At 40.6% G+C, this 834,460-nt stretch overlaps 1 protein-coding gene across 1 annotated transcript; it reads right to left on the reverse strand.

The window, feature by feature from the left end:
- Positions 1–21,411: 21,411 nt before the first annotated feature.
- PLXNA4 (plexin A4) lies at positions 21,412–777,867 on the reverse strand. The gene is made up of 32 exons (XM_044279996.1): positions 777,439–777,867; positions 671,663–672,870; positions 618,445–618,627; positions 397,666–397,797; positions 347,146–347,246; positions 267,930–268,053; positions 251,976–252,129; positions 237,660–237,759; positions 230,818–230,932; positions 179,902–180,102; positions 169,366–169,462; positions 163,174–163,364; positions 157,941–158,092; positions 155,815–155,932; positions 147,086–147,222; positions 140,647–140,814; positions 137,823–137,916; positions 133,729–133,968; positions 132,004–132,150; positions 127,270–127,504; positions 123,669–123,811; positions 112,128–112,396; positions 107,359–107,425; positions 104,218–104,364; positions 91,038–91,197; positions 87,347–87,450; positions 80,353–80,452; positions 47,271–47,461; positions 43,538–43,707; positions 36,127–36,339; positions 30,509–30,659; positions 21,412–24,299 (listed from the first exon to the last, which is right to left on the reverse strand). Exons 2-32 carry the CDS (start codon positions 672,812–672,814, stop codon positions 24,204–24,206), a joined length of 5,652 nt encoding a protein of 1,883 aa, XP_044135931.1. The 5' UTR covers positions 672,815–672,870; positions 777,439–777,867; the 3' UTR covers positions 21,412–24,203.
- Between the last annotated feature and the right edge of the window lie 56,593 nt (positions 777,868–834,460).

Consider the following 834,460-nt stretch of genomic DNA (forward strand, 5'->3'; position numbering starts at 1 on the left):
CACTCCTCCACTTTGTCATGGGGCCACTATTGTACGTGTTACTGCCACTGCTGTTGGACTGCATCCTCACTCTGTTATGGGCCCGCTATTTTCCCTGTTTGTCCGTTCTTCTTATCCGTCAGAAGAACAGAAGAAACAAAAGGATCCTGTATTTTGAGGCCATTTTCTTGCTGTCAGTATTTGGTCAGTATTTGTAAGCCAACAGCAGGAGTGGGTTCAAAACACAGTCTCAAATACTGATGAAAAATACTGACCAAATACTGACTGTGTGAAAAAAAGTTCTTTCAGACGTAAATGGTCAAAATGGATAAATTAAGCATAAGGTCTCTTTTACATGGTCAGTATTTTGCATTAGTAATTGATCAGTATTTGTAAGCCAAAAGCAGGAGTAGGTCAAAAACACAGAAGAGATTCAAATATTTCTATTATATTTTATCAATGTTTTGCACACAATCCTGTTTTTGGCTTACAATCACTGATCAAATACTGAGCATCTGAAAGAGGATGCTCAAAATACAGTATTCGTTTTTTGTTTTCAGTTTTCTTACAGATCAGAAAAACTGAAATATAAGTACAAGTGTGAACACAGCCTTGCTACCACTGCTGCTGCCCTCTCTCCACTCTGTTATGGGGCCACTATTGTCTGTTTTCACTGCCACAGCTGTTGGCCCCATCCTTACTCTGTTATGGGGCCACTATTGTCTGTGTCACTGCCACGGCTGTTGGCCCCATCCTTACTCTGTTATGGGGCCACTATTGTCACTTTTACTGCTGCTGCTGCCACCATCCCCACTATGTCATGGGATCCCTATCATCACTGTCAATGCTGCTGCCACCCTCCCCACTAATGGGGCCACAATTGTCACTGTTAATGCCACTGCTGCTGCTACCCTGCTGCCACATTTGTCATGGGGCCATGCACATTAAATCTACAACATGTATTAACCCCTTAAGGACTCAGCCCTATTTCACCTTAATAACTTGGCCATTTTTTGCAAATCTGACCAGTGTCACTTTAAGTGCTGATAACTTTAAAACGCTTTTACTTACCCAGGCCATTCTGAGATTGTTTTTTTTCGTCACTTATTTAACTTCATGACACTGCTAAAATTGGGTCCAAAAAGTTAATTTATTTGCATAAAAAAATACAAAATTTAACCAAAATTTTGAAAAATTTGCAAATTTCCAAGTTTCCATTTCTCTACTTATATAATACATAGTAATACCTCCAAGATAGTTATTACTTTACATTCCCCATATGTCTACTTCATATTTGGATCATTTTGGGAATGATATTTTTTTTGGGGGGATGTTACAAGGCTTAGAATTTTAGAAGCAAATCTTGAAATTTTTCAGAAATTTTCAAAAACCCAATTTTTAGGGACCAGTTCAGGTCTGAAGTCACTTTGCGAGGCTTACATAATAGAAACCACCCAAAAATGACCCCATTCTATAAACTACACCCCTCAAAGTATTCAAAACTGATTTTATAAACGTTGTTAACCCTTTAGGTGTTCCACAAGAATTAATGGAAAATAGAGATACAATTTCCAAATTTCACTTTTTTGGCGGATTTTCTATTTTAATAATTTTTTTCCAGTCACAAAGTAACGGTTAACAGCCAAACCAAACTCAATATTTATGGCCCTGATTCTGTAGTTTACAGAAACACCCAATATGCAGGCCGGTGCTACCATAAGGCAGACCAAGCAGCTGGCTTAGGGCGCACCCTGGGGGAGGGCAGAAAAATGTGACATGGAGGGGGAGAAATGTGACATGGAGGGCTGATGTGACATAGGGGGTGATTTGACATGGAGGGGGAGAAATGTGACATGGGGGTCTGATGGCTGACATGGGGGTCTGATGGATGACATGGGAGTCTGATGGGTGACATGGGGGGCTTATGGCTGACATGGGGGGCATGATGGCTTACATGGGGGCATGATTGCTTACATGGGGGGCATGATGTCTGACATGGGGGGCTGATGGATGGGGGCTGATGTCTGACATGTGGGTCTGATCTGAGGTCTGATTAACATTTGGGTCTGATTGCTGGTCTGACCTGAGGTGTAATGGAAAATATTTTTTTCTTATTATCCTCCTCTAAAACCTAGGTGTGTCTTAGAGGGCGAAAAATACGGTCCTCAAAGCAGTGATTTTCTGAAGCAGAGAGAAGATACCAGGACCACCCAGAGGAGAAGCCAGCTGCTGCAGACAGGACCAGGACCAGGGGAGATGCGAGGTCGGGGCCGCCAAAATGTAGCTTTGCTTGTGTTGGCAAAAATCCTTGCACCGGCCCTGCCCATATGTGGTAGTAAACCGCTGTACGGGCACACGGCAGGGTTCAGAAGGAAAGGGATGCCATATGGTTTTTGGAAGGCAGGTTTTGCTGGACTGTTTTTTTTTTTACACCATGTCCCATTTGAAGCCCCCGGATGCACCCCTAGAGTAGAAACTCCATAAAAGTGACCCCATCTAAGAAACTACACCCCTCAAGGTATTCAAAATAGATTTTACAAACTTTGTTAACCCTTTAGGTGTTTCACAAGAACTATTTGCAAATGGAGATGAAATTTCAGAATTTAAATTTTTTGACAAATTTTCCATTTTATTCCACTTTTACCAGTAACAAAGCAAGGGTTAACAGCCAAACAAAACTCAATATTTATGTTTCTGATTCTGTAGTTTACAGAACCACCCCATAAGTGGTTGCAAACCGCTGTACGGGCACACGGCAGGGTGCAGAAGGAAAGCAATGCCATACAGTTTTTTTTTACACCATGTCCCATTTGAAGCCCCCCTGATGCACCCCTCCAAAAAACTCCAAAAAAGTGACCCCATTCTAGAAACTACGGGATAGGGTGGCAGTTTTGTTGGTACTAGTTTAGGGTACATATGATTTTTGGTTGCTCTATATTACACTTTTTGTAAGGCAAGGTAACAAGAAATTGTTGTTTTGACACCATTTTTATTTTTTGTTGTTTACAACAATTATCTGACAGGTTAGATCATGTGATATTTTTATAGACCAGGTTGTCACGGATGCGGCGATACCTAATATGTATACTTTTTTTATGTACATTTTACACAATAATATCATTTTTGAAACAAAAAAAATGATGTTTTAGTTTCTCCATATTCTGAGCCATAGTTTTTTTTATTTTTTAGGCGATTGTCTCAGGTAGGGGCTCATTTTTTTGCAGGATGAGGTGACGGTTAGATTGGTACTAATTTGGTGGGCAAATGTCTTTTTGATCGCTTGCTGTTGTACTTTTTGTGATGTAAGGTGACAAAATAATGGTTTATTTAGCACAGTTTTTATTTTAAATTTTTTATGATTTTCATCTGCGGGATTAGGTCATGTGATATGTTTATAGAGCCGGTTGATATGGACGCGGCGATACCTAATATGTATACTTTTTCTTTTTCCCTATTTTTTACCAATTTTTTTAACTTTATTTTGGGACAATAACGTTTTTGTTTATTTTTACTTGAAACTTTTAATTTTTGGGGGGGAAAACTTTCTTTTTTCACGTTATTTTTTTTTACCACTTTGGGACTTGAACTTTTGGGGGTATATTCCTTTACAATGCATTCCAATACTTCTGTATTGGAATGCATTGGCTGTATGAGTAATACTGTGTGTGTATTACTCATACAGCTTCCGGGGCCTGTGAGATCCAGGGGGCTGGATCTCACAGGCTCTTTACTGGAGGGCAGCGCAGATGCCTCAGGAAGGCATCACGCTGCCTTCCGTGCCATCGGGTCCCCACCACAGCCCCATGGGGACCCGATGGCACCGCCGCCGCACAATAAAAAGCCGCAAACCGCAGGTCTGAATTGACCTGCGATTTGCGGCAATCACCGACACGGGGGGGGGGTCCGAGCATTTAGCCGAGGTGCCTGCTCAATGATTTGAGCAGGCACCTTGTTCCGATCACCGCCCGCCGGGCAGCTGTGATCGGAACAACCCCATCACGTACCAGTTTTTTTCTCCACTACTTTATTGGCTCTGCCTTCATTTCTTTATTTTGTTCAACTAAGTATCCATAACATTGCTTCACTAAAGGGTGCTGTATGCTTTTTTTTGTTTTGTTTAGCAGAAGAGATTAGCTAAGAATCTTGGTGCACTGCACAGTGATGCAGACAGCGATAAATTACACCTGTAATACTGAGAGCACAGTACCTACAGAACAGATTAACTATGAATGTGTGTGCACTAGAATGCAACACACACATTGATTACCTCTTCCTGCAATCTCCCTACAGTTTAAATTCCAAGCCTTGGCACTGATATTGGGCCACCAAGTGGGATGAATATGATTAGGCAGAGTGGCCTTGATATACCAGATTTAAAGTGATTTGTGACAAATTATTTTGGAACAAATCAAATTTCTTGTCAAATTCTGCAAATCGGCCAAATCAAGTTTTTCAAAACTTCGCTCATCTCTAATTGTCTCAAGGGAGTAAATACTTTTACAAGGGACTGTAATAAAAGCGCTATAATTGTTTGGTGGAAATTCTGAGGCAGATATGATTAGTTCTTATGGGTGTATTTACATGTTGCATTATCTGCTACACATTGTGGATCAGATTCAAGTATTGATTTCAAGTATGATTTACATTTGAATGTGTCATCAAAAGGCTCCATGGTTCCAAGCAGTAAGACTCTGGGAAATGGATAACTTTGCTGAAGAACACTGTTTTTTTTTTTTTCTGTGGTTGTAATATTTTTTTAAATTAATACAAATGTGTAAACTCTAATTCACATCAAATGAAAAGCCAACATTGACGCTTTGGATAAAGTAATTAACGAATTCTATGAAAATGTGAAAAGCATTAGTGAGTATAATGATGCATGTAATAAAAAGTCTGTTGTGTGTATCCAAATCTTAATAAAATGTGTGATTCAATAAAAAAGCTGTATAAAATAATCAAAGATTCTTGATAGCTTAGATATGTGCTGGCTAACCAAATATATGCAGTGTCAGTGCATATATTTGTGCAATGTTAAAATGCAATATGGAATGAAAAGAAGTGTTCCATAACCACTGTATTTTACAAAATCAAATGTAAATGTAAAAAATTGTGTTTTAACAAATGTTTGTGCTAAAGGTCAAATTTTTCTGATAAGTCAACCATTTGATTTATATGTGTTTAATGTCCTTTACATTATCTGGAAGAAACCGAGCGTTCCTGATAACTACATGTAGCAATCATCTCTTGTGCATGGGGAGGTTAGATTGCTACTGTGATCTTACTCATGCAGATTCTTTTTTTGCTGGCAGCAGATCCTTTTTACATAGGACAATATGCCACCCAACAATGATGATGTGCCATATAAAATATGTGATCACCAAATGAATAAGCATTTGCTCAGGTGATTGGTGACAGGCGGCCTTTGGCATATGTCGTAATGTGCTATGTGGGAAACCACTTTAAATACAAGGAATCTTGCTGCAGTGGGGGGGAGCTTACTGTAAGTGAGTTTACACAGACTTTATTGTGGAAGTAGACAGACAATGTGGCTGTATGAAGGGAAGCAGAGGACTGTAAAGACATACAGTCCTGATCAAAAGTTTAAGACCACTTGAAAAATGGCAAAAAATCATATTTTACATTGTTGGATCTAAACAAGGTTCCGAGTAGAGCTTCAACATGCAACAAGAAGAAATGAGAGTGAGACAAAACATTTTTTGAGCATTCAATTAATTGAAAATAACTATTAAACTGAAACAGGCTGTTTTTCAGCTGATCCAAATTTTAGGACGACGTGCCTTTAAAAGGCCAAATCTGTGCAAAGATGTGGATTCATTGTCATTTTCTGTCAGATTGTCACACGTTGTGATGGCAAAGAAAAACTCTCCCTTTTTGAAGACGGGAGAGCAGGGTCTCTCACAGCGCGCCATCGCTGCTGAGGTGGGACTTAGTAAGACAGTCATTTGGAATTTCTTATATGATCCTGAGGATTATGGAACAAAAAAGTCAAGTGGAAGACCCAAAATAATTTCAACAGCACTGAGCCGGAGGATCCAATTGGCTGTCCGTCAAGACACTGGACGATCCTCGACCCAAATTAGGCCCTTACTGGTGCTGACTGCAGCCCCATAAGCATCAGAAGGCATTTGAGACTGAAGGGCTTCGAAAACAAAAAATGTCTTCAAAGACCTCGTCTCCTTGAATGCCACAGAACTGCTTGTTTGGACTTTGCAAGAGAGCACCAAACATGGGACATTCAAAGGTGGAAGAAAGTTTTATTCTCTGATGAGAAAATGTTTAACCTTGATGGTCCTCATGGTATCCAATGTTACTGGCATGACAAGCAGTTCCCACCTGAGATGTTTTCTACGCACAACAGTGGAGGGGGCGCCATAATGGTCTGGGGTGCTTTTTCCTTCAGTGGAACAATGGAGCTTCAGGAAGGGCATTGGCGTCAAACGGCCGCTGGCTATGTCCAGATGTTGCAGAGAGCATTCCTCATGACTGAGGGCCCTCGTCGGTGTGGTAACGACTGGGTTTTTCAACAGGACAACGCTGCAGTACACAATGCCCGCAGGACAAGGGACTTCTTCCAGGTGAATAACATCACTCCTTTGTCCCATCCTGCGTGTTCCCCTGATCTAAATCCAATTGAGAACCTTTTGGGATGGTTGGCAAGGGAAGTTTACAAAAATGGACAACAGTTCCAGACAGTAGATGGCCTTCGTGCAGCCGTCTTCACCACTTGGAGAAATGTGACGTGATCAACAATAACGGTGAAGCTACTCATTACTGAGTTCATATTTGGAAGTTGGATTTCTGTTTTGGGGGGTTTAGCTTTTTTTTGGGAGGTGTGGTCCTAACCTCTTGATCAGCTGAAAAACTGTCTGTTTCAGTTTATTCATTGTTTTCATTAAATTGAATGCTCAAAAAATGTTTTCTCGCACTCCCATTTCTTCTTGTTGCATGTTGAAGCTCTACTTGGAACCTTGTTAACCGCCTAACGCAGGATCGCGTTCCAGAGGCGGTCGATTCATTCCTCCTTGACGCGCCGGCGCATCATCTCGCGAGACGCGAGATTTCCTGTGAATGCACGCACACAGGCGCGCGAGTTCACAGGAACTGCAGGTAAGCGAGTGGACCTACAGCCTGCCAGCGGCGATCGTTTGCTGGCAGGCTGTAGATGCAATTTTTTTAAACCCCTAACAGGTATATTAGACGCTGATTTGATAACAGTGTCTAATATACCTGCTACCTGGTCCTCTGGTAGTCCCTTTTGCTTGGATCGACCACCAGAGGACACAGGCAGCTCTGTAATAAGTAGCACCACACTACACTACACCCCCGTCACTTATTAACCCCTTATTAACCCTTGATCACCACATATAGACTCCATGATCACCCCCCTGGTTTGGCGAGATAAACGGGAAACAAGGCGCTCATAGTGTAGTAGTTTCTGGTGGATAGTGTTAGATAGAGTATTGTGTCAGTAGTTCCACTCACCTTCTGGTGTTTGTGCTTGTGTCTGCACAACACTTACAAAGGCGGGGGGTGGTTCAAAAACCACCAAGAAATATAAAACCTCCTTCACCACCACATTTAACACCAACCATAATGTCTTGCGCAATATTTTTTCAAAACACTGGCCCATCCTACAAGCAGATCCGTTCCTAAAAAAACATATCCAATCAAAACCCCAAATAACTTTCAGAAGAGCACAAACCCTCAAGAATCTGATCGCCCCCAGTCGCTTACGGTCCCAAAAGACACACAAACCATCTACGGCAACCATGTTCCCCCAAGTCCTTGGAAGCTTTAAGTGCGGACACCGCCGATGCAAATGCTGCGATAACATCTCCTCCCGGGTCACCAATTTCACTAGCAATGTCACCGGAGAACAATTCAAAATCGAAAATTTCCTAAACTGCTCGTCCTCCTATGTCATCTATTTGCTTGAATGCACCTGCGGATTACAATATATAGGCCGCACTACCATGACTCTCAGAGAGAGAACAAACAAACACCGGTGGAATATCACTAACGGCTTCATAAAACACGGAGTCTCGCGACATTTTCTCAATTGCCATAACAAAAATCCTGTGGATCTCTCAATAACACCAATAGAGCAAATCCCGACCACCTGTACCAACCGGTACCAAAAATTACGAAGAAAAGAAATGTTTTGGATATTCAAACTACAGACAATAGAGCCGTATGGTCTTAACGAATCCCTCGAAAGCAACTGCTTCTAATAGCCGAAAACCCCCCCTCCATCAAAAAACACACATTCCAAAAACAATACCAATCACACTCACATTAACATTAGCGTGCAGTTGCTTGTGTATATGTATGTATTAACATGCGCGTATATAGGTATTAATATTATAACTTTCCAATTTTACAATTTCATCTAGTTACCCAATCCATTCACACCATAGTCCACTTGCACGCACACACACACATATACACATACACAGGTGAGTACGCAAATCGGTCCATCACCCTCAACATCACCATACACCATCACCTACACCATCACACATTGATTATCAACCATCCAGTCGCATCAACCAATCCCCCAGACCACCACTACAACAATCATCATTAACATCAGAGGTGCCATTATCATCATCACCATCGTCACCCACCATTGACCACCACACCTCATTAACCTCTTGTTGCCCCCATAATCAACCTCATCTCACCCTTATTTTTGCCCACCCAGGTTTTCACCCACCACCCACACTACTAATCCCATGCATACAGCCTACAGCCACACACCCTATTCCCCGACATCAGCACCTAACCGCCGACATCAGCGCAACAACACCAGCGCACTGACATCAACACATTCATCACAGCAGCCCGAGAACAGCTCCGCCCCCAGGTAACTGCCCCCACCAATCATCCGTCAGCAAGCTGCCACACCTCTCCCAGAGCGCACAGACACTAAGGAACTCCGCCGCAGCAGTCCGCGATCAGCCCCGCCCCCCGCCTCCTCGCATCCTCCAATCACATGCCGGCACACTGCCACACCTCCTCCCCCCCGTTCGGCTCTTAAAGCGCGCGCCTGCACGCACATGGCAAGCCGCGCTACACAAGGACAGGACCAGGCACCAGGTAACAAGCGGACCAATATCCCACTGAATCTGATCCCACTGAATCTGGTCATTTGAACCAATATTAATTGTCTGGATATTAATGTCTTTCCCCTTATTTCAACTTTAGCAATTGGACCAGCCCTGCCCATCGTGTCTGCCCGGCCCACAAGGTAATTGCCTCCATCTTCTTTCCCCCCATCCCCTTCCCCCACCACCCACATACACCATCACATTCAGTACTGTACATGTGCATTTAAGTATCTAGATGGTTTAGTTTGCTTCTCATTTTCACATGCAGGTGTGTGTGTTTATGTGTGTATATGCGTGTATATATACGTATCATCGCTCAAACAAAAGTACATTTGTAGGTGTTGCACCCACAGTCACATCCAATATTACAGCTTTATTTCAGTTTATTCTCAATATATTCTCTACCCTTAATTTATTATGCATTACATTGTATTAGTCCATCCGTCCTCTCTGTACCTAGGCCACCGCTTCAACCACAGCTGCCCTTCGCGTTTTTAAAAAAATTTGTTTTACCGTATTTTATACCGCAAATTTTACCTCTATCTGATGCATCATTGTTATGATCCACTTTTATTGTCATTCACACACCCTCGTGTGTGTGTGTATGTATATATATATGTATATATATGTATATATATATATATATATATATATATATGTATATATTTTGTTCTTTCGATATGTTTTATTCTTATGTATTATCCCCTGATACCATCACTTCACACACTACTGTTTCTTTTAGACTTGATAAAGGAGTGTTTTTACTCCGAAACGCGTTGTCATCTGAACAAATAATTTTTTTTTAAAAAAGACGACATGTGCTATCGTGGTTTTGCGCCAAAAGGTATCACAGTGTGTACTAGCCAGTACACAGCCCTCTTCTAGCATGATCACCCCCCTGTCATTGATCACCCCCCTGTAAGGCTCCATTCAGACTTCCGTATGTGTTTTACGGATCCACGGATCCATGGATCGGATCCGCAAAACACAAACGGACGTCTGAATGGAGCCTTACAAGGGGGTGATCAATGACAGGGGGATGATCACCCCATATAGACTGCCTGATCACCACCCTGTCATTGATCACCCCCCTGTAAGGCTCCATTCAGACGTCTGTATGTGTTTTACTGATCCACGGATCCATGGATCGGATCCGCAAAACACATACGGACGTCTGAATGGAGCCTTACAGGGGGGTGATCAATGACAGGGGGGTGATCACCCCATATAGACTCCCTGATCACCCCCCTGTCATTGATCACCCCCTGTAAGGCTCCATTCAGACGTCCGTATGTGTTTTACGGATCCACGGATCCATGGATTGGATCCGCAAACACATACGGACATCTGAATGGAGCCTTACAGGGGGGTGATCAATGACAGGGGGGTGATCACCCCATATAGACTTCCTGATCACCCCCCTGTCATTGATCACCCCCCTGTTAGGCTCCATTCAGACGTCCATATGGGTTTTGCGGATCTGATCAAAGGATCCGTAGATCCGCAAAACACATACGGACGTCTGAATGGAGCCTTACAGGGGGGTGATCAATGACAGGGTGGTGATCACCCCATATAGACTCCCTGATCACCCCCCTGTCACTGACCACCCCCCCGTAAGGATCCATTCAGACATTTTTTTGGCACAAGTTAGCGGAAATTGATTTTTTTTGTTTGTTTGTTTTTTTCTTACAAAGTCTCATATTCCACTAACTTGTGCCAAAAAATAAAATCTCACATGAACTCACCAGTACCCCTCACGGAATCCAAATGCATAACATTTTTTAGACTTTTATTTTCCAGACTTCTTCTCACGCTTTAGGGCCCCTAAAATGCCAGGGCAATATAAATACCCCACATGTGACCTCATTTTGGAAAGAAGACACCCCAACGTATTCGCTGAGGGGCATATTGAGTCCATGAAAGATTGACATTTTTGTCCCAAGTTAGCGGAAAGGGAGACTTTGTGAGAAAAAACTAAAAAATATCAATTTCCGCTAACTTGTGCCCAAAAAAAAATCTTCAATGAACTCGCCATGCCCCTCATTGAATACCTTGGGGTGTCTTCTTTCCAAAATGGGGTAACTTGTGTGGTATTTATACTGCCATGGCATTTTAGGGGCCCTAAAGCGTGAGAAGAAGTCTGGGATCCAAATGTCTAAAAATGCCCTCCTAAAAGGAATTTGGGCCCCTTTGCGCATCTAGGCTGCAAAAAAGTGTCACACATGTAGTATCGCCGTACTCAGGAGAAGTAGGGCAATGTGTTTTGGGATGTCTTTTTACATATACCCATGCTGGGTGAGAGAAATATCTCTCTATAATGACAACTTTGTATAAAAAGTGTGAAAAGTTTACTTTTAGAGAGATATTTCTCTCACCCAGCATGGATATATGTAAAGAAAAACACCCCAAAACACATTGCCCTACTTCTCCTGAGTACGGCGATACCACATGTGTGACACTTTTTTGCAGCCTAGGTGGGCAAAGGGGCCCACATTCTAAAGAGCACCTTTAGGATTTCACAGGGCATTTTTAACACATTTGGATTTCAAACTACTTCTCACGCATTAGGGCCCCTAAAATGCCAGGGCAGTATAACTACCTCACAAGTGACCCCATTTTGGGAAGAAGACACCCCAAGGTATTCCATGAGGGGCATGGCGAGTTCCTAGAATTCTTTATTTTTTGTCACAAGTTAGCAGAAAATGATGGGTTTTTTTTCTTACAAAGTCTCATATTCCACTAACTTGTGACAAAAAATAAAAACTTCCATGAACTCACTATGCCCATCATGAAATACCTTGGGGTGTCTTCTTTCCAAAATGAGGTCACTTGTGGGGTAGTTATACTGCCCTGGCATTTTAGGGGCCCTAATGCCCTGTGAAATCCTAAAGGTGGTCTTTGGAATGTGGGCCCCTTTGCCCACCTAGGCTGCAAAAAAGTGTCACACATGTGGTATTGCCGTACTCAGGAGAAGTTGGGCAATGTGTTTGGGGGTGTCTTTTTACATATACCCATGCTGGGTGACAACTTTTCCCATTTTTTTTATACAAAGTTGTCATTTGACAGAGATATTTATCTCACCCAGCATGGGCATGTTTAAAAAGACACCCCAAAACACATTGCCCAACTTCTCCTGAGTACGGCGATACCACATGTGTGACAATTTTTTGCAGCCTAGGTGGGCAAAGGGGCCCACATTCCAAAGAGCACCTTTAGGATTTCACGGGGCATTTTTTTTACACATTTTGATTTAAAGGGACACTGACAGGCCCAAAAAGCATATTTAGGGGTATATATGACAGTATAGGTCTTATAAAGGGTATTAGAATCATCTAAGTATCCCCCTGTCCACCTTATAAATACCGAAATATAAAGTTTTTTAACCTGCTTTCCTGGTGTTCAATCTGCCCAAGGGGCGGTGCTTCATATCAACTTGCGCCCAGCCAGCCTCGCCACAACTGCCGTTTGAAGCGCCGCCTAGCTCATCAATATTCACTGAGCTGGGCGGCTACTCTGAAGCGCTGTACTAGTGTCCCCTACTAGTTGCTGGGCGCAAGTTGATATGAAGCACCGCCCCTTGGGCAGGTTGAACACCAGGATAGCAGGTTATAAAACTTTATATTTCGGTATTTATAAGGTGGACAGGGGGGATACTTAGATGATTCTAATACCCTTTATAAGACCTATACTGTCATATATACCCCAAAATATGCTTTTTGGGCCTGTCAGTGTCCCTTTAAAACTACTTCTCACGCATTAGGGCCCCTAAAAATCCCAGGGCAGTATAACTACACCACAAGTGACCCCATTTTGGAAAGAAGACACCCCAAGGTATTTCGTGATGGGCATAGTGAGTTCATGGAAGTTTTTATTTTTTGTCACAAGTTAGTGGAATATGAGTCTTTGTAAGAAAAAAAAACATCATTTTCCGCTAACTTGTGACAAAAAATAAAAAAGTTCTATGAACTCATTATGCCGATCAGCGAATACCTTAGGGTGTCTACTTTCCAAAATGGGGTCATTTGTGGGGGTTTTCTACTGTCTGGGCATTGTAGAACCTCAGGAACCATGACAGGTGCTCAGAAAGTCAGAGCTGCTTCAAAAAGAGGAAATTCACATTTTTGTACCATAGTTTGTAAACGCTATAACTTTTACCCAAACTATTTTTTTTTACCCAAATTTTTTTTTTATCAAAGACATGTAGAACAATAAATTTCGAATAAAATATATATAAAAATTTAGTTTTTTTTTTACATTTTACAACTGAAAGTGAAAAATTTTGTTTTTTTGCAAACATTTAGGTAAATTTTGATTAATAACAAAAAATGTAAAAATGTCAGCAGCAATGAAATACCACCAAATGAAAGCTCTATTAGTGAGAAGAAAAGGAGGTAAAATTAATTTGGGTGGTAAGTTGCATGACCAAGCAATAAACCGTGAAAGTAGTGTAGTGCAGAATTGTAAAAAGTGGTCTGGTCATTAAGGGTGTTTCAGCTAGGGGAGCTGAGGTGGTTAAGATCCAGCCATGCTAAGGCTACTTTCACACTTGCGTTCAGAGCGGATCAGTCTAAGACGGATCCGCTCATATAATGCAGACGGTGGCTCCGTTCAGAACGGATCCGTCTGCATTATATTGTTAAAAAAAAATTCTAAGTGAGAAAGTAGCCTGAACGAATCCGTCCAGACTTTACACTGAAAGTCAATGGGGGACGGATCCGTTTGAAGATTGAGCCATATTGTATCATCTTCAAACGGATCCGTCCCCATTGACTTACATTGTAAGTCTGGACGGATCCGCACGCCTCCGCACGGCCAGGCGGACACCCGAACGCTGCAAGCAGCGTTCAGGTGTCCGCCTGCTGAGCGGAGCGGAGGCTGAATGCTGCCAGACTGATGCATTCTGAGCGGATCCGCGTCCACTCAGAATGCATTAGTGCTGGACGGATGCGTTCAGGGCCGCTTGTGAGCCCCTTCAAACGGAGCTCACAAGCGGACACCCGAACGCTAGTGTGAAAGTAGCCTAAATATGATTATTTTGCCAATTTTTAAGTGATCTTAAACTTTCTATCAGGACTGTAATATGGAAGTATAGAATTTTTGACTAATTTGATTAAATAAAAATGTTAAAATAATAAAACTTAATGTTGATGGAGGGGGGAAGGGGGTTCTTCAGGGCCCCCGGACATCTGCAGGGACTTCCTTTTTTTTGTTGCAATTTCAGTGATTTTTGTAGCAAATTATTTCATATTCAATTACTTCAATGCTTTGAAAGACTGTTCTATATCACTGTTACTCCACCAGTAGTACACATAACCCAGAAATATGTGCTGCAGGTTTAGAGGTATGCAAGACTGCCCTAGTATCCAGCAATGTTTCATTGCTTGTTGCTACGGTCGCTCCATCTTCAACTATATAGCCTTCCTATCCAGCCATTCACTCTCAAAAGCCACAAGCCACGAGACCTGATGATGTGATGATGGCTGAAAGGAGCTCTGGACACAGGCCGGAAGAGACAAGTGTCCTGCACGGTATCACAGACAGTTGCTTGGAAAGGGAAGGAGGTATTTCATTTTCTTATTTTCCTTTGCCACCTTGGGGCAGGATACTATTGGGCATCATGGTGTCTCTATTGCTTCCGGAAACATTATGGTGGGCTTTATTATTTCAGGAGAGGGAATTATAGTGGTCTTAATTACCTCTGGGGGTACTATAGGGGACATTTTTACTACTGGGCTACACTATAAGTAATTTTAGGGTCATCAAACTAGTGTAACATGGAACTGACTTAGTTGTGCATAGCAACCAATCCGATTCCTCCTTTCAATTTCCAAAGAAGCTGTAAAAAATGAAAGGTGGAATCTGATTGGTTGTTATGGGTGACTAAGCCAGTTCTACTTTACACCAGTTTGATAAATAACTGCAATTTTTAATTCTGGTGGCACTATGGTGGGCTATTATTCATTGGGGGCACTATAGGTGGCATTATTATTACTGCAGAAGTAAAAGGGGTGTTATTACTTCTGGAAGCACTATGGGGACATTATTATTATCACTGGGGCACTATGGGCTTATTACTACGGAGATCATTATAGTGGGCTTTGCTACTGCTGGGTGCACAATATGGGGGAATTATTACTATATGCACTGTGGGGTTATAATTACTACTGCAGTTGCTATGGGGGCTTTATTATTACACTAGAGGGGATACAAATACTAGTGAGGGCACTTTGAGAATTATTACTAGATGTGGGGCTTCGGGAAACATTATTACTGTGGGGGGCACCTTGGTACAGTGTCAGCTTAGCACAATTATTTGGGGGGCACTATGCTTGTGGCACTATTGCTGTCAGGAGCACTATTTTCTGGGCACAATTATTTTTTAAGGCTACTTTGTGATAATTATTGAATGAGGAACGATTTGTGTGACACTAGTATTTTCAAGGGACTGTTTTTGCAGTATATTATTTGGTAGTATTTGGGGGCACAGTGGGCACAGTATTTGGGGTTGCAGCAGGATGAAACTGTTAGAACAGCAAGATGGGGATTTTGTCTTGAGAAGGTGGGGAGGATGATGGAATTGTGAGGAACCTAAGTAGTCTGTTTAAGTAGTCTGTTTAGCAAACACTTCAAAGACAAGACATGGTGGGATAAAAAGGTAAATGGTGGTCTGGACCGAATAGAGAATATGTAAAAGCTAGAACACTAAAAAGCAGCCCTGAGTCATGCACTGCAGGTGAGGCCCTGCAACATTGGCAACACAATGCATTAGTCTTGATCTTGATGTTTTATACTAGCTAGTTTATCACAATCACATATAATAAGACAAAAAATAACATTTTTTTAAATAAACTTTATTCTATATTACAAATAGTTTGTTTTTTTCATTTGATTTGGACTGCAAAATAGGAATGCATCATATTTACATACACAGGTATACAATTAATTATAACAAAGTTACAGAAGCTTGCCTTTACCAAGTTACAACTCTTTTTTTCCAATTTAAATAGTATATCTAGGATAATAAAAACCTCCATTCTAATATGCATTTTTTTTTATCTCTTTGAGGCTCTCGGTAACACTGGACTCTAATGATTATATAGGTGGAAACTTTATCAAAAACTATTGTAGCCAAACTCATTTGTGCAGAGTTTTTGCCTTGAAGAGTATTCCATAGCATTTCTGGTCAGAAGAGATTTAGTCTTGCATAGATATATTGCAAGTTCCAGAGTGTGCACAGTTTCTATATAATACAATACTTTGTAGTGAGTATGGGAATAAAGGCGTCTTATAATTCACATTTGATGATCATTAGATTCAATACAATATGACCGGAAGACAACAGAAGAACTTTAATAGAAGAAGCATTTGACATATACGTATTACTTGTCTTTACTACTTGGGATTGTTTTTTGTTTTTTTTAGACATCTATGAACCTGGAAGACACTTGTTTATTAATTGAACACAAAAATAATCAGAACAATGGTTAGGAAATAACAGTTCATTCCCGATCATTGTCAACTCATTTAGCCGTATTCACATACAGCAATCATTCCCTCTGTATGGGGATTAATGATTGTTACTGTGATCCTTCATCCTTGATACATTTTTGTTGTTTGTCAGGAGGACATCGCTGTTTACATAGCGCAATGTGCAGTTCAGAATTATTAGATTTTTTCCATAGGGCAATCAATAGTACCTGTAAATGGGGCAACTATTGGGAAAAAGTGTTCATACAAAAGCTCTTTTCCAAAATGTATCCTGATCCTCAGCCTGTGAAAAAGAGCCCTATGTCAATGAGATGAATTTGTAAAGAAGAACATTATATCAGAGCAGAGTACCTGTTACTGCAATAGAGGAATATGAGTTACATTCAAGGAAGTACATCTGGTGGGAATAGAGGCAGAGCTTGTTAAGAGCTCATTTGCATCCATTTCTTCCCAGAATTCCAGAGGAGCAAGAATGGCGTATAAGTCTCCTCGCGCCGATTAAGGCGCTCTCTCCCCAAGGAGAGATAGTACCCCCCAAATTCAAGGAAGTAGAAAGTAACTGTACTAGCAATATAAAAATAAGATTTGTAGGGTTTTATGAGAAATATATCTTATGAGGTTAATGGCTCTTATTGAAGAGACCCAGTGGGTATACAGAGATTTATTTTCAAGCAATGCTTCATGGAAAAATATGTAACTTAGTTCAAGTAAGTATGGAATATATATCTGAAGTAACACTAGTATATAGAGAGATTTTTTTTACACTTACAAGGATGCGACTTTCAGTACAATTCACCTAAAATTACACATACTGGCAGATTTTGTACAAGAGAGTCGCTGCTTACGGATACAAAAAGCTGATTTTTTTTTTTAAATGCTGGAAATCCTTTTAATATGAAGTTTTGATTCAACAAAGTTAGCATCAAACTGTAACACTTCATAGTTAATAATATAAAATGACCATATTATACATTTGATTGTACAATTTAATTGAATGATCACGCTAAAGGAAATAGTCTGTTCTAAGTGAAGTTCAATGCCCTGCATTAAACATTTGGGAATTACTCCTCATTATACATCTTAATTAAATGACTTTTTATATTTTATATGAATACATATGTACAGTTTATTTTCAGTGAAAAACATTATACCTTTCTAAATCTGTTTTAAATGGTAAATTATAACTAAAATAAGATGTGAGCCTACACATACATACATAAGGTGTTACAGTCAGTATAAGATACTCATCTGCTTAGCTAATTTAAAGAGAATTTTGAACCAAAATTGCTATATATTATTAAAGGGAACCTATCACCTGGTCATGGGCCACTAAACAGCCTGCATGCTGCTGGGATTAGGTTCCCAAACCTGCTCAAAGTAAACTTATGTGTCTCTGTAAAGAATAGCAAATGAAAAACCAGATGCATGCGCACTGTGGAAATAAAGCAGAGGATGGTACACCGACTTCTCCTGATCTGCAGTGCATATGCAGTGAAGAGAGGTGTGCTATCCTCTGTTTCATCAGTGTAGTGCATATGTGGTCAATGGTGCTGGAGAATAATACCAGACTCTTCTCCCAGTAAATTCAATTTTCATTTAATATTATTTGTAGGGACAAATGGGCAGATTTGGGACCCTAAACTGCAGCTGCATATGAGTATGAAGGTGTTTTAGTGACCCCAAACCAGTAAACAGGTTCCCTTTAAATAGAGGTTTGATGGTCATACATGTTAGACGAATATTGACTGAATTTGACGTTTTGGGCTGGACTAGTCATCCATCTAATGCGTAAGATGAGTGTCCTGCTTTTCTTGATAGACTATGTCAGGGGAAAGAAGGGTTGGGAGTGTTAGTTTTTAAGATGCATGATCCATTGTTCTCAATGGAGTAACTCTAAGCCACCACTAGAAGTGTTTGGCAGAGGCTTATTCCCTTCCTCCTGTTGAGAAGATATATGATTGCTGAACTAAGCAAGCATGTGTATGGGGGAAGAGGACAGAGGGTTGCTGACAGCTATCTGAAGATGTATGGCTAACTTTAGAGCAATAGTCAAAGTTTGGCAATTCTGTTTGTTTTACTTACATTAATGGGATTCTCTAGGCTGGCTGTAAAAACTATTTTTTCTTATAACATGTGGAAGAGAGATCATTAGGTTAATACCACCTCTCGCTCTGCTTATTTTGGCATTCCTGTTACATTTGCACAGGATGCGGGCTCTTCCGCCAGGGTCCTGACCGGATGTGTGGACTTCTTTTTCTATTTAGCTGCTTAATAGTAAGTGCAGCTGAACAAGTTAAGAGATGCACACATACTGTTGGGACCTGGGCACAAGAGTCTGCAGCCTATATGAGTGTAATGGAGATGGTGGAATCAGTGTAGCAAGAGATGGTTGTTAAACTAAAATTCTTTCTTTCACAGTTTAGAAGAGAGACCAGTTTTTATAAAGAGTCCAGAGAACCTCTTTAATATTGTCTTTGGTTTTTCTGTTGTAGCAGAATTTTTTTTTTTCAAAAGTCACAACAGAAAGTACAATAATATTGTGTGTAACTTTTGAAATAGCCTCTCAAACTGATAACCAACTGAGATTTTACTCAGCATGTTGAAGAAGTGATAATTTATCAAGAAATTAAAGCAAAATTGAAAAGTTATAACCTATTTTGCATTTCAAAACATAAAGATAAAAATGTCTCTAAAACAAACATAATGGCCAAACTTTGGTTAATCTGTAACATACTACTTTATGAGCATTTTTAAGTTTTTTTTCTCAAACATTGACTATATACTATAGTCTTCAGGAGTAAAATCTAGCATCTTAATTTCCTATATTTATTTGTTTTTACAACTTACAAGGTATAAATACAAACCATGTTCTAGAGCAGCCCAGATACGTCTTTATATATCTTATTGTGCTTTATGTACATTAAAGGGACATATCCTTTACATTTTTATCACATATTAGCAACTTATCTGTAAATATTCTATTTATTAATTTTTTATTTAAAAATATGAGAAAATGGGTCTCTGGATATAATTTTTTGAAGTCGCCCCATGTATTCTACTTCTTGTCTATGCTCTTTTCAAACTTTTAGCACAGCAGAGAGTCTCACTTAACACTCTCAGTCAGGTCATCATCCTGGCAAGAGTGAGCCTTCTGTAAAGACTCAATTAGACCATCACACACTACACTAATCAATGCAATGCTCTCCTGTGGATCTCTTTATCTATGCCAATCCCCCCCCCCAAAAAAAAATTGAGCTATAATACTGTTATCCCAAGTTTACACCTACTATTACAATGAGGATTACTCTTTAAATAGCATCTTATTCTCTTAGCTGCAGTAAACTGACAATTGATAAAGTTTTATTTTTTTCTACTATAGAAGAACAATATTTTGTATTTAATTTTCAATGGTACAGTACTGACAAAAGAAAAAGGAGGAAAAAAGAAAATGTTTTCTATTACTATTGAGTTTAAAAATAAAATTTTCTAATGAAAGAGTCCTTTTAATATAGATATAGTAAAGAGGAAATAATAGGGCAGGCTTTATACTGTAATCCATGTTTTAACACATAGCAGCTCAGTACCTCTACAACTCAGTTCATTGACAAAAACAATCCAAGCAATCATTATAATATGAATATCTAATACTTCCATGGACTAGTAATCTGTTAATGATCAAGAATGCAATTGGTATTAAAGAATTAATTTAAATAATTCAATATCTTATTTTTGGGATTGGCAATGAATGTGAAACTGTATTCAGTACTGCAGCCCATTCAAATAAATGGAACTGAGCTTCAGTAAAAGACACAACAGCAAGGATGTGTTTGGCACTATGTCAACATGGCAGTGAGAGGGCTGTGGCGCTCTGTCGCCCCTTTATTTTATTTTTTTCTTTATTTATAGAAGATTTATATATATATATATAGGATCTCACTTTGCACGCATTGATTACTTATCCTTAGAATACACTATAGTGGAAAAAGTAAAAAAAACAAAACTTTAATGTTTTAATGATCCAATCAGAATCATATCCCGTTCACTGCTGATAGCATTATACACTTTAATGATTGCTTTGTTATGTTTATTATGATCACAAATACAACAACAGCAGCTTGTACTCAGTTTCTAGATAGATTTTTTTTGTTTTACAGAGCAAAAATTAACTAATATGACAAAGATGCTAGATTTCACATTCTCTGAAGCTAAACCCAATGTTAATCAAAAGGAGGCATTTTATATAAATTAAAGTTATTAGCTACATTTTTAAAAAGTATTAATGTCTTCGTTTAAATCCTTACTGCAAGCCACCTTTTGCTTTTTAAATGAAAAATGATTTGAATAATTACAATATTTTAAGACCAGGAAATGTAATACAGAATACTTTTTCCTTTCCCCTGCGTTGAAGTACACTTTGTCTCTATTTTTGTACAATAGGCTTCAATGGTCCCCCATGAGGAAATACTCTTGGTTTTTAACAATTCTAGAGCAACTAGTTATCCTGGATTAGGACCTCAACCTTTGTATATATTCTGGAGCCTTATAGGTATAATTATTTAAAAGCCAAATTTGAAGCTATAAGTGTATGGATTAAGTTAAAGCATTAAACAGGTTTCCAAGGGAACTGTGTATTCGTTTCATGAACCCAAATAATTTTGAAGACTTTGATAAAGTTTCCACCTTAAGGGTGGGTTCACACTAGCGTTAGGGATTCCGTTATGGCTTTCCGTTATAACATGGTTATAATGGAAAATAACGGAATCCAGAAGACGGAAGGATGGATCTGTTCTTCTGCCCATAGACTTATATTATGACGGAATGCAAAACGCAAGCCTTTAAAAGGCATTCCGTTTGCTTTCCATCCTAATAGAAGTCTATGGAAATCAAAACGGATCCGTCTGGGTCCAGTTATTCAAGACAGAAAACAATGTCCTGTCGACAGGACTTTGTTTTTCCGTCTTGCATAACGGGACCCAAAGGCTTCCGTTTTGCATTTTGTCTGAGCATTCCGTTATTTTCCGTTATAACCATGTTATAACGGAAAGCCATAACATAATCCCTAATGCTAGCATGAACCCACCCTAATATTGAATATAGTCACATGACAAATCACTCAGATCAATGCTCTCAGGCAGACAAAAAATAAAATAATTAAAATGGAAGGAAAAAAATGGAAACCACATCCACATCATCAGCAAGGCTTTTCTCTCAGCATTAACTGTATTAACATGCACTATTTTAAGTATAACAAAAAAAAAGAAATGAAAGAAAAAAAAGAAGAAAAACCCTGAAAACTAAGGTTTGTACCCCTGGAACTCCAGGGCCAAGACCCTACACATTCACAGCACAAATCTGGCAGATCTCAAGGCAAGAAGAAGTTCAGAATTAAAAAAAAGGAACAGGAATAAAGACAGCTTTGAAGCTCACAATGGTCAACACGAAAAGTTACATTTTTCTATATGTACTTTTTTTTATATATATTTTAATTGTCTGAGGTTGCCATTTTTCTTTGAAAAAAATTGGAAAAAGTATGTACCATACAAATAAACATAAGATTGTTTGAATTACATAGCATAGTGGTCTACATGTATTCTTTCTGTACAGCTGTGCAAATCCAATTGTTTACTTATCATCTTCTTACATTTCATGCTAGATATCGGGACTGGAGCAGATACAGATGCATACCAATTTGTCCTTTTCATCATTATCATTAGAAGGATGAGAAGAAAGCCTTTGAGATATGACAATGTTGTGTCACCATAACCTTTGGTTTTGTCTACAATTCTTTGAGTGTAATGCTTCTTCTTTCCCTTGGTAAATGAAGTAGCCGGCCAAAGCTTCAGACTCCAGTTATAGTTCAGTAACCATCAGCTAATTCAACTCAAATTCTAGGAAAAGTTCAAATAAAGTGCATAAAGGATTAAGTGCTCTCAAAATGAATAGACATGGACCAATTGTTTTATATCAGATTCCAAGTTGTTCCAAACTTGACTTAATCCTAGTGTATTCCTTTAATTGAGCTATATGTAATTATTAGTCTAAAAAATAAGTCTTACAGAATAGAAAGATTTGTATTACTGTCCCAAAACGAAAAAAAAAAGTACAATCTCACCTTCTAAAATACTGAACTGTAAATTTTGCAAAATTACAAAACAAGTTAGAGTAACCTTGGAAAGAAGTTGGAATAACCTGGAATTTCAGCCTTAAAATAAGTAGCTACTTGTCACTCATGCTGGTTGCATTCTCAGGCAATGCTAACCTTTTCAATTGGTGACATTCTCTTCTGTCATTCCAAATAAAACTTGTGCTGATATTGTTTTTTTTTTTTTTTTTTGCATGACTATTGTAATTTTGTGCTCCTTTTTTCCAAATGGCAGTTTCAAAACAAGTGATGCACTTTTATATTTCAAGAACATGTCTAATGCTCCCAAGACTGGATGAAGAAAAATGGTTCAGCCATATCAAAGTAGATGATAGTTTTCCAGTTGTCCTTTCTCCTATCTTGCATTACATGTTAGGTCTAAAGTGAATTGTGCTAAGGTTTATTCAATTACCTTGATCCACGAAAAGCCTTAAACAGTAATTGTCTGTATGTAAATCAATAAATCCATATGCTCAAATATACATTATATATCTGATATTTTCACAGGGTCTAAGCAAATAATACTTCATTATTTTAGACTACAGATAATTACCTTAAAGCTTTCATTGTACCATTTGGAATGTGAGGACTTCACTTAAACCAACCAATTTCAAAACCTGAAACTTAAGATGATGCACATTTACCTATAGGAAAACTATCTGTGTTTGTGTCATATGATGAAAATTGTAGATAAAGAAAATTAAGGGTCAATGAATTGTAAGATAAAACTGGGATCTGTAGTACAATGTGTTTTTATACCTATCTTATAAAGTCATTAGTATGCATATTGAACCATCACCATGGTCTTTTTTTGTTGCCTCATATTGTGATTTTGTAAAAAAAAAAAAAAAAGTTTCTTGGGAACATTGAAGTGAAGCAGATGTATAGAATAGCTTGCAGGACAATAACCTATTTGGGTTTTTTGAACAGGGAGAATGATAAGAAAAGTAGAATAACCTCTTTCTTCTAATGGCCTCTGATAGATTAAAGGAATTTTACATGTTCTTGCTTTCTTCTCCATGCTGAAGATTTACATGAAGAAACAATTTGAGTCATGTAGCTGGGATATCAATAATGCCTTTTTCTGCTGAAGAAGGATTCCATCTTTTATGGTTTGAATTCATTAATACTAGGTTCATATTCCATCCGTACCAAATCATGGCAGGGAAAGAACCCACAAGCAGCACAGACCTTATAGCTTTCCGTATTGTATAGTGTATTAGTTTATCTGTAAGCAGAGGTCTTAACTAGACTGTTTTTGTATCCCAATGTTTTCCACATGTTATGTCTTCCCTTAATCCACTGGACATTTTGTATTATCCATGAGGTTCATTGAAGGAAGAAGATGAAGCAGAAGACCCTGCATCCAGCCAATCCGAACTTGCACTTGGTAAAGATGACAATCTTGACTGAGGCACGGCTTGGTTTATCCCTTCCAGGGTAACCTGGAAGAACAGTTTTCAGCTGTCTATACTCATCAGGGCAATAACTTGTTCTAATTTGTAGGCAAGTTTTTGCTTTCCAGCTTGGTCATCTTGATCTAAAGCTGTTAAAATCTGTGAAAAGAAGAAACATATAAGTTTTAACATACATATAGAGTTATAGAAAGTTTGAAATTTATTTTCACCTTAGTCTGACATGACTTCAATAGGTAAATATATGCAAAATATATTACATAGGGCCAGTTCCTGTACACCATATATAATGACAAAAAAAAACACAATCGCTATGACATCGCTCGTCCCCATGCTGTGTAGTGGTTATTAGACATCATGATCTGCAAGCTCCAAATGATAGTGTTTTAACACGTCAAAAGATTTGGCTTGCCCAATGATCAAGTGTTTGCTCGTTCCTTGGGCAATCAGCAGCAGTATTATACTGCCAGATAATCACAAATGAGTGTTCATACAAATGCTCATTAGTGATTATCTACAGAAAAATTGGGCAGTATAATATAGGATTAACTGATTTATGTAAATAAAGGTTAATTTCTTGACTACTGAAATGTACTGCTCTTTTCTAATTTATTGAGTGTTTAATGTTTTCTATGTTTTCAACACCTGTGCTATTTCTCAGGGAATTACAAAATAATTACACATTTTTTGCCTGTCCCCATTTGTAAATATGGTGGCATACACAATCATTTGTTTAACAAATTTGCATATGGACATATTGATATATTTTCAGCCTCTATTATTCCACATTCACACAGTGATTTCCATCAGTGTTTGCGATCCAAAACCACAGAAAAAAGATATAGTGGAAAGATTTTTACTTGTTCCTTGGTTTAGACCCACACCTAGTTTTGGCTCATAATCACAGATGGAAATTGCTGACCAAAACACTGATGTGTGAATAAGGCCTTACTTTTGGCAGTTAGATCATGTGACCCCGGATCCCGCGATGCAGAAATACAGGAAAAAAAGCGGCACTCCAACTTCTCAAAGAATTTCGGTGTTTATTGTTCACCCAGCATGCACCGTTTCGACTCAACTGCTCAGTGGAGTCGAAACGTTGCATGCTGGGTGAACAATAAACACCAAAATTCTTTGAGAAGTTGGAGTGCCGCAGTTTTTTCCTGTATTTCTTCAATGAGCCTCACATTATTGTCAGTTAATCAATGAGAGTACAATAAATAATTTTGGATTACCCTGAATCTGTGTTATTTTATGAAATGATCTGTTTAGTTTGAAGAAACATAGGATATTGACAGAAAAAGATGACTTGAACTTTATCATCTTGTCTTACATTACTTCCTTTTTCTAGGTGGTTTCTAAGGGATAACATTCTTTAAGTGCATAAACTTTCAAAAAATGTAAAATGCCATGGATCCTATTGACATTGCCAAACTAAAGGACCAGACTTTTAAGAAAATGTTTGTCTAAGATATATGAATCCTCTGTCATTGGTTAAAAAATAATTCACAAGTTTGCGAGCACTATCACTAACTTAAGCAAGTTTTTATTTTGTTCTCCAAAATTAATTAGTATTTGGTGGCGACATCAACCAGTGAAAATTGCAGTATGTAATGACTAATTACTTTGTGGCAAATGCCTGGCAGGAGCTGACAGCTTTCAAAAGGAGCACACGTGGCTCAAAAAGAGATAGAGAAGAAAAGAAGCAACCTAGTTGTAATGAGATGAATTCATCAACAGCCAGATAGAAGCTTTCAAACAAGTCCTGCAGTTCTACGTGCAATGGGCAAAAATATATATAAGCACCAAACATAAACACAGAAAATGTATAAACTTAGTGAAAAAAAACAAAAAACACATACAAAGATATAATTATGTATTTGGAGGTCTGCAATGTTCTTTAATTACGGTGGTTTAAATGCACAAAATATTAATTATAACCTTGCTCTAGTTGCCTAGCATGTGCAGCATTTATTGTTTTTTATTTATTTTGCAAAGCTTTTCAAATTACTTGGCCTCTGTTATTAAGATTGTCACTCTGATTGTGTGGTCATGACAATGGTTACGGTCTATGAATTGAAACGTACAAAAACAAGCTTTTTATAGTGCCATTTCTAATTAGATTTTTACAAGATATGATAGCATAGCAATTATTGCTTTATAATTAAGATGGTAACAATGGTATAGACCTAGATCTTTTAATATTAATTTATGAAGTTGAATTACAGGTTATAGCAAGTGTCAACATGATACACCATATGAGTGTAGCTGCAGCAAGCCTTGGCTTAAAATAACATAAAGTGCGAGGATCATTGATGCTGATCACAGTCATCTGCAGTCCTGAGGAGGCCCTCTGGACTCTCAACACTACCAATTCTCAATTTTTCAACCAATTAACAAGTGGTATGGCTCAATACTGCGCCACAACTTCTGTGGTGAACTTACATGTAAATTTAAAAAGGCTGTTGTGCTGTTGCAGTTTTAATTAAATATATAGTTCTAGTAAATGATCAAGTAAAGACTAATGCTATGTTCTCCCTCCAAATAAGTTAAAGGGAATCTGACAAATTAACCCTTTCAGGCCGTGGTAATCTTCCATTTTTGTTTTTCCCTTCCCGAAGCCACAACTTTTTATTGTTCCATTCACATAGTCATATGAGGGCATAGTAAATGGGACAATTTACTATTGCATATAATGTAGTGGTAAGCTTGAAAAAAATTCCAAATTGTGTGGAATCGCAAAAAAATAAAAATAATTAGGCCAACAGTTTATGGGTTTTGTTTTTATGGCAAGTTGACAGGCAGAAGGCTATAAAAATCTAAAGACTTCTGCCTGTGCCCCTGTACACTTGCAGTCAATGCTGATCAACTGCAGCCCCGCTGCCCTTTATCTATATTATTAACCTCTCTAAACAGGGACATACCAGGCAGCAGTTATGAGGAAGTAAGTTTAATAGGTCAATACTTTTAGTAAATGTACTGTAAGTATATACAGAATAACTCTCAAATGAAGGCAAAAGATGCCACTAAAGACAGCCATCACATGACTTGCCTGGAATAAATCAGTCCATTACACCATCCATGTTAAAACCAACTCTTTAGTACATTATATATATATTGTAAGCTCTTGAGAGCAATGCCCTCACTCTTCTTGTTTTAATTGTTGTTGCTATGTTTGTTGCTATGTATTAATTGTTTGTTGCTATTTTAATTGTTGTTGCTTTGTTTGTTGCTATGTAATTTATAATTTTTGTTTGTACATGAACCCCCTGATTATAAAGCAAGGCAGAATATGTTGGTGCTCTATATATAAAGATTATTATTATTATTATTATTATTATTATTATTACATCGTGGAAAATCGTTATCATTAATCCAATATAGAATTTTCTAAGCATCTAAATATGATATTCAAATTCCAGTTAGGTTGATAGTCTACAGATTTCATTTTCAAAATAATTAATAACCAACAATTAATTACAATGATCAAAATAAGTGTTAATCTTTCCCGTTTCTTTTGAACCCCAGAAATAGAAAACTTACTGTGAAATCAACATTTTCACTCATTATTCTTATATGTATGTCATATTCTGCAATCCTAATGTACTTAATATGCATTGATTTAGAGATACAACATGAATTGATAACTTATTCTTAAATTACCAGCACAATCCAAATAAAATGTCATAAAAATGAACTTTATGCGCAAAATAAAAAAAACTAAACAAACAAACTGCAGTATAACCATACTTACCAAACATAATTTCTATATTCAGGAACTGCGCATATGTGCAAAGTGAGACTATGCATTTTGCTCAACTATTCTCAGCTGCTTAGCTGGCAAGCTAATATCAGCAGCCAATTAATTTCCCTCAGCCAATAATTAAGTAAGTTTTTAATTAGAATGAAGAATTTCCTGCTAGATTTGTGATGGGCTGAGCAATGAGATGTGTTGTGCAATGAGATGTATCCTGCCATAAAGCAGGGAAAGCCATTAACGCTCAGGGATTAAAACTCGCAAGTTATATTTGACTTTGCTGGCTGCATAGGAAATCATCGCACCATATGAATTACTTACTATCCAGGGATTCATTATCATAAAGCATACAATATGTACTATTTCGGCATGTGTCTCTTTATCAGTATGTATCCAAGTTTATTTCTGAACAGGGTCCATATGTTTTCTTAATTTCTTTGTTGATATGTCGATGGCTCCCCAGATGTTCTATGTCAGTCTCAGATGCTATACTCATCACAGAGCTGGCATCGCTTCAGAAGCGTTTCTCACTTTCTAAATTCGAAATATCAAGTTAACCAATAACAGACGCACTATACATTGATCGTCTATGCTAATGGTGCCATATCAGTGAATGAGTTGGATAAGGATGTTTTTTTAAGTCATGTTATGATTTCTGTATACTTATTAGCCACGTGCACAAAACAGTTACAGGCCTTAAACAAAAAACAGAACCCTTAAAACTTTAAAGTGCGCATGTACTTTGTAAAAACTTTTGATATGCCATAGCGGCTTATCAAAACTTTTTATTAGTGGGGGGGCTAAGTGTTAAGACCCCTACCGATCACTAGAACAATGAGACAGAAGTACTTGCATAAAGAGGAGTCTCTGCTCCCTGCAGGAGACAGAATCAAGAGAAGCTGAAAGATTTTCTACTGAACGCATCTCCTGCTGTGAAGAGATAGAGCTTGCTATGTGAGCGCTTCTCTCTCCCTGTTCTAGCAAGTGTTGGGGTTCTCAGCAGTCGGACCCCTACCGACATATCAAACGTTTTTCCAAAGTATAGTGACACTTTAAGTGGACACATTTTCAATTCTCAAAGGTGTTTTATAGATAAATAAACACATCATACTAACATTAATTAAATGTAAGCTTGTCCATTGGCCAGTTAGCCAGAAGAGACCATCCACATGGGGCAGCATTGACATAAGCAATATGGCTATTGGCTATCTCCTGAAGTCCCATAGAGTTTTAAAAGATTGTCACAAAGTCAAACACTTGTCCCCCATTCTCATGATCATTGGTTGCCACAGCAGTTGGCTCCTCACTGATCAGATATCATGTGGATATATGATAATTTGTGATTCCTGGTTGTTTAAGGCCTATCTATGGTTGTTTAACTATATTTCCCTGAACTCTCCTTTCCATGAACACAGAATGCAGAAAATGTTTATAGGGGTTGCATAGTTACATAGTTACATAATTAATACGGTTGAAAAAATACATAACTCTATCAAGTTCAACCAAGGAATAGGTGGGTACGTGAATCCCAGAAGGAAGTGAGACTCAGATTTCTACACATTTTCATAAGCATTAATGTAAATTACTTTTAAGAATTCATCTAAACCCTTTTTAACACTATCTATTGTCCCTGTTATGACCACGTCCGGAAGTCTATTCCACAGATTGATAGTTCTTATAGTAAAGCTTTGACGCTTCTGGAGACTGAACTTTTTCTTCTCCAGTCAGAGGCAGTGCCCACCATATTCACCATATTTTTTGTATGGTCCATTTATATATTTGTATAGGTTAATCATTTACCCCCTTAGACGTCTCTTCTGAAGATGAAATAAATTCAATTATTTTAGTCTTTCTTCATAACTAAGACCTTCCATGCCTCTTATCAGTTTAGTAGCTCTCCTCTGTAATTTGTCCAGTTCCAAAGCATCCTTTCTATGGACTGGTGCCCAAAACTGAACTGCATATTCCAGATGAGGCCGCACCAATGCTTTGTAAAGTGGTAGTATTAAACTCCTGCCCCACGAGTAAATGTCTCGATTAATGCATGACAATATCCTGGTTGTCTCATGACATATTGCCTTTTTTGCTGGCTTGACTAATTTTTTTCATCACATTATATACTGCTCATTTCCAGGTGCTATGGTCAATGCTGCAGCACAGATACAAGGTGGCCAGGACAGGAGCTGGACCTTTTTTTCCTATAGTGTACAAGCATGCCCACCACTGTTGGATTACAGGATGGTTGTAACCATGGTAACGAGCAGTGCATAATGTGATGGAAAAATGAATCCAGCCAACAATACATTAGTCGGTGCCTTGTATTAACTTTCTCCACAGGATAAATGCAATTTGCCAAAGTGAGACAACATCTTTAATCTTTCTTGATCCTATACACTGCCTCATGATATGGTGTTTTACTACATAATGTAAAAATCCTCTCAAGTATGGTTTTGCCATAGTGGAATAGAGCATCAAAATATAAAAATAACAATATATGAAGATACATCATACTCTGTTACTGAAAATAACACTAAGAGAAACGAATAGCCTACATGTGGTCCAGTAACTACTGTATGTGTATGTATGTACTTACCTCTTCGCTATATTTTCCAACATATGAGTAGATCTCTGAGAGTGCACTCATGGTATTGAACTCATTCATGTGCATACGCGATTGCTCTGCCAAGTAAGCATTCATATCTTGGTCACTTATAGCTGGCATTTTGGCAATGTCAGAATAGTACCTGGAAACAGAATATCATGCAAATTAATTGTAAAAAAAATCCACCTAAATCCACAAAACGTAATTTAGCTTAGAGAGCAATGATGTTAACTCGTAAAAATACAGCATTTGAACTATTACACTTTTTTTTAATGTTAGAGATGATTTGTAACCTCTCTTGACACATCTGTTTTAGCAAATACTACTAACTCTTTATGCAATAACTCTGGAGCATCAATTCTTATGATCCTTATTCTTATGTCATGCCATTCATTTTTTATTCCTACTAGAAGCTTATGAATGAATTACCAGCAGTTTACCATGAAGATCCAGATGGGTGTTACATGTTACAGGGGGTGGGCACCTCGACAGTATGCCACTGGGAGCACTGATTGGACAGTATCAGACTGTGCAGGTACACATCTTTAACTGATAATACCCAGACTGAACTTCATTACAAACTGCTGGCAATTCCATCATAACTTCTAGAAGCAATAATAAAGGAATAGCACATCATAAAGTCATAAGAATAGATGCTCCAGAACGGGAAATGCAAGTAGTTACTAAAGCAGACATGTAAATGAAGGGGGGCGGTGGGTGTTACGGGTCCTTTTTAAAGTGGTTTTCATTTGGTTCACTGGTAACTGCAGGGGCTTCCTATATTATGCAACTTTTAACGGGGTTCTCAGGAATACAGATTTTTCATCAAGTGCCTGCAGCCTGCCTCCATAAACAGAAGACTAATATTTACCTGCTCCACACTGCTCCAGTCCTCCTTGATGACTCCACTGTGTCGATGTCCCAGTACCCAGCTTGTTTTCTTCCATTGTTGCATGGACATGGTCAGAAACAGCACGTCCCCACTGAAGCCAGTCACTGGCTTCAGTGGAGCATGGGGTCATGTCCATGCAGTGCCAGGAGAAAACAAGCTGGGGACCAGAAGATGGACACAGCATGAGGTTTCACAGAGGACTGGAATGGCAGGCAGCAGGTAACTATGAAACTACTGTTCACAGAGACAGACGGCATGTTAAAATATCAGTATTCCTGGAGAACCCCTTTAAAGCACATAGAGCATCACTGTATAGGAAATATCACAAGATCCTCCTATATTAGGTGTCATGGTACAATAATGCTTTGTGCAATTACCTAAAGGATGGAAGATTTCTATACATCTTCTTAGGATCAGCAGATACATATATAAGATCGAAGATGTAGATGTGCTTGGTTTTCCTCCGTTTGACAAATTTACATTAATCCCAATAGATTGTCTCTGTTCACATCAAGTTTTTGTTCCGCATTTATGTTATACACATGACGTATATATTAAACGCATGCCTCAGCTGGATGTCATGGTCAATAGTATCCATCACCAGTATCCATTCTTTGCTGGGTTTTGCAGGATGGAGATACGTAGTGTACTATGATTTTTCATTATTTTTTTTCCCCCAACGTAAATGTTAAACATGGGACGAAAATGTGAATTGTATCCTTCGATATTTGGGCTTCATTGTATTTAATTCCCTAAAGATTTTAATATCGTTTGACTCATTAAGGAACATGGTATTCTCTATGTCCTTCATCCCTCATGTAATTCCAGGATAAGCGGACGTAGCATGAGGAAAGCAATCAGTCATTGCCATTCACATCTGTGCTTTGCTGTCAACTAGTTAATTAGACTCAATCATTTACATATTTAATTTCTTCGTTCTGACATTCTGTGCACCAAATAAGTCAGCAACATGATACATGATTTTATAATTAGGAGCAGAAGTCTGTTACTAGAATAGCTGACAGGTGTCCTGTAGACATCGCAGTGATACCTGCTGATACTGTATAAAAACTTAAGTCGTACTGGACACGGGCACGTCTGATAATAATTAGTGCAGATATACACTGCATTACTGAACATTAAGATCATAATTCACCTTTCAACCAAATAAAGTCTACGGTATACTATATAGTGATGAGTGGCAGGGGTCATATTCGAATTCATGATATTTCACTAATATTTGGTAGAATATTCATCGAATATTCGCAAATTAGAATATTCGTTATATTCTACATTCTTTTTTTTGTACACGAAAATCGGTAAGGTAATGATCGCGTAATATGCAAATATTACGCAATCAATACAGGCGTGGGTCAAAAAGGAATATATAGCACTAAAGAATATAGTGCTATATATTCGTTTTTTTAGAATATTCGTTATTTTTTCCATCTGAACACGATTCCTCTCTGCTTCTTGCTTGTGGGCCAACATTAGGTCTTCATTGGTCTAAACAAGCAAAAAGCAGGGAGAAATCATGTGTTCAGATGGAAAAAATGACGAATATTCTATATAACGAATATATAGCACTATATTCAAAATATTCACAAATTCTCAAAGTGGCGATATTCGAGATAAAAATTAGATTTCTGAATATTCGTGCTCAACACTAATACTATACATATTCGTTTATATATGACTCCTGTGTGAACTAGTACATGGGAGAAGTGTTTGGTATTAGGAAATACTCTAAATCACTTAAAATTGTGACGTATCGCAAACAAAATGTAACCACCAGTATACAGTACAATAAAGAGCAAACATGTCATATTTTGCAACATTTGTCGACTAATATCTATACAGATTCAGCAAAGTTATATTTAAAGTTATGGCCACACATAGCGGGTCTGCTGTATATCTGGTCAATAGCAGCAGCACCAAATTGTGTGGATTTTGCTGTGGAAGTCAGTGCAGATATGATGTGGATTTGCCATAGATTTGATCCTCTGCTTTGCATTGCGACATAAGCTGATATACTGTACCGTGAAAAGAAAATCCGCACCACATGTCACGTTATGTGCAATTCCCGATGCAGACTTTTTGTGCTACTATAAATGCTATGTGATGCGATATCACAATCAGCATTATCAGTGGTCTTTCATAGGTCAGTAGATAAAACTATAAGGGTCCTATTATGCAAGCCAATATGGACCCTACTGTAAACCCAATGATTCTCGATAATCGGCCTGTAAAAATGTTGCATGCAGCAGATGATGCCTTCTAAACAGCACTCTGCTGCCCAGAAGCAATGATTTTGCATGGGTCAAGCGATAGCACAAATTTTGGCATGTCCTCTGTGGAGATGATTTCTGCATGAAAAAAAAGCACTTCACCTCCACTTAATGAGCAGCTGATTCTCGGGAAGGAACAATTTTTCCTGAAAATCTGTGCCTTAAAGGGGTTATCCCATGATCCCAGAGATCATGTAGTATATCACAATTTTCTTCTAACATAGCTAGAACCAGCCCTGTACCTCACATGGATCCAGAGATCTCCACATACATTGCTCTGCTAGATTTATATCAAGCTGACAGCTCAAGGGGAGTGTCTTTTCTGCTACAGCTAAGGGGGCGTGTCTCAGCTCTCCCTATCACAGCTCAGGAGGCAGTTGAAGGATGAAACTGAGCATGTGCGGCCTTCTCAGTGAGCCGGACAAAGAAATAAGAAAAAGAACAAACAGCAGGTGGCGCTATACAGATACATTTTATTGAATAATGCCTCATTCACACACTGTGTCAGTGTTTGGTCAGTGATTTCCATCAGTGATTTTGAGCCAAAACCAGGTGCTGCTCTAAACACAGAACAGGAACAGATCTTTCCCTTATACCTTATGTCTGTGGAGGCTCCAATCCTGGTTTTTGGCCCCCAATCACTGATGGAAATCACTGACCAAAACACTGGCATATGAATGAGGCTTAACTCAGTGGCTATGCTAAATTTCTAATTACATGCAATTACAAAAGTATTCAGATGGAGATGCTGGTTTTAAAACTGTAGAATATTTTTCATGGGACAACCCCTTTAAGTAAATGTATGACCCCCCCAGGACTACAAATAGTTGTAGCACAAAGCTCTAAAGCCCATCCTATGCAAGGAGTAAAATACTGAGCTGTGACCTGGTCTCATGAATGCTCGTTTGGCAATCGCAAGTCTGCAAGTTCATTTGTATTCAAGAAAACCCAACAGTGAATACGTCCAAGCTGGAATTAGCAGTCTGTACTTTGATTCTGTGGTACAGGTGGGAGCGCAGCAGCTAGAAAAATCACTATCTTCTATTTCAATGTAAAACATAATTACCACCAACTGCAAATTCTTCATTTAATAAAATGTCAGATCAAATGCAGCCATGCTAATTTTTTCTTTCCTTTTTGAAGACTAAGAACCTTTTATTCATAATATAAAAAATGAACCTCAGCATGTATGTTGTAGATGTACTATACAGAAATGGCACTGCACACACTAGCAATGGTATGTGCCAGCACAATATGTCTGATACGAAACCAAATGTTCTTTCAATTCACAATGTATTAAGCATCCAAGAAAAGGAAGGCAGATGGGTTTTCAGCACGTTATCACCATTTTATCAGGCCAGAAGTTTACAACATATGTGCAAGAGGAACATCTTTTCAATATGTCTCTAGGTATGGTTGTGCAAATCAGGAATAGATGTGACTCCAACATGCTGTGCACTTCATCACAATACATTACTAACTCCATTTGGGTAATTTTTCAAAACTGGTGTAAAGTAGAACTGATCTTGTTGTCCATAGCAACCAATCAGATTCCACCTTTCGCTTTCCAAAAGAAGTCTAAAAAATGAAAGTTGGTATGGGCAACTAAGTTTTCCTGTATACTAGTTTCGATAAATCTTCCCTTAAGTTCTGATGATTAGGGAGAAACAGACTTAAGACATCATCATTTCCTACACAGCAATAAACCTTCCTTATATTATTTTCTGTTAAGCCGTCTATCCCCATTTATTAGACTTTATAAGAGCATAGTAGCAATACATGAGATCTGTTGATCTATTAGACATGGTTTATAGCATTTATGCGTATAAATATTTTAATGAATGTAAAGTTTAGAACTGTATTTGTGGAATACAAATTAAAGGGAATGTGTCATCGCAACATGACCTATTGTTGAAATCATTTTTTTTCCCCACGTACCCCTCTATTTTTAAAAATAAAAACATAAAAAACTAGATCTTGCAGTTTTCACACTGGCCACTAGGTTTAAAATATGCTAAGTCTTCTTGTTCTTTGACAACAGCCGTATAAACACAATAGACAGGAGCTGACTTAATTGACTTCTATGTGAAATCTTTCTAGGAATGCTCTGTGTACAGAGATTAGGAGGGAGTAAATAAACTTAGATATCACCTATTGTGAATAATCAATCCAGTGCACGGTAGATCCTGTGTTCTATGTATTTATCTATCTATAGATTTATAGATTATATATGTCATTGTATTTTTGCCTGTAATGATAATGTTATGGCTACTGAAAAGTTACACATACAGAACAGAAATTCTCAACATATTATTAGTCCTAATGGTCAGTGCAAAAATTGCACAATTTAGATATAGAAATCATCAAAACTTCTCCAAAAACAATAAGTCATTTTCTGATTACATGCAACATCAATATCTACAACTCACCTTTCTACCCAGTTTTTATAACTTGGGATATCCTTGGCATAAAGGAGCTTGTTCGAAGGTGAGTCCTTCCCTAAGCGGTGCTCTGAAGTAGAACAGGAGTCCATAAATGTCTGTGCCACCACAGAAAGACAAGCATCTGTAATGCTGTTCTTGTGGATATCAAAGACAAATTGAGGGTTTTTTATGACATTCACCCAGAACCTCAATGGTAAGCTGAGAAAAGAAAGAAAACCTATTTAGCACCAAACATATATTTTACAATGTTCAGTTGAATAGCTTATGTAATGCTTACAGATAACTCCCATCATAATTGCATAAGCAGAGGTATAGCATAAAAGAAGGACCAAGGAATAAGGTCTGTCCCAGGTCTAAAAGCAGGGGTTCAGGGTAATTAGATAGGTGATTGAATTAAAGTTTAGGAAAGTTTACTATAGAATGTCATATACCCAATGTTAACTATTATCAAGGTACAGATTACCTCTACAGATTACATCTATCAAGCAGTGGATGTAACAACTAACAGGTTTGACTAGGCTAATCCTAAAGGCGTTATTCTGGTGATGCCCTAGTTTTCACCGTTTAAACCATATAAAGAGATCTGTCTTTTGCTGCAGGGAACCAGCCAGGTTGCTACCTTTTGGAATAGCCTCGGTGTAGTTGGCAGCTGACCCAGTGAAATGCACAAAGGGGTCAGGCAATACTCATAGTCAGTAAATAGGTAGAGGTCTGGGCAGGTAGAATACATGGATTCCATGAAACTGTCTGAAACTAGTCAGGGCAGGCAGCAAAGGATCACTACAGTAGACAGGATAGGTAGGTAGGCTAGGCAGGTAGTCAGAGCTGGCAGTGGAGTATCAGAGTTGGTTAACAGGCAGAAGTTTGGTACACAGCAGCTGTACAACTTTACACAGAGCATAGAGATGAGGGGAGTGATTGTGAAGATAAAAATGGGGGTAGCAGTAGTTCAATTAATAAAGTTCCTAAGTAGAAGGACAGCGATGGACAGAGGACGCCAATGTAACCATTAAAGTGAATTTCCACCCTTTAGCACTATATTGTTCATCTGCTAAATAAATTCAATCGCCTGTGCTGATAAATTATTCAATATATATCAATTCTATTTTTCTGATATAGACCTCCAAAAGCCCAACATAGATATAGAATTACATTGTACATAATACATTTCTTGCTGCCTGCAGCCACCAGTAGAGGGAGCTTGGTGCATACTGGGTTATTATGTAGTTCAGTATAACAATAATATTATGAAGTAAGCATCTAAGCTCTCAGAATAGTAGTATTAACCTGAAAGCCCATGGTCCTATGATTGGTCATGCGCTGCATTTGTGATGAGGCAGTGTAATGAATATCATATGATTTTAGTCCGGACTCACTATTGATATGGCTTCCTGTTTTAAGTGATGACTTTTCCCTATTCAACCACTCATCCTGAGGAAGCCATAATACGCGAAACGCGCGTCGAGGAGAGCCACCACCTCTATACCCTCTGTTTATAATTAGGTATGTTTACCAGATGTCAGTATTTAGGTTACATGCACATGTAGTTAGGCATGTTTTTTGTCACCCATAGGAATGATCCTAGGTGATCCCTTAGCATATAAAGGATTGCAGTATGCATCAAACATTTTAGCTGCGGGCCAGCTCTATTTACGGTCATTATCAATGTTATGAACCGCCTTTCTTCTTCCTTTTTATTGATGCTCTATGGGAGTATTAGGTTTGTGTGCGTTTGTTTTTCCCTACTAATATATGATGCTATGATTATCATTTTTTTTTATATTGTATTCAATAAAAGTTGATTTTTATTAGTTAAAGTGTTTTTGCACTCCATTTTTGTGGTGTTTATTAGTGTACTGAGGAGTGTACCTATATACCTAATTTGTTGAAGTGTTTTGGACCATTGAGAGATTAATAAATATTGATATAGTGTAGCTGATAGGTTCCAGTGCAGGGTGTTAGGTAGTGTGATAGGAATTACTGTTTCTCTGCTGTCCATACATACATGCTGCAGACATAACGCTGTGATGTCACAACAATACTTAGTGCACCAATCAGTAATATCTACTCAGACCTGATAAAATGTGAAGTTGCATGTATTGCGCAAAAAATATGCACATTATTAGTGCCGATTTGCACAATCGCGAAAATAATGACTGGAGATCACGAATTCTAGAATTTGCGAATTTATTGCAAAAATATAGCGAAAACGAATATTGCCTATGCTACTCATCTCTACTCAAGAGTTCCTTAAAACACAACAACACTTGTACATTTTTACACAGATTGGAGTTGCTATGCACACCTGCACTAAATTTATAAAAAAAAATGGTGCTCAGTAATAACTTGGTGCAAGTGCAATGTGGTTGTGCCTATTTCAGTAAAAGTACATCTGGGGGATGCCTTCTTATGGAATTTAAGCTTTTTTCAACTTCTTATAAAGTTGCACTTGATAAATATGAAACAAAAGTGATCTACTCTGAAACTCTGAACAAATGTTTCACTCCAAAACTTCAAGTGGTGCTGACATACACAGTACTCAAAAATGTGCAAAATGCTTGAGTAAGTGATCCCAAAAAGTCACAAAGCCCCTTTTTTCAGGCCAGAATTCCGGCATGCAGGGATTGATCAATTCCCCCCTTTAAGCTCCCAGAAAAATGAAGTTCTGACTGCTACGAAGAAATTGATTTACACAGAGGTGGAGATTTATCAAGACTGGCGTTCCCATATAGTATCCCCCTTTCATAAAGTGAGATGCGCCTAAGAAGCTCAAAAAGATGCAAATTATGGCAGAAATATGGCATGTGCCATAATTTGCGACTTTTTCACACCATAATGGTGGTGTAATAACTTTTAAATGCTCCTTAGAATGTTGGATCTAAAACTATATAGTGTTTTAAGGTGGACATTCACTTTAGACATAAAGTGATATGCAAGAATAATATTTTCCCACTTTACTCATGTGCCATTCCATAACAGCTTCATTATACCAATTGTGCTGGGAACTAATGCACATGGCAATCATTGGAAATTAACTGTTTGGGCCCAATTATTTGCCCATCAATCAAGTGCACTAGAGCCACATTTACATTACTCAATCATTCTATATGAAGATGATTAATCACCACTAGTGCTGAGCAAAGTGAAACATTCGAAGCAGAATTTGGTCCGAAGTTTAGGAAAACCTTGATTTGAAATAAATTCAAATTTTCTCAAGCTACGTGGTAACAAAACAGGTTTTCCTACAATGGCAGCTGCATGTGTTACAAAATGAAACTAAGTGTAGAGGAGACAAGCCCGGGAACACATCATTACTAGTAATGCCATGCAGCCAGCCAATCCACATGAAAGATCACCCAACAAATGAACATTTGCGAACTGGCTCTAACATACAATTGATAGGACATTTGATATATCGTATAAAAATAAGAAATTGGAGATGGCATTGTATTACTATTTCTCATTTTTGTTTCATTTTCTTTTTATCAGTAATAAAGAGCCCAACTGACTGTTTAATTAGCCAAAGCAGTCTATACTATGCATTATGTATTGTTGTTCTGACCTACATAAAGTATATAATCCATAACCTTATAGCTACATCTTACTGTCCAGCCTGTTGCTATCAACTTACTATCAGGGACCTTTCAAGTAGGTACTATAGAGATAATAAGCACAAGCAGAAGACTAGGCAAGTGGGATTCTTCCTGTCCCCAGTGACACTGAGCTAGTTCTGTACACAGCGGTGACATGTACACACAGCCTGGGCACCACTAAGTGTCTGACTAATGAAGCATTAGCATATTATTAACATTATCTGCGCTTTTAATCTCAAACTGATTGCAGCCACTCAGGCTAAATGAACAGGAGGTTTATTTAAAGGGGTGGAGGGAGGAAAGAGAGAAAATGAAGAAATGATCTCCTTGCAATAAGATTAAATTAACTTTGAGTCACTTCTTACAGACCTCCTCGTCAATAAGGCATCACTGAGCCCTTGATCTTGAGAGAAAATACACTGCCATCCTCAATCACCAAGTGGATGGTGCTGGGTTTCAGCGATATGTATATTTTGCCAAAGCCAAATATAATCTAAGAAATCACACACTCCACTTCGACATTTATATAATATGCTTGCAGATAAATGCATTTCAGAACAATTGGAAGTGAATCAATATAATTACAAAGTATACAAAGTAACTGACACTGTATAAATGTGCGAAACAAACCATAAACGCGACCGCCACATAGGTACAGCAGTCTTCCACTAGTAAACTATATGAGACCCCTATCCTACTTGTATTAATTATCATATGTATTGATTGTATACTGTGTACACGGATGAATATTCGCACTATAGGCGGTGGGAAAAACACCGGGGTATTATTCTCATATGAAACAGAACTCCAATTAGCTTGTGCAGGAGAAATCAAACCCAATCTATTTTTATCCTCCACCATATTTAATGCATGATCTATCATCCATCTAGGGTAACCCCGATGCTACAAATGTTTGCATATGTTAACATTTTATATTTATCCATAGTAGGAGAATTTCGTTTAGCGCGAGTTAATTCTTCCATGGGCATACTTTTAATCATGTGCAGCACGACATATGACACAATTGCGTTCTTTTGTTGCGTGCAAAATGCAGCACAATTGCATTGTGTGGCAGTACCCATAACTTGAAATAAAGCTTGTCATTTGAGTAATACGTCAGAGATTTTCTCTCATATACATGAAAAATTGAGGATTTGCATGTAGATTTACATGTAGAGTTTAATATCCAGTCTCTGATCATTTTCCACTACTCCTGATATCTGTAAAGTCTTGTTTAGAAGTTCAATGATCTACCTCCCTTACTGGAAACAATTATATACTATTTATTCTAGTAGTTTGAAGAAGTACTAGTCTAGTAGTAGTAATATTAATAGTATTCTATAAAGTAATAGTATTCTAGTAGGAAAAGGAATATTTACAATATTTAACTTATTAGCATAAAGAATTGTACAGTCTAAAAACCTTTGAATCCAGCCAAACATGTATTATTATTTATTGGATATTGAATTGTATATGGTTCTAAATTATATAGATGTAGGCTCTCTGAAACCAAGAAGCCATAATTTGGCATCCAATGGAACATGCTACACTGTTTTTTGTTGGATTTAAATACACAGGGGGTAATTTACTCATCAAGAAGCACTAGAATTCTGGTGCCATTTGTGTCCAAAAATAGTGTATATTGATAACTTTTTTTTATCAATGTTATCACTTGTCCAATAAGGGGCATGGCTTAGATAAATTGGCAAAAAGGTGTCACCGCCAGTTCTGTAAGAAGGTCTGACAGACTTCCTTCTCTACCTCTTGCATGATGTTCTTTGTTTTGGTTTCAGTTTCTCATCTCATTTCCTTCTCCCAGGTGTCACCTATTTAGACTAATCCTCTTTCCTTTATATTTCCTCCCGTTACCCATTCCTTCCCGTTCTTGGACGCATCTGTCAATGGACTTCATTACAGACCTGCCTCGTTCCTCGGGGAAGACTGTGTTTCTGGTGGTAGTGGACCGTTTTAGCAAAATCGCGCATTTCATTCCCTTTCCTGGGGTATCCAATGCTAAGACGTTGGCACAAGCGTTTGTTGATCACATTGTTAAATTGCACGGTATTCCTTCAGACATTGTTTCTGATAGGGGCACGCAATTTGTTTGCAGATTCTGGAAGGCGTTCTGTTCTCACTTGGGGATTCAGTTGTCATTTTCTTCTGCTTTTCATCCGCAGTCGAATGGTCAGACCGAACGTGTCAATCAGAATCTGGAGACATATCTGCGCTGTTTTGTGGTGGAGAATCAGGAGGATTGGTGTTCTTTTTTGTCCCTTGCTGAGTTTGCTTTAAATAACCGTCGCCAGGAGTCCTCTGATAAGTCACCATTGCACATTCTCTGGAGAGGGGTCTTCTGGTTTACCTGATGAGGTGAGATTTTCCTCATCTTTGTCATTTATTTGGCAAAAGATTCAGGGTAATCTGAAGAGGATGAGTGAGAGATATAAGCGTGTGGCGGATAAGAGACGTGTGCCTGGTCCGAACCTGAATGTGGGTGATCTGGTGTGGTTGTCTATAAAGAATATCAAACTAAAGGTTCCCTCCTGGAAGTTGGGTCCTAAGTTTATTGGGCCTTACAAGATCTTGGAAGATCCATAATGTTTTTCACAGGTCCCTATTAAAACCTTATGTCAAACCCACTGTACCCTCCTCTTTGCCTCCTCCTCCGATTTTTGTTGATGGTAATTTTGAATTCCAGGTCTCTAGGATTGTGGATTCTTGCATTGTCCACGGTTCTCTCCAGTACCTTGTTCATTGGGAGGGTTATGGTCCTGAGGAGAGGATGTGGGTCCCAGTGGTGGACATTAAGGCCACTCGTCTCATCAAGGCTTTCCATAGGTCTCATCCTGAGAAGGTGGGTTCTGAGTGTCCAGAGTCCACACGTAGAGGGAGGGGTACTGTCACCGCCAGTTCTGTGAGAAGGTCTGACAGACGTCCTTCTCTACCTCTTGCATGATGTTCTTTGTTTTGTTTTCACTTTCTCATCTCATTTCCTTCTCCCATGTGTCACCTATTTAGACTAATCCTCTTTCCTATATATTTCCTCCCATACTGTCTGACTTTGCGGTTTATACTACTTCCTGGATTGAAGTGTTCACTGCTGGAGTCTTCTGCTGCTGCTTGTACAGATAAGTCCTTTCATGTATTGTGTTTCCTTGCTGGCTTGATTCTAGGTGACCCTGACTCCCTCCGTATGAAGTGCAGGGAGCCGGTGGTCGTGTCCCCTCACTATTATAGGGTTTTCAGGTGTCACACAGTCTTAGGTACATGGGCATACAATTGTCTACCTTTGAGACCCTTGTATGTGCTTAGCAGTCAGGGTGAGCTCTTAGGGTTTTATAGGGGTCACCTATATGCTCCTTAGTTTGGGATCAAGCCAGTCGGAGGTTTATTCATAACTTCCAGCTATCTGCAACATCATCCGTGAAAAAAGGAAGCATGAATGTAATTTGGTGCTGTGTGCCAAAAAATTTCACTGCCTATATTTTGGAGTAAACTATGCCATCATATAAGGTGGTGTAAAGTCAGACCAGCCAATATAAGTGTACCAGATTTATCAATCAGCTATTGTAATAAATCTGGTAGAGTTTATAACCGTATGTCTAACTTTATATACGTCTTACTATTAGACAGCATTATGTTGGCCAATCTGTCAGGAAAACCTCTTTTTGCCTTCATATTAAATTTGAGACATACAGAAGAATCTATCATCTATCATCTACAGTATATATCTATATATACAGTATATATCTATATATATACAATATATATCTATATAAATATTTTTGCAATTTCTTACTTACCAGTTGCTCTTCCAGGTGTGTCTTACATGAGGATCATGAATGTTATGTTTGTCTGCTTGCTCATCCAGAAAATCAAACATATATTTGATGGCAAGAGGAAGAGCGCTGCCTCTGTGTGCTGTGCTAAATATTGTTTCAAACAAGTCATCCACAAACTTCTGTAATGTGCCCTGTTAACAAAATACAATTGAAGAATAAAGTGAGATGTTTTATAAATTATAATTAGTTCCAGCTTTTTGTTACATTTATATTTAATTTAGCAATTATAATACCAAGGTAACCAAACAACATAGAGAATACAGTTCACATATGGACAAAATAAGTAGTGTTATTGTAGAAATAACTGAATGTAACAACCATATCCAACCATATCCAGTAAGGGTAATATATACATCCATTATGAAACAGTTCTGTATGGGTGCCAGGAAGATGGTGTTAAAAAGTTGTGTAAAAAAATAAGGGATATGGACATGAACACTGTATGTTCTACTGTGAACTTAATATATTGTGTAGAGTCAGTTTCATGTTAGCTTTATTCTAAAGAAAACAATATAGATAAATAGGACAAAGTGTAAATGCTGAGTGATATTAGTGTGTCTAATATGATACCAGAAAAACTAAAATAAAATTATGTACTTTTTGAAAATGGTAATCCAACTATATTATGAAGATGAAAACTAATTATTGGGACCAGCAAAGGAATAAATTTAATCAAAGTAGATTCTGACAACACCTGCTTGCGTTATGCAAGTTTTAAAGATATGAATATTCTAGTTCGGAAGACACCTGCGCTCAGTGAATCCTTTTTGCATACTATTCAACACAGCTAATATTTCAATACATGGATTCTGGCCGATGCATGTAAATAAGATTCTGTCTATATACACTCATTGACCAAAAAAAAACCCCACCGAGAACGAGTTGTTGGAATCAAATGATACATTGTATGTGTGAAATAATATTAATATATGTAAGTGATTACAATATTAAAGTGAAAGGAGGTTCTAGTATACTGTTGGGCCGCCTCTCGTATGGAGACATTTGCACACAGATGTTGCAGCTGGGTCTGTAGATCCTGCACACTCATCCCATAAATGCTCAACTGGCGATAAATCTGGCAACTAGGCAGACCAAGGAAATGTGGCAATTTGGTGAATTTATTCCTGGGAAACTCTTGCTGTGCATGTGCGGGCATTATCCTGGTAAAAAAATGCCAGTTGGAAACCCTACTATGAGAGCAATCCATGCTAGGGGTGACTAACTGTCATATCCGTTGGCTCCCCAGATCATAACACCAGCAGTTGGGGAAGTGGGACACTCCACAGCAAAGGTAGGATCAAAGCACTAACCAAGAGGCCTCCATACTCAAACCCGATCGTTATGGGATGCCAAAAAGAACCTTGGATTTGTTGCTAAAGATAATATGGTTTACAGTCTGTGGCAGTCCAGGTTTCTCATTCACAAAACCACTGTAAATGAAGGCAACGGTGGCTAGACACCAAATTTCCTTTTGCTAAGTGCATGGAAATAGTCCAGTCATGATGATGATCCACTGTACTTTTTAGTGGTTCATAAAATCCTTTCTTGCCGTGTTTGTTCCCTCACGTAATGACTGTTCTCAACATTTATTAACTGTTACATCAGTACAACCATCCTGCTTCTCTCTGATCCTGTCATCTGGGCAAAATTTATTCAAATATAAGTATGCCTATTAGTCAATTATCTCTTATATAGGGCAGGGGAAAGCCGTTTTATGCCCTTTTCCGGCAAGACCCAGTGTCTAATCAGATCACACCGGTAATCATTTATATTGCTGCCCAAGATATGCTGTAACTGCATATGTCAATGAGAGTATCTCACAGTTCCAAGTAGTTAGGGAACAGTACATTTTATAGTTAGGGAAAAATGTAAGAGACATATGCTGTAAACATAAGCTATGTACTTTTAAGTTTAATTACAGCTTCTTGGAGTAAAAGCCACTGAGCATGAAGAGAATGGTTTAACGTGTATAGGTAGCTCTCAACTCTCCACTGACCTACAATGGTAGGGGATAGAAGAATCAGGTGAAGTTAATATTTTTGCCCAATCTTTTTGTTTACCCAGGAGATAAACTGCCGCCATAAGTGTCTGGCAATGTCTTCTTTCCCTCTCTCCATTAAATATACACATACATGTATAGCCGAACTGTGATCCCAGATTGCTGGATCATAAGAGAGAAAATCTATATGTTCATCAGAAATAAGATATGTCCTAGATTTTGTATACACAGGCAGAAAGGCACACATAGCTATTCCAATACCTATTCCAAATCAAATGTAATAAAAGTAAAATTATCTGATAAAAAAAGTCACACAGAAAAAATACATAAAAAGATACATATTATACATAAAAAGAACCAAGCCTTGCTGAGACAAAAATAATATGCAAAATATACCTTGCAAAATATACTGTCACAATATGCAGTGGTCAACTTGGCATGTTGGTTATTGTTTCTAAGCCCCACTAGACCTTTTGCATTATGATTTTATATAGCACAAATGGTGTATGTATATCAGAAAAGATGGGTTGAAAGTTTACTTTAGGCCACATCGTATTTTTTCTCTGTGTCCGATCTGTGTTTTTTGTGAATTGCTCATGGACTCATTTATTTCTATGGGACTGCATTTATTCGGCCAGGTTGCAAATTATAGAACTTGCCCTATTCTTGTCCATTTTACAGACAAGAATAGGCTTTTTTACAGTGGATCCCGCAAAAATTGTGGGATACACATCCATATTTAGCGGATCCACAATTTGTGGACTGCAAAACGGATACAGTTGTTTGCAGGATGCCTTAGCGACTGTTGCTGTTCCACCTATAAATTGGTCTGTTGTACAAACTTGGCTTAATGCAGTTAAAGTTCGACCAAGTTTTATAGTTTCAAAAAGAGTTTTCCTGACTGTGTTGCACATTGCAACTTTCAATGAGCTTGTATCTGCAGTATAGATGACCCTGTTGAGGTAAGAGTCCTGTTGTTCAGTACTGCATTGAGCAGATTCCCTTGAATAAGCCTTATTCTCAGCATCATAATGGTACTTCTAATAAAGTCTTTATTATAATGAAATGTTACAAAGGAGGCTTCCTCCTATGCAGTATCTACTGTACTCAGTTCTATGCTTGAAGAATAATGTGAGGGGGTGTGGCGGCTCGGAAATACAAGTTGCTGGCATTTAAGAAATGAGATGTCAACAGCGTAAAGTTATAGAGCTGTCATGCAATAATTTTCTAAGAAGAAATTCTTGCAGGGATAGACAAAGCTTTTTCCAAAAGATGCCGTTTATTTGTCTGACAGCTTTGAGTACTTTATAAAAGGTCTGCCCCCGTCAGTCGTTATTTTGTGTTATTACTTTGCAATGGTTTAAAAAAAAAAAATTGGTACGCTAAGGTATAACAAAAGATAAAGTATACAGGAAAAAAAAATAGCATCTAAGACTGCCATTGTTAATGTAAGATAACAGGATGTTCACAAATCAACATATAGGTACAGTAAGTCTAGTAGGTGATGAAAAGAGGGCTCTCTTATACCCACCATAAAACCTTTGATCTATTAATATTTTAGATCAAACTTCACCATGATGACTTTCAGATTCACTAAACATTTTAAATGCATATAAAAATCTGCAACATTCATTGTAGAACAATACAATATATTATGATATTATAGTATGGTATATCGGGACATTTTTTGCATACCTTAGTAGCCAACAATCTTGTTAGGTATATTTCTGATACCATTTTACTTCCTCTGTCCCCTTCTTTTTGGTCTCCATGCTCATGGTTCTTGACCAAATGCCAAACTTTAACTCCACTTTCCAAATCTGGTGTTATCATGGGTGTGCGAGACCGCAAGCTGTCAGGACTTCCAGTGTATTTAATCATATTTTCTGCAATAACAACAAAGTTCAGAACTTCAGATATGATTGTTTTTAACCAAGTGGCCTACATTTTGCTAATGAATTATCTATACAATTGATAGCAATGAAGATAGGAGCAAACAACAAAATAGGATTATTATTATTATTTTTTACTATAACCCATGACTGTCAATATGGCTGTTTATGGTGGTCACTAAGGAACCTTAGGATAGGCCACTGCATGCCTCCCATGCACTGGAGAATAGGAGCCTGGCAATAACATGCTAGCTACCCTAATAGCACAGGGGGGACAGTCTGGTAGTTCATGTCAGTATCTGACTGACAGTATACAGGACACTGTACTACATAAGGCTACATTCACACGACGAAACTTCAGTTAAAAATTGATAAACTGTCAGTTTTTAGCAAATGTTTTTTTCACTAATGCCTTTCTGAGAAACTTACATTAAAAGCGGTCCCCTTCAATTATATGGGGCTGTTGGTCGGTGAAATTAGATATGATAGAGCATGTTCTATTTTTGATGTCCATTGTTCACTGGTCATCAAAATAAAAAAAACTGTCTTTGAATGACCTCATAGACTGCCGCTGTTCTTAAAATGGATGTGTAACGCTGTTAAAAAAACATCTGTCACATGTCCATTTTTCACTTTCATATGAATGTTACCTTAGTAGTACAGTTTACTATGTGAGCGATCAAAAGATTGCTTGTCAAAATCCCCCTGTGGGACTAGTCAATGGTAATGTTGAACAAATTTTTATGAAATAAAAAAATATCCAATTTAAAAAATAGACCATTTTCATTTTGAAAAAAGCTTTTTCAAGAAAAAAAAAGAAAAAAATAATAAACTCTCCACATATTTGGTATCACAGCAATCTTAATGACCACACAGTGAATGGCATAAAAAAAATGATAAAATTGCATTTTTTTTTTTTGCTTATTCAGCACCCAAAAAAGAAATAAAAAGCAATAAAAAAAGAATTAGGTACCACAAAATGATAAAAATTAAAAATATAAATCATCCAGCAGAAATCAATCCCTTACACAGCTCAGTAGAAAGAATACAAAAAAAGTTATGGGTTTATGGATGTGAAGATGCAAAAACATTTAGGTTTTTTATTGTGCAAAATTAGAAAAACCTTAAAAAAAACCTTTGGTATTGCTGTAATCATAATCACCAAGATAGTAAAGTTATCATGTTTATGCCAAAAATGAGCACTGCAAAATGTATAACAAAAAAAACTCAAAATGGTTCCATTAAAACTACAGCTATAATTATGACGGAAAAATAAAATTTATAGCTCTTGGAATGTGACAATGAAAAAAATTGCTTGGTCACTAAGTCCCAAAACATGCTGGTCACTAAGGGCATAATGTATTTTAGAAGGCTGACTCCCTTGTCAGTTTTAAAGAAAGTTAGACCAGCACCACCAAACTATATATAAAGAGAGTACAGGTGCATGGTACCATGGCTGCAATGCAAAATACTGTACTAGTAGCCTTTGTTTCCCTTGTCAGTGTTGTTTGCTGTTGCATTGGTTAAGAGACAACAGAGTACAAGATAAGCAATAGTGTTGATAACGAATATTCGAATTTCGAATTTTTATCGCAAATATGGGTACTTCGTAAATTTGCGAATATTTTGAATATAGTTATATATTTGTAATTTCGAATATTCGATTTTTTATTTTTTTTTTTAAATCAGTACACATGATCCCTTCCTGCTTCTAGCTTGTGGGCCAATAAAAAGGCTGCAATATACTTGACTTTAGGAGTAGTAGTGTTTGCGAATTTTGCTCTATATTAGTTTTTTCGAATATTCGCTATATTGCTATATATTCTTGTTTTAGAATATTACGAATATTCGAAAAAACGAAGTTATAGCAATATAGCGAATATTCGAAAAAAAGGATACAGAGCAATTTAGCTAATATAGTGTTATAATCTTTTCTTTTTATAGTTGTCATTTTTTTCCAATCTGAACTTCAGATGAAAAAAAAATTACAACTATTAGAGAAAGAAGATTATAGCACTATATTAGCTAAATTGCTCTATATTCGTTTTTTCGAATATTCGCTATATTGCTATATATTCTTGTTTTAGAATATTACGAATATTCTAAAAAACTAAGTTATAGCAATATAGTGAGTATTCGAAAAAAATCGAATATAGAGCAATTTAGCTAATATAGTGCTATAATCTTTGTCTAATAGTTGTAAGTTGAAAAATTCGCAATAAAAATTCGAATCCGAAAATTCGAATTATGAAAATTCGCATATTACACAATCATTACTTTGCTGATTTTTCAGGGGGAAAAAAATCGCGAATTTTCGAATATTCAACGAATATTCTAAAAAATATTTGCGAAATATCGCAAATTCGAATATGACCCCTGCCGCTCATCAATAATAAGCAAATGCCTTTTAACAGTGTATTATCGATTTTCAGAATTGATTGAAAGGAGATCTTGTAACTAATCTGTAAATTAACTAATAAATCTATAAATGCATTCGTAGAAGTGATCCATCTTCTTCTGTTTGCATAATTTTGCATGGTGTTTTCAGTCTTATCATAAAGGTACCACGTGCAGCAAAAGGAGCAGCACAGAGGTATTCCTGTAGCCAATAAAGCCTATTATAACAGCATCAAGAATATAAAATAAGTGGGCACTTTTAAGATATATCAAAGGTAGAAATGAGTCAAATAAACTGTAAAATTTATACAGAGTTCAAATGTATGATGATTCAATTTGGGAGAATCAAGAAGAGGAGAGCGAGACACTTTTTTCAGGCAATCAGGGCACTTTCGATTCAGGTAGAATTTATTTATTTCTCACACTGCACAGGATTTCAGCTAAAATCTTTAAGAAAGATGGTGGCGGCCGGCCCGTCGCGAGCAATTGGAGGCGGTAAGTTTCTTGAATTTTTTATTTATTGTTAATTTTACACTCAGATGCTGCGATCATGTATAAATGCGGCACCTGAGGGGTACAATGATGGGAACGGTGCTATCGCAGCTCGCATCATTGCACCCGCTACTTACAAAAAAATGCGCTTCTTGACTAAGTAATTCGTCAAGAAGCGAATTTTTTTGTGAAATTCAGCAAATCAGCTGAATCTAACTTTTAAGAAATTCGCTAATCTCTAGTCACTATCTTACGAGCGATCTTAAAAGGAATGGCAGCCAAATTGGCTAATCAATGTGGAATCTGAAGTTAAGCAATCAATCCATATTTTACTGTATGAACACAAGACACGATCTTTATTTACACATTTGTTTATGAAAGATAAAGGATAATTGACTTCAAGCCATCTATTCTGGTGACTGGGAATAAAGCATGACAGAGTGAATTGATTAACTGAAATCCAGAGTGTATCTAAGGAAATTCATAGTTCACTTTGGGTATTTTGTCTACTCTTAATCCTTGGGATAAGCAAAAAAATCTGAGACAAAATTGTCAAGCTCTGTGTATATACAGCTTTGTAATTAAAAGCAGATGCTTAATGCTTGGAAGTATGGTACGTGGGGATGAAAGCCACAGCTTTAAGATGTGGCCCTGAAGAAACCATTTCTTACAAAAAGGCATACAAAACGATAGAACAGATGAGACAACTAATTCATCAAAGACAAAAAGAACAACAAAAATGGTAATTGCAAAGGGACATTGATTAGTTTAAAACTGATTTACAATCGTGCTTTCCAATATTACCAGCCTGTTAATTATTTGGAGTCATCAATGTGTCTACTGAGTTTGACATTGATACAGCTATTTATGCTCCTGCGGTATTGCTGCCCATAGAGATCTTTTGCAAAAGTTCTGCTTTCTGCTTTCCACTACATACACATCCAAAGCTCCATTATCTGCCCACTCCTAAGTGGAAACTATCTGTACTTTAATTTAAAGTGTAACTGTCATTCTTATTTTATTTTTGTAAATATGTGTAAGGGCAGTGATACTGACTATTTTTGTAATTACTGAAGTCATACATTTCTATTATAAAAATAGCTGTAAAGTGGCCCATTTTGAGCCTTAGCAACGATCCTCTGTTTTCTGTTTACATAACACAGTCAGTATTGAGCAAATCTCCAAAGTTAGGCCTCATGCACAGGCAACGTCTGTGCGGCGGCCGGGATGGATCGAGACCCATTCAACTTGAATGGGTCCGTGATCCATCCGCTCCGCAAAAAAATCAAACATATTCTATTTTTTGGCGGTGCAGAGGCACGGACAGAAACACCACGGAAGCACTCCTTAGTGCTTCTGTAGGGTTCCGTACCTCCACTCCGTTCCGCAGCTCTGGATTGCGGACCCATTGATGATGATCTCAATTCTGTTTTGGAAACAATTAGGTTTCAACATTGCATTTTCAATTTATTTAATTTTTTTAAAAAATATTTCACAACTTAAATATGTACATATATGTACATTTCCAATAAAAAAAATCTTCTAAATGTTCAAAACTGAATGAAATGCTACAAAAGCCATTAAAGGGGTTGACCCATGAAAAGTTTTCTATATTTTTTAAACCAAAACCTGCATCTGAATACTTCTGTAGCATAATGCGCTTAAAAATATAGTAAATCCACCAAGTTATTCAATAAAATATATCTGTATAGTGTCACCTGCTGCTTGTACTTTTCATTATTTCTCTGTTCTCTCGTCCAGCTCCCACCACTGTATCTACTGTTAAAAGAATACACCCTGCGAGCTGTCAGCTTCAAATAAATCTAGCAGAATAATCAAATCAATGAATTACAGGTACAGGGCTGGTTTTAGCTTTGTTAGAGACTGCCATGTCCTATATGATGTCTTATTTTCATTATTTACATTAATCATGGGATAAACCCTGTAAATAAAGATTTTAATTATAATGATAATATATAAAACTCCACACATTGAGCAAATTGTTACTATAACTTCTTCATTACAGTTAAAACAATAGTGTCATAAAGCACTAGAAGAACACATGACAAATCATTCTAGTAGAGACAGAGGCAACGATTAACTGTATAGATAACAGATACCATGCTCTGAAATGATACAGTATCATTATTATTCCAAATTGAACAAGCCTTGAGTGGTTTCATTTAACAGCTCTCTGTCTCCTCCCTGACAAAGTGAATGAATCTGTGACAGCTTGTCAAACCTATTATAACTTTACTTAGTATTGTAGAGTTCAGCTTCGACTGACCCTGATTATAAGCACTTAGTATTATTTCAACCTGCACCACATAAAGATTATACCATAAATATCAGCATGAGGAACGGCCCTTATGAGATATACTGTACCACATGAAAATCCTTTCTTTTAGCAAGCTGCACTCAGTCTGAAAACTAAATAATAGGCAAGAATGATGAAAAGAAAGGTGGCTTTAATGTCAAAAACAAATATAAAATAATTCCCATATAATTATAGTCTAACATATAAAGTAGTAATCATTTTCAAAGTGGCTTTCTATGGTATAATACTGTACATTATGATTGGGTTCGCTATTAAATGAAAGGACATCAATGTCAAACCACTCAGTGGAAATAAATGAGAATAAATCTAGCGATATACTGTATAGAGTGTTTTAATGGTGAATGGAATGTTGAAAAGAACAATATATAAAAAAAAACTCAGAACTTAAGGTGCAACTAGGGGGCACTATAGATAAATAAGATGAGTGTTGGGAATCTATTAATTGAATTGATATGAATCTTGCATTATTCTCTGGTCCTAATCAATCAACAGTTTATTGTTGAGATGCACTGACATGCTATTAAGCTTAAAGAGGACCTTTCATGGGTTTGTAGTAAGTGAGATAAATATCTGTACCTGCGGGTTACCCCCAGCTGTGCTGCCACCCTGCCTGTTTTTTTTTTTTAATATCGCTACTGCGCCCCGTTAGGGCCCTCTACAAATTCTGCGCTCATTATGCTAATACTGAGCATCAAATCAATGAGGAGGAGATGCAGTCTTTCTCTGTGGTCGTCTCCTTCACCCCTGGATGTAGCACTGTCCAATTGCAGGGCAGTTCGTCACAGCCAGGGAGGTTTTTTTTCCCTGGCTGTGACGCTATGCTCTGAGATTGGACAGCGCTACAGCCAGGGGAGAAGTAGATGCCCACAGAGAAAGACTGCATCTCCCCCCCCCCCATTGCTCCGATGCTCAGTATTAGCATACTAAGCGCAAAATTTGCGAGGGGCCATAACGGAGCGCAGGAGCGATATTTTAAAAATCCCTCAAAGAATCTTCTACTCCTTAGGATGTCCATCTCCAATTCCTACCTCCAAAGCATTTCATTAATCTACAGAACTTCCATCAGAAAACTGTATTTTTTAAACTCAATATTTATAGAAAATATTTTCTAACATTTTAATTTTCGTTTCAGCAGTACTATTCCATTGAAAATAAAATGTAAAATATTCAATGGAAAGTAAAGATTGAGTTTAACCTGACCAGAAACTTTTTTATATTCAATGGCCACTATTACCACCAACTCAGGGGCACCGCGTTTGGCAGTCCCTGTATTCCATCTTACGCTAATTTGCTCTTGGGTAGGGATGAGCGGACCCGTGGATGTTTGGGTTCGGCTGAACTTTCAGTCAAAGTTTGGGTTCGGGACCCAAACTTGACCAAAACTCGAACCCAAACCCCATTGAAGTCAATGGGGACCCGAACTTTGGTGCACTAAAATGGCTGTAATATACTCATAGTAAGGGCTAGAAGGCTGCAAAAGAAAGCAAACTGGGGGTAAGAGCAAGACAATTGCCCTGCAAACAAATGTGGATAGGGAAATGACTTGAAATAACATAGAATATAAAAAATATATATATATATTTTTGAACTAGGAGGCGGATGTCAAAGTGGAGTAGGAGGTTAAGGAGGCATTAGACATGGTGGTGTAGGTAGAAGCGGCGGTGAAGGAGGAGATAGCCAAGACTGTTTTTGTTTTTTTCCTTTATTTATTTTTTAAAAAATTTGGGAAGGCCCCAAAATATTGGGAAACATAAAATCGAATGCAAAGAGAAAGTGCACTTGAGTATAAAAATGGCTGGGTGCAGCTGGTATACTTCAGCCTACCTGTGGGATCCATGCCTGGTTCTTTTAATGAACGTGAGCTTGTCCACGTTGGCTGTGGATAGGTGGCTGTTCTTATCTGTGATCACCCCCCCTGCCATGCTAAACAAACGTTAAGATAATACACTGGCCGCAGGGCAGGCCAGCACCTCCAAGGCGTAAAAGGCAAGCCCAGGCCATGTGCCCAATTTGGAGACCCAGAAGTTGAATGGGGCAGACCCATCAGTCAGTACTTGTAGGTGTGTGAGTAGTGTTCCACCATGTTGCTAAAATGATGCCTCCTGTTAAGACTTTCCGTATCAGCTAGTGGTGCTGATTGTTGTGGCGTGCTGACAAAGCTTTTCCATATTTCTGCCATGCTAACCAGCTGCGTTGGCGACTTCTTCCTCCTCCTCCTCTGCCTTCGCCTTGTGCTTCCACTGAGCCCCTCCTATCAAGTGGGAATGCCATTAGTAGCGCGCCTACCAGCGTGAGCTTGTACTCGCGCATCTTCCGATCAAGCTCCAGTGATGTAATTAAGGACGGCACATTGTCCTTGTAGCGGGGATCCTGCAGAGTGGCCAGCCAGTAATCAGCACTGGTTAGAATGTGGGCAACTCGGCGGTCATTGCGCAGGCACTGCCCAGTGGCAATAACAAGCTGTCCTCTGTATCCCCCCAGCCACGCTCTAGTGATGCCCATGAGCTGCTTTGGGTTCCACCCTGCTGTGAACACAGTTCCTCCTCCTCCAGAACTGTGTCCTGGCTGGGCAGTTGTGTACGTGGAAATGATCCCTCTGGCATGAAAACATCTGCCTATCGATAAAATTCATAGATTACATTTTTGTTCACTGGAAAGGCACCAAGGAGTCCTTCTCTAATTTTATAGGGGTCATCAACAAGAACGACCTTGGACTTCATTTTACCTCAACATGTGAGGTACACCGATTGTCATTTCTTGATTTAATAATTCTAAGAGGACCGAATAATATGATCATTACTGAAGTATTTAGAAAAACTACAGCCTCAAAGAGTCTACCCAGGTGGGAAAGTGCCCACCCATACCCCCTGAGGTGAGGAATCCCGAAGGACCAATATCTTAGACTTAGGAGGAATTGCTCTAATATGCAAATATTGAAGGAGCAGGCCAGTGGTTTGTATCAGAGATTTTTAGAGAGGGGCTATCCAGATAATATCTTAAGGATGGCATTTGAATTCGCCTGTAATTCTAAAAGGGAGGAATTACTAATCCAGAAAAAAACAGCCCCTCAGAACGTACTATTAGAATCATTGGTCTATATGACAATGCACACGTTGAGGTAAGACGGATCATCAGCAAATATTGGAATATCCTTTGCGATGATCCAGATTTGAAAGCAGTCATTGGCCCGTACCCTAAAATCACCTATTACCCAATTATTTATCCCTTTTTCTAAGCTATGCCTCTCCCAAGTTGTAGTGTGGATGAACCTGCAGGGGAAGCGTATTCTTATCCCCAAGGTTACCTCCCCGCCCCCCGTGATAACTTGGCCACATCAGAGTGGGCGGAGAGAGAGGCTGACTGAGCTAACCTGGCTGGTCTCCTCCCTCCGCTTGCCATTGGTTGATTGTGTCGACGAGACCCTTTTGTGGGTGGAGTTAGGTGTGCAAAAGGAAGTGGCGGGCAGTGTTCGCTTGCCACTCAGTAATGCACTGACCAACAACGCTGCTCTCTGATGACCCGGGGGTTAGTCTATGTTAGGATGAATTACAAAGGTCAGAGGTTTCAGAGGCTGAGGGTCACTTTTTTCAGGGCGAGTGCTTCGATTGCACCCATTTAGGTATTACCCATCAACAGACTAGCGTCTATGAGGGATAGTGTACCTAGACACTTTGCTATATTGCTGCATTGTGGAGTTCACACCACCACTGAGACTTGTGAGCTTTATTTGACCCATTTAGCCTCACCAAGCAGTACCTGATCTGACCCTCCATTATATATTATACTTCTTTGAGCATCTTTTTCATTTTATTTTATCTGTATAACGAAGTAAAAGCTAAGTTTTACATTTTCTAAAAGAGTTCCCAGCTCACCATTATTAGTTTGAATCTTACTCTCTGGTTAGACCTGACACAGAGACTGGGTGTCAGAATACATATAGATATGAAAGTAAAGATTGCCCTGCAAAAACTGAGCCCTAACACAGCTCCATATACATAAAAATAAAAAAGCTATGGGGGTCAGAATATGGCAATTCAAGTTTAATTTTTTTTCTCAGTAATAAAGCGCAAGACAAACTATACATATGTGGTATTGTTGTAATTGTACAGACCCTGAGAATTAAAGTAACAGGTCAGTTTTACCGCACATGAAATGGTGTAAAAACAAAACCCATAAAACTGTAGTAGAATTGTGTTTTTTTTTTATTTTTATAATTCCCCCTATTTGGAATATTTCCCATGTGAATGGTAAAATAAAAACGTTATGGCTTTGGGAAGGCTGGAAGTAAAGAAAAACAACAACACACAAAATCACCCAGTCTTGAAGGACTTAAAGCCTTGTTGATCTTACATGAACGTATGCTCACATTTTGTCATATTAGTAGTACAGGAGGTTCAGTAGTACAAATATTTTTAAATAGTTGCACATGTATTGAAAGACCCAGCATATGATGTTTTCCATTGTAATACAGTTTTTGTTTCATCAATGTTTTTACGTATTGAATGAGCGAATAACGAATATTATATGAATATCACATTGAATAATATGAATATGTTACGTATATGCATTTGTACTGTGTTACTATGTGTTTTTGCACTGAGAACCATCTACTTTACAGAATATAATATATTTCACTGAGTTGGGTGAGATTAATGAGAATATTAACATTACTAAATGTAGCATTTGGGATATTATTTTAACACCACTGAATCTTATAACCTCTACATTTCTTCACACCTGTTAAACTACAGTGGTTTATCATTTCAGATCACACATATTCCTCAGACCTTTAAAAGGGTAATAAAACAATGAGACATTCTTAGTCTAAATGAAGTATTCACATGCTGTACGAAGAATCCCAATGCAGCGAGGTCAGATCATTATGCAAAGTAAAAAAAATGGGGCAGTAGCAGTGCTGTTTTTATGGCAATGCTCCACTGAATGAAATTAATATTGCTAATTACATCCCTGCAATGTTTAACCATGTTTAATGGTGTATTTTAGATGGTTATTAACACACAGCAACATTACAGATGATTCTCACATTCTCTTAAAGAGCACTGTTAATGCTTCCTGAGTTCCATTATAATTACTGGGTAAGTGTCATGATCATTTACACACGGACTGCTGTATACGGAAATTGATGATTTTTCATCCTCTAACTTTTTTCCCCAACTTGACAATTACAAGGAAGGGGAAATATCTTTGAAAAGGTCACAATGTCTTTCATTAATTGCAGCAACACTTCAGAAATGAATATTAATGAGTTTTCTTGGCTCATTCACATCAGTGGATGGCGCTCCCTAGGAGATTAAGTGACTGCAGTATTTCTGTTAACTGCATTGGGGGGTGGGTGTGGGGGGATTTTCGCAGTTCTGTGTCTACTACAGAGATTGTAACATGGGCATTGTATGGGAATAACCCTGATTAACTACTGAGCAACAGTTCATTTTAAGACAAAACAGGACTACGTAGTAAGAAATATAAAATATTTGTTAAATATCCAAAATGGAAAATGCACAATTACAAATTGTCATACTGCATTCTCCCAGCAAACTCCTTACACAACTGCATACAAAAAAATAATAATAAAAAATGGCCCCTTGTACATTATATATAATATTTGGCGTCACAGGTACCCAATTGTGAAGTGGGTAGATATTCACATACAGTCTAGTTGCGTTTTTGGTTTGACCGCGCTGCCTCTAAAAGTCCCAGAAGAAATTCATCAAGTCAGAGCCATTCGAACTAATAGACAAGGGTAAAAACTGAAAGCCACCTGAAGCCTCCTTCACTCCTATAGGGGCTTCTGTGAAAAACCAAAGGTTGCAGCAATAGTAAAGCCCACTGCTTTTATCTCATTGAAATATTGTGAGTATAATAATAAACCCCTTTTGCATTTGACCCTGGGTGACTGTGCTTCACTATTGCTGCGACCTTTGGTTTTTCACAGAAACACGTATAGGAGTGAAGGAGGCTTCAGGTGGCTTTCGGCATTTACACAACTGCATAGTTGCAGTTCACTTAATTGAAACATTGTTTTTCTTTTGCTTATGCAAGACTCTGTTCCCGAGTTATACTATACGAATTAGGCATTTGGTGTAATGAGGGTGCCACTATTGCTTTTGATGCACCCATGCTCCACTCATTTCTGTGGCCAGCCCCTCCCTGGCTATTTGATTGACAGAACCAGGCAGTCGCACTACAGCCAGGGTGGTTCTGGCCACAGAAAGGAGTGGATCTTGAGTGTGGGGAGCTACAGACTTTCCTGCGACAAATGATGAAAGCGATCAGGCGATGTGAATACTTTCAACCAATCATTTTGTTATCCCAGAAGATGAGCTGCTACCAAAAGTGTCTGGCAGCAGCTTTCTTCCCCCGTCATTGTGCCCGCTACTTACAGAGAAATGCGCTTCATGGCCAAGTAATTAATCACAAAGCAAATTTCTTTGTGAAATTCGGCGAAGCAGACGAATCAAAGTTTTCATAAGTTCGCTCATCTCTAGTCACTACATCACTGCACAAGTTTTCTTATGGTTCCTTCAATCAAGATGGCCGAAATGGCCTCTCTGCGAGCAAATGGATAAGGTGAGTGTGTATTTTTTGTTTAAGCCTGATTAACCCCTGAAAGGCCTTAATTTTAATGTCAGATGCATCGATCAGCAATGAACGCAGCATCTGACGGGTTAAATGAAGGGCACGGCGTGATCGCCATTCCCTGTCATTGCACTGTTACATACAATGGAATGCAATTTGTGAAAAAGTAATTAGTAACAAATCAAATTTCTTTGAGAAGTTCGGTAAAGCAGCCAAATGGAATTTTTGATAACGTCGCTCATGACTTGTAACAGTCCATACTGTTTTTTCATGAAAACATTCTCTGGATCTCTGAGAACTTAGTGTCTATAAGAATAAGTGTGCAGCGATAAATCATGTTTTCACCACATCCTGCTTTCCAGATCTCTATACACACAATGATCACTGAACATAAATTACAGACTATGTAGCACCCTTGGTGATCATGTGACTCTTGTCCATTCATTGTGTTAGGAAAGCTGCTGAACATAACAAAACCAAACATAAGCTTAACTAATAAACTTTGGACTGTACATTATCTGGTATATTGGACAAGGGCCAATCAATGTTAAGACTAGAGAAGAGTAAACCTATTAAGATTTGGTTTGTTTCAGGATCGCCAAAGTTTAAAAAAAAATTGTTTCGAACTCAAATCGATTCAGACAGAGCCTAGTATTCTAGTGTGTTTTTTTTTTTGTAAAATGTATGTGTTGTTTGGGGGTTACGCTTTAACATTATGGAGAACGCCTAGTATGCATAGTACATGTGCTCTCTCTTTCTATGCAAGTTACCCAAAACAAAATGCAATTTTGTAAAAATTCTAAACCAGTAGAATCAATTCTCTAATCTCTAGTTAAGACCTTCTTTAAGGGGCATTAAAAGGGATTTCAATTAAAAAAATTAGAATATGTCAAATTTTCTAACTGCTTTTTACTTCTAAAGATGAAAACACTGGTTGATAAGGCCTTCAATCCTCCTTATGTGAAGTGGTTTAGAAACCTTTGCAACAGGAAAACTAAAAGAACTCCCTTTTGGAAGGATTTAATTGACAATTTTTTTTCTACAAATAAGCTTCATAACATGCAGTGATGCGACCATAAATGAATGGTGCACTGGTAATTATACAGTTTATTACCTTTGAATTAGGAAATTTCAATTATTGTTGGGAGAATAAGCTGGCTTTTTGATAATACAGATTTAACTTCTAAGTTCACTTATGAATGGGTAAAGTCTTCTGTACACTGGCCGATTAACAGGCAATTAATGTGAACAAACTGTTAATGAATCACTAAGGAGAGGGGAGAGCTGCATTTAAATGCTGTTATCACCCTTATGTATTGGAATGAGTGATCGCTACTGTGATGGCTCATCTTCAAACAGATTCACTGTTGGCCGGCAGCTCATTCATATTTCTGCTAGCTAGAAACAAGGATTTTATATGCCGCATAAAAGATGTGATCACCTGCTGCTCATTCATTGGGTGATAGGTGGTACATTTCCATGGGAAAATTATCAGGGACAAGCAGTCATAGGAATACTCATCCCCAATAATTCCCCAATCCTCAGCACATGAACATTATTAGCAAATGCTAATGATCAAATTAGATTATGAAACCCAATAGTATATATGTTATTTTAATATTTTTCTAACCATTTTAGGTTCTCAGTATTACTGGGGACGGGGAAGGGGGGAGCACATGTATTTAAGGGATACTTGCACTGTTCTCATGCTGTGCCATTAATATGTACAGTATGATCATAGCCTTGGAGGGACATTAATTTGGTTTAATTTCATTGAGTAGGGTCCGGAGAGCTTTAATGTAAATGTAGGAAGACTCTAAGGCTGGGTTCACACGGGCATCATGTTTTGGCTCCCGATGCTTCCCGGGTGCATTGCGGCAAACCCGCGCGAGTAGGTACCCAATTGCAGTCAGTCTTGACTGCGATTGCGTTCCGCTGTTCAGTTTTTATGATGCGGTCTAATACCCAGACCCAAACTTCTTCACTGAAGTTCAGGTTTGGGTTCAAGTTGTGTAGATGTAATTATTTTCCCTTATAACATGGCTATAAGGGAAAATAATAGCATTCTTTAATACAGAATGCTTAGTACAAGGTCAATTGAGAGTTAATTTTCTCCTCCAATTGATTGTGTAGCTGCCGGTCTCCTGTTCCTTCTTCAGGACCTGTCAAAGGACCTGTGGTGATGTCACTGAGCTCATCACATGGTCCAATCACATGGTTTATCACCATGGTGATGGACCATGTGATGTGACGTTACCACAGGTTCTTTAGCCGGCAGCTCATGATTAAAGAAGTATGAAGAAATCAGCAACTACGCGATCAAGAGGAGGAGGTGAGTTATTTTATTTATTTTTTTAACCCTCAATTGACCTTCTACTAAGCATTATATATTAAAGAATGCTATTATTTTCCCGTATAACCATGTTATAAGGAAAAATAATACAGTGAATAGACATAGTCATCTTAGCAACCATGCGTGAAAATCGCACCGCATCCGCACTTGCTTGCAGATGCTTGCGATTTTCACACAGCCCCATTCACTTATATGGGGCCTGCGTTGCGGGATAAACGCACAATATAGAGCATGCTGCGATTTTCACGCAACGCACAAGTGATGTGTGAAAATCACCGCTCATGTGCACAGCCCCATAGAAGTGAATGGGTCCGGATTCAGTGCAGGTGCAATGCGTTAACCTCACGCATTGCACCCGCGTGGAAATCTCGCCCGTGTGAACACAGCCTAAAAAAAAAGATCCATCACCAATTGACTTATATTATTTTTAGTGATGGAACCGGTTTGTTCAGTTTCAATTTAATACAACTGCATCCAAAAGGAACGGATGCATCCTGATGTATTAAATTGAACAGGTTTTGAGATTCTATGCTTGATCTCAAAACCGGAATACAAAGCGCAGATGTGAAAGGAGTCTAAGAAGGTGATACTATTTTTAATAAGAGCACAGATAGCAATGCAAGTTTATCACGTCAAATACAATTTATTTTTAGAAATTAAGAGAAATGTATTTCAGAAGCTGAAGTAATCAATATTTTGTACAGTCGCAATCTTAGCAGACAGTGAAGAAAGTTGGTTTGGTTTCAGGCCATAGGTTAATGTACCAAGGGAGATTAATTGAAAAGATCAGTGAGGCTCTCTGCTCTGCTATGTTGACATCACAAATGCCTGATTACATTTGGTTTTGTAAGTTGCAATCCTAGGAAAAAAGATGGGGGTTCAAAAGAAGAAACTAATGATCCTTGGGCTGTTTACAGACATAGCATGTCAGTCTGTACGTGTCTCAGGATCATTATCACAAACAACTTAATGACAGTTTTTAGCAGCAGATTTCTCACTTTTTCAACCCAAGATGTAGATACAAAACATTGCACGGGACTTCGGAAACAAATGATCAGAATAATCATATACATATTTCTTTACAAAGAAATGCTACACTTTTTTAAATCAATGAGTAAGAACATTTTTAATAAAAATTGTATATTGAAAAATATATATACTGCTGACTGCAAAATAATATATTTCTTAATTATTTCTTCCTTTATATAGTCAAGTGGACCATGGTCGAAGCCATCCTGCTGGCTGCACTATCTTCTAGGCTCCCATGGTCAATATGGTACTACATCATGCAACAGGGATCAGCAACTATCAGCACTCCATCTGCTCTGAAACTACAACTCTCAGAATCATCCTTTCACTTCGGTGGGAGTTATAGGAACAACCAAGTAAGTGTGCATGCGATGACATCACCGTGCTCACCGCGTGGTGACCGCGGTGTTGTCATCGCAGGTCCTTTTGCAGGTCCCGCAGAAAGAAGAGGATAACGGCTGTGCGATTAAGTGGATGAGGGGAGTTTTTTTTAAATTATTTTTAACCCCTAAATGGCCATTTTATTTAGCATTCTGTCTTACCAATGCTATTATTTTCCATTATAACGATGTTATAATGGAAAATAATAAAATCACCCGAACACCGAACCCGAACTTCAGTGAAAAAGTCCGGGTTAAGGTCCAGGTACCCAAACTCTTTGCAGTTTGGGTTCGTTCAACCCTATTAGGGAGCTTTTCAGTTAGTCTTAGGGGATTTAAAAAAAAATCATACAGGAAGTTAACATGATTAACTGAAAGGGGTTGTCCAATCCTTAAGAAGTGATGGCCTATATTTAGGATAAACCATCATTATCTGATCGGCAGAGGTACAATCAGCTTTTTAGCAGTAGATGTTGCCCTGAACTATACAGATCTGTCCTTGTGTAGTGAATGGAGCTGGTTACTGCTGCACTGTTCCCACTTAATTCAGTGGAAGCTACAGTACTGCAGAATGCCTCATATATAGGGGTGAGTGGTGTCTATTATGATGGCCCAAAAGGGATAAGCAACACCTTTAATCTTTGTTCTTTCAAAACTTATAAATAATCTCTATAAACACAGGAGAGCTTTAAGGAGTTTTCTACAACTACTGTACTGTAATAGAGGTGCTATATATGCAATTATATTTATGGGACTAAGATAATATGAATTGTATAGTTCTTTGCTGGGTAAACAATGAAGGGAAGTCAGTACTCGCTAGTGCTCTGTGTACACATACAAAACACTAGAAGGTCCCCTTGGTCGTGCTAACATACTGTATATTGTAAATAATAGATGTAGTTGAGGAGAGATAGATGGCAATACAGTATGTCTGCAGGTTCAGACAACTGAGCAGTCTGTTTATAGTATGTAACATTCAATGGTATACTCAGAACAGTAGGATATTTGTAAGTCAAGCCATTCACAAAGTTGTTTAATTTTCTTATGTTCAACTCACTGAAACAATAAAAATATATAGCTGTAATGACAGACAACCTTACTTTTATTTTACTAAAAGAGTTAGGTCTGCTACCAAGTTAAATGACACTAGCTTAAAATTATTAAAATAAATAATAAAATATGTATTGTACCTGATTTTCCCACTTGTTCCCAATTGCAATAATTTGTCTTATCATAAATATACTGCTAAAATAAAAATGAAAGATATAATGACAAATGATAACACAATTTTGAGTACATGATAGTTCAATAAAGATGGTGCAAGAGTAAAGGCCTATTATTAAAGTAAACAAATTCTGCTCTTGAAAAATGAATGCTGTGCTTTGATTGTTTGCTATAGGTAACAAGGTCACTTTTCATTTAGCTATTTTTATGAATCTGCCCCGTTAGTTAGTTAGTTTAAACCTGCAAACAAAGGGGTAGGTTTAAGTCGGAGACATTGCAGTAAGAAAAAAAGTCTGAATAAATTTGGTAAATGTGCTTCAGAAATAAACTGCATTTCACATTGACTGAAGCAACTTGATGGAAAAATTTGGGCCTACCAAAGACTTTGGAAGAGACAGTGAACAGACTTCAAGTCATGTACGAGCACAGTCCTAGAAAGTCAACCATGATGACCATTATGGAGCTAAAAGTGCCACAAACCATGATATGGTGAATCTTACAAAAATGTTTATGTTGAAAGTCATATAGATTACAAATTCTGCAGAAGCTTAACCCCTTCCTGACACATGATGTGATAGTACGTCATGGCGGCAAGTGACTTCCCGCATTTGGATACACTATTACGTCATGGTGATCGGGCGGATACCTGAGCTATGCATGCCCGATCACTGCAGAGGCCCAGTATTCACTGATAGCTGGGTCCCTGCTGTATCTGCCTGCATAGCTGTAAAAGCCGATGCCAGCATATTAACCCTTTCTATGCCGCGGTCAGTGCTGACCACAGCATATAAGGGGTTTGCGGCAGGTGAGGGAGCCCAACCAGTCACCATTCTGCCGTGGCACGGATCCGATGGGTGACAAGGCAGCCGATGCCATGCAGAGGCTGCCCAATGCCTTGAACAGCCTGGGGACCTGCCTTCTACGGAGAACGAGGAGATCCAGCCCTAGGCTGGATTTTCTAGGAAACCTGTTAGTGTATTACTCTGTTTAATACACTAACAGGCAATGCATTGCAATACAGATGTATTGTAATGCATTGCAGAGGGCATCAGACCCCCAAAAGTTGAATTCCCAGAGTGGGACAGAAATAAAGTTTAAAAAAAGTTTTAAAAAAAGTGTTTTTAATAAAAGAAATATAAAGTTTCAAGCAAAAAAATAAAAAAGCCCCATTCCCCAGATTTTATAATCAAAAATAGAAACAAAAGAAAAAAACACACATATTAGGTATTGCCGCCTCCGTAACGACCGGCTCTATAAACATATTACATGATCTACCCCTTCTGATAAACACCGTAAAAAATTAAAATTAAAACTGTGTCAAAAAAAGCAATTTTTGTCCTCTTACATCAGAAAAAGTGCAACACCAAGCGATCAAAAAGGCGTACGTCCCCCAAAATGTTACCAATAAAATCATCACCATATCCCACAAAAAATTAGCCCCTATATAAGACAAATGCCCAAAAAATAACAAAACTATAGCTCTCAGAATATGTAGACACTAAAACATCATTTTTTTGTTTCAAAAATGCTATTATTTTATTAAAATGAAATAAAAATAGTACATGATCTAACCTGTCAAATGAACGTTGTAAAAAAAAAAATACCTGCCATTTTATGGTTAATTTTCCTCCCAAAAAACTTAATATAGAGCGACTAAAAATCATATGTTAAATAGAAGTGTAATAAGGAGGCTTTCCTATTGATCATAAGGGATGAGGTGCACTGTTCAATTTGACTCGCCTAAAATAAATGATGTAATAATGGACATGCACTCTCTCACTCAGATATATGTGGATGTATTTATTAGACTAAAATATAGTGCACATAGATAAAAATAAAATATGTAAAATAAAATATATACATTAAAAACAATATATCCCAATGGTTGTAAAATAGAGCAGGTGAAAATAACCCACCAGTATTAGATTAAAAAAAATTAAACATATAAGTAAATATTCACATTCAGGTTAGAAAAACCCATGGTGACTCGTCATTTCATATGCGCAATTGGATCAACTCTGTCTCAATATATGTAGGATAAAGCAGGTATAATCCACTTAACTATATAAATTAATATTCCAATCACAGTTAAAGAATCAATGGTTGTAAAATAGAGCAAGTAAAACAGTCATCCAGTTTTAGATTCAGATGAGTATTCACATTGAGGTTGGAAAAACCACATGGTAATTCATAATTTCATATGTGCATAGGATCAATTAGGTCTCATTATATGCAGGAAAATACAAATGTACCGTATTTTCCGGCGTATAAGACGAAACTGCTTTATATTGTATACAAGCTGACACTTTCCGAGGTGTCTTTTAAATATACCACAGGGGCAATTTCGGAGAATAAAGAGAAACTGTACACGCAAACATCAATTTGAAGGAAAAAAATTAGACAACAATTTTTAATGAAGAAATTTCCATCCTTATTGATAAACGCATTGTTAGATAAGGTACGTAATATGGACAGACAGTCATTTTTCAGTAATGATCAGATAAAACAAAGTAAACTTAATGATGATACAGTAAGAATCAGCTTACCATATAATATACAGTATAGAGAAGTCCAAAATATCATCAAAAAACACTGGCACTACGTGCTAAAGGATAAAATTATAGGTCCTTATGTCTTAGCCACTCCTCAAATAACATTTACAAAGGCCCCAAATTTAGGCCCTAAGAGTAGCCCCATCTATAAAAGCCAATCATAAGAGTTTGCAATCTGTTCATAAATGGGCAGACATAACAGGTTTTTTATAGATGTGGGAAATGCACAAACTGTAAAGTTACTACATTCCCGAGAAAGACTAATCAAATTACATCCACTACAAATTCACATACACAAATAATCTAAGAATTCCTGACTTGTGATTCCACTGATGTGATTTATATTCTTCAGTGCCCCTGCAATAAACAGTACATTGGGAGGACCAAGAGGACACTTAAAAAGCGCATTTCTGAACATATCACGAACATCAAAAATGGATATGGTAAGCATCAACTATCAAACAATTTTAAACAAGTTCATAATCAAAATACAACGGGGATAAGATATGCAGCATTAGAAAAAGTAGAGAAATATTGGAGGGGTTGTGATCACATCAGTAGGATGTCAAGATTAGAATCGAGAAGAATTTTCAAATTGTATTCATTTTTACCCGGTGGATTAAATGCTGAATTGGAGATTTTTGGCTTCTTGTAGATAATGGGTGGGTGCCCCCCACCGACGAGGGACCGAGTGATTACTAATTATAGGCACTCAGGTCCCCCTTGGTGGTAGGCCCCCATCCATATACACGCATTCTCAAGAAAATACTGAAATATAAATAGTGATAATATATTAAGATATGTATTTTAGTGTTGAGCGAGCATGCTCGGCCGAACACCAGTTTGGCTCGAGCATCGCTATTTTCTGCCGAACACCACGTGTGCTCGAGCGGGATGCTCTAGTCAGTGTGTTTAAATCTTATTACCCTCTATTTCTATGCAGAAGATCGCTGTACAGTGAGGGAATCTGTCAGTGTGAGTCCGCGTCTTACGAGTCCCTGCTCTGACTCCATATATAGCTATGTCCATATATGGAGTCAGTGCTTGGGGACACCCTATTGTATTTAAATCAAATGTATCCTGTATTTCAGAAATGTTTCTAATGGGATTCAAACTCACAACCTTTTGTATTAGAGGCAAAGCACTTAACCACTCAGCTATAATAGCTACATAGCCAGTTACTAAAAAAATAAATAAATAAATTTGACTTCTACTGTACTGTACTTCTACTAAGACCTATACAGTAGAAGTCTCATATTGTTTTATTTTATTTTTTTGTTAGTGGCTGGCTATGTAGCTATATAGTGTAGTGGTTAAAGTTCTGGGGTATAATGCAGAATCTGTGAGTTCAAATCCCGTTACAAACTTTTTTAGAAATAGTGGTCAAATGTATGGCACAAAATAAATGTGTAATTACTATAAAAAATAAATATATATATATATATATATATATATATACACAGTTGCAAGAAAAAGTATGTGAACCCTTTGGAATTATATGGATTTATGCACAAATTGGTTATAAAATGTGATCTGATCTTCATCTAAGTCACAACAATAGACAATCATAGTCTGCTTAAACTAATAACACACAAAGAATTAAATGTTACCATGTATTTATTGAACACACCATGTAAACACTCACAGTGCAGGTGGAAAAAGTATGTGAACTTGGATTTAATAACTAGTTGAACCTCCTTTGGCAGCAATAACTTCAACCAAACGTTTCCTGTAGTTGCAGATCAGATGTGCACAACGGTCAATAGTAATTCTTGACCATTCCTCTTTACAGAACTGTTTCAGTTCAGCAATATTCTTGGGATGTCTGGTGTGAATCGCTTTCTTGAAGGTCATGCCACAGCATCTCAATCGGGTTGAGGTCATGACTCTGACTGTGCCACTCCAGAAGGCGTATTTTCTTCTGTTTAAGCCATTCTGTTGTTGATTTACTTCTATGCTTTGGGTTGTTGTCCTGTTGCAACACCCATCTTCTGTTGAGCTTCAGCTGGTGGACAGATGGCCTTAAGTTCTCCTGCAAAATGTCTTGATAAACTTGGGAATTTATTTTTCCTTCGATGATAGCAATCCGTCCAGGCCCTGACGCAGCAAAGCAGCCCCAAACCATGATGCCCCCACCACCACCATACTTCACAGTTGGGATGAGGTTTTGATGTTGGTGTGCTGTGCCTCTTTTTCTCCACACATAGTGTTGTGTGTTTCTTCCAAACAACTCAACTTTGGTTTCATCTGTCCACAGAATATTTTGCCAGTACTGCTGTGGAACAGCCAGGTGCTCTTGTGCAAACTGTAAACGTGCAGCAATGTTTTTTTGGACAGCAGTGGCTTCCTCTGTGGTATCCTCTCATGAAATCCATTCTTGTTTAGTGTTCTACGTATCGTATATTCGCTAATAGGGATGTTAGCATATGCCAGAGACTTTTGTAAGTATTTAGCTGACACTCTAGGATTCTTCTTCACCTCATTGAGCAGTCTGCGCTGTGCTCTTGCAGTCATCTTTACAGGACGGCCACTCCTAGGGAGAGTAGCAGCAGTGCTGAACTTTCTCCATTTATAGACAATTTGTCTTACCGTTGACTGATGAACAGCAAGGCTTTTGGAGATACTTTTATAATCCTTTCCAGCTTTATGCAAGTCAACAATTCTTAATCGTAGGTCTGAGAGCTCTTTTGTGTGAGGCATCATTCACATCAGGCAATGCTTCTTGTGAAAAGCAAACCCAGAACTGGTGTGTTTTTTATAGGGCAGGGAAGCTGTAACCAACACCTCCAATCTCAACTCATTGATTGGACTCCAGTTGGCTGACACCTCACTCCAATAAGCAGTTCACATACTTTTTCCACCTGGACTGTGAATGTTTATATGGTGTGTTCAATAAAAACATGGTAACACTTAATTCTTTGTAAGTTATTAGGTTAAGCAGACTGTTATTGTCTATTGTTGTGACTTAGATGAAGATCAGATCACATTTTATGACCAATTTGTGCAGAAATCCATATAATTCCAAAGGGTTCACATACTTTTTCTTGCAACTGTATATATATAGATAAAATTATACTTCTAATATATATGAATGCATATTATGTGGGAAACTACTACTGATGTTTTAGCCAATATATATTTACATCTATTATAAAATATTATATATTCTAAATAAAAGGCTAAAAACATATATATATATATATATATATATATATATATATATATATATATATATATATTTATCTATTTAAATTAAGTTTAGCCTCTATTTCTGAAAAAGTTTGTGATAGGATTTGAACTCATCTGCATCACAGCCTAAAACTTTAACCACTACACTATATAGCTGCATAGCCAGTCCCTAATAAAAATAAAAATATGTGCCTTCTACTGTATAGGTCTTAATAGAAGTATAGTAGAAGTCTCATATTTTTTTTTTTTTTTTTTTTAAAGTTACTGGCTTTGCAGCTATTATAGTTGAGTGGTTAAGTGCCTTGTCTCTAATACAGCAGATTGTGAGTTTGAATTATGATTTTTTTTTTCTGAAATACAGGCTAAATTAGATTTAAATACACTGGGGTGTCCCCAAGCACTGACTCCATATATGGACATAGCTATATATGGAGTCAGAGCAGGGACTCCTAATCCGAACTAGAGTACCAATACCCTCCCCTCTTCAGAGCAGGGCGTGCCTGGGGTTCTCCCATTGACTTCCATTGTGCTTGGTAGAGCACCCGAGCATCACAAAGTGTTCTACTCGAGCACACAGGCACTTTGGTGCTCGCTCAGCACTCATGTATTTTTAACCCAAAAAATTATAAAACACAATTAAGACGCATGGGAACTGCATGTGCAATTCTGAAAGATGATGGATATTTTATATGTATTAATATTCCAGAAAACAAATGGTAAACTGCAGGGGATATGATTTGCAATTATAATCCACATGGTGATTATGTATGACTCTATTTCCCAACTGAGATCTAGTTCGGAGATAAGATGGAGGTCCTTACCACTGAAGAAGGAACAAGTTATGGTTCCGAAACGTGTTTGGTAGAGCTGGGGACCCCTTTATGAGGAGATATGTGCTGACCGCATTGAAAGAATTAAATATAGTGGAGCGCTATATGAGTATTTACATCATGATTTGAAAGGCATCTGGGACTGATTTTGGATGTTGCTTGAGTCATAAAGCCCAACACTACCTGCGTTGACCTCAGACCACGTGGGACGCCGTACTCCCGAGCCACAACATAGAAGCAGAGGGCTGAACACTGCAACTGCGGCGCTCACAACAAAAAGAAAAGAAGCGGAGGTAAGAGACATCTGTGCCGGTGACCACGTGGGACACCATGCCGAGGCACAGTAACCCACTCCTTGCATGTAAACTACAGAACTGTGAGTAACAGCCTGCAAATGCAGAAGTAGTTGAAGTAGACTACATAACGGCTATGGGATTATGGCACTAATTTAAAAGAGGGCACATTTACTTTCCTAATCCACCTCAGTTTTCAGTTGAATATAAAATTCCCTTACTGTGACTTGAATTAGTCGACTACATTTGTTTTATCCTGCATATAATGAGACCTAAATGATCCTGAGTTGATCTGATTGTGCATATGAAATGAGGAGTCACCATGCGCTTTTCTAACCCGAATGTAAATATTTACTTATATGTTGAGAAAAATGTAATCTAATACTGGTGGGTTATTTTCAACTGCTCTATTTTACAACCATTGGGATATATTGTTTTTAATATTATATATTATTTTACATATTTTATTTTTATCTATGTGCACTATATTTTAGTCTAATAAATACTTTTGCATCCACATATATCCGAGTGAGAGAGTGCCTGTCCACTATTACATAAAAATCATATGTACACCAAAATAGTATTCATAAAACTGTCACCTTATCCCATAGTTTCCAAAATGGGGTTTATTTTGGGAGTTTCTACTTTAAGAGTGCATCAGGGGGGCTTCAAATGGGACATGGTGTCTAAAAACTAGTCCAGTATAAATCTGCCTTCCAAAAACCATATGGTGCTCCTTTTCTTTTGCGCCCTGCCTTGTGCCCTGACATCAGTTTACAACCACATATGGGGTGTTTCTGTAAAATGCTGAATCAGGGTAATAAATATTGAGTTTTGTTTGGCTGTTAACCCTCGATGTGTTAAAGAAAAATGGATTAAAATGGAAAATTTGCCCAAAAAGTGAAATTTAGAAATGTATTCTCCATTTTCCTTTAATTCTTGTGGAACACCTAGATGGTTAACAACGTTTGTAAAATCAGTTTGGAGTAACTTGGGGGGTGTATTTAATGGTGTTATTTATGAGGGGTTTCTACTATGTAAGCCCCACAAACTGACTTCAGAACTGAATTGGTCTTTAAAAAGTGGGTTTTTGAGGTTTGTTTTTTTTTAAATGTTAAAATCTGCTTCTAAAATTCTTCTAAAAAAATAAAAATACATTTACAAAATGATGCCAAAATAAAGTCGACGTATGGGGAATGTTAAGTAATAAATATGTTATGAGGTATCACTTTCTGTTTTAGAAGCAGAGAAATTGAAAATGTGAAAATTGCTAATTTTTACATTTTTTTGTAAATTTGGGATTTTTTTCATAAATAAAGGAGAAATATATTGACTCAAATTTATGACTGTCATGAAGTACAATGTGTCACGAGAAAACAATCTCTGAATGGTTTGTATAAATAAAAGTGTTCCAAAGTTATTACCACATACAAGTGACATGTCAGATTTGCAAAAATTGGCCTGGGCAGGAGGGTGAAAACTAGCCCGGGATAGAAGGGGTTAAACCGTACAACAAACCAAAACAACTTTTGCATTGATTTGCAGGGCCAATTGGAAGAGGACAAATTCACTAACAGGCTGGTGTACAGTCATAAGGCTACCTTTCACCTCAGTGGGAAGGTCAATCTAAACAACATTAGAATCTTGGGCTCAGAAAACATTTCTGCCCTTATTGAGCACTTGAGGGACTCATCAAAGTAAACATGTTCTGTGATATGAACAGCCCCAAAAAGTGAAATCCTTTATTTTTCTTACCAAGGACATTGTACCTGGAAATGGTAAGGGATTAGCTTATACCACAGATAGAGGAAGAGCTGCCAAACATAGTCTATCCATAGGATGGTGTTCCTCCTTATTTCCAATTGGATGTTTGCCAATACCTTAATGAAACTGTACCTGAACTTTGGATCAGCCGCACCAGAATAAATGATTCACCAATGTTGCATTGGTCTCCACAATCACCAGATGATCACTGGGGTACTCTAAGCTGTAGACTACACCAAGAGTTTAGAGTATCAGCGACAGGATAAACGTGGAGTTCACAGAACTGGACTACCGCCTAGACATCTGCCTTATGACCAATGGCACTCACTTAGAACATTTGTACTGTATAGATGAAACTTGGACGGATACTGTGTCTTTTCATATAAAAAAAATTGCGCTATATGCTCTGATTTATGAATACTAAGCCTATAATTTTGCACCATTTTTTCTGAATCATTTTAGTCATGAGTTGAGAGAAGATGTAAAACTTGTGTTAGACATCAAACTCGGAATCTACATCAAAATTGACATTAACTGTCCTCAGTCTAAGCATTATACTGATATGAGGAATCAGAAATGGATAATAGCTACTGTCACAGCCAATTAATATTCCAACACACTGAGCTTGGCTTGGACACTTGGTTATTCTCCTGGTAATAGCAGAGTGCATCTTCCTGACAATTTAATGCTGCACAGCCATTAAAACATAAGTATGCTGAATGAATGTTAGAGCTCTAACATGAACTGGGCTTGTATAAGGGCACACTTACAACAAGAAAAAGTGGCCCTTTGCTTTGATTAGTAGAGAAGAAGCAAACAGGGAAACTGCTTAGCATAATCTTATGTGGCAATTACATCCTATGCTGACAGTGGGTAGAATGTTACATGTTCCTCTCAATTGTATTATTAACTTTATCCATATAGTTGAATGTATATGAGTTAGAGCCTAAACTAGGTCCTTGCAAGAAGTTCTAGAAGTAAAAACACCAGTCACAATTTTGCAAAGCAACAAACAATTTTTTTAAATCCACAAATTATGCAGGTGTATTATTTAAAATGAGGACATAAAGTATTTCCCATGCTATGGATAAAGGAAAAGGTGATTTCGATGCTTTAAAATGAGGAAGTGAGCTGCTCATCCATGAGGATTAGCACTGCTTCAAAATGGATGAATGCCTACCCTAAGACAACCTCTTTTCTAGCGATTGTCACGACCGCTATCCCAGCAGCAGTCGTGTCGCACCAGACGGAGGGGAAGGGGGACCCTTATCTACGGATGGGAAATAGAATGGTCACCCCTGACTAACCCTAAGCTGGCACCTGTCTGCCCTGATACCCTAGACGGGGTGTGAACCCGTGCGGCGAGCAGGATGCCTAAACCCTCAGTCACCCTAACAAGACTAGACTGGGGAAAGGCAGATGGGAGCACTAGTCACCATCACTCATGTCTAGGAGAACAACAGGGGAAGACAGCAACAAACAAACAAACAATCTATAACATAGACTTATCCAGTCACGAGCAGAGAAGGTGATCCCAACGACAGTCCACGCCAGACCAGAGCTCCACAGCAATACCGTCAAACGATCTCCTCCAAAGGTCAGAATAGCACTGGAAGTAAGGACTATATCTGGCAATGACTGCAAGTGAAACTGAAACTAATATAGTAGCTGGGAGTGGCAGACAGGACTCACCTGAGAAGGATGCCTACAAACTCCCAGTCAGGACAAAAAGGTTCACAAGGCAAAACCCGGATGACATACCCTGAACCACGGAGCAAACTCACAAGCTATCGCGAGTAGCAAGTCGCTGCGACCTTCTCCTCCCAGACCTGTCTGGATCAGTCACAGTCGTGACAGTACCCCCCTTTCTACGAGGGGCCACCGGACCCTCAAGACCCGGCCTCTCCGGATGGGACCTATGAAAAGCCCGAATAAGTCTGTCCGCCTTTATGTCTGATGCTGGCACCCACATTCTCTCTTCGGGACCATAACCTCTCCAGTGCACCAGGTACTGAAGAGAGCGGCGAACATATCGTGAATCAACAATCTTTTCTACCTGAAACTCAAGACTGCCATCAACAACCACCGGTGGAGGCGGTAGTGGCAATGGTTCAGGAGGTTCTACATATCTCTTAAGCAGAGATCTGTGGAAGACATTATGGATCCTTAGAGTCTGAGGTAGCTCCAGGCGAAAAGCCACCGGGTTAATGACCTTAATTACCCTATAAGGACCAATAAATCTCGGACCTAATTTCCACGAGGGAACCTTCAACTTGATATTTCTGGTAGCAACCACACCAAGTCATTCACCCCAAGGTCCGGACCTTCAGAGCGCTTCTTATCAGCCGCACGTTTGTATCTACCACCAATTCTCTTCAAACTTTCTTGCACACTCTGCCACGCTGATGAAAGTGAAGACGCAAATCGTTCCTCCTCGGGAATCCCAGACGGCCCCCCCTCACTAAACGTACAAAACTGAGGATGGAAACCATACGCACCAAAAAATGGTGACTTATATGTGGATTCTTGACGACGATTATTAATGGCAAACTCGGCTAACGGTAAATAAGATGACCATTCCTCCTGATTTTCGGAAACAAAGCATCTCAAATATGTCTCTAGGTTTTGATTGGTACGTTCAGTCTGACCGTTGGACTGTGGATGGAAAGATGAAGAAAACGACAGATGAACCCCTAAACGAGAACAAAAAGCTTTCCAAAATTTAGAAACAAATTGGGTACCACGATCCGAAACAATATCGGAAGGGACCCCGTGAAGCTTCACGATGTGGTCAATAAAAACCTGAGCCAGTGTATTAGCATTAGGCAATGCGGTAAGAGCAATAAAGTGCACCATTTTACTGAATCTGTCAACAACTACAAGAATAACAGTCTTCCCAGCTGATACTGGTAGATCCGTAATGAAATCCATTGATAGGGGCGTCCAAGGCCTGTTGGGGATGGCCAGAGGTAAAAGACGCCCTGCTGGACGAGTATGATCTACCTTAGAACGAGCACAGGTAGCACATGCAGACACAAAATTAAACACCTCCTGGCGCCACTTAGGCCACCAGAACCGACGAGACACTAATTCAGAGGTTGCCTTACTACCTGGGTGTCCTGCCAGTGTGGAGTTATGGTGTTCTTTTAGTATCTCCAGGCGTAAATTTTCTGGCACAAACTGTTTACTCGAGGGGCAGGAGGCCGGGGCGTCCCCCTGAGCTTTCAACACCCTCCCCTCTAAACCTGAGTGTAATGCAGAGACCACCACCCCCTTTTGCAAAATAGGCTCTGGTACCTCAACATCACCCCCTCCAGGAAAACTTCGAGACAATGCATCCGTCTTAGTATTTTTTGCCCCCGGGCGATAGGTTATTACAAAATTAAACCTAGTAAAAAATAACGACCACCGAGCCTGTCTAGGGTTGAGACGTTTAGCAGACTCCAGATATAATAAGTTTTTGTGATCAGTAATCACTGTGACGGGATGAACCGCCCCCTCCAAAAAATGACGCCACTCCTCAAAGGCCAACTTAATAGCCAAAAGTTCCCTGTTGCCAATATCATAGTTCCTTTCTGCAGTAGACAATTTCTTCGAAAAGAAAGCACACGGACGCCATTCACCAGGGGACGGGCCCTGAGAAAGTACCGCTCCCACCCCCACCTCTGATGCATCAACCTCTACAATAAAAGGAAGCGAGACATCTGGCTGTACGAGAATAGGGGCCGAGGTGAATCTCTCCTTCAGAGATGTAAAGGCAGTTTTGGCTGCATGTGACCATTTGGAAAAATCGGATCCCTTTCGGGTCATGTCAGTCAGTGGTTTGACCACCAAGGAATAGTTCTTTATAAACTTTCTATAAAAATTGGCAAACCCCAGGAAACGTTGCAATGCCTTCAGGTTCTCAGGCAGATCCCAGTCCATAATCGCCCGGACTTTCTCTGGATCCATGCGGAAACCTGAATCTGACAACACATACCCCAGAAATTGCAGTTCTTTTACGGCGAACACACATTTCTCTAATTTAGCAAACAATTTGTTGGCCCTTAATATCTGCAGCACTTGTCTCACATGGATCTTATGTGTCTCCAAATCCGGAGAATAGACCAGGATGTCATCAAGATATATCACAACAAATCTCCCGATAAGGTGACTAAAAATATCGTTGACAAAATGTTGGAACACCGCAGGCGCATTAGTAAGACCAAATGGCATGACCAGATTTTCATAATGCCCTTCTGGAGTATTAAAAGCCGTCTTCCACTCATCCCCCTCTTTGATGCGAACCAGGTTATAGGCTCCTCTGAGATCCATTTTAGAGAACCATTTAGCACCAGCAACCAGATTAAAGAGGTCGGGAATGAGAGGAAGAGGATAGGGATCTCGGATAGTTATCCGGTTTAATTCCCGGAAATCCAGGCAAGGACGCAGGCCCCCATCTTTCTTTTTAACAAAAAAGAAACCTGCAGCCACAGGTGAAGAAGAGGGTCTGATGTGTCCCTTAGCCAAACTCTCCGAAATATAATCTTTCATAGCCTTCCTCTCCGGGCCGGAAAGATTGTATAACCGGGTTTTAGGTAGTTTTGCCCCAGGTACAAGATTAATCAGGCAATCATATGGACGATGAGGTGGTAACCCCTGACAACCCTTCTCAGAAAACACATCCATAAAATCTGACAGAAAGGCAGGTAGAGATGTTACAGAGAGTGTGGAGAACCTACTACTCAAGCAGTTGTCCTTACAATGTTCACTCCACTCCACAATCTCCCCGGCCTGCCAATCCACCACTGGATTGTGGGTCACCAGCCAGGGAAGCCCCAATACCATAGGAGCCGGGAGACCGTCCAGGACATAACAAGAGATAATTTCTTTATGGAGGTCCCCTACCTGCAGATGGATATTATGGATGATCTGAGTTAACTCTCTCTGAGTAAGAGGGGAGGAGTCGATGGCAAAAACAGGAATAGTTCTGCGTACCGGTTCCGGAGTAAAACCCAGAGCCTGAGCAAACCGTGAATCCACCAAGTTGACCCCTGCCCCACTGTCCAAAAAGACGGAACAGATCTCAGTCTTATTGCCTGCCTCAACGGTAGCGGACAACAAAAACTGAGACATGCGTATGGAGGAAACAAATACGCCCAGACTGTTATCCTCCGCACAATCTGGGGACTCTAGTTTTTCCGGCGGCTCCTTTGTTTGTGGTCTCTTGGGTTCTGAGGGACATACCTTTACAAAATGACCCCTCCCCCCACAACAAAAACAAACCTCTGACCTACGGCGGACCTTAGGAGGATTCACCCGTCTAGTGGCGCCCCTTATTTGCATTGGTTTGACTGGATCATAACAAACTGATCCCTGCCCTATAGAGGCCTCTGTAGAATTTAATAGTCTCTCCCTGAGTCGTCTGTCGATTCTTATGGACAGAGACATAGCAGCCTCAAGAGACCCAGGGACCTCGTATACCGCCAGCGCGTCTTTTAATTTTTCAGACAACCCCTGGCAGAACTGACTCCTAAGGGCCGAGTCGTTCCATAATGTATCAGTAGCCCACCTACGGAATTCGGAACAATATAGTTCAGCAGACCGGTTCTCTTGTCGAAGTCTACGTAGCTTAGACTCAGCCAGTGAGACCCTGTCCGGGTCATCATACACGAGACCCAGGGCTTCAAAAAACTCCTCCACTGATCGTAAGGCTGGAGAGTCTGATGGTAGGGAGAAAGCCCAAGCCTGCGGATCTCCTTGCAAGAGCGAAATTACAATGCCCACCCGTTGTTCCTCACCGCCGGAGGACCTAGGGCGTAACCTGAAGAACAATTTACAAGCTTCTCTGAAGGTTACAAATTGGTCTCTTCCTCCTGAGAACCTATCAGGTAAAGCCACTTTTGGCTCAGGAGTACCCTGGTTTCCCGTAGCAACGGTGGAACCCAAGGATTGCTGCTGCTGCTGCTGCAGCACAGTTGCTTTTAATCCTGCCACTTCAAGGGATAACCCCATCCATAGTGGAACAGAAAAATACAAAGCAAAACAGTAAGCAAAAAAAAAAAAGAAATGTCACTTTTTTTTTTTTTTTTTTTTTAAATGGCCAGATATACTGTCACGACCGCTATCCCAGCAGCAGTCGTGTCGCACCAGACGGAGGGGAAGGGGGACCCTTATCTACGGATGGGAAATAGAATGGTCACCCCTGACTAACCCTAAGCTGGCACCTGTCTGCCCTGATACCCTAAACGGGGTGTGAACCCGTGCGGCGAGCAGGATGCCTAAACCCTCAGTCACCCTAACAAGACTAGACTGGGGAAAGGCAGATGGGAGCACTAGTCACCATCACTCACGTCTAGGAGAACAACAGGGGAAGACAGCAACAAACAAACAAACAATCTATAACATAGACTTATCCAGTCACGAGCAGAGAAGGTGATCCCAACGACAGTCCACGCCAGACCAGAGCTCCACAGCAATACCGTCAAACGATCTCCTCCAAAGGTCAGAATAGCACTGGAAGTAAGGACTATATCTGGCAATGACTGCAAGTGAAACTGAAACTAATATAGTAGCTGGGAGTGGCAGACAGGACTCACCTGAGAAGGATGCCTACAAACTCCCAGTCAGGACAAAAAGGTTCACAAGGCAAAACCCGGATGACATACCCTGAACCACGGAGCAAACTCACAAGCTATCGCGAGTAGCAAGTCGCTGCGACCTTCTCCTCCCAGACCTGTCTGGATCAGTCACAGTCGTGACAGCGATATAGTTAAGTGTCATACAAAGGTGATCGCAGTAGATGTCACCTACATCTACTACTGCTATCACCTATAGAAGCGATGGCTAACCTCCAGCAATCCAGCTGTGGTGAAACTATCACTCCCAGCATGCTCCATTCATTTCTATCAAGTGTACATCTTGGGAGTGCTGGAGGTTAGCCATCACAGACCCACAGGATAGTTGAAAAATGTATGATTGGTGAGGGTTTGACTGCCAGCATCCCCAATAAGTCCCCACTGTGAATGGAGAGGATTTATGCATGTGTGACCACTGAGTACAGGGCCCAGCTATCTTCAGCAGTAACATAAAAGTGAACTGAGCGGTGGTCACCCATGTACATAACTGCTTCATTCACTAGAGTGACTTCCTATTCTTAAAATTGGTGGGGGTCCCAGTGGTCAGAACCCCAGTAATCATACACCTATCTTGTGAATAGGTGATAAATGTTGCATTCCTATTCTTCTTCACAAACAAGAATCATTGAATATCATATTCTGTGATAGTAAGCAAAACAATTTCTAGGACCTATTGCCAGAAAGGGATATTTCCACTATTAAGGCAAATATCACCATATTTTTCCAAGAAAACTATTTTTCTTATTAACAGCTTGGGCTGTAATAATACAATAGTTTGAACTCACTGGACTTTTTCAAACTAGCGACCACATCTCAATATAATTTCTTACCATATCTACTGGCAGACGTTCTTGACACAGTAGAATTATTTACAGCATTGTATGCCGTGACTTGTTTCGATACTAGTGCAACCACTGCGCCATCAGGAACCTGGTGAGGAAATAAAATGCAATCATAAGTCAATTGCTTCTTTACAGGTGAACACAAACGTTGTACAGTACTGTATAGCACACACCATTATTACAAATGATATGCAATGAACTATTATCAAAAATTTTTAATGAAGTAATCTAAAACTCGCCACACAAGTTTGACAAATGTTTGCTGAACCCATTGATTTGTGTAAGACTGGCCTTCCATCTGCTGTGTATAGTGGTGTCCCAGATCTCCCTTCACGGTGAGGTGTCTGGCAGTGGCTTACTACCACTACCAACACAACCACCATTCAGAACACCTACAGACTTAGTCAACCTGACCTTGAATGTGTATGTAGAATGAGGGGTTTGAATGTGCCTGCCAAATGAAAGTCTATAGCCAGCTTAAAGGGGCTTTATGGGATTACTATGTTTTTTAACATATATGTTTACGTAGTTGCTTACCTCATGTACATTTCTTTTTTTTTATTTTTATTTAGGTTCTCCTGACTCATTTTTACAATATAAACAAATCACTGTGGTACATTTCCATCCAGTACATAGAACTTCCTGCTGCTGTATACAATCAAACCCATAATACAGTTCTCCTTTTTCTGCCACACCTAACACCCATCTGGTTTATAGCTTCTGCTACCCAGCTACTTATATAGGCACTCTCCTATCACTGACCCCATTGCTGCTTTGACACAGCCATGGATATAAAATCACAGGAAATAGGAGCTGCATGGACATGGCCATGTGACTACAGTCCAAAAATCAAGATAGGAGCAATAAAGGTAAAATAAATACATAAAAAATTATAGCTAGCTTCTTAAATGAGAATTTTAAAGGATGATGATGAAGACCGGATAATCCCTTTAAGTTTGATATGTATCATTTACAAACACAGATGCAGCACAACTTATCTAGGTAAGACTGTGTTATCTGTAGGTTCACACATAACCTATTATAATGTCATTATATACGTTATTATCACAATGCAAAAAAACATGCAGTCATGAGAAGCACACCGGAAACCCAGATCTACTGTATGCTAGGGTCTTCCCCTAGATGAAATACACTATTTACCTGACACAATTTATTGGCGTTTCTACAGTCATTTTGGAATGGCCATCATCTAAATTTTACATACAGATGCTTGGCAACTTCTCTATATAACGCATACTCTCTGTATTAATTCTGTCTATATTCTAAAAAAAATATTGTACTTTTATGACTGTTATTTTTATAAAGAGAATTAAATTAGCACCAAGCTACAGCATTTTACAGCTCCCTCTGCAACAGAATGTGGAAAATATGAATAATAAAACAGAACCGGCCATAATGCAGAGCTATATAGGAAAATGTGAAAATAATAGGCTGCTTAAGCATGTAATTTTGATATTATTACTGCTTAAGTAATAATCCCATCGACTGAAAGCAGTAATACATGTAATCTTGCTGAAATACACTGTAGCATTAGGTCTGGCACCAGAGGTTGGCACACAGCAGGGGCTAGCTTCCAAGTTTCAACCAAGGAGTCCACAAAATACTTTAAATTTATATGTGATATACAAGATGCTAGCAGAGGGCAATGGGTACAGCCGAAGAGAAGGTTAAAGTTGTGCCACAGGAAATACAGCACATAAAATGTGCAGCAAACATTAACCAATACAGAAAAAAAAACTAAAATATATATAGTTTTTATTTTTCCTAATAATCCATGCGAATTAGCTTGCTATTCTATTTCTTTGAAATATATCTTTCTATATACTTGGACAAACTTTTATTACAACATATACAACAATAAAAGCCAAAGCTTGTCACATAAACGTATAATAAAAATATTTCCAAGTATAGGTCTTCTTATGTATTCTCCCACTGTGGTTTTTATCTTGGCCGTAAAGGTGATAAAAGATTAGTCAAGATACACTTCTCCAGAAGATGCCTCATGACTGTCAGATGATCATGGACCCAAGAGTATACATGGCTGAAAATTTGGGGCTGTACTCCAGCTCAGATGAACATCTTAACTAAGGATACATATCCAAAGTGGTTTAACATCTGATTGGTGGCGATTTGCCTCTCGACATTCCCACCTCTTCCTATGCCTGTGAAGTCACATCCATCGGTTACATTTACTTTGTGCAGTTCAGTCCTGTTTAAGATAATGGGATTGAGCTGCAATATCAAGCACAGCCACTATATGATGTATGGCTCAGCTGATCAGTGAGGGTGTTGTGAGTGAGAACACAATCAATAAGATATTGATTACCTATTTTAGGATCAATAATTAAATTGTGGAACACCCCTTTAAAAAAAACAATTATTTTTACACCCAATTTCCAGATCCCTATATGTTCCATAAAGTACTACAGGGCTTATACAATGAGGACTACACTGCACTACAATGAATTGTATTCATTATCCTTCATATTGATACAATGTGTGCTTTTTATATATATATATATATATATATATATATATGACAGATGCTTATTATTTTCTAATCTGCTCTTTCATTTCAAGTTTGTACCCCATGCCATAAGACAACACCCTGACATTTAATTGCATGATGGTGCCAAAACAGCACCCAGGGCTCTTGTTCTAGAGGCCAGTCGGCTTATCTCCAAAATTATTTGCACATTAATGAACAAAGTGAGATTTTATCAGGCTCTAGGCTGGCAAAAGCAGGAGACAAACTATGCCAGCAGCATTAGGTAGAGAGGCCATTCTAGACGATTGACAGCTGAACTGAGAAAGAAAGGTTTATCTTTATTATTTAGCAAGGACTTTGTATGTTGAATTTTCACATTGCCAATATTCTGTACTGTAGGTATAGGGAGAAAGAGTCAATGTAAGAATACAGAATAAGTACTCCATGTTCAATGAATTGCTTATACTTTTCTTGTAAAATTATTATGTTTTATACTTTTCTGTTCGATATTAACACCTTTCCTAACAACCAGATTACTTCTGTAGTAGTAATGGATGCTTTTATGAGCCACTGCTTTCAGATTACCTACAGCAAACTGATTGTTTGAGATAGGTCTTGATATTGGACTAAAATGTAAAAAAATATAATCGAGCTCTTTAGTGCTTTTAGCACTCATATACAATTGAGAAGTGGCTTCCTTCACAAGCATCTCTTCTCAGGAGTAGACTACTTCTTGCATAGTTGCGTAGTATGGTTGAAAGAAGACAATATGTCCATCAAGTCTAACCATGGAATAGGAGAGGATGTGGATGAAAGTAAAAGTTTGGGAAACCAGGCACATGACATAAGCATTAATGTTATTCTTCTCTAAGAAAGAGTGTGAGTCTTTATGAAGTCACTTGTTCTTTCTATGACCAGATCCTGTGGTAGACTATTCTACAGATTCATAACTTGCATGTTAAAGAAGTCTTGTTACCTCTGGAGTCTGAACTTTTCTTCTTCAGACGGAGGCAGTGCCCCCTTCTATTTTGAGCGGATTTTATATATAGTGGCTTTTCACTAAGGCTAAGCGAACTGGTTCTATGCCCAAACTCTCAAAAAGTACTGATTCAGTCAAACCCAAACTTTTTGGAGAGGGAGCATTCTTTTCTGTTTTTAAAGAAAAGCTAATTTGAATATCTTTCCAAAGAAAACCAAAGATATGCAAATTAGCTTGTCTGTCAAAAAAATAGAAAAGAGGGGATATCCTATCTAATGCCAGAAGAATTAAGATATGCAATTTGTGATATACTCTTCCTAGAAGCCAAAAGTAGTTTTGCAAGCCATTCAATACACATGCTTATTTATTGGTCTCCCTAATGATAAAGAGAACCCCACAAGGCAAGTCCAACCAAGTAAGATAAGTTTCTTGTTCTTCTAGAAAGAGAACTAGCTTAAATGTTTCATTGAGAGATGAATAAGTTTTGTGGGATGTTATAATTCCCTTGTCTCACTTTCAGTTGAACATTACTTAGAAGATCTATCTGGTGAAAAGGTAGCCAAAAGGTTAATCAGAAAAAAAGCAGATGAGGACCATATTTATCAATGCAAGGCATTTGGGGGAACTTCTGTGTGGGTATTATTTATATTATGAAGACCAGTTGATACACATAACAACCTTTGAAGGCTAGACAATGCTTCTCTGGATTTATGCATAAAATATATGCAAATTATCATGGCTAACATTTTACAGCATCAGATAGATTTAGGAAAGCTAATTTGAATATCTTTCCCAGCAACCCAGAGTAGAATCGCCTGGCCTACAATACTGCACACTCATACTAGCTGTACCAGGCACTTCACCTAAACTAATGCTGAGCACTACTATCTCTCTCTTTGAGATTAATTGATTGTTTGAAAAAAAATAATTGTGAACTTCAAAGGAAAATAATTTTGTCTGGTTCGCTCAGCTCTACTTTTCACCATATTTTTTGTATGCACAATTTATATAATTGTATAGGTTAATCATGTCCCTCCTTAGACATCTCTTCTCAAGACTAAATACATTGAATTATTTTTAATCTAATAACTAAGACTAATCAGTTTAGTTGCTCTTCTTTGTACCTTTTCCAGCTTCAGGACATACTGTACTTTCTGTGAACTGGGTACAGATACTGAACGTCACATTTCCAATGAGGCCGCACCAAAACTTTATAAAATGGTCATATTAAATCTATGTCCTGTGAGTCCATACGTTAATTAATACATGACATTATCCTGCTAGCTTTAGAAGCTGCTGATTGATATTGCATGCTGTTTTTTAACATGATTCAAATAAACAGATTTCCAGCATGAAGGAGATAAAATCTTGCATGTTCTTTATTAAATATTCCAAACGTACACACGGTGCTGTGAAATTGGTCCCTCCATGTCCCTGGTCCGACCGACATGTTTTGAGCCAGGCGGCTCGAGATCATGACTAAGAGCCGGCTGGCTCAAAACATGTCGGTCTGACCAGGGACATAGAGGGATCCTGTCTCACTGCACCATGTGTACGTTTGGAATATTTAATAAAGAACATGCAAGATTTTATCTTCTTCGTGCTGGAGATCTGTTTATTTGAATGAAGTTTACGCTGAGCTGAGTTGGCTTTTCCGTCGCGCGACTGAACTGGTGAGCTGGATTTTTATTCATTTATACAAGTTATTCAATATGGGCTAGAAGTACACCCACATCCTTCTCTACAAGGGACTATCCCAGCGTTACTCCCCATAGGACATATGATGCATCTATATTATTAGTACCCAGATGCATAACTTTATATTTATTCACATTGAATCTATTTTGCTAAGTGGATGCCCAAACAATGAGGCATTCAATACAAACTCATTGAATTACATACAAACTTTGTGAAATACAAAAAGTTTATAGACGCTAAATCTAAAAATAAATGAATACAAATTCCTACTTTTCAGATTATTACTCTTCACTATGGAAGCAAATATGCATGCTTGGAACACTGTGTTCCCTAGAAAAGTATAAATCACAGTGAGACTCATTTATTTGAGCTGTCTAACAGACAAACTAGCATCTGCAACTAAATCTTGTAAAAAGCTAAAACCATAGAAAATCAACGCTGGGGCGTTCAGGCCAGTTAAACATATGTTCCATACCTCCATATGAAGTTTTAATATTATTTTTATAATTCTGATGTAATTTTTTTTATTAATTCAATATTTTAAAAGCCTATAGACTGATCTTAATAGCTAATTTGTTATCACTTTAGTTGCTTTAAGTAAAATTAGCAAAAATGTGCTTTCATGTACACCTACATTGAAGGATCTAATGACATTAAATATTCAGTGCGAGTACAAGTTAATTGCACATAATTATGACAACTTCAAACCAGGTAAATATATGATGACAGAGAGAATAAGACATTCACGCTTTCAATGTTCATTTTATCGGATAATAAAAGTACTTCTTTTAACAATCTTCACAAATGGAAGCAGGAACTTTAGTTAACCATTTCAACCTGCCATGTTGGATAGGCTATAGCAGTGATAGTGAACCTGAGACCGAGTGCCCGAACTGCCATCAAATACCCACTTATTTATCGCAAAGTGCCAAAACGGCAATTTAATCTGAATACCAATATAATATATCTATCATGTACTTTATCATTTAGCTATAATAGCCTGCCTACATTCAATATGCTGCCTGTGCCGTTCATAGTGTGCCATGCGCTGATGAATGGCAGGAAAACTCTAAGGCATATCGGTACACCATAGACTTTTTCCAGGCCGTGGGTGCCCACAGAGAGGGCTCACAGAGAGTTCCGCCTCTGGCACCCGTGACATAGGTTCGCCATCACTGGGCTATATGTATGTATTATTGCTGGAGATTCTGCGGTCCCCTACGTAGGTCCCCTTTTATAGCCATAATTATAGCAGATTCAAATAGGCCACAGTCCATAAATGATTATGAATCATTATGGATATTATCATAAATGATAATAATATGTAAAAAACATTAAATATGTATTACAAAGGTCAAGCCTAAAGGTGAATGAATATATTCTTTACAGTAATTTTCTGGGCAACTCAGTTCAAATTGATTTGAGCCTGAATCGAATTTCTTGGTCGATTAGAATAAAACGGACCCAAAAAACGTTTTAGGAAATTTTCTCATCTCTAATCAGGCCCCAAAATTGTTCATTTCCCATGCAGAAATACACAATAATCCACATGGTAGAAGAAAGCGTAGTTCTATAATAGATATCAGATTTTTTATATTAACGTGGAGAGCAATATTTTACATAATTTATCAAAATGTAGAAAAATTGTACTGCAATTGCTGTAGCATTTAACAAACAGTCCTGCGTTATAATATTCAAAATAGACATGGCCGTATGAATACATACTGCATTTTATAGACACCATGATATCTTTCATCAAAAAAGTGTTTTTCATAAATTGAAAATGAATCACCAACCTGATAGTGTGCAATAACATTCAGTCTCTTCCAGTCATTCTCTATTTTCGTTGTAATGTCTTCATCTTGCAAGATCATTCGAGCTCCACTTGCTTGCCTCCATTCTGAAAAATATAAATGATATCAGAAAACTGTGTCTATGACCTTTACAAAAGTTGCAGAAAAATGGAATGTTACACTGAATGCAGGATTTTATTATATATAAAAAAAGTTTTCTTGTTTTCCCCAGGAACAGCAGCATTCGTTTATAACATTGTAGCAAAACTGCCTTCAATTCACGAGAGTGGAGCTGCTGTAGAAAACATCAGACCCCCTACCCCAAGTATATGTTATGGTAATTAGAGATGAGCAAAGTGGAATTTGATCGGAATTTCAGGATAATTTCAATTCTCCTAGAAGCTGAATTGCTTCGTGTTAGCGAATCGATTTAACCTGAAATAGTGTAAAAAACTTAAATATTCATCTTTATTGAAGATCTCGGCCGAAAAATCCTGTGCGCAGTGACATATGACATCACCATGCCGGCCGGGCTGATGATGTAATCTCTCCCCGTGCGAGATTTCGCACCAGATCCTCAAGCAAGATGGTGGTGGCCAGCCCGTTACAAGCAAATGGAGGCAGTACGCTTGATGTAATTTTTTAAATGTTAAACTTACATTGTTTTCACACTCAGATGTCGTGATCATGTATAAACACGGCATCTGAGGGGTACAATGACGGGGGGTGGTGCTATCACAGCTCCCTGTCATTGTACGCGCTACTTACAAAAATATTTGCTTCGTGATGAAGTAATTTGTCACTAAGCAAATTTTTCTGTAAAATTTGGCAAATTAGCCGAATCAACCTTTTCAAAAATTCCCTCATCTCTAATGGTGATGGATGTAATTATGCAGCCAGTGATTGGCAGTAGTAGTCACAAGCAATTAAAACCATCAACCACGCTGCAATGAAAACAAGGATGGTGAGGGTCCACTGATGCCCACTGCACTGGAATGGTGGAGGATGTAACACGTAGTTATAGCCCACATACATGACAGACCACACAGTGGAGAGGTTAGTATTGCCACTGTGTTATTAGCAGTTACTTCTAGAGTTTTGACATTCTAAAGTATAGAGCAGGAAGACTGGAAGTCCCAGGAGTTAGTGGACCTTGCAGTACTGTACCAGTAGAGCAGGGGAAGCAGAGCAGTTCATAGTCTCAGGGGGAATTTACTAAGACCAACATTTCATACTCTTGTCTTAGGCTAGTTTGACACTAGTGCTTAATATCCAGCTATTCCCTTCCGGATCTCTCTGCATTCTGGCATTGCTGGACGCTAAAGTGTCGCCGTCCGGCCCCATTAACAAAAAAGTGGAGCGACCTGGCGGATATTAAGGTCTACTTTAAAGCTAGCCTTAGTCCAAACTACACTAAATTAAGATATGACAGGGCTAAGCACAGTGGATTACACTACAACCAGTCACACCACCCAGTACTACATTGCTGGACCTCTTTATGCGACCCAGCAAAATACAGTAGCTAAGTCAAATAGAAATAATAACACTTCCATGTTCAGGTTTATATTATGGGTCTAATACTACTAACATTTGCATTGTCCAGTTTATATTATGTTTACACTATTACTACAATTACTATATTATTATCCTTAGCATTACAAACGGAAAGAATAGTATATGGGCAAATGATTGTGTAGTTACTGCCACATTTTAAAATATTATAGAAAAAGTGAAATGGTATGCTGCAGCAAATCTATTAGAAATGGTAAAAGATTCTCTAAATTCAACTTTCAAGGTTACATGGTATTTCAGACTTGATTAAAAATATATTATTGCAGCAGAACACTTAAGACACCTATTTTTCGATAATGTCTTTCTTCCTAATGAATGATCCAATAAACTACTTAGAAAACTTAGCTAAAGGTGACCTCCACAAGATATTCATATTCACCAACTCGAAGAAAAGGAAAGTATGTCCTATACATTGTCATCAGATCACCGAGCTCCTTTAAGCAGGGACACTAAATACAGACACCCTCCAGTCCAATCTGTTTTAGCTCTACCTTGTAGAGAGAGAGGTAAGTAAAAATCCCATTATTTTTATCTCTCCTTCCAATCAGAAGTGCCAGTGAAGGCAAACTCAGAAGACAGCAGCTATGAACTCTTTATATTTCATTCAGAAGATAGTGTATCTTTCACTGCATACATGAATTGCTGAATTTCTTTACCTCAAGTATTGCAGGAAGCTCCAATTCAGAGAATATTCTTAATAAAAGCCAAGGGCACTGCCAATAACAAGCTTTTACATTGCTCCTCACATTGAGAAATATAATGGGCTCCAGACATGTATTGTCAGCCATACACAGACATTCAAATTCTGAATTATACATGGAATAAGAGATGCAGGTGTATGTCACGACAGCACAGGGCACTTGCCTTTTAAAATTTCTCCAAACTACTGTACATCATCCTTGTTGATGAGTACTCAAATACATTTTGGTTCTACAATAGTGCTGCTGAACATACCTACATGGCAGGAAAAGCAGTCATTGTACCATACTACAATGCTCATGGTGACTGCAAGGACGATGCACAAGACTGTATTTCTAGGCAATATGTAGTGGACGCTGGTGATAACTCAAGAAACCAATGCTGTGATTGGCAATTACATGCTAAAAGAGAGAACATATCCTTTGTCCACTCTACAAAGGGGTTTTCAGCAAAATAACTTGCCTATTGTATTGGAGTACTGGTTTTCTCGTCTTTATTTTTCATATAAATGTTCACATTTGAATGAAGTGAACATAGTGAACTTGGAGGCAAAGGGATAAGTTAGGGTGCTTTCACATCACTGTTTTGTTTACTGTTCTTCTGAACAGTCAGAAGAACAGAAATGTATTTTTTTTAAGAAAGGATCCGTTATTTTGAGCATCTGTTTTGATCAGTTTGCATCCGTTTTTGTCAGTTCAGTTAGAGATCCATTATTTCAGATGGAAGAAAAAGTCTTCCTTGCAGACTTTTTCTCCCATATAAAATAACAAATCTCCGACGGAACTACCACAAATGGATGCAAACTGATCATAATTGATGCTGAAAAAAAGATGGATCATTTATTTTCAGTGAAAATTGATGCTAGCACGACTGATGTTCAAATAAAGTATCCATTTTTTCTTTTCTTCTGTTTTAGTTTTTTTTTTACTGTAATTTCAGGAAAAATAGATTTGTGACCACAAAGTGTGAGGAAATTCGGCTTTGCAGTGAATCAAATTTTTCCTGAAATTCGTACTGAAGTCAATTCACTCAACACTAATGATCACCACAAGTTGCTTCTGAAGGGAGGAGTGTGGTGTATAATGAAGACAAATGCCTTGTCTACACTAGGCCTTTTAATGATCATAATGATCTCATCATGTTCTAATGTTTTGCTACTGTGCTTTTAAATATTGGAAAATGTATCTATTGTTTCCATAGTGGTAGGATGCTGATGCTATGATTTTAAAGAGGCCAGAGGAAACAGACGGGCATATGAACTGGCCATTTCCTTTTGCTTACTGTCCATACCCACAGTCTATCTATTCCCCAGGGATCACCACCTATTTTATAAAGGGTCTCTAAATCGGCCATGTGGTAGTTGTAGAGCAGTGGCAATGTGTTTTCTTTCTTTGTAAGTAAAATGTGATACATATCTATTTACCTAAATCCATATCGGCAGCCTTAGGTCGATGTGAGCACGGAAGGTTCTTAAAAATGGTGTCCAGTATCTTCTCCTTTACTTGAGTAATTGTGTCACAGTTGAGGATTTTCACTGGAATCATGGGACTGTTCACATTATCAGGATTAACACAATTAAGGACCTAAATATAAAATAAAATTAAGTTAATGAAGATTTATGCAAGTTTAACTATATGGGATCTAAAAGGAATTGTTCTAACTCCCTTCTCTAAATCAAACTGCCTATTGAATAGCTGATCACCGCAGTCTCGCGGTAGAAGCTGCAGATGCAAATCCTGGAGAAGCTTTGCACCATATGATGGTGTCATAAATAATCAGACCAAGTCCACAAAAGATATGACTACTAAAAATGTTCTAATACTGGAATCACACATGTAGCTTTGGTGCCAGTTTTTTTTTGGGTGAAACACAAGAGATACATAAGGGAGGAGACTAGAGAAACAAATTGATTCTAAAGGTGGATCAGAATTTTTTATCTAAATTTTTGGTGATTCGATTCTGGAAAATTTTGGAGAGACAAAGAGGGTGCAAAAAAAAGTTTTTTTTGTAAAAGTGAGTCCTCGGGATGTCATACACAAATTTCCAGGCCAATTGCAGCACCTTTAATTCAAGTCGAATCAATTCTAACCTGAATGGTGTTGGTTGACCAATTCAGCCAAATTGAACATGAATAGAATTTTGAGCAATTCACTCATCTCTAGCAGTCTTTCCGTTATGCTTTTATTTCTCTATGGATCCACTCCTGTCATGTTTTATTAAAGCTTAATGAATTACTCCTTCTATGCCCTATATATCATGGCTGTTAACTAATGTACATGTATTGTGATAATACAGCAATTTTATGCGTAGTCATACATCCAGTGAACCAAGATAACCTCAGTAGAGTTGAGCGAACACCTGGATGTTCGGGTTCGAGAAGTTCGGCCGAACATCCCGGAAATGTTCGGGTTCGGGATCCGAACCCGATCCGAACTTCGTCCCGAACCCGAACCCCATTGAAGTCAATGGGGACCCGAACTTTTCGGCACTAAAACGGCTGTAAAACAGCCCAGGAAAGGGCTAGAGGGCTGCAAAAGGCAGCAACATGTAGGTAAATCCCCTGCAAACAAATGTGGATAGGGAAATTAATTAAAATAAAAATTAAATAAATAAAAATTAACCAAAATCAATTGGAGAGAGGTTCCATAGCAGAGAATCTGGCTTCCCGTCACCCACCACTGGAACAGTCCATTCTCAGATATTTAGGCCCCGGCACCCAGGCAGAGGAGAGAGGTCCCGTAACAGAGAATCTGTCTTCATGTCAGCAGAGAATTAGTCTGCATGTCATAGCAGAGAATGAGGCTTCACGTCAGCCACCACTGCAACAGTCCATTGGCATATATTTAGGCCTAGCACACAGGCAGAGGAGAGAGGTCCCGTAACAGAGAATCTGGCTTCATGTCAGCAGAGAATCAGTCTGCATGTCATAGCAGAGAATGAGGCTTCACGTCAGCCACCACTGCAACAGTCCATTGGCATATATTTAGGCCCAGCACACACACAGGCAGAGGAGAGAGGTCCCGTAACAGAGAATCTGTCTTCATGTCAGCAGAGAATTAGTCTGCATGTCATAGCAGAGAATGAGGCTTCACGTCACCCACCACTGCAACAGTCCATTGGCATATATTTAGGCCTAGCACACAGGCAGAGCAGAGAGGTCCCGTAACAGACAATCTGGCTTCATGACAGCAGAGAATCAGTCTGCATGTCATAGCAGAGAATGAGGCTTCACGTCACCCACCACTGCAACAGTCCATTGGCATATATTTAGGCCTAGCACACAGGCAGAGCAGAGAGGTCCCGTAACAGACAATCTGGCTTCATGTCAGCAGAGAATCAGTCTGCATGTCATAGCAGAGAATGAGGCTTCACGTCACCCACCACTGCAACAGTCCATTGGCATATATTTAGGCCTAGCACACAGGCAGAGCAGAGAGGTCCCGTAACAGACAATCTGGCTTCATGACAGCAGAGAATCAGTCTGCATGTCATAGCAGAGAATGAGGCTTCACGTCACCCACCACTGCAACAGTCCATTGGCATATATTTAGGCCTAGCACACAGGCAGAGCAGAGAGGTCCCGTAACAGACAATCTGGCTTCATGTCAGCAGAGAATCAGTCTGCATGTCATAGCAGAGAATGAGGCTTCACGTCACCCACCACTGCAACAGTCCATTGGCATATATTTAGGCCTAGCACACAGGCAGAGCAGAGAGGTCCCGTAACAGACGATCTGGCTTCATGTCAGCAGAGAATCAGTCTGCATGTCATAGCAGAGAATCAGGCTTCACGTCAGCCACCACTGCAACAGTCCATTGTCATAAATTTAGGCCCAGCACCCAGGCAGAGGAGAGAGGTCCCGTAACAGACAATCTGGCTTCATGTCAGCAGAGAATTAGTCTGCATGTCATAGCAGAGAATCAGGCTTCATGTCAGCCACCACTGCAACAGTCCATTGGCATATATTTAGGCCTAGCACACAGGCAGAGGAGAGGTTCATTCAACTTTGGGTAGCATCGCAATATAATGGTAAAATGAAAATAAAAATAGGATTGAATGAGGAAGTGCCCTGGAGTCCAATAATATATGGTTATGGGGAGGTAGTTAATGTCTAATCTGGACAAGGGACGGACAGGTCCTGTGGGATCCATGCCTGGTTCATTTTTATGAACGTCAGCTTGTCCACATTGGCTGTAGACAGGCGGCTGCGTTTGTCTGTAATGACGCCCCCTGCCGTGCTGAATACACGTTCAGACAAAACGCTGGCTGCCGGGCAGGCCAGCACCTCCAAGGCATAAAAGGCTAGCTCTGGCCACGTGGACAATTTAGAGACCCAGAAGTTGAATGGGGCCGAACCATCAGTCAGTACGTGGAGGGGTGTGCACACGTACTGTTCCACCATGTTAGTGAAATGTTGCCTCCTGCTAACACGTTGCGTATCAGGTGGTGGTGCAGTTAGCTGTGGCGTGTTGACAAAAGTTTTCCACATCTCTGCCATGCTAACCCTGCCCTCAGAGGAGCTGGCCGTGACACAGCTGCCTTGGCGACCTCTTGCTCCTCCTCTGCCTTGGCCTTGGGCTTCCACTTGTTCCCCTGTGACATTTGGGAATGCTCTCAGTAGCGCGTCTACCAACGTGCGCTTGTACTCGCGCATCTTCCTATCACGCTCCAGTGCAGGAAGTAAGGTGGGCACATTGTCTTTGTAGCGTGGATCCAGCAGGGTGGCAACCCAGTAGTCCGCACAGGTTAAAATGTGGGCAACTCTGCTGTCGTTGCGCAGGCACTGCAGCATGTAGTCGCTCATGTGTGCCAGGCTGCCCAGAGGTAAGGACAAGCTGTCCTCTGTGGGAGGCGTATCGTCATCGTCCTGCCTTTCCCCCCAGCCACGCACCAGTGATGGACCCGAGCTGCGTTGGGTGCCACCCCGCTGTGACCATGCTTCATCCTCATCCTCCTCCACCTCCTCCTCATCCTCGTCCTCCTCGTCCTCCAGTAGTGGGCCCTGGCTGGCCACATTTGTACCTGGCCTCTGCTGTTGCAAAAAACCTCCCTCTGAGTCACTTCGAAGAGACTGGCCTGAAAGTGCTAAAAATGACCCCTCTTCCTCATCCTCCTCCTCCTCCTCCTGGGCCACCTCCTGTTCCATCATCGCCCTAAGTGTTTTCTCAAGGAGACATAGAAGTGGTATTGTAACGCTGATAACGGTGTCATCGCCACTGGCCATGTTGGTGGAGTACTCGAAACAGCGCAACAGGGCACACAGGTCTCGCATGGAGGCCCAGTCATTGGTGGTGAAGTGGTGCTGTTCTGTAGTGCGACTGACCCGTGCGTGCTGCAGCTGAAACTCCACTATGGCCTGCTGCTGCTCGCACAGTCTGTCCAGCATGTGCAAGGTGGAGTTCCACCTGGTGGGCACGTCGCATATGAGGCGGTGAGCGGGAAGGCCGAAGTTACGCTGTAGCGCAGACAGGCGAGCAGCGGCAGGATGTGAACGCCGGAAGCGCGAACAGACGGCCCGCACTTTATGCAGCAGCTCTGACATGTCGGGGTAGTTGTGAATGAACTTCTGCACCACCAAATTCAGCACATGCGCCAAGCAAGGGATGTGCGTCAAATTGGCTAGTCCCAGAGCTGCAACGAGATTTCGCCCATTATCACACACCACCAGGCCGGGCTTGAGGCTCACCGGCAGCAACCACTCGTCGGTCTGTTGTTCAATACCCCGCCACAACTCCTGTGCGGTGTGGGGCCTGTCCCCCAAACATATGAGTTTCAGAATGGCCTGCTGACGTTTACCCCGGGCTGTGCTGAAGTTGGTGGTGAAGGTGTGTGGCTGACTGGATGAGCAGGTGGAAGAAGAGGAGGAGGAAGCCGAGAAGGAGGAGGTGGCAACAGGAGGCAAAGAATGTTGCCCTGCGATCCTTGGCGGCGGCAGGACGTGCGCCAAACAGCTCTCCGCCTGGGGCCCAGCTGCCACTACATTTACCCAGTGTGCAGTTAGGGAGATATAGCGTCCCTGGCCGTGCTTACTGGTCCACGTATCTGTGGTTAGGTGGACCTTGCTACAGATGGCGTTGCGCAGTGCACACTTGATTTTATCGGATACTTGGTTGTGCAGGGAAGGCACGGCTCTCTTGGAGAAGTAGTGCCGGCTGGGAACAACATACTGTGGGACAGCAAGCGACATGAGCTGTTTGAAGCTGTCTGTGTCCACCAGCCTAAATGACAGCATTTCATAGGCCAGTAGTTTATAAATGCTGGCATTCAGGGCCAGGGATCGAGGGTGGCTAGGTGGGAATTTACGCTTTCTATCAAATGTTTGTGAGATGGAGAGCTGAACGCTGGCGTGTGACATGGTTGAGACGCTTGGTGACGGAGGTGGTGGTGGTGGTGTTGGTGGTACATCCCCTGTTTGCTGGGCGGCAGGTGCCAACGTTCCTCCAGAGGCGGAGGAAGAGGCCGAGGCGGCAGCAGCAGAATAGGCCGAGGCGGCAGCAGCAGAAGAGGTAGCAGGGGGAGCCTGAGTGACTTCCTTGGTTTTAAGGTGTTTACTCCACTGCAGTTCATGCTTTGCATGCAGGTGCCTGGTCATGCAGGTTGTGCTCAGGTTCAGAACGTTAATGCCTCGCTTCAGGCTCTGATGGCACAGCGTGCAAACCACTCGGGTCTTGTCGTCAGCACATTGTTTGAAGAAGTGCCATGCCAGGGAACTCCTTGAAGCTGCCTTTGGGGTGCTCGGTCCCAGATGGCGGCGGTCAGTAGCAGGCGGAGTCTCTTGGCGGCGGGTGTTCTGCTTTTGCCCACTGCTCCCTCTTTTGCTACGCTGTTGGCTCGGTCTCACCACTGCCTCTTCCTCCGAACTGTGAAAGTCAGTGGCACGACCTTCATTCCATGTGGGGTCTAGGACCTCATCGTCCCCTGCATCGTCTTCCACCCAGTCTTGATCCCTGACCTCCTGTTCAGTCTGCACACTGCAGAAAGACGCAGCAGTTGGCACCTGTGTTTCGTCATCATCAGAGACATGCTGAGGTGGTATTCCCATGTCCTCATCATCAGGAAACATAAGTGGTTGTGCGTCAGTGCATTCTATGTCTTTCACCGCTGGGGAAGGGCTAGGTGGATGCCCTTGGGAAACCCTGCCAGCGGAGTCTTCAAACAGCATAAGAGACTGCTGCATAACTTGAGGCTGAGACAGTTTCCCTGGTATGCATGGGGGTGATGTGACAGACTGATGGGGTTGGTTTTCAGGCGCCATCTGTGCGCTTTCTGCAGAAGACTGGGTGGGAGATAATGTGAACGTGCTGGATCCACTGTCGGCCACCCAATTGACTAATGCCTGTACCTGCTCAGGCCTTACCATCCTTAGAACGGCATTGGGCCCCACCATATATCGCTGTAAATTCTGGCGGCTACTGGGACCTGAGGTAGTTGGTACACTAGGACGTGTGGATGTGGCAGAACGGCCACGTCCTCTCCCAGCACCAGAGGGTCCACTAACACCACCACGACCATGTCCACGTCCGCGTCCCTTACTAGATGTTTTTCTCATTGTTATGGTTCACCACAACAACAAATATATTATTTGGCCCAATGTATTGTATTCAAATTCAGCGGGATATAAATTTGAGGCCTAGTATTTAGGCGCTGGGTGACCGGTATGGATTTAGTGACAGAATTAGACTTGGAAATGCACAGAAGCGTGTGTGTGAAGTTATTCTGAATGACCCAATGTGCACCTTGAATATTATATACCCTTTTTGGGATAGATTTCAAATAGCTCTGATATAGCAGGAACCACTAAATTATGAAATTGCTAAATTGGGAATTGTACTTCAACCCAGAACAAAAAATGTGCTTTGACGGGCACTAAATAACTTTCCCAGCTACAACAGTACAGCGGTAACGAGAGATTTAGAGGGATTTAAATTTGAGGCCTAGTATTTAGGCGCTGGGTGACAGGTATGGGTTTAGTGACAGAATTAGACTTGGAAATACACAGTAGCGGGTGTGTGTGAAGTTATTCTGAATGACCCAATGTGCACCTTCAATATTATATACCCTTTTTGGGATAGATTTCAAATAGCTCTGATATAGCAGGAACCACTAAATTATGAAATTGCTAAATTGGGAATTGTACTTCAACCCAGAACAAAAAATGTGCTTTGACGGACACTAAATATCTTGCCCAGCAACAACAGTACAGCGGTGGGTAACGAGAGATTTAGAGGGATTTAAATTTGAGGCCTAGTATTTAGGCGCTGGGTGACAGGTATGGGTTTAGTGACAGAATTAGACTTGGAAATACACAGTAGCGGGTGTGTGTGAAGTTATTCTGAATGACCCAATGTGCACCTTCAATATTATATACCCTTTTTGGGATAGATTTCAAATAGCTCTGATATAGCAGGAACCACTAAATTATGAAATTGCTAAATTGGGAATTGTACTTCAACCCAGAACAAAAAATGTGCTTTGACGGACACTAAATATCTTGCCCAGCAACAACAGTACAGTGGTGGGTAACGAGAGATTTAGAGGGATTTAAATTTGAGGCCTAGTATTTAGGCGCTGGGTCACCGGTATGGATTTAGTGACAGAATTAGACTTGGAAATGCACAGAAGCGTGTGTGTGAAGTTATTCTGAATGACCCTATGTGCACCTTCAATATTATATACCCTTTTAGGGATAGATTTCAAATAGCTCTGATATAGCAGAAACCACTAAATTATGAAATTGCTAAATTGGGAATTGTACTTCAACCCAGAACAAAAAATGTGCTTTGACGGACACTAAATATCTTGCCCAGCAACAACAGTACAGCGGTGGGTAACGAGAGATTTAGAGGGATTTAAATTTGAGGCCTAGTATTTAGGCGCTGGGTCACCGGTATGGATTTAGTGACAGAATTAGACTTGGAAATGCACAGAAGCGTGTGTGTGAAGTTATTCTGAATGACCCTATGTGCACCTTCAATATTATATACCCTTTTAGGGATAGATTTCAAATAGCTCTGATATAGCAGAAACCACTAAATTATGAAATTGCTAAATTGGGAATTGTACTTCAACCCAGAACAAAAAATGTGCTTTGACGGACACTAAATATCTTGCCCAGCAACAACAGTACAGCGGTGGGTAACGAGAGATTTAGAGGGATTTAAATTTGAGGCCTAGTATTTAGGCGCTGGGTGACAGGTATGGGTTTAGTGACAGAATTAGACTTGGAAATACACAGTAGCGGGTGTGTGTGAAGTTATTCTGAATGACCCAATGTGCACCTTCAATATTATATACCCTTTTTGGGATAGATTTCAAATAGCTCTGATATAGCAGGAACCACTAAATTATGAAATTGCTAAATTGGGAATTGTACTTCAACCCAGAACAAAAAATGTGCTTTGACGGACACTAAATATCTTGCCCAGCAACAACAGTACAGCGGTGGGTAACGAGAGATTTAGAGGGATTTAAATTTGAGGCCTAGTATTTAGGCGCTGGGTCACCGGTATGGATTTAGTGACAGAATTAGACTTGGAAATGCACAGAAGCGTGTGTGTGAAGTTATTCTGAATGACCCTATGTGCACCTTCAATATTATATACCCTTTTAGGGATAGATTTCAAATAGCTCTGATATAGCAGAAACCACTAAATTATGAAATTGCTAAATTGGGAATTGTACTTCAACCCAGAACAAAAAATGTGCTTTGACGGACACTAAATATCTTGCCCAGCAACAACAGTACAGCGGTGGGTAACGAGAGATTTAGAGGGATTTAAATTTGAGGCCTAGTATTTAGGCGCTGGGTCACCGGTATGGATTTAGTGACAGAATTAGACTTGGAAATGCACAGAAGCGTGTGTGTGAAGTTATTCTGAATGACCCTATGTGCACCTTCAATATTATATACCCTTTTAGGGATAGATTTCAAATAGCTCTGATATAGCAGAAACCACTAAATTATGAAATTGCTAAATTGGGAATTGTACTTCAACCCAGAACAAAAAATGTGCTTTGACGGACACTAAATATCTTGCCCAGCAACAACAGTACAGTGGTGGGTAACGAGAGATTTAGAGGGATTTAAATTTGAGGCCTAGTATTTAGGCGCTGGGTCACCGGTATGGATTTAGTGACAGAATTAGACTTGGAAATGCACAGAAGCGTGTGTGTGAAGTTATTCTGAATGACCCTATGTGCACCTTCAATATTATATACCCTTTTAGGGATAGATTTCAAATAGCTCTGATATAGCAGAAACCACTAAATTATGAAATTGCTAAATTGGGAATTGTACTTCAACCCAGAACAAAAAATGTGCTTTGACGGACACTAAATATCTTGCCCAGCAACAACAGTACAGCGGTGGGTAACGAGAGATTTAGAGGGATTTAAATTTGAGGCCTAGTATTTAGGCGCTGGGTGACAGGTATGGGTTTAGTGACAGAATTAGACTTGGAAATACACAGTAGCGGGTGTGTGTGAAGTTATTCTGAATGACCCAATGTGCACCTTCAATATTATATACCCTTTTTGGGATAGATTTCAAATAGCTCTGATATAGCAGGAACCACTAAATTATGAAATTGCTAAATTGGGAATTGTATTTCAACCCAGAACAAGAAATGTGCTTGAACGGACACTAAATAACTCGCCCAGCTACAGCACTAGGGACAGATTTAGCTGGATATAAATTTGAGGCCTAGTATTTAGGCGCTGGGTGACCGGTATGGATTTAGTGACAGAATTAGACTGGGATATGGCCAAAAAATGAACAGACTATTGCTGGTTAAATGCACTTGGTGTGACAGCTTCACCCTGATGTAGGCTTTAGCCAAAAAACAACCACACCATTGAGGGTTAAATGCACTTGGTGACAGGCGCAGCTTGCCCCTGATTTTGTATATGGCCAAAAAATGAACAGACTATTGCTGGTTAAATGCACTTGGTGTGACAGCTTCACCCTGATGTAGGCTTTAGCCAAAAAACAACCACACCATTGAGGGTTAAATGCACTTGGTGACAGGCGCAGCTTGCCCCTGATTTTGTATATGGCCAAAAAATGAACAGACTATTGCTGGTTAAATGCACTTGGTGTGACAGCTTCACCCTGATGTAGGCTTTAGCCAAAAAACAACCACACCATTGAGGGTTAAATGCACTTGGTGACAGGCGCAGCTTGCCCCTGATTTTGTATATGGCCAAAAAATGAACAGACTATTGCTGGTTAAATGCACTTGGTGTGACAGCTTCACCCTGATGTAGGCTTTAGCCAAAAAACAACCACACCATTGAGGGTTAAATGCACTTGGTCGCAGCTTGTGCTGGCGCACCACAAGACACAAAATGGCCGCCGATCACCCCAGAAAAATGAGACTGACAAACGGTCTGTGCAGCCTAAAAACAGTGAGCAATTGAGGATCAGCAGCTCAATGATCCACAGCTGCAGATCGATCAGTTAATCAAGTCCTTTGGAGGAGTTAATCTGCCTAATCTCGCCCTACTGTCGCAGCCGCAACCTCTCCCTACGCTAATCAGAGCAGAGTGACGGGCGGCGCTATGTGACTCCAGCTTAAATAGAGGCTGGGTCACATGGTGCTCTGGCCAATCACAGCCATGCCAATAGTAGGCATGGCTGTGATGGCCTCTTGGGGCAAGTAGTATGACGCTTGTTGATTGGCTGCTTTGCAGCCTTTCAAAAAGCGCCAAGAAAGCGTCACAAAAGCGCGAAGAAAGCGACGAACACCGAACCCGAACCCGGACTTTTACGAAAATGTCCGGGTTCGGGTCCGTGTCACGGACACCCCAAAATTCGGTACGAACCCGAACTATACAGTTCGAGTTCGCTCATCCCTAAACCTCAGCTCTGCTACCCCTCAATCTAAGGTACATTGTGCATCAATTCATTATCACATACTTGCAGTATTCACGCAAAATATATAGTAGACCACACTATTGCCTTGCACAGGAGTCAGCGTACGGAATGAAGCTTGATATTTGAATGCATCTTCTTAATGGTATACTGCTACTGAGAATGATATTAGTGAAGAAACCTCGCTTCAAGGAACTTAGACATTCCAACTACTTTCTGATTTATTTAAATAACAGTTGCAAATGGCATGTTAATATTTAAAAGATAGTCTGTTTTCTGGACTGATAGCTCCAGTATTTCTTCCCTCAGGCTTCATGTGTTTTCTCATTCAGTCATTTCCATCGTAGGTGGGTATCTCTCATCTGCAGCAGAACATCCTATTCATCAATTCAGACATAGCCAGCTCTCTGTAATTTGACCTATTCATTTAAAGAGCCTGGTGGGATTTCAATTAGTTACTGAGACCTGTAATGTACTCTCTGCAGCACACGGTATTAAAAAAAAAACCTTCGGAATATGACTAAAATAGTTGAAATGTTTGCTGTACTTGAGATCCATGGCAGACGATAGATGGGTGAGTAATCACTTAAATTCACCTCAACAAACTTTTGCACACAATCCATTTGACAAAAGTTTGCCGGAGAAATTATGAAGAAACTTAGGCAACTGCTGGCAACATTCCAGGATTCATATATATTTATCAAAGGTATTATTTATTCAAGTGGCACCGTACTAATTTCTAAATCCTACAAGTTTCTTAAAAATTATAAACCTACTCAAGTATAAAAAGATTTGGTGGCACAATTAAAAGTCAACACAAGACTTATTTCAAAGGTGCTTTTTAATTTTGGCTCACAGTATGTTCAGATTATTAACATAATCTGAGTATTACCTTCTCGTTGGGGTACATACTTTTCTCTACATTTACAGAACATTGTGGAATCATGAACTTTGTCTGAAGTTAGAAGTGGTTGTGGCAAGAATTGAAAAAAATTTTTTTCTTCTTCAACTATTTGACTATGCCTGCAGACATAGGTTTAGTGCATCCACATAGGATTAAAATACCAGTATATGTAACATTACCTACTGTATACAAGGCATATGTGTGTAAAAGGGTGCTACTGAATGTGGACGGAACATGGCAAAGATGGCTCGACTACAGGTCATCGAAATAGAATGTAACAACTTCAACTTAGTATAAGACATAATGACTAATATATTCTAATTTTCAGTTAAATTATTTTCCAGTTCTCTTTGAAGCGGTTGTACTAAATGATGACTAGCTTCAGGACAGGCCATCAATAGCTTTTTGGTGGACTCCGACATGCTCGGCAATCAGCTGTCCAGGTGGTGATAAGTGAAAAGTCAGAGCTAAAGCTGCACAGCTCCATCAACCTTGTAGTGGAGGGAGCTTATTACTATAGTACTACTCCCATTGAAGTCAATGGGAGCAGTGCCACAGTGACAAGCTCTGTTCACTACACAGCTGATGAGCAGTGTAGTTCCAGTGCTGACATCCAGTGACAGAGCTACATCTATACAGCTAATTTGCGGAGGTGAGGGTGTCAGACCTCCCCTGAGCATCTAGTGATGGCTTATCCTGAGGATAGGCCATCATTTAAGAAAGTCTGGACAACTCCTTTTAGTCTCTGTAGAGTCTGGTCAGCATGTAATTTGCATTGTAAACTTATATTTAGAGGCATTTTATGGTGAATTGCTGTGAATGGGGGGTAGGTAAATACTGGCTGGCAATACTGCTGTATAGTGTAAGTGATGCTTAATCCTACTATATAACTTTTATCTTCCTACTCACTTCCTACTCACTTGTGCTCCCACTAACCAGGAGTAAACTGCATTGACAGGACTCCTGAGCTCACGCACATAATGTAGAGGACTCAAGGAAGAGTCCGCTCAATGCATTTTACTGAGTTGGAATGCAAGAGAGTATGAAGGAAAAAAAGTGCGTCGGGGTGCGCTCCCAGCTCACTAGAGGTCCAATCTCTTCACTGGCTGATTACCAAGGTATTCTAACATTTCTTTTCTTCTTAGCCGACAGTAGGTCACCTTGATTGGGCCCCATGGTGGATGATTATATATATGGCAGTTTATATGTCTGTTGGAGTAACCTTGGGGGCTACTTTTATCATTGCTCTTTTATTTATTTATGTATAGAGCATTGTTATTTGGGGGATCGGGTACCTTGTGGTTCAGCAGGTGAGCTGCTTGTCGCAGCGCCGGCCTGCACTGCTGCTATATTTTAACAATTTATTTTGTATTAATGATTTGTTTGTAATGATTTATTACTTATCAAATTAACAGATTTGATATTTCATGTGTGTCCCTTATGGTTTTTTCAGTGCTTTATTTGTTGTCATACATTTTTCCATGTAATAGATAGTAAAGTTGGTTGTGTAATACATATGACAAACATTGAACAATATTTTTGCAGGCTTTAGTTAAAAATATTAGGGTATATGGACATCATGGGAAAAGTCTGCCCTCACGACCCCCTTATATAAGCCAGAATAGAGGACTACTGTGTACGAGCATCCCACGGTACTATAGACTACAGTCTGCCATTTATTATATCTAAATGACCGCCATGTATTACAACATCTCTTTTTAGTTTCCCTGTTTAAGGCTCCCTTCTGAAAAAGGATGCCTATCATGAGACAACCTCTGGAGCTAACGTCTATAAGTGAACATATGGTAGAGTAAAAGTTGTGTTACCAGTGTCTTGTAGTCAATCTGCTGCCTGATAAGCTTGTCTTCGCTCAGTGAATAGCGTGCTTCTCCTGTGATGGAATCAATGGGACCTTTCTCCATTTGTTGCTTGATGGCACAGAAGAGAGAAAACAGAGGCTCCCCGGCACATTCCTAAAAGACATTGGATTATATTTATGTAGATATAGCTACTGCATGTTGTCAGAAAATGCTGAGAGTTGTACAGCAGTTTAGCAATCGCTGAAGAGACACAGATCGTAAGGCTTGACTCTAACATCCATTAAAATTCATTATGAAAAGCATTGATCAAAGAACACTGAAGATAGACAATAACATCCAATACACCTTTACATATCACCCTATAATGATTGCTCTGTCTAGTTCTGCATCTGCACAAGTCTACATTTACTGACAGGTGTCTTCAAATCTATTCAAAATTGTCTGCTATTGAAAGGGTTGGTTTTTAGATGGATAATCTGCCCAGATCTGTATGGAAATGTGGCCTGGTTATCACTTGGTAATTAAAGGGCACTGACACAAATTACATGATGATTATAGGTTGCACTCTGTTTACATAGGCATGAAAGCTGTAGAAATGCCCGGGCACAGTGGGACTCAGAAAACTCATTTAAGATACATATTCCAGCTTGTGTGAGATCCTGAGTTGTTTGCTGATATCCTGTTTGCAGCTAACGGCATAGAGAGCCGGTCTGACAAATAAGATACGCTGCCATTGCAGGTGCTGAGGACAATACCAGGCTGCTCATGGTTTTAAGCACAGCAGTGTGGATTGGGCTGCATGAAATTACGCCATGATCCGTGCTGGTAGCGTGATGTAAATAAAGCGATGTTAGCATGATTCAGTGTAAAGTTAATTTACTAAAACATCAACAACTCAGCAAGAAAAGAAGGATAGAAAAGTGACATTTTCTTATGCACACCGAGTCTAAACTGTATGAGATCATCCTCCAGCTGAATTGGAAAATTGCCTCAGCAAGGGTAGTGATGAGAGTATTTTTTCTCTGACTCACGTCTGTCAATGATTAACTCTCAATATCGTCTTCTGTAATATATATGAATGAAAATCAATGGCCCAGATTTACAAATCCTATAGATGGCATAAACTTATCCCGGTTGTCTTAGACTGGAGGAAAAATCTGGTGAAGGGATAGACACTTTTCTCTACTTCTCCTTCTACATATATCAACTACTGGTTGGCTTACTTTGAAACAGATTTTTCCGCAGAATTGTGGCACAATTTTGGCGCACAATAGTTCATCTTAGGCCTGCCCTTTTCCTGTGAGACGCCACTCCTTTCTGCTAAGACCCACACCCATGATGAGCATTTTGGAAAAAAAGTGTAAGAGCTCTGGATGCCCCAAACTGCACCAATTTTTTAGACAGACTTGTGGCGCAGACACATTAATACATCTAAGCCAATGTTTCAAATGTCTAAAATGTTTGTCTTTAAATATTTAACCTGAATTACTACTGTTTCTTTATATTCCATCTATGTCATAAAATGTATATTATTTGTGTAACGTGTTGGGTAAAAACATATGACACAGTCTTGAAAAAAACACCCAGGTCATCACTTTATCATTATATCGTCACTATGAGTGGCGTTCATGGAGAAGTCTATGGGAACTGGAATTGGGATGAAGACATTTGTGTTATTTCCATAAGTATATTCAATTATGGCTGATGGACACAGACACTAATGTTACAGACATCAATGCAATGCAATATCATTTGGAGCACTATAAATTCAGATTTGTTAGGTACAGTAGTTCAGAACCAAGGACAGCTCAGCACTTGGGAGAGACAAGTCAGTTACATTGCTTGTATGTATACGTATAAGTCCTTTATACTTTTCCTTCTTTCTGTATCTACGTTTGTGTCCCGCTCAAAAGATTGCATGAAAAATTGCATATGGGACTCTAGCCTAATACTAATTGGTATTACACTACCATAGGTAAAAAAGTACTTAGTTACTGATAGCTAACTGTGAGGGTTCACTTTCTATTTTTCAAAATTGGAAGGCAGGACTAGATAGGTTTTTATGGGCATCAAGATCACTTTTCTGAAATAGGTTTGTTGCACACAGCTTTTGGGGAGAGTTAAAAAACAGAATATGAGAGAATTATGCCATAATGTTCACCTAAAAACTGGCATGGCACCACATTTACCACATTTATTATGTGTTTTAGGCACCTTATGTACTTCGCTTGAAGGTGTGTGGCTTCATTGGAAAGGGATGTGGCTTAAAGAAGTTGTGCAGGATTCTCCTTTATTTTAACACCCCCACTGCCCCCATGAAGGGAAGCAGATTTACTTGCTCCTTGCGTCTCTGTACTGGCTTCTTGGGTCCACAGCTATCTTTGGTCTCTGCATGTAAACTTACAGAATAGATGGGGTTACATGCGCTGCTACAGCCAATTAATGGAAGCAGTGGTAATGTGTCTCCAAGTCACATGTCACTTGGAGGAAAGGTCACCACTGCAGGCCATCACTACCTGCAGTGGTACACATAAGCATGTCCATCCCAGAAGTTTATAAGCAGGAACCAAAGTGCAATGAAGACAGCGGTGGAGCCAGGGAGCCATAACCGGCCATAGGGGAGCAGTTAAGACCCTTCACAGAACATGAAATAGAAAGGAAACCTGCACAACCGCTTTAACAAATGTGCCAAAATTACAATTGTTTTGGAACAAAATTGTGGTACCATCTTTGTCAGTAATTAGGTGGTGTAGACCTAGAGAAAGATGTCTAAAGATGCCCCAACATCTTTAGGTTCTATAGTCTATATTTACACTGTCTATTAGACAGGATTAGTAAGTCTGTTTCAATGGGCAAAATGTATGAAGTGTTTTAGGCACTTTTTTATTGCTACAACTATGTCTAGTAAAAAGGAGAGAAGCATTGTAAAAGATGAATTTCTTAAAGATACATTTTTTTTCATGCCACATTTGTGATTATAATAAATTTGGCACCATTTGTGCCATTTTCTCTGACTTCTAAATTCATCCATCCATCCCATTATTTTCAATTTTTCCTCAGTGTCCCCTGATGTTCCTAACTGTAAAATGGTCATATATCAAGTTTATTACATTCATGTTTAAGTACTATCTGCGTGAAAATTCTTACCTTGAGGAACTTGTACAATAGGAAAGTGAACCAATTGGTCAACATCTTCTCTGCAACTGACTCTGTTCTAAAATAAATGAAAGCAATATATGCAGGTTATCATAAGAGCAGAATGTACAGTGATGGTGTTATAGCTGAATCAGCACTGTGTAAAAAACATCCAGCGCAGTAAAAGCCCTTAGAGGACTCATTCCATCTTAGGTCTGGAAACCACTATATAGATACTAAAACAAATGATAAGGGGTTCTCACATGTAATAGTACTACACTGATGTAGTATACAATACATACATTGTGATACTGTGCCAGTCTTTACTGAATGAAAAGCTCTGCTAGTCTAAGACAGGCAACAAACTGCTATATAAAGTGTAGATGGATATGTCCTTGTACTTTTCCCTGTACGGTAAGCAGAGTATCGTTCTTAGCATCAAAGCGGCTAACATGCTGATTCCTAGTTCAAGGCTTTAAGACACCTAAAGTGTTTCTTTAAAGGCCACTCTAAGTTAATAGCAGGAGAAATTGGAAAATGACCAAGCCAAGGTTTAGATTTACTTGTGTGCCATAAGTATAGTATAGTTTATATAGTATAGTACAGTTTATTGCTTTTTCACTTTGAAAATGTTTTCATTCTTTCGAGACAGACCAGCTCTGCTGAAGCATTATACTTCACATGTCAATACAAGTCTATGCAGAGGAGAAGGGGGAGAAGTGAGCAGCAGCTGGAGTCAGACAGGACACTAAAGAGAGACACTAAAGACATTTTGCTGCTACATAGGAGCTTTCAATCTCAGCAGAAGTGCTAAATTCACAAACATGCAGGTCTTCTTTGTAATGTCCTCCATGATCCTGCAGGTGCTTCTGGGGAGGTTAGGAAGCAGATACGTATCTACTATTTGTGTGCAATGGATGGCAGCTATTCTCTTCCAGATACAACTGATACAATGACCAGACATAGTGTTATTCTTCATGTACACACACTTTACTATTGATTAATGCAAAGTTTCTTGAAATGTAGTGACATTTTAAGTATTATCACCAATTGCTTTGTATATACTATCTTTTACATCTGTTGCCTTTGGCAAGGGCTGGAACTTTCAGATAACCATCAAGAGCTAATTCAGCACCCAAGACAGTTTATTCTTACGAAGAGTGATAGGTTCATTAAATGCATGGATTGAGAAACATTATGCTTGGTGCTTTATATATCAAATAAAGGTAAAACACTTGGTAAATATTTAAAGGGGTTTTCCAAGAATTTTTTTACCGGTGACCTATTCTCTGGATGGATCATGGGTCTAACATCCAGGACCCCCCTTCGATCAGCTGTTTGAGAAGGCACCGGCGCTCCTGTGAGCACTGTGGCCTTCTCTTTGATTTTCCTAGGCTGATGACACGTTCATCGATCACATGGCCTAGGAGCCACGTGGATCACTTGAATGGGGCTGAGCTGCAATACCGATACCACAATGTGCTTGGTAAGCTGTGAGAAGCTGTTCACAGAAGCAATGCTGCCTTCTCAAAACAGCTAATTGTTGGGGGTCCCGAGTGGCAGACCCTAATAGATCACATACTCATGACTTATCCAGAGGATAACATCTGAAAACCTTTTTTCACTAGGTGCTTGCCTCTATTCTTTGCTTCGTTTTTTTAAAATAATTTTAGTTTAGCAAAATAAAAAAAATCACCATTTATACTCAATTATTAGGCCAATGATTTGAATTATTATTATATTTCACACTGATAAATGTGAATCCGGAGACATACAGATGTGCCCTTCTTTCCCTTTCTTTTTAGCTTGAAATATCCTGAGATGTAACATAAATGTTTTTGGTTGTTATTTTTTTTTTAAGCAGCTCATCTCGTGCTAATCATCTCAGGACACCTTGAGCAAGCCAAACATTACCACTGCAGTCAATCACTGTCCGCTGACTTGGTGCAGTGGTCACATCTGGGTGGTCACAAAGTCAGCGCGGCAGGATAGCAACAGAACATCTGAGCTACTGTGCTGAAGCAGTGGTGGATATTCCTGGTGAGGAATACCCCATTACCATTTCAGCCTTCTGCTTCACAGCTGTAAATAGAATCATTTTGTATGAACAGCCTTTAGTGCTATAAACTATAGAAAAATGAAATACTGTAGGTAGCTGATGGATTAGAGCAGGGATCAGCAACCTCCGGCACTCCAGCTACTCCCAGAGTGCTCCATTCACTTATATCGGAATTAGAAGAACAGCAGACCATGTTTGCATGCTGGAAGTTGTAGTTTCACAGCAGCTGGAGTGCCAAAGGTTGCTGACCCCTGGATTAGATGATATCTCACAAATGGAATATAAATTAATAATAGGGTGAACAACAAAGTGTACTATCATTTTTATCATTTTATTTTGATCATTTATATGTTTCTTATAATTAACTGCAGGACGTTATAATTAAACGTAAAGATAGCACTGTATGAAATTTATCTCTTAATTAGGTCTCATGCACATGACTGTATTTCAGATCCAATCTACATTTTTGAAAATCGAAAACTGACTCATTCATTTCTATGAGTCCCCCCAAAAAAACTGAACACGGATGTCATCCGTGTCTTGTCCGCATCTGTATTTCCACCCTGCAAATTATAGAACATGTTCTATTACTTTCCAGTTTGCGGACAAGAAAAGCCATTTCTAGTAATGGGACTGAGAAAAATGTGGATTGCACATGGAAGGTATCTGGAGTTTGAGGATTTTTTTATATACAGTAACTATTCACTCTCTTAAGGCTTTTTTATTTCAATTATTATTTTGAAACTTTTATTATTATTATTTTTTAAATACTGCTGTACCTCCTTGTAACACTAGATGTCACTGTCTCTCTTGCAGTCTATGGAAGGCATTGATCCTAAAATGCAACCACTCCAATGTTTAGGTGAGGTTATAGATGACTAGAATCCCAACTCCATAAACCTGCAGTTTGTTAACATAGTATCCAAATGTAGAAATGAAGAAAGCTGTAATACCATTTATTATCACCATGCATAATATTATTATAACATGTAAGACTTGGTCGAGCATTAAACTGGATGAGAATTTCAGTTTGTATAGATGGAACATATCTATGTATTATATAAAAGATGCATGTATAAATCTCATTTCTGGAATTTAGAAGACTAGAAATCTGCTGGCTGCCTTCCTTTCCTCTATGTGAAAATATGTTTTAAATTGTTTTTACACTGTCAAATATTCATACACGCATAACAATATCCAGAAAGTATTCGCAGCATTGCGCACTATTCTTTTCCTTAAACTAAATCATAAAAACTTTTGTTTCAGCAAAGTTAAAAATGAGCATCTGTCAGCAACTGCTTCAGCTTATTGTTTGTAGCAAAATGTTCTTCAAATGTGATATGTTTATTGGGGTATTTTGACAAGCTTAGGAGCAAATACTCCCAATCTTATACTATGCAATAATGCATAATAGGCACATTCTAGCCATGCATTATCATGAATTGGATCATTTTATATTGTTTGTATTAGTCTTGTTTGAGACTTCTAGTCTAGATAATTCAAGTTTAAGACCTCATGCACCATATCCATTTTGCAGTCCGCAAATCGCAGATCCGCAAAATATGGATACTGTCCATGTTGCATCCACATTTTTTGAGCATGTCTGTATTTTGCGGCCAAGAAATGTCCTATCTTTTGTGGAATAGACATACAGATGTGGAAATCATGCAGAAGATCTCTGTGTGCTTAGCACACCAGTATGTCTGTTCTAAAAAAGCTTTATTTTGCAGATCTGTGATTTGTGGACCACAGAACGGATACAGTAGTGTGAATCAGACCTAAAGCTTGTTAAGTTCTTCTTATTGAACCTTTACAAGCTCATTAAGGGTGCTGTCTGGGATCTAAAGAAACTGGCTTAGGAGGGGTAAATCCTGTAAAAAATAAATAAATAAAAAACAGTACATTTCTGTCCCTGTCTCACAGCAATTAAATCAATCCCACAGTAGTGACATTATGCATATCATTCACAAAACCACTGCAGTCAATCACAGGCCTCAGCAGTCATGTCCTGTCCCTGCTATATGTGAATAATGTACATAACATAATTGCTAAGGTAATGGATGGGACCACCGAAGTGCCATTTTGAAAATCCCAGATCGACCCTTTAATGAAACCCTCCAGGAAAGGACTGATACAAAGTGTAAGGCCTGAGAGGACAATGCATTATTTGTATGAACAATCCCCTTAGTTAAAGGGGTTGTCCAGGTTCAGAACTGAACCCAGACATTTCCCCTTCTTCACACATGAAGCCCATCTGAGATCACGCAGGGAAAGGGCTTTTTCAGCAGATCTGGTGATGTACCAGGTCTCTGCTGGGCAGAGGCTTCCACCTAGCAGTGTTCTTGGTGATGTCTACAGCACTAATGGGTGGGTTTTAGTGCTGCCTTAGCCTGTTTTACAGGCTAGGGCAGCACTAAAGACCGCTCATTAGTGCCGGTGACATCACCAGGAACACTGCTGGGTGGAAGCCTCCACCTAGCAGTGTAATTTTGTAAACAAAAAAGCCTTTGTTCTGTGTGATACAGTGGAGGGAAGAGGGAGAGCATCGGAGCATGAAATGTCCTGATTATTATCTCTCAGGGTTGAAGAAGGGGATCTGTCCGAGTTCAGTTCTGAACCTGGACAATCTCTTTAAGAATGGCACAGATAGTAAATGTAGTGCTTTACAACGGGTATGTACAGTTTATATTTGAAATAACAATATCCATTTGCACAGACTCACCTTCTCAGCAAAAGTTTAGGATGATTCTTGCTTTCCAGGTTTTTATCTATAAGATCTGAGAGCAATTGTTTCAGTACATCCGTGGCATATTCTAATTTGCTTTGTAAAACTGTCATAATGAGGGAAGCCACATTGCCACGATCGCGCATGGAAAAGCTGCGCTGAGACTCAAGGGTCCGAATAAATGAGAGTAAGAAAACTTTGTTGTTAATCATCTGGGCAAATAGCTTCAAGCCTTTCTCTACACGCTCCTGCCTGTAGCCAGGGACCTGGGGGAAACAAACAAAATAAATTGTGAGCACACAGAATATATGATGGAATTTGTGATTTTTATTGACTGTGGACAGCAACATGTATGGAGTGAGCTAAAAGATAAGATGAGCTGGTCTAACTTGACCTATTGGTCTTAAAAAATATTTGAAACCAGCATGTCATAACAATTCAGGAGCATCTTTTCTTGTAATGCTGCATGGTGCCCATTACTCGGTTATTCCTCCTAAAAAATATATTAATACATTGATAACTTGTGAACAAGGTTTGAGAAGTCAGGAGAGTGAACAGATTCAAATCTGTTCAAAAAAATCTCTTTAAGATCTGCCAATAGTTCTGCTTATTGTAAAAATCCATTCAGTGATCATACATAGTAAATATTGTGAGGCAGTAACATGCCTCATGGTTGTTAAGGGAGATATATGGCAGGATTTGCTGTGTCTTCCCCCAGAATCACCAGGTCTGAAGAAAGACCAGGTGCAGTAATCACCTGGGGATGAAGGAATCCTCAGAGTGAGAGGGGGTGGGGACTTGCACACAGAAGGCTGGAGTGGCTCTGTGTGGCCTGAGCCAGGAGGGCTGAGAGACCCCTATCCCACAAGAGACACTGGTGTGGGAGCAGCCTGGAGGCTGCTGGAGGTTGGGCTGGGAAAGCCACATCTCATCACGGGTGTGAACTGTGTTACGCTTTAGGTGAGTCAGGGAAACCTAGGTGTTTAGATAGGGCCCTGACGGGCAAGGTATTTTATTTTGGCTTTGTGTGTTTTTCTTTATGCCGTGTGCCACAATAAAGCACAGTTTGGCCCCTAAATCCTGGTGTCTGTGAAGAAATGTGTGTGTGCAACCCCTGGAAAAGAGCTAATCACCTAGAATTGGTGTCGGATGCGGGCACATGTCTGTGCTGAAAAGTAAAAAGCCAACGTGGTTGCTAAGGGCAACGACCTGACGGAAAAGAGCAGGTGCTGCTGAATGTTGCCAAGGAATTGCTGTGTTTCTGTGCAGTGATTTAAAACCCAGTACAAGAGTCTGATCAGTGGAAATGGCTACAAAATGGTTTAGCCCGTGGGAGAAATCCTGCGATTTAGTGATCGGGGGAATCCTGCTGGGGGTCATTCTAGACTCCCGCCAGCAAGTGTCTCGGGTCCTGCCTGTAATTCTGGACTTTGTAACAAGGGGGCCAGAGACAAAAACTACGGTGTCACCGACCTTTGTGACTGACTATGGCTCTGTGCAATGGGAGCTGTTAAAATGTGAGACACTGGAAGTGGAGTTTGTACTGGGCAAGGATTTTCCATTGTTTGGGCAGTTGTGGAGCGGAGTTCCTGATAAAAAGCAAAGATATGCCGTTGCCAAGGGCAACCGTCGGGAAAACAAAGAGGTGGAGAGCGGTGCGGTTCTCAGGAGTGCATATCTTCCCTGCGACTGTGCCCGGAGTCCTAGAGAGGAAGTGCGGAGGTGCAGTAAAGCTGTTGCTAGGAGCAACCACAACCTTGATGAGTCCGCGGGAGAGAATGTCACTGCTTTACTAGAATGGTTGATTACAAAGGGTAAGACTGTTCCTGTTATTAACCATGTGGCAGACCCAGTGACAGTGAGCCGGCGGCAGGGGATATCTGCTGGGCCGGTAGGTGATAAGTCACACAGAGAAAAAACTGTGTCTGGACAGGCGGATAAATCTGCTGTGATTGCTCCCTTGCATAAACCTGCAGGGGAGAAGGTTTCTGTGTTGCCTCAGTTGCCCATGATCAAAGCTAGTTTTGGGATGACAAGGATCCGGGATCCCATGCTAGCCCGGGTAAGAGGCAGCACAATATTGAAACCTGAGACTGGTAAAATAATAAAGGTGCTGGACAGTCGTGCGGATAAGGACTATCCATTGATTTTCACTGAGCGTGAGACTCCAATGAGAACAGAGACTGATGAACTTGATGTTACAGATAAGCTTATGCATGAGGGAGTGTTGGTGTGTACTTTTCCCTTATGCTGGGAGTTGTGGAGCAATTGTGGAGACACTTCTGCAGAGAGTGCAAAAACTCCTGCAGAACCTGTACCTGTCCCTTTAAGTGAGGATCTAAGGGAGCTGCACTTTGACTTGCATGGGGAAAGAATATTGACCATTGGAAACAATGGTGCTGGTCAAATGCAAAGTGATGATGACAAAAGTGCGGAAATGCATAAGGAAAATGTGATGTCATATGAAATATGTGATAATAATGACATGCCTTTTCCTTTGCAGGCTGTGATTGGGGAAAAGGCTCCCCCTGTTGGTAAACATGTGTCTGATATAAAAGTGTTGATAAATATTGAAGAAACACCTCTAGGAGACCCCATTGTAGACAATGTGGCGGGGCTAGAGGGTGTACCACACGGACCAGAGGTGGATGTGCAGTCTCCACAGGTTTCTATGATTAATAAAATGTCCCAGGTGGGGATTGACTCAGGGGTGCCCCTAGAGGCCAGGGTTAATAATGACACGAGCAGTATAAGTGGCCTATGTGCCGTGACAGTTAGCAATTCCGAGAGTGAGGCTACCATGTCAAGACCCAGCAAAACTAAAGTGGTTACTAGTAGCGAGTCTAGCGACCAGATGACAGTTATATCTGACGAGACGAGAGTTCAGTCGGGTGACAGCCTAGTGTCTGAAGCTCATATCCTGACAGTTGTAGATGACCTGACAGGACAGTACAGCTACAAACTTGAAGATGTTTTCGCTCGCTCTGCAGAGTCCCTAGATACACTAGAGATGGGGCTAGCGGTTCTCGCAGAGCAACTGCAGGAATCTCCAGAGGAGTCACAGAAAGAGATGAATGAACTGAAGGAACTGGAGTCACTAATAGAAGCAGAAATTCTCCAACTTCAAGAGGAACTTGCAGCTTCTGAGCGATCCAGACTTCATGCAGAGCAGGAAAGAGATGAGCTGGCTGATGAAGTTCTAAACAGCGCCTCAGAAAAATCTGCTCTCTTGGAGGAGAAAAGACATTTGGAAGCCAGGATGGCTCAACTTGATCAAGAGTTATGTGATCGCATGGTGGACCTGGACCACCAGAGACAAACTGTATCTAGATTGGAGAAGAAACAAAAAAAGTTTGACCAGCTCTTGGTTGAAGAGAAATACATATTGGCTCGATATGCCGAAGAACGTGACCAAGCGGAGGCTGATGCTTGGGAGAAAGAGTCCAAGACCCTCTCCTTGGCAAGAGCCCTTGAAGAAGTGCTTGAGGAGCGAAATGAATTAGAGAGGCTGAACAAGCAACTCAGAGCAGAGATGGAAGCTCTCATGAGCTCAAAAGATGCCATCTATGAGGTGGAGAAGCCTAAGCGTGCTCCTGCACAGCAGGTGGAAGAAAGTGAGAAACCGGAAGAGGAAGATCCTCTGGAAGGTGCCAAGAAGTCAGAGCCTGGTAAGAGTGGGTCTGGAGATGGTGGTGCCAGGGTACTGGCCAAGGTAGAGAAGGTGAAAAAGATATCGGCTGAACCAGTTGATGGGGCTGATGTCGATGCAGAGGCCAAGAGTCTCATGACAGTGTGTAAAAGACGTCCCCTCCGCCTACAAGGCCTTCCAAGTAGCCAGCTGCCTGCTGGGGAAGAAATATGAGGAGATGGACGACCAGTATGCAGATCCGGGCTATTACGATGGGTTGTCTCTCCTGACTCCTCCCCAAAAGGAGACCAGTGTCCTGGGTGAGCCTCTGGAGAAAACGCCAGAAGACAAGAAGTATGCTGAAGACCCCAGTGCCTCCAACCTTGATGCGAAAGGGAAGGAGGAATAAAGAAAACAAGGACATGATGCCATGTCCCTGAATGGTGAGAAGGCTAATAAAGTAAAGGCCAAAGAGACAAAGGCCAAGGAAGCTAAGGCCGAGCTCTTGAAATGGGAGAAAACCTTGGATGTCCCAGAGACCAAGGTTAGGGCGGGAAGAGCGACTGCTGAAGTGGGAAAAGCCACTGAAGACGGAGAAGACTCTGAAGCTGGCTCCAAACCCGAAGAAACACCTGCTGAGAATAATGGTAAAAGGGTCCAGATGCGTGGAAAAGGAGCGAGACATAAGAAACCTGCTCTGCTGAAGGAGCCCCGCAAGGCAAAAGAGAAAGGGTTGGGACATGACCATGACTGGGACCAGTTCAGTCAAGAGTTGCCGCAGTCCAAGAAAGGACGTGAGGGGCCTGTGCAGAAGCCAAAAAGACAGTACCTGCTCATGAGATGGACAAGAAATACCCAGAGGCCTTGTCAGCTCTGTAATAAACTCATGAGGGTGACAAACCAAGCGCTGTTGTCCTGGGTCTGGCAGAATAAGGGGAAGACTGCAGGCCAGGTTAATGCCCGTTCACGAGCATCTGGATTTGATGCTAGTGTTCACCCCTACGGGCTTGAACAAAGGGGGGAGGTATGTGAGGCAGTGACATGCCTCATTGTTGTTAGGGGAGATATATGGCAGGATTTGCTGTGTCTTCCCCCAGAATCACCAGGTCTGAAGAAAGACCAGGTGCAGTAATCACCTGGGGATAAAGGAATCCTCAGAGTGAGAGGGGGTGGGGACTTGCACACAGAAGGCTGGAGTGGCTCTGTGTGGTTTGAGCCAGGAGGGCTCAGAGACCCCTATCCCCAAGGAGACATTGTTGTGGGAGCAGCCTGGAGGCTGCTGGAGGTTGGGCTGGGAAAGCCGCATCTCATCACGCGTGTGAACTGTGTTACGCTTTAGGTGAGTCAGGGAAACCTATGTGTTTAGATAGGGCCCTGACGGGCAAAGTATTTTATTTTGGCTTTGTGTGTTTTTCTTTATGCCGTGTGCCACAATAAAGCACAGTTTGGCCCCTAAATCCTGGTGTCTGTGAAGAAGCGTGTGTTTGCAACCCCTGGAAAAGAGCTAATCCCCTACAATATGTATCAATGATACGGCTCATAACAATTGTGAAAAGCCAACAGTTAAATCATATTGGTTTTAACTTTTACAATATTTTTGGATAGATTAGGCAAACGTTTGTCATGCTTGCATTATGCTTTTATCTATGTGTTCTCAGTGATTCCTCCATTGATGTCATCAGACACTGCATGACTGTTTTTTAATTAACTGTAGAGAACAAATATAATACAATAGTCTACTAATATGTACAGAAGTGCAATGTGCTATGTCCATTTCTATCATGAGCAGAAATAAAGTTACTTTAACACACTTGTAAAAACCAACCTGTATGTCTCCAGCTGTAAATTACTTAAATCCCTTCCCAAAACATGACGTACTATTATGTCACGTACGTCATGGTTAACTCGGGTCACTGTGCTGCATCGTGCGGTGACCAGAATAAGATGGCTGCGCTAGTCGGCAGGCAGCAATCTTAGCTGAGGACCAGCAGGAGTTTTTCCTCCCCCCTGCAGCCCCGATCGCTGCGATTGGCCGGTTAGTGAAGACCGGCCCATTACAGTAATGATATGGTGCTGCAGGGAGGCTTGGCTAGAGGTGGCAGGGGCTGATTTCATCAGCCCATGTCACCTCCTAGGTCAGGAAGGGAACACCAGACACAGGTGTCCCCTCCCAGCGCTGTGATTGGCACAGTGCGCAAAATTAAGAAAGGCCTCCCTAGATCCCTGGTAGGGCAACTACTCCACAAAGGCGACAGTAAGGCTCTCCGCCATGAGAACATCCTGGCGGTTAAGTACAAGGACAAGAGGGATTTCCTTGTAGTGACCATCATTCACACTAACATCAGTTCTCCTGCCCAAGTTTGAGGTACCACTACCACTGTCAACAAGGCTTACAGTGCCATGCGTAAAACTAAGGTGTGGTACAGTCCTGATCAAAAGTTTAAGACCACTTGAAAAATGGCAAAATCATATTTTACATTGTTGGATTTTAACAAGGTTCCAAGTAGAGCTTCAACATGCAACAAGAAGAAATAAGAGTGAGACAAAACATTTTTTGAGCATTCAATTAATTGAAAATAACAATTAAACTGAAACAGGCTGTTTTTCAGCTGATCTAAATTTTAGGACCACATGCCTTTAAAAGGCCAAATCTGTGCAAAGATGTGGATTCATTGTCATTTTCTGTCAGGTAGTCACACGTTGTGATGGCAAAGGCAAAAAAACTCTCCCTTTTTGAACGTGGTCGGGTTGTTGAACTGCATAAGCAGGGTCTCTCACAGCGCGCCATCGCTGCTGAGGTGGGACGCAGTAAGACAGTCATTTGGAATTTCTTAAATGATCCTGAGGAAGTGGAAGACCCAAAAATATTTCATCACACTGAGACGGAGGATCCAATTGGCTGTCCGCTAAGACACTGGACGATCCTCGACCCAAATTAGGGCCCTTACTGGTGCTGACTGCAGCCCCATAACCATCAGACAGCATCTGAGACTGAAGGGCTTCAAAAACAAAAAACGTCTTCAAAGACTTCGTCTCCTTAAAAGCCACAGAACTGCTTGTTTGGACTTTGCAAGAGAGCACCAAACATGGGACATTCAAAGGTGGAAGAAAGTTTTATTCTCTGATGTGAAAAAATTTAACTTTGATGGTCCTGATTCATTTCCAACGTTAGTGGCATGACAAGCAGATGCCACCTGAGATGTTTTCTACGCGCCACAGTGGAGGGGGCACCATAATGGTCTGGGGTTCTTTTTCCTTCACTGGAACAATGGAGCTTCAGGAAGTGCAGGGGCGTCAAACGTCCGCTGGCTATGTCCAGATGTTGCAGAGAGCATTCCTCATGACTGAGGGCCCTCGTCTGTGTGGTAACGACTGGGTTTTTCAACAGGACAACGCTACAGTACACAATGCCCGCAGGATAAGGGACTTCTTCCAGGAGAATAACATCACTCTTTTGGCCCATCCTGCGTGTTCCCCTGATCTAAATCCAATTAAGAACCTTCAGGGATGGATGGCAAGGGAAGTCTACAAAAATGGACAACAGTTTCAGACAGTAGATGGCCTTCGTGTGGCCGTCTTCACCACTTGGAGAAATGTTCCCACTCACCTCATGGAAACGCTTGCATTAAGCATGCCGAAACAAATTTTGGAAGTGATAAACATTAATGGCGGAGCTACTCATTACTGAGTTCATGTTTGGAAGTTGGATTTCTGTTTTGGGGGGGTTTAGTTTTTTTGGGGAGGTGTGGTCCTAAACTTTTGATCAGCTGAAAAACAGCCTGTTTCAGTTTATTCGTTGTTTTCATTAAATTGAATGCTCAAAAAATGTTCTGTCTCACTCCCATTTCTTCTTGTTGCATGTTGAAACTCTACTTGGAACCTTGTTAAGATCCAACCATGCTAAATATGATTTTTTGCCATTTTTCAAGTGGTCTTAAACTTTTGATCAGGACTGTATGTACAAAAAGCTGGCTGTATACATTGTACAGATGGCACTGCACAATGCTTACATTTTACATCAAGCTACAGGCCACACAGGAAATTTCCTTCAGTTCCAAGAGGTGGTAATCAAGGCCCTAATTTTCTAAAGTCAGGAATGGGAGGGCCTGATTACTTCAGGAGGTCATGGTGCCTGTGTTGTACCAGGACAACATTTTTTCTGGTGAAGTCCCACAAACAGTGAAGAGGAGAAAGACCCCAAAAAGATGTCGGGTTTGTTACAAAAGGGGAATACGAAAGGACACCATTTATCAGTGCGACACCTGCCCTGATAAACCTGGCCATTACATAAAGGATTGTTTCCGAACCAACCACTCATCCATGGGTTATGCTCCCTGTAATATTTCTCCCTGTATGCTTTATGCTCCCTGCAATATTTCTATATGTCTGATTTAGTCCATACCTTTCATACCCACTTTCCAACAACCACTACATATTCTTTTCTGTGAGACAACTGTTAAAATGGGTTACAAAATGTTGGGTGCATTTTGTCCTGTTACCCCTTGTGAAAGTGAAAAATGTGGATGTAAAGCAACTTTTTCTGGATTTTTATTTTTTCATTTTCATAGCCAAGTGCTTCCTAATTCTGTGAAATGCCTGATGGGTCAAAGTGCTCACTACACACCTTGAAAGATTCCTTGAGAGGTGTAGTTTCCAGAATGGGGTAACTTTTTGGGGTTTTCCACTCTAGGGGTACATCAAGGTGTGTTCAATTACGAGATGGTGCCTGTCAATTATTCAGGAGAAATCTGCCTTCCAGAAGCCATTTTGTGCTCCTTTCCTTCTGACCCCGTAGTACGCCCATAAAGCTGTATACAAGCACGTGGGATATTGCCTTAATCAGGAGAAAATGGCCAACAATTTATGGGGTAAATTTTTGCCAGTTCCCCCTTGTGAAAGTGAAAAATTGGACCTAAAATCACTATAATTTTCCATTTTCACAGTCAAGTGTTTCCTAATTCTATGAAACACCTTTGGGGTCTAAGTGCTCACTACATGCCTTGAACGATTCCTTGAGGGGTGTAGTTTCTAAAATGGGGTCACTTTTGAGGATTTTTTTTACTGTAGGGGTGCATCAGAGTGTCTTCAATAGTGACATGGAGCCGGAAAACTATTAGAGTGAAATCTGCGCTCCAAAATCCATATGTTGCTACTTGCACCCTGCGCCCTGCTGTGTGCCCATACAGCAGTTCATGGCCACAAATGAGTTGTTTCTATAAACTGCGGAGTCAGGGTAATAGATATTCACTTTTGTTTGGCTGTCAACCCTTGTTGTGTTACAGGAAAATATATATGAAAATGGAAAATCTGCCTAAAAAAGCTAAATTTTGATTTTTGATCTCCTTTTTATTTTATTCTTGTGAAACACCCAAAGGGTTAACAAAGTTTGATAAATTAGTTTTGAATAACTTGAGTAGTGTAGTTTCTAAAATGGTCACTTATTGTCAATTTATATCATGTAAACACCTAAAAGTGGCCTAATAACTGAATTAGTTCTTTAACAAAATTGGTTTTGGAAAATTTCTGGAAAATCTAAAATTTGCATCTGACAAAGCCACCTGACATCCTAAAAAAATAAAATGACATTTACAAAATCATGCCAACATAAAGTAGATATATGGGAAATGATGATTGATAACTATTTTATTAGGTTTTACTATCTGTCTTAAATGTACACAATTTCACATTTCAAAAATAGCGAATTTTTCACTTACATAAAGTCACAAGAAAACAATCTAAGAATTGGTAAGATAAGTAAAAGCATTCTAAAGTTATTACCACATAAAGTGATACAAGTCAGAGTTGCAAAAAATAGGCCTGGGCAGGAAGGTGAAAACAGGCCTAGGGTAGAAGGGGTTAAATGGGTTATCCCATGATTAATGTTAAAATGAAACACTCTCTTTCTAACAAAGCTAGAACCAGCCCTGTTCCTCACATGGATCCAGAGATTTGCCCATTCATTGCTACAATTGATCTGCTAGATTATCTTCAGCCTGTCAGCTTGGGGTCGTGTCCTTTCTACTGCAGCTTCTCCCTGTATTTGCCACAGCTTCTAACAGAACAGATGGCTGGTGGCAGTTGAGGATTTAAACTGAGAACGTCCGACCAGCTCAGTGAGACGGACAAAAAATAAGGAAAATAACAAACAGCAGGTGGCGCTATACAGATACATTTTATTGAAACTTGCTGTCTAAACAAAATTTTTCATTACATGCAATTACAAAAGTATTCAGATGTGCTGGTTTGAAAAATGTAAAATGTACAATATGTTTCATAACACAAACCCTTTAAGAAGCAGAGAGATCAGTTTACTTCACACTTGGAGAAGCTAAGTATACAAATATCTGTTTGGTATATTATAATTAGAATTTGTTATAATTGTATTGTATTGTATTATATTTTGCAGTATGTTTCGTTTTTTTCTCTGCTATATTTTTTAGATAACTGAACTAATTACAGAAAGGCTGATGAGACGTAAGTTGGATAGAATAAAAATAGGGGCATTTGTTTACCAGAAAAAAAAAGTTTTCTTTTTTTCTGTGCGGTACAAATCTGCCATAAGCTATTGTAATTAGAACATATGCAAAAATTGAGTGGGCCGCATAACCTGTCTACATTGTAAGTTGCAGAGGAGCCTTTTTCCAACAATTAACTTCAAAAGACATTCCTTCCAGGGAAGTGTTCTTGTTTGTACTAATTACTGTGAGGCAATTAGCAGGAGACTGTAACAAAATAATTTCCATTAGAATTGCTCTGTTGTCTTTATAAATATTTTCCAGTGTACGCTCTTTTATACAAGCACATGGTAGAACTATTGACTATCATGATAGAACCGTTCAAAATCAGTTTTTGTGGCCGGACAAATCACCTACTCTGACTGAGGAATAGGGAATTAAAGATATTACTGTTGACAGTCACAGTGGAGAGTATTGACTTGGTAATATCTGCAGGGATCCTCCTCAATCAGCTATTTCCCCAGCAGTGTCACTTTACATGGTGCTTGTGGAAATCCATGGACTGCGGTGTGGTGCATGAATAAACCAGGTCCTCCGGAGTGAGAACTGCTAACTGTAACAGCTTTGGTTGTGGCTAACAGAGTTAGCAAAGTTATGTGTATGTAGGAACTATGAGATACTACTTTTGTAACATTGTGGAATAATTATGGGAAATGTATACAAAATTACAGGCCAATGCGTATTGTAGGATTACATATAATTTTTCATATTTGTATTATTTCAGATCTGATTGTATTCTTTAGGGTACTATTGCGCCCTCTGGCGGCATGGTGAGTTCTGAGAAGTAAATTCCTTTGGAGGACTAGGAAGGAAGGGAGAGTGTGACAGAGGCTGTTTTTCAAATATAGGTGAAACTCGAAAAATTTTAATATTGTGCAAAGTTCATTTATTTCAGAAATGCAACTTAAAAGGTGAAACTAATATATGAGATAGACTCATTACATGCAAAGCGAGATATTTCAAGCCTTTATTTGTTATAACTTGGATGATTATGGCTTACAGCTTATGAAACCCAAAAGTCACAATTTTGAGGTCCCTTCTGCTCAGGGGGTATGGATTAATTAGCTGACTAGAGTGCGACACTTTGAGCCTAGAATATTGAACCTTTTCACAAAATTCTAATTTTAAGCTGCATTAATGCAATTCCTTTTAATTTGCATTACTGAAATAAATGGACTTTTGCACAATATTCTAATTTTTCGAGTTTCACCTGTATATAGGTAGTGGTGTAGAGGTGTTTCAAGTATCCCCTGCCATTCACAGCATTTTATGTTAGCATTTTATCTGTAACATTCATTCTAATTGAAGTAAAAAAAATTATCAAAGAAACTATCATGAATTAATATAAAATATACAGTTTTAGAATATTCCTTAATATAGCATTTATGTAAGTACCTCTAGGTCCCTTAACACAGGGTGATCTTCAATTCCAGGGAACAATACTCTCATAGTATAGGTACGATAATCTAAGAAAGGAATGCCAGCTCCATCCAGGTCACTTGTCAGCTCATGGATATCTGTTTGTAGCTCGGCAAAAGCTAAAAGACAAGGTATAATTGTTCAAAGAAAGCCTCATCGTTAAAGATGGGAAGAAAATTACAAGTGCTCTTTCTCAAGTGCAATATTTATACTATTTGGTGGCTACTTTTAGAATCTGACATTTCAAGTATTTCAGATGTGTTTTTATGAATGCCAGTGTTTGCCTCCAGATGGTATAATATTATAATTTCCATCACCATACTTGTAAGAATCAAAGCTCAAGCCACATATTTAAAAGATGTTTGACTTGGCCCATTGTGGTGAGATGCTGTATACTGTTTGTGTTTTTCCCACAAGATTACGGATGAACTCACAGGTCACAAAATAGCAAAATGACAAATTCTCTCTGCTACATTTGCATATCAACAGGATCTCACAATTAGAAATGCTATAATGTAACAAATAGGGAAAAAAAATCAATATGAAAGCATATTTTCCAGAAAATGAGTTGATAGCACTACATTACTGGATTATAATGATGGTAAGTGAAGAAATTAATCAAGTCCCAATATAACACACAATAAAATGAAGAGCATGTGGGTTCTATAGTTCATTACAGATTCAATTTAATTATGAAATGATTATGTCACAGAAATGCCATCTGGCTAAACACTTCAAATATAAAAAAAATAATTAAAATGCTATTTAGTATTAAATAAAAGAAAATATAAAGAGTGAGTGAAAACATGAGAAGTTGGAGTGAGGTGAAATGGAGAGTTAGAAAGATATGGTGTGTGTGTGTGTGTGTGTGTGTGTGTGTGTGTGTGTGTGTGTGTGTGTGTAGGGGGGGGGGGAGGGGGGATTTATCAAGCCTTGGATTTCCAAATTCTGTCTTCAGAATTTTTTTTTACTTTTTGGACTTGCACTTACTTGAACTAAACATTTAGCTACTTTTTTTGCTTACTTGAGAAAAAAAAATTGCTACTTTTATTTTTACACCACTTAGTGCTTGGCTATGTTAATTACCATATTTTTTACTTTATAAGACAAACTTTTGTTTCCCCTAAAAGTGGAGGGGACATGGCAGTGTGTCTTATAAAGTGAAAAATATAATAATTAACATAGCTTTCATAATGGAAGTACTCACTAATATGCAGGAGATGTGGGGAGCGGTGAGAGTAGCAGCGCCTGTACTTACCGCTCCATGGTCTTCCTCTGAGTGCAGTGCTTCATATGTCCTGATTGCATACAGCATCAGGACATAGTGCACTTACTATGACATGTCTCTGTACACAGTCAATCACAGTGGAGCACAGGCCCAGAGAAGACCAGGGAGTGGTGAGTGCAGGAGAGATTTATTTTATCTCTGATGGGGGTCTGATCTAATCTCTGATGGGGGTCTGACATTGGGGTCTGATGTAAACTGTGATGGGGGTCTGATATGGGGTTACGATCTGAGTTCTGATGGGGGTCTGATCTGAGATCTGATGAGGGTCTGATATGGGGTCTGACAAGTGGGGGACTTATCTGAGCTGTGATGGGGGTCCAATCTGAGGTCTGGTATGGGGATCTGGTCAGAGGTCTGATATGGAAATCATATCTGAGGTCTGATATCGTGGTCCATTTTGACGTTTGATGAAGATTAGGGGTCTAATGAAGATTTGGGGTCTGTTCCGAGGTCTGATAAAAAATATTGTTTTCTTATTTTCCTCCTCTAAAGCTTAGGTGCATCTTATGATCAGGTCCATCTTATAAAGTGGAAAATACTGTAATTTTATTCCAGGTTTATCACCGCAATATAAAAGAAAAAAAAATGCCATGTCACTCCAGTGATAGGTGGCATAAAATACTGGAGCAGCCCTTCTAGACAACATTTGTGTTCAAAGATGCTCCAAATTTAAAAAGATGTGATATTTGATAAATTTGGAGTAAAGTACTCCAACACAGACTCAAGAAAAACTGACTTCAAATATTCCCCTCGTGATAAATTCCCCCAGAGTGTGGTTTAAATGGGTAAAGATACAAAAGAGAGAGCAAGAGAAATGGGATAAAGAGAAATTAAGTAACCAGTAAAGATGGACAGAAAAAAGAGACATAACATTAGCCAGATATGTGAAAAAATACACAGAAATCCTAGGTTAACGCTATAACCTTCACAGTGTCCATAAAGCCATGGAAAGCCTGCCCTGCCTCTCCGACACCAGGTTGTCATGACAACACATTATTGCCAGCTTTACTCTCACTAATAACATTGAAAATAAAATTGAAAGCAGGTTGAGGAATAATAATAAAATACTTTTATGTGGAAACACTTAAAGGTTGTCACATTGAACCCATTTTGAAAATATGTATTTGTTAAGCATTTTAGTTACATGTTTTAGAGAAACTAAGTCAACATGTGCTTTGACTTCAATGATGTACAATACCCAATCAGTCCTAGTGTTTAGAAATAATAAAGTATGGTGGAATTAAAGAATGGTATGGAAGTGTAGACTTTATTTTATGAAGGCGATTAAATTCTTGAAGGGCTTTTAAAATGCTTACAGCTGGGCACCGAGCCTTCTATAAATCTGGCATTCTGGAGGGAGTTACTAAGTTCAATATTCAATATACAGTATAACATTCAAAATAACAATATGTTTCAAAGAATGTTGATTTTTCTTTTATCCAATGCAGTGTCCACCTGTACAATGAACATTTTAACCCAAAAATAAAAACAACAAAATAAAATTGAAAATGATTGCATATCACCAAATAGCATGGGAAATTGCTATGGCAGAAAAGAAATCATATTAGTGATCTTTCTTCAGTGTTGAATAACAATACATTTCCTTTGACTTTTGTGTCTTCCAATTTGATATTGGCTAGCTTGCATCTCTTCTACTAAAGGTGGATTTGATTGTTTTTGAGACTCTTAAATTTCTGAAATATTGGTGAAGCCAAAAACTTGAACGTGCATGTTTTATGGATCTTTACTTCCCCTCATAAAAATCATATAATGGCTCATACTACTGTATTGCAGTTTTTACCAGCTCCACATTGTCACAATTCAGCAACCATAGAAGTTTATGGTACCGTGTATATGAAACTGTGGCAGGCTCCAGTTGCAGCCATGTTACAATTTTTCTCTCCTAGATGCTTCTAGGGCAGAATATCTCCAAAATAGAGAGTTGTATTAGGTGCCATACAGAGTGCATATAGACCTGTAGGGACTTTGTGTGCCTCTGTAAGGATCCATGTCCATAGCTCTTCCACATGCATGAGGTCTAAAAGAACAGATTCGTTTTTGTAGACTAGCTAGACTTCAATTGGAAGAATAGGAATTCTTGTATCTTCAGAATAACTCAATTTTGTTAAATTGAGATTGCAATAAAGTCAACAAGACAACCCACCCTAGTATGTATCTGTCTGGATAATCTATATGGTATACATTGAATCACTTTCAATAGAAACTATTTGCTATGGGAATTCAAAAGAAGGCAGTTTAGAAAGTAATATAATGTGGTCAATGTCATACCTTCTTTGCACTCCAGTGCCACTCTTGATTCCAAATTATCCATCTGCATTTGCAATCTTTTGAGAGTCAAATCACTTTCTCTAGATTTGCGTTTGTAGGCTATGAGCACTGCCACAATGAAGATTATTAGTAGTCCACCAGCTGCTGCAATACTGACAATTGCTGGTACACTAAGAGGACTATCCGGAGTTATGTAAACCATGCCAGGAGAAAATTCCATCCCACCAACTCGAGCCTACAAGAAAATTTTAGATGAAGAAAAAAAAAAACTTTTTTAAAACATAAACAATGTAAAACATGAACAAAATATTATGCCAATTACCATTTCATTGTCCCATGGCACAGATCGTATCACCTGTTACAGCTTTAGCTTTTCAGTTGTGCTTTATGATAGTAATAACATTGGAACACTATCATTAATTACATTTTAAGTGATATATGTATGCCAATAAGATACTGAAATATGAATGTTGAACATTTTATGTTATATGTATACCTAAGGATAAAATATAATAGTGATGCCCCTTTCAGGTAAAACACATTGCAGCAGCTTTAGGGTAAGACCCCACAGTGTGGGTGGCCACATGCAATCAAGTCAAGCTCACCCAAGGCAGCCAATGGCCATACAATATTTCATTTAAAAATATGTGTGCCCATTTGCTGTCATGGGTGGTCCCGGCTTGGCCGCATGCAGCCAGTCACATTGTTGGGTTATACCCTTGATATCATTGATTAGTTGGATTGTTGTAGCCTGTGACAAGCCACATCTTGCATCTAAGATCTACAACTACCTTAAAAACAGAAAAGATCTTTTGTAAAAACTTTTCACTGCAGCAAGTAATAGATGTTATTAATAGGGACTGTCTGACTAAGCCCCCTGCCATCCACCAGGCGGCTAAAACCACAGGAATATAGTTATGACAAAACTATCTGCTACTTCACTAGTCGAGGCAAAATCCTTAGAGCTTAGTGAGACATGCCACAGATCTCCTTCATTGTTCTTAGTGATAAATATACAGTGACATTTTCTGTGAGATTAAGAAATTGGTCCAGGACTTAGGGTTACCACACATGCAGAATGTTTTTACTGTTTCAACAAGCTGCTGACATTTCATAGTTTTCTTTTCTATTAAATTTACATGCACGCATAGGTTTTTCCTACTGATTTTGCCAAAGATTTGTAATTGCAAGAAAAATAATTCACATTAACTGTGAAATGAATAGAACACTGACATGGTGCAATCATTTTCATATTTTATCTGCAGATCCGATAATTCCCAGGCTTCTACAGTGCCATCTAAGATGGATGCACACTGTATATTTCGTGATCCAAAACACTTCCTACTGGCCATCACTACTCTGGATTTGCCAGCACTACTCATGTGAACAGTGCTGGCCAATCCAAGTCCAATGCTGGACAAGTAGGAAGTGTGTTTGGTTACCAAATCTACAGTGTGCATCAGGAAGTCTGAGAAGCGGTGCAGCTATCTTGAATGGTAGTGAGGAGCACAGGAATTAGTGGATCTGCAACTAAAATGGTGAAAAGGAGAGCACCAGGTAAGTATTCTTTATGTTTCCCAGTTAATGGGAACTTTTTTCTTGAACCAGAGGGTTGCTTCAAATTACTTTCTGGTTAACTTATGTAATCTACATGTGACAGTCCAACATGCATCACTATCTACAATAAAATTTTGCAACACAATACATTTTACAGCAAATGCTCATTACGATTCATAGACAACATTTTGTTAAAATTTGTTAAAGGGAAAGATCATCTTGTCCAAGTCATTTATGTGCTGAGTGAGTTCTACTCACACTCAAACCAAGTGCACATACCATAAAATCTACCAACATGCACATTTTAGGGGGCATTTATTAAGGCCAGCATTTTACACTCTCACTAGCGTTAGACGTTCTACAAAAGAGGTGTGTTTATAATTTTTGCATGAATGTGCAGGTCCGTGAACCAGAACTGAAATCTATGCCAGGCGCAGATTATAGTAGATGTGCCTGGTCCCACACTGCCCATTCCCCTTCCTATTCCACCCAGTAACAACCCTCCATACTCTGTGCCAAACTCTACAATGTTTTGATGCCAGTTTTCTGGTGTACCAGAGTTGACAAATATTCTCCTAAATGTCTAGCCTTAATATATGTAACTGGCTTCTTGATTCCCATTGTAATATAAAAGTATACCTCAGTCAGCTATGCCTTTAAGTACAGTGAAATAAAAATATGTCCATCTATCTACAAAAGCAGAAAAACTGCAGCACCAGAATCGAACATCAAAAAGAGACAATGGAGGTGCAAGCCCAAAGGGACTAGACTATTTCCCAAAAGGTAAAAATGCAAACAGGCAGCACTCTCGAAGCACTCTATCCACACTAAATGATTTTTACCAAAGAACACAAATAACATATGAAGTACTTGTATATAATGCTACACATTTCAACAATCATTTAAACCTAAAGAAGAGCATTTTAAATGGTGCAGATACCATATCATTTTAGGATTTTTTCTTTTACACCTAGCTTTTTTGATGATCCTTCTGTAGAATCAAATGCATATGGACAACGGATGAAAATCATGGACACTGAACTGTAGTAAAAAGATTATTTTTCAGGTGTTATACTTTAAATGATCTGCAGATGTCCTATATAATTTACCAAGATAAAAAAAACTGTTTTATAGCTGACCAGAAAAGTTCAGCTGTCCTCCAGCACTTCTGGGATTAAATCAGCTTTGGCCTTTGGACAATAGCAGAAAGTCATTGGGACGGATATGACAGTGCGGCTGTATATCAGAGACAAGATACAATAAGTAAGCTGAAATCTGTCCAGACTTATCTGTCTTCCCTTTACCAGCATTTTTAACTGATAACCTTGTCTCCTTTGATTTGAAGCTAACACTTTGGTACAGCAATGGTTTTATATCTACTTTTATGGCAGACCTTTAACTCAGATTGAGTGCTCTGTGTCATATTAATGACAGTCGATAACATGTTTTAATGTTATTATTTTCATACTTTGCATAATTTTTTCTCTATGGGCTTTTAAATAACTTTTATTAACCTAGGGTAGCTATGGTCTTCCCTCTTAACTGATAAGGATACCCTTTGAAATTGGGTAATAGTAATAAAAATAATAATAGTAGTTCTAAAAAAATATAAAAAATAAAAACATCCGGGGGAATGCAAGACCAATAAACTATTTACAAGCCCTGTATTAAAGAATTCTGGATTTAAAAAGGTGTCTCATAGGGCTTTTGTGACTTTTTGGACTTGCATAAAAATGTGTGAAATTTAGCATTTTTACACCACTCGCTCCAGTTTTGAAAAATAAATGAGGAAGTGGGTGTGGTCAGCTATGTTAATGAGTTCTAATTTATTTATTTTTCTATTTTGATTCTCTTGCATTTTTGCATAATTTGTATGCATTTTTAATAGTATGTATTTCTAGTATGTATAGTGAGGCGAGTAGTTTTTTTTATCTTCATCTAAAAAAAAATCCTTCAAGTTTTATCTTATTAGTTATATCGCTAGCTGATGAAGAAAAAACATCAATAATGGTACGTTGGAAAATAAACAAAAAGCAAAGCATAATTAGAAAGTCTGAGATTTAGATAAGCTAACAAAACAGTACCTTGAGGTGCAATAACATGGAGAAGAATAATGCATACCCACTGGTTTTCATTCTCTTTCAATAAGGAGTCACACACACATCATGTCGTGGATAGCTGCAGTAATTCTAGGTTCACATCAAGTCAGTTTAACAAATTGATGAATAAATGAACAAATTCTAAACCATATCATAAGTCCGTGGCCAAGATTTACTAATGTGTCTGCACCTAGAATCTGTCTAAAAAGTGTCACGAATTGTGCAATTTGTCACATCTAGGATTTCTAGAGTTTTTCCAACTTGTGGGGCGGGATTTATTAGGAAATGGGAAGTGGCCCTAAAGGTCCCACAATTCTGGCATAAAATTTTCAACGTCAACATAGTTTCCTCTCAAGAATCAATACATGTAGTATGTTGAAGTGTAAGTGACTTAAAGTAGCACTCCCAAAAATAATTTTATTCTCTGATCTGATAGAACGGTACATGATGTAGACTATAGTGAAGGTAATTTTCTTACCAGTTACTATATTTGTGAGTTATAACCTTCCTTTTGATCCTCAGCTGTGTCATGTGACTAGCACTCTGATTTCCAACTGACACAGGACAGGAAGTCAGTCACTTATTCATTCCTATGAGACTAACATTGAGGCTCCCATAGGAATACATATAGAGGCTTCCTGTTCACACATAAGATGCTGAGTTATTTGGAAAGTCTGAGTGCTGGTCACATGACACAGATGAGAAACAGAAGCGAGGTTATAATTCAAATAATAAAGTCACTGGTAAGAACATTACCTTCACTACAGTTTACATCATATATCTTTCTAACAGGCCAGGATGCTTCTTTAAAGCTAATCCTTATTACATGGAAGTCCCTTTAACAACCTCAACTAAAGCCCTTTTTTTGGTTAATTTGTTGGTAATTTGAGTAGCTATTGCTATGATGGCTGTGATGAATAATAATCAGACATTGTCGTTATTAAAATTTAGATTTTGAATATCAATAATAAAACTAATAATCATCACTAAAAATATTCACTGATATCTATTCAATATACAATATAGGGAATTTGAATATTAGTATTATTTTCCCATTAAGGATCATTGAAGTGCTTACCATTACTTTGTGACGACCAGTGAGATTTGGGGACTCACAAAGAAGTTGGACATCAGACACTGTTACTGTGCATGGTTTCTCCCCAATGAACATGAAGTACTTCAGTTTCATGTTGCCTCCAGCAACTGGTGGAATTAAGTTCTTTCCCTGCAATGGTTTATGCACAGATATGAAATGTTACCACAAATGCTAATAAGGGGTTGACTAAAGAGTTCACCTTTAGGAGGGAGAGGTTCATTTGCAATAGGCAAGAATAATGATTACTTACTACAGACTTCTCTGTTCATGAATATTCACCACTTCAGTGAACTTAAAGTGTCACTGTACTTTCAAAAAACATTTGATATATCAAAGTGACCTATGAAAGGTTTTGAGTGATTGGGGGCCGAATGCTGAGATCCTTTCTCTCAAACAAAGAGAAGAAAGCGCTCACACAGAGTGCTGCTGAAGACATATCAAAGGTTTTTTGAAAGTACATTGGCACTTTGGGGGAGATACTTTGGAAAATGAAAGGTGGAATCTGATAGGTTGCGATGAGTAACTAAGCCATTTTTCTTTACATCCGTTTTGATAAATCTCCCCCTTTAATTCCGATTATTGCAAGAACAATACTTTCAAGAAAAATTATTACAAATTGCTTTGTATAAGGAATTGCCCTGTTTGTAACTTCTTTTTATATATGGCTGTTCATGACTAGATGCTGTATACTTAAAGGATTAATTACAATATCCAACAACAAGTGATTCAAACTCTAATCCTTAAGTAACCCAATAGATCATCATTTGAAGATTTACCAAAAGTAATAGTATATTCTGTTCAATACTATGGAAATCCTAAAAACGTACATTGTGGGGGTGGCATAGTTACAAAATACTGACTTAAAGAGGATTTGTCAAGTTTTAAAGTTATTCTCTATCCACAGGATAGAGAAAAACTAGCTAATTGTAGGGGCCAACCACTGGAACCCCCCCCCCAATCCCAACAACACTGGTCCCATACCCCCATCCTGAGCAGGTTGAACATTCTCTATGGGACTGCCTGTGATAGCTTAGCACAAAACTAAAACTTGGTAAGTTAATTTGTGAGAAGCTCTAAAACTAGAACACCTAATCCTAAAGAAATATTCCCCATGTGTACTAAAGATACAAAGAGATTGATTGCACAAAGACATTGGACTAGTAAAAAATATATTGAACTCAGATGTCTAATAGAGATAATAGAAGCACAATGTCTAAGAATTGCATATTATTAATGGCTATGCTTTTGTATAAATTGAACTTCTGGAAACAATAAGGGTGGATTTAGCACATTCCCATAAACTATTTGATAAAATGTAATTTGGGAAAATAACGTGAGACTTATTTATAGCCAATTAAGAGAAAGCAAGTAAATAATCTAACAGTATTAAATGAACTGTACAATAGCTTATAAGAATCTCTAGTAGAATGTATTGATCAATCAGCTCGGTGAAATATGGAAATCGTGAGAACTTTACAGTATAAACATGTATTCTCATTGTATCTTTATATAGATGTAGCAGAACTAGGTTTCCCCTTGGCATAACATGTCATCTATGATTTTCTAACTAAAACTATGTGAGTTACCACCACTGCACAAAATAAGCAGTTCAAAGACAAATCTGTCTTTGCATTATCTCTCTTCAGTTTTCATGCGACCTACACATATAACAAGATTGAAAGATTGGGACTTCGCCAATTCAGATACCTTTAATATTATGGGACTTCCTGGCTTTAGTTCCAAAATCCCAGAAGGGTTGAAGGACTCAAACACTGGATCTGGATAATATGTGAAATTGGTTTTGTTGAGGACCAGTAATGCTTGCACATTGTCCATGATGAAGCCAAACTCTTCTGGCCGCTCGGTGACGTCAAGCTGGTTGTTAGAATTTACAGCTACGGCTGGAGCTTGACAGGTCATCTCTGTAGAGTTCAGCACTGTACAGTTCTGTGCAATGATAAATACATGTCAATTTACTAGTCAACACAATAATACAGTTCTGATGCATTTTCTTTATTAAGTAAACTGAATGTGATCATATTGGTATAGTTTTCTTGATATTCGATACCTCAGTATAATATATCTTTCTTTATAGAGGTACTACAATACATTTCATTCTGCAAACAAAATGATTGAATATTAACAAGGTACTTTTTACATCAGAGCCATTGCAAGCCCTGATGAAATCACTCAGCCACAGAACTTCTTAAAAAGATGGGCATGGCTACTTTAATAAAACATCTACAGTGTGTCACCGGGCAAGATCCACTATTATAGTATATATTTTCTCAGATAAATAAGCATATTAAATATCCTTTATTACAGAAAGAGCCATGATGAAGTTTGTCTAATGTCTAAGTGACAGAGTGATTTGAAATCCAGGATTTTGTCTTTGTTTGGCCATGTCTAGCCAACCATTGCTGATCAGTCATTGGGTTATTAATTATGATCTTTCTAGAATAATACTTGAAACACAGCAGCTGGGCCAGAATTCAGGTGTGCCCCCTTGTTGCCTGAGGCCTGCTGCCTGAGGCTTGTAACCACCTTGCTTCTTAATATCAAATGTGTAACAGCCTTAATTGGACATTGTTTAACTGTTATTAGATGACTTAAGCTGCCCATGCATGATACACATTCGGCTCGGCCGAACCCATATACGTATGTATTCTATGGGGAGAGCAGAGAAAGCCACTGCCAGACAATTCTGGTATTAGCTTATCTCCCAGGAGACCAAAAGGATGAGGTGAAAGTATTTATTTTGTCCGATCCTTGCTTCCCCCAACACCATCTGTTGGGTTAAAGTTGGTTGCTCTTCACACATAAAAGACTAATGTGTATGGCCAGTTTTAGTGTAAAAAATTGTAATTTAGTCACTTTGGTATAACGTGAACACAATTTAAAATAATTTTTTCTTAATTTTATCAAAGTGCTGGGCACCTAGTAAAATAATTAATTTATTTGTTTTTAACTTCCTGTGTTCCCTCAGATCCAATGTCATTGCTGGAAGGTAAGTTTCACAATATTTTTTTTTACATCAGGATCCTGGCACTTAAAATAACAAAATAAAATAAAAACTCAGACAACACCTTTTATAGTTAGAGATTGTATGGTATGACCATTTTTACTCTACATGGCCAATGTATATGACTAAGCCAGATGTAACTCTATACTGTACCTTCTGAACAGATTGATGGGCAAATAAACTTGGGCAGTGAAGTTGGACATAATTGGCCTAAGAGAAGTTAGATTATAATATATTGTAGTTGGCCATACATCCTACCATTACAATATATATTTGTGTTGCTATGGTGCCAAGTGCCATTCTGTTAAGAAAAAATATGCCATAGGGTGAATGTTATTTTGTTACTTAATGAAAGAATTTCAGGGGCAACCTTAATTATTATTATTTTTTCACTTCTAAACTACACATAGCTACTGGGACAGCTAAATTAAACATTAAAGAAGCTATGTTGGGATAGATATTGGTGGCATATCCCTAGGAAACACACACTAGAAGACAAAATAATACCAGTGATTGCAATATACATTCAATAATAATATTGTTCCTTTTTTACGTTCATTACATCTTCTTCTTTGGTATCTTACTGTGACCAACATTCTGTCCCACCTTCTCCTGCCTTTACAGGAAGAATAACATGCTCAGTAGCTTCCCTGCTCTCTTCCTCTCTCTGTGTCCTTGTAGTGAGTCGATAGTAAAGCAAGTAAAGCAGCAAAGACACTTTTCACGTATTCATCCTCCATAACTTCTAAATTCATAGAAATATACTGTATAGCTATATTTCTCTAGACAGTGGATAGGGAAATTGCTCTGCATACCTGTTCTATTTATTACTAGAATCTCTGTGCAGGGGAATAAGGATTTAAGGGCTGATTGCAATGCACTCCTGGGGTTTGAGCTGATGCCACCCCCAAAAAGAGAAGAAACAAGTCTTCCAGATAATTTGAGTAATAAAAGAGAAAAAAAAAAAAGACAAGCATTCTTGCACTAATATTTAAAAATCTGTATACTACTTCAGTATATAGAGCACATAGAGAGAAATTGCCCTTGTTAGGTGAGTGGCATTTGGGGTACTCTTGGGTGGGCTCTTTCTAATCAGGGAGGAATACTGTGGTCCAGTCTTTCTGGGAAAAATATGTGCACATCAGCCTTCTGTTCAAAAAGAAAGAACACTAAGCCTTTCTGATGAAAGTAGATATAAGATACTAAAACTTGCATATATGTTTGAGACAGGCTGGACTACAATACTCCTCATCCATTCTTCTTGGTCTTTCTAATGAGAAATAGCACCTTCAAGAGTACCCCCAAGGCCACTCAGCTAACCAGAGACATTTTCTCTTGAGGCACTAAGTATTCTTGTCCTTTTAGAAGGAGCAGTGGCTTGCATGTCTCATTTCGAGTGCAGTATTACATGTGGGTCACTTTCATTCACCTGAAATGAACCACATGAAATATGGGTTCATTAGAATCCAATTTATTTATTTGTTATTCTTTAAAATGCTGACACAGTAGAACTTACTTGCTCATATTATATTTGCAAAAATATTCATGGTATACCCCCTTAACTACCAAGAAAATGTTGCCTTGTACACAGTATAAGTATTCATAGGAATTTTTTCTGAAATCCTCACCTTAAGCCTTTAATCACTTGTATATATATATTCATACAACACTTGAGAGAGAAGATGATGCCTTACTATAAAGCTGGAATCACTCCAAAACAAATCACCATGGCCATAAAGTCATTTGGCTCACATGTCAGGAGAGTGACAAGCCAGATGTGACATACAAAGCATCTTAATGGCCTTCATTACTGTGACAATAATTCTATGTGAGGGACTGAGAATGAGCAATGTCACATCTGTATATAGTTTCAGGCTATGAGGAAAGCTTATGCAGCTACTCTGCTATGGCTAATGTGTATGTGTCATTGCTGGTTTTATTATTCAGCTTTGTACTATTCTTGTGCATATTTTGTTGCCATACCGTAAAGTATTGGGCGTACGCTATAGCACTATAGATGCTCACATTATCTTATATATTTTCTATAGTAATTCAGTCCTGGTGAGTAGATACATTAAAAAGACTGTCTGGAATTAGTAAAAATAAACTCCTATATCTTGTTCAAGTTAGATAGCTGAGCCAATGGACACAACTTATTTAGCATAACTCCTTTTCTTTTCTTTCTGTTTTTTGTTTTTTTTTAAATCCTACCTAAGGGGAAAAGATGCAATAGATATCAATGTATTCATAGACTGAATATGTTTATGGTCCTGCAATTTAGGACTATGCTGCCTTCAAGCAGTGTTGCATTGGAAATAACATGATAGTCTCTAGTCTTGCCAATTCTGTGATTATATGGCTATGTATCGGCATCACTGTGTCAGTTTATCTGCAAAGGACAGATCTTTTCATGATATCACAGGATTTTAGGGATTCTGTATGTGGGGAATTTACTATAAATATGATATTTTGGCGATTCAGAATGGTCATATATATGGATATTTGGATCCTCTTTGAAGACTGTGACATTACATCTGAGGACCTACTGCTTAGCATTAAACACTATGAAAACCATGATTCCTAGATACATAAAAGTTAAATTCTCCTTTTAGGGTGGTATAATCCATGGAACTATTTCTCTATACTATAGCTGCACTCGGTAGATAACATTTGAACATAGTCCATTGTATAGTACACAGTGTCACTCCCGAGTGACATCAAGAAAAGTCTATAAAACACATAAATACATAGCAAACTAGATATATTGTGAACCACTTACATTGATGTGCTCTTTTCCATTAAACTTGGCTCGTATTTGGGGATTTCTTATAATGTCCAGATTAGTGCCCCACACTGATATAGGGGTGTTCCCACTAGAAAATACATTGTAATAAGAGATTTATATTTTTAAGGAGGAAATACTTTATTGGAAAGAAAACCAGCATGCTACATAACATATAGTGATCTAAATGTATGACTGGTACCCTAATCTTCCCCTTTCTTAAAATGTGATACATGATGGTTAATTAGAATACAGTATAGAGGATCAGTGGACGAGATATTTCATATATTCATGGAGCGCTACAGATGCCCAATCAGTTCAGCCTGGCAGTTTATTCACGTACCAGCTTTAGTCCTGGCTAATAATACAAGGGCAGCAGTAGGATCATATATTATACTATGTGACTTTCTCAGCGGGAAACAGCAATATAAAAAATTGTGAAAGCATTCATTCTAATATTTTAAGTAAGGCAATAAGAGATGTATAAATGGGCATTTTGACTTTCGGTATGTTGTACTGTAAAATATTGCAGTGATTTACAATAAATAGAAAATGTGAGCACAATGGAAGATCTAAAACATGATGAAGCAAAACAGCAAAATCAAGTTTCAGCACATAGCCTTAGCCATAACCTTGATGTCATGTATCTGGCAATGCAGCTTAGCCTCATCCACTTGAATGGTGATGCCATGCCAAACAGAGCCCATAGATAACCACTTCTAAAGCCAATTAATAACTCTATAAAACTCTAGCCACTAATCAACCAGTTTTGGCTGTACAATCACATAAAATATCTGTAAAGAATAAATCAAGGCAACTGGACGTACTGTAGATTTCTTGAAAACGTTTCACTCGTTCTTCCAACGAGCTTTCTCAATTCTGAGTGATTGTACAAAAATTCTGGGAAATATTTATTCCCAGAATTTTTGTACAATCACTCAGAATTGAGAAAGCTCGTTGGAAGAACGAGTGAAACGTTTTCAAGAAATCTACAGTACGTCCAGTTGCCTTGAATTATTTACAGATATATACCATGACCTGGATAAATGAGAACCTTCACAGACAATCACATAAAATCGTCCAGATGGGGAAGCTGGTCTATGCACAGAGGCCAATATTAGAGATAACCACAGTGATCAGTGCTGAATGAGTTCTATGAGTAGGTCATCAATATCTGATCAGCAGAGACAACTGCTGCCACCCCCACCGATCAGCTCTATGAAGAGGAAAAAGCGCTTGTACAAGCACTGTGTTCTCTTTCCTGTTTGCATTGTCACTGCATCAGCGAGCAGTGTAATTCTCCTCCATCCCATTCCCTTCTATGGGGCGGCTCCAATTAATTCACTTGAATCGTACAAGCACTGTTTTCTCTCTGCTTTCTCTGATACAGCTGAACAACAGGGATGTCGGCAGTTGGGCCCCTGCCAATTTGATATTGATGACCTATCCTGAGAATATAGGTCATCAAGATAGAAAAAATGGAGTACCCCTTTAACTCAGGAAATTCTTTCCCATATTATCTGTTGTTTGAAGGCCGGTGTTGAAGTCTGTGATATCCTCCCGGTTGGATATATTGTACAGAGGCATGAAGCATCTCCAGCTTGTAAATGGCTCTAATGCCTTTAAATGAAATGATGTAAACACATTTCTGGCTTTTCTTTGTGCATGATGTACTAATTGGAAGGATTTGTAGAGATGTCAGCTGCTTTACCCAAGTCACATATTGCTCTGCTCAGATCTTTGGTTTGGCACGCAATGCTAAATACTTATTTTAGTTTTGTTTTCCTTGCAAAGGAAAGAAGTGACAGGTACAAAGCAAAGAGCTGTTTGAAACATCATAGCGTTTCAATAATAAGGTCTGTTCCCTTTCTTACCTCTTCAAAGGCTTCTATATTTAGATCTTACCTTTTAGCAGCAATCAATGAGGTGACAAAAGCCAATAAGTGCTACACTATACAACAATGCAGTGTTCTTAATGTTTTCACATGACAATACATCTTTTCAAGGGAGACAGATTATATTCTGTACTATATATATATATATATATATATACACACAAGGGAGGCCGCTCTCCAATGGCTGACACTGGGTGAATGAAAGTTTTGACCCCCATTGGAGTGCCTCCCTTGTGCTTATTGTGGATTGGTGAGGATTTGGAGGCTTGCACCAGCCTTTTTTGTAATTTTTGGATTTTCTTTTACTTTTTCATATCCCTGCGCTGCTTCAATTGCTGTTTTATATGTGATGTAGCAGACCAGACTTGATGTAGATATAATGCTGCTGTTTGTCATACTTCATCATTACATCATCTTTTATCAGTTTGGTTTATGCACATATGTCTTTCAGGGTTTACTATCGAACCATAAATGGCAAAAATGAAAGGGAACCTGTCATTATGACAATGCAATGTAAGCTACAGGCACACAAATGTAGAGCAAAAGGAGCTGAGCAAATTGATACTGTATATAGTTTTATGGAAAAAGATTCAGTAAAACTTGTATTTCATTCACTTATATTCCTGCACATTCTGGACTTTGAAGGCAGGGAGACGGTTCTATTGATTTACAGCTAGCTCTGTATACACAGTCATAGAGGGAAGGATGTCAGTCACTGATAGGACCTTGTCTTTAAAGTCCAGAATGAGCAGGAATCTAAATGTATAAAACACAAGTTTTACTGAACCTTTTTACATAAAACTATATATCAGTCTGCTTAGCTCCTCCTGCTCTATAACATGCCGCCTGCTGATCAGACACCATGTTCAATGTGACAGATTCTCTTTAAAACTAGAACCTGTGTATCGTTTATTAAATTGCAGTACCTGAAAATACTCCACTCAGGTTCAATTTTCACAATTCTAGGATCTTCCACATACTCAAATTGTAATTCTTGATGGATCTTGGCTCTGTCTATTTGCACAGTGACTTCTACCTTCTGCAAACCTTTAAGAGAAGCTGTGGTGTTACAGAAGATCTCAGTTTGTGTTCTCCTGAAAGGACAATAAATGAGAAAAAAAAATCAAGCAGTCAAAAAATATAATTAATACTAAAATGCAGCAAAAAATGTGAGTTACATTTCTGTCACTAACACTATTAGTACTTTCTCATTTTAATTCTGAAAGAAGATAATTTGTCACTTGAACATATATGTGTTTTTACACCCTCAGGGTACTTAACTTTAAAAAAAAATAATAATAATAATAATGAAAATATAAAATTGTCTTAACAAATTTCATGTACTGTAATGTATTGTACATACATTACAGGCATATTGTGGCTTAAAACCTTTGTGTTGTATGGCACCCATAGCGTTCGATGGGGATATACTCTACCACCATATGCCTCCACATAGTGCTAGACTGTTCACCATATTATGGAAGTATTCTGCATCTAGCAGGGAATACCTTAGTAATATGGTACCATCCAGAGACAAGACACTGGCAAGTGAGATGTTAAAGCTCTATTGTGTGCTTTAAGGCTAATAATGAGAATATGATGCCGGTAACACAGTTCACTATTAGTGTTGAGCGACCATGCTCGGCCAAACAGCAGTTCGGCTCGAGCATTGCTATACTCAGCACATTGCGGTGTTCAGCCGAATACTGTGTATGCTCAAGAACAATTGAACACAATGAAAATCAATGGCACCCCCTGGTGTCTGGTTCACAGAAAAAGGTTAAAAATTGATGGAAACACCACCAAAATGGTTTACAAACAGCATGGGAAGGATGTCTGGATGCATCTTGGACTCCCATTACCTATGACATACAATAGACAACCACACAAAGGCTATATGCCAAAAGCCAGGTATGTGCAAGCCAACAATCTATCCATGAGACAGATACAGTCAGCAAACATTACAATGGCAGCCTTGTGCACTATGAGACATTAAAAAACAGATCTCATCTGACTGAAATCCAGTAAGTCTCAAAGTTGCTTTATAACTGTTGGATAGCTTGGGTGGACCTGTGCACCTAGATCATTATTATTAGAGTGACAAAAAGTTTTCTGATTGTCCTAACATAATATTCAATAACCTTTCTAAATTCGCTATTAGAATATTCGTGATCAACACTACACATGAACAGCGCCATTTATTGGACTCATAGTCTTTTCATAAGACTATGAATCCAATAGATGGCGCTGTTCATGACTCATGAACAGCGCCATCTATTGGTTTCATTGTCTATTTTTTTTTATACATTTTATTAGGTTGTGATATAATTTGCACATTTACATTCAAAGATACATATTGGATCAAATTACAGGTCATATTCCTTTTTTACAGATATGTGCAGTGAAAACAAAGATAAAACACAAATAAACAGTGCAATAATCCTTTCCCTAAACATTTCCCTTCCCCCCTAACCCTCCCCCCTTCTATACAGGTGATGTGGTTTAAAGTTTTCTTTTTATTATAGGTATTCCTGGAGGTGTACAGTGTCTCATTTCGGCGTTCATGTGGATTTATTGTCATGTAGACTCATAGTAGTGCATCTTTATGTAAAGATTGATGCTTTATATGTTATTGGTTTTTATAGTCTTATGACAAGACTATGAATCCAATAGATGGCGCTGTTGATGAGTAGTGTAGATCACAAATATTGTAATCGCAAATTTTCCAATTCAAATGGTTTTTCAGCTGAAAAACAAGGCAGATTCTGCTCACTTGCATGTCTTTCCCATATGCCTATGATTATGCAAATTAGTTTACATGACAAATCCATATAGAAAGGTTATTGATAATTATGTTAGGACAATCAGAAAACTTTTTGTCACCCTAATGATAATGATCTAGGTGCGCATGTCCACCCAAGCCATCCAACAGATATGAAGCAACTTTAAGGCTTATTGGCTCTCAGTCAGATCAAAGCTGATTTTGAATGTCTTATAGTGCACAAGGCTGTCGTTGTAAGGTGTGCTGACTGTATCTGTTTCATGGATAGATTGTTGGCTTGCACATACCTGGCTTTTGACATATAGCTTTTGTGTGGTTGTCTGGGGCAGGGGCAGCTGTGTTGGGGAAGAAGATGGCTAGAAGGTTGGAGGAGTGTTTAAACTAGGGACTGGGGGGGAGGGTAATTATGTTATAGAATGGGAAGATAGTGCAGATAGAGACCGGGGGCAAGGTAGTGAGACTGGGGGAGGAACGGAAGGAGGGACTAGAACAGTTCAGAAGGAAAGGTGTAGAGTAATAAATATACATAAACCTCTCAAATGTATGTATACTAATGCCAGAAGCCTGACTAATAAAACTGGTGAACTGGAATTAGTGATGTGTGAGGAGGACTATGACATAGTGGGAATAACTGAGACATGGCTGGATGATAGCTATGACTGGGCAGTTAATGTACAGGGTTACAGCCTGTTTAGAAAGGATCGCCAAAACCGGAGAGGGGGAGGGGTCTGCCTTTATGTAAAGTCCTGTCTAAAGCCCACACTCCGGGAAGATATAAGTGAGGGACATGAACATGTGGAGTCACTGTGGGTAGAGATACATGGCGCTAAAAACAATAATAAATTACTAATAGGAGTTTACTATAAACCACCTAATATACCAGAGTCCACAGAAAATCTACTACTAAACGAGATAGACGAGGCGGCAAATCATAATGAGGTGGTTATTATGGGGGACTTCAACTACCCAGATATAGACTGGGAAACTGAAACTTGTATATCTCATAAAGGAAACAGGTTCTTGGCAATAACCAAAGACAATTACCTCTCCCAACTGGTTCAGGACCCGACTAGAGGGACGGCCATTCTGGACTTAGTATTAACCAATAGGCCTGACAGAACAACAGACGTGCAGGTTGGGGGACACCTGGGAAATAGTGACCACAAAGTAATAACCTTCCAATTATCATTCAAAAGAGCGTTTCTACAGGGAGGAACAAAAATACCAAACTTCAAAAAAGCTAAATTTAGCCAACTAAGAGAGGCCATAGGCCTAACTAAATGGGATAAAGTCCTCACAAATAAAAATACAGCCACAAAATGGGATATCTTTAAAAGCATCCTAAAATCTCATTGTGAGAGGTACATACCGTATGGGAATAAAAGGTTAAGGAACAAAAAGAAACCAATGTGGATAAATAGAACTGTAAAGAAAGCAATAAATGACAAAAAGAAAGCATATAAAACACTAAAACAGGAAGGTAGCACGGAAGCACTGAAAAACTATAAGGATAAAAATAGAACATGTAAAAAACAAATAAAAGCGGCCAAACTAGAGACCGAGAGATTAATTGCCAAAGAGAGTAAAACTAATCCTAAAATGTTCTTCAATTATATAAATGTTAAAAAGTATAAATCTGAAGGTGTCGGCCCGTTAAAGAGTAATGAGGGGCGAGTCGCAGAGAGCGACGAGGAGAAAGCAAAGCTGTTAAATATTTTTTTCTCCAATGTATTCACTGAGGAAAATAAATTGTCATGTCAGATGACATGCCGAATGTTGAAATAAATTCCCCATTAAAAGTGTCCTGCCTGACCCAGGAAGAAGTGCAACAGCGACTTAAAAAGATTAAAATAGACAAATCGCCAGGACCGGATGGCATACACCCCCGTATCCTAAGGGAATTAAGTAATGTCATAGCCAGACCCTTATTTCTAATATTTGCAGATTCTATATTGACAGGGAATGTCCCACAGGATTGGCGCATGGCAAATGTGGTGCCAATATTCAAAAAGGGTCCAAAAACAGAGCCTGGAAACTATAGGCCGGTAAGTTTAACATCTGTTGTGGGTAAACTGTTTGAAGGTTTTCTGAGAGATGCTATGTTAGAGCATCTTAACGGAAATAAGCAAATAACGCCATATCAGCATGGTTTCGTGAGGGATCGCTCATGTCAAACAAATTTAATCAGTTTCTATGAGGAGGTAAGTTCTAGACTTGACAGCGGCGAATCAATGGATGTCGTGTATCTGGACTTCTCCAAAGCATTTGACACAGTACCACATAAAAGGTTAGTATATAAAATGAGAATGCTCGGACTGGGAGAAAACGTCTGTAAGTGGGTAAGTAACTGGCTCAATGATAGAAAACAGAGGGTGGTTATTAATGGTACATACTCAGATTGGGTCACTGTCACTAGTGGGGTACCTCAGGGGTCAGTATTGGGCCCTATTCCCTTCAATATATTTATTAATGATCTTGTAGAAGGCTTGCATAGCAAAATATCAATTTTCGCAGATGACACTAAACTGTGTAAAGTAATTAACACTGATGAGGACAGTATACTACTACAGAGCGATCTGGATAGATTGGAGGCTTGGGCAGATAAGTGGCAGATGAGGTTTAACACTGACAAATGTAAAGTTATGCACATGGGAAGGAATAATGCAAGTCACCCGTACTTATTAAATGGTAAAACACTCGGTAACACTGACATGGAAAAAGATCTAGGAATTTTAATAAACAGCAAACTAAGCTGCAAAAAACAGTGTCAGGCAGCTGCTGCCAAGGCCAATAAGATAATGGGCTGCATCAAAAGGGGCATAGATGCCCGTGATGAGAACATAGTCCTACCACTTTACAAATCATTAGTCAGACCACACATGGAGTACTGTGTACAGTTCTGGGCTCCAGTGAACAAAGCAGACATAGCAGAGCTGGAGAGGGTCCAGAGGAGGGCAACTAAAGTAATAACTGGAATGGGGCAACTACAGTACCCTGAAAGATTATCAAAATTAGGGTTATTCACTTTAGAAAAAAGACGACTGAGAGGAGATCTAATTAATATGTATAAATATATCAGGGGTCAGTACAGAGATCTATCCCATCATCTATTCATTCCCAGGACGGTGACTGTGACGAGGGGACATCCTCTGCGTCTGGAGGAAAGAAGGTTTGTACACAAACATAGAAGAGGATTCTTTACGGTAAGAGCAGTGAGACTATGGAACTCTCTGCCTGAGGAGGTGGTGATGGTGAGTACAATAAAGGAATTCAAGAGGGGCCTGGATGTATTTCTGGAGCGTAATAATATTACAGGCTATAGCTACTAGAGAGAGATCGTTGATCCAGGGATTTATTCTGATTGCCTGATTGGAGTCGGGAAGGAATTTTTATTCCCCTAAAGTGAGGAAAATTGGCTTCTACCTCACAGGGTTTTTTTGCCTTCCTCTGGATCAACTTGCAGGATGACAGGCCGAACTGGATGGACAAATGTCTTTTTTCGGCCTTATGTACTATGTTACTATGTCTATTGTATGTCATAGGTAATAGGAGTCCAAGATGCATCCAGATATCCTCCCCATGCTGTTTTCAAACCATTTTAGTGGTGTTTCCATCAATTTCTAACCTTTTTCTGTAAACCAGACGCCCTCTCCTCTTCAGAGCAGGGGGTGCCTGGTTTAATGCTTGGGTTCTCCCATTGACTATCATTGTGCTCCGTAGAGCACCCGAGAATTCCTGATGTGTTCGGTCTGAGCACTTTGGTGCTCAATCAACACTATTCACCATGTAGAATATTTCTTAATAACAATACATTATTCCAGTTTCATGAATTTGATAACCTATATGAAGGATAGGTGATCATTATCAGATCTGTAGTGTTCTCACCGCCCGCACCCCTGCTGATCAGCTATTTGAAAGGCCTGTGATGCTCATGTGAGGGCTATGTTCTCCTCTTTGTTTACTTGGACACTGTCTACAAAGTTGAAGAGGTACAGGGTAATTATAGCTTCCTCTTCCATTCAAGTGAATCAAATATAAAGCTGTAATACTCTGTACCGCCGTTACAATGTAGACGGCAAACATTGAAAACGACTTGTCGCTCGGATTAGCATAACAACCCCTTTAAGCAGTTTATCTGTGGGGTGCTGGGAGCTGGACGTCCACCGATCTGATCCTGACAATAGGTCTTCAATATCATGAAACAGGAATACCCCTTTAAGGAGAAAATTGTTTGCGCATTTTCAAAGTTGCAGAAGTGAAGACACTGATTTTTTCTGTAATTCTGTATAGTGAGGATTTGGAACTATCATGATATACTGTACATCTACCACAATAATTGTATTCATTTTCCACAGTTTAGGAATTTATGGTTATTAGTCTCTATTTCTCCTAAGATGAAGCTGAAACACTATTACTAAATAGCAGAAAAAGTACTAATATTCTTAAAGGCCACTTTTATCATACAAATAAGAAGATTTTTCATGAAACATTGAGAAATAACCAGCATCCTCAATCTGTAATTTGTATGTCAAATAATACATTCTCTACACTACATGAGTAGTATATTCAGAAAGTCAACATACCTATCAAAAATACAAGGTTGTTCCCCAAACATGACCTTGACACTGCTTCCTGCATTCAAGTTGGTTCCAGTGATTGTCACTTGTGTCCCTCCCGAGACTGGTCCTTGCAGGGGCTCTAATTTAGACAGAGCCAAATTCTAGAAACAAAAAGGCATTATATATGAGTAAAATGTCTTTTTTTGCATCTGCATAGTTTACACTAGTATTCGTTGTGAGGCAATTGAACAGATCACTTTCTAAGTTAATAGCTATATCAAGTTTTATGCTATATAATGGTAAACTGTAGTCCTATTGTGTATCCTAGTTATAGTAATCCAAACATATATCTGCTAAAACGCAAATCCGCTTGCAGCTTTGTGTATCCTGTTGTGGATTTAACCTTGCCACCACCAGCAAAACTATAAGCCCCAAGGGATTCATTTTTGTATTTGTAATGTCTTAACATATGATTACAATCTAACACTGAAGATCACAATGATACAAAAATAAACCATTAAAATGACTATTTCAGAAATGAGAATGTAGAGTGTACACTTAGATTAGCATTTTAATAGAAAAACTCCTAAGGACTGCTGGAGAACATCTGCATTCAAGTGATGAGTTAGGCAGGAGTGACAGGATATTCAAAAACAATAGAGTCAGTTACTATATGAAAGCTAAACTCCATATTCGTGACTGTTTGTGAGTTGCTTCGTTCTGATCTGGGAAATATCAACTCAACTTAAAGTATAAGTGGCAGTTTTAGTGCCATATGTGCAATATTAATGGAAAACCGAGACATATTTATAAAAAGATCAGACTACATAACATAACACATAATTATATTGTTCTGAGTAAAGGACCATTGTTTTATCTGAATTATATTATTGACCATGTTCTTAACTTTGTGTTTCAATTTATTTCTAACATTAAATGCATGACAATATTTAGGCATCTAACAAAAAAATGACCATAAATTCTAGACAAGAATATAAAATGATAGTCATTAGATATAAGGTAATCCGAGCACAGGAAACACAAGACACTGTAGGGAATGTATAATTGAGTTAGCATCTGTTTTCAGAATTTTTGAGCAACAAGTTGTAATGTTACCCTATTCTTACTACTTTTAAGAACTGGGTAGAAAAGGGTTGTGGTTAGCTATGTTAATTAGGTGCCTACCAGATTTAGGCAGTGTAAAAAAAGAGGAACACACTTACTCTAGGAGGTTGGTGGCATAAAAGTAATATCTCTAGACAAAAGTATTCTATGTGAAGATGTGTCAAATTTGATAAACGCTGGGATCAAATTACATCAATACAGACTCAATCAAGACTGGCCTCAAAAATTCCTCTCACGATAAATGCCCTTCAATGAGCTTCCAGACAAGCCAGATATGCACAGCATCTCTATGAAATCAATGGTCACTTGCCTGGGCCTGTGTCTTGAACATATAGAATCTGCAGCATATTCTATATTTCATAAGATATGCCCTTTTCTTTACAATGTCTTCTGTGCCATCCACACAGAGGTCCTGTCCATAAACTGGCTGCTAATGGAGGATCATATGACCAGACAAATCAGCTTCATGCAATGCCTCCTCCATTCAAACACACTGCACCTGCACTAAACTCCCAATGGAACAAGTGCAGATGGCAGGAGCAGTGTGTTTGAATGGAGGAGACATCAAATGGTGGTGATTTTCCTGGTCACATGATCCTCCATCAGTAGCCATTTTATGGACAGGACCTCTGTGTGGACAGCAGAAAAGACTTTGTAAACAAGGGGGCATACCTTATGAAATACAGAAAATGGTGCCATATAATTATTTTACAAACACACTGGTCAACAATAACTAAAAAGCGGGCACTTTACTGGGTCAAACACTGACTCACTAGGTAGCTACCTCCAATAGGTGGCACTAGAGATACAGTTGTCTTCCTTCTGGAGAAGAGTTAATTTACATACTTTTTCCAAGAAAGCACTGTGCATGTATACCAGATGAGGAGAAACATCACCTTGGCATAGTAATACTTTTCATACAGCCAAATTTTCCACCCTCAAAAAATTTCCATCCAACTGGATCATTAGATCTACAAACCTGCTATATTATCCAAACAGATCGATGGTTACAGGTGATGCTGATGCAAACTGACATGCATATGGAACCTTGGTATGTAGAGAGTTTACTTTATAGAGTATCACTCAGATCATGAAGTTGCATTGCTAGTATTAGAATCTGAAAGTGGCTGGTTTATAGAAGCTACTGTACTTCTTGATGAACAGGGTCTTTAATACAGACATTACCCATACAGCTCAACAATACAAGCATTTACTCAACAATTTATAAATACCATGTACGCAAGATTATAAATGCTTGTGATTGGCTGAATATTGAGCTGTTAGGTGGAAAACTCAGACATAAAGAAATATCAATTATTCAAGTTTATGAATATTTAAATGACTATTTGCAATAGGATCAGAGAGGGAGCTATCTTGTTTAATTGTTAAATTCAGACAAGAAAATACCTCTGGGAGAGATCAAATGGAATAACAGGGAAGACTTTTGTTTAAGTTGAAACTTTAAAAGTTTAAGTGTTGCCATTCACACTGACCCAGATCAGACCACACAGCCATTGCATAGGAGACAAACTCAGCTGTGCAAAAAAAAAGGAAGCACTACTACAACAACTCAGAGGCAGGAGGCCAGGAAAGGCTCACAGAAATCCATCAAGAGCTGAAGTATGCATCACACAGAAGTAATATATCAATTAAATAAGGCTACTTTCACATCTGTGCTTTCCCTTTCCGCTATTGAGATCCGTCATGGGATCTTAATACCAGGGAAAAACGCTTCAGTTTTGTCCCCATTTATTGTCAATGAGGACAAAACTAAACTGAACAATACAGAATGCATTGTTACCGATCCATTTGGTTGCGTCCCCATTGAGGACAGAAAAACGTTGCAAGCAGTGTTTTTCTGTCCACAATGTGGTGCAGAGCAAGGTGAATTCATCATGACTCACAATGTAGATCAATGAGGACAGATCTGTTTTCTCGGACACAATAGAAAACAGATCTGTCCCCAATTGACATTATGGGTAAGGGTCTACTGCTGAGTTGACCCTCTAAACCATTATAGGTGAAGGCCTGCTGCTGACCTGACCATCTAAAACATTAGGGGCAAGGGCCAGCTGCTGATCTGACCATCTAAAACACTAGGGGTGAGGCTTTGCTGCTGAGTTGACTATCTAAACATTAGGGGCGAGGGCCTGAAGCTGACCTGACCATCTAAAACATTAGAGGCGAGTGCCAGCTGCTGATCTGACCATCTAAAACATTTGGGGTGAGGGTCTGCTACTGAGCTGAACCTTTAAAACATTAGGGGGCAAGTGCCTGCTGCTGATCTGACCCTCTTAAAAAATAGGGTTAAGGGTCTGCTGCTCAGCTTACCATCTAAAACATTTGGGGTGAGGGTCTGCTACTGAGCTAAACCTTTAAAACATTAGGGGGCAAGTGCCTGCTGCTGATCTGACCCTCTTAAACAATAGGGGTGAAGGCCTGCTGCTGACCTGACCATCTAAAACATTAGGGGCAAGGGCCAGCTGCTGATCTGACCATCTAAAACACTAGGGCCGAGGCTTTGCTGCTGAGTTGACTATCTAAACATTAGGGGCGAGGGCCTGAAGCTGACCTGACCATCTAAAACATTAGAGGCGAGTGCCAACTGCTGATCTGACCCTCTTAAACAATAGGGGTGAGGGTCTGCTGCTCAGCTGACCCTCTAAAACATTAAGGGTGAGGGTCTGCTGCTGAGCTGACCCTCTAAAACATTAGGGGTGAGGGCCTGCTGCTAATCTTACCATCAAAAACATTAGGGGTGAGGGCCTGCTGCTGATCTGACCATCTAAAACATTATGAGCAAGGGCCTGCTGGAGACCATATAAAACAATAGGGGTGAGGGTCTGCTGCTCAGCTGACCCTCTAAAACATTTGGGGTGAGGGTCTGCTGCTGAGTTGACCCTTTAAAATATTAGGGGCAATGGCGTGCTGCTAATCTACCTTCTAAAACATTAGGGGTGAGGGTCTGCTACTGAACTAACCCTCTAAAACATTAGGGGTGAGGGCCTACTGCTGATCTGACCATCTAAAACATTATGGGTGACGGCCTGCTGGTGACCCTCTGAAACATTAGGGGTGAGGGTCTGCTGCTGAGCTGACCCTCAAAAACATTAGTGGTGAGGATTTGCTGCTGAGCTGACCCTCTAAAACATTACGGGTGAGGGCCTGCTGTTGATCTGACCATCTAAAACATTAGGGGTGAGGGTCTGCTGGTGACCCTCTGAAACATTAGGGGTGAGGGTCTGCTGCTGAGCTGACCCTCTAAAACATTAGGGGTGAGGGCCTGCAGCTGATATTAACATCAAAAACATTAGGGGTGAGGGCTTGCTGCTGAACTGACCATCTAAAACATTACGGGTGAGGGCCTGCTTTTGATCTGACCATCTAAAACGTTAGGGGCGAGGGTCTGCTGGTGACCCTCTAAAACATTAGGGGTGAGGGCCTGCTGCTGAGCTGACCCTCTAAAACATTAGGGGTGAGGGTCTGCTGCTGAGCTGATCCTCTAAAACATTACGGGTGAGGGCCTGCTGTTGATCTGACCATCTTAAACATTAGGGGAGAGGGCCTGTTGTTAATCTGACCATCTAAAACATTAGGGGTGAGGGTCTGCTGGTGACCCTCTAAAACATTAGGGGCGAGGGCTTGCTGGTGAGCCTCTAAAACATTAGAGGTGAGGGTCTGCTGTTGAGATGATCCTCTAAAAAATTATTGGCGAGGGCCTGCTGCTGATCTGACCATTTAAAACATTATGAGCGAATGCCTGCTGGAGACCATATAAAACAATAGGGGTGAGGGTCTGCTGCTCAGCTGACCCTCTAAAACATTCGGGGCGAGGGTCTGCTGCTGAGCTGACCCTTTAAAACATTAGGGACAATGGCCTGCTGCTGATCTGACCATCTAAAACATTATGGGTGAGAGCCTGCTGGTGACCCTCTAAAACATTAGGGATAAGGGTCTGCTGCTGAGCTCAGCCTCTAAAACATTTGGGGTGAGGGTGTGCTGCTGAGCTGACCCTCTAAAACATTACGGGTGAGGGCCTGCTTTTGATCTGACCATCTAAAACGTTAGGGGCGAGGGTCTGCTGGTGACCCTCTAAAACATTAGGGGTGAGGGCCTGCTGCTGAGCTGACCCTCTAAAACATTAGGGGCGAGGGTCTGCTGGTGACCCTCTAAACATTAGGTGTGAGGGTCTGCTGCACGCCCTATTCCCTGTCCCTTACTGCTGGCCTTGAGCATATTAAATGATATATATGCTTGCAAGTATGTCACACGTACAGTAGCACAAGTTTTGTAAGTGAATGTGCAAATAAATTAAACTGAATGCCACTGACATTTAGGACGGGCAAACGTTATACAGGAGATGTAGAGCAGGTAATGTCGCTGTCACCAGGGTGACAAAATTAAACTAGATGTCACTGATATTTAGAATGTGCAAACGTTATACAGGAGATGTAGCGCAGATAATGTAGCTGTCACCAACGGCGACAAAATTAAACTGAATGTCACTGATATTTACTGTAGGATGCGCAAACGTTATACAGGAGATGTAGTGCAGGTACCGTAATGTCGCTGTCATCAGCGGCAAAAAAATTAAACTGAGTGTCACTGATATTTACTGTAGGATGCGCAAACGTTATACAGGAGATGTAGTGCAGGTACCGTAATGTCACTGTCACCAGCGGCAAAAAAATTAAACTGAGTGTCACTCATATTTAGGTTGTGCAAACGTTATACAGGAGATGTAGCGCAGGTAATGCCGCTGTCACTGCGATGCTCGAGTGAAAATGGTGTTCAGCCGAGCATGCTCGCCCAACACTAGTGCCAATATATTGCACAACATTGCAACACTAGTTAAAAAAATGTCCTTTCTTATTGCTGTGTATACTGGGATAAACATAATAAACAATCACAAAGGAAAAGTTTAGATATGGAGGAATAAAAATGCTCGGTGGTCAGCAGCATATTTCCCGTGTAAAGAGGGGACATGCTGAGAAACATAATGTAATGTAAGCTAAATGAAGAACTAAGTATTGTAGCACTAGGAATTTGTCCTCCATGAAGTTTCCATTGCCTAGTGTGAAGGCCCTTTAAACGAGCTTCAATTGACTTGTTTTATTATATATTGTACCCACATTGGACTATGTAAAACCACATTTTTTGCATGGTTAGGGTGATTGCACACATAGAATATTTTTTTCAAATGCCACTGTTTTTGATGCAGTGTTTTGAGCCCCAGCCAAAAGTAGATCTATTAGGAAGGAGAAGTATAACCCTGTCTTTATATTTCCCCTTCCTTTTGAATCCACTTCTTGCTTTGGCTTATAAACCTGCCCCTAAAAGTGTACTGTTTAAAAAAAATTGCTGTGTGAAACCACCCTTTTATTGTAACAAAAAAGCCGTAGCTCTGCTTCCCTGGTATCCGTTACTCGCCTCATGCTCTGGATACTCTGCACCACATGCTGGGAGGTTGATGCTCTGGTACTGCTATAGTTAACACAAGCAATGAATTTAAAAGAAACATTGCTGAGCTCAGCGGGCTCATTGGGTGCCAATCCTACTCCTGCTTAGTGCTATTCATGAGGAAACGAATTACTCAAATCAAGTTGCATTACCCATCACCATGAAGAGGCAATGCAAATTCTCCAAGAGATAAACTCTCTTTCCTAATGTGCCCTTTTCAGATGAAATAATTAAGGAAAGTGTGCAATGCAGTCAATTTTCAGTAACACTTCACTTCAAATGTTCCATCATTACAAACTCATTAGATGCTTGTGCAGATCTCGCATGCTTTTCCCACAGGCATTCCAATGCAATTTAGTGTTAATGAACACTTAAAAACACTTCCGGATTAAGTTGTTGCAACAATAGATGTGATGAACTATGAAGTTGCATTAAAAAAATCAGTCTTCCATTCAGCATTTTTATCATATGCCCCAAATATACCGAAGATTAGAAGAGCTAAGCTTGCAATTCTAACCTCCCAATATGTTTAACACTTTTAAGACTGCAGAGACCTGTGTGGTTGTAAGGTAATGGTCCTCAGCTTTGGTTGAGATGTTTCCCGTCTTTCATTCCATCTGCAGTTCAACCACTGTTGAATTATTGATCTATCTACAGTACACGAGTCAAGAGATTTACTACTGGCTTTAGCTGACCTAAAATTTAGTATGAACTAATATCTGAATACAGACAGCACAAGGTAGCAGACTGTATAAACCTTTTAATGTGTTGGCTTGCTTCCACTGCTATGCATGACCATCCACGGCAAAGGTTACTAAGAAACACCACTTAAAACTGAGTCAGAAGACTTATAGCAATCAGAACCTGCACAATTATTTCAGGAAAATAAATTTACCAATTACTACTTTAGGCCATTTGTTCTGACTGCATTGGGACAGCTTAAATGGTTCTACACGGTGAGGATCCAGGCTAAAGCTACACCAAATCTCAGCTTCCTACGTCCTTAAGACTCAATTGCATATTAGTTTCCCATTTAGATCATTGTGGTTTATGGATCTAAAGTATTGAGTACTGAGACCTCGATAGACTGATATTGATAGACTGTGCCTGTATGACTATTGACTGTAATACCTCAAGATTAAAGGTGTATTCTCATCTTGAACTTTTATGACATATCCACAGGCTACACTGCAGCTGGAAAATGGAGCCCTGTTTTTGAGATAGATGCCGGTCTTAAAAGTGAGTCAGACTTTTATGGCATACCTTGTGCATAACCCATAAAAGTCTGGGATGGGAACACTCCTTTAACCCTTTCCCGTCAACCGCGAACATGTACAGAAGATGCTAGGTCTTTAAGGATGGTAGCTGCTCAGGAGCTGAGAGGGTGCCATAGCCTTCAAGTGCTTGCTGTTTTAAACTGTGGCAGAGCCTTTGGTCAACTAAATAAAAATGTGGAATTGCTGTAATCATACTGTAATCACAGAATTAAGTTAACATATTTTCACTGCTCAGGGAACACTAAAAAAACAAAACCCATAAAACTATGGTGAAATTGAGTTTTTTGTTTTTTTTTTTCAAATTCCACCCAACGTAGATTTTTTCCAGCTTCCCACTACATCATATGCAATATCAAATGGTGCCATTAGACAGTCCAACTTGGCCTGCACATATAAAATAAATAAATAAATAAAAACAAGCCGTCATTCAGCTAGGTATCTGGAAAAATAAAAAAGTTATGGCTCCTGGAAGGCAGGGAGTAAAAAACAGAAAATCACTGCATTGATTTCACAGATTGATTTCTTTATGGCAAAATGACTAATACATTCAAATAAGAGATTAATTGAAATATTCAATTTTTTGCACATCATGGCAGCATTGTCTGTAATATATTGTCTATGCATTTAATATCTTTGTAATTATGGCCTTGGGGACTTCATCATAACATTCAATACTTGCGCAGTGCAATTTTAAAATGATTTTTTTAGTGAGTCATTTACTTGTGGGCACATTTGCAACCCATAGTCTGATGGTTATTATACCATTTCTACCTTGGAGAAAGCTTGCGTTCACCACTTAATGGTAGCTAATATATAAAATCAGCAGCATAAGAAGTTAATGCTATAACAAGCAGCAGTTATATACTGTACAGTGTACGCATTTTAACTTACCACAAAGTAGTACAGCAATGAGGATTTCACCATAAAGCCGTCTCTGCATTCTCCCACACAGACATCTACAAATCCAGCATGCTGGCTTTGCTGGGCACTTCCCATTTCACACACAATTCTGTAAGTAGTGAAAAGAAAATACATAAGGATGTGCAATAATATGTACAGTATTAAAAGAGGCTATGGGAGAATAAGTAAGTGACATTTGTTTCTTTCCAGTAGTTCAGTAAGACGGGTGATGTACATGCAAACAGAGATTATTAAAATGGACTATGAAATAAAGAGCATATCCATGATTTTTTATATATATTCTGAATTTCTTTAGCACGGAGCACTGATTCTCTGGAACCCTAACACAAATGCTTGAAAAACTTTGGGCCACATCCTGATGTGTAAAAACCTATACTGTATATACCCTTTATTGACCTGAATACAGCTATATAGGGATCAATATCCAAGCACTATTAGGGGACTGGAGATTCAGCACTCAATACTAAAGAGACTTGATGAAATGTAATAAATATGAATATTTTTTTAAATATAAATAAGAATTAAGCTTGGTCATTGGACGCAGAACCCTAATGCAACTAAGTAGAGATCAAATAAATTCTAACATTTTGGAATTCAAATAGAATTTTCAAAAAGTTCTAAATTTGGGGATTCATCTCAGGAGAACTGTGTGTGGAGGGAGAGAGACAGAGAGGCAGAGAGAGAGAGAGAGAGAGAGAGAGAGAGAGAGAGGAAAGACACACAGAGAGAGAGGGACAGAGAGAGGGACAGAGAGAGGGACAGAGAGAGGGACAGAGAGAGAGAGAGAGAGAGAAGAGACAGAGAGAGAGGGGAGAGAGATAGCAAGTCAAGGGATGGAAGGAATGTGAGAGGGAGAGATTTTCCAGGCAATTTGGGCATTTGCAACTGGATCAAATTTATTCTGACCTGAATCTAATCCGACAACCGATTCGGTTAATTAATACCCAAATAAAATTTTATGAAATTCACTCATCTCTACAAGTAAGATAAATTACAATCCCTCCTTATGTACATTAATTCTTACTCTAAGTGAATGGGAACATTTCTCCATTTCAATTTCAGGCTGAAAACCTAATCTAATCATGTCCCACGACTTGTCTACCGAATCCAAGATCTATGTCAACAAACTGGATCCATGGGTCATAGTAAGCAACAGGTTTTTAATCTCTGCATGTGAAACTAAACGTTTCAATTTATTGACACCAAAATGAAGAATTATTTTAAACAAAGTATATTAAAGGGGTTGTTCTACCATAACAAGTTATCGCCCATCTGGTTTGCTGATAAGTGATTACCGGGGTCCCACCGATCATGAGAAGAGAGTTCCAAGTGCCCGATTTGAATAGATGACTCAGAATTGTCATGTTGGGATAACTCTCTTAGGCACTATGGGGCACATTTATTAAGACCGGCGTTTTAGGCGCCAATCTTATTAAGGCCCTGCAGTGGCAATGGATCGCCAAAGTTATGTAGAGGCACTGGCCTCTACATAACTTCGAGTATGCACCGCCGATTCTAAATCTAAGACAGCCACCTACCTTCCTGTACCCTTCTTCGTCAATGCCACGCCCCCTTTTTAGACCTGGCATGAGTGGGGAAGAAGTCGCAGATTCTACCGCAATGTGGCGTGTGATATAATCTGCGCCAGATATACACCACAAAAGTGCCGTATATCTGAATGTCAATGATCCCCTATATCTCATGCCATATAATTCTATGTGGGATATGGTATCTTGGGCCATGTTTTAGACTAGATAAACTGAAAAGAAAGCTTCTAGTGTCTGAAAAAGAATGCACCAGCATCGACATGATGATATATGTAAGTTTACATGGACCCATTGAAATCATCACATGCAGGATCTGTGTGATACTACAGTATATGTAACATACATACCACATCGGCAAAAACAGGATAGTAGATAATCATTTTTGAGACACCCAAACAGACATTTAAAAATGTTATAAAATATATACTTTTAGTTGGAAATATTTATGGTCAGTAAATAGATATTTTCAGTTAAATAGTTTCATATTTTTCTAGAAGAAATTTCCTCTTTCAAAAGCATAGCCACATATAATTATCAAGCGCAACTCACTGCTCTGCAGGGATATATTCTTCAATCAAAGGAGTGCACTTCACTTCTGCAACTTTCACATTATGCTGAATTTCCCAAAACTCCAGGCCCAGGTTTTCTCCCCTAATTGTTACTTTGGTGCCTCCATCACGGGGACCGGTTACAGGAATAATCTACACGAAATGAAAGAGAGATACTTTATCTTTTTAAATATATTACATGGTTGAAGAAGCTGTCAGTGAGTCAATTCAATGTTCCAGCCTGACCTAGACATGTCTGAGCTAATCATTCTATTACCTGTGTCGCCTTACTATACAGTGAATGCACAGTTTACTAGACAATGAATATCATTCGTCACAAACAAAATAAGTTAGAAATGTAACATAGAAAATTAAAATTCCTATCTCATGATGAGAAAACATACTGGTGCAAGTAGAGGTTATGGAAAAGATGTAGATTTTGTAACATCATCTTTCTCTGTAGCCTTAAGCCAAACACAAACCCTTGTAGGTTTAAGCGCTGCATGCATAATTAGCTCTCTGGTGGAAGTCTGCGGCCCCTGAGACTTGTGATAAGCTTTTATTGAGCTCCATAGCCTCCAACTCCTCTACAAGCAATGCTAACCTTTATAGGATGTTATTGAATACACTACACTTTGATGGATTGCTTCCCTACTTATGTTTTAATTAGTAAAAGAGTGAAATGCTTTAAAGGAATATACCATAACTTAAATGGGTTTTCCCTATACGAACATCCACAAGACAAGTTTAAATGCATGATTACTGGGGTCCGTCCAACAGGACTCTCAAAAATCCCAAGAACAGACATCTCAAAATCCCTTGTGTGAATGAAGCAGTAGTAGACATGTGAGATCAATGCTCCACTCATGTCTATGGGACTGGTGGAGTACAGAAGGCCACTGTATCTGCAGTCCCAAAGGAGTGAATGGACCAGTGGTCATGCATGTATACTACCATTTTATTCACTCAGAAAACTTGGGGAACCCATTCTCAGAACTAATGGGGATCCCTGAGGTTATTCCACCAGTAAGCACACATTTATAACCTATTCTTTGGATAGGTCCTGAGTTAAAACCTCTTTAACACACAACATAGACAAAAGTCTATGGTTTTCATCAAGATGTGCTTGAACCTCTTTAGCATTTAGGACCTTTCATTTGTAATGGGTAATGAAGGAGTCAGAGACAATAGAATAGCAGTGTTTATATGGGAAGTCATTTAGTTGTAACTGGGTCTATAGGCATTGGCTATGACAATTATTTCATCCTAATGTCCATGATATCCCCACCATACTGGCTTCCATAGACTCTACAGTGAAATTTCCGGGTGTGCCGAAGCCCATTAGTCCACCTAAGCCCTCCTCATGGCCATCAGCTGGGTACATAACAATCTGATGTTCTCAGCATTAGTTAATGCTAGGTGCACAAGGTACTTATGCATGTGGCCGGTGGCCATAGGTGCCCCTTGAATTTAACTGTATCATTGTCCTCAGGAAGGTGATATAGATGAATACTGTGGCAGGGTTTGGATTCACCTACAACATTGAGCCACTTTAACATTTTTTTTTTCCAGGTCCACTTTAAGTTCCCAATCCGCCTCTGCTGACTATAGTTGAACTTAAGAGTGACAAGAGGGTCAAATCAGTCAAAGTCTAATGATGCGTACATAGTCTAAATGCCTTGTTAATAATACCATTTTTATTTAATGCATTGTAAATTAATATGAAATAGCAACAGAATATGGATTTATTTTTCATTCAAATCAGCTCTACAATAGGACTTTTTCCCATTTGCAAAAAGGTGGTGAAGCCAGTTCGCTCATCTGAGATCTACTACCTTAATGTGTGCTTAGGTTTGAAGAGGGAAAACTGCGCCTATGGCTGTCCCATGATTGTTCCCCCCCAATTATTTTCAATAATTCAGACAAAAAGGTGACAAGTGTGATATACCTGATTTAATATAACTATTGCGCTATCATCATTTGAGAAGTCTGCTCAGAAAGTGCAGTTTAATTAAGAGACATTTCCATGCTAATGCCTTGCTAGCAAACTGATAATGTGGCATGTACGTTACAGTTCAATAATTAATGGGCCATGAGGAGGCTTATCCAATATCATATATTATTCAATAAACTAATTTGATTTATTCCTAATCTCTCTGAATAGGACTTTAGTTACATTAAACATTTCACAAAGGTACCATATTCCCCTTTTTCATCCTACTCTAGACCACTTTTCATGCATTTGCTGGATATTAAGCAAAGTATAATTAATGGAGGTCTATCATATCAAATAAATGCTAATAGAGAAATTAATTGCCATTAATTTTCTAATTATGAGTAAAATTTGAGCAGCGACATCTTAACAGGATCTTCTACATGGAGAATTTAGCTGTGCACTAATCTATTGAGCCAATATTGGAAGTGGTTGCACTCCAGGATACTCAGACTGTTCTTGAGGCCGCTGACAATCCACAATGATCCATGCTAGTTCTCAAAGGTTTTTAAAGTATCATTAAAGATGTGCATTTTTACTGTATGTATACAAAAGATGCAGGTAAGAGAACAGTTAGGATGAACTATCCCTGTGTCATTGTAATAAGATGAATGATGTACCCTAAGGTCTCTTTCACACGAGCGTGACGGATTGGCTCTGGATGCGTTCAATGAAACTCGCACCATTTTGCAAGCAAGTTCAGTCAGTTTTGTCTGCGATTGCGTTCAGTTGTTCAGCTTTTTCAGCGCAAGTGCAATGCGTTTTGATGCGTTTTTCACACGCGTGATAAAAAACTGAAGGTTTACAGACAACATCTGGTAGCAACCATCAGTGAAAAACGCATTGTATCCCCACTTGCTTCCGGATGCAATGCGTTTTCCACTGAAGCCCCATTTACTTCCATGGGGCCAGGGCTGCGTGAATATAGAACATGATGCGTTTTTCAAGCAACGCAGAACTGATGCGTGAAAAAAAAAAAGAACAAAGTTAATGAACAAATAAATCAGTCTCTTATCATACATATATTGTATAGCACCAAAGGTTAAGGCTTGAGAAAAAGAATTAACCTTAGCATAATTACCATGATGAGGGGTCTCAATGCCCAATATGGAGTGGACATAGCTAAACCTACTAGCATTACACTTTATAATGCATTAGTTTACTACTAGTTTACTGGTTACTTGATAACTAAATATATTACGAATCCATCAATATCAGTACAGCATATTTAGGATAGCATGTAGGGGCTACATTTCCAGGCAATTCATTGTTCTGAGCCTGACTACATGGCTAGGGGTGCAAATGATGTCTTGATAATGTTCCAAAGAGTAGCTCCCACAGCTTAAGGGTATGCAGTACCTACATTAGTTTGCAACTTATCCAAAGTGTTTTCAACTAAGTCTACATTCACACAAACGTATTTTGTTTCCTTGTTCCTTTTTTTGCGGATATTATGCAGACCCATTCATTTCAATTGGCCCGCAAAAAATGCAAAGAGCACAACGTGTGCTATCTGCATCTGTATGTCCATTCCACAGCCCCGCAAAAAAAAAATAGATCATGTCCTATTCTTGTCCGTTTTGGGGACAAGGATAGGCATTGTTACAATGTATTCGCAAAAAAAACGGATGCCATACGGACGTCATCCTTTTTTTCGTGGATCCACAAATTGCGGACTGCAAAACACATACGATCGTGTGAATGTAGCCTAAGAAGTATCTTTCTCACCGTTTTTATTATCTTCTTAATTATGGTCACAGTGGAGCTCTAACGTGTCTTTAGGTTCCTACTTGCCTATGTGAAGATATGTGCGCCACTTTTTCCATCAGCATAGCTGCCAAAAGTCAGACATACAGTCTTGATATGTGATCTTTCTTTGTTTGATCCACTGCATTCTAGTCCAAAAGTAGTGGACATGTCTCAGACTACCAAAGGACAGTGTGCATACTGTCTTCTGAGAACAGAACTGAACAGACGGCTAGGGATTGGAAGAACCATGGTTAAATAGAAGCACATGGGATATTATTGCTATGTATTATGAAATTATTATTGTCAACCTATGGGTCACCTTAATAATCATTGTCATCTTTAGGGTAAAACTGATAAAGTTTCAGCCATTCAATTTATACTGCCATATAGGTGTGAGTCCTACCTATGGGACCCACTCCTATCCCCCAATGAGGCCCCTGAAGTGAACAGGGAGCAAGCATTTGTAGCCACCTTCTGTTCACCGGTATAGGCATTTTGAAAATAGCTACTCAGCAGCTCGGCTATTTCCAGCAGTCCCATGGTACATGGAGCCCTGGCCCCTCTTGTGCGCTCTCCACTCACTGCTATGGGAGTTGCCCAAAAAGCTGAGCTGGCTCATTTTGCTATTTTTGGAACTCTCAAAGCAAAGAATGGAGATAGGAACAGGTCCCAGAGGGACGGCACCGATCTGACATCAATGGAATATCCTAGCGATCTGCCATCGATGTCTGAGATGAGTCAACCCCTTTTAAGAAGTCTTTAGATTAATTAATGTAAAGAAGTCTGCAGTGGCTGCTGTAAACAAAGTCCAATTATACCATGGATATAATGCTAATAAATGGTATTTTCTATTGTTACTGATGTAAACATTTCTTATCCAAGAGGGAAGTGACTTCCTGGATATGGACAAATTGAAATAGCCTAGTGTCAATGTGATATAGAAATAAATTACAATTATTATAAAAAATGGGAAAAAAAATGAGGCTTAAATGTTGAAGCCTTTACTTCAATTGAAAAGTGAATTACATTTTTAAACACAGGGTTTAAGAAAGAGTAGGCGTCTACCAGCATCAAAGTCTGCTGAGGTGCTGTAGCGTTGAAATAAATGCACCGGATCATAACAAGCTGTCAGACTTTACACCCGCTGCTAACAGCAGCATAATGTTACAGCTTTGCTTGTCATCTTCGGGAAGTAGTTTGCATCTAGGCAATTTTATAGTGCTCTAATTTCAAGGAGTGTCAATATAAATGTAGTCATCAGTAAATAACCTGGGCTGATAATATTTTTCTCTCCTCCCATTTCATTGCCCTGCATAGAGTATTTCTTCTGCAAGCAACCCAATAAAAAACATTAATGTATCCAGACTTGTTAGCTGCTGTGTATACAGTATATCAATTTGATAACCTCCACTCTAACGACACCTCAAAAAGCCACTCTAAATATGTACTCTACACTTGAAAGCGTGATAAAAAAAAGATTACATGTACATACCTGTGTTATCCTGGGATTTTCACATTTTGCATGGGTCCCCGATAGCTCAAGCCAGGGTTTTTCTAAGGTTGAGCAGTGTTGCTTGAGCGTACATTTGGATTCTCCTGCACACCAACCACATTCAAAGTCGGGATCTGCCTTTAAGCACAAGCCGCAGCTGGGTCTGGTAGCATCACACTTGTACAGATGCACTAAGTTCAATAGAAGACAAAATAAATGAAGCATACCCACTGATTAGGAGTTAGAACATATGGTATGATTGATTAAAACAATCATAAAGGGGGAATCTAGTAAAAAAAATGTATCTGATTTCATCATCAGATGTTACAGGATCACTTTGGTAAAGTCAGTAATCACCCACCTCCATTCCCAGAATGAATGCTCCCTTTAGAGTTTATAACCTGGAGATTGGATGTTGATCCTATCCATAGATGGAGACAGGAAGGAATGTTTCTCCCTTAATATGGAGCAATGCCTAATAGGGATTTTTTGCCTTCCTTAGAAATAAATGTTGGACTTGATAGAACTGTGTTTTTCCAACCTTACCCAAATATGTAACCACTTTACTACACAGAAAGTTCTGATACTGAAATTTTGACATGATCTTCTAAGCCAATGAAATCAATGGCAATTTGCTAAGTACTTAGAAAATTTGACACGATCTTCTAAGCCATCAATGTCAGTTTGCTTAATAGTCTGCATCAACCGTTCAGTATGAGAAATTTCTAAGTAAGGCCAAAAGAGGTAAAAGTTTATATAGCCCTTCATTCAAAAAACTAACCATTGGGTGGTCGGCAGTTACGAATTTCATCTTTTCACCTATATCTACAACATACTGTATAAGATTAGCATTTTTACTAGATTTCCAATTATACTAGAACAACAATTGCACATAAACAGCAGGGTGTAAATGCAGATTATAATTCTCCACTGCAGTTTACATATCTTCATATAAAAAGCAAACAGCCTCTTTAACTACTGTATAATGAAGACTGCCAGAGATCCGTCCACAACCCGGCAAGTATGTCAAGAATTGGCCGGATGAAAGCCGATGCGTGCATCGGTTTTCATCTGGCCGATTCACTGTGAATTTGCCGGGTTGCAGCCAGATCTCTGCCGGTCCACATAATGGGGCAAAACGGCAATGCGGTAGCATCTGGAATACTGGCTAGTGTGAAACTAGCCTTACCCTTAAATATATAAATCATGGTGGTACAACATATAAATGTGGATGCAAAGATGGACATAAAATTTTAAAGGGTCTGTCCAGGATTTGACATTTCTTTATCAAATCTAAGCTGTTTCCACAAGCTCTGGTGCTAGAACCAGGCACTGGAACTTCACAGCTCTCTTCACTGTGTAGTGGCTGTGTCCAGCTGCTGCTCTGAAGTGAAAACAGCTGATCGGTGAGGGTGCTTAGAGATGGACTCTGCCTTATATTGATGACCTATCATAAGGATAAGTCAATGGTAAAATCCCCAATATGGAAACTCATGCCTAATATACCACATAACATGTTTCCTTTAAAACAGTTCTACAAAACGCGCCTAAAGGGACGTGCTTCAAGTTGTTAATAATGCTGAATGGGTATTGGAGAAAGTAGTTCACACATTCCCATATTTGCTTTGATAATGTAAGCATACCTGAGAAAATGCTGTTTTATTCACTGTAGACACTGTATGATAATACATCATAAATAATCAGATTGGCGTCCAGTCTTCATTGAAGTGCCCTGACATGATGAAAACAATCCATCCTAAACCCCCCACTGCTCCGCTCTTAATATTTCTTAGAAATAATGTTGGATGATGCAGTTGGGGAAGGGCACTGCATTGAAGAGTGATTTTTTTTCTCCCCTGATGCTTGGCATTGGGTAAGGGATGGGAGGTCTCAGTACGTAATTTTTCTTACGCATCACACACTTCAGTGTGCCAGGTATAGGACATTTCACTGAAAAAAGATACTTGGGTATTAAGTTTCAATATCAATTGTGCTAATGGTACTAAGAAACGTTGAATAGGAAGTAAAACTCAAACATTTTATTAGATATGCGTTAAAAAAGAGGAAGGACCACTATATCACCAAATAAAGCTCAAAAAGCGTGATTAAGTACTGTATATGTATATGGGCCTTTTATGAATAAATAAATGGTGCCTGAAGCATTGGTCCTCTCCGCACTATCTAGCTTAGATGCACCGTGAGAATCCAGCAGTCACCGTTCTGTAGCGGCGTGCAGATTAATGGCGCCGCAACCAGAGGTCCATTCATTTACATGGACCCCCACTTATACAGCGTATGTAATTCAGAGCACTGTGTCATGAGGTCCCATTACAGTTCGCTGCTTTCTCTGTATTGCAGCATAGATAGATCAGAGAATAGCAACGGCTGATAAATTGCATAAAAGTTAATAATTGTCAGGCTTATCTACAGTAAAGAAGCATAATCACAACACCAGAGCCCTAGGGCTGCCACAGACGGTGTGATTATCTCTACTCCCTACTTTTTTCCTGGTTACAGTTCAGACCAGTGAGTAGTGCCTGGCATTAGATTGGCTATCTGCCCTAGTATATACTATCATATTGTCTGTGCTAACATCCCTGCACTTCTGCTCGTTGTGTTTCACCTAAAGCTCATCAGGAGCACTGGGTACAAGCAGGACAGACAAACAGACAAAACGCAGCCGTCATATGAAGCATACACATGAAATGTATTTATTAAGGCCCTCCGGCCTTACAGTTTCTATCCTAAATGTCTATTCTGCTTTTTTTTTTTAAGCAGTCTTTTATCATAGTCCCCACCTCTCTGCATTCTTCTAATCGCTTCAATGCCTTGAAATTTGATGGCGTCAACTTTGCCCTCATGCGTGGCGCAAACATGGCGTGCAATGGGAGTGTTGGCTCCTTTACGGATATCGTTAAGATGTTCCGCTATCCATCACCAGAACTCCCGTATTGTCTTGCCCACATATTGCAGGCTGCATATGCATGTTGCCAAGTAGATGACATCGCTCGTTCTGCAGTTAATGAATGAACGAATTGCAAACTTTTTCCATGTAACCGTTCTCCTGAAGCTGTTACCCCGTTCAATTGCTGCACATGCCACACAGCCCTCACGACAAAAAGTACCACAGAGTTCATGACTAAGCCATGTAGTTGGCTGTGGACTTTGGTGGAGGCTGTAAACTAGTCTATCTCTTAAATAGCGGCCTCGGCGGTACGTGATAGTCGGGGTAGCGTCTACAAGATGTTCTATATCTGGGTCGGACTGTAGGATACTCCAGTAGCAAGTAAGGACATCCCATATTTTTGTATGTGCTTCATCAAATGTAGGGAGGGAACGGATAAAAAAAGAGCTCTTAACAAGCTCTGCCTCTAATGCCACCAGATGTAAGGCAGCTATCCTATAAGTCAATATTCAGCTCTTAAAATAATCCTTGAGACAAGACTTGGATATTAGATAAGCTAGCACCTCATCTGCAGACAGCTGTTTCAGGTGTTATTGCCCCTCATCAGTGCAGAGCAGAGAGTACTTGCTTAACTGGGTGAGAGGACTGTGTCCGAGTCAGGAAGGAACTAACTCTCCTTAAGGAGAGAGCACCTTAATCAGTGTGAGGAGACTTATAGGCCATACATGCTCCTCTGGAATACCGGATAGCAACTCTCCCATTGTAGGAGACTGTTTGTAGCAGTCTCTTTCTGAAACAATCTTGTACTCAGGCTCCCCTCCAGGTCCCTAAAGATCATCAGGTCCAGGAATGTGATTTTATTTTTGTGGATTTCTGATGTGAAGTATAGACCTAGCTCGTTGTTGCTTAGATCCTCCACAAAGTTCTCAAATTCCACCGTACTTCCTGATTATATGATAAACACATCATCTATAAAGAGTAGCCATAGACTGATGTGTTCTGCCCATCTACTGGCATTGTCTGCAAAAACCACCTCATGTTCCCACCAGCCCAGGTAGAGGTTGGCAAAAGTTGGTGCACATGGACTTCCGATGGCCACCCCTGTGAGCTGCTGGTAAATCCTGCGGTCAAATAGGAATATGTTGTGTTCCAAAGTGAATTGCAGCAGTTCCAGCACAAATTCATTATGTCGCCACATATGTGTGCCTCGTTGCTGTAAAAAGGCCACCGATGCCCCACACCCTTTTTCTTGGGGTATGGAGCTGTAGCACCTCCACATCCAGACTGGCTAGCATGGTGTGATCATCAATTTGAATCCCTTCAAGCTTCTTAATCACATCTATGGTGTCTCTGATATAGGATGGGAGCGCCCATGTGTGAGGTTCCCTACCCCAGAGACAATCAGTCTTCTCTTAAGTGGGGTTAGCCCTTTATGTATTTTGGGAAGACTGTAGAAGCAAGGGACCACTGGATTACTAAGACAGGCACATATATGGATATATTTGTGCATTAACATATGCACTGATTGTTACATATGTATATATTATATCCAGCAGGATATATGGGGTTGTCTTTCCCTTAATTCTGGTCCCCTCATCCCTATATGTGCTAATGCTGCCTCCGTACTTGTACTTTACCGCTGATTGGTGCCTGCTTATTGAATGTGTGCAGTCATATCGGGACAACGCTGCAGAGGGCGTAACTGGAGGGCGAGACACTCCTTGTCTTTCGGACATGACCACCACCCTCCCGTTCGCTGACAGTGGCTGGTCGCACCCCTGGATGGGGAGGGACACCCCCATGTAAACAGCTGTTTGCGGCGGCCATATCTATGGCCACCCTAGCGCCGATGCTGCCGCTTTGAGACACGAGGTGGACAGAATTTTGTCTGTCCTGCTTGTACCCAGTGTTCCTGATGAGCTTTAGGCGAAACGCGTTGAGCAGAAGATAGTGCAGGGATGTTAGCACAGACAATATGATAGTATATACTAGGGCAGATAGCCAATCTAATGCCAGGCACTACTCACTGGTCTGAACTGTAACCAGGAAAAAAAGTAGGGAGTAGAGATAATCACACCCTCTGTGGCAGCCCTAGGGCTGTTGTGTTGTGATTATGCCTGACAATTATTAACTTTTACGCAATTTATCAGCTGTTACTGCTAAAAAACTGAGAAAGCAGTGGACTGCGAAGAGGACCAGCGCTTCAGGCACCATTCATTTATTCATGAAGGCCCATATACATATACTTAATCAGGCTTTTTGAGTTTTTTTTCTTTTGAGGTCCTTCCTCTTTTTTAATGCATATCTAATAAAATTCTGGAGTTTTATTTCCTATTCAACGTTTCTTAGTACCGTTAGCACAAATGCCAGGTATAGGACACCTAAACCAATAATACATCATTTTCTCAGGAATTTTCTCAGGGATGCTTACAGTCTATTAACATTTCCTTTAAAGGACATCTGTCAGCAGATTTGTAGCTATGAAACTGCCTGACCTGTTAAATGTGCGCTTTACTATATGCAAATGACTCTAGGAGCAATGGGGGCGTTGCCATTACACCTAGAGATTCTCCTCTCTGTACAACTGCCACGCCCTCTCCACTTTGATTGACAGCACATATGAACATGGGACCAACACAGATGCCTTCAGCTGCCAAGTGCACATGTAACAGGTCAGCCAGTTTTATATGTACCAATCTGCTGACAGATGCCCTTTAATTTCCACAAGTACAATGGAGACAGCATATACCATTTTAAATGTTAGGATAGTCAATGCCCACAAGGGAATTTATTCTAATGTAGTATGACACACGAAAGCAGCAACCAAACTGGATTATAGAATTACAATAGAAGACCTAGTGCTTTGTCCTCTCGAAAGGAAGTCAATTTTCAAATTATTAAAAAATTCCTTCAATGGCTATCAAGATTTAGGTAAGTCTTATGGTCCGTACTTTCTTGGTACATGAAAACACCACTAGCTTATAAAATATTACCACAGTGTTTTCTGTAGACATAAGATTTTACAGAATGACATACTTTTTTTAAAAAAAAGCTTGAATATATTTTAGCTGAAATTTGTTTTGATGGTGAGTGACTTTACTAGCAGTAGGCACAGAAAATGAATGATATGGAAATGTGTGACTATAGAGTGATTCAATTTCAATGAGAGTTATAAAAAGAATGAGTCCTGAAAAGGTTAGGCACATGATACTTAACAGGAGATAAGTGATGTTGCTATGGAAACTATTTTCACAGCTATATTCGCCCAAACGGAAGTTCCACTTTACCTTTGTTCAGAGCTGGATTGTCAATGCTGAAATCCCCATTCCATACCACGGTCAGGTCCACTGGGAGACTGTCAATCTCCATGCCTTCGTAGTCATACTTAAAGGAAAATAAAAAGGAAATTTAGAGATGAAAGGTCCTTGAAATGTATTTCTTTTTTCATTAAGGGTTACATGTCTCTGAAGAATTCTACAGAGCTCTGCATATCTATCATTTTGGGCACAGAGGTGAACAAAGTTTTGAAAAATTTGATTTGGCTACTTCACCGAACTTCAACAAGAAATTTGATTTGTAATTACTTCATCACAAATCACTTTCTATTGTATGGAGCGGGTGCAATGATGGGGAACAGCAATTGCGCTGCCTCCCATCATTTAAACCCTTAGATGCCGCGTTCAACACTGATCACTGTAGTAATTATACTGTAGTAACAAATCTATTTTTCCTAAAATGGTGGCTGAAAATAAAAACTGAATAACAAATTATACTCACCTCATCCACTTGCTCCTGGAGAGGCCGTCCGCTCCCATCTTGATTGGAGAAAACCTGCCAAAGGACCTACAGCACGCGTGATGACGTCGCTGCGGTCGACCAGCGTAATCACGTGGTGAGGTCATTATGCTCGCTGCAGGTCTTTGGCGGGTTTTCTTCATTCAAGATGGGAACAGGCGGCCTCTCCGCAATCAAGGTGATGAGGTTAGTATAATTTTTTTTACTTTTAGCCATAATTTTAGGAAAAATGAATGAATTACCACGAAGTGCAAGGAAATTCAGCTTTGTGGCAAATCAAATTTTTCCTGAAATGCGGATCAAAGTCCACTTCAGATACTTTGATTCGCTCAACACTATTCAGGAGCATAGACCTGACATATCTAGCAAGGACACCAGGGCTAACAAATTAAGGTTCAATATGAAGGATAACAACTTGGAAAACTCATCTTTTACTAAACTCAATGTTACTAATAACTGATTTTTGGTGAGTTTCAGTTTTCAAGCCTTGCTTTCTGATGAGTATCATGTGTAAAGAAAATAATATCACTTTTCTATATATGTTAATAATTCAAGGCACTACAACAAACCACTTTCTGGAAAGGAACTTTTATTCCTGAGCTCCAAGATAAATGGCTAAAATGCATTAAAATGTAACTTCCAGAACTTCGGTGATAATTACACAGTCAGAGAAGTACCAGAAAGAGACAGGGAATGATAATGTACGTGTACTGTATATGTCATCCATGGTCTGCATTATGCCCTGACAACCCCTATGATTACTTCCATTTGTGGTTGTCAGCTTTGGAAATGGCTGAATTGGATACATTTAGGCTGTTTTCACACGATCAGTGTTTGGTCAGTGATTTCCATCAGCCAAAACCAGGTGTGGTTCCAAAAACACAGAACAGGTGCAAATCTTTCTATTATAGCTTATCTCTGTATAGCCTCTTAGGAGAAAATGTTCTTTCAAACATGAACCTTTTAAATATTTGCAATATTTTACAGTATCGTAAAATAATTCATCAAATATATCAGCTGACATAGGCTTGTTTGCTGCTTGTGATAAATACTGACCATAAGACATTTCTATGGAAAATGATAACATAGCACAATATTGCGACACATTGTGCCAAATGATAACCTCAGCTCTTCTGCACTGACAAACACAGCACAGCTAATAAATGAGCGCCTGGCACATACTTTTGCAGAGGAAAAACTACGGGACAGATTTACTAATGGAAATGCACCATATGAGGGCATGACCTAAGATGTCACACTATGCACAGAAAACTGAGAGAGAATTTTGGAGCATAATTCTGTAAACCATAAAGTAAGCCCCCTAATAGTTTAAAGGTGCCCCAGATTTTATAATCTGGCATCATCCGCTACGATCGATCTGGTGGAGTTTTAGACTGTCCAGCATAAATTTACAATTACAATGTTAGTATCTCTGCCCCTATACTGTATGTACACCAAAAACCTCTAAGTGTATTTTCAACTCAAATCCAAGGAAACTTTTGGTGTATATTTTTCCGGCCGATGCACTGTAGAAGAAAAGCACAATGAACACAAAGCAAAAAAGATAAGACTGATCTCTAAAGATTTTTTTACAATATATATACGTATTTTTATACTTTCCTGTGAGCTTTTGCAAGGGCAAAATAGTTGTCAAGTAAATAAATCTGGGAAATATTGGGTTTGCAGTGAAAGCCTTTAAAAATAAATGACATCTAATACAATTACAGAGCTACGTAGGAACAAGAGCAACACATGTACGCCTAATGACAAGGAGTGTGCACACTAGGTTTTGCCGGAGGGCTGCCATTATCTGCTCTTCTGTTGTTTCATTCAGTCATTGTAAAGCCATGAAGCCAAATCAGCCCGGGAGAAAGTGAACATTTCAACCCATAGGACACATAAGCTATCTAAAGCTTATTTTTTATATGTCAAAGGGCTGCTCAAAAACTGCATGGAGGGGAACAGATGTAATTTTCTTTCATATAATTTTTAATCTAGCCCTCGTCACACTAATAGGGTATCGGATGTCACCTAAGCGAAACATATACACAGACATCACAAACTGGGGGAGGGGGGAGTGTACTCCGATAGTATGAATACATTGTCCTTTTGTAATGTAATGGTTTTGAAAGGCCATTTAAGGTTTTTCCCACATATGGTCAACTTTAATATACCGTCTTGCCTATAAATCTTCTGAAACACCTCCAGACTTTCTTGTGACAGATCTTTAGTTCCACTTTATATGATGCCTATGTGCCATCTTCTTGAAAAAGACCACAGCCTAGAATACCCACTAACACTGAAATGTTAGATGATGGTCATCTCAAAGGAATTTCACTTTTATGTAGATTGTATATAGCATAGTACATAGTACAGTATATATATATATATATATATATATATATATATTTTTATTTTTTATTTTTATTTTTACAATGTTTTAACATTTATCTTTGTGTCAACAGAAATAATAATGGTTGCAGGTATCCTATAAAGCCATATTGACTTCAGCTGAACGTGGACACCCCCTTTAAATGTATAATCTGTAAAAACATGGAAGTGATATGGATGATTTATAAGTGGATTGAATGCACAAGTTAACTAAAAAATTTAGGCCAGACTACATAAAACAATTTTGAAAGAATCTATTTTCCTAGCCCATTCCAGCATGATCATTATATGAAGGCTAGGAGATGAAAGAATGTGTGCATTAACTGTGTAGCTTTGCCGGTTCGAAGGGAGCCATACGTAACCTGCTCACAGTCTGATTTCTTGTCTTTAATGCTCATTGAGGCTTACACAGGGAATCTGCCGCCAGCTGCCTCTTTATATTAGCAAATTATTCATGTAACAAAAGGCACTTTTCAGGAGGTACAGCTGTTCAAGATGTTCCGGCAGAACCTCCAGGAGGGAACGCAGTACAGAGAGAATAACACACAGGTCTGACTTGGGTGCCATCCAAACTCTGAATCTACCTAAGGAACTATATATGTACTAGCAGAAGATTAAGGATGATATTATTATTCCTGAGGGTAGTTTCTTCTCACTAACGTACAAGTGTAACAAACTGTGCTATACGCTGAGTGGAAAGGATTATGTTTTATTAACTCATAACCCTTTTGGTTTATATCATAGTGAAATATAACAGGACATCTCTATTGCTTCTGCAGTTATTTTACATTTACTATGATACTAGAGTGCATACTTGACTGTCCCAATGTTGAGAGGTAGGGTTTTGGACTATGAAGACACCAGTGGTCACACAAAAAGTAAGTGCAATATTATACATTGCTGGTCATCTGCTAATAACAGAGCATGTTTTTACAATTTGAATATAAAAACTATTGCATGCATACATTTTTGCTGTAAGTGAGTTTGTTTCCCCCATTAAGTTAGGATCCAGCAAAACAAAGGGGGGAATTTATCACGAGGGGAATATTTGATGTCAGTTTTGCTTGAGTCTGTGTTGGAGCACTTTATTCCACATTTATCAAATGTCTCATGTTGTTTGATAATTTTGGCTTGTCCTTAAACCTAACACTTCTGTCTAGAGAAGCTACTCCAGTGTTCCTACTCCAGCCTCCTCCTGGACTGAGATTGCGACTTTAACATACGCATTAACATAGCTAACCACACCCATTTTTCCATCCATATTACAAAACTGGAATGAGTGGTGTACAAATGCAAAAAGTCGCAAAATTTTGCACAAGTGAGTGTAAAAAGTCACAAATATTTGCGCAAGTGCTTAAAGTTTGCGCAAGCTAGTGCAAAAAAGTAGCAAAAGCCATATTTTGTGACTTTTTGATACCATAATTCTGGAGTGAAGGAATGACAGATAAATCAGGGCCAATGTATATACATCAAAAACAGTGTAGTTAGCAATGTTTCAGCTTTTAGATTCAGAATGCTTTATTTCTAATTATCAGCTTTTCCAAAGCTATTTGTGGGATACTAGCTGTTATAATGTCTCCCATACACAGCACACACACCCCTATCTCCAAACTCAAGCAAACCTGCAGAAGCAGCATGGATGGCATTATATGGCAGTAATGAACAGTTTGGATGTGAATCAAGCACCAAAGTTAGATATAAAACTTACACTATTAGTGCCATCAGCAGCATCTCTGTATGTGTCTTTGTGTATCTTTCACTCTGCAGATGCTTCTCCCACCTCCCTAACCTCTGCAGAAATCTTTGAACAAGTATAATTTGAAGTATAACTTCTCATTGAGCTGATAATCTATCTCTTATTGGATATTGGCACAGAAGTTAGGGGGATAAGAAGTGTCTGATAAGTGAACAAAGGGCAGTTTCTTTAATACGATATACCGTATTCGCTGTTTTATTTTACTATTGATTTATACAAAGATTGTTTTAAAGACAGTGACAGTCTTTTAGTGTTGTATTCTGCCAATTGTGTTGGAACATAATATTGGGAGGATCCTTGACTTAAAAACTCACTGATGCCTGGACAACAGGGGCCATGACCTTTGTAAATGACTGCATCTCTCAACAGAGATTGCCATAAGCCATAACATGATAACTCAGACAGAGAGCCTGACTAATAAACAAACAAAAAACATTTCAATAAATGGCACTTAGGTTTGAGCTTACAGAAATCATACACAAGGTTCCAAAGGTTCTGACCTCATTTATGAGTACAGTTCAGGGTTTCTGATTCAGCTTAAATGCCCAGACAAATGTTATGAAATGAAGCTAAAATATTTGAGTAGTTCTGTTTGTAAGCATTTTTTTCTAGTTGTTATCTAGGTCACATACATACAGTAATATAGGTGTGAACTCTCTTACCTCTTCTTGAATTTAGGCTCAAATTTCTCACAAAACAAATTCAATAGCTCTGCAACCCCCATCACAACCACTGGGTCACCATACAAAGGTACATACAGCACAGACATCTCATGACACAGTATCACAGTGTCTTTAAAAAAGAATAAAAGCTGTTCATCTGGTGCCACACATCTTAAGATATGGTGAGTAAGAAACAAATGAAGGAACGACATCTGCATCTAGTAGATATAATAAATGATATATGTTAAGGGTATTTTCACACTAGCGTTAAAAGAATCCAGCAGGCTGTTCTGTTACCGGAACAGCCTGCCGGATACGGAAATCCATATGCAAACGGGTGTCATTTGTGTCTGGATCAGGTTACGGATCCGTCTGACAAATGCATTGCAATACCGGATCAGTCTCTTCAGTGTCATCCGGAAAAACGGATCCAGTATTTTTTTCGTTCACAATTTGGAAGTTCTGCGCATGCGCAGACCGGGAAACAGGATCAGTTTTTCCAGAATACTTGGCATTAATACAAATCAATTGAAATGAATTCCGTATCCGGCATTCCGCCAAGTGTTCCGGAATTGTGGCCTGCGGTATTTTCTCCAGCCAAATACAGTAAAAGGGACTGAACGGATTGCTTTCCATTCAGAATGCATGACGGAACTCAATACCGGAAAACTTTAACGCTAGTGTGAAAGTACCCTATGCCCTGCCTATATTTCATGTTTGAAGACTACTGGAACAAGTCAACTCCTACAGGAATGATTCAGGTATGGTTCTGTGATCTATCTACAATTCATTTGTCATGTCTAATTATATATTTAGGGGGTCATTTATTAAGCCCGGCATTTTAGACGCTAGTTTTAATAACCTGTCTTTCTGGCGGTGAATCCGTGAAGTTATAAAAGAGACGCCACCCTCTACATAACTTCGGCACATCCAGCACCAGTCTAAATGTAAGCCAGATTCCTAGCTGTCTTATATTTAGACCATTTTCTATGCCTAAAACAGGTTTAGAAAATCATGAATGAGACGGCCTGCCAGCCCATCCCCTTCCCTGCCCACAACACACTCACTTTTTTAGATCTGGTGTGAGCAGGGAAAAGTCGCAGATTGCGCCAGACAAACACCTAATATAGGCGTATTTCTGGATGATAAATGACCCCCGTAGTTCTTATTTAATTGTGCTGCATTCACTATTATCACAAAGACGTGATTACATTCTGCTGACATTTGAGATCAGAACAGAAAATGAAATAAAGGTCACCAAGAGATCTGATGATTGGTAGTTTAGAAATTTTTGGGGAAATATAGCAAAATGATGATCTTATAATGAAAAATGTTTTTCATGTTAACATAGTAATACATCTCATAAGTCCTGATCTTTACATGTTGCACCTCATTTTGCCAAGCGTGGATCTTTATATGCTTTATCAGATAGCTAGTGAAACCTCTATTACTACTATTCCAAAGGAAAGGATTTAAGTATCTTCCTTTGTTGGATTGTTTATAATTGAGTGTTTATCCTGATCCGATACTATACTTGTATATTACATACACTTACTTCTACCAATTCATATTATATTACATTATGCGTGTGTCATAAAGTGTGTGTGTGTGTGTATATACTTTGATATTGATGACCTATCATCAGGATAGGTCATCAATATCAGATCGGTGAGGGTAGGCATCACAACAACCCCATTGATCAGACATTTCAGGCACCTATTAGCAGCAAAGTCTGCACAGAGGGCCAATCAGTATTTGTCATGCCTGGTCACTGCAGCTCAACTCCCATTCAAGTTAAAGGGAGCTAAGTCACAGTATGCTGGCTCTAGAAAATATACAGTGGATGGAGCCCTCAGTATCCTTTTGGTGATGACGAATGTCTAAAACAACGGCTGGAGGATGCTGGGTGTCGGAACTCCACTGATATGATATTTAAGAACTATGCTGAGGATAAGACACCAATATCTAAGTACATTCCATTCACTTCATTGGAGTATAATGCTACACAGCTGCTACATATTATCAAAGAACGTACTGATAAAACTGTGTCCCCAAAGTAAGAATTTAAAAAAATGCCTAGAAAGTCAAATCTTTTATTAAGTGTGAAGCAATTCTGATGTTCAAAGAGATCACTCATAATAAAGCATCTACCTGGTAATTAAGTCTCCAATAAACTTTACAATTTACTAATTATGTAGTCTATAAAGCATCAGAAAGCTGTTCTCTTCAGTATCTCCAGAATAGGATGATCATCTGCCTTGTCTCACAATTCTATTCTGCCCAGAGGCTGCACTATGAAAACTGTAATTTGTACTTAATCTTTCAAACCATAAACCCCTATGAATTTCCACAAGATGTTCACATCCCAATAACCTGTAAAGCGACAGTATATATTTTTATTTTTTTCTAATTTCTCATTTGTATCAGCTTATAAAATGCTATACTTGGTTTTTCAAGCAGATAATAACAACAATACGGCAAATACTGTTGAATAATTGTTCAAATAATTGATGTCAATTTTATATTTTTGACACTGTAAAGGGAACAGAAACAAAAGAAAAAAAAACAATGATGATGATGGAAGTAAAAAACTAAACAATATGAACATGTGAAGAACCTAGACTCTTATTGATATTTCCGAGCTCTGCTAGGAGTCATTACTAAAAGAAATCTGTAAGGAGCCATAATAAGTCTAAACTACCTGGAACAATTGAGTCATCCAGTGCTATGAGGCATTAACCCCTTCCCCCTTATGCATTTTGCGCCTTAGTGACAAAGCTAATTTTTTCAGGGGAAGAATGGAAAAAACAGTAATACCATCATTGTTTTTTTACATTGGAAATTTTGAGCCATAAATCACATGATAACATTACTTTCTGGGTAAGTATGATTATATATATATATATATATATATATATATATAAAGTGGTCCCTCAACCTACAATATTAAATTATTCCAGGATGACGATTGTATGTTGAAACCATTGTAATTTGAGTAATTGGTTCCAAAGCCCCAAAAATGTCATCCAAGATAAGAGAAAATGAAGATTTAGGAAAAATAAGCAGATAACTAAGACAGATAAAACAAGTCCTTACATATAAGAGTCAGAAATAGCTGCTAACTTACAACTAATACAGTTATTTTACCAGAGAAGTGGCCTTGATTGGTTGGATCTGAGTCTGAGACTTTGTATGTTGAGTCTAGTTTCAACTTACGATGGGTCAGAAAAGACCACTGTATGTTGAAAATATTGTATCTTGAGGCCATTGTATCTTGAGAGATCACTATATATATAAGAAATGAAGGTCAGTCAGTCCGAAAAATTTGGAAAACTTTGAAAGTGTCCCCAAGTGCAGTCACAAAAACCATCAAGCACTACAAAGAAACTGTCTCACATGCGGACCGCCCCAGGAAAGGAAGACCAAGAGTCACCTCTGCTGCGGAGGATAAGTTCATCCGAGTCACCAGCCTCAGAAATCGCAGGTTAACAGCAGCTCAGATTAGAGACCAGGTCAATGCCACCATCTCTAGAACAACTGTTAAGAGGAGACTGTGTGAATCAGGCCTTCATGGAAGAATATCTGCTAGGAAACCACTGCTAAGGACAGACAACAAGCAGAAGATACTTGTTTGGGCTAAAGAACACAAGGAATGGACATTAGACCAGTGGAAATCTGTGCTTTGGTCTGATGAGTCCAAATTTGAAATCTTTGGTTCTAACCACCGTGTCTTTGTGCGACACAGAAAAGGTGAACGGATGGACTCTACATGCCTGGTTCCCACCGTGAAGCATGGAGGAGGAGGTGTGATGGTGTGGGGGTGCTTTGCTGGTGACACTGTTGGGGATTTATTCAAAATTGAAGGCATACTGAACCAGCATGGCTACCACAGCATCTTGCAGCGGCATGCTACTCCATCCGGTTTGCGTTTAGCTGAACCATCATTTATTTTTCAACAGGACAATGACCTCAAACACACCTCCAGGCTGTGTAAGGGTTATTTGACCATGAAGGAGAGTGATGGGGTGCTGCGCCAGATGACCTGGCCTTCACAGTCACCGGACCTGAACCCAATCAAGATGGTTTGGGGTGAGCTGGACCGCAGAGTGAAGGCAAAAGGGCCAACAAGTGCTAAGCATCTCTGGGAACTCCTTCAAGACTGTTGGAAGACCATTTCAGGTGACTACCTCTTGAAGCTCATCAAGAGAATGCCAAGAGCAGTAATCAAAGCAAAAGGTGGCTACTTTGAAGAACCTAGAATATGACATATTTTCAGTTGTTTCACACTTTTTTATGTATATAATTCCACATGTGTTCATTCATAGTTTTGATGCCTTCATAGTCATGAAAATAAAGAAAACTCTTTGAATGAGAAGGTGTGTCCAAACTTTTGGTCTGTACTGTATATATATATATATATATATATGTTACTACTTTTGAACAATAAAACTCTTTAAAACAATTTGCGCATCACCACATTCCATGACCAATAATTCTTATATATATTTTTTTTTATATGGAGCTGTATAAGGGCGTGTTTTTAGTGGTGTGCCTTGTAGTTTTCATTGGTATCATTTTGGACTATATAAGCCTTTTTTTATTGTTTTGGCAAAGGCAATTTTGTCATTTTGTATTTTGTAATGGCATTCACCATGGAGGATAAAGTACATGATAATTGTATAGTTCAGGTCGTTATTGATGTGGCAAAAGTCAATTATGCTTAGAGGATTTTAATTTTAAAAATGTTTCCATGGAAAAGGTGTGTGTGTGTGCATTTTAACGTAGATTTTTTTTTTTATAGAACTTTATTCAATTATTTATGTTTACGACTTAGTAGTCCCACAAGGGGATTTTGACATGTGTTCCTTGGATTGATCACATATTACTCTGTAGCACAGTGTACTATGCTGTCAGTAGAAACTTGCCTTTGGCACAGCCTAATAGGCATTCACAAAAAGCAAACCTGAAGGCCTATATTGGTTTTTGGAATCTCAATATTATCACAAAGACATTTAGACCCTCATAGCAACCACTATAATATTCATTTTTTACATAGGTACACAGTTAAAATAGACATAAAAAAAACAAACAAAAAAACTATAGATCTTCTGTACCAGTTTAACATCGATTTCCTGCAATACTAGAATAAAATTGTTATCATACAAAGAAAAAAACAGTCAACCCCCTCTACCAGATACTGTAGAGAATGAAAGACTTACTGAGGTATTTTGGCACTGAACACTTGAACTGTTGAACCTCAGTGCAGGGACCCTCTGTTCATTCCCCTGGATGTTCAGGATGCACTCATAGCCTTTCTGCCCCGATTGAGGCTGTGGCAAATTCTTTGCTTTTAAAGTGATGGGTTTAACAATATCAACTGGAATCAGAATTCTTTCAGTATGAAGAAGCTGAGGGCATTCCTGAAAGAGAAGAAGAGCATAGAATAGTAGATTAACTAAACTGGCCTAATTAATACCACATCATAACACATACTGATACAATTAACTCTTTGCTGATTGCAAATGCCTGCATATCTAAAAAAAACTGAAAAGCTCAGTTTCAGCATCATAATAAACCATTCATTCAGGTCAGGTATAGTTTTTGTTCTTTCTTGAAGACATTTTGCTGGCTTGTACAAGAAATCTCTGGGATTGAATGATGGTGTCTCATGCTTTAGTCATGGAGATATGATGAATATCCTCTGTGTCTAATTCATGGATTACTGGTTCAAAAGAGGTGTAAAAGAAGCTTTCTATGTTAAATTGGAGAAAGCGTGCTTTAATATGGGTGGAAGAGTGTGACAGCTTTTGTCTGCCACTTACAATGCTGTTCTAACACCTCTCCTGAGGCAGCTTAATCACATCTAATAGCTTCATGCAAACATCATCAAAATCTTACCTCCATGTCTGAAACACAAGTCACCAGTATTAATGCTCGAGATTTTATTCAAGTCAGTCTAAATGAGAAAGCCAGTTGGATGACTTGTCTCGTCTTGAAGAAAAAAAAAATCCAGTTGCTCTGACTTATTACTAATGATATACCTTCATACATATATATTCATGATTTAGAAGAATGTAATAAAGGAAATTAGCCAGGGCATTTGATTACTAATGGAAAGATATGAAAAATCCCTATACTTGGATGATATCCATTGCTCTTCAGAAGTGGACATTTTTACCAAATAGTACCATTGTCCACAACATCTTGTTTTCGTGTAATTTAAATTTTTATTCTGACGTTCTTCATAGTGAGTAAGTCTCACATCGCATCTCAAATCATAATAGCTATGCTTCTATATTCAATAGAGGTGTTTGCAACACTATGATTAGAAGTTCATCCCTCATGGAAAACAATTATAACCGGCAAATCGACAAGATAATTGGATCTCTCAGTGCGGCAATTATAACATTTTCACACATGTAGCTGGACCATTCACTCCTCTTTTACCTATGAAAGTTGTAATTACACATTTGAGAAAAAACATTATTCTGGAGGAAAATGTATTTAACATAAGCTACCATTACAACCCAGTAATAGCAAAGCATGTGATAATAACATGAACTTATTACAGGCTAAATTAAATTTTGTAAAAGAGGAATGTTCATAGGTAGTAAAAATGAAAAAAGGCTTACTTTTACCGTACACTACATTTCCATTGACAATAGGAGCAATGGCATAGGAATAATGTTAACAGTATGATCAGGAAGCCAAAAGAGTAAACATATAATATACTGCAGGATGTTGTCCTGTCAGGTTTTTTCAAACTTTTGAAGCCAAAATCAGGTGTGGATCATAAAAAGTGAATGGAGATGTGACAGCACCTATGCGGTCAAGTAGAAACCTGAGTGCCTGTTCTCAAAGCGAGCAAGGGCATGTGTTGCATACTGTATGTTCTTCTTGTGAGTTTTCTCTGGGTACTCAGATCTGTTTCTACACTGATACTGATACCTTAACAGTATGTTTACATGGTTATTTTCACTGAATGAAAAATATAAGGCTAATTTCATGAGAAATAAGTCTCTGAAATCCAGGTATTACCAGCTTTTTTAGAGTACTTTCACACTAGCGTTATTCTTTTCCGGCATTGAGTTCCGTCCTAGGGGCTCAATACCGGAAAATAACTGATCAGTTTTATCCTAATTCATTCTGAATGGAGAGCAATCCATTCTGGATGCATCAGGATGTCTTCAGTTTAGTCTTTTTGCCTTTTCAGGACGGAGATAATACCGCAGCATACTGCGGTTTTATCTCCATCCAAAGTTCCGGAACACTTGTCGGCATTTTTTCCCATTGAAATGCATTAATGCTGGATCCGGCCCCAAGTGTTCTGGCAAAACGGATCCGTTTTTGTGGTCTGCGCATGCTCAGACCGCACAAAATGTGAAAAAAATAAAAATGACGGATTGATTTTTCCAGATGACACCTGAAAGACGGATCCGGTATTTCAATGCATTTGTCAGACGGATCAGGATCCTGATCCGTCGGACAAAATCCATCCGTTTGCATCCGTTTTGACGGATCCGGCAGGCAGTTACGGCGACGAACTGCTTGCTGGAATCCTCTGCCGCAAGTGTGAAAGTACCCTTACTAACAAATTTTTCAATTTTGCATGTGTACAGTATTTTTTTGCATAAATAAAAAAAAAATGCTACAATAGCACACCAGCATATGTGTACAGGACTTTATGCCCTTCTTTTGACTTATGAGAAAAAGTGCTGTGTATAATGCTTTAATATGGGAAATACCGCTTCTTGAAGTGTTTTTTTAATACCTTTTTTAAAAAAAGGGTTGCCCAAAATTTTTATATTGATGGTGTTTCCTCAGGATATGTCATCATTATCAGATTGGCAGGCCTCTTCCAAGGCCAGTGACATCACTTTGATCAATCACATGAGCTAGGCATTGCTCATTCCTATTCAAGTGAATGGGACTAAGCTGCATTACAAGACACATCTGCTATCCAAAGGATGGTGTTGTGCTTAGTAAGCTGCAAGGAGGTTGTGGCCCGGCCTCCTCAAACAGTGGATCGGCAGGGCTCCCAGGTATTGAACCACCACCAATCTGACACTGATGACCTATCCTGAGATCATCAATATTAAACACCTGTAAAACATAGTTCAAATTTGCTTCCTAAGATGTGTGTCTGATAATGGGGTATTAGTTTATGACCCCCAAGGACTGATGTGAGCATTTTTAAATAGTAATGTGAAATATTTTACTGCAGTTTAGAGTCCAGCCTTTGTGACTCTTTTTTTTTGGCCAATTTGTAGACATTAGGGCTCACTATGACCAGAAATTGCTTTGCACTAATAAAAATGTGCTTAACATCTGCAAGTGAACTGCAGAAAACAACAATTTCTTTGGTTTCATTGACTTGCTGGTTTAAAAAACACCTAATAAGGAACTCAGGATAAACATTAGTATTCATGTCACAAAAGAAACCAGAAACCAACTGGTGGACCAAGTTTATCTGAATGCCAGGGGACCTTATATTGGAAAGCTGTGCAGCCTAATGAATCTGCACATTAGCTGTACATTCTTACCATGTACCCATATAACTTTTCAATTTAAATGTAATTCTCAGCCTCACAGCTTGTGAGTGCACATTCTGATCTGGCTCCTTCTAAACATTATTTAATTTGCTTGAAATGTAGCTCTTTGTTGATATGTTCTAACAGAAGTCTGTGATATTGAACCAACCTGGTCTTGTATCCTCAGAGAGCAATTTAAGGGAAAGAAATAGAAAGCTGGCAGGAAGTCAGGTGATGGCCAAGCTCTCAGTCATGATTAGAGCTCAATATTCTGCGAGTAAAAGCTTTTTTTTTTTCCTACAAGGCTCTGCTCTCCTTTATTGATGGATCCTTAGAGCCAATTCTTTAAACTTAAGCAAAAAAGGTTACTTCATTCTCAACCTTCAAGTGAAAAAAAAATCATAAATGGCAAAGAAATCCATTTTCTGAGAGGCAATTTTATGAACTAAGCAGGCAACAATTTTAGTAGTCATTTTGCAAAATATAAAAAAAAAAAACATTCTCCAGTAGGTAATATTTAATGCTACAGATTAGAGATGAGCGAATTGAATCCCATGAAGTGGAATTCGATCCAAATTTCAGGATAAATTTGATTCCCCTAGAAGCCGAATTTCCTCATGCTTTGTGTCAGCGAATCGATTTAACCTGAAATAGTATAAAAAACTAAATTCAAACTTACCTCCTCCATTTGCTCGCAACGGGCCACCAGCCTCCATCTTGCTTGAAGATCTCGGAGCAAGATTACATCATCACGCCGGCCGGCATGATGACGTGATCTCGCGCGCACAGGATTTCGCTGAGATCTTCAAGCAAGATGGCGGCGGCTGGACCGTCACAAGCAAATGGCGGCAGTAAGTTTGATAAAAAAAATTGTTATTGTTAATCTTACACTCAGATGCCGCGATCATGTATGAACGCGGCATCTGAGGGGTACAATGAAGGGGGTGGCGCTTTCGCAGCTCCCTGTCATTACACCCGCTGCTCACAAACATATGTGCTTTGTGACGAAGTAATTTGTCACAAAGTGAATTTTTTTGTGAAATTAGGCAAATCAGCCGAATCAAACCTTTAAGAAATTTGTTCATCTCTACTACCGATCTACTACCGGCTTTGCACCCTGTTTCCAGTCAGTTGGTGCTGTAGGTTTCCCTACTTGATTTTACAGCACTCATGCAAATGCTGTCACTCCTTCTACCAGTACTGTAGGTATAGGGATTGATCTTTTGTGTTAGGTCACTTATCATGGAATATGCAGAGCTATCCAAATACTGCATTAACTCAAAAGATGACTACAATAATTAGGAAGATGTACATCTATCCTGACCCTTTAATACAACTGGCAGGAATAGGTAGAGTGGAACCTGACAGTAATCAGTGACTTTATTCTCTTTTAGGGTACGACCACACAATAAGGTTTCTGGATTCAGTTTTGGAAGCCAAATATATATACCATATTTTTCTGACTTATGGAGGTACCTAGGTTTTAGAGGGGGAAAATCAGAAAAATAAGTTTTATTAAAAGAGGTGTGCTAAAGCTGTGCAGTTTGGGGCCATCTATGCAGCAGGACAACATCACCATGTAATGGGTTTCCTTGTGTCATGAAGTTTTCACCGTTATGGTTTTTGCACTTCTTGTGCGATGGAACATCAAAGGTTAACGGTACTTCATCCATGTTCCCAATCTTAACTATTTCATAGCCATTTTTCTTCCGTGTATCAAGTCCAAATTTAAAGGGATTCTGTCATGAGATTTTAGCCCTATAAGCTAAACATATGCCCATGTCCGTACTAATAACATGAATCCTAAACTGCCCCTATTAAACCTGCTTGTGGCTCTATTAGCCCAAAAAACAGGTTTTCATAACCTGTCAATCGCCTACCTAAGGTGCCCAAGGCGATGTCCGTTAATACAGGGTGCCCGGCCGTCTGGTGTCCAGCACCTCCTTCCCAGTCTTAATCGCTGCCCTCCCTGTCTACAGTGTCGCCTTCCTCACCTCAGCGCCGCAGAGACAATAAAAGTCGCAAATTTTTACACAGTTTTAGCAATTGCGCAAAAATTTGCAACTTTTTCACTCCATTATTTTGACTTGAGCTAATGGTAATTCTTCTAGTTTTAGTGCGTATAGCAAGACCAGATCTCTTCATGAATCTGTAGCACCATGATAGTGATCCAGTCAAGTTCTCAATGCCTTTCTCTGTAGCAAGATGCTTGGCTTCACATACAGATGCAGCTGAGCTAATCTTGATGGGTAATGTGTTAAGTAAATAATGGCAAGAAAAAGTGAACTGACTTTTCAATGGATGCCATTGGCTTTTGTCACGAGATAACTGACAAAACACTGTGTCGTGAGTCAATTTTAGCTCGGCTACATCTGTATGAACATTTTTGTAGAGACTGAAAAGCCACTGTTCCTGTGATGTGTGATCAACACTTTGATGTCCACTTCTAACTGTGGCCATTTTGCAGCATTCCCATGAAAAAACTGTCTAGTTTTTGCAGCTGATCCTCCTGTTTCCTCCATTTCTGAATCATTTTTCTCAATGTCTCTCAGCTTTCCTATTTCCATGCTCTTTGGTGTATTTTACTACCTTAAAATAAATTTTATATGAAAGCCTTTTCTGCTTTGACATAATTGACATCTTTCCAGAAGACTGCACTATTTTTCTGCTACAAAATACAGTAATGAATGAACTATCAGCACTGTGTCCTTCCCAATTATGGGGGCACTGTAGCTTAGAACATCAGTGGATGACGCACTGTTATGAGGGAGATCTGCCCGCCATCTCCCTCCAGCGCACAGGGAACCTTCTTCCTTCAGCAGCAGGTCAGGAAGCATTGCAGTGTACATGTCTGAATGTAGCCCGCAGCACAGCCTGCAATCTACACTTGCCGGCATGTAAATCGCAGTGCAGTGTTGGTCTACATTAGGACTATAAGATGCACTGCCATTCCCCCCCACTTTTCCTGGAAAAAAGTGCATCTTATAGTTTGAAAAATACGGTGTGTGTGTATATATATATATATATATATATACACATGTAGGTTGGCCAGATATGAATTAGTTATCAATTAGCCTGGTAAGGAAAGGGGGTAAACATTCCAGTAATGAAGCAGTTAATAATTGGTTGCTGTATTGCTATCGACATTAAAATCTGTCCTGATAAAACTGCACTTGTATCAAACTCATTAGCATGCTTTGATTGCAAACAAACCACATTGCCATGAATAGGAAAATGTCTGAAACTCTTAAGAAGTTTGCGGTAGATAATTGAAAAGGCAAGATTCATTAAAAATTTACGTTTTCATTATGTTTCTATCTGATTAACCTAATGTTCTTCTAATTAAATGTTATGGGTAACTGTTTTAGATGATTTACCGCATGACAAATTCATGGTCCTGCCCCATTTACCCTTAGAGAGCTAAGGATACGTCTTCAGCTCTCACTTCAAAGCTTATGATAATTACAATATGGTGTAATACCCACAGATCAACTTTTTATACTCTTTGGAAATTGTTTTATGTTTGTCGGATCTCCAGGAAAAATAAGACAACAATTAGTGGTTTTGCTCTAATTTACAAATTGCCTTCTAGGGAGTATAACGGCTGTCTGTTTCACATATCACTCTACCTTGCTGTTTATCTGCTGACACACCTTCAAGCTATTAAAATCACATAGCTTCCAGGAAGTAATCAAACCTTCTTATATTTTAATAGCAATTACACAGACATCGATCACAATCCCTTGTTTGCTTTGTGTCAGCATCTGCTGTAATATCTTCATCAGCTTCAGATCACAAACCATAAATTGGACAATTTCTGAGGCTGTAACATGACAGTGAGATGTAGACTTATGGCCAATATACCCTGGGCCATATATATATATATATATATATATATATATATAATATAAGCAGAAAAAAGGGGGCTGGAACCAGCGAGTAAAAAATTACAAATCTTCTTTATTCTGCATCAAATGTTAAAAAACGTGCATAGTCAGTGACCATCAGTCTGATATGTTTCGGTCAATAGACCTTGGTAGAGACCTGGTCAATCTATGAGTCTTTTGACCGAAACATGTCAAGTCCCCTTTTTTTCTGCTTAAATTATCCTGGGTGTGAACTCACTGTGGATCCATGCTGCAGTGTGCTGAATTGCTCTGCTATCTGTGAGCTGGATTTTATTTTATCATATATATATATATATATATATATATATATATATATACTGATACAACAAGGAATATATTTTTTTATTTATCCTATGTCTATTATTTGAGGCTACATGTTTTATAATTCTATAAATTTCTAATAAAAAAATCAATTTCATATTTCTTATTAGACAGAGCCACCAGTAAAATATGAATTGGTAGGATGAAAGAAACCAAAGTCAACCTATTGAACACAGGCCTTCTAATAACAGAACGTACAGGTCCTTCTCAAAAAATTAGCATATTGTGATAAAGTTCATTATTTTCTGTAATGTACTGATAAACATTAGACTTTCATATATTTTAGATTCATTACACACCAACTGAAGTAGTTCAAGCCTTTTATTGTTTTAATATTGATGATTTTGGCATACAGCTCATGAAAACCCAAATTTCCTATCTCAAAAAATTAGCATATTTCATCCGACCAATAAAAGAAAAGTGTTTTTAATACAAAAAAAGTCAACCTTCAAATGATTATGTTCAGTTATGCACTCAATACTTGCAGAAATGAGTGCTTCAATGCGGCGTGGCATGGAGGCAATCAGCCTGTGGCACTGCTGAGGTGTTATGGAGGCCCAGGATGCTTCGATAGCGGCCTTAAGCTCATCCAGAGTGTTGGGTCTTGTGTCTCTCAACTTTCTCTTCCCAATATCCCACAGATTCTCTATGGGGTTCAGGTCAGCAGAATTGGCAGGCCAATTGAGCACAGTAATACCATGGTCAGTAAACCATTTACCAGTGGTTTTGGCACTGTGAGCAGGTGCCAGGTCGTGCTGAAAAATGAAATCTTCATCTCCATAAAGCTTTTCAGCAGATGGAAGCATGAAGTGCTCCAAAATCTCCTGATAGCTAGCTGCATTGACCCTGCCCTTGATAAAACACAGTGGACCAACACCAGCAGCTGACATGGCACCCCAGACCATCACTGACTGTGGGTACTTGACACTGGACTTCAGGCATTTTGGCATTTCCCTTTCCCCAGTCTTCCTCCAGACTCTGGCACCTTGATTTCCGAATGACTTGCAAAATTTGCTTTCATTCGAAAAAAGTACTTTGGACCACTGAGCAACAGTCCAGTGCTGCTTCTCTGTAGCCCAGGTCAGGCGCTTCTGCCGCTGTTTCTGGTTCAAAAGTGGCTTGACCTGGGGAATGCGGCACCTGTAGCCCATTTCCTGCACACGCCTGTACACGGTGGCTCTGGATGTTTCTACTCCAGACTCAGTCCACTGCTTCCGCAGGTCCCCCAAGGTCTGGAATCGGTCCTTCTCCACAATCTTCCTCAGGGTCCGGTCACCTCTTCTCGTTGTGCAGCGTTTTCTGCCACACTTTTTCCTTCCCACAGACTTCCCACTGAGGTGCCTTGATACAGCACTCTGGGAACAGCCTATTCGTTCAGAAATTTCTTTCTGTGTCTTACCCTCTTGCCTGAGTGTGACAATGATGGCCTTCTGGACAGCAGTCAGGTCGGCAGTCTTACCCATGATTGCGGTTTTGAGTAATGAACCAGGCTGGGAGTTTTTAAAAGCCTCAGGAATCTTTTGCAGGTGTTTAGAGTTAATTAGTTGATTCAGATGATTAGGTTAATAGCTCGTTTAGAGAACCTTTTCATGATATGCTAATTTTTTTAGATAGGAAATTTGGGTTTTCATGAGCTGTATGCCAAAATCATCAATATTAAAACAATAAAAGGCTTGAACTACTTCAGTTGGTGTGTAATGAATCTAAAATATATGAAAGTCTAATGTTTATCAGTACATTACAGAAAATAATGAACTTTATCACAATATGCTAATTTTTTTAGAAGGACCTGTATATCAACCCAAAGCTCAATGCAACAGTTTAACTCCTAATTTAAGGACTATGAACACCTTTAGGGGCAATATATTTTATAATTGCATTTTTATAATTTTGGGCTAAAATTTTTTTTTTCAAATTATTTTTTTTTTCCATCAGTTTTTGTACTATTGGGCTAATTACTCTAGATGCAGAGTATCTTAGTTTCAGTTTCACACTGAGCCGTCATGTTTCTGTTCTAACAGCTGGATCTATAGCCTTCATCAATGAATTTTTGACAGGTCATAAACATTGGTTATAGCTAAATTCGTATCAAACTGATAACAATATGGTTTAAACGAGTATTTATCAGCTGTCTGGAGTTCAGAGATAACGGCTATGAACAGCCGTCAAAACAGAAAAATGACGGCTCAGTGTTAAAAGAAAACTAAGATACTCTGCAGCTAGGCTGACATTTAAGGCTGAGTTCATATCACCGTTTAGCTTTCCGTTCTTCTGATCTTTCAGAAGAAGAGAGAGGAAAAAAACATCAGAATCCTGTAAAAAAAAGTATCCTGTTGCATCAGTTGTCATCCATTTGAGGGATTTCCATCTGAAATCCATTTTTTTAGATGTGAAAAAAAGTCCTGCTAAAAAAAATGGATCTCAGATGGAAATGGCTCAAACGGATGACAACTGATACAACAGGATCAGTTTTATTCTAAACGGTGACATGAACTTAGCTTAACCCTGTAGCACAAAAACTGCTGAAAAATGTTCAGCAAAAACTGGTTATTCCGTGAACAGGTGCATGAACAGATATGAGAGGGCATCATAGAAAAATGTTATTGTAAATAGAGGACTTTAAAATCTTAAAAAATTGTGTCCCCCTCACCTACTTTACTTAATTTGTATGTTAGAAAAAGTGGAACAGGTGCTTTAAAAATATGGCGCTCATTCAGAACACCACTTGCCTCAATATACTTACACCAGACAAGTGGCGTAAATGCATTGCCTAGTCTCCCCCATGCAGCTCCAACCCTTTTTTCCTTTTATATAGTGTATAATAAAACTTGTTGCCTGTAGCCACCACAAAGGTGAGCTCAGCACAATCAAATGTATACAGTTGGCATTAAACACAATTTCTGAATGCTAAATAGAAATTTTTTACTTGAATGATGCTTATCAGTGCTGATCCTGGTACTGATTCTTAGTCGTAGCTAATTATTGTCTAGGACGCAAGAGCAATGTAGAGCAAAGGGAGAAAAAAATTCCATACATGTCATAAAAGGTTTGCATATGATGAACCCCAATACTGCAATAACACAGGAGAAACCCCCAGGTCAGGTCAGTTCTCAAATTCATAATGTATGGTAACCTAGTATCTATTATCTCAATGGCTGTAGTTTCACAATGACTGGAGTGCCAGAGGTTGCCTACTCCTGATCTAGAGTAAGATTCTAGAAGGCTTCAAAAGTAAGTAAGGCACTCAGAGCACAATGGAAGTCAAGAGGAGAGCCCAAGCATTAAACCAGGCACCCCATGCTCTGAAGAGGGGAGGGTGTCTGGGTCATAGGAAAAGGTCAGAAATTGATGGAAATACCACTGAAATGGTTAAGGAACAGCATGGGGAGGATGTCTGGATGCATCTTGGACATCTTGGTCGCTGCTGGGAACTATGTTGTCCGAGTAGTATGCCACTTTTACAGACTAACAATAATATGCACAAAACCAAAGATAAAATTGATTTTAGAGGAAATATTGTTAGGAAACATTCGTTTCTGTATATTTACATGTATATAAAGTGCAAGTGCTTCCAAAAATTACAAGGAAGAGGCACTCCGATACATACTGTATATCACATAAAGGAGGGCCTCATTCACATTGTGGTACCATTGTCCAGGTAATGGGACTCCTACACTCATAAATCCTATGCAAGAGAAAGGGATGCCAAAAATTACAAGGAAACGGGACTCCAATACATCCTTTCATTCACATAAAGGAGGGCATCATACACACCCTTGAAAATTTTTGATTTATGTCCTGCTGGTGACCCTCAAAAACTATTGGAGCAAGGGCCTGCTGATCTGACCATCTAAAACATTAGGGGCGAGGGCCTGCTGCTGATCTGACCATCTAAAACATTAGGGGCAAGTGCCTGCTGCTGATCTGACCTTCTAAAACATTAGGGGCGAGGGCCTGCTGTTGAGCTGACCCTCTAAAACATTAGGGGCGAGTGCCTGCTACTGATCTGACCATCTAAAACATTAGGGGCAAGGGCCAGCTGCTAATCTGACCATCTAAAACATTAGGGGCGAGGGCCTGCTGCTGAGCTGAACATCTAAAACATTAGGGGCAAGGGCTTGATGCTGATGTGACCATGTAAAACATTAGGGGCGAGGGTCTGCTGCTGAGCTGACCCTCTAAAACATTAGGTGCGAGTGCCTGCTGCTAATCCGACCATCTAAAACATTAGGGGCAAGGGCTTGCTGGTGACCCTCAAAAACATTATGGGCGAGGGCCTGCTGGTGACCCTCAAAAACATTATGGGCGAGGGCCTGCTGGTGACCAGTGTTCAATACACCATTAAAGCCACATTTAGAGTGCCTTTATGTTCAGCCACTTTCCTCTGGTGGAGTAGAGAAGTCATGGGCAAATTAGGCCTTGTTCATTGTTATAAGTGTCAACTGGTCAGCATTTTCAGTTGACAGGCGGATACGCTTATCAGTTATTATGCCCCCAGCAGCACTAAATACACGCTTTGACAAAACGCTGGCAGAGGAGCAGGCAAGTACCTCCAAAACATAGAGTGTCAGTTCATGCCACGTGTCCAGCTTAGACACCCCGGTCTGCTACGTAGTTCTTCACCATCTTCCCAAAAATGTTCCTCCTTGTGACACTAGGCCACTCATTAGGGTGAGGGTGCTGGCAGGGTGTCATAAAACTAACCCAGGCCTTGGAGAGTGTTACCCTGCCTCTGTTGGAACTGGTTGGCCAAGGAAGTACTCTGCAGCCAGCGTTGTCAGCTGGTATTGCACCATTTTGCTCATCCTCTCCACAACAGGAATAAGAGATGAGAAGTTATCTTTGTAACTTGGGTCGAAAAGGGTGAAAGACCAGTAATCGGTTTTGGCCAAAATGCGTACAACGCTGAGGGTCACGGGAAAGGCAGCCTAACATAAAGTCAGCCATGTGTGCCAGAGTCCCAACAGACAAGACTTTTCTGTCCTCATCAGGAGGATGACTCTCAATCTCCTCATCCTCTTGCTCCTCTTCTACTCATCCATGCTGAACAGATGGAATAAAACTTCCATGGGTTCTACCCTCTGTAGTGGAGGCAACCGTCTCCTGCTCCTCCTCCTCCTCATCATCATCATCCAATTTGCGCTGAGAAGACAAACTGAGGGTGGTCTGGCTATCACCCTGTGTACCCATTTCCACCTCTTCCACATGCAAAGCGTCAGCCTTAATTGTGAGCAGCGAGCGTTTGAGTAGACACAGAAGTGGGATGGTTACGCTTATAATAGCGCTATTACCGCTCACCATCTGTGTTGATTCTTCAAAGTTGCGTAAAACCTCACAGAGGTCAGACATCAATGCCCACTCGTCTCTCATGAAGAGCAGAAGCTGACTAAAAAGGAGACGACCATGTTGAAGCTGGCATTCCACTACTGCCCTCTGCTGCTCACAAAGCTTGGCCAACATGTGGAACGTTGAGTTCCAGCGAGTGCTTAAGTCGCACAAAAGTCAGTGAGCTGGCAATTGAAGCACTGCTGCAGCATTGCCAGACTAGCGGAAGCTATTGATGACTTGTGGATATGGGCACACACGCGGTGCACCTTCACCAGTAGCTCAGGGAAATTGGGGTAGGATTTGAGAAACCGCTGAACCACTAGGTTGAACACATTGGCTAGGCATGGTATGTGTGTGAGCTTGCCAAGCTCCAAAGCCGCCACCAAGTTACGGCCATTATCAGACACAACCATGCCTGGTTGTAGGTTGAGTGGCGAGAGACACAGCTCAGTCTAGTCCCTACCACGGCTCTGTGGCGGAGTGCTGTTTGTCACCTAAGCAGATCAGTTTAGGCACGTCCTGTTGCCACTTCCCCACTGCAGTGCTACACTGCTTCCAGCTACTGACCAGGGGCGTATCTATCACGAGGCAAACAAGGCATTTGCCTAGGGCGGCACTTGCCAATGGGGCGGCAAAATGCCTTGTTTGCCCCTTGTCCCATCAGTCTCATCTGCCTCCGGTATATTCAGAAGATCCGATGGTATATTCTAACCCCATGGTGACGGGGACGCTTGCCTGGGGGTTAGAATATACCATCTGATCTGAGTTTTCACGCTCTCAGTGAGAGCGTGAAAACACAAATCCGATGGTATATTCTAACCCCCAGGCGTTCCCATGGTGACAGGGACGCTTGCCTGGGGGTTAGAATATACAGGGCCCCGCCGCTCACAGGAAAACATTTAAAAACGAATCAGTAACCTAAACTTTATTCATTAGTGATGTCTTACTGTATACCTTACTCTGTCTTTCAGCTCCGGTAACATTAGGCAGTGCGGGCGGGCGGCGCTCACTCACTGACGTCACGCGCCTGCGCCGCCTAGTGGGAGGAGCAGGCGCGTGACGTCAGTGAGTGAGCGCCGCCCGCCTGCACTGCCTGCTGTTACCGTAGCTGAAAGACAGAGTAAGGTATACAGTAAGACATCACTAATGAATAAAGTTTAGGTTACTGATTTGTTTTTAAATGTTTTCCTGTGAGCATCAGGGGGAGGAGGAATCTGTGGATGGCACCGTTTAGGGGAGGGGGGGAATCTGTGGATGGCACTGTTTAGGGGAGGGGGGGGAATCTGTGAATGGCACCGTTTAGGGGAGGGGAGGAGGAATCTGTGGATGGCACCGTTTAGGGGAGGGGGGGAATCTGTGGATAGCACCGTTTAGGGGAGGGGGGGAATCTGTGGATGGCACTGTTTAGGGGAGGGGGGGGAATCTGTGGATGGAACTGTTTAGGGGAGGGGGGGGAATCTGTGGATGGCACTGTTTAGGGGAGGGGGGGGAATCTGTGGATGGCACCGTTTAGGGGGGGGGGGAATCTGTGGATGGCACTGTTTAGGGGAGGGTCTGTGGATGGCACCGTTTAGGGGAGGGGGGGAATCTGTGGATGGCACCGTTTAGGGGAGGGGGGAATCTGTGGATGGCACCGTTTAGGGGAGGGGGGGAATCTGTGGATGGCACCGTTTAGGGGAGGGGGGGAATCTGTGGATGGCACCGTTTAGGGGAGAGGGGGGGAATCTGTGGATGGCACCGTTTAGGGGAGAGGGGGGGAATCTGTGGATGGCACCGTTTAGGGGAGGGGGGGGGAATCTGTGGATGGCACCGTTTAGGGGAGGGGGGGGAATCTGTGGATGGCACCGTTTAGGGGAGGGGGGGAATCTGTGGATGGCACCGTTTAGGGGAGGGGGGGAGTCTGTGGATGGCACAGTTTAGGGGAGGGGGGGAGTCTGTGGATGGAACAGTTTAGGGGAGGGGGGGAGTCTGTGGATGGCACCGTTTAGGGGAGGGGGGGGAATCTGTGGATGGCACAGTTTAGGGGAGGAGGGGGGGATCTGTGGATGGCACCGTTTAGGGGAGGGGGATCCGTGGATGGCACCGTTTAGGGGAGGGGGATCCGTGGATGGCACTTTTTGGGGGGATCTGTGGATGGCACATAGGAAGGGGTGGGGTTTAGAGAGAAAGGGGTTTGGCCTTGACAGGAAGGGGCGGGTCAAATTTATATTAGGGGGGTGCCCGAGTTTAGTCTCGCCTAGGGCAGCACAAAACCAAGATACACCACTGCTACTGACTGATGTCTGACTGGTGCTGCAAGATGATAATTCAGAGGTGGAAGTGGAGGAGGTGGTGGAGGAGGAGAAGGGGGGGGGTTGCAGCCACTAACGTAGGTGGTGGAGAAAACCCTGATGGAAGTAGGGCTCGCAATCCTTGGCGTCGGTAGAACCAGTGCCATCCCAGCGTACCACTCGCTCCCGGCCTCCACAACGTTCAACCAGTGTGCCGTCAATGAAATGTAGCATCCCTGGCCCAAAGCGCTTGTCCATGTGTCAGTTGTTAAGTGGACCCCTTCCCAAAAACTGCATTGGTCAGGGCACGGGGGATGTTATGGGACATATGTTGGTGTAAGGCTAGGACTGCACACCGTTAATAAAATTGACGGCTGAGGACAGAGTAATGCAGGATGGCTACCGCCATCAGGCTGCGTAGAAGCCTCAGTGTCCACAAGCCAATTTGGAAAGATGAGCATTTAGTGCTATGGTCTGTGGGTGGGTGGCTGGTAATTTGCACTTTTGTTCAATGGCCTGGGGTATATACATCTGTATGCTGCACTGGGACACAGATGTGGATGTGCTAGCTAATGGTGCTTGCGAAGGTCCAGGTGCATGACAGGAAGCATCCGACCCTGCGTCTTGGACAGGGGATTGGCCAGCACGTCCCTGCTAATTTTGGTACGGCACAGGTTGCAAATCACTATTTTTTTATAAGCCGCACTTTCCTCAAAAAAGCGGAACACCTACCCCTTGGCAAGGGAGATTGCAGCAAGGGGTGCTCTGTGGAACAGTTGCGGGCATGTTTGGTGCTGCCCACCTTCTCCCTTTTGCCACCCCACTGTGTTGCAGTGCTTGGGATCCCTCCTCCTCTGTACTGCTGTCCTCGTTCGGCTCACCACCTTCCCAGGTTGGGCCAGTGACTTCATCACCACCTTCTCTTCCAATTCCTCACTCTGCTCATCCTCCTGACTTAACAACAACCTCAGTTATTGACAACTGTGTCTCATCCTCATCATCAACCTCTTGAAACAGTAATTGCCGTTCCCCACCGTCATCTTCTTGTGACTGTGGATGCTCAAGAGTTTGGGAATCAGGGCACAAGATCTTCTCATGTCCCTCTTCAAGCGGCCTTGGTGAGAGGGCCAAATCAAGGAATGGCACTGAAAAGCGCTCCCCGGAATATATGAGTGTGGGATCACTTGTTTGCTAAGACTCTCCATGGTGGTAGGAAGAAAGATCAGGGTCAGGATTTTGTTGACCAGACTCTTGGTTACTGGCCTGCAGTAAAATTTATATCCATTGACCGTCTAATATACCTCCAGCCACATAATCACTTGATCTTTTCTGTATAGTGAATACATAATTTTTGGGGCCTGTCTTGTAACTGGCCTGCAGTAAAATTGATATCCATTGACCGTCTAATAAACCTACAGCCACATAATCACTTGTTCTTTTCTGTACGGTGAATGAATAATTTTTGGGGCCTGTAGTCCACTGGCCTGCAGTAAAATTGATATCCAATGACCGTCTAATATACTTCCAGCCACTTAATCACTTAATGTTTTCTGTCCGGTGAATGCCTAATGTTTGGGCCCTGTACAACCGTGGTCTAAAATAAAATTTCAAGATTCCAGCAGGGCACATTTTTGTCAATTTCCCTTTAAGATGCATAAAAATGGCCCCGGATTAAAATACATATTTTTTGTGGGAATTTTTGCCAATGATCCCTCTCTAGTATTTCACTGTCCATGTTGTGGGATGATTTGTGCACTTCTAATAAGTATTTGGTTGCTGCAAATATGACCTGAAGGTTTTTAGGTTTGCCTGCCATTAATTTGAATGGGGCCTTGCGGTTCGCAAACATTTGATCACGTTCGCGAATCGTCCCAGCTCGATGTTCGTCTATCACTATTGAGTAGAGTTGAGCGAACACCTGGATGTTCGGGTTCGAGAAGTTCGGCCGAACATCCCGGAAATGTTCGGGTTCGGGATCCGAACCCGATCCGAACTTCGTCCCGAACCCGAACCCCATTGAAGTCAATGGGGACCCGAACTTTTCGGCACTAAAACGGCTGTAAAACAGCCCAGGAAAGGGCTAGAGGGCTGCAAAAGGCAGCAACATGTAGGTAAATCCCCTGCAAACAAATGTGGATAGGGAAATTAATTAAAATAAAAATTAAATAAATAAAAATTAACCAAAATCAATTGGAGAGAGGTTCCATAGCAGAGAATCTGGCTTCCCGTCACCCACCACTGGAACAGTCCATTCTCAGATATTTAGGCCCCGGCACCCAGGCAGAGGAGAGAGGTCCCGTAACAGACAATCTGGCTTCATGTCAGCAGAGAATCAGTCTTCATGTCATAGCAGAGAATCAGGCTTCACGTCACCCACCACTGTAATAGTCCATTGGCATATATTTAGGCCTAGCACACAGGCAGAGGAGAGGTTCATTCAACTTTGGGTAGCCTTGCAATATAATGGTAAAATGAAAATAAAAATAGGATTGAATGAGGAAGTGCCCTGGAGTCCAATAATATATGGTTATGGGGAGGTAGTTAATGTCTAATCTGGACAAGGGACGGACAGGTCCTGTGGGATCCATGCCTGGTTCATTTTTATGAACGTCAGCTTGTCCACATTGGCTGTAGACAGGCGGCTGCGTTTGTCTGTAATGACGCCCCCTGCCGTGCTGAATACACGTTCAGACAAAACGCTGGCTGCCGGGCAGGCCAGCACCTCCAAGGCATAAAAGGCTAGCTCTGGCCACGTGGACAATTTAGAGACCCAGAAGTTGAATGGGGCCGAACCATCAGTCAGTACGTGGAGGGGTGTGCACACGTACTGTTCCACCATGTTAGTGAAATGTTGCCTCCTGCTAACACGTTGCGTATCAGGTGGTGGTGCAGTTAGCTGTGGCGTGTTGACAAAAGTTTTCCACATCTCTGCCATGCTAACCCTGCCCTCAGAGGAGCTGGCCGTGACACAGCTGCCTTGGCGACCTCTTGCTCCTCCTCTGCCTTGGCCTTGGGCTTCCACTTGTTCCCCTGTGACATTTGGGAATGCTCTCAGTAGCGCGTCTACCAACGTGCGCTTGTACTCGCGCATCTTCCTATCACGCTCCAGTGCAGGAAGTAAGGTGGGCACATTGTCTTTGTAGCGTGGATCCAGCAGGGTGGCAACCCAGTAGTCCGCACAGGTTAAAATGTGGGCAACTCTGCTGTCGTTGCGCAGGCACTGCAGCATGTAGTCGCTCATGTGTGCCAGGCTGCCCAGGGGTAAGGACAAGCTGTCCTCTGTGGGAGGCGTATCGTCATCGTCCTGCCTTTCCCCCCAGCCACGCACCAGTGATGGACCCGAGCTGCGTTGGGTGCCACCCCGCTGTGACCATGCTTCATCCTCATCCTCCTCCACCTCCTCCTCATCCTCGTCCTCCTCGTCCTCCAGTAGTGGGCCCTGGCTGGCCACATTTGTACCTGGCCTCTGCTGTTGCCAAAAACCTCCCTCTGAGTCACTTCGAAGAGACTGGCCTGAAAGTGCTAAAAATGACCCCTCTTCCTCCTCCTCCTCCTCCTCCTCCTGGGCCACCTCCTCTTCCATCATCGCCCTAAGTGTTTTCTCAAGGAGACATAGAAGTGGTATTGTAACGCTGATAACGGTGTCATCGCCACTGGCCATGTTGGTGGAGTACTCGAAACAGCGCAACAGGGCACACAGGTCTCGCATGGAGGCCCAGTCATTGGTGGTGAAGTGGTGCTGTTCTGTAGTGCGACTGACCCGTGCGTGCTGCAGCTGAAACTCCACTATGGCCTGCTGCTGCTCGCACAGTCTGTCCAGCATGTGCAAGGTGGAGTTCCACCTGGTGGGCACGTCGCATATGAGGCGGTGAGCGGGAAGGCCGAAGTTACGCTGTAGCGCAGACAGGCGAGCAGCGGCAGGATGTGAACGCCGGAAGCGCGAACAGACGGCCCGCACTTTATGCAGCAGCTCTGACATGTCGGGGTAGTTGTGAATGAACTTCTGCACCACCAAATTCAGCACATGCGCCAAGCAAGGGATGTGCGTCAAATTGGCTAGTCCCAGAGCTGCAACGAGATTTCGCCCATTATCACACACCACCAGGCCGGGCTTGAGGCTCACCGGCAGCAACCACTCGTCGGTCTGTTGTTCAATACCCCGCCACAACTCCTGTGCGGTGTGGGGCCTGTCCCCCAAACATATGAGTTTCAGAATGGCCTGCTGACGTTTACCCCGGGCTGTGCTGAAGTTGGTGGTGAAGGTGTGTGGCTGACTGGATGAGCAGGTGGAAGAAGAGGAGGAGGAAGCCGAGAAGGAGGAGGTGGCAACAGGAGGCAAAGAATGTTGCCCTGCGATCCTTGGCGGCGGAAGGACGTGCGCCAAACAGCTCTCCGCCTGGGGCCCAGCTGCCACTACATTTACCCAGTGTGCAGTTAGGGAGATATAGCGTCCCTGGCCGTGCTTACTGGTCCACGTATCTGTGGTTAGGTGGACCTTGCTACAGATGGCGTTGCGCAGTGCACACTTGATTTTATCGGATACTTGGTTGTGCAGGGAAGGCACGGCTCTCTTGGAGAAGTAGTGCCGGCTGGGAACAACATACTGTGGGACAGCAAGCGACATGAGCTGTTTGAAGCTGTCTGTGTCCACCAGCCTAAATGACAGCATTTCATAGGCCAGTAGTTTAGAAATGCTGGCATTCAGGGCCAGGGATCGAGGGTGGCTAGGTGGGAATTTACGCTTTCTATCAAATGTTTGTGAGATGGAGAGCTGAACGCTGGCGTGTGACATGGTTGAGACGCTTGGTGACGGAGGTGGTGGTGGTGGTGTTGGTGGTACATCCCCTGTTTGCTGGGCGGCAGGTGCCAACGTTCCTCCAGAGGCGGAGGAAGAGGCCGAGGCGGCAGCAGCAGAATAGGCCGAGGCGGCAGCAGCAGAAGAGGTAGCAGGGGGAGCCTGAGTGACTTCCTTGGTTTTAAGGTGTTTACTCCACTGCAGTTCATGCTTTGCATGCAGGTGCCTGGTCATGCAGGTTGTGCTCAGGTTCAGAACGTTAATGCCTCGCTTCAGGCTCTGATGGCACAGCGTGCAAACCACTCGGGTCTTGTCGTCAGCACATTGTTTGAAGAAGTGCCATGCCAGGGAACTCCTTGAAGCTGCCTTTGGGGTGCTCGGTCCCAGATGGCGGCGGTCAGTAGCAGGCGGAGTCTCTTGGCGGCGGGTGTTCTGCTTTTGCCCACTGCTCCCTCTTTTGCTACGCTGTTGGCTCGGTCTCACCACTGCCTCTTCCTCCGAACTGTGAAAGTCAGTGGCACGACCTTCATTCCATGTGGGGTCTAGGACCTCATCGTCCCCTGCATCGTCTTCCACCCAGTCTTGATCCCTGACCTCCTGTTCAGTCTGCACACTGCAGAAAGACGCAGCAGTTGGCACCTGTGTTTCGTCATCATCAGAGACATGCTGAGGTGGTATTCCCATGTCCTCATCATCAGGAAACATAAGTGGTTGTGCGTCAGTGCATTCTATGTCTTTCACCGCTGGGGAAGGGCTAGGTGGATGCCCTTGGGAAACCCTGCCAGCGGAGTCTTCAAACAGCATAAGAGACTGCTGCATAACTTGAGGCTGAGACAGTTTCCCTGGTATGCATGGGGGTGATGTGACAGACTGATGGGGTTGGTTTTCAGGCGCCATCTGTGCGCTTTCTGCAGAAGACTGGGTGGGAGATAATGTGAACGTGCTGGATCCACTGTCGGCCACCCAATTGACTAATGCCTGTACCTGCTCAGGCCTTACCATCCTTAGAACGGCATTGGGCCCCACCATATATCGCTGTAAATTCTGGCGGCTACTGGGACCTGAGGTAGTTGGTACACTAGGACGTGTGGATGTGGCAGAACGGCCACGTCCTCTCCCAGCACCAGAGGGTCCACTAACACCACCACGACCATGTCCACGTCCGCGTCCCTTACTAGATGTTTTTCTCATTGTTATGGTTCACCACAACAACAAATATATTATTTGGCCCAATGTATTGTATTCAAATTCAGCGGGATATAAATTTGAGGCCTAGTATTTAGGCGCTGGGTGACCGGTATGGATTTAGTGACAGAATTAGACTTGGAAATGCACAGAAGCGTGTGTGTGAAGTTATTCTGAATGACCCTATGTGCACCTTGAATATTATATACCCTTTTTGGGATAGATTTCAAATAGCTCTGATATAGCAGGAACCACTAAATTATGAAATTGCTAAATTGGGAATTGTATTTCAACCCAGAACAAAAAATGTGCTTTGACGGACACTAAATATCTTGCCCAGCAACAACAGTACAGCGGTAACGAGAGATTTAGCAGGATATAAATTTGAGGCCTAGTATTTAGGCGCTGGGTGACAGGTATGGGTTTAGTGACAGAATTAGACTTGGAAATACACAGTAGCGGGTGTGTGTGAAGTTATTCTGAATGACCCAATGTGCACCTTGAATATTATATACCCTTTTAGGGATAGATTTCAAATAGCTCTGATATAGCAGAAACCACTAAATTATGAAATTGCTAAATTGGGAATTGTATTTCAACCCAGAACAAAAAATGTGCTTTGACGGACACTAAATATCTTGCCCAGCAACAACAGTACAGCGGTAACGAGAGATTTAGCAGGATATAAATTTGAGGCCTAGTATTTAGGCGCTGGGTGACAGGTATGGGTTTAGTGACAGAATTAGACTTGGAAATACACAGTAGCGGGTGTGTGTGAAGTTATTCTGAATGACCCAATGTGCACCTTGAATATTATATACCCTTTTAGGGATAGATTTCAAATAGCTCTGATATAGCAGAAACCACTAAATTATGAAATTGCTAAATTGGGAATTGTATTTCAACCCAGAACAAAAAATGTGCTTTGACGGACACTAAATATCTTGCCCAGCAACAACAGTACAGCGGTAACGAGAGATTTAGCAGGATATAAATTTGAGGCCTAGTATTTAGGCGCTGGGTGACAGGTATGGGTTTAGTGACAGAATTAGACTTGGAAATACACAGTAGCGGGTGTGTGTGAAGTTATTCTGAATGACCCAATGTGCACCTTGAATATTATATACCCTTTTAGGGATAGATTTCAAATAGCTCTGATATAGCAGAAACCACTAAATTATGAAATTGCTAAATTGGGAATTGTATTTCAACCCAGAACAAAAAATGTGCTTTGACGGACACTAAATAACTTTCCCAGCTACAACAGGACAGCGGTAACGAGAGATTTAGCGGGATATAAATTTGAGGCCTAGTATTTAGGCGCTGGGTGACAGGTATGGGTTTAGTGACAGAATTAGACTTGGAAATACACAGTAGCGGGTGTGTGTGAAGTTATTCTGAATGACCCAATGTGCACCTTGAATATTATATACCCTTTTAGGGATAGATTTCAAATAGCTCTGATATAGCAGAAACCACTAAATTATGAAATTGCTAAATTGGGAATTGTACTTCAACCCAGAACAAAAAATGTGCTTTGACGGACACTAAATAACTTTCCCAGCTACAACAGGACAGCGGTAACGAGAGATTTAGCAGGATATAAATTTGAGGCCTAGTATTTAGGCGCTGGGTGACAGGTATGGGTTTAGTGACAGAATTAGACTTGAAAATACACAGTAGCGGGTGTGTGTGAAGTTATTCTGAATGACCCAATGTGCACCTTGAATATTATATACCCTTTTAGGGATAGATTTCAAATAGCTCTGATATAGCAGAAACCACTAAATTATGAAATTGCTAAATTGGGAATTGTACTTCAACCCAGAACAAAAAATGTGCTTTGACGGACACTAAATAACTTTCCCAGCTACAACAGGACAGCGGTAACGAGAGATTTAGCGGGATATAAATTTGAGGCCTAGTATTTAGGCGCTGGGTGACCGGTATGGATTTAGTGACAGAATTAGACTGGGATATGGCCAAAAAATAACCACACTATTGCTGGTTAAATGCACTTGGTGACGGGCGCAGCTTGCCCCTGATGTAGTATATGGCCAAAAAATGAACAGACTATTGCTGGTTAAATGCACTTGGTGTCACAGCTTGACCAACCACACTACTGAGGGTTAAATGCACTTGGTGACGGGCGCAGCTTGCCCCTGATGTAGTATATGGCCAAAAAATAAACAGACTATTGCTGGTTAAATGCACTTGGTGTGACAGCTTCACCCTGATGTAGGCTTTAGCCAGAAAACAACCACACCATTGAGGGTTAAATGCACTTGGTGACAGGCGCAGCTTGCCCCTGATTTTGTATATGGCCAAAAAATGAACAGACTATTGCTGGTTAAATGCACTTGGTGTGACAGCTTCACCCTGATGTAGGCTTTAGCCAAAAAACAACCACACCATTGAGGGTTAAATGCACTTGGTGACAGGCGCAGCTTGCCCCTGATTTTGTATATGGCCAAAAAATGAACAGACTATTGCTGGTTAAATGCACTTGGTGTGACAGCTTCACCCTGATGTAGGCTTTAGCCAAAAAACAACCACACCATTGAGGGTTAAATGCACTTGGTGACAGGCGCAGCTTGCCCCTGATTTTGTATATGGCCAAAAAATGAACAGACTATTGCTGGTTAAATGCACTTGGTGTGACAGCTTCACCCTGATGTAGGCTTTAGCCAAAAAACAACCACACCATTGAGGGTTAAATGCACTTGGTGACAGGCGCAGCTTGCCCCTGATTTTGTATATGGCCAAAAAATGAACAGACTATTGCTGGTTAAATGCACTTGGTGTGACAGCTTCACCCTGATGTAGGCTTTAGCCAAAAAACAACCACACCATTGAGGGTTAAATGCACTTGGTCGCAGCTTGTGCTGGCGCACCACAAGACACAAAATGGCCGCCGATCACCCCAGAAAAATGTGACTGACAAACGGTCTGGGCAGCCTAAAAACAGTGAGCAATTGAGGATCAGCAGCTCAATGATCCACAGCTGCAGATCGATCAGTTAATCAAGTCCTTTGGAGGAGTTAATCTGCCTAATCTCGCCCTACTGTCGCAGCCGCAACCTCTCCCTACGCTAATCAGAGCAGAGTGACGGGCGGCGCTATGTGACTCCAGCTTAAATAGAGGCTGGGTCACATGGTGCTCTGGCCAATCACAGCCATGCCAATAGTAGGCATGGCTGTGATGGCCTCTTGGGGCAAGTAGTATGACGCTTGTTGATTGGCTGCTTTGCAGCCTTTCAAAAAGCGCCAAGAAAGCGTCACAAAAGCGCCAAGAAAGCGACGAACACCGAACCCGAACCCGGACTTTTACGAAAATGTCCGGGTTCGGGTCCGTGTCACGGACACCCCAAAATTCGGTACGAACCCGAACTATACAGTTCGAGTTCGCTCATCCCTACTATTGAGTAGTACTGTACATAAGGAGCACAGATTGCTACTTTTTATTTTCCTACCACCCTCTGCTTCGCCACTGTCAGCGTTTAAAACTGTGCTGAAATACATTATCAGAACTACTGTGCATTCACACAGGAGTCCTCTCCATTCTATTAGCACCTCACAGCAGTCCAGAATGTGTATTTTAGCGCAGCTTTGAGTGCTAACAGCGGGTGCATGGGGGGGCTGTAGGAAAATACATAATAGCAATCTGGACTCTTTATTTACAGTGCTACTCATGTATTTCTACTGATAATAGTCCAGAATTGTGGTGACAGATTCACTTTAAGCCAAGTAGGTTACTACAATATGTATGGTACTAGGGTACAATACATTCCCAAAGAAGTTAGCTACAAAGTTACAATCTATTTGCATGATATATTTTTTCATGGAATAACCTTGCTTATTGTTCAGCAACGTCTCTCCACCCAATATCACATGGACTGCTCAGAGGGTGTAACAGTTCTTGTGTTCTTATGTTTCTTATAGGGACTTTTTAGTGATGTAATGAAAGTGAGTATTTATATAGAGTATTTTATTATGAACGACTACATGCATAAGGCTACAAACAAATTGCCCTATCCTAATCCTAACTTAATCTTAGTCACTTACAAATATTATATCTGCCGTCAGGAAATTCACTGTTAAACCAGGCACAATGGGGGAGATTTATCAAGTGTCTTGATTTCCTCTGCGCTGCCCGAGGATGCGCCTAATTTATGATGAGACGCGCACCTTATCATAAATTAGGTGCATCCTCCTATAGTTTGTGCACTTAACATGAAATCTGCAACAGCTCAGGGCTGCCATAGATTTCTGGGTTCCTTTAGGCCAGAAAACTGGCTTAAATGAAGATAACTGTGTCGTTGTTGATGGCCACGCCCCCCTCCCCGATTTTGCCCCACCCACTTTTAGAAAGGTGATGAGAACAGCAAAAAAGGGGAGATGCGACCTATTAATGCCACTTTTCAGGCATAAATGGAATGATAACTCTCCCCCAATGTCTTGTAGGGCTAGTTCAGCCGAATGTACCGTTCACAAAAATTACTTCCAATTGATATGCAAATGAGAATCTAAGTGCACCAAGGGCAGGTCCAAGCCACTCTGTGCACACTTACACCCCCTTCTAGTCCCTCCCTTTACTTCTAGATTGACAGGACCTGGCAAGTTGATTATGCAGTAACCTGGCCCTGTCAATCAAGAAAGAGAGGAGGGGCAAGTAGAGGAACAAGGGTGCACAGAGCAGCTTGGGCCTGCCCTCTGTGCATTCAACTCCCATTTTCATATGGATTAAAAGTACTTTTTCCCCAGAATGAAGGAACGGATCACTATGTCAAAGATCTCATTACATTCCGCTAAGCTTCCTGGTGACAGACTCCCTTTAATTCTGCTAGGCACAAAAAATCTATTATATCATGTCAAACTCAACTACATTCACTATACATATATTTTTTTTTTCTGGATGTACACATTATGGCACTATTAATTCTCATGGCCATAAAGCCACACACAAGAGTACAAGCATGGTATCAGAGATGTTATTAAGTTGTAAAGCATAACAGGTCAATGTAATCCAGGCAGAATTCCAAGCTCCATAAATTTCAGAACATATTTGTCTCACTCCTTGATGAAATTTACATAACCGTTGCAAGCAATCAAACCGCTAGGACATGGAAGTGGCCAGCGAATGCACAATGCACCATATATTTTATCTCTGCTCCTGAACTTTGCAATATCATTACATTGATAGACTGCACACAAATCTCCTGGTTTAGCTATGGGTGGTTATGACTAGAAAGTCTTGTGAGGGGACATCTCAGGGATTTATGGGAAGTGTGAGCTTCAGGTGAGATGAAAGCTAGTAATTAAATGGAAGCATATCCAGCATGTGATATATACAGTACCTCATTCATTGATATAGGCTATGCTTCATGTCGGCAGGTAAATCGCCCCCTATAGTGCATCAGAAAATAATAGTTCCTGCAGAGCAAATTCAAATTCATATGGAACTATATGATTTATATTTGAAATATTTTATTTCATGCTGTGCCTGGTCCTGTCGAGCTTACAAACAGCCATGTCACAAGGTTTTTACATGTTTTCAAGGAAAATAAAGAAATTATGCATAGATATACGCCTACAGAACAACTTTTCCATGTTAAATTGTCTGCTTAACTGGGTATGTTAATGAAAAGATCATATATAGGACTAAGCCACCACAAAATCATCTACTGTATATCAGTGCTAATGACTTCTGCAGTTCCATCGGTCTCCAAGTCCATCAGTCCACGCACAGTCCTATCTATCAACGTACAGAGAATCTCATCTGTGATATGCAGAAACTTTACTTTATAGTCAAGTAGGTACAATAGGCTACATACAGTGGATATAAAAAGTCTACACACCCCTGTTAAAATGTCAGGTTTCTGTGCTGTAAAAAAATGAGACAAAGATAAATCATTTCAGAACTTTTTCCACCTTTAATGTAACCTATAAACTGTACAACTCAATTGAAAAACACACTGAAATCTGAAAACTAAAAAAACTAAAATAATGCGGTTGCATAAGGAGTCAGCATACACCTGCCATCATTTAAAGTGCCTCTGATTAACCCCAAATAAAGTTCAGCTGCTCTAGTTGGTCTTTCCTGAAATTTTCTTAGTCACATTCCACAGCAAAAGCCATGGTCCACAGAGAGCTTCCGAAGCATCAGAGGGATCTCATTGTTTAAAGGTATCAGTCAGGAGAAGGGTATGAAAGAATTTCCAAGGCATTAGATATACCATGGAACACAGTGAAGACAGTCATCATCAAGTGGAGAAAATATGGCACAACAGTTACATTACCAAGAACTAGACGTCCCTCTAAAATTTATGAAAAGACGAGAAGAAAACTGGTCTGGGAGGCTACCAAGACGACTACAACAACATTAAAGGAGCTGCATGAATATCTGGCAAGTACTGGCTGTGTGGTACATGTGACAACAATTTCCCATATTCTTTATATGTCTGGGCTATGGGGTAGAGTGACAAGACGAAAGCATTTTCTTAAGAAGAAAAATATCCAAGCCAGGCTACATTTTGCAAAAACTCATCTGAAGTCCCCAAAAGCATGTGGGAAAAGGTGTTATGGTCTGATGAAACGAAGGTTGACATTTTTTGGCCATAATTCAAAAATATATGTTTAGCGCAAAAACAACACTGCACATCACCAAAAGAACACCGTACCCACAGTGAAGCATGGTGGTGGCACTATCATGCTTTGGGGCTTTTTTCTTCAGCTGTAACTGGGGCCTTAGTTAAGCTAGAGGGAATTATGAACAGTTCCAAATACCAGTCAATATTGGGCCAAACCTTCAGGCTTCTGCTAGAAAGCTGAACATGAAGAGGAACTTCATCTTTAAGCATGAAAACGACTAAAAGCATACATCCAAATAAACAAATGAATGGCTTCACCAGAAGAAGATTAAAGTTTTGGAATGGCCCAGACAGAGCCCAGACCTGAATCCGATAAAAATCTGTGGGGTGATCTGAAGAGGGCTGTGCACTGAAGATGCCCTTGCAATCTGACAGAGTGTTTTTGCAAAGAAAAGTGGGCAAATCTTGCCAAGTCAAAATGTGCCATGCTGATAGACTCATACCCAAAAAGACTGAGTGTTGTAATCAAATAAAAAAGTTTAAGGGTGTGCACACTTATGCAACCATATTATTTTAGTTTTATTTTTTTTCTTCCCTCTACCTAACAGATTTCAGTTTGTTTTTCAATTGAGTTGTACAGTTTATAGGTCATATTAAAGGTGTTCTAAAATGTTAATCTTTGTCTAATTTTTTTACATCACAGAAACCAGACATTTTAACAGGGGTGTGTAGACGTGTGTATGTTTTATATCCACTGTATGTGACCTAAGGTTGGTTGGAAATTAATCACATATTCATTTAACTCAAATCCAGAAAAAGATGTGCACAGAGTTTTGACATATTATAGGTAAATGCTTTGCAAATCCCACCCGTCAGTAATGCAGCAACTACTGTATGCTCATGTACCCCATCCCTATCTTAAAAATGTTTAGTGGAAGAAGATAACATATAACATATATAGGAGTCGATGATGTGTAGTTATAGGCCGATTTAAGAACATGCCTGAAGAATCAATGCATATTTCATCATCTATACTTTATTACATGAGATATACAGTGCTGCCCATAATTACTGTATATTCCTGCGTATAAGACTACGAAAATCTTCTCAAAAGTCGGGGGTCGTCTTATACGCCGGGTATGGCGGGACGCCAGAATTATCAACAGACAGAGCCCGGGCTATTGCCTTGTATCCCCAGCAGCTGAGAGCTGCGATGTAACCCACGGCATATGCCCCCCCTGCGCTGTACCTTGTATACCGCCCCCTGCTCTGTACCTTGTATGCCTCCCCCCTGCTCTGTACCTTGTATGCTCCTTGTACCGCCATCCTCCCGGCCGCTCGCATCTCGCTCCTACGCATGTGTGAGATTTCATGCGGTGAGCCTGGATACACGGGGTCCTCACGGCCGCTCGCATCTCGCTCCTGCGCATGTGCGAGATCTCCGTGCGGCGTATCTAAGTGCGGCGCAGATGTGCATATGTGAATGTGAATATGAAGAATAACATAACAAAAACATGTTCAGGGTATAGGTGGCACATGTTTAGGGTCTGGGAGGCAGGGAGGGAGGACAAGGAAGGTGGTGGGATGCAGGGATGGTGGTGATACCATGGGATGGCGGTGGCATGCAGGGATGGCAGTGGTACCCAGGGATGGTGGTGGGATTCAGGGATGGCAGAGGTACCCAGGGATGGTGGTGGGATGCAGTAATGTACTGCTGTGTGTTGAAAAAGGGGTAGTCTTATACGGCGAGTATATCCCAAACTCTATATTTTCAGTGTAAAAGTTGGGGGTCGTCTTATACGCCCAGTCGTCTTATACGCCGGCATATACGGTATTCATATCCCTGGAAAATTTTGACTTAAAGTTACTTTTATTCAACCAGCGAATAATTTTTTGACGATAAATTACATAGGTGTCTCTCAAAAGATAATAAGACGATGTACAAGAGGCATTATTTCTCAACTTTTATTTGCATTTGAGCAAAAAATACAAGATGTTCCACACTGTGGAAAATCTCAGAGGACGTGGTTGGAAGCCAAAAGTGACACCTGTGCTGGCCAGAAGGAAAGTTAGAGAGGTGAAAAAGAATCCAAGGATCACCACCAAGGCCATCCTGGTGAATCTGGGATCTGCTTGTGGCAATGTCTCAAGGCAGACAATCCAATGGACACTGCACAATGCAGACCAAGAAGGATGCCACTTCTCCAGATAAGGCACACAAAAGCTTGCTTGGCCTTTGCAAAAGCTCATCTGGACAAAGAAGAAGACTTCTGGTCTTCTGTGTTATGGTCAGATGAAACAAAAATGTAATTGTTTGGTCACAATGATGTTTCCTTCATTTGGCGTAAAAAAGGAGAAGCCTTCAACCCAAAGAACACCATCCCCACTGTCAAACATGGTGGTGTTTTTCAGCCAATGGACCAGGGAACCTAATCACAGTAAACAGCACCATGAAAAAAGAGCAATACATGAGGATTCTCAACGACAACATCAGGCAGTCTGCAGAGAAACTTGGCCTTGGGTACCAGTGGACATTTCAGCATGACAATGACCCAAAACACACAGCAAAAGTGGTGAAGAAATGGTTAGCAGACAACAACATTAACGTTTTGGAGTGGCCCAGCCAGAGTCCAGACTTGAATCCAATTGAGAATCTGTGGAGGGAGCTTAAAGATCAGGGTGATGGCAAGAAGACCCTCCAACCTGAAAGATTTGGAGCTCATTGCTAAAGATGAATGGGCGAAAATACCTGTGGAGACATGCAAAAAGCTGGTCTACAATTATAGGAAGCGTTTGATTGCTGTAATAGCCAATAAAGGCTTTTCTATTGATTATTGAGAAGGGTATGACTAATGACTGGACAAAATGTAAATAAAAGCTGAGAAATGTTCTTTTTTTCACAATAATGCCTCTTGTACATCGTCTTATTATCTTTTGGGAGACACCTATGTCATTTCCCATCAAAAAATTACTTGCTGGTTGATTAAAAGTAACTTGTAAAGTAAGTCAAAATTTGCCTGGGGTATGAATAATTATGGGCAGCACTGTAAATCTAGCAGAGCAATAGGGCAATACAGAAAAGTATGGATTCATGTTAGGTACAGGGATGGTTCTAGCATTGTTAAAAAGAGATTATCATATGCTGTTTTATGTCTGATTTTCATTTTTTCATATTAGGCTACTTTCACATTTGCGTTTTCAATTCCGCTACTGAGATCTGTCATAGGATCTCAAAAGCGGGGAAAAAAGCTTCAGTTTTGTTCCCATTCATTGTCAATGGGGACAAAACTGAACTGAACGAAACAGAGTGCACCAAAATGCATTCCGTTCCATTTGCTTTCATCCCCATCACAGACAGAATAACGCTGCAATCAGTGTTTTTCTGTCTGTGATGTGGTGCAGAGCAAGACAGATCTGTCATGACTCACAATGAAAGTCAACGGGGACAGATCCGTTTTCTCTGACACAATAGAAAACGGATCCATCCCCCACTGACTTTCAATAGTGTTCATGGCAGATCCGTCTTGGCTATAGAAAACATAATACAACCGAATCCATTCATGGTGGATGCATGCGGTTGTATTAATGTAAAGAAAGCGCTTTTGCAGATCCATGACGGATCCGCATAAAATGCTAGTGTGACTGTGGCCTTAATTGTGGGAGAACCCTTTTATGATTGCAAAGTTTTATGACTCCTGGAGATTTTTTTTTTATCACCCAGTGCATAATCTGATTGCAAAGTTTTATGACTTCTGGAGATTTTTTTTTTATCACCCTAGTGCATAATCTGTTTAAGGGACCTCCAGCTTCTATGGACCTGAAAGGTTTACTTGTTAATAACCAAATCATAAATGGTAGCAGTTCCTATTCTTTGCACAAAGTAAGTTATTTTATCACCCAGAATAGAAGAGACATTCCTAGACATAAGGGACCTTTGGAGAAATCCTTTCCCCATTCTAGCCTTTGCTTGTAATCTTTCTACAGATAATGTTCAATGCTAAGAAAGCGACAATCATTTTCTTAAATGTGCTTTTCCATTCAAGCAAATAGTATTTATCCAACATACAGTATAAAAGCTGAGGATAAGAGGTTGACTTCACAAGTCTTCGTCTTCAGCTTTCATGTTCACAGCTCTGTTTTCTTTAATGCTGCTTCGTATTATTTTAAGCGGTTCAATATAGCCGATTCCACTTTTATACATTTAGCATATAAGGACATCTTCACTAAAGCCTTTTGACGTGCGCATCCTTTTACCAGCTTTAATGCCCTCCATTATACTTTATGACTGGCTTATTCCATCCACAGGTTTGTGTCTTTGTTCTACAACTTCCTTTGATTCTTTATCCTTTCAACATGGATTAGCCAGTTAATGGCTCATAATGCACCGTGTGTTAGCATCGTCAGTTGAAAGATGCTGTGTCCAAGAGGCACAAAAAGTTCCTTTTTTTGATTTATATCAATAAAGCCCTTGAGACCCCTTTACATGTTCAATGAGAGCACAAGCCCCTTCTATAGGCCCATGGACAAAGCAGCAGGAGTGTTGTCTGTCTCTGCGGGCTGCACAGAAATTAATTGTGGCTGCTTGTCTGCAGTCATACCTTACATGAGGAGTCGTGTTTAATCAGCCTCTTACTATTCTCAATGAGACTCAACAGGGTTCTGTAATAGAGGGGTTTCTGCTGGCAGCCCTTCATTCTCACTATTATTTAAGAGGCTCAAAGTAGCGAAATGGACAAAGAGAGCAGTGAGCCAAGAGTTTTTGTGTCTGAATACGGAAGATGATTTTTACCTGGACTAGAGTAGATAATAGCCATTGACCTCTGTCATCTGCTCGAGCATCGATGTACAACCTGTGGCCCTCCAGCAGTTGCAAAACTACAGCTCCCAGCCAGGGGTTCATCTAGCCTTCTTGCTGCCTGAGGCGAAAACAGAAACAGTGCCCTCCCCAATGCCAATTTCTTAACCTAACCCCTTCCCTTCAGCTCATGGCCCTTCAGATGGCCCCCCTCTTGCCTGGTGCTGCCTCATGATTGCCTCACCTTGCCTCATTGGTGGTGCACCTCTGCTCCCAGCATGCTGATAGCTGAAGGCAATCCAGGCACGATGAACGTTGTAGCAGTGCAACCGCTGGAGAGTTATATGTTGAATATCCCTGTGCTACAGCTTCAATTGTATTCTTAAACTTCATCTGTAGTTTTCAGAATAGGTGTAGTGCTATATCTTAGTTTAATCATGTCTAGCACCATGTTGAGCAGGGAAGCAGCGTCTTTTTAATGATATATGTCATCCACATGAATACTAAAAAAGATCGTAAAATAGTGCTCCTCCAGCTAGTAAAATGCCCACGATCAGGGTTTGGAAGACAAATTACATCAGAGTAAATTAGAGAATAACACTTAAAAGGATGTTTGATGGGGTGTTAAAAGTTTGCATAACAGTAGAAAATAATAAAGTGACCTGTCAAACCCTCCTGTCAGGATATGAAACCAGAAATGCCTGAGTCCAAGGCAATAGCTCTTCTCACAGAGCTACTGGCAAGTCTAGGCAACCTGTTTCTGTCACGACCCTTGGTCATGGTCGTGACTCCTGTAAACGCATACAGTTGCCTGCGGTCTTGGTGTTGTTGTCAATCACAGGTGAGGGCTATAGTATGTTGCCTCACCTGTGGTTGCCGTTGGCAACATTGTGTATGTGGCAGCAGAGCAGCCTGAGCGGTGTGCCTTTTATCGGTGTGCACAGGGTGTTATATGTGTTGTGTGCACTTCCCCTTTAAGTTGATGTCTTCCCTTCTCTGGTGTTGGAAGGGTTAACTTCCTTCCTAGTGTGTGTGTGCACTGGGTGTGTCTGACTGTGGGTGTGGCTACTTGGCCCTATAAAGCCTCAGTGAATAGCAGTAGTCAGTGGGGGTTCTTCAGCCATGCTTGCTGGAGACATCCTCCTGGTTATTTTCCATCTGCCAGTGAGGGCCACCCTGGTGGTAATAAACGTTATGTCTGGTGTTAGTTTATGGTTTATCTGTTATTGCAGCATATGGTTTACTGGGTTCCCGTGTGATGTCTGTTGTGTGCTGTGTCCTTTGTGTTGGTTGTGGATAGCAGCACTTGCACGTGTTGTGTGTCTGTGGCAGGTAAGTGTGGTACTAGTCTCACTTACCTGTCATTGCCATATGTCTGTTTATGTTCCCCTTTCTATGTAGCTTGGCCAGTGAGACTCCTGTTCCTCCGTGTCTAGGAGGAACGGGTCGCCTTACCCTGCTCCTAGTCCAGGGCCACCCTGAGGGCGAGCAGGAATATCAGGTTCCGGAGTATGAGCCCTCCTACCTTCATGGCTGGCTCATACGGATAGGAGACAGGGTCAGAATTAGGGATGTGTAGGAGGTGACCTTCTCCCTTATTCCTGTCCTGGCCATGCTCTGACCACCCATCTGCTGATACCGCACGGCTGAGGGTTTTCCCCCTCCTCAGCTGTGACAGCTGTGTCCTGATGGACAGATTTTTGCTCCTTGATAGTCTTGCCTTGATTGCCAAAATAGCTCCACCCTTGGACTTCCTATTTTAGCCAGGTCATTTTTTAATCTGGCAGGAAAATTCACTGAACTTGAAAAGTAGGGATCAGGTTTAAAGCAGAAGGGGCACATTTATTCTGGTTAAAATAGTTTACAGTGCATCGTCTCATCCTACAGACACACAATGTATCTTATTTCTAAAGTTGATCACTATTTCCTCATTTCATGTCAAACAGTCGAAGAAACCTTAACTGGGGCGTATCAGACTTGGTAGAATATTCCCTAGGAGGTGGCATAAGTTAGCTGACTATTTAAAAGGGAGAATGTAAATGTACATAGGATACCAGCTAGTAAGACCAGAGATTTACTTTCCATATGAGATGTGAAACTATTTAATGCTGGTTCGTCAAGCAGATGGCATATTTAATAAATTGCTGAAATAATCATTGTAATTATTTGCATCTATTTAGTGAACCTTAAGTAACCTGTGTTACATAAGAGGGGTGGGTAATTATAAGGGGTGCTAGCAGGGCATGTGCCTCAGGTGTTGGGTGCTAGGGGCCACACTAGCAATTCACAGTAAAGGAAAGCCGAACTTCAGTTTTGATCGACAACATCCCAATAAGTGGCAGTTTATTTTTCTTGACAAATTATGAAAAGCAATGAAAAAATACGGAAAAGTTAGAAGCTGTCATGTATATAATATACTCATGCAGTACAGTGCATAATATTTAGGTGTATGGAAAAGTGCTACAAAGTAAGAATAGTTTCCAAAATAGTAGTGTTAATAGTATAAATTTAAAAGTATTCTGCAGAAGGACAATGAACCCAAACATAAAGCAAATGTCATTAAGAACTATTTTCAGGTTAAAGAAGTGAAGTGATGATATAGCCCTTACAAAGTCCTCAAGGATCTGAGTTTGTCTGCGATTGTCTGGGAATACATGAAGAGACAAAAGGATTTGAACAAGCCTCCATCCACAGAACATATGTAGGTAATTTTCCAAGATGTTTGGAACAATCTCCCTGCCGAGTTTCTTCAAAATCTGTGTGTACCTAGAAATACCGATACTGTTTTGAAAGCAAAGGGTGGTCACGCCAAATATTGTTTTGATTTACATTTCCTTTTTGGTCATTCACTTTGCATTTTGTTAATTAATGAAATATGTAATGAGCATCTCTATTTTTGAAAACATTCTCACTTTGCAGCATTTTCCTGCCGAAAACTTTTACACAGTACTGTATGTTACAGTACCATAAAATCAGAGAAAATAAAGAAACGATTCCTAAAATGACAATGTGCATCCACATAAATATGCCCAAAACCCGTAAGATGGCTCATCTTTACAATATATACATGACAAAAGAGGTTGGTTCTTCGAGTCACTATTTTACTTTTTCTGAATCCATTTGAAGGGATCACTTTCAATTTTCCACAATTTGTGCCTCTAAATATCACCTAAGTTCTAACCCCAGGATGATAACGATCCAATTTCACCAGTGTATGTTTAAGACACTTCTATTTCTCCAATATAAGTTTTCTTGCGTTCGTTCAAACAGGCCTCTGACAAACATTATTACCCATCCATTTTATCGTCCCTAAACACAGTGGGAAGTCTGCAGGTTTCCATAACAACAGCACTTAGCTCTCATCGCCCCTTTTAATGATAGACAGGTGCCAACATCAGTGGATAAGAAAGAGGGAAAAATGAGATCTTAAGCCTCTAATATTGGCAGCACATTCATTGCAATAATGAACAACAGTTATATTTTACAGCGTGGTAGTTTGGCATAACACTGGGAGAATCTAACAGGCTCAGCAGGGCTGTTTTATCACCTAAATCATCTGTTATGGGAGATGTTTTACAAGCACATCTCTATGTTTAACCCCATGTGAAGGATAGGTGTTGCTATCAATTGACATAACCTATTACTAACCGATGTCTGAACATATTGGGGGGAGAATATATTAAGACTGGTGCTTTATACACCAGTCTTAATAAAAAGTGCACTAGAGGAAGAAGCAACAAATCTACTAAGAGGCACAAACCTCTTAATAAATCTGTCACAGCTAGCTGTCCATATATCAGGAAATTTATGTCAGGAAATCAAATCTACACTACTGGTGGCGGTGGTGGAAAATGGCTAAAAGTCGCAAATTATTGCACCAATGAGGCTTGCGATAGCATCTGCTGCTTCTCTAGGCCACTTTTCTGCAGTAACCCCAGTCATAAATTCCCCTACTCCCATTCTGTTCTTATGTTCATTCTGTGCACCTTTTTGGATAATGCTACAAGATGATCATGCTTTACGTAATTCTTTTTTCTTTACAGGATATTACAGGCTTCATATATTTTCTCTGTAATATTTAATCCACTCATAAATACATCATTTCAGTCAACCACTCATCAGCAGTGGTGGAAAAAGACAACCATCAATATCATAGCATGTGCCCAAATCGGATCAGTCAAGGACTGATTCAACAGGTTGCTGTTTTAAACCAAGGCTTGGTCTCTGATTTTTAGGGTCTACATCAGGCATGCTCAACCTGCAGCCCTCCAGCTGTTGCAAAACTACAACTCCCAGCATGCCCAAACAGCCTACAGCTATCAGCCTACAGCAGGGCCGCAGGTTGAGCATGCCTGGTCTACATGTTGAGGTCTGTTATTGATTCTACACACAGCCTTAGAGAGGTCAATGACATTTAGCCAAAAAGGTTGTAATAATAAGACAAATGGCTGCTTTTGAATTAAAAAGAACACATTTCAAAATACTATTCCAGGGATGTTTTTGACTACCAAAGTACCAAAGGATCCACTGGTGACCTCTTTCAACAATGGGACCATTACACAATATGGCCTGAAAGATCGAGCAGAAGACAACTCCAGCTGACTCTGAAGCCACTTACTTAACCCTATTTTGTATGAGTTTATTCTGAAATAACCTATTATTGATGCCATGTGTAAGCAATTGTAAGGATGCAGTTACACATTGTACATGTGGTTCCACGGCTAGTACATGTGAAGAACATAAACACCATGTACTTCACCTGTCCTCTAAATTAGTGGTAAACAGTATCCGGTTGTTATGGGTCACACTTAGAGTTGAGCGAACACCTGGATGTTCGGGTTCGAGAAGTTCGGCCGAACATCCCGGAAATGTTCGGGTTCGGGATCCGAACCCGATCCGAACTTCGTCCCGAACCCGAACCCCATTGAAGTCAATGGGGACCCGAACTTTTCGGCACTAAAAAGGCTGTAAAACAGCCCAGGAAAGAGCTAGAGGGCTGCAAAAGGCAGCAACATGTAGGTAAATCCCCTGCAAACAAATGTGGATAGGGAAATGAATTAAAATAAAAATTAAATAAATAAAAATTAACCAAAATCAATTGGAGAGAGGTTCCATAGCAGAGAATCTGGCTTCCCGTCACCCACCACTGGAACAGTCCATTCTCAGATAATTAGGCCCCGGCACCCAGGCAGAGGAGAGAGGTCCCGTAACAGAGAATCTGTCTTCATGTCAGCAGAGAATTAGTCTGCATGTCATAGCAGAGAATGAGGCTTCACGTCAGCCACCACTGCAACAGTCCATTGGCATATATTTAGGCCTAGCACACAGGCAGAGCAGAGAGGTCCCGTAACAGACAATCTGGCTTCATGTCAGCAGAGAATCAGTCTGCATGTCATAGCAGAGAATGAGGCTTCACGTCAGCCACCACTGCAACAGTCCATTGGCATATATTTAGGCCCAGCACCCAGGCAGAGGAGGGAGGTCCCGTAACAGAGAATCTGTCTTCATGTCAGCAGAGAATCAGTCTGCATGTCATAGCAGAGAATGAGGCTTCACGTCACCCACCACTGCAACAGTCCATTGGCATATATTTAGGCCTAGCACACAGGCAGAGCAGAGAGGTCCCGTAACAGACAATCTGGCTTCATGTCAGCAGAGAATCAGTCTGCATGTCATAGCAGAGAATCAGGCTTCACGTCAGCCACCACTGCAACAGTCCATTGTCATAAATTTAGGCCCAGCACCCAGGCAGAGGAGAGAGGTCCCGTAACAGACAATCTGGCTTCATGTCAGCAGAGAATTAGTCTGCATGTCATAGCAGAGAATCAGGCTTCATGTCAGCCACCACTGCAACAGTCCATTGGCATATATTTAGGCCCAGCACCCAGGCAGAGGAGGGAGGTCCCGTAACAGAGAATCTGTCTTCATGTCAGCAGAGAATCAGTCTGCATGTCATAGCAGAGAATGAGGCTTCACGTCAGCCACCACTGCAACAGTCCATTGGCATATATTTAGGCCTAGCACACAGGCAGAGGAGAGGTTCATTCAACTTTGGGTAGCCTCGCAATATAATGGTAAAATGAAAATAAAAATAGGATTGAATGAGGAAGTGCCCTGGAGTCCAATAATATATGGTTATGGGGAGGTAGTTAATGTCTAATCTGGACAAGGGACGGACAGGTCCTGTGGGATCCATGCCTGGTTCATTTTTATGAACGTCAGCTTGTCCACATTGGCTGTAGACAGGCGGCTGCGTTTGTCTGTAATGACGCCCCCTGCCGTGCTGAATACACGTTCAGACAAAACGCTGGCTGCCGGGCAGGCCAGCACCTCCAAGGCATAAAAGGCTAGCTCTGGCCACGTGGACAATTTAGAGACCCAGAAGTTGAATGGGGCCGAACCATCAGTCAGTACGTGGAGGGGTGTGCACACGTACTGTTCCACCATGTTAGTGAAATGTTGCCTCCTGCTAACACGTTGCGTATCAGGTGGTGGTGCAGTTAGCTGTGGCGTGTTGACAAAAGTTTTCCACATCTCTGCCATGCTAACCCTGCCCTCAGAGGAGCTGGCCGTGACACAGCTGCCTTGGCGACCTCTTGCTCCTCCTCTGCCTTGGCCTTGGGCTTCCACTTGTTCCCCTGTGACATTTGGGAATGCTCTCAGTAGCGCGTCTACCAACGTGCGCTTGTACTCGCGCATCTTCCTATCACGCTCCAGTGCAGGAAGTAAGGTGGGCACATTGTCTTTGTAGCGTGGATCCAGCAGGGTGGCAACCCAGTAGTCCGCACAGGTTAAAATGTGGGCAACTCTGCTGTCGTTGCGCAGGCACTGCAGCATGTAGTCGCTCATGTGTGCCAGGCTGCCCAGGGGTAAGGACAAGCTGTCCTCTGTGGGAGGCGTATCGTCATCGTCCTGCCTTTCCCCCCAGCCACGCACCAGTGATGGACCCGAGCTGCGTTGGGTGCCACCCCGCTGTGACCATGCTTCATCCTCATCCTCCTCCACCTCCTCCTCATCCTCGTCCTCCTCGTCCTCCAGTAGTGGGCCCTGGCTGGCCACATTTGTACCTGGCCTCTGCTGTTGCCAAAAACCTCCCTCTGAGTCACTTCGAAGAGACTGGCCTGAAAGTGCTAAAAATGACCCCTCTTCCTCCTCCTCCTCCTCCTCCTCCTGGGCCACCTCCTCTTCCATCATCGCCCTAAGTGTTTTCTCAAGGAGACATAGAAGTGGTATTGTAACGCTGATAACGGTGTCATCGCCACTGGCCATGTTGGTGGAGTACTCGAAACAGCGCAACAGGGCACACAGGTCTCGCATGGAGGCCCAGTCATTGGTGGTGAAGTGGTGCTGTTCTGTAGTGCGACTGACCCGTGCGTGCTGCAGCTGAAACTCCACTATGGCCTGCTGCTGCTCGCACAGTCTGTCCAGCATGTGCAAGGTGGAGTTCCACCTGGTGGGCACGTCGCATATGAGGCGGTGAGCGGGAAGGCCGAAGTTACGCTGTAGCGCAGACAGGCGAGCAGCAGCAGGATGTGAACGCCGGAAGCGCGAACAGACGGCCCGCACTTTATGCAGCAGCTCTGACATGTCGGGGTAGTTGTGAATGAACTTCTGCACCACCAAATTCAGCACATGCGCCAAGCAAGGGATGTGCGTCAAATTGGCTAGTCCCAGAGCTGCAACGAGATTTCGCCCATTATCACACACCACCAGGCCGGGCTTGAGGCTCACCGGCAGCAACCACTCGTCGGTCTGTTGTTCTATACCCCGCCACAACTCCTGTGCGGTGTGGGGCCTGTCCCCCAAACATATGAGTTTCAGAATGGCCTGCTGACGTTTACCCCGGGCTGTGCTGAAGTTGGTGGTGAAGGTGTGTGGCTGACTGGATGAGCAGGTGGAAGAAGAGGAGGAGGAAGCCGAGAAGGAGGAGGTGGCAACAGGAGGCAAAGAATGTTGCCCTGCGATCCTTGGCGGCGGAAGGACGTGCGCCAAACAGCTCTCCGCCTGGGGCCCAGCTGCCACTACATTTACCCAGTGTGCAGTTAGGGAGATATAGCGTCCCTGGCCGTGCTTACTGGTCCACGTATCTGTGGTTAGGTGGACCTTGCCACAGATGGCGTTGCGCAGTGCACACTTGATTTTATCGGATACTTGGTTGTGCAGGGAAGGCACGGCTCTCTTGGAGAAGTAGTGCCGGCTGGGAACAACATACTGTGGGACAGCAAGCGACATGAGCTGTTTGAAGCTGTCTGTGTCCACCAGCCTAAATGACAGCATTTCATAGGCCAGTAGTTTAGAAATGCTGGCATTCAGGGCCAGGGATCGAGGGTGGCTAGGTGGGAATTTACGCTTTCTATCAAATGTTTGTGAGATGGAGAGCTGAACGCTGGCGTGTGACATGGTTGAGACGCTTGGTGACGGAGGTGGTGGTGGTGGTGTTGGTGGTACATCCCCTGTTTGCTGGGCGGCAGGTGCCAACGTTCCTCCAGAGGCGGAGGAAGAGGCCGAGGCGGCAGCAGCAGAATAGGCCGAGGCGGCAGCAGCAGAAGAGGTAGCAGGGGGAGCCTGAGTGACTTCCTTGGTTTTAAGGTGTTTACTCCACTGCAGTTCATGCTTTGCATGCAGGTGCCTGGTCATGCAGGTTGTGCTCAGGTTCAGAACGTTAATGCCTCGCTTCAGGCTCTGATGGCACAGCGTGCAAACCACTCGGGTCTTGTCGTCAGCACATTGTTTGAAGAAGTGCCATGCCAGGGAACTCCTTGAAGCTGCCTTTGGGGTGCTCGGTCCCAGATGGCGGCGGTCAGTAGCAGGCGGAGTCTCTTGGCGGCGGGTGTTCTGCTTTTGCCCACTGCTCCCTCTTTTGCTACGCTGTTGGCTCGGTCTCACCACTGCCTCTTCCTCCGAACTGTGAAAGTCAGTGGCACGACCTTCATTCCATGTGGGGTCTAGGACCTCATCGTCCCCTGCATCGTCTTCCACCCAGTCTTGATCCCTGACCTCCTGTTCAGTCTGCACACTGCAGAAAGACGCAGCAGTTGGCACCTGTGTTTCGTCATCATCAGAGACATGCTGAGGTGGTATTCCCATGTCCTCATCATCAGGAAACATAAGTGGTTGTGCGTCAGTGCATTCTATGTCTTTCACCGCTGGGGAAGGGCTAGGTGGATGCCCTTGGGAAACCCTGCCAGCGGAGTCTTCAAACAGCATAAGAGACTGCTGCATAACTTGAGGCTGAGACAGTTTCCCTGGTATGCATGGGGGTGATGTGACAGACTGATGGGGTTGGTTTTCAGGCGCCATCTGTGCGCTTTCTGCAGAAGACTGGGTGGGAGATAATGTGAACGTGCTGGATCCACTGTCGGCCACCCAATTGACTAATGCCTGTACCTGCTCAGGCCTTACCATCCTTAGAACGGCATTGGGCCCCACCATATATCGCTGTAAATTCTGGCGGCTACTGGGACCTGAGGTAGTTGGTACACTAGGACGTGTGGATGTGGCAGAACGGCCACGTCCTCTCCCAGCACCAGAGGGTCCACTAACACCACCACGACCATGTCCACGTCCGCGTCCCTTACTAGATGTTTTTCTCATTGTTATGGTTCACCACAACAACAAATATATTATTTGGCCCAATGTATTGTATTCAAATTCAGCGGGATATAAATTTGAGGCCTAGTATTTAGGCGCTGGGTGACCGGTATGGATTTAGTGACAGAATTAGACTTGGAAATGCACAGAAGCGTGTGTGTGAAGTTATTCTGAATGACCCTATGTGCACCTTCAATATGATCTACCCTTTTAGGGATAGATTTCAAATAGCTCTGATATAGCAGAAACGACTAAATTATGAAATTGCTAAATTGGGAATTGTATTTCAACCCAGAACAAAAAATGTGCTTTGACGGACACTAAATAACTTTCCCAGCCACAACAGGACAGCGGTAACGAGAGATTTAGCGGGATATAAATTTGAGGCCTAGTATTTAGGCGCTGGGTGACAGGTATGGGTTTAGTGACAGAATTAGATTTGGAAATGCACAGTAGCGGGTGTGTGAAGTTATTCTGAATGACCCTATGTGCACCTTGAATATTATATACCCTTTTAGGGATAGATTTCAAATAGCTCTGATATAGCAGAAACCACTAAATTATGAAATTGCTAAATTGGGAATTGTATTTCAACCCAGAACAAGAAATGTGCTTGAACGGACACTAAATAACTCGCCCAGCTACAGCACTAGGGACAGATTTAGCGGGATATAAATTTGAGGCCTAGTATTTAGGCGCTGGGTGACAGGTATGGGTTTAGTGCCAGAATTAGACTTGGAAATACACAGTAGCGGGTGTGTGTGAAGTTATTCTGAATGACCCAATGTGCACCTTGAATATTATATACCCTTTTAGGGATAGATTTCAAATAGCTCTGATATAGCAGAAACCACTAAATTATGAAATTGCTAAATTGGGAATTGTATTTCAACCCAGAACAAGAAATGTGCTTGAACGGACACTAAATAACTCGCCCAGCTACAGCACTAAGGACAGATTTAGCGGGATATAAATTTGAGGCCTAGTATTTAGGCGCTGGGTGACAGGTATGGGTTTAGTGACAGAATTAGATTTGGAAATGCACAGTAGCGGGTGTGTGAAGTTATTCTGAATGACCCTATGTGCACCTTGAATATTATATACCCTTTTAGGGATAGATTTCAAATAGCTCTGATATAGCAGAAACCACTTAATTATGAAATTGCTAAATTGGGAATTGTATTTCAACCCAGAACAAGAAATGTGCTTTAACGGACACTAAATAACTCGCCCAGCTACAGCACTAGGGACAGATTTAGCGGGATATAAATTTGAGGCCTAGTATTTAGGCGCTGGGTGACAGGTATGGGTTTAGTGCCAGAATTAGACTTGGAAATACACAGTAGCGGGTGTGTGTGAAGTTATTCTGAATGACCCAATGTGCACCTTGAATATTATATACCCTTTTAGGGATAGATTTCAAATAGCTCTGATATAGCAGAAACCACTAAATTATGAAATTGCTAAATTGGGAATTGTATTTCAACCCAGAACAAGAAATGTGCTTGAACGGACACTAAATAACTCGCCCAGCTACAGCACTAAGGACAGATTTAGCGGGATATAAATTTGAGGCCTAGTATTTAGGCGCTGGGTGACAGGTATGGGTTTAGTGCCAGAATTAGACTTGGAAATACACAGTAGCGGGTGTGTGTGAAGTTATTCTGAATGACCCAATGTGCACCTTGAATATTATATACCCTTTTAGGGATAGATTTCAAATAGCTCTGATATAGCAGAAACCACTAAATTATGAAATTGCTAAATTGGGAATTGTATTTCAACCCAGAACAAGAAATGTGCTTGAACGGACACTAAATAACTCGCCCAGCTACAGCACTAGGGACAGATTTAGCTGGATATAAATTTGAGGCCTAGTATTTAGGCGCTGGGTGACAGGTATGGGTTTAGTGCCAGAATTAGACTTGGAAATACACAGTAGCGGGTGTGTGTGAAGTTATTCTGAATGACCCAATGTGCACCTTGAATATTATATACCCTTTTAGGGATAGATTTCAAATAGCTCTGATATAGCAGAAACCACTAAATTATGAAATTGCTAAATTGGGAATTGTATTTCAACCCAGAACAAGAAATGTGCTTGAACGGACACTAAATAACTCGCCCAGCTACAGCACTAGGGACAGATTTAGCGGGATATAAATTTGAGGCCTAGTATTTAGGCGCTGGGTGACAGGTATGGGTTTAGTGCCAGAATTAGACTTGGAAATACACAGTAGCGGGTGTGTGTGAAGTTATTCTGAATGACCCAATGTGCACCTTGAATATTATATACCCTTTTAGGGATAGATTTCAAATAGCTCTGATATAGCAGAAACCACTAAATTATGAAATTGCTAAATTGGGAATTGTATTTCAACCCAGAACAAGAAATGTGCTTGAACGGACACTAAATAACTCGCCCAGCTACAGCACTAAGGACAGATTTAGCGGGATATAAATTTGAGGCCTAGTATTTAGGCGCTGGGTGACAGGTATGGGTTTAGTGCCAGAATTAGACTTGGAAATACACAGTAGCGGGTGTGTGTGAAGTTATTCTGAATGACCCAATGTGCACCTTGAATATTATATACCCTTTTAGGGATAGATTTCAAATAGCTCTGATATAGCAGAAACCACTAAATTATGAAATTGCTAAATTGGGAATTGTATTTCAACCCAGAACAAGAAATGTGCTTGAACGGACACTAAATAACTCGCCCAGCTACAGCACTAGGGACAGATTTAGCGGGATATAAATTTGAGGCCTAGTATTTAGGCGCTGGGTGACAGGTATGGGTTTAGTGCCAGAATTAGACTTGGAAATACACAGTAGCGGGTGTGTGTGAAGTTATTCTGAATGACCCAATGTGCACCTTGAATATTATATACCCTTTTAGGGATAGATTTCAAATAGCTCTGATATAGCAGAAACCACTAAATTATGAAATTGCTAAATTGGGAATTGTATTTCAACCCAGAACAAGAAATGTGCTTGAACGGACACTAAATAACTCGCCCAGCTACAGCACTAAGGACAGATTTAGCGGGATATAAATTTGAGGCCTAGTATTTAGGCGCTGGGTGACAGGTATGGGTTTAGTGCCAGAATTAGACTTGGAAATACACAGTAGCGGGTGTGTGTGAAGTTATTCTGAATGACCCAATGTGCACCTTGAATATTATATACCCTTTTAGGGATAGATTTCAAATAGCTCTGATATAGCAGAAACCACTAAATTATGAAATTGCTAAATTGGGAATTGTATTTCAACCCAGAACAAGAAATGTGCTTGAACGGACACTAAATAACTCGCCCAGCTACAGCACTAGGGACAGATTTAGCTGGATATAAATTTGAGGCCTAGTATTTAGGCGCTGGGTGACAGGTATGGGTTTAGTGCCAGAATTAGACTTGGAAATACACAGTAGCGGGTGTGTGTGAAGTTATTCTGAATGACCCAATGTGCACCTTGAATATTATATACCCTTTTAGGGATAGATTTCAAATAGCTCTGATATAGCAGAAACCACTAAATTATGAAATTGCTAAATTGGGAATTGTATTTCAACCCAGAACAAGAAATGTGCTTGAACGGACACTAAATATCTCGCCCAGCTACAGCACTAGGGACAGATTTAGCTGGATATAAATTTGAGGCCTAGTATTTAGGCGCTGGGTGACAGGTATGGGTTTAGTGCCAGAATTAGACTTGGAAATACACAGTAGCGGGTGTGTGTGAAGTTATTCTGAATGACCCAATGTGCACCTTGAATATTATATACCCTTTTAGGGATAGATTTCAAATAGCTCTGATATAGCAGAAACCACTAAATTATGAAATTGCTAAATTGGGAATTGTATTTCAACCCAGAACAAGAAATGTGCTTGAACGGACACTAAATAACTCGCCCAGCTACAGCACTAAGGACAGATTTAGCGGGATATAAATTTGAGGCCTAGTATTTAGGCGCTGGGTGACCGGTATGGATTTAGTGACAGAATTAGACTGGGATATGGCCAAAAAATAAACAGACTATTGCTGGTTAAATGCACTTGGTGTGACAGCTTCACCCTGATGTAGGCTTTAGCCAAAAAACAACCACACCATTGAGGGTTAAATGCACTTGGTGACAGGCGCAGCTTGCCCCTGATTTAGTATATGGCCAAAAAATGAACAGACTATTGCTGGTTAAATGCACTTGGTGTGACAGCTTCACCCTGATGTAGGCTTTAGCCAAAAAACAACCACACCATTGAGGGTTAAATGCACTTGGTGACAGGCGCAGCTTGCCCCTGATTTTGTATATGGCCAAAAAATGAACAGACTATTGCTGGTTAAATGCACTTGGTGTGACAGCTTCACCCTGATGTAGGCTTTAGCCAAAAAACAACCACACCATTGAGGGTTAAATGCACTTGGTCGCAGCTTGTGCTGGCGCACCACAAGACACAAAATGTCCGCCGATCACCCCAGAAAAATGTGACTGACAAACGGTCTGGGCAGCCTAAAAACAGTGAGCAATTGAGGATCAGCAGCTCAATGATCCACAGCTGCAGATCGATCAGTTAATCAAGTCCTTTGGAGGAGTTAATCTGCCTAATCTCGCCCTACTGTCGCAGCCGCAACCTCTCCCTACGCTAATCAGAGCAGAGTGACGGGCGGCGCTATGTGACTCCAGCTTAAATAGAGGCTGGGTCACATGGTGCTCTGGCCAATCACAGCCATGCCAATAGTAGGCATGGCTGTGATGGCCTCTTGGGGCAAGTAGTATGACGCTTGTTGATTGGCTGCTTTGCAGCCTTTCAAAAAGCGCCAAGAAAGCGTCACAAAAGCGCGAAGAAAGCGACGAACACCGAACCCGAACCCGGACTTTTACGAAAATGTCCGGGTTCGGGTCCGTGTCACGGACACCCCAAAATTCGGTACGAACCCGAACTATACAGTTCGAGTTCGCTCATCCCTAGTCACACTCTCTGTGTAATAGCAACCTAGCAGAAATTACTATAATGCAATTAAAATAGATTTTCAAAAGTCCAGTAGGCCCAAGGGACTCCATTTCAACACCACAGTGCATATTCAAGTTCTCTTTGCACATCTGATCTGTACTGGATCAGATTTTCCCTAAAGTTCCAGACCTTACATCTGTCTATTGTTTTTAAGTTGTAAAGGGAAAAACCTGCAATAGTTCCTTTATCCTGGTATTTCTACAAGGTCATTTTATTGATTACAAAGCAATATTTCCTTGAAAGTTGGAAATTTGGTTATGAGTGCTGCTAATATGCAGAGAGCAATTATCTATATATATATATATATATATATATATATATATACTGTGTCCACAAAAGAAAGTTCATTTAAGACTTGTCTGCTAAAGACCACCTGTGATTAAATGTCCTATGAGGGCATTTCAAGCTAGTAACTATAGGGATTTTCTTGTACTTAGATATTAATAGCTATAGATAAGTGAATTGGTTCTAGGTGATTCCAGGCCCCAAAGGTCCCAAAAGAATCTAATTTCAGTTAATCCGAAACATTACTCAAAACATTTTACAGATCAGAAGACACAAAAGAAGGCACCTTTTGGATAATTTTTGGGCCAAAAATAAATAAATAATCCAACAGTACAGTATGCTAATAAACAGGCATTTTGTTACCATTGGGTATTATCCAATTACCAATAGTCAAGTATGTCACTGTCACCTTAACATTACTAATGATGTCTTGATGTTAAAGACCTTGAAAGAGGTTGGATAAAGTCCTAGGAGACCTCAGAATGTCATACACGACTTTTCAGGGCAATTGGGGCACTTTTCATACCAATTCTATTCCGACTGAACTGAATCACCGAATCACCGAATCTGACAGCTGATTCTACTGAATTGGCTCCTAAATGAATTTGGGGAAATTCGCTCATCTATACCTATAGTCATGAATATTAGACTGTGGGTTCCACCAACTGGCAACCCCACTGATTAGCTGTTTCGGGGAGACGCCAGCATCTACTGGGTAGTTTCCGTCAACGACATACTGTAGATCAGCTCCCAATCACTTGAGTTGCTCATGATATGGTCACTATACAGTGGGAGGAACCTTGTTCTTCTGGTTCCATTCACTGCATAGTTTCCAGCACTGGCGGCTGCCTGAAACAGGTGATCGGTAGTGGTGCTGGTTGTCGGACTCCCACAGATCTGATATTGTTGACCTATCCTGAGGATAAGCCATAAATAATTACCAGAATACCTACCTCTTTTTGGGATTCCGAGGTTTGAACCTGAAAATCAGCTTTCTCTATTAAAAAATGGCCGTGCGGAGGATCCCCTGACTTCACTAGAGAGGGGTCATTGATCTAGGGCAGTGGTGGCGAACCTATGGCACGGGTGCCAGAGGCGGCACTCAGAGCCCTTTCTGTGGGCACCCGCACCCTGAAAAAAGTCTAAGGCATACCAATATGCCTTAGATGTTTCCTGCCATTCATCAGCGCAGGGCGCACTATGAACGGCACAGACGGCGCATTGAATGTAGGCAGGTTATTATAGCTAAAGGATAAAGTACATGGAAGATATACTGTATCGGATTGTAGTATTTAGGTTAAATTGCTGTGTTAGCACTTTGCGATAAATAAGTGGGTTTTCGGTTGCAGTTTGGGCACTCAGTCTGTAAAAGGTTCTCCATCACTGATCTAGGGAGTTATTCTGATTGCCTGATTGGAGTCGGGAAGGCATTTTTTATTCCCCTAAAGTGGGGAAAATTGGCTTCTACCTCACAGGGTTTTTGTTTGTGTTTTGCCTTCCTCTGGATCAACTTGCAGGATGACAGGCCGAACTGAATGGACAAATGTCTTTTTTCGGCCTTATGTACTATGTTTCTAGGTTTTAAAAAAAAAAAATGGGTTAGACACCCCCTTCTAATCAGAATAGCCCAGGTAAACCCAAAACATAAACTAACATATAAAGTTTAACACATAAAGCAACTTTATATGTTAGTAAATTACTTACGGTTTTCCTAAACAGTGGTGATAATAGTACATATACAAAGTAATACCTGTATGTATGGATGCTATTCACTAAGAAAATCCCGATGAGATATTATTTAGCTAATAGCTGCACTTTGTAACTAAAGAAAGCTATTCATCCTGAGGGACAAATCACACAAACATTACTGCTTATGACATTCACAGCATTCAGTCTTTGTAAATATGTCAGTGATTGTATACTAGAAACCAAACGCAGTGAGTTGGCACCAATTGCTTGCATTGTTTTCTTATCCATCTGATCCATTTACAGTGGATAATAATAATGAAACCGCGAGTGTGACCCTACTGCCGGAACCTATGCTGAGGACCAAGGAAAGCAACAAAAACTGTTACCATGACAACGCCTTCAGGTGACAATACTAAAAGCTACAAAGAAAGAATTAAAAGAAAAAAAAGAAACTGTGCAGAAAGATGTTTTTATTTCTGCTTATCTTTTCTTGTGCTGCAGTTTATGACAGCAATAATAGCTTCCTCGGAGAATCATTTTAGGCAGCCGTAGAGCACAACCGTGCTGTTATCACATAGATTATAGACATTTGGAACTTGGCAATATTGTGTCGCCATTATTGCACAACACACATCTGGAGCTGCGATCCTCCAGAATTTTTACATTTCTTGTCCAAAAGAAGAAAAATAACATTGTACCAAAAGGGAAGGGAATGGAGGCACATCTAAAACGGATGAGTCTCAGTTGACATTTTCTTGTGGTGACAAGCTGCATGTTCCTTATATAACCTGTCTTTTAAATGATACACCATTGGCTTCCCACCACGTTTTTAGTAAATTCAAATCAGTCACAAAGGCAATTTATTGCTCCAAGACATTTTCAATGTCCAATTTATTGTGTGGAGGACTGACACATGTGCCAATAAGAAGTATTAACAGAAATATGTCACTTTAGCCGAGGCTATGCTGACATTATCATTGTGACATATTTATTCTTGGCTGCAATGGGTAGACCGCAATAGGAAAATGTCAAGATAAACTAGCAGGAAATATAAAGAGTGATATATAGCTCCTATCATAGGGACCCCCATCGATCAGGAGAACAGGGGCTTTGTACCCATTGCAGTCCTTTGAAATAAACAGAGTGACGGGTCCTCACAAAATTTGCAGAAAGGTAAGGGTGGACACATCAATAAGCCATTAGACAGTACCTTCTTCAGTACTGAAGTTTAAAGGGCACCTGTCAGCAGATTTGTACCGATGACACTGTCTGATCTGTTCCATGTGCACTGGGCAGCCGAAGACATCTGTGTTGGTCCCATGTTCATATGTGTCCTCATTACTGTGAAAAATGATGTTTTATTATATGCAGATGAGCCTTTATGAGCAATGGGGGCGTTGTCATTACACCTAGAGGCTCTGCTCTCTCTGCGACTGCCGGCCCTCTGCACTCTGATTGACAGGGCTGGCAGACATTATGTCAATTAAAGGCAATTGCAGAGAGAGCAGAGCCTCTAGGTGTAATGACAACGCCCCCATTGCTCCTAGAGGCTCATTTGCATATTTTAAAACATCATTTTTCTCAGCAATGTGGGCACATATGAACATGGGACCAACACAGATGTCTTCATCTGTCAAGGGCACATGTAACAGGTCAGCCAGTGTCATAGGTACAAATCTGCTGACAGATGCCCTTTAAATCAAATCAAATGTATGTTGTAGTTCACAAAAGCTACTGTGTTTCCAGTCTACCTACTGACATTGATTTTACAGCCTACAGTACTGTATATTAGTTATTTACAAGCAAACTGCAATAGAATTGGACATAGAATCTTTACCTCTGGCATCTTGACTTTTCCTTCCTGAAAGGAGCAGGTCTGAGGGTCATGGGTGCACACATGTCGATATTTGCACCAATGGCACTGATATGGGCTTTGCACACAAGATAGGCACCTGAGAATATAAAGAGAATATATGAAATTCAAAGTACAAATGATATGAGCTTCAAGAAATTCAATGTAATCTATAAAAACTATTGCTAGGAAAATGTCATTGTAGTTAGCAATCAATAAGATTTACAGATTGCCGAAAAGCATTGCATGCTTGTTTTAGAAGGTTTAGAGATGGGACACTTATAGTCATTTCTAGAGACGAGCAAATGGATTCTAAAATTTGGAAATTTGAAGAGAGAAAAAGGGAGAGAGAGACTGACTCACCAGGCAACGTCAGCACTTTCAATTTGGGTTGAATTGATTTGACCTGAATTAAATTGCCTGTGTGATTTGATTGAATCAAACCAGAATCTCTAGTCATTTCCTCTTCAGTATTTAATATATGCAATGGGATAACCTGTCCGTTGCTCATTATATTACTATATTACTGTTAATGTCTATTTTAGTAAATATGTGCATTCTTAATGAAATATTCTAAAGCATCTTTTCCTATAACCCTATGTTGTGCCTTTAACTCTGTTATTCTTCTTAGAAATGTATGAAAAAAATTGACAATTGGGTGTTACCATTCCCCTTGTCAAAGAGGTATGTTAATGCACAATCTGATAGGAAACAAAGAAGAAGAGGCTGCAGGAGGTAGCAGCGGCACAACCAAGTGAAGTTTGTTTTGCAGATGACACATTTTGAGTCCGGACCAGCCCTTTCGACCAACCATTGTTTGTCTTTTGGTCTGATGAAGGGGCCATTCTGGCCCCAAAACAGGTCACCTGCAAAACATACTTGAAAAAAGAAATATATATCTAAAGATATAAACTATGAAGTGTTGCTCTCTTTTTCTTTTCTAGAACTAATTGGAAAGTAGTGTGTGGAGACTGTCAAGTTATTCATACATTTATTCATACATACATTTCTCAGAGGCACCTCACCACATTCTAAGACGGGGTAGGCAACCTCCGGCACTCCAGCTGTTGTAAAACTACAACTCCCAGCATGCATACTTGCTCTGCTCTTCTAAGAAATATCATAGGAATGAATGGAGCATGCTGGGAATTGTAGTTTCACAACAGCTGGAGTGCCGAAGGTTGCTGACTTCTGTTCTAAGATGTTACAGAACAAATATTGACTAAACCAATAGTCACTGCCTATGCCACTTGATTGATATTACTCAAGCCCAATTGTCCACTAATGGCCTCTAAACCAATGCAAACAGTTCTTATGTATTACAATCCACGTGGCTGCACTGATTGTAGCAATTTAATATAAAATACATGAATACATAGCAGCCACCCTCAGTCAGTAGGAGGGAGTGGAGGATGGCTCCTCAGTAAAAGTCTAGGCTAAATAGAATGTAAATATTTGTTATTCAAATTGATAACAAGTATTCACTATGATAAATTTAAAATGCATACTGTATCTGTCAACTCACAACATAGTCTGTCAACTCATAGCATAGTTTGTTATGAATATTTAATTTTTCTGTCTTAAATCTTTATTTCTGCATGTAATGAAATTATCACTGATAATGTACCTGTATGGGAAGTAATGTACCTGTATGGGCAGTAATGTACCTGTATGAGAATGCTAGACAGTGCATACTATGATTTAGAGCCTACCACATGGGTACGGCCACACTTACACGGTCTCTGTTGTAGATTTTCCACAGCGGTGGATACTTTCCAGGTTTTAACATTGATGGTCTATTCTAAGAATGATCAATGTGTGATTGTTTTGGGTCTGACCACTGTTCTAACTCGGCACACAGATGGGAAAATGGGACTGGGGCCCTTCTACCACTAACACAGTAGTAATCTCATCCATGCAGCAGTATCTGATATTATGCAGCAGCTACAGCTCACTGGTATATGGCTAAGGTGCAGTACCTGCACATACATATACCGCACTGTCTTACATGCTGCGGTGAAGGGTCCACAACTTCCTTCATCCTACTGAATGTGGGAGTCGGACACTCACTGCTCACATATTGATGTCCTGCCCGAAGGATTATTGGGCGAACATAGTTCAAAAGTGCATACTTTTGTCACTGTTTACGTTTAAATAGGTTGTTTTTTTTTTGCCTGACAGCATACCACACTTCTGTCCTGCCCCAAAAAATATAGAAACGTATACTTTTTTTACATTGCAGTGAATGGAAGACAGATGGAATCGTAAAACAATAATTTTCCATTGTTAAACGTATCCTTTTTTTCAGATAATGCCTTTAAATCTTCACATCTTTATTTAAAACAACAGGCTTCACAAAACATATACATTTTTTGTTAAAAAAACAGATACAAACGTTTGCAAAAAAGTATAGATGACCACAAAATTGTATACGTTTGTGTTTGTTTATTTTTTACTGTATGTATAAACATATCTGCCTGACGTACAGCAAAAACAAGATGTGAACAATCCCTAAGTAGCTATTTGCTTTAACATATCAGTCCGATTTGGCACGCTTAAGGAAATGCATCTTACTTAAATCCTCATAGGATGCACTGCATTGTTGATTTATTCCTTTCAAAAAAAGAAATACTGTGACACAGTAGTCAAAGCTGTTAATGCTAGTTGCAGGTAAATATAAAGGGGTTTCCTGGGATTTTAATATTAATTAGTGATGAGCGGCAGGGGTCATACTCGAATTCGCAATATTTCACGAATATTTTGTAGAATTTGCAAATTCGAATACTTGTTATATTCAACGATTTTTTTTTACTCGAAAAATCTATAAGTTAATGATTGCGTAACATGCGATTTTTTGTAATGCAAATTTTTTTCGTAACACAAATTTTTATTGCTTGTGGGCCAATGAGTCATAGCACTATATCGAACATATTTGTTTTTTCGAATATTCGTAATATTCTAAATCAAGAATATATAGCAATATATATACATTTCCAATCTGAACTTCAAATGAGCAATTTAGCTAATATAGTGCTATAATATATTTTTTTTTTCCAATCTGAACTTCAAATGAGAAAAAAAATTACTATTAGACAAAGAAGATTATAGCACAATATTAGCTAAATTGCTCTATATTCATTTTTTTTGACTTTTCACTATATAGCTATATATTCTTGTTTTAGAATATTACGAATATCCGAAAAAACGTATATATTCGATATAGTGCTATATATTTGTTTTTTAGAATATTCATCATTTTTCCCATTTAAAGTCATGATTCCTCCCTGATTCTTGCTTGTGGGCCAATGAGTAATTGGTCCACAAGCAGGATGCTGGGAGGAATCATGTTTTTACTTGGCAATTGAAAAATTTGCGATAAAAATTTGCATTACAAAAATTTGCAATAAAAAAAATCACGAATATTCGAAATTACGAATATATATCACTAAATTCAAAATATTTGCAAATTTCAAAGTACCTCTATTCGCGATAAAAATTAGCAATTCGAATATTCGTAATCAACACTAATATTAATTACTGTACATCCTCAGATCGGTGGGGTCTGTTCAGTGGGGGTCTGAATTCTATGGGACAAGATTTCAATACCCAACATGGCAAATATATGTACAGTGTGAGTACATATAAGTGTGAGGAGCATTCACCAGAGCATCGTGGCCCCTTCAATCGGCTAATTGGTGGTGTAGTCGGACACGCATTGATCTAATATTAATGGCCGATCCTAAGGATAGGTCCTCAATAATAAAATCCAAAGAAAATTGCTTCCTTTTTCATAAACATTTTTAGGAAAGGAAAGATTATTACTACAGCTCCTACAAAGCCATATTTGGACACATGGATCTAGTACAAATGTATTAAGGCTTTAGTGTAATCATTAGTAGATAAGGGATTCTAAAAGGTCTCAATGTAGAAAACTGAAAATACCAGTGGGAAATCAAGTTTTCTGGAGTTCAGTAGTTTTCATGTATGCCCAACATTTTCGTTCTGAAATATGCTTTTCATAAAGCGTATGGAAGACTGTTTTGGCATTATCAATTTTCCCCATCATGAAACTACAAAAGCAAATCTTGTTTAAGATAAACTAGTACTTGGGTGTTTTCTCTTTCTTCGTTGCAAATGCTGCTAAGATGAAAGAGGAAATTTCCCACAAATGAGAAAAAGAGCACAGATGAAAACAATAAATAAGGTATAGAACAGTAAGTGATGCTGGAGAAATGGCTGGAAAATAATAGGCTTTATAAGCCAGCATATAAAGGGGTATTCAAATCTTAAGCATTTATGGTATATTTACTGTATTTGCTAGGTGTGGGGTCATGAGGTGGCCAGTGACCCCCATTTGCAGACTTCCAGATGCCACACAGTACAATGAAGAGGTGTCTGCACACAAATAAAAAGACAATATATGGGAATCACCAAACAGGGGTCAATGTACCCCATTCTACTGATAATTGAGGGTCCTGGGTCAGGAAATTCTGGCATATCCAGTAGATACGCTAGGAATAAATAAAACAGTTCTTTAAAGTGATCTACATTAATTATACCTATGATACACAAAATAATGCAATGCATAAATATCAACCCCTTTCCACTCAATATGTGGTAGCGGTATATTTTGCAGCCCATAATATAGAGTTTAAATGTTTCTACTAGATTTGCAAATGTAGACACTGAAAAGTTCCCCAAACTGTATAAATACTGTATAAATTCCTAGGGATCATACATGAAAAACTATTGACAAGTCTATGCATATATGTTTAGTTTATATTATGGATGCTTGTTGTACAAATCCATAACGTAGCATCCGAGGCCAGCTGTGTGTACACAAGGGAGGGACACTATTGTGGTGTAAAAAATCTAACATTATGGCACACGCCATATGTGAGCCATAATTTGTCACTTTTTAGACTTTTTAGGAGGCCGGACTTCACATAGCCCACCGCATTTACTATAAGTTTTGCCAGAAAGTAGCAGAAGTTATAGCTGAAGTCTACACTAGCCAACAGCTGGCATAGACTTCAGGTGCACAGCAGGGCAGAGAGCACCTGATTTCTTAAGAGGCTTTCTTTTATACTGTATTTCTGATTTCTTTTGAGTCCATCCTAGCTTTGGTGCCAAAACTACAGTGGCATGTTGTGTGTAAAGCCTCCCTAAAATCTTTGGGCATCTTAGTTTTTATTTCTTTTTCACTTAAATTCATGTATGTTTGGCTGGAAAGCCTTTTTGCTATAGCATTTTATTAAAAATGTTGCAGTCGCTTCTGCTGCTTTTATGTATCACAATACATAGCAAGTTGCATAATGTCATTCACAGAAACAGAGCTTGTCTGACAGCTTAGTCTCCAGACCCCCCATCTCATCTCCTGAACGATATTCTATGTGAATTTATGCCAAATAACCATTACAATGAAGACTGATGTGTTAGTATTTCACTGTAAATGAGATTCTGCAGCCAGCTCTGTACTGTGAAACATAAAATCTGCAGAACCCAAACAGTGCAGACATTTTTAAAGGGACTGTACAGTGCTACTGTATGATGACCTAGCCTCACAATAAGTCATTAATATCATGTAGATGGGGATCTGACATCCAGTACTCCAATGCTCAGTTGTTTGAAGAGGCCTTGGCGCTATTGCCAGCACTGCTTTCTCTTCGATGTTTACCTGCATGCCATCTAGACTGTAGCAGTGGTGAATTGCAATTGCAACTTCTTCTCTTTAAATGAAGAGGAAGGTGTAATTACATGGTACCACTGCTACAAGTTGGACAGTATGCCGATACACATTGAAGAGGACACAGTGTTCGCATAAGCTTCAATTGCTCCTCCCCATACTGTGAAGGAGATCACTGCATGTAAATGCAGTTTTCTCCTCCACTGACGAGCAAGCAATTGTCAGGAAAGAATGCTTCCTTCCCGACAATTGTCTGCTCTATAGGGCCATTTAAAAGGGGCCTTTACACTTATCAATGCAGTACTCTTCTATGGGCATCTTTACCTAGGCCTATCAAAGGAACAATATGGCTGTCATACTGTTATCCCAATGTTACACCTACTATTATCACGAGAATTAAACTTTGAGTAACATCTTCCACTCACAGCAGTAGTAAACTGAAAATTGATTCTCTATATCAAAGTTCTTATTGTTTATGTTGACCTGCTACAGAAAGACAACATGTTTTATCTCATTAAAATAAATGGCATAGTGTTGTCAAAATGAAAATGGCCAATAATAATAAAAAAAAAACTTTCAATAAATATTTAGTTTAAAAAATATTCTTTTCTGGTGGATGTGTCCCTTTAATAGGGTTACAGGATACTTACACTACATATAACTATTCAAGTGAGATAACAATGTCAGCATTAAATATATGTGTTTTAAATTCATTGGTAATAATTCATGGTTAAGGATCCATGTATAACCTATACCTGTCAATATCACATAAGATCACACATATCACACATGAAAACTGCAGGAAACAACCAATATGGCACACAATGCTTTGGCTCATGATAGAAAAAAAACTGCTGAGAACATGAATGGAGCAGTAGGGAGTAGAACATTGCTAATGGCATATGACTAGGCAGTCAGACACAACAATTCAATGTTTCTGATCGTCATGGAAACCAAACAGTACACTAAAAAGGCACGAAAAATGTAAAAAAAAAAAAGCAGATTAAATTATTCTTTGTCTCTCTGGCCTATGACTACATATAGAATTAAATGTGTTTTCAATGTCATAATGAAAAGACTAAAACTTAAACTGTAAACATGTAATTTGCACATTTACATATTTATTAAACATGCTACTTACGAGTTATGAACACTGCAGTTATAGAAGACAAAATTTGTACTGGCAAATGTCATCCCAGTTTCTTTGGATTTAAGTTGGAGCTGGACAATGTGATGATCACCTAGGAAGGAAACCGATGAATTAGCAGTTAGTATACCCTAGTGGAAAAACTGTGTACTGCAATATTTAATAGTCAGGGAAGACAGCATGCAGTTGAAAACATTTCATCCAACATTACATTGTTTAAAAACAAAGTAACTAAAAATGACAAAAGGAACATTCACTACAAAAAAAGGTAGCTACTGAAATCTTGCTTTGGCACCAGATTCCATCAACCTCCTCTGGTTCATGCCGTCCTAGTGTTTACTTTACGGAGACATGATATATAGTCTATAATTGAGTCGCATCACATGACACATTGCTAACTACTGTTGGTGGCCACAATAACAAAAATTACCACAACACAGGATATAAAGTTATAATGTTGCCATGGCATGTAAACATTAGGGAAGCAGAAAAAAAAATAAGCCGATGGGGACCCCTTGAGAAGTAAGTATATAAAGTGAATAATATATCTATTTGTGGGAATTTCAAGAAATTTCCTGATTTATAGAAAACCACCTTTATTTATGTGCCTGTACTAGAAAAGTGATTCAATTAGACTTTTTCAATTGGTCAACAGTTTCTGTGCTACAGGGTTAAGTTTCAATCTTTAGGTTGCTGCTCTGATGGCTGGATGTAACCCTTATCTCTGAACTCCTGACAGATCATAAATACTCATATAAACCATAGTTCTATCTGTTTGATAAGAATTTAGAGTGTTTAGAAACTGTCAGGAGTTCAGAGATAAGAGCTATACATGGAGCCATTAGAGTAGCAACCTGATGATTTAGTGGGAAACTGAAAGCAAGATACTCTGCAGAGAGGCTGAAACTTAACCCTGTATGAAAAAAAACTGTGAAAAAAGGCCAACTGAAAAAAATATTTTTTTAGCCCAAAATCAGTAAAAATTGCATTCACATAGTGCACTGAAACGTCTTTGAATCGACCATCACAAATGTAATTAAAACGTGGTCTTCTTAAAGGAGATGGCTAGTGTTCATAATATATGTTGGAACCGCAATTCTATGACAGCAAATCTGGTCTGGATAATGGGGTTGGTCTTCTCAAACAGGGTCTCTTTTTTGGAGCAGTTTCACTTTATACTGTACTTTTTATCCAAAATATGAACATTGACCAATACAGCATACAGACCATTCCTATATCACATAATGTTATAAATATAGCCTTGTGACCCCTATTTTGAAACCCAACCTTTTACATGACAATTATTGCCAGCTCTAGTGTCTCCTAGAAAAAATAAGCAACCTTCAAATTATTTTTGCTAATAAAATTCAGCTTCTATAATAGAATCCTTCACTGCAGTTTTCTACATGCAAATATATTCTCTGCATTGTTATTTCAAACCCCCCTTTCAGTGGGGTACTGTATCCATGCACCTCTAGCCCCCTGCTATGAATGAGGAGATTCAATATTTTACACATTCAGCAGAATCATTAAATCCAATGCAAATTCACTTCAGCTGAATCCTTCATATTTTTAGAATAATTATTGCTTTGGGGAAGAGTCTCAAACTATTTATACACGCAGCAGCTCTTTGCTAGATTTTACTAGAAAGCACATCACATGCTGCCAAACTCCATCCGAATTTTAAAATGGAAAATATTTTTTTTAACTGTACTCTATGTCTTAGGAGGCTTTAAATTAACAGTGACCTAGTAATTCAATGTTTCATCTAATTTATTTCCAACTTTCTAGCTGTTATCATAACTGGACAACCACATTTCCTTAGCTGATTACCAAGACAAGCTTCAGTTGGCTGTGTAAAACATATTCTTGCAAAGTCCTTTAGAACGGAGCCCTGTCTTTAATGGTGGCACTCTGTTCTGGCTATTCATCTAATATATAAAGTGTAAGTGCGTGTGTATGCCCGCTAAAGAAATCCGCACCGTTGCATTTACAATCACGAAATTTGGCACACAGGTACATCAGGTGTCCGGGAAGTTTTTAGACCAGGTCTCAGCTCTCTAGCATAAACCGTTTCTGAAATATTCCCAAAATATGCATTAGGCAATAGAAGCCTGCTCACATGACCCTTATCAGCTAATAGAAGTTCACCGGCCCTTAGTCTCCACATACACACAGTTTTAAACCAGGTTTCCATAACAACCCAGCTGCTGTAGGTTAGCTTTAAAGCGGCAGGGCGCTGTGGATGACACTGTTAAGGGAGCGGAGTGCTGTGCAGATCACAGTTAAGGGGGGAAGGTAGGGTGGCCATTCAGGCCACCCTCAAAAGAAGGACTTAAAATCCCCGCCCCCATGTCCCAATAAGCCACATCTCCGCCCTCCTCCACAACCGACGGGGATTGAAAAAATGAAGGTAAAAAACAACTTCTGTCAGCTGCAGGGGTGGGAGGGAGGGTGACTTTCTCCCTGCAGCTCACGCTCAGACAGCACCGTGCTGCTGTCTGGGAGTGAGCTTTTCAAAAGGACATCCCTATGTCCGTCCAGGCCCTGCCCGGACTGTCCGACCTAAAACAGGACCTCTGGCCATCCTAGGGGCAGGCTGCTGTGGAGATCACAGTTAAGGGGACGGTCCTCTATGGAGGTCAGTGTTAAGGGGATGGGGTGTTGTGGAAATCACTTAAGGAGATGGGGTACTGTGAAGGTCCTAATAAAGGGGCGAGCTGCTGTATTGGTCACTGTTAAGGGGGTGTGATGCTGTGGAGATCACTGTTAAAGGGGTAGGCTACTGTGGAGGTTACTGTTAAGGAGGTGCGCTGCTGTGTAGGTCACTGTTAAAGGGGTGAGCTGCTGTGGAGGTCACTGTTAAGGGGGTGGGATGTTGTAGAGGTCACTGTTAAAGGGGCAGGCTCTGTAGAGGTTAGTTTTAAAGGGGCTAGGGTGCTGTAGAGGTCACTGTTAAGGGGTGGGGTGTTGTAGAGGTAACATTTTAAGGACACGGGGCTCTGTGGAGGTCATTGTTAAGCGGGTGGGTTATTGCGAAATCACTGTTAAGGAGACATGGTACTGTGGTGGTCACTAATAAAGGGGAGGCCGCTGTGGAGGTCACCGTGGATGTGGATGTAACTGATAAGGGGGCAGGCTTCTGTGGAGGTCACTGTTAAAGGGGCGTGGTACTGTAGAATTCAATGTTATAGTGTTATAGTGGATACTGCTGACACCTTTTAATGACACACACAAACATTTAATAAAACAGATGAAATATACCCATGCGAAGCCAGGTTCTTCTGCTAGTATGTCATAAAAATGTATTTTTCAGAACAGAAGTTGTCCAGTTTGAACAACTTCCTTGAATTAGAAAGTGCTGTTTGTGTTAATCTATCACTCAAATGCTTGTTCAGTCAACAGCCAATTGACACCCCTTCCCCCCCATAATCAGGCAGCTTGACTTGGCCAAGGATTGGGCATATTGAGAACCAATAGTCTAATCCTTCCTTCCTAATAGTGTACATCTGTCATAGGGGGAAAGAAGGGACACCCCTATACACATTAGATGGTTGGTCAGTCGCACCAAGCAAGTATGTGCCATGCACTCTGTTTTAATCTGTAGCTAATTAGTAGCTAAGCGAGACTATACACTATGAGGGGGAAGAGAGTCTCCACATAACGTTTACCACCATCTAAAACCAAATGCTTACCATGATGTTAACATTTAGTTTTGCATATATTTGGTGTATACAGTACATCAGGAAATGCTCATGACTTATGGCTTACACCAAAATAATGTATTGTTGGCATACAGACTGAATGGTATAGGTTAGCATAATTATTAGCTATAGTGAAAAGCATGGTCAACTATGTAATTACATAATACAAGGGAGTCCCTCAAAATTAGTAAACCAAGTGAGTTTCCTTTTTTCATTGTGACATAATGTACAGTACAGACCAAACGTTTGGACACACCTTCTCATTCAAAGAGTTTTCTTTATTTTCATGACTATGAAAATTGTAGATTCACACTGAAGGCATCAAAACTATTAATTAACACATGTGGAATTGTATACATAACAAAAAAGTGTGAAACAACTGAAAATATGTCATATTCTAGGTTCTTCAAAGTAGCCACCTTTTGCTTTGATTACTGCTTTGCACACTCTTTGCATCCTCTTGATGAGCTTCAAGAGGCAGTCACCTGAAATGGTTTTCACTTCACAGGTGTGCCCTGTCAGGTTTAATAAGTGGGATTTCTTACCTTATAAATGGGGTTAGGACCATCAGTTGTGTTGCTGAGAAGTCAGGTGGATACACAGCTGATAGTCCTACTGAATAGACTGTTAAAATTTGGCAAGAAAAAAGCAGCTAAGTAAAGAAAAACAAGTGGCCATCATTACTTTAAGAAATTAAGGTCAGTCAGTCCGAAAAATTGAGAAAACTTTGAAAGTGTCCCCAAGTGCAGTCACAAAAACCATCAAGTGCTACAAAGAAACTGGCTCACATGCGGACCGCCCCAGCATAGGAATACCAAGAGTTACCTCTGCTGCGGAGGATAAGTTCATCCGAGTCACCAGCCTCAGAAATCGCAGGTTAACAGCAGCTCAGATTAGAGACCAGGTCAATGCCACACATAGTTCTAGCAGCAGACACATCTCTAGAACAACTGTTAAGAGGAGACTGTGTGAATCAGGCCTTCATGGAAGAATATCTGCTAGGAAACCACTGCTAAGGACAGGCAACAAGCAGAAGAGACTTGTTTGGGCTAAAGAACACAAGGAATGGACATTAGACCTGTGCTTTGGTCTAATGAGTCCAAATTTGAGATCTTTGGTTCCAACCACTGTGTCTTTGTGCGACGCAGAAAAGGTGAACGGATGGACTCTACGTGCCTGGTTCACACCGTGAAGCATGGAGGAGGAGGTGTGATGGTGTGGGGGTGCTTTTCTGGTGACACTGTTGGGGATTTATTCAAAATTGAAGGCATACTGAACCAGCATGGCTACCACAGTATCTTGCAGCGGCATGCTATTCCATCCGGTTTGCGTTTAGTTGGACCATCATTTATTTTTCAACAGGACAATGACCCCAAACACACCTCCGGGCTGTGTAAGGGCTATTTGACCATGAAGGAGAGTGATGGGGTGCTGCGCCAGATGACCTGGCCTCCAGTCACCGGACCTGAACCCAATCGAGATGGTTTGGGGTGAGCTGGACCGCAGAGTGAAGGCAAAAGGCCCAACAAGTGCTAAGCATCTCTGGGAACTCCTTCAAGACTGTTAGAAGACTATTTCAGGTGACTATCTCTTGAAGCTCATCAAGAGAATGCCAAGAGTGTGCAAAGAAGTAATCAAGGCAAAAGGTGGCTACTTTGAAGAACCTAGAATATGACATATTTTCAGTTGTTTCACACTTTTTTGCTATGTATATAATTCCACATGTGTTAATTCATAGTTTTGATGCCTTCTGTGTGAATCTACAATTTTCATAGTCATGAAAATAAAGAAAACTCTTTGAATGAGGAGGTGTGTCCAAACTTTTGGTCTGTACTGTATACAATTCAATGTCACGTGTTTAGGGTAAAAATGCCAAGAGTATGCTCTTTTTGATAGGCTGTGCAATAAGAAAAAAATAAATGGGATAAACTATAACTAAAGATGGGATATTGGGAAATGGAAATCCGTGGCAGCCTTAATGTTCCACACAACATATGCAATAGTTTTCAAACTAGCACCTGAATCTGAATGCTTTTGTAATTGCATGCATTTAAAAATTTTGTATAGCCAATGAATTAATCAATTAAATCTATCTGTTCGTTCATTATTTTTTTAATTTCTCTGTCCACCTCTATGAGGTGGTGCCACATGCTCAGTTCCATCCTTCAACTGCCACCAGCTGCAGCAGACAGGATATACCCCCTGGGATGCCTACTTTAAATACATCTAGCAAAGCATGAATGAGGATATCCATGTGAGGTACAAATGATTCTAGCTTTGTTACAGAGATCACCATGTACTATATAATGTCGGATAACGCCTTTAAGGAACATACAGTACTTGGATGTTCATGCAAAGTTCTAGTTCATTCAGCGTTCAATTTATTTGCGTGTTGATCAAGATGATGAAAACTTCGAACAGACTCGCATATGGGATGCAGATGGGCAAATAAAATTTTTACTGTCATTATTTGCGGAAATAAACTTACAAAGTAGAATTGGGATAAACACTGCATCACATTCTTTCATATGGAACTGTTTAACTTTCTTTTTATAAAAAAAAATAACACAAATTAAATTTTGAAGCTGTATAGATTGTTCTGAAAGATTGAAATTACTTAGTAAAGCAAAGAGAGATGATGTTCCTTTTAGGTATTTTCTCTTTTTTATACTTTGTATTATCTACTGATTGTAAAGGGAACCATAAATGCAAATATATGATTCAAAGGGGGCCATTTATCAAACAGAAATACACCTAAATTTGGTGTATTTCTAGCACAGATTGTGGCGCACAGGTCCTTTGCCTTGCAAACTGAGACTTCTCCCACTCGCGCCAGGTCTAAGAAAGGGGTATGGTGTGGATGGGAAAGGGGATGGGCTGGCAGGCCTGTCTCATTTACAATTTCCTATGCCCACTGGAGGCGTAGAAAATGGTCTAAATGTAAGACGTGGAAGTAGCAGAGGATCCACCGAAGTTGTGTAGAAACCAGCGCCTCTTCATAACTCTGGCGGATCCACCGCCAGGTATAGGGGTTATTATGACTGATGTCTAAAACACCATTCTTAATAAATGTGTCCCATCAGGAAAATTAACCACCTAACAGTTTTGCCTGAGCTGTGCCCGGGCTTTGAGAAAAGCACTTAACAATTCAGCAGAGTAGCAGGGTAAGGGGGAGTTGTTTAGCTGTTCATATCTCAGGGTTGGTAGCAGCTTGAGATATATGGGCCTTGTTCAAAAGATGACATTCCACTACAATGGGAGATACAGCTGGGTCAGAAATGAAAGCAATGACAACTCCTTTTAATTTCTGCCGCATTCACTGCCATCCCGATTTCTAACAGCTATATATTGTAATGTAGTGAAGAAGCTGCAATTCTGGTTGAATGCTTGGAGTGCTAGCTTTTAAACAAGACCAGGCCTATATCTCTAGCTGCTACCAATCCCAATATATGAGCATCTTAAGCAGCCCTCTCCCTTCACTTTGGAGGAGCACAGGGCACAGGTGGGGAGCTGACAGCCTGTGGAAGAAAATATATAAATATTATACAGTATATAAATCATTAATAAACTTGACATTATCATCATTGTACTGACCCACAGAATAAAGCTTTCATTTGACTTATACTACACAGTGAACACCATAAATAAATTCCACAAAATAATATTAAAATTGCGTTTTTTTTTATTTTCCCCCTAAAAATAAAATAATAAAAGTTATTTAATACACTATATCTACCTGAAATGGTTCCTAAAAAAAACTATAATTCATCCAGCAAAATTTAAAAGAAGAAAAAATTAAAAAGTTATGACTTCTGGAACACAGTTAGAAAATGTTTCTGGTCTTAAAGGCAAAATGTGTTATGTCCCTAAGGGGTTAAAAATGCAAGTGTGTCCCCAGAGTTGTGCGGCAACAATATTTACTTCAGACACATATTAAAAATCTACAATAAAAAAGTGCCACTTTTGGGAGGGTTTTTCTAACTTTAACGTGGCTGTTAGAAGGTTAACCTTCCATGTGGACACCTCAATCATTGTTTGTAGGAACAATTAATTATTTGAAGATGAGCTATAGCAGTAGCCATCACTCGTCCTCATACGCTGGAGGTGATTGCTGCACCTAAATGCAGCTCTTCACCTCCACTGACAAGCAGACAGTTATCAGTCAGGAATAGTCCCTTCCCGATAATTGTCTGCTCCATCGAGCCGTCTAGGTCCACCTTAAATATCTACAGACACATCACTCTGAGACTGTGCATGTCACGAAGATAATGGTAATGGATGTACTGTTCACGACTAGGGACCTGCACAGTGATACTAGAGTTATAGATAGACACTAGAGTTATATGCATTTTTTAAATGGTGTTGCCAAGTCTGCTCTCATACTCCGGGACAAAAATAATGGCACTTTAGAGTTAAGTTAGCAAGTTTAATGACTATAAAGAATACATCTATTATAGATATGGTACGCGCCTCAGCTTTGTCTTCAATTTATTCAGCACACATATTATTCCGTATCCTTTGCTTTGCGAGCAACAGCAACTCTTACCACAGGGAACTGAAAATCTGTACTTGCCAACTTTCTGTCATTATCAGACACTGACCCTGCACTTGGTATCTCTTCCCGGGAGGCTTTGCAGGATTCTTTAGAAAGACATCTTAACAAAACACTAAGGGCAGCCAAGTGTGAGACCTCCATATGATGAATAGTTATTCAGACCAGGCACACAGTATGACTTGAAATGAAATAGCTACTGTGCCTAAAATGCATTTCCTGTTTCAGCGAAAGCAATTAAAAGGAAACCCTACAAAAAAAAAAAGGTGATTTCCACAAAACCCCTCAACATTTACCTATCATTTTAACACCAAAAAGCCAAAAAGTTGACAAGTCAGCAGACCGGATGACAACCATGCTCTCATGCTGTAAGGAACTTACAAAACATGGGCATTCAAAAGCATGGACCATAGTAGAGTCTAACTATTCTTAAGGATAAATCATCAGAGTTCCTGGAAAAAAAAACTTACGGCAAAAAACGTACCAAGCTAAATTTTTATTTGACAGCCCCTACTATAGTCTGGTCTAATGTCTGCATTGTCCTTCTGGTCATAATTGTTTATTCATTGCATTTTAGCAGATTTGTCTCAAACCTTTTCTATATTCTGCAGGTGGACATTAGAAATGTTAGCTATTGTGTTTGATACCTTTTGAAATGGATCTCTTTGGTATAAGTTTTTCTAAATCCCTATAAATATTGCCTGCCACATCTCAATGCTACAGCAGAAAATACTATTAGTCTACAGTATTGCTTCATATGAGACACAGAACATTATAGAGCATCATTTATACTACTACCTTATGAAAAAAGTTCTGAAGTGTGAATGTTTCTATATGCAGATTTCACATATATTGTTGTTCAAGCATTAATTGGAATCTTTAAGAATTCCATGAACATAGCCTTGGCTTTAGAGAACCTTTACAATTAATTAATGACAATAATTCCATAAAGCGGCACATGATTAAATGCAAGCTTTTGACCCATCTGACCCCCTACCTCAATTATTTTCTTTCTCTTCCAAATGATTCATTAATCAATCATTTCAAATTGACCTTGACAACTAATCTATCTAGAAGAAGTTTACTGTGTAAATTTACCTGTCAAAGTATTATTCTGCTGCCCATCTGCCACTTGTTATTTTGACAACCCGGCTAAGAGGTTCTCATTTAATGGCTTAGATGATTGACTACAAATATTATGTGATACAAATGTGCAGGTGGAGATTGAAGACAAACTTACAAACTGGAGGTTGAGCAGAAAAGTCTAAAACAAGAGGGGAAACCATATCTCCCATGTGTCAATGGTTTAAGTAGTTATGTAGTATTAAGATGCCCTATACATTTTTTTGTACTATGTTTTGGGTGCTGCTCTGGACTGGGTTCCAGTGTTCAATGATGATGCAAACAGTGCTTTTGACATCCACTCTACATATCTTTTGGATGCAAAGATTCATTCAGGGACATCTGCACCAGATAGTAAGTAGCCCCCCTTTCATTATCAGTCAAGTACGTGCATATTCAGATGTCCAGTGAAACTGAATCTTCCGTTTTGGTATTTTAATTATACCAGCTACTATTGAATTATCTATCCCTATAGTAATTTTTTATTGTTTGCATTTGTCTCTCTGCCTTGTCGATACAATATATAAGGCCAGCCTGTATGTCAACACCTCCCTATGCCTGGAAGAAGCTGAACGTGAAACGTGCGTTGGTGTGATGAGGGTCCAGTGCAGAAGCTCAGTATATTTTTAAAGGGTTGGTATCTGTGATACTACATATTCCACATGGATATTTTTGTATATAATTCATATCATGTGTATATTTTTTACTTTGCTTGAAATTAGGATTGCCTCCTTTTTTTATCCTTTATTTCATTATATGGGTCTGTGCATCATGCTGTTCAATGTTCTCCTGCCCTAAGACCACCACTTCTCATGAGATATTCTTTTTAATTGTTTTTTTTTATTATTTAACTGTGACGGTATCTTTGATAATACTGTTATGAACTAATAAAGTTATTTATTTATTTACACTAATTATTTTAATGTTGTTACTTATTTGGCCCAAAGATCTTGAATTTGGATTCTGTGTGTATGTTGGTATATGGTCTAGTATTTTAGTAGATGTAGTCACAGATCACTGCTGTTCCTAAAAGAAGGCAAACAGCAATACCAGGTGTGGTATTCTTCAGAAAGGAATGAAGAAACAGATTAAAAATGAATTCCAACATGCAGCTCAAGTATTAGTTTAGCCCCAGCCTTACTCCACTTGTCAGAATACATATACAGAGTACTGTAGATAGATAGTTGGAGAAAGGCCCAAAATAACATTCCATTCTTTAGTCAAGATTTCAAAGGATGAACACCCTATATTAGGTCTATAGCACTAAGTACAAATTCTTAACAGATGTCAAAATGAATAAAGCACAAAAAGAAAAGTTTAATCCTATAGGAAAAACTTCAGATTATAATGCTGAAATATATGGCAGTAATATAATCTACAGTATGAACCAATAGGAATCAATGCAACATTTGAGAGGAGTTTATCAGCTGCAGGATGACATGTTTATGGTATGATATCTGCAGCAGTATAATACTGTACATTCCCTGCATATTACACAGAGAACATTACTAAAACACTGTGAGCCTACCAATCAGTGATGAATGTCTAATGAGGTTCTCACATGCACAATAGTACTGGCCACTCATCACAAATAGCTCCTAATATTTTGCAAACATAAAATATTGAGACAGTAAATTTAACCTAAATGCTGAAGTTTTTGAAATAATGATCTTGAAGTACCACTTCATGAGTGATACTGGTAGATCGTGCTGTATTGTACTGTTACTAAACAACTGGTTTAAAGTCCTGATTGTGGCTATTGTAATAACATGCTTCCTTAATACTAAGTTCATTCATACAATGAAAATAATCAGGGAATGTTACGTTTAGCATTAGGGGATATATGTTTCATACGCTTGGCTTGCTTTTGTCCACATGGTGTCGGTTGAATATCCACAAGTTTTGTTCTATATACTTTCCTAGATGTTTTGTGTGGCACTGACTAACATACCATAATAGGAAATCTTCCTCTTCTGCCACTTTACAAAAACAGATTAACCAGGATGACCATTTGAACATGGTTTATTGTATTACTGTAATGTGTTTTTGTTGTGTTAACACATTGACAGTCAAAATAATGGTGGTACTGCAGCCTAGTTAGTACTCAATGATTCTACAAGCCTTCTAGCTCACTTTTTACTTCTCTGCCATTCTGTCCCCCCATTTATTCACACCTTAACACTGTTGTAGTTAGTGCAGAGGCTGCTGTAATCATAGACAAGCAAACATAGATTATGATTATGTTACTCAACTTAGATCTATCTATCTATCTACCCTGCAGTTGATATCAGCAGGGAAGAAGTAAAGGGCTTCAGTAACAGAAATGTCCTCCTACTCTACCTATATTAAAATTCCTAGAGCAGAAAGTTGAATATACACAATGTGTCCTAAGTGTTTTTTTTTTAAAGTGGGATACTGCTTTAAGGAATTTTCATGTTATTTAAAAGTGTTAATGAATTTGCCATCAATGCATATAATCTGACAAGTCTGAAAAAACAAATGGCAATTCTGATCACAAGTAATAATTAATTTGAGACCCGCAGGGTGTGAGCCAAACAAGGATTCATGTGTGATCCATGCATGATATATGGGCAGGTGACACATACAGTATCATAAAACAACAAATGTAGTAGAAGTAGAAGAAGTGCTATCAATCCACATGTGCATTACGTCAAATTAATACCTTTTCTAACATGAAAAATGCTATGGAGGACATTTATCAAATATGGTGTGCCAGTTTTGTGGTGTAAAAATATTGTAAGCGATGTTGCACCAACATTTTGTGCAATTTTTCTTGCGACTTTTGGTGAAATTTTGCTACTTTTGATGAGCTTCACTTTCAAATGTGGAATGAAAAGTTGGCTTGGATTACAGATTAGAATACTTTTATGTCTCACTTATGGTGCAACCCCCAGGTGTTCTTTCACTGACAGTGGTGAAACCACATCACACTTATACCAAGTTTAATAAAACCAAGTCCCATCTTTATAAATTTGGTGCAGGTGTGCAAAGCAACTCCAGTCTAAAAAAAACTGCCTCAAACACACCTACAATGATAAATTCCCCCTATATCTTTATGTAGTGCAAACCTATTGAGGGTTTAATTGTATGTCCACTGAGTGCATTTAATGTGTATACATCCAGGCTCGTCTTTACCAAGGGGCAAAAGGGGCAGCTGCCCCAGGCCCAGTTGCTCCTGGGGGGCCCAAGGCAGCTGTCTCTTGAGCCCTGCTAGCTACTGCCCCGGGTGTCAAGCTGTCTGTGTACTTTAACGTTGTGATCTAGGACCTTAATGACATCATCAGCATGTGACCAGTAACCTAGCAATTACTGGTCACATGGCTATGAGGTCATCACAGGTCCTGTGGAGTGTTGCAGAAGTTAACTGTGGAGCTTTTTTGTGTGAAGATTACATCAGAAAAAGGTGACAGGAGCTGTTATGTTAATATACTGTAAACTACTGTATAGTGTGGTGAACTGTATACTGTGTGGTGGACTGTATACTGTGTGGGGGCCTGTATACTGTGGGGGGCTGTATATTGTGTGGGACTGTATACTGTGTGGTGGGCTGTATACTGTGTGGGGCTGTATATTGTGGGGGACTGTATACTGTGGGGGGCTGTATATTGTGTGGGACTGTATACTGTGTGGTGGGCTGTATACTGTGGGGGGCTGTATATTATGGAGGGCTGTATACTGTGTGGTGGCCTGTATACTGTGGGGGCCTGTATAGTGGGAGGGCCTGTATAGTGTGGGGGGGCCTGTATAGTGTGTGTGGGGGGGCTGTATACAGTGAGGTGTTGTATACTGTGGGCTGCTATACTGCTCTACTATATACTGTGGGGTACTGTATAGTGTGGGGTGCTATGCTGCATACTGTGTGGTGCTGTTTACTATAGGGTGCTATACTGCATACTGTGGGGTGCTGGGGTGCACTGTAACACTAAGGTGAGCCGAGCCCCGGTCTCCTTCCTGCAGAGCGGTGCCCACTTCCAGCCTGAGCCCAGCTGCCCAGAGCACTGATCCTGAGCCGCTGGAGTCTTCAGAACTGGAAGTATTTACAGTCATTCACTGTACTCTACCAGGTGTGTGGATTTTTTGTGTGTGTGTTGTGGTGGAGGGCGTGATTGCCTGCTAAGGTGTGGGAAGGCGGGATCCAGGGGGCCCAAGTACATTTTTGCCCAGGGTCCAATCAATATTAAAGACGGCCCTGTATACATCCTACTAAAAATTCACAGTAATCTATATCATTTTTATTTCCGCCAAGTGTTATTCAAAGATGGAGCGCAGGGAGAGGATTTTAAAGGATTTACTTTGTAAACTTGGATTCTAACCTCGATTTAGCGTGAATGCACCTTCAAGGCCTAAGAACCTTTCAAGCCATTTTCTGTTCTCTGTTTTCTCTCACAGCGTGAAACCAACATATTTGCTTCTTTTACTGTTATTGACTGAAACTGACCTTTTCCTTGTTCTTAATATTTTATATCATCTTTGCTGTTCTACTTTTGTTATAAGTCCTATTGCATAGGAAGCCTTCTAGGTACTAGCTACAAAGGAAAACCATTTAAAATCAATATCAAAGGGAAATAAATAAAGAAATGCAATAGTAATGCCAAATGGACACATTCATAAATCAGGGATCATCACTGGCACATCAATATAAAACATTTCATATTATACAGAGGTCAATCGAGTTAATATAAACACACTATAAAGATCATCTTTAAAAAAAAATCATATATTCAGAAACAATACATTTGACTTGGCTAAAACTTCCTCCATTTGGAAAAATGTTAAGTCTGTGGCTCAATCAGACTCATTTGTGCCAACAGTTATGCAAACACTACTCCAGACTTCAATAGATTAAAGGAATTTTAGGAAATTGAACAATGTTCATAAAATAAAATTTTCTGTAAGAAAGGAAAATCTTACCATTTTCTGTGATGATGCGTGGAACTTCCTTTTCAGCTGGGGAAATGCATCGGATTTGGTTTCCAACTACAATTCCATCCATCTCTGAAAGATCCTCAAATGTGCAGTTGACTCCAGCAGATAGTTCTGGTACATTATAAGCTTCTAACACCAGCTATAGATATAAAATAAGCATAAGATATAAAAATATCAACACAATACAAATAACACATAATAAAATAAAAGAGTGGAAAGAAGAAAGAAAAAATGATCACAATTTTATAAGGTCATGGAGCATATAGGAATTTAAAGACTGAGGTACTTCTCTCAATTTGTATATGTATTGGTTGTACATTCATTTCTTCCTTCTGTTTGGACTATTAAGGTGACTTTGTTTTTGTTTATTTACTTTTTGGAAACAGATTTCTGTATGCTTTTTTTTTTAGCAATATAAATGTATATCTTATATTTTTTTGCTTTCACTGTTATTGACTGAAACTGATCTTTTCCTTGTTCTTAATATTTTATATCATCTTTGCTGTTCTACTTTTGTTATAAGTCCTATTGCATAGGAAGCCTTCTAGGTACTAGCTACAAAGGAAAACCATTTAAAATCAATATCAAAGGGAAATAAAAAAAAAGAAACGCAATAGTAATGCTAAATGGACAATTTTATAAGGTCATGGAGCATATAGGAATTTTAAGACTGAGGTACTTCTCTCAATTTGTATCTGTATTGGTTTTACATCCATTTCTTTCTTCTGTTTTAGACTACTAAGGTGACTTTGCTTTTTTCTTTTTACTTTTTGGAGACAGATTTCTGTATGCTTTTTATTTGAGCAATATAAATGTATAGCCTATAAATTTTTGCTTTAGGGAAAAATGTAAAAAAAGAAATAAAAAAAGAAACAATCTTTTTAACATTGTATTCACTTTTTTTTTTTATGTACATTATGCTTTTTAGGACATTACATTCATTTTGATACTTGTAAAGTAGTGTAGTGTTTAGAAAATTTAGGACAGGCCTATGTATGTCGGAATATTTGTATGTCCATATATTGTATCACCCAAAATTCAAAAGCATCTTAAGGGACATTTTACATTTTTTATTATGATTTTATGTAATGTATGTACTATTTCCCATTCTAATGAAGCAGTAAGTTAAAAGTAAAACAGATATAATATGAAATAACCTATTACAGAGGTCTATGGAACCAATTACTTGTCATAAAAAGGTACCAAAAGTGCTTCCTTATACAGCTTGAGAAGTGTACACAGCACGAGAAAAGACTGCATGCTAAAATATTGCTGCTTGGTTATATTGCTGTTTGCTTAATAAGATACACTGGGTTATAAGACACACCTTGGTTTTAGAGGAGGTAAATCAGGAAAAAAATATTTTTTAGCAGACCTCACATCAGACCCCGATCTTCATCATACTCCTAAATTAGACCACCAATATTTATCATACCTTGATCAGGTCCACATATCAGACTACTATATCAGAACCCCATATCTGACCCCAATATCAGACTCCCATATTAGACCTCAGATCAGACTCCAGATAAAATCCTTATATCAGACACCAATATCAGAACCCCATATCAGACCTCAAATCAGACCAAAAATAACAACATTAACTTATCTCTTCAGATGGTGCTGCCTCTCTGCGCTTTCAGCTGCTCTCCCTGCACTCACTGCTCTCTGTTCTTCTCCGGGCTAGTGCTGCACTGTGACCTGATATTGCACTGCGTCAAGTCATGGTGTGTGCACTACATACTGATGTTGTACACTGTCAGGACCTTGCAGTGCAGTGCCCAGAGAAGACCAGGAAGTGGTGAGTACATCCAGCCCTAGAAGTGCTACATGCACCTCTTGCCGTGCCTACTGCATACTGATGAGCACTTTTATAATAGAAGCGCTTATTCACTTTATACATTGCCATTTTCCCCCACTTGTGAGGGGGGCATGTGGCTACTGTATCAGGCTGCAGCAGTGACCTGCTCCCCTTTGCATCAAGTGACCATTTATTGTGACGCAAGGGGAGCAGGTCCCTTCCCCAACCCTAACTCCCCCCCCCTCCCGTGATGGATGTTGATCACAGCGTGCCAGGATGAGGAAAAGCCAGCTTGGGAGCAATAGACACTGAATCTAGGGGCAGTGACCAGATAACTATGATCTCCACTGCAGGTTGGCAACTCTGAGAGGTCTGTTTGACTCTAATGGCAGTTATCTGACTTTTATGCTCCAATATGCTGTATTTAATTTAGTGATAAACTGAAACATTGTTGTTGTTTTGTACATAAAGTTCACCTAAGTAATATGTTAACTTTTTAAACGTTTCTTTAGTAAAAAAAAAAATTCCAATACAATACAATAAAGGCTCCAGCGTGTACTTGTTGCATTGGAAGAGATTTGAAAGACGCACAATCCAAAATTGGACATTTAAAAGAAGCACAATTAAAATGTCTTGACAGTGTTTCTGTTTAACTACAGCTCAAACAGAACTGCTCAATATCGAATATGATTTTTTTTTTGTGCTAAAGAACAGAAGCACAATATTATTTGCAAAAATCCGATGCTTCATGCAATATAGATACAATTGGTCTGCTCAGACCAAGAAATGATGAGACGCTCAAAGAAATTGACGATTTCAAGGATGAGCACATTATGCTGAAATAGTATTGTTATTCCTCGCTGCTCAGAGCAGAAGATCCATTCAAAATAGATCTTGTAAATCTTTAAAATAATTCTGCTGCAAATAATTACCCCAGAACACTGCAATCAAGTGCATTTTGAAAAAGAAAATCAATTACTCTTTTTAACGCGGTAGAGTCTTGAAAAATGCAATTGCTACAGACCAAGAGACCGGTTATTACAGAGTCACTCTATTATCTTTAGTTAAATGGACTTTTCATGGAGTCTTCTGTCATTAGAAGATATTCAGCATAAGAGCAAAAAAGTACAAAGATACTGGCATCATTCAGTGGTAAATTGTGGTAAGGCCTAACTTACCATTAACAGTTTTCACCATAGTTTACATCAGCAGAATTATAGAGTTATACTTTCCCTTATACTTTACTGCTTATCATTAGAAATCAGTTAATCTTTCAAAATTCAAAACCCTTTAGATTTGGCAAAATTTGTCAACCGATTCGATTCAGGTCTGAATATACTCTACCCAAATTTAAAGTGCTCCAACTGGCCTCAAAATATGTGGATTTTACTCTGAGGACTCCTAGGATTCGTATTTTTACTCTTATGTCTCCTTTTCTTTCTATTATATTATTATATCTATACCTCCATCTCCCTTAATCCTTCCCCCAAATTGTCCCTAATCGAATCACCAAAAATTTAATCCATCTTTTTTTCCAAAATTTGGGTGGTTATTCGATTAGTATAAAATCAATTTGCTGATCTCTACTTATTATATGTAGTACTATTCAACAAGCAGATCGTCATGAATTTACTGGAGACTATCAGCCAGTTATAAAGTATTGACAGGGGTGTCATTTAAATTTGAATATGTTTACAGTTTATAGAAATTACTCTATAGTACTCAAATTTCCAATAATATGCTTGGATACAGCACTCTGTGAACACCCAACTTCTTAAACAATGACTTTTGGAAGGTGTATATGACCCGTCTTCTGGACAACTATCAAGCCAGAAGTCTTTCTGATGATTGCGTAGCCTACTGAACCAGACTGGGGATCATTTAAAGGCTTAGGAAACCTTTGCAGGTGTTTTATGTTGATTAGCTGATTAGATTGTGACACTGAAAGTCTACAATATTGAACATTTTCACAATATACTAATATACTGACTTTTGGGTTTTCATTAGCTATAAGCCATAATCATCAACATTAAAATAAACACTTGAAATAGATCACTCTGTGTGTAATAAATACATACATAAGTTTCACTTTTTGAATTGAACTACTGAAATCAATTAACTTTTTGATGATATTCTAATTTATTGAGATGCACCTGTAGCCTCGAATACCAAATGATGGATCAGAAAGTTAAAGAGGACCTTTCATCAGTTTAGCAAAAGTCTAACTAGGGTGTTACCTTATTGGGAGGCCCCCACTGAGACCATGGCAGTTTTTTGTTTTTTTCAAAAGACTCCCCCATTCATCCGCTGTGGCCCCCCGTTGATTTTGGCGCCTTGTATTATAATGAGGAGTATCGGAACAATGAGAAGGAGACTGAGTCTTTCTCAGTGGGCGTCTCCTTCTCCCTGGCTGTGACGCTCTGTGCTGTGTTTGGACAGCGCTAAAGCCAGGGAGTTTTTTCCTCCCTGGCTGTGACGCTCTGCGCTGCAAATGGACATCACCACAGCCAGGGAGAAGGAGACGACCATTGAGAAACCCTGGCGTATCCTCCTCCCTGTTCCAATGCTAGTAATTAGCATACTGAGCAGGGAAAATACCGGAGGGCACAGCGGACGAACGGAGCGGTGCCCAGGAATAATAAATAGTAAGCACTATAGGATCCTTGCTTTATGCCCTACCTAACGTTCTACTTATCTTTATAAAGTCTGGACCCATGAAAGGTCCTCTTTAAGTCATTATTTTACCAGTGTACTTACAGAGATAACAGAATGGAGAGCCTGTAGGGAAGTCAGTTGCAAGTTTTCTTTAACAAAAACACATTTGAAGGACATTTGAGCACAGGGTCTTTACAAAATAATCAAAAGAATGTAGCAAATAATAGAGCAATCAACATTATGAGCAATTTAAAAGTAAGAATTGGACTTTTCATAGACAAAACATGAAGGCTAATTTAGTAATCAGAAACAAGTGGAGGTGAATGCTAAATTTAGATTTTTAAAGTTTAACTTGAATTCTGCAGTACTGTGCAAGTTGTTATGGTCGAGGATGAACATCCTACCATATATATGATATATACCAGTTCCCTTTTTCTGTATGGTACAAAGGGGTAGTGACTACATATGTACCAACACTGTAACACTTCTCTTTCATATTATCCATTACTAGGTCACAGTTAGGAAGGAAGCAAATTGTACCTTATTTTAACTGACAATCATCCAGTGAATTGAGCATTAGTGATGAACAAACATCGGCCGGGGCGTTTCGCGAACGCAAACGAGCATTTGCAATCAGATGTTCGCAAACCGCACATTCGCGGCGGGCCTCATTCACTTTAATGGCAGGCAAACCTGAAAAACCTTTAGATCATATTTGCAGCCACCAAATACTTACTAGAAGTACACAAATAGTCCCACAACATGGACAGTGACATACCAGAGGGGGATCAATGGCAAAAATTCCCACAAAAAATATGTATTTTTATGCATCTTAAAGGGAAACTCTCAAAAATCTGCCCTACTGGAGCCTAGAAAAATGTTATTTTAGGCCACGGGAGTATGGACCCCAAAAATTAGGCATTCACCTAACAGAAAAGAACAAGTAATTATGCGGCTGGAGGTATATTAGATGGTCAGTGAATAACAATTTAACTGCAGGCCAGTGGAGTACAGGCCCCAAACATTAGGCATTCACCTGACAGAAAAGAACAAGTGATTATGTGGTTGGAGGTATAGTAGGTGGTCAGTGGATAACAATTTGACAGTAGGTCAGTGGAATATAGGCCCCAAAAATTATGCATTCACCTGACAAAAAAGAACAAGTGATTATGTGGCTGAAGGTATATTAGGTGGTCAGTGGATAACAATTTTACTGTAGGCCAGTGGTGTACAGGCCCCAAAAATTATGCATTCACCTGACGGAAAAGAACAAGTGACTATGGGGCTGGAGGTATATTAGGTGGTCAATGGTAATAATTTTACTGTAGGCCAGTGGAGTACAGGCCCCAAAAGTTATGCATTCAACAGACAGAAAATAACAAGTGATTATGTGGCTGGAGGTATATTAGATGGTCAGTGGATAACAATTTAACTGCAGGCCAGTGGAGTACAGGCCCCAAACATTAGGCATTTACCTGACAGAAAAGAACAAGTGATTATGTGGCAGGAGGTACAATAGGAGGTCACAGGCTAAATATTTCCCTGTAGGCCAGTACAGGCCCAAAAATTATGCATTCACCTGACATAAAATAACAAGTGATTATGTGGCTGGATGCATATTAGGCAGTCAGTGGATAGCAATTTTAATGCAGGCCAGTGGAGTACAGGCCCCAAACATTAGGCATGGATCGGACAGAAAAGAACAAGTGATTATGTGGTTAAAGGTATATTAGGCAGTCAGTGGATAACAATTTTACGGTAGGCCAGTGGAGTATAGGCCACAAAAATTATGCATTCACTGGACAGAAAAGAACAAGTGATTATGTGGCTGGAGGTATATTAGACGGTCAGTGGATAACAATTTTACTGTAGGCCAGTGGAGTATAGGCCCCAAAAATTATGCATTCGTCTGACAAAAAAGAACAAATAATTTTGTGGCTGGAGGTACATTAGGTGGTCAGTGGATAACAATTTTAAAGTAGGTCAGTGGAGTACAGGCCCCAAACATTAAGCATTAACCGGACATAAAAGAACAAGTGATTATGTGTCTGGAGGTAGATTATGCGGTCACTGGATAAAAATTTTACTGTAGGCGACTGGAGTAGAGGCCCCAAAAATTAGGCATTCACCTGACAGAAAAGGCCTTTTATGCCGCTGTATATACAGTACATAAGACAAGGACCATTCTTTGTTCTGGGTGGTGGCAGATATGTGTAGGCTGAACATGAGGAAATTCAATTACACAAGGTCATCACAGGAGTTTAATTCCTCCGAGATCCATGCCTCATTCAATTTTAGAAATGTGAGGTAGTCCACACTGTCGAGTGCGCTTATCGGTCATAATCCCCAGTGCTGCGCTGAACATCCGTTCAGACAGGACACTCGACAAGGGGCAAGCCAAGAATTTTATGGCAAATTGTGGCAGCTCAGGCCACAGGTCAAGCCTGCACACCCAGTAGTCCAGGGGTTCCTCGCTTCTCAGAGCATCCAGATAGGCCGTTAATCTGATGTAGTCAGACACCTGTGGGTCTAGGCATTCCCTGAGGCTAAATATAGAGGGCAGCTGTTGATGGGTTGGCTGCAAGAATGATCTCATATCCGAAGTGACCAACACATCTTCAAACCGCCCTTTTCTTGCAGGCGCGGTTGAATTGGTACCCGCACATGTTTCGCTGTGGCTGAAAATTCCTCAGCCAGAGCCTACAACAGCAGAATTCAGCATCTCTTGCAGCAAGGCCTGGAAATGCTACATTCTGACAGCCCTCTGTGATGCTGGTAACATGTCTGCCATTTTTGCCACCTAGTATTGGTCCTTGCCTTTATACTTTTTATACGGGGGTCCCTCTTCAAACACTGAAGCATGAAGGCCCCCATTTGCACTAAATTGGAAGTGGTGGAGTGCCCTGGCTAATGCTCATCTACCAGGAGAATGTCATCCTCGGTCTCCTCTCTCCAGCCACGGACAACACCAAGTCCCCCTCAAAGCCTGCTCTTCTTGCTCCTCCTCCCCAGGCCACCACACTCCTATGATTCCTCTTCAGACTCATGCTGAGTGCTGACTAGCACGGCACATGTGTAATATTGCCCTGTTTCAGTGCGCTCCCAGATTCGTCCTGGAGCACAAGATGTGACCGTGCATGGTGGATGGCTCGCTCCAGATACATTTGCAGTCTGCTTTTTGCCTCCTGTGCACTGCGAGTTCTGCCTACTTCTCCTTTTTCTCCTTCCTATCTGCTTCTCCGTCTCTCCCTCTGAACTCCCCTCCTCTTCCTCTTTTGTGGGCACCCACATGACGTCCATCGACACGTCATCATCATCATCTTCACCACCACTGATATTAACGGTCTCAGAGTAGGCAGCAACAGCGGGGACCTCCCTCTAGGTACTGGGTACTGTTGTCAGACCGCTGGGTGGTGACCGTTGCTACCTACTCTTCCTCATCTGATGCCAAGAGTTGCTGCACATCAGTAAGGTCTGGGAATGGATGGGAAAATAATTCCTCTGACTTGAGTGGAGGGGCTATGGTGGTGGTGGTGGTGGGGGTGTATTTGGGGGTGCATACAGCAGAAAGTGAGGAGGGTGCAGATAAAGAGGATGAGGAGGGTGCAGAAGCGGAAGGCTGAGTGAGACACTCAACCAACTCTGGTGCGTCCTTTGACGTAATCGCACGCACCTTTTCCAACTTCCCACTTAGGCTCCAGTCTGGTGCACCTGCCCGACCCCTACCACCCCTGCGGAATGGTCTGCCTCTTCCTCTGCCTGTCATTTTCAAAATGACCCTGTGCCAAAGTCCCTAGAGAAGAGCAGTATTTGTGGAAGCCAGTATATCGCACGCCTCAATCTGTATTTTGTGGAAGCAGATATATAGAACCCCTTAATCAGTATTTTGCAGAACCAGGTATATCGCACCCCTCAATCAGTATTTTGTAGAAACAGGTATATAGAACATCTGAATCAATATTTGGTGGAAGCAGGTATATCGCACCATTCAATCAGTATTTTGTGGAAGCAGGTATATCGAACCCTATAATCTGTATTTTGTGGAAGCACGTATATAGAACCCCATAATCAGTATTTTGTAGAAGCAGGTATATAGAACCCCTTAATGAGTATTTTGTAGAAGCAGGTATATCACACCCCTCAAACAATATTATGTGGAAACAGGTATATAGAACACCTGAATCAATATTTGGTGCACGCAGGTATATCGCACCTCTCAATCTTTATTTTGTGGAAGCAGGTATATCAAACCCTTTAATCAATATTTTTTGGAAGCAGGTATATAGAACTCCTGAATCAATATTTGGTGGAAGCAGATATATTGCACCCTTAATCAGTATTTTGTGGAAGCCGGTGTATTGCAGGCCTCAATCAATATTTTGTGGAAGCAGGTATATCACACCCCTTAATCAATATTTTGTGGAATCAGGTATATAGAACCCCTGAGTCAATATTTGGTGGAAGCAAGTATATCACACTCCTCAATCAGCTTTTTGGGGGGCAACAGGTATATCACACCCGTTGCAAATAGTTGTTCCAATAACGCTTGTCCCTCCATATACATGCGGCATCACAGCAGAACCGCACACAACTGCTGCACAATACAAATGCATTATAATATACTTTCTTTGTTAGAAAGTATATCATAGGAATATCACACCCCTCAATAATTTTTTTAAGGGGGCAAGAGGTATATCACACCAGTTGCAGTTAGTTTTTCCAATAACGTTTGTCCCTCTATTTAGCTGCAATATCGCAGCAGAACCGCACACAACTGCTGCACAATACAAATGCATTATAATATACTTTCTATGTTAGACAGTATATTATAAGTATATCACACCCCTCAGTATATCACACCTATCGATAGCACACTTATACTAGTTATTAAAAGGACTTTTGTGGCCCTATTAGCCAGTGTTTGGTGTCCCTAACAGTCTGTCCCTGCACCACAAAGCAACCTCTCCCTACACCGGCAAAACACAGAATTTAAAATGGCTGCCAGATAGGGTTCTGTTATAGAGTGAGGGTGTGTCCATGTGCTGAAACGTCTCAACTGGCTGTCCTGTCCCACCTAATGGATGTGTCATGGGTCAAAGTTCAGTGCAATGCAAAAGAATATGGCGCATGCGATCATCTCCATATGTTCGCATGTTCAGCGAATCGCGAATGAGCAAAGTTCGCCACAAAACGACTGCCGGGTGAACCGCAAGGCCATCTTTATTGAGCATACCATAAATTGAGGAGGCATGGTGTGGTCAACTCATAGTCTCACTATAGTATGTATGCTCAAATATTTTTCCAGTATTTGCACATATTCCTGTAAACCCCATTGCTGCATGTGAGGTCTAGCTCAATGTTAGAATAAGGGTGATAATAATGTACAGACTTTAGAAGAGCAAAGTGGCTTAAGCTGAGTTCACTACAATTCTATCAAAAACATACAGCAAATATATCCTCCAAAGATTCCAACATATATGCCAATATGTTCATAGACATTAACAGCCAAATCTATGTCAAATGGGTACATTGTATCTCCTTAAGTCATAAAGGATGTATGTAGTAGTCAAATATGCCATTACATCTTGATATAGCATCGTACTGTATACAGTGCAGTGAATGTGTGGTATGATTATCCTCATTCTGGACATGGATGGTGGCATGCAATATTCTGAACACTGTAATATATATGCCATAAATAAGTGTTCTTAACCACCTCCGGACCGCCTAACGCAGATGTGCGGTCCGGAGGCGGCAGCCCTGCGCACAACGACGCATATACGCGTCATCTCGCGAGGGCCCGGATTTCCTGTGAACGCGCGCACGCTCACAGGAACGGAAGGTAAGCGAGTGGATCTCCAGCATGCCAGCGGCGATCGCTCGCTGGCAGGCTGGAGATCCGAATTTTTTAACCCCTAACAGGTATATTAGACGCTGTTTTGATAACAGCGTCTAATATACCTCCTACCTGGTCCTCTGGTGGTCCCTGTTGTTAGGATCGACCACCAGAGGACACAGGTAGGTCAGTAAAGTCGCACCAAACACTGCACTACACTACACCCCCCCCGTCACTTATTAACCCTTTATGAACCCCTGATCACCCATGATCACCCCATATAAACTCCCTGACATTGATCACCCCCCTGTCATTGATCAACCCCCTGTAAGGCTCCATTCAGACGTCCGTATGATTTTTACGAATCCATGGATACATGGATCGGATCCGCAAAACACATGCGGACGTCTGAATGGAGCCTTACAGGGGGGTGATCAATGACAGGCGGGTGATCACCCATATACACTCCCTGATCACCCCCTGTCATTGATCACCCCCCTGTAAGGCTCCATTCAGACGTCCGCATGATTTTTACGGATCCATGGATACATGGATCGGATCCGCAAAACACATGCGGACGTCTGAATGGAGCCTTACAGGGGGTGATCAATGACAGGCGGGTGATCACCCATATACACTCCCTGATCACCCCCCTGTCATTGATCACCCCCCTGTAAGGCTCCATTCAGACGTCCGCATGTGTTTTGTGGATCCGATCCATGTATCCATGGATCCGTAAAAATCATGCGGACGTCTGAATGGAGCCTTACAGGGGGGGTGATCAGTGACAGGGGGGTGATCACCCTGATCACCCCCTGTCATTGATCACCCCCCTGTAAGGCTCCATTCAGACGTCCGCATGTGTTTTGTGGATCCGATCCATGGATCCGTAAAAATCATGCGGACGTCTGAATGGAGCCTTACAGGGGGGGTGATCAGTGACAGGGGGGTGATCACCCTGATCACCCCCTGTCATTGATCACCCCCCTGTAAGGCTCCATTCAGACGTCCGCATGTGTTTTGTGGATCCGATCCATGTATCCATGGATCCGTAAAAATCATGCGGACGTCTGAATGGAGCCTTACAGGGGGGGTGATCAGTGACAGGGGGGTGATCACCCATATACACTCCCTGATCACCCCCTGTCATTGATCACCCCCCTGTAAGGCTCCATTCAGACGTCCGCATGATTTTTACGGATCCATGGATACATGGATCGGATCCGCAAAACACATGCGGACGTCTGAATGGAGCCTTACAGGGGGTGATCAATGACAGGAGGGTGATCACCCATATACACTCCCTGATCACCCCCCTGTCATTGATCACCCCCCTGTAAGGCTCCATTCAGACTTCCGCATGTGTTTTGTGGATCCGATCCATGTATCCATGGATCCGTAAAAATCATGCGGACGTCTGAATGGAGCCTTACTGGGGGGGTGATCAGTGACAGGGGGGTGATCACCCTGATCACCCCCTGTCATTGATAACCCCCCTGTAAGGCTCCATTCAGACGTCCGCATGTGTTTTGCGGATCCGATCCATGTATCCATGGATCCGTAAAAATCATGCGGACGTCTGAATGGAGCCTTACAGGGGGGTGATCAGTGACAGGGGGGTGATCACCCTGATCACCCCCTGTCATTGATCACCCCCCTGTAAGGCTCCATTCAGACGTACGCATGTGTTTTGTGGATCCGATCCATGTATCCATGTATCCGTAAAAATCATGCGGACGTCTGAATGGAGCCTTACAGGGGGTGTGATCAGTGACAGGGGGGTGATCACCCTGATCACCCCCTGTCATTGATAACCCCCCTGTAAGGCTCCATTCAGACGTCCGCATGTGTTTTGCGGATCCGATCCATGTATCCGTAAAAATTATACGGACGTCTGAATGGAGCCTTACCAGGGGGGTGATCAATGACAGGGGGGTGATCAGGGAGTCTATATGGGTGATCACCCCCCTGTCATTGATCACCCCCCTGTCATTGATCACCCCCCTGTAAGGCTCCATTCAGACGTCCGCATGTGTTTTGCGGATCCGATCCATGGATCCGTAAAAATTATACGGACGTCTGAATGGAGCCTTACCAGGGGGGTGATCAATGACAGGGGGGTGATCAGGGAGTCTATATGGGTGATCACCCCCCTGTCATTGATCACCCCCCTGTCATTGATCACCCCCCTGTCATTGATCACCCCCCTGTAAGGCTCCATTCAGACATTTTTTTTGGGCACAAGTTAGCGGAAATTTTTTGTTTGTTTTTGTTTTTTCTTACTAAGTCTCATATTCCACTAACTTGTGTCAAAAAATAAAATCTCCCATGAACTCACCATACCCCTCACGGAATCCAAATGCGTAAACATTTTTAGACATTTATATTCCAGACTTCTTCTCACGCTTTAGGGCCCCTAAAAAGCCAGGGCAGTATAAATACCCCACATGTGACCCCATTTCGGAAAGAAGACACCCCAAGGTATTCCGTGAGGGGCATATTGAGTCCATGAAAGATTGAAATTTTTGTCCTAAGTTAGCGGAAAGTGAGACTTTGTGATAAAAAAACAAAAAAAATCAATATCCGCTAACTTATGCAAAAAAAAAATTATTTCTAGGAACTCGCCAGGCCCCTCATTGAATACCTTGGGGTGTCTTCTTTCCAAAGTGGGGTCACATGTGGGGTATTTATACTGCCCTGGCTTTTTAGGGGCCCAAAAGTGTGAGAAGAAGTCTGGGATCCAAATGTCTAAAAATGCCCTCCTAAAAGGAATTTGGGCCCCTTTGCGCATCTAGGCTGCAAAAAAGTGTCACACATGTGGTATCGCCGTACTCAGGAGAAGTTGGGCAATTTGTTTTGGGGTGTCATTTTACATATACCCATGCTGGGTGAGAAAAATATCTTGGTCAAATGCCAACTTTGTATAAAAAAATTGGAAAAGTTATCTTTTGCCAAGATATTTCTCTCACCCAGCATGATTATATGTAAAATGACACCCCAAAACACATTCCCCAACTTCTTCTGAGTACGGCGATACCAGATGTGTGACATTTTTTTGCAGCCAAGGTGGGCAAAGGGGCACATATTCCAAAGTGCACCTTTCGGATTTCACCGGTCATTTTTTACACATTTTGATTGCAAAGTTCTTCTCACACATTTGGGCCACTAAATTGCCAGGGCAGTATAACTACCCCACAAGTGACCCCATTTTGGAAAGAAGACACCCCAAGGTATTCCGTAAGGGGCACGGCGAGTTCCTAGAATTTTTTATTTTTTGTCACAAGTTAGCGGAAAATTATGATTTTTCTTTTTTTTTCTTTTTTCCTTACAAAGTCTCATATTCCACTAACTTGCGACAAAAAATAAAAAATTCTAGGAACTCGCCGTGCCCCTCACGGAATACCTTGGGGTGTCTTCTTTCCAAAATGGGGTCACTTGTGGCGTAGTTATACTGCCCTGGCAATTTAGGGGACCATATTTGTGAGAAGTACCTTGCAATCAAAATGTGTAAAAAATGGCCTGCGAAATCCGAAAGGTGCACTTTGGAATATGTGCCCCTTTGCCCACCTTGGCTGCAAAAAAGTGTCACACATGTGGTATCGCCGTACTCAGGAGAAGTTGGGGAATGTGTTTTGGGGTGTCATTTTACATATACCCATGCTGGGTGAGAAAAATATCTTGGTCAAATGCCAACTTTGTATAAAAAAATTGGAAAAGTTGTCTTTTGCCAAGATATTTCTCTCACCCAGCATGGGTATATGTAAAATGACACCCCAAAACACATTCCCCAACTTCTTCTGAGTACGGCGATACCAGATGTGTGACACTTTTTTGCAGCCAAGGTGGGCAAAGGGGCACATATTCCAAAGTGCACCTTTCGGATTTCACCGGTCATTTTTTACACATTTTGATTGCAAAGTTCTTCTCACACATTTGGGCCACTAAATTGCCAGGGCAGTATAACTACCCCACAAGTGACCCCATTTTGGAAAGAAGACACCCCAAGGTATTCCGTGAGGGGCATGGCGAGTTCCTAGAATTTTTTATTTTTTGTCGCAAGTTAGTGGAATATGAGACTTTGTAAGAAAAAAATAAAAATAAAAAATCATCATCATTTTCCGCTAACTTGTGACAAAAAATAAAAAGTTCTATGAACTCACTATGCCCATCAGCGAATACCTTAGGGTGTCTACTTTCCGAAATGGGGTCATTTGTGGGGGGTTTCTACTGTTTGGGCATTGTAGAACCTCAGGAATCATGACAGGTGCTCAGAAAGTCAGAGCTGCTTCAAAAAGCGGAAATTCACATTTTTGTACCATAGTTTGTAAACGCTATAACTTTTACCCAAACCATTTTTTTTTTTTTGCCCAAACATTTTTTTTTATCAAAGACATGTAGAACCATAAATTTAGCGAAAAATTTATATATGGATGTCGTTTTTTTTGCAAAATTTTACAGCTGAAAGTGAAAAATGTCATTTTTTTGTAAAAAAATCGTTACATTTCGATTAATAACAAAAAAAGTAAAAATGTCAGCAGCAATAAAATACCACCAAATGAAAGCTCCATTAGTGAGAAGAAAAGGAGGTAAAATTCATTTGGGTGGTAAGTTGCATGACCGAGCGATAAACGGTGAAAGGAGTGTAGTGCCGAAGTGTAAAAAGTGCTCTGGTCATGAAGGGGGTTTCAGCTAGCGGGGCTGAGGTGGTTAATATGTTGTTATTAAGAACACTTATTTATGGCATATATATTATGTGATGTGTTACCATTATGTAAAGTTTGGTGTTCTCCAATATACCACACTACCACGTTTTTAATTTATTTTCAACATTTCCTAAAATCATCCAATAAGAGATTAGATATAGCTGCAAGCAAAACAAGTCTGTTTTAAAATTCTGCAAAGGACCCACGTTTCTAATGCCAGTGTAGTTCAGCTTGTCCGATGGTAATGAATTGATGTGGTGTACAGGCTATATGAGATGTGAACCTTTCTCTGCTTCCAATCGCAAGTGAATGGCTTAAACCCCACGAGACCTGTCTCAATTTCCAATACGGACTGTTGTCTTAACACACAGAATGACAGGACTGTCTTCCTATAGATTCAATTCCGAAGCAATTGTTTGACTATTAGGCAAATCTTTCTGCAAATTGTACTTATTATACCTGAAACCCCAATAGGATATCTACTGTTCAGCAGACAGTTCTCATTTGGAGTAAAAAGGACTGAGTTATTGAATTATTGCCATTGAAAAATGGCATATATACTAACTTATGGAAATTGTAATAACAGAAATAAAATCAATTACAGTTCTATAGGACTGCATTATTTGTACGATTTCATTATTATTCATTGTGCCTACACATGAATTTGATGGGACGACCACCCAACATATAGTAGTGCATATGGATGACTTGAGAATAGTCACATTTAGTCTAGTTTCAGACTGTAAATAAAACATGAGGCAATCAGCTCAAACATATTTTCCTGTGTCTTGAGGTTCCTAGTCTGCTTGAGTGCTCGTGCGCCTGGCTAACTCAGCAGGTGTCTTGAATGTTAGATCAAATATTACACCTCAGGTTGTAAAATGTTGACTGATGTATGACCATTGCAAACAAATGCAATTTTCATTATGAAAGCAGATACTTACCCAGACATTGTACTGGGAGACAGATATATTGTTTGGATGGACAGTGAGTCTGACGCATTGCTTCATCTCCGATGCAAATCTTCTGGCCTCATGAGATCGCTCACATCTCTCTTTTCTTGTACAGCTATAAACAGGAAAGAAAGAAAAAAAAAAAACATTTTATCAAGTATTTATTGATAAAATCAACTCTTCTAAAATTCTCCAAGCAGAGGAAACTTCACTGTGAACCAGTCTACAGAAGGTTTAGAAATTAGAAGCTAACTACAGCTGAATGAGGCCCTTTGCAGTTCTTCAGTTAGATAAAATGGACAGTTAAGACCCCAAAAATTTGCAGCAAATAATGTGTCACTATAACAAGGTAATATGGAATTCCCTTACAACATGCTGTAAGTAAAACATTTTGACAGTTTGGTAGCTGTGGACCTCATGTCCATGGTGGAGATTTGTGGAGATAGAGTGGCACATAGAGTTCCACTGGGACCATTTGGTGTTCCACCAGGTGTATTCAGATGACCTTCACAAGTCTGTTGGGTTATTTCATTTCATATATATATATATATATATATATATATGTAGCCAATGTTGTCACTAGTACGCGTCAGAATTGTCACTTTAATACGAATGGTTGCATTAATGTAATGTGATTTTTTTCACCAGGTAATTCACTGTTAATCCAGGAATAATGCCTTGTAGGGCCATCTCAGCTGAATGTAATGATACCTGTCACTTAGCAATCCATTGCTTTATTTTGGAGAAAAAGTACTTATAATCAATAGTCAAATGAACAGTTAAGTGCACTGAGGGTGGGACCAAGCCATTCTGTGCACCCCTGCACTTCCTGCTTCCTCTGCTGGCCCCCCCCCCCTTCTTGACAGGCCAGGCATGATGACTATAGGGGAACCTGGTCCTGACCATTAAGTAGAGTGAGTGAAGAAGTAGTTTGAGTCCGCCCTCAGTGAACTTAATTCCTCATCTGCACATAGATTAAAAGTAAATTTTCTCCAGAATGAAGCAACAGATCGCTAATTGAAAGCTATCATTACATTCAGCTGATCTAGCCCTAAAAGGCATTGTGCCTAGCTTAAAAGTGGACTTCCTGGTCACTGGCTGCCTTTAAGACAGTCAAAATAACATTGCCTATATCCATACCTATGCCTAAAAAATACACGATTTGTCCTAATCAGTAGTCACATATGTTATTCAATATTGGTTACACAAGGATGCACCATGGGCAATGAGAGCTGCTCAACAGCAATGAATATGTTGCATAATTTTCTCTTTATTATAGCAACCAAGCTGAAATCACATTTTACATCTAATGTGAATTCAATTATTACATTCGTAAAAAGCTTGAGTCATTTTTTATATATAGATTTAATGCTGGTAATTATTTGTAGACTGCTAATTTTTTAACATTTCATTTCATCCTCATCATTACACCAGTCTAGTATAGATAATCACTACATATCTGGATGTTAATGCCACCACATTTTAGAGTCCCTATTACCATATGTAAGTGATTCCCACATTTTTCCACAGAGCAACCCTTGGCAAATGTTTCACTCTTGGGGAACCAATGCTATTCCTGCCTCAAGAAAGTTTGGTTTACGGTCGGGTGCTATAATTTGGTTCAGATATATTTACTGGATCTTTGAGCAGGTTAAAGTCAGTTTTCTGCTATAAAGGTGACTGGACTTGTTGCTGTGTTCTAGAAAACCCCTGATTAGGGCTTAAGAATCCCCAAGACTCCTGGGAACCCTGTTGGAGAAATTGCCCATGGCTATCTGAGGCTACTTTCCCACTTGCATTGTTTTCCAGTATTGAGATCCAGCACAGGATCTCAATACCAGAAAAAATGGATGTGTTTTGTCTCCATGCATTATGTATGGAAAGAGATCCATTCAGGATGCATCAGGATGTCTTCTGTTCCGGCAGCATTGCGTTTTGTAACCGGTCAAAAAAAATCTGCCAGCTGCGGTTTTGTGTCCAGAAAAAAAACAAATGCGACACTGAAACCAATGTAAGTCAATGGTGACGGATCAGGTTTTTTAGGAGCCTAAAAAAAAATGATCTGTCACCCACTGACTTTCAATGTATGTAGTGACGGATCCGCTTTTCTATTTTGATTTCACATAACCGTATCGTGACGGAATGGATGCATCCTGATGTGCAAAATGAAAACGGATCCGTTTAATTGCAATATTGAGATTCTCCGCCGGATCTCAATACGGGAATTAACCATGTTATAAGGGAAAATAATACAATCTACAGAACACCGATCCCAAGCCCGAACTTCTGTGAAGAAGTTCAGGTTTGGGTACAAAACATGCCGATTTTTCTCACGCGCGTGCAAAATGCATTACAATGTTTTGCACTCAAGCTGAAAAATCGTGCATGTTCCCACAACGCACCCGCACCTTTTCCCGCTACGCCCGTGTGAAAAAGGCCTAAGTTCAGTGCAGAGAGAACATTGGGAAGTCTGGTAATTGCAGCCATAATATGGATGCTAAAATGTGGCCATGATATAGGCAGCTTTGCATGGCAATTTGAAGACATGAGAAAAAATCCAAGGACTTTATTTGGTATAGCTACTGCAAGCTTTAAGACACTGGAGCAACAGAAAGCTGCACACAAGTGACTTTTTCCACCAGCATCTAGATGTAGAAAAAAACATCTTTTGCTGTATTTTATAAATATGCAAGAGTTCTTAATGGTAATTCTCAGAGGCAATGCATCCACTGTACTGGGTTAAGTGTATAAAACTCTTGCAAACCGAGACAGATGCCGATAGTGCAGCAGGGGAGCTATTAGCCGTGAAAACAAAACCGCTCTCATCAGATCTTTCAAAGAGAAGAGGGAGCTTGGCACAGCAGAGACACCCACTGAAATTCTACCAATCAGATATGATTTAATTAGTAGAAAGTCAGAGGAATGCATTATTGGTATATGCCTCCTCAAATGCAGAACTCATTAGAAATCCCTGGTCAATTAATCTATGCTAATGGCAATGTTTATTTTATTTATTTAAAAAAATTGCTTCAAGAAATAGAGACGAATGTTTCATCCTGGAACTCTTCTTTACAAGAAATAAACCAAAAATAAAAAAAGAAGTGAGAAATCCATAATAAAGACTATCTAGTGCATTAAATGATAAATACCCACACACGATATTGATAATGTATGTTTAGATATGTTTAATAAAAATGTAAAGTTAGAATTTTTACGCCAGCTTTTCATAACATATCTTTTATGGGACACTTTAATAACATATTATCAATAGTGATCGACGAACGTCGACCAGGATGGTCGCGGCAGGCTCCATTCACTTTAATGGCATGCGAAACTGAAAAAACCTTCATGTCATATTTGCAGCCACCAAATACTGACTAGAAGTGCACAAATAGTCCCACAACATGGACAGTGATATACCAGAGGGGGATCATTGGCAAAAATTCCCACAAAAAATATGTATTTAAATCAGGGGCCATTTGTATGCGTCTTAAAGGGAAACTCAAAAATCTGCCCTGCTGGAGCCTTGAAAATTTTTATATTAGGCCACGGGAGTACAGGACCCAAAAATTCACCTGACAGAAAAGAACTTGTGATTATGCGGCTGTAGGTACATTAGGCGGTCACTGGATACAAATTTTACTGTAGGCCAGTATAGGCCCCAAAAATTAGGCATTCACCTGACAGAAAAGAACAAGTGATGATGTGGGTGCAGGTATATTAGGCGGTCACTGGACACAAATTTAACCGTCGGCCAGAACAGGCCACAAAAATTAGGCATTCACCTGACAGAAAAGAACTTGTGATGATGTGGCTGGAGGTACATTAGGCAGTCACTGGATAAAAATTTTGCTGTAGGCCAGTGGAGTACAGGCCCCAACAATTAGGCATTCAACTGACAAAAAAAACCTTGTGATTATGTGGCTGGAGGTACATTAGGCGATCACTGGCTAAAAATGTTACTGGAGGCCAGTACAGGCCCCAAAAATTAGGCATTTACCTGACAGAAAAGAACTTGTGATTATGCGGCTGTAGGTACATTAGGCGGTCACTGGATACAAATTTTACTGTAGGCCAGTACAGGCCCCAAAAATTAGGCACTCACCTGACAGAAAAGAACTTGATTGACACTGTCATGGGGTGGATCTGTCAGAGCTGCTTCAAAATGCGGAAATTCACATTTTTGTACCATAGTTGTAAACGCTATAACTTTTGCGCAAACCAATAAATATACACCTATTGGATTTATTTTTTGTCAAAGACAAGTAGCACTGACACAATTCTGACACAAACTTGTATAGAAATGTAATTACAGTACAGACCAAAAGTTTGGACACGCCTTCTCATTCAAAGAGTTTTCTTTATTTTCATGACAATGAAGGCATCAAAACTATGAATTAACACATGTGGAATTATATACATAACAAACAAGTGTGAAACAACTGAAAATATGTCATATTCTAGGTTCTTCAAAGTAGCCACCTTTTGCTTTGATTACTGCTTTGCACACTCTTGGCATTCTCTTGATGAGCTTCAAGAGGTAGTCCTCTAAAATGGTCTCCTAACAGTCTTGAAGGAGTTCCCAGAGATGCTTAGCACTTGTTGGCTTTTTTGCCTTCACTCTGAGGTCCAGCTCACCCCAAACCATCTCGATTGGGTTCAGGTCCGGTGACTGTGGAGGCCAGGTCATCTGGTGCAGCACCCCATCACTCTCCTTCATGGTCAAATAGCCCTTACTTTCAAAGTTTTCCCAATTTTTCGGCTGACTGACTGACCTTCATTTCTTAAAGTAATGATGGCCACTCGTTTTTCTTTACTTAGCTGCTTTTTTCTTGTCATAATACAAATTCTAACAGTCTATTCAGTAGGACTATCAGCTGTGTATCCACCTGACTTCTCCTCAACACAACTGATGGTCCCAACCCCATTTATAAGGCATGAAATCCCACTTATTAAACCTGACAGGGCACACCTGTGAAGTGAAAACCATTTCAGGGGACTACCTCTTAAAGCCCATCAAGAGAATGCCAAGAGTGTGCAAAGCAGTAATCAAAGCAAAAGATGGCTACTTTGAAGAACCTAGAATATGACATATTTTCAGTTGTTTCACACTTGTTTGTTATGAATATAATTCCACATGTGTTAATTCATAGTTTTGATGCCTTCAGTGTGAATCTACAATTTTCATAGTCATGAAAATAAAGAAAACTCTTTGAATGAGAAGGTGTGTCCAAACTTTTGGGCTGTACTGTATATTTGAACAATTTTACCTGAAAAAGTTAAAAATACACTTTTTTGAGAAAATTGCGGTCTATTTTGATTAATATCAGAAAAATGAAAAATGTCGGCAGCAGTCATCTACCACCAAAATAAAGCTGTATTTGTGAGAAGAAAAGGAGGTAAAATTCATTTGGGTGCCAAGTTGCATGACCGAGCAATAAACCGTTAAAGTTGTGAAGTGCCGATTTGTAAAAAAAGGGCCTGGTCACTAGGGGGGTATAAACCTGTGGTCCTTAAGTGGTTAAACTAATAGCACACAAATAATTAAATGTAACCATGTTTGTATTGAACACACCATGTAAACATTCACAGTGCAGGTGCAAAAAGTTTGTGAACCCCTAGACTAATGACATCTCCAAGAGCTAATTATTGTGAGGTGTCAGCCAACTGGAGTCCAATCAGCAAGAAGCATTGCCTGATGTGAATGATGCCTCGCACAAAAGAGCTCTCAGAAGACCTGCGATTAAGAAATGTTGACTTGCATAAATCTGGAAAGGGTTATAAAAGTATCTCCAAAAGCCTTGCTGTTCATCCATCCACGGTAAGACTAATGGTCTATAAATGGAGAAAGTTCAGCACTGCTGCTACTCTCCCTAGGAGTGGCCGTCCTGTAAAGATGACTGCAAGAGCACAGCACAGACTGCTCAATGAGGTGAAGAAGAATCCTGAGGTGTCAGCTAAAGACTTACAAAAGTCTCTGGCATATGCTAACATCCCTGTTAGCAAATCTACGATACGTAAAACACTAAACAAGAATGGATTTCATGGGAGGATACCACAGAGGAAGCCACTGCTGTCCAAAACAAACATTGCTGCACATTTACAGTTTGCACAAGAGCACCTGGATGTTCCACAGCAGTACTTTCAAAATATTCTGTGGACAGATGAAACCAAAGTTGAGTTGTTTGGAAGAAACACACAACACTATGTGTGGAGAAAAAGAGGCACAGCACACCAACATCAAAACCTCATCCCAACTGTGAAGTATGGTGGTGGGGGCATCATGGTTTGGGGCTGCTTTGCTGCTTTCAGATAACATATTTCCTTAACAGCAGCAGTAAATTACCTATCTATATTGAAGTTTACTATCTATCTATCTTTCTATCTAGTGAAAAAGTCATCAGTGACTACAATTACAATTAATAGAATTTATTTTTCCCATATACCACACTTTCCGCTATACTTTTATTCAAAGTGGTCTTTTAATTTCCACAATCCTACCTATTATAGGTTTTCCATGTGGTCCCTATCTGGTTAAAAAACTCTTGAAATTATCTCTTTCTCACATACTAATATGACTAAGGTGAATGGTTACACATGGTTTTGCTGGGGGAAGCCCCTGTAGCAAAACATAGCATTACATGGCAGTGATTCATCTGATTGTAATACAAGTGGCTCTCCATTCTGACACATAGAAAGTCTCAAGAGGGAGATCCCTCTCTATGATAGTCATATGCCCTATTAGGGAATATAGATTAAGGCTACTTTCACACTTGCGTTCGGAGGGAACATTCCTATAATGCCGACGATGGGATCTGTTCAGAACGGATCCGTCTGCATTATATTTAAGAAAAAATTCTAAGTGTGAAAGTTAGTCAGACGGATCCATCCAGACTTTACATTGAAAGTCAATGGGGGACGGATCCGTTTGAAATTGAGCCATATTGTGTCAACTTGAAAAGGATCCATCCCCATTGACTTACATTGTATCCGTTTGGCTCCGCACGGCCAGGCTAGGCTAGTAGTCAAAGCTTGGTACTAGTGAAGCACCAACAAGCCATTATATTCTTGGCTAGGGAATTTAGATAAAGGGCCAAGGCAGAAAACCTAATATTTGCCATCAGTGAAGAGATTGCTCTGGACCTACAACAACGAGGCGTTTATAGAAAAGTAACATGAAAAGTGTAATAATGTAACCCTAGGATTGCTAATAAGTTGCACATAATATGCTCATATTAGCATATAAGCACAGGGGCAGTTTGGTGTGTATTTTGTAGAAAATGTTTTACATTCTTTTTATTTTTAGAAGGCACATTTTAATAAGCTTGATGTATACCACACAGGAATGTCAACAGGCAGCACTTTTCAATCTTGTTTTTCGGGCAACTGCATAGCTATTATACAGCTCCTACTTATCTCTCATTAATGCAGATAGCTGTGTTTCCTGTTGTACCATTAAGCATTGGACAATAAAGAGTTGGCCTGCGTCGAGCGATTATGCTATTATCTCAAAATTATTTGTAACAATTTAAGGTTTGCAATAATTTTCCAAAGAACACGTTATACAGCCAAATACTTGGCTCCTGATTTCAGGCAGCCCCTTACTGTGCACAAATGTTACAAATAATGAGGGCGCCTGCAGACCATCTCCAGAAATGTGAGAATTCTGGCTCTGCATGAATGTCTTGTGTGCTGACCGGAGGGGGCACTGACACATCATTTGTAACACTCCTCCGTATAATGTCTTTCCAGATCAGCCCTCAAATCATACAGAAGAGGAAAGTGTAGATCTTCACAAAGCTCTTTAAATAGGTACAGTGTAGTGTTGCAGCTTGCAAATATAGCTATCTTATGGATCTCTGCGTCTGGATTTCTTTAATATTCTGTCCCACAAAAGTATTGCTTGGACCAACGTGTATGAGAATGTTAACAGGAGACTCCCACCAAGCCACCTATTCATCGTATTTACTTAAAGGCTATACGTAAACTATAAGCTATCTGTACTTGCTCTGCAGTTTTACCTGTAACTGAGATGCTCATAGAAGAGGATAACTGGCCATTTTAGACTGTTGTTGCCTAGAATAGATTTCTGCAAAAGCTTAGATTTTAGGGTACGTCCATGCCGTCAGGTTTACTGATGCAGTTTTGGAAGCCAAAACCAGGAGTGGATCATAAAAGGAGAAAATATATAAAGAACAGATAAGACTTCTCCTTTTTTTTAAAGGAGAAGTCTTCTCTGTTCTTTATATATTTTCTCCTTTTATGATCCACTCCTGATTTTGGCTTCCAAAACTGCATGGAAACCTGACCGTGTGGCAGTGACCCTATACAGAAAAGTTTTGTGTAAATGGCGTTATGATCCACAATTACGTACACAAATCGCGGCATGGTTTACACTGGCATGAATAATGAAAATGAATAAATGATCCTTTCTCCTACTGATCACTGGAGAGTGAAAACAGGACCAGGGTAATTTAAACATTCAGATTTCTATGTAGTCAGGCCAGTATCGGTATGTTGACCACTAACCCTTTTATTTCAGTCCAAATTGCAGCATGTTCTATGTCAGCAATTTGTCATAGATTTTAAAAGACAAAATTGAGGCATTAAAATTGCTACGCAGTTTCACATAGTAAGAAAAAGCAGATTATTACCATGCAAGGTATATGAAGCCTTACAGGGATCATATAAAATCAGTGAGTGTGATGATGAAAAACTGCTGTAACATTTAACCCAGCTTTTCAAAAGATTCTTCAAAAGTACAGATAGGGGCATTTTATGGAATGTGAAGTTTCGACTATTGCTATAACCCAGCACGTTTTTTTTAATGTTTAATGCTATGAATTATATAAGTTATGTGCTGTGTCTCATACTGTAGAATAAAAAATAAATATCGCCTAAACAACTTTATATTCCGCCCCCTTCAAATACAAATAAAAAAGATACTATGTGACTATAAAATGTTATTACTCACGAGTTTAATGACCAGATTTAGGGGAGTAAAAGTTGTAAAATTCAGAGCTGAAATGTCAGCATTTCACACTCTTGACTTTATGGTGACTGAAGTTAATAAGTTTAGCAAAATTAATGATTACTGTGCAGTGTAATGAGGGTGAATGTGCACCTGCAAATGTTACATTGTAGCACTAATCCCACCTCGCCAAATGTTTGAGAATGAACAATCTTCCAGGGTTGTAAAAGTATAACTCAAAATTTATAGATATAAATGTAGAGGCAATGTTTTGAAGCAGGGAATGGAACATGTGTGTGTTTTATACTGTTATATATATATATATATATATATATATATATATATATAGCAAATAACATAACCAACACCTCTGCATATGGGCTTTCACTAAACATAAGAAATCATTTCCCCTCACCTACACATAAGTGTCATGCTGGGGCTACACTGCGACGTGTGACGAAATGCATTGTAGTCTTTGGTAGAAAACCTATGTGTGACTTACGTGCAGAAGTTCTACAGTGTTTTTTTCAATTATCGCATCAAAGTCACAGTCATGCGACTCCATTGACAATCATTACGCTCCATTCGGATGTCCATAGAATGGGTCCGCATCCGTTCAGGAATTATCCGGAACGGGTGCGGACCCATTCATTCTCTATGGGGCCGGAAGAGATGTGGAGAGCACACTACGCATCCGCATTTCCGGAGTGCGGCCCTGATCTTCCGGTTCCTAGCTCCGCAAGAAAATAGAGGATGTCCTATTCTTGCAGACAAGAATAGGCATGTCTATGGGGGTGCAGGCTAGGTGTATTGCGGATCCGCAATGCACTATGGACATCTGAATGGAGCCTTAGATGTGATTCACGTTGTGTGTAGCCCTAGCCTAATGGTGCAGTCTTCGATTGATCAGGCTTCCCATACCAGCTCTGTTTGGCATTTCTGACTCTGCACCAGTCTCTAACTTACTACAGATTCTATATACCAAAGTTGAAGAAATGTATCCAGCACTCTTATCCTCTTCATAATACCATACGCATCATTGAGTAATCTTTACTATCCATCAGTACGGGTACATGGTTCAGGATACTTATACATTTCACACCACGCTCGTGGTCCTTAATCATAGCCAAGATGAAGAAGGACCATGTGATTGGTTTGAAACACATAAAAATTCTGAATTCACAATGTTCCTGTGTTAATAGATATATTGGTTTTAAAGTTCATACAGTAGAGCTTATGGTTTTAGGCAGAGAATACAATTGATGGATACAATTCTTCACTTCTGATGTTGCCAATTTGGCTAATTTGGCCTGGGAAGAGGTGACGTGGTAAAAAACTATTCCCTTCTAGTTTAGACTCTGGAAAGCCCAGGAGTTAGTCTAGTAGTTTCACCTAAGCTTTAAAAAAAACTGCTTACACGAACCCTTACTGGAAGGAATGGAAATACCAGGCCCTCTCTACCCTTCCCACTATTTCTTTAAAGATTCAAGCCCAGAAATAAACACACCAAAAGCACCAGCAAACTAACTTTACTGAGGAAACCTGGCACTCCTAGATATCTTCGGGGGCAATTGCTTATTATTATTATTATTATTGCATTTTAATTATCTTAGGCAAAAAGCATTAGTAAAATTGGTCTTCATTAAAACTTTACAAAGATTGACTTCTATAGCCTTCACTTTCAATGAATTTGAAGACTATTCCCTTCATTGAATTCCATCAGAGAGCTGCTCTGATGACTGGAAATGTAGGTCTTATCTCTTCACTCATGACTTCATAGCTCCTTAAAACCGAATTAAGCTAAAATCAGTATGAGAAGAATTCAGGTTAAATGAGTGTTTATGAGCTGTTAGGGAATTAGGGTGCAGATCAAGGCATCAGAGTAGCTCTCTGATGGAATTTAGTGAGAGGGAAAAGCAACAGGCTGAAGATGCAGTGAAAAAAAATTCCCCCAAAAGGTGTCCATAGTCTTCAAAATAATAATAATTAAAAAAAAACATGCCGAAGGTCCTTTTCTGCTAGATTCCATATTAAATCAATAGAAGAAAATAATGGCATTCTATCTTAGAAGCAATGCTACAAGGATAGGCGAAAAGAGCATGTAAAACAGCACATGGGAGGTGTCCAGGCTACCTGCACTGCACTACGGGTTCCGTACACCGGATTCAGTTATGGGAAGGAGGTAGCTACTTTTTTAATCTATGATTTGTGGTCAACTTTTTACAAGATAGCTGAGGTCACATCTTACAATAGATAACATATTTCTGTTGTTTCCTTTGCTAGTGAGACAAATCCCTAACACCAACATATCAGAAATGTAATGTGTCGATTACATGGTTAACAATCCTACAATTTTCAGACTCAAAAGGAGTCCATGGGTATTTACAAAAATGACTGCTTCTCTTTCTCAGTTGACTATTAGCTCAAGAGGAAAACCATTTTATCTCAACTCACACCATATTGCTTCCTTAATCTTATGTCTAGGCTGTGACAGGTTTGTGATTTCAGTGCCTGTATAAGGGATCAGATATTTCTTTATTACTAAGGTGTTTGAACACTAAAGTGTGGAGGGGAGAATAATATTGTTGGCAAACAATATAGTAAGAAGACACAAGGGTACTTCCTGCAGAATCAGAAGAATGAGGCCCGCTCAGGCCATTAATATCAATGCACACACAGTCCTTTTGTTACTGCCATAAACCTTTAGGATACAGTGACCTCTCGCTGGTTTCAAAATGACAATCGACAATAAGAAGTGACAAAGAAGTAATATAGACCCTGCCAGCTTAAACACAAGGGCATATTTTAAACATGGAATATTACTGGAAGATTCAAAAAGCTGCAGACCAGATTTCCTGACCAGTTTCAGTGTTTATACAAAAATCACCCCTAAATACCTTTTTAATGCAATTGTGGTGGTCATTTCAAATATTACTGGTATATATAAATGTACTATACATATATATATATATATATATACATATAAAAAGGAAACTATATGGCAGCACCAATTCACAATGGGTGCTATGTTCTAGGTTGTAACTGCTTACCCAAAAATGTAGACGGAAACGGACAGCACTTTCAAAAAGAAAATCATGATTTATTCAGCCACAGTGGCACAGGCAACGTTTCGGCTCGAACACAGAGCCTTTCTCAAATTTATATATATATATATATATATATATATATATATACTTAATATATGCAATTACTTTGAGGAGGAAGCCAGAGAAACCTCAAGAACAGCCTGCAATAAAGATTCAACAAAAACTTACCTGTCAGATCCCAGTCCGAAGCTCTGTTTACCAGGCTGCAGTGGTGACATTACATCAAAAATACGTCAACGCTGTAGCCAATTATTGGCCTCAGCAGTGCACCCAAAGAAGCCAGTGATTGGCTGCAGCTGTCACATGTTGTTGATGCAATATCACCGTTGCAGCAAGGTAAACAGAGTCTGGCAAGAAGAACGAGAGCGGGGGCATGGGATCTGTCAGGTAAGTAATTACCAGTTCGTTATTGAAAAAAAAGAAAGTTGGCATACTAGGTTCTCGGATAAACCTGTTAGTGTCCTACTTTCTTACATTGTGAGCTGTTCTCATAATATCCATGGAATTATTCTTCAGAAATATTATTCCTGTTTATACAGTAATTCAAGCCTTGGGTGTAAAGGGGTTTGGTTCTAGTACATAATGTTGTTAAGTGCTGTATAATATGTCCCATTTTTCATGTTTTTGAAATATAATAAGCTTTACATTCTCCACTAATTTAGGATTGCTCAGCTAAAGTCAAACATTAGCCACGGGAGCGTGAATAACCAGATATTGTACTGTTCATACAGAATTATGCAAATCCCAGACTTCATCCACAACACATACACATACACCGAAAAGCATGGAGTACTTCTATTAAATAGGGAGTTACATTTTCTTTACCCAAAGCGCTACTGCCCAAGGGGCTCTGCTCATGATGGCTCTGAATGCAATCTGATAGGCTTCTGTGTTTCAAGAAATTGTCATTTCCATTAAAGAAATACAACCATGGCAAGTAGCGCTTCACTGAGCATTAGAAATATGTCTGACAATAGTTCACCTGGGGCTAAACTGGGAATTTCACATCAGACAGGGTAATTCTTAATTATTTTATATATTTGCATCTTATTTCAGAGATGACAAAACCTATCCATATTTTCTTTTAGCTCTTGTTGTTTTTGCACATTTGAATCACACACAACTGTTTTTGCATATTTCCAAATAATTCTAAGGGAGATTTATCAACTAGTTAAAGGGCAAAGTGGAGCAGTTGTTTTTATGTTTCCAAAGGCATATGAAAAAACAAAAGCTACCATCTAAATAAATGCTATCGGCCATTGCTTTACTCTTCCTTTTCTCTAGTTTTAATAGATCTCATTTATTGTATCTAAATTTGAAGGATTTATACATATACTCTGAAGTATTCCCAATTACAGCAGTCTGTACTCAGTACAATCTGCATTTTCACACTGTTCCATTATATGAATGAAAAAGGAAACAGTAAGCAAAAAGTTGACATAATGTGTAAAATAGAAAAAGTGATTATACTGGAAATTTTTACTCACCAATCCTATTTTCAAACATGCATTGAACAATGTGCATCTCAGACATGACTTTGATGGATTTCCCTCTAGCTATCTTCCTCTGACTACAATACACATGGCATGGCTTCTTTGTGCTACTGCACAGGCTCTGTATGTGCTGCTCTATAAACAGAGCTATGTTCTCCTACAAGCAAGGCTTCTAGGGGTTATTACCTCCATACATACTGTATGAATGCACATTGTCTAAAAAAAAGAAACAACACAGCGCTTGATAGGGTGACCGGAATATATATGGTATATAAGAGATCTAAGGAACCAGTAGTCACCCCATGTGGCTGGTTGCTCACTTTGTGGTGTTTTGCTGAGAGCATAACATCTTTGAGAGCATCAGATTGGATGATCTATCATTGCTGCTATTGGTCCTTATGGGCTGACCAGGCTCTATTCAGTCAGCACTGGGGTTCCAAATGACCACCAGATGGCTTCAAGTACTTGTAGTGTATATTCAAAGATTATTGAATACAACAGTAGATCTGCACACTTCAGGAAAAATACACTAACTTGGTGTACAGTATTTGGCTTGACAAATGTGTAGCTATATAACAGTGATGCTTCAATAAAAAAAACTATATGGTGCCCTCTTTTACTGACTCTGTAACCATACATATAGAAACCAATAGATTACGCCGCAATTCTTTTTCTGTCTGATTCCTATATAATTTTAATGGGAGCCCTATGCATGATGCCTTATTGTTATGATTAGAGATGAGCGAATCAAGGTCAAATTAATTAACTTTGATCCGAATTTCAAGAAATATTTGATTTTCCACAAAGCTGAATTTATTCGCACTTTGTGGTAATGAATCGATTTTTCCTGAAACGGCGGAAAAAAGGATACATACTCACCCTATCTATTTGCTCGTGGAGAGGCCATTGCGCCCATTTTGACTGAAGAAACCGTGCAAAATCTCTCAAGTGGTAATGTGTGATGACGTCATCAGTGAAGGAAGGAGGAAGTCCTTATCCTCCAAAACAGGAGCCATAGATATATTTATTTTTTAATAATATTTGATTTTGAGAATACAGTATGTGTCATTTAAAGGAGACCATGGAAAAGGAGCCTGAAACTGAAATCCAGAAGCTGCGCACTCCCTCACGGTGATGTCCATAAAGGTGGTAAGCTATAGACTGTGGGACAGATTTATCATGACTCTGACAGCTCACTCCACTTTAACATATGGCTAAAGTCAGTTTTTGGCAAGTCAGATTTATGATCGGCCCTTTAAGACTGTAATAAATGTGGTTTGACAGTAGCAGTTTATCCGTCAGTAAGCAGCTTTACAAAAGTCGCACATTTTTACGAAAAAGTCGCACGTTTTTATGAAAAAGTTGCATGTTCTATTAAAAAGTTTCATAAGATAAGCATGGTCCTCACTGGAGTGAAATTGCGCCTTTTTTGCGACTTTTTAAATAGTCCCAATGGCAAATCTGTCTAGAGATTCATTTACATAAGAAAACACGGCCACTTTCAGAAGACTGGCGAGCATAGTGCAGAGCAGAAAAAAATCGCAAATTTGTGCGCAGTTTTAGCGTTTGGGACTTTTTTGGGGACTTTTTCACTCCATTATTCTGACCTGAGCTAATGATAAATCTGGCCCTATATCTTTTACCCCCTCACATTTAAGTTGCTATGTCTATTGGCTTCTAAGATACTACTGACTAGATTTTGGTTCTGAATATAGTTTTTTACATGTTCAAGTCATACCTTATTATTTAATATTCTTTGTTATATTGTAAGTAAATACATTTGCATTTCGGTATCACTCCTTCCCCGTTTTACATTTTTATTCCCCTACATTTAAAGTGTTATACAGGGTTAGGCCTCATGGACAATTCCGGAGATCCAGAACAGAGTCACGGAACATCGGAAGCACTACGGAGTGCTTCCGTGGTGTTTCTTTCCGTTGTTCCGCACCGCAAATAAATATGAGATGTCCTATTTTTTTGCGGTGCGGACAGACTACGGACCAATTCAAGTTGAATGGGGCCGGCCCGCTGCATAGATGTTGCCCATGCATTGGGGACCACAATTGCGGTCCCCAATGCACAAAATGGCCGCACAACGGCCGTGTGCATGAGCCCTTAGAAAAACATGGCTGTATTCTTCTAGAAACAACCCCATACCTGACCATGGGTTGTGTCTGGTACTGCAGCTCTGCTTTATTGAAATTAATGGGTCTGAGTTGCAAGACCGCTCACAACCTCTAGGCAGGTGTGGCACTGATTTTGGAAAAAAAAAAGTACTAATGTTTTTGTAATCTTAGATAACATTTAATATAGCATTCAAAAAGGAATATACATTGCAATAAAAACGATTGATAAATAGCTATATTATGTTTCCTGCCACTGGCACACAGCTGACTATATCTGAAAAGCACTAGCTTTACTCCTGTTGCTTTTATATCACAAATGACAAACCAAGTGAATTCAAATGTATTGCCGTATTCATTACCAGAGAAATTGAGCACAGAGTCTTATGTGCATTGCAGTATTATTGACATTTAAAGTCAGCTACAACAACACTTTGACATTTACTGTCTTCTTGGGAAAGGAGAATGGTGCCATAAATGTTGAGATACAGATATCATTAACCTTCAGCTTTATGGGATAATGTGTTGTGCCCGACACATGTACTGAATGCTGTAGAACCTCAGACGCCACCTTTGTGTAGTGAACCAGATTAGAAAAAAACAATGCAACCTTGTTGCAGGTATACAAATGAAGCCAATGGATTCTAGCGCAAATATCTCTAGTTATCAAATACGATAATCTGCAATTGTCCTAATATTGTCTTGCAACAGTGAACAACAGTTGGCACTGCCACTGTAATCTCACAGTTCAGCAGTAGCACTCAGCGCTTTATTTCCTTGAAATGATGCTTCACTAAAAATTCTTATATGCAACTGATGAGCTGTGATGATTCTTATCCCAGAAGATGATTGTGTCAGACAACTAGATACTACTAAGAACTTCAAATGAGCAAACACCATAGATTTGCCATGTTTAAGATTTTATTTGCCACTTTCAAGATTTGCCATTTGTGCCTATCTTCGTATGACTGGAGATTGACTAACCAATTTTTAAAATTTGTGTGTCGCAGTTGGCAAATCAGTACGCGGTTTGTGATTTAGTTCACCCATTTTTAGCTTAATTGCAAAAAGGTCTCAATTTTCAGAACTGCAAATTGTGATTTTATCATCTGGGTTGTAATGGACAAGAGATTTAGTAGGCAATGGGGCAATGGTTGTTTAATTCCCAGCAGAGAAATGACTAGTGCTGATCACGGAAATTCAAATTGTGAATTTTTATCGCGAATATAGGTACTTCGAAAATTCGTGAATATTTTGAATATAGTGATATATATTCGGAATTTGAAATATTCAAGATTTTTTTATTGCAAATTTTCCATGACTTTAATTGGAAAAAATGATGAATATTCTATAAAACGAATATATAGCACTATATCGAATATATTAGTTTTTTTCGAATATTCATAATATTCTAAAACAAGAATATATAGCAATATAGCGAATAGTCGAAAAAAAACGAATATAGAGAAATTTAGCTAAGATAGTGCTATAATCTTCTTTGTCTAATAGTTGTAATTTTTTTCTCATCTGAAGTCTAGATTAGAAAAAAATTTCAACTATTGAAAAAAAAGATTATAGCACTATATTAGCTAAATTGCTCTATATTAGTTTATTTTTTTTTCGAATATTCGCTATATTGCTATATATTCTTGTTTTAGAATATTACGAATATTCGAAAAAACAAATATATTTGATATAGTGCTATGACTCATTAGCCCACAAGCAAGAAGCAGGGAGGAATCATGTTTTTGCTCGGCATCTGAAAAATTTGCAATAAAAATTTGCATTCCAAAAATTCACATTATGAAAATTCGCATATTACGCGATCATTACCTTGTCGATTTTTCGAGTTAAAAAAATCGTAAAATATAACGAATATTCAAATTTGTTAATATTCTCTGAATATTCTATAAAATATTCACAAAATATCGCAAATTCGAATATGACCCCTGCCTCTCATCACTAGAAATGACACACAAACTGGGGAAGATATGAGCTTTACTCAAACAATGAGGCACTAGGGACTTAAACCGAAACACAGCTTGGTATTTATAGCGAATGGTAATTGTCGACACAATAGTGGCCTCTAACCAATGGGACCATTGATTGAGTACATGAAGAGCTTCTTTCCATACCTTATATACACTACAAAAAACCTACTACCTCATCTGGTAATAGCCATTATAAGCAAAATGCCTGGCATTTCTCCTCTGAACACCTAAAAGCCCTGAGTGAAAGGTAATCCCTGAGACATTATTTTTGACTCCACGTGGTTGCGTAGCATCCACCTGAATGTTTCAATAGAAGCACTGCGTTCTTAGGTTGTAGGGACAGGAAACTGATTATTTAAGTTCTCTCATAGCACAGCACTGAGCTGTCAGGGTGACAGCCTGATCCTACAAATGACATATGCAGTGTCATCAATAACAAAAAATAAATTGATCATTAGCCCATTAATTGACATGGATTGAACAATAAGTGGGTAACGTCATATATACTCAACAGTGAACTAATGGTAAAGAGATTATCCACCTTTTATTAAGTGACAGCCTATCTTCAAGATTGGCCAGAAAAAGCTGTTCAGTGGAGGTCTGAGGCCCCACACTCAGCTTTTTTACTTTATGGTAGACTGAGTTCATCACTGGAGTACTGATCACATTGAAGTCGCTGATTGCAGCTGGTCAGCAGGAGTGCAAGGCATCAGAGGCCCACCGATCAGCTAGTAATGGCTTATCCTGATAGGCTATCACTTAATAACGCAACCCATTTAAAAATCATGAGTCTATAACAGGGATACCCAACTTGTGGCCCTCCAGCTGTTGTAAAACTACAACTCCCACCATGACCTGCTGTAGGCTGATAGCTGTAGGCTATTTACGCATGCTGGGAATGGTAGTTTTGCAACAGCTGGAGGGCCACAGGTTGGGCATCCCTGGTCTATAACCTGGCACTCTATGTGTCTCAGACACTTGAACTTCTAACACACGTCAACTGTTTGCAAGATGCTAAAAAGTACAATACATGTGATGTGTAAAATAATGTGAAAAGTAAAAGGAATGCAGATATAGAAAACATATGCATTTAAACGATTAGTGTTTCTCTCCATATAAGTAATATTAGATTTGATATAACAAGTTAAAATACATGACTATTACATTTCTGCATTACACTTAGTGTGAGGCATGGTGTATACTTGTCTCTTGGTTACTATTTTGGCTTCTATCATGCAAGGAATGCTTGATGGAACTGACATGGCATGTTCAGAAGTTCTAAACTTATTAAGACGCCAGTGTTTCAGGATTTCACTCGCTTGCTCTGCATCTGTTTTGCTTTTGCACAACATTAAGGAAATGAGAAACAGCTGTTCCACCATCTTCTTTCCTAGCGGGGACATTCCACTTTGCTCAAAGGCCACCAAAGAAAAATCAGTTTACCTCAAATGTAAACTAACAAATGCACACACACTGACACACATTGCCTGCACATTGTCTAAAAAATGACATTAAAAAAAGTTAAAAACTCTGCGATATTTCAAGTTTTCATTATTTTATTTGGTATACGTACTAATTCTTTCATTTTACAATGTCAGCATGTATGCATTAATATTTATACATATGTGTGTCAGTATAAATGTTTTGCATGTGCCTATATGCATGTCTTTATAAATTGGCATACTGTACATATGTATGTGTGTATACATTTGTGTATGTATGTATGTGTGTGTATACGCAGCATGCATATTTTTGTAGGTTTGTGGGTATGTTTGTGTGTGCATTAGGGTGGCCAGAGGCAGGGCCGGACTGGCCTACCGGGATACCGGGAAATTTCCCGGTAGGCCGCCGCCCCCTGGGGCCGCTTTAATATGTGCCTGCGCTTTCAGCCGCATAATATTATTTCTAGCCTCATTCTATGGCTGTGCAGTCTCTAACGTAGGACAGCGTTATCGTTCAGCTGGGTGGATTGTGAGGCGGAACCGAAAGTGGTGAGGATCGTTTCCGCCGGAAGACATCACCAGTGCACCTTACCAATGTGAAGCCGCCCGTTTTGGTTTTTACTTACTGGATCGGTCGTGTCATCAAGCCGGCGAGAGGTGAATGTGCATGCTGTGTGACGGGTGACGGGGCAGTGGTGTGTGAGTAGTTAATAGCCGCTCTATTATGGGGGATGGGAGGTGTTGTGTGCTGAGAGCCGGGCACCTCCTGGCAGAGAGGGCAGTGTGCAGGAGGAAGGTCACAGGAGGCAGCCTCACACGCTGGGCACATTGTCAAATAATAGTAATACTGCTGCCCTTCTATGTAACAGACCTCCCAAGTGGCCCTCTTTTGGACAGACAGTCCCTATTTTTGACCCGTCCCTCTTTTCTCCTGAAATGTCCCTCTGAGGGATAGATTTGTATTATTACATTTACAATACTGATGCAGAAAGTTTGTCTGGTTCTTTCTCTTACGCCTTGTATATTTCATTTCGCTTTCCACCTCATAATCGGCATCAAAAGATGACTTCAAGCAGCCTCTCATTCGCTTCAATAGGAAGCAGCCCTTTTTTTTTTCCGGGGTGGTTGGTACCACACTGGAAAAAAGAGACAACGTCCCCTATATTGGTGCAGAATGTGCACTGAATCTCCTATCCGCTCATTTTTCATTGCAAAACCACAATTTAGAAAAAGCGTCTCCAAAAAGTGTAATAAAAACACCCCTTAAAAAGCCCACTTTTAAAATGGGCATGGATTCCGCAATTTTTGGAGGCAGATTTTGAAAATCCCTTGTGTGAACGTACCCATAGAGGTCAGACCTCCACCAGTGATAAAGCCATGGCATATCCTAGCAATATGCCATCACTTTTAAGGGACTAGTTATTTAATTTATTTTTTTATTTTTATTTTTTATCAAGGGCTCCTCATGGTATGAAATAAGTCAATACTCACTGTGGGGAGGGAGATGCCCAGGCACCCCAAACTCTCCTTATGGCCTCTGTCTAGGTACATAATGATCTGATGCTCTCAGCATTACTTAATGCTAGGAGCTTCAGGTACTTATGCACTTGTCCAGCAGCTGCAGGCGCTTTCATGAATTCAGCCGGATCACTGCCCTCAGTATGTGGAAAGGGCAGTATTTTGTGCTGAACTGTAATATTTGGTTTTGCTAGGGAGGTATTTTGTGCTGCACCATGCTATTGCTGGCCCCACCTACTTCTGTTGGCCCCGCCTCCTGTCTCTGGACCCTCCTACAACTTGGGGCCACTTTTAGTTTTTTTTTCCAGGGCCACTTAAAGTTCCCAGTCCGCCCCTGGCCAGAGGTCCAGTTTTAGGCCAGACAGTCCAGCTTATAGACTCCCTATTCTTTTTTCGGCGCAGGGCCTGAACAGACACAGATATGTCCTTTTGAACAGATCACTCTCAGACAGCAGCACTGTGCTGTCTGAGCGTGAGCTTCAGGGAGAAAGTCACCCTCCCACCCCTGCAGGTGACAGAAGTAGATTTTTACCTTAATTTTTTTAATCCCCGTCAGCTGCGGAGTGGGAGCGGGTGTGGTATAACTGGGTCATGGGCATGGCTTAGTGGGACTGGGGGGTAGGGTTTTAAGTCCGTCTTTTGAGGGTGACCTGAATGGCCACCCTAGTGTGCATAGGTGTGCATATGAGCTTATGTTTGTAAGGTATTGTTTGTGTGTATGTACAGTTAGGTCCAAACTATTTTGGACAGAGACAACATTTTTCTAATTGCCTCTAATTGTAGGATATGTTTCTAATGGATTTTGAACAAAACAATTCAGATGCAGTTGAAGTTCTGACTTTCAGCTTTAATTCAGTGAGTTGAACAAAATGATTGCATAAAAATAAGAGGAACTAAAGCATTTTTTAAACTCAATCCCTTCAGTTCAGGGGCTCAAAAGTAATTGGACAAATTAAATAATTGTAATAGAATAAATGTAATAAAATAAAATGTATATTTCTAATACTTGGTTGAAAAACATGTGTTGGCTATGACTGCCTGAAGTCTTGAACTCATGGACATCACCAGATGCTGTGTTTCCTCCTTTTTAATGCTCTGCCAGGCCTTTACTGCAGCGGTTTTTAGTTGCTGTTTGTTTGTGGCCCTTTTTCTGACTGAAGTTTAGTCTTTAACAAGTGAAATGCATGCTCTATTAGGTTCAGATAGGGTGACTGACTTGGCCATTCAAGAATAGTCCACTTCTTTGCTTTAATAAACTCCTGGGTTGCTTTGGCTTTATGTTTTGGGTCACTGGCCGGCGTTTTATAGAGATGGACAATATGTTTGGCTGTATTTGAGCACATAATGTCACTGAAAACCCCAGAATTCATCCGGCATGCCCAAGACATCACACTGCCTCCGCCGTGTTTTACAGATTATGTGGTATGCTTTGGATCATGAGCTGTACCATGCCTTTACTATACTTTTTTCTTTACATCATTCTGGTAGAGGTTGATCTTGGTTTCATCTGTCCAAAGAATGTTCTTTCAGAAGTGTACTGTTTTTTTAAGATTTTTTTTAGCAAAGTCCAATCTAGCCTTCTTATTCTTGAGGTTTATGAGTGGCTTGCACCGGGCATTGAACCCTCTGTATTTTCTTTCATGCAGTCTTCTCTTTATTGTAAATTTGGATATTGATATGCCTATATCCTGGAGAGTGTTGTTCACTTGGTTGGCTGTTGTGAAGGGGTTTCTCTTCACCATGGTGATTATTCTCCGATCATCCACCACTGTTGTCTTCCGTGGGCGTCCAGGTCTTTTTGCATTGTTGAGGTCACCAGTGCTTCTTCTTTCTCAGGATGTACTGTACCAAACTGTAGATCTTGCCACTCCAAATAGATGTTTTTTTCCTGTTTTCGCAGATGAAGGATGGCATGTTTCACCTGCATGGAGAGCTCCTTTGATAGCATGTTTACTTCTGAGAAAATCTTCAAAATGCAAGCACCACACGTCAAATCAAATCCAGGCATTTTATGTGCTTAATTGAGAATGAAATAATGAAGGAATTGCCCACACCTGCCCAACTACTTCTGGTCCCTTTAAAAACAGGGTGCCACATGTAAAGGAGCTCCTAAACCATTCATCCAATGTTAATATGGATACCCTCAAATGAAAGCTAAAAGTCTGAACTTTATGTCCATGTCCAGTATATAAATATAACTTGAATATGTTTTAGTAAACAGGCAATAAAACCAAAATCTATATTAGTGTCCAAATATATATGGACCTAACTGTATGTATATGTATAAGTGTGTATGTGAGTTTGTGCTAATAAAATATTTGCATGTATGTTTGTGGATGTGTGCAGATAACAGTGTTTGTTTCTATATAAGTTTATGTTTGTAGTTTTCTAGGTATGTTTCTGTGGGTTTAAGTGTGTATGCATGTGTATATATGAGTTTATGTATTTAAGGTATGTTTCTGTGTGGATGTATGTATGAGCTTATGCTGTATGTATGTGTATAAGTGTGTATGTATAGAAAGTATGTTTGTGTGTGAATGTGTGTATAAGTGTGTATATCAGCTTATGTTTGTAATGAATATTTGTGTGTATGTATATGTACTGTATAACGGTGTATATGGTATTATGTTTTTATGAGTTTGTGTATGTATGAAGTGTGTATGTGTGCATATAAGGTTATGCTAGTATGTTTGTTTATATGTGTCTAAGTACCTAAGCAATTTGTACTTACATGAACTGTAATGCTCTGCTCTTAGACTGTCCCTTATCCTACATGATTTATTCAGCTAGATCTATCTTATACCCAACAATTCCCCGTTTCAGCAAGGGATATCTCGGCACTTACAGAATATAAGCTTCTGGTCAGAATATTTCTATCAAGCAGTAATGGCTTAAGGCAAATAAAAGGAAAGTGCCAGAGGCCACCAGTGATAAAGACCCTGGCATGCATGTGTGTATAAAACTGTATAATATTTAGGTTGTTGACTAGTATTAAAGTTATCTAAGGTGACAGGTATGCGGTTATACAGTGCAGCTTACACATACTGAAATATGTCATCAGAAATAGTGATGGATTAATACACTGATCAGTTCATGGCCCTTCCAGTAAGTACAGAGTATGTTACGCTGTCTGATGGTCCTGCAATGCCAGCACTTTCATTTATATAGATCCAAGTAATTTTATGAAGAGAATCACATATATTTTTCAATAGCGTTTCCCGGGTTGAAAATAAAAGTCTTTCAATAAAGTGTGCAGAATATACATATCAAGATTGGTGAGGCCTTGAAGAGCCTGGAATGACTAAAATCGATCTCACTGCCAGATGAGAAGAAATAGTCAACTAATGTATAAAGCCACACATACAATAGAACAACTTTACCGACATGAGATATTCTACAAAACGGTCCTAGAAATGTATTAAACAGTTAAAGGGGTTATGCCATGATTGATTTATTAGTATTCAGATCCAGGTGCTGGTTTGAAAAATGTAGAATATGTTTTGTGATGCAACCCCTTCTAAGTATACATTTCTATCATGAAGAATATATTCATAGATGAATAACACATGGCAGATAGATAAGGGTTTAGAGATGCTACTAGCATTAGACCACTGATTCACATTCTACCTTACACAGATTTGGGATGTTAAGAAATGAAAATAAGTATGCAATGCATATTTCTATATTCTGTAATCACAAATGCTTTAGTCATTTTTGAATACCAGATCATAAGCTATAAATGCCTATGGATGTGTCTTCAAGCCTACATGCGCTCTTTCCATTCATCCATCTTGCTTTCTACTGACAGCAATGACAGAGTAACAACAAGGGAAAGATCAGACTGGGACCAATTTGCTTTCAACACTTGATGTATGAACCCTTTACTTTGAGAGGCTTGAATATAGGGCACCTATAGCATGGAATCCCAGGCAGAGCTGTCAGAAGTGAGATGAATGGCATTTATATATACATACACACATACATTATTCATCTCTGCATGCATGTAACTGATGACTTTCAAGTTGGAGAGATCACGACTATGTTAGAAAACTGTTCTCCAACAAGTCTTTACATCTCTACTGGAAATACACAGCAGCAGTCCTTAAACGTCAGTTCTAGTATGTTCACCTATTCTTTGTAGTCATGTTAGGAGCTTCCACATCAGTGTTGGAGAAGATTAAACTAATCTCAAAATGCCTATAATCTGGCATCTATTGACTTAATAGGTGCTGCTGAACATCAAATATTACGGATTATTGGACACACATAAAAAAACATATAATACTTATTGTAATGGTGCAAAACCTTCAGGAAGAAAGCCAAAAATAAAAAGAAGGGTGGCCTGGTTTAGAAAATCTCCTTCTAAATTATCTAATAGTACATTGTGATAGATAGGGGTTCCTTGCTTGGGAGAATCAACGGACAGGACTCCATGTGACCTGCTTGTTTTTTTTTTTCTTGAGACCTACGTATTTTCTATATGCCATAGACCTAGACCTATGTGTTGTCTTCTCTGGGCCACAGCTCATTTAAAATAGACTGAGGTAAAATGGAAAACTATTCAGGGTCAGAAGAAACTTAATCTGAAATTCTTTTTGGAAACAACAGATGCTGAGACCTTTGGACTCCAGAGAAGATGGACAATGCAGTTCAAAAAACTGCATCTCCGATTGAATGAAGTTGCATTGGTGCCTATGGCATGGATAGCTTACACATATGGAAAGGCACTATTAATGCTGAACAGTATATAGAGATTTTAGAAAACATTTTAAACATCATGAAATGAAAAATCTGACAAAATAGACCCAGGACTGCTCAGCAGCTAAGAGCCTTAAACAGACAACAATGGGACAACATTCCTCTTCCAAAACTCCAGCAATTGGTCTCCTCATTCCTCAGACATTTACATACTGTTGTTAAAAGAAAAGGGGATGCTACACAATGGTAGACATGACCATGTCCCTTTGTGTTACTGCCATCAAATTCAAAATGAGTAATTTTCATTCATGAAATGGTAAAATGTCTCACTTTCAATGTTATATGATCTATTGAGAATAACATATTGGTCTTTTAGATTTACAAATCATTGCATTGTTTTCAATTACATTTATTAGCATTTTACAAACTTTCCCAACTTTTGGAATTGGGATTGTAAATAAAAGTATACTTTCCATTCTGTAGAAGGCACCATTAATAGTAGGGCTCCTCTCTTCATTTGTAGAAGCCTTTTTTTTAAAAATTTGGTGGCAGTGAAAATGATGCTTGGTGCTGCTTTTCTAATTGGTCATAGAAACCTTTTAGGTTTCAATGATAGTTGCACTTTAAGATAAGTTTCCCAGCAGGTTTCCCAAAGGCACCTTAATTACACAGAAAACACCTGTAGAAGAATATTTGTTATATATTTATGGTTCCAAAGTTGTGTGGATCAGCACCCTGGGAGCCAAGGAAAGGAATAGTTCTTGCCCTGTCCACAAAAGAGGTGACTTGAAATCCATAGCCCAAGCTGGAAACCTGATAACAGACGTGAAATTGGTGGAAGCAGGATTTTTAGGAAAGGAATTTCAAATGACTGGGTTCCAGGGAGGCTGATCCGTGCAACTTTAGAACGGTAAGCATATTACAAACTTTCTCTGACAGGTGTGGTATGTGTAATGAAGGTGGGTTTGTGGGGTTGCTGAGTCCTGTAAAAACCCTTTACGCAATGAGCACTTCAGTGCATTTGGGATTGCAGAGTTCTTGATGCAGTAGATGCTGAAGACAAATTGACCGTTACCAAATATTAAAGGGGTTTTGCCATCTCAGACAATGGGGGCATATTGCTAGGTTCGGGTCCCAACTCTGGGACCCGCACCTACAATGAGACTGGAGCAGGGAAATGAACGGAGGGCGCACTGCGCATACGCAGCCGCCCTCGTTTCATTTCTATGGGGGCATTGAAAATAGCCAAGCGCTGGCTCCGCTATTTCTGTCTGCCCCATAGAAATGAATGGGAGCAGGGGCCGCGCGTGACTGAAATGTAGACTCCTTCTACCACTTTCCCCCTGGTCCTGTCACAATACATACATTTTTTTTAATTCATTTTGTAAAATACATTCATTCATAAAATACTGCCCCACCAGAACCAAATAACACAATGTCATCAGTCAGGTGCATAGGTACCTGATACTCCTAAATTAATTAATACTGAAAGCATTAGATAATTATATGCACGGCTGATAACAATGAGGAGTTCTCAGGCTGCCAAAGGGAAAGTCTATAGTCAGTTTGTCCCTGTATGTGCATTAGGCCTCATGCACACAGTCATTGTTTGGGTCCACATCCAAACCGACGTTTTTGCGGCTCGGATGCGGACCCATTCACTTCAATGGGGCCGCAAAAGATGCTGACAGCACTCTGTGTGCTGTCCGCATCCGTTGCTCCGTTCCGTGGCCCCGCAAAAAATAGAACATGTCCTATTCTTGTCCGTTTTGCAGACAAAAATATGCATTTCTACAATGGGCCGCATGTTCCGTTCTGCAAATCACGGAAGGCACACTGGTGGCTTCCGTTTTTTATTTTTATTTTCAGATCCACGGTTTGCGTACCGCAAAAAAAGAAACGGTCGTGTGCATGAGGCCTTAGTCACATTACAGAGATTTCCTGTGATCAAAAGGGTCTTCTTCCCTACTCTTGCCACTGAACATGGCTGTGGCTCTACATCCAATAGCCCTCACTTGTTTGCATAGCACACCTGCACTGCCTGTATAATCAGCAGGATGGGTATGCTTGCCTGATGCAACTGTCTGCTACTCAGGATGAACATTCTTGTCCTGCTTTGTTAATTAGTTAAAGGTAATTTGTCACCAAGACGTTCACTGACCTCCAGGACTAGCTCAGCTAAATGCAAAAGGAATAAAACAGCAGTTACTCTTTATAGAGGTCTCCTGATTTGCATCAACATCCTTTAAAGGGAATCTGTCACCGGTGACCTCTCTATCCAACTGTTTGTGCAAACACATAACTGTAATTCACCTGATTAAAATGATATTTTTCTTTAGTTGATCCAAGGTGCCGTTCACAAGTTATGATACTTTTTCTTAATATGTAAATTAGGTAAAAGAGGGTGCGGTGTCACCATTGCTCTTGTTGCACCCAAGCTTCACTCATTTATGTGTCCAGACACTTCTATTTTATCCTGGGAGTAGCATTCCTGTACACTTTTGCCCTTCCTATCAAACAGATAGCCTGGATTCGATGGTACATATAGCTGTACTTGCTCCTCCTCTCATTGGTTGCTGGATGCACATAGAGGTGACGAGGAGCAGCACCCTATATGTGCAGGGTCTCCTGAGCATAGATGCCCAACGGCATAGATAGGTTTAGAGTAGTGTTGAGTGTGAATATTCGAATCACAAATTTTTATCGTAGATATCGCCACATCGAGAATTCACGAATATTTGGAATATAGTGCCATATATTCATATTCGCGAATAGTGTTAAATATTCTAATCGTGAATTTATTGCAAATTTATTGCAAATATATTACATTGCTGATTTTTGCAATCAAGTAAACAATGACTGGAGATCATGAATTCTTGAATTTGTGAATTTATGGTGAATATTCGGCAAAAAATTCATTAAATATCACATATTTGAATATTACCTATGCCGCTTACAACTAGTTTAGAGTAGGACCTGCCTGACTGAGATCACCTTGGCAGGGGTAGGTGGGCACAGATGTGTTTTGATCAAAATATATTGTCTGAGAGTCTCAGATTTTATCATATCAGAATAATGGCTTAGTCCATATATGATGCTTGCATCTATTGCATTAGTGCATTATTATATGTTTTCTGTGCTTTTTTTCATAAATGTAGCCATGGACATCTGCATATTTAGTTATCATATGTGCAGGATGTTTTATATCATTTTTTTTCTGTGATTTTGTGTCCAGTCCCTCCATCACTGCTTTGATTAAAAGGACCAGGCAGTGGCAGTGGCAAAACAGCCAGGGGGAGGGTAACATGGACTTCTGTCCACTTCTGTGTTCTGTGGTCTATTTCTCCACCCATTCTAAGCTTTCCTAGTTGGCTTGAAAACCTGCTAACTAATGTCTGTTATCGCCCCAAATTAATCAAATTTCTCTACAAAAAACTTAATCTCACTCCCAAAAAGGTTAAACCAGCCTTTGTTGGTCTATGGGAAAGAGATTTAGGTAGACAATTCTCTGATAAAGAGACCAGTATTCTCCTTAACATTCCACATAAACTCTCAAGGTGCGTCCGGGTACAGGAGAACGGATATAAAGTATTGTCTAGGTGGTACAAAACTCCTGATAAAATAGCTTTCCTGTACCCCAAAGTCCCCGATAGATGTTGGAGATGCTGCTCTGAAAGAGGCACCTTCATGCTTATTTGGTGGAATTGCCCTCCAATATCTACATGGTGGAAACAAATCTTCCAGATAAGCAATACCATATGTAACTCTAAGTCCCCCTGTACCCCTGAAATTGCCCTTTTATCCTTTGGCATAGTAAATGCTGGTAAACAAAAAATCTCTCTGATATCCTACTTGCTCTCAGCAGCCTACCTCCTAATCCCTACGATGTGGCGCTCTGCTGAAATCCCCTCCATTGAACAATGGAAAAACAGAGTAGACCAACTTCATCGCTTAGAAGAACTCTCCAACTGGGAATTAGGGACAAGAAATAAGTTCATCTTGGAGGAATTACAGAAATTTCTCATAACTTGTCTGGTCTTCCAAGTCTCTTACCCATGTACCTATTTTATCCTTATGTGAATTTCTTTCCTTTTGACTTCTGCATAAACAACTTCCAATGTACCCTCTCACTACTTTCTGTATAACCATATTTAGAAACTCAATTGGTGTCATTGTTAACCTGATTGCTTACAAAATATTTTTTACTCAAATTGCTGTAACCTCATGCTCTTAAAAAAGTTATAAAAATTGTCTATACAAAAAAAAACTGCAACTAATGGTACAAAATTCAAGGTCTAAATTCAAAGGACATCTGTCAGCAGATTTGTACATATGACACTGGCTGACCTGTTACATGTGCACTTGGCAGCTGAAGGAATCTGTGTTGGTCCCATGTTCATATGTGCTCGCATTGCTGAGAAAAATTATGTTTCAATATATGCAAATGAGCGTCTAGGAGCAACGGGGGCGTTGCCATTACACCTAGAGGCTCTGCTCTCTCTGCAACTGCTCCGCCCTTTGTACTTTGACAGGGCCAGGCAGTGAAAACATTATCACACCTGACCCTGTCAAATTGCAGAGGGCGGAGCAGTAGCTGAGAAAGCAAAGCCTCCAAGAGATAAATGCTGTGCACAGGATTTTCCCTCCCTTCCCACCCTGCAAACACAGAGCTGACAAAGACCAGAGGAGTTCTCCCCTCTGTACTCTTATGCTGCTGGCTGTGAGGAAGTGTCTGCAGAGCATTATACAAGAACAGGTAGGGGGAAGATCCTGTGTGTATCAGCAATGTTCTTGTACTGTACAGCTTAAAACATTAGTATCCCTGCAGGCAGACTGCGGGCAGAGCAGCAATTTTAATCACTCCTTTTGCAGAGCAGGGGAAGGAAGTCTTTGTCAACATCCACAAATATTAATGAGGAAATACACTATATATTTTTTAATTTTTATTTTGTTGTTGCCTAAAACTTGCTTAGCAAAGGTATATATTGCAGACCAGATTTATAGTATTTTATTATTAAAATTCATAAGGTTAAAATGCACTTCAGCTACTATAGATGTGCGCCAGCTATTATTTGTTATATAGATAAAACAAGAGAGAAAAAAATAGTAACCGCCCACAAACACTGGAACACGAGGACCATCGCACCGCCCACAGAATACGTCATTCAAGCCCGCCCAGGAGACGCAAGCAAAGCCGGCCCACACACCAATAAGCTAGTCAGGAGCGCTACAGCGCTACCGCCCACTGAAGACGTCAGCAAAACCAAGCCGGCCCAGACACCAACAAGACAACCAGGAGCGTGACGTCACCACCCCGCCCACACAGCACGCAAGCTAGGTCCTACAACGACACGCCGGCAGAACAGACACAGCCAATAACATGCCAACAAGCGCCATAGCAACGATAACAACAAAACACGTGCGGACACGCCCCCCGCCGGCGCCCCCACGCCCACAGAATCCCATACTATTGCGCCAAAAAACTCCATAAAAAGCACAGTAACCAAAACCCCTAATGAACAGACCCATTGTCCTGATGAAGGGGGCAGTCCGCCCCAGAAACGCGTAGACTTATATTAATAAAGAACCTACTTTATTTTACCCATCTGAGTCCTGTCTTCTGCAGCAGCGCCGCTATAAATAAGGTTCAATTTTTTATCACTATCCACCACTAGCTATTATTTGTTGAGACATATCTACAATAAAAAAGTGAATTTTTTTTTATAGGGTTTTACCAAATTTTATGTGACTGGTGGTTAAGGAAACAACATATTAATAGAATATTGAGGAAAAATATTTTTTCTATAGAAAGGGATGTTCAGTACAACAATCTATATATTAATAGCAGCACAGTAATTTTAGTCCTGAGACCTGTAATGGAATACATTATACAGTATTGGGCCTCATGCACACAATCGTATCCGTTTTGGGGTCTGTAAACTGCAGATATACCGAATAAAACAGAGATACCGACCATGTGCATTCCGCAATATCCTGTTCCGCAGGCCCTGACCAATGTTAAAAATGCCTATTTTGTCTGCAAAATGGACAAGAATACGACATGTTCTATTTATTTTCTGCTGAACGGCAGAATGGAAATATGGATGTGGAGAGCACATGTTGCACTGTCAGCATTGTTCACGTACCCATTGAAATGAATGGGTCTGCATCCGATTCTACAAAAATGCTAATCGGTTGCAGACCGAAAACAGAGTCGAAGCCTAACAAGTAGGGCAATGTTTTTGCTTTTAATATCTCACTATAGTTAACTTTAGGATGTGATTTTTCATCTTCCATCATGAGATGTTATATCACTCTCCATGTTACCTGTATCACCATACTTATAAATGAAAGGATCCTATGAAGATTATCCCGTACGTTTTCTGATATTTACTTTGAGAATCATGTGAAGTTGTCTTTGATTTCTTTTGACCACGTTTGTCTAGATATCCTTGCATTGTTATTCCTGTGGATCTATTTACTGGGCTATCAACATCTGTACGTTTTCTGATATTTGCTTTGAGAATCATGTGAAGTTGTCTATGATTTCTTTTGACCACATTTGTCCAGATATCCTTGCATTGTTATTCCTGTGGATCTATTTACTGGGCTATCAACATCAGGCTGCAAATAGAGCAAATCAATCAGCATGCTTTTGATATGCTGCACTTGGACTGAGAAAACCAATTAGCCTTCAACGATATCATTCTCTTTTCTGTCTAAATGGCAGGAAACTCCAGGTACAAAAGACGACCTCTGGAGGGTTAGCTATTACAGCACTTTAGTTGAACTACATGGTCATTTATATGATATGAAACCACGTAGTGTTTTAATCATTTATTGGTCAAAAGTAACATTATAAAATATTAAATATACTAGCTGAAGGACCCGGCTTCGCTCGGGTATATTTAATCTATTTAATTTAATGTTTGTGTGTTTTGTTAAAAGATATCAACACTTTCCACTACAACTGTAAAATCTACAGCACCTTGCCCCCAAAACAGTGACCTCCACAACCTCCACCCCTTAACACTGACCCCCCACAGCGCCCCATCCCTTAAAATTGGACCTCCACAGCAGCCCCCCTGTAACTTTGACCTTTACAGCAGCCTTCTCCTTTAACAGTGACTTTCACAGCATACCACCCCCTTGACAGTGACCTCCACAGGGGCCCCCCGCCTTAACAGTGGCCTTTACTTGATAGGGGACCTGTACTTTTGAACAGCTCAATCTAAGACAGCAGTACTGTACTGTCTGAGTGTGAGCTGCAGGGAGAAAGTCACCCTCCCTCCCACGCCTGCAGCTGACAGAAGTTGATTCTTACCTTCATTTTTCCAATCCCCGTCGGCTTAGCAGTATGAGGGGGCGTGGCCTAACCGGATCAGGGCGTGGGCTAACCGGATCGGGGGCATGTCCTTTTGTACAGCTCACTCTAAGACAGCAGCAATGTTCTGTTTGAGTGTGAACTGCAGGGAGAAACTCACCCCTGCCCCTGCCCCTGCCCCTGCCCCTGCAGCTGACAGAAGTTGATTTTTACTTTCATTTTTTTCCATCCCCGTCGGCTCAGGAGTGGGAGGTGGCATGGCCTAACCAGAAAAGGGGAATGGCTTAGTGAGACCTGGGGCTGGGTTTTAAGTCTTTTGAGGGTGGACACATTGTGGCGGGGGCAGTGTCTGGGCTCCTTCCTGCAAGAGTACCTAAGACCTGGTCTAAAACCTTCTGTGACACCTGATGTACCTGTGTACCAAATTTTGTGATTGTAAATGCGACGGTGTGGATTCCTTTAGTGGAAATACACACAAATACACAAAGCTTTATATATTAGATTAGTATAACAGCCACAGTTTACCTAAGTGCAAAAAAGTACTAATAGTCCAAAGGTTTGATGCTGATAAATTCTGAAGATATCTACCGTATTTTGCACACTATAATAGACACCTTTCCCCCCCCCAAAAAGGAAAAAGTGGCAGTGTGTCTTATAGTCAGAATACTAATTACTGCTTCCAATATGAAAGCGGTCATTAGCATGCAGGATGCCCAGTGAGGTGAGGGTAATGCTGCGCTGGCTGTACTCATCTTCCCTGTTCTTCCTCTGGGTCTACACACCGGCAGGATGCAGAACACGTAGGCGCGCAGTATAACCTGATGCAATGAAGCAGTGTGTCCTGGATCTGCGGCGCCTTCTAGAGCAAGTAAGTTAATTTATTTTTTTATTTTTTTACAACATCTGATCTGAGATCTGATGGGGGCTTGGGAGTCTTATCTGAGGCTTAGTGGGGCTAGGGGTGCAATTTGAGGCTAATAGGGTCTTATTGGGGGTCTGATATGAGGCTTACACGGGCTGGGGGGTTTCATCTGAGGCTGATTGGGGCTGGGTTGGTCTGATATGAGGCTAATTGGGGCTGGGGGTGCGATCTGAGGCCAATAGGGTCTGATTGGGGGTCTGATTTAAGTCTGGTGGGGCTTATCTGAAACTGATGGGGGCTGGAGGGTCTATTCTGAAGTTGATGGGGGGGCTGATCTCAGGCTAAAGGAGGCTGAGGGAGTCTGATGGGGGTCTGATCTGAGGCTGATGGAGCTTGGGGGCCTGATTTTAGGGTCTAATGAAGAATGGTGATCTGATTTGGGGGTCTGCTCTGAGTTCTGATGGAAAATATATATATATATTTTTTTCTTCCTCCAAATCCTAGGTGCGTCTTAAGGTCCAAAAATATGCTATACAGCCCTCAAAGTTTAATTTTTCTGATTCTGAGCTCCTATTCTATTCCATAAATGAAGACTTAAATGGAAAAAAAATATCTGTCTGCAAGCGGCCGCCACTAGAGGCTGCTGCATGCAGATGAAATATTGACATCAATAATTATAAAGTATGAAGTATGCTCCTAATCCCTCCTAGTGGTGGCTATAGCCACAATCTTATCATTTCACTCTATGGGTACATCCACACGGGAGAGACACACTGCAGATTTACCACCCCTCAACTGAATGCAGCAAATTCATAGCATTTCACAGTACCAAAAAAGTGGATGAGACTTTATGAAATTTGATCCACACACTGCAAGAAAATCTGCAGCAAATCCGCTAAGTGTGACCTTGCACTAAAAGTGAACTATTAAGAGACAAATCTGCTCTGCAATTTCCAGCAACATGCCATAAGCGGGATGTGATATTGCAGGGTTGTGGAGGCCAATAACCAGCACATGATGTGACGTCATTATATTCAACTTGTAGACAAGAATAAGGCTGAGACTCGTCACATGGGAACAGCAAGAATCAATAAACTATGTGTATTTTTTACAGTTTGTCAATTTTAGCATATCTTGCGGAGGAATCAACACTGGATATGCAGTGAGATTAGAGTGTAAGCTTATTGGGAGAGGATACACGTTTGTACATGGATACATAAGTAGGAAAATGTTTTGCTATTTCAAGTATAACTAGTGCAATATATGTGTATTTCAAAGAGACATTTAAATATATAATTAGTAAACAAGACAAAAAAAACGGAATAGTTGGTTTCTCTAACTGTATATTATACTATAGGGGAGATTTACAGTGATTATTCAACTCTGTGTTTTCTGTGGGCTATTTCATCATTTTATATAATTTACAATCTAGAAAGCTTTCTACTGAAATAATGTTTGATTTTTCCCCTCAATATAGTGCAGGTTCATAAAATGCGATTGTTATTACGCCTGTACTGTGCAAAATCGAATTCTGTTTTAAAGGTTAATAGTGCTCTATACAGAGAGTGACTGGAGAGCTTTATTAAAATGAAGCCAAAATAACAGCAGACTGAATTAATCCATTCATTTGCCTAGCAATTCCACAGGCACATGAATATTAGGTACTTCATATACTACGTATACAGTATGTCATATATTATAGCCGAAAGCAGAAAAAACTGAAGGAATGGAATCCTAATTTTGGAGGAGTTGCCTTTAAATTAAAAGTAAGAACATGCATTTGCGTGACATGATTAAGTTAAAGACTATTTGGGAACAGCTTTCCTGAGTTCATCCTAAATAAACCTTCCTGATAAGGAAGATCGTAAGGGGTTTTCTTGCTGGGGATAGCCACTTTAAAAGCATGGCTACACGGTCAGGTTTCCTGATTGAGTTTTGGAAGTCAAAACCAGGAATGAATTGAAAAAAAGATGAGAAGTCGTATCTGTCCTGTATATGGTCACTCATTTTATGATCCACTCCTGATTTTGGCTTCCAGATTTGCCCGCAGAAACCTGCCATGTGGCAGTACCCTAATGATCCTCTTGGATTGATAACAATCAATCATCAAGCCATTCTAACCATAATTAATTGAATAGCTCTAACTAAAGTGTAATATAAGATGATAGCAGAAGAAAAAAGCACCGCGGCACTCACCACTGGTCACAAAGTTGCTGTTTGCAGTTTTATTTTTCAAATTCACATCGTGGACGCAGACAGGACACAGGTGAATGGACAGGCTGCAGCTGTTTCGCGCTGTGTTGCGCTTTGTCAAGCCTCCTGTGACGTGAAGGAGGAGGGGGCTAGAAATATCCCCATCTCATGCATGTCACTGGTTACAATCAAGTGGTATAAAAAACATATGTGTGCTAAAACCAATCAAATGAAAACAGCTAAGTCATTCTTGTCATTTAACCCTACAGGGCCCATGGCCTGTGTTTTGATTATCCATGCAGCTTCTCTCTGCAGGAGAATGCGTTTTCTGTCCCCCCCTCTCATGGGGGTGTGAACCACTTCTATACCTGCACATTTCAAAATGTCACTGTTCCCTGCATGTTCATTATGTATATGCTCAATTAATCTAGTTGCTCCATTTCTGGTGATAATAGATTTTTTGTGTTCCCTGAAACGTACATATAGGCACCTGTGTGTCTTCCTAATGTAAAATCTTCTGCATGGGCACAAGATTGCATACACAACATATTGGGTCTTGCAGTGTATAAATTGTTTAACTGCATGTCCTACATGTCCCAGCTGCAGATACTTCTGCTTGTATACATGTGCGCACATAGAGCAGTGTCCACATGCGAAGTTTCCTCTGGGAGCACTCCTGCCCAGCCAGTTATCAGCTGGACGGGGGAGGTTGCTCCTGACAACAGCGTCCCCTATAGTTTTACTTCTGCGAAAACTGACAATGGGAGGATTGTCTACCATGCCAGGGAGGGATCCCTCTGCAGCATCTGCCAATTGTTCAAGATCACTGTTTTGATAGTGGAAGCCATTGGTGAAAAGTCGAATGTGAACACCGCTCTACGCTCGCCATCATTATTTTGTTGTCTCCTCTTTTTCGTGTGGATGTCCCTACCCAGAACCTCTCTCTTGTGCAAGCACTTCAAATATGCGTTATCTATTATCTTCTCCGGGTAACCCCTCTGTAAAAGTCGTCTCTTCATGTCTCCACATTGCTCTTTAAACTCAGTGTCATCTTTCACAATTCACAGAATCCCTCTCATTCATATTGACACATAATGCCTTTACTTTCAATCAGAAATGGTTCAAACAATTGTCTGGCACAGCAATGGGGACACCTGTCTCGTGCACCCTTGCTAATTTATTTTTAGCTATTTTTGAAGAGAGGTATATCTACACTGTCCAGAATCCATTCATTCGATATATCAAGGTTTTCCTTCGATATATCGATGATATATTCATTGTCTGGACAGGTGATCTGCATACGTTTAGTGCATTCGTGGAATATTTGAATCAAGCTAACAATATGAACATGCGGTTCACCAGCACAATCAGTGTGGACGAACTGGATTTTCTTGATGTCAAAGTGAGGGTTAAAGATGGTCAGCTAAACCCCACTATTTACAGAAAAAGTACATCCACGAATGCACTATTACATTATAAAAGTTGCCACCCACCCCACATAAAAACCGCCATTCCTTACGGCCAATTCATGCGTCTTGCTAGAATTGTGAAAGATGCCACTGAGTTTAAAGAGCAATGTGGAGACATGAAGAGACGATTTTTACAGAGGGGTTACCCGGAGAAGATAATAGATAACACATATTTGAAGTGCTTGCACAAGAGAGAGGTTCTGGGTAAGGACATCCACACGAAAAAGAGGAGACAACAAAATAATGATGGCGAGCGTAGAGCGGTGTTCACATTCGACTTTTCACCAATGGCTTCCACTATCAAAACAGTGATCTTGAATAACTGGCAGATGCTGCAGAGGGATCCCTCCCTGGCAGCCATGGTAGACAATCCTCCCATTGTCAGTTTTCGCAGAAGTAAAACTATAGGGGACGCTGTTGTCAGGAGCAACCTCCCCCGTCCAGCTGATAACTGGCTGGGCAGGAGTGCTCCCAGAGGAAACTTCGCATGTGGACACTGCTCTATGTGCGCACATGTATACAAGCAGAAGTATCTGCAGCTGGGACATGTAGGACATGTAGTCAAACAATTTATACACTGCAAGACCCAATATGTTGTGTATGCAATTTTGTGCCCATGCGGGAGATTTTACATTGGGAAGACACACAGGTGCCTATATGTACGTTTCAGGGAACACAAAAAATCTATTATCACCAGAAATGGAGCAACTAGATTAATTGAGCATATACATAATGAACATGCAGGGAACAGTGAAATTTTGAAATGTGCAGGTATAGAAGTGGTTCACACCCCCATGAGAGGGGGGGACAGAAAACGCATTCTCCTGCAGAGAGAAGCTGCATGGATAATCAAAACACAAGCCATGGGCCCTCTAGGGTTAAATGACAAGAATGACTTAGCTGTTTTCATTTGATTGGTTTTAGCACACATATGTTTTTTATACCACTTGATTGTAACCAGTGACGTGCATGAGATGGGGGTATTTCTAGCCCCCTCCTCCGTCACGTCACAGGAGGCTTGACAAAGCGCAACACAGCGCGAAACAGCTGTAGCCTGTCCATTCACCTGTGTCCTGTCTGCGTCCACGATGTGTATTTGAAAAATAAAACTGCAAACAGCAACTTTGTGACCAGTGGTGAGTGCCGCGGTGCTTTTTTCTTCTGCTATCATCATAACTACCATATCACCGACAGAGCACCACCGTGAAGGTTCGGGATCCAAGGGTTTTATGTGCTCCAGTGACTGCATGGGTGCATGTAGCAGTGCCGGTTGCGTTCTTTTCTCTCACTCCTTTTGTAATATAAGATGTATAAATGGTATGAAATTAGTTGACTTGAAAACTACATAAGTAGAAAATTATTATATTTTTGTTGTGTCACTTAGGCATTTTAGCATTCTTACTATTGCTCGGGGGTCCAGCAGTTCTACTGCACAAGAATTAGAGCACCACAGGATCCTTAATGTAACTCCTCTTCAGCAAAACCACAGGAGGCTCAGATATTGCAGCTATAATACAGACATATAAATCTGACCATATTACAGTCTTCGGAAAACGGCCTTAAAGGGTTTTCCAGTTATAATGATTTTTAAGCAAGTGCCTTCAGCCTGCTTGCTGAAAAAGAAGATTCAAACTTACCTCTTCCAGGGCTGCTTAGGGCCTCTGTGTTGCCTCTGCTGCCTTTATTTTTCTGGTCCCCACACTGTTTGTATCTGGTGGTTAAAGGGCATGGTCACATGCATAGCGCCAGCCAATGACTTGCTTCAGCGGTGATGTGCTACTTGTGGCCACATCACTAACAAAGCCAGTCACTGGCTGGAGCAATGCATGTGTCCATGTCCATGAACCACCAGAAGAAAACAGTCTGCGGACTTGAAGATGGAGGCAGTGGAGGCAGAGTATAGGACTGTAGCATCATGGAGCAAGTAAGTCTGAATCTTCTGTTTCAGGAGGCACGCTGGGGGCACTTGCTTAAAAATCATTATAATCAGAAAACCTCTTTAAGATGCATAGATAGATAAATAGTTAGAGGACAGATAAGATTCCTCTCCTCCCTGCAGGCTGAGGCTTTCATTGGCTGCACCTGCTGGGTGTGTATGTGCTTCCTCCAACTCTTGAAAGCCAGCACACCCTAATATTTCCCAGCCAATGGCTGACCACCTAGAGGTACTTAAGGAAAGTGTCCCTATGGCAATAGGTTCTAGCACACTAAGTTCCTGCAAAGGTGTGCTGATTATGTTTGTCTACCTGTGTACCAGCTTTTGCCCTTTTCCTGGATTTGACACTTTGCTGCTTGACCTGACTTTTGTCTGATCTCCATTTTGATCCTAAGGTGCCCACTCTAACCTAGGACAGTTTACCAGATTGCACAATTTCTGCCTGCTCTAACCTCAGCCTGTCCTTGACTATGGTTCTCACAGGCACAACAGTGTCTCTTGATCCCTGTGGATAAGCCGTCCCTTGAACAGAGACAATTTCAAGAATTAGTGAAATGGTGGTTCCCCTGCAGTGGAGTCCAGATCCCTGAACAGGAGTAATACGAGGGAGGGGGGGGGGGGGGGCTCTTAGAAAACGCCCTTAGGAAAAGACCCAAGTCAAATTTATTCAAGTGGCACATTCGCTGCATAATATTTATACCACATCTCTAAGCAAACTATCTGCACTACTGTCTGCTGATGTGCTGAAGATTTCTGTTACCCTAAATGAATATTTAAAGTATACAGTATTGGTGCCAGGCTTAAGCAATAGAAAAAAGCAAATATAACATTGTAGCCTTGAAAATTATGGCAATGAGTTCTGTTCCACCTTCACAATGCCGAAACTATCTCACTTGTGTACCGTTGTGGCGGATCTCAATGCCCAGAACATATGCATCCTCTGGTTTCTATTGCTCATAATGCTTTGCTATGAAAGAAATAAATGTTTTCATGGAACCATTATGTTTACTACTCTTGCAACTGTTTTATTGGGCTCATTCATGGGAGCGGTATGGTACCTCATAAACAGATACAGTAATAAAATGAAAATCAGGAAACGGAAAAGGAAAAGTGTTCTATTAAAATATAAAATGCTATATTATGTTTACATTTTTTCTGTTTTTGCATCTTTTCTTTATAGTTTTAGACATTTCAGCTTTTTTATACAAGTAGAACGACAGTATATAGGGATTATTCCTAAACAATACCTAGTTAAATCATTCATTTGATGTAGACACTGCTGTTCATTATCTGACAGATCTTCGTCAATGACATAAAGAGAAAAAAGCATCTACTTAGCCCCGACTTGGTTCTCTAAATCATCATGATTCGTCATGTACTGTATTTTCCCTGAAAATAAAACCTAATGAGTAGCAGAGAAGGAAGGCAAAAAATATAAACTGAGACCTGATCAAGAATGGAAATGGTACAATTTCCTTTCATAAACTAAACAAGCTGCTACTGCTGTTTGCAATATATGAGCATGTCTGCAGCATTACCGCTGCCCATTTACCTGCACGTCCAGCCAAGACATTAATGAAATGTATGATAGATCAGTATATTATTGGTTGTCATGACTGCCAAACACACAGATTAATCCATTCACTCCATAAAAGGGCCACTAATAACCAACACTATTTCCCATTACATTTCCAGTTTGCAGTAATTATCTTGATTGATTTCAATCAAGTTTTACATAGCACTTTCCCCGCCAACAAAGTCTCATGCTCTGCACTAAATTCTGCGCTGTACTGAAAAATGGCCAACTAGCGAGATGTGACATATAGCTGTTAGTTAATATTAGCATAGATGGAGTGAAGAGACCACTTAAGGAAAAATAAAAATGCTCAGCACAGGAAAGAGGCATATGTTAATTATTGTGACTCAAGTCACCATCTTGGAATGAATACGGATGCTAGAAGGCAAGCACTAGGGCTAACTTTATGCTAATGATAGTATCAGATGCATGGTATATCCACTATACATAGATTTGACTGTTCAATGGTGAGCTCTGTAATGTTGTGTGTTGTTGCATACACATACTCATAAATGGATGAATAATGAATGAATAAATGAACTGTCCCACCCAAGACAAGTAATATTTTGATCCCAAGCCCTTCAACAAACAGGTTTTTTACTTATTACTCTCAAATGTTGTGGAGAGTGGAGACCATTGACTTCTGTATGTCATCACCATTTGGTACACATCCTCAATGGGATAGAAGATTTAACAATAATAGTTAAGCATCCAAACGCCATAAATAATTATTCATGTTAATTAAGTAATTCATGATAATTGTTTATGCTGCTAAATACTCAGTTCTAAACAATAGATATCTCCTTTACTATCCCAAACACTGAGGCCACATGCACAGATAAGATATAAGATGCCTTTATTGTCACTGTACAATACAATGTAATACAATGTACGATACAATGAAATGTTGTTTGGAGCAATCCTAGATGCCATGGACAGAGGAACAAGAACTGACATTTAAACTAAAGCATTACACTAGAAAAAAACAAAACATTGCGAAGACATTACTATTCACAGTTCACAGCATATATATAGCAAGAGCAAAGTAGGAAGTGCTTATGAATATATATATATATATGTGTATATATATATATATATATATATATATATATACACTGATTCAGACACCACTGCAGACAAGAGATCATCATGGGGTCATGAATGCAGCAGTTACTTTCAGTCTGTGGTAGTTTCTATCCTGGGAAGGGGCAATAATCTCCGAGCATTTAGGAGACTGATTGCTTTGGGGTAAAAACTGTTCTTCAGCCTAGTGGTGCGGGCATGTAGGGCTCTAAGACACCTACCAGAAGATGGTAGGGGAGTGAAAAGGCTGTGGCCGGGGTGAGTTGGATCCCCACAGATAATTTTTGCCCTGTTGCTGCAGCGAGCAGTGAAGATGTCATCCAATGATGGTAACTGAGTACCAGTGATTCTGCCAGCCATTCTGATGATGCACTTGTGGGTCTTCTTGTCCTCAGAAGAGCAGCTGGAGTACCACACTGTAATGCAGTATGTGATAACAGATTCTATGGTGCACCTGTAAAAATTGACTAGCTGCTGTTTTGGGAGTTGTGCTTTCTTCAGACTCCTCAGAAAATAAGGCCTCTGAAGGCCTTTTTTGGTAATTTCTGTTGTGTTTTTTATCCATGACAGGTCCTGACTAATATGAACTCCCAAGAATCACATGGGGCATATCGATGCTCTCAAAAAGAGAAATAATAGAAATGATTGTAATTTGATACCTTTTAATAGCTAACTAAAATAAATGATGTTATAAGGCAAGCTTTTGAGACTCTGAGGTCCCTTCTTTAAAGGGAACCTATTCTTTAAAGGGGACCTATCAGCACCAAAATGGATCATAAACTGCCAGCAGTACCTTAAAGATGTTAACATCAGGCTACTAATGATGTTCTTGTGTAAGATATCCGAGCCGCATGATCGCTGTAAAACAACTTTTATTCCCCCGCATGTCGTATGCAAATGAGGCTTCCTTGCTTCGAGTCAAGGTAGCCCCCTAACCGTCCCCTCTTTTGTTAGATTGACAGCCTCCAGGACAGCAGGGATGGCACAAGTCTCGCGCAGTGCGCCGCTGAAAGCCGGCTAACGGCGGCAGAAGACAGGATTGCGCCTTACCAAGGAGCGCACTGAGCATGCATGAGACTTATGCAATCCCGGCCACACTGCAGGCTGTCAAGGGGGCGTGCTCAAAGCAAGGAAGCTCACGCAAGATTTTATCTGTAGAGGTGTTTCTTAGGCGTTGCTGAGGAGCTTGACTTGGAGATAATATGACTCTTCTCTGGTCAAGCATGTAAGAAATGACTCTGTTCTGCTAATTAGCATAAAAGGCGGGAACGCGTCATAGGACGATAAAATAGGACAGGTTAGTCCTGAGAAGATTATGGATCGATCGCTGGGAACTATCAGCATTAAGGTACATTTGGTTTTATATGTCAGAAAATGGTGACAGGTTCCCTTTAAGCTTTCAAGACTCTGAGGTTGATTCTTCTGGCCGTGAAGAAGGGACCTCAGAGTCTCAAAAGCTTGCCTTATAACATAATTTATTTTAGTTAGCCATTACAAGGTATCAAAGTACAATAGAAAAATCACTGATTTACCGTTTAATAGGCCATATATTAAACTGATATCATACAATGTGCACTGCTTTTGCATCATTACCAACAGCAATATGGTTAACTCCAATGTCCTAGTAAACAAGATCCATATTGCTTCAAGATCATTGGTTTGTTCTTGAGCCTGGAAAATGGCACTGCCAAAACAATCATTGGGGAGCTCATCATGCAGCTGGGCTAGGCAAACAAACAGCTGGATTTCCTTCACTAGCACAAAGAATCTTATTTCACGTGAATTTAAGATTTAGACTAGAAAAATCAATGCCTTGTGGGCTTTCTTAGACATATTCATTCTGGATGGCAGTGATATGTTCTGCATATCATTTGAAGAAACCTGTTTCTTTTGGTAGAATAGTGTTTAGGCCAAGTGTACATCTGTGGTTCCAACAGTACTTTGCTTCAAATGATCAACTTTATGGTTGGTGTTTTCCATTTTAACTTCTCAGCACGAAGAACATTTCAGTTGAATTTGCATTTCCGTTAAACTCCCAAAGGTACGCCTTCTTAAAGCACATTAATCAAATGTTAGTCCAATCACAGGCAATTTTCCTTTATTCTGTTATTCTTGCTGTGCTGCTGAACTATTTTTTTCTCTTTAATGTAGCTCAGATTGCATGTGTCAAAATAAAGTACAGCACCTTACATCTCCATTAGACTTTGAATAACTACAGCAGCCATGCTCAAATGCTGACCGTGTGAACAGTGAAATTATTAACTGTGAGAATGCATCTACTGATAAGCAAGAAACCTATGTTTTATATACTTTTAGGTAAATTGGCTAATAATTCTATAACGTTACTAAAATGTATGGTATTTCTAGATATTTGAACAAAAACTATTCAGGGTATGTTTCCCAGGGGTATGGTAAAACTTTTACAATGGTTTGGTAACAATCCCATGTGTTACTTATGTCCCACCTGTACTTATAAAACAGAACTAGGAGGCCAAGTGGAAAACATCATCCCTTATGGATGTCACCAGTGAACTATCGTTTTGTGAACTTGCTCTGTAAGGGTTCCTTATGCTTCCCTATCTGAGGACAACATAGTGATGATGAATATAGGATTATCATTCTATCATGATTGGACCTTATTTTCACATGAAAATGTTGAACAAAATCATGAAAAAATACACATTCCCAAGCTTGGTGTCTCAATTTCTTCATTTTTTTTCTTCAAAAAGATAACAGACATACATCTGCAAGTATCTGCTAAAGTCATAAACATATCTCTGGGTACTGAAGCAGTAAAAGCAGAAGCAGTAAGAAGAGAAAGGTAAGAAAAGGTAAAAAAAAAAAAGGAGTGAGCGAATGACAATAATGTAATGTCAGTAGAAAATTGAGAATACAGTATGGCTTATTCCTATAACATTGAAGTATGTAGAGCAGAAACCTTATCTACATCTCTGAAAGACAGTTATGAAGGCGTTTGTATGCCAGTCAGCCTCAACACCAGTATTTACTGCATTACAGAGGCGCAATTTACTGTCAATCCATTTTGACCATATCCAAACATACCTGTGGTGAGACCTGAGCTCCAAATGTGGGGATTTTCCATTTCACTTTACCTTGACCACCATACTTAGATACAGAGCTAGGCCACTAAACTGAACCTCTGTTGTGGGTATAAGAAAGACAAGCTACAGCTCTTTTGTAAGTTATCTTGGAAAGGGTGGCATAGGAGACAAATTGGCTTTACATGAATACACAATACTTCTATAGACACTCAGGTAGGTGGTTCTGCTTTTGATTTTTCTGACACGATAGACACATGAAGATAGGGTTACTGATATCAGATCATGTTTCCAAGTCTCCATGCATATGTGTAGATTAAATCAATTGTTGTTATGTACAGTAGAAGAGTGGAGGTCTCTCAAAGCGACTGCCAAGAACATCTCGGAAAAGTGGAAGACTTTTAAAGGGAACCTGTCACCTCTACCATGCTACCCTCACTGAGCGTTTCTAAATGTTCATTGTGTTACCCTAAACATATAAATTACACTTTAAATTTCATTTGCAGACGAATTCAATAAGTATTATGCATTTCTGTACTTTCCGCCTTTTATGCAAATTAACATAAAAGAGTCAAATTTGAATATGTATCAAATAGTTCTTTTACACAATAAAAGCACACAGAGCTATGGGGACTGGATATTGCGGATGTGCTAGCGGCCTCAGCTCTATATCCAAAATCCAGGTGACAGGTTCCCTTTAAAGAAAAAAAAGCAGCTTCACAACAACCAATGTGGTTGACAATAGTAGTTGTCAGACAGTACTTCCTGAAAATAAAATAAGTCTGGAGCTCAAACAACTAAGCTTAGGGCTGTACAAAGTTATTGCACATGAGGATAAAGGAGAACAGTAAATTTTCAGTTTTGTCTGGAGGTAAGGTTTAAGTGCTTGAGTTGTCTTATTGAGGTGGGAATAAAAGACGCTCCTGCATTTCTCGTAAAATATTGGTGGTCAGGATCTGTGTCAGGTATCACAAAGAGCACAATAATCGTAGCACAATAATAATGGTTTCAAATTCTTATTGTATGGTACTAGCATCTCTTACTTTTCCCTCAATAAGCAAAAACACAGAGTAACCCAAAAAAATGTGTACATTAAAGGAGTTTAGCATATGATATAAAAAAAAATCATAATAGGACAGCACATATCGTCCATTGCATAATAGCTACTTTCTAGTATTAATCTCCACATCTAGATTTCCATGGAAGAAATGGAACAAAGAGAAGGAAAAAAGAATAGAAGATAGAAAAAAGGAGCTTGGCATGTAATAATATTTGTTTAAAGGGGCGGTTGGTGGTTGGTTGACACTTGGCACACCCTCCGATTAGCTTTTAGCAACAGTCACCGGTGCCCGGAAACATAATAGTGGACAGAGCCAGAAAGAGAAAGCTTTGTCTACTGTGTAATGGCCATGCTGTTGCACTACAGCAATTCAAGTGCCAGATGTTGGAACAAAACATAGGTCATCATTCAATATCGAAAAAGGTGGAAAAAAACCTTAAGCAGATAAAAAAAAAGGTAAATCTCTTCAATTAATAAGATGTTATGCATTTCCATTAGGCATCAGTGAATTGATTTGTTTATCCAAAGTCTGTAAGGGAGTGTCTCTCTACAGACAATTAACTAATGTGCCGGTAGATTTACACTGTTGCACATCTTGCGCAGCCATGATATTCTTGTGCATGCAGAAATGATATGACTAGATAAATGAATCAGTGATTTTGCACCTGCCTCAAAAATTTATTTAGAGGCACATGCAAATTTGCTGATGCCGATTTGTTCAAATGACCCAATACACGCAGTAACAGCACATGCGCGGGATTGACAAGGCTGCGCAAGATGTGCGGCCATATTAATCTGCCCGCAGAGGGTGTGTCCTTAAAAAGTGTAAATTCAATCAGATGAATGAAACAGTTAGTACCAATCGATTTGCTCATCCTTACTTTCCATTACATTACCATGAAAGCTCATTATTAAAGAGATATGACAAATATCATTTTACCATACATTCTTGGTTATTAGACATTATATAAAACATAAAACTACATAGATGAGATTAACACGACTGCCGGCCGAGATGTGCACCCATATTAATATGCCAGCTAGAGATGATCAAATTTTAAAAAAAATTGATTCGCTGGTTTGCCTAATTTCTGGGGAAATTTACGGTGAATTACATAAAAAAAGGCTATTTACTGGCTGTTGAGAGCCTTTATAGTGGTGTAGAACACTGTGCCTTGTAGTATAGTGGTGTAGAACACTGTGCCTTGTAGTAACGCCCATAGGGAGTCTGCTTTGGTAATGAAAAAATACTGTGAGTCCATATGACATGCAAATATGGCATATGGCAGCAGCGGGATATCACAGAGTGGCAAGGTGACATAGTGTGGCGATGGCAGCAGCATGAGGAGACCACAGAGTGGCAAGGTGACATACTGTGGAGATGGTAGCAGCATGAGGAGGCCACAGAGTGGCAAGGGGACATCGTTTGGAGGTGGCGACAGCATCAGGAGGCCACAGAGTGGCAAGGTGATATAGTGTGTATATGGCAGTAGCAGGATAACACAGAGTGGCAAGGTGACATAGTGTGGAGATGGCAGCAGCATGAGGAGATCACAGAGTGGCAAGGTGACATTGTGTGGAGATGGCAGAAGCAGCAGCAGGATACCACATAGTGGCAAGGTGACATAGTTTGGAGATGACAGCAGCATTAGGAGACCACAGAGTGGCAAGGTGACATAGTGTGGAGATGGCAGAAGCAGCAGCAGGATATCACAGAGTGGCAAGGTGACATAGTCTGGAGATAGCAGCAGCATGAAAAGACCACAGAGTGGCAAGGTGACATAATGTGGAGATGGCAGTAGCAGCAGCAGCAGTATCAGGAAACCACAGAGTTGCAAGGTGACATGGTGTGGATATGGCAGCAGCAGCTGCATCAGGAGACCACAAATTGACCCAGTAATAGAATAAGGTGTTGGGTGGCAATACCAGTACCCGCTGACGAAGGTGGGTGCAAGAAGGAGCACTTAGCATCAGATGTGTGGCATCAGGCGGGTTGCAGCATCAAAGTAGTAGCTTAGGCAGGTAGTCAGAAGAAACCGGTCTCTTTTTATCAAAGTGTTGGGGTGGCACCATGGATGATCTAGTCTGATGCATCAGGAATTGGTGGCTGGAAATCCTGGCTGATCCACGTCTGATTAATCTTGGTCAGTCTCTCCACATTTTGGGTGGACAGGCGAGTTCTCCTTTGCGTAACTATGGCCCCCGCCGCACTAAACACCAGCTCTGATGCCACACTACTGGGAAAACCAGGGAAAACTCTGCTATTTGCGGCCACAAATCCAGTTTGGCTACCCAATAGTCCAGCAGATCTTCAATGTGGAGTGGCAGGGTGCTGTCCAAGTATGCCACCACCTGCTAGTTCAGGTCCTGCTCCAGGTCTACCTAGTGCTGCTGTTGAGTAGTTTCTTCACTATGCGGGTGAAGAAAGCTACTTATCAGCAACTATAGACTCAGGCTGCTGCTGATGGAGCTAGTACTGATCCTGCCACCCCACCCCTCCCCAGCAGACATGGCAGTGGAACGTGAATGCAGAGGACCCCCCCTGGTCAGACCTGCGAGAGAATCGACGATGGCGCAGATAGGTTGCGGTAAACTGACTTTTAGCACTTATAACTGCAGCGCTGAAAGCTGCATGAAATTAGTTTTTCCACGGAAATAATTCACAAAAGATTTTATTGCATATAAGTGCAGCGCTTAACGCTGAAAACAATTTGTTTTTCCACCAAAATAATTCACAAAAGATTTTACCGCATATAAGTGCAGCGCTTAACGATGAATAGGTCTGATGGAAAGGGTCTGAGAATATATTTATCTTTTTTTACTGTAATACGACCCTATACGCTTTCACCAGAAATAACTGCATTAGTGCAGTGCGTATATATTTTTCTTTTTTACTGTAATACACCCCTATATGCTTTGACCGGAAATAACTGAAACAGTGCAGTGCCTTTATATTTTTCTTGTTTTACAGTAATACGCCCCTATACGCTTTCAACAGAATTAACTGTCGCACTGAATAAGATACTAAGATATAAGCCACTAAAGGCTTTCCAACATAACACTTGCAGCCCAACAACAAAAAGCTGGAATGACAGAGCTGTCTAATGACTATTTGGATCCCCAAATAATCGTTACCTGCACTTGTAAATAACTTTCCTAGCACTGTCCCTAGCGCCTTCTGACGTCTCTCCCTGCACTAAGATGCTGTGAAATGATTCCTCCCTATCCTTTCCCAGCACTTATAAATCCTTTTTAATTTTTATTTTTTTTTAAACATTGAGGTTTTTCCAATAGCTGTCCCTAGCGCCTTCACACATATGTCCCTGCACTGGAAAATGAATTTATAGGGCTGTGACATCACATGGCTGGCTGGCGGCTAATCTTGGGGATCCCACCTTCCCAGAGTTCCATGCCCCATGTCCTCAGTCCACACACATGTAGCCACCATTTTAGGAAAATTGCGATTCGTTACAACGAAGCACGAAGAAATTTGCATTTGTTGCAAATTGATTCATCTCTAATGCCAGCAGTTTTTTGCAAATTGGGAGCCTTTGCCCATCTTTGCTTCTGATAGAATATGCCTCTCTAACATGCTCTTTTTATACCCCATCATGTGATTTCATAGCAAATTGCTCTTGCAGTCATTTCTTTTATAAGTACCACTTACTTTCCCAGCCTTTTGTGGCCGCTGTCTAAACTACTGCCATCAAGTTTTTTTTATGAAATGGTAAACTGTGTCCTGTGTTCTAAAATATCTGTCTATGAGACTTGCAAATCATTAAACTCTGCATTTATTTACATTTTACGTAGCGCCCCCAACTTTTTTGAATTGGGAGTTATAGATGGATAGACTGATACAATGTACATTTTCCAGTAGTAGTTTTGCTTCTTAATGCAAGATAAATTGGTAGACTAACATGCTTTAAATGGCTCCCTTTGCAAATCCAGTGATTGCATTTGGTTTAAACCCTTAAGGCAAAACGCTGTACATGTACGGCGGGGGAAGCTGTGCCAGAACACATTCCTTCATACATGCACGGTGGGCTGATCAGACAGGTGCTGTTTACAGCGATGCCAGTGGCTTAACCCCTTTTATATCGCAGTCAGTGCTGACCGTGACATAGAAAGGGTTTTCTGTGGGTGAGGGAGCCCATCGGGTCCCCGCTCTGCTGTGGCAGGGACCCGATGTGTGACAAGGCAGCCTGATGCCGTGCAGAGGCTGCCCAATGCCTTGAATGGCATCAGGACCTGCCTTCTACGGGTGCCCAGGAGATCCAGCCTCAGGCCTGTTCTCCTGGGCAACCTGTAAGTGTATTACTCAGAGTAATACACTAACAAGCAATGCATTACAATACAGATGTATCAGACCCCAAAAGTTGAAGTCCCAGAGTGGGACAGAAAGTTGAAAAAATATATAAGATATTTACGCGTCCGTAACAACATGCTCTAAAAATATATCACATGAGCTAACTTCTCAGGTAAACACCATAAAAAATAAAAATAAAAACAGTACCAAAAAAGCAGGTTTTTTTCACCTAACATCACATAAAGTGCAACACTAAGCGATCAAAAAAGGCGTATGCCCCCCAAAATAGTACCAATAGAACCATCACCTCATCCCGCAAAAAATGAGACCATAACTAATACAATCGGTCAAAAAATAAAAAAGCTATGGCTCTCAGACTATAGAGACACTAAAACATCATTTTTCTGGTTTAAAAAATGCTATTATTGTGTAAAAATTAACCAAATAAGAAAAAGTATACATATTAGGTATTATCCATAATGATCTGCTCTATAAAAATGTCACATGACCTAATCCCTCAGGTGAACGCTGTAAAAATAAATGAATAAAAACTGTGCCAAAAACAACCAATTTTTTGGTCACCTTGCCCCATAAAGTGTAATAATGAATGATAAAAAAAATCATATGTACCCAAAAATGGCACCAATAAAAATGTCAACTCTTCCTTTAAAAAACAAGCCCCTGCACAAGACAATGGGCAGAAAAATAAACAAAATATGGCGTTCAGAAAATGGAGACACAAAAACATAAGTATACTTTATTATATAAAACTGAAACAAAAGACAAAGAAAGTAGACATATTTGATGTTGCAAAGAATAAAAAAATTAAAACTGTGCCAAAACGGTTACCTTGCCTCACAAAAAACGTAATATAGAGGAATTAAAAATCATATGCACCCTAAAATAATACCAATAAAACTGGCACCTTATCCCATAGTTTCCAAAATTGGGTCACTTTTTGGGAGTTTCTACCATAAGGGTGCATCAGGGGGGGCTTCAAATGGGACATAGCATCTAAAAACAAGCTCAGCAAAATCTGCCTTCCAAAAACCATATGGCGTTCCTTTTTTTCTGCGCCCTGCCTTATGACCACATGTGGAGTGTTTATGTAAACTGCAGAACCAGGGTAATAACTATTAATTTTTGTTTGGCTGTTAACCCTCGATAAAGAAAAAAAAATGGATTAAAATGGAAAATCTGCCCAAAAAGTTAAATTTTGAAATGTCATCTCCATTTTTCTTTAATTCTTGTGGAACAAAATTAACAAAGTTTGTAAAATCTGTTTTGAGTAACTTGAGTGGCATAGTTTCATTTATGGGGCGTTTCCACTATGTAAGCCCCCACAAAGTGACTTCAGACCTGAACTGGTCCTTAAAAAGTGGGTTTTGGAAATTTTCTTAAAAATTTTAAGAATTGCTTCTAAAATTCTAAACCTTCTAAAGTTCCAAAAATTCTAATGACATTTACAAAATAATGCCAACATAAAGTATATATATGGGATATGTTAAGTAATAAATATTTTATGAGGTATCACTTTCTGTTTTAAAATGAGAGAAATTAATATTTTGAAAATTGCTAAATTTTCCTAATTTTTGGTAAATTTGGGATTTTTTCATAAATAAAGGTGAAATATATTGACTCAAATTTATGACTATCATGAAGTACAATGTGTCACAAGAAAACAATCTCTGAATGGCTTGAATAAGTAAAAGCGTTCCAAAGTTATTACCACATAAAGTGACACATGTCAGATTAGCAAAAATCAGTCTGGTCCTTAAGATGAAAAATGGCCCGGTCCTTAAGGAGTAAAAAAATAGAAGAAATCTACTTTAAGGAAAGTAATGAATATGGCATTAGTCCAAAACAGCATGTGTCCTCTATCGGCTATGTAAAGGGAAGCTATCAGCAGATTTGTACCTATGAAACTGAATGACCTGTTGCATGTGCACTTTGCACCTGATGGCATATGTTTTGGCCCCCTGTTGATATGTGCCTGCATTGCTGAGAAAATATATATGCAAATGAACCTACAGGTTCTGCTCTCTTTCTGTAACTGCTGCACCCTCTCCACTTTTATTGACAGGTCTAGGCAGGTGAAATGATGTTTATACCGCCTGGTCCTGTCAATCAAAGTGGAGAGGGTTTGGCAGTTGCAGAGAGAATAGAACCTCTAGGTGTAAATGAGCTACTAGAGGCTCATTTGCATATAGTATAACATCATTTTTCTTAGCAATGCAGGCACATATGAACATGGGACCAACACAGATGTCTTCAGCTGCCAAGCGCACATGAAGCAGGTATAGCTGCAAATCTGCTGACAGATGCCCTCTAAATATAAAAATAGCTCTTCTGCTTCACAAGCAAAAAGTGTAGAAGAACATTGCCATTTCCCACTATCTTTTCACTCTTCTCAAACATACCTGTCCAAACAGTGTGGACAAGAAACCACTTCTGTTTCATCTCAGATTTATTTCAAACAAAGTTACAAAGAAAAAAAAATCAATTTCCAGGCATAGCCAGAAGGCAATCACTGAAGTTCTGCATTGGGACTTTAGTCTTGTTAAAGTTTTAACTTTTATAGCAAGACAAAAAAGATTGGCTCTCAGCCAGACTCTTCTGAGATGGATTCATGTGGTGTTTGATCATTTAAGAGGCTAGAAGATCCTCTGTAGTTTTCTAAAATAAAAAATATAATATAGATTTAATTAATTGCAACTAGGTCACAATTAGGGACAAGAGATACTACATATGGAATAGCAACCAAACAAAAGTATCACTGCTTGATAATTGTATGATTTATGAAAAAGTTCTGAATCATGTCAATTTCATGGCAGTTTTTGCAGTGATTGAAAAGTAATTTAAATGGACACTGCTGTTTTCACAAATGTCATCCCAGACATTCCATTCACTTCAATGGGACATCTTCTTCCTGTTTAAGTGTATATTACAGAACCATCCCATAGAAGTGAAGGGGACAGCTGACATTTAATTACACATGCTCACCCCTGTGGTTGCGACAATGAGCAGGTAAACAGAGAAGAGAAGGTAGTGTTTGTCACACACTGCTTTCTCTTCAAACAGATGATCGGGGGGTTGGGAGCCGGCCCATCCACCAATCCTATATTGATCACCTACCCTGAGGATAGGTCATACATATAAAAAAGTGGGCAACCCCTTTACTAGTACAGGTAAATATAAGAAACTTGTAATACAGTATATCTTATTAGAGAAAAATGCCTCTTTCTCCACTAATCAGCTTTTTATTCTTCCCTCTTGCCTCCTGCACTGATCATCACTGGTAATATCTTTCTTGGTAGAGGCATAAATTAGAAATATTTTCAGCTTCACTGAGGAATCAGGTTACAAATGCTGTTAGAAGTTAATTGATAGGTGAGGTAAAGGAGAATGGCGGAGCTGCCAAGAGATAGAGAGACACACAGATACTGCTGCTGGCTCCAGTAAGTTTTCTATCTCACCACAGTGCCGGATTCACAGCTACAATGTTCATTATTACAGTATAATTACAGTATAATAACCTCCATGCTGCTGTTGTGTCTGTGTGTATGTAAGATAGAGATTGGAGAGAGATCTCCTTTCTTTGTGTAATTTATGGGAGACATAATAGCAGCTGGTCTTTGGCCCTCATAAAGTTGAAATCAGGAAAATTAACATATGGAGCTTCAGAGGGGAAAGTTGTAATACATGCAGACAGAAGTCATATAATGGTCAGATGTAGTACTACTCCTCATATACACACACAATAAGTTATTCTTAAAAATCACATTTTTAACAAATTCATTAATAGCGTTCACTAATTCACTAGTCACTAATGGTAAAATCTTGCTTATCCAGTTATTAGAGTGATACAAAGGAAGTTATTTTCACCCCTCATCTGAGTTTTTGTTCTACTGATTTATGAACAACAAGCCTCAAATAGGAGGCATTTTAGCATATTGTTCATTTTCATCATTACTTAATATAAGGTACACTGATCCCTCTGAAACTAAAGAAAATTTGATTCACTGTAGTGCTTATTTGATTTAAAGAAAACCCATATTCCCATAGCTATATAATTAGACTTCATTGAAACCAATTAGTTTGAATTTAGAACCCAATCCACACAGAAGCCCGCAAAGCTGACAGACTATACAAACAATGGCAGAAATGCTGATCAGTGCAAGGAAAATAACATTACCCTGAAAAATACTTTATGTGGTTAGGAGGCGTTTGGTATATTGTTACAATTGACTATGTTTTATGCTGTCATCAATAACTTAGTAATGGACTGACCATACACCAAATCGTTGGGTTGATAGCAAGGATTGGTAAAAAAAAGAAGCAAAGCAGCACTGAAACCATTAGTGACTAGCACTTGGTATAGCATTTCTTGATTATCACCCACTATTCTAAATTACTATGGTAAATTGGGGCATGGTTTGACACATTTTTTGGAAGCCACTGCATGGTCAAGTGATGAAGTTTGTGTAAATTACTTCATGCCTCATACTATGGCATAGATAATTTAATTGTGGTTCTATAACTGCTGAGAAATTATAGGGCATCTGAATCATCTGGCTTCCCATGTATTTCTAGACTACAGTGTGTCACGTGTTCTTCAGGAATAACTTGCTTATAAGATATTCTATTCTTTTTGGCACTTATTGTCTTTGTCTACAGAAATACAAGCTAACACACATACTGTTATTAATGTATCTATCTATCAATTATCTATTAATGATAAGCAGCATCATCATTATCACAGCTGGTCCTGGCAATATCATAACCCATGAGGTTTATTTGAGGTGTGATTATTGCTAGTTGCCTTATAGTGTACAAGGCTGCCATTGTAAGGTATACTGACTGTACCTGTCTCATGGATAGGTTGTTGGCTTGTACATACCCAGCTTTTGGCTTACAGCCTTTGTGTGATGTAAATTATATGTAATGATTTAATAATATTATAACATCTATAAAAAAATATATATATTAATGATAGGTTAAAAACACTTCTAATAAAAATATATTAATGATAGGTAAAATAATAACTTAAAAAATATATGGAAGATAGATAACATAATAAGGATTTAAAAAAATCTAGAATATTTGCAATTACGAAGATGTAGCATTATATTCTAGATCTTTGTGAATTCTCAAAGTGACGATATTCGAGAGTAGAATATTCAGGCTTAACACTATTATCTATTTGTGGTTTCACACTTTTTTGGAAATTATCACAATTTTATGGAGGCTTTTGATGCATTTTTTTTAAGCCAAAGTGAGAAGCAGAATCAAAAGTAATGGGAAATAAAAAGGAAGGGCTTATATGTCTTCTACTTGATGGATCCAATTCTGGCTTGAGCTCCAAAAATGCTGTGGCATTTTTCAAAAAAGTGCTGTCTGTGACACCAACTTAATGGTGACCATATTGCATGTTACTCTTAAAACTAGAAATGGCTAAAAGGAAGCCCAATACATATAGTTATAATATAGCATGTGCCATAGCGCTAAATAAATGGCTCCTGCATGGAGTTGTAATATGATCAAGTACAGGAAACCTTACGTTTTCCAGTGTAAACGTACTTCAGAAGTAAAGTAAAATATCTCTAAATGAATTTGAATTAGTTTTTGAAGCCAAATAATGATATATAGGTTGGGTTTTTATCACAATGATTAGTGATTTTTATAACTACTTCTTTTGTTTTGTTTTTTATTTAATAAAATCATTTTTTTTTTATCTTGGTATATATTACAAGAAAAAAACTCAAAGTTTTACATTGTGCATAACTTGTATGTATGTATTTTTTATTTTATTTTACTAGCACCATTTTCTAGTGATTTGCTGCTCTGCCTGAAATAGATGCAAGTAAGAAGTATTTTCCTACTACAAGATCAAAGTTTTCTCTGTAAAATATATCTTCTCTTTTGTGTGCAATGGACGCCAAGTAGTGATGTTAAGTGGTAAATAGAAGAGATCACGGTAAAACAAGCACCAGTTCATGATCTCTCATTAATACCTGTTGTTTTATGCCTCCTCAGGTTCACTTACACTAAGTTCTAAAGGCAATTCAACATTATTCCACAGCTTCTATGGGCTGCGCTGATCTAGAATATCGGTGATTATCTTGGGAGGAGATGAAAGAGAAGTGGAAAAGATGAAAATCAATACATTAGGGTCGATAGTTTCACAGAGAGAATATTGGCTTATGCGACAAGGAAGCATATATCCAAGGAAGATTGCTTTTTCATCGGTAATGAAAGTCTGTTTTAATTAAAATACGACCTAGGCTTAATTGCCCATTCATGTCTTGTATTGTGATAAATTTCCATTGATCTTCAGCTGAAATGCCTTATTGAATATGTGCACAAAATATTCTACAAGCATAAAAAGTATTTTAAGTAGATAGAACTTGCTAACAACTATGACATTAGCTGTTCAACCTAAGTGTTACATTTTAATAACCGATTAATAAATGTACACATATAAACAGGACAATATTCTAAAACACTACTTTCATCATTAAGTAATATATATTAATTATAACACTATGACTGACACCATGATATGAAATTAAGACAATATTTAAGAGCAGTAGTGTTTGTGTACCCACCAGTATGGGATTTTAGTTTAATTTGTGCCATGTTCCTCCACAAAGTTATAGCTAATAGGAGACTTACAGGTAAGGCCTCTTTTTTAAACAGATATGGAAGATTTGTAAGTGTCAGAAAAAGTGGTGAGGGGCTTTGCGAGTATAAAACACATTCATTTTCAATTCAATTATATCAGAAAATGGGCATAATGGCATTCATAAATATGTGTCCATCTCAGTTTTTTCCTGAGCTAGTGGAGGAAGCCTAGCTGTTATGATGTCTTCAATACACAGCACACACACAGAAGAAGAGCTCCTGCTCTCCCACCTCTCTGTAGCAAATGCTCACAAGCAGCAGGATGTTATATAGAAGTACTGAGCAGTATAGCTGTGAATATAGCACTAGTGTGATGTAGAAAAGTTATCAGAGCATGCAAAAGCATCTTTGTGTGCTTGTGCCTCTAACTTCTCCCAGAAGCTTAATAATCCTCCTCCCTACCCTCTTTATATACCCTAATCTCTCTGCGAAATGTTACTCTGTCTTGTCTCTCAAGAGGGATTGAGGATGAATGTTCACTTCTGTAGGGGAGGGAAGAGAAATGTCCTATAAGTGAGGAAAGAGGCCTCTTTTATCATTTGATATAAAATAACCGTTCTTATATTTGTGCTACTGATTTGTTAACAGTTTTGATAAAAGTACAGTGCCTATTTTAAGTTTCTCATTCCCCTAAATAAATCTATACTCCTAAACTTCTAAAACGTAAAAAATATACTCTTACAAAGCAACCCTAAACCCAGAGCAGGGTTCCAGTTACAACATGACAGAACCAATATCTTGCAAAAATACTGTACTTGCCAAAACAGTTGCCAGATCTGACAATAAATAGGATATATGATCTAAAAAGAAACACTGTAGGCAAAAGTCATACCATGTGTTATGCCTAGTTCCTTGCCTGAGGGGGTATTGTAAAATTGTTTAATATTGGTGATAGGTTTTTCTGTTTTACTAATAGTTTTTGTTTGCTTCTTTTATACCCAGGGTAGGTCAGGCGACATACTGTAAGTCAGAAAATATATTACTAATGTGGCTGAATTTGTAATAGAGATATATACTATGAAAATGGCCCATTGTCTTATATGGATTAGGATATAAAAAAAATGGCACCAGATAACACTTAATAATAATTATTTTGTCCAGAAAAACCTATATATTCTTTTTTTGAAACAAATTTTGGTCACACTTTAGAAATTTTTAATTTGTTTGAAATTAAGAATATACCGTTCCAGGGAAACAAGAGGACCGTGGAACTGATTTCCGGCTTGGAGAGCTGAAACAATTTTCATTATCTGTGCATATATTTCACTCTTGGTCATGCAATTTATAAAAAAGAAATCAAAAAAATTACTAAATGTATTGTATTAAGTATATGTGCTTGTTTAAATAAGACTGGGCTATTATCCCTACCTGAGTATGACTTGACTTGCAACGTGATAAAGCTAAATATGCATTTCTTTTTATGACATTTTATGCAAATATCAAAAACCTTACACTTGACAAAAATGCCCATTTATCACAAGCATTCTAAAGCTATTGATTCAATTCCTGCAAAAGCATAGAAGCATAGTGTGATTATACCGCTTCTTATATCATGGTGATAATGTCATAATCATTGCAGAAGCTTTATTACCTATCCCTTCCAGCCCAATAAAGTTTCAGATCATAATGGGTTTAATAGTTACTATTATTGTGCATTGATTTTTCCATCTCTTCTTTATGCTCACAGCGAACTTGCCAAGCCTGCATGCTGCAATGCCTTGCTCTTCCTATTTGTTTTATCTATTTACTTTGGAGGAATGCCTTTTTATGGTTTCATTACACATGCCAAAATCAATATTGTATTAAGTGTGCCACTCAATAAGTGAGCACATGGTCCCTGACCTGCATCCATTCCCCTTTCTAGGGAGAGAGGACCACACAGTTTAGCAAGATTAACCTGTTCTGTGCCATACTTCTATGTGTTGTCCAGTTGATCTATCTATCTAGCTATCTATCTATTTATCTATATATCTATCTATACATATAGGGGGTCATTTATAAAACTGGTGTAAAGTAGAACTGGCTAAGTTGCCCATAGCAACCAATCAGATTCCTTTATTTTTCTAAAGGAGCTGTCCAAAATGAAAGGTGGAATCTGATTGGTTGCAATGGGCAATTAAGCCTTTTCTACCCCCATAGTATCTATTTCACATCTATCACATCTACTACTGGGACCCCCACAAATAACAAGAATGGGGGCCCCATACACCCTGCAGACGCCTTGCTGCTCCACTAATGTGCGACTGATTGCTCCGGTCATTTTAGGGGAGCAGCAAAGGGCCTGCTAGGGGTTCAGGGCCCCATTCTTGTGATTGTTGGGGGTCCCAAACAATGATATAGTTATCCCCTATCCTGTGGATAGAGGATAACTTGTACCTACCAAAATACCTCTTTAACAATAGAAATGAAGAAATATGATTTGTGAAAATGCCTTGTAAATTCAGCAAAGCAGCACAACACTAACACGTCGCCTCACACGTTGTTTGCTAAATTTGTCTGTTCTTTAAACCTGAAATTGTGTCTAGAAATGTTACTCCATTTTCTGCACCACACCCTACTAGACTGGGACTTATTTTGCAACTTTTAAAGTTGTAACTTTTTTAAGTCCTAGTCAAAAATCTGCTGTGAAACTCATTACCATAGCTAACCACACCAACTTTTCCAAATACTTTTCAAATCTGGAGTAAGTGGCATAAAAATGCAAAAAGTCTTAAGTATTGTGCACAATTGACCTCGGAAAGTTCCAAAAGCCTTAATAAATGCAAACGTTTCAAAGTTTTACGTCTTTTTTCTGGCATAGAAAATGTGCTAATTTTGGTACAAAATGTGCTGCCTTTTGCAGCTTTATGCCATGTTTTAAAGTAGGGGAGAAAGTAGGCATGGTTAGGTATATTAGTGAGTTTCACCAGATTTATCACTGTCACTTTGTAAAAAATAAATAAAAAAATTACAAAAAATCACTCCAGTACAGGGTGGCGTAAACAAAATAGAGCAGCAATTTTAGACAAAAGTGTTAGGACAAATTTGGTGAAAAGTAGCCCAATCCAATCCCAATAAACTACCTCTTTTAAAAAATACCATCATAATAAATGACTCCTGTAGACTGTAAACTTAGATCAAATAGATCAAATTAATCACAGTGGATCTAGCTGTAAAATTTGGTGCAGACACTTATCTTTACATCCCCCTTTTTTTTTTTTGCTTACATTGTGCTGATATTTTGGTGCAACTCTGGAGTAATTCAGATATATAATGTATGCCCTCCCTTTACGGCATGCCTTCTTTTCCTCTAAAGAACACTAGCAAGGTACAAAAATTGTCTAACACACATAATTACAAGGTACATACAACATTGTTTTGTGCAAATTGAGTGAGAATTCTGGTGGATTTCACTTAAAGGGGATGTATAGCCAGTGAGCTACTCAATAAAATGTATCTGCTATTTGTTCTTTTCCTTATTTTTTGTCTCACTGAGCTGGTCGAATGTGTTTGGTTTACATCCTCAACTGCCACCAGCCATATATTCTGTTAGAAGCTATGGCATTTACAGGGAGAGAGCTGCAGCAGACATGACATGACCCCTGAGTTGCTAGGGTGAAGAAACTCTAGCAGAACAATTGGAGCAATCAATGAGGAGATCTCTGGATCCATATGAGGTACAGGGCTGATTCTAGCTTTGTTAGAAAGAGATTGTCATGTACTATATGATGTCTGATTTTCATTTTTAACATCAATCATAGGATACCCCTTTAATAGATCTTCGCCAAATATTCCGTTTCAAACTACAGATTACACTTTTCTGTTCACAAGCAATGAAATAAAACAACGTAACCAGTACAAAGAGAAAAAAGGCCATTGCAGATTACTTTGCAGTTATGATTTCTCTAGGAAATCAGGAAATACAGTAATTCAGAAAAATGTCTATGCCCTTAAGGAATAACTTTTTACAATGCAAAAGCGAGTGTACAGTACGTCAAAATGGAAACAAGCTTCTACTCGTTTCCATTTTATTTTCCATGGAAAACATTGACCAAAAATTAACTAGATGTTCTGTTACACTAATCTATACAAATTACCTTGGCCATAAGGTATATATTTCACATGAAAGGAACTTGTCTTTCTGAATCCGGTAATTTGACTGTAACTACGTGACATGCAGCAAGCAGAGACTTTCCTTTATGTTCCTATTATTCTTTAATTGATATTATGTCAGAATCTTTATTTTATTTTATACATGTAGTTAATACCAGCTTAACTTCTACCATTTCAAAGCTTTGCCATTTGTTCAGCAAGAAGCCTGAAGGTACAGACACATGCAAAATACAAGAGCTTTAGGCTACATGCACACGACTGTATGTGTTTTGCAGTCCACAAATAGCAGATCCGCAAAAAAAACAATGACATCCTTATGCCATTGTTTTTTTATTTTACGGATCCATTGTAACAATGCCTAAAACGGACAAGAATAGGACATGTTCTATTGTTTTTCGCGGGGCTACGAAACGGACATACTGATGCAGACAGCACGCGGTGTGCTGTCCGCATTTTTGCGGGCCTATTGAAATGAATGGGTCCGCATCCTATCCGCAAAAAAAACGGAATGGACACGTAAACAAACAATGTTCATGTGCATGTAGCCTTACTCAGCAGATGAACTGAAAAAGTTCCAGATTGGTACCATTGACCAAAGCAGAGCAACATTTAAAGACAAGTCTACCCTCTGTCGTTTGTGCAGGTATATTAGTACATAATATACCTTTTTATAGTTTTTTCTTAAGTGTTCTCAATTAATGGATTTTGTAAACAATATGGTAGCAGATTCTGCAAAGATCAAATATTAAAAGTATCAAAAACTCTACTGAATATTCATACATTACATAATGTTAAAGGAGTTGTCTGCAACTTTAATATTTATGACACCCTCAGGATAGGTCATCAATATCAGATCAGCCGGGTCCAACTCCCAGCACCCCGGCAGATCAGCTGTTTGAAGAGGCTACAATGCTCCTGTGAGAGCTGCGACCTCTACCTAGACCTGAGATCAGTCACATGGCCTAAGTGCTGCTTATTCTGATTCAAAAGAATAGCAAAAGAATAGGGCTGAGCTTCAATAACAAGCCCAGTCGACATACAACGGGCAGCACTGTGCTTGGTAGGCTCCGAGAAGGCCTTGGTGTTCGCCAAAGCAATGTTGCCTTCTCAAACAGATGATTGGCAGGGGTGTCAGGTGTCAAACCCCCCACCAATCAATTATTGATCTATACTGAGAATAGGTAATCAATATCTAACTCCCGGAAATAACATTATATACTGGATGATTGTCAATAACGTTTTTTATAAAGTTAATTGATGTAAAAAAATAGGGATGAGCGAATCGACTTCTGATGAAAAATCCAAAGTTGATTCACATAAAGCTTTGTTTCAATACTGTGCGGAGCGAGTTCTCCGTACAGTATTAGAATGTATTGGCTCCGATGAGCCAAAGTTAATGCTTTTTACTGTAAAAAAACTACAACTTTTTGTTGTGGTGGTGCCTTGGAACCGAGCTCGAGTTCGGGAAATGTTTTTTAACAGTAGAAATCAATTTATGAAGTTATTACCCGAAGTCTTGCGAGACTTAGTTAAGTAATAACTTCGGTTCATCGGAGCGCTCGCTCCGTTCAGTATTGAAACAAAGTTTTACACAAATCAACTTTGGATGTTTCTTGAATCGCTCATGTCTATAAAGAAACCATGACTTATTGTATCAGTCTTCAATTTTTTGAATATGGTTATAATTAGCATATTGATCAACAAGGCTGATATACACTGCCTGTCCAAAAAAAAAAGTCGCCACCTGGATTTAACTAAGCAAACAGTTATGAGCCTTCTATTGGATAATTACTGCATGGGCGGTAATCTTTCAGTTGGCAATAAGTTATTTAACCCCAACTGGTGCAATGAGTTGCTTCTCATTTCTTAAACAACTATGTCGAAAGACACATCTCGTGGTCGTGGAAATAATGTTAGTCTGTTTGAGAAGGGTCAAATCATTGGCATGCATCAAGCAGAGAAAACATCTAAGGAGATTGCAGAAACTATTAAAATTGGGTTAAGAACTGTTCAACACATTATTAAAAACTGGAAGGATAGTGGGGACCCATCGTATTCGAGGAAGAAATGCTGAATGATTGTGATCGGCGATTAATTAAACGTTTGGTGAAATTAAACCGAAGAAAAACAACAGTAGAACTCAGTGCTATGTTTAATAGTGAAAGTAAGAGCATTTCCACACGCACAATGCGAAGGGAACTCAAGGGATAAGGACTGAACAGTGTATAGCTGTAAGAAAACCACTATTCAGTGAGGCAAACCAGAAAAAAAGGCTTCAATTTGCTAGGGAGCATAAAGATTGGACTCTGGAGCAATGGAAGAAGGTCATGTGGTCTGATTGAGCAAATCAAGAAGCAAACGGTTTCATACATATATACTAACTGCCATTGCACGCTATAAGAATGCTGCATTCATTTTCTGAACTTACTAAAAAAATAAAACTTGGAATCTGTCTGGCTAACATGGAAATCAATCCTAAATTTATCTGGGATAAATTATCCAGAAGAAAACTGGTGAAAAGGAAAGTGGAGAAGTCACAAGAAACTGTTAATGCAGTTGTGTTTGAAAGAGGTAGAACGAAACTGAATTAAAGGGTACAGGAGTACAATATTGATGGCCTATCTTCAGAATAGGTCATTGATATCTGAGAGGTGTGGGTCTGAGTCCTGACCTTCAGCCAATCAGCAGTTTGAAGAGGCCTCTGAGCTGTGCTGAATGCTGCTGCCTCTTCCTAGGCCTTCAGTTTCATGTTTATCAGTCAAATGGCCTAGGCACCGCTAAATCCCAATCAATTGAATGAGCCTGGGCTGCAATACCAAGCACAACAGCTATACAATGTGCAACGTTGTGCTTGGTAAGCACAAAGCACTGCGGTCTCTTGAAACAAGTGATAACGGGGAATGCTGGGAGATGGACCGCCACTACTTAGATGACCTTTCCTGAGGAGAGGACATTAATATTAAACTCCTGGAAAACACATTTTAATGAATGTAAATTCATAGAGACCAGAATATCCTTTTTTACTTGGGCTTTAAGAAAAGGAATGCTATGTGATAGGCTACTATGTGCTTCATTAGGTTCTTTGAGGTATACAGTATAAGAGCAAGTTCATTATCACAAAGTTAAAACTTACAAAGGTCAAAATCTCACAGGGTATTTCAGGGTAGAAAACTATTACCTGTAGATTTGTTTTCTGAATATTGGTACTGGGAACAGATAAATGTCAGCAACAGTAACGAAGTCCAGCCAAGACATGTATCCTGAGGGAAAACTCATTTAATCTGCCATTTTCTCGTACTGGCCAATTTGCCAGGTTACATCTCTTGGCTGCACTAGTAGCACATAAACAAAAGCAATCAGTGTGGTGTTTGTAGTTATTTTATACGATTATGTCTATAGCATAATTCACTTGAAAAGCTGATGATTACTGTGCTAAGTTCATTCTTAAATGTGAAGCATAGTACATTTATGTTTCTGTCATGGTGCTTCTCCTAAGATTCAGAAATAAGGCCGTTTGATGTCATTATGATTTCTATCTTTTTCAAAAACTTTAGGGTTAATAATAACTAATAACAAAAATTGAAGTGTATTACACATAGTTAATAAAAAAAAAAAGCTCTCAATCAAAACTCCTTCTCTCTACAGAAATGCAGGTCATAGAAGGGTTAGTGGCATTTCATTAATATGTGTACATGTGGAGGACTATCCCTACAGAATGAGTAAAGTAAGCTTGTAGTCTAGATATAACTGTTCATTTTACAGTTGAGCAGCACATACAGCTCCAATACAGATTACAATAAGGAGTAGCCCTGCTTCACTACAGAAAAGTTAAAGCGACCCTCTGGTTCAGTAAGAAAGATCACATTAACTGGGGAGTGAAGAGAACAGTTACCTGGTGTCCTCCTTTCATCCTTTTAGCTGCAGACCCACTTATTTCCAGGCTCGTCTTCTGTCACTCAACGCTTCTCAGACTACATGATGTACACTGTGCATTTCTTAGAACAAGAAGCTTCCTCTTGTTCAGCTCTGCCCTCGGATTGACCAGCACTGGCTAGCCAATTTGAGGGTTGCCATAAATGTCTTGGACTATCAAATGCCTAGTTTATACCAGGCAGTCTGAGGAGCAGTGCCGGCCATCCTGAATGACTGTAGAAGAGCTTGAACATTAGCTGACCTGCAGCTAAAAAGATAAAGACACCATGTGAGTGGTCTGTTCTCTCCCCAGTTAATGTGATTAAGGTAGAATCAGCTTCCTACAGTCACATTTTGTTCTAGTTTTGCCCTTAGCTTTTATATAATAACTAACAACAATAAGTACTAATGAGCTAAGTTAGGAATGTCTTTCTATGAAAGGTAAAAAAAACAAAAACTCCTGATTACTCATGTAACAGCCAGGCTAGAAATAGATGGTCATTTTGTTCTTCTGAAGCACACACTGACATTGCGCCACAATGAGCGTTTGAAATATCTATCGCTTTGCTTGCCTACCTGCTGGATTGGATAGCTGGCCTCTAAACCCTCCCTCTTAAGAACATTAAATGCAGACAAAGGGCTTTGTAGTTCTTTTGCAGCCAATCATGCATCACATATTGGTTTTCCTCTCTGGTTCCAGCTAAGAAGTTTAGAACGGAAAAAAAAAGGTAAATCAAAGACAGTGCCTTTTTATGCTGGCTGAAAGTCAACCAAGCCACATGGTTAAAAAGAGAGAGTGAGATTCTATCTTACTCTCTGTAGACGTCTTGAGTTACCTGAGATCTATTAGCTATAATTCAGAAGACTTTGACTAAGAAAGGTAAACCCAGGGTCAATCAATTACATCATGTCTAAGTGAATGGACTTTTTTGCCTCCTAGAGCTAGAAAGAGGTGGTTACACCTTAGCCTCATTATTAAGAAATGAGGGGTCTTATTATATTGTTATAGTCTTAGAGTACACCAGAAATGTACAGTATAAAGTAGAAGTTAAACAATGTTTTTAAAAATCACACTCACTCATAGGGATGTCAATCTGATTATTTCTTATTTTTTCTTGATTATCTTATACAAAAAAATCACAGATAGCAAATATTTTTGAAGAGACACTGGAAACCCATAATAAGTCATAAATGTGGTAAGTGATACATGACACCAGCCTGACATGACCAGATTCATAGCATTCACTCTGAACTGTAAAATGGTGTTAATTACAATTACAACTATCTGTACATGGCCGATCAGCCCCAGAAAATTGAAAGCACGTCTATTTTAATAAAGGACACTGGAAAGAAAATTCCCTATTTTTTATGGACTATGCTTGAATTTATGGACTGTTGGCAGCCTTGCTCATGAGTAAAAAGCTATATATTACATATAGTGGCACCAGAACATGTTTAGTCTGTGTTGTGGTGTGGGAGTTTTTTCAACATATAGATGAGAGATTGATTCCTAGAATCAGAAATTCTTAAGAATAGTTTTTTTTTCCAGGGAGAGAGAGAAAGAGAGTGAGAGAGATTTACCAGGCATTCAAAGCACTTTTGATTCGGGTAGAATCGATTACTACCCCCAATCGAATTTCCTGTCCGATTTGGACTAATCAGACCAAAAAATAAATTTAGGAAATGTACTCATCTCTATTCAGTATACATTTTGAAGATGTATATTTGGACTAAAGCTGTTTTTTCCCTATCTCTTATCTCCTTAAAAAGAGTTAGAGAAAATCTGTGAAAATGTCAGAGGTTTTTGCTACTGTTGCAGTACAAATTTGCTGCACAACCCATTGTGGAAATTCTTTGCTACATCTAACAGTAGCCTATAGTAGGCTTGAGCAAATCAAGCTTCAGATCCAAAGTTAAAGCAGAACTTCGTCTCAGCCGAAGTCACACAAGACTTCCGTGAATGACTTCAGTATTCCTATCGTAATATTTAAAAACATTTTAAAATAGGAATCCAATGTCAGCTTTGGTACTGGCTTGTACCTTGGTAACAAAGTCGACTTCTTTTTTAAACAGTTTTAAATATGCAGATAGGAATGCTGAAGTCATTCACCAAAGTCTGGCGCAACTTTGGCCAAAAGTTTTACTACACAGAGCCCATACATTTTAATGCTGTACAGAAACAGCATTACCAACAAAGTTTTTTAATGGAATTACTTCAGATGTATGATCGGAAGCTTGATTCGCTCAAGCCTAGTCCTAGTATTCTACACTGATTAGACGATTTTTAGGGTTTGAGAAGTTTAGTGAACATTTACAAAGAGCCTGCTGGCATTGAGAAGGGAACATACAGCTGCTCGAAGATGTGCAATTGATTTATAAAAAAAAATTAATAATAATAATAATACTAAAAGGTGACTATTGTTTAATTTTCTCTCCAGAAATTATTAGTATAGGCGAATATCATAAACTGTAATATATCTTATCAGAGAATTATACTTCCTTTTCCTTTATGATGTCACAAATAGCATCGGCAGATGCTATTTTGGCAACTGGACGCTGGCAACTTGCCGACACCCAGTTTCCAGAGAAACAGTATGATCTCCCATGTCAGGTATTCTGATGTCATAAGTTACATGATGCCAGGCATGTCACCTGACCAGGCAGTGCATCATGTGACCAGGAACTGCAAGGTATTTAAACAGGCAATCTGCCTCACCAGCTCTTTGGATTATGGATTGTTCTGATCTCCTGACTTCTGACTTTGGCTACTCCTTTTGACCCTGATTCTTGGATTCTGATTTGGCTTTTCTGCATCTCCTGGTTTGACTCTGGCTTGATTCTTGGACTCATTTCTGCCTGACATATTAGGACCTGTACTTGATGGCTTGTGTATGACCTTGACTTGGTATTGTTTAGTTATCTGCTTTCTGATTTGGCTTCATTATTCTGTCTTGATTTTGATCTGGTATGTTTGACTCTGAGAAGTTTGGTTCTGCGTTTTTCTCAGTATTTGTGTGTCTGACTCTCGCTTTGTTTATTGTTTTTTTCCCGCTGTTTTTCCCAGGTAAGCCTCAGCACGTAAATAAGCAGGGACTGTCGAACAGCTGTGGTCTGCCACTTAGGACGGTCACACAAGTAGGCAGGGACAGAGGTGAGGGTGGAATTTAGGGTTCAATTATTCCCCCCCCTCCCCCCTCCCCCCGTGACATATCAGACTCCTCTCCTGCTCCCTTCTCCTCTTTACTTACTCTCAATTTGATGCTTAGATCTTTTTTTAGTGAAGATGGGCTGTCTGCTCACTTAAAGGGAACCTGCCATGTGGATATTTGATTATAATCTAACTAATTATATACAATCATTAACTACTAAAAAGGGCCTTAGATGTATTCACTTACTGGTGTGACAGATGGTTATCTCATAATATACACACAAAGATGCCACATGCCGCATGCTAATGAGCTGATTCGAGTCCAGCGTGAGGTCATCGAGTCCAGCGTATATTTAATTTAGAGCTATAGCCACTCCCCTGCCCACCTGCTGCTGATTCCTATGGCAACAAACTGTCATTCAGCAGCAGGTGGGCGGGGAGAGTCAGGAGCTCATGAATATTCATGACTCATCATTATCAGCTGGAGATTTTCAATACAAGATGTTGGCAGATTAAAGAAAGTGACCCAGCATTTTGCTAAGAGAATCAATCACTTATTTATGTTGCCCTTAGTTAGGACACCATAAAACTGGTGACAGGTTCCCTTTAAGTATCAGATTTCATATGAGTCTCAAGGAAACGAGAGTGGGAGAAGGAGAAAGAAAGCAAATACAGGGACTGGAGACAGGCAGAGGCAGAGAGATGGACATAGAGGCTGCTGCTGATTTCTTAGTGATTTACTATCTGACATCACTGCTATCTTTACATCTAAGGCTACTTTCACACTAGCGGCAGCCTTCTCCAGCAGGCTGTTCCAGCAAGGAACAGCCTACTGGATCCACACTGCCACTAGTGCACCGTGCCGCCGGAAGATCGCTCCTGCCCCATTGACTATAATGGGGCTGGTCGGAGGTCCAGCCGCAGCATGGTAAACATGCCGAGAGGCAGCCTGAATAAAATTATGACATGTAGCACGGCGGCACGGTGAACTAGCGACAGCACAAATCCGGCAGGCTGTTCCTCTGCCGGAGAAGGCTGCCTCTAGTGTGAAAGCAACCTAATCTGATTAGTTCTTCATGTCCTGGGTATTGGCAGATATGAATTCAGCTAGACTCCACCCATGAGCTCAGAAAAATGCACAGCAGCTTATTAAAAAAAAAATGCCCAAAATGACACACTTTAAGGACATAACTAAATTCATAGTAGAATATCACTATATCCAGTATATGTAAGAATAAGTCATAACTAAGTATTAACAAGTTTAAATTTAAAGCCACCAAAGTCACAATTTTTTTGTCTGCTGTTATAATTTTTAACATACAGTAGTAGATGGTATTGAGGAAAAATATTGAAAATATGGTGCTAAACTCTTCGGGTTAGTGTTCAAAAAGATGTCAAACGGAGGTGATATTCTGCTAGCACAAAAACCTTATCAGCACTTCTGACAGTAATGGTGAATGCTCCAATATGAGAGAATGAGAATTCCGTACATGAGCACAGTTTATTAATCTGTGAGCTGATCACATGATAAAGATTTTAGAAGAGATCCTGAAAACCATGAGCAATTGATACAGAAAGTATATTGGATTTTTTTTTTACTTATCTTTTTAAAATGTATAGCATGTATTTGTTGAAACAGGAATGTCCAAAGCAGTTGCCTGATTTTAATTTTAAAACCTCTAGTATGGAATTGTCAGTTAGTAGAGAGGGCAATGGTGTCCCAATTTAAACTTTTATCCATTACTGAGAGACACGCTCAGTTTTAAAGAGCTTATCTTGCCCTGGAGGACTCAGGATGTCCATGGATGATCCAGAAAATCCACTCATTTGGCAATGGCAGAACAGGGGTTCAGTTGTTAGCACTTTTGCCTTGGAGGGCTTCAGTTTTGGGTTTGAATCCAACTAAGGACAACATGTTCTCCCCCAATGCATTTTCTGGATTTTTTGGAAGAAATTCAACTTACTCATAGCCTGATATTTCTGCAATCGATGTTACAGAGTCTCTGTTAAAGAAATAGTTTAACCTTCAGGTAGTGCACTCAAGGGAGTGACACAAAAGGCCAACACATTTTTTTTGCAGCACTCAAAAGTGTAGTAATATGAACAGAATCAATGAAGTAAAAAAAAAAAACTATAATGCCCTTGCCCTGTCATAGAGTACTGTACTTGCCTAACTGGCTTCAAAAAGGTATCACAAGACTGGTAGCCATCCTGTATGATAAGGGTTAAATATCTAAGACAGTGAGCTTATCAGAAGCTACTACGATCAATCTCTTTCTCAGGCAGCACTGTTTCCATCCATTAGGTTAAACAGCTACCATGGGAGTCCTCTGTTAACTCTAAAAGGAAGAGCGGCAGGACTTATTGTTCTTCAGAATTACTTTACCTTCTTAAACTACATCTATTAAATGGTCTCATGAAGAAGGCTCTGGAAACAAATATTAATTTCAGATACTTTATACAAGGCATCCATATGGCATCTTTACAGCTACTTATTAATTGGACCATATTAACTATTAAACATCATTAAATGTGAAACAATGCATGAAAAGTTTAACAAATACAGCAGCTGAGATGAACCATCCTAAGGGTGGAATTAAACTGTCCTATACTGTATTAACCAGTGCTGGTCCATGTAATTAAAAAAAAAGAGGTGCCTTAGCATAAGAGAGTCACAAGTCTTATCCAGAGTACAGTACATCTGTCAACTGAATATGCTTTTCCGTTTAGGGACAGGTTCACTCTCCTATTAGCCTAAATAGTACAATACTTTATTTGTACTGCTTGGGCTAACAGTAGAGCAGACCTATCCCTGTATTAGTCTGCTCTTGCGGTACATAGGACAGCATATTCGGGAAGCAGGTCCACTATAATATGTGTCTATGCTTGCTTGATGCCTATTATGGACTGCCTCTAGCAGGCATAAGGATATAATTTATAACCATTTTAAATCAAATATATGCGTCATTAAATCCTTTGCTTTAGTTGTCCTCAAAAATTGGCAACCAAAAATCTATGAATAATTCTGTCCTGATAGTTTGACTCTAAGACATTTAAAGGGAATCTGTCGCTAGTTTTATGGGCAGCATAAGCTTGTTATGGATCCCTTAGCATAATGCTAGGTCATTTTCTTTAGCTGATCCAGCCATTTTGCTAAAATCTTGAATTGAACAGCTCCAGCACATGCTGATAAGTCCTGAATTTTCATGAGCTTCTGGCTTTCTCCACCCCTTATTACTAATTTAGTTGTCAATCAGTGGCAGAAGGTTGGGAAAGCCAGAGGCTCATGAATATCTGGACTCTTTAGGATGCGCTGGAGCTGTTAGAGCCCAGCAGCGTAAAACCAACACATTCGATAGCTTTAGGTTAAGCAGTTTTTTGGCCAATAGCCATCTCTTCCAAGCTCCTCCTACACATAAAAGCTCTGCGTGGATGTACCTTGATCCATACACCATGACAACATTTCATTTCTTCCTGTTTCTTTTGTGGGGATATGGTACACTCATGACCACAACCATGAAGCTTAGACCAAGGTTGAATGGGGAGATGGAAGGAAGTCACTGCCAGTAACCTTTGCCAGACCCTGGATTGGGCAGTTAAAATTCACACCCGATCCATCTCCCTCCCAACTGACACTTATCTAATGTGTATGGCCGGCTTTGCTTACCTGGAAATGATAGCAAACAAGTATTTCCTGCATGTATAGCACAACTGGATTCTATTTAATTATTTAGTACAATATTTTTGTGTGTGTATGCTATAGGACAATAATGTAGAACTAGGGAGATCTGTATGTTGGCATGTATGTGGCATTTGTCCGCTTATCACATGTTGTTGAAACATTTTCCCTTCATTAGAAGACACTATTGATTGCCTCTTTTCCTCAGTGCTCTTCTCCTGCTTTCTCATTCTTTCCCAGCCAGCCATAACCTTTGTGGTCAGGTTCAGTGATATTCTTGCGTCCTTGACGCTGTCCTTGATCTGCCAGTTGTATAAGACCTAGGCACAGCATCTACTTCATGCCAGCTAATGTTTAAACCTGGCAGTCTCCTTTAAGTCCCAAGAGAATCCGGCAGCAGCCAAGCTCCATGATTTCATTTCACACCATCTAAATGATTTATCTAAGTCGCTGTATGGGCCAGGATTCAGAACCACCTTTTAAGGTCCTTAGAAAGGGGCATTGGTTTGGCTAATTGTGATTATTTGTCATTTTTGCCTACATAAATACAAGGAACGGCTTTGGCTCTAAAACTGCAGAAGACATTAGTGTTATTTCGAAATAATGGACATGTATGGGCAGGAGTTTTAGAGGCTGCTTAGCCAATACATCTGGAAGGATTAATCATTTAAAATAAATGATTTGAGCAGGATTGTGACTAAGCAATAAAATGAATGCTGATTTTCTTTCACTGAAAAGACGACAATGTCACAGTACATTCTAGACACTAAAGAGAAAAGATTTTTCAAGAAGCATTGGAATTGCATTATAGAACTACATTCTTATTTACTTTTGATTTAGAGAGTTAAGTTTTATGTTTTCATTCAGATTCATTCATACTCCATGACAACTTCAAATTTTTTTTTTTTTTTTTTTTTTTGTAAGTGGGGATATGACTCATTTGTTCTTTTAAATATGACACCCTCAGGACCCCAACCATGAAGCTTAGATCAAGTGAAGGCAAGAGGTAATAAGTAAGAGGGCAATAGATATCATTTAAGGCATTGTTCACATCTGCCCTGAAGTTTCTGTGTTATTTTCCATAAATGCAACACTATTTATTCTGGAAAAGTGACAGCTACCATGAAGAATCCTGATAGATATACACTTTATGTGTCAATGGGTGAATTAGACACCATTGGTGTCCATCACATGCCATATATACCTCTCCTTCATTTTATACTGGTTATATACTGGTTATGTATCCTTCTCACAATATCACAAAGGCTACATAAAAAGGGGTGCCTATGCTGATACTATTCTGGTGTTAATGGAACTAAACTAGAGCGCCATGAATAGGTGTAAATGATTTTCTGTAAAATCTTGTGGTCATCCAGATCTGAGAGCTAGTGGTTGGCACAAACCTGGCATTACTTAAGGGTGTAGACTGAAGGATAATGCTTAATTCAGAAAATATATTATTATTATTATTCATAATAATCTATTTCTCATGATTCTGATTGTCTCCTGTCCTACCTCCTTTTTAAATGTTAGTGTACAGTAAAATGTACAGCAACCTTATGCAGTATCCCAAAAACAGAGAGAAAATGGTGCACAGCACCTGCTAGACTGCATTCAAAATGATGACAGCTTATAATATACATAATATAGTATTATCAGGGAAAGCAAGGTCAATTATTACCATATTTCAGAAACTCATACTGCATATAAATGTATCTTTACAAGAGAAATACAACATATAACTAAAAAAAAGCTTAGTGGGTTAAGAATTGAAAAAAATGTGTCCCCTTCTTACGTTAGTTCCCAAGTCTAATGTTCTATAAAGCAGTCAATATCTTCTGCTGTTTTCTTTCATTAGAGTCAGGTTTCCCATTGTAGAGTTAGGACAAGAGTAAGGTTGGTGAAAATCAATGACAGCTCCCTGGCAAGGAGCCTTCACACAGAGAAGCCTGTATCACAGTTCAAATCAAAGCAGCACAGCCGTCACCAGAGCGCCCGCCCTGTGCCCTCATCCTGCTGCAAAGGCACATAGGAGCAAATTAATCCAGCCGCCTCTTGGTACCAGGGAAACGGGTTCAGCACAAACACTGATATAAAAAAGGAGCTCATTGTAATTTGCAGTATAAAAGACAATAGAATTAGGAGTAAAATTAACTTTTTTCCTCTCCAGATGTCTTGTACTTCAATTGAAGTATTTTATGAGACTCCTGAGAAATCTTGGTTCTGTAGTTTATTCAGATGTCTTTATTACAAAGGTGTGTTCAAAATTTGACATATAGAACAATTTCTCATTGCTATTCCCTTAACTTAAGTATTGTTGGTATTAAGTATCAATTTTTGGTTTTGTATTTTCATTTTTAACTCCCCATGTTCTGAAAACTATAACCTTTTAAATTTTCCGTTCAGATAGCCATATGAGGGTTTGTTTTGTGGGACAAGTTGTATTTTTTAAGGACACCATTTAATTTACAACAAAGGAGAGAAAAGAAAAAAAGAATGCGGCGCTCACCCAAAAATACTCTTTGCAGATTTATTCACATAAAAAGGTCAGCGTCATGCGGGCAAAACACAGCTAGAAGGTCGCCTTCTAGCTGTGTTTTGCCCGCATGATGCTGACATTTTTATTTGAATAAAGCTGCAAAGCGTTTTTTTTGGTGAGCGCTGAATTGTGTTTTTTTACTTTTTGATTCCGTCACGGCACAGAAAATGTTTTAAAATATTTAATAGTTCAGACATTTTTGGCAATACCTGATATGTTAATTTTTTTATTGTTTATATATTTATATAAACAATAAATATATATTTAGATTATAACATTGGGAAAAGGGGGTGATTTAATCTTTTAATATTAAACCAAACTGATTGGAGCCCCACAATTTCGCTGCGGGGGTCTGATGAGACGGCAGAGAGAGCCGCATCCGTCTGCTTTACCTCACAGATGCCATGATCCCAGCATCTGAGGGGTTCAATGATGGGGTTTGGTGTGATCATTGTTCTCCATCATTGTAGCCGGGTGCCAGCTCTATTATACAGCCGGCACCCACCGTGTATAGAAAGGGCTCACTGCAGCAGCCTGCTACATGCACTACCTCAGCTACCATGATATAACAGTATGTATGTCACGGTGGCTGAAGGGGTTAAAGGGATACTGTGCTTTTTTCATGTTGGGTTCTTATAAGTCAATGCTGAATGCTAACCGTAAAGATCATCTGGGATAACAGCCTTGAAAGACAAATTTAGTACTGCAACATCTCTAATTGATAGAATTACTGTAACAAATTGTAAGAAATATAGAGAATGATATTATAATAGTAAAATGTTCGACATTACCAAGTCAACAAATAATTGAAAGTGTAACCGTCATGTTTTCATAAAAAAAAACAATTTTAGCATATGTTACTGCTGCAGCATCATTATGCATAAAGCAATCTTTAGTTCCTTCACATACCACTGTTTTCCTTGAGTTTATCCATTAGTTACGGCTGTTTAAACATTTACAATAGGAGTACCTTCTCAAGATGGCTCCTCTGCCAGTTCTCTGAGGCCAAAACTGCTTTCCCTCACTTCACATACACACTTGCTGTAGTCAGCAGCTCCCTGCCAGCCTATCAGATTGGATTACTGAGAGACATGTCTCCTCACTCTGAAGCCTAAGGCTAGTTTCACACTTGCGGAAGGACGGATCCAGCAGGCTGGACTCCCTGTCGGATCCGTCCTTCCGCTGTTTCGCTGTATCGCTGGACCACCGCTCCGTCCCCCTTGACTATAATGGGGACGGGGCGGAGCTCTGGCGCAGCACGGCGGTGCACGGCAAAAGCTGCCAGACTAAAAAGTCCTGCATTTCTGACTTTTTAGTCCGGCGGCTTTGGCCATGCACCGCCGTGCTGCGCCGGAGCTCCGCCCCCGTCCCTATTATAGTCATAGGCGATACGGTAAAACAGCGGAAGGACGGATCCGACAGGGAAACCAGCCTGCTGGATCCTTCCTGCTGCAAGTGTGAAACTAGCCTAACGGTCCATTCACACGTCTGCTAAATGGGTCCATATCTGTTCCGCAATTTTGCGGAATGGGTCCAGACCTATTCAATTTCAATGGGGCCGTGAAATATATGTCCGCATCCGCACTTCCGTTCCACGGCCCCACAAAAAAAATAGAACATGTCCTATTCTTGTCCGCAGTCACGGACAAAATAAAAGGCATTTCCATTATAGTGCCGGCCATGTGAGGTTCGCGTTTTGGGGACTGCAAAACAGTTGAGGACGTGTGAATGGACCCTAATGCAGGCATGCAGTGTGAAGGACTGACCCTCTGTCTATCTGTTTTCTTAGCCGGAGACAGACAAGCCATAGCAATTGTCTTTTAAGGGAGCAGTGGAAAGGGACAGAGGACATTAATGAAAGCTGTTATTATAAGGTAATTACAGATCTTTCGACAATCATTGACAGACTAACTCAGGTATACATGCCTAGCTCTAATAAAACAGAAAATGTAATAAAAATATGACAGTTAAACCTTAAGGAAGTTATGAACCATTGTGGAAAGTATTGTATATCACATTAGGTAGATGGATGGAAAGACAGGTAAGATAAATTGGTTTTTACAGAACTATCTGTGATGGAAATCTTTCTGTGATTGGTTTTACACTTCTGTTACTGACATGCTGATTGCAATTACTTTCTTATGTCATGATAATTAATAATACCCATGATACTCCACCCGTAGAAGTTTTCAATATACTATCTTTTCATCTGAATGAATATAGGGGGTCATTTATTAAGACTGGCATTTTAGATGCTGGTCTTAATAAGCCCTTTTGCTGTCGGTGGACCTGCCAAAGTTATACGCCAGCCTAAATATAGCTTTGGTGTATCCACTGCTGGTCTAAATGTAGGCTAGCTTCCTTGCTGGTTTAAATTTAGACAATTTTTCACATCTACAACAGGAACAGAAAAAGACAGAGGCAGGTTGAGGACAGGTAAGGGCACAGGGCCTGCTCTCGGGCCATGCCAACTAAGGGTTGTGTCTGACGAACCCACCAACTCTTGGATGGGGGTGTCTGATGTCACTTGGGACAAAGTGGATGACTGAGTCAACCATTTTAGAACCGCTGGGTTGCTGGTCAAGACACGACTGCTAGATGACACTGGGAGCTCAGGCCTCTCGAAGTGACTCCTGCTGCCATACCCCCTTACTCTGCTGTGACCTGTGCCAGAAACATTTAGGCCTCTGCCCCTCCCCTGTCCAGGGCCTGTCACTTCTCTGTCTGAATTACTGTTAGATCAAATAAGTAAATAAAAAGGAAATTATTATACTCCAAAAAAAGGCTGTAATTTTGTCACTTCACCACACAATGACAAATAATATTATTTTTTTACACTAATACACGCCAAAAAAGGCTTTGGAATATATAACCGAACGGCAAATAATATATATTTTTTGCCACTAATACATGCCAAAAAGGGCTGTAATTTTCTCACTTGACTACACAATGGCTAATAAGCCCTTTGTATCCCACTTATACATGCCAAAAAAGGCTTTAGAACATATAACTGCACCGCTGAATGGTAAAGAATACTTTTTTGCCACTAATATATGACAAAAAAGGCTTTAGATTAGAACATATAACTATACTGCTGAATGGCAAATAATACTTTTTTTTGCCATTAATACACACCAAAAAGGGCTTTAATTTTCTAACTTCACCTCACAATGGCTAATAAGCCCCCTCCCCCCCCCACTAATACATGCCAAAAAAGGCTTTAGAACATATAACTGCAAAGCTAAACGGCAAATAATAAAAAATGTTGCCACTGATGCATGCCAAAAAAGGCTTTAGAACTTATATACACGTCAAAAAGGCTGTAATTTTCTCACTTCAGGTAAGTCACCACCAGAGATGTTTGCAAGCTGCCCTCTCCCCACTAAAAATGCATACAGGTTAGGGTCCATTCACACGTCCGCAAGTGTTTTGCGGTCTGCAAATTGCCAATACGCAAAACACGGACACCGGACATGTGCGTTCCGCATTTTGCGGACCGCACAAGGCCGACACTTTAAATAGAAATGCCTTTCTTGTCCGTGTCTACGGACAAGAATAGGACATGTTCTATTATTTTGTGGAACAAAAGTGCGGATGCGGACAGCACACTGTGTGCTATCCGCATCTTTGCGGCCCCATTGAAAATTAATAGGTCCGGATCCGTTCCGCAACGTTGCAGAACGGATCCGGACTCATTTTGCGGACGTGTGACGGTTAATCTTAATTAAGTTCGTAGGTTTATAGTGGAGTCAGGAGAGATAGCCATTGTCATTTAAAAGGTGTACGGACAGCTTTAGACATTGCAAACAAGAGTATGTGTGAGATGCTATAGTCATGAGAGTCAAGCTTGCCCTGGGCAAGAGACATTCTTAAAGGCTATGTACACCTTCGAGGACAATTTTTTTAAATTATTGCATTGTACTCATTATGAGCTAAAAATATCTATTTATTAAAAATGTTGAGCTCTTTTCTCTGTTATAGCACTGAGGTTCTCTACTAGCCTGCTGTCTGATTTCACTCTGTTCTGTCAGGCAGCTCAGCTGACGGCTCCTTATCTCTGACCTTATAAACACTCATTATAGATCAATTCTTATCATACTGATAAGAATGTGGCTTAAATAAGTATATATGACCTTTTAGTAATTCACAAAGTGAAAATAGAAAGTATGATTCACACAGCGAGAAAGATAACCCTTTGTGACAGAACAGCTCAATATTTTTAATAAAGACCATTGGAAAAAAGATTTGTAGCCCAAAATGATAAAAATGCAGTCATATCAAAATTGCCCCGAAGGTATACATAGCCATAAACCCCTCTTAAATATGACTTTGGAAAAGTAGAAACATAGAAACATAGAATGTATCGGCAGATAAGAACCATTTGGCCCATCTAGTCTGCCCAATATACTAAATACTGTGGATAGCCCCTGGCCCTATCTTATATGAAGGATGGCCTTATGCCTATCCCATGCATGCTTAAACTCCTCCACTGTATTTGCAGCTGCCACTTCTGCAGGAAGGCTATTCCATGCATCCACTACTCTCTCAGTAAAGTAATACTTCCTGATATTACTTTTAAACCTTTGCCCCTCTAATTTAAAACTATGTCCTCTTGTAGCAGTTTTTCTTCTTTTAAATATTCTCTCCTCTTTTACCTTGTTGGTTCCCTTTATGTATTTAAAAGTTTCTATCATATCCCCTCTGTCTCATCTTTCTTCCAAGCTATACATGTTAAGGTCCTTTAATCTTTCCTGGTAAGTTTTATCCTGCAATCCATGTACCAGTAGAAGACACTCTCTCTGAGGTTACTCATGAGAGAAATATATGTAGATAAATCTAAGCACAAAAAACATATGTAAACATTAAACTTATTAATGGGCAAAACCTATTGAAGGAAACACCTGCCTCCAAATACAATATGTCAAGTTTGCCTGGTACTTACGTGTTATGAAGCACACACCAGCCGCAATGTGGATCTCCAGAGCCCAGACAATCACTGCATGTAGTATACTGACCACAAGACTCAACCGGGACCCTTGTTAGCTGCAGAATAAGGGTAGAAAGAAATCACAAAATTGTAATACATGAGAATTTTATTAAATATGGCAATTGTATAAAATACCATAATACACGGCTTGCAAAAGTGTTAAAGAAAATGTGTAATGTTCAAAAGTGAGCTACTCCATCACACTCCTTGTAAGAAAGGAGACCAACATTAATACAAGATGTCCCCCCCCCCCCTAACTTTATAACACTGCTATGATTTTGGCAATGGAGCATCCTCTGCTGCATAGTAAAAAAGGAGGGATGTAACCAGAGCAACCAGATGTATCCATAATATGGATAGATCATCAGTTAAAACAAAGTACAGAACCCCTTTAAGCAAAAAGCATAGATGTAGTAGGCAATAACAAATGCTCGGCGGCACCAAATCAGAATATCATATGTCCTTCCACAATCTGGGGGGTTCCAGTGCACATCCATGAATCCAGGAGGGAAAGCAAAAAACAGCTATCCCTGGGCTAGATAATGATGTGGTATTGAAGGACCGGGTAGGCAAAGAACTGTTGCTGATATTGCCCTACAGGGGGGTGCTATTCTGTCCCTGATAGCCTAACCACAGACCACCCGCCCTGATAAGAGCGACCCCGTCCGGAAACTTACCCTATATAAAAAATTGCCCTAGTAAGGCCCTGGTCCATAGGCCCCTGACTTCTAGGTGATCACTATATAGATCTATGTGTTTTTGACTCATTATAAAAGTATATTATAAGTATATTGCACCCCTCTGTGTATCACACATATTGATAGCACACCTATACTAGTCCTTTAAATTACTTTTGTGGCCCTATTAGCTAGCGTTTGGTGTCCCTAACAGCCTGTCCCTGCTCCACACAGCAACCTCTCCCTACACTGGCAAAACACTGAATGTAAAATGGCGGCCAGATCAGGTTTATTTACAAGGTAGGGGGTATGCCCATGTGCTGAAATGTCTCAATTGGCTGTCCTGCACCACCTGATGGATGTATCAAGGATCAACGTTCTTCATAATGTAAAAGAATATGGCGGGCATGAATTTCTCCATATGTTCGCATGTTCTGTGAATCGCGAACACTCAAAGTTCGCCACGAAGCGACCGCCGGGCGAACCGCAAGGCTATCTCTATTAGTCAGCATACCTTACAATGGCAAATGCAAAAAGTGAAGCAATCCAGCACTGTTCATGAGTAGTGTAGATTGCGAATTTTCCATGCAAATGGTTTATCAGCTGAAAAATAAGGCAGATGCTGCTCATTTGCATGTCTTTCCCATATGCCCATGTTTATGCAAATGCGTTTTTACATGACAAAACTGTATAGAAAGGTTATTGAATATTATGTTAATGATATTGATCTAGGTGCGCAGGGCCACCCAAGCCATCCAACAGATCTGAAGTAACTTTGAGGCTTACTGGCTCTCAGTCAGAAGAGAGCTGGTTTAGAATGTCCCATAGTGCACAAGGTTGCCATTGTAAGGTATACTGACTAAGCCTGTCATCTGTCTCATGGATAGATTGATGGCTTGCACATACGTGGCTTTTGGCATATAGCGTTTGTGTGGTTGTCTATTGTATGGCGTAGATAATAGGAGTCAAAGACGAATCCAGCTATCCTCTTAATGCTGTTTCCAAACCATTTTGATGGGGTTTCCATCAATTTCTAACCTTTTTTTGTGAACCAGACACCCTTTTCTCTTCCGAGCAGGGGGTGCCTGGGGTTCTCCCATTGACTTCCATTGTGCTTGGTAGAGCACTTGAACATACCAATGTGTTTGGCCCAAGCACACGAGTACTTTGGTGCTCGATCAGCACTATTGACATCCATTTCTATACTGTGCTTCAGAGCTGTCTGATCAATTATCCATATGTGAAGTTCTCCTCATAGTACAAGCCTCTAATACCTAGTAATTGAACAGCAATATACAAGTCCGTACTGCAGTTATATATCGTATATTTCATACTACGCTGCTCATTCACCATCATCTTTATTGGCAACTAAATAAAGGATATCATTACTTAATGACAAGCGAGAACGTGTTTTCAGGCCCTACTTCATGCTGAAAGCAGATAGCAGGCTATACCCACTGTCTCATTAGTTGGCTGCTCTTATTACCATTGCTTGGGTCTGTCTGTCTGTATTGATTAGATTCCCTTTGGCTGATGGTCTGGATAGAATGAGGAAGCCTCAGCGGGAGCTACTCTGTGAGCTCACGTCTTGCTGCATCTCAGCAAAATCTAATCTCTGAAGGCTGCTACCTTCATCAATAGCAAATCTGTTTTAGATCTGCCCTGCTTTACCACTTTTGCATCACCTATGCTTCTGTTCTGTGACAATAACAATATACAGTATCATCTGTGTTTAGTATAAAATAGAGTATATGCCTTAAGCCTATCAATCACGTGTCAGTTGGTCTATTCTTGATTTTATTCCAAGCGATTTTAGATTTTATTATAAAGATCAATCAGATTTAGGATGGCCATACACAGACTACTGTATCTGACCTTTCACTGGTCTTAAAAGGGAATTCATCATAAGATATCTGCAACAATAGCAATTTTCTGTGCCAGATATTGTGCATTGGTGCAGATAAAGAGGTTTTCCGGGAATACAATATTATTGGCCTATCCTCAGGAAGGTGCTGGCCACAGAAATGAGTGGAAGTTGGGTGCAACAAGAGCAATGCTGACACCCTCATTGCATCAAAAGCCTAATTTGCATCTTAAGAAAAAGTATAACTCAGGAATGGAGCCTCAGATCAACAAAATACACACAGTGTTTTAATCAGGTGAACCACAGCTATGTGTCTATGCAAACAGTTTAATAGGGGGGTCGCTGGTGGCGGATTCCTTTTCAGGTTATCCGGCACAATTGTAAAAATCTATAGTAGATTGCCCCAACTACTACATGTTATTCATAATGCTGATATCTATTTATGTGACATGGGAGGGGGTGGGTTGGGCCTTTGAACCATGTGAAGCTAATACCCTGCAGTTTGGAAATTTATTCAGAGACCATTATCTAAAGCAGTGATTCCCAAAATTGAGCAAATTACCCAAAATTGGGTTAAAGCGGTTGTGCAACTTTTTTAGCAGACCTCACAATTTAGCTGGACCTATGATGGTGAACGTACTTACCTGGTCCCGCCGCTTAGTTCCGGTACCATCACTCTATGGCTGCTTCCACAGGTCCCAGATGTCTCGGAATCTAAATCCTGTTGATGGAGGTCATGTGATCACTATAGCCAATCACAGGCAGCAGCAGTGACCTGTCACCCATGCAGTAAGTGACCAGTCATTGGCTGCGGTGGTCACGTGACCTCTGTCAACAGGATGTTCAATACCTGGCCGTGCAGCAATGGAGCCAAAACTGAGCAGTGGGACCAGGTAGGTATGATCACAGCTGTGGGTCTGGCAACTTTGTGAGGTCTGTTAAAAAAAAAAAAGTTTAAAGTCACACAACTCCTATAAAGAGTTTTTTTTTGGAGGGGAAGTGACACATATATCCATTATTGTTCAGTCACAATAGGGACATTTATATTGACCTGATAAAAGGTAATTTGTTGAAATGAAAATAAGATCATTCAGTGATTATTATTTTTTTTTATAATATTAGGAGTGGGCTGTTAAATCCATTGGGTAATACGGACTTTCTCACATGTGGATTTGGATAATGAATGACCTTACTGTGGCCATTGATATGGTAAGGTAACCTGCGCAAAACTCAAATCTGTACAGTTCTTCCAACCTATACTGGCACCTTCTTTATTCCATATACATGCAGATGAAGTCCAGAAAGAACAAACCAAATACGACTTCAACTACAGTTGTTTCTTTTAAATGACTGCTATTTGTAGAAGCAATATATTTCCCATTGTTAGTATTGTGGCCGAGGGAATATATACAAACATCACATTTTATGAAGGAATTGTGCAGTATTCATTTATACTGTGGTCCCAAATTACCTAATTTATGGCCAACTCCATAAGCAAAGCATGCTGGGTAAATACATGAACATTTACAATGAAGTTACAGTATACTTTAGAAATAATAGTAGTGTCCAGAAGTTCTTGCAGTGTTGTCAGATGCAGAATATGAATTACTTAAATTGGTTACTAGGAAATTACGCTGAGCTAATAAACCTGTGCACTTATTTAATCTATAGCAATCATCTTTTTCCCTAGTGTTAAGAGTCAGAAGAATACAAGACACAAGCTCAGAAATCATCATTCTTACAAAGAACTAGCTCCTTCTTTTCACATTCTGTAGCCCTCTATGCTGCTGCTCATCAGTGATGAGCGGCAGGGCCAATATTCAAATTCACAAAATTTTGCAAATATTTGGGCGAATGTTCATCATATATTTGCGAATTCGAGAATTTGTGATCTCCAGTCATTATATTCTGGATTGGGAAATTCGTCAATTGGAAAATTTGCTATAAAAAAATAAAAATTGTGATACAAAAATTTACGATCAACACTACTCCTAAAGTCAAAGATATTTCAGCCTTCTCAAGAAGCAAGAAGCAGTGAAGGATCATGGGTTCATCATGGGTACTGATGAAAAAAAAAAAAAGCTAGAATATTCGCGATTACGAACATATAGAACTATATTCTGGATATTCCTGTATTCTCGAAGTGCCAATATTCGTGATAAAAATTTGCGATCAACACTACTGCTCATGCCAGAGTTAGGGCCATTGTAGTGCGTGATGGAAATGACAATGAAAGGGTCTACGAAATGCAGAAGAAAACAAAAAAGACACACAATCCCTTCCATTCTACTGCATGCTGCTTTTGATTATGCTTTCATACCAAGGAGCACTTCCAGTAAGTCTGCATACAGGACTGGTCTCTTTAAAGAGATTCAGCACCGTGCCTAAGCCCCCTCGGTAGCAGAATGTCTTTTGCAAATGAAGCACTACATGATGACCATTCAGATGAATGGTTGTCCATATAATAGAAGGATGGTTCTCCATTCTGACTCATAGAGGGGAGTTCCAAAAATTCTATGACATTCACATGCTCTAACAGGGCAGATGATCAGGGGTTGCCTTCATGAGACAACGTAAGTGGTGCATGTAAAGTAATATCTACAGAAACTTAAGACCAGTAAAAAATAAGTGTTTGCAAATTCATTTAGCTTTAAGACACCAAGCTGCCTTATATGATGCCTCTTAGACTTAGTTATGTAGTATTCAATAAATTATGATGAGAGTATATTTCAAAAGGAAGGCAACCACATGTCATTGAATTATGAGCTATATCTTTAAAACTTGGCCAATTTAAAGAGCGTTTCATTCAAACATCTCTCTTGTAAGGTGTATTAATTACTGGCATGCAGAAAATAATCTTCATGGGTTTGAACTGAACAAAGTGTTTTTCTGTTGAGTTATGCACTACTCCCACTCTACTCTCTTACTTGTGAGAGCGTCTCGCTCCTAGAGTTATGTTCAACTAAACAGCAGGTCTTTTAGCTGGGGACAACCAGGGTGAACAGCTGCAATTTTCTTTTCAAAACTCCTACAAAGCATTTTTTTTTCTTGAAAAGGCACAAGAGAATGTGTAAAGTAGAAAAATGCCCTGAAGATATTATATTCTACAAATGGCAGTGTAATAATAATAATAATGCATTAAATGGTATTGAGGCCTATTGTTCGAGACATTCTGCAAACATTTGTATATCAATTTAATTAAGGTGGCTGTCAGGTTTTATAAAATGGAATAAAACATGCTTTTAACACAACCTGGGAGGGTGTGGTAGTGGTAAGGGTATCCTGTACTGTGTGTGGAAAAAAGGGCTCTGAAAAGATCTCAATTTAGATGAGATCTTCATGGACCAATGTACTACTACCCTTTTCATGGCACTGACTTGCTTATTGGTTACTTATATGTAAATCAATGCATGCAATTGTCCTAGATCTCTCATTGTTATGGCAGTGGGTGTGAAACTACTGTGTCAACCAACAGACTTGGCTTTGGGCTACTTCTAAGGGAATTATCCTGGCAGTCCCTGGTATTAAACCCTGTACAGGGATCTGGATTTCACTGCAGGGGAACCACCAGGCCACTACATCCTGCAGTAGACTTTGTTTGATGGACAGCTGACCCACCGAGAGCAGAGATTCCGGTGCAGAGCACTGAAGGATCAGGTAAAATTGTAGTCAGGTACAGGCCAGGGTCAGGGCAGGTAGATTATAAGCAACATGGTAAACAGTCCAATGTCAGGACGGGAAGTGAAGGATCAGCACGGAAGTCGAGCACAGGTCAGGTCAGGCAACAGAGAGTCAGAATCCAGTAAACAGGCAGAAGACCAGTACAAGAGCAGATAACAGAACAGCACACCTTTTCAAAAGCTTATCAAGCTATAAACTTATTGATCAGGCATCCTCCTCCCACAGGAGAATGTTCTTAAGGAACCCCAAGGTAGCCAGCCATAGGCTGGAGCAGATTAGGGTGCATGCGCTTGCCCTTTATAAGCCGCAGGGTGCACATGCCCTACTGGCACAGGAGGAGAGAATTTGGCAGCAAGCAGACCTCAACCTGCATGAAGGGGAGAGCATGAGGTGGATGAAGAAACTGTGGACTGGTAAGCAGAGCAGCGATCACAGCTTTTATTTTTCCAGATGAGTTTAAGAAATGAAAGCTGATTTCTGTTTGTTATGGGCAAAAAGGCAGTTATATATAAAACTTTTTCCATGTTGTTTTCCTGAGAGCTTTATATATAAGGAAGCTAAGTTAGAACAGTTTATCAGTAAGGGTATATCTTCACGGGCAGTGAAGCCATGGCACAATCCACATACAGTGCGTTACATGGGTATTTTCTGTGGATTTCACCTTATGCAGTGTAAAGAGTCAAAACCAAAGTGGACAAAATGCAGATTTAAAATCCACATGAACTCACCGATAAAAACACTGAATATCACATGGTTATTAACAGTCCTGATTGTGACAGGATAATCCTGCATAACAATCTGCAAAAGGTCCAAAGTGGGCATTTTTGTGGTTGTTTCAGTCATTTTGTGAGCATTCTTGGATGGTCCCATGGGCAGGGCTGACATTTTTCTCTTTGTACTTATTAAATATCGATAAGTATTACTTATGCAGAAATTTCTAGAAGGGTTTTAGTTCGATGCCTTTGTTAAAACAAGTATTTTCAACTTATTGCTCTGCAGCTAGTGTGAAACTACAACTCTCAGTATACCCAGACTGAATGAGCACATTAGAAGTCATAGTTTCAAAACAGCAGGAAATGCCCTAGGTTGAAATCAGCTGCTTAAAGGTGGATTCACACATTGGATTTGGAATCCTCACTGACTTTGTATAACTAAGTACTTTACAATGTTAGTAAATAAGGTTTTAACAACAAGGCATGCTGCAGATTCTCACATCTGTAGGAGGCCCTACCTCTTGTATAAATGCCACAGAATTTCACAGCAATGTTATCCATGCCATAAATGAAATCTGATGATCAAATACGCCCCAAAATCAACCATGAACCGTGGATTTTATTGAAGATTTTGTGCATAATTTTAGGCCAGTTTCACAGTATAATTGTTATGTGTACTTAAAGGTAAAGTGAAATGTGTCATATAATGAAGATGGAATGAGCTCAAGTAAGAAAGACAGCGGCTTCTGGTAACCACAGTGAAAAGAGCCAGAAAATTCAGAGGCCAGGATTCAACGTCAACTAATTAGCTTGGCTACAGTAGGGCAGCGAGAGAGCCAGAAAGCGAATTGCTACTCCCATGCATGACATGCAGGCTTTAGCCCTTCAGATTGGCGAATTCTTCAACACGGATATCAAGTAGGGATAACAAAAAAAAAAAAAAAAAAAGAAGAAGCTGAATGTGTTAGTCTGCAGCCACATGTCGGAAACAATATAACAAGACGCCTGGTAACTAGCAGAATTCTGAGCGGAATATAAGAGAAGATATGATCTCACAATGGGTTAATCTTTTTTTTCTTTTCCTGGAGTCCTTTCAGCAAGCTTCATTAATGTTTTATAATGTTAACATATGAGAATAATTGCTTTTCTCCCTAGCAGATATTGGCAACGATTGCCAAGAAAAATAGCGCATATAACGTCCCTTCTAGACTTCCAGACATCTCTTCTCCGTTAAGATAGTAATTCAAAGTTATGGTATGTTTTATTATCCAAATCTCTTCATTATCACCGTGAAAACAGCCTGAAGCTTTTGGTGTCAGGGCTGCTGGAACTGCTGCTCTGGTTATTCAGTTGGCTGAATCCTGTTAGGATAGTATTTACCCGAGCATACTGAGTGCCGGCTGTTAGTCGCACTGCCAGTCTGGATGGAACGCTCTGGCAGGCCCAGCCATTGGGGCATTGGGTCTAAATCAACCCACTCTTCAATAAAGATAAGGGAGGATTTTGCTGAATACACACAACGCTTAAGTGTAACGTTAAAGACTATATTGCATCTGAAAAGTTGCAGGCTACATATACTGTATTTTATGGAAAAGTATTCCTGGCAGTAGTCCTAGTTTCATGCTATAGGGCAGATTCATTAATGCTATAGATGGCATAAACTTAGGCACAAGATTTATCTGCTGCATGGTTAAATAATTTTGTCTGATCCATACCAACTGTTGGTGAGCATAGGCTAGTTTCACACTAGTTATATCCAGCAGGCTGTTCTGGCAGGGAACAGCCTGCTGGCTCTGTCTGTATCCACCACTGACAGAAGCTATAGCATTCCCGTCAGGTCACATGAACTATAACAGGGACTGGCAGAGATGGATGGATAATATGGATAATATACGCCACCTACAAAAGAGAACAATAAATAGAAAATAAATTGAAAAGAAAAGAGATAAATGGGAAAGAAAGGAAATGAGAGAATTATAGAAATGTAGATATGATGACTACAACACTTTCTTATTAAATAATAGCATGTACAATTCTCCAATTCCGAGAGTGAGAAATGGTTCAGTATATGTTTTGAAGGACTAGAACATGTTTTTAAAGCCTAAAATAGGTCAATTTAAATTTGTTTGCAAAAAATAAAAAAACACAATAAAAACGCATGTAGAAGGGAAGGGAGCCATCTAGCGGAGAAGCACTATTTGGTGTTCCCATAACTTATTTTTTTAGAAGAAAAACATAAAAAAAATATGTAATGCACAATATAAACTAGTCAAAGTCTTGACCTCCGTGAAACACAAATATATATATATATATATATATATATATACACATACATTATATATATCTCAATACTTTATAGAAACTAAGAATGCAATTTTTGTGATAATTGGAAATAGATTGGCATGGTTAAATAGATATCTCTACAATCTGTTAATTATGTATAATGATCACATAAACTATTTTATATATTTTTGAATGAGTCAGTATACTGGTCAAAGGTATAAGCACAGCAATGTGAGGATCCATTCCACCTCTTGATTGAATCCCAGAGAGAAACTTGCTCCACGCATGGTACTCGGTATAAAAAGAATAAATATATGGATTACTGTTAGGAGCCACTGCTCCGAAACGATTTTGGTACTACAGTAATCCAGAGATCCCCATTATATCGCCGTCTGCTACTTGAAACAAATAGCGTCACCCTTGAAAGACTAAAAAATATCTGAAGTATTTTGGAATAGCTATCCAAAAAGAAGAGCAGAGATCCAGCTTTCAAAGCAAACGTGGCAGCTTTTATTGAAACAGTGCATTAAAAACCAAAATGGAAGTCCATGTCTACGTTTCGGATCATGAAATACTGAACCTTACTCATGACAAGGATAGACTACACAGGCTTGGATTTATATAGTGACCAGCTGAAAAATCTGATGACCACAATCAACCTTAGCCACACCTTCATACGAGATAAAATAAGTAATGTTCTTTTGTTTCAAAGTTGCAATAAAAAACAACCTTAAAAACAACGTTACACAAAGAGTCAATCGTGAAGAATCAAGTCATGTCTGCGATTTAATCCTTTGGGAATGCATGAACCCATACGAAAAATCCAAAAGGATTCCCTGTTTAACAATTTCCTTCTGTGATCACCTCCTCGAACTGGAGGATTAACTCTTTCAAGTCCCTGTACCTGCATCCCTGTGACATCTCCCCTATGAAGAGCCGTGTAATGTGAACTGACCGCAGACACGTTTCTTGCTCTGGCGCGCTGAATATCCGAGATGTGTCTGCAGATTCTGACCTTGTGGCTGTTAGTGGTACAATCCACATATTGGAGGTGGCACAGGGAGCATGTGAATACAGTAGACCACAAAATTAGTATTACAATTAAAATATTGTTTTAATTCGAAGGATTGTTGATTAGCAATGGAAGAAATGTGACACCCAATTTGGATTACTTTACAACAAGTGCACACCCAATGGCCACATTTAAAATTTCCACTATGCCTTAACCAAGTGGGTTCATAAAAATGAACAAGGCCTGGATTGCCCCTGACTTCTCTACTCCACCAGAGGAAAGCGGCTGAACATGAAGGCACTTTAAATGTGTTTTTTATAATGTACTGAATACACTGTATTCCCATGCACCCCTTCCACCACAAAAAAGGGTATATGGTTCAATCTTCCTTTTTTCATCCTCCTCCTCTTCCATCATATCCTCCAAGACCCGCTACAAATCAAAAGGCGAATGAAGGTTCGCAGTCGAAGGACCCCGGCTATGGAACACTCTACCTGCGGAGATCCGCTCAGAAGAAAACCATCTAGCCTTCAGGAAGAAGCTCAAGACCCACCTCTTCTGAAGGCACAGGCGGTCAAGGGCTGCAAAAGCGCCTTCAGGCGATTTAGTTCGCAATTGTAGTGAACTAATTGCGAACAGACACACTTATTAGTCTGCCCCCGCTCCTAATGTTGTAGAGGGTCAGCTCACCTGCAGGCCCTCGCATATAATGTTTTAGAGGGTCAGCTCACCAGCAGGCCCTCACCTACAATCTTTTAGAGGGCCAGCTCACCTTCAGGCCCTCGTCCGTAATGTTTTAGAGGGTCACCAGCAGGCCCTTGCTCCTAATGTTTTTGAGGGTCACCAGCAGACCATCAATTATAATTTTTCAAGGGTGTATGATGCCATTCTTTATGTGTAATAAAGGGTGTATTTTAGTGCCGGTTCCTTGTAATTTTTGGAAGCCCTTTCACTTAGTGCATAGGCATTATGAGTGTAGGAGTTCCACTACTTGAACAATTGCACCACAATGTGAATGGGGCCCTCCATTATGTGATATACAGGTTGTATCGGAGTGCCTCTTCCTTGTAATTTTTGGCAGCACTCGCACTTTATATACAAGTAAATATACAGGAAAGAATGTTTCCTAACAATTTTTCCTCTAAGGCTACTTTCACACTAGCGTTCGGGTGTCCGCTTGTGAGCTCCGTTTGAAGGCTCTCACAAGCGGCCCCGAGCGCATCCGTCCAGCACTAATGCATTCTGAGTGGATGCGGATCCGTTCAGAATGCATAAGTCTGGCAGCGTTCAGCCTCCGCTCCGCTCAGCAGGCGGACACCTGAACGCTGCTTGCAGCGTTCGGGTGTCCGCCTGGCTGTGCGGAGGCGTGCGGATCCGTCCAGACTTACAATGTAAGTCAATGGGGACGCATCCGTTTGAAGATGACACAATATGGCTCAATCTTCAAACTGATCCGTCCCCCATTAACTTTCAATGTAAAGTCTAAACGGATCCGTCTGAGGCTACTTTCACACTTAGAAATTTTTTAACAATATAATGCAGACGGATCCATTCTGAACGGGAGCCACCGTCTGCATTATATGAGCGGATCCGTCTCAGACGGATCCGCTCTGAACGCAAGTGTGAAAGTAGCCTAAAATCGATTTCATCTTCAGTTTTGTGCGTATTAGTGTCAGTCTGTAAAAGTGGCGTACTGCTCGGAAAACATCATTCCCAGCAGCGACCTGGGAGTCCAAGATACATCCAGACATCCTCCACCACCATTTTGGGGGTATTTCCATCAATTTCTGACCTTTACTTATAAACCAAACACCCTCCCCTCTTCAGAGCAGGGGGTGCCTTGGTTTAATTCTTGGGTTCTCCCATTGACTTCCACCCAAGCATCCCGAGGTGTTTGACCCGAGCACCCGAACACCCGAGCACTTTGGTGCTCGATCAACACTAATGTTTATATGTATTTTGGATAAAATAAATAACTAATTTCGGTACAGTTCATGGCAAAGCTGCAGTAAATAATAAAGCTGCAGTAAAAAATAATAAGATCCTTTTTGCATGACTGTAGTTCTATACAGCACACAAAAAATATAAATTAGATATATAGTTTATTGAATCATAATTTTTTTAAAACAACTAAAAATGCTGAATGTCACAACAATGTAGTGATCACCCTCCCACACATAGTGGTATATAGTCAAAATACTAAATATTTGAAGAAGTGCCTGGTAGAGTTGACCAAATCAATTCTATAAAATTATAATTTGACCAAGATGTTTTGAAAAATTTAGATTTTATAGAATCTGGATTCTTTGGGAGACGGTGAAAGAGAGTGGCACTATCGATTCAGGTGAAATCGATTCGAGCCCAAATCTAATCAGGTGGTCGATTTAGTCAAATCAGACCCAAATCAAATATACGGTACATAAATTCTCTAGTAAATAGAGAATAGAGGTGTCTAGTAAATAATAACGCTAGTGCTAAAATAATGCCACTAATAAATCCATTATATAAGCATACAAAAGTATAAAATACCGACTATAGAGAGTCATGTCCCAACACAGATTTTGCTGTGACATGTAACAATGCACATATTTATAATTGTCATTTTTCTTATGTCAACATATACAAGTGCAGCAACATAAAAAATACTATAACATTATTTGATAACACTGTAAATAGATATACATGATGTCTGATGAATTTGGGTTGGGTGCACCAATTTGGGTTGGGTGCATTGATTAAGCGTTACTTTTGATTTAAAAAAGATTTTGGTCTATGAAAATGTCAAAGGAATTATCGTATTTTTCGCTTTATAAGATGCACCCGATGATAAGATGCACCTAGGTTTTAGAGGAGGGCAATAAGAAAAAAAATATTTTTCATTAGACCTCAGATCAGACACCCAATTTTAATCAGACCTTATCTGACAGCCCCAATCAGACCCACAATGTTAATAAGACCCTTGATCAGACCCCCAATGTTAATAAAACCCTAGTAAGACCTCAGATCAGCCTCCCATGCCTCAGATCAGCCCCCCATGCTTCAGATCATCCCCGCCATGCCTCAGATCAGCATCCCCTTGCCTCAGATCAGACCTCATGCCATTTATTAGCCCCCATTATGAGCCCACAGTGCCATTTATTAGTCCCCATTATAAGCCCCCATTGCCATTTATTAGCCCCCATGCCACATATCAAATAAAATAAAAAAACACTTACCTCTCCTGCTCCTGGACGCTGCCGCTCCTCCCCTCCAGTGAGCTCTGTCTTCTTTTTGCTGAAGCTGTGCTGTGGCCCAGCGTGCACAGCATGAGGTCACAAAGTGCCCTCACGCTGTGCGCAGCCACAGCACAGCTGACAGCCGAGGACCAGGAAGCGGTGAATACAGAGCCTTTACCGCTTCCCGGTCCTCCGGTACTAATGAGCGCTTTCATAATGGAAGCGCTCATCAGTATTCGCTTTATAAGATGCAGAGCCATTCCCTTTTGGGGGGAAAGTGCATCTTATAAAGCAAAAAATATGGGTACGTTGATGTTTTCTAGAAATAGGAAGAGAACCTGCAGTTTAGTCTGGAATATAAAAGCAAAGGCAGAAGTCACGGAGCTTAAATTCAGTACGGAGCAAGATAATTCAAGAAACAGCATTGCAGGGCAAGAACGCAGCCACACCACATTCCTCTGGAGGACAACACAAGCAGGCAACACATTCCTTCTAGGTACAAAGGTTCCTTTGAAGGCGGCTTCAGAGTTTAATGGAGAGAAAAATATGTTTTCTATTCACCAAATATTGTACACTACTGCTCTTGTAGATGCATGCCCAAAGCTCCACATACATGGATAAAGTATATCATTAGCCCAATGTGTATATAGACAATTACTGAACAATTTGGTTCGTTTTTGGAAAAATAAAACACTGTAATAATGCACACACTTCACAAAAGCTGCCTTCCGTATAACTATGTAGTGGTAAACGACTGGATGTGCTTTAAAGACTGCCTTTGTCTGCCAGCCCCCCCTAAAGACATAACCTACGTTGTAGGACATGTATTTTTTATAGAGAAAACAACACAATATCTTTTATTTAAGCCTCACTGAGCCACCTCTATATTGGATGACAATTGAAGAGCTCTTGGTGACCATGAAAATTGATATGCGCAATATCAATGTGGGGACATAACTAGCGATTTAATGAGGGTTCAGGAATGACTTTTTATAATTTATCAGAGACTCTATTACATGCTGCATTTTTATTACTCAATCAGTACTCAACCATTCCAGTATTATCTGCTTGTCTAGCTCTAAGGTTATCCAGAGTTCAGACTAGTTTGTGGCACCTTTAAGAACAGCGATTAAGATGCAAATGGCAGATTTACACCTGTATGGAATTCCTTCATTCGTCTATAAACCATTTTTAGTGAATAAAATATTACAATTATTTAACAAGGTGTAAAAATTGAGCTTAAAATGAAGAAGCGGTAGCTTTCTATATTGTAATGATATAGGGGAACATGCATTTGTATACCGTTTCTGTATACAATTTTGGTTACCAGGCCCTATTTTTCCCCATGTTTATGGAGCAGATTGATATTCCACCTCTCATTCTTCTCTCACCTACCAAAGCTTATAATGTTATATTTCCCATAGCTCTCTCACTCTCTAACGTCTTAATAATAAATCAATGCCAGGAAAATTAATGTACTCCCAGGTGGCACGTAGAGATTGGGGAGTTCCAGTTTCTAACATTGAAACCGCAAAGATCGTAAATCATGCTTTTTTTATGAGTGACAGATATATCAAGAACGATCATGGCAATTATGTGATATATGAGATTATCTACACCAGTACACTTAGATTGCAGGTTAATCAAGAGTCAACGTACCTGAGAATCACCATGAAAATCCTGAGCCGTCATTTTATTCTTTGTAATTAAAAACATGGAATAGTTGATATTCCCTTACTACGAGTGCAGAAGTGGATTCTCTCCAATTCTTTTCACACAAAAGACACAATAACACGAACTAAAGAATGAATTTCCATTAAGAAATCTGAGAACTTTGTACAAAAGTGAGCTGTATAATGTTTTGTGTAATAGTGTAATGTGATGTCAGAAATCCATTTTCTTTCTTCTTCTTTACGACTGCCTGACCTAATTTAAGCTGGCCATACATCTTCAATCTGACTGGGGCCGACTGGAAAAAATAGTAAAAGTGACCCTCTTTTGTAGTTGGGTCTAAACTGATGGAAGGCAGGGCCAACACAAGAAGCAGGGTCAGCAATACCATATTGTGGCACATTATACAACCCCAACAGAGCCAAATACCACAGTCCATCACAAAATACATCCCCAAAAACTTCCACTTGCAGGCAGTGAAGAGGGCTTAAGTGCCCCCTGGGTATCAGCCCATCGGGAAATTTCCCTATAAGGTCTATGGCCTGTCTGCCTCTGCCTTCAATAATTGAGTGGTCAACAGCTACTCCTACTGACTCCAACATAGCCATGCACATCTGGTTGCCAGAAAATTCTGACGGTGTCTTAACTCCCTTAAGAACAAAAGGATCAGGCATAAAAAATTCTACCTGCCCGTTCCTTCTTTCATCAGATTCATCCGGCTGGGAGAACTGGCAGCATCCCATACACAAAAGATAATCATCTGACCCCCATTGAGATCAGCAGATTTGGCTGACTGTGCTCATATGCATATGTAATATACAACAACAAAATATTTAGGCTAGTTTCACACTAGCGTTAGGCATCAGATGCTAGCTGACACCCGCTGGCCCCATTCACTATAATGGGGACCGGTGGAGATCCATCAGCAACCTGGCATACATATTTTCTGGGTTGTGGCCTGATCACTGCAGGTCCCCTTTATTGTGAATGGGGCCAGACGGAACTCCGGCATCTCCAGGCAGTGATGGATCCGGCAGGCTGTTCCCGGCCGGAACAGCCACCCAGATATGCAAAACACAGATGTGAATCAGGTACCAATACCTGGAAGTTATCATAGATGATAATAATTCCAATTTGTTCTACAGGTTCAGTAGGCACAATGGAAATATTATAAGAAATTGACCTTACAAGGATTAATATGGACCAACCTAGAGTCAAATTCTGTATACTTGAAGAATAATCTAATGTGTTCTGATTTACAATCTTTTAGAGATTATTAATTACATTTTTACCAGGAAATACAACTAGAAACCATAATTTCCCTTGTACTTTGTTACTTGGTCCTCGGTCTGACTATACAGAAAAATTGTCTAGGCCATTGCAAGATATACCAGAATAAGCAGACCATTTAATGAATTTCAGTAATAACTCATGGTTCGCATATCAGTACAGTATCACTGTTTATGATTGAACTGGATCCTTGTATCCAATCTCTGCTATTGTATCTAGTACTAACCTAAAGTTGCATTTAAACAAAACAATATTTCAGGCCACCCACAAATGATCGTATGGGTATTTCCATCTGCACAATCATCACAGATAATGGTGCGTACAACGTAAGAATTATAAATTAAACATGAAGGTTATTTTTTTGTTCTTTTTGCAATTTCCCTGTATACCGTACTTTCTGCAACTGTTGCTCATGGTTTTCAAAAAACAAAGTAATTTAATATGAAACTGACAAGACCTCAAAACAACATAACATAAGTAAATCCTCATGGGCAGATCAACAAGCCCTTCAAACTGTGATGCAGGCTCCTAGTCCCCAAACCATGCAGAAAAAAAGCTTCTCACAATAATTGAATTCAGATTGTTATTTAAAATGCTGTAACGTTGTCCGATCTGTCATCGGCAATTTATTCCTTTAAAACAGCCTAATAAAAAAAGGCTTCTCCCTGGAAGGGTTTATTATGAATCTGTAAATGCTGCCGATATATTGTTTTCTGTTGATTGCAGGCTGATTCCTGCCATGAATGTGGATGAAGCTGCACTTGTCAGTTACTCTGCACTGAATTTACCATGTAATAGAACCAAATATTTGGGTCTAGTATTATCTGGAATGGTTATACCTGTAAATGCACCATTTTTTTCCTTCCTGATTAATTTTTTGATAGGTCTATTAGCACATTTTATTCCTGGCATATGTTGGTTATTCTTACGAAAAATAACAAATTCACAGAAATACTGACACTAGTAATACAGTAGGTATAGACATTGAACCTATATGCAATATAAATAATAACATGTAAAATGGTATTGGAGAAAAAGACAATAGTAGAGATGAGCAAATTTGCCAAAATTTGCTTCCCATTTGATTTGGTAGTATCAGCCATCAGACTTGAAAATGCATGGCAATCTGAGGTCTTCTGGGACTTTTTCCAACCACTTTCAAGGTCTCTAACATCAAGGCAGCATTAGTAATGTCAAAGTGATATTATATATATTGTAGGGATTCGCTCTGGTAGGCAGGGTAAGCGGACACAGTACAGAGGCAAAAACCAGTTTGTAAAGCAAAACTTTGGTGTTTATTCACACATAAGGTATAGCACAAAACGCAAGTCACTTTGCAGTCTTGTTGTTTGTTCACACACACGAAAAGTTCACAAAGCAAGAAAGTCACCTTATCTCCTGGGTGATAGTTCACACCCTGCTGATAGTTCTGCCTCATCAAGTCCATAAGCAAGCTTTAGGAGGCCTGTTTCCCCTACACCCGGGTCTCAGACCTCCAACTCGGCACAAGCATCCGATCCCAACACAGAGATTCCTTCTTCTGAACCCAGCTGTCTTTTAAAGGCATCTAGGTGCTACCAAACCCCAGACCTGCACCTAAAATCCCATCCGGTACTTGACCTCACCTGGCTGGGAAGAAAATACTGGTTTTCCCAGACCAAACCTCTCACTGTGTCACAATATACATATATATATATATATATATATATATATATATATAAAGGTAAAAGTATGTCAGCACCAACCATTAATGGAAGTGGGTGCTAGCTCAAGGGGAGAGGCTTGCCCAAAATGTATTGCTGAAAAATAGAGCAACACTCCAGGAGTGACAAAAAAAATGGTGTTTATTGACCCATTAGTGACGCAATGTTTTGGCTTCAACATGAAGCCTTTCTCAAGCCTTGAGGCACACACAATTTTTTTACTGCAATCCTGGAGTGCTGCTCTTTTTTTCATCTCTCTCTCTCTCTATATATATATATATATATATATATATAGACATACGGATGTGGATGTGTTGTCTGCATCTTTTCTGGCCTCATTGAAATATGTGGATCTGGTGCAGACCAAAAATATGGTAGTTTGCATGGGGCCTAAAGGAAAGTATCACTGACTTCAAATTCGACCTTCGAGTAATTATTTGTTTAAATCTCAATTTATTGGATTATTGGGTTTTTGCAATGACTGATTCAGTGGCTTCCCTTAGGAATCAAGACTGATTTTTTTATTTATTTTTTATGCAGCAGAAGTCAATTATTGGATTACAATACATTCTTATCCTCCCCCAGTAAAATGACATTTGTTGCATGTTCCATTTGCTCTCCTAGATGCATGCACCATCTTTCCACTCTGCATACAACTTTTACAAGAGGCAGAAGGAAATTATTCATCATTTCACTTCTCTAGCACTTGCTAGTAACTGACGGATGATCAAAAAATCTATAAAAGCCAGTTCAAGATTTTATTGATTTCAAGGTTTTATTCTGTGCAAGCAATATTTTGCAGCAAGCGGTAAATTTCCAGGATTTCATCAGTTCTGCCACTGTACGGAACATATTACAATATCAGTCTACTTAAATTATCAAATAGAAGGGAATGGAAAATAAAAGTGAAGTACTTCAATTTTAAGGCAAAATCTTCAAGGTCTCCTAAGTGGACACACTGTAATGAAAAGCTAGGACCATGAGAACTATACAAGCACTATGTATTCAATTTTATGTTCTCAAAAGGATATGAACTTACTGTATACCCTACTGTGTAGGTAACAAAAAAGGGTTAAAAAAAATACCTAAACAAAAATGCTGTATATAAAAACTGTTATTTTTGTAAATGTCAAAGATTTAGTAGTGTGACATGACATAAGAGTCCTTTAGGCAACGAAAAAATGAGTTTAAATTAGGCAAATATAATTTAGGTGGATAAAATATAAAGTTGGTAAATTAACAACAAAAACAATTGGGAAAAAAAGGGATGGAAAAAAATAGGCTCAGAAAAAATGCCACACTAACTGTCTGCATAGATATATACATAGAATAACTAGAATACATATACAGAATAACTAGAATAAATGTATAACTAGGTTTCTTTTATTTTCACTGCAGCATTATTTCATTTTTAATGTTTATTTTTGGATACTGAATTACTATTTATTGAGTGAATTGAACATGATTTATGCATTTAATATAGCTGCATATCTACCTGTTTAAGTTATTTATAGCAGCATTTCACAAAGACAATTCATCAAATATACATGTCAAACATTAAGATTTGTGGGTACACAAATCCCTGGTATCCAGCTTTGTGCATTCCTTTAGTTGATGATGTATTAAAGTACTTGAAAACTAGAAAGAACAAAAACACCTCCTTAGAATTTCTGTACAATTTCTTAATTATTATTTCAGAAATAACAGATGAACGTAAAAAACCCACATAACAGCAAAGGTAGGTGATATCGATGGTCTTGCCAAATCACAATATTAGAAAGTGAAGTTTGTAGAATAATAAATACATGACCATGAAATAGTCCCATTGGCCGGAAGCTGTGCCCAATGGTGTTTCTTTCCAGCCAAAAGCTCTTATGTGTAGTAGCTATGTGATTTTTTCTTGTATATATAGCTATATATTTGAGATAAAACTGAGATTTCGGCAAGGCTAGTTGAAGCAGTTGTGCAGCACTAAAATATTGATGACGTATCCTCAGGATAGGTCATCAATATCAGATCAGTGGGAGCCAAACTTGCAGAACTCCCGCAAAGGTAAGCTGGGGCTGTTATACAGCCAATTAAAGAGCCTATAATCCCCTATCTGTTAGTAGTCATTACATTGGTGGTTCCCTCCACTTTTACTTCACTATGAACAGGTGTGGCGCATTGCCATGACCACCACAATGCCTATTTTAAGCAGGAAAGGGCCTACTCACTCCTTGGCTGATCCTTTTTTCTGCACACTGCTTCTATCTTGCTCATACCTACTATAGGTTGCCTGTGGATAGACTCTGCCTTCTTATTCTGGACTTTGAATTCTGTATGTGTTGCTAGCAATGATATTATTGTGACTTCCCTCTGTGACCACTCTTGGGATCATGACTTTGGGATCTGACTTTGTCCTTGTCAAGGTTTCTGGTGAAGAAAGTGAGGATTCCTTAGACTACTCACTTCACTTAAGTTGGCACTCGACCACCTGCAGAATCAAGGCTCCACCTTCCAAGGATGTGTCTATTTAACAGCAAGACATTTGACTATATGAAAACTACAGAGACTGCTCAGGCATGTTGGGACTTAACATTTTGTGTTATAATTACGCCATGGATAAGGACTGACGTTATGTTTTGTGATGTCACTGGCCTAGGAAGAGGCCTAAGTGTTCATGGAGTGCCGAAGTTTCTTTGAATGGCTGATCTGTGGGGGTGCTGGGACTCAGACCTGGGCCGATCTGATAATGATGACCTATCCTGATGATAGGTCATTTATATTAAATTCCCAGAGAAACCTTTTAATAAATTAGTGTTATAATCTGATGATGTTCACAAAGGCCTGCTCCAAACAACACTGCATATTTCATATTGACAAGCATACAAAGTGGAATACAGTCTCTTTGCTAAGAACATTTATGTGTAATTTAGTTGAATGTTGTGGGGTGGAAGTTTTATATAAATGGGAATCACTTATTGCTATAACCACTGAAAATGCATCTGAAATACATTATTGGTTAGAGTGAAAGGGAAAAATGAAATATATGTGCTTAGAATAAGTGCACTGTGACTTAGAATGGAGCATTGGTTATCCGTAAAAGCTAAAAAAAATTAAAGCTGAATGCTTTCAGGGACATTTTGTGGATTGATTCATTAGAGGTAGCTTTGATTAAAAGAGTTCATACAAAGTGGTTGTATGAATATAACAGAAGAAAATACCATTGCACATCTATAACATGTCAGCCCATAAAAATATTACATTTTTATAAAACCTGTTGCGAATGTACCATGTAATTATTAATGTATAGTAAATGCATACAGTTGTAAACACAGCTATTTTTGCCCCAGAGTTCCAGTTATCTGAGAGCTGCCTTTGTCATACAGAGATACTGTATGTCATACAATTTAGAAATTCAAAGAACTGTCGCACATTATTTGAACATTTTGGAGTATACTAGAGATGAGCAAATTGACTCCACATAAATAAAATGTGTTACTGATTTACCCCAAAAATCTAGGGGAATCCAAAAGCTTTATGCTCATCCCGCACAAATCGTTGGAAATGGTGGCCACCACTTTACAGATCAGAAGACAGAGAAGAAGGCCACAAAAAAATGATAATTTTTGGACCATTTTTTTTATCTTAAAAAAGATCTCACAGTACAGTGTGTTATTAAACAGGATGTTTGTTACCACCGTCTACCATCCGTAGCCATATATGTCACTTTGTCGTTACTAGTGCTATCTTTGTAATTAAAGATCTTGAAAGGGATTGGATATAGTCCTAGGAGTCCCCAGAGTGCAATACACAACTTTTCAGAGTAGTTGGGGCACTTTCAATTTGAGTCGAATTTATCCTGACCGAAACAAATCTGACAGCCAAAATCGGACAAAGTTTGTGAAATTTGTTTATCTTTAGAGTACCTCCTCACTTTTTTTCATAATCTTGGCTCCTCTTTACTGAGGCTCATTTTTATTACTATCTCTTCCTCTGATAATATAGATTGACTTGATTGACATGATGAATTTGTGTCCTTTTTTAACCTGTAACTATGAAAGATATAAGTTTTTTTTTTTTCCTGTCGCCATTCAGTTGGAAACAGATGGAATACTAGGAAGCACTATTCACTAGTGACATAAAGCTGATGAATGATCTGAAGCTCAGGTTAAAGGAGCTCTGCAAGTAAAAAATATATATATACCAGCATAAATAAATTAGAAGCATAGGCTAATTTTGTCGAGGAGGGTGTCACTGTTGTAAATGAAGATGGTCACCATTCTCTATGGGTTGTGTGGTATTTAAGACCTAGGAGAGGATGGAGGATAAAGTACATCATTCCTGCTTCTAGACTAGAAGCAAACCTGAGCATGTGTTCTGTGCTTAGTCAGCCTGACACAATGTTAGAGGCATCAGTAGCTGGTTGTGCCAAGGAGACATTCTGTGCTGTTACACAATCAGCTACTGATGCTGCATCCTCTGTCCATGTCTCCACAACCCTTTCAGGCTGACTAAGCACAACATGCAGGCTCAGGTTTGCGTTTAGTCAACCTAAACAGGCAATAAGAATACACAGTATTACGTACACAATATCTAGAGCCGCACACAACCTATATAAGTATAACTGGACAGCGGCCATCTCTAATTACAACAGGTATATAGGTTTCTAAGTAAAAGCATTATCATTATTATTTTTTATTCTATTCCCACAAAGCAGCGTTAAAGAAATACTCCCACAAAATTTTTATTTCATGGTCCATTAGAAAAGTATATGATGTAAACTGTAGTGAAGTATTATTATTTTTTTACTAGTGACTGTTTTCGTGAGTTATAACCTCAGTTCTGAACCTCAGTGGTGTCATGTGACCATGTGAACAACACTCTCTCCAACTGACTCAGCATCTTATGTGTGGACAGAAATAAGTTTATCTATGTATTCCTATGAGAGCCTCAACATCAGACTCATAGGATGAATGAATGCATAGAGAAACTGAATTCTTGTCATGTGTCAGTTGCAGAGGCAGAGTGTTGGTCACATGACACAGCTAAGGTTTAGAAGGAAGGTGTTAACTCACAAATACAGTCACTGGTAGGGAAATTACATTCACTTTAGATCATGTACCTTTCTAACAGGCCAAAGAATAAAAATGCTTCTTTAACATTGGTGCAATTTGATTGGTAATCCAATGTTCACTACTATTTGTTGGTGTTACACTCCCCATTGCTTTAATTATTTCTGTCATCTATGGGGACCAACAATCCATTTATTTAAAAATGGAAGTTTCCAAACTATAGAAACGTGAATATATTTTTCAAGTTACCTAAAGGCAAACATTTCTTATATATATGCCGGGTGTAGAACAAGTTTCCTTTTATAAAAAGTAAGGTCATTATTTTGGTGACTGGGTCACCTAGGCAGAGCTGCAAACAATTACCTTGTTTTAAGGGGAATGTTAAAAAATGACCAGTTGTTTAAATCAAATTTTATGTTAATTGCATTTTTCTATATTTTTATTATTACAGAAAAAAAAAATATCCTGAAATCTTGGTTTTCTCACTGACTACTGGCTCAGTAACAGGTTAAAACATCCTGCTTTCTACAGTTCCCATCTCAGCAAGCTCCTTATTATCATAGGCAAAATTACAGTGAAGGTTAACATCTCTATTATAGGATAACACTATTAACACAATGATTTTTGCACAGGTCACAGAGCATGTCTTGAAAACTGTCAATGAGCATCTCCAATTTATAGGTTCTGCGTCCATGTGATTGCTGTAAAGCATATTTATGAACTACTGTTAGTAGAGTAGTGCCACAGTTCACACAAAATGGCTGCCCCGATAATCTTGCATGGAAAATAGCATAACATGTCTACAGAAAATAAAAAGAGCAGAAAAACATAGGGGTAGATTTATCTACCCCATATGTCACTTTTTCAGGCTAAAAATGTGACAAACCCAAGTCTGCAACACCGTTGCAACTAAATATCGTTGCAATTGGTACTTTTACAGACTATAAATGAGTAATGGAAGCTCTTAGCGCACATACGTGTCGAGCCCATTACTCATTTATAGTCAGTATTGTGTTACTTTTATCTAGAATGGCCCCCCATTTCTTAGCTCTATTGATGAGGACAGTATACTACTACAGAGCGATCTGGATAGATTGGAGGCTTGGGCAGATAAGTGGCAGATGAGGTTTAACACTGACAAATGTAAAGTTATGCACATGGGAAGGAATAATGCAAGTCACCTGTACTTATTAAATGGTAAAACACTCGGTAACACTGACATGGAAAAAGATCTAGGAACTTTAATAAACAGCAAACTAAGCTGCAAAAAACAGTGTCAGGCAGCTGCTGCCAAGGCCATTAAGATAATGGGTTGCATCAAAAGGGGCATAGATGCCCGTGATGAGAACATAGTCCTACCACTTTACAAATCATTAGTCAGACCACACATGGAGTACTGTGTACAGTTCTGGGCTCCAGTGAACAAAGCAGACATAGCAGAGCTGGAGAGGGTCCAGAGGAGGGCAACTAAAGTAATAACTGGAATGGGGCAACTACAGTACCCTGAAAGATTATCAACATTAGGGTTATTCACTTTAGAAAAAAGACGACTGAGAGGAGATCTAATTAATATGTATAAATATATCAGGGGTCAGTACAGAGATCTATCCCATCATCTATTCATTCCCAGGACGGTGACTGTGACGAGGGGACATCCTCTGCGTCTGGAGGAAAGAAGGTTTGTACACAAACATAGAAGAGGTTTCTTTACGGTAAGAGCAGTGAGACTATGGAACTCTCTGCCTGAGGAGGTGGTGATGGTGAGTACAATAAAGGAATTCAAGAGGGGCCTGGATGTATTTCTGGAGCGTAATAATATTACAGGCTATAGCTACTAGAGAGGGGTCGTTGATCCAGGGAGTTATTCTGATTGCCTGATTGGAGTCGGGAAGGAATTTTTATTCCCCTAAAGTGAGGAAAATTGGCTTCTACCTCACAGGGTTTTTTTTGCCTCCCTCTGGATCAACTTGCAGGATGACAGGCCGAACTGGATGGACAAATGTCTTTTTTTGGCCTTATGTACTATGTTACTATGTTATTGTTTGTATATATAACGGTGTGCAGCCATTTTGTTTTTTGAAATTATGTTTGCTTCATGGATATGCACCTGTGATTCTGAAGGTTTTAGTCTAAATTTTCTTGCAATATATTGAGGGTAGTGCCTCTTTTAGACTGAATATGCCCATCTACCTGGGACTTCTGAGCAGAGTATGTTTGTAGCTGGTTCCTACACTGCCCTGAATATTGTAGGCTTAAGTAAGTTCAAAGTGAGGCAGTATATTTAGTGCTAGGGACCCATCTGCGGAAGCCACCTTGACGCTTGGTAGGTGGGCCCGACACGTATGTGCGCTAAGAGCTTCCATTACTCATTTATAGGTGGTATTGTACCACTTGTACCACTAGAATGACCCCCATTTCTTAGCTCTATTGTTTGTATATATAACGGTGTGCAGCCATTTTGTTTTTTGTAATAAGGTTTGCTCCATGTCATACATTAAATGCACCCTCCAGACTGGAGTACAAGAGAAGACTGGAGTACAAGTCTTTTTTATTAGTTCTCTCTAAGCACACTCAACCTCTACGTGAAGATGAAATTTAAAGTTTTTAGTGCATTTAACATTTTCACTATATTTTCAATATATTTATATGAAAAATACACCATATAGTAGTTTAGGTTAGTTCTACTCTTATTCGACAAAAAGACATGATAAGACGGACAATAAACTGCAACTTGAAAAGCCACATATCTGCCCAAGAGCTAAGTTTAAATGAAACAGTATTTGACAGTACATCAATGGTGACAGCATTTATCTCACACGTATTCACTGCTTAATTTAGATAAGCAAAGCTACTGTAACTTGGCAAAGCTCATCATTTCCTTCCTTATTACCCATGTCATGATAAAATGCAGCCTACAGAACATGCAGGGATAAAAAAAAAGAATTGCTACAAGATTGACAAGAGAATCCATTGTGACCTGCTTGGCCTTTTCAGTGATTAAATAGAAATGTACAATATCTGGCACTGAATTCTAAAATATCTTGTAGTTACAGTGTGTTATTTCTGATTTGACTCTAAGGACTTATTTTCTACTAAACAAAATATTTCTAGTTAAGTCATCCAAGCAATCAATTGCATGGATCCAACCAATAGAAAAGATCCCCATTACATGAATGACTTGCTATCTATGAGTTTGGCTCAGTTGATCTTTCATTGAATGGTGCCTAGGTTCTAGACTGAAATCTCCTAAGCAGGATGGTGAGCTGGGGACAACAAGGGAAAACATGAACTGAGCAGCTGATACAGTCATGGATTGTCTAGCTACATTATCACTCGGGAATAAGACTTATATATACTATTACCTATTATTCGTGGTACTATCTTGACAGCGTTAACAAGATGAAATGAGCAAAATCGATGGAAGGTGTAGGAGAAAGTCATGTTCAAATCAATATTTATAACCATGATGTGACTGACACATTTGGAAGACATATTAGACAACTGTGTAAGTTATACTTTGTTGTAGATAATTTAAGATGGCGACTAAAACATGTAAATCAAAAAAATTGCACAAAAGGAAATTAATCAATAAAAAATAAGTTCTTATATATGGGCATTATTTGTTAGTTTTTTTATGGGAACTTTATTATGTGTTAACTTTTTTTATTTGTATGAAAATATGACCTGTGGCTTAACATAACATGTCTATGTGACAGCCCAAGTCTGGATCCCACCTAATTAGGCTTCTTAAGAAAGGAGAGCAGAGCGAACAATTATTGAAAATGCAATGATTTAGCCTTCTAAGACTGAAGCTGCAATGTCCTACAAAACCTTACAAAACATAACTGGGGTTTTACACCTTATGGCTCATCATTATGAGCCAGCCACTATATTGATGCTGCTGTATCTAATAAACAGAAGAGCGACTTACAGAAGCTGTCTTACAAAAATGTATCTAAAAGAACAAAAAAACTAGAAACGAATGATAAATGTTAACAGGAGATAAGCTTGCCTCCATTGTTTGTCTGTACTGTTTCTGCCTTGCAAAAAATCCTGCTGAAAACACAGGAGTTAATCTCTAGTGAAGAAAGAACATCTGCCGGGACGGTTCACGAACGTGATCGCGTGATCAAAGGTTTGCGAACCGCTAGTTCGCGGCGGGTCCTATTCATTTTAATGGCAGGCGAACCTGAAAAACCTTCAGCTCACATTTGCAGCCAAGAAATTATTACTAGAAGTGCACAAATAGTCCCACAACATGGACAGTGACATACCTGATGTATTATTCGAATTTGCCATCTCCATTCATTATTTTTTTCAATGTGAAATATCGGCAATATAATTTCCACGTACGCGCATGTGCACACCAGTTATAATTATTTTTTCCAATACCATTTGTTACCGCGTGTAGCAGAGGGAATGCAGCAAAACTGCAAACAAATGCTGCAGTACCCAAATACACTATAAAGAAAGTATATTATTGGTATAGAACACCCCGCTTCTATCAGTTTTTTTGGGGGGGCGACTGGTATATTACACCAGTGATATTTATTTTTTCCAATACCGTTTGTCACTGTGTGTAGATGAGGTAACGCAGCAAAACCGCAAACAAATGCTGCTGTACCCAAATGCACTATACGTAAAGTATATTATTGGTATATAACACCCCGCTTCTATTAGTTTTTTGGGGGGGCGACTGGTATATCACACCAGTTATAATTATTTTTTCTAATTGCGTTTGTCCCTCTGTGTATCTGCAGTATCGCAGCAGAACCGCTCACCACTGCTGCACAATACAAATCCACTATAATATACTTTCTATGTTAGAAAATATATTATAAGTGTATTACACCCCTATGTACTGCACACCTATCAATAGTACACCAATACCAGTCCTTAAAAGGACTTTTGTGGCCCTATTAGCTAGCGTTTGGTGTCCCCACACAGTAACCTCTCCCTACACTGGCAAAAGACAGAATGTAAAATGGCGGCCAGATCAGGTCTATTTATAGGGTAGGGGGTATCTCCATGTTCTGAAACTTTTCAAGTGGCTGTCCTGTACCACCTGATGGATGTGTCATGGGTCAAAGTTCTTCACAATGTAAATACTTGTATTCCCCATGAAGTAACATTCCCAAATAATGTTTTGTAGAAATCTTTATGAGCTGTTCCTCTGCTATCTCACCTTGAAATTTATGAACACAGTGACAAGTGGGTGTTACCATTACCCTTGTCAAAGGGGAATGCCACCACAGTGTGGCACTCTCCATCTGGTAACATCCAGTTGTCCATTTTCTGTTATATTTCTAGTACAAAAAAAAACAGAGATACAGTTCAAATCAGAGTTCTAGCAAAAGGTGCTTCCTGAATTGTTAGTTTATGGGGAAAATACATTTTTACTGTAACAAAACTGTTGAGGGAGCTGACAGGTCCTAGGTAACAATAATGTTGTCCTACTGCAGACACCACGGACAGAGGAGATTGCTGATCTAGCCAATTCTCTTACAGACATACACATAACAGTGAGAAGGACCAGTATGGTTGAGATCCTGTGATACTGTAAGAATATAGAAGAAGACAAACAGGTTCACTGTCTGACACCACTGCCAGCAAACTCTAAATCTGCTACCTATATTCCTTCACCACTCCAAAATAAGGCTATCCATAGATGTTCCCCAGGGCTTGCCTTAAGGCCAGTTGCACTTGGTTGCAAGGGATCCAGATTATATTTGCAGAGTAAGGTGGAAGACAACAGCAGTGGGCTCACAGATAGCTGATCTGAAAAGCAGTGTATCCAAAGAATAGGCAGCACTCAAAATGTGATAAAAGGTGATGACCCATTTATTCCCAGGCAACGTTTCAGCCCCCACACTGGGGCCTTTGTCCAGTGTGTGGGCTAAAACGTTGCCTGGGAATAAACGGGTCATCATCTTTCACTACATTTGGAGTGCTGCCTATTCTTTGGATACACTATATTGGAGGAAAGGTTGTCCACCTTTTCAGAGGCTCTTACACCCTAATTACTTTTTGTACACTGTGCTGCTGTTACTATCTGGTTTTTGTATGATCTGAAAAGCAGAGATGAGAAGAAGTAGAAGCCAGGAGAGTCAGTAGAAACTAAAACAGGAGACAAGGGGTTCATCCAGAAACAAGCTGAGAAGTCAAAGCCAGGAGAAACAGTAGAAGTCTAATCAGCATACAGGGATTACTCTAGAAAGAAACCAAGTAGTCAAGCCTGGAGAATCAGTAGAAACCTAATAAGTAGGTAAGGGGTAAATCCTGAAACAAAGTTCAATACACAGGAAGGTTCAACAGAAATGCAGCATTGTTCTGAGAACACGAGAACTAACAGCAGCCAGGAAAACAAAATCACAGGCACTGACAAGCAGAAACTTAAATCCTCCACTGAACTCTTGGATTAGACACCGAGACAGGCATCTGATTGGCCCAGCGTCCAGACTCACTGATAGGTCAACCAGCCTATGGCAACCCTTATGGAACAGCCACGCACAAAGTGTAGGACTAATCATTGAATCCTTCCATTTGTCTGTGAAGGATCTTGTGTGTGACTAGTACAGGTCCATTGCAGCACATTCAGTAAAATTTTGCTGTGCAACTTAGTTCTGATATGGCGAAAAGAACAGCCTAAGGCCTCATGCACACGACCGTTGTTGTGTTCTGTTCCGCAAAATGGGGTTTCGTTCCGTGATCCGTTTCCGTTTTTGTTTCCGCGTGTCTTCCTTTATTTTTAGAGGACCACCAGACATAAAGGAAAGTAAAAAAAGTCTAAGACAGGTTTTCCATGCAAATGATAGGAAAAAAACGGACGCGGACGCGCGGATGACAATCTTGTGTGCCTCCGCGTTTTTTAGCGGGCCCAGTGCTTTGAATGGGTTCGCGACCCGTTTTCCGCAAAAATAATAGGACAGGTTATATTTTTTTGACGGACTGGAACCACGGATCACGGATGCGAATGGCAAACGGTGCAGAGAAAATAGGTAGAATATCCAGTGCTCAAATTGTGTACAGACTGCTGACAGCAAATGGATTAATGTCCTTGATATTGTATTATTTTATTTCTATACCAACAATCAGTATTTGTCATCAGAATCACTTCTTTTGAAAGCTAATACCTCTTTTAGCAATACAAGGTTGACCACATTATTGTATAACTGCACATAAACTGTGCTAATATACCATAATGTGCACATTTATATTGTAAAGGCTCACAAACAACACAGACGCTATAGATAAAACACTAGCCGGTGCTCTGTAATGCGTAATGCAGCAAACTTCATGCAGAAATAATTTGATAACGGTATGAGTAGCAGAGCTGGGCTCATCACATCCTTAGTTTGTAACAATTACCTTTAATAGAAGCTGCTGCTGTTTCCCCCAGGTAAAATGTAACAGAAAAGAACAAAGCCAGAAATAGCGCAACCTGTTCCTTCTAGTCTGGAGCGACACTGATTGCCCTAATAATGGCACTTTTGTAATGCATATCCTGATTCACTTATTACTTTCTCCCTATGTATACACGCATGAATCACCCTCCTGAAACTACATTTAAATAGACAACACAGTGAATTGTTCCTTCCATTACTGCCATGCCTCTGAATATAGCGTACGAACGTGCATAACAAAAGAATAAAGCATGTAACCCATAAGAAGCGTGCATGGTATTGTGTTGATGGAACAATAGAATGCGGGAGCAGCCAATGATATCTCCCCCCTCAAGGGCATTTGGCTTATTTTTCAAAACAGAAAAAAAGTCTATTTTGTGGTTCTTTCGCATTACATAATGTTAACTGAAAATCAATAAAAATCATACATGACACATTGGTTTTCTTGAAGCTCAGACGATTACGGGGTTAAATTACAGATCAATAAAAAAGACAGAATTTAGCATCTGGTACGCTAGCGGTGGCAAGGACTTCTAAACACAACATGTCTGTGAAATGTTAGCAGGGTATTATGTTATCAAATGTTTATAACGCAGGGAGCAAACAACACACTAATAAAAAATAGACTACACACGCTCACGAGAACTTACAGTCTAGGGGAGTGTTTCCGGATAGAATGGTCACTTGTATTGAAGAGCATTACTGATGAGCCCCATCTTGTGCATTACCAAATGGATAGTGAAATTCTGTAATAAGAAAATGCTCAGCGCACCTGCTCCTGTTCAGCTATTAGCAGGTTTTACATGAATGTTCACTGACATACTCTCTCCGCAATACTTACATCACTAGATTTGTACAACTACCTCTGGAAGCCACAAGTTATTTGACATCCAATTCTGCAGAACTACAACTCCAAACATGTTCTGGAAAACTGTAAACACGAGTCACTGTAGGTGACTTATTAAAGGGGTTTTCCCATCTCATACAATGGGGGCATATCGCTAGGATATGCTCCCATCGTCTGATAGGTGAAAGTCCCACCGCTGGGACCCGCACCTATAATGAGAACGGAGCCGGGAAATGAACAGAGGGTGCACTGCGCATGTGCAGCCGCCCTTCATTCATTTCTATGGGGCTGGCTCGGCTATTGCCATCTGCCCCATATAAATGAATGGGAGCATGAGCCGCGCATTCACTTCTATGGGAGCAGCGCTTAGTGGTGGACGTACCCCGGGAAATCTGGGGTCCTCCAGCCACAGCGCTCCCTGCTTCGTTCTCATTCTAGGTGCGGGTCCTGGCAGTGGGACCCGCATCTATCAGACAATGGGGGCATATCCTAGCGATATGCCCCTATTGTCTGAAATGGGAATAGCCCTTTAAGGTATGTTGAGTTGAAAGAGCGAGGTACACTAATCAGGACTCACACTTACTAGTGATGTTTTAATAGTGGCTATAAGGCCATTAACTAAAAACATTTATATTTCAGTCCCAGGTAAATAACAGTTGATTACTTGAGACCCCCAGTAGTGAGACCCCAACTTTTTGTTTCCGTTTTGACTGGACGACCCCTTTAACAATCCACAAGGTGAACTGCCTTCATGATGCACACTGGGTGAGAGTTTATAATACTATGATTAAGACAGTGTAACTTTGGACTGTAGACTATAAAAATGTGCCAGATTTATCACTGTACCTCATGCTGGATTACAATTATTTGGTCCAGCTTGAGACAGTCTAGTCCAAAGGTGGCCATACACATTCAATATCTGTCCCCCTGAGGAAGCAACGCAAAACAAGTGTTGAGGTTGGTGTCTGCTGTATGATGAATCTGTATTAGTCCAATTGTGTTAATTTTGACTCTAGTAGGTGTCTTGTCATGTGGTGGTTTTTGTCTTTACCAAATATATGTGATTTTCAATTATGATGTACAATATAGCTGATGTTTTTAAATATATAGTGTTTGCAGAATACACTTTTCTTCTTTGGTGTCCTCATTCAATAACTGTCACCAAATCCCTCCTGGCTCCTCCATACACATACATGTTTGGATTGGCTGAACATCTATGTGTATTCAATGGTGAGAGAGAGAGCTACTGCCAGATACTTCTGGTGGTGGCTTATCCTGAGGTAGAACAAAAGGTTCATCTACAGCATATTCCTTATTATTATGCAAATTGGATTTAAGTGTCATATAGATTTAAGGAAAACTACTTAAGAAGGACATTCCACATTATTAAGCAGGCCACAGGTTTCAAGCAATATGGGAAAGAAAAAGGACCTCCCTGTTGCTTAAAAGTGTCAAATAGTGCAATGCCTTGCGCAAGGTTTGAAAACATTAGCTATTTCAAGAAAAATTAAGTATGATCATTGTACTGTGAAGAGATTTGTGGCTGATTCAGAACTAAGATGGATTCGTGCAGATAAAGGCATAATGAGTTAGGGTTCTGTCAGCCAAATTCATTGGATTAAGAGAGCAGCTGCTAAAATGCCATTACAAAGCAGCAGTTATTAGAAGGTGCTGGTGGCTCTGGAGTCCCATGAACCTCAAGGTGTAAGATCCTCCAGAGGCTTGGAATTGTGTTCTTTGGCCACCCCTAATCAGTGCTCACAAGAAGAAACAGTTGCAGTGGGCCCAGACATACAGGAAGACTAATTTTCAAACAGTCTTGTTTACTGGTCAGTGCCGTGCAACCCTGGATGGTCCGGGCTACGATGTCAGCATAGAGGTGGCAGAGTCATGTATTGGGCTGGAATCAGCCCCTTTAAGGTCCCTGAAGGTGTGAAAATGACCTCAGCAAAGTATTTGGAGTTTCTGACTGACCACTTTCTTCAATGGTACAAAAAGATGACCTTCCATAGAAAATTCATCTTCATGCATGACAATGCACAGTCTCATGCTGCAAAGAGCTGCTATATGCATAAAAGGAGAGAAACTCATGGTGTGGCCACCATCCTCCCCTGATCTTAACCCTACTGAGAACCTTTGGAGTACCCTCAAGCAAAATATCTATGAGGGTGCAAGGCAGTTCACATCAAAACAGCAGCTCTGGGAGGCTATTCTGACATCCTTCAAAAAAATTCAAGCAGTGGTCCTATGTTAACATGTAACTTGACCTGATGTTTTTGATTGAAAAAGCTTTTTATTTCAGTAAAAGTTATGTCTTAATACTGCAAATTTTAAAAAAATATTTACAACTTATGAAATGTTTTGAAACTCTGTTGTGTATAATAATTTGGAACAGTGAATTTTGAGTTGTTTTAATTTGTGAAAAAAAATACTGCTGGGCGGTTTGTTCAATAAAATTTGCCAGTTGCCTTGATTTATTCTTTACAGATAATAAAATTTGATTTATACTCTAACAGTTGATGACTTGAAAATTATACTGACTGTTAGGGATGAGCGAATCAAGGTTCAGATCTGAAGTCGATTTGTTTATAAAAACTTCATTTTAATGTTTTACGGAGACCTGTCATTAAAATGTATGTGCTTTGGTAAGGCAAAATTTATTAAGTCATAAAGTCGTACAAGACTTCGGGGAGTAACATCAGGCTTCAATTGTATGACTTTAAAAACATTTTAAAACAGGAATCCAAAGTCAGCTTTGGTACCGAAGTCAACTTCAGATTCCAGTTTTAAAAAGTTTTAAAAGTCGTAGAATCGAAGCCCAATGTTATGCACCAAAGTCTTGTCGGACTTCGGACTTAACAAATTTTGCCTCGCCGAATCACATACATTTTAATGCTGTATGGAAACAGGTCTCCATACAGCATTAAAATGAAGTTTTTGAATGAATCAACTTCAGATCTTGGACCCAAAGCTCCATTTGCTCCAAGGCTACTTTCACACTCGCGCTTTGGCTTTCCGCTTGTGAGATCCGTTTAAGGCTCTCACAAGCGGTCCAAAACGGATCAGTTTTGCCCTAATGCATTCTGAATAGAAAAGGATCCACTCAGAATGCATCAGTTTGCTTCCGAACAGTCACCATTCCAGCCTAAAGGTATCAGCCTACAGCAGGACATTGTGTAGTTTTACAACAGCTGGAGGGCCACAGTTTGAGGATGCCTGCTCCAAAGAAACCAGCACCATGAAAGATTGGAAGATCTGTCTTTTTATCTCTAAATATCAAACAGAATTTGGGAACATTTAGCTTAAAATGTTAAGAGGATAATATCAATATTTTAGATGCTTAATGTATTTGTAAACGTCACAGTCAAATTGAATGTGCCATCCAACCTCTATAAATTCATAGAACAGAGGTTGTAGACAAGCAACTGCTTACCTTGTCAATAGCGAAGACAATATCCCCTCTGATAATCAGTGAACTAAAATATCACTGTATAACCAATACATTTCTACAATTTTGCCAAATGAATATTTATGACTGGAGAACCTCTTTAAAAACAAATCTGAGGTGCATAATTGTATAGCTATGTTTATCACTAAAGTATGAGAATCACTGTCATCTTAAATAAATTTATATTGATGTGGTGGTAATATATGATGGCTCTATCCAGTGTTTTTCTTAGTTTCTATTAGAAAAATAAAATTGGGAGTTTTCACTGTTGCTAACATTTCAATGTAAACAAAGGAATGTTGGCTCTAGGACTCATTCCTTGAAAGAAATAAAAAAATACCATTCATTCTAGCATATTAAAATACAAAAATATACATGCTCAAGCCATTTCAAGCCACAGTTAAGGTTTTTTAGTCAAACACTACAATGATACTACAATAACACTAACAATCCAATAACAATAAGTAGTGTTATTTTTTCAAGGCATGAGTGTTGGAGCCAACTTTCTTTTGTCTGCATGAACTCTAACTAGCATGAGAGGGGGAGGTGTCTTTCTGCCTCCCTTGCACCACCCAGGATTACCAGGAGCCAAGCCTTTACATCATATGGTGAGCTGGAATATTATAGATTTTTTTACCAATTTTTAAAATAAATTTCTCTCTCTCTATCTCTTTCTGTCATTTAACCAAATGGAATCACTGTCAATTTGGATTCAGATCCATTTAGAATTTTTACAAATTTCAGGTCGAATCCAATCAGCTTAGAATTCATTTGCACATCTCTAGTCTTTAGCTACTTTATAGGCTGGGATTAGAGATGAGCTAATCGAAGTTCACGAAGTGGAATTTGGCCCAAATTTCAGGAAGAATTTGATTTGAACCGAATCTGAATTTCCTCACGCTTCGTGATAACGAATTGCATTTTTCCTAAAATGGCTGCTGCATGTGTTAGGACATGGAGCAAGGAACTCTGAAAATAAGGGATCACCCACAATGCCATGCATGCATCCAAATTGCCATTATACAGCTCTGTAATTCTAGCAAACCCTTCTTGTTAGTGGGGTGCTAGTGCTGTTTGATACAGCCATTAACAGGGTTTATTACAAGGAAATATTTCTATGTCTTATTTGTCCTTGTGCAGTGCAGTTATATATTCTAAAGCATTTTTTTAGCTTGTATAAGTAGAAAAAAAGGGCTTATTAGTCGTTGTGTGGTGAAGTGAGGAAAATGACAGCCCTTTTTGGCTTGTATTAGTGGCAAAAACAATATATATTTGCCTTTCAGCAGTGCAGTTATATGTTATAAAGCCTTTTGTGGCGTGTATTAGTGGCAAAAAAAACATTATTTGCCATTTAGCGGTGCAGTTACATGTTCTAAAGTTTTTTTGGGCATGTATTAGTGGCAAAAAATATATATTATTTGTCGTTCAGGGGTGCAGTTATATGTTCTAAAGCCTTTTGTGGCGTGTATAGGGGGAATAAAATAAGGGCCTATTTGTCGTTCAGCAGTGCAGTTATATGTTCTAAAGCCCTTTTTGGTCTGTATTAGTAACACAAAAAAAAGTATTTGCCGTTGTGTGACAATTACAGCCCCTTTGGAGTGTATTAGTGACAAAAAAACATATATTTGCCATTTAGCGAAGTGCCAGGCCCTGCACAGGAGGTGGCAGCGGCCTAAATGTTTCTGGTGCAGCAGAGTAAGGGGTCGTGGCAACAAGAGTTGCGGCGAGAGCCCTGAGCTCCCGGTGTCATCTAGCGATTATGTCATGACCAGCAACCCAGCGATTCTAGAATGGTTGACTCAGTCATCCACTTCATCCCAAGTGACATCAGACCTCCTTGAGCTGCAGCGGCAGAACAGCATCCCCCAATTTCGGAATTTAACCCTCCATATGATGGACCGATGATATGATTTCTTGATGATCCAAGCGGACAGGAGTACTCCCCTGTGTAACTTCGATGTCAGCCAGTTGCAGCTCATGCGTGACACCTGCCATTTGCTCAGGCCCTTTGAGGATGCCTTGCTATTTGTCAGTCGCCAGCGCTACGGGATGAACAACGTCATTCCACTGCTTCATGTCCTGGAACAGATGGTGGTGAATATGGCTGGTCAGGGGACTGGAGACGTGGAGCCTAGATCTCATGTCCACATGAGCCCTGTGGGGTCTTAACTAGAGGAGGAGGAGGACATTGGAGCACAAGCAATGTGTAGCGAAATGGGTGGTTTTTATACACAGGTGATAGGGGAGGAGAAGCAGGAGTAGCCAGAGGAGCTCCAGGGCGATGAGGAAGATGAGGCAGAGGACCCAAACAAACCATGGCAGTATGCAGTGGATATGGAGGCAGGGAGTCCCTCCGAGTCACTTGAACAAATGCCCCAATGCATGCTCACTTGCTCGCGTAGTGACAGCATAATTGTAATCATTCGGCAGAGCGATGACTTCTGGCTCTCCACCTTGTTGGACCCTCGCTACCGGTCCAAAATGGGGGGCCTTTTTTACACCCGCTGAGAGGGAGGACAAACTAAACTACTATAGAGACATCCTATGTAGTCAGTTGGCGGCTGCCTATCTGCGCCATCGTTCATCCTCTCGCAGGTCTGATCGGGGGGTCCTCTGCGTTCATGTTCCTGTGCCATGGCTGCTGTGGAAGGGTGCGCGGATAGGAGCAGTTCCAGCTCCATCAGCAGCAACTTGAGTCTAGAGTCACTGCCTAGTGAAGAAACTACTCACAAGCAGCAGCAGCTAGACCTGGAGCAGGACCTGAACCAGCAGGTGGTGGCATACTTGGACAGCACCCTGCCATCCCACATTGAAGATCCGCTGGACGACTGGGCAGTCAAACTTAATTTGTGGCCGCAACAGGCAGAGTTTGCCCAGGAAAACCTGTCCTGCCTGGCCAGTAGTGTGGCATCAGAGCGGGCCTTTAATGCGGCGGGGGCCAAAGTTACCCCAAGAAGAATTTGCATGTCCACCCAAAATATGAAGAGACTGACCTTTGTCAAGATGGATGGATCAGCCAGGATTTCCAACCACCAATGCCTGATGCATCAGACTAGATCATCCATGGTGCCACACCAACACTTTGACAAGAGACCTTCCTTAGCTACTATTCTGATACTGCCACAGGCCTAATGCCACACATATGATACTAAGTGCATCTTCTGTCACCCACCATTTTCAACTGGTACTGGTACTGCCACCCACCTCCCCACTCTGTTATCGGGAAACTCTGTGGTTTCCTGATGCTGCTGCCATCTCCACACTATGTCACCTTGCCACTCTGTGGTCTCCTGATGGTTATGGTGCTGCTACCTCAACACTATGTCACCTTGCCACTCTGTGGCCTCCTGATGCTGCTGCTGCCACCTCCACAATGTCACTTTGCCTCTCTGTGGCCTCCTGGTGGTGCTGCTACCTCAACACTATGTCACCTTGCCACTCTGTGGCCTCCTGATGCTGCTGCTGCCACCTCCACACTGTCATTTTGCCACTCTGTGGCCTCCTCCTGATGCTGCTGCGGCCACCTCCACACTCTATCATTGTGCCACTTTGTGACCTCCTGATGATGCTACTGCCACATCCACAGTCATTTTGCTACTCTGTGGTCTCCTCATGCTGCTGCTTCTGCCACCTCCACACTGTTATTGTGCCACCCTGTGGCCTCCTCCTGATGCTGCTGCCGCCACCTCCACACTTTGTCATTGTGCCACCATGTGGTCTCCTGATGCTGATGCCACTTCCACACTGTAATTGTGCCACTCTGTGGCCTCCTGATGATGATGCTGCTGCCACCTCCACACTCTGCTATTGTGCCACCCTGTGGCCTCCTCCTTATGCTGCTGCTGCCACCTCCACACTATGTCATTGTGCCACTCTGTAGTCTCCTCATGCTGCTGCTGCCACCTCCACACTGTCATTGTGCCACCCTGTAGCCTCCTCCTGATGCTGCTGCTGCTGCCTACACCCTCTGTTGTTGTGCCCCTTTGTGGCCTTCTGATACTGCCACCACCTCCACACTGTCAATGTGCCACTCTGTGGCCTTCTCCTGATGCTGCTGCCACCTCAACCCTCTGTAATTGTGCCACTCTGTGACCTCCTGATGCGCTGCTGCCACCTACAGACTGTCATGGTGCAACTCTGTGGCCTCCTCCTGATGCTGCTGCCACCTCCAGACTCTGTCATTGGGCCACTCTGTGGTCTTATGCTGCTTCCACCTCACCACTATGTCATAGGGCCACTCTGTGAACTTCTCATGCTGTTACCATCCTCCTCACTTCATGATTGGGCCACTATTTCTCCTTATGGCCTGGCTTACATCATTTATTTGACCCTTCTTCTGATCTGTCAAAAGGAAGGAAAAATGAGACGCACATCGGATCCTGTCTATGTAACAGCTGTAAGACCTGCATGACATGGTCCCTATTTTGCATCAGAATTGGCTTATGATTTGGTAGCCAAAAGCAGGAGTGTGAACAAAACACAGAAGACATGCAAATATTGCATTCACGTGTCATCTCTGTTTTGGATCCACTCCAGTTTTTTGGGGCCTTAGCAATACTGATGGATTACTGACCAAATGCTGACCGAGTAAAGGCGGATGTAATCATGGACATCAACACAAACTTATTGCTAACACCCTCTCCACTCTGTCAGGGGGCTCGACTTGTATAAGAGTTTAATAGAACAGATTCTGTAGACATCTATGTGGAATCAGCTGCCGACTGTAAAAGGAGTGTGCTTCTTCTTGACGCTAATGTTGACCTGCAAGGCTGAGTTTACACTTTTTTGACCCCATAACTGCCCAAATAAGTGAAGTGTGCTGTGATTCTAATTAGTGACGCCTGTCATCTACATGCCATACTGACTCACAGTATTGTTTCACTACCACAGCAGCATCCCTATCCTGGTTATTACAAGGCACAGTGTTCTACACCACTATAAAGGCTCTCTGCAGCCAGGAAGAAAGCCATTTTTTAACGCGATTCGCAGAAAATAAATTCGTATGAAACTACATTTTTTTCAAAAAATTTGGCAAATCATCCGAATCAAATTCTTTAGAAATTCGTTCATCTCTAGCTGGGATGATAAATTCAAAGCTCTGGAAATGTTTACCAGCATTAGGGGGGAAAAAAAATTTCCTTTGATATTAATGAAAGCGATATGGAACAAAACTTAATGTATTGACATACTTAACAGAAAAGTCTTCTTGAGTATCTGTTAGGACTTTTGCATTATAGATAAATGTGAACAGTTTAACCTTTGATGAAATAAAAAACAGAACTGGCAATTAATCCATTTTAATTCCGTAGACATAGTAATCGTGTTATAAGTAGCAAGCTATTCCAAAAGTGACTTCATTTGTGTCTGCTTTTACACATGCCCATTGTCCTAACTATTTCATAAAGAAGCTTTCCCATCAATTAAAATTCCATATCCTCGACTCTTCATGTGCTAATAAAAAGAAAAGCCCTGCCTGAGATCAATACACATTAGCATATTTCTCTGAATAGGATTGAAACACTGTAGCTTAATTATTAGATTTTGCCTCTACAAGATTAATCAGGCATATCTTATCACACCATGACCACTCAATATGATAAATCAATTCTGCAGGGCCCCTTATGATGGCTCTCTGAGGGCAAATAAAAAAGGTGAAGAGGGGAATTTTCTGCTGAGAACCAGGATTATCTCATCCTAAAACGTGTGAGAAGATAATTGTCTGCCAGAGAAAAAGAAATATGGAGGCTTGTGATATACTGTGTTGAAGTCAAACTGGTGCTAAGTAGTTGTGATGGCTATAAAGTCAGAAACATGCCATAATATCAAGGTCAACCATCCTTATATTGTTGGAAAGATGCGACTGATAATGTCGGCAATTCGGCATAAAGAAAATACAACCAGGGAAATAAATACATTGCTTTATGGTTACACAAAGCCTTAACTTCTTATTTCCTAAAGTAAAAATGTACTAGCATTATATTTACTAAACCAGAGCAGAAATTAGTTGTTTCTGTAGTGATCAAAAATATATAAGCGCAAATATTCCTTGGACACACACAGTCAAATGACTATGTCAATTGAACCATGTTGGTAGAGCTGTTCTTCACAGTTACCTTGTTTAGACGTCAGGGTTATTTTCATCTACTGTTCTATTGTTGTTGCTAGTTCTCTGCATGCTCAAAAGCTTTGCCTCAAAAATCTCAAGGCAATATCCTCAATAGTGTTGATCGCGAATATTCTAATTGTAAATTTTTATCGCGAATATTGGCACTTTGAGAATTCGCGAATATCTAGAATATAGTGCTATATCTTCGTAATCGCAAATATTCAATTTTCTTTTTCAATAGTACCCACCATGATCCCTCACTGCTTCTTGCTTGTGGGCCAATGAGAATTCTGCAATATCTTTGACGTTAGGAGTAGTGTTGTTTGCAAATTTTCGTAGGGCAAATTTTTATCAGAAATATTCCGATTGCCGATTTTTGCAATCAAAAAAATAATGGAGATCTGGAGATCACGAATTCTCGAATTTGCAAGTATATGACGAATATTCACCCAAATAGTCGCAAAATATTGCGAATTCGAATATTGCCCCTGCCGCTCATCACTGATCCTCAATCCATATTTTTACATGCTTATTCTTTCATATCTGTTCAACGTTTGTGTTTCTTTCAGAACTTTGACTAGCCAAGTTACATTTGCCTTGCGACACTTTAACCTGGGCCAATTATATAGTTTTTTTTCTTCCCTCTGTTTTCATTAAAAGATGACTGTCAGCAGTTTTGACCATGCTAAACTGCTGATGCTAGCGAGGGGCATGGGAAAGCAACACTGCACACTTAGAACATAGAACCTTTATTATCAAGAGTAGTGTGAATATAAACTTTCATTTTGTCAGATTCTGCTTTTGCATGTGCCCAGAAGGTGGGGCTTTACTGTGAGTGCTCTTTGTATTCAGTTGTTTGACAGCCTTTCCGCCTGCTCTCAGTGAAAGCTGTAGTCATCTCCTGGTTGGATGTCAAAGCTGGCTGTGAGCACTTTGCAGTGAAGTTCTGCCCTGGACACTTGCAGCAGCATGGCAGAATAAACATTCATATACTCACTACTCCTGATGAGAAAAACTAAACAAAAAGTATGTTTGTAGTGCTCTCTCCAGCCACTACCTAGCAATTCCACCAGTTTAGCTTGGTTAGGCAATTGTGGAGACTGACTAACCTATGATATTCTTCTTTATAACTGTGTAACAGAAATCTGTTTTAGGTGACGTTTCCCATTAAGTAACTAATATTTAGACAGTGTAAACTTAGGGGTCACTACGTACAGTACGATATATTTCAATCTTGTATGCCAACAAATAATATCATAGAAAAGTAGCAAATTCCATTTTGTTCCAAAATGTGTGACTTTTTGCTGTTTTACACCACTTTTGCACTTTTAAAAAGTGGGTGGGGAAGTGAGCACTGTTAGGCATGCTAATTATTTTCATTCCAGATTACTGGATCACTGTGTCTTTTTTAGACATTTTTTTTTATAAATCTTACTTTGCATTACCTATTGGTTTTCTTGCTGCTACACCTCTTTTCAATCAAGTGTCTAATAAATATAATGTGCGAATCAAGTACACCAATAATTAGGTACAAATTAAGAAAGAATTCTGACAAATGTAGCTTAGTAGATCCCCACTATGTCAGCTGTGCCATTGTTTTCTTTTATGAGGGCACACATGGATAACCTAGGTCTATAAATCTTTTAGTGATGCTATATGCATATATAACATACCAAAGACCTATAGAGATTATCAATACATCAGGGCTTTCCAAAATCAGAAAAGGAAAACTAAGTTAATTTATTTATTTTTAGCTGATGATGTGATGATGCGGTTTGCAGCTGTACCCAACCTAAGAAGCACAAAAGAGTATTGCTGTTCTAATCCAAGTTAGTAAAATAAACAGAAAATAATAATAATACCCGCTAATATACATATGAAAGTTCTTCTGCAGTTTGGCATCCTATGGTTTACGCAAATTCCTATTCTAGTTGGATATTTGTATGTTAACAATTAAAGGAGAATATTAAAGATTATGTGAGACTTTAAATTCTTTCTGAGACATAACAGTACATTTTCTCAACATAGTTATATATTTTTATTTTATAAGACTATCTGGAACATCAAATGATCCTGAGGGCAGAACAAACAATGTCAAGGTTGATTAGTTTCTAGGATTCTGTCGGGGAAATGCCTGCTTATCTTGGACACTTATCTACGACATGAACCCATAACATAACAGGGAAAGAATGGAAATGACGATTCTCACTGTGTGATTAGAAATTAGTCTCCTTACAATACAATTCAAGTTCAACATAAATTTTCTCTAAAGATGGGAAAAATGATACAGAGAACTTTTCTTCTGATTGAACAACACAAAGACTATATAAGACTGCATGAATAATAGTATATTAGGTCATATATGTCTATACAGAATGGCAACCTGTAAGATTGGGTGTGGAGGACTTGAGTGAAGGTGGACTCCTTTCAAATAAGTCTGTACACAATAGTGGGAGGTGGGAGGTACTGCAGGAAATGTTTTTTACATTGATGCAAAAGTACTAGATATACTCAATATAGCCAAAGAAATAGAGAGCCACATATAAACAACTCTTCCAATGTTTCAGTCCTTCTGGACCTTGAATAAATGTCACCAAATTGTTTTCTGCTTGTTAAAATCAGATAGCAAAAGATATCCCTTTCTTCTAATCATTTTTATTTTCTGATTAGAGGAGCATGAACATGATTATGAGGGGCGGCCATCTTGCCTGAGTTGTTTTATGGCAGTGACATGGGCCATGGACACAATGGTCAGGAGGGGACCTCGGTGACTTCTATGGGAGAGTTTTCTAGGCATGCTCTGTGACCTGTGCAGAGATAATTTTACAAGCAAGGAATAGATAAACTTTGACAATCACCTATTGTGAATGGTGGATCCTGTCTTATCTATACACAGAGGTGATATCATTTCAGGCAGAATAAGAATGACAGATAAGCAGGTAACTGCAGTTAAGTGATCTGTACATACCAAAAAGTGGCATTTATTATTAAGCTCAGGAACCTGAGCGAAAACTGCAGGATTTTATGGTTTTTGTTTAAATATATTGGCATGGAAAATTAAAGATAACTTAAAAAATGTTTAACATAAAAAAGTGATTAAAGCAATAGGTCATTTTCTGATGACATATTCCTTTTAAAGGCAAAATATGTCATCAAAGCATGGCCAATTGTTTTAATCAAGTTTCCATGTTAGGGACAATTCTTTGGAGATTTAAAATAAGCTTTATGTTTCTATCTATATTTTAAAACATCCTAAAAGCATGCAGTTTTCGCATTGGTCACTATGCTTAAATAAGACTTCCTGTTCTTTGACATCAGCCACATGAACCACAGACATAATAGACTGGAGAGTATCTTATAGACTTCTATGGGGACTTTTCTAGGAATGCCCTGTGGCCTGTACAGACGTCAGGAGGGAGAAGACAAGCTATGATATTACCTATTCTGAAAAGTGGATCCTGTGTCAATTTTATATAGGTCATATCCATCATTGTATTCCTGATTGTGATGATTATGTGATGGCTGCTGAAATGTTTTATTTTATTTTTAAATACAGTAGCAATAGTAATATGGAAAATAAAAAAAATAATTTACTAAAAATATGTTTTAAATAAAAAAATGATTTGTGTCTTCATTTTTAGAAGACACGCATTTAACTAATATAGAGAAAAAACTTAATAAGTACCTTTTTAATTTCCTTACTTAGTTTAGTTACTGAATAAATGCAATTACTGTAATGTTTCTATAAATTTAGGCCATAATGAAACAATATTGCGATTGAAAAGGGGTTTATTAGAAATAAAAGCTATATGGCCGATCTCAGGTATGTTCTAATGGAGCAAAAAATACACACTGCATATTGTAAAAGATTGATTTTAAATTATTATTCTGCAGTGAACACCATGGACAACATTAATTTATCATTCACCCCACACTTAGTTTTATGAAGTAAAAAAGTCGCAAACCTCCTGCTTAAATTTAAGCAAAATAATTTCTACGCTGCTCCTGCCACTTTCCATAGAAGGCGTAACAGAAGACTTAAATCTATGCCAGCTCCTAGCTACATAGATTTCAGTTTAGGCACATGGACAGCCAGAGAATGCACCCGTCGTAAATTAGGCGCATCCTCAGGCAGTGCAGGGGATATCATAGACTGGCATAAAAAGCCAGTCTATGATACATTTCCCCCATCTTTTTGCTCTTAAACAGGTATGCAGATTAGATGAAAGATGAAGTTATCCCCTATTCTGCTGGAAATTGCTGAGAAATGTACTTGGCTATCTATGTAGTTCCCATAGATAATGAATAGACTAGTAGTGCACATGCTCAATATACCACTCAATTAATTTTGAGAGTGTGGGGCCCCCATTCTCATGATCTGTGAGTATCCAAGCAGTGGGACCCCCACTGATCTAATAATTATTCCCTCTAACAGGAAGTCCTCTTAATCAATCTAAACTTCTCTGCTAATTATGTATGGCGAACATTTATCAAGACTGTTAAGGTAGTTTTCTGGCTTGGAAAAGTTGTTACATGCTACTTTTTATGAAAAATCAAGCAAATTTTTGTGAGCTACACCACATTCAAAAGTAGTATGAAAAGTAGGTCTGTTTTGGCAAATAGATCATTTTTATGACGCATCTATGATGTATAACATTTTTAAATGTCGCAAAAATGCCGCAGTCAGATTCACAGGACACCAGTTAACCCCCTGGCATACTATAATTTACAAAGGTGCAGCCACATTGCTTGTGCACTGAATTTAAAACCAGCTGAATGCCAGAATTTTTGTTTTTTATGACATTAAAAGGACTTGGATATGATAAATACCTCCATTTATCTTTAAAGCAATTTTCTGATACAGAGCACAAAATTCCCGGTATAGATATAGGAGGGAATTTATCATTGGCTTTAAGCCAGGAAACTGACAAATTTGTGTATATGCCTTATTTACTCAAAAGTTTTTTAGCTGTGGTGGGGGGTCCAGGGCACAGCAAATTTACTATTATTCCTAGAGACTGGAATAAACCATAGCTTAAATCCATGCCAGTTCAGTTATAGGTAATCAGAATTTTATGAATCATACCTGTGGGTTCAGGTGAATTTTCTGGCCATTATGTGATTTTTACATGACATTTTCACATATTTTACCCACCGGGCTCCATCTATACAAGTGAAACTCGAAAAATTAGAATATTGTGCAAAAGTTTATTTATTTCAATAATGCAACTTAAAAGGAATTGCATTAATGCAACTTAAAATTAGAATATTGTGAAAACGTTTAATACTCTAGGCTCAAAGTGTCACACTCTAGTCAGCTAATTAATCCATATTCCCTGAGCAAAGAGTACCTGAGATTGTGACTTTGGGGTTTCATAAGCTGTAAGCCATAATCATCCAAATTATACCAAATAAAGGCTTAAAATATCTTGCTTTGCATGTAATGAGTCTATCTCATATATTAGTTTCATCTTTTAAAGGGAGTCTTTCACCTAATCTGAGCATTTTAGACCGCTCAGATCAGGTTATACACTCTTTGACCCTCATTGCAATGGTACCTTTGTTTTCTGTGTCCCTTGTCCAGATCATGAAAAAAAAACTTTTTAAACATATGGAAATTAGCTTCTGAAGGTGCCCAGTGGCGGCGTTACTGGGCGATGTGCCCAGAAAAACACCTCTTTCAGCCCTCTGGCCCACCCTTCTGTCCTATTATTACCTTCTCCTCTGCCTCCAGCCAGCAGACGTCACGAGCGGCAAGAGAAGAAGTCAAGCTGGGAACTGGCCCACACCTGCACACTGCTCTGTCCATTATGGGCAAAGGAACAGCTTTTCATATTGCGCATACGCCGGCAAACACTAAATGGCACCCGGCTGGCGCATGCGCAATATGAAAAGTTGTTCCTCTGCCCCTAATGGGCAGAGCAGTGCGTAGATGCGGGCCAGTTCGTAGCCTGACTTCTTCTCTTGCTGCTCATGACGTCCGCCAGCTGGAGGCAGAGGAGGAGGTAACAAGAGGACAGAAGGGTGGGCCAAAGGGCTAAAAAGAGGTGTGTTTTTCTGGGTACATCACCCAGTAACGCCGCCCCAGGGCACCTTCAGAAGCTCATTTGCATACATTTAAAAAGTGTTTTTTTAATGATCTGGACGAGGGACAAAGAAAACAAAGGTACCATTGTAATGAGGGTCAAAGAGTCTATAAACTGATCTGAGCGGTCTAAAACGCTCATATTAGGTGAAAGACTCCATTTAAGTTGCATTACTGAAATAAAAGAATTTTGCACGATATTCAAATTTTTCGAGTTTCACCTGTAATTGAAGGATGGATGACACTGCAGTCACCGCTGCAGGATTAAACACTGTGAGGTGCAACAGTGTGACAGCAATGTCATCTCTCCTTTGGTTCTTCTACTTACTCAGATGATGATGGCATCCAGACACAAAGTATCTGGACACAGCAGCCACCAATTCACATAAACCCACATTGGCATTGTGTCTAAGTGAGTCTTCATATACCGCAATTTTTATTCAATTATTGAATTATTATTATCCATAAGCCCCTTTATATTTAGTTTGCCATTTCTGCCATCTCTAATTAGGTGAAGACTAGCTGCCATGATGTCTACCATACACAGCATATAGAGGAGATTAAACTTCCCTATCACTATCTCTGATATAGATAAGCAGTACAATACATTACAGATAAGTACTTAGGACTGTACAGTAGATGTGAATCCAGCAGCTGAGAGACAGTAAAACACTATTAGCTGCATGTTTGTGGGCCTCTGATTGTCTTTCATTTAGTTCCTCCTCCCTCCTCCCCTCGTTATAGATTTCTATATGATCCCTCAGTGAGCTAAAGGTCTATCTCATCTCCCAAGGCAGATTAATTAGTGAATTCATAGTTAGTGAACACTTCTGGAGGGAGCTGGAGGGAGCAGGAGGGCATTGGAACCTGATAAGTGGAGAAAGAGGCATTTTCTCTGATAATATATATAACAAAGTTTCATAAGCACTATTGATTTATGCAAAATGTGGCAGGCAGGCAGATGATTTGGAGCTCTGTTTCAGAAAAAAATAGTTCTGACTACTATCAATATATTAAGAAATTAATCTATACAGAATGTCAGAGCTAAAAATGGGAAATTATGGCTATTTAAGATCAGGAATATCTATTTTCATAAATCAGAACCATAAACATTTTAGTAATTCACCAACCCTCTTTTTCCAATTCACTAGCAGAACTTTATAGTTAACATTAGACTGACACATACCAGTTGCGCAATTTATATATTCTATATTATCTATTAGATGAATCACACATAAATCTTGCTTTAATTCACTGTGAATTAGGTCTAATTAACAAATTGTCAAATGCCAGTTTTAAAACCTATGCGTTTACACCTAGCGCATAGACTATTACAATTGCTCTAGCAGTTTTCCATTTTCAGGTAAAACTGCCTTATAATTTTGAGCATTAAAAAAATTATTTGGAAGAAATGTACAATCCTTTACCTTTTACCAATAAAAGGAAACAGAACAGCTAGACTCCAAAAATGAATTAAACCATTAGAAATAATGAATTTGCTTTTGCTGTTCAATGCTGTTTGCAAATCGCTAACAAAATTTTTTCCTTGATCATGTGTGGAAAAAGCTAACAGCGAGCCATCAATGCACTCTGTATATCACATGTAGAAAAGGTCCCTTCATAATTAATTATCAAGAGAAAACGAAACATAAGCCAGAATACAGAACAGCAATTATTCCGCTCTAAGGTCCTCATTAATTTTAAAACTTCTTTGGATGCAACACATTTTGCTGCATTTCCCTACTGTTCACACCACTGTGTCCTTCCCATTCCTGACACCTCATCGTTGCTTTCACCAGACTTCATGTAGTAACCATGGCAATGCCTGAAGAGTTGTTGTTCTCATAGGAGAATCAGACGGTATTGTGCACTAAGAAATAGCCTACTGAACATATGCTCTCAAAATCTCATTAGTAATAGTGTCCACGTTATTCCCTGATCAGGTTCTCTAAGATAAAGTTGAACCTGCCTGTACTGGTAGGTCATACAGGTCCTACCCATCAACTTCTATCAAGGGCAACTCTTCTGGTGCACATAGATCAGCTGTCATGTTTATTTGAAGTTTTAAGCAGATGATGGGTGTAAAACCATGTGTCGCTGTCCTAGTACAGAAGGCATGACTGGAGTCTTGCCAGCTTTAGACTTCCCAGAGCACATGGTGTTATGTTTTGTTTAACCACAGGCATCTGGCAAAGGACAATTTAACTACAAAAGACATATAAAGAAAAGATGAATCATACAGGTCATCACTGGATAATTGTTATCATGTACAAAAAAATAAAAATAATTAGATGTTCTTCTTTTAAAGAAAGAAAGCAAGCTTGTCTTCAGGAGTTTAGGCCCCCAAACTGCCATCATCCTGTTATTCAGGATGATGACAGCTTCTAAGTGAGGATCTTGGAAATTCTGAGGGAGGCCAGTGCACTGCGCTTCACTGCACATGTACTGTATGCTGCTGGAGGTGGCTTGCCTACAGGATGTCAAGCCAGAATGTAAATCAAGCTAGGAGGGGGACTGGCCAATGTAACTCTTCTAAGGAGCAGCTCCTCCCCCATAACTCCTTACATGCATTGGAATATGGAATTCAAATTTATTTTCCTACCTTATGCCAAATCACTCAGAATATACAACTATCACTGTGAAGTCGATACTATCCTGGATTACAGGTTGTTGGGAGTTTGGAGGCCTAAATTCTGATGGTAAGTTCCATTTAAAGAAATTGGCAATTACAGTATTGATTATAGCTTACATCAGTAGTGGACCTTACCACCATGCAAATCAAGCCAATGATAGGGGCTCCAGAGATAAGGGCACTCCCTGCTTGCCACAAGCATTTGGCTGAAAAAAAATGAGAAAAGCGGCAGACACATGGCCAGTGAAGCTGGTTCTACTGCACAGGAGCACATGGAAAGATGGGGAAATCCATCCCTGCCTGACATTAAAGGGTCACCTGACAATAAACAGATGTTCACCTGGGACCCCAAGCAATCCACTGTGATCTGTGTAGAAATCTAGCATCAAAGGGGTTATAAACCTTTTTATTACTGATTATCTATCCTCTGGATAGATCATTGGCATCTGATTGGTGGAGGTCATCAGTAATAAAAAGGGACAGAACCCCTTTGAGTGCTCAAATTCCCCCTGAGCACCATGAACAGGGGACATTAAGTATTATATAGTGGTCATTCAAATCAATGGATTGTCTGTGTAATACAGGACAGAACACGACCTTCAGAGCTAAAGAAACTCTTTGTTATTGCACTCCACAATGTCCACAGTGTGAGAGACGGGAGCCCTGAACACTGGACGCGTCATATTAATTATCTAACAGGGTATATGAAAATGGGTTTTCTAAACTTTGATTGCCGACATTGTTCTTTAATGAAAAACTGCTTTAACATATTATATAAATCAACCAACCTGCTTCTCCGACATAACAAAGAGCTGTTCCTCATTCTTTGTAAAGGCCATATCCCTTAAAATAGGACCAGAGTCTACCACTTGTATGGTTTCATATTGTACTGCTCCAGTGATGGGGCCGTCAACTCGAATCTGAAATTAAAAAGACAGACAGGGTTTGTAGTTTAGCATCAATTGCATATAACTATTGCTTTGTAGAAAAACAATTTAACTTAACAGAATAATTATGATAATTATTGCAATATTATCAAACACAAAACATAGAATTATCAACAATGGGAAGATACAATGATAATGAATTTTAAATATGACTTAATTTTATAAGTATATTTTGTGACTGCTGAGAGGTGACTAATCTTTCTTCCCATAGTACATTTTCAATGATAATATTTTAGATTATCGCATAAATTAAACCTCATAACACTTTTAGAATACGTAATAGGTACTGCATTCTCACTGCACCGAGTCTGGATTGGCTATCCTTGCACAGTATAAAGAAAATTACTGTCATATTCATATTGACTCTTAAGACTTACAGAGGTCACTCACTTCAATGTTGAGGCCAAAATAAGATGTCAGCACTTTTAAAAGCTTAACTTGCCAAAAAAGTCTCATAGTCCCTGATCAGTTTATAAAGAACAAAAATTGAAAGTCATACACATAGATCTCAGCAGGTAAAACTGCTTGATTGACAGAGGGTTACCCTTAGAAATGATCCTTAAAATTCTTGTAGTCAAAGATAGATTCAAGTATAACAAAAATGTGGCTTGTCCATTCGGTTATGGATAATAATGGAAAATCATGAAACCACTTTGAAATAATAAGTAAAACCTAATATGTATATTCAGTTGGGTTGGAGTCATGTATAAGCTAGATATTCAGCTAATAAACTTTTTATAAAGTACAATAAGCAGAGTCAACAGTATATCTATCTATCTATCTATCTATCTTTATCTTTTCACCTCGAATCCTGGTTTTTCTTCTGCATCTACTTCATCTAGTTAAAATCTGAATTCAGATATTCTTTCTCTGTCCCTGCCTTATAATCCCCTCTCTCTGAGGACCTGCCTGCAGAGGGCAACAATTACTGAGTCCAGGTAATAAGTAAATCAGTTTATGTTCAAAGACCCACTATCACAGAGGCGTGATGTGACAGAAAATATAAGAAAATTCCATTTTGGTGCACTGCTTTAGGGAATCAAGCTGAAAATGAAAGTTGTAATAGGAAGGGACAAAGTGACATCTAAGGGTGGCCACACATATTAGATAAACTTGCTGATTTTGGTGGGAACTGGCCTACCATGAATTTCAACATGCCTGATGCTTATTTTTCTCACTGAAAAAAAGAAGTGGCATTTGACAGCAGTTTACCCGCTCTCTCCACTGAGAACACATCCACACTCACATGAGACCTGACCATGCATGTTAATGACAGTGAGGAGAAATAGTTGTAGACCAAAAGCTTTCTAAAGTGTATGGCACCTTAACAGAGATGTCTACTGCCTTTATCCTTCTTTCTAGAACTCAAAGTCAGGCTAAATAGTTTATTTCACCACAAAATGTATTTTTGAAATAAGTCTTCACTTTTATTATATGAAGCCAAACATGCCTTAATATTTAATATTGCTAGGCTCAAAAAGGCGTTGCAAGAGATATGCAGTAACAGGAATGTGAAATTCTATCTGCAATGTAACAGTACATGAAAACTACAAGCTAAGTAAGCAGGTGAGAAATGCTGAAAGCTTTATCAAAGCAGAACAGAACATAAGATGACTATTGAGAGAACATCTGCTTTGCGTCTAGCTTTGTGTTCTCAAGTTGCCACTAGTCAACTTGACTTGGGCCTTTAACCCAAAAACCACTTCACTGCTGCCAGTCACAGCTTTGTACTATGGTTGATCCCAATATCGGCTGGACAATAGACAATTGTTCTTTTTGAAGTCTGGGAAAAAGGTTTCTTTTATGTAATAGGTACAAAGCTGAAGGAAGAGAAGCTGGTAACTAAAATCCATTGAGAAGCAACAGCATGGTTTTCGAGAAATATACCTAGAACTCAAACCTAGGAGTTCAGAAGTAAAATTGAGGTGCCTATATGGAAGATCCATCCACAAATTCTGGATGAGTGACCATTGTGTTACTATTGAAAATGGTGTCAATATGATTTCAGTTTATAACTTAGGGTATATTAAATAAAGTTTTGTATAGCCTTCCCTATTTAGGTTGGAATTATAATTAACTGTATAGAACTAAATGTAGCCATGGCTAGTGCATGATAGTTGATAAATATTACATCTTCGGGTGTTCCACTCTTGTGACCCCCATATTCACAAATATGGGGAACCCCAGTCCTCCTTACTAGTAGATTCACTGTAGCGTTAGTGATAAAATCTCAGATTTTTTTTTATAATGGTACCTGCTTTTTTTTACAATTCTTTTTTATTAGGAATACTATTTGTACATCTAATCTTAGATGTTGTCGATATGTTTTATAATGAAAATGATCCTTTCAATAATTTGTAAAGAAATATTGCACCAATTGAGCTGAAACAACAGAACATCAATTTACTATATACTGATTCACGGTATATAATAAAAGAGGAAACTAGACTTTCCATAAATGAACATTTCTACCTATGAAATCACTTGACTAAGTGGCATTGCTGTTTTATAGCTATTTTAGTCTTTGAAAAAGGTTAATATGCCTGTTAATTAAATGTGTCATGATGGAAAAGGCCATTCAAAAAGTTAACCGTTCTGACTGTCTACTTTCTTGTAATTGAACTCCAGAGTTGGAACAGATAGCAGAGCTTTAATGTCAATAATTGCCTTTTTCTGTATTTATGCATCAAAGCACCCTCCTTATCATGTGTCACTCAAGACAGAGATTAGGAGGCATCGTGACATAACAGCGCTCATGCTTCACAATGTCCTTTCAGAAAAAAAACCAGAAGGGCATTTCCCTTCTTATTTAATTGTTTTTATGTCAAAGATAAGGAAACAAAAGTGGTGTAAAATAGAGAGAATGGATTCTATTAAGTGGGACAACTGTCAACCAAGTAGCCCATAGAACAAGCAAAAGGCATAGTTTAACCTTTTGTGCCCAATGCACTGCAAAATCTAAAGGTCCCTTTACAGGGAACGACGATCTAGCACATTGTCGGGAAGAAAGTGTCCCTTCCTGATATTCTGCTGATCGCTAGCGGAGGAGATCTGTGCATTTACATGCAGTGATCTCCTCCAGAGTATGGAATGGAGCGATCACTAATGCCATACTGTCTCATTGTTTACACAGCACGATCTTCTACTACGAGACAATGATCTTTTGTGCTGCTCAAAAGATCCAATTACCTCATGAACAAGCATTTTGCTCGTTCATTGAGTAATCGGCAGTGCATTTACACAGCCAGATATTCGCCAACGAGCGTTATTAGCGATAATCTTTTCAATTGTCGGCCAGTGTAAAGAGCCCTTTAGACTTTAATTATCCTTCCCTTTTCATATACTTGTAAGTTCCTTTATGCATTTATAAAAAGATTTGGCTTTGTTGGTCTGGATGAGTATCCAACCTTTCCATCACATTACTTTTCTCAAAAGTTATCCTTCCAGACTACTTTTTACTGTACAGACTCTAAACCATGAATGCTCAACTAGTTTTAGTAAAGGTCCACCTATCTGGATCTGTGGTCAGGTGAAGATCTGAGCTGTCCTTTTGTTTATTAATGTTTCACAAACTTTATAGCACTATTTGCATGAAGACTTATTATTAGGGTCCATTCACACAACCGTATCCATTTTGCTGTCTACAAAACATGGATACCAGCAGTGTGTGTCCCGCACATTCTGCTCTATGTTAGAAAAGCCTATTTTTCCACAAAACACACAAGTATAGAACATGTTCTATTTTTTTGCGGGTCGTGGAACAGAAATACTTTACAAATGTCTACATCTTTTGTGGCTCCATTGAAATGAATGGGTCAGCATCTGATCAGCAAATCAGCAAAAAATGTGAATTATATGTGGATTGAAAATATGGTCATGTGAATGGATCTATATTATTATTATTATTATACTAGACCCCTACATTTAATAGAGTAGATCCTTAAAATTAAGCAGACCAGAGTTCAGCCCCTAAAATTAGTTCAAACCCTAGACCAAACCCCTAGAATTAATCAGATCCCAGACCAGCCCTTAAAATGACTTTGAGCCCTAAAATTAATTTGGACTTGTAAAAATAGATCACACCCCATTTCAGCCTCTAAAATTAATCAAACCTCAGACCAGTCCCCAATAATGAATTTGACTTGAGGTCAGCCATCTAAGATTAACCAGACTCCAGACTATGCTCTAAAATTAATTCAGACTCCAGATCAGACAAAAAGTAAATATATGCTTATAATATACAAAGTTAATATTTTACTAACTGGCAAGCATTAGGACTTTGCTGCACACAATGCCCTGATGCTGGCTTGATCTGGTGAACTGGTGTCCACAGCAGTCAGGATTTGAACCGTGGTCCCTCAGCTGAGGACTATTACATACAACTTTTAAAAATGTCAGCAATTTTCACACATTTTATAGATCTCAATAGCTTTCCAAAAGAATTTGGTCAAAGCAGTAACTCAGGGTGGCACTGAGAAATAATGGTTAGCACTGCAGCCTTGTAGGACACTGTCAATGTGTGTATCATATGTGTTTGGGTAGATTTCTCCAGGTACTAATTAAAATATCCTGACATCTAAAGAGTAATAGACTCCATGCAACTAATTGATAAAAACAATAAAAATAAGGTTGATGGACAATTGTCTGATTAAAGTATAGAATCACATGCAATCTCTGTTTCAAAATGGCTTTTGGGGGACATGGGTCAATATAATGAAATGACAAATGATAAAACCTACAACAAAACAAACAAAAATATTAAGAAAGTTGGCCAGGCTATTACAAGGCATTTGCTGATATCATGTATAGTACTTTAGCAAGAACTCCAGTCACTAAACTCCCACAGTCTTGTAGCCCAGAGAGCAAATACTACATTGAAAAGCTAATAACCTCCTTACAATATGAATTTCCTTAATAATAGGAATAATATGGCTATTGCCTCGTCACACATAGAGCAGGTGAACACTGGGCTAGGAGAAACTGTGCTCTAATCTAATGTCAGAACATTATTATTATGATGATGAATTCATGTTGTTTAATTGATTTCAGTTCCATTTTCTTTTACTATTGATCCAATCATTATGCCCTATTTTCCTCCCCAGTCTTAGATTGCTATGCAAAAAATCTACTAAGATCTTTCTGTCCAAAATGCCCTCATATTAAGACATAATTGAACAGTATGTGTTCTGCTTTGTAACGGTTTGTTTTTATATTTCTGAAAGAGGTACCAAAAATAATTAGCTCATGAAACTTTATGTCCATTTCCAGTCTTGGATTTTGTACAAAAATCCTTTTATCCACTTATAACAGTATTGTATTATGGAACCATATTAGGATTATTTAAGATAAATGAGGTTAAAATATAGATCCATAATGCAACTGTATTATCTTATATGTGCAAAATATGGTTCTGTATACAGTAGATATGTCAGGCAAAGCAAATGTTCATAGTTTCACTGTAGTGAAGGCCTCCCATTTTCTACAGTCTTAAAGGGGTTTACCCATCTCAGACATTGATAGCATATCGCTAGGGATATAGCTGGGACCCGCTCCTGTCTCAGAACAGGGCCAGTGATGAGAAGGAGAGCACACTGTGCAAACGTGGTGTGCTCTCTATGAAGTTCCAAAAATAAATAAGACCAATACTAGACCATACTAGCCGACTTGTCATAACGTGACAAATTATATATTTATTTACCTCAGAAGTGACCATTTTCTGATTCATTCAAGAACTTTCTGTTTCTAACTTAAAAGTACTTTTGCCCTATATTTCTTCAGTGGTCCTGGAATATCACATTTAACCCAAAGTGAACCCCAGAGAAACATACCGACGCTCACCCGCTGTAAGTGATTTACTAATGAAGCAGTGAACATAAAGAGACTGAGGCAAACCACGTAGGACACCACGTGGGACACCGAAACTAGCTGGAACTGCATCTCAGCTTCACTCTGCAGGACAAGTCAGCACGGGACTACACCAGAGTCTACTGGGAGCGGTAACGTACACAAACTATCGTCACTAATGATTACCATAACATTTTATATGGGGGAGGACTTGTGATTCAGGACAGGGATATATCTACAATCTGATAGTATAAAAGATTTTGACCAGGCACAAACACTTATACGGAGCCATATCAGAGTGGTTGCCAGCCACTTTCAGCCCCGATTCAGACTGTATACATATATATATATATATATATATACCGACATATAACTGCCTTGTCTCTATGGGAAAGAGAGATATATTTTATTCCAGCCAGTTGTAACCAGCTAATCAGCTGTAGATGATCACCTAACTTATACTCCATTTTTTTACTAATTATCTAAATTATTTGGGTCTGTTCCGGAACCAGTGGAACTTATACTTCATTCCGGGGCATTTTAATATTCAGAGACAAGGTTATTTTATTTTCAGTAACATTTGTTTTTTTATGAATAAACTGGCGTAATATTTAAATTTAGTTCTAATCCATGCCTCGCCAAATTTGAGTGCCCTCCACTACTTTATTACTAGTGAGTCTAGTGAGTGTACTTGGCTATTTTTCAAAGTCCCATAGCAGCAAATGGAGAGCGCACCGCATAGTCACAGCCACCTCCCTATTCACTTTTAATAGCCAAGCCAATGCCTGTATGTTTTCGGTACTTCCACTGTGTAAACGGAACCCGTTCTGGAAATAGAAGCAGATCCCAAAAGTGAAAACTGCACCTGTCTGACAATGATGGCATATTCTAGTGCTATGCCATCAATGTTTGAGATGGGAATATTTTTCTCCATATTGAGACCTTCAGAGCATCTAGATATATGTACTCTTAAGCTAGCCATACAAATTAGCATGCATGTGTCATAAACAGGAGAAGGGAGAAAGCTCCTGCCAGACACCTCTGACCAATTCCAACTTCATGTAGAGTCGGGAAGCTCCCATACAAATTAGATGGTTGGCCTGTCCTGCCAAAATTGGCAGGGTTCGGCCTAGACTGTCTAGTATGTATGGCCAGCTTTAGTAAGATATATAGAGGAAAAAGGAGACAAAAAAAAACACAGTGCCTCAGGCGTGGTATCGTCGGGTGGCTTATAGGTAAGGTAATACTGGTTATGCTTACCAAAAACTGTTGTGAGAAGTCACAACAGCTAAGAGTCGCTTTGCTGGTTTTAGCCCTACTAACATAAGGTTTAAGCCCTACCAGCTTTAGTAAGATGACATGAAGGGTAACAAAGAACATGTTTATTTATTGAATCTTCATAAAGAAGATATGACATTTTGAGGATTCCAAAGACAAATAAATATAGTACATGGATACACAATTGTATTTATCATTGGGAATGAAAGAGATGAAATACCCTTTGTTCAACCACAAATAAAAGAAAGGTTAAATATGATCCTATCCCCCAGGACCCATAAACTGAAATAACCAGCACAAGGTAACCTATTACCACCAATAAATATCAGATCTTGTTAAAAAAAAAAAAAACATCTACTGAAGTCTTCCTAACCTTTTGTAGCCTGTGCTTAGCCACTGTTAGCAAAGGGCTTATCACTTTAGTATTGTATTTAAGACAAAAAAGACAGTAGATTCCCAAGGGACCCAAGTCAGCAAATGTCCTTCACACCAGCTACTGTCAACACCACAAATGAAGTGAAAGTGGTGAATTTCTGACTGAAATTAATTCAGTGCTGACCCCCTTACTTCGATATACATCTACCTTGCTTATATTGTAGTTTAGCCTAATACATCACCAGCTGATTACCTAGGCTTCTACTCAATACTCAGATAAAATTATGTACATTCATAGATTGTAAGCTCTTGTGAGCAGGGCCCTCATTCCTCTTGTTTTAATTGCTGACTTGTTTGTTGTTATTGTACTTATTACACAAACCCCTGAATTGCAAAGTGATGGAGAATATGTTGGCGCTATACAAATAAAGATTATTATTATTATTATTATTATGGAAAAAATACCACCGGAATGGAATGAGATGATCGCCACTTGTATAAGCAATACTGGTCACAAAGTGACATGAATAAACAGCTTGTATCCTACATATTGTATCGAAACAATAAATGGTAATGAAAGATAATATTATACCACCACTCTAACCTATGGATCTCTATATTGGTATGCTATGAAAACCTAAAACTTTTGTAATGACCAAAGCTGACACAGACACAAAGATTTCCCATGACACTTTCTATTTTAGAGCATTTCAATTTTTCAAAAGTAGTAACACAAAAAAAAACCCGCAGAATAAAGTTAAAATGTCATTATTACCATATAGTGAATACCATAAAAATTAAACCCTATAAACAATAGCACAAAACTTTTTCTACTTTATATCCTGAGAACTTGAAGTCCTTAAAAAAGTACAGATACAGATGCAGCCGAGCTAAATTTGATGGTTAACGCGTTAAGTAAAAAATGGCACAAAAGGGTAAACTAACTCTTACAATGTATTTCAATAGCTTTTGTCAAAGAGGGCACGAGATAACACTGTGACATATGTTATCAGAGTTATCATTATTATCTGTAGATAACTAAACAGATGATAGACCCATCGGGATATACCGTATAATGTAGTGGAAAGATATCATGAAGGCCTACATGTTAACCAACAAGATAACTGCCTACATTTTCTAGCTACTGATATTGGAAATAATGTATTCTGCAACATGTCTGGTGTTTTTTTTTTGTGTTTTTTTTATGTGACGGCTAATTTGTCTTGTAGCTAGCAAACAGCATTGGATATGACAATGTAGTTAAATAGACCCAAAGTCATTCACCCTACAGGGGTAACAATGTGTTGTCTTCTGTCTGCACTGCTGCCACACACTTTTACAGAGTCCACTTTTCTGGTATAGCAATGTCACGCTTATACATGTTGTATTCAATCTGGTTTTTGCCTTATCATTTAATTCCTGAGTTGGGTTGGTTGCAGATCACAGGCTGGAGAGCACTGGGCATTGCCTTCAAGATATCTAGAGAGGCTAGAAAAAGCCTCCATAGTTTAATTAATAGCTTGGGGTTTAATTAGAAGATGGCACCTGGCTACAACATTGGGATAAAGCTTCACATACAATTTCTAGAGTAGGTACGCATGTGAACCTTTCACAAAAAATCTTACCAGAAGATACAGCTGGAGGGCAATGTAAACTACGCTACCATGGCACAAAGTAAGAAAAGTATTGTGTGGATGTGTTTTATTCACCATACAGGTATAGTAGGCATGGTCCTGAGCAGTTGGTATGGTGTAGCTGAGATGACCACATGAATTCAAAATATAAATCAAATTCTCAATCACATAATAAATAAATAATGCATAATAGTACTTATAGGTAATATTTTTCAACATACCCAGAAATATGTTATTTATCCCAAATGAATGTAAAAAGTGAAACTCATCTGTCATATGACAAACTCTAAAAAAGCTAAAACCAGCCTTGTACCTCACATGGATCCAGAGCTCCTACTATGCATTGCATCACTTGCTCTACTAGGTTTTCTTCAGGATGGCAGCTCAGGGAGAATGTCCCTTTTGCTAAAGCTCAGGGGGTCTTTTATGCAGCACCTTTTTCCCTGTAACTCTCACATATTCTAAAAGTAGATAGGGCTAGTGGCAGATGGAAGATGGAGCTGAGCACGTGCGACCACCTCAGTGATGCTGCTGAGGTGGACAGAGAAATAGAGAAAAGAACAAACAGCAGATGGCGATATACAGATAGATTTTATTAAACTCAGTGTCTATATTTAAATTTTAACTACATGAAAGTACTAAAGTATTCATATCCGAAGGCTGGTTTAAAAAATATATCAAATTTTTATGGCATAACCCCTTTAAGTAAGTGGATGGTTTTCTTGCCAACTGCCACATAATAATATGGGAATATAGCCAAGCAATTGCTATAGCCAACTTATTGTTCTTCTGGTAGTAATGTTTGCTTTGCTAATGTTTATTATTTAAGTTGTATAACATGACATATTTCATATGTTAACGTGTATTTGTATATAGTGACCTAGGTAAGTCGTCATGAAGGTGTCCTAAGTATTCTCAGTCAGCTGTGTGAAGACTGGCACTTCTATCGTACAGTGGGATTCAGATCGTGTTTCAGTCACTCAATCCAAATCTCAAAACAGAAGACGTCTTCAGGGTCAGGCCAGCAGAGTAGCGCAATGTTTCTCTCTCATTGCCCTTGTCTTTTGAAATTTAAACTAGTAGGAAAACATGATGGCACAATCTAGTCTGGGCTAATTAATGGTGGCACATTCCTAAATGAGAAATAAAAAGAAACTCAGTCTACTGAAATGTTACTTTACGTTAGAAGACTTTACATTTAAAGTGTAATTGACTTGTGACTACAACAATTTATTGGTTTTAGGTAGACAGATAGATAGATTTAGAGTGATAGAGATTGAAAAAATAATGCATACATAGATAATATGTATATAGATAGATGATAGATTGCATTCGAGTGATAGAGATTGATAGATAGATACATAGATAGATAGCTAGATAGGAGCTCGATAGATAGATAAGAGATAGATAGATAAATAGATAGATAGATAAGAGATAGATAGATAAATAGATAAGAGATAGATAGATAGATATATAGATAAGAGATAGATAGATAGATAGATAGATAGGAGATATAGAGATATATATGAGATAGATAGATAGATAAATAGATAAGAGATAGATAGATAGATATATAGATAAGAGATAGATAGATAGATAGATAGATAGATAGATAGATAGATAGGAGATATAGAGATATATATGAGATAGATAGATAGCTTTAGCACGATAGAGAGAATAGATAGATAGATATAAAAAAGATGGCAGCACTCCAGAATTGTGATGAAAAAATAAGTGGATGGTTTATTAACCCATCTAGCAGCAACGTTTCAGCTAGACAAAGGCTCCATGGAGAGAGCTGAAACGTTGCTGCTAGATGGGTTAATAAACCATCCACTTATTTTTCCATCACAATTCTGGAGTGCTGCCATCTTTTTTATACAAATTTATATGGGACTTTGGTCACAGGTCCTTGGAAGGATTTGCACCCTCCATTAATGTGTGCTGATTTTTTTCTTTTCTTTTCTAGATAGATATTTAACTTTAGAGTAATAGAATAGATAATAGATACATAGATAATTAGCAGATAGCGACAGATAGATAGATCTAATTACTTTTGTAACTGTATGTAATTACAAATGTAATATAGAAACTGATGTATTCAATAAAACGTATCGGTATAGCGCCACCTGCTGTTTTATTTATTTATTATTATTACTGTACTTTGTCCTGCTCACTGAGAAGGCTGCACATGCTCAGTTTCATCCATCAAATGCCCCCTGAACTCTGAAAGGGAGAGAGCTGCAGTGTGGGAAGATCTCTGGATCCATGTGAGGTACAGGACTTGCTTTAGTTTTGTTAGAAAGAGATTGTCATGTAGTATACTATGATTTTCATTTCTTACAGTAGTCATGGCATCAGCCCTTTAATGCATTAGAAAACATGGCTGTTTTCTTTCAATAAGTACCTGCTATTGCAGCTCAGTGATTTTGAAGGGAATGGGGTTGAGCCAAAACACCCCACACAACCCATGAACAAACATGGAGAAGACATTAAAAAAGTTTTTTTTTCAAATCCTATACAAGCCTTTTAAGAACTGAAATTATTGAGCCTTCTTTGCCAGACATTGGTCAGACGTACACAACTGACGGCTCCACTTCTTTACAGCAGTTTGCCAAAGTTTTTATTGACGTGCCTGACTACAAGCTTGTTGACTGTTTCTAATGGTGACAAGTAGAATTGTGCCTTCTGATCTGCATACATTATCTGGAATATATGCATGTAAAGGGAGTTATCTAGAGAACCGAAATATATTACAGGATGACTATTTGTCATTCCCTAATATACTTGACTTGGTTCCTTTTATTTTTTTACTTTTCTACACTGTTTGTAAAAAAAGAAAAAATATTCATAGAAGTAAAACCACTACTGATAAATGATGATGACATTGACTAGATATCACAGCTAAAGACTTCTGCATCTTCATCTATGAAATGATGACAATTGATGTAATGATACCCGCTCCCATTCCACAGCAATAACAACAAGCTATGTATGTTGTCTACATTTCATAGTTAATGTATAATTCTGCTAATAGCAATGTGACATTTTACACTAGCATCAATTAGCTTTGCAGGAGAAAGTGTTAAATGTCCCCGATGCTTTCACCTTATTGCCAGTGAAGTATATGTTACAAAGTGAACTCTGGATGAGGCAGAGATCCTCTGTCAGGGAGCCGCAGTAACCCGGTCAGTGTAACTGAAGATAAAGCGGTTTCAACAGGAGGTCAGAGACAGACAAGGCAAGGTCAGAAGTTCAGAGACAAAACAAGTGTCTATCGTACAAAGGCTGAGAATTGAATACACCTATCAAATGCTGCCTAAGAATGAAAAGGTTCTTACACCTAATGGCTTACCATAAGAGACTTTCGAAGCTATTCCTGGCTCATGCAGACACTCTTAATGTCCCTAAAATGTACTCAATAAGCTTTCTGAGAAGGTTTCGGCTCCCTCTGTCTTGCACGCTTCGTTCCATAAACACACGGCTCCTATGTAACTCCAACAAGTTGCTCCAGGTACTTGCAGCAAACTTCATAAATCAACGCTTAGTGTAACACACCAGAAGGTAGCTTCTACTTATTGTAATATGTAAGGCAGACACACTGCAGATTTTCCTAATTTACCAATAAGGCCTCATGCACACGACCATATCCATTTTGTGGTCTGCAAACTCAGAATGAGCAAAATACGGATACCAGCCATGTGGATGCTGGAATGTTATACTAGACAACAATAGGACATGTTCTGTAACTTACGGAACGGCAAGACGGTCATGGACTTCACACAGTAGACATTCGTGTGCTTTCTGCATATTTTGTGAACCAATTGAAATGAATGAATCCATATGCAATACGCAAAAAATGCAGATCAGACGTGGACAAAAACTACGGTGGTGGTTTTGGTCTATGTCGTACAAGGGTAAAAAGTTCTACAACTTCAGCAAGCATTAGAATTGTTAGAGCTTGTTACAAGATCTTAAGACTCTTAATTAAATCCTCAATTTGTCTATAAAACATTAAAGTTTTTCTAATATCATAAGATAATGACGAAAGCCCATACTCACCTTTTTAATCTCCTGCCAATACAGCACCGCTGGTTTATGGTACACCACCTGTCTACCATATCTTTATGTTGCCTAAAGCTATGTTGTGCTCTACTGAGGGGCTGAACTTGTACTTACAATGCACAGAGGAGGTCAGCAGGTTTCTATTTTACTGGGGCAGATTGGTAACCAGAAGCATATAGGAGATAAGGCACCCCTGGTAAGGTGGGTCTTATGGAATGGGTTAGGGAAATTGGGTTCCTAATCAATTTTTAGTCCCTGTTTACAGATTTGCTTTACCTAACAATCCATCAGATTTCTGGGTAAGACTGAGCAAACAACTCATATAGATTTAGAACTCTGTGAATGTCATCATTTCTTACACATGTGGCTTCAATTAGGATGGAAGGTGGTGGTCACATTGTGCCAACTGGGCGGTAAGTTAGCCATGAGTCCATGAGGATAAAGTCTTCCTTAATTATTTTTTCAAAACTCATACTCATTTTTTGGAGTGGTGAGGACATGTAGAACATGACCAACCTTGACAACTGGACTAAACACTCTCCAATTAGCTGGCTATGATTATTAAAATTTAAAGGTCACGTGGGCTGTCTATTTGCTATAGTTTTGCCCGGTACCAAGAATTCATGCATTCTGGCTTTAAAGAGGACAGTTTTGAGCTTCCAAGTTCCAGATTCTTTTTGTAAAGAGGAGGTAAGACAGTCCATTTTGAAGACAAATGTCTACTGTGTTTGTCAATCTGGACCCAAACATGTTTAAAAAATGGTTTTAAAAGATTTCTAGGTGTTTCTTTATGTGAAAAGACTCCTTTATTTTAGGTTTAATTTTATCTATACATTGAATAGTGTTTGGAGCGTAATGTGTGTCGGCAGTTTCTTCACATATGAATTAACTGATGTATACAGTAGTCTGGATTTGACCTTAAGTACATCACAGCCAGTCTCTCTGTGATGTGTTTCATACCTACTTTACTTCACTATTCATTAATTACAGCTATATGGTATGGGTTTTACAACACGTTTATGAAGGCCTGTAAATGACATCCACTGTAACCTTTTCATTTTATCACAAGGCAACTGAAGATATAGGCCTATGCAAGTGGTGAACCTTAACCAACTAATATATAATATCAGGAGATGAAAACTGGCATTCAAAAGGAACATTAAACCTGGAAATAAATGATACAAGTTACAGGAGATAATCATGCCTCTACTGTTTGTCAATCTGCAGTTTTCTGTAGGTTCCAGAAACAGTTTTGTCTATACATCTATACATCAGAGAACACAGGGGATAATTTCCTGATGATATATTCCATTTTAGGCTAAAGGAACACCTATGCAGTGGAGCCTAGTTAAGGCAGTGGACAACTAGAGAATGGGCAGAAGGTGGAGGCTCCTGCTGCAGTCCGTGTCTTATAGCCAAATGATTGTTTTTTATTGGTATATTTCTATTTTTATTTTTACAGTAGGAAACAAAACCGTTTACATTTGCAGAGTAAATATTTATTTTCTGAGTATAGGTCATAACATTTGTAGAATTCTATGAAATCGTTGAAGTCCGTGGTCACAGATAGGTCTTTTTTAAGGCTGGGCTCGCATCTGCGCTGTGAACTCCTGCAGTCTGTTCTGGCGGATGAACAGACTGCTGGAGTTTACCGTATCCGGCATAGTCAGACAACACTAGAAATGAGGGAATTTTGAAAAAAATTGATTCGGCAGGATCGCTGAATTTTCTGGTTCGGTCTGAATTTATTTGCGGTGAATCGTGTAAAAAAAATCCTATTTCCTGGCTGCAGAGAGCCTGTATAATGGTGTAGAACACTGTGCCTTGCAGTAACACACATAGGAGTCTGCTGTGGTAGTGAAACAATACTGTGAGTCAGTATCACATGCAGATGACAGGTGTCGCTCTAAGAATCACAGCACACTTCACTTATTTGGGCAGTCAAGCCAAATAACTCAAGTACAGGTCGATATTAGCGCCAAGAAGAAGCGCACTCCTTTTACACCATTGTCAGCTGATTCCACATAGATGTCTACAGAACCTGTTCTATTAAATGCTTATACAAGTAGAGCCCCCCGACAGAGTGGAGTGGGAGTCAGCAGTAAGTTTGTGTTGACATCACTGATTATTTTCCCTTCCTCTGATCCGTCAGAACAATAACCCCCCAAAAATTGATCCTGTCTGTTGAGCATCTGCCTTAACTCGTGAGCATTTGGTCAGTAATCCATTAGTACGCATCTATCCTATTAATACACCCTGTAAATGGCTGTAGTACAATGGAATTTCACAGCTGAATGGCAATACACACCAAAAAGGGCTGTAATTTTCTCACTTCAACACACAACGGCTAATAAGCCCTTTTTCATTTTCCCCACTAATACACTCCAAAAAGGGCTTTAGAACATATAACTGCACCGCTGTACGGCAAATATATTTTTCTTTTGCCACTAATACACGGCAAAAAGGGCTGTAATTTTCTCACTTCACCACACAATGGCTAATAAGCCCTTTTTTCCCACTAATACAAGCCAAAAAATGCTTTAGAACATACATCCCACAAGGGCAAATAAGACGTATAAATATTTCCTTGTAATAAACCCTGTTAATGGCTGTATCAAACAGAACTAGCACCCCAATAACAAGAACGGTTTGCTGGAATTACAGAGCTGTATAATGGCAATTGTGTATTGCAGCAAGGTGTAATAGGATTGTTCCCATTACCCAGGCTGTAACCTCCCCTACTGAACCCTGTTCTGCTTCAATACTGTGGAATGATTCCTCCCTATCCTTTCCTTACACCTTGAATAATCTTTCCCTGCACTTATAAATCTTTTTTTTAGCACAATGAAGTCTTTCCTAGCACTGTCCCTAGCGCCTGCTGACGTCTCTCCCTGCACTAAGTACACTGGAAAATGGCAGAATCCAAGATGGCTAAGGCTATTTATAGGGCTGTGACATCACAGGGCTGGCTGGCTGCTGATTGGCTGCATGCATGGCATTATGGGTGATCCCGCCTTCCCAGAGTTCATTGCTCCATGTCCTTACACGTGCAGCAGCCATTTTAGGAAAAAATGCGGTTTGTTACCACGAAGCATGAGGAAATTTGGCTTTGGTGCAAATCTAATTTTTCCAGAGATTTTTGATAGAATTCCACTTTGTCAGCTTTGATTCGCTCATCTCTACCGGATACCATTATGCACCGCCGAATCCCTTTCACTGTAATGTGATCAGTGGTAATCCAACTGCTTTCCAGCATGTATGCTGACTTTTGGCCGAACAAAAATGTTGCGTGCAGCAGGATACAGTATGAGTACCTAATGCTCCTAACATTAATTAATGCTGAGAGTATCAGATCATTATATACCTAGCCAACATCCATGAGGAGGGCCCAGAAATCCCCTGAGACTTGGCCCACCGAGAAATTTCCCTGTGGGTTCTATGGCAAATCTGCCCCTTAATATATTCTGCAGGTTGACGTGTGGGCTGTGAAACATTATGTAAATGAAGTCAGAGGATGGTAAAGAACTTACCTGCTGCCTCATCCTTTGTCTACAAGGGAATACTGAATCTGAGTCTTTACAGGACATTGATATAGGTTTAGGGTCCATTTTTCAAGTGGCTGATGATGATATGAAAGTCTACCAGCACTATTACAAGTGAAACTCAAAAAATTTGAATATTGTGCAAAAGTTGATTTATTTCAGTAATGTAACTTAAAAGGAGTTGCATTAAAGGGGTTCTCCAGTTTTTTTAAACTGATGATCAATCCTCTGGATAGATCATCAGCATCTGATTGGTGGGGGTCCAACACCCGGGACCCCTGCCGAACTGCTGCTTGAGAAGGCAGTGGCACTGGCAGTAGTGCCGCGGCCTTCTCGCTGTTTTACGCAGGCCCAGTGACGTCACGACTAGTATCAACTGGCCTGTGCGGGGCTACACTCCGTCAAGTGAACAGAGCTTACACCCGTCCAGGCCATTAATACTAGTCGTGACATCAGGGAGCCATGATGGTGGACACCATGATTCTAGAACTAACATGTCCACAAATTCATTGCTATTGTGTTATATTGGTTACCCCGGTGAATAGGTGATAAATATATGAATGCTGGGGGCTACACTGAACAGTAGAACAGGGCCATTCAACTTCTAAACTATCTCAGCCAATCCCATGGACTTTGAAGAAAGTGGCAGTTCACTTATGTTACCATGCAGTACTTTTAGTCCGGCTGCCTCTCGCCGTGCGCTGCCGTGCTGCCACTGGAACTCCGCCCCGCCCCCATTATAGTCAATAGGGACAGAGAGGCAGTGTGGAGGCACACGTGAACTAGCGGCAGGACGAATCCGACAGAATCTTCACCCACCGGATCAGCCTGCTGGACTCCCCTGCCGCTAGTGTGACTGTGCTCAGGGCGCCTTCACACACAGCATATTTTCTTACGGAAATTTCTGTGACTGAAAGTCAGTTCCATTCATATACATGGAGTTGTTTTGGTGCCAAGCACATGGATTTCTACAGGCCCCATAAAGATGAATGAAATAGATTTTCAGTCTTAGAAATTTCTGCAACAAAATCTGCTGCATGTGAAAGCAATCTGAGACTATATAAAGCTGTAATGACTTAAAGGAGATTGTTTTCTAGGCAATATTTTCTTTGCTTTGACCACTAGAGGTCTCACACAAGCCAGATGTCCAGCTGAAGCCAAAAGACAGTTATCGCTATGCTTTCACAACGTGAGAGTGATAAATGCACAGTTTTCATTTTTAATTCTATTTATCATCTGTGAATGGGTTTGGTACAAAATGTGAAAAAATATTTAACCCATTTCTTTATTATGTCTGCTGGTGCCAGGAGGACAAATCATGCAGAGGAAATGTAGTATGTATAGAGTATTCTAATTATCTTTTTATCTTATATCTATCTATCTATCTATCTATCTATCTATCTATCTATCTATCTCATATCTATCTATCTAATTATATATCTATCTAATTATCTATCAATCTATCTCATATCTATTATCTATCTATCTAATTATATATCTATCTCATATCTATCTATCTAATTATCTATCTATCTATCTATCTATCTATCTATCTATCTATATATCTATCTATATATCTACCTGTCTAATTATCTATCTGTTTATCTATATATATATATACATCTATCTTTCATATCTATCAATCTATCTATCTACCTACCTATCTAACTTATATTATCTATCTATCTTATATCTATCTCTTTATCTATCTCCTTATTCGTTTATCTATCTATCCTGCTAATTATATAAAAAAGGCACTCTAGGTATCATGGTTTAAAAAAAATATAAGATTTATTTTATTCACCATGCGACATTTTAGACATGTTCAATGGGGCCTTTCTCAAGCTTGAGTAAGGCCCCTTTGAGCAGGACTTAGACATTGCATGGCTGAATAAAATGATATTTTATAATACCGTATTTTTCAGCCTATAAGACGCACCGGCCCATAAGATACACCTAGGCTTTTGAGGAGGAAAATAAGAAAGAAAAAATTTTGAACCAAAAGGTATGCTTTTGGTGGGTTTTGAACTAATGGTGGTCTGTTGATGACACTATTATGGGGGATCTGTGAATGATGCACTGTTATGGGGTCTGTGGCTGACACTGTTGACACTGTTATGGGGATCTGTGGATGGCACTGTTATGGGGATCTGTGGATGGCACTGTTATGGGGCATCTGTGGATGGCATGACACTGTTATTGGGGGGGCCTGTGGATGACACATAAATAGCATCCACAGATTCCCCCCCCCCATAATAGTGTCCCTGTGTAGTGTTAATGACCCCCAATATAGGGGGTGGGTGCCAGAACATAGTTTTGTAATGGCAGTGGGGCCCGGTGCAGTCACTGTATTCTATTGCACCGGTCCCCGCTCACTGTAGTAATCTTATTGAAGTGTTGGCATTGTTTAACAATAGAATTCATCTTCATTCCAGCAGCCTGTACTACTGTACTTACTAACTTCCGTAGCAGGCAGGAGGCAGGAGGCCGGGAGGGAGGGCTGTCAGCTGTAGCATAACTCACTACGTCACGCGCCCGCGCCGCCTGCTTCATTCATAAAGTGGGAGGAGCAGGCGAGTGACGAAGTGAGATACGCTACAGCCGCCCGTCCTCCCGCCCGGCCTCCTGCCTGCTACAGAAGTTAGTAAGTACAGTAGTACAGGCTGCTGGAATGAAGATGAATTCTATTGTTAAACAATGCCAACACTTAGATAGGATTACTACAGTGAGCGAGGACCGGTGCAATAGAATTCAGTGACTGTATCGGGCCCTGCTGCCATTCTTAAACCAGATGCTGGCCCCCAGCTCCTCCTCCCTCCCCGCTGATACACCCTCCGGCCGCACTGAGCAACACAACATGGGGTCAGCGGTGTATCAGTGAAAAACTGCAGCATTCGTCCCATAAGACGCACTGCCATTTCCCCCCCACTTTTGGGGTGTCTTATAGGGCGAAAAATACGATATAGCTATTTGTTTTTCTATTTGTCTATCCATCTATCTCATATCTTTCTATATGTATATTTATCTATCTATACATATATCTATCAATCTCATATCTATCTATCTATCTGGAAAGTATCTATGTATCTATTAGCTATTCTATTTCTATCACTCTAAAGTTATATCACGTCTAAAATTATCTATCTATCCATCTCATATCTATCTATCTATCTATCTATCTATCTATCTATCTATCTATCTATCTTTGTCATATCTATCTATCTCTCTCTCTCATATTTATCTATCTATCTATGTTTTCTTCTCGGCACAGTTTACAAAATTAAGGCTATTAAGTTATTGACCACTACGCCTACAGTACAGTTTTAGGATTCTGTATGATCTTGTCTTTTTATGTTTAATTCTTAATATTTGACCTTTTAACATAGAGGCTAATCATGATTTACCATGATTCCTAGAAAGTCAAGCTTCCTCTAACAAATGTGCATCTCAGAACACAAACAATGGGGCCTTGTGGATTTTTAAATACAGTCTACCCACTGAAACTGAGAAATAAAGATGCCAAGTGAGTGACACAGACTCCCATTTAAAAAAAATTATGCTTCCAACTGATACCATGCGAGAGCTGCACATCAACCATAGTCTGCCATGTACTTTTACTATATACAGGTTAAACTCGAAAATTTAGAATATCGTGCAAAAGTCCATTAATAATTAAATGTAACTTAAAATTAGAATATTGTGAAAAGGTTCAATATTCTAGGCTCAAAGTGTCGCACTCTAGTCAGCTAATTAATCCATATCCCCTGAGCAAAGGGTACCTGAGATTGTGACTTTGGGGTTTCATAAGCTATAAGCCATAATTATCCGAATTATAACAAATAAAGGCTTGAAATATCTCGCTTTGCATGTAATGAGTCTCATATGTTAGTTTTACCTTTTAAGTTGCATTACTGAAATAAATGAACTTTGCACGATATTCAAATTTTTCGAGTTTTAACTGTCCTTTTCTTACCGGATGGCATGAAAGGGTTTAAATTCTGTAATTTGATCAATTGATGTCATTAATGAGATTTAATGAAAGTTGAGTAATTTTTTTTTAATCCAGAAGAAGAAAAATGAACTGTATACAAAACTTAGATTTATTTAATGCCTCATGTAAACTAGATAGCCATGATCATGGTGTTGGCTGCTGAAAGATCTTGAAATTGGTGATGAAATGGTGAAGCCTTTAAGAAAGATAAGAGGCATTTAACAGCATATGAAATTGGAAACCTTGAACACAGAGCATACTAGAAAGTTGCAGAAATTCTCATTGTATGATGAATATTCTGTAGCTAAATAAAAAATGAAATATTCCTTTAAATTCCACGTCAACTAAGAAGCTGCTGGTGTTTACATTACCCCAAGTCAAGAACAGGTTAATACAAATCTTAATTAGAGCCAAAATAATGAAAATATCAAGTGGCATTTATCATAGAACAGGTTTGTGCTTCTATCAAAAAAGACTCGTTGAAATTTGTTTACTCACAAAGCCTGAGTAATGCGCCCATACTATTAATCGCAGACAAAAAGGTCTAAATTGCCTCAGCTTTCCTTTCATTTCAATAAGTTGATCAAAGGCTTTGTAATTAACTTTCTTTGAAAAAGCTTCTTCCAGCACATAAAAGCAATATTAGTTATGGGAAGAGCGGCTTTGGCTGTATTGTTACTCTACTGAAATATTTCCGTATAGTCTACCACCTTAAAAGCTATATACACTTTCGGAGGCCTTTTTTTTATGATTTCATTTTACTAATTTGGGGTTAAAAAACTTTTTTTAATTGGTCTTTATTAAAAATATTGAGCCGGTCTACATAAAGGTTTAACTGTTTTTCTATACTGTATGTGCACATGGTACTTTTTACTTTCACTTTGTGCTGGTCATCTAATAAACTTTATGTCACTAACTTACCTGTTCAGGCTCCAATGTCGAGATATCCAGCTTCAGCAGACCGCGGTGGGAGAAATGCTCTGCGGAGCCTCACCCCTGTTGCACCCCGGTTGCTCTGTTTCTCTCATAAACGTGTGCAGTGTCTGACTAATGGAGTGCTGAGTCATAAACTATCAGGTTCTGATCATGGGACTCTGTGCTCTATTTAAACCCCTTGTTGGCAATTTCACCATTAACCATTATAGGTTTGCTTCCATACTGTGCTGCTGGTTCTGGCTGTGAGTGTTTTGAATTGTTTAGTATATTGACCTCGGCTTGCCTATGACCTTCCTCTGTCTTGTGATTTTGTACCATGATACCTGTGTGGTTCTGACTTTGGCTTAGCTATTTTGACTATCCTCCATCCTCTGATTTTGTACTGTATTGTCCTCCCAGTTTTGACTTATTTCTGTATGACCCATCTTTGTGTGGTAGCATCTCAGTATCTGTCTTGCACTTAGCATAACAGGGAACGTCGACCAGTTGTGGACTTGCCGCTTAAGGTTTGCACTGCAAGTAGGCAGGGAAAGCGGGTTGGGTTCCATTCAGGGCTCACTGTGAGCTGCCAGTTTAAAATAAATTTTGCAAAACAATTGGAGCAATAAATGGGGGATCTCTGGATCCATGTGAGGTACAGGGCTGGTTTTAAGTTTGTTAGAAGTATATTGTCCTGTAGTACATAATTCTTTACATTAATTATGGGGTAATTACTTTAAATCTTAGACGACGCCTTAGATGAACTAGAAAGCCAAACCACTGCAGCCATTGCAATAAGCAATATGCAGAGTACATTTTAACATCTTTAAGTCTTCACACAATTGTGGGGACTTCTACTTGGCCTAAATATTTGAGAGGATGTCATCATAAATTCTACATTATATTTTTGGTCGTTGTTATTTATTTTGTCTTCTTCTCTTCAAGGCAGTGGCAATCTCCCAGGATAAGAGTATTTCTACAAGGCTCAGTGTGCTGGAACAACAATTAATACACTATTACAAACGGGACTGCTCTTTGTCGCCGCCACACCGGGCATAATCACATCCTTTTATCCCATACGGTGAGTAAAAACTTAATACCAAGTCGGTATTGAAATAAAATATCCTCTTCACTTTTCTGGCAACCATGAAATTTATAACTTGGCATCAAAAGAAAGCCTGTGGTTGTGATATATGGGATCAGCTGACAGTGATTCAGCCTCACGCTGTGGGAACCATTTATTCACAGGTCCCATTCACTAGCCTTCTGTCCCTAACTTATCACATCCTCAGAAGCAGCATTTGCAGCCTCCAAAGCTCATATATCACAACATCTATGAAGCTCATTTATCTCTGTGCTGTGAAAGGTATCACAAACATTGCACCATCAATTTCGCATCCAAAACCCAAAGGTTCCCATACTAAACATATTTCTCACAAAGTTTCTGGCTTTTCCCTTTGATAGAATTTGAAAGAACAACACTAAAATAATGATTTACACAAAGTTCAAATGTTTTTCTCTACTTCCTCCCACCACTGTGCTGTATAATTCAGCGCGCCCCCTGTGATAACTGCTGCTTCCAAAATGGATGTCACTGGTTTAACATATAACTCCTTCTTCCCAACTGGATGCCAGTCGCTTGTGTTTTCAGAGATCACAGAGATACATGAATAAATGGAGTTAAGCGTGGGTATACGATAATGGCGTTGCGAGTGATTATTACTGCCGCTGCTTCACGGCGCATTGCTGAATAATAGTAATAAATCGCAGCCTATAATAGCTAGAGTGCATTGTGTTTGCATTACCTACTGCTTTATATTAATGCTTTCTCTGAAAAATGTCACATATGCTTCAAGCCTAATAGACACAGCGACAAATCCTGTATTATCACTTCCATTACCTTCTTTAATTGATACTTTGTCCACAGCAAGAGTGGAAAGTGTAGGCTCAAACTTATGTTTCATGTGACCTTAGAGGATCACGCAATTTTCTGTGTGTTGTTCCCAAAATCTATGTATTACCTGCTTCTATACTAAAGCATCACCATTAAATTGATGTCCTTGCATTGTCCTGTCCTGTCAAGTTGTTAAAAATGTATTCAGTCATTATGACTGCACTAAGACCTCCTTCAAACAATTTTTGTAGCAGTTTTTTAGACTTATAAAAATGCTATAAAATGCATTCTTTTTTTACTAGCATTTTTTTTTAGTTTTGGTCACATATTTTGATAGCTGTTTTTTTCAAGTGTATAGGAAAACATACTTAGACTGTGCTGTGTTATGAAGAAAAAAAAAGGGAAAAAATTCCACAGAAGATGGAATTTAGCAGAAAAGAGTGTTCCTAGGAATGCTCATTCACAATTATTGCTCCGCTGCGGATCAACCAACGTATGAGAAAATGTTCCCTAATCGGGTGATGCAGTTACCAGGATTATCATTTCTAGGCAGTAGATCATTCTGTTTAAACATACATCTGCAACCAAGGCAGACTGGGAACATAAAGTGGCCTTGAAAAAAACTAAGAGTGGCCCCATGTTGGAGGCAGGTCCAAACCGACAAAAAGACAGAAGGCAGGGCAACACAATTAGGCTGGATCAGCAATACTATATAGTGGCACAAAATACTGCCCCAGCAGAACCAAATACCAGCAGCACAAAATAGGTTCTTGACACTCCCACTTAACTCCTGGCTGGTGAGTAGGGCCTGAAAGCCCTTTGGACATTGGACCACCAGGGAGTTGCCCTGTACAGTCTATGGACAGTTTGTCACTGTCTGTAGCCCAGAAACAATAACTCCTATGGAGATGAGCGACTGCAGAAGTGATCATTCATCCTTATACAGCAGAGGTGATTGCAGCATGTAAGTGCAGTTCTCCCCTCCATCACCATCAGACAATTATTGGGAATAAATGGTTGGTTCCTTATAATTGCTGCACAGTTGGCCCATGCAATGTTACCTTTAGACAAACTAAAGAGTAACCAGATTTATTCCAGTGGTTGATGCTAGATAAGATGGTCTAGGATAAGTATATACCATCTACAGTTTGGGTTACTTTGCAACAGTACTTTGTGCTAAAATGTTGGCGCAAAATGGTGCCTCATGTCACATTCCTTCTCCATGAAGCCACACCTCTTACCCATGAAGCCACACAGAACAGGCATAGTGGATTATTCTTTTTGGTTTACTTTCTTCCTAAATACGTCTCAAACAAGATGCTTCAAATTGTGGCAAAAATTTGCCAAATTTGGGCACAAATTATGCCAGATTTAAGGTTTAGCCACAATAGTAAATATGAGCCATTCTTTGTAGTTTATTTCATCTGGCCATGGCAAAAAGTGTGGGGTTTTCCTAAAATATACTATAGTATGTGTGACACCACCATTATAGTTCCTAGAGCAATCAGCAGCCAGATTTCGCAATCTAGTAAACACATCCATTGTAATGAATGAATGGTAAGGTACACCTTCTACAATAGGATGGAAGAACATACGGTAAAATGCTCTCCTACTGTCTTATCCAGCCAGGTAATATACTATCTACAGATTCAGAGGCGCTCTGTTAAAACTAAAAAGCTTTTTAATGGGATCAATAAGATCATTTTAAAACCACTAGTATTGATTTTTGTATTCCTTATGCCTGAAATCCGCATCTAAATGAGCCAGCTTGAAAGGGTTAAGAGTTTGTCGAACGGCTTCTTGCCAGGTTCTCTTAAAGTTTATATGAATACCATATCCTTTCACATTTATATGTTACACACTGAGCAAATGTTTCAGTTATAGATGCTCAGATTCTGAATTTAATCAGCAGTTGATTCAATTTTTGATGACGGCATGGATAGAATCACACTTTACATTAAAAAACAAAACATAGTGGAAGTAGAATTTTCGCAGGAGATTAAAAGATTATTACCAATTTAAACAATATCCCAATGTATCCGGAATGTTTACCAGATTATGGTGTTTTTTAAAATAATAATTTAGCAGGTTATTGGTATTTTTTTTTTATCACTAGACTGTAGTAACTGGTCCCTTGTGTTTAATTTGCTCATTTTAATTGGGAAGAATAAATAGTGCAAATACAGGGAACAGAGAGTACTTTCCTTTCTGTGATTATTAGCATAATTCTCAAAAAATCCGGACTAGCACCAAGGATAAAATTCAGATGAGCATCAGCGGTCCTGATAAGCCATTTACAAATGGCATACATTATGACTGAAGTCCACTTTATTCCATATACAGCAGATAAACATACATTGAAGGTTACATTTCAAGATTTTCAGACACAACAAAAACCACTTTATGGCTGAAACATCACCTTTACTGCATATGTATGGAATTAAGTGGACTTTTGGATTTTGAGCTTGGGGCAGTGACTTTTTTTCCCTTGGACTATGAGAGCTACCTGATAGGAGCCCTTGATCCACAACAAATATGTGATGGTGTCAAGACTCTATTTGGGATTATTAGGCTTATATAATATGAAATAATTTTGTAGAACATAACAGAATTTAATAAAGTCACTATTAAACATGCTGCAGTGGTCAGATTTGACTTGGTCATTCACGTACATTTTTGGCTGAACCCAACAATTTTGGCACTACCAGATAACCATCTGTGTATGGTATGTATATGGAGGTGTCACAATTTTCCTCCTAAAGGCAGGATTTCAACATGTCTAATCTGATTGTTCTCAAGGGAGATAAGCTGGGGTAGGTGCCCAGCAGTAGCTTAAAGTAGCACTCCTGTTAGAAGGGTACATGATGTAATCTATAGTGAAGGTATTCTTCTTACCAGTGACTGAATTTGTGAGTTATAATCTCCCTTATGATCCTTAGCTGTGTCATGTGACCAACTCTCTGCTCTCCAGCTGACACAGGACAGGAAGTCAGTTATTTGTCTATTCATTCCTATGAGACTGACATTGAGGCTCCCATAGGAATACATAGAGAAACTGCTTCCTGTTCACACATAAAATGCTGTGTTGAAAAGTCTGATTGCTGGTGACATGACACAGCCGAGAAGCAGAAGGGAGGTTATAATTCACAAAAACAGTCATTGGTAAGAAAATGACCTTCCCTACAGTTTACATCATGCACCTTTCTGATAGCCCAGAGGAAAAAATAAATAAATATGAGAGTGCTTCTTTAATTTCCTTTCAGAACACATGCATGGGTGGTTTGGAGGAATCGCTGTCAACCAAATGAGTGTCCAGCCACAGCTTTGTAGGGTCCTTTGGAATTTATAAAAGTTTTCCCACCATAATAAACTGCATTTATATAAACTTATACTACAAGCGAATATGTAAGTAGAAGGTGCTAGCTCATGTAGAACACTTCCCGATGCTCGGGTGCTCTACAGAGCACCCGAGCACAATGGAAGCCAATGGGAGAACCCGAGCATTAAACCAGGCACCTCCTTCTCTGAAGATGTGAGTGTGTCGGGACGCTAGTTTGGTTTAGGAGTCCCTGCTCTGACTCCATATATAGCTAAGCCCATATATGGAGTCAGTGCTTGGGGACACCCAGTGTATTCAAATCTAATTTACCCTCTATTTCTGATAAGTTTTTGGCAGAATTCAAACTCACAATTTTCTACAATACAGTCAAGAATCTTAACCACTCCACTATAGCTGCATGGCCAGATACTTAAAAAACAAAACAAAAAAAAGAGACTTGTGCTGTATAGGAATACTTACTAGTAGTAACTATTCCTATATAGCAGAGGTCTCATATTTTATTTTTTTAAGTAACTGGCCATGCAGCTCTATAGTGTAGTGGTTAACATTCTGAGCTGTAATGTAGAAGGTTGTGAGCTCGAATCCCTTCAGAAATAGAGGCAAAATTTTATTTAAACATATATTTAAGTTTTTAGCAATAATATATTTACATATCTTATTATATATTTAGAATATATAATATATTATGGCTAAAACATCAGTAGTAGTTTCCTACATATAATGCATTCATATATATCAGTATGAATATATATACTAATATATATATATATATATATATATATATATATTAGTAATTACACTTTTTACAATTACTAAAAATATATAAAACAAATTTAGCCTCTCTTTCTGAAAAGTTTCCGACGGGATTCAAACTCACAACCCCCTACATTATAGCCCAGGATATTAATTGCTACACTTTAGAGCTGCATAGCTAGCTGCTTAAAAAAATAAAATAAATGTTAAGTAAGTATTCCTATACAGCAGAAGTTTAATTATATATTTTTTTTAAGCAACTGGCCATGCAGCTCTATAGTGTAGTGGTTAACATTCTTTGCTGTAATGTAGAAGGTTGAGAGTTCAAATCCACCCAGAAACTTTTCAGAAATAGAGGCTAAATTAGATTTGACTCAGGCACACGCAATATTCGGCTGAACACCGCGATGCTCGAGCTGTCCTTTCAAAGATATGAGTGGAGTAAGTACAGAACAAAAAGAGAGCATCTGCAGTATACAGAGCCAGGATAGGTACAAGTTTTACCACCTACTGTACTCCACAACTTTTATCCTCCATGAACTGTTATTATCTCTTTTTTAAAGAATACCAAAAATGCGCTTACATTTCCATCAGTTTCCACTCTGATTTTTTTTATATGAATTATATAAAATATATACAGTAAATGCAATATACTCACTTATTATTCCTCAGTTCAACATTCTACAATTAACATTTGCCCATATATAAAACATTTATCATAATTGAATTAAAATATCCAAATTAGCATTAAATTAGCTGTGCAATCTGTTGAGTGTAGACTGAACTCAGCCGTGATTATCCAATCCATGATAGAGATCTATCTAGGGGCATCAGCTAACTGGTAAAATGGTAGGTTTTCCCTAAGCAAGACTTGCTCGGCATGATTAGTGCTGAAATAAACAGCACAATTATGACCTGGTTGATGAAATATAGCTTGAGGGCAATGATAAAGAGTGGAAATATAGAAGGAATACAAGAAAGAAGAAGAGTTTATTACCAGGACAACAAAAGTTTTAATGGCAGATTATTGTTGGAATTATTGAAGCGCTAATTTACTAATGGAGGAAGTGGTTGGGAGACAATTCTCTTTTATACAATATAAATGTCAAAGTGATTATTTTTTTATAGGCCAACAAGCAAAGGGAAAGAAAATCAAATAATAACCGTAGGATGGAAAAGCTGTCCACATAGGTTCACTATACTGCCATGTAAAAATACTGTAGTATCCCATGCAATAACATACTAGTGAAAAGAGGGGGAATTTATCATGAGGGGAATATCTGAAGTTAGTTTTGCTTGACTCTGTGTTGGAGTACTTTATGCCTCATTTATCAAATTTCACATGTTGTTTGATAAATTTGTCTTATCCTCAAGCCTAACACTTCTGTCCAGAAAAGTTAGGAGGAGGTTGGGACTTCATATTTCAAAACTGAAGTGATATAAAAATGCAAAAAGTCACAACATTTTGTGCAATTCCAAAAAGTCATAAAAGCCTCATGTTGCAACTTTTTGAAGCCAGAATTCTAAAGTGAGGGCATGATAAATCAGGGCTAATGTTCATCGTTGCAACTTTTGTTTCACCTATGAGTTTTATTCAAAAGGTTAGAGGAAACTCGGGTATAAGGACTAATTATATCTGATACTAACACTTTGAATAAAGTTGCATAGGCCATGGACCTTGAAACAAACAATTTTTGATCCTCTGTCATCTTGCATTAGGCTTATTTCACATAATAGCTTGAGGGATCTGTTTTGAAACGGATCCAAATAAATGTTGATGGATCCCATTGACCTATGGCTCTATGGTCTATGGTCAGAATTCTATTGGGTTTCTATTCTCTTCTACAGCCAATATACAATGCTGCAAATTAAAGATGGCCCTACACATAGATAATTGTTAGCTGAACCTAACCATTTTGGGGGACCAGCCAACTACATAATGCGTGTTGTCGTGTCTCAACTCCCCTGACAGTCCATTCCTACAGTTGTCTATTTCCCTATCCTTATTGAGATTGTATATACAGTACATGTGGCCAAGCATACCTGTGTATCATGGGATTGGGAAGAATAGCTGTTGGACAAACGAGCATTCTGCCCAACATCTGAAGTGTATAACAGATGAAGCTATTCTAGCTGTCAAAAAGCAAAGGAAACTTGACCGGTCAGAGACTAAGATTTGTCAAAACACTGTCCTGAAATTATTAAAGAACTACAAGTTCAGAGCCTAAAAGACTTAATTTGATTTTGCATCATTCTTGCATGCATCATAGTTAAACTTAAAAAACTGTGAATTCCTTTGAAAAAATAGTATTTCACAACACAATCTACTGCGTTCTTGCCTTGAATTAATTTATGAATGCTACAATATGTTCCAGAATATATCCTTAAGGCAGAAGGTCAACCGGGTCACACAGGCATAAAATCGTTCTTCCCTTTAGATTTCCAAATATAAATGGACTGCAATATTCAAAGAGGAATATTAGCCACAGGCATAGAATTTTCAAAGTCCTTCCTCCTAAATCATGGCACGCTTCTCCGGATCATACTACAGCCCTCTATTTCTGCATTTTTCATGACATCATGGTTTGGTCTTTCCTTCTCACAAAGGAGAGCTTGTATAAAGGCTATGCTACAATATAAATGTAGAATATTTCAGGAAGTTATAGAAGACCTATACATAGATGTCAGAACATCTTCCTTCTCAAACACAACAGCAGCTGGACTATTCAAAGATAAAACAGAAACAGAAGACGCTCCAGAAATGTTTTTTAAGGGCAATATTACTAAAACGGACATTTCAGAAGAAGTGTCGGGCCCTGACAACAAAGAATTGCTTTACAATAATTGGTGACTGCTATGCGTCAAAATTGCTGAGGTGGACGCACATGCTCAGTTACATCCCTAACTGCCACCAGCTGTATCTTCTGTTAGAGGTTGTGACCATTCCATGTAAAGAGCTGCCACAAAAATGGCACACCACGAGTGATGTGAAAGGGAGACAGCTGAGAGAGGACATAACTCCTAAGCTGCCAGTTTAAAATAAATCGAGCAGAGCAATGTATGTGGAGATCTCTGGATCCATGTGAGGTACAGGGCTGGTTCTAGCTTTGTTAGAAAGAGATTGTCATATACTATATGATGTCTGATTTAAATTTTTTACATTAATCATGGGATATCCACTTTAACTACTTTCATGCAGATACTATGCTTTGCTATGCTTAGGGTTATATCACTTATACAAGTTGTGAGTGACTGTAATCCAGAATGGCCACCAACAATGAAGCAGGTGGTGATATTTTGCATAAGCAATAACAGCCAAGCTAAATTTAATGGTTAACCCGTAAAAGGCACAAAAGGTTGACCAACTCTTTCAATGTATTTCAATGGCTTTTGTCACAAGATGGCACAAGATAACACTGTGACGTATGTTATCAGAGACATCAGAGTGAATTTTAGCTCAGCTACATCTGTATTGAGCTATAATCCAGGTTAGTAAAGCATAGCTATCTATTCAGACAATGGTAATGAACATTAGTAACACAATTGGTAAAAGTAAATGACATGACAGAACTTTACATACTGATTTAGCTATAGATATATTGCCACTTTATAGCAGATTTCAGACCTGTTTCTATCTTTTTAACTGCTGAGCTCTGCCTAGAAAACCGAGGCAAAATATATTACAGGCATAACTGTAGTTGGACTGGCACAGTGCCTCCTTCATTGAGGAATTATCTAAGTCCTTATATATTATATATGTATTGTTTCTTTAGAAAAGGATAAATCTAGGACTTTGTGTGAAACAAGAAAATATTGCCACGTACAATATGGCTTTTGGTATAGCTAGGTTATATCAGTAGCACTTTATATTTCTGTTTGCTTGCCCTGCATGTGGTATATATCAAACCTCTTCTCCTGGAGCACTGCCAGACCGTCCTATGCCTTGGCAGACCGCCAACCAATTCTGAGGTGATAAAAAGTACTAGTAGAAGCCTATCATCAAACAGCGAGAAGTTCTGCACAGTCATTCCTGACCTCACTATCTGTGGAGGGTAATACTCCTATGAATGGAAATACCTCAATCGTATTAGTTGAAGTCAGGTAACAGCACAGTACCTTGCTGGCTGCCCACACAAAACATCTGTAACCAGCAGCTTGTCTAAGACTGAAGCGCCAGCGTCTGTGAATATTTGTAGCCTAATATTCTATTGTGAGCCTACAGGATCAATATATACAGGTGTAGCAGAGGTGAATGCATATCTTTAGGGCAGCATCTTTCATACATCAAGATAACTCATTGACTCCCTGATTTCATCTCTCCTCAGGAGGCTATCATAATAACGTGCATGGAATGGCACCCTGTCTAAAAAAACCAGAGCTACAAACTGGGAACTACGTTATCATATTATACAATGTATCAGTAATGATTCTGGAGCATCTATTTTTTTTATTATTGCACTACTGCACTGCTTTGCACAACTTCACAGACAACGCATGCCCAGCCAGACCCTATAGGGGAGATTTATCAAGGACAGTGCTTTCTTCGCCAGTCTTGATATGCCCTGCACTGCCAGGGGAGGCACCTAATTTATGATGAGGTTCAGACCATGCCCCCTTCCTGCCCCTCTTCCGCCTTTTTAGAAAAGTGGTGTGGGTGGTGTAAAAAGAGGCACTTGCAACTTACATTTTTTCAAAAATCTGCTTTTAAAAAGTCAAAAACACACTGCTTTTTTAAGTCACTTTTCTGGCACACTGGAGATGATAAATCTCCCCCTATGTTCCTTAAAGGGGACCTGTCTCCTCTCCTGACATGTCTGTTTTAGTAACTACCTGGAATCTTCATGTAATAACAATTCTAGAGCATCTATTCTTATGACTCTATGTTGTGTCATTCTTCTATTATTCGTACTAGGAGTTTATGAACTAATTACCTGCAGTGTGTAATGAAGGTCCATGCCTAGCCAACTATTCTTAGCAACTTGGATTTAAACCCATCATAACAATCACAGACCCAGTATGCTGTATGCTGCTTGAAATATTGTATAGTGAAGCTGACCCTTTATATATTTCTACTTTTTTCAGTGACTGATCTGTGACTCCTTTCTGATCCACCCTTGAGCTTTAACCATTCTGCGCAGATGTTTTTATGTAGTTGTCACCTTGTCACCCGCTTTATTAATACAGGGTTGTTGCCGACCCTACTTACTGTATGTCCTGTGATTTCATCCCTCCCATGCCTCATATGTCTTGATGGTATCAGACAATGTTAGGGGAAAGAAGGATTATGCATGTTTATGATAGAAGGATTGTGGATGTTGAGTAGAGAAGTAATGGGCATATTAAGGACAAAATGGTCAGGTATGTTGAGGAAATTGTGAGTACAGAAGGTTTGGGCATGTTGAGGGCAGAAGGATTGGGAATGTTTTTAATCTCACAACAAAGAAGGATCAGGCATGTTGAGGAACGAAGGATCGGGCATGTTGAGGAAAGAAGGATCGGGCATGTTAAGGACAAAAGGATTGGCCATGGTTCCAAAAGGAGATATCCCTCCACCAGAGGCTGAAGTGGTACAGGATTGAACATGTAACTGTAAGTTTTATTTTTATCAACTAGCTGTTTGGTATTTTTTTTTACATAACTATTTTTTTATATCTTAGACAATTCCTTTAAGTATAAGATGTAATGTGATAGAATTTAAATGCTCATGGTGCTAATAACATACTGTAGTAAGCTGTGTGACAGTAAGATCAGTCCTACATATTACAAGCTGTGAAAAACAGGATTATTCTGTAGGCTGAATTTATTAATGATCATAGTCATGTGCAGGGAATATAAACCTCTTTAACTATGCAGCAAACGTTAATTATAAGATCTTCTAAAAAATAATCCTTGTTCAGCGTCCCTTGACAATTATGCTTTTAAGACTAAGGGGAATTATACATCAGGCACTCCAGGCTGGATGTGTACAGCAGGGGTCTCCGAGGTAGTGGAATTGACCAGGATTTAGTGCATATCCCAAATGGTTCTACTTAACACTTCACTTTGGAATCAATTCTTTACACAAACATGCCTAAAGCAAACTACAAATTCCACCTCTTCTCATTACACAATAAACTTACACAAAATCTGTCACATGTTTCTGTGCGTCAGGGGGAAAGTTAAAGAAGGAAGATGTAACATTGGTTTCCCTATTGTGCTACTTTAGGATGAAAAAAGCCTACAGATGCCCACAGCAGAACACGTATCATCATTTAAATTGTAGATGTTTCCTTCCTGCTAAATATTGGAAGAATAACAAGGTAAAACATATTACAATCATTCAATAATTCCAAGGACTACTGTATATACTATGATCATGTTGTCGACCCATGAAACATGATTTTGAAGGAATATATGGAAATCTTTAATAACAGATGAACTGAAATTGATCTGACAACCTCATTACGTCCATAACACACCCTAATTGGGCCCATTTTATTAGTGTAACTCAAGAATTCATAGTATCAGAAGCAATCCTATCTTCAACAATAAAAAGCTCAGGACTGTTCACCGATATCACAATGTTTCATTCATCATGATGCGGCTAAATGGTTTTAAATATAATAATCCAGAAGAATGAGACATAATAGATACATTAAAAGATCTTCTGGAAACAAGATCTCATCTTTTTAACATGTTCACAAAATGCATTGGAGAAATTGGAAATATATTTGATTTCCTTTGCTCAAATTGACATTATTTTGTGTCTCATTGTTTCTTTGGCAAATTGAATTTTAATTTTCATGTGAGGGTCTTCTCAAGATGGAAAAAGGGCAAAGCATAACAAAGCGAAGACATTTTGTGTAACATCTAATAATTCCCAGATGGTTAATGTTTAACATTGACCAATAAAACCCTATCAGCCATAGCCGGGCAGACACAAACTCAATTTCTTTTCAGCAGTGCTGTAAGGAGATACTTTGAGTTCCTCTTGTAGAAACAGCTCCTTTTAAGGTTCTACAAAATGGGTATGAAATATTTGCATTGACAACAACTAAATCAATAGGAGACAGGATGAACCATTTGAATTTTATTACATTATAGATAAGCGTTGACATTGAAAACTAAATATGATCTCCAATTAGACTTTGAGCAAAGGAATAAAAAACCAAACTGGCATATAGAGGGAAATCATAACTGGATGTCTGGAAATGTACCATCACTCCTTGAAGAGTCGTTATTTGATAGACTGGGCTTTTTTACTGCGAGAGTAATCCGGCTATACGTCTCTCTGACACATAATGTTGTAATGGTTGATTCATTGTACAAGTGCAAGAAGGGCCCAGAAGCTCCTCTTGAAAAATATAATAAGTTATGGGTATGACATTTCTGGACATAGGATGATGATGGAATGATTTATTCTGCTAGATCTGACAATTAAAGGGGGGTTTGGTGACCACTTCATAGGGGTTTTCACCTTCCTCTGGATCAACACATGGGATTATAGGGTGGACTAGATAGACCCATGTCTTTTTTCAACCTTACTGACTATGTAACTATAACATATTAGGTCTACTGAGCTTAAAGGGGTTGTCCACCTCAGGTTCACTCATCCCTATTCATCAATATCAGATTGGTGGGGGTCTGACATGTGGCATCCCACTGATCATCTGTTTGCAGCAGCCTCCAATGCTGGAAACATAACAGTAGACTGGGCAAGAACCAGAAGGCTCTATCCATACTGTGGTGCTCATACTGACATACTGTAGTCCAGCTCCCATTCAATGTTATCAATATCAGAACGGAATGGATAGGTCATCAATATCAGATGGATGGTGGCCCAACAACCTCAACATCTCCCCCCACCCGATCTGAAATTGATGACCTACCAAGATGATTGGCCATCCATATCTATAAGGTGGAAAACCCCTTTAAGTCATTTGCATGCATATAACAGGCATTATTGAGTGATTAAAGTCCTTGGGCACACAAAATATGACAATGTACCTGTGATATACTCAAGTTTCGATCCTGTATACTATTTGAATGTCGTTTGCTCATGAATAAAATTATTTTTGAACAAAATAGTATAGAAATGATATGATTTTTGTCGTGTTAAAAGACCTAGCCCACTGTGGATATGCAAATGTATACAATGCTTCAGATATATATGCAATGTGAATAGGTTCTTTTCTAATCACTGTAGATAATGTACTACAAAGAACAGAAATGAATCAGGGGATTCCATGCTTTCTTTACAGGCAGATTAGAGAAGACTGCAATGCAGCTGCTTGTGGAACCATTAATATGCAATGACTGAACCTATAGCTTAGAGAAGCTCATCCTTCCAGGACACGCTGGCAGTAAATGGTGAGGTTTGGAGCTGAAGAGATCCTACAAATCATATAGCAGATTGCCTACTAAACGCAGCAGGCAAAGATGGCATAGTCGACACACAGGTGCAGAGCTGCTCCTGGCAGAACGCTTAGCATGGCACAATGGGCAGTAAACTGAAGTCAGGCATACAGAGAGTCAGCTAAGTAGGGAAACATACAAACACTATAGTCACACATACAATTGACATCCAATGAGCTGTAACTAGTAACCTAGGAGCCAAATACAAGCGGAGCAGAAAATGAAGATGTACAAAGGGAACGAGCATACAGTATGTGGAAAGAATACAGGAATAACAGACATTACAATAACTTCTACCATACAATATAGTCTTACTACACGCCAACGCCCTCATTGAGCTTACCTATTGTATTATATATTGTGTTTTGTACTACAGTATGGGTTATCGGAAAATGGTTGATTTGGATGTTTATGCTGATTTTAGCCAGTTAATGCATGTATCAGTCAAGGGTGCACCTAGCCTTTCTGCTGCCTGAGGCAAAAACTGAAACAGCTCCCCAACCTCCCCATGCCAATTTTTTAACCTAACCCCTTTCCTCCAGCCCTATTGCTAAAACCATACATACAAAACATTACATACAGAGCCACAAAACATACAGGGTAATACAGCACCACATGCTGTGCCCACTGTGCTTCCCAATACTATACTGCTGCCCGCCTCGCCTCCTTGGTGGGGCACCCCTGTATAAGGCCCAGTACATATTACATCTCCTGCACTTCTTTTTAGATCAAGCATGTTTTTCTATACTTCTCCCTTGAGCCATGCTCCCCATCCTCACCTTGATCCAAAAAGACATATAGTACATGAGAAAGGACATGCAATAGTAAAGTATGTGCACAAGGAAACAATAGGCCTGTGTCACTTCTCTCCTGCATTACTATAGTGCAGTTCCTGTAGAGAAGGGGGCTACACATGTGTACGCCACGTATATTAAAGGTGGCTGTGGCTAAACTGGATTTTTACCGCCTCCTTGGTTAGCATGGCCTTGATATCCATTCTGGTGGATCTGATTTGGCAGTCACTTGCTTCTTTCACTATTATCATGTATTTGGTTTTATAATTAATTGAATTGGACCTAAAAGATCATGGTATACAATAATATGTATGAATTTTTATCTTAATTTATAAGGTCACAATCACTGGTCATATTCATTTTCTCATTGTGTGGGTTTATATATCATGTTATAAGAGTATATTAGGAATGAATTCACGACATCCCTTTTTCATATTTATTATTTTTTATAGTGATTTCACATTTCATATTTATGTTTGTCATTTGCGATGTCCAATTTATGGGTTTACAACTCACAAAGGATCGCTATTTGCGTTCCAGCATGGAACACAAAATCAAGCTATTCAAATATTGTAGGTGCATTCCAGCATGGAACGCACAGCCATGTTAGATTACAGCGCGATCAATGTAATTGGTGGCTCGCGCTCCGGGCCTCGCTTTGACCCGCCAATGCGAGCCCCCACTACTTCCTATTTGTTATGGACTTCTATCCGGCCGCGCGGTCTTAGCACAAGGCGTACAGGTGCCAGCATAATATAGGTAATAACTCGCTAATGATAATGGATTGTTCCTGATATAAAAAGAGTGGGAGTGAATTATTACTTTTTTACCCCCAGAAGAAGCCCTAGGGCGAAACAGCGTTGGAGGAGGGCGCCGCTTAATCGGTTTGTTACCCATGTTTATTGGTCTATTTTTGTCTTTCAGAAGTTTTTGCTGGGTTTTCAATTTTTAGCCCTATATATATATTATGCACTTGTTGGGCTACACTCTCTGATATTTGTACCATTTGAAGTGATAAATGGATTATACATAACTGATATCGCGGTGCCCTCTTTGTCCTCTTTTGGATTTCTAGTTGTCGCCAATTTATGTCTTTGTACTATTTATTTATTTTAATAAAGTATAATTGTTAACATACAAAGTGGAGAATATTTTTATTATGGGCTATCCAATCTAGTATTCATCTCCCCACTATACAGATTTGGTGTGTATCCCAGCTTCGATAATTAGGTGCTTATACCATTCTGGTGGATGCAAAATCAATACTGAGAGAAATGTCTCTAGTCCAATATACTAGTACAAACTGTTAGCAAACCATATTACTATTGAAATATACTTGGAGCATACCTTAAAGGGGTTGTCTCATTTCAGGAAATTACATTTATCATGAAGAGAAAATTAATATAAGCTAATTACTAATGTACTGTGATTGTCCATATTGCTTCCTTTGCTGGCTGGATTCATTTTCCCATCACATTATACACTGCTCATTTCCATGGTTACGATCACCCTGCAATCCAGAAGCGGTGGCTGTGCTTGCACACTATAGGAAAAAGGGGCTTTTCCCTATAGTACGCAAGCACGGCCACCGTTTCTGGATTGAGGGGGTGGTCATAACCATGGAAACTAGAAGTGTATAATGTGATGGGAAAATGAATCCAGCAAGCAAAGGAAGCAATACGGACAATCATAATACATTAGTAAGTGTCTTGTAATATCTTTCTCTACATAATAAATGCCATTTGCTGATGTGAGCCAGCCCCTTTAAGTGTCTTGTTTGTGAATAGTTTCCAAATTTATCACCAGTGTGCTTACATGTTGCATCATCATCAAACCTCAGTTAAACCATAGAAGACAAAGCTAAATGCCATATTTCAATGGCAGGTCTTTGGTCAGTGCAAGCGCCGAAGGATGAAAACACATCCATCGGCGCTCGTTTGCACTGGCCTGATTACACAGGCTGATGCAAACTGAATGTGGGAGGAATGATTAATACAGCATTTTCTTCTGTAGATGATGGGCAGCACATCCCTAATTACACAGGGAGGAGTGCTGCCGATAATCGTGAATGTTTCGTCCTGGTGAAGAATGCCCAGCAGTCAACAAATGAGAATTTGGTAATTTATCAACTGATCGTCTGCTCAATGATACAGGCCAAACCTGTGGCCAGAAAACGGTGTGGTCTAATAGGGTCCTGGGACATAGGTTGATCATGACAGAAGTTCCTTCTAATACATAGCCATGCATTTTAACTAGTTCGGCCAACAACTATCTCTACCCACCCCCCATACGCATCATCAGCTTGACAGAGCATGCATGTCTTCTGAATGGTGATAGTAGAAGAAGACAATGTCATAAACCTGGGGCAGCAGCTTATCTTCCCAAGAAGAAAAGGATTTAGAATGTTGATATCCAACTGTACAATCTAGGGGAGAGTCAGGAGGCCCCACACATCAGTCAGCCATTGTTAGTGTGGAATCTGAGCTCAGCTTGTATTATACTTCAGCTCTCTGAAAGGGGAAGGTGGATGCAGCATGAAAATATGCGGAGTTCCCTATGAATAGTGAATCCTGAATACATTCACATTGTGTCTTGCCCCCACCAACAGCTATAAATAAACTGGTGGGTCAGCATAGACAATTACTAGTCACTTTCCATCACGTTATGCTTTATAAATGAGAAGCATTTGCACTGTTTGTATTGTGCAGCCAAAATCAATTTTGCTTTATCTCGCAGCACGCTCACTTCTAGAGGACGTGGAAGCACCAAACCTGCAACGATTCTTTGCAAAAGCTTAATTGCATCTATAAGAGGAATACAAAGACTTTGCTGCTCTGATCTTCCTTCAGATATGTAGCTTCCCTCCTTCACCCTCTTAATATCTCACACAATGATTGCTTCGAGCTGAACCTCTCGTTTCAGATGGGATTTAAGAAGGACAAGGTTGAAGTTCCACAGCATACTAATGCAATATCCCTGGCTGAGTCACACAGGATTACTGCACAACTGCAGCAAGGTCACTGTTCATGAAAATCTAAGTGATCTTCAGCGCTCTTTGAAAGCCGCAGAGAAACTATTAATGTCTCTGGCTGAATATAACACTGACCCTCCGGCGCACGCACAATCCCTAAGAGAAGCATCTGATCCGTCCTCTGCTGCAGACACATGAAATTTAATCAAATCATTTATTTCATGGAAACAAATCGCCTTTTACATGTCTTTAAACCAATTAGAAGTGCTTGTGGAGGCCAGGAAGTCAGAAGCCTTTGATGTGTTCTTGGTGGATATTTTCACAGTGATGAATTTAGGAATATTACATCAGTGCAGTGACTTTGTGCAACATATAGAAGCTGGCAGTGTTTCCTGTCTGTAAAGAACCCAAATCTGTAGGAACTGAGGTATATAGTAAAGGCCCCTTTACACTGACAGATGAGGCTGACGACTGTAGGGAAGGAAGTGTTCCTCCATGACAATCGCCTGCTCGTCAGTGGAGGTGACAGCTATATTTGCATGCAGAGATCTCCTAATGCCAGAGATCGCCAATGCCATTGCTCGACCGCACCAACAATTGTTTCGCTTGTTCATCGGTAATCGGTGGCACCTGTACACTGGCAGATTATGGTTAATGCGTGTTCCTACAAACGATAATCTGCCCAAACATCGTGCAGTGTTAAGGGGCATTTAGTGGTCACACTCTGAGGCAGCTACTAATACACGGATACATGCAAAGACATTTGCCATATAAGCATGTGGGCAGGTGTCTTCACCTACACAATTCAATGGTCAATACAAAAATAGACATTTGTACTAACTCTCTTCCAGCATCAATTCAGTGTTTGCTGTTGGTTCTTACTAACCCTTATTTATGAAGGTTATGAAAGGTAGATGCAGCTCTAATACCTTAAAATTCCCTAATATGATATGTAAAAATCTTTATATAAACTGGATAACCCCTTTCAAAGGTTTTCCCTTTAAGGGTTTTATGATCGGGATCTGAATCCCCACACTGCAAGTCGGCAACAGATCAGCAGGGATCTGACTCCCCACACTCGGAAGTTGGCACCAGAACTACACACAGTTCTGTCCATTGTGCACAGGAGACTGCAGTTCTGATCCCATTGAAATGAATGGGAGAAACACTACGGTAACCAGCTCTGTCCACTACACAATGGACAGAGCTGTGTAGTTCCATACATGGTACTGAAAAACTGCTGATCCACAGGAGCTGCTGGGCATGGAGTCCCACAGATCAGATATTGAAGGCCTATGGCCTGAGGAGATGCTATCAATATTCAAACTCTGGAAAACATCTCTAAGAACCAGGCACTTTTAGCCTCTATGGCCTGGGATAGCTGGAGATAGCTGAATGCTGTACTTGGCTATCTCAGGTAGTCTTATTGTGATGAACGGAGCAGTAGCAGACATGCATGCACATTGTTCCATTCTCAAAGGAGAACATGTGACCTCCATTCTTCTGATCAGTAGGTCCCAGTGGTTGGACCCCCTCTGATCAGACTAACTGGATTAGCTGCCCAGAGCAACCAATCAGATTCCACCTTTCATTTTTCAGAGCTTCTTTGAAAATGAAAGGTGGCATCTAACTACTTGTGGAATACACCACTTTTGATAACTCTCCCCTATTGCATATGCCCATGCATATGCATTGGTGTCAATTTGGGCACACTACAAGTATTCCCTGCACATGGGACAGCCCTGGCTATCTTTGTCAGATTTTTATGATGTCTCCATGGTGCTCATACCTTTAGAAGGGGGCCCACTTCCTTGTACAGTGATGGACAGATCTCTCTGTTGAACCATTTCAATAGGTTTACAAGAAATTAGATTGTGATTCACACTGAGGAAAGGGATGGATTTAGATGATTCCTGCACTGCTGAATATGTGAGCAGTACAAAAGTAATGGGTAATTAATTGAAGCCGCATCATAGGTAACCCGTTTAAGCCTGACACCTAGGGAAATAAATGTACATGGTGGCCATTCAGATGATCAGTTCTCGAGACTCGAGTTCACAAGAGCGAGATCTTCTGTTTGTTAGAGATTCTCTGCTGTGGGGCATAGAGATAAGTCCTTATAGCGGGATCCCCCTATATCACAGTCATATGTGCTAATGAAAAAAATACAGTTAAAGGGGTTCTCTGAGAATTATTTAAAATGGCCACCAGAAACTTGTACTACAATGTGAGCAGGCCTGGTTGTCTCATTACACTGCCCTACAACAGAGGGTAATGATGCAATACTGCCTATTATCCCATCATGGCTGAGCAGCCTGACAGGAACGCTCACCAATATGTAGTATATGCAAATGCTGGAGCGTAGTGTGTAGTAAGGCCCTGCCCCTCACCCATTCCTAGGCAGCACTGGAAGTGGAGGCAACCAGTCCTGCTCACTTTCTAGGACAGGTTTCTGGTGGCCTTTTTAAATCCTTCCCTGAGGACCCCTTTAATACACAATTACATTTCTCCTGTATTCAGCATTGATCATCCAGCCGGATCAGCCAAAAATCTCAATGATTCCATAGAAAATGAAACCACAAGGGCATACTGGTTAACTGTAACGATCCAAATCTCATATACAGTGAAAAACCATCACGTTTGCATTACTCTCATAATTAGGACGAGGCTCACGAGCTGCCAGTTTTGCTTGCTAGCACATATTTTAATTGATGTGTGTTTGTAACTGCAGTTGATTATTTTTTGCGAACACTGAGAGGATCATGTTATGTCCCAGTGCTATATGGTAATTAAATGTCTATTGTTGGAATATACTGCTGCTATCTCTATTTATGGGGATATAAAATATAACATTAATGTGCTAGAGAGCAAAGAAACTTAGTATCATAGCTACTTCCTTAATCGCTGTTATATTTTCTGTATCACATCTGTTTCTATGAGAAATACACATAACCCAGTCGATGTATATGACTAACCCACCCCATGTATAGCCATATAGCTTGTGCGATTCATGGAAATGGTTAATCCAACCTACATATAATTTGTAACACAAAATTCTGCACAAGAAAATGAGAAAAGCTGGTTTATCAGGGACAGTAACACTTTTTTCCCAAAGGACCTTGGCTAAGTCCATTTTCAGACTGCAGCATTAATTGAAAAGCAGGAGTAGGGAGGACTCCGAAATCGTTCTGCTTTGACAATAAATCGTCCCGACAATGACAAATGCATGCATTTACTGAGCAGTCCAAGACTTCCATACAAGCACGAGGAGAACAGAACCCAACACAGCAACTGCCTACATCATCACACCTTCCTTTTTATCCCCAGCAGCTGCCGGATACAGAGCAGCACCTTAGACAATGGAATATTCTTATCTATACAAACTAGAATGGCACTGTTTTGAATTGGCTTTTATTAATAATAGACAATTGCCCATGTTATTTTGCATAGCGTATTAAGGAAATGAGGAGATATTAAAGAAAGACAACCATACAACATTTTCAAGACATAGTGGAACTCTAAACCACATTATGCTCAGCATATGTGTAACAAATAGTTTTCTCAATGGTGGTTAAAAAGGACCTGTCACCGCTCCTGACATGCCTGTTTTAATAGCTTCATGTATTCCCCATGTAATAACAATTCTGGAGCATCTATTCTTATGGCTCTGTGATGTGCCATTCCTTTATTTTTTCTACTAGAAGTTGTGAATTTACTGCTAGCAGTCTGCAGTAAGGGTACAGAGTGGAGGTAACCAGTTGGGGGGGTGTATCTGCACAGTCTGACTCTATCCAATCAGTGCTGCCATTTTCAGACCATGCAGTTACACCCCCAACTGGTTACCACCCCTCTGTACCCTTACTGCAGACTGCTCACTGTTCATTCATAACTTCTAGTGCAAAAGGAATGGCACAATATACAGTCATAAGAATAGATGCTCCAGAATTGTTATTACATGGGGGAATGCATCCAGCTATTAAAACAGGCAGGTCAGGGGTGGAAACAGGTCCTCTTTAAGTAGTTGTAGTTAAAAATAATTCTGTCCTTAACATGTGATTTTGTGCTGAGTCATTTTAAGCACAATGATCTGCTGTATAAAGAATGGTGGTGGAGGCATACTGTATGCCTAAGCTACTGCTGAGACAGCTAGTTTCATATTTCTTGTAGAGCTGCTGCCAAGATTCTAGTGAAAAAGGAGGAAAAATTATGTAGCATGTTGCACTATTTTGCTTGAAAGACTGATGTACATCATAATGGAAACCAAGCAGTCTCATTATGGTCCAGTAGTCCATAATGTCCATCATAATGGACACAATAATGGAAGTCAAACTACTCATTGACTATAATAAGGTTGTCCAGTTGCCATTACGGTGCCCATAATGTAAAAGAGATGACCCTATTATAGTCAAGGGGGGCAGCTAGGCTCTGTTGGGGTCCATCATATGATGAATCCATCACTTTTGAGTTGTTTTTTCGCTCTACTGATCCTACACTAGGGGTAAGCAATTTTTTGACACTCCAGCTGCTGGGAAACTCCCATCATGCACACTTGCTTAGCTGTTCATGTAACTCCCATAGAAGTGAAAGGAGGATTCTGGGAGTTGTAGTTTCAGAACAGCTGAGGTGCTGGGGGATGCCGAGTTTACTCTATTAAATAAACTGTCAATACACTAATCATGCAACATACATGCACAGTTCTTTTCAAATATAGATTTCCTGCCCAGAATCGAAATCTATTGTCTAATTTACATTAGGAAAAAAATTCTTCCATATAGAAAACTAGAAAGAACCATCCAGTCATCACTCATTAAGTAATGTGCATGTCGTGAATAGAATATGTCATTACCTGACTTTTTGTATTTTACAATAGAAAACATTTACATTAGAGAAGGGTTAAGATCTGGGCTGGTTCCCAGCTGCCTAATTTTGTCAAATTGATGGTGCCTTCAAACACCCAGCACCATAATCTTTCTGTGTATCTGTCACGCTGGTGTCAGGAAAATATGTTGCTAGAGGTATTCTACAGCAGTTGAAATGATTTAATATAATTTGCATATAAGGATCCATGAAGGGCATATACTTTATGTAATCTGTAGGACAGTACTTCAGCCCCTTCATTGCTTCTCACATTCAAGGGATTTCTTAATAAATAATTACAGTGGAAGTAATGAGAGTTAATGGAGTTAATAAGAGCTGGATTTTTAAGTGGATTTTCACCCTGTGCTGTATATTCTTGGTTTGGAAGGAGGATCCACATAAGTCCAACCTTTAACCATGTGCAGACGTTGCTGCAAGGGAAAGGTAGGGGATATCAAAGGAATCTGGCCCTGCAAAGAATAGCTTCGAGCAAGCAAAGGTCACAAGTCACTTCAATTATTAATCTGTAACTGCAGGACAGCATCAGATATCCCACAATAATTAGAGTAGAACAACTTGTATGAGACAGATGTGTATACGTGTCTTCTTCACAGGAACATGCATTTATATATTTATGTCTGTGTGTGAATGGATTCGAAGAGTAGTGCTTATAAAAACAGACTTAATCTTCTATAACCAGAAAGGATACTACCCAGAATAAGCTACAGTGTAAAAACTGTAGAAAACCCTGAAAATTCAGAAAGGGTCCCTTTAACCAATGTATGGATGGGCATTAGGGTGTTTCATTTTGTAATAAATAAATAAAATGTAACATTTTTGCAGACTTTTTGCTAACGCCCCGAGTCTCAGTGATGTAAAAGATATATATACCAAAGTTCAAGAAGATTGGATAATATTTAGAGGATGCACACTTTGTAAAGTTTTGTAGAAGTAGGCAATAAGATTTTTCAATGTTAATTACTTTTATTGGGAAAACTAGAAATTACTTTAAAAACTTAAAATAATATTAAAACTAGACACTAAGATTAATAGGTAGTATGATAGGCAAAACATGTGTTATATTAATCGACTTTGAACGATGCAATCCCTTCTTTTGTTAGCTTGGTGACAACTTTTCTGTGATGCTCGACTACCCTCAACAAAAATTGCTTTTGTTGTTCGTCCCTGGCCGATTCGTTAAACTTTTTTATCAGGGCAATTCCTCTTTCTGCAGTATCATTGATCACCTTAAGAGTGTTCACATGGCTTCTTAGAGAATCACTGTCACATCGTGGATCCTAAACAATTCAAAGAACGTCTTTGTTTTATTAGTAACGAAATGGCTCAGGTCTTTTCCTTCAAAAACTAGGTTTTTACCGTCTAATCGTTTCATTTCCTTTTTCTTTGCAGTTTTGGTTTCTAAATTTTTTGTCATATTTTCCTTAACAGCCTGAGTAATATGTTTGTCCAAAAAAGCCAATCCTACGTTTGTTTCTGACAGATACCAAAGGTGTCTCTTAGAAACTATGAGAGCACTTTTTTGACGTCTGCATCTGGGTAAGTGCTCAAAAGCTGTAGCATATCCAAATCGTTCTTTGGAGCCCATCGACTTACAATTTACTTTTTGTGCAAAAAGCAAACATATATGAGGCTGACAAAATGTGCAACCCATTTCATTCCTTTCAATTCTCGTTGAGGAATATTCAACTGTTTAGTGAAGAGGACAATTTTAAGTGCATATATTGCCTTTGCCCTCCACCAAGCTTAATGCAGAGCCCCTGGGATTCTGAAACTGAAGTCATTTTTAGAACAACCTCCTAGGTACAGGAGTGAGAGTAGTAATAAAGTAATCAATGTGTGCAACCCCTAAATATTATCCAATCTTTTTGAAATTTGGCATATACAGTCATGTGAAAAAATTAGGACACCCTTTGGAAGCATGTGGTTTTTTGTAACATTTTTAATAAAAGGTTATTTCATCTCCGTTTCAACAATACAGAGAGATTAAAGTAATCCGACTAAACAAAGAAAACTGAAGAAAAGTCTTTTCAAGATCTTCTGTAAATGTCATTCTACAAAAATGCCTATTCTAACTGAGGAAAAAGATAGGACACCCTTGCCCCTAATAGCGAGTGTTACCTCCTTTGGCTGAAATAACTGCAGTGAGACGGTTCTTGTAGCCATCTACCAGTCTTCGACATCGGTCTGAGGAAATTTTACCCCACTCCTCAATGCAGAACTTTTTCAGCTGTGAGATGTTTGAGGGGTTTCTTGCACGTACAGCCCTTTTCAAGTCACCCCACAGCATCTCAATGGGATTCAAATCTGGACTTTGACTTGGCCATTCCAGGACTCTCCATTTCTTCTTTTTCAGCCAATCTTTGGTTGATTTACTAGTATGTTTTGGGTCATTGTCATGTTGCATGGTCCAGTTCCGCTTCAGCTTTAATTTTCTAACTGATGGTCTCACATGTTCTTCAAGCACCTTCTGATACACAGTAGAATTCATCGTGGATTCTATGATGGTGAGCTGACCAGGTCCTGCTGCAGCAAAGCAGCCCCAAACCATGACACTTCCACCTCCATGCTTCACAGTTGGTATGAGGTTCTTTTCTTGGAATGCTGTGTTTGGTTTACGCCAAACATGTCCTCTGCTGTTGTGTCCAAATAATTCAATTTTGGACTCATCTGTCCAAAGAACATTATTCCAGAAGTCCTGGTCTTTGTCAACTTTATCTCTGGCAAATGTCAGTCTGGCCTCGATGTTTCTCTTGGAAAGCAAAGGTTTCCTCCTTGCACACCTCCCATGCAAGTTAAACTTGTACAGTCTCTTTCTGATTGTAGAGGCATGTACTTCTACATCAACAGTAGCCAGAGCCTGCTGTAGTTCTCGAGATGACACTTTAGGGTTTTTGGAGACCTCTTTTAGCATCTTGCGGTCTGCTCTTGGGGTGAACTTGCTGGGGCGACCAGTCCTGGGCATGTTGGCAGTTGTTTTGAAAGCCCTCCACTTGTAGACTATCTTCCGGACAGTGGAATGGCTGATTTCAAAATCTTTTGAGATCTTTTTAAATCCCTTCCCAGACTCATAGGCTGCTACAATCTTTTTTCTGAAGTCCTCTGACAGCTCTTTTGCTCTCACCATGGTGCTCACTCTCACTTCAACAGTCAGGAGCACACCAAACTAAATGTCTGAGGTTTAAATAGGGCAAGCCTCATTCAACATGCAGAGTAACGATCTACTAATTATGTGCACCTGGTGTGATATACCTGTGTGAGATCTGAGCCAATTTAAGAGGGAATACATGTGAGGGTGTCCTATCTTTTTCCTCAGTTAGAATAGGCTTTTTTGTAGAATGACATTTACAGAAGATCTTGAAAAGACTTTTCTTCAGTTTTCTTTGTTTAGTTGGATTACTTTAATCTCTCTGTATTGTTGAAACGGAGATGAAATAACCTTTTATTAAAAATGTTACAAAAAACCACATGCTTTCAAAGGGTGTCCTAATTTTTTCACATGACTGTATATCTTTTACATCATTAAGCAAAGTCATATGAAAATCATATCTATGGAAAAATGAAGCCCCCTAATGGGCGTGATCAAAATTCCTTTCACTTTTTTGGCACCTCTGGTAAAATGCATCCATGCTTTCAATGGGGAGAGAAGAGAAAGCCACTGCTAGACACCTCTAGTAGCAGCTTAACATCCAAGAACAAAAGGATTGGGATCTTGAAATCCAACTGTCTAAACTATATCTCCCCCGACATCTGCCGTCCCTGGGGAGTTGGGAGGTCCCATACACATTAAACGGTTGGCTGCTGCTGCCAAAATCAGCGGGTTTGGACAACATTTATCTAATTTATATGGACATCTTAAAGTGGTTGTCCAGATTTTTGGACTTTGACCCCATGCATGTTGTACTTGCTGAAACGTTCATACTCACCTAGACCCCCTACCCCCCACCTTCCACATTCTGACTCCTTTTACCAATCTCCTGTAAAATGTAAATTTCTGGGAAGACAGGGTCATGTGTACCCTGCAGTCAATTACTGGACTCAGTGGTAACGTGTCCCCAAAAGGCTTATGACTCAAGAGTGACATGCTGCTTGGGGACAAATGCCAAGTATCCACTGAGGCCATTCATTGGCTGTAGGATGCACGTGACCCTGACTGCCCAGAAATTTACAGGATGGGGATCGGAAGACTACTGAAGGGAACCAGGAACCAAGGGAGATAGAACACAGCAGTGGAGAGACAACCCCTTTAAGACACAGAGCTTGCATAGAGTCAAAATAGGCTTGTGCATATGAACTTTAGATCGCAAAGTGGGTTTGGAGTCTTTTTGTATGGTGTGGTTTAGAGTATTGTATCCATATTTAGGCAATTGGGAAGTGAACCTTAGATCGGGTACACTGCTAATTACCCAAAAGGAATACAATTTTTCTCTGTTTTGAAGGTTGTTATCTCTCAGTATACGCAGCACGGTTCTGTATTAGAATAGTGCCTTTAAGCAAATAAACAACATATTAAAAATGTAATTAAAGCTAACTTGCTCTTTCTTCTTGAACACATCTGGCTCAGCTTACTTTTAATTTATGTCAGATTATTGTCTGGTATTTTTGAGCATCTGGCAGCAAGATATTGCATTATTTCCTTGTGTTTAATTGTTCTGAGAGACTGACTTGCTCCATGTAACCATTCTAAATTTGCTGGGGGGAAAGAGACTACATATGTTAGTCTTAATATCCCTAAACACAACACAGTGCAAGGATATGGCAAAAACAACGTCAGTACATTGGAAAAATATGTGCTCTGTCACACTAGGCGAACTGGTGTTTGAGAACAGCATATACATATACAAACTCCCAATCAAAATACAAAACAGGGTTTGAAAAAATTCAATAAAATTTTTTGGTGTTATATAGAATTTTACTATTTTTTGCCCCATTGGAGTTTTCTGTTTTTACTACTATGCTATGAACTACAATAGAAAGGTAAAGGAAAGAGCACTCAATGCTTTTGAGCCTGTGGAGCAGAAGCAATGCCTAATTCACAAAATGTACCATTTTATAGTTAAGTTATTTTAATGGGGCTCCCCAGTGGGCACAAAGGCCATGTAGCTGATGAATATGATGTCACAGGCTGAGGAAGAGGCCTTAGCATTCGCCCAAATGCCACGGCCCCTTCCAACAGCAGATCAGAAGGGGTGCTGAGAAACTGACCCCCATCGATCAGAAATTATGACCCATCCTGACCTATGACATCATTTCTAAAAACTAGCAGAGCCAAAAGTTGAGGTGGGTCATGTGACCGATGACCATGATGTCACAGGCTGAGGAAGAGGCCTTAGCATTCGCCCAAATGCCACGGCCCTTTCCAACATCTGATCGATCAGAGGAAGTGCTGGGAGAAATTATGACCTATACTGACATATGACATTATTTCTTAAAACTAGCAGAGCCAAATTTTTTTTTTCCTTAAAGGGGTTTTCCAGGCTACAGATATTGATGACGTATTCTCAGGATAGGTCATCAATATCAGATTGGTGAGGCCCCAACACCTGACAGCTGTTTTGGGCAGGCATAGTGTCAGACACCATCCTGTGTATGGAGCACAGCTCCATGCATGGTATAGTGACAGTGCTGGGGTACTGCAGCTCAACTCCCATTCATGCGAATGGGAGCTGGACTGCAGTACGCCAACAACAGAACCTACACAGCGTACAGAACCTTCTGCTTCCGCTCAGAACACTGTATACTCTCGGCGCCCAAAACAACTGATTAGTGGGGGTGTTATGTGTGGGAACCCCACCAATCTGATACTGATAACCTATCCTGAGAATCGGTCATCAATATCTGCAGCCCAGACAATCCCTTTAAAATAAAATAAAAGCTGTAAAATGGTTGTCTACACTTGTTTCAATTCAAAGTAATAGACATATTAAATAATCATATGCTACGTAGTTGCTGAAGGTAATACACAATACTTGTGACGTGTGTATACGGCCTCTACTAAGAGTCTTTTAATATACCTAGGACAAGGCTGTAATCATGACATTGAAATATATAGCATAATTACTGTCAGAGGTATCATAAGATCAGCTGAGGACAACATTATGCTAGCTCATGTCACAACACAATAGTGAAAAAAGAGGCAGTGAAAGTCAATCGGTCTTCATCTGTTAGATTTGCTATCTGATATTCAGCCATGAGCAACAGTCAGGTTCAGGGTCTCTACGGGCAGAGAGGTCACTTCACGTGCTTGTTGTTCCTGGAGAATTACTGTGCGTTGTAATATTATAACATTTTGGTTCATAGGCAGTTAAATGTGTTTTATATTGTCATGTCTATAAACAATTTTAATTCTCCTCTTGTGATTTTCAATGTGTTTACGCTTTTCATTATGTTTATATTTTTGCCATTTGATCTTTGTCCCAGAGGGATCGGGAAGAGCACAAAGCTGTAAACTAATGCTGCAAAAATGCAAACAGAATAAATTGTAGCAAGCTCAGAAATAACTTGAAAAATGTGAAGCCATTGTGGGTGATCTGAGTCTTAATTCTTGCAGCCAAATGACTCAATGGCCATGTGTCTTAATAATTCCGGCTATTACAGAAAGTGTTGTGATGCTTAAACATAATTCCACTTGAATGATTCCAATTACATTAAATAGCTTTTTGATATTAACGTTATATTTACATAAGTTCCTTGTAGTCCTGATGGACCATGAGCTGTCAGCAAATATTTATAGTCCGCTTCTTGTTGAGAAATAGATGTGGAACCTCTAAGTAAAAATACTGGCCCACATTTAGTAATGTGAGTGCATTTAGATCCTGGTGTAAACTGCACCAAAATGTGACCCAATTTAGCGCATGTAGGTTTAAAGAAATTATCTGCACCCAGTCCGACAAGGGGTTGTGGCTTACTGGAAAGGGGTGTGGCCTCACAATGGAGGTGTGGATAATATGCTACATTTAGTGCCAAATTGCACAACAGTTGTAGCATAAAGTTTTGTCTCAAAATAAGGGCCACAAGTTTCTTGAAGCAATTTTGGAAGCCAAAAACAGGAATTAATTCAAAGAATAGTAGAACTTGTATATGTCCTTTATACCTTTTCTCCTTTCATAATCCACTCCTGATTTTGCCTTTGAAAAATGCATCAGAAAACCTGACCAACGTGGGTCTACACTAAGCCAACCAGTAGTTGGTATAAAGTTAGACAAAAGGGTCTAGCCATGCACCACATGTATCATCTAACCTGAGCCACTGTGATAAATCTGAAGTTAGGTAGAGGCAACCTTTCGCACTCCAGCTGTTGTGAAACTATAGGTTGCTGACCCCTGGTCTAGACACTAGTCTTTCACCATGTATAGGATTAATAAATCTGCACCAAAGTCTCTGAGGTAATTTCTCTAAATACGCCCTAAGTGCAATATACAAGACTTCTATCCTACATAACCAGATGTTCTACAACTTATGGTCGCTAGTTAAAGTAGGACATATTTTACAAATTTAATTGACCTGAATATGAGTGGGCCACAGTTCAGCCTTCTAGTGGCACCAAAAAGTAGCCAGGAAACAGGTAGCTTACATAGCCTTATATTGGAAAAGGTTTATTTGGGGGAAATAAAAAACAAACTGTATGTACTGTACGTTTCAAGTCTCTTCCTGCTAACCAACAAATGTAATGCTGCATTTTCTTGACCTTGGCAATTTCAGTAAATTATCATATGAAAGTCTGATTCCACTAGGAAAACCACTTTTCTACAACAACAAGAAAATATCTTGCCATCTTGCTGTGCATTTACTGCTCAAACCTCTATTCTGAACATCCTGGTGTCTCTTTCCCTTATTGGTGACCATACTGTCTATACATGTAATAGGCACAATATCCATGGTCACTGGTAGTGGCAGTTGGAGTATCATCAGTGGCACATACCAGGGGTGTACAGTAATCATACTGTCAATATGTAAATCATCGGAAAAAAAACTAGAGTCTGGCCAAACACTAAATCTACGCTGGTAATCTCTATTTTAGATTGGTAGGGGTCCAGCTGACTGAAGGGGCCACAGTACTCTGACCAGTGCTACGTCCTTTTTAATTGTTTACAAGACACAGCTCCATCTATATTGTTGAGGCTGTGCCCGATACTGCAGCTATTTCCTATTCAAGTGCTTGATATTCAGTATCCAACATGCTAAAATGTACGGCGCTGTGGCTGGTAAACAATGAAGCTCCTTCAATCCCAAAGATAGGTCATGAATATCAAAGCCCCAGAAAACCCCTTTAAGTTTGAGTCTATAGTTATACTTGAATCTTTTTTTCTTTCTCAGAAAATATAGACAGTACCATGAAAAGCAACAAAGTGCTGTTCATTGAGTAAAGGCATTATTAAAGTGATGATCATCCTCTTCTGTTTTCAGTCTTACTTTCTTCGTACTATTAATTCCTTAGAGAGGTGTGTTAGAATAAACGGTAGGCTGTGAATAGATGGAGGTGGCTGTTTATTTGCTTTCTTTTTACTTGTAATGTAGGTCAAAAAGAAAAAAAAAGCTTCACAACTCGCTCATTGCCAACTGTTCTGTTCGTCTTTTAAGCAAATGTAACTTGTCAGAAGCAAGCATATATTATATTCCACAAATAAGTCACATTTTTATTATATTATTATAATTGCACAGTAAGAATGCCAAAGATTTCCAAACATTTGATTTATTATTGTACCAAGAGAACAAGTACAGTACCTGGTGTTCCCAGAATAATGTGAATATCAACGTGAATGGCAATGTCGATATTAATATATATAAAGGATGTCATTAAGCCTCTTTGGAGTCTGTCTGGCCGGTATACTGTATGTTGGTATATTGCAACTATTATTTACTGTCAGAAATAGAACAAAGGGATCCAGTAAAAAAAATATATTATTATTTTTTGTTCACAATGGGAACCTATGGGTGACAGATTTCACTGACTGTCTATTGCCATCCATGAGAGGTATAAGTTGGAGAACTGCTTTGAATACCTACCACCAATGTCTAATTGCTATAAGAAAAAGTTTGTGGATCATGTCAGATACCTTTACATCTTTAAAATGCATATATATCCTTTTAAACACCAATGACCTTTGCAATAAACAGATCAAATATTGAGAAATTTTGGAAATACATTCTGACCCCATGGGTGCATTATAGCCGAGAGCTGCATTTAGAATTATGCAGGCTTGAGAAATAAAATGCACCAGCATTACCTGCTCCTTCGTGGTCTACACAAAGCTTATTTTCATGATTGCAAATAATAATGCCATAAAATACCCCCCATTAACAGGATAAAGAGCTGAAGTACCCACATAATAAAGTGATCCTAAAGTACCCAGGTACCCACTATTTTTAGTTCCAGCCATTGTCAAGGTCTCCATAACAGTACCAAGATGCCTCATACAAGTGTCAGCTAAAAGGAGTACCTCATCACAGACAACAAAGCTACCCTGTTCAGAAAATAATATACCATGAATTTACCATTTATACTGCAGCATCTTGAATAAATAGTTGCCAACAGTTCTAAATTTCCAGAGACTGTCCCTAACTATCAGAGACACTATTAGCAAATTTGGGCTATCCAAGGCCAAAAATAAATCTAATTTAAGCCCTGCCCATAAGTCGTAGTTCCTGGGTGGGTTTTGGGTGTTTCTGGGCATTGAATTTACCAACTACAATGTGGGTGAGTATGAAAGTAGAGCTGGTCTTCTTCGGTTGAGTTTCAAGATGGAACCTTTTTGTATATGGTACACTACTATTGAGACAAGTGGTAAGTATTTACTCATCTACAGTAAGTGTGTGATATTTGTGCTTGGGAGAGGAGAAGGGTCTAGGAACAAATGATACACATCCTGCTCTAATGGGCCCCATAGCCATGGCATAACCTATGGTGTGAAACAGAACCCTACTTTACATGCTGGGAATGCTTAACAAAAAATAAATACTACTAAAATCACAAAGTTACATCTAATTCATTTCGCTGCTTGTCACTGCCTGTAATAAGCAGAAAACACAAAAAACAAGAGCAATGTTACCTTTTTGACTCTTCTGCATTGTCTGGCATGATTTTTTTTTATGCCTTTAATAAAAGGATTTCGAGTAAACTGTTTAGGAAACAGCATAAAATGTGACCTTGATATTTCCATGGCAACTACAGACTACTATGATAATTTCATATGGAAATTTCTCATATAAAGCAATGAGAGAACATTTACGGTTCTAGTACAGTTACGTAGTTTTTTTTAAAGGTAGTATAAAGTGACCGATGACTGCAGATAAAGTATCCCGTGCCCCTGTGACAAAGAGCTGGTTTGGGGATGCTCAGAACTTTTTCCAATGATCAACTAAAATGTATGGAAAATAAAAATAATATAATTAGCATAAATACACATTCCATAGACAATTCTACAAAACATGAGTCAGGCAATATGTAATGTTGATGTCATACATGCACAACCCAGAGTAGAGCTCCACCTAAAATCTGAAGACTATCTTTTGATATAGTTTCCAAAGATCTCCCTATACTTATTCCACAAATTCTGACCAAATTATGACAGAAAATACTATGGGGGAAATTCATCCGGTGTTTTTGGTGTAAAAAAGTTGACCCATTGCAACAAAATCTAGCCGCAACTGGTGTCTTCACACCGCCATCACTAATTTCCAAAAAGGTGGTATGGCGGAAGATGGGTGTAGGTCGGTCTGTAGGCCCGACACATTTATTATCACTTACGCCGGAAACTGGCATAAGTGATAACCGAAATCTATGCCAGATACAAGATGGAGTAGATTTCAGTCTGGCGCATAGGCTTCTATAGGAGGCATTACATTTTTTATGAGATGTGGATCTCATAAGTCCTAATGAATTAAATACCTCCTCTGGGGGTGTAGCACACGCCAGTCTTGATAAATCAGGGCCTAGGTTTTCTCCCACCTGGATTTTACTTCCTATAGCCCTGTTGACAACCATGCCATTTTGACAACCTACTGTGGGCTATAAAATCTGTCTTGCTGGTAAGGTGGTCTTAGATAATACTTAGAAGGAAGTTGATAGTTGATAAACTAGTCAACTGATCATCTGGTGACTGATCATTTCACAGAAACATTATAGTCCACACTGGCCTCACATATTTAGTGACAATGGCAAAGGACAAATGATCTTTCTTTGAGCAAAAGATTGCCAAATTTCAAACATGGTCAACTTCTTTTGAGTCATCAGTCAACTAAAACGATTGTCGGTTATTCAATTTCACCCAATGAACAATCATTTTGGTTGACACTGTAAATTTCAATCAACCTTAGACTAATGTATATGTGTATGAGCTCTTTTCTTTGCTTTTCCTTTAGACAGATATACTATAATTACCAGCATTAGCATAAAGCAAGACTTAGATGATGTTCTTTGTCCGTTAGCAGTATGTCCAGAAACAGTTTAGAGAGGAATAATTCTATAATACTACGCTTACACTGATCTTGGAAATTCAATTAAACCTTGTGACTTTGAAAAGCAGGCTTCTATTTTAAGTCTTATTATGTTATATTAGGATTGACATACATTGACTCTGGCATAATATAGATGCTTAATTGCAATAAGGGCTAGAGAATCTTCATTTAAGTCCAATCAGCTTTTCACCCCTAATTTCAGAAGGTATCTGCATTATATTAGAAACTCTAATTTATACTCCATTTAACAAGCCAGTTCGCTTGTCAAATACTGTCAGTAAAAAAGCAACACATTAATCTTGTACTTTGTTGAGTGCAATAGATTAGACTACAGTACACAGGACATAAAGCATCCGAGCAGAAGCCAGTTCTCTTATATATACAACTACCTAAGCTGATCAGGGGACTAGGAAAGCTGCTTACCTTCCCATTTGGCCCACATTTATTAATGTGAGGGCAACTACTGTAGACCTTGTTGAAAAAAGGAAGCAACATTTGGCACAGCTAGTTTTAGAAAAATCCACTTTGCCTTGTTTGCTAACGGGGTTACCTAATGTAAAAATATAGCCATTTTGTGGCTATCCCTGCACCAGATTTCTCCTCCAGCCTAAGATCACAGCATCACAGCAACCAACAGATAACAAAATAAAAAATGGCTGAATACCATACATTAAAAAAATGTTAGTCGTTGACTAATATTTAGTGTTGGGCGAGCATGCTCGGCCGAACACTAATTTTACTCGAGCATTGCTATGCTTGGCACATCATGGTGTCTGCGATGCTCGAGTCTCCTCCCCGCAAGTTTGTTGGCTGGTACACAGCCAATAAACATACCAGCCAACAAACCTGCGCTAAATAGCCTGCAATTGTTTGGCCGCTGCAGACAGCGACATTATCTGCGCTACATCTCCTGTGTAATGTGTGCGTAGCCTAAAAATATCCAGTGTACTTTATCTGAAGATGGTGTCCACTGCGGACAGTTACATTACCTGTATAACGTTTGTGTATCTGAAATATCAGTGACATTCAGTCAAATTTTTTGACTGCTGATGCCAGCGACATTACCTGCGCTACATCTCCTGTATAACATTTGCCTATCCCAAATATCAGTGACATTCATTCAGTGTAATTTTTTATTAGCAGCTGGTGACAGCGACATTACTTGCGCTATACCTCCTGTATAACGTTTGTGCATCCTAAATTTTTGTGACATTCATTCAGTGTAATTTTTTATTAGGCGGTGGTGACAGCGACATTACTTGCACTATACCTCCTGTTTAACGTGTGCGCATCCTAAAAATATCTGTGACATTCTGTGTACTTTATTTACACTTACAAACCTGCGCTACTGTACTATTGCATTTAAAATGCGCAAGAGCAGTTAGGGATGGGGATGGGCCACACTCATCCACGATACCTAGCTTGATGTCCCAGTTTGCAGGGTGGCGCAGGACACCACTCTTGAAGTCAGACCAGTGCGACCAGGTGGTCGGTTGGATTGCAGCAGATAATGCTTCCAGTCGGTTAAGCATTCATATCAACTCTCATAGAGGAGCAGAACAATGGAAATAAAGGAAGTAACGGATAGAGCACATAACTGACCCGAATGGAGCTGAAAAGACTCCATTGACTACAATGCATACATAACTTTTTTGTTCGGCCTTTTTAACAGAATCTACGAAGAAGATGCCAAACGGAGCCTCCAAAACACATGTGAACTCGCCCTTAAGGAATATTTTGCATTTTTATCTGGCATACTTCTCCAACATTTTTTAGGATTTGCAAATTGAAGGAAATGCCTCTTTTTCCTGACACCTTCAGCAATATTGAAGATGTTGGCAGAGGATAACAATACATATAGGGTTAATGCACAAAACAAGCACAATTGCATTAATATATGTGTCACGGTGTGTCAAATGGCAAAGTTCTGCATATAATCCTTCCCATGAAAATCGCGGCCTTTGCATTCAGCTTAACAACTGTCTCATTGTCTCCCATTTTCTGCATTGCGTTACGCCAACTGTTTTTATTGCAAATTCTGCTTGTTCCATTCAAAAGAAAAAAGGCAATAATGGGAACAGATATGCATGTATAATTGATATTGCAATATGTAACAACATCAACATTCTTGGTTTTTCGTGACCTCAAATTGGCTGGTATTATATTTTTAATTAGATGAGATCATGCATATATTGTCATGACTGATTAACACACTGCTCACAGAGAACATAAAGAAGCCACGTTAACAATGGAAATTCATTTCAGCTCTCACCACTTGGGACTGAAACAGCTGCACCATTGAACAACCCATGGATAATAAAAATTACCTACAGTAGCTCTCAACGCGGTCTGATATCATCATTAACTACAGCACGATTCCTATCAGGGTCTGCCGTACGTGTGGCTTCATATTCTTGCCTATGTGACTTTTTTTAATAAAACCTTCCAGACTGCAAATGTTCCTTCCCAGCATCCGCTGTAATATTCCAAACTAAGCCACAGAATAAAACACTTTCTCATATGTTTCTTTTCCCTCCTCATTTTCCCACATAATGAAGTCAGCATAGTCACAGCATCTACCATATGCACTATACTACTGTATAGTTATACAGCAATATGTATTCCAAACGAAATGTGAGGGATAAATTCTATGCAAATGTATGAAAATCATCTTTATTCATAAACGTTACTCTTCCTGCGTTGCTAACTAGACAATATTACTGGTGTCAATGGTGAGAACAGAAGTGGAAAATATGAAGTCAACACTGTCAAGAATTTAATAAAATACACATGTCTGGGTTAAATATGTTAGTGCACTTAATTACTGTTTTACAAGAGACTTGGTTTTATTTGTATAGATACAACTGTGATACATAAAAGACAAATGGCAAAATGACAGAGTGTAGAGGTGGCAGCAGAATCATCAGGAGGCCACAGAGTGGCACAATGACACAGTGTGCAGCTGGCAGCAGCATCAGGAAAAGGCCACAGGGTGGCACAATGACAGTGTGGAGGTGGCAGCAGCAGCATCAGGAGGCCACAGAGTGGCACAATGACAGTGTAGAGGTGGCAACAGCAGCATCAGGAGGCCACAGAGTGGCACAATAACAGAGTGTGGAGGTGGCAGCAGAATCGTCAGAAGGCCACAGAGTGGCACACAGCTGTGTGCAGCTGGCGGCAGCATCAGGAGGAGGCCATAGGGTGGCACAATGACAGTGTGGAGGTGGCAGCAGCAGCATCAGGAGGCCACAGAGTGGCACAATAACAGAGTGTGGAGGTGGCAGCAGAATCGTCAGAAGGCCACAGAGTGGCACACAGCTGTGTGCAGCTGGTGGCAGCAGCAGCATCAGGAGGAGGCCATAGGGTGGCACAATGACAGTGTGGAGGTGGCAGCAGCAGCATCAGGAGGCCACAGAGTGGCACAATGACACAGTGTGGAGCTGGCAGCAGCATCATGAGGAGGCCATAGGGTGGCACAATGACAGTATGGAGGTGGCAGCAGCAGCATAAGGAGGCCACAGAGTGGCACAATGACATAGTGTGGAGGTTGCAGCAGCAGCATCAGGAGGAGGCCACAGGGTGGCACAATGACAGAGTGTGGAGGTGGCAGCACCAGCATCAGGAGGCCACAGAGTGGCACCATAACAGAGTGTGGTGGTGTCAGCAGCAGCATCAATAGTAGGCCGTGGCAGCAGCATCAGGAGGTGACATAGTGTGTTGGTTGCAGCAGCATCAGGAGACCACAGAGTGGCAAGGTGACATAGGGTCGAGGTGGCAGCAGGATCGGGAGACCACAGAGTGACCTGGTGACAGAGTGGGGAGGTGGGTGGCAATACCAGTACCAGCTGAAGATGTTGGGTGAAAGAAGGAGCACTTGGAATGAGATGTGTGGCATCAGGCTGGTGGCAGCATTGGAATAGTAGCTGAGGAAGGTAGCCAGAAGAAACCGGTTTCTTTTGTCAAAGTGTTGGTGTGGCACCATGGATGATCTAGTCTGATGCATCAGGCATTGGTGGGTGGAAATCCTGGCTGATCCATGCCTGATTCATCTTGACAAAGGTCAGTCTCTCCACATTTTGGGTTGACAGGCAAATTCTTCTTGGGGTAACTATGGTCCCCACCGCACTAAACACCTGCTCTGATGCCACACTACTGGCCGGGCAGGACAGCTTTTCCAGGGCAAACTCTGACAGTTGCAGCCACAAATCCATTTTGGATGCCCAGTAGTCCAGCGGATCTTTAATGTGGGTTGGAAGGGTGCTGTCCAGTATGCCACCACCAGCTGGTTCAGGTCCTGCTCCAAGCCTCCTAGCTGCTGCGACTCTAGACCAAAGTTGCTGCTGATGGATATGGAACTGCTCCTACTCCCCCACCCCACCACAGCAGCCATGGCAGAGGAACGTGAGCGCAGAGGGCCCCCCCCCCCCGGTCATACCTGCGAGAGGATGGACGATGGTGCAGATAGGCAGCAGCCAACTGACTACATAGGATGTCTCTATAGTAGTTCAGTTTGTCCTCCCTCTTAGCAGGTGTAAAAAAGGCCCCGATTTTGGACCGGTAGCGAGGGTCCAACAAGGTGGAGAGCTAGACATTGCTTGTGCTCCAATATGCTCCTCCTCCTCCCCCAATTCAGCCCCACAGGCCTGATGTGGCAATGAGATCTAGGCGCCACATCTCCAGTCCCCTGACCAGCCAGATTTGCCAGCATTTGTTCCCGGACATGAAGCAGTGGAATGACGTTGTTCATCCCGTAGTCCTGGCGACTGACAAATAACGTGGCCTCCTCAAAGGGCCTGAGCAAACGGCAGGTGTCACGCATGAGCTGCCACTGGCTGACATAGAAGTTAGACAGGGGAGTATTACTATCCACTTGGATCATCAAGAAATCATATTAAATAATATTTTTTTTTTGCCACTATTACGCAAAAAAAGGGCTTTAGAACATATAACGGCACTACCGAACAGCAAATAGGCCCTTATTTTTTTCCACTTATACACACACCACAAAAGGCTTTAGAACATATAACTTCCCCCTATGAACGGCAAATAATATATATTTTTTGCCACTAATACACGCCAAAAAGGGCTTTAGAACATATAACTCTACTGGTGAACGGAAAATAATATATATTTTTGTAAAATATACGAAAAAGAACTGGATCGCACATCCTTAATACTATGCTTTTATCTAATAACTGCTTCTCAACATAACTAACATCACTTTTCAGCGCAATTGATCATATACCTACCCCTATGCTGCATGCTGTATGTGAGGCATTAGTATACAATTTGATCAAAAAACATAGGCCCACTCACCGTGACAAGGCTGCCTCTTTGAATGGGACCCTATTCTAAATATGGCGCAGTGCTGCATGGCGACCACCGACCCCGTAGCATCGCACCAGCAGGCAGCGGGACCCAACAGTCAAACAGCGCCCTCGCTGTCTGGCAAAGCCACCCTGGCACTGGGTCCCACCTGTCGTCTATGGTAAAATATTGTTTGCACCGCTGCCAAATACTCAACACACACCATAGAAATAATAATAGCTTCACATCCAAGCTGAGCACAATAAAGCTAATACAACATTATTTAAATCAAGTCACTAGTGGAGAACACACTTATAAATATGGCTGACATATTCACTTTACTGCTACATTTTGATTTCCCAGGTTTAGACAGTAAAATGATTGAGAATGTGCATTGATGTCATTGATCTTAGCTTCCATTAGCTCCCCAGCTAGTTAATTTCCACATTATTGCGTAATTAAAGCGCAGAGTACAATGGCAGAACGACTAATGTATGATGGAGCTGTTCCCCCTTATAAGGCTTAGACCGTTTATTTAATCACATTGAAGTCACAGAAAAACACACACAGGACTTACAGTATCTCTTTTTTTTTACTTTGTACTTGTTTTCCATTCTATGAAATAAAGAAAAAACCTTCAAAGATTTAGCTTTTTGATAAAACACTTATTTTCCAGGCTGAGCAGAACAGGCATTCTCTATAAACAAGAAATTAAGCCATTATTCTGACAAAATGATTGATAGCTGATAAAGCAATAAACCAAATGTCTTGGACCACAAAGCTTACTATCAGTCTTAGGCCATGATCCAACGTAGGAACTGACTGCCGGAATTGACTGCATCTGGCATAGCTGGATACCACATTCCCATCCACTATATTGGGATCCGCCAGGGATTCCACATTCCCGGATACCACATTCCCATCCGGTATATATGCCGACTTTCGGCCGGACAAAAAATGTAGTATTTTGTATCTAGCCGAAAGCCGGCATAAACGTTGGATACAGTGATTGGATCAGAGTGTCAGAGTTCATAACACACCTGGCCTTAGTTTCTGAATCCAAAGACATCCTTAAAAAAATCATACTACTGGGCATAGTCATTTAGGGGGTCACTTATCAAACTGGTGTAAAGGTGTAAAGTAGAACTGGCTTAGTTGCCCATAGTAACCAATCAGATTCCATCTTTCATTTTGGACAGCTCCTTTTGGAAAATGAAAAGTGGAATCTGATTGGTTGCTGTGGGCAACTAAGCCAGTTCTACTTTACACCAGTTTTATAAGTGGCCCCCTTAGTGTTTTCGTTTTTGAAACACAGGAGAATGATAACCCCCCCCCCCCCCCCAAGCTTCCAAAGTAGCAGGACATATGCCGCATTACCCTCCAGAAGGCTTCTTCATGATAGAAGGGAAGGGCTTAGGGAGGTGAACTTGGGAACTTAGCAGGCTATCTTTCAGACCTATCATTGGCCCTTTTATATGTCATTTAGTGGTTACAAATAATACAAAATGGAGAGTAGCAAAGAAAAGTACTGGCACTGCTACTGTCAAATCTGAAGGGGTTGTCTCTTGAAACTTAAGGTTACCCACACACATTAGTCTACAGTTGATCAAAACGGAAGGTTTTAACAAAAATGAATGCTCGTTGGTTGACAATTTACAATAGTTTTTGCTGACCGAAGACAGACCATTATCGTTTAAAAAGAAGTCAGCCATGTTTAATACTTTCATACAATAGTCACACGAAAGATTATTAGTTTAAAGAAATATTGTTCATGGATGAAAGATCTTTCTATGAAAGAACGTTCCCAGAAAGATCTTTGGTCCATCATCCGGTTTCATTGAAGGTCTACGCGCAGTTTGAACAACTGCAAAATTATTGTTCACCAGATGTTTGTTTATTCAACTGCTGTTTAACCAAGAACCACCTTCTATCTAATGTGTATGGCCGCCTTTACTCTATATGAGCCAGAGCCTTGTGGCTCCTGCTTTAGTGGACCTACCCATTCCATTTATTACATGGATGGCTGTTCATGTGAATTTCATGTGAAATATCTGGACTGATGCAGCTCCTGCTGACAATAACAGTTGATCGCTGCACCGGCTTCCAGTTAAACAACACCATTAATAATGGCAACTAAGCAAAGCATTAGATAGCCCTTTAATTAATGATATCTAATCAAAGCTAAGCATAGCATTAGAAAACCCCTTTAATAATGATATCTGAGCATAAGCATAACATTAGACACCCCTTTTAATAACGATATTTAAGCATAACTAAGCATAGCATCAGACAACCCCTTTAAAAATGATGTCTAAGCATATCATTAGACAACCCTTTAATATGATATCTAAGCACAGCCAAGCAAAATATTAGATAACCCTTTTAGTAATGCTGACTAAGCATTAGACAACCTCTTTAATATGACATGTAAGCACAGCTAAGCATATTAGACAACCCCTTTAATAATGATGTCTAAGGATAGCATTAGACAACCCCCTTCATATGACATCTAAGCATATCCAAGCATAGCACAGACAAACCCTTTAATAATGACATCTAGGGGTATCCAAGCACAGATCAGCATTCTCATAGCTGAACTGATTGCCATGATGGGACCACTAGTTGAGATTATGTATAGATATTATTCCATGTGATAAAGGCATTACGTATAACAGCACGGCAAGTGCAGCATCTGAGTAACTGGATCTCAGGGCTCGTGAAGCTCAAACTGGTAGTTTACAGGTCATACTGGAACACTGCAGCCCTTAAGAGGGAAGCAAAATCCATCCGCCATACCACAGATTTCCTGCAGTAGTAACAGCTCATTACCTTGACAATAATGATCAGAAACCATAGCACCAATCTGCATTCTGGATGACCGATACAATGCGGACCTGTTACGCTTCCCTGTCCCCGTGGTCACATATTCCACTATCCTAGAATGACTCACTCTAGTTTAGGCCCTGATACCCTCTTAGAAAAAATGTAACCGCATAAAAAGTTGCTGTGTGCTGGTGTGAGGTTTACAGCATCTTAATTAGTAATATTAATAACTTCAACTAGACTTAATGATGCCAATTATAGTATGGTAAACATTACTAAGCGTCTTATGAATAGCCAAATTATCCATAAACCTTCATGCATAATCAAATTTTAAAAACATATTATTTTAAGCAAGCAGTAGTGACAATTTATCCTGAAAGGAACAATTAAATGAAATAGATCTTTATAGACGGGAATTATTTTCCACCCATTATCTATGATCAGAATATATTGCGGTCTCCTGGCGCCATCTATTAATCTGTGGTAAATGTATTTCTAACAATGTATCCATGGGGATGGAAAGCAGGCTACTACAACTGCTGACCAAGGGATTCTGATGCATACCAGTTTGCCATGTTCTTGGGCCATCGTCCATGGCTCTAAAAGTTTATATTTTTCTAAATATTCACAATTGTTTAAAATAAATAAATAAACAAATAAAAATGTGATAGGTGGGATTAAGGCGGCTCGACTGTTCAGTAGAATGGCTGAGGTGCTGAACTGCTGATTTTGACTCACCCAGTCAAAAAGAGAAGATTTAGAATAAAAAGGTAGCAGGCACACTCATAAATGGGATAAATATAATGGTCTTTATTTAGTTAAAACACTAAAATTGGGTAAATGTGTTAGGAAAAGAGGTGAGTGTGGTGGTCTGGACACTTGGTACAGGTGTCAGATGGGGGGTGGCTGATATTAGGTGATCTAGGGATGAATCCGTGGGGAACAAGAGGTAGAGCCTTTTGTGGCTGGCTCAAATAAGTGGGATAGCTTATCCCAGTGTTTGTGAAAAAATATAGTGGTGTGAGATAAAAGGATAAAAAAAAATAATAATAATAAATGAAAAAAAAAATAAAAATAAAAATAAAAATGAAAAAATGGGATAAAATGGAAAAAATGTGTAGTCTTATATGGTGTAGTTCGTCATAAGGTGGTCCCAAGGTAGCGCTAGAGATAACAATTTAAAATGATGGAAAGGTACTATACATTAGGTATATATCATAATGTCCCATAAGTAGCGCTTAAAACAAAGTTGCAGTAATATATTGTGGGGTCATGTATTCCTGGAAAAAATATGTATGGTTCCTGTGGGGGAATTGGTGCTCTGGACCCCGGTGCGGCGTCCCGCACTGTCTTGGGTACAGAGATCACTTACCCGCCACGTGGAGATGTCTTCCTTCAGTGCTCCGACCAGTTGTTGCTTGCAGTTGGCTTCCTCGGCTGTCGGCGTCCCTCGTGGTCCTTAGAGCACGGAGGATTTTTGCCAACGGAGCTGTGGTAACAGACACCAACAATAGCGCTCCCCTTGCTGCGCTTACTATTTTCTAAACCGGCCCGGCAGATCCCGATCACGTGACCAACACCAGGTCACGCTGACAACATATACCTAAGTAAAAGGGCGCGCCCGCCTAGAGACCACGAGGGACGCCGACAGCCGAGGAAGCCAACTGCAAGCAACAACTGGTCGGAGCACTGAAGGAAGACATCTCCACGTGGCGGGTAAGTGATCTCTGTACCCAAGACAGTGCGGGACGCCGCACCGAGGTCCAGAGCACCAATTCCCCCACAGGAACCATACATATTTTTTCCAGGAATACATGACCCCACAATATATTACTGCAACTTTGTTTTAAGCGCTACTTATGGGACATTATGATATATACCTAATGTATAGTACCTTTCCATCATTTTAAATTTTTATCTCTAGCGCTACCTTGGGACCACCTGATGACGAACTACACCATATAAGACTACACATTTTTTCCATTTTATCCCATTTTTTCATTTTTATTTTTATTTTTATTTTATTTTTTATTTTTTATTTATATTTTTTATTTTTTATTTTTATTTTTATCCTTTTATCTCACACCACTATATTTTTTCACAAACACTGGGATAAGCTATCCCACTTATTTGAGCCAGCCACAAAAGGCTCTACCTCTTGTTCCCCACGGATTCATCCCTAGATCACCTAATATCAGCCACCCCCCATCTGACACCTGTACCAAGTGTCCAGACCACCACACTCACCTCTTTTCCTAATACATTTACCCAATTTTAGTGTTTTAACTAAATAAAGACCATTATATTTATCCCATTTATGAGTGTGCCTGCTACCTTTTTATTCTAAACAAATAAAAATGTTGCTGATTCCCCATCATTCCCTTGCCCATGCTTCCTAGCCAGTTTCTACTTCCTGTTCCCACTTGACACAGGAAATATGACTACTCAGCCAATCACTGGCCACAGTGTTGACCGGTCCCAGGGTCTAGTCCATGGACCAAGAAGCAAAAACCAGCAGTGACCCGAGATTATTATTACATATTATATAATTTTAGCCATCTTAAGCCATTTCTATTAATTTTTTTAATCACCTGGACGACCCCTTTAATACTTACACTAAGAATTACTTAAAAAAATTAAAGGTAAAAACAACATATATCTACTTCTTTTCACAAAATGTGCACATACTAAAAAATGGCTATAAATGGCTGAAAAATCAGGTCTGCACCATGCTAGTTAAAAAATAAAAAATGCTGTGTACAATGCTTTGTATGCCAGTTGACAGCTTCTTAGAAAACAAAGGAGACTGTGCGGATCAAATCAATATTCCCCATAGGCTAAGCAAATACAGAAGCTACTGTCCTTTACAGCAGTAAACACACAAGCAACCATCCTGTTGGGTAAAAAGTCAAACACAGCGCCACTGAAAACATTTAAAGGGGATCTCTAGTGTCATTGCATTTATTTAGTGAAGGTTCCTTCAAATTTGGGTTTGCTGCTTAGGTTGAGCTGTGGACACTTAGAGATGCATGTGTTATAAACAATGATGTTCCAGACCAGGTTAGCTTCTAAATTCATTATAAAGCCCATGGAACGTACTAAACAAAACGTATCTACATCTGCCTTATCTTTGGATGAGTGGTAAATAAGAAAAAGCATTACTCTATCCTTCACCCGCATATTACTACAGTTTAAGTCAATATTACAAGAAAATTAGAGGAGGCTTTTTCTAAAGAGTTGTAAAAAAAAAAAAAAAAAACAACAGCCTCAAAGAGCTTGTCCCATGAAAAATACTTTCCCTTTTTCAATCCAGCAACAAGAGCTGAATACTTTTGTAATTGCATGTAATTAAAAATGTAATAAAGCCACTGAAATCTATCTGTATAGCGCCACCTGCTGTTCGCTCTTTTCCTTATTTCTCGGTCCACCTCACATGCTCAACAGTAATTTCCAGTGGCAGTTGAAGAATGTACTGCCACCAGCCATGTTTGCTGTTAGAAGTTGTGACAGTTACAGGGAGCGAGCTGCAGCAAAAAGGACATGCCCCCTAAGCTATGACAGGGAGATCTGCATCAGAAAGGACATTTCCCTGAGTTTTGACACTCCCCACTGAGCTGCCAGCCAGAATAGAATCTAGCAGAGCAAATGGAGCAATGTATGGGTAGATGTCTGGATCCATTTGAGGTACAGGACTGGTTCTAGCTGTCTTAGAAAGCGATTGTTATTTACTGCATGTTGCAGAGTAGCATAGGCTGAGTAGATTGATATACAGTTTGAGAAAGATTTGGGACAATTTGTAACTTGATTACTGACTGAAGTCCGTGCTCTTTTTGTGCTTAGGAGTCCAGTAGGTGGTCGTATTCAGCTATATCTTTATGTAGCCTGCTGTGGATGCCAGTCATTACGTGAAGCCCCCAATGGACATAGAAAGTGGAGAGATTTAAATGGATTTTACAAGTTTTATGGAATCTTCTCCCACTATAACAGCTCCTCCTGCCCAATAATATGATGGAGATGGCATTTTCACGGTGACAGCTTCTGTTTAAGGAAAACATAGGGAAGATGGAGTCTGTTCATATTTCACTAAATGAGAGGAATCTGCAATCTCCTAATATACTTGTATTAGATATTGTATCACTAGCTATCTTCACCAGGAAGCTGCAGGATTTCAAAGCTGGACAGTAAACTGTACTCAGATCTGAATTAAAGGATAGAAGTCTGACAGCAATCTATAGCTATTGGAGGGATGGTCAACCAACGTTAGGTGGATCATTACACTATAAGACCATATCTGTTAATAGAAGGACAATAACAATATGTAAAGAGGTATCTCCCAAGGAAGACAACCATCTTGGGTGCCAGCCCTTGGAGTCAAAGTCCAACACCAGAAGTGAAGTAGGAAAGAGAAGTATATGTCCTTACTTTATAGTCCTAATTTCCTTCCAACCCACTTCTGACTTTAGCTAAAAGAAAAAAACTGCATGTCCAGTAAATAGAGATGAACCAATTGGTTCTATTAAATCCCATTTTTTCCCCCAAAATTCTGACTGAATAGATTTTCATGTGATTTGATTTGATTTTTGCAGAGAGAGAGTGATAGAGAGAATGTTATTCAGAGCTTTTCTGAAAGACTTGTGCTTTCAACTTGGGTCGAATTGATTTGGGCTCAAATCAAATCGGACTTGAATTAAATGTCCCGAAATTCGCTCACCTCTAGCTAAAATGGAATCTCATTTGGTGACCTATCCTCATTCCCATGACTGTCAGCTAGGTAAAGAAACTTTATTCCGTCTCAAAGTTATTAAATTGAAAAAAAAGTGTCATTATTCATTCTCAGTGTAATCTGAAGCAAGTCTTAGGAACTGTTCTATACAATCTGAAACAAATGCATTTTGTGTGAAGGAAAGGCCTAAAAAGACAAGGAAGGATCTACTGTCATTCACAATGCTAAGACATTTCATCTTTACTGTATCAGAGTTGCGACATTATTTGCGTAAGGTCCAATCCTAGTTAATAAAAGCAGCCACCCGGGAACGCTGACCTAATCAAGATGTATAATTGTGTGTCATATGTAAATGGATAGCATCTATCCTAAACATGGTAATGTGTATCATTGTGGATTTACGAGCTGAGAAATTCATCACTGGAGGTTAATTATAATGTTTAGCAAACACAATCCCATGAGGGCTGGGTATTCAAATATGCTTCTTCCAATGAACTTATCTGGGTAGAAGGGAGAATCCTCTATTAGCGGCCATGTTCTGAGCGCAGTGCCATGTTCACCTGCATGTGAACATGAATTATTCATAAAAAATATCAATAACATATACAAAGACAGGTGCACTCTGAGGTCTTACTAACCCTCATACTGATGTAAAATTGAGAGATTAGCCCACATATCCTACTGTGGAGGTCTAAATTATTCATATTAAACTATCAGACATCAGCGCTGTGTGATAATGATTATTACTAGATGCATGTTACAAGTGCAGCTAGTAATATAAGCTGCACAACCCCTTTAAGGACAGATACCACTTCTCATTTTTAATCCATCCCTGGTTTTGGCTTCAATTACTTCATTAAAAAAACTAATCAAAACCTATTCAAACCCTGCATGTGTGAATATAACCTAACAGGCAAGGTTATCAACCGAAGTTTAGAATTACTACCTGCCAACACAACCCATAACATGATACATTCTATTACTTTCTGGGCATCTCTTGTATTTTATATGCCTCTACATCGTTTTTTAACCTATTTTAAAAGAAATACAGGTGAAGAGGGACTTTAAGATAATCATTTATAGATAGGATAGTCATCCATTAAAAAAATCAACATTCTACCAAGCAATGTGGTCAAATATACATACAGTATTGCTAAGCTTAGCAGATCGGGGACTTGTGCAATCCCTGGAATGAGAGTCTTCTCCATTTACTTTGCTTTTGTTTGATGTTTCATTCGAAGTAAACAGATAAAAATGACACCCACGTTAATATCTAATTAGTTTCTGGACGCTATGTACTGCACACAAAATATGACTGATATCATGCAATGCATGACAAAGACCTGTTTTTCAATTGAATTTGTAGAATTAAAATTCAACATAAAAAAGATATTATCACAATAATAGATATCATATACTAATTATTCCTTTACATGTAATATCTGCATTGACTTATTTCTTCATTTTAGTCAATGCATGTTCACTTAAAGGGCTTTTCCAAGATATTGATATTGTTGGCCTATCAGTGGCGGTCCAACTCTCGGCTCCCCCTGTGATCAGCTGAATAAAGAGGCCACAGAGCTCTGGTGGATGTCATAGCCTCTTCCTAGGCCAGTGATGTCCCATTCATCAGTTACATGACCTATGTGCAGCTCAGTCCCATTCAAGTGAAAGGGTTTGAGCTGCAATACTAAGTACAGCCGCTGTACAATGTACGGTGCTGTGCTTGGTAAATTATTGGGATGCTGCAGTTCTCACCGGAGCATCACGGCCTGATCAGTGGAGGTTCAGGGATTCTCCGCCATTTCCCTGCCCCCTCCTGAGGATAGACCATCAATATCAAAATCCAAAATAACTCCTTTAATGCCACCATTTCACTGAGGGTCACATGACCTGTGATGTCAGCTTCTCTCCCTGCTCTGATGGTGTTTCATGCACAAGCCTGAGAGATCAGATATGTGTCTGTACATGAGACGTTACTGTGTTGACCACGCCCCCCTGCACTGCCGTCTGCTCTCTCCCTGGATTCTTGACCCCTTCATCAGCACAGATTTAGGGCTAAAGCCTTACTGAGTAGCTGCAGGCAGTGAGGAGACAAATGCTGGGCACAGAAGCTGACAGAGGAGTTCTGCAGAGCATTGCACAAGAACAGATAGGGGGAAGATCCTGTGTGCATCAGCAGTGTCATTGTACAGCTGGGACTTGTAGTCCTACACATACAACATGCTGCAGAGTCTCCCAGCAGGCAGACCTGTCACTCAGGGCAGCACTTATATTCACTCCCTTTGCAGAGCAGGGGGGAGGGGCAGAGACTGTTATTACAGGTAAACAAAGGGCCAGAAGAGAACCAGGGAAATGAGGAAATATAGATTTATTTTTTGCTAAAAACTTGCTTAGCTTAGCTATATATTGCTGACAGCGCTTACAGTGCTATATATATATTTTTTTTTTTATAACTTGGACAACCCCTTTAACATGTAATGTTACCACTTAATATATAGGTTAATTGAAAACAATAAATCAGAAATGAATATGCTGGGAAATGTATTTCCGTGCATCATGACAGCTTATGGGTTTTAGTATATAATGGCCATTAACCTTCCTGGTCACTATTTCCTAGAAGTGGTGATTTCCAATGATCTGGCACCCCGAACAACAGCATGCATTATGAGGAAATTAATTAAAAAAAAAAAGCAATGCAATAAAAAATACATTAAACAAAGCTAATGGGCAAATGACTTCTCCAAGAAGTGATTCATCTGGCATGTCCTATCAGTTTGCTGAGGCTGCATACCAGTTATGGCTGAGATCATCAAAACTGTATCCAGGGTACCAGCACTTCTAGGCATTTACTCCTGGAGGTTATTAAGAGTGGAGACAAGACGCACAGCAGACAAAATGAATTATGACATCTAGTGCCTTAAGTGATGTTACATAGGAGTGCCCACATTCAAATAAGCAAATGTTTAAGAAAAATAACACAAGCTGTTGGCAATGTTAATCAATATAGCCAGGAGATACACTCCCTGTTGTCATGACAGCTCCTTCTGCATCCTTGAATTTGGATTCAGCTTTGTACATGGTTTATAAGCTTGAACAGGAGCCCAGATTTAAAGTCCTTCACCCTAAGGAAGCTCCTTTTTTGGCAATGGTTATCTTAGTTCTTTGATTACAGCTCTTGATTTTTAGTAATATTGTAACATGATCTGAAGGAACATGTTTGGTTAATGGAGATCAGTTTTTGCTTTGGCTCTTCTTGTGCCCCATTTGTTAATCCAGAGGGAAAATCTTAGAGCTTTCAGTGAACAGATTCAAGTCCCTTCTCTGACCCATATCATTAGAAATTCTAGATCTCAGCAAAATACTGACTGTATAATGGTTTACTTGGCTTCAAGTAGTACACAATGTGTTTACTCAGAAATCCGTGCAAACAACTAAGACTTTGCATTACTTATCCATACCTAAAATCTTGCATGGTCCTCAACCTCTGCTATAGGCCAGTATAATGGAGTTTGTGGAACATCCTGAGCTTCACCATAAACCTCATAAAATACTAGTGAAACCTAACAAATGATTCTACTATCTAGTATGGAAGGGTATAACTATGCTGCATGCACAAGCACAAATGCGTTCAGTTAGATTGCCCTCCTGTACTTTAGTGTACTACCATACAGAATAAATGAGAGGCTTGGCCACCCACCTGAAGTTAGGCAGACTTAAAGTATAAAGTCCTACATTATTTCCCTCTAGTTAAAGCTCTTAACAAATGACTCCAACTAGTTTTGGGACTTTTGGTAAATTATAGCAATTACCAGTAGTGGGTTTGTAAGATTTAGGGCAGGAAAAAGGGGACAGCTCTGTCTTAACAAGGTCATGAGGGAGCTCTAAACATGTTTCAGAAGGAGCTAGTATGGAGCAATATGGAATACAGATTCTACTGAACCGTGGCTTATCATGTTACTGCGTACACCACTACCTTTCATTTGAATAAAATTAATTCTAAGGGTAAAAAGTTGTGTTGTGGTGGCAGAACATGCACACAAGCATCAGATGCCAAAATCTCTTCTAGCACATGATACCACCCAAGGCAAGCAGATTGATGATTTAGAATGGAAACCTTAACCATACTTTATCTGATCATACCAGTATGCTGTATGATAAAGAAGTGGATGCAGAGCTGTTCTTTCATCTATTTCCTATCTATCTGTCTATAGTCAGGGCTAGGTTATAAAAAAATATCCAAATCTATCATAACCAAATGGAAAGAACATGGCACAACAGCAAACCTGCCAAGAGATGGCCGTCCACCAAAACTCATGGGCCGGGTGAGGAGGGCATTAATCAGAGAGGCAGCATAGAGACCTAAAGTAACCCTGGAGGAGCTGCACAGTTACACAGCAGAGACTGGAGTATCTGTACATAGGACGACAATAAGCCGTACACTCCACAGAGTTGGGCTTTATGGCAGAGTGGCCAGAAGAAAGCCATTACTTTCAGTTAAAAAGCTACGTTGAGAGTTTGCAAAAAGGCATGTGGCGGACTCCCAAAATGTATGGAGGAAGGTACTCTGGTCTGATGAGACTAAAATTGAACTTTTCGGCAATCAAAGAAAACGCTATGTCTGGCGCAAACCCAACACATCACATCACCCAAAGAACACCATCCCCACAGTGAAACATGGTGGTGGCAGCATCATGCTGTGGGGATATTTTTCAGCAGCCGGGACTGGGAAACTGGTCAGAGTTAAGGGAAAGATGGATGGTGCTTAATACAGGGATGTTCTTGACAAAACCTGTACCACTTCTGTGTGTGATTTGAGGCTAGGACAGAGGTTCATCTTCCAGCTGGACAATGACCCCAAACACATTGCTAGAGCTACACTTGAGTGGTTTAAGGGGAAACATGTAAATGTGTTGGAATGGCCTAGTCACAGCCCAGACCTCAATCCAATAGTAAATCTGTGGTCCAAACCATCCAACTTGAAGGAGCTGGAGCAGTTTTGCAAGGAAGAATGGGCAAAAATCCCAGTGGTAAAAAAGAAAATCCACGGCACTTCCAAAAAACTGTTGATGTAAACTAAATGTAAAAACAAAAAAACAACCTGTCACTTAAGATGAGGGTACAATGCCACAGGAACCCTGGATACTAGGTCCACTAAGATATCCACATGAAGAAAAAATGAGACAGCACACAGATCCAATCTTAAATCTTAATGCGTTAAAGGGGTTTTCAGATTTTTTTTAGACTGATGAACTATCCTGAAGATACCCCCAGCGATTAGCTAATCAGCCGTTTGAGGAGACCGTAAAGCTCCTGTGAGTGACGTTGCCTCCTCACAGCACAACAAGCACAGTGTTGTACATAGTATCGCACCTCTGTCCCATTCACTTGAATGGGACTGAGTTGTGCCTAGGTCATGTGACCGATAAACATAATGTCACTGGCCTAAGGTAAGCCGCATTGCCCACAGGAGTGCCATAGCCTTCAGAAACTGCTGATCTGTGGGGGTTTTGGTTCAAGGACGCCACTGATCAGATACTGATGACCTATCCAGAAGGCAGGTCATCAGTATAAAAAAAGTCAGAAAACAACAGCAACAAACTTTTAATTTTATTTTTTGCTTTTTTGCGATGTGCTATCACACCCCAGTTTAGCACTGCTACATCTGTATCCATCTCTGCCATTTTTGGCCTAAGTATTATGATTACTGCATTTTCATGGGATGGAGATAGAAGCAGTGACATTTCCATGTTGCAGCATGTTCAAATTATGATAGAATATACTGCTGAATTACCCAAGAGAGCCGAGTACTTTTGTGACTAATTTTAACACATGTAATTCACACATCATAACTTTAGTAGCTAACTATAGGTAATTTATACATCTGTACACCTTCAAAATTACCACATTTTAAGACTAAGAGCTGTGAAATTGGGTTATGGCTGAATACAGTACAATCAGACAATTAAATGCTACAGTGTATGCTACATCCAAAATGGCCAAATACAAGCATAACAATGCTAAAACACAGACAAGGAGCTCTTTGCATGTACGTGTCATTTACGTCTCTGTAATTGCAGCCACTACTCTTCTACCCAAAACCTAAAATCTGCCATATAGTGAGTCTGAAGTTAGAGTTTCTTTTACATACCTGGATATTGATAATCTGAGCGGCAATAAACGTCATAGCCTATGGATTGGCACTTGTTTAGTACATTTAAATGTATCATCCTACCACATGGGGACAAATGATCACTAGTACGATCAGTCGTCCCCATACAGTTTACACAATCATATGTGTTGCTGACTAATGATCACTCTTATGTCCACATATAAGATGTGATCAATGACAAATTAGTGTTTGCTCCTTGGCTGGATGATTGGAGAACATATTTACATGTGGTTATGATGTATGTATGACCCCATTAAGCAGATCTTCGGGGACAGGATTCTCTGGGAACTACAGGAGGGTACATGGGAAGCAGAATGCTCTTGAGGCTGTTTCCATATTATCTGCCCTCAGAGCTAGAGAGGACAACTAAAGTAATAACTGGAATGGGGAGACTACAGTATCCTGAAAGATTATCAAAATTAGGGTTATTCACTTTAGAAAAGACGACTGAGGGGGAGATCTAATAACTATGTATAAATATATCAGGGGTCAGTACAGAGATCTCTCCCATCATCTATTTATCCCCAGGACTGTGACGAGGGGACATCTTCTGCGTCTGGAGGAAAGAAGGTTTGTACACAAACATAGAAGAGGATTCTTTCCGGTGAGATCAGTGAGACTATGGAACTCTCTGCCTGAGGAGGTGGTGATGGTGAGTACAATAAAGGAATTCAAGAGGGGCCTGGATGTATTTCTGAAGCGTAATAATATTACAGGCTATAGCTACTAGAGAGGGGTCGATGATCCAGGGAGTTATTCTGATTGCCTGATTGGAGTCGGGAAGGAATTTATTCCCGCTAAAATGAATAAAAATTATGTTCTACCTCATGGGATATTTTGCCGTCCTCTGGATCAACTTTGCAGGATAACAGGCCGAACTGGATGGACAAAGTTTTCTTTTCAGCCTTATAAACTAGGTTACTATGTTAGGCTACATTCACATCCGCGTTTTCCTTTCCGGTTTTAAGATCCAGCAGAAGATCTTAAAACCAGAGGAAACCGCTTTAGTTTTGTCCCCATTCATTGTTATTGGGGACAAAATTGAACAAACCGGAACAGAGTGCACCAGAATGCCTTCTATTCCGGTTTGTTGCAGCGTTTTTGTATTGCGGCATGGGCATCTGAACATTTTGGATCTGGCATCAAAAACTATATAAGTCAATGGTGCCAGATTCGTTTTTTATGGACACGAAAAAAACGGATATGTCGCCCATTGACTTACAATGGTTTTTCATTCTGTATCCGGTATGTTTATTTTCGATATTATACAACTGGACCCATTCTGAAAGGATGCAGCCGGTTGTACTATTCAAATGGATGCATTTCCCTCCGATTTTGAGATCCTCTGCCAGATCTCAAAACCGGAAAGAAAAACGCAGATGTGAAAGTAGCCTTACTTCTAATTTGTTTTCATATATACTAATAAAATGCAGCTATACCTGACTGATTTACTATACTAAAGAAAACTATACTTACTTTCTCTATAAATGGAAGCTTATTTTACACTGTGAAATGCGGTATAACATGCAACACATGGTGGCTTATTTCCTATGTGGTAATGAGCTCCTGCACGCAGATATCTAGTGTAACGTGATGCTTCCCATACACCTTAGCTGTGAACAGATTTCACATCTGTGTCTTGCGTTTTCCCACCTGCGCTTCTCTTATCATGCATCGCTCCCAATGGCGTACTCTTAGACGTGACACTATTAAAGGTCCTCTTTGACATGCAGAACAGTTAATGAGCACCACACTGAGACGCTACCCTGCGGATTACCCTTGGTGGGGGGCTTCCACTGGCATATTACGTGCCGTATATTTGCATTGTAAAAATGAAACATGTGGAGTGAACATGTTGGGCGTACGTAAAGCTGCTTTAAAGTCGGCGATGAATAACAAGAAACCTTCCAGTTGGTCAGCAGACATCAGAAAAGCCGCACTTGGAACAGAGAAATCCTGCAAATTCCTTGACCTTTCTGTCTGCAAATATCAGCTGGAAGGTGGTTTAAATGCCATATGCCAGAGCGTGCGGAGGCCTGTTTTCATAATGCTGCCATGGATTGGTGTTTAAGAATTGGCAGTCTGTTCGGATTCTGGCTGCAATGTACTATATAGGAAAATACTCCCGTAATCCAGGCAATGTGTAAACCTGCGAACAATCAAACATCAAATCTGCACGGAGACATAACAAAGCACATTTTATTAGTAGATCTAGCTAAAAAAACTGCCTCACACTGAAACTTGCATCGGCGGTAATGTCAGTAATCACTCCCAGGCAGAGGAAATCGAGGACTGCAAACTCATTTTGATACTTGATAACGCACATGTTCTTAAAATCATCCTAAACGATGGCTAATTCTATGACATTAATATATATTAAGTGCTTAACTTTACATTTGCCATGATTGACCATTAACACATATTTAGCTTTACTATATCTTACATTATGTACAGCCACTACAGCTTCTGATCACCAACATGGCCAGTATACACAAGAACGCTGTGCGTCTGGAAGTTGTAGAAATTTTTTATGTACAGCATTCATTCAGCTGGTATGCAGGAGGAAACCATCTAAAAGCTTAAAGGGGTTATCCAAATTTGAACAGACCTCTTCGGGGTGGCGTGCCCATGGTGGGGTTCATTCTTGCCTGGGTTCCTACATCATCGATTACATGGCCACCTCTGCAGGTCCCAGGTGTCTGAGAAACAAAATATCACATGACTACTGCAGCCAAGAGATGTGACCCAGAGACATACCGCATGGGTGACACATCACTACTGTGTCCAGTGATTGGCCACAGTGGTCGCGTGGTCTCCTCGTCAACAGGACATTGATTCCCAGAGACCCAAGACCTGCAGAGTTAGCCATGGAGAGATGGAGCCGGAACCCAGCTGCAGGGACCAGGTAAGTAAAAATCCTTCCACAGGTTCACCACTCTGAAGGGGTCTAAGAAGTTGGAACTTGAGTAATCTCTTTAAACTACTTATAGAGTATCTTCAGTTCTCTTAACATGTCTATTTTAGTAATTACTTGCATTCCTCATGAAATAAACATTCTGGAGCTTCTTTCCTCAAACTCTGCGTTGTGCTGTTCCTTTGATATTCCTCCTAGAATTTATGAATAAATTGACAAATGTTACTAGTCTGACACTGTCCAATCACCGCTGCCTGGCCCAGACCGTAACACCCAGTTGTCAATTTATGTATACATTTCCAGGAGGAACAGACAAAGACACTTGCCCCTTTTTTCTTCACCTTCATAAAGCCACTTTTAGGGTGGTCACACACAGCTTTTTGGTACAGTTGTTTCATTCTTGCTGGATCCACTATATATATATATATATATATATATATATATATATCAAATCACTTTCCCACCTCAAAGACCTACTGTGCTTAAACTGTATCACTATACAATGATAATAATGACACCTTACATAGATTTGTGCGTGATGTTTGTTTTCTTTTCATGATCCTCTAACTACTGCAGTAATGAGACCACCATCAAACCAACTTAAAGGGGTTGTCCCACGAAAAATATTCTACAGTTTTCAAACCAGCAACTGGGTCCAAATACTTTTGTAACTGTATGTAATTATATATGTAGTATAGCTAGTGAGCTTTTCAATTAAATGTATCTGTATAGTGCCACCTGCTCTTTTTCTTTGTCCGGTTTCATCCTTCAGCTGCATCCTGAGCTGTGATAGGGAGAGCTGAGACACACCTCCTGAGCTGTGATAGGGAGAGCTGAGATACGCCTCCTGAGCTGTGATAGGAAGAGCTGAGATACTCCTCCTGAGCTGTGATAGGAAGAGCTTAGACACGCCTCCTAAATTTGATAGGGAGAGCTGAGACACGCCCCTCCTAAGCTGCAGCAGAAAAGACACTCCCCTTGAGCTGCCAGCTTGATATCAATCTAGCAGAAAAATGACTGGGGAGATCTCTGGATCCTTGTGAGGTACAGAGCTGATTCTAGCTTTGTTTGAAAGAGATTGTTATGTACTAGATTATGTCTGACTTTAATTTTTTTTCAATAATCATGGGATAACCCCTTTAAGTCTTCCAGAGCTTGCTGTCCTGTGACTGGGCAGCTCATGTAGAAAGAGGGGTTCTTGATGGTACAATCCTTTTAAAGGGGGTTATCCTGTTTCTAAGAAAAATGAACTAAAAAGGAGGTAAATGTTATTAAAAAAAACACACATTATTCACCTCTTCAATCCAATGCAGATGTCTTTGCCTGTCTTTGTTTATAGTCTGTCAATGACTATGTGTCACTACAGCAGCCAATCACTAGCCCTAGCGGTCACATGCTCTAGTTAATGTCATCATGGCCCCTGGGCGCAGTGATTGGCTCAGCCGGAACATCTCTGCTGGATCAGTCGAGGACAAGGTAGCCGTATTAGTGTTTTTTTCTTATGTAATATTTGTGTCCCTTTTTTTTATAACCCTGATAACCTAAGAGAACTCAACTGCAGTTTTTCTTTACCAGCTGATCTTGATTTTCCTTCATCTCTTACATTTTCAAGCTTTACATCCAAATGACATAGACTGTGTCTGGTGTATATATCTGTTCTCTCTGATTAAACATATTTTAGATGCAGATGTTAATGTGTACATGGGACCAGTGACATGTCTGAGCCATATATACCTACAACTCGGCATGAGTTACTTAAACCATTAATTCTGCAGCCAACATCCACAGCAGTTCTTGTGCGATTGCGTTATGAAAGAAATGAGAGGAATATGTGCATCTAGTTCTATGCAGGAACCATCTGTTCTATTTTTCATAAAACTTAGCCGCAAATCTGTCAGTAAAACTGTTATCCCTTCCCGAGAGAGCATTGCATAGTTATTTCAGATGTAAGTGTGACTGTTTTCTACTTTAAAATATGCTTTACAAATTCAGATGGTAGATGCTTATTAAATGCACTGCAAGTCAGCGATCTCTCTGATCTTTCCTTATGTTGACTAGTTAGTCATCCTACTAATGTTCTTACAAAATATCATTGTTCTGAAAGTACTTACTACCAGCCACAAAAAATCAAGGGCTGAAACACAAGCATACACATAGGCTAAAATACTGAGTTATAGAATGGCTTATTCCTACTGTAGTGAGTTTTATCCCAAACACAAAATTATTAGCACTGGCAACAGGTATCTTCTGTGTCTACTGTATTCCAAAAAACTTAGATAGTTAAAGGGGTTGTGCCATGAACAATATTCTACATTTTTCAAACCAGCATCTGCATCTAATTAAAAATGTAGTATAGCCACTGAGTTATTAAATATAATTTATCTGTATAGCGCCACCTGCTGTTTGTTCTCTTCCTTATTTCTTGTCCACCTCACTGTGGTGGTCGCACACTCTCAGTTTAAATCTTCAACTGTCACCAGCGCTATCTTCTGTTAGAAGCTGTGGCAGTTACAGGGATAGAACTGCAGTGGGAAATACATGCTCCTTAAGAAAGAAAACACCCCTGAGCTGCCAGGCTGAAGAGAATCTAGCAGAACAACTGTGGAGATCTCTGGATCCATGTGGGGCACAGGGCTAGTTCTAGCTGCTTTGTTATAAAGAGATCGTCATGTACTTTAAGATGTCTGATTTTATTTTTTACATTAGTCATAGTCACCCCTTTAAAGGCAATGAAAAATGCTTTAAAATTGATCAGCTGATTGCCATTAGCCTAGCTTCTCTTACCCCCCAGTTGAAAGCTGTGTGTTGTCTGGCAAAATCTAGTATGATATGGTGTATGAGTGACCATGCAATACACGTAGTACATACAACACATAGTACATACACCAGAGCAAGGGCAACTTTTTCTGCTCTGACTCATAGAAAGACGTTCCAAGTTCGGGACTTCCCTCTGTTAAAGGACATATGTAAGCAAATTAGCTCTCTTTCCAAAAGGAAGTGAAAGCTGTGCCTCTAGCGCCAAAAGAGGCTCATCCTCTTTTTGTAAAGAGAGATAACTTACATATATTTTTTCCCAGCTAAGTATTGCATGGCCTATGATCTCCTTAGACTGAGTTCACATCAGCGTTCAGCCTTTCCGTTCTTATGCCCGTTATAGGAGCAGGAGAAGGGATAGGACAGATTTAGCACATAACTGAGCCGAATGAAGCCTACGGACCCCATTATAGTCCATGGGGTCTGTAGGCTCTGTTCGGCTCAGTTATATGCCGAATCCATCCTTTCCATTCTCCTGCTTCTATAATGGAGCAGGAAAACGGAAAGGCTGAACGCTGAAGTAAACTCTGCCTTACGCCGATTTGGGGAACAATAGTCCCCCCAGATAGTAGGACATATCAAAAGAGGTTTCCAAAAAGGGAAATCTCAATAACGGATATACCAAGATTTTTAAAAAAAATCAACCACGGTTGGTTCTGTAGTTTTTAACATGTGACGTTCTTGACGTTTGCTTTTGTACAAAGCATTTGTAAACCTAGATCTATCTAAGGCTACTTTCACACTAGCGTTTGGCTGTCCGCTTGTGAGCTCCGTTTGAAGGGGCTCACAAGTGGCCCTGAACGCATCCGTCCAGCCCTAATGCATTCTGAGTGGACGCGGATCCGCTCAGAATGCATCAGTCTGGCACCGTTTGTCCTCCGCTCCGCTCAGCAGGCGGACACCTGAACGCTGCTTGCAGCGTTCGGGTGTCCGCCTGGCCGTGCGAAGGCGTGCGGATCCGTCCAGACTTACAATGTAAGTCAATGGGGACGGATCCGTTTGAAGATGACACACTATGGCTCAATCTTCAAACGGATCCGTCCCCCATTGACTTTCAATGTAAAAGTCTGGACGGATCCGTTCAGGCTAATTTCACACTTAGACATTTTTTGACAATATAATGCAGACGGATCCGTTCTGAACGGAGCCACCGTCTGCATTAATATGAGCGGATCCGTTCAGAACGGATCCGTTCAGAACGGATCCGATCGAACGCTAGTGTGAAAGTAGCCTAAGTCAGTCTCATAAATGTAAAATTACTAGCCCTTTGAGCAGTCAGGCATTTAATAGCAATGATGAGCATATGTTCAGAAATGGGTTCATTCCTCCCATTAGTTACACTGTATCTAATATTCAGTACATTTCTAGATGTGCAAATATTTTTCTGAATAAAAGCAAGTGGGTGACAACTGAGTGCTGAAAGCAATCCCAATGTAGCACCATCTTTGAAAGGTTTTCCAAAGAAAGAAAGATCTCTCCCCAGTTTATGTCTGATACAGCTTCTTTCAACTTTTCCTTTTCTCCTTTAGGCAAAATCAGTCGCACAGACTGAACTAATCTCCACAATAAGCCACCTCTTTGATTATAATTCCCAGTATGCACCACTGTGCCAGCCTGCAGGTTCATTTAAATACTTTGCCATAATGTAAACTTGCTGGCATGTCTCAGGAAAGCTTGATCCATAGAAGTAGGATTGTTTTTCAAGGTCACGCTGTACATGTAAATTAAGGTATAGCAGCTGTATAACATGGACAAATCCAAAAGTAGAGTTTAGTGATTAGGTGGTATGTGTTCCACATGTGATTGCAATAAAGTACGAAAACGCTAGCATACAATACAAATTGATAATATATATCTTACATCGGGGATAATCTCTAGGGCGTACAACAATTTTTAAGGTCTTATGTCTGTGTATGACATAGACCTGGAGACCACCAGAGACAATTGTCTACAATGGTTTCCAGGTCCATGATCTTTGAGACATAGACGAGAAGAGTCTGTCTCCTGAGTTTCTTCTCATAGACCAGGGTCAAGTACTGTATAAAGTCTGTCCTACAAGCAATACAATAATAGATGTAATTCAACTATAATTATCACTGTACAATGTGATACAGTATATCAACTAGTTAAGTTACCTTCAGTAGCTAAACAACCATATCCCCCCATGAGAGAGGGGTAAGCCACTGCCAGGTATGTCTGAGAACAAAAGAATCGGGCTTTGAAATTAAACTTGCCTAATCATTCCTTACCCGGACTTCATCTGTGGAACGAAAGTCAGAAAGTCCATACACACATAAGATAGTTGGCCAGCCAACTTTGCTTTAATATGAATGAGAGCTTTAGGTTAAGTATGTGGTCCTGAAATGCTATACTATAAGTATCTGATCAGTGGGATCCAACTTCCAGGACCCCCACGATCATGAGAATGGGGGTCTTTTGTATCACTGTATGAAAGAAGTAGCTCGCTCGTGCTCTATTCATCTCTATGGACCTGTTGGAGATTCAAATATAAGGTTATATGGTTAAGGTTATGATTAAGAACATTGTAGTTCAAAACATGTCAACCTAACCGGAGGTGGTGGAGGTGATGTCCATTATATGTAACCTATAATGTTAAACGGAGAATAAAGACGATGCAACAATAAATGTATCCAGTGCCGGAATTCCTTTCTTAACTGTTGGAGATTGTCAAGCACTGTACTCAGTTTCTCTTTGGTAGTCCAATAGGGATGATCCAGGGAATATGGGCTATGTTTACAACTTTTTCCCTTATAAAGAAAAAAACCCATTATGAATCTTAAATAAAGTGTAAATCCATTGCAGTATGGCTCCACAACTGCCTCTCTCCTTCTCCATCCCATAACACCAGTAGCTACATTTTTTTTCCCACTACTTAACATGCGGCATTTACTTTGATTTCTAGCATTCTTTTCCCTGCAGTATTGTACCACCATTTCAATGTTTTATAGAGACTATGATTCACATGGACACACGCTTTAGAGATGTCAGCCCAGTACATTCACTTAAAGAGTATTATTCAAACCTTACACAGCATAAACCAAACAGCTGTAATTGACGGTACTCCGTGTAGCTCTTCTCTTCCTATCTCATATCTATGACATAAGATATAATACCCTGGGAAATTTGATGGTTCGACTTCAGTAAATAAAGAAAAGTAAGATGCTTCATCTTGAATTTAATAGAGCGGAAAAGCCCATAAATGTAAAACTGGATGCCATATAAATGTACTACCTGCTTGCTTTGTATACATTTATATATGAAATTAAATCTAGCCTTGCAATGCTTAAGTCCATAAAAAAATAGATAGAGGGACAATAGTATTTAACCCCAATATCCCCATGACATACTCTCAGAGTACTATCAAATTGACTGTGAATAGTGCACTTTCTAATGAATTAATGGGATTTTAAAGGCATTTTTCGGAACCCAGCAGATCCCGCAAAGCCACCTTAATTACACATTTCAAGATAAAGTATGTAATATACTTTCTATTCCAAAGTTGTGTAGATCAGCCGCCTGGGAATTCAATCAGGTGACACTCCTCTTCTGAAAACACAGCTTCCACCAATGCCACATCCTGGTTGGAATGGCCATGGATAAAATGTCACTTACAGGGCCGAAACTAATCGTCTCCCTGCAGAAACTCCAGAATCCACCTCATCCCCGTACATGCCATGGAGAGGAATAGTCCTGGCCCTGTCCACAGTGGAAGTGATGACCTATCCTGGTAAAGGACGTGATATTGGCAAAAGCTGTATTTTTTAGAAGAGAAGCAGCACTTGGCCAGGTTCCTTGAAGGCAGATCCACACAACTTCGGAAAAGTATGAATATTACAAACGTTCTCCTACAGGTGTGTTCTGAGTAATTAAGGTGGACCCACTGGGTTTCCGGAAAGCCCCTTTAAGTTTTCTTGGAGCTCACAAGTCACCAGAGAACAAACCCTATTACTAAAAAGTATTGATAGCATGAGTACAAAGTATGAAAAGAATAAATCGAGATGAATAGACACACAATATATTACATGTGAATGGAACAGGCTATGTTTAATGTGCTTGATTGTGCTTGCTAATAGGCTTGTATCAATACACAGCCTTGCTCAAAGTAAAGCTATGAATTTCTGCATATTAATTATATCACAAAACATCTGCAAGTCAAGATTTCACATTTCACAACACTAGCTCTAGAGGGAAAAAGGAATGAAAAAGGAGGGTTTGCAAAATGCATGAGTCTGGAAATTGAGGTTTTGCTGACATTCATGTTTGATGAATAGAGAACACGCAGGCAAGATTTATTCTTTAAACAAACCTTGCTGCATGCTGGATTCCACACCTCCACCTTAAGAGAGGCCGAGAAAATCTATCTCAGAATCCCAACAGGTTGGATGCAGAAGAAGCCTAGCACAGTGGATAACAATGAAAGATTGCCACACTGCCTCCATAGGTCTTAGATGAATGGTCACATGGGTGGCCTTTATAGACTAAATGATATCTTAGTTTTAGAGAGCAGCAAATACTTACACATTTCTAACACAAGTCTTCATTTCTAAAGCTATAGGTTAAAAATGGAAGGAGTGTGACTCAGTGGATAAGAATGAGTTTGCTGCCTCTATAGGTCTTAGATGCTGAACGGTCTAATGATATATTCATTTTTGTAGGAGAAATACTCCAAAGAGTAGAGTCTAGCAGCAGAAAACTTTAGATCTCCAAGTAGGCACTGTGCACTATGAAACAGGATGATATTTCAACATATTGACAGCAGCGACTAAGCTCCTCCTGGCACCGGCAGGAGGAAGAAAGGGAGTGATCTTTGGCTTATGGCTCTGCTCTCACTGCCAAGCATACATGTAAAAGTCTTGGGGCATGGGACATGCTGGGACTTAGTGCTGGTTTTCCATTTGCATGGTATATATCTACTATTAAATACCTAATCTAAGTGGATTTTTGGCTAAAACACAATCCAAGTAAACACAATGCCATAAAAGTGTATATCTTAAACTTGAAGAAACAGTCATTCAGTTTACTATTACAGTTATCTGACCATCTGAAACTGTGTTTCATTAAATTTAAACTGCTTTTTGCTATGAGTTATTGTATTATATTCCCCCACGCAAGTTCCAGTCGCTTAAATTGCCCATTATTTTCTGTACAGTACAATAAAACAATAAAAGTTAATCTGACACAGGCCCATTATCATGTTGATCAAATCAGGCAAGAAAACCAGAACACCTTTTAATCAATTGGACGTATCAAAATCTACTTTCACTTCAGGTATTTTTCTAATATAAATGTGAAGAGCTAAATGAGTTTACCGTAGTGTAGCATCAGATATCTGTTTCGACTGATATCACAAGATAGCCTGCACAATAACACTTTGTGATATATTACAACTGAACATTACTACAATAGGCAAGAGCACCATGGTAAGGGGGGAGGAACATGTCTGCCATGACGTGGGGTACAGTACATATGCAACATGGTCATCTCCCTTAAAGATGAGTTCAGATAATACATTTCTGTTGCGATATCTAACTGAATGACATCTAACTGGAGAGACATAGAAACCATAGATGAATACCAAACAGCAGGTATGGGGCCATTGGAGAGAGAAGGGTCCTATCCCTTTTGCTACTGGTTGGACAGAGCCTGTACATAACTCTTCTTACAAGAAGAACTACATTATTCATAAATTTATGTAGTAGAACTGGCCAAGGGTCATGGATCTATGTTATAAGTCTTAGATATACCTCTGTTTGTTGCTGATACCCTTCTGAATCCATTTTCATAACCATCAAAAAATTGAAGCTTCATTTTTGGGTTACCTAATTATTTTCTGCCTCCATTTTCAACAGACCAACATAATTATTTGTTTGGATTGTAAATGCCACATGCCCAAGACAACTGTACATGTCTGGGAGCCACCTCACTCAACCAACCAACCAACCAACCAAGCATGGTTAGCTGAGCTAGAAATAAATTTTAATAGGGGTCATAGGTGTTCACTGCTTCCCTATGGATACTTTACCTACAATTATTCTATGTCCGTGGACAGTTTTAGCATTCTCAATCAGTGTTTTTGTTGCACTGGCCATCAAAAATGCTGGTCATGTTCCAGAAGGGATTGATTGCATACATTTAATCACTTCTTGAAGGAAACTCAGCCCTGACAAGATAGTAAAGCTGAATAGCCCTCCTACAATCCACAAACATCTGGCTAACAGTCAAACATCTGCCCCACATAGTTATTTCTCTGTCTGTATCTAAGGCTACAAGTTTTAAGCATGCGGCTGGAGCATATGAAAGGAAGATACTGTAATTAAGGCTTAGTCACTGATAAGGATGCTTGCTATTCTTCCCTGAAAAATTAAGTCGAAAGTACATGTTTCTGTTAAACTGCACAGGAAAACAAATTGCTGCTGTTTAATAGAGAAATACAAAAAGCTATCTGCTTCTAGTTACAAAGCAAATCTACAGTGAAAAAAATGTTTATTTCTACAATTCATTATTTTTAGAAGTAAATGGCGCACACTGATGGACAAAGCTGAATCTACCTACAAGTGTATACTGTGGCATACACTACAACTGCCTTCTTTTCTGTACTTCTATTGTTGGAAGCCAAACTCCTTAATTGTATGCAACAATTCAACAAGAGATCAAGGGCATGCAGTGAAATATAATCATCTTGGATGATGTCGGTGGAAAGTTAGATCGGGCTGTTGGATTTCAACGTGCCTCATCCTTCTGTTCTCAGGAGATAAGCTGGTACCAGAGGAGTCTGGGTGTGGTTTACTCCACTATCCCTACTGAGAACACATGAATTCCAACAAAGCCTGTCATCTATCTAGGTGTAGGACAAATGTTAAGGCCCCTATACACAGTCATTAATTCCCTAATGCCATTTAGGGAATTTCATATATATATAGTGGATATAAAAAGTCTACACACCCCTGTTAAAATGAGACAAAGATAAATCATTTCAGAACTTTTTCCACCTTTAATGCGACCTATAAACTGTACCACTCAATTGAAAAACAAACTGAAATCTTTCAGGTGGAGGGAAGAAAAAAAAAAAAACTAAAATAATGTGGTTGCATAAGTGTGCACACCCTCTTATAATTGGGGATGTAGCTGTGTTCAGAATTAAGCAATCACATTCAAAATCGTGTTAAATAGGAGTCAGCATAGACCTGCCATCATTTAAAGTGCCTCTGATTAACCCCAAATAAAGTTCAGCTGCTCTAGTTGATCTTTCCTGAAATGTTCTTAGTCGCATCCCACAGCAAAAGCCATGGTCCACAGAGAGCTTCCAAAACATCTGAGGGATCTCATTGAATTTCTCAAAAGAATTTCAGAGGCATTAGATATACCATGGAACACAGTGAAGATAGTCATCCTAAAGTGGAGAAAATATGGCACAACAGTGACATTACCAAGACCTGGACGTCCCTCCAAAATTGATGAAAAGACGAGAAGAAAACTGGTCTGAAAGGCTACCAAGAGGCCTATAGCAACAATAAAGGAGCTGCAGGAATATCTGGCAAGTACTGGCTGTGTGGTACATGTGACAACAATCTCCCGTATTCTTCATATGTCTGGGCTATGGGGTAGAGTGGCAAGACAAAAGCCTTTTCTTACGAAGAAAAACATCCAAGCCAGGCTAAATTTTGCAAAAACACATCTGAAGTCTCCCAAAAGCATGTGGGAAAAGGTGTTATGTTTGATGAAACCAAGGTTGAACTTTTTGGCCATATTTCTAAAATATATGTTTGGTGCAAAAGCAACACTGCACATAACCAAAAGAAAACCATACCCACAGTGAAGCATGGTGGTGGCAGCATCATGCTTTGGGGCTGTTTTTCTTGAGCTGGAACTGGGGCCTTAGTTAAGCTAGAGGGAATTATGAACAGTTCCAAATTCCAGTCAATATTGGCACAAAACCTTCAGGCTTCTGCTAGAAAGCTGAACATGAAGAGGAACTTCATCTTTCAGCATGACAACGACCCAAAGCATACATCCAAATCAACAAAGGAATGGCTTCACCAGAAGAAGATTAAAGTTTTGGAATGGCCCAGCCAGAGCCCAGACCTGAATCAGTTTGAAAATCTGTGGGGTGATCTAAAGAGGGATGTGCACAGGAGATGGCCTTGCAATCTGACAGATTTGGAGTATTTTTGCAAAGAGTAGGCAAATCTTGCCATGTCAAAATATGCCATGCTGATAGACTCATACCCAAAAAGACTGAGTGCTGTAATAAAATCAAAAGGTGCTTCAACAAAGTATTAGTTTAAGGGTGTGCACACTTATGCAACCATAATATTTTTTTAAAATATTTTTTCTTCCCTCTACCTAAAAGATTTCAGTTTTTGAACAGCACAGAAACCTGACATTTTAACAGGGGTGTGTAGACTTTTTATATCCACTGTATAATATATATATATATATATATATATGAAATTCCCTAAAACAATTAATATATATATATATATATATATATATATATACAGTACAGACCAAAAGTTTGGACACACCTTCTCATTCAAAGAGTTTTCTTTATTTTCATGACTATGAAAATTGTAGATTCACACTGAAGGCATCAAAACTATGAATTAACACATGTGGAATTATATACATAACAAAAAAGTGTGAAACAACTGAAAATATGTATTATTCTAGGTTCTTGAAAGTAGCCACCTTTTGCTTTGATTACTGCTTTGCACACTCTTGGCATTCTCTTGATGAGCTTCAAGAGGTAGTCACCTGAAATGGTTTTCACTTCACAGGTGAATAAGTGGGATTTCTTGCCTTATTTTTCAACAGGACAATGACCCCAAACACACCTCCAGGCTGTGTAAGGGCTATTTGACCATGAAGGAGAGTGATGGGGTGCTGCGCCAGATGACCTGGCCTCCACAGTCACCAGACCTGAACCCAATCGAGACCATTTCAGGTGACTACCTCTTGAAGCTCATCAAGAGAATGCCAAGAGTGTACAAAGAAGTAATCAAAGCAAAAAGAGGCTACTTTGAAGAACCTAGAATATGACATATTTTTAGTTGTTTCACACTTTTTTGTTATGTATATATTTCCACATGTGTTAATTCATAGTCTGCCTTCAGTGAGAATCTACAATTTTCATAGTCATGAAAATAAAGAAAACTCTTTAAATGAGAAGGTGTGTCCAAACTTTTGGTCTGTACTGTATATACATATACAGAACAGACCAAAACTTTGGACACACCTTCTCATTCAAAGAGTTTTTTTGCACCCGTGCTATTGGACTAGTGCTTCTGTGTAATTTTTTGTTTGCAAATTTTTTTGTTTGCTGCTATATATATATATATATATATATATATTGGGTGAAACAAGGGTAAAACTTTTTTGCCCTTGCCAATTTGTTTTGATACCATAGAGGTTATCACTTATCTGGGTCCTTTTTTAAAAATTTCTATTAGCTTTTGCATGTCATTATGAACGCTATTATTAAATCAGAGTGGTTACCACGCTAGACTGTAAGGTACATTGAGTTGAAAACGATTAAGGCAAAGATTTCGTAACACTCTTACTTGAAGCAAATTAAAACTTTACAAATTAAATGTGGAAATGAAAGTCCACGTTCTACCTGTTTTGTATAGTGTGATTGAGAATTTGTGGGAAGGCTTTAAAAGAGACGGAGCAGCATGCTGTGGAAAGTCTTTGTTAAGCTTCCTAGTCTTTATAAAAATGGGCAAAAAGGTTTCCATGGAAACAGCAAACATGATGATACTTCTTATATACAAATAATTCAATTGCAGATGTCTGCGGCTTGTTTAATCCATTTTCTTCACTACTTTGCTTTACCTAGCAAACTGATTCCCTGAAATGTTTTCAGTGAAGATGTTCAATAGGAGATGTCAGTCTCATGGCTTATAGCATTATGCCTGATCCGCCAGATGGGTAGTAAGGTTGTGGAGCAGAAGAAAATAAAAATTGTCCAATGTTTTCCCATCTGTCAGCAGAATACAACTGCCGGATGCAGCAGGTATTGGATATTGACTTTTACTCTACTGAAACGCTGTCACGGACATTCCCGCGACAGGTGGCAGGAGATCGGTGAGACTGGCAACACGTGGCTTGAGCTGACATGTTTTCCGTTTGGATCAAATGACGTCTGTGTTGTTTCTGGTCCTTGCCACACCTTTCCCCAGGTGTGGCTATTAGGGTCATTAACCTTCCCTATTTATAGTTGCTTCTCCCACAATGCTGTGCGCTTTATAGCTTCTGTTTGGACCTTTAGATAGATTGTGGTTGGATCTCGGCTGAGTTCCTGGTGCTTCCATTGAGACAAGTAACCAAACTGAAAGTCTGACAGTAAGAAGAGTTCTTCCCATTTTCCTACAAATCTCATGCATGTTACACGTCCTTGTGGTGCTGCCTTATGAAAATGAAGAAGACAATTGGTAGAGGAATATAGATTTCAAAGGTTGAGATTTTTTTTTAACTAGGTAGGGTTTTTTTCCTTTGCTTTTCCTTTCTCTCCTTTACAGTTTATTTTTATGGATATAAACATAATCTTACTTACAAAATTCAGTTCAAGCAATAATTAATTGGTCACTGTACTTCCAAACAACTTTTCATAAATCAGCAGTATATGTGAATATAAAAAACTTTACAATATATATTTTCTAAGAAAAATACCTTGTTCCCCTCCTTTTTCTAAACTAGAATTTGGTCTTGTGAGACCAAGATGAACTGCCTGCTCACTGAAGGACCAGATTACACCATCCCTCAAAAGTATATGGAGAGGGGAGAGGGAGAAGGAGGGAGGAAGTGTACAGAGGCCAGACGGCTCAGGAATGATTCAGTAGCTAGCAGTACATTTTCTATCTTACCCAAACTGCTTTATTTACGTCTATACTACTCAGTACTTCCTTATAATGTCCTATATGGTACTTATGAGTGACTGTGAGAAAGCATACGCTCTTGTGTGTATTCTATGGGAAGACATAATGAGCAGCTAGTGTCCACCCACCAGCTCAGAGACAACTGCAGAAGTATAGAAGCACCTGCAAAGGTGAAATTTGCTAAAATGCCAGATGCAAGTTATATTATGGTCATAGTGCTATCACTCATGCATATACACTTATTCTGAAAAGTTATCTGAAAGTTTTGGTATCTTTTAAGTGCGTCACTCAACATTCTGTCTTGTTCACTAACAACAATATTCTGCCTTTTCACCACAGGTAGATTTTGCACTTACTTTGCCATACTGATTTTATATGAAATTGCCAATTGTAATAATCATATCTCACTGTCAATAAGCTTATAAATAAACTGACACCGCAATAATATACCTGAGTAACATCCTAGACATATTGAGCTATATATTATATAAAGACTAATAAAGACCATAGTAGTGTTAAACAACACTATTTTATATCACTATATTGATAATAGGGGAATGAAACATTGCATTCACATAAGTAATGGTGATTCGGAACCATCTCAGATAAGAACGTCAGGTGACAAAAGTTGGATGTGTGGCACCTAAAGTATTTTATATAGGCTCTCTGTAGGCTTACTTGGGGCACCTCAATGGATTTGTCCACTAGCGGATGGGAAAATTCCGCAGTCAACTTTTTATGGTCTGACACAACCATGCTGTAAGGAAAATACACTGTTGGACATACGTAGACATAGAAGTCTGTGAGGGCATTCTAGTTTAAAAGAGACACAATCTTCAGATATTTCTACAGTGGTGAAAATGATTGCATATAATAGACACATGGTAAAATAAACTCGATCACAAACTATTTTATGACTATTTGCTCTGCACAGTAGGATTACTCTCACACACTGAAAAATCACTATTTGCACAGTAAGTTCTCAGATATTTTGCCTCATGGATGTGTCCTGATTTTTGGCTTCATAGAAGTAATACGGCCCATTAGAGTTTACTCCAGTCTGGGCAGACTGCTTCTGTGATGTCGAATGAGCTCAGAGAAAGATAAATGGCAGCAAGGGCTATTTATGATGTTCATGGTAATGTTCCTGTATAATGACTGCCTGGAAAAGTCTCAGCCTAAGTCCCACTATTCCTTTGGGTCCACTATAATTATGAATCAATCCAGAAACACATTTAGCACTCATAACCTGCATTTGCTCCAATTGTCTGTCATCTTCATCTTTGCCAGTCCAGTATCCGTCACAGCACACAATAGTAACTAGCAGCAGATGCTGTTTAGTTATGAAAACAGATGCAAACTAATTAATGTGTGGTAACGAAATTATTGGGCATACGAAGATAAGCAGCTGTCAATGTCCCATCACCTGTGTTATCATTTGTCACCCTGTCAGGAGAGGGTAAACAGATGGCATCAATACCTCTAGGATTTAGTGGAGTATGAAAGCCATCAAGTAGTACATCACCATCAACAGCATATCCCTTTTACACCACTTCTATCAATACACTGCCTGACCGCTATTTTTACTCTATTTACGATTTCACAAATTCTCAGAAAAATATTAACTTGCAAATTTTGATAACTATAATATTAATAATGTAACAAACAGAGGATGTGGAGCCACTGTGTCAACCAATTGGTTTGAGTTTTGGCTAAATGTAAGGGCGTTATCCTGGAAGTCCCCAGTATTGACATTTTTAACCCTGTATAAGAATTAGGACTTTGCCACAGGGAAGACACCATACCACTACTGTCTGGAGTAGTCCCAGGCCCAATGGAGTCACAAGGATCAGGCAAATCTTGTAGTCAGTAACAGGCCAATATCAGGGCTGGAAGAGTTCATGCAAATCCATGAAACAAGTCCAATAGTCAGGGTAGGCAGCTGAGGGGTAGTTTGGTGATCAGGCACTGGTCAGGAGAGGTGGCAGAAGGGTGTAATCTAGGAATTAGGCAGAAGTTGGTACATGGGCAGACAAACAGATTATAACGCTGTTGCAGGATTTAGCAAGTTAGTAAATGTATTGTTCAGGCAGTGAATGAGACAAAGAGAACAGCATATATAGCAGAGGTGATTAACACATTAGAAACAGATGCAGATCCAAAAAAGGGTTAACCCTTGTGATACTGAAGAATTAGGTGAGATTCAATGAAGAATATCTCCCATAGACACAGAGGGACAGCTGAAGGAATACTGGAACTGCGTCAGCCACAGGATGAGTGGAGCGGCGCCCCTGCCAGCCTTAAGTATTGAGGCAGTTGCGGGCACAGTCCACCAATATAACAAATAGTATTCAATTATTAATATTTGCTTACAATACAGATGTGTTTTTATTACAGTTGAGTGAATAGATTCTAATCAAATCAGATTGGACCCAAATCTTGTAAATCCGAATCCAAATTTTGGGTAATTTGACTATGGCCAAGATAGAGAAACTAATAAAATATTAGACTCATTCAAAAATTAGCTTAAACTACGACAGCAAGGGAGGAAGCATCAACATCAGCAAGAATCAAAGTTATGTAGAGGCCTGCTTCTCTACATAACTTTGGCCCATCCGTGGGCAGCGCAGAGAGATTATGAGATTATGACCGGCGTAAAAAATCACCAGCCTTAATAAACGTCCCTTGAATGTATACAATTTGCAACTTTTAAGGCTATACATATAAGATTAAGATCAGCCAAGTTTAGACAGTACCAGGTGATCATCTAATGTCTATTTTATGTTCAGCTGATGCTCTTTGGGTTTATGCGAGGGTTAAAAAAGATCAGCCATGCCAGATCCTCTGTTCTCAAGGGAGATAAGTTCCTACCAGAAGGGTCTGGCAGTGGCTTTTTCAACTTTCCCCATTTAGGACACATGCAGCTCTGCTGAGGATGGCCTCCGTTATATGGCTCCTTTAACAAGTTGCACAATCTTCATTACAAAGTTACAAAAGTTTCCTCATTAATTTCGAAATAACTTCACAAATAATGAACACTATACTCAAATCAGACTGGAGAAATGTTTCAGGATCTTTAAGTGCTATCAAACTGAATATAGACCTTAGTAAATTTACATTATATGTATGAAAATGCCTAAAGGGATACTTCCATCACGGTCTTTTTTTTTACCACACATTAACCATCTATATGTGAATATTATATGTACTTTTTTCATAAAAAAAGGTGGATATAATATTTGTATTCTCCTTCCCGTCCTGTCTCTTTACCTTTCTCTTTGCTTGGACTTTTAGTATGGCAAACCACCACTGCAACCAGAGTGAGCCCTCTGTAGTAACTCAGAGTATCATATATTAAATAAATAAGAACAATGCTCCTTGGTTGGAATCTTAGCTAGGCCAATCAAGAGAAACATTTATGCCATACCGTTATTCCATTTGTACACCAGTCAAAACTTGCAAATAAATGCTTAATATGAATATTGACTTTAAAAAACAACCCTTACTGATGATAGTGTCACTTTAAATAATATCAAATAATTCAAAAGCATAGTTTGGTTCATCTTCATCTTGCACAAAGATTTAGATCACTGCCTAACCTTGTATCTAAATACTCCAATCAAGGCAGAATGTCTTATTGACACCCAGTTTCCTGACACCCAGCACCCTTGTCACTTGTCTGTCAGCCCTACCCTCAGCTATGCCCAAGCGGAAGATGTCTATGGTGACATAAGCTTTACTGATATTATCCTGGTTTCACATGGGTAACAGATATCTGAGGCCAGAACACTAGAGATATCTAAGCCTTGAACACATTTATTTCTATTTTATTATCCAAGCATTATCAAATAATGACAAATAAAGTTCATAGAATTAAAGCAAATAAGTAGAGTCTGAGAGCGGCAGCAGTCAGGTGGCTCCAGTAGATGTGGTATGGTTTCATGACTCAGATGAAATTTGAAGTTCACTTTCCCACTTATCAGGTCCTTTTCTGCAATTATGACTCTATTGTGTTCAGAAGGATGTACATTATGCCCATTGTGAGCAAAAGAACGAGTGTTTCTTTAGAAAGAACAGTTTTGCATACACAGCATTGTATAAACTATGGCTGTTCATGCAGTCGATATTCTAAAAGTATCCAATCCTAATTTCTCTAAAACCCTTCTTGTAATTTACGGTAAAAAATAGATTGTAATTATATATTACAAAGGGATGCTCATTGCACTATTTAAATATCCATCCTATAATGTCAATGTGAACTTTTAATTAATCAATTTGGCAATGGAAATAGCAGCGTGACACGCGCTAAATACCGTACGATGGCCAGTGTACCCTAAAGGCAGCTCAATGGACTCTAATGGATACAGGGGACTGCAGACCAGGTTGCATCCATTATTCTAAAGGTGCCCACACATATTGAATAGTTGTCGGACATTGTTTGCCCTACAGTTCTCTCCCTACTCCCACATACACATCCTGTTTGGCCAAGTGTGTATGTATAGTCAGTGGGGAGACGGGTGAAAGCCACTGCCAGACACCACTGGTGCTGGCTTATCTCTTGGGAGAACAAAGGTATTGTTGGGAAAGAGTTGGGAGTTCCCCACACACATTAGGCTACTTTCACACTAGCGTTCGGGCGGATCCGTTCTGAACGGATCCGCTCATAATAATGCAGACGGAGGCTCCGTTCAGAACGGATCCGTCTGCATTATTTTTAGCATAGAACAGCTAAGTGTGAAAATAGCCTAGTACGGATCCGTCCAGACTTTCAATGTAAAGTCAATGGGGGACGGATCCACTTGAAGATTGAGCCACATTGTGGCATCTTCAAACGGATCCGTCCCCATTGACTTACATTGAAAGTCTGGACGGATCCGCACGGATCCGCACGCCTCCGCACGGCCAGGCGGACACCCGAACGCTGCAAGCAGCGTTCAGCTGTCCGCCTGTCCGTGCGGAGGCGAGCGGAGCGGAGGCTGAACGCCGCCAGACTGATGCAGTTTGAGCGGATCCGCCTCCATTCAGACTGCATCAGGGCTGGACGGCTGCGTTCGGGTCCGCTCGTGAGCTCCTTCAAACGGAGCTCACGAGCGGAAACCCGAACGCTAGTGTGAAAGTAGCCTTAGACTGTCAGCCAAACCTGCCGTTCTTAGTTGGTTCAGTTACACTAATGTGTATGGGGGTCTTAACGTTGATGAGATTCTGTAGAGGGACTCTATCTATCTATCATATCTGTTTATTTGTCTGTCTTTCTATGCAAATTGAAATAAAAGCTGCATTCAAGCAAATAACAGTGTAACTCTATTAACCCATTTAGATACAATGTCTAAAGGGGTGGGCCACTTTCTGGTTATTACCAATGTGTATGTAAGATGACTATGTGGCACTTACTAAGATAGTATTTGTTGATATTCTGCACCATTTCCATATTGGGCAAATTTTCTGTGCTGTCCACACTGAGATCCTGTCCATAAAATGGCTGCTGGTGGAGGTTCATGTAACCAGAAAAATCACTCGAATACACCACACCTGCCATCTGCACTTGTACTGTTGGGAGTTAAGTGCAGGTGCAGTTTCTTTGAATGGAGGAGGCTGAGTGATGTGTCTTGTCACAAGACCGTCGATGAACGGCCATCTTATGGACAGGACCACTATGCTGACAGCACAGATCTGCCTAAAATGGACACATGGCTGATGAGATATAGAAGACGGCACACAATATGAACAAAGACTGTATTAGTAAGTGTCATTCATATAGCACACATTGGTCAACAGCTGCCAGAAGGTGGCCAACCCCTTTAAGGTCTGCTATAGAGCCTTTTTTAAGCTTGATAAAGGCTCTTAAGTAGAGCTAAAATTTTGCAGCGCTATGAGTGAATAAAGTTATGCATTTTCACTTTTATTAGCTGTAATAAAGTCTATCTACAGTATCTATACATTCATCCAGCTATCTGATATACTATTGCATAATAGAATGTGTTTGTGGTATCATACGATATGGCATTGTCAGCAGTGTAGCGTTTGATAACCCAACATCTTTCCAGAAATGTAATAAATGCAAATAAATATTCAGTTGTAATAATGAACCTACTTGTCATGCACAATAAGCAGCCGTGCACTGGGTTTTGTTTCTTGACACCTGTGGAACTGCATCTAAACAGTATTCATTGAGAAAGCTTTCAAGAAGATCCCCAAATGTTTTGACAAACCCACTTAATGTAAAATAGCTTCTTTCATCTTGTCAAGTGTAAGCCAGATAACTAACCCTTCAAATAGTAGATTCATTTGGCATTTGGCATTACACAGTTTGACATTAATTTGTCTAATTATCTATGGCACTCGTGGCTCCTAGACATTCAATTAAGCTAAATTCACTGCAATTAAAAGCAGGAGGTCAGGGCATCCAGAGCACAAAGTTCAATTCACTGGGCATGTCTTCTCCAAGTTTTTGATAAACTACAGCCATCAAACCTCCTGCAGAGAGAGTCATCCAGTAGAGGCCGTACAGGACCTGTAGATTGAGTCCAGGTCTCTGGCAAAGTCCCAGACATGAAACAGCCTTGATCGATATTTATGCACATTCTGGTCTTGGCTGTTTATCTGCAGCTTCAAACAGCTTTGTGTTCTGAAGGCCACAGACATCACAAAACGTTAGTAAATGAGATTTCTTAAACTTTACTAAAACCAAGCTGAACTTTGCATTGTATACAGTTCTGTGACAACTGTTTGCCTCTATCCAGATGATCTGTATAAATGCATAGTTTTCATACTTGAATCTCTGGAATAGCCGCAGGAGCCGGTCACAGCAAATACAGAAGATGGCTTCAAAAAAGGTTAGATTACTTTTTATTTAAAAATAGCATTGAGGCTTATGAAAATGTATAGAAATCTTGTTCTACGTCCCCTTTCCCTTCGGGTCACTTCTTCCATATAAGGAAGATGGACATTGATGCCGGGATTTGTTCTGATTACCATTTCTGGAGTGGGGAAGGATTTTTTTCCCTCATAGGGTTTTTCTTTTTTTTTTTTTTTTGCATTCCCCTGGATCAATATAGCAGGATTACAGGTTGGACTTGATAAACTTTTGTCTTTTTCCAACCTTAATAACTATGTAACTATGTAAATCATACCTACACTTTTAGATGAGTTTTTAGAATACACTGTTGTGTGCATACATGTGTGTGATTACTAGCATTTTATTCAGGTCATTATAAAACATGTATTTGTTAGCATTTTTATTCTCTGCAGGCCCTATCTCTAAATCTCAGTTGTCCTGTAGCTAGTAGGTGAAAACTAGCTGTTGTGATGTCGTCCATAGACTGCATGTGGATAAATCATGACATTCTGCTCTGTAACTCTCTCATAATCATAAAGAGGCGCCATATAGGACATTACAGGCAAGCAAAGATGTGATGTGAATAATGCACTTGGGGTGAGATATAGTGCATACTATTAGCTGCTGCGGCCTCTGTGTCCGTCTCACTGCAGCTCCCTCCTCCTTCACCTCCTCTATCCATAGACTTCTATGGATTGCTGTAATTTGATCCCTCAGTGAGGTGACAATCCACCTTAGTCTCTCAAGACAGATTCATCTAAAAGTGAAAGTAATGTTAATTTAAGAAAGGCGCTGATAAGAAGGGAAAGAAGCATATTTTTCTGCTAAAATATATTTCTAGATTATTTACATTTGCCTGTACTATGGACTGATCCAAAGTATCCAGTATGCAGCAGTCCTGTGGGCGAAAATTGCCTTGATGCTAGAGGTCAGAGGAGAATGGGTCGACTGATTCAAGCTGATATAAGAGCTACGTTGACTGAAATAACCACTTGTTACAACTGAGGTATGCAGCAAAGCATTTGTGAAGCCACAACACGCACAACCTTGAGGCGGATGGGCTACAACAGCAGAAGACCCCACCGGGTACCACTCATCTCCACTACAAATAGGAAAAAGAGGCTACAATTTGCACGAGCTCACCAAAATTGGACTGTTGAAGACTGTAAAAATGTTGCGAATTTGGCGTAAACAGAATGAGAACATGTATCCATCATGGCTTGTTACCACTGTGCAGGCTGGTGGTGGTGCTGTAATGGTGTGGGGGATGTTTTCTGGGCACACTTTAGGCCCCTTAGTGCCAATTGGCCATCGTTTAAATGCTACGGGCTACCTGAGCATTGTTTCTGACCATGTCCATCCCTTCATGACCACCATGTACCCATCCTCTGATGGCTACTTCCAGTCACAAAGCTCGAATCATTTCAAATTGGTTTCTTGAACATGACAATGAGTTCACTGTACTAAAATGGCCCCCACAGTCACCAGATCTCAACCCAATAGAGCATCTTTGGGATGTGGTGGAACGGGAGCTTCGTGCCCTGGATGTGCATCCCTCAAATCTCCATCAACTGCAAGATGCTATCCTATCAATATGGGCCAACATTTCTGAAGAATGCTATCAGCACCTTGTTGAATCAATGCCATGTAGAATTAAGGCAGTTCTGAAGGCAAAAGGGGGGTCAACACTGTATTAGTATGGTGTTCCTAATAATTCTTTAGGTGAGTATATATATATATATATATATATATATACAAAGGTAATACTTCCATGACTGCAATGAATAAAGCTGCCACATCTTATCATATGTCTGATGAAAATCCTCTGGTAGCCCTAGAATTATAGGTAGACATAATGTATGCAAGAGCTCGAATACAGTCAAGTATTGTCATATGTTTAAATGAAAGTCCACCATGTAGCCCCAGAATTCTATGCAGACATTTGCATGCATAAGGACTATTTGGAAAGCAGGTTATGTTTTAGAATATTGTTTATTGCTGTGCTTTGCAATTGTTTACAATAGTGTTTTGCTGATTTCCCCACATGCCTTTATTGTGTCTTACTCATTGTGGGGGGTCCCTTTATTGCATGTTTTTCCTGCCTTGGAATTGTTTACTCATCAGCTTGACATTAATTTAGTAAACATTTCAAAAGGTTGAGTTTTAGCGTCATAGTCTATTAATTGTATCACATTAAAACAAGAAGGTTGCAACATGTGCTAGCTTTTGAAAGTGTACAATAACATATCCTAAGAGATTATGTGATGATGCTCTTCACTATTGCAATGTAATTAGCCCTTCTGTTGACATCTTTAACAATTGAACTGTAAAGTTGTGAACCTATTGATTTAACACATTCTTTCAACCTGGTTTCCAGCAACATAATAAGGCAAAGGCCATTATGATAACAATGCATTTTCTCATGGGATACTGTAGTGACGGATGGTAATTATAGACAATGTCCCTTATACAGTAGAATGCCTTTTAAAATACTGTTTTGCAAACCAGGGTCAATTAAAATAAGCAGTAATGTGATTTCATCAGATTCAATGTCAAGCAAGAACACGAAAAAGTCAATGATGATGGTCAATGAGAGTTAGATGTCAACCAGCCTGATTTACAAGAACACAGATCTTTACATTGCTTCATCCTTGGCTTATTGCACTAATCAGACAAGGAAACATTGATGTTCCTCTTGTGATAATACATTATGTTGTTGGTGTGGTGACTGAACATGTCAAGCCTGGTTGAGGTTGTTAGTAGTGTACTATGGCTTCTGATTTCTGGACAGCTGGAGTATCTGCAAGGAGAACAGTACATCAGGACAACTACAAGACCTCTCATTCAGCAGCCAACCATTACCCTGCTCTGTACGAATGAGGGGAAAGGACCTTGAAACAGGTGTCTACAAATTAGTGTATTTTTCTTTTGGAGCAGACTTTGGTTTGGCTCATGTCCCAGTCATATTTTAAAGCTCTTTAATGGATCGGACATTGGCTTACAGAATTATTACTTATAGGTGGCATTAGAGTTTTTTGCTTCCGGAGGAGAACAAGTTTGCATGCTTTTTCTAATGGAGCAATGTTTGTAAGACTCCCTGCACAAGCTGGCACCTCCACAAGGATAAAAGTACCACCCCCCTCTAACTGAGAGCTGGCTTCCATTTTAAAATGTTACTGTATAGATAACCACTTGTCAAAAAGCTGCAAAAGTTGAACCCCTTGTGGAGATACCTATCATCAAAGTATATGGCTAAAATATGAAAAAAATACATCTCTGATATACCCGATCATTCATTGTTCTTTTTGGGAAGGTGATCCTCTAGTGCAAGGGTCTAAATGCAGATGGTATATCGATATATCAATGTTTACCATACTTCATATCCTATGTCTGGTTGAGTAGAACTATTTGAAGATGTATATGGAAAGACTAGAGCCTATTGACAAATATAGATCAGTTATTCTACTAGTGGCATCAGAGAGATAGTTTTCTTCCTTCTGAAGACAAATAATTTTACATATGTTTCCCAGGGAGCATTGCCAGTTGGTGTCTTCAATATGAGAAATACCTAGATATCCAGAGAGCTTGGAATATTTTTGCATTGTAAAGGAAAAGAGATATTTTTATAAAAATCTATTTGTCTCATCAAGCAGGGTTCTGCATCTACAATGGGGTGTCTCCAAGCAGAGGACACTCCCCCTGCCACTTGATTGACAGGACCGGACATTTTGGCCTACACTGTTGCTCTGAGTATCGGCACAAGAGCAGAAGCTCTGCTTCCGCTACTGGAGCAGTGGACTGTTTGTGTGCCGCTACCTGGAAGAACACATCATCGCAGGTGCAGAACATTGCTTGATGAGACAAATCTATTCTTAGCAATCAATTCACTCATCTCTATACAGGAAATATTTCCTTCTATTTAAGAACTAACTCAATTCAAAAGTTTCCAGTAAATAGTTTAACATAATATACTATATTATATAGTATATTATTTAAGAACTAATTACTTTTGGATTGATCCATTCACCGTTCATTTATTCACTGTTATGTTGCAGTCTATAAGCACAACCTCCCCAACAAAATGCACATATTTCAATAATACAACAAACCCATCAAAGTAATGCACTTTCCACAAGTGATAATTGAAATGACCTTGCACATTTTCTGTAATAAAGGGCTTCCCAGCACTTTTCATCATAGAACAGAAAAAAGTTTAATTTACAATCTAGTAGAAAATATTAAGCAAGACTAATATAAGACAGGACAATCACTGGAGATTATGACATGCTCTCTGTCAGTGCCACAGACACATGACGGATTTTACATTTTGAACAGAATCTCTATACTACCGAATGACTTTTCTAAATCCAAATTCTCAGTGGTGTCTCATTAATCCACGTAAAGCCAACAACTTGTTGAAAGAGCAACACCTGCCACGGATCAAAGCAACATGGAAGATTTAAATAAATGCATTTCAAATAACAAAGTATGATTATTTCTTGTACTTTGGGTAATTTGGAGAATTGTGAGTGCAGTCTGCTGTTGCTCGGCTATAGTTATTAATAGAATATTAATCATTCACATTCCCCATATAAAATGTGGTATATTATTTCAAAATGAACTTTTCAGGCTGAGTAAAGCAATGCAACTCAAAGAATGCTGGTTTTGGTAAATGTTACTGTAAAAACTATGGGGTGTCATTCAATTAGATACCAATACACAATAATGATCTTAGTTTGGGCTAAACAAATTAAAAATGTGAATAATGTTTATCCGTTATTATTAGTGGCCTAACCTCAAGATAGGCCATCAATAGCTGTTTGGAGGAGTCTAACAGCTGCAGCTTCAGCACCTCAAGTTGGCCTCAGAACTACATAGCTTTATCATTCAAAAATTGTTATATCTTTAGATATAGTGCTACATAGATATCTATAGATATATGATGCTAAATCTATAAAGCATATGTAAGTCCTGAAATATTTTATTCACTTTTTACCTAAGGTGGCCTAACATATTAGTCTATCCAAATGGATGACTTCAACCAAAATCAACAGTTTGAAATTTAGCAACGAACAATCGTTTTAGCCAACTGATGATAGACCAATATTGTTTGAAAAGAAGTCGTCGCCAATATTTTTGTCAGATAAATATCCTTAATTCAAAGAAAGATTGTCCATGAACAGAAAGAACGTTACCAGAGAGACCTTTCGTCCACCGCCCATTTTTACTGAACATGTATAGCCACCTCGAACAACTGTAACAGCCGATATGAAGTAAAATGTGTCTACAAAACAACTGTTTACCAGATGTTTGTTTCTTCAACTGCTGTTTCAACCTACTGCCATCTAATGTTTAGGACCGCCTTTAGAACAATGTAACTAATAGGACAGCAGGTCCACCAGCAGTGTCAGGCACAAGAAACTGAGCAGCCCACCTATTTTGTTAAAGAAATGTCAATTGTGTGGGGCAGTTATTTTTTTAAGAAAGGAGGACATCCAAAAGAAGGATGGCACAAAAGAAACTGATCATGCAGAAGGAACAGAGACGAAGCTGACATTTAGAGTGTTAAGAGGCTCATGTAGGTAGGAAAGATGCAAGGGGCAGGGGTACACGGTATAATAGAAGGAACTCATACGTACAGTATACTCATGTTAAATTATATTACTGCATAGTAATTATGGCTTTTGACTCCCTTACTTACCACCGTTACATGAATAACATTAAACATATCTAATCCATATATAGGTTACCACCTGCGGTAAGCTTCTGCTATTTCTTTGCATGGTTATGCATTTGCATTTCAGTCACAGCAGTTAAGTGCCAATTACTTCATGTAATTGTATTAGAAACTGAGGACTTAATACACCACTGTTTTTTAGTGTTCATCATACAAAGAAAGGTTTTTGCACCCCTTGGCATTAAGGGCCATCATTTAGGTATTGCACAAAAAAATGGAAAAAAAAATGAATTATGTTAAATAAGTTTCCTATAATAGTTAAACACTGACAAAATACATTTCAATACGGTTTGTCACAGTCAGCCAGCTGCCAATGACAGATGTTAATAGGAGGTCAATAGCAGGTTGACCAAAGAGGTGAATTTTTCCTGACACATCGCTTTCCTTTAACAGAACTGGTGTCAGCCAGGGCTTAATTATATTGTTTATGCCGTGGCCTCGTGCTATCTCATTTCTATTTAGATGGCAGTGTATGATTGTCACATTTGCTCCCTGCTGTTTTAACAAGTGTAGTATTAACTGTCTGTCCCTCTACAATGTCTATAAGAAATTCTATAGACTTCTCAAGCTACTGTCAAAACCAATTATCAAAAATAGACATAAAACCAATAAAATATAATAATATATTAAACATAAATAATAAAATAATAGTGCAAATAATAATATATAATATAATAAAAATACTAAATAATAAAATATAATGATAAACCAAAAATTGTGATGAGAGATAAAATTATCATTTTTTAAAAAATTTAGTTTTTTTAGTGACACCTAGAAGTATTTTTAATACCTTTTAGTGAAATATTTTGTTTTATTTTTCAGCGTTATTCAAGGTAAACTGTACGAAAATGTAAAAAAAAAACTCATTTAAAAAGGATTTATGCTATTCTTTACATTCTAAAACTGTAAGTAAAAGTATAAAGTACTAAAATTGGTCTCCCTGTTTTGTTTGAGTCATTTTCATATATAGCATATATAATCTGATGAAAGGGGTGACTAGGGCAATGGTTTGGGCTGTTGCATTTGAGAGCTTTTTCCATTAAATTATTATTTTATAAATGTTTTAATTAGGTATGTATAGCTTTTTCTCCCACCATCTCCCCAGAAGTCAGAAAAGACCTCATTTTTTAATTTAGCAGTTTTCTACTGTATAACCCAACAACACTAACAGGGGGTACTGGCATATTCTACCATGCCAGGGTCCAGTAGAGGCAGCAGCTTTGGTGCTTCCCCTATTCACTTCGACCCTCTAAAGACTGGGTTTCACACGCTAGTAAAAAGCCTGCTGGTGTAAGACATGACCAAGCCTCAAGCCTCTTAAGAAATGTGTCGCATCTGTGATGTTTGTGCCACCCGAAACTGAATCTTTCTGTTATAATTTATGCATATTCAAATTTTTCACAACTTTTCTGGCATAAATCATAATGTGTTAGCCCCTTCTGCTTAAATTCGCCTATTATTTTAAAAAGTGCCAAGAGCAGCAGAGAAAGGCAATAAGTTTCAATGTTTGGCGCAAAATGCTTCTGTTCAACAGAAAACTGGCATACAATCCTGCAAATGACTCCCATAGACTGCTATATATACTCCACAGATGAAGACAGAAGCGCTTATAAAGCAACTAGCGTTGAGCGAATCAAAGTATCCGAAGTGGACTTTAAGTTGAATTTCAGGAAAAAAGCTGGTTTGCCGTGAAGCCGAATTTCCCCTCGCTTTGTGGTAATGAATCAACACGGCATCTGAGTGGTTCAATGATGAAGGGGCGGCGCGACCGCCGTTCCCTGTCACTGCGCCCCCTACTTACAAAGAACACAAAGCAAATTTCTTTGAAAAATTTGGTGAAGCAACCAAATCTAATTTTTCAAAACTTTATTCAACACTAAAAGCGATCCTACTGCTCCTGCTAGACTGTAGGAGCTAAAACTTTAAAGGAGCACCCCCAAAATATGCAGCTGCAGACTCAAAACCTTGGGGTTAATGTGTATGATGCTGCTGTTTTAGTGGATAAGCACTTATTTTCAGCATGTGTGGATTTTCTCATTCATTGCAGTTCTACTGAACTGGTCAAGTTGCTACAATACAGTAATTTTTACACATGGATACAATATGAGTGCCCTGACCTGGCACTAGGTGCTGACCCAAAGAAGACTCACTGGAAAGCAGGGTAAAGACCTAAAAGTGGCACCTAGAATAAATCACATATTATTCAAATCCTTTGGAGTGCTGTCTCAACATTCTACGTTGGATCACATATTTGGGTAAGTTGGACCAAACCTAGTAGAGACAGACACCCACATAATTTTCCTTCTTTGGATTGCTAATATAAAAAGTCTAATAAATCTGATACTAAACATCTGAAATCATCAAATTTTCTTCTTATTGTCATATGTTTTGAGATGCTTCTCTACTGGAGCATTCGTGCCAGTATGACTCAACTGGCATTTCCTGCTCTGTGAATGATATTACCATGCCTTTTAAGTCAAGCTAAGTAGTAACATTTTTACAAAACTTTTAATGTCTTACTAGCACATTTATGCTGTATGAATTTAAAACATCACTTACTGTTCAGCGTTCAACACCACAAAATGTGCTCAAGGCAAATAAAAAATGTTCCTGTCTGTCAAGACTCGCCATCTCTAGAAACTCGTTTACACCCATGCCCTTGAAATTCAAGTCTGGCAAAGCCTGCAATTAACAATAAAAATGTGTGGGGACAGCTAAATATTAGCTCATTCTACTGCATTTTATATAATGACTTTCTACACAAGATGGAGGTCAGTAGGGTCCGTTGCCTAGAAACTGGGTTTGCATTGCTAAATAAAGCTAGTCAGGAAATCGAGGTTCCTCACCTCAACACAGGGAAGAGCAGGGTAGCGCGTTATTTTTGCATACTGCATTTTACTGAAAGCAAAAATTATATTATAAGCAAACATTAAGACAGCCTTCAAATACCATAGAGCACATGTGCTCCTCATGATGTGACCAGGTTAAGAACAGGTGATCATAGAAAGACCACATATCCATAAAATGAGTCATCCATTTCATTTCACTAAACAGGTGTCAGAAAGAATATTGCCTTAGCACAATTATGCATTGTATCAAGTTTTATGATATATTGCACTAATTGTATATGGAACCACAACTCTGACAAATAACTTTAAATGTTGCCAGTCAGGTCCCTATTACATAGGGAGTTCCACTTTCCGTATCACAAACCAGTCTCAAGTATATAATGGAGACAAACACATACACATATTTAAATATGAAATAAAGGAAGAAGGATTAAATATTGATGTATTTGTCCCAATTATACACTTGAGACGGGTCCACAAATTTGACACCAAAAAATCCCAGAAAATAACCCTACTGTAAGGATCTTTCCAAAGAAAACGCTATCATAGATACCATAGATGGAAACCATAGGTCTCTATGAGGTCTTTGGAGAGAGGTGGGCCAGCCCTTGGTGATTCCCCCATTCTCTTTGCTACCAGATCATAAAAAGGACTCCAGAAGGAGAGTGGAACTGGCCCAAAGGTCATGAAAAAGTGTGGAGCAGGAAAACAAGCACCAGACTCTTCTGATTTATGGTACTCTTTCCCCAACTAATGTCCCTGACTGTTGCTTACTGTACATAGAGGTGAAGGGGGTCACTTAGAAGAAACTGAAAGGAGAAGCAGTGGAGATCTCTGGATCCATGTTAGGTACAAGGCTGGTTCTAGCTTTGTTAGAAATAGATTGCCATGTAATATATGATGTCTGATCTTTATTTTTTTACATTACTTATTAGATAACCCATTGAATTGACATTTATAAGTATGTAACAAAATAAGGATGTTGAGAATGTTAAAAACCCCCTCCATTACAAAAATAGCTACAGAACTTTAAGTAACAGTACTATGAACCCCGCTTTAAATAACATAGAACAAATGTATTTATGAAATGTTCTGAGGATATAGGACTGGTTTATTCATTTGACCTCTTAAAAGAGTGATAAATAGCCAACATACATAAGCCATAAAATCCCAAGAACCTGATCCATCCCACATGTCCTCCAACTTTCTAATGCTTTCCATATGATCTTTCCGTCCTGCACACCTATTTAGCTTAGTTGTTTCATTTATGAGCTGTGTCGCCAAATGCAAGGAGAATTAGCAGTTTGATCACAGATGGAACTTATTTATGGATTTATACCATACTCCGCCATATTTCTTACATCACCATTAGGTAGCATGGCCCCTATAAGAGCTTAACACATTCATTCCATTCCAAATGTTATTATCTTGACACGGACTCAGAATTTAATCAAATCCACCAATTTAGGAGGTTCCTTTCTTCACATCTTTCATAGATATTTTTGATACGTTCGGCTCTGTATATAAATGTGCTTTGTCTGTGCTTCACGACGGACGTGCTTCTAATAGTCTATTCAACCGATCTCTCATCTTTATAGTCCAGGGGACAATATCTTAATGTTGCCAGGGCAACCCTGGCTGGAGTAGAATAGTCACCTGACAACTGTCATGGGCGCAGCAGGTAGCTATTACGTGAAACCATATTGCTAAGCAAAAGTATTCCTGTAAGTATATTCCGAGACTGTATGCTGTTGGATCCACAGTGCAATGCATTGCTTTCTTTTCAAAGATCCAAACTGTTATTCTAATTCTTCATGAATGTATAAACTTTTCTAATTTGCAGCACACAAATAATTGTAGAGCACATAATTGGAGTATTTGTGTTCATCGATGTTCTTTCAACACTATTTAGAATTTATTAGAATGAAGGTTACATGTTTCAAATCGCTCCACGGGTACAGTGTTATTAAACTGTCAGGCTTCAGAAATGGAGCTGTAATTTGGTTTTTGATTATTTTTAACTTTTCAATCAACAGAATCAGTCTAATATTTTTTATTTTTTTATTTAACAAACAGCAAATATATTAAGTAAAACTGTTGAAGACATAGGAGTAAGGTGAGTGGATAAAACTAAAAAAAAAATAATAATATTAAAGAACTGCTTATACAGCAAAAGCCTAAAATAATTTTGGCATTGCTAGGGGTCCCTTTAGCTGACCCTATAGGTCTCGCCCTATAACAATATGCAGGAGGTCATTTTTTATGCATCTCCCCTAGAAATCCAGGAGCAGACATTACTAATGTACACTGTGGTCTGGATGCCATTTATAATATGATGGATTCATTGGGAAACTGTAGGGATTCTGACCTCGGTAGGCTATTATTTTATATGTGTGATGATGAGAGCATACTATAAAGAAGTTGCTGTTTTAGAAACCATCTCAAGAGTGACCATAGCAAATTTCTGCCATCACAAATATTTCCATATTTATTGGTAGAGAGGGTATGCTATTATGGCCTCATGCACACTAATGTATCCAATTAACGGTTTGCATACCACAGATACACTAAAATCGCATACCGGTTATGTGCCGAATGCATTTTTCGGCCGCAAAACGGACAAGAATAGGATGTTTTCTATAATTTTCAAAAGGCCAAGTGGATGTGGACAGCACACAGATGACATATGGGTGCTGTCTGCATTTTTGTGGACCCATGGAAATGAATGGGTCCAATCTGCAAAAAATACGGATCAGTCGCCGACCAAAACTACAGTCAAGAGCATGATGCCTAACTATCAATTGAAGTAGAAATATATGATTAGGAAGCAATGCCTTCTTAAAGGCCCCTTTACACTGCGCAATATTCGGGAATATTATCACTAATGAGCATTCGTACAAAACCTCATTACTGATTATCTGCCGGTGTAAAGGCACCGTCGATTACCTGAGAAGATAAACAAAAAAAATGCTTGTTCATCGGATGCAGACACCTAAATCATCATTTTCCAGCAGCAGATCATGCTATCTAAACAGCACTCCTGCTGCCACAAGCAATGATTATGTATGGGGACGAGCAATGGTGCAGTATTAGCGATCACTCCTCCCCATACTGTGGAGGAGATCACTGCATGTAAATGAGGAGCAGGCAATTATTAGGAAGGAACGCTTCCTTCCCAAAATTCATCTGCTCTATCTGGTAAAGGGCCTTTAGGCTTAAATCAGACTTTTACCTGCAGATAACAAGGGGTTCCTGAACATCACCAAGGTGTGCAATGAACGGCGTCATAAGCCACCTTGTCAATCCATCATCTCCTGGTAATATCTTGCAGTGGGAAAGTTTCTGCCTATGAGTGACTGAGGGACTTATGAGTCACTTATGGTCTCAACCATGGGCATAACTACCAGGGTAGTAGGCATAGCAGTCTCAACTTGGGCCCAATCAGACGGCCGAATGAGATTTATTGATTTGTTTGAAGTATTATCTTTTGTTCTTCATCCTTCTGATAAAAGCATGCCTAATATGATTTTAGGGCTAGGCATCGGAACAGTGATGATGCCTGGCCCTGAAATTTCACAAATTCCCAGGCAGTTCAAGGTGAAGTAGTGCTCTGAGGGGCTAGCTTGCCTCTCTGTGCTACGAGCTCCTCATTAGCATAAACATTAAAGATGGAGTTTCTCAATTAACACACATAGATTTGATGTAAGAGAGGGGTCCTTGCACTCAGCAACATCAAGCCTACCATGCAGCATGCCTGGTTTGCTAGGGTTGATCATGCTGATAGATGCTCTCTAAGATAATGGGAAATTCCTCAAGGCCCACATACTGTACTGGGAACCAATTGTCTGCCCTCCATGTCCAATCTATAGATGCACAGGGAAAAATATAGTTAGGCTAGTTTCACAAATGTAGAGTTCAATGGATCACGTTTAGGCAGATACCACTGTGTTTACCACCTGAGCCCACTGACCATAATGGGATCCAGCGGGGATCCGGACAGTTTGTGAACTCCTTTAACGCCTGTGTGCAAGTAGCCTTATTCCAATTCATTCAAGGTTCTTGCTACAGTATGTCAAGTTACATTTAAATCTAAAGTGACTTTGAAGCATGAAGAGACTCGAGACTGTAGAACGTCAGCGCACTGGCCAATTACACACAATCAGAGCCTCGGGCTTATCCGATATCTAAAATACCCCCCCCCCCCAAATGTCTGGCCCCTTGTATGGATTATACTTACCCGGACCATACAAGAGGTCCAGGCATTGGGGGGGATATTTTAGATATCAGATAACCCCTTTGAATGAATAGGGATGACATCAAGAAACTGGATGATTACTTTAGTACATAGTGATGGATGAAGTCATATGTTGTCTATATAACGGTCTCTCCAACATAGTGGTGAGCGTGAGATCTCTTGTTTCTACCATGCCCTGGTTTAGGTTGCATGCAGGTTTCTTTTTCATATTGTATCTGACCATACACATAGAAATAGATGGAAGCACATTTGACATGCAATGCTATGAGCCAGTCATTCTGAGAAAGAAATACTCAACAAGTAGGCAACAGCTTTAAAATATCCAAGTAAAAGCTTGTGTCTTTATCATACTCTTCGATGCCAGCAAGCTGGTACATATCTTATTGTGCTTGCAGCTCTCCTGTGCAACATGAATCATTAAAGAGTCAGCTTAGAGGAATCAAACTGCCTACAATTACCATATTAGCATCACTTTGCACAGGCCCTTCCGAGCGTGGTTTTTCAGGTTTGTGCTCAGGCTGCTGTCACTGTTTGTCTTGTTTTCAAACACTCACCAAAGCATTATACTGCATTTTTGATAGCTACCATTCCTGCAGCTGTTTTCTGTACACCGGCATGACAGCCGTGCTTCCTACAGCCTATATCGCAGATTTAAAGGAAAATGCTATGATAAGAAAAGATGGAGCGAAATAAGAATTAAACTTTCTAAAGCCTTGCCTGAGTAATAGTCACATTTAGATATTCCCATTTCTGCTGTTTGAAATGATAATCTCCTGCCGGAAAAGCCATTACTTTATCTGTAATTGTGTTATGCACTTTAATATTGAAATATAAAGACTGCAGACTGCTGTGGAATAGTCTATCACAGAAGCCTACTGAGAAGGGTTAGAAAAAATCCTCTGGAAAAAAGGAAACATATTCACAGGTGAATGTAAGTCCTTGAGTTGTCCTCTTCTGTCAAGCCGTTAGGAATTCTATTCATATATCCAACTTCTACCTATTCAATTGAAGCCAACAACTAACACGACTGTCACCATAATTGTCGAACTTGCACACTTAAGCTGCCAAATGGGTGTAAAGGATCAACCGCTTAAAGAGGTATTTCCTGAATGCAATACTGATGATCTATCCTCAGGACAGGACATCAATATCTAAATGGTGATCATCTGACTCCTGGCACCCCCACCGATCAGCTGCTTCAATAGATCACAGTGCTTGGACAAGACCTGTGGCCTCTTCATAGTACACCAAGCACATTGCCATACATTGTATTGCAGCTAAATCCCAGTCACTTGAATAGGATTGAGCTGCAAAAAGGCCAAGTGACCAATGGACATGACGTCTCAGGCCTACAGGCTAATCAGCAGGGGTTTCCTATAGCTAGACCACCACCAATCATATATTAATGTCCATCAATATTTAAATCATGGAAAAAAAACTTTAAGAGTAGGGGCCTATTGTGAAGGTCACTCAAGACTTTGTTTCCCAAGGAGAAAAACTAAGTCCTAGTCGCATTAACCCAGCAATATTAGCTCAATGAGTGTGAGATTTAATATTGCCCCAGAGATAATGGCAGCCATGTCGGATGTCAATGTAAAAAAAGAAGAAGATATAACTCTCTCTATATATGCACAAGACATATAAATCAAACTGAGTACAGTGGACTTAGCAATGTACTAAACATAAAATATAAAGCATTTCATGCACAACGGAGAGGAATTATAAAAACTAGTGTATAGGAAAACTGACTTACTCGCCCATAGCAACCAATCAGATTATGCCTTTTATTTTCCAAAGGAGCGCTGAGAAATGAAAGGTGAAATCTGATTGGTTGCAACTAAGACAGTTTTCCTTTACATCTGTTTTCATAAATCTTCCCCTATGTTCTTCAGTCTCTCTCAAGGATTTAAAAGGGTTTGGTCACCATTAAATGTGACTTTAACATAATTCATCATGAAAAAACAGTTAATCATTTCCTTTGATTTCTTTTATAAAAATGCTCCAGCTGTTAACGTGCACGTCCACCTAATGAGGTGGCCACACATGCTCAGTTCCATCCCTCAACTGCCATCAGCCATATCTACTGTTAGAAACTGTGATATAGGGATAGAACTGTAGCAGAAAGGACACAGCCCCTGAGAAAGGATAGGTCTTTTGAGAAAGGACAGAGAATCTAGCAGAAAAGAGCAATGAAGAGGGGAACGCTGGATCCATGTGAGGTACAAAGCTAGTTCTAGCTTGTTAGAAAGTGATTTTCATGTATTATACGATGTACGATTTTCATTTTTTACATCATAACCACTTTATTGATTCAAAGTGCTCTTATTTTTTCTTACAACTCTTCCCATATGAATCTCTTGGAGCCCAAGTTACAACAACTCAGAAGGAGTACTGGGAGCTCAAGGGCGTTCTTACTTAGCACATATAAATTTAATAAGCCTTGGTGTCGGCTCTCAAAATTACAAAAAATTCTAGCTATTAGTCATAAGTAAATTGATGCACTCTGCCTTGGCCTCTTTGTACAAAATCGAAACACTATCTCCATTATTTCATAACGGCACAATGAGCTATAATACAGAATCGGGTTACAGCCTAAAATGTCACATTAGCGAGCTGGCATTTTACTGACGAGAAAGAATCCAGTCACTGGTTAATTATCACATCATGGGCTAGCTGCATACACCATACACAATGTCAAAAAAAACAGTTCTGACAAGTCTCATAATTGAATATATTAGTGAAAAGAGCCAATAGAGGCAGCCTTGACAGAACAGCCTAGTTCATTAGAGGGACTCTTATGGAGGGAGTTTAGTGTGACCCTATTAAAGGCACGCTAAATTCACTCCTCCTCTTGTTAATTCATTCTTATAATTTTAGAACAGTGGCACCATTAGCAGAACGTCCTCTGGAGGTTTTATCACCTCCTAGAAACTCAATAATGTCATCGAATTAAATAAATAAAACATTTAATATTTATGGGAATTTTACTGTATGCCTGGAATACATTTTTCTCCTAATATCACATAAACATGAGAAAATAGTATAACTGCCATTGTAATGTATGCGGTGTAATGTAAGTGATTTTACAAAGATAGAGCTGTGTTGAGATACTGTATGTAAAAAATGCAATCATACAACTAAAGTGTATATGTACTATTCGCAAGAACACTGCTAGATCAAGTGTGCTCTACTTAATAAAATGCCACATCTATATTTTACCTTTATTTATAGATCCTGCTGACACAATTTCCCTAATGATGTCTTTGCTCAGTGATATGTAATCTTTCAATCCATTATCGGACCAATGTGAATTAAAATATTCATTAAATAACCTTATATGGTCAAATATATCCACAAAAACATGTAATTTAGCATTTGAAAGTCAACTATGTATTCCACATTAATTACTTGATGATACCTGGCGCAAGGAATGAGGTGAAAGCATCCATGAAGAAATCTTCACCTGCCCTTTTGAATAGTTGAGCACATCACTCAAGTCTACCATGATTGATCGAGGCTTGAATGTTGACTTGAAATGTTTCTCTAAAGGGGAGGCTTTAGTACCAATAGATGTTGTAGATGGTGTGCTTCTTTAGTGTACTATATTTTGAAGGGAGTCAGTCAGCAGTTTTAATCCTGCTAAACTGTTGACAGTGCTAACCAGGGGCTAGCCAGCACGGAGTGCTGTCCACATCTTATGCGGCCCCATTGAAGTGAATGGGTCCGCATCCGAGCCGCACAAAAAATGCGGCTTGGATGCGGACCATAACTACGGTCGTGTGCATGAGGCCTAAGAGTTGTATCAGTCGAGGCAGAGAGGAAGGGCTGTGAAGCAACTCAATGCAAACAGCATTTCAGTATGATGGACCGCCTTCGAGGAGCACACAGGAATAAAACACAGTAATAAAAGTTTTTTTTTCACAATGCTGTCCACAGCTCTTACCTGGTGCTGTTCGTAGTTCTGCGGGGTCAAAACTGCTGAAAGATTCCCTTATGTAGGGGCTACACATGTAAACTGTTTTATATACTCAGCCAGCAGGCTTCTGAACATGGTTGTTACCACCATACCATACCTATAGCTTATTTTAGGATTACTGAGAAATAAATAAGAAAATTGGCAAAAGACCTCAATAGCTAATTACTGGGATTTTATGGGGTATTTATCAAACAGGTCTAAAGTAGAACTGGCTTAGTTGCCCATAGCATCCAATCAGATTCCACTGGTAATTTTACAAAGGAGCTGTCAAAAATGAAAGGTGGAATCTGATTGGCTGCTATGGGCAACTAAGCCAGTTCTACATTACACCAGTTTGATAAATGACCCTAATAGTTCCTATAGTCTATTAGAATAACTTTAAGAAAGACCTAAGAAAGTCATATATTTCACTTAAAGGGGTTGTCCCACCAAAAATATTCAACAGTTTTCAAACCAGCACTTGGATCTGAATTATTTTGTAATTGCATGTAATAAAAAATTAGCATAGCAATTTCAATAAAATGTGTCTGTATAGCGCCACCTGCTGTTTGTGCTATTTTTTTTCTTTGACCTGCTCATTGAGATGGCCACACATGCTCAGTTTCATCCTCCAACTGCCTTCTGAGCTGTGATAGGGATATCATGGACACGCCTCCTGAGCTGTGATAGGGAGATCATGGACACGCCTCCTGAGCTGTAATAGGGAAAGAGCATGACACGCCACCTTAGCTGCAGCAGAAAAGACACTCTCCTTAAGCTAGCAGCTTGATATAAATCTAGCAGAGCAATGAATGGGGAGATCTCTGGATCCATGTGAGGTACAGGGCTGGTTCTAGCTTTGTTAGATAGAGATTGCCATGTACTCGATTATGTCTGATTTTCCTTTTTTACATTAGTCATGCAGTAACCCCTTAACTAAAGGCCTTTTATCTTTTTTCTGGACCTTACTCAAAGATACTCATGTTCAGTTTTCTGCAGTCCAGCTAATTATTCTACTATCAATGCCTGTAGCATAGAGCTAGATTGATGTATATAAGTTTTGAATGAGCATGTGCCTGCACTGCATGACCTATTATCCCACTTTGACCATGAAGACCAGGGACCTTTTCACATCCATAGGCACAGGCCTCTGGTACTTAAAGGGAAATCGAGCCTTGGAATGCTTTGGTTTCTCTCAAAAACTTGCCTGCGTTGCCATAGTTTTCTCCACTATCTGTATTATCCAACTATACATATCTAAAGAAAATGAGAATTTGGCAACCCACTAGAGCTGCTGGACTACAGTATATTAAAAATCATGCTTTACTATGAAAAGGGAGCACACAGAAAAATACCAATTCTTGAGGCACAGAGGTCTTTTTCTCAGACAGCATTTAACATGATACTTATAATGCTGGTTAGCATGGTACAAACGTATTTACTGACTATCACCACATTGGAAGAGATGATATACTGACACGTGTTAGATTTAAACACGGAAAACCAATAAATGCTTGTCCACGGTGATCCATGCAACACGCTTACGATGTGGCAATGACATTTTCTTCTGGTAGACTTGCCATTCGTGGGCTCTAGTGCTCTTGCAGAAAATTAGCTTTCTTCCTATTTTATTTTCTTATTTTCATTTCATAGACAAAAACGCAGTAATCATGGTGCAGGGTTTGTATAACAAGCCCCTGCTAACACTCCCTTCCTCAGTCACTGAAAAAGATGGATGCATCTTGTTTGTGCCTTAAATGGTTTTCCAGTTCTGTGAACTGAAGCCAATGCTGCTTGTACAAGACAGCAATGATCCCGTGCTAGGGAGGTGATGTATTGAAACACCCAACAGGAACCTTCCTTATTCCCTTTACATCCATCTGTTTAAAGATGTCAACACTACTATCGGGAACTACTGGAGCAGACATTGTACCGACCATAAATACAAGTAGAGGCACAAAATGGAAATCAAACATATAAAAGAAGGTTTATGAATTACTAGCATCAGGAATAACAAAAGCACTAATGGCCCCTTTACACGGGCCGGCGATCTAGCAGATTGTCTGGATGGAAGCTTTCTTTCCCGTAATTCTGCTGATCGCTAGCGGAGGTGCATTTACATGCGGTGATCTCCTTCAGAGTATGGGGAGGTGTGATCGGTAATGCCATCGCTCTTCCCCATACAGACTCGTTTCCCGGCAGCTGATTGTGTTTAACCGATGAATGAGTGTTTTGCTTGTTTATCTGGTAATTGGCAGTGCACTTACACTGCCAGATCATTGCTAACAAAAGTTTATAGTAATACTGGTTAGCGATGATCTGTTCAATTTTCGGCCCCTTAAGTGTAAGATTGTCATCGTAATTTTATCAGATGTTATAGAAGATCCTAACACAATAGGTTAAAAGGTTTACGACACAAATATATATATAATATATATATATATATTTTGCTCTAATGCAGTTGTCCCATGAAAAATATTCGACATTTTTCAAACAAGCACTGGGATCAGAATATTTTTGTAATTACATGTAATTAAAAATTTAGTACAGAAACTGAGTTATTCAATAAAATGTATCTGTATTCGGTCACCTGCTGTTTGTAATCTTCCTTTTCCCTGTCCACCTCGCTGCAGTGGTCGCACATGTTCAGCTCTATCCTTCAACTGCCAATAACTGTATCAGTGCGTTAGAACTGTTAGAAGCTATGACAGTTACAGGGAGAGAGCTGCAAAGGACATGCCCCCTGAAAAAAGGACACACTTCTGAGCTGAAATAAATCTAGCAGCGTAATTAAAGCAATGAATCGGGAGAGCTGGTTCTAGCTGTGTTAGAGATTCCCATGTAATTACTATCTGATTTTATTTTTTATATGGATCTAGGCATAACCCCTTTAAAAGGCCAAACTCAGGCTAAAGGGAACTGCTCACCATGAAAATGTAGTTCTGCTCTTACCATGCTTATACTGTAAGTAATGTGGGAAGATCCACTTATGGATTGACAGCTATCTCTGTATGACTCCTAAGGTCAGAATGAGCAGAGGAATAAATAAATTTCTAGTTTTACTGAACCTTTTCCCATAAATCTATATATCTATCAGCTCAGCTCTTCCTGCTCTGTACCATGTTGCCTGCACCTTGCACTTTATCTTGATGGTGAAAGTTTTCCTTAAAAAAAATGATACCTTACCAAACCCCTGCCACTTCCATTCTAAGACCTCCTGGGTACCCACTAGTCTTGACTTCCAGATCCCTCTTACGCAAGAAATGACTGCTCAGAAAATAAATGGTCACAACTGATTGGCTGAGCAGCCATTTCCTGTATGGCCAGGAAGTAGAGATCCGTGGAAACCCAGGAAGAATCAGGGATCCATTAGTATCTCTTTTTTTGCTTTCTTTATGCAGTTTTGACCCTTTTTAAAAGCATTTTTATCATTTGAACAAACCCTATAAGTTAAAATAGAACACTCTATTACAAAGTATTATAAAACTGAATTTGAGGACTATTGGGCTTGCACAAAAATTTCCATCTTTTTGACGCCAGAGAACTGGCAAAGAGAAATGGTAAAAGTGCTCCTATATAAGTACCTAGAACTCTGAAAAGGCATATTCTATTACTGACTGCATACTTTTAAAATATCTTATCTAGGCCACCCCTTATACAAGAGGAGATCCGTCTGAAGAAAAATGGACAGCCTCTAGTGGCTTCCTGTGGTATTACAATGGTGAGGAAAGCAAGGTACATAAAGATCTGAAGTTATAGCGTCTACAAAACTGAACCATAAGAATTAGGCATCTTGCACACGAACGTCGTGTGCCCATGGCTGTATTGCGGCCTGCATACGGCGGGTCCGCAATACACGGGCACCGGCTCGTGTGCACTCCGCATCATGGATGCAGACCCATTCACTTGAATCACGGATCGGAACCCCACGGGATACAGAGTGCTTCCGTGGTGTTTCTGTCTGTGCCTCCGCACCGCAAAAAAATTTTACTTGTTCTATTTTTTTTTGCAGTGCGGACGGATCACTGACCCATTCAATTTGAATGGGACTCGATCTGTCCTGGCCACCATATGGACATTGCCCGTGCATTGGAGCATCGGTCCCCAATGCATGGAACGGATGCACAACGTTCGTGTGCAAGAGGCCTTAAGAACAGGTATGAAGGATCAGTCAACCGCAGGAAGCACTGTGTACTTTACTTTCCTTCCAAGAGTTTGATTAATCTGAATGTAATTCAGTCTCATTGCAGTTATTTTCCTAGCCCTTGGTTTTATAAATGTCTCCTGCTGTTCTTTTTCACCTCTAATGTGTAACACTTGAATTTTGCAGCTGCATCCTACAAGGATCAGTAGTTCAGACACTTTGATACTCAAGAGACGGAATCAATATGTGTAAGACGAACACAGCACATAAGTGTCTTGATGTTATTTCTTTAATTAAGCTCAGGATAGTGTTCTGACCATTTATTAAGAAAAAAGGAACTAATAGAAGAAATAAAGTACTAGATGCAGAACCTGGCGCTAGTGAACGCCACCGTTGCTTCTTGCCACTGGAAACCATTAACTTTTCCAGCAGTATAGCGATCCCCTGCTGTTCAGCTGTCAGTCACCTGACAATAGTTATCATATAATATATGATGAGTTTGTTTTAAAATCCATAGGGCTATTTGTCATATTTTGATTGGGGGGGGGGGGGAACCTTTCTTTTTACATCTTGTCATTGCTTGCAATGGCAGACAAAATATAATTTTGCATCTGACCTAAAATAGCTTGCATATGGGGCTACAGCACCAATATTTAAAGCACCCTTTATATAACACACCTTATGAAGCTGATTCCTATAGGTTGTATACATACATGGTGACAATTCATTAATCTATTAACGCAGGGAAAAAAAAAACAAAGGGGCACAATTATCAAGCCATAAGGTGGCGCCGGCCTCTTCATAACTTTGGTGGATCCTCTGGCAGGTCTAAATGTAAGATAGCTTTCGAGCTGTCTTACATTTAGACCTTTTTCTACTCCAAAAACAAGCGTAAAAAATGATAAATAAGACGGGCCTACCGGGCCGTTACCTTGCCCGCCCACACCAGGGCCCACAATTCTAGACCTGGCGTGAGCGGGGAGAAGTCGCAGATTGAGGTGCACCTGAAAAACGCCTAATTTAGGTGTATTTCAGATTTATAAATGACGCCCTAATTTAAAAAATATATACTTTAATAAAGATTCCTTTGCACATAATTTTTTTTACCAATAAAATAAAAAAATGCAATAATGTGTGGGCGGTATATATATATATATAAATATGTATATATATATATATATATATATATATATATCCTACTTTGCCCTGAAAATTTTTAGGTCAAAAGCCCAGGAGAGGCAAGACTGTTATTGTAGGTTTCATCTGTTAGAAGCCACCTTGTCACTGGTAGAGGGGCCTGACATATTCTTGATCAAAAATATGCGCAAAGAACCTCTACAATTTCATGTATTCACCATTTTCCCCATTTATCTTTGTGCATTAAGCAGTGTGCTTACGCATCGTGTTGCAGCCAAGGTAGCATGCCCCTTTTTTTATATATATATTTTGGAGGTGCTGGTTTAATTTTCTTTTGTGAGATATATATATGTAAGAGACACCAGTGATTTTTTGCTTAAAATCAAGGATTTGACATGTGTAGTTTATACACGTCAATTGAGCACGAGTTGGGCCTCCTGGCGGTTCAACAATGCCTACAACATACTGACTACACAGAGGAATGCAGGGAATTTCTACTCATATTGCTGAGATTAATTCTATATAGGAATTATTTTTTATTCCAAGATGAGTACTATGTCCAGTTGAGGGGGACGGCGATGGGGTCCAATGTGGCGCCCACCTATGCAAAAATATACATGAACCACCTCGAAGAGTCTTACATCTATGGGTGCCGCCACTTCAGCCATGTGCTGGGGTGGTAGCGCTATATAGATGACATTTTTCTGATATGGGTGGGCGCCACAGAGGACCTCATGGCCTTCCACTCTTTCTTAAATGACATTGACCCGAGTGTCAAATTTACACGTTCTACCAACAAGCTTTCTCAATTCAAGACAGCAGGACCGTATTGGCAATTATGGATATGTGGAAAAAGAGTCTTTATATTTTACCTTTAATGCTTATTGCTAATCCGTATATTATGAGACCTTTGGCACAGTGTAAATGGCCAGTGTTTCAGGCCATGTATTTGTGCACATTGGTTCCCTAGGATATTACACAGTCTGCATGCGATTGGTTTTCTCATGATGGGGACCAGGATGCAGAGTCGTTTCACGGCGATGGCTGCGTCTGTGGCCCATATCTGGGTGTGCTGCCTCTGATCGGGTGACCCCCAGGCGGAGATGCCACGCCATTTGAGATAAAGTGTGACTGCCTATGACATGTGGACCATTAGAGATATAACCATTGACATATGAGGATGTGGGAGTATGTGAACAAGGCTGAGAGTGGCGGTATGCCATTGCCCGTTTTACTGTTTGACTCCCTTCTTTTGAGTTATTATTAAAGAAATGGTGTAGTATGATCGGTCCATTGCTATGAATGGCGGTCATGTGACCACGTCACATGGCATGTATGTGTCAGACTGTTTCCTCCTTGGTTCGGGAACAAGCATGCTCAGTTTCTGTCTGGTGCTGGGGGACCATCTTGGATGTGGGCGTCTATATGTTCTATGTGATAGATAGTCTCACGGGATGAGGAGTTTCCCACGCCTGCGCACTATTCAATTCCGGACGCCGACTGAGTCCTGCCGTCTCAAGCTGCATGTGAGAGTTTTCTATTAGATGAATTATTTGTTTTTAATCAGCACAATCATGTACATCTGATTTGAATTATTGATTAATGATGTTATGCACTGTAACCAGATGAATTTATGATCAGGATTCTTGACACATAGCAATTTATGATATATGACTTGTTTTTAGCGAGATATAATTATGTACACTTGATTTACATTGTTCTTAATAGTGTTTCTGTAAAAATTGATGTATATTCATGTAATCACTTTGCTAATTATGCACGCTATATAAGCACTTGATTTTGCACTATGTATTATGGCTTGACAAAGGCTCCATGGAGTGAGCTGAAACGTTGCTGTCTTTCACATGAGTGATTAAAATACTTCTTGAGTGCTGCCTTGGCCTTTTTATATATATATATATATATATATATATATATATATATATCTTCCAGATACATACATAATGTAAATACGGTATGTTTATTTTTTAATTTTCCAACTGCAGTACCTACTGCAAACCTACCAATATTTGTAGGTCAAACACTGAAAATCAGGCTTACTTGACTCTATTGATAGCAGTAAATTGAGCTTATTTTAAAATGTTGAAGAATAATTGAGAATTTTCTCTTATGTTGTCATGAAGCACAGACCTATATAATTGTCGTTTGATCCCATCGACCTCCCCATTGCTTAGGAGGTTAATAAAGGCCAGCATGCTCATGGAGACAAATGGCTGGTGGTTTGAACTCCATTGTACATTCTATATAAGTAAAGTCTGCATTGTATGTTGGCTTCATGTGAACAGTCCCCTCATTTCTGTTGGACTATGCTCATATGGTTCTTTGTGGATGCTGCAAGGTATTCATACTGAATAGATTAGTTTGGCTGTTCCTGACTGAATGAACAGTATGTAGAATCATTGTACTCCCATAGGTCACATTCACGTATCACAAAACAGCGATTGGGATTTACTTTCAAAACAATTACAAACTGCTGCCAGATTTCCACAATTTTTTATTTTTTTAAAGGTTCTCATCAAAAAATAAAAATCACTAAATATAATATTTTATTAGTATTTTTTTTACTTCTTACCGAATTAAAATGAAATTTTAATGAGCCCAAAAAAACATAAAAAAATGAAGGTTAGGCCAAAGCATGGACATGTAATGATGAGATGATGACACTATTATTATCCCAGCAAATTAACTACCCCCCTTTACTTAGTATGGACAGCAAATGACTGTAACCAATCTACTGCCAAACAAAGGTCAAGTAGACTGGGGAAGTGTAATCCCATTATGCAAATGGAGGGATAATTTCATTGTGTGGGTTAAGGGGCTGTGAAGCCATGTGGAAGGAAAGTTGATTGGTCTCAGTGCCATTATCATTTGCCCATATAACATCCACAGTTGAACATGTTGATGCTGGAATATTATGCACAGCATGCATTTGTAGCCAATGTATTTATTATACAAAAATATATAGAGTACATATTAAGCTTCATTGTTTTTTGGGCAGTACACCAAAAACTATAATCTTACTTTAACCAATAAGACATGTTATTAGCAATAAATCTGCAAAAATCCTTTAAAACAGAATCATATCTGTAAACACATGTAGAAGAACTGGATTTGTCATACATTTTTTTACATAGCCTTCACTCTCTAAGAGTCTTATACTTAAGCCTTATTGTCCGAATACAGTTGAAAAATATGGCTGCTCTTCCAAAACCAGCACCATTCTTGTCCATAGCCTATGTCTGGCACTGACGCTAAGCATTAACAGCTGTCAAGGATACTTACAGTACTGAAAAGCACAGGCTGCTACAGGCTGAATTTCCCAAACATATAGAAGTTAAAATGTAATTTTTTTTTTTTTTTATAATGGCAGTGAATAGCAGATAGATCCACACGTGTGCATATATTTTTTCGCAAAGCTTGCACAGTATACATTTGAAAAGAAAGGAAAAAAAGATACTTCCACTTTAAGAAACTGTTGTCTACAAATGGGTGTCTCCTCCTGTTGGTGAAGCCTCTGGTTTGAATCTAATTAACATACTTTTTTCCCATGGAGCATTACCTGAAGTAAGCCTCCATTCACTGCTGGATCTCTTCAATGAAAACCAGTCCCTCCAGGGCCACATGAAAGACATCTCAGCCAGCCAACCAATACCTTTCTCTGTACCGATGAGGGGCAAGAACCTCTGAAACAGCTCTCTGCAAATGGGTCTTTCTTCATGTTGGTGGAGCCTCGAGTTTACAGCTGATTTGCATACTATTTTTCCATGGAACATTGCCTTAAGTAAGGCTTCATTCATTGCTGGATCTCTTCAATGAAAACCAGTTCCCCCAGGGCCACATCAAAGACATTTTAGTCAGCTACCCTATACCTTGCTCAGTACTGAGGAGGAGAAGAAACAATTTCTGAGTCAGCTGTCTACAACTCAGAGGTTGTTGCTCCTCCTCAGTAAAATAAGACTGTAAGTAATTTATTAAATGCCTCGTGGCCTGTGCTGAGTCACAGTACTAAAGTATGTATGCATAACGATTGATTGTAATAAAGGTGTTTTCAATCAAAAAAACTGTCTACAACTTTGTGTTTCTTCATGTTGGTGGAGCCTCTAGTTTGGAGCTGATTTGCATACTATTTTCCCATGAAGCATTGCCTGAAGAAAGACTCCATTCACTGCTGGATCTATTCACTGAGAACCAGTTCATCTACTATTACATCAAAGATGTCTCATCCAGTCAACCTATACCTTTCTCAGTACTAACAAGGAGCATGAACCCCTAAAACAGCTATCTACAGATGGATATCAGCAAGAGAGTCAATTTACTGAACATACCTCTTTAAGAAGACATTACATCCAACGAACAGAAGTCAACTCTATATCAACTGTATACCTATTTTGACATATCTTTCCGTTTTATTAGGTTGCATTTTACCTCTTTCATTTTTTTAACATGCATATATTTATATCTGTATTTGTGGTGCCACTGGCCTTGTTTCTTGTTATTCTATCTACAGCTAGGCTATCCTCCATTTATTCTCTCAGAAAACCTCAATTACTCAGGAGGCGTCTCCATATACAAACATCAAACTCTTACAAAATCAAACAAGAAATTAGTATATAGATTCTCCCTGCAGCTTCCAGGCTGTTCTGCCTCTTAATTTATTGTGAACCGGCATATTACACATTCAGACAAAATGTCTCATTTTTAACACAGTGCATGAACGCAAACGGCAGAAATCACTGCAAAATAAGCTGTCATGTTTTTATGTTCCGTGACGAGATGTTCAGTGGCAGAACACGAGCTTTAAAGTCTTCCCACTAAAGCTCAGCGTTGTGAACCGAGCTGTGCTGGACACCATATCAGAAACGATTCTGCGTGTCAAATTGGTATCAAACTATAACAGACTTTTATTTTATGACTATAACAACAATCCATTATTGATGAGCTTTATAATTATGCATATATGGTGTTCACGGTTTTACTTGTGTCTGGAACACAGTCAACTGTGAAGAACTACAGTGCTCACATATATTAAGCATGTAGGTAACCTGGCATGACAATGTATACAGGACATAGTTTGCACCACATGGGTAGAACCAACACTTAAATGGGTTATCCGACAAAATGTATTACTATCCAATAAACTGGGCATTTCTGTTGATGTATTATTTACAGTTTCCTCTCTGTTAGCTCCGACTGCTGCATACCCTTCTGGTCCACCTTCTCCTGCAAGCTCACCCTTCTGGCCCACCTTCTCCTGCAAGCTCACCCTTCTGGTATACCTTCTCCTGCATACACAGGTGGACTAAAACGCTCAGTAGCCTTTCTGCTCTCTTTTGCCCCTCAGTACAGCTGTAGTGATCTCAAAGACAGGCAGGTGAAGTGGTCTAGACACCATTCATTTATCCCTACTTCTAAATTCATAGAAATATATAACAGATTTTTCACTCTATAAGATGCACCTGACCATAACACGCCCTTGCTTTTAGAGGAGGAAAATAAGACCTCAGACCTCTGATCAGACCCCAATCTTTCAGCTTCAGTTTGGGGCCACTAATTATTATTCTTCCTTTTGAAAACTATTGATAGTCTTTATAGGTCCCTTGAAGAGGATCCATGAGAAAACAGAGTTCTGCGCAACGTTTGCTAGAACAGTTATTTTCCTTTTTTACAACATAAATGTGGTTGTCTGATGTAGCTGAAGGTTCTGAGATACTAAAGATGCAAATAAATGGCAAGTAAATTTATAGCCCAGGACACAATCTAGAGTATGAATGTCAAGGCAGCAGTGATCAGCAATATATTCAGGTAAGAGATGTTGTAAATAAATGTGGGGACAATTATTACATATTTACAGTGGTTATATACACTCAATAGGGTATGTTTTCCCACCACAAGAACATATCACTTATATACATGATAGGTGATAAGTATCTACTCAATGGGGGTCTGACTGCTTGGGTCCCCCACTGATCGGTACACACTAATGTTCCATTCATCTCTGAGACTGCCAGAGATAGACAAGTGATGTACGCCTCTGGCAGTTCCATAGAGTTGAATGAAGGAGCAGTGTGCATGCTTAACTGCTGCCCTGTTTACTCCTGTTCCTCCCGTTCTCACGATCCTTGGGGTCCCAGCAGTTGTACCTCCACAGATCAGATACTGATCATCTATCATGTGGCTAGGTTATATGTTCTCATGGTGGGAAAACCTCTTGAAGCGCATTTCTCTGGATCTGAAAAATTTAACTTTCTCAGTGTGCTTGTTTTACCTGAATAGAACTAGCCTTGCAATATATATAAAGAATGTTACAAAATGGCTTAGTAGTGCAATGCTTATGTAATTGATATGACATTTGGGTTTCTTCAATTAACTCTTCCCAGAACGCACAGTATACCACAAACGATCACTCAGAGACCTAATTACCCAAAATGCCTCCAGTCAATGCATTTGATAACAGCACTATCTATCAGGGGCAGGACTACGCTATGTTTCTAAGATGGTGGTTTTAGAATGCAGCCACCACCCATGGTGCCTGAACATCATCATGATAGTTGTCAGATGGACAGTTTATTCCATTGTCTGCTGTTGCACGTTTCCCAAACAATCTCTAGCAATCATCTTGGAATAGTTAAAGGGAATGTGTCACAGATTTTCTTTTCTGCCATTTAAAACCAGACCAGAGACACATATGCTTTTTTCTAATCTGTTTTCATTTTTTGATTGCAGAGTTTTTAATATGATAATTTTTCGTTTTGTACATGATTACGGGAGCTGCCATTTTGCCTGTGGCTGAGTCCGTGAAAACCCCTTCAATACAAATGAGTTTAACAGCTTAAGTGTTCATTCGAATGGTGGTATTTTCGATCTGGCCAATTTCGCATTTTTTGTGGACCCTAGGAGAACCCATTCATTTTTATGGGGCTGCAAAAAAAAAATGCGGACAGCTCATGGATGTCATCGATTCTAATCCATTTTGCTGACAAGAATAAGCATTTTTTCAATAGGGCGCACGAAAAGTGCGGGATACACATGTTCCACATGTGTATTTTGTGGATCTGCAATTTGCAGAGCACCAAACATGCCCCCTAATCCGAACTATGGATAATATATTTAACAAGTTAGCTATAGCTTGAATACATTTGACAATTTTTGTGTCATGATGGAGCAGTTATTAGAGGACACATACATGAATTCCCAAATATTTATTTTGCATATCATTTTTGTAAATGGTATATTTTATTTCCATTTCAGAACAAATACAGTATAAACCAATTTTGATCATGACATGCTCATGGCAGCTCTGTATGGTTTATATACTGTAGTACACCGAACTATGCATATGCCCTTTTGTCCATGCTGCTACTGAATCGTTAGAACGCTTGAGCTTAGGTATTGTACTGAATTTCAATGGGAGCTCCCAGAAGGAGAATAACATATGAATAGACTAAGATACCAGTCACAGCAAGACCTCCATATTCTGCCTAATATCCTCCCGCTAAGCTCTGTGGATGGGGCATTGGAAAACCTCTGCAGTGGGTGTACACACAGGGATACACTGCCTACACCAAAGGCCTTTTCAGACTTCTCTGCCAAATGCAATGTCTGACCCAACAGAATAGCAATCTGCTGCCTGCCTGCTCATTTCTTGGTTGCCCTTCTTGTCAGCAGTCCGAAATATGAGAGCTGGTTCCCAGCCAGATTCAGCTGGCAATCTCTTCTGCCGGACCAGACGGCCAGCAAACTACAGGAGCTGTTTCATAAAAGCATGAAGATGCTAGGAAAGTGCAGCATGGTATGATAAAACCAACAGAACAATGCATAAAGAATGTCTGTGGTTGTGTATTCTTTCTGAGACCATAGGGAAAGCAGTAAAATTCATAAAGAGAAAAGAAAACCCCTTCATCCTAAAATATTAATTTTGTAAGTTCATTATTTTTCCTTTTCTGTCTGCAAAACAATTGGGGGTTTATCTGCCCAATGCATTGGAAGAAAGAGATTTATAATGTCTGTCATGTTTTATGCTTTTCTAACATATCGCATCACTAAAATGAACAAAAATGTACCGAAAACGGTTTCAGCTTTTAACCCCTTCAAGACCCTGTGTTTTTCCATTTTTGTGTTTTCATTATATTAACTCCCTGCTTTCCCGGAGCCATAACTTTTTTTTATTTTTCTATTCACATAGATGTATGAGGGATTATTTTCTTGCAAGACAAGATGTGCTTTCCAATGCACCATTTAATATTGCATGTAATGTAGTGGGAAGCTAGAAAAAAATTCCAAATGGGGTGGAATTGGAAATAAAACACAATTCTGCCATAGTTTTATGGGTTTCGTTTCTGCAGTATTCCCTCTGGTTCAGTACAATTACAGTGATACCATACCATATGTTCCTATGCAGCCCTGCCACAGTTGTGTCAGGCCTCGGAGCATTCAGAAGTTCCAAATGTCCCACAGCAAACTAATGGCTTCATGGATATTGAAATGGGGGATCAGTTCTAGCCCTTGGAGCACAGCGCTCTCACGGAAAGATCTCTCAGATGCTGTGCTCACAATTGACCATGGCATCTGCTGGATTGAATGTCCATGATCTGCGTTATTGCCAATCACAGACATTGCCTCCAGCTGTCTGCTGTGCAAAACAGCAGGCGCCATGTTTGAAGACCTTACTTCCACTGTAAATATATGGAGCAAGTGGTGGAGGAATTAAAACTCCAATTAGTGACATATTGTGGATAAAGTAATGTTACCACTCAAGAGCCCAAGGCAGCCTCGCTCAATCCTGGTGCCAACTCAAAGACCATCAAAATGTGTCCTGGTAATTAGAGTTTTGGAAGTTTTCAGAAATTCATACATATAAATAGTAGATCTATACAAAGCTGTACGATAAGTTACTTACAACCTGAAAGGGTTGTGCCAACCTTAAACATTATTGTAATATAATTCAGCATGAAAAACTACTTACTTATGTAATTTACTTGTGAGATATTCTCCTTACCTCAATATAATGGTGCCTACTTGTGTTTCATCTGCATAGTAATGTCCACCTGCTGAGCTGGATGAGCATTCTCGCACATGCTCAGTTACATCCTTTAACTGCCCACCAGCCATATCTGTGACAGTAACAGGGAGAATGCTGCAGCAGAAAGGATATGCCCCCTGAGCTGTGATAGGGAGAGTGCTGCAGCAGAAAGGATATGCCCCCTGAGCTGTGATAGGGAGAGTGCTGCAGCCGAAAGGATATGCCCCTGAGCTGTGATAGGGAGAGTGCTGCAGCAGAAAGGATATGCTCCCTGAGCTGTGATAGGGAGAGTGCTGCAGCAGAAAGGATATGCTCCCTGAGCTGTGATAGGGAGAGAGCTGCAGCAGAAAAGACACACCTCTTGAGCTGTGATAGGGAGAGTGCTGCAGCAGAAAGGGTATGCCCCCTGAGCTGTGATAGGGAGAGTGCTGCAGCAGAAAGTATATGCTCCCTGAGCTGTGATAGGGAGAGAGCTGTAGCAGAAAAGACACACCGCCTGAGCTGTGATAGGGAGAGTACTGCAGCAGAAAGGATATGCTCCCTGAGCTGTGATAGGGAGAGAGCTGCAGCAGAAAAGACACACCTCCTGAGCTGCCAGCTTGAAATAAATGTAGCAGAGAAATTGGAGCATAGAATATAGAGATCTCTGGATCCATGTGAGGTACTGTACTGGTTCTAGCTTTGTTAGACATTGCCATGTATTGTATGATGTCTGATTTTCATTTTTAGCATCATTGTATAACCCCCTTTAACTGGACATTAAAACTGAATTCTCAGTGTCAGTCCATCCATTCATGGAGTTTTTGTCTAGGCTTTAGAGATACACCATAACAGTCCACTGATCCGAAAATTAGGCAAAAGGAAAAGCTGCACACTATGGCTTTGGGAAATATTTTGGCTACTTCACAACACAAGAAAAAGCCGTGACAAGACCTTTGGCTGGTGTACTGCTGAAGCCTAGGGAAATATGAATCTACTTCTGTTCCATAGGACAAATATTCCCCCCAAATTAAAGCACTCATAATGCACATTGCTTCATACGGATACAACCATATGGAAACGAATACATTAATTTTATAACATCATTTCCTGATTGCTCTCAACCATGTGGGATTTGTTAAATGATTGGTTTGACTTTATCAATTCTTAGCTCCCAAGGCAAGTCTTGCATGCCAAGTCACAACTCAGATACCTATGAAATGTAAAGAATACTGCTAAAGACCTTGCAGATCGCTTCCCCTATCAGACCAGATGCAGCTTGTGAAATGTACTTGGCATCAGCTTTCCCCTCTATTATTATCATACATGAATAAACAGCACGGCAGTATACTGCAAACGGGTTGACATTCACATGACGAAATCTGGAAGCCTGAGGATTTACTTCTGTTTAAGGAGAAAATATATTAATAATGTCATACAGACAAACAGACCTTTTCAGACCCAAAGATTATTGTACGTGAAGTTCATCAGAGTTCAGTCTGAGGTTCAAGTCTTTTTTTTATTATTCACTCTGTATTGACCTTGAAATGATCGTGTTGACCTTGAGAAGTTCTATAGAAAAGAATGCTTAGAAATGTCTTCTCCGAGCTCATAGGTCAGTAACAGCTGCAGATATTGTACCTTTAGAATGGCACTGTATCATTTTAAGATTTCTTTTTATTGTAAGCAAATAGAATTATGTTTATGTAGGAAAATGAAGTCCTATCATAAACGGCCTCAGTCTATAAGCAGTGACAGTCAGGTGCTAGCCATAAACCAATGGCTCCGCTACAGTATATTAATACGCTAGGCCAATCATTTATGTATTTTAATATACCATGCAATTTCTTTTAATTTTTGCATTGTCGTGGCTTTTTTTTTTTTTTGCGGGACAAGTTGTAGTTTTTAATGGGACCATTTTGGGGCGCATATAACTCACTGATCAACGTTTATCAACTCTTACTGGGATGAAATAGCAATATTTGAGACATTCACTTTATGGCAACGTTTGCGGTGGTGCTGATGGGTGACAGGAGTTCCCTCCCTCTGAAACTACTTAGATACCGCGATCACTATTGAATGTGGAATCTAAGAGGTTAAAAAGATGGGACTGGTGCTTCTGTCCATCCGGGCCTTCAGAGCAAGGTCCAAGCTATTGCAGACTTAGACTAGGCCGCCATAAAAAGGCAGCGGTCTAGCCTACTGCCCGTTACCGATCACCGTAAAAAGATTTATTGGTGGTGACTAAGGGCTTGGCATTAAAAAATCACTTTGAGCTGTTTAAAAGAATGCAAATATTATAAAAACTTTTCCTACTCCAACCTGTTAAAGGGAACCTGTCACCTGTACAATGATGTCCTTTCTGCGGGCAGCATAGTGTAGGGACAGATTTGCTGATTTCAGCGGTCTGTCACTTCTGAGCTGGCAATTAGTAGTGACATGCCGAAACCTGCAGAGCACGCCAGAGCTGCAAGGGAGATGAATCCGACGAGGCCCGCTGCCCCTGCCCTCCCCTATCTCTGGACAATGATTGACATAAGAAAGAAACCTGCCAGTCATCGTCTGCAGGCGGGTGAGGGTGCGGACAGTGTGACTCGGGTTTGGAATGTCATTACTGTAAAACTACTGACTGCCAGCTCAGAAGTAAGCGCCAGATAGTCATCTTACATACATACTGGTCACCAATAGCCAGAAACATGCCAACCCTTTAAACACGAACTCTGAAATCATCCATGGTAATTATAATTATTATTGTAGTATGTTTTAATGATACTACCAACAGACACTAGAATATAAGAAGTATCCAATAGACTAGTGACATAACTACTGTACAGAAGCAATGGACATGGATGTGCCCATATAATGCAGATAACCATTCAACTTAAGACAGGTTTCATCATCGTTGATGTTCAGCAAATTCTATTTGTATTAAGAAACGTATTGAGCTATAAAAGCGATATCTTACAGGAATGGATTTTTGTGCTACCACAATATGCATTGTGTCTGTGAAGGTTCTTATTTATCCAGGTCATGGTATATATCTGCAAAGAATAAATCAAGGCAACTGGACGTACTGTAGATTTCTTGAAACGAGTGAAACGTTTTCAAGAAATCTACAGTACGTCCAGTTGCCTTGATTTATTCTTTACAGATATACACAATATGCATTGTGTGGTTATGTCCAATTCATTATGTAGAAATCCACAAAATGTCCTCACCCAGGTAAACCAGGTAAAAACATTGCTGTAAGGCTACTTTCACACTGGCGTTTCTGGGTCCGCTTGTGAGATCCGTTTCAGGGCTCTCACAGGCGTCCTGAAACGGATCAGTTCAGCCCCAATGCATTCTGAATGGATAAGGATCCGTTCAGAATGCATCAGTTTGGCTGTGTTTGGTCTCTGTTCTGCTTTTGAGGCGGACACTAAAACGCAGCTTGCAGCGTTTTGGTGTCCGCGTGACGATGCGGAGCCAAACGGGACGGATCAGTTTTCACTGACACAATATGGTGCAATTGAAAGCGGATCCGTCCCCCACTGACTTTCAATGTAAGTCAAGACGGATCCGTTTTGACTTAGACTTTTTTTGAATGAATAATGCAAATGGATAAGTTATGAACGGATACAAGCGTTGGCATTGTCGGTGCGGATCCGTCTGTGCAGATACAAGACGGATCCGCACCGAACGCAGGTGTGAAAGTCGCCAAAATCAAATGTCCAATGTTCCTTCCTCAAACCAGGTTGCAGACTAGAAGAGTAAATGCACATATTTTGTACCTGCTGCTCATTGAATAAAGGCTCCCAGAAGAAAAGAAAAGGGCAGACATTTGCTCTACCCTTCATGGCATTCCCTGGAACACTAAGATCAATCTTACATCTGGACACCACATCTTGAGAAAGTAAACTATGTCTTAAACCCCAGGCTCTATAATCCTTCTCAGATGCAAACCATGCCTGACAGAATGCTAAAATGACCACATGAATGGCAAATGAAAACTAAAAAAGCATTTCTGATTATTGAGCTAATTGTTAAAATGTAATGGCAAAAACATAGCCATACCAAACATTAGTCACACACAATCTGCTCATCAGGTTTCTAGTAACAACGTACTTTGCATGCAAGCAACATTTTTGGCTGGAAATGTAATATGTGTATGGCGACATTTCTTTAAAGGGTAACTTAAACTTTATTGATACTTGTAAAGCTAACAGGACGTTACCAAGACCTAGGGAAAGTCACCCATCTATTGCCACCTAAATGCCTCTGTAGGGCATGGAGAGGTCCTCTTTCTTCTAGTGTGTCTAGCAGTTACTGGCTGCATAGATACCTAGAATTCCAGGTCCACAACAAGCATGCAGCAGAAGCATACAACAGCCACTACTGATACTCAACACTCTTAGGGTTAACAGGGATTAACAGAAAAACAGATCATGAATAATGGTAACACAGTAGTCCTTGAAGAGTTCTTTCCTGACTTGAATCATCTGGAATTAGACCACGTGGGTTCTGATACTGGACTCTGGAATAACAGAGCACCCTAAATCAACATTCCAGTACCCAAACAGCTCTCCACACCACTGTGCTGTTGGCCCAGCAGGTACCCTCTTGCATCAGTCTCTCTCCAGCACTCTGGCATGTTCCTTGCAGTTCTGTTCTGCTCTCTTCAACACCCCATCCTCAGACCATGCTCCTGCTACATGACCCTGCCTTCCTTCTCTGATTCCTGTCCCTGCAGAGTTCTCTTACTACAAAATCTATGGTCCCTAAAGTTATAAATCTTTTTAACCTTTTATCACATTTTTAGCCTCCTACAGGTTACATCGCAAAAGAATAATGGGCCAAATCTGCTCACAGCTCTGCTCAAAAAACATATGGACTAATCTTGTAAATTTCACTTTGCCAAAGGCAAGTAACACCTGTAGACCCTGCCTTATCATCTGGTTAATAAAATAACTCAGCCAACTTGCCTTTCCTCACCTAGTTTGGAAGTATGTTTCACGACAATTACAAAACAAGTATTCATAGGGTCCCATAGAAACATCTGGGGTTGTCCTAATCTGTGGCAGAAAGAAAGTCAGGGTTTGCTTGTAGTTCCTACTGCTGAGACACTTAAAGGGTCAGTAACTTTTCAAAAACTTTTGATATATCATAGGGGAGAGAGAAGCACACACACAGAGCTTAGAGAGAGCACAATATGCAAGTATTTATCTTCCCTTGTTCTAGAGATCGTTAGGGGTTTAAGCACTCAGAGCCCCTGATTTAAACTTTTGATATGTCTCTGACATTTATTTTTGAAAAATGTGTGACCCTTTAAAGATTATGTCAGCATAATCAACTCTATTAAACCAAGCATATTGCCTGGCAGCATTGATCATGCTGAGTAAAACAATATCTTTATTTTATACAAAAGGTTAATAATGGCAGAAATATATAAAATGTTACATTCATGTAAATTACCTAGTAGGAACACCAGGGGGATGGCCACAGTACTAGGAGCACCGCTAGATCAGCACCCCCTGTGCTCTCTGTACTCCCTCCTTCCCTCACCAGCACCAAGTCTAAGTGACTTGGCGCCTGTGCAGTGATTCTGATAAACTTGGGAACATCAGATCCACTGCTGAGGCGCTCATGCACTAAACCAAATCGGTGATTGTGCCATAGACATTCTGCTGCTTACCAAGCTCAGGAACCAGTAACTGATTCATCACACGGCAGCCCTCTCTCTCAGAGTGGGAGTAGAGAGAGCACACGGGGCATTGTGTTTATCGGTGCTCCTAGCACTATGGTCAGCCACCTGGTGCTCCAACTAAATAATAACATAAATATAAAAATGTATATAAACAGGCTGTTCTTAACCCGTTGTAGAAAAGAAAGTTATAGTTTTACTCAGCATGATGAACCCTACTCGGCAATATGCCTGGTTAAATATGGTTGATCATTTTGACAGAAGTTCTTTAGGAGAAGAATAAAGGGTTCCCAAAAAAGGCAGTACATGTTCAGGATCCCTTCAATCCTCTTTTGCTTGCTTTATGTAAGGTTAAGGCAGGACAGGTCATCCATTGCCTCTGACATTCTTCATTGGTGGTGCAGATTCACTTATTTTAGGTCTGACATTTTTCTGGAGAATGAAGGCTTTTAGGAATTTATAAATTCATAAAATGATGTTATATGTCTGCGTTCTCCTGCTAGACGCTAGTTATTCTTAATAGATGGATATAAAAACAGCATCGACCAAGTATGCTACAGCTGTACCATAAATGTTTCCCCTCAATCACAGTGAAGGAAGGAGTGTAAAACAGTGGTGGAACCTCCTGATCTTCAAATACGACATCTATATAAAGCCAGGCATCTGACACATATCCAAAAATCATCTGAAAGAGCATTATACATTGTTTATTCATGGAATTCAGGCTCATATACATAAATGATGCATACTATCATATTGCCCTCATTAGTTATCAAACAAGTCTTCCTAGATACATATACTGTACATCATGATATCATGACCAAGTCATGACCTATTACCTTAGATTACCATGGAGTAGTAAAAACAGATTTGCTTCTGGACAATCTCATTGTAGAGAACACTTAAGTGTACTAGAAAAAAGTTATAAAAGAGTTATGGCTTATCTAAAAAAAAATGATTGTAGCTAACATAGAAGGGGTAGTGCTTAAACAGGATGGCATATAGTTAGACAAAGGAGGAATTTATCATGAGGGGAATTTTTGTAGTTATTTTCTCTCTTGAGTATGCATTGGGATAAGCTGTACCAAATCTATTGAATGTTGCACATTGTTTTATATATTTGGCACATCTTTAAACCCAGCACTTGCCTAGATACAGTTAGGCCCATATATATATATTTGGACAGAGACAACATTTTTCAAATTTTTGTTCTATACATTACCACAATAGATTTTGAACAAAATAGTTCAGATGCAGTTGAAGTTCAGACTTTCAGCTTTAATTCAGTGGGTTGAACAAAATGATTGCATAAAAATTTGAGGAACGAAAGCATTTTTTTTAAACGCAACCCCTTCATTTCAGGGGCTCAAAAGTAATTGGACATGTAAATAAAATGTTAATTATTTATACTTGGTTGAAAACCCTTTGTTGGCAATGACTGCCTGAAGTCTTGAACTAATGGACATCACCAGATGCTGTGTTTCCTCCTTTTTTATGCTCGGCCAGGCCTTTACTGCAGCGGTTTTCAGTTGTTGTTTGTTTGTGGGCCTTTCTGTCTGAAGTTTAGTCTTTAACAAGTGAAATGCATGCTCTATTGGGTTCAGATCGGGTGACTGACTTGGCCATTCAAGAATAGTCCACTTCTTTGCTTTAATAAACTCCTGGGTTGCTTTGGCTTTATGTTTTGGGTCACTGTCAATCTGTATTATAAAAAAGCCTACCAATCAGTTTGGCTGCATTTGGCTGGATTTGAGCATACAGTATGTCTCTATAAACCCCAGAATTCATCCTGCTGCTTCTGTTCTGTGTCACATCATCAATAAACACTAGGGACCCGGTGCCACTGGCAGCCAAGCATGCCCAGACCATCACACTGCCTCCGCCGTGTTTTACAGATGATGTAGTATGCTTTGGATCATGAGCTGTACCATGCCTTCGTCATACTTTTTTTCTTTCCATCATTCTGGTAGAGGTTGATCTTGGTTTCATCTGTCCAAAGAATATTCTTCCAGAAGTGTACTGTTTTTTTAAGATGTTTTTCAGCAAAGTCCAATCAAAATATTGTTGACGATTATGAGTGGCTTGCACCGTGCAGTGAACCCTCTGCATTTACTTTCATGCAGTCTTCTCTTGATGGTACATTTGGATATTGATATGCATATATCCTGGAGAGTGTTGGTCACTTGGTTGGCTGTTGTGAAGGGGTTTCTCTTCACCATAGTAATTATTCTGCGATCATCCACCACTGTTGTCTTCCGTGGGCATCCAGGTCTTTTTGCATTGTTGAGGTCACCAGTGCTTTCTTTCTTTCTTAGGATGTACCCAACTGTAGATTTTGCCACTCCAAATAGTGCAGCAATTTCTCAGATGGTTTTTTTCTGTTTTCACAGATGAAGGGTGGCTTATTTCACCAGCATGGAGAGCTCCTTTGACCACATGTTTTCTTCTCAGCAAAATCTTCAAAATGCAAGCACCACAACTCAAATCAACTCCAGGCCTTTTACATGCTTAATTGAGAATGAAATAATAAAGGAATTGCCCACACCTGCCCATGAAACAGCCTTTGAGTCAATTGTCCAATTACTTTTGGTTCCTTTAAAAACAGGGTGCCACATGTAAAGGAGCTGAAACTCCTAAAACCTTCATCCAATTTAAATGTGGATACCCTCAAATGAAAGCTAAAAGTCTGGACTTGATGTCCATGTCCATTATATACCTATAACTTGAATATGTTTAGTAAACAGGTAACAAAAACAAAATTTGTGTCAGTGTCCAATATATACCTTTATATATGGACCTAACTGTATGTAGCTCTTATTTTGTAGACTATGGTCCCTTTTTACATAGTCAGTGTCCATGAAACCGGGAGAGGAAGCTACACAGGGGTGAGGTATAATGGAAAGATTTGGACCTGTTCTGTGTTTTTGACCCTCACTTGGTTTTGGCTCACAATCACTGATCAAACACTGAATGTGAAAGTGGCTTAAGATCATTTTTGAGACTTTTCAAAAAAAGTCTTAGTTTATAAATCTGAAGTTCATAAATCTGAAGTGAAAATATCTATCACTTAGACCACCCCCTACATTTCCAAACTGGAATGAGTGATGTAAAAAGGCAAAATGCTTGCACAAATAAGCCCAAAAATCCCCATAATACAACTTTTTGAAGACTGAATTCTGGAGTGCAAGGTTTCTGGAATATCACCTACATGCATGTTCCTCATGGTGAATGTGATGTACTGTATGTAAACTAATACAGCAGCACTCTCAGGCATGGTCCTTGGATGTTATGCCTACACATTATATATTTGAAAGTGCGAGCCCATTTAGCACTCTCTTTAATATATGTGGAAACCTCTTTAAGGTAGAAATGTTCCTGGTACCTGGTTTTCCCCTGTCACTTTTCACTACTATCAGATCTTCAAGGTGCCAGTTTTGGTTAACATCAGCAAATAGGGGGCTCCTCGCCTATTCTACTTTAAAACATTGAAACCTTAACGGATTTCCATTCTACATTCCCACTAACATGGCCAGTAACCATAAGATTCATGATATAATTAGCGGTCTCACAGCTTCCCTAAAAACAGCTAACAATGCTACTAGAAAACAGTTCACAGCTTTCACTGCCATGAAAATTAGTTAAAGTTTTATTATTCTGCTTTCTCCGGAGGGGCAGAGATTTTCATTTTAGTATTTTCTACATCCATATCTGTTTCCGTCAATGCCAGAAGAGGAAAGTATACAGAAGAGACACAGACTCTTACTAATATGTTCCCAACACCGCAACGCTTAAGTAAAATGGAAACATGAATTGCAAATGTCCAAATAACTTCAGGCAAATGCGAAAAAAAAAAAATCCAATGCTGTTATTTTGCTATGGTGTGCACATAAGAGGACGCGGGAACTGTGCTGCTGATAAGGAGAACAGAGCAGAGAGTGCTATTAATCACAAGAAGTAAGTCTGGAGACATGAACCGCTGCACCTGCAAACATCCGCTGGAGCACTACTCAACGCATCACAGCAAGCCAATCCTTGGCTGTAATACCAATAGCAATAATAGAATGCCAATAGATACACACGTGCCATATATTCCTGCTCATCCTGGGCTTTGAAGACAAGGAGACGGTCCTATCGGTGACTGACACCCCTCCCTCTATGGCTGTGCATACAGAGATAGGTGTCAATCACTGATAGGACCGCCTCCTTGACTTTACATCCAGAATGAGCAGGTATATAAATGTATAAAACACAGAAAACTATACATTAATCTGCTCAGCTCTTCCTGCTCTATAACACGCTGCCTGCAGATTGCACTGCATTTTCATGGTGACAGGTTCCCTTCATATGGAATGTGTCATTAGTAAACGACCCTGTCTGCTGGGTGTCTGGCACTTTGCTGGACGACTGCTGCATGCTATCTGTGACGCAGTCTCCTAACGGAACCTCGGCCACAGATGTGAACCTAGCTTTACGCATTGGGATTTGCGTCACGTTGCCAAAGATTGACAGGCTTTAGTTACGCTGACGTGCTATGGCTCTGCATGACAGCAATATTGCAAGTGTATTACAAACCTTTAAAAGTATAAAAAAAAGAACGCATACAGTATCTCACAAATACTGGAATGGAAAGAAATGTTCCAAAAATGTAAAGATACAACTTTCAAACACCATTCACAGGTTTGTCTGTCTTCTACAAAATAATCAGTTTTAACCCCTTCCAATTACAGTAGTCTGCACAGAAAGTTTTATGAATTTTGTTGCGCCTCATTCACACATCCATGTCCGTGGTCAAATCCGTGTTGGGTCCATGTGTCCGTTTTTGCTGTCTGTGTTGCACTGACACCGAGCAGGTGAAAATAATTTTCAAAACATTTCTTCATGATCCGTGAAATACAGATGCAACACGGATGGATCCGCGAACGTGGACAAAATAGAGCATGCATCCGTGCGAAAAACACCGACCCACGGACGGCGCTAAAAAACTGATGTCTGAATACACACATTAAAATGAATGGGGCTGTGTGCTGTCCGTGGAGAACACATACAGCACTTGTCCGTGAAACACTGACGTGTGAATGAGGCTTTAGGCCTCTTGCACACGACCATATGGCTTTTTCAGTATTTTGCGGTCCGCAAAAAACGGATCCACAAAAAATACGGATGACGTCCGTGTGCATTCCGTTTTTTGCGGAACGGAACAGCTGGCTCCTTATAGAACAGTACTATCCTTGTCCGTTATGCAGGCAATAATAGGACATGTTCTATCTTTGAACGGATCGTAAAAATGGAAATACAGAAACGGAAGGCATACGGAGAACCTTCCGTTTTTTGGTGGATCCATTGAAATGAATGGTCCGTATACGGAACACAAAAAACGGAACGGAAACGGAAAAAAAAACGTTTGTGTGCAAGAGGCCTTAGAATAGGAAGCATAATTCCATTTTTCTGTATTCCGATAAGATACATTTACGGCAATGTTTTGCTAGATATTTGTTGGCACAAAGAACTCTCTCTATTTTCAAGCAGTGGAGCACTTTCCCTATTAGCCCTGTACTCTAGCGGACCAGATCCAATAAAAGGAATGATCTCCTATAATAAAACTGCTAGAGCCCTCAAGCCTTTCAAAATTCACAAGTGGGCCACATTCATTTTGCAAACCGCTAGCTGCTCTAATGTATCACTTTCTGCCTTTTCTTCATCTTTTAAATCACACATATATTGTTAGTCCCTTGTGATGCATTGGGATTTTAAAGGAGACCAGGCACAGTAGTGTGTAGATTGTACGTTCAGTGCTCCAAATAAAACCTGCATTGCACAGTATACGTGGAAGTCCTCGCAGCACAACCCTGCCTGCCTGTGCACAGCAGCATATGGAAATGTCTGCTGAATCTATATTGTAGCACATAGTATTAAACATATTTGCAGCTCTAATTCATAGCGATCCTGTGCTCTGGCGCTAGAAATAATAGAGCTATATATTTTTTTCCATCTACCCATATGCTCTTAAATCCAAGGGATAACCATTGTACAGTCCACCTGGACTCCTTCACCTGTATTGCTCTCTTATAGTGCCATACATAAAGAGAAATCCTGCCACTAAAATGAAGAATGACTGCCTCATGCTGTTCCTATAATGTACAGTGTTTAATACTAATGACCTAAGATAGGTCATGAGTATCTGATTGGTGGGGGTCCAACTCCCAGCCAGTGATGTCACTCTCCATGGGTTAGTTCATTGACCACGTGGTCTAGGCGCAGCTCAGTTCCTTTCAAGTGAATGGGGCTGAGATGTAATACCAAGTACATTCACTATTCAAATGGTTGGCGCTGTGCTTGGTAATCTGCAAGGAGGCTGTGACACTCACTGATGCGCCATGACCTCTTCACCAAATCACAGGCTTCAGTGGTCTTTAGCCGGAAGAACAGAGACAAGCAGGGCACCAGGGAAGCATGCCAGAAGGTTGGTACGGTGACTATACTGATTTTTTATTTTTTTATTTTACAATCCACAGCTGAAACCCTAGTGGCACAACAAAATCTGCATGATTTGGTGCAGAGTCTAAAGCAAATTATGGTGGATCTCCTGAAGAACAAATCTGACTAGTGTGGACCCTGCTTACTGTTAAAGGGACAGTGCTGCCCTTGCTGTCATTCAGGGAACCTCTGACCAGGTTTGAAATAACCTTAGAGTTCCACAGAACAGGAGCAAGTGTAGACATGTTGTACAAAGAAGAGGATGATGACCAGTAAAGGTTAACGCAGGAGTCACAAACAATCCAGACTAGCCTGGTATCATACTGCACCATGCACATATATAACTGCACGTCTTCACCAATACACAGAATATATCATGGCACTTTATAAAATGGAGCTCCTCTTGTTTAAGGTGCCACCAGTTTAAGGTGTCCAACAGTCTCATGAGATGTACCCTTAACAAAGCCACAAAGGTCCTGTATATGCACCTTATGATAGTGAGCTAATGTGCTACCAGAGAATATAGTCTGGAGAAAAGGACCTGCATCTCCTGGGAGATATCTTGAGCCAAACCTCTGATAGAAGTGTCAGCAGGCTCATTTTTGCAGATGGTAGTGAAGGTGCTTCATCCAATTCCAGCATAATACTTTTGATATAGAACAAAATAAATATTCCTTTTAGCAGTGCTCAATTACTTATCCTACCATAATTATAATCTCGTAATTAATTCTATAATTGAGAACAACAATGGGTAAAGAGGTTAGCATATGCTTGGTGTGAAATTCTGGCATACCTACTGACTGTGCCAGCTGGCACCTGTGAGCTCGTTTCAGCCTCTTTCCTCCTATATTTGGTCCAATCCAATATGTACAACAAGACATACAATGATGAGAGTAATCTTATTTGCTGAGCAATCTTACACAATAGAGTGAACTCTATTTATTGGACACTTTTAAGACACATTGGTGTACATGGAATTAATTGATCAAAGAATTCAGTACCATTGCCAACAGCTTTGTGGGCACTGATGGGTGAATATCCCAGGTATGCCATCAGGCTGAATAAACCTTACTACTTGTCTGAATAAGTATTTCTTATATTTCGAGTATTGTTGTCCATTCATCTTTGCTTAGAAGAACTCAAAATGTCCAAGACCATAAAGCAGATATATGATAGCACCTGGACTTAGAAGCCATCGGCCATTATGCCAGTTCTTCTGGAGCGCGTCCCTTACATAGCATATGTTAATGTGCTACATCTAAAAGTGTTCCAAAGTGTGCCATAGTGGACATGTATTTTTAGGTCACTTTGGGGAGAATTTATCACACCCTGCACTCCACAATTATGTCTTCAAAAAGTCACAAAATAGGACTTTATGTCTAAACATAATTTGTGCCTCTTCTTGTCCTTGTCTAAACCACATTGAGTTGCATCAGGTTGTCTAAAAGTATCTCAACTAACAATGGTTCTCCAACTATAATTCCACCTACGAACCGATTCAGAGCCTCACTCTGGCTCCATTCACGAACATATACACTCTGTTCGGTCGTATCAGTCTTATTCCAAGCTTATACGTGAGATATAAATAATACTCACGCTTTAGAGGCGTACCTTGTACTTTTCAATCTCTTTATTCTTTATATACAATTGTAGCTGCAATGCTTCATAGTTCTGAGAACGCTGAACTGATTGCTATCCCAAGCTGCGTGACTACGCCAGTAGTCACGCAGCTGAAGTCTACGCCAGTCTTCGCCAGTCCAAGATTCTGATGCGCGGACTGTCAGAGATGCGACTAACGGATTAAGAGGCATCTGACTCTTAATAAAATAGCCACATCTCACTCTGGCGCAGAGGGATCAAGATTGCTGTAATTGCCCCCACTGTGTCACAAATAAGCATCCTTGTGGCGTATGGTGGCCCTTGATCGCCACATCACATGGTACAGTTGGCCGCATCCTCCCAAAAACTGATACAATCTTGAGTGCATGTAACAACATAAGCACCTTTTATGCATCATCACAATTTCTGACATTTAACAAAGACAGAATACACTGGGGGAGATTTATCAAAACTGTCATGAAGGAAATAAAATGAGGAAAAATATTCTGGGGCAAAATAAAACACTATTAATAATATTCCTCCATTGTGCTATTAACTTTTATATGTTGATATTTTTGATTCAATAAAAAAAATTATTGAAAAAGTTGAACTCTGTCAACATTTTCCCTATGACAGAATTCCATCACTGACATCGGACACTTGTGTGTCATATTCACTGGTGTTTTAAGGCAAGTATTGTTACTGTATTGTGTTTGCCTGGCAGCAATATCCCTTCTGTACCAAGTAAAACAAGTTTTAATCTTTGCACTTCTTCTTTGCACATCTTCACTATAAACCCAGGATAGAGAGAATAAACATAACACTAATACAAACTGCCAGGTAAAGATAACAGGAGCAGTGACTACAAATAGTATAAGAATATTAGGATATCACGACCATGGCTTACATAGACATACATCATATTTCTGTCTGGCTCCCCCTGCAGGATACAGCGCTGCTCTGCATCTTGCTGGACTTACAGAAATGCAATACAGCAGTAGGCGTCTTAATTGCCACTTTGATTTTAACACAACAAGAGGTGTCACCTCTAATGACTGGATCTGTTTGCGTACAGTTTAGAACCATCGAGGGACAACCAGAAAACTAAAGAGGCTAATCTCCGAGTTCACCGAACAAACCTCCGGCCCTGGAGAGCAGGTCAGGCCCTGCTGTGGGAAGCTGTGTGCTTATCCAGGTCACAGGCAATGCTCTGTACATCCGATCCTACACAGCGTCATACATTACCAGTATGAACATCCTTTGTGAAAGAGATGATGGATGGGTGGAGAGATAGATAGATAGATGATAGAGATAGATAGATAGATAGATAGATAGATAGATAGATAGATAGATAGATGATAGAGATAGATAGATAGATAGATAGATAGATAGATAGATAGATAGATAGAGATAGATAGATAAATAGATAGATAGATAGATATTAATTAGATAGATCGATAATATATGGATGGTTAGATAGATAGATAGATAGATAGATAGATAGATAGATATTAAATAGATAGATAATATATGGATAGATAGATATGAGCTAGATGGATAGATAGATAGATAGATAGATAGATAGATAGATAGATGGGTATGAGACAGATATTAGATAGGTAGATAGATATAAGATAGGTATATGGATAGATATTAGATAGATAGATAGATAGATAGATAGATAGATAGATAGATAGATATGACTAGATGGATAGATATTAGATAGACACATTATTGAAATCCTCCCATATTGCTAGGTCTCATTCCAGAAAGGCCTGCTTACAAGCCTGAATTAAGCGGTATAAAGCAGGCGATGCAGGCAGCTGTGGTATTTTAAACCATGTCCCAAGCTGTAGGTGAAGTTGGCAAGGATGGATGTGTTTACTCTGCAGCAAACACAAAGCAGATTTCTTTGTTTTCCTGCAGGAAATGTGACTCTCTCCGTTCATTTATCTCCCATCCTGCGGGAATCAGCCATCAGGGCCTCAGGTTGCTGTAGATACCTTCCAACCATGCTGCCTGACTCAATGTCCCTTCAGCAGTGGGGACTTCACCTGTGCCCCGACCACATACAGGCCTGTCATATGCTCATGTATCATGAAGAGAGCCTAATGAATGTGCCATATACTGGAAGCTTTTAGAGCTACATGTCTGTTGTGTCTGGTTAGGATGTGCATGTCGGAGCTACTATGTTTATCCCGGACCCCCACTGACCATTACATGATGGATTCACTGTATGATTACATGTTCTTTAATGGCTGAGAAACAAGTTCAGATTTACAGGGTGACTCCATCTTTCAAGAAAGTTGCATTGAATTACATTTCATTTAAGCCCATTTCCCACATGTGTTTTGATGCCTGGGGAAAGGGAAGGGGGGTGATTAGAATTTTCATTCTTTTATTTTTTTTTAAACCTTTTATGTTTAAATGTTTTTTTTACACTTATATTAAGTTCCCTTAGGGGACTTTAACATGTGATTGTTAGATCGTTTCTCCCATAGACTGCAATGAATTACCATTGTGGTCTATAGGCGATTCAATGCGTTCCTATGAAGCTGTGTCACAGACAGGCCTCAATAGGAATGTATTGCTGTGGTAGCCTTGAGCCTTCAGAACAAACAGCTTCCCCCAATCACCACCACACAAATGACTATGGCATCTGAGGGGTTAAGTGTCTGCAATCAGCTCTGGAGTGGGCACCGGAGCGCATTGAAACTCATATAGACTGAATTACAATTGTAGTCTATAGGAGATTCAATGCGTTTCTATGGAGCTGTGTCACAGGCAGGGCTTATCATGGACAAGGGGGGCATATCACTAGGATAAGCCCCCATTTTCTTATAGGTGTGGGTCCCACGCCTATATCGAGAACGGAGCCCCGCAAGTGAAGGAGGGCGCACTGCGCATGAGCAGCCGCCCTCCATTCATTTTCTATGGGGCCGGCGATTTCTGTCAGCTCCTACAAAATGAATGGGAGCAGGGGTCGCGCATGCGCAGTACGCTCCCATTCACTTCTATGGGGAGCCGGCTTGGTAGTGGCCGGACCAGAGTCCTCCAGCCACCACCTTGCGGGGCTCCGTTCTCGATATAGGTGCGTGTCCCAGCGGTGGGACCCGCACCTAAAAGACAATAGGGGCATATCCTAGCAATATGCCCCCATTGTCCATGATTAGACAACCCCTTTAATAGGAATGTATAGCTGTCGTAGCCTCGAGCCAAGAGAACGAACAGCTTCCCCCGATCACCATGGTGCAATGGACCATGGTATCCGAAGGGTTAAATGTCTGAGATCAGCTCCGGAGCGGGCACCATCTGTAAAGTACAGACAGCTGCCTTACAGGTACAGCGGATGTCATCAAGGGGTTAATATATGCTATGTAAGGGTCCTGTGCCAGAATAAAGCGTGCACTGGCTGATGAATTCTAGGGTATTTGGTTTCGGTACACTGTAAATAGATATCAGCATGACTATACTACTGGCGTAGAGCATTCAGCCGTTACCACTATATACTGTGTGAGCGTTCTTCAGCTCTTCCTCGATTAATATTAATCCTGTGTTTCTGGGAGACGTTCAGTTTTCATAATGAGGTCTCTATTTTTAGCAGAGTCGCCTCTACCTTCCTCCCTCGGTCCCAGATCGCCAGCAATCATTCCAAATATAGTCTTAACAGAAGTCAGCAGCTGAGGGCCTCCATCAGGACCGCAGTCAAGGCTCATGACACTGGCTTAAAGACAGGGCACTTTTCCAGTAGCCTGGCAGATCATTAAACTTCACTGGCATTTGGGGCAGACAGCTGGCGGTGGGCAGCAAGGAATGTGTGCATCCTCTAGACACCTTCCACCTACACGCTCGCTTCATCCAGACTTGTTAACCTTTTTGTTGTCCATGCTGCTCTCGTTTTAATGAGGATAAAATTCTGCTCTCCTGGTGAGTTATTCCATTAGTTATGAAGACCAATAAGGACCAAGTGACATGAATACAACGTATGTGACATCACTGAATATTTAGATAAGTTATAGACCTGTGATATTAGGAGTTCATACAGTCTATCCAGAAATGTCAGCCTTATACTTACCTCTTTGTTTACAGAGGGCTCATCACCACTCCACACATGTCGGTTTTAATTCATTATTTTATTCTCCATGCAATGATGATTCTGGAGAATTTTTTCTTGTAACTTTATGTTGTTCAGTTGTTTGGTTATTGTCACTAGAAGTTGAATCTACAACTGGCTGTTACCAATTGGGGGGGGGGGGGGGGGTCCCCACACATTCTGACCATGCCCAATAATCGCTGTCAGTGTCAGACTGTGCAAGGACACCCCCCTACTGGTTGCAGATTCAATAATAAACTTCTAGGTGAAATAATTGAGGGACAGAACATAGAGTTATAAGAAAAGATGCTCCAGAGTCATGATCACATGGAGAATAAAAATATTTAGCAAAATAGACAAGCTAGGAGTTCTGAAAGGTCTTCTTTAAAATCCCCTTGGTTAAAGGGGTTCTCCAGGAATGATTTAAAATAGCTGCCAGCAACCTGATCTAGAATGTGAACAGGACTAGTTGCCACCACTTGCAGAGATGCCTGGGGGAGTGAGGGGGCAGGGCCTCACTAATAATATGCTCTGGGATATACTCCATATTGGTGAGATTTTCTGTCAGGCTGCTCAGCCATGATGACATATGGTAGGCAGGATCACATCATTACCTTATATTATAGAGCAGTGCAGTGTCACTCCCTAGGCATCTCTGCAAGTGGAGGAAACTAGTCCAAATCACATTCTAGGACAGGTTGCTTGCGGCTTTACGTAGATATTTAGTCTTCCGCCTTCCAGATGTTCTTGATGGCTTTTGATATCAGAATTTGAGGCGTTGCGCAGCACTTCTGTAGTCTTTTTAAATATGATATGCAGGTAACACTTTGGGAGAAGAGAACCTCACCTTCAATCCATGTTAAAGGAGTTCTCCAGGAATTAAGAAAATTAAAATACCGAAATATTACTTTATTATAAATATTAGTATATACCCAAATATCTTTCATCATAAGATTCGTTATAATGGCTCGTTTTGTCTGGGGAGCAATAATTAGGAGAAATAAAATGGCTGCTGTCCTATCAGTGCACACAAAACCTGTCATAATCACATATCAGAACACAGCCAGCCACAACCCTACCTCCTCTCTTCTTCATGTCTCCTCATGAACTGCATTCATACAGAGATTCAGCTGAAGATCATAATAAACTGTATTAAGGACCATAATCCCTGACATGTAGAGCAGAAAGGAGAAAGAGGCAGCTCTTTACCTCAGTGCTCTGAAGTAACTTGTCCTTGTGTGTGATTAGGATAGGTTTTGTGTGCACTAATAGGACGGCGGCCATTTTATTTTTCCTAATGATTGCTCCCCAGACAAAATGAGCCATTATAACAAATGAAAGGTATTTGGGAATTTATTGATCATAAAGTAATATTTACGTATTTTTATTTTCTTAATTCCTGGCGAACCCCTTCAATGAGATCTGTTTTTCAGAATTGAACTGATCAGCCAAGTCAGGTCTAACAGTCTTAAAGGGGTTATCAGGATTTAAAAAAAATAGTCTAGGTGTCTAAAAGTTTATAAAATAAAAAAAGCTAAATACCCACCCGTTTAATCCCCTGCTTCTCTCTACCAGTCTGTGTTTACTTGTCCTGCAGTGATGACAAGCTGTACATGCATGTGACTAATGCAGCCAATCACTGCCTCAGTGATCACATGCCATAACTATATGCAATGCCACTGAGGCCAGTGATACAAGTATGTATGGCACAGCATTACTGTTTTGAAGTAGACTTTACCACTGGGGATCATCGGAGCAACCATGGTGGACCGTTGGGAAATTGAACAGGTGAGTATTGTTCTCTTGTAGGAACTTTCCTCCTCTTTTTTTTTTCCTTCAAAATTCTAGACAGCACCTTTCATGCTAGGGATATTCTACCAAGGAACCACACTAGCCAACAGGGTTGTCAGAATATAAATCTCTAGCAACCTGCCTGTCTCAGATCTTTCAGATATGCAGTTGATGGAAGAAATTAGGACAGAAAAGGGATATGGAGTATAACCCTTACTCTCCAAATTTAACCTTTTTGTTTTCAAATAAATACATAGTATGTGCCAGCAACAAAAACAAATGGAAATTTCTTCATGTTGAGTTTACTGTTTGACCTCTGTGTCTCAAACTTTATCCTTGACTCACAGAGTTTCCAACCCTTTGTTTAGCTTTTCTATATCTGTCAACAGTTACCATGTTGTCTACAAGTACATATTTCCATTAATCTCATTAGTGAAATGTCTGCATGCTGCCAATGATGACCACTAAGAACAAATGTCTGACCAAGGACATTCATTACTTGGCAAGGCATTAAGCGGATATTGAAGAATCAGTGTCCCCACATGGAATACACCAATAATCAGAAGTATAATGTGTTACTGAAACCGAACCAATTTCATGGTCAGTCGGCTGACAGGTACCCAGATATCAAAAGGAAACAACCGATATGCTTTACAAGTCTTCATGAACCATGAAAGGAAAAGTTAGCATAAGTAAATATGGGCTACGTGAACTCTAGAGCTTATCCCTACATATAAAAATACTTAGGGACTCATTTATCATTTAAGGTTCCTTTTGTGCCAGTTTTAAAGAGGTTTTTTTGGCCCTTTAGCATTGATGACCTATCCTCAGGATAGGTCATTGATATCAGATCAGCTGAGGTCCATCTATGACAAGCAGGAAGAGAGACAGAAGATGGAATGGCACATGCCTTGTCTTCATACAGCTGATCAGTGGGGGTGCCAGGTGTCGAACCCCCGCCAATCTGATATCAAAAGCCTGGAAAACCCCTTTAAGTCTGGCTTTACTTTGTGTGCCTACACCAAATTTACGAAGTGTGCACCTTAATAATATATGTGGTGTGAATGTAATGTGGTTTACACCTTTAGGTGTAAAGTAGACCATGGGGTTACCTGGTGTGAGATGCAACCATTTTTTTGAAAGTTGGAAAAGTCACACATAGTAAATGTGCCATATTCCTGGTGTCATCTAGAGTTTTTCGTCTAGAAAATGGAACTGTTGCAGAACTGATGTAGAGAACAAAATATTGCAACAAACGACAAAAAGTCACAACAAAGACAGCAAAAATGCCATCAGCGACTTTTTTAGACCATAAAACAAGCGTGCCATAGTTCATAAATGAGCCCCTTAATGTGTAGTTTTTAGATGAAAAGACAATGTTGCAAAAACAGTATACCCATCATTGCAAAAAATGAATCACAATGAACCCAAAGAAAGCTATAGATGTATATTAAGTGCAGTGAAGTCCCATACGTTGTACTTAATTTTAGGTTTCAGGCAGAGGCAGAGAAACTGTAACATGGTCCCTTCTCCTCTGCAATCCAGTCTCACATTATGTATAAGTATGTACAAGCACTGAGGGAGAAACGCTGCAGCAGCCCTTCCCTTCCCACTAAATTTCCCATTTTACACTAGATGGAATTTGAGCTGACCGAGGAGGTTTCTTAAATGTTTATAGGCAACCAGCAGGCAGGGAAAGGGGAACTACAGGAGGAAGTTTCAGTTTTCCCCTTGTAAATTTCAAGTATTTATTAGATAGTACTGATATATACAAAAATATGTATAAGGATAGGTATGAAGTAAAAGTTGTAAAATTAAACACTAGAAAATAAACACAAGATTTTCTGTCCCTTGCGCAACTTGCAAAACAACTTATACTAGGTTTGCAAGAAGGAAGTAGGCCTCAGAGCCTGACAAATTTATGAGAATTCTGGCACAAATCTTAGCTAAAATTTAAACTAGTCCATAGTTGGAGTAGATGTCTCTTCGTTGCATATGGATAGTTCAGCATGTGGCAAATATGTTAAGAGGCCTGTGACTCTTTATAAATGGAGGTCATCTTACTTCAACAGACTTTTGAAACGCCGGCCTTAGTATAACCTATATTTTTAGGACACGCCATCGGACTCTAGACTGTAGACTGAATGTAGGTAGACTATTTGGGTTAAGACCCCCATACACATTAGTGTACTGTCGGCCAAACTTGTCTAATGTATATGGGAAAGTCCCAACTCTCCCACAACAGAAGATGCTGGAGGAGAGATGGATTAGATGAACTGAACATTTTTGGCTGATCTTTTGCTCTTCGAGAAGAAGTGCCTGGCAGTGGCTTTCTCCTCTCTCTCCATTAAATACATATACATTCTCAGCCAAACCTAACATGTACGTCTATGGGGGAGTCAGGAGGGAATCGGGAGAGATAGCTGTCAGCCAAATTATCTTTTGGCCGACAGCTACTGAATGTGTATAGCCAGTGAAATAAGAACTCCTAGGAGCATATATTCACCAGACCTTACTGGTAGTGTTCCAGTTGGTATCTTTCCACTAATTAGTATTGTCATCGTGTTAATATACTCACGTATAATATAAAATTTGTATGATCACATTAAACAATGATAAAATGAAGCATACATAGGAAATGCAGTCGCTGCATACATAACAAATAGCACTTCCACCGATTTTACATGGGGTAATATCTGCTTTTAGTCTTTATAAATATATCCCTGAATACAGAGTAGACACCTAGACTGTAGCCACTGCACTTTCCATCAATTCTTAATGGAGGTGAATTGAAATGCCCCTCTGTCACTGATACAAACTGCTCTTTAGAAGAGGCAATGTCTGGATTTCTGCCAGCAATTAGAGCTGGACTCAGAAACCCTGCGAACGATGGTAAACGTGGTGGAATCATTAGCCTCGGCTGGGAGGAAAAGCATATTATTCTTTTTTCTTTTAATTAGGGATCTTAGTCATCTTTAGAAGTGAGAACCAGAACACTGCACAGGAGGAATTGCCTCCTAGCTGCTACAGTCGAAACAAAAAGTGTCATTGAATATACACACTAATGAACTGGGGAATAAAATAATGCATTGGATGGGAGCAAAGCACAGGCAGACTATTCTATATTCTATCTGTATTAAAAATAGTTATTTTCTGCAATGCAATTTAGTGGAACGCATTCATTCATTCATACACTACGGAGAAATGTCTTCCAAGGGGTAAGCTTTCCTAAAATAGAAGGCAGATATGAATTTATATAAAATCACTAAATCATACATATAGTTTTATCTATACCATACACCTTCAAAATAAGGATTCATAACTATCCTACAACATGGAACTATTGGCAAAGAATACTGAGACTCATGTGGATGTCCTTTCTCTTGTGCCATTTCTTTTCTTTTCTAAGTCTTCCCCCCCCCCCCCAAAAAAAAAAAACTGTTTCAGGTAATGACGATATTCTCTTTGCTGGGGAATATATCATATATGTTGGCAGCATCGCTGAACCAACTGAAATCAATTATTTTGACAGCAATATTTTGTAAGATGCTCTTCTTCTGCAGCTCTGCTTCATAAGTAGATGAAGTGGAGAACCCTTTACCAATCAACCACTTAACTTCTAAATATCCCCAGTGAAATACTGACATTCCATAGGGAAAATATGATTTGAGTCTGTATCCACAGCATCTCAAATAACTAACTAGATCCCTGTACTCAGCTGGCAGGGCCCAGAAGACAGGAACATCATCTCTCTGTTGGGTATCTATGTTTAGCTAATGCCCAAGTTATGTTTGAGGACTTCTATGGCAGTGTGAAGACTCCATTTAGGATAACCATATATTTGTCATTTAAAAGGCAGATATTCATTTGTTAAGGAATGGTTAATGTGCTTAACTGTCCCCTTTTTCTATATCAAAAAGAACTAGACCTCCCTATGTATTCATATTGGCTGTCAATGCATACACTAGACCAGAGATGGCCAACCTGCGGCTCACCAGACCACCATGTCCTGCTGTAGGCTGATAGCTGTAGACAGTCTGGGCATGCTGTGAGTTGTAGTTTTGCAACAGCTGGAGAGCTTCAGGTTGGCCATCCCTGCACTAGACATTTTAGCATTTTTTTTTCTTTTAACATTTTATTGAAAACATTAAAGGAGTTTTCCAAAATTCTGTTATTGATGACCTATTCTCAGGATAAGTCATCAATATCAGATTGACGGGGGTACAACTCCTGCTGATCTGATGTTGATGACCTGTCCTAAGAATAGGACATCAACATCAGAATCTCGGAAAACCTGTGTAATATTACAAAGGATACATATAAATAATGTAGGCTCCTCCCAGTTCAACCTCTTGTCCCCTCCATGAATGAAAGGGGAATAAAATACCCCAATAATCATGTTTGTGCTTGTAGCAGGAACAATAGATCCCAAATTAGGTGCTAACATTGTACATATGTGCCAATATTCAAATTCAAAGTCAGCAGACACTTGAATCCCTCTCCTGATCCAACCAGGAACAGCTACAAAATGTCAAAAATTCCCCCAAATTGGAACTGTTGGGATGTATGCATTAGGTATCAATTATTTCCTTATTTTACAGCAGCAGAATTATGATTCAAATTTAGACTTTATCATAAGACATTATGTACCTTGATGTATCAACTAGGTTAAAAACTGAATGTACAAATCATTTACCAACAGGATTTAATGTAATATAGAAAATTATTTTACACTCCTTACACAGAAACCAAATGGATACTGACATGTATCATAGAAATTGCAGATCAGCAAGAGAAAGGTTAATGCATAAGCACATGCAGACTGTTTTTGTGAAGTCGCCAGAACATAAGCCATTGCTGTGATTTTGTAACCAGCTAATTAGCTAGATTTCTCAAATCTGTAATTTAAAGAAAAACGCTAATTATGCTTTAAAAAAAAAAAGTTTTCCCTTATTAGCGGAACTACACAATGCAAAACGCAAAGGTCAACGAAAGTGTTCTTCTTATGCTTAATGCAGCTGATTAAACCTGCAGTTGGGTTTCTAATTCAATTTTGTGCATGCAGTAAAGTCTCAAGTTGCCATCATCAATTCCTAACTAAAACACTGTCAGAGCGTAAGATAAGAGAACCTGGATCTTAGTGAAGAAGGCTGTCTGAGCACCGGGTCACTGGGGACAAATACTGGTATAATTTAGATTCACTCCAATTTCATGCTTGGATTTTTTTCCCACTTCTGTAATTGGTGAGATTCATCAACAGAATGTGCAACCAAGAAAAGGCTAAGTCAAAAAAAGGTAGTTGCTAAGATGAAAAATTAAACTTAGATAGCTACTACCTTGTGACAAAATAATTAGATGCAAAATTGGTCAACTGAGGTGCACTGAGCCCCAAAAAGAGCATCAAGACACCCTATGTTGGGCTTGGATTTTTGTATGAAAAAGCTGGTGTTAGTAAATAGCAATGTTGATTTTCTTTTCATCTTTTATGCAGTGGCTCCCGGATTAATTCAACATACAATTTTAGGATCTATCTTGTAAGTGGAACTACCATGTTTTAAGTGGCAGAAAAACCATTTTGGTGACACATATCCTTTTAAAAAAAAACATGCTTTCATGATACTCTGTCACAAGATGTCTACACTATGGGGGGATTTATCAAACTGGTGTAAAGTAGAACTGTTTTAGTTGCCCATAGCAACCAATAAAATAAGATTACACATTTCATTTTCCAAAGGGGCTGTGAAAAATGAAAGGTGGAATCTAATTGGTTGCTGTGGGCAACTAAGCCAGTTCTACTTTACACAAGTTTGATAAATCCCCCCCCCCCCCCCCGTGTGTCTATGTGTGGTCACCCAGTGGTTGTGATATGAATTGCAGTCTATCAATAGTTTTGATAGAATGCCACAATGTTGTATTGAATTTTTTGAACAAACTTAATTCAAGTAAAGGCATATATATATATATATATATATATATATATATATATATATAAATATAAATATTAGGAAAACCAATGCTTCTTTTGGACATCTGGCTCTTTATAGAGTTTTATAAGCTTATTCTCAGACATGGATAATAAAAGCTGGGTTTTGCCTTTCTTCCCTTGGCACTTGGTACCTGGCATGTGCATAATCCAAATCATCTCTATCCAGCTCCTGTTCATTAGCACAAAAGGAAGAAAGGGTGATTGTTAAAAATGGGGGGAAACATAAAAGGAAGGCTCCGTCTGGAATTTCAGACCTGCTTTTGTTTTATATTTTCTATTAAACGCCAGCTCCGGTGAAATTCAAGCCCCTTGTTATCGTCTATTCGGCGTTGAACACGCTTCCACCGGAGTAGACGACAGCTATAAATGTTCTAGTAACCCCAGACTTCCTGCATGCAGACACAGAACAAGGAGCTTAGAAGGGACCTGCCAGACCGATCTGCTTTACTTACTGTAGACCTGCAAGCTGACACAACAATAAATACATATATACACACTCCATTATTAAACTGTTGAAAGAGAAGAAAAAACTGTAACAGTTCCTTTAAAGCTGCCAATTTCATCCAGCCCTGTACTGTGTAAGCATAGAAAATGGGACCAGGCATAAGAATAGATGTGCATACACACAAAAAGCTTCAACCCCACTTTCCTGGCAATAGGTGGGGGGTGTTGTTAGCTTAGAGGGTCTTTTATGGATAGCTTTATTTTTCCTTCTTGAAGCCCCACTGCCTAATTGATGTTCTCCTTTTGTTCCGCCCTGTAACTGTACTAAACCTGTCACTTTATTCCATTTCAACAAGGACTACTATTCATCAACTCTCAATACGTTGTGGTCTCCATCTGAAGAAAAAAAATAAAGAATGTGACTGCCTCGGGATCAAGACCCCCATTTTACTTAAACAGTCTACTAAAATTTACTAACTTGTAACTATCAGTCTTTTCTTCTCTTTTCTCCCCATCTCCGGAAACATTTTCCAAGGTTTATTATATTGTGTGCACTTAGATCGGCGGATGGCTTTTTTACACAGCATTTATTACACACGTAATATCCACTCTCTATTTATATTTAAGGTGAATATTACCGATATCAGTCAATAGAAGAAATATGAGGTGCACTTTTGTTTTATGCCATTTAATCTTTTTACTAAATCTGCTAAGAGTTAAAGGGGGTTTCAGGGACTTTTACATTGATAGCCTATCCTTAGGAAAGGATGTCAATATCAGTTCTGTGGGGGGCAACTCCCTCAGCCGATGATGTGGCCACTGAATTCTTTACTTGTTACAGCTCCATACATTTTGACATTTTGTAGCAGGTGTGTCTGGTATTGCAACCTTCTACAGCTCAGTCTCTATACAATATGGTAGCTATACAATGCAGCCAGAAAACCTGCAGTTGTATAGTAATTGGTGGTTACACATGGGGGTAAGGAACAGAGCCTGAGATCTGGTGCATCGCCCTAGATGGCCAGAACTAGGAATTCTTGGTAGTCCTTATGGCTTGTACAACGCTATAAAAACTCAAAGACGTTTGATATGGTCGAAGAGAATATCTATATTTAATCGTTTTGGTGTTTTCTAGTAGGAAAACCATCTCTGCTGTAGCAAAATTGAGATGTGACTTATTCGTAGTTTCTTTCACTGCCCACTTCCCAAGCTATTCTTACCGGTGTGTATATTCAGTAAATATTATTCTGCTTCTGACACGTTGTCTTCTGCCTCTCCATTTAATAGCAACCTTCAAATGTCAGTTTAATGCAAAACAAAGTGATGGTTGTCGCAGGTTTCATTTGCCCACTCACTCTGCTATAGAAATACAAAAATGGAAACAATGTGGCTACAGGCATTACATACTAACTTACTGTGATGTTAAAGTTAATGGATCTTTTTGCTTGTGACTTGATGGACAGCTCAGCTAGATCTGATAAGGCACCTCCAAGAATCAGAGCACTATCTTACGAAACCATACATTACAAAATGCTGCTACCTAAAAGCTCAACTGTTTAAGTGTTTAACATGAGCTATATAGCATACAACATGAAGGCTTTCAGCTTGAGCTTGAACTGTCAAAATGAAAGACTTTTGAATGGAAAATGAAAATTTGGATGTTTTTTTCTTTCAGCCAGTGTGGTTGTTGGCTGCTGTGCATGGGAGATCCATTGCCCCATCCAGTCCCAGATATTAGGTGAGAGATCAGGCGATCGAGCTGGTCAGAGGAGGTGTTGGATACTCTGAAGAGCACGTTGTATAGCACTGGCAGTGTGTGGGTAGGCATTATGTTGTCGGTCTACTAATTAAGTAAAAAAAGGAATATGACTGGTTCCACAAAGTCCTAGACATACTGAAGGCTGATAAATGTTCCCTCCATGAATACCAGATGGGAACAGCCATGGTAGCTAATAGTGCCCCACATCATGACATCTAGTGTAGGTCCTGTGTGTCTCTGTACTATGCATGATGGCAGTAGGTGCTCTTCAGCCCGACTATGACCTCTGATGTGGCCATCATTAGTACTCAGGCAGAACCTGCTTTCATCACCAAATAGTATTTTTTTGCCATTGATAGCTACATCAGAAATAAATATAACAACAATAATATAATGTGAATAAGGTCAAGTGCATCAAAAAGGATCCAATGAAAAATTCTGTCTTTATTATCCAAAGTTAAAAACTCCATTAACAATTAACATGTTTTGGATTAAAACAATAACTAGCTCATAATGGTGGGCAATAACATGTTTCTGCAGAGCCAATGCCTGTGAGCCATCTATAACCTGCATTTTAAGTGATGTAACTAACCATAGCTAAAACTGACATGCCTAATGTATGAGTACAACCAAAGAAGAAGAACAACCTACATTTATAACCAATGCGTGTATTAGTCTATTGCATTTATCCAACTCATTTATTTGCATCATACACAATTATATACACGATATCAGCGATAACATACAAACTACCTGCCTAATATTTTGTAGGTCCCCTAGAGCTCCCAAAACAGACTCCACAAGACCTGATAAGATCATTTTTCAGCGCACTCCAGTAGCTCAATGAACCTTGGGCACCCATTATGCTCTTGCTGGTTGTCACTGGTTGTACTTTCTTAGAACACTTTTGGTAGATACTAGCCACTACATTCTGGAAACACCCCACAAATCCTACCAATTTGGAGGTGCTCTGTCCGAGATGTCTAGCCATTTACCAATTGTCAAAATCACTCAGATCTTACATCTTTGCTTCTAACACATCACCTTCAACTGCCTAATATAGTCCACCCCTGACAAGTGCCGCTTTCACAAGATAATTAATGTTATTCACTTCTTCCGTCAGTGGTTCACCTTAATATTTTTTCATACATCTGCCTATTTCATGTATGATCTTATGAATAGATTTTGCATACTACTAGATTACCGGTGACATAATAACATGTGTATCACTGGTTATCGTGAACACACCAGCATATAAAATACATTTACTTTAATGCATATGTCCTCTGCCAGGTGATATCATGTACCCTGCTATTGCTCTGTAAAGTCATTGCACTTTATATTCATTATATAGATTTCCAAAAATAAACTGACTATATTGAATATATCTAGAAGTTAATTGTTAATGGTTCACTCTGTGTTACTTCAGAAAAAACAGGGAGTAATTGTTTTAGAGGGTCATTGGGATAATAGGCTTCTGTAACGTGAGAAGGATGATAGGGGGGAATCCATCAATTACTAGTACTGATTTCAATAGAGAGATGACCATCCTACAGGGCTATTTTGCTTAGTTATATCAACAAAAGTACAAAAACCTTCAAGAGTTTAATGAAACGAAAATGTACACTCAATTCTTGCCATAATTTCCACCAGAATTTTAAATTTACAAAGATATTGCCTCAAACAATGTTAGCTATCTTCTGACATGTCAAGGGTAAATGTTCCAGATACATTTTTATATTTTCATTCAGATGACTCTACAGAGTAAATAAGTAAAACAGTGGTTCTCAAGTACGCATCATATGATGTCCCTCATCCTCAAAGGTGCTGCCCTATTAAGCATGCTTATTAAAGGTGAGAAATGTACACTCTTGGCTTCTCTACTCTAACATCCCCAGAGAAGAAAGACATTCTGCCTCATACACCACACAAACTCCAGGCTGAAGAGGTAACATAAAAGATGCAAAAGACTATTTTTAACTTCAAACAATGCTGCCTTAACATGCACCAACATCCACAGGACAAAATATCACTACATGTTTATGTATTTGGAAAATTTTTCTATACAGGGGAAACTCAATTTTTTTTAATATTGTGCAAAGTTCCTTTATTTCAGTAATGCAACTTAAAATGTAAAACGAATATACGAGATAGACTCATTACATCCAAAGCGAGATATTTTCAAGCCTTTGTTATAATTTGGATAATTATGGCTTACAGCTTATGAAAACCCCAAAGTCACAATCTCAGGTACCCTTTGCTCAGGGGGTATGGATTAATTAGCTGACTAGAGTGTGACACTTTGAGCCTAGAATATTGAACCTTTTCACAATATTCTTATTTGAAGTAGCATTACTTAAATAAATGAACTTTTGCACAATATTGTAATTTTTTGAGTTTCACCTGTACATGATATATGTAATTTACTATATAATTACCAGATGAGAGTGTGTTCCTATGCACATTGTCAATTACCAACCGGTACTGACCATGTTAGGGACACCAGTTGTCAATTTATTTACAAATTTGTAGGAGGAATGGCACAATGCAGATCGGAAAAGATGAGAAAAGATGCTCCAGAATTGTGATTTCATGGGGAATACACATACTGTATTTACTAACCCTAAGTCAGGAATGGTGACAGGTCCTTTGTTACACCAACTTGACTGTTGACATGTAATAAAATACCTACATAAAACAGCACAATCTTGTAATTTGTTTAAATGGTTGTGCAGGCAGTTTATATTGATGATCTATTCTCAGGATAGGTCATCAACATCTGATCGGCAGGGGTCCGACATCTAGCACCCTGCCGATCAGCTGTTTGAAGAGAAGGCAGCGCTCCGAGGGATAGCTGATTCCTCTTCATTACACTGCGTGTTGTCTCCCTTCTAGCGGTGGCGTGGAGTAATTACAAGTACTTGCTCCATTCAAGTGATTGAAGAGAGTACTTGTGATTACACTGCACTTTCAAGATGACGGCAATGTAATGAAGAGGAAACAGCTGATCAGCGACAGTGACAGGGGTCGGACCCTCGCTGATCAGATATTAATGACCTATCCTGAGAATAGGTCATCAATATATACAGCCTGCACAACCTCTTTAAGTTATATGATTACGAAAATATTGTGATGAGCTTTGAGGAACCAATGGAAATGCTAATTGTTTTTAGATCCATTTTAAGATATCAGACATATTACACTTACAAAACTGTATGGGGGACATTCATGAAGAATGACATTTTACACAACGGTTTTAATCTATCCACCCAACTGGCGTTAGTTTTACCACAGTTTTTAAGAAGTACATGCCGCTTAATAATTGTGACACCTCTGTGCCAGAACTGAAACCTACAGCAGCAAGGTTGCTGGTACTGATAATCTACACCAGTTTCCTGGCCCTGCACTGCCCATTTCCCGCAACCCTTTTTAGAAACGTGGCAAGCAAGGCGTAAACCCCCAAAAAATGCAAGCGGGAAAAGCACAACACTTAGCAACTTTCTGACATGACTTTTCTTGTCCAAGTTGTTGATAAATGTGCCCCTATGGGTATAGAAGTCTAAATAATCATACAATCATACCCAGGATATATGGTACAAGCATATCTTGGAATAACAAAATTTCATAGTTAAGATCATAATAAAGACACATTTGTGTCACAGATGGTGTGTTTTCTTCGACTTTTTATTTCTCCAATGCTTAATTCAATTGAACGAGATGTTTTTGAGTCCTACTGCAGATTGTTAAGGAAAAAAATGTGAAAGAATCCAAATCATTAACACAGTTATGTCGACACAGCAACCAGTATCTTTCATAAACTTCCTATAAGGCAATGGGTCACAGTGTTATCTCTCGTGCACTTACAGTACATCTTCAAGCAAATCACAGGCTTTGAGGACAGAGGAAGGCATCCACTTTGTGAGCTGAAAATACATTATTCATTGATCTAATTTGGCAAAAAAATGAAATGAATAATAATCAAAAAGTTCTCTCCTTTCGTCTCCACATATTCCATTTTAATTGGATTCTCCAACATGTATTTGTTTTTTGGCCTCTGAACTTGAAGTCAGGTCCAACCAGCTTGTATCCTGAGTTTATCACCAAGATCTAAAATCTCACATTTGCTAGCTCCATAATCAGCTCACTATGTAAAACACACACATACAGTCACTGCCATAACATGACAGCTGGCCTGGCTTTGTAACCACAATACAACAAGGTCTGTTGCAGAAAAGGCTACCAAAGAATTATTGTGTAGGCCTATGATCTTATTGAATGCAAGCTTTCCACTAAAGATACTTTAGGGTCAACTAGAGGAACACAAACTGGCATAAAGATAGGTGTTAATTGCTTTGCCAGTTCCCAGTATTTCGTTTTTCAGATTTTTGGGAGGGGGGGGCAATATGTACATTGCTATCAGTTGTTATGCTTTGTCATCTATCTCTTGATCTCTTTAATAAAAGCTGTGTGTTTTTTTGTTTTGTTTTCTGGCCATAACTTTTTTATTTTTCTGACGGGCTTGTTTATTGCAGGGCACTTTACAATTTTTAGTGCTACCATTTTGGGGTGCATATAATATATTATTTGCATTACCTTTTTTGGTGCTGTAATGGGAAAATAAGGATTTTCTCAGTTGTTTTTTTTTTGCTTGTACAGGTGTCTATGATGCTGTCATAAATACAGGGGAGGGGAGGGACACAGAACTAGGCTTCAAGGCTAGGGAGAGAGAAAAGGTCACCTCCTAGGAAGCCCCTAAACCTGGCCCTGACTCCTGTCAGTATGTATAGACCCTGAAGGTGGGAAAATACATACGCCAGAACCTAGACCCTAGGATCCCTGAAATGTCCTAGGTAGTGGCAGGGAATGAGACTACTAGTTCCTTCCCAGGTGAACGAACCAGCGTCTCCCTGAGGCCTTGTTACAATAAGCACAGGGGAACAACCAAATACAAATAGCAGTACAACTTATCTTATAGAAAATGGATTAACAGGAATACAGATAAGGTCCACACACCAACTCTTCCAAATCCAAGCAGAGAATATAAACCGCATGGTATGAAGCGTGAGACCAAACTAGGTAGGGAATGCAGTAATGACCATGGGCTGCACCTGACAAGAGGTGTGGTCAATACCGATCCACAACACTGAGAATTAAGAGACTGTCAGATAACCTCAAGTGCAGTCAGTCTCTTCGATCTTCTAACCTCTGTCACAGAAGGTACTGTGACAGATGCTTGTACAGGAGTTATTGTGACCTCTGAGTACTCTAATGTGGAGTTCTCTAACTTCCAATAGTTACTGACAGAAGAAAGAGGCAATCAAGTTATATTATGATGCCGCCTCATGACATACACAGAATCATTAAATGCAACTATCATAGTATTTTTCATTATCAGTTATGGAGAATATGAAACAAGTCCTTTACATTTTATACCACAATGTAGAACTACTTGTTTAAAAGTAAACCCTGTGACTGCAGCAAAAGCTGCATACATTTCTACGGTGCCCACCACTAATACCAGGACCTGACAGAATATGCATCTATGCTACTTTAAATATTACATTAAAACTTAAAAGGAAATATTTCACTGATACTTTCCAACTGTAACCATACATTTCTGGTAGTTGCTGAAATACACATGTCAAGAAAAAGCTATAAAAATAAATTATTGTGCTTATTATAATGACTAAATCTCTCTAGGGTGTAGTATTTAAATTATAGTGACCTATGTGCCATTCATAATATGTTTCTGCTTTCCCTAAGTAAATAACTCACCAATAATGTATTTCCAGTTTCTTAAGCCTATATACTCAACACTTAAGTACTCAAATTAAAAAATAAGAGAATCCATTATAAGATTCTGAAGTTCGAGCCAATTTTTCTTAAAAAGCTTTGATTTTGACAAACCTGAATTTTTTGTGATTCGATTCAAGAGAATCTGACAGAGAGAAAGAGGTAGAGAGAATGATTTCCAGGTAATCAAAGCACTTTCAATTTGAGTTGAATTTATTTGGACTGGAATAGGACGGTTAATATGGCTAATTGGTCCAGAATTTAAAACATTTGCTCTCTATTCAAATTTGATCTGACAAGAAATGTACAAATATGTGTGTGTAGGTTATTCAGATAATATCATGAACTTGTTGCATTCTGAACCCATATGCTGGATCTGTCATTCCCCAGAGTGTTAACTGAGTGGGTTCTGACCTCCTGAATTGAATGGCTGAGCAGTTTAGCCATGCCTGATGGTGGGTCTACTCCAATCAGTGCTGCCAAAACCCTTGCACTAGTTTTTGTTGAAGTGAATTGCACCTGGCCTATGGCACAAGCACTTCAATGTGTAAAGTAGATTTTTCTATGCAAGTTATACAGTATGCATATATTTAAAAGCCAAGCTAACAGAAGCATTGAGAAGGTAATGAGCAGATGAGAAAATGCAGATAAAAAAAGTTGCAAGACGTTTTGGAATCCTCATAAGACCAGCGGAGGGACTTCTCTTCTGTAGGGCTTTTCCAACAGTTTCTCTTTGGGTGAATAAGCACTCTTTCAAAACTATCATAAGACCTCACTCAAAGCTGGAGTCACTTCCAAGCTTTGATGAGGAAGGTTTAGAGAAATGTGCTTTTGTTGGCTGCATTAATCATTTCTTATCTGACATGTGCATATTGATAAAGCAGGCAAAAATATAAAGGTAAATATCTGCCGAGGCTATCGCGAGAGAGCACAATTTATGAAAGCACAATAACTGCCAATCTTCTTTTGAGCGTGCTGTTCCTGGAAGAATTGATGTGTCCATCCTATCAATTATCACAGTTACAACAAAGGAAAACAGAAGTGGCACACCTGATTTTTTGCATAGTTTATTTCTCAGAGGGATTAGGAAGACCGAATTTCCCTGGCTTGAAAACACAAACAAGACATCAGCAAGAGGCTAAAACGTTAATCTCGGAGGACAATGGATGGGATCCTGACGGACCCAAAACACGTCATTAAGCCCTTAGGGAAAGAACAGAAACATTAAGAGCTTTCAGATCTGGCATTTGTTGGATTTAATTCTGTCATGAGCTGCAACCTCACCATCTCCCGTGTGGCACAAGCATGCCCTAAATAGTTGGCTAGCCAACAAGAGATAATGTATACTGTCCCAGAGAGAACTGCATAAAGGTGGCACCATGCCACACAGTTGTCTTATGTTCCTGTCTTTTCCTGGGCTGCACTTGCTTTCTAATAAGGTTAAAAAACAGTGCAGAGAACAATTAAGAGAATAACGAGAAATAATTACATAATTACCGTCCTCTACACGGGAAGTCTAAAACGAAATCTGTGCTGTGATAGTGTAAAGCTTCTGTATCCACCCAGTTGGTGGAGTCATTACTTAATCTAGTGCAATAAATCCTTTTTTAAGATTAGAAAATCTCATTAAACCTGCTAGATAAATTAAAGAAAATTCTGTCTGAAAATACCGACAATGATCAAGTAACAAATAGTTAAAATTATTTTAGGAACAGTCTAAAAAGGTATGTATCACTATGACATCTACAACAAAAACCACATATACATATAAATAGCCACGATCATTAAAACCGGTACATTATAATAATAAATTAAAGGAGCTGGGCAATTTACTATGACTTTTCTCCCAGGATAGTGGATTAACCCTTTCCATACTTCAAGGCATCACTTCAACATTCGGAGGGAAGAAGAGTCAAATGAATTGTTGTGACAGCGAAGGGGTTGTCCAGCCTTTACTATCCTGAGGATAGGGCATCACTAGCTGATCGGCAGGATCTGACACCCAGCACCCCCACCAGAAGTATACAGCTCCGTCATCCTTGTAGTAGAAGGAGCTCATTACATTTAAATGAATGTAAGCAGTGCTGTAGACTGTAGTAACAAGCTTCTTCCACTACAAGGTTGACTGTGCTATATAGTTGCAGTGACAGGGCTACACCTGAACACCTGATCGGCAAGGGTGCGGGGTATCGGATCCCCGCTGCACCGCTATTGATGGCCTATCCTGAGGATAGGCCGTCACATAGGAACATCTGGACAACCCCTTTAAGGTAGGGATACAATATCAATGATAGGGACATTAAGTAAGGCATGTATCTAAACAGTACAGTAAAGGGAGCAGAACAACTGATATCTACTAAGGACTGCATGAAGTGCACCACTCTGATGACAGCTCTACAACAGTTCCAGCCTGTCTGTAACGTCCTTCTTATATTTCAATGCTACATTTGTCATTCTTTAACATCATGTGTTCTTTCTGCACACAAAAAAAGACAACTGAGGTGCTGGATCTTGTGAAAAACATAAACCAAACATGCTATACATGGGGAATGTCATATGCTTGATAAACACGACCAATAATGATTGACAGCACTCTTATGAAAGGGTTAAATAGTGAAGCTACACTTAGCCACTTTCATGCTACAGCATGTCTTGTATTTATTGCCAAGAACTGATTAAAAGAAAGAGAAAACAGTACAGTAAGACAAAACACAAGGCCATAAAACCTGTTGCCATGACAACAATTCATTCTCACATTAACGAAGGCTTCGGCCTGCTCTGATATCTGAACTGCATTGACATTGCAGCGTGATTAGTCTGTTTTCTAGCAAGCATAATAAGATGTTATACTGTATGTTTGCGGGTATGCCAAATATTTTAGACGCTTTCAAGCACGTAAAGGGATATCACGCGCTGATCTCAATCTTCAACAAACACCGTACTGTAGTGAATATCTCTCATAAGGATGAATGTGGCTCATATCTACGTAACCGATGTGTTTGATGTTTCAGGATTTGGAAACAAAGAAATATGATCGCTAGAGTCATTGTCAGTTTAGCACTAGGCTGCTTCACAGCAGGGTCATCCATTTCACCACATCATGACATCTACAGTGGACGTATAGGACTAGTGTGGACAGAGGGCTCGAAATGGAGGTGGGGAAATGATGGCATCCATATTTAATGCCCTGAGATGTTCTGATGGTCTCAAAGAGCATCTAGCCTATGCATAATAACATGCAAATGCATCTTAAAGGGGATTTCCAGGAGTAGAACACTGATTAACTATCCTCAGGATAGGTCATCAATATCTGATTGGTGGGGATCTGACACCCTACAATAAGCTGTTTGAAGAAGTTCTGGTGCTCCAGTGAGCCCTGCAGCCTCCTTATATAATACCAAGCACAGTGTCATTGTATAGTGCTGTGCTTGGTATTGCAGCTGTGCCCAATTCACTTAAATAGGACTGAGATGCGCTTAGGCCACATGACTGATGAACACGTTGTAACTGGTCTAAGAAGAGCACCGCAGCCTCTTCAAACAGCTGATCAGTGGGGGTGCTAGGAGTTGGACCCCATCAATCAGATATGGATAACCTATCTTTAGAATAGGTTATCTATACCGTACTGCCATAAAATCCCTTTGAGCCTTATATAAGGAAAATGCTCATAATGTATATATCTAATGTGCTTAACATTTCTAATCATCAGATTTATGCCTTAGGCTACTTTCACGCTCGCGTTTTGGCTTTCCGTTTGTAAGATCCGTTCAGGGCTCTCACAAGAGGTCCAAAACAGATCAGTTTTGCCCTAATGCATTCTGAATGGAAAAGGATCCGCTCAGAATGCATCAGTTTGCCTCCAATCAGTCACCATTTCACTTCGGAGGCGGACACCAAAACGCTGCTTGTGTCAGTCTGACGAAACTGAGCTAAACGGATCCATCCTGACACACAATGTAAGTCAATGGGGATGGATCACTTTTCTCTGGCACAACAGAAAACTGATCTGTCCCCCTTTCCATAGTGTTCAAGACGGATTTGTCTTGGCTATATTAAAGATAATACAAATGTATCCATTCAGAACGGATGCACAAGGTTGTATTATCTGAATGGAAGCGCTTTTGCAGATCCGTGATAGATCCGCACAAAACGCAGGTGTGAAAGTAGCCTCTTTTTAGTGTCCTTTTAGTATGATTCTGTGTAGTTGGGACAATTTAAGCCTCAATACATGGGACTGACCCCAAAATGCCCAGGGAATTTCCATAAAGCACTGGTAAATTTTCCAAAACCCCATTGTGATCATACACACCTCCTTCACCCTCTGGAAACTGTACATTTGGCTAGCATAAGTCACATTGATAAGCATAGTTACATAGAGATACAGTATAAGCATAAAATTGCATACATTTTGGGCATATTTTTGACTGCATGCTCAAACATATCTGCAAAATGTCTAGCCCCAGTGCAGAACAAATAGAGTCTTACAACTATAATTAGAAAAGAGCTAATCAATTCTAAAATTTTGAATTTCAATCAACATTTTCCAAAAACTTAGGGTTCAAAAGAAAAAAATGTGTTTCATGAGAATCTATCAAGAGAGAGTTTTCCATACAATCGGGGCAACTACAATTGGGTCGAATTTATTCTGACCCCAATTGAATCGAACAACTAAATAAAATTTTAAAAAATTTGCTCATCTTTATTTCTGATGCTTGCAGTGCTTTTAGATTTCTTCAGGTCTTCCAACCAGGTAAAGAAAGCTCAGTCTTAACTCTAAAACTAGTCTGAAAATCACATTCAGTCCAAGAAAGGACTGGCACTGAACAGATGGCGAAAGGTAGCTGTAAATTGTAACATGAGAGATACTAAAGGAAGCTAGAACATAGTTTGGTTATGACGGGCAGTAGGACACCTTCACTAAATGGTATGCACGTCATTGACTGAGACATGATCTTTCAGTTAAGGATATAAACCAACATCATGCAGGTCTGAATTACACAATCTCAAGCTTTTTGGACACCACTTTCCTTGTGTATCAGATGTCACACAGTTGGTCTGCTATTTTTATACACTAACATTTCTGAACACCCACTTCAGTCCTAGTTCCCAGCACAAGTCTGGGACTGAGACCAAACATGCCATGTTGGTGTAGCAGACAGCGCCTTAGAAACTAGAGAATATGACAATACCAAGACAGAATACAACACTATCACCAAACATGCATGTAAAACTAATCAAAAGGTACATGTTCTATCAATGTATCTACCGTACAGAATAACCACAGAACTAGGAACAGATAACCCATTCCAAATGTATAGTATAAATCAGAGAAGGTCATCACAATCTTGATTACCGCTGAGCACAGGTATTTTACCAGAGTAATGCCAATGCTGATGGGCATCCACAGTGTCTGAGACATTTTATGTTGAGTCTGGTTTCGCATTACAATGGCCCATGAAAGACTATTGTATGCTGAAAATATTGTATCCTTAGGCCACTGTGTCTTGTGTCCCCATGGTACAGTAGCATATGTAAATATAAAACATATCTCCAGGTATCACTACATGGTGGTAACATACAGCACATTGCTCTGTAGGAACACTAGCTATGCACACACAATGGCTGCCTGTAGAGTTTTATTTCCCTCCAAACCTCATATGGTCATTTATAGGTAGTCTAATTTATGATTACTTGTTACCGTTCACTTGAATAATATATAACCCTACCCCTGCCGTAAAAATAAGTAATAGACAAGGCAAAAGTTGGCCACCTAAAGGAGGACCACTAGCCTGCTGTTTTATATAAAGCTGGGAAAAAAGCTATTTTGAAAGCTTACAAAGAGGAAATAAATTATACTGACATATCGTTTGGTTCCAGGGGCAACACTCAGCCCATTCTTTGTTCCCCATGACATCCCAAGTCTCCATCGCAAAGTCAATAATACACATAAATAGTTCACTAGAGATGTCAACTCATGCTTAACCACCTGGACCCATATGTCAAGAGGATCATTCAAACTTTGCCCAGTCTGATTATAATTTCATTCTGAGTTGAGTAGTTCCCATAAAAACCAAGATATTATATTGTGCCTTTAGTCTAGGCAATAAACAGTATATCTAATTTACCAGAGCGCAGCAGTAATGGACAGAGCATATATCTAGGGTGAATAAAATATTATTTTGCAAAGAGCAGCTGGTGCTGAGCCTTAATAAATCCACAATGTGCATAAAAAGGACTTCTATCATCCACAATACGGACCAGAATGGGATTAAATTGATGTGTCGATGGCCCCATAGAAATGAATGGATTAGTGTGCTATCAGTAAAAAAAAATGTGAATATCACACGGATGAAAAATATTGTCATGTACATGAACCCTAAGGGAAACGTGCATTTTATCTATGATGTATGTATGACTCCTAGGTTTTCCTTTGCTTGGGGCTAATATTCAGTTTATAACCCAAGCCTCCATCTAAATACTGTGGCTAGGGCAGAGTGGGTACCTAAGCCCCACCCGACCACCACCAGCACAAGGAAACCAGCCCTTCTTCCAGCTACTATGCGTTTACACAGAACCCTAAGGGTAAGGTCATCCACACGGGGTTTTGGTGCCGTTTTTGAACCTAAAAACAGTACTGTATTAAAAAAGAGAAGTAGTATCTGTCCTTAAGAGCTGTATTACACCAACAGATTATCTGACAGATTTTCTGACCAATCATGGTCAGATTGACTATTACACACAGAGACCTTTTGTTATACACACCAACTATTGGTCTGATTGGACAGAAATTGGTCAAAAATATCAGATAAGTGGGGTCCCACCCGCTCCTATCTCTAGACCGAGGTCCCAGAAGTGAAGGAGAGTACACGGCACATCAGCACTGTCCTCTCGATTCACTGCTATGGGACTTCCGAAAATGGCTTAGCAAGCATGCTCAAGTGTCTTTGGGAATCCCACAACATTGAATGGAGAGCAAGCTGCACAAGCGTGGTCACCTCTCCATTCACCACTTTAGGACTGCTAGGAATAGCTGAATCAGTGCTCCTCTTTAACTCCTATAGTGGTAAATGGAGAGGTGGCCAGGCTAGGACTCGCACTTATCTGATATTTATGGCATATCCTAATATTTCATAAATGTTGACATGGGACAACCCCTTTACTATTTTTTCTCCTTCTGATTTTGGCTTCAAAAACTGCATCAAGAAACCTGAACGTGTATGTTAGGCTACTTTCACACTGGCGTTTTGGATTTCCGTTTGTGAGATCCGTTCAGGGCTCTCACTAGCGGTCCAAAACAGATCAGTTTGCATTCTAATGCATTCTGAATGGAAAAGGATCCGCTTAGAATGCCTCAGTTTGCCTCCGATCAGTCTCCATTCCGCTTTGGAGACGGACACCAAAATGCTGCTTGCAGAGTTTTGAGGTCCGTCTGATGAAACTGAGCCAAACGGATCCGTCCTGGCACACAATGTAAGTCAATGAGGACGGATCCATTTTCTCTGACACAATCTGGCACAAATAGAAAACGGATCCGTCCTCTGTTGACTTTCAATGGAGTTCATGACGGATCCATCTTGGCTATGTTACAGATAATACAAACAGATCCGTTCAGAACAGATGCAGATGGTTGTATTATCCACACAAAACGTGAGGGTGAAGGTAGCCTTAGGCCTCATGCACACGACCGTTGTTGTGTTCCGTGTCCGTTGTTCCGTTTTCCGTGATATTCTGTGGACCTATTGACTTTCAATGGGTCCGTGGAAAATTCGGAAAATGCACCGCTTGTCATCCGCGTCCGTGATCCGTGTTTCCAGTCCGTGAAAAAAATAGGACCTGTCCTATTTTTTTCACGGACAACTGTTTGCGGACCCATTCAAGTCAATGGGTCCGTCAAAAAACACGGAGGCACACAAGATTGTCATCCGCGTCTGTGATCCGTGTCCGTTTTTTTTCCTATCATTTGCAAGGCAAACTTGACTTAGATTTTTTTTTCTATTTCCTTCATGTCTGGTGATCCTCCAAAAATCAAGGAAGACACACGGACACTAAAACGGACACGGATCACGGAACAACGGAACCCCGTTTTGCGGACCGTGAAAAAATACTGTCGTGTGCATGAGGCCTTAGTAAAATGCCCCAGGATATCCTTGAAACATTTCTGAACATCCAGAGGAATCTAAGGCAAATACAAAACATAAAACACGTATGTACTGAGCATGGCATAATTCTGTCGCTGAAAAACAGAAATTGGTGCAAAGCATAACATTGTAAGTGAAATTGGTTATGAAGAAAAAAGTCAGTTTCATTTAAATTCCTTCGACGTCTGGTAAAAGCTCCGTTCACATAAGAGAGCCCAGCTGCATTACTTCCCTCCACTAAACAGGATTTATTTATGTTTTGTGCATGTGCAAAAGAAATAAATAATTGAATATCCTGTAATAAAGTCCCCATTACTCCGCAATATTTGACAAGCAATTCAATATATTACTAAGTGTATATTAGGATTGCCGGTACACACCATTAGCACAATACAATAATAAAATGATTATAATAACAGTATCACTCTGATCATTTAGTTACCAATAATTCACCATTTGGAGCGTTATTGTAGAGAAACGGAATGATCTGAAGCAAAGAAGAACGATGGAAAATGGTAATCACCCCCAACATGCCTAGGAATAAATTCTTCAGAGCAATTGCAGCTATAGTGCGGGGAATATCATAAAGTATTTCAGCCTGCCCGCTCTGCCTGCCTCATTTCCCGTTCACTCTATCTCTTGAATGTTATTGTTATAACAACGCTCCTAGCACTTATGTTCCACAAGCCCTGGAAATAAAAGTAATAATCTGAAAAATCATATCAGCACACTCATGCGCACACTGGGCCATTTCCTCTCCACAGCTCCAGGTAGAGCTCAACAAAACAGAGTCAATTCCTACATCCGCAGAGTTTGCGGATAAATTGACACTTGCGAGAACGCTCCCTAAAATTTCCCAGAAGCTACACATCAATTTCATCGCTTATGTCTCTCTGAAAATCTACCTGTATCTTACATACCTCCTCTTTTAATTTTCTCAGTAGTAAAGTATGTAGGACATGCATTTTATGGGCACCAATCTGGACATGAGGGTTTTCTAAATGTGTCCATTGCCATTTTGTGGGGTGGAATATGCAAGATTTGTTGAAAGTCATGACAATGCAATTATGTGGCATTCCATACTGCTAAGAGAAGAACTAGGCTTAGGCACGGTGCTGAATCTCCTCAAAGTGACCAGTCCTGTATGCAGACTTATAGGCAATGCTCCATGAGAAACAGATGTCCAAGAAAGAGAGCCAGCTCACGTCTACGGATGAGTATCTGGCCTGGCTTTATTCCCTTGGCAAAACCCAAGGCTTGTTGGAAAGTCTGATTTTGACTCATTGGGAGCCATTTCCAATAGCTCGCACTGGCCAGTTGTTTCTGTTTCTTGGGAAATACCTCATTGCTTAAGAGAAGAACTACAAATACTATATATACAGTGGTGCACAGCATGCAAAGATTAATATGGCACATGGAAGGCTATCTGCATCCAACCTACAGCTGTGGCTGTTACGTTTTCTTATTGCACTGGATTAGTTTCATTTACAAATTAAATTTCTTTCAATAGCGAGTAGATGTGAGGCCTGCTGGAGTTGCAGTGATCCATTACGGGTAAAGGAACCATGAATGGTAAACTCAAGACATTATGCAAAATTGCCACACTGCCACATGCAATCCTACCATACAAGAAGACAGTGTAACTTCTATGTTTGTAGGGAAGGGCATCTCAGATTACCACATCAATTTTCACCATGGTCTCCACCTTCAAGTCATTCTTCTTTCCTACATCGGATGGGTCAGTCACTAGGCACTGATGGGGAACCGTCTATTGTACAGGGCCCAATGAATGTTATGGTGCTCTGTATCATTTATGTAGTTTTGTCCATGCCGTTGGCCACATAAAGTATGAGGAGAAGGGGTGGATATATCATTAGAGCAGTATAGATAAAGTAAATCATCAGCTCACAGACCCTCTCACATCTATGCAACCTCCCAGTGCACAGATCCCACCAGACTTGTGTCAAACAGCAAGAAATGATCCAGAACTTAGTAAACTTGAAGAATCATAGCTTGATTCTACCAGGTTCTGGACTGTTTCTTATGATGGGGTTCATACCATTGGTGCTGCCTCTGCAGCTGTATAGGGGTCTTTTAGGCCAGAAGAGCCTTTACCACAATAAAAAAAAAGGGCACCAAGATTCTCTTGGCTCAAAACTATTTGTGCTTTCTGATCCATCATATAAAGGACTGACTAGAGTCAGGAGCACTAAGATTAGCCCCACAGTCTTGATAAAGTAGCTTTCCACATACTATCTTCGCACAGGGGGTCTAAGCCCATCCCTGATGAGGAGAAAATCAGTGCTAAGTTCTTCATCCTTCTGACTGGATGCATTACTTGTATCCAGATATAACTCTGACATTATTGTATATGTAGATTAAAGACAACATCTGCATGGAGCTTGTATGTTCTCCCCGTCTAAGGCCTCTTTCACACTGGCGTGTGCGGGCACCGTTCCGTGGACATTCCGCATCACGGATGCGGACCCATTCACTTGAATGGGTCCGCAAATCCGGAGATGCGGAATGGAACCACGGAACGGAACCCTACAGAAGCACTACGAAGTGCTTCCGTGGGGTTTCGTCCCGTACTTCCGTTCCGCAAAAAGATAGAACATGTCCTATCTTTTTGCGCAACGGGCGGATCGCAGACCCATTCATGGGTCCGCGATCCGCTGCGGCTACCCCACGGACTGTGCTCGTGCATTGCGGCCCGCATTTGCTAGTGTGAAAGAGGCCTTTGTGTGGGTTTCCTAGGGGTACTCCAGTTTCCTCCCACTCCAAAGACATACTGATAGGGACCTTAGATTGTGAGCCCCATCAGGGACAGCTTGATGTTAATATTTGTAAAGCGCTGCGGAATATAGTAGCGCTATATAAGTGCATAAAATAAAAAAATAATATCATTAGATCACATACGATTCTCAATGCCCAGGCTAAATGTTGTTGATGCAGTACGTTTCGCACTGGCCAAAATTGAGATTGTGGATGAGGCGCGGTGCCAATTGAAGTTCATAGTGAGCTTGTAGCCACATATGGTCCTGATATTCTGGCTGTGTGGAAACAGTGTCATTAGCTTCCTAAACGTAATAGATGAAGGAAGAGAAGGCCATATATCCTCATCAGGTGATCACATTCAAATACGTGTTGCTTGTGAGATTTGGGAAACAGCTGGAATTGAAAGTTGATCATTCTAATGGCACAAAAGGCGACATTCTTCTCGCACATTTATAATGAAGAAAAAGTGTATTACAGGACAGTTCCCTGGCAACTGTCGAAAAAACCTCAAGGGGACACAGGCTCTTCCCGTGACATGCAGGAAGAAACTACAATTTGTATCTTCAAAACATCTGTTTGATGATAGGAACTGTAGAAGATAGATTTTGTCGTAGGGATTCATTCTGAATCGCTTCCATGATGTAGCGACTGAAAATCATAATATGCTTTGTTTCGTAGCTCAGTCGCAGGGAGGCGGCAGGACGGTGCTCTTTCGAATACAATTTGGTCATAAAATGGAATTATACAAGGAGATATTCTGCAATTCATTTGGTCACTTTAATGAAAGCTTGCATTTTTCCTTTAAATGGTTGACCTGTCAAGCCTAATAATCAATTAAAGCAAGGCATGAATGCAGAAGCAGCCAGCATTTACGGAGAATACAAAGACATATCTAAGAAATTGTGTAATCTCCCTACTGTGTGTACTGTAGAAGCATTTTAATTCTACACTGATGAAGAAAAAAAATGATGTGCAGTAAGCCTATTAGTCATGCCTTGTGATATCTCTGGTGCAGACCGGGGTACAGCAAGAAGAGAATAAATTGATACTTGAGCCAGGAACACGAATGTGCCTCTGGCCAGCAGGGTTTTCTGTTATTATAGTAATTGCAAGAAGATCCACCGCAGCCATTTGTACAGCTAATATTTTAGCTGTGCACCTGAGGGACGTCAGGTGTATCTCTAGGGAAGAAGCTGAATGAGAGATATCACTGTGGAAACAAATGAATGATGCTTAACCTTCACTGTTCCACACCGCACTTTAGATTACATACAAGCTCCACATACAAGGTACTGGGAAGTGAGACATTTTGACATATCAACAATGGTAAGACAGTATCCTCAACCAATGTACACGTGTAGTAGCTGGTGCCCATATGCAAGTTGTATCTAACAAGCGTCTACTTTCCATTGCTTGGTGAACTCTACTTTTACCATTTTACAGGGTTTATTCAGGAAAAGATATTTATGACTTATACTAAGGATAGGTCATCAGATTCAGATCTGTGGGGGTGTGACACCCAAGACCCCCACGATCAACCGTTAGAAGAGGCCTTGGGCACTGCAGCCTCTTCCTAGGTCAGTGACATCACTGTACCTCGGTCAAATGGTCTAGTTGCAGCTCAGCCCAATTCAAGTCAATGGGGCTGAGCTACAATACCAATCCCTCCCACTATACGATGTACAGCGCTGTCCGTGTAAAGCTGTGCCGGGACTCGGATCCCTGCTGATATGACAGTGATGACCTATCTTTTCCAGGATAACCCCTTTAAGGCATATTCAGAAAATAGTGACCCTATTGACTGCTAGCTTGCACTACTGGTTTTATTTCAATGAGTCCCCATGGTTTCTGTGGCTGGATCTTGATGTTTTACCAGAATCTGGGTCTTTTGGTGGATCTTTGGTTGGCTATGCAGTTGTTGAGTTGCACTGACCCAATATCTGAACCCGCCCCATCGATGCTGTTGTTCCTCTGCTATTCATACTAAAATGTTAAAATGACTACTGTTGGGGGTATGCTGCTCCATGGTAGAAACTGGTACAGTGTACTTAAAAGAAAGCATACTCCAGTATTATTTGAGGGCATCACGGTGGTTCAGTGATTGTCACCTTAGCTTTGCAGCACTGGCGTCCTGGGGTTGAAACCAACCAAGAGCAACATCTGAATTTAGTTTGTATGGGTTTCCCCTGGCTACTCTGGTTTCCCCCCAAAAAATACAGATAGGTTGATTTGGAATTTAGATTGTGAGCCCCAATAGGGACAGGTACTAATGTGTGTCTGCTATCTCTATACAGTGCTACAGAAATGAGAAAAATACATACATTGGGAATACAAGTATCTACTAAAACAGACAAGTCAAGAGCGGTGACAGGTCCTCTTTAAGACAAACTGAGGTGCCATTCCCCTCACACAAGAGAACAGGTAAGAAATGTTCTTCTGCTCACAAGCCCAGTGAGTTGCTTCAGCAATTACCTGGAACGGATTAATGAATTCAGGAGAACACAATTTTTCAGCATCAGTTAATTAATTCAAGAAAGATAATTTCAAGAAGAAATTAAGCAGGAAGTTGAGGAACATATAATTTTACACCAGGTAGAAGGGGTCTGCGAAGAACAATTTCAGGGTGAGGTTAATTTGACTATGCGCTGAAACTTGTCTGGAACATCACAATAAATAGTAAAAAGTCAAAGCTATTACACGAAAACTTAATTCATCTTGTAAAAGGAATACATTTTTTCACAGCGTGAATCCAGATGAAATCAGTGAAACGTTTCCTACCCAAACTTCATTCCATTGGATCACGTGCTTCCTAAAACTTTGCTCCACAGACAGCTTCTCGCCTCATAAATGAATGATGAACTCTATTAATTGGATTCATTTAAATGCTGATCTTCGGATAAACCATCAGTTTAATACAGAACCGCCATGGCGTCTTCCAGCACCAGAAAGGAGCATGCCTGCAGCTTGTCAAATTAACATGCAATTAATTAACAAATAGATATGACAGTAAACTGCTGCCGCTCCTGAGGGGGCCCATAGGGGACCTGGCAGGCTGGAAGCTGGATCCAGCCTTTGTATTCCTTATTCTCCGCTAGGTCTTACACAAGATTCCATCTATCCAACTTTATTCTGTATCAGAAGGGACTACTTCATTGTGGGAAACTATGGGAAATAAATGAACGCCGTCTGCCATACACCAAAGCACTGACATTCCCATTGAAGGGATCATAGACTTATTTTTGGATCCTCACATATCAGCTATTCAGAGCCAGACATGTGTAACAGTAATGCACAGAATCACACGGCGCAGAATTTAAATGAACACTTTTCACAAAACCATCTCTTTCAAAGAGGACTTTTTACTGCATTCTGTTAGTAAAGTTCTGGAAAAATGGGGCACATGACTGTATATGGCGCAGCTCACTCCTCTACACCGGAGAGCGGAGGCGTGAAGGGAACATCAATGGCAAGAGAACATGTGAATGTGTATAGATGTATTATAGATAGATATGAGATAGATAGATATGGGATAGATAATAGATAAGATAGATAGATAGATAGATAGATAGATAGATAGATAGATAGATAGATAGATATGAGATAGATAGATAGATAGATAGATAGATAGATAGATAGATAGTTATGAGATAGATAGATAGATATGAGATAGATAGATAGATAGATAGATAGATAGATAGATATGATAGATAGATAGATAGATAGATAGATAGATAGATAGATAGATATGAGATAGATAGATAGTCAGATATGAGATAGATAGATAGATAGTCAGATAGATAGATATGAGATAGATAGATAATAGATAGATATATAGATCGATAGATAGATAATAAATAGATAGTCAGATAGATAGATATATAGATAGATAGATAGATAGATATATAGATAGTCAGATAGATATATAGATATATAGATAGATAGATAGATAGATAGATAGATATATAGATAGATAATATATAGATAATAGATAGATATATTATAGATATATGATTGATAGATAGATAGATAGATAGATAGATAGATAGATAGATAGATAATAGATAGGCCCCACATGCCAAAGTCTTGACCAAACCCCTTCCCTCCAGCCAGAGGTGTAACTTGGCCAGCATGGACCTTCTATCATACTGGTGTCTTCTTATGTGGCACAAGGGTCTTTGGGCCCCCTCGGGCTACCTCTGCGCCCCCTGCTACTCCCCTTTATGTGACTCCTTTACCTGCAGTTCCCATTTTACAGATCTTCCAGGTAATAGTCGAGTGAAAGCTGCATACAGATGATCGATCTGCAGAAATAACTCCATAGGCTATGGCGGTATATCTGCAGCGCTGTTTTCTATCGGCCCCCTGTTTCCCGAATCTTTGTCCCCGGCTCATGTTAGTGATAAGACTGGCTAAGCTACATTTAAACCCTATACAGCAGAAAACCTAGGACTGTGCGCATTGTAATGAACTACATTGTTTTCCCACAAAAGGCAATTATGAAAGCAGCTGCAGTACAGTAAGCGCTAATCAGAAAGACCAGCAACGGCCCGAACATTTCCAGACGCTGCATTAGTGCCAAACCCCATGGAAGCTAGAAGTTATATCCCGCATTGCTGAATCCAGCCAAATCTAAAAGGGATCTCTGGTGCACGCGTCATTGGCTTCATTTCTTAAACATTTTATGTGCTTGCGTATGACAGAAATGAGAAATGACCAAATCAGCTGGTGTACGGTACCCTGCGGTCGAAAACATCTGCAGAGAGGCGAACGCTGCTCACAGGCTAGCTCAGCATATTATCCCTGCCAGATAGCCTGCAAATCTAATTGTGGAGCCTGAGATATTACATAGCCCTGATGATATCAGCAGTGGAATAGCCCAGGATATGCCGTGTGTCCTTCTTAAAGCGGTAACACACACTGATCTGTATGTATGGCGGTTTGTTACTATGGTACAGCATGTAAACCTACCTTGCCTCACTACCATCCCAGAATTTGGTACGCAGGTATTTAGATATATTACAAAATACAAGCACTATGGGTTCTCATTTATATGCAGTATGGGGGTTATTTATTAAGGCTACTTTCACACTAGCGTTTGATCCGGCAGGGTTCAGCAAAAACGCTTCCGTTACTGACAATACAACCGTCTGCATCCGTTATGACCTGATACAGTTGTATTATCTTTACCATAGCCAAGACGGATCCATCATGAACACCATTGAAAGTCAATGGAGGACGGATCTGTTTTTGATTGTGTCAGATTAGTGTCAAAACGGATCCGTCCCCATTGAAATACATCGGGGGTCATGCCGGATCCGTCTTGCTCCAGGACGGAAAGCAAACTACATCATGTTGCGGTTTGCTCTCCGGTATGAGAACGCAACGCATTTTGGAGTGTTCCGTTCTGTTCAGTTTTGTCTCCATTGACAATGAATGGGGACAAAACTGAAGCGTTTTTTTTTCCGGTATTGAGCCCCTATGACGGATCTCAATATCGGAAAACTAAAACACTAGTGTGAAAGTAGTTTAGACACCGGTCTTATTAAAGGATGCATAGAAAATGATGAATGAGACGGGTCTGCCGACACCGCGCCCACTTAACCAATAAAAAAATATATATATAACAATATTAATCCCATACGGTAAATGGCATAAAAAATAAAATAAACTTTTGCCATTTTTTTTCACTTCAACTCCCAAAAAATGTGTTATAAAAAGTGATCAAAAAGTCACACACACTTCAAAATGGTATCACTGGAAAGTACAGATCACACGCAAAAAATGAGCCCTCACACAGCTCCGAAAGCATAAAAATATGGTGATTACATTCTTTTTTATTATTTTCAAGGTTTTTCATAATATTTTTAGGCTTTAAACGCAAGAACAACTATACAAGTGTGGTATAAGTTGTAATCTTACTGACCTGCAGAATGAAGGTAACTGGTCAATTTTACCGCATAGTGAACGCCATAAAAAATAAAACTGTCAGGTTTTTTTTTTTCAATTCCACCCCATCTGGATTTTCTTCCTGCTTCCTACTACATTATATGCCACCGCCAATAGTGCCATTAGAAAGTACAACTTGTCCCACAAAAAATAAGCCCTCATGAGGCTATGTGAAAATTAAAAAGTTTTTGCTCTGGAAAGGAGGGGAGTTAAAAAACGAAAATGCAAAAACGCAAGTAGTTACTAAAATAGACGTCAGGGGAGGTAGGAGGTCACCTGTACTGTATACAACAATCCACAGGATAGAAAGTCCCTAAACCTGTAGCACATCATAAACTGATGTTCTAGTAGCCATTACCGCTGGTTAAGATCTAGGAACGCCGTTTCTCATAGCCATTGCTTTAAACTACCCAAGCACTGGAAAGAAGGTCCTGCTGGATGTGGTACACTCATACATATTCTTGGGAGATGGCCTTTCTAGACAGTTTCTGTTCTATTGATTGCTGCCAGGCAACACTGGTGATAAAAGACACAATTTTACAGTGCGGCATTAAGAAGGTTATGGTCAATTTTGTAACAGACAGAATAAGGAGGAACATAATCTGATGGGACTGACATTGATGGAATTAAGGCAGATGACAAACGCTATTATGATGCTTTTACAGCTGCAAGATAAATGTGTGGAAGGTTGATAACGGGGGGGAGAGGCGCAGGCGAGACCAACATAGCATGCATTTAGGAAGTAATCAAAGGAAGAAAGGTAGGGCTAGGGGTCGGCTGAGGAGATGTCTTTATCTGCTAGATAAATGGACTGAAAGCTGGGCCTTGGAACAATCAAGGAGCTCCAGGGCAAATAGAGGCTCTTACTTCAAAGTGATCTTCCGATGATTGGTTTGTAATGGAAATTAATTTTTTTTTTTTTTATATGTACAGAAATAAAGAATACTGTGTCCTATCAACGTGTTTTCCATGTATTCAGGTTGGGGACAACAGTTAGAAGTTGTTTCACTTCAGCAAGTGGCATTGATCATGTAGAAAAAGTTAATACAAGGCACTTACTAATGTATTATTATCAATATTGCCTCTTTTGAGGCTGGATTCATTTTTCCATACACTGCTTGTTTTCATAATTATGACCACCCTGCAATCAAGCAGTGGTGGTCGTGCTTGCACACTATAGCAAAAAGTGTGCAAGCTCAACCACTACCGATGGATTGCAGGGTGGTTGTAACCATAGAAACGAGCAGTGTATAATGTGATGAAAACAGGAATCCAGACAGCAAATGAGTACAGAAGCCCCTTTAATCAGCTAATCAGTGGAGGTGCTAAGAGTCTGGTCCCCCAACGATCTGATATTGATGGTGTATCGTATAGACCATGAATATGCTGGTCCCAAAATGCACCAAGGTATTTTTTGGAAGTCCCTTAGCAGAGAATGGAGAGCAAACCGATCAAACACGGTCACCTCTCCATTGACTGCTATGGGACTGCCGGAAATAGTGGAACCAGGGCTTAGGTATTTTCAGAATTCCTACAGCCGTGAATGGAGGGTGGTCGCACATGTGCAGTTGCTCTCTGTTCACTTCAAGGGTCACATTCCAGAGATTGGAGCCATTCCTAGACATGGGACCTACACCTATCTGACATAGATGGTATATCCTATCGATAAGTTCCAGATGGGAAAATCTGTTTAAGATCTGTAGATCATCTTTAGGATTTCCACCATTTTAATATGGTCTTTTGCCTGTTAGTAAGATATATACCAATATAATAACGCTTGCAAAGACAGGTGCACTCTGCGGTCTTCCTAAACCCTTATACTGATGTTAAAATTGAGAGATTAGCCAACCTATCCTACTGTGGAGGACATGTCTGAGCCCGAGCACCGCGCCAAGGTTTTTCAAGTAGCTTGGGACCACGCCATTTTTTCTGTTGGTTTGTATATAGTAAGATATATAAACATAATATAAGCATAAATAACATATGAACTGAATGAGACAGAAGAATAAAAAATAACGGAGGTTCTCTTAGTATATGAGACAGTAAGAGACTGATAGTATAGGAGAAAAGCATGACAATGACCCTACATGAAGGAAACAAGCTTTTATTTTGTAGGCTGATATCGTTGTTCTTTTGTACTATTTCTACTATCTAATACTAAAGATTTTCAGTAAAACAGTAAGAGTGTTTTCATACAAACAGAATGTCCCAGCTGTGATTCCCAAAAAAAATCTACCACCTCAGCAACTGCAACAACTTGAGTAACACTTCAGCCTCCCTCATACAACGGTGCTAAGTGAATGTGACCTTATTTGTCTGGTAGTCTTTATCACTTTCATGACCACCTTTTCTATTACTTTCCTTCTGCCAGCAGGACTTCAGAGAATAGCTGCCATACAATAACTTTTCATTTTCCTCCTCTGTGTGGCTCTTTTTCTCCCACATTAATGCAATCTCTGAATTTGTCTTTTTACGCTTTTGTGCCAAGATTTTAAATCCAGTTCATCCAAAGCTGATAGGATTACAGCACTGCAGGCAATGGGTAGTGTGTCTATTCATAATTTACTCAAATTAGTTCAACATGGGTGTGCTTCTATTGTGTAGTAACCGTTGTGTACTTCTATCCATGCTTTTCAGAGGTTTCTGTGCTTACAGTATGTCAACCTATGCAAATCTTCTAAAAACGCTGGCAATGAGGAATTGTGGAAGGGTATTTACTTTGATTTGCATTGAAGCCCTGAAGCAAAACAGATCCAAATATATGAACCATCTCAACCATACACATTAGCTAACAATGTATTTACTTTATGGATTCTTTACTATTGAATGCATTGTCACACAACAGGTTAAACTCTAAATAATCGTATGAACCTATCAACCAAATAATACTAGTTTCCCACATACAGCCCAGCGGAGTTGTATGGATCCAGCATAGCCGGATAGTACCGCGTGGCCGTCGGACCCTGTTGACTACAATGGGAACCCAGCCGCTCCCCGGCATAAATATTGGAATTTGACCAGTCAAAAATTGCAATTGCTGCATGCAACGGTTTTTGGTGGAATCCCTCTATTCATGCCAGAGAGTGGCCATATCCCTGCCGGTTCTCTGCCGGATTGCGGTGCAGCATGTGTGAAAGTAGACTTAGAAAAGTACTTATTTGTTAAGTTCATGTAATTCAAAAACTAGATTTTAATTGTGTTTCCCCTTTTTTGGCACAGTGAAATAATTGAGTGGCACAGAAGCCGCCGGGTTAGAATTGCAACCCTGCCATGCTGGAGTTGTTGGTTGAGTTCTGATGAGGGCACTCTCTGCCAAGGCTTTGATCGCGTAGCTGAAAATATTAAGGGAGTTAACCAACATCACATGGAATTGGCTCTCGCATTTGTGTGCTTCTGCAGTAGTTTGTAAGCTTAACTCTGTAGGGATCAGCATGAATGGATAAAGTTCTCCGGTGTGCTCTGCATAATATGCTGGCACAGTAAAGAAAATAGCAAGAAGTTCCAAAAAAGCCTCAATACTGAAAACTGGTGGAAAAAAGCTAAACAGTCTAAGGTCGGACAAAAAGGATTAAAAAAATTTAACTAGTGGGCAACAAGACTGCATGAACCATAAACTCTGCTTTTAAACAGTTGTGTCCATCTTCATCTCAGCTGGAATTTGGTAGAAAAAGAACTCCAATTTATCATGAAACAAATACAACATCACAACATGCTAGCAAAAACCTTGACGGGCTCCAATTCACTATACAACCACTAGGTAGACACCTCATGACACAGTATCACTAAATTTTACCTTTTTTTTTTTTTTTTTTAAAGAAAAGGTTCATCTAGAGGTGCAAATCTTAGGATATATTGAGAAAAGAGCAAAGAGAAGGAAGGCCCCAACTGTTGTTACTCTAGGGTCTGAAGAAAAAGGGGGAATTGCAAATCCTTATTCTTCATCATGAGTGGAGTGAACCTAAGTAGGGCAGAGCTGGGCATTAACTTTAGATAGATGGCAGGTATTCTTCCTGATCCCCCATACACATGTAATCTTGGTGCAACCATGCAATCATGTACTCTTAACAGTGGTGGTAGCTATAACATTTGAGAAGAAGGGATTGCGTATTTTGATTAGCATTTTTAGGTTGAGAGTTGGGATACCACCATACACATTAGATAATCAGCTGGTCCTGACCAAATCATAGGACAGATTAATCTAATATGTGTGGCCGCCTTTACGCTTCATAGACATCAGAATGTCAGCACAGAAAGAAGACAAGAGGAAACCAGTCAGGTGAGGATAGGGGTTTCCAGCAACAGTTGGGCAATACTTTCCTAAAATGTATGGTGGCATGAAGCATATGGAGGGGGGGCATTATTTTATCGTCTTTTCTTCTTTTACTTCTAGCAGTTTTCATCTACTTCTAATGCTGGATTTAATTGGCCCTCATCTGGTAGGCAATTATCAGGATGGAAGTTTTTTCAGTGGAGGTGAAGAGTTGCAGTTACATACAGCGATCCCCTCTACTGTACATAGACGTAGACGTCCCTATGGCGGTAGTCCTCGCTTGTCCTCATACAAATTAATTCTTTCTGGGCAGCAGATTATTGCTCACACAGCACTATCTACTAACCTGAAACAATGATTTAATGTGCTGCTTGAAGATCATTTCACCCGATGAACGAGCATCTTGCTCGTTTCTCGGGTGATTAGCAGCACATTTACACAGGCCTTTAGTGTTTTCCTCAGCACAAAGACAACATGATAAATCTGCTAATATGTGACGCAGTATTTAATAATCATGATCCGCCATGGGTGTTTCGCCACCATATTGAAAGACTAGAGCCGAGTGATAGTTAACCTCCAGCACTCCAGCTGTGGTGAAACCACGACTCCCAGCTCCATTTCTGTGGAGTTTTGAGAACAGCCAAGCAAGTGTGCATCTTGGGAGTTGTAGTTTTACCACAGTTGGAGTGGCGGAGGTTAGCCATCACAGGGTCACTAGGCCCTCCAGTTACCTCAAGAACAAATGGCCTCCTACTCCCTATATATCTGACATCAGTGAATATTTATCAGATGTTCCAAGAACATTTCCATTTGAGGAACTTTATGCTATATTGATATCTCAATGTTGACTTCAATAACATATTTTAATGGCTGTTGTAATTTACATATTTCTTTATCTCCACACAATAACATCCATGTAACCAGACCATCGGCAGACACCTTTCTAACTTCTGCAGTGCATTGCTTTTGTTCAGTATCAACTGAGGATTTCTGTTATGTGACTATTATAGCTGACAGCTGCACAACCCAAAACTGCATCCCTTCTCTTATCATTAACACAGGCCTGCACCTGCCAAGTGAATCCTCAGTCTGGCTATAACTGTTTAAGACCTTCAAAGGGATGGTTGGCCTTCAGATTCCAATTACTCTATTGTTTTGCAAAAGAAGCAAAGCTTTTTTGCCAAAGAAATCAGTAGCAAAATGGCAAATGTGTACCACTGTTGATCGTGCTTAGGTATGAGACTTTTGGCAGACCGCCACATATAAAAGCTGATGAATAAAATAAACACATGAATTAAGGTACTTTCACACTAGCGTTATTCTTTTCCGGCATTGAGTTCCTTCCTAGGGGCTCAATACAGGAAAAGAACTGATCAGTTTTATCCTAATGCATTCTGAATGGAGAGCAATCTGTTCAGGATGTCTTCAGTTCAGTCATTTTGAATTTTCAGGACGGAGATAATACCGCAGCATGCTGCGGTTTTATCTCCGTCCAAAATTTCGGAACACTTGCCAGAATGCAAAAAATTTGAAAAAAAATAAATGCCGGATCCGTTTTCCGGATGACACCAGAGAGACGGATCCGGCATTTCAATGCATTTGTCATACGAATCTGAATCCTGATCAGTCTCATAAATGCCATCAGTTTGCATACGCTTTGACGGATCCGGCAGACAATTCCGGCAAATACTGTGCCGCAAGTGTGAAAATACCCTTATGTTGGCTTTTCAGAATTTTTTAACACATTGTGAAATTTTGTCATACGTTACAGTCTGTTCACACCTTAATACGGAATATTTTGGACAGTCGCACCTACAAACTAAACTTGGTTTGAAATCTGAGAAAAGTTGTCAGTCTGATTTAAAGGATTATTCTGGCTTCAGAAATTGATGGCCTACAGTTATAGTCCATCAGCATCAGATCACTGGTGGTCTCACTTTTACCACTCCCACCAATCAGCTGTTTGAAGGGGTGAAGTCCCCTGTACAGGGGTTAAAGGCTGAAAACCAGGGTATCACCAGGACAACGCCCTTAGGGATAGCCTAAAGCCAAACCGGTTAGTTGGCACAGTGGTTCCACCCCTCTGCCCGTTACACCCTGCTTTTATAGAGAGGCAGGATTAAAGTCTGTTAAAGTGTATAACAAGTACATATTTAGGAAAATAGAGAATAAGACCACAACTCAGTGACAAATAATAGTACTGCTATACAGTCCTAACATAGAACTACCATACAACGCATGATAGTGCTATACAGTGCCCAAATAACAGTGTTATAGATGACAGTTGTTGCTACAAGTCAGGAAACAAGTCTAGTGCAGAGATGAGTGTATCAAATCAGATGCAAATCAAGTTTAAAAGGCTATGGGCATTTTTAGGGGATTGTTTTATTATTGCATTCTACTGATATGGGGCTCAAAATCGTTTTTTTTTTCAACTGTTATTTCAGCCATTTCCCTCTGCAGCTGCCAGCTTCTATGTATTTGCAGACTTTTGCTTTCTGTTTACACTGAGTCCTATCTGACAGGAGATCTGACAGCCCAGTCTGTAACCCCAAGTCCTGCTCACTGAGATGGCCGCACATTCTCAGTTTCACCCTTCAGCTGCCTCCTGAGCTGTGATAGGGAGAGCTGAGACACACCTCCTGAGCTGTGATAGGGAGAGCTTAGACACACCTCCTAAGCTGTGATAGGGAGAGCTGAGACACGCCCCTGACCTGCAGAAGAAAAGACACTCCCCTTGTGCTGCCAGCTTGATATAAATCTAGCAGAGCAATGACTGGGGAGATCTCTGGATGCATGTGAGGTACAGGGCTGGTTCTAGATTTATTGGAAAGGTATTGTCATGTACTATTCGATGTCTGATTTTCATTTTTTACAATAATCATGGGATATCCCCTTTAAGAAATCTGCTCATCTCTAGTCTAGAGCTGCTGGAGACCCTATATGGTGGAGGCCTGAGCTTTTGCCTACAGTATGCTATAATTCAGCTCTACTACTATATAACGTAACTTTTTTTTAAACTTTAAATGGCTTCTAATACACTGCAAAAATAGCAGTTTTGCCAATTAAAAGGTTAAAGCCAGAGTATGCCCTTTAAATATATGCAGTGTAGACGTTTTCTTGGCTACCAATTAGGTTTCATTTCAGCCGGTATAATATCAACACTGCTAAGTGGCTAACGGGATATCAAAAACATAACCCCCCCCCTTGTCACCAATCCCAAATACCGTGCCGAGGTGACCTTACTGCCACTGTATGTTCTCATACTAACTCTGTGCTTTGCTCTGAGGTTCTAGAAGATAAGTCTTTACCGATAATCCTCAACAGCGTCCAGCTGACACTCTCTTTCAAGATGGGAATCACGTCAAGTGACAAGCATGTGAATTCTAGGTGACATCTAGCAGCATCTCTGCCCTGCACTCATGTGACAGCTTAACACAGGAGGCACAGCGTGATGACACCTGGGAACTGTCTCCAGCACTACCTTGTCTGCCAAGCACAGCAAAGGGATTCCTATACACAGTGGATTGCTGCCATCAGCTTAACCCTCTCCGCCTAAAAATGCAAAACTGTAATGATAGCTCTGCTGCTACTTGAAATGTGATATACACAGCTTAATCACAATGATCAAATCGCAGGACTAACATACCATACAGAATTACATTATGCCACCATTACTCATAATGTCTATACCCTATAGAGCAGGGATGCCCAAGCTGCGGCCCTCCAGCTGTCGCAAAACTACAACTCACAGCATGCCCAGACAGCCTACAGCTATCAGCCTACAGCAGGGCATGATGGGAGTTGTAGTTTTACAACAGCTGGAGGACAGCAGGTTGAGCATCCCTGCTATAGAGGATCATACCCCAAGGTTAGATACTCTCAAAAATACAGGTCACTGTGTTCTTTTGACCTATAATCGGTATGGCTGCCATGTCCAATACACAAGTGCTTTGCTGAATTCAGCTACCATGTTTGCATACAATCCAAAACCAGTACTGATTAGCATTGGTAATAGTACTTTCATAGTATTTTAGGGACATTTCTCTATTCATATACTATATGTTGTGCCATTCCTCTATTATTCTTATTAGAAATGTATGAATAAAGTTACAACTCGTTCCTTGCATACTATGATACTGTCCAATCAGTGCTGTCAGTGTCAGACTATATAAGGACACAAGGGGAATGGTAACATCCACTCTTCAATGTATTCATGAATTCCTAAGAAGAACGGTATAAGACAGTTTTATGGGAATAAATGTTCCAGAACTCGTGAAGAATACCAGAATTTACTAAATTAGATATGCCAGTAGTAGAGATGAGCGAAGTATTCAAAAATTCAATTTGGCTGCTTTGCTGAATTTTACAAAAAAAAGAAGCAAATTTCTTTGTAAGTAGTGGGTTCAATGACAGAAAACGGCAATTGTGCCGCCTCCCGTTATTGTACTGCTCAGATGCCGCATTCATAGCTGATCGCGGAATCTGACAGTAATAACACAGTGTAAAATAAATAAAAATAATAAAAAAATAATAATCACCTCATCCATTTGCTCACTAAGAGTCAGCCACCGACATCTTGATTGAAAATCTAGCACAAAATATCGGCGTTGGCCACACACGGGATTGCGTGCAAGATCTCTAATCAAGATGTTGGCGGCCGGCCCATCGTGATCAAATGGATGAGTTGAGTATGATTTATTTTTATTTTTTTACCGCCATTGAGCAAAAATCGATTCGCTACTACGAAGCAAAAGCAAATTCTCAAATTATCCCTTAAATTTGGATCGAAGTCCACTTAGTGGACCTTGATTCAATCAACACTGGCCAGGGGAGATCATAGCTCTATAGTTTCAAGAAAAAAATTAAGGTTATCATTAAACATATGAATCAAAACTTATACAGCACCAACATATTCTGTACAGATATATATCCACCATTCACGTTGGCCCTGGACATTCTCACTAGGGTCAATTTCAAGGAAATCCAATGAATCTATTAGAATGTGTTTGGAACATGGGAGGAAATGAGAGGAAACTGGGGAGAACATGGGGAGAACATGGGGAGAACATGGGGAGAACACGGGGAGAACACGGGGAGAGCACGGGGAGAGCACGGGGAGAGCACGGGGAGAGCACGGGGAGAGCACGGGGAGAGCACGGGGAGAGCACGGGGAGAAGATGGGGAGAACACAGGGAGAACGTGGGGAGAGCGCGGTGAGAACACAGGGAGAGCACAGGGAGAACACGGGGAGAGCATGGGGAGAACTCGGGGAGAACACGGGGAGAACACGGGGAGAACATGGGGAGAGCATGGGGAGAACACGGGGAGAACACGGGGAGAGCACAGGGAGAACACAGTGAGAGCACAGGGAGAACACGGGGAGAGCATGGGGAGAACACGGGGAGAGCATGGGGAGAACACGGGGAGAGCACGGGGAGGACACGGGGAGAGCACGGGCAGAAAAGCTCCATGCAGATGTTGTCCTTGGTCGGGTTCGCACAGATGGACCGCAGAGCACCAAGGCAACATGAATTATAACTTTTAGGAGATTAGACTTTGGCATTTGGCATCAATTATACAAATCTATGAGAGCTGTTGATGCAGTGGCAGGGTTAATCAGATTTACACTAATCAAGGGGCAAAGTTTGCCCGGAGCCCGGGATAATGTGGCAGATGTGAGACTTAGCACTAATATCCAGCACAGTCATCCTTAAAAACCATGTTATTCCCAAAGGCCGTAAGTGCAAACACGCAACATCGACTCTTCTCTGCAAGTTCTGAGAGTCGAATTCAGGCATGAACTTTCTTTCCATCCAGTGCCTCCCTATGTCAGAGCTAAAAAACTGCAAAATAACTCTTATACTACATGCTATAAGACTTAACAAAAGATTAGGATCTAGTATTTCATAAGACACTGGGAATTTCTTAGCTGCTCCTGCTTTACTATTAGGCTACTTTCACACTAGTGTTTTCAATTCCATAGGATCCCAATAGCGGAAGAAAACGCTTCTATTTTGTCCCCATTCATTATCAATGGGGACAAAACTGAACGAAACAGAGTGTACCAGAATGCATTCCGCTGTGTTTGGCTGCGTCCCCATCGCAGACAGAATAACTCTGCAAGCAGCGTTTTTCTGTCCACGATGTGGTGCAGAGCAAGACAGATCCGTCCTGGCACACAATGTAAGTCAATGGGGATGGATCCATTTTCTCTGACACAATAGAAAATGGATCCGTCCCCCATTGACTTTCAAAGGAGTTTATGACGGATCCGTCTTGGCCATGTTAAAGATAATACTACCGGATCTGTTCATAACCAATGCAGATGTTGTGTGCTTAGAAATGGAAGCGTTTTGGCGGATCCATGACGGATCCGCAAAAAAACGCTAGTGTGAAAGTAGCCTAAGGTATATGATGACGACACAGACACCATTCTTTTTGTAGCTATCATTTAAAACGTAGTTGTTTAGCCACATGTTGTTCCACAGAGATTTATATCAGAGATAGAAGCTTCTGGGCCTCAGAACAAAATTTGCAACAGGTCCCCCTACCTACCATGGGTAATTTATAATACTAGTGTGTCTTTTGGGGTGGCAGATGGACCTTTGGGTCCCCGTAGGCACTACAGCTCAGTGTAACTATCCACTCTGTACCCCCAAAATCTGTGCCCCATATATAGCAGGAACTACAGGGAAGGCTACTATGAGAAGGTGGTGCAGGTGATCAAATATGGGAAGGCTAGATTGATAGATAGATAGATAGATAGATAGATAGATAGATAGATAGATAGATATGAGAGAAATAGATAGATAGATAGATAGATAGATAGATAGATATGAGATAGATATAATACGAGATAGATAGATAGATATGAGAGAGATAGATAGATAGATAGATAGATAGATAGATAGATACATAATAGATAAGATAGACATGATACGAGATTGATAGATAGATAGATATGAGAGAGATAGATAGATATACAAGTAGACTAGATTATGAGATGCATGGATGGATGGATAGACAGGTAGGTATATGATAGATAGATAGATAGATAGATAGATAGATAGATTTTATGAAATGTCTGACTCTGACTCCTCTGTGTTGCAGTCAAACACCCCATTCCCTGGACCAGAAGCTGTGGCTGGGAGAACATGGCTCCTCCGATCTCCCTGGCTCTCCAGTCACACCGTGGTTGCTGTGCAGCTCCCCAGGGGCTCCCCTGGTGTGGAGGTGGTGGAGGGTACATTTCATGATGCTCTGATGTTTGTTCATGGCGAGCCTGGCAGGCACCTGACATCGTTACAGCACTCAACCAGATGACCTGAACATCACAGTATTCTCAGGGTTCTTCTGTAGATCCATGCCGCATTTTTACTATGTCAGTCAATTAGGAAAAAGGGAATTGTATAAGAGTAATTAAAGTGTATTATCTGGACCTAATTTAAATCACTCATTTCAGCCCAAGGAACATTCTTACAAGTCCTCAAAGGCTTCCAGCCCAGAATATGTAATCTCAGCCTAGGTATAGAATGCATTATACACAACCATAGGTAATCTGCTGATTCATTTGTGGGTAAATCTGTGGGATTGATTGGTTGTGATTGGTTGTGACTTGTGAGCATAAATATATATATATATATATATATATATATATATATTCAGCCACTAGAAGAACAGCAGGACTAAACAATGCCTGACATCACTGAATGTTCTGTAGCACAAACTGTCTGGAACGAGGCCAGAAATACATATGCAGTACGACGCTCCATTCCAAAGAGCTTTCAAGAGCTAAAACAAACTTTATCCAGACTAATGACAGCCACAAGAAAAGCACAGAAAATGTGCCAATGATATCCTCCTAAAAGGTAGACTACCATATGGTATAAGGGTACGACCACACAGCGCAGTAGTGATGCAGTCAGGACGCAGTTAGGAACCGCAACATCTCATTTCCCATGCAGTCAATGGGAAAATAGGTTTCTGAGAAAGATCTGGCACGTTCAAAGTTGTGATGACTGAACCTGATTTACGTGCAGTTGATCGCCCGTAAAACAAGGATAGGTCATCAATATCAGATCAGCGGGGGTCCGATTCCTGGCATACCCGCTGATCAGCTGGTTGAAGAGAAGACTCGCACCGTGCCAGAGCGGCCTTCCCTTCACTGTTTACCAGCTCGCTGTCCCAACCGCAGGTGTAACTACACCTAAGCCGTCCCATTCACTTCAATGATTCAATGGGACGGCTTGATTTTATACACTTTATTCGGAAGGAGCCGTCCCATAGAAGTGAATGGAATGGCCGAGATGTAATTACACTGCAGGTAAACGATAGATAGATAGATAGAAGATATATATATGAGATAGATAGATAGATAGATATGAGATAGATAGATAGATAGATGATATATATAAGAGATAGATAGATAGATAGATAGATATATATATATATATATATGAGATAGATAGATAGATAGATAGATAGATAGATAGATAGATAGATAGAAGATATATATATATATATATATATATATATGAGATAGATAGATATGAGATAGATAGATAGATAGATAGATAGATAGATAGATAGATAGATAGATAGATAGATATGAGATATACAGTGAGGAACAGAAGCATGGAGGGGTCTGAAATTCACATTGTAGGTACATTCCCACTCTGAAAGACAGAATAAAAAAAATAAAAAATAAAATCACATTGTATGATGAGCATTTGAGTATTGAAAAACCTGAGAAACAGCAAGAATTCTGTCTCTCAAAGACCTGTTACTGTGCCTTTAAAAAGTCCACCTCTACTCCACTCATTAATCTAACTTAGTAGCAGAGCCAAAATTGTGGACCTCCACAAGGCTGGAAAGGGCTATAGGGCAATCGCCAAGCAGCTTGGTGAAAATAGATCAACTGTTGGAGCACCAACCTCCTTCCCTCAGTCAGGGCATTGAAGATGGGTCGTGGCTGGGTCTTCCAACATGACAACGACCCAAAGCACTCAGCCAGGATAACCAAGGAGTGGCTCCGTAAGAAGCATATCAAGGTTCTGGAGTGGCCTAGCCAGTCTCCAGACCTAAATCCAATAGAACATCTTTGGAGGGAGCTGAAACTCCTTGTTGCTCAGCGACAGCCCCGAAACCTGACAGATCTAGAGGAGATCTGTGTGGAGGAGTGGGACAAAATCCCTTTGGAGTGTGTGCAAACCTAGTCAAGAACTACAGGAAATGTTTGACCTCTGTAACTGCAAACAAAGGCTTCTGTACCAAATATTAACACTGATTTTATCAGGTGTTCAAATACTTATGTTCAGCAGTGCAAGACAAATAAGTTCTTTATAAACCATACAATGTGATTTCCAGATTTTTTTTAAAAAAAATTCTGTCCCTCAGAGTGGGAATGCACCTACAATGTGAAGTTCAGACCCCTCCATGATTTCTAAGCAAAATCACAGGGTGTTCAAATACTTCTGTTCCTCACTGTATATGATATAGATAGATAGATAGTCTAGAACCACAGATGATCTTTTAACCCTTTTGTGATTGGAATAAGCACTATTGCACTTTATTTATTGCATTTGTTGTCACGTGACCATGTGCTTTTAGCTCCATGTGATCTCGATATCACCTAATTTGTACCATGTGATTTGATTGCACCTTTTGTATTTGGGTATATATACCCAGTTGTAACACTGTTGTACTGCTTGACAAAGGCCTCATTGAGTAGGCCGGAACGTTGCCTGGGGATTAAAGTTTGGGGTCATCACCCTTTCACGCTATATATTTGGAGTGCTGCCTCGTCCTTTGGATGTGTCTATAGTGGAGGAAAAGCCTGCCTTCCTTGAGGATTTGCACCCTGTTCACACCATCTGACTGTGCTGCTGCTTTATCTGCATTTGTAGATAGATAGAGATGAGATGGATAGATATGAGATATACCGTATATGAGATAGATAGATAGATAGATAGTAGAGTGTAATAATATTACACTCAATATTCTTTCTTCCTTACAAACACAACTTTGTGCTTTCCATATTTCTGTTCCACAATACAAATATAGATCCATTGCAGACTGAATGGTGGATACAAACAGAACACCTTCCATTTCTCTTTGTCATTCATTGCCTTCAATGTTAAAAAAGAAACAACGGAAAGAGCTTTTCCTCTGATGGAGTAGAAATACGGAAAACACAAAGCTGGTGCGAACAAGCTCTTACTCTGTTACTCAATAACGGCACTACATAAACTCCATATGACATCTGCCTATTACCTCTCCATTCTGATCATGTGTGAGATGCACATACTGTAAGCACATAAGCAAATATTTTGCAGCTTATATCCTATATAAGTGAAGTAGTCAAGGTCCTGATTCATCTCCTTATTACCTAAATTGTCTGTTCCTCCTGAAGTGCTGCAATAAAACGCCCACTTGAAGCATAAAGGGAGAGATTTGATCTATTTCGACATTATTTAATTCTTTTTTCTTTTACATCCTGAAGATTTTATACGATTATTATAAGCTCTGGTGAGCTCTATTGTTGTAAGATAAATCAGGGGCAGGAGGTTAAAACATAACTATGATGGATTTTATGACTCCATCTCTCCCGGCCATCACTGCTGGAGCTAGCACAGATGTGACTGTATAGGGTTTGGGTTGACATGAATCTCCTAGCACCTAACCTAATTTATGAGGAGCTTGGAAAAAGCTTGGAATGTCACTGCTAGCTCGATGGATGGGGATGGATGGGGATGGATGGGGATGGATGGGGATGGATGGGGATGGATGGGGATGGATGGGGATGGATGGGGATGGATGGGGTGGGGTGGGGTGGGGTGGGGTGGGGTGGGGTGGGGTGGGGTGGGGTGGGTGGATGGGGTGGGGGGGGGTGGGATGGGGTGGGGTGGGGTGGGGTGGGGTGGGGTGTCGTGAAGTACGCATGACATTGAACTTCCATCACGCGTGAAGAGAGCAGTGTTGTTTCACAGCCTTTGGTTCTTCCATGAGTTTTTCATCCACCACTTTTGTGAAGGCTACTACCCAGAATGCATTGCTTAGGTGCTTAGGTACAGATTTCAGCCTCTGACGATGTGTCTCTTTGCCTCCGTCAAATATTTATTGCCAGGGGAAACTGCACTTTAACATAAAGCACGAATCAATGTCATGTTTGAGCAAAGAATTACATGTTTCAGAAAGCATATTATGCTGACAAAATGGCAAGAGGGAAGAAGCTGACTTGAAGACAAGACAAGCGAATGAGGAGGAGGCATACGTTATCTTCGGAAGAAACGTAAAGTAAAAATGGAAATGTAGATCTTATTTCAGAATTAAAACCATAAATGAGATGGGGGCAACATCTAAAGAAACATTTACAACCACAGATGGGATTAATAAAGAACTGATTCTGCTAACTTCCATGAACACAAATATGAAGAATTTCAGATGTATGAGTGGTTAATATTCACCTTGTTGGCACAGAGACGCTGGATATTGACTTTTGCAAGTACAAGCAGGATTTTATTTCTTGCCAGTGTCTCCTAAGGTGTGTGATCTACCATCTGAAAATAAAATCACAGACAACAGACAGGACAGCGGGGCCATTGATTGTGTCTGGAGTATTCTGGAGTCTCCAGCACAACACTAATCCCTGCCTGGTACATCCATGCTCTCCTCATCAATATAACAAGAAGCAGCAAACACAAAGAGATTTTCAATTGACTAGGTCATAGCTTTAATTAGATTTAATCTGAAAGGTGCAAAAATTAATATAAGAGAGATTTCTGCTGGCCTTTCCTGTAACCTCTCAGGAGAAGGCATGTATTTCATATTAGATGAAGTTCAACTGCTTGGAAAACAAAGCCACGAAGACCAGACTTGCATGAATGATGCAGAAGTACAACTGCAGCACTCTTCTTCAGTTTGGAAGTTTATATTAGGGCCTACAATATCAGAGATGAAAGTCCTTACTGTGGCCCTCTTCTTCAGTTTGGGAGCTCATATTAGGGCTTACAATATCAGAGATGAAAGCCCTAACTGTGGCCCTGTTCTTCAGTTTGGAAGCTCATATTAGGGCTTACAATATCAGAGATGGAAGCCCTAACTGTGGCCCTGTTCTTCAGTTTGGAAGCTCATATTAGGGCTTACAGTATCAGAGATGGAAGCCCTAACTGTGGCCCTGTTCTTCAGTTTGGAAGCTCATATTAGGGCTTACAATATCAGAGATGAAAGCCCTAACTGTAGCCCTCTTCTTCAGTTTGGAAGCTCATATTAGGGCTTACAATATCAGAGATGGAAGCCCTAACTGTAGCCCTCTTCAGTTTGGAAGCTCGTATTAGGGCCTCTAATATCAGAGATGGAAGAAGCACAAACACGTAATGACAGTATGATGAGAGCTTTGTATTCTCTAAACACTTTAATAATAATTAGTAAAAATTTATTTTCCCCCATATGTTCTTATTTTTTTTTTTGGGGGGGGGGGGGGGCTGTGAGACGCTTCGCAAAAGGTGGTGGGGTTGGCAGGGCATTGGGGGGTAAGGGTTAAAAAATGGAAATAATAACTATTGATGCTTGAATCTGTATGGAAATATTATGATTTGTTTTTTGATAAATGAAATATTTATATATTAAATAATTAGTAAAATCTAATTATGCATTACTGTAGGTTGGTAAGGCTCACATCATATCTTCACATCTTTGAAGGTGTCTCCATCACAGATTCCATCATGATGAATGGGGAAACTAGCCCTACCTGCCGCACTTGATGTGAAAAACAACAGACTCCTCAACATATCCTATTCTAAGTCAATGGGGTCCATGGGGTGCTGCTAGTATTTAGCAAGTGATGGATCCAGCAGAGCTTTTTGGATTTCATTATAAAAAGAAACCATAATGCAAAGCTTAAATGTAGTAGAAAATGATACTCATAGATGTTAGCTGAAACATGGCCCAAAAATGATTAGCTCAAAATTCAATAATTGGAGAAAAGGGTGGTATTTTTTTATTTTTTTTGTAAAAAGCCAATACCACACAAAATGGAACAAACAGTTTAGTTAAAGCTAAGTGAGCAGAACCAAGACTGTATCTAGTGAAGAACTGGAGGGCAATGAGCTTTGGGTGATGTGGACGAAGGGGAGGGGGGATAGAGGGGATGGGAGTTCCAGTAATCCACTCTGCCTTTTGTTAGGGTCTATAGATAGAGTACAGGACTAGGGCAGCAAACTGAATTGAACAAAGGACAGCCTAACTAAAAAAAAATATTATACTTTCTACTTGTAATCTTCTCGGCCATTCTTAGTGAGCTCAAGTAGCTTTTCATATAGATTATTACATGTAGATTATGTTACAATAGTTAGACGCAGCATAATAAATGTATGCATACATTGATCTAGATCACGACCTGAGAACCTCTGATGGTGCCATAATACATCATGGATAGAGCTTCCAGAACTTCTGATTCATTTTGAACATAAGGTTGATAGCATAATGTTGTGTGAGCATGATGAAATGCCTGCTTAAAATTTATGAAACAAATGCCCAATGTAATGTGTTTGTAGTGTGCAGGAAAAGAAAAAACTGAAAAAATAGCATGAAAACACCAGCTCCACCACTCCACCTACTCAACATGAGGAAGTGTGTACAAAGTGTGTCAGGCATACAATGCTAATTTTGTATCCAGCAGTGCAAAACTCCCTTAAAAACAAAAGACTTTATGGAATCATATTTAAAGGGGTTATCCCATGACTTATGTAAAAAATTAAAATCAGACATCATGTAGTACATGTTCTTCTAACAAAGCTAGCACCAGCCCTGTACCTCACATGGATCCAGAGATCTCCCCATTCATTTTTCTGCTAGATTTATATCAAACTGGCAGCTCAAGGGGAGTGTCTCTTCTGCTGCAGCTAAGGGGGAGTGTCCCAGCTCTCCCTATCACAGCTAAGGGGGCGTGTCTCAGCTCTCCCTATCACAGCTCAGGAGGCAGATGGAAGGATGAAACTGAGCATGTGCGGCCATCCCAGTGAGCAGGACAAAGAAATAAGAAAAAAACAAACATCAGGTGGTGCTATACAGATACATTTCATTGAATAACTCAGTGGCTATGCTAATTGTTTAATCCTCAAAGATTTCCAGAATTACAGACTGATATACAGTGCCTTGCGCAAGTATTAACTTTCCCCCAGTGTGTTTTTCCTGTTTTGTTGCTTTATATGCTGGAAATAAAATAGAGTTTTGGGGGGGCTTTTACCATCTGATAAACACAATATGAATAACACTTTGAAGATGCAAAATATTTTATGCTGTGACACAAACAATATTTAAATGGGTTTTCCTGTTCATAGATTCTGATGATCTATCCTCAGAATATGTCATCAACATCAGATGAGTGGGGGGGGGGGGGGCAACACAAGTCAGCCCCACCAATCGGCTGTTTTGGTGTGGTTTAAAGGTGTTGTCCGATTACCAATATTTATGACCTATTCTCAGGATAGAAAATGTAGAAAATCCACAGCACTCGGTATATTCAGATGATCTTTTGGTTTATTGAAGAGCAACAAACATAGAGATGTTTCGGCCTGTGGTCTTTATCAAGCGCTTGGCTTGATAAAGACAACAGGTTGAAACGTCGTTTTTAGTGTTGATCGAGCACCAAAGTGCTCGGGTGCTTGAGTAGAACACTTTGGGAGCAGAATAGGAGAACCTGCTGTTTTAGATGGTCAGCTGAGCAGCAGACCCTCACCCCTATTGTTTTAGAAGGTCAGATCAGCAGCAGACCCTCACTCCTAATTTTTTAGATGGTCAGATCAGCAGCAGACCCTCACCCCTAATGTTTTAGATTGTCAGATCAGCAGCAGACCCTCACCCCTAATTTTTTAGATGGTCAGATCAGCAGCAGACCCTCACCCATAATGTTTTAGATGATCAGATCAGCAGCAGGCCCTCACTCCTAATGTTTTAGAGGGTCACCAGCAGGCCCTTGCTCCTAATGTTTTTGAGGGTCACCAGCAGGCCATGAATCATAATTTTTCAAGGGTGTGTATGATGCCCTCCTTCATGTGTAATAAAGGGTGTATTGGAGTGCCGGTTTCTTGTAATTTTTGGCAGCCCTTTCACTTAGTGCATAGGCTTTATGAGTGTAAGAGTCCCACTACCTGGTCAATTGTACAACAATGTGAATGAGGCCCTCCTTTATGTGATATACAGGTTGTATCGGAGTGCCTCTTCCTTGTAATTTTTGGCAGCACTAGCACTTTATATACAAGTAAATATATAGGAAAGAATGTTTCCTAACAATTTTTCCTCCAAAATGTTATCTTTGGTTTGGTGCGGATTATTGACAGTCTGTAAAAGTGGCGTACTACTCGGACAACATCGTTCCCAGCATATTAAATGGTATATATGCTTGCAAGTATGTCACATGTATAGTAGCGCAGGTTTTGTAAGTGTATGCGCAAATAAATTAGACTGAATGTCACTGATATTTAGGACGGGCAAACGTTATGCAGGTGATGTAGCACAGGTATTGGCGCTGTCACCAACGGCGAAATAATTACACTTAATGTCACTTATATTTTGGATGCGCTAACGTTATATTGGAGATGTAGCGCAGGTAATGTCGCTGTCACCAGTGGCCAAACAATTGCACTGAATTTCACAGCGCAAATGTATCACAACAGATGTAGCAGAGGTTGTCTCACTGTCAGCTACGGGCAAACAATTGCACGCAATTTAGTGCAGGTTGCGCTAATAATATATATGGCAGCCAGATAAAACATAACACCTTTCACCAGTAAAACCTGCCTAACAAACAAACCAATTCCTGTCCCTACACTGTCTGTCCCTTCTGCTGCAGCTCTCCCTGACTAAGACTGAGCTGGACCACGTGTCATCGGGGGCTATATAGCAGCCGATGACGCATTTAGGCCAGCCAATCACTGTAATGCCAGTAGCTACGGCTGCGTAGCATCCAACAAACATGCAGGGAGGAGACTCGAGCATCACGCTCGAGCACATGCGGTGTACGGCCGAACACCGCGATGTGCCGAGCATCGTGATGCTTGAGTAAAAAAAGTGTCGCTATGTTTGTTGCTTTTCAATAAACCACAAGATCATCTGAATATACTGAGTGCTGTGGATTTTCTAACATTTTCAACGTCTGGTGGGACAATCAGCCTTTGTCCCCATCCGGTTGCACCACTCACCCCATGGACCATTACCAGGTACCAAGTGGAGTTTTTCTGAAATTAACTATATCCTATTTAGGTTTGGAGTGCTGCTTTAATTACTTTACCCTATTCTCAGGATCAGTGATGGTCAGTTTGCAGTGTTCGCCAGCGAACACATGCGGGCTGCCATCTTTAGTAAGGTAGACTCACCCGTCCAGCGCTGCACAGGTAAGCCCAGGTCTGAAATCAAATGCGGTCACCGGGAGCAGGCAGTTCCGAGAACAGCCGCCGGGGGCCTTCATTGGGCTGTTCTCGGAACTGCCTGCTCCCGGTGACTGCATTTGATTCCAGACCGGCTCCCGGCACAGGCACAGTTAAGGGCTTACCTGTGCATCGCCGGACGGGTGAGTCTACCTTACTAAAGATGGCCACCCGCATGTGTTCGCTGGCGAACACTGCAAACTGACCATCACTGCTCAGTATAGGTCATCAATATCAGATGGGCTGGGTTCGACTCTCAAAAAGACGTAAATAGGTCCAGATGGACCACTTGTTAGTTCGCTAAATTAGAAAACGTCGACATGTGCTGAGAGGTCACTTGAAATCTGGGTTCGACTCTCAGCACCCCTGCTGACCAGCTGTTTGAAGAGATGGCACCGCTGAAATGAGCCCTGTATTCTCTTCACTGTTTACCTGCTCACTGTCCGCACTGCAGCGGCGAGCAGTGTAATTACAGCTCCTCTGTCCCATTCACTGAAATGGGACGGTGTGTAACTACAACTGCTCCTTCTTAATGAAGTGCATGGGACGGCAGAGTTGTAATTACACCTGCTCAACGCTGCAGTGCCGACAGTAAGCAGATAAACAGTGAAGAGAATGCAGTGCTCATACCAGAGCTGTGGTCTCTTCAAACAGCTGATCGATGGGGGTACCATTCACAGGATCGTAATTTTGCGGAATGGGTGCGGACCGATTCATTTCAATGGGGCCACAAAAGATGCAAACAGCACATCGTGCTCTGTCCACATCCGTTGTTCCGTTCCGCAGCCCCTGGTGGCCAAAAGGTTCAATTATGGTCTCATCTGACCAGAGAACCTTCTTAGATGTGTTTCAGGAGTGTCCCACATGATGCTTGAGATAAAATCTAAATTATAATCCATTTTAATTTCAGGTCATATGCAACAAAAAAGAAAGAAATACCAGAGGCGATGAATACTTTTGGAAGGCACTGTGACTTCTCCATTACTATGGATATTTAGAATGCTAATCTACTTGAAAAGATTCATTGTAAGCCCATTATGGCAAAAATCGTAAAGTCACAAACAAGACTCATGAATAAAACCACTAAAATGTCGTTATGAATTAGAGTTGTGTTACCATCTGTCTGCTGGCAGCATGTGATCCGGTCACCAGTGCCACTAATACGTTTTAGTGCTATTCTACAATGGCACGCTCCTCGGCACAACTGACATCTGATCTATTAGCCCTATCTAATAGGGTGATAGGTCCCTCTGTTCCCACACCCCACAGAAGGTCTGCTGTTTTTCTACCGTTCCCTCTAATCTGATTTGCACTGTGTGGGGGTGTAGGGCTATTCGTTCTTTTCTTCTTTAAGTTGTGATCAGGAGCTCGGCTCAGGCTATACACAGTGACACTTTTCTACTAGCTCGTTATGGCCGCTCCCAAGATCTGATGTGTGAAAAACTATTGTAGCAATGGTGCTGTGCTAAAGGAACATCTGCCAACAGCCATTCAGTCACAAAGAAACGCATTGCCTTTGTGCAGTGTGGTTTTACTATACATTTAGCCTTCTCTCTTTAGTGAGGGCAAAGCTTTACTTCTTATGTCTGGCAGGAACACTGATAGCTGTCATATTATACACTGAAAACCCACAGTGAGGTCATTTATCAAACTGGTGTAAAGTAGAACTGGCTTAGTTGCCCATAGCAACCAATCAGATTTCACCTTTCAATTTCCAAAGGAGCTGTGAAAAATGAAAGGTGGAATCTGATTGGTTGCTATGGGCAACTAAGCCAGTTCTAATTTACACCAGTTTGACAAATGACCCCATTAGTTGCCATGGTGGCTAGTAATAAAGGCCATGATAAATCAAGTCCCCGACTCATGTCCAGACCTCTGAGGTAACTATTAGTTTATGATGTCTGCCTTTCATAATTATTTCTAGGCTCCCATTTCTACGTAACACACTGATCGATATAAAGTACTATACCTTTGTGAGAGTAAAATCTGACAAACATGTTAAAGGGAACGCGTCATCGGATTTACTATTGAAAACGCGTCATTTTTTGGTGTATTTTGCACGCTTTGCATCATATTTACCAACTATTTTGCACACTTTTCTAATCTTTTTCCGCCTTGTCCAATGAGGGGGAGTGGCTTCATAAGAAAGGGACGTGGCCTAAATGCAACTTTTGAGTAGGACTACACCATGCTCTAAATTTGTGATCTGTGCAGAGGTCAGGAGGGAGTAGATAAGCTATGACATCACCTATCACACCAATGGTGTATCCTGTGTTTTATTGAGTTGCCTGTGATAATAATGAGATGCTACTGAAAGTTACCCGTAAACAACAGGAAGTCTCGACATATTAAAGGGGTTATCCCATGATTGATGTAAAAAATTGAAAATCAGACCTGATTAAGAACATGACAATCTCTTTCTAACAAAGCTAGAACCAGCTCTGTACCTCACATGGGTTCAGAAACCTCCCCATTCATTGCTCTGTTAGATTTATTTCAAGCTGGCAGCTTAGGAGACCTGTCCATTTCCAGGGGTGTTCCCTTTCAGCTGTAGCTCTTTCCCTGCAACTGCCACAACTACTGACAGAAGATATGGCTGGTGACAATTGAAGATTTTAACTGAGCGTGTGCGACCACCTCAGTGAGCTGAACAAGAAATAAAGATAAGAACAAACAGCAGGTGGCGCTATACAAATACATATTATTGAATAACTCAGCAGCTATACAAACTTTTTAATTACATGTATTTACAAAAGTATTCAGATCCAGGTGCTGTAGAATATTTTTCATGGCACAACCCCTTTAATAAGCCTAGTAGATACTGCACACACTGCTTGATTCTAAGAATTTAATTAAATATGGAAAATTAAAATAAATTGAAATGTAAAAAAAAAATACGTTTAACATAAAAACATGATTTAAACAAAAGGTCATTTTCTGATGACACATTCCCTTGAAAGAGATTTTTGCTTTTTTCGGCAAATCATTTGATACATCAGTATCACAGCTGGAATCAGCAGGGGTAATAGGTAAGCACCCACTTTCCCGCAAACAGCGGGTCTGCAATATGCGGGCACCGGCCGTGTGCACCCCGCATCACATGAATGGGTCTGCAATTCGGAATGTAAGTGCGGAACAGAGGCTTTCGTGGGGTTTCAGTCCGGGCCTCCACCCTGCAAAAAAATGGAAAATGTTCTATTTTTTTGCAGTGCGGGTGGATCACAAACCCATTCAAGTTGAAGTCTGGATACGTCTGTGGAATCTGCATGGATGTTGCCCATGCATTGGGGACCGCAAATTGCAGACATCAATGCACGGAATAGCCGACCAACGGCCGTGTGCATAAACCCTAAGTAAGTGATACAGCAATCGTCGAGCACATAACAATTTGTAATTTACAGATTTCAAAAACCTACACAAAAAAGAGGGAATATGTTTTTTCTGTACAACAATGGGTGTCCTATATACTGTACAGTGAAAACAGTAACAACAGAGAAAAGGCAGACGTAAAAGTTCCTAATAAACGGCTGGGAGTCCGTGTCAACACCTTCCCGTGTTAGCTGCTAAATATTTCCACAGCTTCACACATTCGCTTGGAGAATCTGATGGATAGTACATGTGTCCAGAGCTTGGCTACCTTCAAGCCGCCACACTATATTAATCTGACCTCAAGTTCTCTTCCAAGCACCAATGAAATAGCATTTTAACCTGAATTTTCTAATGGCTTCTACATTTATAAAGGGGAATCACTGTACCCTCACCTTTCAGAAGGGTGCTGCACACTACATCTTTTCCCTCGCATTTTTGGCTTGTAAAAAACACATGGGACTTTTTTTTCTATAGAGAAGTCGATGAGAAAAGGTCTACAAAAGACTCTACACCCAAAGCATTCTAGGATGTCCCAAAAAAAACAAAAAATGCCTAGGGTACAAATAATGCACAAAAACTCAAAATCTCAAAATGCTGGTATAAAAAAAAAACTATGGAGGGAATTTATCATTTGTGGTGTTTTTTTGTGTCGGTTTTCAGTTTGTCTTTGGTGAAATTTATGAAATGGTGCACAGTCACTAGAGCTTCTCAAAACTTCAATTCGGCCCAAAGAGATTCGCTTTGTGACAGTGCATTTCTTTGTTAATAGCGGAATCAATGCCAGGGAACGGCGATTGCACCACACCCTGCCATTGAACCCCTCAGATACTGCGTTTATCGCTGATTGCAGCATCTGAGATGACCATTGAGGGCTGTCAAGGGTTAATCTGTAAAAAATAAAAATAAAAATGTAAATACAACCTTATGCATTTCATCGTGAAGAGTCCACCCCAGCCATCTTGATTAAAGATCCAGTGCGAAATCTCATGCAGTGCGTGATGACGTCATCACGCTGACCGGCGTGGTGACGTCATACGTTACTGTGCATAAGATTTCACCTGGGATCTTCAATAAAAATGGTGAGTATGATTTTATTTTTTTTCCACCATTTTAGGGAAAACTGTATTTGAAGCACAAAACTCGGTTTTCAAGCGAATCTAATTTTCCCTGAAATTCGGATAGAAGTCCACTTTGTGAACTTCAATTCGTCCAACACTAACAGTCTTAACAGTCTTGAATTTGACTTAAAAGGGTTTTCCGAAATATTTTTACTGATGACCTATCCAGAGTGGGTTCCACACCCGGAACCCATGCCAATCAACTGTTTAAGAAGGCACCAACTCTCGCAGTAGCGCTGCGACCCTCTCTCAGCTCACCAAACACAGTGTTGTACATTTGATAGAGGTTGCACTTAGTATCGCAGCTCATCCTCATTCACTTCAATAGGGCTGAGCTGCGCCTAGGCCATGTCACTGATGGACGTGATGTCACATTACCTAGGCTAAGCTGCGAGAAGTCTGCAGCACTACTGCGAACGCCAATGCCTTCTCAAACAGCTGATCGGCGGTGCAAATAGCAGCACTTTGAGAGCCTCGCAAAATTCTAGAATATAGTGCTTTATCTTTGTAATCGCAAATATCCTAGATTTTTTTTAGCACTAGATAAAGCTATAATATTTTTTCACTTATTATATATAGCTTCTCTTTATCCTTATTATGCTATCTATCATCCATACCTTTTTTTTATAGTTATTATTTAACCTATCATTAATTAACTTTTATTATAAATATTTTCCTACCTGTCATTAATATTTTTTTTTTTATAGATGCTATATTATTTTTTAATCATTACCTATATTATACTATAGACAACATGTAACAGACAACCACACAAAGGGTATATGCCAAAAGCTGGGTATGTGCAAGTCAACAATCTATCCATGAGACAGGTAGTCAGCATACCTTACAATGGCAGCCTTGAGTTCAATAAGACATTCAAGACCAGCTCTCATCTGACTGAGAGCCAGTGATAATGAATAAAAATCCAGCTCACCAGTTCAGTCGTGCAACGGAAAAGCCAAGTCAGCTCAGCGTAAACTTCATTCAAATAAACTGATTTCCAGCATGAAGGAGATAAAATCTTGCATGTTCTTTATTGAATATTCCAAACGTACACATGGTGCAGTGAGAGAGGTGCCTCCATGTCCCTGGTCAGACCTGAGCTGACTTGGCTTTTCCGTTGTACGACTGAACTGGTGAGCTGGATTTTTGAATGATAGCCAGTAAACCTCAAAGTTACTGGATGGCTTGGGGGACCTGAGGACCTACATCATTATCATTAGAGTGACAAAAATTTTAATTATTTTTTTGGGGATGCCAGCTAACTCTTCTCCCACTGCTTAGGAGGGCTGCATAAAAAATTTCAGTTTTCTAACTGTCCTAACGTTTATATTCAATAACCTTTCTACACTGTTTTGTCATGTAAACTCATTTGCATAAACATGGGCCTATAGGAAAGACATGCAAATAGTGTTTCAGCTGAAAAACAAGGCAGATTCAGCTAATTTGCATGTCTTTCCCATATGTCCATGTTTATGTAAATTAGTTTACAGCATAGAACAGCACACAAGGCTGCCATTGTAAGGTATGCTGACCACCCGTCTCATGGATAAATTGTTGGCTTGCACATACCCGGCTTTTGGCATATTGCCTTTGTGTGATTGTTTGTCATAGTTAATTAAATTGTACGTGCAATATGTGCATATTACATTGCTGATTTTTGCAATTGTGAATTTTCAAATTCACGAATTTAATGTGAATATTCAGCTAAAAATTTGTGTAATATTGCGAATTCGAATATTGCCTATGCCGCTCATCACTACTTATCAGTAAAACTATCTTGGAAAACCCCTTTAAGTGTAATGTGGTATGCCAGGGGGTTGCCTGGTGTAGAGATGCCTCTTTTCTTGTGACCTTTAGGCCCCTTTCACACGGGCAAGCTTTCCGTGCGGGTGCGATGCGTGCTGTGAACGTATTGCACCCGCACTGAATCCTGACCCATTCATTTCTATGGGGCTGTGCACATGAGCGGTGATTTTCACTTGTGCATTGAGTGAAAATCGCAGCATGCTCTATATTGTCCGATTTTCATGCGACGCAGGCCCCATAGAAGTGAATGGGAAGCGTGAAAATCGCATAGCATCTGCAAGCAAGTACGGATGCGGTGCGATTTTCACGCACGGTTGCTAGGAGACGATTGGGATGGAGACCCGATCATTATTATTTTCCCTTATAACATGGTTATAAGGGAAAATAATAGCATTCTGAATACAGAATGCATAGTAAAACAGCGCTAGAGGGGTTAAAATAAAAAATTAAAAATTTAACTCACCTTAGTCCACTTGATCGCGAAGCCGGCATCTCCTTGTGTCTCCTCTGCGCTGAACAGGACCTGGGGTGAGCTGCTCCATTAAATAGAGGTTAAGGACCTTTGATGATGTCACTCCGGTCATCACATGGTCTTTTACCATGGTGAATCACCATGGTAAAAGATCATGTGACGTACCATGTGATGACCGGAGTGACGTCATCAAAGGTCCTTAACCTCTATTTAATGCAGCAGCTCACCCCAGGTCCTGTTCAGCAGAGGAGACACAATGAGATGCTGGGTTTCGCGATCAAGTGGACTAAGGTGAGTTAAATTTTTTTTATTTTTTTTAACCCCTCCAGCACTATTATACTATGCATTCTGTATTCAGAATGCTATTATTTTCCCTTATAACCATGTTATAAGGGAAAATAATACAATCTTCAGAACATCGAATCCCAAGCCTGAACTTCTGTGAAGAAGTTCGGGTTTGGGTACCAAACATGCGCGATTTTTCTCACGCGAGTGCAACACATGACAATGTTTTGCACTCGCGCAGAAAAATCGCGCATTTTCCCGCAACGCACCCGCCTCTTATCCGGCCAAAAAAACTGACGCCCGTGTGAAAGAGGCCTTACAGAAGTCGCACATTGTAACTGCACCAGGAAAGAGCAATGATTACAATAGTTGCTCTAAAACAAAGACCACTTTGAAAAGTGGCGAGAACAGCGTAGGTGGGTAAATGTCGCAGGATTTTGCGCAAATAAAGACATGTCTGAAAACATGTGACAATTTTCCACCAAAAACGAGACGTATGAACTATGAATGATAAATTACATTTTATAATCTCCTATTAGCCGGCATAAAACATCTGGCTGCTGCGGTTTTTGCACCATAAAATGCCATCAAAAAGTATAATGTAATGTACAGCAGTATTGTTAAAGCGACCCAAATCCTAACGCTTACAAACCTGTGCACATAAAGTTAGGGCTATATTATTACCTACAAAACCAGCTCGCGTCAGTCCTTCATTAGTCCCTTGAACTGACACATTTCCGTGTGAAATACCTGATTTTTGTTGTGTAGGCTATTCTGTAATCGGTAATCCGTTAAAACAGCAGCCTGTTGACTTTTGAGCAGCTATGTGGGATTTTAAGCCATTCCTTAATATAGTGGAGCCCCCCGTATTTTAGAGCAATGTGTCCATAAGTATCACAGTGTTCTGTATTTGGTTATTTTGTGTGAGTTTATTTCTTTTTTAAGCTGGATTTACACGGGTTGACTGAGCAGCCAATTGTCAGGAAGGAACAGTTTCTTTCCCAACACTCGGCTGCTCGTTCAGTAAAGGAGACCGCGCATTTACATGCAGGGATAGAAACATAGAATGTGTCGGCAGATAAGAACCATTTGGCCCATCTAGTCTGCCCAATAAGGCCTCTTTCACATGAACATTTTTTTTTTTCCGTTTCCGTTCCGTTTTTTGCGTTCTGTATACGGACCGTAAACGAAACCATTCATTTAAATGGATCCACAAAAAAAACGGAAGGTACTCCATATGCCTTCCGTTTCTGTATTTTCTCAATTCCGTTCCGTTCAAAGATAGAACATGTCCTATTATTGTCCGCATAACGGACAAGGATAGTACTGTTCTATTAGGGGCCAGATGTTCCGTTCCACAAAAAAAGGAATGCACACGGATGTCATCCGTAGTTTTTTGTGGATCCGTTTTTTGCGGACCGCAAAATACTGAAAAAGACATATGGTTGTGTGCAAGAGGCCTAAATGATCTCCTTCACAGTATGAGGACAAGAGATAGCTAAAGCAATCCCTCTTCCCCCTACGCTGTTTAAATTACACGATCTGCGGCCCAGAAGCCATGATAGGTGGTGCCTGCATGAATATCAGGCTCACCCGATGAACAAGCGTTTCGCTCATTCATCGGGTGATCACATGACTAGATTGTCAGGAACGACCAGGACCGATTCTCAGGCTGTATAAATGCACCTTTACTGTGCATCAAGGTGCATTTTTTTTCTCTCCAAGACTCTCATTGTCCACATCTGGTACATCATATAGAAAAGTCCTCCATACCAATGCATAGGTAGCATATAGATCATTAGAAAATGAGTAAAAGTGCTAAAGAGTGAATTAAATGCTAGGATGAAGCAGATGAGACAGTCAACAGTAAGATAAGGATAAACAGATCAATGGATAAGAAGAAGCAGCAAGCCCTGGGACACAGGCGTTTTATCTCTGTCTTTGTGCTGTTCTAAGTCGCTGATAAGTATGAAGTTTAATCAAATATGCTAATGATAGTCTGTTGGGAAGATATGGACTCTGGCATGTCGGAGGTACAAAAATACATTGCGTTTTCAATGCTCGTTATTCACTTTAAAGAACAGTCCCTTCTGCAAGATCCCAGCAACTACAGGGTTGTCATTCCTCTTCCCTCATCATAGTTGGCTTTGGAACATATAACTAGAAACTTCGGTAACACCCTGGGGAGTACACACAGTGAACATCAGCTCCATACTTTGATTCCCAGTATAAAAACCATGAACATTACTGAAGTATTCTGATTAGAGCAAGAGAGCTGAATTGGATCACCATGAAAGTTGGATATGCGGAAAAACATTGAACTGACTGTCCAACAAGAAAGACATTGTTACCATGGATCTGACTCCCGAATGTTACTTTGGCCTCTTTACTCTTGGAAGGGTTATTGATTTTGTGGATGAAGAAGAAAAGCTGTTAAAAAGCATATGGGTAATCAACATCTCCAATATTGTACTTATACAGCGTAACACTGTACTCACTGTATGCAAGCATTACTGATGTTCTCCTTTTATGCTACTGACCTGATATAAAAAAAATCTCAGGAAAGCCCCTACAATTGCTTGAAATAAAAAATTAATGAAAAAAATATGTGATATAATCACCCCTTTCTTCAGTGTGGTTCCCTGCAGTGGTGGTCCGGAAGTCCTGCTGGTTTGCAAGCCAATCACTGTCCTTGGCAGTGTACCGGTGAGGACAGTGATGGGCTGCAGCAGTGACATCCAGTATACTGTACTTGCATGTTTCTGTGCACATCACAATGTCAATGCCGTGCACAGTGACGTGCCAGGATTCGGCACATGAAAGCTACAGCCAATCACTGTCCTCAGTTGTAGACAGGTCACATGCAGTATTGTACTAGTCACTTAATAAGGGGAGAAACTAAGTATACCAGATTACACTTCGTTTTATGGTTACTTGATCTTGGAGACATTGCATCACTACACATCACTTGATGGTGGTCAGAACTCACAATTCTACTTTACTTGTAGAAATCAGACTGAAGCCTTCAAATTCATCTCCCTGTTCTACTCAGAGCTTTCTAATAAAATATAAGCACATGATTTTTAGCAAAGCCATGAACACAATCCTATGATCAACCAGCAGAAGCTGTAGCCAAGATGGCAAGGTCAATCAAGGAATTCCAGCAATTGTCAAAGAATGGATCTTCTCACACGTTTCTATGTTCTACCAAAAAAGCCGTTTCCAAGGTATTACAGCTCCTCTCGGACTCACAAGCAAATAAGATCAAGTTCATATCAGCGTTGCAACTTATATTTTTTTCAGTTCCATCATAGAAGTAGAAAAATGGAATTGAAGTTGTGAGGTATCCATCATTTGGACTATACTGACTCATAATGGTGTCCATTGGGTTCTGCTATAATGTCTGTCATTTTAGCAGAAAAATAAGTGCTGCATGCTGCTTTTTTTTCCCATGAAATATGATGGAATCTGGAAAAGAGGCGTCAATGCAGATGTGTCATGAACAGCGCCACGCCATCAATTGGTTTCATAGTCTTATGACAAGACTATTACTCTTGTCATATGACTATGAAACCAATAAATGGCGCTGTTCATAAGTAGTGTAGATCGCAAATTTTCCATGCAAAACAAGGCAGATTCTGCTAATTTACATGTATTTCCCATATGCCCATGTTTATGCAAATTAGTTTTTACATGACAAAAGTGTATAGAAAGGTTATTGAATATTATGCTAGGACAATCAGAAAACGTTGTCTCCCTAATGATATTGATCTAGGTGCGCAGGTCCACCCAAGCCATCCAACAGATCTGAAGTAACTTTGAGGCTTACTGGCTCTCAGTCAGATGAGAGCTGTTTTGGAATGTCTTATAGTACACATTTTGATGGGGTTTCCATCAATTTCTAACATTTTTTTGTGACCCAGACATCCTCTCTTCTACAGAGCAGGGGGTGCCTGGTTTGATGCTCGGTTCTCCCATTGACTTTTGTTTTATTAAATTGTACTCAAGCACCCACAGTATTTGGCCGAGCACTCGTATGTGCCGAGCATAGCGATGCTCAAGCCGAGCAGCAGTTCAGCCGAGCATGCTTGCTCAACAATACTGAGCACTATTCATTATCCTGGTATACTGCAGAATGAAACGATGTACCATGTGAATATTCTACACTCCTTTCATGGTAAATTCGCCTTTTTAAGACCATAGGTAACATAAAAATGAACCCGCCTACATTTTAAAACATAATCACTCAGCTAATTGCTGGCAAATATTCAACAACATGCTGGTCTGAATCTGCACATAGACTATTTCTAAGAGACTGCCTTCAGTTATATTAAGGAATTATGGAAACCTTCACACTGTGGACAGCTGCGGAACTAGTACACCCTGCAGTTTTTCATCATCAGCCTTTATTAATGTAAAAATCTGATTGTACATTTTAATATGCTTCTATTATGTCTGGGAAGCACCTAATGAAGTCAGTATGGTCCCTATCGCAAGCTTGTGTATTCGATGCTATGGCCCTTTCATCTATCTATAGATAGGTTCTGATAGCGAGGATGCTCTACCAATTCCATAACATTACCCACCCCCAGCCTTCTCTACAGGACTGACAGTGTGTAAAAAATGAGCTCATGAAAATGCTCTAATTTGTCAGAACAAGATTGTAGGTTGCAGCTAATTGCAGAGACACGTAGTGATCCCTGCCTATTGAAGTGCACAGCTTGATTCCGGGATATATAGAGAATCCTACACCTTTCACAGCTCCCATGGGGCACCTTGTGGATGACAGCTCCATGAAAGTTGTTAGCAGGAGACTTCTTAGCTCCCTCCCAGCATGCCTGCCTATAAAACTCTTTATGGCTTTACTGATACTATTGCAGAGTAATGCGTAGTGTATTGTCAGAACGTACACTTTCTATAGTCCATACTTTCGTAGTCTCCATATGCAGATGTCTTAGGCCCAACCTTAGTTCAAATCTCTGAAAAATGAATAATCCTTGACATTCACAACACAACCATGTAGACGAATATCAGATGGGCATATTACAAAATTATCTTTGTCTTAGAAAACTGGTCATCTTGTGTCACCTAAGGATATGTTCAGCCAAGAGGAAAGGTAAGTATGGAGGACCCATCAGTAAACATACAAATGTGTCTTGTGACCTGCATCTATGGCAGAAAATAACAAAGTTAGGCTGGTTCACATCTGCGCTTTTAATGAAGACAGTGTGTTCCGGCGGAGGAACAGACTGCCGGAATTCACTATAACGGGTATGCTTATAGCCAGACAAAAAACAGTACACAAAGCATTTTCAGTCCTGCTGAAAGCCGACATATATATGCTGAAAAGTCGCAGGATCCCTCCCTCCCCGCATCCAATTACAGTGAATGGGTATCCAGTGGTGCACTGTGGTACCGAATGTGCCGAATATTGTAAACTCCAACAGTCTGTTCTTCTGCTGGTAGCCATTTTGGTTACTGGCATTACAGTGATTGGCTGGCCGGAACGTGTCATCGGGTGCTATATAGCACCCAATGAAATGTGGGCAGGGGATGCCTGGTTTAATGCTCGGGTTCTCCCATTGACTTCCATTGTGCTTGGGTGCTCTGAAGAGCACCTGAGCATCATAAAGTGTTCTACTCGAGCACCCGAGCACTTTGGTGCTCGATCAACACTAATGATATGAGATAAATAGATGATAGATAGATAGACAGATATGAGATAGATAGATAGATAGATAGATAATAGATAGATATGAGATAGATAGATTGATAGATATTAGATAGATAGATATTACATAGATAGATATTAGATAGATAGATAGATATTAGATAGATATATATATTAGATAGATAGATAGATAGATAGATAGATAGATGAAAAAAACTGCTTGAGAAAGATCCCAGAAAGCAGATCGAAACGTCGCGGGTCTGGTGAATAAAGCCTTTTCTACTTTTTTACGCCTTGGAAGTGCTGTGGAATCGCCCCCACAGCCACTGGCACTCCGACTGCACCTACAGAAAGCTGTGCTGCCCACATCTTTCTACCTAGATAGATAGATAATAGATAGATATGAGATAGATAGATAGATAGATAATAGATAGATATGAGATAGATAGATAGATAGATAGATAATAGATAGATAGATATGAGATAGATAGATAGATAGATAGATAGATAGATAGATAGATATGAGATAGATAGATAATAGATAGATATGAGATAGATAGATAGATAGATAGATAGATAGATATGATATATATAGATAGATAGATGATAGATATTAGATAGGTAATAGATCGATAGGAGATAGATAGATAGATAGATAGATAGATAGGAGATAGATAGATAGATAGATAGATAGATAGATAGATTGTTAGGCGATAGATAGATAGATAGATAGATCATAGATAGATAGGAGATAGATAGATAGTTAGGAGATAGATAGATGGATAGATAGATAGATAGATAAGGCGAGCAAAACCTTCTATGCCATCAGAAGGCGTCTGTATCACCTTAAAGCACCAGTGACCGTCTGGCTTAAAATCCTTGACACCATCATCGCCCCAATCCTCCTGTATGGCAGCGAAGTCTGGGGCCCAGACACATACCCAGACCGGGCAAAGTGGGACTCTGGGCCAACAGAACTATTCCACCTAGAACTCTGCAAACACTTTCTCCAGGTCCACAGGAGCACCTCAAACAGCGCCTGTCGAGCAGAACTGGGCAGATTCCCACTCTACTTTGCTGTACAGAAGAGGGCGCTATCATTCAGAGCCCATCTACATAGCAGCAGTCCCAGCTCCTACCATCACAAAGCCTTGCTACACCAAGAAGCCCCAGAAAAACAAAGCACCCTGCGAGAAGTCACCCAAACCCAGCCTGCCCAAGCCACCAACCAATATAGCCTGACAAAGGGCGGAATCCAGAGGACGATACACAAGTACAAAGAGGAGTATATTAGCGTCTGGAGGAACGACATGAGAACATCCCAGAAGCTGACAGTATACCAGAGCCTGCAGAGGGAGTACAAACTGGCCCCATATCTGGAGAAACTCCCCAATCCAAAAGACAGACAGATCGTGAGCCGGTACAGACTGAGCGCCCACAGCCTGCTCATTGAATCCGGGCGTCATCGACAGAGGTACATGCCCAGGGAGAGCAGACTGTGCCAGCAGTGCGACCAGGAGACCGTGGAGGATGAGGCTCATTTCCTGCTGCGGTGCCCCAAATACTCAGCAGTGAGAGAGACTCACTTCAGGAGACTGTCTGATCTCTGCCCAGACTTCACCTCCATGGAGGAGGAAGAGAGACTCTCCATACTGCTGGGGGAAGAGGAGAACACAACGGCCATAGCAGCACAATATATTACTGCCTGCCATAGACTGAGAGGAGCCTGATATACCATGGACTCCTATACCCCCACCCTGGACGTGTCCCCACCCCCAACCCTACCCAATTATTTCCCACTTGCTTTGGCAATGCTAAAATGTATTTAGTCCTGCCAATAAAGCTGATTTGATTTGATAGATAATAGATAGATAGATAGATAGATAGATAGATCATAGATAGATAGATAGATAGATAGATACATATTAGAGATAGATAGATAGATTGATAGATAATAGATAGATAGATAGATAGATAGATAGATAGATAGATAGATAGATCCATATTTCCTGTATGCTTTTTAACAGCTATTCTTCTTCTTCCTTAAAATCAATAACCTGTCCAAAAGTAAATAGGGCAAAGTAACTTTCAAGATCCCAAGATGGTAATGTCTTTATTTTTGTACAGTCCTTTTTGTGGTGGCTTTCTGTTATTTTTATGGTCTTACCTGAGAACATACCTATTTGTAGACCTTCTGCAGTCTGCACTTTGTCCCTTGCTTAATCAACTGCTTTTGTTAGAATTCAATCAGCTGGGGTTTGTAAAGCCACATACAATAGTGTGGACTCCAGCCAAGCCAATGAACATTGTAGCAGTTTCCTAGGTACAAGGAGCTATCAGCTATAAGTGCATTAAGATTTCAACCGCAAATGCAGTGCTGAACATAATGACTTAACCTTCTCTTTTCTCTTTTATGCAATTTTTTCTTCTTTCTGTTTTTGCGGTTGTTGATAAAGACAGAAGTCTACCAGCCCATCTGCAAGCAACATACCAGTCAAAAATCATAACTGCCACCATACGTCTATATATACTTATTTCATTCTATCACAAATGTACATCCGAAATGAAAGAACAGAGCTGGAGAAGACCACAGATAACTTAGATGTTGTCCATGTGGATACGCCCTTCTATTTGGTCTGTTGAGGGGGATACAGATTCTTCTGGTTTGTTAATGCTGTTGCAAGAACTTCAAGAAGCGGTGTCTATAGTATATTTCATAAGCCATTAGTAACCCTGAGAGCCCGACCGTTTTTTATAGATGCCACCTGGACTGCCTTTTGTCCTTAGGTCTCTTTCACACGGCCGTAGTGCTCCCGTGGCTGTATTGCGGTTCCGCAATACACGGGGCACTGGTTAACAAACCAGAAGAATCTGTATCCTGCTAAAGGGTAAAGGAGCCTTCACAGCTGGTAATATGGAAACATTGGGTGTGAACCAGAGCCAGTACTCACCAACACCCTCAACAGACCAATTAGAAGTGCTTCCGTGGGGTTCCGATCTGTGCTTCCGTTCCGCAAAAAAATAGAACTTGCTCTATCTTTTTGCGGAACGGACAGATCATGGACCCATTCAAGTTGAATAGGTCTGGATCCGTTCCGGCTGCCGCACAGACGTTGCCCGTGCATTGGGGACCACAAACTGCGGTTCCCAATGCATGGAACGGAACCAATACATTTGTGTGAAAGAGGCCTAATGCATTTATACCGATGCATTAACAAAACCAAGGTGCCTGCATCTGGTTATAGATTGGACATTATGGATTTGTAATACTAAAAAGTCTGCTTCCCGTACAAACACCATTGTGGTTGCTGCTGAGATATGATTCACTTTTACAAAGTCAATTAACCTTTATACTGTGATTTTGAGCAGCCTACTTGTAACGTTCCCCTGCGTCAACATCTCTTATCACAGATGACAAGAGGTCTATTATCCTGAAATCATCTTTCTACCTTCAAATGTTAATGGATTTGCTCTGAAGTACCCAAACTTTTATTACGTATGTTTTTCATAATTGGTCCAATATGAGTCATTTCCTGACACTAAGCATCCTTGTATTCTGAAGAGCAGAGTGGTAAGATTTTTAAAAACTTTATTACCACATCTCATGAGTCTTTCAGGCAAAAAGGTGTCTTAGCAGTGCCAGAATCAAAGTTGGATTGATCAACCCCCAAACCAAGGATACCTATGATATATTACTAGGCTATGCTATCAATGCATGTGCAGCCATCTCTGGGACAAGCTCCTGTGAAAAAGAGCGCATCACGCAGACACCCTATGTGCACTACTATGGCGGTTTTGAAAATAGCTGAGAACTGGCTTGGCTATTTATGGCAGCCCCATAGCGATGATTGGAGTGTGAGCCCACTTGCACAGTGCGCTCTCAATTCCTTAATATGGCAGTTCCGAAAAATAGCTGAAAAAGCACATATGGAAGTGAATGGAGAGTGCACCGCACAGGCGTGGTCCCCACTCTGTTCACCACTGTGGGATTGCTGGAAATAGCCAAGCCGGCGCTATTTTCAGGGCTCCTATACCGGTGAACAGAGGGTGGCTGCGCACGTGCGGCTGCTCTCCCTTCACTTCGGGGACCCAGATCTGGAGATAGGAGTGGCTCCCAGAGGTAGGACCTGCACCTATCTGACACTGATCCTAGTGATATGCCACCCATGTCCCCTTTTATTGCACAAGAAGTGATTCAAAAGTCGTATTACGAAAATAGAGCACATATCTAATTGGCTGCCATGGACAGCGACACAATTCCTTTATAATCGTGGACTAAACAGTAGCACAGCAATATATTCACATACTGTTCCTCCTCACCGTAGACTGTAAATTGGCCCAAAAATGCATCACTGATGTATTTTTCCTTTTAGTATCAAATTAGGTGGCAAGGGTTGAAAGCAAATACATTGTGTATACAGCAGAGAAGCAGCAGAGAAAATTCTTTCTTTTCCTCTTATTTGTGCAGCAGAAGAAATCCCCATTATGACAAGAAGGAGCTCATTAGACAGCAGGTCCCGCTTTATTACAGTTACGGTTATGGCGATTTGTACCAAAAGTAGGTCACAAATAAATCAGAGACATCCAAGGCTGTGGTGTACAAGAAACCATTTGCACAGACATTTACATGCTATCAGTTGGGCATAGCAAGCAATTTCTTGTTCAAATGTTCTTCTTGTGAAATCACATGCTGTTTCTATAAAATATGCATAAACTGTCCTCCTCATCCTTGTGACTACTCTACTCTAATGCTGGATTAACAAGTAGACATGTCACGTCTTACTGCAGTCATCTGCCATAACAACTAGGATACCATGCCCCTTATTAATAGTCACATGGTTAGAACGTATTGTCGCCATAACCATGGGACACACATTGAATATAATATGCGTGATATGGAAAGATGTCATTTATGCTCATTAGGGGCTGGGGGGGCTTTATTCTTGTAACAACTGTGACAACATAGCTTGGGTTTAGATGGGTTCTCAAGGAACCGGTCTACAGCAGGGCCAGACCACTTTCATGGGCTCCATGCAGGATAAAAAAGGTAGGAAAAAGGAAAGTATAGTTTTCTTAATGCGCAAAGGTCCACCAGGAACCCATTTCAGGACTACAATTTTAATAGCCCTCCATATCAGATTGTTTGGTGTCCAACTACTGGCACCCCCATCTTGCAGATCAGTTGACTGAAGGGGCCATGGTGCTACCCTTCATTGTTTACCAAGAACCGCACTGCACTTCTGGTAATGGCTGTCTGGTATTAGGGTACGGCCACACGGTCACGTTTCCTGATGCAGTTTTGGAAGCCAAAATCAGGAGTGGATCATAGAAAGAGAGAAAGTGTAAGGCTATTTTCACATCGGCGCTTCGGTTTCCGGTTTTGAGAAACCCGCAGAGGATCTCAAAACTTGACCAAAATGGTTCAGTTCGATTTAACACATTGGGATGCATCCGTTCCGTTAGGATGCGGTTGTGTTAAATCAAAAATTGAACAAAGTGAATCCGTCACTGAAAACAATGGAAGTCAATGGGTGACAGATCCGTTTATTTTTTAGGATCCAGGAAAAAAACCGGATCTGGCACCACTGACTTACATAGTTGTTTTTTTTTTGTGACGGATACGGTTTGTCCCGTTTCGATAACTGGACACAGAAAAACGCAGCTTTCAGATGTTTTGTGTCAGGTCCAGGGCCGGTGCAAGGATTCTTGCCAACACAAGCGAAGCTACATTTTGGCGCCCCCCCCCCACGCTTCTCCTCTCTGTGGTCCTGGTATCTTCTCTCTGCTTCAGACAATGGCTGGTTTAAAGGACCATATTTTTCGTCCTCTAAGACACACCTAGGTTTTAGAGGAGGATAATAAAAAAAAATATATTTTCCATTACACCTCAGGTCAGACCAGCAATCAGACCCCCAATGTTAATCAGGCCTCAGATCAGAACCCCATGTCAGACATCATCCCACAGTCATTAGCCCCCCGTGTCACATTTCTCCCCCTCCATGTCACATTTTTCCGCCCTCCCCCAGGGTGCGCCCTAAGGCGGCCGCTTGGTCTGCCTTATGGTAGCACCGGCCCTGGTCAGGTCACAAAATGGAATGCTACCGGAACGGAAGACATCCGTATTCACAATATTCACAATACATTGGCCCTAAACTGAACCATTTTGGCCCGGTTTTGTGATCCTCTGACGGATCACAAAACCGGAATGCAAAAACGCTAATGTGAAAGTAGCCTAAAGGACAGATACAACTTCTACCCTTTTTTTTTTATTCACTAGTGGTTTTGGCGTCCAAAACTGCATCAGGAAATCTGACCGTGTGGTCCTACCCTTACACCCACAGCAGCTCAGTCCCATTCCATGGGACTGAGCTGCAATATCAGGAACAGTCACTACCAAAACCACAGAACTGTACCTGCTAAACAATAGAGGGGACATGGCACATACTGGAGCTTTGAAGGCATCTGACTGGAGGGGGTGTCAGGAGTCAGATGTCCACTGATCTGATTTCAATCAACACAGAAGTCCTGGAAAACTTCTGTAAATTGATGAATCTTTTTAAGCATAATACTAGACCTACCTTCTATGAAGCCTATATGTGGAGACGGAGAATCGATTTTACTAATCCTACTTTGTTTCCATTATTGATTTCAAAATAATATGACATTACCAAGAAGAACAATTTAAAATGTGGCCACATATGATTGCAAAGTTGGAAATAAATGACATATTGTTACATATTGGAGATGCTGCAGATCTCCAGAAAGCTACTGATCATTAATATGCTGTGATCTAATATACTGTACATAATAATATGGCCATATTCAAATCAGAACAGAAACACTATCTTGGCCAGCTGAACTGTAGATTAATAGAACATATGTAACTATGCCACGGGGCATCTAACCACAGCAGTACACATTGCTGTCTCTGATTTCTTGTGCCCTTTAATTTACTGGAAAATATGAGATAATATCATCCACTTTATAATTGAAAGCAAACAGTGATCCTACCTTTTTGATTTTGCCACTTTTGGTCCCCACAAATGCAAGAGAATGATTTTTATACACATAGGCTATAACGGAAGTCATCCTGTCCCGATCCTCTGTAAAGACGGGGTACCCTCGAACCATTTCAGATACTCCCAGTGGGGCGTTCATGTCCAAGCCACAGAAGTCATCAGCAATTGTTATGAGCTGTAAAAATAGAGAAGGAGAAATACAAAGTCATTACAAAGAAGAGAAATTAACAAAAGTATTCAACATGTACATCTAAACCAACATAATATATTGCTTTGTTTAAGGGGTACTCCAGGCTTCTGATATTGAGACAAGACACAGCTGAAAGAAGTTGTCAAGGCGGTCCGGTCCAAATGGAGAAGATTAGGAAAAGGGACATCTACATCAGAGGAGACATCACTGTATGTAACAGGTAAGCGGTCCTGTATATTTCATAGCGCTGTATGTAGTATCCATAAACATATGTCTTTAACAATAGGGCTGGGGGAAGAGGTTGGATTGAAAATCTGGAACGATGAGAGCAGGTCACGCAATTTCAATTTTTTGCCTGAGGCAGCAGAAAGGCTAGAATCGCCCCTCCGTTCAGAGTATAGTGGTTGTGGTGGGGCACTGCAGCTAAGCTTCATGGAAGTGAATGGGAGCTAGGCTGCAGTAACCCAGCGCAGCCAATATACTTTGAGCGGAGCTGTGCTTCCTACTCCATTTACAGTGCTAGTACCAGCGCCGGATGCTGCAGGGACCAGCTGATCGGTGGGGAAGCAGGGTGTTAGACCCTCAACGATCGGATATTAATGACCTATCAGGGAATTCAGAGTTAATCCCATGTACAAATATCATCTCTCATGCAGGGGAGACCAGCACATCGGTGCATTATGCAGAAAGTCCTATGATAGGTACGGTGTATGTGGAGGCGCTGCAGCAAGGGATTACTGGGGGCACGTCTTCATCTACTTATATTACAGGGGTGTCTCACTTCAGCAAATAGCATTTACCATGTAGAAAAACACATTGTTTGTTTCCATGGTTACGACCACCCTGCAATCCATCAGTGGTGGTCGTGCTTACACACTATAGAAAAAGCACTAGCCTATGTGAGCTCCCATGGTCCCAGTCACCAGAGAGGTCAGCACTTTTTCCTCAGTGTGCAAGAACAGGCACCACTTCTGGATTGCAGGATGGCCGTAACCATGGAAACAAGCAGTATATAATGTGATGGAAAAATGAATCCAGCCAGCAAAGGAGGCAATATGCACAATCTGAATACATTAGTAAGTGCCTTGTATTAACTTTCTCTACATGATAAATGCCACTTGCTGAGGTGACACAAACCCTTTAAGTTAAGGAAACTCTTCTAACTATAACACCTTTAAATAATAAATTTGTAAATTAACATTATCTTCCATGGTTCTATATTTGTAGTATAAAACAGGAATAAAAAACAGCTGTCACTGAATCGTTAATCTAAACTATAGACGAGGGCGAGCCACCATAGCATCACCCGTAACGCTAGGGAGGTTCGTCCCTGTTTTGTCCTGCTATTGGCTATTCCCAACCCCTTGTCACCAGAAATATTGATCCGCACAACGGGAAGATGTAGCAGTGCGGGGATCAGAAGAGACGCAGGTGCCAGGGAGCAAGGTAAGTATAACCTATATAAGGTTCCTGGGCATTGGGGGGGGATCATTATAGGGGTTGAAAAACCATCAGCCGACCATCAGCTTTAGTGACACCTATTTTACCATATATGTAGATTTTACACAAAATAATAATTCTAGAGCATATATTGTTAGAATGCAAAGCTTTTCCACAGTTTTAGGCGCTCCCTAAAAACGCATCTTTTTGAGTGGCCTATCACATCTCCTAATCTAACTCTGCTCCATCCACCCCCTCAGCCATGATCCATCATCCATCAGTGTCCAGCACACCCTGTGCATTCAGAAGCACTACAGATATCAGCTGGCGGCTTGGTCATGCACCTTTATATCTACTTCTCTATTGTGTTAAGATGGCCGGACCATTGTACCAAAACTGCACTGGTTACCTGATGTGTCACCCCTATCTCCTCATAGATTGTAAGCTCTTGTGAGCAGGGCCCTCCCTCCTCTTCTCTGCTGCTATGTAACCTATCACTGTTTGTACATGAACCCCCCTGTATTATAAAGCGCTGCAAAATGTGTTGGCGCTGGTATCCCCGGATCAGCCTGTGAGGCGAAACGGCGTTGGGAGGAGATGGCTGCAGAGTCGGCGTGCCACACAAGGTATTATAATTTTTTGATACTCCACTTTCCCCTCTTACTTATTCATCTAGTTTCATCGTATGGGTTTTTTGCCGTAACAATTATGTAACGTATACAAGGGGCTTCTATTTTCCCCTTCCCACCTGTTGCGGCTGGCCGGCTCTGCCGTTCCCTCTTGGTCCCCATTTGGGGGTTTTTCATTTGCTGCTATCTTTTTTCCCTATTTTTTCTTTATGTATTAATCATGTATTTGATAAAGATTTTGGTATCATGGAGGCTATATATTGTGTGGCTTTCAATAAAGATTATTATTAATAAAAGAGAGCTATCTTACTGAGCTTGTGCAAGGCATGACGGGACTGAAACATTATGACTAAAATATATTTAGGCAATTGTACGTGTTGGCGCTGAATCTACATAGATTATTGCTTCTACAGTCTGGATCTGTGCAGAGGAGGCGTTAGAATTGAAGTATGTTTTGTCTTTCGGGATTCTGCTGTCATTTGATTTCAAGAAATAAATAAATCAAAAAGCTGGTGGAAAGCTTGTGGGATGGCAGTCTTCGAGGGCAGAATACTAACAACGCTGTCTTGGGACGTACGGCCTGCGATATTAATGCTGCTCCGTGAGGTTGATATGTAGCTCGCTCTTCTATCTAAAGTACCTTTGATACATATGTTTTGTACGGTTTTCAGAGGCAAGTCATCTATCAGCGGATGTTCAGAGCAATATAAAGGCAGAGATTAGACAGAACATGGAAGGTTTGCCCAAATCAGTGACTCATGGAAGAGATAAAATATAGGTACCTCTGACCCTGGCATACTAACATTGTCATTGGGTGAAGGTCCTCCCAGTACGTGTTACATTCATCATTAGAGGGGTCCCCCAGACATACTCCCCCAGACATACATACAACCTATAGGGAACTGACAGGCGGAGCAACGGTGCACAGAGTGGCTTTGGCCCACCCTTGGTGCACTTAACCGCTCGTTTGCATATAGATGAAACATATTTTTCTTTGCAGAATGAAGCAATGGAAGTGAAAGGACTGTGCCTGGTTCACAAGTGAATTTCATGGCGACACACACCCTTTCAAGGGAATCTGGCACCACATACCTGTATATCACTCCAAATCATAGGCGTGCGCACAGGGTGTGGGGTGTGCCTGGGCACACCCTAATCAAGCCGACTCGAGATTCTGCCAGGGACAGGAAGCGCTGAATGCGCTATACTCCCCTCTTCCTTCCTGGTCCTCGGCGCGCCACTGTGAAGGCTGCGCACAGTGTGAGGCTGCGCTGTGACCTCACACTATGCGCGCCCACACAGCAGACTGTACAAGATAGTGCGGGTCTGTATGTATGCATGCAGAGTGTATTTGTGTATATATATGTGTGTGTATATAATATATACATACACACGCACGGCGTGCAATAGGCTGCGCACGCCTATGCTCCAAATGATATTTTAGATTTGCGCTTGCCATATGATTTCAACACACTTTGCTCTATTTCTATTGGTGTCCGCACTGAAGAGATATTCACATTTTCTAAAGCTCAGCATAATTTCTTTATAGGCCAGTGATGGCGAACCTTTTACAGACTGAGTGCCCAAACTGTAACCCAAAACGCACATATTTATCGAAAAGTGCCAACATGGCAATTTAACCTGAATACTACAGTCCAATATAGTATACTATATCTATACTATTACTTTATAATTTAGCTATAATAGCCTGCCTACATTTAATGTGCTGCCCGTGCCATAAACATCGTGCTCTGCACTGATGAATGGCAGGAAAAGTCTAAGGCATATTGGTACACCATAGACTTTTTTCAGGGCGTGGGTGCCCACAGAGGTGCCATAGGTTTGCCACCACTGCTATAGGCCATGCCAGCCCCCCAGGCAGTGTCTATGTAATCAAGCCTGGCCCTGAACTCTCACACCTGCGCTGTCGCCTCAGGGATTGGCGCACACGCAGTACAGGCCTGGGTCTTGTCGGGCGGAAGGAATCTGTACTGTGCATATGTGAGGCAACTCCTTCCCCTTGTCTGCAATGCTGATGTTCACAGAGCATACATGGTCCAGGTTCTTCCTGCTCGCCGAGCTTCAGGCCTGTGCTGCATGCATTTTGATCCCAGAGGTGAACGCGCAGATGCAAGAGTTCAGGGCCAGGTGTGATTGTTGTCACTCCGAGTGGGGGGGGCTAGGCCAGCAGGGAAAGAGAGCTGAACTTTAGGTGCAACAGCAACGTGTTCCTTGCACCAAGGGATCTTATTTGCATAAAATAGTGAATATCGCTGCAATGGGACCACCGATTGAGATGACCAGTTCCAGTGGCGTAACTAGAAATGAGTGGGTCCCACAATTTTTCCCTATAGCTACGCCCCTGACAAGTGCTTAGAAATCAGCTAGAAAGTCATTTAGATATATATATATATATATATATATAGTGACAGATTCCCTTTAATCTCCTGCAATAGTTCCGTTACTCAGAAGATTGCAGCGCCAGCACCGGACATAGTAATATTATATATATAATTTTATCACATTTAGGAGCAGTTTTGGAGAACCCAATTTACTACTTATTACCTTTCATAATCAATGAAAACATACAGTGCTATAAAACGTTTAAGGCGTGTCCCACGGGTTAGTGTAATAAAACTGACACATACATCTGAATCAAAAATGTGATCGCTGCTTTAGCAAAATTCTAGTGCTGCATTCTCATTACTTTAACGGTCTGGAAAAGAGATTGGTACAACGACTGAAAAAAGTTCTAAGTTGTACGGGCAATGAACCTCTGGTGCATGGATCTGCCCCTGGAGACTCGCACACTAAGAATATTGCCTTTGCCGTATGAATAACAATTGTGTTCATCCCAGCTTGCAGACTTATGCACGTTTTCTTGCGCTTCTTTCCAAATGGATGTTGACATCGCTTTCATGAACTGTGTTCTTTACGGTTGTTGATGTAGACAGCATAGGTGAGCTGGCATACAAATCAATGGTTCCCTAGCATTTTCTAGCTGTTTTTCCAGGAACTTTTTGCAGCAAACAACTGTTTTCTTTTATATCCTATGTTCATATTTACTTAGGGTTGGTCATGCTGATTAGAACAATTGTTATGTCTGTAAGTTGAACCGTTGCTGAGATATCTGCATTTCTGGGAGCTGGTTTGAGCACCAAGAGGCCGGACTGGGCCCCTGGAGCCTTGCTCATGTAACACCCCTCTGAGCTGGGCACTCCCCCATTACCCTTGATTAACAGTGCTAGCCAATCAAGGAAGGGGAGGGGGGAGTGGCCAGAGCAGAGGGGTGTTACAAGAGCAGTGCTCCAATGTCTCAGTCCAGCCCCTTGTAATCCTATAAACTAATTTGCATATTGATAAAAACACAGCTATCTCAGCAATGGTTCTACCTACACATATAACAAAGCTTTCGTTTTAATCAGCATGACCAACCCTACCAGGCAGTTGTTCATGCTTGAAGATGCTCTTTAAAGAGAATGGGGTAGATTCATCAACACTGGGGTATAGCAACCAATCAGATTCCACTTTTCATTTTTCAGAGCTCCTTTGGAAAATGAAAGGTGGACTCTGATTGGTTGCTATGGGCAACTAAGTCAGTTTTTCCTTACAAACGCTTAATAAATCTTGCCCACTCTGCTGGGGATGTTCAATACACAGTGTGTGCTGGGAAGTCCTCCTATTCATGAGGACCTGGCTCTCCCTGCCGCAGACTGACATATTTTTCCCTATTGCAATCAGTGACCCAGTGTTTTGCTCAGGATTTATGCTGCCGTCAGATAGGGCAAATAACACTGGTGGCAGACTCACTTGGGGTTCAATTCCTGATCGCAATCACCCTTAGGGTACTTTCACACTAGCGTTTTTCTTTTCCGGCACTGAGTTCCGTCACGAAGGGCTCAATACCGGAAAAGAACTGATCAGTCACACCCCCATGCATTCTGAGAGTAATCCGTTCAGTTTGCATCAGGATGTCTTCAGTTCAGCCATTTTGACTGATCAGGCAAAAGAGAAAACCGCAGCAGACCAAAAAACTGAAGACTTGCCTGAATGCCGGATCCGGCATTTTTCCCATTAGGAATGTATTAGATCCGGCATTCAAAATTCCGGAATGCCGGATCCGTCCTTCCGGTCTGCGCATAAAAATGTGTAAAGAGTTACAAGACCGGTCCGTCTGTCCGCATGACAAGCGGAGAGACGGATCCGTTCTTGCAATGCATTTGTGAGACGGATCGGCATCCGGATGCGTCTCACAAATACTTTCAGTCACATCCAGATCGGCGGATCCGGCGGGCAGTTCCGACGACAGAACGGCCCGCCGGATCACACTGCCACAAGCGTGAAAATAGCTCTCTTGAAATGTTTGTTTTAGTTAACACTCATCTTTCCTGTGCAATAACAAGCCTGGAGCATCTTTTCCTATTACTCTGTATTGTGCTATTCCTCTGTTATTCCCCCTAGAAAACTGTCCGTTACCATTCCCCTTACCAAAGAGGTGCATTCCTAAACAGTGGCTGAATGGACAGCGTCAGAGTGTGAAGAAACACATCCTAACCGGTAGTACCCACTCGTCAATACTTTTACAGATTAAATCAGAATTGTTATATGACGTAGAACACAATAATTTACTAAAACAGACAAGTCAGGAAAGGATATTCTATGTTACATGCTTTATTACATGTGTCTCTGGCATTGCATATATATAAGATGCTATATATTAGTGAGTTTTCTTCTGGTTTTGTTTTTTCATATATAAACCCAAATATTCAGAGTTCCGCTGTGTAACACTGACACCAAGTTTCTATCATTCCAGATGTAAGAACCAAAGGGCACTTGAATTCCCCAATAGGAAGACACTTTGGTCCCATCCCATTTATTGCTGCCAGCCTATATTTGACTGGGTTTAACCTAATTAGAGTATATAAATATATCCAAGGTTAATACAAGGATCTGGCAGAATTATATTATACTTTTCGTTCCTACTGAACTAAACATAGATCATCATGGCGCATTATAAAGGCTGAAGGCTTATTTTTTAAAAATTTTTATTTTTTGCTGACACAAGTTACAGGACCAGTTTCATATTTCCAACTCAGCGGCTCCATTGTATATATGTATGCATGTAGTTACAACGTATCGGTTAAGGCTACTTTCACACTTGCGTTTTAGATCCGTCATGGATCTGCAAAAACGGATCCGTTACAATAATACAACCGCATGCATCCGTCATGAATGGATCCGTTTGTATTATCTGTAACATAGCCAAGACGGGTCCCGTCATGAACTTCATTGAAAGTCAACGGGAGACAGATCCGTTTTCTATTGTGCCAGATTGTGTCAGAGAAAACTGATCCGTCCCCATTGACTTACATTGTGCGCCAGGACGGATTTTTGGCTCAGTTTCGTCAAGCGGACAGTAAAACGCTGCAGGCAGTGTCTGCCTCCAAAGTGGAATGGAGACTGAACTGATGCATTCTGTGAGGATCCTTTTCCATTCAGAATGCATTAGGACAAAACGGATCCGTTTTGGACCGCTTGTCAGAGCCCTGAACGGATCTCGCAAACGGAAAGCCAAAACGCAGTCGTTAAAGCAGCCACAAAGATGGAACATCAGCAATGAGCGTTTTTTGCATTTGTCAGGTGTTGTTTCCAGGCATTCATTACGCTCTGCCTTTATGTGGCTGACATACTGTAAGGCTACTTTCACACTAGCGTTCGATCGGATCCGTTCTGAACGGATCCGCTCATATTAATGCAGACGGTGGCTCCGTTCAGAACGGATCCGTTTGCATTACCATGAACAAAAAAAAACAAAATTTTTTTTTTTTTTTTTTGTTCATGATAGTGCAAACGGATCCGTTTTGACTTTACATTGAAAGTCAATGTAAGTCTGGACGGATCCGTTTGCCTCCGCACGGCCAGACGGACACCCGAACGCTGCAAGCAGCGTTCAGGTGTCCGCCTGCTGAGCGGAGCGGAGGACAGACGGAGCCATACTGATGCATTCTGAGCGGATCCGTATCCACTCAGAATGCATTAGGGCTGGACGGATCAGTTCGGGGACGCTTGTGAGAGCCTTCAAACGGAACTCACAAGCGGAGCCCCGAACGCAAGTGTGAAAGTAGCCTAAGGCTCCTTTCACACTAGCGTTCGCTGGTCCGCTCGTGAGCTCCGTTTGAAGGAGCTCACGAGCGGACCCGAACGCCTCCGTCCAGCCCTGATGCAGTCTGAATGGAGCGGATCCGCTCAGACTGCATCAGTCTGGCGGCGTTCAGCCTCCGCTCCGCTCGCCTCCACACGGACAGGCGGACAGCTGAACGCTGCTTGCAGCGTTCGGGTGTCCGCCTGGCCGTGCGGAGGCGAGCGGATCCGTTCAGACTTACAATGTAAGTCAATGGGAACGGATCCGCTTGAAGATGTCACCCTGTGGCTCAATCTTCAAGCGGATCCGTCCCCCATTGACTTTACATTGAAAGTCTGAACGGATCCGCTCAGGCTGCTTTCACACTTAGATTTTTTTCTAAGTTATTAATGCAGACGGATCCGTACTGAACGGAGCCTCCGTCTGCATTAATATGAGCGGATCCGTTCAGAACGGATCCGATCAAACGCTAGTGTGAAAGTAGCCTAAGTCATACAATCTTCTTACAGCCGCCGTGATGATCTGGATCCTCATAAATCAACCTTGAAAGAATTTATGAGGAAACGCAAGCACTTTGAGTCTCCTACCGAACTTTAGAAATAATAACGCGCAGGTTTTTGTCCTCTGACCGCGTATACAGTACATAAGCGGCATTTCTTCCAATATTCTCAGCACACACACATATATCAACTTTACGTTGCCTTCGATTCTTTAGGCTAAATGCACACGGACCGCACCGTAGGTCGTGTTCATTGTATTCTATGAGAATTCTAATGCACACAAATTTTTTTCTGCAGAGATTTTGACCTACGGTGTGGATTTTAAAATCTGTAGCATTTACATTTATTTTATTTTTCCAGTCCAGATTTTCTCTATTCACGTCAATGCAAATCCGCACCAAATCCGCATGTAAATCTGCACCAATTGACACGGATTTCCCTGCGAACACCTGCAGATTTCAGCGAGGATTGTCCGCACATAAATCCTGAACGTGTGCATTTACCCTAAGGGTGCAGCTTTGCATTCCATTGGTAACAACAAACTGGTGCTCCGTTACCGTTACGATATGTGGGTCCACTGTACCAACCACCAAGGAGTGGAAGGCTGCTGACCCACAGGAATCAGGGACACCAGACTGGAGTGTCAGAGGAATCAGGCGGACTCGTAGAACAGGCTGAGGTCAAAGTCTAGGAAGCAAATGGCAGAATACCGACAGGTAAACGGATTATAGCTCAGAGAGCAAAGTAAGGCCTCCTGCACGCGACCGTGTCACGGCCGTAGCCGAATTGCAACTCGCGAACAACGGGTCTGCAATATACAGGCACCAGGAGTGTGCGCACCAATGTGGACCCATTCAATTGGGTCCACAATCTGGAAAATACGGTGCAGAGGGACGGAGCGGAAGGCATACGGAGGCACTACAGAGTGAATCTGTGGCATTTCAGTCCGTGCCTCCGCACCGCAGAAAAAATAAAAACATGCTCTATTTTTTTGCAGTGGGGAGGGATCACAAACCAATTCAAGATTGTGCCGGCCCCACATATGGCGCACATGCATTAGGGACCACAATTTGCGTTCCCCAATGCACTGCACGGGAGACACACGTTTGTGTGCATGAGCCCTAAGGCAGACTAGCAGGACCTGTGGTGATCAGGCATAGGGTGACACAGCCAAGCAGGAGCTGATGAACTAGTCAGTCAGCAGCTGGACAGCAACACACAAAGCAAGCAAAGAAAGGGTGCTACCCTGCAGTGCTGAACCTGAGGTGAACTAAGCTCCTGTTCACACATACACACCAGACAGACACATAGTGAGTAGTGTTGGGCGTGAATATTAGGCTACTTTCACACTAGCGTTCGATCGGATCCGTTCTGAACGGATCCGCTCATATTAATGCAGACGGTGGCTCCGTTCAGAACGGATCCGTTTGCATTACCATGAACAAAAAATGTTCATGATAGTGCAAACGGATCCGTTTTGACTTTACATTGAAAGTCAATGGGGGACGGATCCGTTTGAAAATTGAGCCATACTGTGTCAACTTCAAACGGATCCGTCCCCATTGACCTACATTGTAAGTCTGGACGGATCCGTTTGCCTCCGCACGGCCAGGCGGACACCCGAACGCTGCAAGCAGCGTTCAGGTGTCCGCCTGCTGAGCGGAGCTGAGGACAAACGCTGCCAGACTGATGCATTCTGAGCGGATCCTTATCCACTCAGAATGCATTAGGGCAGTACGGATCCGTTCGGGGCCGCTTGTGAGAGCCTTCAAACGGAACTCACAAGCGGAGCCCCGAACGCAAGTGTGAAAGTAGCCTTAGTATTGCGAATTTTAATCGCGAAAATCTCCACTTTGAGAATTTGCTAAGATTTTGAATATAGTGCTATATATTCACATTTGTGAATATTCTAGATTTTTTTCCATCAGTAACCTCCCTTCTTGCTTGTGGGCCAATGAGAAGGCTGCGATGTCTTTGTCAGAGCTTAGCAACATCCCTAGCAACCAATAGGAAAGCTGCCTACCCCTTACTATATAAGAACCTCCCCAGCAGCCATTTTCTGCTGTTTTTTAAAATTCTGAGAGAGAGAGCGGTGTTATTTCTGTGCTCTGTGCTTTACTGTTTAATTACATTAGATAGATAGTTAGATAGTTAGTTAGTTAGCTTATATATAATACAGATAGTTAGTGGGAGATAGGTTCCAGTGCAAGGTGTTAGGTAGTGTGATAGGAATTACTGTTTCTCTGCTGTCCATACATACAGGCTACAGACAGTGCTGTGATGTCACAACAATACATAGTGCACACATCAGTAATATGTAGTCAGACCTGCTTAAATGTGAATTTGCACATATTGCGCCAAAATATGTGCATCATTAATTGCTGATTTGCGCAATTGCGAATATATTGGAGCACTCTTTCTGCATATAAAGCTAGTAATATTATGCCGTGCCAACCATTTTCTCCAGTCTCAGGAAACCTCTAGCAGCTTTACAAATGTACTGTAGCTATAGTGACCCACGCCTGTATTGCGCGCGCAATATGCGCATATTACGTTGCTGATTGTCGCAATCAAGAAAATAATCGCAAATTCTCGAATTCGAGTATATATGACAAATATACACAAAATATTGCAAATTTGAATATTGCCCCTGCCGGTCATCCCTAATAGTGAGTGGAGCAGCAGTCATCACAGTTATGAGCAGCATGAATGAGTATGTGTGCCCAGCCTGCAGCTTTATCCGATAGTGCTGATCATCAGCAAATAGTTCTGAAGTCACGGCATACTTACACGTAAGTGCATAAAATGTCAGAGTATTCACCTGATGTTACCTGAGCGTCAGTTGGGATGCACGGATGCGCTACATAACATCATCCCCTATTTTAGAGCTATTAACTGTGCTCAAGCCGCAGTATTAGATTGCTCGTGGAGAAGTGTTGCTATTGATTTAACACTTTCCACTACAGCGTTATATACAATGGGCTCTTTCTTGGAAACCGCAATACCTTCTATGGATGTCTAGAACCTTAATGAGTGTGGAGCTGCTTTGAGCTTTCAGCGGAGTGGACACCACTTTGGCGTTATGCTTCAGATTGGCTTTTTAAATGTGTGACAATTGATGAGGAAAAGAATGGAATGTCACTTAGCTGCAATCAGTCCAAGATTAGTAAGGCACACTTTCAGGATTCTCTCAGGATTAAGGTAGAATCCATGGCTATTCCACAGGAATGTAAGAGAATGGAAGCTAAAAGGCTAGGATACGGATTGTCTTACGGGACAAGGTGGCCCTGAAATAATACATTTGTTCATAAATAAAATAGCAGTTTAAGAATATTAATCCAAAAAGACTAAAAACAATTATATACAATAAGCGAATCCAATATATTATCAATGGTAAAATTTACATACTAAGTAAATGTCTACAAAATACATATCTAACCTAACCCCAATTTGATACAGATAAGGTCTGGGATGCACTGGGACATGTTTGAGGACAATCCGGTGTTTGGGCAATGTGCATTAAATCTATTTGAAAGTCAAAGAAGTAATCTAATAAGTTGTCATGGACAACACTGAAACTATGTGTCTGCCGGGTCTGCCTGTGCTATGGAGGAGAAAACAGTGGTCACCAGTGATACGTTCTCACCCTGGGGCAGTTTTGCTTATTTCAAATCTGTTTTGACTTCTTAAGCTTCACTATTTTGTTTATCACAGTAGGAAACTAACCAGTGACCACATATTTTACCCATATCCATGTAATATCATGACTAAGGCCTCATGCACACGACCGTGCCGTTTTTTGCGGTCTGCAAACCGCGGATCCGCAAAAAAAGGAAGGCGCCCGTGTTGCCTTCCGCAATTTGTGGAATGGAACGGGCGCCGGCAATATAAATGCTTATTCTTGTCCGCAAATCACAGACAAGAATAGGACATGTTATAATTTTTTTGTGGGGCAGCGGAACGGAGCCACAGAATGCGGACAGCACACAGAGTGCTGTCCGCATCTTTTGCGGCTCCATTGAAATGAATGGGTCCACATCCGAGCCGCCAAAACTGTGGCTCGGATGCGGACCCAAACAACGGCCGTGTGCATGAGGCCTTAGGCTGGTTTCACACTAGCGTTTTGAGATTGGCTTTGAGATCTTTGCATTTTGCTATTGCCGGAAGGAACCGTATCTCCATCCAACCCCATTAACTATAATGAGGACCAGCAGAGATCCGGACACAACTTGGCAAATATGTAGAGAATCGGCCAGATGAATAACACTTCATGCAGTTATGGGGCCGGCGGGTGTCAGGTATCATCTGGCAGTGCCGCATCCAGACATACTGCCGGAAATGACTAACACTAGTGTGAAACTAACCTGATACTGACCAGGCAAATGGGCAGCATAATTAGTCCTACTGATGCCCTTGTAAACAATACTCCATATCTTAGCTTTTTGGACCCTGTATTAATCATGAAAGAGTTAAAGGTTGGATGTCCCATTTTAAGTGGAGATAGGCTAGCCATACACATTAGAGGTATATTGGCCGAATCTGACAGTAGAACTGGCTAACCATCTAATGTGTGTGGGGGCCTTCTCAGTCTCCATTGCCTCCTCACAGCAGATATGGTGGCGATAAGGATTGGGCTGTTGGATTTCTCAGTGAGATAAACCTCAGCCATACGGGCAGGACCGTGGCTCAGTGGTTAGCACTATTGCCTTGCAGTGCTGGGGTCCTAGGTTCAAATCTGACTAGTGTTGGACGAGCATGCTCAGCCAAACAAAAGTTTGCGCTTGGCACATCGTGGTGTTCAGCCAAATATCACGTGTGCATTCAAATCTAATTTAGCCTCTATTTCTGAAAATTTTCTGGCGGGATTCAAACTCACAACCTTCTACATTACAGCCAAGAATGTTAACTACTATAGAGCTGTATGGCCAGTTACAAGAAAAAAAAAAGAGACATCTGCTGTATAGTAGTAAGTAGTACAAGTAGTACGTATTCCTATACAGCAGAAGTCTCATAATTTTTTTTTTTTAACTGGCCACGCAGCTCTATAGTGTAGTGGTTAACATTCTGGGCTGTAATGTAGAAGGTTGTGAGTTCGAATCCTGTCACAAACTTTTCAGAAATAGAGGCTACATTAAATTTATATATTTTATATTTTTTTTTATGTAAATGTGTAATTACTAACATATATATATATATATATATATATATATATATATATATAATCATACTTCTGATATATATGAATGCATAATATGTGGGAAACTACTACTGATGTTTTAGCCATAATATATTTTCATATATTATAATATATTATACAAACCGGATTCCCAAAAAGTTGGGACACTATACAAATCGTGAATAAATACTGAATGCAATGATGTGGAGGTGCCAACTTCTAATATTTTATTCAGAATAGAACATAAATCACGGAACAAAAGTTTAAACTGAGAAAATGTACCATTTTAAGGGAAAAATATGGTGAATCAGAATTTCATGGTGTCAACAAATCCCCAAAAAGTTGGGACAAGGCCATTTTCACCACTGTGTGGCATCTCCCCTTCTTCTTACAACACTCAACAGACGTCTGGGGACCGAGGAGACTAGTTTCTCAAGTTTAGAAATAGGAATGCTCTCCCATTCTTGTCTAATACAGGCCTCTAACTGTTCAATCGTCTTGGGCCTTCTTTGTTGCACCTTCCTCTTTATGATGCGCCAAATGTTCTCTATAGGTGAAAGATCTGTACTGCAGACTGCCCATTTCAGTACCCGGATCCTTCTCCTACGCAGCCATGATGTTGTGATTGATGCAGAATGTGGTCTGGCATTATCTTGTTGAAAAATGCAGGGTCTTCCCTGAAAGAGATGACGTCTGGATGCGAGCATATGTTGTTCTAGAACCTGAATATATTTTTCTGCATTGATGGTGCTTTTCCAGACATGCAAGCTGCCCATGCCACACGCACTCATGCAACCCCATACCATCAGAGATGCAGGCTTCTGAACTGAGCGTTGATAACAACTTGGGTTGTTCTTGTCCTCTTTGGTCCGGATGACATGGCGTCCCAGATTTCCAAAAAGAACTTCGAATCGTAACTCGTCTGACCACAGAACAGTCTTCCATTTTGCCACACTCCATTTTAAATGATCCCTGGCCCAGTGAAAACGCCTGAGCTTGTGGATCTTGCTTAGAAATGGCTTCTTCTTTGCACTGTAGAGTTTCAGCTGGCAACGGCGGATGGCACGGTGGATTGTGTTCACTGACAATGGTTTCTGGAAGTATTCCTGAGCCCATTCTGTGATTTCCTTTACAGTAGCATTCCTGTTTGTGGTGCAGTGTCGTTTAAGGGCCCGGAGATCACGGGCATCCAGGCTGGTTTTACGGCCTTGACCCTTACGCACAGAGATTGTTCCAGATTCTCTGAATCTTCGGATGATATTATGCAAAGTTGATGATGATAGATGCAAAGTCTTTGCAATTTTTCGCTGGGTAACACCTTTCTGATATTGCTCCACTATCTTTCTGCGCAACATTGTGGGAATTGGTGATCCTTTACCCATCTTGGCTTCTGAGAGACACTGCCACTCTGAGAAGCTCTTTTTATACCCAATCATGTTGCCAATTGACCTAATTAGTGTTAATTGGTCTTTCAGCTCTTCGTTATGCTCAAAATTACTTTTTCCAGCCTCTTATTGCTACTTGTCCCAACTTTTTGGGGATTTGTTGACACAGTGAAAATTTGAATCAACGTATTTTTCCTTTAAAATGATACATTTACTCGGATTAAACGTTTGATCTGTCATCTACGTTCTATTACAAATAAAATATTGACATTTGCCATCTCCACATCATTGCATTCAGTTTTTATTCACAATTTGTTTAGTGTCCCAACTTTTTTGGAATCCGGTTTGTATATTCTAAATATATAATAATATATGTAAATGTATTATGGTTAAAAACTTATATATATGTTTAAATTAATTTTAGCCTCTATTTCTGAAAAGTTTCTGCTGGGATTCGAATTCACAACCTTCTACATTACAGCCCAGAATGTTAACCACTACACTATAGAGCTGCATGGCCAGAAAAAAAAAAAAAAGATTATGATACTTCTGCTGTATAGGAATACTTACTAGTAGTAACTGGCCATGCAGCTCTATAGTGTAGTGGTTAACATTCTGGGCTTTAATGTAGAAGGTTGTAAGTTCAAATCCCGACAGAAACCTTTCATAAATAGAGGCTAAATTAGATTTAAATACACTGGGTGTCCCCAAGCACTGGCTCCATATATGGACATAGCTATATATGGAGTCAGCAGGGACTCCTAAGCTGAACTAGAGTCAAGACACCCTCTCCTTCTCAGAGCAGGGGGTACCCACTGCCTGGTTTAATGCTCAGGTTCTCCCATTGACTTCCATTGTGCTCGGGTGCTCTGTATAGCAGGCATGCTCAACCTGCGGCCCTCCAGCTGTTTCAAAACTACAACTCCCAGCATGCCTGGCCAAGTGTGTATATGGGGAGGGACAGTTGTCATTTGACAAACATCTCATGATTCGGTGTTTTTGGTAAAGGCTGTATATTTTACAGACATTTATTATGATATTCTATTTCAGAATTTAGTATTCCAATTCCCTAATAAATCTTGTAAAGTCAGTCCAAGGTGGAGCTTAACCTGCACACCTGTATCTACCAAGCTTCCTGATCTGTCATATTTGCTACATTGCTTGATTAGGTAATATCTTTTTAGCATCACAAAATTAAGTGAATTTTGAATGTCAATGTAGCATCTGGTGTTGCTGGATTCAGAAGACAGTCACAGCACAAAACATATCTTTGTGTTTTCTCTTATTATATGTTTTCTATTTCTATTACACTTTAACAAAGTCCCGAAATCCAGATGCTTATAGGCACACTGATGAGTCATTTACTAATTAAATTAATGTCTCCCAAGCTTGGAACAGTCCTTCCTTTTACATGTTTCTATTGTTGAATTTGTGACATTGAACACAAGCCTTTAGGGAAATAATTAGAATCCGGGTGGCTGCAATAATAAAATTATATGCTTGCTGGGCTGACCTCCCAATCAGTCATTCTGATTCGTGTATGTCATTTCCTCATTAGCAGAAATAAATTGGATTTTAAGAGACCACCCTTTCTCACTTATTATATCTGGAACACGGTGCACATACAAGTCATACAAGTCCCTACATCTGTTTGTAGGATTTTTATTATTCCAGCAGAAACCTTACACTTTCCTTTACTTTACAATAGAAGGGAAGGGGAGGGGGGGTTATAGTGTAGCAATGTATTTTATAATATATTGTATTCAAGTAACCACTCCACGGCCTGTAATTTTATTTGCCATATGCCGTACATTCATTTACATGAAGATTAAATGACAAATTTGCATGCTAGTAGAATGATCACTAGTGTTGTTCGCGAATATTCAAATTGCGAATTTGTATCGCGAATATCGGCACTTCGAGAAATCGTGAAAATGTAGAATATAGTGCTATATATTCGTATTCGCGAATATTCTAGATTTTTTTTTCATCAGTAATCTCCCTTCTTGCTTGTGGGCCAATGAGAAGGCTGCAATATCTTGTCAGAGCTTAGCAACATCCCTAGCAACCAATAGGAAAGTTGCCTACCCCTTACTATATAAGATCCTCCCCAGCAGCCATTTTCTGCAGTTTTTTGGCTATTCTGAGAGAGACAGCAGTGTCATTGATGTGCTCTCTGCTTTCCACTCATTACATTAGATAGATAGTTAGATAGCTTATATATATAATACAGATAGTTAGTGGGAGATAGTCAGTGTAGGTTACATCCTGATATAGTGGAGCTGATCCAGTGCAGGGTGTCAGGTAGTGTGATAGGTTCTGCTGTCCATACATACAGGCTACAGACATAGTGCCGTGATGTCACAACAATACATAGTGCATCAATCAGTAATATGTAGTCAGACCTGCTAAAATGTGAAGTTCCACATATTGCACAAAAAATATGCGCATTGTTAGTGCCGATTTGCACAATCGCAAAAATAATGACTGGAGATCACGAATTCTAGAATTCATGAATTTATTGCAAATATTATGCAAGAAATATGTGTGAAATATCGTGAAAACGAATATTGCCTATGCCGCTCATCACTAATCATCACTAGTGGACTTCGTATTTATACATTAACATTATATTACAAATCTTTCCCTAGTGAAGTTGGAATCTGTTAAAGGGGTTGTCTCATCATAGACAATGGGGGCATATAGCTAGGATATGCTCCCATTGTCTTATAGGTGCGGGTCCCAGCGCTGGGACCCGCACCTATATCGAGAACAGAGCCCCTCAAGGTAGTGGACACCACAATGCTGGCTCCCCATAGAAGTGACTGGGAGCGTATAGCCCATGTGCGGCCCCCGTTCCCATTCATTTCTATGGGGCCGAGGGAAATAGCTGAGACAGGGCTCGGCTATTTTCGCTGGCCCCATAGAAAATGAGTAGAGGGCGGCTGAGCCTGCGCAGTGCGCCCTCCTTCACTTGTGGGGCTCCGTTCTCGATATAGGTGCAGGTCCCAGCAGTGGGACCCGCACCTATAAGACAATGGGGGCATATCCTGGCGATATGCCGCCATTGTCCATGATGAGACAACCCCTTTAAATGCTCATTCAATTGCAATTACCATATGTTTCAGGATCTTAAGAAGAAAATCAGAACTTCTGGTGGAAATGCATGGAAAAGGCAAAACATCAACTTTTCATAGATGCACTGTAAGAGGAGGACTACCATACCAGCTGGGCAGTATGTCAGTATGGCAGTGACGCATCTGGCAGGATGTTCCTGACCAGAACAGCCTGCTGGATCTGCTTAATGCAGATAGGAAACAGGCCTTAGGGAGTGATGTGATGGGAATGTGGAGCACTCTACTGAAGAATTGCAAATCTCACCTAACATTGTTTGCGGTCACTACAAAGAAAAAGGGCAAAAACACTAAGTAAACTATTTCACTAAATGTTCTCCACCCAAATGTTTCAGTGAGGAGAAAGATCACACTTCTATGGCCAAAGGCCATCATTTTATAGGATCACACCTGTTACCCATGAATGATTTATTTTCAAAATATATTTTTATTGCACATTACCACATTAATAAAAAAAATAAAAAGCTGCCACTACAGGGGAAAAGGGAATGGAGAATAGTATCTCAGAAGGAATTTTGGAGATGTCAGTATTGCACAATGCGATCCCTGCTGAGCAGATGATGCAGCATCAATTTTATGTCCTTCGTATGTAAGATTCTCTTCAATAGACTGGGAAAACAATAATAAATTGCATAACAAATTAAAGGGGTTTTCCAGGAGCTCCCTATTGATGGCCTAAGCTTAGGGTAGGTCATAAAAATCTGATCTGATCCCGGCACCACTGTTGAAGATGCTATGGTGATCCCCCTGCAGCTTACTAAACACAGCGCCGTACGTTGTATAGCAGCTCTGCTTGGTATTTCAGCTTAGGCCCATTCATTTGAAAAGGACTAAGCTGCAAATAGGCCATGTGACCAATGAAAGTGATGTCACTGGCCTAAGAACAGGTCATAACGTTCACCGGAGCACTGGGACCTTTTCAAACCGCTGATCAGCAGTGATGCAGGGTGTCGGACCCTCACTGATTAGATATTGATGGCCTATCCTAAGACTAGTCCATCGATATTGCACTCCCCAAAAAAACTTTAACCATCCAGTCAGTAGCTCAACAATTATATGTAAGTCTGTATCTGAAGGAGGTGGTTACCTGCTATTTATTTTCTTCAGACCTGCTTTGGTTGCTTTTTAGCTCAACTCTATTAGCGCAGAGCTGTGATTTGTGACTACAGCTTAGCTACAGTGCCTACATGGAGTCTGAGGTAGTCTGAGATACACCTCCCGCCTCATCATTGGTTTAGATAGGCCTATCACAGGCTCACCAGGAGGGTGTACTGATTTCTATTACAGCCAGGGCTGAAGTATTATAAAACGCAGACTGGTAAACAAGCCGTCAGAAAAAGACGATTATAACAATTTCTGCTGAAAAATGAGCCTTAGTAGGGCGAAACCTGGGGGGTCACTTTAAAATGTGTAAAGGCCCATTGAAAGCCATATAAATGTATACAACAATAGTGGTGAATAGAGTTGAGCGAACACCTGGATGTTCGGGTTCGAGAAGTTCGGCCGAACATCCCGGAAATGTTCAGTTTCGGGATCCGAACCCGATCCGAACTTCGTCCCGAACCCGAACCCCATTGAAGTCAATGGGGACCCGAACTTTTCGGCACTAAAAAGGCTGTAAAACAGCCCAGGAAAGAGCTAGAGGGCTGCAAAAGGCAGCAACATGTAGGTAAATCCCCTGCAAACAAATGTGGATAGGGAAATGAATTAAAATAAAAATTAAATAAATAAAAATTAACCAAAATCAATTGGAGAGAGGTTCCATAGCAGAGAATCTGGCTTCCCGTCACCCACCACTGGAACAGTCCATTCTCAGATATTTAGGCCCCGGCACCCAGGCAGAGGAGAGAGGTCCCGTAACAGAGAATCTGTCTTCATGTCAGCAGAGAATTAGTCTGCATGTCATAGCAGAGAATGAGGCTTCACGTCAGCCACCACTGCAACAGTCCATTGGCATATATTTAGGCCCAGCACACACACAGGCAGAGGAGAGAGGTCCCGTAACAGACAATCTGGCTTCATGTCAGCAGAGAATCAGTCTGCATGTCATAGCAGAGAATCAGGCTTCACGTCAGCCACCACTGCAACAGTCCATTGTCATAAATTTAGGCCCAGCACCCAGGCAGAGGAGAGAGGTCCCGTAACAGAGAATCTGGCTTCATGTCAGCAGAGAATCAGTCTTCATATCATAGCAGAGAATCAGGCTTCACGTCACCCACCACTGTAAGAGTCAATTTTCATAAATTTAGGCCCAGAACCCAGGCAGAGGAGAAAGGTCCCGTAACAGACAATCTGGCTTCATGTCAGCAGAGAATCAGTCTTCATATCATAGCAGAGAATCAGGCTTCACGTCACCCACCACTGTAAGAGTCAATTTTCATAAATTTAGGCCCAGAACCCAGGCAGAGGAGAAAGGTCCCGTAACAGACAATCTGGCTTCATGTCAGCAGAGAATCAGTCTTCATATCATAGCAGAGAATCAGGCTTCACGTCACCCACCACTGTAAGAGTCAATTTTCATAAATTTAGGCCCAGAACCCAGGCAGAGGAGAAAGGTCCCGTAACAGACAATCTGGCTTCATGTCAGCAGAGAATCAGTCTTCATATCATAGCAGAGAATCAGGCTTCACGTCACCCACCACTGTAAGAGTCAATTTTCATAAATTTAGGCCCAGAACCCAGGTAGAGGAGAAAGGTCCCGTAACAGACAATCTGGCTTCATGACAGCAGAGAATCAGTCTGCATGTCATAGCAGAGAATCAGGCTTCACGTCAGCCACCACTGCAACAGTCCATTGTCATAAATTTAGGCCCAGCACCCAGGCAGAGGAGAGAGGTCCCGTAACAGAGGATCTGGCTTCATGTCAGCAGAGAATCAGTCTGCATGTCATAGCAGAGAATGAGGCTTCACGTCAGCCACCACTGCAACAGTCCATTGGCATATATTTAGGCCCAGCACACACACAGGCAGAGGAGAGAGGTCCCGTAACAGACAATCTGGCTTCATGTCAGCAGAGAATTAGTCTGCATGTCATAGCAGAGAATGAGGCTTCACGTCACCCACCACTGCAACAGTCCATTGGCATATATTCAGGCCCAGCACCCAGGCAGAGGAGAGAGGTCCCGTAACAGAGGATCTGGCTTCATGTCAGCAGAGAATCAGTCTGCATGTCATAGCAGAGAATCAGGCTTCACGTCAGCCACCACTGCAACAGTCCATTGTCATAAATTTAGGCCCAGCACCCAGGCAGAGGAGAGAGGTCCCGTAACAGAGGATCTGGCTTCATGTCAGCAGAGAATCAGTCTGCATGTCATAGCAGAGAATCAGGCTTCACGTCAGCCACCACTGCAACAGTCCATTGTCATAAATTTAGGCCCAGCACCCAGGCAGAGGAGAGAGGTCCCGTAACAGACAATCTGGCTTCATGTCAGCAGAGAATTAGTCTGCATGTCATAGCAGAGAATCAGGCTTCATGTCAGCCACCACTGCAACAGTCCATTGGCATATATTTAGGCCTAGCACACAGGCAGAGGAGAGGTTCATTCAACTTTGGGTAGCATCGCAATATAATGGTAAAATGAAAATAAAAATAGGATTGAATGAGGAAGTGCCCTGGAGTCCAATAATATATGGTTATGGGGAGGTAGTTAATGTCTAATCTGGACAAGGGACGGACAGGTCCTGTGGGATCCATGCCTGGTTCATTTTTATGAACGTCAGCTTGTCCACATTGGCTGTAGACAGGCGGCTGCGTTTGTCTGTAATGACGCCCCCTGCCGTGCTGAATACACGTTCAGACAAAACGCTGGCTGCCGGGCAGGCCAGCACCTCCAAGGCATAAAAGGCTAGCTCTGGCCACGTGGACAATTTAGAGACCCAGAAGTTGAATGGGGCCGAACCATCAGTCAGTACGTGGAGGGGTGTGCACACGTACTGTTCCACCATGTTAGTGAAATGTTGCCTCCTGCTAACACGTTGCGTATCAGGTGGTGGTGCAGTTAGCTGTGGCGTGTTGACAAAAGTTTTCCACATCTCTGCCATGCTAACCCTGCCCTCAGAGGAGCTGGCCGTGACACAGCTGCCTTGGCGACCTCTTGCTCCTCCTCTGCCTTGGCCTTGGGCTTCCACTTGTTCCCCTGTGACATTTGGGAATGCTCTCAGTAGCGCGTCTACCAACGTGCGCTTGTACTCGCGCATCTTCCTATCACGCTCCAGTGCAGGAAGTAAGGTGGGCACATTGTCTTTGTAGCGTGGATCCAGCAGGGTGGCAACCCAGTAGTCCGCACAGGTTAAAATGTGGGCAACTCTGCTGTCGTTGCGCAGGCACTGCAGCATGTAGTCGCTCATGTGTGCCAGGCTGCCCAGGGGTAAGGACAAGCTGTCCTCTGTGGGAGGCGTATCGTCATCGTCCTGCCTTTCCCCCCAGCCACGCACCAGTGATGGACCCGAGCTGCGTTGGGTGCCACCCCGCTGTGACCATGCTTCATCCTCATCCTCCTCCACCTCCTCCTCATCCTCGTCCTCCTCGTCCTCCAGTAGTGGGCCCTGGCTGGCCACATTTGTACCTGGCCTCTGCTGTTGCAAAAAACCTCCCTCTGAGTCACTTCGAAGAGACTGGCCTGAAAGTGCTAAAAATGACCCCTCTTCCTCATCCTCCTCCTCCTCCTCCTGGGCCACCTCCTGTTCCATCATCGCCCTAAGTGTTTTCTCAAGGAGACATAGAAGTGGTATTGTAACGCTGATAACGGTGTCATCGCCACTGGCCATGTTGGTGGAGTACTCGAAACAGCGCAACAGGGCACACAGGTCTCGCATGGAGGCCCAGTCATTGGTGGTGAAGTGGTGCTGTTCTGTAGTGCGACTGACCCGTGCGTGCTGCAGCTGAAACTCCACTATGGCCTGCTGCTGCTCGCACAGTCTGTCCAGCATGTGCAAGGTGGAGTTCCACCTGGTGGGCACGTCGCATATGAGGCGGTGAGCGGGAAGGCCGAAGTTACGCTGTAGCGCAGACAGGCGAGCAGCGGCAGGATGTGAACGCCGGAAGCGCGAACAGACGGCCCGCACTTTATGCAGCAGCTCTGACATGTCGGGGTAGTTGTGAATGAACTTCTGCACCACCAAATTCAGCACATGCGCCAAGCAAGGGATGTGCGTCAAATTGGCTAGTCCCAGAGCTGCAACGAGATTTCGCCCATTATCACACACCACCAGGCCGGGCTTGAGGCTCACCGGCAGCAACCACTCGTCGGTCTGTTGTTCAATACCCCGCCACAACTCCTGTGCGGTGTGGGGCCTGTCCCCCAAACATATGAGTTTCAGAATGGCCTGCTGACGTTTACCCCGGGCTGTGCTGAAGTTGGTGGTGAAGGTGTGTGGCTGACTGGATGAGCAGGTGGAAGAAGAGGAGGAGGAAGCCGAGAAGGAGGAGGTGGCAACAGGAGGCAAAGAATGTTGCCCTGCGATCCTTGGCGGCGGCAGGACGTGCGCCAAACAGCTCTCCGCCTGGGGCCCAGCTGCCACTACATTTACCCAGTGTGCAGTTAGGGAGATATAGCGTCCCTGGCCGTGCTTACTGGTCCACGTATCTGTGGTTAGGTGGACCTTGCTACAGATGGCGTTGCGCAGTGCACACTTGATTTTATCGGATACTTGGTTGTGCAGGGAAGGCACGGCTCTCTTGGAGAAGTAGTGCCGGCTGGGAACAACATACTGTGGGACAGCAAGCGACATGAGCTGTTTGAAGCTGTCTGTGTCCACCAGCCTAAATGACAGCATTTCATAGGCCAGTAGTTTAGAAATGCTGGCATTCAGGGCCAGGGATCGAGGGTGGCTAGGTGGGAATTTACGCTTTCTATCAAATGTTTGTGAGATGGAGAGCTGAACGCTGGCGTGTGACATGGTTGAGACGCTTGGTGACGGAGGTGGTGGTGGTGGTGTTGGTGGTACATCCCCTGTTTGCTGGGCGGCAGGTGCCAACGTTCCTCCAGAGGCGGAGGAAGAGGCCGAGGCGGCAGCAGCAGAATAGGCCGAGGCAGCAGCAGCAGAAGAGGTAGCAGGGGGAGCCTGAGTGACTTCCTTGGTTTTAAGGTGTTTACTCCACTGCAGTTCATGCTTTGCATGCAGGTGCCTGGTCATGCAGGTTGTGCTCAGGTTCAGAACGTTAATGCCTCGCTTCAGGCTCTGATGGCACAGCGTGCAAACCACTCGGGTCTTGTCGTCAGCACATTGTTTGAAGAAGTGCCATGCCAGGGAACTCCTTGAAGCTGCCTTTGGGGTGCTCGGTCCCAGATGGCGGCGGTCAGTAGCAGGCGGAGTCTCTTGGCGGCGGGTGTTCTGCTTTTGCCCACTGCTCCCTCTTTTGCTACGCTGTTGGCTCGGTCTCACCACTGCCTCTTCCTCCGAACTGTGAAAGTCAGTGGCACGACCTTCATTCCATGTGGGGTCTAGGACCTCATCGTCCCCTGCATCGTCTTCCACCCAGTCTTGATCCCTGACCTCCTGTTCAGTCTGCACACTGCAGAAAGACGCAGCAGTTGGCACCTGTGTTTCGTCATCATCAGAGACATGCTGAGGTGGTATTCCCATGTCCTCATCATCAGGAAACATAAGTGGTTGTGCGTCAGTGCATTCTATGTCTTTCACCGCTGGGGAAGGGCTAGGTGGATGCCCTTGGGAAACCCTGCCAGCGGAGTCTTCAAACAGCATAAGAGACTGCTGCATAACTTGAGGCTGAGACAGTTTCCCTGGTATGCATGGGGGTGATGTGACAGACTGATGGGGTTGGTTTTCAGGCGCCATCTGTGCGCTTTCTGCAGAAGACTGGGTGGGAGATAATGTGAACGTGCTGGATCCACTGTCGGCCACCCAATTGACTAATGCCTGTACCTGCTCAGGCCTTACCATCCTTAGAACGGCATTGGGCCCCACCATATATCGCTGTAAATTCTGGCGGCTACTGGGACCTGAGGTAGTTGGTACACTAGGACGTGTGGATGTGGCAGAACGGCCACGTCCTCTCCCAGCACCAGAGGGTCCACTAACACCACCACGACCATGTCCACGTCCGCGTCCCTTACTAGATGTTTTTCTCATTGTTATGGTTCACCACAACAACAAATATATTATTTGGCCCAATGTATTGTATTCAAATTCAGCGGGATATAAATTTGAGGCCTAGTATTTAGGCGCTGGGTGACCGGTATGGATTTAGTGACAGAATTAGACTTGGAAATGCACAGAAGCGTGTGTGTGAAGTTATTCTGAATGACCCAATGTGCACCTTGAATATTATATACCCTTTTTGGGATAGATTTCAAATAGCTCTGATATAGCAGGAACCACTAAATTATGAAATTGCTAAATTGGGAATTGTACTTCAACCCAGAACAAAAAATGTGCTTTGACGGGCACTAAATAACTTTCCCAGCTACAACAGGACAGCGGTAACGAGAGATTTAGAGGGATTTAAATTTGAGGCCTAGTATTTAGGCGCTGGGTGACAGGTATGGGTTTAGTGACAGAATTAGACTTGGAAATACACAGTAGCGGGTGTGTGTGAAGTTATTCTGAATGACCCAATGTGCACCTTCAATATTATATACCCTTTTTGGGATAGATTTCAAATAGCTCTGATATAGCAGGAACCACTAAATTATGAAATTGCTAAATTGGGAATTGTACTTCAACCCAGAACAAAAAATGTGCTTTGACGGACACTAAATAACTTTCCCAGCTACAACAGGACAGCGGTAACGAGAGATTTAGAGGGATTTAAATTTGAGGCCTAGTATTTAGGCGCTGGGTGACAGGTATGGGTTTAGTGACAGAATTAGACTTGGAAATGCACAGAAGCGTGTGTGTGAAGTTATTCTGAATGACCCTATGTGCACCTTCAATATTATATACCCTTTTAGGGATAGATTTCAAATAGCTCTGATATAGCAGAAACCACTAAATTATGAAATTGCTAAATTGGGAATTGTACTTCAACCCAGAACAAAAAATGTGCTTTGACGGACACTAAATATCTTGCCCAGCAACAACAGTACAGCGGTGGGTAACGAGAGATTTAGAGGGATTTAAATTTGAGGCCTAGTATTTAGGCGCTGGGTCAGCGGTATGGATTTAGTGACAGAATTAGACTTGGAAATGCACAGAAGCGTGTGTGTGAAGTTATTCTGAATGACCCTATGTGCACCTTCAATATTATATACCCTTTTAGGGATAGATTTCAAATAGCTCTGATATAGCAGAAACCACTAAATTATGAAATTGCTAAATTGGGAATTGTACTTCAACCCAGAACAAAAAATGTGCTTTGACGGACACTAAATATCTTGCCCAGCAACAACAGTACAGCGGTGGGTAACGAGAGATTTAGAGGGATTTAAATTTGAGGCCTAGTATTTAGGCGCTGGGTCACCGGTATGGATTTAGTGACAGAATTAGACTTGGAAATGCACAGAAGCGTGTGTGTGAAGTTATTCTGAATGACCCTATGTGCACCTTCAATATTATATACCCTTTTAGGGATAGATTTCAAATAGCTCTGATATAGCAGAAACCACTAAATTATGAAATTGCTAAATTGGGAATTGTACTTCAACCCAGAACAAAAAATGTGCTTTGACGGACACTAAATATCTTGCCCAGCAACAACAGTACAGCGGTGGGTAACGAGAGATTTAGAGGGATTTAAATTTGAGGCCTAGTATTTAGGCGCTGGGTCACCGGTATGGATTTAGTGACAGAATTAGACTTGGAAATGCACAGAAGCGTGTGTGTGAAGTTATTCTGAATGACCCTATGTGCACCTTCAATATTATATACCCTTTTAGGGATAGATTTCAAATAGCTCTGATATAGCAGAAACCACTAAATTATGAAATTGCTAAATTGGGAATTGTACTTCAACCCAGAACAAAAAATGTGCTTTGACGGACACTAAATATCTTGCCCAGCAACAACAGTACAGCGGTGGGTAACGAGAGATTTAGAGGGATTTAAATTTGAGGCCTAGTATTTAGGCGCTGGGTCACCGGTATGGATTTAGTGACAGAATTAGACTTGGAAATGCACAGAAGCGTGTGTGTGAAGTTATTCTGAATGACCCTATGTGCACCTTCAATATTATATACCCTTTTAGGGATAGATTTCAAATAGCTCTGATATAGCAGAAACCACTAAATTATGAAATTGCTAAATTGGGAATTGTACTTCAACCCAGAACAAAAAATGTGCTTTGACGGACACTAAATATCTTGCCCAGCAACAACAGTACAGCGGTGGGTAACGAGAGATTTAGAGGGATTTAAATTTGAGGCCTAGTATTTAGGCGCTGGGTCACCGGTATGGATTTAGTGACAGAATTAGACTTGGAAATGCACAGAAGCGTGTGTGTGAAGTTATTCTGAATGACCCTATGTGCACCTTCAATATTATATACCCTTTTAGGGATAGATTTCAAATAGCTCTGATATAGCAGAAACCACTAAATTATGAAATTGCTAAATTGGGAATTGTACTTCAACCCAGAACAAAAAATGTGCTTTGACGGACACTAAATATCTTGCCCAGCAACAACAGTACAGCGGTGGGTAACGAGAGATTTAGAGGGATTTAAATTTGAGGCCTAGTATTTAGGCGCTGGGTCACCGGTATGGATTTAGTGACAGAATTAGACTTGGAAATGCACAGAAGCGTGTGTGTGAAGTTATTCTGAATGACCCTATGTGCACCTTCAATATTATATACCCTTTTAGGGATAGATTTCAAATAGCTCTGATATAGCAGAAACCACTAAATTATGAAATTGCTAAATTGGGAATTGTACTTCAACCCAGAACAAAAAATGTGCTTTGACGGACACTAAATATCTTGCCCAGCAACAACAGTACAGCGGTAACGAGAGATTTAGAGGGATTTAAATTTGAGGCCTAGTATTTAGGCGCTGGGTGACAGGTATGGGTTTAGTGACAGAATTAGACTTGGAAATACACAGTAGCGGGTGTGTGTGAAGTTATTCTGAATGACCCAATGTGCACCTTCAATATTATATACCCTTTTAGGGATAGATTCCAAATAGCTCTGATATAGCAGGAACCACTAAATTATGAAATTGCTAAATTGGGAATTGTACTTCAACCCAGAACAAAAAATGTGCTTTGACGGACACTAAATATCTTGCCCAGCAACAACAGTACAGCGGTAACGAGAGATTTAGAGGGATTTAAATTTGAGGCCTAGTATTTAGGCGCTGGGTGACAGGTATGGGTTTAGTGACAGAATTAGACTTGGAAATACACAGTAGCGGGTGTGTGTGAAGTTATTCTGAATGACCCAATGTGCACCTTCAATATTATATACCCTTTTAGGGATAGATTCCAAATAGCTCTGATATAGCAGGAACCACTAAATTATGAAATTGCTAAATTGGGAATTGTACTTCAACCCAGAACAAAAAATGTGCTTTGACGGACACTAAATATCTTGCCCAGCAACAACAGTACAGCGGTAACGAGAGATTTAGAGGGATTTAAATTTGAGGCCTAGTATTTAGGCGCTGGGTGACAGGTATGGGTTTAGTGACAGAATTAGACTTGGAAATACACAGTAGCGGGTGTGTGTGAAGTTATTCTGAATGACCCAATGTGCACCTTCAATATTATATACCCTTTTTGGGATAGATTTCAAATAGCTCTGATATAGCAGGAACCACTAAATTATGAAATTGCTAAATTGGGAATTGTATTTCAACCCAGAACAAGAAATGTGCTTGAACGGACACTAAATAACTCGCCCAGCTACAGCACTAGGGACAGATTTAGCTGGATATAAATTTGAGGCCTAGTATTTAGGCGCTGGGTGACCGGTATGGATTTAGTGACAGAATTAGACTGGGATATGGCCAAAAAATAAACAGACTATTGCTGGTTAAATGCACTTGGTGTGACAGCTTCACCCTGATGTAGGCTTTAGCCAAAAAACAACCACACCATTGAGGGTTAAATGCACTTGGTGACAGGCGCAGCTTGCCCCTGATTTTGTATATGGCCAAAAATGAACAGACTATTGCTGGTTAAATGCACTTGGTGTGACAGCTTCACCCTGATGTAGGCTTTAGCCAAAAAACAACCACACCATTGAGGGTTAAATGCACTTGGTGACAGGCGCAGCTTGCCCCTGATTTTGTATATGGCCAAAAAATGAACAGACTATTGCTGGTTAAATGCACTTGGTGTCACAGCTTCACCCTGATGTAGGCTTTAGCCAAAAAACAACCACACCATTGAGGGTTAAATGCACTTGGTGACAGGCGCAGCTTGCCCCTGATTTTGTATATGGCCAAAAAATGAACAGACTATTGCTGGTTAAATGCACTTGGTGTGACAGCTTCACCCTGATGTAGGCTTTAGCCAAAAAACAACCACACCATTGAGGGTTAAATGCACTTGGTCGCAGCTTGTGCTGGCGCACCACAAGACACAAAATGGCCGCCGATCACCCCAGAAAAATGAGACTGACAAACGGTCTGTGCAGCCTAAAAACAGTGAGCAATTGAGGATCAGCAGCTCAATGATCCACAGCTGCAGATCGATCAGTTAATCAAGTCCTTTGGAGGAGTTAATCTGCCTAATCTCGCCCTACTGTCGCAGCCGCAACCTCTCCCTACGCTAATCAGAGCAGAGTGACGGGCGGCGCTATGTGACTCCAGCTTAAATAGAGGCTGGGTCACATGGTGCTCTGGCCAATCACAGCCATGCCAATAGTAGGCATGGCTGTGATGGCCTCTTGGGGCAAGTAGTATGACGCTTGTTGATTGGCTGCTTTGCAGCCTTTCAAAAAGCGCCAAGAAAGCGTCACAAAAGCGCCAAGAAAGCGACGAACACCGAACCCGAACCCGGACTTTTACGAAAATGTCCGGGTTCGGGTCCGTGTCACGGACACCCCAAAATTCGGTACGAACCCGAACTATACAGTTCGAGTTCGCTCATCCCTAGTGGTGAACCATCTTTTGCACTTTTGCAACCCTATACCATACTGAGTATTACTTTCTTTACCTTTCACATAGAAAGCATGATTTACAAGAAATACATTTTCTTATCCATTCACTTTCTAGTTAAATTTTTGTCAACTCTTTTTTTATATCGTTTACTACATTTTTCTCTTGTACTTTTCACTTATTCAACCACTTCCCTATATTTTTGCAGCATTGTAACAAACAGGAAAGGCTTGAATATAGTAATTTAATTGTCAAAACATGATCCCGAGCTAGAAAAGTGAGAACAGTGCACTTGTTGTACCATTTTTTTGACCAGCGTATCATTTACTCGGACAAGGCATCATTAGAAAATACTGTTAGCACGAAGAAAGGTGACACCTTCTCGTCTTAGGACTCAACTCCCGTTAAATTATATTATATCTATCTTTCTTCTACAGAACAATTTTCTATTTTTCCAACCGCTCTTAAAGCACTTTTTGGTCTGACTTCTATTGTTATACATGCCTGACTGCTTAATGGAGTTTTATGTATTATTTTAGAACAGAATAACAAGTTTAATTCACATAGTTTTGTTAATTTCACAGAAGGTTGGCATTGTGGAGCCATATAATGATTACCTGCTCTAACATCCTCCAAGTACTATGAAAAATGAGCAAATTAGCTCATATACAGTATATGTTACATAGACATCTGTTGTACTGTTCTGGGCGGACCTCTGCTGTTCAGAGGAACATTCAATGTGTTTTTATACTTGTACAATACAATTTTTACATGTGATATGACCTAGGCATGGCCTCTTTGTTGGTATATTAAGCTCAAGTTAAGAGCCTACATTGGACATATACAGTACTGTGCAAACATGTTGTGCAGGTGTAGAAAAATGAAGTGTTAATAGTTTATTTTGATCAATTAACAAAAGAAAAGGGAAATCAAAATCAAATCAATATATGGTGCGACCACCCTACACGCAGATACAGTACTTATCCATCATGCAATACCATCCATAGTCTCACTGCTCTAGATACAGAGGATGTCCCCTTGTCATGGGATATCAGGGAAGAGATCTCTGTACTGACCCCTGATATATTTACACATAGTTATTAGATCTCCCCTCAGTTGTCTTTTTTCTAAAGTGAATAACCCTAATTTTGATAATCTTTCAGGGTACTGTAGTTGCCCCATTCCAGTTATTACTTTAGTTGCCCTCCTCTGAACCCTCTCCAGCTCTGCTATGTCTGCCTTGTTCACTGGAGCCCAGAACTGTACACAGTACTCCATGTGTGGTCTGACTAATGATTTGTAAAATGGTAGGACTATGTTCTCATCACGGGCATCTATGTCCCTTTTGATGCACCCCATTATCTTATTGGCCTTGGCAGCAGCTGCCTGACACTGGTTTTTACTGCTTAGTTTGATGTTCACTAAAGTCTCTAAATCTTTTTCATTATCAGTGTTAACCAGTGTTTTTCGATTTAGTATGTACTAGTGACATGCAATATTAATTCCCATGTGCATAACCTTACATTTGTCAGTGTTAAACCTCATCTGCCACTTATCTGCCCAAGCCTCCAATCTATCCAGATCGCTCTGTAGTAGTATACTGTCCTCTTCAGTGTTAATTACTTTACACAGTTTAGTGTCATCTGTAAAAATTGATATTTTACTGTAGAAGCCTTGTACAAGATCATGAATAAATATATTGAAGAGAATAGGGTCCCCTGAGGTACCCCACTAGTGACAGTGACCCAATCTGAGTATTTACCATTAATAACCACCCTCTGTTTTCTATCACTGAGCCAGTTACTTACCCACATACAGACAACTTCTCCAACTCCAAGCATTCTCATTTTATATACTATAAATAAATATATATATATATATATATATATATACACACACACACACAGTCAGGTCCATATATATTGGGACATCGACACAATTCTAACATTTTTGGCTCTATACACCACCACGATGGATTTGAAATGAAACAAACAAGATGTGCTTTAACTGCAGACTGTCAGCTTTTTTGAGAGTATTTACATCCAAATCAGGTAAACGGTGTAGGAAGTACAACAGTTTGCATATGTGCCTTCCACTTGTTACGGGACCAAAAGTAATGGAACATAACCATAAATCAAACTTTCATTTTTTAATACTTGGTTGCAAATCCTTTGCAGTCAATTACAGCCTGAAGTCTGGAACGCATAGACATCACCAGACGCTGGGTTTTATCCCTGGTGATGCTCTGCCAGGCCTCTACTGCAACTGTCTTCCGTTCCTGCTTGTTCTTGGGGCATTTTCCCTTCAGTTTTGTCTTGAGCAAGCGAAATGCATGCTCAATCGGATTCAGGTCAGGTGATTGACTTGGCCATTGCATAACATTCCACTTCTTTCCCTTAAAAAACTCTTTGGTTGCTTTTGCAGTATGCTTTGGGTCATTGTCTATCTGCACTGTGAAGCGCCGTCCAATGAGTTTTGAAGCATTTGGCTGAATATAAGCAGATAATATTTCCAGAAACACTTTAAAATTCATCCTGCTGCTTTTGTCAGCAGTCACATCATCAATAAATACAAGAGAACCAGTTCCATTGGCAGCCATACATGCCCATGCCATGACACTAGCACCACCATGCTTCACTGATGAGGTGGTATGCTTAGGATAATGAGCAGTTATTTTCCTTCTCCATACTCTTCTCTTTCCATCACTCTGGTACAAGTTGATCTTGGTCTCATTTCTCCATAGGATGTTGTTCCAGAACTGTGAAGACTTTTTTAGATGTCGTTTGGCAAACTCTAATCTGGCCTTCCTGTTTTTGAAGCTCACCAATGGTTCACATCTTGTGGTAAACCCTCTGTATTCACTCTGGTGAAGTCTTCTCTTGATTGTTGACTTTGACACACATACAGCTACCTCCTGGAGAGTGTTCTTGATCTGGCCAACTGTTGTGAAGGGTGTTTTCTTCACCAGGGAAATAATTCTTTGGTCATCCACCACAGTTGTTTTCCGTGGTCTTCTGGGTCTTTTGGTGTTGCTGAGCTCACCGATGCGTTCCTTCTTTTTAAAGAATATTCCAAACAGTTGTTTTGGCCACGCCTAATGTTTTTGCTATCTCTCTGATGGGTTTGTTTTATTTTTTCAGCCTAATGATGGCTTGCTTCACTGATAGTGACAGCTCTTTGGATCTCATCTTGAGAGTTGACAGCAACAGATTCCAAATGCAAACAGCACACTTGAAATGAACTCTGGACCTTTTATCTGCTCATTGTAATTGGGAAAATGAGGGAATAACACACACCTGGCCATGTAACAGCTGAGAAGCCAATTGTCCAATTACTTTTGGTGCCTTATCAAGTGGGAGGAACAAATGTAAACTGTTCTAATTCATACACCGTTCACTTGATTTGGATGTAAATAGCCTCAAATTAAAGCTGACAGTCTGCAGTTGAAGCACATCTCGTTTCATTTCAAATCCATTGTGGTGGTGTATAGAGACAAAAATGTTAGAATTGTGTCGATGTCCCAATATTTATGGACCTGACTATATATATATATATATATATATATATATATAAAATATATTTTACTGTATTTTTCGTTTTATAAGACGCACTTTCCCCCCCTCCAAAGTGGAGGTGAAAAGTCACTGCGTCTTGTAAAACGAATAGAACGGAAATTAGGTGGCTCAGGAGCTCTCACTAACAGCTCCTGAGCCTGCCATTAAACTGTTGGGCGAGCTGGCGGCTTCACTAAAGGCTTCTGCCGCTAGACCGCGCTTCCTTAACAAGACTGCACCAGGGACGGGCGGGCTGGCGGCTTCACTTTCTGTGCTCCGCTGCTGCCAGACCACCCACTATTATAGTAAACTGAACTGAATTTTCTCCTGGTACGGAGATTTCAGAGACTTCTACTTCAGTTTTTTCCTCTTCTACCTCTTGAATCAGTAACTCTGGGCTTGTCTCCTCCCTTTTGACAATGTCCGTTTCTTGTATGAATTCAGGAAAGAAGTGCAGGACTTGCAGCTGGCTGCACAGCATCTTCTGCTTTCTGCGTCGCTCCATGGAATCATCCACCAGGACTGGCTGTTGCCATCACCTTCTTATTTACGCCACACGTCCGGACAAGGGCGGTTCGAGAGGGAATCCAAAAGCCCTCCGCCATCCTGTCACTGCTTCCTGCTCCCGAACTACTTGTCTGGATGTGCGGTGTAAAGAAGAAGGTGATGGCGAGATCCCAGCCAAAGTCCTGGTGGATTATTCCATGGAGCGACGCAGAAAGCAGAAGATGCTGTGCAGCCAGCTGCAAGTCCTGAGCTTCCTTCCTGAATTCATACAAGAAGCAGACATTGTCAAAAGGCAGGAGACAAGCCAAGAATTACTGTTTCAAGAGGTAGAAAAGGTAAAACAGAAGAGGAAGTCTCTGAAATCTCCGTACCAGGAGAAGGTGAATGAAGTTGAAGAGATATTACATTAAACCGTTGGGCAGGCTGGCAGCTTCAATGAATGCGCTCTGCTGCCGCCAGCCTGCACTTCTTTAGTCCTGCTGATTAGTGGTGAGCGCAGTGGTGCTGCCCTCACCCATATCAGCTTCCTTCCAATTTCCTGTTGTACCAGCTCTGCTCCTGCTGTGTACAGCGGTTTTGTGTACCCAGTCCGCGGGAGAGTGGAGCTCAGGGCAATATAAAATTTACTGTAAATGTGTCATATATGACTATAACTCCCCCCCTCATCCATAGGTATCCACCCAGGTACTGCAGTATATGAGTGGATTCCTATGGATGAGGGGGGTTATAGTCATAATTAATATAAGCACTGTCCAGGGACTGTTCTGTAATTGGCCTGTGTTTATATTAAATATGACTATAACCCCTCTCATCCATAGGAATCTACGCATGTACTGCAGTATATGAGTGGATTCCTATGGATGAGGGGGGTTATAGTCATATTTAATATAAAAACATGCCAATTACAGGACAGTCCCCTGGATAGTGTTTATATTTAATTTGACTATAACTCCCCTCATCCTTGAGAATACACCAATGTACAGTACATCAGTGTATTCTAAGGATGATGGGGGTATAATCACATAAGTGTCATCTACAGATCCCTCATAACAGTGCGTCATCCACAGATCCCCTCCATAACAGTGTCATCCACAGACCACCATTAGTTCAAAACCCATCAAAATCACACCTTGGTTAAAAATATTTTCTCATTTTCCTCCTCAAAAACCTAGGTGCGTCTTATAAAGTGAAAAATACGGTATATACATTTTATGTGGTACTGTATCAAATGCTTTGGAGAAGTCCAGATATATAACATTCATTGGCTCTCCTAGGTCTTACCCCATCATAGAAATTGATTTCATTAGTTTGACATGACCAATCCTTCATAAACCAATGCTGAATAGGTTTTATACAATATACAATATATTTTTATGGAAATACTCCAGAATAGCATCTCAAACAGTTTACCCATGACAGGTGTTAACCTTACCGGCCTATAGTTTCCAAGTTCGGTTTTTGACCAATTACATCCCTTAATGCTCTTAGGATAAGGGGGTGTATGGAATCTGGACCCGATGATTTATCTATTTTAATCTTTTTAAAATGCCACTGCACTTCTTCCTGGGACAGAAAGGCCACATTTAATGGGGCATTTACTTTGAAAACTCAGCATTTCATCTGATATTTAATTTTCCTCAGTGAACACAGTGGAGATTAAAATATTTAATACATTTTCTTTTTCCTCATCACTCTTTAAAGGGTCAACATTTTTGGGTTTAAACTTTTTTTTTTACCATTTTTATAATTGAAGAACATTTTAGGGTTAGTTTTACTGTCTTTGGCAATGAGCTTCTCTGCATCAAGCTTGGCTGCTTTTAGCTGTCTTGTATGTATTCTTTTTTTTTTTTTTTTAGAGCTTTGTAGTGCTTCCTCGATACCTTCCTGTTTTAGCCATTTCAATTTTTTTTCATTTATTGCCTACTTTATATTTCTATTTTTCCGACTTTGTTTTTTCTTGTTCCTGACTCTTTTTTTCCTATAAAGTATGTACCTCTCACAATGAGAGTTTAAGATGCTTTTAAAGATATCCTATTTTGTGAATGTATTTTTAATTTTTAGGACATTGTTAAAGTCAGTGAGGCTAATGGTCTCTCTAAGCTCATCAAATTCAGCTTATCAGGTTTTGTGAGTCCCTGAAAAAACACAGTTTTGAACGACAATTACTTCTATTGGTTAATATAGTCCAGTATATAGTCCAGTGTGGCCGCCCCTCTAGTCGGATCCTGTATCAGCTGGGAAAGGTAATTGTCTTTAGTTATTGCCAAGAACTATATGAGATATACAGGTTTCAGTTTCCCAGTCTACAGGGAGTGCAGAATTATTAGGAAAATGAGTATTTTGACCACATCATCCTCTTTATGCATGTTGTCTTACTCCAAGCTGTATAGGCTCGAAAGCCTACTACCAATTAAGCATATTAGGTGATGTGCATCTCTGTAATGTGAAGGGGTGTGGTCTAATGACATCAACACCCTATATCAGGTGTGCATAATTATTAGGCAACTTCCTTTCCTTTGGCAAAATGGGTCAAAAGAAGGACTTGACAGGCTCAGAAAAGTCAAAAATAGTGAGATATCTTGCAGAGGGATGCAGCACTCTTAAAATTGCAAAGCTTCTGAAGCGTGATCATCGAACAATCAAGCGTTTCATTCAAAATAGTCAACAGGGTCGCAAGAAGCGTGTGGAAAAACCAAGGCGCAAAATAACTGCCCATGAACTGAGAAAAGTGCAGCTGCCAAGATGCCACTTGCCACCAGTTTGGTCATATTTCAGAGCTGCAACATCACTGGAGTGCCCAAAAGCACAAGGTGTGCAATACTCAGAGACATGGCCAAGGTAAGAAAGGCTGAAAGACGACCACCACTGAACAAGACACACAAGCTGAAACGTCAAGACTGGGCCAAGAAATATCTCAAGACTGATTTTTCTAAGGTTTTATGGACTGATGAAATGAGAGTGAGTCTTGATGGGCCAGATGGATGGGCCCGTGGCTGGATTGGTAAAGGGCAGAGAGCTCCAGTCCGACTCAGACGCCAGCAAGGTGGAGGTGGAGTACTGGTTTGGGCTGGTATCATCAAAGATGAGCTTGTGAGGCCTTTTCGGGTTGAGGATGGAGTCAAGCTCAACTCCCAGTCCTACTGCCAGTTTCTGGAAGACACCTTCTTCAAGCAGTGGTACAGGAAGAAGTCTGCATCCTTTAAGAAAAACATGATTTTCATGCAGGACAATGCTCCATCACACGCGTCAAAGTACTCCACAGCGTGGCTGGCAAGAAAGGGTATAAAAGAAGAAAATCTAATGACATGGCCTCCTTGTTCACCTCATCTGAACCCTATTGAGAACCTGTGGTCCATCATCAAATGTGAGATTTACAAGGAGGCAAGGAGGGAAAACAGTACACCTCTCTGAACAGTGTCTGGGAGGCTGTGGTTGCTGCTGCACGCAATGTTGATGGTAAACAGATCAAAACACTGACAAAATCCATGGATGGCAGGCTTTTGAGTGTCCTTGCAAAGAAAGGTGGCTATATTGGTCACTGATTTGTTTTTGTTTTGTTTTTGAATTTCAGAAATGTATATTTGTGAATGTTGAGATGTTATATTGGTTTCACTGGTAAAAATAAATAATTGAAATGGGTATATATTAGTTTTTTGTTAAGTTGCCTAATAATTATGCACAGTAATAGTCACCTGCACACACAGATATCCCCCTAAAATAGCTAAAACTAAAAACAAACTAAAAACTACTTCCAAAAATATTCAGCTTTGATATTAATGAGTTTTTTGGGTCCATTGAGAACATGGTGGTTGTTCAATAATAAAATTAATCCTCAAAAATACAACTTGCCTAATAATTCTGCACTCCCTGTATATCTGGGTAGTTGAAGTCCGCCATAATAATGACCTCATGATTTGCAGCCTCATCTATTTCATTTAGTAGCAGATTTTCTGTGGATTCTGGTATATTAGGTGGTTTATAATAAACTCCTATTATTTTATTATTGTTTTTTCCTCTATGTATTTCTACCCACAGTGACTCCACATGTTCATGTCCCTCACTTATATCTTCCCGGAGTGTGGGCTTTAAACAGGACTTTACATAAAGGCAGACCCCTCCCCTTCTCAGTTTTTTAGGATACTTTCTAAACAGACGGTAAGCCTGTAAGGCTCGTCTGCTGTACAGCCTTCCCGCAGGCTGTTCCATCGTAGAATTCCAGGAATCGGACTTACAAAAACGTGCTGGATTCTGGCATTAGTATACATACAATTTAGAAGTTTTGGGATATTTTTTACTCTACATAATAATTATTATGATTATGATAGATGGATAGATAGATAATGGATGGATGGATGGAAAGATAGATAGATAGATAGATAGATAGATAGATAGACAGATAATAGGTAGATTATAGATTAGATAGATGGAAAAACTGATAATGTGAAATGTGAAATTCAAGTGGTTTCCTGGAACTGCTGCTTGTAACCTTTAATCTACCGGTGGGGGCAGCAACACGTGGTGAAGTAATACATCTTTACCGGACATGGAACAATAACAATTCTATTCGGCTTTAAACCCTGGATATATATCACTGTATTATCTCAAATAGAGCAATAAAAGTAAAGTGGGTGACCTTTCAGTGATCACCGTTATTTAGAACATTTGTACCCTGTAAATCTTACCTAATCTGGATTTATGTAGATTGTAGGTTCACCTTTTACACAATTACATAGAGCAGCGTGAAAGAACAGTTTAACAGCATACTATTTTATTCTTTTTCCTTTGCGTGGATTTCCATATTCTGAATATTAGCTCTCTGGGCTCCAGTGACGAGTCCCAGCGAGCAGCCGCGCGTCAAGATGATGGCAACCAGATACCTCCACTTGTTCTACTCCTGCTCCAGAAATGCCATGGCTCACTGCTCTTATCAGCCATGTCAGATTTCTATGGCCATTGGCAATCACTGATGTAGAAGAAGCTGCTATGGATTCCTTGCCTGCACATTAAAGGTATTGTGTGATTTAAATAAAAAAATAAAAAAAATACAGACATCAACGGGGGAAAAGGCTGATTAAGAAGTAAGCTGTACCTACCTAGCGATCTAGTGCTGTGTTTACCTGACTGCAGCTGTGACAACACTTGACCGCTGCAGCCAATCACTGGCTTGTTCAGCGTACCGCTGAGGTCAGTGATTTACTGCAGCAGTCACATGTCAATGGATGAGTAAATAAAACCCAGCCAGAAGAACCAGAATAGTGGCACTGGATTTGCTAGGTAAGTACATTAACGTATTTATTGCAGCCTATTACCCAATATTGTCATGTTTCTTACTGAAACCAGACAAAGCTTTTAAGGTACCCTGAATGGCTATTTATCCCTGTAATATTGACTCTATTCTTGACTCCTGACCTTGTTTTTGTTCCCCAATTATGTACTCCTGGCTTGCTATTTGGTTTTACAGCCTGGGCCCTTCTTCTCCTGGTACTGACTTCTGGCCAGTGTCCTGACTATGGTTCTGTCTAAGGGCTCTTCCGACATAGAGTTCTGTCGTCAGGGCTCTATGCCGGAAGAATCCTGATCAGTTTTATCCTAATGCATTTTGAATGGAGTGAAATCCATTCAGGAAGCATCAGGATGTCTTCAGTTCAGGACCGGAACGTTTTTTGGCCGGAGAAAATACTGCAGCATGCTGCGCTTTTTGCTCCGGCAAAAAATCCTGAACACTTGCCGCAAGGCCGGATCAGGAATTAATGCCCATTGAAAGGCATTAATCCGGATCCGGCCTTAAGCTAAACGTCGTACAGGCGCATTGCCGGATCCGACGTTTAGCTTTTTCTGAATGGTTACCATGGCTGCCGGGACGCTAAAGTCCTGGCAGCCATGGTAAAGTGTAGTGGGGAGCGGGGGAGCAGTATACTTACCATCCGCGCGGCTCCCGGGGCACTTCAGAGTGACGTCAGGGCACCCCACGCGCATGGATGACGTGATCGCATGGCACGTCATCCATGCACATGGGGCGCTCTGACGTCATTCTGGAGCGCCCCGGGAGCCGCACGGACTGTAAGTATACCGCTCCCTCGCTCCCCACTACTACTATGGCAACCAGGACTTTAATAGCGTCCTGGCTGCCATAGTAACACTGAACGCATTTTGAAGACGGATCCGTCTTCAAATGCTTTTAGTTCACTTGCGTTTTTCTGGATCCGGCGTGTAATTCCGGCAAGTGGAGTACACGCCGGATCCGGACAACGCAAGTGTGAAAGAGGCCTTATCTGGTTTCCTATATCCTGATTGCTATTGCATATGCGACCCCTGGCTATATTCTGGACTTTGCTATAGATTCTTCACTAATGTCTATCCACTGGGAATCAGTCGGTATATACCGAAGACCTATCCCAACACCCCTACAGATCAGCTTTTTGCAGAGGAGGTCTGATCTATAGGGGTGCTGGGAGTCAGACCACCACCCTATCAGATATTGATGACCTGCCCTGAGGATAGGTCAGTATGGACCAGCTGCACAACCCCTTTACTTCTCTAGTGAGAAAGGTAACAATAAAAAATAATTCTTAAGCCACTATTTAAATGTTCTGTTGGCATTTGCCCTGGGGTTTCAGTCAGCATTTCAGGCACTTACTGTATGATGGCAAGAACAACATATATTGGAACTTGAGATGAGCGAAGTGACTTCAGATGGTACATCCAAAGTCGTCTCGCAAAAAAATTTCTTACAATGCTGTACGGAGATCCTTCTCTGTACAGCATTAGAATGTACTGCCTCCGATGAGGCAAAGTCCGTTATTCACGAAGTCGCGAGCAACTTCATTGAATAACTTTGGTAATTGATTATTACAGTGAAAAACCTTGGAACCGAAGCCGAGTTATACTCAGTTCCAAGATTAGAAGTAGTTTTTCATTGTAATAATCAATTACTGAAGTTATTCAACAAAGTCTTGCATGACTTTGTGAATAACTGACTTTAGCTCATTGGAGCCCGTACATTCTAATACTGTACAGAGATGGATCTCCGTAAGTATTATTTCGAAGCTTTGAATGAAGTGACTTTGGATTAAGCATCCGAAGCTCGCTTTGGTCAACTGTAATTGGAATCTATGATGGAGTCCATTAAAGTCAATGTGGCCTATCAGGATCTGAAATCTTGAAAACAGACCTGGAAATGGAAGCCATGATGCTAGTGTGAACAGAGCATCATAGTGTGAGGGAGCAACACAATTCAACTGACCCCTTATGCCTCAGTCAGTGTTTGGTCAGTGATTGTGAACCAAAACCAGAAGCGTCTCTAAACACAGAACAGGGGCAGATCTTTCCCTTATACCTTATGTCTGTGGAGGCTCCAGTCCTGGTTTTGGCTCACAATCACCGATGGAAATCACTGACCAAAACACTAACGTGTGAATGAGGCTTAAACCCTGCCTGTCCAAAGCCGGTGCGCCTCTACACTTGTACATAGCAATAAGCCTTTTAGATGCCTACCCTAAATTAAATCAACGCCTCTCTTAAGTATCATAGAGACGGAGATATTTTTTCAACAGACCACACACCAATTTTAAATGTACCCCATTCGCTATCTTCCTAAATAAGAAGTATATATGTTTTCTCCTGTCACGTCAAGGCTTATTTTAACACGTTCATGAGGTCAGCTTTTTTTTAGCTTACACTTATAGTGCATTATGGGTTATTATAATCATTGCCTGCATTCAGCTTCCCGTCATTAGCGGTACATCAGTGTCGAAGCAGAAAAGAAACATTAACATTTTTAGTGCTTCCTGGGCTGTCGTCACTGTGGTGCTTAGCTTATCCCTCCATTATTAGTACATGAAGTATATGGGTAGATATCTTTAGCTTTCACTTCATGTGACCTTGATAACCCCAGGGAAATACAGAAGCCAGAGGTGATAATCTGATTGCTGGAAAATTGACAGCAGATAAACTTAACTGAGTTCAACTTTCCTAAATCGACATACCCCCTCACTGCCAGAGGGGACTGTGTAAGTGAATGTCTGATCTCCTTCCCCTCCTGGGAGCCTAACTATTCCTGTGAAGTAATAGTAAATGTAAGTGCTTCATTAAATGGACGGCAACATTGGAAAATTATCTTTGATTTCTTACTTATGCATGTTTTATTTGGTAAGTAAACCTCAGGCAATTGTCTGCTCGGCTTACGCGTCTTAAATTTTTCTACGCCTGCTTCTGATCATTATGTTCCCTGGCTTGTTGGTCAGGACAAATACTGATTTTTTTTTACTTTTTGCTCTGTCTCTAAAATTAGAAGAAGGAAGATGCAGGAAGATGTAAAGATGCAGAGGAGCTTCATCTCTAGTAGACTGGATTGTTAAAGCATTAGTAAAGCTGGACTACTATACGTCCTATGCAGAATCACATACAGCACATTGATATTGCATGAAGAAGTGTGCCAAATCACATAGTCAGCTCTACTGCATGTATGTAAACCATATACAATGCAGTTTTCTGAACTTAAAAATGAACACCTTGGGGGCAATTTTTATGCTTTTAATTTACGCATTTTGGGCTAAAAATCATTGTTTCAATAAGTAACTTTATGTTTTATCATGTTGCTGTTCAGCCGCTCAGGTCAAGCCCTTAACTCTGAACTCCTGACTGTTCATAAACATTCATTATAGCTAAATTCTTACCAAACTGGCAACGATGTGGCTTAAAGGGGTTGTTTCACTTTAGCAAGTGGCATTTATCATGTAGAGAAAGTTAATACAAGCCACTTACTAATGTATTGTGATTCTCCATATTGCTTCCTTTGCTGGCTGGATTCATTTTTCCATCACATTATACACTGCTCGTTTCCATTGTTATGACCAACCTGCAATCCAGCAGTGGTGGTCGTGAGTGCACATTGAAAGACAAAGCACCGGCCTCTCTTGTGGCCGTGATTGTGGAAGAGCACATGGTTAGTGGTTGTAATAATGGAAACAAGCAGTGTATAATGTGATGGAAAAATGAATCCAGCCATCAAAGTAAGCAATATGGACAATCACAGTACATTTGCAAGTGCCTTGTATTAACTTTCTCTACATAATAAATGCTACTTGCTGAAGTGACAAAACCCCTTTAACTGAGTGTTTATGAGCTGTCAGGATTTCAGAGATAAAAGTTATAAATCCAGCCTTGAGAGCAGCGACGTAAGGCTACATTCACACAACAGTTGAAAAATGGCCATGTGATGGCCAAATATGTCCTATTAGCATTCATAATACTGTGAACCACTAAAGGAGGCATTAATAATACTAAGAAGCACTAATGGGGGCATCAATAATACTGGGGGGCACTAATGGAGTATTAATCATACTGGTGGCACTATGGACGGATTTTGTGTGAGCACTGTGGGAGACATTATGTATACAGAGGGCACTGCAGGGCTTAGGATTCAAAAAGCCAATTGAAATAATTAGATTATTTTATTTTTTTACATATGATAAACAGCCATTAAAAACATCCAGAGTGACAGAAAGTGGCTGCAAAAATTGTTGAAAAATGGCCATGAAAAAATGACATTATGTCATGTGAATGTGGCCTAATGGTTCAGTGTAAACATACTGCAGATAGGCTGAAACCTAACCCTGTAGGACAAAAACAGATGAAAATTTTAATAAAGATCAATTATAGGCTAACTTCATAATGCATCTTTATAGAAGTCAGAACTTTGTCTTTCTCAAACATAGCTTAATTATCTCCTGTTTATCCATACTGTTTAATTACAGATTTCTAGTGAAATACTATAAATATGTATTATGATATGATAAAGTCATGTTCAATGCTTTAATGCAACTTTAAGATGAGCAAAATCCTGAAAGCAATTCTTAGTTTGCATCAATAAATTCTTACAATAAAACAGGTAAAATAATTTCTAATAATGGTGTGTGTGTGTGTAACAAGTGGGAGAATAATAAATCATGATTTCTGAAGGTATTATTCCCAACACTGCAACTCTACAAGGCTTTGCAAGTCTACTAGGTTTTTGCGGTATATTAATTTTATCTGTTTTGTTCCTCTGCCGCATTTTGCAATGAATATCCTATTCTTCTGGGGGATAAGGAAAGTATACATTTTACTCTATTTTCATGCAAATGTTATCTAAACCTCTTGTGTTCAAGTATCCTAAGAAGAAAAAAGGATTCCCTGCTTGATGCTCTTATATATCAAGCCTAAGCTAAACAGCACCTTGCTTCCAATAATAGTACTGGATAACATGACTGATTCAATAGAAAAACAGAAAAATCTTTAAAGCACTAAAATATAATGATAATAATAAGAGATGAGCGAATCGAAGCTGACGAAGTGGAATTCGATCCGAATTTAAGGAAAACTTCAATTCGGAACAAATTCCTTGCGCTTTGTGGTGACGAATCGCAATTTTCCTAAAATAGCGGCTACACGTGTGAGGACTGAAGATATGGGGCAAGGAACTCTGGGAAGGCAAGATCACCCATATTGACATGCCTGCATACAGTTAGGGTCCATTCACACGTCCTGTTTTTTTTCATCCTGAAAAACGGTCCGTTTTTTGCAGATCCGTTGTTCCTGAAAATGTTTCCGTATGTCATCCGTATGTCATCCGTTTTTTGCGGATCCGCAAAAAACGGAAACATGTATACATTTCAATAATCAAATAAAGTTGTTTGGATTTCTTTGAAAAAAAATTGAAAAAAAAAAAAAAAATTTGTTATGTGTTTCCAGGAACGGAATCCACAAAAAACGGATGACATACGGAATGACATCCGAATGTCATCCGTTTTTTGCGGATCCATTGACTTTGTATTGTACCAGGATCCGATTTTTCAGGACAAGAATAGGACATGTTTTATATTTAAACGGACATGCGGAACGGAACAACGGAAACGGACAGCACACATTGTGCTGTCCGATTTTTTCCAGGACCCATTGAAAATGAATGGGTCCAGATCTGGTCCTGATCTGTTCCTGAAAAAACGGAACAGATCAGGAAAGAAAAAACGGACGTGTGAATGGACCCTTAATCGGCAGCCAGCCAGTCCTGTGATGTGACAGCCCTATAAATACAGCAGCCATTTTTGATTCTGCCATTTTCCAGCGTTCAGAGTGCAGGGACTGACGATTGAATGTGCTAAGGATAGCTATTGGAAAGACCTCTATGTTTAAAAAAAAACTGGGAAAAAAAAGTGCAGGGAAAGGATAGGGAAGAATTATTTCACAGCATCTTAGTGCAGAGAGAGATGTCAGAAGGCGCTAGGAACATTGATAGGAAAGTGATTTACAAGTTCAGGGAATGATTATTTGGGGATCCAAATAGTCATTAGACAGCTCTGTCATTCCAGATTTTTGTTATTGGGCTGCAAGTCTTATGTTGGAAAGCCTTTAGTGGCTTATATCTTAGTATCTTATTCAGTACGACAATAAAAATATATATGCATTTCACTTCTGCAGTTATTTCTGTTGAAAGCATATAGGGGCGTATTACAGAACAACAAAAAAAATATATACGCACTAAACTGTTACAGTTATTTCTGGTCAAAGCATATAGGGGCGTATTACAGTAAAAAAAAATATATATATATATATATACGCACTGCACTGTTGCAGTTATTTCTGGTGACAGCGTATAGGGGCGTATTTCAGTAAAATAAGAAAAATATATACGCACTGCACTGTTGGAGTTATTTCTGGTGAAAGCGTATAGGGGCGTATTACATTAAAAAAAGAAATATATATTCTCATTGCATTTCTGCAGTTATTTCTAGTGAAAGCGTATAGGGGCGTATTTCAGTAAAATAAGAAAAATATATACGCACTGTACTGTTGCAGTTATTTATGTTCAAAGCATATACGGGCGTATTTCAGTAAAAAAAGACAAATATATATGCACTGCACTGTTGCAGTTATTTGTGGTGAAAGCGTATAGGGGTGTATTTCAGTAAAATAAGAGAAATATATACGCACTACACTACTTAATTGTTTTCTGGTTAAAGCCTATAGTGGCCTATTTCATTCCAACAAGAAATATATATTTTCAGGTCAATTCTGCAGTTATTTCTGGTAAAAGCGTATAGGGGCGTATTTCATAAAAACTGCACTGTTGCAGTTATTTCTGTTAAAAGTGTATAGGGGCGTATTACACTAAAAAAAATACATATATATACACTGCACTGTTGCAGTTATTTCTGGTGAAAGCGTATAGGGGTGTATTTCAGTAAACTAAGAAAAATATATATACATTATTGGATATATATATACGTGGTTAGATATATATACACGGTTAGATGTGTTAAAAGCGTTTAGTGGCCTATTTCAGTACAAACAGAAAAATAAATTCTCAGTTCATGTTGATGGTTATATGTGTTGAAAGCATAGCTGGGATTCAGCAGGGGGGCAGCAGTGGGAGGTCAGGTGCCAAACGTGTCCGGGGTAGAGCACCTACTTCGCAGCAGCCTACCTGCCCGGGAAGTAGTGGTGCAGAGTTTCATGGAAGTAGCGGATGTAGCAGCCAGTCGGTGCTGCAGTTATATGTCTTATTTTGTATTTTAGTATAAACAGAAAAATACATTCTCAGTTCACATCGGCAGTGGTTAGATGTGTTGAAAGCGTTTAGTGGTCTATTTCAGTAAAAACAGAAAAATGCATTCTCAGTTTACGTCGGCGGCGGTTATATGTGTTGAAAGCGTTTAGTGGCCTATTTCAGCACAAACAGAAAAAATGCATTCTCAGTTTACATTGGTGGCTGTTAGATGTGTTGGTGGTTATATGTATTGAAAGCATGGCTGTGATTCAGCAGGGTGGCAGCAGTGGGAGGTTGGGAGTCAAATGTGCCCGGGGTAGAGCACCTGCTTCGCAGCTGTCTACCTACCCGGGAAGTAGCAGGGGTTCATGGAAGTAGCGGCGGTAGCAGTCAGTCAGTGCGGCGTTAATATGTGGTAAAATCTTTATTGAAATATTTTGGTCGAAAAACAAAATTTATTCAGCAGTCAGTGCTGGGGTTATATCCGGTTAAATCTCCATTAAGTCTCCATGATAAATCTGCAGCGTGGGGGCCCCATGTGGCTTCTACACACTTTCAAAATAATCCTTTAGCAAAGCGAATAGATGCCAGATGACCAGAGCGCTCCATGACCTTCCCAGGAGCTGCTGTCGGGAAAAAACAGCGTTAAGCTCTGCAGTTATATGCAGTAAAATCTTATTTGAATTATTTCGGCGGACAAAAAATCTTGAATTCAGCATTAAGCGCTGCATTTATATGCGGTAAAATCTTTTTATAATTATTGTGGTGGGAAGAAAATCTTGTATTCTGCATTAAGCGCTGCACTTATATGCGGTAAAATCTTTTTGGAATTATTTAGTTGGAAAAAAAATCTTGTATTCTGCATTAAGCACTGCGCTTATATGCGTTAAAATCTTTTTTTAATTATTTTGGTGGAAATACTAATTTCCACCTCCTCCATTAACTTCCTCATCTCTTCATTAGCATCGAGCACACTAACTTTACACCGCCCCCAGCTATATACTGTATATAAGTGGTGCAAGCACCACCTAGGGGCGAATAAGGGTAAATGACACTGCCAGCCTGTTAAAGGGAATTACAGCATGATACCACAACACATTTGATATGACATTTAGCAAGAGTTTAAAGTGCCCACATATAGCACATAGTGGGACACTGCATTTAGATGAATCAGGCGTGGATCAGCCAGGATTTCCACACACCAATGCCTGATGCATCAGACAAGATCATCCATGGTGCCACACCAACAATTTGACAAAAGAGATCGGTTTCTTCTGGCTACCTGCCTCAGCTACTCTTCTGATGCTACTACCCGTCTGATGCCACACATCTGATGCCAAGTGCTCCTTCTTTCACCCACCATCTTGAGCGGGTACTGGTATTGCCACCCATCTCCACAGAATGTCATCTTGCCACTCTGTGGCCTCCTGATGCTGCCGCCACCTCCAGGCTCTGTCATTGTGCCACTCTGTGGCCTACTCATGCTGTTGCCACCTGCAGACTTTGTCATTGTGCCGCTCTGTTGCCTCCTCCTGATGCTGCTGCTGCCACCTCCAGACTCTGTTATTGTGCCTCTCTGTGGTTTCCTCATACTGCTGCCACCTCCAGACCCTGTCATTGGGCCACTCTGTGGTCTCCTCATGCTGCTTTCACCTTACCATTATGTCATAGGTTCACTCTGTGGACTTCTCATGCTGTTCCCACCCTCCCCACTTCATGACTGGTCGACTATTTTGGCTTTCGGCTTGGCTGACATCATCATTTATTTGACACTTCTTCTGATCTGTCAGAAAGAAGGAAAAACTAGACGCACAACGGATCCTGTCAGTGTAGCAGCTGTGAGGCCTGTATGGTCCAATCAGAATTGGCTTATGATTTGGTAGCCAAAAGCAGGAGTGGGTAGAAAACACAGAAGACATGCAAGTATTCCATTCACGTGTCATCTCTGTTTTAGATCCACTCCTTTTTTTTTTTGCCTTTAGCAATACTGATGGAGTATTGAGCAAATGCTGACCGAGTGAATTCGTATGCTCCACAGACAGGATCCGTTTTTTCTGGGTAATTCTGACGGATCAGAGAATAGGGAAAATTAATCAGTGACGTCAACACAAACTTACTGCTGACACCCTCTGCACTCTGTTGGGGGGGGCTCTACTTGTATACTCGTTTAATAGAACATGCTCTGTAGACATCTATGTGGAATTAGCTGACGCTAACATTGACCTATAAGGCTGAGTTGATACTTGAGTTATTTGGTCAGTTTTGGCCCTGTAACTGCCCAAATAAGTGAAGTGTGCAGTGATTCTAAGAGCGACGCCTGTCATCTGCATGTCATACGGACTCACAGTATTATTTCACTACCCCAGCAGACTCCTATGTGTGTTACTGCAAGGCACAGTGTTCTACACCACTATAAAGGCTCTCTGCAGCCAGGAAATAACAGTTTTTTAACGTAATTTGCCGCAAATTTATTCGTATCAAACCAAATTTTTCCCGAAAAATTTGGCAAATCGGCGATTCTATATTTTTTTTTAAGTCACTCATCTCTAATAATAATAAAATACAAATCCAACAAAAAATAACTTTAATGTTTGCTAGCGTGTGCTTAATATTTATAAGGGGGCCTATAAATATTGGGGGCACTATAATACTGCTGGGACAATGTAAGTACTGGAGACACAACAGAGGTGCACTATAATACTGGGTACACTACAGGGGGCATTACTCCTACTAGGGGCACTACAGACATATTATATAACATTATAACTACCGGGGCACTACTGTATAAGGGACATTACACTTACTGGGCACTGTATGGAGAACTAGGAGCATTACACTTAATAGGGGCATTATACCCACTGGAAGAACTACACAGGGCCATTATATCTATTGAGAGCATTACAGGGGGCATTATAACTCCTGTGGCACTACAGATGGGCATTATAGCTATTGGGTGTGGGGGCATTAAACTACTAGGGACACTATATGTATCTTAACAGATTTGCACTGACAATATAATTAACATCTATCACACAGAAGGGCCAAAAAACATGTGCTCCGGGTACATGCCCCAAAATATAACACCAAAGACTAGCAACAACCGGAGATATACAAATAAATAAATCTTTATTATCACAGGATTTTAAAAACACACATAAAAAATAACAATCTCAGGTTGTCATAGAAAACATGGGGCAAAATCCAATTGTGATATTGTTGTACTGTGATCGATGTGGCTGTGATAGGATTGATATGTTTACTTTACAAGCACTTTACTATATAAAATTATGTGTATAGTTCCTATATACATGCTGTCTACTAAGAATGGAATACCTTTGTAAGTGTTGACCCACGTGACTTGCTAGGGCACTTTGCCCCATGTTTTCTATGACCACCTGAGATAGATTTTTTTTTATGTGTGTTTTTTTAAAATCATGTGACAATAAAGATTTATTTATTTGTATATCTCGGGTTGTTGCTATTCTTTGGTGTTATACAGACAATATAATGCCAATTATGTAGTACCAAAGACCTAATAATTATTATTTGCTTCTGTCTAATAATTATTGGCACACCTATAGGTGACCTATGGTGACCTTAAAGAGGACCTGTCACCACTCCTGACATGCCTGTTTTAATAGTTTCATGTATTCCCCATGTAGTAACAATTCTGGAGCATCTATTCTTATGTCTGTATGTTGTGCCATTCCTTTATAATTCCTGCTAGAAGTTATGAATGAACAGTGATCAGTCTGCAGTAAGGGTACAGAGGGGTGGTAACCAGTTAGGGGTGTGGCTCTGCGCAGTCTCACTCTACCCAATCAGTGCTGCCATTTTCAGAATGTACAGGTACACACCCAACTTGTTACCAGCCCTCTGTACCCTTACTGCAGACTGCTAGTAATTCAATTATAACTTCTAGTAGAAATAATAAAGGAATGGCACAACATAGAGCCATAAGAATAGATGCTCCAGAATTGTTATTACATGGGGGATGCATGAAGCTATTAAAACATACATGTCAGGAGCGGTGACAGGTCCGCTTTAAAGGGGTTTCCTACAATGATATTCTAAAAGTTGTGTCTAGTATAGCAAATACTATATGGCATATTACTATATTGCATCTCACATTTACTTGAAAAGGGCTGATCTGCAATACAGGATGTGAAAAAATGTCACTCTTTCTGCGAAAACTAAATCCAATTTTTTTAATTTGAGACCAACTATTGTTTTCTCCATAATACAAATTAAATCATAAATGATCTTAACAGCAACTCTGAGTAACCGAGGGACTGTGTGATTCATTTCTTCATACACAGTTACCTGTGCCACATATACCTGGTAATGTTTGGGTGGGGGTGGTTTCAACACTGCAGGATCCATAGGATGCCTGTTTAATGTTACTGGCATTAGAAGAGTCTCTGCAAAAAGTGTCTGAAATTAAAAAAGGTCTTGGCAATGTGAGTCATTTATCAGGGAAAACATCTATCCTCTTTCTAATGGCATATATTTGAAAAAATAAATAAGTTTTAACATATAATTATTTCCATCACAAACACACCAACCAAGTAGCCCAACATACTTGACTAAATTATACTGTGCAATGATCTGAACGGGCAGCAGTATAGTGAAGTGTCAGTCATCAAAACATAAAATCCATTGGGTAATATGCAGCCTACCTATGTTCTAGATGTTGACCTCTTTATAAAATAAATCTTTTATTCAGATTTTGTCTTTAGGCATCTCTACATTAGTTACTGGGAGCGATTATTGGTGTGCTGCATAGTCCATGTCTGTAGCTCACCAGATTTTATGAGTTTACTGGCTACAATTCTGAAGGTCTAACAATGTCATCTTTGGCACATGATATAATGTTCCAGTTATTTTAAACACTTGACTTTCTTAACTGTTTCCTGCCATTTATTAGATGATCCTGGACTCTTCATTTTCCATATGAATACTGAAAATGATGAACTATTAGGCTGATTTAAAGGCTATGGACTCTTTTGCACTGAAATGAAAATTGAGCAACGTTCTAAATACAGACTTTATAAAAACTCACCCAGCTAGCTGTCCTGCTGAATCTGACATATATGTGACAGAACACTGCTAGCTGTGGCAGCTTTTCCTGCTTCCCGACTTTCTCTCATATATATGTAGATATTGGGGAAAGCGTACACTGCAATCAGCAGTGGAAGGGGCTAAGCTATATGTTGTCTTTTAAAATAAAAAGAAGAGATCCCTTGTGGAGTGTAGAAGAGCAAAGCAGTCCATGGAGATTTAGTGAAGATAGCAGCATCCTGGACACACAGGGAGAGAATTATCATTTATCAAATGCCACATGTTGCTTGATAAATTAGTTTTATCCTTAAACCTAACACTTTTGTCTAGAAAAACTACTCCACTTTTCCTACTCCGGCCTCTTCCTGGAGTCAGATTGCAACTTTGTAAAAAGTCTCAGTGATAAATCTGGAGTAAAACTCATTCACATAGCTAATTAAACACACTCTCCTACCCATATTTTAAAACTGGAGTGAGTGGTGTAAAATGCAAAAAGGGGCAATTTTTCTTGTGCAAGTAAGTCCAAAAAGTCGCAAAAGACCCAATTTGCAAGAATTCTGGAGTGAAGTCATGATAAATCACGGCCACAGAATTTACACCCAGCATGTATTACTGAAAGGGACATATCCACGTGAAAAAAATCTTAAACTAGGAGCAAGTTCCACATTATATATTACGGTGTCTGACAAGGTTACTACTGACTATTTTTTATTTACTGTCATACAACTAGAGAAGGATTTCTTAGAAATGGGCATTAACACTGAAATGCCAAAAAATAGGAAGGGATGCAATTCAATTCAACTGGTATTCAATGAACAACTAGTAACATGTGAAACATTTTTAAGGTCAAGCAGCAAATGTATTTCCTAATATTTTGAAGATTACTGACAAGTATTTCTATTGCATATTCATAGTTGTTCTTATATCATACAAGTCATTTCATTAAATACATAACGTTGTCTTACCGCATTACTGCAGGGAATGTCTTTCACTTTCAGCCATGCAAGATCTAAAGTGCCTTCACCCTTGTAGCAAGATTGTAGTCTTTCTTTAATTCTATCATTGATTTGTTTAAGCGCAAACACACACAAGGCAGACTCATCCAGTGACTTTGTTCGCCTCTTCTGACCCTTAGAGAAGATGGTAAATAGAACATCATCACCAGGTTTGATTCCTAAAGACTTTGCAAGAATTGATCCAGCTTTGGACAAGTAAGCAGCCTGAAGAAGTCTGTACTCCACGCCATTTTTCTCACATCCAATTGGAACCTCAACATATGAATTAAAAGCTGTGTCCTCCTTGCACAAACGTACTAATTTTGATGTGTAGACCTGCTCCTTTGTACCGGAACCAGGTGGTAACGTCATCTCTGGTTGAAGTGTCAAGAAGTAAACAAAGTTTGCACTACTAAAGCCATATATGTAGTAAATATCAAAATCTGGAATAACATTAAAAGTATCTGAAGGTATTTTTATCATTGATGCAACAAATTCATCATGGAACACATATGCAAACATTCCATCAGCTTCAGAGTTCCTGGTGAGTTTTCTGCTCGAAATGGTAGGAAAGTATTCTGGTTTCCCATCAACAGATGTGGCAATAAACAATTTATCATCTAAATTGTTGTTTGAAACAATAACTCCAAAAACAGAGCCACTCTCATTAACCCCTGAAAGGTAATGTTCTTTTTTATGGAATGGCTCACCAAGTTTAAAGAGGTCCTCCAATCTGAGAAGCTTGCAGATACCCTGATAAAGGCTTCCACAGGCTATCAACCTATTTTCTTTATTGTCAATTAGCAGCATTTTGTTTACATTATTAGTATATACCAACGGTTCATTGCAAGGCTGGACTATCCTAGGAGGATAACACTTTGGGTTGTCTTCATCTGGTCCAGTCTGGTGGGTCAGTAAGACCTTTAAGTCTTCAGAAAGTTTGTAGATTCTGTTAATAGCTCCTATGTAAATGTGTCCAGTTCTTTCATCAACTACCAAGTGATTGAAAGTCCAGTCAGCTTGTTCCGTATAGAAAGTGGTAAAATTTATCTTTGTCTTTTGGGAGATAGCTGACACGGTGGCTAATAACATGCAAACCCAGCTCCATCTCACAGATGCCATATTTGTAGCCAAATTGTTTTATGATCTTCAATATAATATGTCTGCTCCCTTTGGTCCTGTCAAGAAATAAGAACACAGGTCAATACACAGGCCAATACTGATTACTTAAAGGGGTTCTGCACCTTCATTTAACTGATGATCTATCCTCTGGATAGATCATCAGCTTCTGATCGGCGGGGGTCCGACACCCGGGACCCCCGCCGATCAGCTGTTTGAGAAGGCAGCGGCGCTCCAGCAGCGCCGCTGCCTTCTCACTGTTTACCGCCGGGCCGCCCGCCCACTGACGTCACGACTTGTATCAACTAGAGTGGGCGCGGCTAAGCTCTGTTCACTTGAATGGAGCTTAGCCGCGCCCACTCTAGTTGATACAAGTCGTGACGTCAGTGGGCGGGCGGCCCGGCGGTAAATAGTGAGAAGGCCGCGGCGCTGCTGGAGCCCCGCTGCCTTCTCAAACAGCTGATCGGCGGGGTCCCGGGTGTCGGACCCCCGCCGATCAGAAGCTGATGATCTATCCAGAGGATAGATCATCAGTTAAATAAATGTGCAGAACCCCTTTAATTTTAAATAACTGTCTTATTGTAATCCTTGGTAATACAACCAGTTGGAAAATCCTCAATAGCTATACACTAAATGCACACACTTTTGATGCAGGATTATGGTGCCTTTTCATTAGTAAATCTGTCCCACTATTTTTATGAATTTTATATTCAATTTAATATTTTCATAATCATCAAATTTGTACACAAAAATAAATAAATAAAATAAAACAATGATCTCATAGGGTGCAAGGTTCTGTACTGGGCTCCCTAAAGGGGTCATCCAGTAATATATAATGATGATCCATCCTCAGGATAGATCATCATTATCAGATTGGCACCTGGATCTGAAGCATTAGAGCTACTCTCATGCTATGAAATCCATCTGTAGAGCACCACCTGCTGTTTGTTCTATTTCTAATTTCTCTATTGGCCTCAGTGAGGTTGGTGCACATGCTCAGTTTCATCTTTCAACTGCCACCAGCGGCTGCAAAATGACACAACCCCTGAGAAAGGACACGCCCAATGAGCTGCTAGCTTGAAATAAATCTAGGAGAACAAATGGAGCAATGAACAGGAAGATCTCAAGATCCATGTGAGGTACACAGCTGGTCCTAGCAATGTTAGAAAGACATTGTCCGATTTTTTTTTTTTTTTTTTTTACATCAATCATTAGCATTTTTTTATACATATTCCTTAGCGTTTCAGGAAAGACGTTTCACTTCTTTAAAACTATAAAACTAAATGTAAAAAAAGGAAAGATTTCTCAATCATAGTTCCTAAAGTATAACTAATATAGGATAACTTCCTGAGCCATAACACTGCACCCTAAGAAATTAACGAGGCCCTGTACTATGCCTCTGTATCCTTGATTTTAAAATGAAGCACAGTTGAGATCATTTATTAAGACGGTTGTTTTTATACTCCCGTCTTAAACTGAAGTTTCTCAGAGTGAAATGCGCCACATTTACGAAGAGCCACCTCTGTCCATAATACAGAAAATGAAATCTGTGACTGTACAGGGGTACATTCACATTACAGTTTGCACCATTAGCTCTCTTAAAAAATGATAAATCTGTTGGGAACCTTGCTGGATCCATCTATTTTTTAGATTATCCCACACACTTTCCTCTCTTCTTTTCAAAATGGCAGGAGAAGAGAAAAGCACCAAATTTCAGTGCATACAGGACGTGTGCCAAATTATTATTTTTTATATCAAATGACTGGCAATAATCCATTGATAAATTCCACCCAGAGTGTTTTTCTGTTACATTGTCATGGAATCCCAAAAAATATTTTAAAAAATTGTAGATACCATATGACCAGAATATATTAGAAATTCAGGGACACTCAAGCCACAAGCCCATGCTCAAGCCACAAACCACAACCACAACCTCAAGCCACAAGTCCATGCTAACATGCGGTGTACCTCTATCCAGGCTCTGTGTATAAAGGCCAGCCATGAGGTGACTGCTATGAGCTTTCTCAGAAAATCAGTCCATGCTAATATACTGGGCTGTAATGGTTAATTAGGAAATCCTTGGTCTACCTGAAAGGCAGGTGCTTCATTACTGACACAGATCATCTTATTAGTGATATGAGGGCAATGCTTTTAATGAAAATAATTGCTGTAAACACTTCTGTTAATTATTCTTCTACATTGTAATTAAAAATAAATGTATTCTTGTAAATTAAAATGGTCTTAAAATTCATTGTGGTTTTCACTGGATCCTATCATTAGTTTGCCAAGTACTTATTAAATTAGCAGCAACCAGCTTCCAGAATAAACCTCATATTGTAAACTAATTTGTAGCGAACGACTGCAATCTATTGTAATAATAATACTACTAATAATAACAATAATAGTAATAATGATAATAATGCACAATGCATAGAATAATTCTCACCGGGCAGACAGGTTCAGTTATATGAATACAGATATCATCAATCCGGTTAACCTCTTTTCTCCTGGAAAAAGCATGCCCATTAATCTGGAACCAGATGGTAACACTACTAGATTTAACAGACCAAGAAAGATTAATAACCTCTGTTGCCAAGCAACTCCACACAGATGCTATGGGCAGTGTTGGGGTGAAAGGGTTAGAGTGCCAAGCTAAGGCTATGTATCACTGCAAGGATCCCTGTGGCATTGTTATGTTGCTGTCCAAACATCTCTCTAGTCTGTAAAATTTCTTAGTACCCTGAGATTCCGGGGAATGGAGACGGTTTTGGGTCAGTAACCAGGTCTCCGGTGGGACCTATAAAACCACATCATGTAAAGTGGTGACTGCACTTTGAAGAGACAGATCCCTGAGCAACACTCGTCAGATTCTTCAATGAGTGAAAAAATTATGAAATTAAATCTAAGAAAATGTATGTTGTTGCATGTAAGTGTGTGCATGAGTCTATGTGTATATGTGTGTGTGCATGAGTATATGTGTGTATGAATCTGTGTGTATATATGTATGTGCATGATTCTGTGTGTGTGTATGTGCATGCATGAGTCTGTGTGTATATGTGTGTGTGCATGAGTCTGTGTGTATATATGTGTGTGCATGAGTCTGTGTGTATATATATATATGTGTGTATGAATCTGTGTGTATATATGTGTGTGCATGATTCTGTGTGTGTGTGTGTGTGTGTGTATGTGCATGCATGAGTCTGTGTGTATATGTGTGTGTGCATGAGTCTGTGTGTATATATGTGTGTGCATGAGTCTGTGTGTATATATGTGTGTGCATGAGTCTGTGTGTATATATGTGTGTGCATGAGTCTGTGTGTATATATGTGTGTGCATGATTCTGTGTGTGTATATGTGCATGCATGAGTCTGTGTGTATATGTGTGTGTGCATGAGTCTGTGTGTATATATGTGTGTGCATGAGTCTGTGTGTATATATGTGTGTGCATGAGTCTGTGTGTATATATGTGTGTGCATGATTCTGTGTGTGTATATGTGCATGCATAAGTCTGTGTGTATATATGTGCGTGCATGAGTCTGTGTGTATATATGTGCATGCATGAGTCTGTGTGTATATGTGTGTGTGCATGAGTCTGTGTGTATATATGTGTGTGCATGAGTCTGTGTGTATATATGTGTGTGCATGATTCTGTGTGTGTATATGTGCATGCATAAGTCTGTGTGTATATATGTGCATGCATAAGTCTGTGTGTATATATGTGCGTGCATGAGTCTGTGTGTATATATGTGTGTGCATGAGTCTGTGTGTATATATGTGTGTGCATGAGTCTGTGTGTATATATGTGTGTGCATGATTCTGTGTGTATATATGTGTGTGCATGAGTCTGTGTGTATATATGTGTGTGCATTAGTCTCTGTGTATATATGTGTGTGCATGAGTCTGTGTGTATATATGTGTGTGCATGAGTCTGTGTGTATATATGTGTGTGCATAAGTCTCTGTGTATATATGTGCGTGCATAAGTCTGTGTGTATATATGTGTGTGCATGAGTCTGTGTGTATATATGTGTGTGCATGAGTCTGTGTGTATATATGTGCGTGCATAAGTCTGTGTGTATATATGTGTGTGCATAAGTCTGTGTGTATATATGTGCGTGCATAAGTCTGTGTGTATATATGTGTGTGCATAAGTCTGTGTGTATATATGTGCGTGCATAAGTCTGTGTGTATATATGTGCGTGCATGAGTCTGTGTGTATATATGTGTGTGCATGAGTCTGTGTGTATATATGTGTGTGCATAAGTCTGTGTGTATATATGTGCGTGCATAAGTCTGTGTGTATATATGTGTGTGCATGAGTCTGTGTGTATATATGTGTGTGCATGAGTCTGTGTGTATATATGTGTGTGCATAAGTCTGTGTGTATATATGTGCGTGCATAAGTCTGTGTGTATATATGTGTGTGCATGAGTCTGTGTGTATATATGTGTGTGCATGAGTCTGTGTGTATATATGTGCGTGCTTAAGTCTGTGTGTATATATGTGTGTGCATGAGTCTGTGTGTATATATGTGTGTGCATGAGTCTGTGTGTATATATGTGCGTGCATAAGTCTGTGTGTATATATGTGCGTGCATGAGTCTGTGTGTATATATGTGTGTGCATGAGTCTGTGTGTATATATGTGTGTGCATGAGTCTGTGTGTATATATGTGTGTGCATGATTCTGTGTGTATATATGTGTGTGCATGAGTCTGTGTTTATATATGTGTGTGCATGATTCTGTGTGTATATATGTGTGTGCATGAGTCTGTGTGTATATATGTGTGTGCATGAGTCTGTGTGTATATATGTGTGTGCATGAGTCTGTGTGTATATATGTGTGTGCATGATTCTGTGTGTATATATGTGTGTGCATGAGTCTGTGTGTATATATGTGTGTGCATGAGTCTGTGTGTATATATGTGTGTGCATGAGTCTGTGTGTATATATGTGTGTGCATGATTCTGTGTGTATATATGTGTGTGCATGAGTCTGTGTGTATATATGTGCGTGCATAAGTCTGTGTGTATACAGTATATGAGTGCATGTATGGGCTTGTGTACTTATATGTGTGTATGAGTCTGTATGTATATATATATATATATATATATATATATATGTGAGCATGTGAATCTTTGTGTGTATATGTCGTGCATATGAGCATTTGCGTTTATTTGTATCTCTGTATGAGTCTGTGTATACATGTGTGTGCATGTGAGTCTGTGTGTATACAGTATATGTTTGCGTATGAGTCTGTGTATTTGTGTGTGTGTATGTGAGTCTGTGTGTGTATATGTGTGCATGTATGAGCCTGTGTGCTTATGTGTGTGTGCATAAACATTTTTTCTGCACTTGGCCTCCATAATTCTTAAATGGAAGAAGTCTGGAACAAATAGGACACTCCCTAGAGCAGACCGCCTCACCAAACTAAGTAGTCAGGGAAGAAGGACCTTGGTAAGAGAGATGACAAAGAACCCAATGGTGACCCTGGCTGAGCGCCAAAGAATCTGTGTGTAGATGGGAGAAACTTCCAGAAGGTCAACGGTCACTGCAGCACTCCACCAATCTGGGCTTTATAGCAGAGAGGCTAGAAAGAAGTCGCTCCTCAGAAAAACACACAGGAAAGCTGGCCTCCAGTTTGCAAAAAAGCACCTATAGTACTGTTAGACTGTGAGAAACAAGATTCTCTTGTCCAAGATTAAACTTTTTGGCCTCAATTCTATGTACTTTATAATGTCTGTATGAAACCAGGCACTGATCATAAGCTGCCCAATACCATCCCTACAGTGAAGCATGCTGGTGGCAGCATTATGCTCTGCAGGTGTTTTACAGTGGCTGGGATATGGAGACTGGGTAGGGTTGATAGAAATCTGAATGGAGCAAATTACAGATATATTCTTAATGAAAACATCTAGTGGGCTCTGGACCTCAGAATGGTTTACCTTTCAACAAGAAGATGACCCTAAGCACACAACCCAAACATCTCTGGAGAGGCCTGAAAAAAGCTGTCCACTCACAAACCCCAACTTCCAGAGGATCTGCAGAGAAGAATAGCAGACAATCCTTAAATCCAGGTGTGCAAACCTTGTGGCTACCCAAGAAGACTGGAATAAAACCCAAAAGATATGCATGCATACGATCCTGCCTTTCTGTAAGATCTTTTCAAATGTATGTAGACCTAATCCTAGGATTCGCCAATATTTAATGAAGTCCTTTGGTCACATTGAACATGAAGCTGTATTCAGTTTGGGGAATAAAAACCCTGATGCTAAGACACCAACCATTGTAATCGCTCGATTGTATCCAGTTTGCATTTGGAAAAAAGCAATGCCAGAAAGTGCCAGCTGTTCCTGGGAAAGCACACTGAGCATCGGTTTCAGATCACTTCCAGCAAGCAATGGAGAAGGAGCTTAGTGACTCTGCCAGAGGACACCTAAAGCAAGAGCTATGAAGTAAATAAAACCCAGCAGTATGCCTACTGCTAATCTGCCAGTGCATTATAGTGTTTATTTTCACCCTCTGCTTGCATAGCTATGTAGTTTCCTGGGACACAGGAGGCTGTGAACGGATGATGGCTGGCCTGACCTCTGTCGCAGCTGCAATGCAAACTCGCAATGCTAACATAACTTAGGGGACATTGACATCTCAGCTGCTTATCTTACCTTCCCACATGAACATTTGTTGACACTAATATACATTTTCATAAAAAAAGGAAACATATCCAGGTACAATTATTAAATATATTTCTATATAAATCTGCACATTTGTGGGTAGATAATGGACTTGTACCAGTCGCATACATAAAAGAATCTAAAGTATAGAAACTATACATTTTCAAAGTATCTAAAAAAAAAAAAAAAAAAAACACAGGGACATAATGTGGCAAATACAGCTCAGCACATTCCATAAAATTCTTGCCGAAACATGTTCCATCTAGTTTAATTAATTACACCAAATACTTCAGAGGCCTCTGTATATATTCTTTCCTTATAGACACGCCGGGAGACATTTAACAGCCACTAAGTGCCAACACTAAGTGCCAAAAACTGGCATAAAAAAAGGTGCATGCCATAAATTCCCAATATTTTTTGACTTTTTGGGAGTTTAGAGCTCACTACTTGTGGGTGGTGTGGTGGCCACCATAACCAGCTAGGCACATCTATTATAATCTACACCAGGAAACTAGCATAGATTATACCGGGAATCTACACCACTTCCCTTGGTGGTGTAGATTTCCATTTTGCCTAAGCAGATGCACCACAGTTATTAAGAGGTATGCATCTGATGCCAGGGGAGGATATATTAATATCAGGATGTAATACACTGGTCTTACTTAATGTCCCCCATTAGGTACAGATCAATACTGACATGTAAATTGCAACACATTTCGTAAAAGTTCAGCTCATATACTAGCCATAGTATAAACCCTTCTCTGTGCCTCCTGACATTACACTGTGTAAAAAAATTGTGGGAATCTTTAATACACTAAGAGGGTCAGTTATTAATAACCCCTTCGCTGGAGGTGGATCCGCCAAAGTTATGAAGAGGCGCCAGACTCTACATAACTTTGCTGCCTTCACTGCCGGTCTAAATGTAACGCAAATGATGGCCAATGGGATAGAGAAGGCGATCATAGGGTAAGTAAATTCAAACAAACAAATTTCTAATGAAAGAAATGGTTTGCTCACCTACTGCGGTTGCATCAATTGGATGCAACTGCAATGGAGATCAAGTATAGATAAGGGATGGTTGGTGCAGCCAAGATCCGTCCTAACACCTTGGGCAGGGGCCACCCTGCCACTAGGGTAATGGAAATGAAGAGAAGTACGCTACACCTTAAGTGGAGCGTGTGGACTGCTGGGGGCGCACGGGACAACCAAACAAGGACCGTGTTTTAATTTCGGCAGTATTCCATTTATTCGTAAGACAACGCGTTTCGGGGTAAAGTCCCCTTTATCAAGTCTGAGCCGGGAAGGTTAGGAGAGTGTCACGGCTCATCTGAAGAGGCACGTGTAGAACGCCGCGTTCTACACGTGCCTCTTCAGATGAGCCGTGACACTCTCCTAACCTTCCCGGCTCAGACTTGATAAAGGGGACTTTACCCCGAAACGCGTTGTCTTACGAATAAATGGAATACTGCCGAAATTAAAACACGGTCCTTGTTTGGTTGTCTCGTGCGCCCCCAGCAGTCCACACGCTCCACTTAAGGTGTAGCGTACTTCTCTTCAGGTCTAAATGTAAGACAACTCCATTGCTGGCTTAAATTTAGACCATTTTCTACGCCTAAAACAGGTGTAGAAAATGATAAATGAGACGGGCCCGCTGAACCCCCCCCCCTTCCCCGCCCATGCAACGCCCACTTTTTAGACCCGGCGGTGCACATAGCCTTTGTGCCTAAATCTGTGCCAAAAATACACCAAAAATAAGAAAAATTCTGTTAATAAATTCCCCCCTAAGGGTATGTTCAGACACGACTAAAATGCTGTAGATTAGCCGCTGCAGATTTTGATTTGGCAAATCTGCAGCGTTCTACAGTACCAAAAATGGAATGAGTTTTTATCAATTTTCATTAAATGACTAAGATAAAAAATGAAAATGAGACATCATATAGTACATGCCAATCTCTTTCTAACAAAAAAAAACAGCCCTGTATCTCACATGGATCCAGAGAAATCCCCATTCATTGCTCTGCTAGATTTATATCAAGCAGAAAAGCTCAAGGGCCGTGTCTTTTCTGCTACAGCTCAGGGTGTGTGTCCATGCTCTCTCTATCACAGCTCACGGTGTAAAAAATCCATTTTTTGTTACCTTACATCACATAAAGTGTAATAGCAAGCGATAAAAAAGTCATACGCACCCCAAAATAGTGCCGATCAAACCGCCATCTCATCCCGCAAATATCATACCCTACCCAAGATAATTGCCCATAAACTGAAAAAACTATGGCTCTTGGACCATGGAGACACTAAAACATGAAATAATTGTGTAAAACATACATAAATAAAAAAAGTTGACATATTACTTATCGCCGCGTCCGTAATAACCTGCTCTATAAAATTACCACGATCTAACCTGTCAGATGAATGTTGTAAATAACAAAAAATAAAAACGGTGCCAAAACAGCTATTTCTTGTTACCTTGCCTCACAAAAAGTGTAATATAGAGCAACCAAAAATCATATGTACCTTAAATAGTACCAACAAAACTGCCACCCTATCCCGTAGTTTCCAAAATGGGGTTACTTTTTTGGAGTTTCTACTCTAGGGGTGCATCAGGGGGGCTTTAAATGGGACATGGTGTCAAAAAAACAGTCCAGCAAAATCTGCCTTCCAAAAACCGTATGTCATTCCTTTCCTTCTGCGCCCTGCCGTGTGCCCGTACAGCAGTTTACGACCCCATATGGGGTGTTTCTGTAAACTACATAATCAGTGCCATAAACATTAAGTTTTGTTTGGCTGTTAACCCTTGCTTTGTAATTGAAAGAAAAATGTATTCAATTGGAAAATCTGCCAGAAAAGTGAAATTTTAAAAAGTTAAATTTTAAAAAGTTATCTCTATTTTTTATTAATTCTTGTGGAACACCTAAAGGGTTAACAAAGTTTGTAAAATCCGTTTTGAATACCTTGAGGGGTGTAGTTTCTAGAATGGGGTCATTTTTGGGTGGTTTCTCTTATGTAAGCCTCGCAAAGTGACTTCAGACCTGAACTGGTCCTGAAAAAGTGAGTTTTAGAAGTAGACATATGCGGAATGTAAAGTAGTAACTATTTTTGTAGGTATTACTATGTATTATAGAAGTAGAGAAATTTAAACTTGGAAATTTGCAAATGTTTTAAAATTTTTGGTAAATTTGGTATTTTTTTATAAATAAAAAAGATTTTTTTTACTCCATTTTACCAGTGTTATGAAGTACTATATGTGATGAAAAAAACAATCTCAGAATAGCCTGGATAAGGAAAAACGTTTTAAAGTTATTCACATATAAAGTGACACTGGTCAGATTTGCAAAAAATAGCCTGGTCCTCAAGGTGAAATATGGCCGTGTCCTTAAGGGGTTAAGTCTATTATTCAACAGACTAGGTAGGAAAACCCATATTGCTGACCAAACATGAGAGCAGACCCAATTTTACAGTACAACAAGCAGTTATGACTATGCGGACACCTTTGGGGACTTTTTTTATGATTGTATTTAACTCATTTTGGGCTACAAATCAATTCTTCAATTAGTCTTTATTAAAAATGTTCAGCTGCTTCTGAGAAACAAGAGTTTAAAATCAGTCTGTTTGTGAGCTGCCTTATTACCGTTTTCTTTCAATCACGTCATCTGATGGCTCATGTGTAGTTTTTATCTCTGATCTCCTGACCTCATAAACACTTATTTAAGCCTGATTTCTATCAGTTTGATAAGAATTGAGCTTGTTCCATTTTAATTAAAAGCAGCATAAAATGCTGGACGTACAGCACAATATTTTTGGCATATATTTTGAAGTCTCTACACACGGATGGATCCTTCCCAGAGTTCAAAATCATATATACAAGTAACACAAGTTACTGCATGGCACATGACTGCTGAATCCACAAATTGGTGAATCGTAGCTGCAAGCTTCTTTACTTCCCGCACAATTCCTTAGTAATGTAGCCACTGTGCCCACAGTCCCGGGGTTTGGACCTCAGAAACCATATTTAACCTTGCAAAACAAGAAGTACACAGGCACAGGGCATATTTTTACATCCCTGTTTTTATAGCAATAAAAACCTGAATAATCTGTTTCAATGAATGAATTATCATCACAATGAATATCCCCTTGTCCTCACCTATGTCAATTACAGTCTCACAGATTACAGTATAATTCATCACATCTGAGAGATGATGTTATCTCTCTCCATATTCGTAAAGGAAATATATGCATAAAATGTTCTTTACTATGTTATTTAGCAATTCAGCGTAATGAGGTGATTAATGTGCATCGTGGAACAGAATGTCAACATAGCCCATTGTCAGACCAGACAACTATGCTCTCACACTGCGTTGGATCTCTCACTGAGCCACAAAACATTAATTGAATTAAATATGTGTAGTAGAGATGAGTGAATTTCAGGTTATGAAATTCGTTCACGCTTCGTTTGGTGGTAAAAGGTGAATTGCGTTATGGATTCCGTCACCACGGACCATAACGCAATTCTATGACGGAATGCATAACGGTATTCATTCCGTCATAATAGAAGTCTATGGGCTGCATAACAGATCGGTTTAAGTTATGCAGTGGAGTCCTCCCCTGCATAACGGAAACAGGACCAATCAGTTTTGCAGCCCATAGACTTCTATTATGACGGAATGAATAACGGAATGCCTCTAAAGGCATTCTGTTATGCATTCTGTCATAGAATTACATTGTGGTCCGTGGTTATGGAATACATAACGCAATTCAACTTTTACCAGTAAACGATGGTTCAACGACTTTCAAAGTATGAAATTCGCTCATCTCTAATGTGTAGAATCTAGATGTTAACATGGATTCCATATCTTGTAGGATGAAGAATTTGCAGTCCCACACTTTTTATAAATGTTTGGTTCTAATATTTGGCTTTATTGTGGTTATTGGCTGTTGATACATTTGGAGGATACCTATATGTTTCAGATAGTAGTGGATGAGACAAGTGGACAAATACTAAGTGGCCAACAGACACTTTTTTGTACTTTCCACCTGGCCGTTGAAATGGTATAACAATCTCTTCTGGTGAAAACATAATAAGTAAATCAGTGGTCATCCTAACTCCATCAGATGGCTGCAGTTCACATTCAGCCAGGGCAGGGTCATGAGGTAGCCACACAACATTTTCACAGACTTATTTGGAGCCAGTATTCACCGATATACTTAAAGGGGTTATCAAAGAAAATATATTTATGACTCATCCTCAAAATTGGTCATCGGTATCAGATCTGCGGGGCTGCGACACCCAGGACTGCCACTGATCAGCTGTTAGAAGATACCTTGAGTTCTGCAGCCTTTTTCTAGGCCAGTGACATCACTGTATATTGGTGACATGGCCTCATTGCAGCTCAACCTCATTAAAGTCAATGGGGACGCACTGCAATACCAAGCACTGCCACTATACGATGTACAGCTCTGTCCTTGAAAAGCTGGCGGGAACCTACATTGGTCACCAGAGCTCTGGTGAGCACAGCAGCTCCCTGAAACAGCTGAGCAGTGGGGATGCCGCGACTTGGACCCCCGCTGATGTGATACCCGAGAATAAGACATCATTTTCTTTTCCAGGATAAACTCTTTAACTAGACACAAGTGTGGACTCTGTTCTTGTTTTTGGAAAATAAAAACTGGAGAGCAAAGACGTATAAAAAGGCCTATACATAAACATATATACATACCCATACAAACGACAAGTTTTATGGGTGGAAAAGATATCACAGTGTAGCTCTTCAGTTCTGTATGGCTCAGAGCTCTCAGCATTCAGTACTTGAGTGCTCATGCCTGAACAATGTTCTCAGGGAAACAGTTGGGGCCACAAATCTGGCAAATGAGGGACACATCTTGTCCTCAGGTATTTAATTGATGATCTAGCTGAATACTGAATGTAAATTATTCTTCTTCATCCTTCTCAATTTCTATACTGTCTAACTGGAAACATAAGTGGTGGAGTCTAACAAACACAATTCTGTTGCTATTTCTGTCTTACAGAACTCCCCTTAATTAGACCCCACTCAAAAAACATAGGGGTCATTTACGAACAGACATATATCTGGCGCAGATTCTGTCACATGCCATGTTGTGGCAGAATCTGCGACTTCTTCCATGCTCATGCCAAGTCTAAAAAAGGAGGGGTGACGAGGAAGGGGATGGGCCAGCGGGCTCGTATTATTCATCATTTTCTACGCCTGGTTAGGAGTAGAAAATGGCCTAAACATAAGACAGCAAGGAAGAGGCCGGCGCCTATACATAACTTCAGCGATTGACCGACAGCGCAAGGGCTTAATAAGACGGGCTTCTAAAACACTGGTCTTAATAAATGTGCCCTGTAGTGTAAAACACAGATTAGCACCATCATAAGGGGGGCAATTAATATGGCTTCTAAAAAGGGGGCCAGCCCTCTCAAGTGCTCTATTAGCCATAACAGGTTGGGCCTAATTCATTTCAAAATGATAGAAGTAAATGATATTACACATAATTGGTATTTAATAACTGGAAATGGGATAAATGTCCTCATATTTGGAGTTGGGATGGAATCTGTTGACAAAACCTGGTTTCTGCCCGTGGTTTTTGCCTTCCTCTGGATCAAGATGAACATGTTCAGATATATGTAGTTCTGTCTTCTTCTTTTTTTAAACACCACTGTGTTACAGTGCTAGGACCATGCAGCCAGGAAGTAGATTTGCCTATTTAGTACCATGCTAACCTGATTTAATTTTTAAGAAAAAGAAAAAAAGATTACATCTTCTAAAAATAATAATTTTATTGCATTTAACTTGGTGCCATGGGATCTTTGACTAACCCAGACAATAACTACCGTATATATTCATAGAGGTGTCCATAATTTAAATGGTAGGTTAATTCACTTACTATAATATTTGGTCATAAGGAAATTTATAAGTTCCACTAGAGCAGATCATGATATGTAGCACTGCAGAATATGCAGGCTCTACAGTATATGAAATTGGCATGTGGGCTAAAAAAATAAGGGAGAGAAGGACAACAGCTTAATTGGGTGAGCACATCGATACAGGATGGACCTGGTATACACACTCTGTAAACTGAAGGCTCATTTTATGTGGTTGTTCTACCATAGGCTCAACTCTAGGAAAGACATGTGCAGCTGGAGTTTTCAAGCCCCTGCCAAAAGTACCCACCTCCGTAGAAGAATCAGAACTAGAAACGGAACAGTAGAATGTAGAAGACAGCATTCTGTCCAAAGGACCAGTTGGATGCGTCACAAGTGAAATTGTGAGTCTTTCTTGTAGTAATCTTTTCAAACAATAGGTTTTGGGCAAAAACAACCTTCTGGTCAGACACGCATGTCGAAGGGGATTTTTATTGCCAGTAAAAACTGCTGGACGGTGACAATTTGACTTGTGGTGTATCCAACTGGTCCTTTGCGCCAAATCCTGTCTTCTACCATGTACTTCTCCATTTCCTCTATGGTATATCACAGACAATAATGAATTACAACATTTTAAATAATTGGGATCCCTTTACTAATTGGGGTCATCAGAATTCTTGTTCAGTTATTCTTAACACAATCCTATAGCTCTTCTTCCACAGGCTATGCATATACAGCTGCAAATATCACATTTCACCTACAGCCTAATTCAACATTTACATAATTTTATGTATACTTTGGTTGTAAATCTGCAAAACTAATTTTGTTTAAGGAACGTACAGACAACACCTTTCCCGAATGTCTGGAATTCACTTCTTGCAGCTACTATTATGGTTTTTCCAAATGTCCGGCTGACGGGTTTGGTATGAAAGGCTGACTATATTGTCACAGTTCCATGAATGGGAAGTTCAAGGCGGAACTTTTTATCTGGATCAAGCTATTCTCTCAGTCACATCTCACTCTACCAATTTCACACAGAAATGCACAGGCGGGTACCTCCATGCAATATAACAAAAGAGCCTTCATATCTTTTCTGCCATCATTTATCAAGCCAGTGAAGAGAGAAATCCCAGCAAGAAAAGGAAGATGCTTCTCCTTATTTTTATCAACAGAGGAGTGCTAAAACTCGGCGGAAAGGAACACAAATGCTAATACTGGATGCCACTAATTATAGGGAAGTAATATTATGATGTTATATAATACCAATGCTGTTCACATACATAAATATATATTGACTGATATGACTTGTTTCAGAACTTGCCTTATATACTATTATTATCCACATGGCTTTAAGCGGTTGCTTTCCCTTATTTACCCTCATTGCTTCCAAACATAAAGGGATTGACTTGGTTCATAGGATTATATTAGTGAACCTTTACCTATGTCTGCTCATAGGTTGATAGGTTAGAGAATACATACATTGAACCCAAGCTATTACCATAATTTACACCCTTGAAAATGAAGGGTTCAGAACATTTTATTTTAATCCTTCTGGTTTCATGTCTATACGTTTTTGATTCTGAGGAGAATCTATCATAACAAAATGATCTATTGTTTAAATCACATTTTTGTTAAACATTTTTGAGCATTTTGTAGATTTTTTCTATTTTTCACGTCACTATCACAAAAAAATCCTAAAATCCTGCCGTTTTCACATTGACCACTGGGCCTTAAATATGTCAAGAATTCTTGTTCCGTACAAGTAACTTTTCAGTAGTCATCTCATTATCATCACAAACAAAATAAATGGCAATGATATATACCACATTTACATAGGTAACACAGGATTCACCATTCATAATAGGTAATATCAAAGCTTATCTACTCCTGACCTCTGCACAAGTCACAGAGCATGCCTAGAAAAATCTCCCATAGAAGTCAATGAAGTCAGCTCCTGTCCATTGCATCTATGGCCCTCTCAAAGAACAGGAAGTCTTGACGTATTTTAAGGCTTAGCTGCCGGTTAGAAACAACAGGGTTTTATAAGAATATAGGTAGAGACATGTAACATAGTTAGAGACATGTAAAAAATATCACACAAAAAATCTTACAAAAAAGTTTAACATAAAAACCTGATTTAAACAATAGGTCATTCTCTGATGACACATTCCCTTTAGCCAGAACATGCACATTAGATAAAAGTAAATGCTAATTTTGGTGGGGCTGGCCAACTATTCAATATGTATGGAGGCTTCCCAAACTCCCCCCAACAACAGAGAACCCTTTTAAAACAATCAGACCATGTGCCACATTTTTGTGATATTACCTTTTAGAGATGAACTGTGCACTGTACAATCTTTCATATAGTAGAAATTTGGCTACACCCATACATAGATTTTTCGCTAAAATATCCGGGTACCTGGTACTTTTGTGCTTGCTGACTTGGTGTGACCAGATTTGTAAGTAAGTCTGATTAAAACAACACGTGATTAAGGAGTCAGACAGGGTCAAGTCAAAGTGTTTGAAAAATTTCACATGATCTCCACAAAAAGATGCACAATAAACTTCTTTTAGGTTACGGCTTCACGTTGCATATATGCTGCCAATATTTTGCGGTGGGATTACATGTGGAAAATCCACAGCGTTTACAGTACCTGCAAAGTGAATGAGATCTTACAAAATATCACCTACACCCTGGAAAATGGAATCCACATGACATCTGGTGCAGTGTTTGAATCCAAAGTCTCTCAAATTTTGCTGCAGATTTCAACAACATATTTTAGGGTCAAATGCATGAAGAATCTGCAGCCATATCCTCAGGATAGGTCATCAGAATCTGATCATGGGGTTCTGCTCCCCAGAATTCCCACCGATCAGCTGTTTAAAGAGGCTGCAGCGCTCAAGTGAATGGAGCTGAACTGTAATACTAACCACAGCTGCCATCCGATAGAGGTCATGGTGCTCCCTCTTCCAACAGCTGATGTCGGACCCCCGCCGATCAGATACTAATGACCCATCCTGAGAATAGATCATCAGTATTATGGCTCATGCACACGACCATTGTTTGGGTCCACATCAAAGCCGCATGATTTGCTTCTCGGATGCAGACCCCTTCACTTCAATGGTGCCAAAATAGATGCGGACAGCACTCCGTGTGCTGGTTACGAATAGTCAGGCAGCACTGCGTGAAGGTATAGGTGCGCAGTTAGCGGACGTCTCTCCATGTGCTGTCTGCATCTGTTGCTCGGTTCTGTGGCCCCACAAAAAAAATTGAACATGTTCTATTCTTGTCCGTTTTGCACACAAGAATAGGCATTTCTATCATGGGCATCTGTTCTTTTTCGCAAACTGCGGAACGCACACGGCCGGCTTCTGTGTTTTGCAGAATGCAAAACATGATGTGGTCATGTGCATAAGCCCTTAAATATATGTGAAACCCCTATATAATCCGATACAACCATACCCAATCAACTATCCTAACCTTTGGACAAAAGGAGAGGGGTATAGGCAGGTTCAGGTTTCTAGTACTGTAGGGTAGGGATTTGAGGGGTTAATGTCTAATACAGTACATTCTTTATATTACATTTTTTGATGTTGTCCAGATAATCTCCACAAAGCAATTATTACTTGATGTTTTCAGACTTGCATAAAATTGAAAGACTTTAGTCCATGCGCTATGAACACACAAATAAAAATGGAAAATTGGCGGAGTTAAATGTTAGCATTTTTTGATTTCCCTTTACCACAAATTCTGGATGGATTTGATGGTTGATATTACCACTTATCAAGGTTGGGGGTTGTTGGCAAAGTCTCTCAACTAATTGAAGTATAATTAGCACCCCTGCTTCAACGGTGTTTGAGGATTTTTAACAGCCATAACCTTTCCAGGTGGCTGGGGGAAGAAAAGACACTTCAAGCTATGCTAAGAGAAGAGAGGTGGCCAATCTCTGCTGTCCTAAACGATAGACTCCAGCCTCGGGAACCAGAAATAAATGGCATTTTATCATGTCTATCTGTGATATTAATTTCATCTTGTTTGCTTTAAAACTGTGCAAGGTTATTGTGGACAAAAAAATAATAATTCTACTAAAGGCTATATTGGCAATGGGACTAGGTGTTCTTTCTTGAATAAAACATGGCTGGCAAGGAGACAGGTAAACATTTCATGTAGCTTTGCCATACCTGGCAGGTGACAACAGCTATCTTTTGGCTCACCTGTCTGTGCCTTATCAAACCTTCAATTCAGGGATTTAACAATTAGCAAAGGCTTTTAATAAACTGACAATCGGTATGCAAAAAGTGGAATTTTTTGGCAGCAATTCCAATAGTCCTCTAGATGAGAGGAATGTAGATTTTTACAATGAAGGCAGAAAATTAAATACAAAGGAAATCGCACATTATGGAAAATGTGTTATACCCTTGAAAAACATGGGAACGAACCTATACTTAACGGTTCATTTACTAACAATTAGAGTTGAGCGAACACCTGGATGTTCGGGTTCGAGAAGTTCGGCCGAACATCCCGGAAATGTTCGGGTTCGGGATCCGAACCCGATCCGAACTTCGTCCCGAACCCGAACCCCATTGAAGTCAATGGGGACCCGAACTTTTCGGCACTAAAAAGGCTGTAAAACAGCCCAGGAAAGAGCTAGAGGGCTGCAAAAGGCAGCAACATGTAGGTAAATCCCCTGCAAACAAATGTGGATAGGGAAATGAATTAAAATAAAAATTAAATAAATAAACATTAACCAAAATCAATTGGAGAGAGGTTCCATAGCAGAGAATCTGGCTTCCCGTCACCCACCACTGGAACAGTCCATTCTCAGATATTTAGGCCCCGGCACCCAGGCAGAGGAGAGAGGTCCCGTAACAGAGAATCTGTCTTCATGTCAGCAGAGAATTAGTCTGCATGTCATAGCAGAGAATGAGGCTTCACGTCAGCCACCACTGCAACAGTCCATTGGCATATATTTAGGCCCAGCACCCAGGCAGAGGAGGGAGGTCCCGTAACAGAGAATCTGTCTTCATGTCAGCAGAGAATTAGTCTGCATGTCATAGCAGAGAATGAGGCTTCACGTCAGCCACCACTGCAACAGTCCATTGGCATATATTTAGGCCCAGCACACACACAGGCAGAGGAGAGAGGTCCCGTAACAGAGAATCTGGCTTCATGTCAGCAGAGAATCAGTCTGCATGTCATAGCAGAGAATGAGGCTTCACGTCAGCCACCACTGCAACAGTCCATTGGCATATATTTAGGCCCAGCACACACACAGGCAGAGGAGAGAGGTCCCGTAACAGAGAATCTGGCTTCATGTCAGCAGAGAATCAGTCTGCATGTCATAGCAGAGAATGAGGCTTCACGTCAGCCACCACTGCAACAGTCCATTGGCATATATTTAGGCCCAGCACCCAGGCAGAGGAGAGAGGTCCCGTAACAGACAATCTGGCTTCATGTCAGCAGAGAATCAGTCTTCATATCATAGCAGAGAATCAGGCTTCACGTCACCCACCACTGTAAGAGTCAATTTTCATAAATTTAGGCCCAGAACCCAGGCAGAGGAGAAAGGTCCCGTAACAGACAATCTGGCTTCATGTCAGCAGAGAATCAGTCTTCATATCATAGCAGAGAATCAGGCTTCACGTCACCCACCACTGTAAGAGTCAATTTTCATAAATTTAGGCCCAGAACCCAGGCAGAGGAGAAAGGTCCCGTAACAGACAATCTGGCTTCATGTCAGCAGAGAATCAGTCTTCATATCATAGCAGAGAATCAGGCTTCACGTCACCCACCACTGTAAGAGTCAATTTTCATAAATTTAGGCCCAGAACCCAGGCAGAGGAGAAAGGTCCCGTAACAGACAATCTGGCTTCATGTCAGCAGAGAATCAGTCTTCATATCATAGCAGAGAATCAGGCTTCACGTCACCCACCACTGTAAGAGTCAATTTTCATAAATTTAGGCCCAGAACCCAGGCAGAGGAGAAAGGTCCCGTAACAGACAATCTGGCTTCATGTCAGCAGAGAATCAGTCTTCATATCATAGCAGAGAATCAGGCTTCACGTCACCCACCACTGTAAGAGTCAATTTTCATAAATTTAGGCCCAGAACCCAGGCAGAGGAGAAAGGTCCCGTAACAGACAATCTGGCTTCATGTCAGCAGAGAATCAGTCTTCATATCATAGCAGAGAATCAGGCTTCACGTCACCCACCACTGTAAGAGTCAATTTTCATAAATTTAGGCCCAGAACCCAGGCAGAGGAGAAAGGTCCCGTAACAGACAATCTGGCTTCATGTCAGCAGAGAATCAGTCTTCATATCATAGCAGAGAATCAGGCTTCACGTCACCCACCACTGTAAGAGTCAATTTTCATAAATTTAGGCCCAGAACCCAGGCAGAGGAGAAAGGTCCCGTAACAGACAATCTGGCTTCATGTCAGCAGAGAATCAGTCTTCATATCATAGCAGAGAATCAGGCTTCACGTCACCCACCACTGTAAGAGTCAATTTTCATAAATTTAGGCCCAGAACCCAGGTAGAGGAGAAAGGTCCCGTAACAGACAATCTGGCTTCATGACAGCAGAGAATCAGTCTGCATGTCATAGCAGAGAATCAGGCTTCACGTCAGCCACCACTGCAACAGTCCATTGTCATAAATTTAGGCCCAGCACCCAGGCAGAGGAGAGAGGTCCCGTAACAGACAATCTGGCTTCATGTCAGCAGAGAATTAGTCTGCATGTCATAGCAGAGAATCAGGCTTCATGTCAGCCACCACTGCAACAGTCCATTGGCATATATTTAGGCCTAGCACACAGGCAGAGGAGAGGTTCATTCAACTTTGGGTAGCATCGCAATATAATGGTAAAATGAAAATAAAAATAGGATTGAATGAGGAAGTGCCCTGGAGTCCAATAATATATGGTTATGGGGAGGTAGTTAATGTCTAATCTGGACAAGGGACGGACAGGTCCTGTGGGATCCATGCCTGGTTCATTTTTATGAACGTCAGCTTGTCCACATTGGCTGTAGACAGGCGGCTGCGTTTGTCTGTAATGACGCCCCCTGCCGTGCTGAATACACGTTCAGACAAAACGCTGGCTGCCGGGCAGGCCAGCACCTCCAAGGCATAAAAGGCTAGCTCTGGCCACGTGGACAATTTAGAGACCCAGAAGTTGAATGGGGCCGAACCATCAGTCAGTACGTGGAGGGGTGTGCACACGTACTGTTCCACCATGTTAGTAAAATGTTGCCTCCTGCTAACACGTTGCGTATCAGGTGGTGGTGCAGTTAGCTGTGGCGTGTTGACAAAAGTTTTCCACATCTCTGCCATGCTAACCCTGCCCTCAGAGGAGCTGGCCGTGACACAGCTGCCTTGGCGACCTCTTGCTCCTCCTCTGCCTTGGCCTTGGGCTTCCACTTGTTCCCCTGTGACATTTGGGAATGCTCTCAGTAGCGCGTCTACCAACGTGCGCTTGTACTCGCGCATCTTCCTATCACGCTCCAGTGCAGGAAGTAAGGTGGGCACATTGTCTTTGTAGCGTGGATCCAGCAGGGTGGCAACCCAGTAGTCCGCACAGGTTAAAATGTGGGCAACTCTGCTGTCGTTGCGCAGGCACTGCAGCATGTAGTCGCTCATGTGTGCCAGGCTGCCCAGGGGTAAGGACAAGCTGTCCTCTGTGGGAGGCGTATCGTCATCGTCCTGCCTTTCCCCCCAGCCACGCACCAGTGATGGACCCGAGCTGCGTTGGGTGCCACCCCGCTGTGACCATGCTTCATCCTCATCCTCCTCCACCTCCTCCTCATCCTCGTCCTCCTCGTCCTCCAGTAGTGGGCCCTGGCTGGCCACATTTGTACCTGGCCTCTGCTGTTGCAAAAAACCTCCCTCTGAGTCACTTCGAAGAGACTGGCCTGAAAGTGCTAAAAATGACCCCTCTTCCTCATCCTCCTCCTCCTCCTCCTGGGCCACCTCCTGTTCCATCATCGCCCTAAGTGTTTTCTCAAGGAGACATAGAAGTGGTATTGTAACGCTGATAACGGTGTCATCGCCACTGGCCATGTTGGTGGAGTACTCGAAACAGCGCAACAGGGCACACAGGTCTCGCATGGAGGCCCAGTCATTGGTGGTGAAGTGGTGCTGTTCTGTAGTGCGACTGACCCGTGCGTGCTGCAGCTGAAACTCCACTATGGCCTGCTGCTGCTCGCACAGTCTGTCCAGCATGTGCAAGGTGGAGTTCCACCTGGTGGGCACGTCGCATATGAGGCGGTGAGCGGGAAGGCCGAAGTTACGCTGTAGCGCAGACAGGCGAGCAGCAGCAGGATGTGAACGCCGGAAGCGCGAACAGACGGCCCGCACTTTATGCAGCAGCTCTGACATGTCGGGGTAGTTGTGAATGAACTTCTGCACCACCAAATTCAGCACATGCGCCAAGCAAGGGATGTGCGTCAAATTGGCTAGTCCCAGAGCTGCAACGAGATTTCGCCCATTATCACACACCACCAGGCCGGGCTTGAGGCTCACCGGCAGCAACCACTCGTCGGTCTGTTGTTCTATACCCCGCCACAACTCCTGTGCGGTGTGGGGCCTGTCCCCCAAACATATGAGTTTCAGAATGGCCTGCTGACGTTTACCCCGGGCTGTGCTGAAGTTGGTGGTGAAGGTGTGTGGCTGACTGGATGAGCAGGTGGAAGAAGAGGAGGAGGAAGCCGAGAAGGAGGAGGTGGCAACAGGAGGCAAAGAATGTTGCCCTGCGATCCTTGGCGGCGGAAGGACGTGCGCCAAACAGCTCTCCGCCTGGGGCCCAGCTGCCACTACATTTACCCAGTGTGCAGTTAGGGAGATATAGCGTCCCTGGCCGTGCTTACTGGTCCACGTATCTGTGGTTAGGTGGACCTTGCTACAGATGGCGTTGCGCAGTGCACACTTGATTTTATCGGATACTTGGTTGTGCAGGGAAGGCACGGCTCTCTTGGAGAAGTAGTGCCGGCTGGGAACAACATACTGTGGGACAGCAAGCGACATGAGCTGTTTGAAGCTGTCTGTGTCCACCAGCCTAAATGACAGCATTTCATAGGCCAGTAGTTTAGAAATGCTGGCATTCAGGGCCAGGGATCGAGGGTGGCTAGGTGGGAATTTACGCTTTCTATCAAATGTTTGTGAGATGGAGAGCTGAACGCTGGCGTGTGACATGGTTGAGACGCTTGGTGACGGAGGTGGTGGTGGTGGTGTTGGTGGTACATCCCCTGTTTGCTGGGCGGCAGGTGCCAACGTTCCTCCAGAGGCGGAGGAAGAGGCCGAGGCGGCAGCAGCAGAATAGGCCGAGGCGGCAGCAGCAGAAGAGGTAGCAGGGGGAGCCTGAGTGACTTCCTTGGTTTTAAGGTGTTTACTCCACTGCAGTTCATGCTTTGCATGCAGGTGCCTGGTCATGCAGGTTGTGCTCAGGTTCAGAACGTTAATGCCTCGCTTCAGGCTCTGATGGCACAGCGTGCAAACCACTCGGGTCTTGTCGTCAGCACATTGTTTGAAGAAGTGCCATGCCAGGGAACTCCTTGAAGCTGCCTTTGGGGTGCTCGGTCCCAGATGGCGGCGGTCAGTAGCAGGCGGAGTCTCTTGGCGGCGGGTGTTCTGCTTTTGCCCACTGCTCCCTCTTTTGCTACGCTGTTGGCTCGGTCTCACCACTGCCTCTTCCTCCGAACTGTGAAAGTCAGTGGCACGACCTTCATTCCATGTGGGGTCTAGGACCTCATCGTCCCCTGCATCGTCTTCCACCCAGTCTTGATCCCTGACCTCCTGTTCAGTCTGCACACTGCAGAAAGACGCAGCAGTTGGCACCTGTGTTTCGTCATCATCAGAGACATGCTGAGGTGGTATTCCCATGTCCTCATCATCAGGAAACATAAGTGGTTGTGCGTCAGTGCATTCTATGTCTTTCACCGCTGGGGAAGGGCTAGGTGGATGCCCTTGGGAAACCCTGCCAGCGGAGTCTTCAAACAGCATAAGAGACTGCTGCATAACTTGAGGCTGAGACAGTTTCCCTGGTATGCATGGGGGTGATGTGACAGACTGATGGGGTTGGTTTTCAGGCGCCATCTGTGCGCTTTCTGCAGAAGACTGGGTGGGAGATAATGTGAACGTGCTGGATCCACTGTCGGCCACCCAATTGACTAATGCCTGTACCTGCTCAGGCCTTACCATCCTTAGAACGGCATTGGGCCCCACCATATATCGCTGTAAATTCTGGCGGCTACTGGGACCTGAAGTAGTTGGTACACTAGGACGTGTGGATGTGGCAGAACGGCCACGTCCTCTCCCAGCACCAGAGGGTCCACTAACACCACCACGACCATGTCCACGTCCGCGTCCCTTACTAGATGTTTTTCTCATTGTTATGGTTCACCACAACAACAAATATATTATTTGGCCCAATGTATTGTATTCAAATTCAGCGGGATATAAATTTGAGGCCTAGTATTTAGGCGCTGGGTGACCGGTATGGATTTAGTGACAGAATTAGACTTGGAAATGCACAGAAGCGTGTGTGTGTGAAGTTATTCTGAATGACCCAATGTGCACCTTGAATATTATATACCCTTTTAGGGATAGATTTCAAATAGCTCTGATATAGCAGAAACCACTAAATTATGAAATTGCTAAATTGGGAATTGTACTTCAACCCAGAACAAAAAATGTGCTTTGACGGACACTAAATATCTTGCCCAGCAACAACAGTACAACGGTGGGTAACGAGAGATTTAGAGGGAATTAAATTTGAGGCCTAGTATTTAGGCGCTGGGTCACCGGTATGGATTTAGTGACAGAATTAGACTTGGAAATACACAGTAGCGGGTGTGTGTGAAGTTATTCTGAATGACCCTATGTGCACCTTCAATATTATATACCCTTTTAGGGATAGATTTCAAATAGCTCTGATATAGCAGAAACCACTAAATTATGAAATTGCTAAATTGGGAATTGTACTTCAACCCAGAACAAAAAATGTGCTTTGACGGACACTAAATATCTTGCCCAGCAACAACAGTACAGCGGTGGGTAACGAGAGATTTAGAGGGAATTAAATTTGAGGCCTAGTATTTAGGCGCTGGGTCACCGGTATGGATTTAGTGACAGAATTAGACTTGGAAATGCACAGAAGCGTGTGTGTGAAGTTATTCTGAATGACCCAATGTGCACCTTCAATATTATATACCCTTTTTGGGATAGATTTCAAATAGCTCTGATATAGCAGGAACCACTAAATTATGAAATTGCTAAATTGGGAATTGTACTTCAACCCAGAACAAAAAATGTGCTTTGACGGACACTAAATATCTTGCCCAGCAACAACAGTACAACGGTGGGTAACGAGAGATTTAGAGGGAATTAAATTTGAGGCCTAGTATTTAGGCGCTGGGTCACCGGTATGGATTTAGTGACAGAATTAGACTTGGAAATACACAGTAGCGGGTGTGTGTGAAGTTATTCTGAATGACCCTATGTGCACCTTCAATATTATATACCCTTTTAGGGATAGATTTCAAATAGCTCTGATATAGCAGAAACCACTAAATTATGAAATTGCTAAATTGGGAATTGTACTTCAACCCAGAACAAAAAATGTGCTTTGACGGACACTAAATATCTTGCCCAGCAACAACAGTACAGCGGTGGGTAACGAGAGATTTAGAGGGAATTAAATTTGAGGCCTAGTATTTAGGCGCTGGGTCACCGGTATGGATTTAGTGACAGAATTAGACTTGGAAATGCACAGAAGCGTGTGTGTGAAGTTATTCTGAATGACCCAATGTGCACCTTCAATATTATATACCCTTTTTGGGATAGATTTCAAATAGCTCTGATATAGCAGGAACCACTAAATTATGAAATTGCTAAATTGGGAATTGTACTTCAACCCAGAACAAAAAATGTGCTTTGACGGGCACTAAATAACTTTCCCAGCTACAACAGGACAACGGTAACGAGAGATTTAGAGGGATTTAAATTTGAGGCCTAGTATTTAGGCGCTGGGTGACAGGTATGGGTTTAGTGACAGAATTAGACTTGGAAATACACAGTAGCGGGTGTGTGTGAAGTTATTCTGAATGACCCTATGTGCACCTTCAATATTATATACCCTTTTAGGGATAGATTTCAAATAGCTCTGATATAGCAGAAACCACTAAATTATGAAATTGCTAAATTGGGAATTGTACTTCAACCCAGAACAAAAAATGTGCTTTGACGGACACTAAATATCTTGCCCAGCAACAACAGTACACCGGTGGGTAACGAGAGATTTAGAGGGAATTAAATTTGAGGCCTAGTATTTAGGCGCTGGGTCACCGGTATGGATTTAGTGACAGAATTAGACTTGGAAATACACAGTAGCGGGTGTGTGTGAAGTTATTCTGAATGACCCTATGTGCACCTTCAATATTATATACCCTTTTTGGGATAGATTTCAAATAGCTCTGATATAGCAGGAACCACTAAATTATGAAATTGCTAAATTGGGAATTGTACTTCAACCCAGAACAAAAAATGTGCTTTGACGGGCACTAAATAACTTTCCCAGCTACAACAGGACAACGGTAACGAGAGATTTAGAGGGATTTAAATTTGAGGCCTAGTATTTAGGCGCTGGGTGACAGGTATGGGTTTAGTGACAGAATTAGACTTGGAAATACACAGTAGCGGGTGTGTGTGAAGTTATTCTGAATGACCCTATGTGCACCTTCAATATTATATACCCTTTTTGGGATAGATTTCAAATAGCTCTGATATAGCAGAAACCACTAAATTATGAAATTGCTAAATTGGGAATTGTACTTCAACCCAGAACAAAAAATGTGCTTTGACGGACACTAAATATCTTGCCCAGCAACAACAGTACAGCGGTGGGTAACGAGAGATTTAGAGGGAATTAAATTTGAGGCCTAGTATTTAGGCGCTGGGTCACCGGTATGGATTTAGTGACAGAATTAGACTTGGAAATACACAGTAGCGGGTGTGTGTGAAGTTACTCTGAATGACCCTATGTGCACCTTCAATATTATATACCCTTTTTGGGATAGATTTCAAAGAGCTCTGATATAGCAGGAACCACTAAATTATGAAATTGCTAAATTGGGAATTGTATTTCAACCCAGAACAAGAAATGTGCTTGAACGGACACTAAATAACTCGCCCAGCTACAGCACTAGGGACAGATTTAGCTGGATATAAATTTGAGGCCTAGTATTTAGGCGCTGGGTCACCGGTATGGATTTAGTGACAGAATTAGACTTGGAAATACACAGTAGCGGGTGTGTGTGAAGTTATTCTGAATGACCCTATGTGCACCTTCAATATTATATACCCTTTTTGGGATAGATTTCAAATAGCTCTGATATAGCAGGAACCACTAAATTATGAAATTGCTAAATTGGGAATTGTACTTCAACCCAGAACAAAAAATGTGCTTTGACGGGCACTAAATAACTTTCCCAGCTACAACAGGACAACGGTAACGAGAGATTTAGAGGGATTTAAATTTGAGGCCTAGTATTTAGGCGCTGGGTGACAGGTATGGGTTTAGTGACAGAATTAGACTTGGAAATACACAGTAGCGGGTGTGTGTGAAGTTATTCTGAATGACCCTATGTGCACCTTCAATATTATATACCCTTTTTGGGATAGATTTCAAATAGCTCTGATATAGCAGAAACCACTAAATTATGAAATTGCTAAATTGGGAATTGTACTTCAACCCAGAACAAAAAATGTGCTTTGACGGACACTAAATATCTTGCCCAGCAACAACAGTACAGCGGTGGGTAACGAGAGATTTAGAGGGAATTAAATTTGAGGCCTAGTATTTAGGCGCTGGGTCACCGGTATGGATTTAGTGACAGAATTAGACTTGGAAATACACAGTAGCGGGTGTGTGTGAAGTTACTCTGAATGACCCTATGTGCACCTTCAATATTATATACCCTTTTTGGGATAGATTTCAAAGAGCTCTGATATAGCAGGAACCACTAAATTATGAAATTGCTAAATTGGGAATTGTATTTCAACCCAGAACAAGAAATGTGCTTGAACGGACACTAAATAACTCGCCCAGCTACAGCACTAGGGACAGATTTAGCTGGATATAAATTTGAGGCCTAGTATTTAGGCGCTGGGTGACCGGTATGGATTTAGTGACAGAATTAGACTGGGATATGGCCAAAAAATGAACAGACTATTGCTGGTTAAATGCACTTGGTGTGACAGCTTCACCCTGATGTAGGCTTTAGCCAAAAAACAACCACACCATTGAGGGTTAAATGCACTTGGTGACAGGCGCAGCTTGCCCCTGATTTTGTATATGGCCAAAAAATGAACAGACTATTGCTGGTTAAATGCACTTGGTGTGACAGCTTCACCCTGATGTAGGCTTTAGCCAAAAAACAACCACACCATTGAGGGTTAAATGCACTTGGTGACAGGCGCAGCTTGCCCCTGATTTTGTATATGGCCAAAAAATGAACAGACTATTGCTGGTTAAATGCACTTGGTGTGACAGCTTCACCCTGATGTAGGCTTTAGCCAAAAAACAACCACACCATTGAGGGTTAAATGCACTTGGTGACAGGCGCAGCTTGCCCCTGATTTTGTATATGGCCAAAAAATGAACAGACTATTGCTGGTTAAATGCACTTGGTGTCACAGCTTCACCCTGATGTAGGCTTTAGCCAAAAAACAACCACACCATTGAGGGTTAAATGCACTTGGTCGCAGCTTGTGCTGGCGCACCACAAGACACAAAATGGCCGCCGATCACCCCAGAAAAATGAGACTGACAAACGGTCTGTGCAGCCTAAAAACAGTGAGCAATTGAGGATCAGCAGCTCAATGATCCACAGCTGCAGATCGATCAGTTAATCAAGTCCTTTGGAGGAGTTAATCTGCCTAATCTCGCCCTACTGTCGCAGCCGCAACCTCTCCCTACGCTAATCAGAGCAGAGTGACGGGCGGCGCTATGTGACTCCAGCTTAAATAGAGGCTGGGTCACATGGTGCTCTGGCCAATCACAGCCATGCCAATAGTAGGCATGGCTGTGATGGCCTCTTGGGGCAAGTAGTATGACGCTTGTTGATTGGCTGCTTTGCAGCCTTTCAAAAAGCGCCAAGAAAGCGTCACAAAAGCGCGAAGAAAGCGACGAACACCGAACCCGAACCCGGACTTTTACGAAAATGTCCGGGTTCGGGTCCGTGTCACGGACACCCCAAAATTCGGTACGAACCCGAACTATACAGTTCGAGTTCGCTCATCCCTACTAACAATGTGTTTAAATGCAGGACGTAAAGTGAGCAATAATCAAGAACACACAACAGGAAAAAAGTAATACTCATTATTCAAATAGGCAATATTTAACACTGTCTGAAAGTTTTTCTCTTGTCTTATCTTTCAAGAACAGATATCACCCGGACCCATCTGCATTGTGAACTCCGGCAGGCTGTTCTGGAGGAGGAACAGACTGCCAGAGTTCATTGTATCTGACACAGCCGGATAGCTCCACGGTCCGCTGGATCCCCATTCACTATAATGGGATCCGGCAGGAATCCAGCTGCTGTCCGGTATACATGCTGGATTTCATCTGGACAAAAAAATGTTGCATATATGCCAAAAGTCATGTTCTGCAGCGCTTTAAAATCAGGGGTTCCTTGGGTGAAGAAACATGCCACCTTTAATGCACCACCTTTAAACAGGGGCTGTTACTGGTATGGCATTTGGCTGGTTAGGTGGGGGCACAATATGCTGGTATAACCACTTCTCCAACCCCAGCGCACTCCTGCCCTACAGGTTAGAGCCCTTCTCCTGCCATCTGATTTTTCTCCCTTTCCACATCATCTAATATCGATGATAATATGGCATCAGGAACATCCAGCCCCTCCTCTCTCTGCATCTTGCTACCTTTTCTGGGAAGTAAAGCCAGCAAAAGATGAGGATGGTCATCATTAAGACTTGATGGAATTAGTTGGCACACTGGCAGTGGAATAATAAAGGATTCTAACTTATTTGTATTGAATTCTTCTATTATTCATTTTCACCAACACTATCCCTAGCACATGAGCGCTTGCCACATCTCTCCCTATGCCCAGCTGACAGCACGATGGTGGAGACCGCCAGGGATGAGGGTTTTATAGGGTTGTGACATCACAGGGGATCTGCAGATTTGCTTGCTGCACAGCATTATGGGTGATCTTGCATTCCCGGTCTTGTCTTCTCTATACTTAGTTTCGCTTTGTAATACCTGCAGCCACCATTTTAGGAAAACCTGATTTGTTACCACGAAGCGCGAGAAAATTCAGATTAGTTGTGAAACAAAGTTTTCCTAAACTTCTGACCGAATTCCATTTAGAATGCTTTGCTTCGCTGAACACTAGATACAGATGTGCATGAACCAGTCACCAGCCAATATCCGTAGTGCTTCTCAGGGCATGATGGATGGTATTTGATGATGGATCAGGTTCTGAAGGATCGTGTTCTGGGGGGTGAATGGTGGAGAGTTAGATTAGAGATGTGATAAGCTACCCTAAAAATATGTGCTTTTAGGGAGCGCCTAAAACTGTACGTTGATAATTAACCTAACTGCTTGGGGTAGGGCATTCCAAAGAACTGGTGCATCTCAAGTTAAATGTAAATGGCCATTTCATTAAGCAGATAGCACGACCATAGTAAATCAGAAGTTGGAGCAGTAACCTTAGTTTGTTTTACTTACAGAGATATTGGATTTTCTCTATTCAGTTGTGGCTGTCATTTTTCCAAAATGCCAAATGGAAGTAATCTGTCACTTTCTTTTTGATGTAGTAATACTTAGTCTGTAAGTAAAACTTGGTCTTCAAGATCTGGGAAGCTAATTAAATGCCATCAACCAATATAGCTGTATTTCCTTTGCTTTCCTATGCTTTATGAAAAGATGATCGATTACCTGTAAGTAAATAATATATAACCAAAAAACATTGGCTACTAGTAACTTCACACTACTAAAGTCTTTTGACTCTTTAATTGTAACAGTTCTCCCTGTATTTACTACTGAATGACCCAATAGGGACAAACACAAGGTGTTTTAAAGGGCATCATCTCACATGGTTTGGTTATCTAAGGGCACATAAATGGTTCTGCTTACGTGGAATAGTTGTGCTTGGTGCGTAAATATAACAAGGCGCTGCTGTGGGTCCATCCCAGGCAACAGAAGGGCCCATAGGGATCAGTGATTGGAGATAATCAAATTGTTGTTCCCTATGGAATCAAATCTTGTCCAAAAACAGTACCAGTAGGCAGTTAATTGCTGTAATCAATCTTGGACGAGATTCAATTCCATATGAAGCAGCAAAACATTTTTTTCCCCAATCATTAATCAAAACTCATACACAGTTTTGAAAATATTTGGCAAAATGACTTCCTTTCAAGCCTTATGCATCTTCATAGTACTAGCCCTATGGCCACTCTCATTCTTTAGTAGATAATTAGTGGAGTTTTTCTTCATGATCTAAAGCATGGATGAGTATTGCTCTATGGATGTATTTTATATATAGCGATAGTTCTCTTTTGGGTTCCCCATAATGCCACATCAAGGTCTGTGTTCCCACTTAGATGATATCATTATGTCAAGAATGCATTTTACATTACATGCTCATGAAGGCTAGAAGAAAAATGTAATGGTTACAGTAATGCAATGCATCAAGTAATGCAGAAATGTTCTTGGAAATGTTTCTGAAAACCACCGCTACCGGCAATGATGAACCTTTAATAGAACCACAGGGCTTGTGTCCAGCCAGAATTACTAGCATCCTACTAATATATTTGTCGCCTTATGTAATACATTAATGATACTCTTGAGCATTTTCCTTATAAAAGCATGATATAATCAGCTGCCGGTAATGCATCTACCCACATATTAAGCCTTTACTGCTCAAGCTAAAAAGATGGAAAAGCCACATAGGAGGAAGACTTGACAGCATGCTGAGTTTTACAATAAAAACAGAGGCTGCTCATAGCATCCCAATGAGGTGGCTCTTTCAGGTCCTGAGGACTGCGCCGAGGGCTGATCTCAGTCGTTGTGTGTCTATAGGTCATTCTGGAACTGAAAGAGTCTGGCAGCTGCATGTTGCTGGAAATGAAATCTCTCCTTGTACCCGAGGCACTACCTTGTTAAGAAAGTGCCCATCACTGACTGAGGAGCCAAACAAGCAGTCTCAGCACTGATGCAAATCACAAAGAATCAGTGTCACAGCATTTATCTGCTGAGAAGGAAGTTAAAAAACGAAAATCGAAAGCATCATAAAAAATGAATTGTGAAATTGCCATTAAAAGGTATCATTTCTTCTGTCGTTTTGTCTCCGTCCAACGCTTCCTTTGATAGCAATAATGAACCATTTTCATATACACCAGCGACACTCTTCCCTGACCAGTAGTTACGGACATAGGATGAATCAATGCTGAGTTAAGTGTCAAACTTCATTTAATTGACTTTAATGAAGGCAACATGAGAGGTGTCTCTGTGTGAAGGTTTATTGGTGGCAAGTGTACAGAATTCAGCTTCTTTGTTTCAGAAAGAAGGGCCATTGTCTTAGTTTTAAAGGGTTACTGTGGATCTGGTACCTTTTTGTAAATGACCAAAATAGGGATTCTCTGCAATGTACAAATGGACCTAGTTGAAGTCAACTTGTACTGGCCATGATCATGCTTAAAGCAGGTAGCAGATCAGAAAGCCATACAAGGCATATATACAGTAGTATGTTCTGCCTGCTCAGCCAATCAATCTTCCTCTTTAATTCATCCTCTTCCTTTAGTATCAGCATGGTGCCAATTATAACTCTTTCTTCTGTGTGAGCCCTGATCATGGTCCACTCTACCGTGAAATCTGTTCTACATCATCTCTGATATTTTTCTCTACTGATGCTGAACTTCTGATTTGACTTGCAACAACTAGAGATAATCACAGTTAATACCACTGGCCTTCAAAGTCTATACTGGTGCAATCTCCCATGTATGCTTGGCTATATACTTGGCCAGGGTCATTCCAAGCACATTTTCAATTTTCATAAAATATCTCTATATATTGAATAGATTTTCAGTCCCCAAAATTTATCTGACAAATTCTCTACCGTTGCTGTGTAATGCCTCTTCAAATCCTGACTCAACAAAGACCACATGCTATATACTTATATTTATACCACTAGAAGTATTGTTGTGTGATGCCATATTCTCTAAACAAAACTGGATGAGTTCCCAGCATTTTAGGGTATTACAAATTAAGGGGGAAATTTACTATTCTAAAATATGCCTAAATTAGGTGTATTTCAGGCGCAGATGGTGGCGCAACTGTTAGTTAGTTAAGATATCAGCGGCTTCGCCCCGATCACGCCAGGTATAAAATCGTGAGTGTGGCATGAGGGAGGAAGAGACGAGCCGGCAGGCTCATCTCACTCACCATTTTTCACGCCTGTTTTAGGTGTACAATACGGTCTATAAGACAGCTAGAAAGCTTAGAATTGGTCCAGGATGCAATAAAGTTATGGAGAGGCCTGTGCCTCTTCATAACTTTGGCGGAACACTGCCTCCTTACGGCTTTATTAAGACCAGCATGTAAAATGCCGGTCTTAACAAATGTGTCCCTAACTGCCTAACCACAAATGAGCTTCCCCACAACACCTATCTAAGAACTAAAGAAACCAGTAATTAATTGTTTTTATTTTTTTCAGCTAGACAGTTGGCAGTGGTCATCGTGATGAATGTCAATGGTGAGATGCTCCTCTGGGACAAAAACTATTCTGGCTTTACAAAAAGAGTAATGGACCAAAGGTTTCCTAACTTTGACTGACAACTTGTGGAATATCAATCTCTAGAATTGTGGGTATTTTTTATGGTGAGCCATAGGTACTATCTCCCGTGTGCAGCAGTATACATGATACACGTAGCTTCCCCACAATTTTTGGGTGTAAATGTGCATAACATCTCCAACTAATAAAATATGTTAGTCACTAACTTTAACCCAAAACATACAGTGACAGCTGTCAAATAGATCCATTAGTATGTATTAAAACAGTAGTGTGAGAATTAGTGTTAAAAATCACCTGTATAAATCTGCGTGGAAAAATTCTACTAGATGCCAAAAAAATAATTAATTCCTTAAGCAGAAGGTGCAATATTTTCTAAAGCTAAATGTGGAGAGGACTTGTTACATATATAAGCATGTCAAGTTTCATTCATAGTGAGGGGAACTGACTGCTAGACACTTGCTGATTATAGGCAGGGCATTAACAGCTGCCAACAAGATTCTCCAGTGCATCCATTATTTTTTTTAAGCTCCCAATATAATTGACAGAAGACCAGGGACTAGGTACATTACTTTGGGGTTTCATCCTTTTGGAGCTCATATGTAGATGCTTTAATACAGAACACTCAAGTAATTTGCCACATTAATAATGCTAAATTAATAATTCATCCTATTACCACATGTTAGCTCTAAACAATTATCTTCCAATCGTGAGCAAGAATTTAAAAAAATGCATTAGGGTATGTTTACAGGTGGTGGGTAGGCTGCGGATTTTGAACCTTGGAATTTTTAATTCAAAACCACAGTGTATCCTGCAAAGTGGATGAGATCACACTGTGGGAAAAAAAAAATTTGCAGCAGAAATTGAATGCGTGGGGTGAAATCCATAGTAAATGCACAGCAACATGCAAGACACGGGACCCTGCAGCTGATTTATTGCAGATTTTTCTGCTGTAATTGCTTCCTGTGTGGACATACCCTTATTGTTTGCAAAGCTCCTAGAGGTTCTGTTGACAAACAGCATTCATGACTTCTCGACATGCCTGAATTACTAGCATCTCTTGGCTGCAAACATTCTCGATTTGTCTTGGCAATGGATTAGCTGGTATTGTGCTATGTGGACTTTTATGTGCCTGTAAATAAGCACATCAACGGGATTAAAAAGATTTGGGAGGATTCAGAAGAGAATGATCGAATATCAGGGATGGCACATAGAAGCAGGGACATTGATGAGATTATTTTTCTTTTTTTTAATGATAACAATAGATATAGTTACCTATAGAGCTATAGGACTAAGAAGGGTTGCTAGATAAAAAAAAAATCTATTTTGCTTAGGGAAAATGATGTAGCCCCGGTGGCAAATATCCCCTGCATCTCTTACCGGCCTTTGCACCATCATTAAAGTGTATATCCAAGTTTAAGATACAGGTCTCAGGGTATATAATAAGACTGCATATGCTCATTAGTTCATGGAGTTTTTTTTTTTTTTTACCTATTGTCTTACTTTATTTTAATGTCCCAGGTATGAGCAACATTAATGGAGTACACCTTGTAAACGCTGAACTCAAAAGCTACAGTATATGTTAAGGTGATAGATTTGTCACATTGCTGATGGGCAAAGTAAAATGTAGTCACTCATCATCCAATGTGGTCACTCATCAACCACCTGTACAGAGACAGGTTTAAGAGAAGAGGGAGGGAGAAAAAGAGGGAGAGAGTGAGTACAACTTTCTTGGTGACCACATAACAAAGATATTCGTTCAATAAGAGCTACTATAGCTGACAGGAAGAAGCTGTCAGAGAGCCTTCCATCCGAGAATCTGAAGGCAGAAAAGGTTGCACTTAAAATGGGAAGAGTCCATGAGAAATAAGGAGCATAGTCGCATTTTCATTTTTGGTCACAGATGGTTTCATAAATTTTTTAATGATAAAAAAACCAATGTAAACATTTTGTAATTAAAGGGCTTGTCTAGTTTCAACATAAAACTAGGCATTGGTTGGAAATGGCATCAAATTTTATAAAAGCAGCCTTACTCCCTATTATATTCAGCGCATGTAGACCCTGTAAACTTATGATTATTATGATGTCCCATTAAGTTTGGTCCCTTAACAAGTGGGAGGCACATATGCAAACTGTTGTGATTCCTTCACTGTTCACCTGATTTGGATGTAAATACCCTCAAATTGAAGCTGACATTCTGCTGTTAAAGCACATCTTGTTCATTTCATTTCAAATCCATTGTGGTGGTGTATAGAGCCAAAAATGTTAGAATTGTGTCGATGTCCCAATATTTATGGACCTGACTGTGTAAGCTATCTAACTATCTATCTAATGTAGTTGGATAAGGAATAGGATCCAGATGAAAGTACTGAGCACAGCAATGACACTGCTGTCTATCTCAGAACTCCATAAAACTGCAGAAAATGGCTGCTGGGTAGTTTCTTATATAGTAAGGGGTAGGCAACTTTCTTATTGGTTGCTAGGGATGTTACTAAGCTCAGACAGACATTGCTGCCTTCTCATTGGCCCACAAGCAAGAAGCAGGAAGGGATCATGGGTTCAGATGAAAAAAAATCTAGAATATTCGAAAATCCGAATATATATCACTATATTCTAAATATTTGAGAATTCTCAAAGTGACAATATTCGCGATTAATATTCGCTATTCGAATATTCACACCCAACACTACTCATTAGGCAATTATCGGGAACAAACCGTTCAGTCCGGTTAACTGCCTAATTATGAGTGGAGGTGAGAGCTGCACTTATATTCCGCATTCACCTCTGCTGTGTGGGCCATTATTGTCCCCATGCAGATCCATTGTTTCTGGGCAGCAGATTCCTGTGTACACAGAATGATCTGCTGCCCAGAAACAATGATTTTGAGTGACCTATAGACAATGCTTTCACCCTTTGCTCGTTCACCGGGTGACCGGTGGTACCTTTACATGGAGCAATTATCAGGAACAAGTATTCGCACAAATGGTCATTAATGTTAATTTACCCATGTAAAAGGGTCTTGTCCTAAACCTGACCCCTTGGGCATTTTCTAAAAATCCCACAAAACCTTAACTTTCCTATTTATTATAGTGAAGGTGAACCTGTATCAAGCAGTGAAAAATTTTGCAGAATGTTCCACCACAGCAACGCTTTTTAATACTGCACGTGAAGAAAGTCCGATGATAAGCGGCATGCTGCGGCTTACACCGACTGCACAAAAGATCCCTAATGTCCATTTCATCTTCCAAAGAATGTTCCCATCGTCACTTTCTGATTTGCATACATAATGCTACACTGGAGAAAGTTGATTTGTTTTACAATTAAACAGAACTACAGTAGGTCAGATGTGCCAAGAGTATCATTAAGTGTGCAGAGCAAACAAAGGAAGCGAGAAGATGCTGCAGAGATGTGGCTGCTGTGTTTAGTCTGCAGACTGCTTGGAGCAAGCTCCTTTCACTGCCAATGAATGTCCTGGCTCCCAGCCACTCACATATTTACTAAGCTGTCTATATTTTTAATGGTTTGTGAATTTGAAAAGATCATTTATCTTCAGTGATAAATACATCTATCTATGCGGTTAGATTTCTGCATTGTTGGAACATTATCTAGAAAACCACTTTACTTCGATACAGAACATAAAAAAAAACATTGCATACAAAAGAGTCTTGGGAGAAATGTTATATTCAACACTTACAAACAAAAAAGGAACGAAGGCCAACTTGCCCGCATTGCCATTGTATTCAGAATGTTATACGGCGTTTCACTCGTTTATTGTTACATAAAAACTATGAACTATTATTTCTAACCTTCATTCATTCTGAATCCATGTACAGTAACATAGCAAAATTGATATGTCAAATTTAAAGGGGTTGTCCAGCAGTATAAATGTTTTAGAAAAGAAGGAAGACATGGTAAAAAATAACAGAAGTACTACTCACCCATCTCCTGCTGCTTGGTCCAGTCACGACACACAGGTGGGTGTGCATGGTTCTTAATGGGTTTCTGGGAAGTACTGGTTAGGTGGCATGCATCCATGACCACCAGTCTACTGACTTCTATGGGACTGCTGGAGGTTGGCAGCCCATATACCATAATAGGGCATATGTCCAGGGGTTGCCTTCATTGGACATTCACTTTAAATGATATAAATCTTTCTGAAGCCTCCACTAAAGAGATCTCAGGAGCTTATTAAACACAGTGAAACATCTTTGAGATCGCCACCCAAACTAGCAATGAAAAGCAGTATCCTAAGTGGGTGGTCTTCTCCAACAAGTATGACTTTAGAATTGGAAATCTGCCAAAGGAATTTTGGTCTGGGTAATAGCCAGTGGTGGTGGTCTTCTGGAGAGGTTTTACTGTACTGTACTTCATATACACCAAACTTAATAATAAAGTATTATGCCTTACTATTCCTTACAGCGAAACTTCAACTTTTTCATGATATTTTAATATATCTATATAGCAGTCAGTGCTCCAAATCCCCAGCCAAAGAGTTAAAGGAAAGAGTTCTGTATGTCTGCATCCTCCACTACAGGGATCCTAGGAGCCTACTGCTTACAACGTATACATTGACCTCAATAATAATGCAGTATGGATTAAGGTCCGTTTAGTGGCTGCAGGCCAGCAAGCCATTTAGCTCTTATTCTATTCAGGGAAATTTGGAACTCTGTATCAGAAGAAGCAAGCACTAACCAATATGGAGCGATCCTAAGAACTTAATCAGCACAATTTTAGTTCAGTTTAGACCAAAAAAAGTGGATATTCACTTTAAAGTTAGTAAATGTACACAAACATGCAACATTACAGACAAGCATTATAGTTTAATATAATCAAAAGCACTTCAAGACTGAATAATACGCCATGAGGCAACACAGGATATCATATTGCATTATTCTTCCAGCATTTAAATACCATTTTTGTGAAATTTTAACAACACAGGGTGATATTTATCATTTGGGGGAGTTTTGGTGTCAGTGCTTGCCTGATGTGGAGGTGCAACATTTTTGTGACTACTTAAAATGTCACACATCATAAACGAGACTTAAAGGTGTGCTACTTTTCATCCCACTTCTAAAAGTGGCAAATGTCGCAAAATTTGCACGCAGGCATCCCTTGCAACTTTTTTATGCCACAAAACCGGCATAGCAGATTTGATAAATGACCCCCACAGTCTTCTCTTGAACCCACAATGACTGCTGTGGTACATTGGTGCTCGCCATTGGGAATAGTTGTCCATACATCACTTCTGACAATTAAAGGAAGCTCAACACAGGAGCACCAATAAGGACTATTAACTAGAAATAGCTCCATTGATAGAATCAATAATCCATACTGACTTTGATTGGCACCTCGACTTGACAGTATGGTCACTAACTTTTCACACAATTTTTCATAAATAAAAAATAAGTACGTGTCTATAAGAAATTTTGTAATATGTCTTATCAGTGAGAAATGAGCTGTTTACATCCCTCTCTCCTTGCTAATTGCTTATCACTTTGAAAAATGTGTTAAACTCCTCCAGGAGGAATCATATTACACATGTCAATATATGTCCATGGAGGGGGGAGGGGGAGTGAGCAGGAGCTGAATGAGACACACAGACTAAGAGACTGCTGCAGTTAGGAAGTTTGTATCTCAGCACAATTGCTTTATTCACACACATACAGGTCAGTACTTCTCTACAATGTCCTCCGTGATGCTAAGAATGCTTCTGAGTGAGTAAAAGGTTAGGATGCAGATTCTCCTCCACTTTCTGTGTGCAGTGTATGGCATCCACCATGTCTGAGAGAAGTGCAAGCTATACTTCTAGCATGCACAGGGAAAACCAATACAAAATGCCAGATACAAGTGGTAAGAAACAGTGCTATTTCTCATGTACACAAACTGTGCTACTACATGCCATATTTCTCCACTGTTCTTCTTATAGAAATTCCATAGCGCTGCACATGTGCACCTATGGGTCTGTAAGGGAGGCATTGAGACTGCAAAGGTCCCCATACAGGTGTCTGGGCATAGAGCTTTGCCTTGTGTATGTGGCCTGATTTTTGAGATTTTGCAGTACATACATATGGGCAACAACATGCTTTAACCACCAGATATCAACAGATTTGGTGTGCAGAGTACGGCCTCCATAAACTGTTGAATATCACTGCCTGAGAAAATGCTACTTAAATTCTCATTAAAATCAGGCTAACAGCCCTATGTTCACCATATAAGGCAATAAATGCCCTCTGGGACCAATATCGTACCATGCCACCTTCTGTAACCAGTGTCGGTCTTGACCACTACGCAAACCACGCAAATGCATGGGGCCCATAACTGCCAGGGGAGCTTACAGCTGGGAGGCATTATAAAAAAAGAGGGCACTGCTGGGGGACATTATAGATAAAGAGGGCACTGTTGGGGTTCCCCAGCAATGCCCATTTTATTTATAATGCCCACAATAGCGCCCTTGTATTCTTTATAGCATCCCCCAACAGTTTCCTTTTTAATTATAGTGTCCCCCAGCAGTGCCCTCTTTATTTATAGTGTCCCCCAGCAGGGTCTCTTTATTTATAGTGTCCCCCAACAGTGCCCTCTTTATTTATAATGTCCCCCAGCAGTGCCCTCTTTATTTATAGTGTCCCCCAGCAAGGTCTCTTTATTTATAGTGTCCCCCAGCAGTGCCTTCTTTTTTTATAGTGTTCCCCAGCAGTGCCCTCTTTATTTACAGTGTCCCCAGCAGTGCCCTCTTTATTTATAGTGTCCCCCAGCAGTCCCCTCTTTATTTATAGTGTCCCCCAGCAGTCCCCTCTTTATTTATAGTGTCCCCAGCAGTGCCCTCTTTATTTATAGTGTCCCCCAGCAGTCCCCTCTTTATTTATAGTGTCCCCCAGCAGTCCCCTCTTTATTTATAGTGTCCCCCAGCAGTCCCCTCTTTATATATAAAGAGGAGCACTGCTGGGAGCACTTTGGCACTGTTATTTCTGTAGTACACTATTTGGAGGAATTGGGGAGCCCAATGGGCACAATATTCAGAGTAGGAGCAGGATAACACTGTTGGGAAGGTTGGGGGAGGATGATAGAAAAGTGAGGAACTTAAGATGTCTGTGTGTCGAGACATGATGCGGCTGAAATACTTTGTCATGGTTGTCTGGTCTGAATGGAGAAGACGAGGAAAGAGAACATCTACATTAGAGGAGATATTAATGGAGGTAAGGTAGGAGATAGGAGGTGCTGTATGTACTGTCCAATTCAAAGATGCCTTTAGCAGTAGGGTTGGGGGAGAGGGGTTGGACTAGGAATTTGGCATTGGAGAAGGAGCGCCATTTCAGCTTATACCTCAGGCAGCAGAAAGCTAAAATTGGCCCAGGCCACAACTTTCAATTGCATCTGCGGCCTAAGGTTTCCTGATTAGGGCCCCCAGACATGGCTTTGCTTGGAGCCCCAGAAATGCCAAGCCTGCGCCTTATTGTAACCCCTGTATCACCACACTGGTGACCTCACTGTGAATTCTAACTCTTTCCATAAACCGTTCTGGAATAAAAGCCGCCAGGATAATTAATACTTATTTAGTAAACAAAAAAGTTATCTAATGAATAAATCAGCTCTTAATTAAATGATTCCCATTTGCTGCAGAAATACACATGCAAAATAAACACTTCCATGAACAGAGTCTCAAAATGAAATAGTTAAAGGTTGGAGCCAGCAATCTAGGCATAGTGCATAATACTCGGAAATTATGCACATTTGCCATTTTATCTCCTTATATTTGAACAAAAATGATAAATATACATTAGCTGCGAGTGTGTCTCCTTTATTAACATTGCTTCAAGCAGTGTTTATCAAGCCAGGGAGCTCTGCCATTACGACAGAGAGAAATACAATTAGTTCAGACTGCAAATGTTTGACATTTTACCATCTCTGTAAGGGCGGAGCAGAGACTGTCAAAGTGGCCCTTTTATGATCTACTGTGAGTAGTCTTTAGCAATCACTAAAACTATTCTCTATAATTTTCTTTTATTTGTCAGCGGACCTGTTACACGTATGAGATGTCACCTTTAATTTGAGGGAAATAAACATTGCGTGAGGTTTGATATTAGGCCATTTATAAAGATTTCTGTAACAGCTACATCAGTTAAAATGTTTATTTGCTGTCACCAAAGATAATTTCACCTGCAGCAGCTTTATAAGATACACTATGGACTTCCACCTGACTCTGTAAAAAAAATACATATATATAAAAAGTTAACAAATGTGATCTGCATCGAAGCTCTACTCCTTTCCATGGCTTTGATTGACAGGACCAGATGGTGGCAAAGCTGCCAGGGAAGGGCTGGCCACAGAAGTGAGTGGACCTTGGGTTCAACAAGAGTGGTAATGACCTCATTTGCATATTGAAAACGAATCATTACTCAGGAACAGAGCTCCGGATCAACCAAACAAAAACAGCGTTTTAACCACCTCCCGACCGCCTAACGCACGGATGCGTCCGGAAGGTGGTTGATTTACTCCTCCTGGACGCATCCGTGTGTCATCTCGCGATAGCCGAGATTTCCTGTGAACGCGCGCACACAGGCGTGCGCACTCACAGGAACGGAAGGTAAGCGAGTGGACCTCCAGCCTGCCAGCGGTGATCGCTTGCTGGCAGGCTGGAGATGTGATTTTTTTTAACCCCTAACAGGTATATTAGACGCTGTTTTGATAGCAGCGTCTAATATACCTGCTACCTGGTCCTCTGGTGGTCCCTTTTGTTTGGATCGACCACCAGAGGACACAGGTAGCTCAGTAAAGTAGCACCAAACACCACTACACTACACTACACCCCCCTGTCACTTATTAACCCTTTATGAACCACTGATCACCCCTGATCACCCCATATAGACTCCCTGATCACCCCCCTGTCATTGATCACCCCCCTGTAAGGCTCCATTCAGACGTCCGTATGATTTTTACGGATCCACTGATACATGGATCGGATCCGCAAAACACATACGTACGTCTGAATGGAGCCTTACAGGGGGGTGATCAATGACAAGGGGGTGATCACGCATATAGACTTCCTGATCACTTCCCTGTCATTGATCACCCCTTGTCATTGATCACCCCCCTGTAAGGCTCCATTCAGACGTACGTATGATTTTTACGGATCCACTGATACATGGATCGGATCCGCAAAACACATACGAACGTCTGAATGGAGCCTTACAGGGGGGTGATCAATGACAGAGGGGTGATCACCCATATAGACTCCCTGATCACCTCCGTCATTGATCACCCCCCTGTAAGGCTCCATTCAGACGTCCGTATGATTTTTACGGATCCACTGATATATGGATCGGATCCGCAAAACACATACGGACGTCTGAATGGAGCCTTACAGGGGGGTGATCAATGACAAGGGGGTGATCACGCATATAGACTTCCTAATCACTTCCCTGTCATTGATCACCCCCTGTAAGGCTCCATTCAGACGTCCGTATGCGTTTTGCGGATCCGATCCATGTATCCGTGGATCCGTAAAAAAATCATACGGACGTCTGAATGGAGCCTTACAGGGGGGTGATCAATGACAGGGGGGTGATCAATGACAGGGGGGTGATCACCCCATATAGACTCCCTGATCACCCCCCTGTCATTGATCACCCCCTGTAAGGCTCCATTCAGACGTCCGTATGCGTTTTGCGGATCCGATCCATGTATCCGCGGATCCGTAAAAAAATCATACGGACATCTGAATGGAGCCTTACAGGGGGGTGATCACCCATATAGACTCCCTGATCACCCCCCTGCCATTGATCACCCCCCCTGTAAGGCTCCATTCAGACGTCCGTATGCATTTTGCGGATCCGATCCATGTATCCGTAAAAAATCGTACGGACGTCTGAATGGAGCCTTACAGGGGGGTGATCAATGACAGGGGGGTGATCACCCCATATAGACTCCCTGATCACCCCCCTGTCATTGATCACCCCCTGTAAGGCTCCATTCAGACGTCCGTATGCGTTTTGCGGATCCGATCCATGTATCCGTGGATCCGTAAAAAATCATACAGACATCTGAATGGAGCCTTACAGGGGGGTGATCAATGACAGGGGGGTGATCACCCCATATAGACTCCCTGATCACCTCCCTGTCATTGATCACCCCCTGTAAGGCTCCATTCAGACGTCCGTATGCGTTTTGCGGATCCGATCCATGTATCCGTGGATCCGTAAAAAATCATACGGACGTCTGAATGGAGCCTTACAGGGGGGTGATCAATGACAGGGGGGTGATCAATGACAGGGGGGTGATCAGGGGCGTGCTAAGTCACGCTGTGCACCATAACAGGCCCCTGCCCGGCAAGGTAGAGACCGCTATGCACACAATCAACCAGTCACCTACAGAATATATAAAAGGACAGTGTCCAGAACCGTCTATAGGAACAGTAATAGATCACTAATTCACAAAATGATGTCAGGATTTCTAGACATCCCTTATTGTACAAACCCTTAGTGTATTGGTGAGGAACAACTCAATCATTAGAGATCCTCCAAATAAAAAAATATCATGCCAATATCATGATACAGTAATGTTAACGGAATTAACAGCTCTGTGTGGCAGGACATAAAATATGAAATTAGGAAAATTAAGAAAAAAAATTAAAAAAGGTAAAATTTGTTCCAATGTCTGAAAAAAAAATTAGCTCCACAACCCATCCCAAAAGGATCCCTCCCTCCCTGGAAAGCCCACAAACTAAACAGACTTCCTGAAAATACCCCCCACCCACCCTTTTTGGTATTAAATAAAATGAATAACCATCAACCGTATGGTATGTCCTCAAAACAGGGGTAATTGCATAGGCCTGGTTGTGATGGGCAACTGAGGCAGTAAATTCGGGTGTCCCTCCTCTTTCCGTGTTTGCTACACACCCGGCATCGTTTCTGAGGATATGTCTTGCTGGCAGTGGCAGGGACGGGGTGAGGGAAGTGGCGTTCTGAAAGCCTTCGAACATCCTCAGATTCAAATGCTTGCCCAGGTGCGGGGACTCAAACAGGAGACTCTCAACCACCTTCTCCTGGAACTCAAGGAAGTTGAGGGTTCCTTGGGCCTTTAAAAAAAAAAAACTATAATAGGTAGCAATCTGAATGAAGTAGATTGCTACTTTTATACCAGGCCCTGTTTTTTCGCTTCACCAGCTAGGGTCTACACCTTCCATAAATTTATTGTAGTCTGTCACACAGACCGGTTTGTGTTTGTCCGCAGTAGCCCCCCTCTCCCGAACTGATACTGTGGTGTCTGCATGCATGGTGGTGAGCATGTAGACATCCTTCCTGTCCTTCAACTTCACTGCAAGCAGCTGGTCACTTGCAAGGGCGAAGGATTCTCCTTTCTCCAAATGTTTGGAGACCAGCGGTTGTGGGTATCCCACTCTAATTTTACGGACTGTCCCACAAGCCCCTGTGTTTGCAGCACGAAGGGATTTATAAAGGGGTATACTAGTGTAAAAATTATCGGTGTACACGTGGTACCCTTTGTGTAGAAATGGCGCCAATAGATCCCACACAATTTTTTACGATGTCCCAATATTTGGCTGTGTTTAGTAAATATAATGGATGTGATCTCCATGATAGGTTTATCATGGAGACCATATGATCAGGGACCATTACTATTGGTCCCTGATGGTTACTGTGCTGAAGGCAGATTTTCAGCACAGTAACCAGTGCGCATGTCTGCGCCAATTTTTTTAAATTTATTATTATTATATGGGGGGGCCTGGAACTTTATTAACATATCTGGAGGCCATATTGCCCCGATCGGGGCATAATTGAGATCTCTCTCTCCTCTCGAGAGGATAGAGACCTTTGCCAGGGCATGTGCCTGGCCGCCGCCGCTCTCTTTTTTGAGGACGGGGGGGGGGGGGAATGAGGATCAGGACCCAGCTTTACCTTATGGGGAAGCTGGGGGACCTGATCACTGCACCGAAGGCTTTCTCCCTCCTCTCTTACATGAGAGGAGGGAGAAAGTTTACTGCCGGCATTTTCGGTCTCTGACCGCTCGGTACCGGTAGCTAAGGGGACGGAGCTACAGCGCATGATTTTAGCGCTAAGGGCTCTTTCACACCTGCATTCTTTTCTTCCGGCATAGAGTTCCGTCGTCGGGGCTCTATGCCGGAAGAATCCTGATCAGTTTTATCCTAATGCATTCTGAATGGAGAGAAATCCGTTCAGGATGCATCAGGATGTCTTCAGTTCCGGACCGGAACGTTTTTTGGCTGGGGAAAATACTGCAGCATGCTGCGCTTTTTGCTCTGGCCAAAAATCCTGAAGACTTGACGCAAGGCCGGATCCGGAATAAATGCCCATTGAAAGGCATTGATCCGGATCCGGCCTTAAGCTAAACGTCGTTTCGGCGCATTGCCGGATCCGACGTTTAGCTTTTTCTGAATGGTTACCATGGCTGCCAGGACGCTAAAGTCCTGGCAGCCATGGTAAAGTGTAGTGGGGAGCGGGGGAGCAGCATACTTACCGTCCGTGCGGCTCCCGGGGCGCTCCAGAGTGATGTCAGGGCGCCCCAAGCGCATGGATCACGTGATCGCATGGCACGTCATCCATGCGCATGGGGCGCTCTGACGTCACTCTGGAGCGCCCCGGGAGCTGCACGGACTGTAAGTATACCGCTCCCCACTACTACTATGGCAACCAGGACTTTAATAGCGTCCTGGCTGCCATAGTAACACTGAAAGCATTTTGACGACGGATCCGCCTTCAAATGCTTTCAGTTCACTTGCGTTTTTCCGGATCCGGCGTGTAATTCCGGCAAGTGGAGTACACGCCGGATCCGGACAACGCAAGTGTGAAAGAGGCCTTACTTGGGCTGAAGTGCCGCTCCAGCCCAAGACCCCTTAGTTACCGCAGTAAAAACACGTATAGGTGGTCACTAAGTGGTTAAAGAACTGGATAGATATCTTTTTTCAACCATATTAACTATGTAACTTTGTAAGGCAATAACTGTGTTGTACTTGTTAAAAGTTATTAAAAGCCTTAATATGCAAGAATCTGTTCACACTAGTGTCATAGTTTATATTTGTATGACATTTATGACAGATATAACCAATTCTTTAAGATCTATCATTAAAGGGGTTGGCCCATCTGGGACACTTATGACATATTGCTAGGACATGCCATCATTGTCAGATAGGTGCAGGTCCCACCTCTGTGAACCGCTTCTATGTCCAGAGCGGCGACCCAAAGTGAACAGAGCGCAGCTACTCATGCCCAGCCATCCTCCATTCACCGCTATGGCGAGTTCCAGCATTCCCGTAGCGGCAAATGGGGTGGTAGCCTTGCTTGCGCAGTGCGCTCTCATTCACCACTATGGGACTTCTGAAAAGAGCCTAGTGTGCTCACTCTGCAATTTTTGGATTACTCATAGAAATGAATGGAGATCAAGTTACAGTGCTTCAGTGAGTGCTGTGATCTTTTCACAGCATACCAAGCACAGTGCCATTGTATAGCGATCATGCTTGGCATTGCAGCCCAGACCTATTCACTTGAATAGGATTGAGCACCAGCTAGTGATGGCTAACCTCCGGCGCTACAGCTGTGGTAAAACTACAACCCCCAAGATGCACACTTTCTTGGCTAGCCTCAGAACTAAACGGAATGAATAGAGCATGCTGGGAGTCATAGTTTCATCACAGCTGGAGTGCCGGAAGTTAGCCATTACTGAATTCCTGCTAGGCCATGTGACTGACATATTGTTATTGGCCTAGGAAGAGATGCTGCAATCACCATAGCAAAGCGGACTCTTCAAACAGCTGATCTGCAGGGCTGGCGGGAGTTGAGTCCCCACAGATTACATATTGATGACCTATACTGGGGATAGGACATCAATATTGTACTCTTGGAAAAAAAACTTAAAATATATAATTCTGCATGTTATGTAGGCACTATGTAGTAGTATAATGAGGACAGTATATGACATTATTATCTTGCCACCCTATGCTATGCCAGTATTATTTAGAAACTGTCTAAATACAAGTGGGGTCCTACAATCCTCAAAGCAGGTCTGATCCACACAGACTTCCATGGACTACACCTCTGTATGCCTGTGATTTCATGAGGAGTTGAATAGGTGCCCTTTTTAGCTTCTGTATAAGGCCTCTTTCACACGACAGTATGTCCATTTCAGTGTTTTGCGGTCCGTTTTTCACGGATCCGTTGTTCCGTTTTTTGCTTCCGTTGTGGTTCCGTTTCCGTTCCGTTGTTCCGTTCCGTTTTTCCGTATGGCAAATACAGTATACAGTAATTTCATATAAAAAATTGGGCTGGGCATAACATTTTCAATAGATGGTTCCGCAAAAAACGGAACGGATACGGAAGACATACGGATGCATTTCCGTATGCATTCCGTTTTTTTGCGGACCCATAGACTTTAATGGAGCCACGGAACGTGATTTGCGGCCAAATATAGGACATGTTCTATCTTTAAACGGAACGGAAAAAACGGAAATACGGAAACGGAATGCACACGGAGTACATTCCGTTTTTTTTGCGGAACCATTGAAATGAATGGTTCCGTATACGGACCGTATACGGACCGCAAAAAACGGCCCGCAAAACGGAAAAAAAAAACGGTCGTGTGAAAGAGGCCTAAGGCTGAGTTCACACGGGCGAGATTTCCGCGCGGGTGCAATGCAGTAGGTGAACGCATTGCACCTGCACTGAATCCTGACCCATTCATTTCAATGGGGCTGTGCACATGAGCATTTTTTTTCATGCATCACTTCTGCAATGCTTTAAAATCGCAGCATGTTCTATATTCTGCGTTTTTCACGCAGCCCTGGCTCCATAGAAGTGAATGGGGCTGCGTTAATAACGCATTGCATCTGCAAGCAAGTGCGGATGCAATGCGTTTTTCACTGATGGTTGCTAGGAGATGTTGTTTGTAAACCTTCAGTTTTTTATCACGCGCGTGAAAAACGCATCAAAACGCATTGCACCCGCGCGGAAAAAACTGAACAACTAAACGCAATTGCAGCCAAAACTGACTGAACTTGCTTGCAAAATGGTGCGAGTTTCACTGAACGCACCCTGAACGCATCCGGACCAAATCTGTCACGCTCGTGTGAACTCAGCCTTACCAGTGTTTCTAAGAGAGAATATCTCTATAAAACTATGTAGTATAAAGGCACCATATAGTATACCTATATCCATCTATAAACATAAAAATTGCATTTCTACTAATGAATGCCACAGCTTTACATTTTCTTAATTTTCTAAATTCTAAATATCTAAATATCTAAAGGATTCCATCACGCGGTACAAGAAATAATAATAGAAATAATAACAGCATTTAATTAGATAGACAATATAAAATCACAAAAACAGCAGCTATTTAATTCAGCCTAGAGTATTACAAAAATGAGAGCGCTGTGTGCTGGGTGAACTGGGTCATTCCGCAGCACATGTAAAGGGAACATTGTAAACTGATTGCACATTCTATACCTGGCTCTTCTAAGCTCCAATTTAGAAAAGTTACGACAGAAACATGATTGATAATCACCATGTGAATAAATTGTGTAATAAACTACTCTGATCATTTCATGAGCTAGTTATAAAAAAAAATCTGATTTGCAACTGGAGAGAAGTGTAGAACAGTTTACAGTGCTTAAAACAACATTAAAAGTTTGATGCAAATGACACAATAAAAGTACGCCTTGGGTAATGCGCAAGCAGGAATATATTAAACACAAAACACATCCTCCCCTCTACATGCTTCATCCTAGGCTTGGCTGAAGAAACAAATATGACTTTCCTTGTTAAAATAACAAAACATAGTCAAGATTTTGTTTCTCTGTGGTGAATAAATCTGTCATTTTTAATCAAAATATATCAAAATAAAATAATTAATAAAATAGTAACAATGGTTAAAAGTCAGAAGGGGTACAAAACGGTTGGGTACACTGCATAGTGGTATTTACCTTAAAGGGGTTGTCCAGTCCAATAGTATTTATCGGCCATAGATAGCGTGGGTCTGACACCCTGCGCTCTCAACGATCAACTGTGTGGGACTTGCTCTACTGCCGGAGTAGGCGGCAGAGCTACACAACTCCGTCCATGGTATGGTGGACAGAGCTGCGTCCACTGAAGGGAGTGGGCATAGTAACCAGCTCTGTTCACTACACAGTGGATGGATCTGAGTAGTTCCGGCACCAAAACCACTACAGAACAGCTGATCGGAGAGAATGCGCATGAGTGTAGGACCCCTACTGATCATATATTGATGGCCTATCCTGAGCAGGCCATCAATATAATAGGACTGGACAATCTCTTTAAAAGCTCAACAGAACTGAAGCCAGCAGTAGTCACATGGGAAGATAGGACAGATAGGGTATGGTATTGGTAACTGCCCCTTGGCCAAAGGCACTACAGATATACGGGCACTTATTGGGGGCTATTTCAGGTTGATGGAATAACCATAGCCAATCTGCAGATTTGTTGCAGAAATTCTGTGAACGTCCTGTCCAGCTGAATGGGGTTTGCACATATTGATGGAAAGGATTTTCAACCCCCAAAATTTTCAATCTGCTCCAAAAACTGCTGCACGTGAACAATCTCGTGAAAAAATTATAATCCAGCTATTCATACTTATGTACAAGGCCTTCTTCAGTCATCTACTGCTATCCCCCCTCAATAACAGAAGCACGATCACTACCAGCATCGAGTATATAGTCCTTATCTCTGCTTTCTCGATAACACCTTTATTCAGCTCAGCAACTGAAGGTCTCTAGCCAATAATTTTTCTTACAGGATTACTTTCATTCGAACTGATTTCTATCTATCCATATATATAGACCATATATCATACATGGTTCAGCTCATAATAAGTTTGCATGATAAAAGATACTAAGCAAGATTTATGCTAATTTCTATCCTAGCTTTAGAATAAAAATAACATTAATGTTCTGATCAAAGACTGAATCACATTTCGGAATTTCTTACAGTCAAGGCTTTTAAAAATAGAAAGTGAGAAGCACAAAATTTGCAGCACATTCCAGCTTCTTCCAGCTCTATGTTGTTTTTCCCCTCATGCTGCTACACTCCATCTGTTTCTTACCGTTTCAGGAGTGTAAAAATGTTCTCCTGTTTATATAACAAGAAATGGTAGGGCACCATCTTCAAGAGAGGATGCGGCAAGCTGCAACTAAATCCATTTGATGAAGTCTTCTACTCGTTTATACATATGCTGTTTTGTCCGGCATCTATCTTACTTGAGCTCACAAATACCCAGATCAGACATTGTAATTTGTGCACATATTTTCCTCTTATCTACTGTATGTATTGTAACATAATCCTGTCTTAAGCTGACAGTACATGGCCTGGTTATTATCATTTCTGGAAGACCTGAGGTGTAAAAAAAAGAGGGACCTCCAAATCTTTGGTCACAAAACAGAAGAAATATATATCTGGTAAAATATTCATAAAATGATCTCTGCTCTTTCTGAGCCTAGTTGTACACAGGGACCATCTTATAAGTGATCTAGATTATTCCCTGTATACGTGAGTATACAGACATCACTGATCACTGATAAGACAGCTATGCTGTAGAATTGAGCTCAGAAAGGACCGAGATGTTAATGTATGATATATACACATCGGAAAGAGGAAGATGATATGTATAATTGAGTAAAAGACTTCATAAAATAGAATTAGTTGTAGCTTTCCGCATCCTCTCTTACAGTCTGTGCCCTATTATTTCTTGTTACATAAACAGGAGAACTGATCAATCTGCTCAGCTCTTCCTGCTCTAGAACATGCTGCCTGCCTCATCTGCTTAGTTCCCAATAAACTGTCAGGTCATCGGACTGTGTAAAAGGACCCTTTTGCTCTGTATACACAGTGTCTTAGCCTTCTATCGAACATATATGCTCCTGATGTAGAATACAACAGAATCCTGTGACTGATGCCATACAGTGGCATACGTCACCCATAGGCTCCCTCATTAAACAAACTGCAGCATAATTGTTTTTGTGGTGACTGTATAAGCAAGTGCAGTTTGCTAAGCTTCCCTATGCAATCAAATAAAGCATGCCGATGATGGAGGACAACGGGACAGGTGTTTGGACTTTGTCAGTTAAATGGTGGCCTATGAGTGACATATATGCTGGCAGCTCTTCCCATTTTATACATTAAACGCAATGCCCAAATGCTATGTGTATTTAGCCTTAACCTGGGTAAAATCCTTTTTGGGTGTGGAGAAGGAAGCAATCATTCAAATAACGGCCATTGTGTCACAGCTGCATCAGTGAAGTTCTCTGAACAGTACACAAATGGTTGAAAGCAAATGGGTTCCCTGACTGATCAACCATTAGGGTACAGCCACACTTTCAGGCCTTCTGGAAAAAAAGTGTATCTGTCCTTTCTACTTTCTCTCTTTTTATGATACCCTGCTCATTTTGGCTTCCAAAACCGTATCAGGAAACCTGGCCATGTGGATCACATTTTCACCTATCCTTTGTTCCTTCACAACTACCCTCCCAGCCATTGCTTCAGAATCTAAGAGGCAAGTAGAAGTTGACATCCCACCCCATCCCATTCTATAGGCATCAGGCAATGAATGGGCAGCACGTCCACGCATACATGTACTGTATATTCTCAAATATTTGGTAGGAACTCAACCTTTTACGTTTATTTATGAGAGTAAGTCTACACATATGGGGTAATTTATCAAACTGGTGTAAAGTAGAACTGGCTTAGTTGCCCATAGCAGCCAATCAGATTCCACCTTTCATTTTCCAAAGGAGCTCTGAAAAATTTAAGGTGGAATCTGATTGGCTGCTATGAACCCATTAGATCCTAAGGGCTCTTTCACATGGGCCAGTCATATTGCAGATTAATTTCTTTTGAATGTTTGTTCCTGATAACTGTAGAGTGTAAACTGTCCACTAGGCACATGCTCTTTTGTCATTTGTCCACACTGTTGCCCAGTACAATGTGCTGCCAAATAAAAATAATCATTTATTTGCTAACTTGTTGCACAAAGCATTTTTTGGGCACAAAACGTGCAAATTATTACTCCATGAAGAGCTAAATGAGCAATGATGGACTTGCTATATTGTTGATTGTTGACTGGTATATACTTATAGGGTCATTTATCAAATGGTGTAAAGTAGAACTGGCCTAGTTGCCCATAGCAACCAAGCAACCAATCAGATTCCACCTTTCATTTTCCAAAGGAGCTGTAAAAAATGAAAGGTGGAATCTGATTGACTGCTATGGGCCTAATATCTGCATGTGTAAAAAGACCCTAACATCACTTGATCTAGGGACAATAAATACATTGTCCACTGCTACTTTGCCTTTACTGCTTCTACACATTCTGACGCTTCCTCCTCCCGAGTAGCTAATGACTTCCTGTATTGGGGAACACAATGTCTATACATGTAATAGGCACTATCAGTGGCCACCAATGGTTGCAGTTGGAGTATTTTGGATGCAAACTCCTAGACAGTTCATGACACCTCTAATCACTTGTCATGTTGGAAAGGCAAGGCCAGGCTTCATTACATATCTAGTACTGCCCTAGTAGCATATAGCTCCAAGACTCTGATCCAGGGGTGTAATTCAAAACTCCTGGACCCCAATGCCATGGTCCTATTTCACGTGGAAGTAATTGTTAGCTCTCCGACTCTCTGTGCCTCCTATGGCTACATCCCTGCTCTGGTTATAACAAGAATTTACCGTTTTTAACTGGAGTCAATGCTGACTAAGTGTAAACCTGCTGGCTGTTGCTAGGACATAAAAAAGGAGCAATTGACAGAATTTTAAAGGTCATGCAGAAAATCTCAGCAAGACTGAACCACTGCTTTAACATAATATAGCTGGTGTTAACTTGACTCTACTCTTTGACCATTCAAGCAACACGGGAGTGTTGTTGATACCCCCTTTCACAGTTTTTTCTATATGATTATGAGTGGAGTACTTTAATGCAGAACTGAACATTGCATTTTTGATGTTATATCTGTTTAAAGGGGTTGGCCACATTTTAAAAATATATATTGAGTGCTTCCAGTGGTCAAACAACTCTTCTTCTTTCCAGCAAAACAGAAGCATATGCAGAAAAAAATGTGCTAGAATTTCTTGTGAACTTGTATTTCGATCTACAGGAGCAGGCTACTGTTGATCAATGTATACGTAAGATGACTATATGACGCTTACTAATATAGCCTTTTATTAATTTCCTAAGCCATGTCCGTCCCCTTGTCGGGCAAATCTTCTGTTCTGTTTGTATACAGGTCTTGTCCATAAAATGGCCACTGATGGAGGGTCATGTGACCAGGCAAATCATTTAGCCTCCTCCTTTCTAGCATACTGTACCTGAACTAAACTCCCAACAGTGCAGATGGCAGGTAGAGGTGTATTTGAATGGAGGAGACTGAGTTATGTGCCTGGTCACATGACCCTCCATCAGCAGCCATTTTATGGACAGAACCTCTGTATCGACTGCTTGAAAGACTTGGCGAACCAGGGGTATATCTTATGAAATATAAAAAAAATTGGCATGGAATATCAATGAAGGCCATATAAATTAGTACAAAATAGTCAACTTATATACACATTGAGCAACAGTAGCCACAAAGTGGCCAACCCCTTTAAATAAATGGTGTTGTCACTGTTCGCATGGTACTGTTATGTTTTATCCTTCTCTTTCTGTGTTTCCTATGAGAGTGAGCTGTTTTCTCTCTCTATATCTGAAGCCTCTAAATGTGAGATGAGAGAGCTCCTCCTCTATTCATTCTCTATAGCCATCTGCTCCCGTGACAGATCATTTAAAAAATATATATTGAGTGTTCCCAGTGGTCAAACAACTCTTCTTCTATCCAGCAAGACAGAAGCACATGCAGAAAAAAAAATGTGCTAGAGTGTCTTGTGTATTTCCATCTACAGGAGCAGGTGGAAGTGTCTGCTGTTATAACCGAGCAGACGTACTAAACATATATCATTATGAGGTGAACAAAGGTGCAGTAACAATGACACTGACTTATGTCCTGGTCCAGATGGCAAGGCACATCTCCTAAAGCAATACAAACTATGCCTAATCTAATGTTCTCATCAGGCCAAGGTATCAGATAGCAATAAAATGCATGAAGTATGGAGAAGCAGGGTATTCTACACCAGAGGCAACTCCAGGCAGCCACTTCATAATCTCATTATCATCACCCACATCCAGACGGTTTATGCAGCATTCACTTCACTGCACAAAGCATTGACGGAGCCACACAGTCAAGCGTACAACAATATAGCTAACTACATTTTATTTATGCCAAATGGCTGGCAAATAAACTTACTTAAGAGTAGGGCCAACAATGCAACGATTCAATTATGGAAGGCAAAAAAACAGGGGTGAAGTCACAAAAGTCATATTTGTCCTTAATATTTTCTCTCCTTTTATAATCCACCCCTGATTTTGTTTTTCAAAACTGCATCAGGAAACCTGAACGAATACACATACCCTAAAGCTAGCCATACACATGAGATCGAGACTGGCCAACCATCTAATGTTTATGGAAGTCTTCCAACTCCCCCTGATGGAAGATGTTGGATGAGATAAGGATCAGACAGGCAACTGCTCAATTATCTTGTTCTCAGGGAGATAAGCCATTGCCAAACTGATCTTGCAAGTGCATGGAGGGTTCAGGATAGACAGCAGTTGGCCAAACAAGTGATTGGCTGACAACTATCTATTGTATATAGCCATAAATCAAGAAATATAACATTTCTCATCATGTTTTGTGTCCTGTAGGATAAGTCATGAAACATTGATCAGTGGGGTTCCAACTCCTGAGATTTCTCCTGATTCCTAGTATGAACAACTTTTAGTCCTGTTTTCTGGGGGGAAAGTTGAACTTGTGTAGTACCAGCCTCTCTGGTGGCCAGAACTGTGCGAGTACACATAGGCCGACTCTTTTTCCAATAGTGTGCAAGCACGGCCACCGTTGCTGGATTGCAGGGTGGTTGTAAGCCCTGGAAACTAGCAATGTATAATGTGATGGAGAAATTAATCCAATATGGACAATCACAATACAGTAGTACTGTCAGATATAAAAGACGAATAGAGAAATTTTATAGTTCGCAAATATGAATGGGTGTATATAGCTCAAAGAAGCTTACAAGTGAGCCCACCGAACCCTCCAAATAGTTCATTACGGTAATGTTTTGTAAAACATTTTTCCTCTTTTAAAGTATAAAGTTCTGGCTGTCTGCAGCAACCACTAGAGGGAGCTTAGGAGTTTCATGTTATACTCCCACTAGTGGTAGTTCCAGGCAGCTGGAATTATATCTTTCAAATCTACATGTATGTAAGTATGAAAGCTGCTGTAAAAAGAAAGCCCTGCATAAGTAAAAATAAAGCTTTATCAGCACAGAGTTTTGCACCATCAAAAAAAGTTGCTTTAAAAGCTGATTGCTTTTCTTCCTTGGAGACCATCAAAAGAAAATTACATAAATGTTTGTATCACTTTCAACCACAACAATATGGGCTCTTTTTCTTTTCATTTTGTGAAATGTTTCCCATTACCTCCTATAAAAAGCATTCTATTTTCAGTTAATAGTGTATTATCAGTGTGTTATTAGGGGCCTTTTTCTTGTATATTGTCACGGTGGGGAGTGGGGGAAACTCCCCACTGTATAGTAGGATTTGCTACTAGGCCAGACAACAATGAAGGGAGCAAGCCACAACCTACAGCCGCCCTAGTCCTGACCCTGATCTCCTGACCGCATGAGCAAACCCTGAAGGTGGGAGGGCTTATGCACTGGAACCTGGATCCTGCTGACCCTGACGGTCCCTGACATAGGGGTCAGGAATAGAAGACAACTGGTTCCTCAGGGGCTCAGACGAACCGGAGTCTCCAGCTGTCTAGTAACAGGTGGAAGGGAAATGACCATATGCAGCATCTGGATCGGCAGGTAAGAACACCGGAAACACACCTACCTGTCGCAGCCACCACGACTGGAACCCGTGCATAAGTACAGGTGCCCACACACCAAACAGGACACCATACAGACAACACACAAACACAGGTATCCAGCACTCCTGATACTGCCTGGACCGCATGCCGCAAGGGGCACGGCAGCCCCAGGCAGCACTGCATACAGACTAATGGTTAACCCCTCCGGGAAACCAGACCCCTCATGGAGGTATCAACATACCGGGTGACGTATAGCATACATGCAGGGACCAACACCAACAAAAGCCCAGACATGTAACAACCAACAAAACGCTACACACACCCAGAACATAAACCCACACCACACATACAACAAGTGAAGGCAAAGGTACAAGGAGGGTACAAAAGGGAGGACAATTTATGTTCCATAAGGTGGCCCTCAAGGACTGGGCTGGAACACCCAGGCAAGGAGCAAAGCTCCAACACCAAGCAAGGCTGTAGTACAACTGCACCCAGCCAGCAAGCCACAGGTATATATCAAGCTTTGACCGTGACACTATTAACCCAATGCTCAACAGCAGGGAGGCACACCTTAAAGGGGAAGTGCACATGCAAACCACAAACTACACGTTGCCCCTGGCAACCAGTCTGCACAGCAACCACATCACGGTCAAACACCAATATGACCATGACATATTTTATTAGCCTTTCAGTAGACAGGAGGGATGGGTCTCATTTCTCATCATCAACCAGCTTCCAACTTTGAATGAAACTGATAGGATCATGGGCGTAACTATAGCCGTAGCAGTCTTTGCAGCTGCAATAGGGCCCAGTGGTTCAGGGGGTCCATCAAATACAAGAATATTGTACCTTGGTATAGGAGGTTTGTGGCTCGGTTATGCTATCTAATACTACTACGTGGGTTCTCTGATATCCACACCTTTTCATTATGCTGCTGGTTGATTCTATTTACGCCCCTCCTCAGGGATACCATGTATCAATAGTAAGTATGCAAAACATTCAATAGGTTTGGAGCATGGAAACCTGCAGATCTCATATCAAACAATCACAGTTAAGATCTTCTACGTGTCAAGTAATATGTCACAGGTGTAAAGTACATTGAAAGTTCTTCAGATCCTTGCACAACAAGGAGGGGCCGCTATGCAAATCTGCAAGTTTATTAATCATGTTTTTCACCAAGATGATAGGATATAATCAGTTTAAATCTTGTGCTCGTCAATTAATCAACAGGGGACTGAACATTGAAGAGATAAGGACAATTAGCTCCCTCTAATCTACAAACACTGCATATTTAAAAGGATTTTATGAAATAATTTGTAGAATAGTTATAATTAGTCGCCCTTACTCCTGATCTCTAAGGTTTATGGCGACGAGAAGGAAGATTATCTACCAAAAGAATAATCAGTGTCCTTTAGGTCATACAGTTTGTTTGTTTCTGTGTTATCCTGTTCAGTGAATAAATTAAGTCTCAGACCAATCTTCCTGATCAATATGGAATTGATTGAAATTGTACACAGCCAGAATGCGCAGGACACGGAGGAGTCAAGCTTTGATATTGAACTTTTATGGAGAGAACGCAAATTTGTCATTGTATAATGAATGCACTGCTGCACAACGCATTTAAAGTAGATCTGACAATTTAGATTAGCCATTGTCTAGATTAAAGAGGTTGTCCAAGGCAAGAAACAAGAAGCTGCAATTTTCTAGAAAGAGGGCCATGTCTGTCCATAGCTGTGTCTGGTACTGCAGCTAATCCTCATTCAAGAGTGGGGATGCGTTGTAATACCAGATACTGACACTATGAGAAAAAAAAAGCAGACCCTTAATTGCAGTCATGGAAAACCTCTTAAAAAATATACAGTGACCCACTGTTTTTGGATAAAACTTGAATATCCTATGATGAGTTATGTAATGTGATATGTTCCTAAGGTTTTGCACAGATTTATGGCATCTGCATAGAAATGACTGTGTTATGACTTAAAATATAGGATGTAAACTAAACTATAGGTTAATCCCACCTCTGAGATGTTTCTAGAAGGAAGGTGGAGCTCATGGGCTTGGCCTCTCCTTGGTTCAGTCAGAAGGAGTTGTAGTTGAAACAAGACAGCTATTCTGTCATCGATATCAGTCAGCTTTGACCCCCGAGGACTGTTTTGAACCTCTAAGACTGTATGTGGCCAAAGAATCCCAGAGATTATTGAGTAGCTGAGGAGGAAGTGCAAGGATTTAGTTTGTGAGGGTAACACGCGTCCATGGCTAATAAACCTCACAGCATTGGATAAAAAATCTTTTGGCTCCAAGTCATATCTATATCAATATCAAATCCATATCAAGTTGGCTCCTTACCATCAAGGGAACCCCACATTCTATTGGCCAGGAGACTCCACACACAGGGTGTGTCCCAGGGGAAGCCAGTACTACTCCTATTACTGTGCCTGTCCTGGGAGTGAGGGAGGAGGAACCAGCCACAGTGAGTACCGTGACAACTGCTACCACCACCACTATCACTCCCATCCTCCTCTCTCGCTGGGTTGCTACAAACATACAAAAATTACAAAGGCATAGAAAACTTTACTTTAAAAATGTATCATATTTTCTTACAATTGTGTGCTTTGGATGACTACATGTAGTCATAGAAGACACTCATAGTTCTAGACACTTTTAAAACCAGTTCCTCCTTATAAAACAGTTTCAGGGTTTCTATGTCCTAAATTAAAGGGACCTACTCTAGTCACGTCTCTACCATATCATGTTTAATATGTATCTAAACCAAATTCCCTTTATAATGCAATGCGGAAAAATCTAATAAAAGTATACCTTAATCAATATTCAACATTGTGCTTCTGTCTCATTTATCACAACAAGCTGTGCTGACAGGTAGGTTTCTCTTAGACCCATGAGTATAAATCATTCTGCACACAATGTCTAATTTCTTTAAAAATTGCCATTTATTAATATGAGGAAAACTTGCCATAATAACTTTGGCAGGGTTTTAGTGGTTTATCAGCTCATGCTTAACCTAAGCTTTAGGCCTCATGCACACGACCGTTGTGTGCATCCGTGTCCGTTGTTCCGTTTTCCATGATTTTCTGCGGACCCATTGACTTTCAATGGGTCCGTTGAAAACTCGGAAAATGCACCGTTTGTCATCCGCGTCCGTGATCCGTGTTTCCTGTCCTATTTTTTTGACGGACAACGGTTCGCGGACCCATTCAAGTCAATGGGTCCGTGAAAAAACACAGAGGCACACAAGATTCTCATCCGCGTTCGTGATCCGTGTCCGTTTTTTTTCTATCATTTTCAAGGCAAACTTGACTTGACTTTTTTTCACTTTTCTGGTCTGGTGATCCTCCAAAAATCAAGGAAGACACACGGAAGAAAAAACGGACACGGATCACGGAACAACGGAACCCTATTTTGCGGACCGTGAAAAAATACTGTCGTGTGCATGAGGCCTTAAAGAGAGACAACTTGCAATAACTACTCTTCAATGACATTATCCTGAATTGATGGTTTATATCGTGGAGCCGGTGTAGCAATCGGCAGATTGAGCTTCTTAACTTTTTTGCTAGCCCATTCATAAATTACTCTGAACAATATTGAGTCCATCAGGGCCGATTGCCTGTGCAAAAGTCTGGTCAGTAAATAAATAATAAGAAAATGAGGACTGCATTACCCAACTAGGACTGCATTACCCAACTACTATTCCAAAGGAACATTGGTGCTACAATGTGGTTATATATGACCCAAATGGACAGATTTAGGATGGGGCTATATAAGCACTTATTTTTTAAAACAGAGTCAGCATGGCATAAATGCATACCCTGTTCCATTGCTTTCTGGATCCATTCCTTGTCCCTCTTGACACAAAGGAAATGACTGGTCACCTAATTGCCGTCTGAGGCAGGTCAGCACTGTGAACACTGATTTACTGAGTGATGATTTTCTATTGGTGGAAAGGGATCGGATGGCAGAGAACAGGGGAATCCAGGAAGCACCGGAGCAGGAGCAGTGGGGAACTAGATAACCCTTTTATTACTGTATACTAAATCTCTTCTATGAACTCTGTTCAGGTGAATCACATGTCCCCATGAAAGAAGTGGACCTACTGTAGTACTTGACAGGTCCTTCAATAGGTGGATAAAGGTATTCTTACATTTATGTTCCGCCACTACTGCTTTAGTTTTTCACCCCTTCTATCTTTGTTCAGTGAAAACCTTAAAGAGTCTCATCAAGACAACCCTCTCCATATACCCTAACAGGGCATATAGACATTACTGAGGGGATCTCTTTGGTCAGGATGTAAACCAGCAAGCAACTTTCGAACGATAGCCATGTGAACGGAAGCTATGTAATACGATAAGTGCGGGGGAAATGTATGGCTAGTCTTTCTCCAGTGGTTTCTGAAGCCAATTTTGCAGTGATCATCAGTCCAGCTTCAATATATGTGGGTAATAACCCCTACAACTGGCGGTGGATCCGCCGAAGTTATGAAGAGGCGCCGGCCTCTACATTACTTTGGCGGATCCTCTGCCACTTTTAAATGTAAGGCCTAGAAAAACAAGCAGGTGTAGAAAATTATGAATGAGACGGGCCTGTCGGCTTGCCCCCTTCCCCCCCACACCACGCACATTTTTTTTGACCTGCCGTGAGCGGGCAGAAGTCACAGATTGCGATGCAAAGGACCTTTGCGCCGAAATCTGCACCAGAAATATGCCTAATTTAGGCGTATTTCTGTTTGATAAATGACCCCCAAAGACTTTACATTTGTCTTTTTATTTAATTCTCTCCTGGCTTTGACTAAAGAACTGCATCAAAAACAGCATGTATAAATTCAGCCTAAAACTGATTAGATGTAATCAAGCTCATTGATACATGCTCTGAGATTATGAGTACATTTTAGTATTAAAATAATAGCACCCTGCCTTCTCAAGTTTATTTGACCTTTCTAGAAACTTAGCATTTGCATATAGATTTGTGGCATTATTAAATGCGAGCTTGCTTCTTGGAATTCTGGTCAAGGATGGGAATGCTCTATTATTGACCCTGCAATGTGTCAAATGCTTTAGAGATAGTTTAGCGATAGTAATTTGAAAAGTAGCATTGCAAGGGTTAAGGGCTGTGCCCTAAGAAAGCTCTGTATTAGAGCAGATAAAGAATTTATTCACTAACCAAAAGCCAAGATTGCAGACATGCATTATTTATTTTCTGTACGTGTTGAATGCCAAGGACAGACTATCTGGTTGGCTATTTAATAGCTGTAACAATATAATTGTCACATTGATTTAAAGATAACAAAAGGAACAGCGGAGCTGATGCACCTTTTTTGAACTTGGTAGGATTTCAGCCATGGGGACATAGAGAATATTCTCCACCTGTAAATTTTGAAAGGCTAGGTACGATAGCACATGTCATCATCACACACTGTATTTTTTATTTATTTTACTCACCCTTTTAGCTCTTCTATAGTCCACAGCACTTTATAGACATCACTTTCTGTCCCCAGTGGAGCTCACAATCTAAGTCCCTATGAGAATAACTTTGGAGTGTGTGAGGAAACCCATGAAAACACGGGGAGAACATACAGACTCCATGCAGATGTTTTCCTTGGTCGGATTCAAACCTAGGACCCCAGTGCTAACCACTGAGCCACCATGGTGCAATGCATAATAATCTTCAGTTATGACAGAATCCCTGTAGCAGTCAAAACTATACAGACTCCACAGGACACCAGGATACTTTTTGATATTTTGAATGTGCAATATCTTTATAAGAATTGTTTTTAAACAAGAACTGGGCCCACCCTTAACCATACACAATCTTAATCGCTCTTGAACCACTGCCAAAAGTGACATGGCTGTTTTTGTGAAACGGGTATTGTTTATGGTGGGCCCTGGAGCACGAGGGCCAAAGAGCACACAGCACAAAACAGTTTGGAGGACCTTTGTATAAAACATACAGAACTGTAACGAGTAAATAACAAAGATGAGCTGTCACCTCTCCTGACATCAGCCCACCGGGAAATTTCCCTGTTAAGTCTATGGCCAATCCGCTCCCGCCAATGCTGAAGCATCGGTTTTTATGGCTCTACGTTGTGTCTTTGTTCTAATATTCCTGAGTCTTATCAGAACTGATTGTTATCAGTTCGGGTTGTATCCCTGCACGGCCTGGCACTGGCAGCAATTATTTGATAGTAGTGGACTGTGCAGGGACATGCCCCCAAATGGACCTACTGCTTACCTTTGGTAAAGATAGAAGAAATGATGTTCTACAATTGCAATTTTATGGGGAATGTACAAATGTGTCCTTTATTAACTTTTCTCTTGGCTCATGATGAGCCAGAGAGGCACAAGATGACCCATTTTAAAACACAATAAAATCTCCATTTCACTGTTGGGTGTAGTTTATGTTATATGTGTCTTTGTGGGAATGTATCAACTTTTTATCACAAGAAATGTAGTCCAAGATTCACTGAAAGGTAAGAGTTTACATATCTGTGGCAGGTCTTTAACATACAGCACCCTGATGATTATCTATAAAGCAGCCAAATATATACTGCCACATAGCATCCAGTTAGATAGTGTTAAACAGAACTAAGGTCAAGTGCAAAAAAGGTTTTTGTTTATATCTTTGGTGGTGGTAGTCAAGAGGTTAATGTCTGAATCTCTTGTGGTCTAACACAGTGAGAGAATTATAATGTCATCAACTCTGGTGGTATTAGGTAGTGAAGTGATTAGTGTAAAGATCCCTGGTGGTCTAGGGTAGTGAAAAGATTAATGTCAGTGTACCAGAAGGTCTAGGGCAATAAAGGATTCATTCCAGTATCCCTTGTGGTCCAGTGAGTGAAGGGGCTAATGTGACAATCCATAGTGGTCTAGGGCAGTTAACTTGTTAATTTTATGATCCGTGGTGGAGTGCAGTTGAATGATTGCTCCTTCATACCTGGGGTCCAGTGGTTACTCTCTTATTGCTCCAAAGCTGTCCAGATTGTAAAAAGAAGCTGAACCCTGATTGTTCTGCTTCCATTTCCTCCTTGCTCATAGAGATGAGGGCAGATAGGGTAGAGAGAGGACTGTGCAGCTGTAACTGTATAGTTGCACAGTTCTCTCTATGATTGGCTAAGACAACTCAAGAATGCTCAGCCCCAACAAATAATGAGAGTGGTCATGTAATCCGAATGGGAACAGACTTTACCTGAGCAAAGGTAGCTTTTAAACTGTGCGACTAACTTGGCATGATAGAGGTTGTCTTTGAAAATGTTTTCATACTCATTTTCCTACTGCATGTATTTCTTGCAATTCCACTTAAATTACCATCACCCAGAAGTGAAGAGCATATTGTTGATCTGAAGAAATTGTGCACATTCACGTGATAATTCTCAACAATACATAGCATGTTCGGTCAGAAGGAAGCCATGACAAATAATATGGTAAAAAGGCAAAATGTTCTACTAAGTACAGTAATGATAACTTACACAAAGCAATTAAAATCAATGCTGAATACCAAAGCCATACAAAGCAGCCGCCGAGAGCCGTGTGATGTCATGAAATTAGACAGACAATTTGACAAGGAAGCAATAACAGAGCAACATGAATGTTTATATGCAAAATTTCACGCTGCTGCACTCTCATTCTTACAATAGAAGAAACAGTTTGGCGTGATCTTAATAGGGATGGCTTGGCAAGCTGAAATTACAGAGGATCAAGATAAGGCTGGGATCTATGCTTTAGTCTCTTATTTGTGGACATATCATCAGTAGTCTAAAGACTCTGATGAGCACGGTGGGATATATAGTTTAACAACATCTGGGGTATACATAGGCTTCTAATTTGTGCTCTACAGTCCATTATAAATCCTGCTTCGAATAGTATGAAATGCACTTGCTATAGACGCTATATGACAATAACGTGAGGAAAAATAAAAGAATTATTGTATGCATGTAGACAGATGGTATTAGCCAATTCCAGGATTTAGGAGACAAGTAGAACGGTGCCTCCATTATTTAGCAGGAACTTTAGTAATAACAGTACTAAAAGGAATCTGTAGGAATTTCACCACTATCCCAGGATCCTGAGACTGACTCCCTAACTGAATGAATACAACTGTAATAGATTTTGTACCCCCTCCCCTCAGCAGACGTCTGACTGGAAGGGAGGGGGTACATAATTCAAGGATATTTAGGCCATCAAATTGGTGAAAGTCTGACTCCCCCCACCCCACACACTAAAAAGGCTATGCCATGCAAGCAAATTTAGCTCTCTGCAGCGCAGTCCCACTGAAATGAATGAGTCAAAGCTGCAATACCAAAAAAACATTTATGGACCAGCTCTCAAATGATCCATAGATATATTTAACCTTGCTAAAGTTCTTATCTGACTATTCTTCACTTAGTCCACTTCTCTGTGTTTGTCATCAATCCTGACCCATTCTTTAGTAAATACTTGTATTCCCCATGAAAAAAAAAGCTAAGCATTACCAATTCTTTTGTGAATCCGACACTGTCAGCACTAAATGGACAGTGTGTGTAGGGACACATCCAGCTATAGGGAGTTGTAAAGAGTTTTGAGAAAAGATATGATAATGATATAATCCAGCATTGTTATGATATGGCATTCACTAAAACATACATGTCAGGAGGAGTATAAATCAGTGAACAAAAAACTGCATGGTAGTATTGAACCTCAAAGGGAACCTGTCACATTAACCATGGTGTCTGAACTACAGGCGGTATGTTATAGAGCAGGAGGAGCTGAGCAGACTGATGTACAGTTTTGTAGGAATAGATTCTGTAACACTTTTAATTTACACAATTAAATTCCTGCTCATCCTGGGCTTTGAGGACAAGGAGACGGTCCTATGAGTGATTGACATCCTTCCCTCTATGGCTGTGTATTTAGAGATAGCTGTCAATCACTGATAGGACCGCCTCCCTGACTTCAAACCCAGAATGAGCAGAGATTCAAATGAATAAAATATACATTATGTTGAATATTTTCCCATAAAACTATACATCAATCTGCTCAGCTCCTCCTGCTCTATAATATGCTGCCTGCGGCTCAAACGCTAAGTTCAACTTGACAGGTTCCCTTTTACAAATGCCAGCACTGGCCTAGACACTGAGGCACAGGAAGATTTAGGAGATTATTCCAACAGTTTCTTATGGAAGATTATTGTTGTGTATGATCCAACCGCATTTCACAGATTTTTGTCTTCTTCTGGATCAACACAGTGATACCTTTGTTTGGTGAATTACATTTCCTAGTAAATTCATGGACACTATAAAATATATCTATGCATTTTTTTCAAGCCTTCTCACAACACAATTGTAGGTGTCAAAAAGAGAACTTATTAGGAACCGCTTTGGAGAGAGTAAGAAACAAAGGGAGCCTTTTTCATGCCGGGTGATGGGAAACATTCAATGCCTATTCTTTATGGACACAATTGGACAATTATTGTCCATAGCTACAGGCAAAGTAGTAAATTTTGGACTTATTCTTAGCACTATAAAATCTACACTGAGAACTCCATTCATGTCAATTATACTTCAATGATGTTGGACAATTAAAATGCTCATTATCAATTTGTTTAGTATTTGATGGCTCTAGGACATACATAATATAGTGGCAGTCAAGTAGCAAGATCAAATGTGTGATCCGCTTCATCAAGATAAAGAAGTATATAAGAAGTCCTCTAACCAATTCTGAAAATTTAAGTTTGTTTAAAATGATAGTCCAGTGATGAGCTCAGACATATGTGTTAGTATCAAGAGGTGATGCTCACCTGCTACTTTCTTCTAAGATTACCGTTGTAACTCTTAAGGCAGAGTTATGATCTGTGACTACAGCTTAGCTACAATGCCTACTGGGGATCTGGTGTAGTCTGGGACACAACCCCTGTCTCATCATTGGTTCTCCCCCTAGTTCCTGCAGCTATGTGCCCTCAGATTGACCACTGTCACAGGAAGCCACTTCATGGTGGATATCTAGTCCAGCCAGGGCAGAACGATAATACAATACAGATGAATAACCACTGGTGAGAAAAAAAATAAAGTTTAGGTAATCTCTGCATGTTCTGTTCACCTTTAGTAAGGGGGCTGGAGGGTTATTTAAGACAGGGATACAATCTTCAGTTTCTAAGATAAGCAAGATTGTATATCAGCTGCAAGGAGGCAAGATGAGAACCAGAGGAGAACAGAATAAGATACTGTAAGTAGTGATGATGGAAACACAAATATGACACAGGTAACACAGAAAATTCAGGTCAGCTCAGCCAATGTAAATCCATAATCGGTACCCCTAGCTACATTTTGCTAATACAAGTGTCTACTTGTTTCGAAGGCATATATATGCCTCCTCAGATACCAGGTCCCAGGTGTGATAGCTAGGTCTGTACCCACTATAGTTACCTCCCTTGTATAACTGCTCTGTTTGTAAGGCATAAAGTCAATGTTGTAGCTGATACCTCCAGATTCATGCAAAATAGTAAAGCTGGTTAAATTCTTACTATAACTTACAGGTCTACAAATGATGATGATGGTGTTAATAATACTGATGATTTTCTGGGCGTAGACTTTCAGAGCTCATTTCCCCCTCCTATCACTTTATTCAGCCCTGCTTTTCTGACTCTAGCATACACTGCCTGTCTGAAAAATGAGAAAGTCAGCATCAATAACAATGGTTCAGCTTGTGGCATCTTTCTAATGAGAAAAAATAACCGCAAAGTTAAAATGCATCCAAATTTTTTTTTTCCTGTAGTTATTTCAGATGCAGATTCCATGAATCTGAGGGAGCTTGCTTCTTCTCCAAGTTTCATTGTGTGATATATATGTTAGGGTCCATTCACACGTCCGTAGTGTATTGCGGATTCGCAATACACCCGGCCCGCACCCCCATAGAACAGCCTATTCTTGTCCGCAATTGCGGAGAAGAATAGAACACGTTCTATTTTTTTCCGGGGGGAACTGATGCAACAGGATGGATTTTTTTTTTCGCTTCTTCTGACGGGTCAAAAGAATGGAAAGCTAAACAATGATATGAACTCAGCCTTAAAGGGAACCTGTCACCATGAAAAGGCAGTGCAGTCTGCCGGCAGCATGTTATAGAGCAGGAGAAGCTGAGCAGATTGATATATAGTTTTGCATGAAAAGATTCAGTAAAACTTGAATATCATTCTTTTACATTCCTGCTCATTATGGTCTTCGAAGTCCAGGAGGCGGTCCTATCAGTGATTGACAGCTACCTCTGTATACACGGTCATAGAGGGAAGGATGTCAGTCACTGATAGGACCGCCTCACTGACTTCAAAGTCCAGAATGAGCAGGAATGTAAATGTATAAATTACAAGTTTTACTAAACTTTTCCCATAAAGCTATATATCAGTCTGCTCAGCTCCTCCTGCTCTATAACATCCCGCTAGCAGATTAAACTGCATTTTCATGGTGACAGGTTCCCTTTAAACATTGTGATTACTATCACTATTCTTAAATGAAACAAATCTAGGTAGTTTAGGTATCTGTTGGGAACAATCTTCTCAAAGTTGAGTTCAACATGGTTAATTCAGGTGATGTCGGTCCTGCACATGAAGAGAGGCATTCAATCTTTACCACATGTACTGTCATCCATGCCTGGGAGACAGAGCGAGAAATCACAGGATCCAACTGAGCTCTAAAAGGTCACAGATAAATAATATAAACACTGTTCCAGCACTTGGAGCAAGAACAAAAAGAAATCCATTATATGAGAAGTCTGCAGTACCTGAAGCATTGGAGGTGAAACATATTAATCTAGGGTAAGTCTCTGCTGCTTTAGGCACCTTTCACAAAACACATGGCCTTGAGTATTTGTGGTCCCAGGATTAGTGTGTTCATCAGTTTGAACGTAAGCCTCTGGAAGTCAGAGAAAGGGGCTATCTAGACATATTACCACTGCAAATAATGGAGCAGTGATACCCTTTTACGGATCACTGGTGGGGCATCATTTCAGATATCAATGCCGTTTCTCCAAGTCATATCTCTAAAACGATTAGATAGAGTAGAAGCAGTTTATAGAATGACAGACAACCCAAGCTTATTATTAGTACCAGTAGCAATGATATGGAAGCTGTCTTGTGTTACAGAATAATACACATTTTTATAATGACTTTATCTAAGTGTTGTCCGTTATTATTTTACTATTTATCAGGTAAAATTGAGAAAATCTACTAATCAAACTGACTGAATTCTGATGCACACATCAATACTTTTTGCACCTCATTTGACACATTTGCTGTATTAAAGGGCTACAGAAACTCATCTGATACATTGGTGGCATATCAGGATTTGCCACCAATGTCAGATAAGTGCGCGTCCTAAATCTGGAACATGCACCTATCTCCAGAATGGGGCATCTGAATTGAAGGAGAGTACACCGCCACCAATGTCTGAGATACAAATACCGCTAAGTGTCTCTCACAGGCCGAGAATCTACCAGGTAATAGCTAACGAGCATTCATAGGAGCACTCGTTATCGATTTTCTGGTGGTGTAAAGGTGCCGCCGATTACCTGATGAGTATATTACCCGACAACCACTCTGTTGTCGGGTAATATACTCATTTGTGCAGGCACCTAAATCATTGTTTGCCAGCAGCAGATCGTGCAGTGTAAAACATACTCTCCTGCAGGCAAACAGCAAGTCTGTATGGAAACAAGCGATGGCATGAGCGTTCACTCCTCCCTATACTGTGGAGGAGATTGCGGCATGCAAATGAAGTGATGCCCTTCAATGACAAGCAGGTGCTTGCTGTCCATTGCCTGCTAAATAGTCCTGTGTAAAGGAACCTTGAGTGAATTTGTAATATAAAACAGACTTATTAATGAATTTCACCATTTTCACCACAAAACAATGGTGTACAAGAAGATAGCCATGAGCTTATGTAAGGAAAAGTGTGTAGGGGAGAGTAGCCTGGCGCCACCACTGCTTAACTCTCCAGCAACCAAAGCATACCTTCTGATTCACTTATTTCCCAGCTTTGGTCAAGTTCTGCAAATGGACACAGTTGTGGGCTAAGCCCCTAAGTTTTGGCTTTCCCACCAGCCCTTGCAGAACTACCAGACACTGTGGCACAGTGAAGTGTGCTTTATCCTCCAAAACGGCTCTATTTGAGCCAAAAACTCCTTCAAACCATCAAAGCAATGAAAAGAAAATAGATAACCAACACCATCACCCCAGGTCTACACCCATAGCCTGCAGCTCACCTTAACCTGCACCCAAATCTACATTTATGCCCAGACCAAAGCCATAATACTGTATTATACTGAAAAGTGTGAGAAAAATGTCTACCTTCTAGCTGGATGCAGAAAATCTATCACACAGAATGAGCTACTGTGATAAATTTAGTGCATAGTCTGAATTCCTTGTCTAAGTTTAGACAGAATTAGTAAGTTGGTTAATTTGAATCAATTTGATTAGTCATTTTTTTTTAGCTTTAATTAGCACGAGAATTTAATGGTTAAGAAAGACAATGTCACAATTCCTTCTTGTCTGGAGAGGACAATTTTTTTTTTTTAAGTGTTAGTTTACACAATAATTAGGTTATTTTCCTCCATGTAGAACATATAGGGTTATTACCATCACAGAGATTTACGGCATATTCACAGATGTGGGTCCCACCTGCTACACTGTTTCAGTATCTCCCATTTACTTGTACAGGAGCTATGGAAACGACGTAGAAGAGCCCACTTTAGGCTACTTTCACACTAGCGTTCGTCGGTCCGCTCGTGAGCTCCGTTTGAAGGGGCTCACGAGCGGACCCGAACGCTTCCGTCCAGCCCTGATGCAGTCTGAATGGATGCGGATCTGCTCAGACTGCATCAGTCTGGCGGCGTTCAGCCTCCGCTCCGCTCGCCTCCGCACGGACAGGCGGACAGCTGAACGCTGCTTGCAGCGTTCGGGTGTCCGCCTGGCCGTGCGGAGGCGTGCGGATCCGTCCAGACTTACTATGTAAGTCAATGGGGACGGATCCGTTTGAAGATGCCACAATATGGCTCAATCTTCAGGCGGATCCGTCCCCCATTGACTTTACATTGAAAGTCTGGACGGATCCGTACGAGGCTATTTTCACACTTAGCTTTTATATGCTAATATAATGCAGACGGATCCGTTCTGAACGGAGCCTCCGTCTGCATTATTATGATCGGATCCGTTCAGAACGGATCCGATCGAACGCTAGTGTGAAAGTAGCCTTACTGTTTCCATAGTTCAGATGACCTCCAAGCAGGAAGAGGTAAGAGCCTCCTGAGATAGTGATACCCCTTTAACAATATACTAGTATGTTCTTAGAAAATATAATTTAGACAAATCTAAAAATTACATTTTTGGTGTGCAAAATTCTTCAGTTGATAATACGTTTGTTTCAAAGCATTTATGAGCTTTCTATGCAAAAAATGTACAAGTGTCTTGTATTTTCACAACAGTTCTAGATGGCCCTTAAAGGGAGTCTGTCACTAGCAACCTCCCTATCAACTGTTTGCATAGACACATAGCTGTGGTTCACCTGATTAAATGCTTTTTCTTTTTTTGATCCACGGCTCTGATACTTTTTCTTAATATTCAAATTAGGTCTTTAATGAAACAAGGGCATCACCATTGCTCCTATTGCACCCAAGCTCCACTCATTGATAGGGAGGTTGCTGTTGACAGATTCCTAATAAGTTCTTATATGGACTACAATGGGGAAGGGGTTAATAAATGGATAATCCTTAAAAACGTTCTTTAGTCCACCCAAGGAGTGATTCAGGTGTTAGAACATCTAATGGAGCTTTAGCATGCATAGGTGGTCTTTTTGGATTACTTATTTGTGATCCACAGTTTAAAGAAGTTTTAAGAGTTGGATCCCATTAGTGACTGGGACGACCACCCATCTTGATCATCACATCTGTCTATAACCTCCTGGTTTTTCCTGGCCCAGTCCTGACATTAGGCAGAGCTTGTGGCTTTCCTGACTATAACAATGCCTCTAAATACTGGACACATACCTAATAGCACCCCGTAATATATTATTGAACAGAATTACTCTCTCATCAGGCAGTTTCATTTCTACTCAGTGATTGCTTGGATGCTTTGCTTAGAGTTCTAAAAATGGGGTTGACAACTAGCCATCAAGCTAGTTGTCAACCCCAACATGCCCTAACAGAAAATCTAGGAAAATTAATTAGCATGGAGCTTCCTGGCAGACTTAAACCTTTTCATAAGAAACATAAAATGATGTGTATATCTTGGGAAAGGACCAAGTTCTACAAAAATTTGTAAACCTTCCAGTACCAGACAAGTGAAGGAAACTTAACGAGGAAACCTAGGTTACAATTGATCACATCTTGTTGTCTGTTTATTGCCACATTATTACTGCTGAGGAAATCAATGCTATGCGGGTTGTCTGACAGTTAGTGGACTTTAATAGGTGTGCAGGTTCTAACATACATTCAATCACACAGAACACACAAGGCAAGGCATGCTCCGCCGCTGGCACCAGTTATTAAAGCAATAAATAAACCTGCATAAAAGGAATATCAAGTAGAACATCAAATGCAGATTACACGAGCCAGCGCCAGGATTATGATTTAGATACTTAACCATATCACCTCTCTGTTTGTTAGTCTTGTATACAGAAGCAGCAGATAATCTCCCATGGGGGCCTAATTATCAGCTATATTCTGACTTCCTCCCATCTAACAGATCCGATTTTCGTATACATATTACAGTATTCAGAGAACATTTGGTTTACTAAGACACATGCTCACTTACATTTTTTCTGATTGTTTCTTTATTTAAAGCGACACTCTGGTTAAAAATAAATCACATTAACTGGGGAAAGATCAGAACACTTACAGGGTGCCATCATTTTCATCTTTTTAGCTGCAGATCTGCCAATTCCCAGGCTCCTTTCCCACCATCCAAGCACAGTGCACACTGTGCGGCCATTTTGGATGGCAGAAGAGGAGCCTTAGAATTGTGCACAAGTAAAATATGAAAAAGAGGGCATTAGATAAGTGTTCTGTTCATTCCCAAGTTAATGTGAGTTTTTTTTTTTTCCCTTTAACTTGAGGATCTATTTAAAGGGAACCTTTCACTGTTAAACCAGGTACAATGCCATGTAGGGCTAGCTGAGTGAGTGAAAAGTAGCTGAGATAGCCCTACAAGGCATTGTCCCAGAGTTAACAGTGAATGTCCTAGTGACACTCACTAAAGCTGAGAATACAAATACAATGCATGCACACAAACTTGATTTCCAGCATGATTTAAAACTTAGACCATAGAGTTATAGACATGCCCAGACATAATGCATCTAACAGTAACCAGATGTCAGGCAGGTGGTATAAAAATGATGACTTTGAAATGAATCCAGTTTTCTCACTGAGCCCTTGACTTAAAGACCTTTCATCAATCAATAGTAATGCACTACATACAATTTTGCTGTCATTAGACAATACTACCATTTCTTATCAGTAAATACAAAAACATTTTTGTTATAAGTGTTGTGATGAGTAGCAACTCCATACCAGTCAGCATCCTAAGATGTCCATCATTAGAGATCAAAGTTCAGGGCTCAGCATTATGTAAGAGACCAAACATATTCCAAGATCACTCATAGCCTTATTTGACTATTGGCTGTCTGACAACTGCCAAGGGGATACTACGCTTTTCTTCCTTCTAGAAGAGATCTAATTAACATACCTTTTCCCAGCAACATTGTCCTTAAGACTCGTCATGCTAGCCGACGATCTCTGCAACAAGAAACAGTCCTCCCTCAAGAACTACATTGAGGGATTTTCCAAAAGCCAACTAACAGTCAGTTCTGTATTAATGCTGGTCAAGAACAGCTGTCTACAAATAAATGTCTCTTTCTAGACTTTTGTCTGAAGGCTCTTTAATAGGTCAGTCATTGACATATTGAATAGCTACCTATAGATATTAGAGAAACAGTTTCCTTCCTTCTGGATCATTTTTATACAGTGATCCCTCAGGATAAAATGGCCTCAGGATACAATATTTTCAGCCTACAATGGTCTTTTATGACCCATTGTAAGTTGAAACTAGACTCAACATACAAAGCCTCAGACTCAGATCCAACCAATCAAGGCCACTTCTCTGGTAAAATAACTGTATTAGTTGTAAGTTAGCAGCTATTCCTGACTGTTATATGTTTTATCAGTCTTAGTTATCTTCTTATTTTTCTTAAATCTTCATTTTCTCTTATCTTGGATGACATTGTGGGTAGGGTTGAGTGAACCTGAACTGCAAAGTACCCAAACTCTGACTTTTTCACTGAAGTTCGGGTTCGGTGTTCTGGTGATTTTATTATTTTCTGTTATAACATGGTTATAACGGAAAATAATATAATTCTTAAGACAGAAGGCTAAAATGGCCATGGAGGGGTTAACAATGATTTAAAAAACTCACCTCATCCACTTGATCGCGCAGGTCTTCTTTCTTCAGGACCTGTGATGACATCACCGCGCTCACTACGTGGTAAGCGTGGTAACGTCACCGCCGGTCCTGCTGAATGAAGATAGAATAACGGAAAATAATAAAGTGAAGTTCGGGTCCACATTGACTTTAATGGGGTCCGGGTTCAGGGTTAAGTTCGGGTCAAGTTCGTGTCCCGAACCTGAACTTTGACCTGAAGTTCGGCCAAACCCGGCGAACCTGAACTTCCACGGGTTCGCTCATCCATAATTGTGGGGCTTTGGAACCGAATACTGAAGTTATAATGCTTTCAACACACAATGGTTGTCCTAGAACCAGCTAATATTGTAATTTGAGGGATCACTGTACTATTTTCCAAGAACCATTGCCTATAAGACTCTCTTCACCAGCTGGAGGTCTGTGCAAGAAGAAACAGTAAGCCTCACCCCAGAAGAAAGGCACTGTAGATAACACATACATTTCTTAGTACATGTCCAACCAACGCTTTTGCGATATTTGACTGAAATTAAATGATTTTTTTTAGATTGTGCTACGTATCAGTTATCCTAAGAATAGGTCATCAATATCAGATTTCTGTGGGTCCCCTGTGTTAGACCCCTGCAGATCTCATATTGATGGAATCAGCTGTGTGAGGAGACTACAGAGCACAGCACCATCCGCTGGATAGTGGCCATTCCTGAACTTAGCCTCATTCACTTGAATGGGAATGAGTTGTGCCTAGGTCACGTGACCGATAAATGTGATGTCAGAGCACTGCAGTCTCTTCAAACAGCTGATTGTCGAGGGTTCGGGGTGTCAGATCCTCGACAATCAGGTGTAATCAATATCACAATCTTGGAAAACTCCTTTAAATATGACGACGAGAACAGTAAAAAGAATGTCATACTAGATGTAACTGATAAACATACAATGTAAATGAAATAAAGTAGATGAAATGAAATGCTCCCCCCTAAAAAGACCTGGTCAAATGCATGATTATATATCTGAAGCTTCTTTTAAAACTCATACTTTTTCACTTTCATGCTGTACCCGGAGGGTGAAACAATAAGACAGTCCTCATCTTCCATTTCCTTAAATTAGGTTTTGAAATGTCCAAGGAATATTGAGTTTTTTTTTTTTTTTTTTTCACAATTTAGTTCTGCTGAACTGAGAGGCAGAAAATTTATATAAAGGTGAGCTATTATATGAAGCTGAAAAAGCAAAGCTGGACTCGTGAGCTTACATTTCCTGAGGGGCATTTCAGAGAAGACTGCAGCTGGAAGCATTTATCATCACTATTGTATCAATTCCCAATATTATTTGGACTGTAAGCTCCTGAGACATGAAGATGTTCTACCACAGTTTCTCCTAGGAAATATAATTATTGTGAAGCTGATGTTTTGGTGATTCATGTCCCCATCGTACTACACTGAGAATGTATTTTTAATCATCTACTTTATCTGAGATATTTTATCCTCTTTTAATGTGCAGTCATTTGAAAAGATACTATTCCAGCTGGATCAGAGCCACAGAATCCATAGCTGGCTGCACATGGTAGTTTCCTACTGGAACTGACTGGGTTACTGTACTCAGCAAATCTTAACGTGACATGTCTAACCCCATATATAAAGCTGATAGGGTAGCATCAGATCTTATGTATCAAAGCTGCACTATAAAACTAAAATGTGGCACTGAATGGTTCCTAGGGGCAACAAGACTACTTAAAGTCGAGACAGCTTGATACATGGGGCCCTCTCCACCTACACATATGAATTTCAACAGTGAACATGGCATGCTTACATGTAGTCAGAAACTGACCTGGATGTAGAGTAATTCTACCTAACACTGAATATATATATTCATCTAGATATATGCCACAAGGTATAAAGAACATTTAGACCAGCCGACACAACAGGCAATTAGTGGGAACGATCTGTTCATTCCTGATAATTGCTTGCTCATCGGAGGAGTTGAGAGCTGCATTTACTTCTGCCATGTGGGGAAGGAAGATCCCTACTGGGATCTCTCACCCCATAGAGAATCATTGGTTCTGGGCAGCAGATTACTGTTTACAAACAATGATTTAGGTGTCTGCACCAGCTTTCACTCAATGAATAAGCTTTTGCTCGATCAACGGGTGATCAGCAGCACCTCTCCATAGGCCAGTTATCAGGAACAAGCACTTGGAACGCTCCTTCTTGATCACTGCCCCAATTGTCAGACTGTGTAAAGGATGCTTAAATAGTAAATCTCCTTATACTTATCTTACTGGGTAACTAGGGTAATACATTATAACAAATATTCTACTTTAGATAAGTAACATGTACTTCAGTTCCATAAATTAAGGTCCTTTTACATAGGTCTATGATTGAGAACATAGATTGGTCTGTCTAAACACCCCACTAACCAACTCACAAACCAACCAGTTTGTCAGCTGATCACCTAAAATAATACTTTATCAGCAAACCGTGGGCAATAAGCCAGCAACGGCACAATATGGCATCATGTTGGTGCGCTTACCAAACATCCTCTTCCATCAGCATGGTGTAATCATCAAGATGGCGGCAGACCTCATGTCGCCTTATGACGTTATGTCGTCTTGTAGTCTTTTAGTGTGCACTACCTTTATACATGAGACCTTCTGTGTCTTATGTATCTAAAACTGTCTCAGAGAAAATGTGAGCCATGATTGTTTGCTAGAATGAACAAGGTCAAGGCCCAATGTGTTTAATGATGAGATTGCATTTGCCATAAATTATGAAATGATATGGGTCATATTTAAATAGTATGCCCTTGCCATGTGCATATTATACACATCATTTCATAATCTATGGCAAACACACTCAACATTAAACATACTAGGCCTTGGCCTTGTTCTTCCTAAGAGTCAGAGCTCATATTTTCTCTGAGGCAGTTTTACTTAAGAGTCTATGGGTCTCATGTTTAAGTTAAGCACACACAAAAAAAGAAAACAACACATTCTGTCATAAACCCACACGGGTACTGTCACCACAATGGAGACTACACCCTGTTGGTAGGAGAGGATGCTTGGGACGTGCACCCAATGCCATATTAAAGTAGTACTGTTATATTGGTAATTGCACATTATACTTGCAGTGGGTGCGGCCCAGGTGGAGGTGCCGATGAGAGTGGGTGCAGTGGCAAAAAGGGGGGTAGTAGTTCTGAAAGATGCAGATTTTTCTTGGGTTCTTCCCTGGGCCACAGCTGCAGTGGATGGAGGGGTGTACCTTTTGTTCCTCTTAGGGTACACCATGGATTGCGGGCTTCTGCTTCATAGTGGCTAGTGTGCCCTTGATGGTGGATGGTTGGCAGGGTGCAAGCCAGGAAAATAGTCACTGGGGCTGGTGTGGATAATGAAAGAAATAGCCAAGCTGGCTTGGGTATGATGAGTAACAGCCTCTTTACTGAGGATAATGGGTGTCAATGTGCAAATGCAAGTAGTAACCACAAATTTCAAGTATTTCAAAAGACAATAGTTCTCCAGACAGCTTTATAATGGGTGCAGGCAGTATGATCTTCCCCTTTATGTCTCTCTTCAGATATAATAAGCAATTTTCCCAATTTACCAAAGTCTTGCAAGTCACTGCTCTATATTTCTGCAGTTCCTGCCTGTAGGTTGCAATCCCATAATGGATTGCCTGTAAGTGTGAAGGGTGCCATAAGCAACTAACCCTAACCACATGTAGTAAAGTCCAAAGCTGTATGTGAGTGTTACTGTCATGGCTTCGGTGTTGTGCGCCATGACACGTTTGCCATGCATGCTGTTGCCCGGGGCAACGTGTTGTTTATGCAGAATGTAAGTGCTCTGCCCCTCATATCATGGTTCCTCCCTGTCTAGTGCTGGAGGGGTTAACTACCTGGCTTGGTGTGGCCACTTGGTGTTTATCTTGCCTGTGGCTTCCAGGCTGGAGTTATTTGTACTCCAGCTTCTAATTGTGCTGGAGCTATGCTCCTGTCCTGGGTGTTCTATCTGCCCAGTCTTTGAAGGCCACCTAGTGGGACATTGATGTCTCTCCAATGTCATCTATGTCATCCTATTTTCTACCTTTCCTTCACTACCCTTGCATATGTTTGGTGATGTTTATTCATGGGTGGTTGTTGTCTTGTCTAGTGGTTGTCACATGTCTGGTCTGTTGGTGTCTGTAGTCCAGCATGTTTGTTAGACAGGTTCCCTATATGATGCACCTCCGGAAGGGGGTCTCAGGGTTCCCTGAAGGGGGAACCACAAGTCAGTGTGCAGCTCTGCCGGGGGCGGCCATGCATCCTGTCCGCATGGGGGTCTGGTCGTCTTTGCTGCCGCGGCAGGTAAGTGTGAGTTGTTTCTGGGCTTTTACCTGCCGATTCAGTAGCTGTGCACCGCCGGTCCCTTCTTTTGCTGCTTGACCTGTGAGACTCCTGTTCATCCATTTCTGGGATGAACAGGTCGTCTCAGCCCTTTCTTTATTTGAGGGATTATCAAGGCGACTTGCAGTCCTAGGTTTCCTGGGTATGAGCCGTCCTATCATCCAGGTCTGCTCATACGGTTAGGAGTCAGGGCGAGGATTAGGGAAGAATAGGAAGTAACCTGCTCCCCTTATCCCGGTCCCTGGCCTAGTTGCTATTCCATCCACTACACATTGTATGGTGGGGTTTCCCCCACTCCCCACTGTGACAGTTACCTTTACTGTCTCAGTACAAACATGGCCATTCTGGTCCTTAACCTTCTGTATAAATTCAATGCTTCTTTCTTCAGAAGTTTCTCCTCAGTAGAATTGCTTTTCTGGCAGTCTTTCACTCTCAGGTCTCTTCCTGGAGAAGAGGTCTGCTTAAGCCTACTTGGCTACAGCATACACCAAACAGGTCTTTAATCTATCCTGCCTTTCTTGGAACTCCATAAACCAGCCAAGGGAAGATGGAGTCAGCACACCACCTGGCAACTGTTATCATGGTTGCCAGTTTAACTATTTCCTCCCATATAAAGCAATTCTGGATCACAGGGTGCATAAATCGGAGTTAGCATAAGGCTACTTTCACGCTTGCGTTCGGGGCTCCGCTTGTGAGTTCCGTTTGAAGGCTCTCACAAGCGGCCCCGAATGGATCCGTCCAGCCCTAATGCATTCTGAGTGGATGCGGATCCGCTCAGAATGCATCAGTCTGGCACCGTTTGTCCTCTGCTCCGCTCAGCAGGCGGACACCCGAACGCTGCTTGCAGCGTTCGGGTGTCCGCCTGGCCGTGCGGAGGCAAACGGATCCGTCCAGACTTACAATGTAAGTCAATGGGGACGGATCCGTTTGACGTTGACACAGTATGGCTCAATTTTCAAACGGATCCGTCCCCCATTGACTTTTCAATGTAAAGTCAAAACGGATCCGTTTGCACTATCATGAACAAAAAAAAAAAAAAAAAAGTTTTTGTTCTGAACGGATCTAAGCGTTTGCATTATAGGTGCGGATCCGTCTGTGCAGATACCAGATGGACTTGCACCTAAATGCAAGTGTGAAAGTAGCCTAACAGTAAACCATTTAAAGAAGTAAACTTGAGAATTAACTTTTTAGCCCTGATCCAGGTAGTCACTGCACAAGCTATTTTGAATTTGTTGTTTTCTACAGTAGGTCGGGCTCAGTGTTGTACCCAACAATGGGCTCTGTGTAGAAATTTCTTGAAATTTGCTCCAGGTCCAATTCTAACAAGTCGTCAGCAGATTCAATTTCGAGTACAAATAATTGCAACCTGAATCAAAAGTGCCCAGATTGTTCTGAAAGGTCCTGTATGACACTCTGAGGTCACGTAGGACTGTATCCTAAACTTTCAAGCTCTTTAATAGCAAGACAGCATTAGTAATGTCAAAGCCACGGTGACATATATGGCTACGGGTAAATGGATGGAAGCCGGTGGTAACAAACAGCCTGTTTAGTAAAACACTGCACTGTCAGATTTTATTTCTAAATCAAAACATGGTCTTCAAGTCTTCCCTTTTTGTTTGCAGATGCATTCTTCTCTGTCTTCTGACCTTTAAATTAGTGTCCCAATTGAATTCCGAAAGATTCAGATTCGTCTGGAATCCGAATTTTGGGGACATTAGAAACAAAGTTGATCTGTTTAGAATCAATTCACTCATATCTAGCTATGTGTTACACATTTTATTGTTTATAAATTATTTGTTATATATGTGAAGCGATTAGATCATTTGTACAGTTAACATTGCAGATGACATTTTCACTAATTCACTTTAATACTCAGAATAAGGTTCTCATTTGGCTTGATATTTACTACAATGTTTCACAAAAAGATCTGATCACTGAGCAAATTCTAGGCCTTCAGTGCATTAATAACTCACATGCAAGGATTAAGCTACTATCGTATATCGGCAACAATGGCTATAGTAAGTCAACAGTTTAGAATTCTCATTTTCACCATAGACAGTAAATAGGAATACTTCATCCTAACTTCTGGTTATACATAGAAAAGTCTGGAGAGCTATGATAATTACTCATGCATAGTCACCAAGGCCCATTGTCAGTGTATGATTCCAAGTCAACAGTACTGTGTTTAATATAAGTGTTTGTGGGTTACCAAAAGATTAGCAGTCAGCCCAGATGGTGTGGGAGTCTCTTCTGCTTCTCTCACTCAATATGGTAAAGCTCACAGTCATGGAGCAGTGAAAGGATTATTTAATTATTTAGTGTCTTCTATTCTCTCCCTAAGGGGGAGGCCACGTTTCCTCTAAAAGCCTCGTTTACTCAGAGGTCTCCTGGGACACAAAGGGCAGAAGTAGTATGGTTGTTTCGGAGGAATCCCAGACAAGTGTGTGTTAGCAAAAAATTAGGCTGTTCAAAATTAACCCATTCATGACAGAAGGCGACTACTAATACAGCTGCTCTATCATAGCACTGGGATTTATATAATGGAAGGCCATAGGATTACTAACTGAGATGCCTGACCCTTCAATAAATCACCCTTGAGGACTCTCGTGCAGGTAAAAAGCAGCAGTAATGGACACCAGATCTAAAGCAGCTGAGCACAGATTTTTGCTTATGGGATAGAAGCAAAACTACTTAGTGGCATTACAGCAATAACAGAAAGCATGCTCATAATCATGTATGATTTAGAACCATTACAAAAAAATAAATCTAAAAATGATACATCCTCATAAGACAGTTTAGAAAGAAATGGTTCACTTACTTTTAAAAATAATAATATGTATCATTTTACAAAAACGTAATGAACTAGTAGCGAGAGGCGTAAGTATCCTTCTGTGGGTATTTTTTTGTGAATTGGGAAACAAACCTCTTTAAGGGTACATTTACTCAACAGTGAAAAATGGCCGTCACATGTCCCTTTTTAGAACCATTGCTGTCTATAGGTCTTTTCACACTGACTTTTTTTAAACAGCCCGTGAATGACGGGTGTAAAAAAAATAGCGTATATCCTATTTTGTTTGTTTCTATGGGCTATTTTTCAGAAATGCACGCTTTATTTTCATGGTCGTGTGAATGTAGCCTAAGGGTTTATTCACATAAACTTGTCCATTTTGTGAACACAAAAACTTCTGTTTTGCTTCTGTTCAGTTTTAAGTGTTTTTTTTTTTACCATGGTTGACCTGTTTTTTATGTCCTTCTGGACCAATAAAATCATATTTGAAGAAAAAAATAATTGTTTTATACTATCACCATGGATGTCACACAAGTAGAAGGTTTGCCTGTAACAAGCATCGATCAACAATAAAGCAAGTCGAGCGCTCATTTATTAATATTTACATGCTGCAATTACTATGGTGTATCGGTTTGTACGATCATTTCTTCCCCACAGTCTGCGTGATTGTTGGCCCCATACAGTATATCCTGTTTACATGGGGAGATGTGGAAGATGTGCTGCCAACAAATAATGTCCACATAAAAAAGATGTGATCAGCAACAAATGTTCATTGGTCATTCTTTATTTGATCACTGCACATTCCCTTTAAGAGATGTAAAAGGACATAAATCCATGAGGCACATGCATTCCTGAGCTGAGTGTCAAAGATTGACATTAACTTGTATTCCCAGATTCTCCTGTCCTTTTGAGATTTGAAAATTCCCTTTGAATATCAATACCTTCATGTCTATGATGTTGTTGTGATCATGGCTGCAAAAGTGTTTTGGTACTTTCTGTTCTAAGCTTTTGACCAATTTCACTGACAGAGACATTTGGTACATACAATCAAATAGACCACATTTAGCTCGACACAGGTGAAGGACCCTGGGATCTTGTAGTTCTGATGTGTGTTGAGGACCTGTACCTTGTCAGTGGTAATTATGTATGGACAAGTCTTACATTTGGTCTGTTTGCAGGGGAATGTTCCTGTTGTTGGAGAGGACAGTGAGCTTCTGATGATGATTTTGAGATTAGGTAGCTGTCTATATCACAGGAGTAGGGGATCTTGAAATATGGATTTCGGTTATCTTTTTGTAGTATCTGAGCAACCCTCCTTAGAAATTCCAGATTTGGTTTGTAGGTGACTACTAGGTATCCAATGATTTTCTTGTTTTATATTGTAGGAGCTCACTCCTTGGCAGTTTGGTGGCTCTGGCAATTTGGCTTTCCACTGTTATTGGATGGTATCTCAAAAATGTCTTTTTGGGGTTTCCAAGGAGTTCGTCCCTGTCTGTAGGGTTTGAACATATGCGGCTGTATCTGATAGCTTGACTGGAGATGCTCTGAAAAATAAGAGGTGGAATCTGATTGGTTGCTATGGGCAACTAAGCCAATTTTCCTCTACATCAATTTTAATAACTCCCCCACCCCCATTAGTGTCTTCCTTTTAATATCCTGGTGTAGTTTGGTGTGTTCTGTCATATTTGAATGCATTTCAAGCTAGAATGTAGTGGTAAAACAAATGCAAACTTGACTTTGATGCTTAGACAATGGTCCTAGTGAATACACAGAACTCATGCATAAAATATACATCTTGTTTACTACAAAATGTCTGTAGACCAGATGAAGATGCTTCACTGTCAAAATATCACTAATTCAATATGAAGCAACACTTACCATCATTCTGAGATGAAAGAAAACAGAACACAAATTCTGTAGAGTTGTGTTTACTCCAGACGTGAACTCTTAAAAGAATAGATGACAAGTAATTTCATGACCCATGCAACGGTAATCCGGGAAGAAATCACTCGTTGTCAGAGTCAAAAATGACTTTTCCCCTTGAGGCAGTGGTGAAAATTATTACAGTTTTCCCTTTTGGAACCAATTTCCCCTTGAGATTAAGAAGTTCATTTGAGAATCAAACTTAGTATATAACAATCTAGTAGTAGAAACGTATTAACTTATTAGAACCCAGTTTAGTTTAAAACACAACACAAAACTAATACCAGCAGTAGACGTTCATTAGTAATACATCTAAGCACAGCCTGGTGGAACATTAAATAACAAAAAATAATAAAGTATTTATTAGGATGAAAAGTTGAAATGGATATATTATTCACAAAAAATACACTACACTATGCACACACTCCTCAGTATGTGTAAGGCAGTGGGTTGCAGTGGGTTACAGTGGGTTACAGTGGGTTACAGGGACCGAGAACCTAGCAATTGGCAGGGCTAATTGCTACACTCATGGGGGATTTTCCCTATATTATTTATCGGCAGGTTCTAGGTCCCTGTAACCCACTGTAACACACTGTAATCCACTGCCTTACACATACTGAGGAGTGGGTGCATAGTGTAAATACCTTCCTGCGCCATTGCCGTGAATATATATGGGGTGGCTGCGGTATCTCACATAGTGAGCCATCTATTATTAGACTAGTGACCGTTTGCACCCACTTTTCTCTGCCTTAGTGAGCATAGTCTTAGTCCCTGTTTGCAGCTATAAAGAGCTCGGTGTGTTGTAGCAAACGTTGGACTTTTTTCCAAGGTCCCCTACCTGTAGACGGTTTGCTCTATCCCTCTCTTCAGTGGGGTTCCTGGTTGCCTGATATTTATCTATTTTTTGTGAATAATATACCCCATTTTAACGTCTCATCCTAGTAAATACTTTATTATTTTTTGTTGTTTAACGTCCCATCGGGCTGTGATTAGACCCAGTTTAGTTTAGCAGAGCCCAATCTTTCCATTTTTTTTCAGGTATTCACAAGTTAAGGAAATTTATTTTATTAATCTATTTAATGCCAACATGTCCCATATCTACTTACATAGATTGTCATCAGGACATAAAAAAATGTTGTCCTAAAAAGGTTTAAAAAGTAGGTAAATACAACCTCAGATGAACAACAAAAAATTACAAATTACACTATGTCATTATTTATTTAACAAAAATAAAGAATCTGTGAGTGAAAAATGACTGCTTCCATAGGAATTCAGAGGTTAAGTAGCAGCCAGGTACTTCCAATAAAGTGCAACTGGTTAACTGATCAGCAGAAAATGTGACCACCTCTATAAAAGAAAAGAATAACCACCTCTATAAAAGCAGACATTTTGGTAGTTTGCTGGTCTGGAGCATTAAGGTGTGTGATAACACAATGCCAAGGAGGAAAGACATCCGCAATGATCTTAGAGAAGCAATTGTTGCCTCTCAATCTGAGAAAAGTTCTAAGGCCATTTCCAAACAACTTAAAGTCAATCATTCTACTGTGAGAAAGATTATTTACAAGTGTAAAACATTCAAGACAGTTGACAATGTTCCCAGGAGAGGACATCTCAGCAAGTTCACCCCAATTCAGACCATGCTATGCTCATGGAAACTGCAAAAAACCCAAAAGCTACAACTAAGACTCTATAGGCCCCAGTTAGCGATTCAGCGTTCCGATGCTCATATCAGCGGTTCTGCCTGGGCAAAAACAGGGATATGTCCCGGTTCAGCTCTGAAACCGGACAAACCCTTTAAGTGCTCTTTAAGACAAGTGATCATAAACTCAGCTGTATACCTGCTGCAAAGAATAGACACATTTTTTAACAGTGAATCAAAGAAGGACCCGCTCACCACTGTCCCCTCAAGGTAGGTGCTCTAGTCCAAGGAGTGAGACACCCCTCCTATTGGAAAGTTGCTTTAGAGGAAACATCGATCTATTCAAAGCGCTGACTGTTTGCAACAGTGATAAGTTACTGCGGACAGGGATACATTGCCTTATTAAAAGTGGGTTAATTGAAAATATCGGCATATCAAAAACACGGAATATTGGGATATTCGTGGAATCTGTGGATCCGGGATATTTCTAATATACGGGACCCCAATTAGCGATTGTTGGAGTGACACATGGAAATTGTTTAAAGGGAACACTATTCGGGGTTACCGAAACCGACCGCACTATTGTCCATTTAATTTCCAGCCAGGACCTTATAGGTCCAGAGACATCAAGTGCCACCGGTTCCTGCATCATTGGATAATTTTGATGTTTAGGATTTTAATGTATTGATTTTGTTTAATTGTATTTCAATTGTATGTACATTGTATTTTATTGAAACTATATGTGTGACAGGCAATAATATTCCTATTTTTAACTAATAAACCGTGTTCCTATTCCATATATGAGTGCCAGTCCAATACATTATATTATTTGACATTTTTTAACAGACTGCAAATGGGCAAAACTTTCTCATTCTGACCTCAATGATGTATGCTGCAGTTTTCTCAGCGCAGACCTCCTTAGCAGATATGTGCATAGCCATATACAGGGGCAGAGGTAGCCTGTTATTAATAAAATGTGCCATTTAGCTGATATAACAGAATTTTTTTACATAGCCATTTCCTAATAATAGAGCAGATCAATCACTAGCGGTGTCACCATTTGCTTTGAGAGCAGCTCCATAACTGAAGCCATATCTACAAGAGCGCCAGGACCTGAGTTATGTTCCCTTTGGCCCTGCCAGATATTTTTAATTTACAGTAAACTGCTCCTGCTCTCATTACATCAGCTGGGACTTGATTCACTGCTAATTCATTGCCCTGCATCCCTTCGTTCTGAACGCCACAAACAGTTTAATGTCGATAAAATCACTGGTGTAATCCTTTATGATGCTCTATCTGCAAAACCTCATGTAATCATGGTACAGCATGCCTTCATGTAGCAGCACTGGATATTGCTGTATAATTCCAGCTTAGATAACCTGCACCTGACCTTCAGTATATTCTTAAATAATGGACCTTAGGGGCTCCACCACTGGGACATTCACTGAAAGTAAGAAAGTGGTTGATGCCAGAGATGCCTTACCCTCTTCTCAGTGTACTAGATCACATAGAATGGGGGAGACTTCATGCATGTGGCCATATCCAACTTTCAGTCTGCAAAAAACTGATAATTGAAAATCGGATCGTTTTTCCCACTCTCATCAATAGAAAGCACTATTACCTTCAGGCAGGAATTGGACTTGAGCTGAGATGAGCACACGGAGCTATGGAAAGCACAGATTTGCGCGTGGTCCAAAAGAAATAAATTGGTCAATGTAAAAAATATAGATAGCATATTGAAGAAAATACTGTTATGTGCATGAGCCCATTAGGGTTTAGTGATAGTGTTATATCTCCCTCTCTGGGGATGTAAAGTGGTAAAGGACTTAATACCTGGTAGCTGTGCTTAAAAAATAAAAAAAAGAGGCAGACCTCACCTGCGTCTCCTCGCAATGAGCGCGTACATAGCACCTGTCAAAAGTCCAGCTCCAATGAGCAAGGTAAGAGAACTTTATTTCAGAGGTTTTAAAACTTCCAGTACACGGATAATCTTGTTACGCGTTTCAGACCACTCTCAATATGGGTCCTTCATCATGACATGAAAAAGCTCAAAAGAATGCACTATATGTGCCCCACCAACTACCGTGACCAGGGCAAACAAAGTGCAATCAGGACCACATGTGATATTTAAAAGTGTACAAAATACAAATGTGAAAAATGTATTAAAATGCACTAAGTTCACAATAGTAAAGTAAAACAAATATTGTATGTTGCTTAAAGGGAACCTGTCACCTGTATTTTGGGTATAGAGCTGAGGACATGGGTTGCTAGATGGCCGCTAGCACAGCCGCAATACCCAGTCCCCATAGCTCTGTGTGCTTTTATTGTGTAAAAAAAAATATTTTAGAGATATGAAAGTGAACCTTAGATGAGTCCTGTCTCCTCCATGCTTGAGAGGTGAGTCCAGTGTTCTCTGACTCTGAGCCCAGCCATGCTAACTGTGAAGGAGCCCAGCACCGCCCCGCATCCTCCGAATCTCCTCCTTGCTCCCTGACGCCACAAAGCTAGAGCGAGCTAGCACATGCGCAGTTATTTTCCTGAGGTTGATGCCAGCACAGGGAAGGAACGCTATGCCGACACTGCGCATGCGCTAACTCGCGCATCGCGAGATTACGACACTCTAGCTTTGTGACGTTGAGAGCAAGGAGGAGATTCGGAGGATGCGAGGCGGTGCTGGGCTCCTTGACAGGGGGCGCGGCTGGGCTCCGGAAACGTTAGTAGCCTAATTTACATATATAAAATCATTTTTTTGACACAATAAAAGCACACAGAGCTATGGGGACTGGATTTTGCGGATGTGCTAGCGGCCATCTAGCAACCCATCTCAGCTCTATTCCCAAAATCCAGATTACAGCTTCCCTTTAAGGCTGGCAAATAAATAGATACCATAAAAAAATATCTAACACATAGCCTAATACTGCAAAATAAGATCATTTCTTATATTTAACCCCTGCGGGTGACGTGTGGCTAGCTGAAACATCCAGTATGCCTCCCCATTTAACAGTTTTCTTCTGTGATCCCCTCCTCTGACAGGAACCCCAACTCTTTCAATGCCCTGCGCTTTCAATTTAGAAGTGTCCCCATCATGACAAACCGCAAAGTGTAAACTGACCGCAGACACATTGCGGTTTTCATGGTGGGGCACATCAGATATGTGCTTGCGTATCCTGGTTTTTATCTGATTAGATGTACACCCCACATATTGTAAACGGCAATCCATACAGGCAATCAGATGGTTTAAAGGTGGTTAACATTTGGCTCATGCACAGTAGGTAACATTTAATATACTACATTCTAAAATCGAATTATTATATGGTTTAAGATAGTCAGATGTTAACAGCGGAATGTACTTATAATTTAAATCTATTTAATATTTATTTATTTAATTTATTTAATATTTATTTAATATTTAAAGGGGTTTTCATATTGATTGCCTATCCTCAGGCAGTTTGATCAGCTGTTTGAAGAGGCCACGGGGCTGAGTGCTGCGGCCCTCTTCCTAAGCCAGTGACATCACGTTCATCAGTCACGTGGCCTAGGCACAGTCACGTGGCCTAGGCAGTCCCATTCAAGTGAAAGGGGCTTGAGCTGCAATACCAAGTACAGCCACTATCAAATAAATGTACAGAGCTGTGGTTGGTAAACTGCGAGGAGTCTGATCGGCGGGGATGGCAGGAGTTGGAACCTTGCTGATCTGATATTGATGACCTATCCTGAGGACCTGAGAACCCCTTTATAGTTTGTGCTGTTTAGTATGATAGCTCAGTGGACTTGTCCCCAAACTATGCTGCTCTTAAATAAAGCAACATATTCTCACAACATATCTGCTTTTTTAATTGTCCTAGGATATAATGCAAACTTTAGCCCAAAAGTAGCTTCCATATCTAGCTGTAGGTCTCTACGATACAAACACTAGCACTATGTTCACCTGTGATACCTCTGTAATGATTTAGGTTTCAGTGCCCCTTTAATATAATGAAGCGTCCCAATGCCATCATAACGCAATTATTTGGTATCCAAAAAAATCTCATTCCCTGTACACATCACTTGAACTGATCTCAGACAATTCTGCAGATAAGCCTACCATATGACAGATGAGAATTCTCTTTTTTAGCTTTTCTTTTTTGCTGCAACCTGATTTCATTTCCAGCTAAACTGCCTACAAAATCCAGACAAGAAGGGTATTGTGTCTGCAACTGGAACACAGGTGTGAGACGCCGACGTGGAGCATATTTCTGTCAGCGAGTCCACTTGTGGGTATGTGCAGATTGTCTTTGCAGGAAAATCGAATCTGCCCAGCAAGCTAGATTCTTTCATGTATTTATTATAGTAGAAGATGACAATCCTCTTCTGTAGACTTCCCATAACCATGCAATTAGCTCCATGTGGGCTTCACCTGTATGTTAAGTGGGTGTTAATCAATATGCCTGCCCCTACTGTTCTACTAAGTGTCATCCTGCCGTTCTCCTAATCATTGATGCTGGTGTTGATCAGTGGTCATACTGTAACGTACAATTGCCCATACTTGAACATCTGCAGGAATCCTCTGACCTAAGCAGGCACATTTCAGAAAATGTCTACTTATGACAAGTCTTAGAAAACTGTAATCTTCATCAACACGATAAAGCAGGCCTGAGACTGTATAGCAGTGTCTATGGAAAGATACCTTTCTGTTAAGCAGATTAGCACACTGTCAAGAGAAAGAAAGCTTTCTTTGTAGTGTTACCTACTGGAGGTTGCTAACCTACAGTCTATAGCTACCTCCAGAAGGTGGGACTACAGAGACACTTTTCTTTCTCTTGCAAATGGAGTAATCTGCATGCACCTTTTCCCAGGGAGCACTGCATGGCCTTAAAGGCTCTGTTTGCCGGATCTGGTGATCTCAACAAGAAGAAACAGTACTTTCTAAGACCTAGTCCATGATGTTCTTAATCATTTCCAGGTTCATTCTGCTTCTATTGTGTTTCATACATGCACTCTACAGTATTTCCAATGTATGTTTTTCACTGTAGGGTTCCATTTGAATACTCAGCTCTACAATGGATTTATACAGTGCCAAAGAACTGAAACAGTGAGCAATCTCAGCCCATAGACTTGTATTGTATTGCGCAATGTCAGGACCCAACAAAGCCAAATACAGGTCTGCACAGTCTTACTTTGATTGCCATATAGCTGGATTCTCATCTCATTAATTCATTACATATGAATGAATTAGAACCTTGTATTCTACCATCAATAGCAGCAGGGATTGGAAATAATGAAATTGAGTGCCAAGCAACTCAAGCCTTGTGATATTCATTCAATTTGACTTTGAACCATTGTCAATCTTTTCTTTAGAGTCACACAACACATATGAACACACAGAAGCTGCTGTTAGATGCAACCTTTAGTAATTCATGCGCTGGAAACTATTTGAGTTGAAACGTATTGGGGCAGATTTATCTCTTGGGGGGATTGGTTTCCATTTAAAATATCCAGGTGCACACATACTTACACCATCTGGATGTATTCGATGAGAACCAGTTCCTCCTCCCTCCACCCCTAGCTGCATCAAAGCCATCTCACCCAGCCAAAAAGTACCCTTCTTTGTATTGACAAGGAGCAAGAACCCTGAATCAGCACTCTAGAGGTGTAGGTCTCTCTCTGGCTTGGCTGATATGATATGATCCTTCTGGGGGAGATTTATTACAATAGATAACATATATAAGAACACAGAAGATGTTACGAATGAAAGCCTGACCACTTTAAAAGTCAATGGGGTCTATCAAGATTTGTCACAGCTGGTCCTACATAGCTGACATGGCTCAGTAACTAACTAAAACCATAATGCTAATGTGAACAGTTCTTAAAGGGAAACTGTCACGTTGAACATAGTGTTTGATCTTCAGGCAGCATGTTATACAGTAGGAGGGGCTAAGCAAATTAATATATAGGTTTGTGGGAAAAGTTATAACTTGTATTTCATTCATTTAAGTTCCTGCTCATTCTGGGTATTAAAGTCCAGGAGGCGGTCCTATCAGTGATTGACAGCTATCTGTGTATACACAGTCATAGAGGGAAGACTGTCAATCACTGATAGGACCGTCTCATTGACTTCAAAGCCCAGAATGAGCAGTAATTTAAATGAATACATGATATGTTTACTGAATCACATAAAACGATGTATATATCAGTTTGCTCATTGCATTTTCATGGTAACCGGTTCCCTTTAAATTTTGTAACGTTATGTTATTGACTCTGTAGTATAAGCTAGTGCTAAAAGGCTTTTAATGTTCTAAAGCTAGCATATGTGTGACGTGTCGAGAACATTGGGTGATTATGGTGTCTGTGTAGGGAAAAAGGTAGATATTTATTACATTTTTATCAAACGTGTTCTACAAGACACATTACCATTATTAATGTTATCAGACTCCATGACTTATCGAGTTGTAAGCTACAGCATTCTGTTCTAGAAAATACAGGAAGTATATTGATCAGACTGGTGAAATAGCTCTTTATAATCTCTTACAAAACTTAACAATAAATTCAGAATGTGGCTGATAAAATACTTTAGGCCTATTTTACTCAGGAAGGCATCTGTCTGCAACAAAAAAGGTTCTCCATTTCTGACTTTCCAGGGTGTCATTATAAGGTCCCAATCACATCCTAATATTGTAGAAGTAGAACTGAGACACATTATGTTCTTTTATTACAGTATATACATACTACTTGACCCAAAACTATTATATTTTGGTTTTGGGTAGACATAGGTGCTGAATAAAATACTGTCATGTTACAACGTTTTTATTGTTGCGCTCCTCAACAGTGGAGGACTTCTATTTCCATTTATAAAATTATTAAAGCTCAAGACAAGTTGATTACTCCACAATGGCTCCAGCATAAACTATAAAAAGGGATATCCAACTCATGGAAATAACTCTGCCATCAACTAATGTGATAATTTGTACATGCAAACTTTCTAAAACAGAAACAGCTGCCACAAAATTCATATTTCTAAGCTGTGGATTTCAGATTTAAAGCTCTGTATAATGGAATAAAAAGGATATTTTAAATGACCAATGTGCGCTCACAGCTCCTGTCTCCTTTGATGTTAACCAGCAGGCTTAGCCAGCTGGTGGGATGCCGTTAGTCCCTTCTGCAACAAAATATCTCATTGCTCGCCTATTAGATTATTTTAGCAGTGGGAAATATGATAAATTAGGTTGTGAAATATGTATCAGGAAATAATCAGCTTTTATTGAGTGCAACTGGGAAACAGAGGAAAAAAGTCATTCTTGGATAAAACTGCAGTTATACTGTCTATTTATAACAAGAGTAATTGGGCATCTAAATACGATCAGTTGTAGAGTCGTTCACCCTCCGTTACCAGCAGTTAGACATTACATCATGCGTTCCAATTAGATAACTTAATCTGAGCATACTTATTAAATACAGCCACCTGTTCATTCAAGTCTTTGAGTTGTTCTTTACTGTCAAGTTCTTTCTTGGACATAAACTAAAATTCCATAATTTGTCACCCTTCTGAGTGGCAATTCAACCTAATTTTGGAGTGATGTAGGGATGTGGGAATGTATCATTGAATAATTCCGATTTTCTATTTAAAGCGGTTGTTCCAGAATGACAATCATCCACATAATAGGTGATAAGACTGTGATCGGTGGGGATCTGACCACTGAGACCCCCACTGATCGTGAAAATGGGGATCCTTTGTCTCTTTTTGGATGGAGCATGCGCCTTGCCATTGTCTATGGGATTGCCAAAGATAGTCAAGCACTGTGCTTGGTTCTATCTGATAATCCTGCAGAATTTAAATGGAAAGATGGAATGGAAGTGTATATATTCAACCACTGCTTTATTCAGAGACATAGGATCCCCATTCTTATGATCATTGGAGGTCCCAGTGCTCAGATCCCCACTGTTCAGAGACTTATCTATCATGATGATAGAGGGAGGGGTTCTCAATCAGGGATAGAATTTAGAACACAACTGACATTTGATTTTTAGATCTTAGGGAAATGATCTGTTTTTCTTTTTCTTTTTTTTTTGACCAGGCAAATAATAATTTAGCAATTTATTTATCAAACTTTTCTACAGAAAACAATGAAGATGAACAATGCCTGGTACAACCTAGAGTTGATCAGTCACTGGCATTATGCAGACATACAGTTATACACATTAGGCCTAATTTCATAGGAAGCCAATCAACGACACAGTAGGGGAGATTTTTTGAAATCAGCTTACTGTAGAGTGAATATTCCAGTCTGGGTATGCAGAATAGGATGACTTGATATTTAAGTGAACAAGTTCTTTAACTGAAAGTGAAATAACTGTTGTTCCCATTAATTGTTAGAACTGAAGGATGGGGTGAAAATAGCACATAAGTTCACCAAAGGTCAGCCATGATATTCTAATTTAGCTTTTGGATAAAAGTTGTGTTTCCTTATAAGAGAGGGTTTGACACAGTTCCAGAAAATATCATGTTGAACAAAAAGACATTGTATAATCCTAACGATTATTTCAAAATGTCCCAGCAACGTGCATTTAAATAAAGCCACCTAATAAAGAGAGTTTTCCATCTCCTGTTCCTGAATGAATTGGCTTAAAGGGGCTGTTAGTGTGTTGAATACACATCTGTCCATTGTTTTGTAATGAGCCCATTAAACAGAGCTCTCTGATTCCAGGCAGCACATAACACTGAGATGCTCTTTTTGACGTGCAGATTATGACATACAACAGTGTTTTGATTAGTGTTTGGTCAGTCAAGACCAAAAGTTGAGCCTCCAAAAAGATTATTCATAATGGAAAGATTTGCACCTGTTACGTTTTTTGACCTGCACCTGTTTTTGGCTCACTGTCACTGACCAAAAACACTGAGATGTGAACAAGGCCTTAGGCATAACATAACCTCACAGTAGATGTATCATGTTTATATATGTCTCTGCAGGGTCATATGAGGCAGACTGTTAGGCCCGAGAAACAGCTGTCCTGGATTTATGCTGTTACTAACCTTTTAGATATTACAAATGATTGCTGTGATTTTCTACACTGTTGTTATTTTCTGTTAAGACTTGAGAGACTAGAAGCTCAACACCAAGGGTTTTAGGAGTCATATTTGTGAGAACCTGATGTATAGTGGAGGCAAACATGAATGTGCAAGATAATATATGGTTTGGTCAGGGTTTCTTATGACTGGCACAAAACACCATGCTTATAACTTTCAGGGTAGAAGTCACAGTAGCTCCACTCATTCTGTTAGTGATTTCCGTGGAAGGAGCAGTGAAACAGCTAAAGCCAATCACCAAGAGGTGATGGAAAGGGGGAAAGGACAAGGGACCCTTTAGGAAGGTGATTTTAGTTGAGTGAGGCCCCATTGCCCTTTTTCTATGCAACCCCATAACCTAATAGGAAAACTACATCGCCCCCTAGTGGTCATAAAAAAGCAACTAGCAGTTATATCTATATTTTTTAATCACAGCCTCATAGATACTGATGACATTCAAAAACTTTTCTGAAAGTACAGTACTGTAAAACCCATATGGGATAGGAGGTTTTTGTCTTCCTGATCTAAGCTTATGAGAACAGATGATAGGAAATAATCAAGTTTATCTCCTTGGTGGTAAGCTATCTCAGACATTGATGTATCATCGTCATAAAGTGATATTATCTTTCATAAGATATATCAATCATATGATGAACTGTCACATTTTTGCCAAGCACGTATATCTCCTGTGGAACTAATGTGGTAAAGCTTATTGATGCTAGATTTCTATCATGAGTTTCTGAGCTGAGGACTGCGTTTATATTCAGCTGATAACCAGAAGCGTGAGATCTCATATAAGGGAATGGGGAAGTTTTACATTGGCAGGATTATCTATGAATTGGAACGGTGATTCCCAAGGTATATCTCATCATTAAAATAAAATGTGAATGCCTTTGGAGATAATAATTGCTTCACAATATGGTCATCTCATCATGTCAGTAAGACAGTAGATAAACTTTGCATGAGTTATCTACTTTCTAGCCTCTCATATCATGGATAGATAGATTACATAGATAGATAGATAGATAGATAGATAGGAGATAGCTAGATAGCTAGATAGATACAGTCATGTGAAAAAATTAGGACACCCTTTGAAAGCATGTGGTTTTTTGTAACATTTTTAATAAAAGGTTATTTCATCTCCGTTTCAACAATACAGAGAGATTAAAGTAATCCAACTAAACAAAGAAAACTGAAGAAAAGTCTTTTCAAGATCTTCTGTAAATGTCATTCTACAAAAATGCCTATTCTAACTGAGGAAAAAGATAGGACACCCTCACATGTATTCCCTCTTAAATTGGCTCAGATCTCACACAGGTATATCACACCAGGTGCACATAATTAGTAGATCGTTACTCTGCATGTTGAATGAGGCTTGCCCTATTTAAACCTCAGACATTTAGTTTGGTGTGCTCCTGACTGTTGAAGTGAGAGTGAGCACCATGGTGAGAGCAAAAGAGCTGTCAGAGGACTTCAGAAAAAAGATTGTAGCAGCCTATGAGTCTGGGAAGGGATTTAAAAAGATCTCAAAAGATTTTGAAATCAGCCATTCCACTGTCCGGAAGATAGTCTACAAGTGGAGGGCTTTCAAAACAACTGCCAACATGCCCAGGACTGGTCGCCCCAGCAAGTTCACCCCAAGAGCAGACCGCAAGATGCTAAAAGAGGTCTCCAAAAACCCTAAAGTGTCATCTCGAGAACTACAGCAGGCTCTGGCTACTGTTGATGTAGAAGTACATGCCTCTACAATCAGAAAGAGACTGTACAAGTTTAACTTGCATGGGAGGTGTGCAAGGAGGAAACCTTTGCTTTCCAAGAGAAACATCGAGGCCAGACTGACATTTGCCAGAGATAAAGTTGACAAAGACCAGGACTTCTGGAATAATGTTCTTTGGACAGATGAGTCCAAAATTGAATTATTTGGACACAACAGCAGAGGACATGTTTGGCGTAAACCAAACACAGCATTCCAAGAAAAGAACCTCATACAAACTGTGAAGCATGGAGGTGGAAGTGTCATGGTTTGGGGCTGCTTTGCTGCAGCAGGACCTGGTCAGCTCACCATCATAGAATCCACGATGAATTCTACTGTGTATCAGAAGGTGCTTGAAGAACATGTGAGACCATCAGTTAGAAAATTAAAGCTGAAGCGGAACTGGACCATGCAACATGACAATGACCCAAAACATACTAGTAAATCAACCAAAGATTGGCTGAAAAAGAAGAAATGGAGAGTCCTGGAATGGCCAAGTCAAAGTCCAGATTTGAATCCCATTGAGATGCTGTGGGGTGACTTGAAAAGGGCTGTACGTGCAAGAAACCCCTCAAACATCTCACAGCTGAAAAAGTTCTGCATTGAGGAGTGGGGTAAAATTTCCTCAGACCGATGTCGAAGACTGGTAGATGGCTACAAGAACCGTCTCACTGCAGTTATTTCAGCCAAAGGAGGTAACACTCGCTATTAGGGGCATGGGTGTCCTATCTTTTTCCTCAGTTAGAATAGGCATTTTTGTAGAATGACATTTACAGAAGATCTTGAAAATACTTTTCTTCAGTTTTCTTTGTTTAGTTGGATTACTTTAATCTCTCTGTATTGTTGAAACGGAGATGAAATAACCTTTTATTAAAAATGTTACAAAAAACCACATGCTTTCAAAGGGTGTCCTAATTTTTTCACATGACTGTAATAAACAAGATATTGGGCAGCACTGCAGACAAAGTGGAAAAATAGAGTGCCAGCGGCCACGGAAGTGATCCAACTTAAAAATAAAAAATTCCACGGCACTTCCAAGGAACAGTTGATGTGTTTATTACACCAGGTGCGACGTTTCGGTCCTCTCAATGGAACCTTTTTCAAGCAATAACCTTAGATAGATACATTAGATAGATAGATAGATAAATACATTAGATACGATAGATAGATTTCCTTGTATTACTTTTTACACTGAAGACAAATGAGCAATCTGGGTAAACATGCTATATATGCTTGTTAAGCCAGCAGTGGGATAGACAAGAAGCCCATGCAACCTTGAGGGCTCACATGCGCCTGGAGCCTGCTCTCACTGGATTCCGAAAGTAATTTCTCAAAGAAATACCCAGAAGTCATCCGCCTACTGCTATTTCATCCTTCCTTCCCATCAGGGCATCCTCCAAACTTGGATTAGTAAAAAGTATATTAATATACACTTGATGACCAATTTAAGGCCTGGAAAGCTTGAGCTTTTTTGCTCCAGGATTCTGCCAATGGCACCTGTCTTTAGAAGTACATTTAAAACAAGCATTTGAAAACAAGCATTTGCACTAAAAGAGTTTTTTGGGCTACAGATATTGATAACCTTGTTCTTAGGATAGGTCATGAATATAAGATTGATGGGGGTCCATCGCTTGGTACCACCACCAATCAGCTGTTATGGGTAGCTGTGGCGCCAGAAGCTATACATGGTAGGCTCTGCGCACTGTACAGTTTCCGGCACTGAGCTGCAGTCCCATGGCATGGCCACTAAACAGTGTACAGAGCCCTCTGCTTCCAGCTCCATACACTGTATTTCCAGCACTGGCGGCTGCCTGAATCCGCTGATCAGGAAAACCCCTTTAAGGTCTATCCCATCGATAAGCTCATCATGTTGAATACCAGCATCACCAGATCATGATCAGAAAGAAATGCATGTGTTGACCTTGAATGGTCAACCTTGAATGCCTTCAAGCTCTGTGAAACCCCTAATGTCGAAGGCATATGACAAACAGTGACAACGCGTAGCAACATCAGTTAGCAACAGCTTATGCCAATAGCACATTACTCTATGTCACCTCATGGCAGATACTATTAATGACCTTTGCTACAAATTTGTCCTACTCTATGCAAACTCTTAACCAACTGCCTCCAACTCCTTTATCTCAATAAACTGTCAATAGAAAACCAAACCAAATCCTCATTATATAAGGGATTGCTAACATCCAAAGCTAATGTAAAACTCCACATTAGAATGCAATAAACATTTACAAGGCAGGCTTTCCATTATCCTGTTAAATGACCCAATGACCTATCAGCTACACGTACAGATGAAGCCAATTTTATTTCATCAGTTAATGTAATGAACATAAAACATGATGTGTTAACATTCAAGCTGCATTCATCACAGTGTTGACACATGAGCCAGAAAATGAAATGTAATTTTTATCTAAGTATATGTTATACATATGTATTTGAGTCCTATGGGAGAAAAGCGTTTTACAAATGTTATTGTTATTATTATTATTATTGTATGTACATTTTATAGTAGTTCCAGACTTTCCCCATACCTATTGAATTTACTGATCTATTTGACAAATCTAATTAACATAACTAAAACTGGCAAGAATCTCATCATCTTCCTTTTATTTTCTCCATGTAATATTCGACAATCAGTAGTACTACTAGTAGTAGTAATGTTAATTACATATAATGCACACAAAAATAAAGACGGTATATATTAGATGGGTGTATGGTAGAGGTTTTGTTCCCCCTATTACTAGGTGAATCTTGGTGGAAAGTTCACAAAAGACAAAATAGCAGCTATTTACCTCCAACTGTGTGCAAATGTTGCAGTCGGCAATGCAGTCCACTGACTGCAAAAACTGCGCCTAAGTCATTCACTTGCAAATGTTCACTGAAATCAAAATGACTTAGAGAACCTTCAAACCCAACCTTGTACAAAACATATTAATCCAATTTGATCATGGATATCTAATTAGTTTTTCCTTAGGTTACTGCCACACGGTCAAGTTTCCTGAGGCAGGTCTAGAAGCCAAAACAGGAGTGAACTCAAAAAAGAGGAGACATCATATCTGTCCTTTATATTTTCTCTTCTTTTATGGCCCACTCATGATTTTGGCTTCCAAAACTGCTTCAGGAAATCTAACCATGAGGCTGTTTACCCTTACAGTTTCTCAATAACAGTTGGGTATCATGGTGGCTCAGAGGTTTGCATTGCTTTTTACAGGACTAACGTTCTAAGCTCGAATTCACCCAAGGATCATCAGATGGAGTTTGCATGCTCTCCTCATGACTGTATGGGTTTTTATCCACACTCCAAAACTTTACTGCGAGAATTTTGGTGTCCTTGGAAAATGAGAATGTGGGCCCTATTGGAGACTGGGGCAGTGTGGGGAAAAAAAGGTTTACATCAGGGTGATCAGTACATAGCTACTGGAGAAAGTAAGCTCCAAAAACATTGAGCATTCAGAAGAATCCTTAGACCTGGAAGAAGGTAGCATGAACTTAAATGATGAGAAGCAATAATAGACATCATATTATAAAACTAGTTATAAGTAATACAGCTAGTGTAAACGGGCCTTCCATTTATGTTAGCAATCTGTGGAAGTTATTCTATGACCACCATATAGCTATCAACCTAGAGCTGTGTTTCTTGGTAACAAGTAATTCCAACAATCTGTGAATTTATAGAGTTATAAGAATGACTTAATGCGTAGACTTCCAATATAGGTTCACTGTCTCATTATAAATTCTAAAAATAATATGTATGATTACTTTTAAGGTTCACTAACTATTTTTTTTTTTTTTTATATGTCATAGAGACATATTGAAAGTTTAGAGCCCTGGGGGTTCAAGGGCTGAGATCCCCATCGATCTCAACTTTTGAGATGTCTCTATGACATATAGAAAGGTTTTTGAAAAGTTAGTGACCCTCACTGTGTATTATATAACCATGAATGTATCATGAACATTCAGACTTGTAATACAAATCATAACACAACAACTGAGAACCACACTGCACCATGATCTCCTCATGTTCCCTATGGTAAGCGAACATCTAGCAGTGAGGAAGCACAGGAGTAGTACTTATGTGATTGATGCTTGCTGTTGATGAAGTCAGCCCAATAAACAGTTACCATACTATAGACATGTTATGGGAAACTGGAGACAATAATGATTGAAAGAGTTAAAAGCATAAACATAAGAAAACTAACTACACTTTTCAAAAAGGCCGCCCCTTTGAGCAGATAACCCAAGATTTTATGTTTCACCATATAATACTGCCCATCTTCTTTGAGAAGACCACACAAGTAGACCACTTTACAATAAGTTTGGTTTTCTCCATAGAGGTTTCACAGTATATGAATGGACACAGACATTCGGACATGGACACTCTTGAGAAACCCCAAGACGAAAAAGAAGTATTGCAAGTAATGAATATTGACTTGGTCACACTTGGTCACAACTCTTGCTCATATGTCCTATTACAGAATTGGATGACCGTAGAGTTTAGTGCCTCACTCTAGGAACCAGAGCCATTTGAACGGCTGGCATAAATTGGCTGCAGCTTCACCCAACGATTACGGCTGCCTGCCAGCGGTTTGAGCTGGATACATATGGGTTGGCTTCACGTGTAAAAGGGCTTGTTGTCATCATGAGTCAACCTCCAATAAAAATGAGGATATAATGTTAATTCTATTCATGATGAATCCTATTTCAACATGTCAGCAACTGCCATTGCCTAGATCACACTCTTACACAACTATTCCAAAAGGGCTCATTACGGTTCTTGAATGTTCCTGAACATGTTAACTCTACTGGTAGCAATGTCATGCCAACTGTTAGTGCCATCAGTATGCAAATTAGATGCTAAAAGAGTCAGGGTACATAGCACCTTTGTTCTGGCCCCCTACCATTATCCTCTGCAGCAGTGCTTGTAAAATCTAATCAAGGTACTAAAATGAATTCTTCCACTAATTATTTTTTTTAGGTTTTAGTGGAAATTCCTAATAAAAGCCACACGTCAAGTTCATGTTTGTGGTGGAGGTAATGACGATGTCTTTGCTTATAACAGATGGTCATATATCGGAGTATTTTACTGCAGTCATAGTGAATATTTTCGCTGCCTCTCCTAAACTGGGGCTACTGGTGGAGCACAAGGTATCCTTAGACAAAACTCCTAACCTGTGCTATGTTCCTGGCTCTAACCTGTCCTATGCACCATGGAGTAGACCATAAGAGAAGCACATGGCATTATTACATCAGCAATGCAGTTCTGGATTTCGCTATGGTACATAAGTCGCACTGTGACAATAAATATCTTAAATCATACGGCACATGGAACAAATACAACTCGGCATCGGCTGGCTATCTCTTCCAGGAAAGCCCACTAATCATGTGTGCTGCAAATGGTGCTGCTGGGAGGCTTGCTGATGCATGTCCGAGAGCACAAATGCAATGAATAGCAATAGCCGTCTATTAGCAAACCTCTTACTGACAAATAGGCACATCTGTACCACTTAAACATTTACATTACGTCCCTCAAATAATTCATTTCAGGTTGAACTTTAATGCTAAGAGGTGACGGCTCGGAGAGTCCCTGGCACAGGCATAAAACGGATCTGTAGAGGCTCACAGCACAGCAACCAGGCTTATCTATAAAACATCAGCTGAGTGGAAGAGCTAAAGATTGCCTTACAGAGGGAGAGGCGGAAGGTGCCAACATCCCACAGAAATACAGGTGCCACCTGCTCCTACTGGCAGAGAGGCCCTGAAACCAAGGGTCAGTGTAGCATGGCACAGATCAGGCGCAGGTCTGGAGAAGCCATCCTGTCTGCACTGAGCGGGCGAGCAGGGCTGGCTAATGGAAATGGAAGTGGCTGCGCCGTGCACATGGCTCCTTAAATCATAATTGCCTTTCACAGATGTAATCTATGGCAGCATCAGCATAAAGCAGGTTGTACAGTGCAATAAATATACGGCGAGGCCATACATCATTCCTCGCACTCCAGGACACCGCTCTTCAGCACAGGGCTGTTTTCCTGGTGGTCACAGATCGGTGGGAGGTTTGAGAAGGGTTGCACTGTGCCGGCCCATTCCCAGGGGGCATGCTGCAGTAAAAGGGGCCACAGCGTCTGCACATAGGCGCCCACTTCTCTGTGACTGGGGAATGAGCAGGAGATCTGCTTCCTGCACTAGCGTGCATAGCCCAATCTGTGTGCACAAGCCGTGTCTCTGGAGGAGTCCGGACCACAGGCTTATGCACACATCATCCATTCCAAATTATGGGGGAGATTTTCTATAGATAGATAGGAGATGGATACATAGATATGAGATAGATAGATAGATAGATAGATAGATATGAGATAGATTGATAGATATTAGATAGATTGATAGATATGAGATAGATAGATATGAGAGAGACAGATAATAGATATATATGAGATAGATAGATAGATAGATAGATAGATAGATAGATAGATAGATAGATAGATAGATAGACAGATAGATAGAAGATAGATAGATAGATAGATAGATAGATAGATAGATAGATAGATAGAGAGATATGAGATAGACAGATAATAGATAGATATGAGATGGATAGATAATAGATAGATATGAGATGGATAGATAGAACATAGATGGATAGGCAGACAGATAGATCGATATGAGATAGATAGATATGAGATAGATAGATAAGATAGATAGACAGATACTAGATAGATAGATAGATAGATATATCTAATACAGTGATCCACATGCCCCTGACTATACCCAGTACTACTGGCTATTAGTGGGGTCCTGCAGATATTCGGTGCTGTAGCTGTGTGCGGAGAGGCTTTGCACATCTACTGTACAGTCCCAGTCTTTGTATTCTCTGCACAGAGCAGATTTCTAGCATGTGATTCTCCTAGTGCTGAAGGTTTAGAATATGGAACTTTTCTCCCTGATGAAATGGCCATGTTAGATGTCAGGGGTCTGTCCTATACTACACACATGTCCAAATACTACTGGAAAAAGTGCATTTACATACAGTTCTGCATCCTGCCCCAGGTAGACATACAAGTCTAGCTGCAAGTCAAAGTTACCCACTGGTCCTATGCAGAGTATGCATAATATAATGGGTCTATATGGGTATAGTATATCATTAGGTACAGTGCTACCTACTATACATTATATGTATGTATAACATAATGGGTCTGTATGGGTATAGTATATCATTAGGTACAGTGCTACCTACTATACATTATATGTATAACATAATGGGTCTGTATGGGTCTAGTATATCATTAGGTCCAGTGTGGTGCTCCTGAGAGGCAGATCTCCTAGCCCCAAGTAGAAGTGCTCCATCCTATACAATATACTGCATATTTGTATAATATAATGGGTCTATATGGGTATAGTATATCATTAGGTCCAGTGTGGTGCTCCTGAGAGGCAGATCTTCTAGCCCCAAGTAGAAGTGCTTCATCCTATACAGTGTATGTATGTATAATATAATGGGTCTATATGGGTATAGTATATCCTTAAATCCAGTGTGGTGCTCCTGAGAGGCAGATCTTCTAGCCCCAAGTAGAAGTGCTTCATCCTATACAGTGTATGTATGTATAATATAATGGGTCTATATGGGTATAGTATATCCTTAAATCCAGTGTGGTGCTCCTGAGAGGCAGATCTTCTAGCTCCAAGTAGAAGTGCTCCATCCTATACACTGTATGTATGTATGTATAATATAATGGGTCTATATGGGTATAGTATATCATTAGGTCCAGTGTGGTGCTCCTGAGAGGCAGATCTCCTAGCTCCAAGTAGAAGTGCTCCATCCTATACACTGTATGTATGTATAATATAATGGGTCTATATGGGTATAGTATATCATTAGGTCCAGTGTGGTGCTCCTGAGAGGCAGATCTCCTAGCTCCAAGTAGAAGTGCTCCATCCTATACACTGTATGTATGTATAATATAATGGGTCTATATGGGTATAGTATATCATTAGGTGCACTGTGGTGCTCCTGAGAGTCAGATCACTTAGCTCCAAGTAGAAGTGCTCCATCCTATACATTGTATGTATGTATAATATAATGGGTCTATATGGGTATAGTATATCATTAGGTCCAGTGTGGTGCTCCTGAGAGGCAGATCTCCTAGCTCCAAGTAGAAGTGCTCCATCCTATACGCTGTATGTATGTATGTATAATATAATGGGTCTATATGGGTATAGTATATCATTAGGTCCAGTGTGGTGCTCCTGAGAGGCAGATCTCCTAGCTCCAAGTAGAAGTGTTCCATCCTATACATTGTATGTATGTATAATATAATGGGTCTGTATGGGTCTAGTATATCATTAGGTCCAGTGTGGTGCTCCTGAGAGGCAGATCTTCTAGCCCCAAGTAGAAGTGCTCCATCCTATACAGTGTATGTATGTATAATATGATGGGTCTATATGGGTATAGTATATCATTAGGTCCAGTGTGGTGCTCCTGAGAGGCAGATCTTCTAGCCCCAAGTAGAAGTGCTCCATCCTATACATTGTATGTATGTATAATATAATGGGTCTATATGGGTATAGTATATCATTAGGTCCAGTGTGGTGCTCCTGAGAGGCAGATCTCCTAGCTCCAAGTAGAAGTGCTCCATCCTATACATTGTATGTATGTATAATATGATGGGTCTATATGGGTATAGTATATCATTAGGTCCAGTGTGGTGCTCCTGAGAGGCAGATCTTCTAGCCCCAAGTAGAAGTGCTCCATCCTATACAGTGTATGTATGTATAATATGATGGGTCTATATGGGTATAGTATATCATTAGGTACAATGTACCTCCTATACAGTATATGTATGTATAATATAATGGGTCTATATGGGTATAGTATATCATTAGGTACAATGTACCTCCTATACAGTATATATATGTATAATATAATGGGTCTATTTGGGTATAGTATATCATTAGGTGCAGTGTGCCTCCTATACATTATATGTATGTATAATTCAGGGGACTACTATAACATACAGAACTACTGGAGGTAAGTTGATGGACAGTGACAGTGGTACTGCAGAGTGGCCCTGCAGTGGGCACATACTGTACCCCCGGGGTGGGTATGGCCATATTAATGTGCCTTTACAATGCAGTGAGATGCTCTCCTTGCCATGTCTGGGCACTGATTGCAGGATGCAGACCCTGCAGTTGGGTGCGGGCATACAATGTGAAGGACATTAGGGACAGTAGGTAGGCAGGTAGGTGGCACAGCAGCAGGATGATACCGCAATACTCCGTTCCAGCCCGGAGCCAGGTGCACGGGAGTCGCCAGGGCAACGTGCAGGTGCCTCTGCCCCCTGGCATGCCGTGTGGCTAAATATACACACCTCCCTCTCCCCGGGACTTACCTGGGAGATGTGCTCTCAGTGCAGCCGCATTGACACTGCAGATGGTCCCTTCCCCAACATCACAATCCACTAGTATTCCAAGAAAGCGGGCAGGTAGATCCCGTGCAGCAGCCTGGCGGTACCGCACACACGGTGGATCCCTCAGGGTGCCGTCCTCTGTGGAGGCTGGATCCGATCTCAGAGCATGTGCGGCGGCTGCTTCCAGCTCCAGCTCCCGCTGCCTCCTCTCTGCTCTCGGGGGGGATAGATCCAGCCAATAAGCACCAGCTTCCCAAATCTACAGCGATCGTGTAATGTGATCACACAGGGATCGGGGATCCGGTGCCAGGTGTCCTGCTCCCGCTCACAGAGCCACCTCCATACATCCCCTAGGCTTCCACGCACGGATGGGAAAGTTTGCAGGGTGAGTGCAGGCTACATGGATGGCTGTGTTCTGCTGCACCGAGACACTAGCAATGCTTAGAACTTCCAGCTGCTGGCTTGTGCTAGAGTCCTCCTCCTCCCTACTCACCAGTGACATCTAGGATCTGCAGTCTGATTGGGCTAATTGTACATTTTTTTTGCCAGCATCTCAGGAAAGGAGACACATATGCTTTCCTTTCTTCTCTTTTCTGCAGAATGGTTTGAAAATGCAATTCTATAAAACTGCATGGTTATTGCACTTCGCATCTTCAGACAAAACTGGCAAGGTGGGCACATACAGTGGCATCACCTGAGCAAAGGATGTCCATGAATGAATGGAAAGGCTGGCGAGATGATGGCATGGGGGGCACTAATAACTGCAGCATCCCAAAACAATAGTCTTTAATGCTGCAGCAGCACACCAGTAACATTCCCCAGCTCGGTAGACGTACTGGAAGATAGGACAGTAAAGTAAAGAGCCTATGTGTGTATTATCATTATTAGACATTGTAATTACACTGTGCTGGTTGACTTATTATGTTGTCAAGCCCCCATAAAGAGTTGATCTATAAGTAACCTTTGTATATTAAAGGCATGTTCTAGGTAAACAATCTGATGGATATAAATCCACCCTCTAAACAGCTTGTCCAGGATCTGATCTGGGACCTACATGAGGGCCCTCACTCCAGGACAGCTTATCCAGGATCTGATCTGGTGCCCACATGAGGGCCCTCACTCCAGGACAGCTTATCCAGGATCTGATCTGGGGCCCATATGAGGGCCCTCACTCCAGGACCTCTAAAACTGCTCTTTGGTCAATATGGCTATCAAATTAATTGGAAGATGCCACATACAGTTGCAAGAAAAAGTATGTGAACCCTTTGGAATGATATGGACTTCTGCACAAATTGGTCATAAAATGTGATCTGATCTTCATCTAAGTCACAACAATAGACAATCACAGTCTGCTTAAGCTAAAAACACACAAAGAATTAAATGTTACCACGTGTTTATTGAACACACCATGTAAACATTCACAGTGCAGGTGGAAAAAGTATGTGAACCCTTGGATTTAATAACTGGTTGAACCTCCTTTGGCAGCAATAACTTCAACCAAACGTTTCCTGTAGTTGCAGATCAGACGTGCACAACGGTCAGGAGTAATTCTTGACCATTCCTCTTTACAGAACTGTTTCAGTTCAGCAATATTCTTGGGATGTCTGGTGTGAATCGCTTTCTTGAGGTAATGCCACAGCATCTCAATCGGGTTGAGGTCAGGACTCTGACTGGGTCACTCCAGAAGGCGTATTTTCTTCTGTTTAAGCCATTCTGTTGATTTACTTCTATGCTTTGGGTCGTTGTCCTGTTGCAACACCCATCTTCTGTTGAGCTTCAGCTGGTAGACAGGTGGCCTTAAGTTCTCCTGCAAAATGTCTTGATAAACTTGGGAATTCATTCCTTCGATGATAGCAATCCGTCCAGGCCCCCTTCTCCATATCTTAATCAGAGACAACTGGAAGAGGAGGACAAAAATGGCAAGTATTCATGGCCACTCAGAGGGGAAGATTTTGGGGCAATATATTGTGCGGTACTGTGTTATGTGGTATTTTGGGGATCGTTATACTAAATGTGGACACTGGGGGTCATTATACTGTGTAAGGGGCCCTCACAGTGTAATGACCCCCCAGTGGCCCCCTCACATACTTATCATTGCTGGAGCGCAGGGGAGCCGGCGGTCCTGTCATTCACTAACTGCAGCTCATCTCCCTGTCTCCCAAGGATCATTTATCTATTGGGAAATACAGGGCACAGTATAATACACTAGAATATATATAGTATAAAGATATTAGCCCTACCCCCGAATAATAATACAATTAGGTGGTCATTTATTATATACAGTAGAAATATGTCTATATTAGGCATATTTCTGACACAGATTATGGCGCAAAAAGGTCCTTAGCACTGCAATCTGCAACTTTTTCCCTACTCATGCCAGGTCTAAAAAAGGTGGCGTGGGCAGGGAAAGGGATACAGTTATGGCCATACAGTTATTGGATACCACCGCCATACCGTGACCGGATAACACCTTTGTACAGTGACTGGATAACACCACCATACAGTGACCGGATAACACTTCTGTACAGTGACCGGATAAAGGGTATAAGGGGGCAAAGTACAGGGAATGACTAGGGGCACTGTACAGGGTGTGGTAAGAGGGCACAATGCAGTGTATAAGTGGGCACAGTACGGGGTGAGGGGCACAGTACGAGGTGGAGGGCACAGTACAGGGTGGGGGGAACAGTCAAATTACCCTATGACGTTAGAAGGTCCTCATTGTGAATGTGGTTCAGATGCCACCATAATGAGAAGCAGAGGAGTGAGACGGGGCCCAGGGCCCTGGATGGACAGGATGGGTGGACACAGCAAGTAGGTGGATGGGGCTCTGAGGGGGATTCATACAAAAAGTAGGGGCAGGAGGTCTGTAAAGGGCAGCAATAGTAGATAGGAGGGTGGAACAGGAGCTCTGGATACATGAGGGAGAAAAGGAGACAGAAGGGGATCTATGAGGATGGGACAGGATATGAAGGGGGGCAGGTGTCATGGAGGCAAACTGCTTAATGAGGCAGTAAAACAACCAAATAGCATGAAGCTGCTGGTATACAGCATCCATCAGCAACTCAAAGAGTTTAGCCTGCCCACCCTCCTGTCCCACAGAGAGGAGACAGTCACAGTGCAGACTTACAGGCTGTGTTCACACTTCTGCTCCAGCCCTGTGGTCTCTCTCCTCAGGCAGCATGTCTTGTGTAAAGGGGGCATGTCTGAAGCTCTGCAGTAGATGGCCTCATGTAACTATCAGAGGGCCCACCAGAGGGGTACCCCCAGGAGCAGTGGGCCCTGGCACTTGCACGGGTATGCCCGGTGCTGACGCCGGCCCTGCTTGGACCCCGCGGTCTCTCTCTTCTCCTATCTGCTCATAAGGCACATGTGTTTGGGTTCCCGCCAGCTCAATAAGGTCTAACAAACCTGCACCCTTTTGTTCTCCAGTCAGTGGTCAGCTACCCTGAGGTACTTAAGGCACCTTCCCCTATAGGAAGGTACCTGAGCAATAGGTTTTAGTTAGCTAATCACCTGCTAAGGTATGCTGTTCTATGTTCATCTGACCATGTATCAACTTCTGGCTGTTTCCTGAATTTGAGTCTTCGCTGCCTGACCTGATCTCTGCCAGATCTCCATTTTAACCCTGAGCTGCCAGGCCTGTCCTTGAACTTTTTATCAGATCACACAAACTCTGCTCCTAAGTCTCTAAGTGTGGTTTTTGCCTGATTCCTTAGTGCTCTGCATCAGTGTCTCTTGACCCTCGTGGGTCAGCAGTCACTTTAATAGACTACTCCAAGAGGTAGTGGCCTGGTGGTTTCCCTACAGTGAAGTCCAGATCCCTGTACAGGGATTAAAGGGTAAATACCAGGACGTCACTTAAATAAAGAACTTAGGAGTAGTGATGGATGAACATCAGCCGGGACGATTCGTGAACGAGATTGCGCGGAGACGATCAAATGTTCGCGAACTGCAGGTGCAGTTCACTTTAATGGCAGGCGAACCTGAAAAACCTTCAGGTCATTATTGCAGCCACAAAATACTTACAAGAAGTGCAGAAATTGTCCCACAACATGGACAGTGACATACTAGAGGGGGAACATTGGTAAAAATTCCCACAAAAAATATGTATTTTAATTAGGGCAATTTTTATGCATCTTAAAGGGAAAATGTAAAAAATGAGGCCTGCTGGAGCCTAGAAAATTTTTATTTTAGGCCCTAAACATTGGGCATTCACTGGACAGAAAACGTCAAGTGATTATGTGGCTGGAGGTATAATAGACTGTCATTGAATATCAATTTTACTGCAGGCCAGTACAAATAAATGTCAAATACATATGTTTAGAAGAACTAAAAATATAAAATTTGATTAAAAACATGGCTAACGAAATCCCCCCTCTTGAATAAACCCCAAATGATAATAGGTGAAATTCGATAACACATGGTCTTCACAGGTGTTGAATTCCTCAGAGGCCCCAACAATTAGGCATTCACCGTACAGAAAAGATCAAGTGATTATGTGGCTGGAGGTATATTAGATGGTCATTGGACATCAATTTTACTGCAGGCCAGTGGACTACAGGCCCCAAAAATTATTAATTCACTGTACAGAAAAGAACAATTGATAATGTAGCTGGAGGTATATTAGGCGGTCACCTTATAACAATTTTACTGTTGGCAAGTTAGATTACAGGCCCCAAAAATTATGCATTCACCGTACATAAAAGATCAAGTGATTATGTGGCTGGAGGTATATTAGACGGTCAATGGATATAAATTTTACTGCAGGCCAGTGGACTACAGGCCCCAAAAATTATTTATTTACCGTACAGACAATAACAATTGATAATGTGGCTGGAGGTACATTAGGCGGTCACCGTATAACTATTTAATTTTTTGCCAGTTAGATTACAGGTCCCAAAAATTATGCATTCACCGTACATAAAAGATCAATTGATTATGTGGCTGGAGGTATATTAAAAGACGGTCAATGGATATCAATTTTACTGCAGGCCAGTGGACTACAGGCCCCCAAAAATTATTAATTTACCGTACATAAAAGATCAAGTGATTATGTGGCTGGAGATATATTAGATGGTCAATTGATATCAATTTTACTGCAGGCTAGTGAACTACAGGCCCCAAAAATTATTAATTCACTGGACAGAAAACATCAAGTGATTATATGGCTGAAGGTATATTAGACGGTCATTGGATATCAATTTTACTGCAGGCTAGTACAAATACATGTGAAATACATTTGTTTAAAAGAACAAAAAATAGAAAATTGGATTAAAAACATGGCTAACAAAATCCCCCCTCTTGAAAAAAATAAAATAATAATAATAGTTGAAATTCGATAACACGTGGTCGTCACAGGTGTTAAATTCCTCTGAGGTCCCAAACATTCACCGGACAGAAATGGCCTTTTATGCCGCTGTATTTACATAAGACAAGGACCATTATTTGTTTCCTGATGGTGGCGGATATGTGTGGGTTGGCATGAGGATATTCAATTAAACGTGGTCGTCACAGGTGTTGAATTCCTCCAAGATCCATGCCTCATGCGAGTGTGCTGCTGCGCTGAACGTCCTGTCGGATAGGACACTCGACAAGGCGCAAGCCAAGAGTTCCATGGCAAATTGTGCCAGCTCTGGCCACAGGTCAAGCCTGCACACCCAGTAGTCGAGGGGTTTCTCGCTTCTCAGAGCGTCCACATCAGCCGTAAACCCAATATAGTCAGACACCTGTCGGTCTTCCCTGAGGCTGGATCCGGATATGGGCTGTCGATGGGTTGGCTGCAAGAATGATCTCATATATGAAGTGACCAACACATCTTCAAACTGCCCTCTTCTTGCATGTGCTGTAGGATTAGTACTCGCAACTGTTTCTCTGTGGGTGGAAATTCCTCTGCCAGCACCCGTAACAGCAGAATGCAGAATCTCTCGAAGCGAGGCCTGGAAATGCTTCTGACAGCCCTCTGTGATGCTGGTAACATGTCCGCCATTTTGTGTTTGTATCAGGGGTCTAAGTAGGTTGCTACCCAGTACTGGTCCTTGCCCTTTATGCTTTTTATACAAGGGTCCCTCTTCAAACACTGGAGCATGAAGGCCCCCATTTGCACTAAATTGGAAGCGGTGGAGCGGCCTGGCTCCTGCTCATCACCCAGGATAATGTCAACCTCGGTCTCCTCCCCTGCTCTTCTTGCTCCTCCTCCTCCGCCCCTAGGCACCATCCTCCTCTGACTCCTCTTCAGACTCCTACTGACTTGTCTCAGATGGACAGATGGAGAATCCCCCCAGGGAATTCATCCAGCATTGCAACTTCCTCATCTTCCAGTTCCTGCTCCTCGAAGGCTTGATCATTGACACGACGCAATGCACGCTCTAGAAAGAAGGCGTAAGGTACGATGTCACTGATGGCGCCCTGGCTGCGACTGACCAGTTTGTTGATCTCATCAAATGGCCGCTGAAGTCTGCATGCATTGGGCATGAGGTGCAGTGAAAAAAAAAACAAGCTCCCCAGAACCTGTCCTGCTGCAGAGTTCGTACAGGTAGTCGTTAATGGAACATTTTTGCTGGAGCAGCCTAACAAGCATATACAAGGTGGAGTTCCAGCTCATCAGGCAGTCACAAATCAGACGTCTGATGGGCAAATGGTGTCACCGCTAACCGTCAGCAAGGCGAGCCATGGCCGAGTAAAATCTTCTAATATGGCCAGAGATTTTCGCCATATGAACGCGACGACAGCACGGTGACAAGTAACACTATTGTCAGCAGCTGACAAGTAAAAAAAAGTCCACATTGCGGATCCATGTGCTGGCATCCTGGGAGCACCAGATGTGACCATGCATGGTGTATGGCTCGCTCCAGATATTTGCAGTTTGCTTTTTGCCTCCTATGCACTGCAAGTTCTACATGCTTCTCCTCCCTATCTGCTTTTCCGTCTCTCCCTCTGAACTCCCCTCCTCTTATTCTCTTGTGAGCTCCCACATGACGTCCATCGACACGTCATCATAGTCACCTTCACCACCACTGACATTAGAGATCTCAGAGTAGGTAGCAACAGCGGGGACCACCCTCCTTGGGCTGATCTGGGTACTGTCGTCAGACCGCTGGCTGGCGGCCGTTGCTACCTCCTCTTCCTAATCTGATGCCAAGAATGGCTGTGCTTCGGTAAGGTCTGGGAATGGATGGGAAAATAATTCCTCTAACTCGAGTGGAGGGGCTATGGTAGTGGTGGTGTCTTTGGGGGTGCACACAGCAGAGAGTGAGGGGGGTGCTGATACAGAGGATGAGGAGGGTGCAGAAGCTGAAGGTAGAGTGAGCCACTCAACCAACTCTGATGGGTCTTTTGACGCACCTTCTCCAACTACCCACTTAGGCTCCGGCCTGGTGCACCTGCCTGACCCCTACCACCCCTGCGGAATGGCCTGCCTCTTCCTCTGCCTGTCATTTTCAAAATTACCCTGTGACAAAGTCGCTATAGAAGAGCAGTATTTGTGGAAGCAGGTATATAGAACCCCTTAATAAGTATTTTGGGGCAACAGGTATGTATCAGGTATAGCTTCGGTATCTCAGCAGATCTGTACACAAATGCTGCACAATACAAATGCACTATATAGATAGTATATTATAGGTATATAACACCCCTGCCTCAATCAGTTTTTTTTGAAGGGCAACTGGTATATCACACCAGTTGCAATTAGTTGTTCCAATAGCGTTTGTCTCTCTGTATAGCTGTGGCATTTCAGCAGAACCGCACACAACTGCTGCACAATACAAATGCGTTATATATAAATTATATTATAAGTATATCACACCCCTACCTCAATCAGTTTTTTGGGGGGGCAACTGGTATATCACACCAGTTACAATTAGTTGTTCCAATAGCGTTTGTCACTCTGTATAGCTGCGGTATCTCAGCAGAACTGCACACAAATGCTGCACAATACAAATGCACTATATAGAAAGTATATTATAGGTATATCACACCCCCACCTCGATCAGTTTTTTGGGGGACAACTGGTATATCACACCAGTTGCAATTAGTTGTTCCAATAGCGTTTGTCCCTCTGCATAGCTGCGGTATCTAAGCAGAACAGCACACAAATGCTGCACAATAAAAATCCGCTGTATAGAAATTATATTATAGGTATATCACACATAAAACATTCTGAAGCTATTTTGGCTGGTGAAGCTGCGGAGCTGCCCCTACCTGTTGTGCAGTGCAGCGGGTGATGCCCCGGGGAGGAGCAGCAAGGGACGGGAAGATCTCGTACCTGTGACTTACAGGACCTGTGAGTCACATGACTGCAGCAACTAACCAGCTGATCAGATCACCGGACCTCTCGGCTGGATCATCTGATCTCCACAGTTACTTCACACACCTACCAAGCAAACGGAGCTGAGCGCTCCCACCACGTGGAACCAGCGTCCTGGGTAAAATTGTCCTCACTCTCCACTCTCTGGAACTAGTGCCCGGATACACACGTAAGTGGGCTTTTATGACATTGCACTGAACGGACACTGCAGCATTAACAGAGCGGTAAGAGCCTCAGTGAGGCAACCCTGAATCGCTGAATCATTTGCACTTTTTTTATACTGTGCGCTTACCCACATTGGGCTGTGACTTGACTTATTTGGTGGTGATCATCATTGGTAGCTACTATATTGCTGCACACTCAATATTGAGACTTCCTCCACACAGATATTGCTGTGTTTCCATTCTTGAGACGTTTTATACTGCATTTCGATTATCTGATGACTGAAATGGGCCTTTGATTTATTTAGTTATTATCTGGAGACACCTTTTCAATTATACATTTCCCTGATGAGCGGATTTATTTGATTTTATAGTTTTTGGGATTTTATTATGTATTGGATATATGCACTTATTATGTATTGAGTATACGCTTTTATTCATATGTATTGGATATATGCACTTATTATGTATTGAGTATATGTTTTTATTCAAATTCACATTTTATCTTGATCCTTTTATGGTCTACAAATATTGCATTGGAATAAATTACTGTCACAGTTCTACTCCAGAAGGTGGTGTGCCTGCTCTTTTGACTTGATTTTTACCCTCACTTTACACTGGGTGGGTGATCCAGTGAGCAGTGAACCCACCGTTATCCATTCATCCAAGTGTTGAGGCTCCCATCTGTTTAGTTAAAGGGGTTCTGCACTTTCCTCTGGATAGATCATCAGCTTCTGATCGGCGGGGGTCAGACACCCAGGACCTCTGCCGATCAGCTGTTTGAGAAGGCAGCGGCGCTCCAGCAACGCCGCGGCCTTCTCACTGTTTACCACCGGGCCGCCCGCCCACTGACGTCACGACTTGTATCAACTAGAGTGGGCGCGGCTAAGCTCTGTTCACTTGAATGGAGCTTAGCCGCGCCCACTCTAGTTGATACAAGTCGTGACGTCAGTGGGCGGGCGGCCCGGCGGTAAACAGTGAGAAGGCAGCGGCGTTGCTGGAGCGCCGCTGCCTTCTCAAACAGCTGATCGGCGGGGGTCCCGGGTGTCGGACCCCCGCCGATCAGAAGCTGATGATCTATCCAGAGGATAGATCATCAGTTAAATGAAGGTGCAGAACCCCTTTAAGTTTTTTTTTCATGTTTATTTCATATCACACCCCTGCCTCAATCCGTTTTTTGGGGGGGCAACTGGTATATCACACCAGTTGCAATTAGCTGTTCCAATAGAGTTTGTCCCTCTGTATAGCTGCGGTATCTCAGCAGAACTGTACACAAATGCTGCCCAAATATTATTTTTTTTTGGGGGGGGGCAACTGGTATTTCACACCAGTTGCAATTAGTTGTTCCAATAGCGTTTGTCCCTCTGTATAGCTGCAGTATCGCAGCAGAACCGCACACAACTGCTGCATAATACAAACTCACTATTATATACTTTCTATGTTAGAAAGTATATTATAAGTATATCACACCCCTTGGTTTGTCACACCTATACCAGTCCTTCAAAGGACTTTTGTGGCCCTATTAGCTAGCGTTTTGTGTCTCTAACAGTCTGTCTCTGCTCCACACAGCAACCTCTCCCTGGCAAAAGTCTGAATGTAAAATGGAGGCCAGATCGGGTTTATTTCTAAGGTAGGGGGTGTGTTCATGTGCTGAAACATCTCAATTGGCTTTCCTGTCCCACCTGATGGATGTGTCATGGGTCAAAGTTCGGCACAATGCAAAAGAATATGGAGGGAGCGAATATCGCCATATGTTCGCAAGTTCGGCGAACTGCGAACTAGCAAAGTTTGCCGCGAAACTACTGCCGGGCAAACCGCAAGGCCGTCTCTACTTAGGAGTATCCCCAAGCAAAATCTGTTCAAGTGACACATAGGATCCCTATCTGCTTTGTGACAGTCCCTCCCCCCCTCCCCAAAAAAAATAAAAAATTAAAACTGGCTCCCACTATATAAATCCGTGTGTGGTTCAAAACAAATAGCCCACACCAATAAATACTAGATACCAACACACTAAATGACTAACTCTGAAATAATCACAATACTTTATTAGTACATATTAAATCATCTTAAAATGAATTACAACAGCGGCACACATATACATCAAACAAGAGGATACACTGGACATGTAGTGATAAAAACTTGATATCTCACACATGGGCTTAGTACATCATAATATAGTGCTTTATCCTATAATCCTAACCCATATAATTCAAGAAATCCCAAGAAATGAGTAATGATAATAAAAGAGTATAGCAAATCAATACAGGATAAGTGACAGCCTCTAAATATAGACCAAGTAGACTCAAATAGTACAAAACTAAACATAGTCCATAGGGAGTGTATAATAGAGATACAGACCAGTGTGGCTCCAACCCGACGTACGTTTCGCCTTAAGCTTCCTCAGGGGATGATGGATTTGTGACAGTTTGCTCAGGCCATGGATCCTGCTGGCCCACATAGTTTGGGGCTGCCTGAAGATTTTAAGACTCTAACTAATCAGGGTGGTCCCCAGAAGCTACTCCTACAATAATTAGACACTATATCTGCTCATTTGGCTTATCTGACGACTTTGAGTTATACCTGCACTGCAGCCACAGCCAGCTTCACCATTCTGGAGGCTACAGTTTGGATCTGCATGTGCCTCTGCCTTTGTCTTAAGGAGAGGATCCCAAGTCCTACAATGAGTTAATATGACTTCCCCCTTGATCTTTTGTCTCGAAGGACACTCCCATATGGTCATTTATAGCTGGTTGTCTATGCCTGAGACTCAAGCTATATCTGAATACATTAAAGAGAATCTTCAGACAGGATTTTATCTGGAGGTCCTCCTTTCCAAGGTGCCTATTTCTTTTTCAGTAATAAGGACGGTTCTCTTTGGCCAGGTATTAACCAACGTGGTGTAAATAAGATCACAATGAAGAACAAGTACCCTTTGCTCCTAATCCCTGAGGATGACAAATGGTAGACAGCTTTTAATACCCATGATAGCCATTATGGATATCTCATTATGCCTTTTACTCTGTACAACACTCTCACTGTTTTCAAGGAATTTATCAATGTCTTTTGTGACTCGCTTAATGTCTGTGACATGGTGTACCTGGATGAGATCTTGGTCTTCTCTCCAGATCTGCCTTCTCATTGTAAACATATCTGTACTGTTCTCTAGCGGCTTTGGCAGAACAGATTGTTTTGCTATGTTTGAGAAGTGTCTTTTCGAAAAGACTTTCCATCCCTCCCTAGGCTATATAAACCTCAGATTATGGAATTCTGATGGGCCCAGAGAAGCTCACTATGGCTTTGGAATGGCCTCATCCCACAGGTCTTAGAGCCATCCAATGGTTCTTGGGCTTTGCCAATTACTACAGGCAATTTATTCCTTACTTTTCCACCCTTACTGCCCCTATCTCAGCACTTACATACAAAGGGATGGACACCAGAGTGTAATCTGCATTCTAGATGCTCAAGCAGGCCTTCTTCAAAGCCTTGATTTTAATTTAACCAGATGCCTCTAAGCAGTTCTTCTTAGAGATGGATGTATTCTAATGGGAGCTGGAACTGTCCTCACCCCAAAAGTTTTCTCCCACAATATAGTCACTTATTGCTTCTTTTCTAAGTGTTCCCTGCAGAATACAAAAATTCTATCAGAGACAGAGAACTGCTTGCCGTCAAGTTGCCACTTGTAGAATGGCTCCCTTCCTCCTGTTGTTATCTATAACTGTCTTACATTTAGACCTTTTTCTACATCTGAAACAGGTGTAGAAAATGGTAAATGCCACACCCACTTTTTTAGACCTGGCATCAGCGGAGAGAAGTCACAGAAACGGTTACTTACGCCACAATCTGCACCTGAAATACTAATTTAGGCATATTTCAGCTTGATAAATGACACCCTTAATCTTTGTCAGGCCCAGTGGTCATTATTTTGTGCTTGATTTCATTTTGTCCTGTATTTTCGCCTAGCTAAAAAGAATATGAAGGCCGACACCCCCTCATGTTCATTTGATTCTGCTGACAGTGTAAAGGAACCCAAACATATCATCAATCCTGTCTGCAATGTCTCTGTTGCTCAAGTTCAGCTCAAAGACATACAACCTGACAAGACATATATGTCTGTAGCCAAGAGGAGATGGGCCCTGTTGGGCTCATCACTACAGAATTGCCAGTTAGCTAGATATCCACAAGACTGCTAGCCTGATTTCCAATTACTGGTGGCCTACAATTTCTAAGAATGTCTGGGATTATTTAGCCACCTGTTCCACTTGTGCGCAGAACAAGACAAAAAAACTAAAATCTGCAGGACTCACACTTTCTTTGCCAGTATCAGATACCCTGTGGCAACATGTAGCCAAAGATTTCATCTCTGATCTACCCTCCTTCTCCGTATGCACTGTAATCTGAATGGTGGTTGACTGATAAAAATGGCTTGCTGCTGTCTGGTCTTCCTTTTGCATGTCAACTTGTTTGTAACACACATTTTTATATCTCCATGGTTTTCCCCTGCACATTGTGTATGACTGGAGAGTGCAATTTACTTCTAAGTTGTTGAGAGCTATCTGTAAACTGTTGGACATCATCTTGGACTTCTTGTCAGTTTATCATCTGCAATCCAATGGGAAAGCAGAGCATATTACTTAATTCCTGGTCAACTATATGTGATACTTCTCTTCTGCACATCACTTACAGGGTTACTTTCTTCCACTGGGTGGAATTTTTCTACAACAACCATCCCATTGAGTCTACAAGTAAGACCCCTTCTTTCATAGTGTATGGTCATCAAGTGCAGTAGTTAATCTTCCAATCTGGCAAGAGACTAAAGCATTCTCGCTACAGGCATCTACTCGCTTGAATAGATCCACTGACCATAATTTGAAGAACTTCCCCTCAGGTTTCTCTTGGAGACAAGATTTGGCTCTTCTTAAAAAACATTTGCATCTGTAGGTACCCTCATATAAGCTGACACACTGTTGAATTGGTCCTTTTCAGATTCTAAGACGGTTGAATCTGGTCAATTACAAGTTACACCACCATAGGTCAGCAGTCACCTGAACAGAGACTACCCAAGGTAGCGGTAGGTAGGTCTAGTGCAGAGGATAAAGGATGAATACCCGGGAGGAGAGGCACTTATCTGTTCAAGTGGCACAGTGGATCCACATAATCTTTGTAACATATACTTCCTATTTTTACACACGTCCTAAAAGTGAAGGTGAAATTAGAGTCAGATGTTTTCAATCAATGGGGTGACAATCGGATGTGAGTGGGCAACCTGTTTTATTTCCACCTCTAAGGAGTTTGGACTAAAAAAGTTAACTAAAATGAAGTTTGTAATAAATTGGTATTTTTCAGACTGAAGTTTGTAATACATTGGTATTTTTCAGTTTTGTCACTGTGGTTATTTTGACAAAAATGACTTCAGGAAGTGCAGTCATGTTGGTTGTCACTTTTAAATAAACATTTCAGAAACCGATTTATAAAGTTGTCACTTTTTTATTGATGGGAGTTTGCCACCAATTTTTGGGAATCTACTATAATGGTGATTGCTGAGGTTTTATTATGCTGGAGGGATGGCAAAGTCTATGGAGCTGCCATCTCTTGCGGGCGCCCGCTGTTTTATACAGGGGACACCCTGCCTTCACTGCTCCACTGATAACTATGATTTCTGATCTTGGTCAAATCCGAATGCTGACTGTTGCTTATAAGTGGTAAGCGAGAGACAAAGGGCTCCCTCTAACACCTCATCATGTTCCACATAGCATGATTTGGGGGCTCTGATGTGTTGCTATGGCATCCTGGAGCCTAACAATGGCTATGAGGGCTGTCTGTTATGTAATCATTGTATTAAATGAGTGATCAGAGAATTAGCCCCTACTGAGACTTTCAAAATTTTAAAAAAGTGAAATGAAATTGTTTAGAAAAAAAACACTCAAGTAAAAAGCAACTCTTTATGTAAAAATTCCTTATTTTTAAAAACTGTAAAATTAAAGCAAAAATTGATGTCATCAAAAAAATCAAACGTACCCAAAAATGGCACCAAAGACAACTACTATTCATATCACAGAAACACATGAAGTGGCAAACAAACATTATTTTAAAGAATGTGTTGTTTTTAATGTACAGACATAGAAAAACATACAGTATAGAAAATATAAATTCTGGTATTTTTATAAGAACCCTGTGGTATAGTCACCCCCATCCTTCCCAAAAAAATAATAAAAGTTATAAATGCATGATATGTACCCCAAAATTGAACCCCAAAAACTGTTAGATGGCTATATTGACGAAAAATAAAAAAAAGTTATGGCTTTTGAAATGTGGAGATGAAAAAACTAAAAAGAAGTTTCTAAATCATTAATTACTAAACTAGAACACATCCTTAAAGGGATTGTCCAACATGCGGTTTTCACTGAGCTTCAGTCTCCGTGTGTAAACTTCTAGCATCAATGTGTTCATGAGCGCCGCTGCAGCCAATGACTGGCTTCACTGGTGATGTGTCCCCAAACATTTCATTATCCAGTAGTGACGTGCCTTGCTTGGGGGACACGTCACTGTTGGGTCAAGTCATTGGTTACAGCAGTGCACATGATCCTTTCCTTTGTGAACATTGTACATGTGGGGACCAAAGCACAGTGAAGACAGCAGTAGACTCACAGAGCTGGAACTGAGCTGCTTGGTATGCTTCCCTTAAAAGGTCTAGCAGGGCGGGTTTGGTATTTAAAACATTCCAGTGTTGGACAACCTATTTAAGGGGTTAATTAGATTTTGGGATTCAATTAGGGCTTTTACAATGTAGTATAGGGCCAGATGCACTATTAACCAGGGGGTTATGTTATTTTTTTTATAGAAGGAACCCATAAGGTTCGTATCAAATTAGATAGAAAGTTTGTTAGTTAGCCAAATCCAAGCAACTATAGAAACTATTGGGGCCTTTTCATTGATGTCAACGATCTACTGTAAAAAGGCCTCTATGGGTGAGTGGGTGACTGAGATGTGTACTGCATGGGGCGTAGATATAAGGTTTTGTGGCAAGTGTATACAAAGGATATATGTAGCTAGTGATAAAAAAATTTCAAATGGCTTCTTGGGCAAGGCATTTGTAGAGGGAAGTACCCAGTAATATATATATATATATATATATATATATATACACATTCTACAGACCAAAAGTTTGGACATACCTTCTCATTCAAAGAGTTTTCTTAATTTTCATGACTATGAAGGCATCAAAACTATGAATTAACACATGTGGAATTATATACATAACAAAAAAGTGTGAAACAACTGAAAATATGTCATATTCTAGGTTCTTCAAAGTAGCCACCTTTTGCTTTGATTACTGCTTTGCACACTCTTGGCATTTTCTTGATGAGCTTCAAGAGGCAGTCACCTAAAATGGTTTTCACTTCACAGGTGTGCCCTGTCAGGTTTAATAAGTGGAATTTCTTGCCTTATAAATGGGGTTGGGACCATCAGTTGCGTTTTGGAGAAGTCAGGTGGATACACAGCTGATAGTCCTACTGAAAATAGACTGTTAGAATTTGTATTATGGCAAGAAAAAAGCAGCTAAGTAAAGAAAAACGAGTGGCCATCATTACTTTAAGAAATGAAGGTCAGTCAGTCCGAAAAATTGGGAAAACTTTGAAAGTGTCCCTAAGTGCAGTCACAAAAACTATCAAGCGCTACAAAGAAACTGTCTCACATGCGACCGCCCCAGGAAAGGAAGACCAAGAGTCACCTCTGCTGCGGAGGATAAGTTCATCCGAGTCACCAGCCTCAGAAATCGCAGGTTAACAGCAGCTCAGATTAGAGACCAGATCAATGCCACACAGAGTTTTATCAGCAGACACATCTCTAGAACAACTGTTAAGAGGAGACTGTGTGAATCAGGCCTTCATGGTAGAATATCTGCTAGGAAACCACTGCTAAGGACAGGCAACAAGCAGAAGAGACTTGTTTGGGCTAAAGAACACAAGGAATGGACATTAGACCAGTGGAAATCTGTGCTTTGGTCTGATGAGTCAAAATTTGAGATCTTTGGTTCCAACCACCGTGTCTTTGTGCAACGCAGAAAAGGTGAACGGATGGACTCTACATGCCTGGTTCCCACCGTGAAGCATGGAGGAGGAGGTGTGATGGTGTGGGGGTGCTTTGCTGGTGACACTGTTGGGGATTTATTCAAAATTGAAGGCATACTGAACCAGCATGGCTACCATAGCATCTTGCAGCGGCATGCTATTCCATCCGGTTTGCGTTTAGTTGGACCATCATTTATTTTTCAACAAGACAATGACCCCCAAACACACCTCCAGGCTGTGTAAGGTCTATTTGACCATGAAGGAGAGTGATGGGGTGCTGCGCCAGATGACCTGGCCTCCACAGTCACCGGACCTGAACCCAATCAAGATGGTTTGGGGTGAGCTGGACCGCAGAGTGAAGGCAAAAGGGCCAACAAGTGCTAAGCATCTCAGGGAACTCCTTCAAGACTGTTGGAAGACCATTTCAGGTGACTATCTCTTTAAGGCCTCTTTCACACTTGCGTTGTCCGGATCCGGCGTGTACTCCACTTGCCGGAATTACACGCCGGATTCGGAAAAACGCAAGTGAACTGAAAGCATTTGAAGACGGATCCGTCTTCAAAATGTGTTCAGTGTTACTATGGCAGCCAGGACGCTATTAAAGTCCTGGTTGCCATAGTAGTAGTGGGGAGCGGGGGAGCGGTATACTTACTGTCCGTGCGGCTCCCGGGGCGCTCCAGAATGACGTCAGAGTGCCCCATGCGCATGGATGACGTGCCATGCGATCACGTGATCCATGCGCTTGGGGCACCCTGACGTCACTCTGGAGCGCTCCGGGAGTCGCACAGACGGTAAGTATACTGCTCCCCGCTCCCCACTACACTTTACCATGGCTGCCAGGACTTTAGCGTCCCGGCAGCCATGGTAACCATTGAGAAAAAGCTAAACGTCGGATCCGGCAATGCGCCGAAACAACGTTTAGCTTAAGGCCGGATCCGGATCAATACCTTTCAATGGGCATTAATTCCGGATCAGGCCTTGCGGCAAGTGTTCAGGATTTTTGGCCGGAGCAAAAAGCTCAGCATGCTGCGGTATTTTCTCCGGCCAAAAAACGTTCCGGTCCTGAACTGAAGACATCCTGATGCATCCTGAACGGATTTCTCTCCATTCAGAATGCATTAGGATAAAACTGATCAGGATTCTTCCGGCATAGAGCCCCGACGACGGAACTCTATGCCGGAAGAAAAGAACGCAGGTGTGAAAGAGCCTATAGCCTAGAGTCTATTCAATAGGACTATCAGCTGTGTATCCACCTGACTTCTCCACAATGCAACTGATGGTCCCAACCCCATTTATAAGGCAAGAAATCCCACTTATTAAACCTGACAGGGCACACCTGTGAAGTGAAAAACATTTCAGGTGACTACCTCTTGAAGCTCATCAAGAGAATGCCAAGAGTGTGCAAAGCAGTAATCAAAGCAAAAGGTGGCTACTTTGAGGAACCTAGAATATGACATATTTTCTGTTGTTTCACACTTTTTTGTTATGTATATAATTCTACATGTGTTAATTCATAGTTTTGATGCCTTCAGTGTGAATCTACAATTTTCATAGTCATGAAAATAAAGAAAACTCTTTGAATGAGAAGGTGTGTCCAAACTTTTGGTCTGTACTGTATATAACACTGTATAGCATGGGGGTCCTATGTATGACATATGTCTCTGCGTATAACACTGTATAGCACGGGGACCTATGTATGATGTATGCCACTGTATAGCAGTGGATATAAAGTGGATATAAAAAGTCTACACACCCCTGTTAAAATATTAGGTTTCTGTGATGTAAAAATAAACGATAAATCAATTAATAACTTTTTCCACCTTTAATGTGACTTATACACTGTACAACTCAATTGAAAAACAAACTGAAATCTTTTAGGTAGAGGGAAGAAAAAAATCGTAAAATAAAAAAATATGGGGCATAAGTGTGCACACCCTTAAACTAATACTTTGTTGAAGCCCCCTTTTGATTTTATTACGGCACATTTTGACTTGACAAGATTTGCCTACTATTCTTTGCAAAAACACTCCAAATCTGTCAGATTGCAAGGGCATCTCCTGTGCAAAGCCCTCTTCAGATCACCCCACAGATTTCCAAACGGATTCAGGTCTGGGCTTTGGCTGGGCCATTCCAAAACTTTAATCTTCTTCTGGTGAAGCCAGTCCTTTGTTGATTTTGGTGTATGCTTTGGGTCGTTGTCATGCTAAAAGATGTTCCTCTTCATGTTGAGCTCTCTAGCAGAAGCCTGAAGGTTTTGTGCCAATATTGACTGGTATTTGGAACTGTTTACAAATCCCCCCTAGCTTAACTAAGGCCCCAGTTTCAGCTCAAGAAAAACAGCCCCTTGGCATAATGCTGTCACCACCATGCTTCACTGTGGATATAGTGTTCTTTTGGTGATGTGCAGTGTTGTTTTTTGTGCCAAACATATCTTTTGGAATTATGGCCAAAAAGTTTAACCTTGGTTTCATCAGACCATAACACCTTTTCCCACATGCTTTTGGGAGACTTCAGATGTGTTTTTGCAAAATGTAGCCTGGCCTAGATGTTTTTCTTCATAAGAAAAGGCTTTCGTCCTGCCACTCTACCCCATAGCCCAGACATATGAAGAATGTGAAAGATTGTTGTCACATGTACCACACAGCCAGTACTTGCCAGATATTCCTGCAGCTCCTTTATTGTTGCTCTAGGCCTCTTGGTAACCTCCCAGACCAGTTTTCTTCTCGTCTTTTCATCAATTTTGGAGGGACGTCCAGTTCTTGGTAATGTCACTGTTGTGCCTTATTTTCTCCACTTGATGATGACTGTCTTCACTGTGTTCCATGCTATATCTAATGCCTTGGAAATTCTTTTGTACTGTTCTCCTGACTGATACCTTTTAACAATGAGATCCCTCTGATGCTTTGTAGGCTCTCTGTGGACCATGGCTTTTGCTGTGGGATGTGACTCAGAAAATTTCAGGAAAGACCAACTAGAGCAGCTGAACTTTATTTGGGGCTAATCAGAGGCACGTTAAATGATAGCAGGTTTATGCCGACTCCTATTTAACATGATTTTGAATGTGATTGCTTAATTCTGAAAACAGCCACATTATTTAAAAAATATTTTTTTTGTTTTCTTCCCTCCACCTAAAAGATTTCAGTTTGTTTTTCAATTGAGTTGTACAGTTTATAGGTCACATTAAAGGTGGAAAAAGTTTGGAAATGATTTATCTTTGTCTAATTCTTTTACAGCACAGAAACCTGACATTTTAACAGGGGTGTGTAGACTTTTTATATCCATTGTATATATATATATATATATATATATATATATATATATATGTATGTATATCCAAAAAACGCAACAGCACCTCCATAGACAAATCGCAGGTGCAAGCTACCCGGCAATAATACAGCAAACAAATAAAGTAGCAGCACACCACTAAATGCACTAAGACTGAGTGAACAGGTGAATGTGTGAACAGGGTCAAATACATGACGCCAATAGTTACTGATAAGCAGTGAAGAAGCTCTTAGCGCATATTATTGATCAAAAATATGTCGGGCCCACCTACCAGACGACAAGGTAGCTTCTTATCAGGTGGGACCTACTTTAACACGACATATTTTTGATCAATAATATGCGCTAAGAGCTTCTTCACTGCTTATCAGTTAGTACTGGCTTCATGTATTTGACCCTGTTCACACATTCACCTGTTCACTCAGTCTTAGTGCACTTAGTGGTGTGCTGCTACTTTATTTGTTTGCTGTATTATTGCCGGGTAGCTTGCACCTGCGATTTGTCTCTGGAGATGCTGTTCCGTTTTTTGGTTATATGTATATTATAGAGGACTAGGCATCCTCTTTGGAACTTAGCACCCCCCGCCCATCCCCCACCCCTTGGTGTTTTTAATCAGAGTAACAATGGAGCTGGACCCTCCGTGTTAGAGTAGGTCCCACCTGATAAGAAGCTACCTTGTCGTCTGGTAGGTGGGCCCGACATATTTTTGATCAATAATATGCGCTAAGAGCTTCTTCACTGCTTATTAGTAAGTATTGGCGTCATGTATTTGACCCTGTTCACACATCCACCTGTTCACTCAGTCTTAGTGCATTTAGTGGTGTGCTGCTACTTTATTTGTTTGCTATATATATATATATATATATATATATATTACAATAATTGTATCTGAAGACTTTGTAGTGTTTAATAAATATATTTTATTAGATTACAGTGAGTCCCAGTTATTTCCTACTACGCACTTTAGGACGTAAGGGAACAGAGCGTTAGAAGGGAGGCGGAGTCAGAGTCCCCCACTCTCCTTTACCGCATTGCTGTCTTATTTGGGCATTGTATTTCAGCGCTATTCTTGCCACTAAAATAGTAAACTCCATGGCAGAACCCCAATATACCCCATTATAAGACAATGGGATCCCTCATGTAACATTGACATCCACTACAGTTGATCTAGCACTGTGTTGTGGCTTCATAACAAGGTCAAATGGGTAACCTTATGTTATATAGGTCAGGGTACTTTCACACTAGCGTTATTCTTTTCCGGCATTGAGTTCCGTCCTAGGGGTTCAATACAGGAAAAGAACTGATCAGTTTTATCCTAATGCATTCTGAATGGAGAGCAATCCGTTCAGGATGCATCAGGATGTCTTCAGTTCAGTTTTTTTGCCTTTTCAAGACGGAGATAATAACGCAGCATGCTGCGATTTTATCTCCATCCAAAATTCCGGAACGATTGAAATGCATTGAGGCCGGATCGGGCCCCAAGTGTTCTGGCAAAACGGATCTGGCTTTGCGGTCTGCGCATGCTCAGAATGCAAAAAATGTGAAAAAAAATATAAATGCCGGATCCGTTTTTCCGGATGACACCAGAGAGACAGATCCGACATTTCAATGCATTTGTCATATGGATCAGGATCCTGATCCGTCTGAAAAATGCCATTAGTTTGCGAACGTTTTGACGTATCCGGCAGGCAGTTCCAGTGACGGAAGTGCCTGACGGGATCCTTTGCCGCAAGTGTGAAAGTACCCTAAAAGTAGCTTTAACAGTGTGATTTCTCTATAGTGGAAGTGGTTGTAAAGAACAAAAAACATCACGTGCGGAGCAAACATTTCTTATAGTTGCCTTGCTAAGGCACATAGACACAGGCAAACCAACATGGCAGAAGCTTTGTATAATGATGAACACAGTATAATAATAAACGGCACAGAATTTTTTTCATTTATGGTTCTTTAGTATGTAAGTCATAGCTTAAATTCAACGAGCTGGCATCTATAGGAGGTTCATCACGTGAAAAAGCCTGCCTGCCAATATCACAAATAACCTGCAGACCACACAGCAGGGCAGACTCTAATCCCTTATAACAGTATATTTCAGTGTTGCTTCACATCTTCCTCGTCTTTTCAACCTACCTTTTTCCTACAGTATTTCTGATTTTTATTAAATCAAATGAAGACCAACTATTCTATTCTGTTAACCTATTCCTGTCCTGTAACTGGTCTGGTCTTACCTTCCAATGGTCATATAAATAATCAGTGACTTCAAAGATAATTTGTTTTGTCATAATAATCCTTAAAATACATTAATAAAGAAGACATAAAGCATTATAGGGGCCTGATTTTGACGCATTTTCTGCATGAGAATCAGCGCTAAAAAATGACTCCAGACAGTCTCCTTTTCATTTCAATGGGAAGCAGCATTGGCTTTTATTCTGGCATGGGTTAACCGCCCAGAAAAAAGAGGCAGCATGCCCTATCTTGGTGCAGAATCTGCTAAAAAAAAAAAGTGCCATATGCATCCGCACAGGTTTTTGCAGTTACCTTAAAAAAAAAACTGAAGCAGAAAATGCAGTTTTGCATTACAGTATACACCCCAAAAACATGTCAAAAAATCCCCTTCATAAATCAGCATAGAGTCTGTGACGATTTTTTAATGCGGATTTTCAAAATCCGTTGTGTGAACATACCCTTAGGAGAAGTTTCTGTAACAAGGAATCTCTTCTCATATCACCAAAGACATTAGACATTAATTGAAAATACTATTCCCGAGCATTTTGTTACCATGGCAACATTAAAGGTGTAAGATAATACTTAAAATTATCATACTTTTACTGATATGGTTGAAAATAACGCAATGAATTTACTTGGAATTGCTAGAGTTTCTTAAAGGATAACTGTCATATACTTTCGGTTTTGCTCCCATTTTGCATGAGCTGAACTCAAAGATCTGAAACATTTTCTACATAGACAAAAGACCCATTACTCTCAAATATTGTTCACAAATCTGTCTAAATCTGCGTTAGTGAGCACTTCTCCTTTGCCGAGATAATCCATCCCACCTCACAGGTGTGGCATATCAAGGTGCTGATTAGACAGCATGAATATTAGACTGCCCACAATAAAAGACGACTCAGAAATGTGCACAGTTTTGCCTTACCATTTGCCTCACGCAGTGCAACACATCTCTGTCGCATAGAGTTGATCAGGTGGTTGATTGTGGCCTGTGGAATGTTGGTCCACTCCTCTTCAATAGCTGCGGGAAGTTGCAGAATATTGGCAGGAACTGGAACACGTTGTTGTATACGCCGATCCAGAGCATCCCAAACATGCTCAATGGGTGACATGTCTGGTGAGTATGCTGCCCATGCAAGAACTGGGATGTTTTCAGCTTCCAGGAATTGTGTACAGATCCTTGCAATATGGGACTGTGCATTATCATGCTGCAAACATGAGGTGATGGTCGTGGATGAATGGCACAACAATGGGCCTCAGCATCTCGTCACGGTATCTCTGTGCATTCAAAATGCCATCAATAAAATGCACCTGTGTTCGTTGTCCATAACATATGCCTGCCCATACCATAACCCCACCGCCACCATGGGCCACTCGATCCACAACGTTGAATCAGCAAACTGCTCACTCACACAATGCTACACATGATGTCTGCCATCTGCCCTGAACAGTGAAAACTGGGACACATCCGTGAACAAAACGCCAAAGTACCAGGTGCCATTAAATGTGAGCATTTGCCCACTCAAGTCGGTTATGACGACGAACTGCAGTCAGGTCCAGACCCCAATGAGGACAACAAGCATTTAGATGAGCTTCCCTGAGAGGATTTATGACAGTTTGTGCAGAAATTCTTTGGTTACACGTGGTCTGCGGTTGTGAGGCCGGTTGGATGTACTGCCAAATTCTCTGAAACGCCTTTGGAGACGGCTTATGGTACAGAAATGAACATTCATTGCACGGGCAATAGCTTTGGTACACATTCCTGCAGTCAGCATGCCAATTGCACGCTCCCTCAAACGTTGCGACATCTGTGGCATTGTGCTGTGTGATCAAACTGCACATTTCAGAGTGGACTTTTATTGTGGGCAGTCTAAGGCACACCTGTGCAATATTAATGCTGTCTAATCAGCACCTTGATATGCCACACCTGTGAGGTGGGATGGATTATCTCGGCAAAGGAGAAGTGCTCACTAACACAGATTTAGACAGATTTGTGAACAATATTTGAGAGTAATTGGTCTTTTGTGTATGTAGAAAATGTTTCAGATCTTTGAGTTCAGCTCATGCAAAATGGTAGCAAAACCGAAAGTGTCGTGTTTATATTTTTGGTCAGTGTATATTAAGCTTTTCCTGATAAAACCCTCAAATCTACTGAATTATATCTTCCTGTTTTCCCTGTATAGTGCCTTTATTACAACTAGATTACTGGCTTGTGTCAGCAATTGTTTTTTGGCAGACACTGCCACAAGACATCCTTTCACAAGCCTAGCTGGGAAGAGATTTAATTTCTTCCTTATGAGTAGAGATGTAGTGAACATAAAATTTTCCATTCGCGAACGGCGAACGCGAATTTTCACAAATGTTTGCGAACGGGCGAACCGGGTGAACCGCCATTGACTTCAATGGGCAGGCGCATTTTAAAACCAACAGGGACTCTTTCTGGCCACAATAGTGATGGAAAAGTTGTTTCAAGGGGACGAACACCTGGACTGTGGCATGCCGGAGGGGGATCCATGGCAAAACTCCCATGGAAAATTACGTAGTTGATGCAGAGTCAGGTTTTGATCCATAAAGGGCATAAATCACCTAACATTCCTAAATTGTTTGGAATAACGTGCTTTAAAACATCAGGTATGATGTTGTATCGATCAGGTAGTGTAACGGTTACGCCCGCTTCACAGTGACAGACCAAACTCCCTGTTTAACGCACCGCAAACAACCGCAAACAGTCCATTTGTACAACCGCAAACTCCCCATTTGCACAAGGTTGGATACCAAGCTAGCCATGTCCTGTTCCTTGTTCTCACTGATGTCATTAAAGGTCTCTTCCTCCACCCAGCCACGTACAACACTAAGGGTCCCCGAAAGGTGACAGCAAGCCCCCTGGGACGCCTGCTATGTTTGGTCTTCCACCTTCTCAAAGCCACCTTCCTCCTCTGACTCCTCTCTCTGCGTTGCCTCTCTCTGCGTTATTATAAGGTGTGTTAAGTAGTACTATTCCTATCAGTTTAATCCCTGTTACATCCACTAGTATTATTATTATTAATATTATTATAAGGTGTGTTAAGTAGTACTATTCCTATCAGTTTAACCCCTGTTACGTCCCCTATCAGGGGACGTGTATATGGCATCGATTTTAGGAACCGGGAGATGGAAGAAGATGCTTGGTCTGTCCTCCTACTTCAAATTTGGCGCACTGCGCGTGCAATCTAATGTGCCACCAGATATGAGTGGCATGTTAAGTAGTACTATTCTTATCAGTTTAATCCCTGTTACGTCCCATATCAGGGGACGTGTATATGGCATCGATTTTAGGAACCGGTGCTTGGTCGGTCCCAAGTAGTACTATTCTTATCAGTTTAATCCCTGTTACGTCCCCTATCAGGGGACGTGTATAGAATAGATTTTAGACAACCGCAAAGAGTTGTCAATAGTTGACACACTCATGACATAAATGTTATTTCTCTATGCGTCAATCTTGGTGTAGTGATGACTGTGCTCGTGCGCACATTTGGGAGATTGCAGGCGATGGGGGTTTTTCAAAGTCTATGGTCGTGCTGAGGTAGTTCAGTGACAGTTAATTGACCCAGAAAACAATGATTCTGCAGTGTGGGCCCATTGTTGGCCTAGTAGGCTTCAATGATCACCTTAGATGATCACAAAGAAAATTAATGTTTTTTCTTTGGAAAATTATCCAGCCGATCGCTTTTGGTCTGTTCACAATGAAGCAACGACCTTATCATCTGGGGTGTGCCAACATTGCCATTGCCAACACACTCATAGAGGTGGTCGCTTCATTGTGATACGCAAGCCCCTTCACCACAACATGGTAACGATCACGAAGGGGAATTGACACATGTATGTGCCTTTTTTTTTTTTTGGTTTTTGAAGCCACAGTGCAGCACCAGAGGCCAGAAAAATTTGGCATGTACACATGCCTGAAAAATTGATGTTTGTTTCCCAGGCAGAAAGTGCCCTAAAACATTACGGCTTGAACCCTAGTTGGTGGCGGCTAAGTCACGCAAGTCATCCGGCATTCAGAGATAAAATACAGCAGCATGTGGACCATTTTTAGCCGAAGGTAGATCATCTCATCACCAGGCCTTTTTTAGTCAAATGTATCGCCCACTGTCAGTCTCTTTGGGATCCATCCCTCATTCATCTTAATAAAGGTGAGGTAATCTAGACTTCTAGGCGACTTCTCTTCTCAGTGACAATACCTCCTGCTGCACTGAAGGTCCTTTCTGACAGGACACTTGAAGCGGGGCAGGCCAGAAGTTCTATCGCAAATTGGGATAGCTCAGGCCACAGGTCAAGCCTGCACACCCAGTAGTCAAGGGGTTCATCACTCCTCAGAGTGTCGATATCTGCAGTTAAGGCGAGGTAGTCTGCTACCTGTCGGTCGAGTCGTTCTCTGAGGGTGGACCCCGAAGGGCTGTGGCGATGCATAGGACTTAAAAAGCTCCACATGTCCTCCATCAACAACACGTCTGTAAAGCATCCTGTCCTTGCCGGCGTGGTCGTGGTAGGAGGAGGATTACTTTCACCTCTTCCCCTGTTAGATTCCCGTTGTGCTGTGACATCACCCTTATACGCTGTGTAAAGCATACTTTTTAATTTATTTTGGAACTGCTGCATCCTTTCCGACTTCCAGTAATTCTGAAACATTTCAGTCACTTTCTGCTTATACCGGGGTCTAGTAGCGTGGACACCCAGTACAGATCGTTCTCCTTCAGCCTTTTGATATGAGGGTCCGTCAACAGGCACGACAGCATGAAAGACCCCATTTGCACAAGGTTGGATGCCAAGCTACTCATGTCCCGTTCCTCGTCCTCAGTGATCTCACTGAAGGTATGTTCTTCCCCCCAGCCATGTACAACACCACGGGTACCAGATAGGTGACAACAAGCACCCTGGGATGCCTGTTGTGGTTGGTCTTCCTCCTCCTCCTCAAAGCCACATTCCTCCTCTGACTCCTCTTACTCACACTCCTCTTCCGGCGTTGCCGCAGGTCCAGCAAGCGATGCTGATAAGGCTGTTTCTGGTGGTGGAGATGGTGACCACAACTCTTCCTCTTCACGCTCATCTACGGCCTGATCCAGCACTCTTTGCAGGGCACGCTCCAGGAAGAAAACAAATGGGATGATGTCGCTGATGGTGCCTTCGGTGAGACTGATTAGGTTTGTCACCTCCTCAAAAGGACACATGAGCCTACAGGCATTGAGCATGAGCGTCCAGTAACGTGGCAAAAAAATTCCCAGCTCCGCAGAGGCTGTCCTAGCACCCCGGTCATACAAATACTCGTTAACGGCTTTTTCTTGTTGGAGCAGGTGGTCGAACATTAGGAGTTTTGAATTCCAACGTGTCGGGATGTCGCAAATCAAGCGCCTCACTGGCATGTTGTTTCGCCGCCAGATGTCTGAAAAGTGCGCCATGGCCGTGTATGAACGCCTGAAATGGCCACACACCTTCCTGGCCTGCTTGAGGATGTCCTGTAAGCCTGGGTACTTATGCACAAAGCGTTGTACGATCAGATTACACACATGTGCCATGCATGGCACATGTGTCAACTTGCCCAAATTCAATGCCGCCAACAAATTGCTTCCGTTGTCACACACCACTTTGCCGATCTCCAGTTGGTGCGAAGTCAGCCACTGATCCACCTGTGTGTTCAGGGCGGACAGGAGTGCTGATCCGGTGTGACTCTCTGCTTTCAGGCAAGTCAACCCCAAGACGGCGTGACACTGCCGAATCCGGGATGTGGAATAGCCCCTGGGAAGCTGGGGGGGGGGTGCCGTTGATGTGGAGCGAGACGCAGCAGCAGAAGAGGACCCAGCCGAGGAGGTTATGGAAGAGGATGGAGTAGGAGGAGTAGAGGAGGTGGCAACAGGCCTGCCTGCAAGTCGTGGCAGTGTCACCAACTCCTCTGAAAGAGCCACGCATTCCATGCTTGGCAGCCGTCAGCAAGTTTACCCAATGCACAATGTAGGTGATATACCTGCCCTGACCGTGCTTTGCAGACCAGGTATCAGTGGTCAGATGGACCCTTGCCCCAACACTGTGTGCCAGACATGCCATTACTTCCTTTTGCACAATCGAGTACAGGTTGGGGATTGCCTTTTGTGCAAAAAAATTTCGGCCGGGTACCTTCCACTGCGGTGTCCCAATAGATACAAATTTTTTGAAGGCCTCAGACTCCACCAGCTTGTATGGTAAAAGCTGGCCGGCTAAGAGTTCAGACAAGCCAGCTGTCAGACGCAGGGCAAGGGGGTGACTTTGTGACATTGGCTTCTTACGCTCAAACATGTCCTTGACAGACACCTGACTGTGGGCAGATGAGCAGGAACTGCTCAAGGCGAGAGAAGGAGTGGCGGATGGCTGAGAGGGGGCAAGGATGACAGCAGTGGTTGACCTGGCTGAAGATGCTGGACCAGGAGGAGGATGGCGGCTTTGAGTTTGTGTGCTGCTTGTACTCATGTGTTGATCTCATAGGCGTTTGTGATGTGCGATCATGTGCCTTCGCAAAGCAGTTGTACCTAGAGGGTTGTTGGACTTCCCACGACTCAGTTTCTTTTGGCACAGGTTGCAAATGGCATCGCTGTTGTCAGAGGCAGACACACCAAAAAAATGCCACACTGCTGAGCTCTGCAATGATGGCATTCTGGTGGTGGCAACAGCATGCGCTGATTGGCGTGCTGTCTGGCTGACCCTGGGTGCCGATACATAGTGTCTGACTGTTCCACTAGCTCCTTGCGACGACCTCCCCCTGCTTCCAACTCGTCTCCTCCTCCTCTCTGTCTCCCCATCTGAACTTTCCCCCTGTTTTTCTTCTCTACTAGCGGGCACCCACATGACATCCACGGACACATCGTCATCATCAACCACTTCACTTGTATCTGACAACTCAGCAAAGGAAGCAGCAGCGGGTACAACATCATCATCATCACACCGTACGTCCATGTGTGTAATGCTGCCTGACTGAGACATATACCTGTTATCTAAATCCTCTGGCAATAATGGTTGTGCATCACTCATTTCTTCCAGCTGATGTGTAAATAACTCCTCTGACAGATCAAGTGAAGCGGCTGTGGTGCTAGTGTTGGTGGTGGCGGCAGGCGGGCGAGTGGTAACTTGAAAGGTGCCCGAAACTGAGCTGGAGGAGGATGGTGCGTCAAGGTTCCTAGCGGAAGCTGTAGAAGATTGGGTGTCCTGCGTTAGCCAGTCAACTATGTTCTCAGAACTTTTCGAGTTCAGGATACGTGGCCTCTGAACTATGGGGATTATTCTAGGGCCAAAGGGAATCACAGCACCACGACCACGACGGCCCCTGCGGGGTGGCCTACCTCTGCCTGTCATTTTTTTTAGATTAGTAGCTTGCGTGCAAGCTACTGTGACACCAGATATGAGTGACACTGTGCACTGGCAGAAGTTGGCAGAGTAGACGCTGTAGGCCTGACACACACGCTTGCAGGACAACTGACTGCTATTCAATCTATTACAGTCAAATTTCTATTTTTTTTTTAAATGTACACTACTGTTACACCAGATATGAGTGGCACTGGTGTGACACTGTGCCCTGGCAGGCCCTGAAACGCACAAGTGTGAAGGGCAGGCAACTGACTGCTATTATTTCACAGTCAAATTTCTAGTTTTTTTAATTCAACACTACTGTTACACCAGATATGAGTGGCACTGTGCACTGGCAGAAGTTGGCAGAGTATACACTGTAGGCCTGACACACACGCTTGCAGACAACTAACTGCTATTCAATCTATTACAGTCAAATTTCTAGTTTTTTTTTAATGTACACTACTGTTACACCAGATATGAGTGGCACTGGTGTGACACTGTGCCCTGGCAGGCCCTGAAATGCACACGCGTGAAGGGCAGGCAACTGACTGCTATTATTTCACAGTCGAAAAAGTTTTTTTTTTTTTTAAATGCAAGCTATTGTGACACCAGATATGAGTGGTGGCACTGGGCAAGTGGGCACAGTATACGCTGTGAGCCTGACACACACTCTGGCAGGCAATCAACTGCAATTAGATTACACAGGAAAAAAAAAAAGAAGACTGATGTTCTAGCCCTAAAAAGGGCTTTTTGGGGTGCTGTCAGGACGCTGGCCTTACAGCAGAGATCAGATGAGTCTTTCAGGACTGGAGTGGACACTGAATACACTAGCCTAGCTATTGATTTCCCTATTAAATCAGCAGCAGCTACACTGTCCCTCCTCTCACTAAGCATGCAGCATCCGAATGAATCTAAAATGGATGCTGTCCATGGATGCTGTCCAGGGTCTGGGAGGGAGGGTCTGCTGCTGATTGGCTGGAATGTGTCTGCTGACTGTGAGGTACAGGGTCAAAGTTTACTCAATGATGACGAATAGGGGGCGGACAGAACATCGCATATGTTCGCCCGCCACGGCGAACGCGAACAAGCGATGTTTGCCGGGAACTATTCGCCGGCAAACTATTGGGGACATCTCTACTTATGAGCATAAAGATCTACCTACATACTGACTCCTGATTGGCTGATCAGGCTGTCTCAGGCAAGATCTCCCCCCGCTTCCTCTCGGTGTAATGTGATGTTTCATGGTCTTACTCCCTTCTGTTTTCCTCTGCAATTTCACTGAAAATGGTGCTGCATGCCGTTTTTACTTGATTCATCCAAATAAAAATAAAAAAACTGATTTGGCAGACGATTTTTTTGTGAAATTCATAACTAATCCGATTCTTTAGAGATGATAAACACATCTGTAGGAGGAATATGTACTCACAATGTTGTCAGGTCTGTTACATAAAATCTAAATTAAAATCCATTTTAATTACAAGTTGTAATGCAATAAAACAGGAAAAACAGCAGGAGGGTTAATACTTTCACAAAGATATATATATATATATATATATATATATATATATACAAAGGTGGGAAGATTAAATGAACCAGGAGGAGTGAGGGTAAAAGGAGAAGGTTTTAATTAAGTAAACTATACCCCTGGCTTGTGTGCAAACCTGCATATAGCTATGTAATCTCCACAAACATTAGCACTAGAATGACCAGGGCCATTGCTAGCTCCAGGAAGCCAGGGCAGATGCAGTAACCCACTAGACTTGGGGTCATAATAGCGCGCTGAGTAAACATTAGTGCATCAAACTTGCCAAACAGTAGGTGGAATTTGCACACAGACCTGGAACCAGCCGAAGACCTGGAACCAGCCGAAAGAATAGATATCACTGAAGAAATAGCTGCAATTTTCAGCGGCATACTAGAGAATTATTTGGTTCTTATTTGATTGCAGCGTTTTAGGGAAAGTTGTTTCCTATTTCAGCCTGACAATTTCCATGTGATCAAAGAAAGACCCATAAAGAAATGGTTTTAACTTGAACTGTCTGCATAAAGCCCACACCACTACTCCGATGAGCATGTCTGGGATCAGTTGGAACGCTGACTTTTACCCAAGCCTTTATCACCCCATATCAGTGCCCATTATATAACCTGATCCATTGAGGGGATCAAAGGGATTAAAACTTAACATTTAATGGTGATAAATTAGAAAAAATGGCACAAAAGAGGAAACATATACATAAATAGACAGGCCCGGAAGGGCCAAACACACTTGCACGAATAAACCCCAGTAACGGGAAATGGAACGTTCTCACCCAAATAGTTGATAGGTGAACCGATCTCTGTAGATGGAACCTCGGTGACAGGGTCGCAGGTAAGGAGTCCGGTTCAAGGCGGGTGCTGGTTCCAGGAGTGCGTGCAATGAGGATGGTACCACAAGTACTGGACGGTAGGCAAGGTCGGGAAAGATAGTTCCCTAGTGTATCCCTGAAAATAGGGGAGGGGCTAGTCGACCCTACCTACCTATACGGAGTGCTTGCTCCGCAAGGAGCGACCCCGTCCGGATACCTAACCCTGGTGGGGCCGGTGTCCCTAATAAGCCCTAGCAGTGTCCCTACGTGTAACGTTTCAGTTTGGGTTAACGCATCAGGGGACGTGAGAAAATGGGCTAGCAGGCACTATTGTGCCTGAAAGGCGAAAAAAGGCTGTTGGCTAGACCTGTAACGGGGACTAGCCGCAGAGGTGGGAGCTTAGGCAGTAAAACAGAGAAAATATTAACTATTTAGAACTGCCGAAAGGTCCAGTGGGGCCTATTCAAACTCCGGGTACAGTGTCCAGGCCAGTGGGACCGGACCACCAAAAATCCTAAACACAGGACCGCAGGTGCTGGTTGGCCAGTGGGCTGTCCAGATACACCAGCAGGGACGCCAAACCGGCGTAATGCGGTCACAGTGGGGCCCAGATCAAGGGTATGAAAAAGGGGGGCTGTCAGCAATTGTTACCTTGACGAGTGCCGTTTAAATGAGGAGCCAGAGCGCGCCCTTTTTGCAGGGCACGCCCCCTCCGGATGTCACATGGAGACCGGGCAGGCTAAATCCTGTGAACAGCAGGCCTGCGTGCGCTGGAGCGCAGCGTCAGGCGGCGTGCGCGTTCCACATGCCGCCACCGCGACCGCACCCCAGGAAAGGGGGCGGGGTCGGGTGGAGCGCACATGGAACGCAGACGCCAGCCGGAGGCGTCGCGAGCGCACGCAGGAGAGCAGGAGGGGTAGGGTAAAGGCCACTGGGGGCGGGTCTGGCTACCTAGCAACCGGACGCCGCGCAGAGGCGCGCGGTGAGCCGGTGGCCATAATATGAGACCAGCGTGTCAGCGGTCTCAAGAGATAAGAGGAGAGAAGGTGCTCTCAGCAATCAGAGCTTCTATGGGAGGGAAAACTTGAGCAAGGAGGCCCAGATACTATAACAGAGGGCCGGCAGAGGGGTCAGGAGGCATAGAGGACAAGAAGTGATTGTGACTAAATAAATTATTGAAAAAAGATCAATGAAGCAAAGGGGCTGAACAAAAAGACCAATTAAATGTCAATTAAATGTCGTCAATTGTTCACAGGAAGCAGCTAAAATTGAGCTGTTCGTTGAGCCCCAATGGTGTCATGGATTTAAGATAGTATATCCAGCGAAGTTCACGCTGAAGAATTAGCCGTCCCAATCGCCTCCGCGGCGCGGCGGGAGGACCCGGTCAATGCCCATGAATGTCACGTGGGCAGTGCCGTTGTGATGGGTACGGGTGTGGTTGGCTTTGGGCGTGTCCTTACTCTTTGAAATATCATTGAGATGTTCACCCACCCGCCTGCGAAACTCTCGTATGGTCTTGCCAACATATTCCTTGCCGCATTCGCAGGCTAGGCGGTAAATCACCCCCCGGGTCTTACAGTTGATGAAATGGTTAATAGTGTAGACCTTGCCGGTGTTGTGGCTACAAAAGGTCCTGCCTGTTTGCAGATGGCTGCATGCAATGCACCCACTGCATCTGTAACAACCCTTGATGTTTGACTGCAACCAGGCGGTACCTGGGGGTACAGGCGGTATAAATTCACTCGAGACCAATCTGTCGCGGAGGTTACGACCCCTGCGGTAGGTGATATTAGGGTGAGGACCCAGGACCTCTCTGAGGTCTGGATCCATCATGAGGACACCCCAATTTTGAGATAGAATGTTGCGGATCTCAGGTGCTGCACGGTTGAAAGTACTGATTAGGCGGATAAGATTACCCGTCTGTTCCTGATGGGGTTTAGGAATAAGGAGGTCTGTACGGTCTGCCTGGAGTGCTGCTCTAAAAGCCAATCGCAGTACCCTATCGGGGTATCCCCTCTGAAGGAATCTCAGACGCAGATCCGCAGCCTGACAAATAAATTCCTTTTTCGAAGAACAATTTCTCCTAAGGCGGAGGTACTGGCCCTTTGGGATGCCTTTCCTAAGCGGGAGCGGGTGACTGCTTTCCCACCTAAGCAAGTTGTTGGTGGAACTGGGCTTCCTGTACACAGTCGTGGTCAGTTCTCCTTCCGCTGTTTTGGAGATAAGGATGTCCAAAAATGGTAACTGGGCAATGTTATTCTCGCTGGTGAAGCGAAGGCCTATGTTGTTGATATTCAGCGCTTTCACCAGAGAGCAAAAGGATACTTCATCACTGTTCCAGATGATGAAGATGTCGTCAATGTATCGCGCCCACAGTCCCACAGGGTCCAAGAGTGCGGACCCGGTGTCTGTGAACACCAGGGTTTCTTCCCACCAGCCCAGGAACAAGTTGGCATATGATGGGGCACAAGGGCTCCCCATCGCAGTGCCCCTGAGCTGGTGGTAGATCCTGCCGTTGAAGGAGAACACGTTATGAGTAAGCGTGAACTCCAACAAACGGAGAATGAACAGACTGTGGGCGCGATACTGACGACCTCGGCTACTCAGAAAGTGTTCAACGGCCTTGAGGCCTAGTAAGTGTGGGATGCTGGAGTAGAGTGCCTCAACGTCTATACTAGCCAGTAGGCTATTCGCCTCTGTATAAATGCCCTCCAACCGTTTCAGAAGGTCTGTCGTGTCGCGAGTATATGATGGGAGTGTAGTCACGAATGGAGCCAGAATCTTGTCCACGTAGACCCCTGCATTTTGGCAAAGGTTGTCCACTCCAGAGACTATGGGTCGTCCCTTGAGTGGATTGACCCCTTTATGTAATTTAGGGAGGCAATAAAATGTTGCCATGCGGGGGCACGGGGGAAATAGAAACCTGAATTCTTCATCAGAGATGAGATTTGCCAGCTTGGCCTCCTCTACAATAGATTTGAGTTCAAGTCTAAATTCGTTGGATGGGTCTCGTGGTAGTACCTCATAGGTGGAGGGGTCGTTCAGTAAAGACTCACACATTGCTCTATACTGACCTTGGTCCATGACCACCGTGTTGCCCCCTTTGTCCGAGGGTTTGATGACAATGGACCGATCACTCTCAAGATCGGAAATCGCGGTGGCCTGGGCCCGGTCGACATTAGAGCAGTGTGGAGGCCTGACTTCTTCGACCAGATCTGAGACCAGATCTAAGAATACATCAATACAAGATGGATTAGAAAAAATGGCACAAAAGAGGAAACATATACATAAATAGACAGGCCCGGAAGGGCCAAACACACTTGCACGAATAAACCCCAGTAACGGGAAATGGAACGTTCTCACCCAAATAGTTGATAGGTGAACCGATCTCTGTAGATGGAACCTCGGTGACAGGGTCGCAGGTAAGGAGTCCGGTTCAAGGCGGGTGCTGGTTCCATATCAGTGCCCAACCTAACTAATCCTTTTGAAAATCAACTCATTTAACTTCTTGAAACAATGATCAAATTCAGTGACTTCATGACCTTATGTTATGGTCCCTCCAGTGACAGAGGTTAGAAGATCTGAGAGACTGGCTGCACATTAGATTAGCTGACAGCCTATCTTTTTTTCACTTGTTGCAGTGTTGTTCTTTGGAATAACCACACCTCTTGTCTCAGGTGTAGCTTGTGGTCATTACTGCTCCCCTATTTAGTCTGGACTCACACTTCATACCATGCGGTTGATATTCTCTGCCTGGAGTTGGAAGAGCTGGTGTGTTTTCCTCTTCTGAGTTCCTGCTCATCCATTTTCTATTGAAGATAAGTGCACTTCCCTTTGTATTTTGTTTTCCCCTTTTGCTCACTGTTTCCTAGGCCTCAAGTAGACGCTGGTTCGTTCATCTTGGTGGAACCAGAGGCCTCAGACCCTGTCACTACACCTATGGCTTTTCATGGTTTTCGGGGCCTTGGTTTCCGGTGTATGAATATTGCCACATTCAGGGTCTATTCATACTGACAGGAGTCAGGGCTAGGTTTAGGGTTTCCTATGTGGTGACCTTTATCCTTTCCCTAGCCGTGAGGCCTAGTTTTGGGTCATTTTCTTTTTGTTGTCATTCTGGTGTTCCTACCCTCCCCCTACATTGTGACACCTTACCAGGATTTTTAGCTCTTGTGTGGTATAAGTGGAGATGGCAGAAGGAAGCAGGTAGACACAAATGCAACTGGAATAACCTCTTTACTAATCACATGTGGGGCAATACGATTTTACACCCACTTTGCTCTTACAAGAGGCAACTGACTTGATGGTTACAGGATCATATAGGACAACAAACTTAATGGTTAAAAATGTAGATAAAAGAGATTGCAGATACATGCACTTCAGAAGTCTCTCTCCGAAGACTGCAGGTCCTCACAAAGCTCCATATGGATGCGACTGCTGACATGTCAGTGCCCTCTCCCTTCTTTCTTTTTTTCTTTATCTATTATAGTTACATATTTGATACGGTTGAAAAAAGACAAAAGTCCATGAAGTTCAACCAAGGGATAGGTGGGGACGCGAATCTCAGAAAGAAGTGAGACTCATATTTCTACACATTTTATAAGCATTAATGTTTACTTTTAAGAATTCATCTAAACCCTTTTTAAAACTGTCCACAGTTCCTCCTGTGACCACGTCCTGAGGAAGTCTATTCCACAGTTTCACAGTTCTTACAGTAAAGAAGCTTTGATGATTCTGGAGACTGAACTTTTTCTTCTCCAGTCAGAGGCAGTGCCCCTTGTCTTTTGAGGGCATTTTACATGGAACAGTTTTTCACCGTATTTTTTGTATGGTCCATTTATATATTTGTATAGGTTAATCATGTTCCGCCCCCACCCCCCTTAGATGTCTCTTCTCAAGACAAAATAAATTCAATTATCTTAATCTTTCTTCATAACTAAGACCCTCCATGCCCCTTATCAGTTTAGTCGCTCTCCTCTGTACTTTTTTCAGCTGCAGTGCGTCCTTTCTATGGACTGGTGACCAGAACTGTACTGCATATTCCAGATGAGGCCGCATCAAAGCTTTGTAAAGTGGTAATATTACATCCCTGCCCCTGGAGTCCATCCCTCGTTTAATGCATGACAATATCCTGGTAGCCTTAGAAGCAGCTGATTGACATTGTATGCTGTTATTTAATCTACAATCTACAAGGACACCCAAATCCTTCTCTATGAGTGACTCTCCCAGTGTTACATCACCTAGGACATATGAAGCACGGAGATGATTACTACCAAAATGCATAACTTTACATTTATCCACATTAAACCTCATTTGCCAAGTTGATGCCCAATCACTCAAGTCATATAGCTTGGTGTCATCTGCAAAAACAGAAATGATGCTATTAATCCCATCCTCAATATCATTAATAAATAAATTAAATAATAGAGGACCCAGAACTGAACCTTGGAGTACACCACTTATAACCCGGGACCATTCTGAATAGGAATCATTGACCACAACTCTCCTTCAGCCATTTTTCAATCCAATTACAAACTATACTTTCCAAGCCTATAGACCTTACTTTACCTATTAAACGTATATGAGGGACAGTATCAAAAGCCTTTTCAAAAACCAGAAACACTACATCCACAGCCACCCCTCTGTCCATGCTACTGCTCACCTACTCAGAAAAACAAATCAGGTTAGTCTGACAACTTCTGCCCTTGGTAAACCCATGTTGGTTATCACTGCAAAGAGAAAAAGGGCTTCAGTCAGGACATCCCAATGCTCAGGTGCACGTTGCTATGGCTGAAAACACAACCTAGAACAAAACATACAATGCAACAGCTCTCTGCAAACCAAATAAAGTACAAAAATGAATTATATTGCTTATGCTATGCCTATAAATTAGAGATGCTTGGCAAATCATTTTGTACAAAATATTTGAGCCCATCTGCCGCACGTCAAGGCGATCTCTGTAAGACGGGAACCTAACACTAAATTCTACATGTTATGTGCCATGATGGCTACCATACAATTCAGGGAGTGTAGGTTATCACTTATAATATTATTTACAGTCACATACTCCTGTATATAGTACCTTAAGAGTATTTCAAACATTTTTCCCACAATAGAAGTTGAACTAACTGGGCTTTAATTACCTGTGAAGGACCTAGATCCTTTTTTGAATATGGGCACCACATTTGCCTTGCGCCCATCACTTGGCACTGTACCAGTACCTAGAGATTCTTTAAAAATTCTAAACAAGGGCACAACAATGACTGAACTGAGCTCTTTAAGCACTCTTGGGTATAATCCATTTGGACCTGGCCCCTTGTTCACATTTGCCTTATTTAACTTGTCTTGGACCATATCTACAGTTAGCTAATTGAGTATATTACTGGATCTACTAACAGTCCCAGCACCACAGATGTCAGCTCCTTTCTCTACTTTTGTATATACAGAGCTAAAAAAACTAATTTAGTAACTCTGCCTTTTCCTTACCTTACCATTAATTAGGGGACCTACCTGCTCGGACCTTGGCTTTTTAGCATTTATGTATTTAAAGGGTTTCTGTCAGCAAAATGAACCCTATTAAACTGACTTACATTAGCGATGTGCTAATGTCAGCAGACCCTAACTGTACTATTTTTATGATTATGGGTGCCCCGGTTACTGCACAATTTTAACTTTGATGATATGCAAGTTAGCCTCTGGGAGCAGGGGTGGGCGTTGCTCCTGTTCCTAGAGGCTTGGTTCTCCCACCTCAAGTCACGCCGTCCTTGATTGACAGGGCCAGGCAGCGTTAGTCTCCTCCTGCCCGCCCTGTGTGCTGGGACTGCGCAGGCGCGAGATTTATCCAGCGCGCATGGCTGGCAGGAGAAGACAAACGCTGCCTGGCCATGTCAATCAAGGACGGCATGGTGTGACATGAGGTTAGAGAACTGAGCTTCTAGAAGCAGGAGCAACCCCCCCCCCCCCCACTCCTAGAGGCTAACTTGCATATCAAAGTTAAAACTGTGCATCCATAAGCATAAAAATAGTTATAGTTAAAAAAAAATTGGGGGATTTTTTTTGCTCTCTTTTGCCATCTGCTGTTCGTTTTGTATTTTTTGTCCTAATTTTGTCTGCTTTTTACAGATTTTATTAAGGCCTTTGTAATCTTCAAACCCTACAGCTGACCCCTCAGATTTGTATTATAGCATATGCTGTGAAGATACGAGATGCGCAGCACCTGAAACTACGGATACTGGAAGCCTGTGCTAGAATTTCTCCTGCGGTGTTGCAATCAGTGTATGAAGAGTGGGAGAAGAGGGTTGCATTGAAAATACAACACAATGGGCAGCACATTGAACACATTTTATAAGTGGTCAGAAACTTGTAAATAACTCATGAAAGAATAAAGTTACGTTAAAAACAAGCACACCATTGTTTTTCTTGTGAAATTCCTAATAAGTTTGATGTGTCACATGACCCTCTTCCTATTGAAAAAACAAAAGTTGGATTCAAAATGGCCAACTTCAAAATGGCTGCCATGGTCACCACCCATCTTGAAAAGTTTCCACCCTCACATATACTAATGTGCCACAAACAGGAAGTTAATATCACCAACCATTCCCATGTTATTAAGGTGTATCCATATAAATGGCCCACCCTGTATATATATATATATATATATATATACATATATATATATATACATACAGTGCCTTGAAAAAGTATTCACCCCCCCCCCTTGACTTTTTCCATATTTTGGTGCCTCACAACCTGGAATTAACATGGATTGTTTGAGGATTTGCATCATTTAATTTACAGAACATAAACATAAAGTCAACACTTTGTAGAGCCACCTTTTGCTGCAATCACAGCTGCAAGTCGCTTTGGATAAGCCTCTATGAGTAGTTGCCACATCTTGCCACTGGGATTTTTGCCAATTCCTCCTTGCAAAACTGCTCCAGCTCCTTCAAGTTGGATGGTTTGCGCTTGGGAACAGCAATCTTTAAGTCTGAGCACAGATTTTCTATTGGATTGAGATCTGGGCTTTGACTAGGCCATTCCAACACATTTACATGTTTCCCTTTAAACCACTCAAGTGTTGCTTTAGCAGTGTGTTTGGGGTCATTGTTCTGCTGGAAGGTGAACTTCCGTCCTAGCCTCAAATCACGCACAGAGTGGGACAAGTTTTGCTCAAGAATATCCCTGTATTTAGCACCATCCATCTTTCCCTCAACTCTGACCAGTTTCCCAGTCCCGGCTGCTGAAAAACATCCCCACAGTATGATGCTGCCACCACCATGTTTCACTGTGGGGATGGTGTTCTTTGGGTGATGTGATGTGTTGGGTTTGCGCCAGACATAACGTTTTCTTTAATGGCCAAAAAGTTCAATTTTAGTCTCATTAGACCAGAGCACCTTCCTCCATACATTTTGGGAATCTCCCACATGTCTTTTCTCAAACTTACAATGTGCCTATTTGTTTTTAGCTAAAAGTAATGGCTTTCTTCTGGCCACTCTGCCATAAAGTCTAACTCTATGGAGCATACAGCTTATTGTTGTCCTATGTACAGATACTCAAGTCTCTGCTGTGGAACTCAGCAGCTTCTCCAGGGTTACCTTAGGTTTCTGTGCTGCCTCTCTGATTAATGCCCTCCTTACCCGGTCTGTGAGTTTTGGTGGGCGGCCGTCTCTTAGCAGGTTTGCTGTTGTGCCATGTTCTTTCCATTTGGTTATGATATATTTGATGGTGCTCCTGAGGATCATCAAAGATTTGGAAAAAAATTTATAACCTAACCTTGACTTGTACTTGTCAACAACATTGTCCCTTACTTGTTTGGAGAGTTCCTTGGTCTTCATGGCAGTGTTTGGTTAGTGATGCCTCTTGCTTAGGTGTTGCAACCTCTTGGCCTTTCAAAAAAGGTGTGCATATGTAATGACAGATCATGTGACACTTAGATTGCAGACAGGTGGACATCATTTCACTAATTATGTCACTTCTGAAGGTAATTGGTTGCACCAGAGCTTTTTATGGGCTTCCTAACAAAGGGGGTGAATACATACGCACATGCCAATTTTCTGTTTTCTATTTCTAAACAAGAGTTTTATTTATATATTTTTCTCATTTCACTTCACCAACTTAGACTATTGTGTTGATTGAATTTAAGGCTGTAATGTAACAAATACAAAAAAGTCAAGGGGGTGAATACTTTTGCAAGGTACTATATATATATATATATATATATATATATATATATATATATTATGAAGGTATTTATAATTTTGATGTTTGAAGGTATTTATTATTATTATATATTTTAATTATTGACCAACATGACGATTATTGCCAAATACTCTATATTTTTTTAATGGACGAAAACAACTTTGGTTGCATTGTCTGTATATAGGGCTCTTAGTGGAGCGTACCATTGTCATTTTTTGCATATGTATGCTAATATATCTTTATATATTGTCTATTATGGGGGAAAGCACTCTTCCTGTATTTGGAGCGCATGGGGGAACGCATCACTGTTTAGCGCATGCAAATATTGACATGTCGGGCAATCTAGATGCATTTCCGGTGTATGGAACGTGATGTGTACATACTTCTGGTTGGACGCCATTTTGTGCATGCGTAATTCTGTTTTAAACACGCTGGCCTATCTAGGGTAGCACCATCTTGCTCTATAGCGCGGCAATGTGGGCTGTGCACCAGGGACGGCAATTTACCATCACCACACCTCCTTGCCTCCCTCAATTTGTTTATGTATTGTAGGAATCATTTCTTATTTGGGGGTCATTCTCACAGAATTATCTTTATAACCACTGGGTTTCAGATCCAAACAGTTCAATTTATTTGACACTGGGCTCTACCTAAACATAATAAACATCGTATCCCTAACTCGGCTATACTATAGCGTTCACACATGGAACCAGGTGCGGCTTACCCCAGACATACAGTCCACCAGGCTGTAACAAGTGCAGTACCTTTGGAAGGGGTTGTGGTCTAGCAGTTCTCCAGACTCTCAACTTTCAACACTTGTTCCCGGGTGTTGCTGAGTCCCCCAAAGTCCAGGCTGTTGCATAGACTCATGGCCCCTCAGCCTTGCCTAGCTGAGACCACACTGACAGAGCCTCAGCAGGCCTCTTTCTGCACATTCTCCAGAGTGAGACACACTCAATTCCAGCAACCAGATTAAATGGAATCCCTGGACATGAGCATGCCCTAAGTCCCGGACTGGAGCATGGGGAACAGGCACCCGCCCAGCACATTGCCTGTTCCCAGTAAAAGCCCGCCCTGGACTAGCTGGAACCAGCTATTCTAAATATATTGGTGTCCACCAGCTAACTTAGTGGCCACCTATCTAGGGGCCTTTAATCCACCAAGGCCGGATCCCTTGGTGACATGCTCCCAGTGAAAAAAACACCCCTTTCATCATGCTTCCCCGGGACTTTACTGCACACCTCAATGTTCACATTGCCACAGGATATATTTACTTTGGACACAATTGCTTTGTTTCAGAGAACCCTGAGGAAGCTGGTTGATCCGGCGATACGCGTGGGGCGTTATACCTTTACACCATGTCCTCCTATCTCTACATTTGATGAGTATTTATACTATTTTGATGTCATATTTATTATATATCATGAATTTTGTGCTCCTTTGGCAGCTTATATATGTCCCTATTTAGGACTTGGTGATTATAGGTATGTGTGTTGGACGTATGTATTGTCCTAACACTGTTGTAATTGTATACAATGTTTTTAATTTTTGGCTTTGTGTTTCTAAATAAATTATAGATTTTAACGCTTTCTTTCATTTTATTAAGTAGATAAAGGAGATAGCACTACCTTAGGGGTCAATCTCAGCATTTGTAGTCAGATCCACAAGGTTGCGGGAAAACAAGCATACACGGTGGTGCTCTGTCGAGGAAGCTCAACACCATATCAATGTTGTAGAGATATTAAAGACGGCACTCACCAACAGCTAAAATCTTTGCATTATTATCCTTGAACAGGCATCCGGTGCTGTACGCTACACAAGCAAGGCAACAGCCGTTTTGCATCAATACGGTTCCTCAGGCCTTGCATACTGAACCCCATGCTGTTCAAGGATGATAAAGCAAAGATTTTAGCAGCTGGTGAATGCTGTCTTTCATATCTCTGCAATGTGGAAACTTAATGGTTACAACAGACTCTCATTAAGGGGACAGTGCTTCATTTACTAGCAAAAATGAAGATTAAAAATATTACAGTTCTAGTTGTCTCTGGGGTTTTGGAAAGCAAAGTTAAAGGGTTTATGCCATGATCGATGCAAAAATGATAATACCTTTCTAACAAAGCTAGAACCAGTCCTGTGCAACCATGGCTCCAATTGCTGTGCTACATTGTCTTCAGGCTGGCAGCTCAGGAATGGTGTCCTTTCTCAGGGATGTGTCCTCTCCACTGCAGCTCTCTCCATGTAACTGCAGCAGCTTATAACAGATCAGATGGCTAAATGCAGTTGAAGATTTAAACTGAGCATGTTCGACCAGCACAGTGAGATGGACTAAAAAATAAGGAAAAGAACAAACACCAGGTGGTGCTATACAGATATATTGTATTGAATAGCTCACTGGCTATACCACATTTTTCATTACATACAATTACAAAAGTATTCAGATTCAGGTTCTTGGTTAAAAAATTTAGAACACTGTATGTTTCATGACACATTCCATTTAGGCACCGTTATATGGATGTCATATTAAGGTATATACTTTTTACAGTTCTGCGTATGTACAGTATTTAGACCCTCCAAGATGACCAATTCTACTTATTACAACATGCTCAGTTTCTGAACTTTCACTTATTTTGTTAGTGTGAGGAGCTGTGACGAATCAATTACTGTAATTGATGTGATAGGTGTCTTGAACATCAGTTAATTAATTCAGCACAGTTACTATTAACTGCAATAGCAAATAGCTGGCAAGTTCAGGAGCAGAAGGTTTTGTAACACGAAAAAATTGATTGCTTACCAATATGTGAATTTTAAGACTTTGGCTACAAAGTCATAAGGTGTTATTGCATCTTCTCCCCATAAGCAAAGTGATACACTTTGTTCATAAGTGGATGCAGTGTAATGTTGCTGCAATGCAACAGTCACAGGAGCAAACCTGAAGGAACACCCCATACTAAAATGCAAAGTTTATATGCCATAAGCACGTATACACCAAGAACTGACATTTCATTCATGGTAAATAGTGTTGAGCGAACTTCTGTTTTCAAGTTCGGCGTACCATAACTTATGGTCTGTAGTTGCGGAATCCATAACGGAATTCTTAGATAACCTGAACGCCAACCTTGTACACCGAACTTGAAAACACAAGTTCGCTCAACACTAATGGTAAAATGTCTATAAAACACAATTCTTTGAGGTTTCTACCGAACAGGAAATGAAAAAGTCCAGCTTGGTTGAAGTCTAACACACACATCCACTCAGGGATTCACAGAGACCTGCTTTTCACCAAAGTAAATACAATTTACACTAATGTCTAGATGTAACAAATATTAATATTGCTAAAAAAAAAAAAAATTATGTATGTCCCTTCACACAGCTTCCAAATCTATTTATATTTCTTACAACGTCACTGCAGAGATTGGTCATGGTCTTGTCATTCTACTATCTTCTACTTCATCTCAGCCAATATCATTAACTTAGAAAGCATTGTAACCAGCTGAGTGACCAAGCAATGACATGCTGCTTGGGGACCTGTCACCTCTGAGGCCAGTCATTGGCTGCAGTGGTGCATGCAACCCCATTCATCAAGTTTACAGAGGAGGACGAGAATACCATTGACAGAAGCTGGAGTGGAGCTGTAAGGAGCATGTCAGTGTGGCAGATGCTAACTACCCGTTTACCCTCCTTTATTTGGTCCTGTGCCGTTAGCCATGTTTGGGACCATTACCCAGTTGGGAGCCGCCATTTAAGGCAGATTGTCCAAATAAGCAAATAGGTCCAGCACTGGAAGTTGTAAAAATTCAAAAATTTCTGTATTAATCCATGGAAAAAGTGATGATTAAAAGCATAGATTGGGTAGGGACAATGATGTGAGAAAAATTCTCTGTTACCTTCCTATCCTGACAGTAACAGTGTCATTTTTTGTGCCCACCCCCCCAAAAAAAAAAAAAACAACAACAAAATAATAATTCTCACTGCTGTTCTAATTACTTAGTCTTTATTCCCCTTTCATGCCCTCTAGACATGTCACGGCTGAGGATGGGGAAAACCCTCAGCCGTGCGATGATGGAAGATGGTCGCTGCTTGACCAGGACCACAGGATTAGGGAGCAGGTCACCTCCTATCGCGTCCCTAACCTGACCCTAACTCCTAGCTGCATGGGCCGACCTTTAAGGTAGGAGGACCCATGCTCAGGAACCTCGGAGCCCGAACTCACCCTCCGACTGGTCCCTGGACTAGGAGTCAGAGTAAGACAACCTGTTCCTTCTGGATACGGAGGAACAGGAGTCTCACTGGCCAAGCTCCAAGGAAGGGAGAACAAATACAACCTATGGCAATGGCAGGTACTTGCCACAAGCATAACACTCACCTGCCACAGACACAAAGCCTGGAACCCATGTGGAAGTACTGACCACAGACAACAGGACTCAGCACACAACACACAACACACGGGAACCCAGGACCATAGGTGCAATAAACAAGCATAAAACCAAACACATCTTCTAGACACCAAACGACATTATATTTGCTATGACCAGAAGGATGGCCCCCACTGGCAGTTGGTAAGTAACCAGGAGGATGTCTCCAGCCAGCATGGCTGAAGCACCCTCTCTGGCTACTGCCTACAACTGAGGCTATATAGGGCCAAGAGGCCACACCCAACAATCAGACACACCCCGTGACTCACACACACAGCAAGGGAGTTAACCCTTCGAATACCACAGAAGGGAAAACACAAACTTAAAGGGGAAGTGTCCAATCAACAAACACACTGTGGCTGTTGCCGCAGGCAACGACATGGGTGGAAACCGTGTCCTGGGAGTCAGCCCGAAGGCCGGGACACTACCACCACATGTACACACAACGACCAAACGTTGCCACGGGCAACCACAGTGAGGGGACGATGTGAGTGCACACCACACATAACACAGAGTGCACACAGACATACCAAAGTGCATACAAACGCGCGCACAACTCCAAGGGAACCGCACACATAGCTGTTGTCCGCGGCAACCGCACTTGAGGCCAACAACAATATGCCTCCCGCTGCGGTTGACAAAACAAACCCAAACCGCGGGCAACTGTATGCGGCTCCCAAGGAGTCATGGCCATAAACATGGTCGTGACAAGACAGCAAAAATAAAGTAAAAATTACCCTTTTTTAAGCACTTGAAAGTAGTAATTAACTAAGGAAATGTGGGGGGTTCAGCCAGCACAACCCTGTATGCAGGTGCACATTGCTATGGCGAAATACAGATACAAACGCAAAAACACAAATGCAATCACACACTGCAACCAGGAGGCAGAGTGCTGGTTGCAGAGTGCAATTGCATTTGTGTTTTTGCGTTTGTAACTAAGGAAATGCCCTAGAAAGTAATAGTGTTCTCTTTTGACCCATATACAGTAATACATCCCAATGTATACCCCTTACAAGATAATAATGGTCTATGAGTGCCCATCAAAATAACAATGCCCACTGAGTGCCTTGTAAAAGTTCTGTGTGTATTTGGGCATTCTGTAGACTGTAGGAAATTTTAGGGCTTTAGGCCAGATTGTACACAGGATGTCAGCGTCCCGATGCAGGGGCCACAATGCAGTGACGTCATTGAGCCTCCTGCAGCGGGACGTTAATGTTCTATGGGTTCTGCCGTCCTGTAGACCAAAGGCCTAAAGTGTACTGGCGATTACAAGAAGTAGAATGGTAGGGTAGGGAACCTGTCGTAATACAGTTGATAGTGGTGCTACAATCCTGGTGCACCCTACAAATGCCAGTGGGCCCAGGGCTACCGTCCCTTTCTGTGTCCCTGGTAGCTATGTAGCCTTATAGATGAGTATGAGCGAAAAAATCCAAAGGCTCGCAGCTTTTACCTACAGAGCACCAGTACCCCTTTCCACAATTTACATGTGGATTTGAGGATTGTTTCATAATGCCTTAAAAATAAAACAACATAAATCACTTAGGTAGCGGCCATGTATATGGAGAGGAACTGTTCTATAAAAAAAAATCCACACAGCATGCTGAGTTTATTTTAAAAAAAAGTCCTGGGATCAAAAATGTCAAATAAATGGCACAATTCAAAATGCAGCATCTGTTGAGAATTTCCTATGTCCTATTGATTAACAGCAAATATCAAACCACAGCATTTTTGCTTCTATTTTTGCCACTGGTACTGTGCTAGCCCCTGTACATAGATGTGAGATGGAATTCCCAAGATACCCAGCCCTTTTTCCAACCTACTGGCATATTTACTAATGTCAGTGCACAAAGACACTGTTGTAAACTGCGCAATTTGGTGCAATGTGATTAAAACTGGGACATTTTTTTGGGAATTTGGCTCATCTAGTTCTTAAGAAATCCAGTGCACCTAGCTCGGCATGGGGACATGGCTTATCAGAAAGGTGGGAGTGGCTTACCAGCAAAGTGCATGTCCTAATATGCAACATTTAGCCAAAAAACGGTGCCACAATTCTGTTGTAAAATTCTATCTCAAAGTAAACCGACCAATAGAAGGTATATGGTCAGAGAATAGTGTCTATCCCTGCACCACATTCATCATCCAGCCTGAGCCACTGTGATAAATGTGGTGCAGATTTAGGCAGCCGGTCTAAATTTATTCCATCTATAGGATTAGTAATTCAGGCCACTATGTGTGGAAAAAATAGCACTGCATTCTCTTGTGGACCACAAGCCCATGCATTTATGTAAACAATGTGCCCGTCTGGGTCCCAGGGTTGCCAACCACAATTTTTCCATAATGAATGATAAAAATGTTAAGTAATACATGTCTATAGCTCAATAACCAGCAGTTACTGTGAATTGTAAAATTATGATATTTAACACCAAAATAATCAAGTCAAGTACCATCAGTCTAAAAAAATATTTCACGGACATGTCTACTTTTTTTTTCACAGACACAGAAAAAAGTTGCCTACGAACTGTCCAGAGATTTCTGGACGGTTGGCAACCCTGCTGAGCCCATTACTTCCACCAGTGCCACCTTTAATTAAGTTGCTTCATTGTTACTACAGTATATGAAAATAAGAAACATTTCAAAATCTAGGCAAAACTTTACACAGGAAATTGCAGTTGGCATGGAAATTTTTCTTTCTGTAGAGATAACTGGTCCACCATAACAGCTATACTACTTAAAGCGACCACCTGGCTCAAGATTTTTTTTTTTTTTACATTAACTGGGGAACAAACAGAACACTTACATGATGCCCTCATTTTCCTCGTTTTAGTTGCAGATCAGCCAATTCCCTCATTTTCTATCCAAGATGGCCGCACTGCTTCTCAGACTGCCTGATGCATACTGGTGGCCCAAGACACTTCCTGCAGATACATAAAAAAGAAGAGGCTTCAGCATCCAGGATTATAAATGTTGCCGTCGTCTTTATTTATCTTCGTTTAAAAATACAAGTGTAGACATCACCTCCCTCCACTGCCCGGTTAACATGTTTCGAACTTAGTAGTTTTTACTCATAACCTAGTCAAATAAAGACGACGGCAACATTTATAATCCCAGATGCTGGAATCTCTTCTTTTTTATGTATTTGTATGAAGGACTTGTCCGGTCTGTTCCATGCAGTGGAAACATATGGTAAGCTGGAATATAATTTTTATATAGACTTCCTGCTTCCCTTGGATTGGCCAGCATTGCTCACAAGTAGGAAGTGTCTTGCATTACTGATGCTCAGCAAGCATCAGTCTGAGAAGCGGTGTGACCATCTTGGATGGCAGAAGAGGAGACAGACAATTATGGGACCTACAGCTAAAAAGATGAAAAGGGGGACATGTTAGTGCTCTGTTCATTCCTCATCATTCTGTCATCTTTGAGCAGCCCAACCCAATCATTCTTTCCTGTTTCCTTCTGTGCGCAGGGGCGGGCTTGACATTTCTGGGCCCCCAAGCAAAACTATGTATGGGGGTCTTATTCAGGACAATCAGGCAGAAATTGCTATTCCCGGCAGCGGTCCTATCTGTCCACAACTGTATCTGCATCCTTAGGCCACAGATACAATTGAAAGTTGTGACCTGGGCCAATTCTAGCTTTCTGCTGCCTGAGGTAGAAGCTGAAATGGCGCCTCCACCCCCATGCCAAATTCCCATTCCAACCTCTTCCCCCAGCCCAACTGCTAAAGGCATATTTGAAATGGACATTACATATTGCACCACATACCTTTTACATTCAGTGATGTGTCCTGATGTAGATGTTCTCTTTCCTCATCTTCTCTATTCGGACCAGAGTGTCATAACAATGTATTTCAGTTGCAGAGTTTGACAAACGGGCATTTTACATTCTTCACTTTTCCATCATCTTCCCCTTCCTGGTTACCAACAGTGTTATCTTGCTCCTAGCCCCAATACTGTACCCTCTGTGATGCGGTGCCTGGGTCAGCCCGAACCAGGATGTAGACGGACTAAATGCACTGAGGCCTACTATAGTGAATAGTGGGGACAGGAGCTGCAAGTTCCCATGTCCTGCTAAAAGATGTGGCGATGTCTGATTTGACTGTTGTACCCCAAGCATAATCCTGCAAGGCCTCATTGAGGTAGAGGAGCTGTACAAAAAGAGTTGCCCTATAAAGCAGTTTTTTTTTTCTGTATATTACAAGGGGGGTTGCAATTCCCATATCTTACATTTCCTTTACTGCAATTCACACAGTAAAGAAAGCCACTCACCTATTTTATTCTCAAAAGCCATCAGGACCATTTATACTGGTCCTCTTGGATTGAAACAGTTAAACAACACAAACCTGTCACTAACAAAACCAGGTCAGATTTTCATTGTCAGTGTCAAACATCCAAATTACTTCTTATCCAATCATTGAAAAAATGTATCTGTTCTTAATCAAACCAGCTCACCAACCTGACAAGTATGATAACCTCTGCTAGCAAGTAAGGACCACTTGACCTACAATTGTCTAGTCTGTAGAGAAGTTTCTTTTTCTTCAGTTACAGACTTAATTTATTTAGTTTCTTTACGGTGTTATATCATAATGATCCGCTGTTCCAGCCTTTATGGTACTCAGTTTTTAAATAATTTTTAAAAGGTTTTCATGATGCATCCTGTCCCTTCCAATGTCCGAAAGTATTAAAGGGATCTTGAACTTGGTGTCTGATCTGTGGGCTCCTTGTTACACTGCTCGATGTTTGAGCAGATTATTGCTAACTAGTAGAGTTGAGCGAACACCTGGATGTTCGGGTTCGAGAAGTTCGGCCGAACATCCCGGAAATGTTCGGGTTCGGGATCCGAACCCGATCCGAACTTCGTCCCGAACCCGAACCCCATTGAAGTCAATGGGGACCCGAACTTTTCGGCACTAAAAAGGCTGTAAAACAGCCCAGGAAAGAGCTAGAGGGCTGCAAAAGGCAGCAACATGTAGGTAAATCCCCTGCAAACAAATGTGGATAGGGAAATGAATTAAAATAAAAATTAAATAAATAAAAATTAACCAAAATCAATTGGAGAGAGGTTCCATAGCAGAGAATCTGGCTTCCCGTCACCCACCACTGGAACAGTCCATTCTCAGATATTTAGGCCCCGGCACCCAGGCAGAGGAGAGAGGTCCCGTAACAGAGAATCTGTCTTCATGTCAGCAGAGAATTAGTCTGCATGTCATAGCAGAGAATGAGGCTTCACGTCAGCCACCACTGCAACAGTCCATTGGCATATATTTAGGCCCAGCACCCAGGCAGAGGAGGGAGGTCCCGTAACAGAGAATCTGTCTTCATGTCAGCAGAGAATTAGTCTGCATGTCATAGCAGAGAATGAGGCTTCACGTCAGCCACCACTGCAACAGTCCATTGGCATATATTTAGGCCCAGCACACACACAGGCAGAGGAGAGAGGTCCCGTAACAGAGAATCTGGCTTCATGTCAGCAGAGAATCAGTCTGCATGTCATAGCAGAGAATGAGGCTTCACGTCAGCCACCACTGCAACAGTCCATTGGCATATATTTAGGCCCAGCACACACACAGGCAGAGGAGAGAGGTCCCGTAACAGAGGATCTGGCTTCATGTCAGCAGAGAATTAGTCTGCATGTCATAGCAGAGAATGAGGCTTCACGTCAGCCACCACTGCAACAGTCCATTGGCATATATTTAGGCCTAGCACACAGGCAGAGGAGAGAGGTCCCGTAACAGACAATCTGGCTTCATGTCAGCAGAGAATCAGTCTGCATGTCATAGCAGAGAATGAGGCTTCACGTCACCCACCACTGCAACAGTCCATTGGCATATATTTAGGCCTAGCACACAGGCAGAGCAGAGAGGTCCCGTAACAGACAATCTGGCTTCATGACAGCAGAGAATCAGTCTGCATGTCATAGCAGAGAATGAGGCTTCACGTCACCCACCACTGCAACAGTCCATTGGCATATATTTAGGCCTAGCACACAGGCAGAGCAGAGAGGTCCCGTAACAGACGATCTGGCTTCATGTCAGCAGAGAATCAGTCTGCATGTCATAGCAGAGAATGAGGCTTCACGTCAGCCACCACTGCAACAGTCCATTGGCATATATTTAGGCCCAGCACCCAGGCAGAGGAGGGAGGTCCCGTAACAGAGAATCTGTCTTCATGTCAGCAGAGAATTAGTCTGCATGTCATAGCAGAGAATGAGGCTTCACGTCAGCCACCACTGCAACAGTCCATTGGCATATATTTAGGCCCAGCACACACACAGGCAGAGGAGAGAGGTCCCGTAACAGACAATCTGGCTTCATGTCAGCAGAGAATTAGTCTGCATGTCATAGCAGAGAATGAGGCTTCACGTCAGCCACCACTGCAACAGTCCATTGGCATATATTTAGGCCCAGCACACACACAGGCAGAGGAGAGAGGTCCCGTAACAGAGAATCTGTCTTCATGTCAGCAGAGAATTAGTCTGCATGTCATAGCAGAGAATCAGGCTTCACGTCACCCACCACTGCAACAGTCCATTGGCATATATTTAGGCCCAGCACCCAGGCAGAGGAGGGAGGTCCCGTAACAGAGAATCTGTCTTCATGTCAGCAGAGAATTAGTCTGCATGTCATAGCAGAGAATGAGGCTTCACGTCAGCCACCACTGCAACAGTCCATTGGCATATATTTAGGCCCAGCACACACACAGGCAGAGGAGAGAGGTCCCGTAACAGAGAATCTGTCTTCATGTCAGCAGAGAATTAGTCTGCATGTCATAGCAGAGAATGAGGCTTCACGTCAGCCACCACTGCAACAGTCCATTGGCATATATTTAGGCCCAGCACACACACAGGCAGAGGAGAGAGGTCCCGTAACAGACAATCTGGCTTCATGTCAGCAGAGAATTAGTCTGCATGTCATAGCAGAGAATGAGGCTTCACGTCACCCACCACTGCAACAGTCCATTGGCATATATTTAGGCCCAGCACCCAGGCAGAGGAGGGAGGTCCCGTAACAGAGAATCTGTCTTCATGTCAGCAGAGAATTAGTCTGCATGTCATAGCAGAGAATGAGGCTTCACGTCAGCCACCACTGCAACAGTCCATTGGCATATATTTAGGCCTAGCACACAGGCAGAGGAGAGGTTCATTCAACTTTGGGTAGCATCGCAATATAATGGTAAAATGAAAATAAAAATAGGATTGAATGAGGAAGTGCCCTGGAGTCCAATAATATATGGTTATGGGGAGGTAGTTAATGTCTAATCTGGACAAGGGACGGACAGGTCCTGTGGGATCCATGCCTGGTTCATTTTTATGAACGTCAGCTTGTCCACATTGGCTGTAGACAGGCGGCTGCGTTTGTCTGTAATGACGCCCCCTGCCGTGCTGAATACACGTTCAGACAAAACGCTGGCTGCCGGGCAGGCCAGCACCTCCAAGGCATAAAAGGCTAGCTCTGGCCACGTGGACAATTTAGAGACCCAGAAGTTGAATGGGGCCGAACCATCAGTCAGTACGTGGAGGGGTGTGCACACGTACTGTTCCACCATGTTAGTGAAATGTTGCCTCCTGCTAACACGTTGCGTATCAGGTGGTGGTGCAGTTAGCTGTGGCGTGTTGACAAAACTTTTTCCACATCTCTGCCATGCTAACCCTGCCCTCAGAGGAGCTGGCCGTGACACAGCTGCCTTGGCGACCTCTTGCTCCTCCTCTGCCTTGGCCTTGGGCTTCCACTTGTTCCCCTGTGACATTTGGGAATGCTCTCAGTAGCGCGTCTACCAACGTGCGCTTGTACTCGCGCATCTTCCTATCACGCTCCAGTGCAGGAAGTAAGGTGGGCACATTGTCTTTGTAGCGTGGATCCAGCAGGGTGGCAACCCAGTAGTCCGCACAGGTTAAAATGTGGGCAACTCTGCTGTCGTTGCGCAGGCACTGCAGCATGTAGTCGCTCATGTGTGCCAGGCTGCCCAGGGATAAGGACAAGCTGTCCTCTGTGGGAGGCGTATCGTCATCGTCCTGCCTTTCCCCCCAGCCACGCACCAGTGATGGACCCGAGCTGCGTTGGGTGCCACCCCGCTGTGACCATGCTTCATCCTCATCCTCCTCCACCTCCTCCTCATCCTCGTCCTCCTCGTCCTCCAGTAGTGGGCCCTGGCTGGCCACATTTGTACCTGGCCTCTGCTGTTGCCAAAAACCTCCCTCTGAGTCACTTCGAAGAGACTGGCCTGAAAGTGCTAAAAATGACCCCTCTTCCTCCTCCTCCTCCTCCTCCTCCTGGGCCACCTCCTCTTCCATCATCGCCCTAAGTGTTTTCTCAAGGAGACATAGAAGTGGTATTGTAACGCTGATAACGGTGTCATCGCCACTGGCCATGTTGGTGGAGTACTCGAAACAGCGCAACAGGGCACACAGGTCTCGCATGGAGGCCCAGTCATTGGTGGTGAAGTGGTGCTGTTCTGTAGTGCGACTGACCCGTGCGTGCTGCAGCTGAAACTCCACTATGGCCTGCTGCTGCTCGCACAGTCTGTCCAGCATGTGCAAGGTGGAGTTCCACCTGGTGGGCACGTCGCATATGAGGCGGTGAGCGGGAAGGCCGAAGTTACGCTGTAGCGCAGACAGGCGAGCAGCAGCAGGATGTGAACGCCGGAAGCGCGAACAGACGGCCCGCACTTTATGCAGCAGCTCTGACATGTCGGGGTAGTTGTGAATGAACTTCTGCACCACCAAATTCAGCACATGCGCCAAGCAAGGGATGTGCGTCAAATTGGCTAGTCCCAGAGCTGCAACGAGATTTCGCCCATTATCACACACCACCAGGCCGGGCTTGAGGCTCACCGGCAGCAACCACTCGTCGGTCTGTTGTTCTATACCCCGCCACAACTCCTGTGCGGTGTGGGGCCTGTCCCCCAAACATATGAGTTTCAGAATGGCCTGCTGACGTTTACCCCGGGCTGTGCTGAAGTTGGTGGTGAAGGTGTGTGGCTGACTGGATGAGCAGGTGGAAGAAGAGGAGGAGGAAGCCGAGAAGGAGGAGGTGGCAACAGGAGGCAAAGAATGTTGCCCTGCGATCCTTGGCGGCGGAAGGACGTGCGCCAAACAGCTCTCCGCCTGGGGCCCAGCTGCCACTACATTTACCCAGTGTGCAGTTAGGGAGATATAGCGTCCCTGGCCGTGCTTACTGGTCCACGTATCTGTGGTTAGGTGGACCTTGCCACAGATGGCGTTGCGCAGTGCACACTTGATTTTATCGGATACTTGGTTGTGCAGGGAAGGCACGGCTCTCTTGGAGAAGTAGTGCCGGCTGGGAACAACATACTGTGGGACAGCAAGCGACATGAGCTGTTTGAAGCTGTCTGTGTCCACCAGCCTAAATGACAGCATTTCATAGGCCAGTAGTTTAGAAATGCTGGCATTCAGGGCCAGGGATCGAGGGTGGCTAGGTGGGAATTTACGCTTTCTATCAAATGTTTGTGAGATGGAGAGCTGAACGCTGGCGTGTGACATGGTTGAGACGCTTGGTGACGGAGGTGGTGGTGGTGGTGTTGGTGGTACATCCCCTGTTTGCTGGGCGGCAGGTGCCAACGTTCCTCCAGAGGCGGAGGAAGAGGCCGAGGCGGCAGCAGCAGAATAGGCCGAGGCGGCAGCAGCAGAAGAGGTAGCAGGGGGAGCCTGAGTGACTTCCTTGGTTTTAAGGTGTTTACTCCACTGCAGTTCATGCTTTGCATGCAGGTGCCTGGTCATGCAGGTTGTGCTCAGGTTCAGAACGTTAATGCCTCGCTTCAGGCTCTGATGGCACAGCGTGCAAACCACTCGGGTCTTGTCGTCAGCACATTGTTTGAAGAAGTGCCATGCCAGGGAACTCCTTGAAGCTGCCTTTGGGGTGCTCGGTCCCAGATGGCGGCGGTCAGTAGCAGGCGGAGTCTCTTGGCGGCGGGTGTTCTGCTTTTGCCCACTGCTCCCTCTTTTGCTACGCTGTTGGCTCGGTCTCACCACTGCCTCTTCCTCCGAACTGTGAAAGTCAGTGGCACGACCTTCATTCCATGTGGGGTCTAGGACCTCATCGTCCCCTGCATCGTCTTCCACCCAGTCTTGATCCCTGACCTCCTGTTCAGTCTGCACACTGCAGAAAGACGCAGCAGTTGGCACCTGTGTTTCGTCATCATCAGAGACATGCTGAGGTGGTATTCCCATGTCCTCATCATCAGGAAACATAAGTGGTTGTGCGTCAGTGCATTCTATGTCTTTCAACCGCTGGGGAAGGGCTAGGTGGATGCCCTTGGGAAACCCTGCCAGCGGAGTCTTCAAACAGCATAAGAGACTGCTGCATAACTTGAGGCTGAGACAGTTTCCCTGGTATGCATGGGGGTGATGTGACAGACTGATGGGGTTGGTTTTCAGGCGCCATCTGTGCGCTTTCTGCAGAAGACTGGGTGGGAGATAATGTGAACGTGCTGGATCCACTGTCGGCCACCCAATTGACTAATGCCTGTACCTGCTCAGGCCTTACCATCCTTAGAACGGCATTGGGCCCCACCATATATCGCTGTAAATTCTGGCGGCTACTGGGACCTGAGGTAGTTGGTCACACTAGACGTGTGGATGTGGCAGAACGGCCACGTCCTCATCCCAGCACCAGAGGGTCCACTAACACCACCACGACCATGTCCACGTCCGCGTCCCTTACTAGATGTTTTTCCTCATTGTTATGGTTCACCACAACAACAAATATATTATTTGGCCCAATGTATTGTATTCAAATTCAGCGGGATATAATTGAGGCCTAGTATTTAGGCGCTGGGTGACCGGTATGGATTTAGTGACAGAATTAGACTTGGAAATGCACAGTAGCGGGTGTGGTGAAGTTATCTGAATGACCCTATGTGCACCTTCAATATTATATACCCTTTTAGGGATAGATTTCAATAGCTCTGATATAGCAGAACCACTAAATTAGGAAATTGCTAAATTGGGAATTGTATTTCAACCCAGAACAAAAAATGTGCTTTGACGGACACTAAATATCTTGCCCAGCTACCAACAGTACACGGTGGGGAACGAGAGATTAGAGGGATTAAATTTGAGGCCTAGTATTAGGCGCTGGGTGACAGGTATGGTTAGTGACAGAATTAGATTGGAAAGTACACAGTAGCGGTGGTGTGAAGTTATTCTGAATGACCCTATGTGCACCTTCAATATTATATACCCTTTTAGGGATAGATTTCAAATAGCTCTGATATAGCAGAAACCACTAAATTATGAAATTGCTAAATTGGGAATTGTACTTCAACCCAGAACAAAAAATGTGCTTTGACGGACACTAAATATCTTGCCCAGCAACAACAGTACAGCGGTGGGTAACGCGAGATTTAGAGGGATTTAAATTTGAGGCCTAGTATTTAGGCGCTGGGTCACCGGTATGGATTTAGTGACAGAATAGACTTGGAAATACACAGAAGCGGGTGTGTGTGAAGTTATTCTGAATGACCCAATGCACCTTGAATATTATATACCTTTTAGGGATAGATTTCAAATAGCTCTGATATAGCAGAAACGCTAAATTATGAAATTGCTAAATTGGGATTGTATTCACCCACACAAAAATGTGCTTTGACGGACACTAAATAAACTTTCCCAGCCACAACAGGACAGCGGTAACGAGAGATTTAGCGGG

This window comes from Bufo gargarizans, chromosome 2 (genome assembly GCF_014858855.1).
Source record: "Bufo gargarizans isolate SCDJY-AF-19 chromosome 2, ASM1485885v1, whole genome shotgun sequence".
NCBI classification, from domain to species: domain Eukaryota; kingdom Metazoa; phylum Chordata; class Amphibia; order Anura; family Bufonidae; genus Bufo; species Bufo gargarizans.

Coding starts and splice junctions, on each gene's coding strand:
- PLXNA4 (XM_044279996.1), bottom strand. CDS start 672,814: ATGGCATCTGTGAGATGGAGCTGGGTTTGCATGTTATTAGCCACCGTG. Junction 169,463..179,901: donor TTCAGTGCCAAAATACCTCA/GTAAGTCTTTCA, acceptor TTTTCCTTTAAG/TATGACTACGAAGGCATGGA. Junction 133,969..137,822: donor ATGGAAAAGAGCACATCAAT/GTAAGTGGTTCA, acceptor ATCATTGCACAG/AACTGTACAGTGCTGAACTC.